General features: G+C 44.3%; 10 protein-coding genes, 1 long non-coding RNA gene and 1 other non-coding gene across 34 annotated transcripts; 7 read left to right on the plus strand and 5 right to left on the minus strand.

Annotated features, from left to right (window-relative positions):
- The first annotated feature begins 1272 nt into the window (after positions 1-1272).
- DGCR8 (DGCR8 microprocessor complex subunit) lies at positions 1273-20677 on the plus strand. The gene is made up of 14 exons (XM_063173480.1): positions 1273-1371; positions 7016-8019; positions 8435-8597; positions 9713-9855; positions 10537-10819; positions 12325-12522; positions 12872-12973; positions 13523-13621; positions 14003-14085; positions 15167-15267; positions 15660-15766; positions 15980-16107; positions 16409-16522; positions 16859-20677. Exons 2-14 carry the CDS (start codon positions 7294-7296, stop codon positions 16940-16942), a joined length of 2331 nt encoding a protein of 776 aa, XP_063029550.1. The 5' UTR covers positions 1273-1371; positions 7016-7293; the 3' UTR covers positions 16943-20677.
- Positions 20678-21846: 1169 nt separating this feature from the next.
- On the minus strand, positions 21847-28896 carry TRMT2A (tRNA methyltransferase 2 homolog A). The gene is made up of 11 exons (XM_063173481.1): positions 27928-28896; positions 27133-27241; positions 26468-26649; positions 25436-25550; positions 25064-25179; positions 24398-24509; positions 23805-23927; positions 23437-23512; positions 22829-22945; positions 22552-22648; positions 21847-22219 (listed from the first exon to the last, which is right to left on the minus strand). Exons 1-11 carry the CDS (start codon positions 28506-28508, stop codon positions 21937-21939), a joined length of 1911 nt encoding a protein of 636 aa, XP_063029551.1. The 5' UTR covers positions 28509-28896; the 3' UTR covers positions 21847-21936.
- Positions 28897-29030: 134 nt separating this feature from the next.
- Positions 29031-39130, plus strand: RANBP1 (RAN binding protein 1). Its single transcript, XM_063173482.1, has 6 exons — positions 29031-29091; positions 30694-30830; positions 31808-31965; positions 34229-34357; positions 36297-36362; positions 37220-39130. Exons 1-6 carry the CDS (start codon positions 29077-29079, stop codon positions 37342-37344), a joined length of 630 nt encoding a protein of 209 aa, XP_063029552.1. The 5' UTR covers positions 29031-29076; the 3' UTR covers positions 37345-39130.
- LOC134427598 (small nucleolar RNA SNORA77) lies at positions 36440-36571 on the plus strand. The gene has a single exon (XR_010030205.1). It is a non-coding gene; the product is annotated as a small nucleolar RNA SNORA77 (small nucleolar RNA).
- A 7239-nt stretch (positions 39131-46369) lies between the features above and the next one.
- Positions 46370-157452, plus strand: ZDHHC8 (zinc finger DHHC-type palmitoyltransferase 8). Of its 3 annotated transcripts, none has more exons than XR_010030116.1 (12): positions 46370-46596; positions 131577-131698; positions 135031-135188; positions 139057-139229; positions 140392-140494; positions 143762-143853; positions 145446-145578; positions 146443-146560; positions 147267-147376; positions 150218-151254; positions 152597-156009; positions 156675-157452. XR_010030116.1 is itself a non-coding variant. In XM_063172754.1 (11 exons), exons 1-11 carry the CDS (start codon positions 46493-46495, stop codon positions 152766-152768), a joined length of 2322 nt encoding a protein of 773 aa, XP_063028824.1. In that variant the 5' UTR covers positions 46370-46492; the 3' UTR covers positions 152769-157452. The 3 variants fall into 3 exon arrangements, 1 of the variants encoding a protein (XP_063028824.1); XR_010030117.1 differs by having other exon boundaries at positions 152597-154371; positions 155856-157452; XM_063172754.1 differs by having other exon boundaries at positions 152597-157452.
- Positions 103995-105106, plus strand: LOC134427503 (uncharacterized). The gene is made up of 3 exons (XR_010030194.1): positions 103995-104146; positions 104235-104262; positions 104771-105106. It is a non-coding gene; the product is annotated as an uncharacterized LOC134427503 (long non-coding RNA).
- A 12998-nt stretch (positions 157453-170450) lies between the features above and the next one.
- On the plus strand, positions 170451-179429 carry PGAM5 (PGAM family member 5, mitochondrial serine/threonine protein phosphatase). Of its 2 annotated transcripts, none has more exons than XM_063173509.1 (6): positions 170451-170707; positions 173647-173825; positions 175038-175163; positions 175563-175651; positions 175922-176055; positions 177812-179429. In XM_063173509.1, exons 1-6 carry the CDS (start codon positions 170451-170453, stop codon positions 177960-177962), a joined length of 936 nt encoding a protein of 311 aa, XP_063029579.1. In that variant the 3' UTR covers positions 177963-179429. The 2 variants fall into 2 exon arrangements, with proteins under 2 accessions (XP_063029579.1, XP_063029580.1); XM_063173510.1 differs by having other exon boundaries at positions 175925-176055.
- A 641-nt stretch (positions 179430-180070) lies between these two features.
- ANKLE2 (ankyrin repeat and LEM domain containing 2) lies at positions 180071-196987 on the minus strand. 2 transcript variants are annotated; one of them, XM_063173508.1, is made up of 13 exons: positions 196708-196987; positions 192861-193295; positions 191729-191920; positions 190713-190906; positions 189703-189891; positions 189273-189395; positions 188862-188928; positions 188043-188224; positions 186568-186674; positions 185522-185715; positions 184231-184912; positions 183960-184091; positions 180071-183115 (listed from the first exon to the last, which is right to left on the minus strand). In XM_063173508.1, exons 1-13 carry the CDS (start codon positions 196970-196972, stop codon positions 182902-182904), a joined length of 2976 nt encoding a protein of 991 aa, XP_063029578.1. In that variant the 5' UTR covers positions 196973-196987; the 3' UTR covers positions 180071-182901. The 2 variants fall into 2 exon arrangements, with proteins under 2 accessions (XP_063029578.1, XP_063029577.1); XM_063173507.1 differs by lacking the exon at positions 196708-196987 and having other exon boundaries at positions 191780-191920.
- Positions 196988-198034: 1047 nt separating this feature from the next.
- Positions 198035-222470, minus strand: GOLGA3 (golgin A3). 3 transcript variants are annotated; one of them, XM_063173511.1, is made up of 25 exons: positions 222395-222436; positions 221826-221977; positions 220331-220682; positions 217246-217527; positions 216267-216379; positions 215100-215791; positions 213805-213916; positions 213089-213395; positions 212302-212504; positions 212072-212209; positions 210956-211117; positions 209822-210190; positions 209409-209486; positions 208175-208438; positions 207574-207668; positions 207194-207410; positions 206477-206620; positions 205655-205852; positions 205058-205174; positions 204702-204841; positions 203820-203952; positions 203501-203623; positions 202962-203126; positions 202589-202749; positions 198035-202140 (listed from the first exon to the last, which is right to left on the minus strand). In XM_063173511.1, the coding sequence occupies exons 3-25, from the start codon at positions 220458-220460 to the stop codon at positions 201933-201935; spliced, it is 4551 nt and encodes a 1516-aa protein (XP_063029581.1). In that variant the 5' UTR covers positions 220461-220682; positions 221826-221977; positions 222395-222436; the 3' UTR covers positions 198035-201932. The 3 variants fall into 3 exon arrangements, with proteins under 3 accessions (XP_063029581.1, XP_063029583.1, XP_063029582.1); XM_063173513.1 differs by having other exon boundaries at positions 217369-217527; positions 222395-222435; XM_063173512.1 differs by lacking the exon at positions 221826-221977 and having other exon boundaries at positions 222395-222470.
- Positions 222471-229149: 6679 nt separating this feature from the next.
- LOC134427548 (uncharacterized) lies at positions 229150-261129 on the plus strand. The gene is made up of 7 exons (XM_063173479.1): positions 229150-229227; positions 246887-247881; positions 251911-251962; positions 252063-252165; positions 253652-253815; positions 257602-257841; positions 258462-261129. Exons 1-7 carry the CDS (start codon positions 229150-229152, stop codon positions 259206-259208), a joined length of 2379 nt encoding a protein of 792 aa, XP_063029549.1. The 3' UTR covers positions 259209-261129.
- A 5749-nt stretch (positions 261130-266878) lies between these two features.
- Positions 266879-285890, minus strand: CHFR (checkpoint with forkhead and ring finger domains). 3 transcript variants are annotated; one of them, XM_063172749.1, is made up of 18 exons: positions 285836-285890; positions 285311-285458; positions 283384-283483; positions 278595-278704; positions 276982-277041; positions 276616-276828; positions 275812-276027; positions 275363-275519; positions 275002-275156; positions 274336-274498; positions 273454-273596; positions 272849-272968; positions 272463-272546; positions 271672-271742; positions 270975-271062; positions 270700-270807; positions 269569-269641; positions 266879-267483 (listed from the first exon to the last, which is right to left on the minus strand). In XM_063172749.1, the coding sequence occupies exons 2-18, from the start codon at positions 285444-285446 to the stop codon at positions 267441-267443; spliced, it is 2040 nt and encodes a 679-aa protein (XP_063028819.1). In that variant the 5' UTR covers positions 285447-285458; positions 285836-285890; the 3' UTR covers positions 266879-267440. The 3 variants fall into 3 exon arrangements, with proteins under 3 accessions (XP_063028819.1, XP_063028817.1, XP_063028818.1); XM_063172747.1 differs by having other exon boundaries at positions 276616-276834; XM_063172748.1 differs by lacking the exon at positions 285836-285890 and adding an exon at positions 285688-285704 and having other exon boundaries at positions 276616-276834.
- A 34734-nt stretch (positions 285891-320624) lies between these two features.
- FBRSL1 (fibrosin like 1) lies at positions 320625-816554 on the minus strand. 15 transcript variants are annotated; one of them, XM_063173524.1, is made up of 20 exons: positions 816246-816554; positions 682195-682395; positions 600349-600450; positions 589338-589373; positions 489059-489088; positions 414092-414145; positions 374745-374790; positions 346616-347012; positions 344784-345037; positions 340300-340514; positions 338101-338151; positions 337105-337200; positions 333741-333812; positions 333137-333175; positions 332222-332293; positions 330770-330902; positions 327599-327676; positions 326084-326167; positions 324852-325092; positions 320625-322861 (listed from the first exon to the last, which is right to left on the minus strand). In XM_063173524.1, exons 1-20 carry the CDS (start codon positions 816537-816539, stop codon positions 321628-321630), a joined length of 3729 nt encoding a protein of 1242 aa, XP_063029594.1. In that variant the 5' UTR covers positions 816540-816554; the 3' UTR covers positions 320625-321627. The 15 variants fall into 15 exon arrangements, with proteins under 15 accessions (XP_063029594.1, XP_063029593.1, XP_063029592.1 ...); XM_063173523.1 differs by having other exon boundaries at positions 333146-333175; positions 340279-340514; XM_063173522.1 differs by having other exon boundaries at positions 340279-340514.
- Between the last annotated feature and the right edge of the window lie 336879 nt (positions 816555-1153433).

Consider the following 1153433-nt stretch of genomic DNA (forward strand, 5'->3'; position numbering starts at 1 on the left):
CCAGTGAGTCACAATATTTGTATTTTGATGGGTCCTTTGAGAGGGACAGTCTTCTGTCCCAGTGTTAGCAGTTTGAGGTGACCTGACACAGCAAATGCCAGCATAATTGTGAGATCTTTTTCCTCAGCTTTGACAGTTGACGTGAGCGGCTGTTTTGCAAACCGTGGGTGTTTATTAAATGCACATTCTGAAGTGGTTTGTTTTAGCATTAATAAAAGCAGTCATAATTTAAAAATCACTAAAATAACGGCTTGAGCGCAGAAGCCTGTTGTGAGGAATTAAAAATTAGAAACTGCTTTTAGTGGAAACTGTGTTCAGTTTTTGAGGGCAGCTTGCAGTGATTTAAAGCAGTTTTGGTAACCTGATCTTTGTGTTGACATGGTACCGTGATGTTATGTCCAAATTATCACCCTGTCATCAGATGTGTTGGTGCAGCGAGACAAACATAACGATGGAAAGACCTAACAGCAATCTTCTGAGTAAGTTTTTAAAGTTTTATTAAAATATTATGTTTCATAGCAGTATTTGGGGACCTCAAAGAAATGAGATCAGTGAAGTACTGGAAGATCCTCATGTCCTGAAGTGAAACAAACACAAACATACTCTTGGTGACGAAACCAGGATGCATTATCACATTATTTTGTGTCTGATGTCGATTTCAAACCAGTGAAGAACAAAAGAAGTGACCATATAAACAAGTATATCAATAAAAGCTCTGCATTGCTCGCAAATGATAAAATAATACAGCAAATTAGCACAGCAAATGTTAACAGTTTGGAAGTAATTTTATATAAATTATGTAAGGTATTTTCAATAATTATTTAGTAATCCTGTCTAAACACTGCAGTCAGATTTGGGACTTGTTCAGTGAACTGCTTGGTATACAGAGCAGCAGAAATGGCCCTACTTTGATTTATCCTTTTAAGGTAAATCAGTCTTGTAGTAATGCAGTACTTTTGCTGCTTAAAGATACAAAACAGCGTTTGCAGGAAAAGTGGCTTTTTTTATGTAGCGGGTCCTTACGTGGGGAAAAGGCCCGAGCGGTGCCCGGGCCACACAAAGGATCCGCCCGCCCCGCCATGGCTCGAGCCCGTGAGGGCGGGCGTCTCTCGCGTTTCCATTGGCGGAACGCAGTGACGGGCACGGGAACGGACCAATGGCAGCCGGGATTTCAAATCGGTGACCGCCGACGCTGCGCACGCCATTGGCTCGGCGCGCGCGGGGTCCCGCCCGCGGGCAGCGGAGGGGCCCAGCGCAGGCGTTTAAAGATGGCGGCAGCGCCGAGTGCGGGACGGCGATCGTGAGGCGGCCGGACTCGCCCTCACCCGCAGCCCCGGCACTGGAGCGGCGGGACCGCCGGGCATGGCCCAGGTGGGTGCGGGCCCCGCAGGGTGACGGGCAGGGCGAGCCTGCGCGGGAACCAGCTCCTCCGCCGCGCAGGCCGCAGCGCCAGCGGGCCCGCCGCGCTCCTGCCGCCTGCCCGGAGCGGCCCCCGGGCGCGGAGCCCGGCGGAGCCGCTCCCCAGCACCGAATCCCAGCGCGGGAGGCGCCGCCCTGCCCGGCGGGCATTGCCGTGCGGCGCTTCCCCTGCGCCCGGCCCGAGCGGCCTCTGCTCAGAGCTGGGGGTTTGTTTTGTTCGGGATTTTTCTTTCGTTGTTTTGTCTTTTGGGGGACTTTTTTCCGTTTCCCGCCTTCCCGGCCACCTCGGGATTGTGTTCGGGAAGGAGAGACCGTGTGTGTGCCCTCGGCCCCTCCTGCCCGGGGGTGATGGGGAGCAGCGGCTGCGGCCGTGCCTCGGCTCCGGGTGTGTCTGGGAGGGAAGGGAGGCCCGGGGGTTCCGCCGCTCGCAGCCCTTCGTACGGGCCCGGAGCGCGGCCGGGGGGAAAAGGCCCCACAGCGTGTGCGGGCACGGGGACTTGCTTAGTTCTGGTCCATTGAAGGTAACGTGATGTCTCTGTAACTCTCAGGATTCTTCTTAATGTGTTCTTTCTGTTAATAGCAAATTATCTCCTTCAGCCTCTGAAAGGTTAATTCTCCCAGCTTTCTTCACCTTTTTTTTCCGTTGTTTTTTACGTCCTTTCCTTAGGCTTCGGGTTTGTCTGCAAAGTTTGTTTGCCCGCTGAGACCTGAATACCCAGGCGTTGCTCGACCATAAACTGAACTTGGGTGAACACATTGAATTTCTTTATTCTGTTAGGTTGTGAGTTAGAGGTCTTGGAATTAGATCTTTTGTTTTGTGATTTGTGAGGTTGTTCTGTTTGGGTAATTAAACCTGGGGGCTCCTATTTTTAATTCTGGGTGAGAAGTTGAGTCGCTAAGCAGCTCCTTTTGATTATCAGGATTGTTTTGCTTTTTTAGAGAAAGAGAAGGGATTTTGGTTCCTTGTGTCTGTTGTTTTTCTTTTCAAGTAAGAAGCTTACATATGATGGGAAAGGAAGAATATATTTTCTCTCTCCTAGGCTCTGATTTTCGCCTTCTGTAAATCAATTTGTTGTCTTACATAATTAATCAAGCCATCTAAACCTTGCCAGAAAACTGCTCAAGCTCTAAAAGCAACTGTTGTTTTGCCATTTCTGAGGATGGCTTTCCAAACTGATGTACTCTGTTCGTTCTGAAACGGAATGAAGTGTTAAGAACTAGAGAAGTTCTTGAGCCTTGTCTGTATTTGCCACTGATAATGTTATTGTCGGGCTCTGGCTGCATTTTCTCAACTGGCCTTGGTGACTGACTGACACAAAGTGATTGTTTCCTTCAGAATCTTTCTGCACTAAAGCTGATAATGAGAAGAGCTGAGTTCTTGCATGCAGAATTATCTTAAAGGGTATTTTCTTTTGGTACTTTCTGTTCTGGTTTAAAGAAAATAAATCCAGTTTCTTCAGATTTTGTTTTGGGTTTGTGGGGTTTTTTTAGCTGTGGTAACAAGTAGGATTAACTTATTTCTGGAGTTGTATGTGTTGAAAAGACCCAGTAGATATAATAAAAGAAGGTAGATGACTGTGAGTGGGGAATTATTTTGGCATGGGTTAATGGATCAGCACCTGAGTTGCCATTTGTGGCTGGAGGATGAGGAGAAGGATTTTCTATTTGGCTTGCAAATAAGGACTATTTACTCTTCCTTTTGGGGTCCTCTGAATGTGAAGAAAGCAGTCTCTGACACAGTTTCTTTTCAAAAGTGACTTTTTGAAGAGAATCTGTGGTATGCTGTTCATTGCTGCAGGTACATGTATTTGTAAAGAAAATATGTTCTTTATTAAATTCATTTCCAGACTGCTGACCTGCTGTAACTGAAAGGAATTTTTCTTTGAGTTTGGATGATAATGGTTCCAAATTTTAACATTCTGGGGTTTTCTGCCTTTAAAAAGGATGCCCTTTGCTCTGTGTATTTCTCTCCCATCCCTTTTCTGTCTGATGGTGGGAATGGGCAGTGGTACTTACTAAACAAAGTTGTTCTTTTTTTTTCCTTTCTGCATTTAAAGGATTTAAAGGACATCTGTAAGACAACCAGGCTAAGATTACTCTGCTTTCTCTGGGACCTGTGCAATTTGCTACATTACATTTATATGCCCTCCATATCTGCATTGTTAAGTTTACTTTGTGACATGAAACTTTTTTAAATGATCAGCTAAAATCCGAGTAATCAGTTTAAAATGTGAAATTCCATGTGCTGGTGATGTGCAGAAGATGAGGTGTGCACTCACGTTCTCAGTGTTTGTACTGCCCAGTGCAGCTGCCAGTGGTGTTCTGTGTCTTTGGAAGGAATCCTTATGGAAACTGTTAATGGGACTCGTGGAGCCTTGCAGAATAAAATGTTATTTCAGGGCAATTCAGTGAAGGATGACAATAGGAAACTGACTTGTGTTCCCATGTAACTTGGTATGCTGAGCCTTTTTGTGTGTGGCTGTTGTGTTCCCCTGGCTGAGGCCCCTTTGGCTGTTTGGAACCTACAAGCTCATCTAACTCTTCCTTTTGCCTTCTCTCCCTTCTGTCTTTTCAAATACCTGCTAGCTCAGTGGTTTTGTTGCTTTGTTTTGGTTTTGGGGTTTTTTTCCCAGCCCTGATAGAAAAGGCATATTGTAATGTCAGCTGGCAGGGAGGTAGATGGGAATTGGACCTGAGTTCCACTGCTCCTGCCTTGCTTTTTGTGCCTGCAGGCAGGTATTGTAGTCCACTGGGAATGTACAGCTACTGTTACCTATAATCAAAGGAGAGAAAAACCTTCTTTTTTAGTGTTGGAATAGTAACAAACAGACCTTTCTTTGGAAGCTTTCAGGTGTCTGGTCATGATGGGCACACCTGGCACCAGATTTCTGCTATTACAAGGTTAATTAATTAGGGTGTAACAGGTACATCCAGGAGATTCAGTTGCCACAGTAACCCATCCCTGGTCAGCCCCTTGGAGTTGGTCCAAGGGTTCTCTACCCACTTCTTATTATGTCTTATTGTAGATCCCCTACTTAGAGTAAGACTAAACAATATTCCAGGAATGTGTTTAGAAGGTCAGCTTATTGTTCCAAAATCTAAGGGAAAGGGTAGGAAAAGTACCAGAGTTAATTAAGGAGCTGTATAACTATATAATAGTTGTCTAGAGAGCTGCAAATACATGAAAAACATATAAAAGGCAAAAATCTTTTTGGCATCCCTACCAGACTGTTATCTTACCCTAGGGATGTGGCAGGTTCATGGCTGGAAATGGAAAAAGCTCATTTGAAGCCATCTTGGTGTAGTGCTTTCCTGACCCAGTGAGTGCTGAGGGGCAGACAGTCCTGCCTGTGATTTGCTGTTCATCATTGAGCTATTCATGGATTCACAGCCAGCAAGAAAGGGAAAACAACAAGAACATAATTGTTACCAGTGCTGGAATAGAATAACAAGGCATCATTCCTGCAAAGAGTGCAGGTGCTGTGTCAGTGAACTGCCCAAGCTGGGCAGGTAAGGTTAAGTCATGTTTTGACATTGGTGTTGTTAAAACACTTGAGCACAGGAGCAGGACACGGACCAGGGGTCTGGAAGTGGCATTTACAGTCATGTCTTAGCCTTGTCAGAAATAAATCTTTCTTGTTGGACCAGGGAGCTCCTGGAACACAAGGCAAGGTTTTACTCTTTGAAATTCTAGAATGCTGACTTCAGTATTCCATTTCTGTGGGAATTCTGCTTGCTCTTTTCAAGTCTTCTAAAGACTCTTTAAGATGGAAAAATTAGATGACTTAGGCATTTAGTTTCCAGGAGTTACTGAACTCATGCTGTGACTTTTGATTCTTTTGTTCAGAATTAAGACACTAATGATTTACTGTGAAGAATTTAATAATTTGTCATTCACTTTTTTTTTTTTTTTACTTTTATAATCTGAAGATGAGGAAATTTATAGACAGATTTATCTCTAGGGGTGTTCTCTACATTATACATTCCAGAACCTGTTGAAAGATGAAGGAATTGGTCATTGTATTGAGGTCATCTTGTAGGATAGAATGGAGTTAGATATATAGAATTGTCTTACTGGTGAATGAGCCATTTACCAATCTGAGAATTCATGTGTTGGTATCAGAGAAGATGGGATTATTCTAGAGTTCTTACCAGTTCTTTTCCTAAGTGATTTTATACTGCATGTCAGATGTGTTGGATATGTCACAATTTTGAGAAGGTTTAAAAAACCCTACACACATCAAAAAAACACCACAAAATATGAATTCCTCTGCTGCCCCAGCAAAACCTGCTTTGTTGCCATATTAGAGTTTGCTCTATATTATGCTTTCTTCCAGCTTCCAGGTAGGTAACTTCTGTATATTGCTGAATTTTAATTGATCTCATTACAACTTCTGGTTCCCAGCTTTGTGCCTTGCCCCAGTTGGTGTTTGGATATTGCTGCTGGTTTGTTCTGCCTGGGCTGGTAGAGATACACAAAAGAATCACCCTTGGTTTCTCTAAGTCCCTCATGACAGCCCAGACCTTCTGCCCTGTTGCCTTCCATGTCGCACAGCAGCATGAGAGATCTTGGAGTTTGTCTTTCCAACATACTTGGGAAGACTCTCTCTGCTAGCTGGGAGCACTTTAAACAGAGATTCATCCAGCTGGCTGCCTGGGGCAGAGTGGCAGTGCTTCATTTCTAGCTTGTAGGAAGATTTAAACCCAGTTTGGGCTGGCATGGAGGACTTGGAGAAACCAAAACAAACAGGTAAGAAATGATTCTTCTTTTCCCCAGGTGCTTACAGTCCTGCAGAGATGACAAAAGTATAATGGAAGAAGCCTTCATAGACATGGTAGAAAGAATCACCTAGTGTGAAAAATAAGCCTTAAACAAACACTTCCCATGCCCTGTAAAATTTCCTCGAAGAATTGAATAATTTTTCCAGGTTAAATTGCCTAAAACTTTGGCTTCTAAATATCTTCCAAAATTAATTTGAGCTTTATGCTGTGTATCTGAACCTTAATTCCTTGGACATAATGAATAAATAGTTCCATAATAGTGCAAAATACAAGATCAAATGTCTAATATCTGGTTATTTAGAGAGTAATTTTCTGTGATGTTTTAGTAAATTGTGAGATTTCAGAAGTAGCTGATAACTTAAATTTTGAAAAGCTGTGACCATAGTCTTTAAAATCTTGTTGGTTTTGCAGACTATCTTAAACTGTAAGCTAATTATCCTTTCTTCTGTGTGGGTAAGTATGGCTTGAATACCAGCTTGTTTCAGATGATGGGAGAATTTCCCCAAAATGCAGTTTTCAGTCTGTCATGCTTAATGCCCTGCCTGCTAACCAAGCAGAGATAGTCAGCCAATCATAAAGGCAACTGTGTTAGTCAGTTCTTGTGCTGGTGTACAGCTTGAGAAATAAAACCACTCTAGTTTTGGCCTCATTCAAGATGGTATCTGGGTACCCTGCTTTTCTCACTGTAACAGCGTCACTCTTCTACTTGAAATTTATGCTAGAAGACTGACAGGTGTTCTTTCTGCTTGGGATACCATTTCCATTTTTTTCCTCTGACAATTTTTTTGTTGTTTTGTTTTGTTTCCTCTTGTAGGTTGAAAGGAGAAAAGGAGACCAGCTTGTCCAGTGAAGATGCACTCTTAGTCTTCAGCTATTTAAGCTGAATGCATTGTGATTTCCAATAATTGAGACAGTGATTCTGAAAGCTGTCTACATTAATGAAAAGAACAATGTAGTCAGCTTAACTGAATCATCAGTGTTGCATATTGAATAGGACATGGTAAACCAATCCTGACGGACTTATGCATGTTAGGAATATAGGGATAAACATTGATTAAAGCATTGTTTTTTTTAAAAACAGTAGTTTTAAAAATGGAGAACTATGAAAATGTACCACCCCTCCCTAAAGAACCTGCAGGAGAAATGAATGTGGAGAATGTCCCTTGTCGGCCACCTCTGCCGCCCAACGATCAGCCTCCACCGCCTCCCCTGCAAACGTCCAGTGACGCAGAGGTAATGGACGTTGGCTCTGGTGGTGATGGACAGTCAGATACCCCTGCTGGGGACACGCCCAGTCTCTGCAGGACACAGCAGCTGCTCACAAAGGGATCTGCCTGCTACAAAAGTCGTCTCCTCATAGACCCCAACAGCAGCGACCAAAGCCCCAGAACCGCTCGTCACGCACCGTCGGTCCGAAAGTTCACCCCAGATCTTAAGTTACTGAAGGATGTGAAGATTAGTGTGAGCTTTACAGAAAGCTGCAAAAGCAAAGATAGGAAAGTTCTGTACACTGGAGTTGAGCAGGATTATAAGGCAGATACGGAGTTTGGTATTAATAATGTCAATGGGGATTTGCATGTTTGTCCTTTCGGTGGTAGTAATGGTAAAGCTGCAGGGATAGGGGGTGAAAGTGATGAAAAGAAGGATGATGAAAATGATATTGATCAGGAAAAGAGAGTGGAATTTGCAGTTCTGGATGAGCTAGAAGACTTTACCGACAATTTGATGGAAATAGATGAAGAAGGAGGAGGGTTCACATCTAAAGCAATCGTTCAAAGGGATAAAGTGGATGAAGAAACCTTGAATTTCTCCTATGAGGTAAGTAAATCCACACATCTTTGCTGGGTAAGAGGTTTCCAAGTGGCTAGAAAAAAAAAAATATGCGAAGAATAAGCTCTTCTAGAAGTGTGTAGTACATGAGTCAAAACCACGGAATTTTTAGAGGCAGACCTTTGGCTGAGAAACTGTAAACTGTTTTAGTCAAGCTTGAGTTGTGTTGCAGCTTCTATAGTTTTCTGTAAAAACAGCCTTTAAAAGTCTTCTCACACAATTGCAGTTCATTTTATCATCACAAACTTATTTTCTTATTTTTCAGTCTTTTTACTGGAATCATTGAAAATTACTAGTTTCTGTCTGTGTGGAAGTGCATATTAAAAATGTCTGGTTTCTCTTTGCAAGGGAAAAGGGAGGTTGGTAGGCCCAGAAGGACAGTGTCTGATGAAGTCTCTTTCAGGATGACTTTGATAATGATGTGGATGCTCTGCTGGAAGAGGGTCTTCGAGCCCCCAAAACCAGGAGATTGGATAATGAGAAATATGCTGGTGAAAGTGATCACCAGTCTGATGGAGAGACAAGTGTGCAGCCAATGATGACCAAAATTAAAACTGTACTGAAGAGTAAGTTCATGTGCATTTCAGAACTGCGGGTCCTGTTCGTGGCTTGCGTTGTAGAACAAAAGTTTATCAACAAGCAGAATGTGAGCAGTTTGTGTGAAATTGTTCATGTGTTGGGGAGTTTTATTGTTGGGAGGCTTCTTATTGTGGGATATGATTTTTCATGTTCTTAAACAGTGGATTTGACTTTTGCTTTTGATCTATTGTATGTAATAAGAATATATTTAGTGTGTAGGTTTGTGTAAAATAATGAGGTGAGCAAGGGTGATCTAGGGCTTTTGCCTTTTTCCTGCTTCAGTTACAACATAACTTCTGCTGTTGAAATTGCCCCATGCAAGGTCTCCAGGAATGCAATCTAGGTGAAATAGAATAACTAGAAAAGTCAGTGGCTTACATTTACCCAAATTGTGTTAGAAACTGCTAATAAAGAAAATCTGAGAACACAAACCCATCCAGAAAAATGTAATGGAAAATATTCTGAATTAGAATTAAACATGTACTAGAGGAGTATTTTACAACTTCACTGTATTCTGAAATAAAAAACCAAATAAATTTTTGCTTCAAAATTGTATAGTAACAGAGGATTGCCAGGAAACTTCCAGCAAAGATGAATAGTCTCTGATTTGTGATTTGGAGATAAATGAGACCTTGTGTTAGTGATGAGCCCTTTGCTGGCTGTTTGGGTCTGTGGATATGGGGAATTTCAATGCAAATTTATTCCTGAGTGTCAAGTGAAAGATTTTTAATGGAAAATGAAGTTGTTTCTGAAGCAAATATGACATTTCCAGTAAATGCTTTCCAGTGGTGCTTGTGATAAGTATAAAAAGATTAAAGAAAAGAGAATTCAGTGATGAAACAAACAAATCAGTCTATATAAAAATTATTGCTGTTATTGCCTTGAGTAGAGAACGTCATGGAATCTGTAATTTGCAGGATTTAGCCTGGGTTAGAGGCATATACCTTGTTATTAGAACATCATCTCTCTACAAAACATTGTTAATCTTGTTTCAGTGCCATTTTATTCTTTGGGACAGAACAAGCAATAAACAAAAACCTGGATTTTATTTCTATTCTCCTAAGCTGTCTGTCCAAGTTTAAAGCTGTTATTTGCTTTAAAGGTCGTGGCCGCCCTCCTACAGAGCCTTTGCCAGATGGATGGATCATGACATTCCATAATTCAGGCATTCCTGTATATCTGCACAGAGAATCTAGAGTTGTTACCTGGTCTAGACCTTATTTTTTGGGAACAGGAAGCATAAGGGTGAGAGCTGTCAATTTTTAAAATACTTAATTAAGATTAAAAAATTAGATCTATTCCTGAAAGCCATTGAATATTTTTCTGCTTTGGCAGGCTTGTTTCCAGTGTTTGAATTAAGATCCTTGAAAAATAAAGTATTTTATGTTTGAAAATGTGATATGATTTTTCTTAGGTGCTTTGCTTTTCTGTTTGGGCAGTTAAACTGAATAAGATGATCTTGTTTGGTGCCTTCACTTTTCTAGTATGGCTGCAAAATTGGGAGTTTATTGCACCATGACACATATCTAGGGATGATTTATTTGTAGCTATGAATTAGTCTGAGCTGTGGCTTATGGTCCACATTTGCAGAAGTAAGGATATGACATTTTTGCAGCCAAGGAATATGCAGAAATTTGATTTAATGCCATGGACCTAAGCCTCAGGAGAGCTCATTGGATTTCAGGAAAGCATGCAGTATTTGCATGAACAGAGCTAAAGCAGCAGGACTGTGTCAGTGTCACAGTGTGAAAGTCCCCCAGGAGTGGCCCTGCTCAGCTCTTGAGTGGAATGACTTCACTGAGCAAAGAGGAGCTCGAGCCTAGACTGAATACAGATAGCTTCCATCTTGCTTGCATCTTTTGGGTTTGAGCTTTGCTTTTGGTGACCTTGAGATACTGAAACCTTCTGTATTATTTATATTTGCAGAAACATGATCCTCCCCTTAGTAGCATTCCCTGCTTTCATTACAAAAAAATGAAGGAAAATGAGGAAAGGGAGCAAAACAATGACATAACCCCAAATGGGGAAGTATCACCTGTAAAGCATCTAGATAAATCCTCAGAACTGGACTGCCAAACAGAAGAACCAGATTCCACTGCTGCTGATTCTGGGCCTTTAGATGACAAAGACCCCTCTGGGGGAGATGCAGCACAAGGAGCTTTGGGACAAGTGAAGGCCAAAGTTGAAGTATGTAAAGATGAATCTGTAGGTATGTATGGCAAGTAGAGTCTTTTCTTGACTTGAGCTGGGGTAATGGCATTTGGGAAATTTCATTCCAGACTTGGCTGCTGAATTAAAATCTTTTCTGAAGCCCTGAGAGTTCACATGAAAAGGTTTTACACAAAAAAGTGAATATTTTGGTAGTTTAGTCCTGTAGACTTTATCTTGATATAAGAATCAGTTATGTGAGTGTGTTCATTTGCTTTTGTCAAATGTGTTTGTGTGACTTCCTCGAGTAGGCTTTTCTATGCACTCTCTGTATTGGCTGAGTTATATCTGTTTTCAGGATGGTCTTTTAAGACAAATGGTGTAGTTAAGCTGTATTTCTGTATTTGCACAAGAATAGCAGACTAAGTCATGCAAATATAATTGCACTCATACAGAGGGGTGTGATGCTGCATTATTTTATTTATACAAATATTAAGCCTCTACACAGAAAGTTGTCTAAAGACACCGTGCCAAAATCACCACCCAGTGGAGAGGAACTTGAAGAGGAAGCTCATGTGTTACTTATCAAATCTTTTCACATCTGCATACCTGAGAATCCCATCCATGTAAATTGCTGCTGCTCAGGGTATTGGTATGGGTCATAGGCTGCCTTTATCTTTGTAGTGCTCAGACATAAATCTTGTCCTTGTCATTGTGTGTGTCATGTCTAGTCCAGAAACCTTGCCAAAAGAGGTAAAACAGAACATCAAATCATCAATATTTAGCTGCAAATTCAAGCCAGGAAGCACTTACTTCTCTGCATGAAGTTCACCTGTCTGTCTCTCCCTTTAAATAGGATCTGTTGTGTATTACTGAAAAAGATGCTGAGTAATGGGGTATAAGCATGACTTGCATTTGGGATTCCTTGTGGAAGGAAACAATACCAGCAGCTTGCTTTTTCCTGTTTACATCTGTGGATGCTGCTCTTTATTTTTGCTGATTTATTTGCAGACTATCCTATAAAGGAGAATCAGCTGTACTGAAATGGGGCAATCTTTTAATACTCTGTATGTGAATTTCTTGTGTTAAATTCTGCATAGAGGCTGCAGATAGCCATGGAGTTCATGGAACATCACTGTACAGTGTTTCATGTACTCTCATAGTAGGTAGGCAGCAGCAGCTGGGTTTGGCTTCAGGGAGCTGAGGCTGAAAGCACAACTGCTGTACTCACTGTGTACCTTGCTTCAGGTGAAGGGAAGGTGCTGAGATGTTCAAGCAGACCAGTCACTGGTGTTTTGTTGCAAATTGTGTTGGGTATTAATGCTGGTTAGGGATTAGTAAAATCATCAAGTGATAGAATAAGATGGTATTTTATTTTCTGGTTTGCACTAATATTTTGCATTTAATCTAATTTAATGTAATAGGAGAACTTCAAATTACTTCTCTTAGTGCAAAACAGCATCTTTAACCTTTTGCTCCAAGTCTAAGAAAATAATTTCTGTGGAAATAGAGAACTTAGTGCTTGTTCAGTGGTGAAGCAAGAGAGTAACTTGGTTGTGTTTTCAGATCTGGAAGATTTCAGACGTTACCTGGAGAAGCGTTTTGACTTTGAGCAGGTGACTGTGAAGAAGTTCCGCACCTGGGCCGAGCGGCGCCAGTTCAACCGCGAGATGAAGCGCAAGCAGGCCGAGTCCGAGCGGCCCATCCTGCCGGCCAACCAGAAACTCATCACCCTCTCTGTGCAGGATGCACCCATCAAGAAAGGTGAGCTGCTCTAGCTCCAGTTCACATAGGCTGTGTTGAAGCCCAATTCCACCTCTAAGCTTGACTGAAGATAAAAACATCCTGTAATGAGTTCCCTTAATTCCTGATCCGGTATTTTGCCCATCATATATTACACAGGAAAGGGAAAATATTATCAAAATATACTTTTCTAAAGACTAATTTCTAAACAAAAATATTTTTATTTAAGGTTACAGTCCTGGTAAGTAATGACTACCTTCAGCTCTTGTTACTGCTGAGAGTTGCTCAGTATTGATTTGTTTGTAACAGAAATTATCTTTCAAAGACTGGAACTAATGAACTTCTTCCCTTCTTCCTGTCTTTTTTGCAGAGTTTGTCATTAATCCCAATGGGAAGTCTGAAGTTTGCATCTTGCATGAATATATGCAACGAGTCCTAAAGGTTCGCCCTGTTTACAATTTCTTTGAATGTGGTAAGTCTGTTTCCTTAAACAACTCTATCCTGGTCTTGATGCTTAATCAAGAATCCAAAAATGTTGTGTATATGAAAAATGGAACTGGAATCGGGTTAATATTGGGTTTTTTATCCTAAGTGGTATAATGTATGTTCCATTAATTCTTGCTTTTCCTGTTTGTTTGAGGTTTTTTTAATTGCCTTATAAATATTCAGAATTATGCCATTCCTGTGTGTGCAGTATATAATACAACTGAAACTTGTATATGAGAATGTGTAGCTCTTGTATTCACACCATGATGCAAAAAATTTGGAATTAGTATTTGAGTTTTGGCAGATTACCAGTGGTCTCTTAAAATACTTCATTCTTTATTTGGAAGAATGAGGTATGTGGTGGTAAGTCTGTTAGTGGAAAACTCTGTTAGATAATTTTTCAGTCTTCATGAAGAATAAACCATTTTCATCCCTCTTGAAGCTGAAATGAGGAAAACAAATCTTGATAGTGGTGACATTTCATGTATGTCAGGAGTTCCAAAAAGCTTTCTTTACTTTCTCCCTCCATTTCCAGAGAACCCAAGTGAACCTTTTGGAGCCTCAGTGATTATTGATGGAGTAACCTATGGGGCAGGAACTGCCAGCAGCAAAAAACTTGCCAAGAATAAAGCTGGTAACTTATTTTTCTTTCTCAGTACCAACTGCTGAATTGTTTCTTTTGCTTTTTGTACCGTTCTGGGGTTCCAAGAGCAGAAGTGATTCAGAACTGGGGTTTGGCTGTAGGAGCTAGGGGGTGATAATACTCTTAATTTTTGGTCTTAAAGGCTCCATGTCACTTCTAAAATGAGATGAGAATATTTTTTCCTTGTGTAGGCACTTTTAAAAAGTAGTTTCTTCTTATTTCATTTAGTTATCAAGCTGAACTAGTAGAACTTTTTTTCCCTTGAAAAGTGTAAATTAATAAATTTCTTACCAGAAGAAAATGCCTGAATTTTTAGATGAGATGTTTTTGTTTAAAATAAATCTAATCAAGATGTTTAATCACTTTTTGCAGCTCGAGCTACACTGGAAATCCTTATTCCTGACTTTGTTAAACAGACCTCTGAGGAGAAGCCCAAAGACAGTCAAGAACTTGAGGTACTGAGCTCGTGCTTCCTGGCTGGCATTGCACAAAACATTGCACAGTTGATATCAGAAACATTACTGAAAATTAATAAGATTGTTTTCTCAGTCAAATGGAACTGTAAAATCCTCCATTTAGAGAAAGGCTTGGGGTAAATACTATTTTTTTTTCTATTGGAATAGATCAGAAAATTTACTCTGATGCAGAGAACTGGTTCTTTATTGACCAACAGGTCACTGAGCACCGGAGATGTTCCAAGGCACCAGGCTGCCTGTAGTGCCCTGCCTGTAGTGCCCTGCCTTCCAGAGTCCTCTGGCTGATGGCAGGAAATGTTCAGAGCCAGGTGCTGTTTGGTTGTGTGTGATCATCTTAGGACACCACTTCAGAAGTAAAAGTGCTCAGGCTTCTGAAATGGTTTTATTACCACACACTGAAATTCCATAGTTTGGGCAGTGATATTTGAGAAAATAAAAAAAAAAAATCTTTAAGAGGAGACTTGTGCTATTTTCTCAGGTACTAGGAGAATTAAATAGCTCATTGGTCAGTGGTACCATCAGTAAGGAGTAAAGGAAAAAATCAGTGATCAGCCTGAAAGGAATGCTTCCTGAAATGAAGTCATATACAGGAGTTTTTGTACCCTTGCTTTAACTTAGAACTGTATTGTAGGCCCTGCACTACTGCAATGGTCATTAAGGAAATGCAGACATTTTTTTCCATTCTTTTAAAATAAAATACCAAATGTGCCAATAGCTCTTCTGTTCTCTTTTAGTAAACAATAGCATTTTGGTAGAGTTTCATAATTGGCTAAAATAACCTTGTCCCGAGGGAGAAATGATGATAAAGAATTCATAAGATTATCATTTTTATGTATATATTGAATGTAAGATCGGAGTTAAAATTTCTCTCTGCAAATGTTTGATTAGGTGTGACAGTTTTAATGATGTTGCTTTTAACCCATTATGGATTTAAAAACACTTCTTAAAGTGCTAAGCACAGAGCAACAGAATTGATTGAATGTAGCAAAGGAGAAATGAGATTTAAGGCCAATATTAGGGTTTTATTAAAGCACAATAACCCTTTTCAATTCCTTTGCAGTATTTTAACCATATCAGTATTGAGGACTCACGGGTATATGAACTCACCAGTAAAGCTGGACTCTTGTCTCCATATCAGATTCTCCATGAGTGCCTTAAAAGGTAAAGCTGCAGCAGGGGGACCGTGTGAGATGTGAGGTGTTGGCTCAGGAGCCATTGCTGCTGTTTGTCAGGGGCCCTGCCTGAGCCTCAGTGACACGTGCTGGGGGCTGACCTGGTTCATGCTGAATCCTCTTTAATTCACATTTGCTCTTTGTGCCTCTTTGGACGTCAGGATGTAGTTGTTGGACAAATGTCTTTTGTTTTCTCTCATACTGGGTTGCTTTTTCATTTAACTCAAGTTGCTGACATAAAAAAATCTTTGTTAATTAATGCATTGACATTTTTTATTAGATCTAATTTCATTGCAATGGCTGTCCAAGATGATAACTGCAACCACTTCACTTGTTTGTAGTTTTACTTAGTATGTGATCTTGATTGTGTTTGTGCTTAAGAAACCATGGAATGGGTGACACATCCATAAAGTTTGAAGTGATTCCTGGGAAAAATCAGAAGAGTGAATATGTCATGACTTGTGGCAAGCACACAGTGCGAGGCTGGTGTAAGTACAATAATTGTGTGATGTGTGACTCTCCTCTTGCTCTCCTCCTGTTCTCCTTTGCTGCCCATTCTGGGGGGGCTTGTTCAGCCACTGACCCTGTTGTGTGCTTGTCGTGCTCTTTGGTGTCTCAGTTTTGACTAACTCAGGTGAACATTTGTGGCTATCATCACATAATGTGCTGGCACTGACACACTTCCATGGTTATTTTTACAGGCAAAAATAAAAGAGTAGGGAAGCAATTGGCTTCTCAGAAAATCCTTCAGCTACTGCATCCACACGTGAAAAATTGGGGCTCTCTCTTGCGAATGTATGGCAGAGAGAATAGCAAGCTGGTTAAACAGGTGAGCAGGCCTTTGTTTGAGTATAACCTACCCTGGGGCTGGAGTTCTGCTTCTGGACTTCTAAATTAAGTTACAACAAAACTTTAAGTGCCTGGAATTCGTTGACATGTTAGTCTTGCATCTCCCATGTCAAAATTAAAGAACCTGTTTAACTAACTCATTGGAAGTAGATGTTCCTACTTAAGGAATTGAACTAACTACAGACTAAACTACAGAAATACAACAGACTAAACTTGGCTCCATGTTAATTTTTTTCCATAAAAAAAGTTGATCAGTTGTTGCTCATGATTCTGTTGAATAGGAAACCTCTGACAGAAGTGTGATAGAACTTCAGCAGTATGCCAAAAAGAACAAGCCAAATCTGCACATCCTGAACAAGTTACAGGAAGAAATGAAAAAACTGGCACAGGAAAGAGTGAGTATATATTCTCCTGTGTTTACAAACTGCATGGATGTCATGGGTCATGTGTACCAAGGATCAGGGGTTTTTTGCTTATTTTACACAGTATTTGAAGTAAAGAGAGCTCTTCAGAATTTGCCTGGGGGTCTACTTTTGGGGAGATTGTCATGCTGTCTTTTGAACTGGCTCATAGCTTGATTGTACCTACTTCTGTACATTCATTTTTAACATGAGCCCTAGTTAGCCTCTTGCAACAACTGACATGTTTGGCTAAAATGGTTCAGAATTTTTACTGGTTTATGATTCTGTTCTCTTTATGACTGTGTGCTGGGGCTGTTTTGTATTTTTTAGGAGGAAACACGAAAGAAACCCAAGATGACAATAGTGGAATCAGCTCAACCTGGTAGTGAACCTCTCTGTACTGTTGATGTTTAATGAGAAAATGTGCAAGTGGGGAGCAATAACACAAATGGAGGAACTAGATTTTCAACAATTATTTAAAAATTGTTTGCTGCAGAATGCAAGATAACTTTTAAAATCCAAGCTGCTTCAGTTATGCATTGTTCGTTTTGCATCATCAGGGCAATATTACTTTTTCCTGGTTTGATTTTCTTTGGTTTTTTTTCCTGGTTTAATACCTCTGAGATACGTACGTTAAAGAATTGATCATAAAGATCTCTACTGGGGCAAATGCACAGAGGACAGGCATGTTCACACAGGATAAAACCAATCAAGCACTTTCTCCTGGAAAGCCATCCATGTTGTTTGGAATGGATGTATTTTAAGTATGAAATTCAGAATATCTATGTACAGGTTGAAGCTGATATATATATACACATTCATATATATGTATATATAAAAGAAGTATATGTACATCTTCTTGTATGAACATGCCTAGAACTATTTTTGTGAAAAGTTTTGTTGCATTTCAGCACATAATAATATGCACTGATAAGACACTTTGGTGACAAATACAGGAAAGTGATGAGCAATGTTTCTAATGCCATAGGATTAGGCCAGTAACGCTGTTTCTTTTTGTCTTGTTTCTTGTCTCCTGCCAGGCTTAGTTATTTGAGATTAGAGGATGCAGATTTTGTATTACTTGAAAAGAACAAGAATACCTGGTAGTGTTAAGAGTAACAGGTTGGAGATTCAAAATTACTGGGGTTTATTTTAAATGAAAAGAGCCTATGTTGGTTTACAGATCAGTTGAACAGGGAAAATATGGCCCCACTTATATGATTAAAGTAAAAACTGTAATTTGAAAAGCTGTTTTCAAAGCTTGAAGCCAAAATGCAGCTGATGATGGTTGATAGTCTGAAAATATTTTGCCAATGACTTTCCACTCCCTTTTCCCAGCAATAAAACAATTTCTTATTTGTTTGGTGTCAGATTGCATCTGACTTGATCAGTTAAGTCTTAATTAATTTGCACCATAAAAGCAAAGACTTTAGAAAATAACTCAACTCAACCTTTAAGTCCGACTGCAGCAATTTAGATTTTTTAACAAGTTTTTGTTTTTACTTTTTTAATTACATTTTTAGTTTTTAAAGAAAGTGTGTAACTTCTGCAATGAAAATTAGAATGTAGGTTTGGAATATGACAGAGTAATAAGTAGAATGAGACCATAACCGGTTATACTCATAAATAAGAAAATCACAAATATGCAACTACTCTAAACCACAATCCTGGCAAACAGGCAGTACTCACTGTGTCATCTGAGGCTTTCTCAAGCCAAGCACAAAAGAAATGGTGTGGCTGTGTGAAAACCCTGCTCCCTGGCTTCCGTTCTTCACAGGGGTGCTCTGGGTGGCTGCAGGAACTCTGCTCTTGCAGCCATTTCTTGGTTTGGTCTCTAAGAACAGAGCGAAAGCCAAGCTGGGGCAGGGCTGCAGTGACTTAGCCAGGAGCTGCACTGCTCCACTTTTACACTCCTTCTGCTCCTGTTGAGAATGAAAGGTCAGTTCTCTGTACCTGCTGCAGCTCCTGGTACTTACATTCACAGGGATCTGGGGGCTTGAGGGGTTTTTTTCTTTTGTTTTGTTTTTATTCTGATTTTGGTGTGGTTTTGTTTTTTAATTTACCATGTTACATAGAGAGTGATGCATTATATTGAAATTAGTGCCTACTGGATTTTAAAAATGTTGGCATGAGTATTGTAAGACCTCCTTTTAACATCACGTTACTTTGGAAATATGTGGATTTTAATTTATTTTTTAAACTAGTGTTCTCTAATGTTCATATAATGTTAGAGGTTAAACAGGAGGAGTCATGGAGTCTTACCCATTTCTGTGTTTAAGTGATATGCTTGGAGGTCTCTGCAAATATGAACCCACGCATTTTTTATTATTATATTTAGCTTTTTAGTTCCATGAGTTGTAATCCTGTTATAACAGGATACGGGTAGTTGGAAGACGATATATAAACTATTATTTAAAGAAGTGGCCTGTCTAAAAAAAAAAGAAAAAAAACACAAAAAAAACACTGCCTCTGCTTTTTTTTTTTTTTTGTATAGCTTTAATAAATCTCCATCTTTTGAAGGGTATATAATATTGGTGCAGTAGTGTCAAGCAGCGATTGCTGTTTGTCTCTTTTCATTGTTTTTATTGGGACTTTTCTGTTTTCATGAAGACAGGGCTTTTACCTTCTATGCCTAAATGTATTACTCTTAGATAGGTTTTCTTTCAGCTTGTGTTTTCAGCAGAAAAATCTGTACTTGGATGGCACTGTAAAAGACAAATCACCCTTGTAGATCTTTTTATTTTTCTGAAATCAGAATGTCAATGCATTTGCAGGTCACCTGCAGAATATCCATGGATGCCTCACTTACCAATTTGTTTTCATTAATTTTAAGAGGATTGCTGTATTACCTCAGTCTGCCACTATCAGAATCACAAGGTGACCATTGCCCTTAATTAAAACATCCAGAGATTTCATTGTGAACCAAAGCCTAGAACGTATATTATGCATTCTAAACAAAAACAAACATAAAAAGATGGTATTAGACCTTGCTGCAGCCTTTAACTGGAGAGATGTCCAGAAAATAGCGCAATAACTGCTGGAACAAACAACGTAACTGCTGTTTTGTCATTGTGAAGTATTCTTGTGTTTTAATGTTTACTATTGTTTGGGGTGTAACAGTCTTGCATTTGCACATAAGCACGAGCTGCTGTGATAGAGGATAGACCATTGCATTAACTTCAGCTTCTGCATGAACACTTACAGTGTGATTCAAGATGTATCCTAAACTTGTCTTGTAACTCTTGTGTGTTTTCTAGGTAATCGGCTGTAAAGGTTTAGATCTGATTGTATGAATGCATAAAACTGCTGCTTTTGTCACTGATACTTGTTATTTATCCCTTCTATATCCAGGGGAAGATGGGTATTTTTATAGGGATGGAGTGTATTTTTAAGAACTGTTCCATCCTTTGGGGATTAGACAGATTTTGCTTTGCATATTATGTGCTTCTCGACAAAAGTGTGGTATATTGACTTTAAGGATTAAATTCGTGTGCATTCAAATCTTCATGGTACTGACGGAAAACTTACTGTGACTAGTCAGATGCTACCTACTGAAACACCAGTCATCAGCTTTTTTAAACATATTTATTAGACAAAACTGAATTAGTTGGGTACTCAGAACTTTGGAAAGACTATTATGCATAAACTTAACTGTTGTATGTAAACTTCCATTCTCCTGTGATGCTGTTAGACTTTATACAAATAATATTTGTAACGTCCAAGTATTTTAAAGCATCATGATTATCTTATTAATTCACTAAACTGTACTTTGGTTCTGGAGTGAAATTCAGGAAATGATAGCCTCCTAACTTAGTGGGAAGAAATGTGAAGTGCAAGAAGCCATGCTGTTATTAACCAAATAAAATGATGGGTGACAGTATTTCAATGTGTATCTGAGAACATGGGAAAACAAAACAAAGTTCATCCTTATTGCCCCAGCAGGTAACAATGGTTGCTGTTTTGAGTTGTGTTGGGTGCAGTTGCTTGGTGCCAGTGCTAAATTGGTACAACTATAAAGCCTCATTTTCACTGAGCCTCTGCTTGCTTTTTTTCTGCACAATCATGTAATCCTCTGTGTTCGGTCTTTGAGTACTACATGTGTATTTTTCAGACAATTAGTTTCGAGCAATAAAGTTTGATATTATAAAATGTGCCAGTGTGATCAGTATTATGATAGTGCAAGCATATATAGAGAAAGGAACTCTTATTTTTCAAATCCTCGAGGTATTTTTGAAAGAGAAATTAGATCAGTGCAGCCTCATTGATTATGGAAATACTCAACCACTTTTTTGGTGAGGAATTGAATGTTTACATGGTTAAACACTTGGAATGAAATGAAGTTACCTTATTTTGAATTGGGATTTGTATTTTTACTTAAACCATGGCAAGGCTGGAAATGTTACAACTCAAAGTGCTGGTTTTGGTACCTGTTGGCTGCAGGTACCAAACGCTGCAAAGGTGTGGTATCAGCACAGCCATGGGCTGTAGTAGAATTCTTTTGTTGCTGTTATACATTTAATATGGCCTATTAGAAATAAGTTGAGATTGAAGGTGGTCGCTCCTTCCAGCAGTGTTGCTGTGTGTTCTGCAGCGTGGATCACAGTCCTTCAATGGCTGCTCAGCCTCTGGCTGCAGTGAGTGCTGACTGGAGCATCTGCTGGAGCTCAGCTGCACTGGCAGTGCAGGGTAAGATGCTGCTGTTGGCCCAGTTCAGTTCTGGCTGTCAGATTTCAGTGGTGAGGACCTGCCTTGAGCAAAGTCCTCTCAGCTTTAGCAGTATGCTGTAGGAAACTTGCAGCCTTTGTCTTGCTACAGTCTGAGAGCAAGACTGACTTCAGTTGTGGCAAGTGTAGCATTTTTATTAGACTGAGTTTGTTACTTCCTAATATTTAGCAATTAAATTATTTTTGAAAAGGTTAATCTTAACTTGCATACTGAAAAAACACAGCACAGTTTTGACAGGGGTCAGAGCATGATGAAATACTGACAGGTAGGTCCAGGTCCCTGTAAGCAAGATGACCTGCTCTGGGAATTGGGGGTCTTTATATAAATGTATGTATGTATCTAGGCAGGAAGGGAAAAGCAGGATTTGGGCTAATTGTATGATGTAACATCCTGTCCCTGGAAGCGTTCCAGACCAGGCTGGATGGGGCTCTGAGCAGCCTGGCTGAGTGGAAGGTGTCCCTGCTCATGGCAAAGGGGTGGTTATCAGATAATCATTAAGGTCCCTTTCAACACAAACCCTTCTGAGAGTCGATGATAATGAAACTTAATTCAAATTAGGATGATGAAATAAGTTGGAAGCCTTGCAATTACTCTGTACAGAGATTTATTACCTGCATGTTACAGAAGTTATGTTACTGATGCAGTTAAAAAGCAAAAGTAGTTTCTATGAAGTCTCTGAGGAGTTACGGTGAGCCCTCTCTTGGACTGCAGTCCCCATGGCCAGCAGCTGCCTGGCTCCCCTCGCTGGCTGGGCTGGTGCCATCCATGCCCTCGGTGCCACAGGCTGCTGCTGGGGTCTCACTGGCAGCAGGTGCTGCTGCTGCAGAGCTGCCATTGGCGTATTCCACCCTCTCAAAGAAGATGAGCAGCTCACAGTGCCTGGTCTGAGGGAACAGATCCACAGCCATGGCTCGCACGGGCCGGAACGAGGCTCCTTTCACCCTGTTGGAAGGGGCCCGGCACAGGCTTGATGGGGAAGGGAAACAAGAGCAGGGAGAAATGAATTAATATTTTAGTGCACTGCTCATCCCTGCTGCTCTTCTCTGAGAGGTTTTCCTTCCCTGAGCCTCAATTCCATGCTAGGCTTATTCACTACCACCAGTATTTCCATTATGACTTGTGTATTGGGCAGTGCCATTCCCAGCCAGCTGCTGCAGCTCCAAGCTGTGTCTGGCGAAAGGTGAGCCTCAAGGAACATGGCTTGCAAATAAAAATCTAGCAATGGTACCCCTTCCCCAAAAAACATTGTTTTCTTCTTACCACATTTAGTAAGTCAATTCAATGAAAGAAACACTCACTCCACAAAGTTATTCATTGCAGCTCTGGGATTGCAGGAGACATAGATGAGCTTCTTTAGATGTTCAGCTCTTCTCAGGGCAAGAATTACCTTGGAATCTAGATGATCAAAACCACAACAGCTGTTTAGTGGTTCTGTGTGCAGCAAGAGCCCCACAGAAAAATGCCAGGTTATGAACAGCGTGCACAAAACTGCAATGTTGCTCCAAGCTATACCTGAAGCTTCCATTTCATTTATCCCAATGGTGTTTTCTTTGCCTTAAACCCCTGTGAACTTACGCAGCCCTGCCCGTGGTGGATCTACAATCGTGATCAGGTTCTGAGGAGCTAAAACGTTCATCAGGGAAGGAACAATATCTTCTGCCTTCCCACAGTAAAATTCAATATTACTCAGTTCTGTAAGAAAAAGAAAAGATGTTATCAGTGTACTTGTCTAGTCGAAGCAGGGTTCAGTTCTTTACCTTGGATATTAAGTTTTGATGCCTCAGAAACTTCAAACTGTTTTGTGTACCCACTGTAATTTAAACAATCACTGTTAACTTCAGACCATTCAAACAACAGTAATTTGAGCATCTTCCACTGTCTGGACTAAAGCAAAAGCCCACAAACACCAGCTATGTAATGTTTTCTTTAGGAGGGTAGCTGTGGTTTCATCTCATTTTTACACTGAAATTAATGTTTTACTTTTCAATTTAAAAAAAAAGCTGTTCAACTGGAAAATTGATCTCATGGGCTAACAAGGTGTTTGTTTTCAAGAGTGATTAAGTGTTTAAACGGGACAAGATCACTATCAACAACATGTAATTCCAGGCTGCTTAGATAAGGTAAAGAACTGGCTGCACCTACTCCTTACCAAACAAAGGCTTCAGCATTTCAGCGTCACTCACCATTAATCTGGGCATTTGCTTTGGCATCCTGCACAGCTTCCTGACAGAGCTCAATTCCAATGACCTTCTTCACTCTCTGCAGAAGCAAAGGAAAAAGTTCCCTCTGTGGTCTGTATGTGTGAATTTAACCATTTTTCATAACATCAGCACTTAACAAGGACTTTAACTCCTACCCAGCCTGCTCAACATAAGGTTGAGCTTTCATAAGGATGTGGTAAAGCAGCTGCAAGCAGCTCAATTACAAATTAATTTAAAAAATTGAGATATAATCTGTTGCATTTCACATACATTAGGTATTTTCTTCCCTTCTAGCCGTAGTTAAAAAACGAGTAAAAAGTAACTTCTATCCAGGAAGAGAAATTGCCAACCTTTGCTAAGGAAATCCCAATGGTTCCTGTCCCACAGCAGATGTCCAGCACGGTGCTCTCCTGGCTCAGTTGTGCCCACTCCCCAATGGCAGTGTACAACACTTCTGCAGCTTGGGTGTTCACCTGGGAAATTAAGGTTCCAATAGATCTACTTCTTCATAAACAGTAAATATGTTTTAATGAGTCTCAGTAAAGCACGTTTCCTTGATTCTAATAAACAAATCATTATAAGTTAAAAACACATTCTAAAGTGTTGAAAGGGCAGAAATAAGTTTTGGAAAAGCAAACAGAGATTAGTTATACAAGATTCTTGAACTGTATTACTGCATGTTCAGAGTTACAAAAGGCTGCCATGAAACAGAAGGAAAATTGTAATGAACAAGTAAATAGAAAAAGTTGTCTTCAAGGTGTGCTCCCATCAAGCTTACAGTCATTCACTGCTTTTACAGCCAAACACAACACTGCTATTTAATCACACCAAGTATATAAAAGGTTAAATTTCTAGGTATGAAACATCTTGTTCCACAGCATTAGTCAAGCTCCAGAGCATTCATGCAGATCCAGTTAAATGAACAGCTTCACATCATCCTTACTTGAAAAAATGCATGAGGAGAAATTCTAAATTTTAGGCCAAGGAGTTCTTCATATATGTACTTATCACCAGCCACATGCTCCAAAGGCAAATCTTCTAGATTGGGAGATTTCCTGGGGGTAGGGGAGGAATGGGGAGACAAAAATAGAGGAGGAATCAAAACCAAAAAAAGAAAACAAACATGTTTGCTACAATCGTTACCAAAGCTGTAATCATCCTAAAACCTGCAGTGCTACACCCTAAGCAGTGCCATTTATCATCTGCTCTTGGAGACTCTCCTTGGCCATTAATGTCTCAGAGTGTGCAAGGACCTCCACCATCTCTAGATGATTATGTGTGAGCCTTGTGCTCCATGGAGTATGGGAGATTGAAAAATTCACAGCAATAGGGAAGAAGTTACTTGATAACAACAAACATTCATCTACTGCAGTAAACACTTCTATAGCTTGACAGACAGCAATGGCCAGTGGGTTCACCCACTGAAACTCTTGCTGCCTTTACCCAGAGAATGGGAAATTTCAGGAGTCTCTTGTGGCAAAGGTGAGTAACTTAAATTAGTAACAACTGCTGCTACTTCTATGAAGTAGACAAACAATGCTATGAAATTTGCAAACACCAAAAATCCAGCCACCACCAAAATCCCCCAAAGCAAAGTCAACCCGCTCACCTCTGTCCTTCCTCCACAAAGTATAGGGAAGTAACACCACTGCTCTTTCCCATCCCTTCTGTGAAGTATTTTGCCAGAGAGATTTTCAGGTCAGCTAGCTCTTCTTTACTCAATTTCTAAAGTTTTCATGTGAAAGAAGGGACAATAATTATTTTAGTGACTTCAAGATAAAATTTAGTGTATGCTTTACATAAGAATATTACTTGTTCATTTCCATGTATCAGATTAGTCTAAATAGAATTAGAGCAACTTAGCAAGCTAAACCACACCAAGTAATTCTTCTATTTCAGTTTTGCATGCACAATTCATAAAATCCAGCTTAAGCAGTTCTAAAGCTGAGCCTGGGCTGCCCATTCCCCATCAGTGCAGTACCTGAGGGTTGAAGTAAGCAATGGCCATGATGTGGCCGCGGCGGCTGGTGCGCACCGTGAGCTGCTTCCAGTGCCCCTCGTAGGTCTCGGGGCTGTACACCGAGTAAGGAGTGCACCTGCAAAGGGCACGAGCTCGGTCACTCACACTGACAATTCTCTCTTTGTCTAACATTAAACAGTTCATTCAATAATTCATTGAATCAAAAGAAGTGATGGAAAAAATGCTGAGTACAAAAAGAGAGTACATTCATTTGTCAAACAAGAAATTACTTCCAACTAAGAAAGACTGATGGACAGTAGCTCCTAAAGCAAAATAACCCGTCCCTCCTTCACACAATCCTCTTGCCCATTTTAACCCATGCAAAATTACAGAGACAAGAGGCAGCTTCTCACTGCATTCAGAGAATGACATAACTTTTTAGAATGCTTTCATTAGCTTCTCTGCTTCACACCAAGTTCAAATCTTCCATCTTCATGATTCTTCTGAGGTTCCATTTTTGTGCATTTAACTGCTTTTTAGAGAATGCATCCTTTTTTCTAAAAAAGTACTCTTATTTAAATGTGCAGCTTTTGGATTATTCCTTTCTGCAGGATGATGATTCTCATCCCAGAAAACAATGGACCTTGGTTAATTCATTCCTCCCTTCAGAAGTGTTTTTCTGAGTGCTTCTTTACAGTTAGTGGAAGAAGCTCCTGAGTAACACACACTTTTAGTGCAGTAACACACACTTTTCCTGCAGTTAACACACACTTTTACTGCAGTTAACACACACTTTTCCTGCAGACTTACACATCCCCTTGCTTGCAGTGAAGCTGGGTTCAGCTGGTACCTGACCACAGCTCTGAGCAGTGAGCAGGAGCAAGGGCAAAAGTCCCCATGGTGCAGGCACAAGGCAGAAACAAAGAATTGCTAAAAATGTGAGACTGGTACATCTTAGATCTCAAAGCTCAGAACAAACACAAATTAAATTTATAAATATTTTTGATTAAGATATCAACACCTTTATGGATAACTCATTTTACTTATGCTCACCTTATGTAGTCTTGGAAAGCTTTTACTACTTTTTTGGCAATAGCAGGAATGTGAATAGTATCAAATGGCTCCACTACAGCACATGTACCACCCTTATATTTGCCAAGACGACAACCCACAGTTTTGTCTTCTTGATTTACACCAATCCCAATCAAGAACTCACATTTGTTGCGATATTCGGTCTAGATTTAAAATAAAGTTATGTAAGATATTTACACAGCATTTATTTGTACATGCCAAGTTGCTCCTGGAAAGAATCCCATGTGGTTAAATGCATTTGCAAATGGACACAGGACATTGAGCTCATATGGACAATACTGATGGATTTTGATGTGTGTGAACTAACAGTAATAAAGAAAAGGTATTTGTAAATCTTGTTATTTAAAAAGCAAAACATTGCCTCTGTTGAGGAATGCATTAGCTCACGACAGAGGCTTGCAAAGACAGCATATTCATTTTAAAGTTATATACCCAGTTATCAATTTCCCTGCTTCCTGTTAATATTTCCACACAGTATTTACATGAAACACAACAAAAATTCATAATTTATTACAAGACTAAGTCAAATACTCAGTTTGTCCAGTGTCTTCTCAAAACCAAATAATGAATGAACATAACCCTCAGCTCATTAACCCTGTTCCACACTTTACCTGAGATTACATTACCTGCAAGGGTGATGCTTTCACTCCCTCCACTGGGCAACATAATTTATTAAACTTCTGCTTCTGCAGGAACAACCAGGGTAATAAAGCTCTGTTGTTATTTCCTATTTCCCTGCCGAAATTAGAAACAAAAAAATGTAAAGCACACATTTAGAAATATTGAGGTCAAGAGTTGCACAATACTTCTTTTCTGTAAAGGGCACAAAAAAGAACCACATTATCACATGGAAGAGTGTTTCTTCCAGGTTTTTTTAACAGGCAAACTCTCTCCAACTTGGTAAGAGCTGTAACCTGAAAAAGTAAGGGTTAAATGTACTGGTTACATTGTGGTTATGTACTGGATTTACCATGCATGATAATTAATGACAGTTTTGTCGACAGCAAGAGACAGAAGTGATACTTTGATCTTCAAAGACCAGGCATAAAATTTTGAGGGGATTTTAAAAGAGAAAAACCTAGTAGTAATTTGCCATCTCTACAGACCGATTCTCTCTTACACCGTGTGACAATGCCATTTTTTTACGGGCACAAACATCCTTCTGCTTATGGAACAACAGACTTTAAAACCAATTTCCCTTCGCTAAGCAATTTTTTGAAGGGGACAAAGAACATCAATAGCAAGTTTTGTCAGATGGAACAGCTTTTAAGCTGTAGCATCGCAGATTATGTTTTAATTACTTTGACAGTTTTGACCTACCTCTAACTCACTTCAGTTTAGAGGTATCAATTGATGTGAATTTAGCTATATCCCATCACAAGGCCAAGTCTTGTGCACATTACGTTACAAACAGGAATTACTTTGTCAGCTTCTGCAGCACTTGTTCGCACTCCTGCTTCTTCTGGGCCAGCTGCGCCTCGTAGGGCACGTTCCACAGCGGGGTCACCACGTCCGCGATCCGCTTGCTCAGGGGCTCCTCTCCGCAGGGAGCCGGACGCTTCGCCTCTCCCTGCTCCGAATCCTCCTCTTGCTTCCTCTTCTTGGCGATGGGGTCGGCCTTGGGCTTGGCCAGGCGCACGCTGAGGTGGCGGCTCTTCCAGAGCGCGCCGTGCAGCACCCGCATGGCCTTGTCCCGCTCCTCCTCGCTCTTGAACGTCACGAAGGCGAACGTCTGCTTCCCGAAGAGTTTTATCTTGTGAGGGTTGAGCCCGTACTTGGCAAGGAACTTTTTCACATCGTTAAACCCGATGTATTTGGGCAGGTTCTGTATCTCTACTTTATAAATCTCGGAGGTGAACAAGTCTCCCTTAATGTATCTGTACACGTCGGGGCCCTCCGCGGGGTCTTCCCCGGCCTGGCTGTCCGGCTCTGTCCCATCTCCAGCCTCCGCCACTGGAGCCGGGTCGCGGTCGGGGTCGCAGCGCTCGCCTTCCTCCGCCATGGTCCCGCCACCCCTCAGCCACCCCGCACACCTCCCGGGGCGGGGCCGTACCCTCACGGACGGGCCGCTGCGATGAGAATGACGGCAAAGGAACGATCTGGTTGTTTTTTAAGCGCTGCCCCTCAGCGCTACCGCTCCTCGCGCCCGAAAGCACCCGCGGCCCTTAAACACACCAAAATGAGCAGCTCACACATCACCCCTTCCCTCACGCGGGCGCCATCTTGGGCCGGGACGCGGGCGGTCGCCGCCATGGCGCGGGGGGTGATGGGAAAAGCGCCTGGGAAACGGGACAACAAAAACGCTTCTCGGGGGCGGAGGGGCCGCGCCGGCGGCCGGTACCGGGGGTCGGTGACAGGGCCGGTATCGGGACCGGTTCCGAGGACCCACGGGGGGATCGGTGTGACGGGGCCGGGGCGGGCGGCGCTCTGCCCGCGCCGGGGGCGGGGCTGAGGGGGAGCGGGCGTTTCCCATCGGGCCTTGCGGCGGCGCGGCGCGGGCTGCGGGAATGAGGTAGAGGCGGGCGGGGCGCGCGGCAGGAAGCGGCGAGCGGAGCGCGGCGAGCGGGCCCATGGCGGACACGGCGGTGAGGGGCGGCCGCGGGCCGGCGGCCGGGCCGGGAACGGCGCGGGGGCGAGGGCGGCACCGAGGGCCGGGGTGGGAGAGTAACGGAAACAGGTGGGGCCCGGGCGGGGGGAGCCGAGGTCGGGCAGGGCCCGGGTGGGGGACGGACGCTGGGCCTCGCTGGGGGCTGGAGCGGCCGCGCCCGCCGGGCCTGGGCTTTGCGGCCGCTCCGGGCACGCGTGGCCGCTCGGGCCGGGCCCTGCACCCGCCTTGGCCGTTCCGCGGCACGAGGGAGCCCGGGCGAGCCGGGATCTTTCGGGTAGTCCTTCTCCTTTCCCTCCTTTCTTCTCCCCCTCTTTCCGGCCCTCCCCGGGCCCGGGCCGGCCCCTCGTGCCGCACCAGTTGCTCACGTGCTTCTGTCGCGGCAGGGCGGGATCGTGTCGGGATAACGGGATCGCGTCCTCTGTGCCTGCTGCGATTGTGCTTTTCTCATGGTCTGTGTGATTATTGCTCAGGCGCAGAAGGCGTGATGAATGACCATGCGGGATGTGCTACTTGCACACATGGATACAATGTATAAAAGTTTGGCTAACATTTCCTTTTTTTGTTTTTTTGAAACAGATGTGACGTAATTCCTTTCTCGCTTTTTTTGCTGGAACGCTGGGGATATAATATTGGCGATAGCTTGTGTGACGTTGTTGACACAACTAGATTTTATTTTGCGCAATTTTCTACTTAATTTTCCCTTGGCCCCCTCTTTTTTCTATTGTATGTGAAGACTGATTTTCCTTTCTGTTGCTTCAGCAACACCAAAAATCCCCAAACACAAATCATTTCCCTAGACCTGAGATAGCTGTTCTGTGGCTTTGTTAAACTTGCATATGAATCTCCCTCCCAGGCTTGTGTTCCGAGTGCTTAGCAGTCCTTATGTATGAAGTACTAGAGATGTTTATCGTTTACCTGCTAATCACGGTAGTAAAAAACCATTCTTAGGCCTAATGAATGCTCTGACAGATTCCTAAGCAACTTAAATAGGAAGAATTATTTTGGCTATTTATCTGTAACCTAAAGTTCCTTGAGGAGTCTAAAAGCAAGAAACCTAAATTACTTTCTGACTATTACAGCTGTGCCTCAAAGAATCTTTGTTTGTGTTGACTGTGGGTGATTCTAATACATAAGACAGAATGGTGAACTCGGGAGGCAATATGTCCCTTAAGCTGGGTTAGGTGGATGTTGTGTGGAGTTTTTTCTAATTTTCCCATTAACAATGGGTCATTAGGCACTCAGAAATAGTAGGGTGTTAGTAGCATAAAACACATTACATAGGAAAAACTGTTGATGAAGTTTTTTTCCATAACCCAGAGCTATTAATCCAAGGCCAAGCCTCTGCACAATTCATGAGTGGTAGGATTAAAACACCCAGCACTGCATGAGCACCTTTTTGTTTCTTAGTGTGCCTGTATGTTGACTTGGAAGTCATTTGTTTTCAGGTACAATCATATTTCTTTATTTTATGGGATATTACAGTTATTAAGATCTATTTGCTGAAAAGTTTTAAACACAGATGTGAGTACTTCATGGGTGGGGTACATAGCAAGTTTGTGTTTTCTTTTTTTCTCCTCAGGAGGCACACGAGGATCATGATACTTCTGCTGAGAATGCAGATGACTCTAACCATGATCCTCAGTTTGAGCCCATAGTTTCCCTTCCAGAGCAAGAAATAAAAACTCTGGAGGAGGATGAGGAAGAGCTCTTTAAGATGTGAGTAGAATACTTTTCACTATTATCTGCATGTTCATGTTCAAAAACTGCAGAACTTGCTGCAATCTCTGTGTGAAGGCTGCCTTGGTTGGTCTGCATGTGATGGCAGAGATTGAGTGGGGGGTCATTGATGTTGCCCCAAGAAAATGAAGTCTGGAACCACAGAAGAGAGCTGATAATGTGAATCTGGCTTTAGCATTGTTTGCATGAAAGAAGACAACAACTTAATAATTATTGAAATTGTGATCACAGAATGTGAAGCAAGTGTCTTGGGAGGAAGGAAATGAGATGCATGTGGTGTTGCTGCCGTGCATCCCTGGGTAAAGGGTGATGTACAACATGCTGAAATAATAAAAGCAACAGCTGCAGTATTGGGGCATTTGTGGCAGTTCCTGTCTGTTGTCTTCAACACAGTTTATCCTTAGATTGTGCTTATTGTCAAATCAGGATGGCTTGATCTGCCTGAAGAAAAATGTACTCTTAGGGCTTAAGGATTTTGAATTTGATCCCTGATGTGCTGGCTTGAAATAGATTTTAAAAATTATGCTTTTGCTTGTTTAATCACAGAATGGTTTTCCACATCTGGAAGAGAGATTTCAGTTCTCCTTGTATGGGTTCTGATAATAACTGAAGTGATGGTCAGTTTCTGACAGGTAGTGTGGTGAACTCTGGCTATGGAAAAACCTGTTAATTAGTTACCTGACATTAAAAGTTTGCCTACACCAAATATGTTTATCATCCCCTAAGAGTGTCCAGAACCTGTTGAATTTTAGTACAATTAATACATAATTCCTAATATTTTATTGTTAGGTTTTAATTCATCATATCAGTTTCTGAATGTGTATATTGAAGCAGAACAGGGGATCTTATTAAGGAATTGTTTCCTTCTTGTGTGTGGCTTTTAGAAAGAGCTGTGCTCTTTGGTCAGGTGTGATATTTTAATACCTGCAGACTAATTACATTTTCTGTTCTCCCAGGCGAGCGAAGCTCTTCAGGTTTGCATCAGAGAATGACCTTCCAGAGTGGAAAGAGAGGGGAACTGGTGATGTGAAACTCCTCAAGCACAAGGAGAAGGGAACCATTCGCCTCCTCATGAGGAGGGATAAAACCCTAAAAATCTGTGCAAACCATTACAGTATGTTGTACATTTCTATAATTATTCTTGATTTAAAAAATAAGCTTGTGGAATTGAAGTATGGTTGTTTCTTGCTCTTCTTGCTCTTCATACAAGGCTTCAGGCATCAAAAACCATGAGGGGTTATTTTTATTAATGGAAGGAAGCTGGAGGTTTTTTCTTTAAGAGTCTGATAGTGCTGTAAGACTAACAAAAGTGACTTCAAAATTTAACTGTGATAGACAGGCATTATGTGGTTGCGTCCAGTGTGTGTGTGTGTACTTTATTTTAATGATTAATAAAGTGTAGAATATGTAGGCCTTAATACTGCTCAAAATAAGAATTAAATGTATACTAGCTCACTTTTGTCAGAGTGAGAGAACCAATGATGTAATAATTTACTACTTTGACCTAAATGTCTGAATTTCCAAAACTAATCCTTAACCATCAGAAAACAGAGACTGAGGTGCTAAGCAAATCTGAGTCTGCCTTTGTCTGCTTGTGAAATAAACTGAAATGAATGTGTTATATTGGGCTGACTCATTCAAAAAAGAATCTTCTTTGAATTGAAAAAAAACATTAAAGAGCAAGACAGACTTGAAAGTCAGCACAACTTGCAACAAGTAGACCAGTTTGTGATACTTTGCTTGCTTTGCTGATACTCAGATGTTTCTATGAGGAATCTATAGTGTTCTGTGGAAATAAACTACATTTAGATAATTTGAAATAAGAAATAGCTTAATGCCAACCTCAATAATGCCACCAACCAGCAGGAATAAACCTTTTGTTTAGGGATATAAATGTTGCACATAGGAAAACAGAATTGGTGAATTTATAGTATTCATGTCAAAAGTTGTTTAGGTGTTTTTTCCTGGAAAAGCTGCTCTCCGTATAGTTTTGTTTATTGAATTTATGCTGACTCACAGTCAGACAAAAGAACTCTCTTCATTTTTGCAAAGCATTAAATGGAGCAAAATGTAGTTTGATCTCTAGATGTTAAAAATGCAGGGAAGGGAGTAGACTCTTCAGATTTTCCTGAACTAGACAGAGCCCAAGGAGAAAAAAGCCCTTCTTAGACTTTGCATGTCTGTAATGTAAAAAGTCTTAAAGTACTGTGGGAAGTAACATTTCAACTTCTCCAGTCAGTCAGGTGAGGTAATTGTAGTGTCTTGGAGGGACAGGGCCCCATTTACTGGGAGGGAGCAAATTGGTTGAAAAGGCAATGTGTACACTTTGCAGCACCACAGAATCCTGTAATATCTTGTAGTACAGCTTTAAACTGATGGGAGTGGTAATTAACCTGATGACTAATGGAAGGAAAAATGCTTTTTAAAATGAATTTTGGTAGAAGAAGAATGAGTGTTGTTTGTCTGGATACCTTTTCCTTGTAAATCATTTGTCTGTACTGCAGAGCTGTGCTCAGTGCCTTCATCTCTTAGTATCACAATCATCTGTTTTAACCAAAAATTGCATCCAACTCTTTTTCCTAACAGCAGTGAATCCAGCATCCTCTCAAACAGTAATGGCTTTGCATAATTTTATTTGACAATGTAAGGAAAAATATATATGAACATCACTGTCTTGTATTCATCCCAGAGTAATTCTGTGTCATGTTGCGGTGTGTTGTAATGTCCTGTTTTAGACTTCCAGGTCACCTCCCAGGTGTGCCTATACCTCTCTCCCTTCCCCCTTGCCCCCTTGCTGAGTGAGTACTGTCAATCAGGCTTAACATTCCAGCAAGGCGTCCTGTGGTTGGTCAAGTTCAAAGGATGCCCCTCAGCCCAGGGGTCATTGGCCTGTCTGGGTGTCATCTTCCCCTGAGACCCTGCCCCTCTCACCTGCTTGGTGCTCACCTGTACCTCCCCTCCCCCTGTCCCTGAGCTTAAAAAGGTGATCAGACCATGTGGCCAGTGGTTCTGTTGGAGCAGTTGCTCTCGTTCAGACCTCTGTAACCATGGAATAAACCTCTGGACATTAAACCCTCCAGCAGAATCCTCTCCTTTTTCTCTTCACCATCGCCTGAATCCATTCCTCCTGAGGTAAACGGGGTTCCTAACAAGCCTGGACTTGTTCAGTGCCCAGCTGCAACCACCAGCAAGCCGAGGTATCTCTGGGGTGATACACCGCAGTTGCTGCCTTTGGCCCAGCAGCGAGGGTCAGACTGGCCCAGGCACAATCTAACTGGTAATAGTGTCAAGTGCTTTATGTAACCATCACAGCCTGTTTTCACTGAGATTTATGGAGGCTGTTGTGCTCTGTACATCTTGGAATGCTTTTGTTTCAGTCACACCCCTGATGGAGCTGAAGCCCAACGCGGGGAGCGACAGGGCGTGGGTGTGGAACACACACGCTGACTTCGCAGACGAGTGCCCCAAGCCCGAGCTTCTGGCAATCCGGTTCCTAAACGCAGAGAGTGAGTGACTGCCCCTGAGCTGACACTGACTGGAACCTGTTCTGTTTCCCTGCTTGTCTAAATGCTGCTCTAAACCATTGCTGGAAATGTGCTGTATCTCACCCCTGCATGGTAGGGTTAGCTAATTCATTCTTTATCTGAGAGAAGTCTGTTCATCACTTAACCTTATCTGTTGACAAACAGTGCAGTAATTAGGTCTGCAGTAATATTTGTACATTTTCTGCCCTAGGCACTTTCTTAACCTAAGCCATTTCATGTAAGTGCTGTGCCAATTAGAATAAAACTACAGGCAGTTAAGAGACTCACATACAGCTTGCTTTCATGTAATTCCTGTTCTCAGTTGTAGTTAAGATTAGATTTTTGCATTAGAAACAAGGAAATCCTGACCTGATATTTCTGGCCCATCTGCATTAGCAGAATATCTGGGTTGGTTTTTCTTTTTTTAATGAAGTATGTAGTATCTTTTGTTTTGATTAAATGGAACCCTCAGTGAAAAGTGGAAGTCAGGCCCATCATACTAGTTGGTGGGCTTTTCTGGAGTGACTACAGTGAGTACCAGAAAAGTAACTCTAATAATGGATCAGCTAGGATTAAATCAAAGAAGTGTTTGGAGGCAGAGGGGCTTTATGTTGTATTGTTTTGTTGTTGGGTTGGATTTTTTTTTTTAAAGGAGCAAAATGAGAAAGTGTTGCATTTCTTGCTTTACAGTTTGCCACACAAGTTTAGTGTGGTAGCCTCCTTTTCTCCTTACATACTCAATGAATAATAAAAGTGGTTAAGTATTTTAAAGTTTGATGGATTGGACTACATCAGGAAAGAACTTGGTATATCTTGCCCTTTTCCTTAAGTCTCCAATGTAATTTTGTTTAGCCAAATAAACCTTTCTGGTCCACCTGCTTAGTGTTTGCTTCATGATCAAGTAGGAAGTGAGGGGCAACTATTTGCTAATATCTAAGAAGTCTTTCTCTCTTTCTGGTAGAGGCTGTTCAACTTATTGAATGTTCTGTCTTGAGGGAATAGTCCTTCCCTCCTGTTTGCCCTTTGCAGTACTGACTAAGCAGATGTCAGGTGAACAGACCCAGGTTTGTCCTTCAGGTGTCTCTGCTGTTCGAGATGCTGGAAAAGGAATCGATACCAACCCTTCCTGGGCTGGTTAGGAAGTGTCTTCAGAATTCCTGTGGGCAACAGTGACCTCCTGTGGTCAGCCAGTCCAGCCCGGGATGCCAGGCTGGTACTGCCTTGCTCATTGTGGTGTCAGGAAGCTCCTTGCCCAGGCCCTTTTTGCTTGTATTACTTGTGTAGAGAGACATTGTTGGGATTTGATCAGCTGCTTGCAATGGTTGTTGAATTGAGTGGTGACTTAGACCAGAATGTAATGAAAATTATGCATTGCTGGCTCTTGCAGTGAGGAGTAGCCCTCAGGTACAGAGTCTGAATGCTGTGCTGGTGACACAGGCATTATCTTCCTGTTGAAACAGGTATTCCCTTCCTTTGCTGATGCTCAGAACCCCCAGTTATGGTCAGCTTGTGGAAGACTCTTAAGGTGTAACACAGCTGGCAAGGATTGCAGTTCAAAGCTAATCTTCAGGCTTTTGCATATAGTTGTATTAGCAGTCTCTGACATCATATTCCTATTCCTTTAGGCTACAGACAGCTGGGAGTTGCAATAACTACAAAACAACTCCTGCTGGCATTACATTTTGAATATTTTGCAAATTAAGTTGCTTTAGTAGACATGCAGAAGAAGATGAATTGCTTTTGCACAAAGATGTGATTGAAGAATTTTGCATCTTGTATGATTTACTAGATTACTTCATAAGTCCCTACAAATTTAGTTTACACAAATCTTCCCCTAGGGTATCTTTCTTCAAGATTAGAAGTACTCAGTGTTGTGAGGCAGTAAAAGTAATGAAAAAATATTTTATCTTCACTGAAACAGATGCACAGAAGTTCAAGGCAAAATTTGAAGAGTGCAGGAATGAAGTAGGCAAGACAGCAAAGAAAGGTAAGGTGCTCTCAGTGTACTTGGTGTCATTTCTGAGCTGTGTGAGTGGTTCCAGTAGCCTGGAGTGTTGTGTTCCAGCAGACTCACTCTGTGCTGAACTGCAGCCTTCAGTTCAGGTGCTTTTCTGTCTGCAAGAGTAAGAGCTGACAGGAGTGACAATGGCCTTCCTTCCTGTGGAAGGCTGTTACAGTTGCTGTTGGGACATGGCTGCTTTGGAATGGCTGTCAAGGAAATATTTATGGCTTATAGTAAACAAATGAGCTGTGAACACTGCAACCACAGTGCTCTTTCTTCCTTCCAGGTCCCTTCCCCAAATTTTGCAAATGTATAATCATGCAAGTATAATATTTAATGTTTTTCGTAGTTGTTAGTGTGTGTGAGATTGTTCACAAGTCTAACAGATTATTGCACCTCCCTTTAGAATTGCCTTTGTGATGAGGTATGTCACCATGTAAATAAAACAAACATTTCTATCTTCCTTAAGTACAGACTACCAGTGGTCTGCAGTCAGCATTCTTCAAGATATTTAGATTGGAGTTTTCCAGTCACAGGAATTCCTATGCCCCAATTTCAAACTGGGGAACTTGACTTTGGTTTTTTTGTTAAGATGCCAAGAAACAAAGGGTTTGTCTGGATACTTTATTGGTAGCAGCACAGCTGGCCAGATGCTACACATTCCTCAGTCCCTGTGTAGTGATTAATGTATATGAGTGGTGTTACTTGAAATCTGACATCTGAAGTAATTGCCAGAGGAAAAGAAATGGAATGAGTCACTCCAGTGGTCAGTGAAGAATATCTTTATTTTTGTCCAATGCATTACTGCTTGTATGTAATACCTTTCCTAACCAATCTTTTAGCAGGCACAGACAAAAATGATAGTGCTGATAAAGTTGCTGAAAAACTAGAAGAGCTTTCTGTAAAGGAAGAGAGCAAAGAATCTGAGAAGAAAGAGACCAAGGAAAAAACTGAAGAAAAGCAATAAAATCATCCTGGGCCTTGCAGTTTTTCCTTTACTTTTTTATTTCTCTATTTTTTTTTTCTTTTTTCTTTGTTTTGGTTATTTTTTTAATTTTTACAAGGGACTTTATATGGAACTGCATTCAACATTCACATTGTTTTTTCTAGGCTTTTGCCCTTTGGAAGGTGTCTTCAGAAAAATTCATTCCCCAGTCATGAAAATGTACTGTGCTAACTTTATTTTCCATAGTGGAAACACTTATTTACAGTCATCCAAAAGAGTGAATAAAACAAACTTGAAAACAGCATCAGGGGACAGAACTGAGTTTTCTGTATACTGTAAAGGCTTATGAATACACTTGTTTAATTGAGCTACATATCATCATTCCTGTGGATTAAGTAGGTTAATAGACTTTGTCAGCAGGGAAGATTAAGATTGCATTTGTGTTTCTTATATGGATTCTGAATTGTAATCTAACAGACCTTTCACACCTGCTGCTGTGTGTACTGAGCAGGGAATGTGCCTGTGCTTCTTGAAATGCAGCAGACTTCTGGAATCAGGCAATAAGAGCATTCCTGGCACACTGCTGCTGCCGATCCATCAGAAAATAAAGGTGATGGTGAAAGATCCACGGTGAAAAACAAGGTGGGGGACAAAATTTCTTGTGCCAGATTTGAGAAGCATTTTCTTCTCACAAAATGAAATCTGTGCTTCCCCCCTTGCCCCAAATTTTGATTTTAGCAGAAAGCTCCTGCTGTTGTCCCAGATCTTCCATGGTGCTGCTTGCTGACTGAAGGCAGCTGCAGCAGCCTGTTGTGCTGAGGGCTGTGCAAAGGAATCTGAGCTGTTTGAGTACCTTCCTGAGAGATTCCCCTTGCCAGCATATTGTTGTAGTCTCAAGAATGTACAGGTCTAAAATGTATAAGCTTTTTTCCCAGGGCTTTGGAGCTTGTGTTTTTACAAACTGGAGGAGTTTTGAACTTCTCAGATGTTTGCTAGGGAGGCTGTCCTTGGAGAGCAGCAGGCTGGAATTCACTTTGGAACAGTTAATTATGGTGCACATGCTTTGAGGGACACCCTCCTTGCCAGAATAGGCAAATTGGTCAAATCTCTTCCCTGCAAATGTTTTTTGTTTATCCAATTTCAAATTAGTGCTAGAGAGTAAGAAAATAAACTATAGTAAGCAATAAAATCAACACAATTAAGTCTGGTAGATAAATTGAATTTTGTTGTTTAACACTAATACAAGGATTGTGTTAGGAATAGAGATGAAATTTTAAATAGTTTCCAAAATAATTATGAAAACTGTACAAAACTTGCTGAACTGTAAGACTGAATGATGTTAACATGGGATAGCAAGACCTTTTTGTCTTCATGAAGAGGCTTTTAACTCAGTCAGGTTCTGCAGTCTACCTAAGGAAAATATATTTTTAAAAAATAAATCATGTCTTTCTTAGCACTGCCTTTTGATGCTACAGTGAATGAGTCTTAAATCTGGAACTATAATTAAGGTACTTACTTCATTCAAACAAAATAATTCCTTTGGTGTTTTGCACGTTCCCCTTCAACTACAGCAGATATCAAAAGTCTGTTAATTAACAGAGATGGTTGAAAGGCAAAATAAAATGCTCTTTAGTGTTTCTGGTTTGGAAGTAACAAGACAAAGCTATTTTGAAGTATTTAACATTTGAATGTAAAAGCCAAATCTTTTATCCATGAATCACTGTAAATGATCTGATAATGTCAAACTGTGTCTAAATTGATAGAAATGACTTTAAAATTTCAAAATAAACTTAAATTTTCATTTAAAGGATTTGCTTTTTATTTTGAGAACTCTTACTGGGAATGCATTTTTAGTCTGCAGGGGTAAAGTGATGAAGGCAGCAAAATGGGCGAGTTGCATTTCACTGTCAAACATTGCACAAAAGGGAGAGGGCAGCACCTGAATGGTTTAATTTGTCTTAATATTAGTTATTGATGACTCTTGCTTAATGTTATTACCCTTTCTTCTTCCCCTCTTTCTTCAGCATGCTTGAATGACTTCAAGACGTTTCCATTCTTGTTTAGGTTTAACTGATCTGTGTTTACAGTTCCTGGATTGCAACAATCCTTGCAAGTCTTCAGTCTCAGAGAGCAAAGTTAAGAGAGAGCACTCAGTAAAATAATTTCTCTGGTAACATTTGGCTGAAGAATGTTTTAGTACTCTAAACTAAAGGATGGTCATTCAATGTTCTGGTCACTTTAGCTGTTCTACACATTAAAAAGCAGTAAGTATTTTTAAAGTTCTCAGTGAAATAAGGCTTGTTGTTTGGGCTAGTCATTCTAATGATTTAATTTGCCTATAGGTAGACTGCCAAGTGAAGATTTTTTAAAAGTCATTCATTTTTTATAAAGAAGGAAAATACAACAGTGCTAATAAAGCATTGTTGGGTGCTGATGTCTGCAATTCATACAAATTTTCTGCTTGCTTCAGATTCAGAAAGATGCTATATAGCCAGGCTTAGTGATCCAGTCTTTGGTGGTACAAATGGTTTTGTGTGTATGTGCTGAATGGATGAATGTCTGAGGACTCCTGAGTGATAAATTCAACTTTAAAATTGTCACATTTTGACAAGCATCAAAATTGTATCTATTTAACAGCAAGTTCAGGTCTTAAAGAAGTCTACTTACAGAAAATAATTCAAACTAGTTCCCTCTAGATCTCATGTTAATTATTTTGAAGACTACACTAATCTGTTGGGGTTTTCTCCAGGAATAAGTTTTCTAAATGTCTTATTCACAGATTGCAAACACTCCCAATTTGTTGTGTTTTCAACACTAAATGTTGATCTTCCCGATCCCCCCCGCCCTATAATAAGGTAGCTTGTATCAAATGCAAGTTCTCAGTGATACCAAAACATCAGAAAATTAAAATTATTCTCAACACTATGCAGATAGGAGAATGTTGTAAATTCTGTATTTTGATGCAGTATGCTCAAGGAGTACCTGTATGTAAAGGGAAATAATGAGTCTGAGTAGTTCTTTGGGTTTTGTTGCTACTGTTGTCACCAGTTTGAGTGTTGTCTTCTGGTGGATGCTGTGTGTGGCTCACAATGAGTTGTGCTGAACTCTGATGTCCCTCAGCAGTGCTGGGCTTTGAGCTGCTCCATCTCAGTGCATTCCTTCACAGAGCTCAGTGAAAAACTTGAATGTTACGGAAACCTTTCTCTAAAGAAAAGACTCCAAATCAGAGTCAGAAAACTCAGCTTGACTCCTTAGTAATATTAAATTGCACCTATTTACGTGGAAATGGAGACAATGGTGGAGATTACATTCCAAACTGCCCTGCTGGGTTTTCATCTGTACAAATTGCCATTGGCTTTCAGTGATGAGTCCTTAAAGAGTGGATGATTATTTAAACAACCTCAGACCTCTCCAGTTAACTTCCCAGTGCTGTCTTTATTTATGCTCTCCTGTCCTGGCTGCTCCACGTTGTTTCTAGCAAGCTGTATTTTCTGAGGTATCCATGGCAATGCAGTGTTTTAATTTTGATTAGCCAAACTAATTTCAAAGTGTTTTTACATTGCTGAGGTCATGTGTAAACTTACACTAGTTCAGTGAAGTGAGCTGTGTATAAAGGATTTTGTTTTATTTTATGACTGTTTATTCAGGGTCTACTTTAAAGGTTTTCCTAATTAAATTTAGCTAGAATTACTCTTTAAAATAGAAAGAAGAGTAATTACCCGTTTTTTACCAACCTTAACTAAACCTTTGACAATGTATCATTTTCAGAGTAAGGAGCTAAGGAAAACTTAACTGCAACAGATCAGAATTATTTTGCTTGAGGAAGAAAAGCTTGAAGTAATGAGCTGTAGAGTGGATTCCACATGTAAGTGATTTCTCAGACTAGTTTCTGTTAAAACAAGGTGCTTCACAAGTAAGCAGCTTGTGCAAGTAAGAATAAGGAAATAAATACTGAGGTTGTGAAAACTGACAAGCACAGGAGCAAAAATCTTCCTAATATTTAAGAGCTGAGTAGTATCTACAGCTATGCATCAGATTTTGTGACCACTATATTTTTATGATATGCAGATTAATGTACACAATATCTTTGTCCACTTAAGTCACATTAGACACCAACCACTGACTTAAGACCTGTTCATGTTTTTAAGACTTGTCAAACTAGTTAGCTGTAGTCTAGTGAAAATGCAACCTACATCAGATCCATAAATCAATTACATTTGTAGAAATGCACCTTTTTTTTAGTTATTAATGGTGCAGGTAATGTTTGTGGGGTGTATTTTCTGTTACAGCAATATAACGTTTTAAGTACAAAGAAGGTACTAGCACAAATCTGGATTAGATGTTGCATACAGCAAATTTCTTTTATTTTGTGGAAAGTGTCTGACTACCACAAATATTTCATCAGCTTTACAGTCTTAAGCATGTTTCCAGCTTTCAAACTGAGAAAGTCCAGCTCATTGTTTATCAGTCTTGACTGTACAAATTTACATCAGCTGATTCACTGTACTGTGGATATGAACTGTTCATCAAGATGTGTAATTTACTTACAACCTAAGAGAGAAGCTAACAGTGTCATGAGCTCTTGCCTATTCATGTGCTGGCTGGCCTCATTTCAAGTAGTTTAAATTTCATCATTTTCTAATGCTTTTTTTCCACAAAAGCAATTATGGCTATTGTAGCATCAACAAAGATGAATTGGACATGAAAATCACTGAATATTTTGTATGCTTGGAGGATATTTCTCAAGACTATTCTAACAGGTATAATTAAAGTGACATTGCTTCATATAAATAGTGCTTATCAGTGCATCTTGTTTGTTGGTTTATGAACACTGTTGGCTTGCAGAGTTTCAGCAGCATCATTTGCAGTGATATTTCATTTAGAAGACGAGAATTGCACTTTACTAATGGTTTTAAAGAGGATGGTTAGTGAATCTTTAAAACTGCTTGAATGCCTACCTCATTCTGATGTAAGTAGTTTTTTGTGGGGATCATTTAGGAATCAATATGCAGAGGTACTAAAGTCTCATAGTAAATGCAACTTGACTTGCCCCATCAGTGCTGTTGGGAAATGCACCAGATCTGTTCTGAGTAAATGCCATCCCACAAAAAATATCTATTGGAATCATCTAGAAAATTTTGTCATAAATCTGTTAAGGTTACTGAGAAGTTATTATTAGGCAATATTTTCTTGATTTATCTGGTAAAAAGGAACAATTAAGTTGTCATATTAAAGTTCCAGTGGGTAACTTACTAGGCCTGGCTTGTACCCAGAACTGTCTGGCCCTTGCTTGGACTTTTGGCAGCACAAGATGATGCAGGTTTCTCTGGTCTGAACATTGTAAATTTGAGGGGAAAAACAGCTTTTATTAAAAAACGAATTTGTGATCCTTGAGGGTTCTCCAAATGACCTTGAGCAGTTTGCAGGTCATCAGTACTACATGGGCTGGCAACAACATTTGTAGTTGTAGTAAGAAAATGCAGTGAGAAAAGTAGAATTATTTATTGTGGTCACTGATAAATGGCAACAGCAAATTCAAGCTAGGAGCTAACTTGCAAGTGACCAATATAATATTCCAGGGATATTCAGTACTTTCAAGTGTGCAAAATAAAAAATAATTTTCTTAATCATGAAGCTAAGATTTCCAGCTAAAATAAGTGCTGTGACTTGATATGAAAATTGCATGGCTTTCAGGCTTGCTTGATTCTTGCTCTGTTGTAAGTTTACTTTCATCTTACCAGCTCTGAGAGGGGTACCCTGCCATGTGGCTCCAACACAGCTTCTGTGGTTGGCCCTTCCTCCTTTGGGGTAAAACCTCAGAGTAAAATCTTGCAAGAAGACATGCAATTACTAGCCATGCTCTGCCAGATTATTTTTAGATGGTTCTTTGTAGCTGTGTTTTTTCTTTGTCATTAAATCTTTCCCTAACTCATGCTGCCATTGCTGTTTACCTCAGTGCTGCCAAAATCTTCTGGCACGCCAGTAAGGTAGTGTGGATCCAGAAACTGCAGTCCTTGAAATAAAGGTGTTCCAGGAGAGCAATTCTGAGCCATGCCTGTTCTGCCTTAGTCAAGTCCTCCTCAGACATCCTTAGTGTTTGACAGGTAAAGTCATCTGACTGCTTTAAATACACTTGGCTTGTAATAACAGGATTGAGTGTTGCTCAGCAGTGCTTTGTGCTGCCTTGAAAACAGAGCGTTCTTGGGAACTGGAGTGTTAGTGGGAAGGAAATGAGGTGAGCTGTGGGAACTCTTGGACACAAAATTACAGAAAATTGCTGCTTTGTGATAGGTAATCTACAATGTGCACCAGAAAAAAGTAATCCCAAAGCCCAATTCAGCATAACCCTGTAGCCTTGTACCATGGAATGCCTCAGCCCCCTTTTGGAAATGCTGGGTCTGCATGACTGCTCAGCACAGGTGTCATGATCCACAGGATGATTGTGCAGCCCCAACCTTCAAGATCTGTTCAGACTGGAGATGCACCTCTTGTTGCTATGAAAGGTACAATTCTTTGTGTCCTGATAACTCACAGTTATCTTTAGTCTCCCTCTAAAGAAGTGTTATGTGATTGGGATATTAAAAAAAGCCAAAGTTGCTTGCTGCTGAGAGCCTCCTTTCAGAACAGGAATGGCTTGAAAGATTGGCCCAACAAATGGGGTCTGATACAGCAAGATTGGATCAGCATCACTGTGTCAGAGTGATAAAGGGAAAACCTTTCTGAGGAGTGAAATGAACAGAAGTGCTGAATCCTCCCCTCTTGCAAAGCTGTCTTTGAGAAGCAGACTTTCTAGAGAGGAAAGAGTCCTTAGGGGAAAATACAATTGAAAATAATGAGGTGCAGAGGAGGCATAGTCTCCTTAAGAATAACTCCACAATTCACATGAGGGAATGTTACTGTCCCAGAAAGGCTGCTTCTTTAAAAAGAATGAAATTTAAATAAATCATCAGACTCCAGATATGTATCTTAAAATGAACTTGAGCCTATTGCTTCCCAGCTCATGCTAGAAATTTGACAGGATGCTCTTGTGGCTTGCCTAGAAAGGAAACTTGCAGATCCATGCTAAAAATGCAGATATGACTGTCACTTGGGAGAGAACATTTTTATGATTTTTCAAGACCTGAGAAATGCATTTGAGTAAATCTCATGCTGTCCATTAGAGGACATTCACCCAACTTCATAAACAGTCTATAATGCTGCTTAGGATAACAATTTCTAGATTAATTATTCAGAGTTCTGTTTGCAACTTAAATTCTTTACCCAGACTGTTGCTTGAGTGGGAAGGAGGAAGATGATTAAACTGATGTAAGGGATGAAGTCTCTGCTTTTGTCAAGTAAGTGGTGCTAAACTAACTCGTGGCCCAGAGCCTTAGGTGTGCTCCTGAAATGGATCTTCCAGCCCAGTTTTGTGGAAAAGAGACCCACTTGATTCCCTGGAGACCACTCAGCAATACACATCACACCTGGTAAGTGGAGATGATGGGGAGATTTGCTTCCCAGCTGTGCCTTTGATCTGATTTAGCATGCTCATGTGGCTGCACCTGAAGCCTTTCAGCTTCGTATGCACAGCCTGCTTCTGCATAAAATTGTTGACCTTTTGATTAGTTACAGGGGGTTTGAGAATAATTAATTCCAATAAGCTGGCATGACAGGGAGTAGTGAAGCATAGGAAACATTCAGTTCCCCATGCAAAAATAACTTTAGGTAGATGTTTTCTTTCCTGTTCCTTAAAAATCTAAGTCTGGAGATGATTTTGAGTTGCCTTCTGGCTTTAGTCCCTTTTGGATTCGACTTTTTTTTTCCTTTTTTTTTTTTTTTTAAAGCAGGGCAGTTGTTGGCAAAAGCTGAGATTTCACATAGCCATATATCCTCAGGCTGGAACTTGCTGGCTTTGCTTTTTGTTAAAGCTGATGCTCAAAATTTGGGGTTTTGTTTGGTTTGTGGTTGTGGGGGTATTTTTTTGCAAACTGCAAAGTTGAGGACCCTTACAGATTTTTGGTCGGGTTTTACTTGTTCTGTTCTTAAGACTTCCAGGACGGTGGAACTAATCAAGCCTCTTAAAATGAGAAATTATAAATGTCCTTTCTGAACAGCACTGCAGTGCATGCCTTCTAGGGCAAGCTTGCTTTTAACAACACCCAGCAGATGCTGCAAATGTGGCTTTTGTGTTAGGCAGGGGTTACTTTATCTGCATGTTGGCAGCTGCAGAAAAGGGATTAGCTGAGAAAGAAAGCAGGAGGGAGGGAGCAGGATGTATGCAGCTCCTGGTCTTGATTTCTAAACTTCCAAGTGGCCTTGAACCCTTCTTCCCATCTCTCTTTCCTTGAGACCGGCGAGCTGCTGGGTGGTGCCCCCGAGTGTGAACAGAGGAGCCATTCTCACTGCTCTTGGGAAAGCTGATTCAGTGAACTTTGTTGTTACCTTAAATTACCTCTTCTGTCTGCCTCCTGATGCTAATGGATAGATTTAAAAGAGCAGAGTATAGTGTAATTTCATTTATGTTTGCACTCAGTTATGGATCTTGGAATCAGCTAAATTTGGCAGAGTGCAGCAGTTCCCTTAATGCTGTGACTCTGGGTGTAGCAGAATGCAAAGCAGGGTTTATTCCCTAACGAGCACGGCAGGATTCGCTCGCAGCTGGCCCTGTCGTGCAGGGCGCCGCTCCCTGCGCGGACCCCGCAGCGCTCCGCGGCTCCTGCGGCGCTGTCGCGTCCGCAGCCCCCTCTAGAGCCCCTGTTCAGGGAGCTGCTACAGCAGCTTCGGCGTCCCACACAGCGCCCTGCAGAGCTCACTGCATTGCCATTTTTCTTTGCGGGGGGGAGGGGGCTGTCTTGTAGAAAGAACAGAACTGGGTCCCCACCCCGTCCGCAGGGGGTGCCCCGCTGCAGGCAGCTCCAGCAGCCGCGGCTCGGCCGCCCTTCGGCGGGGCTGTGCTGGCTGCGCGCCCCGCTCCCGTCTCCCCGCAGCGCTACCTTAAGGGGCTGGTTGACATCAGCCGAGTGGGCTGGGCGGTGTGGGTGGGATTTCCTGTGCTGGAGGTCAGCTGCTCCCGTCCCTCTCCCGTCCCTCCCAGCCGCCCGGGTCCCGCTCTCCCCGCGCCGGAGGGACCCGCATCCTCCCGGCTCCCTCCTCTCGGGTTGGATTTACATAGTGATGTGTAAACTACAGGATGCCCAGCAGCACTGGAAAGAGGTTTAAACCTACGAAATACATCCCGGTCTCCACAGCAGCTGCCTTATTAGTGGGTTCGACTACTTTATTTTTTGTTTTCACGTAAGTACCGCTCTGGCGGAGGGGGGGCCCGGGCTGGGGCCGCCCGGCCCGGCGGGGGGAGGCGGCTGGGCTTGACAGTCCTCCAGGCCCTGCCGCTGCTGGTCCTGCTCCCTCCTGCCTCCTGCTATCCCTGCCCGGCTTTGCTTTGCAGAGGCTCACGATCTCTCCCTATCATAAAATGTGCCTGATAGTCAGATCCACCATTTCATGGCACTAAAACCCCGTCAGCCTCCCGCAGCTGCCGGCTGTGTGCATCAGAGCTGCCCGAGCCCCGCAGCCCCTGTGCCGGTGTGGCGGGGCTGCTGTACGGAGGGGAATGCAGCCCCGGCCGCCCCGCTGCCGGCAGGCGTGGATCCAGCCCGTGGCTCCGCTGGCCGAGTCTCTGTACTCCAGGAGGGAGGGCTGGAGCTGGCCTCTCCGTCAATCTCTCGCATGTCTCAGGGTTTATCCGGCACAGCTATTTGAAGTGGAAGGAATCCTATTCTAAGCATTACCGATTTTACATATTTTTATGTAACTGTTCCTGAAAGCTTGAGGACCTAATGAACAAATTTACATTTGCTTGGAGGAAAGACGAGGAAACTTTTCCCCTCTCTGTTTCTTCTTCTCTCATTCCCTTCTCCCTTAAATGCGGAATGGAGCTGTGGCTGCCGGCTTGCAGCTCTCCTGTAGTTATATTAATATGTGAGTGCTGTAGTGCTTCGGCTCTTTCCCTCTCCATCCACTCGAGTTCTGTAGCTCGCTAGCCCTTCCTGTGCGGGGGCAGCGGCACCTCCCTGCAGAGGTGTCCGTGTTTCCAGAGATGCTACAAAACTGTGCTCTGAAAGGAGCTTTGACTAATCTGCCTTCGGCAAAGTGCAAACATGGCTATTGCATATTAAGATTTATTGTTTCACTTATTTTGGAACTCTGTTTTCCTTGTTTTGCCGTTGCTATTTTTTAACCGAGCTTAGTGAAGCTGTTGGAAGCAGAAGGCTCTATAAGAGTGGGAGTATGTGTCTGTGTCATTATCTTTTGTGGTTTGGCTGTGATATGATTCTCGATGTTTCAAAATGCTTGTCACTGGTATGGTAATCTCAATGTAGGATTTCAGAATAAACCGTAAATGTTGTTTTGTCTAACAGTTTCTTACATCGGAACAGATTTTGACACTCAGTTTTGCTCTTGATTTAATGTGCATTGATTTCTTCCTTGCTTGTTTTCAGTGCATTTGATGTAGTTTGGTGCTCACAGGCAAACACAGGACAGAAGTTGGCTTTTGTGATGAACTTGGTTGACACTGGAGTGTTGAATATTAAATGGTTAAAAAAAGGGGCCTTTATGCCAGCATTTATTTTTGTGGCTCCTTGAGGAATGGATGTAAAGTTGTTTTGGAAGCTGTATGTTTATTTTCATATGATACTTCCAGTGTAGAGCTGTAATAGTGATGTGAGGCTTTCCTGGTAACACAGTTGTTGTTGAAACATCCTTTTGGCAGCAGGACATCAACTGAGATGGTCGTTTTACAATTTGTACAGAAGAAGCAATTGCCTCTAATCTATTACTGAATCTGAAACTTCACTCTGCTCCCTCTGTTATCAGTGAATAATTACATGCAAAATGAAGTATTTTAAGGATCTCTCCATATTGTAACTTGGCCTGTGTATCTTGAAGTGCTAGTAAATTTTTCGAGGATTGTCCCAGACATACGTTCTCTGCTGCTGCCAAGTCTTGTGTGTAATAAAAGTAACACATAATTGAGCAACTGTTGTCAGGCAGAGTCTGAAGTCCTGTCCATTCAAAAATACTCAGACGAATTTGAATGGGGTTGGTGTTTTTTCATGCTGAGCAGTTTTAGTAAAATCTATCTTTGTTGTGAAATCAAAGCAAGCCTCATGCATGCGATTAATTTCTTTTGTGTGGCAGTGGGTTTTTTCCCCTTTCCTGAGCATTTCCATTTTTTATCTTTTTCCACAGGCAATGTTTTATCTCCTGAAGATCTTTTTGTTGTAGTATGTTATTAAAGGCTGAGATAGACTTGAATTTTCAGGTGTGTTGATTTGTTCAACTCGATTGGTGTTGGATAGAGCTGTGATATGCAGCAGTTGAAACACTGGCCTAAAATTCTTTCAGCGGTGCTTTTGATACAATCCATGCTTGCTTGTCATAGCACAAGAACTTAATCAGATGAAGATTTACATGTGTGTTTATTAATTACTTATTTATGTCATTAAGCTCTAAGGCTGCTGTGTCTGTTAATGAAGTAACCTGTGTATAAATACATGAATCTGATGATGGACGGGATTCCTATCAAATTTTGGGTGCAGATCACCTCAGTGGGATGTCAGGGATTAGAGCAACTTCAGCACAGTGGAATTGAAATAATAGAGGATAATATATGTGGAAAAACTTGATAATAACTATTTTTAAACCTCTTACTGAACAGAAAAAATAAGCTTTTTAGGGCACTGGAAACATTTCTGAGTAACACGTACGAAAACAGCCTCTGACTTGGCTTTTTCTCTAGACACGTTTGTGGTCTCATGCCACACATTGAGTGTCTTCTGCTGGATAAAAAGCTCTTTGAACTTGAAGGCCAGGGTTAGCTTTTTAGCAATGTGGTCTTTATTTTTAGCCTTTTTTCCAAACACCTTTGCTAAAAAGCAGCACATAATGAGTGTTTGAAATACACGGTGTCTGCTATTAGTTCATCATGGTGCTGATCACTGGTACTGTTATACTTTAGGAAAATTCCATTTTAGATTCTCCTTTTCTTTTTTTCCTCAGCTAAGCATTTAGGATTCCCTGTATCACTGCTATATTTCTTCTGGTTTTATGAGGGGGAACTAAACTATTTAGCTATCAAGATTATTGCCTGGAAAAGCAACCAAATATTGGAGTTGTATTATTGCAGGCTTTTAGCACTCCATGTGTGTTCCTTCAGTAATAAACACAGTGTCTGAGTAGGTGGTCTAATTTGTCACAGTGGGAGAGTAAATAAGCATTAACTCTAAGCATTATGAAGGAACTTATCAATAATGTTGTATAGAATGATTAAGTTAATTTACTTATATGAGCAAATCAAATGGTGTAATGAAGGAAGAACTAATGCTCCTTAACATAGGGCAAATCCAGTGATTCAGTTCCAGGAAACCTGAATTTATTTCTAATAAAATAATTTTTTCTTCATATTTCTCATAAGACATTTTGTTAGAGGTAGCAATTTAACCCATTTCAGTGAAGTCTAGGCTCTTATGCCTTGGACTACCAAGTGCTGTGATGTAAACCTAATTATGTTCATTCAAAGACCCTGAGTTTCAAGAACTTCCCACCTTATTTTAGGTTGTGCAACTTCAGTGTTAGCAGAGAATGCAGCTTAATTATCAGCAAGCAGAATGTCACCTGTGAACAGTTGCAATCAGTGATCTAAAAGGACTGTTCCAACCTAAATGATTCTATAATTTTTTCTGGAGCTAGTAATTCTCTTCACCTGCTTCAATTGGCTACTTTCTGTAGGTGTTGGTGCTGAGAACTTCTGAGATAGTTCAGCAGCTGCAATGCCTGTGTCTGGAGATTACACAGCCAGCTGAAAGCATATGGTTTTAAGGGGAAACTGTGGCTCATTTTAGTAAGGAGAAAAATGCTCATCATTCTCTCACTGAATATTGTAGGCCTGAAGTTTCTCATAAAATGGCCATTTTCAGACTATTTTCTGTAGCATGCAGCCTCTTGAGCATCTTTGAAATACAGTGGAAACATGTAATTCATAACAAAGGTCTAGGTGCCACTACTTCTTTGATATAATGGTAGCAACACTGCTGTATATTATTTCTTTAAATGGGATAATAAAATGGGTAATTTTCTGGGTGAAGTGAAAGCACAAATAAGGTGAAAACTCATTCAGTCAGTACTGAAAATATGAACACCTTTGTTCTTAAGAGAGTCATGATGGGAGATAATCATAGATACACACCACAGACATCTGCAGTTGGCACTCTGATGCAGTCTGTGGCACAGGGAGTCTAATACTAATAACCTTCAGGAAACAATTGAGCAGTGATAAATTGGTGGAGAAGAGCAACTCAAGTTGAAGTCACAGTAGGGATGGAAAAGAAAACAGAGAACTAGGCTGAACCTGTGCTGTTCAGATGGCAGAAGGAGGAAGAATGGCTGGCAGACTGTACTCCATAGCAGGGCTGCTGGATTTACCTTTACAGGGAAGAAAGCTTGGCTTTGTTGATGAATATTTAAAGAAAAATTGGTGCTACATTAGTACATCATGTTACTGCATTTCATGAACTAGAAAGACTCAGCATTTCTGTAGTTAGACATGTATGAATCCAGATGCACTTCTGATACATTCACCTCTTAAATCATAAGCACTACCCCCTTCCTGCAGTTATCTGATCCTGCACTGGAACAGCCTTAAAATAAACAGGTAATAGCACTGTGAAGCTTAAAACTATCATAACCTTCCTGGATGGTAGTTAATGAAAATATAGTGATACCTAGAGTTCTTGAACTATCTGTTAGATCTTTTCCTCCCATGACTTGAATATATTCACAGAGGGAAGAACGTAGTCTGCTCTTTTCACTTGGGTTTGTTAAGTCACAAGCAAAGGCCAAGCTAATAGAAGATCATCTTTGCTTTAGTGAATTTGATTTGTATCCAAAGATGTTTTCCTTACCTAAAGTATTTAGTTCCAGATGTGCAGATGTTCACTTCTGCCAGTTGAGTGTGCTGATTTCAGTTAGATGAAATGATAAAATGTGATTTAAAATGTATATTGCAGATGTTATGGAGCTTCATCTGTAACACAGGTGTGTTTTATACCAGTCTAGAGAAAATAAAACTGAATGCTGAGAAGTAGATGTACAATAAAGATAATAAAGATGCAATTTTATCTTGGATTTTTTATCTTGATATGCTGCTGGACAGCATGAATTCTGCCTTGGAGTGTGGTCTTACATCCTTCTTACAGTTTGGCTTCTGCCCAGCAACTTGCTGAAGGCTGCTTGAGGATTTGGGAGAGCTCTGGTGGCAGAGCTTGTGCTGTGTGATGCCAGAAGCTCCAGGTGTGCTGTGGTCTGTATGAGAGCACATGGAAACACTGCCACTCCACAAATCCACTTCCCCCATCCTAACCAGATGGTCATATCAGATATCCTTGGCATTCTGAAAACTTTGGAGCACAAAGCTCCTCTACCTTGTCTGCTTCTAGCTAGGGGTCCATTTGATAGTGGCAATGCTAATTATGAAACAGAACAAATTCCCCCCTCCTTGAACGTTCTCTCCACACCGTTCTTCACTACTTGGAATATTAATGTATTTCTGATTTTTCTTTTTTGCTTTCCATGTGCCAAACAAAGAAATCACTGGAACTGGTAGGGAGCAGCTTCACTGATGGCCATGCAGGTGACACTGTACAGGGAAAAAAGAATGTGCAAAAAAGTGTGGATTGGTTTAATCAGGTGAATTTTAAAACTGACTTCACAGTCACATACTGATTTCAAGCAATGCAGTTTGGCCTCCTGAGATACCTTAACATTTTCCATGTTAAATGCATTTTTAATGGCAGGTTTTTCCTGTCCACTCTACCTGCAATCCAAAAGAGGCAACGCTTGCCTGGTTGACCTGAGTCATCTCAGTTGTCATGTCTGTAATCTTCTGAAAAATATTTACTTTGGTTATGACAAAGAAATGTCCTTTTAAGCCATGGCAATTTCATCTTGCTATAAAATGTTTGGAAATAGAATCTAGACAATCTTGTCATTCTAGATAAGAAGGGCAGTCTCAACAAGAAAATATATTTAACTGAAGTGTGAAAAGTTTTTGGTTTATTTTTTTTAATACCATAAGAAGCCTCAGTTTTACTACTTTTAGCTAGTTAATTTTATGATCTTTGCTTCCAAGGGCAGTGATCTTTGCTTCCAACAGCAAAGTTGGCAGTACAGGACCTTTCTGAAAGCTATTAAAATTCATTCCTTTTGGAAAAAACTTGATATTACTTATCAGTGAGAATATTTTATTCTTCCTGTAGTTTGAGAAAGTAAAAAGGAGAACCATGTTTGTTGAGGGCAGTAAATGGCTACACATGTTCAGCTGTGGATGCAGAGCTTTCTGCAGCCACTGCAGTGGCATTTCAGTGCTCACTGTAGATCCACTTTGAAAAAGGCAGGAGAGCTACTGGAATGGAAGTTATTGCTGTCCATGGGCTACAGCTGTAGTCAGTGTGTGATTTATGCCAGTAGCAACCTCCTTTCTGTTTTTCCTAATAAGCAGGGATTAAGGTCATATGGAAATAGGAATGAGAGTGTCTCAGTTAGATCAGGGTGAGCCTCTCAGCCTTTGTACAAGAATATACAAGCAATTTTTCTTCTTTTTTTTTTTTTGGTCTAAAGTCCTTTTCAAGATGCTCATTTAAATACTGTCCTTGTTTGTCCAAGTATGCCATGTGTGTATGCTTTTATAAATAGAAAAAATCTTTACAGGATTGTTCAAGCTCAATTGGTTTGTTAGTAAAGTCAACTAAGAAATGTTATTGTCATAAACACAAAACTTAAACTGAGAGATAAATACATGTGGTGATCTTGGAGATCTGATTTTTGAGATTCATTACTTGGGATAGTCACTAATTATACACATAAGATCATTGTGTAAACAACTTATTCTGCTACTACCTGCTTCTCAGCTGAAATCAGCTGTAGGGCCCTGTAGTGTGGGGATCTCTGGGGGACCTGTGAGAGATGACCTGGAACTGCATTTCTGTGCTCATGTAGTGTATAAGCTACAAGGAAACATTTCGAGGCCATGAGCTTTGTTCAGTTTGCACTGGGAGATGTCTGAAATACAGCAGTAAAGTGGTGTAAGCCAATTTAGAGCATGAAGGAGATGCACGCTGGAGTGGGAGAGAAGTATTGTAGAGCTACACAAGATACACTTGTATAATCAGTGCGGAAGTGGAACACTGATTTACTGTCCTTTGGTTCAAGCCAGTAGATACAACACTTATTTCTCTATAATCCAGGAGTAATGTTCAATTTGGCTGCTCTGTTACAGAGATACTATTAGTTGATCATTTGTCACTGGGAGCAGCTAATGAAATTGAGAGGAAGAGGCATGGGGGCTGAGACAGAAATGCTGCAGTTTGTAATGGAAGTTCTGTATTGTTCTTTTGCAAAGAATACCATAGATTGGAAAAACCTACTCAGCCTTGATCTTATTTTACCATGGAGAGGCAATTTTAGGAATCCTTATTTGGTGATTTGAAAAATTAATTCCAGTCAGTACACCACAGTGTAGTGTCTACTACATAAATCTTCAGCCAGTAATCTGTATCCAGAAAGAGGATTTAATTAGTCACTGATTGGTTTTTGCAATTACTAATGCAATTTAGCTAGACTAGCTTCAAAGCTGTCCAAAGTGCCTAAAATTCTGCGCTCTAAAGTATTGTGCAAAGACTAGTGGGTACCTGATTCTTTGTTTTTCTCAGGATATAATGGAATAAACTGTACAGTAACCCATATTTAGATATTGCAGTGTTACCATGGTTCTTTGTGCAAGTGTAAACACAGAATTTGTGCACTTCAAATGTGAAATCCTTATGAAATACCTGTACTCTGCTGCTGTGTGTTGAGATCATCCAGCAACAGAAGACAGGGGTGCCAGGTGCAAGAAAAAAATCTCTCTTGAATTTGAAATGTAAGCACCAAAGCAGCTGTTTCCAGTGTACGTATGCACCATGAAATGACTACTCTCCAGAAAAGCTTGGTACACTCTTAAACTAAAGTAATTGTAGAATATTCTTAAATTAACAAATTATTTTTTAAGTTGGAGCCTAACAAAGCAAACTTGAAAGTGCTTAAATATATAAGGGTCTTCATAAATAAAGCCAGACAAAGCATTACTCTCCAAGGATTCTTAAAACTAAATTGGCATTTACATTAGCTCTTATTCATGTCTTCAGGGAAATAATGTAATGTAATATCTATATCAACACAATTTAAGTACAGTTCTGGGAATAAGGAAAGCTTGGACATTTCTATAAACAAGTATAATTTTAATTTAAACTTGGGTCAATCATAGAAATGCTTCAAAATGGAAAAATTAAGCTTAAAACTTTTCTGCTTACTCTGATCCCAGTCAGCAAGGAGAGGTAGGTATTTTCTTATGGAAAAACACTTCCTCTCCCCCTTTTCAGCCAGTTCAGTTTCAAAAGTTATTTAGGATTATTTTCATTGTGTATAACATCCCTTTCAGTTCTTCCTCATGAGTGAGATCTCATTTTGCATGTTTAGCTTTCTCTGAAGATTAATGTTTGCCCCAGCAATAAGACTCTCCAGATGTGTTATGATCTAATAATGCTGTGGTTAACCCTTGTCTGCTGTCAGCAGCTTGCTGAACCACCTCCTGTGTTTTCCCAAGCCCCAGCATTTGATGATGCAGTTTCCTGGCTCCAAGCAGCAGGAGCCATGAGTTGTGTAGGTGGGCAGCTCTCCCTCCATGGGGTTTGTGTCTGGCACTGGGCTCAGGAGCCTCGAGACTTCCCTGTGGAGCCCCACTGTTAACTTGGCTCATCCTCCAACATTCCAAGGCACAATGATGGAGCAGGGTCTTGAGGGTGTCTTTATGGTCACCTTCATGTGCTCAGACCTGTGGCTTTGACCAGGAGCTCTAGATCTCTAGGTTCTTGTCTAACTTCTCTGGTGTGTGGTGCATAACTCTCACATCTTTCTTTTCTCTTTGAAGCTGGCTTTGCACATACTGTATCTTGTGTAAATGGCTAATGAGTCTTTGTGGCAAAAACAGTAAGAGCATCAACAGGCACTACTGTTTTTTTAATTACTAGGTTTTGAGAATTCTGTAGAAAGAGGTATATAAAATGGCTGCTTTCTGATACACAGTACAAGTCAAACACAAGGAGATATGAAGCCTGTGAATCTGATAGTATGATTTCTAAACCAGGCATGGAAGTTGTAGCATCTGCAGCAACAAAGGAGATTAATATCTGCTACAGAAATTTCAGTACAAAGACAATGCAGGATTAAAATAACAGGACTTTCTGGTGCAGCCATTGAGTCAATGTGATTTATTTTTTTTTTAGTTGTGAAGCAAAACTTCTAATCCATGTCTAGATAGTTTTTTATCAGAAATAAAATGCCAGGACCAACTCAGCTCCTCCTGGCAGAGCTCTTCTGAGAATGTTCCCTCATCTTGCAAAATCTATTAATTTTGAAATCATAGCCAGTCTGTATGAGCAGTGCTCTCAGGAATCTGGTGGACATTGGAGGAGGACAGGCAGATACAAGTTTTTATAATATTGCAAGGGTGGATTAATTAAAATTAAATGGTTCTGGTTGTGTCATCTTTGTGTATTTTTAGAATAAGGTATTTGGCAAATAGATTGCAATGATAATAGAATACAAGGTCTTACATGTGGCATTGGAATTTGGCCTGCTGATGATAATAAACAGGTTGGAAAAAAATCTGCTTTCCTTCTCTGCTGCAGTTGAGAAGACTTTGCTGGGGCAAAGCTGTGCTGCTGCTCAGGAAGTCTCCATTCCTGCTGGTCTCTAGTAGTGCAACTTTTGAATAAGGTCAGCAGTGCTATGATCCCTGTTCACTTCTTAAACTGAGGCAGAGAGGCACTGTACCACTGGAGTGCTGGTGCTTAGCAAGCTTTGCACAGATGTGCCAACTCCAGGCTGAAGCCCTGTCAGCCCAGGAGTGAATGGAGATCATTCTCTCTGAGAGGGCTTCTGAAGAGTTGCTTAATTCTACAGTTTCTACTCCATCTAATGTCATTTTGGGCCATCCATCATGCATGTTTTGTTTCTTGAACACTGCATGAATGTATGAATAGAGAAATACAGTACTAAAGCTTTGTTGTCTCTCTTTAAAAGTTTAATAGTAACATTGTAGTCTTTAAATTTTTATTTGCATGTGATTCCACAATGACTAGTTACTTTTGCAAGTAATTTTTCTTGCATTGTATTACAATGACTAGTGAGATGGAGCTAAACATGATATCTATGGTTTGAGAACTGAAAAATTAATGATTTCTTATCTAGCCTGTTGTGTTTGATTTATAATTTATATCTGATAAGAGACATTCTCTTCTGAGCCAGCTATCATCTCTCCATTTACATCTAGGTGGGGTATTTTTTAATTCTTTCTGTGGTAGGTGCCGAGGAGTTGTGAATTTTGAGCCCTAGAGTGCTCCTGAAGAAGGTTTCCAGACACATTTCTCCACCTCTCATTTCCCATGAGAGTCTTTATCCTCTGTAGGATCTGGCCCCAGGGCTTGTGTTGACCCCAAACGTCACAGCTGCTGGCACAGCCCACTGCCATGACCTGTGACTTTTAGCATAACCCAAGTACATGGTTTATCTTTCAGAGGCACTTGACAGCAGAAGGAAATGGAGAACTCTGGGGGTTTTAAGTGTCCTGAGTAGCTGTTTCCAGCCACTCCACCTCTCAGAGAGAGGCATGGCTGAGGACTGAGCTATGAGCCCTTTACAGAACACTTCTCTCACTTCCTGTGTTTGATCTTTTCCATCACTCTGGATCTTCCTGGGCTTATCTGGCTGCATCTTGTCTGTCTCTTTGTCTCTTGTACTGGTTGTTTTTTTGTTTTTTTTTTTTTTGCTGTTCTCTGTCTCTCTTGACAGGTGGTCTCCAGTTCAGTCTGTTCAGGTGGATAAGGCCCTTTTGCCCAATGCACACACAAAGGGTGATTCTCTGCTTGTTTACCCTCTGAAATGCCAGAGTAGAGGCCTTACAAGATGCAATTCAAAATCCTGTCCCATCTGTCGAGCTGGGGTGGCTTTTAGGGGTTGATGAAACAACTCTTCTGTATTGAAACTGTAAGTGCTCTCAGTGGGCCACTGTCTTTACTGTGACTCACACATATTTGGCATCCTCTCCAAAGAAGCTGACCAGTATTTCTATCTTCTTCTCCACTAAGAAGTTCTGTATTCTTTGTGAATTTATTTGCTCCAGAACAGTAAGCTGAGTCGCTGGCTGGTGGAAAGGGAAAGAAATGTGTAGCAATTTGCCAGTTACATTGTCCTCCTCTGAACACAAGAGAGCCCTGTTTAGTGGAGTGTTTAGTGGAGTGAGGCACTGATCCTGCATTTTTGTAATTAATATGTTTTGTGCTTTTGTTTGTGTCTTTGAGAGTGATATTATTTATTTTTGTTGCTTCAACTGTTTTGGAAATGAGAAAAAGCTATTTTGAGTGTAATATCGACTTGGCATCATTAAAAAAGTGTCTCTTCTTGCCAGTTTTTTTTCTTGGTTCCCCTAGAAATACATTTCTTTTGGGCTGTTTCTGCCATTGTGTATGTTGTGATAAGTCTCCAAAACAGCACACTATGCATGTGTGATGGATGGATGCTTGCATGTCTGATGAGGGATTGATTCCCCTGGGCATGAGAGTCCTGCCAACTCCTCAGTTAGAAAACTTGAGGTTTTAATATACATTCTGTCTTTTAGTCCCAGTTTGGCCTCTTCTTTTGGAAGGCATTTCTTTTCCTTTTTAATAAAAAAAGCTTACAGTTATATTGAGCTAGTTAATTAAACAGCCTGCATCTAATTTAGATCTCTCAGTTTCCTTCTCGCTTTTTCTTAACTGTGCCTACTTAACCTGATGAAATAACCTGATGAAGCTGTGTAAGAATTACTGAGATGGGTTGAAGCCCATCTAAAGCTAGAACCCGAATCTGATCTCCCATTAAAATCTCACTGCAAAGTGATTACTCCAAGATATTCAAGGTACTGCATGCTTGGTTTAGATCCCTTGGAGGCCTCTTGGCTGATTGTGTTCCTTCAGCAGCCTTTAGCATGCACATGTCCTGGGCCTTACCCTTCTGAAAGATGTCTGTCTGTGGCCCAAGAACAAGATCCTGTTCTGTAGCTCTGAAGGGATGAGCTTTTCAACAGGAGAAAAGAATAATATTCGTCAGCTTCCTCTTGGAAGCATCTGAATCGTTTTGGTTGAAGCTGTAATTGGGACAAATGTTTTGCTTGAAGGGCAGAGGTAGCAGAAAGGTTGCAGCCTAACAGTTAATTTGGCAAAGTGATTCAGAATGGAAAATATGCAATATTGCTTTATACCTGTGCTTTCTCAGTCCCATCAACAGATATTTAAACACATCCCATCAGCTTTTCCAGTGGCTGCTAGTCTTCAGATGCTTCTCTTCACTCCTTGGTTTTCAAGTCGGTCTTTCTAAATTTCAGGAAATACTGAGCTTTCCCTTTGAAAGTCAGTCCTCTTAAATGTGCTTTTTCCATAGGGTGACAGTCTTAAAAATGTATTGTTTACTCTTTTTGTTCTGAGTTCAGAAAACAGTGATTTTAAGCTAAATTATCTCTTTTAGAAGACAATTCAAACAATTTGCAGTCTGTACCCATTTAAGTGGTAGGGGGCAGGATGGAAAGACAGGAGAATATAAAATAGTGCTATTATGAGTTATTGTGCAGTAGGCAAGGATTTCTTCCATTCCCTCCCCCTCCTCCCCATCTTATGTATCTAAGGAAGAAGTTGCAGGGTGAGCAGGGATATTCTGATTTCCATGGCAGTAACACAGAAGGAATTTTCTGTTTTCTCCAAGAGTACACAAACACTTCACTATCACTTTCCTGACATTAGCTGTGATATTTTGAAGGCTATTGGAGAGAAGGTACATCAAGGGAGGCTTAGACTGCTGATTCTTACTCTGTATTTGCCTAGCCTTGACTAGATCCATGTTCAGAAAGCAGAAACCTGTCAAAAGTCAGTGCATCTACACTGAATTTCCAAATTACTGTTAGTATTCTACATGCAGATTAGCTTTCCTTTTATGCTTATTTACCTGTGTCTTGGAAATAGCCCTCTAAAAATAATAGCAATAGATGAATACAGGATGAGTGCTGTGCTAGGCACAATTAAAATGCTCTCATGTATATCAAATCTAAAGTTCTTTATTTCAAACTAAAGAAAATAGAAGGGAAAGAAGTCAGAACCCCTAAGGGGAAAGTACTGCCTGTTCAGGTCTCTTGTCATGGCCTATTTGATTTATAAATATAAAAAAATGTTTGTATTCTTGGGCTGTGACTGGTCCAGTGTTCTTTGTTGTTCTCCCACAACATAACAATCATCCAAAAATCTTGTTTCCGTGTGGATACCGTGGGGCTTTAGGTGCATTATGGTATAAATGCTTATCTGGATATAAACTGTCAATCTCCATATTTGGGTGAGCCTTAAAGGAAGGTTCAGGCACAATAAAATAGACTTGTTTAGTGACAGTTCAGCATCACTTCACTTGCCATGTATGATCACCCTATCAAGAACTGCATCCTGCTGCGATGACAGTTTGCTGGAAACTCTCCACAGATTCATTGGAAGTTGGCTGAGCCCCAGCTCCACAAATTACTGGTCAGAAGAGACTGTTTGTAGGGCACAAATCTATCCAATTTGTAGTGTTGATTTGATTCTTTTTTTAATTAACACTTTAAAAGTGTGTCAGCCGAGTGCCAAAAAGACAAGAAATGATCAGCTAAAACATTTTATTGCAGCATATGATGCTGTTCCATATTATCATGGAAACATGGCACTTAGATACAGCAATATTTTATTTCCTGTTACTTTTGGGTTAGCAGTAATTTTAAATAAACAGTCTTCAAAACAAATGCGGGGGTTTTGCCCTTTTTCCTTCTTCTTCTTATCTCCTCTCCCTGTATTCTCATTAAGGCCAGTATCTTATTGAATCTAAAGCTAAAAAGTTGAATTTTCCCCATTTAATTTTTTTTTTGTAAGACGGCTTTCTATCTGGTGTTCCTGGCTCAAAGAGGTGATTGGCAGGAATTACATAAGGAGTACACTAGTCTGCAGTCCTTTGGAGATCCTGCAAGTACAGTCAGGATTAATAAAATCTGGCTGCCTGTTTTTTGATGAAATCATCTTTCTCTTTTTTTTTTTTTTTTTTCTTTGAAGCATAATTTTTTTTTAAGCTGTTGTTTCCTCAGTGCTCTGTGTGAAACCTGTCACTCTTCCATCCATTCCTTCAGTCTTGGATTGTGAGGGTAGTGAATGTCAGCATGAAAGATCTGAGCTGGTGTTGACAGCAGTTTAAATGTGCCCTTGCTTATGTTTCCTCTAGAATCGCTGGTTTATAGCTACAGATGCTGGAAATACTCTGTGCAGGGAGTCTGTTGCAGGTGCTGGAGCCATGGCTACCAGCAGAGTTAGTGCTGTGTAAGGGTTTCATGCTGCTCGCAGCCCAGCGTGGAGCCCCCTGGGCCGGTTCCCATTCCGAGCGCTCCCTCTGCCCTTTCTGGATGGCCTCGGCTGGCTCCGTGCCCACCCTGGCACTCTCTCCCTCACAGGATGGAGAAAATGGGATGGAAAACCTCATCGGTTGAGATAAAGACAGGGACGTCACTTACCAGTTGCTATCAGAGACAAAACAAACTCAACTCAGGGAAAATTAATTTATTAATTATTAAATTACATTTGGACGATGAAAAGCAAAGATAAAACCCAAACACCTTCCCCTCATACCCTGTTTCTTGCAAGCTCAGCTTCATTCCTCTATTCCCAACTCCTTTATCTCTTCCAGCCCCCGACAGGGCTGAAGGGAGGGGAGTGTGGGCTCTGGTCAGTCCATTTCAGCCCTGCTTGCTCCAGTGTGGGCTCTCCATGGGCCGCGGTTCCCTCAGGAAATACCCCTGACTTCAGCACAGCCTCTGCCACAGGCTGCAGTGTGGGTTTGCTCTGTGCTGGCTGCCAGGGAATCCAGCACAGCCACTCCCAGGGACATTCCTCACACTTTTCCTCTCACTCCAGGGACATTCCTCACACTTTTCCCCACACTCTGTGCGGGTTTTGCCCTTTCCCGAGATGCCGCGGCCTGGCTGAGGCCTCCCCTCACAGAGCTGCAGCCGCCCTCAGCGTCTGGGAACAGGCACCCAAACCCCAAAGAGTAAACATTTCTACATAGATGTTCCAGCAGTTCTACATTTAAATGAGTCTTTACATACAGGAGAAGGAGACTGTTACCAAAAAATATGAATTTGACCTTCATCATCCCTACCTGCACCTCAAGGTCAGTCAAACAAGTTGGAAGGAAAATGGATTTGCCCATTTTTTCTGCTTGTGAATGACTTGTTTTTCAGTAGCGCTTAACAATCTCTCTTCAGGAAAATTGCTGAATGTCAGAGTGTAGCAATGGCTCACTCTGATTTATGAAATTCCTCAGAATTTCCATTGTGATTCTGTGAGTCACGTTAATTTGGCTTCTTTAGCTCGAGGATCCTCCGTTTGCGTGTTCCACTGTAGTTTCTCTGTCATGGTCTGGGGGTTGTTGGAGGCCAAGCACAGGACACAAAGCCCATCAGTTCTTGTGCTCTACAAGCTGCTGGTGAAGAGGGTTCACTGGGGGGAGGCTGTGGCTGAAAATGTCCCCACACCAGGGGCTGGCAACAGGTAATTAATTGTGTAGCCTCACAAGCCAACTGCATTGCTGCTGAAAAGCCTTGTCCCTCCTGCCAATCCCAGAGGAGACTTGACGGGGTTAGTTTTAACCCCTCTTAAATACTGGGGTTTGGTTATAGGGCTGAGATTTTTAGAGGAAACTTTCCAGAAAATAGCTGCCTCTTCTCTGGGGACTAAAAAAGATTTAAAGATGTGGAAACTGCCCACGCTAATATCCATGTAGTAGAAGGACAAAATGTGAAACATTTACCACAGTTTTACAGGGATATGTTTGGGTAACTTTGGCAGCTGTACCCTATTATTGGAGACTACATAGGAAGAGCCAAGGAGAAGTAATCATCTTCTGTCAATGTCAGGAAAAGTGACTAGGTCAGAAATTCTGAGAAATGAAGTTTCCAGAGCAGAAACACTAAAGCTTCAGCCCAGTTCACAGTTGTCTGTTTTCCTGTCCTGAAGCACTCCATCATAATTGCCTTTGCTCATAATCCACCTGTCAAGAGATGACACTGTTATGCATTTAGCTTGGCAGTGTGACAGCAATGCATTTTGCCCTGCCAGAGCAGGGGTGGCTTGTGCCCATCTTATAGTACTTGCTCAGGTCTACCAGTTTATTTCCCCCTTAATTTAGAAATAATGCCAAACAGTAACACATTGTGTGTAAACCACATTGACTGTCCTTCCTGGGCCCCTTTAAAAATACTGGAGAACTGCTCTTAATGCCACTGTTTATTCTGGTACAGCATCCAGACTGCTGGAAGTATGTTTATAGCACAGTCTAACAAGCTGAGGCTCCTCTCTAAGAGTTCAGTGCCTCATGGCTGGGTAGAAAAAGCCAGTGCACTCTAAATATGTATTTATGTCAGACTCTGGCTTGCAGTAGTAGTTAATGCCACCTAAGCTAAGTTTGAGCAGCAGTGTTTCCTTAGCACAGGATAGTGTGATCCTTGTTACTGTGGTGCTCATTAGTCAGACTTATCAACACCTGTGGTTGTGAGCATCACCAGTTGCATTAGGTCATCTGTATTTAAGCTTGATGACTTGATGAGGAACCATTTTAATTTGCTGTCTACCTGTGCAGCACGAATTCCAGGTTAACTTTGAAATCTGGTTAATGTTTTAGATGCAAGAAATACAAGTATATGAAAATAGTGTTATCTACATTGAACTGAAGTTATAACTCTGCTGTGAGTGCCTGGAGCAAATATAAGTGAGATATAAGCTGCTCTTTACTGTGCTGATGGCCTTTCAATCCACATTAATGCAGTGGGTTTAATCTCCTACTCTTCACACTTTCTTTCCCAAAGGAAGTGCTTTTAGCTTGATGCACAAAGACTTCATTAACTGGGAGACAGTTTTGAAAATGTTTTATTTCTGATAAAAATATCTTCCACACAGGGAGAAAGACTGAAACATAAAATACATTATAAGTTTACTTTGAAACACAATAATTATTCTCAAAGTTGAACAGATAATCCTGCAAGAGTGCAAATTTGGAGTTGTTTAAATCAAACTTGCTGCTTAAAGTCACAATTTTTTTCCAAATGGTTTAAAAGCCAGTTTGCCACATCTGCTCTCCCTGCCTCTGTGAATATCCTCCTGCCCCAGTTACTCATGGCTGGTGAGGAGCTGGTGCTCACTATCACTTTTTTGTCCAGGCTCAGACCACTGAACTTGTCAACTCTTTCTCACAGCCAGGATGATATAGAAGAGTGATCATCCTTTTCCCTTGCTGTCCCAAATTTAAAGCCACTGCAAAAGCTTTGCTGCAGCTGATAGTTCATTGACATGGGGTATGGAGAATTTTGCTTCAGTGCCTGTTGGAAGGAACCAAACTTTTCCAGTGTGCCTCTGAAAAGTGCCTCTCTTGTGTTCACTTTTAAAATCTCATGCAGTCCCAAAGCTAATATTAGCAATGAGTTTAAAGGCTGACTGGAGAAGAAAATTGATTTGGAGTATAGAATAGCTCTTCTGTCAGTGTTTTGGCCAGCCCTCTGTACTATGGGCAGTAGTTAAATCTTTCTGAATTTCAAAAGAATGCAGGCATTTAAATGATTTACAGGATATTGTTATAACATTGTTATCATACCATGACAGCATTTTAATGAATTACTTTTTAAAATTACAACTGGAACTAATATCTGCTGGAGTAGGAGCTCCTTCAGTAGGTAGCAGAGTTGTTGCCAGGATTATATTGAGTATCTGAAGCACAAATTGTACGTAGTGAGCCTACTTGGCTCATTCAGTAAGTTACTGGCATAAAAATCCTCCTGTAGCAAACTCATCCTGGGCTTTCGAAGAACATTGCTGTTCCTTGCTGACAGAGTGAAGATTGTTTGAGCAGTTTGGGGGTTTGGGAAGGAACATCCTTGTGCATGCTTTAAGAGCCCACTGTTTCTCTGGGGGGTTGCAGTGCTCAGCTGTGTGCTGCAAAGTGCTCATCCTCCTCACCACACTCCTTCCCCTTTCCTGTGCTGAGACTGCTCAGAGAGCAGCAGCTCCCCTGAGGCACAGCCCTGGCTGGCACCTGCAGCACCTGCTGAAAGGAAGGACAATATTGCTTAGGGATGACTCACAGGAACCTTAAACCTGCTCTGTTACAAGCAGGAATTGCAGCTTCCTGAGGCAGACACACATGATCCCCGTGTACCAAGTTGCATCTCAGGCTTCTGGCCCTTTCTGAGCACCTGGCAGTGCCCCAGCCTTGTTGTCTCATTCTAGGGTGCACTGGACTATCCCTGTTTCACCTGAGTGGGTTTTGCTTAAGCAGGTGAGGCCCAAGTGAATACATTTTGGGGAGGAGTGACTGGGAATCAGTGGGTGTTTAATCTGTGCTTTTCCAACAGTGCTGTTCCTCACAGCAGTGGTTTTTGCTGTCTCACAGGACAAACCTGCGCAGGAGAGAGGAGGGAGTGAGAGGTAAAGTGAATCTGAGTGCTTTGGTCATTGATGTGGATTTTCATTTAGCATTGGCAGTTTCAGAAAGGTGCTCAGGGACTGGCAGGGAGATTTTGCTCCCCAGGAATGAGGCATGAGAGACCTTCCTTTGAAGTCTTTGGGCAGGAAGAAAGCAAGTCTATCCTGCTGCCTCCTATTTTGTTTCTGGGGTGAAATGTGACCCAGAGTGACCAGAGACAGGTGGGCAGTGTCAGAGGTCCAAAAGAAGAGGCTAATAAAAATCAGATCCTACGGCTTAAACATTTTTTACACACATGCCAAGCTTTATAAAAAGCCTGTCCTTCATTAGCTGTTTTAAAACACATAAGAAAAATGAAGTGACTCTCATGTGCCTATTGGTGACTTCAGTTCTTTCTGTATACAAGCAATTTCATTGATTTAAGGTAGTGCAAAAGAGTATTTGAAATTTTAGTGGAACTGATGTGTCTCTTTGTGTCATACTGAAAGAATTATGAATACTTGAATGAGCAAATAATGCAAAGGACTGAAGTTGTCATGGTATTTAATGCAGGAAGGGGGACCGAGTTACAACATGGAGTTTTTGTATACCTGGTCTGTCACTGAACAGCAAATATGTACAGAACAAATTAATTTAATTTTTTAAATGATTTGGCTCATTTTCTTTCGTCTGCAAAAAAAAAAAAAAAAAAAAGATAAACTGCGCTACAATGATTACCAGTCTCATTCCTGTAGCTGTGTGAACAACTAATCTTTGTGAGTGAGTGCTAGCATGGATGCAGAGCAGAACTGGAAATTCTGTTTTGTAATTTGCAGCTTCTTTGATCACTGGTGTTTACTGCATGATTTTTATATTCTAGTTACAAAACTTGAAAATGCAGGTTCTCAAAAAGTTATATTCTTAATGAAAAGTGCAATTCACTTGTTGGAAGTTTGTCTGTCCTTTTTATCTCCTCTGTGGTGAAAGGGAGTGAGTACTTGGCCTTGATAAACTTTTGTGCCAAGTGTTCTTTTGAAAACAAAAAAGATATTATGGCCTGTAGTTATTTTCAGCATAGCCTTGTTTGGAAAGCAAACCGAACTTCAAATTAAGTAATTCCTCTTCACAGAATAAAGACATGTGGGTTTTCCTCTCCCCTGTATATTGCCTTCTTGTTCAGGGCTTCAGCTTATACTGAACTCTTCAGAGCCAGGATGCCATTGGGCTAATTAATGAAAATGGTTTCCATTGATTGCTGTGGAAAGAAAAGAACTAACTGGTTTAATTAACTCAAGACTATGCATATTTAGAAGAGTGACTATTGATCTGCATGAGTTTAATTAAAATAAAGGACTTGCAATTTTTGCAGACCTTGTCACCTCGCTCTTGAGAAGGACTTCAGAGTCTGGGTGTGCCCTTTCACAGCAGCTCCATTTGCAGACCCTCAAACTGCAGCAGCTGGGACGGGCACCTGGGCATGAGGGAGCAGAGTACACAGCTCAGAGAACCACAGCAGCATGAAGGGACGCTGGAATTTCTGCTCTTTGTCCTCCCATCTGAGCAGCAAGCTTGTCTGGAAGTGAGATGACTAAAGCTGTAGGAAGCCACTGTTTGTGCTATGTACTACTTCTAAAATAGAACACTTTCAGAGGGGGAAGCCTTCTGTCTGACATTCCCAGGTTTATCACAGGTTAATGAGACAGGAGATCCAAGGTATTATTTAATGTCTCTTTTTACTGTTTTGTAGCTTCTGCATTTATTTAGCTCTGTCAAAGTAGTGCAGATCACTTATTCAAATCAGAGCTTTCTGTGTTGCCACCAAGGCTTGCATTGGATCAAAACCTGCCCAGTTTTCTACTGCTGGACTAAAAATAGTAGTTGTAATGTAGTCCTCTGAAAAGCAAGTACTTTCAGATGCTTCTTAAGCCCTTGGTCAGTATTCCCTGTCTCTAAAACTTGTTTTCCTGGCTTCCATCTGGAAAGCTTCCAAAAGTAAGGAAACTGAACAAATAAAATATGTAGACCATTATTCTAACTTTTGCTGGCCACTTTGGGTACTATGTGAATAGGAGGGAAAACATGGGAAAGCAAGACTTCAAGCAGTGAAGTGGATTCTGACATGAGTAGAAGAGAGAAGCAACCAGTGGAATTTCTAAAAGCTGTGATATTTTTTGGGACACTGTTTATGATTGCAGAAGGTGACTTACCCTGTGCTGGTTCTGAAAAAGTTACCAGACCATACATCCTATGGCATCCCTTTACACCCATTGTGTGCCAGCACTGGTGGTGGCTTTCACCAGGTGTGTGATTCAGTTCCTGTGTAGCCAATAGCAGAGAGGGTTGGTTCTGTGCTCTCTCTGCTGTTGGCATCAGTTCTTTGTGAAACTGTGCCCTTGGCCTCCCTTGTGCATGGAATCACTGCTTTGAAATTTAAATTGCAGGTTGCAGTGTACCTTAATCGTAATTATCCCCAGCACTTGCACTATGAGACCTTAGGTTTAGTTCTGTGAAATTTGCCATTTGGGTGAAGAAATACTTCACACTGAGGGGTTTTTGTGTGCCTAGGCTAAACCAGAATGATTTTTTAAAAAGAAACCAGTTTTGCTTATCAGAATCTTCAAGTTCAGCAGGACTGAACCTTAGGGACTTGAAATGGGACAGGATTGCTTTTGTGGTTGGACTTTTTCTGCCTGTACAAGAGCACTGGGGTTTGTGTTCATGGGCAGAGTGCTACAGTCTCTTGATGTTCACCCTCCCAGGGCATGATCTGGTGCCTAGGGCCTCTGCCCTGCCCTGAGGAGGCAGCTCTGCTCACTGAGGAGGAGACAGGGGACTCTTTGCCCAGGTTTGGATCCTGCAGGCAGCAGAATTGAGGGCAGAAGCAGATGTCTCAGAAATAGCCATGTGCTTTCTCAGGGCTTCTAAGGTGGGCAGTCAGGGAGCTGGGCAGGGGAAGGCAAAGAGCCTGTAAGCACCTGGCTGAGCTGTTTCAGCCATCTCACAGTGACTGCAGTCTTGCTTTGTTTGCAGAGTGGTGTCAGCTTGAACTTCTAGCTCTGAGCAATACCAAGTTCATGTTATGTTGGCAGTGCCCCTTTCACTGCCAATGCCAAGGTCCCTGAAAAGTCAGGTTCTGGGGCACACCCAGCATTCTGGGTTCCCATCTACAAAATCCAACTGAGATGGAGAGATGGTAACAACTCCTGGGGTGCTAAAATGATAAATGCTGATGTTAGCAAAGCACTCATATGAGGTTAATTATAACAGAACATCCCAGAAGGAGAACAATTCTATATTGAGTACAGAATGTGCACAGCATGCAGCGAGGATGGCCCGAGGCCACGTGCTGCCGGGGTGCAGGGATCCTGAGCAGTACCTGCTCAGCCAGCATGCACAGCAGCAGCAGCCCTCTGGGGAATGCAGGCAACAGAGAGATTAAATCTGGCCCTCTTGTTAACATGCAAGTGGCTTTAAAGATTCATGGACAGTTTTATTCCAGCAGTCCAATTTTCTGAGCACTTGTCTTTATGCCAGTGTTGTCACTTGAATGTATTTAAAAAATATGATGGTGAATATGAACTTACAGTGTCAAGTTGCAAAAAGAAGTGTTGGACTTGGGGCTGGTTTTTTCCCTCACTCAATTATTAGTCTGAGGAAGGTGAGAAATCCAATATTATATCTATAAAGTGGAAAAGCTTAAAGGTTATGAATAGCTTGGGTTCCCTTGGACTGATGTGGATTGTTTCAATGCATTTTTTTTTTCTTTATTGTCAAAATGATCACAGCTGATCTTGGAGCAAGTAAAAGATGTTACTGCATGCAGAAATATTCGGAAAAACATTTGCTTCCCCAGGAATTACAGTAAAGTCTATTAATCTTAGCCTACAGCCTATTTTTACAGATAGAATTATGGGTCTCAGTTTGTTGTGGTCACATTTCTGCAAGACTATCTTGGATGTTTCCATCTCTCACTTCTAAAAAGGGATCGTGTGATGTATTAAGCAGCATCATAAATATAAGTCTTATTTTTAAGAACAAAACCTGAGGCCTCCTTGCATTCTCCATGATGTTTAATATTTCACAAGTTTGACTCTTTTGCAATCCTTTATGACTTTACAAGTTGTGGTTTTATGGATTAAAGTTCAAAAACTGGTGGATTTTTTATAACTTCAAATGGATTGGGTGAAAGTAATTATTATTCTTTGAAGTAATTACAAGCATGGCAACTATTTGAGGCAGAAATAACTGGGACTTCAAATTCTTATAGGCAAAGCTATTAATCCATCAAATAAATCAGTCCCTGATGGGAAGGGGAGAAGGAGTAATCACCATGTTTTTGTGGCACAATAAAACAAGGAAGATATTGTGTCCTAAAAGTCCTACTGCACAGATTTAAGTTACCTTTTTTCCTCTACTACTTTTAAGGATTAGGGAAAAAGAAAAAGCCAAACTCTGTGTCTCTCGGGCTTTGAGATTAGTATAAATAATTTCTTGTCTAAATGTAATTCCTACATTCTCTAAAAATCCTCAGAATAGTTTTTAGAATAAAAAATGTACTGTGTGTGAGAAGACTAAACAGGCTAAAAACCTGGTAACATTCTGGGTTCCATGAAATTGCAATCTTTAAAAATGGCTAAGAAAGGAATTTTATTCCCACAGGAATCAAACTGGGCTTAGTAGCAGCAGTGGGAAGGGTGGACAGGAGTAGAGTGGGAGGACTTGCCTGCTGGGAAAGTGGTTACAATTCCAGTCTGGAATAGTACAATCAAAATTTCTTTATCCTATAGCAAGAAAGAAGCTTGGGAAGAAAAGAAATCAAATTGGTTTATATTTAGACTTCTTTATGTCCTAATGTTGGTTGGTTTGCATGATGAGAATTGTGGGTTTCTGTCTGTATTGACAGCTGTCGCCTCCGTGTCTCCTGGCTGCTTGAGCAACCAACCATCTTCTTAAAGCTTCTTCATTTCCCAGAGGGCAGGAGAAAATATTTGGACCATTTATTTTGAAATATAATTATTGCTCTAAGCAACCGCTTAAAATTGACACTATTGCATTGATTCGAGTGTAAACATATGAAAAATGTTATCATACTGAAAAAGAACATTTCGACTGAGAACGTCTGTTGTGAAACAGCCACAAGTTTTAAATCACTGCTGCTCTAGTAGGAGTCCTGTTGCTTTTCTCTGTAGGATTATGGGTAAAGAGTTCAAATTTTGATTGTTAGAACTTGAGCTAGAGGAACAGTTCAGGGAAGGATAATTCTACTGTGGGACAACTTTTCTTGGAAAGAAATGTTCCAGAATGAAGCACAATATTCTGTAAAATGCCAAGCCACCCTTTCCATAATTGTGGGTTTTTTCAGTTCAACTCCTGCGTGTCAGGAGTTTGCTGTTAATCTAAATTTCATATAAATGTTAAACCTGATTTGGCTTTAGCAAAAAAAAAGCATAATGAGCTTTGGTCAATGTCAAGATGATCTCCAATACCAAGTTAAGCATTACTTTGACTTCAGGAGGTGTTTGGAATAGTTTCATGTGTTTATTGCTTGTCCTTCTCCCTTCCATGTTATTTGTTTATTGAAATGTAAAAGCCCTGTAAGTGTTGAATCATCTCACCAGAAAAAAAGCGATTCTAACCTCTTTTGGCAGGGGAAGAGGAGGAAAAAGGAAGAAAAAGTCTGCATAGTCTACGCTTAGGAAAGGATTTTCTTGGCAAACTTTGCAAATGGAAATGATGCACATGGATCCTTCTGTCTGCTTCCTTGTCTTTCCCTGCTGGGTACTGGATGTGTAGAGTTGTTTTAAAGTCCAGCACCGCTTAACCCTCCCTGCCCCCAGTTCTGCTTTTTTTCATTAAGTAATAATTTACAACAGGATACGATGAGGTTGTCCAGTCTGGCCACACCTAATGTGTGCAGGGCCACACTGACTTCATTCAGGGCTAGGTGTGGTGGCTGTCAGACAGTTTGTCACCGCACCCTGCAGTGTTTTATGGCAAACAGTAAGTGGTTCAGCTAAAGGAAACATCTCTTTTTCTAGAGGAAACAAATGGCAACTTTCTACCTCTAAAAGAACTCATTCCAGGAATGTGTAGTGTAAAAATTTCACAGCCTGGAATAATCATTGAACTTGTACCACATATACAAAGAATTGCATGGCTTTTTCCATTGAGTAACAGCATACTGCAATATTTAAAAATAATTATCTTGGTTTGTATGGTTCCAAATTTTCATCAGATCTTGTGTAGAATGGCTGAAAGGAGGGCTCATGCTTCTTTTCTTCGTCTGGCATGCAGAAAGGCTTATTTTATTGTGTGAACTTCTTTGTGGGCAATCCAGAAAGGAAACTGCAGAGCTTTAGAAGTGGAAATATTTTACTTTTTGGCTGGTGGGTTGTTCATGACACAGAGCAACATTAGAGGGTAAAAACAAATAGAGCTCGTGTATTTCTGGTGAATTTCAATGTTAATTGGGTTTTGAGCATGAGTTCAGTTTACAACACACTTTTGCTTGCTGTTAAAAGAAGCCTCTAACTTAATCAGAAATGATAAAAAGAAGCCTTGTGCCTTGCAGAGCAACAGAAATGCCACTGATGAATGACCAGTCTGAGGTATTTTTAAATTCAGCCTTGCTGGAGGGAACTGAACTTGGAGTCACTTCCAAGTAATTAAATTAGAAGGAAAGACTTTAAAAATAGTGTAAGGGATGAACCGTATTAAGATGTGCTAGTTTCATACTGTGAATGCAGCTACGCTACTGAAATGATTTCTTGGGTTATAACTTGGGGAATTGCTTCATACTAACCAGCTGGAGGTGTGATTTCCTGTAAAAGTGGGAAAGGACAGAAAATCTAGTTTAAAGCTGATTTGTGACCTTGAGGAAAACAAGATGAGACAAATGATGGAATTTCAGGAAGTGATGAGCTGCTCATTCCAAGCACGTGGCCACCCACACGAGATCTTTTCCTCTTTTACTCCGTGCTTCATCCTGTCCTGCTGTAAGCCAGTGCTGAGGTTCCAGAACAGTGCAGGGGAGCTGGGCAGGAAGAGCTTCAGTCCCCCTAAAGCAAACTCACTGATCTCTACCTGAACTGAGTTTAAAGCATGATAGCCAGGTAGTTGGGGATAGAGGCACAACTAATAAAATTCAGTGAACTTGATAGGCCTGTGTTTGTAAAGAGGAATGAGAAGGGAATGACTCTGTCTCACAAAGCTGAGCTGTGATGATGGTTGTCCTGGAAAATGTTATGTCTTTGTAATAATTTTTAGAAGGGGCTGACAGATTTGATAGCAGGGAAATATTTCATTTCATTTATTGCTGTAGTCAAAAATCTTTTGTTGATGCTATGCTAAAATATCCTTTCCCAAGTCCTTACATCTGTAGTCTCCTTTCCCAAAAAAATTTGCACTGAAGACAGAACATGCTAAACTGGACTGTCTTGCTGTTTGTCACAGATCAGTCCCATTTCCTAATTTTTTGCTTATAAAATGAGATGTAGAAGCCAAATATGTTTGCCATGCACATTTGGCATATTGAAGAGGCTATTTTTGTTCTGAGTGGAGGAGTATTAAGAAATCGTGATGGAAAATGTAGAGAGGCAGCAACACTGCCACTGCTTTGAGGCTCAGTAGTAGCATCTATGTGCTGTTGATTTCTCTGCATTTATCTACGTAGTGATTGTGGTCACCACCATTCCAAAGCCTCCCTTTTCCTTGCAGTTAGTTTTTCCCAGCTGCCAAGCTCTTTCATGTGTCCCTATCAATGGGAAATCCCTTTTCCTATGCAGGGAATGTGAAAGAAGCCAAGGTCTCCTCCCCTTTCTTGCAGCCATGAGATGATGTCCAGCTCCTGTGCTGCACTTCTTCCATCAGAGGAAGGAAATCTCCTCCTCTGTGAGTCTGGGGAGGAGCACAGCAGAGGATCCTGTGAGGCATTCCCCTGGCCAGTTTTCTTTTCAGGAATCTTGAGGCTGGAGGAACTAAGCAAAAGAAGTTTGCATACACCTGGAAGATAAGATCTCTTGGGTGCTGTGTAGTATTTTAGATAATTGACAGTTTTTAATGCTGGAGGTCCTGTAATGCCTGAGTTTTGGGCAGTTTGATTAAAAAACAGACTCTTGGCAAATGTGGCTGTCTCCACATCAAGTGTTTGGGCTGCCTACTTGTAAATCACAGATATTTCCTGAGCTACCAGCATTTAGGATAATTCATATCTTTCCCTTCTCTTTTTATTTTCTTTTTAAAAATCACTTTGTACATATTATTTCTCCATAAGACTAAAAATATTGTCTGGAGAGCAATAAACAAATTAGGAGCTTTTCTGTGCTTGTATCCACTAAGGCAGGAAATGAACCTCCTAAATGTGTGTGCAGGTGTGACCATAAAAATGCTAGAATGCTATTGTTCATTGGCAATGAGTTATTCTGGTGAAAACCCTGGAGTGCAGGAGTGGTTTGGAACCAAGAAAATCTGAACTTGGCAGGGCTGTGCTTCACAGACCCTATAGCCCCCCCTGCCCCTTCTCTGGCTTGTTTCTCATCTCTGGGTTACTGGTGAAGATTTTTTCCCCTTGAGTTACTGAAAGTGGTGTGGGCCAGAGAGCTCATCTTTCCTCTGCACTGTGAATTTGCCTTATTAGGAGGTAGCCAGACAATTTTGTACAAGTGTGTGACTAACTTTGGACTCCTTTTTGTAACGCTTTTGTCTATAGAAACAAACAATTCCTCAGGCAGAGAAGGACAGATGTGCTGTTTTCCTTAAGTCCCTTCCAGTGTGTTCCTAGTAAAGGGCTTGACCAAAGCATTTTGCATTGCTGTTACACAGCCTGATTGTGGAAAGGGTCTGATTCTGGTTGTACTGAAATGATCTCCCTCAAAAGCTGGCAAAAGCAGGCTGGCAGCATCTCCCATTTAGACTTGAGGATTCTCTAAAAGACACTGCTGGTAGACATGCTTCATTTTGCTTAGAGATGCAGCTGCCAGGCTGTTTCACCTTGCATCTTTCAATGGGAGAGCTTTAAACTGGTTTTAATACCTGCACAAATTGTGCAGGTAAGAAAGTCTTCCTATTTTTGAGGCCAAGACTGAATTTTTGTCCAAGAGAACAAGAGCTTTATGGCAAGAGCAGTTTCTCTGGCAGAGCTGTAGAAATAAGACAGCTTAGCAGCACTTTTTTTTTTTTTTTTTAAGTATGCTTTATAAAACATTTTGTGGAGGGAAACTTCACATCAGCAGTGATTTATCTTCCTCTAGGGGAAGGACTAGAGGCAGTGAAATATTTTGCTGTTTAATATCCAGTGGAAGAAATGGCTTCACTCTCCTACTAATGATGTTGTGTTATATCACTGAGGTCATACACCTCTGTGCCAGCCAGTCCACTGGGCAAAGTTCATTGTGGGTGCTTATGGAAGCTAAGCAGTGTTTTCTCTTTTGGGAGGATATTCTGTCTAGTCTTTGGCACTTGACTTTGTATTGGAAACATAACAGTCCCTTCCTAGTGCACACATGGTTTACAGTAATATCCTATTCTTTAGGTACAGAGCACAAGAATGTGTTTGCAGGAAAAGGCCCTGCTTTAGAAGGACTGTAAATTACACCTAAAGGTGCATTATGGGGAGGCTGCTTTGTCAAGATTTCTGACAGACCATAGTTGTAAAGCTTTCTATACAAATAAAAAGAAAGCCACTCTTTGTAAGTGGAGTCTTTTGTTGTCCAAGTTACAGCTTGGAGAAATGTTTCATTGGGATATAATTTTAAAAGATTTTTACAATTCTAAGTTTTCATAAATTTTATTTGTTTTAATAAGTTCTTATTTATTGCTTCAATTTAATGGCAATGGTGCAGTCAATATGCTTATAATAGTCTTAAAGAACAGATACACAAAGATTTTTTTGTGTATTCCCAAGCTACAGGGAGGGGACACCAATGAATCAGACAACAATTGCCTTGGTTGTTGCTTTTTCAGTAGAAACTTAGAGAATTTAGAAGCTGTCTGCCCATACCAAAGAAAGTATGAATGTTGAAAGCTCTTACTGAGCTTTGATCAGCAAATGGTGAGTTTGCTTTTGGCCCAATTAAAGGTCTGATCCAAAGCCTACTGAATTTAAGTGGAGTGATTCCAGTCATTTTGAAAGAGTTCTGGATCTGGCCCATATTTTTAGCAGAGATGATGAAGGGCAGTACCTCAGCCTCTGTCAGTTCTTTCTAGCAAGGCCACATCTGGGTTCTTTTGTAGTTTGCTTCTGCTTTATCTTAGACTTCAGGTCCCCTCCTGTGGGCCAGGAGCCCAAGCTTCTGTTGTTTTTTATACTCATGTCCTTCCCCTCTTCTTGAACACCCATCATGAAGTAAGCAGGACAAGTACCAGTGTAAAAACTGTAAGATCTTCCAGACTCTGCATGTTTTGGCTTTCTTTGTGTGTTTTTCTTAAGTTTGTTTTTGCCAACATCTCCCTCCTGTGTCTCTCACATATTTACTGTTTTTCTGAGATACTGGAGGAGTGTTTCTAACAAAGAAGAGCATAGATGTAGCTACAAAACTGGCTGGAAAAAAAGCTATGAAATGGTTTGCCCAGATAGGATTTAAAGGAATGATTTTTCCTTTTCCTTCATATCAGATTGTTTTGAGAGTATATTGTAAGTGGGAGGATGTGTTTAGGACACGTGTTTTAGGAAACTGTTTTCTTACCTTATGTAGGCCTGACTGACCAGGCCAATTTCATACTTTTGATAGTTTCTTTGCAGTCAAGTAGGTTTGGGTATGAATTAGTGCATGTCTTCAATGTACATCTGAGGATTACAATTTCATAAGGTTTGAGTTGTATCAGAGGTGATGCTGGAACACTGCTGTATATTTTCATGTCATAACTATTTAAACAGTGTTGGGTGTAAAATTAACTTACAGATGTGTTGGACTGGGGAATCAAGAGCTGCTGATGCCTCACTCTTCTGGCAGCCCTTGTGATCACTGTGCTTATATAATGCTCTGTGAGGGAGACACTGTTGCATAAACACCTCTGCATTGCCTTACTGAAAGTTGCTGCTTTTGGGCCACTCCTTCTTAGTACCCTGCTCAAGAGTCTATTAGGCAGGATTAATATGTGGCTTTGTGCACTTGCTGTTCAGCTGCTGGGATGTTTGGAGGAGTCAGGTGGGAAGGAAGGGGACAGAATGCAGAAAAGATCAGAAAATAGCTGCAGGGAGAAATTACTGCAAATTCATAACTGTCAAAAATTGTCAAAACCTTTAAATAGCTTGCTGGGCCAATAAAGCATCAGTAGAAATGCATTGCTGCAGAGCTCAGTTCCAGGCAGCCTCAGTGTTACTAAAGAATGAGGAGTGATCCTGTCTCTCATGTCTCTCTGTGACTTAAAAAAGATTGCTGGATCCATTGGTCGAGGTCTAAATGGGCTCTGAATAGGACCCCATTTCTTGTGGTGGTATTTCTGGAATTGAAACTTAAAAAAATGTAATTTGGATGCCTTTTGGCTTCCTGGGATTTGTTAAGATGCTTCAGTAAGGTTTGTGGTAATTGGGTAGGGAACTAGGAAAATGAACTCTATAGCGTTTTCAATGGTTTATGCAGTATTAGCATACATATATATAAAAATAATATATATACATACACACACATATATGTAAATAAAAACCTACCCATAATAGAAGTAGGACAATTATACTTTGTTCAGAAGAGTCAGCAGTTCAATTTTTTCCTCATCCTGTGCAGTTCAAACCCATCAGGCAGGAGCTGCATTTCTCTCTACTTTGTTTCTTCATTGCTGTGTTTGATCCAGCACAGTTTGTTGTTCCCTCCTTCTGCTGCACCTAAATGGTTTTTTTAAATAATTTGCCTATGAGGGATGTGTGAGTGAAAGCCATGTCCAAACAGGAGATAATGTTTTGAACTTTTCAGGTGTTGGACTAGTACATTGAAACTACTCCAGGATTTTGTTTGGTTTGGAAAAGGAAACTGTGGGGTTTTTTGCTCTTAGTAATAAAATCTCCAGGGTGAATTTTGATCGCTGAGGTCTGTTTTTCTGAGTTTAAACATTCAGCCTGCGTAACTGAGATTTTTGCCAAGCAACTGGAGCTACTGTGTTGATGCTATGGAAAATTTTAAATTGAGGCTGTACCAGAGTATTACAGGTGTGTTCAGGGGCTCATCCTTGTAATGTACAGTTTGACTTTGGTCCAGAGGGGTACAAGAAGATGTGGCTGTCTGGACAATATGTTGGATAGGAAGCTTGACTGTAAAAGCTCTAACACAATCATTATGTTACTGGACATAGCCAGTAATTGTTTCTAATATCTTTATTTTGGATTGTGCTACAAATGACTTATTCTTTATGAGTGGAGCTAATTGGATCACTGAATGAGAAGGATGCAGAGAGAAAAGAGGAATAACTAACAATACCCATGTTGGCATGTGCTGTGGATTTGCTGTGTGGTTGAGGAAAGGAATGGATTCCATTGAATGGATGTGCACAAAGCTGTCTGCCAGTGGCTGGGAGCTGGTTAACTGCTAATCCAGGAGCTGCATGCTGCTGGCTCTGAAGCTGCAGGCTTTGCTTGGCAAGCAGATTTTGAAAAGAATGGGACTCTTGTGTCCTTGAGGATGGACACATGCCTTTTATCATGGCTACTCTGTACCAAGACTGAGAAATCAGTTCTGAAGGAGGAGAAATGAATTTGAGCAGACTTGAACTTGTAGTGGAAATGTAGGAGCTCTGCCCGTGTAAAAGAAAGATGAGAGGACAGTGTGCACCTGGAGCACTGCTTGGTGGTGTTCTTGGTCAGGTAATTTATGGCTCTCCAGTCTATCAGCACCTGCAATGGCCTTGGGGTTTAATTGTGCTGTACTTGGGGACAAGGCAGGGCTTTGGCCAGACACTCAGCAGAACCACAGTGAGAGGTCTGGGCTGTGCTGCTGGGGTAAATCCTCTCCTGCTCAGCTCTACTCTGAAATGGGCTGCTTGTAGATGTAGAGGGAATAATTCACAGTGAGAAGGGATCTGGGAACAAGTTAGTTTAAACTCCTAAGCCATTCTTGTCCTACCCATGAGAAAGGGGTATTCAAGCTTCTGCAAGAATTGAAATTACCTATAAATAAAAGGATAGGGTGGCTTAAATCAGAGCATGTATTTCTGTGCTGACAATGCACAGCATCTGCTTCTGCTTTAAGCAGTGACTGAAGAGACTTGGCAAAAAAAAGCCTTTGGCATCACATGCAGGGGGAGCTAATAAAAGGCTATAAATCGAGCAAATATATGGGCCTCTCCATTGACAGTTGCCTTTGAGAAAGTAATTAAGGATGGGGATGAAATTTTAAAGAAAACACATGCACTGGGAGACTGAATGGATCTCAAACAACAGAAGAGCAAAGAATGTATCAGTACTTTCTTGTGGAGTATAAAATAACCAACCTTTAGAGATTGAGCTGAAAGTCAGAAATTTTGCCTCAGACTCTGGTGCCTAACTGAGGAATGGCTTAGCCTATGGTATGTCTTCCATTGCTGATGAATCTTTGAAGTGAACTGTGTTGCTGGATAAAACACATGGTATTTATGTTTCGACAGCAAAACAAATACCATGTATTCATATGCTTGGACACTAATCTTTTGAAGGGAAAAACAAAACCCAAACTCAGCCGTGATAAAATCTTGGCAGCAAAGTAGACCCAGATGAACTGCATTTTGTATGCAATACAAAAAAGCTTCAGTTTTTTCTTCCCCTTCCCTGGCTGACTGGCCTTAACACTTTCCAGCAGATAGTTTGCAGTTGCTTCCAGGTTATTTCACAGGCTGTAGTTATCTTTGTGATTACATTCAATATTCTGTCAGTGATAAAATTCCCCTGATGGTTTTAAGGAGAGTTCCTGAATGTGAGATGCTACAGGATAACTAAGCAATGGAATTCTTAAAGAACCACTCTTGACTATGATTCAACTTGTTTGCAATCTGTCCTAAAACACACCAGGACTGTATATGCTTCTGCAGTGGCTTTCTCAAAAGGGTATTGTTTGCTGGGTAGTCATTTCAGGTGGGACTGCAATGAAGGTGGTTGTACTAGGCAAAGTTATGGTTAGAGAAAAATCTGCAAGATTGATTTGTCTTTTCTGCTTTGGCATGAGTGTTTTTATTCAAGCAATAACTGAAATAGTGTTGAGCAAATTTGAACTTCTCAGGATCAGTGGGAAGAAACGGTGATAGAGTGGGAAATGGCTCAAAGCCACCTCATGTTCTTTCCTGTATATCCCTGATATAATCAGGGCTTTGAGCTGAAGTCTCGAGTTCTAGAGGTAGGAGCTCTTCTAGAGGTCTTTTTCTGTAGTGAGCTTTTCTCAGACTGCTGTGCAAGGCTGATGACATTCCAAGAAAAAAACCTGCATTAAAGGAAGGCATCAGCAATACTTGTGCTTCTTTTAAAGTCTAGGTTCTGTTTCCTTCACTCTTTGCCGTGTTTTAGCCCCATTATTTCCAGTGGGATTTAAATAGACTCTTCACTCTAACACAGGGCAGACTTGCTGGCCTTTGGTTAGCAAAAAGCAGGAGCTGAATTAATATCTTTTCTGACAGTACCTTGAGAGTTTGAATGGCCATTAGCAGTAAATGACTGGTAATTACTCTGGCTTCCTAACCCAGCAGAAACCCTGCTGCTGTTTTAATCTCCTGGCTGTGGAATGCTGCAGAAAGGTGTTAGGCTGTGAAGGCTGCCCTGTGCAAAGCTTGAACCCAATCTCTGTCAATAGATGAGCATAACCAGGTGCTGCCTTTTGATCTGGGGAAATACAAGACTTCATTGGCTCAATGGCAGGTTATGCTCTCATTAGGTACCAAGTAATGTTATTTCTTCATCAGATTTCTGTAGAAGTTTGCAGTTTACACTGCTTAGTACTGGTCTAGGGAGAAACTTTACAGGACTGCTGTATTTCACACAGCTCTAGCCATCGAGAGGTGTTTCAGATGTTTCAAAAGGAGCTCTTTTCAAAATGTGTCTTTATTGTAGTGGCAAAGTTCTGCAGAAGAGCTCAGGAAGGTGTATTAGTGGGAAGGATTTGGTTTAGAACTGCTGACCAGCTTCCCACTGTTTCAGATCTTAGTGTTCAGGAAATCAAATGTATGCTTTATGAGTTAGCACAGTGGAAGCTGTATATAATTTTATAATGAACCATGTAATAAAGGCATGAAATGTCTCATCTACAAGGAGTGCTATATTTTTAAAAAGTGTTTTTAGTCAATTTTAGTACATTGAAACAAACCTGTGGATACTCTTTAAATCTGCAAGCTTCATGCAAACATGCAGTTACGTGTGTAGATCATTTGCAGGCCGGGGGTGTTTTTGCTAACACATTCAAGATGGGTGTTGGGCAGTGTTTACTCGGAGCTGCCCTCATGGCTGAGAGTGCTCTGTTACACTTCCCATACTGGGACTGCTCTCACTGCTACCAGAGGCGTGGCAGCTTTTCTGGTGGTGAAGTTGCTAGTAAAAGTCTTGGAGGATGTTTTGGCCAGCTAGAAAGTATTTGAAAATCTCGTCCAAGAAACAGAATAGTGCAATCTGTTATTTTTGTGGGATGGTGGGTGGATTTACAATGCAGTTGAACCAAATAAGATCATGCATAGGCTTCTGAGTCTCTGTAGTAATTCTGCTTCCTTCAGAGCTCAGCTTCTGTTTTGTCTTTTTGTAAACCTTCTCAAACAGTATGGATTTAAACCTGTTTCTGTTATTGAAATTATCAATTTAGATCTGGGAAAAGCTTATCCAACAGTAAATTGGTGTCAGTCACAGCCAATGTGTTCAGACCAAAGGACCTGACTTACTTGTTTGCTGAGACCTGGACCATAGGGAATCCCAAGTGTTGCAGAGCTGAATCAGTGATACACTGTAGTCAGAATGCCAAAATTACTGCTTACTTAGGTATCTGTGTATAAAAATAAAGATATTTAAACTTTTGAAGCAGATTAGAGTGAACTTTTAGGCCATTTTTCTGTGGTACTTTTCAAGATGGCTGGGGAAGATTCTACAGAATATTGTATGTGTGTTTGGGTGATGGCAAAATAAATTATGGTTCCTTACTTTCTTCCCCCTCTCCCTACTCACTGGACTTGGAATCTTGAAAAGTGCTCAAGAAATCCTTATTAACATCTCAGATCATCTCAAACTTAGTCCCAAATTCTGTGCTTCAGTCTTGTGGAGTACCCACAGCCTGCATCAGTTTCTCCAGAGAGAATCTGTATCTCTCTACTCCATTCCTAAAAGACTGTAAATCTGTTTCTAAATTCCATAAAATACCCAATGGGCTTTCCTTGACACCAAATATTGATCATACAGGTAATTGAATGTTCTATTTCTGGAGTTTAGGTCTGAAACAATATAGAACAGATTGCCTTAGTTTAGCATTCAAGTATTGAAAACTTGGCCTACATTTTGAAACTGCAGGCCTTATTTCCCTAATATTTCCCACAAAATAATGCAATAACTTGGGCTTTTGAAGCACATGATAGAAGGAGTGATCAGATGCAGTCTGCCTAATGTTTGCTTACTTACCCCAGCTGGTTCCTTTCAGGGACAGGACTCTGGTGGATCTAATTTCTCCTTCCCAAGAAGTGTGCCTGCAAAATACAAAACTTCCTGCATAAGGTGATCTGTACAAAGTCTCTTGCCAGCAAAAGTCTAAATGTATATGTAGAAATTGAGAATTTAGTGAGTCTGACTAGCTGAAAGCTGAAGTTTGTTGTTTTGTCAATAAAATGGATTATGCTCAACATAAAATTATCTCTTACCAAGTGTGCCATAGTGCCACTTTTGAAGGAAATGCTTGTGGTAATTGACTGTTGATGTTCTGAATCACTCCTCTGCTTGTACCCCTCTTAAAGCACAGGAGAGAAAGGTCTGGAAAGGGAGGCAGCATTTAGTCAGGTGGACAGAGTGTACAGGATAGATACTGAAAATGGAACCAAACATGACAGCCAAACACCTGAGAGATTTTCAGATGGTTTATGTGGGTCCAGGAGGTGTTAGCACACTGTCCTACTAAGCACAAATGAGTAGTAAACCCAGTTCTTTCTACTCACCACCTGTTTCTTTGAGGTTTCTTTTCTTTCTTCCTCCTTCCAGTGCAGGAAAAACCCAACTCTTTGTTGATGGAAGTACAGCAAATAGGAAGCATTATTTCCCCAATTTCCCAGGAGGTGATTTACTCATGAGCAGTAAAACCCCAAAGTGTCTGAACTGCAGGTTTACCCAGATCCCAGGGTTCAGTTCAATCCTCATTTTGATTTGTAAAGAAAAGCAGTGGAGAGGGTTAGGAGACATCCTGCCTTGCGTGGTCTTTCATAAGAATTGAGATGCATTTGAAATACAAAACAGATGCATTTGAAATACAAAACATTCTTTCTTCAAAGTATCTTTTCAACTATGTATAAAAGTCAGCCCTGATGGGGTGGATTAGCTTTATCTAGGGTGAGATTCACTCTTCAGCTTAAATACTGGTGTTCTTCTCCTCTGGATTTCCTGTGCTTCCAACTGAACTCAGAAGAAGAAGGATTTTCTATAGGTGGCTGCTGATTTATTTTCCCTCCTCTTCAGAGCAAAGTGCCACCCTGTAAATTCAAGTGGAGAGAAAGTGCATGGTGAATTGATTGTAATGGGATGTTTTTCTGCTCTCTGTGCCTGTGCAATCCAACCAGGCTTGTCAGTTCCTAGATTCCATGGGGCATAAGGCAGCCAAGCAGATTGTACTTAAACCTACCCAGTGATTTGTATCCCCACTTCAACTGAAATTCTCAGTGTCAAGCCTTTAAGCTGGAGGTTGATCAAAACCACCTTTGTTTTTGTGTTAAATTACAGTGTCAGTCTTATAGAGCTAAGTTTTTTCACCCCTAAAATGCAGGTGCTATGCATATAGACTTATATTTGAATTAATCACTTCCATTTGTCATATATTGGCTGTATAAATCAACAACAAAAAAATAAAAGGACCTCTCCAAAGCCTTTAGGGAGCTCATTTAATGTCTCACATAAATATTGACTTACAGAAAGGCTTATCATTTACATTAAATGATGAGTATAAAATAACCAATAAACTATTTGCTAGAATTGTGGTTCAGCTAAAAGAACATAAGATTTTCATGGAGCTTGATGTTCTGCATCACAGGAACTAGGGATCCCAGGGGTGGGTTACATTTTTAATATGTGAGTCTGTGTTTGGTGCTGTTGGATTTTGAGAGGGTAAAACAGTGAAAGAATGCAAAAGAAATATCACTAGTTCATGATCATTTGAAAATGGTCTGAAATTTTGTGGGCTTGAATTTGACAATGTCCCTTTTTAAATATAATTATCATTTATCCTGTGCCTAATAAGAGGTAGAATATGCTAAGCAGTACATAATCCTTGCCCTAAGGAATTGTTCTATGCTCAGTGGATGTAAGGCACCAAAGAGCCATGGGGGTGTCATTGTGGATGTAAGAGGTGCAGTAGGTGGGATTTGAAAATGCACAAAGCACTGCATTTATAATGAAAAAAAACCATTTGAATAAGAAGCAATGCAATAAAAGTCATTTGCACCAGCAGGTACCAATGGTCAGAATGTGCTGGTTTAGGGGCTCCAGAGTCATGGTGACACTGACACAGAGGGTACCAACCTTTCAAGGCTCAGGATGCAAGAGCAGTGAAAGAAAGAAACCCTTTCTTTTATAGGGGGAGCAAAAGTAGCTTAGTAAGCAAAATAGCTGCCAAGAGAAGATCTGTGATTGTCTCTGCACGCTTGACTGCAGGTAAGAGGCAGCTCTGAGATTCTTTCAGAGAACAGGAATATCTCTGTATATTTTTAGCTGTCATAAATGGTGTTCAGGTGTGGTAGAACTGAAGGGGAAACAGCCAAAACAAAGAGATATTACAGACAGTTTTGAGCAATATGTAAATGGTTAAGCTGAGGGATAGACACTTAGGCTGTAAGGAATGAAGGCTTTGTAGTGGCTTGAGTGCTTTAAAACCATGGGGGAAAGAAGCAGCTGTGTGTATGTGTTGTAATTGTTTATTAAGTAGAAACTGCCTGTTTGTAGTTAGTACCTCTCAATTGAACTCTGCTTCCCAAAGACCTAAAAGCCATTGGAGCTTAGAGCACGTGTCCTTGTGGGAGTTGGGAGCATTAGAGAGCAGTTGGAAGAGAGTTTTGTCTGGGAGCCTGGGCAGAAGGAGGTCAGACTCGTGTGAGTCCCTGTCAGTGTGATACAGCTGCAATTGCTGTCTCTGCTGCACTTCTCAAATGGATCCCATCCCTGGGCTCTGTGGCCCAGGGTTGTGCACACAGTGCTTTTCCATTTGTGCTTCCACAAACAGCACTCTTTTTAAAGCTGAAGGCAGAGATGAGTGAATGCAGCTCCAGATGGGAACTGACAAGTTTGAAAACATGTCAGCGTGTGTATATTTTTAATTTCAAAGGCATCACGCTAGCATTAGAGTTGTTTTAATTCTCAAAGTAACTCTGTAGAACTATACAATTCCTAAACATCTCTGCCATAGAACAGGCACGTTGGCAAAAACACAAGCTCCTGTGAGCCAATTAATCTGTAATGAAGGTGAAATATTCTTATTCTGGTCTTTTGGACTGATCAGCCACTTATTGAGGATGTTGTTGTTTAGCCTTATTCTGACATTACGTACATCAATTGCAGAGAACTGAGGAGGAAAAATCTGTTATGGATACCTAAATAATCTTGGCTTTTGGAATTCAGTCCACAGAGTTCGGTGAGGTTGAAGCTGAAGATTAATCTAAACAGATTCTATTAATAGTGGTGCTGCTAGGAGACTGAGCCTGAATTCTCTGTACAACAGCTGATGTGTGCTCTGAAATATGTTTGGTGTTGGTGCTTGAGATGTAGATTTGGAGGTGGGAAAGATTCTTAATGCAAGCTTTCCTCACATGGGGATTATTTTATTTCCTAGTTGACTCTACAAAATGACACTGCCCTCCAAGGCCATTTATTTGCCAGCAGGGATGCACGAAGGGAATGGAGGATGTGCCTCCACTTCTGATAATGGAAGGCAACATATTGGACTATTTACAACTTCTTCTCACTTCCACTGTGCCAGAGTGACACAATCAGCAGCAGCTCTGGAGGTCATATCTGCTGTGCCTTGTGTGTTGGCAGGAAGGCAGGGAAAGGCAAGATGGAGTGCTCAGTGTCTGTGGGTATTTGAGACCTTCGGGAATGCCAAAATGTAGGTTACAGTGAGGTAACTAAACAAACAGACATCTGGGTTCAAACTTCCCTCCACACCTACACTCAGCTTGCTGAGCTGTAAGCTAAAGTGGAATCTGAGTGCCTGAATGCTACACAACTTCTCTCCTGAGCTGGAAAATATTTGGTTAAATAAATTGTTATATAGTGTCCTATTTCACAACAGAAAGAAGGATTAATTTTTTAAAATTTACATACCTAGCAAAATGGCTGATGCTGCTTCATCATGGCCTTCACTAACAATGATTTTTGTTTCTTTGGTGTAGTTTGTTAATGTCTCTGTATTGCTGCTCATGTGCCATAAATCTGATAACAATGACCTGTGATAGTAACTGGTACAAAATATCGGTGGGCTTAATCAGTGTCTCCATCAACTGCTTTCATCTCAGTGAAAAGAATAGAAGTAAAGAACAGAAATAGCCTCTGCTGTAGTGATAACCTGAGGTCCTGAGGCAGCCATTGCTTTCTGACCTGCTTGCACAGTTTCCTGCATAAGGAGACCATTTCCAGAGCACAGCTTTGTTTCAGGTGTGTGGAAAGCCTGGAGGTGCTTGGTTAGAGGCCCCTGGCAATTGACCCTGGAAGCCTTTGCCTTTTCTGCTGGGATCATTTTATTGCCTTCCTGCCTGAGAACAATGAGCGTTTAGTTCTGACACCTGGTGAGATTAAATGTTATATAAATGGCCCTTATATAAAATGCAATATAATGGTAAAATTGCCTAATTAGTAACACACAAAGCAGACTACATAATTGCATAAGAAGTGAAAACTACAGATGTGAGTACCTGGGCATGCTGTGTGGTGTTATTGTAGGAAGCCTAGTTATAGTTTCTGGTTTTTTTCATGAAAAATATTTATTGAGCAAGTTCTAATCATCTAACTCTGTAGAAGAAATTAAACCAAAATTGACCTTAAAAGAGAATAGAAACTGCTAATATACTGTTAGGCCAGGTTTGAAATGGCTTACTAAGGGCAAGCTGTGCCCAGGTGGGTTCTGTCTGATGGTAGGAACCTGCCGGAGGCGTGGTGCTGAAAAGCACTGAATGTTACAGTTAGAGCTTGCATGCTGCTGGGATGATTCAGATATTGGTGTTTCCCAGCTTTACAGATATCTGCATATGTTACATTCCTACTTTCTGCTTTTAAAAATACATTTCTATTGAGCAACTTCTTATCTCTCTTTACTATTTTTGGTATTCCAACCAAAGATGCCCAGATTGAATTAGAATGCTGGATAAGGCTATTTACTCTATTTTGCCTGCTTCCTAAGGAAATGCCAGGATTTTGCAATTGCCCTGTCAGCTGAATAATTTCTGAATTCATTGGTCAGCTTTCAGGTTTGAGAAGAGAGCTGGGAGCCTGGAACAGCATTGCTCTTTGTGAAATGGGAGGGTGACACAAGTGAACATTTCTGCTCAGGAGGAAGCTGCAGCATTTAGCTGTTGCACCAGAGAATTAGCCAGTGTGGACAGGTCATCTTTACTTAGATTTGTCTCTTTATCTATGAACTGTATACACATCTATCTCTAAAACAATGGGAAGAGCTGTGAGAAATACCTGAGCATGTCAAACGAGACCAAATGATAGAGAGGAGACCACCTCAAACCTGAAACACATTTCCTCTGAAATACAGCTGTGATCCTTGGCTTGTTTTTCTTTGGGGCTCATCTCACTGCTTGAAGTCAAAGAAAACAAAGTGCTGTTTGATTTGATATTATTGCTGGGAGGAACTTCATGGGTCATCAAATCCAGCACCGTGAAAAACGTGCATTCAACCAAAAGCACAGTTGATAGATGTACCTGCCCTTCATCTTGTGTCTTGAACTGCTTCAAATTTCTGATAGCTCAGATGTCTTGCTTTGAATGAGAATGGAACATTTTACTGTTGGTGCTAAATTATGAGTTTGCTGGCTCTGTCTGCCCTGAGCTTTACTGTCAGTGGCACAAGAATGCTGGAATAGATAAGAAGTGATGAATGAGTAGTGTTTAGGGGTTTTTTCCTAAGCATCTGCTGTTGGCTGCTGTCAGAGACAGGAGCCTGAGCCTGCTGAACTCATGCTCTGGTATCAAACAAGTGTTATTTTCTTAAGAATTTTGAAAATCCTCTCTCCCTCTGAAGCAGAGGAGGGAAGGAGGGGGGTCCTGCATGACTGGGCTGCTGTGGTGCGTGTTTGGGCCGAGGAGCAGGAGGAGGGCTGCAGTTCCAAACAGAGCATTCATGTTGCCTCATGCTGGCTGCCTTCACCCAGGGACTGATGGCTGCACACCGTTCCTGTCAGCCACACTCCACCATCCCTTGGACTGTCCCAGGGAAGCAGCTTGGCCAAATGTTTTTCCTCCATTGTGCTCAAGTGTCAGAGAATATCTGTGGAAATGGGAGGCTGCTCCATCACACTCATGTTTTGAAGGAAACCTGAAAGCTGTGCAGAGAGATGATCAGAGGTTCATTACACACCACCTTGGAAACAAAATGTTTGGTTTTATCTTTAACTTTGCAAAGCTGTCTGTGTCTTAGGCAGAGATTCTGTTGTTTTGTTTGAAAGGCATGACTGCATGTGAAAAAGACTGAACTGGGACTTGTGTATACAAGGTTTAAGACTGTAAATGATTGAATCTACCATCTATCTAATATCTGAGTTTCTAGGAGGATCTCTAGATTTTACTTGTGTAAATGTGACCAGTTTGAACATCTGAAATTGCAAATAAACAAGTTCAGCTTGGTGCTAGGAATAATAATGTTTTCACCATAAATAGTTTCTGAGTTTGCTGATTTATTGGTTCACTGCTCTTCCTCCCTCCTTGATTAATTTGAATGTCTGAAATTTCCTGACTTCAACATTCATGAATTTAAAAAACCTGATCTTACAAACACTTGCACAGACACACATATGGGGTCACTTTATCTTTTGACATTAGAGCTTTGTGAGCAGTAAAAACATTGACATAATCCTGGTGCATCTGTTTCTAACTGGATGATGAGTCCACTCCTGATTTAATAAGGAAATAAAGGCTAGCAGTGTTTTGTATCTTAATATTCAGGACAGATATGAGTGGAATAATCTCTCAATTAAACTTTTAATTTTTTTCCTTTGTAAATATTCCAGTTCAGTAGGTTTGGGTCTTAAACTTTTCCATTGCTCCTTAGGGGATCATATTGGATGAGCCTTGGACAAGGAACATGTGATGCTTTTTAATATTGACAGGTCTTGAAAGCTCCTGAATAGATTAAATGTCTTTTTGCCTTCTTAGAGATGGCCTCCTTGCCCTTTTTAGAGTTTGGATTTAATCCAAGAAAAGGCTAAGACTTAGCTCAGCTGCAAACAAAACCTGACTACTGGCTCCTGAATTATGAATTGAAACTTCACATAATGGAAATTTGAGGCCCAGTTGTCTAAACATAAAAGTTGCCTTGCAGTTTTGTTTTTGAATGAGTGCAGGTAGTTTTGCTGGGTTTTTTTCTGCATAGCTTTTGCTTCCCTTCCTGTTTCATTCTTACTTGTTTTAATACCTAATTGTAGGCATACAATATGTAATTAAGAGGCTCTGGTACAGGAAGCTTTCAAAATGCATGTGAGATTTGGAAAACATAGCTCTTTAACTTAATGTTTAAAGGTACAATGTGATAAGGGTCTAAGGGAATGCCTGCGAGATTAAATAAATGTCTATATAAAATAATAATAAAGTTAGCTTTAATACCTTCTTGTTCCCTATAATGTTCAGGGGAGATTTTAATACTGATTTGGTATTCCTAAGTGCTAATTTTGGCTAGAAAATGTCAATATTAATTTAATTACTTAATGTTTCTATCCTGGTTCATCATCATAGCCTAGAATTACTTCCTTTTCTTTCTCCACTCTCAAATTTAATATTGAACTAACTCAGTGTTTACTTCATATCCAACCCTTATTACAGTGATACAGGTGTGCATGCCCACAAGTTATACCTGAAAGTCTGTGCAGGATCTGGCAGAGATGTAAAAAAGGTACAGCTAAAAGGAACAATTATCTTGTTTCACCATCTCTCACCCATGGGCATTCCCATATCCTTGTTGATTAAAGTACATTTTCTGAAAAACTGATAGATTTGATCTAATGACACCAAGTGAAGGATTTGATGTTTTACTTCTTGTTTTCTTCTGGTAATTAATTGGCCTCACCCATAAATTGGTATATTTCTAATTTGTCTTGCTTGAATTGTGCAGCAGCTTCTGGGACTGAGCCCCACTGTGTCAAGAGTCCTTTAGCATTCCTCAGGATTATTTCATGCTGTTTATAATTGTCACTTCCCAACAGAAAGCATGTTTAAAGCCTCCTATAGAAACCTTTCATTTCAATACTCAGACTTTTTTCATGGTAGCTTCTTTTCTGCCACCTTCAATTTTCCAATGCAAATTTAAAACTTTGGATACTAAGATTTGAATGTAATACATCAGTGGTGCCACGGAATCACATCCTGACTTTCTGTTCCCTTATTTCAGCAAGCTGAAGGCTCTGTGAGTCATTTATTCATTGTGCTGTGGCAGTGGCTGCTCCTGAGTCACTCACCTGCCAGGATGCTGAAGTTCTTTGAGACATCCTTTTTCCTGGAGCAGTTGCCTCTGCTCTGTGTTACCACAGGTGTAGCTGTGTCTGTGGCTTTGCCTGTTTTAACTGATGTCAACTGAATATGTGCACATTTTTCTTTATTCTTTTATTTTTTATTTCATTCTGCCAATCTATGTGTTAGCAGAACATTTCTTCTAAGGAACTGGTTATATGTAGACTTCAGCATTTTTATGTATCTGCATGAGCATTTGACTGATTGATAAATGCAAAACCAAACTAGAGCAATTTCATTCCCCAATGACTTTAGGCTGTCAACTACTTTGAGATCTGTCAGTTAGCCAACCCTTAATCCATTTAGCATGTGCTTTATTCACACAAGCCAAATTTGTAGTCAGAATATCACGTGGTGTAAGTCATGTGCCTTGAAAGTCTTAAATATTCAGTCAGCTCTACCAGCCAAATGTGTGATTTTAAATTCTGAAATCAGGTTTGTTTTAATATTGGTATCATAAACCCCTTGAGATTGCCATTAGTTGCATTGCTGTCCTTTAATAGAAACCTATGCAAATTTTTCAGTTTCAGTCCAGCACTGGTTTTGGACAAATGAGGTTCCAGTGGCCAAGGCATGAAGTTAGCAGTCATTTCTTCTGGGAGCTGTGGAGAATGGCATCCAGTGAGATTTACATTTAAAAAGGAATTCATTACAGGCTGAGTATTGGTTAATGCTGTTAAAAACTGCAAACAGACTGGAAAATTTGGAGCTGATATATTAAGTGTTGGGTGAGGAAAGTGTTTCAAACAGATCACAGGCTGCTGGCTTCCATCTAGACACTGGTGACTCTGGTAATTGTGTTTCTGTGCTCCAAGTGCCTGTCAGAGGTCAGCATCTCTGGGAACGAGTGTTTGTACTTGATGTCTTTGTTTATACTTTGATTCACAAGTGTAGTTTCTTCTTGTGTTTTCTTCAGTGAAAGGGATGTTGTTAATTAATGTTCCCAGATAGGAATGCCCATCACAGTTTAGCTAAATATAGCATGCACTTCTTAATAGGAATGTTCATCACAGTTCAGCTAAAATTAACATGCATTTCTTAAACCTTAGAGCTCCTTAAGTGGAGAAACTCATAACCAAGAATTAAACTGTGCTTACTGCAGATTTCAGCTTGATCTCTTGCTTTAGTCTCAAGTTCAGTGGCTGTTGCAGCAGCTTCCCAGGACCCAGTATCTCAGGAAGAGATTCTCACTGTTAACATCACACACTGAGGGTTTGGGAGGAGAAGTAGAGCTGCTTTGATGAGAACTTTTCTGCTTGAAAGATAATATTGAAGAAGTTTCAGAATATTCAAGGGCTTCCCTCTTTGCAAATTTATATCACTTTACTGTAATTTTGAAAGAAGAATCTGTTGCATTGTGGGAAGAATGTCATGAGTTTAAAATCAAGTCTATTTTAGTTTTGCATAAATCCATTCTTACTAATCTTAATCTGCTTTTGCTAATCTTGCTAGCCTTCTGCAAAATTGGAAAAGGCTGGTTTGAAATCAAAATTGTGCAAACTTGAGTTAAAACCCACTTTCTGAAGCCAGCTGGTGTGCAGTCAGCCCCCTTTACGTGCTTCTGATGGAGCTTCTGATAACTTGAATTATCCATGACTGATGTCTTTATCACAGCCTCCATGCTGGAAGGTGAGGGGGAGCCATCTGCTCACAGCGGGATTAATCCAATTGATGGCCCATGAACACAAGCTGCTGCTTCATGGATCTGCCTCTCTGAGTGATGGGAGAGGCCGTTGCTGTCATATCACTGTAGACACAGGCATGTGGCTCTCTGCTCTTGAACAAAGTCCCTCAGGATACCCAAGCTTCGTTTTCTACATCAGCAGCAAAAGAAACACTTGTTCAGGGTGTTCTCACCTACGGCTTGTACCTCAAGAAAACAAAGCTGGAACTAAAACCCATAGTATGCTCAGCATTGAACCATGGATTAAATCTTTTTTTGCTTAAGGAGTATAATAAATATTTATTTTGGGGAAATGGCAATGTCAGCAGAAGACCTAAATGCAAAAAAATAGTTTGAGATTTTTTTTTTTCCTTTTAGTTCCTTTGAGCTTTTCCTTTAGGCTTTCATTATTAACAATGAAATAGCAAACCTGCTCAAGGGCAGAATTGTGCTCTGAGAACCATAAGTGTGGTTATAAAAACAATTTTTTTTTGTCCATAGTATACCAGATAGCTTAAATTTTAACCCTGTAAAGCAGGATCCATGAACTGGGCCATATGAATTTTTGCTGATAAGGTTTTGAATTAATCCCATTTTGTACAGACCTGTGGTTGCAGAAGCTTAAGGAAATTCATCACAGTTACAGATTGTTTTCCAAGTAATATCCTCATGGACTATGAAGCCTATCATTTTATGATAAATGCATAAAGGTTTTGCCTGACTTCATTTTTGAGCCACTCCATCTCTAATCTCTGTTGCTCAGTTTTTAAGCAGGCTTTGGCAGTCTGGCTGAACCACAGTAGTACTGACATTGAAATTGCACAGTACCAGGTGGGGGAGGGATGTTAGAGGAGGTTCACTGTAGACACAGCTTGGATTTTTCCTCCCCTTTGATACAGCTGAAACTCTTACTTCCTGCACAGACAAGCAGTCAGCGTGATTTTTGAATATTTGGGTAGAGGATAATATACAGCAAAGTAATTCCACTGTAATCCCTAAAGATGGGATAACAAATAACATCCCTGCTGTACAGGCAGCTAGAATGATTCAGAAGGTGTAAAAGGGCTTTAATGTCGTGAGGAGCTGCCTGTAAAGGGTGCTTTTGAGTAGGCACATCTGTAACTTTGCACATGAAGTCAGAGGCAGGCACAGAGAGGCTGCTGGGTTGTTTGCTGTGCTGAGGAGGTGACTCAGCATCTGCAGCTGCTGCCAGGTGAGCTCAGAGCTGCAGGTGGGGCTTCCAAGGCTGCTCTGCAGAACAGGGTTTGCTCCCAGTGATCGAGGCGTTGTTAGCACTGCTCCTTCCAGAACAATCACTGTTGAGGTTACAGCATTAAGTCAATATTTTCCTTTATATCAGTGTTATTTAATCTGCCTGGGTAAGGGGAGTGACAGTAGTTCTGGGAAGAGCTCTAGTGGGGGACTGGCTCTGTGGGGCTGTGGGCTGTTCTGCTCTGTGGGGCTGTGCCAGGGCTGAAACAGGGGCAGCAGGGGGATATTTGAGCCAGGATTTAAGCTGCCACTGCCAAAATCTGGGCCAAAGCATGAATGGCTTTGATAATCAACATTTCCATTTTAGACATGGTTCCCTGTTGCTTACTGTAGCAGCAGATACTAAAGTTTGAATTTCTGCAGGTTTTGAGATAACTGCAAAAGGGAATGATTGTGCGAAGACATACTGATATACTGTTCTTGTTTGTGAGTACACCTGAGGAGAGAACTGTCCAATCATTTTTTGTAATCCGTGGTCTGTGACATGAATTTGCATTACATATCTGTCTCTGAGGCAGATGACAAGCTTTTACTAAAAAAATTCCTTAAAACCACCCAAGTCTTAAAACTCTCTGATTGTAGCATCCATCCCCAGTAGAGTTTGTTAAAAGTGATTGTTGGTGGTACAGGAGTGTATTGGCCTGTTCCTTTTCCCTAGTTTGGGTTTTACAGCCTGTGGTGTGGTGTTAAGCTGTGGCAGTGTGGGAAGGAGCAGGGTGTTGGCAGGCAGGAGCTCCATTCCCCATCCATTCAGAATCAGATGGCCCAAACCCACCCCAGGTTTATTCATCTTTCTACAGGTTTGTTAATATTTCTACAGATTTCTGTCCAATTCCTTACTCCTTACTGTCATCTAAGTTATTGTAGTTACAGTATGTAGGCTTATATGACAAATAGCAATGAAGTGAAGTTATGCACAAGTGGGTGCTGTTAATTTCAGTTATAGTCATTGAAAGGCTTTGAAGAAATTAAAAGGCATGGAGTTTGTATGGTTTTTTTTCCCCTAAGAAGGTATAAATGAAAAGTGCACCTTCTAAACAGATGGATGTGTGAATGATGAGGAGGTAATCTGATCTATAAATATAAATGGAATTTTGTCTACTGGCTTCAGGCCAAAAATCAATAGGTTTAAAAATAATTTTATATCAAAAACTCCTGCTTTAACTTGAAAGTAGTTTTTCCTCTGAACAGAATATTTCACAGTGAATGACCAGAGAGGCTCTTGATGAGAATTGCTGTTTGACTCAGGAGCTCTGTGAGGCATGCAGATCTGGAAGTTGCAGCATGCTATTCAGCCCTTGTTGCCAAAGTTCTGCAGGCCAAATTATTCCCAGTATGACACCTAAAAACTTAATCTGTGTTGATGTGTATTTCCTCTTACAGGGCGTTTTTGCAACTATGAGTTCAGCTGTGCTGGGTCCACCTAGCCCTATATCCTGTCTGTGACTGCAGCCAGTAGCAGTTGCCTGAAAAAGAGTGTTGGAACAAGCCAGATGAGATGCTTGGCCAAAATACTGTCCCTGATTCCCACAACTGCAGTCCAGAGTGCTCTTAAATCAGCAGTGGTGCCTTTTTGCACAGTGTCAGGCAAGGATCACAGAGTGTGTTGCAGAGAGTGCCCTGGCAGCACAGCTCATGCCAGGGCTGGGGCTGCCAGCTTTTGGTTCCTTGTGGAGGAGTCAGGAGATCCATCCCCAGCTGTCTCCATGGAGAAGCTGTGCTGGTCCCCAGTGAGGAGGGACAGTTGGCTCAGGTGAGGGTGTGGCTGCTGCCTCACCAGCAGGTCCTGGCCATCAATCCCACACACAGCTGCTCAGAGCAGGCCTGCGAAGGGAGTTTGCTTTCCTGAGCTCAAACAATATTGTGTTTTGGGCATAACAGAAGAATAATGGGTTCTTAGTCTAAATAATCTTTGTAATAAAACTAAATAAGTCAAGGACACCTTCTATAGTCAAAAACTATTCAGCTAAAGTGGAGAGTTGAAATATGCAGAGGAAAAGCCTCCTCAAATAAAGTAAAGGGCAGCAGATGTTATTAGGATCTGTTTTACTATCACAGAAGTGCCGATCCCAGCTCTCCATTGCATTTCTATGCTGGTGTTTTTCTTCCTGGGAAGGCTGTGAGGGTCATATGAACTGTGCTTCCTGCAAACAGCCCCACTGTTGAAAACTTAAGAGAGCTTTTCAATTTGCCAGACTTGTGGTGAAAAGCTCTGATCTGCGTTACACAATCGAGCCTCAGTTCGTGCCTGTCGGAGGCCGGTAGCTGGTAACATGTGGGCAGCTCCAGTCTGCCTCTGAAGGGTTTTGTTCAGTGTGTGCCTCTGCTCTGCCCCACCAGGCCCTTGTACTTTTCAAAATGTTAAGTACTCAGCTTTGCTCCAGTACATTATCTCACAAATCTTCTATTGTTTGGCCCTTTTCTGAAGAGCACATTATGTGTGGTGGCATGAACCAGGCCAAGCTGTGTCTGCAGTGCCTGCAAAGGTGCTCTGGGCTGCAGCTGGTGCCACCCACCATTGGGTGGTTTGGGACTGCCTGGTTGGGGGTGCTTTGAACTTGTTCTTCTGGGCCTAAACTTGTCAATGAAAGCATAAAGTGCTGTGGCTTTGTTCAATGGGGGCCGGCAGTGACAGGTACATAATGTTCCTATTCTTGGAGTTGTCAGATGGAAGGGAGCTAATATGATAACCCATAATACTTCTGTGATCTGGAGAGATAGCTGTGCTTACGCATCTGATTTCCACTGGAGAGGGTTGGAGGAGAGTAAAACAATCCCTGTTAAGGCTCAAATCCAGCCTGGCCAAGCTGCAGAGTTTTCATCAAAGGCAGGAAACAGATGGATGGGCACAGCTGCAGGAGGAGCTGCAACTTCTCTGGAAAAACTGCCCAGGCATGTGCTGCAAGCAGGGACCCCAGGACAGCACTGCTGTTCTGCACAGGGCCTCAGCTCTGTGCCAGTGGATGGATGGTCCCACAGCCCCTGCAGCTCAGGGAGATGCCATTTTGGGGAGGAACCTGCCTGGCGTTTCTCCCAGCACTGTACCCATGCCTGTTTCCAGGATTTGCTCACTGTAGTAGAAGAAAAGTGCATGAAAGACTCATTTATGTTTCCAAGTCTCACATCTCTGGAGTGTGCTGCAGGCCCTGTCCTAGGGAGCTCAGCATTACCTCCTTTGCAGCAGCACCTCATTGCCCTGTGTCCCTGCTGAATTCTCCAGTTTGGAGTGGACACTTGAGTGATAAAGAGTTCTTGTACCTTGGTGGGCTCACAGAGGCAACCAGAGAAGCCTCTGGGGCACACTGGGTGTTGTTTCTTATGTTCTTTGTAAGACAGAAAAGAAAAGAAGGTCCAGCACCATGTCCCTGGTGTGTGCCCAGCCACTCACCCAGAGCCAGCCTGACAGTCAGGCAGTGCTCCTGTGAAAAATGACTGTGCATGTTCTTCATCTGGCACCTTCAGGCCTTGACTCCTGTTTACTTGGAAGGTGCAAATATTTCGATCTCTTCCAGAGCAGATCTGTGTTATTGTTATTTAGAAGGTTTCTGCAGCAGTTTAGTTTTTTTCTTTTTTTGTGTTTTTTTTTTGCCAAAATCAAAGATTTTTCCAAGCAAGAAGCCTATGTAAGCACAACTGTGTAGTGGGGAGAACTTTTCTTAGCTTGCTTTCCCTTTTCTAAAGACAAAAAAACCTTATTGAAATGTGCTTCCTTTCTGACTGCTAATGGCTTTTCCTTCCTTCCTCCTTGAAATGATCTTAACATTCTCCCATCCTGTTGGGTATAAATTTCAGCCTGGGCTCTTATCCCTGTTGAGGTGTTGAGTCACTGGCCTTGAATGGGAACCTGTGATGAGTTAGGGAGAGGAGAAGGCTTGGGAAAAAAGAGTTTTTCCAGCAGTTTGGTGGTACATGGGATGAAATTTTAAAAAACAAGAGTAAGATGCTATTCATTCTAGCTTGAGGCTGCCCATATACTCTTTTCCTTGTTTTATTTCTGGATGCTTTCTAATGATGGATCTGGATAAATTCCAGGACATAATACACAGAATACATAAAGGAAGAGCTGGTTCCTGCTCAATAACAATGTTCCATTTTAAGCTGTCTCAGGTTAAAGGAGAAAAAAATATGATGCCATATCACTCCAATCCATTTGTCTCCTGGAGGAATGATGCTGAAATCTTGTTTCAAAGGCTCTGTGTGGGAATTATGTCCTGGAGCCTGGATATTCTCCAAGGCTTAATTAAGCTTATTCATAGAAACCCTAAACTTTATGAACTGGACAGCAGACCTCTAAATTTGGCTCTAAGTGCAGAGTGGGTATTGTTTCTGCACACTCTGATTAGCAGTACTGAGCACAGACATACACTTTGGAATAATTAGTAAAATGGACAGGAATTAAATACAGCTTCCTGTATTTTTCTCCCTTAAGTAAGATTGTATTTTGTGTGGTGTTGGGTTGTGTCATATGGGATGTATCTTCTCTCTCTGTCTTCCATCCAGAAATTCTTTCTGATCTAAAGTCCACAGTGGCAGATTTGAGACAAAAAATCTGCATCTCCTCTAATATCTGCTTGCTCTTCAAAATGTAGAAAACAAGGATGAGCAATGCCATTAAACCAGCAAGAGTAAGGTTAGGTTAGTGCCTCACACACACTTTTGACAATCTCAGAGAAATCTGAACCCAAATATCTTTGTTACTACTTTGGAGTTTTCTTTTGCCCTTTTTTCCTCCCCCAAGCAATATGGCTGAGAAATTAACTTCTAAAATCAAGACTGGAATTATTGTTGTAATTATTGTAAGGTATCTGAGCTTGTGTGAAAACAAATTATTGTTCAGTTGGCTTAAGCAAAAAAGGCTGGTGTATTTTGTGTGGTAGGAAAGGAGGTGAAACTTCAAAACCAGTTGACACCAATGTGTAGTGCTGCTTTCATGGATTTGTTTAGTTTGCAATCCTCCCTCTGGAGACCCAGCAGTGAAAAGGGGCACAAAAGTGGTTTAGAGGACTTTTTTGTTGGTGTTTGAGGTTGTTTTTTTTTTATTGTTCTGCTTTAATTGCAGATCAGTTTATAAGAGATAAGACTCTTCAATAGTACTTCCTTTTTAGAAAGCTCTCATATAGGTGAAACTGAAGGAGTTTGCTTGGAGTTTTTAAAGAACTCTACCTTAAAGGAATATTTCCTTATTCTTGGTATTGCTTAGGATTTATATATCAGGATACTTTTTTACAACTTTTCATCAGAGCATCTTAAATAAGTGTGAAAAAAAGCTGAACAGAAGTATCATTGGGACAGAGTGAGTTGTATGCTTTGCTATTGTCACGGTTTTGTCAGTGTTGGGGCAAATAGCAAAATGTCTCCTGTTCAGAAGTTTGTCCACTCAGAATTCCCCTATGATTAGTTTTGAAAATTGCTGCTTAAAAGAATTTAAGAAAAAATATCCTATGTAAAATTAAAAAAAAATTTTGTAGTGTTAACAGATAGAAATGTTGATTGACTTTATTTTTTAAATGTAAGTCATAACATTTAGACATGTAAAAATATAAGTGCTTTTTAAAATGTAAAATAGCTCCATGAGACTGTCTAACTCTCTGTGCATGACATCTCCAGGCTGCTTAAGTACTGTTTGCTTTGTTAGTGAGATGAAACAAGGATTTGAGAATGAAAGGCAGTCATGGTCTGGAGAAGCAATTGTTATCAGTGAAATTTATCTCTTGGAGAATGAGGCTCCTGGAGCTGGAAGCTTTGGCTTTGACATATTTGGAGCCCATGTTTCCCACAGATGTGCAGGTCCTGTTCTGATGACCAGGAGTCTCTGTGGATTTCAGTGAGTATTTCAATTTCCATCCTGCTTGAAACTGTGCACCTTCCTCCAGTCTGTGCTTGAGTAATAAGGAAGGAACCACAGGCTTGAAAGCAGCTTAACTAATCCAGGTTCAAGAGGCTGCAGTTTGGGATAGCTGAGGTCTCCTTACTATGGCAATTGCCTACCCAATGTGTGGAGTGTGAGTAAAGTGTCATTACAGCATTCCCAAGACTTGTGGCTGCTGACCTGATACTGGAAGATTTTAATCTAACATAGAACAAATATCATCATCATCTTTCATATCTCTGAAAGCAGCACTGTGCTCTGTAGCTTTTATGTTTGATCCTTGCAGGCACTTTGAATGTGTATCTTTTGCCCAGTATCCTGCTTTTGAATTTGCAGTGCAGTATCATAACACTCCATCTTTCAGTGAAAGAGCCAGCTGGAGGATGAAGCCAAGGAAAAACCTCGGGGTTACACTCTCTGTCTGAGCTGCTTTAGAGATCAACCCAGCTGAATTCTAATTTAGAGAAGAAAGCTTCCCATGCTACATTTGCACTGTAAACATTTAGGGAGGTTTGTAAGAGTTGAAGTGTCCTTTAGGCTGGTGATTCTGTTTTTATTAAAATTTTGTTTGTGAGAGCCCTTGAATACACACTAGGGAGGAAAGAGGTGAATAGAAGGAGACCACGGAATTCTGAATCTAGATAATATCATATATCAGGAGACTAAACTTTGTAATTAAATATTGAACAATTCTATCCAAGCCTTTTTACAGCTTAGATTTAAAGTTCAGTAGTGTGGTGCTAGCCCATCTTGAATCTTGAATGTCCATTAAAAAATTCAAGGTCAAGAAGGCTCAGTTCTACCAGTCAGTTTCTTTTTGGTTGGGAATGCTTGTAAGAAGGCTCTTATTTTTAGTGTCTGACATTGGAGGTTGGAACTGGAGTGGTGGAGGGATGGAGTCCTTACAAAAAACATCAGACCAAGCAACAAGGCTGCTTTCCTGAGGAAGGACACGATGGTGTTTGGCTGCCAGAGTCCTGGACTGCTGCTGGCTGAGCCATGTCTGAGTGGAGATCAATGCAGGGGTATTCCCATTCTGTATCTTTTTATTGAGCACAGTTCTATGGGCAGCAGTAATTTCAGCAAATCTAGGACGATTTGGGTGCTTTCTCTGCCCTTTGGCTTAAGGCTGTAGTTATCTGTAAACTGGAAACATCATTGTAAAAATCCTAAATCACAACCCTCTGTAACAGGTCACCAGCCTGCCTGTAAGGAAGTGAGTGAGAGGGACAGGTCTGTCACCTAAGCAGGGAAGTCTCATTGAGTCCTTGGTGAATGGCAGCATCCTGAGATGTCAGGCTCATTAGGGACACGCTGCTAATTTGGTCAGGCAAGGGCTGCCAGGCTGCATTGTGTGGGGTTAAGCAGCGTGAATAGAGCCCCTGAGCAAAGCTGCTGGAATCTGTTTTTGTGCTCCCTTTGGATGCCTGTCCTCTGCTGCTGGCTTCTTTTCCAGTTCCAAGTGGCCACGTGGAGTTTTGGCACGGTGAGTGCTGTCCGTGGATGAGTTACAGATTGCAGAAGTGATCCAGCTTGTGCTAGAGGAGTTACCCAGCTTCTCTCCTCAGCTGCTTTTGCATACACACACTTAGAATGTCAATTCACTACTTTGTGGGACTTAATTAGAAATGGATTAAGCCCTTTCTCTTTAAAACCCAATTTGAACTGCTATAGGTATTTTCCTTATCATCCCTGCTCACATGTGCTAGGCACTGCCTATATAGCAATTAAAGTTTGCATTTCTTTTCTACCGTCACAAGATAACCTTCCTCCCCTTCCCATGTGCCATGGAGTCCTGCAGGTGGGTTTGGAGCCCTGACAGCTCTGACTCCAGTCCCTGGAAGAGCTGGGGGGTTGTGGACTGACCCTTTGGACCCAGGAGATGTGTGGTGGGGAAAACCTGCCCCATGCAGCCTGGCTGGGTGGGTGTGCTGGCTCTGTGTGTGCCTGGCTGGAGCCATTCCTCATGGGATGGTTGAGCAAGGGGAAGAGATTGTTTTCATCTCATAAAGGGAACAACCAGATTGTCTCAGTGCTGCCTTTCCCCAGCGTGCGTCAGAATATTGTTAATTTAGGAGTTGGAACCCAGTGGAGGATTTTCTGATTCTCTACCATGTGTTTGCCTTTGTGACTCCAGTTTCTCTCTCATCCTTTGGGGATGTTTTCCCCTGACATCTTCAGCCTTACCAGAACTCATTTTTGTTTCTGCCAGAGAAAACACTGACCTTAATAGTTTTTGGTAACATTTTCTACATCTTCATCTGATCAATCTGATTATGTTAAGGCTGAGCTGAATACTCCATGAAGAGTTTCAGATGCTCTCAGAACTGCAGCAGGAAGAGGTTTCCCAGGAGACTGACTGTGTGTGCCTGTGTGGAACAGACTTGGTGGGGATTTTTCCTGCACAGTTCCCTGGCAGAGCAGCTCAGCTCTGGCACTTCTGTCCCCAGGCACCTGGGCTGGGAATAGACACCTGCTGGCTCAGGCTTTGTATCACACTGGGGCTGCCCTGCCCTCCAGAAACAAGGGAATTCATGCCTCTGCCTGTTCATGTACAGGGATATTGATGTAATGCAGTGCCCCATTTTGGGAAGCAATGTTTTTCCAAGGGTGGAAAAATGCTGGCTCTGTGGGAGGGAATACTTCTTGCAAACAAGCACTGAATTTCCTCATTTTACTTTACTAGGGATTTCTATTAGAAAATAAGGCTGGAGGGGGGAAGTTTGGAATGATTCTGGGAAGCTTTGACTCAGAAAGGGGAGAATGATTCATATTATTACTGTTATTTATTAAGGAGAACAGACCATGAACCTGATCTTTTACTTATCTTTGGAAACTTAAAGCACTTATGCAGTGACCCCAGAAGAGTTTGTGGGTTTGAACCAAGGTCTTTCAACATAAAAGCTAAATCCCAGCTGTGGGAGCTGGCCCACAACATTTTAAGAAGATTTATTTGTATTACCTTCATACTTGATAAGTATTTGAATATCCTCAGTGCATCCCTTCTCTGTTTGTGAAATGGGGTGGTAAATAAGTCTTGAAACTTGACCCTTTCTGTGCTGTGACAATGGTCAGTTTATCTCTGGTTATTGCTGGAGTCTTGATGTAAGAAGTCATTCATTTGAGAATGAGTCTAGTTTTGATGGGGAGAATTTGATTACTGAGAAAAGTAATTTGTTTAGTAGCAATGTTTGTTGTCTTTTTAATTAGGAAATAATAATTTACTTCTCCAAAAATAACTTTGCTGTTAATAATCAAAACCTAAGAAAATCAAAGGTGTACATTACAAAGAAGGTTTTAAGCTCCATCTTAAGATAATACTGAGAACTATGAGGTAATTTGTATTTCTGTTTGTATTCTGGTACTATGCAAAAAAGGTAAGTGAAACCTAAACAATATTTTCATTATATTTGGCAAGAGGACTTAAATAAGGAAAAATCAAAACTTGACACAGTCTATGTCCCACTTGTAACTTCATTCTTGTACTTCAGAAGGTAATGTAACCTAATCTTTTAGCTAATTCCTTAGGTCAGTTCTTTAAAGAATCAATCAGACAAGGTTCTGTCTGCTTTATGAAAATGGAAAGGCACTTGACTGTGGCCACACAGTTGTATCTTCTCCACTTGTAGCATCACACTGTGCACCCCTGATACTTCTGGTTGTGCTGTCAGTGGCTGAGTCAGAGAAAATAAGGGAAAGTTTTAACTTGTAGGTTTTAACTTTTAGAGTTTGAGACTGGAACAAATATCTCCATTATCCTCCTGAAAAATCCTGTTAGCGAAGCAGTCCCATCATATCCAAGTTACTGGCTTGAATATTGCTTCTATTGTCTGCTGAAGTATAGCAGCTTAATCTCAGCAGAGATTGATAAAGCATGCAAGGACTCTGCTAGCAAGAAAAAATGGATGGAAAGGACAAATTGTCACAGCAAGTACAGAAACTTGAACTTAGACTGTCTTTTACTGCACTGGGGAAGGCAGAAATCCTCAGCTTCCACAACTGAATCAAACACTTCTGACCAACTCAGCATCCATCCCAGAAGGATTTCCTTAAACTGACTTATGTCAATTGGAATAAACACACTGTGCAAAGTTAAGAAGTCTCCAAGGCTTTGGATAATCAACAGAAATCTTAATTATGTTCAATCCCAGATAAGAATTTATCAGTAATTACAGACATTTAGTTGACATGTAAGCAGTCCTGTGGGGTCACCAAAAAACATTTCTTGGCTCATATCTGTTAGTGGAATTGGAAGTTTTCTTTGCTTAAAGGTCCACAGTAATGCCAGCCACATGGCCGTGGAAGAGATGTGATAAGGCATTGAAAATCCATCAGTGTTTTCTTCATAAAGCTGCAAAATAAACACATTGAACTCTCCTGTAATCAGTTCATGCCTGAAGTCATCTTGTCCTGTGTGCTGTCAGAGAGTCTGAGTAACTGCTATGGTGAAATAAGATCCTCTGTCAGGATTGTAAATACCTTCCAAAACTGAGCTCAGACAGAGAGCCAGCACTGCAGTACTGGGGTCTGTGGGTGCCATTGCAGGGAGGGGCTGTGTAAGAACAAACCTCTGTCAGACACATTGTAGAGATTTCCTCCTACTGGGCCTGGACTTCATAGCTCCCTCAGGTTGCCAGAACTGAGCACCGTGCAGAGTTTGTGGCTTTTGTGTCAGATTTCTTAATGCAGTGCCTGATGTACAAATACTGCAGCAAAACACAGGGTTTATAGCTACCCTGCCACATGGCCTGACTCCTGTCCTTGATTTCACCTCTGGAGCTCTCCTTGGCTATCCTCATCTCCCTCCCCAAATTAGCAATCTCTGCATAAAGAAAATGAGCATCAAGATCATTCCCAGCAAGAAGTATCCTTCATAATAAGACCAAAAGCTCCATTTCATGGAAACGTTTTGTGAGTCAGCATGCTGAAATCCACAGTTCAGGCAGTACATCCCAAAGATCATTATTAAGTAGTGTGGCTAAGAACTGTTTTCCTGGGAGTGATTTTGCTGCTTGGGCAAATCTCTCACAGGTGCAGCCTATCAGGAAGTCCAGACTGTTTCCTATAAACAAGCAAGAAAAAACAATCCAAAGGACAGCAATGATCTCTTGCCTTGCCAGCAGGGAAACTCCAAGAGAAGACTTGGACTTCAGTGGAAGTAGAATCTGGGGGGAGAGGAAATCCATAGTCTATAATGGGATTTTTGGAAGGAACCATTTATTCTGTACAAAATTGTCCAGTCAAAAGAGCTGATAAGTTTAAGGAACAAGCAGAAATACCCAAGGAAAAGCTCAGGCAACCCAGCCTGGTTACTGAATTGAATGCAGCCCTCTCTTTGTATGGTACAGATGGGCCTGAGAAGAGATTTAAGTCATCTGCTATGCAACGTGCATACTTTGCCATAGCCAATTTCATCTGCAGCAGCCAACACTGATTGTTCAAGTGGGGTAACTCCAGCAATCTGAGAGTGCAGCCCCCTTTTTCTTTTTCTTTTTTTTTTTAATTGAAGATGGCCAAAAGAACCCAAATTACAGGGATCTTCCTCACCTGAGAGGCACAGAGTTTGGTAAGTAGATCTTTTTGATAATTCCCTTAAGTGCATCCCCAGCTTCAGCCCAGTGATGCAACACTGATATGTTCCTCTTTTCTCCTAGGAATGAGAATTCAAGTACCAGCAAGAAGGTAAGCTGTGAGTTATTACAAATTTCACATCTATTCCAAAAAGATTCTTCCTAGAAATCCTTTGAATATGAAATTAAATACTGTTTGAAGTCAGTTGTCTTGGAAAATTTTCTGGTCCTTTTTTTCTACCCAGTTCATGTAGAATGTGATAATTTATTCTTTTGTTTCCTTGGCTGAGGGGAATTCAGTGTGTATTTTTGCTTCACCCCACTAGTTTGAGTGATTCATCTTGCCTTCCAAAGTGATTACATGTCCATCAATCCAACCACAAACCCCTTTTTGAAAAATCCTTGCTGCTGTTATATGCACTGAATAAATCCCAGCCAGACTACCTCAAATATATGCTTCTGTGACACAATAAAATGATTGCAGGGATTATAGCCCTCTGTTGCTGCAACTGAGAGCTATTTCAGCATTGAGCAAATAAACCAAACAACCTTCCCATTCCCCACCCCACTCTAAAACCACTGCAGAGTGTGTATAACCTATATTTCATCTTTTTCTGCAGCATCCAGAAGAGTCTGTGGAAGCAGCTACCTGGAGCAGCCCTCTCATTGTTTTCCACCTGCAGCCTCATGAGACTTGTCTCCAAATAGCTGCACTGGGCCTTTCTCCTGGCACTGAGTTGTTGTTAAACATTTTCCCATCTGGTTTTGGCTCCACAATGGATTTCTACTGAACCCTGAAAGCAGTGAATTCTTTTGACTGAAAATGACCTGACTGAAGCAGAATGCAATTTGAAGAGTCTTCCACATGTTAGTGCTATATCCTGGAAGCCTCCCTTAAGGATTAGTGGTTCCTCAAATGCATCAATGGCCAGGGCTGGCAGTGCTCTCACAGGCAGAGCACCTCTCAGGTGGCCTCCTTGGCTCTGGTTTTGCCTCAGGTTATTTTCACTTCTCTTTCCTCAGAGCTGTCTTTCCTCATCAGCTCCTCTTCTTCCTCTTTTACTCGTGGGTGTTGCTCTTCAAGAGCAAATTCTTATTAACTTAAATCATGGTTGCTTTGGCTCCACCTTCTGCTCTTTGTATTTCAGTATTACATTTCACTTGTTATGGTTTATTTTTTAATCAAACCATATCACATTACTTTTTGGGGCCACAGAAGTGTGTTTGACATGTTTAAGTTGCCACTGTGAGGTTCTTCTCCAAACAGAATTCAAACCATTATGTTGCAATCTGTACCAGAGCCTTTCTAGCAGCTGTGTTTATACAGTTTCTAGTAAAATGGGTCCCTGATTAGGATTTTTGAATAGCTCATTCACTGTAAAAATGGTGTTTTGAACCAGCTAAAGCTATTTTAAAAATTGGGATAATATATGATTAAAAGTTTTGGTTTGAAGGAATCAGTGGCAACACCCTGCCAAATTTTAGGCCCCAAACATCATCACCATTAGTATTGTAAAGATTAGGTTACTGGATTTTAACTGGGCAAGAAGTGGTTTTCTTTTGCTTATTAAAAAAATTAACTGAAAAAGACATTTGTCACAGATTGAAAATTTTATGTTCAGTCATCCCAAAATTGTTGAAGTTTGGTACATTAGATGAAACTGAAGACCGGTTCTTTTTTTTTGGAATTGTCAAGCAGCAGTGATTTGAGGGCAACCTGCTGTAGAATAGAAGCTGAACATGAGGCAGTTCTGGGGCTGCTCCACAGTTATCAGGACAAGTTGTCTGACAAACCAAACCCCATCCTCAGCTGAGTGACACTGACACAGCACAGACTCTGTGTGTTGGGCAGGTGGGATTTCAGGAGCCTGTCTGCCCCTTCTGTGCCTCAGGAGGATGGAGGAGCAGTAGCTGCTGTGGCAGCAGCAGTTTTTTGCAGGGAACCCGGAACCCTGCGGGCTCTTCCTGCCACTGGTGAGGCTGGGTGGAAGAGGTTCCTCATCTTTGCTGTTCCCCAGCTGCATTGCCACAGTTCTGCAGGTTTGGTTGCTTGTGTTCATGCTGCAGACACTGGTGCTGTACAAAACCAGTAGGTGCACATTAAGGCAGGGAAACACAAGTGCTGCTTTTGCTCCATTAAACTGGAGCTCAGGAATAAAGGACCAAAAGCTACTTCGACTGACAGACTCCATATTTAAATGTTTTTTAAATCATAAACTAAGAGCAGAGATTTATGAGTTTGTGTCATGATCCATAAATCTAAATCTTGTCCTTTGCCTCTAGACAAATGGCTTGTAGAGGAATTTGTAGTGGTTTGGATAAGTCTAGGTTTCAGCAGTCAGCCCTCTTAAGTCAGACATATATGAAACATCTGTGATTGTTTGAGGAATTTGGCAGACAATCGTGTACTTAAATCACATTTTCCCCTTTGAAAGTTGGAAATGTCCATGTATGAATTAGACACACAAGCCACATAACTCTGCACTTGTGAATTAGACAAGGTATCAACCTGCTGTTACCTTGCAAATCCTACTGCAAGATAAGAGCAAGGTGATACCTTGCTGTAGTGAAAGAGGCCAGCTTAAAGTTCTTTAAACTGTGTACCTTTTTTGTGCCCCAGAATAAAATCTAAGAGCTTTAGGGGAAGTTGCTGCTAAATGGCAGGCTACTTTAGTGTTCAGAATTTGCCAGTTAGCCAGAAGACTAAGACTGAAATCAAAAGGTTCTTTGAGTAAAATTACACAAACCCTCCTTTGCAGGCAGAGTTGCTGAGTTACGTGCATAGCTGTCACATGCTGGGCCCCCGAGTACATTCACCATGCAGTTGTGCAGAGTCTGTCTAGAATCATCTCATCCTATAATGAGATCATGTGAATTCAAAGCATATTAAACTTAATCCTAGTTTTCAGGATTATACCCTGTAAATTTAAAAATGCAGAGTATAAAAAACACGTAATGTTCTTGACTGCTTACTATAAAAAATGGGGCCCAGCTCATTGTGAACCAGCTTTGGTTCTGCTGCTGAAAGCTGAATTTGGTGAAGGGACTTCAGTGGGAAATTCAAGCTGATGTCTGGTGACCTTTGTCAAGCAGAACAAATGATTGCTCTGTTTGCTAGAATTGTATTAGTGCTGGATGCTTCTGGTACAGCCTGAGCAAACGAAGTTTAAAAGTCTGGCTGTCTATCAGCAAACTTTGCCTTTTGATTGAGTCTGTGCTGCAGCATGGACCCTCCAGGCAGGGATTGAGGCTCTGCTTTATTTGATGTCAGCTTCTTCAATAGTTCCAGAAAGTAATTTTGCTTGTAATAGAAAAGCATGATGAAAACAGACATAATCTAAATAATGTGTTAAAATCAATTTCTGTGTGTCAGATTCCTGCATAGCAAATGTCCTTTGGTGCACACAGGAATTGCCTGAGCAACCCAAGGAAGAGGCTGTCACACACATGCAGGTTGCACCTCTGAGAACTCCAGCTCTGGAATGACAAAGCAGAGCTGTCAACTATTTAAGCTTAACCAGCTCTGTGGACACAGAGCCAAAACTAGGCAAGAGAACACCCCTAAAAAGAGAAGCCAAAATTTGCAGCTAGTCATTGAATAATCTGTAAGAGCTAAAGGCTACATGATTCTGACTTGACCACTGAAATGCTGTAAATTTACTGTGGAAGTGCCCTTGGTAGCTTTGAGCTTGAGGATGTGCAAGATTTATTAGCAGCATTCAGTGACCTGTCTTGTGTGATGCCAGGCCTTTCCATGTTCAGCTCCCTGCTTTATTCTAAGGACAAGCTTAGTAGTCCTTCTGAGGCAGAGGTTTTTACTGTGCCTGATTGAGCAGCATCACACTGGAAGGAAAGAAGGTGGAAGGATTGTCTTCCCCAAAACCATTGCTGGAACAAAAATGACCCACACTGGCTTCAGTGGAAAACAGGCTTATTGTTTTCTTGCAGCTCTTTCTGCCACCTCCTTTCCCCTTCTTTCCTTTCTGTCTTCTGTACTTTGGCTTCACTGTTCTCTCCTTTACATCTCTCCCTTTCTTTGCTTACTGCTCCTTTGCACACTTAATCCAAGGCAGTCAGTTCTAACTGGGGTTTTTGCTTTATTCCCTGGGAAACATCTGTATCCTTTCTGTTCCCTTCCCAGGGGCTTTTTTTAATGCCAGCACTGGTGCATCTCAGCCAGCTGCAAACTTCCCTCTCCTCCAGCTGAGCAAGAAGTTGACAGCAGCAGACTGGGTGCCTGACTGGACTCAGCTGAGCATCTCCCTTTGGATATTCTTGGTGGCTGCTGCCACGCTCCCCACACCATGGCCCAGTTTCTCTCTCTGTGGTGGGGGTGGCAGGGAGGGTTGGCACAGAATGTGCAAACCAACCTGGCATCTTCCACAACTGTATTTTTTTCCCCCCTTGAAGAATATAGTTTTCCTTTTAACCTGTTTGGAAGGCTTTCTTGACATCTATGGGGTAATGCAGTGTAGTATTTCTCTTGGCAGCCTATCTGAACCATTTCAGGAGGTTGTGGCTGATTGGCAGCTGTCAGTCCCTGGCTGTGCATTGTCAGTGTTTTGCTTAGGGAGGCTGAATTGCCTGATACAGCTCTCTGGAATGTAGCAGGAGGCAGTGCAGCATTTTCATTTAATTGCTTGTGGAGATAGCTGCAGGATTGCCCTGTCAGAAAATATTGCTAAATCTCCGGGGATTTCTTGGCATTTTGTTGCCACAATAAAGTCATAGTTGTCACAGTGGCTTAGTACAGCCACCAATATATGCACACTTATTTGTGCAGCCTGAAAATGTAGTGCAATAATAAAATACTCTATTTACATTCCTGCGACTTGCATTCATTTGAGTCTTCTAATGCTGCTTTTGTTATTCACTGTATTGTCTAAATGCATATTTCTTATATATGGAATTTATAAAGATGTTAAGAAGAGTTGTCAGTAAAGTCACATCTTGCAACCAGTCTTAAACATGATCCTACTTGTGGGTTTGTGCCTCTGCTGTTTTTATTACCTAAGCATTTCAGTTTTGGAAATCCATATTTATAAGGAATTTGTTCCACAGTAGAATTGCCATTGCATTGTTAATACCAAGATGACAAGTGGCCTGAAAATGAAGTGTTGAGCAAACACAAGCAGTTTTCACTTGAGCTCTTTTTGACTATCCTGAAGCCCAGCCAGTCCATGTTGTGGAGCATTTGCAGAGTAAGATTGATGTAGTGCAGAGCTGCTGCTGAGTTACAGAAAGGCAGTCAGTTGAGACCAAAAATGAGGTTCCTGTGTATCCAACTCTACCCTAGCCAGTCAAAAGTTTGCTTGCTTTGAGAATGTAAAGGTATCTGTTTTTCTGTGTGTCATAGCTGAAACCTCCATGTTCAGGGTTATGTTCACTATATGTAAAATATTAGCCTGCAGGAGGCATAGATTTTTCCAAAAAATTATCTTAGTTGCACAAGTGTGAAAAACACTTGCTCTGTATGGTGTTTTTGAAGATCCTTTTCTCACACTGTATTTGTGTCTGTTCCTCTTGTCCCCAGTGAGGTGTTTCACTTAAAGCATCATGGATAAATCAGAAGAGCATCCATCGTGTGAGCAGCATGGAGAATATTCCAATTATCTTCTTACCCACATCTGTGGGACTAAACCATGAACATCCCTGCCAGGTTGCTCAGTCATTCTGGCCCAAGCAGGACTGCTTACATGAGTAAAAAAATTCAATGTGATCTTGCAGCGCTGTTTAACAAAGTCATGGGCACACTGGTCATGGTAGGGTGTTATTGGAGGAACTTTCCTCATGCTTATCTGTGCTTTTACTCCTTCCATTTGTCACTGCCTTGGTGCCTCTCACTTCTGGGTTTTTCTTTAGGAGGAGCTTTATGTCTCTGTTAGGATACATTTGTGAATTCACTGTTTTTTCTCACAGAACTTAAACTGGAAAGAGATTTTGAGTATGTCTTACAAAACAGATGTGAAATCCAAGCTAATCAAACTAATCTGGTAAAATAGGTTTTAGAATTAATCTAACATCAATCTGCTGCTCTGTAAAAAGCACACATCAGCAGTGCTTATTGTCTGTAGCCATAAGAGAGGGAGAAAAAAAAATCCACATGCATTCAGCTACTGCAGCAGCAAAGACTTTCCTTAGAACAGTGAACATGATCATCACAGTGCTGTGTGTTAGCCTAAACTTACTAATAAAGGTTTGTGCTCAGATCCAGCCTCTCTGAGAGAGACTGAGCTGAAAATCATCCCTGGAAACCTGGCAGATTTGTGAGTTGGGTGAAGAGGAGATAAAATATGATTTTCAGGCTGTAATGAAAGATGGCTTTGGAGGACATGTGCATGTGCAAGGAGCCTGAGGGAGGAAGTGGAAGATAGGAAATTCTGTGCCTTTGAACACTGACAAATCACCTGGCTGTGCTTAATGATCTGACAGCATCTTCTCACCAGCTGCATCAACATTTGGGCTATTCATCACCTTTATAGATTCACAGCATTGGGTAGCACAACTTTTCTATCAACACATGATTTTTCCTGGCTGGTGAGCTGCAGAAAAGCTTCTTACAGTTCCTTTGATAGGGAAAGCACACAAACAGGCAGGTAGTACTCCCTGTCAGATTATGGGATTTATGTCTCTGAACCATTTCTGTCTGCCACAGCCATTTCAAGTTTGAGACATTGATTCCAGAAAGTGGTATTTTGCTATTCAACATCAAAGATTTGGTCAAAGTTTTCTTCTGATCGAATTATTTATGTCTTCATAAACTTGCCTCTCAGTAAGACTTCCCAGTGTCCCCTGTGATGAGTTTAGGAATGACTGAAGATCATAAAAAAAACAAATGGAGAGGTTTTCATAGAGACAGCATTCATTTGGGGAAGCAGTGGTATCTTTATCATTTATTACTGGGAAGCAACTTTGTCATCACATTTGGGAGACAGCTGTGTACAGCTGCTGGATGGAACTGGTTTTTGGATAGCTGGTTTGTAAGAATTGACATTCATCACAGTGACATTCATCACTGATCCACTGAAGGGCCTTGGTGCTGCCAAGACTAATGAGTACACTGTAACATCAGCAACCCCATTGAAATAAAAAATGAGAGGTCTTACAGTGTTTGAGGGTTGGATTTAATAACATTTTAAATGTTTTTGTGTGAAGGTGGTGTTGATGGTTCTGGTGGTGATGTTTCATTGGTCACTCACGTGATTTGCCCTAGATAGAAACATAGATCATAGAATTTGGGAAAGGTCTTCCAGCTCAAACAACAGACCCAGCCCCTGTTGTTTATAGTATGGAGTTACTGTCCCGTTTCTCTAGCACAGCAAAGGTGAGAAGCCAATCAGGAGCATGTTATGATTTGACTGTGCTTATGAACTCTTTTGTTTTCATTAATTTTATTTGCATATCTGTATTTGCCTAAGCGAGACCTACTAAGCAGTGTTTAAATTAAACTTTAGCATTTGCCAGAATAAAAAGGAACATTGTACAACTGATGACAAAAACTACAGTTGATGCAAGTATCAAAGAGGACTTTGGCATAACTAACACAGTACCCTATGCAAATATTCTTAGTTGAAAAGGAATTAATCCCTATCCAAAGGGCTAGCACAAATCTTTCAATGGCACATAAGCCTGCTTTTGAAAGAGCAGGTGCTTAGCAAGCCCTGAGGATTCTGATTTCCAAACTGTACACTGTATTGACACATGCAAATACCTTGAAAACAAATTTCCAAACTTTTTTCTCTTACAAATTTGCTATAAATTCTGTGTTTTGTGAATTTAGATTTAAGTTATATGGCATGCAGAAATTCTGCAAGAGCAGGATCGTGTCATTCTGGAACTGAGCAAAATCGTCTTTAAGCTGGGGTCAGACCAAACTGTAATTAAGGATTGGCCAGGTCCATTTGCCAAGCTGCTCATTTTGATCATTCATAGCAAGACACCCTTATTTTGTAAAAATCCTTTTGTTGGTGAAGACAGCAGGCAGGTTCTATTCTGTCCTCGAAGAAGGTGGCTTGGTGCCAGTGGCAGCAGCCAGCAATCCAAAGTGTTTTGTTTAATCACAAGATTAATTTTTCCTTTTATTGGCTTTTCCTTTCAATATCACCAAGCATGACATGTTGTAAAGCAGAAACAGTGGTTGAACAAGGGCTGGCGAGCATCTCTAAGCCCCCTGGCTATGTTGATAGCAAAGTGAACATTTGGCTTGGTGTGCAGCCATTAGAAACTCCCAGGAAACCAAACTGGGAGAACTCTGCTGTCAAGGCATGGGCTGTGTGCCTGCTGAGGAAGGAGGGAAGGGGAAGCAAGAGCTGTGCTTTTCCTCCTTCCACACTTCAAACATCTGCAGTTTCGGTAGCACATCAGACACCTGAGTTTTTGTGCTGTAGATCCAGTCCATGGATGGTCTGTGGTTCTATTAAAATGTATTTATTTTAGCCTTAGTGTGGCTATATGCAAGTTAACTTCTAAATGGAAAGGGTCAAGGATCCAAATCAAGTTAAAGATTTGTACTCATCCCACTGAACACAAGGACTTGTGCCTTGCATTGAATCATATAGGAAAAAAATTACATTTTTTCCCAGAAGGATGATGTTAGATTCAAAACTTTTTTATCCTCAGAGTTTTCAGCAGTGACAGGATTAGCATCTCTGGTGTTCTGAGCCATCATGCAGAAATCTGATCATGGGTGAGAATGCTTATGGTGAAGAGGCTCTGTCTGCTTCTGTATCTGCAAACAACCATGTCTCTTCATTTTTATTCAGGAGACTCTGATGGTCTTGGAATGGAAAATTTGGCAGAGTTTGGTGGGAGTGCAAGAATGGATAACTGTTTGGCAAAGAGTTGTGAGCTTCCAGAACCCTGCATTTTGAGGGTTATTAAATATTTTAAAACTTACATGCTTCTGTCTTTCTACAGTCTATATTATAATCTGTGAATGAATATTGTGTTCCCAGTGGTCAAAGACAGATGATAAAACTTTACTGAGTTTAGAGGAAGGTAAGTGTACCTTCAGGGTAGTGTTCCTTTAAATTAAGATTTCTTGGTTTGGATTTGACTTGCTTTACTGACATCTTCAGTATAATAGCATGGATTTGCATGTACCTTTTCCAGCCAAATTTGATTTATTAGCTTTTCACAATCAAACAGTAGGGCAAACAATAATGTTAATCTCCTCTATGAATAATACAGCTGCTAAAAGACCAGGGATCACTTCATGGTACAGGCAGATGCTGCTGGTAATTTGTCAAGGTCAGGCTCCCCTGAAAACAAAGGTTAAAAATTGCTGCCCTGACCTATGGTTGTTCCAAGTTCCTGTGCCACAAGAGCTGCTCCTGTCAATTTTTCCTTCTGCAGTGAAACTGCTCTGTGATTGATCATCTTGTGAAAAGATTTCAATAACTGTAAAGTAAAAATTTACAAATGTCACTTTTTTGAACAGACACCATGTGGCAACTCTCAAGGAAGAGATCTAATTTTTTGTTTCGAGGATTAAACTTCTAAGCCCCAGTTTCCACTCTTTGCCTACTCTCTCAAGGAGCTGAGACTTGAGGGTGGGAGGATTATGTACTGTTATACATTTGTGTAAATGTGAAACATTGACTGGAAATTGCAGGAGGAGACTGCAACCAAACAGCTGTCTTTGCAAATTTAATATTTATTGCAGAGTTAAACAAAATGCCTTATTGTTTAGAGCATTATTTGCCTTGGGCATTGGCTTAGACAGACACGTTGGCTGAAAAGAATTTCCTAACTCCCTTTTCCACACAACAGAAGATTAAGTAGATAATAGCAACAATTGGCTGTTTTGATCTGGCCTTGACATATGTTCCAAGCATCTACTTCATTATTCAACTACATTATTTTTCTCTTTCATGGCTGCAGCATTTTACTCCTACTTTACCATTGCTGCCACTTATGAGCCATCAGGGGCTTCTTTCTGGTCAGAAGTAAACAATTATAAAAGATTCTTGCTGCATAGTGTGTAAATTCTTTATGCACAGGGAGTATTCCTGACACATTTTTAGTATGCAAAGTTTTTCAGAGTTAAGAGAAAGCTCAATTGAATGAAACAAGTTCAAATCAAAAGTTAGAGGAATTGTTTGAGGAAAAAGGCCCAGAAGAGCTGTGATGTTATATGATGATGGTAATGAAAGTGGGAGACAATGAATGGCAGAATATTTTTGTACAGAGCTTTCCCCTGAAGTTTCTCTGACTGTCCTCATGCACCATCTCACCATGTGCTAGGAAGAGGCTTCTGATCAGCAATATAAGTGGGTCACATAAGTTTCCTGCATCTTGCCAGGCCCCCAGGCAGCTGTATTCAAACCTTTTTCAAAATGCTTACTTAGGTTCTGAACAGAATTTATCAGCTGGCACAGAGCAGTGGTTTAACTAGTTCACTCCTTGATGCAAATGGAAGTTGTAGGAAAAGCTGTAGAAGTGCTGTTTCCTTTCTGTGTGCTGCTCTGCAGACAGGACCAGCTGGTACAGCAGCATGTTGGTGACGGTGTTGGTGCCCATCTTCTCTGGAAGGCAAAGGTTTGAGGCTTCTGTCTGTCCTTTTGACAGACTCAAGGCTGGCTCCAGCCAGTGCTCAGCTCCAGCTGTGCTGGAAGGTAGTTTTTTGATTCCTGTGCTTGTACTACAGTCCTGCTCCTGTCAGATCTTGGATCAGAAGACAGGGATGCACTTACACCCAGGGAAAGTTGTCTTCCTGTGTGCCTAGGCACCATGTTAGTCTTTTAGTCTGTTTTATGTTATCAATGAATTGCAAAGTCCACATTGTAATTGGTTTAAATGAGAATATGGAGTAGAGTCTGACACAGTGGAGTTGCAGTGAGTGGTTGCCAAAGCTCTGAGGGACCAGAGTTTGCAGCCACATTAAGACAGGGCATAACTGGAAGTATCTGAAAGTTGAGAGCGTATCTTTCCTTGACCCATTTTCCTCTCACACAGCTGTAGTGGCAGGAGATGAGGGAGCATTAAATGATTGTAATACCCACAGCTCTGTGTTTCTTTATGCTTATTTAGTTGCTGTGTCTGAGTCTCTGAGCAGTCTGCACACACTGCAGGCACTGCCCCTGTTTCAAACACAGAGCACTCAGTGAGTTAAGGTCAGTTTTGCAGAATCTGCCACAGTGTGGAAGATGCTAAGCAGCAAATTGGTAGAGTTGCTTCAGTTACTGAAATTAAAATACTTAAGCAAACTGACTAAATGGGCTTCTGCATCTGCATTGCAGATTTGCACTGACCTGGTAGATCGATGTTAGACTTGGCTGTGCTAATACAATTTTTCTACCAGACTGCAGTTAATTACCCGATACTGGCTGGCAGCATCCACTTGTGAGGGTGTATCCACTCTGCAGAGATGGGATGCTTCAGGTGCAAAACATTTCAAGGTGACTCTCACAGCCTGGCCTCCACTTGTGACTGTTACAGTACAGGAAAGTCCATGTAGCACTGGAGACAACAAGATTGATTGGCTAAAATTTATAGAAACTGAAAATTGAGGGGAAGGTACAGTAACACAGTGTTGTAGTGTTGGCTTTCACTGAGTATATAGAAAATGCCATCATAAAAGACAAAGGTAAAACATGTTTTTCCTATTCACTAGAAAAAGCACTTTGTGCCTACTGGAAAGTCCAGAAATTTCCAAACCCCAGAAGTTTCCATAGAAATAATGAGCAAATTTATGTGTCCTTTGTGAAAACAGTTTTTGATCCAGGAGATGCTGTTCTTATTATGCCTGTTAGTCTTTGTGAACTTCTGTGAAGTCACACTGCAGTTAGACTAGGTGTCAAGCCAAACACAACTGTTTGTAATATTGTTTGCACACAAAGCAAGGTGTGGTGTTAGAAGTAGTTTTCAGCACAAAAGCAAATGACAAACAATAGATTTCATTAGTAGAAAACAATGAATTGGATTGGTTCAGCCAACAACTTTGCTAGTTATAAAAAAAAATTAGCCTGAACAAGTCCTGTCCTTTCTGATGGAGGTTATCCAACAAATCTTTCACATTGTTATCAGTCTGCAAATCAACTTGACACAGTCATTGGTTCCTATAATTTGAGATCAGGTGGTCACTGCTGGATTTTAACTGGCTTAAGACCCACTAGCAGGGCCCCTTGGGACTGGCACTTTCACCATTTGCCATGGCTGTGAGAGGCAGCTGCAGGTCATTTACTCTGCCTCCTGAGTCACACTCAGAGAACCCTTAATCCAAAACGAATGCTGGAAATCGTCCCCCGTGGACCTGGCAAAGTCATCCAAGCTGAAGACAGATGGGAAATTACAACAATTTGCAAGAGAGATGTTCCAGAGAGGTTCTGCTTTTCGTGCTTTGTGCTCCTGGCTCGGGGAGGGGGAGCTGGAGGTTTAACTCTCCTGCAGACACAGTGAGCCTGTGTGCAGACTGTTCTGGAGCGTCCCGAGCTCCATGTGGTGTGTGTGTGCATCGTGGGGTGGTGGAAAAACAAGCCACGCATTCTCTAGCCTGTCACCACGGGCTTTCTTCCTGTTTGAAGGGCAATGAGCACTTCAAGTTCTTTTCTTTGTCACTGGCTGTGCTGTTGTAAATGAGCAACACAAGGCTGTGTAATTTGAACAATTCAACGCCCGCGTGTTTGTGCAGGCGAGGGCTCGCAGTCCAACCAAACACGTAGGAAACAGAATCCTGGTAGAAAGGGAATCTGTTCTCCTTGGCTGCTCCTCCCCTCTGCCCAGGCAGCCCTTCTGCCAGAAGTGCACACCCAGGATGGCTTTCCCGAAGGGCTTTGCTGGGATGGTTTAAGTTCTCAGTTAAACCATCACTGAGAGGCCCCTCACTGTCTGGAGCACTGGCACAGGGGCTCCATGGGAGCACACCCTCTGCACAGCCTCTGCTTTTTCTACATCTATTAGGATGTTCTGAATTCACTTTAACCCCTTTTTTGTTTTGTTGGCACAAATTGTGAATAACTGAAAACATTTCCAGTTCAAGGCAGGGTTCTGCTGTCTTGGCATCTGTTCCTATTCAGAATGAGGATACTTGCATTTTCTTGCTGGCTGTGTTTACTGTATCTTTAGCATAACCATATCATTCTCTCTAGCTGTTATGTTTTTCCAACATCCACAAAAATTCCCTGGTTAAACTAAGCCATGGTTATGTGAATTTGAGAGAAACAAGGAATACCAAAGGAGCTGCTGCATAGCAGTTACTAAAGAAACAAGGCAGATGCATTTTCTCATCTTGCACAGTTAAGACAGCTAACATGGAGCTTTTATTTTCTTTCTAATAGCCCTCTGAAGGAAGGCTGTGTTCTCTACAGCCTTTGCAAGCACGGAGTTTTGCAATTCAGAAATACTAACAATTCCTAAATAATTATTAATTCAGCAAAGCTGATTGCTTTTGTTCATGGCAGGAAGGGATGCAGTCAAACCCCAACCTCCAGATGTCCCAGGGACTGTGGTTTGCCTTGAGCTGTCCTGGGGAGGGTGGAGAGAAAATATGATGCTTTAGAAGTTAAATACAGAGTTAAACTGCTGTGTGGCAGTGCTCCATTTCGAGGGAAAAGACAAGATCCAAACAATCTTATGTTTAATTACAAAAAATCAAAGCAAAGCACTATGAAAAGCAAGCACATTTGTTAACTTGTCAATGACTTGATGGATCTGGTATTGTAAAAAAAAAATAAAACCTGCTGATATCTCTGTTTATTGTTGAACAGCAGATGTTGAAGAGCTGATAAAATGAGTGTGTCACTCATGTCCAAGGAATAAACAATGTTAAAGGCTCTTTTCCTCTCTGTGGTGTGTGGAAGCAGGCCTGTAAGTGTGGCAGGATTAATATCACAAGCAAGAAGCTTTGGGAGGGCTGGTGTGACAGAAGATGAGGAAGAGGATGGGCCCCACTCCTCATCTGCATCTCCTTGCCCAACCTGCAGCAGTGTAAATCTCTTGTTTAAGGATGTACCAGTCTCTTGCTGAGAGTCATTAATTTCAGCCATTCTTTTAGTAAGTCATTGTCCCTAGTTGGTGAACTTCTCTTGGGACAGGCTATAATACCTTCCAGTTAACTTTTATTGACATATCTTTGTATTATTTTAAATGGAAAACTTCCCAAAATTGCTGAAGTTAATGTTAAAAGTGAGGTGTTTCCAGAGGGAAAAAAACTGTGCTGAATTGTGGAATATATGAACAAACTGGTGAAAAAAATATCCCCCTCACCCAGGTCACTCAAAATACCTGACAGCTTCTTCAGGTAAATAAGCAAAAGCCTGTTTTTAGTCCATTGGGTGGGTGAGAAAAATATTATCTGGATGAATCAAATGTGCATCCTGGAACTAAAACATAAAAAAGCCACTCTTCTGGCTCTGAAAAAGAAATTGCTTTTTATATTCACCAGAGGGTACTTCAGGGATTTAACTCCCCAGAACATGGTTCATTTCTACCTTGTACTTGACCTGTGGAACCAGGTGCACTGTACTACAATTTCAGAAATTACAAATTTTCTTCAAAGTTTTCCTCAGAGTACGAGTTGCAGCTCTGTGCTTGGATTTTCTGATTACTCTGATTTTCTTTTTTTTTTATTTTGTCCCCTCAGTCAAAGGAGATGATGGAGAAGTTTCATCTTAGCATGCTTTGCTTATGTCTCTGTGGCTGTTATCCTGTGATGTGCAGCTCCACATTTCCCCTATCCACTGTGTCAGATTCATCTGCTTTTAAAGAGGAGTGTAAAGGGCAGTGAGGTATCCCAGAGTTAATGAAGTTCTCTAGTATAAGCCAAAATTAGTTTGCTGGTGGTTTATTTCAGGAAATATTCAAGGAAGAAAGGACAGGAGGGGTAAGAGATTCATTCAAAAAAACTGAACAGTAAATTATTTTCATTACACTGTGACAGCTGTTCAACAAGAAGTAAATGTTGGTTTTTTTTCTGACAAGGAGAATGATGGTCTCTACCTTTTAAATTAAATCAAGGGAAAAAATATTAATTAAGAACTTAACAAAGTTCAGGAGCAACTGGTTATTTAAAAAGTACACATATTAGTGCAGGCTATTGCCACTGGAAGCAAGGACAGAACTCCACAGACAAACCATCCCACAGTTCAGATCTGGAGCCAGACCTCTGGTTGAAAATTTGGCCTGGAAGTCTCTCAACAGTTAAATCATAAGATGCTGGACACTCCTCATTCTGGTACCAGCTGGGAATCTGGAAAATGTAATGTTTAAGCTGAATATTCACTTTGATTCTTGGAAATAGGAACAAGTTTCATCAAGAAACTGTTTCTTTTTTTATTTTTCTTTTCTTTTCCATTCCTGAATTGGTTTGTCTATTGCATATCATTAGCAGATGGTGGCACATATGTCATTTCCATAGTCTTCTATTTTGGTACAGGAGCTGCTAATTGTCCCATTTTGACTTGAGAGTATTAAGTTTTGTTAATGTGTCTCAGGTAATTGTAATTAGCTTATGTTCCTGAATTATGGCCACAGAGTTGGAAGGGTTTTCATTCATCACATCCAGTGCATAATTGTAGCTTTCCTGGTTACTCTGTGATCCTGCCAAAGAAACACACCCCAAAATGACAAAACCCATGGGCTTTTAGTGAGCAGTGAGGGATTAATAGGGAAAACAGCTACCCTGTGTCCACTGCACTGTGTGAGCAAGCTCTTCTTCTGCCTTTAAAAGTTCTGTTTGGGTGTATAGTCAGTAATACAAAAGTAAAGCAGTGACACTTCCCCACCTTTGTGGCTGCTGGGGGGGATCCTCACCTTGTGCACTTTGGAGTGGGATTGACAAGAAACAAATCTATATACCAGCCTCAATCCCATTGCCCTGTCTCTATACCAGCCTGAATCCCATTTCCCTGTCTCTGTAATTAAGATGCTATCCCCTCATAGGATGTTTTCTAAGAAAGTAATTTTATTTTCTGTCAGCCTGAATTGAATACCTGTGCTCCAGCACAAATATTGGAAGACTGGCTTTATATTTTGTCTAAGCTGACAGAGACACTTAGACCTCAGGTGGTGATGCTGCTAGGTTTCATCATTTAAATAAAAAAAAATTACTATTAATGTGACAGTCACTGTGGTCTGTTTTAGGTTTTTATTGGTCCCCAAAAGCATTTTGGTTTTTTATGGGTTCTGTAATAAGATCTTCCCTGCAGGAGAAGCTGCCTGCAGAAGCCTGCCCTAATCCTGTTAGATGGTAAGCAGAGATGTTTCAGTCATTGATGTGCAGGCAGGGGAATCTTGGGACAGTGATTTAATAGTTTGAGAAGGCTGTGACTGTTCTCCCTTAGTTGTTCTTCTTGGTGTCTGTTGAGAGAATGCTGGGGAAGAGCCTCTGCATGTGTCACCTTTGCCCTGAGCCTGGGACACCTGTGTGCAGCTCCGTGGGCTCCCAGACCTGGAGAGGCACCTGGGAATGCCTTGGAGTGGCCACACAGCCAGATGAAAGCAGCAACTGCATCGTGCTGCTCTGCTGCAGGAGGACGTGTGGGACTGCTCAGTCATTTGATTTAGAACAGGACAAAGGGAGGGAGAGAAGATGAAACAGTGTCTGAAAGTCAAGGAGATCCAAGGAAAGGAGAATAGTTCCACAGAGGGAAGGAAAAGGCAGATTTCTAGTAGAGATGTTTAGAAAAAGGCTCTTTTGACTCTGCTGCTGCCTGGGGGTGTCCTTCCCAAAATTAGAAAGGGGAATGAAGATAATGTTGTTACAGGGGGAGGGTGGAGATAGTGAGAACAAGCTGAGTTTGATGTGTTTCTTCATTTGATGAAAACAAATGAAGAAATGTGTTTGGTTTTGTAACATTTCCACCAGGTTAGGCAGTGGAGTTGTGGTTTTGCACCCTTGGTTTGGTTTGAACTGTTGTTTCCCTCACTTGCAATATAATCTTACACATTTGCTTGCAGGCTTGTGTGTCCCACTACCCTCTGCTGGAAGAAATGAGGATTTTTCTGCTCGGTCCTTGAGCCCCAGAACAGTCCCAGACCTCCAGCAGAAATGGGCAGGGAAGCAGTTTGGGAAGATCCCAGTTCTGCCCTGCTGTTGCTGGCTTCCACCCTGCAGGGAAAGCTGTGGGGTATAAAAATGTGTTTTGGTTTCAGGGCAGTGCATGGCCAGGAGAGGGGTGCACGTGGTGTTTGTGTAGCAGGGGGCTGCATGGGTGGTGTGTCCTGGTCAGTTTTGTTACCTTGGCCATAAATGTTAGGTCTGTTGCAGTTTATGATTAAAGGTGTTGCCATAATAGGCTGAATCACTGATGATTCTCCTCTGATGTCCAGTTTCAAAAGGTGACTGGGACCTTCAAGCTGATGCCTTAAGATTGGGTGAAACATCCCAAAGCAGGTGGTCACAGGAGCATGTTCTTCCCAAATGTAAAGTTTTATATGTTGAAACATGATGGTCTCTTATATTTTTCTTTTCTTAAATCAGCTAAAATAATTTTGATTTTTCATTCCCTGTGTAAAATCTTAATATATTAAGGCTTATACCTGCTGTGCAAATGTTCCTTTTCAGTGTAGTGAGAATGAGGTATAAAAATGTCATGCTCCTAGTTCAGGTTTCCATAAAACCCCTTCAAGAGGATATTCCAGAGGGAAATTAAAGATGAGATTCTAAGAGAGACTTTTGTTTTATTATTATATATTTGCTCCAGTACTTGATATATGAGAATGTTTACGCTTTCTACCCTATCTTCTGTATCTATTTGCAATAGAGGTGCCTTTATCTCTTTGTTTTCTTCATCTCTTCTGTAAAATATGAAGTCCCTAATCATTTTGGTTCACACAGAGGAAGCCTGCAATAACTGCAGTAATTTTGCTGCTCCATGTGTCTGGAAATCTTGAAACAAGAGAGTTCAGATTGGAACTGGTTTTCTTTCCCCACATGGGCAAGCGACTGCATAGATGAATGACCCTGTGCAGCAGTTCTGAAGCATGTTATTCAGGCCATGGACAGGTATTGTTTCCAGATTTCAAAGGCAAGACAAGATCCAGACAGGTCTGCTAGAAACTCTGGTCTCAATTAGTTGTAAATTTCCTGAACAGCATTTTCCAGTCATGGAAGAAATTGAATTGTTATCACCCACCTGACAGGATTTTCCTGCCCCTCCTTTGTCCAAGTCTCTGTAGTGCCCCAGCCCTGCGCAGAGCAGCTGGCAGATCTGTCAGAGCCAGCTGGGTTTGGGTACATTGGTACATCAGTGCATTGGTACCTTTGGTACATTGGTACATTTATTTGGGGCATTGGTACATTGGTACATTTATTTGGGACATTGGTACATTGGTACCTTTGGTACATTGGTACATTTATTTGGGGCATTGGTACATTGGTACCTTTGGTACATTGGTACATTTATTTGGGGCATTGGTACCTTTGGTACACTGGTACATTTATTTGGTACATTGGTACATTGGTACATTGGTACCTTTGGTACATTGGTACCTTTGGTACACTGGTACATTTATTTGGTACATTGGTACCCTTGGTACATTGGTACATTTATTTGGTACATTGGTACATTGGTACATTGGTACCTTTGGTACATTGGTACCTTTGGTACACTGGTACATTTATTTGGTGCATTGGTACATTGGTACATTGGTACCTTTGGTACATTGATACATTTATTTGGTGCATTGGTGGTACCTTTGGTACATTGGTACATTTATTTGGTGCATTGGTACATTTATTTGGTGCATTGGTACATTTGCCGTGCCAGACTCCTCGGTGGTGGGGACAGTGTCAGACCTCACCTGCAGTGGATGGTCCATCCTGTCCCTCCAGGGCTGGTCATGCAACATCCCTGGCAGGGCCAGCTCTGCTGCTGTTCCTGCTTTTCTTCTTTTGCCCTGCATCTTTGAAAGCTCATTGTGGTACCCTGTTCTCTGCTAATCCACCGAGGACATGATCACAGAGTTCAGAGCTCACACTGAGTGCTTCTTCTGCATATTGGCTCATTGTTATTTAAGTGGCACATACTTTAATCTAATAGATGCTGTCTTTTAGTTAGGTAATTGCTCCAGAAGCTGTAAAGGGATGGTGTCTTGTGAAGTTTAATTTCTTTCTACTGAGCTCATGTGGAAAAGGAATATCTAAAAAATCAAATTAACTTTTCAACAAGGGTAATATAGATTGCCTTTTCACTGAAGTCACCACCTCCCTCCTTATATCATAATATTTCTTGTTTCTCTCTCTCTCTCTCTCATCACCACATACTTAAAATGATCTGCCTTGTTTCCACTACCCCACTATGTCAGGAATTCAAACACTGAATGTGTACTAGAAGTTCTGTGGTTGGGGAATACAGTGAGCAAGGGTACAAATCCTTGAGTGCCAGTAGCTGGGGTCACCTTGAGTGTGTCTGAATTAGGCTGCTGATAATTTAAACTTGTCTTAAAAAGCAACTCTGTAGCAGCACCCCACCTTAGCTTTCCCCATTGCTGGGTTCATGTGTGTATTGAGAAGGATGAAGACAATAGAGAAACAGGAGAACATCCTTCAGCCAGGGAGGAGCTCTCCTGTGCCTTTTTTCCATCTGGGGATCTGGCAAATGCCATTCCTGCTATCCAGCAAAAACCTGTGTTACTGATTGCTGAGAGGTCTGGAAGGTCATGAGAGTCACTGGTGGTGACCAAATAAACCATGTTCTTTATTCCTCAGGGAAATGGGATCTGGAGGACTCAGGATGAGGGGCTGTCCTTTTCAGCACTGCTGTAGTCAGTGTGACATTCATTTCATAGTTCTGATGTTTACAAATTGGAAGCACAAGTCTGCATTCCACATGGTGTTTTCAAAAATGCTCAGAAAAGCTCAGTTTGTGTGGAGTTGTGTGTCCCTCTCAGACACTGTGAGGTACCTTCTGCCCTCCCTGGACACTGGCCTGGGCAGCTGCACTGTCATTACTGCTGAAGTGGTGCACAGGGGAGCACAGACAGGGCAGTGCAGCCTCATGCACTGAGAACCCTGCTGTGTTATGAATTACTGGTTCATACAGCATCTTTTGGAGATAATTCTCTGATTTCCCATTTAGCAGGGTTTCCATGGCTTGATGACTTGCTTGTGTGACCTTTGGAATGGGCTGGATGTCACTCAGCTGTTGCACTGCAGGGATGCCTGTGGCCAGCCCTGTGCAGACAGAACTGCACAGGAATGTTACTGAGCTCTTTTTTTGCCAACCAAGTGTGTTTAAAATTTCAGTGTGACAGGGCAACTAGTGTCTCTCCTGCTGTAATTATTTTGCAGCTATTGCCCTTCTCTTCTGTCACGACCCAAACACCACCCATACACTCAGCTCTCTTACTGGCTGCTGGAAAAAGCAGAGTTCATTTCCAGCTGCCCAGCATGGGATTAATAAAAGGTTGATGCATGTCTGGGAAGCCCTGGATTGCATTTGTCCTTGCCTCTTCCAGCTTGTGTGGCATTTTAGGCTTTGCAAAGTCCAGGATTGAAAAAGCAAACAAAAAGTGTTAGACTCTGGATTTGTGTGCTCACTCCATGTGCCTGCACCCACAATCTGCTCTGACTTGCCCAAGCACTGGCAATTGGCTCCTTTCCTGAGGCACCAGAGCATTCTCTGCTGCTCTGGTGATGCTGCTCACAACCCATTAGACACTTGAAGTGCCACGAAGACCTCCTACTCACTTTGCTGTGAGCATCATCCTCTTGTCATACAAAAATGTTCCTGTGTGCTCTGAAATGCAGCCTGGCTGTGCCCAGATCAGTGTGCAGTGCAAACCAAGAGCTGGGCATTCCAAGGGCTTCTGCACTATTACAGAGTATTCCTCTACAAGTACATCAAAACCTCTCTCCTGGGCCTTCCTGGATGTCAGTAAGTGCAGACTGACTCTGAGTAGGGCCTGAACTCCTGCAGAACAGAGCACATTTCAAAGCAGGATTTTGCTGGGTTGCTGTGTGTTTGCAGGTGAGCCCAGCCCTGCCTGCCCAAGCCCTGCTCTGAGCAGTGTGAGAGCAGCTCCTGGCAGTAGCCAATGGCTTGGCTATAACTGGGGTGGCTCTTTCAGTTTCCTGGGCTCACTGAGTGTGCAGAGAGCATCTCTGCAAGGCCTGAGCCCAGCCTAGGCCAGGCCTATCTGCTGGCTGTGCACACCATGTGAAGTCACACAGCTCACACAGCACCTGCTGCCCACTGGCTGAGGGTCAGCCTGTGCCTGGACAGTGGGTCTGGGGTGGCTGCACAGCTTCTGAACGTGAGGGTGGTGGGTGGGTTTGCACCTGTGGTGGTCTCACTCAGACTGGGTTGTTGGTATTCTTGTTCCTTTCTGTGTTTCTCCCACATTAGTTCACATGACAATACTGGCTTTTCTCAGATATTTGGAGACTCTTAAAAAAGGGAGGAAGGGAACATGATCCAGAGCTTTCAGGCAGCTTTGTGAAAAGGGCAGATTGTGTTTTACTTTGGGGGTGATGTATAGCCCGGATAAGATTTTTCACCAAGGACCATTACATCTCAAGTTGACTTTTTAATTGATTTAGCTCCTCTGATCTGGAAGTTGCCAGACATGAACCTACTAGCCTTTGGATGGAGTCCAGAGTGTAGTGGAAAGTTCACTGAAACCCCATCAGCTCTTGTTAAACCTGAGTGAATTCCAGCCCAGCACATTTCTTGTGAATAATTAAACACAGTTAAGCAGGTGATGGATTTGAACATCTGTCTCTAGTGTTCATCTATATTTCAGTGAGCAAGGGACTCATGAAATTAATGAGGTTTTTGGTGGTGGGATTTGGGGTGATTTTTTGCCTCTTCTGCTGGATAATTTCATCTGAAAAATCAGGGTAGATGTTTTGGTAGGTCCTATTTATCACCAGTGTGAGCTGTTCTATGTAGCAGTCAGCTCTCATAATTTACTGCTTTTCAGTAATAAATTTTCCAGTATTTACTCGTCCTTTTCCCATTTTTTGGTAACATTTGGATTTGTTATCCTTTACTTTGATATCACTTTCTGTCAGTACAACTGCCATACTCACAGAGTGTAGTGCTATGGCAACGATGTATTATCTGCAGTCTTGCCAATGAGTAAGATATGGTGCAGAAATTAGTTCACTTATCAAAATCTGTTGTGCAGAGCTGAGCAAAGAACCTGACAGTCCAGAACCTCCTGCTATTTTCACAAGACCTGCTGTTCTGTTTCACATTGGTTATGACACTCACATAAATTCTCTTCTGACTGTTTCCAGTGATGCCTTGTTAAACCTACAGATGTCTCAGCACCTTGGAAAATATTTTTAGATGTACAATAATCTTCATGCTGTCTTTGATAGTGACAAAAAATGGAAAATGAGCAATTTCTTTTTCTTCTGTTACTATTCCAGAAAGGTACTTTTCTGTAATTTCAGGGTAGGAAAAATCATATAAATAGAAAAAACTCGCCCAGACTGGGAAATGTGAGAAATGTTTTAGATTAACACTGCTAAAGACTAAGAGATCTCTGCCCTTCTCTGCTCTGTGGTGCAGACTGGGCCATGCACAGCCTTCAGGATGTCTTGCACCTTCTCTGTTCCACATAAAACTGATGGAATGGTCTTTGAAGTACAATATTTACATCCAACTCCAGATCCTTCTACAGTGTGGGTGTTAGAATCAGACAGTTGACAGCCCTTTCATTTATGTTCCAGCTGGTGCAGTGCTGCTTGAGGACTTTTACCTCTGTGGACCTGTCCCTGCTCTGGTGTGTCCTCTCAGCCTTCCTGGCTCTTTTGCCTTACAGGACAGGGCAGCTTTTGGACAGCCCAGATGTTGGTTCCAGCTCCTGTGGTTGATATTAGAAATGTTAAATCTTTGGTCAGATGATTAGGAATTGTTTGTATGGATTTTACAGTGCAAATATGTTCTTAGCAGTCAGGGTTTGGCTAGAAGCTCTTGGAAAGGAGTCAGGGACAGGCTTCTACAGTCTGTGGACATTGTTTGAAAGTTTCCAGTGAAATTAGTACTTGTTCTTAGTCAAATTATATTTGCTTGTTGACCCCTCTTATCTAATTAGTCCCTACTTTACTGAACTGCTTCTACTTGCATGCACTGAATCAGCTGTTCCACATTACTCTTTTACCACTGTGATGGCAGGAGAACATTTGAGCTAAGAGGTGCTTTCTTTTCCATGTTGTGACCCCATGCCTTGTGATTTGTGGAGAAATAAATAGTTTTGTTGTGCATCAGCCATCTCTTTGAGGCTGAGGGGAAGGATCTCAGATCAAATATCAGGTGCAGCTGAGCAGCCAGTTAGACAATCCTTGAGAGCCTTCTTGTTAGACGTGGATAAGTGTCCAAACTTGGATGGCCATCTCCTGAGGTTCTCACATCTCTGTGCACTGCACAAGCAGCTTCAGCAAAGGGCAGGGTTGTGACCTCCTGCCCCATGTCCTGCTCCTTGTCTCTGGCCTCCAGATGTGCTCACCTGTGCTTGTGGTGCTGCAGGCAGGTGTGAAATGAACCAGCCTTGTTTGCTGGCTAAATCACAGACCCATCCTCACACCATGCCCTGTTCAGGGGAGGCTGCTGGGTGCCCAGAGCTGCCTCCAGGGGCACGAACACCACAGACACCAGCCTGGCCCTAACAGAGGTGCTTTGAGACTTTCAGACTCTCTGCCCTGCAGAGTGGTGATCTGGCAGTGTTTGGTCTCATTTGCAGAATATGTAACTGGGGTGGCTGGGGGCAGAAGGTGACTTTTGGTGGCTTGTGGGGCAATGTCAGAGCCAAGACTAGAACCTGGTTCTTGCAATTCCAGGCTCCATTCTCTGTGGCCTGCTGTCTCTCTAACAATGTTTTAATGAAAAATGCAAAATATTAATTTAGAGCAGGATTCAAGAAAAATGTCCTGTTCAATTACTTAATCATAGGTGAACTAGAATTGTAAGACACAAACATGTCTTGCTACAAAGCACCAGGCAAAAAAGCAAAAAGGATTATTTGTTGTTTAATTTAGCAGAGGAAGGCAGCTGATCATGCTAAGTCTATCTGACACCTAGCAAGTTGTGTGATCCTATTTGTTAATCTTTTTAACTTTCTGTTTTATTAGGATAGGGTTTCAAGAGCAAATAGGATAAATGAGATTAAATCTGTCGCCCTGAATTACTCTCCACTGAGTTATGAACAGAATCACTGTGTGTCAGAGAAGTATAATTATGAGGGAAATGCTGCCTGTGTAATTGTGTGCTTTGTTTGGGAAAATTTGAGATCTGTAATTATCCCCAGCATGCCATGGTGCTGTGTGCTGGCTCTGAACCTCTGCAGTAAACAAAGAAAGGGAAGTTTTTCTTTGGAGCAGTCCTTGAGCAGTATGGCTGGTACCTGCAACATTACCCTGCAGGTCTTCTGGTTCAAGGGAGGGATCCAAATTAACTTGGAATAGGACACACATTGTACAATTACTGTCTCAGAGAAAAATCTGGTGGTGCTTCATTAGGGGATCATACACTGGTCCTGGCTCTGTGTAATTCTTGTAGCCCTATAAAAGTTGTGGTACCCTTCATGATATATAATTCTACTATGAGATAATTTAAAGACACAAAACTGCAGCCTCTTGAAATTTTGGGTTCACCAGCCAAAGAAAGCTTTAAATCCTGTGTGCTGTTTGTCTGGATTCACAACAGCTTCTGTTAGGAAAAAGGAAAGGAGAAGTTCAGCTATAATTGTTCCTATATAATAGGCACAATTGCTGCTGGAAGTAGATCTCCTGGAGAGAGGATATGCACAAAGTAAAAAGAACTTGCTACAGGTCCTGCTTCAACACTTGTGCAGCTTTCTTCTTGAGGCAGAGGGGCAGAAGCCAGGCTTTCACATGATGGGTTAGTGATAAAACAACCTGCTAGGCTCTGATTAGAATTTCTGTCATTTTGCCAGAAATCATATGTGCATTAGTGAGGGGCAGGGAGGCTGCATTGTTTTGGTGAATCCTATTGGATTTTTTTTTTTCAGACCTCTTTACAGTTATGAGCCAGGACTTGATCTCCACATCTGTTTTTATTGGCCAGTTAAGTTTACAAATGAGTCCTCTTTTGTCCCATCTAATTTTATGTAATCTGTGATGCTGCATAACAATTCTGGGAAGAAGAAATGGAAGGATTGTGAACTGACCTTGTGGCAAGTATGTGCAGTGACTCACTCTATTCTTTATTTCAACTTCCGTGAAGTCTTTTCAGATACACTGTTTACTCATTAAATGTGCTGTGCAGTTTATATTATGGCTAAAATTCTTCCTAATATTTTGATATATTTGTTGGGAACATGACAAAATAAATCATAAATGAGAATGTTAAAAAATGCTTGCATTAATCATTTGAGACAGTCTCTCCAATTATAATCTCATTCAGAGTAACTGGTTATCTGTAAGAAAGGGTTTCCTGCCCCTTGATTTGCCAACCTACGTGACTTTACTGCCAAGGACATCTCTCCTCCATGCTTGACAAGCAATGGGTAACTTCATAATCTTTCTCTGTGTAGGCAATTTCTTCATGGGAAGAAATTAAGTCAGTCATGCCCATTACTGAATCTAATTTTACTATAATTTAGAGGGAAGAACTCTTCCCTGAGTAGAATTGATTTTATAACCGCTTACTTCAGGACTTATTTTGCTTTCCTCCAGAGGATGTGGCAGAAACTGTTGTTAGTGGCAGGCCTGCAGTTTGCTTGGCAAGGTCACTGCAGCAGCACCTTTCCTGGCAAGTGAGAAACTTGTGCCTTGCTTTGGTTTGCAGTCATCAGCAGCTGCTCTGAGGCAAACTGAGCAAGGCAGCAAGTCAGAGGGAGCTCTCTGCTTGTTGAAATTCCATCTTTTGGGAAACAAGAGGTTCCTAGGGAAGGTACCTCCTGCAGTCAAGCTGTCTTTGGCTGGTTTTTTCTCCTTCTCCCTTAGTCAGCCTGGAGGTTTGGCCCTGGCCACAGAGGTGTCTTGCTCATGGCTTTACAGTTCGTTCACCCTGGGCAGGACTTGTGCATTTTTCTCACTCCAGGCTAGGCTGAGTGAAGCACACACAAGGAAAGTCCTTTTAAAAGCAGTTTGCAGCAGTGCTGTGGTAAAAGCCCAGCAGTGAAGAGGTGGGGAATGCAGAACAATCTCTTTTTGTCTGCCCACAAAGAAACAGGAGAAGAAAACGTGGTGACTTCCTAACAGTGGTCACAAGAGCAGGTTTGACAGTGTCTCTTCAAGGTCAGTAACACCATTCTCAGCTGTTCAAAGCAGCCTCTTGCTAGCAAACCCAGTGCAAATTCGTGGAAGAGGGCTGCTTGCTTGTTGTTTTCTCCTTGTTTGCTCAGGCTTCAGCCTGGCAGGCAATCAGACCCAATTGTAGATGTAATGCAGGCAAAATACCAGAATACATGGGCCAGAGTGTGCTTTATGCTAATGGCAGCAGGCATTGCTGAATGTCTGCCTGCTCAGCAGCCTTGGAAGGGTCCTTGGCTGTCAAAACAAGCGGAAATCTAAGGAGCAGCTCAGTAGGGGTCTTTTTTTCAATTGCATACTTTGACCCACATTCTTCCTTATTTATATTTGCAAGTATCATGAGATTGATCAGATTTTTCTTCTCAGTGGCCCTGTAACACCAAACCTCCTCCTGCAGGAGAAATGCATTTGGTGGGGTGTTCAGAGGTTGTGAATGGCTGAGTGAATGCACACTGCTTTTTATTTGGTGAAGCTGCCTGTAAGGCAGGCTCTTTTCTGCCTCATCATGCCCTTCTCTGCTGGTAGGAAGTGTTTTTTGCAGTTTGAACAATTTTCTTCTAATTAACAAGAATTTCCCCATCCTCTTTCCAAAGTGTTCTACTTGTTCTCCTTTACCCTTTATCTTCAGTTCCTCTCAGTTACACTCACTGGGTAAGCAACAAATCTTTCAGGTGCTTCTGAACATTGTTCACATGGCATATGCCATCTACTTTCTTTTTGCTATTGCATTTTCTGCTGACACCTGCAAAGCCTGGTCTGACAAAACTTTCCCCCAAGGAGAGGTTTTGTAGTGTTGGTTCTGAGTGTTAAAAACCATGGAAGCTTAGTGAAAAGCAAATGTGATTCTCTTTGCCCCTGCTTTGGGGATCAATGGTTTGAATCCTATTGTGCTTTACACCAGGGAAAATTGAAAGTAACCCCAGCTGCTACAAGGCAGCAGAGAAGGTAAAAGAATTGCAACAATGGGCTGAAGCTGCTGCACAGAGCCGTAAAACGCCAGGTTGCAGATGAGGCAATCGGGTGGCAAAGCCCTGTGAGCCCTGGGAACAATCAGGGCTTTCTGTGCTCTGGAACAAAGCAGCTTTACAGAGGGTGTTGCAGTGATCACTGAAACTGGCTCCCTGGAACTTTCTGTTGCACTGCACATTCAGCCTTGCTGCATGGCTGGGGTGGCCCAGAGAACTTTCTGTGTGGTGGTAATGAGTGGGAAGAAACCATGAGTTACAGCTGAAAGCCTTACCCATGACTCTTCTTCTCCACAGGTGCCCCTGGTTGACAAAAGCCATCTCCCCAGCCATCCCAGTGTACAATGGACTCGTTTTCTTGTTTGTGCTGGCAAACTTCAGCATGGCAACTTTCATGGACCCTGGAGTTTTCCCACGAGGTAACAGAAATTGGGATGTTGTGGGGCTGGAGGGAGGGGGACTTGGAAAATCCAAGCCAAAGGAGGTGCCAGGTATCCAGACACACAAGGTGCTGATTGATCTTGTATACTTTATTTATTTATTTACTATACTTGACTGTCATTAGGGTGAGATGGCAATGAAATGCTGGGCACCCTCCAGCTCCCTTCTGAGCTCCTGGGTGTCCTCACACTTGCTCAGACTGGCACTCGAGGGCACGGGGTTGTGTAGAATGGTTCTCCTTGGACAGCTCTCCTGAGTGATGTGATTTTGATTGCTATCCCCTGTGTCATGCTGGCACACTGCATTTAAGTCACTGTCTTCACCAGAGGTAGCAGAGCATGGCAGAGGGGAGAGGCTAAACTTCCTGCAAGTTTCATCAAAGCAGTCCTTCCAGAATACCTTAAAAGAAATGCAGAAGCATTGAAAGCTAGAACAGATAATGATTAAGGCTTGCCTTAGAGTGTCTAAAAATGTATACATTTAGAAAGATATTCCTGCTTAAATTAGTACTGATTCACAGCTGATTAAATAGGATAGAGATCACTCAGCTTTTGTAATGGGAACCACAGTGCAGCTATCTCTTTTAACACATCCTAATGAGAGAATTATCACCTCATTTTATCTGTCTTCCAATAATTATTCACATGCAGTTTGCAGCAGAGACTGCTCTAGGCAGTCTGTCTAAACCAATGGATCTGCGCTGTCTGCAAGCTGTGCTTCCTCACCTCTGTTCACCAAGTTCAGGGTCTGTTTTGCATTGCTACCTGACAAGAGCAAGGCACCAGTCCTGCTGGTTTCCCTGAATAGCAAGGCCAGGTTTCTCCAGGTAGCATGGTCTAATAATGAGCATCTCTCTGCCATTCCTCTCAGCTGAAGCTTCTGAACCCCTGATTAAGTGTTGCAGCACTCCAGTTGAGGAAATTATTGTGTGTAAAGGCAATCTAAGGCAGAGGCAAGATCCAGTCACTTGTGTAAGATCAACAGATACGCTGTATAGGTACTTAAAGCTACAAATGCTAGTGACTTTCAAAAGAGCTTATGCAGGAGTTTTGAGGAGTTTCCTGGACTTGTTAGTTTCTTTATCTCAGCAGAGATAGCAGTGGTTAATTAAACATTAAACATTATCAGTCTGAGAATCCAGTGTGTTTGTGCGGGGCAGTTCCCTCAGAGCAGAGCTGGACATCACCAGGCCCTGGGAGTGATCAGTGCTGAGTGTATTGTCAGTTCATACCTTCCTCTGGGCTTCTCTAACTTCCTTTTGCAAACAAGTTCTTCATTTTGGACTTTGCATTTAAGGAAAAAACACATAGGGAGATCAAACAGAAACTTCCTCATCACCTTCCCTCCCATCCCATCTCCCTTTACACAAGGGAGTCAGGAGCAAAGCAGGAAGAGGAGGAGCTCCTAAAGTTCACCCCTCTACTGTCTCTCACTTCATTTGTGGCCTTGGCCTTGCATCTCTGTGCCTGTGCTTTGTCAGGAAGATGCTGGGAGCAAGGGGAGAGAAAAGACATGGCATTCGTCCTGGGAGAAGGTAATGGAGTAGGAGTTCAGATGTGTGAAGGAAGCAAACTGATAAGGGAGAAGATGGAAAAGACTATAAATACCAGTGCTGGGAGGAAAGAGGAGCAGATGTTATTTCAGATCACAAGTGTGCATGTGAAAAAAAGCTTATCACCACCCCACGCCGCCCGCAGAGCTGCCAGCGCAAGGAGTTCAGGAATTGTAGGAGGGACTTAAAATGAATACACAATCACTCCATTTGCTTTCTGCTGTTGAAATCAGGTTCAGTCTTCTTGGTTTTCAAGCTTCTTAGCACATTTCTGATAGTTAGGAATTTACTTCAAAACAAAACCAATGAATAAGTAGTACAAAAGCTGAGACTCTAATGAAATCACACAATTCCTTAAGGAAGCCATCAAGAATCTGTTAGAAAAATATGAGACTGGGCTGCTACATGTCAGTGGGTCAGTGTATGAGAATCTGTGTAGTAAGATACATTCCTTTGTCAATGTATTCTTCTGCTCAGGTCTCTGGAAACTGGAAGTAAGCACATTTCCAGCTATGTTATATGAGCTTGCCCATCTGGCAGATAGAACTTGGCCTGTGGGGGGAAATTATAAAAGTTGGGCTGCAGAAACCCAGCTTGTTGAAGAGGAGCTTAATCAAGCTCACAGCTCTGTTACTCATTTATATATATATATATTTTTTTAATTTGTTGGCTCTCTGAATCCTTCTGCTATGAATCAGTATTGGCTCTGTGTGAGTGAATTTCTGGTAATACACCAGAATGAATGAGTAGGAAAGGAAGTATCAAGTAACTGAAATTTGGGCTGCCTTGAAAAATCTGATTTACAGTCTCTAGGCTGAGACTGGCAATGTTTTTTGCTGGCTAATTATACCAACTACAATCGGCTTTCAGTATTTTTGATGTGGATCTGTTCTGTACAAACTCTGTGTTTGAATTCTGCAAAAGGAACATGTTTAAATGCATGTAGGTATATATAATGTACAGACTTTTTGTCAGCATAGTCAGATTTTTTATAAGAGCGTAAATGGTTTGACTGTTCCGGTGTCTTGTTTTCATCTGCCCACATGTATTACACAGCCTGGGCAGGTTTATAATGGTATTGGAGAACCTAAAGACTGTATTTATAGAAGTGCCTAAGGGATTTAGAGTCTGACTCTCTCTGAGAGTCCCACTGACTAGTTAGGAAGGAAAATTATAGGGAATGGTGCCAGTACAGCACTCTGCTTCCACACACAAACGTTAATCCAGAGAATACTTGCAGATAAATACTGTAGCTGAGCCAGATCCCAAGCTCATCTAGGTGAAGGTAGAAATTCCCTCTGAAGTCAATGGAAATTGGATCATGATAACACATCTAGAGAAGATTTAATATAGAACTGCATGACAGTAATTGATGCTCCTCTGGGACAACATTATCAAATTCCACCTAATTTGGAGCCAGTCAACCAATGCCAGCTGCACTATAATGTTTAACCAGGTGTTAAATAGATGTGAACTTCTTAGATTTTCTGTCAGGAGGAAACAAATAAAGATCACAGGAATCTAGAAGAATATTTTTTCTTCCCAGTATATATTTGTCTGTTATAGACTGGGGGTTTTTTTGTGCATTTCTTTTTAAATGGTCTCTTTTCTTAAGCAGGGCTGAGGTGATAAACCATCACATAACACAACACAGTAAGGGCACTGTGCAGTGTCCCTGTGGCCCAGGGGCTGACAGGATTAGCTCTTTTCTCCTTGCCCTGTGCTACCTGCCCTAACTCTGAGTTTTGCGTTGAGCAGCGGACGAGGATGAGGATAAGGACGACGACTTCCGCGCGCCGCTGTACAAGAACGTGGAGATCAAAGGAATCCAAGTACGGATGAAGTGGTGCGCGACCTGCCACTTCTACCGCCCGCCCCGCTGCTCCCACTGCAGCGTCTGTGACAACTGCGTGGAGGTAACGCTGCTGGGCTGCCCTGCTCTGGGAACGGGCTGCTGGGCTGCCCCACACGGGCTCTGGCCTTTCCCCTGCTCTGGGAACGGGCTGCTGGGCTGCCCTGCTCTGGGAACGGGCTGCTGGGCTGCCCTGCTCTGGGAACGGGCTGCTGGGCTGCCCTGCTCTGGGAACGGGCTGCTGGGCTGGCCAGCACGGGCTCTGGGCTGGCCCTGCTCTGGGAACGGGCTGCTGGGCTGGCCTGCTCTGGGAACGGGCTCTGGGCTGTCCCTGCTCTGGGAACGGGCTGCTGGGCTGCCCCACGCGGGCTCTGGGCTGTCCCTGCTCTGGGAACGGGCTGCTGGGCTGCCCCACACGGGCTCTGGCCTTTCCCCTGCTCTGGGAATGGGCTGCTGGGCTGCCCCACACGGGCTCTGGGCTGTCCCTGTTCTGGGAAAGGGCTGCTGAGCTGCCCCACGCGGGCTCTGGCCTTTCCCCTGCTCTGGGAACAGAGTTCCAGCTCTGGGGAGTTCACAGCTGGGCTCCTGTTGCCGGCCAGGGGTCTGTGTACAAATCACAAACAGGACGGGACTGCTGAGGAACATGCCTTGAGCTGTTTTATTTTCTAGCATCAGTCTCATTACATGGTTATGGCAATGGGAAGAGGCCATCAGCTCATACTCTAGGCAGCAAATTAAGAACTTAATGTTATGACAATGGGAAGAGGCCATCAGTTCATATTCTAGGCAGCAGACTAAGAACTTAATGTTATCACTTACTTTATAAGTTTTTTTTTGACTAATCACACAAAGCAAAAGCATATTGGGGAGTTCTGGGGAGTTCACAGCTGGACTCCCACTGAGCAGTGCCATTCGTAGCACAGCCCTCAGTTATGTGTGTTACAAATGCAACGATGCTTGTTGTCAGCCCTGTCACCAGTGGTGATTAAAATAGAAATCTGTAATGCTGGCTGCATCTTCCTTGAGGTAGCTAAGGGATTGTGAATGTAAAAAAGGAGTGAATAGGAGAGTTGGTGGAGAGTTCAAGAGAGCAAGAAATTCAGGGTGAACCATTTCAACTTGTCATGTGTGAGCTTAAGGTTCATAATTTAATTTGGTGCAAACTGGTGCCTACATTACTGGACAAGCAGAGAAGCCACAATGTGTGTGAATTCAGGGGAGCAAAACTCAGAGTTCAGCAAATGGTTCTCCAGTCAATGGAAGGAGCCCATGTCTTTGTCAATACCCCAGCTCAGAGCATGAGCTCATTCATGTTTCTAATGTTGATTGCTGTGAATTAGGGGACTTTCTTGATTCTTGTTACCCTTAGGGTCTTGGTGAGTCACACAGGATTTTTAAAAAATAACCCTAAACAGTAAGATGTGCTTTTGGGCTATAAGCATCTCCCAGACATGTAGGTACAGAGCACTGTATTCACAGCAGTGTATTGCCAGGGGACTTTTTATTGCTGAGCTAAAAATTCTACTTCTAAAGGTTCATTTCTGCTGCAAGGTCTATTTTTTTTCAATAGAAAGATGAAATCTTAATATGTCTAAAATATATTCAGCCGTGCCATTAAAATGAAAGGAATTACTAATCAGAAGGGGAAAAAATACCAGAGTCAGCTGGAATGCTGTATACACTACCTTTGTCCTAATCCTCTTTGCCATAAGCAAGGGAATAGTCCCAAAGAGAGCAGCACAGTTGCAAGTGAGAGAAAGGCTGGATTTATCTTGTGTCAGTCATATATCTAAGTTATAATTATCTGGAAGCAGTGCTGTGCCTAGTAACTATTGATAAATGGGACAAGGCTGTCCTGGTTTGGAAGGCTTTAGAAGGATGTGGGATTTTAGAAGCCTGAGAGTGAGGAGCTGCTAAGGTCCCTGGGTAGAGAGAAGTAGCCACAGCTGTTTGTGAGTTTGACACACAGTTTGTTTAGACTGCTGTGAATTGTTGCACAGAGCTGGATTTTTAGTAGAAAATGTGAATCATACATTACCAGTTTTAAAACATAAATGTTTTCACTAATTCTAGGTTCTGAGGATTGTTTAGACGATGGCAAATTCTCAGTTGTCCCATGGAGTTTCTTTCTTCCACCTTCCCCGGTGGCTCAGCATAAAAATTCATTTCCAGGAAATGAAGTTTTCTGAGAAAAAGATTGCTCAAAACTCAGTGGTATAAACAGTTGAAGTTTCATGCTGATGTAAGGCCTCCATGGGAGTCAGTTCTGCAGCAGAAATGAAAATGGGAGGGAATCCAAAAGGAACCTGCATAAAATAGCAGAAGGCAAGGTGACTCTGGCTTCTCCACAAGTTCTATTGATAGAATAGAGCTCTCCACAAGTTCTATTGATAGGTCAGTTGAGTGTTCTCTACTATTCTGGTGCACAAGTAAAGAGCTCTGCTTGTAATTAAATTACTACTGCTGTGCAGGAATGTAGGCAAAAAGTATTAATGACTTCTGAATCAATAAATCATGGCCTTAAACATGTTTTATTGATTCTTGTGATGCTTATTTCCCACTCACCTGTCATATTCTAGAAGAGCTTTGAGACAGTAACAGGAGTGACTCTGCTGGCTTTCCATGTAGGATCCACTCAGGGTTGTAGTTCCCATGTTTTCACTGTCAGTCTAGAATGTACAATCAAAATTATTTTCCCAAATATAAAACTTTTGAACCAATATGATAAAAATGAATAAACAGCAAAAGCAGACAACACTTGCAGAAATAAAACAAATTAAAACTTAAAGCATGCAGAGGAACCCAAAATGAATCTGTGACAAAAGTAGTCAGAATTTTGTTTTCTTAATTGGAATGTTTGCAGTGTATACTTACATAGTTTCATAATCCATAGGTATTTTGGGCTGCATACAGCCAGATTTGCATAACAGACAGATGTTATGTCAGCATTTCAGATATAGCCTGAAATGATCTTAATATTTAAGTCGCCCCTGTCCTTTTCTAATGTGCTTTGAAAAAGCTCTAATCCATTTTTTTCTATTTTGTAAATTTTTGGTAAATGCATTGTGCAGAATCAGAAATACAAAACCCCCTGTGTCATCATTGAGCAGTGCTTAAAAATAGCATTGCCACAAAGTGAAGAATACACAGTGTATTTGTCAGTGCAATGAACATGTAATATCTGCTCTGCAGAACACAGAGGTAAGAAGGGTTTATTTCTTGCACCTGATCTTGTCTTCACGTCAGGAATAATCCCATTGGAGACAGTGGATTTACAAGCTTACAAAACTGTGTAAAGGCACTTGGAGGGTGTCTGTGGCTTGCCCTCATTATTAAATCTCCTGTTAAAAAGGGATCTGACTTTGTAAGGGACTTTGGACTTGTAACTGAGACAAATAGTTAGGTTTGGATTCATAGCTTAATGGACCTATGCATAACTTTGCCTCTTGTCTGATCCTGCTGTTCTTTTTCTTTGTGACCTGCTTGGTAAAAAAGGTACTTTTGTGTTCAAAATGGACTCATTGTTCAAAGTGGACTCATTCAGTGATGTATAAATACTGAAATGTGGGACAGGGCATTCTGCAGCACCATTACATCTTCAAACCATTCTAGGCTATAATAACTTCATTGTAATTGACTCATGCTAAGGATGATAAAAATGAGGGCTTCTGCTGCTAGCAGATAAATAGCCTGTCCTTTATGTTTGATATATCCTCTCTTCAAACCCTATAAACACTCAAGTACCTCTCCATTCATGGATAGAGAAACAACTTGGTCCTAAAAAGTCTTATAAAAGACAGTCAAGCATTTTGTAAAGCTGCAGAACTAGTCTGATGTAATTTTACATGACAGGGGTTCAGATTCATTTCTGAGGCAATGTATTTTCTTTCACTATTTGGATATTTTTCCCCATCTCTCCCTTTCTTTACAAGGATTTTGACCATCACTGCCCATGGGTCAACAATTGCATAGGACGGAGGAACTACCGCTATTTTTTTCTCTTCTTGCTGTCCTTAAGTACACACATGGTTGGAGTGTTCACCTTTGGGCTCATCTTCGTCCTGAACCACATGGAAAAGCTGGGAGCAGCTCACACCACCATCACGTATCCTTCCTATTGGTCTTTCCAGACTCAAGGTGACTGAGGAGAATGGGCAAGAATGAATCTGTATATTTGTCCTCAGGGAGCTGGTGGAGCCTCTCCTGATCCCCCACTGCTCTCCTCCTGTAAATGCTCAGTGCAGGATTTCCTCTGTTCCCATTGTACCTGGGTGAGCATGGATTGCTCCAGAAACTGTAGGTGACCCTTTGTCTTTCTCAATCTTTGTCATGACAGCCCAGCAGAAGGATGAGCTGCCTCCCTGAATTTAACTTAAAAGCAGGTGTAGCTCTCAACTGCTGTTTGCTGAGTTTAGAATTCTGTTGCTGTGCTTTGGAGCAGAGTGTGCTCTGGAAGTAGCCCCCTGTGTGCTGGTGTAACACATGAATTGCTGGCTCTGAGGGGTGATTCTTTGCAAGGTAGAAAGGTAGAAAGGTAGAACTCAGAATCACTGAGTTCACATAACTTTTTAACCATCTCAAGGGTGAGGACCCAGACTAGGAGCCGATGGACTTAACTTTGAGATGGAATTTAGTTAGGCCTTGCTAAAGGTGAGGAATAATTTGCACACATGAGACCCCACCTGGAGTGCTGTACCAACATCAGAAGGATGTGGAGCTGCTGGAGCAAGTCCAGAGGAGGCCACAGAGGTGTTCAGAGAGTCCCTCTGCTCTGGAGACAGGCTGGGAGAGTTGATGTTGTTCAGCCTGGAGAAGAGAAGGCTGTAGGAAGACCTAAGAGCCCTTTCCAGTGCCCAAAGGGGCTCCAGGAGAGCTGGAGAGGGACTTTGGACAAGGGTCTGGAGTGAAAGGTTGAGGGGGAGCAGCTTCAAACTGAAAGAGGGCAAGTTTAGATGAGATATTAGCATAAAATTCTTCACTATGAGGCCCTGTCACAGGTTGCCCAGAGAAGCTGTAGCCGCCCCTGGATCCCTGGAAGTGTCCAAGGCCAGGCTGGACAGGGGTTGGAGCAGCCTGGGACAATGAAAATGAAACTCCCCTGACAACAGGGGAGGTGGAACTAGATGATCCTTAAGGTCCCTTCCAACTCAAACCATTCTATGACACTGTTACACTCCCCTATTTTTTTTCTCTCCTTTTCCTCTCCCTGTCTTTCACAGACCCTTTTTCCCTTCACTCATCCCAGTTTCTTTAACCCTTGGATACAGAATGGCTGTCATGTGTGTGGCTGGGTTGTTCTTTATCCCAGTCATTGGTCTCACTGGCTTCCACATTGTTCTGGTGGCCCGAGGGCGCACAACCAATGAGCAGGTAAGAAGCAATCCTTTCTCCATGTTTGTGGCTTAGGTGCTGAGGTGGGAAGGAAAGTCAGCAAGTCAGCTTGGGTAAAGCTAATGATGGTCCAAATCTTACCAGAAATGCTCTTAGTGGAGCTTCTGTGAAGATCTAGGAAGGTTGCCTATTTTTTTTTCAGATTTTTTTTTAATACACTGCAGGGAAAGATTTCCCTTTTTTAGCCACACAGCACTACCCCAGGCTTATTTATTATTTAAAATCTACTCATGACCTTGAAATAGGTTTTATGTGGTAAGTACCATCAACCCCAGAAGTTCAAACTTTATGAGTCAGATTGAACAATCCATGAGATTGAGTGAAACAGAAAGGAAAAGATTAAATCATTTGCCCTCTCTCCTGGTATTTTGAGCTCCCCAGCAAGCCCTCACTGCCCTTAATAGGGTCTGAGTTAGCTCTTTGTCTCCCTCTGTGTCTCTCTCTTGTTCTCATGCATATGAGCTCACACACACAGAGTGCTGTTGGACCCAGCTTGGTTTGCTTCTCCAAACTAAGTGCCAACATTTGTGCCAAAAAGCCTGGAAAACTCCAGTTCCCCTGCAGTTGCTCAAATGTCCATGACCCACATCCCTGTGGTTGATGCAGACCTGCATTCATGTGCCCATTAATGGCTTGGTGTGGCAGATAAGAGGTCAATGTGATGGGATCAATAACAGGTCCCTGCCAGCCCAAGGGCACTTTGCAGGTGTGGCACAGGTCTCAGCCCTCATCCCAAGGCTCCTGAACTCTGTGCATCCCAGTGCTTTACCCTTGCACAGCTCCAGCTCCAAAGTGCCCCTCAGATCTGGGCTTTTTTCACATTTTTCCCCACCGTACTTCTTTTCCCTTGTGGTTTGGGGGTTTTTTTCAGATGGGTTTTTGCTGCCCTTGCCCCCATGGGTGCTCTGCAGCTCCACTGAGCTGTTTTGGCTGTCCTGGGGGCTGATGGCTCCATGCTGTGGAGCTGTCTGGCTCCTGGGCAGGCTGTGAGCGATGAAAACATCTGTCTGAGGCCAGGCCCTCGTAAACTGAGATGACATTGTCTCCATCCCACAAGAGACAATAAAAACTCTTATCCAGAAGAGTGTGGGAGGTTTACATAAGCAAGGAATCTGAAGTCATCCTGAGCAGTTGCCTAACATGGGCTTTGAACAAAGCAAGCTTCCATAGCTGTCATCTTCAAATGCTTTTCTCTGTCCTGCTCAGAATCATCTGCTCTTCATTTTAAAATTAATTTTGGCCAAGTATTAGATTTGATAGTGCTAACAATAGTAGCTTGAAACACAGGGCATTTTGGTCTCATAGCCCAAATCGTGGTTTGCCTTAGGCTTGTCTTTGTGCAGTGATATAAACTCTCCATGAAAATTTTAGGCTGAAAAAGAAGGAAAAATTTAACTTTAAAAAATGTTAAATTTCATTTCATATGTTTATGGCTGCACTAGAATTTGGAAAGGTTGATGATTTTTCTGTGATCAAAATAACCATTGGAAAATGTATCCTAGCTTGGTTTGGTTTCCTGAGCTACCAAACCACTTGAGATTTATTACATCTTCCCATGCCATTTTGAAAATTAAATATAATCTGGTCTTAATTTCTGCTTAGTCATATGTAGGGGTTATCTGTAACTGAAGGATGGATGTTCCCAGCCCTAAGGTCCTTTCAGAGGAAGCATATCTGAGTAATTAGAGCACCAGACCAGGAGAGATGGATGTGAGATCTGGTCCTGGCTTTGCCACTGTTATAAAACATTCTCTTTTCTCCTGCAGTCTCAGTGCTGATTTTCTTTTCTCACACTGGTGGTTATCTACTGTCAGCTTTGCAGTTGCAATATGCTCAGCTTATCTTGTTCTCTTTTCCCCGTACATTTTGTAGGCCAGTGGTACAGACATTTTTGGGTTTTTACTGTAAATTTTTGGTATTTAATAATTCTGGAGTTTGTAAGTTCTGAGCATTCATAGTAGGCAGACTGTGATTGAAAAGTGCATAGTGGCTGGGTTTAGATGTTTACTGAGCTTTCTGAATGCCTCTGAAATTCTTTTATGGAATGAAAATAACCCATAACCCAACATCTGCTCATATCCTGGTATTTTTAGTTTCTGAATAGAGTAAATAAATACCCTTCCTTCTTAGACTGCTTTCTAGCAGTGATTTTCAAACTACTTTAGAAACCAAACTGATATAATTAGTACTGTAATCTGGTAGTTGGAGAAATTTTATTTTCATACTGTGTTTGAGAAAATGGGCACAGAGATATGAAATGCTTTGCCAGCATCTGGCACCAGTCAGTGTGAGCCCAGGATTGATCGCAGTCGTGCCAAATGTCCCAGGCCCATGTTTTTATCAAAAGGTTGTTCTTCCAAATCTCAGAACTTCCAGCCTCTCTCTCTTGGCCTTTTAAAGAGCTTTATGTTATATCAACAAGGCCAGCATAATATATTGCAGAATCATTTAATCCTTGTTATTTTATGGGCAAGTTATTAAAGTATTTCTGGTGCTGTGTAAACTTGTTGCTAGATCAGAACTATGAGCTGATTAAAATGCTTTACTTGCAAACAACAACAACAGTAATGCTTTTAATGGCAACCACCATTAATCTCCCTGGCTTTATTGGTGTTTATTCCCATATGGTGACTTTTGAGCATGTGCCTGTAGAGTACAAACTCTTTATAATGCTTATGAAGCCTTGAATGGATCTCGCCAGTCTAATGAGGCTTGGCTTTTATTAAACCTGCTCATTTACAAGCAAACATTGTAATCACCAGGGAGTTCCTGGCACCCTCCCACATAAGGCAGTGGTTTGTACTGATTGCTGCTCAGGATGAGATCTGAGAGAGAGGAAACATTGCTCTCATCCAGCATTTGGGAACACTGATTCGACTTTGCTGTTGGTTTGGAGGGGACTCGCCAAGGCAGAGGAGGGGAATGAAAGAGACCCAAACAGGATGTCTGGCTAGGAGCAGACACAAATCCAGTGCAGGAGCAGCATGGAGAGGTGAACACATCACTTTGAAATCCAGTCATATTTAGCAATGTCCTTTTGGGAAGGATCTTGAGTGGAGTGCCTCCTAGCTGGAATTAGCTGACAGAGGTGGTGTGTTAGAGCTGGAGTGATAAAGTGCAGCATTCAAAGAAAAATGATCTGTTTGGGAAGGACAGAAGGGTCAGACTTGTTGTTGGCTTTCTGAGGCTTGGATGATGACTTTTATGTAACCAGAGGTTTGAGCAGTGTCCTGAACATGTTTCCAGGTGACAGGGAAATTCCGTGGGGGAGTGAATCCTTTTACCCGCGGATGCTGTGGAAATGTGGAACATGTGCTCTGCAGCCCCTTGGCTCCCAGGTAAGAGAAATGATCTCAGCTGGAATGAGGGAAAAGAATCCCTGTTGGGACAGGGGGAGAAATGTGCTTGGCTTACAAGCACAAGGATCATTGATGGAATAAGGGGACAGCAAAGCAAAACAGTCGTGAATGTAGAGCTCTGTGATAGCTGCTTCCCTGATGCATGGCTGTAACCTGTAACTTACCACCCTTATCCCAGAAATATTTTTGGGCATGAGCTTGTCAAACTATGTCGAGCTCATACCCTTGTCTTCACCAGCTTGTTTATCCAGTGGATTTCAGTAACAAGGTAAATATCCATATGTTATCATATTGCCCACACTACTTCTTACACTCTACAGGCAATGTCCACTCTGCTGGGGAAAAGGAAGGAAGCTAAAATCAGCCTTTCTTCTTAAGAGTTAAATCTAATTTCAGGCTGCTGTGGTTTTCAATCTCACTGGCACTTTCATTATCATAAAACAGATTATCAATGAGATCTACATCACGAAACTTGAGATTTTATTTATGGCTTTCTATTTTTGGGGAAATGGATTTATCGTTTCACATTTTGAAATCAGGATCTTAATGCAGTAGATCAGATGGACTATAAATAATTCTAGGTGCTGAGCTGTCCAGCCTGCAAACATGTTCATAATCTTACTACAAGACTTATTTGAGCCCTTTTAGGGTGTTGAACAATTCTAGACCCTGACACTGTTATCTGCCTTTTTTCTCCCTTTGTTATACAACAAATAATTCCTAAGGGACTGTTTCATGTGTTAAAGACATTGGAGTAGCTGCTTCTCAAACCTTCTAAACATGAAAGTCAGGTCAAGGTGGATGAGAAGAGCTGGGTATTAAATGCTGTGAGACACTTGTGTTAAGAGGGGGGTTGTGAGTACCATCATCATGGCTATTCACAGAATTGTCACAAGCAGAACATTTGTGTTTTGTGAACACCTGTTCATATTGTTCTGTTTATTGAAGGTCCCTGAGCCATCACTACTAGAATGTCCTGTTCACTACATAAAACAGAGAAAGCTGGCGTGTGTATTGATATTTAGGCATTGTACAGACACTGGCCAATTGCACTTAGAGAATTCTATCTAAAATCAGCCATTTCCTCTTAGATTTTTTGCTTCCTATAGACTTGGCAGTCTTTTTTGCCTCCATTTATTTGAACACTAAACATGCTACAGAAACAAGTCACCATGTGGTAAGTTAGAACTGGCAGCACATCATCTTCTCCATGGTAACTCCCCATGTGCTGGGTCTTGTTCCCCAGTCACTGACTCCCACCACAGGGCAGCTGTTTGGTGTTAACTGAGATCATGTAGTCAGTCACTTCTGTTGGTGGAAGGCCTTTCTTGCTCTTTTCGTGCTCTTGTCCATTAGTGCTTCAAAAATTGCTGATTTTTTCAATACATCTTCTTTTGCTCACTAATTATTGTGGGTTTTTTAAATTGCTGCTTAATTTTTACATCCACTGAAATAAGTGGAGGTTCTTACCTAGATTCTGACATATTCTTAAATCATAACCTGGAAGTGGGAAGATTTTTAAGCCTTGTTCTTAGGTTTATTTTAATGATGAGTGTTGCACAATTCATCAGGTACGTGGTTGAGCCCAAGAAGAAGCAAGCTGTGAGTGTGAAGCCTCCTTTCCTGAGGCCGGACTTGTCCGAGCGACAGATCACGGTGAAGATCAGTGACAACGGCATCCAAGCCAACCTCAACCGCAGCAAGGTGAGGGAGTCTCCAAGCTCTGCTTTTGCAGGGCAGGGATTGAGCATTATCAAGCCTGGGAATGAGTCTGTCATTGACAAATCTCTTTGAGATGGTGCAGAAACTGGAGTTTGAGTCCTTGGCATGTACTTCATGCTTTGAAAGTAATGCAAGTTCAGTAACTGCAGCTCTTGATCCAGTAAGAGGCAGCTCTAGCATGGAATCCCTCTGGGATTCTTTTGGAAGAGTTGCCTGTTCTTTGCAGTAGTTAATTTCTGTCCCAAGAGCTGTCACCTCTTCGTGTTCAAATTAATTTTAATGAACCCTTGTACCACCAGACCAGGTCAGCTGTTCTACTTCAGAGAACGCTCTGAGCTTCCAGGCTGCAGGAAGGCTTGTGGTCAAGGGCAAGGAATATTGACTCAGAAGCTGAGTTGTCTTTTCAGTTTCTCCTGTCATGAATAATAAAGAAGGATTTATTTAGTCCCATAAAAAGTGGTGGATTCAAATGAAGCCAACTTGTAAGATTTTTGTGGATAGTTACTTCCTTTGGAAGAAACTTTGAATAGTTACTTGCTGAGAGCTACCTGGAAAGTTGCTGAAAAATGCTAGAAAGCACTATTGTCTTCTACCACATATTAATTAGCATGATGATTATAGTACTTAGCCTGCCAAGTAGACCAGGATAGTACATTTAAAATTCTACTGGCTGGTTATGATAATGCTAATTTTACATGTGGCAGTCCTTGCCTGCAGTGGATGCTAAATCCTGTTTGTCATTATAGGTACAGGTAGTTCTGGTTCTTTGGTACAGCCAGCACTCTGCCACATGCTGTTATTGAACCAAGTTTCATGTAATGATTGATTTTTTTGGATCATTTTCAGTCTAAAATCAGCCTGGAAGGCCTGGAGGATAAGAGTATGGATGTGCAACCAACTCTCCCACCCAAAGGAGATCCAAGCAAGTACTCTGAGCTAAAAGGGCAGCTGGGCACCAGTGAAGGTATGTATGATCAGTGTTTTATTTTTATTTATAAGAAACTATTTTAGCCTCTTTAAAATGCTTCTTGTATTTTTTCAAAACTTGTGATCTGGGTGATGGATTTTTTTCCTATTTATAAGATTTCCAGACTAGGGGAATTAACAGCAGGAAAGGGAGAGAAAAGCCTGCTTGAAGTGGTTTATTCAAACCTAGGTTAATTTTTCATGTCAGTTTTGCAGAGTTTATAAACACTTTTAAACCCCTTCTTAAATCAATTTTAAAAATAAAAACATCTAAGGAATCAGAAATATTAGCGTGACATTCTTGGGCGTTGCAAACTGAATTATTTCATTGGTAAGAATGTGAATTTTATGCTTTGATACTATTAAAAAAAACTTTTTTTTTTTCAGGCAGAACTAGTAGCTGAATCCAACCCAAATATTTAGTATTTCAAATTAGGCAAAATTTCTACTCGCCAAAACATGTCACCCCATTCAACATATTGTGTCTTGTTTCTTCTTCTCTGTAGATGGCTGACGTGGCAGCAATGTGCTGTTACTGCCATTGGGAGCCCATTGATTTTGGTGGAATTCTGCACAAAGTACTGCAAGTTCTATTCTCTCCAGAACAGATCTGCTTGCAGAGCATGATGGATGGCAATGAATCACGGCTGACAGCTTTCTGTCCACACACATTTTAATAGAAATTTTTTTTTTTTCTTTTGCAGAAGGTGGCCTCTCACCCAAACTGATCAGCCCTCCCACTCCTGCCATGTACAAATACCGCCCAGGTTTCAGCAACACCCCCAAAGTTCACTACCACGCCACGGCCGAGCAGGTGAGCGCACCCCGAGTTTCTGCCCCAGCTAGAGCAGGCACTGTGGAGCTGAGGGGGAATTCACTGCAGGGCTCCAGTGAGTGCCAGAGTGGAAAAGTAAATAACAAAGCTTGGCACTGTTGTGTGACAGTGTATTATTTTCACTGTGCTCCTTATGGAAACATGTCTGGTTTCACAGCTTCCCCCTGCTGACACATCTGTCCCTCTGCCAGGCGTGTGCTGCCACTGCTGCAGTGTCTCAGCCTCATCCTGGGGTGCTGAGAAGTGTCACCTCCCGTTGGCTTCTCCTGGCAGAGTTGCCACCTCACATTCCCTTCAGAGGGAGCTGGGCATGCTGAGTGCTTCTCTGGATCAGACCGCTTAGCCAACACTCAGTGTACTCACTGATTCCTTAAGATGTCAGCTTGCAAAATAGAAAGAACTTTTAAAGCATCCCAAGGGATATTTTAGTAAAAATTAACAGAAGAGTCCTCACATTTGACCTTCCTTAGCACCTTTTCAGTGCATTTGGATTATATGGAAAAAAACACCTTCCTAACTCTTGGCATCATTTTCACCTATCAAGAAAACTGAGGTCCAAACAATTAGACAGATTTGCTGGGGAATTTTGACAGTTTATTCTTTTGCATAGAAGTTATGAAACTTATTTCTCATGGATTTATTGCAAATATTCCTTGGCCCCTGGGACCTGAGAACAGCATTTGGAAAATCACTGCTCTAACTTGCATATTTGCAATATGTATCCAAGTCTTCATGCACCAGTGGAGACGCCCTTAAAAAACACATACCACACACAGTGCAGTTTTCTCAAAATTAATTTCATCAGGTCCTTCAGTATCACCCCTGGAATAACAAGAAGGGGGTGATAGGAAGGAGTATTATGAAAGAAGTAAAAAAGGAAAATATGGTAGATAAAAACAATTGACTGTAGCAACACTGTAATAAGACAGAATGTTCCTTAAATAGTGAGGAAAGCTTTTCCTGAATCCTCCTCATTTTGAAAAGAAAGATGGTGATAGATAGTGTAATTGCAGCTATGACCAAGTTTAAGTTTTAGTCTTACTGCAGTAATGGTAAATCTTATTCTCTGGATTTGTCCACTTAATGAAGAAACAAGTGGCTTATGAGAGGGAACACAAGAACAATGTGTTCACTGTATCCAGAAAGTTTAATATCCTATCATTTTCATTTTATTACATGAAAAATGGCTTGTTCATCCAGTTCAAAATAGTCTATTTACAGGCATCATGTAGCAATTTTGAGCTGTGGAAGCCACAGCATTCTGAGTCATAATGCCAAAAGTCAGAGAGCCAAGGAAGGTAGGCTTCCTTGTTGTGTTCATTCAGGGCACAGCCAGAGATGCAATATAGATACAGGGCAGGTTCTGATTAGGCCAGGGGACTGGGCAGTGCTGTGAAGTGATAACAGGGAACAGCACCTTCACTCTGAGGGCTCCTGTTTCAATCCTAACTCAAAACAGTGCTGTTGCTGTTGCTGACTGGTGTACAAGCTCTGGGGCCTTGTTCAGTTTTATAGTAGTCACAACTCTGTAGTAGTCAGCTGGGAGTATCATAAAATGGGGTTCACGTTAGGAACTGATAGGAGGGCATGGATTTGTCTGCCAAGCCTAAGTAGGAAGTACAGAGGGAAAGTGACTGGGCTTTGTGAGGAATGCCATGGTGTCTGTTCTGTATCAGTTCTTCAGCCTGTCAGTGTAATTCTGCTTTTGAGCAGTGAAAGCTGCTAGGAAAGAGGCATTGGGACACAAGGATAAGTAGCACAAATACACTTAAAAGCTACGTCATTGCTCTCATCCTCCTTTACAGGCTGTCACTTGGTCTCCTTTTTCCAGAGAAGGCCAAATTTAGCACCATGCTCTAGAAGAGAGTGAGCTGTTTTGCATATTTCTCTATCTTCCAGCTGAAAGGAAAAAAGCTTTTTAAAAACATTCACAATAAACCAGGGGTTTGTCATTCAGTTTATTTTTTTAATCATTTTCCTTTAAAAGAAACTAAAGAACAAGCTGGGCCAACTGCATTTCTGATTAAATATGTGACTGATAATAACTCTTTGTTTGCACAGCCAGTGTAGCCAATTTATTGTGCATTATGGAAACTCTTCCTTAAAAATAACAGTGAAAACTATTTGCTTAGCCCAGAATGGCATTTTAAGTGAACAGAACGCTGAGCAATTTTCACAGAGTAAAACAAAGTGAAGTCCTATCTGTTTTTAGAGCACATAAATAAACTATGCACTTTGTTTCCTTTTCTGATGCGGCCACTTTCTCCTACACAGGCAATAAAAAAGAGAAAATTGCTTCATTTCATTGTCTAAATGGTAGGAAGGAGCCTCTCTGCTTTAATTAAGGTTAAGTGCCTAATTTTGAAGACCTATGACCAGAAGTTCAGAATTACTGAATATTCATAGTGCAGAGTAGAGTGGATAAGAGTGTGCTGGTCCCCAGCGTGTTGAAATGAAGCTCAAAATATTTCTGTCTCAGCACACAAGTCCAGACATCCCTCAACTCAAGAGCTATTTGTAGAAAATGTGAAGTGCAGTGCTTTTTCCCAGGGCAGTATTATCAGATAACAATCTGATTTACCTTGACTGAGACTTGAGTATTAACTTACATTTTACTGTCAATGTTATTTAGCAACTCCTCCTTGGTTCTAAGGTGCTAATCCATATGTTGAACAGGAGTCAGGAGATTTTCTTGTAATGAACCTGGGCTGGCAGTCAGAGGGAAGACCTTCAGCTCTGTCCTTCCATACACTCACTGAGAGAGCAAACCTGTTCTTACATGTCACTGGCTTCTGTTTCTCATACTCACCTCTGTTTTAGATCACCTTGCAGGAGGGACACAGTCAGGGGGCTCTGATAGAAGAGGATGGCAGGAGCCTTGATTACCAGTCTGAACCCAGCTTGGACATCCCCAGCTACCGGAAGAGCTCCCTGCACAAGACCTACCAGTCTTCCCCACTCCAGATAGATTCCTTTGCCATCAATTCACGATCCCTGAGCCTGAAATCTGCTGGCAGGAGAGGGACAGACAAAGTGCCCCTTCATCCAATAAAGTCCGAAGGAGCGGCTTCCACCCCTTACAAAAGCATCTTTTCTCCCAATTCCCTGTCAAACAGAAATGGGAGTCTTTCCTATGACAGTTTGCTGAACCCTATGTCTCCCTCGGGGAGGAAGTGCATTGCCCATTCTGCAGTCAGCTCTGTTGGGTACCACTCCCCATACTTGTCAGCCAAAATGTGCCACCTGCGGGGCAGCGAGCTGCAGCGCCAGCCCCCGCAGAGCTTCAGCCCGGTGCTGGGCAGCCCGGCCCCGCATCAGCGAGAGCCCTCCCCCGTGCGCTACGATAACCTCTCCAAGACAATTATGGCATCCATCCAGGAGAGGAAAGAGATGGAAGAGAGGGAGAAGCTCCTCCACTCGCACCCTGACTCGGTGTTTGCAGACTCAGGTGTCTATGACACGCCCAGCTCCTACAGCCTGCAGCAAGTGAGCACGCTCTCGGAAGACCCGCGCAGCATGGCCATGAGATACGGATCCAGGGACAATCTGATGGCTGCCACCAGCTTTAGCACAAGGAACCCTGTACTGCAGTCCTCAGTGTCTTCACTCTCAAGTGCAATGACAAGAGCCCCAAGGACTTCCACAACCTCTCTGCAAGCTGATTTAGCCAATAATAACGTGCAGTCCCATCAAGCACTGCAGGGCAGGGTCAGCAATGGCTCCTACAAATCCCCAGGCCACCAGGTCCCATCGTCCCCCACAGGGATGCCTAGGTCACCCTCTTACGGAGGCCCGAAGGCTGTGTCGTTTGTAAACACTGTGGAAATCACAGAGGTGCAGTCAGTGGGAGCACAGAGGTATGTACTGCTTGAGGGGCTGAGAGCACTGGGAATCTGCTTGTGAGCAAGGGCTGGAGCTGGAGCTGCGCTGGAGGCACCCCCTGAGGAGGTGTTTGCTGTGGGCCATGATGGTGGGAGGTTTGTGGGTGCTCTTCAGTTCTGTCACACCCCCACAGCAACCTCATCATGACAAAATGTTTGCACTTCTGCTGTACCTTGAACTGCAGGTGGTCACTTTTGCTGTAAATTCATAGTGAAACGATGTCATAGCTGAACTGGGGAATTATTTCCAAGGTGTGAGGCAGATTATTCCTCCCTTAGGCACAAAAGGGTGGAACTGTTCTACTTTGCAGCCTGAAGGGAGGCTGACCCAGACATTGCATGGATACAGAGGCAGAGCTGGGATCCTGCTTGTGCAACATACCCTCCACTGAGGGAAACATGCTGAGATCCTGGTGCTTGGCACTGACAGCTCTGTATTTACCAGTGTTGAGTGTCCATAGTACAGAACTGCTGATAAAAGCACAGAGCTTCATGATATTACCTTAAGGCCTTTCTGCTTCCTTCCTTTCTGTGAGAAAGCATGGAGAGAAAGGATTTGCTGTGCTGAAAGCCTCAGTAACTGCCACCTGAGCAAGATGCTCAGCCACAGCTTCTGCATGTGCTTCTGTTTTCCTTCTGGAAGCTATGAAGCTTGGAAAGCTTGAAAAGATCATGATCTTGCTGAGGATGCAGTATTTCAGCTTAGTTGGGACCTTGAGAGCAGCTTTTCAGAAATATCTAAGTTTCCTTTGTCTCTGGTTCTTACTGTGCTGTGCTGACCTTTGGTTTAGATCCCAGGTTTCTCTCTCCTGTTATCCAACAGTTTTGGAAAACGTACTGAAATGTGGGAGAACTATTATTGTAGACCTCCTGAAGTGCAAACAAGTTGTTTCAGAGATGAGCAACAAAGTTTTGTTTACCTGGATATTTAACTGGGAAATGTTTTTTCTGAGAATTTGTTTCTGCTTTTAAAACACAGTTTGGCTTAAGGTCAGTGGTGAGCAGTGGTAACAGTTAAACTCTCCTGTGTCCTACAAATGCCTATGCAATTAGTTTGGAACAACAAAGCATTTAAGCAAGTAATTAAATTAACAAATATTACTCAGGCGTGGTCCACTAACCTAATGGCCAAATTAATTCTCTCATTTCAGTGGCTTTTCATCAAATGCACTGGCTTCAACCATCTTGCTCCCAGGCTTGAATATTTTGCAATGCTGGGAACTCAGGATGACAGGGGTAATTGTTTATTCTGAATGAAGCCATTCTGTATCACACTTTGTCACTAATATTGCATATTTTTATATTTCTTTTGGTGCAGGGATGACATGCAGTTGAAGACACCTCACAGTAAAATAAATGGACAGCCAAAAGGAATAGCCAGGTTGGGTTCAACATCAAGTTCCCAGGGGACACCAGTCAGCCCTGCTAGACACTCTAATGTTAAGAAGGTGTCTGGAGTTGGTGGAACAACCTATGAAATTTCAGTGTAAAATAAAATGAATTAAAAACAAAGAGCCATCCACTCAGCCAGCCATGAAGCTAGGAGCACTGTGAAGACTCAAACAACAACAAAGAAGGAGCAGCAGCAGTCGGCCACTCTCCTTTTCTTGTTTTGGGTTTGTTCTGTTTTCATCTTTCTCTTTTGGCCAAAAACCAGCTGCAGCCTTATTCTTGAAGGAATAATAAAATTGTACAGTCTATCAGACTCTTCCTGAACCGACAGGCAGGAACTGGCTACGACCTAAGACCACATGGAGCAGAATTCCTTCCTGCAAGAGAGCGCTAAAGCCATTGTGCGCGTGTCTGTCCAACCACTCTGTTGTGCAGCTCTTGTGCTGTGAAACAGTTCAGTCAGCCAGGATCAGTCAGTTCTCCCATGCCCCTTCCCAGTTCTTCTGGCCAGCGAGGTGTCTGGCAGGAGCCAGAGGGCTGGCTGCTGTTTTCCTGCTGACATGGAAAGTGGGGTTCCTGCGCTGGGCAGGAGCTTCTCCTCATCCCCCGGGCGCTGCAGCTCAGGTTCCTCCTCCTGGGAAGGAACAAGGCAAGGCCACTTGGGCTGCAGACACCATGTCTTCTTCAAAAGCCTCCCTGGTCCCAGATGGGGGCAGGAGAAGGGATAGCAACAGCTTCTCCCTGTCTGCCGTTGGCCTCCCTGTGTGTGAAGTTGTGTGTGTGTGTGTGCGTGTTTGTCTCCATGGAAAAGGACCGCAACACCGGCGAGGATCTGCCACTCTGACCTCCTGCTCCCTCTGGGTTTGAAAGGCTTCTCTGACCCAGCAACAGAACCAAGCAGATGAGAAAAGAAATGTTCAGATGGAAGCATATTTTAAACAGCCATCAGCTGCTTTCCCTGCTCCCTCCTTACCTGTTGGATTTAGGCAATAACAGAGTTTACTGCCTCGCCCTGGTGCCGTCAGTGTAATCCCGCAGCAAGGTTATCATAAGCTGTCGAATTTACAGTGTGTGTAACTGAGCCAAGTGTGCATCTAAAGGATATAAATTTTCTGTCTGCCTAATTACTAGCACATTCCCTCTGGTCTTCAATACTGTTAGACAAAGGATTTTCAATTTGGGTTTTTTCCCCCCTGGGGAACAACTTTTTAAAATAATATCAATCAAATCTATTTAACATTCTGAGGTTTCTTTTTCCTGTCTCCAGAAAACTACATTTACTTTGTTGGATTTAAAGACAACTTTACCATAAAAAACAAGAAAGGGGTGCATTACTTTTGTCAAAAATATGAGGACTCTGGCAAAGCTAATTTTGGGACAAATGGATTTTTATTTCTCTATTCCTTATCTCCTTTTCCTTACCATTCAGTTACCACCTCAGAAGTCAAAAGTACTGAGATCTGGACCAATGCTAACTTGCCAGATCATGTGTGCAATTAAGAATATCCTGAGCGACTGTTGCCAAAGTCACTAAAAATTGTTATTTATCACTGAGCCAGTCAGCATACAAGACCTCGACTTCCCACCTGGTTCTTTTGGTGAATAGTTTTGATTAGAGATCTAAATCCATCATTTTTCAGGATATTCGTTTCAAGGGGTTAAATCCTTTTCAGTCCTTGACTATAATGGAAAGCTCTCCAGGTATTTGGTAGCAATTCAGAATGTGTTAATAATATCTTAGTTGTTTTCATGTATGTTGAGGTTAATTATTCCAGAAGGCAAATATTGACCTTAATTTTGCCTGGTTACAATTTATATTTTGATTTGATGAATCTTGACATCTGCTGCAATACATGGTTATTATGTCCCTTGTATATCACATTATTTTTTGGAGACAAAGGTTGAAGAGAACATAAGAAAGTTAATCATCTCTCTGTGTAATGCTCTATGTTGCCTGAAGGAAGAAACGTGGAAAGCAATGCATCTGCAATAGGCTGAAGTTCTGAGAGAGTGAAGTAGAAATCAGTGTGCATTTTATTGCCTTGGTGATATTTTAAATGCCTGGTGTAGGGATATTGCAGAGCAGAGAAGCAATAGTGTTTCTGTGCAGATTTCTCACTGGCATGTAGAACATTGTCTTTAGTTGGAGGCACCATGGTGCCAGAAGGATGCTGGCGAACTGGATCAGGTATAGATGGAGCAATATATATTAAAGAACTGGATGGGCTGGCTAATGAGAAGATTTAAAGGGCTAAAACATGCCACTGGCTAAGCAATGACGTGGAAATTGAGTATCATAATTTTACAAATATGTTACTTAAAAGTTGTAAAACCAAAGGTAAATCCAAGGGTTGTCACTGGTAGCCAATGCTCTACATTTAGAATGGGGCAGAAAAGATGGAGAGGAAGGGGCAATGAATAGTCTTCCAAGCAGAGTTTTGGACAAACTGTTTAGGACAGTCAAACTGTATTTGGACAAGTCATCAAAAAATTTCTGTGAGAGGTGAGTCTGTAGGGACAAGGGGTAGACCAGATGGCCTTACAGATTTCTTCCATCTTTAACTGTTATTAATCTGCAGTCTACCCTGATGTTAACTCCTCAGGAAGATGCAGTACTTCTTTAAGGACTGGAATTCACTCTGGTGCATAGAGTATCACAAAATTACTTGTTTTTAAAGTATCATGTATGCCATATGTAAGCCCTGAAAAAGAGGGGGTAGGAAACACATGAGATTAGGGAGTGAGACAAGGGCACATTTTATCATGTATCTTTGAATACGTACATGAAATTCATGCAAGCAAGGCTGAAAATTTGCACCAATGTAATATTTGAGATTTGCATCCCAGTGATGCTCCACTTTGATCGTTCTTTCTCTTGCATTTATAAATGAAAAAGCTACTGAGGAACTTGAAGGGCCAAAGAGCCTTTGAAGTTAACTACATTAGTTCATGAGAGAATTTCTCAGTAAGACTAAACACAGTATTGTGTGTATAAAGCACTAATATCCAGGGTTATTTTGACATAGTTCACAAGGGGTAAGGGAGAAAAAAAGGATGCACTGTGTCAGTACAGGTTCAGCAGTAAGGATTATGTATTTTGTGAGTAGTTTTGCCCACAGTTGACAGACATTCAACTTTTTCATAGGTTTACAATGGTACCAAAGTATTTTTTTTTTTCTTTTGAGGTTTGCTTTTAATTCAGTGCACATAGCCTGGAGTAAATGATTCAGATTTTCTGAAAGAATAATCTAAGCAGAACTGTTAACAGGAGATTGCATGCAGCAAATCCAGCCTCATTTCCATCCAAGGCACTGAACCTGCAGCTATTTACTCATAAATGTAAGTGTCTGTTCCATAGTTCCTGTTGTGGGACTGGGGACCTATTTATTAAATCTAATTTTTGAGCAGAATCCAGCCCATATTAAAGTATAGTTCTTGAAGCAGTTTACAGATCAGCAGTAAGGTTCTTCTGTCAAGATACCCTGCTTTTACAGACACTGCAGGCCAAATCTTCAGCTTGTATAAATTAGTGTGGCTCCATGAAAGCTCATTTAATTGATGCTAATTTATAGTAGGTGGGGATCAGCCATGAAAATCCAGCACGAGTTAACACATCCTGTAAAGTAGCTTTTTTATTTTTGTCATGCTTATTTCATGTTTCAAAAGTCTTAAATATTTTCAACATGTTTTTATTTGTAGCTGTGGATTGTATTACTTATTTAAAAAAGATCAATAGGTTTTTTTAGTTTACGCATCAGTTTTCATTGCATATTGCATTTTATTATCTGTTTGTTCCCTGTTCATATGCTCCCATTTAGCCTCCAGGTTTTCATTGTAGTACTTTTCTGCCTTGAAAAGTTGGATCTCTATATCTTTAGTTGTATAATATATTGAGTATTATGGAATTAAATATACCTTACTACATGGGTGGGAGAGAGAGAAAATATTTTTACTTGAAGCCTTAATATTTTCTTTTTTTACTACTTTGTTTGTTGACCTCATAGGAAAGTCTGAATAGCAAAGACTTTGAAACTCCGGGCCAAATACTGCACTGACAGACAACCAGCATTTGGCCCCCATGTCAAAACTGGATGCAGACATAACCTGAAGTGAACAAGGGAAAAAGCCTCAGGGTGGCATATTTTCCTGAAGATCATTACTACAGTCTCAAAACATGTCTGTAAGCAAGTACATTAAAGAAGTCTTCAAGTCTTGAATTTTTAAGGAAGGTGATAGCAGGAACTGCCCTAATATCTTACATCTGCTATTTTTTTTTTTTTTTAATTAAGCAAAACAAATGTATTTACTCAGTTTGGTTCAGCCAGCTCGGGGGGTTGCACAGAGCTCTGTGTTGGTAGCCATGTGCAGCACATGAGCTGTGGGGTGTTGCTGTTCTCATTCTAACCAAGCGTGATGTTGTGTCAACTCGGCCCACGAGGATCCCTCCCGGGCCTGACAGTGCACGTTCCTCAGATGATGCCTACTCTCCTACAAGCCTAATATGGAAATTGCAATGTGGTTTTCTTTGGACTATATCTGTGGTCCAGACTAGAGATATATAGAGAGATATATATATAGTCAATATTTTTTTGTGTGTGTGGGAAAGATGGGGTCAAGCTTTTCTGTCTCTGACAGTCTGGAAAGTTAATGTCGAACCGTTTTTATGGTCTGTATTTCACCTGTTCTGCCACCTTGAATTGTTGGAATGTATCCGTGCAGGCTTTGTGGAGCTCTGTCTGTAACCTTTTTTGTGGCTCTCGTAATACATATATATTTTTTAAACCTTTGGGTCACTTCAGTATTTTCAAGTGTCTGTTCCTGCCTCAGCTGCATTCGTTTGCTGAGATGGTTCATGGTGCGCTGCCATTTCTCACTTCCACTTGTGCAAAACCTGAACTGGAAGAGCAGAACTGGAAAGGCCAGTTCCAGTGCAAAGGACAAAACTGACAAAATATTAAAAGAAGTGACTGCACATTAAATCTCATTTTCAAGATGCCTATGGTAGAGTAGGAGATATGGTGAGTCTTTAAAAAGAGTGTCTCCCAGTTGTGACCAATGAATCTTGTTTGGGAGGTCACAGCAAGTGGTCCATGAAGTTTTCTGTACTGTTTATTTAAGCTGTGGGGTTAATAGGGATCCTGTGGTCCAGCACAATTTGAATCACTGCCACAGAGTAACTGGAAAAATTTTTATATTGGTATTTGTTGAATACATTCTGTCCAGGTCATGTGGGTTTAGAAATCCCAAACATGCGCAATTCTTAATCTGTCTTCATCTGTCTATGTGTTTCTAGTCTTTGGAAATATGTCCATTTGATCTGTCAGACTGTCTTACAACACACACAGCTGCCAAGCCCTGCAGCTGCTGCAGGATTTCTGATGCCATAATTTGCATATATAGGCTAATTGCATTAAGCAAGGATCCATTCGAGCATGTTCATTATAAATGCCAGTCATATTTGTGTGCTGTTGCGTCTTCACGTGGCAGAGATTACCTTTTATATAAAATGGCCCAAACTGTAATCACCAGGCTCATGGATGTTGGCTACATCAAGCAGGATTATATAAGGCCATGATCTGTTTCAATACTTTTTATTTAAAGATACCTTGGCTTACAGGAATCTCAGCTTTCCTCTCTCTAAGTAATATGTAAATTATCCAAGTTTTTGTTTCATTTTTTCATTGTTGTTATTTTTCATTCTGCAGGACAAGTTTAGGTTCATATTTTGGAGCTTAATAAGGAGAGACAAAGGAAACTATTTATACAGGTGAATATGTCTTTTAAAAAGAGAGAATCAGTTTCACAATAAATAGATTAGAATTACTGTCAAAATTGGTTTTGTTCATCTTGTCACAATAACTTGAAATTTAACATAAGGCTTATTTCACAGCTGATATCTCTAACCCTGAAACATTTTTAAATGTTTAAAAACATTTCAAATTATATGAAGAAATATGATCTACTTTTAGAGATTAAAACGGTCCTGGAGAAGTGATGGTACATTTTACAGTGCCTTATATATATGTGTATATGTTTATATGTATATATATAATGCCTATATGTGTATAATGTATATGTAATTGTGTACATAGAGTCAGGTAAAACTAGTGACAGGTGTCTCTATCTGATATATTTGAAATGGAACTGATCGGTCTTGATAGAAAAAAAATGGCTGTAGCAGCACCAAAATACAAAACGGAAATTACTTTTAAAAAATGTAAGCAAATAAAGTAGACTGGAAACAGTGTTTCTGCCAGTGGTTATGTTCCAGGCTGTGGAAGACTGGTAAACAGACACACCATTTTAAGGGATATTCAGAGAGAAGGGAGGCAGTGCTGGAAGCTTGGAGAAAGTAGAGAATATGTAAGAGCAACTTGCCTTAGAAGTTGTGTTGCCATCCTGTTCACCTTTTACACGTCCATCCCCTGTGTGGATTTTTCAGGCAGTAATTTATGAAGCACTGACATAGCCTGTCCATTGATATTGGATGTAGAATACCCCTGGCCTGGGATGGACAGTGAGCACTGTGGGCAGTGCTGAGGTTTAATAACATTTCTAGATTGTGTTAAGATATTCTGTCAATCTGCTCCTCATTAATGGAAGTAATTTCTGCCTTTGTGAGCATGGCCAGTTTGATCAGACTACATGGCAGAAGTGCACAACATGGCTTAGGCAGCAGATTCTGCCAGACCAGGAGCTTTTCTAGGGGTTTAGTTGCATTGTAGAAAAAAAGGAGAACCACAGGTAAGTCTTTTATTTTAAAAAATATCCCCTTTCTGAAATAAAATTCTTTTATGAACATAAGTAATTCAAAAACCTTTCTTTCAGCAGACTTGGTGAAGTATCTGCCATGTAAAAGCCATAAAGGCTGTGTGCTGCCTTCTGAGGTTTATTTCACTCTTTTTAACTTCCAGCCTCCACATGGGGCTTGGACTATCCATCTATCTCTTCAATATGGGGTAAGAGCAGGATTTTCAAGGATTTATTTGAGCATTGTCTGTGTGTGTGAAACCCTCCCACTGAGTTCAGTGGTAACTGAAAGAAATAATGGGAAGGATATGTGTGGTTGGCCAGAGAAATGGCAATGCCTGGAACTCTCTGAGGCAAAAGTTGTCTTCCATACAAGTGAAGAACTGTCCTTTAGTTAGCACTGTTGTTTTGGAACTAAACCATGCTTCAATAAACCTTACCACTGCACACAGTCAGCCATGAGGACTCAAAGTAGGGCTTTCAGCACCAAAATCACAAGATTGGATATCCCAAATGAACACGTAAAACAAGAACTCCTGATTTCAGAATAACAGTAGCATATCAAACTCATGAGTGCCATGCCTGGCTCACACTGCAATCTCACTTCCCCTGAAATCAGTGGTAGTTTTTCCTTTCACATTAATGGTGCCTCATTATACTTTAGATGCCATTAGGAGTGGCACCCACAGGAATTTGCTCTCTGCTGTAGTTTATTGACATTAGGGCTTCTTCAAGCCTCTGACTTGGAGCCAACAAAATACTTGCCATCTTTTTTTTTCTCACAACAGCACAAAAGGAAAAGTGGAATTTCATAAACACATCCCATTCTGGGATCAACTCTGTTTTTAATGGAACTTCTGTTCCTACTCCACAGAACAGAGATAGTCTTCATGGAGTCATTTTTGAGTGGCAGGCAGCAAGGAGGAATTTGGGATTAGTGGTGGAGCAGCAGTGGGGGCTCTTCTGCCTTGTGGCTTGTCCTTTCCTGCAGTGTGCAGGGGAGTGGCTCCTGGGCAGTGGTTTCCTCCTGCATTCACTGTTCCCATGGATATGAGGTGGATGGCTCCTGGAGTGCCAGTTGCACACTCATATATCTTGAAAGCCTCTTTCAGTTACACAGGAGCAGAGCACATGGGGATCTTTGGGTCAGAGCTGACTGTGGAAGCTCATAAAATTGCATTATATTCTGGTTCTAGTCATGGGCCCAGGTGGTTTAGCAGAATACAGCTTTGCTGTCAGCTTTTTCTCTTGCACAGTCATTGGAACAGATGGTGAAAGGATTGTTGAGGGTCTGTTTTAAATACAAGCAATGCTACTTTTTCTTAGGAAAAGCTCTTGTGGAAACCGCAGTGTCTGAGTAAATTCAGTGAGTAACAGCATAATCCATTTTTTGCAGCCTGTATGGATCCATATGGCCTTTGGATCAGCCCTTATTGTCTCATTGACAGATACCTAAAACAAGAGACTTAAAAACAGAGAAGTAAGTAGTTATAAATAGGTGGTACTTGGTTATGACTAATTTTTTGGGCACAATGTGACATAGTGGAGACAAACTGCTCTGTTGTTGTCCACAATCCCCTCCATCAGAACTCACATGCTTTGCAATGCTGTTGTTGGGAGCTTCTCAGCTTCCAGCTGTGACTCACAGTGACAGAGGTACCAGCCAGATGTTCTTCTCCAAACAGGGGCTGCACATGAGGCACAGGAGTGGGCTTCAGGAATTCTGGCAGCAGTTCTGACTCTACTGCAGATTCCTGCTGCCTTGTTTGTCTTTCTGTGCCTCTTTGCTCCATCTGGGATGAAGATGTGACTTCCTGACTCACAAATGTGTTGTGTTTGTGAGAGGCTCAAGCCCTGCTGCTCTGCAATCAGCTCTGGAGCTGAAGACAGGCAGATGCCTCCCATAGGTATCCTACAGCAGTAGGGCATGTTTGGGGCACATTTAGCCTCAAATGAAAGCATCACTTAGGTAGTGTACTTGAGGAGGAAGTTTTTGGGTGTTTGTGATGGATGTTTTTGACAATAATCTTGGTACTTCATGCTGATTTTGCAAGCTGTTTTAGTAAACAGATAAAGACATTTCTGCCTTGATCCTTCCATTGACTCCCTGCATATTTCCCTGTAATCCAAAGCCTCTGCACATTACCCACACAGCACAATCCTCATTCCAAGAGACCATATGCTTCATTGCCTTAAGCAGTTCTGCTCTCCCCTGCCTGCTTCTTGGAGCAGTTGTACATATGGATAATAATATCCAAAATGACTGAGCAGAAATGCAGTAAAAGAAATGGCTGTAGCTTGGGAGTGACCTCGAGAAGGGGGAACACTGATGTGCTGCTGAGGCACAGAACACATCAAGAGCTGAGTTCCACAGCCATTGACATGTCGTGGGCAGCTGAGGAACCCAGGCTTTACATCTCTTGAGGGCAAGGACTGAGCTGCTGTGTTGCCATGTGAAAAATGTTATTAATTTCTGTCTTTTTTTGGGTCTGTTTTAGTGTTGTACAGAAGTACATATCCATTTATCTACGTTATCAGATTAACAGCACATAAAGCTTGTCAAAGAAGGAATAATGTCTATTAGTGCACAAAATTATTCCTCCTTTTCTAGTATGGTCTTTCACTCAAGGAGCAGGAATAAGATGGAAATTATTAATTCCTGAGATTTTAACACAGGAAAGCACATCCTGATTTAGGGAATAGGAAAAAATAGGTGTGCCCATGTGTAAACAGAAGTCACATGAGTTTATGTAACTGTAAAAGCAAAAAAAATTGTTTCCATTTATATTGAACATCAAAATAGCTACATTTTTAAAAACATGTAAAAACCTTCATATTAATCAATATCATAGAAATTTAGTGTATTTCTCCCTCATTTTAACAGGACCTTTAATATGGTTCTCTATGAATATTTTCATTTCTTTTTGAAAGTAATATTTTTATTATATGTACTCAAAATCTAGAGGTATTTATACAGCTTCTGTTTATGTATCTCTGAAGCCCTGGATGCTGCAGGACTGCATTTCAGCACTGTGACACAAAGGAAGGAAAGAGTCCTTTTTGGGCATAGGAGACTTGGGGTGTGCTCTCTGCTTTTGGTTCAGTTCTATATGTATAAAAATATATATACACTCTGCTACTAATATTAGCAATCCCCTGCATGGCCTGGGGAAGCAATGCTCTCCTTAGCCTGGGTTGACATTACTTGATTTTTGAAGCTGAGTTCCTTGGATGCTCCATGACTGCCTAATCCTAGGCTTAAGGATAAATTAATCACTTGAATCCTACACCTAGTGACTTGAATAACTTACACTAATGTGGTGCTCAGACTGGCTCAGTGCAGCAGGCTGATTTTCACCTGAGGGTCCTTAACAATTCCCTAGGAAATGCATGAATACATTAGTGGAAATTTGATGGAATAAGTTCAGTAACATAATTTGGAAGAGAGAAAGAGCCACAATGCCATTTTTTCTGATCTATACCTATAGCAATTTCCAAGTTGTTACACACACACATAAATATACACATACATTTACATAGATATGTATGTGCCCAGATATTTATAAAACCAACCACAGCCTTTCAACTGTGTGTGCTGTGATTCATCAGCAGCAATAGTTGTTGGCAGGGACATAATTTCAAATTTTCTGCTGAGGATGCCTGCCAAGACATTGTTGGACAGAGATAGGATGAGGAAAGTTATTTATAAATGGGGATAATTAGGTCCTGTGCTTATTAGTGTTGAGGATGAGACAGAAAGACGGCAAGTGTAGTAATGAGTATTGCAATATGAGAAGATGCTCTCCATGATTTTCTAATTGTTGAGAGGGAAAAGAATTTAAAAAACCCTCGCAGGTGAAATAACATCATTATGTGCTGCTCCCAGCTATGAGATTCAGACTGGGAGTTTGTGTACTATGCTCTAGGAGAGGTCTCAGGCTAATGGAAGCTTGGAATACTTCCACAGGATCCAGGTGCTGACTGTCATAACTGAGATGAGATTCTGTTTCCTCTGTCCTGGACTTCAGTTTGTGTTCAGGCAAAAACAAACCCTGATCAGACATAGGAACTGCATTTACTGCTTTTATGTGGAAACAGTGCTTGCAACCACACCATCAGGAGAGAGCACTGTGCTGCCTGGTGCTCTGCTCATCACCTGTCAGCAGAGGCAGGGCTATTGCTGTGTTCCAGCAGTCCTGTAGATGTGTGTTACATCCCTTTTTTTCTTCAAGAGATACTGGGACAAATTCACTTTTCTACTGGTATTCTCCCTAGAGGTATAAATCCAGTGAGCACAGTGTGAAATTGCTCCCTGCAGGGTCTGGAGGGCACCTGTGCTCACAGAGACTGCACAGCAGCCAAGATAAAGCTCTCAGCCAGTTACTACAAGGAGTGGTCTCACAGTGAGTCAGGAGAATTGCCATTAATATTAAAGATTTCTTAGCTCCTGGCTTTGCACCAAACTTACTAGATAGTGTGACTAATGTGTAGGAGACACCTAAGCACACATTTGTGTGGAAACAGTTGAATATCCCATTAACTTTTCTTACTTCCAAGCTATTTGGACTGGTCTCACAATGCTTGGGATTTTTATGGCCTGAAGCTCCTGCAGTCTCAAGTAAATGGTTGCTTTGGGGGTTTCTGAGTTTTTCATTAAAGGTGAGGGGAAGAAATAGTCTTCAGCATTGCAGAGAAGCTTGAAATACAAAAATGGAGTCTCTCCAAAGGTCATTATTTCCCTGCACAGTGTGGGAGTTTTTAAACTCTGGCACAATACTGACAGGGTCCAGTGCCTTCAGAAAGATTATTCATGTATTTAAAGGTGGGTGCAGTGTAAGCAAGTGCCTGGCTTGGCCTGGGCCTTGGTTTCTCTGAAGGGGGAGTGGCTTTTGGGAGAGCTCATCTGGCTGAATCGCTGCCACAGCTGCTATCCCTGCCCTGTGGCCAGCACAGAATATCACCTGTGTGGCTGAGTATCTCTCCAGACCTGGAGCATCACTTCCCCCAAAACTACTTCATCCCAGGGTTTTGCCTACACATCCTCAATGCAGCCTGTATGTGAAAACACTGCATTTAAATGCTGTTGCCAAAAAAAGAATCAGCAGGGTTTAGACAGCCTGTGCCAAGCTCATCCCTAGGGTGATTTTTTTTGAAGTAAAGCAGGGAATATCTAAAACAGCTCCTGGCAGAGAGATAGGAAAGAATATTTGAGGGAGCTAGAATTTTGCCTTTGTATTTCTTGTAAAGCATTAAAGGGATCCTTAGAACTAGAAATCTCTTAAAGTGTGTAATTATATACGTCACGGTGTCTCTGATGGTTCTGCAGGCAGAGCACTCTCTTTCCTGCTAAGGGAATTTTGCAGAGCAGGTTTTTTTGTGGTTTGCAAGGGCACCTAAAAGCAGTGCTGGGTTTACAGACTGCAGTGCCTAAATATTAAATGCTCAGTGGTGACAGTTACTATCAAACACAATAGAAGCCAGCACTGTCAAGACCATTACATCTATTTATTTTTCTTTCTAAAATAGAGAAATAAAGGAAAACTGTGCAAAGGGAGATCAGTTGAACTTTGCAAAAGCAGTGTGTGCTGTTGCAAAAGCAAATTTTCACTTGCTAATCAGGATTAGAAGAAATGCCTGAGTTGTTTCATTGTTGGGAGCTATCAGCAGCACCTGTGCTTCATTAGCAAAATCAAAGTTTACTGTTATCTAAGACAAAAACATTGGGGGGGCAGGTGGTCCTTGAGGCAATAATATCAAATCCCCTTTTGTTTCCTGGAGAATGATTACAGTGAAATACTTTGCTTATGTTTCCATTCTTTAGACCATCTGTTTCGAATTAAACCCTTCTGGCAGGATACATCATCATTTATTAGAGCGTTACATTCGATAATGCAGTGTTAGTACGGCTGTTACAAACCCTGAGCTTCATGAGTGTGACTGACTTCAGGGACACAACTGAGGTGTTTACTTAATGAAAGGGCCAGAGACTGTTAATAAAACTGGTTTTCCAGTTCAGAAATGACTTTTTTTATAGGTCTTTCACAATTACATTTCTGGTGTGCAATTCTGAATGCGTTTGGTAGAGTGAAAACTTGTGTCTTTAGATGACTGAAAGCAAAGGTACTGAGCAGGACTTGTCAGTAACAAACTGTGAGACACCTAAGGCTGGACACAGTCCCTGCACATGATGAGGTGACAGCCATTTCCAGAAATCTCCAGTGCCCTGTAGCATTCAAGGCACACCCCGTGTGATTCTAGAGCACACAAAGATCTGGCAGGTAATACCCCCACATCTGAAGGAATTTTCTACATTTTCATTCTTGTCCCCTGTAGAAACTCTTTTTTTTTAAGCTTTCTGTCAGAGGCAAAGCTTCACATGCCACTAGACAGAAGACTGGCCTTGGTCCTAGAACTGTCCTGTCCCTGCAGTCTCAACCATTTGGGGACAGTTTAAGAAACACAGGACCTTGCAAGGAGACTTTTTTTTTTTAAATTCTCAGTCCCAGTGTACTGAAGAGGCTCACTCACTCTTTACTAAAGGAGTAGGGAAAAGGATTCCATCCCAGGAAATGAGCAGTTCTTTATAGGTGTATTTCAGATACTTCACTTTGCCAGTGATGCCCACTGCTACTAAAGAAAAAATCTTTCAGTCTACTTCAGTTAGAAGGATGGTGACTGGGAGAGCAAAATTAAGAAATAGATTAATCATTCATGATATAAAGACTTTGTATGCTTTAGATAAGGCAAAGCCTGCTTTTAAATATGCTCATAGAGAGTGTGCCTGGGGAAGAGGACAAATCTTTCATCTTAAATGTGCTTCTTATTTTTTTTCTGGTCAAAGTAAATCTGAAGAATCCTCTAGTAGATGATTCATACCACCTAGATGAAATTCAAGATCTGAATCACTGCTACAGTATATACATGCAGAGTTTCTTTCATGCCACCATCTCCCAAAATTGCTGTATTTAACCAACACAGTATTTGTCCTGGTTACCCTTCAGCAATGCAGTCAGACACAGTCAGGAAGCCAGCATCTGCTTCAAAATATTTTTTTTAACTAATCAAATCATACTAACCAAAGTTGCTTAAAACTGGTATTCTCTCTTGCTCCTTTAAAAAAAAAAAAAAAAAAAAAGTGAACTTAAGTAGCATCATTTTATAACCCAAAAGTTTAGTGTATCATTTAAATGTTGCAGGATCTGAAGCAGGCCAGGATGACATCAGTATTTCCTTTAAGAAGGCCAGCAGTAAGTCCACAGTGTATGTCTGAATACATGTGGTTCAAATGACATAATGTTAACTTTTTCCCTCTCTCTCTGTTGTTCTTTCGAGAATAAATTTACACTTTTTTGTTTTGTTTTTTTTCTTTTTTAATAGCGGGAAGGTGATACATGGTGAGTAAAAATTTTTGAGGTCATGGAAGAGGCTTTTCAAAACCACATTTTCCTTGTTTCAAATGTCCTTTTATTACTCTGTTTTGTCTAAAAAAATAAGCCTGAAAGTTCATAAACTTTGCTTGCCAGTTGTAAGCTAGAGACCTGCCCTTGCTCTCCCTGTAGCTAATGGTAAAACATCCAAACACTGACTCATCCCTGTGCTGATCCAAGTCCCATCCAGAGATGAGTTGTTTGTGTTCCTGGTGAAGTGAACCCCGAGGGCGGCTGGGCCTGCTTTAACCACGGGGTTTTTCTGCCTGCCAGGGGAAACCATTTATTTGGCCTCACCTGTGCTGACCTTTCTGAAACCTTCTGCTGGCTTTCTGACTTCTCTTTTCTTTGTTCTGGTCACAGCACACTTGAGAGGCTGCCCTAACCTTGGGCATCCTCCTTGAAGGTATGTCTGCATCAAACCACAGAAATGGGATAAGCCCCTGGGAATCATCCCTGAGGACTGGACCTATGGCATCAGTAGCACAAGCATTTACTGTTTTCACTAACAGAATAATTCCATTAGTGGGCATCAGTAGGTTGTTATCCTCTTAGATGGATTTTCTGCTTACAGATGAAATACAACACAATAAAACTGGATTAAAATAGCAGCAATATAAATACATATGAAAAGAACAAAGAGAAAGAAGCTGGGTAGTTATTGATGGAACACAGGACTGTATATACAAGCTAGTGGTAATCTTCAACAAATTATTTTTGAGGGTTTTTTTTACCTAATTGAATTGCAAGTTTTAAAAAGTGGTAAACATAATCTAGTTAATAACATTTTTGAACATACTGAAGAAAATCTAAGGTAATCTCAAAAGACTTTGCAACATAAATTGTCTTAGTGTTATTAGTACCTAACCCAAGCAAAAATAAACTGCAGAATGGAGCACAGGCACAGGAGATTCCTGATGGAGAAGTGTTAGTGCAGAAGAATGACAGCCAAAATGCAGCACTGAGACAAACAATCAATATTAGCCATTCTCATTTTCTGGCATAATGAGATTGCTCAGATGTTCAGCAGTACGTTTTTTGTGCTGGGGAACAATTTTGACTATTGCTTAATAACAGTCTGAAACTTTTCTGGTGGTGAGCAGAGCTCAGCCCTGGTGCATTTGGTGACACTGTCATCCAGAATCTTTCCTGTGTTCATTACTGGGATTTTGACCTCAAATGGCAGATATTTGTGTGAGCAATGCACCTTGAATAGCACTGAAATTTCAAATGGAACCATATGATTTTAGAATTCAGTTCAAGCTACTGAGAGATTTATCAGGAATAGTTTTATTTGTCCGATCCAGCTTCAGCCTGTCCCTGTCCCCAGGTGAGTGATGGTGTCTGGTGCAGCTTTTTCCTTCTTTTGTGAGATGCTGGACGTCGAATGGTATTCAGATTAGAGGGTAGGCTGGAGAGGAAGAGGCAGGACACAAATGGGAGCATTTAATAGAGAATAAGTATTACTAGGGATAAAAGAGAAAAGGCATTATGAGAGAAAAGATTTTGAAAGCATTTGCAGGACTTTGGGAGACTGAGACCTGGGGAAAAGGGACCATGCTACTTTAGGAGGAATTGGATGTGAGGTTTTGAAACCAAACTTTTTTTTCTGGGCTCTTGGTAAGAAAGAACATGCACAGTATAAATACACACACCTGCCTATATAATAAGATAAACAGAAGAAAATAATTAAATTACCATTTTAAAGCTATATAAGAAGAAACAGAAAGCTGAGTATCTTAAATACAGAGATTGAGCAGTCAAGAAGGATAAAGGAGGGTGTGTAGCAGATTTTCATCAGGGTCTGATTTACTTATGTGACCCCTGGGAGCTATTGTCGGTCTGTGAAATGCCCCCGAGCCAAAGGACCTGTACTCCAGTGAGATGTGCCTCCTCTGCATCGCATGTGTGTGAGACAGAGACACGGAGTGGTGGGCAGGGGAAAGACACTCCGCTGGGAAAGCTGGAAGGTGGCTGAACTTTAACAGAAAGACCATTTTCTTTGGGCAGGCACAGCGTCCTTGTGTAGCCCTGCTGTCCCTGTTAACCCCGGGCTCAGGGGAGCACATCTCTTGTGTGCTCGGCAGCGGACAGGCTCAGGTCTCAGTGGCTCTGGAGTCACTCTCTCTGGTTGAAATCTGGCAGCTGGAAACTGTCTGCCCAGCTGGCATGCCAGGGGAATAGCAGGAATAGTATTATAGAATTTGTGGTGTGGGGAATGTGGGTGTGGAGTTGGAGCTTGAACAGGTGGACAGGAGTGGTAAGAATGCATAATTAAATAAGCAAAGGCTGCATAATGGAATCTGTAGAATCTACTGGCATCCCAAGGTCCACATTCAGCAGCACTTCTGTCACCATTTGCAAACTACTGAATCTGACAGGTAGAAACCAGTGCTGAATTTGGGACGTCGGCTCAGAAAAAGGGGGCTCTGTTCTGATTCTCTTAACCTGAGGCCTCTACTGTGAGGTTAAGACATCTCCACTGGCCATCTACAGGTAATTAACATTCCAGTTCCACCGTGCCTTTCTTCTGCACAAGGCAATGTGTGGAGCTGTAATGAGCTCTGGCTTCTGAAGGGAGGCTCTGTGTGAGAGGGGAACAGCATTCAGGGCAGAGGCACAAGAGGTGGGATGGGAATGCCCAGGTGGGTGCTGCCAGCTCGGCTCTGGCTGGTGACCGCTTTTATTTCCCAAACCGCAGGTTCCTGGTTTCCAGTGCCAGGGACCCAGTGCTGCCTGTGAGAGATCTATTCCTGTATGACAGAATCAGAGACTCATTGGGGTCGGAAGGGATCTCTGGAGATCATCCAGTCCCACCCCCAGCCAAAGCAGAACCGAGAACAGGTGACACAGGAACGCATCCAGGTGGGTTTGGAACGTCTCCACAGAAGGAGACCCCACAACCTCCCTGGGCAGCTGTCCCCGTGCTCTGAGTTCTTCCTCATGTTGAGGTGAAACTTTCTGTGTTTCAGTTTACGGCCATTGGTCCTTATCCCATCACCGGGCAGCAGTGAAAAAGAGTCTTCAGATTAACAGGGCCAGCTCCCACAGCCTGCCCTCGTAAGAGAGGCTCCAGACCCCTCATGAACCTTGCAGCCTGTGCTGGGCCCTCTCCAGCACTCCTGGTCTTTGTTGTACTGAGGAGCAGCTGGCACAGTGATAAGGCTCAGGACTTATAATTAAATATGACAGACTCGGCAGTGCCGGGTTAATGGTTGGACTTAATGTACAGGTCTTTTCCACCCTGAAGGTTGATTGATCACCGCATCAGGCGATTAAACCAGGCAGGGCTGGCGGGAATTCCCTGCCGAGCCGTACACGGTGACCCGCCTGGGGTGGAAACCGGTTTGGGAGCGGCCGGGCAGGACCAGCCCCTGAGCCCGGCCTGAGGCGGGCGCAGCTCCGCGGGCACCGCGGCTGGGGCAGAGGGGCCGGGCCGGGCCCACGAGGGTCTGTGAGGGCCAGGGGGGTCGGTGGGGTCGGTGGGCTCCGTACAACCCCGTGCTCCCCGTTCGCGGAGGAATCTTGCCCCGCACCGCGCTCCGTCCGGGGCGGGGCGCAGCGGGGCGGGCTCGCCGGTGAGGGGCACGCGGCCGCCCCGCCATGTCGGTCCGCCGCGCCCTGGCGCTCGCCGCCTGCGGGCTGGCGGGCGGCTCCGTCCTGCTCTCCGCCGTCGTCGTGGGCAAGCAGCCGGCCCGTGGCGGTGGCGATAGCGAGCCGCGCCCGGGGGGCTCCGCCGTGCCCTCCGCCGCGCCGCCCGGCTTGCTACTGCTGCCGCCCACCGCGTCCTGCCCGCCGACCGCCGGCTGGATCGAGAGACCCGCCGGCAGCGGCAGCTACTGGGACAGCAACTGGGACAGGTGGGCGCGGCCGGGCTGCGGTGGCGGGGCCGCCTCCTCGCCCGGGGAGGTCGCGGCTGTGGTGAGGGGCCGGGGGGATCCGGGGGCGGCGGGAGCTGCCCCGAACCCCTCTCCGGAGCCCCGGGGGGAGCGGGCTCGGGGCGGGGCAGGGCCCCTCGGGGGTCGGGAGGCCCCGGGTCCCCACGGGAGCAGCCCCCGGCTCGACGGGACTCGTTTCCCGGTGAAATTCCGTGTGGCGACCTGTTCGGAGCGGAATCCAGCTGAAGTTCGTGAGCGCCCGTGGAATGCTGGAGGGATGAGCGGGCGCTGGGTTTTGTTCAGACAGCCCGGACTTACCCTGTGCAGATCCCTTTATTTGATGCTTTCTGCCAGCGCGACTGCCAAGCCTCAGGCTTGTGTTAAATGTAAGCACTGGGCAGAAGCTTGTCTTTTTTATTTATTTTCCAGCCGTGCCTCGGTGTTGCTGTGTGCCTGCAGCAGGGTTTTCAGCTGCCTGAGGATGCCAGGCGCTCTCACGTGCTGGGCAGGCACGGGGCCTGCTGCTCGTGGAGCTGCCTGGGCTGAAATCCTTCTAAAGGCACTGAGGCTTTGAACCAAGCTCGCTCGTGTTCTTCGGCGTTGAAACATTCACGCAATGGTTGGCTACGTTTTTCTGAATCTTTAATTAGAACGTGCAGATATCTGCATGGAGCTTGGGCTCATTTGGCTTCGGTCTGGTAGAATTATCTCCCAGGGGAGACTTCTGTCAGGCTCCAGCTTAATCATAGTAAATCCAAACCTAAGCACGAACAGATTTTTATTGTATAATGCATCATTTTGATTTTTGAGAGGCTACAGGATCAAATGCTCATGTAAATAGGGCTATGTACACCCCAGTGATAAAAATACCTTCATTAAATAAGGTTACAGCTGGTTACACAATTATACTGAGGGAGGTACTAAAGCTGTTTGTTTAACTGCAGCTCCAGGCCTTCCTGCTTCTGCTAAATGCTTGATTTTCTTCAAGGATTCTACAGTACTTTCAGACTCAAGTAATTTTTTGAAACCAATCCAGGAAGTGGAGATTGTGCTTTAGCTTGCAGAGCTGTCACCACTGCCTGAGCAAACATGGCCAGATACTTCCTAGCAGGTCAGGACAGCCAACCACCATTTGTCACAGTGTGCAAACAGTGGCAGTGGAATATATTACTTACCTCAGATCAATTTCTTTTCTGCTGCCTGTGATTTACCAGTTGTGCCTTAGGTTGTGCCTGCTTGAAATCTTAATCTTGACTTTTGGATATTACTGGCAGAAGCAGTTAATGTGCAGAGTTGTTAAATGGTTTATAAATACACAGAATATTCGACCACTGTTCTTTGGGGGCAGGGAATGTTTAGAAAGTCAAGTCTTGAGCAGATAACTAGATGCTGCAATATTCTTAACAACCAATGGCTTTTCGAGTTTGAAACAAACAAATGCAAATATCAAACTTATTATTAATCTGACAGGGTATCACACATGGAGTGTTGGTCTCTGCCACTTGCACAGGAGTTGTGCAGCTCAGTTCTCAGAGAGGACAGATCTGGTTTCATTCATGTGGAATACATAATGGCAGAGATCAGATGAGTTATTCCCCTTGCTGCTTTACTAATGTGCTTGAATTGATTTTAAAGATTTTTTTTTTGTTTTCCTATTGTATCTTGCCAGCAGTATAGTTTCCAGTGAATCAAAAGTATCCTGTGAAGTAGCAATAGAACTTCTTGTTACTGGCCTGTTGTTTCATTTTTAATGCCTTGCTGAGGAATTAACAGCTTGAGGACTGTGTAGAGCCTCATAGTCTAATGGAAATTGTGTTCAGTAAAGCAAAATGGAGGCAGGAGGGCTTTGCACAGCCAGTCTTGCTGTGAGAAATAGGTGTGGGAAGCAGCAATTTTCTGTGAACAAATTACTTTGTCCCAAACTGAATAAAAATTATTTTCCATTAAAAAAATTTATCATCAAGTAAACAAGTTTAATACTGGAAGAAGTGAGGTGTGGTATGAATAAAATATGCTCTGAGGTGGAGTGACATAGAAAAGGATTTGCATTAATGGGGTGGGGAATCAGTGCAGAGAGGGCCCAGACCAGGGAAGGTTTGGGCAGGGTTGGTGCTGATGGTGCAGGGTTGGGAGATCTGCAGCACCAAACTGTGACAGCAGAGAGAGGGGGAGATCCCTGTGCTCAGGAGGAAGCAGGTCAGCTGTCTGGTGATGTGCAGAGCAGGGTGCTCCTGTGCACTGTGACAAGTGGAAGAGAGATTAAAGTGGCATGAGGGGAGAGAGTGCTGAAAAGATGAAAGGATAAGTAAAACACTCCAGGCTGAAAAATAAAAATTTTACTGGAGAGACCTGATGTGACCTAGTTTAAAGCAGAAAATAATTCTCAATGTGCACTGAAGAAGGTCAGAGTCTTTCTAGGATGTTGTTAGGGGGATGACTTTTTAGTCATTTGATGTAAATGTGATTGATAAAGTGCAAATTTTGTAGGTGTTATCACAGGGCCTTTTAGACATGAAGCATTTTATTTCTTTAATGGTCAGTCACCACCTTTTCCTCTTTTCCTGGGTATCCTTCCTGGTTAGTTTTTCTTGTCAAAAACCATACTGTTACACCCTACAAGTTTTTCTGTTGCTCATTGCTTTTTTTTCCCAACAATTAATTCAGGTGTCTGGCACTAAGTGGCAAATTTAATTATGTCAGGTTAGGCCTTTTAACCCATGATATTAACTTTCTTTTCATGCAGGCATTTATTTTTACTTTTTGCACAAAGGTTTGAATCAGTTTCATGATACAAGTGGCTAAACTGTCAGTTTTAGTTCTTCAGCCATGTCTGGAATTAAGGCAAGGCTACATATCTGTAAAAATCCCCTGCCTCTTAGTCTCCCCTATCTAAAAATGACTCTTTAAATCTGTTTGTTTAGACGTGAACCACTGGCTCTTGTCAACCTCAAGAAGAAAAATGAAGAAACCGGGGAGGAAGAGCTCGCCTCTCGCTTGGACCACTGCAAAGCAAAAGCCACCAGGCACATATTCCTGATCAGGCACTCCCAGTACCACCTGGATGGCCGGGCTGACAAGGACAGGACTCTCACCCCACTGGGTAGGTACCACCAGCAGCATCATGCTTTGCATCTTGAGGAAATGATTTTTTGCCTGATGAGGTCAGTAACTCAGCACTGTTCTGGGTCTTGCTGCCAAACCTCATTCTGCTTTCTGTATTCCTTTGTGGCAGAAAGATGTCATGAATGAGTTTGTTTTCTTCAGTTTTGATCCAGAAATTCAGATGTGATTTAGAGAGTTCTGAACACATTCAGGAACTTGTCAAAGGAAACCCCAAATTATCTTAAAGTTGCCTTAGCGAACTTTCATGCCACCTGATGTAATTCTTAAAGGCTGTGGGTTTTAAACTTCATTGAGATGGATTTTTCTTGTGTTTCTTAATTTAATCTGCTGATTTATTAAAAAGAAAACGCCTCTGACTTTCAGCTGGAGTGTTTATAATTAAATACATTGCACTTTTGTCACTGTTTCTGGGAGTACTGCTAATCACTGACATGAAATGAGGATAACCTTTGTCTGTGTTAATCTTAACTCCCTGATCCTGTCACTAGGTCTCAGATGCTAATTAGCATTACTTTTAATAATGTACTAGAAAAGCAGTGAACACTTCCTTGATTATATATTTGCCAACACTGTTTTCAGAGGGGGAAGAATTATTACTGTGGACTTTTTTCCCACCCACGTCTCAATTACTGGTGTGAAAACAGGAGTGAAATGCTAATTGCAGGCCTCAAGTGCAGTCTTAAACTGGTAACAAAGCATAATGTTAATCCTGTCTCATCCTGTGCTTTAAGTAAGTGACTTAACCTGTCTGTTGTCTTTTCACCTGGCTGCCTGAAAGGTGGGCTGAGCCTGCCTGAGGCTGCCCAGGTGCTGTGAACTGTGCCAGGCTGGTGTTGCCTTTATGAACAACAGCACACTGCAGGCCTGAGGGGGATTGTTGCTTCCTGGGGATGGGGGTGGCAGGGATATTGAGTATTTCAGTGAAAGTTGCTGAGTAAGTTTTGGGGGTTTTTTTCCTAATTAAAACAAATAATTTTTTTCATACTGATGCAAGTATGACTTGAAATTGTCCAACCAGTAAGCTTGGCCTGAGTAGTGGCTCTGATGAAAATGTTTTCCAGTTGCTTTTGAAAGGAAAAAGCCCAGCATCAATGTAGACCTTTTATATCAGCTGGACAGCTCTCTTGGTAGTTTGTGTGAGGTTCTAATGGGAGTGTCACCAATTTATGTAATGAATGTGCTTTGTAAGGTCGAGAGCAGGCTGAACTGACTGGACGCAGGCTGGCAAGCTTGGGATTAAAATTTGATCAGATTATCCACTCCTCCATGACTAGAGCAACTGAAACAACTGAAATTATAAGCAAACATCTCCCAGGTAAGAAACTTCCCTCAATTTTTCATTGACTTCTGATACTTTAAAACTGCTTCCAGTAGAATTCCAAGCTTGTCCTTAAGGTTGAGATGTTATTTAGCCATTTCCCAGCCCTGTGTGAATGTCTGTATTATAAAGAAACCTACAGATGTAATTCTGCTTGTTTCCAAATTATCTTTAAAAGTACAAATACACTTTTTCAAAGTGTAACAGACAGCCTGTTCTGTTCAGTTGGAATAAGCTGTCTTGCTGATGGCAAAACAGTTTTGTTGGAGAGATTCATGTTGGAGAGTAAGCCTTCCTCAAAGAAAGACTGTGAAAAATGTATTGATTGTAGAGTTGTGGGGCTGTTTGTAATGGCATGTGAACAACTTGTTTCTGAATGTGTATCTAATATTTCAGGAGTCAAAAAAATCAGTACTGATCTGCTGAGAGAGGGAGCACCTATAGAACCAGACCCTCCAGTCTCCCACTGGAAACCAGAAGCTGTGGTAAGTTTTTTTTTGAAGTTTTTTTTTTATTTATGGTTTTGGGGTTTGGCCAGTATCAATAACGGGCAGTGTCTGAGCTGATGTTTGTTATCACAGCCCTTAGATAACTGCATTCTTTCCTCCTGCTCAGTAAGTGTGCAGAGCAGTTGAAGTAACCTGCAGTCCTCGAGCATTAGTTGATCCCTAAGGGTGCAGGCAGTGGCCAGGAGCTGTTGAGCAGGTGAGGGTGCAGGCAGTGCTGCTGTGAGCTGTGTGGAACTGTGCCCCCAGCAGTATTACGAAGATGGCGCTCGCATCGAGGCCGCGTTCCGCAACTTCATCCATCGAGCTGACGCCAAGCAGGAGGAGGACAGCTACGAGATCTTCGTGTGCCACGCCAACGTCATCCGCTACATCGTCTGCAGGTACGGCTGCTCGGGGGGCTCGTCCCACAGGGCCACCACTGAGGGAGGAGATGCCTTGGTTTCACTTCTTTGAAGTGTTGGAGATCAGTGCCTGCATTGTGAGCAGCTGCTGCTGCAACTGCATCAAGGCACATTTGATAATTAGAACACTTTCATTCTAATTCTAAAGCAAAAATGGCTAAGTCAGGGAAACTTAACCTTTTTTGTACATGTGGACAGTTACTTTAGTTACTGCATGCTTCTGCTTCCATAAACCTGAGGGTAGTGCCTGTTGGAAAAGATTACAAATAGATGCATTACTGGATGCATCTCTTTGAGGTGACATGAATTTGAGCTTACATAATTAAAGATTGGTTCCATTTTGGGAATTCTTTACTAATGGATATTTTTGAGTTATGTTGAAGTTGCATTAGTGTGTTTTTGTAGTACCATCCAGTATTGCATTAAAGGGAGAGGGAGAGTGGATCTTTCTGATAACATCAAGGTTGTTCATAACAGAGAAAACAGTTCTGGATCTTTGCCTGTCTCTGTATCCAGTCAGCTGAGTCTATTTTATTCCTCTTCCCCATCAACAAAGCACTGTCTGTAAGATAATTTGTCGTGAGCAGGACAGATGTGATTAAACTTTAATCTGATCAATACCTACAACAGTTTCAGTTAGCTTTATTTAGCTGAGCTAGGTAAATGCTAGCCTGTCTGCTCTGTGGGCTGTACTTTCAAAATTGCTATACTTGAAATTATTGATCAGGTAAACAGGCTATTCTTTCCTGTGCTAAAAAATACCACATTTTTCCTGCCAGGGCTTTATCCGAAATACTTACATACCTTTTCTCTTTGCTGTTGCATTCCTCTTCATTTTAATGTCTCTTCTGTGCAGTGAATCTGATAGTACAATTGAACACAATCCATGTAATATTTCCTTCAAATCTAGCTTGGCTGTAGCTGGTATTTAATTTTTCAAGCTTTCCACAAGACTTTCATAAGAGCCAAAACAAAGTTATTCCTCAGTATCAGAGGCAAAAGCTGTTTGATGCAACATGGTGTTTTTTCCAGCTATTTAATACAATTGATGGAGCTCCTGAGGCTGTTGAGTTAGGAAATTCAGAATGGCTGCAGACCAGCTGTGATGCTGTTTCTGTGGAAGGCACAATGTACTTGTCCTTCCTGGGGAATGATGTAGCCCATTGAAAGTAGTTCCAGTGAATTTCTTCCCTAGGTATGTGCAGGCCACTGGAGGGAATCCTGGGTCACTGCCTTTGCTGTGGGGGTGTGACTGAAATGGAGTGTGACAGTCACTGTTTGCCACATCCAGGTCCTCTGCTCAGGCAGCCCCTGGGTGCTGAGCCAGCTCTGTCCCACCTGCACAGGTGTTGTGGTGCTGCAGCCTTGCTGGGCCATCCCTGCCCTGGCTGTGAGGGCTGCTCAGGGCACTCCTGGCAGCCTCCCTGTGTGGAGCTGCTGCCTTCTGTCCACTTGAACTAATCCTGTCAGCAGTAATCACACCCATCTGCTGGACTCTGTTTAGCCAAGGGCACTCTTGGCCCCGCTCCAGTTACCAACGCTGTGGTTTTACAGCATTTCCACAAGAAAAGGCTTTTTTCCAAGGCTGACTGGGGGTGTTGGTACAAGCTGCACAATGCCCACCAATTTTGAGTTTGCTCCTCCTTCTCCCCCTTATCTGGGACAGAAGGTGATGCTGTGAGGGCTTGTTAATCCAGCTGTTGATGAATTACTAATCTGTGTGCTTTGTCCCCAGAGCCCTGCAGTTCCCCCCAGAGGGTTGGCTGCGGCTGTCCCTCAACAACGGCAGCATCACGCACTTGGTGATCCGTCCCAACGGCAGAGTGGCCCTTCGAACGCTGGGTGACACGGGTTTCATGCCTCCAGACAAAATCACACGCACCTGAGTGAGCCAAATGGCTGGAAGGCTGTCCAGGAGCTGCCTCTAGTCTCTTTGCACTAGCACATTCTGCTACAGTACCACTAGATTTTTATTACATTGGGGTGTGATGCTGTCTTAAAATGTCCTTTAGCCCCATTCCTCCTTCATATCCATATCTGCCTTTCAGTCCGGAAAAGAAGAAACCTTTGTAAGCCTGAACATGTCCAGTCCTTAAGTATTCCCCAAAACTCGAAGCTGAGCTGTGAAATACAGGTTGAATGTCTGCTCAGCAGTTGCAAGAGCACTGACTTTTCCCTCACCCCGCTGTGAATTTCTCTAACCAAAGCTTGCTCCTGTGGGTGTTTTTCTTGTGCAGGAAAGCGACTGGTGTGTGAACAGCCTTGTGTCACACTGCAGCTAAAACAAAGGTGAGCCAGCTTGTTCCAGCTCCTGCAGAAGTGACAAACAGGGAATTCTGCTTTCCAAAGGACAAAGGGATAAAGCTTCAGTTTTTGTAAGCTGTTGAATGTGTATGTTGATGTTGTGTCACTGTTCCCCTCTGCCCCCAAAAAGCCCATGTAAACTGTGCCTGGAGGTTATGAGCCTGAAGGAAAGAGGGTAAAAAAACATTTGCCTAGAGCTGTGGTGCTAGAACTAACTGCTGCTTCTATAAAGTGTTCACCATCCTCAGGATGTCCTTTAAGATGTTCTTAAGAATATTTTTCAGTCTTGTAAAGCCTTTAACCAAAACATGGTCTGGAGAAGGCTGTAGGGATGAGGCTGTAGCAGTAAGATGGGAGGAAAGGAAAGCAGCAATCTTCTCAAAGTGCTTTCAGTTACTGATACATTTTTGAGTGCTCTTTCCCGCTGGTTTGTAGTTGATACCTTACTTTCAGAGTAGAGCAATACCACCACTGAGTTCAGGGTAGTGATGCTGCAGGTCAGAGGTGCTGCAGCAAACTGCAGTTGCCAGCATGGTGAGCAGGTGGCCATGGGGTGGCTGGTCTAGGGCCAGTGTATAGGACAGGCATTGGGCAGAATGCTCCAAGGGCCCCCTTCAGACAGCTCTGATACTGCTGGGCCTGTGGGAGGGGAGGGCTCAGGCATTCTGGAGCTTGCTGGCTACCCTGAGCCCATGCAGAAACCTGGCTCAGTTAATAATAGGATAGCAGATGTAACTAACTTGTTTGACAGATTCTCTGATCAATAAGGATGTTGATGAGATGCTGAACTTACTCCTGTCAGAGCTGTATGAAGCATAATCACACAGCCTATGGAGAAGAGGATTTAAGGGCTTGATACTGAATGCTGCTACATCAGGATCAGTTCAAGGAGTAGGGTAGGGAACAAACTGATTATTGTGTAGTGTAAGCTGTGGGGGGCAAGAGGAAACCATCATGATGTATCTCTCATTGATGCAATGAGAGTAATTTATCAGTTTTTGTCTATTAACTTTTTTAAAGTTTTGAATAAAATACTTGGTCTGTCTGTCTTTCCTGTCTCTTCAGCTGAATGGCTGCATGGGCAGCTGTAGCAGGTGTGGCTGGAGCTCTGCAGGGGCTGCTGGTGCAGGAGCTGGTGTGTCCCACACTGCTCAGGGCAACAGCTCTTTCACCAACCACCTGAAATTAAACTGGAGGTGGGAGCCAGAGCAGTTAATTGTCATCAGCCACAGAGGTGCCCAAGAGGGGAACTGCTGTAGCCTAAGCACAGCCCTTTGCAGGACTGTGTCACCACCGCCAGGAACCAGATGAAAATTCTGTGATTTTTTTAGTGTTGTGTGGGTGCACATGTACCCTCACACACATCCCCTTCTACATCCCCTGTGTCAGTGAATGAGCTCTTGATGGGCAACCAGAGGACACAACACCTCTTTGCACAGGTTCAGAAATTAACAATAGTTTTGGCGACATTTTGAGTGGGAGTGGAAAGTGTGAAATTTTAAATTGTCTTTTTTACCATAGGCTGAGTTCTTCAACACTGTCAGACTCTTAAGTCGTTGTTGGTGTAGTTCCTTGTCACTGTGCACTCACACAAAAGCTGCAGGTACTGGACAAGCAAGGCCTGGACAAACCAGTGAGTTGCCTGCCATGCCCAGCTCCTCCTCCCCACATCCCATATTCAACACAGCCATTCATTTCAGCTATTTATTTGATTTTAATAGAAAGTGGGATACTTCTGTATTTTTAACATGACACTTTGCTAATTAAAAAACAACCAACAAAAACACAGCTATTTTGCACCTTTAAAAGTGAACTTTTGGCCAAGAAAACACAATTCAAGCACTATCACTCTGATTTAAAGTGTCTCCACAGGCTCAGTGTTGAAGGGCTTTCTTCACAAAATCACAAATGATCAAATTGCTGCATAAGTTGCTATTTCTGTCATAGCTGAAGTAACACATTGTTAGAAAAATGACCTCTTAAGTACAACTGGACTAATGCACATTATATAACACAGTTAAAAAAATACTCTCCTGACTGAACCAAAACAACATTACAAAGTGAAAGGCGAGGGTGTGCTGGGTGTGTGGGGGGTGTCTGGCTACATGTACATACCAGTAACATACATTTAAATATTAAAAAAATAAAGCAAAGCATGAAAGTAAAAAGGACAACGAACTAGAGTGTTAGTATCAGTCTCCTGGCTCAGTAACAAACTCTTAGCAAAGGGCAATGCTGCTGTACCACAGCTGTGAAGGACCAGGGTGGAGAACAGCAGCTGCCCCCACAGCAACTTACCCCAGCACTCTGGCTCTAACATGGTATTAGGCAATTACATCAGCTGATCAATTTCTCCAGAATGATAAAGATGTAATTTACAATAAATTATTGAAAAAACCCAACCAGCCAGAAAAAAAAACCAAAAAACCCAAAACGCCAATCTCAATCCTTTTGGAGTAAATCTCTATGGATGTGGGATATTAAAATATTTTGAGACCATGAAGCCTGCTACATAAAAAATTTAAAAAATAACCCAACAAAAAACCCTTATGAAATAAATCAGGTAACATACTTATTACAGAAGGTTATGGTTTTGGTTCTGGGCTTTTTAAAACATGTTTCCTAAAGTAAGACACCCCCCAGGCCCCTGGTACTTGTCTGGAATATGACTGAATGAGAGGCATTTATGTAAAGTAGCTCTTCCTAATGTCCAGCTCCATAGAACTAGGTTCAATTTTAACAAAAGAGTAAAATAAGCCTTTTCTTTTTTTTTTTATTTTTTAAATAATTTCTAAAAGAGGAGTCTCTCCCCCATGGAGAGCTATCGCACCAAATAATCCAACTTAGAGACATTAAAAGACATCCTGTTCAGAAAGCCCAGAGAAAAACTGTATTTTATCTGCCCATAGTAAGTGGATGCCACTTTTTAAAAAAAACTTTCAAAAGAACAAAAAATTTAATTAAAAAATATATTACAAAAGGCACTACTGAGCTTGCAAAAGCATTAAGTGCAGTGTTTAGGTTTGTACCAATCACGAAGCTGTGAGGGTGCACAGTTTGTGTAGAACAGTCACTGCCGCGGGAGAGCCCCGGCTCGGGAATGGCCCCGAGGGCTGGGTGGGACCGGGGGGAGGCCGGGCCAGCCCCTCCTGCCTCCCCCCCGTGTTTGCTCCACTCGGTGCCCTTCTCTTCCAGCCCTGCCAGGTGGCTCTGAGCTCTCACTGACTGTGGCACCAGCCCATCCTAACCCAGCCCTTCTCACCAGCACAGTCCTGCAGAACTTCATACTCTGATCAGATTTATCTTGTAACAGTAGATAGGTCTTTTTTCTTTTTTTTCCCCCCCTTTTTTTAAACTAGAGAGCTGTTTCTGGAAGCCTTTCATGCAACATTACAAGCACTAGGCTTGATATGGAAAACTCTCTGGAGTTTTGAAAAGCTTTCTTATTCTCAGCATCACGCTGTCAAAACAAGTCATTCTTACAGAAGGCTGCAGAATAAAATTATTGACTGCTGTAACAAAAACTCATTACCACATCAACACTAGAGACACAGTAAAAGCTCAGATTTCATAAAAATATTTTGTCCTTAGTCCTCTCTCTTTACAGCTGGGAAATAGCCACCTCCTGGGCCACTGGCTACCATGCTAATATATTACAAACCAGACCATTAAGATAAAGTATCTTGCTGGTAAATTTGCTGAGATTATTGCTGATGTGCTTTTGTGTAATAACTATTCAAATCTGCTAGTGTTAATAGCTTCTCTGGGGAAAAAATAACCAGCTAATTCCTAAGCTTTTCTTTTCCTTAAATCTTCCACTACCACTAAAGGAATCCCAATAGTTTCTACAGTGCCCTGTTTCTAAAGCACTCAGATCTCAGTGTCTGTAACAGCCTCAGAACAAGCAGAGCCTCGAGGGTCTCTATGCAGATCTGTGCACACACACACGGACAGACAGGTGAGGGTGGCTGTGGGAATCAACTGCCCAGCCCAGCTGGCTGCAAACACTCTCTGCTTCTGCACAGGGCTTCACATCCCTGCTCCACACTGCAAAGCTATCCTCACATTACCAGGCATGCTTTAGGCTTTTCCCCCTGCAAGCAGGAGAACGTTTCTGCCATCAATCTCCTCTCCCACATTCTATTTGCTGATGATGCATTTCCTCGACTATCCAAGGTCAAGAAAGGCAGTTGAGGGCTGTGTGTTCATTACAATGAGGATAAGGAGTGATAGCAATTCCCACCATTGCTAAGGACAGTTCAGCCCACTGTGGTACTGGCAACAAGGGTTAATTCAGCTACTGGACAACTGCACTCACAAACTTCTTGCTTATCACCAGTAATAATCTACCTCGTATGTGGCATTAAGACAGATACTCCATTATTTAAACATACAGTTGTCCTCAATTGAGGAAAAATAAATAGCTGAGTACAAACCTCATGTCACCTTAGTAACATTGTAGTTTTTCCTCCACTCTAACAATGAGAACAGAACTGCAGTCCCAGGATGAGGAGTTGCACTCTAGTGGGCAGGAGGCTCTGCAAAGTAGCGCAGGATGCAGGCGGGGCTGTAGCGCCCGGGGCTGCCGGGCTCGGGAGGGAAGGAGCTGCCGTGCTTCCCCGGGCTCCCTGGGATGGGACTGTTTCTGCCTGAACTAGGATACACTGAAGCATTTGGAAGACCAGCAGCCATGGATTGGGACTGGAATCTTGCCTTCAACGCTGGACTTGGCCAACTGAAAGAAACCAGAAGTCAATGCACACGTTTTAAAGGAAACTGCAATAGTGAGAGCAGCACTTTAACTCAGAATCACTTCAGATCTCAGAACCAAGGCACCAGCTGAGAAAAATCCTGTCTGGTAAGAGACAGATCTAGAAGAAGAGAAGGAACAGGAAGAGCATGAAATATTCTAAATGGATTGTTGCCCAATATTCTATATTCTATATATTCTAGGTTCTATATTATAGATTCTATATATTCTAGATTCTATATTCTATACAGATTGTGTTGCCCAAATCAGTAAAACATCATTTCTTTCAAAATGGCCGTGATGACACACACCATCCTTCACATGAACAGTTATTTTGGACTGGGGTAATAAAGAGTAAAAATAAAACCACTTAATAAGATGCATAAAGATAATAAATTCATCTTAATATCCCTCAGCACAATCTAAGTACCACAAGGCAACAAACACAAGGTTCCTGCACTGCATCAACAACAGGGATGAATTACAAAACCCACAGCACAACTATCACTGAGTCCAGTGAAGGATCCAAGTACCAAATCAGCAAAGTGAGACACTGGCCAAGTGGAAAACAGTCACATCTGATTTGTTGGTGGAGACATGCTCAAGTTACCTGGGACAGCAGTAGAATGGAAAGAACATGACTGCAGCACCAGGAAACTCCTTATCAATAGACACCAGTAAAAAAGGCTTTGGTGATTAACTTCAGAACACAGTTAATTCTGCTGAATTTAAAATATGGGTTTGAGGGCAACAAGGCCTGAAAATCTGCTATTCAAGCTGATCTGCTAAATATGTACTTCAGCTCCTGTGACTGAGATTGCAGCAATACCTTTGCCTGTCAGATGAGGAGTAGGATTGCACTGCGTGTTTCCATTTGTAAATCATTGGGAATTTCTGGGGATCAATCTCTGCTCCTTCTATAGCTGCTAAGACATCACCATCCAGCTTCGAGGGCTGCTCCCTAGAATGGAAACAGAACTAGATGAAAAGAGAACCATGTATTTGTTCAGCTAATGAAACACCCCAATTCCAAAACACTTAGTTTTATATTAGCAAAGAGATTGTCTGTGCAAGTAAGAGTTAAAGAAGGCAATTCTTACCCAAGAAGGAATAACTTTAAATTGTCATTTGTGGGTGAAGTCTTTGAAAGAAACTTCTGGGAGGAAAGTTCTTGACGTTGCTGTGACTCCCTGGTCTGAATTCCAGATTCTCGGGACACTCTTTCATTTTCTAACGATATTCTGTGGTCTGTCCTTAACTTGGTCTCTCCATGTTTTCCTGTAACACTTGGCTCAGAAGAACTTGCCAGTGACACTGCAGAGCAGGTCTTGTCCAGAATTCCCTCATTCTCAGTTTGTTTAGTGATTTTATGAGATACTCCTGCAACCTCTTGTTCTTGGAATGACAGGCCTTCAAATTCTGACATCAAATTGGAAACAGGTGACATGAGGCATTCTGACCCATCATGCAGCTGCTTTCTGTCACTGATGATCCTTTTACTGGACACAGGACTGCAAAACCCATTTTTGCTGGCAGCAGCCCCCTTCTCATAGTGCCGAGGGTGAGCTGAGGTCTCTATGATGTTTCCTGCACACTCCATGGACAGGATGTCACACTCAGCATCTCCAATGGCATCAATGCTGGGCTCCTTGGACACCAGAGAGGGGCTGATATTTCGTGCTGCATTTTGTCTGTTTTTAATTTCTTCTAAGCTCATGTCATCATCATCCTCATCCAAAAATGCTCCAACAGAAATGGAATTGCAGGACTTTTTGCTTTTGCCTGTAAACAATTTTAACAAGAGCAACACATAAGAAGACTTTAAACAGAATGTCAAGTACATAAGCTAGGAAAAAAATGCACAATCCTTATGCCTTATTCTATTTCCTGAAGACCTCTCTGACTATATGTAACAGCAAGAACTAACCTGACTAAAGCAACAAATGCAAAATACACACATGGCAAGCAGTGGTCTAAGGTATAAAAGCTTTCCTGGGTTTTGCTTCTTGTGTCTTTTCAGGTTCACAGTTGTGAAGAATTATACTTTTGTTTTTAAAATGTTATTTATTCCGTATCTGTGGATTACAAAATTCTATACTTTAAGATGAATGCCCAAATGCTCTGAGTGAAAACATTCTGAAGACAGAGGTTTTCTTACAGGGATTTCATTTGGGTGTACACTCAAATAAACTACTTCACATGGAAGATAAAGTCTGTACTTCCACATTCACAGTTGGCTCTTTTTCTGCTGCTGTACTCAGACTCTCTGGATAACAGATGAATAACAGCAACCACCACAGGTGAACACTGCTTCCCCTGGGCACCAAGCTTTTTCTGTCTCTCTTCTCCCCAGGTACAACCCATTGTTTGCAGCATTTGCCCTTTTCTTACCAGAGGGATGTGGAGTTTTGTATCTATTGCAGGTTTCATTTTCCCCTGTTTCTGGCTGAGCCTTTTCGCTCATTTCACGATGACTCAGGTACTCTTCTAACTTTCGCAGCCCCTCCTGGGAAGACAGATCAACAAAACAGCCCAGAAATTCCCAGTATTCAACCCACGGGAACCCCAGCTCATGAGCTAACTCCCTGCAATAAATAAAATAAAACGAATCATTTGTGAAGACATAAATATCAGTTTGACAACAACTTTTCTGATCACATTTTAACAGCTACAAACAGGAGCACAAACAAACACCCAGGCAACACAATCCCACCACAACCAACAGTCTGCAAAAGCACACACACATCCTTAGCAATCAAAGTATCACCTCATTTGTTCTAGAGCATTTTTCACATTTCATCTACTATTTTTACAGTTGGCAGCATAAACATTGCTATCTTTAAGCTGACTGTATCTAGACATCAAACAGAGAAAAATCCCCACTGATACTGCATGCACCAGCTTTTTCTATTTGGGAATGGGAGAGGGAGGAGGAAGTGAGGGATTATTTTAAAGAATGAAATGCAGTCAGCTTTGAACAAAGTATTTTTTTCCATATGTTGCTGGTAGAAGGTATTTTAGCTGCAAGGACACACCACACACATACAGCTTTTATAAAACAGCTAATTTGTATTAGGATTTTTTCATTCTGCTCCCTTTTAACAATCCCTCACTTTCACAGAACAAACAGGCTATGCATCATTTTAGATCTGACAAATGAGGCAAATAAGTATCTGTGAAAAGCACTTCATACATATCATCAATAACAGTCAAAATATCTTTATTGCCAAAGCTAAGAAAGCCAAGTCTCACATTTTAACTATCTTATTTACACAAAAAACCAGTAAAAATCCAACTGCAAAATATTTCATTAAATATTTCTGCAGTAGCTTTTGCCCCAAGATATTGTGCAGTGAGCAATAACTGTACTCTCAGCACAGTCTTTTGCTTTTACATGCTCTATTATTAAGTTTTTATATTGACAGTCTTTTAGATACCTTCCAACTCTTTCAACACCTCTCTCCAGATCAGATTTCCTGACATTGTGAAAGAAGCCTGCTCTCTCTCGAGGTGGGGTTTTCCACAGCCTGCGAAATTCTTCAGCCTTCAAAAAACAGAAACAAATTCAAAAACTACCCCACAGTATGAACTAACTCAGTGCTGGCTACACATCTAGCCACAGATGTTCAGCTGTTTGCTGTCTGTGCAAGTGCTGCTCTACTCCAGCTAGGAAGGATCTCACACAGGATCTAAAGTTACTCCTTTCACTACTGATGGTTACTCTGATCTCTTAACTGCTCCTGAAAGAGAAGGACCATAATGTACCATAATCATCTGAAAATCAACTGCACAGACACCACATCTGCCTGGTCTTAATGTGTGTGCAGCAGGAAACAGAAGTGTCTTGTGATTTTGCCATGTCATTCTATTTAATTACAAATGCCTCCTGGTCATTGTTTTCTAGGCTGCAAAGGGGATATTTTTTATGTACAGACTTGCTACAATTATCAGAATAAATTCTTGCTGTCTATTTTGAAGTTGGAATGCCTCAGGGGAAATTTTTTGCAAAATCCTGCACTTAACTTTATATGACAAAGATCACAACGATGACTAAGAGTTACATTCAGACATTAAAAATACATGTCAGCAATGAGAATTATGAACTGTTTATACCCTAGAGAATATTTTCTGGAGTACAAATAATATTTAAATTTCTGTCAGTTGAACAGAAAATTGATCAAGAACTTTTAGAAGAAAAAGCATTAAGCATTTTGGTAGAACTCAGTCTTAAAGAATGCAACCATCAGTCCTCCACTGTATTTATTCACTGTTTCTAAAGCTGTTATATTTGTAGCATGTTCACATTAAATAAATTAGTCAAACACCTGTAAATTGGAATATATTTAACAGATATCTAAGTATTCCTTCTGAAAAGTGAAGATTTTGCTTTTCCACTATACAGTCAATACATTTCCAAAACCATCCCAACACCTACTACTTGGTTGTCAGTTTTTCCATCTAGAAAAATATATTTTTGTTAATTCAACAAGCAGAGGTTATCATCCAGTGGGAACTTCTAGAAATGAGACAAAGATACAGTTAAGGTTTTTAAAACTGATTCATAGCTGCTTTGACAGGCTTTGCTTCAGGTTAGAGAGTTACAGCAATTATCTGTAAGAATTGAAAGGTTTGCCAAAGGTGCTCTTTGAATAGATGTCAAGAGGAAAAAGAAAATTTTTTTACTGAACTTCTGCTCTTCTTATTTACACCACATTTCTGTTTTCAGCAATAAAAAAAAAATATTTACAAGTTTCTGTGCTTCTCCATGGAGGAAGATCCATCTCCTCAGCAAAGAGAGAGCCACAATCTGTACCGGGAGCAAGCTACACCACACAAGGAACCCATGAGGATCTTCTTTATTCACAAAAAGGAGAAGCATGGGCACTGGAGTCACAGGGAGTTCTCTCCTTACCTTTGAGGGGCTCATGGGGCCTGCAAAAGCCCTGATGGACAGCACTGGGTCCTTGGGGCTGCCAGGGTATTGAGGCCAAGCTCTCTGGGGGCCATCGTCCGTCTGGTCGGGCGACCACGGTGCCCCAATGACCGGGGCTGAGGAATTGTCTTCTGCCCTCAGGAGTGGGACATAATAATGACCTAAAATAAATCATACAGAGCTTTCTCATTCAGCTTCTGTCACATCAGCCTGCTGCTTCTTCCTGGACTACCACTGCACCCGTACACAGAACCATCTTAGTAGAACTACTTGTAATTCAGACTCACTGCTCCAGTGATTACAGATCACGTTTTAGTGTAGGTTCTCTTCTCTTTTCAAACACAACAACACCTGCAATAATCCATAAAGCCCTTCTCTCAGGGTCTTTAACAAATTTCCCATCCTCCTTTTACAAACACACACATGACAAAACAGAGAAATTCTGCCTCAAGGAAATTATAAAATGACAGGACTCCCCAGCATGAGAGATACACCCCTTGCCCTGCAAAAGGTTTTTGTTTCTTTTAGATTGAACACTCTGCTCCAGGCTTACAGAATCATGGCCTTGTCTACATTACAAAGCCATGAGGGCAATCTTGTGATCCATACATTAAGAGTTCTGACTGTCATTTAAAAGACAAAAAATTTCTCTGTCCCTGCTCAATGTTAGAATTTCCCTTTGGTTTTCAGAGCACTGTACAGCAGCATCATTTATAAACTCAAATGCTACAGAAAGCAAACAGGAGACAGCCAAGAGGCAAAATACATGCCTGATATAGTACAAAACTGCATACAGACCTTTCAAGTACTCTTTTATCTTTTCTTTCAATTCAGCAGATTTGTTCTTGCTTCTTTCACAGACTACCTGTTAATGTAATTGTACTTGTTAGGGCAGCACAGTAACCTCATTTTCAAATCAACTGCAATGTGTGTTCTTCCTAAACAATCACATTATTGGCCCCCACCCATCTTACCCAGTACTTTTAATTCATAGTAGAGCAACTAAAATACATCCAACTTAATAAATTCTAAAACTTTTCCAAAGACACAATCAGCATAAAATATTTTTGATGTTATACAGAATTTACTCTTTAATTATGACACTAGCACCTTACTACAAGTCTTCTATGGTAGTCAGTAATGTGTGAATATGAAAAATGCTGATGAGGATAACATTTCTGGGTTTGCTGTCGACATGGAGAGACTTACTTCTGCTGGAGTTTGATCATATTTGTTTCTTGGATTTTTTACAATGGCTGGGTGTGAGGTAAGCACGTTAACCACATCCACATTCCCAAACTTGCAAGCAAAATGCAATGGAGTATCAAACCACTGCAGTGGGAAAAAGAAAAATATTCATATGCACTTAGAAAGATTATAAAGTCAATACCACACATTTAATTTTGAGACTGAGGACAGTAAATACATGTCATGACTAATTATCTTAGCTCTTAACAAATCTGTTCCCACCATAGTGCAGAATAACGATTACCAAAACCCACAGAACTTATGGACAGCTCCCCTTCTCTTTTGTTCTCTTTCAGTCTCCCTTAACCCCTTCCAATAATAATAGTAGTAGTAGTAGTAGTAATAATAATAATAACAATAATAATAAACAGGTAAACCCCCAAAATCTTACCATTTTATCTGGAGTGTTCAGGTAAAGGTCAACAATATACTGGATGCGTTTCTTCAACATGACATCGTTATCATCTGGGTACATGAGCCGCATAAATTCTGGATTTTCCAGAGTGTCCAGCAGTAACTGGCAGATAGCAGGCTGATTCTCCTTGGCAGCAACATGCATGACATTGTACCTACACCCTTCCTAGAAAAAAAGACCAGTTTTAGAATGAATCTCAATCTAAACAGCTTTCTTACACCCAGAGATGTAACTGATGTAACTGTGAACATGGGTTCCTACATGGAGTTTTATATGGATATTTTTGTAAAGACTTATCTTTACACCCATATTATTTTTATAATTAATGAAATTATTCTTACACTCAGTGCCTTTATTTAAGGAAAGAATGTGGCAAAAAATACATCAAGATATTACACAATAAAGGGAGGTAGGAAGTTCAGTTTAGATAAAGAACAGGAAAATGGGTACAGATTTCAAAAAATTCAGCTGCTTTGCTATATTACATAAAAATTTTCAACAACTTCACAAAGCTGGTCTGATGCAAGTTGAAGATAGTCAGTGTTTGCTAAATGGGACCTTATACATGGTTCTGGAATTTAATAGAGGTGCTTAGGTAAGCAATGCTATAGGAACACCTAATTACAGCCTAGGCCCTAGCCTGGTCCTTACATTTAGTCTGTTTTAAAAAAGATTGCAATTACTTGGAGGAGATCAAAGAATAAGAAGACAAAACTATTCCTTGCACTACTAAATACACCTATTCCTCCTGTGAAGAACTGCACACTCAGTTCCTTTAGCTCTGCTGGAGCAAAGGCAGCTCAGGGTGACTTACAGAGAAGTGCCCCAGCTGCTGTCAGTGAACAGAGAAACCCTACACTGGGTGGAACAAGGTGTCCTGAAGGAGGAGCAGGAAACATCACTCCTTCCACTTCTGCTTTCAGGCCCCAAAAGCTACATCACTAAACCAGAACCCAGATTTTCCTGTTTTGTTGCTGGTTTCTCACCTGTACAATGGTTGGGTTGTCTCCTGACCCGATCAGGTAACGAGGGTTACTCCAAATAAGATCTGAGAACGTTGCTGTGTCTCCTTTCTCCACAGCTTTCCGAAGCTTGGCTGTGAGATCCTGAGTCCGTGGACTTTTGTAGCTGTTGGCTCTCTCCTTATTCACAGTGTCGCTCTCAGGGGAGCACAAACCATCTATCAACACACAAATCACTCCTTTCTAGATACATTCTTTCCATGATCACCATCTGCACATCCAGGCCATGAAAATGATGCTTTTAATCTAAACCATGTATTAATTTGGCATCTTTAATACACAGGAGTAAGGAAACAACTCAATAACAAGACATTTAAATACACCAGTTGTTAGTAATAGTGAGGGAGAGGAAAATGATGAATCAACTTGTAAAAGTGTTTCAGACTTTAATAGGGACTGGTAAACTTTGTAATTACTAGTCTGCTCCCATCCAAATTTAAAAGCAAAATTCAGCAAGAAACAACCATTTTCTGATTGTTAAAATTGCTTCTGCAGTTCTATACATCCTAAATCACTTTAATCTAGCAACTGGGAACACTGTGAAATATGAGCAGTGCTCACCGTTTTATTTCTGAATGTACAAATTTACTTAAGAACTGAGTACAGTTTGAATATACTGTGCAATTTTATCAGCATCTTGCTAAACCTGAAAATCCTGAAGTCCATGAGTAAAACTGAATCCTAACAAATATGACCACGGAATACTAAGCAAGGTATCCATGAAGACCATTACCTACATTTCAGCTTTAGAAGAGTAGCAATAGTACTTTACATTTAAAACATTTTCCACATGTTCAACATTTCTACACTTAAAATAAAAGTTCTCTTAAGCTTCAATTTATTCAGTGCTTCACCTTTGAATTTTTTCTGTTATTAGTGTATTGGTAAAGCATTTGTTGCTTTTCTCACAAAAAAAAAAAAAAGAAAAAATCAATGCTGTCTATTGCATCTACTGTAGAGAGATGAAGTTCCCCACTTACCTCTGTTAAATGATCCCATTTTCACTGGAGACAAACATAAAGAGGACTTGCCTGGAGATGGGAAATAATCACAGATTCCTTTAGCAAATTTCTCAGCATCCTCTCTGTTTGTAAAAGCTTTAAAACGGGAACCCTTAATCAGCTTAACAGCCTGGAGAGCTTCCTTCCTATCTTCATAAACATGTATCCTCTCTGCAACAAGAACCACCACAGTTAGATTGTTTCAATAATCTCAGATTTCAATTCCTAGACAGATTACAGAATTCCTACACTATCATTCCAGCTTTGGCCTCAGATTGTTTCTCTTCCAAACGTGACATAAAGGTCAAAAGTCCTTTTAAATCTTGTCCCCTGGAAACTGAGTAGGAGCCTCCCACACTCTCCAGGTAATGTCAGGTGATCCCTGTTCAGGGCTCAGCCATTCCCATCAATCAACACCCTTTGATGGATGGGCCACCTTCAACACAGCATTTCACTTCCACACGGAAAAGCAAACTCAGCTTATTCACCCTGCATTACTTTTGATGCTGCTTTTTTCAGAAAGACCAACTTTGTAACTGATCCACAACTTTAAGATCTCTACAGAGTATCTCAGATAATAAACAAATCCTTCTTCTTCTCCTTTAAATGATATTGATCAAATAAGGATATCTTAATGTACTTTTTCTTAGTAAGAATTCTTAGTACTGTCTCAGAGGAAATAATCCTGTGCACTACTCTACTCCTGTCAGGAACAGAAAGGAAGATGTGAGAACTTTTAGAAGGGATCATTTAAGCTTCAACTGATGACAATATAAATAGTTTTTTGATTGTTTATTTACTTTTTATTCTTGAGAGGGATTAAAGGCACAGGATGGGTCCAAGAGTAGCAATAAGAAATAATATTCTCCATCTGATCTACACAGGGTAGAGGATCCTCATATATAGGAACTGCAAAGGCAAACACCTGGGATGCCTTGAACAGTTGTTTCTTTGCCTTAGAATAAGTATTATTTATAGGAACAAAGAAATACTTCAAACAATGCTTACAATACTAATGCAGTGGTGTTCAGAACACCTGCTACATAAAAGAACTCTACTCAGCCATAACCAAAATGCTTTATCACTGGAAAGAAGGGAAGTGAGTATTTACCATTCCTGGCCAGTATGTCATCATAAACCGGGCAAACACCATAGAACAGTGGAGGATCTCTGGATGGTGTCTGAGCAGAGATTTGTGAATCTCCAGCACCACAGGCTGGAGCGGAACAGTTCATGAGTGTCACAGCATCTTCTTCTGGAGGGTTCAGGCCCACACAGTACCCAAAGTCCACCTCCTCAGCAGCACTTCCATGGCTGTTGTGACTCACTAGGACATTTCCAGCAGCCTCCTCTGGCAGGGCAGACCCTTCCTCCTCCAGGGCTCCTTGCTGCTCCAACAGTGCCTGAGCCAATTTCTTTTCAAAAATAAACCTTGTAGTTGCAGTAATGGGCCCACATTTCAGTCCTGCTCTCACAATCTCTTCTCTAAGCTCATCGTGGCTGAGCTTCTTTAATCGGGATAATATTGTATCCATTGTTATTGCACCTACAGGAAAGGCAACAAAGAAGAGGAGAAAAATTGTAAAAACCAAAACTTCTTCTGCTACTTAAATGGTGTACTAAAGCAAAGGAAACAATGCCTCTTAGCGATTTCTTGGGATTCTGAAAAGACCCTTGCAGTGCAGAAAAATCAGATTTTTCAATCCAATGTTTTTAAGCTACCAGACCCACAGCAAGTTTACTTCCTCCTCTCTTGACCACTTAAAAGAGTATTTACAGCTTACATTCTGTTCTTGGTAGTCCTTTTTCAATTTCTTCTAGAGTGAAAATTCAATCTAGAGCATTTACTCATTAAAATTAATGACAGGCTGAGAAATATTGACCAGAAGGCACAATACAAGGACAGGAGCAGCAGTCAGCCCCCAGACAAGGGGCTGCACCTCCAGCTAAAGGCACAGAACTATTTCTAGTATTTCCTCAGGACTTTCTGGCTGACAGAAGTCATGGGGACAAGCACAATGCAGCAGCCAGGGCAGGCTTTCTCTGGCTGTGATGCAAGGCTGGAAATATGTACGCAGCATGTTGTTTCCCAGGCCTGTTTTGAGAGCAAACAGCCACAAGACAAAAACAACTGATCTTTTCAGATCTCCCTCTCCAACAGAAAACAGAAGCTGGGAGAATTTCTCCATTTCCAAAGGAACATCCTTCTCTCTGCTATGATCCAATTCCCCAGGCTCATGTCCCTCCATGTAATCCACGCTGACAGCTTCCACGCTGGTCAGCAAGAAGACACTAAAACCAAGCTGATGCCAACACAAATTCCTTGCTCTGAAAAACACAGCTGAAAAACACAGGATCTGGGCAGCTCCAAGAAGCTTTCCCATTATTTCATCAGAACTGCAGCCATGTACCTGCAGGCACTCCCCTGGCACACAGTGCTCAGGAAGGGAAGCTCAGACAGGAATGATTCAGCTGTGCTATTCCCTCAGCCTGCTTCACTCCTGCCTTGCACTGCCATTTCATGAGCCTTGTTCTGCTTTGGACTGGGTGCATGGCTGTTTTAGTACTTTATTTTCAATTTTAGGTTTCATCCCCAGTTAATGAAACTTAAGACTACTTTTTGTATATTTAAAAAACCCAAATGCACACAGTAAGTTTTTGCGGTTTTCAGCAGTAATCAATACAGCACCACATGAAGTTTCACTGCAACCTGAGTTAGAACAAACACATTCCTAGTATTAGGAAACACTATGAAAATGTACTTAATGCCAAACTTCAATAGCCCTTCAATTATTACAAGCCAACAGTCATGTGAGGGTTGTTTCCTTGGAGGGACATTTCCTTTGGGAGCTGTCTCTTTTTTTATGAATATCTTATTTTGAATGCCTGTGGTTAGAGAACAACATAACCTCAGCCCCTGAACATTTCACAAGTATTAACTGGAATCTCGCTGAAACAATGGGAAATGAGAATATTTCCAATTAAAAACCCCACCAAAGAGCAGCAGAGCCACAGCTGATGCTGCTGAGCCACTTCCCCAAGGCATTGCAGCTCCCCTGTGATTCCTGAGCCTCCAAGCAACCTCACTGTTTCGATTATCTGACTTGCCCACAACAGATTATCTGACTGCAACAACAGATATGAAAGACCCTCTTACTTGTTTTCAATTCTTAATCTTCTATTTTTTAAAATAAAATTTGATACCAGTATGTTTTAATTAAGGGATGTGCCCCTAAGGTCAATTAAAATATCCAAACTTGCTATTTTAAGGATTTTCCTTTTGAGATTGCCTAATTGTAAAACCAGAAAAAGATGAAAACTCAGGGGTGAGAAAGTTCACGACAAACACAGCTCAGTGAAAATACTCTGAGCAGTCAACATAATGCTTTAAAGAATTAGCTGAGAAAGGCTCCTATTTTTAAGGCTCAGAACCAGCACAATCATTCTGCAGAAGAGCAGACCTGTACATATATATAATTCATGTATGGAGAGTAGACAGGAACACGCAAAAATCCTTCCTGCCTAGTGGGTAAGCAAAGAAATGCTGTGAGGGAGTGATTTCTCTGCTTTTCTCATGTTTTGACAGAACCTGGTACCTAAATCTTAGTGCTCAAAATTTTGTCTGGTAAAAAAAAAAAAAAAAGTTATTTATTTTGTGTACCTATTACAACTCTGGCACAACTGAATCAAAATGAGATGGCAAAGCAGACCAGCAGTGAAGAATGAGGTTTAAGATCTGCTGGTAGTATGAAGAGTTTTCTACAGGGTGTTTGGTGTGGAAATAGGGAAAACATTGTTGGAGTGACAACACAGAACTCTCACAAAATCCATTTGTGTTCTGACAATGAGATTTCAGCTAATTTAGATAAGCAATATTGGTTTTTAATTTCATTACCTATTTTAATCTGTCCAAAACAAAATGTGTGACCTGCAAACCTGAGAAAGAGCAACTGCTCATACTGAGACAATCCTTTGCCCGTTTGTTACGTGCAGGTAAAAAATGAGATTATTTGAACCATAAAATGCATTATATAACTCAAAATGATCCAGAGCACAGCCAGCACTGAGATTGCTGCCTCTTCTAGTTCAGCACGTAAGGCCTTGCGAGTCACCTTTGCAAATATGAATAACTGCTTTAACAACAACATGTTCTAGGGTTCTTCCATATCAATCAAAACCTGGAAGAATCGGCAAGAATTGTATTTTCCCTTATCTCACTGGGTCAGAATGAAACAGCAGAATCTGCTTCCAAAAAAAATTAAGAATAGACCCAAGACAGAATTAACGACTGACTTCTAAGGATGGCAGTATTATTTTACTCCACTACTCTCATTAAATCTTTCAATAAATGAATAATATAAGAAAAATACTCTTTTTGGCTGGGTTGTTTTTGTTGGGTTTTTTTCCGAGGCAGGAATAGAGAGTCACATCCTGTCTTTGGCCATATTCGGCTGATAGGATTTGCATATGTTAGAGCAACCGTGGCTCCGCGATGGGGTGATTTGTCTGTACCGCCTGTGGGCAAATGAGCCACCAGTTCTGAACTACGTGGCTCAAAGGGAACTGCTGAACAAACTTGAAATAAGCCACGGGAAAAGAAAAAAGGGAGGGGGAAAAAGGGGCAACTTTTCAGGGAGGAGAAACGCACACCTATGTCTGGACCCGGACGGGCAGGGCGCGGGGGGGATGCGGGAGCAGCGGGAGAAGCGGCAGCGGCAGCAGCAGCAGGGCCGCGGGAGCGGGGCCGGGGCGGAGCCGCCCCTGCCGGAGCCGGCGAGGCCCGGCCGTGACAAAGCGGGAAGGGGAACGGGGCGGCGGGGCCGGGCCCGGCGGGGCCCGCGGGCTCTGGGGGGCGGGCAGGGCCGCGCGGCCTCCCCGGGCGGTGCCCGGTGCCCGCTCCCGGCCCCGCCGCGGGGCGAGGGGCAGCACCATCCCCCGGCCTCCCCCGAGTCTCTCACCTGGGCGGCTCCCGCTGCAGCGCTGGCTCCCCGCGGCGAGCGGCGCCGGGGCCGAGTGGGGAGCCGGGGACGCGATGGGGGTCGGGGAGGAGATGGCGGCCGCTGCCGCCCGGCGGCCGCCCGGCCTCCTGTCCCGCAGCCGCAGCAGCCAGCCCACGGCGCCGATGACGGCGCAGGCGGCCAGGAGCTCCCAGCACGGCCATCGGCCCCAGCCGGCTCCCCAGAGCGAATCCCAGCCCCCGGCGGCCCCGACCCACCGCTCCATGCCCGGCCCGCGGCCCGCCCGCCGCACGCCGCCGTGCCCGCACGCCCTCAGGGACGGTACCTCCGCGGCCTCGCGGCTTCCAGCTCCTCCGCCCCGCGCCCGCCCCCCAACAGACGCGGCGGCGGCTCCGCCCGGCGCTGACGGGGCTCCTCCGCCTGCCTGGGCCTCACCGTGACCGCGGCTCCGCTCGGCCGCGGCTCCCGGGCGGCGGGGAAGGGCCGGGCAGGCCGAGGGAGCGGAACACGCGGCGGAGCAGCCGCAGCCGCCGGGCGGGCGGGGAAGGGCCGGGCAGGCCGAGGGAGAGCGGCGCCGCTGCTGCGGGGCAACACATGGCGGAGCAGCCGCAGCTGCCGGGCGGGCGCTGCCCTAGGCCGGGACAGGCGGGCAGGGTTTGAACTGCAGCAGCCCTGGGAACCGGGAACACTCGGGCACTTCAGAGGCCGCTCTAGAAAGGTTCCGTCCGGGTATTAACCTTAAAATGCTGCAGCAGTCTCGTATGAGCCATGAAGGTGGAAAACCAGGGCGCAGGAGGCCTCTAGTGCAGGAGAACCATTCCCTGCACAGACGTGAACCAGCCCTCCCAGCAAGTGCAGCATTCCTGCCTTAGGGTACAGACACCTGCACTATGTGCAGGGCAGGCACTTGGTGGTTTAAGTTGCTGTCCTTAAGAAAATAGTATTGCTTTAACTCACACTGTTTAGTATTGTAAGGAAGGTACAGGAATTTCTCACCTCAGTTTTAATTTGCTAAATTAGAATGAAGATGAAATTTCTGCATTGTTCCATTTTGTACACTCCACGGGCTGAAAAATTCAGGCCAAGGAATTGTGTTTCTTCCCTGATGAGTTCAGCTAACTGAAAAAGAAAAAGAAAATATAATGGAAATACAAACACAATGAAGTTTAGATGTGTGAAAAATCAATACACAATAATGTTGTCTTTCAAAATAAGATTTTTTTTCCTTAAAGGTGGCTACACAGCATATTCAACATCCCAACACAAAAATTACTGTCCAAAACCAAAGAGAAAATGGTAGCTCTCTCGAAGCAGAAACAACATGGAGCCCTTTAGCAAAAATAGTTTATTGCACAAAACTTTTAAAGGAATCCCTATGCACATAATTTTTATAATCAACATGCTTAGTATGATCATAAACATTAATTGTACATAGTGTAACTCCTCCAGCCCCTGGGTTATCCATTCTTCAAGAACATGGAATTATTAACTTCTATCTTTACAAATACGGCCTAAGCAGACATTACTGAATGTCATACGTGAAATAGACCATTTCATTTACAATACCCAGAACATCTTTCCCTCCCCTAGAAATCTGTGCATCTGTATTGGAAATGAGGCTGCCCAAGACCAAAGTGTTGCTCATTAGTAGGAGGCAGAGGGATCAGATGACAGCTGTTGAGCATTAGTAATTCCTCTGGACAGCAATTGCTTTCACAGAAAATACTTAAAGGCTCTGATCACAGCAAGTCACATGCAATTATTCCCACTTTCCCCACAAAGTTAATAAAATGTACATCACAAGCTTCTGCATCACCAGGAGTGAATTTGTCATCCTTAAGGTAAATTTATATTGGTAATACCACCTGTCCCCAGCACACCTCTGATGTTGTCACAGCTGACACTAAAATAGCTGTGCCACTGCAGTTCTCTCCCCTAAGGAGGAAAATATAATCCATGACAATATGAACAGTAGAACGTTCATCCTGGATATTACTTTACACATGTGAAAATCCCATAGATTTCTGCTAGGATATTGCCTGAATAAACACTATGGGATCAGATCCTCCTGCTGCATGAGTGGATAGGGGGCTCAGCTGATCCCAATACAGTGCACAAATATTTCCAAGAAATCTGGAAGACAACAGAATGGAGCATTATGCAATATTCAGCAATGCCAGAGACTCAGTAACATTTTATTCTTTTGTAGGGTTTTTGCTGGTCTTTGTTGTGATTTTTTTTCAAATGCACAGTTATTCAAGAGCCCTCAAAAACTCAACAGCATCTGAAAAAATAATGCTGCACCATTTACCAGCTTTCAGCACTGGGGAACATTCTCACATTGCAGTGACATTTCTCCTTCATTAACTAGATTTGGTTTAGTACACAGCATCCACTAAAGAAACACAGAAAATACATTCTATTGTAGTGTTGAGAAAGTAAAATAAAATTTTAAGAGATTAGTCTTCAGATTCTCCTGATGATTTGGCAGTGCTGTGACAGGCAGAGGGGAGACAATTTTCATTCCTACAGCTAAGTTATTTTATTGCCTAGACAGCAGAGACCTGAAGCTTTGCAGACTGAGCATGGCCAGCCTCAGGGTGAGGCTTTTTAATAAAGCAGCAACTATTTCTCTGGGTCATTAAAACATACCTGATGAGCTTCAAAAAATGGCCTTGCCTTTATCACACACTGCATCTCCTTTAGAAGACCTCCCAGTGACTTCTGTAACTTCACTTAGTACCTCACCAGATTTAGACCCTCTGAAGTCTCCCTGTCCTTCATTTAAGTAAATGACATGGTGTTTGTAGAAAAAGCACATGGTGAATATAAGAGGACAATGCCCAGTGTCCAGGTACTGCCAGCAGCAGCTGGGCCAATGCAGAATCTAATCCACAAGAGCTCCCTCATCTTGGAAAGGGAAAAACACATCTAAGGCAGATTGTGCAAGCTCAGATGTCTTCAGGAGCTAGTGAGAAACTGCAGCAGGAGGAGAGCTGACATTCAGAACAACTAGGAAAGTTTCTAAAAATCCTGGCTTCTTTGATACCAGATAAAACCTTTATCCATATGACCACTGCTGAACTAACAGAACATAGTGGATTCTGAACTGTAGGCAATGTATTTAATAAAGTGAACAGCAACATTAACGCTGCACAAGTATTATTTTAAATCCTGGACATTTGGTAGTTTTCTTGTACTGAATATATTATTCATTACAGTTTATTTTTATTTCTTTAACAATACTGTGGTTTGGTTTTTTCTTCTTTGAGCTTAATATACAGGCAACTTCAAGAACATGACAACAGCAAGATAGTCAGTACCATTTACTCTACAAAGCAGACTGCAGCAGTGTGCAGACATGTCTTAAGCTAGTTTGTAAAGCTTTTGATTTTGAATTGTTTGGTAAATCCATCTGATGGGCATCTAATACCACATCAATGCATTTCTTCCTTTACCAGTTGCAAAACCTTGACTGTCAGCATCACTTGACTTTGATCCCAGTAAAATCTAAGTTAAAATCCAGTAGCTGCAGGGCATGAAATCATTCAGTAAAAACATTTATAGTGCAAAGTGTTCAACTGGACTAGAGCTTGAAGTGGTAGCTACGAGAAATCAGACTTTGGATAAATATAGGTGGGTTTGGGAGTTTTGTTTGGTTATTTTTTTTCACCTTACTGCTAAACAAAATGCAATATCCTTCCCCCTCCTCTGCAACAACCAAACCCAGAAACAGCGACAGCCTCTTTGGAAAAATACATGAACTAGAATTTTTTTTTCCAGCCTTTGAATCTACTTGTACTTAATAGATTTTTTTTTTTGTGTGAACATCAAACTACAATGGATATAATTGACTTGTTTTAAGGACAAAAATATTCTAGTACATGAGTAACCACTAAATCTTCCAAATACCCTAACACTGAATTTTAGAGTGAGGAGAGGGCTGGCTTGTCACTGCACTATGAGCCACATGGAGCAATGGGACCAAAGGAAGGAAACTTAAGTGAGCTGCTTTAAAAATAACTTAGTCAAGGTGCTCTGCAGAGGGACTGCCACAATACCAACACTTCCATTCACCCTGGACACCTTGGAATAGAGGGTGCAAAAAGTAGAGGGAGCGTGTGGGAGAAGATAAAGCTATTAAAAATAACAATTTTATAGGCATTATAATTATGTCTTTTAAAGTAAAAATAATTACATTTCTAAAAGCTCTGGCTTTAGGGGCTGATTTCCCTAAGCCATTTGTACAGTATGTCAAAGAAGAGCAAACTTAAACATAACATTAAAACAATGACAGTAACAAAACCCCTCATTGTAGCCTTAACTTACAGTATATAAGCATATTAAACCAGATATTCAAAATCAGAAAATTATGATTTTTTTTCTTATGTATATATATATATATATATATTTTACACACATACTTTTAACTGGGTGTCTACTTCAAAACTTGAAATAAAAAGGTGCAAAGTATTTGTGCAGTGAAGCAAAGCTCACTACTGGCCTGTGACTGTAAGAGAAAAACATCAGCAAACGTGCCAGGCAAATCTGCCAAAGATACCAATGCTCTGCACTGCTTGTCTTAACAGCCTTGTTTCTTCTGCTATAGGTCAGAGGTCATCTTCAAAACTGGAAATGGCTTACAATAACTTATTTTCCTTCAAATACAGATGTCTATAATCTGCATTTCAAAAATAAGAGGTTATAGGAGGGACAGGAGAATAATCAGCATGTCCAGTTCTCAACCACTGCTAATGGCTGAACATGAGAACTTGTTTTTCACTGTAGTTTGGCTACTATCCAAGATGAGGGAAAAAATACATCCTACTCCCACAAATGAAAAAAGAAAACCAAACAAGAAAACCTAGATGTTACATAATTAACAGTAATTCCTTAACAAACTCACCCAGATTGAACAATTACGTACTTGAAACCAGATGCTCCTCTTGACCTCATTTTAAATCTTCATCTCAATCTCTTACTAAACCCTCAAATGAGCTAGATTCACCACTTGGCAGTACCCAACGTGACAGAACTGTTTCAAACAAACCCTTAGAATAGCACATTCTGCATTTACTATTCCATCAGATTCTAAATTGGTGCCCTTTGCTTCTACAGGCAAAAGCACAACTCTGAACACCATTTAAAAAAATGAAATAAATAATTTTTATAAAGATTTGTTTATATACTTGAAGCAATAGGAAGAAAGACAACTGATAAAGAGGTTATAGTGTCAAAGCTTCCTTGTCACTAACACTACAATTCTCCTTCTTTTCATCTGCAGTAGGAGTCTCCTGCTGGTCTGATGCACTTGTAGGACTTGTAGAAGTAAGGTCCATTAACTTGCCCTCAATCTGAGTCCATGAAGACATTGATTCATGTACTGTAATGGTGTGTTCCTCCATCTGCCGCTGAAGGCTGTCCATTTCTTGCCTTTGGATTTATTGAGAACAAAAAAAGCCAAAATTAGCAAGCAGAAAACTGACTGCTAAATGCAAGACCAAAAAATTACTTTTCTGATTTTTGATACCTACTCCAAGACTACTTAAGATATAGCTGTATACAAGAGAGAGAAATCTACAAGAAGCTTAAGAACAAAACAAATACCATGTGCTTGATTAAAAAATATTAATAGCTGGTTTTGATTTTTTCTGCTGTGTACAATTCAGGATGGATATTTTGTTTAGTTTATTGTAAAGTCTTCTTTCACTATGGCAGTGACCATATAAGTAAGCACTCACAAAGGCAGAACATCCTACTGTCCTAAATATAGTCCCAATAAATAATTAATTTTACAAATCCTTTTTTCCTCATGCTGGCAGCTGGTTTCCTGAAAAGATTTTTAAGATTCCTTACTATGGTTTAAAACAACAGGCCATACTTTAGCTGCCGGAGACAGCTGTTCAGGTTCTTCAGAGGCTCCTTGCTCACAGCTGTTGGTTTCAGCAGTTCCTCCAGCAAGGCAGCAGGCACTGGACAATCAGGAATCTTGACTGGAGTCACTGGATTGGAAGAGTTATTCTCGCCTTTCAGTTCTTTCCTCTGGTTAAAGGAAAAAAAAGGAGTCAGAAACACAATTTAATTCATCAATATAATTTTTCCCACCTAGAAAGAGTCCCACATCATACTACTGGTGCACATCTGCACTAAGGAGCAGGAATCACAGGCACATTCATGTTAGGTTGTTTAAGAGCACTAGCAGGGACACAAAAAGCATCTCTATTTCACAAAAATTGTTCTTTCTATTTAAATACCTTCTTCATCTTGCCATGCTTCAGGTCCAACTTCAGCTGCTGGTTTTGCTGCAGCAGTGACTTCATGCTGTTCTTCAGTTCAGTCATTTTAGCCTGCAGCATAAACTTATCCTTCTGAGTTGCTGACAGGTCTTCCCTCACCATCTCCAACTCAGTCTTGATGTTCTAAATGGGAGGAGAATCAATGTGATGTGAGAAACAGCATAAAAATTCCAGCCAACTAATGTTTTTATAAACTTTTCAGTTTCCAGAGGAAACTAGAAGAAAAAAAACCAATATACAATACTGTATGGAACTGTTTGCTGTTTGAAACAAATTTGCCAGATTTGGCAAATGGTCGAAAATCAGAGGTTGGGTTAAAAGAAAGTCAGTAGTCTATTTTAATGGCATAGAGGTTGAAGAACTACAAAGGTAACAGCACAGTCAAAATAAAAATTCAGAAAAAAGTCTAAGTATGCTTTTAAAAATAAAAATATAGTTTTAAATATCCCACTACAGCAATCAAAATTTCCAGCCATCAGAATTGGCTGATTAAATACCTGCAAGACAACTTGTATCCCTTCTAACTCCTTGTGGCTGCGCTGTTCAGTCATGTCCAGCTGCTGCTTAAGTGTTTCAATTTCTCTTTCTTTTCGTTCCACTTCCCACTTCAAGTCTTCCACCTACCAGGGGAAAAAGAAAATACATAATTGGAATTATCTACAGGTGCAATCAACCACAAAATCCCAAATATATTCTTATATCTCATGAAAACATTCTTAAGAAAACCTAGCAAAACTATTAAATATGCTGAATTAAAGCCAAAGTCATACAATGGAACAGAAATACAGGTACACACAGTAAGTGTTCACTTTTTACCTCTTGGCTTATTAGAGGCTGTTCACTAAGTTTGTCATCCAGGTTTTTCTGCAGAACTTGGAGCTGAGATGTGGCTTCTGCCAGCTCTTGCTGGAACTGAGACACCTCCTGGGAATGTTTTTCATCCTCTACCCTGCACAGCAAGATTAACAGACACAGCAGTTACTCAATCTGTTCTTTAAAACAAGAACTTCACTGGGTTAGCCAGTTAACTATAAATGACACAACTGTGCATGGAACCTGGTTAATCACAGCTTTCACTGAGGGCTTTGCCAACACATTCATAGAACATTAAATCACAAGAAGATTTTATGAAAGATATGTATAAATTCTTGTGCACCAGTAAAAGTCCAATTACAAACAAATGATTATGCAGAAAAAAAAAAACCCCACAAAACCCTGTCAGCAATTTTGCTTTGTTTCTGGAGGAATAGACTTAAGCTAATATCTATTTTCATGTAGGTCTGATAGTTTCCTATAATTAAGAAAAAAATTTATACAGGAGCAAACTGAATTTTAATACATTGTGGAACATAGTCAATAATCAAATTAATTCTCTATGTAGTTCCTCAGGGATGTAAAAGAGAGAAATAATAGGATATATATAAAATCTTAATCCTTACTAGCAATGTGAAATAGTAGAAGTGTGTGGTGAAAGTAGAAAAAAAAGCAAATAGTGAAGCCTATAAACAGTGTACCAGAATTATAAAGAGAGAAAAATGCAGATATTTGCTCAGAGTCCAAACAAGCATCCATGGTCAGGTTCTGCTGAGGAACAGTCAACATAATCCACTCCAAAGGAGCAAACCCAAAAATTCACTGATGTATGGCTTTTTGAGAGGATTTGTTTTAATTATTGTTCTTTTTGAGACATTTACTTACTGCAGCTTGTCCACCTCAGCCTGCAGGGCCTGGACCAGCAGCTCTTTGGCGTGGAGCTCCTTCTTGACCTCGCTGAGCTCCAGCATCGCTGCGCGGTGGTGTCGCCGGTTGTGGGCTGCGTCCGCTTTGGCTGCTGCTTCCTAACAGGACAACAAGATGCAGATTTACTTTGTTTTTTCTCTCAGGTGAATAAAAAAGGACACAACAGAGGAGACATCAACTGATCTTTCAGCCACTGGCCATCCTGACAGACCCCCTGCAGGAAGTAGGATGTTACAAAACATAGATTTCACTTCAATATACTTTTTAAATACCTTTAAATCGCATCATAAGTAAATAAAAAGATGAGCCATTACCTGCTTCTGAAGCTCTTTAACTTTTAACTTTTCCTTCTCTAGGGAAGCCTGTAAAGCTTGAATAAGTTGTTGCATTTGCTGATCCTCTTCCTCTTTCCGCTTTAGGACTGCCTGAACCTGTAACACATCACAAAAACAAATGCATGCTTTGTGTGGGCTCATTAGAAGTAGAGGAAATATAAACACAAGCCAATGCAGGGATTGCAGAACAACTCTCTGCTGTTCACTGATTACTCTTTCCCACATGGTACCTTCAACCTTACAATGGTTAAATGGTAGCACATTGCCTATGCCCACATGAATGTATTGGAATAAAAATTATTTACCTCAATGAATCCATATGTAACACATATGGATTTGGTATGTTCCAAATACCAAATCGCTTTCACTATTGCAAATATTGTAGTGCAATTTTATTAATTTTTTTTCTAAAGAAAACTCTGTTTAGTGCCAAGTCCCACTTCTGATCTCTTGTTCAACCCCCATATTGATGCTGTTACACAACACACAGGGGACCCAGAGTTGGAGAAAATGCACCAGCTTTGTCTCATATGAGCCAATTCCCTTCTGAAGTTATTACATCAAAAAGTGAAATACCTGTAGATTCAATTGTACCAAGTCTGCCTCTCTTTTTGCTAATGCTGTTTCAAGGATATTGTTGTGTTCCCTCAAAGCAGCGTTGGACTGGCTGAGACCTGTAAGTTTTCCACGTTCATGCTCCAGTTCAAGGGCCAACTTCTTATTCATTTCTTCTAAACGTTTTATCTTCTTCCTGAAGCCTCTAGATTCCTGAAGCTATAGTCAAAGAAAAACACAAATCAAACAAACATAACCAAACAGCTTCAGGCTACTATCCAAAAAACTTGTAAGTTAAACTCATTAAGCATCTTGTTTTTCCAGAGTGGGACTTCTTTTTTCATTTCTTTTTTTCTTTTTTAAATGAACATTAAAAAAAATAAGTTCAGTTTGGTATTTTTTTCTGTTGGAAGACTAAAATGCTTGCTAGAAAGAAGAATCCAGGAGAACTGTTCAGATGCAGATCCAGAGCAGTTGATATATATAATTTTTTTGCGCCACTCTACAACTGAACACCATCACCAGCATCACTGGGGATCCATGACTCCCAGCAGTTCACTAATGGTTTATGTATCCTCACTGTTTCATGACCAGACACAGCTGGTATCTAATACAGGAACCACTCTTCTCTCTCATCCTCTTTCCCTATAGGACAATGACTCATGAAACCACAAAGAACCAGCACAAGGCAACAAAATTTGCAAGTACCACTGACATGATGTTTCCTATCCATGATTCTGATTTTCTCCACCACTGGAATAAAATTTTGGTACAATTTTTCCCTGTCTCGCAGGCACTTTTTACTGTCATGTGCCCATCTACCAAGCAAATTCAAGCAATCACCTCATCTTCAAGTTCCAGCACTTTCTCTCTGTATTCTTCAAGCTCCTGGCTGGTCAGTGAAATCACTTCTTGCAACTCTTTTTCCAGCATCAACTTACTGCTGCTCAGAGCTCGCAGTTCTGTCTTCAGAGCTTGGATCTTCTCCTAAAGACAAGAGGGTCACACATGATTAGTGATGCATCACCCATCTTCAGGAATCACTTCTGCTTTGGTTAAAAACCTGCTTCTCTAGAAAATATGAAACAAGGTGCTAGTGTTTAATTTAAAGGTCTTGGTCAGACTTTTCCACCCCTGCATCCAGCTACTGCTGTAGGTGTACTTGATATCTTGCTCCATTGGTTCATGAAATTGGAGCTTTCCTTAGTAAATTAATTTTCTTGTTGCAGGCCTAACATATATAAATAAGCTATGGCTACCTTGAAAAACTTTTAGCTGTCAATGAGAAAAAAACAGTAAGAGCTAGAATCCTGGAAAACTTTTAGATACCAACCCTTAAAAAAAATTAAACAATTCCACCAAAAAACCAGCCAACAGTAAAAATTTAATCAGTAAATCTAGCTTGCCAAATCATAGTTAAAGAAGTTCTCAGTGCTCAGAACCCTGACACCATGCTCTTATCTAGCTTTACTTTCCAAATATTTTCATCACTTCAGGGTGAAATAGTATTCCAAGACTTATAGCTCTGTCTTTGTACAGTGTCAAAGGACATCTGCATACCTGAGCAATCTGGTCATTCCCACCATCAGTAATTTGTGCTTTTAGTTTGCTCAGCTCTGCCTCAGCAGATTCCTTTGCAGTAAGAGATTCCTGCAGCCTCCGACTGAGAATGCTGACTGCATTCTCGTAGGCTTTGTGTTTTGCTTTCATCTCTTTCTGAGCACTTGTCAGGTCTGACCCGAGACGCTTCATCTTCTGTTTCTGCTCTGTAATGGCCCTGGTGTGAAAGGAAAAGAAAACATCAGGTAAAAACAAAAGCTCCTTGACAAATAGTAATACAAGATTAATTTTTCACATGACCCAACAAAACCCAACATCTGAAAGCCAAATATGAAAACCAGATGCTGTAGTTCTTTTGTCTGTACTAGAAGAACACTTACTTTTTTGCTTCTTCTTGCATTTGTTCTACTTGTTGTTTTAATGCCTGATTTGCCTCAGCAAGAGATTCCATTTGTTCCTTATCGAACTGCAAAGACTTAACAGCAAGGAAAAGAAGACCCATGAGTGTAGGAACAAAAGCATGTTTGCTGTGATGTTTGATTATAAAAGAAAAATCATGAAATTTCAAAATTATTTCCATTTCTAAATATAAATTGCTCTCCAGTCCTCCATATTCTCTTTCCCTTTTATTTTCTCTTTAACTCTTTCCTTTGAGGCCACCACTGTTAACACATAAGAGTGTTTGGACCTTGTTCTCAGATGGAGTTCACTGTAGGAAAGTGCTTCCACATCAGTCTTCTACCACTCCTGTAGTGCTTCTCCCCACTAACATGAGATGTTAGTAAGCAGTCATGCATTTACAGAATTTTGGTAGGTATATGTTGAAATGTCTAGACTATTTTAAATATATAACCAAGACTATTTTAGATATATAACTAAGAACATTAACTTGCAGGTGGTCATTTTGCTTCTTAACAAAGTTACCAGAAACAGCAGCGTATCCTGGATGTAACACTCTCCAAAGCCTTACACCTTCCATACCTGCAGGCGTGTTTCCATATCATCTCGTTCTTTCTGCACTGACTGGAGGTGATTTTCTAGTTCCACCATCTGCTGGCGAACCTGAGATACTTCCTTCTGTAGTTTTGAATGCTCAGATTCGAGTGACTGTTTCTCAATTTGGATTTTCAGCAGCTCCTTTTTTATCTCCTTCAGCTCCGAGTCCAGCCGCTTCTTTGTCGCTTTCAGCTCACTGATGAGCTGGTCCTTGGAGCTGGCATCTCTTCGGTAAGCTTCCACCATCACCTTGCACACAAGAGTTTCAAGAGGACAATGTCACCTCTGTTTCAGCTTTGCAAAATTTTTGATTAGTTCACTAGAAAGTATTTACTGATATTCTTTTAGTTTGAGGGGGTAAGGGTGTCATACAAACCAGCACCAGCCTCTGTAAGATATTTACTCTGGTTCAAAGGCTTTTATGCAAGCTCGGATATCAAATAACAGCTCTTATTAGCAGTTTATTAAATGAAACACTTTAATGTTCTCTGCAGTAAGGGATACTCTTCTTCACATTCTTTATGGAAACTGCATTATGTGCCACTTTTAAAAACCAAATTAATTGTCAAAAATTAACCATCCTACGCACATAATTAGTAACTTTTGCCATGAGAAGAGGGTTTAACTATGACTGACAGTTTAAACAGCCTTCCCAAACTTAAATATAACAAGCTAAAACAAACTTTGACATTAGGTTAATAAGCAATCAAGCAGCAAATTAATGGTGTCACCTTATAAATAAGACACGTATATGTGCAACACTAATGACATATCCATTTCAAATTGCTGTTTCAAAACTGTGTAAATTCAGAATAAAATTTGCAGTAAAGCACTTATTTACCATCTAATTACGGCAATAACGAAGCAACTATTATTTTTCAAAGCTGCAAGGAAATGACAACACTTGAAGATTTACATGAGTGCTTTTGCAAAAGCAAATCTAATCAACAAATCAAAGACATTCTCTATGGTGCATCACTTGGCAAAGGCCAAAGCCCTATCAAAGCCTGCATTTGTTGGTGGATCAGCTTTCACATTAGTTACAGACAGAAAATCAACTGAAAGTTATACATTTTCTGTATTTTAATGTCACAAAGTTCTGTGATACAAAACATAGATGTAAATATCCTCAAAACCTTCAGAGAAGTACATGCCTTCGCTGTAAAAAAAAGGGTACTCCTTGGGTTTATGTATTTGAAATGTCTTTGGTTTTACTTACCTTCTCCTTCAGGAACTGTTCCTTCACTTTTTGAAGCTGTTTTTTGAGGCTGGCATTTTCTTGTTGCAGATTTTCCACCTGCCAGAGGGGCAAAAAGCAAACATTGCTTTATGTGCCAAATGTCATATTATACCTGATTTATTTGGTGAGCTCATCTGTCTGATTTGTAACAATTGGCTAATCTAACAAGGATCCTGTTCCTGACTAAGCATCTCAGTGGTTAGATAACACAACAGTTTGTACAGAAATACACTCACCAGGTCACCACACTGTGAACCAAATGACTGCATAGGAAAGATGTTTGGCCCACAATGCCACAGAAAAGAGCACACTACAAAATTACTACCCAAACTGTGACCTGTACTCCAAATTATTGTGTTTAAAACTTGGTAAGATTTCAGAAAGATCATTACCTGGCTTGCCTTGACTGCCATTTCCTGCTTCAGCTGCTCCAAGATTTCTGATGTTACCTCTGTACCTTCTTCAAGGCGTGTTGCCCCTTCATCAAGTTGCTCTTTACTTGCTTTTGCTGCCTGCAGAGCCACCTCCAACACAATCTTCTCATTCTGCAAATACTGGATTGTGTCATCCTTAGAAGCAGCATCACTCTGGAGCTCTTCTAGCCTGGCCTTTAGTTCATCATACTGTGTTTGCAGGTCATCCAGGGACTGCTCTTTGGTGTGCAGGGTCTCCTGGGCTAGAGTCAATTGCTTCATCAGGTCAAGGTGTTCTTGCTGCAAGGATTCAAGCTGCAGATCTCGCTGATGCAAAGTCAACTTGACCTGACAGGAAATATTTTAAAATTAAATTAGTACAAAACAAAAGTTATCTTTGCAAAAGCACTCTAATAAAAATCAAGTATTATAATTAATATTTCAGCCTGTAGGAGAAAATAGCAGAAGGTGAAAATATTTTTAACTTTCTGAGGCCACTTGTATTTGCTCTGTTAATTGTATTGACTGCCTTGAGCAGCATCTGTTACCTTACAGGCTAAGCAATGACCAGAATGACAAACCTAAAATATTCATAATATTCATTGTATTCAAAAGTTTTACTTGAAAAATGTGTCCACAGCAAATTCAGGTAAATTCAGCATTATTAATAATACCATATCATGGCATGGAATATGTACTGAGCTATCACATACTTCATGTCACTGCAGCCTTTGACATGGTGCCTGCATAAGGTTACAAGGTTAAAGCAAGGCTCTGTAAAAGTATGTAATGATATCCTCACTGCCTGACAACTTTGAACATGGATCTGTGGTTTTTGTCTATGCTTACAATAATCACATACTGAATTCACAAAAAAACCCAGCGTCTGGCAAGACAGTAGTTATGAAATTTTTAAAAAGTATTATTACTGACATGGTTGGAAAAAAGGCCTTTTCACCTCGAACAGAATGACTTTAGTATGCACTTCATTTTTGCAGCAATCTTTCAGGTTTCAAAAAGAAGTTTAGAGGTCAGTATCTATTTACTATTGCTTTTTCTGCCAAACCAGTATTTCCCTTGGAATTCCTGGGAAGTTGATTAAGAACAATCTACCTGTTCCAATTCTTGCTCCAATGTTGCTGCAGAATCAGCCATTTTCTGAAGCTGTTCTTTCTCATCCTCAAACTCCTCCAGTTTTCTCTGCAAGTCTTCTTCCACCATGGTTTTGGCCTCCTGGATCTGCATGAAGGCAGCTTCCTGATCTAACATGTCAGCCTGCATAGAAAAAGCATGGAATCAACTTCAACAGTTTCAATGGAGGGGAAGGAGTGGGGAAAAAATAGGAAAAGAGAAAAGTAAATTATCAAGAAAATTTGTAGAGGAAAAACACAAACATAATTCTGATGTCTGCCTTACACACCTGTATGCCTTTACTGAAGTCACTCATTCCTATACTTAAAACACCTTAGAATAACAGTGAATGTTTTGCATACTTGTCACAATCTAAATACCTATTAAATAACACCTTGTCCTTTCTCAGTTGATGAGCAAGACGTGAAGAAAAAGAATCTTTATTAAAATTAAGCTGTCTGGGAAAATTCTAAACCAGAAGGGACTCCTTGGATGCTGTAGCTACTCAGGAAACAGCCCTGCCATTTCCACAAGCTATCAGTAACACTGCAGATGGGTGCTTCCACAAACCTGCTGCTTTACTCTCCTTTGAGACTCAGAAACAGAGTCTCAAAGGAGAGTAATCAGGGGATTTTAAGGCTCTAAGAACTTTGGAAGTGACTGTACTGCACTTCAGATTTTACCCAACTTTTCTTACTGGAGGGAAGGAAGGACAAACCTGATTAGTGAGCAATTTCACACATTTAAAAAGCACATTACTGATTTAGATTAATTTCCAATTAAGTTTCCTCTTGAACAAGTTCATGGATGGGCAAAGGACAACATTTACATTTGCCTTCAAAGTTCAATTAAAACAAATACCAGAAATGAAAATGCAAGTATCACCTTTGAATGGGAAATGTATGACCTTCTTCCCTCTAATTGTTCATAATGCTATGAAAATTTATTTGCTCTCACATATTTACTGCTTTTATAATGCAGGATTTGAACCAATTCATAAGAATTCTATATTACTTTGCCAGAATCATCTTGATTTTGTAAAACATAAATACACAACGTGGACAGACCCTAACTCATGAAAACCCTTTACAACCATACCTCAATATTTTGTAGTTGTGCTGCAATTCGTTCCTTTTCTTTAATGGACCTGTGCTGGGTTTCAGTCAGCTGCTGAGACAGGGCCACATTCTCTAGTTTGAGATGTTCCAACATCCCTGCTTGAGTCATTTGCCCAGCCTAAAAGAAGGAAAAAAAAATCAGTTTTGTCCTGTGGATAAAACTGACAAAAAAGAGATTCTCAGTTCTCCCATGTGCAATAAATCACAAACCTGTATATTGGCCATCTCACTCTGCAGCCTGACACGGGCCTCCTGTGCCAGGACCAGCTGCTGCTGGTACCACTGCCTCACATTCTGGAGAGATGTGATTTCTGTTTCAGATGCCTTCAGCTTGTTGGTCAGAGTGGTCCTTTCCAGCTGCACCTTCTGGAGCTGGGTCTGCAGGGAAGCCAACTGCTGGCGCAGGTCATGAACTAGAAAAACAAAAATAAAGAGCTTGGACTAACACACCCCATTGTGCTATTTTTATGCACACTTTTTCAAGGATTATTACTGTATTTGTAATTTTATCTATTTTTCTTTAATTGTTGAACAAAAGCACATATGGCTAATTATAGAAAGATTGGCTTTTCCTGCCAAAGTGCTAGGATCTAAAGTAGCAGGTCATAAGAATAAAATTAAACTAAATGAATCACTTCTGTGAGCATTCACAGTTCCTTAGAGGCAGAAAATATGAACTAACTAAACATCAGGAAGTAGGTGTCCTGGCACATAGAGTCATCATTACAAATCTGCATTTGTACAATTTTCCAAAAAAACAACTAGGCCACTGTCTGGACTAAATATTTATGCCTCCCTCTCCAGGCTGGCAGTGGCAGCTTGCAAACTGTGACACAAAATCAAATCCAAACATCTTAAACTTGAGACTATTTTATTAGTATGATATCAAATAAACACAAGTTTAAATTTCTTCTTCTTCTTGAACTTCAGAATCAAGTTGAAATAAAATGATTTATGGAACAACAGATTTTAAAGACTGACATTTCCATCATCCCACCTGTACTGTCTCTGGTGAGAACATTTTTTTGCATATCTTCAACCTTCTGCAGGAGTCTCTGGTACTGCTCCTCTGCTAACTGCAAATCATTGTTTGAAGAAGCCAAGCTGGCATTCTTTGCTTCCAAGGCATTTTGCAGGTCAGCCATTGCTCGTTCCAGATCCCAGCAAGACTGCTTTAATGTGGCCACTTCTGAGCTCAGGGATTCCTGCTTCTGCTGGCTGCTTTGGCTGTGCTCCATCTGTGCCTGAAGCTTCATGTTCAAAGCTGCAAGTTGGGCTTGTAGCTCAGTCTTCTCTTTGAGAGCCTGAATGTGTCCAGAAAACCAAAATGCAGGAGTCTCATGAGAAAATATACTAGTGGCTGACTAAAAAAGATGCCCAGCAAAGTGGCTTTGATAAGACAAAGACCAAAGGAGGTGCTCCATGCTCTGGAGCTGAGACTCCCCATCTCTCTCTGTCCTCATCTCAACCCCTGAGCCTTTCATTGTTATTTCTGCTCTTTCCTGGCCAGCTGAGGAGAGGGACTGAGCAGCTTTGATGGGCGCCTGGCATCCAGCCAGGGTCAGCCCACCACGGCATTCTTGTAAAGTACCTCATTCAACAATGTTTTTACAAAACACAATTCCACAAGTAATGAGCAAGAGGTTCTTGAAAATTAATTAAAATCTTATTTTGATTATTTACTGAATACAGAATTCCAAATTCATTTTCTACCTGATTAGCTTCTAGTGAGAGTGCTTCTAGTTGCCCTTCAAGTCTCATCTTCTCCTTCATAACCTGCAGCATCTCGTCATGAGTCCCTGCAATGGAGCTTTCCATGGAAACACTGGAGACAGAGACAGCACAAGCACAGTTACAGGGTTGGAATACAACACTTGTCTAGTTGAAGAAAAGTGACTCTGAAATTAAGAGGTACTCAGAATCTGTGTGGCTTAGACTGTCGGACATTTTTTCTGGTTTATGACAGATCCAGAACACAGTGTAACAACCTCTGATAAAAAGAGAAAATTATATTCATGCTAAGGTTTTATACTTTAGTTACCTGTACTTGCAGCAACTAGAATCTAGTGTGGCACCATGTGTTATTTTTCAGAACTGCAATCATTAACTTCATCATATCCTGTATTTACAGATCCCATTTTAAGCAGACAACTGGACATGATGGGATCACAAAACCTTCACAATTATTCTCATAACTATCTGCTTTAATGTGCCTGAGAAATGCCATCAGCTGCTGCAAAAGAAGGAATAACAGGTATTCGGCATAACGGATTCCTGATGCTGATTCCTTGCTGTACAGCCAAGGCATCTGGAGAAAAAGATCTTTTCTCATTACCATAAGAAAGAAATCTAAGCCAGAATAATCATCAACAACTGACTGTACACCTCAACATATTTGGGCATGACACTTTATTCCAATAAAGCGGGGGGAAGTAATTTCAAAAGTAGGACATATAAAATATGCATCTGCAGACAACTGATAAAAAGCACACATTGTTAAGGGCTTCACCAGTTCTACATTTGCTTTCTGACTCAGTTTAATACCTGTCATTTACACATAAGCTTGAGAAACTAAATCTCATTCCCAAAGGGCTGAAGAGGATAAGATATCTAGGACAAGACTCTTGGCATCTCTTAACTATGTGAGGTCTGAAAGGTACATGCACAGATGAGGAAAAAGACAATACTAAATATCATTGAGACAGACAAGTCTGTACTTTCAGACTTTATAGTCAAAGCCTCGTGAGTGATTCAGTGAATAAAGTCCTTCCATACAGACAGAAACAACTGCTTGCAGTACATTTAACACAGCCAGGGCAAAAATATCTTTCTCCAAGATATACTTAGTAAATAGGTACTCAAGTGAAGAGACCTCTCAGATTCTTTTAGAATTTGTAAGCTACTAACAGACTCAATAACAATGTAAGTTAAAACTGGATCTAAAGTGAGTAGGAAAGAAAAATAATAGGCTATTCCAAGAAAATATCATTAACAATAGATATCCTTACCTGCTAGAAATACTGTCTCTCCTGCTCCGAACCTCCCCGTTAACTTCTTGCTCTTGGGCCTGGTGCTCCACTGCTGCAGCCTGCAGCACCTCACTGAGGGAAGGAAATTGCCCCATGGCTTCAGGATGTATCTTCTGGCCATTTATTGTATATGGAGTGTCCTGTTTGCCTTCTGCATTCTGCAAACTGCTATAGAGCCCTTTCCCTGACACACTGCTGTAGGTAGAGCTGTCACTCTCATTTCCATCCAGCCTCATTCCCACTTCACTGCCATCAATCTCTGAAATGCTGTCTCCTGCCAAGGAGGAATTCTCCACTCGATCATCCACGTCAGAGGGCAGACTGATCTCAGACACAACTGATGTTGGGCCACTTCTGCTTTGCATCACAGCCCCCCCAGGTAAGTCAGTAGCCACAGAATTCCCAGCAGCATTTCGAGTATCTGAATCTTCAGTTCTGTAGTCAGCCAAGGAGCGGATCTTGCTGGCCTTAGATTTTGAGCTTCTTTTTTCTTTTGAGGATGCTGGAAGTCCCAGGCTACCCAGCTTTGGCCCCCTGGGGACGCTGGTCCGCAGAAAGGAATATTCTTTAGTCATTGCTACAGTGCTGGCTCTTGGCAGGATTTCTGGATTCAACATCAGCTCGGGATCCAGGGTGCTGGAGGGACGGGTTTTGGATGTAGACTGACTTGACTAAAAGAAGCAAAGAGACAACAATAAATTCCACAATGTTAACTCTGAAACAGCATCAAAGACTTATTTTGCTGTAACTTAAGATATAAAGCTCTACACTTTTACACTGATATTAAACATATGTCCTTTCATAAACAAGGTGAATTATACCAGCAACCAACCCTATCAAGCTTCAGTATATAGATGTTGAAAATGTTCATGTGAGACTCCAAAAGGTAACTGAAAAATATAGGCAAAATTGAACATTTAGGTTGCTTTAAGTTTGGTGTCTGTTTTTTCCTCCCCTGTTTTAAGTAGCACAAACTGGTACATTACTGATGAGGTAACAGAACCACATTTTGCCTGTCCAGAAGACAAAAATGCTTTCTCTCATTTGAGAAAACTACTGAATATTTTAATTTAGGGAACAAAAATGGTAAAGTTTTCAAGCTTCTCAACAAAACACAATCTAGAAGATGTGTTGTGTGGTACTCACTCTCTCTTGGTGTCTCTTCACTCGGTATTGTTTGAGCTGCTCTTCCAGACGCCTTCTTGCCTGAAGTCTGATTTGTTCTTCATTTTCCAGTGGCAGTGAAGACTCTCCTGAGCCTGTAAGGGAAAGGCATCTTCACAGTCAAACAGAAAACTCCAACACAGGTAAAAGGGATGCAAAAGGTAAAAGCCCCTTCTACCATCAGCAACATGCTTCATGCTTAAGCAAGGAACAAAAGGAAAGCCCACTGACATGCACCTCAAATGATCCTCTTCAAATACATCCTTGTGTAAGCACTGATAAAGCCTGTGGACTTCCACTGCTCAGTTTGCAAATGCTCTAGTTCCTCCACAGATGGAGGAGATGACAAGAGATTATACAGCAAGACAAAAATTATTGCTGTCACTTAATCTCACTTGTCCTGCATTTCTGACAGTACTAAAATTATAAAACTAAGCAAGACCTACCCAGTCCACTCATTCCCTACAAGTAGTGGAAAATGGTTCCCTAGATATATTTTCTTACCTTTTATTAACTCACATTAAACCTTAACTCACATTAAACCTTTCCTGTAGTAAGACTTTTAGACACCTTTATATAAAGGCTTTCCCTTCTCTCCCCCTTCATTGCTCTTCTCTCCTTTCCTTTTTTTATTAGCTTAAAATCACTTGGTTCTGCTTTCTTTTTTTTTTAGTGTCACCTGTTACTCCTACAAATCAAGAAGATTAGAATAGCTTCAGCCCCAGAAAGCGTGAATTCCCCTCCAGTGAAGAGCCAGTTTTTAATGGTAAGGCAGTGCCTTAGCTGTAGCAGAAGGTGGTTTACTGAAAGAAAATGAATTGCAGTTCTGAGTAAAAGTTTACTGCAAAAATGAAGTTTAGTTCAAGCTTAAATGATGTTACAGAAGTCCAGAGCCAGGCTCAGAGTAAAAAGCTTTATGCAGCAAGAGAAAGCAGGGGCACCACCATAAACAGATGCTTACACAATTCAGTTTCTTGCATGGGAAGACTTAGTTTGAGAGACTGCAAAGCTTCTTTTCTAAGAGCTAGGCCCTCAGCACTAGTTCCCTGAGACTTCCTTAGGCTGTCATGGAAACCAGTCACACCTGGGGATGACTCTTCACCCTGCTCACTGCTGGTAGGATCAAAAGACCCAGGAGAGTCAAGGCAGAGTGACTCTGGCCCATTCTGGCAGGCATCCACTTTGCTGTTTATCTCCAGACTTCCCTCTTCATTTGGCACTTCATTGATGTTATTACTGGTAGCTGGAAAAGAAAGTTTTACTGAGCTACAACTTCAAGCCACTTAATTCATCTTCACAGCTCCACCCAAACACAATGCCAGCACTACTGCCTTTACATTGTATGAATACAGAAACTGCAACTGACAGCAACTGGCAGGAGACATTTCATAGAGGATTTGTGATTCTTTACTTTACAAGATCAGAATAAGCAAACTTTTCATTTGCTTTACTATGTTGCCCCCAAGCAGGACCTCAAAAGTCACCATAAAACATACCTTTAAAACTTCACAGAGGTTTTTAAATCTTGTTAGGTTTAGAAGCATGAAACACTGAGTGTAAGGAACTCTGAGGCACAATCTACTACAAGTAAGCCTCAGCAGCTGCAGGCCTGTGCTGAATGATTCAGCTCTTTGATGTGCAGCTGGGCACTGGGGAGAAAGCATCCACCATCCCCATTTCCAGCCTGGCTCAAGCAGTTTCTCAATTTTAAACTGAGCTGACATTTTTTTCAAATAGGATATCATCATCAAAAGCACAGTAGAAAAGATCATATGTATCAAAATAATAAACCTACCAATTAAAATGCAATTAAAGAATCACTTGAACACCAATTTTATGCCCACTTACTAGTATTTTTCTTTTCCAGCAGGAAAAATGCATATTCAAAACCAGATAAACATTTCACAGGTTTATACTCTGGATTTCTCATTTCTCATTTCACTTGGCTGGGAACTACTAACATTTATGAACCTGCTCTCGCAAAAAACCCATGTATCTAACTTTAAATTAATTATTATATATCTCAAATGAACAGAGCACTGAAACAGCCACTACCTTTCTGTTGATTCCCACACCATGTTATCACTGAAGTAACTGCAACTCACTGGAATAATATGCAAGATTTAGTTTGGTTTTTTTTTTTTCCTAAAGATGGTGGAAAATATTTAACATTTATGATCACAAAGTATTTGCAAGTGCTAAAATCAAGTTCCTACCCCTGCAGTGCATCTTCCCTCAAGCCAGCTCAGTGTGAACCAGCATAGAGGAAACTCAATGAGGAAACTGAATTTGGGTAGAAATATAAAGTTTTCAGACTTAGGCTGCCAAAACCCATCAGCTCTAAGATTTGAATAAAATACTTTTGAGAATCTTATTTGTCATGCAGACAACATTTCAGGCCATTTAGCCTCAATCACTTCTCTGATTTAGATCACCATGTTGTCACAAAAACAGTTGCAGACATGATGGAAGGGGTGAGTTCAACAAGGATGTAAAGGAGGACACAGAGAAAGACTGCTTTTTAATGACTAACGTTTCAAAACTAGATATTGGCAAAACTGAATTTGAAATAGGTGTCAATGCTAAGAATAGCCACAAGAATCAAAAATAAGAAAACAGCTCATACATTCAGAAATACTGTTTCTGCCCATCCCAGAAACTGCATCAGGTTTATACTTTATTCACATTTTTTCTTCCCAGCAGTGAGTGGTATACATATACCAAAGGGATGCTGGAGCAAAATTCTGAAGGAATGGTTTCCTGGTGACTTCCTGAGGCCAGGAGACACTCAGTATCTAAACACTCCTTGAACTAAAGTAATTTAAAGGCAGTAGTGTCAATACAGCTGCAGTCTTTTTAGAACAATGGGCAAGGAGATGCAATTAGAATAAAAACAGTAGAAAGACACACTATCTAATTGTAAGTCACAATTTGATTGTCCAGCACAGGAGATAACAGGAACGTGTGATCTCCAGCTTCAGAAAAGATGAATGAATCACCACACTCTGCCACTCTGATAACAGGCAGAGTAAGAAAAGCAAATAAAGTGTCAGGGCCTCCTCTCTGCTGTCTGTGACAGGGTGACAAACCTGTGGTGCCAGAAGGCCCCAACCTCACCACGTCACCACCTTTTACACAAGGAACCACTGTGGTTTGGTGTATCCAGGCAGCCACAATGTACACACCTCTCCACCCAGCCACCCCCACATCCTTAAACACCAACATATCCTCGGACTCCTGCCAGGAAAACATGGAGATTTCAATTCAGTGCAGGGAAAATACTTTCACAATGAAAGCAGTTAAATACTGCAAGGGCAGGGAGCCTGATGAACCTCCCTCTGCAGACACTTTCAGAATTCAATAGCACGAGGGCCTGAGCAACCTGATCCTGCTCCAGAACCAGGTGTGCTCAGTGCAGCAGGTTGGACTAGATAACCTGCACAGCTCCCTTTCAACTCAAGTCTGATTCTATAATCTACTCAGATAGTGGACTCTAAATAGTTTCTCATAAACAGCTGCATGATTATTTTATTATAGAGCTTGTCTGCATATAGAAGTTACTTTGAGATAAACTGGAGAGTACAAGCCGGAATCTCTCTTTCCTAAAGGGAAGCACAGCCAGACATTTTGGGTTTTGCCTAAGTAATTTAATTTATTAGGAAGAGCTCTTCTGCCAGAATAAAGTATTCCAGTCACAATTTACTCTGGAACAGTAATTTCAGAACTGACTGTTCTAGAGAGTTCCAGGTATACACTCTTGGAAACATTATCTGAAGACTGACACCCTGAACAACAAATACTCACCTGACAGCTGATAGTATTTAAGTTAATAGTTTCATTTTGCTTTCAAAATAACAAGTTCTACAGCAAAAAAACCCAACAGTTTTACATGCACAGAGAGCTATAGACTTCACCAAACTTGCTTAAAACTGCTGTACAAAAAATTCCTGACCCCAAGAAAAACCTTAACCTGAACAATAACACAGATGATTATATAAATGCCTGGATAAACCAGGAAATTATTTGGTGCATATTAAATAACTTACTGTTAATTTCATCTGTAGTAAGTAGCTGTGACTTGGGTTTACAATCTGAAAGTTCTTCAGGGCTGCTGGGAGCCCCATTACTGCTCCTGCTCTCCAAGTGAACATCCTGCTGAACAGATGAGGAGTCCATGGTAAAAATTATCCAGATCCCTGGAAAGTTCTTCTTCTCAACAATTTGCCACCAAGTGAACTACCAAGTCCTGTTTCTCTCCATCAGCAAGAGCAGCATCAAAGTGTCCCACAAGAGCACAGTTGTGAGCTGTAGAGCTGGTGGTGTGCAGCAGGCAGCTCTAACTCCACATCATGGAAACAGCTCACAGCCAAAGTCGCAATCACCAAGGAGCTGCATCCTCTGGAAACAAAATTTGTAGTGAATTTACAAACATTTACTGGAGCTCTGAAAAGATGAGTTAAAAATAAAGTAGTGCCCACAGACAGAAGCAGGACATGCAGTAACAACAGAGACAATGAAATACAACCAAGTATCCAGATCTGGGGAGAAAAAGTGATCTGTTTATGTTCACTGTTTTAGCAGCACTGATACACTGCAGAAGGATGCAACAGATATTTAGCAAGACAGCTGACTTAGAATTATTGTCCCTTTTAATGGAAAGATCTCTTTGGCCTCTGCTTTAAGAACAAAGCCAGTAACAGAGTAGTATTGTCTCCTGTAAATTACAGTATATATATATGGAAACATACCATATATTTAATTTAAAGGAATGAGTTTCAATATCTTTTGTTAAAATGAAGTATGGAATTCAGATTAAACATTTTAAAAATTAAATTACATCATTACTGTTTACTTGTCTGCAGAATAACAAGTATGAATCACTGTACAGACTCTGAACTACTCATTACAGCACAAGCTGGCAGTCAGAACACGGCCTAGACTGCAGCTAAACATTGCCTTCTCCTGTCACCAGCCAAGAAAATGATTTCCAAACACAGTTTATGGAATTTGCAAATGATTCTTCAGGTATTCGGATCTAACTTATGAATACCTAATCTAACCTCTGGGGTGGGGGGGTGTGGTTTTGGAGAATGTCAAATCAGGAATATTTTGACTGCATTTTTACATAAACACAAACATTTTGAACAACATTCCTTCCATATCTCCAGGGAGCACTTGTGTAACTGCTACTGTGCCACAGTGCCCTGGTCACCCTGCAACAACACCATCACCTCCAAAATGTCACTGAGGCAGCAAACAGCTCAGGACACACAGGAAAACACGGTTATGCAGGTGATCCTTACAGAGGGGAGCTGTGGAGGAGCCAGAAACCTGCAGCACCTTTGCAAACGGGAAACCTCCACCAAATAAAAAAAACTTAATACCTTCACTGTGATTTGTTACTAATTTTAAAAGATTTTCAGTATAGTAAAGCTTTCAGTAAAACTCCTAGAACTGCCACTGTACAGCAAACAGATGCTATGTGACAGGTTACCAAGAGTAATTACAGACAAAAGGCAAGCAAGATTTTGGCTCTCACACCTTGTCAAAATCCAGCCAACAAGAGATGGTTTGTTGTCCTTGTCATAAAACGCGTTTAAATGATCAAGGTGATGAAGAATGGCTTTCCTCTGCACAACCCATTCCCAGCATTAAATGGAAGAGCATTCCGGCCTCCGAGTCCTTTTGTATCCCTGTGTTTCGCATAAGCACACACACACACACACACACACACACACACACAAATGTAGGCACGCCACGGGAACACAGCAATAAATAAGCCCATATGGAAAGAGCTGTATCAAAGTCACCGATTTTGCTTAAAACACGAACAGTCGGGACGACAACGGGTGCCGGTCACAGAGCGGGAGGCACCGGCAGACACGGCCGCGGGGTCTCTGGGCCGGGCACGTCCCTGGGCGCCAGCAGAAGCATCGGGAGGCCCGGGGCCGCAGCCCACGGAGCCGAGCCGAGCCGAGCCGAGCCGGGCCGGGCCGGGCCGGGCCGGGCGGTTCCCCGGTTCCTCGGGCAGCCCCGAGCGCCCCGCGGCCTGAAGCGGCCCCCGCGCCCCCACCCCGAGCCGCCCCCCATCCCGGCCAGCCCCCGCAGACCTGAGGCCGCCCGCCCGGCGCCGGCTCCTGCCCGAGACGTGGCGCTGCCTGCGCCGGGAAGGGGCGGGCGGGGCGGTGCAGCGCGGTTCTCGCTCCGCCGCCGGCCCGGCGCTGCCGCCGCTGCCGAGCGCGGCCCCGCGCGGGCCCCACGGCTCTGCCCCCGCGCGCCGCCGGCCGCGGCCCCCGCCGGGCACAGTCCCGGCCTCGGCCCGGGAGCTCCGAGGCGGCGGCGGGGCCGCCGGGCCCGTGGAGAAGCGGCGGCTTTTCCAGCCGGACCCTTCCGGCAGCGCACGGAGGGGAGGGAGGCACGGAGGGGAGCGGCTCTCGGGCCGGGCCGCCTCGGTGCCCGCCCCGGACCGTGCCCCGGCTCTGTGAGAGGCGGGGGAGTGACCGGCTCCTCCGTCGGGACCCTGGGGCCGGCGCCGACGTGCGTAAATTAAAATTAAGTTGTGCATAAATTAAAAATTAAAATTTCTTTGTGAAGGTGGCTGCCCCTCGCAGCCTTGTGTATCTGCATCATTCCTGTTCCTGTATTAGCGTTGCCTTTTACAGAGTCTGAGTCAGGAAAGTCCTATGACATGTCTATAAATGTCACATTTTCAGCGTTCCCCATGGCCCTTTCCTCATAAATCAGCCCTTAGAGTTTCCAGCGTCTTTCTGGAGCCGGGCATCCCCACAAGTCCTTTGGGGTATTGGGAGCTGGTGCATCAGAGCACGTAATCTCATAATGAAAACTACTGCTACCGTCATACTGCCTCCCTTAATATAATTGCCAGGTAAAGAGTGTTTGCTTTGCCTGATATTCCTCTGTTATCAACCTTTCCAAATTATCCTTATAATGAACATGAATCCTCTGAGGTGTTTCTCTTAGGAAGACGGGAGGCTGTTCCACAAGTCAAGAGGGTGGATAAACCAAAACACCAGCATGTTGTTTGAACTGCAAACCTGTTAACCGAGCTCCTGGATACTGCTGTTTTCGTGCACACATTACACAGCCCTCTAGGCATTATTTGGAAGAGACCATTACAAACTAAGTCAGGGAGAGGACAGTTCTCAAGTGCAGATGCATGGATGTAAGAAAAGCTCCCAGCATGATGATCAGAGGTATCAGATAAGTGGATCTGGATTCACAGGACAGCCTCCCGCTGTTCTGCTGCTGCACCCAGATGTTGGTATGAAAGGGCAATCCCAGGCTGTGGCTCAACACCACAACTGAAGTTTGACCTTGGCTGCATGCACATTTGGCACTGAGCTCATAAACCATATGTAGGATTTGAATGTGTGAAGGGGAGCTGAGTGAAAGAGAGCAAGGTTCTGCTGAGATATGAGAGGAAACCCTGAGAATTGCATGCATGAATGAGTGTTCCAAATCTTTAGCAGTGACCTTTACTGGGTACTCTTACAAAGAAGATGTCAAAAACAATATGGTGAGGCAGACTTGAAAGCTTGATCTTCATTGATCTGGTTTTGATTTTCTTATAAGAATGTAAAAGCTTGGAGTTTTGCCTCCGCAGAGAACTCAAAACCAGAAAACAATAACTAACAGACAGCTCAATTGTTGAGTCACTGAAGTAGCTTTTCTCTTCAGTTGGAATATTTGTCTATATTTGCTTTTTTACTTTGATCCTATCTCTCCAGAACAATGTAATATTTGAGTAGAGCTCCAAAATATCTCTTTTTTACTTGCTGCTCTGCCACATAGCACCTAACTCCCAGCTACAGGAATAAGCACTTCTTTGGAGATTATTGTCCAAGAATGGCACAAAGCTGCAACAGGCTTAACCAGACTGCCTGAAAGAGAATCCTTCATACTGAAAGATGTCTATCATCAGTAATGTAATGTTTAGCACAGCAGAGGAATGTCATGGTTTAAAAAGCCAGAAAAAAGTCAAACACTATCACAAATGAGGCCTTCAAGGGAAGGAATTCCTGTAAATTTGCAGGAGACAACTTGTATAAAGTGCAGTCTCTGTCTCCAGCAGTGAAAGAGCCCATGGCTTACCCCAAAGCCTGTTAGAGTTCTTGTTGCTGAGCACTCTTTAATTCTTCAGGAAGAAAGATCAGAAGGTACCACAACAAATTCTTTAACCACAGCCAGCTGCAGCATTCTCTCACCTTGCAACTAGACTGCATTCAGGAGCTGCCATGCTGCCTTCTCTCCAAGTGAGCTCTGTCGCACCTTAATAGAAATTGTCTTTTTCAGGGCCTGGTTCCTAAAAGGGGAAGGGAAATTTATTCATCTTTCTCTGAGGAAAAGAAAAAAAAAAAAAAGGTGGCATATACTGCAATTAAAGAGATGACCTGACAAAATTACCAGGGAGGACTGGCCATTTATAGAGTTCCTGTCCAGCTGGCTAATTTTGTAACTCTCTGCATGAGAATTGCACTAGTGGAAGAAGAAGAGTCAGGAAGGAGAGAAAGGCTCCATACTCTGCAGGAGCAGAGGGTGGCACTCTCTGCACAGCACAAAGCCTGTGTGTGGTGCTTTCCACTTACAGCTTTTACAGCTACAAACACGTTTTTTCTAAATATTTCCTTAGGGAAGTTCTTGCTCTCTAGCCACTGACAACACAATGTTTCAATTCCCTGTACTTACTGCATGTTTTTCTGCTTTACATATTTCTGTTATTTGGTGTCACTCAGTCTGCAGAAACTTCATCAAAAAAGAAACCTGTGCTAACCACATAACAATAGCTCTATTACTGGCAGATTGCAATCAGACTCAGGCATCCAGCACCCACTGAGGAAAAAGATGGTTTTGTATTAAATACAGACAGTGGATCTAGAATGCAGGTCTTCAGAAACATGCTTTATTAGACATTGCCTTAATATTTAATTTATGTATTTTATTTACCCATAAATTTTATTTATATATGTGAAACATTTTTACAGCATTATTCCTAAGCAATTTTTAGCATGTCTTTTCTAGCATGGGTAAGTATTTAAAATGTTGCTTTCCTGACTCATTGCTATAAACAGTGAAGACAGATGCAACTGTGGTGTGTCTGATATAACAACAGAGCTCAGAATGGATTTAATCAACCTTTACTATACCTAAGAGAAGGCTGGGAAAGCATAAAAAGCCATGTTGTGTAACCATAAGGTTTGCATATGGGAGCTCTTACGTACAGAGAATAAACTAAGATTTAAGGCCTTGTTACTGAAAGTGTCTTGCCAATGCCCTCCTCCTGTTTAAATCTGGATTCAGTTTGGTCACACCAGCTGTTTTGAAAAACAGAAACTGCTAAGGGCTGCATTCATTTCTGTGAGACGTTTTACAATAGTCTCTCTGGGCAAGGAGAGTTACTTTTGGTATCAGGATGCCTTAATATTCCAGGAAATTATTTCAGAAAGTTCTTTCCATGTATCTGTGTGTGTGTGCGGTAGAGAGAGAGTTGATGGAAATTACTGGGATTTATTTCAAGCTTAGATTTCCCACAATAAATGATTTTTGCTGCCAGTCTGGAAGCAGTAAATTTCTAGTTATTTTTTTTCCTGGAAATTACTTTCCCAGCCTGGAGCTACTGGTTAAGAAAGTGCTGCCATTACACACACAAGTCCTATCCACTGACTTCATAAATGTCACTATTCTACCGAAATTGGTGCTTGCTTCAGCATTTCAGGAGCTCTCAAAATGGCATGGTACAATAGGAAACATTATCCTTGGAAGGACTTGCTGAAAGAGCATGAAAACCTTGAAGTTTTCAACAGGGAGTCCAACACAGAGAACAGGACATTTACTTTCTTAAAGATGTGTGAATGACTGTGGAAGAGGCTGGTCTTCATTCAGGGATGTGCAGTTGTTGTCCCTGTATCTCCCCTTCCCTGTGGTGTGGTGAGAATGGGCTACAGCTCTGATCTGGGCTGTGTGGCACTCTGTGAGATGTGGGGCTGAAGGGAGTGGGAGACAGGGAATAAAGATTAGGCAGGAAGCAAAGTGCCTTTTACCCTTCTGTCCTTTCTTGATCCTTCCAGTAAATCCTGCAGCTGCCTGACACATCTGTCTGACAGGCAGCTGTGACGCTGGGGGAGGGCAGCTCACCTGGAACAGGTTTGCAGGCACCATTTGCAAGCCTGGCTTCATGGCTGTTATCTCCAGTGGGCAGTCAGACACCTTTTGGAGCCACTCTTCTGTGCTGCCTCCTGGGGGGAGTTGTTCAAGCCCATAGAGAGTCCTCCTGCCTGCTCACAGAAGGAGATCATAAATAGAAAACATAATCTTCATTAAAAATATGGTTTGAAAGGGTCAACAACCTGAGCTGAAGATACTTTATGAGCAGACTACTGTACGTTTGATCCTTAATTCTGGATGCTAAGTCACTGCTAAGCCGTAGTGATGAAAATGGTGTGGACAGGTTCTGCTAGCAGAGGGATGCTGAGATAAGGGAACAAAGACATACTGACAGAGTTTGTGAGGCCAACAGCAGGGCAAACACAAACATGAGAAATCAGCATACAGTTGTGTCTGTGCTACATGCCCAAGGTCGACACCTTGGAATGGCAGTGTGGCCCATAAAGACCCTCTTTGCCTCCAAAGGATTGCAGGTGCCTGCACTCAGATGACCCCTGGGAAGGAATCCAAATAACAGGGGTGTAAGATCCTTAAAAAGAGAGCTGCTGGCCTTGGACTTGTTCTTTCCCTTTCATTTAGATATTTTTATATTATTATTCCAGCAGTGTCTGAGCAAAGAAGTGTTTTGAATGTCCTTTTCTGCCAGCTAGTCTTTGACTTACATCCTCAACAACTGTGCATCAGCATAAGGAAACAGCAGATGGAATCTCTGCACTTTCTTCTTGTCACACTGAGCCTCATGTGGAAAAAAGTAGATTTCTTGTTTCGGGGATTTTTCAAAGCTTAACAAACATTTATGGTGACATCGCCCTGAGATTTAACCGTGAGTGTTGAGAAAAGCAATGTGCCTCAGTGCTGTGCTACAGAGACCAGACTGCCCTTCAGGCACAAGTGTTCTGCTCAGAAAAACCCTCCTGCCAAGGATGCCAAGTGTCCTGGGTTTTGTGTTTATTCAGAACAGATAAAATGTAGTTATAAATTCTCTGATCTGTGCTTTTTCATCTGACAGGTAAGTCAAAGAAATATTACCCAGGAGGAGAGAAATGTAAATTCAAACAGAGGCAGTCACAGTAAATAACTGACAAGGTCAGAGCCCAGGAACACCCTTTACAAGAGTTTGCCCTGGAAAAAAGAAGGGTAAAATAAGAATTGGTCACACAAAGAATTATTTGCATCTTCTGCTTTCAGTGCAAGAAGTATAAACAAGCCAATTAAGCTATCGAGACATTCCTTATGTGTCCTTCCTTCTCAGTTAGCATGTGTACATTTCCTAGGGAGGCAGCGTGGTCCCTGTGGGCAGTGAGCAGTCCTGTCCCTGAGCCTCCCTCAGCCTTAGGCTAATCATGTTGTTACTTTTTGTAGGTGTCCAGCAAAGGCTAACAGGCAGCTTCATCTCACGAGCACTGGAAGGGTTAGGTGGAGATCTGTTTCACTTCTTTGGGATTCAAGCATTATCTCCTACAATCAGGACATCAAACCCATGGAGCGGGTGAATGGCCTGGACTAGACATGAGGTTGGTGCCAGGTGCATTCAACACGAGACTGCATTTATGCAGAAGAAAAGTTTTCTTTGACACCAGCCCTCCAACTTCATGCTTGTTATATGCACCCACTTGGACACCAGCTGAAGGTGTTACCCATTTTTTCCCATTGATTAAATTGTTGTCTGACACTCACTGCAGGATGTGATGTGAGTCAATGGGGTACAGAAGACTGTAAAGCAGAAAGCTGCATCAGAAACAAGGAGTGTCCCTTGCCCTCCCATCACCCTCAGAAAGGTTAAGTGGTGCTGTACCCTGACTGCTGGTTTTTGAGCAGCTCCTGTGCTTTGGGCTCCCCAGGATGCCCGTGAATATTCCTTTCCCGTCCCTTGCTTCGTGCTCAGATGAAGCCGGGATGCTTTTAGCTGGGAAAGACCTGAGCCCTTTTCCTATTTCCCATTCCTCTGTCCGTTCACTCACTCCCCTGACTGGGCTGCAGGGTCGGGCAGGGGACTGGGGCAGCGGCCGGGTGCGCTGCCCAGGGCAGCCGCCCTCCCTCCATCTCCCACGGCTCCGCAGGAGAAACTTTTCCCGCAGGATCCCGACCCCGCTGCCGCTCAGCCCGCAGGGGCTGAGCTGCCTCCAGGATGCAGCACCCCGGGAGGGCTGCTCGGACCGGGCCAACCCCGCCGCCCCCAGCCCGGTGCCCGCCCGGTGCCCGCCGAGCTCCGCGCCGCAGGTGACCCCCGGGGGAGGGCAGGGGCCGGGAGCGGCCGGGGGAGGGGGCGAGGGGCGGGGAGGCCGGGCTCGGGGGGTCGCTGTCAGCGGCGCGCTCGGGGCACGGCTCGGCGCGGCAGCTGCGCTGGCGGAGGGCGGCTCGGCTCGGCTCGGCTCGGCACGGCACGGCACGGCTCGGCTCGGCTCGGCTCGGCTCGGCACGGCACGGCACGGCACGGCACGGCTCGGCTCGGCTCGGCACGGCACGGCACGGCACGGCAAGGCTCGGCTCGGCTCGGCTCGGCTCGGCTCGGCACGGCACGGCACGGCACGGCACGGCTCGGCACGGCTCGGCTCGGCACGGCACGGCACGACTCGTCCTGGCACGGCTCGGCTCGGCTCGGCTCGGCTCGGCTCGGCTCGGCTCGGCTCGGCTCGGCTCGGCTCGGCACGGCTCGGCTCGGCTCGGCTCGGCACGGCGCGCCATGCTCCGCAGCGGCCCCGGCGCGGGGCTCGTCCTGGCGGCGGCCGCGGCGCTCTGCCTCGGCGGGGCGGGAGCCAAGGTAACCCCGGCACCGGCGGCACCGGCCCCCGCCCGCACCGGGCCGGGCAGCGGCGAGCCCGGCGGGAAGGGGGAGCCCCGCCGGGAGGAGGGGAGGGACCGGCAGTCCCGGGGCCAGGGGCGCAGCAGAGCTGCCGGCAGCCGGGTGAGGGGTGCGCCGGGGCTCCCGGGACCGGGGATGCGCCGCGGACACCGGCAGGAGGGATGCGGCGGGGCGGGGGCGGCTGCCCGGCCCTTCGGCCCCTGACTCTCGGTGTTTGGGTGTGGGGTGGCCGGGGACTCGCCCCGGAGTGCAAAAGGCACAGCGAGACGTGATGCTCCGGGACTCCAGGTCAGCCCCACCGCTTCGGTACAGCCGGACCCGAAATCCGGGAAAGCCCAGGGAGGGACTACGGATTCCCAGCAGAAATGAGAACATTTGTCCAAAGGCATCCCTGCCACGGGCACAGCCTGGCTCGGGGAGTCCAAACCAGATACCTCGTGCTGCTTTACTGTCACCGCTCTGTGCACCTCGGCTGTAGCAGGGGAGCAGGTAACTCTGCAAGGGACAGGTACAGCTGCCAGGGCAGGGATCCGGGCAGAGCTGACAGGGCACGGGGAGCTGAGAGCGGCACCCGAGCTGCCGTGGAAAGGCAGAGGAGGGAACACGGAGCACCCCACAACCAGGAGCAGCTGCAGAGCAGCCGCTCTGAGCTTTGGGAAGGATGAGCCGTCCTGGTCCCGCTGAAGGGAGTGGGATTTTTCCTATGAACCCTGATAGAACCACGGTTCTAGTGGAGATTCTCAATTCTATAAAACATGAGCCACTAGAGTATAAGAAAATATAATTCCATACATTTATGTCTTGATACATACATATGTATATATAAAGAAAAAAAAGGTGTGGGGTTGCTTTCTCTGGTGACAAACAGCATTATAATTCTGCCTGATAAAGTAATTCTCTGCCACAGCACACAAACACACAGCAATGACTGTGGTTGAAATGAAGATGTTTTATCTCGCTTTGGTATCCAAGTGAAGATAGCTACAGTGAGAACTTAATTAAGCCACATTTCTGGCTCTGAAATACTAACTTTACCCAGATGTATTGAATTGTATGGTTGTGGGGCTTTGTATTTTGTTTCTCTTTCAAGTCAGGATTGCATTGCAGAAGGCAAGCTTACCCTCATCCAGTTGCATACCTCTCTTATTAAACTGCATAACTTGCTTGCTTCCCTGAACTATTGCATCCTTCTTGTGCTGCTTCTCTTCTGCCTTTGCCTGTACAGTTGTTAGGAGCAAATACTGGCTGTGTGCTGTGCATTTGGGGGTGAAAGGCATTGGTGGGACTCTGAATGCTTCAGCAAACTCTCTAATTTTTGCTAATTCTTGCTAATTTTCTCTAATGTTTCTTAGTCAACTTCAATTGTTCTCTAACTCTGAAATCAGGAGTGTTTGATTTCACACCAGTCAGTAACTGAACTAAAGTATTGACCAACAGCACTACAGAAAAGAAACTGCCTCCTCAATGAAGAAGCAGCAGCCTCCTGCTTGCTTTCCCCAACTTGACTTCTTGCTGTATCAATTATTCTTTTGATCACATTGTTTATAGGCTCTTAACATACTGGACAATTCCTTTTGCAGAATGAAAAGCATTTTCTATTGCTTATCTTCCTCAATGTGGCAGGGAATTCTGTGTCCAAACAGACGCGTGTGTACATCCCTTGCTCCCTGTTTTTATTATTTCTTGGAGTAAGTTGCACTCGCTCTTCACTCATCAAGGACTGCACTGTGCTGCGTAGGCGTCACTATTTTTATCTTTTTGGCTACACTGATAGTGTTGCTATGCTAGTAAAGAAATATACATCCCACTCTAAGTTAGTGGTTCAAATGTAGTTCAATTTATCAGTTGAAAAAAGGTATTCAACGATTTATGTGAAATTTTTTGTCTTCTGGCTTAGAGTTAACAGTGTAAACACATAACAGAAACTCCCTTGGCAAGGGTAAAGTCTGAATGAGGTACAGGGAACTGAATTCTTCTTTTCATCCAGGAAGGTGGTCTCTGCCAGTAAGAGCTGAGAAAATTTGTGATGCTGTGAGGTGGCGTGGATGTTTGCAACATGTTTTGTGGCAAAGTAGAGCTCTCTCTGGAATCCTTCACCAAGTACTCCAGCAATTTAAAAGTAGGAGTTAGATCAAATGAAAGAAAATGTGAAGATAAGGTGCATGATGTTTCCTCCTGTGTGTCTGTATCAAATGGAACAAGATGTGCAGATAAGCAGCTTGTTTATCCTGAAGGAAGAATGTAAGCCTGATGAAAGAGTAACACAGTCAAAATTATGTCTCTGTATGTCCATTAAATATTATCTGTTTAATCAAATCCCTGTGGAGGAGTTCTCTATGCCAGTGCCATCCTTCATCTGGTATTCTTCTGTTCACTTGCTGGCTTAAAGAAAAAAATTAAGCCTTTCTTGTTCTGTTTAAGAGAAGAAATCTTAGCAATCCAAGACCCTCTAGTGAAAGTCTTAGTCCTTTACCCAGCAAGAACTATGGCAAAATTCCTGCTGGTTTCAGAGGGAGCAGGATCCTTCCCAAGATCAGTGAAAGATTAAAAAAAAAATCAACTACTAAAATATGCACCTCAATTAGCAAAGAATGTGGCCTGATTAGTAAAGTGTATGAAATTTCAGCTATTAAATTCTACAGCCCTGATCAACAAAGCACGCTGCACAGTTGGCAATGTATCCAGAATCTCAACTACTGTACTAGTCTCCTACCAGATCAACCAAGCATGCAGCTGAATCAGTAAATTATGCAACTGGAGCAGCAAAATATGCACTTCTCATTGGGGCAGGAGGATAGGGAAGGTCTCAAATGTTTTAAATTGGCACACAATAGGTCTGTCAGTGGTCAGCATCTGCCTTGAGAAAAGTAGGGGCAAAATAAGTAACTTTTGCTAAGTCTTTCTGGACCCTTGCTGGAGTGGAAATGTCCCTCAAATAGCTCAGTGTTTGTTAGCAGCAGTTCCATTCTTTACCAGATGTACTGAACATCTGGTTCCAATCCCAGCAGCTGCCAGGTGTGGGGGTTATTTTAGTAACACTTTATTGGGATTTTTAGGTCCAGGTAGCTTTTGCTTTATTCCTCACTGCAAAGCACTGGGTGTGCACACCAGGCTGTATTTCTGTCTCAAGAAATGAAGCCACTCAAGACAAATAAGGCACCTTCAAAGAACCTGAAAGTTTTGTTGGCAGTGGACTTCATATCTATTAATCTCTTCACTGTTTGTGAAAGTACTTTGTGCTTGAGGAGCAGAGAAATGATGGGTCTTTCCTGTTCTCTTTGTATCTTGATTAATTGCCATAACTGCATCCTATTGTGTTTACAATTATCTTGGCAGATCAGATGTTTACTGTGCACAGAGTTTGGATGTTTGGCCAGTTTGGGGAGCAGCTATCTTCATATATTCTGAAGCAGTAGAGCTGTTTCTCCCTAGCCTCTGTGTATGTGCTTTAAAAATCCAGTCACAGTGGCTGGTTCTGAACTTCAGAAGCTGTTTTTTCTTTAAATTATTAATTTTTCTTTATACAGAAGACCTACAGGTTGTCATATTTTAATAAAGATGCAGTTTCAGGGTTTCTATAAACCACTTTTTGTTTTTGTTTTTTTTTTTTTTTTGTTTGGTTGGTTTTTTTTAATGTGTGGAAGTAAATGGTGTTAAACTTCCTGGGCTCAAGGAAGGTGTGAAAATTACTTTGTTTTATTACACTGTTCACTTTAGTACCCAGGAGCCTGAAACATTATTTAAGTCTAAAGATTATCTGGACTTGGATTTTTTTGTTGTTTTGGTTCATTTTTTCTGTCTTTGGTTTGATTTTTTTTTTTAGTTGCTGTTGTTTTGCTGGGTTTTTTTTTAATCCACTAAATTTGGTTCATAAAGCTGGCTTGCATTGGATTTCTTATTTACCAAATTTCTGCCTCATTTCCAAGTCAGTTCAATGAATGATCCTATTTAGTTCTTTTTCCTGTCTAAAATATTTCCTACTGAGTCCAGAGCAGTGCCCTTAAAACATAATTGATTTGGGTCATTGAACCCTTATTTTTCATGCATGTTAGTTTACATCCCGCCACTGGTCTGACTGGTATTTAAATTAGAAAATTGCAGGCGGATTTCTTCTAGAGGCTAAAGTTCACGTGGAGTCTCTGGCAAAATAAGATCCTGGAGCACATATCCCTGGAACTGGGCAATGATTTGTAACTCTTTTTTAATTCTGTCTGGCCAGAGTGTTATAAATCTGGCGCTCGCTTGTTAGCTTCACGCTAAGCAGCAATAATGTCCACAGTGTTTTAGTCCTGATAATTCTAATTACGGAAGCACTGGAGGAGCTGAAAGCTGAGAAGATGGGCAAGGCTGGCCTCAAGTCCTGCACAGCACAGGGGATTCTCTCTTTGTAGGGCTGAACCATAATTCTCTGGTTCACCAAGGCCAGCAATGGGAGCAGCAGCCAAGGTAAGAGAAACAAGGCAGGGGCAGAAGATTTCTGGAATTATGTGGGTAATCTTTGTGCAGAAGGAGCTAAAAGATTGCAGTGCTGGTAGAGATACCAACCATCCTTGGGGTGAAAACTCTGAAATAATTTTTTTCCTTATTATCTAAGAGCAAACAATCCTGTTGCACTGGCTTGCAAAGACCCCGCCAACAAACTTTCCTGTGGTAGCCAATAATTACTGTTCTCTCCTCTGCTTTTTTGTTAGACAGACCAGGAATGGTGGTAAAATATTCATGTCTCTTTCTTCCTGCCTCCCTTTCTTCATTAAAAAAAAGGAACTCATGGCATATTTTGTACCAGAGTGGCTCCCCAGCAGTAGTGTAGCTAGACCAGGCCTGGTACAGCAGTTCTTGCCATTGCACACTGTCCTTTGTATGCACTGATATCCCAGACCTATCAATGATAAATATTCAGCCTGGTGTTTAGATACTTGCTTGAGTATGGGAAGTACTAAATAGAAAAGTTATTAACTTGTACAGATTCATGGCAGGAGAAGGGTGGAGCAGGGACAGGGCACGGTAGGGACTTTCATTAATGTGGGTAATAACTTTACAGCAGTGGGGAGAAGCCTGACTGTCAGCCTTGGTTTCAAGCTCAGTGTAAGAACATCATCATTCCTCTTACAGGCTCTCAGCAGCAAATGCCCCCATGGTTCATTCTGAATATCCTTCCTCACGTCATTGCCAATGGAAAGGAGGTTCCAGTTTTGAGAGAAGCAAAGGCTAATTTGCCTATATTTCCTTTCTAGAGTTCTTGGAGTCCTACTGGAGCTCACAGAAGTCATCTGAGACTTCAGGAGGATTTAAATCAGGCCATAAGTTCTGCTGGCTTGGATTAGTAATGATGTACATTGAGGACAACATCTGTATTTGGGTTTGGGTGGAGCCCTTTCATGGTGGAAGAGTTGGTAATACTTTTACAGTACCTTTCATCAGAGCATTTCAGAGTTCCACAAATATCTAATTACAGAAACTATTAAACTAAGTGAAATCCTTGGTCCTGGGGGAGTACAGGCAGTACCATTATGCTTCAATAGAAAGCAGGGGTGGGTGGTGTTCAAAGTGGCAAAACAAAAGCAATTTTTCACATGCAAGCCATAACCTGCTACACTATCTCATTTTCATCCTGTGTTTTACTCCTCTCATTTCTTTATATTAGCAGACAGGTTTCAACACCAAATGAGCTAAAGAAAATGGGCTGACACAAGCCTCCATTCAGAACTACTGTCAGCTCTTAGGAAGGGGTTTTGGAAGTTCATCCATCTCTTACTGATCTGTTTTCAAAGTATTTGTACCTCTTTATTCTGTTAAGGTGCAGCAGGACTTAGCTAGGGGCAGGTGCCAATAATGACAGTTTCCTGGCTACAGGAGCTCTGGGATGACATGCCTCTGAAAGCCCAGGCTGATCCAAATCCCAGGAAGCTGGTCACTCAGCCTTTCCCAGGACTGTGTGCCTGCTCTGTGCTGTGCTTCATTTGGGATTAGCAGTGGGAGATCTAATCCATTTATTCTACTTAAGTCTATCTCTCTCCTGGTCTCGGTTGGTAAATATTCCACTGTTTGGAGACTGAGTTTTCATTGAAGGGATTGTTTGACTGAAAATGTGAAGCCTTTAGTGGTAGCACTGAGGCTCAAAGCCCAGGCTGCCCATGCCCTTGACTTGCTCCTGTGCTCCAGATCTGCATGGGTGGGCACCTCAGGTAAATCTGAGCCTTCACTATTTGAATACAAGGGCCCCAAGGAGCTGCTCATCAAGACTGACTTTAAATGCAAGCTTAGCAGGCTGAACACTTTGATTTGCCTCTAAAATCAACAGTAACTTATTCCAGGTTTCCTGGTTGGAACTTGAATGGGGAAGAAGAAAGGACGTCTGCAAAACAGATTTATTTAGGAAAACAAACTGCTCACTGGTTGGGACCCTGTAACAACAAACCCAGGCTAAGTTTTCCTCTGTCTGCAGTATCTGTGATAATTTTTTCAGCTTTCTCCCAACCCTCCCTGCTGTGCCCTCATGGTCTCTCCTTATGTGTAAGCAATAAAGTAAAATTTACAAGCATCCTGCTCTCTGAAATCCTGGCAAAGACAGAGTCTTGGAAATTTCCCTTTCCAGAGTGCACAAGAGGAGACTAATCCTGGGAGGACAAGGTGGAGAGAAGTGCTGTTGTTTGTTTACCATCCAAAACCAAGGATGAGCACTCAGACTGTAGCAGACCCCTGGATGCTCCAGCTGCAGCAATGGCTCATGTGGAAGCCCAGCTAAAAAGCTTGCATGAAAGGGAGAGGGTTTTTCTTTGCTTGCAGAGATGTGAAAGATCTCTACCCATGTCTTCTGCACAAGCCCTCCCACCTGCTAGTGACATTTAGTGACACAACAACCTGGTTTCCAAAAGGCTGGGATAACAGCTCTGCAGCAGTAATGTGCTGTATTCAGTGACACAGAATATTTGCAGGTTTGGCACTCACATCTGGAATGTTTCCTTCTCCATATGTTTGTACAATAGGCTTCCAGCATGTGAAACATCTGAAGTGTCTGAATGAAACAATAGGGTCATGTAGCTGGAAGTCCAAACACAAACAGCTCTTCTTTTGCCAGGCCAGTTTACATGTACAAGTCTGTGTTTTATTTGCTTTTAAAAATCCAGGTTTATTTCCCAAGAAGTGGGCAGCAAATTTTGCCTTTCAATTCTCCTTTCTCCTGTTTCGTGTCCTTTCAAAATGAAACAAAGCAATTCTGGGCACCTAAGGTGCATATGGATTTCATTATTTAAATCTCCCTCATGTATTTGGGAGGTGATATATTTGAAGTTAATTTGGGAACATTCATTTTACAGATTCCTATGGATATACATAACTTGTTCAAGGGTGTTCAATTTTTATACTGAACTCCACAAGTAAACTTTTGCTGCAGGACTATAGCTTTTGTTTTGTTATATAATCCATCTGGTTACCAAACAGTAGAAAACAATCTGACCATGTTTTCTACTCTTTAATTTGAGCTGCTTTAAACTGCTCAATTTATAGAAAATGAAAACCAGATTGATCTTCTGGAAATTGCCCCATCACCCCTGCCAGTTCCCACCAACCCTATCATTTACTATTAATTTTTCTATGGTGTGTTGTGTACACTTTGTTAATGAGAACTTGCTCCAGTAGAGAATAGACCTATGTGACCTATTAAAGCCCTGAAGCAAATGGCCATGGCATCTTGAACTCTTCATTACACTGCCTTACTTTTATTTACCATGGTCCCATCATATTCAGGATTATTTGCCTGAGGAGACACTCTAAATGATGCCTTTGTTTCTCTTTCTAAGGCTTTACATTTTTTTGTATGTTTGAATGAGGGTATTTTCTGAAAAAGGAACCCAACAAACTAGAACATGGATAGCAGCTTTGTGTAGATGAAGGATCTTACTTGATAGGGCATCTTGCATCTTTGTTGGAGAATCTCTGTTTGTTTGCCGAGTGTCCAGTCACAAGAGTTAGCTTTGTTCTTCCCCCCCTGCAAGGATTAGACTGAAAGGTTCACAAGAAAAGGCTGGGAATTCCAGCACTCCCTGGTGGATGTTATGTCAGATATGCTGTGTGCTTCCTTGGGCGTAAAAGCTGATGTTGTGATGAAAGGGGAAAGCCAATGTTCGGACTGCTCTCCCAGGGACATGGATCACATTTGTTGCATGAGCACAGCACAGTAAATTTATGAGACAGTTATGGGAGGTTTCTGCTTAAAATAGTTCTGCTTTATGGGTGGAATGGTTACAGTCCCCAAGGGAGCACTGCCTAGTCAAGTGGGTATTTCCAAGCGCTGGAGTTGCATATTTTAAATAGATTTTTCAAATCATTTGATAGAAAAACAATCTGGCTTTTGTCCTTTCAGACTGAAATGAGAAGAAGGAAATTAATATTGTAATGTGGGACTGCAGTCAAGATAGAGAAAAGTTCAGAACAAGACCTGGCACTTGGTTTCTCGTAAAAGCACCTGGATGTAAATGAAATTGAAGAAAAAATGTCCTGTGCCTTGGCCTAGGTCTCTTCCAGAGCACTTCTGTCTGTGTTTCACACTCTACCAATGTTTTATGTGCTTCATAAGTGTGTCTGCACCTTGACATGCAACAACTACTGAGTAATCAGTGAATGCTAGCATTGCTCCTGTAATGATAACTTCAGTCTGAGAATCTGACAGGTAGCAAATGTACCCGTGAGCTGCCAAACCTAGAGAAAAACTATTCATCATAAGCATCTCTAGCTCTAAAAATATAGATCATAGCTGTAACTTGTAAGAGATCTTGTAGGTGAATCCAACCCAATCCTAATTAGAGAATTGAAAGGGGAGAAGTGAAACTTCTGCCTGTTTGTGATGTGGTGGAAAAGAACAAGAATTCTTTTCAGTGTTCTGAGGCTTCACCTCTGAGCCCTTATGTGGCTGAGTTATCAATGAGCTCCTGCAGTCCCACCTTTGCTGGGAGGGGGACACACTCTTCCAGAGGGCTGCTAACACCATCTCTAACTATTGCTCTGAATCTCCCTCTGTAGGAAACAACTCTGGTTTCTGCCTGCAGAAGGAAATGAGCTAAATTAGCCAGCATTCCTTGCACCCAGAACTGGGTGCTCCTCATCTAATACAGGAATCTTGCAGCAGAAAAGGTCTGTGGCTGCTGCAGAAAAATCTGCCCGCTGCTCATAATTCTGGTGTAGGTTGGCATCTCTGGCCTAATGAGGATGAGCTGGTTTTCCTTCTCCCCAGAACCTCCCAAAAGCAGCAGAGCATTCTGCTGCCTTTACCCTGCATGCTCTGAAGGCGAGCACGAAATGTCAATGTATGCTCAGGCTGCACATACTGCTGATCATGCTATGGAAAACTGGCTGTTCCATGGGTGATTGTTCACAACACAGCCCCTGCTTGTGTCCCTGGGAACAAGCATTTTTTTGTTGTTTGGGAACAAGCATCTCTGGAGTTAAATGAGGAGGGCTGTTGTTCTCCCCAGTGCCTGGTGGTTGTCGGAGTGCCCGTGTTTGTTTTTTTGTGATTTTCCTTTTCCCCACCTCCTGCTCTGAGCGAGGATCAAGGAGGAGGCATGGTGAGCTCATGGTGCAGTTATGCAATCTGCCAGGGCCAGGTATCAAAACACAGTGCAGCTGTGGAGCTGGGACCTCGCTGTGCCTGGGGGCCCTGGCCTCCTGGCTCTAATGAGATCACTGACCTTCTCCTGCCACTTCTCCTGCAGCTGCTTTGATTCCCAGGCAGTTGTTGTGGCCATGCCTGCCTAACGGTTTGGAAAGCTGCTGCAGGGAATGCTGCATCCACAGGCAGCCTCTGGGAGCTGGCCTGGAGACCTACAGCAGGTGAGGGTACCCTCAGCCCTGCCAGCCTCTTGCCATCCCAGCAGAGCTTATTTGCCTCCATCCAAGGCTATGAAAACATTCCTTCCCCCCTGATTATTGTTTTTTTTTCATAGGAAATGAGGAGAAGGTTGCCTGTTCTCCAGTGAAATAAAGCAGTGCCTTCCCAGCAATCTTCTTGTGATGCTTGAGCTGCAGCAGAGTCACATATGGGAAGAATAAGAGGGAATAGCATGTCTGCAGTCTGAGGCACATTTGGGCCTCCAAGTCCTCAAGTCTCATTCAGACTTTGCATTCTTTGCTCTAATTGCTGAACTGCATTCCTGATTTCCTCCCCTACTCTTCTAGCAGTATTTTTTTTTCCTTCTCTCCTTCACTAAGAGGCTTTCACAGCCTCCTTCCCTTCCTGCCTGCATATTTATTCTCTTCAAATGTCCAGCAAATTATTAAAACCAATAAAAAAGCTCAGAGATAAATGTGAAAACAGGGCCCTGTGAAGCTGTCTGATGTGTGCCAAGAAGGAATACAAGACAAGTCCATTTCCTGAAAATGGGATTTGCAGAGTGGAAATGTCACATCCATAATCACTTTCATGTGGTGGAACTGCTGCTGCCCACCACTAAAATAACAGAGCATCTGTTAAAAAAATGTGGGTTTGGTTTTGCTTAAATCCAGCAGGTTGCACTCATTTCAAGAAGTATTAGGTCCTCATTTAAAAGCATGAGTGCAACTGCTCTGGTACCATAAATGTGTTAAAAGCAAATGTATGCTCAGCCCAGCTTGAGTCCCACACTGAGCCCTGTTCAGAGCTTGTTTGTGTGAATGGGAGAACATTCATGTGTGCAGGAGGTGGGTTTCTGTTGGGAGGGCAAGGGAGACCCCTCAGCAAGCAGGGTACTCTCATAATTGATGGAAACTCTTTTGGAGATCAAGCTGAAAAATAATTACAAATAAAGACTAAAAAAAAGGAGACAGGGGAAGCTAATAACTAAGCAAAGTGTCAGCAATTTTTGTTGTGCTCTGTCAATCCCATGACTGACCTGCTTGTGCTAGCTCTGCTACTTTCAATCATCCAGAGACACTTGAAGAGGTGCCCTTATGTGGGATGAGAGTCTCCTCGTGCTTCAAACAGCAAAGGCAATTTGGCAGGGAGGGAGGGAAGTGGTGATTCCAAGGCATTTCTAGGAACTCTTGTACTGCCAGGTGGAAAAAATAGGTTTGATGTGCTGCAGCTGTATCTAGTTCATTCTAATGGAAGAAAATAAACCTTGCATGCAATGATGAGCTGAAAATGCAAAATTAAATAGAGCAATAATTTTCCAAAGTCTCTGATTAACTTTGTCCTGTGCTTGGAAAAAGTCCTACCAGCTTTGATGTCTAGATCAGTCAGCTAGTGAAGGAAATGTGGTCACTTCTTAAACCAACAGACTGGAGTTTTCTATCTCACTCTTGGAATAGTCTTTCCTCAGATCCTGTATTTGATGAGCATCCAAAAAGCTCAGACTTCCTTAGCTTGGAAATACTGTGAGAGGAAAACTTGGGGCTTTTGCTGGGAACCACAAGAATCGTGTTTCTGGTAGCTTTGCAGGCAGTTCCAGCCATGTCAGCAAGTAAAGACTTGTCTTTATTTTGTTTTTCCCCTTGTAAGCTGGGATTGTGGAATGACAACTTTCCCTTTTTCCTTCTCATTTTCTTTTTAAAACCCCAAGTTTAGCATTTTCTCTCTGCTCTGGCTGAATGTTTGGGCCACTTCATATTTCACCCCAGGTGGCTGGCTCTGTTCAAATGTCCTCAGGAGCCCGAGTGATCTTTAACTTGGAGTGAACTTCCTGTGCTTGGAGGGGAGAAGGGGGAGGTAGCTGGGATGCCATAGCTCTCCCTCTGTGTTTTGAGCAAAGATCTTGGTGTAGCCAGGGCTTTAGAGAGGTCCCCTGGGCAGGATAAATGTGAAGGAGCTGGTGAAGGAGCCTTGGAGCGTTTCCAGCTCTTTGCAAGAAGCACACGTGTGTGTGCATGTGTGCATGTGTGCACATGAGATGTTTTTAATTTTGGAGGGGTGAGTGATCCCAAATAAAGCTTGCTGGATTTTCATCCCACTGATGCTATGTTGAGCTCAGATGGCTAAATTTAATCATCCAGGCTGAACAATCTTGGATTCTAAGACTGCATCCATCTCTGTGCAGGAACTATTTGCTTACCCCTGTGGCTTCTGTGGAATCAGCTGCAGGCTGACCAGGTAAGGCTGCTGTGGGATGCCCATACACTGTCCTGTTCTGGCTCTAGGATGTGCAGTGGATTTTGATTTTTAAATTAAACAAAAAAATCCACCTGTAGAGGAGTTCTTTCTTTTCTACTCTTAGAAGTGTTTAAGTAGTGGGGCTATTTTACAGGAAGGGACAAAACATAAAATAACCCTCTGATTCAAATCATGGGATCATAACCAAATATCCTATCTTCACAATGATTTTTAAAGGGCCTAAGGTCTGCATGAAAAGCTTTTATCCTCATCTCCACTAATGACTCCAATACCAGGATTTTTCCTTTCAAGCAAAGACCAAAAAGCCCTTTTACTTGGATAAGGAGTTAATACACATCTGTGCTTGAAAAGACTAATAAATGCAGCACTTCTTCATGTTCAGTCAGTTTGAAATATTGTGGATTATTCCTACGCTTGTTTCTAAAAAGAAGTGGAACTGACATTTTTAAATCTGCCTGAAACTCAAAATACATGTGAGAAATGCACAGAAGTTGAGATGTGCATAAAGCATTAATGAGGGCAAAATGGGTTATGAACTCTGCACATCATTTCCTTGCAAGCCTGCAGCTGGGTACCTCTATTAGGTGAGTGCTTTGGCCCCAAGGATGTAGTGGAAATTCAGTGGCTCAGCTGTGTGTCTCCAGTTTCCTTTGCTGAGCTCTGACTCTCGGTATGCACCACAAGAACTTGCTATTTCTTGGGCATTTTATAAAAGAAAACAAGCTACGTTGAATAGGTCCCAAGCCAGAGAATCTGAGATTGTGCTCACAGAGGAGTACCAAACATCAAGACAGGATGTTCTCCTTCCCCTTCTTTGAAATAAATACGCTTTAAAATAAACAGTCTTTGGGATGCAAGCGAGACAGTGTCCTCTAGGATGTTGCTACCAGCATTAACACGAGTGAAGAAAGAGAAGCAAAATCTAAGAACACAACTGAGCTGAGGATTTCCCTGCCCAGGCCCTTGCATCACTTTGTTTCCACTTCTCTTCAGCAGGGCTTGTGTCTTTACAGGCTGAGCCACAGGGCCATGGCACCTTCTCTGTCACAGCATCCTCCAGGATCCCTCTGGGCTCCCAGCACCACCTCAGGCCAGCAGCACTCCTCTCCTGCAGGCAGGACAGGGATGCTTGAGAAACCAAGCCTTGCCTGCTCCCTGTGGTTCAGGCAGAGCCTGGTACCCATCGCTGAGCAGGCTCTGGGCCAGCTGGAGGCTGCCACAATTTGCCACTCATGGCTTTTTGCAAGATCTCTGCAGGTTTTGGGCATGGGGTTGCTCTGAGCTGCTGCAGGAACTTGTCCTGTCCTGGCAGAGTGAGGAGCTTGCTTCTGAACATGCTTCAGGTCCAGCTCTAGCCTGGTGCCTTGTTGGGGAGTAATTGTGATTAAAGGGTGGTAATTGTATTATTAAATTAAATAAATCTTGTAGAGAGTGGGATTCCTTAGAATGCCTTGATTCCCTGACAATGTTCCTACAGGAAGAATGCAGAGGCTCCAAGCCTACATTTGTAGGTGTTGTGTGAGTGGAGAGCAGAGTTAAGAGTTATATTATATATCAGATGATGATAACTACTCTTCCCAGTGCATATTCTTGGGTGGGCCGTATGGTAAAATCCCATCTGGCCAAAACAATAATTTTCTCCTTTTTATGCATGGGAATTCTGCTTTTCATCAGTGCCTCCTGCTTCTCAGGAGCTCTTTGATGAACAGGATCCAGTCTGCAGCAGTGACACACTGGCTTTGTGCTGCACCCCTGTGTAACACAGCAGGGGCTTCTGTGTCTTGGGGAGCTGGTGCTCCTCAGGAAACAGCTCAGATCTGGTGCCTGCACTGAGATTCTGAGCAGGGTCACTTCTGCAGTCACTTCTGGCCACATCTGTTCCAGCCCAGCACAGCTTTATGTGTATTAAAACCTTCCTACAACTGCAGTACACGTGGGTTTGCTCCTCAGAGGGCAGCAGGGCATTCTGAGCACCGCCAGAGCAGCACTTCCACCGTCACCTTTGAGGGACAGCCACAAGGTCCTCCTCCCCCTCCTCAGCCCTATGTTTCCTCTGCCTTATAACTCCTTACACATGTGTATCTTAAATCGCTCAAAGCTGATGTCAATATTAACTTCTCAGTCCAAACACCAGCACAGGAGGAGGTAAGTACATGACAATGGGGCATTTTTTAGTAATGGCACAAGATTTAAGCTTTTGAGAGGGCTGTGTAACGTCAAAGGGGGAAATGCAACATCTTGGCATGTTCTGAAATAGCCAACCATTGTGTCTGTGGCTGAGCAGCAGTAGCTGAGATTTGAGTTACTTCTAAACCTTCTAAACATACTAAATGCAGTTTCCCAGTTCCCCCAGTACAGAAAGCAGATAGAATTTGTCTGACCATGATGGACTGGAGATTCAGCTCAACACAACTTCTGGGAACATTTGGAATCTCTGGCCAGAGAGGAAAGCACTGAAAAGCAGACAAACAGGACTGGTAATCTGGTTCTCCCTGCTCATAATTCACCTGATTGTTGTGGGCATATATCAAGCGTTGTTTTTAAAAGGACAACAACCTATCATTTGCAAAGATTAAAAATGTGCCAGTATTTTTTTGCACGCATCTGTCGAAACCTCACAAGTCTGTAGCTTGCTGCAGAAGGGAACATCTGTGTCTAATTGGCAAAACTCAGGGTTCATAATGGGTGATTCAAATGAACAAAACCATTTTGTCATTCATTCAGTTGGGGATTATAAACTAATCAGAAATCCTTCCCCCTCCCCTTCCCTCTGATCTATCTTGCATTTCCTGTCCCTTGTGGGTTTTTTTTCCCTGATCTCAGAGCAAGTCTTGAATCTTTTTGGTCTCACAAGCCATAATAAATTAACAATTTCCCAATGCCACAACCTTTCAGCCCTGTTTCTGGAATTCACACATTGCAGTTCCCCCTCTGCCCAGATTTGGGGGTGCAGGGCAGCTCTTGGTGTTTTTATTGCAGCCCGCTGGTGGCTCAAGAGGCACCTTGCATCTGAGACTCCTTGGATGTACACAGAATGTGCAAGATATTCCTCTTTAAATGATGACAGTTTGACAGATCTGAGTGAAAGGGAAAGGGAGGCAGGAAAGGGAGCTTATCCTGAGGGTAGGGGTGATGGATTTGGGGGGATGCATTTCCGCATTCAGCTCCCTGGTGCTGAATCCCACAGGACCCCCTGATCTGGTGGCTGCAGCTCTGGGCTGTTCACAAATCTCCTGGTAGTAGGGGAGGGGCTGTGAACGCCTCCAGGCGCCTGCTCAGTGTCTGAAAAAAGGCAACTGGATCAGCTCACAAAACAAAATCTCCACAAAATCTCCACATCTCATCTTCCACAAAACAAAATCTCAGCCCTCAGTCACTGCTAATTTAAGGAGGGTTGAGCCAATCTGTGATCCTCCCACATCCAGGAGAGCCACCCTGTGAGAGCAGCAGTGCTGGTGCACATCCTGCCTCCTAAACTGGGCATTTATTTTAGGGCAACAGTTGGGTGGTGTTTACTGTTTCTTGCTATGCAAATACTTGTTCAAAAGTGAGCTCAGGAGATTTGTGTGGAACAAAGGCAAGATTGCACCAATATGCTGGGATGAAGTGAAGGAATAAAAGAGAAGTAACAGAAAATCCCAAGTTTTTTCTTCCATTTATTCTTCTTCCAAGTGTAAGAGGCGTCCTCTCCCTGAGGAAAGAGGAGCATATTCCCTGGAAACCAGCAAGTTTTCAGTAAAATCCAAGTGGCAACAGCTGTATCTATAATTCTGGTGTGAATTAGTATATGGATCTAACTGTTAGGACCTGTGGCCTCTTAAATTGACATAAAGTTTTGCTTGTTTCCCCTGGATTTTTACCGTGAATAAACCAATCCAGACCGAACCCCAACAATTTACCTCTTGGAGAAGAGATCAGTAAACTTCTATTAATATGTTTTGGTTTTACATGTGGGACTCCTCAGGCATTAGACAGAGAATAATATGTGTGTGGCAACGAATGTGGTTTCTTTTCCACTTGAGACTTCCAGCCATAATCCAGCCCAGGTGCCTTAAATGAGCAGCCTGTAGTTTATTCCACTATAATTAACATAAGCTTTGATTTAGATGACACTTTTACAAGTCAAATATTGGATTCCAAGTTGAATACAGAACACAGTTTCCACCCACGTTACTGTTTTGGTCCTTTTCTGTGGCCATCCTGCATCCACCCTGAAATCCCCCAGAATATCAGCAGCACCTGCTGTAAAACAAAGGTTGTGCCTCACAGAACAGGTCTGGCTTTTTGTTTCTATTTAGGAGCTTTTAACATTTGGTGTTCCTTTTTTTTTCTTCCCATTTCAATATGAGCTAAGGGGAGGGACCAAGAGAAAAAAAATCTGGAGTATTTTGATCTTTGTGGCTTTATATGGACTTCATAAGCTTCGTTTGTTCTGCTGCCAAGTTCCTTTGTGTTTAAATAGATAACAGACCAAGACAACTAATCATTTCCAATAAAAAAAACACACCAAACCCAAAGCATTCCCTTTCTTTTCCAATTAATGCTCGTAAACCCATGCTCCTAGACCGGGCTTGTGACCTAAGCACTTCTGGTTTTGTTTTGTTTTCTTTCCCTTTTCAAAAACAATTGCCTAAGGCACAGACTGGGCTCTGTGCTCTGCAAATTTATGAAAGAATCTTGAAAAAAGGCTGTGAGAGTGGCTTTGGGAGAAGGTAGTTGTAAATATGATGTGCAAAAGCAGCCTCATGCACCTTTAGAAAAGCACAGAATGGTTTTCATGGCCACCATTTATGGACTTCCTTCCTGCTTGGAGGCTGGATGCTATTTGTGGAGAAGGAAGAAATAGCAGATTTACATGGAACTGTCACTGTGTTATGTAAAATGCATGTTGGTTGCTGGTTTACTGGTGAGAGCTGATAGCTGCTGTCACTATTTTGAGAGGCTTTGCACTTGAAAAAGAGACAATTTGCCCAATCAAAAGCAGCTACATTTTACTGAAGTAAATAAGGCTGAATGTCCTTGAAAAGAAGATGAGTTGGTTGGATGAATCATGGGTGATCATCAATGCAAAGGTTCTTTTTTTTACATAAATATGTTTTTGTAATGAAAATAACACAGAATTTTAAGTGCTGTGACACATTTTTCCTTTAGCTTCTTAAGGTTTTTCTCACACAACCAACTGTTTAGGGCAACACATTTGTGTGGTCAAAAAGTTGTATGTTTGCCAACAGCACAAATTATCAGTAGTAGGAAGTGAGAATTATGTGAATTACTTACGTGGGTTATATTTCTCTTGGAGGTTGACCATCCAATATACACTTCCATAACCTCTAAGAGTGGCTTCCCATATTAGATTGATGCTCCACAAAAGTAGGAGCTAAGATTTGCACAAGCTTAATGAATTTCCCTGTCTTGGGGGTATCTTAAACCAGTCTCTGAAGGGAAAGCAAAGAGTTGGACCTTCCATTGGTCTGGCAGGCTGCATCCTGGCTGTAATCCATGGCAAGGTGTAAGATTCTTTGTTTTATTTCCCAGGTGTACTACTCTTGTGGTGCAGTGGTGGAATCAATGGAAAGAGGCCTGATTTTGTCACCAGGTTTTCCAAACAACTACTACCCAGGGACGCACTGCGTCTGGCAGTTCTTCATTCCCATGAGGACCCATCTCATCCTGGAAATATTTGACTTTGACATTTTTGAGAGCTCTAGTGAAACTCCAGCCCCCTGGGATGGCTTCTCAGCCCCTGCTACAACAGAAAATAAGGACATGCCTTCTCTTGAGGAAAACCTGGGCTTTGCTGTCCACACCACAAAAGCCTCTCTCCAGAGCTCGATGTCGAAGGGGGCTCAGAACCTGAGCAGCACTGGAGACCAGTCAAAGGACCTTGCTGGTCACCTGGATGAACTTCCAGGAACCATCTCAAAAAAAAATGAAGCCAAGCAAGCATCTGAAGAAAACCAGTGGAAGCAGATGAAGGAACCCAAAGCAATGACCAAGGCTCAGCCAGAGGAGCTGCCGTTGCCCGTGGCTGGTAGTGCCCCAATGCAGAGGCAAAACACCAGTGGCCTGGAAACAGGAGAGGATGTGGAAGGGAAGGTGTTGCTTGCCCACCTGGCTGCTGGTGAGAGGGATGAAGTCACAGCAGAGAGCTGGACACTTCCCTCAACAGCACTGCCCATGGAAATCTCCTCCAGCCCTCAGCCAGCAGGGGATGTCTGTCCCCATGATGTGTTGTATGTTTCCGATCTCATCACGTTCTCCTCTCGCTTCTGCGGCCCAAATTCCCCTGTAAACAAGACCATGGTGTTTGGTTCATCTCTGGAGATGGTGGAGGTCATCATGGAGCTGATCACCACCACGGACCGGGGCCGAGGCTTCGCGATGCTGTTCGAGTACAGGAACATCAGCGAGCCAGGCCCCGTGGGTGCTGTCAGGCAGGACAGGAGGGAAAACATGATGCTGCTGGCAGTTGTGACAGGGATTGTTGTCTTTGCTCTTGCTTTGCTCTCTGCCCTCTGCGTGGCCTGCAGGTAAGGTGATGCCAGAGCCTTGGAAGCAGTGATATTATCCACAGGGAAATGACCAGGAAAGAGTTACAATCACAGGGAAGAGTGACCTTCCCTTTGCTCTGCTAACTCCTGCTGTCCTCCAGATGTGGTGAAGTGGGTACAGAGGGAGTGAATGCCCCTCACTGCACCTGTCCATGGCTCCTCAGTTTTATTTCCTACTTCTATAGCTCCTGTACCTCAGATTTATTTTCTTTTTCCTGCAGAAATACCAGAATAGTCAGGACTTTCCTGGGTATTTTTTGTTTCAATGGCAGTGGTGCCTTTGAACCTCAGCTTTTGGCTCCTGGACAGGTTCAGCAGAGAAAGATCATCCTTCCCTGAGTCTCCTGAGCAGGCTGAGCTGACAGTCATTGCATCTTCTCACAGAGATCCCACAGTTTGGCTCTAACTAACCATCACTAGCACTCTGCAGAAAAATAAATAATAACCAAAGTATTACCACACAGAATTAAGATTTAAAAATATTTTCCCATCTGTAGCATATTTTATCCAAGAGACTGTGCAGGAATTCTAAATCCAATGCATTCAGTGTGCTAAGAAGTCATCTGCACATCCCTTTGATGCTGGGGAAGAGCCCAGAGCCATGCTGCAGTAGCTCTCATTGTTCCCAAATGCAATCCAAAGCAATCCAGTCAAATGAGCTGATGGTCAGGCTGGGTTTGGATTTCCAGGTCCTGATACTAACTAGTTAAATGTTAACAGTTACACAAGCATGCCTCTCCAGTCAATCGCTTTTCTTTTATGTATTTCTTTTCTCTATATCTATCCAAGGAACACTTCTCCGCCCCCCAGCATATGTTTGCATTTTTCTAACTCCCTAGTGAAAACATTTTTGTAGAAACCGTGATTTATTCCTCTCCCTTCCAACAAATCCAAAACAGAGCCCATTCTCCCCAGGTTTTTGTCAAAACAAACACCGTTTTCCAAACGATTTGACTTCCATGAAAACATCAGGTAAACTGAAACAAGCAGTGCCCCTTGCAGGGCTCCGCTCTGGGCTGGGTATTGGCAGGAGTGTTCATTTCCCAGAGCAGCTGCTCTGGTTTCTCCCTCCTGCATCCCCTGCCTCACCCAGTGTGAATCCTGCAGCCCCAGAGCCTCAGCACTGCCCAGACACCCCCAGCCCTGGGGCTGGCTTGGCAGAGCACTTTGGTTTGCCTTGCCCTGATGGAGACTGCATTTTAGCTCTGGCAGAATAAACACAAAATACAGGCCAATCACACTGGGCACCAGAGAGCACAGGCACAGTGGTGAAGCTTAAATATAATCTCTGTTTTGTATATACAGAAATTCCTGCCTAGGGGTCTGAGATTTTGTGGCTGTAAGAGTTAAATTTGCATGTACTACATTTAACTAACCTTTTTGTTTTTAAAGAGCTCGCAGAGCACTAATTTAGACCACAATTTTTTGTTAGCTCTAAAGGAAAAAGTCTGGTGGAAAATGTCTTCCAGATACCAAATACTTTATTTTTATGCCCTTGCCAATCTTCAGAAGAGACAGAAACAGGCTCCCTTTGCTATGGCAGCAGTCTGGGCTGATACACATGTTGAGTAGGCTGTTCCTGCTCCAATACCCCTATTTAATTTCACTGTAACAATCCATGAAGCAGAGCATTATTCAACCCAAAAAAGTGCACCAGCAATCTGAGGCTCCACTGGCTGAGGTTTCCTCTGCAAAGCCTGTTTAGAAAGTCAGGCCATGCTGCTCACATTCACAGTTTGGCTTTCTGCTTGTTAGATGTTTACAAAATAATGTTCTGCTCTTGCTGACCAACAGAAAAAAAACAGTCCACAGGGCTCCAGCCCCACAGAGCAATGTTTGTGTGTTCTGGGAACACATCCTACAGGGGTCCCTATGGCACAGCATTAGGCTCGCTCCTTTTAACTCTGGAATTTATGTCTCTTCATTGCTCTACAACTATTTTTTTTTTTTAAGAAGATACCTATACCTTAGCCAGCTATTGACTGAATACAAATAGAGACTACCCTACTCCTTTAGCCTCTTGACAGGGTGTTTGCTGTCCCAGCCTCCTGTACTCCCTGTATGCTGTTCCTGGGATCCTTGATTACACCACTCTGTTTTTTATCAGAGCATTAAAGTGGGACCAGGTGGCAGAGATGCCATGACCTGTGCTGAGTTACCTCCCCTTTGTTGCACTGGAACACAGGTGAGGTGTTCCTTTTCTCCCTCTTTTCTGAGCTAACTGCTCCAAGGGCATTGGTCTCTGGCCCCAGAGCCCTGGTCCTGGCTGGAGCTTGCCTACTGCTGGCAGCTGTGGGTTTTTAATGCAGCTCAGAATAAGACTGCGGAGGCCATTAAGCATTAAACTTCTTTTAGATTGAGCCCATCGAGCTCTATTTTATGCTTCTTGTCCTAAATAGGGGCTTGAAATGAGGTGTCAGATGTGTATTAGCCACAGTCTGTCCTCTCTGCAGAAAATGTCAGGGTGGCACGGGGTGGGCTGGGGGGAGATGCTGCTGCTTTACCAGAGCAGCACACAGACCTGGGACCAGCCCCCTGAGGCACAGGGACACTGTCCTGGCTGCCCTGGGCACTGCAGAGCATGCCAAGAGGAAGAACCTGGAAGCTCTTGGCCTTGTAAACTTGCCTTCAACTTTCTTTTCTCTTCATACTTTATTTATTCCTCTGGTACCAGGTTCAGCTGTTGATTTTTTTTTTTCCCATTTCTATCTGCTGCTCTTGCTTAGCTAAAAGTAGCAGGCTCAGCCTTGCCAGGAGTAGAAATGGCCTGGGATGGGCTTGGCACCCACTGCCACTCCAGTGCACCAAGTCATCAGCAGTATCTGCTCAGGCTCATTGCATTGAGCAGGGCAAAGCTCTCTGGGGAAACTCCAAGTCTCTGCCACACTGCAGCTTTTGTTTTCTACTTGGGGAGGGAATGAAAGCTTCAGTTGTTAGTTGGCCAATAATTCTAATTACTTTTGGCCATGAAGCCTGGCTCGAGTAATGGGGGATTTTTTATTTTCTTTCCCAAGCCCCAGGAACAACAGATACGTCCATCTTATTTAATTTTAATCCTGTCCCATGCAGTCAAACTTTGGCTGTATGGTTGCAACCCATGAATTGCAGCTGCACTTTAGGTCTGCATTGCCTCCCAACCCTTGGGTGTGCAGTGACTCCATCAAGCCTTCAGTGTTGCCATCTCTCCCCAGCCAAGCTGCCCTGCCAGTCACTGCCTGCTGCCCACCCATCACCTGGGGTGAGAATTTGCTTTTGCCATAACTGGGTTGCATCCCATCAGTCAGTGCCTAATGCTCCCCTGAGTCTGCACTGTCCCCTGGAGAACCATTGTCCACAGGCTACCCTTGTTTCAGTCATTATCAGGTCTACCAGTGCCAGCCTTTCTTTGTGATTTCTTTAAGCCTTATTTGTCCAAAAGTTTATAACTCTAGCTGTTTCATAATCTCAGTTTTAGTAAAAATGTGAAAAAAATGGTTAAGAACATGTGTCTCCCTTCAGCCAAGAGGCACGTTCATGCCATCATCATCTGCCACAGCACTGCCTCTTAGTGAAACAGTCACACAAATGAGCAGCATCTGATGCTCTCTGGTTGCTAAATATAGCCCAGTGTGCAGTGTTAGCTATGCAGATGAAATATTCTGTCTAGCAGGACAAGAGGGATGTCACTGCCCAGACTGAAGGATCTCAGTCCTGCTGTTCAGTCGCTGATGTGGAGGAGCAGCTGCCAGGGGGAGCCTGGTGGGACTTGGCACAGGGCTCAGCTCTGCTTTTGCACGAGCAGAGGAAGAAGATGACAGCTTCTCTTCTTCAGCTGGCTTTCCACCACACGAGCATATCATTCTCTCCCCTCATTTACAGGCCTTGCTGCCTTGAGTCTTGGCAAGTATTTTGGATGTTCATTACCTGCTGGGTTCCCCTCGCAGGATGAGCAGGGCCCAGAACTTTCCCGCTGTGGATCTTTAACTCACTCGAGGGCTTGTTGTTGTTGTTGCTGTCTCTCCTTTCCAGGCCGAGAACGTGCCCCAAAAGGAGCTCATCCAACGCATGCAGTGACCAGGAGGTTAGTGCTAATGGCTTCAGCAATTGCTGTTTCTCTCTTTCATGTTGGCTGTTGCACTGTTTGTCTGACGATGTTTACTGGGGCATGTTCTGAGTTGTAGAACAGGATCCAGAACTCCACTGTCGATATCAATGAGCTCCAGCTGGTGGTGCCAAGCCGGGAGAATGAGAACAACAACCACTCTGTGAGCCGGGAGCAGGCGGGTGAGTGCGGGGCCCGGGCCGGTCCATCAGAGCCTCCATCAGATCCTTCCTTCCCCTCAGCCCTGCCCTGCACAGCTGGGGAGCTGCTCCACAGCAGAAAGGCTCTGCTGTGGGCACTGTCCCTGCTGCTCCCCCTCCCTGGAGGGTAATTCCCCTGGCAAGGAGCTCATGGAAGCACAGCTCCGGCGCTGCCAGCACAAGCTGTCACAGCACATGGCACTGCGGAGACACTGGGTTAGCAGAGCAAACCTGGTGGGTTCAGGCTGCTACAAACAGCCCACACAGACCCATCAGCAGAAGAGATTCACCTGCCCTGGGCCTGACTTTCTCCAGAAAGGATGGGTTTTACAATGCTCAGATCGTCTTGGCCAACTCCAGCTCCGAGGCTCCCTGTTCCTGTGGGTCTGCATGGATGGAGGTGCTTTGGTGTTGTATTCATATTGTTGTATAATTATATTTCCTAATTCTCATACCTTCTTGGTGGTTTTCTCATGGCAGATCTTCACAGCAGTGGTGTTGTTGCTTCTCGGTCAGGGCTCCTCTCTAAGGCTCTCCCTGACCACCCCGCCCCCTTTTATCTCAGCTACCTCCATGGGCTACAGCTGCTGCCCAGTCAAGGACATCACAGCTGCAGCCCATTTACAATAACTAGAATCAGGGCAGGGTCACTAATACAATACAGAGATCTTTCACTGCCATACATATATTTACAATACATAAGTTAACTCAGGCCCCTACACTTTGGGTCACATTTACCTCACAGTGTCCTTCCAGGAAAAAGCATCCCAGCCAAGCTGCAGAGAATGTCGTGTGCTGCAGTTCTGAGTCACAACACATGAACTGCCCCGGCGCCCCTTTTGGTTGGTGGAGGCCAACAGGGAGGAACTTTCTGCTGTGTTTCCATCAGTTTCCCAGTGAACACTCAGCTCTCACAAAGGTATCACCACAAAAGCTAATTCTGTACTCCCAGCCACAACAGCTTCCCATCTCCTTCTTGAGGAGGCTGTGGCCAGAGTTCTCCTTGCCTGGACCAGAGGACAGGCCTTGGGCACACATGCAGACACACATCCCCCTCCATGGCAGCCCCTGGAGCATCAGGCTGCCTGTAGGAGCAGATCACTGGGGTTTAACCAAAACCTACAGCTCCCAGTATTAGCAGGTATGAGTAAATAAAAATAAATAATGCATTGAGCGAGTTTGCAAGTTTCTGATCTGCAGCACACCCTCAAGTGTTTAACACAAGGAATTTCAGTTCATGTCTGTTTTTATTAGAAAGCAAACCCAAGGGTGTTTCTCTTCTCCTCTTTTGTTTTGTTTTTAAAAGCTTGCAGTTTCATGAGAGCAAACTGTTGACTTGAATTTCATTCTGGCTGGTGCAACAGCCAGCCAAAGGCTGTTCTAGATTGTCTGGTGAGGGAGGGAGGAGTTGGAAACAGATGTTTTGGACTCTTGCAAGCAATCTTTATTGATTTTCTTCCTTTCTCAGTCACTTCCTGCAGAGGCAGCACAGAACGGTCTCCTCAGGACACTGACCCAGATGTGCCCTCCTCCATCTCTGCAGTGACCACTGAGACTGGGAGTGATGAAGTGTTCATCATTTCTGCTGGACCTGGGACCAGTGGGCTGAGCTTTACCACCTACAGGATACAGGTACATCCCCAGCATCTCCTGCAGGCTGCAGGATGTCCCTCTTGGACAGCACTTGTCCATTTTTGCCTAATGCCCCCTTTCCAGAAAGGCAGGGACTGAACCAGGCAGTTCTCCTACCCCTCAAGCTGAGCTGCCATCAAATGAAGTGGACTGTGATCCTCTGAGCCAGAATCTTCCCAGCTTTGGGAAGAGCAAATGCAGAACCCTACTAGCAAATAATGGAGATGTTTGCCAGCAGACAGGAGGACCAATCTGCAGAAGTGTTAATTGGCAAAGCTGATGTTCCAATAAAATTTACCACCTGTAGTAACTAAAAGACCTGAGTCAGACTTACTCCTGCCCACCCCTCCCAAGTGATCAGGGAAATTAGTCAGCTCCTCAGCTTGGCAGAGAGTGTCTCACCAAGCTCATGTGAAAATTAACATTTTAGGCTCCAAAAAAATCAAATACTTCAAATGAAAGCACCGAGGCCCTCTCAGATTCACAGACAGAAACCTGAATTGATTCAGCAGGTTCTCTCTTATTTTAGCTCTTTCCCCTGGGCTCCTGGTCCTTTATTTATTCAGAAACAGATGATGGCTCAGAAGCCTCAGGTCTGGCTGTCACCTCTTCAACCTCGAGTGAGTATAAACAGAGCACATCCATTGCAGGTGCCTGCTAAAGCCTTTCCCAGGTCAACACTCTCTTCTCCAGTGCCCTGTCTCTTTTTCTCAGGATAAAGAGGATAAACAACCAGCACAAGGAACTCACATGCCCAGGACAGGCTGTGTAATACTTCTGTCACAGTTTACAAAACAAAAGCATTCTGTATCCCTGCACTTGATTAGGAAATTGGCCAGGAGGCCAGGCTGGTCAGGATTTTCCTATGCTGGTGTAAGACACGTGCTGAGCTTTGCCTCCAGCTGCCACCCTGATGAAGAGAAAGAGGGAAAGAAGGGAAAACAGCTCTGGAGCCTTCCCTTGCCTGAATGTGACCTTCTGTGGAGCAGGGCACTGGAGGATATAGCCAGACTGGGCACCCTTGGACAAACCTGGTCCTTTCCAGAGCAGAGAGCTTCACCTGGTGGCAGCCACACACATATCCAGCTTCTAGGCAGGAGGAAAAACCATTTTCCTGCCCGTTTTCCCCACTTTAGTCAGAAGGAACAAATACACACAACCCCCCCATTTCTATTCTGACATAGAAGAGTGTTAAACAGTGAAAGTAACCCAAAGAATTAAACACATTATTAAGCCAGAAAGCATCTCCTCAGTGATGTCCATGCAGCACACAAACAAGACAATACTCCCAACGAAATTCCTCAAGCAACCAAGGCTGGAAGCATGGCAGGACCTTTTTAAAAGCCCTGGGCCTTTCCCCACAGCTGAAGACCATCCTCTCCAGGGCTGTGCAGATTGAGCACAGCAGACCAGTTACAAACCTGCACTCAAAGGGGCTCTCATCAGGGCACTTCATGCTGAGGGCTCCTGGATGTCAGACGTGTTTACAGCTGAATTTTTGTTGTGTATTTTTAGGGTGTGAAATGCTGCTGGCCAGCCAGCCTCCAGGCCTCACAGAGGATGTGCTGTGTGGCTTTGTGGCCAGCACCAGGCAGTGGGATGAGATATCTGCTGGAGCCCAGCCCGTTCCTTGGCAGGAGCTGAGCGGTTATCCCCTTGTGAAAACATGTGTGAAATCCTGAGCCTTCACAGTACAGTAAATAATGCCAGCAGACTCACCTCACGCAAAATGCTTGACTAGAATTTGTTAAATTATAAGGAGCTTTCATTAAAAAAATTATCTTGACCTTTTTCCCTGAGAAATTGTGTCTGGCTGCTTGGTCCTGTGCTGCCCACCAAGTGTGAGCCTGGGCCTGAGCCAGTGATTAACTGGCTTTGCTCTGCAGCTTTTGCTCTGCAGCTTCTGCTCTGCAGCTTTTCAAACCTGTTTGAAGACACCAGTCCTGTGTTATGAGGGAAGAGCTGGGAGGGCAAAAACCCCCTCTGTTTGTGACTGGTGTGAGGAAACAGAGGGTGGGATGGCTTCTGGGGAGATTCCAGGGTTCCTCCAGTAGTCATGGCTTGCTAAATCCCCTTTGGTTTAAGGCATCATTCACCCTTTGGCTGACTTATGACCATGATCTCTGACTTCTGAGCAGACACTGCAAGTTTCAGATGCAAAGGTTTGAGTAAAGAGTATGATCATGGAAGTCTAACAAACATTTTCCAAAGTCTAGAAAATACACTGTTCATCTTCCCAGTTACTTCCAGTGTACCTATCTCAAAACCAGAGGCTAATTTTTACATCAGTTTGGAGGTATTTATAATAATATTAGAATAATGAATACTAAGACAGCCTGAAGGGGCCACTAAGGAGAAGACAGGCGGCTTAAAATTTATAAATAAAGATTGTCCCTTTAATAAAATCTTAGATTAGGAGCTTAGTATTGAAACTAACTTATGCAGAGCCTGATGCCTCTCCTGGCTTCCTACTGAGTTTCTTTTTCTGATCTAGTGCTAATTTCTTGCCTCTCTGCCCGTCCATTTCCAATGACACATTCACTAAATAGTTTCTTTGATTTGCAGAAACTTGGGAGATTCAGATTCTCAGAAATATCAAATTACATGTTTCTGGTTTCTCAGGATTTTAAAATCCAGGACACTGTGGGATTTATTTCAGACACTCTTTAAGGACTATGTAAACTTTGGAAATATGGATTTTTCATTCTTCTCATGACAACCATATTTGCACAGCTGAAAATTAAAAATATGTATAGAGTTGTGTAACAGGAGGCTTAAATAACAGGTGAGGTATTAGTAAGAATGAAAGGAGATTCACAGGAATGTCAGGAATTCTCTAACTTTCCTGGCTCTAAGCTCATATCAATATTAAAGATAAAAATTATGATTTCAAATGCAACATCAGAACTTAGAACATCAGAACATCAGAAGTATGGAAGAGATGTTTGCCTATAGTTCATTCCCATGTCTGATCAGCTCTGATCTTCACAGGGCTGGTGACAGCAGTTTAATGTAGTCTCACCTTCTGATGATGCCAATTTTACAGCTGTCTGGATGTCTTGTTCTACTCCTAAGGCATGTTGTCCACCTGAAGAGCATTTTTTATGTGAAATGCAAATCTCCTTGGCTCCAATCCAGTTCTTGTGCTTCTTGTTCTATTCAGCACAGACACTGAGAACAGATTATTTCCTTTATTTTTCATTCCTTTTATTTTTTAATTCTTCCCTAACATAGGATAATGAGCATCACTTGCTTCAGTCTTTTTCCCCCAACTGTGCATTTTTGAGACTTCTGCTTCTGGATTTCTTTCAGTAGGCTCCATCCCCCTTAAGTTTTATTTAAGGAGGATGGAGCCTACTGAAAGAAATACACAAGAAATACACCCGGAGCCTTCCAAGAGCCAAGCAGAGTGGAAGAATTCTATTTTACACAGTGAAGTTTATGACTCTGATCTGTCAAATACTTCCAGTAAAGTTAAGCTGTGGATATTTCATATATTTAATGAGGGTTGTAGGACTATATCTTACCTAACTGAAATTTCCCCCTTCAGCTGTAAACCCAAAACTGAGGGAGCAAGGTACAACTTTCCTCCAGGGAAGCCAGCGAGCTTCAGGCAGCAGACTGGAAGAGAAATGATGAGAAGTTGCATTCCTGAGTCCTCTGAGAAAGACTGAATCTAACTTGACTGTTAGCGCAAGTCTCTCACACCAACAGCCTGTTTCCAAAGTGTTTTAAAAATGTTCCGATGAAAGATGCCTACAAGCGATCTTTATTTGCCGTTTTCAGGACAAAAACCTGAAAAGGAGCGTGACAAGCCCGGGCTCCGTGTCGGAGTGGCTGAGCTCCCAGCCCGCGGCCGCAGGGGCTGCAGAGAAGGGGAACGCGCAGCTGGAGAACCCCTGTCCCCGGCAGCGCACCTGGAGCGCCCGCACCTTCCACGACCTCCTGGCTCCCATCCCGCAGCTGCACAAGAAATGGTGCAGCTGGAGCACCAACAGCCCCTTCACAAAGCTGGTGGACAGCAGCGTGAGTCTTGCACAGGGGAGGGTGTTGGGGTCTCGGCTCCTGCATTTCCCTACTGTTCACTGGTTGGAACGCGTTTTCCCCTTGGCCAGTGCCTCACCTCTCTGTCCTGCAGTGCAAACACATCCCAGTCCATCTTCCTGGGTGCATGGGAAAGTCTCTGCCTAATTATACTGTAATTTAGCCAGGCTTTCCTAAAATATTAAGCAGCTGTATTTTCCAGCAGTTGGCACCTGGCTAAGAAATTATCCCCAGTCCAGAAGAACATTAAAAAATGCCTTCAGACAAGATTATCTCATTGAGTGTTCTGACATGTGATTTTTTCCCCTGGTTATGCCTTGTATTTATTATAATTGGTGTATTATTATTGCACTGCAAGGAATCTGTAGGTGTGACAGGGATATCTGGGTCTCACTGACTGTAGTCATCAAACCAACAGCTTGTTACGAAGCTAATAAAGGATGTTTCTTCCTTTTTAAGGTAATAACATAGGTTTTTGCTAAAGAATGCATCTTACCTCTAAGATAACCAGGAATTTTAACTTTTAGTTCTCTCGGGATCAAAGTTTCGAGAGAGAGCTGCTTTCCATGGCATGTCTGCTAATTTTGTACTATTTTTTGCAGGGTTTTTCTACAGCTGCAAGACCCCAAGGTGTGCCAACCAGGAAGGTAATCTCAGCCACTGAGATAGAGGGAGCATCAGAGACTGTTTACTCTGATTCATCTGCCAGTAATGCCTCCTATCCCCTCACTCTGTCTGCACAGAGGCAGCGAAAGTTAACCTCCTGCAATTTGAAGAAATCCAGATTTGGGAACCCTTATTTTGGATTTTTAGCCAGTTCCCCTGACAGCAAACATATGAGGTCCTTGGATCCCTCGAGACATCTAGGGGCAGCATCTCCAGTTAACAGCCAAAGCCCCAAAAATCTTCTAGAGAGCTCCAACCCACTGAAAATCAACTTGGTCAACAGTTCAAAAACAAAGGAGCTTATGGTAGAAACAGATAAAAACAAACCAGTTTTTGTTATTTCCGAAGAAGGGGATGATCAGCAGCCTCTGGTCCTGGCAGAACACCTTAGTCAGTGTGGAGATCACCTGCCAGAGCAAAATGCTGTGTATGCTCAGGCCGTGCCAGAGAAGCAGCCGGTGGTTCTGAGTGCGGAGAGGAACAGCTCTGCCCCCTTCACATCGAGCCTTCCCCTGTGGGCTAAATCCCCCACGTCGTACAAAGGCCATGGGAAGGGCCCCAGCTCCTCCAGGGACCAGCAGAGCTCAGCTCTCAGTGTTGGTGGGGATGCCAACAGCACTGAGCCCTCCCAGAACTGCGACGCCCCCGCTGCTGCCACGCTGTGCCAAGCCTCAGCCCAGTGATGAACTGGGAACAATTGAACCATCAGGTCCCAAACCCAGAGGGAACAGGACACGAGCAGAGCAGAAGCTGTGCCCAGCAGCTCAGTGTGGCAGTCAGATGTGGCAGCTTTGTTGAGAGCAGCCTTTGCTTCCCACACGTTGGGACTGAGATTACAAGGATACAAACCACAGCACAGCACCAATGCCATCTCCCTTCAGTCACTAACCTCATCTCTCTTCTCCTGCATGAGACTTGGATGGAGTTTGTACAAGGAAGCATCCCCTGGAAAGGTACTTCAGGCTGCAGAACCCCTTTTCTGGGATGGGAATGAAAGTAACCTGGGGCAGTCACACCGTGGTTTATATCTGAAATGTAAATCAGTCCCCTGTCCCTGTGGCATCACCTGAGTCTTTCTGTGGGGAGCTCTGAGTTAGCTTCTGTTTATAGCTCTGCCTGTACAATCCAAGCCTTGCCAAGCCAAGGGTAAGAATTCAATCATGCATGTTTGCATACAGTTTTGTAAACTTCATTTAAAGTATTTCATAACTTCTGCAGTCTAGCACAAAGCTTACCAAGCATTAGCAACTCTACTATTAAAGAGCAAGATTATCTCATCTCCTAACTCTTTAGAGAAGTGTACAGACAAGCTGAGCAACCCAATACCAGATGCTTGTTCTATTAAAGTCTGATGTAGCTTTATCTTTGTTAGGTCTACATAGGCTTAGAACACCTCAGTCCACTACATTAAATGACTCCTCATGGCAACAGGAGCATGTGTAAACACTGAAATACTAGGAATAGTCTTCAGCATCCAACACTTGGATATTTGCAGCTGCTCTGATCCTATATTCACCAGCTATTTATTGCTGGTAACGCACATTGACTAGAGAAATATTCCCCTTCCTTTAGCAGGCAAGACTTGAAAGACAAAATTAAGGTGGGGCAAACTTTGAGTGCTCACTTTCTTTAGAACAGAACCCTACATGGCTGTGCCTCCCTGAGTACAAATCCAGGGCATTCAATGGAACACTGAACCAAAGGGAAGCCTGCTAGTCCTATTGCCTTTAATAACCCCATCAGTATTTTAATTTTCTCCTGGTGATATTTTCCTATCTTTGTAAGAGACTCCTGCATGTTTGTCCCAGAATTCAGAATTGTTTTTCTTTCTTAAATGAAACAATTCCCTCTGAAGCTGCATTTTGCAGCTGAGACAGCACATTCTTTTAAAGCAATAGTATGTCATAAAAACAGGTGCCAGAAAGAAATCTCCTGCACAAGTCTTCCCCTGTATTAGCTGCAGTGTGCATCCAGTTATCTTAATCCTTCTCTGTGAAGGCATTTAAGACTGATTGCTGAAATATTTAACTGAATTATTTATGATTTCACCTGCTGCTACAGCTTCCATTTGCCACCATTAATGTCTGAGATATGCAACACAAGACTGTAGGTTTTGCCTTATATTTTCTCTGTGTGTTAACATGTCTACCTAGACATAGAAGCTGTGCAGCTGGTAGCAGTGGAAGCAAAAACACATTTGCCCTTTAGCAATTGACTCAAACATGAACAGCAAACAAATCTCTGCATTTATTATTTCCAGACTCAGTTCAGTGCCAAAGTCTGGCTCCATGTTGGTTGGTTCTTTTTTGGTGGGTATTTTCTGTTGTTGTTGTTGTTTAAATTAATGCTACTTGATTCAAAGGGAAGAGATTAATATATTTATGGATTTAAAAATATTTAGAAGTCTTCAGTACTCTAACAATAACTTCCACTGCATTAAATTCATATACATTGTAATTTAATGTTCTGTTAGTTATTACATTTCTAAAGTTTGAAATACTAAAATCTACTTTTGAAAAATACTTGTGTTCAATTATTGACAATAGTTACATTTGAAGGGTTGGAAAAAGTGGCTTTTTCAATAAAAGCATGTTTAACCACTCATTTCTATGGTGTAACAACACTTGATTTGTTTTGCTGAAAGCCTGAATTGTGCCTCAGAGCCTGTGGGGTACCCCAGTGGTGGCAGAAGAGCAGAAAAGCAAACAATCCTTTTTAGATCCGTCCCGATTTCTCTGAGACTGAACATGAGGTGGTTGTTTACACCAACTCCTCCACTACCTGTTGTGTAACCAAAGAGCAGACTCTGCTCACCAGGTTTGTCCAACTGCTGCCAGAGGAGGTTTCTGTGGGAGTTTGTGTTTCCTTCCAGGTCCATCAGTGCCTGCTGCAGCAGCAGATGGGCAACTAATCACAGACACCCTGGCTGCACCATGGACTCTACACACACACACACATATACATGTGTGTGTATATATATATATATATATATATATATATTGCTCTGGATGAACACGAAATATTGAACAGTGCTGCTTATTCTCAGAACAGAGATGATTTAACCAACTATTTAAAGCTGATGCCTTCTGGCACTAGAAGATGCTGAAGCTCAGTGCCCAGGTACCCCAGGGGAGACTTCAGTTCCTGATTTGCCTTTTGAAGGTTTTTTTGTTTGATTAGGGTTTTTCTGGATTTTTTTTTTATGCAGATCACTAAAATTAACTGCTAAAAAGGTATTTGTGTTATATTTTGTACCTTCAAAGAATGTATAAAATATTTTCCTCCTCTTACAGCTAAAGCAATTGTTTTGAAGTTCTTGTATTTTCATTTTTTCCCCCCAGGAACACAAATAACTTCTACCTAAACTCTTCCAAAAAGTCACAGTGTAGAGCTAAGAAATTCTGAGAGCTCTGGGTGGAATAAAGCGCTTTAATACTCTCAGCTGTAAATATTGACTAGGATTAGTTTTTAAATAGTATTACTTATGGCATTTATTTTGTTCCTAACAGTTATTATTACTTTGGAGAGCTATGTTGCCACTTTTAATGACAGAAAACCTCATTGCTCATGCATGGGCTTGGATTCAGTTTTGCCCTTGTGCAGTGCAGGGTTTGCTGTTTGATTGTGTTCTGTAACCAAGCAGTGAATGGGGTAAGCACTTCAAGCACTCATTGAAGAGAGGGGAAAAATCATTCCAACCACAATTGCATGGGGAGAAAATGTAAAAAAAAAACATTATGGAGCTACCAAAGAGAAGTATTCTTTTCAACAAAACTGAATAATACTCACCTTTTTTTTAAAAAATGAATTATTCTGGAACATACTAGCCAAACCTTCTAGCCAATGTGTTAGGTAGACTAAATAGGACAAAAATATGTGGGCATTCCCTATTTTTTCACTGTACAAACAGTGGTTCAAAGTAAAAGCTTGAAGCCATAGAAGCTGACAAGAATCTGGTGTGCTGAGGTTCTCACTGTCAGGTATTTGAACTGGTTGGGAATGGAGGCTCAAAGGGGAAACAACACATTTAACATCCAGGTAAAGCATCCTAACTTGGAAGATTCAGAATAGCATTTAGCAAGAAAAATCCCACTTATAACTTAGTAGAAAAACATGAACTGAGGTTTCCTTTCGGAACTCTAACTTTTTGTTAAGAGCAGTTGGTTGCAACTTTTTCTGCTCAGAACTCTTTCTTTGGGGGCTTTTTCCCTCAGGAGGGTGGCACATGAGCCCTAACAAAACACATTTGACTCAAACAGTCCAGTCAGTAGATTTTATTCTAAACAATTAAAGATTAATTTGAATTGCAAGGGAAAAGAAAAGGTAAGTCATTCCTAAGCCAACACTTACCTAATGAAAGCAAGTGAAACTCAGCAGCACTGAAAAGAATACCCAACAGAGACTAAATACAGCTTCAACATATATTCATGGTCTGTCTAGAAATGTCTTTGATGTTAAACCTCATATGGCGCACTTAGCATTTTTTATAATTCATTTCCTATGGAAACTAATGAGCTTAAGGGTGAAATTACCTCATTGAAAGTCAAAATGGAAGTGTGAAGAAAAGAAGGATGACCTGGAAAGCAGATTTAGAAGCAATCTTTGCATATTAAGCATTGCTGTGGGAAATAGCATAATTAGTTTTCTTCAGAACTTATTCCTTGGAATTGTATAAGTGGTATTTCAGCTCCCAAACATCATGCAGAAGGAACGTTAGATAAAATAGGTGGAAAAAATGCAAAATCCTCACATGTTCTTCAAATCAAGAAGTTTTTTTCCTAACTTTCAGTGACTGTTGACTTATTTTTAAGTGGGCAGACCATAAAAAAAATAAGGCTCCTTTCCAGCAGACTTCTAAGGGGCCATAAGAAACCAGATTTTCAGAGCATAATTTGGAATAAGCATTCACTTCCCAAATTCCTAACTCCTTTCACTTGAATCAACTTATTTCCCTAAGCTCCTGCTGCAGGCTAAACCATCTGCCCTACACAGTTCTACTGAAGACTGGAAATTGGTACCAAATGCATGTGTTTTGTTTGGTGACTGAAAAAGCTAATAATTAACCTTGGACTGTCAAATACCAAGTTATTCCTGCTAAATACAATGAAAACAGTTTCAGAGTTTAAGCAGAAATTATCCTGCAGAATTTGAGTACCTGAGCCACTCCAAGGGCTCCAAGAGCTGCCAGTGGTCATACATTTGTCCCTTCAATCCCACCAACATTTTTCTTTTTTCTTTATGCAGAAAGTGCTTGGAAGAGCTTTGGCTGTGCCAGACCTGATCTCTCAATAGTGCATTAATCCCAAAGCAGCAGCTCCCTCAAACTAAATTAGTTACAAGTCATTTGTGGACATAATGGAGTAGAAATAATTTAAATCCACCACTGCAAGTGCAAGGCCAGCCAAAATTACCAGTTTTAAAGGCTATCAGCTCATCTTTCTGGTGCACAGAACAACACTGTGTTTTCACTTTTACAATACTTAACCTGAGTTTGAGTTTCACTTAAATTTAGCCTGACAGCTGGGTAAAGAACAGCAACATAGATTAGCTACAACATTGAAGGGTATCCAGCTTCAAGTATGGGAATGGCAGCAGCACAAAAATCCTGGGATGCTAAACTGCAACTTGAAGCTTAACTCTGGCATCACTGTCTTCTTCCACCTCAGATACAACAGGGCAGGCAAGTGCTCCTATTTACTCAGCAAGGCTAAAGTTCTGTGCAGAAAAAGTTGTACTAACAGTAGTCATTTGAAACCTTATAATTTATACAATTGTAATAAAGATGAACACAGTATTATAGTAATTTCATCCAGGCTGCTGTTAAATCAGGCAGTAAAATACCTGTCACTTCAGTGTTTATGGTGTTGCAAGAAACTGAAATAGTAACTACTTTTTTAAAAAAGTAGCAAACTTAATTTGCAAGCATCTTGAGCCCTCTTACTTCTATTTAATAATCTTTCACTCATAAGATTTATTATACATCCTGAAGGGACACTGATGATCCTTTGCAGTATCATCTGACACTTTCAAGGAAGTTTGAGAATGACATAAAAACTCAAGAAATTTTCAGTTACTCCAAGTTCAGGGATGGTATTTGCTTGTAAAATCTCAACATTCAAATAACTAAAAGCTTCACTGAGTACTAGCAAGTGTTGCATACATCCATTTCTGTGGTGACAGTACATGCCACACAAGAAACACAGACAACTTCAGTAGCTTTTTTTTCTTTTTTTTTAATTAATAACTTCTTAGTTCAGGAAAAAAATAAACCACAAAAGAGAACTGGAAGAACTAGTCTCCACCTTCTTTATAAAAGAACTTTTCTCAAACAGAGAGACTATATACCTTGTTCACCACTATGTCAAATCCTATCATAATCACCTTGGTTTCCACATCTATTCTACCACATTTCATGCTCAGCTTCCAAACATCTCTTATAAAGGAGGTGGGGATGTGCTTTAGACAGGTTAAAAATATGCTGCACCTTTAAAGTATTTAAACAATTACACCAAGCATAGTTCATACATTTATCACATTAACTATCACCTGGTAACCATACATTTAAAAAGGTCTAAGGTAGAGTATGTAATACCCATGACAGATACTCTTACTTACTTAAGAGCATATAAAGATCAGGATTTATTCACCCTCCCCATCTGCAAGCCAATTTCTGATCTCTTCCTGGTACAATATAAATGACAAAAAAAAATCCCTTCATTCCATTGCACTACTGCAACCCTATATGCATAGAAAGGCAGATTAATTACCTGTGACAGGGAAAAGGAAGAGGGTTTTAGAAAAACAACTTGAAGAACATCTACTGCACAGGTACTTTAGATGTTAAGCACATGAGTTCTGCTGTTTGGGTTTTCTCCCCAATTTTTTTTTCTTATGGTCACTCAATACACCCCTACACAAACAAAACTTGAGTAAGTGCAAATTACTCCTGACCAACAAAACAACTTCAGCACAAGAGGCTTGAACACCAGCACAGTGACAAGGCTGTGCTGAAAAGCCCATCTGGGGTGTGGGAGTGGTGAATGAAAATGTAAAGCACATTTCTGCATATAATGTGCAAAGGCTTGATCTCCACAACTGCACTCAATTTGCTACATGCACAGCCAGAGATGAAATGAGATCAAAACCAGCTGGGAATGGTTGTCCTGAGAAGATACAATAACCATTAAAAAATCTAAACATAAAATACAAATACAGAAGCAACAGAACATTGTTAATACTAAAAGACAGAAACACACTGTTGTTGTTAAAAGAAGTTTCAAGTAATATTCCAGATCCAATTTCAATCCTACTCACAGGAGAAAATGCCCAGAGATTAGGAAGAGAAGTCCACACCAAAGTGTATTTTTAATAGCATAAGGGCATGGTCAACAGACCCATCCTTGCGACAGCTATTTTCAAAAATAAAAAATCTAAACAGAAAGACATCATTCTAATTAGCATTCTTAGTGAGATGTGCATTACTGGAAATAGTTGCTCAATTCACTGCAACCAGTAGACACGATGTGCTGCATCATTTGTGCTCCATTATATCACAAGATACTGTGTGTACACTTTTTAACATCCAAGTATAAATCCTGCTCATAAAATAAGGCATACTTAAAACAACGTGGTCTCTACAGAGGTAACTTTGAATGATTTCTTCTCATTCTGCTCCACTCTTGTAGGTGTGATGAGAACAAAATTGGTCCCAGTTGAGGTCTGTCAACATTAGCAACCAGATTATGATCATATCAATTTGTAGGGAAGGGGGAAAGTTAGGATTTCTTTGTTTTTAATGACACTTGGGACATCTCCTGAATGAGCTCTGCAGAAGGCATGAAAATAAAATCTACATTTCCTATGTCAGTGACACCAGTGTGCCCCTTCATGATCCCTATCTCTATCCCTATCCAGAAATGCCTCCATATTGCTACAATTTGTCCAAATCCACTCATTTTCTGTAAGATTGTTCCTTCCAGTAAAGCTACTATATTCTAAGTTAGTTTTTTCTACATTTTCACCAGTGTATGCATGCTAGAGAACAGCTGCATTGCAGAGGTACATATTTAGCACATGGTATAAAACCAAAAAAGAAATACCAAAAAAATGAACCAGTGTGTCCTACTGGCTGCTCTATGTCAAAAGCACTGTTTGGTCTTCTGATATAAAACACTACAGAAGTAATATTAGCAGATGTCTGTTCTGCTTCAAGTATTACCCCACCTTTAAATGTGATCTTCAAATTTTTGTGCAATTCTTTTTGTAATTTCACGTGAATAAAAATATCAACATGTCTAAACTAAGAAAGGAAACTGTCCTACCTCCACTGTAACACTGCACATATGGTAGAAGCTTTAAGTTGAAAGAGCTGTTTATTGGATGGATTTTTTTAAAAGGAATATTAATGTGGTTTCTAGCCCAAAGGCAATGGGTAGCAACAAAATATCGAACTACCGCAAAATGCAGTTACAAATATACACTGACAATATCCTCCTTAAATATTAATGGCTCTTGAAATACCCATCAGATACTTTTACAAAACTTCTCTATTTTAAGTCTATCGATTTTTCTTAGTTTCTTCACAAGTAGTGCAAATACACTCCTTATTCTTAGGTCATCCCAAGATATGGCTGGTTTTTGTGAGTGTGGTTTGTTTGTGTTCTTCACTGAAGTGACACAGGGACACTGTAGTCATGAGCATGGAATGCAATGCTTGCTGGACTACCTTGGAAAAAAAAAATCTATCTTATTCATGTACAGCTGTAAAATTCTACAAATTAAAAATTTCACATCAGGTTACCTGATGGAAAAGTGAATGATTCCCTGCTATGGGGGAACTGAGCAGATCCCCTGAAACCTTAAACTGTACAAGCAGTGTAACAGGCTTTTGTCCCCTCTCTATAGACTCCAAGTTTTCAGTTCTTGAATCTTGTTTGCTCACAAATGTGATTGAATTTCCTAAAATAAAGAAAAACATAATATTAAAATGTAACAAAGTTCTCACAAGTCAGGCAACAAAAGCAATTCAGCATTTTGCACAGGGTATTTTAAATGTTAAACAGTCTAAAGCAGACCATTTACACACTGAAATCTTTTTCAGAACCTGTTTAGATCATACTTTACTGTCATTTTACATGTAACAGGATTTTCAACATCTCTCCTGCCTAACCCTCATTAGTTTGATTATGCACACAGAAAACCTGTTATTAAAAAGCATTCCTCTATACTTCTGCATACTTCAAACCCAGAAGGCAATTAAAACAGGAATCTGTGATTTAATTTTCCCCTGCAAGGTATTAGTAACTTTTAGTAGACAGCATTACACAAGTCATTAAGAACTAGAATTAACTAGGCTAATTTTATATTTCAACATAAACACATTCTCTTAGTAGCTTAGAATCTTCTGGAAAGAAAAAGTTTTTCTCAGCCTGTATTATCTAAATTTCATAGGAATGGCAAATCTGTCTTCATGGATTAAACAGAAAACATCATTTACTACCAAGCACTTCTTCTCACTTCTCAAAAACATTCACTGTTCCTTGTTTTTCTCTTGCTTGGGCCATGTGGCCCTTCACACACAACTGAAACAGAAGATGGGGGGTTGAGTGTGTCACTACATGTGGAGGAAATGGTACAAAGGAGATCCTGAATTTTCCCCTCAGCTGGATTAGATCAAAGATCAGAAAAACCTTGCTCACATAATCTAACTACTTAGTAGAACAATTTAGCTCAATTAAAATAATTAAAATATTATCTGGATATAAAAGAGTGGTATGACAGCACTGTTTGCTTTTATGGATTTCAAGAACTAAGTGTAGCAGCCAGTAAAGTTCTAGGAAGGACTAATGCTTGGGGGGAAAAGAGAAAGAAGGAAAAAAAGAAGGGGGAAAAAAACCCTGAGTCATTTTTATTCTAGATGAAATTATCCACAACATGAACAAAGATGTGAGTACTTTGATATTGAATTAACGCTAACATTTCAAAACAAAATCTCCTCTGGGAACACAGACTGTCCTATAATGTGAAGTTACAGATAGCAGTGGTACTTCAAATTACAACTGCAACTTAAATCCAAAATTATTTTTGAAAGCTATTTGGTAAAACCCTTGAATTTGTAAGAGACTGCAGATGAATATTTTACAAGTCTGTCTTATGATCTGCTTGCCTGAGCCGCACAGACTGGTTATTTTCAACCCACAGTACCTGAAATATTAAAGGAATTATGCTAAGTGGGTATGTACATTGCAACATTAGAAAGATACTGCAGAATCTTCTATTCATTAAGGCAATTTCTCAATAAGGGGTAACAGCTCCTCTATCTTAAATTACACTGAGAATTTAGAGAATTATTCATAAGGCAAGAAGGATTTTTCAACCCTGCCTGAAACCAGTTAGTTGTTAGGGAGAAAATTTTTGTTTTGTTTTAAGAGTCTTTAATATTTGTCTTATTACATGTGCATCTTTTTCTAAGAATAAAACTGCATTGGCCTTGATATTTTTACTCAAGAAGCTTGATTTACTTTGGAAGGACATTTCTCACCAGATACCAGCAGTCCAAGGCTGGTATTAAAACTCTTGACAAGTAGAGGGTTAATCTCTTTTCAGGCTCAGTATTTAATTTTTGAGGCATGCCAGATTCCTTGGGTCAGAGATGTAAGACCTAGAAACTCCTCGGGAACCTGCTGTGGCTTACGTTACATGCTCCAAGCTGCTCCTGTTGCTAATTATTCCCACCAATTGATTCCTTCAATGGAAGCTGCACTTCACTGAAAGAATCCTTCCACCCCAGTGGGTGGAAAAACAGCCTCAAGAAGTGTCAGCCATGGGTTACATCAACTTACAAGTGCTGGCAGTGCCCTGATGCACGGAGGGCTCATTTCAAAGTCGTGTTAAAAACAAAAATGACAAAAAATTCCCCAATGCTCACCCAACCCTGCTTTATGCTGCAAGTTCTGGCACTTGAAAGGCTGCATTTAGATTGTTGTTGGTTTGATTTTTTTAAGGAACACAAAGCAAAACCACCTTCTGAAGTGTACAACTTACATGGCGTGGTGTGCTTTGACCTGAGTTCGACAGTTGCGTCCCCAGTAGCAATCAGGACGTGATGTGACAGTCACTGCAAGAGAGCAAAGGAAATGCTGCATTTATTACAAAAGTCATTAAAGTGACCCAGATTATCAAGCCACTGCTAATGGTGGTTACTCATCAGAAACAACACATGATTGGTAAGAAATTACTCTAGAACGATATTGTTTCACCTTTCTGGAAACAAAGCAAACACTCTGGGAAGGACAAAAAATTAGTTTTTAATGTTAATGTGGAATTATGATGAAAGTGTTTGGTTCTCAGTGCTGTCAAGTGAAGTTTTACCATTTATTTTAATAGAGATGGACTTGATAAGAAACTCTAGACTCATTTGTCTAGATGTATTTCCATACAAAAGAAAAATTATTAATTTGGGTACAGTTTGCTGCTTTCCTCCACTTTCACATACATTACAACTCAGCTGTCCAGCACCTGAACTAAAAACCAATGCTGAGAGCAAACCAGGTGCACAAGTTTTGCTTATTATGCACAGCAGCACAAGCAGATTTCTCAACAACTTAAGACTGGGAAGATGTTGCTAACAACAAGAACTAAGTTGACAGAAGTAATATTTAAAAGCAAACAGTTGGAACAGCTTCTGTCCCAAACAAATTCAGGTCTGAATGAGGGACAGTTGCTTGCATGCAGTTTTATACTAGAATTTCAAATGCAAAGATTTAAAATCAGTTTATGAAAGCATTCTAGTTCCTAGTTGAGAGCTGGTAAAGTGTTAAATTGTTCAGAAAATGCATCATTTTATGTACTTAAATGGGAAAATAAATTTAATTACAGCAATTGGTTCCTGTTGACTATATTCTGATTTTACTGAGTTCCTCTTTTCACTCTGCAGATATATTTATTCTACAGATGAGAAATGATACTGAAAGAAAAGGTCCCATTAAGGAGTCTGAAAATAACTACACACAAGCTTAGCAGCTGACAAGTAAAGCAAGGAGCTAAGACATTATCCTGCAACAAGATTTGCAATGGGCTACATGAAAGTACCAAAAGAACACCAATACAAAGATAAAACTCATGTTAACTCTTTAAATCACTTTTCTCCTCCTTACTGAGGAAAACAATCCCCACCTGGCAATTCAGCAACAGGAATATTCTGCCTGTACTGGTAGGCAAGTTCTCGAAAGCTGCGAAGGCCACAACAGTAGCAAAGCACTGTGTTCCCAGTAATTCTGTAATCTGGGGAGAAAACCAGTTGGTAAAAATGTAAGGATTAATAAATCAGGTTTAACTAAAGAGCCAGGATTGCTCTGGTTCTGTACACAGAACTCCAAACTTCTTGATAACATTGCTGAGTTACATCCAGACAAGCAGTCATGCACATGCAAACTGAACACAACACATACCTGACAACATAAAAACTCCTCTTTGAAGAGCTAAGAGACTTTCATTTAACATATTTTTCCATGTCAGACCCCTGGATGCCAGGTAATCCTGAAAAGAGCAATTTTAAGTGTTTAATCTAGAAAAATCTCCAATCTCAAAGAGTAAGCAAGACATTTATTCTCAAATATTTCCAAATTTATCAGTAACTATGTTTTCAGAATGAGTTTATGTGATGACAAGAAAAAATTAAATACCTGTAACTTAATTAGCATGATACATTTAGAGCACCAATAAAACCTTCCACTAAGTATCTTTTTTCAGATCTCCGCTTTTGCCAAAAGTTTGCAAATAGATTCATTCCAGTCACATTCTCATTTACCTCAAATCAAGATTTCACCCAGTTTACCTAATTTAGGCAATCCTGTCATAGTATGGGCAAAATATTTTCCACACAAGTTTAGTGTGAAATTTAACTTGTCTGGGACAAAACATTTAACAAGCATTGCTTTCCTGGCTTGTTTTTATTGAATTATTTTTCTCTTAAATAGTATCTTGGATGATCATTTGGAGATCATTTAATCAGCTTTTCGAATCAGGTTCTGCAAGTCACACAGTGCTGCCACTGTGTCAGGTAGCACATGAATTCTATTTCATCAGTGAGTACATCTTAAACTTTGTACATTTGTTATTATCACACACAATGATTTTTAAACATACCTTCAGGATATCTGATTCATAGTGGTTGTTATTCAGGACGCCATCTAAACACTTATCACCAAGATTTATTTCTAATCAGAACAAGAAGAAGAAGAAAAGTTACTATTTCTTGCCCAAACTCTGTGGCCTTCACACATTTTCTGAAGGTTCTTCTGTTTCCTGAAATAACATGCACAGGCTCATGTGAGCACCAAATACATGACTGCATTCAACATGTGCTAATGCATGTGATTTTTAGCTTCTAGTGGCACAGACAAGATACTGAGATTTTAAAATTTCAGCTTCAGTCCACAAACACTACCAAGCTGCAAAAATCACCAGTGCTAATAAAGCATGTTCTATTAGCTCCAAACAGCAGCCAAGCCATTCCAACTGTTCTAATTTACTTTTACAAATGTCAAAAAACCTTGAGTTTCAGAAGTCTGCATGCTTAAGAGGGCAAGATTCTTTTCTAATCCGATACCTTCAGATGTTCAGTGCTTTTGCACTGGTTTGTATGATTCTCTTACTAGACTGAAATACACCATGGTTTTTTATAGTGGAAAGAATTGTGCTCAGCAAGTGTAGTTCCTAACCCCAATATTGTAGGAAGACACACAGTTAAATCCTGTCAAAGTTAAGACACATGCCCCTTCAATTTTGTGTGTTTGCAAGGTGAGGACACAGGCCTTGCTTCTTTTTGCATGACTGTGCTACAAACTGATCTGTTCTTAAGTTACTTAAAGGTCAAGATAGGCAGACATTATTGCAAAGTGAACAGGCTGATAAGCAAAAAAATTACTCCACAGTACCACAGAATGGTGCCAGGCAGCCAAAACACGCCATGCGAGTGCAGCCCCAGTACAAGTGACAGAAGGGCTGCAGACAAACTGTGCCTGTAAAATAACAAAGAAAACTCTTGTAAGGACCTGAACACAACAAAACTCAACAGTTACCATTCTCATAAATCAGCAACAGCAGAGCCCTAATAAACTTGGTTTAAAAAAGGTACAACTTTCTCATTTAAAATACATTCTTTAAAGGACTAATAAATTCTTTAAGGGAAGAATCTTGCATGCTGTCACTACAAGCATCCAAATAAAGAAGATTCATATAAAAAACAGTCTTCAAGTAAATTTAAGTTTAATAATACATAAGGAGAAACTTCTATAGAAAATAAAATAAAAAGTGTACACACATTGCTGAGGAGCAACATGAGGATTCTGTTCACGCTCTGCTCTACGGTCAGGCATTGGCTGAAAGCAGCAGGTGCATATTACATGACTTCCTTGAGCAGGACACACATATTCCTGAACAGCTGGATGAGTTAAAAAGGAAAAAAAAAAATTTACAAATTGCAGTTTGGATGAGGAATCTTAATGAATATTAACAATATAAAAATCTTGAAGTAACAAGCAACCTTTTTACAAAAACTCTATGAAGCAGCAGAAAAAAAGCATTCAGATTTCTGGACTGCACAGCTGTGTAAAATATTTCAGTATGCAGAAAAGGTTAAGAACTTTTCAACCATCTCATCAACCATCAGCAACTCATTTTGGACAATCACAGCCAAATGCTGTATTTGTAAAGACATCGGTGTGGAGTTGCTCTCACAGTCCTGTGAGAGGGACTTTGCTTAGGTCTAACTTAGTTCATAGCTGTAGCATAGCTCATTGCTTAGCTCAGGGGAGGTGGAGATGATATTCAAGGGTCCCTTCCAACCCCAGCCATTCTGTGATTCTGCCCTGAGTGTCTGAGTTGCAGTATTTTAGTGCTGCACTGCTGGGGCAATGTGACACTGACCTGCAGGGAAGTTGGCAGAGGTTGATGGAGCATCTCCCAGAGCCTGCATTCCTCCTGCCTCTGGCTCCTGGTCTGTGCCAGGCACAGCTGGAACAGAGTGTCTTCGGTACCCTGGGCACTGTCTGCATACTATATATGGTTGACTGAAAGAACAATATGAAATTATACCAAACAAATGCAAATACAACTTAGGTCACAAGATTGGTCAGACTCTCGAAGTTTAACTTTAGGATTTCCTCATTCAGTAACAGATGAAAGCTCATGTAACTCAGTACATAGCTCTGCTGTAGCTGTGACAGATAAAAACTTTGTGTTTTGTAGTATTCCTCAAGAAAGTTTAAACAAAAGGTAAAGGAAAAAAAGAGCAATGTGACTGAAAGAGAGAGGAACAAAGTTGGAATGGTTATCTACAAGAATTCTGTTCCTCTGTAGACATTCAGCAAAAAATGTTTGCTGTTGAAAAGAAAGAGGAGGCATTTTGGTACTTGGGAATTCCTAGAGTCAAGCACCAGCTGCTTTGGTACCATAGACCAAGTGAAAGCAGCCACATAAGAAAGCGCAATAATTGCAAACACATTCACAGGATCATGGACTACTTTATCTCCTGATAAGATCTTAACCAGAAATCTGTCTTTTTTTATTGCACAATTCAACATAGAACTGTTGGTCACAAACTGAATTTTGCTGGATTTCTAGGAAGTTCTTATTTCTGCTCAAGGTTCAAAGGATGGCCAGCAAAACTACCAAGGAGGAACTTAATCTGCAAACAGGTCCTGGCAATGATCATGGAAACACTACCAGCAATAAGAGCATTTGTAAAACTAGCTCAGTTTGTGGGTCTGTGCATTCAAACATAGGCACACAACTTAAAAACAGACCTACCTGATATCTGAGGATTCACTGTCTACATCAGACAATTCCAGTAAATCTTCAGAGCTTCCCTCCTCATCTGAGAACGATCTCCTCACCTTGGGCTGCAACATGTCTTGGGTAATTTTGTTTCTGGCATCCATGCTCCGAACATCCTCTTCATTGCGACACTTATCTGGCAGGAGAACCACATTCAAACTTCAAGAGAAAATAACACCTCACATCCCTTATCTGCACTCTACTTTCTTAATACAGTTACCATTATTGTATTTTCATTTCCATAAGACTTGGTTCTGGATGAGAGAGTTCTAGATCATCTTACTTAAATTCCCCTCTCTGTTAAGGAAGTCCAGTATCAGGCAACTTAAGTTTTGTTTTCAAGAGGCCATAATCAAAGTTAATTAAATCTAAATTCAAGTATGTTTTTCAAAAGTATCCTTCTCATGATGAAGTAACAAATTAAAATGAAGCATTCTTAGCACACTCACATTATTAAATCACCTTCCACAGGTTATTATGTCATGTTAGATGCACTTGTTTTCTGACAAGCTATGTCAGAAAAAACAGCAGGGTTAAAAAACACACAGGTATTTTATAGACAACAGTGTGTCCTGACACCAGTGATGCAGCTCATGTGTGAAATCCATTGGATTCTGCCACAGACACTGTTCAACTTGCCTGGATGCTGAATCAGATAAGCTTCAACCAAGTTGTTCAATATGTGATTTTTACAAATACGTTCTACTGGACAACGACAAGTTGGACACAAAGAAGATCTTTCCATCCATCCTGAGTAGCAGGCAGCGCAAAAAGTATGCATACAAGGCTGCAAGCTGGAAAACAAAAACTGAGTCAAAATACAAATCTTTCATTTTTTTCAGATACATCCATAACCCTGAAAAAACTATCTACATAGCATAGGAAAAGGAAAATCAAGAGGGCTTGTGAAAATGCTGATTATCCTGACCTCCTCAAACAGCTGCCACTGAACGTCTTGCATTATTACCACATGATTAAAGCTTTTGTCACTCTTACATACCTTACACAGTCATGCAGCAGTTCTTGGCAGATAATGCACGTTAACGTCTCTTCCATCTTATCTGGTTTCACATTTGATGTTTTTGCATCTTCAGAGCCAATTTTAATTATACATTCACTTGGAGCTGCTGGTGAAAGATTTGGACAAGTATCTTCATCTACAAAGACAGAAGGAGATAGTTTTTAAAGCTTTTTTTAACTTATTTTTATTCAAGTATTAAAAAAATCCCTGAAAGATCTGCACTGATTGACTGTTCGCTGGCAACAGTCCCAAAAGAGGTTCTTGCTTTACACACTACATCTTCTGATACTGAAGACATTATTTTCATGGGACCAGAAATCAAGTAAGTGAGACACAAGGAAGAAGCTGAAGGACTGATGACAGCTTTTGTAATTCAGTTTGGAGGGGTGGGGTGAAGGTTAAGTTGCAGAATACTGTAGTATACTAGCCTCCTTTTAGTTTCTTCTTAGCAGGTTCCAAACCTTCCTCCTCCCCTGTTCTTTGAGAATCTGATTCTGCATTTTCTTTGTCAGTGATTTCTGGAGCAATTGCAGAAGCTTCAGCATTCACATCCAGCTTTTCATGCTTGTCATGCAGTGCTCTTACGCACATGGATTCTGAGATGGGGAAAGCAGGCACAGGAGTGACAACTGAGGACTGTGATCCTAAAAAATAAAAACAGAAACATGAACATGGCTGCACACAGCTATGGGATGTGTGAAAACAAAAGGTACTCAAACTGACATGGCACATGCATCAATCCAAACGTCTGAATAGGAAAAAGTGGAGCAGAAAAGCAAAGACTGCATAACTTACTAAACACACTCTGAACCAATCTGCTAATTGGAAAACCTGGGGGAAAAAAAACCTATTAGTTGTGTAACCCTACTTAAAATCCCCATTCCTATTTCAGTTGGGAAGTATTTATTCTTAAGACTATTATCCACACCAGGTCTTCCTGACAAGGATGCCAGGCCGGGGTTATGCAATACTGATCATACGTAACAGGTTGGGATCACAGCAAAGGGAAAGCTTTGTTTCCATAGGAGCCAGTGAGGTCCCACACAGGAATTCTCACAATTCCTTCACTCATCTATCAGGATTTACCCTGCCTGTCCATAGAGAGAAAGTTAAAATGCACATATCTACCTGATACTTTCACTAGAACTTTACAAGGCAAATTCTAGACGGAGATAGGGGTAAGAGATGAATCCGTTAATTTTAAAACTTTAACTACTTGAACCAAGTCTCACCAGATGTAGATGGATTATCCTGCTGACCAGATGCAGACTCAACTGGAGAGGTAGGAGAAGCATTAAAGAGGTTTGATGTAGAAGTAGATGGCTGTGGTTCCTCGTAGCAAGACTGAGTAGCTGACAGTGATGAGGTAATTTGGGTCTCATCATTACTTCTTCCTGTACTTGAGGTATCTTTGGTCACATGGCATTGGTTTTCTACATTAACTTCTACAGTTGGAAGAGGGGAAAGAAAAGAAAAATATCTTTGTGACAATCAACACATCATGGATTCAAAATTCCAAGGAATCAAACTCTCTCAAGAGGGTTACATTAGTCATTGGAGCTTAGCTCCTCTCCATGGATCCTGAATTACTTCCTTACCTACTGGTTCTTGAGTTGCATCATGTTTTGTGTTTAAGGATTCATAAAGATAAGCAACATCTGAAAGAGATTTAAAAATATTAATCATGCTCTTGAAACAAAAATTCACTTAATCCCACATAAACAACTTCTATTCACAAGTGGTTGCATCCCTAAAGCGTCTGACAATGGAAGAGGCAAATGAGGGGTCACCTCAATGGTACCATGTTAATACTCCTACTTAGGAGGCAATTAGGAGCAGCACAGCAAGATCTTTTCTTCCTAGGAAACCAGGCAGAGCAGCTTTTGTGTGACGTTTAACTTGTGCCAGCCATGGAACCAGAGGCTTAATCATTCCTTAAACCTAAAATCTGCTCTGTCAGAACAGACCGTATTTTTACTGATACTTGAATCAAAGTTCTTCGAAGAAGCTTATTATTTCTGAGCTCACTTCTCAACCTCTTCAATCAATATTACTTCATTTCTTTGTGAGATACATGAACTCTCAAAAATACAGATTGGGTCATGCCATAAGTTTCAGCTAGAAACTAATTTATAATCTATTAATAAAACCAACTGGATAATATCCTTTTCTTTTCAATCTTACTTTAATATTGTTCCAAAAACTCCTCTACCTTGTTACATTTTTGTCACCACCAACAAGCAAATAAGACTGTCTTAGTTTGCAGTAATCCTTTTTCTGATCAGAACTTAAAATTTTGTCTCCTTCAGCAGGACTTAGAATGGCCAAACAGGCATGCCCTAAATTTTTCCTCTCTGTTTGAAGATGGAAAAGCTGAAAAAAGCAAAACTGGAGGCTTGGTAATTTAACTACTTATTAACCCAAATGGAAATCAGTGATTCAGTTCATTGCCTGGAAAATTCACCAAAGTGATTCATCTAAGTAGCATCAAGTGCAATAGTGCCAGCTCAGAGCAGATTTGTGAGATAAACTCCACAGACAGAAAAATACAGCTTATCACTGCTTCATGTAACATTTACACCAGACAGCATAAATCTGTCTGTCTATAAATTATCAGCAATTTCATGAAGGAAGTGTTTGAACAGTGAGTATGTATCTAGAATTTTTAAATTAACAGTTTATATTTTTATTACTGTATGAAAACTGTAAATATAGCATTGTTCCAGGTTTACAAATTCTACTTTCACTGTAGGGCTTTCCCCATCTCCCCCCCCATTTTGCCTCTTCCTCTTCAAAACAAAAAAAGCCAACCTACATACACAAAAACCTACACACACAAAACAAAAAGCTTTTGCAGCCTTTCCTGCTGGTGCTAAAAACTGCTTCACTGGGATATATAAAGTATCACTAACTACCCCAGCAGTTTGACTTCTAAAAGAAGCACTGGACATGTGATTAGAACCTCATTACTTACCATTCCATGCATTAGTTCTACCAAAATTACTTCTAGGCACATTTAAACTTCAGACAGTTGCTCAGATTTGTCTCTGTAAAAACTGGCACATCCATGACCTCTTCTCCAGAGACTTGTTTTTAAACATATTTCTCTTTAAAGCAGAACTACTCAGTTTTATTATACTGATATTTCTTTTCCCTCCTGACTCAAAAGAAAATGACTAAGCACACCATTTAAAAAGTATTATTCACTTACTGTTCTCTGGCTCATTTTTTCTGTAAACAACATAGATCACATCCCCAGTCTGTAATGGGTATGTCTGCTTCTTAACCACTTTCAGTTTATTAATTACTGTTCCATTAGTACTGTAAAGAGAAAAGATAACTTAGCATAAATGTTTTCATAACTACACGGGAGAAGGAAGGGAAAACACAAAATACATTTAAAGAAGAAAAGCTACTGGCTGCCACCTAAAAAAGTAAGTGGACTAAAAAATATTTTTTAAAAAAGGAAGTTTAACAACAAAAAATTTCTCCTAAAGACAGAAATGCAGAACCACTGGAACTTCAAACCTGATTTGCACTACTGGTAAAGAGATGGCAGCTGACAGACAAAAGACCCCCGATATTGGGCTTATGTCTCCAAATAAATAATGAGATGATTGTTTCTGTACAATAGTCTCCACCCTCTAAGTATAAAACCAAAAGGACAATGAGAGTTCTATTCAAAAAGTTCCAGGCTGTGTTTTCCATTTAATACTGGAAATCTCCTGAGATGTTCTGTGACAAAGGAACTTCCCCTGTACGGTCAGGGATGTCATATAGTGGTAATTTGTGTGCCCCCTCCTCCTTCAAAAAGGAAAAAACCCTAAAATTGTGAGGTTACTTGGACTGTTTGCAACTTGAAAGAGAGAAGTTAAGAAGGTGAAAAAAAGTGATACATAATGAAAGATTAATTGGAATGAATTATTTTTATATTGATGAAAAATTTAATACTTGTAGAAGAAATTAAACTAGGGAAAATAAAAATGCAGAGCATTGCTGATTAATTTCTTTATCCCCTTAACTATGGGTGATGTCGTTCGTATACACAAGCCATTAATGTTTTATAATAAAGTCAAGTTATTCAAGTACTAAATAATTCCACCTCGCAGTAAGCATCCTTCAGGGCTGCAGCCCTCTCGAATTTCAGACTTCTGCCACTCCAAATCTCACAGACTGGTACCAAATATGAATGAACAGAAAATATCTGCTTTTGCTCCTCTGCAGAGCAGCTGCAAGAAATAACAGCAAAGCTGTGCTGCCACCTCCTGGAGGCACGGCCCGCGCCCAGGGCACTGTGGACTGTCCCTCACTGCAGGGGAATTTTTTGGAAATAAGCACTTCCCCCTTGTCTTTTCTAACACAAAAATATTAATTCAAAGCCCAAAAGGAAAACCAAGCTCTCTGGAAGCACTACAGCAAGTTGTGATCAAGGTAACAGTTCTTGGTCTTGCTGCTGCAGCTGCTTCCCCAGTCTGGGTGGCTAAATCAATTAGTCCAACATAAATGAGATGCTGCTTTAAACTTTCAAGAAATGAAAAAAAAAATTTTTGGGCCACACTGATGAAACTTCAAGCTTCTCTTACAAGAAAGAAAACCACTCATAGCTCATCCTTTTCCCCTCAGGCATACAGGTGTTGGCTAGGCTGAAAGACATCAGCACTGAAGAACCAGCAGAACAGAGAAATCACTAAATGATTGCCAAAGGTTAGCAATTAAGAGGAAAATAGAATTTTAGTCCCTCTGTTAAAAACAACACTGATTTTTTACTTCATACTGATGGTAGTGATAACATTTAAAAATATTATGTTGAAGCAAAAATCGTATCTCCTTCAATTGCCAAATAAATAGTTAAGTTGACACCAACCTCTGAACCTTGTCAGAAGTCCTTTAACAAAACTAAGAAACATCCAATTTGACCTCCTCAGTTTTCCAGAAGGCATCTCCCATCTGCCCTAAATGTTCTAGACCTTCTTTTATAATAAATCAGCTAAATTCAAGTAACAAGACTTGTCTTTTACTGAATTTTAACTTCTACAGGCAATTCCTAGCCCAAACTTTTCACTAAACACAGGGGGGGAAATGTCACAATAATGCATTTTATGCAGTAACTCTGTCATGGCTGCCAGGTTCCAAGATTATTCTGGGGGACAATAACACAAGGTATTTTTGGGGAAAGGAAAAAACCCAAAATATCACACATCTAATAACCCACTCAGGCTTGGTTCCACAAAGCAAGATGCAGAAATAGCTATGCAAGATCCTATTCATCAAATTGACCACAGACAGCCAAATCTTTTCAGCTCTGTAGTTACACAGACTTCAGTGAGAGCTGACTAATGAATTATTTGGCACACATGGACCCAAATGAAATAGGAATAAATGGATATCACTTGACACTGAAAATCATAAGCTTTTCTTCAATGCATCAGTAAATGAAAGCAGTTGTATTTATCTCTCAGCCAACAACCAAAGGGAAAAAAATATTCAGCTATCCCAGATAATTGCATCAGCCTTTCACTTCCAATTCCAGGCTTTAGCATGAGGCTTCTAACAGATATGGTGACATTCCAGATTAATGTTGTGGGTAGACACACATGATAAATTATGACATTTATACATTCTTCTATGTTTCAAATTAAGCTCCCTATAAAATAAGTAGAAAGTACAATGAGAAGCCCAAATATGAAGGCCATTCATTAGATATTGAATTGATGCCAACTGGCTGTACCATTTTTCAAGTGCAGAAGAAAAACAGTACTATCAGATATAAAATGTGTTGTGAAACTATGCCACAAAATGTTCCAGTGTCACTTTTTTAATCAGTGTACGAAAAAAGTCAGGCCTTGACTCAATTCCAATGTGGTTGATGACTCTACAGTTTCATTAATGAACCATAAATTCTGTTTACTTCCCAATCCCATCTGCTGCGCAGAATTGATATGAACAGCTTCACTCAGAACAGGGCTACTTTTGAAGTAGATGAATGATCCATGTGTTGTAAGAAACTTTCATACCCTTCCAAGAAAAATGCCAGACTAATAATTTCTAATATTTATTTGCATTCATCCAGGAAAAGAATGTAGTTTATGTTAAAGCTTCTGGGTTAACAGTTATCTGATATTAAAGTGCACATAATCCTGAACACACTGTAAACTGAAATGAGTTTTGAATTCTATTAAGGTACAGAATCCCTTCTGTACTGTAATTCTCCACTCTCAATGTTCATAGACATAGTTTTGACTGGAGGGTGAGGAGAATTCAATAGCAGAAGGGACACCAGCACCAACTGCAGATCAACCTCTGATTCACCCACAGAAAGGGAGTATCTGCTTGCCTGTCATATGAGTATCAGCCTTGTCTAAATTGTTTCCTGATCAGAAACATCCCCAACTACTTAGAACCTTAAAAGGAAAAAGTCTACAAAATAACAGGAAGTTACACTAGTTTTTAAAATTTCTTTTTCAAAATGGAGAATCTTATAACTGCTTTTACTGGGAGAAATCCAACTGCTGCCTCCACTGTGTTAGGTCAGCTTGTACAATTTGTTTTCTTTCAAGCAGTATAAAGCAACTACTGCATGGTTTGGAAAATAAAGCAGAAACATATTCCAAAAGAGGGCAAGTCTGAGTAATTTATTTTACTATTTGCTAACTCTTGGCTTTTGTTACTTCCAAACTTTTATTTACTCAATAATTTTGAATGCTCTAAACATTTTCTTTCACTTGCAAATTTTGGGTAATTCTTTTAAGTACATTCAAGAACTCATTATGCTATCAGAAGACAAAATGTTGGCTGTCTACATGTATTTGATTATATTCTTTGGATTAGACACAACAGAGAAACAAAGTCCACTCAGTTTGACTGTCCCACACTCACTCCCTCCTTCAATGCATTCCTCTTCACTAGAAAAATCTGAGCTTGACCACAGCAACGTTTCCAAATTATTTTCCACTTCAGAGAACAAAAAGCTGACCTTGCAGTATTTTTCTGTGACTCTGAGCATCTGTACTGCCAACTCAAACATTCAAGAGCCATCTTCTTTCAGCCTGATTTTTTGGGACTCATCTGCTATTTGGCACAAACATTGGAAGACCCAGAAGAACCAGAAGGGTTTTCTGCAAGCAGTCATATCAAACCTGTTTGGTTTCTTGATTCAGCAGTTGGCAGCCACACTTCAATTCACAAGAGGGAGAGCACTCCAGGGATTTACTCTTTGTTAGATACACAGAAGTGTAACAGGCACAAGCAGCTCCCTGGCAATGCTCCATGTGCAGCCTTTCTGTTACACTACCTTGTTACAAGCCTCACCTTTTCATGAATACACCATACACAAAATTAACTTTAATTTGGCTTTGCTAGTTTTCAGCTGGCTGCACCTTCTGCCTCAGGGGGTGGGTAAGGGAAAAAAATAGGCAGGAATGTTTCTGCATCATGCACAATTTATTTAGCTTGTTCTGTCATAACATGGGTTTAAACCAATTCTGCCAGGGACAGTTTGTGAGGTGAGATTTATAGCTACACTCTGAGGCTGCCATGACAGGCAAACATGGTTTGGTTTGTTGTTTGGAACATCCTGAAATTTAGGATTATACTGGAGAATGACAACTATAAACCCTTCCCAGACATCCCAGCAAATCCTTTTTCCCCAAAAATTTAGCATCCTGTCCCACAGCTTCTGGGAGTATAAACCCAGCAGGAATCTATCCTGGATCTATCTCTAATGACAACCTTGAAGAGGAGAGGAAATATACCCTTATCAGGTTTGCAGATGACAACAAAGCAGGGCCAGAGCTGCCATGAGGGGCACTTTGGCAGGCCAGCAGGATGTGCCCATGATGTACAAAGATAAAGAAATTTTCACATTTGAGGTTGTGGAGGATATCATGTTCAATCCCTGTTTCAACCCTGAAAGCAATTAAATTTATCATGGTAGCTCAGGGTTAGTATAACCAGCTGAGCTTTTGGCAAAAGTCCCTCCAAGAACATTCTGAGAAACCAACCTTGTATCTTCCAATGACACTTGACCAGACTCTTCATCCACTATGATTTTACAGTGATCTCCAGACACCAACTTGTTGCCAGGGAAAGATAAGTCACAGCCTTAAAAAGAAAGAATTTCCAGCAAGCTTAAAAATACACATTACACAGTCAGATCAGCATTCTACATGGCTATAAATGCAACATAAACTGACTCATGTACATCTGCAATAGTTCAAAACTCCTGCTGTCACACAGGCAGCAACACAGCCTAGTGTGAGACACATAAATACAAGTGGTGAGATAACCCCATGGGCTGATATAACCATTTCAACCATATGAAGATGTTTCAGTTCCCTTTTCCCCCCAGTCCTAGCCCTCAAAGATGGAAATCAAATCACAATTACTCTGTCCTAGAGTGCTACAGAAATATCCACACATATCTGAGGTGCTCAGTTTAACTTCTAAAGGCACACATGTCACTGCACTCAGCTCTTTTCCCACATCATTGTAATGCTGTTTAATTGCATTTAACTTGTTTTATTCTGGTGTATTGGGGGGAAGTAGTGAGAACAAATAACTAATTAAAAAAATATGTAAAAATTATTATCACTGTTCTATCTTACAATCTTTTGTTTGTTTTCAAACAGGAAAGTTTTCCTCATCTCTGTTGACAACATTATTATGTTAACAAAGCTGAAGAGAATTACAATCCAGGAGTAAGATTTAGGGGTAGGCAGGAGAAGTGTCATGATGATGTGATAAAAACCTTCCTACCTACAACTCAAGGGCTCTGAGAAAATCTTGTCTTTTTACCTCACTTTAAAATTGAGTATTCAAAGCAACACTCAAGGCTCTCCACTGATCTCTCACAAAGGACTCAAAGCACTAAAAGCTTACACCAAAGCTATAATTAACAACCACGATTCCCCTCCACCTATTCACACTGTGAGTGAACTGATCTCAACAACAGATCCAGCAGGAAAGCAGCAAGCACTGGCTCATACTGCTTATAAAGTCACAATTTGGTATTCCAGTAACCATCCATTTAACCAATCCATTAGCAAACAGCTATGGAAAGCTGTTTGCAACTGAAGAAGAAATAATTCACCTTTTTTTCTGCCAGACAACTCTCAAACAGACATCAACTTGAAAAATTTACCCACAGCTTAATGATAAGCAATCTCAATAGATATCACCAACTGTAAATTTGCAAAACATTTTTCCTATAAGACACTGTCTGCCTTTCCCATAGAGATACAGCATCTGGTGTTTGCTCACAACTATTTACAGGAAGTGACTGATCAGCCGAACAGCTTGAACTGATGAACAGGAAAAAGAAAATTAGCACTGTAAAGGGAGCATAAAAGAAAGTTAAAGCACTTCAGTCCTTGTTTCAAACACAGTGACCATGAAATCCTTTAAAATAAAGGCAAGTAGTACAAGTCCTAGACTCTGGGAGTAAAGCTTTCAAATCGATTCTCAGAGAAACTTTCAGAACTTGTTGGCAGTCTTTATAAGGCCAGAAGAATTAAGGGCTTTTATGTGGGTGTTTTCTTCTCTGTGAAGCCGAAGCATTTTGCATTGCAGTTCCAACTTATTTTAACCACAGAAACGAAACTAGAACGTAAACAAGACTGAAGCACAGAAACTTCTGAATCAACAACCGGGCTTCCTTATTTGCACAAACTGCCACAGACTACCTAAAAAGGCACTCTGACTTTAAAACGTGTCACAAGTTACTGAAAATGAAAAGGTCAGCATAAAACTACTTATTCACACAGCTGAGGTAAATTGGGAATTTGGGGGTGCCTGGCAAACACCTCCAGCAGCCGGAAGCAACAAACCCAACCAGTTTCAGTCCAGCTCCCAGCACTGTAAAGGCCAGGAGGGGGATGGCTGCTGTCCCCGCACATCGCCCCAGGCCAGCGCAGCCCGTCCCTGTCCCACCTTTCCTCCGCCCGATGGTCCATTCTCTTTTCAGCAGCAGGACGTGCGGCTCTGCCTCATCTGCACCCAGCCGGATCAGCTTCCCCCAGGGCTGCGGCTGCTGCTGGCTCTGCTCGCCTCCTTCCGATTGCTCCATTTGGATTCACATCTGACAAAAACAAACAAAGCGAACCCAAACCCCATCAGCACGCGGCCCCCGGGCGCGGCACAGCGCTCCCTGGCACCCCCGAGGCCGGGCCGGGCGCGCCGCTGCCCCGCAGCCCCTTCGGACCCCCGGGGCTCTCCCGGCCCCGCCATTCCCTTTTGTGCGGCGCCGCCAAACCCTCCCTCCCGCTCGGCCCCCCGCAGCCAGCCCAGCCCCTTCCCTGCGCCCCCACCCCGCAGGGCCGCTCCCCTCCCCGAGCCGGGAGAGCCAGCGGCGGCGGCCTCCGTCCGTCCGCTGCCTTCCCAGGAGCGGGGCGGGGGCGGCCGGCGAGGCGCGGGGGTGCGGCGGCCCCGCGGCGCGGCCCGTCCCGGGCCCCTCACCCCAGCGCCGCGGCCCGGGCGGCTCCTGTCAACAGACATTGCCCCGTCAGCTGATGCGGCCGGGGCGGGCCCCCGCGCCCATTGGCCGGCGCGCCGCGCGGGGCGGGCTTTCCGCCCTCCGCCACAGAGCCGCGCCGGGCCGGCAGGAGCGCCGCCGCTTCCGGTGAGGCCGCGCAGTGCGCTGCCCATAGGGAAAAGCTGGACAGCGGAGGGGCTGAGAAGCGGTGACGCCCCGGCGGCCATGTTGGATACGGGCAGGAACCTCGGGTGTGGGCGGGCCCGGCCGCCCGCCGCCATCTTTGTTACGGGCAGATCGGTTGTCTCCCCGCGACTGTGTGTGCTAGAAGCCAGCTGAGGTGGTTTCAGCGGTCTCATCCACAAAAAACTTGTTATAGTTTAACTCTTGGATGTTGAGCAGGCATTGGTTTGCCATCAGTGGATAAATAAACAACACACGCTGCTGTTCCAGGGCCAGGCTTCCCAAAGCAAGCTCGGACTGAGGCAGGATCAGTGTCCAGTGAAGAAGGGGTCACGCACGCAGGGGGCACCACGAGTTTTGCTCAGAAAACTCTTACAGGTTAAACCCTGGAATTATCGGGGACAAGAGCAGGGGGCAACGCTTTCCGAACTTGACTTGTCTCTTTGTTACTGCATCGACCACTTCATTGCCGTGTCGTCCAATTGGCGGTCCTTTGTGTAAAACAGTATGATTGCCGTGCAATTGTTAATCTGCTCGTTTATGCAGGTTTTGTTCCTTTTGGTGGGACTTTTGCCCAGAGCTCCAGGCACACTGCAGCTGCAAAAGGCCTCCCAAGGGGAACACAAAATGCCACAACATACCTTCCTCCACAGCTTCTTCCTTGGAAGCAGCCTTAACCCTAGGCTGGTTTTAGTGCCTAGATTTAGGTTTAGGGTTCCACCTAGGGTTAGGCTTTTGAAAACCACAAAGCCCAGAGCTCCAGGCACACTGCAGCTGCCAAAGGCATCCCAAGGAGAACACAAAACTACCACAACGTGTCTTCCTCCACAGGTTTTTCTCTTGAACCAGCCTTCGCCCTGTGCTGCTTTTACTGCTTGACTTTTCACATTTTGCTTTTTTTTTCTCTCTTTGGAGCTGTGCAGCTCCTCTTGGCCATTGAAGTTTCACAGCCTGTGCAAGACATCTGTATGGGGCCAGTGCTAGAAACAAAAGTATTCAAATACAGCAACGTTTGGATCTGTACTTTTGACTGATACCTAACACAGTACTCTTCCACTGTCCCAATCACGTGCTCCCCAGTTGAGGAAAAATATCTAAGCACACATTACTCAAAATTTATGCATGTACTTAAGAGCTTTTTGTTATTGACCTGAGTCTTTGAGACCTCAATGTGTCCATTCCTCCAAAAGGGTTTGTCTGTAAAATACCCTGCTTGCTTTCACCTTTGTCCTCACTGAGGAATAGAGCCTTTCATACATTTGAAGGGAGGCACATCAATGGAAGGTACAATCACTCAAAAGCATTGTCATGCTGCTTCATTTTTATTACTGCTCACAGTGACTGGTAATTGTTATCTCTGAGTGGCAGAGGGAAATACCAGCACATGGGAGATGCAACTAACAACCCAACAACCAAATCTTTTGTGTAAACTGTAGCATTAGCTAAGAGAAGAAGTTGTTTTCTTATATTGTGGCATTGAGAAGACATATTTTCCAAATAGTCCTGCCAAGAGATCCCTCTGCAATCATACCAAGGAATTACTGCACCTTGGTGATAGCACAAAGCAAGCACACGATTGGTTCAGCTCCTGCAGCTCTCCCATAGTATCCATGTAAAAAGACAGCAAGTGAAACATACAGCTAGCTTAACGAGTCCTGTGTGGATAGGAGACTCAATTAAAATTAAATTATACAACAAATTAGGTTTTAAATGCTGCACTGCTTAGCCAGCCAGACAAATAATAATTAGAGATGTACTGATCTGCTGTGTGCAGTTGACTGCTGTAACTGCTCTCCATGTACACTCTCCACACTTCCCTCCCAGCTCAGGGTAGTTTTATACCACATTCCAAATAATCCATCTCTCAACAGCCCCATTTTGTACTTGTCCCCCTCCAGAGCTGGGCAGAATGGAGAGGATCTCTTTCTAGAGATCACCTTTCCCATCTGCTCCCTCAGTTAAGGTTTGTTTAGCAATATACATCCCTCTCTTTGTTCCTAGCTTTGTTCGGGCTCATTCTAGATGGAATGAGTTTTCAGGCTCTGAACTGTGAAGGTACAAATACGCCAGGAGAAAAAGAAGCTACAAATATTACCTCTTTTTTTTCCCCCCCTACAAGTAGTGATACACAAGCCAGCAGTTTGAAAATACCCCATTGTGGATGGAGGGGTAGAGCTGGAAACTGTCACCCCTGATACTGGCTCTAGCAAAAGAAATTTAGGACATCCTTACAAAGTACAAAATAAAAAGGAGTTTGGTTGAAAAGGACCTGAAGGCAGCTACTCAAATCCTACTGAAAATGTTCAAATGCATTTGTATTGCATTAATGTTTGAAGCTCTCTATCACCCTGTAGATAACATTCAGAAAGACTGGTGCTATTTAATTTTCTCCTCAATTTTTTTTTTTCACCTCTGGAGAAAGCAATATCAAATTCTTAATATCAGATCTGGAAAAAGCAACTTGGAAAACATATTTCATGATTAAACTAATAACTGTGTGTTCTGCATGGAAAATAAAGTGTTTAAAATCATCCCAAACCAGCAAGAGTAATGCTATCCCACAGCCATCTCCAGCTATGTTTTCTGACCACTGGCTGCTTGTCTGTTGGTAAGGAAAAAACAATTTTGTAGTGCAAAAGAAAACATACCAAGGACATGCTTTTACTCAAGCATTTTCCCAAATACTGATAGCCCAGTCCTGCAGATAATCTATGCTCCTGCTATGCTGTAAATGAGAATAAACTATTAACATGAGGCGTTTTCCAAGTCAGGCAGCCAGCCCCAGATTTCTTCCTTGTTATGTGGTAGAGAAAGGGAGGCAGCCAGAGACATCACATGAAAAGGAAAGAAGAAAAGTGTCACTTATATCCTTTTTCTTATGCTTTTCATCCAGATATCCATTACTGACCACTGCTACTGTTTGGGACAGTTTCAGAGTGGGGACAACCAGCATGGAATTACCCATGAATTACAAAGTTAAGCAGCAATGAGTCTCAGTACCTCCAAAGGAAGGACTCCCTGGGAAATAAGGAAGACCTTCCAGGAAAGCAAACAAAACCAACACACCAAAATCATGCAATGCAGGAAGCAGGATGCAATGCAGTTCCCAGGGAGAAGATACTCTCAGCAGGGACCACAGGTGACTTTTGTTGCTGGGGGAGAAGGAGCAATGAGGAGAGGCTGATCTGTGGCAAACAGAGATCAAAAATAATGCAACTGTTGTTCACACTTCCCCAGTGAGCTTCACTGGCTGCAGCACTGATCACCACTCCCAGTTGTCTTTGAAACCACCCCAAAGAGAGCTAACAATAATAATTTTTAAAAACCCTTATTGACACTTAGAAATTGCTAACAACTATTTTGTTACATTCAAATGGAATTTTAAAGCTGTATAAATACATCTTTTGGCATTATTTATTCCCTTCTTCTCCCCAGGCTGGCGGGGGAAAGCAGTTCAAATTCTTGCCTTTGGCACTTCTCAGTTTCCAAACATCAAACTCGGTATGTAGCTTGCAAGCCCCAGCAGATGGTCTCTTCTGTCTAATAAAGAAAGCAATTCCACTTGATTTGAAAAATTGAACTATTCCTAATAGCCTTAGGATTTCCAATACATGGGTTTGGGTTTTTTTGCAGATCCAGGCTCAGCCCTACAGTAAATCTTCCCCCATCCTACCTGGCAGGAGCCCACCTTAGCCACAAGCATATGGACATACACTTACTCTCACTTTTCTTGGACCAGATTCACAGAGACCTTTTTAATGGTTGTTCTTGTCATTTATGGGTGACAGTCCAAGTTCTCTTTTTGATCACGTAATTCATGAAGTTTGAGAAATCCTCCAGCACTTCATCAGTAAATCGTAGATTGACATGTTTAGTCTAAGGAAGAAAAAAATTGCATGTATTATCTCAGGATGAAAACCTACCTACAGAAAAATTATATTAGTATTTCTGCAAAGAATCCATAGAAAACTGGGAAAATTTACAGTCTGGTTGCAGAATTTATTGCATCAAAGGAAGTTTTTAAAATATTTCTTTCCTTTGAGTGTTTTGAAATATACTTCCTCCAGGGGGTGCTAGATTAACACCTCTGGAAAACAAAAATGTGTGAGTTATCCACACCAAATACAGAACTGTCCATCCTGCACATTTCAAAGTAACCCGTGAGTGATGCACCCCTCCAGTCTGAGCCAAGGCTCCAGTGTCCAGAGTGAAATTTTTCAGCTGTAAAACTCTCTTGAAGTCAGAAACTGCTGACTGGTCCTACAATTAATGTCACACACATGTTCTGCAGAGTTCAGACAAGCTACATCCCTCAGAAAAGAGCTTTAAGAGTGGCTGAGTGGAGAAATACATCCATCTCAGCCTTTGGAAAAAGGAGACCTTGGGGAAGGAAGAAGCAACAAATGCAGTGGCAGCTGTATGTAGCTTATGATTAAGGACAGAAACCTGGACACAAGAACTAAAATGACACAGAAAAGCTGGAGAAAACATGGTCAGGAGTGTCATCAGGTTTTCTATAGGTCTGCAGGGAATGTCAGCTATGAGTAGGATGTCTGTAAATGTCATTAGAGCAGTGGAGAAGTTTCACTGGCTCAGAAAATAGAAATCTCTCACTTAAAACAGAAACTTTGCCTAAAGGCAACTACTTTAGTCTTAGGGAAATTGATCTAATCACTATTTCCAGACAAATGCGCAAGAAAAAAAAGAAAATTGTTGAGAAGTCATATATAATAATATCAAAACTTTTTCATAATTTCACTGCTCATGTTTGGCTTTTTTATCTACACAGAAGCTAAAATAATCACACAGTCAAGCCATTCTGGTTGCCACAGAAATACTACTGAAAGAGTGCCTGGTTATCTTCTACTTGACAGTAAAATCTCTGCTGGATAAGTATTTAAGGAGACAATTTCTGTGAGACTCCAATACTAAAAGACAGAATCTCTGATATATATTTAATTTGACCTCTTGCAATTTTACTTTTCCTACTTTGAGATTACCAACAACAGTCCATGCTAGCAGTGAAAACCAACATAATTAATCCATAATATCATATAAATGTGGACATTGTCAGAATGAAAGAAGACCCTGAATATTATATTAATCCATTATTAGAGTGATATTGGACCCAGGGCTGTCAGTTAACACCCTGCTGAGATGCAGAAGAGATGCTTATTATTCCAAAAAATCACCTCACTCAATTCTCAGCTCCTCATGACAGTGGAGCTCCAGTGCACACACTGATTGGCAGCTTTGCATCAGCTAAAAATATGATCACTTGTGTAGACTTTGAATTGCTGTGGAAGCACAGCAAATTCATGAACCAAAGCCTTCAGTGCTGGGGGTGGTTTCTGTGGCTGTGTAGGGAGCTGTGCCTGGTGTAGGCACTGAAGCAGAGACAACAGATAATAATTAAAAATCTTTTGCTGGACGTACCTGGAAGTCTAGTAATGGTTTTGGTAAATGATAACATGCCCTAAATAGCATGATCTTCAGAGTAGACACTGGGATTAATGGAACATTTTACTTTATTCCTCACTTTGTCTCAATGCCATATTCTAGAGACACGTTTATATTTTTGTTTGGCATTACCTTTGTAGATGCAGACTTGTGCAGTTGGTTGTAAACTAACCTGGTTTACACTGAACTGTCCCCTGAGAAAGGGAAGGCTCTGTCTTCTATGTCCTGTACAGAAACAAAAGGTCCCATAACATCTTCTCTGGCTTATTATTGGCAGAGAGTCAACCCTGGGGGATGTGGCAACATTTTTTATTTGTTATTTGATTTCTTAAAAATCCCTGCTGTGGATATTAAGAGGAAATCGGCCATAATTCAGGAGCAGTAGTTCTGTTGGACAGTGAGATGGAAGGCTTCATATTAAAGCCTTAGGAGGCCAAAAAGAAAATTGAAAATCTGGAAGTATTGGTTGATGGGCACTATACTTTCATTATAAAGAACACCAAGTTCTATAAACCTCTTGGCAGGAGGGATAAGAGCAGAATGAGAACAGTGACCTTGAGATCAGTGTCAGGCTAGAGAATAGTAGGTTTACCACAAAGGCCAAGTAAAGGAGAGGAAGAGGAAATGCAGGTCAAGACATCATCTTCAACTTCAACCTCGTTCTTGGCACTTCTGGTCAAAAAGATGCCCACATTTGTAGTTTCTCTGTGTAAACCAGATCAGATATATGCTTTCTCTCCATCCATGAAGCTGGAACCCATAATTATGCTCTCTTTGCTTTGCATCTCCACTGCTGCATTATTCTCTATGTTTTTGTCATTTGGTTTTTTGCCCCATTCCTTTTCCTAGCCAGTGGCCTGCTTTGACCAAATCACTTTCTATTTACAACCTTCCTTTAATTCACCATTCTTTAGTGCAGCAAGGAAAAGCTACTCTAATAATTTTCCAATTTTTACCCAAGTCTATCCAGCCTATCATTTTAATTAACTCTTAGGAGTCAAAGCTCACCTGCCACATTGTCAGTCTGTATCACGTCTTTGTTCCATTTTTCCGTATTTGCTCCTAAGTCTGGTCTCAGTATAAAAAAATCAAATTGTAAACCTTTGGGGTAGGCTTTGAGTAGCCAAAAAGCCTATATTATCTGCTGGCTAATTCTGGAGGAAACTGGCTATGATTTATGGGGTTGTTGGAACACCCATAGCTCAACATCCACAGCCACTGAGAGCATGGGTGTTAGAGCCATCACCATGTGGTTTTTCATATGTAAACCCTGGCTGCTTAAATTCCCTGCATTCAGCTTTGACAGACTGTAAAGTACTAGAAGTCACAATCCCAAAACATTGGTCTTGTTACTCGTTTTATGGCATTCTCATCCTTTACAGCAGTGTGTTTGTGGAGCAGCAATGGTTCAAGAGCTCACCTAAATCATTGGTTTGCAGTTTATGGTCTGTAGAGCCTGGCAAGCCCATGAAAATCTTCTAAATAATCTGAAAAGTGATTGAGAAAAAGAAAATTCATATGTGCCAGACAGCAATCTACATATGTGAAATTCCTAAAGGAGTCTACACTACTGCTGGAAATTTTTTAGGGGCCCACAAATCAAAAAAGGTTGAAAAACCACTGGCCTAAATCTTCTCCTGCAACAGCAAATGGCCTAGAACTGCAGCAATATGAGAACTTGGCACTAGGAAATGGCATGACAGCTAAGCAGCACAAGATTGCTGTAGCTTCTCACAGATGTCAGTGGAAGGGAATAGGACAGGCACATATCCATTTTGCTTTTGTATTTGTTCAGGGATTAGTGTTAAAACAGACACAGAGAATAAAAAGGGCAGTCTGTCTCAATGCTAACTAAGTAATCTTAACTGCAGATTATGACATGCAACAAATTTGGAGATGGATATGTTCCTTATACAGATTGGTCATTTCAAAGGGTGAACTTGCACTAATTTAAAAAATAAAATCAGACAAGCACAATCCCTATCAAGGCATCATGTCATTATTTCAGTAGATTCTCTGGAAATAAGCTTGTTTCTGCGCTAATTTTTCTTCTGGCAGAACCAATTCATTCTTGGCCTTTACAAGCTGGTCTTTTACATTTGATTCAAAATTGGATTTGGGCCTCTGGAGATATCTGATGTCAGCCTTCCTAATGCAGTGTCAACATGAAGACACAAAGAGATAAAAAGTCACTTTCACTTAGAGTTTCCTTTTTCCAGGGTCTAATCTGGATTTTTCACTCTCTTTCACATTTGCAGTTTGGATCATTGCATCTTCTTGTTGTGAGTCACATTAAGCAAGAGGGCAAGAGAGTGCTTAGCCAACCTCCCTGGTTTACAGGCAGGGTCACTAACACAGCTGGAACACATACTTATGCTTCATGATATCACCTCATAAAACGATCACATAGCAGACAAATTTTAAGTGCATATTGGAAAAGCAGAAACTCTGGGGTCAGGGTGGTGCCAGAGTGGAGGAAGGGTAAATGTAGGCTACAATGAGAAATAATGAGACTCACTTTGCTGGAGGAAATGGTCAAACATTAGCATTTCAATAGAAGAGGTCAAACCATTTCATCCAATACAGGATGTCATTCCCTGCAGACCAAGCTAATACAACCCATAACATCTGTACTCTGTATCATACTTTTAAAATATGACATCCAAACTGTGGGTTACTCCCCACAAAGGCTTCTATTATCCCTCCTGCCTCCCTCCCTGGCCCAGCATGCAGTCTGTGCTCATTTGGAACATATGAATTAAACAACTAAGAAGGGGACACAAAGGAAAAAGAGCAAGAACACAGAATATCTCAGAGGTGTTAAGGAAAACTGTGTAGGCACACAGCTCAGGTCTATCATAACACACACAGAGAAGAACTGAATTACAATTCTTTGGACAACCTTAGGTCTATCCTACCCAAGTAGGTTCATTTACACTTTTCTTGGAAGTGCAAAAATGCTGTGACCAAAAAAAAAACCAAAACCACAACCCTAATAAAACCAGAACAAAAAACCCCAAACAAACCCCACAAAACATAAAAAGCCAACTAAAAAAACCCCCAAGAAAACAAACGCAAAAACCAACCAAACCCTCTTCCTCCTGCATTTCCCAATCTGCAGCACACTCATGGTTCCAAACACCAAGAGACTCAAACTTTTGCTGCCACCACCACTGCAGAGCAGAAAATAAAGTTGTTTTTAGTAGTGTCTTGCTTAGCATGTTATATTTCACAGAAGCAGTAGAGGAGATATTTTGTTCCAGCTCTCATGTATGGCAATTGAGACAAAATTTTAGGCCACAGGTAGAACACGAACTTTCTACCATATTGCCTATCTCTTATCAAGGTAAGTGAAATCCTCACATTCAGATGAGCTGTACAGCTGTTCAGTTTTGCAGAAGTCTTGTGAATTTTCTTTGATGCTTTTTTCTCCTCTGCTTACACCAATGGATAATTTAACACCTTCTATTTCACCGTTTTCCCAGCAGTCACTGCCCAACAGCACATCTTCCCATCAGCCTAGCAGTGTAAACCAGCCAAGAGCACATTAAACATTTGATTGGATTCAGCTGGATCTTTCTGCATTGTGGGAAGAGCAGACAAGCATTTGAATAGAGTTTCTGGGTGTTGGTCTGCACATCCACATCAATCCCTTGCCAGAAAGAGAAAAAGCAGCATCACATTTTTCATAGTGCTTTTCTTTAGTGACATTTCCTTCCTTCCATTAAGCAAATGTCCAGGGGAGATAAATGAATTGCTTTGTATATCTAGAGGATCTTTGAAACCCTTGATCTAGCAAGAATGAGAAAAATAACAGGGTGTCACCACATTTCTCTTCACAGAGAAAAGCAAGGCACCATTCTTCCCAAGAATATTTCTGGGTTTCACATTCCCTGAACCTCAGAGAAAGAAAAAACAATTATCTCATTTACTGCTCCTGTGTTGTTCAGGTAGGATGCATCCTGGAAGATTGTTCACCTGAAGAGAATTGGTAATTGGATTCTGGTGTGAGTGTTTTGATTCACTGACCAATTGGATCCAGGTGTGTGTGTCAGGACAGTCACTGACAGTCACGAGATGCTGGGCAGGGGAGTGCTTGGCAGATTCAGTTTAGGTGTAATGTAATATAGTATAGAATAATATAGTATAATAAAGTACTTAATTTGCCTTCTGATAAGATGGAGTCCTCCCCATCATCCCTCTCCTTCATCAGGGGCAAAAATATCCTCTATGACAGGGAGGAAGGAGATTTAAACACACAAATTCTCAGACAGAAAAAAAGTAATAAAGAGCTAGAAAATGGAGGCATGCCACAAGAAAATAACTCAGACATAGGGATATTCCAAAATAACACAGTTGCTAGAGGAGAAAAAAACCAGCACAAAGGGACCTCATGCAGCAAAGGAGAGTTGATGTTTGGCAATGCTCAGAAATTTTAATACTGATGTGTAAAATTAAAGCATGACAGCAGAACAGGCTTATCTGCAAGCGTCACGTTACTTCCCCTGGGATCACTACCTTCCCACTGGTGCTTCTGTCATCTTCTCCTCCCCCCTCCAAATCTCACTTGACCTGAATTCTCATGATTTGACTCCATAATCCTCTGGTTTCCACTGTATGCACACAAAAGATTATTGTACAAAAGCGAATTCCCAGGGCCTTGGGCTTTGCTTTCCATTTAGTTAAAGAATTATCCTACAGTAGTTTAGATGCTGGGAAACTTGTCCTGTAGATTATTGCCTACAGGGCAAATGCTGAGGAGACTGCTAACGAGAGAACAGATGTTCAGTGGCTTATGAGCCTTGCTGAATGTAAATATCTTCAGCACACTGCCTGTCAATAAGCCTCTGCCTGAGAATCACAAACCTTATGGACAAAATTCACCCCCCCCCCTTGTAAATGTATGGGCTTAGGCAGAATTACACTGAGGAAGAAGCTGTTCCTTCATCTGCACCAGAGAGCCAGAGTTTAAAAGCTTGTATAGACATTGAGACTGAATGTCATGAAAAGGTAATATTTTTAAACAAAACATTGTCTCTTTCCAAGAGAAAATGCAGCTCTTGGATCTGTTATGACACAGCAGGCCTAAAATAAACAGATTTTAGTGAAAAATTGATATTAGGGGTGAAAGATTTTACAGTGACTGGATTTCTAAAAGTTTGCTTGTCTCCATAAAAGGATGTTCTGCTTACAAGGTTTCAGTAGGTGATGTTTTTCCAGAGAGCAGTAACCTAAGGGGAGGTGGGTATCTCTGTACTCTCCTGAGCATCACTGCTCATCCCTGCCCACACCTCTGTCTCCCCCTGTGGCACCTGTAAGATCTTAGACAGACTCCTAGACAAAATGTGGAAAGAGTTTGAGTTCCCTCTTCCCCCCAGTCTTCTGAACACCTGCAAACGTTCAGCTACCAAAACAGTGCTGTTTTCTCCCTTTCACTGCCTGGTGAGTGACCCTTAGATACACTCCCATGAGGGATGAGTAGCTGATCACAATCAGCTGATGCTTCTGAGTGGTTTTTCTTTATGAGGTTTTCTGGCAGAAGACCAAGACATGCAAGGAGGACTTTTGCCCTCAAACTTCACCCCTTCCAGCCATCCTTCCTGGGACAAGAGCAGGCTGATCTTGCTCTGCTCCTCGTCAGCTGTACCTGCATTGCTGGAAAGCATGAGTTAGTTCTGGCTGGCCACAGATTGTCACTTCACTGTTGAAGTGTCATGAAGTTGCCTGGTACGATTTTCAGGAGTCCTTACAGCTGAGTGTGCCACATCTCTCTGCCTTTGCCATGTGGTGCTCAGAGATCCCAGTTATGGCATGAGAAGGGAAGGCAAGTGAGCAGGGTCTCTCCTCTGTCACTGAATCCATGAAACCATGAAGGGGCTCTTTTTTTTCTGGGAGTCCTCTGTTACAAGTGCATAACCACAGTCTGAAAAATAAACAAACTCCACCATGTACAAGATTTAACTGAAAAGACTGGCTGGCAAGCTGAAATTTGGGAGACCTGGGCCAGCTACTGAACTGTTTTGTGATGTGGAACAAATCACTGTGCCGTGTTCACTCCTCTGTCCTGTCCCAATCAGATTGCCAGCTCTGCACAGACAAGCCTTGAATTTTATTAAACATGCATAGTCTACTGAGCACACTGCAACCCTTGTCTCACCTGAGGCTTCTAGGTGTTCTTGTAACACACATAATAACACTTTACAGTTCAATCTCTTATGGTGGGAAGTCCCATGAAAAATACTTAGTTTGTGCCTTTTTGTGTATAGAAGTGATTGGCGTGGAAGGATACCACAGAAAATACTGTAATTGCAGTCTTGTCCTTTGGAGGTAGAGATTTACTGGTGGGATGTGCTCACCTCTGGGTGGAGAGCACAGGAGCAGCAGCAGTGCCAGGACAGACACAGGGTCTTCACCAGGAGCAAGGCAACAAAACCAAACGCTACCTGCTCAGCCTGTCCTTCCCTTTGCCTTCTCCCTGCAGGCAAACCACTGGCAGGGCTGAGCTATCCCAGCTGGATCCTGGCTATTGAGGTGAACACCCCAATTCTCACCAGAACTGTCACCATTTATTGTTACTGACCAAAGTCCTCTGCACCACCTCAATGCTCCTGTACCCACCCAGCCCTGCTTGGCACCAGGGCAGAGCAGGGCCAGCAGCCAGGCTGAGGGTGGGTAGGTAAGAGGTACATCAGCATGTAAAGCTCCATGAAAATATACAAATATTCAGTACTTCAAACCGTGCTGAACCTTACTGCAGTTGCTCCATTGTTAGGATGAGCTTGTTAGTCGCTGCAGTATTTTGCTCTTAAGCAGAGCTATTTGCGCATTTCCTAAGCCGTTCAGTACCGGTGGGACAGAGCAGGGTCTGTGGCAGGGCTGCACATGACCTGCTGAGTTTTGGCACAGCAGCCTCAGATTTACGGGCCCGCCTTGCGCTCCCGCAGCCGGGGGAGTGAGTGACGGGCTCCGTGCAGGGCCAGCGGCCCGGGGCCACCTGCGCGGTGCCTGCCGGCTGTCCTTGTGCTCCGGCGGCACTAGATGGCAATGTGGGTCTTCAGCAGCCCTGGAACGGCAGCCCTGGGGGGGTGGGTACCCCTGGGCACCCCTGAGCATCGCCGCGCATCCCTGCGCGCTGCTCTGCATCCCGCCCTGTAACCCCGCAAGAGCTCAGGCAAAACGCGGAAAGAAATGCTGCCTGGGTGGCTGTCATTGTCCTGTGCCTCCAACAACTGCTTCACTTCCCAGATGAGATTTTATCCTTATCCATCTCTGGAAATAAAAGCTGCAGCCAGCAGCAGGGCCCTTTAGTGCTGGTTGTGCTCCTGCTGCCCCAGCCTGCTACTGCTGGGGCCCACAGTATCCATGGAAAACAGGATGGGGCACAAAACCATGTGCCAGCATTGCATTTGTGCCCAAGTTGTCACCAGGCCACATATCTGCAGCTCTGCAGGCAGCACAGGGGCACCACCAGGCACTGCCACCACTAGCTGCCTTCTGCAGATTTTCCACCCAGAAAAGGTTAACATTTCCTTTCCTGAGTCCAGAACAACATTTCTGAGAGTTGGTTTCTGGACGTTTTATTAATCACCCTTAATCCAGTGACTTTTTCTTTAAAAGGAAAGCATTTTTCTTAATAAAAAGTCACAGACAAAGCCTTTTCTATTGTTGCCTTTGGATGGAGTTTTATATGTCAGTCATGGGCAGGTTTTTAAGAGGAAATTTTCAGATGAATTAAAAAGGACACCCCGAACTCTGCAACACAGAGATGATCTGCCACTGGGTTTCTAGTTTCTGTTTAGTTTTTAGATCTGCCATGCCAAGGAGCATTTCAGTTTCAGAATTAATGGGCTTATCCCCTGTCTTACACCTTTCTTCTTAGGGTTACCTCCCCTCTGAGTTCTTTCTGTGCCCATGGCACAGCTAGAATTAGCATTTCACAGCAAGAGCTGTGCTCTGCATGAGTATGGGATGAACACTGGGCTGTCAGTCCATGCAGACAAACTCCCCAGCCTAATTTGTGCTGCCTGTTGCACCAGGGACTTACCATTAACTCTGTTGTCATTCCTTGTCTGCTTTAACATAATTGCTTTCAAGATTTCTCTCTCCAGGAAAACATCTGTGTTTTGGATTAGTTTTCCCTAGACAGATTTACTTACAGTTTTCCACATTAAATCTCCCTATTTTGTTGCTTTCTAGTCTATCTAGGTCCTTTTTTTGTTATTATTCCTCCAGGTGCATTAAAAAATCTCCCCATTTAGTGGAGTCAGCAGAGTGCTCTGGTATCCCAATTTACTCTTTGTATTCAGCTATGAATGAATCACACATTCCTGGATGTCCTTCTTTAACACAGTGCATTCACTTCCTGCAGTCCTTTGTTTACAGTTCATGCTTTTGTCATCTGCATGACTGTGCCAATACCCAAAAGGATTTAAATTACTGTTTCCATCAGTCACATATGAAAAAGCTATAAAAACCAGAATAACTCCCCCAATTGTTCTGCTTATCAGCCATAATTACATTATCTTTTGAATGTTAAAAGATTTTCCTCTTAGTGTCTGCATTATTTTACTAAATATAAGCTTACAGTAACTGCCAGATTACTTTTGATTCCTGTTTGAAAATTGTTTGGGTATTTAATTTTCACCCTATTTTCTGCCAGTATCATATCAATTGTCCATTGCTTAGTTGTAGCTAGCAGAAAAAATTATTTTGTCCTTTAATTCATGGATAAAACATTATAAATAGGCACATAAAAGAAATGAAAATTTCTGAATGGCAGCAATCATGTCTAACAACAGAATGAAATGAGATGGTGAGTGAATTCAAGGAGTACCTTTTCCACCCTTTGTTTTATCCATGTATTGAATTCAGGATGAAAGCATATGTAGACTGCGTCCCCAAAACATGCTTCCTCCTGTCAGCATTCCTGTATTTCATCCAGATATGCTGTTATTTTCAACCCTCATGCTCTGGGGTCAAATGCTACACAACCTGTTATTGTATTGTATTTCATATTTCTCGAGTCCCATACTATTGTTATGATATTCTTAAAGTCCATACCTTCTAGCTGGTTTTCTACCATGTAGCTCTTCTCTGCTGTGCAGTTCCTCATGGCTTCACAGGGGCTCCTTCTGGGCTCTCGACCCAACCCCTTTTATCCCAGAGGCCTTCATGAGCTACAGCTGCTGCCCAACCAAGGACCCCGCAGCTGTAGCTCATCCAGAGCAACAGGACCCACCTATCCAATACATAGGACTCTCACTACATTTCCCCCTTTTTCTATTACTAACAGATGTATTCAAATACAATATAGATGTTCAAGTACAATATATTAATTTCCTTTACAATACATGTTTTATCCCAAGACTCAAAGGCCCCATACACCACACAAGTACAATACACACAATCTTCCACAGCTCTTCAGGCTGCTACAGCTCTCAGGCTGTCCTTATTTTCCACAGCTCTGCAGGCTGCATACCTCCATCACGTCGGGGTCACCAATTATTGTTGTTATCTTATTGTATTTCATATTTCTAGAGTCCCATACTATTGTTATGATGTTCTTAAAGTCCATACCTTCTAGCCGGTTTTCTACCATGTAGCTCTTCTCTGCTGTGCAGTTCCTCATGGCTTCACAGGGGCTCCTTCTGGGCTCTCGACCCAACCCCTTTTATCCCAGAGGCCTTCATGAGCTACAGCTGCTGCCCAACCAAGGACCCCACAGCTGTAGCTCATCCAGAGCAACAGGACCCACCTATCCAATACATAGGACTCTCACTACAACCTGTCTTGGAAAAAGGAGTAGAGCTGGCGGTTGTGCTGTGCCAACAAGTGGGGCTGCCACTAAAGCTCCCCGTTGTGACAGCCTGTAAGAAGGCTCCCCTGAAGGACACAGGGATGGCAGAGCTGCCCAGAGTGCCAATGCATCCCAGTGCATCCCTGCAGCTGCAGGACAGCCCCTGCTCCTGCTCTGCACAGCTTTGCTTGGCCCTAAGTGAGCACAGGGAGGAGGCTCAGTGCTCCCTGCCCATGCTGCCTGTTGCTGAGCGCTGCACAGCACGCTCACATCATTGTCTGCTGCATGTCCCAGCAGAGCTCACAGCCAGAGCTACTCCCATTTCTCTCTGCTCTTTTCTTAATGGAGACAGACCCTACATCTTGTCTTCGCTCTTATTCCTGGTAGGTTTGCAATTTGAGCACTGCACTGTGATTTTCTCCAGGATCTTCTTCTCTCAAGGCATTTCAAGGCTCTTTCTTTTGAATACACTTGAGAGACAGGATACAGGTTCTGTGTCCTTCTGATGAGTCACAGGAAGAGGATTTTTACCTCTACAAGTGGCCTCTTGGCTTATCAGGTAGTCACAAAAACCACAACAAGACTCCCCAGTTTGCAATACTTCTCCCCAAACTCAAGTACTCCATTGCTTTAATAGCATTCAGACATGACTCACTCCACTCCACTCCACTCCCTTCTGCAGGACTTTTATATGTTCCTAAGATTCCTTTGTTCATTATTATTTTAAAGCTGAGCATGGGGTCAAGCAGCTCATTTCCCAGCATTCTGGATGATGTGGCCAAGACACTGGTGCCTTCTGCTGCCTTCCACAGAGTGTGAATTCATCCTTCCTGTGTGGGAGGATGGCAGTGCTCACCTAAAGACCTTGCTTAGCCTGATACTGATCTTTGAGCTGTTGTGCTTTGCCTTATGCCCATTCTCTAGACCCTCCCACTCTTGCCCCCTTTATTTTTACTGTAGATGATGGTGAAGTGTGGGCACAGTGGAGGTTGAAGGTTGACTGTGATCATTTGCAGGAGCAATTAGCAAGCGCCAGTGCTCGTGCAAAGCCTCCATGGCATGACAGAGTGAAGGGCATGTCCTCCAAATCCCATCCCTGCTCCGGGCTGTGCAAAGTCCTGTAGGATCAGAACTCCCAGCTTAGCATTGCTGACAGGCAGACAAAGGCAGAGACAGACAGTCCTCATGCCTCATCCTTATTCAGCTGTCCCTCCTCCTCCTCCTCCCACCTGCGAGGCTTTTGCTGTTAGATCTTAGAGCATTCAGCTGTCTTCCACCTCCATCATTGCTTTGATAACTGATAGCAGGGAAGGTATTACTTAAAGAATCTGGGTGACTGTTAGCAAAATAAACAGGAGATGAAAGATAAGGCAGTCTCCTTGGTGCATAATTACCTTAAAGGAAGGTCTGTTTGCTAATACTGTTGTTTTGATGTGCTAAATAGCTTGGGCTTAACGCCCCAGCAGGTACTAAAACTGACTAACTAATTCGTGATGATGTCATCCCAAGATTACAGAGACCGGGGAGGCAAGGGAGGAGTATCCACAAGGCGGTGGTGTGTAAGGAGTGCTCCCAAATCACCCCATGTGGCAGACGGGAGTCTCCTTTTCACAGACAGCTCTGCTGTCAGCACAACAAAACCCCGCCGAGCAATGCCTCCAGGGTGGCTCTCTCAAAGTCACCTACTCCCTTCCCACCAGCCTGCTCCTGAGGAGATGCTCTCAGGTGTGCAGCAAGGAGAGCATTCCCTCTGCAGTGCTCTGCCAGGGAGCCCTTGCTCCCCAGTTCTCCCCATAAGGGGGATTCTCTCCCTCCGCTCTGAACTGGGGTGGAAGGAGCTGCAGCTGGGTTGTAGGCAGCTGGGTTACCTGTGTGTGTGTGCATCATCTGAGCTGTGTGTGATTGCAGGGTTCCTCTCTCTTATTTAATTGTCTGCCTGGAAGCATCCTCTGACCTAATTGTGCCCGCAGTTGTGTCACTTGGCTCGTCCTGCGTGTGAGTGGCACCGCACGAGCGGGGCCCGCTGTGCACACGCTGGCACACAGCTGAGCTAATAGGCACTGACAGTGGGTATCGGCCTTTTTAAGGCTAAGAAGTCTCCTGGGGTGTTAGTAATCCCCTAGAGGTGCCATTAGCTTATGATAACCACACCTTTGAAATTGTTTTATTGCTTTAATAATGCGGCGGTGATGGAAAATGGGGAACATGCCACATTTATTATTTATGCTGGTAAAAGATGAAAGTTAGCAATTAGAAGCTTTAAACCACAGGTTCAGCAGAACTACATGACTTACATTTATTCCTTTTTGGACTGTGCACTCCAGCACTGGGATGCCCTCACTGTCCAGGTTTGTTATGTTGAGCTGCCTTACAGAAACCACAGCAAAGTGGCAGGGCCAGCACAATTAACATTGTAAGATGGATACACATCTCACTGCAGGGATGGGTGGAGATTTCCTGGTGGGGAGCTGTTGGAACAGTGCTTTATGATATCTGAACTAATCTTGTGCTATGATAATTCTGTCTTGCTTAAGTGCTTGCAGCCTCTCTGTGCTGCGCAGTCATGCTGTGGCAGCTGCTGTGTGCATCTGATCCAAACTCGCTGCTTCCCCACACACTTAATTGGTAAAATTGCCACATATTGTTTATAAAAAAGTGTGGAAGGAGTGAGCAGAATCTTAGTCCCAGGACTGTAGAGCAGTGGCTCTGCTGCCACACAGCTGGGGATCACACTGTCAGCTCAAGGCAGCACAGAGAGGATGCATGTTGTACCATATGTGTCGTGACACCTACATCTGGGTAGAGCAGCTCTACTGAAGTAAAAGAAGCTGCTGCAGCTGATGGTGGGGTGTACCATCAGGCCCTTCAAGGCTGCCATGCTTCCCAGGTGTGGGGTTTTAATCAGCACCCAGAGAAAGGGACACCAACACCGCAGCAGAACTGAAGGGAAAGGTAGGAAAAGTTGGGCTTGTCATGAAAGAAACGTGCCAAGACAGCAACTGTCCGTGCCTGGAGCTGTAATGGAAGTGATTTCACTAATCTGCCTTGCAGGCCACTTTCTCATTCTGTGTGATCCTTCAGCGAGGCTGCAAGCGTGTTTGATCGCTTCACCTTAGGATCAAACAAGCAGAGGGCTGACTGCCTGTTTTATCTGCAGCTGGCAGAAAATGGAGGTGAGAGAGAGCAAGCAAGTGAGTTTCTATTAAGAATAGAGAGATTAATGCACCCAAATTTAATTGGAATTGCACGAACAGGCAAGAGGTGTCAAGCTCTGAGTTCATGCATAGATTGTGTGGGTGTCCTATGTACTACATTTTGAACATGTGCAGCATGACTCTCTCTGCCTTGTACTTTGGTCCTTGCTACGAGCTTTCATGTTGGTTACTGATGTTGTACATCCTTATTTCCATTGTACACCCTGGTGCCCTTTGCCTCATTGCTCTGCACCACTCCCAGTGAAGGGCTGTGTGCAGACAGAGGTGAGCCAGGACCTTGTCCATGGCTTGGTTTCTTCTTGGCTCAAAGAGCCTCAGAGTTATCAGTGTCACACCTATGCCCTTACCCCTTCCCTCAAACAAACCCTGAAGCAAACTTAGGCCAGCTGTAGGCTATGTCCAGAGCCTGGTATTGTGAGCGTGCAACACTGGAGTGCAGCACCTGGCTGTGCAGGGCAAAGCAGGACTCCTGAAGTCATTAGCATCCTGCTATTAATTGGAATCCATGTTGCTCCTTTTGAAGGCTGATCCCATGGCCTAACACAGGAATATTGCATTAGCATCAGTCACTGGCACCCACATTAATCAGGCCAGAAGAAACCACTTATGCAGCCTGGGGTCCCAGCTTGCATCCCACACCTGACAAGCTCTCACTTTGCAGGACCTGATTCACTTTGTGTGTGTCTCTTTTTCTCCAAGCAAAGTCCTTAGGGCTGAACATCCCTTCCTAAAGAAACTTCAGATGATTCCAGCCAAGCTGGTGAAGGGCTGGAGTTGGTGCAGTCAACACTGCCAGTGTGGGCTGCTGCCACTCACAGAAGGGAGTTGGGTTTGGGGCCATTCATTACCCTCTCACATGAGCATCACCCTGTGACAAACCCCATGGTTCAGGTTATTCCTGTAAGGCTGGAGCTCAGCAATCCCCATGGGCAAAGCTCAGCCAGGAACCAGGTTTGTTTCTTTCCCTCAAGGTTGTTGTCAGCCTTGGCCACGCTCAGGAGCCTTCCCTGGCAGCACCAGTGGGACAAGGAGCCCACCCTCGCTTGGAAGGTTGTGCTGTGCAAGGAAAAAATGTTTCTGGCTCTTCTCATGTGTATTTGGGGCAGAAAGAAGGTGTAGTTTAGATTAGAGCACTGCAGCTTTATCAGTGTTTATCAGTGTAGGAGTTCTGCTCCGTGTAGCATAACAGCCTCAAGTCCTTTTAAACCCTGACATCAATATGTGGTGATAAGATAACACTGGTTATCCTGTACTGGTTGCTCTAGATAAGATAAACCCTTTATGCTTTAAAACTGGACTCAAAGTTTCTGCTATGTTTTCTTTTCCTTTTAATGTAGCAAACTCCAGAAACATTTTATTTCTAAGGGAGTTGTATTTGTTAAGAGCAGATAAAAATAGTACATATCATAAATGAGACTTGCCTGAGGAGTATGAAACATTTTCTTTCAAAGACTAAATAGAAATGAGCTAGTAGGAGGTAGATTTCAATGTCTTAGAAAATTGTTGGATTAATTAGAAGCTAAAATTATTCCAAGTAAATGGTCATGCCTACATTTATTTTGTCAGAAGTATGTCCACACAGTGATATTTCAGCAACAGTGGATGTTAATTTTAATTAACATGAAATAACTTTGGTAGTATTGCTTGAGACAGCAGTAGTTTGCATTTAAAGCTGGGACTGAATATCTCTGAGCAAGCTGGCATATCCATAAATCTACAGCACTGACTCTTCAAGTAGAGACAATATCTTCAGAGAATTTAGAGATACATCCATTCATTAGTGAGTTAAAATGAATAACTAGGTCCTCTATGAAATTTAGCACTTTAGTCTTGTTTGTCCCAAATGATTTTAACAATGGAATAACAGACTATTCACATTTTCCATATAATTAAAATTAATTGAAATGACGTGCATTAGTTGTAATTAAGCTATGCAGCTAAGAGTGGTTGTATGTAATTGCTGTGATTATATAGGCTACAAATAACCTAAAGGAATGAAAGTGGAGTTGTTATGTCAGAAGAACTCAGGCTCTCAGCACCTTCCCATGGCTGATGACCTGCACAAGGGGAAGGATGTCCCCGGGACCCGGCAGTGCTCCATCAGGAGGGGATGCTCTGGGATCTGAGCTGGCTCAGCTGCCCCTAAGTTCATGTGAGTGCCCAAGTGTAGGGCGATATAATACAAGAAAATAAAGATGGTGTAAAAAGTAATCTTACCCCTAAGGAGTTGCAGCTGGGCTAATTGTCAAAGAATAGGAACAGGCCTGGCTTTAGCAGGCCACAGCTGTGACCAATGAGAAGAAGAGAGCTATAACAGAGTGGGGCGGCTGGTTGAGGAGGAACTGGTGGCAGTTGGCCACTTTGTAACAAACAATAAGTCAGTGCTCTGAGGAGCTGCCCATGAGAAACACCAAGAAGGTATGGAAGTGTTGTGGTAAAGAGACAACAGTATGGAACCCCACAAAAGAGATGACAACACCCCAAACCTGAGCATTAAGGGCTGCCCCATTCCTCAGCTTTAGGGTTGCACTCGTGAGGGGGACAGACTGAAGTGGGAATGCAGCCCCTGTAAAGCACTGCAGCCTTTGGTACAGGGTCTGGCACAGTCTATAAATCACTGAATTAGCTCCAAATTCAGCTCCACATTCACCAATCCATCCCAGTTACATCAGGCATGCCCTCACCCCAGGGGCACTGCAGGAGCTCTACAGCTCAAAGAGGGTGACCTGTGGTGGCAAACTCCTGGTTTTAGCCCCAGTAATTTCCATGTCCCTGTGGAAATGTTTTGTGGCTGCAAAGCACCTCCAGGCCACTTTGTCCAGCTGCTTCACGCCAAAGCTGCCCACAGCAGTGCCAAAAAGGGTCAAGGAAACAAAAAATCAGAATCCCCCATGATTCCATTGCTTGGAAAGCTCAGTCTGAAGTGATCAAGCCTAAACCACAATTCTGTAGGTCACTGCAGGGCCAGGTTGAGGTTGCTGGGGATGTCATACCCATAAAATCACCTTTTTGTTTGTTTGTGCTCTGCTTAGGCTTTTAGAGCAGTATCTTTAAAATGTGGCTCAAATTGTGAGTTCCTACAATTTTAATGATTGTTTGGGGAATAACAATTCCCTTATATTATATTTATTTCAGTTGGAATAACAATTCCCTTGTATTTATTTTAGTTGTTATTTTGGGTTTTTTTTCACTGCCTTGGAAATATTGAGCTTCATTTCATGGAAAATCCAGGGAAAAAGTATTTGCAGGGTTTTTGGTATGGGAATAAGCCCAAAGATTTTAAACAATGCTGTTGTAGTCTGCCCTCTTGCCACCTGCAGCTGGTTTGAGCATGACAGGCCCCAGAATTCAGGGCTGTGTCATGCCTTGCAGGGTGTTAGAAAAATGAACATTTCAGCAAGGTTTTGGCCTCCACAGCACACAGGAGTGGGAGGGATACGACTCTGCCCTGCCAGCTGTTCCTATCCCCATCCCAAGGCAAAGCAGCCCCCTAAAGCATTTGCCTGGTACACCAGCAGGGCAGGTGCAAAAGTCTGTGCTCAGCACGCAGCAGGCAACAAAGAGTGATGGACTGCCCAAATTTCCCTTCTCAGAGTGCGCTGGGAATGACTGACAGGGCTGCCAAGCAAAGCCCCTTGGAATGTGCAGCACATGGAAACCTTCCTGGTAATTACTGGGGGATTGTGCTTTGGGCAAGGGGCTCCTGGAGCCTCTCCCACCCTGAGTCTGTCCCTGACTCAGGGCTGGTTTCTGCCAGGGAAGCTCTGTGTGATCCCAAACTCCAAACACTCCAAAGGAGTATGGAACCTTCAGGCAGCCACTTTGGCTGAAGTCTTCAGGCTTAGCAACATGACTGCAAGAAAATATTTATTTACAAATGGGTGTAAATTAGTGACAAGTATGGCAATCTGACTGATTTCCCTCTTATAATTTCTTTGATAATCTGCATCCTTTGAAGATTAGGGTACAGGTTTGGACAGCCTAGGGGTAACCACATGGCCCATGTGTGCTTGCACTAGCATTGTTACCATGGGGAGGTAAAGTCTTTTAATAAAAGAAAAAAAAACAACCCAAAAAACCCACTCAGGATGGGCAGACCATGATATTGGTTGGGGGATGGGTGAAAAAAGTGTGCAGGAAAGTGAGAGAAACCATTAATATTTTGCACCATTAGTCAGGAGCCTGGAGATCTGCTGCAGCAAATAAAAACCCCATATAATTTAGTCAAGGGAATTCAGCCAAAAAAATTAGAGGTTTCTTTTTTTTAATGTAATAACTTTTTACTCCATTTAATTTCTAGTTTAGCCATCTGAATAGATAATAGAAAAGTACTGTGAGCTAGGGAATAATCTGAACTGAGGGAGAGAAAAAAAATGCTGAGAAACTTGCGGGCATGTTCACAAACAAGAGTCATCCAAGATACCAGAGAAACCAGGAGGCAAGAAAATTAGGAGAAAACCAGATCTTCCCACCCTATCCCAAGAAACACAAGGAACCTGCAGTGCATTTCCATCTGGCAGGAATGCAGACAGAACAGGATCTGTGTACACAAGATCCCATCAGCAACCCCTGGGCTTGCAGGTTCAGTAACTCCCAGTCTCCAGCTATTGCTGCTGGAGAGATCAAGCCACAAACTCAGCAATGGGTTTTATTTTTATTTATTTATTCTGTTTAAAAGCTAAAATACTAGCTTTTGTACAACTTCTGGCTATACTCCCATCATTTTTGCTAATAAATATCTTGGAATGGATAATGATATCCTCATGATACTTTCTTATCCTCCTCAAAACACTGAATACTTAAGAGTAATCAAGAAGCCACAGCAACTGCTCCTGGCAGGAAGCTGCCAAGCTGTTATCCAGAAGCCTGACCAGCATTATTTGGAACAGATGCTCTTTCAGCTTTGTAATTTTCAGCCAAAAAGAATGGCAGTGAGTGAAAGTAAAGCTGTGGGTCAAAGGAAGGCTAAACTGCATGAGAATCATGTGAAAATATTTTTGATTTCACACATCCTCTCATTTGCAGCGCATGCTTCTGAAACGGCCTGTGAATGTCAAGGAGTGCAGCTGCAGGTTTGACCTTGGTGTGCATGGCCTGGATGTGCCGCGGAGGGAGGTGAGGGAGGAAGCACAGGGTCACTGTCCTGCTGGAGCACAGCCTCACCTGGGGCTGGTGCACCTGCAGCCCCTGGCACCCTTGAGGAGGGCACTGGGGGCCAAGCAGGGGCGCTGGTGCCGCCTCTGGACGGGGCAGTCTCCAGCCCTGCCTGTGGGGATGCAGGCACACAGCAGGAGCTGTTCCCCACACAGCCTCTCAGCACCAGGAGCTCACCTGGCTCCAGGGAGGCTGCTCCCATCCCCAGGAGCTCCCAGGGACAGGGGCTGCAAAGCAGGACGAGCTTTCAGTTGTTCTGGCCAGGCAGGCAAAGCCTGCTCTCCCCAGCTGGATGAAGGCTCCGCCGGGCTCCTGCCGCTCCCTTCCTTCGCTAGGCAAGCTCAGTTTAACAGAGCTCAAGAAACAAGCAGGTCTCAGGAAATAAATGCTTTCAGTCTCTCTTTTTTATTGCCTGTAAAATAGCAGGAGGCTTTCAAAGCAACAGCAAATCCTGTTAAAAAAAGTAGAGAAAATTAAAGAAATGTTTCTTGTCTCAGATCCAGCCCTTTTCACCTTAACTTTCCATCATGGTACATAAAATTTTGTATATTTTGGCAGAGCAGAGAAATAACTTTTCCCCTTTCTCTTCCTTGCACAGCCCAGGAGCTCTGAGTGAGCTTTAAACCAGTTTTGCACAAACAGAGAACGGCCAAATAATAGAGCAAGAAAACAGCATTAAACTTAGTAGACAATCAACTTTATTCTGTGCACAGCAGCTAGTTTCTCCTGCTCTCAGCAGAAATAAAAAATTTACAAGCGTTCTGGGAAAGCATTAAAAACCAAACACATCCAGACAAAGTCTAGTGCAAACTACTTGGAAATAGATCTGTGCATCACCTTCTGAAAGGCTCATTCCAGCTGCGCTGGTGTAGCCAAGCTGACGGCGGCCAACACAAATACACCCTGTGAGTTCAGGACAGGATTGGAGGGTCGAGATTTGGGTACCAGTCATCCTTCTCTCCCAGAGAGGCAGTCACAGTCCTCTACTTGTGAGAATCCCCTCATGAGAGAGGTTTTCCGCATCACTCCTTGCACACTGGCACAGAGCAAGGATGCCTGTATATCTGGGAGAAAGTGGAACCTCCCAGCACCAGCTACTGCAGAGAAGTGATCAGAGGGCAGGATGCATTCCCAGGCCCACACCCCAGCCCTTTCCACAGGGACCACATTAGGTTTGCTGTACGCTCTTATTGCACTGAATGTCATCTTCCAAGCATAGCAAATAACATTTTCATAAAGCACTGCTTTTAATCAAGCACAACCCTCACATCCCCAAAGGAGCTATCTGGAGTCTATCCCTTTTCTCTCTTGTTCTTTTTCGCCCCCTTTTAACTCCCTCCCTCAGAGGCTGGTGCCTGCAGCGAGGAGGGCTCCGTGTGGCTCCCTTCGGAGCTCATTAGCTCGGGTCCATCCATCAGGGCAGGGCTGTGAGCGGGGCCCCGCGGGGCTGTGGCACAGCCAGGCACGGGGCTGTCACACTGAGCGCTTTAATAACCCTGCTGAGACGGGAAATGCAGCCTGGTGCCTGATTACACAGCCCCACGCAGGCTGGGACACTGAGCAGGATGCCAGGCTTGATGGAGCGGTGGGATCCAGAAAGCCTCGTGCTTACAGTGTATTGAAAACACCGAATTCAGTGTCATCCAAGCAGAGTGGGTTATTTGCATACCCAGACACTGTTGCAGCTGGGATCGGGTTTGAAACCACCTAAAATGCATTTCAGAACATCAACCCAAAACAGCACTCTCATTACAGCAGTAATGGAGAGCAGCCCCTTCCCAAACCCCAGCCCATGACCTCCTGTGTGATCATGAACCACTTTTTTGGAGCCTGCTGTAGCTCTTTAGGCCAGTCATAACTGGCAAGCAGCTTGTGTGGCTGAGGGTGAGACCAGCTCCCCAGAGTCAGACTGATTTCCTGCAGGGCAGATGCTTCCTATTCCACACAAAGAAAAAGCCTTCCGCATGTGTTTGTGTCTTTATCAAGAACTAATGCTTGGAGTGAGGGGTTGAATCCCTTTTCATGGGCAGTTTGCAGCCCCTGAGTGCCCCTGAGCAGAAAGGCAGAGCTGCCTGTACAGAGGATGCACTGATGGCTGATGAGCACAGCCAGCCAGCACTGCGATAAACACACTCTTGGCTAAACACAGAGGGCTGCTGGTCAGATTTACCTGCCCTCCTGGCTGGCTCTGGGCAGAGCCCATCATCTCTGAATCTCCAAGCACAAAGATGGATCAGGAATGAAGTAGACTGAAGGCTTGTGCTCTTAGGTGCAAATGGTTCATTATGGCCTTTTTCAGACTGTGCTGATGAGAGGAATCATTCCTCATTGATGAGAAATCCTGCATTTTCTTCTCTGGGAGAACACAGCTTTGTTCCCTTCCCCCATTTAATAATGCACAATTTATCAGTCTAAATTGGTGAGCCTGGTAGCAAGTGATTCAAATCAACTTCAGTGGCTATGAGCAATCACATGTACTTGAAGAAACCCACTTATGCCACTTTCAGTAAAACCTGAGGAAAGCTGGCTATGAATGCACTACCATATCCTATTAATGCTCAAGAAAACCCATTTAAATGAACCTCTAATGGCTGATTGAGACTTCTATAATGAAATTCCATAAAGAGTCAGCTCCTTCCTTCGGGCTGGGCATAGCAAGTGCCTCCATGGCTCCATTGTTAGCTGTGGGTAGGAAAAACAAATGGATGGAAACCCAACTGTGCTGTGGGCACAGGAAGGAGGGAAGGCCCCCTGCTTTTCCAGGGTTGACACTGAGCCTCACCAAGAAGGGCACCAGGTACTGTGTCACCTGCATCTCCTGATTCTATAACAATCAATTTACCTGACTGTGATCACTGTGCTCCGAAGAGCTGCTCAGACCTTCCCCCTGCACAAAGCACAAAATGTCTCCAGTCTACAAACCCCAATATTTCTCTGCTGGAAGAAAATTTTCTGTGTCTCCCCATACGTTATGTTAGCCCAGTGTTTTAAGCCTGCCCAAAGCTGGAGAGGTTGCATAGGCTGAGGGTGTGGAAAGAGAGGGGAAGACAGTCCCTGCCAACCCTTGTGTCCTGCTCCTTCCTGTCTTTGGGAGCATCCAGCAGGGATGGTCAGCAGGGAGCTGCTGTGCCGCATAGGCTGCATAGCATGCAGCAGGCTCCCACACTCAGTAAAATAGGAAATAAATGGCCACAAACCTTTCAAAAGCATTTACATGCCACCCACCCACCTTCCCTTCAGGGCAAGAGGACCCTAATGGGGAAACACCCCTTGTTCTAAGAAGAAGAGCTCCTGTTCCCTCTCCATCCCTACAGACCCACCAGGCTTCTGGTGCCCCCCAGGTGCCCCTGTTCTGGGCAGACTGGCCCCTGCCAGCACCGGGGGGGTTTGGTGTGCCGGGCACGGTGCCTGTGTGCAGCTGGCAGCAGATCTGGACAGCCTGGGCTGCAGCAGGAGCCTCCTCCAGAGCCCGGCCTGCCCGAGCCCTCCCCGGGCAGCAGCCACCAGCCCTGGTGCTCCTGGGGACTTGCATCACCCTGCTGGAGGGTGGGTGGCCATCAGCACGGGGATGGGCCATGCTGGGGCCCTCGAGCTGGACAGGCCGTGGGTGCCTCTGCAAAATGGGGACTGTCCTTCCATTGCTGCTTTTGTAGTAGCAACTGCTGTGCTGAGATGAAAGCTTTTGTTTGCCTTTTCTCTCCTACATTCCTAATCTCCCTCTGTGCTGGTCTCCCCTATAGTCCATCAAGCACTTTTAATCTCTAATTGCATATGACTGATGAGCCTGAACTCCATACACAGCGTTGCCAAGAACCACTTTTTCGGAGCCTGCTTTAGCTCTTTAGGCCAGTCATAACACACTGCAGGACCATTAAGAGTTTATAGTTTGTATACATAACACCCTGGGAGTACCAAAGGGTGGTTTATCCAAACAGAAAAGAATTGAGATGAATGAATGCAGAAATGACTTTTGGCCAGGAAATACTTTAATTTTAATTAGGGGGGAAGGGGGTGAGAGAGGAATGAAGAGGCTTTCTTCTCTCACAAAAGACAAGACTAATGAGTTTACAGCTGCAGGCGCTGACCTTGGAGCATCCCGTATAATGCTAGTGCTGAAATGTTTGGATGTGATGTTAGACCCGATAACCTTGCTTCTAAAAGGAAGAAATAAAGGGAAATGGCTGAATGGGGAGGGATTAATTTCATGGGGGTGTACGGACATATTTATTTATTTTTCTCCTTCTTGCATTCCTGTTGAACAGCCTTTGGCGACACAGCCGTTCACCCAGCTGCTGAGCTTCATGTGGGCCTCATCTGATGAAGTCTGTTGTGGCAATTTTCCCATATTTAGGACTGTCCTTCATCTTGAGAGCCCATCTCACAAGCCCCCACCTCTCTGGAGGCTGTGGCTGGAATGAATGGGGTGCCAGAGCCCGGGGGAACCCCACACTCAGCAATCCGTGCACAAGGGAAGGTGCAGGGTGCAGCCAGGGCTTCTGATGCAGCGGCTTGCAAAAGGCTGAAAGCCTGAGCCTGTCCTTGTGCAAGGATGTTGTCACTGCTCCAGCTGGTCACTGCTTTGTGGTGCTGGAGCCTGTGCTGGTGCTCACAGCTCTGGGCTCAGGGCTGTGTCCAGCCCTGGAGGCTCCTGCTCCTGCCCTGGCAGTGCCACAGCTCTGCTGCCCTGTCCTGGAGCAGAGCCACTGCCACGGGGCTGAGCCGACACCAGCAGCCCATGGCGGGTTCCCAGGGCACGTACAGGGCAGCAGGGATGTGTCCCTGGGCCTGCTGGGCTCTGCCTCCAGCCTGGAACATGCTGCAGGGGTGACCAGGGCTGACCCTGCACCTCCATCCCTTGGCAAAGACTGTGGCTCACGCATCTTCCAAAAGCTGCAGCGCTGCTGCTCCCACCTCCCTGCCCAGCCTGCTCCTCTGGAGCTCCTCGGCTGTGCTCTCCCTGGAGCTTCCAGGCATCCTGGCATCTCCTTCCTCCCCCAGAGCTTTTTCCACGGCCCTGTGAAGCATCATCTGGCCCCATGGGTGCTCCCATGGGCGCTGCCGTGCTGCAGCCAGAGCGATTATTAAACTCTGAGTGTGAAGCTGCTGTGAGCTGCTGTGGCTGTGGAGGCAGCCTGGCCTCCAGGGAACCAACACCCCCTGCCCTGTGAGCTGGCAGCCAGACGGGCTGGAACAATTGTGCAAGTTAACGGAGCAAAACAACCATTGGTGTTTCCTATTAAAAGCATTTTTATGATGTTGATTATTATTAATATTATATAGGGGCTGTAATTTTCTCCCGACTCACTCCAACATCTCACAAAATAAACAGTTGCTGTATTATCCCCTTGTAAATGAGACCACAGGATTGTAAACTTTAATTTGTTACTTTTGGCTGCTCTCAGGTTTGGCAGACAATTAAACCAATTCATTAGTTCACAGAGGCACATTTTTGGCCATGTCTGGCTGCGTGAAGTCATCCAGTGAACACATTGGAGGCAGGGTGTAGAAAAACCTCAGTGTGCCTCTGCCACAAGATCTGTCAGGAATGGTCCAAACAGGCACTGTGGACTTTGCAGGCCCAGGTGGGACGGGCTGTCCTTGCTCCGTGGCTCTGCTGTGCCCTGGGCACGGGCCATTAGCAGCCAGTGCCCTGTGTGCTGGCCACAGAAGATTTTGTATCTGACAGCAAAGTAGCTGTGTCGTGCCTGAGGCTTAACCTTTAAATTCTGCAGAGTTGGACAAGCGAAACTCCACAGGACATGGCAGAAAATGCTGAGCTCTTGGAAAGGCTAATCTGGCCATGTGTGATCTCCAGAGCCAGCCCCAGCAGCTGAATTTATTCCTTCAATAGCTGGGCTGCTTTGGGTCCCTGCTTTCCCAGCTGCAGACACATGGTTAACCTGCAGAGCCCCATGACAGCAGAGCACAGACTGTGGCCTTTTCAGGTATGTGCTGGGAATTAAGGTGGGTTTCTTTTAAATGGAAGCTCTAACAGTGTTCTTTATGGTACTGCCCCTGTCCAGAGTGGCTTAGTGCAAATCACCCCTCAGATGAGGTTCCCTTGTCAGACATTTTTCACTCTCTGTAGTTTCTTAGATGTCCATTAACAAACCAAAAATCCTGAACCATCTTAGTTTTGAAAAAAGCCCCATAAAATTAATCCCTTTTCCTTTGTTCCCTCCACAGGATGAGGCTTTTTAATAGCATTCAAAAAGGAAGGAAAGATTTTTGAACACTGAAACCTAAAAGCTTCCCCAAACTAGTTCCTCACCATTGTGTTTTTCTCTGGCCAGCACTTTGAATCTGGATTTGCAAAATTCTTCTGCTTTGCAATTTCCTCTGAGTGATCCCACCACCACCAGCGTGTCTGGGGAATGTCGCTGGGCTCTGGCCCTCCATCAGCTGGAAATGCTGGAGGGAAGGGAGGCTGTGGAAGGGAACGGAGCATTTTTGAAAAGCTGGCCACTTCCTTCAGTGTCTTGACTGGTTTTTACTTTCCCTGAAATAATAATATTAATAATAATATTATCAATAATAATTAAAATAAAAATAATAATATTGACAAAATGTTTTTGATGAAACAGTGAGCAAATGCTGCAGGAGAGCTAATTATGACTTTGTACATGATGGCAACTCCTCTGGAAAGCAGCTGCAGAAACCTGCCCGCCCCATTGAGCCACAGTGGTTTTCCTCCAGGGTTCCTCCTGCTGCTGCTGCGTGACCGAGGGAGAGGAGGGTGTGAGCTGGGCCCTTTCTCCTTTGGGTGTCACACACACCCTCTGCTCCTCACACTGCTCCGGGGGAGATGAGGGGCTTCACCCTGCTGCGGGCAGCTGCTCCTCGCTGCGTGAATTCCAATCAGGAGCCGGAGGAGGAGGAGGAGGAGGATGAAGCTGGCTGGGTTTTAGTCAGAAAAGAAGCCCTGTATTTTTCTGCTTTCAGCTATTTATCCAGGCTCAGTGCAAAGGGCCTGACACGCGGCCAGCAGAGCCCGGCTGTGCGATGTGTGTGACACACGGGCGGGTAATGAGGGACCTTGTGCGGAACGGCCAATTGAGCAGCCGGCGCCTCCAACAGCTTCATCTCCCGGGGACGGCGGGTGGATCTCTATTTTGACACATCCTCGCTGAATGAGGAAGAGAACAAGCAGAAAATGGCTGATGATAAATGCAGCAATTAGGGAAGCTTAATGGAGCAGAAGGTTTTTTGTGAGAAGACAAAGGAATTGCCGTGCCGACACCTGCAAGGAGGTCCCAGGCGCTGCGCGGGGAGCCTCCAGCTGTGCCGCAGCAGCAGGGGCTGCGACGAGGGGAGCCGACCTTTCTGCTTCACACACGCATCGCTCAAAGCCTTCGGAAAAATATTTTCCAAGTTAAACTTCAAAACATCATTTGATTTTTCTTTCTCTCCATTATGTTCAGAAACGGGAGCCTGTAATTTAGGCCTGGTGTAGCCTTCCCCCACTCCTTGCTTTTTATTCAGTTTCACATAATACAGTGCGCTGCTAGGAAAGGCATTTTCCTGACAAACTATTGATCTTGGTGCTGTGAAAGAGCTGTGGGCTCAGCAGGAGGATGCCAGCTTGCTGCTGGACACAAGTGGACAAGAAGTGGCTCCCGGACAATGCTGTTTGCCCCCAGTGATGCCCAGCTGGAGGCTGAGCCCATGACCTGCCCTGCTCTTCCCAAAGCACTGTGCCTCTGAGCTAAGCCCTGGGCTACCAGCTCCCCAAGATTTGAGCAAAAGTGCTAAATCTCTTTGCCCAAGCCCCATTTCTCTTTATTTCCTTAGCTGGACTCTCCCCAGAGCCAACTGCCTGTGCAAAGGTGCACCAAGCAGCACTGGGGAGAGCTCTGCAAGGGATGTTGGCATGGGGACGACCATTACCAAAATCCCCCAATGCTGCAACACAACTATTTTCTCAAGACTTTGGCAAAAAGGAATTTCCTGAGGGAGGTAAGGGAAAGGTTTCCTTTTTTTTTTTTTTTTTTTTTTTTTGGCTTGGCACAAGCCAAGGAAAACACACATCTTGTTTTCCCCTCTGCTGACGGTTTCTCGGCTCCAGCCTGAGCTGCACACACTGATCTCTATCCCTGCTCCCATTCTCATGGCTGGGCTGCCTGAAGCACAGCTGGTGTGTCTCCCTCTTCCCTGAGCTCTCAGGACACTGCATTCCTGACCAGTTTTTGCTTTCCCTCCTTCTGCTTTCCCTCCTCTGGGCCCGGGTGGGGCTGGTGCTGCAGACTGAGTCCTTGGGCTCCCCTGCATCAACCCTCTGTTTGTGTGACTCCAGGTCACAAACAGCCAACTATGTATTTATAGTATCCGTATAGGCTGGAAAGGACGATTCCCATATGCTTATTTCAGGCAATAAAGCTGGCATTTTAGGGAAGCAGTAGATTTTTTGTCAAGGAACAGTTAATATTTTTGACAAGTGATTTGAGGATGTGTTACAGCTTTATTGCCTTTTTCCCTCACTCCCTGGTATCCTGGTTGTCTGTTTTATTGACTGGGCCAAGAGTGACCCCCATTACTGAAGCTGGTCACACATCTTCCATGGAGCCCCAATGGGCATGTGGCATTTTGGACAAAAGGTAATGTAAGTGCAACCACTGGTCTCCCTCCTTACAGCTTCCTGAGTATCTTTTTAAACACAGGTTGCCTGAGGCAAGCAATGAACCTTCCAAATCCCATCTTTTTCCTCCCACCCACTGTCATTTGTTTGCTAAATTCCACCCTTTTTTGGTGACTGAGGGAAGTCTTTGGGGAGACAGCCAAAAGTAGAATAAAAATGGTGAAAACGGCAGAAAATGAAAGCTGAACAGTGGTAGGAATGCATGAAACCCAGGAAGTCCTTCTGTACCAGTTCTTTTAGCAGAAGGCAGCTCAGCTGGGGTGGCTTAAAGGAATAAGGCTGAATTAATTAGTTTCTCTGTTTAGGTAATAATACCATTAATCATGATGAACCATTTTGTGAGAAGGCTGATACTCGACACTGTGTAATTCCACAGGAATCCCACTGTAGAGCAGCATTATTGATGGGTCATCCTCCGAAGGCGTGAGAGCAATGCCTCCTAATACAGCAAATAGCAAACCACTGATTTTCTTTTAATATTCAGACCACCACAACATCAGTCATGATTAATTCTTCTGGCACCAGGGTGGCTGCAATAAGCAATCCTTCAGGAATGCCAGGGGCGCATAGCATTGATTTAATGCTCACTTTTTAAGTCATACACACACCAAACACTTGCAAAGGGTATAGCCCATTTTTTGCATTTTTTTCTGAAGTTTGCAGTAACAACCTCCTTGCTCACATGCACCTGCATTAGGAATATGCAACTATGGACTCTAGCAGAGGTTAGGGGGGCTCATTTATGCAAATCCATGTCAGAAATGGTGTCAAACAAGATCCCATGTTGGACACTGGCACCAGGAGCATTACAATCCCCCTGAGCCAGCATTATGAATCTTTATGCTGAGTCCAACACACTTTTCGCATCCACCATGTGTTCTATGTTCCTCCACTTTCAGCTGCGAGAGCAGGTGCTGATTTTTAATGCCTATTTTTGTTTTAAGCCTTCTTTCATCAGATTAAGGACCCTGCTATTTTATTTCATTTCATTTTTTCACGCTCAGTAATTTAGTCACACGCAGACCTAAACCCAGGAGCCGCGCCATGCCGCTAAAGCCCCGTCGGCTGCGGGGCGCGAGGGGATCAGGGCATGGCTCCATCCCCCATGGATGGCTCAGCACAGGGGAAGGTTTGGGAAGCAAAAGGGAGGTGCAGAGCAGTGCTGGAGGTGATAACTTCCCCTGGTGATGCTGGCAGCAGGTCCCTCCACATGAGCTGCTGCACACAGGCCGTGCTTGCTTTGCTGTCCTTCCTTCCTTCCTTCCCCCGGCAGGAGATGCTGGGTCTGCCCCCGAGGTGTCCCCGGGCTGTGGGGTGGAGATGCTGCAGGGCTGGGGCTCTGCTCTCCTCCCCAAACCCCCAAACCCCACCTCCAGAGCGAGTTCCTTCTGCTGGGAAGGGTTCACAGGCAGAAGCAAAGCCCTGTCCCAGCACCAGCCCCTTGCGCCAGCTGCCTCCTCCCAGCCGTCAATAAACCATTAGCCTCGAGTCAACAGCGCTGGCTACGACACACAAACACTCAACTGCCTTTTTCATCCAAAATCAATGTTGTATTTATCTTCATTGATCTACAAGGAAACTGAATGTTTAAAATTACAGGGGGTGCAGGGGGGAGGACGGGGAGGGGGGGGAAACAAGAGTTACAGAGCCAAGAAAATAGTAGCGGATGGCTGAATTAACTAGAGAGAAAAAGCCCAGGATATATAAAACATGGACACTGAAAAATAAAATAAGGGAAGGGGGGGATGGTACAGCAAGTAAAACATGGCAAAATTTACATATGGATGAAAAGTAAAATTGGAAATAAAAAATAAATCATGCCAAAAAGCAGTTCAAGGCAGAACCACACTGAAACAAACATTTGCTTATGGTCTTCATGTACTATAGATAATATATCAGAATTTCTTTTTTTTTTTTAATCAACCATTAGACTTTTTTTTTTGCACTCCTAAAATTCTACTTTGTCTTGTATACAGATTCCAATAAGAACACTGCACAATTAGCACAAGGGGTCCACGGAAAATTGTCCTTGCTTGCCAGCGATCCTGCCCACAACACAAAAAAAGAGAAAAAAAAAAGGAAAAAAAAAATAAGGAAAGGGTCTGCCGCATGGTACTGTGCCAGTTCCATCTGCTTTTGCCAGCTTGAAAAGTAGGAAACCAAAATTCCCTTCCAGGAGCGTGTGTCTTTCTCTTTCCTTGACGAACTGTCCCTTGTGTTTGTACAAAAAAATTCAGTCTCTTTTTTTTTTTTATTTTTTTTGTTAAACACAAGCATCCTTCTTCCTGTTCACATGCCATTGCCATTCTGTCTCCAGAGTTGCGAGTTGGTTGTTTTTGGGTTGTTTTTTTTTTTTTTTAAATTTTTTTTTTTTTAAAACCTTCCTCCCCCCAACATCCACTAAGACGTGCCTCCGAGTTCTTGCATAGTTGAAGTATATATGCCGTACTGAGCTTTCTGAGTGTGAATTTCTGACTGTGACAAGAGTATGAGTTGTAACCATGTTAACAAATAACCAGAGTGGTTCTAGAAACCATTTTTATAAAGTCTACCTATGTTAAGAATTTAATATTGGTGTACATTTATATTAACAGAATATTTACAGTTTGTTTTCTTTTTTTTTTTTTGTTTAAAACAAGAAGTCAAAAAAAATTCCTCTTAAATTTCTGCATAATATAATAAGGCAAAAAACAAACAGTTTTGTACATTATTATTATTATTAATATTTTAATATATATCTGTAACTTCGGTTCCAAAGTACCAAGGTAAGTGATCAATTGGCCTCAGAAGGGAACCTCACAGTGGACTGTAAAACTACAGTATTTCCATAAATAATACTTTTAAGAAACCCTGGGTATTTTTTTCTTAAGGATCTGAGGCCTTTAAAATGCAAATTTAACTAAAAACAAAAGCAAAATTTCTTCTTTTTTTAAGTGAATAAAGAGCACAAAATTAAAAAAAATACAAATCCATTAAAAATGTTTCTCACATTTGGGAAAAAATGTACAAACTTGATATTCTTAACTCATTTTTTTTAGCACAGAAACAAAAAACAAAACCAAAAATCAATACCTATATATTAAATTCCCATTCTCAGCAACCTTCTTGTTGGAAAGTCCCCAACCCCGTTATTTATGGAAATGTGCTTAACTTCTACAAATTTTACATTAAAAAAAAAGTTTACAGCAGTGCATTTTGTAAAAGGTTTGTTGTTTTCTTTTTTTGTTGGGTTTTTTTTTTTCCTGTTTGTATTTTTTTGTTGTTGTTTGCTTGTTTGTTTGCTTGCTTGTTTTTTTTTATGTACAGGTTGAGTTTAAAATTCAATGTTGGGGACTATCGTGCCTCTACTTCTTTGGGGTTCCTAGAGGGGGAATAGTCCCTGGACTCTGAGTTTGTGAGTGGGGTAGTCCTGCGAGGGGAGGCAGGTCTGGTGCTGCTGGCTGGTACGAGAGGCGGCGGCGCGCTCAGCGCTGCGGTCGGCGGGTTCCTGTTCAAAATCCCGTTGTGCATGGCAGTGGATGGGCTCAGTCTGGGGTAATGCATCCCGCTCAAATGAGGCATGAAGGATGGCACGTGTGCCAGGTGGCTTTCGATGGGGGACGAGTGCAAGTGGTGCATTCTGGCACGCTCAAGTTCTTCCCGTAAGTGCAAGCGCTCGCGCTCCTCCACTTGCCGCAACCGCTCCTGCTCTCGGCGGGCTTCCAGAAGGTTCTCGTGGTTGTAGTCGTGTGGTTCCCTGTCTCTGTAGGAACGCTCGTGGTCGTAAAAGCCCGAGGTGGTGGGAAACCTATGGATAGGATCTGTCCGGAGCTGGAAGTCCATTCGACGGTGCAGGTCTAAGCTCCGGTAGGCATCTCGCAAGGGGTCCCTCATCGGGTCCCAGGAAAATCCGGGATGTGGCAGCCTCTCTCTTCCTGACAAAGGGTTCATGCCTATGAGCGGGGTCATCATCCTGCTGCGGTCCAGGACATTCATGTTGTTCATCTGGTGCACGCTGCCCATGGAGATGGGCATGGAGGCAGCCATCGAGTGAGGCAATGATAATCCATGGAGAGTGGGCGGTGGGGGATGCTCCACTGACCGGGAGTGCTGGGAAGGCTCAGACCCAACCACTAGCACATCACTGTCTTCCTTCCTCTCCTCCTTGACTTTGATGTCATTCTTAATCTTCTGGAGGTCGCTAGGAAGCTCTGTCTTTCTCTCCATGTCCTTGCTCATTAGATTGGTAAGCTTCAGGCTCTCACTTAGTGCAGGTTTGCTGTATGGGGATACAGACTGGATTACTGGCTTTGTGTTGTCCTCAGAGGGTCTCTTATCATGGCTTGGAGTTTCCTTCACTGGGGAACGGCTCTCTTTGATCTTGTGTTCAGCTATGGGCGGCTCTCTCAGCCGGTCAGGGTGCTCTCTCTCGGGCTCCTTGGACCTCTCCCTGTCCCCGAGGCTGACCTGCCTGATGGGCTCGCTGGAGCTCTGGCTGTTGCTGCGGATGAGATTGCTGATCTGGTGCGTCACTGGGGCGGATGCCGGCGAGGATCTGTTCGAATGTCTGTTCTTATCCATGAGGTCTCTGTAAAAAGACAGAAGGTACATCCTTGGTTACATGTGAGCAAACACACCCGTGATGTTGGGCAGCCACAGTGCTGTGCCCACTTGTACACTCTGAGATTGCTCAGGAAAGGATTTGGAAAGTTATGCAAACATCAGCTACAGCTGCGATGCTATGCTAAAAAACATGCACAATCTGCCTTTACATACTTTAAAGACAAAAAAAAGTTAAATGTTCACAAATGTAGGACTAAACTGGGGAAGTGGCTGGAAGAATACTATATTCACCATTTCACTGAGAAATGCAGGGAAAGAAGAATTCTAGACAGCTTATTTTTCTTTTAAAAAAGCTTATTGTGTGCTCATGTGTACATCTTGCTGCCCCGCAATGACCTTCTCAGCTGTAAAACTTGGGTTCCTTTCCTAAAACACAGATCCAGGCACACAAAACAGAAAACTACAGAAATGTATGCAGGTCCTTCCCAAGTCAGCCTCATTGTCTGGAAGCAGCCATAAGGTGAAGCTGATTTTCCTACAGAACTGCAAGACTTCTTGTTGTTGGCAGTTCTTGCAGGTAAGCTAGATGCTTCAGGAGAAACACCCTTGAATCAGCCACGAAACTGAGCAACTGAGCTGTGTTCCAAGAGGACCTGCTGCGATAAACAAGGGGTCTGATGACAACATCCATGGTTCAGAAAGAGAGGCACAAAGGTTTACATTTCCAATTGCACCTCTGCCTCTGAGCAAGCCAATTAGTCACAGTTAATCCCACCTTTTTAACAGGGGAATAAATAATGCTCACCTTCTAAAAGCACTTTGCTCTGAATGAGAGACACTTTAAATGCAAAATATGATTGTGTGATTGAGAGAACTGCATTATGCAGCTGAGAGGCTCACTCTGCCTAAGTTTTATGTTGTGTTTGTTTTTGAGAGCTGGAAGACCTGAGTGCTGAAAGCTGGAGATGTTTTGGGGAGCTGTGTAAGTATTTATCCCTTATGATTTCATTTGCTAACCCAGCTTTCCTCCTCTGTGGTAGTCCTGATTGCTGGTCAAGGATGTGGTTTATTAAAACCATGGCCAAATAGGGATGCTGGGGACAGCTTAAGCTAAATTAATAGAAGTGTAATAGAGCTGTTAACCCCTGTGTGAACACTCCTGAGAGTAAAGTAACCTTGGTCTGCAAATTAATTCCATTAGAGCCAAGAAGGATACCTTCCCTACCTGAATGAAATCTATGCAAGGATGTCAGACAATTTAACATGTAAAGCAAGAAGATTTTCAGCCTATTGCTTCCATATCATCTTGTTCACAGGTACTGCCTGAAGATCTCATTAAAAGCAAACTATGAACCCCTATCACAAGTCAAGCATGCACATCTAAGACTTGCAGGCTGTTATTGCCTACAAAGAAGAAGCCTGTTGGAGACAACTGGGCTCTGAAATGTAAAGGGCTTCACAGATTCAAAATCATATAACTGGGAGCTAATGAAGTAACTACAGCCCAGGTGATACAGGCCTGTCATCCTTAATAAGGATTTGCCCACAATGCAATTTTTTAAAATCAGTTTTGCTAATGGATTCATGCACACTGCTTCAGATACAGGCATTTGCATTGTTGTCTCATTAATGTCCAGCTAACATTGGAATTCATCAGCATATCTGTACATTAATGGGATCTATGACTGTCTCCAAAGGACCCATCACAATTTCAGAATACACAGCAATCCTAAAGCAGCTGCAGTTTTCAGTACACTGAAAACACAGCAACACATTCAATTCCTCAGCCTGGTGTGATTTTGTTAACTGACTAGCAGGGACTGGTTAACGTATTTCCACAGAAGACAAATCCTAAAAGGCAAAGAGGAATTTTTGTGGTGTTGCTAGCACTTGTGCTTATCTGAGGAAAATGCCTATCAGCTGCTTTAAGGATCAGCAACATTTTAGGGAAAACAGAAAAAACACAGAGGAAAACCAGTCCCAGGAGGAAGAGATCAGGAGCCCCCAGTGCTCACCTGTCTTTGTCTCTGTCGTCCTTGCCCAGAGAAAGGTCCCTCTTGTCGGGCTCCCGCTCCCTGTCCCTGTCCCTGTCGTGGTTGGTCACCGAGGAGCTCCGCTCCGAGTCCGAGGGCTTGGGCCACTGGGGAGGGGTTGGGAAGGACGGCGGGGTCCGGTGCAGTCTGTTCCATGGCTCGTGGGGGTTGTTGAAATTCTGCAGGTTTGGGCCATCTTTGTGAGTAAAAATGTTGTTGTGAGCTGGAATAATGGCAGGGGGAGGAAGAGTTAAAAATAATTCAAAGCCGATCATTTATACAGACATTTTTCACAATATTAGTCACAACCAGAGCTGTCCTTTCAAGGCTTTTTAGTGGTGAGGGGGAGCTTCTAGTGAGTGGAGACAGATAATTCCAACACTGGGTCTAAGATCCACCAGCTCTTTAAAGGCTGTTGTTGGAGGAAGCTTTTACATTTCAATAACTCAGAGACTACTGAAAATGCCCAGCTTCTCTTCTCCCCCCACCCCAGGCAAGGGCTCCAGCACAAAAGCAGTATTTTTCCTCAGCTCCTCTCTCTGGCAGAAACTTTAATTTGTGGATAGTTACAAGCAATCAGCTGCCTGCAGCTGAGGCTTCAGGGACTTTTTTTGTTGAAGAACCCAGACTATTTGGTGGTATGTAAGTGTGTGTATAAACACAGAGCTTGGCTGTAGGCTTTTCAGAACAGTCACTCGATTTTCCTCCATCCATCTTCAGCTGATTCCCGTTGCAGCATGAGATGCACAAGCATGCTCTCTTATGTGTGGCTCTCAAGCATGTTTAGCCTACAGCTGACATGTTTTTGAGGTAGAATTATTTTACACAGGTAATTTAAACTCCAGCCAACAGTTACAGAGGATGTCTACATGAATTAGAAGTATCACCAGCTGCATCTTCACTGGTGAAGGGTGTTACTTTAGGTGCCCACAGGGTCCCAGAGCTCGGTGGGGTTTTGCAGCTCCAGTCCTCTCTGAGCACTCAAGGTCCCAGCCCTCAGCAGCGAGGAGGCACAGAGCACAGCTCCTGACCTCTGTGACACGCAGAAAAGCTCCCACCGCAGAGACCTGGAAATCTTAGGTGCAGTGTTTTCAGATAGGAGAATGGAGGTTAGGAATTAAACTTCTTTAAAAACTACCACCAGCTGCTGTCAATATTAGCATGTGGCTTTTCTGGAAGGGATGTTTGTCTGCAGTAACCCAGCCAGTACTTACTCAGAGCATGACTGCCTAATCCTCCAAAGGCATTGCTGCCTAAGTTCCCAAGGCCGCTGAAGGTGCTTGACCTGCTAAATGGATCTGGAAAGGCAAACAGGGATTTAGCAGGCATTTAGCCAAGAATGTTGGAGAATGAAACGCACCCCTCCCCTTCTTAACGGTTTGAATCCAAGTAGGATTAGGCCAGACTTTAAGCTGATCCTTCTCATTGCAAGGTTCTTTGCACAGAAAATTCCCATCATGTTAAAATGGAGAAGGGATTCAGTGCTCACTCTGCAAACAGGTGCTGTAATAAACTTTTGTATGCCAGTCAGAAGTGAGTTAGAAATTAAGGTCTAATAGCTGAAATTAGGGTGGCTGCTGAGCTATAACTCTCTTTCCTTATCAGTTCTAATAGTAAAACATTGCAATTGCCTTGAAAGAAGAACCTCAGCAGGCCCCTAGGCCAGCATTGAGGAGATGACTGTCTTGTTTATGCATTTTTTTTCCAGTAAAAGCACTCATCACCAGAAGAGGTTTCTCTCTCAGAGAGATAGCCCATCTCAGGTTTCCACACTCCACAGACAGCTTTGGGTTAAATCCTACCAGTGTACCTGTTTTCTTTTCTACTGGTCATCTCTAAACAACTCCTCCTCCTGCCCACTGGCTTTTTGATTGTCCCCTTCAAGCCCTTAACTTGCCATGTTACAGGAGGTAATGCTGCTCTCCAGTTCCTCACAGATATCACATTTAAAATATCAAGGCAAACGGCACAAATAGCTTGTATCTTAAAGCAAACAGCTATTTGCTTATTTACTTATTTAAAACAGTTCTTGCCCTTCCTCTTTGATCTTAAGTGGCTGAGTGACTCAGTAGAGATAGTTAATTTTGACAGAATGTTCAGGAATTGATGTAAATCTGGGTATTTGCAAGAGAAAAAAGTCTACTAGGTCATGTGGCATGCCACATTTACTGATTGGATGAATGTTACTAAAACATTAATCAACAGAGCTTGAACTTTAATTGGCAATGAGCTGCTTGTGAGCTTCTAAAATGAGGAAATTTGACAAAATCAGGCTCTACTTACTGCCAATTAGGAAAGTGAAAGTCTGGCAAAATGTGCAGAACATCTACTTGCCAGGAACTGTTCCCTGAACTCTTTTACAGAACATAGTCAAGACCTTTCATAGGTGGAAAATGGTACAGGAGGAGCCCATTTTAAGCTGAGGCTTGTCTGAGGTATCTTTGCATAAATTTCCCCCATTTCTTCAGGCACATCTAGGAGCACAGGACTCTACAGGTCCCATTCTGGCTGCAGTGCAGTGTCCCAGCAGTGACAGATGTGACAACTGTGCACTGCCCTCTCCTTTGGGGGACAGTGAGGGCAGTGCTGGGAGCTGGCAGGGATGAGAAGCTGGCCAGCTTCGGCATCCTCAGGCAGTTCAAGCCTTTCCCTCCCCTGGTGCAGGACCACACTGAGAGCCAGGAAGGGGGCAGAGGTACAGAGGTGAGGGCAGGGCTACTCACACTTACCTGCCAAGTGGTTTGTAGGCAGGAAACTGCTGTGGTGAGGTGAGGGACCAAAAGGGGTGGTGGCTGGATGCGTCGCACCTGTGAGAACAAGGTCCCTTTTTAGTTCAGGGCAAGTGACTCCTGGTATGCACACAGCTCCTGGCCATCATGTTCAAGGGTGATGTCCACATCACCACATTTAAACAACAAAGGCAGGGGAAGACCCCAAACACTGGCTGTGTGAGCAGCTTGGATCTCCCTGAGAGCCCTACCAAGGATCTAACAGGGCACTGGAGGCAGGAGCAGACCTGGCACTGGGAGCTGCTGCTCACCTGCACTAACAGGGAAGCCAAGCTCTTTGTCTGACATTTTCAGTCATTACTCCACGTTTACATGAAAAAGGGCCAGCCCAGGTTATGGGCCCAGGCAGAAGGTGCTCAGAGGTGATGACTGATCAGTCTGTATGAAACACCAGTTAATGACAGGCACGCAGGGAACATCAATCATGCTTCTCCCACGAGAGCTCCAGCTACACTCTCACATCTGTCTCTGCATCCACAGGCTCCCCCCTGTATTTTTTCCCTTTCTTAGACACTGCTCATTGCCATGGTGCCTCACCTCCTTGTGGGAAAGAACACTGCTGAGCATGCTGGATTACACCAGGCTGAGGAGATGGGGAGAAAGGGTGAAACAAGCAGGTCTGCCCTGCATTTCAAGGTAGACCAGGCTCATGCAGGAAACTCTGTTCTCCTTTCAGAGTAGAAAATGAGAGATTTTCTTCCTTTGCAGGAGGGATATGTGAATCTGAACGGGCTCACAACCTCAGAGTGAGAAGCACTGGTGTCACCTGTCACTGGGGTACTCGGTCAGCTCATGACCTGGCCTTCCTTGGAGACAGAACCCAACCCCTGATGCTGCTGTGAACACACTCCTGTGTCCAGAACATGAGCAAACTGTGAAACCTGAGAGGGAGACAGAGCTCTGTGTCCCTCACCAGCTTGGGCACCTCAAAGCCAAGCAGCCAGAAAATGAGTTGAAGAAACTTAAGAGAGACCACGGCAACGAGACCCATCCAGCACCTCTCTATAAACATTCTGACTGCTCCAATGCTTCAAGACAGATGGAGACTGTCATCTTCCTAATCCTTTAAGATTTCAGAAGGTGTATAATGGATGGGGGATTTCTTCAAAGGAGACGGCTTACAAACTCCACTACATGGGCTGATAATAAAAAATCCTCTGGAGGAAGCCAGGAGCAGCACTGCAGGCTGTCAGGCAGTTATTAAATAGACTGTCTGCCAGGCAGCCCAGCATCCCTCCTGGAGACAGGTGGCCCTTAGATAACTTATGTCTCCCCCAGTAACCAGGCAATGCAGCAGAACCAATGATTCACACCAGCTGCACACGTGCTCAGTAAGGTGAAAAGAATGCCTCAGATATTCCAGAGTAAAAGCTTTATTCCTCCACCTATTCCAGCTGCAGTGTTTGCTCACACTGACAGCACTCTTTACCTGGATTTACTGTGTGATGGCTTCTGTGATTAATATACTCACAGACAAGTTGTTGTAAGGTTGTTTCTCTCTACTGAAAGTTTTTTATTAGTTTGCCTTCTTTAATGTTTCTATTTCATACTATTTTCCCTCTTGCTTTTACGAATGAAAAGCAAGCCATGCTTGCATCTTTTAAGGGAAAAAACTCCAGACACCAACTGGACTGGTGCTTTTCTGTCTGTTAGGGTAATTCTGTCCAGAACAGCCTACAGCAGCAAAACCAGATATGAAACAAGATTCTTGTAATGACTGCACAGGACAGTGATAAGGAAACATCTGCCAGAGGAAAACAGCCAGAGGTTTGTAAATAAGCAGTGCTTAGGCATCCAAGGAGGTGCAATAAGTATCTTGGCTTTGTACTATCAAAACATCTTTACAGAGACCAAAATACAGGGTAGCACCCTACAATGGAGAGCTGGTACCAGCACTGATTAATTACATGTGGTAGAAGTGTGCATTTGATACTTAAGAATTTCCATCCACAGACAGAGCAGAAAGACAGACTGAAGCCCTGGTGGAGTTCCTGAAGGCTATTTGGCATTTTAAACTCAATTTTTAGAGAAATTTCAGCTCAACTGTCATCTGTTGTTTTTCTGTCATTTTTGGCACTGGGTTCAAAACTAAAGTCATTAATTTCCACAGGGTTGAACCAAGGCTGAATATGACCATGTCTGCACTGAGTTAAGGTGATTGTGCAATATTGCATCATAAAACCAGAGTAACATTAGGGAAGAAAATGACATTATTTTCCAATTAATTACATAAATAAAGAGCTAAGTTACATCTCGTCAATTGATGCAGCTCATTCAGAATGCAGACTTTGGCCTCTCAAACACAGAGAGAAAATGTAAAAAAGTTGAGAAGAAAGTTAAGTTTGAGAATAAGAACAACATTTAGCATTTGGTAGACAGATGTCCACATGAATCCACGCTGGCATCCTAGACCAGAATCCCATGGTCAGAGCCATCCAGAACAACACAGGGAAGGTTACTGTCCTTTGGTAATTGTGTAATTGTAATTACTTCTCCAACAGATTGGAAAACAATTGATCAGTGTAAACTGCATTTAATTCTTTGGAGCTCTTTGTAAATTCAATATGTCATTTTAAGCCCTGGACTTCGCTTAACTTTGTAACACATAGAGGAATTTTCTATTTAAAAAACAAACACTTAACAAATACACCTTCTGTTATATTTTCAAGGCTGTTATTGAAGTTTTCCTTTTACAAAAAACCCTTGTTTTCAGAAAACAAACAAAAACTTGGTGAGTGGAGGAGCTGAGAAGAATAACATGGCAAATACAAAAGCAAGAAAGAGACTGGGGCCACTTCCAATCCTGTGCAATGGAAACATTTTCAAGTGTTTTGTCAAAATTGCTTTTAAAAAATCACTCTACAGCCTACTAATCAGGCATGTAAGAACCAGCTGAACACACAGGACCGTGGGACAACTGCTGCAGCTCAGTGATGTGCAGAGGATCCTGCACTGGGGGCGGTGGCAGAGCCCTGGTCACAGCAGTGTCTCTGCACCCCTTGAACCAACCTTGCTTCCGTTTTTGAGGGATATGTAGCTGTAAAGTCATGCATGACATGCACTGACTGATTCTTGTTTGTTTTTAATCAAAAAGGAATGATCTTCCCTTACCTGTGGTAGAAAACAGAGGCCTGGCAAGATCTTGTGGATAATGGAAGCCTGGAAACACTCCAGGGGCGGGAGGTCTGCTGAACAGGTCAAGTTTGCCACCTATCTCTAGCTTGTGGGGATCCAGCTGCATTTGCTGTCAAATGATACAAAACCAATCTCATTACACACTTCCTTTTTTATGGGAAAACAAGAGAGGGAGTCAAGGCTCATTCCTCCCTCGCCCTGCCAGGGAGCGTTAGCGACAGTGACAGCGGCGTCCCCGCTCACGTGGCCGTGCTCTGCCAGGCTCTGCAGGGCCACCCCAGCCCTCTCAGCCACCTGTCCCACGCCAGGCTGAGGCCAGCAGGGAGCCCTGAGCCCCCAGCACAGCTGCAGCAGGGACAGACACCCCGAGGCCACGGCACGCCAGGAGCAAACGGCGCGCTCAGCCTGACAGAAACGGGCTCAGAGCTGCTGTGAAGCCTCGAGAGCTGGGTGGGTGATGGGCTCTGGGTGATGGGCTCTGAGTGATGGGCTCTGGGTGATGGGCTCTGGGTGATGGGCTCTGAGGGATGGGCTCTGGGTGATGGGCTCTGGGTGATGGGCTCGTCTGCTCTGCCTCTCCAGTTTGAGAGAGATGTGCCCATACTGTGCCCTTCCTGCAGCCCAGTGTGCAGGCAAGGGGCAGAGGATGAAGGGAGCTATGAGGCTCCTCCAGAGACTGATTTTATCCTTGCCCTGTAGAAGTGAGCATGGCCAGAAACTTCACCTCAATCATAGAACACTATGAATAGCTTAAAGATTATATATTTGCTTATAAAAATATATGGACATACACCCCTTTCAGAGGCACCTACTTAAGCAGAGAATAGTCTTCAGTAATGGGACAAAAAAACTATTCTAGGAGCTGTGAAAAAATAAAATCTACACAAGTCCCTTTATCAGCTATTCTACCTGCCATAGGGAGTCTAAAGCCTGCAGCAGCACCCCAGGGTACCTACATCCTGTTACCTCTTGAGTGTTAAACCCCCTCCCTCTGCCCACCATCACAGCAGCACAGGAAGCCCCACAACCTCTCACACTGATGTTATCAATCCACTCTGCTGCCCCCTGCTCTGTAATGTTCTTCACTGCATTGGCCATTTCATTACCTCCTCCACAGGAGGTACTAATGCAGAAGGGAAGCGACATTAAATGTGCATGCTTTGTAAAAAAAAAAAGATTGACTTGGGGAAATTACTCTGCCCCTCACTTTCTTCCCCTCTTTCTGGCTGTACACCCTTCCACCCAGCTCCTCTGCCCTCAGATAAACTTTACAGTTGCTACAATAAATGTTAAAGGAGTGTAAGTATTAGTTAATCAATACAGGCAAGCTTGAGAATCACCACAGTAACTGCGTCCTGCCCATTACTCACTCAAATACAATCTGTAAGCTAAAAGACCTGGCTTTGTTCCAGAAACCATGTGAATTACCTTTATCTTCTGCTGATGATGGTAGATCTGCCAGGCGATCTGTACATGAACCGCACACCACTTCCCGGGTTTCTGCAGTGGAAAGCACAAGAATTTAGATTAATTTATACGTTAGCAATCTACATCAGATAGAACATTTCATTTCCCTTACTGTCAACCAGGCAGCTAAGCAATGAGAAAGGCTGATTACCAAAACGGCACAATGGGTGATCAACATTTTCTGCTGTACTGCAGCAGATGATGTTTAAATTAAGAAGGAAACAGGAAGAATGTGGGATATCTTCCCCATCTCATGGACATCTGAGATCCTGCCTTGTTCTTTCCTACTTGCACTCCCCCCTTCCCAAACTGCAATGAATGGCAGCAAAGAACAGCATGCCATGCTTAAGAGAAAGCAGCTAATGGCTGAGAGTTGTGTTTCTGAAAAGAGCCCTGTTCATTCACCCCTGCTGCACTGCAGGCTAAGTCATGCGTGGTTATTATGGCTACTGGCTTCTGGGGAGGGAAAGGGAAGGGACAAACAATCCCCAGGATGAGCAGTGCCACAGCTGAACAAGTCTCTGTTTTCAGCTGAGCTGTGATACTCACTGTTCCACTGTTTATGTGGAACATCAGCACATTGACCTAAGCCACCACCAATCTGTTCGCTGGTGAATGTCTGCCCATGCTCACAGTCATTTATTTCTGTGACCCTCATTTCATACTGTGAACTACTAATGCACATAAATGGATGCAAAATAAGGCCGGGATTCAACCTAAATGTTATTAATCAGAAGTGGCAGAGAGCTAACTGACATTTTGCTTGAAGTAAAAGATGAGCATGAGATTTTCTACTGGACATGTTAAATTTCAAAAGCACATGCACAATATTCCAAGTATCTGTGTATAAATATATATATAAAATCCCCCACAAACCTTACTTACTCTTACTGGAGGCCTATAAGGGTCTGACACCTATGGAAAAAGCAGAAATAAAACAATCAGTCTTTCTAAAACTAGCCAATGTACAGAAAGGCAGGGAACTTCCTTCCTCTGAACAAGTAAAAGCATTTAGAAAGCAACGTTCCAGAGAAGTCCCCTGTGACATGGGAAACCTAAAAGGCTTAAAGAAGGTTTAAAACTTCTCTTTCATTCCTTGAACCAAGCTCAGCAGAATTTTATGATAAACAAAGCAGCTTCAGGCCAGCAACTGAACAGTGCCAGTGCTTTTCTGAACCTTGTAATTATTCTGAAATGGAGCGCATGAGAGGACTCTCCAAGCAATACCTAGAGGAAAGACATGGAAGGGGTTTCCTGCCCCATTTTCCTCTGACTTTTGAAAGAAGCCAATACATCACTTTGAATTCATGACTGGTGGAGATTGCTGTCTCACCAGAAAAAGACAACTTCTCTCCTGACTGCATGTTCCCAGTCTAGAAGGCCAATCTGCTCACCAGCCTACTCTCGTTTTTTATCAGCAATCACTGTGTTTACTGTACACCCAGATAAGCTGAAAAGAAGTTTATTTATTGTTGCCTACCCCTGGAGTCTTCTGCAGCAGTGTATGGTGGACTGTGCCTGGTCTACCTGCTACATCAATAGGGTTTGAAGTCTGAAAGACAAGAAGAGAGCGTGAATAATACTGTATCACACCAGTGGTACATTTAGCATCTCTATCTGATGTTAACAGCATTAATTAGTCCGTGTTTGCACTGTGCTTTGAGCACGCATATTGCTACATTAGTGCTAAATGTTATCTCTTACTGACAGCCAACAGCATTTAACCACCATGTCATTTATTATTATGGAGCAGCAGTAACAGTGTTCCAGGAGCACCCCTAAGCCCCGCTGAGATCACTCCCTGTTGTGCTGTGCATGTGCATGGGAAGAGACAGTCCCTGCCCCCCAAGCTTGTTCTTTAGACAAAACAGGCAGGAGGAAGGAGAGAGAACGAGAGAGGTGGCCTGACTCCTCCATTTTCCAGGCAGCAGACAGGAACAGAATAACTCCAGCATCCCAGTCCCATATTCCACACACTGGACCATGGCCCCTCTCTGACTGGGGCCAGGTAACAACACAATGCCTGAACCAGCAACAGCCCATCTATCTGCTCCAACAAGGCAAAAATGAGAAACCTTAGAAGGTGCTTGTGGGTCTTTTATAGCTTTGAATTGTTTACCCCATCATTTTCCAGAAAGAATTAAACACCTCATTGAAGGAATCCCTGCTCCTCCTCCTCCTCCTCTGGATCCCACCTGTTGTCCTGTCCTAATGATCCCCAAGAACTCGTCCATCTCCTCACCCTGGCATTCTTCCATCTCCCACTCCCAGAGCAACTGCACCTGGTGCATCCACAGCTGAGGACAGAGGGGTTAAACCTCATCCCCCAAGGGATTATTTCACTCATGTTTTAGGTCAAATTATAGCAGATTTCAAACAGTACAAGGCATGAGTATAATCATGGGTGTGGGAGGGAAGGTAGGTTTTAGCTTGTCTAAGGCTATGTAACTTCCAGACTCATTAAAAAGTGAATTCTTGTGTGTGTGTAGGTAAGTCAATGCACTCCCCAGGCAGATCAGAGCTCCCAGGGCCTCTCTGACAGCTGAGGTACATCTAAGGTGGCAAATAACTTACAGCTTTCATACAGGCAAGAGCTTAAAGATCACAACATGTTAATAGCATGGTGTCATCCTGTCCCTTTGTCCCCTGGAGAAAGACATGAATGCCTCCTCCAGCAAAGTGAACTGAATACTTCTGACCTTTTCAAGTTCTTAGCTTGTGAGAAAAGGCCTTCAGGAAACTCACTGAGAAATTTACCGTCAGCCTGGATTTATGTGCAGCCGACTCACACGCACAGCTGTAGGCAAATGACACGGGAAGGGGAAAAACAAAACCAAGATCTCTGCTTTGGAAAGCAAGAAGTGCAGGAGTCAGAGTGCTAAAGCCAAATCATCAGGTCTGTAGTGATTATGCAGGCTTTAGCCAAACAGCTTGGGAGGGACAGACCAGGGAAGAACGATGCAGTAAGGATGATTGGAGTGGCTTTGCCTAGAGTTCAGCTCTGCCTCCTCTGGGAAACTGGAAAGTAACGTGCCAAAGCAGCAGATACATTTTTCAACCTCTCCCTCTCTTTTTCAGATGTTAGATTGTATGTAAATACTGCACTGTGCAAAGATCAAATGATGTCAGTGATTAACCACGGCACCAGAGTGACCTTGCACTGCTTAAGCTCAAGCTAGCAAGTGTTGGATATATCTAAAATTAATTAAAAGGTAGTTATAGCAGCACCAGGAACTGCTTAAAAATATAAAGGGTCTGTGCTCACTTTTTCCTTCTCACTATGCAGCTGCTCCTTGCTTAATGGTATTTTACAGAAGATGGAAAGGAGAAGAATGTGCCACTGGAGTAGCAGCAGCTCCTCATGAGCAGGAAGGAGCCTTGTGGCAAAACAGCCCTGGCTGCACGTGAGCAAAACTTGGCCAATTCCACCTTATTCCTGCAGCTCCTTTTCTTGGAAAATCAAGTTCCTTGCAAGAGTAACAACAAGTAACACCGGCAGACAAACTCCATCAAGGGATGGCCATGTTCTGTCCCTCTTGCTCCCTCTGCTTCCATGATCTGCTCCTTCTCTAGGCCTGCAGCCACCATGTACAAAACTGCCTCTGAACAAACCCATTTTAGAGACTTTGCTATTTGTAATGTATCCCAAAAACAAAATAATGTCAAGGATTGGGTGGAACTGACGAAATCCTCTGGCTTCCACTAAAAGCATGAAGTTAAGGGGGTAGGTTGCAGAAGGCCTCATTTGCAGTTGCTAATTACTGACTTCCACTGACATCAGTGAGAGACATTGCTGAGGGAAGCACATCCCTCAGACCTGCCTGGTGTGGATATGGAAATCACCTTCCAAATGCAAACAGGAATGGCCTGGCTACAATTCAAGCCTTCTTACACAGTAGCAGAGTTCTATGGAAATGCAGCTCAAGATAAGAAATCTCTAAAACCACAGCATGTGAGGAAGCTGAACATGTCACCTTACAAATGGAGTATGTGCTCCATTTTCAAACAAATGCTATATAGATACAATCCATTATTTCTTGTTTGGAGAGATTTCACAGTTTTGGTACATTTGAAAATAGTTAATAAAAAGAACACATCTGGGAGGGGAAAAAAAAGCAGTGCACACCACAGAATTTGCCAAAAAATGGGGGTTATGATGGCAACATTTCCAAATGCCAATCAGTGCTAGTTGTAATGACATGTTACAGCTGCAGTGCACCTTTCAAACACATTATCTCAAAGAAGCTTGCAGGCATTAATCAACCCTTGTAAAACCCACTGCAAGATAACTGTATAGATGAGGAAGCTGAGGAACAGAAGGTTTAAGCAACTTGCCCAAGGTCAGACAGTGTTGGAGCTGGGAATAAAAATTCAGCTCCTTCAAATTGCTCTACCCATTTCCAGCAGTCTCTCCCTATTGTTCCCACACTCGTGCAGTCAAATTCTCATTGTTTTTTCTGGGAATAAACACAGTTTATCTTTTGCAATCTCAGACCATTAGATTTATAAAATGATTTGGGACTCATCGGTCTATTATGAGCTGTAAATATTTCAATCAAAATAATGCACTTCACTGTATGCTTCTCCTCCAGTTTCAGCAGACCTCCCCAGTGAGCCACTACATCCTTTCCAAGGAAGGATCTGCAGTGCCAGGAGAAAATTTCTGCTAAAGTGTTGGCTGCTTTGTGCAGAGGATGCTCACAGTTCTGCGGGGTGATCCTTTCCAACCCTGTGCTGCACTTCTGCTATTCAAATCATGTGCTGCAAAATCACCAGAGACAAGACTCTGAACACATTTTCTCTCCCAGCAAAAGAACAAAGCCTTCAGAAGAAGAAGTTTGTACCTTCGGTTGAAATGCTCCCTGAAGTGACCCAAAGGGACCTGAATGTGGAAGCATGGGTGGCATTCCAGGCATTGCTGGAGGATAGGTTGGAAAGAACTACAAAAGAAAAAGAGATGCTTATGTCACAGGATGACTTGAACAATAATGGAGGTAGGTGCCAAGCCTGGCACATACAAAAATAGTACTGTGCTGAACAAGTGCCACAGTGAAAATACACGATAAATTTGCTTTCAAAATTTTTAAGACCAAAGCCAAAACTTGAAAAATGCACTCATCTGATAAATTTTCTAGATAGTGCTGAATGAGTGTGCCTTTAAAAATTGTGGACTATTGCAGGAAGCACAGAGCATAATTTGGGGTTTATGTTCACTTTCCATTAACTTTGCATTTTTCTGCTGTTGCAAACAAATCGATCCTGTTTTGAAATGTGACCTGCTTTAATTTTTAAAGCAAAAGGAGCCACAAGATGCTGCACTGCAACATGCACACCACCTTGTAGTTGTGTAGGCTGGGTGAAATTTTGCTTAGGCCTCTCCTGAGCACACACAGCAGTTTTTACAAGTCCCAAAACATGTAGGTTATTTTTTTTTTTGTGCTTTGGAGCAGTGGGGAGCACCAGGAAGAAACCACCAGTCTGACTTACTCCTGTGACCTGAGCAAAACCTTGTGAAAGAGCCATGCACTCCGGGCTGCTGCAAAGGTACTGCAGTGACCACTGACTGAGCAATTCCTGCGCATTCCCTGCCATCCCAGGCACAGCCATACAGAGCCGCAGCAGCAAAAATGCAGGAGACAGAGAATTTAAAAAAAATAAAATAAAGAAAAAAAAAAAAGCCCAAAGAAAACTTGGTACCTTAAAAACATAAAAAAATCAAGACGGAAAAAAAGAGCTTTAGAAATGAATGGATCAAAACACTACTCATCAATTGAAAACAAGCAAAAGAAGAGCAAGCAGAACCATTAACAAAGAAACCAAGGAGGAAGGCGAGCACTCACGTTGGAATGTCGAAAGTAAGGGTTGTCTAATTTGGGAGCGTACTTGTCAAACTGGAAAGAAAAGAGAAAAAAAAAGGAAACAGGTGAGTTTGGTTTTGGCAGGAGCAGACACATCAGGATTTCAACACAGACAAATAATCATGGCCCGTGTGTAAGCGTTTAACAGAGCAGAACTGAATGGTTATTCCATACTTGCTCACGGGGAGATGACTGATTTCCCAGGATAACAGAGAGGAGCCCCCAGGCCACGCTGGGCTCTGCCAGGGCTCACTGCAGACCCTGTCTGAGGCACTGCATGACCAGGCTCCTGCCCTGGGAGGAGAGCAGTCCTGATAATGCAGCTCAGTGAAACTCAGGGAAGTTCAGCTCCAGGCCCACAACTGGGATCTGCCCCTGGATCGCTGAACTAGATCACAGACAAGAGGTAAGAAACATTTTCTATTAGACCCCAGCATCTACTATGGGGCAGCCAATTCCAATTCCCAAATTCCTGGGTTCCTGTAAGCACCACAATTCTTTGGGAAAGGGCTGAATTACTTTAGATACATAAATCTCCATATATTCACCCTCCCCTGCAAAAGGAGAGTTCCCCAGAGAGAGTTCCCCATTTGCTCCCCAGAGAAAAGGGGACTGTAAACTTTTTTCATTCCAGCATGGGGTTTTAACACCTCCATGTCTGTAGTCTGTGCCCTGTTTGCCCTGCACCATCTTGGAAAAAAACCCAAAGCACACACACATTGCATTTCTGAACAGTATGTACATTCTGCTGGGGAGGAGGGAATGGGAAGGAAGGCAGGGAAGGGAGCTGTAGGACCCCAGGAAAAGCTGTTTATTTGGCAAGTCAGCTGCTGTTTCACACTCTATGTGCAGGAGAGTAGATTTGTAATTTCATTAATTACAGTTATTACTGGAGCCATGTCCCCTCCAGTGTAAATACCGTAAATTACCAAACACATGCAGCTGTAATTTCAACACTCTTCTCTGGTGTTAGGATTAGCAGACCTGATCTAGTGGAATATAAGATGTGAGTGAAATATAACAAAAGAGCCTTGCAAGTTGTTTTTGGTCTGAAGGCTGTCATCAGTGGGCACGGGTGGGAGGAGAGGGAGCTGTTCACAACCTTGGGTTTCACAGTTCTTAAATAACACAGGAGACTTCTGAGAAAAGATTCAGGATTGTTTTACACAGACCAAGCAAAGAAGGGAAGGTGTTTACACACAAGTGCACTGAGCAAACACCTGGGGCTGGATTTTGGGTGGATGATATTGCTTTTAATTGTCTGGCTGCTAAGCAGATTACAACCCAATAATGTCATTGAGCAGTCAGCAGTGGGAAAGAAAAGTGGGAAACATTATGCTCCTTGAGTCCTTGGTAGTTCTTCCCAAAGGCTGCTTTTGCTAGCCTTAAACAGGGTTGTTTCTGCATTTTGGACACAGTGTGAAACTGAGAGGGGGAAAAAAGCTCAATCTTGTGCTTTCAATCTCACAAAGTAATTGCCAGAAATGGGGAGAGAGTGCATTTTAAAGTACTGACAAAATCCATTTGTAGCAGATCCCTAACAATTTTGTAACAGCTGCAGCAAAGTCCCATTGTGTTACAAGCAAATTCAATGACCAAATGCTTATTACACGGCCAGGAGGATCTCTCCCAGCAGAACCAGGCACACACAAATTAGTGCTTGTTGATGTAATCAAGTAATAAAATGCCTAAATCAATACAGATCAGGTATTAGGAGGAAGAGGGACAGAGCTGGTATCAGATGAGGTGCTGCACTGTGGTGAGAGCTCTGGGTAAGCCAGCACGGTCTGCCCTGCACCCAGCAGCTGTGGAGACAGTGTTTGGGGCTGGAAGCCACCCATCCTGGCTGGTGTCACCTTTTGATGTGTCAAGGCAGCTGGCTCCGGGAAAGGGGGAATAGAAATACACAGCAGGACACACAAAAAGGGAAATAAAGGGATTCTGGACTTGTCTCATGGGTGCTGTATCTGCTCATGGGTAGCAGCACGGGGGACCACGAGGTGGTGTGGGGGCTCTGGGTGGAAAGGGGTCCCTTTGGGGGTGCTGGTCTCCAGGTGGGAAGGGCAAGGACAGCACCCCTGGCTGGAATGAAGAGGGCTGGGTTTTGTTTGACAAGAGCGGGTTAGGCTTTTTGACCAGAGATGCTCTACTTATCCTCACATTTTGGGCTGGGGTACGCACCATGGGAGGTGCAGAGGGCGGCATGAGCGGCGTCTGGGGCAAGCTGGATGGAAAAGGAGTGAATGTGTGCTGGTGGGTGTGTTGGTGCTGATGCGTGTGTTGGTGCTGGTGAAACTCCGCTCTCAGCAGCGGCACCGGGCCAAGTGAAGCAGCGGCCCGGTCCGAACTCTGAACCAAAAACCGGTTGTTCAGCTCTTGCCTGAGCAGTTCGTGATCTAGAGGAGAGAGAGAGAGAAAAAAAAAAGACACAGAGGCCCGTGGGCCTGTGAGTACCACAAAGACGGAGGAGAAAGAGTCAATATTCACCTGGCATTCCCTGTTTCTGCAGGTCATGCTGTGGTGGTTTTCTACGTGAGGACTCATTGGTGGAGGTAAGAGAGATGCCTGTGACAAAGTACCAATCAGAATCCCCGAATGAGGCTGGCAATACATGATTGGTTGGTTGAATGATATCAACAGGCTGGTATCTAAAGACAAGAGAGAACACCATGAGTCATCACAGCAGAAAACATCATCGGGGCTCGCCCTCGCCCGGCCCGCCCGCCCCCGCGCCCGCCCGGCTCTCCTCCCCGGCACTGCCGAGCCAGGTGTGCTGGGAGCACAGCCCAGAGGGCAGCATCACCTCTGGGGGCACAGCCCAGAGATCCAGCATCACCTCTGGGGGCACAGCCCAGAGATCCAGCCTAACCTCAGAGATCCAGCCTCACCTCCAGGGACACAGCCCAGAGACCCGGCCTCGCCTCTGGGGTCCAGCCTCACCTCAGGGGTCACACCTGAGAGATGCAGCCTCACCTCAGGGATCCAGCCTCACCTCAGGGGATGCCTCCCAGGCTCACGGGAGTGGCACCTTCCTGCACCCCCAAGGTGCTGAGGAGTGCTCTGGAGGCCAACAGCTCACTTTGAAATGAGCAGTACTGACCTTCATCCTCTGGTTGTGTGACAGTCAGAGGCACATACACACACACACTGAGAATTGATGTGTGTTAAGCTTTACAGGCACTTCACAGGTAAAATTTTGCTAAGATCGGCAGTGCAATGAGATAACCGCGGGTTTGGGTGGCTGGAAAATGCCTGCTTGGACATCCATCCCTGTGCCATCCATGCCTGTGCCATCTCTCCCTCCTCAGCCTCAGGGCATGCACGCAGTGACCAGAATCATCTATCCTATAAATCAAGGCCTTCTTTGCAGCAAGTTGTTCTTTTTTTTTGAGATCTTAAATAGCAAGCAGTCCTTTCCTCAATTTGTAACAGGCTGTAATTCTTGTTTATTGCCATTGCCTCCAGGCTTTTCTCCTCTGAGAAAATACAGAGGAGGAATCAGTGTGGAGGGGACAAACACTGAAGTGGCTCAAGATCTCATCAAGGTTGCAATGACTGCTGAAACAAAATGTTCCACCATATGATGTGGCCTCTTCTCAGCATCTTCCTCTGGAATAACACCTTGCATTGAATGTGAATTGGTTCAGATCAGGGGAAGACATCTGTGCTTTAGAAATTATGTCACCGAAGACAATAAGGACCAATGTCTGCTTCTCCAAAATGTCTGCTGCTATAACAATTCAATCTGTGGTTTTGCTTAAGAACTTCAAACAGGGATTAGCACCCAACATGTTATATATATTTTTTAAGTGAAGACCAACCTGTGTCCCCAGGTGTGGATGACACACACCCAGTCCTGACTGATCTACTTGCCTCTGAATTTACATGAATCCACTTCTTTCACTGTAACAACCCCTTTAAACTACAGCTCTGAATATAAGGGGCAAAAGAACACCTGCACTTTAAAGTTGTATTTCATGTTCTGCAGGGATTTCTTTCAGTTCAATTTTTACAGTAACATTAGAAATGTCTAAATCAATCACTTTCTGAAGTGACATGGTTAAGATCTTTAAAAACAGGCACTCTGATGGGGAACTTCAAGGTCTCTACTACCACTTAGAAGCCTACAATTGAAAGTGAGATTTGAAAGCAAATTTTGGGTGCCTAAGTCATTTGCTTTTCAGTAATAAATGTACTGCTAAGAGCATGTACTGTGTACTGCTACAATCCATATAATAATTAACACAAAAGCAGAAAGTATATATATTTGTGATACTGAAGTCTAAAGCTCTGGAGCAAGAGAGTCTATAATGGGTTCTCCTTGGATTGAGCAAATAAGAAAAAAAAACCCATAGGCTGAAAGCACTTAGGTCCAAAACCTAACCTCTTTAGAGAATATGAGCATGATTTCACGTGTGTGTGTGTTTACACTTTTAAATCTGGCATGGTTTAAAGAAACTGAATCCTTCTGTTAGCATCAAGATAATCCACTTTTCTGGAGGGAGAGATAAAAGCAAGTTGGCAGTTGTAAGTGCTCTGATATCCAATTTCTTTAAGAGTCTGGAAGTCAGACTGATAGATTTGCAGCTGGCTCCAGCCCACAGCCCTCTACCACAACTTTGGCCTCCATCAGGAAAAGAAAAGGCCTGGAGATGTTTGGAGAAGCTGAGTGGCACTTGGAGGAGTGGCTGCTTCACAGTAAGGATTGAATTGCAAAGGAATAGCCCAGCTCTGTGAGGGGCTCTGAGCAATGCCTGGATCAGAACTAAGTTCTTGTACTTGGCAGTGATGCCAGGTCCAGTCACACAGTAACACAACGAGGAGCAAGGTGCTGAGCAGCCCCTGGGACCTGCCAACACTGTCCTGTGTGCACACAGGAGCTGGGCAAGGCACAAAAAGGTCACTCCTGCTCATGGTGCCCTCACCTTCAGCAGAGGAGAGACACAGACCACTGTTTCCTCTGGGTATCCCACATCAGGGCAGCCCTCGAGCAGACTGCAGAAGCCCAGCAAGGGTTGCTCCTAAGTTACTTGTATTAGCTTTAGGTTTCAAAAGGAATAAATGCCACCAGAAGAGCATTCCTGTCTCACTCTTCAGGGCTGCTCAGCAATATTGTTTGCTCTTAAGGAAGTTTTATGTGAATGACAACAGAAGCTCCTGGCTCTGCAGCACTCTGTATTGATTTTATGATGTGCCATTTTGCAGGCATTTCATATAGTGCAGACAAGAGGCATTTCACTGTCTGCAGGGTTAGACACCCAGACCTTTCCCTCCACTAACTTCGGCTTCTCCTACTTAAATTGCAGGAGAAATCCTTTTAGTAGCAGCAAGACTGTTACTGTTTCCTGGCAAGCTGCTGAATGTGAATAGGTCACTTGATCTTGCATCTCCTGAAGTTAATGGTGAAAACATACTTGCTTTCAGTGACTGCAATATCATGCTTTTAGTGAGAGCCCTGCTATTTCCTTTTGCTATGCTTTCAAAGCCTCCATCACAGTAGTCCTGCGCCTTAAACAGGGGAAGCAATGAATAGGACTCCCACAGCGCTGCCAACATCTTCCCAGCCATGTGGTTGAAATTCTAGATGGTGCCAGGGCTCCTGACAGCTGCCAGCTTTGGCCTATGTGGTCCTGTCTCTGGCAGGGAACCCACAGCACTATCGTGGTTCTCAGAGCTCACTTTGGACCCATTATTACTTTTGTTTTTTTCACTTAGACAAGCAGTAATAAATAATGAGACATTATTTAGCTCCTGGAAGCAAAAAAAGGGGGATGGAAGACCATCAGATTTTTCCACAGCAAATCTGTCATTTCCTTATTCCTTTAACTGACTTCATAGGAAACAGAGAGTGTGTTTTTTGCAAAATGCTTGTCCTGTTTAATCCCTGCTGAGTTAGTTGTGGATTCAAATGCCAGATCAAAAGGAGGCCCCAGCAAGTGAAAGTTGCTGGGAAGTCTCCAGCTGCCAGGGTCTCTTCCAGGGACAGCTGTAGGCTAATGGATAAGCTATAAACAGGGCATTTAGGGCAGAAGTGACAACAGAATGGGGGCCAGGGTGAACAAAGGAAACTTTTTAAAAGGATGCAAAGACAGTGAGAGTAGAGCAGCAGAGCTTGTCAGCTGAGCTCTCTCTGACTCGGACTGAAAGGCCACGGAGCCATGGGCACAGAGCAGCAGAGGATCCTGCTCTGCCAGCAGGATGTGCTGCTGGTCGAAGGATCAGGCAGGGGCTTCAGTGACATTCAAGTGCTCAGTTAGAACAATTGCAGAAACAGTATTTCAGTATTTTCTCACCAGTTCTAACAGCAGCAGCTTTCTTTGGAGAGGGGAGAGAGAAGGGGAGAATGGCAAACTGTGCTTCACTTCTCTGTTAATCTAAAAAATATCTGATGATGTGGAATGCCACATTGGACAACTCATGCCCTGAACCTGAACAGGACTTTTTCTTGGTTGAAGCATTTGTTTTGAAGACTTCCTATAGGAAGCCATGTGTCTACAACCTCTCATGTGCTAAAGCACATCAATGTCTCCCACCTGTTTCAGGAGCACTGTCACAGCTCCAGCACACACTGAGGGCTCTGTGCCAAGGGATTCCACTGCCCACCAGCCAGCCCATGTCTCCACACCCTGCAGTGCATGCACAGCCCTGGAGAAGGAGGCACCTACCCGCAGGGTGCCCTGGTATCACGAGGCTGTTGGTGGGTAACGCTGGTGGAGGTGGCAGCGTGGGAGGGGTGGCGAACATGGCCGGATGGTGCTGGTGCTGCGCCTGCGATCTGAGAGAGAAGTGCGAGGTAGCAAGATTAGAGATGGACAGGGGCAGAGCTGGGCCGGAGGAATGGTGTGCTGGGATCTGTGGAGACAGGGACAGGTGCTTCGGGAGGCTGATGCTCGTTGCACTGCTAGCACTGCTGCTCCGGCTGCAGAGAGAGAGACGGGAGGGAGGGGAGACAGACAGACAGACAAAGAGTGCGTTACAACACAGGATGGAACGGTGCAAGAAATACACTACCAGAAACAACACAACTATGGAACATTGATCTCCCCAGGCTCATGCTTTTGCTGGTCTTAATGGCAGTGGAGATAGTTAGTGAATCTTAATGAACATCTCCAGCAGGGCAGAACAGGCCCTGGGCTCTCTGGAGGGACATCTCCTCAGTGCTGCAATCCTCAGAGCTATCTGTAAGTCCTGATGAGGGCCACAGAGGCAGCTGGACTGTGCACCTTTATGGAGCCTCTGATGACCTTGCAGTGTCCATGTGGATCCCTGTGACCAGAGGACACAGTGACACCAATTCCTTTTTCTGCTGCTCTGGGTGTGCAGAGCTGCACAGCACGAGTGACTGGTAATCCTCTGGATCTGCTGCACATGTGCTGTGCTGTGCACTTGTAGTCACACAAGCATGCAAATGCACACCATGTTAATAATTTTTCTCATAGTAATTTGTAATTTACATCTTCTTCTATTATTACTCCATTGCAAGTGATCTAAGTTTTGTGGGCTGAAACACACTATCACTGCAGTTATTAGTTGTGTAACTCCCACAATACTGAATATCTGTTGCAAGCTAAATCTCAGAGAGATCTTGAATAGCTTGAAATGTTATTCATCATTTATACTATGGTGGCATTTACAAGGTAAAACAATAGAGCTTAAGTATGCAGGATACTGTGAAATACACATTAATGGCAGCTCTCTGTATTCATATTCTGACCTTTGTGCAGTCAAATATTGCTTTAAATCAGTTTTCTCATCTTGTTTAAACTAGTCTAGCTCTTGCTTGGGAGGCAAGGCATGTTTTCTGTACCAGCAAAAACACTATACAGGTTCCAGTTGACTGACTAAACTCTTTTCTCTAAAAACATTTTATCCATAGCATTTTCACCCACCCTCCTGACTGGATGGAGGCAATTTAAACAGCAGAGCTAAGCCTCCTGCAAGATGTGAACATGTCAGATTGAAGCAGATTTTTCAGCCCACATGGGAACCCTGGTCTCCAGGGACACAGCATTTTCCAGTACAGATCACAGGATATTCTGAGCTGGAAGGGACCCACAAGGATCACAGTCCAAGACAGATATCCCTCTTTTGATGCTGGTGAGCCAAAAAACCTGAGGACCACGGGCAATGGAAGTATTTCTAAATATGGAACAAAGGTGTTGCTCAAACTCAAACCACCTTACATGTCTAAGTCAAGAACTAGCTCAGACAAGACCATGCAAAATTTTACTTGAAACTGGAATGAAAGGAACATGTGCCTTTCTCCAGAAGGTGTGCATTTATCCCCTCAAATTCAAATCGCAAATGCACTGCGATATTCAAATGCACTGATCCACCACAGCTGGAAAAGCCAGCCCTGGAAGTCCAACACCCAAATCTCAGACCATCTCACCCCAGGTGAGCGCTCACCTTGCCTCCCAGCAATTCCCACCCACTGGAAACAAGCTATAGCCCCGCAGCAGCCTGAAGATGACGTGAGCACCCCTTCCCCTCTAACCTGATGTTGTTGAGTCCGTTGTGGGCCACCTGGTGATGCACTTGGTAGTTGAGGGGCGGGGGGATGTGGCTGGGGGGCTGGCTGCGCAGCTCGGGGATCAGCTGCGGCTGCGACTGCGGCCGGGGCTGCGGCTGCGACTGCGGCCGGGGCTGCGGCTGCGGCGTGAGCCGGGGCGGTGCTGGTGCTGGAATCACTGGCTCCTTCTTCAGCAGCGGGCTCGCTCTGGCACTTGACGTGGGCGCTGAGGAGGTCGAGGTGACGACGGCAGCGACGGGCTGGGGGCTGGGGATGGGCAGGGCGAAGGGCACGTCGGTGCTCAGCTCCCGGCTCCGCTCTAGCCCAGACACCTTTGGGACATTGGCTGCTTTCGCTTCTGGCTTGTCATTCAAGGTGGGACCTTGTGGAGCAACGAGAAAGAGAACAAAGCGCGTGCTGAAAGGTTTGTGTTTCTCTCTGTGCTTGGTAGAACATGTGCCTGGGAAAAAACAAGTCATGTTTCAGCTCGTGGGAGCGCCGTGGGAGCGCTGCTGCTGCAAGATGGATGTGTGTTTGAGTCTGTCCTTCTGCTGTCCTTGACTGGCCAGTCCACAGAACTTCCAGCATGTGTGCAAGGGACTGAGCTGTCATTAAATGAACGCTTGCTACAAAGAACACACAGCTTTGGGACTTCTTCAGGGGCCCGAGGTTACGTACAATAGGAGTGTGAACATGTCTCAAGTTCAATGCTGCAGTATTTCCTGCTCAATGTAAGTTTCATGTTCATGAGACACAGGCCTCATCATTAAGACATGTCATTTTCTCAATGCTCTTTCAAGGTAACCCACATTGGATTTAGGCTCAACTCCAGCTCCAACACACCAGGAGCCAAGCATCAATTCTTAATCGTAACCCTACCTGTCTTCTAGAGTGGAGACTACCTGGGATCTCCGTAGCCAAGGATGGGACAGCTCTGCAGAGAAGCTGTGACACTACTGTCCCCTGGCCACACACTTGTGTGGAAGAACAGAACAGAGAACACTGGGAAAATCCAGTCAGAAGTTCAGTGGCACCCAAATGTAGTTCTGCTCACCCTAAACAGTGCAAACATCTGTATTCTTAGCATGCTGAAACTATCAGGAATGCTGCAACCTTGCAAAATGCACCAACAGAGAGAATTCCATATGGAATTTCTCCTTCTCTGGTGCCAAATCCTCCTATTTTTCATAATTAAGCTAAACAAAGCATCCCAAAGAGTTAAAAGGCTGCAGAGGAAAAATGGAGGAAAGAAGAGATATTTCAGATCAAGCAGTATCCAAAAGGTTGAAGACAACTGAAAAGACCAACATGAAAGCAATTCAACTCCCACTGTAACTCCCTTTTCACCCTCATCTGTGTATCCTTAAGTGCACACATACCCACAATTACAAGAAAAGCTCTCCATGGGCTACCAAGTTGTTGGTGTGCTCCACACACATCCCACTGTGCACACACAGCACCTCTGACTTCCAGGAGACGCTTTTGTTACCCACCAAAACGTGCTGGGGGCTGCCGGCATTTCGCTGCCTTGCAGACACGCAGGAGATGCTACCTACACTCATTAACGTGCTCCCACCACCCTCACAAACAAATTCCACCTTTGAAATCCTCCCGCCTCATCAAAGCACCGAGCCAGTTCCTGATGTGGGAGGGTGTGGAAATAACACACAGCACACGCCATGAGCTAATTCTGGCCGTGCAGCAGCTCTGGCCAGCGTTTGTGAGCCAGCCCCTGCGAGGACAGAGCCCCAGTGCCACCGTGGTGGCATCAGGTGGGAGGAGGACGGCACTGGATCAGAGCCTGCAGCACAACCAGCTCGTGCTCTGTGCCCACAGTGCCCACGTGGTGATGGCATCTCCTCCCCTGAGATAAAAGGCAGCTTCCCACACTGCTTCTGGCTCTGCCTGCGCTCTCACCACTGCACCATTTCCCCCAGCCATCAGTCACTCAGCTCATCACTGTGTGTGTATGAATTCAGAATGCAAGAAGGGGACAAATGGAAACATATGAACTATATTTATCAGCTGAAAACGTCTTGAGGTCTTGGGGCCTCAAACCCACAAGTAACAGGAGCAGAAGCCTTTCCAAACACCAGTGTTTTGGCTGGCAGCAAGTACTATCAACACTGTACTTTCCAGCACCTTATACATCTTTACAGGTTTGACACAATGTCTGGAGATCCTAAATTAATCTCTACAATAAACACAAGCCTCTCATTTCAGTGAATTTCTTTACCAAATATGAATTCATGCATCGCAGGTAACCTGGTTGTGTGCCATAGCTAGACTTGGTTCCAATGCTATTCAGAATTTATTTTTGAAGTAAAATTCTCAATGCTTTTGCACATCATTATTTTTTAAAATATATTTGTAAATTTTCCTCAGTTTTTACTGCTAACAGTTGAAAAATTGTCATTGCCTAGTCAAGCCAGGGCTCCCCACACTGCATTTTGGAGCAAGTGTGTTCACAGCTGTAGATTCCACTATTTTTCAGGAGCTACCCATTAAAAGCAATTGGGTTTCATTCCTGAGCATAGGTTTCCTCAGAGCCCATTAGCTCTTTGCATCCAACAGGCCTCCTCCTACAGAGTTAAACTTCATATTGTGTAATTATAGGCAATGTAGACTAATGGTGTATATTCAAAACACACTGGCACCACGAAAGTTAGTTGAGTAAAAAGTCAATTAGATCCAAAACAAATCAATAAAGTCCCACATTAAAAGCAGCTGTTTGACCAGTTTTATGTGCAACTATTGATTCCCTGTGGTTTCAGCATTAGCTCTCATTTGCAATTTTCTCAAAGCAAAAGCTCAGTCTCCCTTGCTGACTGAATTGACCAGCCAAGCCTGGTTGTGCTAGTTGGTACCAGGGGTACACAACAATTCCTGCTGCCAACTTCCATCTCTCAGGATGCAGTACCACAATGTTTTTGCATTTCATTCTCGACAGTGAAAATATCCACATGCCAGTTTCCCCCTTGCCAGAAAAGCTACAGGCACGAGTGGGAGTATCCTCTCTCCTTTTGCAGCCATGTTGCACAGAAGCAGAAGCACAGAGAAGGGAAATATGTGCTGTGAATTCATGGGCAAGAGGGGAAAAACATCTGAGAGAGCAGCCCCCAAGCCTCCTCAGCCATACAGAGGAATGGGAGAATCCTGGTGTTTGGTGACTCTGTCATTTTTCCTCCTGATGGCTGCAATGCACACATGGAGGTCTCTGAGCTATCTTTCCTGAAATCCCTCAGAAAGTTAACCTTAATGATTTTAATGAGGGATGTTGCCCATTCTGATCAGGATCTTGGACTTTGTAATTTCTCTGCAGGACACTTGAATATCCCCCCTAAGAGAACTACACTCCTGCATGCCCAAGCTCTGACCAGGCTGGCTGCTGCTCACATATGGAAACATCCCAAGGAAAGCAACCAAATACTCCCTTTTGTGCAAGCTGGATGAGGTTGCATTGAGATCCTTTCAGAAATTTCTGTTCTTGGGCTGCTGATCCAGCCCTCCTGAGCAGATGGACCCAGGGAGCTGAGCACAACTGCCCCAACAAAAACACAGACCCACCCGACCACTCCACTACGTTCTAGAGGCAAAAATGTGTTTATTTTTACCAAGTCCTAGAGTAATTTTCATGCTTAATGATAACAGGCTGAGCCAATTTGCCTAAGACTTGACAGTCAGCTCCAATAATTCAACCTTAATTAAACCTGAACGCATGTCAGTTCAGCTTGTCCCTTCACAGGAAATCTGACATTTGTAATGATTCATGCTCCAGCCATGCTATGGGAAGGCTGGATCACATCTGCCACTCTCCTCCATGCACAGCACTACCCCTTTTGAGAATGCCAACTTTTGTTTATTTTCTAACCAAACACCTTGGATTTCTTCCATTGAGAGGTTTTCTTAAATGAACAGACAGTGAAACATGTCTTGATCTCACAGGGATGAATGATGACTGAGTGTGAGAGACAGGGAAGAAAAGGCTGAAACTGCTCTAACAAGAAAAAAACCCCAACAACCTGGGATTGGTAATTCCTGCCTCCCTGATCGACTAATTTGTTCATCTGGAGTGTTGCAGAAGGTTAACCTCCCTACGTCTTGGGCTACATCCAATTCCAGCTTCAACTGGTAAAGAAGAAAACTTCACAATTTTTAAAAGCACAGAGAGCTTCAGCTCCTTCTGTGTAAATCTGCAGGAACCGGAGGTGAAGTTTAAGGGAAACCCCGAAGTCACCAGCAGCTTAAACTACTGTATAAAGTGTGCTCCAGGAGGAGTTACCCAAAGCTGAGGGACCATCAGCCAAGAGCCCATCTGGAAGTTCCCTGAATCCTGGATCTGGCTGCAATAACCATGCCCTGCCCATCCCCAAGGCTGCAGAGGGTGACATGCCTGCCAGTGTGTAGCTACACAGCACTGCAGCCCAGGCACAATGCAGAAAGTCCCAGACACAAATTAAACCTTTCTGTTACAGGAATTTGCTTTCAAGCTGATTAAGAGTAGCTCAAGTGCAAGGGATTAAACATGTAAAGGCTGCTTTGAGAACTCCAATAAGCAGTTACTGTGTTATACAAACAGTACTTAGGGCAACAGCAGTTCCAGCCCTGCCTCTTGCTCTTTGCAAGCTGCTGGTTGCTGCTGAAAGGGGACTGTCAACACACGTACAATGTGATTGGAAATAATCTAATCTTGCTTGCACGCCTTTCCTTTGTCTCTTGGAAAAAAGAAAAGTGGAGTCATTCAGACGTCTTTCTGCAGCCTCCCTTGTTGCATTCAAACAGCAAGGGTGATGGGGTGATGTGAGAAAGAAATTCCTCTCCTACATCCATCAATGACATCTTTACCAATGGCAATTTCCCAAGAAACACAACAGCCACCATCTGTAGCCCATCTATCCACCCTGTACATATCCTTGAAAACAGACACAGGCCAGACTGGCTGTGGTGAACCCTGCTCCATATTCCAGCAAGAAACACTAGAAAAGCAGCACCACAGGAATTACACATGGCAAGGAGCTGAGAATTTCAGAGTGAGTTCATGAGTCCCAGGGAAGAGTTTTGAAACATCAGCAAGGGGAAAGAGTAAAGAAGAGCAGGACTTTCCAGCAGGAGGTCAAAACAAAGAAATTACTAAATAAACGTCAGTAAACATTTTTTTAGTTTTTTTTTTTTGTTTTTTTTGTTTTAATTATTTTAAATTGAGGCTGCTGCATAACGTATTGTTGTATATGTTATCATGTATTGTATGTATATGGAACATATAATAAGCAGAAGAGAGAATAAAGCATTTTGCTTTGACAACGATAACACTGATGCTGGTAGAGTGCTTACAAGTGAAAATCAATATTTAAGTGCTAATTCTTTATCCCTAGATGGCTTTTGCTTTTATATAAATGGCTTTTTCATTGCATTTTAGGAGAGTAGCACTACTTAAGACTTTAAGCGATTAGGCTGTTTGCAAAGGTAAGGCAAGCAGAGCTACAGCACAGAAGCTCCCCAACAAAGGGAGCACAGAGTTCCTCCACCTATTCTAATGCAAATCAGCTCAAGATAAGACATAAAGATGTGCGACTTGCACATAAAACTACTGTCTGGAAGGGTCCGTGGTGTGCAACACGATGATTTTTAACATTACTGAGAAGCAAAGGCCAAGTTTCCATCACAACAGCAGTACTGCACATCAGGCTGTGTCAAAACAATGTTCTCCCGTGCCATGGGCTCCCTCTGAACATCACAGGCTCCTGGCGGATTTTCCACAAAAAATGACAGAGTTTTCTCACAGAGCAAAGCGAACTGAGTGTGAGCACAAGCCCTTGTGCCCGGCTCTGAACCCGCGTGTTGCAGAGCTGCCCTTTGTTCCCACTGTGGCTCCCACAGCATTCCCAAGGCCAAGCGGGGAGCTCTTCCCAGCCGGCCTGGGCCCGTCCCCCATCACTCAGCTCGTTTGTACAGAGCTGTCTGTCAGGGCACATCGCCCGCTGCAATCTGAAACACCCTCCCAACAGCTGCCACTATCAATTACTCTCCCAGGCAGCCCTGACTATCAGGAAGAGAACTGGAGCGAGCACTTGCCAGTTTTAATAAACTGTGTTGCCCAAGTCATTTAACCTGCTAGATTGCTGTATGCCGGGGCTGTAACAAGCCTTCAGCTTTTCAACCTAGAAGAAAGCAACAGTGGCAAAAAGCTGTCAGTTTGGTCCTCAGAATTAACTTCCAAGGGTATCTTCCCCCTCCCTCCCTCCCGAAGAGCCCAAGTTTAAAAAGTGAAATATCTTCGAGTCATTTTCATAAGGTCATGACACAGAAAGCAGCTCTCATTTTTATCACAGAGCCAGAAACTCCCAAGAACGAAGGGCTGATGTGCTCCACGAATTCCACATTAGGGGCACACCTGGGCAGAGAGTTCCTCTCTCCTGCACCCACATGGACACATCCCATGGGCACTCCCCAGAGCCAGCTCTGGGTCACCAACACCCAATGCTGATGAAACCCAAGGGCTTCAGGGTACCCCAAACACCTTTGCAATCCCCCACTCTCAGTATAAGTTTCTCTCCCAACCAAAACCTCAAGAGTGGCAAATTTACATTTACTTTGATTCTTCCAGAGCTGATAGGAAAGATTCCTTAAAGAAATACCTGTTTAAAATTAAAACACTTCCATCCAGATGAGTGTTTTCAGTCTATGGCTCACATATATACCAAGATGTTTGTGAGTGTTAATAAGAAAAGGTCTGCCATCACTAGAATTAATCTGAACATAGGAATCTGCTGTCCACCAGAAAGCTTACTGGACTCTACAAATCAAAAAGAAAATTCAAACACACCACACTGCATGTTTTCCTCGGCCAGCTCTGCCGAGATAAGAGCCTTTGTTGAGAGAGCTTGAAGCACAGAAAGCTTTCACCCCCTCCTGCAGAAACCGAGGAGCAGCAGCAGTAAGATCTATGGACTTGATGCCTATTTGCTGCTCTATGGTTCTTTAATGGGATGTTTTATTCCTAGAGATTTGGGAGCTTTCCATGCTCTATCGAGGCATGTTAGCTCTAAGCATGCATGATGACACACCAAAGCTGCAGGAGCTGAATGAAAATGGGTGCCAAACACAAGGATTGGGGCCACAGCATAAAGAAGAAGGATCACCATTCAAATCCCCCCAAAGTAAGTCACACTGCATTTTCCTAGCAATGCTGCTCTTCTGGCAATATCTCAATGCAAAGCTGGAACTGGATTTGCAGCTAAATCACCTACTGTGGATGCTGGCGTTGTAATGAGATTGAAAGTTTCATACAGGCTTTTTAATCCAGGGCTATAATGCTGGATCAAATGGGTTAAATCTCTTCAGCAATGCTCCTAAGCAGATGCTGAATGCCTACAAAGCAGTGACGTAGGAGCCACTCTACTCCCCTGGCCAGAAAACATTGTTAAAGCTTCTTGTAGCTGTATACTAAAGGTGTGTTTGTCTTGTTCTGTTTTTAATGTGTGATGGCCTCTTGTACACCTAATCTGAGTGACAGACAAGCAACAAGGCAAATAAGTTATTTAGAAGACACTCCCTCAACATGAAAGCAAGCAAGCACACATCCTCAGCTCCAGCTGCAAGCTTTTTAACAGACAGAACTGTTATAAACCAAGGAATCTTTTGATTTTAATTAGGCAAACAAGGGCAAATAATAAACCATCAACTACTACATTACCACAGAAAATGTACTACTTTTGCTGCTTGAAATCCATATCGATTCCCATCTAGCCTGCGAGTGAGTTATTAATCACTCCAATTAAATCATGAACACAGGTCTTTACACTGAAATTGAACCCCCACCAATAGATCGATAGCTCAAACTTCCAAGAGCAATTACTGCTCAGCATAATAGAGCAGCTTGTAACACAGAGCTCCATGCAGACCACAATTCTCTCTGTCATATCCTTCACAGGCAGTGCAAACAAACTGGGAAAAGAAAGATTTTATAACTATTATTTTCAAAATAAACAGACATCTGCTTAGAGTTACCTAATCTCTCACATCACAGAGGCAGATCTGCCAAGGTCACATTGGAGACATGATTACATTTTTTCACAATTTGTTATTCTAGCAAAGCCCTGATAAGATTGAACTATTGAAGTTCACACTCTGGTTTAATTTCAAGAGGTTAAATGCCAAATCCTTTTCTTATTGCTACAAGGAAGGGATCTGCCAGGCTGCATAATACCCTGTGTGGGCTAAGACAACAATTTTGTTTCATCTGCACAGTCTTATGAAGGTTTTGATTCTTTTTTTTTAAATGACATCAGAGAGCTCCAAGCTCCCAAAGAATGATTTAAAGTAAAATCAGAAAGTGAGGCTGCTCCGGAGGAGCGTCAGTGACCTTTCGGATCTTCCAGCCTGGAGAAGTTAAGTCAACGTCTGGCTGAGAAAGCACACTTGCTAACCAAAACCAGAAAAAGGCAAGAAAGAACATTCTGAAAAACCAGATCATCTCTGCTGGGAACAGATGATTGTCCTAACCAGCCAAGCATATGCAGGGTCACAAAATCCCCATCTCTGCCTTGGAAGACAACTGATGCCTGTCCTGAAGCAGGGAAAGAACTGTCCGTGCTCAAGCTCTGGCTCTCTGTCCTTTCCAGGTGAGATATGTTTTCCTGAGCATCTTCTGACAGGCTGGCCCCTTCCCACAGCCCTGGAGCCCAATCCATCACCCTTCATTAGGGGAGCTATTGGCAGCCAATTAAGTGGTGATGGACCCACACCACAGAGCTAATCAAGGTGAGTTCATAACTCATCCTTCAGCCCCTGCTTCCCCTTGCTGGCATGGAAAAATGCACCAGATCAGGCACCACAAGAAAACAGCAGGCAGAGGGGGCAGTGTTAATGCTGGGGTCTTACCATGGCTTCCCATCACCAGGCAGCTTTTACCAAAGGAAGGCAGGGAGATTATCTATTCCCCACTGCAGCAGAGCCCAAAAAACAGTTTTCTTCCTCCCTAAAGGGTGGCAAACAGATCTGTTTAGAAACAGACCCAGTGAGAGAGACCTGAGTGAGGTCCATGCCTGATGTTATGGCTGGAGCTGTGAGAATGCAAAGTTGTGCTGCAAAGTGACAGAGTCTCTGCTAAGCAGGAACCGAGAGGAGAGACCGACCGTGCACAAATTAGCAAAATCCCATCTTGTTTGTTTGTTATGTCCAGCTCTACAGCTCAGTAGTTGCTGTCACATTAGAGCTCATATGCTCATAATTTGTGAAAACAACACTTGAGGTCGAGAGCTTGTCAAGTGGGGCCACAGCTTTCCAACCAGCAGCTCCCCATACATACCCTGCATTCTCCCACTCTCTTCCCTCTTCATCCCCAGGCACAAGGAGGCCCCTTTCAGGCAGAATCCATCCATGGATTCTGAATCCATGCTGCTACTAAATCCCTCCATGGATTCAGCAGCAGCACATTGCCACCCTAAACCAACGTGTTCAGCCCAATTGCCTCCATTCTAATAGCAGCTGTGAAGAAACAACTCTTTCCAATAACTTGGTTGAGAATGTAGGGTCAAGATGAAGAGAAACTGGAAGAATTTTCCTGCAAGTCTAAAAGCAATTCTCTTTGCCTGGTCAAAATCCAGCTATTGAGCTGCTGGGATGGCATCTCAAGAAAACATTGAGGTATTGAACCTAACGGACTAAATAAATCCAACAATGTTTCCAGTTGCATCATGGATAATTAAAATATTTAAGGGACAAGCTGCAAGTTGTTAATCAGGGAACATTTATTTGAATGGTGTGTGCCCTTTGGATTTGGTCCCTATGGCAACCAAAAATTCACTCCAAAAGGATATGCTGGAAGAAGCATGTCAGGAGCTGCCTCAACATTTTAATTCACAGAGTGAGCAATGAATAAATACAGCTACTGACAGCACAGGCAAAAAAATGTTTGTAAACAGCATCAGGAAGTCACAGATGGCCTTTTGCTTTCTAAGACTGAAAAAGTTCACTCTACCTCTAAACATGCCTACTATCAAGAAAACTGGACTGTGTTGCACATGAATCACAGTTATTAACTACTGATAACAAAAGTTCTAGAACAGAGGAGCTTTCCTTCACTTCAGTTCTCAACCCTTGATTTTTTGTGATAGTGTTTCCACTCCTCACACTGGAAGGTGCGGCATTCTCTTAGAAATCTTTTCTGTCCTCCCTGGTTCAACAGGAGCCCCAGTTGAGAGAACACAACAGCATGTGAGGGATGGCTTTGCAGAATGCTCCAGAAGGAAAATGTGAGGGATGATTGGTTTTCCCTCCTAAACAGGAAAGAGTGGTTTGGTATGCCATAAGGGAAAGAAAAGAACACTTCACTGCACTGCAGAAGGCAAACTCCTCCAGCATGATCTCAGTGTGTGAGGTGCAGCTGCAAAGCTCCTTCCAGCTCTTTCCTTTGATGAAGTGTGAATTCTTCAATGGGCAGCAGAAATTCTGGAAATATTTTAGTGCTGGATATGCTGGAGGATAATGGATGACCTGGCATCTAGTGAGACCTAACAGAGGAACACTGTGCCGTGCATTGGAATGGAATCACACCCTATTAATGAAAAGGTGCTCTTGAATCTCCTCTTGTGTGAGGCTTTATGGCTGTGGAAAAAAGTCTTATGAGGCTGGAGGGTGCAAGGCAGCATGGACTGCTGCAACGCCAGCCTGGATGTGCAAAAAGCCTGGAACAGTCACCCAGCATTGCAAAGCCAAATGTGTGCTCCACACTCCTCTTCCCACTGACTCCTTGGGGTCCCTTTCCATCCACTGCAGTGGCCCTGCAAAGACCATCAAGCACAATAATTTCCACAGAGCTGCTGGATGGAATCTGCTGCAGGCCGTCAAGGCCATGGAAAACCCTTGTGACCCTGAGATGCATGAGAATACTCACTGTAGGGAGGGAAGTCATTCACTGCCCTGCTGAGGCATTTGGCTTTCTTGGTGTCTGGGGTCTGCAGGAGCCCCAAAACCACACAGCTCAGAGCTCTCCCACTGCCCAGGCAGAGCCACAGCTCTCACAATCCCCACGTCACCCTCTGAGCTGGAACTGGGCAGGCACTGCCACATCCAACCTCTCCACAACAAACAGGGACAGGCTCAGACCTCTGCAAAGATAATCACAGGAATTGTCTGCTCTGAAACTGCTGCACATTTTCATTTCAATATTGGGTGAAAAAAAAAGAGACAAGTAAGTATGTGGGCTTAGCCTGCAGATACTTTTCCGAGACAGTAATTGCTGCATAATTCATAATCTTGTTTTTTCATGTTTGCCATGTGTACCAACAATCCCACTGAAATCACTCTAAATTTTTCCTTCAAGTCCTCTCCATGTCACAGTTTTTCCAAACTGCACACACACAAACATGCCTAGAGTCCAGCACTAAGCAGTTACTTGGGTTTGGCAAATTCCTGTATTCCCAGATTCTTGCACATTAGGAGAGGAAAGTGGGGTCTAAGCTAATTCTTGAGAGTTCCCACTCCCCTTTAGCACAGCAGACATCACCATTCACTCATTAAATCTGTATTTTCTTTCAAGCCGTTCTCTGTGAAGTCAGAATTGAGAGTTGCATCTCTACCCAGAGCCACCTGGCTCCCCATCCATCAACTGCAGATCCCAGAGCCTGGAGGAGTTCTGCCCTCTGCACCAGGCAGGGCTCAGAAATACAAGTATCTGCAACTGATAGGAAATCTTAGCCCAGTAAGAAGCAATTCAAAGAGAAAAAGAACCAAAGAGGCTCACAGGGAAGTGCAGTGATGCAGTTCCTCATCTCAGCCCTGCAGCAATGGTTTTGGGTATTTTTGCTCATATTAAACTAACCGGAGATGACATCACAGATCCTTGCAGGGAGGGGAAATGCATTTCTTCTAATGGACCTCAAAATGGTTAATCAATTCAACGAGTACAAATGAAATGCCTCATCTCTCAAGGGGCAGAATGCAAGGGCTGGTGCCACTGGTTTTGGTTTTGAGGACACAATATGGTTTTGTTTTTGAGGACAACACTCCAAAGTGCCAGCAGTTGGTTTCAGGGAAAACCACCTCCTCCCACATTAACATATTCATTTGCAAAATCTATCACATATGTTGCGTGCAAACTGGCTGAGAGTTGATTCAGCTCTGACAGCATGAGAGCCTCTAGCCCAAATATCTGAAAGTAATGAAATCCACACCATCCCCCTGATTCCTCACCCTAGCAGAGAAGTGACCTATATTTGCTTTGCACTGTCAGTGCTCCCAGGAGACAGAGAATAGTAGCACTGGTCCATGCTGGGCTTGGGGACCTCAGAGTGGGGAAATTGTCACAAGAAAAACACAAACAACAGGGCTTTTGTTACAGGTTATGCTCATGGCTGATGGCAATGACTGGGCTATCACATTCTACCTTATGGTCACTCCACAAACAGCAATGAGGCCAGGAGGGACACTGCACCCATTATTTTATATATAGAGATGGGAAGCAGGGAAAATTATGGAACAATCCCTCAGACAGCAAGTACTCCTGTGTTTTTGGAGGGCTCTCCTCAGCCCTTTGTTTTGCAGGCAGGCTGGCTCTGAGCTGGGCTGTTCCCAACGAGCTCTCAGCCTGCCAGAGGCTCAGAGAACCTGCTCTGAATGAATGTTTCTTTCCATGAATTTGTTAAAACCAAAGCCAGATTACCCTTCTGCTGGGTGCTGCATGTTTCTGAAAAATCCTGTTCTCTTTTAAGGCTGAACACAGCCATGAGAGGCAGGAAAGCAGTAAAGATATTCCCCATTATGAAAGGAGGAAAAAGACACCGAGGGAGCAGCCAGCCTCTCCAATGCCATGCCACATCTCTGGGGACTGAAGCTTTTCTGCATCCACAAGATAAATCCACCTTCTCCCCCTGTTCCCACAGCAGCAGAGAACAACTCCCCAGTTACCAGTGCTGGATGCCAGTAAAGGTCTCCCTTTTCTTCCTTGTGTAAGGCATTTCCCTCCCCTTCATTTTATAAATTACCAGAACAGACATTTAAATGTTCAAGAATAATCTTAACAGAGTATTCATGCCTTGGGCATTTTCATGCTCTACAAGGAGTGAAACAAAAGGGCCTCATTTAATACCTCCCTACAGCATTCCCTATTCCTGCTCTTCCCTTGTGACTCTCCAAAGGCAAACCCTCAGTGGTTCAAGGCTCCCCACACACCCCATCCCTCCCTTCTCCCTTTTTAAGATGAGCTTCTAAAGCAAATCTTGCTGGCTGACAGGAACAGGTGGTAGGAATCCTTCAAAAGGAGAGAAAAACCATTTGTAACCAATAAAAGGGGAGGAAAATTCTGACTCCTGTGGTTTTACTGAGCAGCCCTGGGAGCTGCTGGGATGGCAGGCGCACCCTGTGTGCCCTGTGCCCCCTGGCACCCAGCCCTGCAGCTGCAGGACAGCAGGATGGACATCCCTGGGGTGCCAGGGAGGCTCTGCCTGCTTTGTGGGGGATTTCAGGAACACTGCACAGCTCCAGAGCCTGATGGGACAGGCTAAGGGCTGAGCCTGTCTTCTGCCCTGGATTTGAGATCTAGCTTTACAAAACCAGCAAAAGCCTCTATCCTTTTCAAACACATAGAAACCATCCAACGTTTGAACAAAGTTTTGTGCTAGATCAAAAAGCCAGACCTGCAAAACCCTCCCTGGGGCTTTGCTTTTATTCTTTAGCAAAACCCCTCTACAGTAACTTTCTGATCTTCAGCCTTGGAGAGAAACATCACAAAACACTGAGGTGAACAATATACCTTAATCTCTTGCCTTACACCTGAGAGGTACAGCAGTCTGACTTGGAGAGGACCCCCAGGACATGGCTGGAAAGGCTGGGCTCGCTGTGTGGCACTTGGAGACAGCAGCTCTGCTGGAAAGAACTGCAGCCCAGGACTGCAGCTCGCTGCCCAGCTCCCCTCCCCAGCCCTGCCATCCTTTCTGCTTCCCTTATTGTCAAAACTGATGAGGGGAGAGGCGACAAGCTGGAAAGGCACGGCCAAGGCTCAGAGCGAGCATTCAAAGCGCCCCTGCTGTGCTCCAAAGTGCTGCTGTGGCTGCTCCCTGTGTGCAGGGAATCAGGATATGCTCTCCAGTCCAGCTACAGGCAAAGGAGGCAGAGCAATGGATGTGCTTTCTGCTGAGACCTCAGCTATTGCTTCTCTCCTGTATTTGCTGGTAAGCACAAGGTGCAAAAACATCCATCCAAATGCTGGAATCCAGGTTTATCTGGATGCGATCTAAGGGATACTTCACTATGATGTGGCCAATGCAGTTGTTTGTTCAAGAGTTAAAAAGAAGGGATATTTCTTCCTATGGAGGAGGACCAGGAAATTAAACCTGGACTTAGCTCTTCCTCCTTTCTCATATGGGTTTCTCTCCACAAGGAGGGGGTGGCAGTGGGTTTGAATGTTCTCCAAATGTGATTTCCCTTTCCTCCACAAGAAATGTATAGAGAAAGAGGTCTGAAGTCCTCGCAGTCTTCTCCAGATATGCCACATTTAGAAGCTCTGGAGTTCTCCCCATATCTTTGGTTCCCCATATCAATTTTGCCTGTTCACAGCCTGGAGTTATGCCCACCCCACCCCATGCACTGCACATACATTTGGTGAAACTCCACCACTGACCAACTTTTCAGCAGCCAGCCCCACACCAGTGCCAGAAAGTCCATTTAGTTAAGACTACAAAACCCAACACACTCCATTTACAGAGCCTGGAACAGCCCTGCAGTATTTACATCCCTCCCAAAGAACCACAGAAACATTTATCACTGTACGGTCACGCTCTACTTGTCACACACCAGCCCTGGCATCCTGGAGAGGACTGTACTACAAACAACGCCCGCCTCAATACCTCTGGGGTATTCAGCATGTTGTGGCTGCACTGAATTGGTTCCTGACCAGAAAAGAGAACACTTTCTTCAATCACCCTGCAGAAATGTTTTCCTTATGGGCAAACTTCAGAAATATCCACCGCCCGATACTGAGGTTGGTTTTTCTAAGAGCTAAGGGTCGTAAAGTAGCCACGTGTTTAAACAAGAGGTCATTATGCACCAGCACCAGGGTTCAGTGCAAGCTTCTGAGCAAGAAGCAATTTGAAAATAGAGCTGTTAAAGCAGTAACAGTAATTTAGTGTAATTTAAGTTTCTGTTTTACTGATTTTTCTGGCTAAGATTCATAGTGCTATCAAATTAGCATCTGGTTATCTTGTTGAGGGGAGTGAAGTCAATAGTCTTAACAGGCCCATTTTGCTTCTCTTTACTGCTGCAATTGTGTGACTTCACTGATACTAAGGCCTGAAGGCAAAGGACAAGGACAGTGGCCTATGGCAGATGCCAAGCTCCTATTTTGTGTGTGATACAGCACAGTCCAACAGATGAGATTTCAGACACAGAAATCAGAATAAACTATTTCAACTCAAGGTGCCATAATACCAAAGGCTTAACACTAAACTTATTAGCTACCACCCAATTAGGAAGTGAGATTTTTCAATGGCATGAAGTCACCAAGAGATTCAGAGTTTGACCAAACCTTTAAAAGCTTTGTAGCAGTTCACCTGCACCAAAACCTGGCAGCATTTCAGGACCAACAGAACCATACAGCAATGTTTGTTATTCAAGGAAAAGTGCTGTCCTAAACCTTTGCAGAGAAATCTGCTTTACCCAGTACCAACCTCCTCAGTTCTCTCCAGCTTCATCTACCCAGTGTGGTAAGATGAGAAGCTCCCCCACACCCTTCCTTCCCCTCCACCTCTGGACAGCACATAATTTTCAGTGTTGGTTTGTGCTGCCCTTGGCATTCCACATTGCCACACTGGTCAAACCCACAGATGGGAGGAAAGATGCCTTTCCAAGCCCACCTCTGGAAAGATGCAGCTGTGGTAGGAAAAGCCCTGCAAGCTCCCCTTGTTCCCTTTGAAACCCGAGGAGAAGAGATGAGCAGCACATTCGAAATTAATTACAGCAAAACCCACAGCATTGTTCTCTCCTCCCCTTCCTTTTCCCCTGACCCCCCCCTCATTGCAGGGCTTTCACTGGAACCTCTGTGGCGTGTATATTTTCCTAAAGCTGCCAGGGCCAGAATGGTACAGCTGAGACATTCACAGGAGTCACAGAGAGTGCAGGCCCAGGTTAGTGCACAGGGGTACAATAGTTCCTTAAGAGCGAGCGTCTCCCCCGCCGCCGCCCCCCTCCTCCCAAACCTTCCGTCTCTAATGAACCTTTGGTGTCTGTCCACAAAAAACAAACATCAATCAGGCAACAGGCTGTTCCTTTTCCCCTGTTGCTAGTCTGAAATAACAGGCATCCCCCGCTGGGCTGGGAACGCCACTTCCCTCTCCAGCACACATTCGGGATAATAAGGGGGAGGCGAAGGAGGGAGGAAAAGCCGCTCGGAGGTGCCAGAATACACAGCGAGACGTGCCTCCCAGAGCCAGAGAAAACTTGGGAACACAACAGCTTTTGATTCCTCCTGCCCCACTGGGCACGTTAATTATTTAATAGTTGGCTTGTGAATTGGTGGTGGTGGTAGGAACAGGGGGGAAGGGAAATCAGGCTTTTCCCTCTCCCGCCCCCAGTCCCGTCCTTGTGCTGGCAGAACTGCGCGCACGCACACACACACACACACACACACACACACACACACACACACGTGTGAGAGGCTTTGGGCACACCTAGCAGCTCCTCTGCACCCTGTCCCCTCTCCCCACCCGCACAAAACCCTCCTTGTTGGCCTGTGACCGCAGTGGCCATAGACAGCATGGGACAGCATCTGGATCGAATGATGCTCAGGGCAAAGAAAACCCATCTGCTCTCCCTTTGGAGGCAGATATTTTTCACTTATTATGCCTGGGGGAAGGGCACTCAGAAGTTTATATTGGATTTCGACAGAGCTGGAAATGGAGCTGCAAATCAAACAGAGATCAGCTTATGATTTGCAACCAGGGCTTTCTAGGTGTCTGAAGCAACACTTTGGAAGGAGCGTAGGGAAAAGGAGAATGTAACTACATCTCATTTGGATGGAGAGGACTCACAGATGTTAGGAATATTTTTGATCAACAGCTTTCCTGGCACCGATTGTGGTGGAATCCACAACCTTGACGGCTAGCTGAGTAAGAAAGTGCTGGCAAGCTCCTGACTGCATGCAGGCAATTTGCAATGCTGCCAGTCAATATTTCAGTGAAAACAAAATTGCAGGGATCATATTAAAAGAGAAGAAAACAGAAAATAAAACAAAACAAAATCCAGCCTTTCCTTTTAAAAGAAAACTCTGACACAAACTGATGGGAAAGTCCCTTCCAAATCAAAATGCAGCCTTTGTTTGTTTAAAATTAACACGCTGTGATGGGAGCCCTGCCGTGAGCACGCAAAGGCAAGTCTGCCAGCAGCAACAGAAGCAGACACAGCAAGAAGTGGCTTTACACGGGGACACCTGGGTGGCATGTTTAGTACAGGCCTGCAGGAAATGATGCAGAAAGAGGTTTATAGTTGTGTCCATTTGGTGGAGGAAATGTATGCAGCAGGCAGGGGTCTGAGCCAAAAACCTAGACCCAGTTCCCTTCAGTCTTTGAGAGGAGAGAATTGATGAGAGAAAAGGAGAGCGCTTCTCGGGCAGGGCTTTCAAGCTCTGGCTCTTCATGCAGCCATGCTGGCCTGTTAGTGTGAAGCAGCGGCATCACTGTGAGAGACTGAAAGCAGGGTAGCCTGGGCAGCATCTCTCACTGGACCAGCATTGAGATGACTGACAGGGACTCTGGGGCCATCTGAACTCCTGGTACAGCTCACAGAGCCATCTGGAGAGCCTTCAGAGGCCTCTGAATTACTCCCACCTGCGTGGCTGGCAAAGGGTGCTCTGCTGCTCACAGCCACTGAGTCAGGCCCTTCTCTGCCCTGGCCTCAGGACCAAGCTTGGCTGAGCGTGCTGCCAGGCAGGGGGGAGTCCCCAGATGTCTGCTGAAGGCAGCTTTGCAGCACATACTGCTAGAATGACATAAAGAGCCCAGAGACTGGCCTGGAACACAAAAATATTTCAGGCCAAAAGGTACATTATGCTCAGAGAACATTTTTGTTGATACAATGAAAGGCATAAAATAACCTGCCCTACTTTGGTTACTAAATTGATCAGTACAGAATGCAATGAACATATTCTAGTTGTTGGTTGCATATTTCTAGCTCAGCTTCAAAGACTGGTTCAATAAGAAAAATAATGACACGCTCATTATTGTATAAACATTCAATGCTCACCCTGTAAATTTCTTTCTCTAGCCATTAAGCCTGTATTAAATCAGGTTGTCTCTGCAGAGCTTGCACTGTGAGCACCTCTCCTGTGCCCAGAGAAGGCCAGCCATGTACAATTCAAGTGGCTGGGGACAGCTCAGCTGTTTGGAAGCCAAATCACACAATACTGAGAACCATTAACATGCTAGCTGCTCCATCCAGCAAGGCTGGCCCTTTTCTGCCACCCTGCCTTGCACTGAGCTTCCCAGGGAGCTGCTCTGGCTTTGCAAGCCAACACAGCCTGGGGTGGGTTTGCACACTGATGTAAGTTGGTGATGCTGCCTGGTCCTGCACTTCCCAAATGTCCCAAGGATGAGGACTCATGGGACTGAAGGGACAAACTCATCTTGCACAGTATGGGACACTGAACATTCAGGCAGATCTCTCCCAAAACCGGATCACCAATAAATATGGAAATGCAGAACAAACCCAGCAGACACCAGCAGCAGATGCAGGTTCATAGATGTCTGCTTATTACCAAGGCTCACTCCAGCTGAGACTTAAATAGGCTCCTTTATGCACAACGGGGAGGGAGCGGAATTGAAGGAAACTGGCAATTACACAATTTTATTTCCCTGCTAGCCCGTTTGCTGTGCATCAGGTGGCTCTGCACTCACACACCAAAGGGGCTTGTGAGCACTAAGTGAAGCACAAAGCCGGCTTGATGCTCTGCTTTCACTGGGAGGAAGTTTCTGTGTGCTTTTCTGGATGTGGTGTGAAAGCACAGTGAACGCATTATTTTGCATTTTTTGAAAGCACCACGAGTGCCTGAGACACAGGGACTTCCAGGCTTCTCTGTGTCTCTTTCTGAGAAGGCTGCAACCTCTCTTGAACATGAGGGTGCTCAGAAACAGATGCCAGGGTCTAAGTTTAACACCACACGAGGATTTATCTGTATAGATGCATCTACAATCTTCTTCCTTGCCTTTTAATACAAACAAACATCCACTTTCTAAATTCTTCACCCTAACTCCACTGGAGTTGACTGGCAAAGCACCTAACACAGAGCTTGATGATGTACTTGGGTGCAATCATACTCTCCCAGCTCTGCCACTCACCTTGCTGACATTTTTTAAGAATATATCTCCAACAGGGCAAAATGTTAATGTCCACTTCATTGGAGAGAGATCTGGAACTCTGACTATTCCCTTATGGATAAGCCTTTAAGAATTTATTAGTGATGAAACCAGTGTGTTTCTTCAGAAACTTAATAGGGTTCCATAAAATTACTTCAATAACTTTAAAAATTTAATGGTGAACAAGAACCTTTCCAAAGGCTTTTTGAACTGTCCGACAGAATCCCAGAGTGGGGATATAATTCCGCAATAAATTTTGCAGGATGGTTAAAAGATTTTAATTTCCTATTACCTCCTGCAAGTCTTTGCCATCCATTTAAAGCAACTACATGAACTAAAAGCACTGTAGTCACTTTTCTCTCCCAGCGATTTACAAGAAAATATTTACTGTTTGGGGAAAAAACCCAACAAACTAGAACAAGTATCCTTTTCAGAAACACAGACACGCAAACAGAAACATTCTGCCAAGTCCTGCTCTTATACACTGGTGCAAACCCAAATAAACAGAGGGAAGTCAATGGAGTCAGTATGGCTTTACCTGGCTGAACCGGGGCCGAGTGCCCGGAGCAGCAGAGATGGAAGGAAAGCCTCATGCTGCGAGTCCCCAGGCAGCTCAGCAGCAACATTAACAGGCTCCACGGGGAATGTGCTCAGCCCTTGTTAGCAGGAAGGATGGCCAGAGAGGCAGGGAGGTGAGGGAGGCAGTGAGCACATGCGTGCACGGCTCGCACGGTTATTGAGGAAGAAAACGGCAGGAACCCCATGGCTGAGAGCAAACCCAAACCTGGCCTCCCTCCTCCATCCCACAGGACAGGAACAGAGAGCTCCATCACTCACAGCACTGATTTCAAATGAAGCTAATACAGAAAAATCAAGCCCAAAGCAGGAACAGCATGAACTGCTAGAGGCTGATGAGGACAGCAGGGTCCTGCCGTCAGCCCCAGCCCTGCCCTGGGAGGAAGGAAGGAAGGACTCAGCCTCCAGAGGGGCAGTGAGAGGAGCAGGAGAAGCAGGGACAAGCTGACAGCATCCTCTGTTCCTCAGGTCTCTTGCTGGGACTTACAGACTGCACACAAAAGAGTAGCCAGATCCATTTGCAATTAAACAGCACGGCCTGGTCTCATTGATCACTGCCATTGATTGCCCAGAAGGAAACACCAGCTGACCCGGGGTCAGACCCAGCTCCCCCTCACCAGCACTGCCCTGTCAGAGCCCTGGTGGATGGCCAGGCTGGTGAGCAGCAGGGTGAGGAGGGGCTGCAGCAGTCCCCAGTGGGCTGTCACAGAGCCCAAGGCGCCCTGACAAACTGCTCCTCTAACACAGCAACAGAGCAGCTCAAAACGGGCACCACAGAGCTGGGAAAACCAGCACAAGCCTGGGCTGGGCAGAGTCTCAGGCTGGGCAGCTGGAGAGAGGAAGGACTCTCCTCTGCAAGGAGCAAGGCTGATTTAAAGCCTGGGATGTGCTCAGACCCACAGCAGACACCTCCCCTCGCCCCGCACTGCTCGCCCTGTGCAACAGGGAATCAGGCTAACACCCAGCGTTTAAATTTCTCAGAAACTGAAGCTTCACAAAATCTTCCATGAATGAAACATGTCTCTGAGGTATTTTAAAAGCAGAATTGAGAAGACCCAATGGTTTTGTGGGGGTTGCAACTGCTGCTCTTAACATCACCCCCCCTACAGCATCCTTCTGTGCTGAAATGCAACCAGGGACCACAGCTGGAGACAGCTCTGGGACTTTACCCACTGGCTTTTGCTACTCGAGAAAAAAGAAAAACAAACTACAAACAAGGAGCAAAAAGATGGTATCTTTCAAATGTCCTTTAAAAGCCTAGGCAATGTAAACTACTACAGGCACTTGGAAGGAATTTCTATCTTTTTCTTCTGATTTACAGTTTGATGGTTCTTTTATCTACTTTTACATGAACTGAGAAAAGCTAGAATGTGCCTACTCAATCAATATGAGCTTGTGCTGGCCCGTTCAGGATATATAATATTTAGCTTTTATGGTTTATTTTAAATAAAAAGTATAATTAAAGAAAATAAACCACCCACTTCATAACATTTATACAACGAAGACTCTATTTATTTTATTTACATTTTGGTGGGCAAGGCACAGCATGCTGTTAGCTTTCTGTGATACTTAACAAAGCCGCATTTGAAATTTAAAATCTTTAAGGAAATTAACAAATTCTGTGGAGGAAGGGCAGTTGAGCAAAGAGACTTCTTACATTACCCTAGATAATTGTGCATATATATGTTTCTGTGAGTCTCTCTCTACTCCAAAAACATATCCATGACTTGGAAGCTTTAAATCAAAAAGCAATTTCAGTCTGTAATTCTCAAATAAATAATTAAACACATTTTATCTCCTACAGTATTGCTTCTATTCATTCTAATCCCACTGACAGGAATGCAGCAACACACTCCACCACATCCTTAAAGTAAGAAAACAAAACACAAGATACCAACCAGAAGGCCTGGAAATGTTTATAATTCAACTTTTCAACTCTCCTGGCTGCAGCCCGGAGCTACAAAGAAAGCTCTATGCAAGGGGAGCAGCCTGGAGATGCTGTGCAAACCATATGGCCACGGGTGCAAGCAGACCCTGCACGAGGCAGCTCTCACTCTGGGAGGCACACAACACTCAGTTTGTGTCAAAGTTAATAAATTATCTACTTCTGCAGCCTGAGTTTTACCAAACTGACCGGACAGTGTGGTTGTTACGGTGAGTGGTCTCTTGCTTGTCCATCATAATTTCACAGGCTGCTGCTGCAGATAGGGATGGCCATAGCCTGGACTAACAAATACACACCAAATAGCCAACAGGGGAGACACAGAGTGCATTCCCATTCCCAAAGAGAAGGCTGAGCTTCCCAGAGCCTAGCCTGCAAAATCGGAAAACTACAATACTGAAAGACTGTATTTACTGCACTATTTTCTGTGTTTAGTTTTGATTTGAAATGTGGGCAACTGGCTGTGACTTGGGTGATTATCTTGGTTACCACCCATGCTTTTTGAAAATAAAAGTCCTCCTTCTCAGACCACCATATAATTATGTTTATAGACATGCAAGAAAGCTAATTCGCTCATCCTCGTGGCAAAATTACATGGAACTTTCCAAAAAGAGGATGCTGGGATGGGCTCACACACTGGATTTATCATTAAACTCAGGGTATCCAGTACTGCCAACCCCAGAAGCATTTACAGATCACCATCTTTAAAACAAGGTTGAACCAAAGAATTTGGACTTCTTCATGACTGCCTGCTGGCTCTGAAGCACAGAAGAATCAAAAATCTTAGGCTCTTCCCTGTAGTCAGGAAGACTGAAGTCTTGCCTAAATAACGAAATTAAATCTCAGATTTTGGTACAATCCTCTGAGGGCCTGGGTTTCATGAAAAAAGCAGAATCTTCTAAGCTTGTGATAAAATCACCAGAGATGCAGCATGGGGAGCAGAGCAGCTGCACAGCATCCTGAGCACTGTATAAATCACAGCAATATGGTTGCTATCTAAATAAATGCATTACTTATTTTATTTATTATTACAGATGCTGCTGTGGAAATTTTTGCATGCCTGTAATCATGGTGGACTCTTGTCCAAAGCTTCAGCTGTAAATTATCATCCCCCTCAAGCTCCCTGGCTGCGCAGGTAATCAAGCACAAGATGGTGACCTCATCAAAATCTAAGCAGAACATGGGGATAAAGCTGAGATCAAGAGACAGGATGCAGCTCAGATCCCATGGTGGACCCCACACAAGAAAACTGGGAAAATTTATGGCACCTCTCCTGACCTGCATTCATGTAAAACACAGCTGAGTGCCTGGCTGGGCGCGCTGAGACTTGTGTGCTCTGTCTGTGCAGACCCTGCAGTGATGGAAACCCCTCTCTCCTGGCACAGCAAGGTAAAGCCCTGAAGGAGAGGTGGGCTTGATTACAGGAGATGCTGTCCCAGCCCAGACAGGGGGGCTCTGACCCTGAGAGCTGGAGACAGAGCCTGGGGGACAGCACCAAGGCGTGCAGGCAAGACTGGGAGGCACTGAGCTCCTGATCCCCTGTCAGGGCTGAGCATCCTCTGAGCTGTGCTGCTGCAAACCTGTGCCAAGCACGCTGTTCTGAGCCCAGCTGCATTCAGGTTGTTTTCTGCTTCACCAGGCACTCACAGGTTCCTCCTGGAGAGCTGACTGGTGGCTCTCCCATCCTGCCCCTGCCCCCCGTGCCCCTCCTTTCCCCTCTCACCCCATCTCACAGTAATAACCATCAGCTTTTAACAGCATGTCCTACACTGGAGGTTTTGTAGCTCCAGCTTTTAAAATGATTTAGTGTGACAGTTTAGTGCTGAATTAAAGAAAAAAAAAATGAATAAGAAAAAGGAAGAGAAGAAGCAGAGAGAAAAAGGAGAGACAGTCCCCTTAAGGCAACAACATTATGGAGCAGTGATCTCAGAGGAACAAGGGTTCTTCTCTGGTTCAGATGTGCTTGTCAGAGCTCAGTGTCGTCTCTGAACAAGAAATCTCTCTTGCTGGCCCAAGGCACAGTTTTGTGGTCAAGAGGACAGAAAATAAAGGGAGGGAACTTCAAAGAAGCATAAGCTGCATTAGCCCGCTGGGGCGGGTGGCTGCGGCACATCCCATGGCTGACAATTATGACCTGCATGCCGAGAAAGCTTGCCTCCCTCTTGTCAGAGGGATAAGACACAGGCTGTGAGCTTTAGAGCTTTGAGGATGTGTACAGTTCATGATGAAAGATAGCACTTCAAAGCCCTCTGCCTAGAAACCCAGGGAGAAGTAAGAGTGTAGGGTAAGCAATCTTTTTTCCTGGGGGGTGCATATGCGGGGGAAGGATAAGACTTACTTTCACTGTCATTTATTATTGCCATGAAAATGAAGCCTGCACTGTTTATGGAATCTCTCATTAAAAGGATCTCTTGATAAATCGCTTGACAAACATTCATTAATTAAGTCTCTGAGCGCACTTGGCTGACAAGCATTAGTCTTCATTCTGCAGGAGGGGGAAATTGAGGCATGGAGCTCAGCAAGCCCCCAGCAGCCAGGGCAGGGCTGGGTCCGGGCCAGCCACTCTGTGCCACCAGACAGATGGATTACACTGCTCCCTCCGTGCCCAGCTTGATTTGGATCCAAAGATAGGAGCAACACGCTGTTCTCAACAGACTTCAAAGCTCTTTTTCCCCTCACTGCTGCCCAGTGCCTCCCAGGGCTGCAGGGCAGACGAGGCTGTGCTGGTATGGCTCCTCCATGGGCATCTCATGCCCCAGGGGCTCCTGGACACCTCTTTCATCTCACAGGCACATCCCCACCCACAGCCTGCCTGGGGTTATGAATGGAGAGACCCTGGCTGCTGCCCAGGCTCCACTTTTCGATGGAGGTTTTCCTCCCTGGAGCCTCTGACCTATCAAATCAAGCAAGAGAACACCTCTTTTAAGACATCCATTTCACTCTCACTGCTGCAGTGGCCTTGCCTTCAAACACTGGGGACTCAGCAGGTCACCTGGGCTACAGCTGCAAGGCTATTGTGGCACAAACCTCTCCTGCTTTCCCTGGCATACAGCAGCTCTGGAGCAAGGACTGCTGCAAGGATTGCTCAGCTGCCTCCAGCCAGCTGAGCAACTATCCTACCCCACACACTTCCAAATATGATCACAGCAGGCAGGAGGAGGTCCTTGCCATGACTTAGGGGTGACTGTCCCTCTCAGCTCCCCAGCCCCACAACTCCTCTGACCGTCACCCCTATGCCTCATGCTCCTACCTGGAGACAGAGGGACAGGTTTGGCCTTTGCCTATGCTTCCCCTGCCTTTCCTGGTACTTGCCTTTCAGAAAAAGGAAGGGCTGGCTGGCAGATTCCTGTGAGAAAGGAGCTGCATGAGAGAGCAAACAGACCTTTATTATTTGTTTATTGATTTATTCTCCAGGAGGATGTAGCACCCGGCCCTCGGCAGCAAATGCCCTTGTAACTCTGTACTGCGGCGACAAGTCGGCCAAACAAACACTTTTCTGCCTCAGAAAACAAAGACTGTCAGCAGAGCAGATCAGGGCTCCTCTGCCCTTACTTTTAATTATTATTTCCTCACACAGAGGATTTAATCTCCTCTTCTGCTGGAAGCTCAAAGTGCCCCATTCAGCCTATTTCACAGCTGTGACTAGCGAGGTCACCCCGGGTCAGGACACCTCTCTCTGCAGCATAATAGTGCCTGGTCCCCAAAGTGGACATGCCCGCCGTGCATCTGCTGCTGCAGATGAGCTGGTGTCAGCAGGAGGAGCACGGCCACCACCGTGGCCCCACCGGGGAGGGGGCAAAGGCAAATGTTACCCAGAGAGCCCCAGACAAAGGACGCTGCTCCTCCGGCCCTTTGTGGAGCTCTCAAACGCGGTCAAAGGTTACATTTTACAGCTGTTCCAGCCTCAAATAAGCCTAACCTGCCGATCTTAATACTCAATTGCATTGCTAAGCTGCTGATAAACTAGGACGGCATAAAACAAACACACAGGGCCAAACACATCCCCAGGGAAAGTTTGTGGGAACAGAGGGGCTTGCACCAAACAATGGGCTGGGAACACGGGGACTTGCACCAGACAATGAATCCACTTTATGTGTTTTAGAAGCCTGGTTACCCTCAATAAAAGCTGCAGCATGGATGCTGCACGTTTGCTAGCTAATATCTCTCCAAAAAGGCTGCCGGTGTTTACAAAAGAAGGGCACGGCGCAAATGCCCACGGGAGAGGCCGAGCGCGTGCCGCGCCGTGCGTGTGCCCACCAGGAAACCGTGCTGAGCTAATCCCCTCCCCACAGAGCCACCAGGGCTCCAGCCCCGGAGAACACGGCCTTAAATCAACGCTCTTATCTCACAAAAGGAATTTAAGTGCAACGCTTTGAAAGTCACTTTCTCCCGGCCATATGGCATCCCCGGGCCTGGTCGTGTAGGAGCGGCGTTCATTTGCATGTGCAAGAGACAAATCTGGCTCTTGCATCCCGGGAGTGATAACAGGGCGAGGGGTAAAATTTAGCACTGTTTGGGTTTCTGCACAAAATCTTTGCTGAGGCGAATTTCTCTCACCTGTCAAGCCAAGTGCCAAATGCTGAGGTAGCCCCAGGAGAGCTTGCCCACGACGGCAGGCCGTGCCATAAGCAAGGTACAGGGCCAGGATAAAAGAGAAAACTGAGATAAAACCCACGATCTGAACCCAAAGCTGGCAATGTCTACACCCACATTAAAGCAAACAGGAACAGGCTGAAATTATAGGGATATAAACAGCACTGAACACAAACTTCAAGACAGCAAATTCACAGGCATTCGCACATTTAACTTCCTGATAGGGAGGTATTTTGAAAACTCATGTTGCTGAGCTGCTCCATGATATGAAGGGGTGGGGGATCTTGCTTCAGCACAAGGAGGAGCCAACAAAGCTGCTAACGCTTCAACATAAGCCTCTCCAGCACATCTCTGTGCCAGGCATTATGCAGGATGGCAAGATTTTTGTTTTGCCGAGGCAGTGCCATATGGGCAATCTGGTTTGCCTTATCAGCAAGCCAAGTGAGAGAAGAGAAATGTTCTTCCCCACCATTTGTTTAAATTTCCCTCTTTTCCCCAGATAAAGCTGCATACTTTTGTAAAAATATCTACAAATGTAATAACATAATGGGCTTGTCATCGGTTTCCACATTTGGCATTGAAAATCTGCAAAGCTTGGAAAGAAAGAGAATTCCTAATAGTTACTGCTGCTGAAGAGCCCAGCTAAAAACTGGGCCTGGATCCAGGTGATGGAGCACACAACCACCAAAACGCCTTTCCATGTCCAGCACCTACTCCTACACAACTGCAAATTGTTCCTTTCTTGGCCCCACTGAAATAATGCAAGAAGTTTATTTCATCACTTCTTGTTGATGGGCCTCATCTCCCCTCTTTGGGGTATCTGCATGCCCTTAACATTCACGATTGCTGTGAACTGATTCTATTTTGCAGCTCAATGCAGAGGATGCTGCAGACAGCCACAAGCCCTGGCAATTAATTTGGAGCCACACAAACCTCCCAGCATGACAAAGTGGAACCATTCCCAGCACAACACTTTCCACCGTGTACCACAGTTTGCCTTCTCCAAGGCTGTTTCTTTGGCATTTCTGCCTGGTATCCATCTCAGTGAGATTATCCCTGGGAACACACAGAGCAGAGCAGCCTGGTTTTATGGCTGTGCTGGGTGTATTTAGAGATCCATGGCTGTGCCCCCCAAGGGGCTGTGGAGCGAGGCAGTCTCTTAGCAACACCCAGTGCCTCTCACAGGTGACTGTCATTAACAGCAGGAGTGGAGCTGTGCCGTGCTGAGCACCCTCCACTGCGTCCTGGAGAACTGAGATGTGCAGGCACAAATGCTCTGTGGGCACTGGCACTGTGCAAGCCCTTGTCAGGATGACAGAGACAGCACTGAAATACTGATTTGTTTAAAAGAAATGAGGATTTGATTGTATTACAGGGAGTAGCACATCCCCTACAGTAAGGACTCCTTTGTCAGTAATCCCTCTCTCCAAGACACTTAATACAAATCTTACTGGAAGGGAAGAAGTCCCACCCCACACTGAGACAATGCAGCTCTAAATTTTAACTTAAATCATCACAAGCCTGTAAAGCTGATCTTTATGACAATGTGTGTGGCCAAGCTACAGGCTCTGGCAAAACTGATGTCCTGCTATTCACACAAGATGGATTCACAACACAAATCTCTCGCTGTAAGATAAGGAAAGCATTTCTCCAGATCACTTACCTTTATTTGCTGCAGGGGAGAACAGCTTCTCAGAGCCTACAGAAGCCTGAAAAAGGAAGAGAAAGAGAGGGTGAATAATCGTGGAGGAGAAATTGGAAAGGCTTGCTCACAAAAACACAGCTCATAAAACAAGTGGGTTATCTGGAGACCTGCAGTTGCGCATTGCACCTGGAGGGTGCAATGTTGTGCCATTAAAGAACGAGCATGCATCCTGAGGAGATGAAAGCCAAGCAAGAGGACTGTCCTGATCTCACCCAACTACATCCTCCTGTCTCGTTTGTTTAAGGCAGCCATGCAATGCACAGCTATTTTATCCATGATTCCTCGTATAAAAACAAAACCAGTGAAACTGCTATCAAGCTGAAGGAAAAAAAAAAAGAAACCGAACCAAAACACATTTCAAAGGCTCTCTCACTGAAAATAAGCTCAATTCTTGCTGAACATGCAAAATGTAATTTGTGTATTGGAAACACAAGTTGCAACTGAACACATCTGTATGAAGGAGGGTGTTGTTCAATATTATGCCAAATGATAGGTACATGCTGCTATGCACTTAGTTGAGTATGAAATAAAACGACTTCCTCTTGGAAGAAGCCCGTATCCTTGCAGACTGGGTTGCACTATGCTGTCTGAACTTCACAGCAGTGTATTTGTGCTCCTCACAGCTCTGGGAAACAGTTAAAGAAATCCAATTAACCTAAACCTTGTAAACAGCTTCATGATAATCAGGGTCACTGGGTTACAGACAAGATGATAACGACAGACAGGGAAAAAAAAGTCCATTCATTGTAACTAAAGCTTTTATGAGTTAATTTGATGGCTTCCTTTCCTCCCCCCACTGATATCAAGCAGTCAACCGATTTCAGCATGAGCTTTTCCTCCTCGCTATCTGATAAAATAGCAAGCAGCCTCTCCAGAATCAAAGCTGGTCTGGGAGCAGGAGCACCATCAACATTACTACCATCTACAAGAAAGTATCATCAATGTGTTGGCACTGACTGCTGCATGAATAAAATGGGTGAAATACAAAGCTGACGAGCAAAAGATACTGAAAGTGAAAAAAGCCTTTTTCCCCTGGCTCTGCTTTAAAAACAATTAATTAATTCAACACATGGCTGAACTAAGTTGATTTTATTTTTGATTTTATTGATTTTATTCTAAGGTGCCTTGGGAGATTTGCATGATAAAGAGCACTACAAATTGTATTACATTGCTATATATTTTAAATGACGACTCAGAAGGAAAAAAACAAATAGTAAAATGCAAGAAGTTCTGCATGAGATATAGTAAGAAGCAAGAGTGATCCATTAATGTTACTTCTAAGAAAAGTGGCACTGCAAGCACTGAATGTCTTACTTAATGCAAATGTATAAAAAAGAGAGGGAAAACAACATGAAAAATAGGTTGAGGCTGAGACACATAAGAAAAAAATTCTGAATTATGTCCACGACAAAGCTGCACGTGTAGCTGTGGCATGTATGATCGTTACACAGCTCAGCAAAAAGATCCTAAAATCTTAGGGAAAATCAGTTACCTGCACGATCCCTTCACTGCATGGATTAAAAAGAGGAAGAACCAGGATTAAACAACGTTTTGCCTAGGCTGGTTTGCAAAGAAAGTGTAACAGAGTCACACAGCAGCAACAACAGTGGTGCATAAAACGTTTGACAGCCAACTCTGAATTTACAACCCATTGTTAGGAGATTTTTCACTTATAATCAACACCAAGTCACCACGGACGCAGAACACATCTGCAGGCTCTGGGAACTCACCCATGCTAACAGCTCACACAAAGCCAGGGCTACTCTCAAAGCACTCCACAAGCACTGGGACACGTGGCAGGTGGATAAATAAGATTCCCCCATTTTACAGGCAATGAAACTTCGGCGTGGCTTGCACTAAAACCCCGGCAGTAAATTGGCCGCTGAGCCACAAATCCTAAGTGTCGGGTCCAGATGCTGGGGTGTGCAGCTCTCCAGAGGAGCCTGCTTGGGAGAGCCCTTCCTGGGGAGCCAGCCATGGCCAGAGGCAGCCACCCCAGCTGGGAGAAGCCTTGTGCTTCCCCTGGTCTGGACAGTCTGGGCTCACAGCCCCAACTTTGTGTCAGCCACCACTCGCTGCCCTTTGTGCACCTCAGTACTGCAGGCTCAGCCGGGAGCCAAAGATCTCAGTGCTACAGGTCCAGACTGTATAAAAACAATATTTAAGGAAGTCAAGCCAGAAAATTCACTTTAAAGACCAAGTAAAACAGCCGGATTATTGCTCAGTCTTCTGCTATCAGCATGTGCCACCGCCTTCCACAATCAGAGTCAACATTTACAGAGCAGCGTTTTCAACATCGCAGCTTCAGTTCACAGACACAAACCTTCACACCTAGAGTTTACAGTAACTTTTGCTCTCACTTCTGGTGATTTCTAGCTCCAGATCTGAGCAGTTTTTGGCACGAGCACCACTCTGAAACAGTGAACGCCTGTGCTATAGGATATTCTGCGAGCTGCTGTAAAGGCAGGAGGGAAGCTGGGGGAGGAAGAGCCTGAATACATCATTCAGCCCTATCAGTCACCCTTTAAAGAAAGCGTACAATAAAACCTATGTGTCTGAGGGAGCCCACTAATGAGGGGAAAAATCCAGCAAACCAACACATCTGCTAAAACAAGTCCCCTCCCAAATATTGCTGTTCCAAGCAAATCATTTGCATATGTTTAAGAAGGGATTTAAAAATAGTATTAATAAAGTGGAATTCTTCCCATGTGAACAAAACCAGGCATTTGGAGTCTTTTATGCCGAGTTCAAGCCATCACAGGAAATCACATGTTCTTTGATTGCAAAATGAAACTAAAAATTTCCTTTTCCCCTCCTCTTGTTGCCTCCTGCCTGTCTCCATCTGAAGGACCATTTCACAAACCCCTCAAGCTCCTTTTTGCTGCTGCACAAGGCAGCGAGACCTGCCCAGCCTGAAGCTCACAGACAGAAGGCACCTCCACCCTTCCTTGCTCACTGGCTGCTCATCTCCCTTGCCTGGAGCACAGCTCACAGCCACAGAACCCACCACAGCCTTGTGCTCACAAAAATGCTGCTTACAGTCCCACCCTGTCCCCAGGAACAACTGTGGCATCTGAAGCATATCTGACATGTGTCCCCAGAGCAGCAGTTCCTGAGGTCACCTCATGTTGCTGAAATCCCTAAGACCCAGCATCCTTTCCATGACACCGAGCCTTCCAGGTCCTCTTTGTGGCTTATTCAGTGAACTTACCAATCCTTTGTCACCTTTTGATTTTCTTTCTTTTCTACTCTAGACCTAAAGGGGAAAATGCCTCCACCCAGTTCTGTGACAGCTTGAAACCAGGCTGCATGCACTGCAGAGGAAAATAACATTTCTGCCCTTTTCTGCCTTGTGGAGAGCAAGCAGAGGAGTAGTGCTGCAGTCCCTCCCCCTTCCTCCCCTTGAACCCAGCACATATAAACACTGATTCAATTTTCAGCACTAAAAGCCCAGCAAAGGCAGCTTTTTCCTCAAATGTGAGGTGGTAACCACAAAGGATGTAGCACACCCTCCCCAGTGAAGGTGAGCAGTGAGGCTTAACGAAGTCCATGCCTCATCCATGCTGGTTCCCACCAACCCAAGGCAGCTGAAAGGCGCAAGAGCTCTTGCAGATTAATAATTTAATGGTTATTTAGAACAGAACAACATCACCTGACAAAGACAGCACTATAAATTATGTCAGGCCTCACAGCAATTACTTCTTTTTGTCCCCTTTACCCGTAGCCTATAAATGGCTAACAGGGAATAGAACTGCTCCTTATCACCAACAGCAGAGGCTCTGTGGACATTCATGGCATCTCCTGGAGCACCAAATGCCAGATCCAAGCCTGACACTCCAGGAGCCTGACAGCAAGACACTGGGAAGCTGCTAATAAGGCTGCAGTTCTGGCTCACAAGGAACAAGAAAAGTGGTGTTAGGGACCTGGTATGTGTGTCATGCACAGGGCAAAAGCCAAGCATTCCCTCCAAGTGAGTCCAGTACAGTAGGCAGAAGAAGGAGACAGTAAAATACAGTTTAAATTTTAGATCTGGATGGCTGCCTATCTACTAGACAGCCAAGAGCCAGTCTCAAGAGAGACTGTTTGCACAATTACTGAACTTAGCAAGCACTACAAAGCTCACAAGAAAACCCTTCTCTGGGAGATTTCCAAACTAGAAGTGCTGGATAGGCTTCAAGAAAGTTTTAGCATAAAGCACGGACACTATCTGAAAATTTTGGATCGATTTTCATTCTTTCCTTTGATCTGTATCCCTTGCTTTTACCAACCACTCCAATGCCACTTGATCGCTTGTCCAGCAGAGAATTTCAGCACGTCAGTACTGCTTCACTACTCTGCAGCTCACTCTGCAAGTCATTCATACCAGACCCCTCACCCAGTAATATGAGAACAATAACTAAAACAGGAAGGTATTGTTTGGGTTGTGATTCTTCTGTAGGAAATGGAAATTGATACATATGGAAAGGTGCAAGAGTAGCCCAGAAATAGCACACATGCACACAAAAACCCAATGTAAAAATCCCCCTTAAGACCAACAAAGTACTCTACACATTTCAGGATATAGAAGCAGCCCATGGGTAACACTGCCTGCATTGTGAGGGGATGTTTCAAGGTAGCCTACAGTCTTTCCAAAAGCTGCATTAGTTTTGGAGAGAACCCTCAGCTCAGTTAAGAAGACAAAAGAAAAGTCAGACCTGCAACTCAATCATTTTTGTGAACCTACTAGGAATATCCAGCTTTGTGGTACACAGCTGGCTGGGACACAGCACAGCCCAGCTGTGTGAGGGATTAGGCAAGAGGGAGTAGGACTTCTACAAATCCACACTGTGATTATCTTCCCACAGAATTTATACACTGGGCTTTCAAGAGGGCTCAGCACTCAGCAGCTGCCTTTGGGGCATCAGCCTGACTGGAGCTACCGGGTACAGAGCACTTCCAAAAATCCATTTAGAAACCTGAATGGTGACCAGGTTGTGCTGAAAAATCTGGTTACAGCTGATAGTTGGAATAATTTATGAAATTCTGTCTGTTACTTCTAGTGCAAATAAGTAATCCCAAAGCAAGAGTCTCCACCTTTCCAGCAATCCTAAAGATACACTTGTACCCTCAGTTACACCATAACACATCACAGTGAAACATGCAGCACAAACAGCCCAAACCAGCAACTACTTATTGATTTGGCAATGCCTTAAATGTCACAGATACTTCTAGTTCAATTATGATTCAAGGCCATCTCTGAGAGGTAGTGATGGCCTTCTGTATCTTTCATGACTTTACTCTATAGAATGCTCACCAGAAACAAAATGTTTCTTGGATTCTACTTCCATATAGCAACACACTTGTTTAGGTTACCTCCTACATTCATTCATTTAGCACACACATACTCAGTACTGCTCTGCTCCTGGAAGGGACTGTCACCATGCACTCGCCTCTTTGTCACTTTTTCTTCCAAGAATGCTCATTTTTCTCAGCAGTTTATATAACCCTGACTGTTTTCTGCAACAGCCCCTTTGAGGAGCCAGCACGAGTCTGGGAACACAGATTAAATTAGGCCATAGAGAGTCTAGAAGCAGAGATCACTGGTGCTAATTCAACACTGAATTACACTGACTTCACACGATGGCAAGGGAATGGGAGGCACAGTGGATGAGGAGTGGAAGGCACCGAAGGAAACGCTGTGCAGGGCAGTGAGGAACCAAGCTCATTGCTCCTTCACAAGTTCAACATCTTGTTTTGGTCCTCTTTTGGCAAGACAGTGGTAAGCTTCAATTGACAATGTTTTGAACCCTGAGCATGTTCCTCATCACTTTACAACCATCATGGGACTGAACAAACCAGTTTCAATCGAGCAGCAGCAGCAGTAATTCTTACACACAGGCTGCTGTGGTGTGTTATTGCACAGATGTGCCTCTTCCCTGACAAAGGGTGACTGAATCCTGACACAGGGGGACACCTGACCTACAGCATGTCTGCCATCAGAGCCTCGGGCACAGCCTGCTAACTCCTCTTCCCTCTCCCCTCAAAGCATCCCCCCAGCCCCTGGGGAATGGCTGCAGCCCAGAGCTCTCCCCTTCCCATCCCCTCCATTAGCAATGCTTTATGATTCATCTTCCTCTGAGCAGTTGCTGTCTCCCAAAGGAAAAGATCAAACTCCCTCTCCTTCCCAGCTCAGCTCCAATAAATAAATAAATAGATACATGTACTGAAAAGAAATTTAGTGAAGGAGGAGAAGGGAGGAAGCTGGGGAGTTCCTGGACCTCACCTCGTCAGACAGCTGCAGAAGGTTCCTCCATTGTTTCCAGAGACACCAACAAGGAAAGAAAATTTCCAGCTGTCCCTCATTAAAACCAGCCAAAATACTTCCTTAATGTTAGTGTGCCTGTGTGTCTTAATTTAAATTAGGGTGCAGTTGGTCTTTATCTCAGGATCTTCCTCCTGCAAACCTCAGCTCCCCAACCACTACAAAATCTATCTTTGCTTTACACTCTGGGTATTTTCCACTTTAATCAGCACTGACTTCCCCATAACACATGTTCATATGCTCCTGGGTGTTGTGGTCTATCAATGGCATCCAGAGGACAGTCTGGATGTGCCACTGGATGAAGCTGCAGCTCTCAGTGTAAGTTGGAGGCAGTGATGTGTCCGTCTTAAGGGAACGGATACACACCACAGCCAGGGAAACTCAGTTCTCCACGACACACTGAGAAAAGGGCTTTGTGCGGCCTGCTTTAAAACATCCCAAACACCAGAGCCCTCATGCCCTTCTCAGAGAGCTGACCCCTTCCCAAAACAGACTTCAGCCTACACTTCCACATTCAGATGTTTTTCATTGCCCAGACACTCATTTTAGGCAAGCAGAGATTTGATTTATCTTTTGCTACAAATGTAAGGGAAGACCTTTCTTCAGGTGGGAAAGGTTGGGAACGCTGTGTAACACAGTGCTACAGCAGTTTGTATTATTGTCATTACAGCTTGATCCTATCTAGTCAGCCCATCTATTTGGCAGGGATATGGTTTTTTATTTGCACTAAATCAGAGGGAACGGCGAGTGCTCTTTGCAGAACTACCTAAAACTTCTTATAATTCAAAGGCTGCACTGTGGGAAGAGCGATGGGGGAGAGCAGGGACTGTGCTGCGAATGACAGGTGGCAGACTGTTGTTTGGTACCTACCAAATTACTCTGCTGCTCCCAGGGCTGCCTTGGCATTTCATTATCCCAACTCTCTCCTGGAAGGATGCGGACATAAATTCACACCTCATGTCCTGGTTTCCGTCAAACCGAGTAAGAGTGCAAATGCTGGCACCAACTGGGAATGCCAAGCAGGGCTTGGCATGCTAGAACAAACTCTCAGCTGTGGTCTCTGCCAGCTACCTGCATTTATCATTGTAATGGCCTGCCAGACAGGACTTGGCAAGCGGCGGAGGAGGGCGGGAGGAGGAGGGCCAGGCTCTGCACTGCCAAGCAATTCATTCCTGTAGCTCCTGCCATCGCTGTACCAGCAGGGCAACCTTCATTTTATTTTATCTTTTAACCAATTACGTGTCACCCAAATCCCACCTGCAGCTTTCTCCAACACAAATGGCTATAAATCACAGTTCAGAGACCAAGAGGGTTTTGCAAGGCATTTGATTTCATAAAAAGGTCACTGTCTGTCTGAGGATTGCTGCAGTTCAAAAATGAACTGAATAACAACCTGCATTGGCAGACAGGGAAGGAACTGCTTCCATCGTCTGTTGCATGTTGTCAGATAATATTAGAACAATTAGGGAGGCCAACAATGGCAGGATCATTAGGATTCAGCTGAACCAAAGCACTGATAAAAATTCAGTAAAATACCTCCTCCTTTCAATTTTTGAAGAAAACATAATCAAATCAATAAAAAAGAGAAAATTGCATGAGCACACCAGAAACATTCAACATAACCTCCTTGAGCAGAGAAACAGAATACATGCCTGTCATCACTGCAGCCTTTTCCAATCTGCCTAGGTATTCCAGAGCTTAACCCACAGCTTTGCTATTTCTCAGAGCATTACTCTCTGGTCTCAGAGCACTCAGCATGGTCTGCTCTCTGGGGAAAATGCTGTATTCTTGTTTTAAATCCATACACTGGACACATAGTGAACTCTGTATAGAATTTTATGTGAACCATATCACAGAGCAAACATTTAAGGGTGCTCAGAAATCATTTGACACTGATGCTGTTCTGGACACCCTTCGTGTCCATCCCTTCCTTGCAGGTGACACGTCATGCCAGACAGCCCTGACAAACCAGCATCAAATTCTCTGAAAAGCTTCAGGTTAACTGCAGTGAGTACATGAGGCACAGGGAAGATGGCATTGTCCTCCTGGCCCAGACCATGGCATGTGACACATGGACATCCCTCTGTGACACACGGACATCCCTCTGACACAATTTCCCACTGTGGCTGCAATCCTGACGTGGCCCTTTCCTGGGCCTGGGGGGTCAGGGAGCTTATCAGGAAAGCAGCTCTTGTCTGCTGCCATTGAAACTTGCTGTCTTACCCACAGCAACCTCAAAGGAGTGCCTCTGCAGAAGGCTCTTTTGTTGTTGTTGTTTCTAATTCACTGCTCCAAAATATTTCTTGGCTGCATCCCAGGGCTGAAGCCTTATCTGCCCATCCCCCCGGCAGACACACAGCAGCTGCAGAGGCTTATCACAGTTGCCTGTCCACTGAGTTTACAAATTAACACCCTATCGAGGCTGCACGAGGGCTGATTAATCAGAGAGAGGCAGTCTGAGGGCCTTTATCACCGCGCGCGGCTGCTGGGAGAGAAGTCACAAATCTCTCAGGAGGCCAGAGATGCCTTACAAATGAAAGAGCAGGAGGCCAGGGAGGAGGAGGGCCCAGTGGAAGGGGAAGCAGATATTTTAGAGATAGTGCTGGTGGAGGTAATGGAGCAGTGGGAAGGGGGGAGCTGCAGGCAAACGCCAGTACATTATGACAGCTAAAAAAAAAAAGATAATTAACAGCCTATACCTCATGATTCTAGCTTTCCCTCCCCGGGCTATAATTTAGCCTATTGCTCCTTTGCTCCAGAGGACAATAAACATTTATTATGTTAAACACATAACTGTGCTGCACAAAAGCACCGTTCTTTCCCAGGTCCACTCCTTGCACAGCTGTGCAGCCCAGGAGGACGGGGCTGCTCGAGTGGGCTCCCCTTTCATGCAGGAGACTGCTCAGCTTGGACACAAAGCACATCCCTGGCTTCACCCACAGCTGCAGCGTGCTGGATGTGTTCATTCTGAGCGAGAAGGCAAATCCCACGGGACTCAGAGCTCCTGGGTGGGAATGGGGCCACGGGCACACCAGCAGCTGATGGGATGGGCCCAGGCACTGCAGCTCCTGCAGAGATTGTGAGATTCAGGCAGGCTTCACCACCTGAGAGCTATCTCCTCTTTTTAATTCAGCAGCCTTGCTAAGAGGTTTACTGGGAAATTTTCATTCCCACCAGAATTATGTGTAGGAGAGATTCTTATTACAAGATGAATATTACAGTCATGTGAGCCATACCAGAGCAGCGCTGGCCCTGCCCCCTCTGAGCACCTCAGCTGCTGTAAGAGCACAGAGATTTAGGAGATTTGCCTCTGCTAGTGGACTGTGGCTCAGGGATTGCTCTCCTCTGCTTCAGTACCTGCTGCAGCCCTCCAGTTCTGTGCTTGTGGCAGAACAATGCAGAACAATTATAAAAACCAAGGGGACTCACACTAAAAAGATTTAAAATCTAATACAACTTTAAAGGAAACCAATTTGGACATCTGTCTACATTTGTCAACATTAATTTCTAAATTTAAGTTTTCAAGTTTAATCTTTGAGACCAAGGCACACAGCTGGATTTTTCCTTTGAAGTGTAAAATGTGTGGAAGCTGAGATTCCCATGCAGCAACATGCCTCCAGAAGGAAAAATTTTAATAAAAATATTACCAACATGAAGACATTCATAAGCATACAGTGCAATCACCTCCTGCCCAGTGCTTTCTATTAACACACCAGTAAAGAATTTAACCAGAATTTATCCAAATAACTTCTGGATAAAAGTGCCATTCACTGCAGCTTTACCACCAACAGTGCTGGGTGTATGCATGATTTTGGGGAATGGCCATTCCCATTTCGCCCATGGAAATTGCAGAAATAGAGGGCTGCCACCTCCTAACTCAACATCTCCAGACTAGCTCTTTTCAGACAGCACCAGAAAGCAAAAATCAAACAAAAATGAATGATCATCTGCCTTCTCCTCCTCTCTTGATCCAATGAGGAAACTATTCCCCAAACCACCTGGATTATTGGTCTGTAAACCCTTGCAGATGCCCAGTTTTAACACTATCCATTAGGTTAATTAGAACTGGGCAAGGAGATGCTGAGTACGAGCCCAGGAAAGGAACGACAGCTTTTTTATTTGAGAGCTCCCTGCCAGGTTCTGTGAAGCAGACAGCTGCCCAAGGTCTCCTCGTGGCTCTCCTTCGCCAACAGACTCCAGATTAATTTGAGCTGGACTGGACCCCCTCTCATTATGCTCAGCACACCCTGGGTAATCAGATGGAGAAGCTACAGGGCTACACCACCTCCTGTCACCCCCATCACGTAACAGCAACTCTATCCATGAAGGAAGCATCAAACATTCATTAGGTGAACAATACCAACGCGGTAATCCCCAAACACGGTGAAATTCTAGCAGCTGTCTCTCTGGCGTTTATTAGATTGACTCTTTTAACTTCATTATCAAGTCTGCCCATCAACCCTTCTCCCTCTGTCTCAGGTCTCTTGTTTCTACATTTTAGGGAAAAAAGTCTCCATTGGACTGGCTGTTCCCCACAGCTCTGTTCCCACTGCTGGACACCCTCACCCACCACAGGGCTACACATTTAAAGACCCAAAAGAAGGGATTAGGAACACCTCAGAAAAGGACAGCATATAAATTTCCCTACAAATGGAGGAAAAAATATGGAAGGAAGCCTATGGTTCACATCTGCAGAGCATCTGGCTTCCTATCCCTCACTCATTCAAGGGCAGTGAAGTGCACTCACCTATTTTCTACAGGAAAGGGTCACCAAGCTTTTCTCCTGTGCTATTCAGCAAGTCAAGAAAGAAGCTCTCATTGTTGTACCTTGATTTAATATGGCATTAACTGACCTCATCTTCTGTATAAGAAGGTGGTGAATGGGGCAGTCCCCCATTTGCAGCCAACATATAATCTGTCTTCTCCAATTAGATATGCTTTGCAACAAGTGTGGTGGATCCATTTATTTCCATACTGCAATAATGCAGATAAATCCAACTTTGGCTCCAGTCCCACTGCTTTCAAAGCTGGGGCTCTGCATTTCCAATTGCTGCCCTTTTTTTTTTTTTTTTTTTTTTTTGTTTCCCCTTTTTTCCCCCCCTTTCTGCTGCAAAATGTCACCAATTTACTTTAGCCTGGGGGCCCATTTCGAATTTTACCACCAATATACGAGAAATGCATTTTTCAAGCTGTTACCACTTAACTGTACTGATATCAGCCACTCAGGGGACACAATATTGTTTACACATCCTGCTCTATGGAATAGGCACGGATGCCAAAACTCTGCCTGGGTTGTGAAGGAGACGTTTACTCTCTGTTTTATGAGATTTCCTCGATTTGTGGCTGCCTCAATGGTCGTAAAAACAGCTGTAAATCAAAAGAGCACCACAAAATTGCAATAACAACTGTCGAACTCGGCTCTAAAAAGCATAACTCCCAGCACCAGAAGGTGGAAGGCTTTTCTCTGATATAATACCAGGTGTGGGGGAGCCTGATCAAGCCTGTGTGCAGCACTGTGTCTGCCCACAGCAGACACAAGCTCACCCAAACCCCTCTATTTTGGCTGCTCCCCTATCGCTCTGCCCCATGTAGCTCCTTCCAGCCCCTCTCCTCCTCTTCTCTGGAAAACAAGAGTCTTTTTCAAACGCCTGGAGGACGCTTATACAAATAACTGCTGCATGCACAGCCCTGTTTAAAGCATTAAAGCAGACAGAAAGTGAGCAGGGCTGTGCCCGGCACCGCGGCTGCTCTGCAGGACAGCGATGGCTTTAGCAGGTGACCTCAGCCTGTCACCCTGCTGCTGGCCTGCCCAAGAGAGCCCCAAGTCCTGCACAGCCTCCCAGCCCGGCTTTTAGGGAGTGGAGAGAAGGAGGAGAGGGCTGATGAGACATGAGTTATTAACGACCTTCTTCTGGGAGCTGATTCCAGCTAAAATGGTTCCAGAACAGGCAGCTCCATTTGAGCCTCCAGCGAGCACTGGCCAAGCAGCAGATGCATGAATTCAAAAGTTTCTGCTACTCTGTGCCACTGGCCATAGTCCAAACCAAAGAGAGAGTTTCACCCGTGGGTAAAACAGCCTTCCTGGATTTTTCCATGCTCCATTCCAGTTGCTTTCACAAACAATCTTCTCATCCTTGTCTCCAGAAATCCTAAAAGACTCTCAGTTCCTGCATCTCGCCGCCCCCTGCAATCTAAGACTGACCTGGCCAACAACAAACTCCCTTCAGCACCTCCCAGCTCTGAGAAACCAGCTATGGCACCAAGAGCCACACTGCAAACCCTGGGCCAACAGAGTTACCCAGGCTCTTTGTGCCCTCTGTCCAAAGCTTTCCTGGCCTCACCAGCCAGGCCTTCCCTTCTCTTTTTAAAACTTCCTCTTAAATCAAACTTCTTTCATGGCATTTAAATAACCCGACTTTCTCCATTACAGAAAGAGGTCTGTATGTGAATAAGCCAAAGTATGTGAAGAAATGATGAGAGAAAGTCCATGGGAAGTCAGTTTAGCCAGTGCTCATCTCAGTTTCTCTATCGTCTGCAGCAGACTAAAATACACTGGAGTTCCAGTGTGTTACTGTATCTCTGTCTGGCCTGTGTTTTTCAGATGCACATCCTAATTATGCTCTTCCAGCAAATGCCCTGTGGAGCGGGGCAGTAGAAGAGAAACTCTCTTTACAGTCACCACCATGCTGTGATCCATTCTGGAAAGGAACTCCCCCCTGCATTTAGAGGACAATTTAATTTCCATGGCCCACTTGATGCAAAGGGAAAAGGATCTATATTCTTTTGTTTGAACCCCACAAAGTGTCAGCCCTTCTTTCCCCATTCTTCTAGTAGATGTGTACATTCACATTCTTGAGAAAATTCCCAATAGATGGGAACAGTCTTTCACTTCCAATACATTATGCCTCGCTGCTATAATCTTTTCCTTCTTGTACAATGCCTCTTGACTTTCCTTTGACTCTTTTCTTTGCAATTTTTTCTTTATGAATACAGAGAGACAAAACAAAAAAATGCCCCAAACCTAAATGGACAAAAAATGTCATTCAGAGCCTTTGCCAATGATGTTACTGGCAATTCCAGTTGAGAAACCATCAGTACAGACATGAACTGATGTGACATAGGGAACAGCTAGTTTTATTTCAAAAAGCTGTGTGTTCCCAATGTTCTGGGTACAAGAACTCTACAGGCCAGCTGAAGCTAATAGGGTGAATATGTGATCAGCTACACCCAAGCAACTCTTCCAAATTTATTCCTTTGGTACTACAGCGAGTATTTGGGTGGGGTTGCAAAAACTATTAAAGCAGTCAAATGCATACCATGCCAACTGCTGACCACAAAACCAGGCCGTTTCCTCACGCACAAACTATAGGAAACATCTCCAGTAATTGGCTTGTATCAGTAACCAGCTATTTCCAACAAAAACATGGCTCTGCTCCACTTGGAGTCTGGTGGTTCTCAAGAAGGATGGAAGGCTCTAAGTGTAGATGCATGACTCGTATGGGAAGGTGGTGTAGCAGGACATGCCATCTAACAGCAATTGCTTTGATGAGGCATAACGGCAGGGCAATTACTAGGTTAATTTTCCATATATACCAGTACAATTCCACCCATAAAGTTTCATTTGCCGGTGGCGAGCGATAGATGTCTGTCTGTTTTGTGTTCTAAAACTCTCTGCTGTGTTTGCTCATGGACCTGGGAATGTGCAGAGCACCACTGGTCTGGCCTTGCTCTTCTCCCTTCATGTCTGAGGGGCAAATGCTTTTTCAGTCACTGACTAATGCTTGCCATGCTCAGCCACCAGCTGGAGAGTTTCCAGCACACTCACAGACATGGCTTGCCTTGTTGTTGCCACAGGCACGGCCATGGCTCCGGGCAGGAAAGCTGCCCAGCTGGAGGAGGAACATCACTGGTGTGTGTTCAGCCACCACTTTGCACGGGAGATGCTTTTGGAAGGAACAGGACAGCAAGCTGTACTCAAACCTTCCCTGGCTGCCCATCTGCTCGATGGTCATCAACAACTCCATTCACTGTCAGGTCATTTACCCCCAGACCACTGCACCTCCAGGGCTCCTGTGCCCTGGTCCTGGCTCATCTCCCCTTGGATTCTTTGTGGCAGGACAGGCTGAAGCCACTGCCCCTTCCCTGCCTCTCTTCCAGAGCCCCACAACCACTAACAGCTCATTTCACTGGAGTTTATTCCTGCACTGGAAGCACAAACGGAGCATTGTAAGAAACCTTTGTGATTTTAGCCCAGACATGACTGTGCTTGCTTAGTAAGGAGATGAAAAGCTTACAGTGAAGAAAGAGGCAGAATAATCCTGCATGTTAATACACAGTGACTAACACTTTCCTGGTGACAATCTCCTTGTAGTCTCTGCAGAGGGATGTGTGTAATGATCCTCCAGAGACACTATCTTGAAAATGCACAAAAGGCTCCCATCAGACCTCAGCATCTCCCGATTAACTTAGCAAGAGCAGTGGAAGGGACATCAATTTTCTAGAAAGTGCATTCAGAAAAGCACTTGATTAAATGCTTAGCTCCGTGTATGTGCTTAATCTCACTATAGCTGAAACCCTTTCCGAAACCAAAGCTTTGTTTATTCCTCCTGCAAAAAATAAAATGGTGGAAAGACCTCCAAAAAAACAAAAATGTAGACCTGAACAGACAACAGTTTAGAAAATTTCTGAATTTTTGTGGCTTTCAGCTTATCTGTAAAACAAATTGGAAGTGCTGACTCAGGCAAATTGGAGAAGGAAATCAATAGAAAATAAAGAAAAAATAGCCAGAATGGATAAGGGTATGTTATCACAAACAAAGCCTAGCTTAGTGCAAAGCAAATGTATGTCTCTACTGTTGAGTATAACCTTCCTGGGATTTTATTGTTTTTTTCCCTTTGCTCAAACAACACCAGATACACGTCGACGAATCTGGCATGCTGCAGCCAATCCATCAGCTTCTCTACATCGAGCAGACTGCAGAAAATGGAATTTTGCTTTCCCATTTGCCTCCCATTTGTCTGACTGCTGCTGCTCCCCACGAGCACAGTTGTGAGCCCTTCCCCTGTGCCCTGGCTGGTGCAGCTCCTGCCCTGGGAGCAGATGGCTGATGGAGCAGGGGCTGCTGCTGCTGCCTGCGCACTCCAGCGCTCCCCATCAGAGCTTGTCCAGCTCTGCCAGAGCACAAAGCAAACCGTGCAGCAGTTCCACACTCAGCGAGCCAAAGCCACTCTCTAAGCTCCTTTCAAATATCTACTCAACAAAGTATTTCTCAAAATAGGCACTTGTACGCACAAGGTAAATGAGAACAGCAAAAAATAATCTAAGGCACCTAAAATACTTTGGATTTACAATTTTTCTCCCAAACATGTCTGTTGCAACTTCACCATTTTGGACATCACAATTTTGTGCAAGACCATAAGCACAGTTTTACCAGACTAAGCTCCCCTCTAGCACAACCAAGGATATGTTTGGTTTTCTACATCCAGCCCAAAGCTTTCAGGTCCCAGGACTTACTGGTGTATGCAAGAAATGCAAAGAAGTCAATCCCTATGCCTCTACCTTAATCTCCAGACATGTAATTCCAGAGCCCCACGTCCTCCTCCAGCAACAGGGAGCAGCCTGAAGCATGTTCTGAGCTGGGTGCTCACAAAGAACCACTGTGGGTTTTGTTGTCTTTATTATGAATACTTCAGGGCAATGACCACCTTTAATTTGTGCCTTCCATAACATCAATCATGATATTAAAACCTCAGAAATAGTTGTGCCTGTGCATGATATCCTGAAGGCTTTTTTTCTCTAAACTACTTCCAGCATGTACAGACAAAAGAAATAATGTCATCCTGCTTCCAACACTCCCAGCCATCAGAGGCAACATTAACCATAACTTTGCTTCTGTTCCTCATAAGCGTTTCAGTGCATTACAAATAAGCACCTTATTCAAAGCTCTCTCCCCAATTTATTTCACTCCAAAAAAGGAGACAGATGGTAGAAGACAGAGGGTTTTACAGTAAGAGGGGTTGGATTTTTTTTCCTCTTCATTTGTTCCCTGTGCTGTTTCTTATCCTTGGGGACCTGGAGTTTCTTTTGATAGCACTGTGCTGCCTAATAAACACGCGTACAAGCACAGTCACAAGTATACATCTATCATCAAAGAGCCCTTCTTGTCTCCACTCCCCACAAAGTTGATTAATGATTACGTGTTTAACACATACATTATACATGGGAGGGGGAGACGAAGAGGGTAAATCCAAGCCCCTGTATACATTTACATATATTTACATACTCACATATAAAAAGCAGAGGAAAGCAAAAGAGGGCTATTCCCATTGGGACACAAATCCATTTTGGTAAACATACCTCCTAGCTCCCATTTTTCAAAATACAAAGGCAAAGGAAAGGCTTTACCTGGTCTAAGGAAGGAACTGAAGCTTGAGCAAGCAGCCTTGTTTGGTTCCTGCAGTTCAATCCCAACATGGAACTGATAACTGTGTGATCAGCAGTTGCATTACTTATGATTTGTAAATGGGATCTAACAGCTGCAACCCAGTTTGAGAGAAAGGAAAGGGGTTTAAGTTTTAAACTCTTAATTCATACAGCTAAAATCCCAGTTCATCTAGCAATAGATTAGGTAATTAATTCAATTAAATGGCACCTTTATGTACAACGAAAAACCAGTCTGTCCTGTCAGATCAGTCAATACCTGGAGATACTGGGAGCATTAATGGACTCAACATGGGGTAACTACAGATGAACCACAAAGCCAGACCTTACCCTTAAACAGACGAAGAAATGTGGAAGGAGACAACATGGCAAAGCTCCTTCTGCATCCTTCCAGGCCCAGCCAACCCCTGGACCTGGATAGCTGCCCTTGTGAAATAAAGCTGCCTGAAGGCTGCTTTAATCATGCTGACTGCCAGTGGTCTCAAGCAATTGTTCCAGCAGCTGGGGGAGCAGTGCCATGGCAAAGCACTCCCCTGACAAAGTCCCTTCTGGCAGCTGGGACAAAGCTGGCACTGAAACTGCTATTGTGGCTCTCTGCTCCCCAAAGTGTCCCTGTGCAGAGTTAATCTCCCAGCCACCCGCTCTGCTGGCTCTCAGACATCTTTGCAAGGCTCAGATTCAATATGGGGCTCTTGTGGCACACCAGTGGCATTAACCTCTGCTGGACTGATCCAGCTTTCTGCTCACCCAGCTGCAGTCGCAGCACAAGAGCTGGTGGAGACAAGGCCAGAGCAGCAGCCACTGACAATGTTTCTAAAACATATTTGCCTTGTATCAATCCTGAAGAGTGGGAGGGACAAACTGAGGGATCAACTGGAAAAGAAAAGAAAACCTTCCATACACAAGGCTGGTTACAGTCCTAAGGCTGTGGCAGCTGGCCAGACAGAAAACTCAGCTACTTAGATGGCATAATTCAGGAACTATATTTTTTTCACTTCTTTTTTACCTGTAACCTTTTGACTCTGAATCATGACCACTGACTCAATGACTTTACACTTTCTATTACAGTAAGGCTCAGGGCTGGCACTAAGAGTCATTTTCTTTCACCTGCTCATCCCTTACTCCAAATATAAACATTTTATTTAGTTGTACAAGAGTGGAAGACATTTGTCTTGAGTGTTTCAAACAGGAAAATTCACAACTGTTCTGGAAGTCCCAGCTAAGACACTCCATTGAAATTCAGATAACTGCCAGCATTCATTGCCTCATCTGTATCCCTTCCTTTGCTCCCTGATCTCTCCAAGTCCTCACAGACCAGGTTCTTTCAACACATTTCACCACACCACAAACTGAAGTGGATGCAGACAACTGCCACAAACACATCCTAACACAAATCTGCAGCAGCCACTGTATTCAGTTCTTTTGTGCTGAAATGTCCAGGGTGGAACTGGAGTCATAATGCACGGCAGCAAATCCTTCTGGTGTGCAAGGTCACCAAGAATGAACACCAGCCATAGGGCCAGGGCCTGCACCAGGCACACGTGCTTTCAAGGGCCCATTTTATCACTGTCCCATAAACCTTTTAAATATACTTCTTTTGCATTGCTACTGCAGCATTTTGTGGTGGATATTTCGCATCTACCTGGGCAACAGCCAGGAGATCTAACCTTTATAACAGGGAAGTAATTAATGAAGAAATACAGCTTTATCAAAGCAGTCTTTGTTCACCTCCACTAGTACAAACATACACCTGATCTCATCCAGTGCTTATCTGTTTCCCAAAACCATTTTCACACAATGGAAAGAAAAGCATGGTAAAATATAAAAATACTAAGCCATCCTTTCCCAGAGGGAGTGAGCCATATCTGGCTTATCTGAGTTCATATCTAGGTGGCCTCTGAACCAGAGCCAGCGTTCTGAAATGACAGGTAAGAATTTAGACACTTTAGATTCTGAGACAGGGAAAATGATCACATTAAAGGTGTCATGGCTCAAGCAAAATACCAGGTTCCTTCTGCCCCTCCTTGGCAGATGGAAATCAGAGTGCTGTGTTCCAAAAGCAGCAGCCATGACCATGGGTTATGGTATCAAACATGAGTTTTGTGACCTACGGCTGAACACACTGCCTGCTTCATTATCTTGCCTATGCATGGGGTTTGAAAAGCGCCATAATAAAATCCACTTTTATCTTCCCTGCTTCTAGATTTCAAGTTCTTTTACTTCAAATTGACACTCACTCTGGAGACTGTTCAACAATGCATGGCTGAAGCCTCAAGACTCTGCTGTCTCCAGAGGCAAACCTCTTGCACAACTCTGGCAGCAGAAAAATGACTCAACTTGTAGACTCTGGGGACTCTGGGGTAGAAGAAACAACAAACCATGCATGAAAACACTGTGATCGCTCTTTGCACCTTTTAAAGGAGGGAGAGAACGCAGAACAAAACTGAAAAGCCAACAAGAGACTCACTGAACAGGGTGCAGGACAAGCAAAGGACCACAGCTACTGAACAGGTACCAGCACTCCTGCACCTGGCCTGAAGACAGGGTTACACCTCCAGCCCTCAAAAAGTTACATTTTTCAATCAAAGACATTTTGAACTATCTTAAGGCACAGATGTTATGAAAATACGAGGCATGAATCTAAGATCTCCAAACACTGTTTGAAACAAAGATTTTGCTCTCTAGAGTAACTTTAAGGAGCTCTGTTGTACCATCTTGCCAAAACATAAAAGCCATATAAAAGTGCAGGTGGGATAAGAGCCATCTTCATCCTGCTGTTGGGTTGGCAGCCAGAATAATGGCCCACAACAACTACACCTAAGATGTTTCAAGAGTGAAACAGCAGTGAAAAGCAGGCATGAGAGAGCAAAAGGGGTACGTCAAGTTGATGCACAAAAAAATTGGGTTTATCAGATTCAGGGTTTGGGATTATTTTACATTGTCCATAGACAGAGGCTTGTGAGTTCACATTAAAGACAAACACAAGAAGTGATCCTTCCATGGTTTGGGATCTTGCCTTGGAGAGAGGATGTGGGTTAGCACAGGGTGACCAAGAGAAGTGTTGTCCAACCCTTCCCTGGTGCCTGAGCCACAGCTTTGGAGGGAATGCCAGCAAAGGCATGGGAACAACGTGGTGTGCTGCCAGTGTGGCTGCACCTCTGCTCTCTTCAGCCATGAGAACCCCAGAGATTGCTGCAGGGACCTTCCTCACTACACAGAGACAAACTGAACGCACAAAAACACAGGCAAGGAAATACAATAAGAGCCTCATGAGACAGGAGGGGCAGAAGTTCCCCTGCTGTTAGTGCCTTGGGTGGGCAGTGAATCCAGTGCTCTGCACCAGAATAAGTAAGAAACAGGGAGCATACAATGGAGCACTGCTGCTGAGACACCCATGGGACCAAGCAAGGTTTAAAGCTCACAGATTAGAGCACAGTACAACACAGTCAGCAAGGTACTCCAGTGCAGAAGTGACTCCAACCTTGACATTTTGACTTTGAAATTCCTGTAGAAATATAAGTTTCTCTACAGCTACAGAAGCAGAGAAAAACTGTCATAGCCATGTCTCAAAAAAACCCAATCTGCAGCACAGGATCCTTTTTTCCCCTCCATGGTTGTACAGAACCTAGTGTGGTGAAATCCTGGTCTGCCACTCAGGCTTTCAGGTACAACTAGAAAGCAGAGAGTAATAAAAACACCCACCCTTGAAACAATAATCATGAAAAAAAACATTGCCCTTGGTACTGCAGATACCCCTGTAATAATCTCCACCATAATATGAATATGCTACCATTGCACCAGGAAGTGGTGGAATATTTAGTGCTACTGTTATCGACCTGGGTTTAGTTTCATTAGCAGCCCAGAGCTGTGGCAATGAAGAACCCATTCAATTCTCTGTCTCTGCTAGTGGTACACTCCATGGGCTCATGGAAAGCACACATAAATCCTTTATCTCTGACAGGAATGGACACATGTGTGCATGTCCCAGATTTGCAAATTGCACTGCAGCGAATGCAGCCTTCATGTCACTCAACTGCACAGCTTAGAATTTTACATTTTAATTTTTTTGATGTCTGGGGAGATTAAAATGAGAACTGGCAGCATGTGCAAGGGATACTGCACTTTGAATGCCTTATCTATAGTGATTCAGGCTTCCCGGAGCTCCAGATGAAGCAGGTTTTTCACCATGGAAGAAACCACATTACATTGCTCCCTAGGAAGTGAAACAAAACAATAAAGGACGGTTAATCTCTTCTCTAATTCCGCTCTGTGGGACAACTCCTTCAGCAAGCAGCGCCTGGCTGTATCTACCTGGGAGGGGGTCATTTTACTCCGGCTTCCTCTTCTGCTTCCCCATGTCCCTGGGAGCGCTCTGTCTCCCCGCTGCATCTTTCAATGGCTTTATCAGAGCTTGCACCAACTCAAGCGTGAGAAGTAGCTCTGGGCCCAGCGGGGAGAGGTGGGGGAGTGTGTCTGTGTGTGCCGCGGGGGGGTGGCGGGGAAGGCGAGGGAGGAAATGTTATTCTGTCCTTTGTCTTTTCAACAATTTCTTTTTAATGCAACTTGCAGAGCAGCATATAATTAGGGGTCTTGCAGAGCAGGCTTAAACTCAGGAGTAACCCTTCTAACGACCTCGGGAGCGGATAATCAGGTGCGCGGCTGCGGGGCGCAGCACGGCTCCCCACCCGCCGCGCCGCTCGGCCTCGTAATTAGAAGCCTCCACACTCCGCTGCATAAAGGCAGATTGCAAGGACAGCGTGAAGCCCTTGTTTGAAGCTGGGGGCACAAAGATTGCAGTGCCTCTGATGGATGGAGACAAAGACTCCGGTACTGGAACGCTTCCAGCAGCCTCCGAACGCTCGCTGCGTTTCTGATGGACATTTTCAGGATTTCTCGGAGCGGCGGGGTTTATTCTACCGCTTGCCGTCACCCCCCTCCCCTCGCCTCAGAATTCCTCCACAGCTCCCTAAGCCAGGGATGTGGATGTGCCACTGTGTGTGCACATGTCTCCAGAGATGCCTCCGTGGTTGTATGATGAGAAAAATGCATTGCCCCCTTTCCTCCAGCTATTTCTGTTAGTTCTCATTCCTGACCGGGAGAAACATGGCGACACTTTAAAGATGCTCAGAACATGGGGCTCCATCCAACTCCCCCCAAGAAATTCCCAAGCTAGAATGGTGTTTTAGCTAAGTTCACACTGATTTGAAACTGTGGTAGCAAGTACTATGTTTAAGTTGTAGCTGATGTTAGCGTAATTCCCCTCAACACTCTTAGTATGAATAAAAAAAGCCCCTTCTTAAAATCACGTCTCTTTGCTGATCACAACTTGCTTTTCTCTGTTTACATAACTTTAGGCACAGGACTAAATGAAAATTGATATTGCAGTGTATCCTAGCTACAGGAAGGAAAGAGGAGGAGGAAGGAAAGGATGGAGAACAGGACCTTAGGTGGGAAGAATGTAAGAGAGTGAGGGGAACATCAGTCTGTGTCATGTAGCCTGTTATAAAACAATCACTGACTTCTATTTTACCCCAATTTCACCCCCTTTTTGCATCTTCTGAGCTGCTGCCATGGCTTGTTTGTGGGTTCCTCTGCGCCTGACCCTCCCCAGCAATGCTGCAGCTTCTTGTCCCACTGCAGCAGCAAAGCAAAGAGAGAAAACCAAACAGCTCAGGCAACCTGAACACAGCACAGCAACAGACTGACAAAAAGCAGCAAAGCCAAAAGTGCTAGAATAACAAAACTGAGAAAAAAAAAAAACCCAACAGAGCCACTCAGAAACTGTGAATTGCCAGACAAGCTCCCTTGGAAAGAGCATAAGAGGCAGGTTCAGGGAAGAGCAATATCCACAAGGCAACACAGCGCCAGTGGTTTTTCACCTCTATTTACAATGACAAGGTAACAGAGGCTGGAATAGAACAAAACATGGAAGATTTTCATAGGAAAAATCAGGACACTGTGCCAAGGATGGCTGCCCTCAACTCAAGCTATCCATGAACTCACATTTGTAGGCACTTAAAACCTAGCAAGATCATTAACAAGCTAACAAGAATCACCAGCGAAAGGAACATAACCTGGATTCACTAAAGTGAATTTCTGAATGATTCAATAAAGTTTCATTCTGAATGATTAAAGGGCAAAGGCAGCCAGACACTGAGTTGCCACAGGTAAATAAAAACTAACAAAAGATGCCGTGATACACGCTACCCTACCTTTTGCATACCAGTACAAATGCTGCTACATCAAAGTGGTCTCCATCCTATTGCCAGTCTGCCTTGTGCTCTCCCCACTGCTCAAAAAGCACAGTAATTTCATAAATGCTACAACATCCTCCAGAAAACCAGACTGGAACAAACACTGTACAGCTCAGCTCAAGAATCTCCTTTGTCCTCTGCACAGACTCATTGAACCACTGAGCTCCATGAGCAGCCCACTGCTCTTTGGAAATCAGCAGTTTCAATGGAGCAAGGCAGCCTTAGAGTGTGGGATCTGCAAGGACATCTCCTGACTCATGACTATTTCTCATTCACCAGGGTTTGAGGAGATACACCATGGGTAGTCCTGATTTGGCAGCTCATGCCAACCTTGAACTCTGCAGTGGTTCTGCTTTGGTTGGCAGCATACAGGGACAAACCTGTTTATGCCTTCCCTCTGAAATGATCCTACAAGCTTCAGATCCACTTTTATGCTGGTTGTATCACATATTTCAGCAAAGAGGAGCATGGTTTCATCACACGGCAGATCTGCTCTGCTTTTTCTGCAGCAAGACGTGTAGTCACCTGAACAAATCTTTACACCAGATCTTTCTGAGGAACTGATGATGAATACAAATTTGGGGAACTACAAAGAGGAAAGCTGCAGAGAGCTTTTGAACATTTACAAGCTGATCCAGATCTGTGGCATTCAGAAACTACGTAAAACCACCTTCACTTCTTCCAACTTCCCATGCTACAAACAGTTTGCATAAAATACTTCATAGATCTTATATTTATTTAAGAAAGCACCTCTGCCAGCACCTTTCTTCCAGCCCAGTTCTGTTCCCAAGAGGACGTGCAGTAAATCCCATCAAAGCAGTGGGAGGGCCTGGCCTGGCCGTGGAGCGTACAGCCCATTTTGGCATGGGTGCAAGAAAGGCTCCTGCCATTGTGGAGGGGCAGGGGAGCAATCCTTGTCTCCTAATCCCTCTCTTTGGGGCTCCCAGCCTCCCAGAGGAGCAGGCCTGCCAGCTCTGCCAGCAGTGCAGCCATGCAGGCAGAGCTGGCACGGCTCCTGGTGACCTCGGAGATGTGGCGGAGCTGTACCAGATCAGACAAGGAGGAACAGAAAGGGAACAAGAGATTCCAGAGGGCTCTTCTGCCTCTGAATCTTGTTACTGTTGACTCCTTTACTGTGATTAACTCCTTGACATCCTCCTTCTGTGACAAGTGGGGGAGGACAGACTGAACTCGGTGATTAATTTATCAGTGAATTGCCTCCTTCCCTTTCAAACCTCGCCCCCACTGATGATCTTTATGATTTAGCAACACCTCATGAGGGGTTTACAGCCTGATACAGGTTTGGCAGTTGTCACTTCACCACTGAGAAACTCCATTTGGGACACTGTATGTTCCTTCAACAGACCTGGTGGCAATAGTTTGCAAGCTCCAGCCTACCCCACAAGCTCTGCATGAGGGAAAGAAATCCTCTCCTCCTGAACCTCTTGCTCAAATGACAGTAATTAGGGAATCTCATCACTCTAGACCTGGGGAGGGAGGGGATGTTCACGGTAATTGGAGACATTATATGAAGCCACACTGTGCTTATAAAAAAAAGAAGAGTAAAACCACACACAGAGCCCCCTTCTCCCAACCTGGCTGGCATTTCCTGAATAAACTGCCTTTTTCCAGGCACATCGTGTGCTTCTTAATACTGGAGACTACTGGAAGGACTCCTGCAGCCCGATTAAGTGTAATGCAGTGTAAAAAAATAGGAAGGAGGGGGGAAAACCCTTGGAAAGGCAATCGAAGTGAAAAATCTATCAACAGCACGGGGGCTCCAGTGGAGCCAGGAGTCCTGCTCTGAACATGCTCTGACTTCCCAGTCGTTTGCTCTGCCGGACACTCCGGGGACCCCAGCACAGCAAACTACAATTTCTAGTAAATATATCCCAGGGACACAATTAGTTTTTCAGCTGGGGGCATGATAAATTGGTCATGCATAATTCAAGGCCAGCACAGGCTGAGCATAAACTGCTCGGTGGCAGCTTCCAGCTCCCTGACAGGAGAATGCAAATGTGCTGCTGCCTGCACCTCCCTGCCTGCTCCCTGCCCAAAGACCACTGCAGCCCTTCCTCCTGTGCATCTCTGGGTGATTCTAATCTCACAGCCATGTATCCATCACTGTCCAGTGGCCTTCTGGGACCCAGTGCACATTGTTATCACAACAAATACCACTCTCTGCTCGACCTACTCTGTTTTTTCCATAGGCGGACGCAAGAGAATGGTTTTGGCACAGAAAGAGGCCGAGGGACTGTGTGGTCTATTGTCAGCATTAGATGGCCTGGGGCAAGTAATTTCCAATCTGCTTCAGTGTTCCCATCCACACAATGGAGATAATTCCAACCACGCAACTGCAGAGTTAGCGAGACACGCTCAGTTTGGAGCCTGATAAAGGTCTGGGAGATCCTCAGGATGTGCAGCCTCACAAACAACAGTGTCGAGTTCTCTGAGCTTATTTTAGGTGTCTAAATAAATACATCTGCCTGCTCAAACAGGAGCACAAGAGAACTCACTGTGTCACAGAAATGATATGTGAAGTGAAAACTCGAAACTTTTGAGGCCTTCAGAATGATGTCCTCAAGTTTCTCAGTGCATTCCAGTACACACTGGAAAATTCTGCTAGAAAAATCCTTACACATACATTCTCAGACACACACATGTAACTGAAGGCTGACAGACACGTTTCACCAGCTGCAGTTTTCCCATCTACCAAAAATCACGAAACCCCTTCTCTGGATCCATTGCCATTTTCTGGCATTTTAAGTCCAGCTTGTGGAAAATATTCTAAAAAAGCAGGGCTGAAATGGAATGAGGCATTAATGAAGAAAAAAGTTGTTTAATTTTGGCTGTGTATCTGCAGATACAAAAGCCCTTTACTTTCATGGTCAGTTGCACGTACCCAAAGAGGTGAGTTTGATTTACCTAACAGTGAAAACAATCCAGGTATCTCTGTTTATTTTAACAGAAACACTCTTTGTGTTTTTTTTCTGAGCATGACTGTCCTGCATAGAGCTGGATTTTCCTTGAATGAGACGAAATAAAATCGAAGCAGAGACACAGAGGGTAGAAATCCATGGAGCACAGGTATTAATCATGGTGAAGACTGAACATCCTTGTTAATATTCTGCCAGTACTCAAAGTAACCCTATTATTCAGTCCAGGAAAAAGCCCAAACAGTAACAGTAAGGATACTTTTTCTTCCAATTTATTTTTAAACAAGTACTTCTTATCCATGAAGTCAGGACCCTTTTGGCAGGATCACCACAGAGGAAATCTCAGTGCTCAGTTCCCTGCAACCCTGCTCTGACAGGGCCAAGGCCCTCTGTCAGACTCCTGTAACAGATGCCCTCCAAGCTCTTGTGGCCAAGCAACACGCCACCCTCTGACATCCTTTGTGGAGAAGGTAAGAAGGCTAATGCAGCTGAACATTTCACTGTTTTTCCCTTCCTAACTAAACCAGTGTGCACCTGTGTGCACATACACAGGTATATACCCAAAAGCTATCACAGAAGTAAGCAGGACAGACTAAATACTAAATTTCATTTTGGACTAGGTAAACTTAAGTAGTGCTTCAGAAATAAATCACATATCTAACTGAACTTCCAGAGTTTTGTATGATTCAGCAAATCTGTCTTGTGTGGACACCTTAACCCCAGAAAGAGATCCTTCAATGACAAACCATTTCTGAGGCTGCATTACAGGGACAAGGGTGAGGGTGCTCCTGAGGCTGAGACATTTGCAGGACTGAATCTGAAGACTGGATTTTGGTCCCAGAAGGTTTTTTAGTCACTAAGAATATGAAGCTCTGACAGTTTCTGATGTTTGCCAGCAGACTTTTGAGGAGCTGGTGAGTGCAACAATTTCACCAACAATTTCAAGCGATGCCAAACTAAATTCTGGGCTGGAGCATAAGCCATGACAGAGCAGGAGCTGAGGGTGAGCTGAAGGATCAAATCACTCACTCTTGGTAAGAATAACACTTCCTGCAAGACACCAAGCCCCTTCCTTTCCCAATTAAACAAAAAAATATACAAACCTTTTAAAATTTAAATAGTGCTTCAAAGGTCAGCTCTGTTCACATCAGCCCACAGGGATTACATAAAAAAAAACTCCACTATGAACAAAATTTTTTTGCTTAGTGAAAACAGCAGGAACGAAATAGTGCTAATGAGGATTGTTCTTTTTAAACACATAAAAATCTTCTCCATCAAAATTTCCTGGCACACATGGCACAATAATTGTCGTCCCAGCTATAAGGGCTGTCCATCTCACAGCAACTCAGAAACACAGAATGGTTTGGGTTGGAAGGTGCTTGAAAGCCCATTTAGTTCCAAGCCTTTTGCCATGGGCAGGAACATCTTCCACTAGATCACACTGCTCAAAGCCCCATCCAGCCTGGCTTTGAACACATTTAATTCCACCTGTAGAAAAAAATGTGTGCTCTCAGCTGTGCAAGGTAAAAACAGCAAGGAGAAAGCTTTGAGATGCCACAGCAACACAACACTCCTCTGGGATAACCACTGCAGAAGAGTGTCCATAAATATGGTGATGCAGGGAGAAGCAATGCCTGTGTAGTCACCATCCTGCAGACAGAATTCTGCATTTCATTTACACAGCTCATATCTACAACTCACAGTAAGCGGAGCCTCCCAGGCATTTACAAGGCTAGAAAATTAAAACTGCAGCTTGGTCCGAAATACTAAAAAACCCTTGGTAGTTTCATGGAGCCAAGAGCCTCTGAGAGAGGCTGAACCAGCAATTCCTTCCTGAGCTTCCACTGGAAAAAGATTAGAAGAACATTACATATAATATACCCATATGCTTTGTTTTGCTTGCTTTTTGTTTTGCCTTTTAAGAAACTTCTCCTCTGGAATATTAAAAGTAACAAATTTTAAATTTTTTTTTAACAAACACTAACCTCAGATCATTAGCCAACCTGGCAACAGACCAGAGAAAATTTATAGCCGACGTGCAACATCAGCTTTCATCCAGAAATGCTAATTTCAGTAAAATGAATAGTGTGTGGGCTTTTCATACTGCTTTGCATTTGGCTCCTCACAGCCCTGTTTAAAGCCTGGGAACCGGCCATATAGTTAAACTGCACAGATGTTCAACAATCTGTACTTGTGTTAATTACCCTAATGTGAGCAGAAACTCAACAGATCCCTGCTAATGAAGGAGAAAGTTTTCCAGTGTGACTACCGTATGTTTCATTGTCACTGTATTACCAAGCTTCTCCCCCTCCTTCCCCTGCCCCCCCAGCTCCCATTCTCTGCAGCTCCTTTGCATTCACATCACCCTCCTACCTCAGCATGCATGAATTGGACCAACTAATGACTGTGTATTCGCAACATGGCAGACACCATTAGGCTGATCGGAGGTGCGGCTGCTGAATTTTAACAGGCACTTTTAAACAAGGTAAGAAAAAGAGATTCATCACAAGCTCCCCCATTCTCTCATCCCCACCCATCTGCCATTCTCCTGCCCTTGCCACAGCTCAGGAACACTCACGAAGTGCAAACACACTTCCCCCTCCGTAAAACACGGCGGGCGTAAAAAGCAACGCAAATAGATGTTGCTGGGCAATTACTGGGGGTGGGAGCCCAGAGCTGGGTGCATCTGGGAGGCCAGGCTAACGAGGAGGAAGGCTGGCTCGGGAGGAGGAGGAGGAAGGCTGGCAGCTCAGCACACTCTGTCTCAGTGAGCACAGGCAGCAGAACGAGCCCGGCGGCTGCTCCTGCCAGAGAGGGAGAGCAGCAAGGAGAAAAGGAGAATGTTCATCTGCACACAGGAGGTAAGGCAGGGCTCCAAAGGGCACGATGGGAAGGGTAAGGCAACGCTCAAGTGATCAGTGCTGCCAGTAGCAATGAGCCAATACTGCTGCGCAACTTAACCCAGCATTAAAACGCACTCGACCTCCGAAGCACTGCCTTTCCCACCGAGGTTCTCACTTTCTCTCGCAGCGTCTGTCTGCTCCGCTCCCTGCTGCCAATCATCACCTCCGGGCACCTCTCTCAAAGCAATCTGCTCGGCAAGCAGCAGGCAGAGGGGCTGGGCAAGGGCAGCTGCCTTGCCCCAGCAAGCCCCAGGTGACCTCTGAACGATAGCAGCCCCGGCCCGAGCCAGGGTTCACATCTCCCAGGTGCCAGCCCTTCACAGCCAGGACCAGCAAATTGTCTTACAATGACCCCCACGGGAACAAATGTACTCGCCGTGCTTGACTTGACTGGCAGGCTCCCACCACAGAGCAAGGGGGGCAGGCAGTCAGCTTTGCTCATTTATTAGATCCACGCTGCTAGGTCAGCCTCTTTGTTGTTCACTGCAAACTCGGAGATGGGGCAGCAGCTGCCATCCAGAGAGCTCAGCATGTTTCACCCACACTGTTCCACCCCTCTGCTCAGGTCTGGGCACTCGCTGCCAGCTCTCCACCCAGCAAAGCTCGAGCTCCCTCTCATAAACCTTGTTCTCTGTGAATTGAGGAGACGGAGGAGAAACGGCACACAAAAAGGTGGGGAGGGGATCCAGCACAACCCAGAAAGAGGTGAAAATTATTTAGAGAGCACTTGGCTCTTTTCTCCTACCTCTTCATCATTAGCACTGGAAGCAACACAGCTGTCTAATGGCAACTTCAGACACCCATGGGCCAGCAAAGCGACATTTTCCACACTTAAATAACACTGAGCTGATTTAATTACTGCACTTAATAGTAACAAAAGATGTCTCAATTTAATCTTCAAATGGCCCTCCAAGATCAAAACACAGCTGGCTGGATAACAAGATGGCCTAGGCCAGCAAACAAGTAGGTCCAATTTGCTCAAGAGCTGCATCCACTCCTGGGTATGAAAGGCCAAGGAACACTTGTGTGCCGAACGAATCAAAGGAAGCAGCGCTCCCTCGCCCCCTCCCTCCCTCCTGTCCTCTGTCATCGAGGGGAGAAATAAAAAGGCAGCTGATTCACGGGCAGAGAAATGCAACACGATAAAAGAACAAATGATTATGTTTGGGAGAGAAAGGAAAGAGGTAAGAATCAAGATTTAACAGGTTTTGCTTTTATAATCCTTCAAGATGATTAGGAATGAATGAATCAGATTAAAATCACATGGAGACAAAGGGAAGTCTCTAACTCTTTTGTTTTTCTTTCCATATTGGACAGAAGGAGATGGCTCATTAAGGAAAGCCCTCAAGACACAGCTACAGTGAGGAACAACCAAGCTTCTTTTTTGGGCAAGAAAAGTAGGGGAAAATTAACCATTTACTTTTAATATTCTCTGATGGTCCACACTGGGCTGTGACTGTTACTTTTTGCGAACTGTTTTAAGAAATGCCCCTCTCTTGAGCAGCTTTCAATGCATACTCCTGCTGACACAAGGGCCAGGCCTCTCCAGGCACCTTCCAGAAATGTTCAAGCTTTTGCACGTTCCATTACAGCTAAACAGAAAGGTTAGAGACCATCTTTCTGCCACTGCAACATTCCTACAATCCTGAGTGGCAGGGAAGTCTGAATAAGCTCTCATCATATACCTGGGATGCAGCTTTCCAACACCCCCTTCCAGCTACTGAGAGCAACACCAGGGGCACACAGCTGACATTTTGGACCTAATTTCACTAGCATTAATTAAAAAGAAGTTTACTATAAACCAGGTTGTTGAGCTTTGTGGAGTTACTCTGGATGAACAAAAGTCTGTGGGATATTGCTGCTGAAAGCTCAAAAAGTTTTCTCTAGTAATTTTTCCCGAACTTTTTCTCTTGATGGAGAATTAGGATGAGGCAACTAAAGTGTAACAGTTTTCTTGGAGCCCTGGATCATGTTTCTGGGGAATATGGTTTCTTTGGGTTTTGGTTTTCATTAAATACAATTTATTTCATCAACAGCAGTTCTTAAGCAACAGATGATGTCACTGGCCACTGCACCATGAATGTGGAAGACTGGGGATATGGGGAAATTCCCTCTAACTCTGGTAACTCCCTCCTCCTCTCCCTGGACTGTGACATTACACAGGAAGATAATGTCCATGTTTACAACAATCACTGGTTTGCTCAAATACCCTGGCAAGGATGAGATGTCTGATCAGAGTCACTGAAGTAGGAAGGGCTGGGAGAGATCCTGTGGCTCCATCTCCTCCTCAACAGGGCTAAATCTATGTTCAATCAGGTTTTAAAGGGCCCAGGTTATCTGAGTCTGCATGCAAATTTCAGACTAATTCCCTCATTGTTTATTTAAGTACCTTTCTTTCCCAGTGACTTTGACCCTGGACAGCCTTGTATTTTCAAAACCCCATTATTTTGCAATAAACTGCTGAAGAAACACTCATTGCTTCAATTCACAACCTCCCTACAGATCTGTGTTCAAGCTCAGGGACCGAACCTTCAAACTTCAAACTCGCTGGGTTCAGACACCTGAATGGCAAGTACGAGCAAAATTTCTCATCTCTCTGCCCAACTGGTTTCATTTAAGCATGACTGAACCTCATCTTAAAGCCACTTTCCCAATCAGTTTAAGTTCTAGATCAGTAACAAGAGATCTCGGGGAGGCGCTGGCTGCTGAAGCTCGAGCAAGCGCGCGTTTCCAGTTTGCATGTTTGTTTAAGTAAGTGACAAAGATGGAGGGACCAAAAGCAATTCCCTTAACTAGAATTCACAAGTGCAACCAAGCAGAAAATCTCCCGCCTGCCCGAGAGGAGGGAGTCAGAGCCTCTCAAAGGCGGAGAGGCGGCTGCGCTCAGCGCCCGCACAAAGCGCCGAGCGCGGCATCCCGACCCCGCTGCAGTCAGCGGCACAACTCCCAGAGATTTCCTCGGGGCCAGGATGCTCAAACCTGTTCAGACAATTCACAAACCACCGTTTCAAGGGCACACCTTCGCACGAGATTCCCAAGGGCCTTTTGAGTTTTGACTTAAATGCTCGGATTATTTTTACAATTCCGGTTATGGGTTCTTTGTTCGCAGGGAGTTAAGCAATACAAAGAACACAGCGAGAGAACAATGAAGGCATTACCATGCATGATTTGTCTTAAAAAAAATTCTTCTCCTTTTCATGAAGTTATAGATCTAATTTCAGTCTTTATTATCACTTTGCCATGTGAGAAAGTGGTTCTTAATTTTAATAAAGGAAGGGAGCTTCATATTTCAACAAGAGCTTAAATGCTTCCTGCAATACAGGAGGGGGAAAGCTCTTTTGCTAACAGTTACCGCAGGCCAGATTTATGGAGGGAAAGGGAAATAATCTGCCTACACCAAGTAAATAAACCCTGTCTAGGACATACCTAACAGTGGGCAGTAGCCCAAAGACATCTTGCCCGATGAGATCATTTCTGCCCCCTCCATTTTAAGGGAAATTAAGAGCTTGCTCTGCCAAGCACATATTAACATTTCACTTATCACTAAACTTGGGGTCCAGGCAAGTACATATGCTACTGAAGTCTGTGGTGCACAACTGGACTGATAAAAATCTTTCCACCATGTTAACCCATCTGGAGAAAGAACCATATATGCAGCTTTCACTGAAATTACTAGATAATTATCTTCCTCAAATCCACCTTGCCCTTAGAAAGGAGTCTGCAGTGTATCTAAGGAGGTTCTCATCTAAAACTTAAATTTCATGTAAAGAATTACAAGTTTAACCCAATTCACAAAGTAAAGGCCCCAATTCACAAAGGCTTGTGTAGTTTACCTTTGAATAAATGCTACTAGTGGCCCACTGTTCCACTGCATGCTACCATGGCAATTTTAAATCGGAAATGCTAGTTGGGTTTGGCCAGCCAAATCTTCAGAGCTATTCCAGTTTGAAATCTACTATGGAAATTTCTTTCTCCCCAAACATGACCAATAGCCCTATTATATTACAGCCTTTCCCATCAGACCCTGTTTATGTTAGCACTGGAGCCATAATACCAAAATCTGTCTTTAAATATGGTCCTCACTGGTAAAAAGTAAATATAGCTTTGCAAAATTGTTTTAAAATTTTGTTCCATCTCTGTTCTGGCACAGGAAATGAAGCCAGTTGTAACCTCAGTACCAAGAATCTGGTTTAAACACAGCCCATGCTGGAAGTGAAATAAAAATTTGATGCAACACACATTCCTTAAATGATCTATGAACTTGGGCTGTGACCAAAAGACCTGACCTGGGCTGCCGCTACACGTTCATCCAAACAAACAGGACTGTGGGCAGTGCCAATACTCCCATTTTCCACTCGAGAACCTCAAGATGCACAGCCAGGTGAGGTGCCTTGCCCATCAAGGGCATGCTGGAGAGGAGCAGACAGAAAATGTGTGGGCGACCTGGCCACTGGGACACACCACCTGGGTGCTTCCCATACTGCATCAGCACAGAGGGGCAATACGGTATTTGTTGAATCTGTTATTCATTATTAATTCCACACTCTGAATAAGGGGAAAAAAACCCTGAGAAACTGAGAGCCACGTATGGAACACAGTCCAACTGAGAGAGGACGAACAAGAAAGTCAGTAAGACTACTTCTAGCAAATCTCAAGCCAGAGCCAAATAGAGAAATGGAGTAAAAGCAGCAGCAACTAGCATTTTTATCTTCCGACTCACTTGCATACAACTCCCAGCAAAGGGACTGAGCTGTGATAAAAGGGGCTGCAAGATACCAAAGGGAGATATGGTGGTTTAGGATTCTTTTCAGGCAGCTGAGTACGAGATCCCTGCCCCTTCTTCTCCTGGGGCCATTCATCTTCCCCAGGTGATGGGAAGCCAATCTCCCAGCAGGTGGGCCTGCTCTCGCAGACCTTAATGCTTAATTGCCACAAATCAATTCCAACCTTGATGCTCAGGCTGCTGCTGCTGCCCCATCCCCAATTCCAGCCCTTTCTCCTCACACTGATTGCAGCCTGGGATCCTCTCACGTTACTAAATCCACCTTTGGACACAGCACCCAGGGAAAGCAAAGCTCCAGACCCTGCTGGCAGTGGCCAGTGCCGTGAGCTGACCTTACACAAGAACAGCCTCCAAAATAAAATTCATCTCTGTGTCCCTGTGCATGTGTGCACACACACATGCCTTCTATTTTATTTTTTTGTTCAACTGGAATTAATCAGGAATGATAAACACTGTTTGTTTCCTGAAAGCAGCAGTGGGGGGATGAAATATGCCTCTTAAGCTTATCAGCTTCAGCGCCACTGAAGAGAAAGCTGGCTTCTAAGCCCAGGGATAATGGGCTGTCCTTTCAGGAAGGTATCAGAGGTCTCAGGAGAGGCAGACAGCACAATGGTGTGACCTTCAGCTAATAAAGCCCACCCTAGAGTCCAAAGAAGCTTGGGGAATATTGACAAAAGTTCATATTTACAACAGCCTGGACCCCTTCCAGATACCATTACCAGTCTAGAGAGCTGCAGCCTCTGTATGTACACTCACACAGGCTTTTATTCTGCCTCCTCCTTTCTTTCTTTGTTCCCATGCCGGCAAAAAAAAAAAAAAAAAATTAGTCAGAAAATGGCAATTCTTCTGCTAACAAGGCTCCAGCAGCATCCTTAAAGAAGAGAGTTATTTAAAATTTCAGTTTCAACCTCAGCCCTACCCCTCTACTTGAAGGAAACTCAAGGCCTCTCGCAAGGATTCTTGGTGCATCATCGTGCTCATCAGGAAGAAAGCATATGTGTTTTTGTGGAAAATCTGCTGATTTATTTATAATTCTTTAAACAAAAAGGCAGCCAACATATTGTAAAATGAGAATGTTGTAGGGTTTTTCTTCAAATAGGCACTGGCAATCAATGCAGCCCGTCAGAAATACACGCCCAAAGCATTTTCAGGCAGAAACTGATCCCCCCCAGTCTGCCTTGTGGTTGGCAAAATGACGTTCAGCCCATAACTAGAGTGCACAGGCATGACTGGAATACAAATAACAATAATATTTTAAAAATTGTTCATACAGTGAAAAAAGCCCATTTCAAAACATAAAAACTGTTTGAAGCTGGAGTTTCATTTTTCTGCCTCCTAAAATAGTTCCAAAACAAATATATTAAAAAAAAGGTTTGGAGGAAATCTGTTTTCAAGGGTAATTTCACTGAAATCAATATTAAATCTCGAAATATTTAATGGAAATAACATCTTCAGTGACAGAACTATTTTGACCACACTTTCCAGTCCAGCTACATGCCAGTCTGCCATTTTTATTTATCTGCCTCATAATTCATCTTTGCCATCCTGAAACTGATCCTGTTAGGGATCAAAAGGGATCCAAGAACTGGAACAGGTTAGAATTTACCCCAATAACATCTTCTAAAAGATGCCTCTGTATCGTGGTGGTCTCGTTTGCCATGCCAGTGTTTGACAGGCAGGAAGAGGGCTGAACAAACATCTATGAAGACCACACACTTCTCATTTTGCAGCTTTTTTCCCCCAGTTAAGAACATGCTTCCACCAAGTGCTACATCAGCTACACAGGCTCACAAGCAGTTTTCCAATTTCCTAGAGTTATGGGCCAAGCAGGCATTTTATCCTTTCTCCTTAATCCCATCCAAGCATATTTGCTATCAGGAGAGTTCAGGTGATGGATTGCAGCCTGTCTGAATCCAAAGTAGTCAAATTAGCTATTAATGTTGTGCTTAATGTGCTCACACAAACAAGGTCATTGGTTGCATCGAGACTAATAGAAGATGACACACAGTGGGACTGCACAGCCCAGGGGACTGCAAACAGGATGAAAAAGTCTTTGGTTTATTGCCACTACTTCAAAATCAAGCCTGATGGTACAGACATGCTACCCATGCTCAGCATTCCAACTGGCATCCACTCACAGCACAAACCCAGGGAGGAGCACTCGGTCCTCCAGCACCTCAGACAGAGCTCTATTGGCTCAACTGCAGCCACATTTTGATCCCTGTCAAGATTAACCATCCTTCCTCCTGGCCCCCAAACACTGCTCCAAATTACATTCATCCTCCCTCTTGAGATGAGCTAACAAAATCCACCAGCAGCAAGCAGCACTGAACTCAGGAAGTGGTGTAACAAATCCAAAGAAAAACAGAAAGAGTTAATAGTGCCATCAAAAAGATGAAGCCGTGTTCATCTTGGAAAAATACCAGCTAATTCACCTGTGGGGAAATACTCCTCAGGACAAGTAGGAGAAGTGAAAGCTCTTGGGTTCCTCCAGCAGGAACCTGGAGCCCACTAGGGCAAAATACCCATTACCAGCCCAGCTGAGGGCACAGGGACACAGAGATGACTGCTCAAGCAAAGTAAAACACCCTTTTCTATGAATAAGAGAAGGTGCTACACATGATAACATGAAACACTTGGAATCAGTTTCAACTTCTCTAAGCACTGTTTCAAGGATGAGAGGTGACATCGGGCTGCCACCAGAGCCCTCTCTAAGGGCTTTTCATTGCCTAAACCCCTACACCAGAACTGTTTTAATAACTATAACAGTGAGTTCCTATTGAGAAACTCCAGAAACAACTACGTCTGGTAGTAATTTTATACCTGTTTTCCATGGCAGAAGCCCCTGGCTCTCAGGAAACCATGGGATATTAAGTGTATCCCAGAGAAACAGGCAGGTCCAGGACACGTCTTCTGCTGCAGTGCATGGGCAACTGCTCTGAACTGCTGCCCTCTCTACTTCCAAACCACAAACACTCAGAAAATGCCTTGCTTTTAGGGTACAATTTTAATAATGAATATTGGAGTTATAAGGCTGAAAAAGCAAGCTCCATTCTGAGAGGGTGTAATAATCCCACCTGTGGCTGCTCCCAGCACGCCACTCTGCAGCCTACCTTGAAGCACAAAAATGGGAAGCATAAATGGCCTGCTTGTGGTGTTACATTATATTGCACAAGGCTTTGTCTTTCTTGAGTGAAGAGATGAAAGACAAAAAAAGAAAAAAAAAATCAGGGCTTGAAACTGCAAAGAATTAAGCCTTAATATCAGCCAAGCTGGTGACTGGATCTCGGAAACCTGCTTCCCTCTGAATTTCTCCTTGCTGCTGTGACGTGCTCACACTGAAAATTTTCCCCTGAGCAACTGCCTGACTAAAATACAGCACACCCTTACCATAAAGCCCTTTGTTAAAACATCTTTGCCATAAAGCTGCAAAACCTTGGCTCCCAAGTACATTAAATCGTTATAAACCTGCCTTCGTTTTAACCGTGCAGTATTTCAAAACACAAAGCGCTTCTTCTGAGAGACAGCACTTTAATGAGGAGAGGGGCAAAATATATAAACCAAACCTCATTATAGCATAATTTCCAGGAGACAAGCATGCTGTTATAAAAGGAATCCATGGCAATAGCATTTCACATAGCTTGAAGATTTAATACTTTTAAACAGCCACTGCTACTTTCAGCCTTTGGTGGTGTTTTGTTTTGAATGCAAGAGAAACAACCAAAATTATGGGTCCGCTGTCAGCTATGTATTTTATATTCTGTAAATTGTTGCAAATGGTGGATTCAACTCTAAGGCACGCTCAAAAAATGTAACAGAGTCAGTAAGAGACTCACTACAAGTTACTGTGTATATTCTTCCTTTAAACTTCTGCATTCTTAAAGGTTCTTGCTTTAAACACCACCATACAGCATGGACAGGGTAAATTACCCAAACCACATCCAATCCATACTGGATTGAAAGTACTTATAATGATAGTTGGTTCATGTGTTAACAGTGAAGCCAAAGAAACCTATCACACGACAAGAAAAATCTGGAGTATTAACAGACAAATGAAAGTAATGGATATAACGCCATTTAATACCACCTGTCAGATAAATCAGGGTAACTGGCACATCAAAGGGACTGCAATTAGTTTCCAAAAATGAGAATACTCATTTTTCTTTAAATCTGAAACTCGATTGCTTTCTACAAAATGACAAGTGGATCAGCCTCCCCCAGCCAACGAGAAAAATGTTACTGGAGAAAACTGCTCTTCCTAAGAACAAATTATCTATCAAAGGAGCCTCCTGAATTACACTGGTCTACAAGACTTTTAAACTTAATCTAATAAGAATTGCCATTATTGATTACAGTTCTTCCACATTAGTCTTCCAGTTGTAACTTCTGAAATGAAAGCTTAGCAATGATTAGGTATTTACTATAGTCAGTAGAGAAAAAGAGTGAAGAAAAAGATGACCTTAAAGGCCACCAAAGGAACAATGTACCTCTTTTTTCTTTTTCTTTTTTTTTTTGAGAGAAGGAAAATAAAACAAGCAAAAAACCCCAACCCCCACCCCCCAAATAATCCCATCCCAAACCCAACAACAAGCAAGGGGAGATGCACTGCATGGCAGCTTTGACTTAAAGCACATGTAACACTGATTGATGGATACTGAAAGCAGAGACACCTGTGGAAAATTAAACCCAAGCAAGCACCAAAACTAGGACAGGTTTTTATGTTTCTTTAGAAATCTACGCAAGAAGGATCAGAATTTCAGGCAATGATAATTCTAGCTACTATCACAGATCTGGGTCAACAGCAGGGTAAAAGTTGACCTGTAATTGATGCCTATAACCTGGTTAGGATAAGCATTTCCTCTTATCTCTCTGCTGCGGCTTATGACAAATGATATTCTGGACTGAAGGGTGCTTATGCTCCCTGATTACCAGCAAGTTCAACACTTACTACATGGCTACAGAGATGGAGTGGCACTTCTGACTGCAGCTCTCAGAAAGGCATCTGAACAGAACACAGCACACCAGCCCTTTTCCTAAATCCAACATCCATGATTTTGCCACTGAAGTCCTGTTTCCAAGGTACTTTTTTTACAATTTTTCCTGATGTGACTCTTGTTTCCAGGTTTAGAGCAAAAGGATAACAGATTCCTCCTTCACCATCACTTCAGAGTCATCACTCTCTTGTAAATCACAAGAGATGTTTGCAGCTCTTACCAACTTGAGCACGGCAGCAGACAGCAGGCTGGACAAGTCTGAGGCAGCATGTCAGCACACAAATGATAACAGGATGTCTGGTGTTAAGGAACCCAGCCCAGCACGTGCCTTCCCTTAGCTCAACTGTAATATTTTTCTGCTTGGCTGTGCAACTAAACCTCGAGGAAGAAGACAGCCGCAAGCAACCGCCCATGCTACTTCTAATCTTCCCACTTCCTCCATTAACAGCTGAGGGTTTGGGGTGCTAAAAACAAGAAGACTTCTCACAAATGTGCAATGAGACCCTGAGCTAATGGGTTAGCTGACATGGAACTGTTAACAGTGAATTGGCTTGGAGACAGGGGGGGAAAAAAAAAGGGGAAAAAAAAAAAAGGGAGACAGAGTGATAGAGACAGAGACAGCAACCAATTCAGCTGCAAGAAATCAAGCTAAATCAGTCCCAAGTGCCCATGTTGGAGAGACTTGATCTCATACCTTGCTTGTTATCAAGGCACTCCTGATACGAGTCAGCTCCAGTTCCGTTGCGGTCTACAGACAAAACAAAAAGTTTCATTCATATCAAACATAAATATTAGAAACTTCTCAAATGGCAGCCCTGCTGGAGCAACACGTTAGGTGCAAACAGCACTACTGCCTTTGGAGGCCACGCTGCTTGGCTGACAGAACCTGTGAGTGGTCACAGACAAGGGACAACAGACTCACACCAACCCACTGGGAGGAACTGAACTTATTTCAGTCCTGGGCAGGAGGTGCTCCCAGCCCTGCCCATCTGTCTCCACACTGCTGGTGCAAAGGGGAGGGTGCTCTGAGTTCCTTAAGCACATGGAGGATGGAATACTTGGAGTTAAATCCATCATTGCACTGTAGGCCCTATGAAAGCGCTGGTTTGAACCAGCAGAACTCAAACTACATTCTGGAACAGACTTCTCAGTGGCTGGTGGTGCTGTGGTCCTTTTTGGGTTTTGGCTGCTACATCATATTAAAGTTAACTGAAGATACAAGAACATGCTTTCCAAGTATCACTGTTCCACGGATGCAATGTTACTGTAGGTACAAGAACATGCTTTCCAAATATCACTGTTCCACGGATGCAATGTTACTGTAGGTACAGGAACATGCTTTCCAAATATCACTGCTCCACGGATGCAATGTTACTGTAGGTGCCACTGGGGTTATCGGACCCAGCAGCAGTAGGGGAGCTGGTCTGTGCTGTGAAAATGGAGAGAAGCTAAGACTCTTGTGCACTTGTGTGCTCCACACAGAGAAGAAAACAGACAGCTCCCAATCACAAGTGTGGTCACACGTGGCCTCTCACATCCAGCATGGATGTCACCTAACAAAGCCCCTTATCTGCATTAGAGGTGCAGTTAGATCTCAGCACCTGTGTGTTAAAAGGGTTTCACCTGCAGGTTAGCAGAATGAGGTTACAAGGTGGTTTGGACCTTAAATGCAAACCAAAGAATTTTCCAGCACAGTTTCTGCTCCTGCTTTACAATTCAGTTCCACCACCAAAAATGCCTGGATGGTCCTTGAAAAAAAAGTAATTTAAGTACATCTGTAGCTCCAGGTAAATGAATGTTCTTTCAGCAGCTTACAGGCACCTTACACACCGTGTTACATATGAGGACTAAAGCCATTGAGCCTATGAGGTGTCTGCACAACCTCAGAAAGGGAGGTTTTCTACATCACACGTCTAAGAACACACCTGGTGCTAAAATCAGTCCTGAGTGTAACTACCAAACCATTGGATCAGGTCACCCATGGCACATGCTCCTACCATGGCAATCCCCAAAGGCACTGGAGACAGCTCCTCTGCTAGAACAGATCCATGAGCTAATTACCATTAATGAAGGAGCCACTCCACCAAGCTGAGCTATCCACCAGGCTATCCATAGCAGTATTGCAGCATCACCATCCAGGGAACCAGCACAACAACGTGTTAATTTCTTTCTAAACATGCTGTTTAGGGCCAGAAGTTTATAAATACTGTTCATAAGAGGAAAAAAAAAGACACTAAGGAGAATCCTGCCACCCAGGCACCTACAAACAGCAGCATTTCTATACCTCCAACAAGCACTGGTTCCCGACTATGAGGGTTTGCTGGCACCAGGTGCCAAACACATTCCCTCATCAGCTGCCCCTCTTATCTTTGCTCAACCATCAACTTGTGATGGCTCCTTGAAGAGGAAGAGATCCAGATCCCAGTTAAAAGGCTTCACATTCAGCAATAGTGTTTAATGAACAAAGAAGCAAAAATTGAAGTTGCCCCACTGTTTGTGTTGTGTAAATGGCAGATAATAGATCTCCCTAATCCTAATGAGGCCTTCCTATTAAAATCTTTATTAGCTTTCAGTTCTGCAGATTGCCCAAAGGCTCATCAGTTTCCCTATCTCTCAGTACCAAGATCTGCTTTAACTTTTACAAATAGCTCTAAGATATTTCTCAGCTTATCAGCATTGCCAAGCAGTCTGTCTTATCATTACTATTGCAGATAAAATAAATGAGCTCACGATGATATGAATAATGGCAATTTCTGTAGGCTGGTTTCCCATTACATTTTCAACAGATTGTAAACTTAAGCACAAAGGAGAGAAAAAATAAAAAAGAAGACAGTATGTGTGTGTGTGGGGGGGAAAGAGTGGCTTTTTTCCCTTCCCATTTACCTTCAGTGCCTTAGAGCACAGGCTGCATTTTTTTAAGCTCACCTGATGAGAGCTAGTAATTAATTTTGAAAGGGAGCAGAAACACCTCAGCTCTGCTTCCTCTGAAGACCAAAACCCCAGTTACTTCTGGGATGTTTTTTCAGCTGCATTTATTGGAGAGAAGCAAGGGCTAAACCACGGCTCTGCCTAATGAAGCCATCTTCATTAGTTCTCTCCTTTTCCCTCGCAGCCTAGGAACACCAGTCAGATTGGGAATTGAAATCATGAAAAGCAACAGAACTGCGTTTGAATTAAAAGCCTAAGCTACAAAGGTCTCCGACGGCTGCTCGGGGCTGATTAGCAGGAGGCGCGCGTGGCTCCGCTGCGGCGCGGAGCGAATTTCGCAGCGCGCGGAAAAAGGCAAAAAAGCAAAAGGCAAAAAGCATCCGTGGGAGGGAGACGGGGGAGAGCCAGGAGCCCCACACGGCCGTGCCTGCCCGTGGCAGCCAGCACGGAGGTCACCGTGGCTCTGGCAACCATTTTCTGCCTGGTGCCTGCAGCAAGCGCGACAGGGTTAAACGCTCCCCTGCTCCCCCCTCCACGCAAATCCCTCGCCCTGTCACTGTATCAAGGTTATCTATTATTGGCAGTGACAGGTGAAAATTAATCTCCTAATTATTTCTTGCTGCGTAATCTGCACTGAAGGAGTAACGTAAAAGGATTACAGTACACCCTCTACGGAAGGCTTTGCTAGAAAGCCAATCATCCAGGGAGATAGAGGGGATGTGGGAAAGAGATATTTATGACGGATTTCCAACCATTTTGAAGGCGGAATGCGCTGTAACTTTATAACCGACAGCTCTGGAGTGAGGATATTCTTGCAGGTATCTTAATAGCCTAAACACTTCTTATTGTTGATTCCTCCAGGAAAAAAAAGCCCTAAGATTTATATCCATTATTGTCCCTGATTCTCCTCTGGAATAGCAGTTACTGCAGGAACAGCATCCATGTACAGATGTTTTTTACCCCCCACAGAAACATTATGGCAAACAATGTACCCAGACAGCTTCAACTCAATATTAAAAATCTTGCAGCTACCTTCCACAGCAATTTAACTGTAACACTTTTTCCATTAGAGCAAAAGCTAGACTGAGTACTTGCAAAAATAAAAGCATTAAAAAAAAAATCTCATTTTGTAAGCAAGCTAGAAATATCTTTGGTAACAACACAAACAGGCACCTTGAAATGCTGGCTTCATATAAACTCCAGCTTTCCTCTTACCACCCACCAGAAAGGAAGGTTTATTTTTACAGCATTCAAGATCACACATTTATCTTTAACCCTTCCCATGCAGCCATATAAGGCACAAATGGGTGTTTGCAAGAACCTATTTGTCTATGTCCATGCCAACACCATCATTCTAAATGAAGTTTCCAAGAACAATCAATCACAGGTTGTGCTCAAAATTGCATTAGCTACCTTGAGAGATGCTGTCACTACCAGTGCCTCTGAGATGGTTAATGCAGGGGTCCCTGTCTGTGAAGCCCTAACAGGACAGGCAGCAAGGAAAATCACCACTTGCAATCAAGTCCTGACACCAGTATCACTCACACTTATCTTCCATTTCCTTGATGGCAGCAGTGCAGAAACAGTTTCTACATGGTGCAGAAAAACCACTCATTCCTTTATGCAAACTTTCGGTGCTTAAATCCAGCACCACGTTCCTAATATTCGGAAAGCTCTGGACCAGGATCTCACAGCTGAGGACAGGTAAGTGACACAGGTGACACAGGTGCCCCGAGCTGGGCGGGATTTCATGGCTGAGGACAGGTAAGTGACACAGGTGACACAGGTGCCCCGAGCTGGGTGGGATTTCATGGCTGAGGACAGGTGGGTGACACAGGTGCCCCGAGCTGGGCGGGATTTCATGGCTGAGGACAGGTAAGTGACACAGGTGACAGTGCCCCGAGCTGGGCGGGATTTCATGGCTGAGGACAGGTGAGTGACACAGGTGACACAGGTGCCCCGAGCTGGGCGGGATTTCATGGCTGAGGACAGGTAAGTGACACAGGTGACAGTGCCCCGAGCTGGGGCAGGGTCTCACAGCTCAGGACAGGTGAGTGACACAGGTGACACAGGTGCCCCGAGCTGGGGCAGCCCCGCGGCCGGGGCGGCGCTGGGGGCGCACCTGGGCGCAGTGCACACCCGCGGCCACACGGTGGCGCAGCCGCGCTCCGAGCGCGCCCGGCCCCGCACCTGAACCCCCAAAAACCCCAAAATCACCCAAAACCTCCCAAAACCCGGGCTGCGCCCACCTGGGACCCACCCCCGGCACCGTCAGGGGTCACTGCGCCCCCACAACCCGACTGCCAGAGGGAGCCGCCAAGCTGGAGCGCATTTGCCACTCCAGGGACAGAAGCTGGCCGAGCCATCTGAAACGCTGCTAAAATCACCAGCACTGGGGTTTTAAATGAGCAGCTCAAATCAGGCAAATTCCCCAGCAGTGACAGAGGTGCTAAGGCTGTTCACCTTTTCCTCTGTTGGTTTTAACACCTCTGGGCCAGGCTGAGGCTCCTGGAGGCTCCCTGAACTCCGAGCATCAACAGTGCTGGAGGGCAGGTGTGTGGAAATGGATTATTTACCTCCTGAAGGCAACTGCTACCAAAAGAGTAAGACTCTATTGAAGTAACTTTTAACAAGAGCTTCTCCTAGGTGATCCTCACGATATCACAAAGACTCTGAAAATATGCGTCCAGCTACCAGGTTTTGCTGAATCCACACATCACCTATATATATTTCTACATATTTCATTTTCATCAGCATGAAGGTAAGGCAATTTCAGTTTCCCCCATCAAGGCTAGCGATTTACTTCTCCTCAGGACGTATTTTCAATAGACAAACAGAAATAATTTAACAAAGCCTAGAACAGAACATAAGCCTTTAATGGTTTACCCTTGGTGTTAAGTAAATGAGGAAATTATTCACTGGCATCTCTCATTCTGCAGATGTTTCAATCTTAGAGTTACCTAATCTCTTACACAGTAGTTATGAGAACAAAAGAAATGTGTACAGAGGCAAAGCACTCACCTACTAACACATCAGTACTACTTCTAACAAGCCTGTTTCCCAGTAATATGTTTTCCTGATGGAAATCTGAAGAACAAATTCCTATCCATAGGCATTTTCCCCAAATGCTCCATCATCAACCTCATTATGCGATACAGAAATTCTCCCAAGGGATATTATGTAATGGCAATCCCTCCTTCCTCCCCCTAAGGAGTATATTTCTCATTACATCTCCTAGTAATTGATCAGTCTAGGAAATCATTTCTGGTAAAACCATATGTTTCTTTACCTAGTTTAGAATTCCCATCTTTATTCAGAAGAATAAAAAAAAAAAAACAAAAAACCAACAACTTCCAGGAGATCCTAAAATTTCTATTTCTGATGCTTGATGCCAATCTTTCCTCAAACATGTTATTAAGCAAGGAGTAACACATTCTTATACCTGCCTGACCTCAGATCTTACAAATTCATAAAGTCATTTAAATTAAGCATCTTACATTTCCTAACCTGATGATACAAAGAATTTTATTTTAATGGATTTTAAAAAACTGTTTCATATTCCAGTGTATCCAGACACCATATACCATATTGTGGGTAATTCAACATAAGGATGCAGGGATTAAAGGAATAAAAAAGAAAAAAAAAAAAAAAAAAAAAGAAAAGAAAGAAAATATTCAAGGCAGAAAATGACATAGACATCTGTGCTCTCCAAAAGTACCACACAGCACAGACCAGCCAGCTGAAGAATGCAGCCCTTTTCACAGCCACTTCTGTCAACATAGCACCACCAAACATCCCACCAGGTTTTACTTTAGAAGCCACAACAGCAAACACTAATATTTATACCCCTTGTTCAAAGTTAACACTTCAAGACGACACATTCTTGAAAATCAGAGGAAAATAAGTATCAACTACTGCTAAATATCTGCAGTTTGTCACTGGAACTGGAGACATGCTCCAATCCCTTTTTAAACTTTAAAATACCAGAGCTACGTGTGACAGTGCTATTTGATTTAGCCAGCCCAGGCCACAAGGTCCAGCAGATGACTGCATGTCCTGATAGAATAACACTGGGATATATTTTACTGCTTCGTTTGTTTATGAGAACAGACTGCCCCTCTCAGATAAACAAGGCTTAAGGTTTCACTCAGAATAGCCCACCTTCCAAACAAAATAAAATTTTTAAAAAAACCCCACTGTATACTGGTGAAAACTTGGTATCCAGCTAAATAAAATACTGCCTTGTCTTACAGCATAAATCTCCACTGGAAAAGAAAATCGGGCATCTCAAGCTGGTGCCTTTTGGCTTTAGCACAGGGCAGTTTTAGGGAACTGCTGTCAGCAAAGGAGGAAATTCTTGAAGAGAGCATTAGGAGCCTGCCACTTGTGGGAAGTTAATGCCGTGTGTATAATTCAAGCAGCTCACCCTTGTAAGTCTGTATGCGGGGAAAATCGGATTTATACATAAACATAAACCTCTGAAGTAAATTCTGATCAGGGATGACCAAAGATTTAACTCTCTAGAAAGAAGAATGGTAAGACTCTGTTTTCCTGTAATACCTTGGCAGCCTTTTCCAGTTGAGCAAGGCTTTCTTTCAAGAATTGATAACGAAGTAAATAATTCCACTTTCTGCGGCCCAGGGGAGACCAGTTAAGGACGCTCTCCAAGACCCAAAGCAATCATTCAGAACAGTAACTTACATAACAAGAAATTATCTTTGTTACAAAATTAGGTTAAAAGGACCTCAGATACTGTAACGTTACAAAAAATCAGGACATGCCTTGAGAAGATTAGCTGCCAAGCAGCCTCCTGAGATAAATTCGCAACTTCAAGAAGATTTTACAAGCCTGGAAACCAGTTTAAATTCCAGAGAGAAAAACAAGCCTTTGCCATTTTAAAAGGTCCTTCTTTCCTTCCCTCTGCCCTCACCTTATTCCCGAGCTCTTTCTCCGAACCATCTTTAGTTAACCAGTGACCTGGAAATCTTATTTCGCCTCCCCCTCCCCTTCTCAAATTTGTCACTTTAAACATACAGGGTTTAATTTCTTAATTGGATTAAATTTTTCATTCCGGCTGAGCAGAGGGGCCCCGCGGCCGGCGCGGGGAGGGGAGCGGAGCCCGCAGACCCGCACCCCGATCCAGCCTGGCCCGCACAACCCGCCCGGCCCGCAGCGGCGCCGATCCTCACGCCAAAACACACAGGGGGAAAACAAACAAACAAACAAAAAAAAAAAAAAAAAACCCACGACGACCATTTTCAGACTTGCGAGAAGAGGGGCTGCGGCCGCATCGAAGGGGTTAAACCGCCGGGCACGGATTTTTTTTTTTGAGTTTGTTACCGTTTTCAACAGCCAGAAATCCCAGACCAACACCGGCCTCATCCGGCAGCCGGCTACAGCGCCAGGCAGCCAGCAACACCCGGCAGAGCCAAGTCGCGATATTCCGCGATATTCCGCCCGCGGGGACCCCCGAGACGCCCCGGGAGCGCGCAGCGGGACCGGCACGGCCACGGCCACCCGCTCACCCGCGCTGCCCGGAGCAGGCACAGCTTCAAGATGTATTATATTTATTATTCACCCTCCCCGCCAGGGTGGGAAGGGGGATGCGGTCGCACTGGAGGAATGTGCGAAATGGGGTGAAAAAAAAAATAAAAGAAAAAAAAAGAAAAGGCAGCTCAGGAGCGCATCGCATCCAAGCAGCTCCGCGCTGCCGCGCCGCTTTCTTGTCTTGTGTTTTATTCAAACACACCCAGTTTCTCCCGCAAAACACCCCTCCATAATTCCGCTCGGAGAGCTCCTCGGTTCGCCTCCGGGAATGGGCAGCGAGCGGCTCCTGCCCCTCCGCATCGCGACCCCCGCTCGGGAGAACGCGGAGCGAACCAGCCCGAGGAAGCCACCGGGAAAGCCGAACCGACCTCTCGGCTGCGCCGAGAACGGCGCAAGAGGGAGAGAAGAAAAAGAGAAACACACAGAGACCGCACGCACGGAGCCACCACCACACCGGCGGGAAGCACGGCGATTTCCTCCCCTCGGCTGACCGCAAAGCCGCCGGCTCCCCGGCTGGAAAACACTTCCCCGCCGAGGAACGGGGCTCGGCGAGGGCACCAGCAGTCCCCGTGGTGGGGTGGGGGGTCCCCGGCCCGGAGGGCTCCCTCCCTCCCTCCGCTACTCACCGCGCGGCGCGCAGAGCATGGCGAGCCCCGCCGGCCCGCCGGGCCCCCGCGGGATGATCCTCCGGGCGCGGCCGGGCGGGCGCGGCAAGGAGCGGAGCGGAGCCGCTCGGGGCCCCCCCGCAGCGGCACAACGCGGCTCCCGGCCCGGAGGTGCCCCGGGGGTCCCGCCGGCCCCCGCCGCCTCCTCCTCCCGCCGCGCTCCTCCGCCGCTCGCTCCTTCCCTGCGCTCTTCCCGGGGCTGCAGGCACAGCGTCTCCTCCTCGCGCTTTTTTCTTCTTTTTATTTTTTTCCCCCTTGGTTTTTGTTTTGGTTTTTTTTTTTTTTTCTCTCTCTCCCCCCGGTCGAACCCGGGGCTCAAAGTTTGCGCCCCCGCGCCCGCTCAGCTCCGGAGCCGCCGCGCAGACGGCGCTACGGGTCCATCACCCGCGGGGCCAAAAACACACGAAGGGGTGAAAAGCCCACAGACGCACCAAAAAAAGGCAAAAAAACCAAAAACAAAAACAAAAAGCAAGCGACCCAGGCGGCGGCTCCGGCCGGCATCCGAGGAAGGGAGCAGGAGAACGCTCAGCTCCGCAGGCAGCGCCAGCCCGGCCCCATCCAGGGGCTTCCCCCGGCGGCGGGTTGGTTTCTTTCTTTCTTTCTTTTGGTGGTTCACGCCTCGGTAGCCATTATTCCCAAGCACGGACGGGGAGGCACCGCGCCGAGCCCGCTCCGCTCCGCGGCGGCGGTGCCGCTCCCCGGGCGCTCCGCGGCGCGACTGCTCCGCGCGGCCGCGGCCGCCGCGCCCCGCCCCGCGCCCGCCCGCCCGCGCCGCGGGGCCAATCCGCCCGCGAGACGCGCGGCCCCGCGCCGCGCGCGCCCCGGCCCCGCCCCGCCCCGCCGCGGGAGCGCGCGGGACCCGCCGTCGGGGCAGCGCCGCGGGAGCGCGCGGGCGGGGGACGCGGGAGGTGCGAGGGTGAGCCCGAGTTTAGCGCGGGCGCGGGAACGGCAGCGGCCGTGAGCGTGTGCGGCAGCGCCCGCTCCGTGCCCCGCGGCGGGCTGGGCGCGCACACGAGCACAGGTGTGCAGGGGCCGGGCGGACACGGCCCCATCCAGGTGCACGGGGTGTGTCTGCGTGGCAGGTGTGCGTGAGCCCCGTATGCGATCTGTCTGTGTGCGCTGTCCTTGTGTGCACTGTAGGTGTGCACAGTCTGTGTCCATGTGTGCAGTCTATGTCCGTGTGTGCACAGCCTGTGTCTGTGTGTGTGCACAGTGTGTGTCCGTGTGCGCAGTGTGTGTCCGTGTGTGCACAGCCTGTGTCCGTGTGTGTGCATGGTCTGTGGCTCCGTGCAGTGCGTGTGCCATGTCTGTGTGCACGCCCGTGTGTATGTGTGCGTGCACACAGCGCTGTCTGGGTGTGTGCATGGTGTATGTGTGTATGTGTGTGTGCACACGGCGCTGTCTGGGTGTGTGCATGCCCATGTGTGTGCGAGGTTTCTGCCTGTGTGCACACAGTCAAAGGGCAGATGGAGCGTGTCAGTGCACTCTGAATGCCCTGGTGTGTGCACACTCCCTCCCCCCTACCAGCCTGTGGATGGGCTGAGGTTGGGCTCCTTTCCCTCGATTTTCCATGTTGGTTGCAGCCTCCTGTGTCCCTCAGATGCATTTGGACCCCCAGGGGATTTGGTTCCAGGCAGAGGGAGAAGAGAAAAAGCAAAGGAAATGTTTAATCGTGATTAACCTTCCCCATTGCAAAACAGTTGTTAGTAGGTATATTTAAAATATAATTACTATTGCCGTGATTCACAGGTGCTTTAATAAATGGTTAATCAATGGCCACAGGGCCGGCAGTCGCGCTGCCTGACATGCCTGGTTAGCACCTGCTGCAGTGAACGTGATTCACGGGGACAGGGCCAGCCCCTGCCCTCCTCTCCCCGGGCGGGATGGGGGTGTCACACCCACGAGCCTCCAGCACAGCCCCTGCTCACTCAGCCTGCACCCCACAGCCTGTTCTGCACCCCAACACCCCGCTCTGCACTGCTGGCCCTCACCCAGCAGGGTTTTGGGGTGTCCCCAAACGGCCCCAGCACTGCCCCTGCCTCTGGGGTGGGGGAAAGGAGCTGCCTGAGCCTGGTCTTCATGTGGCCTGCAGAAATTATCAGAAAATCTTCAGGGAGAAAGGCAGTAAACATCTGTATACTATTAAATCCATTAGATGTGTTCATTATTTTATATTGATTGGTATATCACTACACAAAGTTAATATATTATGATTATTAGTATATTGTTAAATCATTAAATACGACAGCAGACACAATAAATAATTTCCAGGGGATCTCAGCTGACATTTAGAAATTGATGGGTATGTTTTTCCCTTTGCATCCTGGCTGGCTGCAGGACTGCAGCGATGCTCTGGCTGCTCTGACTGATCTCATTCCCCGGCTTTCCGCTGCCAGTGAAGGCAGCAGAAAGAGCCTGCTCTGCCATGCCCAAGTTTGCATTTTAAAAGATGAAGCTGAATTAATACGAGCCCCAAAGAAACCTGTTGGACGAGGATATTCAAACCACTTGCGTGGAACAGGGAGCCACAAGAAGGATCCACACTGGAGGCTGCACCTCGGTGCTGCTCAGGGAGAAGAACACCCTCTTGCAACACCAACAGGATTTTCATGTGAAAACACAAGGATGGAGCTGCCCTGGTGTCAGGAGAGCTGCCACCTGCCTCCTGCAGGTACCCACCCTGACTGGGGAGCATGAGCACCCCCAAACCCCCATCCCAGACTGCAGGTCACGGGGGGGTTGTGGATTTATGGCACAGCTCCTGACGAAGCAGCAGATGCTGGAGAGCATGCACATCTGTATCTTTACAGCAGGGGAGCTGGATGCCAATCAGGGTTAATTCGGGATAAATTTACAAGAGCTCACAGCATGACCCAAGGTACCTCTTTATTGGCCTACTACAGGCCTGCTAAATGCATTGGCCGACTACCACACATTAAAGCCACATGAGCTTGTATGTTCAGAATGTATTTCACAGGAAGACACAGGGATAGAAGAAGGAGGAGAGCCTGTGTCACAAATGACATCCAGATGTGAAAACACTGTAAATACAAACATCAAAAGGCTCACCCCTCCACATTCTGCAAAGACAACACTGGAGAAAGGACTTGCTGTATTTAAACAAATATTCCCGGCAAGGAAGCCAAGGAGCCTGCTGTCCCTAGTGCACAGCAAACCCCCATGGATCCGAGTGGGAATTAGCCATTTGTCAAGGCAAATATGCAGCAAATATTATGCCATCCTCTAGACAGTTCAACCTTGGATCAGGGGCAAGGAAACAGGATGGAAGGGAAGGTGTTTTGCTAAGAAGACCAGAAGTTTAATAACTCAAATCTGAAAACTGCACTCCAGAAAGCTGTGATTATTTAGATAAAGTCTCCAGGGCTATGACATACTTCTTAGTAGAATTGATACCATTCAGGGACAGGACTTAAGCCTTGCCAGTTGCATGAAATAACTAAATAAACAGGTGCCTTTTAAAGCCTCATTATTTGCTGCAGTGAAGATAGACCTGGAGTGATAGCCTAGAAAATCTGGGATGTCTGGTAAACCACTCAGTAACATTGTTTTAAGAAGATGTGGGGAATGAAAGACATTCCCTTGAAAGGGCTCTGAAGAGCTCCAAATCTCTGTTTGCATGGAGGAACCGGCAGTGAATCACCACCAGTGAAGGACAAGTGTTCCTGGAGCCAAGGACTCATCCCATCAGTCACCTGCCACATGTCCCTTTCCCTTCTTGCCTGCTTCTGACTGCAGTAGAACACAATGGAGAAAAGAGGTGGTTTGAAAAGCACAGAATTAACCTAAAGTATCATCAATGGCAGGGCAAACCACTTAACACCCTTCCAGAAAGGCGGGGATTGGTGGCTAAGTGCACACAGGGTGCAACATCAGATGCTCATTTTGTGTTCTCGGTTCAGCCCTCGAATGTGCAAACCACGATGACAACATTGGGTGTTACTTGCTTGAACTCTCAGAGCACCACGGCCAGGCACGGGGCTGGGGCAATGTGAAAGCCACGCTGAGATGGGGTGTATTCTTGTTTTTGCAGCTTTTCAAGATGCTATCTGAGCACCAACACCTTACACACAGCATGAGCAGACCACACGAGGGACTCCACACCGAGCTGGTGCTGAGTGCTGGGGTGTGGGGCCAGCGTGATTGTTCTCAGAGATGAGATGAGATGAGATGAGATGAGATAGGCTGGGGCTATTGTTTTCACTCAGGCCTGACTCAAGGCTGCAGGATCACAGCCATCCACTCCACCAGCATATATGTCTCAAGTGGAGAGCTCTCCCTCGAGACAGGATCCATCAGACCAGACTGATGCTTGAAGAGAGCACGGAAGGCTCTCACCCCGAGACAGAGCACACTTCTTATTTTGGAGCTAAAAGCTTCAAGCAGTTTGATACAGGCAGTGCTGACAACAGACGGAGAAAGCACTTAACCATTGTGTTGCATAAAGATATCATGAGGAAATCAGGATTATACAGCAGAGAGAGTAGAAAAACACTCAGGAAGAGCTTGGATAAACTCCGGGCGAGATTCAATAACAGATGCTGCCTCCTCCTGCATTGTGTGTCCCCACCTGGGCTTCTGCTGGGAGGCAGCCGGAGAGGAGTTTTATTGAATCTGTTATTGAGCCTGCTCCCAGGCTGGGGCTCTGCTAGGTACCCTCGCAGGGCCTACAGCACAAGTGAAGTTACACAGGAATTGCAGTGCAACTGTCAAAATGTGCTCTGATTGCCTCAAAGCCGGTGTGTGAGGGGATGTGGTGGGGCTGAGGAGTACCAGGGCTGTGCAGACAGTGCTGGGACAGGACTGCAGCTCTCCATCCATCCATCCATCCATCCATCCATCCATCCATCCATCCATCCATCCATCCATCCATCCATCCATCCATCCATCCATCCATCCATCCATCCATCCATCCATCCACCCCAGAGCCTGCTGGTGACACACAGCTCCGCTCCCAGGCCCAACAACACTCCAGAACCATTTAGCCATTGGAGGATCACATTACATGCAAAATCTATAGCTGCTCAAGAGCTTAATTTTGACATACAGTTTTCACTTGCTGAACAGAAAAGGGAGGGGAAGTCTGAAACTGTCTAAACAAAAGAATGTTTTTTTCCACTGCACTTTCAAATGTTCATAAACTGAACAGAATACATTTAGAGACGGCCCTTCGCCTCGGGGCATCCAAGGCTATGGCTCCAATTAAAGAGAACAAGGATACAGGAGGTGGTACCTCCAGTCTGATTGCTCTCGCCTGGGGCAGCTAAGCCTCATGAATAAACACTGTTGACTCTAACTCTCAACAAAACAATTACACGTTTGTTTTTAGAATACATTTTCTTAGCCTTTCCACTTGCAATTTTTGCTACTATAAACTAGCCAGGACAAGAATAAATACCTTTGTGATTCTCTAAACATCCTTGTAATTGCAGTGCTTCACTCATGAATGTGCATTTCGACATCAGAAAAGATCCTGAGCGATAAGACGAAATGTTTCTTTGAAGTAACCTTTCAGAATTAGATGCAAAATATTTGCAGCTAATTATTATTACAAGAACTCCTGTACACACACTGCCAGCCACAGGAGTGAAAACCTTATGTGCAAATCCAGTTACCTTTGAAGAACAAAACCACAAGGAGACGGGTGAGACTTGTATTTTTCTGGGCTCTTGACACTGGGTTCCCCATCTCCCCATGGATCTGCCAGCCCTCCCTCCTGGCAAACATCCCCAAGGGATGCTCCTGAGACACTGGGGGTGCTTCCACACCTCCGAAGTGCTGGCTCAGCTGCCTCCTGGATGGAAATGAAAGGAGCGGCAGGATTTCTACTGCTGGGAGAGCCTGAACAGAACAGGCAGTGGATGAGTCGTCCTTGGAGACCCAACACAGCTGTTATAGCAGCTAGGACAAACCTGGAGTTTCACAAGGACAGAAGAAGACAGCTTCAGCCAGCCCTTCCTTGGCTCAGGTTATTTGTAGATGGGTGCAGAAGTAAAGCAGAGGATTTCCTGCTGAGAACAGTGATGGAAGGGGAATAATTATTTACTCAACTTTTTTTTTTTCCAGAAAGCCAACCTATTGCTGCAAAGGAACAGCCAACCACCGACCACCATTTCAAAATGGCAAGCTTCAAACTGCTTAGAATAAAGATTTTGGCCAATAAATAACACTTTTGTTTTTTTCCTTAGAAATGCCTCCAAACTGGATTATTATCCTCCTTCTCACTGTTAGTGTGAGGATGAGAGAACACGGAATGGGAAAGAAAGGGAGAGCCTGCTACCCTGTGGATTTGGGAGCAACTCAAGCTACCCTTGACAATGCTTGTTCCACGTTCCAAGGCAGACTACAAGAGATGTTGCCTGCTCCTATATGTTATTTATACAATGTGTTAAGCAACAATGTGCAAATGAGCTGGAGTACAACACGTCAGACACAGCAAGATGTTGCAGAGCAGCAGAACACAGGGAAGCGACTCTCCCTATGGGGCCCTGGATCCTAGGAGTGTTTATACTCCATTGGATAATTGGGAGCACAGCCAGCTCATCCTAAAATATACAGCATGAGTATGGTTAGGCATCGCATCTGTAACATATACAACTTTAGATGTCAAAGCATCTTTGTTTGAAGTCAACAGCAATAAAAACTACATTTGTACGAGAGCTTAGCATGTGGGAATACATATTGCTAAACCAGGATGTTAACACATGGCCCTCCTTAGCTGGCTGCTGCCAAAAGTATGCCTTTCAAAACTGGGATCAGCATGCCAATAATCTGAGGATATTTTAGAACTTGGAGACATCTACAGTTATCATCCTGTATTTGAGAAAACTCTTTTTTGTGCACATTTACCTTTGGTAGAAACTGGCATAACTCCCTTTACTTGGAAAGATTTGGGTCCTTAGCATATATGGACATGTTACGTGTAAAAAACACAGAAGGATTTCTCTATCCTGTTTCATTCTGCAGAAACTTTGCTCAGTCACTTAGTGTCAAATTATTCACTCGTGTAAGTGAAACTTTCAAATGTACACAAAGTTTCAAATTAATACAAACCTACCTTTCAAAGTTGCTATCTTGCTATTATTTCATTAAGGCAGACTGAAATTACACTAGAACTCTGTTAAGCTTATGGGATTTCTATGAATTTCCTTTCTGTATATTAAATTTTAAACAAATATTATGATTGTATTCCAAAGGCTTGAATGGGCTGATGATTTTGAAAGTGCTACTTTGGCATCACTGTACAGCTCCATTCTTTCATGTATGTTTTGTTGTAACACAAAGAAGCTCTATTTATGAAAAGCCAGTCTTAAATCTATAGTTTGTGAAGCCATAATTTGTGGTTGCAATTGTGGTTAATTTAACAAAGCAAGCCTTTTGGTTCACAGTGCACCATACTTACTATTTTTCATAAACTATCAGAGCAAAAAAAACCCCCTTCAACATGTCAGATATATGATGATCCAGCAATGTTGCAATTTTCCAACTCCTATTTTGTGGTATACCATATTATATGCACAGGAATGCTACATAATTTATTCTGGAGCACAGCCCTGTAATTATTGCTGGCAAACTACTAATTACATACCGCCATCAAATCTAACCATTTTCCCAATAAAAAACCCCTACTTTCGTGTGGAATACAGCAAATCCAGCCCTGAGTGTACGCATGTTTTTATTTTAACACGCATGCCATATGGTATTGATCCTCCACTCACATACACTTCACCTAAAATATCTGTACTGACTCCGGGATTCTGCAGGCTTTGTGCTGTGGCACGATGCCATGCAGCAGAAAAGGTCTCAGCTCTGGTTCTGCACCAGCATCTTCCCTCTCCTGAGGGCCAAGCCTCTCAGCTCACACATTTCTGGCCTGGTCTAAGTCAGATTCAGGCCCTGCTACAAAACGGGGGTCTAGATCTTGAGTTCCCCAAACTCCAGGATTGGGGTGTTTGGAATTTTAGCACCAGTTCATCTTTAAAGCCACAATGTGGCTCTGCTTGTGGGTTCCCCCCATGAGTACAGTGGTTAGCCCTGTCAGCTGGCCACAAAGCTGCCCTTTGCATCCCAAGGAGCTCCATGAGCCGTGGCACATTTCAATTGCAGAACTGCACAGCTTTGAGACGCTTCTGGGGAAGAAAAGGAGAGGAAGAGGGAGGACGCAACAAAATTCCCCAAAGACACTGCCCTACATACACTGACATTTCCAGAAATTGGCCAGCCTGCAGAAGCCCCAGTGCTGCCGTGCAGCACGGGCTCAGAAGCAGCAGGGACATATTGAAATTTGGATTTCAGTGTTTCTGCTCGAGGCTGTCCAGCACACTCAGGGGGCTCAGGGCACGGCTGTCCCGTGCCCAGCCTGCTGTGAGCTGCCAGGACAGATGGGCAGAGCGGTGCTGCAGCTCCCCAGGCCAACCCAGGGCGAGGTGGGAGCTGCCTGCAGCGCTGCAGGGAGCCAATTAGGGATGTGAGGCTCCGGGCTGCTCTGCTGCCCGCAGCATCTGCCCGAGCGGCCGCGGGGCTCCTGCGCGCACAGCCGGCAGCAGCATCACTGCAGGGGTGTGCCCAGGCCAGCACAGCTCGGGGCACATGGAACCATGGCTGCAGGAGCTGCCCTGCCCCAGCAGCATCACTGCAGGGGTGTGCCCAGGCCAGCACAGCTCAGGGCACATGGAGCCATGCCTGCAGGAGCTGCCCTGCCCCAGCAGCACCACTGCAGGGGTGTGCCCAGGCCAGCACAGCTCAGCACAGCTCGGGCAGATGGAACCATGGCTGCAGGAGCTGCTCTGCCCCAGTGGCATCACTGCAGGGGTGTGCCCAGGCCAGCACAGCTCAGCACAGCTCAGGGCACATGGAACCATGCCTGCAGGAGCTGCCCTGCCCCAGCGGCACCACTGCAGGGGTGTGCCCAGGCCAGCACAGCTCAGCACAGCTCGGGCACATGGAGCCATGGCTGCAGGAGCTGCCCTGCCCCAGCGGCACCACTGCAGGGGTGTGCCCAGGCCAGCACGGCTCGGGGCACACGGAGCCATGGCTGCAGGAGCTGCTCTGCCCCAGTGGCATCACTGCAGGGGTGTGCCCAGGCCAGCACGGCTCAGGGCACATGGAGCCATGGCTGCAGGAGCTGCCCTGCCCCAGCAGCATCACCTGCAGGGCATCCCCAAAGCTCTGCGCACCCAAGGGAAGGAGGAGAAGCCTAACTAACATCAGTTTCTACTGCATTATTTTAATTCATTCACAGATCCCCCTCTCAGCTTGGGCGGCTACTCTGTCCCCCAGAATTAATTCCCTGGACTCTATCCTCCTGAGGAGTGCATTTCTGACTCAGCAATCAAAACATGTGTGAGACTTGCTCCCTTTTAAAAGCATGACAAACGGCATAGGTATGCGAGACAATTTTCCTAATCTTTCTCCATTTTCTCCTATTTCCAAACTGCAGTCAGAGCTGGCTGCGGAGCAAACCCCCTCTCTCACTTGTCTGAAGGTCTGGAGCACTGCAAGGAGCTTGTTGCACACTTTGATGATAATGTGTGAAATGAAGCAGCCAGGGGCGCTTGTGAAGGATGTCAGGAAAATCCCACTGGAGCACGGTAACCCCAGGGCCTCCGTGGCAGCACAGGGCACGGGCTGCCAGCACAGGGCTGCAAAGAGCTGCAAAAAGCTGCAAAATCTGGCCCAGTTCTGGTAAAACATGGACTATTTGCTTAAGTTTCTGGCATTTGCTCCGCAGTATCCTTAGCAGCTTTAACAAGAATAAAGCGTGCTTTGCATGCCAAGCAAGTTGGCTGATCTTAGTCATGGCCTTGGTCAAACACAAGGAGTTGCTTGACAAGAAAGAACTGCCACTAAAAAACATTAAAAAATGCTAACAGAACTCGCAGCTTGCAAGCTTAGTGTTGCACCTGAAGCCTGAAGGTCTTTGGGAACTACCCTCAACATTCACCTCAGCAGTTCCCAGGCACCAACACTCCCTTTCCTCTTTGTAACTCTGCACTTATTTATTTCACAGCTACAGAAATGGTCTGTTAAAAAAAAAAAATAGGAAAAAAGTGACAGGTATAAGACTCAGCTCATATGGATAACTCTGGAAAAAGAGATTTTCTTCCCTGAGACTACTTTCAGGTTTGCTGCTATCAGCCGAGGATTAGTCAGCTAACATGGCATCTCTGTTGACATACATTTTCTCCCCACAGCTAAGACAGCTTAACTACTTTATGCTCCAGAATATTGCAATGGTTAACCAGATATTTTCCAAAAAAATAAAAGCATCTCCTACTTATTAAATTGTAATTCTGCTTTTAGTATTGAACTGGAATCCACAGACAAAGAAATAAGCACTTGAACACCCTTTTGCCTCTAAAATATGCTCAATTGAAAAGCTTGAAATATGGTTAAATAAATAAATGAACTGAAGAAGTTGTTTGGCCATTTTCACAAGAGCACAGAATCCATTTAAAATCTTGTATAAGTTTTCTTCTTCAGCACATTCACATTACAAGGATTAAACAGAAAGGGAAACTTACAGCTTTAGACACACTTTGTGTCTCAATACCAACTGCAGCACCAGCTTCTCTGTAAGGATTATCAAGGCTACAGCCCCATGCAGCTGTCAGTCCCTGGGGCTGTAATTCAGCTATCCTGCTCTCACTCTATCCATCACATTTACACAAATCCCCAAGGTGGACTGCCTTCTAAATGTCTTTACCTTGTGCATTATCCTGGGGCTTAACAATCCAATATTGGTGCAGCCAAGGATAATTACTCTCCATTGATGATAAAACACCCTGAATCCTGTCAGGCATGGCAATTTGCATCTTACAGTGCTGAGGATCAATAGATACAACAAAGGAGTGAAACCTGATTAGATACTGCTGCCTCTCAATGGAAAGGGAAGAGCAGATTGTTTTGCAGGGTTGAAGTCCTGGTTAAAAGGGAAACAGAGGTCTCCCATTACAACACAGTCCCCAAGCCTGCTGTTCACCTAGAAACAGCTGCAGGGGGTTTGAGACTCCAGGAGAAAGCAGCTGAATGAACAACCAGGTCTTACAGACTGCTGGTAAAAAAGGAGTTATTTACTTGGGCCAGCGTGGCTCATGCAGCATCACTGTAACCCAAGGGAATACAGAGGGTGTGGATTGTCTGGAGCTCCAGGAGGTTCTACCTTCCCCTGGTTTTATAGATTCACAGCACAAAGAGGACAAGTAGCTTGTTCACACACTGCTTCAATAACGAGCCTGGAAATTGGCCACTGGCTCTGCCAATGGAGATTCTTCAATTTCTGAGGAATCCTCCAGGAGTGTGGGCTCAGCCAAGAGCTCCTGCCCTGCCGAGGCAACAGAAATGTCATATATATTTAAAATAAGGGATTGCAGGATTTTCCAACCACAATTAACCAGGTAAGCAGATGCATGAAGGTGGAGGTGGAATAAAAAATTATCCCAACAGTTTTCAGTCTTCTGGCACTAATCTAACACTGAATCTGATCGAAGATAAGAAGCGTGGTGGGTGAACTTCGGTTCCCACATTTAATCTAGAGAGACATCACAAGCTTCCTCCTCTTCAAGTCTTTATTTGGAGGCCAGCAACACATTGACAGAAACCCATGGTTTGGCTGACAGCGCTGCTGGGCTGCAGGCAGAGAATGCATTCCCATTTGGACGTGATTCTCCACCGCTGACACTCCCTGGGCTCAGCTGTGCCCATCTCCCACAGCCTGCCCAGATTAGTGATACCAAAGCTCAGCACCAACAGCTCCCAGAAAGGATGTAGCTAACTGGGTTAAATCTGGGTTTTTATTTGGTTTCTGGTGGCAGAGTCACATTAAACAGGGACTGCGTGTCTCCATGTTCTTGCTTGATTGGAAGAAATGCAGAGATTTCTTCCATGGAAATTAGTCAGCAAAGGAAAAGCTGAATTTGGGAGATTCCCAACCATGTGAAAGATAATGTTTTAAAAAAGGCCTCAAAATGTGCAGAAAATAAAACAATCAAGAAAGGAGCTGGGCACATCTTTTCAGAATGTGTGCTCTGAGGCTGATGAAGGGCTCAAAGCAAGAGAGAAGGAAAACAGAGAAAAAAGAGAAAAACTCTTCAGAAACCAGCTGGGAATAGTCTGTTCTTATCAAAACACGTTGCTGACACAGACCTGTCACGGAGCCAACATCTGCTCCCAGCTCTCAGAGTCAGTCCAGGCAGGCTGAGTGTCTCTTGCACAGGAACACCAGGAGTTGACTTGGCACGACGGACGTAAATGAGAGGAGCTTCTGAAAGTACCAGTGAGCAAAACGGGAAGGAAACTTGTTCCTTTGATGAGAAACCTTTTTATTTTGACCTACAGGCAAACTTGCAGATTTTTTTCCTGCAGAAAGGCATCTCTTCCAACATGGGAAATGAGAAAAAAAGCCTGATTCTGGACATCTGACACATATGGTAGCGTCTGCTAAAGCCAACGGGGGGTTGCATATGGCAAGCCTGCAAACCTGAGGCTCATTAACATTATGGCATTGGATTATCACTATTTTATGGTCATAAGGATCTGTCTCTTTCATCCTGATGCCTGCTGAGTGATAGTGGATTCAGATGCCCCATATTAACCCCTAAGAGTAAATACAGTATTGGTGAGATGTACCAAGCCCACATCTAAAATCCTTTGTCTCCACTTGTGCAGTGGAGTAGAAACATGCATTCCCAGCCTCATCTCCTCCTGAAACCTATCCCAACCTTAAAGGCTTTCACTCCCCCTGCCTTCTTCAACCTCCAGCATTTTTGGGGTACTGGAGAAGATTTGCAAACAGTCTGAGACAGCATCAGTGTAGAACAGATGGCAGCTATCCCACCTAGGGCGAGACACCACGCACCATGCGTTGGATTCTCACATGAGCATCCAGCTCCTGGCACTGCTGAGCCTCTGCAGCAGCACTCGGAGCCTCTCCTGCCTCGTGGGAACCCATCTCTCCTCACGGGGAAAGGGACGTTGTGATGGCTTCCCATCTGTCAGTGCAAACTGAAATGCAACTTTGTACAGGGCTCTCCGCTCTGCACTCAGCCACGGCAGATTTAGAGCTTGGAATGGGAAATTGGAGTGGAGCTGCTGAGTCATGGGAACAGGGGGCCTCTATTGCCAGCAGTTTCTCCCCACGGAAAACCTCTAATCCTCTCTGATGCACCTGGGTGCTATTGATTCCTCAGGATTCCTGCACACTCACACAGCCTCTGACTGTCAGAGGTGCATTGATTTGTTCAGCAGTGGAGAACAGAATGGATATAATGGAGGTGATTTTTAAGGTGATGATTGCTATGGGTGGGTGAAAATAAAAGCATATTAAATAAGCAGCCATTAGAGCTTAAAACTGAGCAGCCTGCTCCTGCCCTTTGAAAGGAGGATGATAACACTGCCACATGCTCCAAGAACAGGTGAGCAGGAGAGCCTAATGAATTCACAGGGTGTAATAATCCTGGTGGAAACCGGCCCAAAATGCCCTTGTGGTGATAATGCATCCTCTTGCATCACAGTGCACTCAAGGACATTGTCCTCATCTGAGGGATGTTATGTATGGTGGAAGAAAACAGGAGAACATAAATGTAGGAACCTTACACACAGCCACAACCAAGTCCCAAATGAGAACATCCTGTAGAATACAACGATGCTGAACCCTTGGAAACAAATGTAAACCTGTGGGTCAGTTTGCCAGGAAAGTTTCTGGTGATCCTTAACTGCTCCTTGCAATTGGAAGGGAGAGGAAAAGGGTCAGGCTAAAGACCTATTTCCTTGTCATTTCATCACATCATTCTTCATATAAGCACCCTGCTGACCAGCCTTCTCCCAGAACTTCTCAGCGATTAGCACCATGCTGCTTCTTACAGTGAATTCGAACAAGAGTAGCACAAAGCTATCAGCAGGGACTTCAGTGATCAGAAACTGCTCAGCCAATTTTCACTATCATTTTTTCAATGTCAAACAAATGCCTATTGTCACCAGGCCTGCTCCTGTGGCATGTTGAGAGCTTCTGCAAATTGCAGAGCCCCCTGTCTCTGATTTTAAATCCCTGAAATGTTAGCTCCCACCTTATGACTAACAGATGAGCAAAGGACAGGGAGCCAGGAGCTGCTGGTGGTAATTCTGGCTATTGATGCACAGCACAATATCCTGGGTACCCTGCCCCTGCCTCAACCTTCCCTGCCTGCACCACAGGGATGGAAAATATCAGTATCTGCCACAAGGCAAAGGGAAGAAAAGTTTTTTTAAGTTACAAAGTGCTAATTACTAATTTGGATTACAGGTCTTGGAATCAGAAGCAGCAGAACCTTGTGAGCTGCTGTTGCACCACAGACAACAGGCCTGCAAGAGAGACCTCCCCATGATCCTGAGCTTGTGAGATCCCCATCAGCTGTGATGGGAATGTTGCACATTGGTGGGATGTCATCATTCAGCCACAGGACTCTGGTGGAAGGGGAAAGAGAAGGAGCAGGCGGGCTGTGAAGTGTATAACCCTGATTTAATGCCATTAATGCAATTTGATAATCAGCAGAGGTATTATAGGCCTTACAGGAAAACAAGAGAAAGAGAAATGGATTGAAGCAAATAAAGGATATGTTTTAGAGCTTCCTCCAGCCTGCAGATTTCTTTTCAACAGCACATATATAGCATTTTTTCCTACAGCAGCCACTGTAGGGGCCAGGGCATTGTATAACAAGAAGAATGGTCAGACACAATTTTAATGTGTCTAGTAAGGCAGAGTGCAATACTTATATATATCAGAACAAGCAATGTGCCAAAGTGCCTGATGATAAGGAAGAAATGTGTCCTCGATCAAGAAAAACCAGTTTAATGTGCACACTGGGAGCAGAGTATTACACAGATACAGCTTTCTCCTGGCCATGTGAATTTAAGGAACCCCTGCTGGTAACTGAGATTCCTTGCAGACAATCAGACCAGAAGCAAAATGTTATAAATTCTTAAGGTACCGTATGACGTGAGATACAGCCTCACATTTTATACAAAACCAAGAAGGGGAAGATAGCATGTAAGCATCTGAACTCCCATACAACAAATGCCATTTCAAGCATCATTTATTATGCTGCCTTTCACAGACTTTTACAATCCTCAATATGGTTAGCAATTTCAGCTGACTCGTAAAGCGGTTTTAAAATTCATCACTGAAAAGAATGTTTATCTCTGTGTTTCCTCCAGTTCAGGAGTAAAATTAGACTCCTAAAACCTGGGGATGGTGTGTCTTTAATTTTGTTTAGAACAGAAAATAACTGTGATATGAAAGGTTTAATGAGGTTAGAAATCTAAAAGGAAATGGAGTGGGAATAGATTATCAAGAGAAATAAAGCCAACCGCTGGAGAGTACACTAATATTAAATATTAGGTTTCTAAACCAAATATATATAATCCATTTAGGGACTTAATGGTGGTTCTCAGAAGCACATTTATCTACAGCTTATGGTTCAACAACCAATATTATAACTCCATTTGTCATTGTTAGGCGAGGGGGATGGATGCCAGGGAGGCGAGGGTCAGCACGCCAGGCGGGGCTGGGGACACGCCTGGGGGGAGAGCTCACCTGCACATTGCTGAGGACCTGCCCTGGAAACACCTCACAAAAACACTCCCACTTTCCTCAGCAAGAACAAAGGCAACACATTCAAGCAGGGATTTGTCTTAAATTAGGCTTTATACCCATTTTTCATTTAGAAAGATACTTACACGAGTGCCTAACTAAATGTGGGATTACGCACTTGATTAAAATTAGCGACATGCTTAAACTACTTGATGAATTGGGTCATTAGATACCTAAGTCAATACGAGATAAGGAGCTCTGAAAATCAAGACAAATTGAAAACTCAAAAATGGATTTTGGTTCTTAGCTTTTTACACCTATACTAATGAATTTACAGTACAGGGAAAAGATTTAACTAAACCCTGCTGATATCAACACCCAAAATGAAATCCCTGCTTAGGAAACACCTGATGCCTTTCTGGCTCTGCTGGGACTCCTGGCTAGGGAGGTGACCAGCTGTGGGACAGCTCTGCCCAAGCAGCTGCAGAAAAAAACTTCCACCATTAAGAATAAGAGATTTAGGAGATGGAGTATTTAGGGAAAAAAATAGAGAAAGATGCATGAGTTGTCACGCTTCCAGTTTAGAAAAGGCCACAAGAGCCCTGTGTGGAGACAGCAGCTACCTGGCAACATGGAGGGAGAGCTGCTGCAATTCCTGATCACTTTAACCCCTGTGTGCCACCATGAGCACAGGGTGAGGTTTATAGGCAGAGGTAAATTTTTATTGTAGTAAATACTTGGACAGAACACACAGCCTCTGCAGTGGCCTTTTTGTGAGGGCCCTGTGCCAGAATTCTCGTCCTTCTGCCTCAGTTCCATCTGCTGGCCAAACCCCAGGCACCCTCTGCCCCATCCACATCCTGCCTTGCTCTATCCCATCAAAGAAGAAGGAGGCTGGTGCTCTCCATTTTACACTTGGGATCACTGTGTTATTTTGGTTATTCTTTGTGCTTCCCCTGTCTTTTCCTTTCTGAAAGGATGCCTGCTGTCAGGGACCCACCACTTCCAAGTGAGCGCTCTGCCTGCCAGCTCCAGCTTCTGGATGCAGCCAGCAGCTCTCTGAGGACTCCCAGACAAGCTTCCTTTCTCTTTTCACAGGACAGGAGGGAAGCTGAGCTGGGAGGATGACACAGTAGGAAACAGAAGTGTGCTCCTTTCTCTTGAAAGGCTCCAAATCTGCTCCCTCTCCAGCCCCAAAGCACTTCTTGTGCCAATTCTTGGTCGACTGAAATCTTGAAATGTCACCAAGAACTGGAGAAAGCCAAAGGAAAACACTTGTTTGAAGTGGTCAAAACGAAGTAAAACATACTCCACTACAAACAACACTTGGCTAATTCCAGCCTGAATGCTTTTTGCTATCAGTGAAATTCTGAGGAAACAGGGACTTCAGGCAGCACCATATGTTGGCTATCACTCTGCTCAGGCTGGGTATTAGTGGGTTTTTACTACTAACACCATCAATAACAGCAACTGAATTAGCTGTAAGAGTCAGAAATCCATCTTTTGAGTGGTATGACCAAATTCTTTCACATAATTTGCCTGACTGACAGAAAAATATGTTGCTAGTGTCAAACAAGTCTGGAAACTTAAAATGTTTTTAATTCTGCAAAAAAATAATGCAGAGCTTCTTGACTCTGGAGAGCTTCAAATCAAGACCTCATTTCAGAAAAGTGCTAATTCTGATGTTTGAGCTGAAATCACTTTTGCTGAATGAAACCTGCAAACCTCTCTTTACAGCAAACACAAGGAAGCAGCTTTCCCACATTGACATGTCATTAAATCGTGGAATTCACTGCCACAGGATGTTGCAGAGGCCAAAAATATAAACGAGTTCAAAAAGAGATTGGACAAATTCACGGGGGATAGGTCCAGCAGTGGCAATTAAACACAATGGTCGGGATACGACCTCTGGCTCGGGAAGTTCCTCAAGTGCCGATGGCCAGACGAGACTGGGGCAAGGTTCAGTCTGCACAATCCTGCACCTCCCTCCCTCCCTCCCAAGCCTCCCCTGCACACCACTGATGGGATTGCTGTGCTAGACAAACCGTCCCCACACGGAGATTCCTCTGATCCCCACAACATTTGCTCTAAAATTTGCTGCAAAGCGCGGAATTTGGTCACGTGCGGAACGCTGCCATTTTTTATTTTCCCAAATTCTTCACAGGTTTTCCACAGTTCTCAATAAAAGACAAGCTCTACTAATCATTTCAGCGACAAAATATCTCACACTTCTTGCCATCCCACTTCAAAAAGAAGATCCAAATAAGATATTAAACGGAATAAATTGTTTATTCCTGTGGGTATCGTGCAGCTGCTCTATTACCGTGATCAAATTCTGGTGAAACAGCTGAACGTATTCAGCAGAGTTTTTTGACTCTCATTCCTCTAAGTAATTTAAACAATGCTGTGTCCAAATGTCTTGAAAAGTAGAATTATTATGACATTTTATGCAGGAGGAGTTTGCTTCAATAGGGTGCAGATGAACAGGGACATAATTCTGAGGTCTAGAGCTCCTTCTCTGACTTATATTCACAGTGCAATTCTTAAGTCTTATGATTGTTGTTGTTTTTCTTGAAGCCCATCTCTAAGTGTAATTCTGTGGGAATCTTGGTGTTCAATGAAACAGAAAATGATAAATTTCTAGTACTGTGAAGCTTAAAAATGTGATCTAAATGCATTCCCTCATCACCCAAAGGCTGGGGTAAGGCAGAGAAAAAGACCTTATTTAAAAACCAAGACACCCCTGTTTAAAAACAAAACATATTCTGAGAAACATGATTTTTGAGGAAGTGACTGAAATCTATTTATCAGACTCAACCGAGCCTCACATAGCAAGCACCCAGATGTAACTTAAATTTCATATTCTGTGAACCCCCAAATGGCACAAGTTCCTAATCCCATTCTTCAGTCTCATATCTCAGTTACAAAGCACAGCCCAGATTTTGAATTAATCTGTATAAGTTTGCTGCAAGACATAATGAAAACGTCATGATTCAAAAATCATTGGCTAACAGTTAGCCAAAGCCACCTAATTAATTACATAGCCTAATTCACAATAACATCCAATCTATGTACAAATTTCCACTGTTTTAAAAAACAATTTTGCTAATGCATGGCAAAACTTAGCTCAGTTGTTTCAAATTCAATTTGATTTAAGCCTAGGCAAATTTAAATTAAGGTCAAGATAAATCTATTTAATCCTGGTTTAAAAGGGAAGAAGAAAGTCCATGTTGAGTTTTGCATAGTTTAAGCCAATGATTTAAGTCATGTCCTTAGTTAGAGACTGGTACAACTGTGAATACAAACAGTGCCCAAGTCAGAATGTATTTTACTTCTTAGCACTTCTAAAAGTAATTCTGCTGTACAAAGACGGTCCAAAACTTTTTTTTAACAATACATGTGTATACCTACAGAGATTTTATCCACTGTACTTCTTACACAAGAATCTTCAGCAGTAGAAAGCCTAAACAGCTTGAGTAAAACTATTTTATTCTTTTAAGCTTTCCATCTCATGATCCTTCCTGGTCATGTAATTTCATGGATTCCATAAGTCCTTAGGAGTCAGCTGGACAGTGCACGACTAGCAGAAAATTTACAGATCAAACCAAGATTTACAGACCAAACAAAACCCCTAACTCCCCTAGTCAGCCTTTGGCTATCTTCATAAATCACAGGAAAACACTTAAGCCTCTTTTTTTCTTTTTTAAAGCTATCACCTATAAACAACACCACCATTTGTTCCTTTCAGTTTCTATTAGTCATAAATTTTGCAAAATTAAAGAAAAGGCATAAGCAGGGCCTGAATATGGAAGCCAATTTGAAGACAGACATCAAGATGAATGCTAACACAGCACCAAGTTCCACACCATCAGCATATTCTTTAAGTAGATCTAAATTATTTTTTCAGTGCTGTTTTATTCAATTTGTTGCATCAGGTTTAGTTGTTTTCAGGTCAGATACCAGCAACCATTTGGTAATTGAACACCTCCTTAATTTCAATCAGAGCCATGCTATGCTAATGCAATTCTAGCTGGTTTAATTTGTTGTTTTTCCCTAATTTGCTTTTAGTTTTCTAGTCCCACAAAAAGTCTGTAAGACATTAGCATTTCTTCTCATCCCCGTCAGCTGGGAACATACTGGAATCTGTAAGAAGTTACCCACCCTGTGCTCAAAAGCATCAGAAATCAGTGTGGTGACCCCAGCAAAAGCCAAGGAGAGGCAGTGGTCCCCAGCAAACCTCTCCCTCTGGTTTTCTCTGTTTTCTTGTCCCCTCATGGGGTACTTTTCTCTAATTTATTTGGAGGCAATGGGAAGGCAGGAAGAGGGTTGTTGGGTGTTTTTTAAGAAAAGTTTTGTTTCCAACCCATGGCATTTCTCTTCCATTAGAAGACAAACAAAGAGAAGGAGCAGATCCTGTTGTGGTGACGTAAAGCCTGAGAGATATTTCAGGGTCACCAGCTATCTTATATAGACAACATCTGGCAAAGCCATCCAGCAGCAATATGGATACCAGCCCCAGGAAATACTACTACACATAGCCAGGAAAAAAATATACTATTCTGGGTTTTATGTTTTAAAAAGAAATCCTTCTTTTTGTCGAGAAGAAAAAAGTGACACATCCACAAACAGCAGCGGAGACTTCCCGGCGCAGGCAGTGATAGATGAGGACTTTTGCTCACTCTCAGATGCATGGAAGAGAATAGTTTTTTTGTGTTAAGAGATCATTACAGCTTCAGCCCTCCTACTGCACAGTTTCCTCTGAAATCAGGGGCAAGATTAAATCTGTTGTAGCAGAGCTCTCTGTAATGGCTCTGACAGACGTTGTTTTTCCTCGGCCTCACATCTGGGACTTAACCAGCAGAGCGCTTGAAACCAACCAGGTCAGCTCTTTAGTTGAGTTTCGTGTCTAATCAGCCAGGAAGGCTGAGGCCTCAGGTCACACATGGAAATCACTAGAGCTATTTAAGTCGCCAGAGGTTATTAATAAATCTCCCACTATTTCCTTAAGTAAATAATTGGAGGCCCATCTTTCAAACAAGTTATGTCTGGCCATGTTATGGTACCAATTTTATCCTTCCTTTTTTCCCTTCACCAAGCAGGAAGAACAAATCTCTGGTGACAACAATGGCAAAACTGTGAATTATAAACATCCATGTGTCTCTCATTTGAATGCCTCCTCAAGTTTCCTTGACAGCTGGGGGAGAGAGAGGCTCTTAGTCTTTCCACCAGAGCCTGAGCCACTGAAACTGCTCTTGCACCAGCAGAGACTTTGGGGGAAAGCTGCTCAGCTCTGGCTGAAACAGGAGCCCTGCTCTCTCCATTAGGTGCACACTGGTAGCCAAGCTCAGGTCCTTCTGGGCTGCCACCAGGGAAACGAGGGGAAAAGCCTGACTGTAAAACATGGCCAGAGGCAGAGCTCTGGGGGCTCTGGAGAGGAGGAGAGGGGCTGAGGGAGATGGGGCTCGCGATGCCACATCCTCCCTTCAAGCATGCACAAGGAGCTGCACACAGGCTTGACACACACGGGTCCTGAGAGACCCACAGCCACTGGTCCCATGGCCAAATCCATCCACACCACAAACAACAAGCCCTGGTTTACCAGAGCCCCAGACTTTCCTGGATATGTTCCTCTTTCAGCTTTGGAAATAACATTTGCTCACACTAGGGTCGATAGGCACGTTCTCACACGCAGAGAAATGACCCCCAGCCCTGACCACTGGCCATTGCTAAATTGCACCAGCAATCCTCTGCAGGACGTTTTTGCAGCAGGACTCCTGCTCAGCCTGGCTCTGACAGAAAAATCCAACAGGAGATGGCTCCTGCCTGCCCCTGCTGTCCCTCCTGCCACGCCACTGCATCGGGCTGCTTGCAGCTCCTGGGGATATTTATGGCAGCTGTGATAACCCCAACGCATCTCCCAGCTGCCAGATCCCTTCCACCTCTGTGCTGAGTTATGGGTTGTCTTTGTTTGAACTTCTTTCAAGATGATGCAGAGTCTCAGGCATTAGGAGTACAGAATGGGTGCTTTAAATGAAGCAAAAGACCACATGGAAACAAGTATATTGTGCATATATATGTGTACACAAATATATCTGTCCTTTTACAGCAAAAAATCTCAAATTTTCCTCTGGACAAAGAACACCAGCTCCATCCTTCAAATCACATCAGCAACCAGCAGGTTAATAACCTTCACAAACCTCACACAACATGATTCTATTTTAAACTTGCAATAAAACCTTTTCCCCCCATTTTTAGAAAATGGAGGATCTGCTCCCTGTGGTAACCACACATTTATTTTTTTGTGATCTAAAAAATTGTTCATACTTGAATAATGTTTTCTTTCTTTCTTAGTTTTTTCCTTCTCTTGCTCTGTTTTTTCCCTCTTTCTCTCTTTTTTTCCCCCACTCTTGCAAAGATTAATGCTTCCAATCTAAACCCCAGCCTTTCTGAGGGAGGATTCTCCTCACTCCATCACTGCTTTGCAGCATTCCTAACAGGGGCTATCGACTTAATTAACTCTAACTTTAGGTCTGAATCTCCCAACGGAAAGCAAATGTGAGCTGGAGCTGCTTTAGCCAAGCAGTGCCTTTCAAGCAAGCAACACTGGAACACAATCCTGCGGAGCAAGGCGGGGGGAAGAGCAGCCCTGCCTTTGGGGCGCGCTCAGGCTGCGGGAGAACACGCCAGGGCTGGAGCCCAGGGGTGCCCAGGCAGGCTGGCAGAGGCGTGGGGGCCCTGGCAGCACAGCCTGGCTCCAGCAGTGACATTTGGAGGCGGTGTGAGCAGGAATATGTGTGCGTGGGCAGCAGGGGGAGAGGGGCAGGTAGAGCAGCGCTCCGGCACCCGGGCTGCCGCCCAGGCATCGCTGATGTGGGCACTGGAGGGAGTTGCTTGCCAATCCTTCTGGCAGAAGAAAAACTGCTACAGATGGCAACTGCCAGCAGGGAACGAACAGCAAAAACAGAGGAATTCATGACAGAAATTATGGAGAGGAAGAGGGAAAAAAAAGCGCTTCCAATGTACTCGTTTCGTCTTTTCAGTTAAAGGAAAACCTGTGATCAAGAGCCCAAATGAGCAGCTCCACTAAAGCTGAGGGTGGAAATCACTGCAGAGCCATCAGAGCCATGGAATGCCTTCAATTAAAAATCTACCACATGCTTACACACATGTAATATGTATATTTGCTTGTAAAGATGTGCAGGCACCTACTGAACAACAGTATTTAGGCACATATATATTTGTGTGTTTGTGGCTCAGGAACCAGGTTGAAGACAAACAAAACCTATGGAATTTGCACATCTTTCCTTTCTGTGTGACAGAAGGTGCCAGAAGAAGATATTTGCTGCCCTATTCACTTAAAACAGCAAAAGTAAGGAGCAGGAAAGGAACAAAAAAAAAAGAAGGAAAAAAATACAGCAAGCAGAAACACTTAAAATGAGTTACTATGTCTGGTCACTCAATCCTTTAAGCCCTGCCAACACTTTTCTGTGATTAGTTAGTAAATCTGACAAGGCCTGCGTTTGTTCACAGCTTATTGACAGAACTGTATTGATAAAGCAATATCCAGGCCTGGGGAAAGAAAGCCCTCAATCTCATTTTACTTTCTCAAGTCTTTATTGCACAAAGGTGTTTTTCCTGGATGAATTCATTTTCCTGAAACTAAATTTTGAATTTTCTCAGAGTGCAGCTCTTATATCATCGCTTAATAATTATTTATTGACTTGGCAGCCATTAAACACAGGAGAGAAAAAACATGTCACACAAATTTATTTGTGCAGATTTCTGACCTGATGATGCTGGGACATTTGCTCAGAGATCACGAGGGACAGAACAACAGTAGCTGTGTGGGTGATAATTTCTCCATCCTCCAGAGATATCCTGAGCTTTCCTGTTCCCCATGCCCCCACTCATCTGAGGTTCTCCCTAAAACCAGCCCCAGTCTCCCCTGGAGGTTTGTGTCGTGGGCATTGCATCCTGGGTGAAGCTCCTGATGGGGTCCCTGGGGGACCCATTAGTGCTGCTCATAAATTAGCCAGATGGGGTTAGCCCTGACCCAGCTGCAGCAGGTTTGCTCTGGAGGGATGGATCCCACCCCATGCAGAGGGAACTTCATTTCCAAGCACTGGGATATGAAAAAAGCAGGAATGGACAGGATTAAACCAGTGATGATTTCGTGTTAAAACCACATATATTACTGAAGCCTAATTGCAGCATTTCACATCCAGTTAAATTTTATGAGCTTGGTGCATCTGGAGTATCAATAAAGAAGTGGCAGTGTGGGATTGTTCAATGGTTGCAACCCAAAATGCAGGGAAATGGGCTCAGTAACAACCACTGGATACAAACACCATCAGAGAGCAAGAAGTGGTGAAACAACTTTGCTCCAAGAGGCTGAAGAAGACACCAAACACTTATTATTATGTGTTCCTCTGAAGACTGCTCAGTTTAAAGAGATCTAACAGCCACTGCTGAAACTGGTAGTTGAAAGAAATTGTTGAAAAAACCCTATTTGCTGGTGTTTCATTTAGTTTTTCTCTTTTCTGTGGGTAGTGGAAATTGGCAGATATAAGCCAGCAAAGAAGTGGAACATCATCACCGAAACACAGAGTTATAGGGAAAATCCCTTTATCATTTGAGTTAAACCATCACCACATATCAATGAATCAAATCACAAAAGCCTATTTAGGCTTTCTTGGCATTACAAATCCAGAGTGTTCTCTGGGCTCCTCTGCAATTGCTATTGATTATGACTTTAAAACCAAAAAAGTCCTCCTCGCTTACAATAAAAAACAGAAAAATCACTCATTCTAAACACAAAATAGTTTTCAAAAATGGGCTGAAAAAGGTACACACATATCTTCAAAGGCAATTTTCACTACTGCAAGCATGCACATAGTAAGTCTTCTAAAATTTATGAAGGAAAGAATAAGTAGGAGAAATTATACCCAGTTGAAAAATGGGCTGTGCTAGGAAGAGGCTAATAAAGTGTATATACTTCAAGGGGTGGCATGTTTATAACTAATAATCTATAACAACATTGTCCCTTTATTCACCAGTGTTGTATTAATAAGGAAAGTAGTTAAGAACCTACAGATGTTACATGTGTTTTGAAAGGATTAGTTCATGTACCAATAGCTTTCTGAAAAAATGCAAGTGTTACTACAGCTGCATTGCCCTGGGCTCCTGCAACTCCAATTCAGCAGTGAAACTGGAGAAAGGAACCACCTCCAATGTGTGCTCACAGCGAGTGTGAGATGCGGCAGAGCTCAGCACTGCTCTCCCTCCCCAGGTGCTGCTTCCTTAGGAGCAGATTCCCTTCTGGCTGAGTCCTGCTGATCCTCTCCAAGGAGAAGCCCCACTCAGACCAAGTCTGTCAGGACAGAGGCCATGGCAGGCTGCAGACACGACCCAGCCATGTGGGGTCTCAGTAGTTTTCTTATTAATACAACACCGCTGAGATGCCACAGCTCTTGCTTAAGCTAAGCAGGGTTGCAGTCTCACAATTCTCATTTTGACAGTAAGCAAAGAGCCTGGCCCTCTGTGGTAGGGATCTGGGGATGACTTATTGTTAGAGCTGGATGTTGGAAATCATTGCTGTGGCAATACTTTGTTCTGCATCGAATGCCATTTCATAACACAATCAGCTCAACCCCACCACAAACATGGATTATGCTCTGTTCAGGAGAGATCTGAACAGTTTGCCAAATGATGTTTTACATCAGTTACCTCCAGTCTAGTCTGCTGCTTCATGCACAGTTGGACTGGACAGAAGTTGGTATCTGAAAAGTCTGTAGCAGCATTGTGGCACTAAAAGCAGTGCAGGCCTTCTCCACTGCAGCCATTTCTGAGCAATATAAATCAAAATCTCCTCACTACCAGCTTTTCAAAATACCTTCAGATTTAGATTTCCTGAAGCAATTCACCATTATGGTAAAACACTCAAGATTCTTGATTTTTAGAAAGTTTGAAGAGTGCAAACTACAGAAAGTAGAAAGTCTGGTTCCATCAAAGTCTCTCCATGTGGCTCTGGACACAAACCTCAGAATCACAATTTCTAAGAACAAATATGGCACAGTAGTCCAGTGTCCCTGAATTTCTGGATATACTTCTTGAAACCTCTCTGGCCCAGCTGGGAGAGGAGCTGAGCACTTGCAAACCCCCCAGTGGCCACAGCAGAATCGAGTGCTCAACAATCTTAGCACCGGCTATTTCAGAGGACAGGTCTAAAAATCCATTTCTTTTTGTTTGTTGTCAGTCCTTGCTTTTCACTGCATTCTTTGTTGACACACCTATGCCATCCTAAATCTTAAGTAGTTTAATCTCTATCCAGGGTGTATCCACACTGCAGACCAGACAGACACAGGCAGTGCACACCTGCTACTGCAAAGCGCATCTAGCAAAATGTGCCAGGCCACCGTCATTATATGCTCAGCTACAAGCTCTGCTTATAACAATAAATATTCACTAATTGGTAACATAATTATTCACAATGCAAGGAGGAGGAGGGCTGCAGAGAGGAAAAATGTGCCCCTTTTATTTTCACAGTCTCTCTGAAGCCATGACATATCTACACATTTTCCTACCACATGTGCTGATCTAGAACTAAGGACGAGATGGATGCTGCAGAGAGCCATTTTCATCATCCCTGGAGAGATTTGTAAAACAAGAGGGAGGGTTTCTTATTCCCCTCTCACTGAAAGAAGCATTGGCTCCTTTCCACTTCCAATTTCACCATGGCTGCACACGACTAAACATCCATTTTGACACTAATGCGGAGCGGTGCTCTCTGCTAGGCTGGGTCAGCCAGCTCGCCTGCCTGACTGGCCAAGTGATTGTAAAATCAGTAATGGTATATTTTACACCCCATATTTCTTAAAAAACATAATTACTAGGGAAATTATTCTTCTTTTACTCTAGGATTTTTTTTTCTTCTACTTTTTTTTTCTTTTCCAAAGACACATCTGCTGACTCTCTCATAACATTCAAAATGAAGTCAGAAACTTGCACATATGTGGCTGTGTGTGCTTTCTCCTCCAACCAGAAATGACAAAGCAGAGTTTGGCAAGGCAATAAAGGAATGGCCACAAATCAGCCAGGATTATCTGACTTCCTTTAAGAAAGCCATAAATTGTTTACAGCAGCATTGGTCTTTAATGGCAGAATGGGGTGTGATGGAGGAGAAAGCTTTAATCTAACAATTTCAACACATTGCCAAAATCCTTTCCTGTAGTTTACAATAAAAGAACCTCCAAAGCATCTAACTTATGTTGGCTGGACTTCTTAATTTCAGGGAAAAGATCCTTCCCATGCTCCCTTCTCCTTCAATACAGAAATAGACTGGAGTGTAATGAGGTTAAGTTTTAAAGCATTAGGCATTTGACAAAAATGCTTGCAAAGATTTTAGCACCAGAAAACCTCTAGAGAAACTGGACAGAGCCTGGGATAATACACAACAGACTCTTCCAAGCTTAATGCACTGGGAATTGGAAGTGCATTAGGATTTTGGCTGCAGCTGGGCTTTTTACGGCCACTGGATTCTCGGCACCACTGCTGCTAATAATGCATAGGTGAGGGGACATGCAGACAGACAGCTTGCTGTGATTGCCACTCACTGTACACCACAAAACAGCTCCTAACAGGAGAGAGCAGCAATCTAAAAAAATATGCTTTGGAAATGGAGCCAATCTGCACAGTTCCTACCTATGAATTCCCAACACTTCCTCCTTCCCCCCACAGTGCAAATCTACATTCAAAGTTGTTTGGGTTTATCCCTTTGCTCTTGCTTGTCCTAGAGGGCAATTGTGAAATCCAGAACCATCACTGGAATTTGGACAATGAATATTTGTAAAGTTTGGAAGTGCCCATAGGGTCATTTTTAGAGATAGGGTCTATGTCTCCTGTATTTCTTTGTATGTTTTGCACTTCAGGGCTATTTCTCAGACGGTACCATCATATATCTAGCACAAAAAATGCAAACTTCTCCATTGCCTGGTATGGAAATCCTCTACATCTTTTCCTTCTGGGATCACCCCTGCTGTGGTACTGTACCTCTTCGTTCACATGCCACTTTTGGAAAATGCATTTTTGCTGCAAAACTAATGTAAATAAATACAGCACAGCTCACATGGTTTGAAGAGTTTGTAAACAGAAAATATCCATTCCAGACTACTGGCTTCTGAGAACTGGAATGTTTCCAAATCTATTTATCACATCACTTTATAGAAGCTCTTTCCTCCCTCCTCTTGATATTTCAGAAATTTATTTGCCTCCCATTATAAAAATAAATACAAGTGCTTTCCCTCCCCAATGCCCAAACAGTAATTAGTTATAATGATTGTTATTTATGTTGTGGCAGTGCAGTGGAGCCCCAGACAGAGGCAGGGACCTGATATGGTTGCATGTTTATAATCCCTCTTCTACATGCTACTTAACAGCATATTGCTCAAAAGCCAGTGAAAGCAATTTCTTCAAGTATCACAAAGGAGACTGCCAGCAAAGTTTCCCCAAAGCTTTGGACAAAATTCCCATGAAACTGAGTGGTTCCCCATCCTGCAACTCCAGCTCTAGTGAGAGCCAGTCATCCGAACTGAATTTTTTGTTTGGCTGAAAACAAACTCACAAGGCTGAAGTACAAAAAGGCAAATGTACAGTCTTTCCAGGGCAAGAGGGAAACCATTCCCCTGTTGAAAAGCTTTTCTTTAATAATTAGGGCTGAAAAATTACTTGTATTTTCCCATGCACTGATGAGAAAGTTATAGGAAGGAAGGAAACGCAGGAAGATCCGAACAGCACAGAAGCATAGGATGAAGTACTTTTATGGATAATTGCCATGCAACTCTCTATTTTGTTCCTGGTGCTTAGATATTATTAAGTAAAACTAATTAGAAATGCAATAGATAAATGTACTCTGAATTCTTCATATCCTCTAAGTGGTTCCAATACCACCCATCAGGGACTCTGCGTTTGCTGGGTAGGCAAATGATTTTCTCATAAAAAGCTGGACGACTCTTACCATGGATCATTTTCTCCTTTAACCTGCTCTATTACTGCTCCTCCTCTCCTCCTCCTCCAAAGTGAAATATAATATCCATCAGTGGAGTAATGATTCCTGAACTAGAGACACAAGTAAAAAGCAAACCCCCCTCCCCAAGCCCTCAGCACAGAAGGCTTGATGAGCACAGCTAGTTAGCCCTGTCTCTAATTAATGCATTTTGCTTTTCCTGCCAGGTGTGGCCCCATTTCTCACTCACTGGTTTCCCTCCCCAACAATTTACTCTTAAGAACAGAAACAAGCAATGGAAACAGAACCTGCAAAACACAAATAATGGAGCAAATCAGTGTTGTTTTTTTTTTTTCCTTGCTGCCCAAGAACTTTAAAGAGGTTTGGGAAAAAAAAAAAAAAAGGCAACAACAAACCACAAAAAAATCCCAACCAAAACAAAAACCTTTCCACTAAGTAATTGAGTCTGCACTCTTGTATCAGACATTCAATGCTAATTTGGAGTCCTGTCTTATCGCATTACAGACAAACACAGGGCCCCTTACATCAAGTGCAACAAAATAGCTACACTCGGCATTATTAATGAAGTAGATGGATTAATTTCCTATTTATGAGAAGCTAACCAACTGGCTAGCTTGCTGACAGCACTATTAATGATCCTTAATGCCCCACAGGCGGTAATGGGTCCCGCTGGGAGATCTAGGAGCGCTGCAATTTGTATTGAGGATTTAGACATAACAAAAAAAAAAAAAAAGAAGAAAAAAAAAAAAAAAGAAAGGGAAAAAAAAAAAGCCCTCCTGGGAGCAGGCAGTTGATCAGCGGGCGCCCCGGCGGAACACAGCAGACAAATAATAAATGACAGCCTTGTGATTAAATCAAACCTTCTACTTTAAGTGTTAAAGTGTCTGACTGTCACTAACAATCTAGTGGTTGTTAAAGCCTCCCGGGGCCGCCAGGAACAGACGCACTGAGCTGGAAGGTAAAAGGGGGGCGAGCGGCCACGGCAGCAGCAGGAGCCCTGCTGCCTTGGGCAGGGAGGCTGCTGCAAGGCAGGAATTTACACAGCCACGAGATCCAGCTCCGCTCTTTGAGCAACCCCAGACCCAGGGCATGGGACCCCCAAAAGTTTACGTGAGCCTTAAAAGAAAGATTTTACCTGGGAATGAGACAGCCTAGAGATTCCCTACCCCCAGCTCTCTGGTCCTGCTTACAGTGGACTCACGGCCCAGTGGGAGTGGGAGTCCCACATATAAATCCCACATATAAAATCATGTTTGTTGTAAATTAACATCTTGGCTGCTGCTATCTAGGAATTTTAGTTTCCATTTGTCTGCCTGTGCATGCAGGATGGAAACCAGAGGGCCATGTTTCTAGATTCAAAGGGGACAGGTTGAGGTGTGAACAGAAGTCCTGGAGGCAACATGGGTTTCATTCACTTAGTCTTCTTGATAAATACAGCCATACACACTCCATCTTCCTTATATTTAGTTTCCTTGCTGCCCTAGATTGATCACATCCTGAGGCTGGGTGACAGCTTGGAGAAATCCCAATGCCTTCTCTTCTGGAGATCCATGTTCAGAGATAGAGATGAAACAGGAAAGTAGGTGACATGAAAATAAGCACTGAAAAGGCCCTTTGCCCATCACCCTCTATCAAAACACCAAAGCAAGAGCCGAGGCTCAATGAGTTAAGGAGGCACAAAGCCAATGTTCTGTACTGTAAGAATAGTCTCCTTTTCTTTGTGCCATAACCAAGTGTGGGCTCCTCTCTTCTCCCACCCCACTTTAAAATCCAGAGCTACACATAATTGAGGTGAATAACACGAAGATTTAAAACAAGGTTAATCTATCTTTAAAGAAACATTTAGAATATCAAGGGGAGCTGGATGTTGTGTACCTGCCATCAGCAGTAAAAGAAATAAATTCTTGTAATCCAACTCAGGTAATGTCAAATTCCTTCTAGGTGCTTAGTAAAAGCTCTGAGGAAGATGTATGGCTCCTATTGGGTTTTAGAGGCACTTAAAGGTGGAAATGACACAGAGGGGCCATGTAGTGGATCCCCCAGGCCATAGAGGAGCCCTTCACACAGCACATAGCTATGAGGAACAGCAGTCCAGGAGAAGGAACTGGAAACTCCAGGAACCCATCACGGGTGTGGGATGATATCTGGTCTGCTGTCCTGCAAGAAACTCTCATGCAATTTATGTCATCGTCATACCTTGACAGTGCAGCAAGGGGAGAGAACCATAATTATTCACTTCATACATATCAATTAATTTTATCAGTAATCCATGTCTGTCTTCTGGCAGAATGAGTATTTTTTAAATCATACAACTTCATAACAGGTTGCTGAAGAGAACCCACCAGAAAACAGCAGCCAATTGGAATTTCTTCCCCTTATGTGAGCTTCAGTAAAGAACATGTAATAGAAAAAATGCAGTGCATGATGGGGAGCTCTGGTGAGCACTGGCTGCCAAGAAGGTAGCATGGACAGAACCACACTTACTTATCTATCAATTCATACAAGCTGCTCTGCTATAGCCTCTGGGTGGGGAAGCATTGATTTTTAAACATCACACGCTAAAGAACAACGGATCTGACAAAATGTCAGTGTGGAACAGAGGCCTCCCGATGCAGGAAGGCAATGCACTGCCTTTGCCCTCAGGCAGAAGCCTCAGTCCACAGGGTGAGAGATGTGCCCAGAGGCACCTGAGGGCAAGGGGAGGCTGCTGGGGGCTGAAGCTGTCCATCAGACCACAATCAGGGCTTGTCATGGGGGCAGCAAGCAGGGCTGGCAATTGCCACGCTCTCCTGGCTCCGTGTCAGACACCACCTGAATCAATGCCATGCCCCAAGGGGCACAGGCAGGACTGGGCAGTGTCAGAGCAGGGAGGGGTCCCTGGGAGGTGGTGGAAGCACCAGCACTGGAGGGTAAGGGCCTCTGAGTGGCCATAGCAAGGACACAAGTTTTGGGCAATAGGCAACAACTGCTAATCAGCTTTATGAGCCAAATTAGGAGCTCCAGTAAGACCACCAAGTTTTGCTTTGGCAGGTCATCACCTTTGGACACGAGGATCACTAAAGGCAGGGCTGCACATATGTCAGATGACAACAAAGTCATGATGTACAGAGAAAACGCTCTTCATAAGGCACCTTCCTCCCATTGATCACACCAAGAATTAAGACACACTGGTAATTTCTTTAGCTGTCCCCTCCCGTCTTCCTCACGCTGGCATAAAATTGGATCCGGAGCCTTGTTTGCTTGATCACGCTTCCCCTCCTCCAACCTGCCCTCGCCCCTTGCACCTCCCACCAATTTGCCCCCACCATCCTCGCTTGGATGGGGAAGGCAAAAAATAATAGTGACAGCCCCCAGGGAAAAGCCAAGGGGCCCCTGCAAAGTGCACGGCGAGAAGGAGCGCGCCTGCTCACTCATCACATTTCGCATTCGTTCTGCCACTCGCTGTCAAATTAAAACGTGGCCAACAACTCATTTCTCCTGCTCTCACAGTTACAAATTAGTCCATTAAGCTGTCTGCAGCAAGCCTTTTTTCCTCTTCCCAGTAATGGCCTCCGAGAATTCCTTCATAATCGCCAAGTCCTCCTGGGATGCCCACCGAAAGCAGATGGAGAAGCTCCCGGGTAATACAAGGCACTTTTTAATGACACAACATGCTGTGGGTCTTTTTTTTTATTTTGTTTTTTTTTTTTTATGTCCCTGATCTCCCTTCATCATCTTTCCCCCTTCCCTGCTTTCTTCCACCAGGATGATTAGGAATTGAAAGAAATAAATAAAAGAGAAGCGTGGATGGAGGGGCACGGATGCTCCCGCGCAGAGGCTGACAGCTACAGGAAGGAGTGTGGGGGGGAAATCAGCTCCAACTCCCTAATTAAAACCTCCTAATTGAATTATCTTTATTGAAAAATTAGATCTTCCATTGGAAGCACAGAGATCTGGGAAGACAGACGATCAAGTCCTCCTGTAGATGACTAATCTGTTTCATTTATTGTGCCTCCTCCTCCCCAGGCAGGGGCTGCACAGATGACGACCGTCTCTTCCGCGGGCCAGACCTGTCGCAGAGCGAATCGCTCCTGACAGAACAAGTTGCTTAATGCAGAATCCCCTCTCTTAAGGGATGTTTTGGAGAGCCAAAAGGACTTGAGTGTTATTAGCAAGTAAAGGGCTAGTACCTGCTGGGAGTTGTCTTTATTTATTTAAAAGAGCATCTTATAAAGCGAGGCTGCTACAGCAGCTTGTTCGTGCAGGTGGCACAGGGAAGGGACTGCCGACCCCAGCTTTGGTGAGGGTTCTGTAACCCCCACAAAGCTGCTGTGTATAGAAACATGGCATTTAAAATAAGGCAAACAACATTTTCTGTACATTGCTGATGCACAGGAAAAAAATACACTCGCTAAATAGTGCCAGCTGGAATCATGCTGTATGTTAAATAATAGCAGCTCCAGAGAGATCTTTCCTGTCCACTCGTTAACCCAAAGTTAGTCCTAAAAACGTTGCTCTGCTCACCCACAACCCATGCAGCAGATGATGGTAGTGAGCACCTGATCTGGAACATGGCTGTGCCCAGCTGGGACATGTTCTGAGCTGGCATTGGTGCCCATTCCCAGCACAGAGCTCAGGAGCGTCCTGCCCTGATTGCAGCAGCTCTGAGGGCATCACCTTCCACACTGCCCTGGGCTGAGGAGCCTGGCCAGGAGGATGTGAGGCTTTATACTGTGCAATAGTAAAAATCTTTTGGGGAACTTGGTCCTTCCTTTCCAGGTCACTGACATAAACTGAGTTCAGCCTCTATTGGATGTTTATGTGAGGAGAAGAGAAGAGGCTGGATCCACCCCCATGGAGCATTCACCTCCCAAAACCACTGCTGGCCTTTGATGAAAGTCTCTGGAGGCAGAAGCAAGATTGGTGGTGTGTGAGATGATCTTATGCTAACTCATTTTTTTACTTTTCCAAAACAAGCTCTTCCCAGTAGGAACTACCAGAGGCACGTTGGCAATTCTTGTTTCCAATGAACCACCAAAGGGCAGAGAACACAAATCGATCTTTGTCCATTTGCCTTCCTCCCTTTCTCCCAACAAATCAGAAGATTGGCTTCAAACTTGGAAGATGAAAACCTGATTAAATAAACACAGGGGGCATTCCTTCTATTTGTTCCCTGACTTTGCATGGGTTCACTCCTATTCCCGAGTCTCCTTAGTAGCTGCATGGTTTAATTCATACTTTGTGGCAAAGCCGAAATTCCTTATCTCACTGCAGATTTCCAGGAGCTGTGCCTTTAAGGACACATTCTGCAGCAGAATTCTAAGATTTGGTGACACTCCAGTAGTCCCTCTTCAGCCTCCTCCCACAGCACACAAAATTCAGCGCCTCGGCTGTCACCCTGCCGCTCTGCTCCCCGCTCTGCCGTGAGTGACAGGCATGCTGTGCTCCCCCCATCCTGGGGAACAGCCAAAGAACTCATGGATCCCATTGCTAGACAGGCTGTGATAAGGCTGTTTTCATGGCTGCACACCCCGCAGACAGGCAGAAAGGGAAACAAGAAGGCGGCAACGCAGAGTAAAGTCCTCCCAGCGCCTTCAGGAGATGCTGCGTGCTGCGGGGCGAGGGAGGCTTTGCATGGGCAGGAGCTGTGCTGTGAATGTGTGTGTGCCGAGGTGGGGAGGGGAAGGAATAAACCAGTTTCCTGGAAGTGAAGAAAAATTGGCTGTCTTTGCAAGTCTGAGGCCAGCTGGGAAGACAGAGGCGCGATTCAACTTTTTGTTTAAAGAAAACCCACTCCAAGTGGCAGAAATATCCCAAAAAACCCACAACCAGCCCGAGCCCAAAACCCCAAAGTCCTGAAGCAGGAGAAGGAAAAACACAACTTTCTCTAAACACAGACAAGTCAATATGAATAAAAAGTGTCCTTCATGCAACATAAATTATTACTTTAGGAAGAAAACAGGCAGTTTTTCTTTGAACAGGAATATACAAATATTCCCACTGGCGCAAAAAAGGAGGAAGTAGATCACTGCACCCTTGCATTTTTTTACCTCTATCTGCTCATTTATCCTCTTTTCACAACATAGACTTTCTGATTGTATTATGTTTATAGCAAATATGAGACAACATCCCTAGGCTTTTTCATAGTGTTCTTTTCTTGTTTTTACAATAAATTCTGTGAAAGAAAGAACTAATCTTTTATCTTCCCTATTTACATGTGTACTCTAGACAAAGACAACAGCCAAAAGAAATCAGCCAGTAGCAAGAAATGCCACAGTGTTTAGTAGAAGGTGAGGGAAATAAGCATATGTAAGCTTGGATAAAGCAGGAGAACATCCATCCACCCATGTGGGCTCTGGTTTTGGTGCAGACATTTAGCTAGAGAAGGCTTGGCCAGCATTAAAAACAAATTCAGTGGCATTTGCAAGGAAGTCTGCTAGCTCTTCTCTATTTTTGTTGCACTGTTGTCCCAAAATATAATGAGAAGAGACATGCTACTGGAAATGCTAGTTCAAATAAAAAGAAATCTCAATCACTGACATTAGGGCTGTACAGATGCTCATTTTAATGCTCCTGCCATATTCAAAATTGCACGAAAAATCCAAGTTAATCAGCTGAAGTCCCACTCACTTTCTGCAGGAGCCAAGTTAACACCTTTGCCTTGGCCAAGCAAGGATGACTCTGGTTTAGCTGCTTGTGACAGCAATTGTGCACACTGATCCATTTGCATACACATCTTTTTTAACTGGCTCACTGCTCTGTTTAAAACATTTCCTTGAAATAACCTTGAACCTACAGCATACGTGCAGTGTGCATGCCCAGATATAAATGCACGTGTGAGTTCAGTGTTATCATTATAAAAATATTTCAGTAGAGTAGTGCTTCAGCTAAGCATCAAAACTCCATAGCTTACAATTTTATTTCACTTCTTGGGGCAATTTCTGAGAAATACTTCAGTATTTTTAACAGTAGATATACTACAGACCATATACACCACTGCTGGCCTCTTGCTTCCATAAATCTTTCAAAACCAATATTTATACTCCCATGAAGGACTGCTGCCTGCTTATTTTCCATCTCCGTAAAAGTGGCCAGATCAATAGCTCTGTGTATGTTACTTGGAAACATGTCACAGCAGCCTCTAAAACCTCTTTTTCCTTTGTCTGAAATTGATTTCTGTAATATGCAAATATTAAGAAAAAGGAAGCTTTAAGTTTCCTCTTAGGATCCTTTGTGAATCCTTCGGTATCCAGACACCACTCCGACGGAAAATTAAAACCCTGCCAGCAGTTTACCGTCTCCCCTGAGCGCCAGCCGTGCTGTGATCCTAACACTTTGCTCCAAGCTATGAAATCCTGCAATTTGCATATTCTTCACTTTGGGATTGTTTCAGGAAAAAGGTAAAACACCACGGAGCTGCCTGCCTGCAAAAACAGCCCTCTCCTCCCACAGCCTTCCTCCCTCTGAAGATGACAAAAGAGGAGCAGGAGGATTTCCTCTGCTCCTCTATGCCAGTGGAAAGATAACACCACTCACCCTCTTGCTTTAGATCTTGCTGCACACCCCATTTTTTAGTTAATATGCAGGATCAGGAAAATTAAACTTGTGTTATGGGCTCCTGCTTTGAGAAGGAGCAAAGAGATGTGCTATTCACTGGAGCTTTTTTGTGAGAGACTTGATCCCCCCCCCCCTTTTTTTTCCCAGCACAGCTTGAGCCCTGAAGCTTTTATTAAAAAATAAAAAAGGGAAAAAAAAAAACCCAAACCAAGCAGTGTACAAAAGTGGGGGGAGTAGAGAAGGTTTAACAAGCTCCAAGTCATAGATTATAAGCCTCTGCTAAAAATTTATGGCTGTTTGGATCTTTGCCACACTGAACAGATTGGCAAGCTGATCAGAATCGCAGCAGGCTGCCTAATGAGTCCCACACAATTTTTCACCCCATATTTTTCCAATAAAAAAGCAGTTAAATACCAACCGCAGCCACAGCAGAGCCTGCCATCTGGCTGCTTTTTTCTCCAGCCATCATTAAAATGGTTCTTGGCAGTTTACACCTCGCTTTTTTTCTGTACAGATGTGGAACGAATTTTCTGACAACCCTTGGATGAAACAGGGGGCTTTATTGAGCTTTACAGATTAACTGCCTAACTTCTGGTCCTAATTTTAAGTGTCTTAGCACACCGGAGGCATCATTTTAAGTGAGCTAATTGTACAGATCTGAGCCCACCAGCAACATTTGGTTAAGTTAAAGTGAGATTCAAAATCAACATTTCGAGGAGCTGTGTAACCCACGCCACCACGGTCACCAACATCCAGCCCGTGCTGCGAGTTCATAGGGATTAAAAATAATAACTACAGGCACAGTGTTTGAAAGTGTCTGCAGAGGAAACCAAAGACTTATGGTTGAAACCCATTTATGGCAGCCAAATGAGTACGAGCAGCTTTATTTTTTGTTCTTTGCTTCGCAGCAGTTTGGTCAGGGGTGTGAGGAGCCCTGTATCTGTGGTGACTGCACTGACCTGGCACAGCACAATGAGGTGCAGCCCTGGCTGTCTGCTCAGATGAGTTTGAGCCACTTGCAAGCAGCTCCCCTGGAAGATGAGAATGAGCAGGAGGAGAAGAAAGCTGATTTGGGGGCACAGTGTTTACACACTGAATATATATTTTTTACAATCCGTGTTCGAAAACAGAAATGCAAAGCAAAGGACTTTTAGAAACCTGGAAAATCAAAATATAGGCAAGAAGCACATTTAAAAGCTGCTTGTGGGCCAAAGAGAAGCAGGACAGGCTGGAGATGGGTACAAGGGGCTGAAGTCTCTGGACAGCTTTGATTGATGCAGTCTGCGAGGCCGGGCAGTCTGGGGGATGGGAGCAGCAGGGCAGCCAGCTGAAGTGCAGCTAAGATGCTTTGAGAACACTGTCTCAGTCTTTCCCTAATGACTTGTCAAAACCACAAAAGAAGCACTGGAAGAGCAGGGCCTGGTGCCCAGGTCCTCTGAGGGCAAAGCTGGAGGGCTGTCAGACCCCTCTTTCTCCCAAAAGGATGACAAACAGCAGCAGAACATCAAGGAGGCTTTTTATGGTTTCGCTCTCCTTTGCATCCCTAACACAGATTATTACTTATGCCAATCATCTTATAATGACCAGTGGATTTAAAAAATGAATAATTTATAGGAATGTTGATAACATTTATTTGTTTTCAGCAAGGACTTCATAGAATCATAGAAATGCAGTACAGAAAGGGACCTTAAAAGGTCATTCTAGACCCCCTGCTTTGAAACAGATTATGTGCATAATAATGTAAATGACCCTATAACTGTACTCCAGAATCAACATTTTCATTAAGAGATATATTGCCCTTGTAATCCTACTGGTTGGGTGGATAACCTTGGAGCACAAGCTGACGCAACCACAGCCATCCAGGCTGGAAACAGGCAGGAACAGTGACCCTGAGACAGCACGAGTGGGCATTTATTCAGGAACCTACCAAGCACAGGCTGGAGATGAATACAACTGGCTGACTGTGAAATGATAGCTTTAATTAATTTACACTTCTGTGGCTGCCCAAAAAGGATGGCAGTTTTGGGGGACAGGAGCAGCAGAGCAGTCAGGTGCAGCTGCGAGTTGCTGGAAATGAAGGGTTCCACATTCGTGCTCTGCTGCTGAAGTCATCCTTGGCCCCCAAACTGTGATGTGCCCTATCCCCATTACTGGAAATGGCTGTGCAAATTGCTGATGAAAAAGAGGAAAAAAATTACCTCCATCTCTTTAGTGGGTGCTGAAAGCTCCAATTTATCTCCTACCGATCGACCTAAAACACCAGTTCACCCTAAAAGCACTGATGTACTTTCAATGCACAGCCCTGCAGCCCGCTGCAAACCTCATGGCAGTAATAAAAAGAATTGACTTGATCATCAGTAGTCAGGTCAGACAGTTCTGGGGTTCCAAACTCTATAATTTGGGCCTGGTGTGCAGGCTAAGGTAAAGGAGCTGGTTTTACAGCAAAGCAAATTAAAGACTAACCAAATCTGTCAGAGTAATTTTTTTTTTTTTTTTTTACTGTTACACTTCTGGTAAATTTTGCTTCTAAGAAAGAACTATTACTGTATGAAGAGTTATTCACATACACCCTGCCTTGACATTTGCACTTTTTTATATAAACATTTTTACAATATTCCATTACCACAGAACGCACCAGCTAATAGCCAAATCCCTAAAGCTGCTAACAATCAAGTCTGGCTCAGAGTTGCCTCTGAATAACTTCCATTTCTTCAATGCTTTTGCACAGCAGGATTGCTAATAAACAATTGGGCAGTAAAACTACAAGTCAGCCAGTACTGCCTCTGTCTTCTCCAGTTCAGGGAATTGCTCTAATACAATGTGGAAATATATCCTGTGACCAAGCAGCCTCTGGGAATTCTTACATTTCAGGTTGGATTGGCTTCATTTGGGTTATTTTGGGATATCCACAAAAATGAATCCCAATTCCCTTTCCCTTGCTCTCTACCCCCCACAGTCATACACTCCACCAAGCAAAACATTCTAGCTACTTAAAATGTGGTCAGGGAATAAACTATTTCAAGGAAAAAAAAAAAAAAACAGTCTCATCTTAAATGGTTTCCATCCAATCAAACAATTTAGCCCAGAGGCTAAAATGATTTAGCCCTTACACAAGTCTCACACAATAGCGTTTGCATAACTTACTGAGCCTTCTCTGCCCCATGGAGAGCTCTCAGCCCCCTGAGAAGACACAAAGGTAACTGTGCATTTCATCCAAGGCTAGTTTTCATTCTGTTTAGGACTCACCTAAACTGCAGGTCTGCTGGGTTACCTATGTACAGCAAAATGTGTTCCACAGGTCCTTCAACCACCGCATCCTCTGTGGTGCAGTCCCAGTTTGTATTTTCCAGCACTGGGGCCAATGAAAAGCAGGAGCAAGAGCTTCCAAACAAAGCAGGGGGCAAGGTGATAAACAGCAGGTGTAGCTTCATGCAGAAACCCTGACTACAGCAGCACTGGTCAACCACACCACTATGGAACATTCCAAAATTCACATTTTGGGCTTTCACACTCTTTCCAGCCTTGCACACTATGCTTTATTTTTATTGCTTATTATGGCTGTCAGTGTAACCAACATGCAGCCTTTACAGATAATGTTCTTATAGTGAGTCTCAAAACTAGTTTTAAGGTTATTAATGATCCTTTCCTGCTCAATATTTTAAAGGGTTTATATGTTAGATTTGAGATTTCAGCTGTAGGCAGAAATATGACGCAAACTGATCCTAATTTTTTTCCCCTCGATCCTATTAAAAATAAATTTGCTTTATTGCAATGGCACAAGAAAATTCACAGTGAAAAAGGTAAGAAATGGATTAGGAGTATTTTCAAGTCATTAATTTTCACCGAAAAAAGAATATTTTGAAACCACATTTTATTCCTAAGAAACAAGGCTTTGCTTTTGTCAGTCAAAAATCTCAGCACTTCAAATCCATGGGATATGTGCAAAAAAAGGAAGGCAAATAAACCAGGAGGCTCTGGAGTTCTAAACAGAAGAGCTGGGCTCAGAATCTTCCAGCCAGCCATTTGGGTGTCTTGGGGTTATATAGTTTGAATTCCGCATTTATAGGCATCAGCAGGAGTTTTGCCAATGACTTAACTGACTTTTATGCTATAAACCTAGAATGATCCATTTTGATTAACTGCTCTGACCTCCTGCATAACACAGGCTTACAGCACAGGGCCAAGATTTCATCCCAAATCTGGACAGAAGAGAAATGCACAACATATGAGTCAGCAGGACAAGCACAACAATTTTAATTTTAAAATGCCAGATCGTGCTGGCAGGGGAAAACAGGGTGGATGATGGACAGTTCTGGATACTGAGAGGTTTCTTGAAATATTGGGAGATACTTGGCTGTGTCAAGCAAGCTGACTGAGCTAGCTTTCATCTCTTGTTTTTAATTATCTTTACTCCTTCAGAATTTCCTTGTTGTGTTAAAAGTTGTCCTGGTGCAAGCCTCCTCCCCAGATCTAATCTCTTTGCTTTAGGCAACCGGGGCAGGGTTATTTTGACACGCAAAAGAAGAGGACATATGTTGCATGCAAATGAAAGGGCCACAGCTCAGAGCAGACAGATTTCTTTTTTTTTTTCCCCTGCCCCAGGCACTTCTGTTGTTGCTTAACAGGATTTCCTGGGGATCTAGATCAACACTTTCACAAGAGGGTCTCTAAAGCCTGGCTCCCCCAGCCAGCCATGGGGAGGGGGTCGGAGCCAGCCCTTGCAGGGTCCTGCCCTTGCAGGGGGAAGCACAGGAGCTGTGCTGGCTCCAGAGGCTCACTGAGCTCCCCTGGAGCCAGGCTGACTTGGGAGCCTTGCCTGGGGTAAAGCTGGCCCAAGGCCACCAGCCTGGGCAGCCTCAATCGCCATTTGTTGTTCTCAGGTATTAGCGCTGGAAAATTGGCTACTGTGCACTGGCAGAAACGTCCCAATGTTATTTAATACATGTTATTGTATTCACATTGTAAAGGGCCCACACCCTGTTCTGATTCAAGACCTAGATACAGAGTCATTATGGTGCTATAAACACCACTTTTAAAAGCCTGACTATGTATTGACACAGATTTTAGTATGTGCAGAACAGACTCTCAAAACCACTCTCAAACACTGTGATGACATTTTACACTGGGCTCATGTGTCCCCAGGATGGCATTAAATGAAATAGGACCGTGAAAACTACAGAACACCAAAGATTTGTGCAAAATAATCCAGCCTCAGAGATAAGAAATCAAGGCAACTTGGAGAGGAGGCCGGGTCCTGTGCTTGATCCTCATCTTTGCTTGCCAAGATTGTAACAGACATCCAAGAGTGAATGCCACCAGGGGAAACGTTTGAGAACTCGCCTTTTGCTACTTAAGGAAGGTGCTTAAATTTCAAAATGCCAAAATGGTAGGCTGTCCATACCCAGACAAAAGTACTGAATACATGAATATTTAAAAAAAAAAAAAAAAAAAAGAAGATAGTCTCAAAACACTTGGCACAAATCACACCATTCATTGCAAGGAATCACTTCTGGCCAAGCTATCCCCATGGGCTTCGAGGGCTGTCAGCAAGCAGCACAACCAGAATGAACTTGCAGGTCCCTCCCTTTGGCGGGTCTGCTCCAGCCAGGACGGGACTGCTGGCTGCCAGGGATGGGGCTGGCTTCCTCAGGATTAGCTAATTATATCAAAATACTTGTCCACCACCCTCAGTAAGGCAGATTTGGAACAGAAGCAGAAAGTCTTGCAGATGGCACTGTCACTCGGCAGCTTACAACGGGGCCTGGGTGCCCTCCTGACCTTCGCTGGCTCTCCCCAGAGAGCAGCCCCACAGGCACAGGCAAGAGCAAGTCAGATGGGGTCAACAGATGGCTGAGAATATGGTGCACATTAGCATACATTCTTCATGAGCCTGCCTCTGGCCCAGGAATAAGCAGGAGAGGGATTTGGCCCCAGAGCATTCAGCAAAGCCATGGTCAATGCTGCACTGAAACCTCCACTGGCATCCACGAGGCAGGGAACGCTCACTGCCAGACATAAATATCTCATTCTTAATGCACTATGGCATTGCTTTTGTGGTTTTGAGAAAGGCACATTATATTCTCTTAAAATGTGCTAGGAAAACCCCTGGTGCATGATGTGTGTGCAAATGGATGCTGCAGCACCAAACTGTGCAAGTGGGTAACTTGATAATCATATAATTTGCCTTGATGCCTCTCTAAAAAGACATCATTGTCCCTCTAATTTTGATTCCTTGTAAATAATCAATCAATTAGCTAATCTGCTCAAATGCTCCCCCCACCCCTTTATGTTTTCAATTAAAAGTGTGAAAGGCAAGTGCAGACAGATTTACATGATGTGCAAGAGGCAGTAATGGGTATTTTTTCACTGATCTTATCAGGTGCCCTTAAAGTACACTTGGGGTTTCTTGTGATCTTGGCTGCTAAGCAATTCTGAGCATTCTTTTTTTTTCCTCATGGAATGGAAGACGTCTTCATGAGGCTGTCTTTTGTAAAACTCCATATATAGAATATCCAGGAAACTACTTATGAAATGGTATTTTCCTTTCAAAAGCCTACCTGTGTTTTCCTGAAACTCTTAGAATGTGCAAACTGATCCTTCTGAGACTATTCTGATTTGGCAGGACTTATGCAACTTTTGTAGAGATAGCAAAAGGCATTTGTCTTCCACAGGGCTAAGTCCTGGCCAAATTTCACATCCTTGCTTCAAAGTATATAAGTATGCAAGTTCTTTAGCAAACTATTTGCAAGCACTTATAACATGACCAAACCAATTTATTTCTCCCTACCTTATTTTTTTTTTTTTTTTTAGGCAGCCAAATCTTGCTATTTGAACTTTCAAAGAAAAGGAAATCAGCTGCAGGCAGACACACGAAGTGGAAAATTTCAGCTCCAACAGTTAAAGTCTGGCAAAGCTACAGGCAATTGTCAACAGCCCTGCAAGGGAAGTGCCAGACAATCCCCACACCGGGCTGGGCTTCCAGCTCCACCTGCAGCCTGGCCAGGAGGGCATGGACATTGTGTCAGCTCCGTGCCCTCTCCAGGCAGCTCCTCAAAATGAGTCAGGAGCAGAGATTCGTGGTGATTTCTGTGATTTGTGCTGAAGTGTGGAAGGCACAGCCTTACAACTGGGGGGCTTTAGAGCAAGGGAAGATGGATCAGTCATGGCTACTCCATAACACTTGGAAGACTCACCCATTATTCATACAGATTTGCAGTCTACTTCAGACATTTTAGGTGACATTTGCTGCAATACAATGTTTACATATAATGTTAAATTGTATCTTCAATCAAAAGGAAATGTTAATTCCTCAAACTGTGAAACCACAAGTCAGGATCTTGCCAAGATAAAAAATCAAACAAAGAAAATGAATTAGAGCAACACAAAACTGAGCAGCAACTGGAAAGGCACAACACTTTTCCCCAAGCCAAAGGCTTACTCATGTATATCACATGAAATAATTCTTTCAGGAACTGGCCAAATTTTTAGAATTGAACAGAATCAAGCTTAATAATAAATTTTATCCTTCTATAAGTGGCAAGGATATACTTTCTTAGCATAAAGCATTAGTGATCACACTTATCTCTGTTTTTCAGATGGGAGGTGGCATTGCCCCGTGGACTGAAAAAGGCAAAGCAGGTAAGGCATTCACATCCCTGTGGGGTTATTAATTCCTGGGAGCACTGAGGCAATGCCACACTCACTTATTTCTGCTACATAACTGCCCTAATATCCTTTCTGTGACACAATCATTGCACTGGAGCAAAAAGTGCCACTACTGCCCTCAGAGCAACAGCCAGACACCTCAGTTATTTCAGAGAAAATCTAGTTGCAAAGGGGAGGGGGGTCTGTAGGAATTTTAATGCACCAAGATCTCACCTTTGGTATCATTTTCCCCTAATAAAACAGGGATGATCACACTTGCATATCTGTTAGAGTGGGACAAGGACAAGTTAATGTGCGTTCCGCATTCTGAATGTGGAGCATAATAAGTGCATGAATTATTTATGTGTATAAATTTAAACTCTTTGATTGAAATGTAAGACTGGTTGATTAGAAATAAACTTCCTTCATCTTTGATACCTAGATGCTCTGCCACAGGAGCTTTAAACAGTGTGGGCTGCACGTTCCCATCTCCTCTTCAGTGACAGCACTGGAATTCATGAAATAACCCGGAAATCCAGAGCAGTCCCAGATGAAGAGAAGGCAAACCAAAGTACCCCAAACCTCCAACTTTTCAGCTAGCTGAGTTTCCTGGAGCAGCTCACTGCACAAACACAGAATGGTGGTAGTGCCAGAGGGAACACGTGGCTGAGGCTCAGGGGCCATCAGCTGCCATCAAACCTCACACCAGGTTAAACACCAGGCACTAGCACATCCACCTTCTCCTAGAAATGTTTGTTTTCTCCTGAAAACATGTCCCTGCATCTCTAGTTACCTCTCCCAGTAGTACAGTAGCTTAACAGAGGCCCATCAGTGATCTCCTGCACTTAATGTTTAAACCACCTCATTTAATAATCTGAAGAAAGGAGAAAGTCCCAGACAATTAAATGACACAGTGATTTGTTATCAGGGGGTCTCAAAGGTAGAGCTGCAAGAATAAGAAATATGTATTGAGGAAACAAAGTGACACAACCAACAATACCCTGTGTAGATAAGGCCTCTCAATTAAATGTGTTCTCTTGCTGGTGTGGATTCAAGTCAGAGCTTTCACAGCTCCTTCCTCCAGACACCAGGCAGGTACCAACTAAAATGCAGCTTCCTGTAACAAAGGCATCACCCCTAATCTGAAAATGTGACCTCTCCTTACCCCTTGGGCAGCAAGTTTTCCTGCAAGCTCAGATCCTGTTGATCCAATTTATTTCCCTGGTACAGCACTAAAAGCAGTACCTGAGTACCTATCGTGCCAGTGCAGCATGCCCAGTGAGGGATTATAAGCAATTTTGTAATTTTGCCTGTTTTAGTTGCAGATGCTGAACACAGAGTTTGTATATAATATGAAAAGGAGTAAGAGAACATCAATTATTAATGCAGCCTCATGAAGCAATTAATTTGCCGGGTCATTAACTCACCATCTACACAGAATTCTAAAATCCCACAGCAGAAAAATGCTGGTCTGAGCATGGCTGAAGGCATTTTTGTGTGGGGCAGATTCTCCAAAGCCCAAGGCCAGGAGCTGCAGGAGTTTGTGGCAAGCCTGGTGCTATGAACCACATGAATTGTAATGACATTTATATTCCAGGACATGTGCATGACCACCTCAGTGAAGACCACCATCCATCACTCCTCTGTTTTGCTTACAACTTTCCTCATTAATCTCAATGCATATTTAATTCCAGTTCACTCAGTCCATGCTTTACAGTAACCAGAGATGCCATACTGGGTTCATCTTTTGTTTCCAAAATACATTTGGCTCACTGTTTTTAAGCAACACAAGTGGCATTTGTGCACCAGCACGCCAGACTGGACTTCTAATACATGTTAGGTCTTTCAGAACAGCTCTACAGCACAGCCAACACCACCCAGAGCTGCTGGTGTCATTGTGATACCTGAATTTTTTTTTTTTTAATTATTTTTCAAAAAAAATATGGTCTTCACACTTTCCTTGACACAAGGTAAGACATGCTGTCTTCCTTCCACCTGAGGCAGCTTTCCCTCCCAGCCATTATCAATAATCACCGTTCCAGCAGACTGATGCATATGCTGGCTGGCTCTGCCACATTAAGCCTCTCTCTGCTGGAAGAGGCATTAATTATAAGCAGGCAAGAAGAAACTTCTGCAGCATTGATGGCTGCTCTGCTGGGTGCTTTTCCTTGTACTAAGCTTGTTTTCATTAACTTTCCAAATAAATGATAAAAGGCACAGGCATGGGCAACAGAAAGACAAAGCCACAATCAATGGAGGAGCTGGCTGGCTGCCTGTGTGTGTGTGAGGAAGCTTTGTTTGGATCCGTGCAAGCGCACACACACACAGCCCTTCCTGCAGAGCAGTTTAACTAATCCAACCAGGAATATAAAATATCAGCTCACTGGGAACTCCAGCACTTGGCTGCACTCTTGGTGTCGTGGTTCCAAGCTAAAACCAAACTCGCTCGGTGTAGATGGTTCGTGTTCTGTCTCCAGGCTTGGTAACAATCAGCCAGCAGAGAGGTGAATCAATGCATTCTGTTCTCACTGAAATGCAATTCTGACACCTCTCAGGATTTTTATATAAAATACTGATAAGTCTTATATTGATTATGTTGACTAAAATTGTGATTATTAACCCTGCTGAATAATAACCACATTTTATGTACACATTAGAGTCCCAAGCATGGACCAGAAAAGAGACTTCCCTCCAAGAGCTGCCCAGAGAGCAAGAAGAATATCTGACTGAAGTTCTGCTTTAAAAGTTCCAAGTTTGCAAGTTTTAAAGGAGTCACAGTTTCCACAGCCAACTGCAAACTGACCTTCCAGACCTCACAGATAGGTTAAAGAAAACCTGCTGCACCTGTCAGCAGAAACATTCAAAAGAAAATTAAAAACCATACCCCCAGTCCAATGTGTTGTTCTAAATAATGATTTTTAAGAAAAATCACATTATTTTCTGGAGCCCGACTCGTGATTTTCAAACATTTGAGGTTTGCCAAACTGCTGGTATAAATCTGGAAGCGCTCCACTGACGCCACTGAAACTGCACCAATGTAAAAATGGCATCAGGGAGAACAGAAACAGGCTGAGAGAATTGGACAGCTGTGACCACTAACACAGGCTGCACATTAGGAAAGATCAAAGACTAATTTTTACAAAACATTTTGGCTTGTTTTTTATTTTACTGAATTAGGGTAAAACATGGCTCACATTTGCTCTCAGTAGCTTGACAGGCTAAAAATTCTTCCCTGACTTTTGGACACAGCATAACACCAATGGATATTTAGCCAGCTATTTTCCTGAGAGGTATTTTTATCTCCTGTTAGGAGGCTTCAATCACTCGAAATACAAGATTATCTTTCCTCCCAACTGCATGACTGTGGTGAGGATGCCATAGCTGATAAACACAACCTTCTGGTCCAAAGTCCCATCCTGCTCCTGGACTTCATTATTCAGAAACATCCCCATCCTCTTGGCAAGGGGAACAAAGACCAACAATAAGGCCTCTAAAGGTTAAACACATGAACCTTTCACCATGTTGAAAAAGGGGAGGAAAAAAAGGCATTGGAGAGCTCTACAAATCAGGGCAACTGACTGCTCAGCAGAAACAGAGGGCAAAGGGTGGGTGCACCATTATCCAGCAGGGATTGTGCTCTCCAGAACCTCTGTTCACACCCATCTGCAGAGAAAACAACCATCATCCTCAAAAGCCCCTCAGAGCTGGCAATTTTTAGGCACAGCCTCTGTATCAGGAAATGCCTGATCTTGGCAGCAGGCATGTTACTGATAGGAATGATAAACCAGCAGGGTTATATGAACATGTTTCTCTCCAAGGCCAGAAGAAAAGGAAAGCTAAAATCTCCAAGGCCCTTTTGAGGGAATAATCATAAAAGCTACAGACTGCATTTCCCGTTTTTTCTGTATCACGATTAAATCTGTTTCTAGCATTACACCTTTAAGAAAGATCAAAGGGAGGCGGTGAGGGAAGGAGGTGCACAATGACTTCCACTAATTGAAGCAAGCTGAAGCCTCCAGCACCTTCTGGGTTTTCCAAAGTTTCCCCCTCTATCTCAGCCTTTCCTCTGCCCTCCCCTGCGGCCTCCCTGCCCCAGCCTCTGCAAAAGCATGCAGATGACTGACACTACAGACAGAGATGCCTTTTATAGCTGCCTGGGTGCAGAAGCAGGAACAAAACCATCCCAAATCTCAGCATAATCACTGGCAGAAACTCACTGCACTTCTTCCATTGTTTCACTTCCATGACTCCTCTTTTCTGTCTTGAAGAAAGGACATCCAGGTTTAGGAACTCTTAACAACTGATGTGTATTAATGCCAGGAACACTCATCCCAGTAACAAAACCTATCAAAGCAAAACTATACTGGGAAAAAAAGCCAACCTAGCTTCTCAGCATAACTGTATGTGCAGCAGGAGTTTTTGCCAATCTCCTCCTACCCCAGACCAACCTAATTAAGCAGCTAGAACGTGTAGTGTAAAGATAACCATGGCATCCCAAGTGGGGCTGTGTAATAACCTGACTGACTCTGGCTGAAGCGCGATAACACCGAGAGCATCGTGGATTCTGCACTCAGCCAAACAAACACTCCTGGATACCCCTATCCTCACCATCTACCTTCTTCAGCGTCCCTCCTTCCTTCTCTCATCCATCTGTGCCTTGATTATAGGCTCTTGGGGAACTCTGGGAGGTGCTGGCTTCACAGGAGGGGCTGTGAGCCAGGGTCTGCAGCCGCCTCTATGGAGGCTGCATTTCCATCCTCTCATCCCTTGTGCATGAGCAAGGAAGAGAGCTGCTTGTAAATGCCTCCAGGGGTCAAGTGCAACTTTGCCTTTGATGCTTAATAAAGTTTTGAAATCAAAACCACCATGTAAATGTTGTTCTTATTATCAGGTAGGTGTGCTCTGGTTTTCTTCCAAGCTGCTGAAAGTGGCTGGTGCTACAAGAAAGTCTTGGATGTTCAGCATTCGACTTTGCAGGGAGTAGACTGACATAAGAGCTTGGCACACAGCAATGAAAGAGGATGCAATCTGATTTGGCAAATTAGCCCCTGGGATGATGCAGTTGCCATATGTACCTAGGTGCCAAATTTCAAATGGAGCAGAGTGACCTGACCCTGACCTTTAGCTCTGAGTGCTAAATTCCCTCTCCAGGGAGCCTCTCTAGCCTGAAGCGTGTTTCAAAGCTGTGAAGAGAAAAAATGTATTCACCTGGGGGATATTTACAGCAGAACATTTGTTTTCACTTATGCTGAAATCTAAGGAGAGTTTTGGTAGAGTCCCTGCATGTCATTCATTCCATCAACAGGTTTTGCAGCTCTTCTTATGCAGGTGTCTGAGCCCTGTGCAAATCTCTCTGGCTGACCACAAGTATCTGATGAAATCTCTGTTCTAGATAGTAATTTTCTCAATTTGGGGTTTTTCAAACAGAAGCAAACATTGCCTTCTTTCTCCCTGTTTACCAAAGACACTGCAGGACAAGATAAGGAGGCCACCAGCTACAAAATTCACCATTCTTAATAAATACACTCAAGAAGTTTACAAGAAGTATTGTAAATAACTTAGCCCACACTTTCGAGAAGCTAAGTGTTTTGTTTTGTTTGGGTTTTTTTTTAATCATGGCACTGCAAACAAGTAGTTAACTTGCTAATTAAAAGCAATTGCCTAATGGGTCATCTGGCAGCAAGTAAGACAGGTTAGAAGGAAGAATGAATGTTAACTAGAACTTTCTGAGCATCAGACCAGTGTTATGATACCCAAAATACAGGTATGGCAAAGAAAGGCAAAGGAAGGCAAAGCAAAGGTTCAAAGACAAGGCAGATTAGTTAAAATAGTTACACCACTCAATACAACTTTAGACCTTTACGGATCAGTTCTGTAATGAATTGATTCATCCATGGACACAAAGCCAGAGATCACCTCAAACATGCCTGCTCTTCTGGAAAGCAGTGTCAGTTCTAGAAACAACTGCCTTTCTTTTGCCAATCCACTCAAACATTGATGGTTTGTAAACTCACCCAGACACTCTTTCAGACAGGTTGGCATGAAAGAGATTGTGGAAGTATTCAGAGCAAAGCTGAGAAGAGCTGCATGCAGCGTTATGGGCCATGCAGTAGCTTTGGGAAAGGCAGCAGTATGGGTGAGCCAGGCCTCCCTCTAGTCAGCTAGCAGAAATACATCTTTATTTCAAGGAACTGAGTCACTTCTGAAATGCACCATTTGTTTAAATTACAGGAAATAAAGGTTTACAATCAGGGACGAGCTTGGCAAACCTTGTTAAGAAAAAACAATGGTTTGTACCATCTGCAGAACCTGATCTCTGGAAGGCTGATACATCCCTAAAAGCAGCAGCAAAAGATGAGAGAAGGATTTGCTAAACTTGTGTTCCTACCCAAGTTTCACATAGAGAACATCTGTTTGCACCCAACAACATACACAGGCATTTGATAAACACTTTCTTGCTTCTCACTTCAGGATGGCTTTCTAGCTCATACAAAATGTAGCACTGCTTTTTATATAATCTCACTTATTTCAAGTACCATAAAACCAGGCATGAAAAAAGCAAATGTTTAAAGATGCAAAGTAAGGCATTTAAAAAAATCTGGGGAAAAAAATACTTTGGGTTGTCCACGCAATCCTAGTTTAGCTCCCTTTTGCACACATGCTTTGGTTGTGTTTTGTTTTCAAAATCTGGCTCCCACATTTCCTCAGCAATCCCTTCACAGGCTCTGGATCCCCAGCACCACATCAGGCCCACACCTCCAGCCTGCAGCACCTGTCATCCTCTTCCACACTGCTGGATGCCAGCAGGAAAAGCTGCAAGTGTAAACGGATGCGCTTTTGCCATCTACCATATTCACTGCTCCAGATCCTTGCTGGCAGCAAGGAGAACCAAGTGGAAGATCTCACTCTGCTGAAGTGTTTCAGCTGAAATTCACCCAAATAATTCAGTCTGAAGAAGACTCTCAATATGGAAATTCACAATGACAAAGTCTGGGCAGATTGTAAGCATGTAAAACAGGGCTTCATGGTATAAATTGTAGGATAACCTTGACATCTGGCTTTCCTTCCCATCCTGTTTACAGGAGGGTGGAAGAGACCTCTGTGTTCTGTGACTTTGAGCAGAATGAAGAGAACATGTCTCCAAAGCTATTCCAAAATAAACAAGGATAATTTGTGTATCCAGGATGACAGCAAAGCTCACCAGTGAGAAGCTTTGAGCAGAGAATGAAGTCAGCTGCACATGACAGAGACAAATGCTGTTTCAAGGAAAAAAAATTTTGCAGAGATTGGACAAGACTTTCCATGCTCATTTTGCCTATAGAAAATAACCCTGAACTTACAAGAACACACTGAGAGACAAGCATCTTTTACCTTGCCTTGGCAGCTTCAGAAGAATGCTAGGAATAAATCATAGGAACAAACAAAATCGCCATAAAACCCCCTTGCTGCATGACACAGACTGGAGCAGAGGATGTTCTCAGACAGTGATTCATGGGCAATGCTCCTGAAACTGCTATTGTGTCATTTCCCAGCACCTCCCAGTTCCTACCAGCAGGCTAAAGCAGCAATTAAAGAAGGGGGAGTGCTCTGCAAGCCTTCCCTGTCTGTACCAGGCCCACATCCAGCTATTTATTAGGTAATCCAATTACTGTGATGTGACCTCCCTTCATGCATAAATGTCTAGCCAGGCTGCAGGACAGCCCATCAACCTGGGTGTTTTCCTTGGGACACAAGCTTCTGTTCCTCTAATGACAGAGTTTGTTACAAAACAGCCACTGCACACAACACTGCACCTCCTCTGCATCTCCTCCCATCACTTTCCAGCTCTCTGGAGAGCCCAGCCACAGTGGGAACAGGCTGAGACCAGTCTCCTGCACCCAGCTCTCGGACCATGCTCTCTTCCTTGCAGCTGGATGGAGCTTCCCACTGACTCCTACAGACCTGCCTCCTTATCCTTCTCAAATTTACCTCAATGGTAATGCCACAGACAGCTGTTAGATCTGACAGAGCCACTCCTCACCCTGTTGGCTTATGGGACCCATAAAAGCCCTTGGGACCCCTTCAGAGCCCATGCACACTCTGCCTTCTCCCTGCTACATGAGCTACCTGCAGGGGGACAGCCTTTTTGTGCCCAGAGTATCCTTGTGAGGTTGTGGTCCTTGGACAGAGCTCCTGGGGGCTTTGGTACAACACAGGAGTCATTTCCAGCATCACCAACAGAGATATCTTTGGAAATCAGTGACAAAGCTGCACTACTGACTGTCACAACCCTGGAAAGTGACACTGAACAACCTGGATTCCTGGCCAGTGTGTGAGGCAAGTCCCTGTTCATTCTCCATTTGAAATAGGCTTTTTCAAGGGATGCAGGGCTTTTGCTTGGAAATAAGCCAAGGGAGGACCTTGGGCTGTATCCATTGACCTCTGATGACAGAGATTAGATAACAAGTGAATGGAAGTATTTTCAGCAGTGGTGCTGTGTGCTGAGAGACATAATAAAGAGCATGTATCATGGCAATACTCAGCATATGTAATTCCCTGGAGACACTACCCAGTGAGAAAAAAAAAGGCTTTGGTATGTCCCTGTTTGTTACACTGATTTTCCTGACTTTTCTGAAGGAGAGAATACTTTCCAGCTCACTCCTGCTCTGAAAAATGCTACACCCTCTGCAAACTCCAGAAGAAAACTGCAGTTCTTGATGCTCAAGGGTCACTTCAAATCACCCTTTATTTCCTTTGATTCAATGTTTTTCACACTATGCTTTTAACATGAAATATCTGATAAAGGAAGAACCAAAAGTTAGAGGCACAGGAAAGGAAGATAAACATGTGGAAGAGCAGGCACACACCTCTGGCAAGTGAAAATGATTAATTCAAAAGCACTAAGGGGGTTTCTACACGGAACAGATCACAGCAGCCTGTCCACAGGTCTGTCAGGGAGGGCTCACAACATCCAAGGCACAGGTACAGAGCCTAAAGCTCCTCTCCTGCTCTGTCTCCTTCACCCTGTGCAGGCAGAGGCAGCTGCTATGAGGGCACAGGGATGTCTCTTCCCTGTGTGAAGCTTTCCTGAGCCCTGGAAACACCAGAGAGGCCTTGGTGGAGCAGCTGATGGGGACAGGAATCCCAGCAATCAAATCACAGCGGTGGCTTCAATGCGATTCCCCAGCACTGCACGAAAGCCACCAGCAAGGATTACCCAGGACAATTTAATTATGTGTGAAAACAGCTGCAGAGCTTTATGGGGTTTTAGGGTTGTTGTTCTTTGGGTAGGAGGGGGGAAAGGAGAGGGAATCAGACATGGAGTGAGCTGAGTGGGACCTGTGATGGCAGGGAAACACCCTGTCATACAGACGAACTAAAGATTAAGGGCTGACATATACAAAGCCAGTTTTTCTCAAAGGCTCTGCTTTTCCATCACTTGTCACCTGGAGTGGGGTCAGTGTCACCTGCACCCCACATCCCCAGTGCCACAAGAGATGGCTGCTCATTTCCTGCACACACCTTTACCCAGAGCAAAGCCAGCTTTGCCACTGCCCACCTGTGCACCCATGTTAAAAGAACACGATGGCCTAAGGGACAGAGAGAGACATTCCTGCTGAGACTAGCTAAATCTTGGTCATACTTAAATGAAACAGGATTTTATTGCTGCTTTTGAACAGGCCAGAGATTCACCCATGAGAATACAGTGCCTGGAGAACAGAAGGTCCAAGGAAAAACTACACATTGTCTTTTAGACCTTTTCCCTCCTTGATTCCATTAAAAGGTCCCCATGCCTTGTAAAATATCTGCAGAGGAAAACAAACCCCCACAGAAAATACTTCACTGGGTTTTACTTTCCTCAGGCACGATGAGAGCTCATCAATGCAGTCTGTAAGCTGTTTGATTTAAGGACTCCACCAAACATGTCTCACACAAAAATTACAATACATGTGGTATTTGTCTGTTTTTGTTTTTATTTCAATTTTATTTCTGGGTCCACTGTAAGTTATTTTTCTTGCATGACAAGCAATATCCAGTTATTCATGTGCTGCCTTTTTTGTTTTAAGTTTTGACATTTTGCCCAAATTGAAGACAGCAAGATGCTTCCTAGAGGTTCTCCTAGCTTCAGTGAGGTCTCCCATACTTCTGGCTTTTAAAAACTAGTACATACTAAACCTAATACACATAAAACCAAGGCACAGAGTTAGTGACACCAGCCACAATTTCCATTCCACATGTGTGCATGCTCTCTGTCTATGCACAATGGTGCTTCCAACCTGAAAACAATGCATTCAAGGAAAGAAATATGGATTTGTGTGATGGGATTTCCAACGCAGCCTCAAGGACTTTGCTATCCCTAGACTATAAAGAAAGCCCAGAGAACAGAATGCTTAACATCTCCAGCCTCCTTTGAATTCCCAGCCTTACTGAACGAAGAATAAAGAAAGCAGGAATCCACTAATTAAAGAGAAATGGGGCTTATTTGTCTTGGTTTCTGAAGTCACAGTTCTCCACTTCTGAAAACACAAGTTTCTCACCAGTTCTTTTCTGCCCTAGGGCTGTGACCTAAGCAGCTTAAATGATACACAGATTTTGGTCAAAATCTGCTCCTTATTTACTGGACTTCAAATGTGCAAGCAATTACTGAATGGGTCTCGTTTATTGAATAAAAGTATTTAGGCATTATGTTTACAAAGGCCTAGAAACATTAAAATCTAGTGAAAAACAATTACTTTTACAGAATACATCTGCAAGCAATATGAAGTCATTTTGTTTTTGTAAATTTCTCCGTAATAGACTTATTGTTGATGTGGAAAATGTTCACATTGCAGCAGTGAATAATTTTGAAATGCCAAACTTAATAAAGGAGAAATTATTGCAAATAATATCACAGCCCTTAAAGAAAAAAAAAAAAAGCCAAAATACCAGCGGTTTCCTGACTAGTCAATCCTCTTCAGATTGGCAGAACCTCTTCAAACTAATCAGGAAGAGTTAGACAAATAGTTACTTTATTATGGAGGCTGTCAAATAAATCAGAATCTGGCAAGCAACTGTTTTTGAGCCCTGCAGCCGGGCTGGCTTCCTTTCCTGCAAACCCAAGGCAGTTACAACAGACCCAGGGATGTGTGTTTGTCTGCAGAGCAACGTGGAGGCTTCAGGCCTCTAAACAAAACTTCTCCCAAATCCGGGCCAGCATTTTTCTTGGCTTCCTCAGGTTTTGTTGTGGAACATGGCTGAGAGAAGAAATGTTTTCTAACCAATTAATTCAAGTCACTGCTGTTATTTTTAATGGAGAGCTCTGAAGCTCAGCTCGCAAAGGGTAATGAGAAAATAATGTTTTAAACAACATCATCAGAGGAATTAGGCCATGGACTTGAACTACATTATCCAGTTCTCACCGCAGAGTTATCCTGCCCCCCCAATGTTTGCTCTTTGCAATGGCACGCTGAATGGGAATTGTGCCTAAGGTACAGGCCTGGGACACAGCCACAGCTGAAGGTCACAGAACAGCGAGTTTCAGCACTCAGACACAGGGAATGGCTCCTGTGCTGCCACAGCCCCAGCTCCAAACAGATCCCAGTGCCCCTGGGCTGTGTGTGTTTGTGGGGGAGTGAAAACCAAGATGTGGTTCGAGCAGGGCAGTGGGGCACAGGCTTCATCCACTTCTCACAGCTCTCCAAGGATTGAAACGATGCAGAGGAGACTAAGGTACATCATTAGCATTGCTCTGCCAAACTGAGTAACATTGAGAGGTAACAACATCACCTTTCCTACCTCCATTCAAACCTTTTTGTGCTGTTTATCTGCCTTGGACAACATTGACTCAAAAAGACCACAAGGCAGAGGGAAGGCAAAAGGGACAGAGGGTAAGGGGAGAGAAGAAAGTTTGAAATTATAAAACAGAATGGATTTAATGATCACTGGGGCTTACAGGCCTGTTTGAAATGTTTTCAAGCACTGCTACTGTACCAAGTATATCCACCAGCTGAACAGCCAAGAATTGTAGCTGGAAACTGCAAAATTGCCCAGGCAAGAACTGTCCTTCCTCCCACCTCCTTTACATCCATGGCAATGCAAACTGGCAGCACTGACAAATCAATTCAACACCAGTGATCATACAGACTAAGAAGGTGGGATATAATAACTTCTGAAGCTAACAGGATGGCTTAAAAAGATCCTTTTTTTTTTTTTTGCACTAGATCACATTAAAGCAAGTAGCACAGACAGACTTGCACCTGCTTCCAGATGAAAGTGGTGCTGGTGCAGTGCTATTCTTAATATGAATTAACTTCTAATATACATCTGCTTTAGCTCTAATTGACTTTATAGTACTACTAAAAATAACTGGAAGGCATACTTCTCTCCTTCCCTGTGTCTCAATATGGATTCTCTCTTATGGATCCTAAAATGCAACACTCGCCATAAATACAAACAATCACTAACTGCATAACACCCTATATGTAACATTTTTTTGGTTTTGTGGGGAAGAGCCACAGATTGGTCCTTGAAGGCAGCCTGTCTCATAGAGAAAACCACCAGCAAGAGATTGGCATCTCACAGCCCAGGGCCAGCAGCACGGGCAGAGCAGAGGAGGTGCCACTGATGCTGTCAGACAAAAACTGAGAGATGGGAAAAGGACAAGAAACTCATCTTTCACAAAAAAAAAGGGAGAATAAAAATACAAGGATAGGAAGGAGACCTTTTTGGTAGGATGTATGTTGGTTTATGGGAACAAGCTCAATAATCACAGTACAAAAGAGTCTTATTTCCTTCAGCTTCACCTTCTACAGGCAGGGTGAGGTTATCTACAAATTTAAAGGGGTGAAAATGGCTGCAGTCACTCAGTAACTGAGATCTGAGTGTCCATAATATATAGTGACATGTGTAACACATCTTGGTCACTTCAGCCACCTTTGTGGCAATTAATAAAAAGAACAGACACCTTAAAATCTTTGTTGGTTACCAAAGGTTACTCTGTGCTTTTATCCTTGCATGATACCTTAATTGAGTTTATGTATGAATGGGATCCCCTTCCATTTTAGGCTAATATTCTTTTATATTTATAATATTCAGGATAGCGACACATGCTTGATTACCTTTAAAACACTTATCATGATTCCATTTAAAAATAAATGAATCCCATTTAAAAGTGACTTGTCCCCATCTTCTAGTATTTATGGACAAGGACATATGGGGCTGATTTCCCTCATTATTAAGAAGCACGTCTGAGGCTTAAATCATTTAAATTATTCATTGACAGCAATTGGGCTACTCATACAAACTCCTACTTACATGAGGAGTCCCACTGATAGACCAGTCAAGTGGATGAAGATGGCTGAACAGATTTTGGGATGCACAGAGCATCCACAGACACTGCTGACTATGATTAGGGTGAGGAGCACTTTTGAAAATGGGTCCCCACCTCCACTAATTAATGTAATTTAGCTGAGACTTTCAGCATGGTTGTTCTGAATGAGTTTGTCTTCACAGGTCACCATGACTGAGGTGCTGAGGGGTGATCAGCAGCAGCCGGAGGAACAGGAGTGACTGTGCATCAATTACCTCAACACAACCCCAGCCTGTCACCAGACATTTCTAGATGTTAGACGGGGCTTCCCTTTGTGCTGAGGGCTCACAGTGATCCTGAGAGCAGCCACACACAAGGTGCACATCTCTGCCCAACCTGGGCGGGGAAAGATTTCACCAAGAACAAAGCCAACTCTAAGCAAATAAAGGAAATCTCCAACGAAGAAAATGCCCAACTCTAGTGTGAATTCTCCTCTTCCTGCAATACTGAAATCAGAGACAGGAGATGGATAAATCAACTGCATTGCTGAGCTTGGACTGTATCAGTCCAAATAACAAAGGCTGCAAGCATTTAAAATTCTGCTATGAAGAGACTTTCCAGCCTATCACGGACTACTGTGCTCTCTCCACCTCAGCACTGAAGACCTTGAGCTAACTGCAAGCGTGTTTCCAATCAGTGCAGTCAGTGAGAGAACAGGGATCATCCTTCATGGAGAAAAAGAAAAGTTATTGTTATTCTTTGCAACGTTTTCTTTTTAATTAAAAAGACATGTTTCTTGCTCTCCCCAGAATGAGCCAGAGGAACATTCGCAGTCGTTTTCAGGTCACATTATATTGCACATATTGCAGCTGATTTCACAGCTATGTGGGCAAATTACTATTTTTCAGCACAACTGAATCATTATCAAGGTAAAAGCAGACAGTGAGCACCACCAACACCTAGAGGTTACAATATATTTTAGGAAAACGTGGTCTAGCTCTTGGAAGAAGACACTTTCACACTTCAGCCATTCCCCTCTTTCCTGCCCAGCCCCAACTCTGCTCCCCAGCATATCCTGGACTTTGTTCCTATATGTGATCTTGACGATAAAGATATTTTTTTGTTTCTGTTTCCCCTAAGAAAGGCAAAAAAGTTTAGGAAGTCTTTAAACTCTCAGTTCTTATGGCTGTTAATATTTCACATTGCCAGCAGGGAAAGGAATTAAAACTGCCAGTAGCTATCCAGATAGATTCTAAAATCCCCTTCCCTCCCCCTTCTCTCTGCCTCCCTCAGCTTCAGAGGATATTTTCCCCGCAAATTGGTTTTAAATTAAGGAAGGTGATGAAGGCAATGTGCCGTCTCAGCATTTTCCCAGGTGCACTTAATCTAATTTCATTAAGGAGATCAGGACAGATGATCGCTACAGTTGAAACATTAAGTCTGTCCATTTTTGTATAAAAAAACCATTAAGTCTGTCAAAGTGTCGGCGGGTGGGCTGTTTATTATTGGAGATGAAGGCACGCTTTGCTTCCCCAATAAACTGTCAGGAGTAGTAAACCACAAATTAAGTCAGCTGCTGCCAAACATTTAGGCAAAGATCTCCAACTAATTTTGACACAGGTGTGGCAAAGGCCAAGGAAAGGCTTGGAAACCTTGGAAACTGACCTTGTTATGTGAGATATTTCAATCTGACCATCCAAGAGTGGAAGACTGGGCATCAGTGGGTGTAATCAAGACCTGCTGATGCTTCTGACATCCAGACACAGAGTTGATGGGAGCTGTGCTGCACCATGTGCCCGAGAGCACAACCTGCAGAGCTCACTTTAAGCAGATAAGAACTCATAAAAGCTTCATTCAAGCCACTGCTCTGTTATGAACTTACACACAGCTTTGACTGCATGTACATTCCTCAGACAGTCACAGAAGTATCAAACAAAATTAGAACAAACTCATGAACATGCAGAAACTTCGTAAGACCAAGAGCTGTAACAGGAATCAAGTGAAGCTTTCAGATACTACAAAACCAAACGTGAGTCATTTGGAGAACATTTTCCTTCTCAAGAAAAATGCAGCTGTGTAGAAGTCAGTATTAAAGACCATCAAGAAACGTTAAAAAGTATGAAGTATTAACTGGAATTACACAATCTTTAAAGTACACACAGAGAAACTAATAATGACTAATATGGAATCAGAAGTGACATTCTAACTTGAATTTTGTGCTGAGGGTAAAGCACCATGTTTGCAGATAATGTGCTCTGAGGATCAAGGGTGGGCAGGGCAGAGGAAGGTTCATTTCCCACTCCAGGGGCAGCCAGCAAAGGAACAGAGCCCACTTGAGCTTTATCCTTTATTCCTGCCCAGGGGACACAGTGCTGCACACTGTGCCCTTCTGTCTTACCTAACCTGGCAATTGATTTTGGAATACAGGAATGAGAAACTCTGCAAGCCAAATGAGGGCCTGCAATTGTGGCTATTGGAGCATTGCATCCTCCAGAATTCTCATTTCCTTGGCATCTTTACGGTTAATTATATCATTCGATTTAATTAATTGAATTGCCTAACTCAGTTGCCAATTCCTATCACCTGCCTGCTCTCTTATGTTCTATCTGATCACCTTCCAAGGAGCTCCTGCCATTGCACAGGTAGCCCTTTGGACTCAGACTACCCTAACAATGTTATAATGGTTTTCTTTATGTGGGCAGACAGCTGTACACAGCTGCTCTCTTCTCTGCTGCCTCACATCTGAAAAGTTTCCTCACAAGGTCCCTGGTAAGATAAGAAAACGCTCCAGGATGGGGAACTGGAAGAGGGAGATGTTAAACAATGGGGAAAGCAGGGAGCCAGGGACATGCTGACTGCCAGCAGCAGAACTGGTATGATCCTGTTGTGCCCAAGAGCTCTACATAAGACCTCTTCAAGCCCTTTATGTGAATTGATGATGGATTTTTTTTTCAGCAAGCTAAAAGGCTCTTCTCATTGTTTGCTCTGAAAACTCTTCTACATTTTCAAGAATGAGTATGGGCACCACAGACTGTGATGACTCAGCTTGTTATATACAGACTAATGTACTTAAAATTTGAGTTTTTGTCTGGATAAGAGAAAAACAAAAAATCTCAGCAGGAGGGGAACACATTGGTGCTGAAGCTTTGACTCTGTTTCATTTTTTTAACTGCGTTCTTGCTTTATTTAAATATAAAGGTCAAGAAGGGCTATTATTACTAATAATATTTACCAGAGCTGTAGATGAGAAGCACAACTTGGAAGGCTCCTCTCCCTCTGGAAGGGTTTGACTCAGCTGCCCCAAGTCTCAGAAGGAACCTTTGTGTCCCTGCACATGGTGGATGGAAGGAAGGATGGAAGCCCAGGCCATGCCAAGCCTCTCCCCCATCTGGCATTTCCCAAAGACCAACTGAGTGAACTGGGTCTGCAGTGGGCTTAGAGGATGCTGTTTTTCTGGTAGATCTATTAATGGAGAACGACTAAATAAAACAAATTCACTGAGTGGTGAATTTTTGTCTTCCTGTACTGGCAACAAGATTACATTTGCCTGTTTATAGCACCCAAATCTTTCAAGGGCTACAAGGTTATTTTAAATTCAATATTTTGATATTGTTTAAAAAGCAGATCTGTTTTTAATAACAACACACAGATTGTCTGTAAAACAGAGGCTTTCTTCCATTAGGAGAACTAACAGTCTTTACCCAGTTATTACTGTATGGGAGAGAGCTTTCTCACTAGTTTTCACTCTGTATCACTGGGTTTTCTGTCTGTCAGAAATAAACCTCAGCAGGAGCACTGATTCTGTGCATGTATGTGCATGCAGATGTGCAGCACTCCTGCAGGATGCCAAGCCTGCAGCAGAGCCCGGCCACACACTGCCACAAGGACATTCAGCACCGTGTCCACAAGCCAGAGCATCCCATGGCAAAAACCACTTCAGCTCTGTCTGAGGAGCCAGCTGGGCAGTAACTGGCAAATGGAGATGTCTCACTGTTAGCCACAGCTGAGAACTGTCACAGGCTGAAGTGCAACGCTAACAGAAGTGCAAATACTGCCATGTGAAAGCCCTCAGCTCAATTCCATGTTTGATCGTTCCCTTCTGCTGCAACCAGTTTGAATCTCAGTATCTGGGAAAGTACCAAGTTTGATTTCTCAGAGAAAAGGACAATTGAATGATGGACAAAACCAGTTTGGGGACCTTGGTCTGGGTAGGCTTCAAAACCAGCAAATAACAGATTACTTAATGGGGGAAATAAACTTCCAGCCTCCCAAAAACACATCAGATGGAACCCACCTTCTCCACTGCCAGATAAAATGTAATGAGCAGAGGAAGAGAAGCTTCCAGCAATAGCACTGGAGGGGGTTTTTCTTATTGCTGGGTAATCTCAGACACAAACAGAGTGACCATTCCTGCTAAAGCAACTCCAGGCCTCTCTTCATTATTGCATCCCTTTCTCCTGCTGTCTGAACTATGATTTTTCCTGTGGGCTTGTGGATATCCTTTCAAGGTCAACACAGCTGAAACAACAGTGATAATTTCATCCCCCAGATCTTCCATACAGTTTATTCTTCTCATTGCTTCTACTCTTATCACCTCCATCTCTCACTCAAGCCCACAGTTCTCAGCACTCTCTTTGACTTACAATACTCCTGACATCAAAATATTCAACTTATATTTTAAGTCCTGTGTATCCTTGTTCTCTGTAACATAATGAGCATCCTCTGTTTATTCACATAGCTACACTCTTGGTCAAGCTACATCACCCTTTCTTTACTATTTTGTGTTTCCTTTGGTGACAGCAGATGTAACTGTGTCCTAATGCCAAGGAAGAGTTGCTGCAAGATCATTTTCCTAATCTGTGGCTTTGCTTCCTACACAGCTTCTCACTTCCTGAATGGCAAACTATCACTCTTTGTGTTTTGACTCTTTCACAGCTTACTCCTTCTTCCCAACACTGCCATTCAGCACTGCTGCAAATTTCCATCTCTCACTGGTCTGACTCCATCACCCCCTTGGTAAACTTTCAAACAAGCCCCTCTTCACTGCTTACCACTTTTGCTACAGAGGATAACTTCCCATTCATGGCCATAAAGCTGCCTGACTTGCCCTCTCAAATGCCTGCTAAAACACTAATACCTACAAATATCCCCTTTAGAGTAATGCCTACAAAACCAAAGCTGGACAACAACGGGGCTGCTGGCACACTGAAACAGTGCTGCTGTTGACCCACTCACCTGGGTCCCTTCTCTCTCATCTCATCCTTAACCCATGAGCTGTTCTGTGCTTTTACAGCACGCAGCAGGAAGGGAAGGCAGCCCCAGGCTGGGTGGGGGGATCACAGCCCCACCGTGCTGCTCCCCTCCCATCTATCCCTGCTCTCCTGCTGCTGCTGCCAACTCCCAGGCACCTCCTGGGACGCTGGGATTAGCAAACCACAGCATGGCAAGGCTGATTCACTTTGCCACAAGCACACCCCAAGGAACTCACTGGGCTGCTGCAGAAAGTCGTGAGAAAAAAAATGACTTCAAAAGTTTTTGTCTCCACCTTGGATTTAACTTTGCTTGTCTCAGAAGTTGCTTGCTATGGCTTAAACACAAGCTACAGAATGAATATACAGGAAATACTGACTGAACTTAGAAATACATTTTTGCACATCTTACTTAGTACTACATTAAATGAAGAATGCTTGATATCTAACCCCTGATTTGGAGAGCTCACTTTCACGGCGGGGCCATGTAATTAAGATGACAACCCACAATTTCACACAGAGCAGACAGAAGTCCAAGACTGAAAGAACATGAACACTGAATTACTTTTAAAGAAAGAAACAGGCGCCTTTTTTAATGCAATCTTGAACACTGTTATTAAAAAAATGAGAGCAACATTTTGGAGTAACGAGCAGAGATTACTCATTCCCTTGTTTTACACAAGTTGACTTTTGGCTTTCTGCAGAACACCATTTAACAGAGCACATTACCAAGCTGCTAGCCACTTTTCACAGTGATGCTAAAGCAGGTAAGAGACAATAAGTGGAACTGTTGATGGTTTATATTACTCTATTATGTTAATGTTCACTAAAGTATGCCATAAGCTCTCTCATTACATGTGTATAAACCAATTCTCTGTGGTGTTATTCCTGTGCTAAATGCTATAACTACATAAATCTTGAATTAATGGAGACTTTATAGTTCCTGAAAATGAAGGGTAATTGCTATCTGTTAATGCTGTTGTTGCTATTAAAGGAAGTATATATTTTCAGTAACAATGTTTATGGACCGTGAGCTTCACATCTCAGCTAGTGCACAGAGCAGAGACAGTGGAACACAAGTATCAGACTGACTCCCTTTCTCTCAAAAGGCACAGCATCATTTCCACAGCTCCAGCAAGCAGCACTGCAATCCTCCTCACAGCTGCAGAGCCCAGACCAGTGTCCTTCACTGAGCACAGAGTACAGGAAACAGGATTTGCATTTCCATCTCGGGGAACGCATGATTTGCTGAGTTTCTCGCTTGGTTAAATGGCTGGACAGCTCACTTTATTACTTTGGGTATCTCAAACAGTTCTGTGAGAAGCACATGGTGACAGAATGATAGGTGTGAGAAAGTATCATCCCACTTACTTCCTCTGAGATTTCAGCAGTGATGCAGAAGTGAAAGGCTATACTTGGCCAGAGACAGTTCTCAGAAAGTAGATGGGATTGACAAGTCCCCTGCCTTGAGCTCCTCTTCTCCAATTATTAAAAACAGCAGCGCAATGTTTGGAAACACTCACAATCTGCTGAGAAACTGTACCTTGCACTAAAGTAATGCTCCTCTTTCTGATACACTGTACATGTGACTGACTATGCTCAACTGCTTTTCTCCCCTGGAGCCCTGCACAAGGAGAAAAACCAAACCATCAGGAGTGTGTTTATATTTTACAATGCAGTGAAGGTAAAACCTTAATTTTACCCTAACATCTATGTTTGAAAACATTAGGAGCTCAATAGCCCATACACCTATGAACAAAATAAATAGTGGATAATTACTAGCATGGTACAGAGAGAGAAGTAGGAGGTGGAAAATTTCAGTTTTGCTCCTAGCTCAGTCGCTGACTCAGTCTGTGCTTGTACATGAACTTTTTTTGTCTGCCTTCCTCGTGAGTTTTATGCAGGCAACACTGACCCGCTGTTTATGACTAACAAAAAAATGTTATGCAAATCAAAAGTACATTAGTAATTCCTGCCCTGCCCTTCCTCAGTGCCAGCATGTGTAGGTGTACCTTGAAAAAGCTGGTTCTTGCTGACCAGGCAGCATTGCTCTGCAGCAGTGGGGAAAGAAGCCGACCCATCAGGTAATTTGGGAAGGCTGGTGCTGGGCTGGGCACTGTGCTGAATCCTGCACCTGGCTGCAACAGCCTGGAGCATCAGCAGCAGACACATTTTGCCATCACAGGGAGGAGGAAAATGAGTGTAGTCCCTCAGGACAGTCACACCAAAATTTTTACAGCTCTTGGTTGCATCAGTCAGGTTGAGTTTTAGACAAACACTGAATTCATTTCCAGGGGAGTGCAGAATGCCAGGTATCAACAGAGCAAGTCAAGCTCCCCGTGTTCCCCAACTGGAAGGCAATGTTGCACTTACAGCATCCCCATGAAAGGTTTGAAGCATCTTCACTTCAACCCTGGTGAGTTTATATGCATGTGCATCTTTGCTGACAAGAAAAACAGCCCCACTTAATTCCTGAGACCTATTTAATAGGACTGTGTCATGTTTCACATCTCTGCAGATCAGGCAAGAGATAGAAAGATGATGATCTTGGGCTGCTCTCCTTATGAAGAAAAGAAATGTTATTATTAAGGCAGAGTCACCTTAAGGAGAAGGTAGCTGGGAAATAGGTGAGCCTAGAAAGTCAAATTACAGTTACAGAAATGTAAAGAAATGTCATATTAATGGTAAGGAACACTATAACAGCCTTTCATTTGCTGTAAAGGACAGCAAGTTACCAGCCAAACACAATGCAGCTTCCTCTGAAGGTAACCTCAGATCCCACATTCTGAAAGCTAATCAATGTTGTTCAGATTTCAATTTCTTCTCTACAAGGTGAAGTCAAACCTAATCTAACAAACGTCAGTCTCAGATGTAATGCCGCTAGCTGGGTCTACCAGTGTAATTTAGATAATCATTAATAGCATAGCTGTATAATAAAACTACATGTCACTTACAACTTCATCTGAGGTTTGACTGGCAGATCTTTAAACAGTTTTCTAAGTGATTGCTTTTACTTCCTTTGATTGGGCAGTCTGGGAAACGTTTTAACCCCATGGTATCTAAGCTTTTAGGGAACAATATTTCACCCTCACCACCCCTGCTGTCAGCTCTGCTGCTGTGTAACCTTGTAAGAAAGAGAACTTGGGGAGAGGGGTGGTTTCAGCAAGTGACTTTATACATATATACTCATATAAATTTAAAATAATATGAAATAAAGTAAGTACAGTATCTTTCATTCAACACGCGATTTAAATGTTTCTCTTCAATCAAGCTGTCGTCTCAAAACACAGCTTGCCATACTCCAAGAATGTTTAGTATCTCATGGTATTTTTAAAAGAAGAAGTTGAAGAAACCCTGGTGTTTCTAAAGCTCTAACAATACTAACAAAAAGCTTTCAGAGGAGTCTCTTGAACTCGTGGTAACCTCTGATGCAGCTGGTGTGCTGCTGAGGACACAGGGCTACCTGAACTCAGCCTTTACTTGTGTAACGCTGATCCAGGAGAAAACTCTGTGCCACAGCTTCTCATCAATGAATGCAAGAGACTGGACAGCCAAAACAGAATAAAGGTTTGATGAAGAGCTGACCTGAGGCTGACAGGTTTGATCTGCCAGGAGCTAGCACGGAATGCTCAAGCCTTTTATATATTTGATTTTTAAAATCACGGTGCCACTGGTTCTACACAGTGGGGCTTGTCTGTTTTCCTTGCAGAGGTGAACAAGAAATCCCCATACACAAACTACAACCTTTCAATGACCAATCTCTGTATTCAAAAGAAGGTCAGGAAAATCATTGCTCTGTGATAAATATGCATGCATCATGACAAAACACTCCTTGACAGTTACCACACTGCCTTGGGAGGGCAGCTCCCATCTTCCAACTGATTACAAAGCTGACATCTTCAAAGGTTACTATATATAAAATATTGGCTCCTGACAAGTTATCAGTGGAAACTTCCTCTGAAACAGCATCAATGCTGTAACTCAGGTCTCACAAAATGCTCACATAATAATCAATAAAGACTATTATGTTAACAGGACTCTCTTTCCTCTAAATAGAAGCCAGTGAAGATCACAGAGTAGCTGATCTGATGCTTTTTCATTCAATTGTAGATATTTTTAAATTTCACATGAAGACTGGAGGAAAATGTTATTTTCAAATTCATTCTTATTGTGACTATCAGGGAATTTCCAAGCATATGAAATAAGAAAATTCAGTCTTACCTTATCGTCAATATCGCTCTCGCTGTCACACTGTGGATTAGAGAGAGAAAAAAAGATTTTGAGAAACACCTTAATGTATAGGGATCTTTTGCATCATCCTCTTAAATCTTTAGGATAGCTGTTTATGATGTTCACAGTTCAATGAAACACACTTCTGATGGCTGCAGAAATGCCTTTTACATTGCTAGCATAAAGCAGATCCTCTCTTATACAAATTTATGGTGCACTCTTACTTGGATGGGGAAAGCAAACTTTAAACAAAAAAGACAATCAGTGATGCATTATAACAACCACTGTAACATGAATACCACAACAAAAAGCATGCCTTTTTATCATCCCAAATCATGGAATATATAGTAACAGTTTTGCATTGCTTCACCTTGATAAGCACTTTGTCATCTAACAAGGAAACTGTGAAACTGGCAATCAATTTCTAATTTAATGAGTGGTACCAAGAATAGTAATTAAAATACATCATAAATTCTGGTACATTTTTTAGTTTGAATGAGATCACGATCCCAGGAGGAAGTGTTTACTTAAAGAGTTTTGTAGTGCAATCTCTCTCAGGCTCTGAAAATGAAATGCTCTCTTTTCACAGCACAAATGATGGAAAGATAACTTGAGCGCTGAGCATCTCAGGACATGCACATCTTGCTGGCTGGAGCTCAGAAGGATTTACAGCTGGGAGCAGCAGTAAATCTCTGGGGGGGTGTTATGCTGACAGAAGTGGTCAGTGTGTTCTGGTGCCCAATGGGAATTTTCTCCTTCAGCCAGCTGCTGGTGGGGATGGCCTGGTGGGTTTCTGTAGCTGGCAGCACCCTACAGAATTCACTGGGTCAAAAGAGGGGGCTCTGCAAGCCAGCAGTGGCAACCTCCAAATGTGGAAATGGTCCATGAGAATGCACGTGATTCGGTGCCATGAATGTTAAAGAAGGAATAGATCTGTTTGGTCATTTTGTCCAGATTTCCTCCTGGACTGGGCAAGGGGGATCTTTCCTGTCACATTCTTTTATCCTCAAGTCACACAGCAGAAATTTCAGCCTTATTTTCTGCTGATTTATGAGAGAATATTTAATATCTTCTTCTTCTATTTGAACCTTTTATTTTTAAATTCTCTGAAACACACCAAGCACACAAACAGCCCCGATATATTGGAGGAATCTCCCACAGTGATTCTGCAGTGAAGAGTGCTCAGCTTCCCAACTGACACCTTATACCCATTTTACTGCAGTGAAAATGCTTGGTTTAAGGAATCTGTTTTTCTACAGTCTTGACTAAGCAGAACTCATTTTCTGTCAAAAGGAAACCATTTTACACTGCCCCACATGATCCACAGCATGTTTTTCACAGAGAAGTCTGACTGTTTAGCAGGATGTGCACAGTTCTAATTGTATGGGCAACCATTCTGGAAAAGAGAGAACCTGAAGAAAAATGGAAGAAGTAATAGGATACTGCCTTGCAGGGGCCAGGAGCTGTGGGTGGGCAAGGTCTACAGGAAAAAACAGAGTTAACACCAGCAAACTGCACAAAGTCCCCGCCAATTGCTTTGTAGTAGGCAAGAACATCAGGTAGCCATGTCTTTAGTAAATAACTTGCCACAAGCCATTTGTGCCTTTTTTGTGACTTTTATTCTGTCACTGACCTTTATGAAAATTATTATGTGAAACACAGTTTCTGGGGTTTTGTTTCACAAACCAGAAGTAAACCCAATCCTGATAAATCACCACGAGCAGCCATCTGCTGACTTCCCCAAACCCGCGTCACGCAACCACAAACAATTACAAGTGTCTGCTCTGGGCTTGGAATGGGACTAATTGTCCATCACACTGAGACATGCTGAAACAGGTTTGCTGGGCCAAGGCTGCCCCAGTACCTGCTGCATCTGTGCTTGCCCAAGACAGTGATAATTCATGCTGACAGAGCAACACATTCATCAGACCTGAGCTGGGCTGGGGGAAGATGCAGCCACAGCAGTCCACTTCTGATTATTTACATGCTCCTGAGAAACACTGCCTTTCACCTCCACCCAGCTCAAATCAAGCCCTAATGCTACAGGGACTGCGCATTCCCCCAAATTACTGGCATAATGGAGTGGGTCACAATGACCTTGCTATTTTATCATTTAAAGCCTGTCCACACTAAAGTTACCATTTTAATCTTGGTGCCCGTCCACATGAACACTCATATTTTAGAGGCAGAATATTTTGACTCTGTGATTCATCGTTCAGACTAAAGCATGTTACAGCAGAATTACACCTATTGCAAGAATGGCATGAAAATAAGTTAGCACACTCAGCCAGGGTTTCTTTCTTCAAATTGTATGCTTAGGCAATATCAACACAAATTTTAATTCTAACAGGGGCTTAAAAATTATACACTGCAGTAATAAAATAGCCAAATAAATTAAACTTTGAAATCCATTGACTAGAAAGTATTCAAAATTATCACTAAATCTCAGATACTTTTGCCTATGAGTCCTGGTTCAATAAAACCTCAGTACTGTAAACATTACCAAATTTAGCTTAAAAATATTTAAGATGTACGCTATTTTTTTGAACTTTAGTAACCATTATTATTCAAATAAAAGGTAGTATTTTAGTCTTGTCTGGTTTTGTAACAAAACTTGTCTTTCTAATTCTTCCTGCATTATGACGTTAAAAAAAGACAAGAGGGTTTTTCTTGTTGAAAACAGATTTTACCTCCAAAATCTGTATGCCTATAATGAGTATAAAACCCTCTTACAGATGGTTTACATTACTAAAAGGTGCAGAACCGCTTTATTTAGGTGCCTAATTTTGCTTTGTACCAATATGCAACTTTGTCTCATGTAGATAAGTGAAAGTTGCAAAAAGCCAGTGAACCATCAAATCCACATGCTAGATTTTATAAACAGACATATGAATGAAGCAAACATCTGCTCTCTGAGGATACATTTTTCCCCATTCAGGATCTGTAAAGACTTCATAATTAATTGCTTTTAAAATGGAAAAGGCAGCAAAGAATTTTGTTTCATTTTAGCTTACATCTTCCTTACTTTAATCACGATTGCATCAGTCTGGAAACTGCAGAAGGCAGCAGGGCTGTGGATGTGAATGTGGCTGTGTGGACACAGAGCCTTCAGTGAGGCTGTGACTGCAAGATGAGTGGTTTAAAAACTGCATTTGTGGCAGTGAGTTGCCTAATTTCTTGCTTGCCTTGTGAAAGCAAATCCTCTGCCCCCTCTGCAGATATGTAGGATCACTCACACACACACTGTCCTTTGTATTGGTTCCTACCTGGCTTTAAACCACCAAAACACTTATCTTAATCCATGTGAGAATGTTCCAAACTGGCCTACAGGATTAGAGATAGTGGAGAAGACTCAACACATTGATATTTATAAAATTTGGATTTCTGCTCAGCATACAAGAAAATAAAAACTTGAGACTCACGGCTACCAACCTATGCTAACCTCCCACTGACTCTTGAGGAAAATACAACCAGCTTTGGTGAAAAAGACCCCAAGCTTGAGAATTCCCACAGATTTTCTTTGTTTCATGTAAAAGGAACAGGCTCCCACACTTGCATCAAGAAACAGGAACCCAGAGGCTGCTGAACGAGCAACAGCACAGAAAAACCAACGCCAGCAAAACCAAAGGGCCCAGACAGAGCTGTGAAAAGCAGAAGCACCGCTGACCCCTGTGCCTCCCCTGGCCGGGGTGTGCATGTTGAAAAGCCCCGGTTTGGCTCAGTTTTTGTGGGAACTCCTTCAGCCTCACACGCCTGCTCTCCTCCAGCCTCCTCCTCACCCCTGCCTGCAGAGCCCCGGCTCAGCACAGAGACTAAGGCAGGGACTTCCATCCCTGGGATGCTGGGATGAATAATGCACTCATGGGAGAAACTCTGCTTCAGCCACAGAGGATTTGCTGTGTCTTAAAAGCCAACTTATCCCGAGTGAGGAGGAGGAGGAGGAGGAGGCCATGCTGCGAAGGCTGAGGCCACCACCCGGCCAGGCTCACCTCCCACGCTGCTGTTGTGGAGGGACAAAAGCCCTTGTCAAAACAAAAAAAAAGTTAAAGAAAATGTGGAGAATGGCAACTGTTGAAAGCAACGGGGGCTCATTGAAAGACAAAAGCTTCAATTACCTGGATTTTTCTAAAGTCCTGTTAACACTCCTGGTCTATAAGCAGGACTGTAAACAGCCATTGTACAGGGTTCATAAAGGCTCCTAAAGGGATTATTCACTGGGTTGTGCCAATTGCATCTCAATTCCACCAAGAATGTTTGCAAAGTCGACCCCTAATTGAGCAGCTTTTTGGAAACAATTTCTTGCAGTGACAGATTCCAGTGGGAAGGAAGCCTCCCACGAGGTGAGGTTCAGCAGGACAACACAAAACTCAGGATTCACAGATGGAGTCTATATGTGTGTAGACTGGGCCTTGTGGTTTCTCAATTTTTGGACGCCTGGGATGAAATCTCTCTTTACAAGACCCTTTCCAACCAGGCAATGAGCTGTGATGCATTCCATCACCTCCTTCTACAAACCACCTCAAGAGAGGACAAAGATGGAGTTATGGCTACTGTAAAACAGGCAACAGCATATTTGACAAAGGACCTTCTCTTACTGTTAGACTGGCATCGAGCTCCTTACAAGCTATATTAAAACTCTACTACTATTCTCATTATTTTCTGGTGAGTTTAGGAATCAGGAGAGTGTCCTTCAACTCTTTTCTTACCCCCAATGTTTTAACTACTAGATCATCCAGCTTTTCTTCACATAATAAAAACACTGCATTGATTAACTGACATCACACAGTCATGTGAACTGTCTCATAGCACGAATAAGAGCTTCAAGAAATGAAAACAAAACCAACCAAGTCTCCTAAGACTGCAACAAGACTGGCAGTACCTGGATGTTACGTCACGATGGGTGCAGAGAAATATGGTTACTTCAAATGGAGCCACTTCCTCCAAGCTTTTGAGAAGTCACCTCAGCTTATCCACACAAACATGGTTACCTCCTACTTCACCCAAACTCAGTGGTTTTTGATTTTGGTTTTGCCTACACAGTCCCAAGGCTGTGGGCCCTGTTGTGCCAGACACGGCACAGCACAGGAGTCACTGCCCAGACAGCTGAGAGAAAGGCTTGTTTTTTATCTCTTATACCTATAGATACTATTTATATTATGATTAATCAGAGGGTGATAGACCTCTAAGCTAGCCATGTGAAGAAACAGATCCCAGCCTGGAGGGACGTGCAATCTCACCAGTCTACCTGCAACTACAACTGTCTGGGGAAGTGCAAAGCTGAGAGGAGAGGAGGCAAAAATATTAAATACACTGCCTATAACACTACAATGAGAGCTGGCAGGGTAGAATTTGCATGTAGAAAGTGGCACAGAATATCTGAACAGTGCAGACACCTATGCAGCCTGCACACCCACTCCACAGCCATGTTACCGCTATCTTACTATTTCCAACCATATTTAGTTACTGAATTTTCTTTTAATAGCAAAGGCTTGGGGAAGTACTAAGCTTAAATCCTGGCTTGTTAATGTTTCTTTTAAAGGAAGGAGTAAAATCAAGGCTGTTTTTAAGAGCCCTCCCTTCTCCATGCCCTGTGAGCTGACTTCCCAGGAGGAGTGGCAGCGCGTACGGATGCGCGCTTGGGTGTGCAGGGGAGGGTGTTGTTTCCTATTAAGTCTGGCATCAGATTCATGTCTGCAGGGGCTTGCTTAAGATGATAGGAAGAGAGAGTTTTATCATGAGCCAGACTGACAGAAAAGCTTGCTAATGGGACTTGAGGCATACACAGGAAAGAAAGTGCCAAAACATTAAGCTACCGCCAAGTGTCAGAGGGCCACTGATTTATTGCAGCAATTTTGCCACTGTGTCCTTTATAAGGTCCCACAAGTCCTTCCTCCTGGCAAGAAGCTGTGAGCTGCTGCAGCTCGGGGAGAAGTTTAGATCCAGAGCACAGAAAGTGTCCAAGCGAAAGGCGGGGGCCGGGGGGAGGACGGAAATCGAATGTTGACTTGAACTTGCCCCAGGCAGCAGAGTCCTCTTAGCTCCACTGCCTCCCTGACAGCTTGATGAAATGAGTCAGGGCCTCCCCATGGCTAGACCAGCTCAGGCTTCCAAGTGCCGGGGTAGAGCTGTAAGAAACAGATTGAGCCTCAGGGCAGCAATTTTTTTTTTTTTTTCCCTTTCTCTCCTCAGCATTTGGCTGGGGGAAGGGGGAGGTTATGAGCACTACAGATGTATAGGCTGAGCCTTTGTCTGCAGAGGGGGAGGGCGAGGGGGAGAGAGAAGAACAGCAAGAGAGTATTAGCTATGGCAGCTGAGAATAGCCCAGAGCACTATAACTAATTTTGAGGGGCAGTGATGCATTGTACGGGCTATGTGCTGTTTGGTCTGAGGGGGCCCCTGTTGTGAAGCAGCAATCAAGAGGACATTTTGTTAAGTGACCAACAGCTGTCATCTGCAAGCCCAGAGTGGGGAAGGAGGGAGCAAGGGGAAGGGAAAAGGGAAAAAGAAAAAAAAAAAAAAGAAGAAAAAAAAAAAGAGCATTTGTCCCTTGGAGGCAGAGCACATTAATCCACCAATCTGCCACAGCTTTAACTCTAAATGTGCCTCCAAAGACTGGAGCTCCTCTCCATCAGCCACCCGGAGAGATGGGCACCTCCTGCCCTGCTCCAGCCTGCCCGATGCAGGGAGCTTCTCTACCTCTGTGGGTTGAGAAACCGACGCTAAAAATACTGTTTAAGTCTCTTTTCATTCCATAAAATTGAGTTGATCTGCTGCAGCTTAGGGTCAATCCCTCAAGGACTGTTTTTCCCCCCTTCCCTTTTTCATAGCACTCATAAATTAATCAGGAAGACCCTGACTAAGTCATTTCATGCTGTACAACATAAAAGAAAGTCCCCTGATGATCCATGCAAGGATCTATTAAAAGCGGGAGGAGGGAGGGAGGGAGGAAGGGTTAGGGAAGAGGGAGAAAAGGGAAGGGGGGAAGGAAAAAATCTCAACCTTTTTGATATTTTAGGATAAAAGCTGGAGGACTTTGTTACGAATTCTAGCCAACATCAAAACACCTTAAATAATTCAAAGAACATGTTAAAGGGAAGAAACTGAATGTTGCTCTGATGTTCAGTTGATGCAACGCAGAATATTACCCAAAACAGCACAGCCTGTTAAGGGAGACAGCAGCCTTGAGCATTTCAGTTCTTTAGAAAAATGTCAGAACCTGTAAAAATCATAATTTCCAGCAACTTTTTTTTTTTTTTTTTTTTTTGCATGATATAAACTCAGCGAGACTGAAATGTAGGTTTCTGACAAGCTGTTAACAAGACAACTTTAGAAATCTGTCTGGAGCTCTCAGGGAGATGGGCTGCCATTTCACTGCTTCGAAGAAGTTCATGACATGACAAGCAAAAATCAGGGAACAGAGACCTAAAAACCACGGTGTAATTTTCATTTGCTTCTGTCGTGAAAGAATTCAAGCAGAAATATTAGAAGGCTGCACAACTAAAAAAGCCAGGAACTGGAAAATCATTGCTGCGGTTTGACAAGCACATCTTTTATGCTGAAAATGGTTTCTTTATTATTATACCTATACACAGGAAAGTACTTTGGAGAAAAAGGGATAATCACAAATTATTCCTTGAGATCTACAAAATAAGATCTACAGCTGCCTGCTTTCCACCCAAGTCTAAAAATTACCTGGTTCAAAGGAGAGAGTGACCAACCCATCTTGAAAAAGCTCTAAGAGCCACCAGATTTCTCTTCATTTCCCACATCCTTGCCCTTCCCCCCAAAAGGAAAGGTAAAAAGATCTTTCCATAGTGCAGCCTTTTACTGGAGCCTACACAGATGAATATTGCTACCTAAATGCTTAATAAAGACATATTCATTAAAAATAGAAAAGTCAGCATCCAATGCCATCTACACACATGAGTTTGGTACCAGGAGAGGCCTTCTGGCTGGTTTACCACATTACACCTCCTAGTTCAGGCCTTAATATACCAGTAGAGTGCTTTGCCATAATTTTTGGATGAATTAATGATGCTCTCTTTGGAATCAATCCATTCTACTCAATGGTCAGTAAAAAGTAGATTGATCTATCATCTATCTATCTATCTATCTATCTATCTATCTATCTATCTATCTATCTATCTATCCATCCATCCATCCATCCATCCATCCATCCATCCATCCATCCATCCATCCCCCTATAATAAACCTCTTTCAATATCACCTCACTTTCTCTTTAATTATTTGGACTCATTCTAAGTAGGTAGTGGTAGGCTGATGTAGCTGCCTGGAAGTCAATTTACTGACTGTGACTGACTCATTATCTATGGTTGCAGAATCTCAGCACCCTTGGGAAAGCTTGGGAAACCCAACATACAATTTTATGCTTAATTTCAGCCCATATTTGCCAAGAAGGAGAGTGATGGGACAGTGCAGGAGGTAATTTTCACTTTTACTGTCTATGACTACACCAAAGGGTAATGTGAATTATGGACCACACTTAGCCCAGCATTTGCAGGGATCACACAAATAATGAACTTAAGCTCTTTCTCCTCTTTCCTATCTCTCCTTGTTTCCACACCATCTCTGGTGGTGCCCCCAGAGCCACACTTGGGTAATTGAAAGAACAGTGCACACAGAGTTGAGTGGTTGATGCTGCATTTCACCAATTTACAAAACACAGGAAGCTCTGACAAGAAAAGGGATGCAGCCTGCTTCTCTTCTGAAGTGCTCACAAGCTCTTTTCACTCTTCCCTCGCTTGGGCATTGTGTCACCTGTCACTCATTTTCTTTTCATTAGACAGACACTCTTGGAGACATTACAGAAGCTGTACATGGGTTTTCACTAAGGAACCAGAGAAACGTCCATTACTTTCTAATTCCCTTGTTTTAGGCTATGACTAACATCAAGTGCTTGCAAGAGACATCTTGCCTTGCTGCCTCCTGGCTCTATCTGGACCCTGCCCCAGCTGCTTTGGTCCCTCGTGCTCTCCTGGGAGGAGCAGAAACCAAGATGGGATTTGCAGTGACTGCACAGAGCAACTCTAGTTTTGTTTCTGTTGATATGTCCAACAGAAGAAAAATGGCTTAAAGCCATTATTTATAACAATGAGAGGCTGCTGCTGTTTGGAGAGGGGGTTATAAGCTTTCTCTAAAATTAAGGAGTTCAGGACTTAATATGGATATAGTCAAAAGCCACTTTAACCATAATGATCTGTCTAGTAATTCCCCATTTACTATAAACATCAGTTTTGTTCTATTTGGATTGCAAATCTAGTCTATGCCACGTCCACGTCACTGTGGAGTCACCAAAAACTATTGGGCCAGCACAAAACAACAGAATTTGTTTAAATACCCTCCTCTAATGGAAAGCATTTAGTTCTTCTCAGCTATGTGATTCTGTTTGGGAGCTCCATTTACATATTTATTTAGTAGGGAACATGCATGGCTGTCTTCCCTCCATGCAGAACCATTATGAGCTGCAGGAAGCTGTTAGAGAGGATTTCAGCATGGAACTCAGGAGGAAAGGCATTTCCAAACACCTCCCTATCCTGCTTAATGACAGACACCCTCTGGAGTGAGGGTGATGGATTTCTGGTTATGAAACTTGCTGTGGGGTTTCTTACAGCTCATTCACAAGAATGCTTTTTTTTTTTTTTTTCATTTATACATTTAATTTCTTGAGGTATATATTTACACACAAGTATTTTTTCTCATGCTGCCAACTTCTTTTCCTCCTTACTTCTGCCTTTAAGCCCAAATGGTGCAACAAAAGAACACACCCGGTTATGCATGGAGACACCCATCTGAGAACCCTAAAGTTCCCCCACAGGTATATTACAGCTTTTTGCATTCAAATTCAAGCTGAAAGCCCAAAAATGTCTAACATGAGCGCTCAGAAGAGGGGACTGATTTCAGAACCAGAGCTGACATGGCTCAGGTAGGAAGGCAAATTGCTGCTGTGCCTTAGGCTGGAGCTGGCAGGAGGAGTGGGCAAAGCCAGGCTGAGTTCAGGGGGGTTAAGCTGGGCTGAGCAGCTGCACACCTGGAAACACATCACCACCACTACCCTGGTATACAGAATATTCAGAGCACTGTTTAATTAGGGATTCTGGACATGGAGAACAATGTTAAAGCACCCACTGTGTTCTCAAAATACATCAATTCAGTGAAAAAGAACTTCAGCTCATTCTTCACTTAATGAATATATGAAGGTTATGTGAATCAGCTGCTTTGTTTTGCCAAATGCCTTTAGTCACTAAAAGTCCCTGTTGCTGTCAGGGACGAGATTAACTGTACTTATATATAATTAATGTAATAATTAATGTTATTTAATTCCACTGCTATTTAACTCATAGCAAGGTTTATGTTGTTGTGGGTAAAAAATATAAAGCTTACTACAGCCACCATTAATGTTTGCATTATTGAACAATAAAATTCAAATCTGGTAAAATATTTAGCACAAGGATTGAGACATCTACAGAAGGCCTATTCCTCCAAGGAAATCCAGAGCATGCCCTTACAGATTTCAACCACTGCTTTTAAAAGAAACCTTAAGGGATGGCTGCCCCACTCACCACAGGCAAACTACCCTGGAACAAAGAAATTCACCAAGAGAGAAATAAAAAGGATTTTAAATATGAAAACTAAAAACCACCTCTGCACACTCCCACACCCCCAATATCCAGCAGCTGTCATTAGCATTAATACAATGCAAATTGAGACTACTTTTTTTTGTTCATTCCATTTAGAAGTATTAAAGTAGGTAAGTCTTGGACGTGAAGGACAAGCATTGCCTAGGATATACATCTGGGCATCTTCAATGTAATCTAAGGAACATAGCACAGTGGGCTGTTCTTTTTTCACTTTGAAGGTTGCTGTATCAGCTGTGATACACCAACCAGCTCACATGTGGTTTGCAGTCACACTCAGCAATAAAATGCATAAACAGCAACTCACGATAATGCTTTTATTAGTACGTGTCCCTGCTGCATATCCAATAACAACAGGGGTTTTCACAGACTGCAGAGCAATCAGGTGTCTTTAAATATGCTTTAAAGCCTCTTCATGGAGTGAGTGAGTGAGGGAAGTTCTTTTCAGAGTTTATGCAAAGTACTTGCACAGGTAACTGAAGGCTCAAGAGCTTCTGGGCAGCTTTTTAGAAGCACACGCTGAGAATTACAGAACTAATAATCAATGTACGGCAAAAAATATTCTTTTAAATTCACACCTAATACTTGTTCATGAAGCAGAAGCAGTATTCAAAACAAACCACTGTGTTAGCTCAGCTGGCTAATGAATAATTGCCACAATTACAAAAACAAATCTTTGTTTTCAATTTTCAGTAAGCAGAGCTTTAGAAGAATAAACTGCTCTTGAAAGCATGATAGTTTTTTTTTCCCTAAAAAAGGAAAGAAAGAAATCCTTCCTAGCAACTGCAATTATGATACTTTCATGTCAAATGAATTATATTACAGAAAATAAATCTTTCTAAGATGCACAAGAGGGTTATCTGGCTCCAGTCAGACTTATGCATTACTGGTTTTATATGTTGTACTCTACTTGATTAATATAGGTAATCAAATTATACTGCCTTCCACTGTGCTCTCAAATTCAAGGCTATAATGTTTTCAATGACAAAGTTCATAGAGTTGTATAAAAATGTACCTCATGCTGTACCAGCCCTTTATTGCTGTAGTAAAACACCATTTTCAATTTAGTAATAAGTGATATAAAACAGAGTGTCTTGATTGGCAGGGTCGTATTCATTATGCAGTGCCCTACGACACAGCACAGCTCCCCGCGAAAATTTAAGGACAGGATCTCCCACAATCTCAGATGTTGATACTTAAGGGAATTAAATGATTCCTTTCTCATGAGTTCTCCAAAGGAAGGACAAGAAATTGAACAGAAACACACACACACAGAGGCGTGGATGGAAAGGAGAAAGAGGCAGGAATGGACTCATCATAACATCCTAGCTCTCTTGCACCACAACCAATCCTACACTGTTGCTTCCCACCTGGAATAGGAAAGGCAAAGAGAAAATGACAGAAAAAAAGGAAGAATGACACTCAGGATAGCAGCAAATACTGGAGAAATCCTCCTGGCTCTTCCAGTGGCCTGACCAGTGACCAGAAGAAGCGACTCTGAGTGTTTAACTTGAGGGGCCTTAATGAAGTTGTGTTATCAAGTGCTCTTCACTTTATGAACATCAGGATTCTCTAAAGAGCTGTAAATTAGCCTGTCAAAACCGGTAACATCTTAACTTTGCAGCTATCTTTGAATATGTAAATTGTAACCCTTCCCTTCCTTCTTCTCCCTTCCATAAATCAGGAATAATTTACCTTATCTGTGAACAAACCAACCAATCTGTGGATTCCACAGAGGCCAAGTATTCTGGTGAGCCTTGTCATCACTGTGAACACTATCTGGAGGAGCAAGAATTATAAAGCCATTTTCTGTTGAACTAAATGGCAGAGATATTGTCAGCTGGTATCTTTTCTAAGCATGTACAGCGAGCAAATGATATGATCAGGAAAGACAACTCTTGGAGTCAGGAATTAGTAATGTTATCTTAGTTTTGTTTCCTTGGCAACTTGACCTTTCATAATTTGCCCAAAGGCAAAATATGGGCAGCATATCCCTTTCAAATCATACCTCAATAATCTTCTGATTAAAAGCATCACCAGAATGTGGCCTTGCCATAAGATGGAGAATTAACGACTCTCTACTAAATGATCCACTGATGTTGAATCTAATTTAAGTAGCCTTGCAAGAATATTTAACACTTAATGATAGGCTCTGTATTAGAGTAGGTTTAATCTAGGATGCAGCCACAGATGTCATAAGAAGGAATTAATCAGCATTGCTTCCACTAAAACAGAAATGCAAAATTGCTGAACAGAATGTATTAGAAACAGATTAAAGAACTGGGACTTAAAACATAAAAGAAAGAGAGCTGATACCACCCTCAGAGAGCTAATTTTAAATACAGGAAAAACTTAATTCGCCTTTAACTGAGGAATTGGGGTGTTTGAAGTTACTAAAGAGAAGCTTGCGTTATCAAGAAGCAAAGAAAGGCAGATAGTCTTTTCCTTCATCAATTAAAAATGAAAGCCCAACCCAAATATTAATGCCTGCCTTAAAATCCCGGCAAAATGAAGTTATTGATGCTCTTGGGACTATGGCTGCATCCCACATGATGCTCTGTACTCAATGGAGTGCTGTGGAAGTTTCATTGGTTTGAAAAAACTCCTGCCTAATTTAGATAAGTTACCTTTCAGAAAAGCAAATCTTGGGAAAAGAGAAACAGACCCTGTGGTTATTGAAATGTGTGCACTTGGGGGAAAATAGGAAATACTGTGTTTTACAGTTCACTCTAAATGTCCAGTACTGAGAGAACTTGCCCATCCAAAAGTTTGTGCAAAGATCTACATTACAAAGAGTTGCTGCATCATTTAATTTATGTTCTCCCCTGTTGTTTGAGGACCTTGTGCTGCCCACAGGGTTTTTGCTGCCCAGTGTCTTTCATGGCAGAAGGCATTTTAAAGCATAAAGGCAGAAGGGAGCACAGAGCGTCACTTCAGAGCATTCATACAGCACAAGCCATTACACTCCAGACAGTAACTCTCCTCTATTCTTGATCTGAAGATATTCAGAGTGAATCCCTTAATCACATGAATCTTTAGAGGCACATGTCACGGATTAAAAATTGCATTCTTAAAATTTTTTAGTTACAGTTAACGTTCCTGGCAATGACATGGAAAAACTCAGTTCAGCACAATTTTCTCCTGAAAATATCAAGGTGTGTGCTGAATGCTCCAATGGCCTGATTCAACAAGTCCAATTCCTGATTTAGCATCATGGCTATTAAATGGGTTTGGGCTCAGTTGAGTGGCCCTTCCTTGAAAAATTATGAAACAATCCAGCTTTGGTCCCAATTTTCATTGATAGCCTAACAGAACGTACAAATAATCTCAGTGCTGGTTCCCAAATGAAGGAAAAACTTACATAAAGCTTTGATCTCGATGGAAGAATCCATCAAGACTTGCCATTTGTCTCCTTAATTACTTGCTTTGATGCTCATGGCTTGCCATCAGTGCATAAGTTACTGTCCTGGGGTTGCCATGGGTGCCAGCAGTGATGCAGAGGAGCCCTGGCTCTGCACATCAGCCACCTCTGCTCCAGCTCTGCCTCCTGCCCGGCTGCTCCTGCACCACGGAGGGTGGGAAGCTTCTCCTGTACCGAGCCAGAGTTAATAAAACAATTCCTGTTCACGTTACTGCAAGTGCTGCTGGTAACACCCACCTCACCCTTCTCTCTGCTGCTCATGCACTGGAAAGCAGTGAGGCGCTCGGAAGACAAGAGTGCAGGCAAGGACTGGATTCACTTCCTAACTTGGACCACAGATTGCCAAGTGGTTCTGAACCTTGATTTTCCTGACTCCTGGAGGACAAGAGTGATGCCTCTTTCACCCCACAGTCCTGTTTTGAGAACACGGTGCTAAGAGAAAAGGAGCAATAATATTCATTTTTTAAAGTCGCTTTTAAGTGACTTCCCTATATTTCTACAACTTCCTGGTTATCTAAAGACCTTTCATTAAACCTCCACACTTCTTTTTTAACAAAGGACACCGAATAAGTAATGATGCATGATATACTTCAACATCACTAGTAATTGCTCATTGAAAATAAGAAATGAGAAAGCACTTTCTTATTTGCTTATCTGATGACCTCTAAAGACAATGACACACATGATAAATCCACAGTGTGATGTATTTCCTCATTTACTGTATTGATCTGATTTAATGCAATATCTAGAAATGCAGTACTAACCTATTAAGTGTCAACAAAAGTTATATTTTGTTCTGAAGTGTATTTGTAACTGAAGTCCACACACAAATTTTTTTACTTCGTGCAATTCTGTGAATTGCACAAAGTTCATAGAAGTTTTCAGCACAATCTGTTCTCAGAAATTTCCATTCTGAAAAGGATGACAAACAAATGAAATATATGAGTGGGAACCATCATCCTACCATATTTCAAATAACTAACCAAGGATGACTGAAAAATTCCTACAGCAACAACACAATGCTGCTTATTTTAGTTATTAGGAAGATAGATTACTTCAATACTCTGTTCCTGCCAAAGTCTTATGCATTTTTTTAAGTGTATGAACTCTAAATCTTTTTTGTTCTGAATACAGTATTTTCCTCTGGGAGGTATAGTACATGGTAAGTATGAAAAGTTAACATGTAATTAGCAGGGAAATGTCTAAGCAAATTGCTTCATGCTAGAGTTAATAGAGGTTCAGATCAGAAATATTCCTCTGAGCACAGGCAGCAGGAATTACAAGTTTCTATAATGCTCAGTCACCCGAAAACCTTGAGGATCCCAAAGTTCCTGTATTCCAAACACCCTGGCCCCTCAGATGCTCTGCTGCTCCTTGCCAACCTGTGGTGCTCAGCACAGCTCCACAGGGATCTGTCCTGAAGTTTGGAAATCATTTGGACACAGCCTTTGCAATGAGCAAATGGTTGGTGGGATGGTGGGAAATGACAGCACTCACATGCTACAGGACCAGGCTCTAAATATTTACCCACAGTATGACACCAGGACACTTGGATTAGATGCTCTCTTGCTAATTTCCCTCACAATTAAATTCACTTATTTTACTCAAGGAGTGACTATTAAAAATAAATCTACTGCATTTTTTATTTTTGTAGATGTTGTAGTTAAGTCATGCCTGACAAGATGCGATCAGAAGCGCTGCACAAGTAACAGGGTTGCATTTGTAACAGACAGCCCAGGGCAGTGCCAATGCTCTCTCTGAACCCATCAGTGCTGGTATCCTAAAAACTTCTATTTAATTTAGAAACAAATAGCAAGGGGCAAGAGGGGATTCCATATTAATTACATGGTCTTAGGGAAGAAGAGTCAATTTGGGCACAAACACTGAATGTTAAATTTCTTAAATTACACCAATGCTACATTCTACTCAGCAACTCTAGGACCTACATAATGACAGAAAACAGCTCAGTGAAGCAACAATCAGAAGAAGCAGAAATCAGAGTGAACAGATTAGAGCAATCATAATTGGACAATCCATAGACGTAAGGATAGTAATTTTCCAAATGACTACTGATAGTGCCAAATTTTAAAGACAAGGAAGAAAAGCAGTAGGAGCTATTTTGAGACAACTGCCTTTCTTCTAAAGAACACAACAGTGAGAGCTTGGATTCATCTCTCCAATACCATGGCTCATAGTATGATGGTTGTAACACACAGCACATGAGAGAGAATACATAAGCCAACATAAAATTCAGCATGATTAATATATGATTAGTTCACGTTTGTACAATGCTTTGAAGATGTAAAGTGCTAATTAGAATTTCTGGCTTAGGCTGGCTGATGCCCCAGTGCAATCCAGATCAGTAAATAAGAAACTGCAGAAGTTTAAACTATCTGCCCAAAGATTGAAGAACCCATGAGACATAAGGAAACACTTTAAATTTCAAGTGGATAAACAAATGTATAAAAGGGAGAGAGAAGGAGCATTCAATGCCCCAGTGAAGATATTTAAGATAGACAGATGAAAATATTTAAGACAGAAAGATGGAGCTCATGATTATTTGAAAAACACTGTTTTACCTCCCTCTACCATCACCAGAAATACTCCCATTGGTTTGTGAGATACAAAGATATCTCAGGAATCAGTAAACGTTTGCTGAACTTCAAAAAATCTAATGGCCTTAGTGGAACATAAACAAATATCTTCCCAAGAGTTGTTCTGTAGTAATGAGAATGAAAAAAAATACTTAGACTGACATGTACAAGGAAAAAAAAAAAAGATGTACCCTCAGAATGGAGAGTGGAAAAAAGGAAAAAGGAAGAAATTCCTGAAAATCCTTAAATCAGAAAGTTTGAAACTGGACTTCAGTAAGGTGGTAGAGAAAGAAATCTCTATCAGAGGAACAGTATGTGGCAGGACATGTGAAATCATTTCCAGCCAAAAGGCCACCCCAGTACATCACTCTCGTGGGACCAATGCAGAGCCTGGATCAAACCAGAATGCCATCCAACAGAGAGATGTTGACTCTGCTACTGATCTGGCCTTTTCCTGCTTAATTAAAGCCACTGAACACTCGAGCTGGAAACCTGTAATCCCCATTAAAGTGCCATTTTAGCAGTAGGTGATCAGACCTTTCAAGCTACACTAAGTAATTATGCTAGCAGGAACCACGAGTAGTATAAATGTGGCCACGGGAAGGCTCTTAATGCCCAATCTGGTAACCTCTGAGGATTACCAGGCAAACTAGTACCTGCAGCCCCAGCCATGTCTGAATGGAGACTGAGGTCCCAGCTGTACCCAGGGCAGTGCAGGGAGCTCGTGTGGCTCTAATCCTATAAAAGTGCCGAGCAAGATTGGGTAACCACATCTGCGGGAGCACGCCGCGGTTTGAAATAAAATAAAGATGAAATGTACCAAAGCAGTAGGCACAAAACAAGGAAATACTCAGTGTGTGAATATTTACTTTTGAACTCCGTTATGATGCAGAAATAGACATGGAGGCTCACAGAACAAAAATGGTTTTTTTTTTAATAGAGTAAGAAATGTGACCAAGGAAAGTCCCAGTAATACAAACCATGCAGAATTAAAACCACTTCAGATGAATCACAGTTGCTCTTCAAGCTTAGCAAAATCTCTGTGAGCTGATGTCAAAAATAATATTTGGGGACCAGGGAAAGTGGGGTCCCCTAGTGATGCCCTGTGGTTGGAAGACAGATTGACACGATGCAGAAACCACATTAAGCCACTTATTCTCCAATGCCTGAGTTACTGAAAAGAACTGAGGCAGAAGAAAGACAAAACAAAGCAAACCTCCTAATTACTGTTAAAATGAAACAAAGGCACTTTCTTATTATGCAGGATGCACATTTGTCTGTAGTGGGCTCTTGTAGAGGTCTAGGACTATCACTCACATAATGTATGAAAAGATGTAATCCCTAGGTATATACAAATCTTTGCCAAGTGTTTTTAAAGCTAGAGTCTGTAGCAACACATATTTTGCAGCAAATATTTAGAATGAAATATTTCATAAAGTACTTCAGCACTTCTTTGAGTGTTTAATTTATCTGACATAAAAGAACAAGAGTGTATAGCATTTTCCTGTAAGTGGATGTAAAATACGCATTGCATGGATCCCTATAATTAAAAAAACAGCAAATCATTGTCATTAATGCACAAGCAAGATCATAAATGAATACATTATTAAGTCCTACTGAATTAATGTTTAACTGCAATAGAGTTGAAATTGAATGAGGCAATTAATCAGAGTAAGAACTGAAAAAAAAAAAAAAAAAGCCACATCTGTCTCACTTTGAATACATTGAGCAAAACGACCTTCAGAATGGCGCTGCCAATCACACCACGCCGCCCACTGATTTGACAGTCTTGGTGCCACCACAGAGAGAAAGTTTAGTCAGTGTAACAGAGACAAGCTTTCCATCTGAGTCACTTCATGGGTACATCTCACCCTGAGGGAATAAAACATTATGTCTCAAGGGTCTTATTTCATAAAATCATGAATGTTCAGATGGTGAAGATCATGCTGGTTATAAATGTGAACTACATCTGCTCAAAGTCACCAGAAAATGAAACTGGGGGAGTTGACATACATTAATGATAATTTTTACAGGCTTAATGCTCTTCAACATCTAGGGGAGGCTAAAAAAAATAATGTTCAGAAGCTTTTGTTCCATGGATTGTGCTTTGATCAACTAAAATACATTAATTTAAATTTCCCTTCATCAGTTTTCAACTCCGTGGCGGAATTTTCTTTACCGGGTTAATTAAACTCCATCAGGTTCTTAACTGTTGAAAAGTCTTAGTTCAATTTATTTCAGAGTTTAAGGAGGAGTAAAATGATAATACTAATGATGATAATGACCCTTATGCTAGCTAAAGCTTTTTGCACTTCCCATGTAGAACAGTGCCTATTGTTCACCAGTCCTACCTTTGACAGATCGGTAGGGATATGTACTTTTCTTCTGTGTAACATATTATGAATATTAAACAATATTTAAAAAGAAAAATCCATTGGTATTTTTGTAGCAAGTTCTTAAGCAATAATTATCTTTGAAAAAGGGGTTTTTTTCTCACCCTCAATGCAAATGAACTGCAAATTTTCCAAGCCACAATTGTTTTACTACATTGCCTTGATGGAGCGACTGGCACGAAGGTAAATCAGCATACTCCCTTCCCTTTCAGCAGCAATAAGGACTAGGTTCAGGATTTTCGGGTTAAAAAGAAGGATTTCTCAGATATTCATTGATAAAGCAGCTTATAATTAGGGGTTAGGAAACTTTGCCAGACAGCTGAGGAGTGGTTAACCTGTTCCTACACTCCTGCTGTAGGAACTCCCACTAGAGAGTGTGTTCAAGTCATCAAATCACCTTACAATGCACAAAAATTTGTCATTTATCCCAATATATTGGTTTTTTTGCACCAAAAAAAAAGCCAATTCAGGCTATACTGCTATCTTTCCATTAACATTTTGCAACCACACGTTTGCCCACAGTGCAAGAAATGGGTACTGGAGGCCAACATGACTGGATCTGTAAAATACCTCGGCTCATCAGGGGGAAGCTGGGGTCTCAAAGTCACTGCCACAGGCTAGGAGGGAGGTCAGCAAGACTAAAAGTTCATTTCAGCTGCTGTAGAAAGCCTGAGGAATACAGACCTCATATGTCTTCTCTCTGGTCCTGTTTATTAATGAGCATGGATCAGAAAAGGCCCTGGGAAGCATCAGGTCTCCTTTCCTGAGAGCAGTGACAGTGGCATGTGCCAAAGCTCTCACTGGATAAATACTATTCCCTTGAAGGACAGGGAACAATACTCTTCCATATTTTAAGGGCATTTATAAAATTTCCCAGGATATGTTTTCAGGCTGGCAATTTTTTCTTTGGATACCAGTGCGAGATCTAGGCATGAGCTGTGACACAGGGTATGACTTTGGAGGAGCACAGCAGGATGGAGCTACTGCTGCTGGAACAGGACTGCCACGTCCAAGACACCATGGCCTGTATTAAACCCACCACAATAAAACAGTTTATCAGCACCTAAACACCAAGGAGGGCACTGATAATGCCACTACCTGCAGGGAGAGTTAACCCATCCTGCCTCGTGGGAAGATAGAGGATTCAAGGCTGAATCCTGACCTGATCATAGCCAGTGGTTTGTGTTTTGTTGGCTTCCACAAGACTGATATTGGGATCTGTAATAGAAAGGGTGAGTGAGGAAGAAGGAAGAGAAAGAGGAGAACACGAGTGGGGGCTTCACTGACACACACACAAACCCAAAAGATAAAATCAGCACAGCAATTAGACTTCAACAGAAACAAGACAGTTCTTTTTGTTTTGGTTTGGGTTTTTGTTTTTTTTTTTCAGTGTGAATGTTAATTACCGTGCCTTACAGCAGAGATAACGAGAGGGTTTTACTGCCTAGCATTTTTCAAACAAAGACATGAAAAATTCATGAGCAGGGAAGACCTTGGTGTTGAGCTTCAGTTTTCTTGTCAAATATTTCAGCTCCGGAGGTCCTTGGGAAGGTTACACAGCAATATTCAAGTCTAAAGGATGCCTGTCAGCTGGATCTAAAAGGAACAGGAGTTTTATAGGCTACATGTGACCTTGTCAACGTATTTTCACTGGCCAACGGCGTCTTCCAGCATCATTCACTCAGTTTACAATAAAAGAGAACACTGAAATGGCTGTTCTGCTAAGGGCACAGCACTCACTACACCAACCTGTCCAAAGCACAGCAGCTAAGATGGTTCATCTGGTGTGAAATGCTGATGTCTGCATATTGCTCTGAAAACAGTCCAAATGTACCTTTGTGCTGACAATCAGATACTGGGCTCCAGGGAAACTTTGTCAGTCACAAAAAATGTATCAGGACTCTATGCAGTCCAAAATGTCACCTTTTAAATGGGAAGCAAGATCCCTCTATGTCTGGCAGGGCTTCCAAGAAGATCTAAACCCTCTTTTCAAGTAACTGGCTTTAGACACACGAATGCTTTGCAAGTTGGCTGCACCTTTATTAAAACTCAGCTGAGGTGTTTTTTTCCTTAAGATTACAAAAGGAATTGCTGTTTGCTGACATGTAGGTCAGGCATAGATCAAGTGTGAGGAGAACAAGGCTGTTTAGTGGACTAACAAGAAACAAGTGTAACACAAAAGCTTTTGGGATCATGTGAAACTCCTTCACTTCCCTAATCAAATTCACCACAGCAGAAGCAGGAATTTGATGAGGCCTTCAAAGTCTGAACCGGTCAATGTTTTCTTTCCTTGTTAGCTTAATACAGAGAAACCCCTCAGGTGAGTCACTAAGAACCACTCTTCAAATCAAAAACTTCCCTAATGCGTGTTCCCATGCTTTTAAAAATTACTCTGCATCAAAATTCTCAACATACCACCTCTTCCAGAACAGAGTATTGGACAAAGACAAGCCCACAGCCTCACCACAGTCTGTGTGCTCTATCTGTGTTGATCTCACAAAAACACCACACATCAGTAGCATGGAACATGCTGCAAGAAGAGATGCCTGAATTGTGAATTTGAGGTAATTTCTTAATTAATCTCACTTCCCAGAAAGCTTTTTTGGCAAGTGGACATATTTAACATATGCTTAAGTCTCTGAACTTAGGCAAAAACCTCCAGCTAAAAATATTACTAAACAAGGAAAAGCCTCTCATAATCATGGCAGTGTGTTTAAGATCTCAGTGGAGCCAAAATTTCACAAATGTATACTCATTCTCTCCCACAGCACTGTTTTGAGGCTAGACTCTTCTTTAGAACCCCAAATTTCCTGATCTGAATGGTTTGCAGAATGGTTTGTACCTGTGTTAGGTTTCACATGTAACACCACATTGCTGCCTGTGACTCAGAAGCCTGGGAGGTATTTCTCTTGCTAGTGTTGGTGCCACTAAACCCAGAAGGGTTTGGCAGTCACAGAGGCACTTATCAGAATTTTCTAATAATGATACTGGAATTGGAAGGCAACACTTGATCAGGTTTCCCAGTACTGAGCCCTTAGCAGTAAAGCTGCAGCCCATCAGTTAAAGAAAAAGACTCTGAACACTCATGAGAGACGCAGTAAAAGCCCCAAAAGTGTCTGCAACCAAAATCAGGAAGTTTTAAGTTCCCAGGAACTACAAACCCCTACAAGCAGCAAACTCTTCAGTCAATATACTTTCTCCTTCACATCTGCTAAAATTTCACTCAACCATTGCCATCATATCTCTGCCTAGAAAAGAAATGGGATTCAACTTCTACTCTAAAAGCAAAATGTTATTAAGAATACTAAGTCTTTGTTTTACAATTAAGTGACAGGAAAGAATGCTAGCAGCTTCTTTCTCTTCTTTTATAAACTGTTGCTGATGAGTGCCATCCTGGCCTTTGAAAGATAATCTGTTGATGTTTAGAGGAAACACAGTAAACAAGAGACGAAAAGTCAAAGGCAAAGTAAATAAACACACTGGCTTCATCAATTCTGTATCTTAGCTGGGTGATAAAGAAAGATGCAGTGCATTTAACCTCAGCATGCCTCTCTCAAGCACCAACAGTGCCCTGTGTGACAGCCACAGGCTCTGAGCTAACCACACTCAGCTCCAGGGCACGCAGCTCTCCCAGCACTGCTCCTCAGCCAGCCCCCTCAGCTCCTCTGGGCGCACAGCACTGCCCTTCCCAGCTGCTCTCTCCATCCTCTGCTCTCCTCTGGCTGCTCTCCTCTCAGCAAACAATCTTCTCCTGCTTGGGACGTGTATTTTTGTTGCAGGAAGTATCTCTCAGAGATTTGCCTTCCTGGCAAAATTGTGAGGATGGATTCTCAGCTGCATTCTAAATCTGCTGGGAACAGCGAGTGGGGATAGACAGCTGATGTAAAATTACTAATTTTGCTTTTCTAAAGCTGACACTGTACTCACTGTGTCTTTTGGACAGCCTACACTTGCAAATCCCATCCACACACGGCTGCTGCAGTGCTTGGTAGACACATGGAGAATTCAGCACTGGGTGTGGAACATTTTGGAAGTTTCTGGTCCCAGTCTGAGCCTGACTCCAGCATGACTCTAGCAGAACAGTACGTTGTGACTGCTAAGAAAATACCTGGCCTGTTAAAAACCAGAAGAATTCAAAATCCATTTGCTGCTCTTGTGACCTGAGCTTGCACCTCCTCATCATGCAACACTGTGGTCACCCACAAATGAAAAAGAAAAAATAAATGTACCTCTATAATGATTTCTGGGTCTGCACTGGGGAACAACAGAGCAGGGTTCAGGTGTCCATCCTGCACTGATGCCCAGTTTCCTCTCTCTCTGAGGTTACTGAGATCCTGACCAGCTTCCTTCTGAAATGAGTGTTTGGGCTCCACCACTCACTCTCAGTATCAGTGAGCACGAATCCTTCACAAACCATTTTGTTTCAGTCTCCACTCCTGCCAAGCGCCTTCTTTTTCTGTTTGTTTTATATTCAACAAAGCTGTCGCTTCCCCTGCCTGCTCCTCCCTTGCACTCCTGTCTGTTCCTGCCATGGTGGGAAGTGCTGCCTTTCATTTCAGATCACCACAATGCTGCAGGTGAAATCTGTCAGATCACAGAGCAGCTCATGCACAAAGAAATTCTGACTAGAGGAAAGTGTCCTGTAGATTTTCATATCAGTATCTCAGCTGGACCAATTTGTAGCTGGTTTGTGCTCTGGAGCTCCTCACTGAGAACATAATGGAGCAAATGAGGGCAGGTTTTGTCCATTGCTGCTGGCCCAAAACATTCATCAAGCTTGAGCTGCAGACCCAGCAACTGCACCACTTTGCTCCAGTTTTAAATAAGAAAATGTCTCTATGTGAGTCACCAGCACTACCAGCATGACCAATTTGGTTTCTACTTTACCAGACATCCTGTAACTAAACCTCCAAGGGAGAAGACAAACCTAATGACTGTATATAAAAGAGTGGATGCCTCATGTTTTTCCCAGATTGTCCTAGAAACAGAGGGCTTGAGCTGAAACAGTGCTAGTAATGCCTTGCAAAAAATTAAAATGTTCTTGTATTCAAAAAGTAAACAGGGAACTTAAAGCTGGCCTATCATTTGCCATGGAAAAGGGATTTACTTTAGGTATAAGGGGGACTTCCATGGTACCAAACCACAGGTATTCTGCTTAGACCTTCAGACATCTCTGCTCGTGCATTTTTAAATTACTACCCAACTCATTTATTTTTCTGGTTTGGGTGCAATCTACGAGATAAAGTCTGACTGAAGAGATAGAACTTAGAAAGGACAAATCCTTCACCAAAGAGGAGATCTAAAGCATGTCTGCTCCCAGATTTCTTTCCTCTAAGAGATTTATTTCTGTTTATTACTTACTAATATGTGCTGATATCTTACCCTGACATTTTAAAGATCTATGTTTAAAAACCGATCTGTCCCTACTAGTAATGCAAATAAGATTCACAGATTGATCTCCAGGGAAGCGTGTCCCTGTCCCCAAGACACGAGACACCCCGGTCCCCCTGGGGCCACGGTGGCTGCAGTTAAACCCTAAATAGCTGGGGCAGTTTCAGGTCCCAGCTGAGGCCCTGGGTTATGACTGAGCTCCCCAGCAGCACCTGCACGTCCCATGCTTGGCTACCGCTCGCTCTCTCGCTTTCATGAGAACCAAAATTCAGCCTCCTACACACCCACCGCAAAGAGGAAACTCGACACAGACGCAGCCAAATCGATGGTGGCCAATGGCTGAGCAGAGGGGAATGTACCAGGCAAAGCCACCGGAGCAGTGACTAATCTGCTGGGTGAAACGTGGCCAACCTGCACCATCCTGAGCTGTGAAATCACGGCAGCCTCCATCCCAGGCTGATGTGCCCCAGAAAGCAACCCAGCTGCAGGGTCAGTTTTATTGTGGCTTGAGCTCTTTTCCTGCTGAGCTTAATAAAAGATGGAGAGTACTCAAGTGATTGAGGCATCTCTTACAGTGGGCTGGTGACTCATCTGGGTTTAGAAAGAATTCAGGGTTTTTCCTTGCTCACAGGCCTGTATTTCAAACAGTGTTTTCTTTTGACTATTCTTGTTTTAATTTCATCTGGTTTCCATTGAGTAAAATTAGAAGCATAAAGCTTAAACTATATTGTGGACTGGTGAAACATTCAAACACACAGAGGAGTTTGTATTGAATGCAGGCCATTTGCTGAGGCTCATTATCAGCTAAGCATCACCTAAGGAAGGCAGCCAGATTAACTGTCCTCAGCCATGCAGCAGGAGAACATTTCCCTTGTCTCCAGCTGCCTATCCAGGATTTTTTCATTCATAGATGTGTCTTATAGCTACATATAGAGACTACTAGAAACAAGAGCTCAGAGGCACAGGTGGGCTGCTTTGCTTGTTCTGCATGTAATCCTGAAGGAACCTTTGAACATTTGACACTTGCTATTCACCAGCATCAGAAACATGGCAAGGCACAGGTAACACAAAAGGAAAGTATATTTGGCAATAACAGTAAAGGGAATAAAGCAGATTTGTTTTCGATATACTGAAAAATAAAGCAACTTTCTGGAGTTTAGAGATATGGTTCCTCTAAAATCCAGATGCTACATCATCTGCATACTGAGCTAAATGGTCTAAGTTCATCCCCACATTCAGATGCCAGAACCCAAACCCTAGATCCATGTAATTCACTGGAAAGGAGAGTGAAAAAGACTTAAATAAGAGATCCTAGCCAGTATTACTGCCTTACTCATGTTAAGCATTACTCGGTAAGCTATGAATACCAACTTTCTGGCAAACTCATTTGAGACTTTACCAACCTGTAAGAATGTACTTGTGTGCATTCTACTGAACTTCTTCAGGGTCCCATTAATGGAAAAAAATGGCTGAAAATTGGATTCATTAAGCCCTGAAGGGAGCAGAAAACTCTTCCTGCTGAGAGAACTTTGTGCTGCTGCAGGTAACCATGTACCCATTTCGGAAAAGAAAAGCCAAAGAAGAAACCCAACACGACTGTTCAGATACTTGTCTCAGCTATGGCAGCACTCTGCGGGATTTGCCCAGCAGTCCACAGCCTAGCAAAGGCCAAAGGAAACCTTCTGAAGAGCACCTGAGATGGTTCAGTCATGGTGGTTTTTTAATTTTTGTTCTATAATTGACATCACAAACCTGGAACCTTCCTACTAGCAGTGGAAGTCGGTCTTTTACCAAAATATTGTACCATTTCTGACATAAGAAGCATGGGAATTCACTGTAATAGAGATCCATATTCCCAGGCTGCTTTAAGATTGGGTTAGCAAACAATGTACGAATGCTGAACTATTCCAACAGATCTACTGTTCCCACTCTTTTGAGAAAAACAGAAAAAAATGCAGTTAGGCAGGCAAAATCCTCTGTTTTCTATATGAAAAAAACCCCCCTGTAATGAAGAAACACTTTATTTTTTTAAAGGCTCTGGATTAAGTCTCAAAAACCACCCTATCAACACAATATAAACATTCTTGCTAATTAGGAAGAACTTCTTATCTGTTTGGAGAGAACTAAGACTGTGGTCCACATTAGGAAGGATGTTATGCCATGATTTCCACATGGGAATGCTTTTTATTCTTAATAACAGCACAACACTTGTTTAAAATGGTGTGACAAGTGTCATGGCTCTTAGCAACACTCTGTAATCTGAGCAGCTGGCTTTGGGAAGGGGATGTGGCACCAGGAACCCGGGCGGCAGAAGCAGCCTGTCAATCGGGGGCACATCCATCGCTCCAGCTTTGCCATAACTCGCCCCTGCCCTGTTTTGAAAGAAGGGAGAGGACTGGAATCTGTTGTTTAGATGGTATCTGACAAGCCTGTTTAACATTCAAGCTGCTCTCCAGGGAAGCAGGGCTCTGGGATCCACCACAGCCATTGAGTCCCTGGGGAGAAGCCAGGCTGGTCCCTCACTGGGGTCACAGCCCTGCCTTGGCCACAGATTGAGAGGAGCCAAGTGCAGGCATACAGCTGAACTCATTATTATATTTTAAATGTTTCAGGAACCTCAAAAACACATTAAGTAATGCAATAATAAAACTCTCAGTGAACCTGTGCAATAAAATCCATCAACAGAGGAGATGGGTAATATAATCTTTTTAGAAAAAAAAAAATCCTCTGCTCTATGCCTGAATTACCTTGTGCACCACAAGATAGAGGATTTAGACTATGGCAACGGACTGAAATCTCTCTTCAGGGACATCCTTCTCATAATTGTACATTCATGCCTCTCTCCCCAGTAGTAGCCTAAATACAATTTACCGTTGCACACATTTTTATAGGGTTTCTGCAAATCCGCCACTTTATTACCACCCCGGTTATAAGGGGCCACACGGCAATTCCTAAGGGTTCACTAACTGAGCAAGATATTAAGCTTGAATAAAAAGAATCAAAAACGTCTATCTACAATTTATAGTTCTCTATAAAGGACCTTGGGGAACCGCAATTTGAAGGTGAAAAGTAAATGGAAAGCAGATTTCAGCTGAAAAATTCCATATGATCGATGGAAGACTTACTGAGAATTATCCAGAGAGGTTTTTAAGGTGTGCTAGAGGTAAAAACATCCAACTCCAAATTACACACAAGACACACAACATCCCGCTGTGGATACATCTGATTAATCAGGTCTATTCAGAGCTCGGTAACAGCTGCCTTCTTTATGCACACCTCGTGAAAGCAACCCTATTTTACACCTTTCTTCAGAAGAAAGAAAGGTAAAAAGAAGATTTGAAAACCCCAGTGAGAGCCCAGAGTACCTATCACTCTCCCATTTTTTTCTGCAAGATCCTGAGGTGCAGAGGTGAAATCTCTGCTCTGAACCAAGCCATGACCCCTTGGGACTGGAGCAACTGACCTCACTCAGCTGTGCCCTGCTTTCCCTCTTGGTGAGTGAGGGAGTTTCAGATCTTTCACCATTTCTGTGTTTCCTGAAGCTGGCATGAAAATGCTATAGGAATGAAACCTATTATATCAGAGTTTTTTTCCTTCCTAAAGTTATAAGAACAATAACATAAAGTCTCTGTGACATCTAATTATAACTAGCAAAAACGGAGAGAAAAACTAGGCAGTTAATTATAATTACCTACAGAAATTAGGAATAAATTCAAGTATTTAATATGAGCGAAAAGAAATGGAGTGTAGATAATGTGGCAGATGCATGCTCTTGCCAGACTCAGAAGGTCTGAACGTGGCAGTCCATCACTAACACCATAATACCTTGTAACACTTGAAAATCAAGATCGGATGTTTTAGTGAAAGATAAACTATCTCTAGTGCTCCAACACCCCTTCACGTTTGGCTGAGTGCAGCCCCCCTTGGAGCACATGAGGAACCAGGAATGGAGTCCTGATAAATGGCTCTTACTTCTGAAGAGAGGGGCCAAAACCTCTGCTGTCTCATTCCTCGGCTGCAAAGCATCCAGTGGTGTGCTTGGCCCACTGAATCTGTGGAATGGAATGTGCCTACAGGAACGAAGCTGCACTCAAATGGTTTTCTTCCCCTGATCCCAGTCACTGCTCCAGTACAGGATCTTGTAGGATGGAGGGATGGGATATTTCCAGGCAGTGAACTTTCTTGTTGATGAGAAGCAAAATATTTATCTCTGAATCTCTGGCAATTTTTGAATAGTGTCATAATCCCCAGAATCTGTGGAATCTGAAACACTGGCATATGGTAATTAACCCTCTTTTCATCTCTTTTTGATTCAATTGCACAGGATAAGTATAGTAATGCATAACAGGTGGGAAAATCTGTATTTTATTTATTTATTTTTTGCTTTGAGGTGATGGAGATAAAAATCATAGACTGCATTTGATGCAGAATCAAATGAAGACGTGGTGTACATTCATTCTGCCATGATGTTTTTATTAGTTCTCCTCCTAAGGCTACTGTTAGGTGCAGGAATAATGGCTCAGAAGCTGGGCTGTGAAGGTGACACTCTTCTGCATGTGCTGTGACCTTTATGCTGCTGCTCTGGACAGCAGCACAGCTCCAAGAGTCACTTCCCATTATTTATGACAATTTGAGCCTTAATAAATCACGCTCAGAGACAGTGTGATTTCCCAGCTAAGGAAATGCACATGAGGAGGAGGTAGGTGCAATCAAATGTCTTGGGAGTCCATGGATGATGGGCTATTAGAGGAAGATGTGTGGGGAGGCAACCTTGGTTTTACATTGGCAGACTTTCAGTGGAGGTTTTTTCTGGAAATCACATTCTCTGCTGGTGCTTGGTTCGTCATCCAACCCTCCTTCCTCCTCCTCCTCTCCCATCCTGCTTCCCCCCTCAGCTATCGAGGAGGCTCTTGGCAAAGACTGCCTCTAATATGCGCTTGCATATGGCAGAACATCTATCTGGATGGAAGCAACCACACATTAATGTATAGCACAAATAATGAACAATGATTCATCCGAACAGCCTTGATAGGAAGGGCTGCTTTTTTCAAATCTGGGCCTCAGCAAAGCTTTGAAGGATAATTTCCACTAAAAATTGGATCAAGTCCATCAAGAAGAACACAAATCCCTGTTTCCTCCAGATTGTTTCACTCGATTCACTAAAATGTTTATTCTACACTCAGAAAAAAGTTGCTGGAATTTCTAAACTGCATTAAAATTAATCCTTTGCTTCTTTACAGTTGCCTTTTCCAGTGCTTCCTTTGTTCCAAGCTGGCGCTTACAGGAGCTTTCATAACCAGCAGGCAATCACATACATCCTTCCTGTTTGCAGTTTTTACTGTACTTTACACAAACAAAAAATGTGGAACAGTCCAAAGAACATCTCAGACATTTGAGAAAGAAGAAGGTAAATGCTGCTAACAGCTCCCAGCAGAAGACAAGATGAGGATAAAGCCACCTAAAGACTTGAAATGGAGCTGCCTTATTAACTCACATGTACCTTGTGAAAATAAGCTCGTGGGATAACCCAGCAAGACTCACACAACCCCACAGTGCCCCTGAAGCACAGAATGCTCTGAAGGGACCATTCAAACACCAGGATAGCAGCCTTACAAAGGGAGGTGGAAATTAGCACACAGAAATCCCACACCAGATCACAAAAGCATTGGGCCTGGCACTTAGGAAAGGACAAGGCTTGCCCTACAGCATTTCTAACAAATTAATATGTACAACACCAGAAGCCTTCACTCCCTGCAGTGCTCTTCAGCTATCTGGCCTGTATTAGGCTCTAATTCCAAGTGAGTTTTAATTAAGGACTCTTTCCAGTGCATACCTCCAGCAGGTTGGAATAGCTTGATTTCAAGGTACTGGACAGCCATGAAAAATGCTCAGTGGCCAGTGACACTTTTCTGTCCCTCTCCTCAACACATGGAGACCAGATTCAGAGACTGAGCAGCGAGTCACACACTGACAAACGTCCTTCCCCATCAGCTGACACTGAAAACAGACACCCCCCTCTGCAGCAAGCACTCCAGGATGGTTAACAAACCCTTATTACCTTCTGTGAACCTGTGTCTCATCAAAATTTAAGCAGACACGTTGTCACACTTCAAAAACATCCTATTTCCTGCCAATGAAACAGGGAATTGCTGCTTAATGTTCTCCAGCAGTATTTGTTATAGAGCAAGGAGCCAGCTCTGGTACCCTACAAAACACACTCACCTCCCAACAGCCCTGTGCATCTGAAAATAGACAGGGCTCAGGTGTTTTTACTACAGTGCCAGGAAAAAAACCTTGTCTACATGAGCATTTGATTTTGTTAGCCCTGGTGCAGCTGCACTGCTGCTGAGAACAGGACAAAATATTCAAGCATGCAGGGGCCTTTAAGGGAAAAAGAAGCTGTATGGTTTTATGTACCTATCTGATACACATCAGTGGGAAAGGACTGGCTGATTGCTACAGCTTGAAAGAGAGGAAATACCTTTACTTGCATCCTTATCCTTCTACCTACTGACTCACCTATCTACCTGTCTGGTGATACAATGGGAAAAAATACCTCATCATTTGCCCTTGCCCGAGCTTTGGCTGTGTGCCACACCAAAACATCATAAAAGACATTTGCTGCTCCAAAGCTAAAGAGGCAGCAGGGATTGGCCATGTGCAGGGCTGTAGAAGCTTTGAAGTGGAGCTGAAGGCTCTCAGTCCTGCCCTTCTAACAGACCCACCACCACCACTTCATGCCCAGCGCCTCAGAGATGGCTGCTCATTCTTTATGGGTACAGAGGGATGGAAAGAAGCTTGATCCCAGGGTGGACTAAGCATCTGGATGGAAAGCAGCATCAGAGGGCCAAACTGTCTTTGCTCTTGCAGGAAAGGTCCCTCTGAAATTACTATCCCACCAATGTACAGGGTTGGCTGCAAACAGCTACTGCTTGACCATCAGCCACTTGATGCCTGGGGAAGTGGTTGAATTGCCATCCCTGGAGATGTTAAAAAATGTGTGGATATGGACATGAGATCATGGTTTAGTGGTGAACATTTGGTGGTGGTGCTACATGGATGGCTGGACTTGATGACCTTAGAGATCTCTCCCTACCTTAACAATCCTGTGATTTCTATACTTTACTCTCTTTGGAGGAGGAGAACAACCCTTTAATTATGGAAAACACCAGTTAAAATGTCTTTGCAAAAAGAGGGGAAGAATAATAATGCATATATGTATGAAATGGTACAGTTGCAGTGGACTAGAGACAATTCTTTGCTAAGAGGCTGCAATGGGAACAATATGCAGTCTGGATGCCTTTTTCCTTTTTATTGTTTATTGCTTAAATGAATGATGTTCATAAGGTTTCCCACAGCCCCACAGAGTACTGACTGATATCAGTGCCAGCCACACAGGTCAATAAAGAGAATTTCTCTATTACCACAATGATTCATGAAAGTCATTACTCCCACTTTGACTCGCTTCCCAAAAAAATCTGCATGTAGCAGCACACTTGCCAAATGCTCTGTGTGTGCTCTTGGTGAAACTGGTGCGGGAATGGTTTTGTGAAACAGGACTGGAAATACTGAGAAATGTGGAGGGGACAGAGCACATGCAATCTCTAAGGATGATTTTTGTGCTGCTGGGCTGAGCAGGAGCAGCTGCACAGTGGGGTCTAATGGCTCCCCACTCCGCCACACCTCCTGCCATGAGGAATACAGAGAGATGGGATGAAGGCAAGTGCCACTGAGGAGCTCTCGGCTCTGTCTCCAGCCCTGTTTCAGGATTTCACTAAGAAAAACCATCTCTACACAGCTGGAACCCAGACCCAGCCCACCACACCCAGCATCTCTGTCTGTCTCACACACACTCAGGCTTACTTTCTTTTTTCCTGCTGGCAGGAGACACCTTATCTAGAAGGTTATGCATTACTGTGATACATTTGCTTTTGAAGTACTGAGTGGCTTTTAGAGTCTGGCATTTTGAACTTTCAGGAGGAAGAATGTTACTCTCACAGCAAACTTTGAAGTCTGTTTCCTGAACACATTAACTGTTTACTCTCTTTTTCTCTCTCTTGGCCACTTTAAGCTCCTCTAGAGTAAACACAGTCCTCAGACCTGAAAAATCTTATCATCCAGGTATCAAGTAACATCCCAAACAGAAGAAATTAACCCACCTATTCAAAACACACGCAGTCTGAGAGAGGAATGACACCACATCTGTAACAGGGGCCACAGTCCCCTCTTCACATAATTGTCATTTACATTCTATGGATGTGGCATGTTTTGCCAGTTTTAAATGCACAGCATAAGAAGCAAAAGCTATCACCAAATATTCTTCCTTTTCCAAATCTGCTCAACAGGAGCAGATCTGGATCTCAACTTGTCTTTCAAGGCCAAGCATTTTGGTTCCTAATCATCACCTGTATACTGTGGATTTTTAACAAAAGCTTAGTTGTGTGTTCAAAACCTACAACTGCAAAAAGAAAAAAAAAAAGACCACATCAAAGAAATCTTTGGCTGTACTTGTGTATTTGACCACTTCCAAAAAAACTAGGTCATAATTTCACATTCAGTTACACAATCACTAAATCCAGCAACAACTACAGAAGAACCTGACCCTGTAATTTATTCTATTCCAAACATAAGTTTAGGATAACAAAGATTCAGCCTGATAACTTCCCTCATTTATTGTAATTCTTTGTCATGAAAACAGAAACAAAAACAAGTTCTTTGCTTAGGCTGTGTTGTCAATTTAAATACCTTTGAAAAGACTTTTGTGGTTGAGTGACCTGGGCTGTCTACGTGCTCAAAACAACCAGCCCTCCATTAAAGAACAAAGAAAAGTATGCTTTGCTTTTCATCTGATAAACTTACATCCTGATCTTAATTGGTAAGGCTGTTTTGCAAAATCTGACTTCTTTTGCATTAAAGAAAAAAAATTTCTGACTAGAGTTGGGCTGTTTATTTAAAACCGTCAATTTAGGAGATACTAATGTTAACAAGCATAAACCTGCAAAACTCCACCCAACATAGACAGTGGAGTTTTGTCAGTGAGTCACCCATTCCTCCTCAGCAGAATTAAAATATATATTGATTCTTTGGCTCCTTTGCAGTAAAACACATTCAAAACAAGTGTTAATAAACATTTCTCAGTTTCTGCTTCAACCTGATCGTCTGCTTCTTGATATCCTTCTAAGAAACAGGAGGAGGAAACTTGCCCAACTCACTGAAAACAAATGGCTTTTGCATAACTGTAACTTCAAGAGAAAACCAGTGACAAAATCACCCCACAGAACCTGGGTGATGGTGTAAGCCAGGCAACTCCTTGTGCTGCAGTAAATGTCTGAGCTGAGGAACACAACAAAAGGTGCACCACAAGAGCACAGCAGAGAAGACACAAGCCCACCTTGCTCATACTCATTCCCTTTTTCCCTCTGCCACAAGTGCAGGCAATGAGAATTAATCAAGGAAAAACACATGTACCCAAGATCTCCCTCTGGAGTGCCTTGATCTTAAGAGTACATTCCTTCCACATGTGTATCTTCTCAATCTTACCATATTGTTTTCCCTGTGAAAGCTTATGAGAACATTCTGTGCCTTCTTTTTGCTCCCACCCTTCCCAGGAAAAGAGAGATCCAAGAATCTCAGAGCTTTTGAGCTCATACTTGCCCTCCACATTTGGGCAGGATTCCTACTGCTGATTCAGGAGCTTCAGAAGATGGAAACTAGAATTAAATCTCTTTTCGTATGCTGGACACAAGGGCTTCTTTGCTTTAAGCCAAAGCTAGGGCCACAATGATTATAAGCCAATCACTGTTGTTTCAAAATTTCCTTCACTGGGCTTGAAGAGATTTATTGGTAATATAATTGTTTTTATTCCTGGATTAACAGAAAACCAAACAAGAAATAGTGAGATGGTAACACTGGACCAATTCAGAAATCTGGTGCAAGATGGTGGGTCAGTGCTGCTGAAATATGAAAAAGCAGAAAGAAAACCAGTGGATTTGAACCATCCTGAGGAGAAGGCTGGAAGCAGCTGTAATATGCAGTTTACACAGGAAAGGAGGCCAAGAAGTATCTGTCCAGCTGTCCTCCCAGAACCCTCCCTGCCCCATTCCCTGGCCTAGCTGCTGTGGTTCATCACTGCTCAGAGTCTTCTGACCCAGAGTAGGAGAGCTGAGCACAACGTGAACCGGCCAAACCCAAGTTACCAGGCTCACAAGACTGAAAGAATAAAATTACCTGGTTTGGGTTATACATAAAGTGTGAAAGGAACTGGTTCCATCTGGCCCTGAAAACTACTTTTTTATGAAAGAATATTCTGTACTTTACTATGTTGGCTTAAAACTCCCTAAAGCTCTTAGCCACCTGTATTTGATCACCTGCAGTCTGACTGCGAGCTGGCTGCTCAGCATCGCTCATCCAAACACCCTCCCTGTGCTCAGCCTGCTCTCACACCCACACGCCCCCCATTTCACACCTCCACGGCTGCTCTCTGAGTCACAGGGATCACTTTCGTCCCAAAGTTTAAACATTTGCTTAAAAAATTGAGATGTGAAAAAATGGCAAAAAGAAATAATTAAAAACTGGCTTGAGAATCCAGAATTTTACGCTTGCAAATGCTGCGTTGGCTTGCCTGGTTTTTCTTAAAAAGTCATCCCCTCTGCCCTGAGAATGTGGTTTTCCTAGAAGGAGACTTGGAGGGCTGTTTCCTTTCCCAAAGCCTCGGTGCCACCAGTGCTGGTGGCTGCTGCTCCTTTGCAAGGTGACAGCCCTGTCCCCGTCCTGCCAGACGCCGCCGCGCTCAGCCCGGCTTGGCCTCTGGCCTAGAACCTGCTCTCGGCTTCCTGGCTGCCATTTGGCATGTTTGGTCTATTTCTGTTTTAACTCCTTTTCCTTTCTTAGAACATTTTCCAGGCTGGGAAATTCGATCGGAGGCTGCCCCCGGTGGCTTGGCTGCCAGCAGGGAGCTTTGCCAGCCCGGAGCTGGCAGGGTGAGAATTGGACGCTTCCGCTCGCGGCTCCTCATGGACCTCGCGCCCCAGCTCAGCCTGGGCACTGCTGCAATGGCACTGGGAATATGGGGTGTCTCTGCCTCCCCATTTTTTCCCTGGGAACACCTCCAGGACTCCTGGTTTTTCAGTAATTTCAACTTCCTGAAGGGTGGCTGTGGTGAGCTGGGGGTCGGTCTCTTCCTCCGGGCAACAACAGACAACACAGTCTCAAGTTGTGCCAAGGGAGATACAGGCTAGAATTAAGGAGGAAGTTTTTCACAGAAAGAGTGGTCAAATACTGGAATCATCTAGCCAGTGGGGTGGTGGAGTCACCATCCCTCAATGTGTTTAAAAAAAGACTGGATGTGGCACTTAGTGCCATGATCTAGTTGAGGTGTTAGAACATGGGTTGGACTCGATGATCTTAAAGGTCTCTTCCAACCTAGAAATTCTGTGATTCTGTGATTTGGCTATTCCAGTCACCAACTGAGACGCACAAGGGAAAAGCATGTTAAAGGAAGATGGGACACGTTCTTTTGCTTTCAAGAGGCTGTTGAAGACTCAACACCATTGAATAAATGTCAAAAATGAAAGGTCCCCAATGTGTCACATGCCTCCATTACTTCACCTCCAAGTTGCCACCACTTTGGGGGGTTTTGTTGACACAAAAAGCTTGGACACTCTGTACATGAATGTCTCTCTCTTCCTATGAAAGATCTACACACAAAAGGGAAAAACCTGGAGTGGGATCGAGGCAGTGCCAAAGGACATGGTCCAGAGGGAAGGGAAGCTGGACTGCAGTTTCCATGCTGCCATGTAGGTCACAGAACTGGCACTCAAATATCCTCAGTAATATTTTGTATTACTTAGGATTTTTGAGTGCCATATTCTTCATGCCGTACATCAAGAGTACGGCACTCAAAAATCCTAAGTAATACAAAATATTGGAATTTGTCCCTTTGGCAAGAGAACTTACTGTAAGAACATCAAAATCTTCGATTTAAACTAAGTTTCCATACAATTTTGAATCAAGTTCAAAGCCTTGAACCTTATTGCTACGGCACTCCCCGGCTTACATCCAAGTTATCTAAGAGATTATTGAGTGCACTGGGATGACAAAGAAAATGTTGACATATTTACAGTTAGCTTTCTATAACTTTAAAGTTATGGAATTGATGTCTCGTATCTGCAGACAATGTGCGTGATACAGACACTGAAAAAAAGGTATTTGCTCATTTGCTCCTTAGACCTTTCACTGCAAGCATTCACGATATAAATAAAAGCTACAAATATTATTTCACTCCCAATACAATTATTTACGTTCCCCTACACAGCCTAATAACAAACGTATTTCTTTTCAGCTGAGAGAGATCTCAAGTGGTTTAAGGGCTATGCTGCTTTTATCAGAATGGCAAAATGAGCTGCAGCCGTGTCGTAGGGCAGACCCAGCCAGGATAACCCCATGGGTTATTAGAAGAGTTATAAATACATTTAGACCACACAAAATCCATCTGTGTGTGGATTTCTTTTTTGGAGAAAAAGAGAAGCAGACAGTAAGTTTGAAGGCCCAAGATCAGAACTGAGTTTCTTTGCGGTGACTGAGACAACTCAGGAGAGCGCGTGGTCCATCAGGAGGGTTTGTCCTGGGGGTGCTCCCCTGGCGACAGGGCAGGGCACCGTGTCTGCTTCAGCATGAGACAAATGCATCTTCCCTAACATGTCATTTGCTGGATTTCCTTTGGCAAAACCCTGGAGGGGCACTGCTGGCCCTTCCGCTGCTGTTCCCCGGGAGGGGAGAAAGGTGACATTCCCACTCTCCACAGAGAAAGGTGACATCCCCACCTCCTGCAGGCACAACCTCAGTAAGGTAACTGCTGTGACACAAGGAGCAAATATCACTTTTTCTGCTTAAGTCACGAGCTGCTGCCTATCTCGCTTTAACTGTGTGAAAATTTAAAATAAATTACTGAAAAGCTTTTTACTTTTCTCATAGAAAAAAAAAAAAAAAAAAAGCCAAAATAAAAGCCCCTGAACACCAACAGTGTGACTGCAAGAGTAACCTCCAGCTCAGTGTCAGCTTTAATGGAAGAGAAAACATAAGGAAACGTTTTCATTTTGAAGGTCCCAAGAGACTCTTCCAAACAATACCAAGAAAAAACATTGCAGAAGTGCCAAGAATCAGGGGAGTGCTCCATTTACTTATTTTTATGGTCAGTCACTGATCATGCTGATATTTGTCTTTGGCTCTGAAATCTTAGCTGTGTTAAAATAAAGATAATATACAACTCAGGGTAAATCCAAAAACAAACTGAGACACTCACAGAACTACTGTTTCTATCTCTGAATGCTGATTTGTGGTTGATATTTTGTATTTTTACCTTAGATTTCTAGGACAGTGATATCTTTCTGTACTACATTCCATGCTGTGGATAATTTTCTGTTAGATTTCCTATGCAAGTAGCTAAAACAATTATTCTTTTGCCAGAAGAACAAATCTGAATTTATACATTTAAACTATCAAAACGCTTACCATAAGTTGTAAGACTGTCAGTGGCATACAAAGGCTTTCAATGAAGTATAGGGTGCCACAAAATAGAAAAAATAAAGGCAGGTGGCCAAATAAAAATACTCCCAGCTTTCCACAGGGTCCTTCAGACTATGGCATACCTTCAGACAACAGCCAGCACTGGAATTATCTTTAAGACATCAGCTGTCTCACTTGCTCAAGCTTCCACAAACATTGCAGCTCTGCAGTGCCTGGGAAAGCCACAGGCCCTGGGATGGTGGCCAATGGCCACTGAACTCTGCAGAGCCCACGGGGTGAGCGAGTTACAGAGGCAGAGCCTGTCACAGCAAATGGGCTCTCCCCCTGTACCTGGTCATGCATTACACAAAAATCACCATTTCCACTCTGCTGCTGTCCCTTGGAGCAATGGGGGAGATCCAGCAGTGCTCGGATTAGTTACCACCCACTGAACAAAGCACTCAAGGTGGCACACTGCTCGCTGCTGAACTCAAGAGCTCTATTCTAATTTTACAGTGTTCCTTAGACGAAGCATCTCATGGTATCTCAGTGACTCTGTCTGGGTTTATTCGATGCTGCCAAATTTCCTCCTCCAATGCTGTCTATCTCCTCTCTCGCTGGCCTCAGTATTAATGAGACTGAGCTAACAGATTGTGGCATGTCAACATGCTGAGCTGACATCCTGCTGCCCCCTCCGTGCCTGTCTGACTTTTAAGCTTTTTCTTTCCATTTCCCTTCTGGATTATGTGTAACATGCTCTGTAGTCCAGGAATGCCTCTTGCTTTGGCTGGCTTGCCTCTCTTTTTGGCATGCTCATGGAGCCACAGGGAATCTTGCTGAGGCCGGCTAAGTCACATGTTTGCCCTTTAATGAACATTAAAAAGAAAGCAGAATCTCTGCCATTTTGATGTTTCTATTAATACAGGCCACAAGAAAGCTCAGGTTCCTGCTACGAAGATCACAAAAAAAACAAAGGCTTCTGTAGCAGCTGATGCAGAAGGGCTTGATCATATAGCAAAGAAAAGATCAATTATCAGGCAGTACAAAGCACGTGCTCAGTTTAAATTTGTTCAGCACAGCAATTTGGTAAATTTTGCTGTCGCTTTCTGGCATTTCTGAGCTTCGTCTTGAGTGACCTTTACTCAAGGATTTATTTTCACTCACTGAACTGAAGATGCTCAGCACAATGGAAAGATGTCTTTGGGAAGTCACTTTATGGGATACATCTTGAGATCAGGAGCTGAAACAGTGACGTTCTTGCATAACCCTTTCCTCCCTTCTCTTGGATCCAACAAAGGGGGAGAACACCTGGGGAATTGTAACTTGCTTTTCCACAGATGCCCCACACAGGGACCTCTCCTCTAGAGAACAGCAAGTGCAGGTGTGCAAAGACCAGTGAGAGGCAGGAAGAGGGAAGGACAACATCCCCAGCACCTCAATTTCAAGTTCAGCTACAAACACACCCAGGAAACTCAAACTCCGTCTCTCTAACAGTGATTTGCTGTGTAAAAAGCAACCACCAAACCAAAAATATGACCGTGTTCAGCTGGAGTGACCTTTGCAAGAAATCTAGGGGAAGAGAAAAGAGCAGAATCTTTCCTTCCAAGGGAGGATTGTGAATTGTCTCCCAACTGCACTCCTGAGCGTGAATCAATTTTCTTCCAGTCGATAACTAGCGCAAAGGTTCTAACCTTCATTTGTGCTCCAAATACTCAATCGGGGATGTAGAACACATACCAATTAAGCAATTCAGCTAAAATAAGAAGGCCGTGAACCAACATCGTTGCTGCAGCTGCCCCTGAGGGATCGAGGGTTAGCAGCTTGGGGAAAAGGTAATTTATTGAGCTTAATACTCTGCGAAATGTTCTCATGATAATAAGATTGTAAGATCGTTTTAATATCTGAAGTCATGTTGAAAAGGTCATTTCTCACTTTTTACGCCTACCTAAGTCATGTAAATTAGAGCTACTCAAACAGAGTTGAGGATGTTTGCAGCCTAAGTTTCTCTACGTTTTTGGATGACAGAGAAAAATGTCAGTAATCCCATGTGGTGGACACAACCAGCCAGTGCCCATGAGTTTTAGAATAGCAACAGTAATGGAAGCAGCTACTTTTGCTGTGCATTAGGCCAGCATTTCATCTTTGACCTAGCTATAGCTATACTATTCAGACTTTTGTCCTCCTTTTTTAAAGTTGTGATTTGTTAAAAAGTTATTTCAAACACACTACATGTAATCTGAAAGGGGAGGGGAATACAGCTGATGTCTTTGCCAGAAGTTTTATAACCCAGGGAAATGGGACATTGGCAATTTCACAAAGTACTTGCCTCTTTCCCAACATGCCTTTTTCCACAAGAGAATTAACTTGGAGATTCTTTTTTCTTTCCTTTTTTTAAAATGCTTTCTAGGCAGAAACTTTGCAGACTTTGCCTCCACATCTCCCAGCCAACATTCCTAAATCACAACTTGCAGCTGCCCTTGCTATTGCAGCCTCAGAGCCTCCATTTGGCAGAGCACCAGCATCATGCCAGGATGTGATGTTTCTGAGATGTGCACAATTACCCAACAGGGATGGAGCAGAGATCCCCAAACGCATTTCACTAAGGCCCCTGAATCATATTTGAAACCAAGTCTTCAAAATTTATAACAGCATTAGGCTATCTAGGCCCTTAGTTTCATTTATGTTTTGAAGCTTCAAATCCATCACACAATGGAGCTAAACGAGGGCATTATTCAGAGCAGTAATGCACTTGATCCCATGGAGGCTAAATGATAGAAATCCCATCCTGCTCTCCTCTTTTATTTTCCAGCATCTCCTTTCCTCCTCATCTTTCAGCCCCAACTCTCGTCCTTTACACAGCCACTATAAAAAACAACCCTCCCAGGAAAACCTCCCTTGCCACCCCCCTTCCTAATAATTTTTCCATCTCCTTTCTGCTGAACCACTGCCCCATTTGTGATTCCTCACTGGTCAGGCCACAGGCTTTTCAGAGGAAAAGTCTCCTGTTTTTCTCTGCTTGGCAGTGTGCTCCAGAGGTGCTATGCAAACGATTTATTATAACAGATTATGGCCCAGAGTAATTTAATAGACTGGAAAGCCCAGCTGAGGAGAGCCAGCCATTCAGCATTCACAAAGCGTGCCACGCTTCTATTTTTCAATACATAATACATAAATCTCTCTGCTGCTGTGGCTCTGTTTTCAGATTTCCTGGGTTTAGTATGTGAAAATTTTCCGACTATTTATCAGCTTGATCTTCTCTGTCAGCCTTTATCATCCCTTACAGTCCTCCTGAAAACTCCCTGAAACAGAGAGATCAAGGCAGCTGCCAAACAATGTCACAGCCTTCCAGGGGTGGGGCTCTGCAGAGGGCTCTATCCCTTCATGGCAAAACTGTCACCCTTATTATGATACCAGCAATAATAACAATAACATCTAGCTGAACCGCTCTATCTCAGCAGAAAATCTGGGAGGGAGGAGAAATGTCTGCATGGTTGTCTTTTGGCTTCCTTGGTTAGGTCCAAAGGGTTGGGGGCAAGACACTTGGGAAAAAAGAATCCTCCCCTGACATTTGAGGGATTCACTGAGGACAACTCTTCCATGATAATGCTTCACCCCATTGTGATCTGTTTTGCTATTAATTGGCCACACCTAATAACAAGCCTGCCAGGAATTCACCAATTCCCATGAGAGCACTTGGCTGACAAGAAGTTCATGCCAGCTCCCAGGTAACACCCTCCTCCCCCAGCTCCATCAATGCTCACTTTGCTTTCCAGGCTCAGTTTTGCTAAGGAACACATGGCATGGCATCCAGCTAGAGAGTTTCTCCACTATGAACTGTGCTTTCAAGGAAGGCGATTCACAAGTGAAAGACGGAAAATATAATCCTGAAAAAATGAGAAAATGGGGATCCTGAACAAAAGTGAGAGAAGTTTTCATTTGGCCAATGGATTAAAGCTTAAACCTGAAATCTGCCTTTCACTTGGTTAGATAAATGTGAGAGTGCATTTGCATGCAGGGCAAAAAAACCACAAGGAGCTCCAGTTTAGAAGAGTGTCTTCAATGAGAGGTTCAATTTGGATGCTGACTGCTCCTAACAGACCATCACAGAAAACTCTTGAGCTCTGGTGCTTACAGGGCTCTCTCCTTTCCCCCTCTCCTCAGCAGCTACCGAGCAAGGGAAGTTTCCAAAACACAAGCAGGACTTACGCAACTGTGAAACAATAAATCACGTTTGCCTCGCCTTGGCAGCCTGTCTGCTTTGCAAATTTGCACCCTGCTTGGGACGAGTGTGTCTGTAGGTATTTCATGGGCAGAGCCAAGCAGTGGTTAACGGGAAACCTGCTGTCTCCTCCCTCCAACCCGTGCCAGAGCACTAATAGATGATGAATTGCTGTTTGGGAGAAATATATGTTTTACATATAGCTTAATATACGTTCATAAAGAAAGGCTGAAACCTGTTAATTCCCAGCATTTATGCCTTCAGCCAATTTAAAAAATTCCAGCACAGTTTTGGAGGAGCCAATATTTCCCTGTAGACTGGAAAAATCTCTGCAAAAGGGAAAAATAAACCCTTGAAGTACATGAATAGTACAAATTACAGAATACATTTTCTGCAATTCTCTAAAACTTATCTGGAATGCTACTTAAAAAGAAAAAGGGTGAGGGTATAAGGTTGCGTGGAAAAAAATACACACCTTTCACACATGTTTTTTTAGTCAGCATTTTTGTAGGGAATCTTGCAGCATACATAAAAAAAGTGCAGAGAAAGGCAAGGTATTTCAAATAGTTTCATTCTTTTCATTAAGATCACTCTTTGCTGTTGTTATAAAAAGAATTAGAGCAACGTCTCTTCCTGAGTTTTTATAAGTTTGGTATGGCACAATTTCTCAAGAAGTAAAAACAATAAGTGATGGTCTAGTGGAGTTACTGCAGGCCACACAGAAAAGGAATGTTTATTGCCCAATTAGTGACTCCAAGAAATGCCAGGTCTGTGAGAGACAATGAAGACAGGATTCATCTGGCTAGTGAAACTGCAGGCGCCTGGTTCCTGGTTCTGGCCAGTCCTTCCTTCAGCCCCAGCCCTCCTCATGATCGATAAAAGGACGAGCCCACATCCAGCCGGATTCTGAGCCCTAGAAAACCACAGCCACACCTCCAGCCAAGCCCGTTCATGCTCCAGTGTCTCACAGCACAGCAGCAGCTACGTGGCAAACTTCTGCACGTTACACACAGATGGGTTTTAAATAAAAGCACACACCAAAACAGATCTCCAAGAAAATCTGCTCCCAGGAGGCCATCCAGAGCCAACCTACGATGCTGGAGGGAAGAGACTGGTGCTCTCCTTCACAGACCATTCAGCCCTTTGCTAACTGATGCCTGTGCAGAGCACAGCCAAGAAAGCAACCATAGACAGTGCTGAATCTGGAAAACGTGAAGCATGAAAGAAGTGTTTAACTTCATATATTCAAGCAGATCAAAGATTTATAACTCAAACTTTCTACGCATCAAACTTTGCAGCTGTTCCCTTTATCAGCTCACTAGGAAAAAGTCTCTGTGGATTGGTGCCATTCTTCGTAAAACCTCAATTGCTCTGCAATAAAAGAGGTCTAATTTTTACAGCACAGTTCTGCTTATATTTAGTATCAACATCTGACCACAAGTGCCAAATATAAAAGTTACTGGGACTCACTTTAATTGCGTTTCGTGCTCTCTTTGTGCACCAAATCCTTTCGCCTTAGTCAGTGAATGCTCAGGCAGCTGACATTTGCATCTACCAGTAAATACTTAACTTCCCTTCAATGTGGAAATCCAGCATTAACTTCCATTGCTTTACACTGGAACCAAAATGTTCTTCACATATAAAATTCTACGTGTAATATTACACGACGAGAGCACCATTCCACCTCAGCTGTCCTCCCTTTAAAATTTTCTCTAAAGCAAGAATAAACATATTAAAAAATGCACCAATTCCTTTCTTTCTGGCTCTGCTCCTCTTGAGGAGTTCTCAAGGCCAATTAAGACATCATTAAAGAGGCAGGCCCGGCACTGGAAGGCAGAGCACCATGGAGCACCTACAGCACGACTGCAGCCGCTCGTTAGAGCAGCGGCCTCATCCCAATTAAGGACCTTCACTCTTTGCATGGCAACTGCAATCCCTTTGGCATTCAGGGCTGTGTGACCCTGGCAGGGATGAGGGTGCTGTGATCCTGTTTGGGAGTGCAAATTAAGCTTCCTACAGTTGGGTGCAAACAGGGTTTCCATTAACTTCTTCCTTTCCCAATATTTAGTTTAACTACCTGTGTTAAAGCCAGGGGGACTTTTACTGCTAAGAACATTCATTTGCAGGCCCATCTCTTGCCCAAATACCTAAAGTAGTACAGCAATAGTTTCATGTTAATGCACATCTTGGTTAAATAAACCAGTTTTCCAGGCTGCTGGGTTTTCATTTACATTTCTGGTAGATTAGTCGGAGCTGTGGAACTGAACGCCACTATAGCAGGAAATGGGAAGAGGTAAATCAGTATTTCTTGCATAGCTTCCCACCTAAGAGCCAACTGGCTCCACCAATCCCAGTCCATGAACCTCTCTGCTTCTGGGGCAGTACACAAACCCCCTTGGCCATGGAATACAGGCACCACCCTCAGCTAATGAGATTTACTGGGGGCTCCTTCCCTGGGCTTGGAGCTGGGATGTTTATCCAACCCACCTGAGGTAGTCACCAAGAGGGAAAAAAAAAAAAAAAGGAATGATAATAAAAGGTTGATTAATTATGTGCAATAACTGGGACAGCATATCATGAAAATTCCATTCTTGTTTACTCAGCTAATTCACTTTTTATGAGTGTTTAGGCTTTAAAGCAAAACAAAGCACTAATTACCCAATTAACGAGCAATTAAGTTACTGCAGCCTAATAGCCTGTACAGTGGCTGCCTTTATGAGTCTGATGGTGAGTTAGAGACCCATTAAACAAATTTATACACAGCTGTAGCAAACATTACATTTCCAGAGATGTTACATTACATGCTAATATTTTCACAGCCTTGAAACATCATTCACTGGTTTAGTGAACAGTCTGCCAGTTTACTCAGCCAAGCTCTGACAGAGGGAAGGTCTCTCACCTTGTACCAGCAGCTACAACCCAGGGAAGGATGAGAAGTGGATGTCTGTATTCCAAAGACTTCTTGAAAAATCAGGTGGCTTTTAACCAAGGTGAGTAATATTCACATTTAAATTTTAAATTTTGCCTTAATTTAGGAAGAAATCACAGTTCAGTCATTTCCTACAAATAATTGCACTTATTTCAGGAGTCTAAGCTGCTTTCTGCAGCAGGTGATATTGTACTGGAAGTTTCAGGTTGGCAACTGGGTTGTGAAGACGAGGACATTTTACAGTGTGGAGGGACAAGATATTTCTGTAAACTACTGTAAAACAAATGGGATTGCCTGTGACGAAGCTCTGCAGCCCTGAATGATGGTGCAGTACTGGAAGCAAGCTCTCCCCTCCTGCACACTGAGCAGCCAAAAGCACAGTGCCATGAAAGCTAAGGAAGAGTTTGGTCTTATCTCCAGTGCTCTCTTCCTTTCAATGTCTGCATCAAACCCACCATATCATATCTGTATTTCAGTCTGGTTCAATTTTCACATCAATAACGGGTGTATCTTTTAGTGCAATTTTGATTGCATGGAGAAAAAGCTCTATTTGTAAAGCAACCATTTCACCACAGTTTAAGAAAATATATTTTTTTCTGAGTGAGACTAAGTGAAACTCAAAATAGATCGATCATTTCTTTCTGCCCATATGAGACAGGTTTCCATTTATCTACTAACACACAAAAAACCCTCAGTTCACCTCTTTCACAGGCATAGTAACACTTCAAAGCACAGGCTGCACTATGTAAATAAGGATTGTTTCATAGACCAAGATCATGTAAGCAGTGCAGTATTTCCCTACCAGGCTGCTGCATTTCCCCAGGAGCTCCATGGAAATGCTGTAAGCAGTAAGGATTACTGGGCATAGTGGTGGCCTGACTTTAACCTGGTATTAAAGACAAGCCATTCCTTGGAAGTCCAGGAGCTGGAAGTATATATTTATTCAAACCTTCAAGCTGGTATCATCACAGTCCCACTGAATTCCACCAGCTGCCCAGGTCTGGTTCTTGTATGTTCAGGAATAAATACGAGACACACCTGTGCTAACAAATGCAAAAGCATGAGGACACCTCACCTGTCCTATGGATAAACAGAGTTCTGCTCACATCCTGTCCCCAGACACTTCTAACAAGGCCCCATTGCCTTTGGCCTGTGCCTAGAGTTCCTTCTTGTGTAAATTCTCTGATATCTAATAAGGTGTAAGCTTAAGCTTCCACATTTTCCCTATGGGAATACTGAAGATGTGTTATTTTCTTTTTTTTTTTTTCCCCCCCACAAACACGGTGAGTTTACTGGGTTTGAGATATTTATTGTTCCATCAAATTTGATAGACCAACTCTCTGATGGGATTAAAAATATTATTAGAATGGGGAAGTGCAAACACACACACAAGGACATGTGATTGCACAGATCGTGCTTTCTTAAGAAACAAGGCTAAATCAGAAAAGCAACCATCTCCTTTGGTGGTAGATGGCTGCACAGATAAGTGTATCAAGGTAGGTTTTGTAAGGTATTTAAAACCAGCATGGCATGGAAAAACATCAGAAGCAACGACACAAAGCCCAACAACCCTCTTTTTTGTGATCATAAACAGTGTAGGAAGGTAAATGGTAAGCCAAAATGAAAAATGTGGAATATAAACCTCAGGGCAACAAATAAGAGTCAAAGCAACTACATCTCACCTAAATAGGGACATATTTTAATCATGTCTTTATTAATGCTTTCTTAAAAACTTCATCACCCATCAGCCACTCCAACTGGCAGCCCAGCAGCATCTGGTTTTGATTGAATAGTGTCTCCCAATTTATCTTTAGTCTTTCATTTTTTAATTTTAATTTTTATTAAAGAAAAGGTCTTACCTGGCCTGTTTTGTATTGTTCTCTCTGCTCTCTTTTTTTTAATCTAAAGTAATTTCAAAGAGTGAGCGTCAGATATCAAACCCAATATCCTTTTTCTCATTAGCACTTTTCCCGTGCAGACCTTCAAATGTGGTAATAATTAATGAGTCTGTGTCAGAAAATGAATAAAAGATGGCTCAGATGCTTCACTGTTCAGGGCTGACCTTTAGCTGAGTCTACTGTATTAATATATTCTTGTGTTGTCAGACTCAAAGAGCTAACTGCCTTATGAATTATTTATCAACACAAAAAGTCTTAACCAGAAACAGTGTTAACATTAATTTCTAACCCTCTGTGTCACAGCAAAGCCTGCCTGCACTGCATAATTGAATTTTAGTTTTAGACAAGCAATCAAAGCACAAGTCACTGTTGTTGTAAGTGTGGCTGCCTATGATAGCAAGAGGAACGGCTGCTCTTTTTGCACATCTGGTGCATTACAGGCAGCTCAGGTTTCTGTGAGCAATAAGCCTGACTGCAGACGAACGTGGAATGGGTTTGCAGGGACGAGGAGAGCTGTGGCTCCCTCCTCCCCAGCACACTTCTAGATGCTGAGCTGCTTTTTACCCTGCTATTGCCATTTCTGAGCAGGGCCGGTACGGAGACGGGCGAAGCCTTCTGTGCTTTGAGCACCCTGAGGGGCTGCCTGCCCCACCTGAACCACGGGGAATAGGCTGGGAGGACTCTGCTGGCTCTTGCTTTTGCTCTCCCAGGTGAGAGCCCATCTATCTCCCTGCTCTCCCCTGTGTGCTTCCCCAAAGAGCTTCCACAGCCCCATCATTTGCAGCTGCTGTAGAAGTGGGTTTCAAATGCTATCCCCAGCCAATTCTGAGTAACTGGCAAATTGATTTACAGGTTAGGCTTAATTTGTATCACACCAACCCTACTAAGGCCCAAGATTCAAGGGCTGAGTCAGGACTTAAGGGCTGCAATCACAACTCTTCCCTGCAGGAGAGTCTTGGGAAATTATGCTTGTGCTGGACCAAGAGCAGAGATGTAACAACACATGTGTAGGAGGGAAATGACTCTATTCCCTGGTGGAACACATCAGCCTGTGCTCACAGCTCCTGGAAAAGCAGCACCACTCCAGAACCTTTTTTTTCAGTTCGCACTCAGTGACTGAGGTTTGTTCATCCCTGAAGAAACAGTTCAGAGATTACCAACACAGCATGAGGGCCTTATAGAAATGAGACATGGCTTTAGGCTCTAAATCCTGCAACAACTCAGCGAAAGAGCAGCTTTGGTAGCTTTCTCCCTCTGTTCTCAGAGTCAGCAAGGGCAAAAAGAGAATTAAATCCCTTTGGCTCATTCCCATCTAAGTAAAGAAAGAAGTGGGAACTCCTTAGTCCTGCAAGATCTCTTCTCTTACTTTTCCTGGGAGCTTAAACCCAGAGGCTGAATGAGAGCCAAGAAAGGGCAGCACAGAGAGAAGCTGCTGCTGCTGGAACTCAGGTCTGAACAGGGATGATGGAGAAGCACCAAGAGCTCAGACAAGTGACTGTGCAGCCAAGGAGAGGAAGAGAGACACCCTGTGAAGCACAAACGCTGCAGCTCCTTCCAGGGAGAGTAACCCCACCCAAAGAGGAGAAGGAAAGCGTCCTGTCATTCAGCTGCGCACCCCTTGGTGCCTGACACAGGTTTTGTGTTTGCAAAACCTGTTGTGGCTCACACTGAACCCAGCTCCTGCTGGGGATGTGGGATCCAGAACAAAACCCCTGAACTACAGGTACACTGACTGAGAAGAAAAAAAAGCTGTTTTTACAAAGCTACCATCAGGATCTGGATGCTTGGTTCAAATTAATGGAAACTGGGTGCCTTAATCCCCAAGAGCTTTGTGAAATTTTAATAAAGAAGATCTCCACTGACTCCAAAGTGAGGAATGAGCACTACCCCTCACCTAATGAGTGACTTGGTAATCAAAGGTTTGCTCTTCCCAGGAGCTGTGTGCATCATGCCTTTGCAACAAGAAAGCAGACGAGTGTTTTAATCTGAGCTGAAAAGTGCTGAGCTTTGCGGGTGTTAGGCTGTGTGATTCTGGGTTTTCCATCCAAGACTGCCAGCCAAGTTTCAATGGAAAACAAGACACGACATTTTTCAACACTCTGCTAACTCTTCTTAAGACTAATCTTTTATAGGCACTGGGATCTTCAGAGCAGATTATTTTCTGTAGTTGTTTTTATTTTTACTCTGGAGCCTATGATGGAATAAATCAGTCTTTGCCAAACCAGATACTTTTCTTTGGCAGACATTTGCATATTAAATCTAAAATTGTTTGCCATGACACAGTGAAAAGCAATTCTTGAAAGCCACTTCACATCCTTCCTGCAAGATCTCACTAGCACCTCACTAAGTAACACCAACCTGTTTTTTTGGAGGCCTGATAACCTGGCACATTCAGCTGTTCCTTGTACTCTTAGTGCTCCAAGCAAAATCGATGATCAAAGGTCTGGAAGACACGCACTCCTGTAGTAAATTCCCAAGACAGCTCAGGTCTCCCTTCAATTTGGTATTTATTAGCTTTTTCCCCAAATACAGCACAAGATGGTGACGACTAATTCCCATCTGTACACGCCTGCTCCCAAGCTATGGAAAATGACTCTGCAGGCCAACTGGAAGCTGAATAGTTTATCCATGAGCCAAACAAGTGAGATTTAAGGATGAGTGATACTCTGGGATTGACTCTTTGCCCCACCAAAGGCTCTGGGAGGGTACATCCTCTGCAGCACATCACAACGTTGGCAAACAGATTGAAACAGCTCTTTGCTTTATGGCTATTGCAGCAGCATGGTGACCTGCTCCGGATCCTGCTGCTTCCCATGTCCCAAACTCTCTCTGTTGGTTGTATAAAATATGCTACAATTGGGGATATATATATTTTTTTAATCTTCCACTTCAATATACCAGACTAAGCTAGTAAAAAAATGAGACGGTCATGCTCTTTTAAAATAACAAAACACCCACCCTGGCAGTTATGACATAACCCGGCAGATTTTTCTTGTTACTTTGCTGTTTTAAGTGCCTCACTCAATGTGAATCCAATTACCAAGGCCTTTGTTTTCCCTAACAAAGGGACTGTGTTTCGGGGCTCCGACTCATCTGGCTTTAATCATCTCTCATGAGGGGAGCTCGCTAACAACCACCTTGGGATACCTTTTATGACAGATTTGGGAAGGCAAATGAAAGAGGGGGTGGTTGGAAGAAAAAGGAGATGAGGTAGATCCCCTGCTCCCTTTTTTTTTTTTTTTGTTGGTTTTTTTTGACAAGTGCACAGGCTTTCCACAGCGCTCCAGTAAACGCCGAGCATGACATACCCCCGGCCACGGATGGAAGTGATTTTGGAGTGGCTATTTTTTTGGACTGAACTGTGGTTTATTTTAAAAGTCTCCAAAGTATTCTGAAAGAAGGAAGGAAGGGAAAAAGCCCAGCTCTGGATCTTCCCTGGCCCATGTGGCTGAAAATTACCCATTTTACTACTACGCAGGCCCGTGCCAGTTGGCCAGTCTGGACAGACATGTTTTCTTTTCCCTTTTAGGCTTATTCTATAACAGATTTTTCCTCATAAAAGTTACAACTGGTGCAGCTCCTCTCAAGTTTGAAAAGCAAAACTTTTGAAATCCATAGGACTCAATTCATGTGGCTGAGCACCAGAGACCCTTCGAGCGACACAAGGAAGGAAACTTTGCTGTGGTACAAAATGGGAATCTCATTCTCTCCCCCTTCATTGCAGGAGGCAATCAGGGTTGCTCAAGTCACGCTTTAAAAGTAATCATTTCAATACCAGACTAGTAAACAAAGTCTTATTCCATCCTGAAATGTTGTATTTAAAAGGGAAAACCCTTCCCCAAAGCAATCTTTCCCTGCTAATTGCAGTGTAAAAGACCATCAAACATACTGTAAGTATTATTTTCTCAATGTTGCATGGAAAATTTACGGTGCAATTTCCATTGTATTCAATAACCAGCACAAGGACTAGTGTTAAGCCTAGAAAAGCTTGTTTTAATCACATATTAATATCAGTTGTTTTGCTTTCATTGAGTGTAATAATTTTTTTTGCAGGGCCATGAGCTGGGTACAGCAATTCCCAAACACCTTATAGGGAAAAGTACTTAATGTTTCTGGGTCAGTCCTTTTTCACTGCATGTGACAAGGACAGGAATCTGCCAATTATCCCTTCTCTCAACATTTTGGTAACCCCAGTAAATGGTCACACAAAGTCCTCTGAAGGCTGGTCTATTGTCTCAAAGGTTCCTGGCTGTTGCAGCACTTGCTCTCAGAGCCCATTATCCCCTTGTATACTGGGGAAAAGAAGAAATCTCCAGCTGCAATGGTAAAAACCTCATTTTTTTTTAAAAGGGAGTACAGTAGAGAACTATCCAACTTTGATGAGAATCCCAAACGTTTCCTGAAGGCCCACAAAATTATAAGAATGAGGCAAACAGTGAGAAGTAGTAGACTCCAGGCTCTACCACCCAGCTTTGGTTTTTGACCAGATAAACTGGGATTTTTGGGAAGAATTTCACCCTGCAGTGTTCACAGCATCCCAGCTCTGGACAGGACCATCTAGTCCCTCCTTTCTCTAAGGAGGATCAACTCTCCTGTGCTCTTTGCTGGTGACCTACCCCAGCAATTCTGCTTTTTCCAAAACCTTTGGAAAGCCTTTCATGCACTCAGTTTGCCTCTGCCTTTGAGAAATCATTTTAGATTAATACAACCACTCCAAAAACACAGGGGAGAATTTCTGCTCTGGGACAGCCTATTCACAAATTCGTTTTGTTTTTTTTTTTTTTGGGTTGGAAAACAACACACAGACCTGTACCAGGCACAGCACTGCACTGACAACCCCACACAAATCACAAGAGCTACTGTGTTAGGCTAATGTGGGCAATGACCCAGGCAACATGATTTACCAGTACAGTAACTATCATACATTTCATGGTGATTTACTAAGTCCTTACATGAGTGCTGGAACTAAAACTTACACTGGATGATGCAGAACTCAAATGAGAATTGTTTTGGCCTTCTCAGAGTGCAGGGGCATCCCCAGCTGAAGCCCTTCCACTCCAGACCCTTCCTGCTACTGATCTCAAATGTCCACAGTGTGTTAAACACAGGACCATGCAAAGACAACTGAGTGAATCGCAGACAAAAAACTCGTGGGTTCCTCCCAGAGGAAAAGGTTTACCTAGTTATGATCTTTCCCACCCAGCTTAAAAAGTCTGCTAAAATGAGACTGCTTGGCCAGACTTGCAGAAATGCAAAGGGATCTTCAAAATCAGCCCTGAAGGTTCAGTAGCTGAGAAACATTCACTGACCATGAGCTGATGGATGCGGCTGCAGGTTTCCTGATGCTTCAGCCAAGACTTCGGGAGACCACGCTGCTTGCCACTGCCTATTATTATTATTATTTACTATTACACAAACCAATCTGCTAAGCCTTCATTTTACTAGCTTTCATTTTAGAATTTTAGCTTCTCTTCTTGAGAAACGTATCTGCAGGGCTCAAAGAACCCCAACACTGCTCCACAGTACAACAACAAAACCCTGGGATACCAAGCATTTACCTAAGGTTTTGATGAAAGTTCCTACACCTCCATCTCTCTGGGTTCTGCCCTAACCCCCTGTGCTTGTAAATAGTTGACATCAGCTGGACAGAGGAACCATCTGGGCACCAAGTTATGCCTTGGTTTTGTGGGCATTTTACTATACAGAAAGATCAATGCAGTTTCCCCATAAAACACCCATCATTCCAACCCCCAGTATGAATAATTAAGAGCATTAATCACATTTCAGGCAAATATTTCCATACAGTTTATTAATATATGCCAATCAGATCAGAAAGACTGAAGCCCAGTAATAACTGAGATTCTAAGCCCTACTAAAAGCAGCTTTTTAAGACATACTGTGGTTCCAGATGTTTTGCACAGCTATTTATTTAGCTTGTAAACAAGCCACCAAAAACATTCCACATAATGATGGGAGAACCGCAATTACATTGTTGTGGGGATTTACAAAGAGCTCTGCATACTTTTGTGATTTAGAGAAGAGAAATCTCTCATTCTTTCTGAGAGCTGATTTCCAGATTTATGTCTGTGCTGTGAAGTGCCCTGGGAATCATTAAAATGGTGACAAAGAAAAGTGATTTTCTTTATTAAAAGAGGAATGAAGGAGGGAGGGTGAAAGAAGAGAAGCCTCCCTGCTCTCCCCCACAACAGATTACTTTCCTGCTTGTCACGAAATTTATGTGGACTCAAATGATCATGAAGTAGCACTGATATTCTTTTGCTTCAATTTTTATGCATATTTATTAACAACAAACTGCTAGAACAGCTGCAGTCAAGTTTATCCAATGACAAACTCCATGCTCTGCCTTACCAGGCCCTGGAATGGCACCAGCAGTGTGTGCCCACCCCAGAGCCTCCTGCCCACATGGTACCTTTATGGTGCTGGTGCTAAAAACTGGAGCAGTGGCACAAGATTGACTGCACACCATGGGAGGCTCTTGCTCCCTCGCTGTCACATCCATGCTGGGGTGACCCCAGCTGCTCCTTGCTCAAACCTGGCCTTGGACACTTGCAGGGATGAGGCAGCTGCTCTGGGCAGCCTGTTCCAGTGCCTCAGCACCCTCAGAGGGAAGAGTTTCTTCTGAGTATCAGTGAATGCTTCAGAGAGCAGAGCCCTGGGGCCAGTGGCACTGCCAGAGCTTGTGGATAACACAAATCACCTGCTGGGACACACTGTGCTGTCACCCACAGCATTTCAAGTGTTCAACAGGCATCAGGCAGCTGCAGTTTTTAACTGATTCTGATTTGAGCTGCCCAGTGAAAATGGAAATTTCTCTATGCCACTAGCAGCTCCCTGAGCGGCGAAGACCTCATGATCACCTTATCTCATTTTGTCATTTGTAACACAAGCTAATTGCTCCAAGCCAACCTGAGTTCAGCCTTCATCTCCAGGTGCTCTCTTTGGTCCTGCAAAGGGTCACTTCAGTTCAATGTTCAAACCTTGTTCTACTTTGACAGCACAAAAAATAAAACCAGATAATTCTCTACAGAAAAAAAAGACCAAAGAATGAAATCAGCATTTTCAGCACTTCACAGATTTGCTGCTTCCATTCAAATCCAGCCCAATGGCTGTGACTCCAGCCTCCAGCTCTGGGAAATGCTCCTGTTTATGCTCCAAGTCACACTGGTGATGCCACACAGCTCACCTCTGTGCCCTGACCCTGCTGCCACTGTCAGCAAGGGGGGACAGCCCATCCCCAAACCCTGCCCCGGGTCAGGATCCAAAGGCAGCCACCTCCAAAAACAAACACTGCTAAATCCTGCTTACAAGGACACGGAGGTGCCTCTTTTAGTCCATTTTTTTTGAGCTATTTCAGTAAGATACTTTTATAACTCCTGGCTATGTGGTGATAGCTGAAGGTGAAGATTTTAATCCTGACAAAGGTGCAGAGCCCAGGGCAGGAGAAGTGCTGGGCTGGAGGTGAGCTGACCCAGGGCTGGGGCTCACCTGTGCCTGGCACCTGTCCCTGTGTCCCACTGTCCCCAGCCAGCACTCACTGCACAGGTAAATCCTGAGCCTGCTGTGCCAAATTAATGAAGAAGTGACATCCTCACCATAACTCCTAGGGAGAGAGTGATGAGAGGCCTTAAACGTGATTGCTTTCCATCTGTATATGTGCTTAAAGACTGTAAAATAAATTAATGGGGAAATCTAAAACATAATGATAAGGATTCCCCACTGAACAGGTGTTTTTTCCATCCATGAAATTACAAGTTGCCAGGAAAAGACATGGGCCCAGCTCAGCTTTATTTCAATCTCAGCTCCTTCTGTTAAAATAATAACAGGCTTTATGTTCCTGAAGCTGTAATTAAACAAGTGCTTTGCAAGGAAGACCTACAGCTTGTTGTACTGGAAATAAAAGGGATGCTACAGCAAAATGCTTGGATTGGTCATTCCCACTTCTTCTCCCTGCTTCCTGATGTGACTTCCTAGACCAAGATCTCATTTCATGCTGCTGGGTTTATTGGTTTGCCATCACATTGTTCCCTCCCTCTCCTTTTTTAAATGCACATGGAAGTACAATTAAAATCCACCCAGAACACACAAACTAGAAATGAAGTAGGTCCTCCAAGAGCTGCACAGACAGTCTCTGCCTCCAGTATCTGACAGGGACACCCAAACAACTCATGCACAGCACTGAGCATCCTTCCAGTCACTCAGAGTGTAAATGCTGAATTCTGCTCTCAAACACGTAACATAATGTATGGTGTGAAAAAAGAGAAAACCCACGAGTGCTGTCACTGCATATTTATGATATAAAATAAGAATTAGCATATGGGAGAGATCTAAAGGGAAAACAGAGCACAGTTTTCTTCAAATTTAGGACAATTGGATCAGTCTTAGAATCCAAGACTTCCAAGGGAAACATTTTTACTAAGTCAGAAGTCAATTAACCTGTCTATAAACCCCTTACATAAAAGATTCCCCCTTCACCATGCATGACAGGAAAATAATAACATAAGGCAAGATGCAGTTTAACTGATGATTTTTAGTTTTTAAATTTAGTTTTTAATTTTTAGTTTTAAAATATAATTTGGGAGGAAGATAAGGAGGATTTTCGGACTCCTTTGCCCATCCACTTTTCTAAGGAAATATATTTATGAAGTAACAATGAAACAGAGAAAACACAGGCTATAAAGTGATGATAATTACTAATAAGCAGCTCCAGTGAAATCTTTACCTGCATGCTGAGTGCAGAGCTGCACATCACCAAATTAAATATATTTATGACTGGAACCCTCTACTAATACGTGCAGCTGACCTACAAACATCTTGCTCAACAGAGACTGTACTTATTAAGGTTTACATGATTTAGCAATACAATTGAAATGCAGAACAATTTAACATTGTGGGAAGAAAGTGGCAGAGAGCTCCTGAAATGCTGGGAGCCCATGGCTGTGGAGGGGAGAGGTGATCCCACCAGCCCAGACCCCCAGGAAGGACTGACCCCACCTCCAGTTGGGTTCAAAGTGTTGTGTGGGAATGTTCTGCAGCCCTTTTTTGCCAATATCCCAGGAATAAAAGCAGAAACCCCTGAGCCTACAGCATGGAGTGCTGCAGCATGAGCACAGCCAAGGCTCTGCAGGCAGGGATGCAAAGCAGCACACCCACTGCAGACTCCAGCTAAGGAAAAACCATCAACCAAACCAAAACCCAGGACTGGTCCAGCCGAATTCCACATCTGCTGTGTGCAGGTTTTCTCCAGCACTGGGCAAAAGACAGAGGGCAAGCCCTTGAGCTGGACAACGTGCAGTCCTACAGGGCACATAAATGTACAGAATTCGGTGAAACACTGATGAAATGAGCCCTGCCTGCTTGCTGCAACCCTGCCATGTCAGAGAGCACAGAAAACCACTGCAAGTTTTAAAAATATTCTCTCCTGGTGCTTCCTTAAGACCCACAGCACGAGGAATTTCCCCCCCTCTGACTGTATCTTAATTGTTGCCCAAATTGTTTCCTAACAGATATCTACATGCAAATGTAATGTTTTGGTTTTATCTTCCAGCTCCAAGATAAGGCTTCAAATTAAAATGGAAGGGTTGTGTTCCAGACTTGAAGAAGTGAGGTATAAATAACGTGGAGGTAATTAGCAGCGTGCTGATAGGTGCCGGCACCACAAAGGGAACCCTGCTGCATTCTGAGCCTGCTGAGAGCTCCTGGGCTGCACAGAGCACCCTGCTCCTGGCCAGCCCTTCAGAGAGGGGCACTGATACGGGCTGTTTGTGAGGGGAGATGGAAACAAGGGTCCCACATGGTGATAAACGCTCAGCATCGTGGAGGAAAACGCATCAGTGAATTTATCAAAGGTCCCCGCAAGCTTTGCCCACTTGGAAAGGCTCTTGCCAGATGGGAGGAGAGGAGGAGAGCTACTCCAACTCTGTAATTTAATGTTGTCTTTTTCAATAAAAGTTAAAGATACTTGGAAGCTCAGGGTACATAAATGCTGGAATTTATAGCTGTCTCAGAGACAGCTGCATGATATACGGTTCAATGGGATGGCCACCACAATTAGGCTTCCAGGATTATTTTATTGGAGGAAGGGGCTGATAGGCACTGTTTAGAAAGTGGGAAGTAACAGAGAACAAAGTCTGTCTTTAGAATCATTTTACAAGCCTATGCAAGGATAAGGCAGCTCCTCTGAGCAGGGAGAGTCCCTTGGAGAGCATGACAAGGGAGGGAAAGCAAAGCAGCATTTGTTGTTCTAAAAACACAGTTTTCTGCTGCAGGATTATCAGCTCTTTCCCTGAGCTGTCCATTAGAAAGACCTGCACTGGCAGACTCCCTTGGGAGGGTCAGACACAACACAACACAGCTCAACACAGCCACGTCCCTTCTCTGGTGCCTGCAGAGGGAACACAATGTGCTGCAAAGAATTTAGCAATCTCCAGGCCATAAGAGCACAATGTACAATGAAAAGCATGTGGGTCACATAAAATAATTAATTGCTAGAAAGTTGTCCTTGTAAAACTCACCCCCCTTCCCTTCCCCCCAAAAAAGCACTTTGCAAATACTCTCAGGATGTGCATAGGAGGAAAGGAGGCACAGATGGTGAGCACCCTGTCTGAGGTCACACTGGGAAGATTTTATAGTGTTTGCAACTGGGGAAACACAGAAGTGAACACCAAGATAAAGACTGTGTATGCAGGACAGGGTGTTTGACGAGTTTGCATGTTTAACTTTGCTTTATTGATTTTCATAATTCCATTAAATTAAATTTATATTCCTTTATGTATCTAGCTATACAACTTCAAGTACATTATAATGCAGTGCTGCCTGCATCAGGTTCAGTGCTCCAGTACAGATCCCACACCAGCAATAAGGGGAGGAAAAAGCTATCATGGCCAGGGAGGAGTGTGGTTGAAAGGCTTTTTTTTTGAAAATAGCTATTTAAGCATGCATAACACGTCCTTTCTGTGTCACTTAACACTAAGCCACTTCCCTGTCCATGCTAGGATAATTATTCTGTTTTCATGAAGAGCTGAGCCCTTACAGATTGAGGCCAAGTTGAGAGAGCTTTGAAGAAACGTGGCACACGTTCTGCCTGGTGTTTGTGTGAAATACCTAATGTTCTTTAAGAACACAGAACCACCTAGCAAGGGAAAAACATGAGCTCCCACATGACAAATTAAGCTGCATTTGCTTTTGCCTCTCCATATTTTTTTTCACTAAGACTGGAGGTGCTTGAGCACAATAAACTCATCCCATTTATCTGTTCCTAAGCTGCACTCAGCAGGAAGTTTGACACTTCTGCTCCAGACCTAAAGAAGGGCTTGTGTTTTCTCCAGCTACAGCAGTTTGTCCAATAAAAGATTGTCTGGGTACCTCACCTCTTCCATAACCTTTTCTGAGAAAGCTTTTTACTGACATCTCAATGGTAGGCAAAGTGAGAAAAGGATAAAGCTACAGCTACTGACTTTTAGAGGAAATAATTGCACAATCAATTTTAGGGGGGGAAGGGGGAAGGTCAGGATTAAGCTAGCAGGGCTTCAAATCCAAGAGCTGATTTGTGGTTAAACATTATCATCAAGAGATGGTGACAGGTCTGTCCTCTGAGTGAAGTATCAAACCCTGACCTCATCCCCACCTGCACCAAGGCCATCCCTGCCACACTGAACATCTTCCTTATTTTAACTCTGCTTTTCATAACCATGAGCCACATGTGATAACAACTCTGTTTGTCCATAAAACAGGATTAGTCTTATCAGCCCTCCTTTGAATCTAATTGATGTGATAATACTGGCAGCATGTTTTGTTTCATTACCTATAAAGGTAAGAAAGAAACCAGGATGGCTGGGAGCAGCTCCCAGCACCAATGCTTTTTGGTTCTCCCACAAAAGAAGCACTGGCAGAAATTTCAGCTCATGTGAAACTTAAGGGAGGAGTAAATGAATTGCTCTTTTATCATGTCTTATTAAGAATGCTCAGTATATAATCCATTCTTCAAATTATGCTCTGTTGAAACAGTCAGATAATCATATTAAAAAGGTGAATGGAAGAGGAGAGCAGCACAGTTAGTACCTGTCACTTTAGTAAAAGCAGATGTAGGCATGCATAATACATTTGTTTCTTAACCAGGACTCTAAAATAGTGTCTTTTAGAGCCTTACATTTCACTAAGTAATACCATGTACTGTGATAACACGCTGTAACATTCCTCAAACTGCTGTCACAAATGAAAACTAGAGCTCTTAAATATTGAAGAAAAAATTGGCTACTGTACTGGAGTGGCATTTCTTCAGTCCCTCACCCCAGATCATGGCAATATGAGGGAAGAGCAAGGCACTGGGGGAGAGAAAAGAGCTCACAAAAAGTCACATGAATGCAATGGCACCATGGAGAAAGCACTTCCAGTCATTTCAAAACAGAAATTTTGAAGCTGGAAGAAAATATCTTCACCTTTCATTGATATACAAGTATCAAACAGTAAAGTACATCTACATAATATGCATTATGCAGCTTTATTTTTGTCACAGGGTTCTTCTTGCTGAATGCACAAACTGCTTTGCCTGTGCTGTCATGATTTATTTTATCACCCCAAAACCCCCTACAAGGGAATCTTTTGTCTGCCATTTGACAAGCTACAGCCTCTACTTATTTCACACTCCAGCAACAAGGGTGTTGTGCTGTTCCTCCATCCAGGAGACCCAGGCTGAGCTCTGTGACTCTCTAAGCTCTTCTAATTTCTGCATTTCTCTATGTGAGCACCTGCCATGGTCCTGCTGCCTGCTCTTGGATGCTCAGCACAAAGGGTCACCAAGTGACCTCACCCTTCTTTCTTCTCCCCAAAGATGATTTCAGTCAGTCTTTACCCAGCTGGCTAATGAAGAGCTGCATGCACTGAGGTGCTGGATCTTTTTAACAAGAAAACACATTCAAGCCTCACACATTGGCTAAAACTCTACTTACTGTGCAATGCCACAGCTCTCACTGTGGAAGTGAGGATTTTATAATGTGATTTCTCACCTACGTCCTCAGAACATCTGGTTTAGGAAGCAAGTGTACTTTCCAGTGCTTACAGGAATGTTCTGACACCAAAGGGAAAAACAAGCATTCCCTTATAAAAGTTAAGGACTCCCCAGATTTTTAAATTTCTCACTTTGCATGTTCCATCCAGGCTTTCCTTATGTCTTTGCACCTTCCAACGGCAGAGATCCCTCTCCCACACTTTGATTCTGACTGAGGCTGCACTTGTTTCTTATCCCGCTTCAAGAACTTTCTTTAAATGATCACTGAATCATGAAATATCATTTCTGCCAGTCCTGAGCACTTCACTGTAGTGTTCCCACCAGATTTGCTTATCAAAGGTCATAAACCTTACACTGCTGCTAATAACAGCAGCAGCTCTGTGCTATTGTTCTGTCAAATTTCTGCATGCAGCTGCTGCCTGCAGTTAAACTCCTGATCCCATTTACAGTAGATAACAATGTGATACCATTTCACCTGGAAACAGCTGTTCAAGTGCTGATGTTTTGGGCAACTTTTTTTTTTTTTTTTTAATGTAGCTTATTTCTCTTTCCCAAAGAAAAAGCTCCATTAGTTACAGCTCTGAAGTGGGAGTCTGGACTTTTTGGTTCCTGTTCCAGGGCTGCTCAAATCACAGATTTCCATGCTAAGAACCTATGGTTGCAGCACTAAGGTTATCTATACACAGAACATATGCATTACCAGGTAGATTTGACATGTGCAAGTACACCTATGTTAACTCAGACACACAAAGCTGCCAGGTTAGAAACAAAGCTATTTGTCTTTTTTGTCTAAATCATTGACAAACCTCCTTAAGAAGTCACCAGTAAGACAAGTAAGCTAATCAGTCCACTGCTAGTATTAAGTCTAAAACAATCTCCAGCTGAAATGTGATTAATCCATGCATGACAGCTTAAAGGTCAAAGCTAGAATGCAGAGCTTCTTGACTGCAAAGAAAGAACTGACTTATTTTTATCTCTTCTTTAAAAATTACAGCAGCCATGAAGTGGCTCAAGGAGCAGAGTAATGAACGTCATAAACCTGCCTCATAAAAATGGCATTCATGCAGTAATACAGCAGGTCAGATGAGCAGGGAACATTTCATTAAAAATTCCCCTTCTTGCCTACCCAAGAGAGACTTAAAACTAATCATATAAAATGGCTGAGTGACACCATTAACGAGCATTAATATTTTAAAGCTTTAATAGTACAACAGAGCTAGGCTGTTACATCAAAATTATACAACCTTATTAGACAGTGCACTTGGCTGCATTGTACTTGAACTGTCACTAGCCCTGATTGGAAATATTAAGGTGGCCATGAACCACAGCACAAATACCTTGTTGACTGTCCATGCTTTGAAGCTTTGGTAGTTTCCTCACATAAGCCAAATTCTGGATGATTTTGTGAAGAACAAGCTGATTTATCTTACCCATACCAAAGGAGGGAGACCTTTACTGTGAGAAATGGGAAAGGTTGCTTTCAGAAAGCTGTTAATTTTAAAAGATCCTGATTAGAATTCAGATTCTTGTGACCTGGACTACAGTTTTGCACAAAATCAGCACAACTATGTGAGTAGAAAAAGATCTAAACTTTCCTTCAGCAGCAAGATGTGGAAGGGAAGATTGGAGAAAGCAGAGAGAATAGAACATAAGACAACGGCACCCACATCACTCCCCTGGGGACAGCTAAGGATGTAGTTGACAAGGCCAACTAAAACCTTCATTGGGGATTACCTGTGGTCACACACAGTAATTCTGTGAGTTACAACATTCACTTCACAAACAACAGTTTCCAACTTTGCCTCTTTTCCTCGTGGCAAGACCAAATCTCAGTCATTAATTTCTGGACATGAAACACATGGAAGGGAAGGAGAAGAGATATGGACAAATAGAAGATTTAAAAGAAGTGATTTATCAGTATTTTATTAGTAGTGCAGATCCTGTGAAACCTCCCAAATGTATGAAATGCTCAGTGCCTCTATTGGTGCTCTCTTCCATGATGTTGCACTTCTAAATACACACAGAGCTAGTGGCAACTAGCACTGCTCCTCTTTTAAACTTTAATGACTTGTAGGGCAGTAATTAACCCACTGTGACCAATAACAGAGCCTTTCACTGCAGCCTTAGCAAGCACCCTACTTTAGGATCATCTGAAAGATCAGCAAAGTTATCATTTAAGAGAACCTCTTAATTACTCTGGCATTATAATGAATGTTTCTGATAGGCACCCAGCTGTTTTGTTTCCTCTTGCACAGAGGCAGAGAAATGAATTGCTCAACAACTGCCTGAGTGATAAGACACTGGTATTCTTAAGATTGAAGAGATAATGCTGATGACTGTGAGCTATTTCCCTCTCCTAAATGCTATAATTTTAGCGAGCAATTCAAGAAGGGATTTCTCAAACAAAAGAGAAATGGAAGAGTTGGCTCAGTGTTGGTTACTTAGGCAATGTTTATAGTAAATTGATGCTGTGATTTTCAAGGAGAAAAGAGATTTAAGAAAACTGCAGTAATCCAGTACTTGACAGCCTTGTCTTTGCTAAATACTGCACGTAATTTTCATCAGCACAGCCTTCTACACTTCATGAATGTGGAAATTGAAAGAAATACTAATATCTCACATCTATGAATGCTGTTTGGCTCAGGTAACAAATTTTCTTGGCCATATGTAATTACAGATTACCAGTTCTTGAGTCTTTTGAAGGAATTACATCTAATAGCATCCCTCTCAAAATGCAGGAACATCTGACAACACGACAATTCATGGAGTCAAGCAATAAAATGATAGAAAACCAAAGATGCTGCAAGAGACCTTTCCTCAAAACAGAGGAGACAATAAAACCAGGAAATGGGTGGCAGTAAAAGTGGGTTATAGGGCTTATATTCAGTCCCATATTTTCAGCACACACCTGTGGCAGCCTCACAAAATTCTATTCCTTTGCTCATCCATAACAGGTAAGTTGGACACATACACATAATGCTGCAATATCTTTGTCTTCTGCTGCCAAATCATGAGCATTAACATCAGTCTCAGTTAGGACCAGCTGCCTGGGTCATACATTTTCAGCTCAAAACACTGATAGGAAAAAACTTGCAGCAATGATGCATCACTGTGACGTATGAGCAGGCACTGCATGACAGAGAAGGAGAGAATCCATCATTTTGTGTCTAACAGCTTTGACACTGCTCAAAGACCAGAGTCAGCAACAGACCTTCCTGAATCACAATGATGCTGCTCAAATGGAGAGAATCAAACAGCAAAAATAATTAGGGAGCTGAAGCAATCTCTTCATGACTTATGACAGAATGAAGTGAATGAGAAGGCCTCGACAGCAACAGCCATGCAAAAATGCCATGCTGGAGGGGAAGTGTGTTGTCATTAAATCATGGTACAAAAAACTACAACTAACAATGTACTGAAACATAGCCACCTAAAGAGGGGAAACATTAAATCTGCTATTCTGGCTTGTCTGCATTGGAAAAATACTAAGGTTCATTAAATAAATTACAATTTAGAGCAACTGCAGGAGTTCAGCAACCTTCCCAGGGGAATGCAGAAAGACTGCTGCTGCTTTGGCCACCAGCAGCCAGGCTGCATGCACAGAGCTGGCACAGTCTGATCACCTGCAGTGGGACAAACTTAGACAAACTGTCTTCTCCATCTCTATTTTCCACCGTCATTTGAAATTCAAATCTGACCTGCCTGTAAATAACCTCTCTCCCAGCTAGAAAATAAAAAAATCATAGAAAACAGAACTTTTCATTTATGACTGCTTTAGGATTCAGACTCCCCTGGGCTTTGTGTACTTGGTTACACATGAAAGCTGCAAAAGCAAAGAGAAACTGCTGCTAAGTGAGCTGACAGTAGCTCCACTCAAACGTCAAAAGGAACATAATTGATAGGACTGTTTGGAAGCATACAGGCTGAGAAGTATCTTTGACAACTGAAACTGTGCTAGAAATATGTAGTAATTTGCCAGATAGAGTTTACAACCCATAATCATTTCAGAAGTTCCTCTTTTTCAATAGAGCTTGACTGAAAATTAGTACAAGACCCGCAGGGAGCAAACATCCATTATTAGTAGCACATAAGTGTAGGGTAATTGCCACAAAGCAGGAGCATGGCTGCATTGAACTGCTGGAGGGGATCAGGGAGGTGGGGTGGGACACCTGAATTCAGGAACCAGTGCAAAAGGCCTGGCTTTAAATATGACATTTCAGCCCCTGCCAGGCTTGCCCTGTGTCACTGATGGATTTGCTAAGCAGCTGCTCCTCACAATTCTCCCCCCCACCTCCAGGTTCTCTATGCCACAACTGGTAAAGAAGAAATGGGAAATCAAAAAGAGAGCAAAGGGGCAGCAGAGAAAACAGGCAAACGTAAAAATGCCAGGGCTTTTATCGAGTGTGCAGACTTTGGGAATCATGGCATCGCACAGACTGCTCTGGAGGGCAGGGATGTGGTTTCAATCAGCCTCAGCAGACTCTGCTCGTCACAAAAATGCTGAGTAATTTCAAATGTTGTCATGGGGGCACAGTCTTCCTTGCTCTTTAAAATACTTACAGAACAATACAGGAAAAGAAATCTTTCTCTATCCTCTTTTTGCTTTTTAAAGTACTCATCAGGTTAACTAAGGAAAGATGTACTTCAATCTGATGCACACCCTCAAAAGAAGTAAAAAACAGAAGGGAGAGAAAGTCATCACAGCCCTGCTGCTGTTAACCAGGTCTAGTTTATGGCATTTCCAGCTTAAGCCTGTGCTTTATACCACATATTCTGAAAGGCCCTCAACACCTTCACTTCCCAATTTCACCTTAGCTTCTCTTGCTTTGTTCCTAAACCAGGTGACAAGAAAACACAAGGATGGTTTCAGTGATAGAATCATTATGGATGGTATTGCTTTAAAAAAAATAAAAAGCACTGAACTGTTCACTTGCCTGAATAATTACTGAGGATGAAGAATCCCCTTCGTGGGATCTGTTCTCTGTGCTGGTGAGGACGGGAGGCAGAGACAGTCTATCAATCAAGTCAGACAGAAAGTGTCTGTCCTTTTTTATTCAAAAAGGATTTTGCATTTCCAAGTGTGTTGCTCCGGTGTAATGAAACCAGCGGCTGCGAGCTCCCATGTAGCACTTCAGCTCCGTGCAAGGACATGCAGAGCCTTCCAGCCTTTTACACAATTTATTTCTTTATCTAATAAATCAAGTCAGGCCTTTTTGAGTAAAGCATCACTCCTTGTGAAGGAGTGAAGAACCGCCTCATTTGACAGTGCAAGGAAGGGGAAAAAACCTAATGGGGGAGCCAGCTTCATTTCAAGGTGACACTAAGCAGGGAAGGAGGAGAGGCAGCAGATTGGTATTCTGTGAGGCTCCACGAAGGCGTTGGACAAGAGATTCCTCTGAATTGAGGGAGTCTCACTCCATTAATTCAAAAACCGATTGAGGTGGAGGGAAAGTAGAGCAATATGCATTATGTATTTGTTACAAAACTATTGTGTCAAAGCAATATTTAGTGGTAAATTATGGCACTATCAGGAGTAGGATGCCACATACATAAATCAATTTGTCTCCTCTGCTGGCAGGAGTGTGACAAAAAGATAAGAGCTCATCAGTGCCATTATTTCCCTGGGCTGGAGGAGGAGGAGAAAGGACGAGGGGGTGGGGAAGAGCTGCTGGGAGAGCCCAACATACCAGTGATTGTAAGTGGCAAAAGGAGAAAGGCCTTTAACTTTGAGAAGCAGAGTTAAGATGCTATCGCCAAGTTAAAACAAAGAAACCAAACCCCCACTAAGGGAAGGTTGTTTAGTACAAATAAACTTGACTCTTCCCCACAGGAGAGGGAAGGGGAGGACAGAGATAGACTACTCAGCCATCCTCATTTATTTTCCTAAAGTCAGCTTGAGAAATTGATAAAAATTGGAACAATAATATTTTCTGTGGCAGAAAGGATGAAATAAAAAGAGGCTTTATTAGAATAAAGGGAAGTACAACTAGCGGCCTGCTAAATGGTAATTACGCCTTTATGGAAATATCCTGTTAATTACTAGGTCATTTTTTGTTTTACAATTGAGTTGTCAATTTGCAGTTAATTTAGGCCATGCCAGTCTAATAGCTATTTACAGATCACACAATTGCCTATACGGGAGGAGCATGTGGCCTCCGGGCAACAGATGCCATTTTGGGAGAGCTGGAGGTAAAGTATCATCGAACAAATGCAAGCCATCAACCCAAGGCGGCTCCAGAGGGGGGACACGGCACAATAACAATAAACACAGCGAGAGCAGTGACAGAGAGGCTTCTTCACTTCGCTCAGTGCTCAGTTTATGGTAATCAGACAGAGCAGCACGGTAGAGAAGCTATTAAATAAAATCATAATTATCCCTCTCTTTAACAGCACCAAGCAGTTGTTAGCTCTTCTCTAAACATAACACATCTGAAGTTGCAAACCCAAAATAAGGGCACTAAAAGCTACTGAGACATCACCACCATCTGTGGGGGGATTTGCACAAGCTTGGCCCTGAGACAGGTGACAGCATCGTACTCGTGGCACCTGCTTGGCACAGGTGCCTTCACACGGGGGTAATGGGCACAGAGCAATGGGATGAGAGGCAGAGATGTGGCTGAGAGGTGACAGCTGAAATGGCTCAGAACTGCCAGCCAGGTCACCATGAAAGCCTGGGCCAAATGAACAATTTGCCACAGTACCAGGGAGCATCACTACCAACCACTGAGCTCTTGGCTGCAGAATGCAGCGCACACAAAGAATCTCCTGAAATTGCTTTCCTCTCTGAAAATACAAAGATTCTTGAGGCATCCATAGGGACTATATCTACAAGCCATTTAGAAATGTAAAATACAACCCCAATACTCAATGCTTTCCAACAGGCTCATTCCTCTGTCCCCAAATACAGCTTTACATATTTCAAAGGATAAATCACAACCCTGTGTCCATGAAATGACTGTAAACAAAAAAAGCCCCTTATTGTCTTGTCATGAACTTCAAGGAAGCCCAAGAGTTCCTCCAGATGTTCCTTTCCTCAATGTCTTTGAAGGACAAGGGAAACATGGAAACATGTTTTACTGCTCAGTCCCAGCCTTCAATTTTTCAGGAATTTTTAAGACAAGTGAAGTGAGATGGTTTCTCGCCAACATCTGTTTGAATAAATGGGATCTCACGCACCACATTTCACATGGAGAACTTTGCCTGAGACCTCCTGAGGTGCTGTCACGTATATTAAAAGTTAAAGCCCTGGTTTTGTTTGATAAAGTGAAGTGAGGGGCTCTATTCTTAGTAACATGTTGAGGCAACAACATGAATAGTTTTGACAAGCTGTTCTACTTCCAGCTTAGTCCAAAGCATGATATCAACTTCCCATAATAACTACAAATGGAAGTAATGAAGGGCAGAGAGGAAAAATACAAAACAAAATACAACAAACAACTCAAGCAGATTAGCAGGCACTTTATGAAATTATCAGTTTGCAACAGTATAAACAATTTTAAGTCAATTTATAAAAAATATTCCCAGAAGGCAATCAAGTAAATCAGGTAATTATATCCTGTAAAGGGAGATAACATCAGGAAAATTAGAAACACTTCTGCACATAAATCAGAGGAAGGAAAGCCTTCACACTTCATTTACTCATTATCACATTTTATGTATTTCTTTGCAGAAGACAGGGAGCTGGCATGGTTAATGTTGGCTGCTGGGTGCCCCAATTATCATCTGTACTTATGGAAATGGCTTGAGGTCAGCTTACATAATGTTGTCAATCAACAAAACATGGAAAAATTGACAGACAGATGATGGAGGAAAGTGACAAGACTTTATTCCATAGGAATAGGAATTTACACTGTGAACACTGACATTGGGAGAGCGGCTGGGAGTGCAAATTAGAGCCTTGATGAGGCGGGATTGAAAATACCCAAGATTTTGGAGGAGCTTGGGATCTCAGGCTCCTAATTTCACTTCAAGTCCTGTCAGCAGCACCTGCACTATGTCATTTTGCTCCCTCTACCCTCAGTCAATCACGGCACATCTCCACATCTTTCAGTAACCACAACCATGGGGAATTACTGTTTCTCTTCTCACCAGAAAAAGAACATCAGTGTCATGTATCTAAAATGGAGCTCTCCACTCAGCTGAGCTGCTAAGCATCTATTTAAAGTTAGGCACACGCTTAAATTGCATTAAAATTAACAGGACTTAAAGTGCCTGGAGCCAAGAATGTTTTAAGTGCTTTGTTGAATAAGAATGTACTTAAGCAAATGCTTAAATGCTTCTATGAATTGGTGTCAAACTTATATTAAATCAGAGTCCTTGCTGTTTTTATATCAGTATGTCACAAGTCATGAAGAAGAGAGAGGGTTTAACCAAATCTTCCATTTTTTTTCCTTAGGATACATAAGAGTTGTCCTATTTCCTGCTGCAAGCAAAATATATAAGAAATGTCAATGGGGAATTACTAGTTGCTGAAGCATCTCTAAGATATTATGGCAGATAAGCCTTTTAGTAGTTAATATTCGTCCCCAGCCACATCCCTGCTTTATAGATTATAATTTCTCTTTAATAAAGGAAAACCCTAAATCCCGCAGCTTCAGCTGGAGATGGATTTTCATTTATTTGGTTGCAAGAAACCAAATTAAGAAAATTACTTTCTAACTAATTTTATAGTGCTAAAGAACATCTGATCATATGCTGGGGAAAAGCTTCAAGCTTTCTGGACGAAGCCGTTAAGACATGAGTAATAATTGGAAATTTACTGTGCATAAATCTTGATGAAATTAAACTGCATTTAAGTATGTTCTATAAAAACCAGGTCAAATGGCAAATGACAAATGCCCTGTGTCACTTGGTGCAGGGAAAGGTATTGCAGAAAATCAGAATTACTAATTCTTCCAAGCACTAAGCACAAGCAAAACTGTTTTTTCCTTGTATACAAGAAATCTAAGCATAAAGTTGCTTGGATTACTTAATCTCCCAAGGATCCCCATATAACTTGCAGATAATGCACAAATACAGCACAAACCAAACCCCAATCATTTATGGCAGAGGTTTAAAGTAATAACTAAAAAGGAGAAGCTCCTGCTCGACTCCTATGGACTAGGATTTTATTGACATCTGCAAAGCACTATCACTACAAAACAAATATTCTGAACACAGACATCTCTGTCCTTAAGAGAAAAAAAAATAGTTACGTTTTTAGAAAGGACAAAAAGATAATTCAATCATGAGCTACCATCCTTCTAAAGACTGTCACAGTACCTTAAAACGATAGAAAACTACAAATGTGATAATCAAATGTTTTTGTAAGTTAATAATTTCGGCTTACAGGACTGATTTTTCACTGGAGAAAGCTGACACACTCGGTTGAAATCAATGGAGCTATGACAATTTACTCCAGCTAAAGGTCTGGCCCATTGGTTTTTGAAATTTAAGCTGAATTGGAGGAGGGAAGCATAAATTTACAAGCAAAAAAGATTGAGAGAGGCAATGAACCATCCTGACCTTTACTTTCCAAGTCACACACCAGAGAGCACAGCCCAGGATAAGGCAATGGGGAAGAACCTGTGCTCTTCATTTACTTCACTTGCACAGGTTGCATCATCAGCCTCAGCTCAGCATTAAGTTACAAAGGCATCTTTATCTTTCTAGAAATCCTCAGTCAGAATGATGGAAGTCAGAACATGCGAATACCAGAAAATGAAAGAGAGGGCATGGGGGAAGAAAAATCAACTACCAGCATGAGACACACCTGCATTTTGATGGAAAAGACAAGGAAGCTGTGACCTGCACCTTCTTCACTGCTGGACTGAGGGCAGAGAAGGGGCAGGCCAAGGCCATGGCTCAGAGACTGACCTGGGCTTTGTTCCCTGCAGCCCTGCTGCCAACCCAGGCTTGGAGCTGAGCTGCAGGGGAGGGAAGAAGGCTTGGCAAATTCTGTGGACACAGCTCAGACTTCAGCACGAAACAAAAATATTCTAAGTTAGCATGAAAGGGAAAGCAATTCCCAAGGAAAACATTCATACTGTCCTTTTATGAGATTATGCAGCAAGTATCTGCTTGTAGGTATGTGTTAAATACCATTAGTTTTTCCTTCATAATATGCTGCATTTACTCCTGTGCAGTTAAAAACAAAAACCCTGATGATCCAAACCCTTTCAAGTAATGTCTCTTGTGTTTCTTATTGCTACTATTTGTCCAGTAATACTTTGCCATAGCAATTAGGCAAACTTGTAATGGAAAGTGTCTAAGAAACCCCAGGGAGTCTGGCCCAGAGCCCTGTCCCTGCTCTCACAGCAGCTTGGGTGCCCACCCAACTGCAAGGCATTATTATTATTTTAATCTAGAGAAAAGGAAGATGGGACTGATGCTATTGATCAGCCCAACAGACCATCAAGACCTACCAGATACATCTCCTGCTAATCTGTAATTTCTGGTTCACAGGAAGGTAACGGCACATGACGTATGTGCCATTCATCTCTGATAATGTGCTGAGAATAATTAGCTCGTGACATTTCTTTGTTCCAACTTATCTTTGTGTCTCTGCCTATCTCTATTTCCTTTTCTGAGACATCCTTTTAGACTATCCTATTTCTGATATTTATTTGCCATGAGCACACCATTGGCAGGCATTGTTAACTTTAAGGCACCAAGAAGAAAGAGCTCTGTGCTATCTGAATTATTTGTCGTATTTCTTGGCTGAATGTGGGTGTTTAAAAAAATATATTTCAGAGCATCAAACAGGAGAGAGAAGGATGAGTTACCTGAAAAGACTTTATAAGGGGTTTGGGATTTAGTAACATCTGCTCACGAGGAGACTGCAGATCTTTTAGGGAAAGTTGGAAAGCAGCAGCCAAGGCTGTGAATTGCACATTATACCCTCGTGAATACAGACAGCTTTGTGGAAACAGAACATCCTGTCAGCACGGCTATTTGACAGCCTCAGGTAGCACTTGCTAACAAGGATAAGCTTTATTTATTTATTTTCACAGAAACTCATTTTTGTGATTACTCCAACCCAAAGTGAGATTTTGGGATTGAGTTTGAGAACTATTATCAAGTGCTGCACAAATGCAGGGACTCTTCCTGGAAGGTCACGGCTCAGTGAAACAGGGAACCAATTATACACCTGCTCCCACAGTGTGTGCTCAGGCTACACAGAGATACAATGACAGCTTCTCCCTGTAAAGATTGTGGGGAAATCAGACCTGGGAACAGAAATCACAGTGCCTTTAGACAAACAGGGCTGCGGTTCCCTGGACCAAACTGTTCAAGTCTTGTTTTCTTTAGGGGAAAGGATGGGCCCTGCAGCTTCCCCTGGGGTCAGTGCTGCTGCAGAGCCAGGAGAGAAGGAATACAGAGCTCTTGCTGTACCAATGAGAAAATGGCTCCTGCTTCAGACTGAAACGTGTCTTGGTGACATGAAACAGCAGCTCTCACTGCCTTCTGCCCAATTATTCATCAGCACCTACCACCAACCGAGCTGGTCAAAGGCTGCCTCCGACTGTTTGTTGTCCTCCAAGAAGTCAGCAGCAGGGTGCTGCTTTTACACTCCAGGTTAGGTTTCCTCTCCCATCTGGCCTCTGCTATGTCTTCAGAGAGAAGATTTCATTTACAGGCTCTCTGCCACGAAGGAAGGAAACAGCCTGCTACTTCTGTTCTCTGCAGGGATGATGATACAGCATGCCTGCATGCCTGCTCTCTAACTGTCTGCTATGCCTTTGTGGCACACACTGAAAAAGCCTATTGACTGCCACTGCCTAATAAAAATACTCAGGAGAAAAACAACTCTCTTTTTCTCCCATGAATATGCTGCTCTTGAGCTCTCACTTGGATTCAGATTGGTATTTTCAGAGGCAGCACACTGGCATGGCCAGTGGGAATGGAGAAATACAGGACTCCCTGTTACTTGCAATTCAACTTTGTATGGATGAGATGAACACAAGTTTTAACTTGTGTTCTCTTCAGTCACCAAGTCCAAGGGACTCCATCATGGTCAAGAAGGCAGCAAATGCTGCTGCTCATTCTTTTTCATGCCTGGTTCTTATTTCCTCTGAAAACCACTTTTAATCAGCATGCTGCAACTCAGTACCCTGGATAGGAGGAAGGGGAGGAAAGATGATCTCCTGCCAATGAGGGTTTCATGCCTGTGGCACAGCCCCATCACAGATCTCCTAAGGAACTGGCACGATCTCCCTGTGGACATCAGACAGCTGTGATGCCATTTTCAGTTCAAAGTGTGTGAAACTCTCCCCTCAGCTACAGCTTCCCATGGCTCTGATCCACGCAGCCAAATTCACATATGCATCCTGCTCCATTTAAGACAAAGGGATTTTAATGATTAAAGTTGTGAGAATGCAGCAAAGGATTTTAATCATTTTCCCAAGAACCTGAGCCAGAAAATCTAACATTTATGGTTTGAATTCAGGTTTGGGCTTGTGGATTTTTTTTTTTAGCCCTCCCTCAGGCCTGAAACCCTCGAACAGTCCTGTTATCCTCAGCTGAGCTGAGGCGCCTGCTGTAAGCCATCAGTTCCCTCCCTCCTCCTTCCACTTCCACTGTCTCCTTTTAATCGCACCAAATCCCTTTGGCACTTGCCTCAGGGTAGTACATAACTCTGCAGGAATTCCATTGTCATGTAGCATTAATTTAATGTCCACTTATTACAAAGTGTTATGGAGAAATAATACACTGCTCCTGGATGAATTAGAAACCTGCCTGCATAAGGAAGATGCCGTTTTGCAAGGTGCTGCCTATTGTTCAGCATCCTCGGCTCCACAGAAGGAAAGTGCTGCTTGTTTTGACAAGCAACTGAAATTTCTGTTTGCTGCTTTAACAGCAATGTTTTAACTGTCATTCTGCAAGGATAGAAATGTTCTGTAGTTCAAAACACACTTTTCAAGGATTGATTTGGACATACTTGGCTGGTTTTCTATCTATCTATCTATCTATCTATCTATCTATCTATCTATCTATCTATCTATCTATCTATCTATCTATCTATCTATCTATCTATCTTTAAATGTCAAATTAGCTTGCAAGTTTAATTTTCTTGCCCTGGTTGAGAAAGGATTTTAGGGCATGGGACCCAGCAGCACTTCAGACCAGACTGTTAAATGACTAAAGGGCAGCCTGAAGCTCTCAGTTTGATTTTCCTTTAAAAGACAGCTCTCACCATCACATTTTAATAAATGTACTTAGAACAGGTAACTGGGAGAGTATATAGCTGTGCTACAGGATAATTATGTACTGATATGATGGTGTACTTAAACTAAAATGCTCTTTTCTGAAGGGGAGCACAAGGCAAGATTACCAGCAGAACTGAAGGGGACAATGCAGTCCTAAACAACACAGGACACAAAAATTCATCCAAGTGCAATCGTTCCACACTGCCACAATCAACACAATTACTAAAAACATCAGAACACAAAAATAACCAAATCCACAGGCAGCATCTAAATAAATACAACTGAGGGAGCACTGAAGTTTCTGGAACAATGCTCCTTCATCCTGTATTTTCCGGTTTTCATTTGCAATATTGGCAACAATGTGGATTTCACAACAACAGGCAGAAGACTGTGATCTGCCAGTTAGAAAAGTTTAATTTTTGATGCTGTGAGATATAACCAAGACTCAAGTTTTTTGCATTAAGATGCCTGAGTTTGAAAGCTGGAAGTGCTTTTCTAAAGCAAAAGTCTTTTAATGATCAGCATTTCGGGATGTCACGGGATGAAGAACAATAATCACACAGCAAACTTACCACACTGGCTTCCAGTGTCCCCTCCTGCGCCTATCAACTCCTTGGTTTAGTCTCAAAGCTATGGAACAGAAATGAAAAACTACGAACAGAAGCAGGATCTAATTTAATGTCAATTTGTATTTAACCCCATGGGTCAGTGCAGAGGAGGGGAGACTGCAGGCATCACCCACTGGGACACAGCAGAGCACGAGTAATGCAGCATCTGTTCACAGCAGGGATATGTGCCTTTGGTGGCACTTAAGTCATTTTGCTTCCAAAAAACTAGGAATAATTTTTTGTCTTGTTCCAAAGATCATCATTTCACACATAATTTTAAGGTGTTTTAACTTAATGAAGTCAATGGTGTGAATAATTAAAGTTACCTGATAAAAGAGAAATCCAAAACCACTTTCCTCCCAAGTCTGGAGCAGTTACAGGATATTAATTAAAAAGTAACCAGAGGAAAAAAAATTACATTGCTCTCAGATAAAACTCCCTGAATATGAAGGGCTGAAGTGTAACTACGAAGATCCAGGCAAGACAATGCAGGTAGCTCCTTCCAGTTTCTCCAGAATAGTTTTTGGACAATAAAAGGGAGTGTTGGAAATGCAGTGCCTGCAACTTTGCTGACACTGTGACAATGACAAAGAGCATATGTCTGTTTAGCTTGAACGAAAGCTCTGTACAGACCGATGGTAAATAGATGGTTGTCTGAACAATTAAATCAGGGGCAATCATGACCAAACCCTCTGCCAAAGTTAAAGCAGAATGAGACAGACACTCAGCCTCTCTCAGCAATCCCTTCCTGAGCATTTGCAATTCCCCTGCACCACAGGCACAGCAGAGAGCATGGAGAGATGATGGACTGACCCATGGCATGGGGACAATCCCATGGCATTGAGCCTGTCTCTGCCACCTGCCACAGCCTCTTCTTGCTGGTGCCCCAGCTTTCCTCTAACCTAGGCACCTGACCATGGAAATAAATCCCTGCCCAGATCCCTGCCAGGCCTGATGGCAGCACAGCTCTCCCCGTGCACTGGCTGCATCCCAGCAGCACGCTGAGCCTGGGCAAGGCCCTGTCCTGGGGGAAGGCAGGGGCATCTGGGGAGGCTTTCAGCTCACACAGCAGCAGGGCTTCTTGGAAAGAGCGTCTGGGCTGACAGCTTCAGATGCTCACTGACAACTTACAGCGGCGTATGGCAACAATCCACCAGCACAAACCCGATGTTGCAAGTTATCACAACTATTTAGAGATGAGTGGCAGCCAGGAGAGCTCCCAGCAGAAGGGAGGAGGTAAGGGAAGGTTCTACAATGAGAGAGAAAAACACAAGATGGGGAAACAGAAAAGGAAAACAAAAAGCTATTCCAGTCTGTTTTATCTCCTCTGTTATGACTGTTACCTCTTCCTTCTAAAAATGCAGCAGGCTGTCAGAGACTCATAACTTACTGGGTCTGATGGAACTGAGGGAGATCTGTGTAAGTCACCAGGGTATGTGCACACAAACTGCTGAGGACCAACAGCTCTGCTTGATGGGAGAATTCCCACTCTATCACAGGGAAGGAGGTGCTGTTTGGGAGATTGTTCCTGTTTTAAACTGATGAGACAGTTTCACCCTAACCTAAAGACCCACCCAAAGCGTTTCAGGAGCCCTTCTCCATTTGGCTTTTGCTATCACTGAGTGAAACAACCCACACAGGAGCAGGAGAGAACTGGAGAAGCAGTGAAGCTGATGGCAGTGGCTCTGGCCAGCAGCCAGGGAGACGAGCTCTCTGTCTCACCTTACCAATTTTCTGCTGTTATTGCAGGACTCTCTACATCACACATGCCCTGTGCTCCACCAGTTGCACCTTGGCAACGCAGAATTCACACCCTTTTGAAAGGTCAGCCTCGAATGGTGCAGCTGCGCAGCTGAAACTGTAATGGTGCACAGAAGGTCCACAGTGTTCTCCAAAGAGAGTAAATAGCAGCCAAAACTAAATATTTCAGAGTTCAAAATAAATTACCTTCTTCCATACTCACTGGGCTACAGTCCAGTAAAGTCTCTTTCAACTTGAATTCAATACAAGACTCTGCAGTGGCTTTTTCAGCACATCTTGAAAGCACACGGGTACTTGCCAGAGTATTCTGCTCCCATGCATTCCCTGTGCAATAATTTCTTTCTAGTACAGATCACCCCATAAATGTATTTTTCAGCGCTACAAGGCAAGATTCTGATCTCAGTCACGCTGCAGTAAATCTGTTATAATTCCACAATCTAGCCTTTAGCATTTTTAATTTCTAAGAATGCCACTGGGGTATATTTACTTCCTATTTTCTACAGCCTGTTAGGTGAGAATTATAGTCATGTTGTCCAAAGCACACTCTAATCTTATATGCATCCATTAGTGGCTAAAGAAAAAATAATCAGACTGTCCAATCAGGCTAACAGATAACACACAAGCCATCATTTACCTGTTATCCCTTTCTGCAATATTGTGATTTCCACTTGGCCCCAGGGTAATATACTATCGGTATTAGCAATTTTCCTTGTAAATTAATCAGAACCACCTAGCAAATAATTACAAACTTCTCTTCCAAATCTATTATCTTCAAGTTTAAATGTGGGCAGATGGTAGGCCTTAGGGCATGTTTTATTCCAGGTATGGAATTAATTGATGATTTCTCACATTATAAACAGAGAACTTCAAATTATTGTTGAACCTCTAATTTTCTCCCTCTCATCCTATTAATGTTCATCCTAGGTAAATGTCTGCCAGCAATGAAATGTGCATTTTAAATACTTGGCCAATTTTGATACAGGTGTGAGAATCACAAGGTTCCTTCTCACCAGCTCACTGATATTCAAAGCTTCTCTGTAACACCCATCCATTGATGGGTAAAAATTAATTTATTCCTCAGGCAGCCTGCCCTTGAGTGGAGTTGGACGCTTTTCTAAATAGGACTTTGACATGCACAGTAGTTTCAAAATATAAATAGTCTTAAGACATTTGGGTTTGAAAATAAATTTTTTCCTTCAAATTGATACCCTAGAGCTGAAAACCGATTACTTATTAATTAATTAAGCTTTCAATGAGCACAGGATCTTTGGAAGCCCAGAGGGGGAGGGGAACTCATGGAATACCTGGTCCAACACACACATGGAGTATCTGACTTTTATGATTTAGGAGGCCTCTTCCCGTTAAGCCAACAAACTGAGACACCACCACCCTTAAAAGCAGTTAATGTAAAAAGCTTCCCTTTTCTGTTTGACAGGTTCTGAGTCTCATGGGTACACACCCAGGGACCTGGGAGTCCCCACTCAATTTGAACACCCACCTATTACAGAGTTCTACTATTAGGTTTGCCTCAAAGGCAATAGCATTGTTCTGCATCATTTAAAGCCACCAGATCAACTAAAGCAGTTTTGTAATTAAGAATGGGTCATGCTCAATACCTTTCCCTCAGAACAGTGTGGTACTTGCTACTCTTTACTACTCATAAAATGGAGATATTAAAAAAACCAAAACTATTGTTGGCTAGACTTTGAGCATCAGTGCTATTGTCAGCTTAGAGATACCTATTGTATCCTAAATAAAATGAATGTCAGCAGATCACAGGCAGCCAGGAGCCGGTATGGACACAGACATACTTTATTTTTAAACATTATTATTATTTGTCTTACTCTATGCAGAGATGTAAGAAATAAATAAATACCTCTTTATAAATCACAGCCACACAACAAAGCACTGAGAGTTGAATTCATTGCTTCCTTCCTTTATTATTTTTCTTTATGACTTCCTCATTTGGAACTTCTCCTATTTCATCACTCACATGAATAAAAATGATCTTATGCAATCATACATCACATTTCCCACTCCTTCCTGGAAGGAGGGGGAGGAAACCGGCTCAAAACAACTGAAACAATCAGAGAGAATTTCCCAGTTGAGACAAGTGGCAAATGTGCAGTCAGCACAGTGTCCCACTCACCATCATCTCCCTACAACAGCCTATCAGCTCTGCACATGGGAATCCTAAACTCCTACTACAGCCAAGGAGAAACCCACCAGAACAGCTATTAGAGACCATTTGTTCTTAGACATTCTCAAGAACCATGTCAGTATTAATAAAAAGCCTGGGTAATGGAGATGGTGTGAATGCAAAGCTTTGTTCTGGCTTTCCACTAGAGGAATGCCTGTTCTTTCTCAGCAATTCATGATCAGCAAAACAAAATCAGAACAACTAACTGGGTAAAAGACAAAAAGCTTTTAATCATGTAGAAAGTCAATCACAATGCACTCCCAAGACCGAGATCCAATGCCTCATATCCAGCAAACAAGCCACCATGGCTGTGCTAATAGAAGGTGCCTGGTGCACAAGGAACATGATTAATTTTAAACAAGTCGCTTCACTGACAAAGGTTCTCAGGAGCAACGAGTCATGTCAGAACACCCAACCTTTTCCTCACTCCTGTCTACAACTCAAGGTGCTTTAAGAGAAGCCCTAATTCCAGAAGCTTAGGAAGCTTATCTTGAAGTACCTAGAGCTGTAGATGGGAGGGAGGGACTCAAAATTGTTCCTGGTAGCCAAAACAAGCAGCTGTCCTTGCAAACAACAGGTACTGAGCCCAATGGGAAGGGTACTACAGAAACACATTATGCTGCTCAAAGCAACAGCCTGAAGCTGCATGACCAGACACATCTCCCAGTGAGAGCAGTGAAGGATTCTGTGATGGCAAATAACTGCTTACCAGGCTGGCTGTGTGTCCCAAGGGGATGAGGAGGGATGCCTAAAGAACTAGAGTTTAAGAAGCAGGCAAGCTAAAAGATCGGGGTTTCCACAGACCAAATTCAACTTCCTTGAACAGGAAAAAAATTGATTTTGTTTATTTAAATAATGAAGCTTCTACTGTTCCTCCTGTCCTCTTCACTGATCATAACTGTTTAGGTAATGCTCGGACAGGGAAAGAGAGATATAACCAGAAACCATGAACTGCATTCTCCCAGCAACACATTAGGCTCTTTGAAGAAAACCAGGAACATTTAATAATCCCTTTTTAAATTAAAAAGAAGGATGGATGCAACTCAATTCCATAATTAAAGGGTTAATTATATGCATGATAAAAATAAGTTTTATGTTTTACCGTGCACACCCAATCCCTATAATCTGGTCATAAATAAAAGGGCTGGTGATAAGGAAAGCTGCAGGCAGGAGAGCAACTCACCATCTTTAATGGGCAGTTATATGACACGCTGCTAGTACATTGGCAGTAAATCAGCAGAAACATCTTTTATAGAGTTCTAGTTTTTATGATGTCATTAACTTTCCTCCTTATACTTAAGGGATAATGAAATAAAGTCATGAGGAGGGATCAAAGGATGAGCCCGAACTGTGTAGTTTGAAACAGCCACAGGGGAATGAATTTTGCCCACGCTTTCCTGCAGACATTTTGAGGGCAGAGAGCACTGAAGAGTGGAGGAGGCAAGACAGACCACAAAACTTTTGGCAAACCCTGAATATGACACATATTAATGAGCTGTTTTATGAGAAGAGTTCTTTAAGCAATATTCCTGTGGCTTCAAAACACTGCAATTTAGCAATAATTTAAACACACGAAGTGGTGGGATCGACACCATGTTGAAAGAAAGGGCAAGGCAGGCTGAAACATTAGCACACCCATATTGCAAAGATCACAGGCACAACAACACTGTCTCATCCTCTTGTGTAATCAGCAATGCTGAGCAGGTGCCATCAGCAGGGTAATGTACAGCACCCAATAACCAGTGCACACCAGTGAACTAAGGCAGTAATACTGGGAACAGTTGTGAACCATTTAGGCCAAGTCAGGCATCCATCTAACACAAATGGAATAAAATGTTGCCAGTGGATCTGCATCTAATTAAAAAAATTAAAGCAAACCTCCCCCCGTCACTGCGATTAAAATCCTTCCATGGGTACCTATCAGAAAAGCCTTAAAAAGCAGGACAAAGGTTCTAGGTTTAGCTGATAAAATGACATCCAAACCTAAAAATTGGTAGGAAGAACAATTTGTTGACTTCCTGATCATTCCTTAGTCTCATTTAAACACATAATAGAGGAAATTTTGTGTCTTGCCCTGAAGATATCCAGTGCTGGCTGTTTCTTAACACACAAATTATATGTAGCCCAGGTCTCCTCCTCCTTAAAGCCCAATGCTTTCTTTCACTTGCTTTGCATAACTCTGTTTAGTGGATTTTGCCAAGGAAATGAAGATGGAAAGTTAATTAGCCCATCTTAGGGATCTGCACGAGCACGTGGGAAGCTCGAGGTCAGCGCATCTGTCTGCAAACACAGCGGTCAATTAGCACCAGGAACATTCATCAACAAGTGCTGTTCCCTTTTCCACAAGCAACCTTTCAGCAAACCCCCAGCCCCGTCGTACAGCAAGGCTCAGACGTGTTAGTTAAGATTCTGGAGGCTGCTCTCCCCAAGCAGCGACTCCACTCATCTTCCCATTCAAATTGAAGCTGTCTTTTGTGTGATGTATGCACGCAGCGGGGCGGTGGAAGAGGAGCCCATCCTGGCTGCCATGGAATAATGATGGCTGTGTCAGTGTGCCTGTCCATCTCCTGCCTGAGCCCCTCTCACGTGCTCCCCATCTTCCTCACGACTGCAGCTCAGCCCTGGCAAGGCAGAAGGGAAGCTCCTCTCTGGTGGTATTAAGAGGAAGGGGAGGGAATGCAGGAGCTAATTGTGCACACTGCAACTCTTTCTGAAAATAGGAAACTGAGTTATCTCAGTGTTTCTTATGGGGCTTTATGCATTCAAACTTCTCTAAATGAGGAACTACACCATGCATTACGCATCGCCATAGAGATGATTGTATACCATTACCCAAAATTGAACCGAGTCTGTTCAACCTACCCTGCACTCCAATTTGTCACAGAAACAGTTTCCCTGGCCCATTCATGTAATGAATGTGGATATGAAGTTAATGCCAAGGAAGATAAGCACCCTCAGGGTTATTTAAGCCTACCCTTCTCTGTCATTCCCTGCAATATTTCTTAGGCAGCATTATATAGGAGGTTTTTTTTAAAAAAGGAGCAGAAGTGGAAACAGGGTAGTGGCACATCATTCAGATCTGATGCCAGCATTTACAGTGACCTTGCTGGGTGGAAACTATTTCACTGTAACCTATTTCAAAATCCAACAGGATCAATCTTAAAATGTTTTGTTTTTAGAGAAGATACTGAAGGACATAGCACAAAAGCATACTTTGTCAGGCCAATATCTCTCCTGTTTCTACAGAAAACTTCTCAAATCCTTCATATAAATCACATCCATCCAGTGAAGTGTGAAATGCAGACCAGTTCTACAAAGCAACAAGTCATATTTCAAAAGCTCTGTGCTTTGTTAGGGCACTCTAGATGAAGTCCTGTTGGGGTGGAAGGAAAGGCTCAGCTCCCATGAACACCATTCAGGTGAGAATTTAACTCTCTTAATTGTCCTTTTTAGCTTCAACACAGCCATACAGGCAACAAGCAAAATAAAGCCCAGTCTAGTGACTGCAGCAGACTCAGAGAGGAGTCACAGCTCAGCCAGCCCTTCCAGCTGTTGTTGAAGTCCATAATCATATCCAACCCCGAGATGATGCCAACACTGCAACATTTTGCAGGATTCTCCATCACTGAAGCAGCAGCAGCAGTGCCTGTGTGCTGGATTAAGCCTGTACTTGGAAGACAGCAGCGGGATTTAGGTGCCTTGAGATGCAAGGCTTGTAAGCTGGGAGGTTAAAAGCAGCGTTAGAGAATTAGGTGTCCAATTCCCACTGAGAACTACTGGTAATTAGTATCTACAATAATACAAAGACTCATGCAATTAGTATGCAAAGATGCTTGTGCAGAGGGCAGGCTGGCTGAGATTTAATTTTTAGGGTTTCCACAGCAATTTTATTTGTGACCTAACACTTGATTTTTACCTTCAATATTCCTCTGTATCCCACCTACCCTATCCTTACAGCACAAGCCAGCAAGATTACAAACCAGGGCTTATCTACAAAGAGCATTGTCCCTCAATTTAAATTGCAATGGTTTCTTCTTTGAAGGATTGCTAAGTGGCAAGAACAAAACCTATGACTGTCAGGCTCTAAGCATCACAATTTCTTATGGCTTTACAGTAGAACATTAGGACAGGATGAAGAATTAGCTGTGTCAAGGAGAAAATTTGCTACTGTCAAATTTGTTTAGTTATTCGGAGTTACAAATATGATTTGCTGCTACCAAAAAATCAACTAGGCTATATTAAAAGTGTAATTTGATAGGCGGCTATAAATCTCTTTAATAAAGGTGTGGTGGAAATGATGTTATCCATATATAAAGATTAATCTCTATTTAAATATATATAAATTCAGGAAGCTGAACGACGCCAAAGCTGAGAGGTGTCTTCTGAAGTGCGAAGGTGCTTTGTTACTCCTGGAAAATGCTAATTCTTTTTGCTGCCGCTTGGTTGTACTTTACATTTAACCACACAGTCCTATTTATTATTCTCACTCTGAACTTTCACGGCATCCCTTTCATCACTTAAATTCCCCCTTTCGAAACAAACATCTATTTGAACAAAAACAGTCTTTAAAAAAAAAAAAAGAAAAAAAAGAAAAAAAAAGAAGGAAAAAAAAAAAGAATCAAAGCATTTTTAGTGAAATGAAGTTTTCTGGACTGAATTACCCAGCCTACACCATAGCATGCTCAGCCAGTGGAAATTATTTAGGAACAAGCGAGGGATGGGGCCAGAGGCCCGAGGCCTTTATCTGGGGGATGATTGATGTGCTGCGGGCCCCGCTGTGGCCAACAGCGATTTTTATCTGTTGCCAGCAGCAACAGGCCCGGGGCGCAGCGTGAGGCCCGCGGCCGGCGGGGCGCGGCACGGCCCGCACACAGGGACACACAAACGGCCTTTTCAGCCGGACAGCTCTCGTGGGGGGCTCTGACATAAAGGGCCCTTTGCAAAGGCTGGAATTGTCAGCCCTTTGATGGCCGCATGCTGGGCCATTAGCTTCTGTTACTAATTTGCGGTGCATGTGAGAGGGCAGAGCGGCGGGAACACCTGCGAGCGGCTCGGGCGCATTGTGGGACGGGTTTTGTCAGGAGAGACGAGGAATAAAGGACGAGGCATAACCCTTCCCTCCAAAGGGCAGATGACACAGGCTATTATCGTTTCCAGCCATCAAAAGGACGGCTCTGAAGTAACATCAAGCCGTCTAACTCAAACCTGGAAAGGCAAAGGAGCTAGGGAAATCCAGAGTTAACAAGGGGCCAGCTGTAACACAATGTGCTGGGCTTCTGCAGGAACTTTCTGGGGAGAGGCACCCTCACACACCAGGATGCTGGAGAACAGCACAGAGAATTCAAGGATAAACCATCATCTGTGGTTGTACTGATTCTGAAAGCCTACATCTGCTCAAACTCCCGTGTTGAAAACATAAAAGGGGGAAAATAGTAGTGAAGATGGGGGTGCTCATGGCAGATGCCAGCCCTGGCCAGAAGTGGAAGAAATTACACTTGGAACAGCACATAGAATTCAAGGATAAACCATTATCTGTGGTTTACCACACCTGAAAGCCCACATCTGCTCAAACTCCTGTGTGCAAAACATATAAGGGAGAAAACACTAGTGAAGATGGGGGTGTTCATGGCAGATGCCAGAAATGGAAGAAATGTCACTTGGAACTGCTGGGGTAACTTCTAAACCCACAGATTCCTGCACGCTGAACACAATATGACATTTTTTTCTACCAGCAATCCCACAGAGCATCAAAGCCTCCTCACAACTGGGCCAGTGAACACACCCAGAGGTCTCCCTGCCCCACGCATGAGCTCAGCTGAGGCACAGCAAACAGCACGCCCCAGATCCCAGAGCAAGATTATGGCAGCGCTGGGAATACAGCTCAGACCTCCTGTCTCCTCCTCCTGGCTTTGAACACAAAACCTTGCTTCCTTTGTTGGTTAATATTCAGGATGCAGAAATTACAAGCATTCGAGGCTGAAACTTTAAAGATTAATATAAAAGCAACTTTTGTATTACATTTGTGCAAGCAACCAGAAAAGTACATATTGTAAAATAATCCACAAGTTGTACTACTGTGGGCCACTGCAGTGACTAATGAACATGTTAACTTTCAGGCTGAGTTTTGCTGGAAAGCAATTTTTCCCACCAAATTACAAAGTCTACTTGAGTAAAAGAATAATTTACAACTCTCACAGCACCATGGTGTCACAAAAACACCACTCCAGCAAAATTAAATAGGCGTCAGAAAGCACCACAATATCCAAACAAATCCAACCCCAACTCCAGTCAGAAGGAAGAAAACCCACTGCGGTAGACAGAGTCTGCACTGACGCTGAAGACATACTTTTATTGAACAAAATTTCTGTAAAACGTGGTTTGCACAGCCTGTATTCAAGCTACAGCAGAGCCAGGAACCAAAACAGGGCCCCACTGCTTTAAGCTACTGGTTTTCAGCCCTGGGACATGAGACCTCCAGCTTTGCTGAGTACTTCTTAAATGAGCTGTAAAAAGGTAGCTAAGAAAAGCAAGCCTGTGGTCAAGATGGCTTTGCATTCAAAATATAGGGCTCTGCAACTTTAGTGGTGTTTTTCTTAGCTTGTTTGCAAATTGGAAGAGGTTGAAAACCACCAGCAAGACTCCAAGTGAGGTATGAGAGAAATCTACCATTATAAAAGAGGTTTGGGTAAAATGGCAACAGACTTTGACCAAACTGAAACCCAAATATTACAAACACATTACTACGAGTCTGGAATCAGAAAATGCCATCAGCAAGGCTCCAGGAAGTTCTGAATCTAGCTCCTCACCACACAACTTTAATTATGAGTCTTTCCTACCTGTGCTTCCAGCTTCACAGCAATTGAACACATTTAAATGTCTGAAAACCTCAAATCATGGGATCTTGATCAAACCACTCTAAGTTTATTTTCAGTGACATGCTTGCCTTAAGTTTCACAACCATCAATTAAAATTCATTCCTTTTAAAGCAAGTTCTGACAAAATCAATCAACTTGAGAAGGTACTGGTGAGTGAAAAACACCACACTCAGTAAAGCCACCAGTCACAGCCATGCTGTGGTTCTGCTGAGCTGACAATGACCCATTCCCTTCTCCAGATTGTGTTTTCTTGGGATTCCTGCAATTTTCTACTGTTGTCATTGACAGAGATTAAAATCCTACTGTTCTCCCAGTCATTGTCCAAGGCCAGTGAGGTAAAGACCTACCTGAACAGAATACCCACAAGGATGTTTGCTAAAGGCAGACAGATCAGAGATAAGATTTTGGTCAGATCAGGCGTAAACCTTCCGTGATGTGAAACAGAAACCAGTCCTATTGAGGATCTTTCTTTCACACTCCATTTCTCAAGTAAAACTAAGGAAAAAACCTCCAAAATCCTTTTCCTTGTCCCCCCAAACCTCTAGATAAACCAGTTGGTAGTGCCAAATGTGCTGTTCAGAGGCTGAACCATTCACACACCTCATAATGATCCTCCTGTCAGTCCCACACCTCAGAGTTGTCAGGCAGCCCCCAAAGCAGCTTTGATTCTGCACATTTTCACATTGCCCAATCTCTCCACACAACCATCTTCTGTTCCCTTTCCCTGGCTGTCCAGTACAGCATTGAAGAAAATTAACATGAAACTGTCCTTCTAATTCTTTTCTCTCCTTGGAGAACCTGCCTTCCCCTTTGATCTCCCTGTGAGCCTGTTTCCATGGGTGACCCAACCACCTGAACAGAAACTTTGAAGCACAAGTCACTGAGGCCACGTGTCAGAGCACTCTGGGCCAATAAGATGGGCACTATGCTGAAACTCTAGTTAAAAACACACCAAACTCCTCCTTCCTAAACACCAGATCAATCTAAAGTTCACTTGCATTGCTGTTCATGCATGTTTGACCACATCCTCTTCATTTAAACTGCATTGCCTAAAACAACTTCCATTGTTTTGATAATTTCTCTGCAGTAGTACTAGAAACATTTCAAGGACTGATTTCCTTTACATTTTCCTTTACATTCGCATTTTTCCTTATACATTTGCAAATTTCATTATTCAGTTCCAAAAGCCAACTATCACATTGATTCTGCCAACCCAACAGCTCATTGGCCATCATTCAACTGAGGAACTCAACAGAAACACTTTCCAAAATCCCTGGGCTGAGCTGCTGCTTCCCTCTTTCCCCAAGATGATTTAAAACCCCCTGAGGTGAGGGATGAAGTTGGGCCTGACACACCACTCTGCCCCAACCAGGTGCAGCCCATCAGTGCTGCAGAGAGTACGTGTCAGCCTGTGCTAACATCCTTCAGATAAAACCATTATCTTTACATCATTCATTGGCCTTTATACAAATAAAGTCACTGAACTAAAGCACTGCTGCTGAATCAATTTCTTTTGGTGTTGATAATGAAGGCTTTGGCTTTTATTTCCCACATGTGTACTTTATTTCCAGGAAGGAAGGAAGGAAAAAAAGAAAGGAACAAAAAAGGAAGAGCTTTTCTTCTCAGTAACCATTGTAACTTCCTTGCAATATCAACTAATTCTTACCCTTCCTTCTCACATGTGACCAGATATATGTATCTGTAAGAACAGTCCATTTAATTCCCTCCCTGCAAATGCTCTAAATAGGATCCATGAATAGGATTCATATAATGAAGCTGATTCTGGCATGCCTGAAAAAGTTCTACTTGTTAAGAAAAATATTTGAAGAATGATGTACTGTGAGAAGTACCATTGTTTGTGAGTTCTGAAATGCAAATATGCAAATACAGACACAATATATTTTTTTAAATAAACAAAGTCTTAAATAGCTGCCCAAAAATAATGCAGCCAAGCTTGCGAAATAGATGTAGATATGAAAGTCATAATTATCCAGCAGTAGGATTAATCCAAAGAGATTAGCTGGAAACAGAAAAAGAACAAAAACAAGGGAAGTGATAAACACATGAGACGCAGCATTTGGTTTCAAAGTGGGCCAGGTGGCTTCCTTGGCACTCTGGCAGCAGGGAATTCTTCAGACTCTCAGCACATTCCAAGGGCAGAGAGGCTGCCTGCCCCAGCTCCAGCCCATTGGGTGGGCACAGGTTCAGGGATCATTCTCCCTAGCCTTTAAAAGCAGCAGGATTGGAATGCAACCACAGAGACCTTCATACTACCCTGCTGCCTTGCAAATCTGGGCAATAAGTCATGCCTCTCCAGGCTGCAAGCTAATCTGATATTCTAGTTCCAGTCAGCACACAATCTCCAGGAGAGCAGGACTCCTGGAGCAGGGATATGAGCAGTGGGGAGTACTTGGAGAGAGCCACCAGGGCCAAGGGAAATGCCAAGGAGCATTTGGTTCTGCAGCTTCACAGAGGCACGGCCTGCTGTCACCAGAGCTGGTGACTCCTGGTCTCTCTAATGCCACTGCCTTGCCCTCTGAGGTTCAATTTATGCTCCACACCATCCCATCCCTTGGAACGCACTCTGGGGGCAATTTCAGATACCATCAGTCCCTGTTGCTGCCAGCCTATGTAAACAGGAAAGGACACTGATCTGATATTATCCAAGACAAAGGGCTGGAAAGAAGAAAAAAAAGGGGGAAGGAAAAAAAAAAGAATAAAATAGTTCAGTTTGTGAACCACATGTTTCAAGAACATCCCCCAGGTGCTCTCCATCCCCCAGCCTTCAAACAGGCATTTCTGCTGCAGCAATGAGCTTCACAAGGTCTGGTGTTCTAGGAAGGGCAGTGTTTTAGCCACCTCCTCAGTGTTCTGCACAACAGTTAGTAGGAGGTTCACTGCTATACATCAAAGATGCAGTCTGGCTGTGGATAATTTTTCATAGAACTCTTAAAAGTGGTGAGTTAAAAGCATTTATCAGAAAAACCAGTGTAACAACAACAAAACCTGTGAAAAATAAAACAGAAGAAACCAACCACTCAGGCACACACACAAGCTTCCAGACATTTAATTACAAAATAAATGCATATGACAGACATCAACAAGCCTACAGGAAGATTCCTGCTTCAGTATTCAATGCAGCCTCAATAAATATTTCAAGGTTTCAAATGGATGCTTTGCAATAGCACAGTTTCCATTTGCACAAGTGCCAGAAGGAAGAATTCAAAACAGGCTTAAAGCAAAACCAGAGTATTTTCCTGTAAAACTTTAATTGGGAAACTGACACTATATAATCTGTACATCATTGCCTTCGAGCTGTTGTTAAAAAATTAAAGCCGTATCAAAAGAACTGCTTTGTTAAATTAACATGTTATGCATACCAGACATAATCTGCAGCAGGAAAGGAAATAGCTTTGAGTCCAAAATGCACTGATTGCTGTGGCTGTCGTTGACAGAGGCTGAGCCAAACAACGTCAGCAGACTAAAGCATCTCTCATGCCTCCTGTACGGACGCATGCCCTTACAAACACCCAGCCTTGATTTCAAAACCTGGACAAGAGCAGAGTTTCATCATGGTGACTGTTACAGCTACAGATCACACATCATATTGCGTGAATTCAGTGTGAAGTTTGGAGATGTGCAGAACAGGATGAGGCTGTGCTGATGGAGCCTGGCTGCCAAGCCCACCTTTGCTTTAATTCCAAGGCCAGCAGCGAGGAAAGGGCTGGAATGCCCAGGGCTGGAACGCCCAGGAGCTTCTCTCCCATGGAAAAAGACATCCCAGCCCCTTGCTCCAGCAGGAGGCAATGCCTTACCCATGCTTGCTCAATAGCAGCACAGCCACTACCAGAACTGGCACCTGCAGCATGGGGAGCTGGGCTGCAAGCTGTGGCCTGAGACAGAAGATGAAGGGCTTGGTTTGAAGACAGGGGTGATCAGACAGGGACATGGGACAAGTAGCTCCTTGTATTTTAGGCACAAGACAAAAAAAAATTAGGTGGATCTTCCAAACTACCTCACCTATTTCATTAAATACTCAGCAAAACACTCTCCTATCTACACATCTGAGTACCACTACCCCATTTTAAGGCTAGAGACACTCAGGCACTGAAGCTCAGAGGAACCCGCCCAAGGCTCTTGGAAAGTACTAATTTAAAATCTCATTTACTTAAGGTTTCTCTCTGAAATCCATTCTGATGCTAAAGTCTGCTAAGCAAACAAATGCCAAAAACAAACCAAGTGCCTTAAGTCATCCCAGGATATGACCACCTTTTGTTTAACCTTTGCAAGCCCTTGTCACAGTCACCATCACTTTGGCTTCAGATCAATCCAGGCTCATCAAACAGGCTACACTTTGAAAAGTGATTCATCACTTTGCATGCCCAAACTCCTGACAACATGACAGACTCAAGGAGGCCAACTTTTCTAAAAATACAGAGCACGCTTCCTCAGAAAAGCCCGGTTCTCTCACATGTTTCAAGTTGTTCACCTCTGAATTTGAAGTGCTAAAGCAATTTTGGAAGATCTGCACGATAATGTTTCCTCAGTAAGAATTTACAGCTCTGCACACCACGGGCTGTACTTCACTCTGTGCACTGCGAGTCTGAGGCAGTGCTGTGGTCTGCAGTGGTAAAGGCGGGTTAACAGTTTTGAGGCTTTCAAGATAAGCAAAATTTCCCTTGACGTTGTAAACTCTTCAGGTGGTTAGAGACAACAGTTTCTGCTTTTTTGATGTCTTCTCAGAAAAGAGCTCACATAATTTTATCAGTTTCTGGGGTGACCATCAGATAACCAAGCTATTCCTGCCGGAACCACTCAATGCATCTCCCCCTTCCTGTCACTGGCAATCCACAAAACGACCAGGGGATTCGAGCTAACCACAGGGCTCACAACTTAACTGATTAAGTAGGTGGGAACTGATGCCAGCTCAGCTCAAAGTGTCTGTCTCTGCTAACCAGAAGCCAGCCGCAAGCTGTGGAGGGGAATGACCACAGATAACACACTGATACTGAAACCGTTTGGTGAAGCTGCAGCTTCCTGTTCGAGTGCTCTCGCAATCTCTTCGAAATGAATCTTCAGCAGGAAACTGGCTGCAGTTAAATGGGCTGTTTGGGTCCTCGTGTGGCGTCTATTGCTGCCTCTTGTCTTCAATGGACCATTTATTATTCTCTCCTGCCCTCTTCCCCAGCTTTCTAGAAATGAACTGAATTAGGGCTCCTCAGAGAACAAGTGTTTAGAGGAAAGGAACGATATTTAGGCAAAGGCCGTGAGCACCCTGCACCGGTTACAGATCAGCGCCTGCCAGTAATACTGTAGCCTCGGGCATCTCCACTGTGACATCCTAATCTTCCTGACTAGAGCTCCTTTTCTCTTAAAACAGGATGCTACTAGATGCTATTAAGCAGCTTTGGAAGAGACATGAATACATGGGGAAAATGTCTTCTGTGAACTGGTTTGATCTAACTTTAGTCACTAGTCTTACAACCTTGCTTGTGTCAACACCTGCTCATATTTTACTATGAGGAATGGTTGCAGAGAATGCCTTTTAGACAACTGATTTTTGAGATCAGATTTTGAATCTCTGGTTCATTACAAGTATCCCACTAAGTTTAGCTTCTGAGCTGTTCAATGCTGCTGCTACCCTGCAGGTGATGGCAGAATTTCATCAATCCAGTAAAACACATATATGCTTTACCCAACTCAAATGCAACATTTTTTTTCCCTTGGTGATTACCAACTGGTCTGAGAATGCTGCTGCACAAGTTCAAAGCACACACAACACAGTCTGTACCATCCCTCATCTACAGCACTCTAATTGCTACAGGATGTCCAAAAATTGTCCTGCTTTGATTAGCTGATTTCAGGGGCAGCATGAACCATTTCAACCCCATGTCCAGAAAACCAAAGAACCACACATGACAGCTTCTTAATAAACTCCAAAATTTCTTATTGTTTACAGATAACAAAGTACCAGTCTAAAAAAACTGAACTGAGGTTTGCGAGTACCCAGCAGCTACATCTAACATCTTCCCAAAAACTGCCAGTGTCCTGAGGCTTTCTGGTGAACACATGTGGTGAATTAATCAGACAGGAAAATTCCTCAGGATACTACTACACATCTAGGCTGTAAGTGTTCAGGCACACAAAGTCTTATCCATCATATAGCACAGAGATGAAATGCAGACAGTAAAGGTATGAATCAGGCCACATTCCTGTAGAAAGCACTGCAGCCATGTCCACAGTGATGTAACTGTATGCCAATTTTCCACCATTCTGGTTGCAAACCTCTAAATATTCACAACCAGAAGCACGGCATCTGGAAAGTATCTATAAATAAAGCAGTTAATTCCATTAAAATCTAGATGTGATACCACTTGAACGTGCAACTCAGCAGCACTGTGTAAGAATCGCTAGTGCTTGCTGGATTTTTTTATTATATTTTTGAAACACATACTAACTCCATAATCAAAAGCAATTTTGAGCACAAAACTGACCTCAAGGTCACAAGACTCTATGGCAGCCTGTTCCCTTTCATTGGAAGTACATTGTACAGCCAGGAGGACAGCACATCCACACCGGATGGGCCACGGGCTAATTAAAAAGCAGCTTTGTGGTTGTATCTGTTCCTAGAGCAGGTTAGTAAACCAAACTTTATAACAAGCAATGAAACTGAAGGTGCTACAGAAGCAGACAATTCCCACAAAAACAAAGCACAGCTCAGAGTGATGAACAATTGTTTTACTCAACCTCAGTGCCTTTGAATTTCTGACCTGTGACAAGCTGAGGAAAGAGAGAACAGCTACAATCACTTGAAAACTATGCTGAAACACAAGGTATTCTGAACTGGAACTCAAATATTTCTTAATTTAATACAAATTTTAGATACAGCAGTACTTGAATTTCAGATTTAAACCATTGCCTCCCTGAAGGTATTTACTAAAACAAAGAGACAGGGAACAAGCAGAGAGTATTTGGCTGTACCACTCACCAAATGGTATTGCGAAGACCTCTCAACCCCGGTGTGATTCCCATCTCACACCCAAGTTACCATGGATTAATGACATTTCTGCCCTTGCCCTGCATTCCCTGGCTTTCTAGAACTGCAGTTGGTCCTTTTGCATCATATAGGAAGGCTCTTACACTTCCATTTATTTATTTGCTATAAAAAGGAGAAAGGACACCTTCTAAAATGTGACCAGCAGGTCATGGTGACTGAGGTTTGTGTTGACCATGAGTAGCTGTGATGATGAAGTGCTGAGGCAGCAGGAAGTGAAAACACTGACCCTATGTAGAAAACATCTCACAGAGTTTCCATTTGAATGCTCCTCTTCCAGCCATGCAAGCAGTGCAGATCAGAAAGTTGCCCTGCACCAATTGTTCTGCTGTTACAGCAGGAGCTGAACAGTTCCTGGAAAGGCAGCCCAGAAGCCCAGGCTGCTGCCTGAGCCACCTGCACAGGGACAGCAGCACGGAGCCCCTCTGTTCTCTCACCCCACAAGGGATGGAGGAGAGCTGCCTTCCCACTGCAGAGCAACCACATGGCCCAGTATATTCACATTTTAGCAGCCCGCTCGATCGCATCCAGGCTGAAACACGAAGTGAGGAGAGAAACCTCAGCCTACATTTGCAGCTTTCACAGCAGAGCCCCCACACCTTCAGCATGTTATCAAAAGTTTTCTTTGGTGTGAGAGCTGACTTAGGGTTGCATCTGTTGTTTTGCTAAATTAAAGTTGCATTTTTGCCTTCTGTTAGGACAGGAAAGAAACTAAGGATCTCTCTCGCCTATAATAACAAATCCCAATTAAAAAAAAAAAAGGTGGCAAGGAAGAAATACAAGTGATGAAAGTGAGTAAAACCCACCAACCTACAGGAACCCTTCCCTACTCTCTGGGTGAGCGGGGACTAGTTTTACCATCACCCAAAGAGCTTACCCTCCCTAGACTATTTTATTTCAATATAGTTTAACATAGGGAAAACCATTTTGGGACTGATAAGCAATCAGGGTATTCCACTGAGCTGCACAATTAAATATTTATGATGCTTCAAGATGACAGGCAGTGTTCTCTAATGCCAATAACACCCACAAAGTTGATGCAATCGATCCCTTTTCCTTGATCTCTCTTGTTCACCAACTATCAAGGCCAACAAAACATGCTCATCTACAATTGCATTCTGCAGTGGCAATATTATTTCCTCTGCTACTCCCCTTACGTGACATGGTTTTGGGTGCAGTGAAATATGAGACAAAACAAGAGAGTGTGAACCCTTTTTCCACCCACCCCCGTGAGTTTCCTCTGAGGAACCCACAAAGGCACCCAGCACAACAAGCACCAGTGCATGGGCAGCCCTCAGAAATGGACTATTTTAACCCTCTCTGTAATTATGAAACACCAGAAGTGCCCATTCTGACTGCACAAGACTATCAGAGAATTAAACAAAAATCAAAAGCAAATCCCCCAAGAGGCCCCACACTTAACCCCTGCCCACTGTGGTAGTTAGGTAAGTAGCCCTGATCCTAATCAGCTGTCTGCTTTAATCATCTTTTTGTTGGCTTTGGTAAAGGGAAAGGAAAGGAAGTTAAAACAAGGCAATAGATTCTAAGAAAAGAGAGTCATGAGAGCAAACAACAATGTGAAAACAGCTGAGACAGACAAGCAAATACCCTGCCCTGCTGCACAAAGAAAGCTCCAGCACGTATATGACACAACTGCTTCAGGACAGTCTTAATCAAAAAGGTCCAGAAATAAAGAGCAGATATTCTCAAAATCCTCTGCCTTTCCTCTTCAGCAGGATGTAATCCTTTCCAGGCTGGTGAATTCAAGATGGATTTAGGACAAGTTTCCATTTTAGCGTGCAAGGCCGGTGACAGCGAGGTTATCCCAGCCCAAAAGCCAGGGAGCACTGGGAATTTCGGGGGATGCGTCTGTTTAACAATAGCGCCTTTCTAGTCAGATTAGAGCTCTGCTCCCCCCGGTGCCCCGGGCCGAGGGCAGCGGCAGGGAGATTAAAAACACGGGCAAAAATCACACACAAGTCATATGTCCCATCCCTCGAGGGGCTCATGGTGTCAGCTGGCCGTGCCTCCTGCAGCTGGGGGGTTTATGGAAATCGGGATCAGCCTGTCCCGCTCTGGCCGCCGGGACAAAGGGGCAGCCCCTCTGCCAAGGCCACTGCTCAGGCAGGGGGAACTCAGACAGAGAGGGCCCTTTGTGCTTGCTTATGGCTGTGGAGATGAGTGAAAATCCATGGGACTTTTCATCCTAATTAAAAGCAGAGGTCATCTAAGAAGAAACAGACTTTCAGAAAAAGGGAACTTCTAAAGGAAAATGTGTTGCAAGGAAGTTCATGGACTTCAATATTTGTAAAGCTGAAGTATGTAGTTTATTTATGTTTGTACTTCTGCTTAAGCTTTTCATGGGACTTTTCAAAAACCCTCAAAAGAGCTCCCATGGATCTGGAATAATATGTGTACTAATTACTCAGCTCAATTTGAGCTCATGGCTTATGGGACAGTCCCTGGAGCCAAGGGTCCAGCTCCTCAGCTGGCTTACAGCAACCTGGCTCCATCCCACACAGCGCTAAGAGCAAACAAAACTCTATTTATTCAGTGAACTCAGCCTGTCCAGGTGAATTCAAGCATGGGGATAGTTTTTGTGAAGTGAGGCTATTTAGGAACATGGGAAAAGAAAACCAGCAGAAGTTAAATGCTTTGGACTGATACTCATCATTTTATTCCTAGCTCTCTGTAAAACTCCTGGTATCTTACAGGGAAAACTTCTTTCAAAATACTTTATGCTTCTATTCCATATTATTATTTTTCTATCTTTTTAAATCCTTTGTGCTGTCATTGCATTTGCAGGCCACACCACTTTTTAATAGTTCCTTTTTCTTTTCTCTGTCTTCAAAGAAGACAGAGTATTGTTCCACCTGAAGGGGACCTATCTTCCATTCTTTTTCTTGTCCAGAAGAAAAAGACAATTAAGAGTCCCTCTCTTATGCTTGGCATCATGGCAAAAGGAGATTGATACTTATTTTGGAATTAATACTCCTTTATTCATAAATCTTGTCCAGAAAGTCTTGCTCACATTGCCAGCCCACAGGCACACCATTATAGGAAATACATATTAAATTCAATTTTATCATTTACCTTTGGCTCCAGCTCAAGGAGTTTTAGAGTCGTAACAAGAGCCCTGTTTCCAATATTGATTTTTGGCACAGAAAAATGCTAATTTATCAGAGGTCCTAAAATACAATGAATTTTCCAGCCCAGCCAAGAAACATTACCCACCTAGAGAAGATATTTTTCATTAGTGTGTGACAGAGCAGCAGGTGGAAGAACCCTGTTTGTCACAATTCCAATGTGCCTCTGGTCACCGAGCGTGCTTCCACACCATGAGGGAAGCACGCTCAGGAATTCCCAAGCAGAAGTATGACATGCCTCATTGCAATAATTTTTTTATCTTTATGTAGAAATTTATCCTTCTCAGGACATCAGTTTCTCCATGGCCATCTCAAAGATGTCAAGGTATACAATCATTCTAGAGATCCAAGTGGGAAATGGTACTGACTCAAGGTCTGTACAGAAAAAATGCTGCTCAAGGTACTTTTCCAAGTGATAATTTGGTTCCAACCTAACAGCACAAGAACAGAGTGGATTGGGGAATGCTGGTGGTGAGATCTTCAGTGAGCCCTGTAACCTCTGCACCACAGGCACAAACCTGCCCATGCTCACACCAAGGATTCCTGGCCTGAGAGCAGCCTCCTTAGCAGGCACCATCTGCTTCAGGGTTTCACAGACCTGCACTGAGCTGGCACAAAACTGAGAGAAGCCGTGGAAAGAGCTTTACAGGGGATATAAACCTGCAGAGTCAACAGTTCCTCTGCTGATGATTTTCCAACACTTTGCAGCCATTTGTACCTGTCCTCCCTCCTACTGAGGTGGGCACTATCTCTGTGCTGCAAACCAGGGCAATGCAGGTCAGATTTGGCTGTCCCAGCATGGGCATGAGCCTAAGAGATCTGACAGGGTGGTTGTGGGCAGCTCTGTTGGGCAACAGTCCCACTGTACAGCAGCACTGAGCACACAGCACAGGAGAGGAGTCCTGCGTGGCTGTGAAGATCTTTGCCAGCAAAGATCCAAACTGGCTGGAAAGCCAATTCCAAAAATGAACAAGATCATTTGAGAGAACACCAGGAAGGGGCAGACTGGGGTCCAGGCAGACAGTGCAGGGGGCTCAGGGTGCTCAAAGCCCACCCAGTCCTCTCCTGAGTCACCTCAGGTTCAGCTTCACCCAGGGGATGAGATAATTTCTCATGCTACATCACCAAGCAGGAGGCATGAAGGTTGCAGATAGCACTGAGTGACTCTGGATGGCCCAAGGGTCTCTGCAAGCCTTATGGTGTTCTGCACATTTCTCTCTATCCACGAGCTCCAGCCTGAGTTATCTGAGACACTGGTTTCCTGCGCTCAACAAGGAAGATGTAAAATCAACAGAATTTGATCAGCTGCCAGGGATTTGACTAGGCTACAAAGACTTTGATATTCTACAGAAGCTCAGAATAAAAATCAGCTGCTGCTGTAGCCAAGAGTATGTTACTGTTTTTATTAAAAAAAAAAAAACAAAACCCTTTCAAGAACAAATAAAACCAAACAAAGACGTCTCATCCTCCTGTACTTTTGTTCCAAGGCACACTCAGACAGGTTGGCTCACTGGCTATCCATTTGCCATATGCTTTCAAGTTTATTCTTTCATTCACTCCCATATTTTACCCCCTTCCAGTTCAGAAGACGAACAGCTGCACAGATGCTCTATAAATAAACTACATAATTTATTGGAAGAGGGTTTTTGTTTATTTTTTTAAGCTACCACATATTCCCCAGCTCTATCCTTTTCCATCTTCTCCACAAAACTGAGTCAAATTCAGCTGCAGCTTGGGTTTGTCTCCACAGTGTGCTCAACCTTATAAACAACTGCAACTTTTTAGCCATTAATAACAAACTGTATGTATTATCTTCTATTCATTGTAACTACTTTATAATGATGTTTGGTTCTAAGTTAACTACCAGAAAAAAACCTGACAAACATCCGCAGGGCGGATATGTATCAGTGATGTATAGAAACCTCAACTAGTTCTAACTCTGATTCTCTGTGTACTTTTTAACAAATCAGTGCATTTTCAGGTAGACAGGCCTCTCATCCTGTAACCAAAAAGAGAATCTGTTTTGTCTGCTCAGAAGACAGACAGACCTCTCTGACTAAAATCACTAATCTCATTTGTGCATGCAGGAAATGTGACAAATGGCTGGAGTAGTTTATCACACAAATGTAACCATCAAGTCATAGAGGGAATGAGATATTAACCTCCATAAACAAACTCGTGTTCCATTTCTCAGCACAGCGGAAGTATACATTTAGTGAGATAAGGATATGAAACACATGCTGCTGAGGAGAGAAAGAGCTGCAGCAGCAGCACAGACATAGAAATGTCTTGTCCTATCCCAGTAAAAGTAAATGCCATTTGAAAATTAATTTTAGGAAACAATGTTTTAAGAGGTTTTGTCTGTGGTATGTACAGGAGACTCTGAAACTATGTGCCAAGTCACTGTTACTGCTAGTTTTGAGGCTCAAATTAAATATAGGTGCAATACTATCAAATCTAGGTACATCTGAAGTTCATCAGATGTAACTTCAATGAGACCAAAATTTCACAGCTATTACAAGCATGCTCCTTATTTAGGCACCTAGTGTTCCATGGGAAGCCTAGAGTCAAGGAAGTTGCTGGAATATCCAACCCTCAAGAGTTAGTTATTTAGACACTTGCATTTATTTTTCTTCCTGCCTTTAGCTCCAGAGTATGCACTTCATGGATGAGGCATTTGCTGAAGTTTTTCACCAATGAGCCTGCTCTGACTGCCTGGACAGGCCTTGATGGCTCAGCTGCATGAGCCAAACCTTGGACTGAGATTTTTTTCATGCAAGATTCCTACTGTAGGTTTTAAGTTCTCTCTTGGCAAATGCTCATTTCCTTAAAATGTGCATTTTCTACAAATGTTTCTGAAATCAAACAGCAAGGACAGCTGACACAAGTGAATGGAGCAGAGTGGAGATTCAGAACGAGGTAATTAAAATTGAGCACGCACAAAATAGTTTGTGGTATTTAAACAGCTGCCCATGGAAGCCAGTACAAGAACTTCACCGAGTAACGATACAGATCATCATTCCACAACACAGCTATCAGGAGGAACACCCAGCACAGCAGTGTCTCCAGCCTTTCTCCTGCTGCCGCTGCTTTCACCATGTCTGGGGAACAGCCCGTCCCATGTAAACAGGGGCAGAGCCAAAACAGTGACTTAAAGTTTCATAGACAGCTGCTTTCGTGAGAAAATGAGAACTGTTGTAGATGTTATGGACAAGTCCCGCTGTGGGGCCAGTTGTCTGGATCTGGTGCTACCTGCAAGAATCAGCTTCCCGTGGGAGTTTGGGCCAATGGAAGTGGCAGTCTCTGACTTTTGCTAAATCAAATTAGAGCAGCATCAGAGTCCTGGGGGAAACAGCCGGCCTGAAGAGCTGGCACATGGTGGGGCAGAAGGCAGTTTAACAGGGAAAATGACAATCTATAAAGAATAGCAATGCCATTTCACACTTCTCGTGATCTCAAAATACTGCCCTGGCATGCAGAACGCTCTTACCTCCCTTGAGAAGTTATGGGTTGGCAAAATAAGAGAACCTTGTCCCCACATATGCACAGAGAAGGAGCTAGCAATTTTCTCAAAATCATTTCTCTAAGAAAGAAAAGTAAATTTCTGAATAGCCAGCAATGGAAGAAAACAGTCCTATGATTTATTGGCCTTGAGACTCTGAGAAGAATTCTTTGGCCTTTTTCCATTACGATTTTGCAACCTATGTTATAGCCACTGGGAAATTGTTTAGCTCCCAAACCAGGCACTCAGTCATAAAATCTGTGAAGATGATTCATTATTATTTATGTGGTGCCATGGGCATGCATGGCATTTTACAGACAAATAGAAGATAAAGCATCTGCCTTTAGAAGCTTAGGTGAATCTGATTCTCCAAGTGTATGGAAAGCAGCACTTAATGGGTCCTAGAGCAAACATTCCTCATCCCTCAATGAATTAAGCAATGATACTCGCCTGGGATACTGCAGGATACTCAGTAAACATATAACTACTGTCTAAAAATTCGTGACATTATTTCATTAAAACTGTGAGGGACTTTTCAAGTCATATGTTATTTTGTAATGGTTTTATGATGAAAATGTACTTAATCTTGTATTATGAATTTCTGATAATATGCATGATAGCATGGGACAGTGTTGCTATGAAACTGGACCATAAATTCTGCACTGCCTGGCAATTTTTTCTCTTTGTGCACTGGGTAGAAGCTCAGCAAGCTCCATCACCCTAAACTTACAATGTATATTATTGAAAGTAAATAATTCTGGTGATTAGAGTAAAAAGAAGTGTGTTCCAGGCCTCCACATCAACTCCCTGAAGTACATAAAATCCACCCTTGTTCTGGTTCTAAAGAGAATGAGCAGCTTTAGCTCTTGGTATGAAACAGTTTGGGACCGCTCACCTAGAAGGCAAAACTTTATCATGGCAGAGGTTGTGAAAACAGCGATTACTGTCAATCAGTGCAGGCAGGAGTTGTTTGCTGGACTGAGGAATCCATGTTCAGATTTGCATATACCTTCATCTAGAACCTTTGCACTCCACATGACTTACTGTCTGAACAAGCAGGGTATCATATCTCCCCACCATACATTTGTTTTGAGAGTCAGATATAATGTGATTCCAGGAATTTTCATGTTGACTTTGCTAAGCCTCTCACACCCTCTCCTATTTCTGTATTACTCAGTCATGTCTGTGCCTGCCTTTTGGGACAGCTGAGCAGAAAATGTACCCAAAACAAACAAATTAATCCACCTCTACACGAAGAAATGTCATTATTGCACACACAAATAAGGTACATATGAACAGAAAAGGACAATTAAACATGTCTGGTACATTGCACACATGGGCAGACGTGTCCTGACCCTGTAACACCACCCTCAAACATTGTGGCACTCCTGTGAAGGAACCATCAGCAACACCCTCCCCTGAAAACAAGCGAGCTTGTTTTGTAACTCAGAGGCTTGTAAATAAGAGAATATTGACTTTCATGTTGTTTACAATGGTGAGGGCTGCAATTCTTTGTAAAATGGGAGTAATTGTGTATTTGATTCTTGTATTAATACACAAATGAAAACGTGTATGGGGGAGGGAGGAGAGGAGGGAAGCATCTCCTGCTGGTGTTGAAAACTCTCCACTCAGGTCTTGTAATTCTCCAGAGGTGACTATCTAGCTGAAATACTCCATCAGCTGACCAAAAAATCCCCTCCCTATAAGTACAATATTAAATTAAGAAGCCCCCAGGCTCTTAATGCACTCCCACATGTCAGGGCTGTCCCCTGCAAGGTGCATGACAGCCCTGTGCTCTCACCCTGTTTCTGTTCTGCATTTCTTCCATGCCAGTGGCTGTGCAATAGGGAGTGTAAACCTCTGCAATCAACATCAACAGAAGTGAAAGAATTAGCTGTAAAATGACTTACGGAGTAGCCTCTTCCTGAAAGCGATTGAGCAGAACTCTGTGGGAGGAAACAATATGCCACAGTAAGTAATGCAAGAGATTCTGTGTAATGTAAGATAAGAATCATTTTGCTCTTCCCTCCCCCAGCCCAGTATTCCTTAGGGGAAAACTCCACAACCTCAAATGAACTCCTGCTCCTCTGTGTGCTGCCACAGGGGTAACAGGCAGAGAGCACATCCAGGTGAGGGCTCTGGGGCTATTTCAGGCCGGGTTTCATAAGCCAGAGCAGGGCCTCAACAGCTGCTCCTGACCAAGGTAAAGCTCTCAGCGTGGGACAAGTCTTCAGGGCAGCAGGACACACACTTTGAGCCATCCCTCTCTTCAGGACATGACAGCACCTTCCTAGGAACAGCACGCACACGTGAGGATGCTCTCCAGAACCAGGCTGCCACATTTTGCCTCATCGACTCCAACTCTCAATCATGTAACCAAATATCCCACTTTCCATTCCCCTCCATGAATCTGTGAGCCTCCAGCCTTCAGTGCTGCAGCATTACCATATGACAACTCTATCTGAAATAACAATAGCAGCAAAGCACTAATTTATCATCTCTCAGAGCTTTAATAAGCACTCTGTCCCTTTTGAATAAGTTAAATTACATTGTTTACTCCTGCTCTTCATTTCAGCTCCTCCTGCTCCTTTCTCTACCACATCCTTACCTCTTTCACATGCTGCCAAATCATTTGGTTCTTTTCCTTCTCATTACACCAGCTCCAGTCACTTGGATCCCTTTCCTCTCTCTACAACCAAAGACTGTCGAGCTGCTGGGTTTTTGCTGGCAGTGGCTTTCTCCAAGCAGCTAAATGAATTCCACCTCTAGCTCCAGCTGCTGCTATATGCCTTCTTTTCGGAAATTAAAAAGGAGCCAGGAACACACGACACTGCATAACCCAGCAAGTACTCTGCAGGCCAATTTCCAAGTGTGATTTATAATCATGATGCCCTCACTACATGATTTTATTAAACAAGATCCAGGGAGTCTTAGCAGTCCTGTTTCTAAGACTGATGTTCTAGTGGGTACCAAAAATACCGAATTGTTGCAGGCTGATGGTGAGGATTATTTTTGTCTTTTTGCAGCAGTGCCAGAAGTTATCACGTTCCTAAATCAGCACAGCACAATACCCCAAAGAGATTGATGCAAACTGATTGCAAATACTTGTAATTTTTCACCAGCAAGATAACAGTCCCTTTGTACTAGCAGTTTGAAAGCCTTTTGATCAGAGGATACCTAGATATAGCCAGGAAACCTTTTCCAGACTCCTGCTCTCAGTGGAACACACAATTGTCTTGTTGCTCTGCCCATGCCAGCTCCGTGCCACTGTCTGTGCCTCTGACACCAGACAGGCAACTCTCCAGCCAAGTGCCCGTGGAGAAAAGCTCCCAAAGCCAAGAAGAGACCAGAGCAAAGTCCTACAATTATGTGGGTGTGGGAGGAGGGCTCCCTGTTAACCCTCTCAGTGCCACACAGAAGGAAAGATGTGACCCAGCTCTTACACACAGGTCTGCAGCCAAGGAGTGACTGGGTGCCAGTGCCCAGCCCTGGCATGCTACACCTTCACCTCTGTGCTGCTGGAAAGGGACAGCTCCCACAGGGGAGCCTGAGGCACCAACAACACTGATAACAGCATCTGAATTCCCACCCTCTGCATATTGCACACGGATTTGGCCACCGCCTTCAAACATTACAAAAAAATTAGGGATTTATTTATAAACCGCCTAAATATAAACTGCCCAGAAATAAAGCTACAGACCAGTGAAATGAAGGGCAGTGTCATTTACCTCTATTTTTGAGAAACGATGATAAACTTATTCCTCTCTCTACGTACTCTATACCCCAAAGTACTCATGGAATTCAGCCTTGTATAGAAAAAGGTTAATAACAATATCCTGCTATCTACATAAGTATGCCAAACAGCTGAACACAATTATGTGTTCCAACACTTTGGAGAGCTTGACCAGGCAGTTCACCTAAAGTAAACACAGAAATGATGTGGAGGCAAATTACCTGCTTGGAAAGGCGGGAGGAGGAAAGGAAAAAGGGTGGAAGTTCTCACTCCAGCCCTCCATCAACTGAGATTTAACCAAGAATGACAAGGTCTAACAAATTGGAAATAATAACCAAAAACAGAAACAAGAGGTTTCATTAGCAGCTTCTCTCTAGGGAAACAGCCTCAGAGCATTTTCACTCTCACAGTTATTTTCCATCTTTGAGCTTTGTGCAAATGCAAAATGTTTTCCTGGGATGGAGCAGACTCTTGGACAACAAACTCAAGCACACTAACAACAGACCTGCTTTTCTTAAGACAACCTTCAGGCATCCCAAGCTGTCCAAGAACCCCAGGAATCTGCAGAACATTGATTTAAAACCACTGAGTAGAAAACAATAAAACCAGTTGTTGGGTAAAGCGTTACATCAGAAATAATGAAAACTGAATGGCAATTGACTCTGGTATTTTTCACATCCAAGAGCCTCTTCTCTCTGAAAAGTTTTAACATCAAATTTCCTGAAAAATCAGTGGTGAAAAAGAGTGGGGTTTTCTCCTTCCCTCAGAATTTTTCTTGCATATATAAAATTAGTAACTGGTGAATACTTTGGAGTCAACTCGTAAAATCTTTTCCAACAATTAGGTTTATGCATCACCATGCCCCACGCTCTCCAGGGCTGTTTGCATGCATTTTTCTGCACAGCTAACAAACCACTATTGCTTTTTTGGTTAGCTTGGAGCACTGCAGCTCTTTAGGCAGATCCATACCAATTGTCACATGTAGCAATTCTGAAAAAAACCAGCTAATATCAGCTACAAGTGCCAGAGCAGAAAGGTTTGCATGCAACTGTGATGGATGTTCCTAAAGAAAAAAATCTTTGGGGGTTAATACAAACATGGCTCAGTCTGTATGTCTCTATATCAAGATCAAATAATGAGAAAAGTAATCAATTGTGGCTGCAAATATAAGAAATCTTAGTGGAAGTTTAACTTGGCATGTACCCAACGCTGAAGAAACCTCCTTCCACAGTGAATGAGTGCTTGTCTGGCAGGAGTAATTACTGGGGCAAGCCTTCAGCTGGAACAACTCACCCAGGCTCTTACCTACAAGGACAGGAGCACTTACATGGAGGGCTGTCACACAACTCTCACTCTCCAAAGAGGCTCTCTGCTGGCTTGGCCAATTTCCTCCTTGTCAGAAGGGCCTCAAGCAGCAGGGGATGATGGTGCCTGTGGTACCCAGCAGTCACATCCCCTTGGTGCTGCTCCCACCAGCACAGCACCTGCCTGGGAGCTCTGGGAGCTCACCTGAGGCTGACACCCAAACCAGCTGCAATGCAGGCACCCAAGAAGGCTCAATTCCAGTCCTCAAACACTGCCTGGAGGAACCATGGTGCCCATGGTACCCAGCCAGCCAGATCCCTGTTGGTGCTGCTCCCACCAGCACAGCACCTGCCTGGAGCTCACCTGAGACTGACACCCAAACCAGCTGCAATGCAGGCACCCAAAAAGGCTCAGCTCTGGCCCTCAAACACTGCCTGGAGGAACCATGGTGCCTGTGGTACCCAGCAGTCACATCCCCTTGGTGCTGCTCCCACCAGCACAGCACCTGCCTGGGAGCTCACCTGAGACTGACACCCAAACCAGCACCCAAGAATGCTCAGCTCTGGCCCTCAAACACTGCCTGGAGAAACCACAGCAGGCAGGAAAGGGCTGACAAACACAGCTCCCAGCCAGGACTGTGACCCCACCCAGGCAGACAGTGAATCCCAGGGCTCTGCTCCAGCTGCACAGCAACCCTGAGCAGAGCCTCAGGGAGGGCAGCAGCCTCTCTGCCTGCTGAGCATCAGCTCCTGCCTCTTCCAGGGCTGTCTGGAATGCCCAGCCTTCCTAGGGGAGACTGTTATTAGTTAGGGGCAAAATGAGTATGGTCTGTGCATTTAATGATGCAGAAGTGGAGCTGCACTGCTAGGTGGCATTTGTGCATAAAGATAAATGGCTTATAATATTTTGCAGATGATGTGCTCTTTTACAACTAAAGATTTTTGGTTCCTTTTAAGCCCAAGGTTAAAAACAAAACCAGACAGCACAGACAAGACATTTCAGTTATGTCACAGAGTGAATTATTTCTACCCTGGGATAGCTCTCGTGTTAATTACACTGGATATAAAAAAAATACACCTTTCTGGAAGCAAAGGCAAAATCTTACTGCATAAAGATTCTACTACCCCCCCACTGATGTCCTTGAGAGCTTGAGTTACACTGCTATCTGCAGCTGTATTTAAAAGATTTTTCTTTCTTTGTGATAAAAATGGCAACTACAATTTAGAAAAGAAAATAATGAGAAAATCTCACCAATAATCTGCAGCAGGTTTTCCAAGATTGTCTATTAAATTGACAGAAAAAGTTATTTCCCTTATATAAATAAAAGCATGGCCTTCCACTGCTCTCATGATGCAAAAGAAATTAAGACACCCTCTGTTCAGTTTCTTAAAGCTATTGGGTTACTTATTGAACTCTAAAGACAGCAGGAAGGGCTTTAAAATCCAGTAATAATCAAGGTAAAAGGGCACCTCAAGCCAATTCCCCACTCTCAATGGGTCAGGCAGGTTTCAAGTTGGATCTTTTGTGTCCTTGATATAAAACCTAACTACAAGGGGATTAGTTAAAAGCAGGTGATGGCAGCACGACCACAAAACTAGGTCATTTGTAGTGCTCCCTTCCATCCTCTTTGGCTAAAGGACACAAATTAACATATTCCAGAAATGTCAAGAGTTCATTCCTGCTTTTATGACATGTGCCATTTCATTGGCTGAAGCCAGGAGTGTATCAAGTACCTCCAAATCAGCAGCTGAAATGGTGTTTTCAGCCAACAGCTATTCCCATGTGCCACAGGACAGTCCCTAAAACAGCCTCCAAGCACTGCTGTTAATGCCATCCTTGTGTGAGTGTGGAAACTGAGGCAGGGAAAGACTCAAATGTGCCCAGTTGCACCTGAGGAGGGAACTGAGGGAGAATTCCCAGCTCCTACTTAGTGCCAAATCACAGGCCCAAGCTTATCATATGGCCCAGTGCTGCAAAAGCCTGATTTTCTTGGTTAGCACTCAGTAGAGGTAATCAACAGTATGTACAGAGAGATCTGATTTCGAATTCTGCTTTATAGCATTTCAGGATGACACTCACCTCAGCTGCACCCAATTCCACAGTCAGGGCACAGGCACCAGGAATTGGAGGTGTTTACCCTCCCTTGGTCATTTATAGAGCACTCAACAACAGAATATGGGTTTAGCTTAGAATACTGGAGAAATCTCACATTTCCTTCCCAAACAAACCCCTTATAAAACTCAAATATCTTGGAATGAGAGGGGTAAGAGGAGAGGAGGGCAAAAAGAGCCAAGGGCAGGAGATATGCCAGACCTTAACACAGAGACCCTTAATGCAATTAATTTCCACAGCCACACTCCTGCCTGCTGATACAATGAGTTCAATTGCCATGGCAAAGGTCACCAGTGCATCTGATGTTCGCTGAGATTGGAACCTGGACCTGACAAGATAACCACAACACGTGATGAACAATCTGCATGCCCTGCAGTGCTTGAATGTGCTCCTTCTTGAATTCACTGACTTTATTCTGTTGGATAAACAGCGAGTGTTATGCTTAGAAACACTGCAAAACCAGTCTGGTAGGATATCAAACGACACAAGGTCTGAACATCTGTAACTGGCTTGATAAGCTACAGAACAGCTTCCTCACAAGACACTTTTATCCCTACAGCTGATGGCTGCAGACAGCAGAAGGAAAGATGCTCATTGACCAGGAATGAACAAACTGAGTGCAGTTAGCCAGAAACAACAGGAAAAGACCTCACAGAAATGCACAGAACCTACAGGAGTGCTGCTCCCATTCAAACCATCACTTCTGCCAGCTTCAAAAAACTCCTCCAGACTTTCTTTCTTCCTAAGCATCCCTCACTGAAACTTCGTGCTAGTCATTAGAACTTAAATTTCTGCTGACCATTTCCACTCAAGCATTTGGGGTTTTGGGACATAAAGAAAAGCAGACAGCATGCTGAAGGGATGGGCATTTTTACCTCCAGAAGAATGGGATTTGCAATATATATTTCATGATATATCCATGTATATTCAAACCAGCTTCCCAAGAGTCATGGTTTGTGGAAGGGGTGGTAAAACTATCCTGTTGCTAAGTCTTTTTAACTAGAACAGTCTTCCTTCACTCTTTAAACTGCAGATTAGATCTCAGTGTGTCACACATGGGGAACAATGGACAGCACATGCCACAAAGAGTTTGCAGCCCACACATTATCACCCCAGGCCTTCCAAAAACTCCTTCAATGAGCTCTGTGACACCCCTGACCATGGCTCTGAGGTCCCATTGCCACCCTGACAGAGCCATGAGCAGGCATCCCACACGCACCAAAGTTTACAGTGTGGATAAATGTGGAGCTGTGGGGTGACTGTGGTCTGATTCTCACTTCAGAGGCTCATCTGATCGTGCTTCTGGCAAGGTACTTCAGCCTGAGGCACACAGGAGGGACCTCCAGCTTTGTACCTTGCTGCTGCTCTAATCCCCGTGCCCCAGGAGGGGAAACGTGGGACGGGGAGTAGGAGGGAAGGGGGAGGCAGTGCCTGTGATGGCACACAAAGAAAAGCAGATCACAGTCAACTGCCTGAATTAGAAATCACACAAGTTATTTTGTATTCATCTACAAGAGAGAGAATTTTATATCTAGCCTATACAATATGCTAAACACTTATCAAAGAACATTTAGAGAGAGGAAAATCTTTGCATTTCCTAAAAGGCTGCTTTTCGTTTATTACGTTTAAAGAAAAACAAACAAACATATGAGGATAGGATGATGAAAAATTAGAAAAGATAGCCTGGGGGATGAGAGGAAAAGGCTCTCAACAACTTAGTAGCAGTGCTTGCTGGTTTTATGCACAGCTGAAGCCAATCCCTTGAAAAGGAGAGTTTTGACTCTTAAGTGGCCAGCACCTCTCGCAACATATTTCCTAATCAGCGAGTATTTATGGTCGATATTTTATATTTCCAATTTCCCCCTAAGGGCTCCTGAGAAAGCAGCACACCTGCCAACCTTTTCAGCTGGGCCAATAATTGCCAATTTGCTCTTTGCCTTAGTATATCACTCAATTTAGCCCTGGCTGTGCCCTGCATACATCCTCATTCATCTCTGTGCCCCCATGACAATTAGAGTGTTAGCTTCAGCTAACTAGGGCAACTATTCTACTAGGGTTGGAAGACAATTATTAGTCTATTTTCCCATCTTGTGGCAACAAAATTGAGAATCCATGACAATTACATTCAGCAATTCTGCACTCTGCCGCCTGTTCCCCCTCCTTGCCCCCACCTTCCGAATATTTCAAATTATCACAGCTCTACTACCACATTCAAATTTTCCATGTTCACAGGGAGTGAGGCTTCTATTTAAATGATAATGAGGGACGATCCATTCAATTTAGTGAGGGAGAAAATCCATTAAAAAGCAGGCAGTTCTTAAGCTGATGGGTCAAGAAAAAGATAAAAACCCTTTTTTCAAGCCATTATACAAGGCTCTGTGTGGATTTTTGGACTGTTCAGGACATCAGAAAAGATTAGGACAATTATGGAACATAGGGAAAACCAAAACAAAATGCCCAAGCTTTCCACTTTTACTTGGGTCAACACAACAAAATAGCAATATGGCTTATCTGGCTCTTAATTCTCTGGCAACTTCCAATTACCTCACACTGAAAGGCTGCAGAGGAAAATCCCATTTTGGAGAAAAGCTGTTGACTCTGTTTTGGTTGTAGAAGACCTGAGAGTACATGTGTAACAAGGATGTTGGCTCTGTAGTAGTTTTTAAGGGAATTTTACATCAACACTGGGAACATAAGCAAGTGGCAGATTCCAGCTCCTCTCTGCACCACAAAACCTGGGCTAAAACTTCACTGTTTTTCTGCTCTGAAGTTTCATCATGCCAAAGAAGAGCCCAGCCTCAACAAATCAAACCTCTGCAGCCAGAGATGATTTCACTAAATCATAATAAGCATTTTTTTCCCTCAATGACCCATAATAAATGGCACTCGGTGTAATGTCTGGAAAGACTTACTACACAAGCCAGACAATTACTGTCTCACCATGAAATTGTATCATTCTCTCCCCACAGAATTTTCACTTATGGCAAGGAAGGAGCAAAATGCTCTGGGTTTCACAGTAGATGAACCAATTGCTGTTTGTATGTGTGTGTGTGTGTGCACAATATAATCAATCATTTGCCTCAGTTTTCTTTAGAGTGCAATTATTTCACCACAGACCAGGCCACCTCTTGACTTCACGGTCCATTAGAGACTAATGACATGCATTAATGTAAATAAAGAACAACTTGCTGCCATCCCACTGAACACATCACCTCAAGGAACAAATGGCACAGAGGGGCTGAGCTGCTCAGAACAGCACCTCTGAAATGGGGACCAGTGAAGCTGGAGGGAGGATCTAGTGCTCCTGAGATGGCACCACTACAGCTGACACTGCGATAGGCACATTCCCCACCACACCTGCTGGGTGCTGCCCTGTCACCTCCTGCCTCATTCACTGCATTGTTCACCCCATTAGTGGGGAAAGGCAGCACAGAGAGCAGCCCTGAAGGCCAAACTCACCCAGGAACAGCCCAGGTGCCTCCTGCTGCAGAGCATCCATCTGCAGGGACACTGCTGGGTGCTGCAGCCTCTGTAACCACCAGCCTTGAGGAAACACCATCCCTGCCTTCCCTGGACATCCTGACTGCCCTGTGCTCCTGATCCTGAGGACATGCAAGGAGTTGTGCCCACTCCAGTGTGCTGGGACACACAGCTCCAGAGCCAGCAGGGACCAAGCGTGGCTGGACAGAAAATCCTGCAGGAATCAACACTCAGTAGAATCTTGTTGTCTCCTCTCCCTTTCCCTGCTCCCTCTCTACAGTGAGAGAACCAGTCTGCCTCCTCATCCCCTTGCACAGAGATGGGGAAAACCATCTGATTGTACCTCTGGGACTTCCTAAGACTTTGAGACAGTCGCTAAATAGGCTGCGGAACATGTACCAGTACGTGAGGCAGTGTTATATGTAATTAAAGCTAAATTGCACTCATCAAATAACGAACAAAGAGCATTCTGTGATTCATGAACCTTACTTTTCAAACTGTTTAATTACTAATTTGAAAAATTCTCATTTGCCATGGGTCACCAGGTCACGAGAGCAGCTTCAGCAAAGCTCTGAAGTGTGCCCCGGCCTCCAGGCACTGCCCAAACGTCTCCTCTGACTAAAAAAGAACAGAGTGCCTGTTTCCCACTGAATTTCACTGGCTGCTGAACAGGCTTTGAAGATTTTGCAGGAATTAGGCACTCGGAGTCAATTCCTACAGGCTCAGTCTGCAACTTTGGGGGCAAAGGGAAAGGAGGAGAAATACTGGAAGTGCATCGGCTTAACAAGAAAAGTCTCCAAGACCACTTAACGCTTTGACCTAAGCTAATGGCTAAGCTGGAATATGTTATTCCTTCCTGCAGCCCCACTCTACAGCTACAGTGCAGCTCCCAGGCTCTCCTGCTCACACACCCATCAGGAGTGCTGAGGGGAGGGGAACAGAGAATCCCATCCATGTGGATACGGGATATTTTACATACACACAAAATCACCCCCATTTCTGACTAAAACACAGCCCAAATGTCCCAGAGCAAGGGGGTTTGTCCCGGGCCCCCCCGGCTGCCTGGCCCCAGGGCGTGGGCTGGCAGTGCTGGAAGCAGATCACAGGACATGTTATTTTTCTCTTCCTCCCACTGCGTCGGCTGTTTACAGCGCCCCATTCACACTCCAAACATGTAGAGAGAATTTTCCCCCGTCACATTTCCCTGTCAGAGCTGTCAAGCTGAATCCCGCTTTAATCTGCCAAAAGCACTTTTCTGCTGACATTTTTAATAAATACTTTCAGCTTTTAAACACATTTGTGGGAGCCATTTTTTTCCCCTTTTCCTCCTGTAGAACGGGCTCTGAAAGCCTTAATAGCAAATACATTACACTTATCAAAGGCTTTCCCCCCCTCTTCCTTTTGCATCCTGAAGCGGAGGTAGTGTTTTCAATTTTAAAGCTAAATTAACTGTCCAATTGAATTTAGCTGGTGTGAGCCGTTTTCTGTGACAGGTTTTAGTTATGAAGCATATTTTACATTAATAGAACTCAACATGAAAACCACTCGCTCTGGGATTTCTGTGGCTTGCCATTGAAATGGCAAATTTAATATTTCAGACATGCTCGTGCCAGCGTTTGATTATTGTTCTTCATTTAAATCTCTCCTAACGGGAAAGGTCCTAATTAGTAAAAAATCATGTTTTAATGAAGGCGAAATGCTAATTGCTAACACAAAAAGCCTTCGTATAAAATTATCCCAGCACTGCCATTGATTTCTTGGTGACTCAAAAGCCCATTTGTGTGTTTACACACTAAGGCACCATTTGCTTTTGTTTTATCATAACATTTCACTCAATGTACCATCGAATTTCCTGAGAGAAAGACAGCTTTCCCCCAAAACCCTCTCATATCTTGGCGGCAGGAAGCATAAAATTAGATGAACTAACTTTGCACCCAAACTATGTGATTACGTGCAGCAGTTAAACCCAAGGATGCTGTAAAAAGCTTTTTAACACAACTTCTTTGAAAAAAAACCAAAACAAACCATCAAGCCATTTTTCCCCAAGGAATAACAATTCCATTTTGTTTTCCCATCTCTGATCTTTCGCTTATCATATTATTTGCACCATGATTATAGTGTTTGCAAGGCAGCTCAACCACTTATGCCGTAACACTCAATCATGACATAAAAAAAAGTTATTACACAGTGACCTCTGGATGCCAACATTTGTTCAGCAAGATTTATGAAAAGCCATGTCAGCAGCGGGAATTGCTGCAGTGAAGCGATGCTTTCTCCTGAACGGTACTTACATCACTGAGACGGTCCCTTGAGCTGCTCCGCTGAGAGCTTGTGGCCTCCCTGATGCTGTCTTCCTCGCTATTTCTGCCACTTCTGCTTGTAGGGACCTTCATCTAGAGGGAGAAGAAGGAGGGGGAAAAAGGAGATTTTCAAGCACTGCTCTGCCACCTGTTCCCGAGGTTGCTGACGGCAGTTCAGTCAACGTTTCGCTCCTACGCCCACCGTGGCAGGGGTGGAACGCAGGGGGCTCCTCTGCAGTTGGGCTTGGCCCTCTGTGTCCACACTCCCTGGCACCAGCGTGGCAGGGAAGGTGCTTTTGGCACTCCTGGGAGCAGGTGAGGTTGTGCCTGACACGAGGGGGGAGCGGACAGACAGACAGACAGAGCCCCTTCACTCTGCTCCCAGCACTCCTCAGCTGGGGCTGCCTGACCCACCCAGGCCATCCTTCCCAGCCCTGAGATGTGCCACCCCAAGGACTGCACTGAGAGACCATGATGGCCACACTTGCTGAAACAGCTTGCTTGAGATGCTGCACAGAATTTGGAGCACATCAGGATTAACTCTCACAGCCAAGGCTGGTGCTTTCACTGCTGCATCATCCCACTCCCTTCACCTGAAGTTGTGCTTGTGTTTGGACAGAAGTGAGAGAGCCAACGTTTGAAATCACAGCAACCTTCCTCTTACATCTGCAGAGAGTGTTAGAGGGGGAGGAGAGGGGTAGGATAGATGTCATTCACAGCTTCATTCCTGGGCTCATTTACTAACAAATTATTCTGCTAATTCCCTCGTGAAATATTGGGTGGAAAGAAGTGTTTAATTTATTAATAGGTTCTATTCATATCAGTTTGGTTCCATTTAAATTACACTATTTAAAATGTCGGCTTGTACAAATTGGTATTTTTAATGGCAATAAAATCCCTTTGTTTCTTGCTGTCCTGTTCCGTGGTGGTGCTGGCAGCCAGCAGGGTTTGCCTTTGGTGCTGGCGCCCCTGTGGCTCTGGGGACACTGGACAGGCTGTCACCATGTGGGCACAGCAATCTGAGTGCTGGGAGCACTGATCACTGCACTCCACGGATGCCTGACAGTGCTGCCAGCTAAGTGCCCCACAGTCTGTCAATATTTTAATGAAATGTTCAGGGTACTGTGTGGAGAATGAGCTCCAGTTCTCATCCAGAGTGCACAGCCCTGTATGGGCATGGGTAGCAGAAGTAAAAGGAAAAATAAAAAGCAAATATCATGCTTAGTAGATTTCTGATTAATGTCCTTGCTCTGCGTGCCTTTCTGCCCCCTTACACCTCACCAATACAGTTTCTTCAGCAGGATAACACTTTTAGACACATCTAAGTGATAGAAATAAAATTTTTTTCATGGCCCCCTCATCATACAATCACCATTCTCAGTGCAGTGCCCTGTCTCACTCCTTGTCCATCATCTCTCAAATATGCTGCCCACCTTTTATCAAGACCAATATTTCATCTTTGCTCCTATGTCAAAATGTTCAAAAGCACAGCACAGCAATGAGAGGTAATCCCTGCTGGGATCTGCTAGAATCATTCCCAACAACAGGGAGCTTGCATTTGCAACTGCTCACACCATGTATCAAGGCAAGAAATAATCCACTTGAAGTTCATGATGTTCAATCCATATTGTCTGTTCCCTTAATAACTAGGTCAACAACACCAAAAAATCTAACTATACTACATCAATATTGGCCATAAGCCATCAAATTTTAAATTCCACATATAATTAAGTAAATTTGGTGAGGTTTTTTTTCCTAAATACATTAAATTATTGTCATTCACTTATTTTATTCTTTTTGAGGTCTTTATTAAGCAATTACTACTTCAGCTATGCCATTATCTTGCCTAGGATTGATGCCAAGCCAATAAGACAAATGGTAATACCCCATTAATTACAGCCTTTCATAACACTGGCACTCCAGCTTTCTTCTGTCATCTGGGTCTTTCTACACTTACTCAAAACCCAACTTCACTGGTTTAGAGTCATCAGCCAGCTCTTCTGAAACTCCTGGATGCAAGGTATCTGACCTGCCAATTTCAATCCTTCCAGACACAGCAGGTGCTTTGTTTCACCATGAAATAGGAACCACTTAACCATCACAGGGCAGAATTACAATTTCCCTAATACAGTACAGAAATGCCCATTGAATTCTGCAGCTTTCTTATTTCTGATCCACAACCTTCTCCCTCCCACCAAGGAACACATCAAAGCCTGTCAAAATCATTACACTTCTGACCTAAACAACTCCTAGACAGCTGCAAATTAAAGGAAAAATAAATTATGCCATTCCAAATCCTTTCACCTTCCCAAGTGCAAATGGTTGCTAGAATTAATTCAAAAGGACTAAACTGCCAGCTGTTTAAAGTTAGCACAGACTCACCCAACCTGTTACCAGACTGGATCCTTTTGCTGCTTTTCTTGAGTTACACTCAGCTCCAAACACCACCTGTTTCTTTTCTCCAAATTTCATTAAAGGAGAACTACACCTACACACACAGTAACAAATTGAGACAATTTGACCTGACAAGGTCTTGCACAGGCAAGCAAATTAGAAGCATCACTGCTGCCATTAACCTTTCCAAGTAAATATCAATTATTAAACTTGCTGCACTACCTCTGTCCCCAGTTTGCTGCTGTGAATTAAGAGGGTCATCAGCCTTTTTGACAGATCTTGTTCATTTACACCTGCTGCCTGCCAGCAGGGGAGCCCGCACACCCGCAGCCCCAGCGCTCAGCCAAGCTGCCTTAATTCATCAGTAATTACCCTAATGAGCCACATGCAGGACCCAAGGAGGAGGACAAGTTGTTCTGCTAAATGGATGCATTGGTTTCAGGGGCACTCTCAGCAGACCTGGGTATTAGCAAACTGGCCAAAAGCTCCTTTCCCAAAGTTGCCACTGGCTCAGCTGCTTGATTTCTAGTGATTTTCTCTGGGTGTTTTTGCTTGAGTTCCAGAAATTCCTCCTGACCACGTTCCCTGATCGAGTTTTACTATAAAAACTAGTATTCCTCTCCCTTGGAAAAAGTCATTACTGTTCCAGAGGCAAAGTGGGCTCCTGGCCCTGCTCCCAGCCTGGGGACGTCATGTCCAGCTCAGCACAGACCCAACCAACCAACTCCCCAAATCCACAGGCAAAACACGCTGCATCCTCTCATATAACACATTGCCAGGGACTTCCAGAGGCATCAATGCAACACCAGCCATGGGGATTAAACATCTCAGGGGGATGAGCCAAATATCCCACCTAAAACTTGAGCAGCCCATATTGATTGTCCAGGGTATTTACACACAGTGGCAGTGTCCTTCAGCAACCACAATTACACATGCAATTCAACAGTACAGGCTGTTCTCACCCAAAATCCAATCCTTTTGAGACACACATTGTGTGCCCCTGTCCCTCTAAATTACCCAGACTATACCCAGGTACTTGGGCAAAAACAATCCTGTGGATGGGTTTGCCCTGTTTGAGGCAAGACTAACCCAAACTGGAACTGGAGAGTTCCAGACCGTGTAACAGCCAAATCAGAGACTGGGGAACAGCAGGAGGAAGTGTGTGGGCCAAACCTGAGTGTGTTTGAGAAGCAAAACATCTCAAAATAACCCTGATACCCAAAGCTCTGCAGAGAGGGGCTTGGAAAGGTGCTCCTCAGCCTCATTTCCTAAGGGCTGGAGGTGGGAGGGAATCTTGTCTTAGACAAAGGCTGACTACTGTGTCACTTCAGGAGAGCAAAGCTGGAAGAAAATAAAAAGGCACATGGGGACAACTGAAGCTGTCTGTTAATTTATCTCTTCCAAATCCTAAGACAGCAAGACATTAATGTCCACGCATAGGAACTGAAACATTGAATAGGTGCTGAAGTTTTACTCCAGCACAGCCTGTTTCATCGTTGAGGGGAATTCTCCAAAAGCGTTAATTAAACTCAAAGCTGCTTAAAAACCAGACCAATGCAGTCTCCTGCCAGATAAATAACACTCCAGACCCACCACACACCGCAGAGCAGAGCTGGTGGCAGGCAATCCTGGCTCTCTGCAGTCAGCTTGCATCAGGAAGGACAGATCTCTGGTTGGGAACGTGCAAAAGTCCATTGCCAGCTCGGTGGGAGCAGGCCAGGGCTGCAGGCAGGGCAGGTACAGAGGGTTTGTAAGGCCATGATCAATTTGCATCCTGCAGGTGCTCACGGACAGTCCCAAGCCGTGCTCGGAGCCAAGAATTATGAACCTTGCGCTGTTGGACATCATGTAGCATGATTAAATATCATAACTCATCCTGGTAATAACTCCAGCTCTGCTGTCCTGGAAGGCTTCTGCCTTTCCATCTCTCCCATCCAACTTCCCCCTCCCTAATTCTTCCTGTGGGGTGGGGGTGGAGGAATATATGAATGGGCAGAATGGGCCTCGCTTCCCTAAAAGGGCTTTTTCATTACCACTATGTTGGCTCTCAGCCCCTGCTTTTTAATCATAATAGATCAGCCTGCTCTCCATTTACTTAAGCTTTTCGGATGTCAGAGGGAAGCACGTTTTTACTTGGCACACCTATTTTCACATCGTGGGCACGCTGCCCCCGCTCATTATTAATAAATACACTTCGATTTATCACAAGCTCCATTTGAGTGCCACGGGGAGCCTGGGGCAAAAGGAGACAAATTCTTTTCTTAAGTTGTTCTGAAAGGTGCTGGGCTTGCCGACCCTCACCCCCATTAACCCAGCACAGCTCGTGTGCTCCTACTGGGAGCTCCACGGCCTGTGCAGCGGCAGCCTCGGACTGATCTTGTGCCATCTCAATATATTTGTTCATTATCTTGCGCACACACAGAAGCATTTGGAAATGTACTCGGGGCAACAGGCCAAATTGAATCATCTGCCTTCATTTTCCACACGATCTGAAGCTACAGCTGCTACAACAGGCTGTGGGATTTTTATTTTCCTTCCTTAACAGTTTTTTCCCCCCCCTCGCTCTTAAAGTCACAGCAGTCTCATTTTAAACCCCTCGCTGTTGCTTGGGTTTTGTATCCGTGTGGTATAAAACTGGTCTGGCATGCAGGGTGGGAAAAGAAATTCCTAGCAAGCTCTCTCTGCACAGTTCTGAAGGAAAGACAGAAAGCAGAAGCCTCAGGGAGAGACATAATGAAGGTATTAATCTCAGACATGCCTGTTCTGGTGGCTCAGATGGGTCTATTAATCCACTAATCCTGTCACCTCTGCCAGTGGACAGGCAGCAGCAGGAGTGGCACCCACTGACTTTGTGCTGCACTCTGGAGCCAGGAATGGTCCATGAAAACAAAGCTGCCCTTCCAGATCAGGAGGGCAAAGAGTTCCACACAGCACTGAGCCAAGTTACCGCCTTTCAGGAACACGTGAACTTTGAGAAGAAAGTTTAATTCCTTTTTAAAGCTCTGCAAGATCCACTTTCATTTGTCTTGAGAGAGAGAGGACAGACCAAACACAGCCTTTGGATTTCCATGTTACTGCCTTCATGGTAAATCTGTTTTGGCAGGAGCCACTTGGAGATAAGTGGGCAGAGCTGAGAGGCGTCCAAGTCCCAGAGTTTAGGTCCAAGCTTTCAGATCACCAGAGACAGGGATGAATCAACCTTATCATGCTCATCTATCTAAACTAATGCTGCTGAACACCACTTTACATCTCATCAGCAGGTAATGACTTTATCATCAGCTCGGCCAAAGGACCCTTTTTCAACTCTTTCTACAGGGTTGAAGAAAAATTTCCTGCAGGTAACATTTCATTCAACAAAGATCATGATTTCCTATGGCTACAAGAACTGATAACACCAACTGTTCCAAAAACTTATCAAAAATACTTGTATGGCCTGTCCCCTTCTTAAAAAAGGATGAAAAGGATGCTTAAACAATATTTTAGGGGACTTTTTTTGCCAACATTGGCTTGCATTTTATTATCAAGTCCCAGATAAGCTCATGTTTTTCTGGTAGACTATCAGCAGTAGCAGCTTTCTGCACCAGGAGAGAGTAAACTGCCTTAATAAATACAAATGGACAATTTAATTAAAATATATTGGAGACTTGGAAAAAGTACTATTTGTGGATGAAACAGTCTGTTAAGGGATTGCAGTCAGGGCTTACTCAGTGCATTCTAGGCAGGCACCAATAAGTGGCAGTGAAAAAGGGCACAGAGCTCTACCCCAATGATTAAAGACCATGCTGAAATCATAAACGTCTGTTTTCCAGAAAGTGTGGGGGGGAAGTCACCCAGTTGCCGCTGGTTTTAATGTTTGAAACAAAACAAACCATTTGGCTTTAAAAATGTACTTCTTTAAACCTGAAAAGACCCACGTATCAAAACAAGGTGGAATCAGCTAAACACATTACTTCTGATTTGTTTCCTTGAAAATCCAGCCTTAATGCATTCTAACAAAATTTATCTATCCCAAGCATACCTCATAATGAGATCAACTGGGAAAAATATCAAGCTTGTTTGTATATTTTATACTTGCTCTAACTTGGCAGTTTGGAGATTATGTATTCCCTAGGTCCCTCCTTAAATCGTTTCACACGCTACAATTTGATTTTCTTTGCTTGCCCTTTTCCACAATTTTTTTTGATACATTTTATTGAGTTCTGGCTCAGAGGGAAACGTTTCCTTTGAATTAAGGGTGCAATCATTTTTTCTTCCCTCTAAATAAGGACATATGGCGTAGAAAGCAATGTTATGGTTTGAGTATTTTATGATTGAAGTAGGGCTCATTTAAAAAAAAATGACAGTAGCATCAGGTTGGATTAGAGTAGTTTTTCTAATTGGGTGTTGCTGCTGTGGATACTGTGATGGGCTATCTTGGCCATAATTCATTTTAAACAGGACATGTCTGTTTTTACTTGCTGTGATGAAGCAGCAAACAGCAGCAGTGTTGTGATACTGAAGGAAAATTGTCATTATTTTTTAAGTCATTCAGTTCCATGATGTTTCCAAGGTTAGTGTTTGCACATTTTCCTGCTATGCAGACTATTGGTTCCCTAATCCTGGTTTACCAGTTTCTTTTGGCTAATTTATATCAATAGCCTGTGTTGCAGCCAAGCAGTCTGTAACACAGTGGTTTGTTTTTACCTCTCCCTGGGATGCAGAGAACTTGAATTGATGCTAGCAAAGGATTTCTGAGCTTAGACTGAGTCAGCTGCTAAAGCAAGGCAAACACAACAACTTCTCCTAGGAAAAAGTATTATCAGTGAAAAACCAAAATATTCAAAAGCCACTGTAAATGTTGCTCATGTAGCTGAGAAACTACCTACTCACTAACAACCTAACTTTCCACCTTATGCTTGTAACCAGATCTGAGGGTCACCTTCCATTTCTAAGAGCAAATGAAACCCAAGCTCTTTTGGCCTGGGCAGCTGCCTTTGCAGCTTCTGGAAGAACTCCTGCCTGGTGCTGTGATTAGCCAGGGCCACATCCTGCAGTGAGCTCAGCTCCAGCTCTCTGGGAGACACTTGTGCAGACCAGGAGACACTTCTGACAGGGGAGGAACGCTGTCTGACCTCGTGGCTCTCGTGAGCAGCCATGCAAAGAGCGGGCCAGCACCCTGGAGAAGCCTCTCTCCCCAGTGCCCAGCACAGTATGGAGAGCAGGGCTGGCTTTTCTGCAGCTCTGGGAGTGCTGCAGTGATTTTTCACAGCTTTGGGCTGGCAGGTGGCCCCGGCTGCGGGGCAGAGCCGGCTCCGCTCAGAGCAGGAGCATCGCTGCCATGAGAGAGCTAATGCTTATTCTGGAAAAAAGCTGGTGCTTAAGCAGGCAAAACTGCTCGATTTTCCAGCTGCCATCAGGCCTGCATAGCAAACTGCACTCTGCATGCCCCCAGCCACACTTGGCAGATGGCAGCAGACAGCTGGGAGAATCTGGGTTTGACATACGTCAGTGACAAACTGTGTCAGCCCAGACCTGCTCCGGTTACAGCCAGGCAGTGAGTGTGCCCGATGAGACTGGGACTGCCCGGGGGAAACAGCATTCCCAGCCCTCCAACTCCAACTGCCCTCCACAGCAGGGCATGCAGATGGCACCTAGGAGCCCTTGGGATGGCTGCACGAGCAGGGCAGGGCAGCAGAGGGGCATGGACTGGGTTTGTGTGGCAAAGTCTGGGTGGCAGGGTGTCTGATGGAGAAGCTGCCACCAGCTTCCCCCATGTCCCACGGAGACAATGCTGGCTCCAAGAGGGACCCAAAGCCAGGCCCATCAGCAATGGTGGCAGCACCTCTGGAACAACACAGTTCAGAAGGGGAAAAAGTTGCAGCACAGCAGCATTTGCAGCCAGAGAGAGGAGTGAAAATATGGGAGAGAAACAGCCCTGCAGACCCCAAATCTCTGAAGGAGGAGGAGGAGGAGCCCTAGGCAGCAGAGAAGTTGCCCTGCAGCCTGTGGTGAAGATCACAATGAGGTGACAGGTCTCAAGGAGTAGCATCCAATAAATAGCCCATGAAAGAACTGAAAGCTTCTGAGCCTCTCAGAGCTGAAAGCCTCCGTGCCTCTTGAAAATAAGATTTGTAGCTTCGAGTTTCACATAAAGATGATTTGGACCTGTGACTCTCGGTTATAAAATGCCATCCAATATGCATCAAATAGAAAATTGATTTGGCACGGGGTTTTTTTGGTAATGGGAAAGAAATGGATACACTGACGATGAGCTCAGAACTCTTAGAGCAGATGCATCAAGTGTTACCAATCTGGTGCAGTGGACCATAGCAAAAGGATCACTGTAAGGGAAGTAGCTCCAAGCAGGACAGGAGGATGATTGACTGAGCATCCACTTAGCAAGGAGAGAGCTGTGTTCAGCTGGAGCCAGCAGAATAAATTGGGCTGAGCTTACACAATGCTTTTAAACACCATGTAGGAGGCAATCAGAATTGACAGCTTTAGCATTGCTGCCATCTATGCATACAGATACCATCTATTAAAGGCTAATATCAACAGCTGTGATGTTCAAAGCGAAAGTAGATTTAATATACATATTAAATTGTCCAAAGCTGCAGGAGATGTTTCAAAATATATTAGGAAATTCCACCAAGAAAAGTATCTCTGTATATTACAGTAGTTCTCTTCTGGTAATGCTACTCCACAAAACTGAGGACTTTGACTTCAATGTGAAAGGTGATGATAACCTTCAAAAGTGATTTTAGTAAAAGAAGATCCCAAAAAGCAAAGTAAACTTATTACTAATTATGTCAGACAGGCAAAGCATTCAGTGCAGCTCAGCCTCAACCTTGGGAAGAAAACAGACATTCCCCAGCCTTCTGACAGCCAAAGAAAGATATTGGACAACATTTGCCAAGAACAAACTCCAGAGCTGTGGCACAAGCAAGAGAATGAGAGATCATGTGACACGTTTCAGCTGATCTTGGAATATCCACTGAGAAAACAGACAAAAGACAAGTATTGGAGACAGATTTCAGAAGAGCAACCAGACCTGGCTGGGCTGCTATAGGCACAGTGCTGTGATACCAGGCTCGAGCAGCAGAAGAAAAGAAAACCAGAACTGGAGTAAATTGACTCAAATTATTTCAACAAGGTTTTCTGGAAAATTATTATTCTTGAATAAGCTTGGTTTCATTTCTTCAATAATTTTGTCTGAAAAGGAAACTGGATAAATGTGATTCATTCAGGATTCTTGATGCACTCATACTACAAGGCATTCTGATAAAAGTGACTGCTATATAAATATCAATAAAGCATATTTTAAGTGGAGACCAGATCAGCTGAGTTCTCAGAAAGCAATGTCAATAAATAAGCATTAATGTTTGCTACAGAAGGTAAAAGGATTTAAACAAGGTTTGAAGCTATTGAATAGTCACATCAATATCTGAGAAAAAACGTTATCAAAACCACTGCAGATAAAATTCATAGATGCCAATGATACCTTTTTAGAACAAATAAGGAAGAAGAGGGGAAGGAAGCAGCTTGAATTCTGTGGAGAAAAAAAAAGGTATCCCAAAGCAGGGCTGCACTGTGGCAATGAGGAATGGGAGCAGCTCCTGCAGAGCAGAGGCTGGGAGGTGACACTGGATTGTGTGTCCTTATGGCCTTGTGTATAATGCTACACCCCAAAGGGAACTAATCCAGCCCCTCAGCAGGGCAAGAGAGGACACTTTCTCTGGGATACAGCATCGACAGGAATGATTTTGGAAGGTCTTCAGCCTCCCCAGTGCACCAAGGCACTGAACAGACAGCCCATGGTGGGTACAGCCTAACCCATGGCACAAACTTGGGGAGTTGTCCTGAGCTGAGAGACCAACTGAACCATCATTAAAAAAGCAGAAATTGCCAGCAGCTCTCCAGGTGTGAGGCACTGCAGTTCTCTCCTTACCCAGAGCTGGGCACAAAGCTGCCCCCTGATGCTGCCCAACAGTGAAGCAGCCTGCAAAGCCCTTTGGGCTCTTGTCCACAATTGAAGGCAGAGACAGAAACACCCACATTCTTGCTCAACAATTTGCTCAAGCCCTCCAAGTGTCCCACGTGAAAAAGCTGTGCTTAGTACAGTTGGGTTTCAAATTCATTGCTAGGACTCTGAGGCACCACAATAACACAATTAAAACACCACCAGATGTGTGTCATATAATACATGTTAAAAAAAGAAAAGCCATACTGTGTGCAGATACAACAACAATTTGCTGTTCAAATTAATTCAGGAGTCAGTACCATCCCTATAAACCCAATATATAAAACATATGCTACTGTAGGCATGCATAAATTGCATGCATTTTTATCCAGATAAAGCCACACGTGCAACTAATAAACCAGAGTGAAAAAAGAAAAGAAACAAAGTAAATAAATAAATGCAAAGGCTGCCTAGGGAATAATGAATTTTGCAGGAACTGCTGTCAAAGATCACAGCGCTGGTCCCTACCCAGCAGGACAGTGCCAGCCTGGCCCTGGGAGCAGGCAGTTCCCATGGAGCAGAGATGGAGCCCACACCAGTCCTGCTGCCCAGCGCTGGGCTGAGCTTTAGCTGCAGTGGCACAGGTCACACCACAGCAGAGTCTCCCCCGTGCCCAGGGCCTGGCTGGCACTGGGTGCTTGCAGCTGTTCCACAGACCAGCCCACTGCCACGTCCCTTTAGTGGCTCACAATCCCCTGAACCCCAGAGCAAGGCTCACAGCAGCTGGGGCAGCTGCTGGCATTGAAGGCAAGAAGAGAAGCAGCACTGCAGGGTGGAAAGAATGGTGGCTGCCTGGCACAGGGGGAACTCAGCAGAGCAGAGACAATCCCCATCCACACCACCATGAGTATTTTATTCCAGTCCCTACCTTGTGCAAGCCAGACCTACAATTTGCCTTTATTACTAATTCAAACTGTACAAAGCCTCTCCCTCAACTCTGCCTAGGCCTTTGGGATCTGTCCTTTCCCTGAGGTCTCTGTCCCCCAGCCAGCTGTCCCTGGTCTCCCAGAGGCTCTGGAGAGCTGACCACAGCTGCTTCTGCTCCACAAGAGCATTTTCATCTGGCAGATGAACCAAGGCAACTCTGGCAAAAATCAGAGCAAACCTCACACCTCTGCAGGTCTGGATTGAAGCAGAGGCAACCCAAAACATCACTGCATATCTGGTTGTGATCCTCCATTGTGATCAGTCACAGCTTTGGGGTTGTCAAGGAAACTTTCAGTAAGGCCACGAGCTCCTTCACTACCAGGGCAAGTTTTCTGATTTGAGAAAAGTGTTGAAACTACCAGAGCCAGCAGAGCCAGCTCCTCAAGGAAACACAGAAGCAATTTCCCCTAACTGCCCAGGGGACATCCTGTTTGCTGCTTGACATCCTGAAGAAAACAAAAATCTCAGAATAATTAGAGGCTAAGCAACTAAGGTGAAACCCTTTGGTAATTTTCAGTCCTGAGTAACTAGAAAGGGGTGACAATTACTCCAGCTAATGACCACTGAACTTTGAGATTAATGTGCACAGCTGAGGAAGGGGAAGCAGCTCCTTAGGAGGCAGCTCTGCTGCCAGGCTGAGCCCAGAGCTCCTTGAAATACCTGGTTGGTACCTGGCTGCCTTCAAGGGACACAGGGCACTTCCCAAACATGCAAGGAACTAAAGCCAGCACCAAAAGCTCAGTGCAAATGGACTGGGATCCTGCCCTACCTTCTTCCCAGAGATTCCAGTAGTTTATGGTGCAGAAAACTCCTTGTTGTTGGCCCTGGCTGTACACTCATGGTGTGCAGCACAGGAGTGGCTTGGCAGGAGCTACACAATCCCTAAAACATTGGGTTTTAACATTTCTCAGTCACAAAAGGACTGGCTGACACTCTGCAGCTTTGATACAGCTGAAAGGGCAAACTGCAGAGGTAGAACCAGGCAGACACTGAGGGTTATCCAGCTGGCCTGAAGTGCTCCCTGTGAGTTTAGACAGCCTCTCCTCGCTGATTCTGCAGAGAAAAATGTAATTGTTGCCTTCCAGAAAGGAGCCAGGCTGTGCTGGGGATGAGCTGGGTCCAGAGGAGGAGAAGCCCAAGGCTGGCTCAGAGAAATGAGAGACATTGCACCTGCACTGTCTCACAGAGGGCACAAAGGCTTGCCAAAGCCCAAAATAAACAAGTCCACTAGTTCAACTAAAAGCCTGATTTGAAGCTGATTTAAAGCATTGTAAATGCTTGTCAAGTTTTAAGCCAAACCTTCATTTTGTTCAGGTTAAATAAGTTATCAATCAGTTTAACTTGAGCTGGAAAGGCTTCTGAAATGAAATTAAAGTAACAGCCCAGTTAATTGAGCCTGCTGCAGTCCTTCCCATAAGGATGGTCTTAGCTTCAGGAAATGCTCATCTTCCTTGTCACATTTGGTGCAGAAAGGTATTTCAAACAGTAATAAGCATCTGCTTTCTCTACTTGTTCAGTGGGAAAGTCTAGAATTATATACACAGCACCTCAGAGGATGCTGTAATAGCAAGATGCATTTATTAATGATCCTACTAATGTTTCCTGAGAGCATCTCCAAATACTCTGCAAATACCCATCAAATTTAAATAGCAGGGATGTGCAGTGGGTAATATTATCATCCCTTCTTGGAATGGATGAAAAGACCAGATGACTTTGGGAACATCAAGCAATGAACCTGGAATAAGGCTGGGACTACAGCTACAGAGAAAAACAGGATGGCTGAAAGCACTGCAGCTTTTAACAGCAACCATCTTGCATCTTAACCACAAGATCATTCTCCCTGGGTGACATGTAAGTAAATATTTCTTAAAATGAAAGCATAATGTTAATAGAGTAGAGATTGCTGAGAAAGCAAAAAAAAAAAAAAGGAATTGCTGCTTTCTTGGATACTACATGGAAATCCTACATCTCCACAGGAAATATTTTAGTAAAAAGAGACACAGAGTTGCAGCATGAAAAAAGGAAGCCACCAGATAAGGCTTTGTGGAAAAGGGATAAAGGAGCATGGTCTTTGCTGCTGGGAAGATTTGGTGGGATTCAGGAGTGCTCTGAACCCATGGGTCAGTGAGGTTTTACTGTGGCACAAGGATCTGTGCCCAGGAGGCTTCCAAGTGCTTGGACACAGATCTGGGAAATGACCAAGGCCTGTCCCACCAGGGAACTTCAACAGCAGCACTGGGGCCCTGGACCAGGGGAACAAAACTGAAAGCTCAATCCAGAGAAGTCGGGAAAAGGACTTCTCTGAACTGTAACTCTTCCTGAAAGAGCAACTTTGGGAGAAGGAAGAAATCCCAAAATAACAAAACTCATGAAGGCTCCATGGGTAGAGCTAAATAACCAGGTAATTATCCAGATTTTATGGCTCCTTTGTTGCTGCCTGCAGATGAGAAGAAAGAGAACAATAGAAGTAGCAAGCAGGGATGGCCAAAGCCTCTAAAATATTGATGCAGAAATTGAACATTTCTCCTGGAGATGTGAAACTGGTCTCACATGGAGCTTTTGTGCTAATAGTTGTCTCAGTCAAGATGCAAATCCTTTATAACAATACACATCCAGATACCACTGCAGTGTAAATACCCTTGCTCAAAACACTTTGCATCTCACTGCTGCTCATGCTGTACCTGGCAGTTTCCTATTTAAAACAGGATTATGCTAAAGGAAACCATTAACAGAGGGTAAAGGAAACAATCTTATTCACTGAACCAACACTGTTGTCTCAGCAAAACAAAGCAATTAACATCTGAGTTCACAGGAAAATATATTAGCACAACAGATGCATGTGCATGTATTTTGGCCCTTTGGTAAAATGTGCTGTTTTGGGGCCAGATGTTTCTGCTCATGCCAAAGAAGAATCCAGCTGCATCAAGCTGTGAATATTTCTTCTGATCTGTCAAAATCTGCTATGAACTAGAAGAGAAAAAAACAGCACTGAAGTTTGAAATAGAAGTCTGTTTTCCACTGGGGATTTTACCACCATCTGTATTTTAAAAGCTTTAGTACAACTTGACAGAGCCTGAAAAAGTTTGCAGCACAATAGGTAAAGCACATTGAAATACCATTCAAGTAAGGTTTCTGGTAGAGTTGAAACATATGGTAAAAGACTAGTTTTATGCATTTTTCCCCTTAAAAATCAATTTATACTTATTAGTTGGATTTACAACATGTTTAAATTGTAGGGCCTTTTTTGAAATGTGCTGCCATTATGAGCTGAACTCTCATTATTGAGATGATAGAGCAATATTGAATTACTGGGCAAACAAGGTCCTTTTTCAAAAACACCACAGCAATTGCTTTTCTCACGGTTTCTAAAACCAGGTGTTGTTTTTTCTTGCATTAATAGAATTACTGTGGATTTGCACTCATGCAAGAGTAAAATCATATCATTTTACCAGAGCCATAAAAAAGGAGCCAAAATGGAAACAGAACAGCTAAGCAGAACACATGAAAGCAACTTGTAATGCCATTAAGTTCACAAACTACAACAGATTTGTCAAAACTTGGTGTTGTCCCTCCTAAAAATCATCCAACCAGCAGGACCAGCATGTTCCCACCTCCCAGGTCACCTGTGCAAAAGCTGGAACTCATCTGACAGAAACCTCTGGTTTTTTATGCCCCTAAAGCACCCAGGGACAGTGGCAGGAGCAGCCTCAATCAGTGATAAGTGGCTTTACCATGATTTTCTAGCAATTCCTAAAACTGAGATTTTCTAACCACAGCTTAACTCCTACAGGCATTGAGATTCCAATCCCTCCTGGTCTACCCCCAAAATTTCAGCCTTATCAAAAAAAATTAAAGCTTCTGAAAGAGACAAACACACATGGTACAGTACAAATGAAGCAGAATGTAGCTGGGTATTTCTGAACTGAGCTCAGTTTTCCATTCTGCTCCTCTCAGCTCCCCACATTCATCTGCCAGCAGCCAGGCAGCTGTGCTGCCTTCCAGGTGTGCAGCACAGCTTTGCCACTGACAGGGTTATCTATTTTACAAAGAATTATGCTGGCAGTGAAAATCACAGTAGAATTGTTTTGAAAGAAGCAAGCCTCAGATGGACAATTTAGATTTCACAGAAGTTGAAAAAGGATTTGCAGGTTCAAATTATTAATCAACACCCTGCCAGGCAGGGGCCAAGAGCAATCTGCTGGCGCTGAGTTTTCTTGGACTTAGACTGTAAAATCTGGGTTTTAGATTGGCTCAGGGAGGAGAAGGATTTCTGTGCCTACAGCCCTTTGCTTCTGCAGTAGCCAGGCAATATGGATCCCTGGCTTTTAGGGGCAAATATGAGCTTAGGGATGGTGGGGTAAATTCTTCAAGGAAATTAGGGACTGGGAGGTTTTCTGAGCCAGAGGACAGAGCACATGACAAGGTCACTTTGCTGTTGTTAAAATCATGTTCCAGCTGTAACAAGACAGCATAAACTGCCCCTGGGGTCACATGGGGCCTTTCCTTTGTTAGCAAGAAATGTGGAAAAAGCCGCCCAGAAAAAAGCAGGTGCTCATGGAGAGTCCAACCTTTTGCTGTAACATTTCAGCTCTCCCCTGTGCCAATCAGGATGGCACAGGCTGCTCTGAAGGAGGAATTTAATTGTAATAAGCACCTAGCAGAGTGTAACAATGGTTAATCACAGAGAAGCACACAGTGGGTGCCTCCAGTCACATCAGGCTACCTTCAGCATCCTTTTGGCTCTACCTGTCAAGTTACACGCCTTCAAAATTCTTCAGGGCCAAACTTGAAATAAAGAGAAGGAGAAGAGATAGGGGCAAAAGGGAAATTAACCATTGTAAATAAAATGCTAACTGATGCTCTTCTGCAAAGAAAAATGTAAAGCAGGTAGAGAGGCAGTCCACCATTGGCTGCCTGCTTCTATGAACTCCATCACCATCTCCTGGGGAACAGCCTGTGACAGCAGAGAGCAGCTCCTCTGCTCTCACATCTGAGGGCCCTGAGTGTGCAGGGCTGGATGTTTCAGCAGGACAAGGGCAGGGGAAGGTGAATGAACGGGACAGGGCACCCCAGCACGTGAGCCAGAGAGCACCTGGTCCAGCTCTCCTCTCTCCTGCACATCTCTATCACAAACAAGCGCTGCAAGATGGAAATCGGGAGCTTGAGGCCAAAATCAAAATAGAAAAAAGAGGATATGCTCCCAGAGACCTCTGTTGAAAGCAGTGATTTATTTTTATTTTATGTTTACCTTAAATGTGTCTGAGAGGCTGTGCACAGAAGCATCACACCCCAGCTCCTGTTGCACTGCATTATGATGCTGCTTGTTTCCTCTTGCAGCCACTCATCAAGGGTTACCACCAGCACAGCCCTCCCTACTCTCACATCTAGTCAGAAGGCAAATTAGTTGCAGCCTGATGGGGGAGTGCTAAATTTTTCATTACAATCTTTCTCTGGAGGTTTGGTGTTTAATAATTTGTACTGTATAAAATTTCACATATGGGAAAACATGGCACCACACAGCCTCTCCAGATGCTGCTTTTTTTTCCTTGCTGCTAATCATGTGAGCCCCCCAGCTAAAGAAGTGGATTTAGGGCATAATTAAAGCTTTATACTTTAATAGTAATATGGGTAAAGCTCAATTTTATTTTTGAGAGGAACACAGCACATTTGTAAATTCCCATTTCACTGAGGATCAGTTTTCACACAGGCTCTGCACCAGGGCTGCTTTGTTGCTGATGTACCATGGAACATAAAGCAGGTGAGCAGCTCGTGGTGCTGTGAAAGGGGTGCACACACCCCTGCCCAGCCACTGCAGAGGCTCTTTAATTCCTTCTGATAATCCAAGAGCAGTGGTGGCTGTGCAAGGGACATCTCCAAGGAGCCTTCACATCACCTGCTCTGGTTTCCATCGCACAGTTTGGCAGGGGAGTCTCTCAGATTGGTCACATGAACTTCCAACTTCTGGAGGGTTTAGCTACAGCCCTAAGCAGAGCTGAAGTGATTTAAATTTGCTGCTGCTCTCCTGAAAGGCAGCACAGCACCCTCCTTCCCTCCCCACAGGGCTGGGAATGCTGAGCCCTCTCCCAGCTTCCCACCCTGCTTTCTCCCTTGTTTCTGATGAGAACAGCAACCTGGAGCATGCTTTTGGGATCAGCACGAGGTTCACATGCTGGCTGAGAGCCTCACTGTGCAGGGGGACCCAAGCAGGGGCAGACAGGAGGGACACTGAAAGGGAAGGAGAGGTGCTGGCAGAAAGGCAGGGGACATTCCTTGCACGGCTGAGACAGGAATAGTTGTGCCATCCTCAGCATTCTGAGCACTAATTTTAATTATTTGTTGAATTCTGGAGCATAATCCCCTTAAAAAAGGAAGCACCCCAGGGATTATACTCCCAGGATGGGAATTTGGTATTTTAAATCCTTTCCCTCTTCTCCTGAACATCCTCCTAAGTAAATTCAGAATATGCAGAGAGGAGTACAATGATCACCTTTCACAATATGGCTTTAATTCAATCCAAGTTCCTCCCATCTGCTCAAGAGACCTACACACTGCCTTAAAATGAAGTCCTTTGGTGCTATCATGGATTTCTGATTTCCCAGAGGAAAACCAGGTGATAAAGAGCCAAAAAAAAAAAAAATCATGGTAAAAATCTGCACTGTTCTTTGACAAACCTTGTGCTTCAACAGAAAGCAGAGATTCCAGCTTTACCATTAAACACCTCTGTGCCCCTCCAGGGTGGTTGAAAGCCAGGTTTTACTCCACCAATCTGAAGCAACACATATTAGGGTAAAGTAAAACTGATACCATGGATAAGCATCTACTCAGCTCTCAGAGCCTGCAGTATGCTGGCAAATAAATCAAATGACCTAGAACTGAGAAATAATGACCTTGGAAGTGAGAGCTTATTTCTGTTTTTATCCATCTTTACTATCACAGCTTAAACTAAATTAAGTGTGCATTTTAAGATCTATAGTGTATCCTTCCAAATCTGTCTGAGAATGCTGAAGTCTTGAAACACTCTTTGTTGAAATGAAGAGCTTATTACAGGTCAGAATTTTCCTTGCCTTGTAACTGGTTCTGTGTGTTAAATCAGTACAACCAACCTCAGTGAACCTTCTTGGTGGCCATGAGACTTCCAACATAAAACTGTGGTAACGGAATTTAAATATAGGGAAGGAATGTAAGTATTTAAAAGTGGTTTTTACATGCCTCTGAGTTCGAGTGTCACTGACCAGTCTGGGTCCTGCTGGTGCAGGCTCTGAGCTCTGTTTTGCTGTGTTTGTCCCCACAGCTCCAGCTGTGAGAGGCAGAGCTCTGTACCTGCTCACAAAGTGACCTTGAGCAGCCACACTCATCCCAATGCCCAACATCATCTCCACGGAATCCCTGGGCAGGAAAACACACATATGGAGAGATAATAGAGGCAAAGCCTCCATGTCAAAGAGCAGACTGGACTGCTGCCATCAGGGCTGTGACAGCAATCCCTAATTCTCCAGGACATCTGCTTATCCAGCAGAACACAAGCTGTCTGTCCAGCAGCCAGGGCAGCACAGTGCCTGGCAAACAGGCAGAGTCAAGTTCTACCCCAGCTCTGACATCAGGCACATTCATCTCCACTATCATCCTCCCTCCCCTTTTTTTTTTTTTCCCCTTCCCTAAATAGAACCCAGTTCTACATAATGTCATTATGCTGAGCTTGTGAGGCTGGGTTTATCTGTGACTGCCAAAAGCACTGTAATCTTCAGCACCAAGTGTGATTGCTCTGTCATCGTGCGTCTCTGCAGATAGCAGTGCTCAGGGTGTCCTCAGAGAGGGGAGAGGTCAAAGCACTGATGTGAAACCTGGGAGGCCTGAGAGCTAAAGGACGAGTTGCAATATCAGTTCTTGCCAGAGGAAACTCATCCATGTTCTGATTTGTCAGGAGAAGGATTTATATCAACTTATAGCAGATAAGGAACATGGGAAATAAATACCTAAGTCAGAACTTACTAATGGGTATTATTTCTCAGATAGTAGCAAGTTAATGCTATATAGCTAGGCAACAAAGCCATCCCATCCTTGATAAAGGCATAAACACATTAAAGGAATAATCCCTGTGTGACATGAGGTTACTTGTGCATTCATAAAATTTTCACTGCTTCTGCCAGTATTGCCTTTTAAAAATCACTGCTCTGTCCCAGCTTGATCAAACCCTGCAGCCCATGATCTGCCTCTCCTTCAATATGCACAAACATGCAGAGAATCCCATTATAAATCCCCTTTTTAAAGGAGAAATAGAAGCCTCTCACATCACAGACAAACCAGCAGCTTGACCTAATTTCAGTGGCTCCACATTATTTCCAGTATCAATTTATCTATCAGTTACATTCTGCCAGGAAACACCAGGGTCACACTTTGCTCCCCAGGCCCAGCTGCAGGGAAGGAAGAAACCTTCTGGCACAAGATCCAAACTAGAAATGCAAATTCCCATCATAAAATAGTTTAAGTAACTCTTTTCCATAACAGAATTAAGACCATAACTATCTTTCACTACAGAAACACATATTTAGCACATTAAGACCTCTTGAAGGGACAAGGTATTTTCTAAACTCCTGTGCAACTCAAAACCTGACCATTTACAAGGTTTAGGCTCTCTCCTCATTAGTTATAAAATATCAAATTGATTCATTAATGGCATGCACATTTAAAATAAACATCCTGTTTCCTCAGAAGTTCCAGAAAGCCACACAGGTAAGAAGCCAAGATTCACACATCAGGATCTGAGTTGCCAGAGCTCTGCTAACATCACTGACTGGCTCAGTTCTAGAGGGACAGTAATGAAAAGAGAAGCCAAAACAAGCCCTCATTATCACTACAGAGAGGGTTACATAGAAGAGTATTATTTTGAAGCACCTTTTTCTTCTCTAAGGATGATTAGGAAAAAATAAAAATAGGGAAATTAACATTACATTGTCTGTATGTAAAATGGAGAGAGAGGAAAAGAGGCTATGGCTGAAAAATCACAGAATCACAGAATTTCAAGACTGGAAGAGACCTATAAGATCATCTAGTCCAGCCGATGTTCTAACTGTTCAACTAGATCATGGCAGCAAGTGCCACATCCAGTCTTTTTTTAAATTCTTCAAGGGATGATGCCTCCACCACCTCACTGGGTAAATGATTCCAGTTTCTGACCACTCTTTCTGTGAAGTATTTTCTTCTTACTTCTAACTTACATCTACCTTGACGCAACTTGAGACTGTGTCCTCTTGTTCTATCCGTTGTCGCCCGGAGAAAGAGGCCGACCCCCAGCTCACTACAGCTACCCTTCAGGAAGTTGTAGAGAGTGATGAGGTCACCCCTTAGTCTCCTTTTCTCCAGGCTGAACAACCCCAGCTCCCTCAGTCGCTCTTCATATGGCTTGTGTTCCAAGCCCTTTATTAGTTTCGTTGCTCTCCTCTGGACACGCTCAAGTAATTCAACGTCCCTCCTGAAGTGAGGGGCCCAGAACTGGATGCAATACTCTAAGTGAGGCCTCACCAGTGCCGAGTACAGGGGAAGAATGACCTCTCTGCTCCTGCTGGCCACTCCATTTCTGATACTGGCCAGGATGGCATTGGCCCTCTTGGCTACCTGGGCACACTGCTGGCTCATATTCAATCGACTGTCAACCAGCACCCCCAGGTCCCTTTCCACCTGGGCACTGTCCAGCCACTCCATCCCCAGCTTGTATCGGTACAGGGGATTATTATGGCCGAAGTGCAATACTCGGCACTTGGACTTATTGAAGCTCATCCCGTTTGATTCTGTCCATATGTCCAGCCTTTCCAAGTCTCTCTGAAGAATCCTACACCCCTCTAATTGATCTACACTCATTCCCAATTTGGTATCGTCAGCAAAACTACTAATAAAAGACTCTAAGCCCTCATCCATATCATCAATAAAAATATTGAACAAAACTGGTCCCAACACAGACCCCTGAGGGACACCACTGGTGACTGGTCGCCAGCTAGATGTGACACCATTCACCAGCACTCTCTGGGCCCGGCCATCCAGCCAGTTCTCTATCTCCATCTGCAATCTTTCACCTCCCTGAAAATGATGATATCTTGGGGCAGACGAGAAACTTCTGCTGAAATTTCACAGCAAATGGTTTTACAAGCTCGATGTTGCTCTACCAACCATTAGCAAATCACTTCACTGGGAAAATTTACCCCAACTTGTACAATTGCCTCATTTTAGGCAAACTCTGAATGATAGTGGTTTACTGAACAGAAAATGTAAGTGATCTAACATTGAATATGCCTCCCTCTTTCAATAAACAAACTGCTAAAAACAAAACACTGATGCCTGTTTTGTAAGATTTAATGAATATGCAGAGTGGTAAATTAATAGACTGTGCCCCAGAGCTGCTTGTTTTGAATTCTGCTGTTATAATAAAATTAGGTAAGTATCCAATGAAACCTCAGGACCCTGGGCTGGTGCCATCTAATTGAAGTTTAGAACTTTATTGGAGATTTCTTGCATCTTATATATTTGCTTTGCAGAGCTCAATAGCTGGTGGCCTTGGCTCTAACTTAATTACAAAGCAGAAAGGAAGGTTGTGTCAGCATGATAACATTTGGCTGGGCTGGAATGTCTGTTTCAGGCATATTTCACCTGCTCTCATCTTGATTTAAGTGGGCTAATAGGTACTAATCACACGGAAGAAATGGGTTTTTAAAGTGAAGACAGGAAATTAAAGGGTCAGGTCCTGCATGGCTTTGGTCACAGTGGGAGCAGAGTGGGGGCACCAGTGCCCACTGAGCAGCTGGAGATGAGGACAGACAAGATTGTGAAGAGCCAGAGGGGCAACAATCCCCAGGTGAAGCCTTGTTTGAGCCTGGAGACATCCTGAAGGGGAGAAAACATCAGGTGTACACGGAGTGAAAGCAAAGGGGTAAAATGGCAGGTGAAAGCGGTGATTCCAGTCACCCACAGTCAATTCTCTCCAGGAGTGAAGGAGAACAGATTTCACCTGGCACCTGCTGCAAGGGGCAGGAGGGAGGGGTGGGAGGGTCTGAGGCAGTGCATACCCACAGCTTTCACGTGCATTTTTCCACAGTATAATCTGGTGGAAAGAGTTGATTGGCAGATGCCAAGTAAAACACTTCAAAAAGATTTAAAAAGCCACAGGAAAGCAAGACTGTGTAACTTTCTAAAAGATAAGATGGAGCATGTTCACTATAAACAAACCCACCTCCACATCCCACATACACATGCACTGTGTGGCAGTCCATTAACACTCAGTGTTCCACTGATTAAAAAGAAAATTTAATACATCTGTTGGAACACAGAGACAGAATAAATATCCTTATCACTCCATTTAGTGTAAATAATACTTGAGTGCAAGTCAAATATTAGCTATATTCAACACAGCATCATAACAAAACAGGCACTGCTAACATTATGGTCCCAAACTGTGTTACTTGTAATTAACATCTGACATATATCTGCTTTTGCAATCACCCATTACTGATTAAATGACAAGGCACAATGTCAGATGCATAATCTGATTGGTTAGTACTCAGTTACCAAGGTGTTACATTTGGAAATTGCCTGTGAATTGATTTCTTTTATTGAATTAATAAGTGTTATCATACTGTACAGAAGGCAAAATTGCTACTGAATGTGAGCGATAACATATAATTACAGAAAATCAAATCCTAATCTGCAGAGCCAAGCCAGGTGTCAACATTTTAATTGTAGTTGGGGAAGCACAGTAACACCACAGAGCAGGGGGAGGATGGGAAGAGATCTCTCAAGCGCAGGAAGAAATACATTGCATAAAGAACCAACTTTAGTTAGGCATGATAGCAACCTCGAGGGATGCCAACCACTTGTGTGCAGAAAAATTAGACTTAATTTTTCATTTTTGCCTATAACCCCACATGCTGGGACACCTGACTGTCATGCAGACCCTAAGCTATTCCTCAGTGTCTTAAAATTTACATTTTTGGGAGAATGTTTCTGAAAGATTTTAGGAGATACACGCATAAAATATGGAAATGATGCTCTTCCACTCTTCATTCCATAAAAACTAAGAAAACAATATCCCTTCTGTCCCCAGAAAGATCAAGATCTCCCTTTGAGATCATATCACAAGTTTCTGCTATGAATAAAACCACAAAGGTTTTATTAATTTTAGCAGCTTTGCACATTTTTTGGCCTCTTTAGGCCATTTCCTATTTGCTGTCCCTGTTATCCTGCAAACACTGCACTAATGCAGCTACTGGCATTGAATTGATGATGTTAAATTGGTGTAACCCCGTTGCATGGACACTCTCAAATTAGCTGGTTCCAATACATTTGATCTATCTCAGCCACTCCTAAACCAATTTGAGTGCTCACGCTAAGGAGCTGCACCACTTTACCCACACGTGCTCAGAAAATGATGTTGCTGAATTGCTGCCATTTCTTTGGATTAAGGAGCCTCAGAGAGCCCTGCCTTCCTCTGGGGATGAGCCATTCCCAGCACAACCAGCCTGGCAGGCTGTACTCTCACCATCACTGCACATCCAAAGCCTTTCCATATCCCCCCGTCCAGCTCACTGTGAAATTCCAGCCCCAAACACCTCCAGCCCTTGCTCCTCTCTCTGCTGCCTTCCCACCAAGAGATCCTTCTCCACTGCACCCCAGAGCTGTGCTGCTGATCCTCCTGACAGAGCTTGGCAGGCTGTGACACTCACTCATCACTGCACATCCAAAACCTTTCCATATCCCCCTGTCCAGCTCACTGTGAAATTCCAGCCCTGGCTCCTCTCTCTGCTGCCTTCCCACCAAGAGATCCTTCTCCCACTGCAGCACAATCAGGCACAGGCTGCCAGCTTTTCCTGCCCTGAAGGTCTCTTTCTCCCTTTGGCAATCTGTGAATTTTGTCCTCTGGAAAAGGACCTGGCACAAGGTGGAGGGCACACACAGGAGGCACCACGGGCAAATGGCAAAGCTTGCTTCAAAGACCACACCACTCCCCTGCTGCACCACAGCCAGCTCCTAATTTGCAAAACATCTGTTCAAATCACCAGCTTTTTCTTTTGTTCGGGGATAAAGAGGAGAGGTTAAGTCATCCTGTTGGCACACAGAGAGAGAAGTTAAGCCCCGTGCTGCTACCACCCAGCTGGCAAGGTATCTTGGCAGAGGGTGGCATATAAACATTTTACATGAAGCTCTGTCCAGATTGATTCCTTTTATGCTTCTGTTTTCAGGGTAATAGTGAAAGTTTCATTCTTGAGTTACAAAGCCCTGGGCTTAGCTGTGAGATGACCAGGCCAGCAAGTGTCTTCCCAGCTCAGTTACACTGCTGGGCATGGCTTTGTGTCTCAAGAACCACAAGTGCATCTGGCACATGCAGTTGTCCAGGGTGGTGAGGAAAAACAGCAATCTAGGCAAGAATGTGCAGCATGATGAAGTGAGGTGCCTGGGAAAGCAAAATTTTGGCTAGGTACAAAGAAGCCACCACTGCACAGAAAATGGAGAGCTGCACCTATCCAGCCTAAATGCATCTTAATTCTGTACATTGGCCACTCTTCCAGACACTAATAAAGTTGTTGGAAGAAAAGAAAAACCCAAACAAACACTTATTACTGGAGCTGAAGTAAGGTATTTTTAAAAGAAAATTTCTACAACATGAGATGTATAACTTGGCTCTAGAGTGATCACTGTGGGGAAAATAACTGGTAGGAGTTGCTATATGCCTGAAGAATGTGAATTCTGGAGAGCAGGAGGAACCAGACTCACAGGAGAAGTCTGAACTACTACAACAGGGAAAATCCAGCCATATGGAAGAGAAACCTTCTTTCAAATACTTTTTTCCTGCAGTTAAAGGCAGCGCTGGGGAGCAGGACTGCAGGAGAGTGAGAGGCTGCATCGATTTTGATGAACTGCACCACCCTGGAGCCTTTGCTGTGAGGAGCAGCAGCGTGACCTCCACGCAGGAGCTCCGGAACAACCACAAGCAGCTAATTGGGTTTCCTTTCCAGTCACTCAATTTACAGCCACTTCCTGACCTCAAGCTTTACAACATTTGGAGCCTTGGTGGTTTAATGAGCTAAAATTCCTGCTTTTCCACAAATGGAACCTGCCCAGGTACGTTTCTGTATCTTTCCTAGGCTGTGGCCACCGCAGAGCAGCAGCAGTTGCTTCGTGCTCCCCAGCCAACCCATTTTATTTTTGGAGGATGCTGCTCCCACTGCTCCTTCCCTGCAGCAGGGCTGGGAGAGCATGGGGAGTGGTCAGACAGAGCAGCACCAGGCTGCCACAGGCCAAAGGAACACCTCAGCCTGGCCTGATGCACTTCTTCCATTCCAAGGAGACAGAGCCATAACAGCCCAGACGTGACAGCTTTAGGTGATGTGAGTTATAAACCATCCAACTCCCACTCCTCTCCTTGCCCCCAGCCATATGTTCCCACCTTCTCTCTTGCACCCCTACCTTTATGACTAAGTGGTGAGACAATTCAGGAAATTAGCCCAAAAAAAAAGTAATTTTTTTTTTTCTCATATTGTTAGCTTTGGGCTGGTTGAGCTCTCAGCAGCAGTTATGAACACTTGGCTGAGGGGAGAGGGAACGTGTGGCCAGAAGCATCAGGGAGGGAGCTGGAGACCCCTCTCCCTGTGAGATGGGACCATGCTGGAAGCACAGCAAAGGGAAAGCTCTGCCTGCCCTGTTTTACAGGGACCTTCCACAGCTCAAAGGAGGATGAGGCTGGAACCCAACCTGGTTGTTTAGAAGGTATGATGTCAAATAGACAATTGGCTGTTTTCTGCAATCATTACTTTGAATTTTGCTGTGCAAAACCACAGTTACAGCTACACCAGATCTTGCTGCTCTGTGGGAGAAATTCCCAGGATGCATCTCCCTTCAATAATCTCCTGTATATTGATGCAACTGACTTGGGCACCTACTTAATCTGTGACCCTACAGCTCCTGTCAAGCAGACTGTGACCCTCTCTAGGCTTGTATTATCCATTACCAAATTTTCATTTTTATTAAACTCAGCAGAGACTTTCTCCCTTCTCCTCTAGGAAGCATGAATTCTCTTTTGTCATTTATTCCACCAATGATTTATACCAAGAGCCTGTCAACTATAGGAGGCACTTGCTTGTGCTTACTATACCTGCAAGTAGCTCTGTCCTTTCTGGGTCATTACTAATAAAGCACTTATCCCTCATACAAGCACAAATGCCTCCTTGTGCTCTCATAGGTATTTATCTGAGCACTTCAGAGTCCTCAGTGGATTTATCCTCACAGAGCTCTGGCGAGCTGGGCACTGATGTGATTTCTGTTACACAGATAAAGAGCAGGGCTTGGAGACTGAATTCAGCTCTTTGCTGCTCCAAGGAGACTTAATCTCCTGATTCAGGATGCTGTAACCACCGATGATTCTGCCTCTTGGGACAGCAGGAGACAGCTCCTGGTTCATCCCAGACAGCCCCACTGCAGCAGTGCTGCTGCTCCAGCCTGCAGGGGAGAACCCTTCAGCCTGGGGCCATTCCTTATTGCTGAAGTGCTTGTCAAAGAGAGCACCGAGCCCCCACGTCCCAGCCTGCATGACCCAAATCATCACCCTCCATCCTGGCTCCCCATCCACAGATGACTCATGAGATGAAGTCTCCCTGCTGCTCAGCACCATCACTCCGCAGCCAGCCACGTTTCATGAACAACAGTAAAACAAATATATTTGTCTTGCAACTACGGTGCCAAGACAAGCAAGGAGCAAAGCTGGGGGCCAACTGTAACACCACAGATTTTGGCAGTCAGCCCTCTTTCCAGCTCCTTATATATTTTTGTCCCAACTTTCCACCTAGGTCTCCCTCTTTTTGGTATTTCTGGGCAGATCACAACACCCACCAACGAGCAGCAAACGCCTGCGTGGCTCAGTGCTTGCCCTTGATGAATTCAGGCATCTCCACACTCTCTCCTCTCCCGCTCCTTCCAGCACCACTTTATCACAGGCAAGCCTGACAAACCTGTTGCTGCTGTGTTTCTCTTTTAAACCCTAAAGCCAACTGGCAAACTAGAATTTAACCACACAGCTGCTGAATGCACTTACATTAATACATGGTGGCCAAACAAAACATTGCTTTTAAAATGCAATTTGTGCTTGGCACTGGACACAGTGGGAAAATTCAGAGCAAGCTGCACTACAGACCAGCTCATAACCCTATGCAGAAAGTGCTTTGATGCCCCCAATTTACATCTGACAGCCTTAATGCATTTTGGAAAGAGGCAGCAGAGTAGAAAGCCCCTGCACAAATCACAACTGCTGTAAGAAAATTAATTTTTGTTTCTACTTGGTTGTAAAATTCTACGTGTGCACACACCCCATTTTCCAAAATCTAAAAAAAAAAATCACAGCAAGATGGTGGGGAAAAGAAAGGAGAAATTCTGGCAAGTTACACTTTTTAGCCTGACAAGTCCTCCTTTATTGATCCAAAATATACCTTGCAGTTTTCTGGTGGCATGGGGGAAAGGAAGGTGTAACAAAAAGCTTTCACCTGTGATTATCCTCCTGCCTGACCCTCCATCCTGCTGCACTGAGCTGCAGCTGTGCTCATCTGCACAGGTATTTATGGTCAATCTCTTGCAGACAGAATGCACATTTCCCCACCACAATAAAAGTTAGTTCAAAGCAGCCTGCTCCCATTGAAGTCCATGGGAGATTTTTTTTTCCTCCATCAATATGAGCAGGAGTTGGATTGGGCTCACTGAGTTTGCTCCAGGAAAATCCCCACTTGTTGATTAGGGCTCAGCAGGAATAAACAAAAAGAATATTTTATTTTCATTGGTAACTCCCATTCCCCAAATAATTTGAAATTAATCCTCCAATTTAATTTCAAGCTGCTTTTCTGCTGCGCTTGGTTGCTGAAGGAGAAAAGGTTCTGGAGAAAGCAGCACAGGTGAATCACATTTGCTCAACATTTTCAGCATTAAATAATCTGCACATAACTCAGGCTCACTCAAATGGTACACCGCACTGACCTGACATAAAATATAGCTCTGCTAAGCCAAAAAAGATAAAACAGGGATACCTTCATATTTAAGGGAGAAACAGTGAAGGATTTCAGCCTTTAACGAGATACAGATGCCGACCACTGAATGAATCACTCTGCCCATAATTAAAGAGTCCTCTGATGTCTGAAGACTCTTCCTGTCATGAAAACTCTTGGATGCCATTTCATCTCCATCCTAAGCCTGATTTCAGACTGAAAGAGGGGAATCCAAATGTTGATGTCACCCCAGACACCACTTATATTCTCCATTTCCCTTTTGAAGAACTTGGTATTAATTTCTGTCTATTCGGGTTTTATGTTTTTATAGGTCTTCAGGCACCCTTAGAGCTAGACAGGAGATATGAAAAATCAACAATGAACCAAGGAATTTCCAGGCGCCATGCTTCAGCATTTCATGCAAACTAGCATTTAAACCAGGGATTTAACCAGTATTTAAATCAAAGATCTCTCTTCACTAACCCAGAGTACAAAATCAGAAAATTCCACTTTCCTGTACAAGAACAAAACAAAAACATTTTAGTTTTGTTGATGTTTCAACTGTAACAATTGAAGGATCTCAGGCAAGTGAAAGTCACAAGAAGTTGGAGCTTTATTGCTATTATTATGCAGCTGGGTTACCTGGGGGTAAAAATAAAGAAAGGAAAAAGCAGTGTCCAGGTACACAGCATTTACATGATAAATGTAAAGCTTTACAGGTAAGCTTGTGTCTTACCTTTGCAAGCCCAAAAAAGCCCCTTTTTTTGCCAATTGGGTTGGAATTCTCTATTTTCATTTACCTACCATTACTACTCCCTGGGCATGAAAAAATCTCTCAGCTTTTCTGCTATGAGGTAAAAGAATGATTTAAAAAATAATAAATAAATCACTCCTATCTTGAGCTGAAATATCACCTGAGGGTGCTCTTGCCTCAGTGCAGCTGCAGCCTCCTCAGGGAAGCTGCCCCCAGGCTGAACTGGCCCTCACATTTCTCCCTGTGTCTCTCCTGCAGCCTCCATCCTCCCTGAACAGTGGTGAATGAATGAATGGAACCTGCTGCACCCACCACCAGAACTGAATAAAGGGAACTAAATGCTTTGAATATTTTATAGATAACCATATTCCTATTTCATGATGACTTTTTTCCCCCCTACTAAAAGATGTCATTGCAGATCCCAGGACATTTAGTGATCAAGCTCCTGTAAACCCCAAACCCTCCACTCACACTTTATTTTAGCATTTCTGTACAAGAGGCACCTGACCACTTCTGGTCTTTGACAGTTCATTCCTTTGCTTAGCACTGCTGAGCTGTGAACCTTTTCCAGCCCTTTTCTATCACTTCAGGTCCCCTGGACCCTGGTCCTGAACTTGGCTGTGCTCGTGCCTGTCTCAGCTTGGCAGGACCCGCAGGGTGACTGTGATCACCCAAGTGTTAATGGAGATGGAGGATGCTGAGGAAAGTCCACCCTTTCCAGGGACTGCTGCCTTCCATGTGCTTTTAGAAACAACTTCATCATCTTTATCATACTTTCGTGAAAAATATTCCCCAGGCATTGCAGGCTTCCCAGCCACAGCTCCTCCCTTCCTCCCTTTTTGAAAGCTATCCCATTACATTTTCTTTTCTGCAGTCTTCTCAAGCCTCATTTGTCCTCCACAGATTTTCAAAGATTATCACTAATGGCACTGAAATCACTTAAGCCAGTTTCTAACTATCTGGAGCTGAATTCCTCCAGGCCCTGCTCAGCATTCAGACCTGTTCCTTCCCTCTTTTCTGAGAGCATGCTGGCTGCAGCTGACCCTCTCAGGAAGAACAGAAGGAATAAAAAAGTCATTTGGTACTTCTGCTTTCCCACTTCCATCTTCTGAGAGCTTTTCCTTTCCACTGAGCACTGGCCTAACTCATTCCCTGGCCCAGCTCTTGCTGCAAACACATTCACAAAAACCCCTCTGGCTGCCCTTTTTGTCTTTTGCCAATTGTGGCTCATTTGGACCTTGGCTTCTCAATTTTCTTTGCATGTTCATGATAAAATTATTCTCAATAGCTCTACCTACTCTCCAATATTTTTATGTTGCTTTTGAGTTTCAGGTCATTAAAGACCCTGTGATTTAGCTAAAGTAATCTTTTACTATGTTTCCCATCTGTCCTCTCCATTAAGGGAGTTCTACTTGTGCACTGAATTTGCTTCTCTAAGAAACCTTTAACTCTCCCAAACTTCCTCTTGACTCAGAGCAGCTTGCCAAGACTGCAGCTCTGAGCTGACTGCAATCCACTTCCCCAAAACCCATTGTCTTCCCCATGCTGCTCTCGCTACTTTCCTTCTTAATAATCAGCAGTCTGGCAATCCAGAAGTGTTTTTGTTTTAGAAAGGCTATTCAGCCCAGGTGGACTCATTTCCTAAATTTCCCACGGACTGAATTCCACTTACAGATCAGTTTGCATCTGCTCTGCTTTGGGTTCAGGAGATGAACAAGGGACTTCAAGCACTTAAAAAGAAATTTTCTTGCCAAAGCATCACAGCCAAACCTGTCCTGCTACAAAGCATCACCCCAAAATAGAGAAAATGGTAAAGAATTAAGGGAGGAGGATAAAAAATTTCAGATTTCTGGAAGGACAGACAACACATCCTCCAAAGTGTCTGAATCTTCAGCTCAGTGTCCTTAGAAAAGGCTGCAGAATCTGCCTTGCTGCTGGCAGAAGATATAATGAAGGATTTAAGTACAGGTTGTAAAATTCTATGTGCTGTCCTAGATAATTTATACCTTTCCAAATGATGCCTCTCCATTCCTCAGACACAGGAGATCACCCTGGAGGAGTCAGCCTTGACCCCGGTCCTTTCAACATCCTCTCTCTGCACAGGGGATACTTATATCCTGCAGCTGATGGGAAACACTGACTGAGACAGAGGAGCTCAGAAAGAGCAAATATTTTTATAGCAGCCCCCTATATAGCTCCCCATCCAGCAGGATGGGGAGACAGCAGCATGTACAAGGGAGCCATTGAAAAGAGCACTGCTCTGCCATGTGCTTGGGCAGATATCTGTTATCTGGGCTTTGCCAGCTGGCTCCTGTGTGCACAGCATCACCTTCAGCTCTGTTTGCTTTGCCCTTCCCTCAAATGCATCTTTGCCCTGCACAAAAACCCCTCCTGCTGTGGGCTGTGACTGACCAGCCCCAATGAGCCCCTCCAGCCAGGCTGCAGCAGGGACCCCAAACAATGAACACTGCACTGAGAGGAAAGCAACCCTTTACCCAGGTGTGGGCTAATCCCACCATCCTTCCCAACACCAAATCTGCCAATGGTTGCCTTCTGCAACTTCACCTTCAGCATCCCTGGGAGCACCTGCACCCCATCTCCAGCTCCACCTCATCCTCCAGCAAAGCTGATTCTCCTGCCCCACTCCTGAAGCCCAGTTATCACCCAGAAGAAATCTTCCCTGACCCTTGCAGAGGAGCAGGAGACATCAACCATGGGATTAACAGAGCATGAGTATGGTGCAAACAAAGAGTTACCCACAACCTGATCCACAATGAGTTACCCACAACCTGATCCACACTACCAGCTGAATTTCTGGCTGTTCCCCATTGGGCCATACAGCTTCTCTGAATGTTTTAAGCTTCATCTTAAGACAGCTGAGGTCCTTGCTCCCATGACAATCTCTGGCCAAACTCCACTCCTAGGAACATCTGGACACTGTCAATTTGCCCTCTCATGCAAATCAGGACTATTACATTCCCTTACAGAAGCTGCATTTCTTCAATTAATTTGCTTTTACCCAACTATTTGCATCTCCATCAAACACTCTAAGCTCTCTGTATCAATATTTGGGTTGCCAGTTTATTTTTCTTTCTCTCTTGTTTCCATTTATGGTGTGCTTCTCCATTTAATATTAAATCGACAGTGACAGATCACCACCCTTTTTCTAAATTCACTAAATGGTTTAATAATATAATTTTGAGGAACAGATTTGTGCCTCGCACGCACACACCAAGGCAAAATAAAGATGACAGCGCATTTGAACAAGGCAGCAATAAAACAGTGATAGTAATAAAGAATAAAAATGCTATATCAGGTTGCCATGGGAACCAGCATTCAAGGACTCCAGGTAACGTTGTAAAACATGCCACTGAGCATAAAGCAGCTAAGCAGGTTAAGAGGTTATTTATTAGGCTGCGACATGTTGTGCAGTGCCCTCTGGTGAGAGCGCAACAGAGGCACAAAACCAGGCACAGGATCCCAGAGTTTGTGCCCCGGGAGCATCACCCAGGCATGGCAGCCTGGCACAGCTGGGAAGGACTGGCACAGGGCACTGAGCACAGGTCAGGCTGGAGCAGAGCTCGCAGGGTGACACCACGACCGCTGCTCTCATTTGCCTCCTTTTGCTCGGATTTGTCCCAGCCACAAGCACCACTCAGCACTCAGGGAGCCACCAAGGGCTCCAGCAAACACCTGCACAGGTGGGAGGGATGTGCCAGCCTCTCCAAGGGCTGCTCCTCCTGCTGAGGGTCATGGGCCAGCTGAGATGAAAGCCACAGCAGGGATGGTTAAAGCCAGCGAGCACAATCCGTGGGCACAGCGTGTTTTCTTAAGCACTCAAAGTGGAACTTGTTCCATGCCCAGAAATTTCACTAAATTTAGCAGCAGTTCCCCACGTGGAGGGGTTCCAAACCCAAGCTCAGGGGACATGCACCACTGCATGAGGAGCACAGAGAAATGACTCAACAGGGTAAGGAGCCCATGAGCAAACAACAAAAATCCAACTCAGTAATTCAATTCAACTCAAGGTTAAACCAGCCCGAGGTGTCCCGTCCTACACAAGACAAAAATACAAAGACACCAATCAAAGACAAGATGTTCTTGAGCATCTTGACAAGGTAGAACACACCCCACACACAACAAAGGATGCTGCAAAGGCTTTTGAGTGCCAAGTGCCCCCCTGCACCCTCACCATGATCTCCAGGGTCACAGGGACATGTGGCTGATGCCCATGACTGCCAACAGCAGACATTGAGCCTATTTCCAGGTACTATTAATTAACATTATCTGGGGGAGCAGAATAGACTGCTTACAAACATCACAGCACAGGGTTTTCTTTTTTTTTCCCCACAGGCCTTTCTGTAGGGAAATCAATACAAAATCTAGTTAAATGATTCTGAATAAACACTGTTAACGTTTTGTATAGATTGGCTCCTCCAAAACTGGATCAGAGCTAACACCATCCTGATCCATCATCCTTCCTGCTACACCTAAAATAATAGAAATTGTAACAGAGACAGGTGATTTTTAAGTCTGCCAAAACCTGCTAAACACAAGGCATGGTTGGATTAGTTTTTTTCTATTAGCAAAGCCTATTTAGCCTAATATTCTGCAGTGCTTTCCTGTTGGGATGGGGGTCAGTGCATGCCCAGCCTGCCAGCCCTGCTCTGCCTGCAGCCAGCTCCCAAACCCACCACAGCAGCACATTTGGATTTGCCTTTAAGCTGCAGTAATACTGCTGGGAGGTGGAGGGGGGCTGGAGTATGAAACCCATCTCTCCTTGTTTTCCCCTGCACCGTTAAAGCTGTCAATTCAATTCTCCTCCCACTAAGTGGCACCAATGCACCGCAAACCACAACGAAAACATCTGTACAGACAGCTTATAAATAAATATTCCCCTGTCTTCCTGAGCCTGGCCCGCAGCAGGGGAAATCAAACAAGCAGGGGCTGCATGCAGGAAGGGGTGGTGGGGCTGCCATGGGCCAGCTCTGCCCCGGCACAGCCCTCCAGGTATGGGCCTCCTCCCTCATAAAACCTTTAATTACCTTTCCATGAAGGAAACACAGCTCACAGGGACACAAGGAAAGGGAAAAAGTCCAAGAGGTAACGTTGTGTTAGTTGCACACCCAATACCTGCTCTCTCTTTGAGAAGGAAAGCAGGGCAGGGACAGCAGCAGACATTGAAACCCATGGAGTGCTGAGCCAAACCCAAGCCAGAGTCCCTGCAGCTGAATGCACACAATCCACACCACAAATCACACCCTGAATGCCAGGCACTGCAGTTTTTCTTCCAGACAGCCCTTGTGAGGCCCTTTTGTTCAGGAGAGCTGTAAGGACTGCCCTGAGCTCCTGGCTGAATCACTGAGGCTCTGCCCAGCAAAGCCCAACACTTGTGTCACTGGACAGCAGCTATGTGGGGCAGAAACAGCTTGGCTGTAAATCAAATCTACTGTAAAAAAAACCAAATCCATGGCTGAAATTTACTGTAGCTGGGAAAAGGTTATGAAATAACAAGCCCCATTTCTGTTAACCATCAGGCAGGAACAGAAACTACAAAGGAAAAATGTCTAGCAAATATCTTTTCACCAGTGCTCTTGAGAGAAGTGGCAATTAGCCAGAAACACCAGTTCAAATGCCAACAATGAGCAGTTTGGGACAGCACAGTTTCCCTTGTCCTTTGGAGGAGGGATGGCCCCGGTCCCTCCAAAGTGTGGAAACAAAGCTGTGTGTGAGCAAAGAGCTGAGCAGGGCCCAGCAGCAATGGATGGCTGCTCTCAGTGGTTTCACCACCATCTGCCTCACATCTGCTCCAGCAGAAAGCTGCTAGAACACAGCAGCTCTGTCACACACTGCCATGCAGGCCAGCCTGGCCAGACACACAGAGCCCAGTGCTGGAGCTGACAGACATGGACTCCTCCAGCCTGGAACTGCCTGTGGCTGACAGCCACCACATCCAAACCAGACATACCAATCTGCCCTCCCAAATTAGCAATGTGCAGTGGCCACAGAGGAATAACTTGCCTTCATCTACAACACAGCTGAACAACCACAATCACCACCTTTTTATACAGCAAGTCTGAACGGTTATCCCTAAGGGGGAGATGTCCCTAAGGAGAGGGAAAAAGAGTTCATAGGCACCTCCTGAGTTTGTTTTTAAAACAACACTCACAGATGTAGTACTGACATTAAACCTCCTGTGCGCTGAAACCAAAACAGGGAATAAAAGAATCCCCTTGGTCTTCAAGTATTCCAAATATCCTGCACTAAGCACCAGGGCATCAAGTCACTGGCCAGGGATGTTGACTTGCTTCTTTATGCTCCCTCCACCTTTCCCCAAGCAATATCCAAGAGCAGATTATTCTGTTGTTTGCAGTAGACTGAAGTAATTAAGCTTAACCCTAGTCCTGTGGGAGTCCCAGAGAAGGTTAGTGATCCACAGGCATGACACGCTGTTATTTATAGCTGATTAAGTTCTATTTATCTACATTTAAATGTTGCAGGAGATGGGAAGAGATCCCAAAACACATCTGTGTCTTATTAGAAACACCAGCTGTGTGTGGTAGCTTAAAGTTTGCCTTCCTTGAGAGGTTATAAGGAAAAGAAAAACCAACCCTGAATAACTCAAATTCTTCACTGTAGCTAAATAAATTGGTGTGGTTTAGTCATAATCTTCAAGATGTAAGCCTGCCATCCCATGCAACTGACCTGCTTCTGGGGTCAAACTCCAACCCAAAATTAGCCAGGCTGCTTTGAAGCTGTTCTGAGCACTGTAATTGCATTTAGTTTTTACTGTAAGACTGTTCATGTCTTAAGAGACATGAGAAAGGTGACCAGCAGGTCACAAAGCAGATCTTTAGAGGCAGAACTTCTGAGCCTCTGTGCATTTCCTAACAGCACTGTGGTTTCACCAGTCAGACCCTCCTCACGTATGTGCTCCATTTTCACACACACACACAGAGGAAGACAAGCAAACTGAGGGGATGCAGGTCTGTCACCACCCTTTCCTCCAGACAGATGTGGTGCTAGGGCCCACAGCAACCACTGAGACTGGTATTGAAACCTTTGTACAATTGGAGTTACTGCCTTTTTGGTGGTAGAGAACAGTAAAAGAATTACTTTATTGTAGGATATGCAAAGAGTTTCATTAATAGGATCATCATAACTCAGGGTCAGGCTCTAAAGGAAGGGACACCACTGTCTTCTCACTATTTTCACCAAATCACAGAGGTAATGCAGAGTTTACCTTCTAATTGCCAAAGCAGAATGTGCTGAAGGAAGCAGTAAGCTGAGATCTCCTTCTGTAAGAAATCCTAGTTGAAACATCCAGATACCAACAGGGGGATAGAGCAGGAACATCCATCCAGCTCTTGTGGCTGTAGAACCATAAATCTCCCTAGGATGCTTCTTAAGAACAAGAAGAATGACATATCACCTTTGCCTTTTCCCACTGCAAACCATCTGTGAGCTGCAAGACCTTTGTTGGTAAGTTCTAGCCCAGAAGAGCTGCCTGAGTTTCACTTTCAGCATCACCTGAAATGGAGCTGAGATTCAAAATGAAACTTAAGGTAAAAAGCAAAACTTCTGAGTTTTGCAAAGAATGCTTTTAAATGCCTCACCTTGGCTTTCACACCTTCTTCTGGCACAGGAATCAGTGAGATGTGTCCACAGGAGTTCTGTGAAACTGCATCTTGAAAGGAAAACCCACAAGGACCATGTTCACCCAAGGCACTGACTGCAATCTTCTGATGGACAATTTACTGTCAGTCACCCCAAACTGCAGCTCACTTTGCAACCCTCACCCACAGCTTGGCCTGGGGGGTAAAAGCCACCCTGCTTTTCCTTTTCTCTGAGCTCCTGGCTCTGAGCATCCCCACACAGTGCAGAGCTCCTGGCTCTCTCCAGTCCCACATTTACTCCAGGGATGCAGCCATGGGCTGATGTTAACAGAGCGTTAAACCTCAAATTGGAACATGGCAGGAGCAAGCCTGGGATATTTCCAGTTTCCCCTAGGAAGGCAATGCTGCCAGCTCTTTGTTTTGTAGTGAGGCATGTGATAATTTGGCATCATCTTCTAAGTTCTGAAATTTGCTGGAACAAAAGAAATGTTGAGCTTTCATTAAGAGGAAAAAACAAAGTGTACAGTCTCAAGTCATAAACACAGACTTGCAAATACAGCCCATGAGTGCCTGAATACAATTAAGAAGTCTCTAAACCAGTGCTCATTAAGTATCTCGGTTGCTGGATAGCTTATTTGTTCATTCTTATTATTTGATTAGATTTGATAACTTAAATAGTTTGGAGTAGTATTTCTGCTGTGGTTCATCTGCTGCTAAATTCCTCTTTCACAGGCCTCCTTTACAGCCCTAAGGAATTCAGGTTGCTCACCCTGCAGTGATATTTAAAACTGATGTTTTGAGATATACTAATATAGAGAACAACCAACCCCTTAAATTTCATTTAGTGGTGCTTTTACATGACATGTTTCAGCAGCTGCAGGCAGGCATGGCCATACATTCAGTAAATCAACTGCCAGAAAAGTTCCTCCCATATTATAGGCAAAATAGAAGCATTTCAGTTTAAAAACAAAGGGAAAAAGCCCAGCAAAAACAAAGCCAGCAATGAAGCAAAGTCTGGTTATTCCAGAGTACAGTTTCCCCTGGTACTTTGTGTTGCAATTATTGACATATCCCCAGATAGTCAAACTCATGTGGTCCAAAGTTTTGTTGTGAACTTTGTAGAACACCTTGTGCCTGAGCCAACTGGAGCAGACACTGTGTGTTATCAGGCTGACCAGGGGAACAGGGGACACACCAGAGCAGCTGCTAAAGGGGAAAAAAATCACTGAGCTACACAAACCACAACCAAATGCAAAACCAAATTCAGGCACAAGAAGCAGGTTTGAGTTGCAACCCCCCTGACATCTCAAGATACCATCTTGGCTGGATGAAAAACACAAGATCAGGGAGCACCAACACCTTCCACTTCTCTGCAAGTTCAGCTCCTGGCAGAGCCACACCTCATACCCACAGGACAGGAGTAATTCCAGGCTCACACAACAACAGCAGCAGGATGAATACCCATCTAACAGCAGCAGTATTGCTTCCTCCTGCTTTTTACACAATATTTTAACTTTATCCTTTGGCTGGACAGGCTAAAAACATGAGTAGAGATGGAATGTCTGGATGCACTGCTTTACTATTAATCCTAATAAGCAGAAATCTGAAAGCAAACACTACAAAGGCTTTTCACCACAAAAATTCAACCTCAATTTCCATTTTCTAACCATAGTCCTAATAACTTCAGAATTTTCCTTGTTGTACTTATGAGCTCCTCTGCTTCCTCCTTTCAAACTATATTTACACAAAAAACAAACCAATCTGAATTATTCTGCAAAATTAAGAAGCCTATGCTTTCAGATGTGCAAGAGCTGCTGATTGCCTAATTTATTAGAAGAAAAGCAGAACCAAAATACAGCCATACCATATAAATCACCTTCAATAGGAACTAGACAAAAACACCACACTGGTTTCTGTAACCCTGTTTCTGTCCCATTCATTGCATGCAGATGGGATAAGTTCAACAGGAGGCTTGTTACTCATCTCTATTTTAAAATAACCCATAAAATCACAAACCCCAAGAGATAATACAGTCAAAACCAGTAAGAAGAACACAAGCATGCTGCCACAAGCACAGCAGAGATTTTTAAGTGCTGGTGTTTTACATCCCCATTCAATGCATTGCTGTAAAGGAACAGATTGTTACAGGAACTTTGGGGAAGCACCCAGCAGAAAGCTCCCAGCCTTTTGTATCCTCAGAGCTTGTGAAACTGCCCTGCAATGGGATGGGATGGCAAGAGGGGCAGCAGTACCTTGTTGTTGTTCTTCTCTCCCTCAGCATTGAGCTCCACTCCTCAGCACCCGTCCCCAGCAGTGCTCACAAGAGGCTGTGTGGCTCAAAATAAGGAGGATCTAATCCAACAGCTCAAGCACTTAAACAAAAACATGAAACAAAAGAAGAGAAGCGGGGTGGAGGGGAAAAAAAAAATGTAGTGGAATAAATCCAAGTGTAGCTCTTGCAGCTCAGAGCCCCTGGCAAGTGCCAGCAGTTTCAAAAGAGCGGTAATCTCTAAACTCTTATCAAGGTTTTATCGCACTCCAGTTCTTATCTAAACCAAACAATCACTAGAACAGCAGCTGATAAGGCATCCTGACAAGGTAATTTCAGCAATTTAAATCCACTGCTACAGCCATCATACACTGAGAATATTTTAACACCCTTTCCAGTTTAACCTCTAATCTCTGTTCCTGTGTTCCCTCCCAAGAGCAGGGCAGTTTGTGTCTCCTGCAGCCAGAAACACTTCCTGCCATGGCTGGAGTCACAGGCAGGTGCCCTTTGAGCCCTGCCCTCCCGTGTGCAGCCAGCCAACGCCAGCTCCATCAAAAGGATCATTATTTCCCCTCTCAATGCAAGTGGCCATTTTCCCCAGCTTGACAAAGGTCCTGTTAAAAGTGGGAGCTGCATCTGTCACGAGCTGCTGTGTGGGAGAGGAGAGGGGGATCAAAGGCAGCAAACACGAGGCAGGACCAGCCCCTGGCGTGACTGGGTGTCACACAGCAGAAATATGTTCTCTGTAGTCCCGTGGGATTTTCACCTAGAACATCTCACCCACAAGGCAGGATTGGCTCAATGGCTCATCTTCCAAATCATTCTGGAAATCACTGGCCAGAACACCCAGTGTTTCTTTTCACATTTCTTCCTTCAACAGCCTTTTTATATCAGGCTAAACCTTGCTATTGAGACATCTGAAAACATTCATTCATGCTAAATGTGGCTGGCAAATGACACACAAAACCAAAATAAAACCAACTACTTCTGCTGGACAGAAGCATCAGTCCATTTGATGCAATGTCCTCTGGACACCAGACACTGCCTTGACACAATTCCTAATTATTTCTCTCTCTATTCTGGAGGAGTGATGTTCAGCTGCTGACACCTTGCTATGACTCCAATGCTAAGCAGCCCGTACCACACAATGTTTATGTGCACGGGACAGGGCAGAGCAGCTGTAGAACCAAAGGAGTTTGCCCTGGGCTTTCCACAGCTCCCGGGAGGCTGGGGAGGCGAGCCCAGCTCTTGTGCAATGGCCCTGGGCACACCCAGCACCTGCAGGAGCAGCAGGGCCACCAAAGCCACCCCAGGGGCCAGAGGGGAGCTCTGTGGCCAGGGCCCCTCTGGGGGGCTGGCACTGAGCGTGCCAGGGGTGCTGTCCTCGTATGAACAGAAAGTGAACAGTGCAAACCAGAGAAACCGCTCAATTCCCTCGGGCCGAGCTTCCAAAATCAGGAAACAGAATTCAAGATTTCTTGGTACATGCATCAAAGGCTGCAAACCCCAAGAAATCTCTTTGCCAAAGATGGAAAATTATTTTACACCCTATTTCAAAACCTTTCTTCAATCAAAAGTTAATGATTCAAGAGACATACAGGATGCAAACCCCCATTTTCCTCTATAAATAGTGCCTGATGTGAAATGCAAACTAATTTGTTGATGTTACAAGACTTAAATGTGGTTAAAGAAATAATAAAGAGTCTTCCGTTTTAATCAGAATATATCCTGAGTTCCAGAAAAACTATCCAGCACAGGTAGGAACAGAACCATAAATACAACATGGCAGCCCTCATTAGCCCAAAGAGAGAGGGGTAATTTCCTTTCTCTTACATTGTGAAAACCAATATTTTTTTCATCCCTGAATACCTTTGACTGGGAAAGCATTGGGTCTCTTACATACCAGTTTGATTCACTGGGTATGAAAATCTGGGTGTGAATGAATATTGCTCTAAAGGAGGTGACATCAAGATCAGTTTGCATCAAAATGCACATCATCTATGTGTTCCTCCTGCAAGGCTTTTTTGGGAGGTTATTTGGGCTGGATATTGTGTTCTAATGGGTTCCTTTTGTGCCCAACTGCTCTGCTCCAAGGAGAAATGAACATCAGAGCTCAGCCTGTTTCTTGAGCCCACCTGAGTGCACAGCAAGCTCCCTGTGAAAGCACAGTTATGATGCAGCCACTCAGCATTTAAAACATCCAATCCAACCCACCATAAACTGTCACTTCAGGCATTTATGGCAGACAGTAAACACATGCTTATCAGAGAACTGCACCCTGCAAGCTCAGCCAATGGAGCAGTATTTCTTATCAAATCAATGGCTTATCAGGGAACTTAAAAATAAAGGTTACACCATACGGTCTCCTCCTTTTCACCTCTGCTCCACCAAGATGTACAACTCCAATTAAAGCTACATTGCTCAGGCTTTGTAGATTTGCTTCCTCCTTGCCTGCCCTTGAAAGGAAAAGGCTGCCTTTACAGCAGAGCACATGGAAACAATTCCCTGCCCAGCTGTGCTGAGCTGGACAAAGAGCACAGGGAGCCCAGCTTGGCTGTGCCCACCTGCTCGGGTCGATGGCACTGGGGACTGCCTGTCCCGTCCCCCTGGGCTGCTCCTGCACCAGGGACAGCAGCAAGGTCAGGAGACAGCAGCAGTGAGTGTGAGGGGTCTGCACAGCCACTGCAGCACAGGGAGAACACTGCTGCTGTGGGGATCTGGGGAACCGGATTCACAAATTAAGGGAAACACAAAAAGCCTCACATTCCCTTTTACTGAGAGCCGTCTAAAAATGTGAGGTCACACTGCAGGAACAAGGGCATTCCTGCAGCAAGCAAAAGTGAGCATATTTGTTTGACTAATTATTAAAGCTCTTTCAGCAGCTACACTTCCCCACACAAAATGAGTTCTTCCTCCTTCTGTGGTTGCTCTGTCCCAAACCACAACCATACATTCTCACACTCTCTCTGCCAAAGTAACAACAGAATTAACTATTCTCTATTCCCCTCAAACAGAATAGATGGTATGTAACTTACTTAAATGCACTTAATTAATGATCTTCTTATTAACTGCTGTTTAACAGTTGATATCATTATTAGATCATCTTCCATCCATAAGTTTACAGCAGAGGCACTGGAAAGCACCCACAGAAACAGCAGCCAGATGGAGACTGAGGAGCAGCTGACTTGAGTGGTTTTTCAATCTGTTACCTGAAATAATTGTTATTAAGTGCCTTCGCACATTTACACATGAAAATTCCTAAATTGCAGAGGATCAGAAGAACTTCAGGGGCAGAGCTGCTGAGTTGCCAAGACTATCTTCACACTAACCAAACAGGGAACAAGGCTGGTGGAGCTGCTCAACTCAAGAAAACGACCCTCCTGATTTTTTCTTATTCAAATCAGGTTTTTCAGATTACAAAGCAGCAGTCAGTACTATCACAGTGAATAATGACTTTTTAAAAAATTCAATAGAAGCAGCCCAACTACTCATTTACCACTTTACACTATACAGTTCTGGTCAATCCAAGCTTCTAATCTTGACATGTGACTGCTCCTTCTAAAAGCTCTAGCTCATCAGATATAAATTAACCTGGAAAATGGAATTACCCTGTAAAGTGCTCTGCTCTTTCCCTCTACTTTTTACAAGATCTAAGAATAAAACACTTGGGGTCTATAATCTGTTGCTGACAACACTTGATTTTACTAAGCTGTACAGTCTGGAACAAGAAAGATTCATTTCTACCTAAGAGACAGAGGTGGATTTTAATCAGTATTATCCAAATTGCTGCAGCCTGAGCTCCTCCTTGGGTGACTAGGAATGCTTTCCATCTACTAGAGCTTTCCTATTGATTACCTGTTGTTTGGGTTTTCTTTGTGGAAATCTTTAAAAAAAGCTACTCATCTATTTTATCAATACTACTACAACTTCATCATCAAGTAAAATAACATTCAAGCCCTCAAATTACTTTTTTTAACTTCTTTAAAATATTACCATATAAATCTGAACTGTCTTTATGGATTACCTATGCGTGCTGTTGTTACCAAGCCAGGTTAAATTTAGTTCTAATGTAATGCACTTACTGCTCAGAGAACTCATAAACACAAACCCCCCTTGATAAGCAAGCAATAAAACCCTGTCCTTTATTGCCACCAAGGTAATTCCAACTTTAATATATCTATTATTTCAGTACTAAGATTATTTTGCTGCAGCAAATTGAATTCTTCATGAAGGAAATAAAAGAAAATGCATGAGAAATGCTGAAACAAAACTCAAGGTTCTGTGAGAGACTAGAGAACAGAAAATTTCAGAGAAATTGAAATTAGTACTGATATTACGGGAAAGAATAACTCAGAATAACATTACTTCTCACAGTGTTGCTGGGATAATTTGAAAAATGTCAAGACTAAGCATTTTTATACTGCACTTCATCTGAGGCTACCAGAAAAAGAGGCATTAAACAGTTCCCTTCCACACTGCCTCAAGGACAGAATTCCCAGCTCCCAGCAAATCAACCTGCAGCAGGCAAAATGCTGCAAGTGGAACCTGAGGTCTTACTTCTGACTCACATTTCTCACTGTTGCACAATCCTTCTTTTTCCACAGCCTGAATCTGATTTGCAAATTACTCTTTTCCTAGCATGCAAAACAAAAAAATTGGGAATGGGTTGAAAGATCATGGATAGTCCTGAGAATTTACTCAATTTTAGCAAAGATTTAGAAGGCAAGTCAACCATCTGCTCTATGTTAGAACAGCTGAGCCTCAGAACTCTTGTTCCCCTTTGTGATCTTAGCTCCACAGGCTCCAGAAATGTTTTCATTAACACCAATTTTGTATTCAGAGAGTCAGACCTTACCATCATCATCCCAAACCCCTGCTCAGTGCTTTGCACCACACAACAGTTTTTAATCAATACTAATATGAGTCAAAACTGATAGAGGATTTGGAAATGTGGGCAGGATCTGCCATCAGAACATGAGTCTGCTGCCACTGAGCAGTTCAGGCTTCTCCTTCAGGTGCAGACCTGCCATAAAAAATTAGAAGAGTTTGCACTGGATTTTCATGTTCCAGTAAGGTAACTAGAATGTTTCTCAGTAAAAACAAGGACTGGAAACAGAACTGGGATCTCTAGTGTTGTGTACACCAACTACCACCCCAACAAAACCAAGTTAGTTGGAAAATAAGGAAAATAACAAGAAAAAAAACAAACTTTTATCTTCCACCATCTCACCAAACTGAAATCAAAACACACTGGCTGCACCCACACAAGAGAGAAACTGAAGGGAAAGGCAGCACCAGAACTGCTTCCTTCCTACCTCCCACCTTCAGCTGCCCCAGGTCTGTTTTCCCTGACTGCCACGGAAATCCCACCTTGCCCAGCCACAGCAGCAGGATCTGTGATTATTTGGGCTGGCACAACCCTGCCGGGCCCCCAAGGGCCAGGGAAAGTTTGTTCTCCACTGCAGTGAGAACAAGAAATGGTGGAAGCCAGAAAGATGAGCAAAGAAAGAAAAATGTGGAACTGGAAAAGTGAAAGCTGCAGTACAGGAGAGTTAGAGAGGGAGGTTAATTATTAACCCTGAGGACTTGCCATCCCCTAAATCTTTAAAAATGTTTAACTAGCAGAGCCACAGTAAGGAAAGTGCATGGTTGGGTCTTCTTTCCATTTTGCAGAGGAGGAAGCTGAGGTGAGGAATGAGCTCTTAAGGCCACAGAGAAGAGCACAGCAAGCTGAATAAAATAAAATGTGTCTGGCTCTAACCCTGCCTGCTAGACTGGGGTCCTCTGCTCTGGTTCATCCTCTAAACCTCGATCAGGAAAGTGAGTATCAGTATCTTTTAAGTAACAACATTCTTACTTGTGCATTGAAAAGCACTTGCTACAAGGGATAAAATAAAAAAGCTGACCTTTGACATTTCTGAAAGCGCAGTAAAAGGCAATAGGAAGCAAAATTGTATCGTGCACCAATAAACTGTAAATTATTTTATGATATGAGAGGTTACTTAATCTGAAACTATAACTATTAAGGAGAGTGATAAGAGATAAGGAAGGTAAAGACTCAGGGACTTTTCAACCTCGTATCTTATCACTTCTGGTGTATTATTAACCAGCTTGATTCACAATATCCCAGTTACTTTGTGATCTTTCCACAGTTGAAAACTATTACCAAATGTGAAGTATCCAGAACTTTGTTCAGTTGTGCTACTAAAACAATACAATCTTGTTTTTGATCATGCATTCAAGCCACAGTAGCACCAACACAGAGAGTTGTAAATCCTGTAGATTTTTTTTTTCCTTTAAGCCTGTGTAAACTTTGTTTTGATTTTACTCTGAAAAGGACAGTATGAACCCTTACTGCTCCTCTCCAGTCAACACACTTTTTAATCCACTTTGCAGAGATTAGAAAACTGCTCTCTAATATATTGCTTTGACATCTCTCTAACCAATTACACAAAGTTTTCCAGCAGGCATTGATTTATGTTAGATGTCCACAAGAATACTCACATTAATAAAGCTGATTGTGTCTCTCACCACAGAAATTATTTAATGACAGAAGCACTATGATGCACATTCACCTGCACCCAAAGGAAATCAATTTACCAGCTGAACCACCCACCTGCTGTTAAATCTTTTATTTAGCTTGCATTGTTATTGATTTTAATTGAAAAAAATCACGATTTGTCATAGCTTGTACTGCCTGAAAACTAAAAACTCTTTAATGTGCTGTTAAAACTGCAGGTTGTCTTGTCCACAGTAGAAGAGGATTGCTCAACTCACAAACCTGCAATCACACTGCTCCTATGATTGTTTTAGCTGCTGTAAACCATTGTGGTGGGATAAGGCAGCTCCAAGCAGAATACTAGGGCTTGGAGAGAGAGAAAGACGAATTATTTTATTAAATGCAATTCATCCTCCTCCCCTCCAAATCCTCTATCTTATTCATATCAGAAATCTCTCAACTTCAAGAGGTTAATGAGTGTAAAATATTATTAAGCAAAATACTATTATGCACGAATGTAATTGTCTCTGATGCCAAGAGTGCTGTGTTGAAGAAAAAGGCCAGGCAAATAAAACACAGCCCAGTCTCTGCTCTTCTAGCACAAAGCTGTCTCCAGCCATTTTACATCTGGCAGCTGCTTGGCTGATCCTCACCCAATGCTGCCCAAAATTAGGTATTTCAACACACTCTTATGTTGCAAACAACATTCAAAAGCTTTTCCTTTTGTTGCAACATTGAACCAAAACAAACTTTGAAATCTCAGAAGCTGCAACAAAGCAGCTTTGTCACCCCCCCTTCCCAGCCAGCTTTAATCCTCACGCTGGAGGAGCCACAGGCACACTCGGGGCTGGATGAGCCCGTTCCAGGCAGTTCCCCCACACACTGTGCCACCAGGGGATGGGGGAAGCCTCAAACACTTCGTATTTCTCAAGGGAAAATAACGCCCTGGTTTTCCCCACTGATGGGGAAAAACAACCTGTGAAGGCGCTTTGCAGGCAGCATTACACATGCAAAGGCACAAACATCTCCCACCCACAGAGATCTCCCACCCTTAACCCCCCTGTCCTGAGCAATTGTCCCATTTACCTTATTGCATTTCCCTCTTGAAGGGACACTGCCTGTAACTGTGCAGCTAATACACAGAGATGGATACATTACATTGCCTCATTAGATTGACAATAGGTATTTTATAAAAAAAAACATTTTTAATGCAGATGCAGAGGAGGCTGAGGGATGAGAACTGACCTGCTCAAATATTGCTGCTCCCCCGGCTACCTTTAGCTCTGCACAGCAATAACCATTACATTTATTTATTTCTCTCTCCCTCTTGGTATAAACACTAATTTAGACCCAAAAACCTGGTCAGATTTGAGTTGCTATTACATAACTTTTCATTTGACACACACACCCACCTCATTGAAGCTGGGTTTTTCCTCTTGACAACAGCCCTAGGTGCTGTGTGTGTGGGGAATTACAGAACACCCACTACCTTTGCTCTGCTCAGGGCTTCAGAAAAACAATTCTCTGTCAGACATTTCACCCAGCTACCAGCAGGAGAGCAGGAACCCTGAGAAGCTCTGTCAGCTCCCAGCACTTAATGCTCTCTGACAATGCCTGCCTGGAGCAAGTGGCTGTGAATAAGAGGCTATGAGACATTCTCCAGCTCAGAAGGCGAAAACAGAGCTGGAAGTGTCCCTAGGCTTTCTAAAATGTAAAAAAAAAAAAAAAAAAAAAAAAAAGTCTCCAGCTTGAAAGAAGTGAAAGATGGAAATCTCCCAGATGGTGTTGCTGCACTTAGGGAGGCCCACAAGAGCCATCTGAGCTAGAGGGCAAAGACAAACAAGCTGCTGTAATCACACAACTCACCAGCACCTGGCAGATAATAAATGCTACCACTTAACAAAACTAGAGAAAATAAGCTACACTGTGCTCAAGAGCCTCAGCTAAAGGTAGCTACAGGGTGCCAGCCTCCAACAGCAACTCAGGGTGGTGCTCTTCTACATCCTTTCCTCTTATCTTGGATAGGGAAACAACTGGGAGGTCTTCTGAAAACCACCAAAGTTAAGGATTTGTTCAGGAACCTTCTGGTTTAGAAATGTGACCAACTCAGGACAGGAAATAAATATTTACCATTTCCATAAAACCCCTGGCTGCTTTTTGAGTCCATGTGTAATGAGTGCTGTCCAGTATCAAAGCACATATGACATCCTGCTTTTTTCATCCCACAGTAACCAGGAAAAGTAGTAAAAATGTGAGTGGAGAAGGCAAAGACTGGAAATTAAGGGTCACATAGGAGCAAGGTGGACTAGCAGGAGACAGCAACAAGGTCTTAATCCAAACCAAGCAATGTCAGGGTATAGCAGATTTGCTTCTTTTCTGTCCCTTCCATACCTTCCACCACCTCCTCACTGTAGTCTGGTTTCTTGTTCTCTAGCTTTGGTTATGGGAACTCTTCCCTCTTGTTCTGTTTCTGCAGCAGACAAAGCCTGCATTAGACATGACCAACCCCACGGGCCTTTCCTCTGCAGCCAGAGGTTTCAGACAGCAGCCCTGCCCTTGCACAGGTATTCCAGGATGCTGAAGCCCCATTTACAGACAGGAGAACACAGCAGGAGCCCCGAAGGTGTGGATTTCCCTAATGTGGGGCTCCACTGACCCAGCAGCAGACCCTGCTGGGGTCAGACCCAGTTCCATCCTCTGTGCTGAATGAATCAGGGGTTGCTCAGCCAGGACTGCCAAAATCCATCTGGAGCCAAGCAGTGCAGATGCTGGCACTCTGGGAGCTGGACTGCATCCACTGTCTGCTGCTCTCAGCCACTGCACAGCTGCCAGACAGAACAGCTATGGCCACTGCTGAGCTGGGGGGAGAATGGAGCCAGATAACCACACAAAAGTGTCTGTATTTTATAATCAACTTCCAGCCATATGCTGGGATTTACTCCACAAAAGCATTCAGAGATGCTCTAGTGAGGAAATACTAACCAGCAAAGTTAAGATGCTTCTTTGTGAGGCTGAAGTTATTTACCTAAGCACACAGAGAGCAAAATGGTGCTGAAACTTCACCTAATTCCATTCTCAACAGGGAAGTAAATAACTTGGACTAAGGATGAACTCATGCCTAGTTGATTTAGAAAGTTATTAATTCATTGATCTCTTCTTCAGCCTCTCAAAACTATGATTAAAACCTTAATCCAAAGAGGGGCTCTGGGCCATGCACTGGGATGCTGGGAACAGGAGTGGGGACATAGCCCGTATCTGATTAAAATGTGGGTTTCTTTCATTAAAACATCAGCTTCTAAGCACTAAATGTTGCATGTTACCTCTATTCATCAGTCAGGCAGAATCCAGAGAGCACACAACACCAGTTGGAAAGCTTTATACTTTTTGATTCATGCTGATGTAAAGAAATCCACAGTGTCCCTCACTTGTGCAGCACATTTGCTTTCTTTAGTAGGAATTGTTTCCCTTATTAGACATTGTTAGAAACAGCCTTGTGTTTTATGCTCCTGATTCAGGGGTACATTTCCTCTGGATTTCTGTCTGCTCACAACTGGCAGCAACTACAGATTAGTGCAAGCATTCTCCTCTTTACCACTGCTTAAACAAATGCAGAATAAGGCTAGACACCATTCCTCAAGAAACAGGCTTTCCTTTTTTCCTCCCCACAACTCTCTATCCCCTTCCTGTTTTAAAGACCCACAGCTGAATTTGGGCACAGCCTCACCCTGGCCTGGGCATGGCAGCACTGGAGCTTTCCTTAAAAATAAGCGAACAACAACGTAAATCCCACTGTGGAGGGGTGGGAGATTGCAGGTACCTGCCAGCTAAAGAGCAATGTGCTTATTTACTCAAGTTCAACACAAATCCAGCAGAAGCTTAGGGACAAGACAGTTGAGACAAAATGTCTCTGCACACATTTGAAAAACCTTATGAACTCTCTTTCCTTCTATGCAATCAGACTAATTACACTTGTGTAGAAGTCTAATTACACCTCTGCATTAGCTACCAGTGAAGTATTTCTTGAGTTATTTCTGAGCAGCCTGCAGTTAAACCAGCCTCATCCATTAACTGACACTCTGTGTGTGCAGTCTCACTGCTCCAATTATGTACCTTGAGTCAGCCCCTGAAAATCCTCCTTGCTGCCAAAGATATCCTGGTGAAAAATGAAGGACATTGGAGGTGGCTTGAAAAATACTCCCAGCATTAAAAACAAATGCTGTTATGCAAAGCCCTGCATTTTATTTAAATTTGTGCTGCTTGAGATGCAAACAAGATTCATTTCACTACATGGTTGTGCTATCCATTTATTAACTATTCTGCATAAAATCCATTTCTAAATGATTTCACCAAAGTTCATAAGCCATTTTAAAACTCAGAAACTGATGAAAAAGGAAATGATCCAGCAGCAACAAGCCTTGAACTAAAAGCCTGATGGAAATAATTTTATTTCTTAATTTAAACAGCATATGAAATTGGATTCAATCCCAAAATCATTGCATGCTCATTTTAATTAAAACTTATGAAGGTTATACTTTCAGAAGGAAGGAATTGAGTTTACTGCTGTAGTAGCCTATGACTAATATTTGGCAATAGACAACAAGTGAGGCACACAGAATTAAGTTTCCACACTTTTCCTTTGGTGCTACACACTTTATATCCAAACCCTGGCATTAACAAGCACTGTGACTTCAGCTGCTGATAGCTAAGCTACCTCCTCTATTTTCTAGCATCAGTAGCTCAATGTAAACAAGAAATCCCCTTGCTATAGGCTGCAATTTGCTCAGTACCATCAGCTCCCACCTCTGATATGGGATTCTGACACACCACCTATAAAAATAACACTGACAGCAAAGGGTGTTGCAGGGTGGATGAATTATTTTTTTACACATTTATTTACTGATTATCAATATCCCCGCTCAATTCAGGCAGGTTCCTGAGCCAAGCAGAGTGCAGATGCTGTCACATGCTCCAACACCCAGCCCTAAGGACATGCTTACAGGAACAAGTGATTCTCCAAGCTCTTCCCAGAGTGCTGTGAGGGGAAAGCCACATTCCTCACAGAGCTCAATGGGGCACTCCAACCACTTGAGCCACAAGAGACACATTTGTGCCTTGCCTAGGCGAGCAGGAGAGCTGGATGGTGCCTCTGCAGAGCTGACTGCCCTGTAAATGCAGAAGGATGGCTCTGCAGTCAGCTCAGGTACCACACACTGCTCACACAGTGCCATCCTCCCAAAGGCTTCGTGTCTCCTGCACCTGAACTCCAGCATCAGCCTGTCCAACCAACACACCTTGTATTTCCTTAACCACAGTGGTTTTGAACACATTCTGCTTCTCTGTACCAGCACCTCTCTTTTCTCTCCATGCAGGTGGACACTCACCCAGCACTGCCTGCACACCCCAGGACACCAGTGCCATTTACTGTCCCTGTCACTGCAGGGCCCAGCACCCCTCCTGCAGCCACTGCCCCAGCCAGAGCTGCTATCCACATGTCAGAGGTTGATAAGGAACTGAGTTTTTTAGGAGTTTGTGGTTAATCAGTGTTGAGATTTGAATATTAGCACCTAGTATGGCTACTAGACATAAATACATTTTTGAGAACACAGGGGGTTAAAATATTAGCACCATCCTTCTGTCCATTCTCAACACCTCCCCAGTCTCCATAACCCATGTTTTCCAGCATGGACTCATTCATGTTGCAAAACCCCAAATTATACCATCACCCAGTATTTGTTTTGGAAAAGACCCACAGTCACAAAGTGATGGATTTATTCCACGTGCATTTGTGCTTGCAGAACAGGAGGCTGTCACAATGCTAACTCCCTCTCTCAAAGAAATTAATGGCAAGTGAAACAGCACAGTGCTGAACTTCTGTGCTGCTCACTGAGCTGCAGCTCAGGAGGAAAGACACATCAGCCAAAAAGCAACAGAAGACTCAGCCATGAGCCCCTTTCTAAGCAAGTATTCTGTATGCAAATCAAATCCAACTGAAGATATCACTACAATGTTAATGAAACCCCAAGCACTGAAAAAATAAGTGTCAAGGGAGTGTAAATGCACATTTTGAAACCACAGTGTGCTATTACAGAAAACATCTTATGACTACCACGGTCACCTTCGCCCAACAGACTTTGCATAGCACAGAAACATTTGCCATCTGCAGTATTACTGAACAGGCATGTTCTCATTGCTCTATTAAAAAAAAAACCCTGAAGCTCTCCTTGCCTGGGTCAATAAGACAGCTGTTAAAAATCATATCATGCTTTCAGAAATAGAGAGAGATCCTTTCAAGACCTGGTTTCTTCAAGTAACTTTGATTCATCTGTGAATGAGCAGCTGGCTGTAGGCCAGAACCAGTGCTGCCAGTTCCCTTTTGCACAACATTCCATTTGTATCTGGACCTGCAAGGAGCAGATTTAAAGGTGATCTTGATCCTGCATCAGCACTTCACTACATGCACCATCAATAATCCCACTGAAATTACCACCTGAAAGGTAAACAGTAGAGTAACTTCTGCAAGAATTCAGTGCTACACAAAAAGCTCCAATGGACAGGATTGCTGGTGCAGTGCCAGAAACTGAGGGACTTTCCTTTAACTCTTGGTTTGACTTAACACCCACCAAAGGCTCCACTTGTGTCAACTCTGAAGAGCGCAGGGTCATGCACCCGCCTCAAAATGCAAAAAGAGAGCCTCTCATGAGGTACTGACAGCCTGGCCATGCTGCCTGACTGTATCTGAAACTTTCAGAGTGAATGGAATGGATAATCAAATCCCAGAAACGATACACAATCCTCGTGTAACCCAGGACCACTGTGATATAATTATAAAACAAAGATTATTAAAAGATCACAGTCAGGGAGCTGATTAGGGTAAGATATAGAAAACAATTGTTTGCAAACTGCTTCAGCTAATGTATTGAGGCTTTCCAGTGACTGAATAGGTGACAATAATGCTCCTTCTACAGCTGGTTTTGCACCCTCCTATGCTTCATAACCTGCTTTCTTTATAAAATGTCCTAAGCAGTGCTTTTCCACCTTACTAGCAGTGCAACCTACCTTGCAAAATCCCTCAGAGAATAAGGACCAGCATTTGAGTAGTTTCTTCATTTCTCATGCAGCACAAAATGATCCAAAACAAACAGCAGCAAATTTGCATTTCAGTGTGACAGCAGTGATCTCAAGAGCAGTGCCACAGAGCATGAACAAGTAGCTCTGTTTTCAAGTTTGGACAAGTATTGTAAATCACCTCTGCAAAATGATGACTTTACAGGAACTTTGCTTTTAGGACAAAATCTCCATAAAATGTGCAACCTGGGTACAAATGCCAAGTGGGAACCTGCAGAATTCTTTCCTCTCTTCCCTGCTTGACCTCATTATCTGCTCAGAGCCCACTTAGCAGCTCAGTCTAACCACTGAAACCTCACAAATTAATAGCACTTACAAGAGTGCATGAACCATAAGTCACCTGGGGCAACCTTCCAACAAAAAGGAGCTGCCACAAAGTCTCACAGCACAGCCTGAAATGAGGTTATTCTAACAGCAAGGAAAAAACCCTCTCAGAAAGCTTTTCCCAATTCTTACCAGCACCACTTTATTTTAAAGTTATTCACATTAAAATTAAGCGAGAAAACAAGGCTGGTTTGGCATACTAATAGCCTTCCTGAGCTCAGTGTTTCTGTTCAATAATCAGCAGCTTTAGAGGGGTTTAAGCATCTTGTTTTAACACTGCCCTGACAGTGAGGATCTGCCTGAGATGGTGCTTAAGCACTTCCCCAGTGTGGGATAGGTCCATGGCAAAGCTCTGCAAATCACAACTCTGCTAATCCTTCAGTGTTTGCAAATACCAGTTCAACCAGCAGGAAACCAAATCCCAGCTGGACTGGTTCTCACTTCACATTCCACAAAAAACAAGGCCCCAGAGCCAGGCCAGGGCAATGAGCAGAAGATGCTCACCAATACAGGTATCAATAGGTAAAATATTACTCCAGAAACACCTGGCTCAGTTTATGCACAGAAAATAACTCAGGCTAAGTTTCTTAATTGGTTTCACACTCAAGGAAGCTTAAACTTCGTGTTACATTTGCTGCAAACATTTCCATCTCCTTTCTGTCTGCCTCCCCATCTTCATGTTTTACTGCAGACCAATGGACATGAGCTGGGGTGACAACTCACATGCTGGTATAAGGAATGCTCTATCACAAGCAGAATCTGTTATTTCACTGTAAGAGGAAATTCCTAAAATTTAACTTCCTCATAAAGTTTATTTTTAAAAACCAAACACTATCAAACATCATGTACACATGTACACAGCAGGACTTCTTATTAGGAAAAAAAAAGATCTTTGAAAAGAATAATGACCAAAATAATGAAGACTGCTGCATGAATTTTTATTTCCCTTCCTAAAGCACTGCTGAAATATGAAAAGCTCAAGCTTTTTAAAAAACAAACAAACCAGACACACGGAGAGTACATGGCATTCCTTTCTATCAGGATGGCCTCGTTTCATCAGAAGATGGGAAGATGAAAAGCACTGGAAGGAAGAGACAAGACAGCCTGACCTCAGCAAGCGCACAGCCCGGAGCTCAGGCTGCCCTCGCACCCCAGCAAGGGGCACAGACAGCAGCACATCCTGCCTGAGCTTGCAGGGACTTCAGAACTTCTCTGAGGAGGAATCCCATGCTGAAATACTGACAAAAGAGCAGCCAAGTGTGGCTTTTTAATCTGCTTCTTTCTGCACTGAGACAAGCAGTTGTTTCTCCATGCAGAGGTACAGGAGTGAGGTGCAGGGATGAGAAACACCAGTGGCCTCCAGGGACTGCTCAGCTGCCTCCAGGGACTGCTTATGCAGAGAGAATTTTGTTTGCTACACTTAGAAATCACCAACATGGGGAACAATAGGAAAGGAACACACTGCCTCACATACAGCTCCCCATCTTGCTAATGAGACAAATTAACAAGGAGTCATTTCACAGATCCCATCCCATGACCCATGCTGAGACTGCAAGGCAGTTCCCTCAGCTGAGCCTGCTTTCATTTGCTGGCTAAACACATACTCCAAATCACTGGATCAATCCCTTGAAATGTCCCCCCTTTCACTGAGGTGTGAAGAAGGCAATGTGCTGCTTTTCCAGAGGAGAAGACCCTGTGCATGTCCCCCTCCCTGGCTGCACACCTTCACTGGGATCAGAAACACTCCTTGTCCCTTCTCCAGGGAACTCCAGTGTGGACCGAGAGACAAATCCTGCCCTGGTCCAGACCCCTCAGCGGCCTCTGACCTGGTTTGTGCCATGCCATCACCACCTGGCACTCTCCCCAGCCACACCGATTAACCCCAACTGAGGCACTGAGCTGCTCCAGCTCTGCCCTGCTGCGAGGGACAGGAGCTGGGCACAGGCTGGCACTGCCCCAGGCACTGCCCGCTGCTGCTCCTCCCCTCTGGAGCTGGCACTCATGCCTTGCACGCACAGCAGAGCATCCAGAGCTCCCAGAGTGCCAGAGGAAGGGCAGTGTGGCGCTGGGACACCATTCCTGAGGAGCTTCCAGCAGCAGGTGCCTTTTTGCAGAAGCCCAGCGTAAGTCTTTCCATTACAAGACAATGATATCCTGAGGCCAAACTGAGCACCAAATCCCTCTGAAAACATCAGCGTCACTCTTAAAAATGCACCAAATATTGCTTAGAAATAAGCATTGTATTATTACATTATGTGGGACCTTTCCTTTTTTTTTAACTCAGTTTTCTGATTTCTATTCATTACCTGGAAAGAGGAACATCAATTTGTAGGTTCTGTGTTAGAACTGTGCATGCAAAAGCAGGAAGAAATTGGAGTGGATTAAAAAGTAACTATTACAAAATCACATAAATTCCCCACTTCTGGAGAAACCAATTAGAAAAATCCTGCATGCGTGGCATTTGAATTTCCATTTTGTGTGCAGCACGCCTCTCCATTCCTACAACTCCTGAATGTCTGGATCCAAAAGTTGGTGACAGGAGGAAGTGCCAAGACAGACCAACAAACACCCAGTAACTAAGAAACCAAATACCCTTAGGAGCATATGTATTGTGTAAATACTTCCTGTACAATCCACGTTTTGCCCAACTACATCTTGCCAAGCACACAGCACACTCTAACAGGCAATATGAGATTTAACTGTGGTAGGTTTCAGAGATAACAGCTCTACAACAAACAGAAACATTTCCCATAGTTTAAAACCTCAATTGCTGCAAATTGAAACAGACAGAAATTAAGCTGTCAATTCAATGCATTGTTTGAGCTGGGCACCAAAACCTCATTTCTGAATTCACAGGTATTTTGGATGACAAGACTTAGCTCTGCATTTCTTCTGAAATCAAATCTGAAAACAGGCCAAATGATTGCTGTGCACCTGAAACACCCAAATTTAGTCAGAAATCCACCCAGAGCACCGGGAGGAGAGTAAGGTGGTAATTCAATGGTATTGGGAGAAAGGAATGAATAATTCACTGGGTTTAGACAGTGAAAACTTACCACTTTTAGTGAACTTTACCTCTGAGATTTTAGATTCACTCAAACCCAAACCACAGCTCAGCAGGTGCAAATTGATAAAAGCAGGGAGTTTGCATGACTCGCCTCTAACTGAAACTCCCATCTTTCTGCAGAGCAGCAGCTGTGGCAAGCGCTCCAAGAGAATAAATATTTATTCCTCCTTAAATAAAGCTGCCTTCCCACCCACGAGTGCAGGCAGAACAATCAAAGGCTTCTCAAGGACAATTATAGGAAAAACTGCTGCCTGCCAAAATCAACCAGTGCCAGCAGAGTGAAACCTGGGACACTTGCTCCACAGCTCCTTTGACAAAAAAGGCTTCCGTTACAAATCCCACAGGATTTCAAGCTTGTTTCATAGCCACAAGGATTATTTCCCTCCTTTCCTGGCCAGCTCTTCTTTCAGAATTCATCAATATCACTCCTTGCTGCTATAAAACATCAACATGATGCATCATACAGCAGCCTCTCTTCCCAAGGGGCACAAACAGCACACCAGTACTAACTGTATTTTAAAAATCAGTTTAGCTACTTGCTCTGATTTCTGCTATTTTTATATCTCTATTCATCTTCTAAAACAGTCTTTTGTGATGACAAATAACAAGATAGATCAATTCCTTTTTGCTCCAGATGTTAAGATAAATTACTTTAGATAAGAAACAGCCCTTGTCACTGAAATTGCTAAAGAAGCTCAGAACAGAGTACTAACAGCTGAAACCTTGTACACTTAAGTTGATGTTTTTAATTGGATTTTTATTGTTCTTTGTTTATTTTTTTCAATGGGATTTTTATTGTTCTCTGTTGATTTTTCTTGCTTGTGCTTCTGTGCACTTACAGATTGGAAGAGCAACACCCAGCTGGAGAAGGCAAGCAGCTGAACTTGTGGGGAGCTGTATTTTTGCAAACAAATAGTTCATTTCATGACAGTTTTGAACCACAGGACATGCATGTAGATGGAGCCATCATTGTCCCTACATCTGAAGTATGTCCAGAGCTTGCAGGTTTGCAAGAGCAGGAGGAAAGGACACCCACAGAACCCGATGAAACCCACAGGAACTGTCCCAGCTCTTGCTCCTGACTCACTTTATGCACCTCACACCAATGTCCTCCCCACAGCCCTTCATCCCCCACCCCTGGAGCCCCCTCTGCACAGCCCCAGGAAGGAGCTGATGGGAGATGCAGAAGCAGCCTGGACTGGGCAGCAGGGCCCCCATGAATATTCCTGCAGGGCCAGGCTGTGCCAGAGCACAGGAGAGCCCCACAAGAACAAGGGCTCCCTGCAGTGCAGGGCTGAGCAGTTTGGCACAGACACCACATGCCCCATCAATGCTGCTCACATAAAACAAATAAGAATTGAATTGGGGCTACTGAAGGCTCCTTCCCAGCTCCATCCCATTTTATCACTTTTTATTTGCCAAGGGTGATGTTATCTGCACAGGATTGGCATCCAGATTCTTACCCTGCACGTGGCAATATTGCAAATGCAAATTGCTGTTTTCTGCTCACGAGGAGCAGAGCAGTGGCTGAGCAGCCACACACACGTGATGTCAAGCCCTAATGAAATCACAGACTGCTCCAATACCCTGTGACATGTTCAGACTGCAATCCCGACAGGGCATGTAATGGCAAAGGCAACTGCTGAGAGCATCCTGGACCACATCCAGCCTCTTCCTCAGCAGAAGAGGGTAATTAGGCTTTCGGGTATGCTCTGGAAAGGCTCCCTCATGCAGGGTTTTCCCAGCAGAGGGCACTTTTGATTCACAGACCACTTCAGAAACAGCTTTTTGTTCTTCTCCATCGCCATCTCAGAGAGCTGAAGCAGAGGTGGTGCTGTCTGCTTAAAAATAAAGACATCGCTGCTTTAGCTCCACTTTCCTGCCTCCCTCTCCCCTCCAACAAGTTTTATTAAGTTCTCATCTTTAATTCATGCCTGCAGCAGAGCTGATGTCACTTTTTTTTTGCTATTAAAAAAGAATCCACGAAGTGCAAGCCAAGCTTGCAGTGGTAATCTCACCTACTTTCCTTCTCTATTTTTATTTTCACTTCCAGTGATTTGTTAACATTCATTACCCTCAAAAACTGAAAAGGTATTCCAACAGAAACACAACTATAGCGCTTGGAAAAGGAAAGCAAACAAACCACCTATTAGATTACATGCTCCATCCCCTGCAAAGGCAGGACACAACCCACCAGAGACATCTCGCAAATTAAACCCTCCAGCTGTCTGCAGGAAATTGCAGGGTGTTAGGGACCAGTGAAATAAACAGCTTAGCAACCACTAAGGTGAATTCCCCTTTGGGAAACTGTTTCACAGTGGATGCAAAGTGAGAATGAGGGAGGATGTGTGATAAGACAGTGCGTGGGGAAGAAATTTCCACCAAAAGCCTTGGGAGCTGAGATGTTTTCAACTGCTACAATAAAAAGCAATAACAACAACAACCAAAGAACGTCTGAATCAACTAACACACACATCTGTTCTAGGTAAAACACTGGGATAACCAATCACCGTGGTTTTGCCATAATTCTGCTTCGTTTGCATGCAGGTGGGATGTGTGTGGGGTGAAGGTTGGCAGCACCGTGTAGCTGACTGAAGTCTTAGGACAGTAAAGATGCCAGAGTGCTGTCTTGGGGTTTCCTGCCAGGAAATCCTGTGCCTGAGCCCACCAGGGCACTGTTCTGGAGAATAACAACTCAGCAGAGCTGGAACCTGGATTGGAAGCCAGCAGTCTGGATTGGAACCCCATTCTTGCCATTCCAGCCTCTACCAGGAGCCCTGAGGAACCCGTGGGCAACAGGAGTTCTGTGGAGTTGGTCAGTGCCATGCTCCAGATGAAGAGAAGTTCATTCAGTAGTGAGCAGCCCAACTGAACAAGTCATTTCCTCTATGATTTATGCAATTTAGAATCACTCTGGTTCCTCTTGGCTCATGGATGAACAGTTTTGTTTTTTCAGAAGTCGGAGCAGTGGGTGGTGTGGTCGTGTTGTGTAAGATAATACAAAGAGCAGAACAATTACTGCCAAGGGAAAAGACACTGTATCACAGGCTTTGTGCCTTTTACCGTGTTTTGTTGAGCAGGACTTCTTGCAGAATCCCTTGTTTGTTTGTGTCATGTTTTACTGGAACATACGTTATTACCAACCATCTTCCCAACCCAGGAGAAGCTGTCATGAACACGCTTAAATAAAGAGCAAGAAAGAAATTGAAGATCAAAGGGATTGTGTAATATTTGTGTAATAGTAGACTGGGGAGGAGGGGTATGAAAAAAATCAAACCCCAAAACCCAGAGATTGTTGCTTTTGAAGTAACAAAGAATGAACCCCAAATACGTCAACAGCTGCACTGAAGTCAACAGGGCTAAGCCACAGCAATTCCCCAAATATTTTCTTCACCTGCTGCAGGGAAGAAACACATTATTCAGCTTCTGCAGGGCAATGAGCTGAACAAAGCAGCTAAGTTGAAGTGTAGGCTCTAGAATAAAATAAAATTTAAAAATAAAAATTAAGTCTTTTCCTTGGTTCGATACTTTGCCTTCAGGGCTTCCAACAGGATATTTAATTACATGACTCTGTATTATCTTTTCTGTTATTTTACAGAAGCTGTAACTGTTGATAACAGATACTTTAAGTTACACCACACATCAATCCCATTCCGTGTAAAGCCCAGCACCAAAACATCTCCCAACATGAGCACCAGCTTGCAAATCATTAACAATTTTGGGAAAAGAGGATATTTCCCTATTGGCTGGTAATCAGTAGCAGGCCTGAACATATATCCAGTAGCAATCATCTTAAGAAAAATACATGAAATCTGCAATAAAGTGGTGTTTGGCTGGCTTCCAAATCCTACATAGTCCACAGGCACCTTTTCTGCTGCTTTCAGCATGCTCTGAACCACACAGCACCATGGGCTGAACTGATGGAGATGCAGAAGAACCAGTGGAGTGTTTTGTTGTCCTTACAAAAACAAAAAAACCCAGAGAATCCTCACATCCACCAAATTCAGTTCACACACAACACACACATGAATATCTAAGCTGAATATCCAGTAAGCTACAAGAAAGCCTGGTGTGCATACCTGAATTATGGAACTCAGGCCAACAAGGCAACAAGGAACAAACTGGTCCCAAGACTCATGGCAACAAGATGGTTATCTCAGTACAGACATATCTGTCAGCTGCATGGTCCCACAAACTGCTCTGCCATCACCACTGAGGGCACAGTATGGGCACCATGGCCAGAAGGAATTTTTATCACACTACAGGCTTCTGGAGTGATAATAACAACAACAAATTTTACTGCAAGAACAGTAGAAGAGTTTTTAGGAAACCTTCTAACACAAACTTCTGCCCCAAGCCCAATCCTCCTGCTTTGTTCCTCTTTTTCCCTGAAAATGTGACTTATCCCACCAGCTGGCCAGGGGTGCAGACTGAACATAAGGAAAAAAAAACATCTGATCTCAGCTCCTCCAGGACTGCAGCAGCCCAAAAACTTCAGCTGCTTCCACCTACCAGCAGCTTCCCCAGCAAAGGGAGAATGAAGGGATTTTGCATCTCTGCATGGCCCCGAAAAGCTTTGCGCCACCACTGAGCTTTTGCTGAACAGACACTGTGCCAGGAAGTCAGTGCCTGTGAGCTCCTGCTTGTTTCCAGGCCTGGCAGTGATGGATTATGTACAACCACTAGCTGGGCACAAACCAGCTGTCTATCTGTCTTTTCCAAACATCTTGCTCCAGTTCCTGTGTTATAGAGGTGCCAATGCCTTGTTCCAGGATGCCTGCTGGATAAAGAGCACATATTTCCCTGAATATTTTACTGTCACACAGAGGGACTGGACTGTTTTTTGTTTTTGTTGGTTTTGGGTTTTTTTGTTGTTGTTTTTGGTTTTTTTTTTTTTAATGCTGTTGCTCCTTCCCCAGCACATTCCCCATAATAAAAGTCTTTCTATTCCCAGAGGTCTGAAGCTGAAATGACAAACCACTAGGGCTTTTCTCTGCACAGACAGCTCCTGCTGGCACATGAGAAACCTGTGCCCCACAACACCCCAACCCTCCTGCCAGGGCTCTGTGTCTGCAACTGCAGCACCTCGTGGTCCTGCTGTGCTTCCATCATGGACTAGAGGGGGGGAAAAGGAGAAACACAGCCAGCATTCTCCTCCTGGCCCTTCACACAAACACTGCAGGGCAAAGCACTGCCAGAGCTTCACAAAAGAGTCTAAACCTGCCCTGTCCAGGACTGTACACGATGCTCTGTGGCAATGCACACAGACACTGCAGGTACCAGCACGCACTCGAGTCTGAGTGAGATCCACTTACTGCAGAGGACGTCTGGGAGAAAGGGCATAAACAGCAGCTCGCTTGGGAGGGGGAAACAAAAATCACTTCTTATTGAATTTAGGTTACAACCACCAGGATTAAGCACTGAAAACCCTTCCTGTTTTGTGGGGAAAGCTGTGGTAACACCACCATGCTGTCCTGCAAAGTCAGAACAATTCCCAGGGAACAGCCTGGATCTGGCTGCAGCACTGCCTACATAGCAAAAACAAAACCAAAACACAGATGAAAGATGTTTCTCCTCCTCTCTCCCTGAAGAAAAAAAAAAAAAATCTCAAAAACATCCTTCTTAGGTTGAAAAGGAGATCACAGGGAGGAAAACATGTAGGAGTCCAGACGAATGATAGAGCTGCAGACCAGGCACTGCTGCATCTGCTCCAGCTATAACACAGTTGTTTAGGAAAAGCATTATGAATTTTTTCTCTCTCCTTAGATGTCTTGCCTGGATGCTTTAAAGCAGCCTCAGAGGAATGTGCTCTTGGGGCTGAATCCCATAGGAAATTATCCTTTGTGGTGGATGGTCTCCCCTTGGGGCCTGTCTGTGTGTTTTGCTTTCATGTAATCCTCCCACCTTGGTTTTCTAATGTAATGCTATCCACATTATTATAGCTCTTTGATACTCTCAAATGGTACTTACTCAGGCTGTCATATTTTCAGCTCTCCCAGACTAGGTCTGACTGGCTTGGATGGCCTGTGGCTCATGCCATAAATATTAAGTCACCAAAAGATACCACGGAGTGTTTGTGCGCCAGGGGCAGACATCACACACAGAACAGCCCAGGCCATTTGCTCCTTCCAAGTGGGATGTGCTTCACAAGAATAACAGAAACCTCACTCTCCCAGGGTTACTGACTAGCTTTTTGTCCTAGTTCCCTTTTCTTTCTACAACTTCTGCTCCAAGAAAGTTCAGCAAATTACATGCAAATTTTTAAGACAGTTCCTATGTTTTAGCTCAGTTTTACCAGCAGCCCAGCAGGTCCAGCAGCCTGACCTGCAGACAGGACTCCCTCTACACTGCCTACCACTGAAGCTTTCTCAGAAGGCACCAATCTTCACTGCCACTGCTGCTCTCATTTGCACAGAGCAGGGGTTTGTGGTTTCCTCTCCAGTTCCTGTGCATCACCCGCCCTCAGAGCTCGGTTTACATCACCTTTGTTGTCTCCCAGATGCACCACAGGAATTGAACCATCCAGCAAGCCTCCACTTGGAGCCTTCTCTTTCCTTCATTCTGGCATGAATTTACACCCTGACAAGTTGGATCTTTAATATCCCTCCTACACACACGCAGAGAGACAACTTCAGTGCCTCCCCCGCTGCCGGAGCGGATCCCCTCAAACACATGAATCAACGTTTACCCGCAGCTTTCCTACAGCGCTAGCTAACTGCAGCACTTACCACCATGTGGAGGAACAAACTCAAACACCACTGCATGCCCGACTGCTCTCCTGTGGTTTTGCTCTTCAAAGTTATCTGCACTGCTAATGCAGGGAGGAAATGCAGCCCACCACAGCAGCTGGGAACAGGGGCATGGAGTTTGCTTCCAGCCCTCCCCTGTTTGTTTGCTGGATACCCACAGTGAATCCAGCCCCACCACAAGCCTGCATCTGCAACACTGCAATGAGAACTCTTGTGCAGAACACTAACAAACTGACAGCAAAAGGTAAATTTTGTAGCTACTTGATTATTACCAAGAGTTATGTCCTGCACTCAAGCTTCAAGGTTTTCATCTAATGCAGGGCAGTGTTTCACAAACACCAGGCTGATAAACTTCACTGCATATGTGAAGAGGCGACAGTAACCATGCTTATTAATGGCACTTACCCTTAAATTTTAAAGGCTTCTCTGAGGAAGAAACTCAATCTTGGCAAAAAAAACCCTTTGATCACATGCCAGTTAAGTTGGCCCACTGCTACATAAGCTTCACTGTTACAGATACATCAATTTCTAGCATTAGAAGATGGAGAGAAGAAATACCAGGTCTCTACATCACTGCTCACCCTGCCACCTCCCTCACTTACTATATTTTAGAATACATAACATATCCTTGTTATATTATTTAGATTATTATTTTAAATTAAATACTAGAACAATCCACAGAACAGGAGTTAAGCAAAACCATTTTTGTTTTTCCCTCTCTCCCTTCCCTAAGGAGGGCTGATATAAAGGAGCAACGGCTCAGTTCCCTTTTGCTGTGCTCAAACCCCGTGGTGTGGCAGCCATCCTTGGGCCATCTCACCAGAGCAGTGCTCCAAGAACAGCAGCACAGCAATTCTGCTTTGTCTTACTGTCAATTCTGTTGAAAAGCAGCAAAGTGGGAAGGTTTTGCTTCATTCTCCACTGCACAGCAATAAATTGACACAGCACAGCTGCAGTCTGCTCAAGCTGAAGGAAGGAAGAAAACAATTTGGGGCTCACATCTGTGCAGAACCATTAAGAGAAGCCAGCCATCTCTGTTCCACCAAAGAACTGACCCAGCTATGCAGTTCACTTCTGCTGATGACATTAGGTTTAGGAAATGCTCAGCATGTTTATTTTGCAAACAGCATTTTGCTTGGAAATTACAAAAGAATCAGAAGTGCCACTTGCTGTTAGACAACATTATAATGCAAAATGAAGCACAACCATTGTGACAGGAGAACACAGTCATTAGCTCAAGAGAGTTGGCAGTCTTCTGATATTTAGTAGATTTTTCTCAAATTCAACACCCTGGAGTCTTGAAATCTGAAAATCTAAATTTTCTTCCTTTCAAAATGCCTTTAAATCAGCCTTCATAACTGCAGGATTTGAAAGTTATGTACCTAAATGGCAAGTATACAGATTTAAATATTTTATGCTAAAGTATCATCTATTTTTGAGGACAATATTATGATTCTGAACACTAGGTTTGATAACTCTAAACAATCAGCATAGAGGACTTCCTTATCTCCAGATCACAACCCAAATCTTTCACTAGTTTATCTTTATAAAACAGTTTATGACTGCTTACAAAACAAAGTCACAGGAATTCTCAAAGCCATGGGCCTAACTCCCATTTTTGTGAGAGCTGCAAAATTGTTATGACTTGCCAACAGTTGTGATTCATGTTACAATAATGCAGAAATCACAATCAATTAATTCTTACACAATAAAATGGTTTTTTTAAAACTTTTTAAATCCATCTCTGATCTGAAAATACATCTGCACTTTGAGGATATTCACAAGGGCTCTGTCTGTGTTACTGTACAAGCACCCAGCAGTACTCCTGAAAAACTTCCTGCCTGGGAAATGTGTTTTCCAAATAGGGCCCCTGAGAAGAACACAGATGGATCTATGCAAAATCTGGCACTTCTGTAAGAAGCCAAACAGGACATGTCAAGTGGCAGAGGAACAAATGAAGATGGTCACATCCATGAAGGTGCACCAGCTAAAAACCACTGAAAACAGCACAGGATTGGCAATCACTTACTGTCTTCATGCATCACTCATCCTAAGAACCAGCAGCTCCAGAAAAGTCAAAGAAAAAGGAAGGAAACCAAACCAAAAGATAAATAATGCAAGAGTTACTAGCTTGCAGTATATTTGGAGTGCCCACCCTTTCCAGTGATGTCCTGGGTTTATGCAGCATATGGAATATCCTCCCTGGCCAGGCTGCTGATGGGAAACATCAGCAAGTTGCCAGGACTGAGAGGAATGAAACTTGATGACAAATGGGGAAAAAGCCCAGAGTATTGACTCTGGTTCCCTTCTGCCTTGCCCAGTTTGCCTGCACAGTGACAGTGCCTCAGCCCTGCTAGTGCTGCTCTCACTAATTAGATCTGCACGGCTAGAGTGGAACATATTAAGGTTAAGGAAAAAAATTACCCTCTGAACCCACTAGTACATATCCAGAGGAACTATTCATTTAAACTTCATCTTAAATATGTATTTATCTTTGTGCTCTGAAGTCCAATATACCTCATTTTCAATTTAACCTCTCCTCTTTTATGCTTTGTAGAAGTTGTACAAGATCATTTATGCAGAGACTTAATATTTATAAAAAATTCAAGCAATTGGAAGAGCCAACATTTCAAAGGGTCAGCAATCAATGCACACAGTCCCCACTGCCCTTCCAGCTAGAGAGACACAGACACAAATTGCCAAGTGCATGTTAGGAGAGATTCTGGATTTCACATCCCTGGCACGGAGAGAAGGGAGAGCTGCAAAGAGGGGAGCACAGGTCAGACCCTGGGGCAATGTAAACTGTGAAAATATCTCCTCTGACTGCAACCAGCTCACAGTCAGTCTCCAGCACTCACTGGAGTCACTGGGGCAGCCTGCAGGGCACAGCAACTCTCAGGAGGAGGGGGCAGATGGGAAGCCATGGTGGGGAAATCCAGCATTCCACGCTGGGAACAGCGATGGAGACCTGCCCTGCTTCCCCAGCTCCACCTCAACCTGCTGAGCTGTGCCTCCCTTCCCTTCCCGCTCACCAGAGAGAGCACAAATCAGCATGTGTCAGCCTGATGCACCTACCCTCTCCTATATTTTTTTTATTTTAGGGTAAATCAGGGGTCCATCATCCAGAGATATCTCCCAAGTACAGATAAAAAAGCCTACATATCTCCTAGGCTGCACTCAGCCCAGGGGTGCAGTTGTGAAGTCACCACCTCTCCTCTGCTAAGCAGCACAGAGTAATTCAGAGCAAAACTCCAGCATGAAATCCCCATACAAACCTAACAAGGTACTCTCAAAACCTTCATTTTCCCAAGTTTGATTCTGTGGCAATTTGACAGGATCCAGAGACTGCCATCAGTACCCTTCATCCACCAACATCCACCATTTACATTATTCTGTAATCTGACATGCAGATTTGATAGCTTTATATTCGGGGTGCTCTGAAGGGAGCCTGAAATTCCTACTCCTAGCACATGGAAGGTTAGAGTGGTTCTTTTTATAGCCTATCCCAGTCTCAGCAATATTGGAATACGTAATGGTCACAAAATGTCAACCTGCAACTCCTATGTGCAATAGGAAGGTGTTATGCCTGCCTTTAGACATGGAACAGTTGGGAGCAAAGCACCTTAAATAACCTGCTGAAGGTCATTTGTGGATCTAGAGATGACCCACACACCTTCTGCACCTCACTCCAGAAACCACCTTTGTTCCTGCTATGATTAAGGGGATTTTCATGTAATATAAATCAGGGTGAAATATTTATTTCCAGTGGAAAGGCCCCAAAACTACAGGCACACATAAACATCAACTTTTAATCATTTCAAGAAGCCTTGCTTAGAGGTAATATTGTAGCTACTTACTTACAGTAGTAAGACACGGTATAAATATGCAGTAGAACAAAATTACTTAATTAAGGAGGAAAGCAGCATATGAAATTCAGAGTGCCTGCCTCAAAATTAAAGATAAAACCATTTCAGCTTGACAAACAATACTGGAATTGTACTTTAGAAGCTTTCTTAATTTCTTTGCATCCTCTCCTTCATTCCTTCTCCTTCCTATCCCACCCCAAATATCTTTTTTGTGCTGAGAGCTGTAAACTCTCAGTGAAAGGCCATTTGGAACAAATATAATGTGAGATTTCAAATACAAATTGCAAATATGAATATGTAACAGCATTTCCTTTTCTTGTTTGGGTTTACACTGAGTAGAATTCCATTCCCTTTGCTGAAGGGAGCCAAGCGGGCTCTCAGTGTCATATGTGACAGCAATCATAAGTTAATAAATGACAGTAAGTTCACAAAGCTTACATGCAATACTTGATCCTAGAGCTCTTTTCCAATGTGAGTGGTTCTATAAGTAAAGAAAATTAAGGCAATATTCCCATTTTGTCTGAGCAATTGCCTGCCCCAAAAGCCATCAGTGCCAGGGCTGTGGCAGCTCCGGTGCTGCAGAGCTGTGTCAGAGCTGCTGGGCTCTTGTAGCCCAGAGCTTACTGAAGCTTTGCAGATGGCAGATAAGCAACACTTTATATTTCACTCAGATGTAGATTATGAGCCAGGGAAAAGAAAGCTTAAAAGGTGAACGGCTTCTTTTGGCATTAGCTGAAATCTCTGTGTAGTCTCCAAAGAAAGCCGACAGCGAGGTCAAGCTACAGTATGGGAATTCTATAGTCAATAAAAAGCCCTGTTTTTAAAGCTCTGAGTCAGAAAAATTCAATGTGGATGACCACTTATTGAAAGGGTCATCATCCAACAGAGAGAAAATTGCTAGAGCAACAAAGAGCCCAGAAGTATTGCTCAGTTTATAGAAACCACAGAGAAGGATGAATTCTAAATCCGTCTCCTCCCAGTATTAATCTAGTTTGCTTCCAAGAATCAATCTATCCAGCAGAAACTGCATTGTGATGGTGCAATCAAGCTCCTTCTCCAAAATCTGAACTTGAACTACGAAACAAAACTGTTTTATGACTGCATGCTGACATTTACATATTTATTTAGCACTGAAAGCACAGCTCCAGCACTGCACTGACAACCAAGAAGGACAGATGGGGGTTCTTGTCCCAAGCATTATTTTTTTTTTCAATTTTCCTCCAGGAAGCAACTTCAGCTATTCTCTAAGTGACTGCACTGTGTGTTGGCATTCTCAGGGTGTTTACAGAAACAGAGCTGAGGAAGATCATTTAAGATTTCCTGGGGCCCTGAGGATTTCCCTCTCAGGGAGGAGTTTCAATGCACCTGTGCATTGTCTGTGCCCATGAGGCTGCACCTGCGCTGCCAGAGAAACATTGATCCTGACACAGAACTAACCTTGCCCAGGCACTTTCCTACCAAGAACATCAAAGCAATGCCTGAATAGGCTCCTCATGGATCCTGCAGCAGGACTTTCCATGCATTAAATGACTCACTGTGAAACAAAGCCAGCTCAACAAGTCTTGTAGCAGAATGTCCCACTGCAGTGAAATCAAAACCTCTTGTACCTGCAGGCAGAGATCCCTCCCCCACAAGAACAGCTTTCTGCAATTGCCCCCCTTTCAGATTCTCATTCTCCAACCAGTTACATCCTTCTGCTCCTCACTTGCTCACACTCTGCTCCCAAAGCAATGAATTTGCTTTGCTAATTAGTGCCATTAGGGAAGTTGGGGAACATGAAGCACAGATTAAAAAATTGTTCAGGCTGGGTTCTTAGCACTTCACCCTTGTGATACATCCGTGTTGTAAGCTCTGCACTGAACAGCACTTGACTCAGCCTCAGTTTGCAGCAGAGAGAAATTAATTGCAATCTAATAGGATTCAAATTGGTACAAGGGATGCCATCATTACGGGACAAGACAGAGTAAAACCGCAGCACATTAGCAGCCAGCAAACGGCCCCGGTCAATGCAGTGGAACAGGCAACACCACGGCTCAGACATGATGGATTGAGACCTCAATAATTGTAATTTATTAGCTGGTGCTGCTCAACTGGCACAAGGACCAGGTGGGAACGGGCTGAACCTGCGCGGTGTTTGCGGGAGGAACAACATTCCTTCTGCAAGGTCTAACTTGAAATCATTTTACACTGAAGTGAAGATGTGTCACGGCTTAATTCAAGCAGCAGTTATGTGTACTGAAGGATGAAAGTGTAAATCAGCAGCAGACTGGGAAGCAGAAGGCTCCTGATATCAAATGTCAGTGGGGCTGCTCCCTTGCTTTGCAGCCTTTGACAAGTCACTTGAACCTCTGGTGCTTCAGTGAAGGCAGGTACAGCACTGGGTCAGGAGCAGGATTCCCATCACAGGCCACATTCATCCCCTGTGCTTGGATCTGAGGTAAACTGCCTCCTTTCCTCACTGTATTTACAACTGACACTGCAGTCAGTACATGAGACTGGCCCGTGGATATTTAAAGCCATGTGTGACAAACAGGCTTTATGTAATGAATTAAGCTAAGCTGCAAGAGTAAACCTGACAGACATGCACATGCATTCACACTCACACAAAGCCCAACTGTCCCCCTTCCACACGAGCAGCTCCACGGGAACACGGACACAGCAAAGCCCAGGTAGAGCTGTGCCATGGATGAATGCACCCCAGATCTCCTTCCAGGTAGCACACATGAGGTAGCAGAGCCCAGGTTAACAAGCTGGGATCCCCATGGGCCTGCATTCCTGCTCCTCCTCTCTGCTGAAGCCTGTGCCACTGAGTAGTCATTACTTGTTGCTAAACGAGGCAACCATTCCCATGCCCAGGAATGCCACACTCCCCATGGATTCTGCTGGGCAGGCAGAATTTTAAGAATTCGGAATATTTTCCAGTTAGTTTCAGCAAACAGAATGTAAGCCACCAGCACCGGAGGTGCCAACACAACCCACCAGCAGCTGCTATTTCCCTCCCATCTTCTGGTAGGAAAAATCTTTTGGATGCCAAACCCCCTGAAGTACAGATCTGCCACCCTCACACCCAGTTAGACCTTGACAGCTCCTTTTGCCACTTCCCACCTGAGGTCAGTGAGGAAAGCAAAGGACCAAATGAGAGGTGTAAGGCTGGATCTCTGAGCTAAGGGCAACACATAACCAAATACCACTTCTGGGAAGAATAAAATAAATGCATTAACACTGAATTGCAGATTTATTTTTTTTCTTGGTAAGCCTGTTTGGCTCACTGCAATCAGCTCTATGTACATTTCACACTCTAAGCTCATAATCAAGTGGGGTTATTTCAGAGCAGTAGATACCTGAGCCCTATTTGAAGCTTCCTTAACTGGATCTATTCCTTCCTAAAGCTACCCAAGAAGCCAGTTACCAAGGACAGAAAACCACAAAATTACACATTCAGTACTTCTAACTAGCTCTTCACCCTAGAAGACTTTTAGAGGGTATATAATTAAGAAAAATAAAATGGTTAGGCTTAAAAACTGGCTCAGCGAGTTTGCTATCAAGATCCTTGCCTGGGTTTGTGCTGTGGAAACACCCTCAGCACTCACACCTAGTTCTCAATCATGAGATGATGATTAATACCAGCATTAGATCATCCTCAGCAATTGCCAGAGATTTCTGCAAGGTTCTTGCTGGATTAAATCATTGAATGGTGCTCAGCACCTCTGAGCAAGTCCTTGAAACCCGATGCTGGCACCCATCCTGGGCACCTGACCTGGCACATTCATCTGGCATGATGCAGAAATCCTGACTTGGATGGAGTCACTGTTCCCCTGTCCTCCACCTGAACCAGCTGGCTGTGCTCTGAGTCAGCTCTGAGCTGATGTGCCAGGGCTGCTTCCAAATCCAGACAAGTCTGTGGATGATGAGGTTCCACAGCTTAAGGCTGGTCCACTATACCCTGCAAGACCCAGACTCCTACAGCAATGACCTCCTCTCTGCCTTCTTTAGGTTGAAAATATAGTTTTATATTTTGCTGTATGGTAAAACAATAATCATCATGTCCCCTGCTACTTTTCTTCTGTGTATTGCAGCCATTTTTAAAATTAAGTAAAAATTATTTTCTCCCCACTACAGATAAGGATGGCTAAGCAATTCATCCTGTTGCCCAATAATCTAATAGCACAAATCCTTTAAACTCAACAACTTTACCATCATTACTGGCAAGAATATGGCCTCTCCTCCTCTCCCAGAGTAATTTTTTGAGGGGAACAATGAGAAGGGGTTTTAAAATTATGTGTCTGCAGAGTCTGGAAAAATAAAAAAACCCAACTCAGATCCCAAGTACCATCACGCTAGAGATCAAGATTCATACTCAACACAGAAATAAAAATATCATGTACAGGTTAATTCCTTACAAAGTGACTACTAGGTGAAAGAAACTATCTGATAATGAAAAAGAATTTATCACTTGCTTAATTTCTATTGTAACATATATAGTTCAGCACTGGAAACAGCTCATTTTTCGGATAGGCAGAAAGAAAAGATTGACTTCTGCTGATTAAATCCATATTCTGTCAGAACAAGCTGCAAGTCAACAAGTGTGTCAATACCTAACCAGGAATTAACTAAGGGCTCCAATTTGTGCAGCTGCATTAACAGCCTTTGCTGCAGGAAGCAAGTGGAAAAGCCCTTCAGCTTTTCAGCAGGTTTAGCAGATGCACCTGAGGCTGTGACAGCTCATCCCCACAGGTCCCTGAACAGCAGGATACACCTGATCAATGTGGGCCACGTGGTGCTGAGGGCTGCAGAAATCCTCTCCTTGTCTACAGCCTGCAAATGAACGCAGCTGAAGCAGGAGAAATTCCTGTTATTGCCTATGGAAGTTACAGACATCCTGCCAAAATAAATAAATAATAGCCATTAGGAAAATGAGCTCATGATGCCTCTGGAATGATCAGAAATCTTATTTTGAGTCTCATTAAAGGAGCACAACAAACATCTTAAAACAGCTTGTACATTTTATGTGCCTGGATCTATCAAGCTAGAAGAAAGACATTTATTCTAGTGAAAGGTGTCAGAATATGAAATAAGAAATGAGAGTAAACTTGATCTGTGGGATTTGTGTAAATGCTGAAGTGAACAAGGGGCACATTGCATCAACAAGTCACTGGGATTTAGGCTCTCAGCTAACTGAACCCTTATGGGGGCAATGCCAGCCCCATCCAACCTGGAATTGGACACTTCAGGGATGGGGCAGCCCCACCCTCACAGGGAGGAAACTCACAACAAAGCTTATCCTCTTCTGTATTTTTTAATTCATAGGAAGAACACATAGATGTGTTCAGCCTTCACAAGCACCAAGTCTCAAGCCACTAAAACACTCTCATAGAAAAATAATCATTTCTGATGAGCAGCTATCATGGAACTGTAAATAAATCCCTATTCTTAAAGTGCACTGGCAGGTCAGTAAATGCTGAGATCCAGAGTGGTGGTAATTGTATAACTGGAGAAAAGTTAAGAAAAATATGCAATTCAAGGAGCTAGGATTCAAACGCTGCAGCAATAAAAATGGGTTTTTGAAATCATCTTTACAAAGGTATGTGATAGCTGGATGAACACAAAGCACTATATAGATACCTAATTCCTGAAAAATATTCTCTCCCTGTTTCTTGGGTCAGTGAAACCTCTAACTACCAAAACACCTGCTTTTGGCTCTGCCTTAGGCTTATGCCTATTTGAGGTGACCCAGGGTTATTAGACAACAATGCAGCTCCTACTAAATAACACACACACACACACAAAAACCCCACCAACACCAACAAAAAACCCACCACAAAACATGCTGCTGTTCTGGTTTTTTTCTCTGGGACAATGCAGACTTTATTACATCTGCTATTACAACGTGCCTATAACAATGTTCTCTAACAAGCAGCCCTAAGGTCAAATATGTTCCTTGATCAATTTACTACAGGTCCCTGGTGCTGCTGCTGTGGGTATACTGTCTGGGGAAAAAAATAATCCCTTTATTCCTTTGCTTCACTATCAGGAGAAAAAAAAAAAAAAAAAAAAAAAAAAGCTGTCACAAAGACATTTTTCTTCTGCCTCTGCTCTTGACAAGTCAGGTAAACAGGGAGGAAATACCCAGCTGTAAGAGACCAGCATTTGTACAGGCATATAAAACCACACTGTTTATTTACTGAGCTCCTCAAAGCAGCAGGATGATTCAGAACAAGACTATGGGGATTTGGAAGATGTCTTAGCAAAACACCTGCAGTTCTTTGCATGAGGACAAATAAAAGTCACTCTGGGTGTGAGAGTGGTGTGGTCATCTCCTTACAGGAATTTACCAGCTCAGTACATTGCTACAGTCAAATAACTCTGACAAGCAACAGCACTAATTCACAGATGCTCTGAGCAGTGCAGTCATCACATTAACCCTCTCCTAGTTTTATCAGTAAAGCTCTGACTTTGGTCTGGTTTTGCTCAACACACCAGCATCAACCAATAAGCAATAACTCTACCCAGAAAAGCAGATTTGATGCTGGCAAACTTGCTACAGAAATCACTTCAGGCTTGCAGTAAGCAGCAGGAAAGGAGTTAATCTCACTGGCCACAAGGCTGAGTACCAGTCTTACTCATGCCTGACTGCATGACTTTTGTTTCATGTGTTGTGATTTATTTCTTTTCGCTCTGTGTGAGGGTTTGAGTCACAGACTGGTACCAGCATTAAGGGGAACCATCCCATTCAGCCCCCCATGCTGGAGCTCCATGTGCCTCTGGTTATTTGTGGGTTATTCTAGGGATTGCCTTTGCTTGCTCCCATCACTCCTGAACAAACATGCTAATTCCTGCAAACAGCCCCTTTAAAAGACACCCCTCTCAAAAGAAAAAAACCCCTTTGCTAATGGCCTATAATGGGTCTAAATAAAGCCTGAGCTGTTTCTTACTCAGGCACAACTTCATTGCTTCTATTCCCTTCACACCCTGCCCGGTTGGCATAATTTGCAGAAGGGTTTTAGCATGGACAATTGAAACACCCACATGCTGCCTGAACTAAAAAGCTTAATCCTAGAGCCCCTTTCTTCCTGTGTGATAGCTAAACGTGGCTTTTATTCTGATTACACCAGTCCCATCTGCACTGTCAGTTCAACCCATGAAGACTGAACTCCAACCATACCCCCACACAGATCAGGACAGCATCTCACCCACCACAATGCCTAGAGAAGGTTTAAAATCTGGCAGAACTCCAACCATCCCATTTCATATGGCTAGAATAGAATTCCCCCTAAAACAGCAGACTCCAGGGGTGTAAAAACCCCCAAGTCACCTCACCTGGTAATTAATTAACACCTTGGTCAACTCAAAATCAGGACACTGACAAAAGGACAAGCAGGGGCCACAAAGAAAAGCTGGCAGCTTCTTCCAAGACCACACATTCCCATTGGGGTGCCATGCCCTGGAACAATTTTAATCCATCTTTCTCTTTAAGCAGAGACAGCTCTGCCAGCGACGATGATACGACAGTGACAAAGGAGGGCTGAAACTCAGACCCAAATTGTTATTCCCCTCAGCTAGGCAGTTATGCACAAGAAACACTGCTTGTAAACACTTCTTTGTCAAACACTCAATTACAAGCTGCTTTATGAACAAAATGAGGCAGTGGCAAGGAAAGTGAGAGACGAGAATGGGGAGGCAATCTCCAGTGGCTCCCAGCCATGGCCCAGGAGCATTCCAGGTGACACTGCCAGCCCCTCTGACAGAGGGCATGGACACACGGTGGGAAAACACCAAATCCAGCTCTGCAGAATGGGGTTTGGGTTTTGAGGACCTCAGCTTTGTTCAGTTGTTATGGTTATTCCTATGCAGTAAGGAAAGAATAAATGCTTTATTTTTATATTGTCGCTTTTTGCAGCCTGAACCAGGAAGGAAAGGAGCACATGTACAAATGTGGAACAAGTTCAAAGCTGTCAGTTCAGGCAACACTCAATATGACTCTTTTTGTCATCCTCATTTACACCTTTATACACTGAAAATTGCTCCAGAGGAGCTAAAAAGTAACTGGAAACTGGAACGTTCATTTTTTCATGTTAAAGCTGCAGATGTACTCCACAATGTCCAGCTGAGCTACCTCCAGCTTCCATCCTAAAAGGACTGAAGCTCTAACTCCAAAGACATCTGACTGACACTACAGCCAATAAATGTCATGTCAAATTATAAAATATTGCCCTATGACCACTTGAAAGTTTTGAGAACCAACAGAAAAACAACTTCATGAGATCTAGTGCCACCTTCCAGGAGGCTGCAATGTCACAGCATCACAGGGCTGCTCATCATGGCACTGTTACTCAGGCTGCCCTGGACAACACCCCTTCCTTGATCCATTCCCTCCTCCCTGGACCCTTGTAGCAATGTTATTCCAGTGGATAAGATTTCCCCTGGAAAGAGTTTTTTTTCCTTGATTTTACTATTCAGTTCAATGAGTCGAGCAGACTTTCCACAAGGACTGAGAGGCGGAACACAGCTCAGCTCTGAGAGGTGGAACACAGCTCAGCTCTGGGTGAGTTCCACAAGGACTGAGGGGGGGGAATATAGCTCAGTTTTGAGAGGCTGCCACAAGGAAAGCCAAGTCAGCTGGAGCAGAGCCACTGGATGACTTCAGGCAAGGACTGGCAGCTGCCAAAGCAATCCTGGCACGCTGGGTACCCCAGCAGCCTCCTGCAGGAGCTGAGAGCCATGGCCAGCAGTCAGCAAGGACAAGTTCTGCATGGGGAAAGGAACAGGACCTCATGGAAAAGGTATTTATCCCGCCTCCGCCACCTGTGACTTTGGGATGTCGTTTTGTTTGTTTGGAATCAGCTCAGACTTAGACTGGTGTGGCACAGATGGTTTAGTCATCACACTGCTAAGTGTGCTAGGAGAAGAATATTGGCTGTCTGCAGCAATGGTGCTTATTTCACACCAATAAAAATACCTGTGACCATCCCAAATATCACTGCAGACGTGTGGTGCGAGCAGAGGAACAGAGGCTACAATCAGGTAACTCATCCCAGCCTCTTCTGCAAAGTTAGCTAAAATATTGGGCAGCCAGTGCTTAAATCAACATGAAGGAACCTTTTAGATGCTTCTTGTCCAAATCAGAAAAACAACATCCAAAAAGGCTCCTTCAGGGTCCTAGCTCCTCCTGCAGCATCCACACTAAACCTGGCAATAATGTCTGCACATCTCACAGGACACCTGGAACTTGTCCTGCTCACAGCTATGAAGAGATGTACAATTAAAACCTCCAGCCAGGGCTCTGAATCTATTCAAATAGCCCACACTACTCCATTTCTCAACTTGCTAAAAATCACAAGATCCAACAGAAGTGCTTTATCTTGGTACCTTCCCCAAAAAACCCACAAATAAAACAAAGTGAGAGGAAGGAAGAAAGAAAAGAAAGAGGTCTTAGTGCATTGTGTCAACCAATTATATTCAACAGAGAAAAAGATACAAGTGGTTATAGCTTCCTGTAAATTACTTCATGTAATTAAATCCCCGTCTCTAAATTACAGACCATTTAGCTCTTCTTTTATAACAATGTAACCAATGACCACCACCAACCTTTTTTATAGCATCTAATGCCACATAAGTTGTTAGCAATGAAATTTCCTTTTTATTTCTGCCTTTCAAAAGAAGCTGCTGTAATGAGATTCATTCACAGCTACTTACAGACTGTCATGAGAAGAGAGGATTGCCTTGCTTCCCTTTATTCTGCTCCTCTCTGAGGCTATCTTTAAGCAAACGTGACCTAAAATCATTATCAGTCATCTCAATGCAGGCAGAGAAGTTAAAGGTGACCAGCAAGAGTTTTAAAACATGGAGCTCATAACTGATTTGATTTTTCACACACATACAACATGCACCAGCGTGGCTTAACCAGAGACAAGTGGGGCACTTGGAGCACCCATCCTGGCAAAGGAGGGTCAGCTACAAAAGGGGAACCCACTGCTCCAGACAAGCAACTGTTTCACTATCCAGTGAAAAAGACAAAGCCACATTCTCTTATATATCACACTTCCAGCAGCCAAAACATGCTTTACATCACTGTTCAGAAAATAATATTTGCAGTGTAGTGAAATCCAGCACATCCTTCTGTTTCATTCTTCAGCACTGGTCTAAAAAGAATTGGACACCCCACAATTCTAACGAGCATGGTCCCTTCAATTTGTGTTTCCCTACCAGAACTGCAGAGGGTTTCGAAATACATTTTTTCTGGCTTAAGCAAAGGCTGCTCCTGTCACAGTTCCCAGAGGGTTTATGGCACTGTTTTGCACTACTCTTCAAGCAGTGTGTTACAGAAATCTGTTATGGAAACTGTGCTGTAGCTCTCCAAAGGTGGCTGCAATCCCATGATGAAGTTACCTGTGCCACAGCTATAATGCAGACTTTAATGGTCTAGTGTTGGTACAGCATTTTAAACAAACTACACACACTGCAAAGTTCTCCCTCTGCTGCAGAGCGGGCTCGGCAGCCACTTCAGGAATCTTGATGAATTCTTGGATAAATTTAGCAAAAACAACAGCACTTCTTTGTAATAGCAGGGTTTCATTTGGGAAATAAACATCCACTTTTTATTTACAAAGGATTTTTCCTCCTCCTGCCACTGCTGTGCTATGCCCACTGCTTCCCTCTACTTTGATCCAAAAAAACAGAATACCAAGTGCCTAACCAGGACTTAAAGCAGATTTTTAAATTAGTTCCTGACAGTGCAAACAGATTGCTATTGATTGAAATGAGGCTGATTTCAGGCCCTGGATTAGCAAAGCTAATGCCTGGATGCTGTGCTGCCCATTTCAGAGCCGCTCCCCAGTGGCTTCCAGGCAGCTGCGGAGCCTCTGCAGCCGCAGATTAGCGTGAGAGAGCAGGGCAGGGCCATCTGGGGCTGTGCCTGAGCCCAAACAAGGGCTCCCCCCAAATCCCCGGGGCCAGGACCCTGCCCTACACCCTCACCAGGAGCTCTGCAGCCAGCCGGGCTGTGCACAAGCCCAGGAGGGAGTTGGTGTTTGGGAGGCTTTGCTGGAGCCCAGCATCACAGCTCACTGAGCACGGTGACCTTGCTCTGGCCACAGCCACTCTGGATGGAGCCAAAGGCACTGGGGACAGCCCAATCCTGGTTTTCCTGTCCAGACAGCCTGGCCAAATCTGGGACACAGGCTGCACACAGGTAATGCCGCTGCCTTATCAGCCCTGCTCTCCCAGCCAACACTTTTTTAAGCTCTCCCTGCAAGAGCTTTCATGTCCAAATTGTACAGCCTTGTACTTACAAAGGTAGAAATGGATCCTGCTTTTAAGCAACGTTTTGCTGATTAAAAGAAAATAGACTTTTTTTTCCTCTGGCTTTGTTGTTTAGTTTCAAAGAAGGTTTAAATAACAATATCTGCTAACAAAAAAAGGGTAACATCAATTAGAAACAAAAAGAAACTAGTTTGTATAATTTCAGTGCTCAAAAGCAGCGAAATGCAAACACCAAAGCAGCACACACCAAACCAAACCAATCCCCAAAACCCACATTAAAGGCAACCTTTCTTCTTTTTATTTTTTTTCCCCTGTAAGCCGACTGCCTAGAATTCATTGGGTTTTAGTAATTGAGATACTGAAGGTAACAGAATAAGTTGCTGTTATATCTAGACCCTCTTAAACACAATTCAGCTTCCAAATGCTACATTATTAAGCCATGGAAGAACAGGCATATCCATGTCCTCTGGCTAAAGACAAAGACTCCAAAGGTTATTTTTCAGACTCACTCTCCTATGTGGCTGCTGAATCTCAGCTAAGAAAGGGACATTTCAGCCTCTGAACTGTGCACCACTAAGCACACACTGCCTCCAGCCCACCATGGCTTCACATCCAAGCATGATAAATACTATTTACCATTATCTGGGAAATGCAAGTAACACTAAACAGCTACACAATCCTATTGCCCAACTGCCAGCACGAGCAGTATGACGCCAAAGGAAATTTTCCACAGTATTTCATTATCCAGATGAGTTTCTAGACCTGTCTTGGGAAAGGCCCCCACTACTATGCACAAATGGGGCCAAGGGTACGTAAATGGTTTGAAAAGGAGCTATCAATTTTCACCCAGACATCAGAAGAAACAACGTGCATCCTGGATGGAAAAAATGACTTGGTGTATCACCTTCAGCTCAGATCAGCAGTAACCCAGAGCACAGCCCTCCTGGGGGGCAGGGAGGGTGTTACATCCCTTAATGAATGTTGGATAACGAGATGATGAGCATCACAGAGAAACCACATGAATAGGTAATCAAACTTGTTAATGCAATTTAGCAGTTCCAGCCCGGCAACACGATCCATTAATCACCGACAGCACTCAGCAGTTTGGGGAGGGCTGGGGAATTGGCTGTGCCTTCCCTCCCTGCAGGAAGCTCTGCTCAAGCCTCAGAGATGTCACACCTCCAGAGAAACACGACCTGTTCGCTCCCCTGCCCTCTCCTCCAGGCTCCTATGAGCACTAAACACTGCACCACCCCGCTCTCCTCAGCTTCTCCGAGACTCGCCCTCATCCCGGGTGATTTAAACAGTGGGTGAGAAAAGGAAGGAGGAGGTGTAAGACACTAATCTTCGTGACAAATGACTATCTGCAGAACGCTGTGTTATTACAGCAGCATTTAACAGCTAAATATATTCAACACACCATGATGCTCCCAAGCTGACTAAACAGAGAGCTCGAGGTTAAACTAACTGGAAATAACAGCAACTCTTTCCTATTAGCCCCAGCTCTTTTCAGAAGGTGGTGATTGTACAGAAAGGGCAGAAAAAAAGGGGAAAAAAACCAAAATCCCAACTGTTCTACATCCACAGTGCTCACACATTCAGAGGAATAAACAACTCCAAAAATGAAATGAGCAAAGAGAAGAACAGCTCAGCTCAGGTTAATCAAAGACTGACTCAAAGTTCACAGAATGATTCTCCAAAAACCAGAAGAACAACATAAGACACATAAGGGAGCAGTGTAACTGAGAGGTTTCATCTTATTGTACCTCTTACTTAATCTAATCAAATCATACATCCAACCTTTAAATCCCTTTTTAAAGGGGCTGACAGGCTGCTCTCCCTCCCCAGCACAGTCTGCAGCTGTGGTGGGGATTCCTTTCCCCAGGCACTGGGTTAGCTTTGGACATGGCCTTTGGAAAGGCAATGAACTCAATTTAAGGAATGCTCCTGTGTTGGAGGAGGCAGTCACAGCCTTTCAGAGGGGCTGGATTTACTGCAGGCCACTCTGGCTACACCAGAATTCACCACAGCTCTGAACACATCCTCACTCCTCGACACACCTGGTGGTTGCAAGAGCTTTTGTTGCTCCCCATTGCGGAACAGCAGTTTGGAGTCAGCACCTTTCCCTGTGTACACGTGTTGACAGCAGCCTCAAACTCTGACAAATCTTGGACAAAAGGACCATTTGAAATGCCTTTTCCTCCCTCTGCTTAGTTACAGCAAGAGATAAATGTGTTTGAATGGTTTTTATACACAGTTGGGAGCAATAGGCTGGAAAGGACAGATTGGTTCCTGCAGCCCTCTTCCCATAGCCCGAGGTACAGAACAACCAAATATTCAGGAGCAACAGCAATCTGGATGCTTTGTCAAATGGAGTGAAATATAAATCTAATTTTCTAAACAAAGCAGACAACCTGGCACTGAAATCAGCTTACCACTTTGCACCTCTCTACAAGGATTAGCAGAATGCCATAATTATAATGCCCAATTTGATTTATTAGAGGAGGCTGCATAGAAAAGATGACAATTCAGTAGTATTGTGAAGAGAAGGGATGAGAGTAGAAGGAAAGCTTCAAATTGAACAGCAATTTCTAAGCAACATCTCAATATAATTAGCATTAATTACAGTAAGCTATCCAAATTAGGTATAAACCTATGTTTAATAACCCTGAGATGCAAAATTCACCCACTAAATTCCAGGAAACTTGTCATTGTTAACAACCTTTTCCTCCTGCAGGAATGGGAAACCTCCCCACTGTCTCACAAATCCACAACTATGCAAATCCCTGCCATGCACTGCATTTCCTGCAGTGTAACAGAACTGAAGAAATAACTTCCACCAGATCATGAGAATCTCTAATTTAAAATGTGATGAGCCCTTCTAAATCAATATACTGAAACACAAAAGAGTATGTGGTGGAGAAGTTACAGGGGAGAGTTACATGACATAACCTTCGCCATATTTTTAAATGTTTAAGTACTGCAAGTCTGAAAAAACATTTCCAGTAACTGGACAATTCAATCTTTGGCTGCCTGGCACACACACAGGATTAGTTTCACAGAACAGAAGGTGACTTGAGTTAAACAGCTCTTTTCTGCTGGAGAAATGGAGAATAAAACCCACTTTTTTCATCTTAGTGCATTTCCTAGCTCGGAACAAATGCTGGAAGGTCAAGCACGCTGCTGCTCCCACTGGCTGCCACTTGGCACCCCGTTAGGGACAACTGGGAAAGTGTCCACGGAGAGAAGCTGCTGTGCCATGGGATTGCCAGGCCATGAATGCACACTCAGCCACTCACAAACCTCCCTGCTGAGCAGCAGTTGGAGATAAAGAGCCTGCCAGCCTCAGAGCCTTTTCTTGTCACCTGCCCCTCTGCACACACTGTGCCTCAGATGGAGGCTCTGGAATAATTCCCTCCAGCATCACAACTCTTCATTCATTAATGCTCCAGCACATTGTAGAAGGGTACACAGGAAAGAGTGCCCAGAGCACAGCTTCCTGCAAAATTAATTTCCACTTCTAAAATGCTCAAATAGTCTCTCCTCCTCAACATTCTGTTCTGGGGTAAGTCAAAACTCCAGTCAAGAGATGGCCATACAAGTCTGCAGCTTCCAGGTGCACACTGCCCACCACAATTCCTCCAAAGGAGGTTAGGATCTGATGGATGATTCCTGCTTGTGTTCAAGACCATCAGGGCCACAAATCCACTGTATGAACCACTGCACTGTCTCAGAGCTGCAGGCACCAGGGAGATCTGCTCCTTTCTGCATTACCCAGTGCACCAGGCTTCCCCTTCAGCTTATGGAACCTGCCCTCAACTCAGGATTTGTGCACTTGGCCACAAGTCTTTTGAGAGGCATTGCTTCCACCAGCACAGGTAACCAGAGAAGCCAATTACAAGGACAACCTCACCTCCCAGCAAGGCCAACACTTCACAGCGCCCCAGGCCGAGAGATCTCTTCAGGTGAGATTGTTTCCCTACCTGTTTGGACAGCTTCAAGGGCAGTTTCTTCTTCATCCTCTCCTTGCCTCTCTCTGCCTCTCTCTCCGAGCTCCCGGCATCGTTGTTGTGGCCATTCTCACTTGGCTCAGCAGACACACAGTTCTCAGATTCTCTGGGTTTCTTGCCTGGATGCCTCTCCCATTTCTCCTTCCGCTCCTGAGGCTTTAGTGACATGTCCTTCTGTAAAGGAGATTAAAAAAGAGAATGGTAAGTTCTTTATGTTCTTTGCAGCTACCTTTAAGCACTAAGCTGTATAAATACTGAATAAAAACACAAACAAGACAGTATGTATCTTCCAGAGATGATTTAGGATGAATAATTAGGCATGCACAACACAAACAGTAATTTTAGATTAGATTAGGATGAATATTCTCCAGGCTAGGTGTTTGATTAATTTCAGCGATGCTGAAACTGGCTACGAAAATGAGCTCGCTTCAGATTAACTCAGAAACCATAAGTCAACAGCACATGAACAAATCAGCATCCTGAAGGGAAGCCTTAAACTGCTCAACTGAAACAGAGGTGGGTTTTGTTTTGTTTCTGATCTGAGAAGTATCAGACCCCCCCTGGGGCTGACAGTCTCTGATTCACAGCAGCATTCATATGGAGAAAGGCACTTCTAAAGCCCTAGCACAAATTCCCTCAGCCAGAGAGATCAATGGGATCCAAACACACAACAGAGGCTGAACACTTCTAAGTGTTAAGCGTCTGCCCTGAACCAGGCTGTAACACACAACCCAAGCCCGGTTAAAAAGCAGGTATGTCATGTCAGAATGATTAACACTGGAAGTGAGATCAGAGGAGGGAATTACTCTGCTATCCCTGGCATCTCTGAGGACTGGAAGCTGAACTCCCAGTGACAGAGCACCAAACTCTCTCTCTACACACACCACGTGGAAAAGGAGTTGAAGAAATAATATGACAAATCACTATGACATTGGGTCACTACAGCTAGATACATTTCTCCCTTATGTCTTTTATTAACTGCTCAAGGATAAAATCTGAATTCTTATGGGAATGTTTTGCAGGATATCTATTTCAATTATTTTTAATGTGAGGTAAATAGATTAGGAAATACCCTAAAAGCACTGCTTGCTATGCCAAAACTCAGCCACAGATATTTTTCTAAATGCTTTCTTTTGACTCAAGCAGTTACATGACAGGTATTTGTATCTTACATGAATGGAGATCACAATACAACTGCTTACATCAATGCACACACCTTCAGTACTGCAAAGGAGCTCATGAAAATCATTAGCTCTCTACTCTCTCAAAAACTGAAGCCCAACAAAAAAAGAAAATTAGGAACTGGAATGAAATGCCCTGCTGATTGCTCCAGATTACTTCCTCCCCCTCTCCCTTAATTAGTGAATTGACTGCCTCAGTGTGCAACATGCTGATTCCACTCCAAATCACTCACTTGTTTAAAGTCACCCTTCCCTGGGAAGTGAGATGATGCACAGGCACTTTAGGGTCACAGACACATTGAAATTAGAAATAAGGCAATAAAATTCAGCCGTTTCAATTCCAGCCCAGGCTCCCAGAGGATCAGCCAGCACCCACCCTCTGTACACCTTGCACAGGAGTCCTGGGGGCTGGAGGCTCCTCTTAGGGCACACACAGATATATCAAGCTGGAAACCCCCAAAGATACAACTCTTCCACCAAAATTAAAATAATTAGCACTGTCTTGGAGGCACAGAACACAGCTCAGCTTGCCAAGTTCATTACTAGGGAAAGAGCAAGGAAAATACCTGTCTGGCATTATTCTGCATGAATGATAGAGGAACATAAATCAGTGTAAGCTTCTCACTTTGGTTTTTAGTTTAAAGATAACACTTGAAAGCAGCAGTTCAAGATGCCAATTGAAGAAGGTCATATTGTGCTGTTTACTGGGAAGCTACTGAGATAAAAATCAAATTGCTAATCTTCAGCAACTAATCAAAAACTTGTCATGTGGAAATGGTATCTGCTGACTGATATTCAGCAAAACATTAGAAACAGGGATCACCACAAACATGTACCTCTGCACAAAGCCAGATGCAGCTTGTGAGGTGACAGCAGGTGCAGGGAAGATGCTGCATGAGGGACACGGAGCCCTGATGGGGGAGAAAGGAGGCTGGAGCAGGGAAATGCCACCACCTGAGAGCACCAGCAAATCATGCACGCCTGGCTTGAAGGGCAATATTCACTTCTAAGGATGCCTTCAAAGCCAATAAATTCCCATTTTGGTTTAAACTCCATCTGGCTTCACATAGTGGTTGGGCCTCTATTAATGCTTTAGGGAAAGTCTTCCTTTGGTACCTACAACACATTCACTGCAGGTTTTCAGATTATTCCTTTCACCACAGAACTGGTCTGCAAGTCTCTGTTTTTCTCCTTCCTGAAGCCCACAAAATTCCCCACCTCGAAATGCAGCTTTTCATCCCTATTTTGTCTGGAGATTTAAGGCTTGTCTCATTGCTGAGCCACTGGCAAAATTAATTCATGCAATACAGCTATAGCTGGATCAAAGCCAAGGAAATAATTCATTCACTTGTAGTGCCATCCAAGAATCTCAAGCACTTTGCAAACAGCCCTGAATGAAGCCCCGGGGCTGCTCCTGCCTCCAGTGGGGGACAGTGCAGGGATGGTGCAGCCAGGGGGACAAAGCCACGTTTGTGGGACAGGGAAACCACTCCAGATCCCTTTTCTCCCTGCTCCAGCACAGGACACAGGCGCAGGAGCTGTTCCTGGGCAGGCAGGACAGTGAGCCCAGCGTGTCCTTGCTGGCAGAGGGTGACAGCAGGCTGCGCTCTGGGCTGCCCAGCGCAGACCTCTGCAGGCACAGAGCACGACGGGGCTAATGGGGCTTCTGCTCTCGCCTCCTTTGTTTCCTTTCCATTTCCTCTACTAAAAGAGCATTCCAGTGATTGCTCTTTCACTAAAGTTTATGACCTCCAAGTTGGGGACCTCACTTAGCACAAGAGCTTACTATTTTTGGATGTGCATCTGGGCTTGTGCACAGGCAATTGCTGGAAAACTTAGCCACATCCAGAATATACAGTACATCACAAGAGGGGACATTTATTGATGCACCTTGACTGACTTCAATCCAGAAATCCCAGCCTGCAGGTGAGACTGGCCCCCAGAGCAGCAGATATTTTCATCCTCTGCACATCCTGTAAATCCTGCAGATTCACACAGTGACAGTATCTGAAGTGAGACCCCAAATTCAATAGGTTTTCACATCAGCCTTGTGGTTTCTGGCCACCCCAGGAGTCTGCAGACCTGACCACCTTTGGTGTCACAGGGCAGTAAATCCCTTTGTCCAAGCCCATTTTCTCTTCTCAGTTCCAGAAACAACACTGCTAAATCTTGCTCCAGAATACAGAAAACTGTTTTGTTCCTTACTCATCATAGCTTCCAGGGCTGTCTCCTACCTGTCCTCACTTCAGAATTTCTCTGACACCTTCCAGGGCAGGCTACAGCCTCTCCATCTGCAGCCCCTTGTCTGTCTGGGCTGCAGACTGACTGCAGATGGTTCTAACTGGCTGCATGGTTACAGATAAGGAAGAATTAGGCCTTTCTTCAGAGCCTCTTTCCTGGCAGTTCCTCCATGAAACACACAGATTCTATCTCCCTATTTGTTTATTTGGATGCACAGACACCAAAGAACATTTCATCAGGAGATGGGGCTGTGGTCCCTCCTCCAGCTCTCCCTGGAACACCTCCCACACCAGCAGCTGTGAAATTCACTCACAAAGACCCTGGAAAAGGCTGGCAACCCTGGCCCTGCAACAGATTTTAGGAGTCCACTATAAAAACCTTTGTGATTCTTTTTCCATCACTATCAGCCCAAGCTAGTTATGCAATGGCACCTCTGCTTGCAGCAGATCTGGCAGGAACCCTTCATCACTTGGAACACTCCTTCCTGAAAAGCCATTTTTCTTCTGTCACCAAGGCACAGCTGCAGTCTCCACAGACACTCAAGGGACACACTGCCCAGTTTGTAAGTAAAGATGGGAATAATGTGGGTGCACAGCCCTCAGCTCTGCAATGAGACTGTTCTTACCCCTAAAATGCCACAGCAAGACAATTCTGCACAATGGACTCCACGTTTTCTGTTTGATCAGGAAATAATGATCAGCCCTGGAGGAGCCTGGCACAAGCCCACATCCCACAGCCATGCTCTGGCTGGAGTTATCACTGCCTGTTTGCTCAGCCCAGCTCAAACTCAGCCTTAATCCTCTGAATTTACACAGCTCTGAGATCTCAGAAAGCATGCAGGGGAAGGCTGGGGCTGTAAATACCTTTCATACACAGGGAACACTTAAAGAACCTGAAGAAAACATCCAAAACCCACACAGCCAGATGAAAACCCTCAGGTCTGCTGCTGGGATGCAGAGGGTAAAAATAACACCTACAGATAATAAAATAACCATCCTTAGCCCTTGAGCATCAGTTCAAAATGCAGCCCTGGTGCAAACTCAAGTCCATCTCAATCCCCCATCCCCAGGACGCTCAGCCAAGGACTGGTTACACTCTATTCCTGCCAGACTGCTTCTGCACAAGATTATATGGGCTGATTTCCCAGAAGGAAGACAGCCTCCAGCTTCTCTCTGCACAGCTTTTCACTGCAGCACTTATTCCTTAAGTTGGGCAATATCCTACTGAACATCAGAGAAGGAGAAGGACCCACACAAAGGAAATAAAACAATGTGAAATATCCGACTGAACATCAAGCAGGAGAAGGACCCACACAAAGGAAATAAAACACACGGCTGCCTCTGAAACTGACCCTGCTTGCCCATGTTTCTGCCTCCTGCTTCTCCCAAAAAAATGGCAATGGAAAAGCCCCTGAGGATCTGAGCACCATCTATCCTTGTATCAACTTTATCACCAATTAGCAGCAGGGTTGTCAATTGGTTAATAGTTCAGGGAGAGATCCCAGCTCAGAAAGGACCTGAAACAGATTCATTTTTAAGTAGGTTAATTTTTAAATATTCCTATTGACCTGATACTCATAGAACAGCAGCACAGAAACAATTGCTGACAATGTTCTCGTGCTTTCTAAGCAGACAAAGCACATTACAAATACAGACAGGACCACACTAACACAAACCTACTGCCCATTTATTTGCATAAAGGGGACACAGGAGACACCAATTCAAATGGAAAGATAATATTGGAGATAAACATGAGAAATGTACATGAAAGACTAACTTTAAAGTGTAGATTTGAAGACAGGTCTGTAGAGAGAGAGAAACCACTGCAAGAACAGGAGCCAGCACAAGAAGAGATGAATAGCCAGCAGGCAAATGAAATGAGGTGAATAATAAGGAAGAAAAAAGGGATAAAAAAGGACCCCTGAAGGGCATCAGGCAGGACCACACTAAGGTGACTGAATTTGAGCTCAGCAGGGTGAACAGGCAGCAAACACAACTGGGGATGTTGAAAATTAGCAGCAGCACATTGAAGGGTGGGAGAGGGGAGAAGCTGAGCTGAGGGCAGGGTGTGCTGGCTCTGAGGACAGCAGGGACAGGCTGTGGAAGGAGAGCTCAGCTCCGAGGCTCCTTGCTGGATCCCCAGGGCAGCAGGCCAGCCCCGAGCGGCTCCCGGAGCCCAGGGCACTTGGGGAACCTGTCTGCTGCCATGCCCGGCTGGATTCCCTCCCATGGGCAGCTCCTCACTGCTCCTGCAATATAACACACTCCTGTTTGTTTTACTTTCCAGCCCTCTCTTCTCCCCCGCTGAGAACTCCACTGCAAACACAACTCAAGCCCCTCCAGCCTCTCAGCCAAAGACACTAAAGCTGTGTTAAAAGGCAGAAACAAGAGTCTGGATTTGAAGTGACTTTTTTGCTCTGACCCGACATTCAAGCAGCGCAATCAATATCAATTAAAATGATTGCAAATGAAATCCTTGCTTGTTTAACCTTGGACTGCAATTCTCCTTTCACAGCTGACATATTCCAGATGAGTTTAGGTCCTGCTTTTTAAAATGCATCACATTTGCTCTGACCCTGTCACATGTTTAGCTCAAGAATAAGATGACTTTTTGACAAGACAGATTTGGAAATGTTAAGACATTTGAAGCTGACACTGGTTTGCAGGTTTATGATACATGATTTAACTTAAAAATACAAGTGGATGAACCAAGAAACTTACTGTAATTGAAACACTCAAATTTATTACCAGAGGATATGTTCCTGTCACCTATGAATAGCTGAAGAGCAGGCTGCCATACTCTGCTGAACGCCCACTTGTTCTGTCTCCCAAGAATTAAGACCTTTGCTTCTAGGACCTCAAAGACACAGTACCAAGCACAGAGAGCTTGGACAAACGTTACTTCAACAAAACACAGTCAAAAATTACAAAAAGGAAGGTCAGTTCACTATTCTTTTAAATGCATTTCAATCCACGTTGAATTTACAAGGCTTTGATTGCTCTTTTTGTTTGCATGTGACCTGAATAAATAATGATACAGTGCAGGAATTGTGCACTGTATACTGTGCACAATTCCTGAAAAACTGAATACTAAGGAGAAAGGGGGTGATACTGCTGCCTTCCTTTTCAATTACTCAAGGAAAAATCCAGTCCTCTCCTTCCTAGTAGGAAGGAGGAGTAGGAAGTGGTGGGAAGTACCTGGAAACAGAGCGTTGAACACTTATTTAGGGGACAATAAAAATAAGAACGCACACAGTGAACACCTTCACTTCAGCAAGGGGCCAAGGAAATCTGCAGGAATGTGAGCTGTCCGTGTTTTTGGTATAAACCCTTGCCCACCATCACCCATGGGGGAGGCGGACACACAAAATCTGAAGCTGCTCCATGATCTCCAGGGGCAGGCAGGCGTGATTCCCCCCTCTGCTCCAATTTCCTGCAGAGAGCCGCAGCATCCTCCCTTCCCTGCTCCTCCTCACAGACACTGCTCAGCTATTAGGGCTCCCACAGGTGCTTGCTGTCCATCAGAGAGGAAATGATCCCATTTGAAGCCATCAGTATTTCCTGCAGTGATGGCAGTAAATGCCCGACGAGCGCTCACAGAATTACTGTCAGCGGAAAGTGTGTCAGAGAGCAAGGGAGCTTAAATGATTGAAGGGGAGCTGGGGCACCATTTCCAGGTAGATGAAATGAGGCATATTGCAAGTGCAGCCTGGCCAGCTTTTACAGCCTGCAGGAGTGCTGAAAGGGGCTGCTGCCCATGCACCAGCAGGCCACCCTGCCCAGCTCTCACTGCACATAAAAAGCACATTTTGGCTGGAGCTGCTTTCAGCTCAGCCTGCCTGGTTTGTGTCGTGCACAAAGGAGCTGGAAAGTGTTTGTGCCTGTCAGACAGCACCTTCTCCAGCTGCCAGGTGTGAGTGCTGAGCACATCCCCCCTGCTAACATCCATCCTCAGGAGCTCCTTCCCAAGGGACCCGTCAGCGATGGCAGCAGCACCACACACTGCCCAGCATCCCACAGGTGACAGACTGTGCAAAAACATCCCCATCCTGAACAATGGGGCCTGGGGCCATCAGTCTCAAGTAACTTCCACAGGTATCCAGCAAGTAAGCAAAGTGACACAGCCAGGCACACGCTCCAGGTCCGGTGTTTTGGGAAGACATTCCTCAAGTGTGCCAAAATCCAAGGGCACTGCTGAGCCCTCACTGCTGACAGCCAGCAAACACATGCTTTATTGACAGAGCAGCCTTTAAACACTTGATCTGAACTAATTTCCCTCTCCCCAGATTATTCAAACAGGCACTCCTTGAACTCAAACAGCTCCCACCAAGTGGCAGAATCAGGACCTGAAGAAGCAGCTGCTTACCTAAAACCAGATGTGGCCATTTCATCCCTCATTTCCAATTTTGCCAGGATGGTAACACAATCCCCAGTCCCCAGCTGGCCCTAAACTGCCAAAGGAAAAGGCATGAAGATCCTACCAGGACAAACTGGCATGGCAGCTGGATAAATTCATCATTACCAATTTTCAGCTAAGCCAGTCAGATAAAACCAGAAACACAATATTGAGTAAAAATGCCTCCAGCCTATTTATTACTATTATTATTTATTTATTATTTATAGACAGGAATGCTACATCTTAGAAATAGCTTAGAAATACTACATCTCTCTTTAAAATCAGAAACAAAAGGAGAAGGCCCAACTGTTTCTGCCTCTGCTGAGGGGGATGTCATGCTTCCATGAGCTGGACTCTGGAAATGGAGCTGAGCCAAGCTGAGGCTGGGCAGATGGACTGGACACATGGCTCATTTACCAAAGGCAGGGGCCTAAATTGCTCTCCTCCATCTATACTCCTGCATTTAAAGTGCTGATCTTCACAGTGTGAAATACACAACGATCACAGTATGATTGTGCTGACTCCCATGTGAGCAGCCTCATGCTGAGACTGAAGAGCTACAGCTACAACATCAGGTCATGACTTCAAGAACCTCAGCCTGATTTCCAAAGTAATTCAAGGCTTCCACCTGCTAAATACGAAGTTTTTCTCTATGTTTTAGGATTGCACCACACATTCACTTCATGGTGCATACTTTTAAAACACAGCCATGAAAAATGTGCTGCTCTCAAGGCAGTAGCACCCAGAGCAGGGAGGCTCCAGACGCATCTCCCACACGGTGACAGCCTGGAACACATTCCCTCCACCAGGCGTTTGGAGGCTCTGCTCGCAGCCCACACTCTTTATTCCCACCCTCAGGAAGGGTGCAGCTCCCAGGGAGCACCGAGCTCCAGCAGAGCAGGCTGTGAGCTCTGCAGGGTGACACAGCCAGGAGAGATCAGCACTCGCAAACTCGCTCCTGCCAACTCTGCTGCAGGGGTGAGAGTCTCCAGAAATAAAAACAGCCACATCCTCATCCCTGGGGCTCACTTATAAATTAATTTATATTTAAGCACTATGACACTAGAGGCATTTTTTTTACCAGCTCTGCAGTTGCCCTCAGTGGTAGGCAACAATTTTCAGTTCAGCTGTCATGAGCTCTAGAATGTGTATTCAATAATTAGTCCTCTGGTAGTTTTCTTCTGGCTGGGAAACAAAAGACAAGAAATAGAAATGGTTCAACAAGAGGAAATATGTAGGAGCCAGCCTCCTCCAGAAACAGCTGCCCATAGCACATCACTGCAACCTAAGGGGAAAGCTCTGAGCAGGATGAGTTCTAGCAGAGAGAGATGCCTTTCTAACTATCTAAATGTCACCTGTGCTAATGAAAAGCCCACGACACTGCATCTGTGCCACCCTGGCCACCCCTGCTCTGCTCCTGTGCTGCTGGAGATGCATTGAACAGTGCAGGCTGTCAGGGTGGCCAGCAGAGATGTCCATCCAGCACAGCACGTGTGCTCCTGAGCAGCTCTTCCGTAACTGCTTTGCTTGAACAAACAATGAGCAGCCAAATGTTTCAATATATCCTCAGGGCTTCCTAGAATAGTTTCAAATAGTCTGATATCTGTGGCAGAGGCAAAACATTCATTTATATCCCAGGCAATCGCTGAGAAATGGGAAACACTACAGTAGCAGGCAATTTTAATGTGTTCTATGTTACAAAACATTTTCAGTCAGAGAGCTCAAAGGTCATTAATAGATTTTCATATGTTTACAGACAGCAGCAATTTCAAGCTCTGTAATTTTAAAACTGCATGTCAGTCTCTCAACTTCCAGCTGTTATTTTAACATTAGATAATGAACACAATGCAAAGGTTACACAATCACTTGAACCAGCTTATGCAGCAGATCAAGTCACACAAATAATTATTAAATTCTAATTACACATATATTATCACTCTTATTAGAACAGCAGGGCAAATCCTCTTTTATAGATAGATCAACAGTTGAGAAAAGAGGCCAGCAAGGTTGTGCTTTTAGAGCTGCTCTTCTCTCTCCCCCATCATCTAAAGCACTGCTGATTTATGAGCCTCAGAAATAACACCTTGTTAACACCTCACCAGTCAGTGCACATCCAGCCATCAGCCTCTGTTTTACTTAAATCCTTTATAGATCCCTAATACAGACATTGATGCCTAATTAAAATATTCATCCTTGATCAGAGGGACAAAAAAGCATTTAGTGGTTACCCAGTATCCTGTTTAAATATGCTGCTTTTTCTTTATACAACTACTTTTATACTGAGAAGACATCCTCCAAAACTTAGAGATTTCTCCTAAGGAGAGTGCTGTTATCTAAGCTAAAGCTTTGCAAGACATCAGGGTGCCATAACATAGATTTTTATTTTATTGTAATTTTGGAGCAGATGAAATTATTGTCTGACTCTTTTATCACGCAGCCAAATGAGCAAAATCACCCAGCTGGTGTCTCAGGGAAATTTTGGATGTGCACTAACAGACTATCCTCTTACCACATAAGAAATTCAGCAGATTATGTTTTGCTCATCTCCCTCATTTTTTTCCCCTCTCTATTCCCAGTGTTACTCGCTCTGGTTGATTCTGCCCCAATCCAGCTGTCAGTCACACAGCGTGTAACCTCAATGGGAATTGAGGAATCTCATCCCCAAGCCTCAGCTTTGAAGCAGGACAGAGCAGCAATGTCCCTTTGTGTGGCTGAGGTCCCCTGCAGTGACAGCAGCGCTGCCCTGGCACGGTGATGTCTCTCTAATCCCCAGAGCATCCTCAGCCAGCCATGAATTTCACACTGGGAAATTCCAGGCTTTGACGTTAAATCATTCCAGCTGGGATTTTCAAAGGATAAGAGATAGGACTCCAATCCCATCACATTCCAATAGGAAGCCCTTAAGGTTTGGCTTATTTTCTTTTTAAGAAGGAAACCCATATTTCATTCTCATTTCCAGCCCAGATTCCTCTGGGACATGAAACTGAAAGCAAGAAAGGGAGGGCAAGTGCAGCGCTAATGGGAAGAGAGACTGACAAATGACAGCAGCAGATCCTGGCTACATCAGCTTGCAATGGGCCATGCAAGAAGGCACAGATAGATCAGCACATCCATTACTGCTCCTGAGCAAAAGCAGCCTCTGTGCTGTGCCTGGTCAGCCCACGAAGGAAGGAGTAACCCAGCAAACCCAGCGAGGACAGCAGACAATTAAAGCACAAAGCAAACGCACGCAGCGAGCTGCAGGAGGAGGACATGTGCAGCAGGGGATGATGAGATGCACTCGGCCAAGCGTGTCAGAGAGCCCGGGGCAGGCAGGGCTCAGGACAGGGAGCCACTGCAGGGACACACCTCACACTGCCACCCACCCCACGCTCTCACCACAGCCACAGCCAGTGCTCCAGGTTTTCATCAGCTTTCACACTCTCTCCATCGTGTTCGGAGGATCTCAGTCTCCCCCCAACCAAGAGGTGCTAAGCTGTGTCTCTCTGCAACCGTTTCCTCAATTCCCACGTTAAATTACTCTTTTTCCATTAGCTTTCAGCTACAGAAACATCTATCTGCACTTCCCAAACCTGAAGGCTGGCTGGCTTGTAGGACATTTTTCTTCCTTTCTGGAACAAGATTTTGCCAGTCAGAGACTAGAGAAAGGGACATTCATGCAAGTTTTCCATTTGCTGGTAGCTCTCAACTTTGAAACACAATAGGGAATTAAAACATGGCACAGAGCAGCAACTTTCATCCCTGCTGACCCACTCAAATGAGTCAAGAGCACTTGAACATCTGATTCTTGTACATCTCAGAGTTCAACTTTGCCTCTCATTTACTGTTCACAGCACCTTGACAACAGTAAACATCACAGAGTGAGAAATACAGATGCAGCACACAGCATTTATTTGTTCAAACAGGCACAACCCTTCAGCAAGAACCAAAAACCAAAGTCAATGTGAGAAGGTTAAGATGGAACAGATGCAACCAGAGACTCTGGGGAACAGCCTGTGTGGAAGCAGGGTTTCTTGTGATTACTTCTGTCTTGTAATTCTTAATAACCCACATCACAGCTGACATCTCCACCAGCTCCCTGCTTCTTTATGCAGATAACCAGAAACGGAAAAGCTGACATGACAATTATATTGTACATACACACACAGTGCCTAACAGCCCTACAACAGCACAAGCAACAGAGAACAAGCACACCTCACCTGTGCAATACTTGAGCTAAAAACTGCTTTAAAACCTGCTCATAAAATCAGGTAATGACACAAAGAACTTCCAAGACGACAAAGATCTATAAAAGCAATTTGCAACTCCTGTTTGTTGATAAAGCTCAGATGTCCATCACAGCTGTGCCCACAGCTCATCGCACCCGAGCAGCAGCACCCCAGCACGAGCTGAGGGACCCCGGCCAGCAGAGCAGGAGATGCTGGGGTACACCTGTGTCCCTCTGTCACCTCCATCCCAGGAGGCTGTGGCTAAGAGACAAAAGTGCCAGGGGATGCTGCAGAATCCTCCAGCTCTGCCCCTTCAGTGCTGCTCCCAAACCCGATGGGTCACAGCATCTCTCCTGGAGCCTTTGATAATCTGGCTTTTGTGTGCAAAGCAGCTCTTGTCAAGGAATTCAGGGAGCCCTATGATAGTAAAAACTGCTGATAAAAAGATAATATCAAGAGTACTCCATTTCGAAAAGCTGATAGAAGGGCACAAGGGGAAATTTCACACATCAGAACAGAAGTGCTCACGAAAGCAGAAAGGGGTTTAAAAAACACTGGGGTTTTGAGGTATTTGTTTCCAGTGAAGGATCTGGATTTCCCAAGTTCCTCACTGTGACCGAGCAAAATTGTAAGCATCAGTTCTCAGATTTCAGCAGAATCTGTAAAAGCAGGTGACTGAAACACCAGCACTCTCTTTGCAAATATATCAGAGGCAAGTGTATTCTTAAACCTTTCAGATCCGGGCTGACAATAGAAAGGCTTTAAAAACCAGAAAGACCAGCCTCAGTGTGCACCCATCCCACAGAAGGCAGAACCCGGGAAGTGCAGGGCCATGTTAATTAACACGTGCTTAATGGCACTTAATTCCCCATCTCTCTCTCTCCACATGACTCTCTTATTGATACAGATGGGGTTTGTGGCTTTCACATCCCATTAGCAAAAGTCTGCCTCCAGGAAAAAAAAAAAAACCAAGAAAAAGCATGCTGAGAAGGTGAGGGAAAGTTCTTTCATAATTTATAAATAACATCACAATTTGGCTTTTATCAAGCTTTTCTCATTAGCAATTCTTCAAGCACAACACAAAGGGAATCAGCATTTTGACCTCTATTTTTGCAGCATGAGAAATTAACAAATGCAAAGCAGCTTGCCCCAAATCAAACATCAGCTCTCTGGCAAATCTACATCTCCCAGCTCCTAATCACACTGTGCTGCAGGAGAACCAACAGTGAAACACTGTCAAAATCTCCTTCTGGCACAGGGAAGGGTTTCACGGTGGTGGCAGAGAGCAGATTTGTCTAGGACACACAGGATGTGCAAATGCAGATATTAGCTACAGAGTGGGCAACAGGTGGTATCTGTACAGCTCCAACCTCAGATCCCTTTGAGAGTCTGAGATGAAATCAGCTCGAGGATAGCAAGGACAACACGATCAATATATCAAGTCAAGCTGTTTTCTACCAGAGGAGCAGAACTGGCAGCGCTCCTTGGCTTTGAAACACGACACATAACCTGGCCTTTCTAATGCAGTGCCTTGGATGGCACCCAAATCCAGCACCATCTGGCCAGCATGGGCATGTGTGTACAAAGAGGACAGAAGAGACTCCTGGCTGACAGATAAAGCGACATATCAGTGCAGCAGCACAGGCTCCAAATCTCTTCAGCCTTTGCAAAGCCAGCTCAGCAGGCAGCAAACACGGGGCCAGTTAAGTGACTTCAGGGCAATAGGAGGGCTGAGAATTTCTCATGCAGATAAGATCCAGGTAAGCATTTTGTTTTGGTTGTAGAAAGCATTGCCAACGGTAAAAAACAAACAAACCCCACAAATAAAACCAAACAAAAAAGCAAAATGTTTTTCCTGGGATAGGTTTAAAGCAGAGGGTATCGCATTTCTTCTCCTGTCCCATAATTAACCCGTAAGTTTAAAAGCCCCATTTTCCAACCTCTATTTTCACATTCACTCTTGCATGACACATTCTCCTAGCATCACACAGCAGATAAAACCAACATGTTATTCCATGGCTTAGAACTTTTTACAGCTTGGCCTCCCAGCCACGCATAGACCACTCCTTCCTCCTCCCTGCTACCAGGACTCAATGCACTAGGTTGTTCTAGTTTCAGTTTCTAGCATTTCAGGGATGATTTGGCAGCAAGGAAGTGAGAATACTTAGGTAACAGCATGAATTGCAATCTGTTCAGGAGAACAAGTGGGATGTCTCATATCACATCTACCATCCAATTCTGCACTCACCTACACGGTTTTATGCAGCTGTGAGCTCCACTGAGACAAGGAAAGTCACAGTGGTGGAGAAGAGAGAACAATCATGATCTTAGTTTATGCCAACTCAAAAAACCCAGCAGGAATCACTGAGTAATCAGACCAAATGCCTATTTAAGAAAATACAGACAACTTGTCGACCTTCTAAAAACCCAGTATTTGACAGGGAGTAGCCCAGCCTTGTTCTGAGCCTGACCTGTTTTCATTCATTCCCAGAGATCAGCTAGCTTTGCAGAACAAGACAATTATCCCTTCCTCAATTCTGCAGTGCCAGCACAGTGCCTTCTCCCACTCCAGCCCCTAAAGCCTGGCCTGGGTTTTGGGATCCAGCACTTGTCTCCAGCCTGGGAGGTGACAAGTGGTTCCAGAGCCAAGGGACACGGGCACACAGAGCCCAGCGCTGTCACCCAAGGCTCCATCCAGGCAACCTCCCCGGCTCTCAGCACACACTTGCTACTTCCCCTTATCTAATCTCACTTTCTGGTACTTGACACTATGGCAGGGCTGGCATTTAAAGCATTTGGAAGAAAAACAGCCTGCAGAAGCACCCGGGGAGATTAGGAGGAAGGTGCTAATTGTGTCTGTGGGCAGTGAGGAGGTGCAAGGGCCGTGTCCCATCCCTGCCACCCATCCCAGCTGAGAGTGACCTTGAGAAAGCCTTTTCCTTCATCAGGGGTGATGGGGCAACTCAGAATTCCTCTATCGGTCCCTGCAGCTGCAGCAGCACAAACATCTGGGCAGCAGCACAAACATCTGGGCAGTTTGCAGCACTGGCACCAGGCAGGGACAGCGAGCAGGGGACGGGGTGTCAGTGGCTGCCCCAGCCTGCAAAGTCACCGACAGGGTCTTTAACAAATGATAGCCTGAGCTTAAGTTGAAATATATTGTGGGATGAAGGAATGAAGAGATAGAAGACACAAAGAGAACCTAAAAATGACCAAGTCCCTTGTTTCCCTAGCACATCAAAGTAAAATTAGGGAAAAAAAAATTTATGACGATGCAAGGGATGCACAAGGAAAAAAAAAAATCCCTAAACAAAACAAGACCTACAAAAAAAAAAAAAAAAACACTAAACAGAGCGCTAAGTTCTGTTCAGGTTTTACACTTCCGAAATTTTGTAAGTCAGGGTACTGATACAAAAATGCTTGTAGAAAGTTCCCAATACATTAAAATCAGACATCAGTCACAAAGCCCCTTACTTGCATGAAGCCAATCTAGTGCCTTCTGTACTTTTAGACATCTAACCCAAAGCACTTCAGTAATAAAGGAGTTTAAACCCCACCATTATCAACAAAACACTAACTCCCAGGACCCACTTCCACTTTTTGATTCTACAGAACCTCTAATTCTTTAGGGCTCTCCCATCTTTGCCATACCTTCCTCAGCTGGTTTCCCTGTCCTCTGCTATTTGCTTCATTACAAACAGTTTGGAGGATTGGAAAGCACAGTATTTAACATTTTATAGAAACATCTGCCAACGGAGCTGCTAAACACTCTTGTAAGAGAGACAGAGATGTTTATTTAGACATGCTGCTGACGTTTCCTGTTGCATTCTGATCCTGAGGCATATGTAGTCCTTCCAAACAATTTAGCATGCACTGTGGAAGCACAGCTCTCAGAGAAGTGCAGCTGAAAGTAATTGAGATTGAAATTTCAGGCCCATTGCAGGAAAACCACGACCAAGGCTCCAGGCAGAGGCAGCACCTGGCAAAAGGCAGGCAGGACACAGCAGGAGCAAACTTTGGGGCTTGGGCAGGACAATTTACTGCAAACTATGAATTGATCACAGTTAAATCACCTCCAGCTGCTGCAGCAGAAACCCTCAGGGACAATGAACCCATATCCCTTATCTCTCTGCCCCGCTTCTTATGTATTAAAAAAGGAGGAACCCCTCATTACCAAGCTATAACCATTATGTTGGGCTAGAGTTTTCAGAGAGTGGTTTATTCTGCATTTACTGAAGAAAAAAACCCTGCAGTTGCAGCAATCTGAGGGAAAAGAGAGAATTCCAAAGACTCTGCTTTTGACATGTGATCCCTAGAAGCAAAGGATAATACTTTCAACAACAGATTATAAATCTGTGTATACAGAAAGGATTAATGCAGCTTGTTGGTTACAGAGATGAAGGAAACCTTAGGAAAAAAAAATGAAAAGGAGAACTGTAAATTCAAGCTAACCACACAAAAATTAAGGGTTTATTATGGGTTACAGATTTAAACAAGCAAGCAAAGTACTGCCGTGCACAAAAGGAAGGGGAAATAATCTACTCCAGCTGAATTAACTCATTCAGACCTGTGGATTTCATTCTCCTACCAAGGAACACTTTTGCAAAAGTGGCTGATTTTACCTCGTGTTTGGGCTGACAAAACAGTGAGGAAACAGCATTTCATTGTTTTAAGACCATCATAATTTCATGGGGGAAAGTGATCTTTGCCTGCAAAGACTGACCCAGCACAGTAATGGATGTCCCATACACTGTCTTTTCTTCTGATGCATGTTTTTAAGTTATTTGTGTAAATAACCATGCTGATTGTGCCCATCTGGCTTCAATAGGGAAGCATTTTAATGAGGAAGAAAATAACCCCCAAAACCCAGAATACTGTCAAAACTTGCATTTTCTGCAACTACTTTCAACAAGAACCAGCCCAGGAATTTTCTTTCACTTAAGCCTCCTTTAGTAATGCTCATATTTTGCATGTATTTGTGTGGAGCACATTAATTAAAAAAGAAATGGCACTGCTAGATCTAGCCATATGCTTATAATTACTCTGAAAGAAGTAGGGTTTTTTTTGATTCTTCTTCTGGGTCTAGAGGTTTTAAATTCTTGATAAAGGTCAAATCATCTCATTCAGAAGTGATGATGAAGTTCCACCAGTGTTTGACTGAAAAAAAAGGTCACCAAATCCAAGTGCTCTCAATATTCTTTAAATAAACTCATAAGCCTTTGCTCAAGTGTTAAGGATATTTAAGGACACTGCAGTAAAAATGTATATACTTTATTTCTACTCTTATCAGCCAGAGGTTGCATTAAGTGGCTGGAAATCTGAATAAGAAACTCCTACCACTGCACCTTTTTCTAAGTTCCTTGTTCCACAAGGAACCAAAAAATCCTGATGCTCTGATGACTTATGATTTTAGTGAATGGAAAGTTGCTAAGGGAGGAGGTAAAAGAACAATAAACAGAGCTCCATGTCTGAATCTCTTTATAACAGATTAAAAGGATTAACTAACAGCACCAACTCAGAGATTCATAGCAATAACTAAAGAGCAAACACTGTTTTAGAAGCATCATGTGCACTCACTTCATAGCACCTGATGCACTTGCTTTTACAGTAATCAGTTCACATGTACTTCCACATTTTCCTTTTTTTCATCACAGACACCACCTTGAGCAGGCAAGAAACAAACTCAGGAAACACAGGACTGAAATTTGTTTTGTTCAGCAACTAAAAGGAAAAACCTGGGTAGGTCAGTTCCTAAAGATCTCCAGCACACATCTGCAGTGAACCTTTGAGCCACAAAGACTTGCAAAGACTGAAGGCAGTGGGCAAAAGTGATGAGGTTATAAAACTATTGATGTTTACAGGTTACAAATTAACCATTACTGAATTTCTGATCAGCTTCAGAGCACTCTGATCCCAGTGCAGAGCACAAGTGAACCAGAGACAAAACTGCAACTTCCAAAATCTGCTTTTCTTCTTCACTGCCTGGCACCAAGCATCTGGATTCCTACCACAGGGTAATTTACAAAGGGACAGGATTTAGGGACCTTGGAACTGCTCTGCGCTCACCTCCCTGCAGCAGAGGTGGTTGTACCACAGAATTTTTAACAGAGCAGTCAGTTCAACATAGCTTCCCTTTCCTTGCTGCTTTATCCCCACAACATCTCATTCTGGACCTTTCCATGGTATTGAAGTACATAATTTGAGGCTGCATGTACAGTCACACACACACAGTTAATCCCAGCCTTTAGCCAAGGTAGAGATGGGTTAGCCAGTGGAAGGGAAGTACTGAGAAGAAGAAAATGTAGATATTGGGAAGGGAATAGTAAAATGAAATAAAGTTCATTCTTTCAAACAGCTGGGCTAAAAACATCATTCTCTTGAGGACAGTGAAGTAGTTTGATGCACACATCCCCCTCCAGCCTTCATGCACTCTAAGGAAAAGGGATCTGGGCTCTCCAGCAAAGTTTTCCCACACAGGAATCTGCTGCTGAGCGGCCAGAAACACAGACCCGTGTGCAGGGACTGGGGCTGAGCCCCTTCCCAAAACCTCTCCACCAGGAGACACCCATCAGGGCTCCCACAGCTTTCCCTTTGCTTGTCCCTGAAGCTCTTTCTGGCATGCATTATTTGAGGCACAATCCAAACACCTTCCTCTGAAACCACCTCAAGCACAGAGCAGCAGAAAGCCCCAAGCAGGCTCTCAGGTGAGGCACTCACTTGAAAGAGTGAGCACAGCACAGGGCACCTGCAGCTCAATTATTCAGGAGCCATTTACATGGGAATTTCTACCACTGCTTATTGCTGCTGCACCCCTGCACCTTCAGGACAGAAATGCAATAATGTATGTATCAAACAAAAGGGCACAAACACCATTACAGGCTCATAATGAGACACTGATTTCTTCCACAGCAAATTATAAATATATCACCACTAACAGTTACTGCCCCCTCCCTCCCTTTTTAAATAATTTCTGCCAAATTTGGTGTTTATAAAATTATTCAGAGCTTCATCCAGACGCATTTCCCCATTAAGCCATATTAAAACACATTCTCTAATTCAGCCTTTACTCAGGGAAGGTTTCTGACTGCCACACGAGCCACACATCATTTGTAACATGGACCAAAATCCACTAAGAATTAGTATAAAACCAAACTCATTTCCTTTACAGGCTTGGGCCAAGATTTGCATCAAAGTCTCTGGAGGCAAAAATCCTCCAGCATTATAAAGCATCACTAGCAGCCTCTTTGCCTTCCTAGCACAGTTTCAGGTTTACTTGAAATCCATATCTGTGTAACACTAAAAATCAGTAGGATATTTCAGATTCAAGAGACAAGAGCAAAGGGTTGCTTTGAAGGTCTGTGAATTGAAAGTTTTGTACTGTTTGCATTCATCAGTGGAATTGTTGTAAAACAAAGTCCTTAAATGAATTCATAATCATTTAATCACAGCACCTTTGATTCACCTCTCAGTCACAAAACACAAAGGTTTGTCACGATTCTGTGTTTCCAGAACTTACAACACATTAAAATCCCTGGATAAGCATTAACACCCTTTTATTTTGCTAACTGAGCTAGTAATTTCACTCAGAAAATAGTCACAGGTGCAGTTTCACATCTCTGTATTGTTTATAGGAGCAAGGGCACTTGCCAATATTAGCAAGTCTTTTTTTTTTTTTTTTATTTGGAAGGTTTAAAACTAGCCCAGATATACACTAGGTAATAAATTTTAATAACTTAATCACTTAATTTATAAACCCCATATCTTTTCTTTACCCTGAAACTTCTGATGGGAGAACTGAACCATACACAGACTACACATGAAATCAGCAGACAAGTCAGACACAAAATCACAATTTCATAACATACCAAAATCCCAAAACATACTAATTAATACTATTTCTTAACATACTAAAATCCCAAAAAATACTAATTAATACTATTTCATAACATACTAAAAATTCCAAACCCTACATTTCTCATCCAGTGATACACCTACACTACTTTCCATAATCTATTTCACACTTTTGTGGATTCCAGTCTATCTTGAAGTCTGGGAAATTTTCTCCATGGACGGGGGTCGCAGTCAGTGCTCCCCTGGGGGTCAGGGCACCCCAGAGCAGGCAGAGGAAGAGGATGGAGGATGGAGGCAGCAGGGAGGGTGGCAGCAGCAGGGTGGGCAGCACAGGAGAAGCCAAGGCCAAGGTCCCCGCGCCACCTCAGCGTTTCCCAAGCTGTCAGTGCCGAGGCTGCCGCTGTCACCGAGCCCTCCCTCGTGCCATCAGACACCATGGCAGGCCTGTCACAGCCACGGGGAGCGGCAGGCAGGGATGACAAATGGCAGGGAATTCGTGTCAACACAATCGAGTGGCCCCGAGACAGACAGCTGGTGCGCGAATTCCAGCACAGGCAGCATCCTTGGGAAACCATTCCAAGGCATTCTCAGCTCTCAACAACAGCCCTGGCTGCTAAAAATAGCCTGCTGGAGACTTGCTCCAGCATTAGCAACAGCCCTGGCTGAGTTTGAGTCATGACCCACTTGGTGACATGTAAGCAAAACAAGCACAAAGCTCATCGAGAAGTGAGAGATTAGAGTGCTCGGAGCCCCAGCAATTTTAGTGCACCTATATTACAGTGTTTTCTCAGCATCATCCATGTCAGTTGTTAATATATTCTTCCAAAAATCCTGGACAGAAAGGGAGGCAGGCAGGATTCTCTATAATGAGGTCAAAAGCAAAAATTCAGGTAACTCTTCAGCAAAAATATCAAACACTCCTCACTCCCATGGCAGCTGCACAGGACAACCACACTCTGCAGCCCCACTTCAAGAAAAGGAGCTATTTGAGCTTGCTGATCCATAACATTACAAGTTATTTTATGGGGTTATTGCACAGTTTCTCCTAAATCCTAAATCCAGGCAGGATCCTCTGCAGGGAGGTCAAAAGCAAAAATTCAGGTAACTCTTCAGCACAAACATCAGTGCAAACCCTCCTCACTGCAAACAAAGGGACCAATGCATCAAAGGTGCCAGGTGTCCCCGTCTCTCCCATTTCAAAAGCTCCAACAGAGCATTCATCAGTTTACAAAACACAACTGTAGTATCAGGGAAAAACCAGCAAACATTGCTGCCCCAATGTTTTTGAATCTTGAGAAGCAGAAGAATGACAAGGAAAGAGATCTGCTTCTCTCTGGTGTACAGCTATCCTCAAAACTGCAGTTTTCCTAGCAAGAGCTGTAGCAGCATCTGCAAGTTGGAGCTGTTCAAGATCTTTGAGAACAACATAGAAAAAGGGTAAGCACACAGAGAACTCCTAAAACTCACATACCTGGGCAGCAGCTTTGTCTCCTCAGGTGTGAATTAATTCCCAGACTGTTATAAGAGAAAAATCTACTGCCTCAAAACTGCAGGCACACCGCCACAACACCAAACTTATCTGCATTAATCCCAGACTCAAACACAGCCTCTTGTTTAGAAAGGTTCTGTTCAGAGATATCCAGGGACGGAGTCATCACAACCCTTGGTAAACTGCTGCAGTCATTAATTATTCACCCCAGTAAAATTTTGCAGCTTATCTCTTGTCTAAAAGTATCAGTGTTAGAGCCTTCCAGCCACTGGATCTCCTTACAGGTTTGACTGCCAGACAGAAGAGCTCTCTATTATCAAATTTCTCTGCCCTGCACAGGCTGTTATAAATTGTAGTCATGTCACCCCTTGCCCTCCTACAATAAAACAGACAGAGCTCCTGGAGTCCTTCCCTGCCAAACAGATTTTCTCAGTCCTCACGACACTTCTCTTGAACTTTCTCCAGTTTTAACCAATGTTCTTGAACTGCAAGCATCAGGATGGAATACAGAATTCAGGTTGCACTTGTATCAATACCAAATATAGGGCTTTAAACACCTTGGACCTACTCAGCTCAGTACTTCCCTGTCTACATATTCAATCTTGGGCACAGTTAGGCTGGGAAAACTCCAGTTCAGATGGTTATCTGCCCTAACAGCCAGCCTCTTTCAGGCTAGCCATTTCCCAGGAGACAGCTATCCCTCCTCCATCTCCTCATTATACCAGAAGGGCCCTCATTTTGTCTCTGGAGTATGGCATTTTATTGCATCAGAACACAGTGTTCACAGAGCAATCCCAGTCACTCCGGCCCTGCCTTATCTTGCACTCCACCTAATCTGCGTGTTATCTGAGAGCTTTATGAGTAATGGTTTTATTTTTTCTGCTCCAGGTCACTGATTAAAAGAAGTTAAATAGTGCTATGCTAAGAACCTAGTACAAACATACCTTCTGGAGACTGCTTTTGTCTGCCTGCTTTTGAAACCTTCCAGTGGGACAGTTTGGAATGCAGCTCTCCTGCTGCTTCTGTTCAGTATCTGCATTAACAAATAATAATGCTGGCAGACAAAACCCCTCAACTTCAAAATATATTGAACCAAGCTTTCAGATCTCAGAGAAAAACAGAGCTCCCAGCTGCCATGGGAATAGCTTAAAGCTTGTTCAGTGTCCAAGAGTGTCCACACTTGTGACGGTGCTCGCAGGGGTTCTTGGATGAGGGAAGAGACCAGGATCTGACTCCATGGTTCAGAAGGCTTGATTTATTATTTTAGAATATATATTACATTAAAACTATGCTAAAAGAATAGAAGAAAAGGTTTAATCAGAAGTCTAGCTAAGAATAGAAAAGGAATGATAACAAAGGTTTCTGTCTCAGACAGAGTCCAAGCCAGCTGACTGTGATTGGCCATTAATTAGAAACAACCAACATGGGCCAATCACAGATGCACCTGTTGCATTCCAGAGCAGCAGATAACCATTGTTTACATTTTGTCCCTGAAGCCTCTCAGTTCTCATGAGAAAAAATCCTAAGGAAAGGATTTTTCATAAAAGATGTCTGCGACACACACTCATCTGCCTGCAGTGTCCCTCTGAGAGCAGAGCTGCACTTTTGGGGGTGTCACAAACCTGCCACAGGGCTGGGAGGAGCCCTGGCAGAGGAAGGGAAGGCTCCTGCTCCCACAGGAAACTCCTCAGGGTTTGTAGGGTGGCATTCTGAGATCAGAGAAACCAGGGCTGTGCCTTTGAGGCACAGAGCAGCCGGTCCCCTTGGCTCCTCTCCTCCCCAGTCCCACCATGAATGAATTCTATCCCACTGATAGAATTACACTGTCTGTAATGGGAGGAGGTTTAAGAGCAATAGGAAGGCTCTCCAGAGTTGCAGGAGGCTGTGCAAGACGTGTCCCATCCCCTGCACAGCACGAGCAGTGCCAGAGCTCAGGCAGCTCCACCACCCATGGCAGCACAGCCACGCTCTGCAGCCCCACTTCAAGAAAAGGAGCTATTTGAGCTTGCTGATCCTTAACATTACAAGTTATTTCATGGGGTTATTGCACAGTTTCTTCTGAATCCTAGAGAACTGGAACAGGAGGTCATCCAGACATGATGGTGAGTGATGAAATGCACTCCCCTCCTCTCCCACCTCTACAAAGCAATGTATCAGGAAACCAACCAGTATATCTACCTGCCACCACCCAGACTTCACATCCCCATTTTGTGCTTAAAATAGATTTCCCTGTATCAAAATACCGTAATTGCAAAGCCCTTCTGCTGCTCTGCAGTCTGTTTGAGAAGCCACAACCACAGCCAACATCATGTTCCTGCAAGCCCTGCTGGAGAGAAGTCCCTGACAGACCAGCAAGCATGAGAAAAGGGATGCAAGGAACGCATCTAAATAATATCAAAATATACACAACTCAATCCTCTGGGCCTAAAACCCAAAATTGATCCTCATGACAGCAGGGCCCACCACTGCTGTCCTCCCAGCCTGCACAGTACAGGAATCAATGCAAAGTTCTATCATTGATCTCTTACATCACTGCTTGCTCTCAATCAAGCCAATTCTATTCTTTAAAAAATGCTCCTGATGGCAGAAAACCATACAACCTTGAACCTCTCAAATTACCCTGATCTTGAGCCACTCCAGACCTAAGATCTGGAAACTACATACTTCAAATGCTGCTAAAAAGCCAGGGCAAGGAAAAATATGGAACATATTTTTGCTGCCTCTATGCGCCACAAAGAAAGATGCCTCCTTTCCACACTAGTGACACACTTTTAAAGGATTTCTGGTCTGCTGTCAAGTCTCACCTGCACACAAAGACAGGGATGACTCAGGAGTGAGACACACCCTTTGTCTTTTTTTTGCCCTTTAATGAACCAGTAACACCAATGAAAACAAAAGCAACTTCACCTGCAAAATAGTGAGGTTAGGACTTTCTGATCCTTGTCTGTGCTGAGATTCTGGACTAAGGATGAGAATAAAAGGCATAGAATTAAATCTAAGCACGAAGAAAACCTAAGATTAGCTGCAGAACAGGTGTCACTAAATCCCCTCATCTAAAGAAATTAAATCCATGCTTAGATTCCTCTTCCCACTTGCCAAAGAGCCGTAAAGATAGCCCTGGATAAACTTCCCAGGGGCGACAATCTGGACTTTCTCATAAGAACAGCATGATAAAGCTGTTAATGATAAATTCATGCAGAGGTGTAGGAAATCAATGTAAAATGGCAGTTTCATGGGCAACACTGTATATTACACAGCACTGAGAGCCTGAAAAGCACCTTATCCCCAGCACTGAGCACAGCCCGAGGCTGAAGGAAGGCGCTGCTTTTCCTTGCGCTTGTCAGGAACAGCCTGGAGCAGGGCAGGGAGCCTGGGCAGGCAGGAATGGGAGCTTTCCTACAACATCCAGCCCTGGAGAAGCTGACAGCTCCCTCCTGTCAGCCCCACACGGCTCTGCAAGCAGCTGCCAGCTCACCAGGGATTTGTCTACCCTGTGTTCTGCCCACCAAGGAAGGTGCTTGGCAAATTTGGCCAATGTCATTCTGTGTCACCAGAGCTGACAAGCCCCTTATCCTGCCTGGCAGAACAACCACGAGGACTTCCTGAAGTGAGTCTGCAATCTCACCAGGCAAAGCTCCTCCTGGATCTACTCCTTTGTCTCCACATTGCAAAGTTTTTGTTTAAACGCTCCTGCAATTATGATTTGACTCACGCTGCAAAATGAGGTTCTGAATATATTCATAAGAAGAATTATCACGAAAATTATATAAATGAACTTTCTCGGTGCTTGCCAATGTTTTTGGCCATGTCAGGGTAAAGCCTTTATCTAGTCTAGCAAAAGTTGGCAGGTTTAACCCAACCCAGCCCTTGAGACTGAGCAAATGCCTGCTGCCAGTCAAGTAGCCAAAGCACCAAATCATTAAGGGCAAACATTCTCTCTTAATCATTTAATACTTCAAGGCAAACAATTAATGAGCCTCATTTCCCTGTGTCTCCCTGAAACTTTGCTGGAATTTGGCCTCGTGTCATCATTTCATTTTCAAAGACTCTTCCTTTCACTTCCATTGCCAACAGACTTCCCAATCCTCTCAATGTCTTTCCATTGGTAATTTGTTTCAAAACAAGAAGAAAAACCTCACAAAAAAACCCAGGTAAAGAGTCCCTATCACCTCATACTGTTTCATTGTGTAGATCCACAATAAATTGCAATCTGCACAATAAATTGAAAATTATACTGTATGGCAAGAGTAATGTATTATCTACACAGCATAGGGAAAACCCATGAATAAAAAACTTACTCTGAAGAGAAGCAAGTGAAAGAGTATCAAAAACAGATCAAGTACAGCTCAACCACAAAATAAAATCTTTTCAAACTTTCCAAGGGAACTGGAGTGGCCATAAATATCTAGCTAATGAGGGCTTTAAATGGGATCTGTGCTCCTAACTCCTTCAAACTGCTAGGAAAAAAAATAATCTCTGAACGTCAACAGTGCCAAAATCTTCAGGAATTTTGTATTTGCCCTGCTTATGCAAACGCCAGAAATTCTTACAACCATCCATTCCCCCTGCTCATAAATATTTATCTAGTTGGAGCCAAGTGCATAAATGAACCTTCTATCCTGCTTATGGCTGTTCTCCCTTTAATCCTTAATCCCTTTGCACTATCTTTCTTGTCTCTAACCTGCAGAGGACTCTGACTGTTTGCATTTAATTCTTCTTACACATGCCCTGGAGCACAAATGGCTTGTCAGGTTAAAGATAAAGCAAACATGTACTGCCACCAGTAGAGTAACCAGCCTTTTTGATATCAGAACACCTGCAGCCAAGGCAGGCTGGGGAAGGGAAGGATGAATAAATAAATGATTTGGCTGAGATCTCCCCACTCAGCAAACACACAGACTTTTCTAGGACAAAGCTCTTGTCCACTACTCACCAATAGTGAAGTTGGTCCCCTTCCTCATTTTAATCTAATGCAGCAAAACCAGGGATGGCACAGGCAGAGATTATGTCTAAATTGCATCTTGAACAACTGTGCAGGCAGAGCAGAGAAAGGAAAGGCATAAAATCTGTAAGAGGTCAGCAGTGAGAGGCTTGAAGCCAGCAAGAGATGAGAGGGACCTGGACAGGGTTTCATCAGCATAGGCAGACAGGTCAAGGCAGGAAGAACACTCAGAAGAAACATCAGTATTTAGTCTTGGAGAGGGTCAATGGAACAAAAAAGACAAGGGTTTGTCAGAGTGAAGAGCTTTGGTTCCTGAACAAGTCCTTTCCATTTTCCTACTGATCTACATTTCCAACCACAAAACCTTCCAGCATTTTGGAAGCTTCACTTAAGCGAATCCTCAGTGTTAAACCCAAGGCACAAACGAAGCCCCAGCAGTTTTCCTCATTAATAACCATGTCTCATTAGTGCTGGGGACCTGAGAGCTGCTCGCCTCCTTCCCTCCCTGCACTGAGCAATGGCCCTGCCAGAGCTGCTGCAGCCCTGGAATCCTGGCAGGCCCAGGACACTTGTGGGAAGGGGCAGCCAAAGGGAAAAGCTGCCAATGCCCTGCCCACACTCACTCCTGGGACTGACAGACCATGGAACTTTTTAATGGGTGTTTCTTTCTGTTGTTCTTTCCAATCAATTTGTTACTACTTTTCCTCCAAAACAGGAAAGTTTAAGGTTTTGGAAAATTTATCTAAGCACGCAAGTGCATCATCTGGCACATGAGGCATTTCAGGGCAAGGATAACATTACATAGATCATTGTGATGATCCTATTGAAGCACAATGTTTCCATCCTGTTTCTATCCTGAAATGTCAGGCTGATGAAAAATGTATCAGATTTTAACATAATTTGGAAAATATTTATCATTATTCCTCTTAAAAATCCTCCTCTAAATCAAAGCACACACACATCCCTGCAGCCACAGAAAACCATAGCCAAAACAAGATAAAAAGCTGGGAAAGTGATGGTCAGAAGTGAGTAAGTGAAACCCCTTTAATTGCAGGGCTGTATTTGCAAGCAACACCTCCAGTCACAGGCTGAGAGCTCTCAAACAGAGATTTGGAGTAAAAGAACACTCTTGATTCTCTGATATAATTAACATTGTTTGTTTCAGCAGCAGTGAAAACAGGCTTTTGCCTGTTAGCAAGATTTTTGGCTATGCCCACTATTGTTTACTTGAATGGAAGGCTAAAGGGCTAACTGAAGCTTTTCTCCCTCTGTTGTGAGAATTTCAAATGCTGTGGAAAAAGTATCACTTCATGAACAAACCTTGTGAATTTACAAATATAAACCATACCCCTTGAAAAAACCAAAAAACCTCCAGAAAACCAAACCTGATCTAAATATTTTCTTCCAGCGTTTCTCAAAAACTTCCAAACAAAGCACACAGCTGTCACTCAACATCCACTTATAAAAGTCTTTCTGAAGCCTTTATGAAAATGCATCCATGTGCCTACATCCATTATTGCATTTTTACAAGCCTTCTTGGAAACCTTAACCTTGAGTAAATAAATTCATGAAAATGTCTCTTTTGGCAGAAGTGCTTGCTGCTGTCTGAGCCGTACCAGAAGATGAAGCTGTGGTGCACCTGCAGGTAGGAACAGAGAGGTGATGCCCAGAACAGGTAAGGCAGGGGCTCCAGGGAGCTCTCAGACTGGGGCACACATGCTGGAGCAGAAGGGGTTTGTTCTGATTGCTGCAACAAACCCACTAAGAGCTGCCAGAGGTGACCCAGCACCTCTCTGCAGTCCACAAACCTGAGAGAACATCTAGATAAAAACCTGCTGAGTTTTGACTCACTCTTGCTTGAATTTATGCTTTTGTTTGACTGCTGCTTCCTCCTTACAGGTGCAGATTCAGGACTAGAGAAAGTTAGGGTGAGAAATGGCTCAGTAAAGAAATGACTCAGTGGATCGAGTCCTCTGCAATTACCGAGGTGCAGAGCCCACAGAGCAGAGTTTATCCCCACTGGGATCAGGAGCATCAAACCCTGCCTGCAGTGGCCCCAGGGCCAGGTTGGGCAAGCCCTGCCTCACACCTGAGACCCCAGCAGGACCCCAGAGTGCAGGAATTGATTGGGAAGGCAGAAGCAGCAGGTCTATTTACAGAGAGCAGGACCCACATGGAGAGAGATTCTAAGAGTTGGTAATTTGGGAAAGAAAAACAACCCACAGAGAATTGGGACTTTGCAGAGGTATTTTTCCTTCTTTAATCAGCATCTGAAGTTACCTGTAACAAACCCAAAACAAAGGACGGCACAAACCTAATAATAAACCCTGACTTCACACAATTAAGCAGCTGCTAAGTCCTCCAGCACTTTCTAACTGGGTAAACACAAAGCACTAACTACTCTTGCCCTTATGCCTCAGACAGCTGGCACAGGAGTTCCCAGAGTTTAAACCTCCTCTGTCATAGCCATGGCCCAAATTTGGGGCTTTACTTTACATTTTTTGCTGCATATAGAAGTACTTTTTAAAATCACACATCCAGTAACCCCAGTGAGCATCCTTTCACTGGCACTTCATTACAGGCTGAAACAATCTGGGGATGGCCTGGTCACAAATTCACAAAGGACAAAGCATCTGCTGCTTTAGCTGCTCCCCCAGCCTGGTTATTGAAACTCCCAAAAGCTGAGAAGGCAAAGGTGCCAGGACACTGCCTGCCCACAGGAGCAGCCTTTCTGTGTTCAATCATCATGCTTTGCACTTCATGCCTGCACCAGCTGCTTCCTTTTATATGCAGGTCACATTCACACAGACTAGAAAGCACCACAGACCTGGACAAATTGCTAACATGGGAATTCAGGTCCTTGAAACTCCTGCACTGCAGCCAATGAACAGTCTATAATTTCTCCATTAAATATTTAAACAATACTAACAATACTGCTATTAATAAATAGAGTGCCTTTCTCTTTCAGTACAGGTTCCTGATGTCTGGGATAACGGCGCTATAGATTTTTTTTTTAATACTTATTTTAAACAGACTGAAAAATCTATAAAGCGGCCACAGAATAATAAAGTTCAGTCTTCTGAGGAAACATGAATTTTCTTGTCAATCCACCAGTCAATGCTTGCAACATTTCAGGAGTGGGGGGAGGAAATTTGGGGAAGAGCATCAGTTGAAACTGGTTTCCAATGGCAGATCAGAGAGCACACAAGGCAGCAGCAGAGAAACATATGTTTGAACCCAAGCCAAAAATCTGGCTTCCTTAAGAAGTGTAGGATGACAAGCCTCTTGTAGCAGTAATAGTAGGCTGAAAAGTGGGGGTGGAAAAATTCCCCTCTCTTCATGCACAAGGCAAATTCTGTAACATCTACCTAACAGCACTTAATTTAGAACAGCTGAGGTCTGGAAAAAGCCTTCAAAATGACCCATTAAAGACAGTCAAAAGCTTCACACTTTAATGCTTTGGTATTGCAGTCTCTTCACTCACCACTGCTTTATGAGATATTTGGGGAAATGGTAAATAATGCTCTGGTATCAAAAACCTGAAGCTCTTGGCAGAGCAGACACCCCTCTATTACTTGGTTGAGAGCTGATAAATGCCTGTGCCTTTCCTACATTAACATTTCCATGGAATTAGGCACATGAAAATTGATGGTGAGCAAAAGTTAATTACAGTGTTTATGTCAAAAATCAAAAGAGCAGAACGGTGACTTTTAGTTTGGGTGTTCCCCTCACCAAGCTCAGCTACTTCCAGCAAAAGAGACTCCCAGGGAATGGCATTTGCTTTTACCAGCAGGACTGATGGTCTGGTCTGTTCTGTCCACAGGAGACTAATGGTACCAGCCTAAAAATATATTTTTATGATAGCAGTCCTTCTGCTGTCACCAAGAGAAACTCTACATGCACCCAAGTACCAGAAAACTGCATAGTCAGGAAGATAATAAAAATAATATTCCAAGGGGGGAAAAAAGGGAAGAAAAATAAGGGAAAAAAAAAAAAAAAAAAAAAGACAAGAGACCCAAGTTGCACTGTTTCACATGGCAACAACTGCAATTCCCCAGGGGGCCAACACAAACTCTGGCTGAGGTCATGTCCAACATCTGTAGGCTCAGTGAAAGCTACTGCTTGGCTTTTTCTGCTGCATGCCCTCCCCCTTGAAATAGACTGTGCTGATTATCAGTTTCGTGCCATTTGATGAAAAGATACTCCAGCAACTGGCTTGCATAGCTGCTCATCCAGCAGCAAATGCCATGCCTGTGGAGTACAAGGGAGCAGAAAGACATCTGCTTGCCTAACTCCAGTAGGTACAAGTGGCTCATTCCTGGGGACACGCTCCTGCTTTCTCTGCCTGAGCTGCCTAGTCTCGGATGGCTGAGCCCAATCCCTCTTTGCATATCAAAGAGGTGATTTCAGCAGGATTGCAGGCAGTGCTCAGAGCCGGCCAAGCCTTGTGAGATGCTCCTGTGCACCTGCACACAGCTTACAAGCTGTTTGCTACCAGCACTCAACACAGGCAGTGTCACTGGTACGTTTTTTGGAAATGTTTTTGTTAGGATTTTTTTTCTCTTGGGAAGATGGGAAGCTTCAGCTTCTGTGTTTTGCTCTTCTAGAATGTGATTTGGAGAATTGTTTATTCAGTATGTGAATTGTTTTTAATTAATGGTTAATCAGAAGTCCAGCTGTGTCGGGACTCTGGTCAGTTACAAGTTTCTAGCATTCTTTTCTTTGCTAGCCTTCTGATGAAATCTTTTTCTTCTATTCTTTAGTATGGCTTTAATATACCATTTTCTTTAAATATAATAGAATATTATAAAATAATAAATCAGCCTTCTGAAACATGGAGTCAAGATTCTCATCTCTTCCCTCATCCTAGAAACCCTTAAAACACCTCCACATTCAGTGACCCTGAGTGAAGAACAACCACACAGGGAGTTCCTACATTCAACCTCCTTTAGCTGCTCGCCAGCTTTGGGACATCCACACAACCTCTGAAGGGACTTTGGAGCAAAAACAGTCACAGTTCCTTTAACAGTTCTTTTACAGCCACCTCCCCAGCCCTGAATCCAGTTGCAGCTGTCATGGTTTTTCATGGATTAACATCCTTAAAAAAACCCCAAACCAAAGCCTAGAGCAGGCGGCCCCTCAGGTGGGGTGCACTGTCCCTGTGCCAGGGATCACTGAGCAAGGGAAGGAACCTCGCAGGAGTCTGTTCTCCTGCCTGTGCATTCCTGTTCCATCACCCTGATCCACCCCAAATCAGAATATTGGCTTTTTAAAACGTGCCAAAGTTCTCAGCTCGCTGCTGCTCTGTGTTCCTTGAAGAACGAGCAGCACTGATGGCTATCTGTGGTTCAAGACTGCCCAAAAACAAATTATCCAGAGGGAAAGATTCTGTTTTCAGGCTAGCACTCATGGAAATAAACAAGCAAAATGGAGAGAAAAGCAGAATTTTTATTTCTTCTAGACAGTAAAGCTTTCCACCAAGTGTCAGCAGTTCTGGGTTTGCAGGCTGTTGGAAAAAAAGGAAAAAGGAAATAAAAGGCAAGCCAGCCTTAACCTATTTTTTCATGGCCTCAGTGAAAACAAACATGCAAAATGAGACCAGAACTGAGCTTGTCACTGGTATTTCTCCATCCAAGAGATGACCAGGATGAAGCCTCTTCACAAAGAAGAGTTTTCCAAAACTGCCAATTGTCCCTACTTCAAATGAGAGCAGGTTTGACAAAACAAACACTACTCTGCTTTAGCAGGCACAGCTACTGCCAAAAATTAGGAGAAATCTCTTTTCTTAAATTAAAAGTGTTTCAATTCCTCACTGTTTCTCTGGAAGTCAAAGGGAATGCAAATACAAGACAGGAGAGGAGTAAGAGTAATACTTCTTAATGGGAGAGTATTTTATTTTCTTTTTTTTTCCTGACATAAAGGCAATAGCTTTTGGTATGAAATATTCATGGACTGGTTCTCAGAGGGGCCCCCTCCCCATGAGCAGCCCAAGGAAAGCTGGTTCACTCCTCATTTTTTGGGTGTGTTTTTCTTTTTAAACACAGTAACATTTCATCAGAATTTCGGCTTGCAAAGCTAATGTGCATGCTCAACTGCTGAATAATCCATGGATTTAAGTGTCCCTAAATACACAGTGAAAAGATGGATTACCCATTAGGATAAAATAATATACACAAGCCTCTAAATACACATGTACACTGTAATACACATTTTAAATAGTCTCTGTGTGTGAATTGAAATGATAATATGCATGCTAAAAAGTTTCAAAAGACATCTTGACAAAGAAGCCATTACCACTGTGTAAATAATACATCATTTAAAATAAATTCACTGTACTCCCAATGAAAGATTTTCTTTTGGTCAACATAAAAAGAATAAAAGAAATGAACACATATAAAATACAAATAGCACTGTGGGATCAGTTTCAATCTGTAGCAGAGTGCACATGTGAGGGCAAGGGGTTATTAAGTTCCTAACTCAGCACATTTCACATTCCTTCACTTCTGCCCAGAAATCTTGGAAAATAAAATAAAATAGGGCTTTATCAATTAATAAAGTGACGATTTACAGTCTTTGCAAAGTGTGGCCTCTTGCCAGTGGACATCTACAGAATTTTCACATCCATCCACTGCTCTACAGCACACAAAAACTTGGCATTTTCAACTGGCTCTCATGGACCCTTGATAATTATCCAAAAATTCTAGACCAAAAAGGCTCAAATGTTCCTTCCAGACATGCAGGGAAGAAACACCATCCCCAGTGCTGCCTGGAGGAACAAACCCAGCCCTCTGGAGGAGGGCAGCTCTGATCTGGAAGGCCTGGGAAGGTGTGATGCTTGAGAGAGCAGTTTTAGGAGGATGAAAGAGCTATGCAAACCAGGGATGTACTAAACACAAATGATCAGGTTTTACAACTTTTTCAATTCCAATTTTCAATCAAGTCTGTTTGGCGTATGCAGTTTTGGCAAGTCTAAGTCTGGTATAATATACTGGAATATGCTACTAAAACTTCCATTGCTGAGCACTGAGTGGGGAGGGAAACAAATCAGTTTTCTCCCTTTCAGGGATAGGACAGGGATGAAAACAATGCCCTGGGGGAAAGGAACAGACAGAGCTGTTCCAACATGATCCTGCCCAGCTCAGCTCTGGCATCAGGGGAACTTCGGCAGGCTCCAAAACTGCAGAATTTGTCCCAGGATCCTGACACAACCCCAACCAGGAGTGGCATGTGCTTTTGCAAGTCAAGATGCCACTTGCCAGGAGATGTGCCTGTGCCAGCTGCTGCTGCTGAAAGCTCAAGGCTGCAACTGTTTGGCTTCATTTTCCCGACTGCTCCTAAGTGGGTTTTTATTCTGCCTTTCCAAAAGTGATTTAAAGGAGAGTAGAATCAATAGAAGCAGAGAAAAGCTGGTATGCCTTCTTCCAAAGGAAGCTAAAGAGTGACAAACCCTTTGTTCCAAGCACTATCATAATCTACACCCTAAATTCTCAAGTCTTGCCTGTGCCCTGCACCCTCCACTTGCTGTCACAGTCTCCATGTCCCACTGCCAGCAGTTAATCACATTTCCCATCAGCTCAGGGTGGAATCAGGGGAATCCCACTCAGCACTATTCCCACTGGTAACCAAGGATTCCTTCCCTGCTGAACAGGTGAGACAGATTCACCTAAACACACATTAATACCATTTGGTCTAATAGTTAGCAGCTGATTTTCTTCTTGCCGACCTAGCCTGAGTGCTCAGCCAGAGGAAGCCCTGTGATCTCATAAGGGCACATTAAAAAGCAAAAAAAAAAAAAAACCAACAAAAAGCACACCCAAAGACCCAGAAAATTTGGAGCATGACAAAAGGAAAAACTGACACAGAGTGTCTGCTCTGCAAATTATTTTCCAGTTGCCATTTCCCCTCGCCCCTCCCTGAAGACTCCCATGCAGTCTGTGCTGTTTGGGCCCCACACAGGACAGAGCCACACAACCCAGGAAAAGCACTTTATTCATAAAAAGCACTTATTTCCAGCCCTGAAAGAATGTATTTGCCCGCTGCTGAGAGGCACGGAATAAAGCGATTTTAAGGGCTCTTTAAACTGGAATGCAGACGTAGCAAAGGTGAGCTGAGGCTTTAGATTCAATAATCGGCTGCTCCACTCTTCCCTCTTGACAGTTTGGCCTGAAACAATCCCAGGCAATTCCTCTAAGCCAAGCACAATTACTTTATGACACCATGCTTCAAAGTGATTACAGCCGAGGAAACTCAGAGCTGCTTGCAGAGGGGAGCGAGTCAGTGCTCCAGGCTCTTCATCAGCACAGCTCTGGGGTGCTCATCCTCATCCTCTCTGCTGCTCATCCTCATCCTCTCTGCTGCTCCCCAGGCCCAGCAGCAAGGCTGGGGCTGCACTCTGCCTCACACAGGGCAAACTCTGCAGCCTCTGCTGCTCCTGGCAGGGGAAAAGCGAAACCTCTCCCAGGAGTGAAAGGGCAAATGCAGAACAAGCAATTACAAGCGAGATTAGAAAGTAAAAGCTGAAACAGATGCCTTAAACCTTTGCCTACATTAGGTCAGGAGCGTCAGCAATATTTTTTTTTTCCGCTTAAAACCAACCTAATTTTGTTTATAAACAGAGTTCTAACATACATCATTCATAACCCATGTGATTCTAATACTGTGACACCTCAAAAACAAAAGGTGATGCTTTTGCTAAAGCAACATTCCCCTGGAAATTCACACTTTAATCAGGTTCTACTTTCTTTCCTTTGCTATTATTCATGTGTAATAACAAACTTGTGTAATTGAACTTTAAAAAAATCAACAGACCAAGATGCAACAAAAATTTGGTAAATTAAATAAATCATTAAGGGAATTTCTAAATCTCTGTTCAATGAAACATAATAAATTGGGTTGTTTCTGTTCTTCAGTTTTTCCGGAAATTAAAAGTGACTTTTGTTTTTTTACAGCTTTTTTTACTGCTTCTGTAATTCTTAATGCAGCAAAGCTTTGCACAGAAAATTCATACTCCTAAAGCATCCAAATTGCTGCTTAATCAGGTAAAACCCTGAAGTGCACAGGTCCCAGCTCCCCCCAGTGAGCACTGCCAGGAGCAGCCTGCAGCTCCTCAGAGGTGGGGGGCAATGGGATGGCCCAGCTGAGCCCTCTCTTGGGGTGCAAAACTCAAACAGTTTCTGCAGAACTGGTGAATTGATAAAGGTAATAAATCATGAGCAGGGCAAAGCTTTACCCTACAAAACAAAATTCATTCCCATTTTCCATGAGGACAGGAATTTCCCAGCTTTCCTCTCCAAATGTGACTTTTGTTCAGCATTGGAAGAAAATCTCACTCCATATTCTGCTGTTGGTTTTAGGCACCAAAGATTAATTGCTGGGTTTGTTTTTTCACAGCAACCATTTGTATGGATGCCTCCCCCTTTTGAGATGGAAAGCACAAAAGAAACTCACTTGATTCAGAGCTTGTCTTGTGCTGCTTCCCTTTATCCCTGGAATAATGTATTGTTTTTTTAAGCAAAGCAAACAGAGAGGATTTAGCAGAATACAATTCCTTTTGTTTTATTGCTCCAATAATTTTATGTTCAAATATGCTGCTTTTATCAATTTGGTACGAGCGAGGGAGATGCATCAGGGGGAAGGAACATGACTGTACTTCAGAATGAGGCCTTGGGCAGAGCAGGAGATGCCTGAACCACCTTGGGTGATCACTCATATTAATGCAGCACAGCCCTGATAGGCAGCAATTACAGGGTAACAGATAGCCCAAGCACTATTCAGAAATCTACTGCAACCATATGTTTAGACCCCTGCCTTTACATCCCTTCCTGCAGACATACAGGCAAGCTATCATTATTTAGGAAACAAAAAAAAACCAACCCAAACCTTCCTTAGCATATTTTGGATTTTCTAATCTGTGCCTCTTGAAATCTGCCACTGCAGAAAGTCACCTGCTTGCCCAGAGTTATTTCTTTACACTGTTAATTTCTGATCACTCAACTGTGCCTCAGCCAGCAAAACAATAAACAGTCTTAAAAAAATTGTAACAATAACACCTCAATAAAACCTAATTGAAGACTAAATAAAACAAAATCCAGAATCAAACAGCCACTCTTGTTAACTGAGCCCTCTGCACAGAACACCTCTGGGTCAACATCCCACCCCAGAGTTTTTCCTGATGTGATACAAAGGAAAAGCTGTTTTTTTACAGCAGCATCCTTTACAGAGTGAATTGGATAGAAAAGGCAAAGCACTTGGCTACAAGAAATGAATGATGATGGAAACCCTGCAAAAGGCCTTTCCTAATGACAAGATATTACTCCACAGGTTAATGAAAACCAAATACCAATTTAACATGCTAACCTTTGAGCAAATTGAGTTCAACTAATCAAGAGCCCTCCAAAAGGGTATTTTGAGCTAAGAGAAAAGACTGGAAGAATCATTTACATAAGATGGCTGGTAATGGTGCATTTAATGGCATTGGTGATAGGGAATTACACTAAGGAAATGAACACATCGTGTATGACCTATTCCCTAAAGCATTTAATAGGATGTCTCCAAAGAGCCAAATTCTGCCCACTGGTAGTGAAACACATTTTCTGTTAATGAGGAAGGCATTAACAGACTCTTCCTCAGGACACCCCTGCTCAGAATTTTAGACAGACATAATATCTGCCATCAAGGCCAGACTGGATAAAGGGGTCTCTACATCAGTTTTGGTAACTAAAGGACAGTCCACCTCTGAACTGCAGCTCCTCCAGCACAGAGGGATATTTATTACCCATGAGCTCCTATTCTTTATGGACACTTTATGTAAGGAGGATGGGACAGCAATCTCTGAGTGCCTCTGGCTGAAGACCACTGGATAAATAAATCCTCCCACCATTCTTTTTAAAAGATTACCCTGACAAACATACTTGGGAAATATCCTGAGCTGGTGCAGGCACACACAAGGCTGTGTATGCACCTGCCTTCACCTTGCCTGAGCACCTTCTGAGGCTTTTTTTGATGCCCATTTAGAATGGCTCAAGTACAAGAAAACAAATCTCCCTGACTCCTCTCTAAAACTGAAGGCAGTGCAATTCTTAGGTTCAAGCACAAGAAAACAAACCTCCTCCATCCCTCTCTAAAATTAAATGCAGTGAACTTGTTAGAAATTTATATAAACAGCTAAAAAAAAAGTGGTATTTATATTTTTTGTAACAAAAAAAGTAACTCCCACAAAGGTGAAAAAACGTGGCTTTCCAACCTCTATGCACACATAAGAATGGCATAAAGGGTTTTCCTCTGCTCTTTCCCTCTTGCCCCCAACCAAGTCTCCTAGCCCCAAAAACCAGATCTGAAAATCTGCTTTGCACCATCACCTCCACATATTCTGAAAATTACTGGAAACAATCCAGCAGTCCCCAGCTCAGCACCACACCTGTGATTTATCACTTACCACTCACACCGTGGCAACTGCAAGCTACATATTCTTGTTTGTCAAACAAAACAGCATCAAATTACACGGTTGGGAATGTGTCCAGCATCTCACAACAACTCCAGGTCTTGATAGATCCAAGATGTTACATTACAATAAAATCAGGACACATCTTTGGGAAATATACTTTAGAGGAGTATTAAGCTCTGCAGTATATCATTTTTTATAATCTCACACAATTCAGCCCTTTTTGAGGAGGGCAGGCATTTCTTCCCTGAAGATTTCTAATACAGCAGGGAATAGCTGGCAGCTAACAAATGCTTGCTTTGGCAAAGCACACAAAGCTGCTGGTTTGTACATTTGCTAATATTTTCAAACTCCTTAGAAATGACCTAACCCAGCAGGCACCTCTGGCCTGACTGCACAGGGCTGCTGTCCCCAAGCACTCTCAGCCTGGCCAGACAAGTGCCCAGGGGAAGGACAGAGAGACTGGCACCTAGATGGACACTGAATCAACAGATTACAGGAAATAATCTGCACAAATATAAGGGAGGCAGCTCCAACTGAGCACATTCAGTAAGACAATGTGAGGCCTTTGCCCAGGAGAGCATCAGTGAACAATGGGCTCCAAACCTACCCCACCCAGCAGCACTGGTGACTGTGCCCCAGGGACACTCCCAGATCACTACATTTAAGCCCTTAATAAATTGGATTTTTTTTTCATTTAAAAAAATGTCATCTGCTGACTTTCACTTTGGAGAAGTCCTGAACTATTCTAACAGCCACTAATGGATGAACTTTAGTGCCTTCTTGAATTAGGGATATCCAGAGAAGTCATCAAAAAAGACACTAGTCACAGGTACATTAAACTACTTCAATCATCTTACATTTCAATGTATCATGCTGTAAGTTTATGAGTCAGACACCCTCCTCCCTTTCAGTTCAGCTAAAGTTTAAGTACTGTGATTCCTGCTGGCTGCACTGAAGGACTAACCCCAGACTTTTGGCTAACAGCTACCCTTCAATCTTTTCATTCTTCTCTTCATTACTCACTCCTGTCTCACTGCCTGAAAATAAGAATCACAATAGGAATCTGCAGTTTTCCAGTATTGGGAAACCTCACATTCCTTTAAAAAAAGATCCCATGGAAATGTGCCTGCAAGTTAATAAAAGACCCAAACCTTTTGTGGAACTATACCTTGCAGTTAAGGGATTCCATAATTAGAACATAATTACTGAGCCATATAATGTGTCAAATTATGGAGAATGACTATTTGTAAAGCCACAGATAAAGAGAAGAATTAATAAATCTGGAGCCACAGATAAAACCAATTAAACAGAAGTCCTTCCCTTCAGCATTCCTCTAACACTTTGGAGACCATCTCTGTACCCTGGACTAGTTTACATGCACAATTGCTGTGATAAAACTTTTACACTATATACACAGCATAAATCCCTGCAGTAAATAATTCAGTACAAGGAAGAGGGACAGCTGGTGCTGACAACACTATCAGCATCTTTGCTACTACATGACACGCAGTCAGTTATGAGTGGAGTAAGATTATGGGGAAGACAACACAAGTTTCAGGTGAAGATTGGAGTTGTTAAAGGATTTCACTTGTTAGTTGAATAAGAGCCAGCATCCTTTAAAGCACTGTTCAAAATTAAACTACCTGTCTTCAAAACACACTGAGAATGTCTTTGCATAGAAATTCAAAGCACGCAAACAGCACATTGAGAACATGTAGGGAAAGAAAACACTCCTCTTCCTTTGGTGTAAATCCTAAAACTCAGTTATTGCAGAGAATAAAATGCAGGAATTCAGTCCAACCTATCCTACAATATATGGAAGAGTCCAAGAGAGGTAAGAACTCACAAAGGCACAGCTGCGATGCCCTGGGAGCGGGCAGGGCTGGAGGGCAGCACCACAGACACCTCCTGCCTGTCCCCAGGGTCACAGCAGACCGCAGCACAGTGAGGACACCCAGGGAAGCCCAGCAGAAACAATAAGGTGTGATAAGAACAGGAGAGTCAGAAACAGACCAAGAGGAGGCACTTATTTCAGATTAAAAGACCATACAGACACGGTTTAAACCATCACCCCTTAGTTATTCTGATTTCTAACCTCATCCCAAAAGAGAGCCTTCGCTCCTGTACGTGCAGAATTAGGAATTTTTAAATTAGATCTTCTTGCAAATGCACCTCTATTTTTTTTCCTATTCCCCCAAAGCTCATTCAGCCCCAAGATGAAAATGTCACTTTTGGTTTTTGATCATACACAGGGCAGTGCTTTTCCTCACCAGCAGAACAAAGTCACCAAGAGTTGTTGCAACTTCAAACAAAACCAGACCTCAGGCACCTGCTTTGCTCTGCCCCTTCAACACAACACTACATCCCTGCCTTGATACAAGGCACCATGCTTCCAGAAACTGAAGGGGGGTGACATTATAATTCTGTAAGGCACTGATAAAAATCAAGAAGGGAATTTATTAAAGTACACTGAGAACATAGCTGGTGATAAATTAAGGATTCACCATCTAAATTAGTATCAATAATTACATTCTCTTCCAAAGAAACTGAGGTGTGAGAGACACTAATGTCATTTTTTCCTGTACAATAATATAATATTGACTTTTTTAACTGAAAGAAAGCAAACTGTCTGACCAAGTCAGAATATGAATTATGGCCACTTTTGAGGCCCTGAATGTAACACCAGGCCACACTGCTCACATGGTGGCAAATTTAAATAAAGACAAATCCAGTCAATGCAATCTTTGAAGTGAGCTGTGGGATTGGGAATCGATGGAAAAGGCTCCTAAATCTCAGCACCTGACCCAGAGGCCTCACAGCAATATTCATCTGGCTTAAAGAAGGAACAAGCAAAACAAATACTGTGTAAAATACATGCATGCAAAATACAAAGCTTTATATATATAGCTGCTTTGAAAAATACATTCATTGGTATTTACTATTTAGAGATGATACTGACTTTTCAATTTGAAAAAACCTACAGCAAAATCCAAATCTGTGTTAGCAAAGTCTAACAGCAATACAAAGTTCCAATGGCAAAGTCAAAGTGAGTAAATAAATGTCCAAATGCAATAAATGTCCAAACCAGCCAGAAGAAAACAAAACCAAAGGGAAAGCACTGAAAGCAAATCCTAGAAAATTCATGCATCCCAGGCCATAAAAATGCACTTCTCATCACTCTGGTTAGAATATCATCAAAACACCATTTGCCTTTTTACAAGCCAAATTAGCCCCCAGATCCCTCTCACGTCTCTAGCTTTTTCTGGCTGCTATCAGAAATCATTATATTTAAACCTGACACAGTTCAGAAGGAAACCAGAATGGCTGAATCTTTATATTTATTAATATTGAATAAAGACATCAATACCTCAGCAGCATGTAGTTATTTAAGATTATCTGTTATCCTTATGCAGAAAGCAAATCTGCACTACAGTAGAGTGTACATATGATCCACTACATTGCTGCTGAAATTCACATGACATTTAGATATTTTACTTAATGTGAGAAAAGCAGTCTTACAAGCTAAAACAGTTAAATGTCTATTACACAACTTGTGCCGTAATATAGTATCAAATTCAACAGCACTGAGCACACCCATCCAAGCTTGATTTATTGCAGCTAATTGCTAATTAGGGTTATTTTTGAAGCACTGCTGTTTGCATTGCACCAGATTTGCACTTGGGGAGGAAACAGGATTTACAAGGTCAGAATGAAGTTTAAACATTTGTATACAGACTGTTTCCCTCCCCTGAAAGGTCTCAGCAATCTGAAGACAACAGTATTTACACATGTGATGTTATTAAAACCGGGCACTCCCAACTTTGTACAAAGCACTTATTAACATGCAAAAATTCAAAGTAGGATTGCAATTGTTGCCCAGACAACTTTCTAATTAAATAATGGCAGTAATATCACTATGCTTCCATGTACTACATTAAAAATTGAACAGTGTTTCACTAATAATGCATTGGCCATTTGCATAATCTAAAGAGCCTGGCTGCCAGCATCAGCTACAGCCGTGCACACCATTAACCACCAACATGCACATCCCACACCCCCTCCATGGCCAGCAATTGCAAATAGAAGCACAGCACTATTCATGGGGGCTCCTGCTTCCACCTCCTGCCTATTCAGACCCATTGCTGGCAGCAGGATGATCCTCAAGATCAAAAATTGTCTGTTTCTTTTACAAACCAAACCCCTCTGTGCACTCTCCTACCCTCAGTTTGCGTGTCAACCTTCTCGTTCCCCTAGCAGATTTCTGACTGGTGTTTTAGGCACCACAGGAGTGTGTCTGCAACCAAAACACATCACAATTACAGCCCAAGCCCTGAGCCTGCTGTGCTGGATGGAGTCCTCAGTGCTCCAATGCCTCTGCCAATACCCAACACAGCCACAACCATCTGTCCTGCAGGTGAGCTGTGCTGGGGCACACAGACAACTGAGGAGGACTAATCCACCTCTCAAAACTCAACTACAGCTGTCAGTAACTATAAAAGCAGACTGGCAGAGTGCTACAAAATTTAATCCCTTGAAAAAGAAAGCTTCAGCTGGGTTTTACTGGATACAGGGCACCAACACACAGGCTGTGCAGAATTAACTGGCTGTAGAAAGTATGCAGGCTGAGTGACCTCTAATCAGGAAAACATGACGTGCCTAGACTTACCAAAGGTTCCTCTTGAATTATGACCTCAGTTCAGATTTATTTTTATGATTTGCTATAACTCTTTCCAAATCTTCTCTAATCATTAGCTGTATCAGCAGTATGAGAGCCCTATGAAAAATAGCTCACTGTTATTTTTGGTTTCAAGAGACCAATTGCATTTCCAAATATACTGCTAGCATAATCCAGCCAGGCTGTGGTTTCATAAATCCAGAGAGTTGTCCTGGCATATTATCCCAGAGCCAAAGACAGCTAGCAGAAAACCCCAGGGAATGGGGATTCACAGCTTTGACTTCATGAACTGTAGCACAGGGTCACGTTTCAATGTTAAAAGAAGGAACAAAATGTGGTTCTCTCTATGCCTGCCCAAGGAGATGGTTCAGAGAATGTGTTTCCAGGAGGAATTAAGAATGTAAGTCTGTCCCATGTCCCTGGAAATATATTCATATTTTGGCAGCATGCAGGAGCCTGAAAGAAGGAGCTCCCAAAGCAGAGTGCTATGGAGACAGGATAAGGACACTTTTCCAGCCCCAAAACAGCATCAGATCTTCCCTTAGCGTGGGTACATCACTCCCAGTTGTGTCTTAATGGAAAATCCACTTGCATCAGTGGCCAGCTGCTTCCAGAGCAGCTGTTCCTTCCTGTCCCTGCTTTGTTTGTAAAGGAAAGCTGCACTTCTCCTTCCTCTCATCCCTGCCAGACTTGTGCAGGCACAAAGGGACTGCAGCACACGCCAAGGGTCAGAGCCCTTCAGCACCAGCAGCAGGAAGGGCTGCATGCCACAGGAGCTGGTGCTTTCCCCTGCATTACACCACATGCCATGCACACACACTGCTGTTGTGAATAATCCTTTCCAGTCTACAGGCACTCTCAGAACCCTGCCACACAGCAAATTTGGCCTCCCCACCGCTCAAGATGTTTTTCATCAGTTACTTCAGCTATTTCCAGTGTTGATCAGGATCTCAAGGCACAGAGAACCCCACACACCTCTGCAGCACAGAGGCCAAGCCCCACTGTTGGTCCCCACAATGACCTGAGACAGCTTTGGACCTGCTATGGTCAGTGGGAGCTCCATCCTCACCCCGAAAGGCAGAGCATGGTTTCAGTCCCTAACAACACAGAGAAGTCTGCTCAGAGGAGAACCCAGAGAGGACTTACAAGGAGGTGAAATGGGTAGAGAAATACATTCTAAGAAAATGGTATTCCATCGACTCAAGGTATTCCCTCAACTCAAGGAAAAAAAAACCCAGCCTTGTCTGGAACTTTGAAGGAGGTCTTAAAACTCATTTACTTTTACTTACTCCACTCTGCTGCACAAGTTCGTACAGCATCCAGCAGCATGGACCTTTTTCAAATCTTGTGGGCTTTGCTACAACATAAATGTTCAGACTCAGAGCAATTACTTCTGACTGCACTAATGAGACAAGCATGCTGTTTCTGTACTATATATATACATTATACACAAATTTCATTTAACAACTATCTTGGCTGTGATGTAAACCCATCCCTACTTAATTTATGTTTGCAAACATTTGGACTGAAAATTAAAATTAATAGAAAGCTAAAATAAATAAAGGAGCTCCTGCTGCTCTGTGTGAATGTTCAAGAAAGCAAAGTGCAGAAACACTTCCCCCAAGCAGAGAGTTTGCAGATTACTGAGCAGCCCTGTCAGACACCACTGACTGACTTGGTGTGGGGGGTGACAGAAGGGGTGCAGAGAATAGAGGAATTTTCTCCTTTCATCAGGCAGCCCCCTCTCTGTACAGAGTGAGGACTAATGCACGTAAATCCCTGGTTCATCAAGAAGTGAATAGAGCTTTTGTCGCAGTCTATTACAGTTATAAAGATTCCGGCCACGCTTCTCTCCTACCACCACCATCCCCTCCACCAAAATGAAAGGTACAGCTTAAAAACACAGCGACAGATCAGGATTCCAAACACGCCACACCAGCCTGGCTGCAGGGAGAAGAAGAGAAAAAGCCCTGGCAGGCCCCCTTTCAGGGCCTTATGAGAGCACTTTTGAGAAGTTTTGCTCAGGCAGCTGACATCCAGCTTTGGGCTTCTCCTGCAGATGTGCGGCTTCCCCGCACAATGGGCGCCTGCAGCCCTGGCGCTGCTCCAGGTCCCACTGTGTGACAGCAACAAAAGGCCAAGCTGGAAGCCCTCAGCTCCAGCACAGCTCTAAATGATTTAGTGACCACGGCGTCCAGACCTTGGCAGCAGCTGCTGCTTTAAAGGGACATCACCCAAGGAGTCAGTAAAGCACAGAGGCTGGCAGCTTTTCACACTGGATTTGAAAAGTTCTGTTCAAAACTTAAACAGTCCTGCCACGTTTCTTTAAAAATCCAAGGAAAAGAGCAGGGACGTGGGAGAGGACAGGCAGGGATTGTCATTGGAGGTTGTTAATGCAGTCCCACAAAGCCTAAAGACCATCCCTTACAGCATCCTCCACTTAAGGACTTCAAGGCACTCTGCAAACATTAGTGATGGCAACCTTCTATCCCCATAGCCATGTATTATTTTTCTTTTGAATTAGAGAAATAAATCTGTGAAATTAAACCAGTCACTAATGACCAGGACAACTTAGACCCATGATGACACTACATGGACACGAGTGTAGAGAAAATTACCTCTTTGCATACCACAGCACATCACATTAGGAATTTCCATTTTTTTTTTGTGCATTGTACACCACTAGGATGCCACAAAAAGGGCTTCTACAGAGAATCTTCCACTAAATGCCAACTCTAGCTTGTGAAGGGGAAATATTTATAAGTGACAGCATGCTCATCACTAGATACCCATGCATCCCACACCTCAACACATACTGCTCTTGCAGAATTGTATTGTCAGTTCCCTGCAGAACCCCACAGCAGTTTCCAAGTGCCTATTCCAGAAGTATATGGACTAGAAGAGCTGGGTTGGTTTTTCACAGGGTACAAGAGCCAGGCAAATCCACAAATCCCTTCAAGCCCTGTTAGATATTTCACTTCCTCTCCAAGTCAAGGAATAGCTGAGCTTTTGCTACAAAACTTCTCACATGTATTAGAGGATTAATGAAAGTAGCAGTGCAAGCTTCCAAAAACAGCCAGTGAACAGAAGGAGTGCTGTGCTCAGCATTCAAGTCCTTCTGCCCATCATTTCTTTTCTACCTTCTGGTAACACACAGTGGAGGCTGTGACACAAAGTGGGTCCTTGTTTATCTCTGCAGACATGTCCTGACATCTTCCTTCTCCAGGCCCTCCCTGCAATCACCTCTGGGCACAGTCACCCTGTGGCCCTGATGCAGGGCTGCAGGTCCAGCCCTCTCTTGGTGAAGTTCCAAAAACAGCTGAGCCCAGCTTATTGCCAGAGCTCAGCTCTCCTGCTCTGAACCACCATGCTCTGTACTGTGAGTACAGCCCACAGCAACCCTGCAGGGCAATGGAGGGCAAATGACTAACCAAAAAAATCACCAAGGGTCTGGTGGCAAAGGGGAATCAACAGCCAGCTGCAAGTCCCCTCGATAACTTAGTCCAAGAAATAAACATGTAAAAAAAAATTGCATTAACAGTAACTACTGTGCAGCAAATACTCAAAATAATTTCTGTCAACAGAGCACTAATTAAGATGGATAAACACTCCTTTTGCTAATCTTCCTCCTCCCTCCAAAGCAATTTAGTTGCCCACAGGGAAAAAAAACGTACAAGAAGAGACTGATAAGAGAGACAAATCAAAAAGGTGAACATAGCTCTACATGCCAGAAGCAACTAACAGCTCTGCTAGAGCTCTGCTGGAAGGGGAAAAGGTACCATTTTATATTTCTTTGTGGAGTCTGAAAGTAATTTTAAAAGCACCTTTTAAAGCAATCCTTCACCACCTGCAGTCAAGTGGTCATTAAAAAAGACACACTGTAATCAAAGCACCCACTAACTGCTGAGAAACACCATTAATCCAGCCAGCAGCACTTCTCCATCCATTCCCAGCGAGTGAAATGAAGCTCCACTCACCGTGTGGGGTTTCAGTGAGAGCAGAGGCGGTGGGAGGGTGGTCAGGATGGTCTGTGCAAACCCACAAACAATGGCAGATGTCACCAGGGCCCAGGATGGCTCCTGTGCTCACACCTTGGGCCAGCTTGTCCCAGAGTCCACAACATTAAAGTGTTGTGTTTGTCAATGACTTTAATGTGCAGGCAAGAGAAACCAGCAGGAGCTGGTACGTGTTCTGTTGGGCCTTTCCTGCTCAGAAGGGTGGGAGGGAGGGAGAAAATGCCTTTGCAAAACATATGGTCTGAGCAAGAAGGGGCAGTGAGTGCTCTGCTCTGCCAGCACACTGCTACACACCAGCAGACATCAGTGAGAGGCGGGCAGCGCAGTAGCAAATCTGGTACCAGGAAATGTCACACAATATCAAACACACAGAACAAAAGAATGATTTCCTGCTCCCCCAATGGAATATATCCTATGTAGCCTCAGACTGTGCTCTAAAACACGACAGCTGCGTGTTCAACCCAGACATCATCAGCTTGGTAGGATTACAGATATTTTTTCCACCTCACTGTAACAAAGGTCAGAAAAATGGGAGCAGCAAGACCAGGAGCACCAAGCTGGGAATTACGAATCAATGCATCTTCCAGACTCCTGCTCGCCAGACACATCAGGAATGTAAGCAACTGAGAGCTGGAATGGGGGAAAGGGGAGGGAAAGGAAAGGCATTCACAACAGCTTTCAAGCAGTAATTTGTCTTTTAACTGTTCTAGATGGGGTGCTGACTGACCAGTCAAAGAGGTTTTCCCCTAAGCAACAGTGCAAGAAATCAAGAGAAAGAAAAAGAATTTTAAAAAACCTACATGAGGATCAGCAATTCTGCCTTGCCAAAGAAAGTAATTTGTTGCGTAGGTGCCTGTGACTTCAGGACATCCAGCCTGATGCTCTTAACAATGCTAACAGTAGAAGTTGCTCCCCACAACACAAGGACCAGATGTCCCAGCTGTTCCAAAGGGCTGGGCGGTGGGAGGAAAGCACTGCTGACCATTTGGGACAGGGACAGTGCCTGCCTGCTGCCAGCCCCCACTGCTGATTGACGGGCACTGTGGGACAGCAGAGCCATGGCACAACATGGGGCAAGAGACAGGTTTATCCAGGGTGATTTCACAGCATTCTCTTGCTCCATTTCCTGGTTGTTTTCCAGGTCCACTTTGTTCTGCTGCAAAAGCATTACATGCCTGTGCTCATGGTGACAAGACAAACCATGACGGTAGTGCAGTTAAAGGCAGCAGGCTCTGCAAAAACAAGCAGACAGGTCTGCCTGGTTCTCAGCAGTCAGCTCCCAGGCCAGCTACCAAGAGACAAAATGGGTTTCCAGGGATGGGGTGCCAGGTATCTCATGCCTTGCCAGTGACTCAGTTATCTGGTAGAAGAAAAAAAAAAAAATCACTATCTTCTTTGCACCACGTTTACCCTTGTTTTGCAAATGCAAAACTGGTTCTGAGCCCCTTCATGTTTACATGGAGAAAGGTAGAAAAGGCTTATTTTTAAGAGACTTTGAATTCATTTGGTAGCAAGACCATGACTGTTCCTGGTCCACAGTATTACGAAACTCTCCTATTTCCAGCATTTGCTAGGATCCCAGCCTGACGGCATCAGCTTAAACCCAGCCTGGAACACATGCAGAGACTCTCAACTCACCACCCACTCCCAGAGCTGAAAGGAGCGAGGACTCCAAAAGGTTGAACTGTAACAGGCGAATGTATTTTTAACAAATTCTGTTTCTATAAATATTACAAAGCTTTCTGCTCTTCGGAGGCTGCTCTGCTCCCAGTGCTGCTGACATTATGGTGACATTTAGGAGGCCTCCACATTGCCTTACTGCCTTTCGTATGCTGGTTTTGTTCGAGGGATCAGAGAGACATATGAAGACACAAGGGCTGCTTATTCAAACCCTGCTCACTCGCTGACCTGCTGCTCAGGAGCACAAAGGGGCTCTCCATGTCAAGTGTGCTGCCTGCTGCCGTCTCCACAGCTCTGGAATGCATATAAATGCAAAGGACACTAACCCCGAGGTGCCACCAACAAGGCACAGGGGCGAAGGGATGGGGAATTCGCTCCTGAAGCCGCACTAGTGCTTCCCACAGCCCCAGCTGCTGCTGTACCCAGACCGCACACCACAAACACTCTCCTTCATTTATTAATTCCCGCACTCGCCCTCTCCTCTCCTCTATTTTCAAAGCTGTTTTCTCTGCATTCTGCGTCCTCCCCCTCCATTTCTGCACTTTGCTGCACTCTCTGGAGCCCGCTGCCAGCGCAGCATGAATGGCACCGAGCTGGCACGCGCCCCAGATGCTGACATCACCTCCTCTCCTGCCCCAGCCTCCAGATCCCACACCTCAACCCAGCAGCCACGGCCCCTCTGCTGCCTCCCGCCAGCTGCCAGCTTCAGATGGGATTAAAAAACAGGGTACACAGAAACAGGAAACATATACAAATATATAGATATACACACATAGATACATATATATGTGTATATATACATGTATCTGTACACACATATATACATACACACATATGTATATATACGTATATATGTATGCATATACATATGTATGTGTATATATATGCATATACATATATATACACATACATGTTTATATGTATGTATATATAAATATATATTATGTATATATAAATATATATATTTTTATATATATATATATATGTATGTATGTATGTGTATATATCTATATATATAGATATAAATATTTATGTATAACCCAGTAACATTTGGGTCAGGACCCTTTAGATACCATTTCACACACACGCTCCAGCCCATAAAAAACACCCTACCCCATAAGGTAGGAAATTACTCCTACATACCTGAGCAGGTGCTAAGTTACCAGTTACCAGGATCACATCTGTATTTTTTTTAATGCTGCAACTGTTAAAAAGCCAGCTAATAAAAGAAATCACCAAATAAATAAATAAATATCAGGAATTCTCTTAGTTATCACCAGGATTCAGCTGTTCACTCTCATTCAGGGTGAGCTGCCCCTGAAATATCCAGTAATAGTTTCAAGTAACTTTAAGGTTACATGTTCTGCACATCACAAAAATCTAGTATTGTGCATACACTGAACTGTTACCTTCGGGTTATTCTGAACAGAAATTACAGGGTGATACTCAGGGTGAAGAATCCATGCTCTGTCTTAAGCAGAAGCTTAATTTTAGAGATGAAGAAAGCCCTTAAACAAACAGAACAGATCCAGGACTCATTGTACGGTGTGTTCCTTGGACTTTCTTTTATTTTATATAGATATCTGCTGTTTTCTTAACAGGAAACTGCAACAGACTTCCTTTTCTTAATAGAGGGCATGAAAGTCTCAACAATGGTGGCATTCCAGCTCTAAGAGAATTCTCCCATTGCAGATTAAAAAAATATAGCACACCTCGATTCACTTTGCACCAGCAAAAAGAGTTTGAAGACTTGTTGGAACACTTCCCAAGATGATTTTGGCCCCCTATGACATTTAACATAGGCATTGTCATGCTAAGAGGATTGTGATTCACAAGAACTGCATACTTGAATAGGATCATTGCAGAAAAATTTCTGTCTGCCTTAGAAAATTGCCCATTGCTTTCTGCAATTCAAACCTCAAGCACAAATACAGTTATTTAACCTTTCATCAAAAACTGTAAATATCTGAAAATAATAAGTACAATCTATAAAGGCTTCAAGTCAACACTTTCTATAAGCAGATTCGTAAAATAATAAATTTTCCATGACTTAACGATCAGCTATGCCTATGAAAGACAATGTTGTAATTCCCAATTGATTGTAGATGTTAATCTCACAAGACTCTTGTTCTTATGCTGTGATTTATTAGCTGAATTAATGACAGATTGCACTGTTTAAAACAAGCTGCTGCTTTACACAATAACCCAGGAAGCTCCATCCAACTGAGTCACAGCAAGGATGGGAGGAGGGTGGTGTGTGCAAGGTGAAACTGCTCACCATACCTGAGCCAATTTGTCTGATTGCCTTTGAAATGCAGCACTAATTGTTTAACAATTAACCCTATGACTGAACACCAGGAGAGCTGAATGGCAGCAGCCATTTAGGCTCTCTGCAGTTTGGGATTCACATCGAGTCTCTGCAATTCATTTACATTGAGGCATTTTGCTTTCTCATGGAAAACAAGAGAAGATTGCCCCAACCCCCCTTGCCACACTCCTTTGGGTTTGAAGACATTGGAAAAGAAAAATCCCTTGTGCTTCGTGTATATATGTATGTGACCAGAAGAGGAAAACTACAGAATAAGGAGAGACCCAATTCCTTAGGCCTTATCTCACTGCTACCACAAAGCCCATAACATTATGTGTAATAAAAGTTAGACCCTTCTCTCCAGATTGTTCATTCTCCACCTCTTCAGCAACAATTCTGCTGTATAGAGAACGTGCTATAAACATGCTGGAAACAATGCAGTCAAACAGAGAGCCAGTACTGGAGTGGAAACAATGACAGCTCCTCGGATAGCCTGAGCCTGCAGGTTTTACCAATTGGGATGTTGTAACAAACTCAGACCTTTTACTGTCAACTTTGCCATAGAGACCCAGCACAGGAGATGGGAGTAGGAGCTCTGAACTGGAAGGGATGTAACACAGGGGACCAAACCCTATTATCTCAGGGCAAGCACTCACAGCATTTAATTCTGCTGGGGGAGCCCCATGCTCTGCTGTAAGTGGTTTCCCCCTTCATTTCCTCGCCTCAGAAGGGATCCCTGCGTTTTGCAATAATTTGAACTTGCTTCTGTGCTTTTTCTCAACTGTTGCAGTGGCAGGAGGCACTTCCTGAGCCATGGAGAGCCGAGTGCTGCCAATTCCCAGGGAGCCATGGCTTGCAGCTCCCAATTCCCACGGAGCCATGGCTCGCAGCTCCAGGGCTCGCTCGCTCTTCCCCGCGCCGCCCTGCCTGGCATATGCTGCTCCGTGCTGGGCCTCTGAGGTGAGCAGGAGTCAAGAATAAATAAGGAAAACCAAATAGAGGAACCAAAAGTGATAAAAACGAGAGCAAGCTCCCAGTACTAAAGTGATTTAGGCTTTTATAATAAGAAAAAGAAAGGTCTAAAGCAGGAGCGGTCCCATGGAGGATGCTGCAATGCCGGCATTGGGGCTTCTTGAGCAGCAATGTCCCAGATGGAGCAGCACAAATTTAGTGGGTCAGAAGCCCCTTTTCATCCTGTGTTTTGTCCCTTTGGATTGGTTTATTTTTGGATCCCTCATTTGAATGAAGGTTTAAGGCGCTTGCTTGCCCCATGATAGTTCTGTCCACGCTGGCTCATGGTGCACTTTACTGAGGTGTGTTATGGCGCATTGAGTACTGCATTTCTTATAACTACCCTTTTAACCCCTTTTACAAATAATAACCAAACTAACAGTACATGCTTAACGATCTATCAACTATTTTACAACAGTTTCTAACCTATTTTTAAAAAGGATGGAGCCTTGCATCTTTTGAGCAGGTGTAACTCCCCAGCAGTCACCCCGAATCCCTGGGAGCGCTGCTGTTATTGGTTTTCCAAAACTAGCCCCAGCCATCTGCTGGTGGTCAAGCTCCATGATGTGGCAATCAATTACAGCTGTTATCTTGTCCTAGCTTTGACAGATGTTCCTCTCTTTCATTGTACAGTAATTACTAGTGAGCTGCCAGCAGGCTTCACACTTTAATTGTGGCGCTAATTTGAGACAAAGAGAGGAAAAAATAGGGAGAGACAGACAGGGAAAGGCAAAAGCTAGGACAGCTATGGAAATTGGAGCATCCAGGCATTAAACATTTCTTTACAAACAAGAGGTGAACAAGGGAACCAGCTACCCCAATAAGACTTTATAAAGCACCATCCAGCCACACCATGGCCTGTGGTCCTGCTTCCTTTCACAGGGGGAAAGAGGGACACGTCCCTTTCCTTGCCAAACAGGCTGTGCTAAAAATACCTGCCAGCCTTCTGGCAAAGCATGGCTTCACACTGCCACACAGCACGGTGCCAACCACCTCACAGGAGTGGAAACTGGATGGCTGAAAACACAGGGTGGGGTTTTGATTTGGGAAGGGGAGGCGCGTGTTAAACCTTCTTGGAGAACAACGAATCAACTTAAATTACAACACAGATGAACTCTTACTGTAGAACACAAGCTAAAGCACTCCTGTGCCTTGCTAGAGAGTGAGAGTCACAGAGCACCTGCTCTGCAATCTGCTGTTCATGGAGAGCCTTTGGAGATGGGCAGGAGAGAACAAGTGCTGGTGAGACCAGGAGCCAGCAGGGTTGGAAACCTGGCAACTCATTTCTTATGTAACCCCGGGCTCTAAAGAGTCTTCAGAAAAGGGACATGATCAGATTTATCCTTTTTGCTCTTGGCTGGTTTAGATGCAGCGTTTCAGTGCAATCTCCTCAGCCATATTTTGTGTTAGTTTCTGTACACTCCCTAATGATGCACACCCCGTTTCTGTACACTCCCTAATGATGCACAGCCCATACCCCCATGAAAGGACTCTGCAATGATCATAACCACATGCAAAGCTCCACAGTAAAACTCTCAACAGCTGCTTTTTAATGACAGCAGTTTAACAAGTGCTTATTTCCTCTATATAGACTGCAAGAGAATTTTTATTTTAAGGTGTTAAATAGTCAAAAGGCTCTCTTTAAACAGGCTCCAGAAACCAAATATCAAACTTTCACTGGAATTCTGAACAATAAGTAGAAAAATATTCAATCCCTTAGAGCAATTCTGCAGCAAGCTACAGACACCCTCCTACAGGATGTCCAAATCTGCATTAACTATTTTCTTTACAATTTAATTCACAATGGACATATCTCTGCTGCTGAATATTTATTTAATCTTTCAGTAGCACTTAGGCTGTGGTTCTGTGATGTGTCTGTCAAGTTCCTCCCTTCTCTCTGCTGCCCACCCCATGCCCGGCCTCATGCCACTGGGTGCTCCCTGCTGCAAGTTGTGGCAGTACAAGGATTTCAACATCCATTCAGACCAGGAAATGGAGAACGGCAGAAGGAATTAACATCCTCATTTAACATTAAAAAAAAAAAAAAAAGTGGGGAAGAAAACGGGGGGAGGAGACGATCTCGTGCTGGCACAACTGATACTTGGGTATTGCAAAACAGCTCATTGCCACCCCCAATTCCCTGAACTGGTGAAGGGGAGGGGAACCAGAGAGCTTCCACCAGCGTGGAAGAGCTCAGCCATGCCAGAAACGTTCAGCACATCACGTGTGCAGGAAGGAGAAGCACGGAACTGCTCGGACCGGTACGGCTGAGAGCTCCTTTCCTGCCCCCGGTTTAACTGGACACCATCAACTGCAGGCATCTGCACTGGAGCTCAGATTTCTGTGAGCTCACATCCACCGATGCTTTCTGTCCAGAACCTGTTTGTTTGTTTTGTGCTCTGAAATTTTACATTTTAATGCCGCTTACTGACTTTTCCATTATTTTATTTTTCTGTCCTGGTCTGAAGGAGTGTTTGTTGGTTTCCTGTTTTATTATTACCTTGTTGTTGAGAGAGATCAAATGGTTGGAAAAATGTGTGAGGTTTTGGTGGCTGCTGAACACAACCAGGTCCTGCCAAAAATGGCAGCACAAGTTAACTGTCTGGGATCACCACACAGCAGCTGTCAAGGCAGGAGAGGGGAAGGGATAAAGCTGTACATTTCTAACGTTTCTAACATTGTAAATAGCAGAAGTAGAGGTTTTACAGCAGCAGAACTATGTGGTTCACTAACCAATGATTTGAACTAGCTTCAAAGCAGGAACTGCCATTTATCTGGATAACTGCTTTTTGAAAAGGGACTTTGGGACAGTGCTGTAAACATCTGCCAGGCAGTGAGATGTTGTGCAGATGGACAAGAAAAGTAGGCTGACAAAAACCCACTAGGGTCCTGCTACCTGATAAAGTCAAGTCAATGACTTGGAAAATCATATCACAAACTACCTGGAATAATCTTCACAGTCTGCTCAGCTTACTTGTTGACTTTTACATGTCCTACAGGCAAATTGTCCTCTCCCTTTGTTTCAAAGGACAGGTCCTCCTCTTAAGAGACATGTATTTGTGGGGAAGTTCACACAACATGCTCCCCTTTAAATTAAATTCTGGATCACATCCCCCATGCTACCTTGCCAAATATGGGCAAATGCCACCTTTAAATCTCCAAGTAACCCAATTGTCCATGATTCCACTATGATTTTTCCTGGATGTGTCCCATGATAATGTTGTGGCCAAGCAGCCAGTGAGGATCTCTCAGAATCCCACTGCTGCCATTCTTGTCTAGGACACCAAACCAGTACAGCAAGCACTACAACTGCACTGTATCCCCCAAAAGAGAGGCACATATTCCCCAGGGAGCAGATCCCAGGAGTCAGAGGGTGCTGACCTCTGAGCTCTGTCTCCACCAGAGAGGACTTGGTAAATGCAAGGCAATCTCTCAATTGTCCTCAATGCTAAACAGGCAATTACTATGCTGATTGATTGATTACAGTTCCCTGCCTAAATTATATCAGGAGAGAAGGCAAACCACTCAGAGAACTAGAAAAATCACAGCCGAACTTCAGGCAAGTGCAGAGGAGGCTTTTCAGCAGTCTGAGTAACAGGCAAGTGGATTGGAGTCAAATCATTGCCCTGAGCAAACAGTCCTGAATGCCCAAGGATCCCTGAGCACAGAAAGGCTGGGCAGGGATTGCAAATCAGCCATGACCATGTCAGGCCGTGACCTTTTGAGGGAAATTAACTGGAAGGGAAAAAAAAAGAAAGAAAAAAGGTCTCCTGAGGCTGACAGTCCCAAAGTACCACAGATGTGCATCCATTCCCTGCATTTGCTGCTGTGGAAGCAGCCTCACTCCAACTGGAACTAGACTCCCTCCCTCTCCTGGCTACATTTTTTTTTCTATTTTTTTTCCCCACATTGTACCACTGGCTTGAGTATCCCTGTGGTTTCCTTGCACCAGCCATGGCCAGCACTGGCAGGCAGCTGTCACAGGTATGGCACAGACGGTTCAAAACCTGCTCCCTTTTGCAGGAGGCACCACAGCCTCCCAAACCCAGGTGGGACCCCAGCAATTCTGAGACAAACAGCCCTGCTGTGTCCCTGCCAGGACCCAGAAGCCCTGGTTCAATGTTCTCAGCAGCACCTGCTGGGGTTTCATCTCACACCTGCACCCACCGCTTCTTTGGGCCTTCATTTCCAAGCACTGCTGCCTCTCCTTCCCTCCTGCTGGCACAGCCATGCTCCAAGTGTCATCCCCAAATAAAACCCAGCAGTTTTTCCTCACAATCTCCTTATTCCATGTCAGACACTGCTCCAACTCATCTCCCACCCCTTGCTGCCCACTGCTCCCCTGGCAGGTGAGCAGAACTGGGCACTGCCAGGACTGTCCTGGGTGCCCATGACATGGCTGACCTCAGGGCCCAAGAGCTGGGCAGCCAAAATTGAGCAGGGTGGGGACCTGGGACACTGCTGCTGATGGGCACAGGTGGCTCAGGCTGAGCCCTCAGCATCCTCCCCAGCTCAATGTGACACAGAGCTGTGCAGAGCCCATCCAGGAGAGGAGCCCTGGCCCCTGGGCTCAGCCCAGGCTTTTCTGACACTTCAAACACACCAGTCCAGCCAAGCTAACCAGACCAGCACAGCCTTCCACCCACCACCAGACACAAATGCTGAAGAAAACTTGCTGTGAGAGCCAGTCTTTGGTGCCTTCTACAATCCTTTCTCACTCAAACACCAGCTCAAGGGGCAATGACTCCCCTTCCCCAGCGCCCACCATGGCACGTCCCCCACACAAGGCCCCACAACAACCCGTGCTGACTTTTGAACACACCCACAGCAAAATGAGCTTTCAGGGCTTATGAAGGGCTCCCTCACAGGCAGCAGGGAAGCCTGTTACAGCTGCCTCACCACAGGGCACTGCCATTGCCACTCACCCTGTGCCATTCAGCCACAGCCACCCAGTGTTGGGGACAGTGATTATGGGCACAGCTCCCTAAGGAGGGGTTTTGGGAGCAGAGAAGGGAGCAGGGGATGAACTCCAGCTGCCAAAACTTTTAATTCCTTCTCACAGGATCAAGGCTGAAATGTTTGAAACAGTTTCTTAACAAAAACAAAAGAGGCTGTTGAAAAGAATAACATTATGACAGCTGCTGGGAAAGTCACCAGTGGGTGAACACCACTCACCTGCCATCCCATCCCTGCACCACTGCTCACAGGAAGGAAGGGGGTTTATATCCTGAGCTGCAGCCTGCACTTGTTATTTACTTTCCCTCTTCTCCCAAAGCCACCCTGGCTGGAGCTCACTGCTGTCCTGTTTCCAGCCTTCAGGATGGCTTTCACCAGTGAGAAAGGTGGCAGATCTGCCAGACACCATGCTATGTTTGTACTTCAGCACTGACCATCCAGTGGCCACAGCAGACAGGCACAGAGAGCCTCACCCGGCTACACCTGCACCTCTCACCTTGCACAGGCTCTGGCAACAAACATGAGACAGATATCTATTTAATTTCCTTTAAAGTATTGCTACATGAATGGGAAGTTTAGTTGGATCAGACAAACTTTGTGACATGAACTCTTTCCTGCCACAACATTATCAAGTGGAAGAAGTTTTCTTCAGAAATCTTCACCCTCTTCTCAAGGCCAAAAGCTTTGCTGCTCTTACATTTCAGAATAGACTTGCTTGCTATAAGCACACTCCCCAAACAAAGTTTCCCCACAGCAGAGAAAACAAGCCTCTGCTTCATTACAGAAAAAAAAAATAAACAGAGTTTCAAATGAAATTAAGTTAATTATGTACATCTAATGACAGGTATGTGCTTTTAAAACAACAGATGTTACACAGATGTGGTTCAAGGTAAAGATGACAACAAAAGCTCTCCCAGTGCTTCAGAAAATGTTTCCACAGAGCACCCTGCACTACACCACCTGTGCCTTCAACCAGCTGTCAAACCTTGTTTCTCACCCAGGTACAGCAAAACCTCCCTTGCCCACTCCATACACACCATCCTGTTTGTGTCTGTTTACCTGGGGAGTGAGGGTTGTTTGCTTTTAAACACTCGGCACTGACAGACTTCCAAAAGCTAATTTCCTGATCATCCCCACTGCCTCCAAGGTTATCCTACAGGCTTCTCCTGCCTCATCACCATCTAGCTTGTGCACAGAAAGCAGAACATGTCAGAAATCTCTGTCCTGCCTTGCATTTCCCCTTGGTCAAATATTTTTCAGGAAGTAGTAGATCTGGCCTGCAGGATATGAAAACCAAGGTCAACCACATCGCTAGATGGCTGGTAAGAAAAGAAAATAAAAGCATGTCTGAAAGGGGGCCAAGAGAATTAATTTGAAGGGGAAGTTATTTAGGATGAAGCTTTACAAAAGGGGAAAAACAGAGCTATTATGTTTCACAAGACCATTGTCACAATGAAAGACACTGTGGCACTAAGATACACGCTAACAAGGGACATACACATTCCTAATAAACACATTTACATACTGTTGCATGTAGTAATTGCTTTTATTCTACAGACACTGGCTACATTTTCCAGATCCTTTGATTTCTGTCCAACACAAAAACCTAGCCTGCCCTTGCTCATGAATTTTGGAAGCCAGCATGAAAATATTCCAATGTGCAGAATGGGAGCTTGTACAAATGTGCCAGCAAAACGCAGCTCTGCGTGATCTGATGCATTATGAACATAATGCTTGCTTTTCTTTTAATGCACAGGAGCACACTTCATGAATCATAGGAGAGGAAAGAATAAAGAGGAGAAAATACCGGGGGAGAGTACCTTAGAAGTCTGGAGTTTTAAAAGAGGATTTGAGGAACATTGTGACATTTCAACTTGCATTTGGCAAGATCAAGTTTGATTGCAGTTTATAGCAGTGCACTGGGAAAAACAGAGCCAACTGCTAGCAGGCGAAGAGGAGCAAAAGAAGAAGAGATCAGGGCTGTAACTCTCCTCACTCTATCACAACTCTTCTCTGCCCCCTCACTGTTTGATCTCCCTGCTCTGTTGGACTCAATTTATCAAGGGCCCCAAGGCTGTGATGCCGCAGCAGCTCTGGGCTCCATGCTCAGCCTTCACCAGCAGACACCCCAGAGGAGCAGGTGGGATGAGGGCAGGGAGGAGCTCCATCCCTGCTGTCTCCCAGCCTAAGCAGAGCAGCAGCAGCTTTGGGGTGAGGGCAGGGAGGAGCCCCATCCCTGCTGTGTCTCACCCCGAGCAGCAGCAGGTTTGGGGTGAGGGCAGGGAGGAGCCCCATCATCCCTGCTGTCTCCCACCCCGAGCAGCAGCAGCAGCTTTGGGATGAGCCCCATCCCTGCTGTCTCCCACCCCGAGCAGCAGCAGCAGCTTTGGGATGAGCCCCATCCCTGCTGTCTCCCACCCCGAGCAGCAGCAGCAGCTTTGGGATGAGCCCCATCATCCCTGCCGTCTCCCACCCCGAGCAGCGCGTCTCTCGCCAGGCCCTGGCTGGAGCCGGCGCCTTTGCCTCTCTGCAGGCAGAATCCCTGTGCAGATGGCAGGACAGACACGCCTGCTGGTGCTGCGAGGCTCTGCCAGCTCCCAGGAGGGGCCACCGAGGAAGGCTTCAGCAGGGAAGGGTCACCACGAGCAGTGCTCACTTCCCTGATCTCTGCCCCCTTCCACAGACAGCTGGAAACGCCTGGAGGAAGGGTGGTCTCCACTCCTGGATGCCACTATCCAAGTATTTCAAAGATCTCCCCACATATCATGTGTCCTGCTTCATGAATGACTTTTTTATCTCATCTCTGACCAGCTGTTTATCTATCATTACTCCTTCCACTGTCGATTCCTGTTGATTTAATTAATGCTCCTCTCAACATTCTCCAAGGAAACCGATGGCTTTGGGGGTGACTGAAAGGTGCTGAGTAACTCACACGACCATTTCCAGCTCAGATTCTTTGGAACACTGCTATCAGTCAGCCTTGTTGTACAACAAATTAGCAAAGCACATGAAAATGTTCAGCTATTCAGATGCACAGTCCAAATGTGCAATCTGAGTGAGATGATACCCTTCCTCCAGCACCACTTGTGCTGCACTTCCTGCAGTCCTACACCCTACTCCTGTTCCACCAGAACACAAATTAGACTGCACTACAAATAAACAGAAAAGCTCCACAGATTTTTTCTTTGTTTATCCTCCACAACATCTGCCAGAGCCAAACGGGAGGATCAGGCTTTGGTTTCTACTGAGATACCAGAAGTCCTCCAGAGCCTGAAAATCACACAAGGGAAAAATCAGATTTTAAGGCACAATAAACATGTCTTCATGAGATATTAAAAACCTTAGCAAAATAAAAATAAATGTTCATGCAAACCAAACACCAGACATCATGCATTTCATCAGCTGTAAGCCCGCATGCCCAGGAGAAAAAAACATATGTAATCCTATGGAGTACCAGACTGGGTGTTCAGGCAAGGCAGCTGCTATTTGTGTCTCCACTCCCCAGCCTTTTTGGAAATGAAAATTATCCCTTCTTTCTCTCTCTTCCCCACTCCCACTCCTAAACAAGTATTTCCCAACTCCCATTCCCCTTCACTGTCTGTTAAATGAGGAAAATGAAACCAAATCCTTAAAAAGCCTCAACACCCAGAGACAAAACACACTGGTAAGACCTGGGTATTATCATTCAAACTAAGCTTATTAAGGTGCTCAAGGATTATTTTTTTGGGGCAGGTATAGTCAGATATCAAAAGCAGCCTTGAGAGAGCCCTACACTGCACACACTGTGAATCTGTAAAGTTTTTGGTAGCCATTTGCACATTATAAAAAACATGTTTTAAAAAACCTTGAGGATCAAAGCACATCAGAACAGAGTTTTAGATAAAAGCAAAGATAACATAGTGTAGAAATCCCTAGAGTCAACCCAGGGGCTTTCATGACATTTTAGTCACATCTTTATTCCTTTCTACCTCAAAAACCCCAAAGGTCAATTTATTTAAATTGGTCAGAGATAAGCTGGAAAGTGAAAAAGACTAGAAGTAAATAGGGATTGACACACAGTGCATCTAAAAGATACTTTTCAGAGAAAATAGTTCTTCCTGTATTTGTCAAACACATGGTACACCTGAGGCATTAAACGCTATTTCAAATAATTACCCAGGCAGGTTTGTACAAGTCAGCTCAGGTGCATCAGTGACCAAGTGCTGCTTCGTTGCTCCATGATAAAATGTAAAATTGCTCACGAGAACCAGAACTCTCATCTCCTACAGCCCTTCCTGAGATACCAGCCTTCTGGGCAGGTGGCAGAGCAGAGCCTGAGCTGGCTATGCCAAGGGGCAGTGCTGGTGGATCAGCCCTGGGCTGGAGCCACCTCTAAGGACACCAGGCAAAGCAGGTTCCCTTGCTGAAAAGCACTCACGGGAACAGAATGTTCTCTCCCTCACAAAGTACATCCAAATCAAATCATTTGCCTTTGATTCTTTCCAAAATCTGGCTCTGAACCACCATCAGGAGTGAAAAATGCTCCCAAACTCATTAATTTACAACCCCCCATTCAAATTCAAAATCTTATGGACAGCTACAAACAATCAGTCAAACAACATTACTTTGCATTAATCAAACCACTGTTGACACTTGACAGCAGTGAACACATGATTTGTCTAATCTGTTTTAATAGAGAACACTGTCAATTTACTAAAATTAGTTTATTGAGCTCTACAGAAAAGTATGATGTTCCTTGGAAACCTTCTGGATACCTTACAATTAATTTTGATGCATTCTAAGGAGAATTCTTACCTCAGGCCCAGGAAATAGATTTGCCCTGATTTCAAACATATTTAGCTGGGACACAAAAGATACAACAGGAAAGCTCAGACACATAACCTGAAAGCCAGACACTCCATGGGCCCATCAGCAGAGGATGCAGTATCTAACAAAGCTATTTTAATACCTGATGGCCATTTTCACCAGTTTTAAAACCTTTCTTTGGCCCTTTTTACAACCTGGGACCCAATTTGCTGAAAATCCCTTCTATGTTCCTAAACCACACCACCATTTGACCACCTAAATAAAATGTATGTGTTCATGAACCATCTGTCACTGTCACAGGTCACTTCACAGTGCTGTTAGGACTTGAGAAAGCAGATGCCTGATGGTCCAGAGAAGAGCTATTCAAATGGGGCTGGGATAGCCCAAGACAGGGCAGTAGGATCTGTGTTGTTATATTCAGGATTGTGAGGCTTGGGGTACATGCAGCAGGAGAAATCTCTGTGCAGTTTGCAGAATGTACCATCAGCCATCTCCTGGCTGTTAGCCACCTTGCATTTTGTTGGGGTTATTTTTATTGCAGTAAGTAATACTTAATTTTTACCAGATGTTCATTCATCAGTATCCCCAGAGGCTGCTTCAAACACATTCATTTCTCCCTCAGCCTTTTCAAACCTATCAGCAACCCTTTCATTCCCCTCAGCCTTGCCACAAATCTGAGGCTGGAATGGATGAAGAGATGGTGGGGACAGCCTGTCCCTCCCTGAGGGTACCAAAGCTGTGTCACTGCAGCAATCATCTGAGTCTCCCACTGCATCCACTTCCAGTTTGCAGTATTTTGGTTACTTCTAGAAGAGTCTGTAAAAGGTTACCAGGAACAACACAAGCCAATCACCAAGTAAGGTTCAGTTCCCTCCACTGGGACCAGCACCTCAGTGGTTTCTTTTTACTGTATTTTTTTAAGGAAACTCAAGGAGGAAAATATTGAAAGCTACTATTTCTTTTGTAAAAGAAATGTCAAGAGGGCAGTTAAGCAGCCCCATGGGAGAGATGGCCAAACACAGGCCATACAAACCTTTTTCTTCTCTCTTGCTTTAAAGGTAAAGTGGGTGAACACACAGTGTTTCTCTTGGAACTAACACTAGTTGGCTCAAACTCTCCAAACATAAAATTACTGAGAAATGTATGCAAGTTGTACTATTACTTCAAATGCTTACAAGATGGCTGGGGTGCTGCTAGCCAAGTGTGTGGGTCATGTGGTGCTTTTATTTGCTAATGAACATTGAGGGTGGGTTGGCCCTGGGAACAAAAATCTGAGAAGAATCATAACTTGGCTCAGGGCATGCTCTGATAAATGCTGGGAACATGTATTTTAGAAGTCTGCTTGGAATAAAGCTTCCTCTCATACCAGGAATTCAGGCAGAGCTTTTCTCCCACTTACCACCCCTGAGAAACTGGGGTTCAGTTTCTATCTGCAAGCTGATTTAAGACATCACCCTTCCCCAGCAGATGTGCAAAGAGGGATCTGCGCAGTCCTCAGGAGGCAGGGGATGCATGAGAACACACAGATTTTCTCCCAGGCAGCCATCAGGGATTGCCACAGCAGCTGAAGGGCTCTGGTTAAGTCTGAAACCTCCCCTCTGCTGCCCAGACTGGACACACAGCAATTCCACCCCACCCTGGGCTGGGAGATCTGCATGTCTGTGCTGCTGAATTCACACTCTCAGCCTCCAACTCCCTTCACTGTACCCTCCCCTCTTTCAACCTATTTTTCTTTTTAAAGTTTGTTTAAACAAAAAGACACTCTTGGCCTCAAACATACTTAATGTTTTGTTCCCATTCCCTCCTCTTGCCCTTTTCCCAGCAGAAATCACCATCATGTGCAGGGTTTGCTCCATGTGAAGGAACTTCCCAGTCCCCAAGCTCACCCCTCCCCACCAGGGCTTCAAATCCCAGGTTTTGCGCTGCCCCTTGCACTGCAGCCAAGACTGAAGAGAGGAGGATCAAAGCAGCTGTGAATAAATAACACCAATAGTAATGGTGCTGTTATGAGCATTCATTATTAATACATTTTATTTCTAAACCTCCATGACAGTCTAGACCACCCTGCAAAGATGAGGTACATCTGTTACTGTCTTCCCTGAAAGCAGTGTTAGAGGAGGTGGTGGATTTGAGACATTTGGATGGTGTCAGCAGGCAGAAAATGCCCCACTTGAGACAAACTCAGATTAACAACCCAGGCTGGCCACCGGTTCAGCAGGCAGCACAGTGAGGAGCCCAGGAAACAAAAAAGCTTCCTCCAAAGCATGGGGGTTATAAGTGCTCTCTGAACTGAGGAATACAGTGCTTAAGAACTAAAATTTAGGCTGGAAATGCCACCAGCCTAGTGTTGCTAAACTGCAGTGCACAATACATGATTCTGCTGCTGTATTTTCAAGAGATACTTAAACCATAAGCGTTAACATTTCAAAGCTTTCAAATATTTCTGGGCTTAAGAAGTGATGAGCGGCAGGAAAGCACTGTGGTGAGGAGATAGATGATTTTTAGGTCTCACTGCTCTTTCAGCAAGGTGTTAACCACAGCCAAGCCTCAGCAGCTTGGTGCAGCCTGTGTCAGTCTGCTCTCCTGGCTGCACCTCTCAGGGCTGACCAGCTCTGTGGCCAAACAGCAAAGTCAGAGCGCCCGAGGACAGGCTCAGTGACACAGCCAGTGACACAGAAGAAAGGAAAGTGGGTTCAAAAGCAGCCAGGTGGTTTTCCTTCCTGCTGCCTGGCTGGGCTTGATCATGGACGGCACTGGCCCCAGAGCCTTGGTGGGATCTGTGTGCCAGAGGTTCAACATCCACGAGCAGCTCCCAACACCTGTGTCCGCCTGATCACTCTGTGTGTGCCATTACACACCCAAGGAAAAGGCTGCTTTACATCCTCCTCCTCAGTGCCAGGAACTGCCTCCTCCCTCGGGGATTCCAGAACCACAATTTCATAGCCCTGGGCTCTTCACAAGTTCTATCTACTCCGGAAGGAAAGGGCTCTGCTCTTGCCTTTAGAGCCCAGGCAGATCTGGGCTTCCAGGTCTCTTTCAGACACTCCTAAGAGGCACAAAACCCAAACAAAAGCAACAAACTCACAGGGATTTAACAGCAAAAACGACAATTCAGAGGACAATACATTTGCTGGTACTATGAGCCTTTCACTTAAACATTTCCTCAAATAATTTCTTCCTACCTTCTGTAAGAAGAATACAGAAAGCAGAATACCTTCTGTATTTTTTCTGTTTGAATGAAGGCCCTTGGAATATGCAAATGTGTAAACTGCTGGGAAAAGCTGTGATGTTAGTCATCACCTTACACTTAATTTCATCGAAAGGCAAACTGACATTTAAAAATGAAATACATACAGGCAGAATAAATTAGATAGAAAATACTGTAAACACTATTTAGACCAAACACTAATGGTAATGTTTTTCAACACAATTTTTAAAATAACTCCACTATTACAGAAAAGCAATTAAGTTGTATCTTCCTTCTCTACAACACAAAGTTAAAGACGGCTAAATTGATTTTTTCTGAATGTTTTTGATCCGTGACTTTTCAGCCAGTGATCAGTGGGGATGCTGAAAGCACTTCACATGTCTGTAAGACAAAAAGCCTTTTCTCAAGCACCAGAGACAAAACCAAGGCCCACAGAGCTCCAGTCCATAACTTGAATTGGACACAAACTTTCTTGGCAGGTGGAGGACAACTAGAAGCCTTGACCCAGCCCCAGGAAAACACACAACTAAGCAATGGAAATAAATTTCACCTACTCAAACAAAGGTGGGATTGTTCAGTAACTACCTGCAGTCTCCTGAGAACAAGCTCTAAAAACACTTTAAAATGGTTTGAGCTTAAGTGGACTCATAGGTGGGAATTGAGTTGGTGTAGAATGCCCAGTCAGAAAAAGGATTTTTGTGTGTTCCTAAACCAGCTGTGTACATGCAACTTGGGCAACTGGAATGCAAATAAAGAGAAGGATTTATCCCCAAACAGTTACCAGCTTCTAAGTAAGGAAAACAAGGTGCAGGCAGTAGGGGGGAACCAATGTTGAATTCCCATAATTTGGTATAACAGTTGATTGCAGTGATGTAATTTTCTGTCTTTTTTTGAGCAACAGGCTGTCACCAGAAGAAAAATGAAAAATCTCAGTAGAGAACAGTATTGGAAACACCCATCAGACTTTTTTTAAATTGTGAATTCTGTTCACTGAAGTCTTACCTGAACTCACAAAGTTCATGGCAGGAGACAGAAATCCTGTACTCTGTGGAAGTATCATTGCTGTGTCAATGGATGTTTGAAAATTATGTTACCTGAAATTAACTTTACATTGTTGAATATTAGAGACAGCAAAGACTGAATCTACTTGTTCAGCACACAGAGGCTTCTAACTGTGCAAAAAATATTTCCCTGTCCTTTCAGAGCATCCCATGGCCAGTGCTTATGGCCAGTTTAGTGGCTGCTTTTAATCATCTTTACATTCTAACCCGTCCTTGCGCTAATTCAAAGCACACAATCTTTTTCACATCCATTTTAAGGGGCTGCAAGTGGAATCCAGACAAGAATAGCAGAAATATAAAACAGATGCTTTAATGTTAGTGATCTTTAATGCTTCTGAGTTTTCACTACCATGTAATTTTAAGGGCTAATTATGAAATTACTGTCTATGCTCAAAAGAATTCTCCTCCAAACCAACATGCAATCTCCTTTACCAACATGCAAGTCACCCACAGAGATATTTTAGCAGGGGTAACAGCCCCATGTTGAGCAGGCTTCTTGGCTAACCCTCACCCCCACATTATCTCAGCCCCAAAAGCAAGATGGCTTTGGGTAATTTTCAATCCCTAAAGCTGAGACAAAACAGATGCCAGCCTGTGTCAGTATTATTACAGTAAGCATTATAACCCTTAACACAAAATAGCAATAATGTGGTAGATGACATTGGCTCGTCTTCCTGATGCCTGCATTTGAAGAAACCAAACTAAATAAAAATCCTCTGTCTTTAAATTGAACTTGACAGCCTAAGTTTCCAGGTCTGATCTTGCACTTTGTGGAGACACAATTGCAGGGTTCACACCAAGGGAGCCAGCAGTTCTAACTCACAGTCAGGAGGAGCTGAGGGAAACAAACTTAGTTTTATTTTCTTTTCAAGAAAGCTGGAATATAGAAAAGCTTAGAGTGTGGTTGAAGGGACAAAAACTTTGGCCTGTACCTTCACTTTGAGCTAAAAGATGGTTTATTTGACCTGTACATCCTCTTTCTGTGCTCTCCACTCCCTGCCCCTCAGTCGGGATTCACTGAAGGCTTTACACCAAAATTTCTCAGCCTTCAGATCCCTGTGAGAAATGCTCCCTGTGAGAAATGCTCAAAATCACACTGTTATGATAGGGACAGGTTTACAGACCTCTCAGTCAACTTTTAGAACCAGTTTGTGATCTGTAATCATAGTCTCAGCTAAAAGTTTTCAGTGAAATCATTTTTAACACCTCTCTTTTAACCAGCATAACTATACCCAGTCAGCCAGCCACTCTCTACCACAAACTTCACACTTCTGGCATTGAACCCAAGAGGCCTTTAATGCAGCTAGAGCCCAAAGATAGTAATTTGCAAAAAGTGCAAACCCAGGGATTCTGCAGGGCTGCATTAGCAGCCTGCTGCTTGCATCCAGCTCCTTGGAGCCAAGGCACACTTGCCAATCCCACTAACCACATTCCATAAACCAACTGCTAGCAACAGGAACCACAAGCTGCATGCACACACAAAGGACCCCATAGCTTGCACAGACAGAAAAGAAACTCCAGCTTCTCTTATGTTAACTTCATCAAACATTTCTACTGCATTACTTGGAATTTGCAAGGAAGGAGTAGGAAGGCACAGAGTTGTGCTCAGATCCATCTCAATCTCCAACCAGCCTGAGTCAAGGGTCCTGGACATCTGTGACAGCAATAATTGTAGTTAGGAACAGAGTTGGGTTCCTCCCTGTGAGCATGGTGAGATACAGGGTGCCCAGGGAAGCTGTGGCTGCCCCAAAGTGTCCAAAGCCTGCTTGGACAGGGTGCAGAAACCAGGTCTGGGGGAAGGGGTCTCCTGCCTGTGGCAGGGGCAAAGAGAGGGTTTGGAATGAGATGATCTGTAAAGACCCTAGCAACCCAAACCACTCCATGGTTCTATAAAGGTAACAAAGCCAACCATTCTGAATGTTCATGTAAGTGAAATAAGCTGCAAAAATATGCATTCCTTGGTCAGCCTCACTATTACATCTTCTTTTGGGAGCTGTAATTACACTCCACCAGATGCGTGTGCAGTCGCTGTCACACTCACAGTGCAAAGCAGCTAATTGTGTCAACAAAGATAAAACTCACTTCCAGCCCTGGAGAGCTCTCACAAATACAGACTGATACAAGAGGCTGAGGGAAGGAAAATACGAAAGCTCAAAAAGTAACTGAATTTAGAAAATGCACACTTTCCACTCTCAGGGTGTATGGCAACCCACAAAGACATGTTTAGAAATTCAAGCAAACACACAGAGGGGAGCAAAACTCACCCAGGTACAGCAACGTGTCATAAAATGAGTAATGGTACCACTAAGACTCAATTGACAGCAAGACAACGACAAGCAAAATATATTACTTCATTTCATCTTTCCCTCCTGCTCCCTCAATAAATCCGAGGCAGGGAAAGCAAGCTTTGAAAGCATGGCTTGGTAACAGAGAACAATGAAAAAAACCAACAGAATCAGAGGAAAACACACAACTAAGCAATGGAAATAAATTTCACTTTTATCTCTGCAAACTCACAATGGTGTGCACACTCTGCTCACCCAAGGAAAACACCACCAGTGTACCCAACACCACATTGCTGTGGATGTCCTCCCCAAATCCAGTGACCCACCCCTGCAGCTGGGGAGGATGGACAGGTTTCCCTACACTCATTGCACACAGCTACTCATGGGATTAGCTTGGAAAAGACCTTTAAGGTACCACAGGTATTTTCCAACTTCATGCCCTGACTTGTTCCATGCTGATTTACTCACACTCCTGCGTCTCAAAAGTTTCTTCTTGACCTTTTCCCTGACAAGATTTTTACAATTATTGGTCAGCTTTTGCTCCATTAGAGCCCAACATTATTTACCTTTAAATCAGAGCATTCCTTTTCCACCCCATCTCAGGGATGAGTCCAAGAGAGTTACCAGTGTGCTGCTCTAGTATAATTCTATTATAATTTCAGGGAACAGACAGCTGAGTTGGGAACACCCCAGCTGTCCTTAGCCACACAACAGTTTCAAACTTCTCTCTGCCACCCCTGTTACTTTAACATATTAAAACGCTGCTCCTGCACATTCTGTGGTGTAGAATAGGGAGGGGGGGAAAAGTCACACTGAGCTTTCAATGGAAATTGTTTCAGTGGATTTGGCACGTGATGCTGTCGAAAGGGTCACAAAACAAAGCTAATCCATTGATTTCAACTTCCATCTAAGGGCTTCTGCAGTAAACAAGTGCTGGTTGCACTTCAATTCACCATGAACTGCAAAGTTAAGAAGTCCAGCAGGAAGGGACTATAGTGTCGTTCACTTCCAGGCCATCCTAAGGGATATACCTTCTCAACTGTTTTGGAAAAAAAGTAAAAAATACCATGTGTATTTCCTAGGAGTAGTTAACTGAAAAGGTTTGTATTTCTCTGTTTTCCTTCAAACTCTAGCAGCAAAGAGGAAAAAAGAAATCCAACCTTTTACCCGCTCATCAGTTTAATAAAATGTCAAAAACACACAGGATCACTTGAGCATGTGGATTTGACTCCATTATTATACCATATAATTTCAACAGCCTGTGGTTTTATTGTCCACAAAAAGCAATAACTTACTGAAGCGAAAACAACAGCAGTATTGCATTTGTGGTACAACACCCTCCCAACCTTAAAGCTAAAACTTGTTTGTATTTCCTCGTGTGCAAAAGTCATCAAGGCTTTTTGGGGCAATTTCCTTTTCTCAGGAAAGTGAACAGGTGACAACACAGCTTTATATTTAACTAAATAAAAATGTAAAGTCATGATCCACGTTACAGGAATTGCCTTATCTGAAATGACTCAGCTGCAACCTGTCAGAGGCCAGCCAGCACTGATACTGCTGCATCAAAACCAGATTTCATTCCTTCCCTTCCCTGTCCCACATATCTCTAATATTTATGGCCAGTCTGGTAATGGAGATTAGGCTATGACTTATCAGGCTGCAATAAGACATGTTAACATGGAATTATGGTCCTTTAGCATAACCAGTAATGATGGGTAATGTTATTTACCTGAAGAAAGAAACATCACTGTCACAGCTGCAGCTCATTCAACTGAGTGTAATTTAGTTCAATCATTTATAAATGCCTTATACTTTCCATTTTAATTTCCTTGTACTCCTTTAGTACTCCCTGTACTAAATCTCTCCATATTTAGAAAGACAGTTTGGATGTCCTACATAATAACCGATGAATGTAACAAAGAGGAAAGGCTGACACACTCCATTCTGCCAGAGTGAGTTCCATTAACCACTCGCATCAAGCCAAGGCTCACAGTGCAAACAGAGCCCACACCTGAGGCTGTGTCACACTGCCAGGGCTCACCCCCACTCAGCAATGTTTGCAGAACACATGGACACACAACGTGTGCCAACAGCTCTCAGGTCACATTTCAGCTTCCCAAATTTTTTTTCCCCCCTCTCTTCCCCTTGCTCGCGCAGTAAAATGATGCAGGGAAAGCTGCAGGCTGTCCTGCAGCAATGGCACACACAGCCACATGCACCATTCCTGACAAGTTCTGTCCTTTCTTCCGTCCTTCAGCTCAACTCAACACCCATGCCTTGCTCATCTCCCATAAAAGCAGGCAAACAGCATAAAAAGCACGGCCAAGCAGATACAGGAGCTGCTGAGTCAGCCTCCCAAGCCCTCCAGCCTGGAGCATCCCTTCCCATCCCTCTGCCACAGGATGGTTTCCATCGACTGGGCCTGATGTGCAAAACAAGAAAACCATGGCAAATCACAATGTAACAATTATGTTTCTAATAAGAATCACAATTTCTCCCCCTCCCGTGGATTTTTTGCTCTCAGGCAATGCCAGTGCTTTAGAAAATGCAGCTTATGCTTACATGGCAAGCACTGGGGGGCTGCCCTGCAGCACTGCTGTGAGAGAGATGTGCAAACCAGGTAAGCAGGCCAAAGCAAATTCATAATTATCTGGCATGATTAATACAGCAATTCTACAAACACCTCTAAAGAGTCTATTATATTCTGAGGTCCAGCACAACAGGTTTCACAGGAGGAACAGGTGGACAAGGAGCTCTTACATTAGAAAGCACCTTGATGATGAGTAAAACGTGATAAAAACTCTAAAAAAAGCCAATTATATTTTTCTTTAACTTCTCTGGCCAATTTTGCTAGTGATTAACAAAAGAAGCCCTTCAGAAGCCTGTTCATTCACAAGCCCACTCATTTATTCTCTGTATGCATGATGTGATCTTGGCACATATGTAGACACTTGAAAAGAGATTATATTCATCCGCCAATATAGTTATGACTTTGCTAATACGTCTTTCCAGTCCAGGATATTTTTAAGCAATCTGAAGACTAATGAATCATAGTAAAGAAGAATGTTACTGTGCAGAATACATAAGGCATGAAAAAAGATGACAGGCAGCTGAACAATTAATTTTGGATTGCAATTAAGTGAGGACATTTTCTGAGAGCATTTGCTCAGAGGAGACATCACTGGGAATGTTGTCACTTTCTGTGACGTGAGCAACATCACTCAAACTAGGCAGGTTCACATAAACAGAAAATATCTGGTGGAATTTTACAGACTAAGCAAGTTATTATTGCATACAAAATATGAACATGCAGAGAAGAAAACCTAATTCTCAAAACTGAATAAACTGCACACCTTAAAGCACAGACTGGATATGAGTGTCTGAGCCTGAGCTGCTCATCCCATAGGCCTATTCTGCTAAAGCATAATTATCATCATCCACCATCATCTCATGGGATTGCCCTGAAATGTTCTCAAAGTGGTTAGCAGAACTCTGGCTGTGCTAAATCATTTTCAAATTGGTGCTACTCTTACTGAGTAACTTATCATCTATTCAGAGAAGGGGAAAGTTAGATGGCTCTGTGTGACAATTTCCCATTTTACTTCAATTTAGTTAATACAGGGAAAAAAGAAGAGGGGGATTCACAAGCCAAGGAATTTTAAAGAAAACAAAAACTGGATTACACCCATGAGATACTTAAAAGACAATACTGGATTTTAAGCTCAGAATTGCAACATTCAAAGAAAAGCAGGCTGGAATAGACCAGGAAAAAAAACAGCTATGAGCCATTAAGTCAGAAGTAGCAAAGAAAAAAAGTGCATTGGAGACCTTTTTAATAACTTTACAAGTATTAATCCCTATTAACTATTAATTATGGGGCTGGGGTTTTTTTCTGAAGTTCAACACAGGGTATAAAACACTGTCCAACAAGGCTACTCCTGGTGGGGGAGAGGAAGTTTTGCACATGTTTTCTTTGCTTTTTCAGTGCCCCTGGTTCTTCCAGGCTGTTCTGGTGTTTCAGTCACCAGCCCTGGTGAACACACCAGGTACAACAGGAGCAAAGGGAGACACAAGTGCCTCTGATTGCAAGTGCATGCAGAAGAAATGAGCTTTACAGAAAGGTATTGTTGTAGCTGAAAATAAATTCTGAATAAACAAGAGAGCTGCTAACTTGGGGTGAGAGCTCTGCGCTACCCAGCAATGCTGCACCCAGGCTTTACAGAACCATGCATGAAAGGACAAGCTCTCTTTAAGGACATGCCCACTGAAATCCTAATTTTACAAAATGCAGGGCGAAGATGCTCCTGAAAGAGAGGAGTAAATGCCCATAGAAGAAGGGGCATTATAGCTTTTTTTAATTATTGCTACTGGAAGAGACTTCCAGCGACTGAGGGATTAATTCATCTGCTTTACGCATTCAATTTATTCACATACACATCATGTTTGTTCATTACACCACTCCTTCAAACCACACACACACACAGAATTCATTCCAAGCCTGAAACAACCCACCTCTGAGCAGATGCAAGACTTGTAAAAGATTAATAGGCACAACAAGCAATCTCGGCTGCAGGGGGAAAAATATCCCAGATAAATATTTCAGTGCTTTCATCAAACATCTGTCCTCTAGGCTGTGCTTGACAGAATGGCAAGGTAGCTGCTCACTGTGGGTTTGTGTGGTGGGGTTTGGCCCTGGAGGGGCTGTAGGGGTCCCTGTGAGGAGCTGGCAGAGGATTCCCCCATGCCCAGCGGAGCCAAGGGCAGCTGGATCCATGCAGACCCACCATGGCCAAGGCTGAGCCCTTCACCGACAGTGGCAGCGCCTCTGGGATGGGGAATTTAAAAAAAGGAAAGGAAAACCTGAGCAGGTTTTAAGACTGGTGTTTATTTCTCACTCCCCTACTCTGATTTGACTGGTAATAAATTAAACCAATTTTCCCAGTCTGGTTTTCCTGTGATGGTAACTGGTGAGTGATCGCTCTATCCTTATGTCAACCCACAAATCTTTTGCTGTACCTTCTCCTCCCTGGGCAGCTGAGGAGGTGAGGGACACCTGGCACCCAGCCAGGGCCAGCCCACCACACTCACAGAGATTAGCAGACATCTGCTCAACCAAAACCAGCTCGTTGGTGCAGTGCCAGCCGAGCACAGCATCCTGGAGTAACCCAGCACCCTGTTGGGAGCCTCTGAAGATGTTCCAGTATTTGCTCCCTTCAAAATGCCTCCCTCAGAAGATAACAGCACGGGTGGGGTTTTGTGTTAATACACAATCAGCTGGTATAATGCATGTACACCACACTGGGAGCCTGCTTCCTAAGGGTGGGAGGCAAAGGGAGGCACAAATCCAGGGCTGCCTCACTTCTTGCTCTAACAGCCATTTGTGCAGGCAGCGCTAAGTCTCAGTGCCAGACAAACAAGGTTGCTTGGAAATGGCAGGGGCTTGTTTTTACTACCCTCTCTCCCAATGCTATAATATAGAAAGAATAGGTGAGTTTTAAAACACTTCACACGTATTCCAATAAAAGGGAGATGTGGAAGGACATTGCTGCTAGAGGGAGATGCTGCAGGTTATATTTTACACATGAAGTGAGTAAAAAGGGATCATCACTCCAGCAGTTTCCCTCTGCAAGAGGGTTTTGGGCACCACTGGCTGCCACTGCAGCTCATCCTTCCTCCCTCCTGTGAGGGTGTTTGCTCACACCATGCCCAGCTGCCCTTCGCACAGCAATGCTCTCAAACACATCTTATCTCCATCACAGTGGAGACAGGACTACCATGGCACTGCTCAGGACTACCCCATGCCCTAAAAACACTGACCAGCTCCTCAGGCAGGGCAACACCAACCCCACTGCAGACAGAGGAAAGCTGTAGGGCAGCCAAGCATTTCTGGGGCACAGCCCATGGCAGCTCCATTGACAACTCAACCTGGAATAAACTCAGAGCAAAATAAATAGAAGCCTCAGAAAAGCTCTGACCTGTTCCATTTTAAAAACAGTGTGGATGTCAGATCACCTTGGGACCTGACAGGCCGCCAGGACACCCTCAAAGGAATCACTGAACTTGGGGTTTCCAACTCCCCTCCCCTCACGCCAGAGCAGCAGGGAAAGGTTAAATGCTCTGCACTTCACTGCCAAACCCAGAGAGGTCACATCTGCACTGCTGGCCCAAGAACAGCCATCCTCCCCTGCAGCAACAAGTCACTGTCACCCCCACACAAACATCTTCAGCTGTTCCAACTCTACACAGAATCAGGTCTTCAAAACATTCATATTTTCCAGGGTTTTTTAAAAACACGTGTCATGAACTCAACTGAGACCCCAGGCACCTGCTTGGGAGAGGCAAGGGTGGAAAAGGAGGCACAGGGCATGCAAGCATGGGAGAACTTTGGAAATGCCAAGGGGGAGCCTTTCAAAGCAGCTTCTGCCACCAGCCAGAGAAATAAAGGCTGTTGAAACTTGGCAGGACACTTATCCCTACTCCAGAGTCAAATGACTTCTTGTGGCACCGTGTGACACTTCCAGCATCTGTCACTCCAGAGCTGGGTTGTGGCACAGCTCTGGCTTTGCAGGAACATTCAAAGCCAAGGATTATCAACACACACCTTCATCACCTGGTGCCTCTTACCCAGCACAGCCTGGAGGGATTTCCCTGAAGCTGTGAGCAGCTCAGGAGTACAATTACCCTCACAGCAGCCTGCCTCCCAGAAGAGCCTACCTGCTTTCCAACAGGCACTAAAAATAAAAATAATTTTCAGTGAGGCACCCAATGAACAAGCTGCCTTTTTTCTTAAATGAGAGCAATGAAGTACTTAGCATGTGTAACATTTAATAATATTTAAAATATAGAGGCAATAGCCAGGCTTTAACAGCTCAGAGCTGCCATTAAAATTAATAGGGCTACCTACTAATTACCTCTGAGGATCAGACCATTGGGTGCCTTGAGGATTTGCACTCCTCCTGTTTAAGAACCTGGCTAAATCTCTGTTTCGTCTTCCTCACCATTTTTTTAAATAAGCATACAACAGCATGCTTCTTTTTTGCCTTCTTTTTTTTTTTTTTTTTGAGCAGTCACAGATTTCACACTGCCACCCACAAAAGAAATAAACCACCAGGCACAGGCAGGACCACTCTAGCTGGACAAAGAGAAGTCAGGGAGTCAACAACCCCCAGTGTCTCATGCAGAGACCAGAATTAAGTGACACCAAAGGCCCATGATTGCTGCCTCACAAGGATTCTTCCTGGAAGCTCAGCCTGTGTGAACATTCAAACACTGCTCCCGTCCTCCTGTGGGAAGCCTGAGAGTCCACATCATTAATTTGGCATCAAACCCAGAGCGTTTCCTCAGCCGGCATTGCTGAACGCAGCAGGTCTGATCTGCAGGAGCAGCTCCATAATGGGAAAAGCTGCAGAGAGTTCACATAAAACAACTTAAAACCCAAAGAAGGGCCTTTCCCAGAGCTGACAAACCACACCACTGTCTCCAGAGCACAGCACAAAGGGTGGTGGTGGTGCCAGCCCTCAAACTCAACAAGCCTCTCACAGCCACAGCTCTGCATCTCCACGGGGCACACAGATCTCCCCTTCTCTGGCAACTTCCAAATGAGGTTTCATTCTTCACTCCCAGCAATTTCACTGAAAATTTAATTATATCTTTATCCAGTTAAGGTCTGACACTTCATCTACATAGAAGCCATATGTCAAAATACCCTGCTGGAAGTTCCCCACAGAAATGGTATGAAAAGGGGATTGCTTTCACGTCTGAGTGGCTCTCTCCTGTTCAGGACAGGGCTATCATGTTTTCCATAACTTGCTCAGTTTATTGTCTGCAGTCAAACAGCACTGCTAGCATTGTTACTGCCAAGTAAACCATGATATTATTATTCTCCTGAGAGTTAATCCACAACTCACTGAAGACAATGGGAAGCCGCCCCTTTGCTTCTACAGGCTGCACATCAACTGGCTGAGCCATGCTGCTGGTTAAGTACACATTTATGACATGAAAGTCATCACCACCAGGCAGAGAGGGCAGACAGACAGACAGCCCCAAACACAGCTTTGTGCTGGTTACTCAGCCCACCCATGGATTGCTGTCAGGCACGAAGATTGTGAGATCTCTCTCTTCATAGCGCTCATATTTGAATATTTTCAGCTCTCACACATCAAGCCGAGCCTCTCTACACACTGAGGGTTATTGTCTCCAGCCTAGGGCAGCACTATCCAGCCCACAGTGTGAGGATCCTGCACCCTCCTGGGGACCAAATGGCTGGGGCTGTCCCCAGGGGAGCACCACAGGCATTTAGCAGCATCACTGCATTCATTAATTAAAGCCTTTGTGCAGAGTCACAGGGGAGCAAAAAGAAAACCTTCCCAAGTTTTGCCACTGCTTCTCCCTTCTGCCCTACTAAGAGGCCACACCAGCACGTTTTAAGGCAGCAGGGAATATGCACATTTCCACCCTGAACCCTTTCCTGGCCATGCCACTCTCTTCAGAGCCACTTTTTTCCTACAAACCATCTTAAAGCAGAGAAACATAAGCTTTCTCCTTCAAATAAAAAGACCAGCTGTCCCTCTGTCTGAAACACACTTCCTTCTGTATTTTCCTATTATGTAAAAAAGGTGCAAGGAAATATTTAAAAGGCAGCAAATTAAAGACTTACAAAGGGAAAACTTAATCATCCCATGCAAAGCAAAGCCCATGAGACTTGACTCAGGGCGTGGAAAGTTTAGAAAAATTCTTTAAAAGACAGAATACTTATATCAACAAGAGCATCCAGATTTATAGCAGCAGGAAGGAAAGAAGAGGGGAACAGTATGCAGCAATGCTTGGAAGGAACATAAATCTGCCTGCTTCAAGAGCAATTTAAGCTCTGAACTTATATATAAATACAACAGTTGGAAACTTTCTGTGTCAACACAGTCACTCCCTTCCCTCAGTTGGTTTTATTTCTCCTTCAAACACCACGACAGCAGAGCTGTCCCTTCTCCCCTCTCTCCCCAGGCCCCTGCAGATGCTCCCACCTGCCCTGGGGATTTGGGGAACCCAATCTCCAAGCTCAGCCCAGGCTCAGACCTGCACCACAGCAAACAGCACATGTACACTGCACAAATCTATGTACCTGCAGAGGCAACTTTCCAGAAAATTCAGCAGCACTGCAATGAAAGGATCATTTTCAAAGCTTCAAATCCAGGTGCTTTGAGTTAATTAAGTCCATTATTTGACTTCAAAGGGAAAAAAATACATTAAAAAAATCAAAACGAAAATAATTTTCTTTCCACAGCTAAAGCGCTACAAAATCCATTTTATCTTTACATATCCACATCCTCTTTACAATATTTTTGAATGCTGGGCATGAAATCCTATTAATTTATAGGTACTATTAAAGGCATCTGAATTTAATATTCAAATGGCCAAGTCCTTTTTTCCCCTTTCTGTATCTTAGCAGAAAGCAAAAGCCCCTCTCATGAAATGTGCCTGGTGAAAACACAGCTAAGCAAGGATAGCACTTGCCAGGATATTTAAACATCTATGACAATATTCCTTAATCCCTAAAAATTGACATCATCTCAGCCTTAACCACCTCCTTTCCTGTGCCATGCAGTTGATTATCCTTTTTTTCTTTTTACAGTAATAGTTTTGAGAAACTTGTTTCTTTTTATACTAATTTAGTTTTACTGAGTTCCCATTTCAGTTTCTCTGCGAGATACAAAGTTATCACAGGAGCCCTGGTAAATGATGCACCTTCAAGGATAAAATGAACTTTAAAAAAAAAAAAAATCTTAAACCAAGATTATCCTGGAAGCCAAGCCACATCCCGGAACCTCCTCCAAGCTCCCCAACCCCAAGGTCTGGGTTCCCACATCACTCTGCAGCTCAGCTGCTCCATACCATGGATCAGCCCTTCCACCCTCCCAGAAAAACCCCAATCTCCCCCCACTCCCAGTCGAGCACCATGACTGAATTCCCCTTATGGATCCCTAAATTCCTGTATTACCCAGTGACTGCATAATTATTGAGAGAAGATAGATGGGAGAAGGAATCCATAAATCTTTCATTTTTCTCAGGGAAATGAAAGAACGCTGCAGGCAAACTTTCCACTGATGTTTTAGCTGCTTCATTGAAAGCAACTGTGTGTTTTCCTCAGACAGTTGTTTTGCATGATTCATTGTGAGGCCATTAAAACAACTGCACTCTTGAATTTTAAGACTGTTTGTGCTACCACACATAGCCATTCCCCCTCTTCTCTCTCTCCTCAGCACCCACAGCCCTTTCTTTTGCTAGTCTCAGTGAGATGAAAGAAAACAAGGCACAGGAGAAAAAGCACCCACACTGTCCCATCCATGAATCAGCCTGGCAGGATATAATTCTCACAAGGCAGGGAAGGGGGGGAAAATTCAGCTGCTGGCAAGTTTTCAGCAGCCAATATTCCTTAGAAACATATAGATTTGATTAAAAACGTTTGTTTTCTGTCCAAATCTGGTAGGAGAAAATGAATGGTGCTCTTTGTTAGCCATCAATCTTCCCCACTTGTCCATGTGCCAGATGGCACCGCACTTCATAGGAGGAGGAACAATAAGCAAAGAGTCAGTTGTGCAGTAAGTTTGCTTATAATCATTTCATCTCAAACAAGCAAAAGGAGAATAAGGATGGAAAGATGTAAAGAAGAATATTAACTCATTATTCACTCACTTTCTTTTTTTATAACTAAACCCCCACTCTTGACAATGCTAATTATTGACATCCCCAGAATTTTTATTCCCCTCAATGGATTTTGCATTTTTAAGAGAGTTTCAAATGGAGCATGACCAACTTGTTATTAAGCAGCAAAATGGAAATATTTGTAACCTGCAAGGGCAGCACTGACAAATGCCGCTCTCCCAGCCCCAAGAGCTTCCCTGCTGCACAAGTGAGACAGAAACAGGGTAGGAGGGGAGCCAGAAACCCACCCCAGCCCTGCCATTTCCTTTAAAACCAAGCCCAGCTCCAGGTTTGGTTTGTCAGGACGGCTGTTACAAACAAACAACCAGCCTCTTTCACTTTCTAAGAGAGAACTTCACATGAAAGTCACCGAGAGCCTGAGGAGGAGCCCCACGGTGCCATTTCACGGAGTCACACTTCAGAGCAGAGCTGCGCCTCGAGATTTGCTACTGCTCAACAGCATCTGCTGGTATTGTGCCAATAGCATATGCTGGGAGCAGATATGGATTCCAATGCCAGCAACAATATATATTTTAAACCCAGCTACAGAACAACACAGCAAGGGGAGCAGCGAGGCCTCTCGAGTGCGAAGCAGAGCCTGCCTGAACTCCCACAGCCCAACTCCAACCCAAAATGGAGCTGCAGGTCTGTGATTAATGGGGAAGCAGAGCCGTGGAACAGCTACATCAGATCAGAGCCCCAGGAGTGGAAAGTGAAGGGGTCTGCCCAAGCACAGGCTGCAGGAGAGCTGGAAGTTTCCTGGCTCTCACCAGCAGGATGAACAACTGGCTGCCTCTGCTGTCCATAGAGCTACAGAGCCCCAGCCCCATTGCTCTTTCCAGACCTGCTGCAAAATACCACCAAGGGGATGGCAAGCATGGTTGGCACACTGAGCTCAGCAACAGCTCAAGGCTCACTGAAACAGCCCTTGAGTGTGCAGAGAGGCATTTTGGATTTGCTCTTTTGGTATCACAAAGATGAGGCATGCTGAACCACGGGTTCTCATGTGTTTGCAAAGTATTGGACATACACTCACTATGAGGATTTTGTTCAGTCACCTGCATATTAAAGAAACAAAATTAACATAAAACAAAATAAAGCCTTGAAAATGTTGGCCCTGTCGTTCCTGGCAGATGAAATAATCCTAGGGGAAAACATGACTGCCTCAGCTCTAACAGATCGGATTTAGACAGCCGGGATTCATTCTTTTGGCTCTGCTGTTGACCTACTGCTTCAGCCTATTCATCTCCCCTCTGTACTTCTGTTTGCTCATCTGCAAAATGAGCAAGATACTAATCTCCTGTTCAAAGCCTTTTAAAACTGTGGCTGGAATAGCTAAGTGCTGCCGGTGTGAAGAATCACATCACTTGCAATCTTTTTTCCAGCTGTTAAGTAGTTAATTGCTCAATCTGAAGTGATCAGATGGTTTCCTCCTCTAACCAGTCCTTTCTATCAAACTGAGATCTTGACATATCACTGAAAACATCTTGCGGAATTAATGGTCTGATTTCTCTACCAAATGTATTCATTCCTCATCTGACAGTTTAGTGAGGTACAAAGGCAGGCAGGGAAAGAAGCTCTGGAAAGAAAGAAGTGGCAATAATTGCACACACACCCCCAAACAAACCTGCAGAAACCAACTCACCTGGACACCAATAAAGTCAAGAGAAATTACAGCTGCCTAATATGTTACAGGTAACAGCAACGACCCCATGGTCACTGCATCATCCAGCACCAAACAATTTCATGCTCTGCAACTACATCGTGGGGAGGGGAAAAAAAAGTCACAGAGAGCCTTGGCAACATCTTAAGTGGAACAAAGTGAAAACCAGCCCGAGCTACAATGCGGGAGCTGTTCCTGTTCAAAGTAACTTTATCTTCTAATAGGGCTGTGTACTTTAAATGCACAGGAGGAAGGAGCTTTGAGGCATTATCTGCTGCAGGCAGACGATCTGGGGTAAGCAATACTGGCTGCTGCTGCTCAGCTCAGTGCTGAGCACAGGGCACAGGCAGGGCTGGCAGCAGCTGCAGAAAGTAAACTATATACCAAGGGTCAGCATTTTGTTAAAATAAGTTGTTCTGATTGGTACAGACCCCAGTTTTAGGGGTGCAGACTTTGAGCCAGCTACAAGGCTCCATGCACAGCTACTGCGTGTAGGTGCTCTCAGTAAAAACACACACAGACAGCACTGCTGGGTTTAAATGCCTTTTAAATGAAAAAGCAGAACAGATGCGAGTGACAGAGGGAGTTTTTTTAGTCTTGTTGAAAACCTTGGTAAGGGAGGCACAGGGAGATTAACCTGTGAAACATCAGAGCTGAGAAGTGTATTTAAATCCCAATCTCACACATGTAATCAGCCTCTCTCCCGTCTATTGAGTCTGAAACTGAGCACTGCTCAACACAGATCGTGAGAGAGATTCAGCTTCCCAAGATACCACCTCATTTGCTATCCTCACACCAACAAAGCAGCTGCATCTCAGGCTTTCACACTAGTTGCTAGCATTCCCACAAAGGAGAAACTTTTTTCTTTTTACACTAATTTAGTTCTAATAAGCTCAGTTCCCATTACAGTTTCTCTGCGAGATACAAAGTTATCACAGGAGGCCTGGTAAATTATGCACCTTTAAGGATAAGGTGAACTTCAGACTTCGAAAAAAAAAATCTAAAACCAAGATAAAGCGTTTTGCAGAGCAGAACTGCTGAAGACATTTAGTGTTACAGTGGGACCCCTCCCTCCTCCTGGAGCGTGAAAAGGAAAGTATCAAAGAGTGACAAACAGAGAAGAAAGGGAGTGAGCCTATCAGGCTGTCAATCTGCCAATAAATCCCAGCACTCTGCTAATGCCTTCAGCTCCCCACACGTCTCACACTGTTTAAAGACACTGTGATGTGCACTCTGAAGAATTCAAGGAGGTGGAAGCAAAGCCCAAGGCCTTTATGCTTAACTGCTGAGGAAGAAAAGGGAAGAGAAGAAAACCCTCAGCTAGGAGGATTTAAGAGACTGCAGTGCTGGAGTGCACCTGCAGCCTCCCCCATTTATCACCTGCTTTTACAATTTATAGATTTGCACTTATGCTGATGGCCTGATGTGGGAATAGCTGTGCATGGCCCAGGCTGAGGGAGTCAGAGAATCCCACCTGCCTGCCCAGTAACCACCAGCCTGCGAAAAAGGACATGGTGAAAAAAGCCACCGCTGGACCACGAATTAAAAATTCAGGTTTATTTTTTTCTCGAGTGGAACAAAATGCACCAGATCCCAAAACACCGAGCCCTGGGGGTGGAACTCTGCCTCATCCAGCTGCCAGGGCTTGAAGCTGGCTTCAAAGCAGCCCAGCTCATCGGGGCAGCGTTCCCCAAACCCACATGGCAGCATCCCTGCTGCTCATCTGCACCACCACCGGCTCACAGTGCCCAGCCAGGGCAGGCCTCCTGCCTTTCTTTGTTCCACAGGGCTTTCATATCTCTTCCTGAGACTGAGCAGCCCGCTGCAGGGTGAGCCGGGCACCTGGCTCTGCAGGGTGGATTAATAATCACAATAAGATATTTGTAAGGCTGTCTGAATCAGCCACGCATCCCCCAACTCCAGTCCCTTGCATTTTCCATTCTAAATTTACCAAAAATAGTTCAGTCTGACAGCATGTTAAGTACAGCACATGCTATATTTCTTTATATCCTTAGTTTAAAGAAACCTATCAGAAGTATTTCCGATTTTTAATAATTTTTTACCAATTTTTATTTTATTTATTTTTAAATACTATTAATTTTATTTTACATTTGTTTTTCTTTTCAATCTATTTACATTTTTGAAGCTGCTCCTTGACAGCCACCATGTACGACTCAGGCTGTATAAAACATGCACCATGCTGCGGTTTCTCCCCACTGCAGCCAGCACTGCTGGAATGTTCTCCAAGCACAGCCCAAGTTTTCCCATGGAAACTCTCCAGAGCAAGAAAAGCCAGGCAGCAATCAAACACCATTACAGCCAGACCCTTTGATATTTGCACGCTGTATCAAAGCCAAAGAACAATTCATTTAAAAATACCCACCATGGGCTATTTTTAAATTAAATTTTAAATTTATAAAGCCACAGTGAGAAATTGAGATTTCTATTTTATGAGGTGTATTTTTAAATCACGGAAGCTGGGGAGGGGGTGGGGAGAATAGATTTCTCCATTTTAATAAGGATACAATTGTAACTGCCAGCAATGCATTGCATTTGTCTGATGAGTCTCAGAGCAACCCTTAACCACCCTGCCCTTCCCGACATTGATGGATTGTGTAATTCCAGGAAGTAAAATATAATTATGGAGACAGATGAACAGACACCCAAGAAACAGCATAAAAAGGTATTGCATGGCCATAAAAAGCAATATTTCATATATAACATTATTAAAACTAAGGAAATGTTATCTAAGGAAGTGTTATCTGCATAAAGACTCTTTGCCTATTTAAACTCAATGGAATAGAGGGAATTTTGCTCCATGCATGGTCTACCCAGAATTTATTTATACAGTCATTTTAGAGCAGTATTTTAAGATACCTGTATCATTATGCAGACACATTGTATGAACTTCAAAAAATAATAGGTAGCAAAGCTGTCAGAATTTCTCACTTTCCCCAGCTTCAGAACACCTTCTGCATTACCCCTGTGAGCAGGTGATCAGGCTCTAATTTCCATGAGGGCAGACAATGTCTTGGGAAAGCAGGAAAGCCCAGGGGAGCACATCTCAGGCTACAGACACTTCCCAAAGGTAATTCCTGAGCTGATTTCTAAGGGATGGCACACATTCCTTGGCAAGGCAGAGCACAAATATTTCCTGCATGCATGAATTGCTGGGAGCCACCACCAGCCTGCTGCTGCTCACTGTGACCTATTCAGTTTGCCAACCTTTCATCCCAGACTGTGAGCACTTTAAAACAGACAGTATTTGTTGCTCTTTTCCATTCCTTAACACAATGGGACTAATCCTTGTTCAACATTTAAAGGTGCTTCCAACAGGAATAATCTCCTCCTCAAAGCACAGTTGATTTTTACTGTAGCACTGGAGTTTTGATGTGAGTAGAAAAAAAAATTTCATTTTCTTACTAAAGAATTGGTCTATAAAGCTGAATTACAAAGTGCATTTTGCTGTCTGCATTTTTAATAGCCTTTAATAACTTACAGGGTAAAAGACCACTGAAGAAGGGAAAAAAATAAAAAGACCCTGAAATAAAAAGACCCAAGCAGCAAACCAAGCACTACATACATCTTACATACACAGCCTCCCCTTTCAAATCACTTAAGAAAAATGGTTTGTAGACAGATGGTGTTTTCCCTGTCTTGACTCCAGTTCAAACCTCCTTTTTGGAGAGACCAAGTTTTCCACTGAACTGCACATTATACACCAACAAAGAATAAATAGGCTAAATATAGCTTGCAGCCAAATCGCTGCAGTCTTGCAACGCAGCATATTCCAGAGTCCTCTGAGGACAGCCAGCATGCTGGCAATGCAGCCTGCACTATGTTTAGGTCCTTCACGTTATAAATCATTACCTCCACATCAGGCAGTGCCATCCCCTGCAGAGTGAAGCACGCTGCTCTCAGAAGCACTGGGATATGGGGAGCCATCCCTTTTGTTGTGTTCTGCCAGTCGGCAGTGCCTGAAATTCGCCATCCCAGCGCTGCTCCCCAGGGAGCTGCACCATCAGGGCATGCCCATCCTCTCTGGAGCACACAGCCCGCTGATGGTGTCAAGAGCTGAAGGTGGGGAAGGCAGCTGCTGCTGCTCTCACCTCTCAAAGCATCTCAGAGTGACAGCTGAGGCTGTCAGACACCAAGGATCAGCACTGCTGCTGAGAACTGAATAAAAATCCCCAAACAACCAGTAGACGCACTCACAAACATCATTCAGGGAAATGCTGAGTGTCCATGCACTTTTTGGGATGCTCCCAAGAGCTGTGCATTTCTTTCCTCTCCCCTAAGGAAGCACTGCTGAATTTGTGGTTTTCCAACCTTGCCTGTCTTTTAAGTTTGCGGCAGCTTTTCCAAAGCACAGGTCACATTACACCATGCAGAGCACAGCACTTCTGCTCCACAAGCAGCAAACTCATGTTCAGAGGTTTGGCCTCCTCCTGGTCCCCTCAGGGTCATTGTTCTCTGCTGCTCATTTTTTTGGGGGTAGCAGTTTGTTACATGACCCACTGGGAGCCACCTGAGCCCAGGTGAGCTGCTGCTTGTCAGCACATTTATTTATTGAGGTTTTATTTCGGCAGGCAAGCTCCCTGTCGCGGTGGCAACGCAGGAAACGCTTATTGTTTTACATGTTTACAAACAGCCCCTTCAGATCTCCCTTCCCTCTCTGTCCCCTGAGGTAATATGTATTGTAATAAATTCATAATTCGCATTAGGATGATTTAAACAGCTTTGGAGTGGCATGTTTTAGTGCCTTGATTCAATTGTGTGCCTCTCACACTGACAGCCCCGCTGGCTGCTGCTCCCGCCTGCAAACGGGGATAAACTGGCAGGGAGAGTTACACCTTCCAGGGGAGGAATTTGGAACAACCTCATGTGATCCCCTCACCAAGGAGATGGGATAAACCTGCTGTCTCACCCCAAGCACGTTGGGGCTATAAAGCTTTCTGTTTGGGGCTGCTTTTGGGCAGTGATAGCAAGTAGCAGCTTGTCGTTGCATTTATTATAAATTCCCACCATCCAGGCAAAAAATCTTAGCAAGTTTATTACCACCAAGCCTCCTTCACTCCATACACCATCTTGCAAGATGTTTGTAAAGGAAGGAAGGCTGGGTTGCCACAAGGGAGAAGAAGATAAAACTCTTTGTCAGAGGGAAATGCCCAGGAGTGACTCTCTTTGTTTAAGGATCTTGAGCAATGAAAACCCCCTGACAAAACATCAGCACTGCTGCTGTTGTCACAACACAGGGAAATTGTCCTGCAGTGTGACAGCAAAAGCTGGCTTTTAAATATTATAACCACTGCCTGGAAAGGTAAACAGCTGTATGTAAATACATAATGGATTTTGGATAACTGCTCAGTGTTTTCACCTTGTACCAACCCCAAACCACTCTCTAAGTACTCACCAGCTGTTAGTCACTGCCTGCTCTCCCTACAGATGCAAGAATATGCAGATGAACAACAAAAGAATAAAAATCAATGTCACAGCTTTGCTTTGATGTTTTTAAAACTGCAAAACTCAGTACACATCCTTTCTATATTCATGCTGCAACTTTTGTAAGCCATGCTAGGGGAAGTATCAAAGCATCAGCAATTACAGTTGTGACAAGAAAACCATTATAAAAGGGTCACACTGTGATTAAAGCTTATTTTGCTATTACAATCTGGATGTCTTTTTTTGTTGTTTTTAATTAGGTACATTCTAGTAAAGATTAAAAAGAAAAGTTTTATTTTCTTGTCCTAGCACCCAACATGGAAGATGCTGTAAAGATTTGCTCCATATGGTTGGACTCCATCTTGAAAGTCTTTTTCCACCTAAACCATGCTATGATACCCTATTTGAAGACAATACACCAACTATGAGGATCACTGATACTTGGGGTTAGGAGTGTTTTTTTTCCTATTACCAGCCAAAGGAATCCACTGCACTTGCACAATCACAGAGAACACAAGGGGCTGTCCCACACTAACCCAGCCCCACGTACTGTGTGACTAACACAGGTCCATGCAGCAGCAGCTCACCCTGGAATTACCATCCCTGGCTTTTCCATCACCTGCACCTGTTTCAGGGGGCTCATTCTTTCCTGCATTCACTTTCTTTTTGACACACAGGACACACCACGGCCCAGCTGCAATCTCCCAGCCAAGGGCAGATCCTGCCTAGTGGTATTTGCTGTCTTTCCCATATCCCTCCTATCCCAGAGGATTTAACATCCTGAACAATTGTCACCAGCACCTTTTTCTCTCTTTGCCTGTATCCTAACTCCTCAGTTTGATTTTGTTTCCAGGCTCTAGTCACAGAGTCTGGTGCTATTATGTTTTACCCTATTTCTGTTACACTTCTTCCCTACTCCAGATCAAACCGTCATTTTAAACAGCAATAGCAACAAAATTACTTACTGTACTGCAGTCAGCCAACTACACAAAGATAAAACTAATCATTTAATAAGTCACCCTAGGGATTTTTTTTCCATCTGTAGCAAAGGGCAGTAATACATGAGATCACCAATTAATCAGGCTCTAAGACACCATCTTTGCCCCTCTCCTTTTAACCATGGACATACTGTTTTCCACTGTCTCACATATTGCATTTATTCTAAAACCAGCTTCAGAATCATTTTAAATCCAATCTTGAGAATAATTTCAATTACAGAATTCCTCTTTTCTCTGTTACGACCCTCACAGAGTTGAAGCACATCATACTTGAAAACACCAGGATGTGACACCCTTCAATTCCATTAGTACTTAATAAAACACAGCCTCAATTTTTTTCCTCCTCCTGGTTCCAGAATTGAGCCTGGTAAACACAAGGGACTGCTCTGCCAGGGAAGCCAGACAAAAGTCTTTAGAACAGCGACAAACTTTTCATCCCTGCATCTCAGAAAATGCGAGGTAGATACTGTATTTTCGCACAATCCTCCAAAGCTCAGAGCAGGCTGTCAAACCACATTAGTACAGATCTGTCTCATAACTCATTTGGGATGCACACCTCAAAAATTCAAACCTCAGAACATATGTACCCATTGAGATAGGGCATAAAATAAAATTTAAAAAAAAATTGACAGAAAAGTCAACAACAGTTTATAAAGAAGGATTATGGATGCAAAGAGATTTGCATCTGATATATAACCAAATCCCAGTGATCTGGATTAAAGCAGGAAAGCCTCCTTTAGATACCCAGAAAGTCAGGGGGGAAAAAAGAACAATTAAAAATTCTACAGGGGCATAATTTAGCCCCTAATACAAAGCACAGTTTCATTATTCCAAAATGAAATTCAGTGGACATAATGCCTCCTACAGTTTGAAAAAAGGTGCCTGGAAATGCCAGGAAATGAGAATTGGTTTATGCAAAGAAAATTAAGGAGATTATATGAGGTTGGGGAAAAAAGGATAGGCCACACAGCCCTTTCTCCTTCCGCCTTCTGGCATCCTCCATTCCCAGCAAACCAAGCCACAGCAGAGCAGAGAGTGGGGAAGAAATGGCCATAAATCTCCACTCTGGAGCACTCCCCCACAAATTCCAGCTTTTCTCACAAGCTGCATTTCAGCCAATTTCTCCCCTCAGCAATAACTCAGGCCTGCTCAGAGGCACGGGGTGCCCAGCAGAAGGAGGGCCAGGATCCACAACAGCCCCAGAGCCCCTGGCTGGCAGCAGTGCCCGGGCTGAGCTCTGCTCACAAACACGATGGCATCCCCCATCAGCTCCCACGGCAAAGGGATGTTTTAATTAACACAGTGTCACGCAATGGAGAAAAAGCATATTTCGACCTGGATTAGCATATGCTTCACTTAACAATAATCACCACACTCACAAAGAGCCTGACAGCCAAAGTATACACTGAGCTGGGCCTAAACAAGATTCTGACATCAGCAAAAAAAAAAGTATGAATTAAGAAAAATATTGTCTGTAGCTGATTTTAATGGCTTTTAAAATCATGCTGCTGTTCCCACATGCCATGGAGAAGACTTCTGTCCAACTCTTCTGGTGCAGAGCAAAGCAAACCCTGAGTTTCCTTTAACAAACTGTATGCTCTGTGACAACTGGGGTTTTTGTTTCCTAAGCAGAATAAAACTAGTTCCATCTGCACTGTAATGAAGAAAAGACTGCAGAGCTGGAATCCAAGGATGTCAATTGAGACTTTTTAAAGACACAAGGTCCTTCAAGCTGCTGCAAGTGCCTGAGGAGGGGTGAGCTGTACAGGGCAGCTGAAGCAAACTTGAGCTCCAAATGCTCCCCTCTGTTTGACCTAGTACTTGGCTACCAAACAATTCATGAGCACACACTGAACTTACAGAAAGGAAATACACTTATTTTCTGCTTGGCCAAATAGTGAATTAGAAGAGTTAGAAGTTATTTGATAATGGCAGCAACCAGCGCAGCTCTTAATCACTGACAGTCAAAGGCAGCTAAGTAAGCATCCTAAACCAGGAAATTCCCAATTCCTTGCAAAAGAGGGGAAAAAGAAAAAAAGAATCAATCACAAGCTGTCATGATCTCCCATTGTTCAGCACTGTTAGCATTAGGAAACAGTCACAGGGGATTAAGGCAGCAGAGAACATGTAGTAGCTCCTGACTGCTAAGCAAATGCAGGCTGCCTGGTAACACATGGCACAGGGCTGTGATTAATCATTACGATGCGACAGAAGGCGAAGCACTGCGAGATAATGTCAGCAGCTGAACTGTGCCCTGCCTCTAATGACAAGTTGCTTATCCTAACATGCTCCACATTTGTATGACTCAGAAAGCATCCCCAGCTTGCTCAGTGCCTTCTGACCCACGGCCAAAGAGTGGAGGATGCAGCCAGGGCGAGGAGGCAGGTAAAAGGTTCAGGGCTCAGTCCTTGTGGGTCTAAAAGCATCTTTGATGGGACCTGGTGTGGATGGTTTCTCCAGAAAACCACTGGAAACCTTTCACACCACTAAAGGGGCTTCTCTGGATTTACAGCAACAGTATTTTTCCAGTTGGACTGCAATTGGTGGCAGCCTGTGTTGAAAGCAAAGGTGATGGTTTTTATTTCTACTTTATATCAAGAAGGAACCTAAGCTTCAGAACTTCCAGGAACCAACATCCACAAAACACTTTGCAAAACAACTTTCCCTGAAATGGACATTTAATTGCACTTTCCCTGAAATGGGAAAGTCCAATTAAATGTCCCTCCCTACTGGTGAAGGTTTACCATTCGGTTTGTCGAGCCTAAAAATGGAATTGGAACCAGCAGGAATTACTGTGTTTTAAGCGTCCAGGCTGCTAAGACAATCTCAGGTTGATAAAAGCCTAGATGCTATCACTGAAACTGAAATTCAAGTGACCTCTGAAAACTGTGCAGGTGGTTTGATCTATTCCCAGAATTGATTGGGTTTTGTTGTTTTGCTTGGGTCTTAAGCACATGGAACAAGAAAAATTCAAAAGCTCTGCACCATCAGCAAGGGAAGGAAGGAAAACCTACTGCATCCTTCATTCTGCCCACTGCCATGGGCCATTAATGAAGTTCTACTCTGCATTAACCAGCATTTCATGGGAACAATTATTTATTAAGGGTATGGACAATAGCATAGATTGTTACAAGTTTGATTGATTAAACAGACAAATTGGCACAGTTTCTCCCTCCCTGCCTGCCATATGTTTCTTCTTAAACATCTGGCAAAGTCTTTGTTTTTCCTTGAGTAACCTAACAGGTGTTGTACCAAATCCTTAATGCTTCAGTTTTCCCATTGGAAGCAGATGGGTGGAGGAGACACAGGAATACTGCATTTTCAACATCTCTCCTCCCTTCTTCTCTGTGGTGGCCTCACTAATAGCCTGAGTTTAAAAACAGCAGAGAGAATTTCAGATTCATAATTAAAGTGATCTTTTGATGTGGAGAAGACTTTACACCGAGACGAGGAAGTCAGACCTCACTCCATTGATGCACTTTCCCCTGTTCCTCTTCACAGCACAAAGGATACAAAAACAAAGACCTTGACGACTTTTATATCAGCCCTTCTACCTCTGTCATTAAAAATGTGTAACATTCTTTCTCCCATCTGAAGGGGGTCATTTGTACCTTGTTCCTGGGTCTCTAAAGCCACAGACACCAAGTGCCACAGCCAAGCTCTCGCCTGAAGTCCTGTGTTGGGCACTGCACCAAATTTGTAATTCGAGCTGAAAGCACAGAAACACAGGTGCCTAACACTGAGAGGGCACTCTTTATTTTGAAAAAATGCAGCACCACTTTAGCTAATTAGGTCTTATCTGTTTAAAGCTACAGGATAGTTTGATAACAATTAGGAAGGACTCCCAACAGGCTGCTGGGATCAAAGGCCCTTTCTGCTACGACGTTTAACAAGGAAATTAACACTTTTGCCAAGTAATTTGCACATGCTGCCAAAGTTGTTTTAACTTGCTGTAATATTTTAGCTTTAAATATGTACCTGCAGAGATGCTGCTTTAATTCAAGTGTTCTGTGTGCCAGCTACAGGCTCCCTACCACACCACCAGCTCCCATTTACTGCTGGAGGAGAGCTTTCACCAACAAGATAACTCAAGTGCTTGTGTCTAGTCACTTCAAGAGAGAAAAAAAGAAAACCAAGAAAAAGGAGTTTGAAGGCAAAAATTCCCTCACCATTTTCTTATTCGTGAAAACTGAATATTTCCAAAAGACTACCTGTGGTATCTCAAGGCTTAATGCCACAGGAACTAGTGAGAACTGTGATGCCAAGATGCCATGCAGGCTTGGAAAAGTCCAACTGGACTCTTCTGAAGGATTTTTAATATTTGAAACTGGGAAGCAATCACAGCTCCAGAGAGCTGTAATGATGAATGGCTGAGGGACAGTAAATATAATGAGGGGAAAAAACCAAACTGAACAGCTGTATTTCATAAAGAAACAATAAAACCATGCATAGCAGTTTTTCTTTTTTAATTCAGTGCAATGTTTAAAGAGACATTCTGATACCCAGTAAATTATGCTCACATATCCTCTGCTGATTACTCTTTAATAAGATCAAGCTTCCAGCAGAGCAGGGTACTTGTCTCCTGGTTGCCAGGGATGCAGCAGCACTCCCACGTGGGCCCTGGTGTTCCTTTCTGCGAGTCCATCATGCTGCACCCTAGCAGAGCCACCCTGCTGTACCCTGAACCACAGGCACTGCCCTTTGTGCTGCAGGACTGAGCCTTGAAGGAAGCCTTCCCCCAGCTGCTGCTGGGCACAGATGATTCATTCACTCAGCATTACTCAGCTCAGGTTAACAGCCAAGCAGCCAGAGTTTATTGAGTGCACCAACTCAAAGCCAAAATTACTTTTATTTCTCAAAGTAAATCAAGAGCAGACCAAACTAAGAGAGACAACAGGACTGTGGCTAAAGCCAAGCAGTGAAATTTGGAGGACAGCCTGACACTGCTTTACTTCAATTTCCTTCCATAAGGAGGGCAAGGATGGCTTTCCATGGGTGATGATGGCCAAGGGTGAACACAACAAAGGCCTCTGGCCTTCACCATCACCTCACCCATGGCTACAGCATCACCCACCCAGCTTCTGACCAGGCAGTCTAGACAGGAAGGTTTCAGCTACCCCCTGATCCTAATTAGAACTGGTCCTATTTCACTGAAACATTCCATCAGTGACCCTGTGGCACCAACAGCCCCGAGCTGGCAGCTCAGGAGAGCAGGAGTGGAACTTCTGCAGCATATCAACTTAAAAAGAGAAGATGAAGTGCCATCCTTGGATCTGGAGGCAAAGGGAAAACATTTTTAAATCTGGAACCACTAAATACAGCCTCTCACCACGCAAACATACAACTTTCACAGACTAGACACTGGCAAAAAGCAGTTTATTTTTACCAGCACTTCTTTTGTCAGTGACCCACTGCAGGCCCGAGCAGAACCAGTGAGTCAGGAGACACTCCCAGTGCCAGAGCCCTGGGCTGGAGCTGCAGAGGTGCAGCCAGCACAGAACCACATCCTGCCCTGCAGCAAACCCCACCACAGCCCTGCTGCAGCTCCCAAACCACCTCCAGCCCACCAAAGAAAGCTTCAGCTTCTCTGCTGCTTTTAAATTGGGCTCATAAAGAGCACCAGGTTCTCAAGTTTTTAATCACATAAGCTTTGTGAATTTATTAGCATGACAGCAGACAGCATCAGAGAGCATGAGAAAAGGAATTAAGAGTATTTGCAGTCCTTTTGCAACTTCTGTTCAAATGTTGATTGTTACATGCCAAGAGACTCCCAGGGCTCAGCTTTACCTTGTTACAGCAGCCACTGTGCCCTCAAATCAAAGGCTAAAGGTTTAAATCAAAATCAGAGGGCTAGGTGCTGTAAAAAGGCTGGGGAACAAAAAATAGCTTCTGACAAGTTCTAAGCAGGCACGGCCAGCAAAGAATAAGGAGACATCAGTAGCTGTCACGTACTTCTCGTTTAACCTCAGGCAAATTGTTTACTTTTTGCCTCAATTTCCTATCTCTAAAATCTAACTGATAATACTGACTGCAGCCAGAGCTCCCAGACCCCAAGCCTCAGCCAATACACTCAACTTCTAAAAATGAAAAATAACCTTTAAGTCAAGTAGCTACTCATATTTTTGGACACAAAAGTATCTGCTGATTAGTCAGGGGAACTCTTAGACTGTAAACCAGTGTTTTATTAGAAGAATTTTCTCCCTGAAGTTAATTATTAAACTGGACACACTAACCAAAAGTAGTATCTCATTTCAGATGCAATATTTAATATTGCAGATGAAGTGCAGGTACTTTCCTCAATCCTTAACTACAGCAGCATCCCTGACAAAGCCAGAGCACATCAATCTGCTGTTACACTGAGAAAGCTGCATTCTAGATTTGGCCCAATACACACATCAGGAGACAGAGACTCCAATCACCAGAAGCCTCACTCTTCAGATGGCTGGTTGGATTTCTGAGACTGAAGAGCTTTTCCTGGCTCATACATGTAATAAGTGAAGTATAGCCAGGAAATTACTCACTTTTGAGGACAGGTCTTTTTTAACCCAAGCCAGAGAAGGTCTGGAGCTTTATTTCAGAGGACAAGCAATTAAAACCCAAACCAGCCCTTTCCCAACAGTTGCAAGAAGCCAAACCCAGAGCACAGTAACTGGAGCCAGTTTTGCCAGATATACTTTCTGAAAGGTGGAAATCTGGCTGTGTTCCCAATGTAAATTTTCCCCCAGGTGCTCACAATAAAACTGCAAGCACAGTGAGACAGGTGCCCCCCACCTTTGCAGAAAAGGGTTGTCTCCAACCCCTTGTACAGAAACAATTTAGTAAACTCCCTCTACTTCAGTTTTGTCTCACTTCACTCATACACTTCCCAACAGTTTCTCTGTTACATAAAACACCTCCTGTAGCCCTTCAAAATTAAAGATGTTGTGCAGGTATTAATTACTGGCATGGCCAGCACAGGCCCAGATAACACCACAAAGGGCAGACACACACAGGTCACCTGCTGCAGTGGTCACAGGCTCTCCAGAGCAAAGATTAGAGCCAGTCAGAATAGGACAAAGGTTTTCCAAAGTCAGTTTGATTGACTTTCTCTTTAAAACCCCTGGTTTAACACCAACGTTGAAAATAGCTTGGATTAACACAGCAGAACTGTTCAATCGGGTACTGATGGTACCAAAAAAGCCACGAGAAACATTAGCTGAGAGTAAGAAGATAAACTTCTGGGAAATAAATCAAATTTATTTCCTCAGAAGGCTCATTTCCATTTCCAACAAAAATAATTCACAGGGTAAGGAACATTTGGGTGCAGCCAAGTCTCACTGACTTCCCAAACCTCCTGGTGGAGATTGAGGAATCAGGTTCAGCAGCAGGATCTAGCAGCACAAGAGTCTGACCCTCACCTTCCACTGACTGGGAAAGGGGGAAGCCACACAGAAAACAGAATTCAAGAACAGAAAGGCAGTGGGGGGGATCCTTCCAGCATCCCAAACAGCTCAAACCCTTCACCACCACACCATTGGAGACAATCCCCCCGTTACTGCTCCAAGAAATAAAAGGAAGTTTTGTGAGTACGTGGTGGCAGGCAATGCAGTGAAGTGAAAAGCTGTTGCTGTGAGCCCTGGTGGACCCCTCAGCCTTCCCATTTGTGCCAGAAAAAGTAAGAGCTTAGACAAGCAGGCTTGGCGTGGTCATTAATCACGATCAGCAGCAGAGCAGGTTCCACACCAGAGGGACAACCAGGGAGGCAGAAGGGGAATTTCACTTGGAAAGAAAGGGACTGCCCAGACCACAAAAGGCAAGCAAAGAGGTACAAGGCAACATGAGTAATTGAAATACAAGCATCAAGTGAAAAAAAAAAAGCTTGAAACACGAAACCCAACAGAAACTATAAAAGCACATTTTGAGCAGGCAAGACCACACAATTGTGCTTAAGGACTGCACACCTTGTTTTCTGCTCAATACAGAAACACACAATGCATCCCCACAATTGACCTGTGCAGTATTACTTCAAAACTGCTCCCACCAGTTAATTCTACAGCCAAAATCTCACCAGCCAGTTCTAATCCTTTTAAATGGTGGGGGATTTCTGCTGATCTTCTATATCTAGGGATCAAACCAGCAATGCAGAAACAGAAAGGGGAAAAAAATGAGTTTAGTTTGATTTAGCACTGGGATATTTTGTATTGAGCAATGAAGTAAATGTGACATAGCTTTAAAATAAAATCCATAACGCTCTTCACTGCAAGCAACTTGGGAAGCCTCCTCTAAAGCATTAATAGGAGCAAAAGGATCTTATTTTACAAACCTTTCCCTTTATGTTTTCCCAGCGCAGGCTAACACAAGCTCAGGAAATCTCTGCTAGAGACTTGGATAAAAGGTCTCATTTTCACACCATTTCCACCTAGAAACGGTGCTAGAACACAAACCCATTCTGTTTCTACTGACAGCTCTGAACACCTCAGAAAGGGGAGCTCTGATTTAAAGAACACAATGCTGCCTGTCCAGGACTGAGGCAGGCTGCAAAGGGGCAGGTTCCAGCACTGGCAATGGAGTTTCATTGTGGATATTTCAGCTCCAGATGCAGCAGAAACAACCCCAAGGCTCCCCCCCTTAAAATACTTCCAGATCTGTCAGTAACTTCTAGAGTGACTGGTCTTTTTTTTGCACGGATCTCCCGTGCACTGAAATGTCAAAATTGAAAATAATTGAGACCACATGAAATAAGTAGGATTTAATAACAACTGTCAAGAGAACAAAATTAATAGTCTTCCATTTCCACATTTCTATAACGAAAACTTTAATTTCTGGAAGAGCAGAGCCTCCCTGGTGTATCCGATCCGCTTCATTAGTTGCCAGTTTGGAATCGATGCCATCAGCCCATGGCAGGTTCTGTTATTTAAAGATGTGAATCAACACAGCAGCCAATGGTCCTGCTGAAGAACTCCAAGGTCCCAGGCACAGGAAAACGCACATTAAAGTGCAACCTGACACACTTGTCTCGTGGGACCTGTGGGTGCTGCTGGTGAGGCAAGCCTGGCTGCAGCTGGACCTTGCCACTGCTGAGGTATACTGACACTGCACACTGGGCTCAGCTCTGATTCACAAACACTGCTCAGCAAGGTTGGGGATACACCCTCAAGTAATTACACAACCCCATAGACTCAATCTGAAATTCAGCTCCACAGTCCAAACATGTTTGTTTTTTTTTTTTTTTTTAATGATATCGTTCCAAGACTATGAGGACTTTGATGCAATTCAGCTGTGGGGGACAGCATGCCAGCAACGCACATCTGTCACTAATAAAAATAACAAAATGGAGCCTGGATAAGGCCTACCTGTACTACTGCATCAACTTCCACTCATTCCTACCAAGTTAGGCTATTAATAGCACCATCAATGCAACAATAAACTAAATACTTGATTAATAGCTGTACTAGAAAGTACAGCTTTTTCACCAAACGAGCAACAAACTCTGCAAGGGCAGCTATTATACCAGAGCAGCAGAAAAAAGCCTTAGAAAACACACATATTGCTGTGCTACTCATGCTCATGTTTTTTGCAACTAACAGAGCTTCATTCATCACCAAAGTCATCCTCGTGGTGATTTGGGAAGCTACCTCTCCCTGTTTGAGGGGACAGCACAGAAGACTGCAAAAACACGGTGCACCAAGGCATCAGAAGGGACAACTAAAAACCTAATTGTTTTTAACATGGGCTAAGTCAAAGCTCTGAGCCATGGGGCAATCTGGGAGCTGCAGCAGCCAAAATCACACCTGTGAGATCTGGCAGAAGTACAAACACTGAGATGTCATTCAGAAGCAGCAAACTCGCATGTACTTTACTGTGGCTGGAGTCAAGAGAGCTTGGCATGTCTTTTTGGGGAAAAGGGCACATTGCTCACCTGCTGTCCCCTCTAACCCCAGCTGAGGGAACTGGGAGCAACACAAGGAAAACAGGGATGTGCCTTCAGAGGAGGAGGAGGTGGGAATGGCACATTGCAATGGGGAGTCCTTCCCTGCACTCAGCTCACACTGCAGACTGCCACACACAACATAACACCACCTGAATTTGAAATCAATTTCTCATTTGCAGCTCTCCTCTGACATTTCAAATTCTTATTTTTTCATCATGTGAAAAAGGCCAGTAATTGCACGAGGGAAATTCCTCAAACTGTGGGCATAGCAGAGAAATCAATTAAAATGTTCTAGTTTCATTTAGGGAAAAAGGGTCATTCTGCTTTAACCACCTTAGCACAGGAGTGGATGCAGAAACCAAAGTAAGCCCAGCAGGACAGATCACTGCCATTAGGAAGTGCTGACAGCACAATGCAGCTGCCATCCAAAGCACTCCTAAATGAAATTTCTTTTCTTGTGAACAGGCTCAGTAGCACACAAATCAACAAAACATAGCATTCTGCATCCATAAGAAATTTTTTTTGCATCTCCCAGCCGAGTTCCCAAGTTCCCCCATCAGACTGATTCATACACAGTAAAACTAAACAGACTGAGAATTATGCCTGGCAATTTCACTTCCTTCTCAGTTTCCATCCCTTACAATATTCTTACTTCACTAGAAATACCACGTCTCTCAGGCATGCTTCTACCAATTTAGCTTCTTCCCCATAAACAGCAGCCAAAGAAGCACATTCACCCCCACCTGAAAGCAGAAATATGCTGCAGGAGCTGCTGGTAGTGGGGCTTTATTTGGTTTATGTGCACATGTGTAACCAAACCATAAACAAGGGAGTGGGTTTGAACCTCTGGGAAGCGTTTCACTTTGCTTTAGAAAACTACACACTGAGGAGCTGAAGCACAACCCCTGCACTTTGGGGTCAATCATCTTTCATTCCTTTTTGTCCATCACCTTTGCTGTGCAGACCCTTGGGGCTGTTGAGTAAAACAGGACCCGGTCGAGCAGGATTTAGCACAGCCCTAACCTCACTGGGATCTCCCACAGCAACTAAAGACTCCAGTATTTATTTATCCACTTAAATGTACATTTTGAGCCAGCATCTGCTTTAAGAGATATACACATATGCAAGTCAGCAGCAGGAAATTGGGTCTTCTGGGAGATCATTATCTCTCGGTGCTGGCAGAGAGAGGATCCCTCTGAGAAAAGCACCAGATCCTACAGCACGATGGCAAGCCCTGATGATGATGCTGGTGGTGCACCTACAGGAGGTGCCTCATCCCACCTGCACAGCTGTGATGAGCAGCAAGCCATGCCTGCTGCCCCCAGTCACATGTGAACACCTCCTCCTCCTCCCCACGCTGCAAACCCAGGACTCAGCTGTGAGCAAACAGCTCCCTTCTCTCCCACTGCTTCGGATACAGGAACTGACTCATCTGTAAGGGGGTTTCACCCCCCCTTTCTTCCTCATTCCAATGCAAATATGAAAAATAATAGTCTTCGTTTCAATATTTAATCATATGCTTCATTTAATAATGAGTCCAAGAATAATTTAATCCTGGCTATCAGCATAAAAGAGATATTGTTCTTTTCGCTTGATTATGTACTAAAATAAAACCCCCTCTGCTCTCCAACTTCTCACAGGGCAGAATTTTGATCCTTCTAACTTATAATATAAACACAAATTACTTTATAGATTTGACTGCACACACAACACCTTGACCTGCATTGGGAAAGGGACAGGGGATGCTTCTCCCAGCAATTTCACCTGCCTAATTACAAATGCTGCAGTGTCCCCTGAATGAACAAACTCGCTTATGAAACAGAGAGGGAGCTGACATTTCATGGCACATCGCCTCGTGCCTCGCTGAAGAAAAACACATCACGTGCCACAGATTTCTGGAAGCATCACCACTCCCTTATGGTACATGATCTCTTGCCAGGAATAAATAGGACAGAGTCCAGCACTGGAATCACATAACATTTGGCTCACACATCATTTTTCTGTTACTGTTCATTATTATACCAAAGGCACTGCTCAGGTACTGGCCACTCTGGAAAAATCTCATCAGCTATGAAAAACCTGGACTTAACTATGAGGTGATTAATAATCTGGAAAGTCTTGCTTAGATACCCAGTGAAAACTTGAAGAGAGTCCAAACCTCTGAAGAGGGCAAGGGCTTTCGCATTTTACTTTTATATGATTTAAATGATCCCCAAAACGTGCTCTTTTGAGGACAAATGGTGCCTGCTCTCTATACATTTGTTAATGATTTAGAAATAGTCTCCAAATATTTTAAGCATCTATAAAGCACAATAATGAAAATGCTGCTGTTTTGCATTAAATATTTTCATAAAAAAAATTACTTCTACCTTGGCAATATTCACACACTTAAACTCTCTGCTTTGTTTTTCTCTAAAGACCTTTAACTTCAGCTCCTCCATCTTTTTCCACCTAAAACATTTCTGCTCAGTATTACATGTGTGCACTCCCACTCTTAAATCCTCCTTCCTCCTGTTTCTCATCGTGCATACTTCCTTTGGAAACATTAAGTAGGATTTATCACTTCTTTCTGGAAAAAGAAAGTGTTTAAAATTTGAATACAAGTCCTTCAGAGATAAAGCATCCCAGGTTAAATTTAATGATGTCCAGGGGAATTACTGTGCAAGTGATGAGCTGCCTGCTAATATGTCAGTGCTTTAGGGAAGAAAAATATCAATTAAATTTCATAGCATGCAACTACATACTGACCTTGAAAGCTATTTGAAACTTAGTTTAAACTTGAAAATTCAAAGTCTAAGTCAGAACTTCTGCCCTAATTGGTTTTAGCATCACTGAAGAAAGGCACAGCTCTGTAGAGACCACGGAAGTACTAAGAGAATCAATCTGGAGAAAAGAAGAATTCCCCCAAATCCTATTAAGCGTTTAACCATGACATTTGTGTGTACATCTGGTCTCCTCCCGCCAGTCTCGGGTTTTGGCCATTGCGTCAAGAGATATTGATGGTTCTTTTTTCTTTCAGAGCTGAAATAACCCAGCAGTGATGATAGCCCAGCCTGCCAGCTCCACAGCAGCATCCCCCCAGTGCCTGAGTGAGAATTTCTGTGACTGAGCAGTTTATTGCCAAGAGAACAATCCAGCAGCAAGGGCCACACAGGAGAAAGAAATCTGCTGTTACCAACTGCTCCAGCACTCACAGGGAACCCAAAAGGGAAATCTCTCACCTGAAACCAGACTTTATTTCAAAGCCTCTCCCACAGCAGTGCCCTTTCCTAAGCAAGCTACAATTCACACTGTGCCACATATTCCACTGCAATTCTAATGGCAGGGGGTAGCTTGGGGGGGTTTTCAATTATTATTTTTATCTGCACCAACCTAGCTTCTCAGTCTGAGATTTTACCATCAGGAAGAAATTACAGTAGAATATGCACCTGTCTTTCCTACTACAGAATTCAGGCAAAGACAAAAATCCCATACACTTATTCAGAATAAATATACTTAATTTCATCAAATATCTGTAAGCTGCATTTCCAAGCTACCAAACAGAAAAAGCAAAAGGAAGTAATTGTGTATTTACCAAATATGTCCAGAAAAGCCCAGCTCCTTCCAGCTCCAATCCAACTTGCCTTCTGTAGAAGTTTCCAGAGCACAGGCAGCAACAGCAGGACGTAACACATGTGTCATTAGAGGACAGCCAAGCAAGCCTTCCACTCAATTCTTCTGGACTTTGTATTAGTAACAAAGGAGTTTGAAATTCTTCCAACGTTCCTTGGAAGTTGAATTAAAATTTGTGATGCCTGAGCTGATGAAAAGGCACGATGGTAAAACAGCACAGCTCCTTCCTCCTCAGCTAACTGCCTTGTTCTGGCCAGAGTGAGGTGGGGTCCATTTATGTACTCTGAGACTTAACGAGCTAACTCTTTTCAGGTGAGAAGCTCGTTTACCTCACGAGCAGCAGCTGGTGAGAACACCTGGTGTCCTGACACCAGCTCAGGTGAGCAGGCACACACAGCCATTAGCCCTATCAGTTACCCCTTGTCAGGGGGGATTTCTCCCCCTTGCAGCAAGTGGAATGTAAAATCCTGCACAATTGTCGAGTTGTCTAAGTCTGTTCTGAAATCCAGAGCTCTCTGAGATCCAGCTCAACTGATTTTGAAGTTAAAAAACACGAGAAAATAAAAGGGTTTATCTGCTCAGGGCTCACAGACCCATTTGTGTGAGACACTGCATGCCAGCTCAGCCTGTAGTTTAACAAACCTCTACCTGCAACTTTCCAACACCAGACTGTGGAGAATTCTGCAGCAGCCTGGGGCACCTGGGGCATCCACAAAAATACACACACAGCTCTTTCCTCTGCTTTGAAACATCCTGCAGAAGCCAAAGCATGAACTCCTCCTGCAGAACAGCCTGGGCTCTGTGTAACATATGAGGTTCCTTCACCATGAAATTTGCTCTCAGACTTCTTAAAGTCTGAGTAATTATTTGAAGAGCAAAAGACAAATCAGACAGCTCCTAGCATCGTGTTAAGGATCCCAGGAGCAACAGAGCAGCTCTTTATTCATGGAGTGTGAGCAGCAGGGCTCAGCTCAGAGGGAAGCCTGTGAGCAGACAGAGCAGGAACCCATTAGACTGAAAAGAAATGCCAGAAATCCACACCAGAGGCTGAGGCAGATCCTCCTGGAGCACCAGTCCAGTCCAGCCCCAGATCCTGCAGCCCTCAGATGGCTCTAGCTTCCCTAAGTCTCTGTGTAAAGGGATCAAATGAGATGCTGAGGTTCAATGACACAGCCTGAAGGGAATTAAGGTCTGGCCCATCCCTGCTTAGAGGGGATAGAGATAAACTCTTACCTAGAGCAATGCCAACAGGCAAAGCCACCACACAGCTTCTGGGCTGCTGCAGCACTTTGGGAACAGGAATATTTCATGTGAGCAGCCACAGAGCAGGGCTCTGCTCTGAGTCACACTTTGCTCCCCGGGCATTTCCCTGCACTGCTCAGGCTGTGGCCGTGGAACAGCAGGAACACAGCCACTGTCACACAGGTGATCCTGCCACAAGTCCCTGGTGGCAGCACCTGGGCTCCAGCCTTGCTGGGGCTGCCACCAGCCGTAACACAAGAGGGAAAAGCAGGAAAATGGGCAGAGGAGGGGGATGCTAAGCACTAACAAGCCCCAGATAAGCTGTTTGTGGCAAAAACTTCTCCAATATAGAATGTGATCACCTAGAGCTTTCACTTCAGGATTGTCTCCACTGCCTCTGGCTCAGGAAGTAATGTGGCTTTGCTACACTCTTGGGCCATTAGCCTCCATGGAGAGTTCATTCCCTCATGGCCCAAAACTGGTACCAGGAGGGAATTTCACACCCTCCCCAAGGCACCCATCAAATTGTGCAGCAAAAACAAAAGCCTCCCTGCAGCAGGAATCCAGCCAATTACACCAGGGTGTTTTTACACAGCTGGCTGTCTCTGGGATCAAACACTGGCATCTCAAAGGGGACATTTCTTTGGAGACTACTTAACCCTTTGGAAGGGCTTTGGTTCAGGACATCCAGGCTGTCCTCAGCCTTCAGGGTTGGTGGTAACAGCCTCAGGTATTTTTTCCATACCCTACACAGCCCAGGAGGGGACAGACCCAGACCCTGCTCCTCAGCAGCACTTTCACCTCAGCAGTAAAACATTTAAAGCCTGGGTGATTCTAAAACACATATTCAAGTTCCAACCCCCTTCCCTAATTTGCCCAATCACATTATCAGTTTTACCACAACAGGAAAAAAAACCCACAAAAACAAAAACCCCTTTGAGCATTTCATAACTGGGTGGGGGTTTAGTATCACTAAAGCCTCTCACTGGTTTTCAATACAGCTTTATTTTAAGAAAGCATCTATTATATGAAGCTTGGGCTTTGGCAGGCAGAGCAGAAGCCTGGCCAGAGCAGAGAAGGAGGACAATACTCAAAGTGCACTATTATTGTGTCACTTTTTCATATTTCTTAATACCAACTTAGAGAAAAAGTTTACTACTTACTGGAAGTTATTTAGCATATGACTTCTACATTATTCTGCAGCCATGGTACAGCCTCTCCCTTTCTATCCTCCTACACAGACTTAGTAGAAACATTTTCGAGCAGTTCATCTGAGCCAGCTATTTAGTTTTTGCTTGGCAATATTTTCAACTAGAGGCAGGTCCAGCCTCCAGGAAAACAAGTTATGCAGCAAGAGGGTGGGACACTATCAGACAACACATAATAAAGTAAATACTAAGTATGACCCATGAAAGGAAAACTAAGAGATATTGTTTCCATAATATTGTAAATTAAGTCATTGACACTGATGTAAAATGTGACATTCCTTGTGTGCTGCTTTTCATTCATTGGCCATAGAGGTGGAAGGCCAGAGCCAGGTCCAGAAAAAATTACATTGTGAAGGGCCAACAGCAAACCCAGCCATGACCCAACAAACATCCAAACAGCAACCCAGGAGGATTAAGGAAAGGATCCTCATAAACCTTCCAATTCAGTCATGGAGTAGGAAAAACGTCACAGCCAGGGTTCAATGGACCTAAAGCAGCTCCTCCATCAACCAGGGTCCTGCTGCTATGGATGAAGAGATATTGCTGTGCATTTATTGATTAACTTCCAGCCAGCATTTTCCAGTTGCCTGAGAATCAATTTAATATCATTGCTGAAAGCAATAAGGATAAAAAAGCTGGATGGGTACCTTTGATCTACAGCTTTACCAGGCATCAGCAGCTAAAGCATTGCTGAGACTCTCCTTAAGACATTTTCCCCTCCTTGGAATTATTTTGCAGTTCATTCAATAAAGCAGCAAAATAATTTCCTGACAAACTAGGAAATGACTGTTGGACTGAATTCAAGAACTTCAGAAAATATTAGAAACAGAGATTTAACAGAAAGTGCTTGGATCCCACTGACCTTACAGACAAGTCAGGCTGTCATTTCCTCAGCCATCAAACCCAACCTGCTCACAGACTGGTGGCAGGGAAATAATCCTCACTGTGAGTCACATCCCACCTCAAACACACTTCCAAACGCAAGCCTGAAGGAGTCACACACACAAAAACCTTATCCACCAAGACCCTGCCATAACACTTTGCTGCAAGAACGATGCAATTGGTATAAAGTGTATTAAAAGTGATTTGGGCAGGGAAGCCTCCACGGAGTAGGTGGGCAGGGGAATCACAGCACCAAGTTCAACCTGCAATGGCAGACAAGTTCCTTCAAGTCCATGCCCACACTCTCCCCTGTGGGAACAGCAGCAGCAGCTCACCCACAGACTGCAGGATCCCAGGGAGAAGCTGCCCCATCTCCAGCAGCACACAAAGCTGCACCTCCCTGCCCCAGCCTGCACCCTCTGCTTCCCCAAACACACAACTGCACCACCCATGGGCAGAGCAAGGCCCTCCACAAACAGCCCAAAAACACCACCAGGCAAGTTCCTCAATTATTAATGGTCCCTATGGCTTCTCCAGGACACACACCACTGACACCAAGAGAAAATCCCAACAAAAAAAATGAAACAAAACCCCCAAGAACCTAAGCAGTCAAAGCTTTATTTTACCAGCTGCAAATAAAAAAAAAAAAACCCTGCTCCTATTTATTTCAGCTCTAGCAGCTCACTCTCCATCTAATTTTCACCCAGCAGTGCCCAGACAAAGCAGTGTACCAGTGCTGCTCTGAGCTGAAGAGTGCCTGATTATTATCAGTTACTATAATTTATTATAATCAATTATTACCATAATTGATTGAGGTTATTGTTTTGCTGTCAGACACGTCCATCTCTACATTTACCACATGCAGGCCCCAAGCCATGGAACCCAAAAAAACCTCAAGTTCCTTGGGGTTCACTGCTCTGGGAGTGCTGCTGGAGGAATGAGGGAAGGTGCTCACAGAGAACACACAACCTCACTGTGTTTTCCTGCCAACAAACTGCACCATTTCCCAAAGTCTCCATTCCACCCTGAAAAGGCCCAGGAGTGCTTTGAGCAGTGGCCAGCAGAAAGGCTCCCCTCTGCTCCAGGGAGTGGGTGAAGCTCCCCAAAAGGGAATGAAAAGATGACACAGACTCATTTATAATATTGCAATCTGGTTTATTCCTCTCCAGAGATTAACTGCAATGAATGGCAAACTGATTTTTTTTTTTTTTTTAAGAAGGCAAACCACATTCAAAGCTGTCACTCCCTGAAGGCTGCACTCTGGACTTTGTGCAGGAGGATGGGGAAACTCCTGACTCAGCCCAGACGAGAGATGGGATCTGCTACAACACACACACGTGGGGACAACAGGCAGCTGGGCTGCCCTGTCACAGGGACACTGTGCTGGCCCATGCCAACACTGGCTAAAGCAAATTCTTGTCTTCTTGTCTCACTACCAAGGTTTATGTCAGCAACGGTGAAATGGGAGTCATTTCAACAACTTAACAGAAAATCTAGGGTCCTGTGAATAAGAAATTAACTAAAAGCACTGCTGTACAGTTCTCTTCCAGATTTTAGGGGGGTTTGGCTAGCAAAATGTTACTAGAATTTAAATGAAAAAATGACTCCAGCATTAGCCTTGATCTAGCAGAAAGCCACAGCATGTTTCCAAGTATTTCCCCCAACCTCCCATGGGACTTCCCACTTCCTTAACTGTAAACATGTGAGAAGTCTCTGCACAACTGAACTAAAAGGAGTACATCTGCTTTCTCAACAGTTACACTTGCCTATTAAAATTTAAACTCGGTTCCTAAGTAGGTGAATATTTGTGTGCCCAGTCAGGAGCATTAGATTCCCCTGCAAGCCCTTCTTTCTGGTCAGATGCTGCAAGAGGAACAAATGTAGCTGCTGGGAACTGCTCAGCAAATTGTTTTTTCCAGAAATACACACCAACCATTTCCATCCAGAGATTCAATGTTTCCTTTAGAGGGGAAATAATTCAAGGGTTTTTTTTACAGAAGTAAAAACCAATCATTTCAATATTTCAATTCTCAAGCTGGTGTTTATTCCCACCATTTGTGGGGTGGGACACGTTTGAATTAAATGAACCAACTCAGTGAGCTGCTGGTACCTGGAAACTCCTCTCTGGGACAGGTATGTGCATTGAAGGAAACAGCAACAGATAATTTACTCTCTGCCCTTCCTTCCCTTAGTTTGCAACCAAAGCAGTTTAAATGTAATGTGTACATCAAACAAGTGTGGCTCTACCAACAGCTATGTGACCATAATCAATCAGGAGCCTCCAGGATTTAAGGGGTGTCATGCACAAGGTGAATTTCCTGACCTAAGGAAAAATGCACATGAAAATCCCAGCACTAACATGAAGAGGACAAAAACTCAGAATTCTGAAATCTCAGAACCTCTGCTGAAGCTGAAATCTCAGCTGAGATCTCACCCCCACCACCCACCTCAGCAGTGCAGTGACCACCCAGGGACAAAAAGGAGATAATTTGAAACACCAGTTTTGCAGGAAGATGGTCATTACTGATTCTCACAGCTAGGGAGACAAAGAGAATAATTTGAGCCAAATACATCCTTAATTTTCCCCCCACTGAGATAAGATTACAATAGGCTTCCAATCTTTAGCTGCTCTCTTTTGTGAGTTGCACATATGTGCTTTTTATTAGCCTTGGGCTTTGCAATTAGATGAATTTTCAGTTACTCCCAGAAATGCTGCAGGATGACTGAGCTGCAGCTAATCTTTGCATCTCACTAAATGGGAATATGAAAAATGCAGTGGGGCTGCCCAGCACTACAGCCTATGCATCTCAATTCTGCACTTCCACACAGAAATACAGGAATGCTTTATTTCACAGCTGAGCTCTTACAGAGGCACCAAAAAGGCAACCACAGCAGAAGGAGAAAACTAGTTATAATCATTGATTTGTAGGGAGGAGAAGGAAAAATAACACAGACATTGCCTGCCAGGAGATGACCAATTTTCCAATAGTTCTGCCACACAGAAACTCTGTAGAGATGAGCTTTCTTTTTTATTTTTTTTTTACTTTAAAACCATTACAGCAAAACAGAAGAGTACAGCTGCAACAAGCTATCCCTTAACTCTAATTAGAAAGTACTTGTTGTCTGGATTTAAAACTTCCCAACGTGGTGTTAATGAACTGTAACACTATAGCAAAAGGTATTAATAAACATGCCAGACTGTGGGTTAGATAACAGATCTCGGCTCCCAGTTCAGAGGATGCTGCTGGGGGAATTTTCTCTGCTGCTGCTTCAATGCAGAAACTGTAAAACAGGGAATTCAAGTATTTAAAGTGGAAGACTGAGGGAAACTATTTACCTTGCAAAATTATATTTAAACATTACTCCATATTCTGTTTTGAAAGAAGTAAGTTTTTTCTAATCTACCAACAAACACAAATTATGTTTTGGGGTTTTTTTTTTCCTCCTGGAATGAAAACAAGCAATAGAGCAATTGACAGGAAAGAGAACACAAAACAGTTTTTAAATTGTTTGGTTTTTTGTTGTTGTTGCTTGTGTGTGGTTGGGTTTGTTTGCTTGTATTTGAAAGGGGGATTGGTTGTTTCTCTTGTGGAGCTGATTTTTTAGTGTGACTTTTATCTCCTTTTAAGATTCCAGAGAGAAGCAAACAAAAAGTGACTTTGAAAGTCACAGAGGCTGAGGGGCAGTGTCGCCCTGATTTTTTAAGATTTTCTAAGCCTTCTGATGTTTATATTTTTGTAACTAATTTTTTCACACACTTTATGTAAATAACTTATTGTTTTGCATTGTTTTATAGAACAGGAGAAATTTGATAGACTGTTGGATTGTCCAGTGTCATTGGAGAGGTGGCACTCTTGGAAATCTATAAATGTTAGAGTCAGAAGAATAAAAGTCCCTTTTTTACCTTGGAGATTCCAGTGTCTGCATAATTTTATTTCATGTCCTAGAGCAACAGGGCAGCAGCAGAGGATGCACAGAGGGAAAGGAAGGGGCTCTTTCCACCCACCAGCAAATACATTTTCCATCCTCCAGCAGATCTCCCTATTGTTTTCCAAGGAATCCCTGCCTTTATCTCCCATCAGGGCCTCTCACCCATCTCCAAAGCCTTCCCTGCTGCCCTGGCTGTGATCAAACCCGGGCATTCCAGGACAGGATCTGTTTAATGCGCTGTGCTCAGGCTGGTGCAGCGGTGCCAGCCCAGCTCCCTGCACCTCTGCAGCAGCTCCTGTGCCTCTGCCAGAGCTCTGCTGGCCCTGCTCACTGCACTGGCCCACCCTGGCAAGTTTTCTCCTGCTCTGCTCTGAAATACAAGCAGCACTCCCTGTGCCAGGAGCAGCACAATGGGCATACCCAGGCCCTCAGCAAATGAGCGGCAGCCACGAGCTGCTGGAGATTATTCCACCAGCCCAGCACCACAGAAATCCTCCAAACATCTAAGCAAAAGGAAAAGATGAGGAAAAAACCAGGAGAGAGAAAAAGGAAAACCATTTACTGGTCAGTGAATCCGAGCTGTAACCTGACCCTGGCTGCATCTTGCCACCAACAGCATTAACTACAAGCAGCTTCCATTCAGCAGCTCCTGCCAAAAATAAACAGTGCTGGCTTTCCTGGCTGCTTGCTTGGGTTTGCTCTCAATGTTTTTTCTTCTTGCTTCTTCTGGCTAATTGGGATACGCTACGTTTCCTCCAAGTAGTTTCTTAGTTTCTACCCACTGCATTACTAAAATTGGAGCAGTTTCTCACAGCACAGAATGGAAATAAAAGCTGCTTGATCAAAGATGGCCACAGCAGGCAGCCTGGCGTTTTAGGGGAGAGATGGGAGGAGGGATATGAGGGGTTAGAACAGGTACACAGGATGTTCTAAAGGTGCTACACCAATACTTTTACCTTCTGGAAAAAAACCCCAGCAACCAACAGCACACACACTGGACCTGGTCTGAGCTGCAGCAGGCAAAAGGATTTAATAGCCACTATGGCAAAGTAGGAATTGAGAAATACATGACCAGTGCTAAAGAGTATTTAGGAAACACCAACAATAAACCCAACTGATTTAAGCTTCTGGACAAGCTTGCTTATACAAAATCTCCTTTCTTGCTTCCCCCAGACCCAGCAATGCAAGCAAACAAAAGAGGAAAGAGCAGTTTTGTCAGGCTAAACAGCATGTTTCTGACCCAGCCACTGAAAAATAAGTTCAAAGGCCCTTTAAAACTCCTATTTTAATATGCTGTAAGTAACACACTCTGCCTTCTAATTTGTTCAGCTCTTTGAAACACCTAATTTCCTCTGCACTGTCACTGCACATCACTCTGAAGCCTCGTGGAGCCCTGCCACTTGATTCAACACCAACAGTCACGTTTCAATAGGCAATTCCACTTGAAAGGTTACAAATGAAGAGAAAAAAGATGTCTTCAAACCAGAGAATGCAATGCAACACCATTTATTTATATCCAATCCTCCTTTCTGTTGCTGGCTACTGTAGGCAGGCACAAGAGAAGGGGTGCTTTAAAGCTCAATAATTAATTCTAAGTGGTTTGAAAATAGCTAGAGATTTAAGGTAGACAAGATGAAACAGTGGAATTAGAGTCAAGCTGCTGTGCTCTTTGCTCTGCTCTGGAATGCACTGTTTACTCTGGCACCACACGAAATACATAATTGATTTCTCAAGGAAAAGAAATGAGAAAAACCAGCCCCATAAGCCTCATTATTCTATGTAACAAAAGTAAAAGGGCGTGTTCCAAGCCAAATCACAATTGTATTTCAGTAGGGTAGGAGAATTGGAACAGAATCATAATTTCATATTTATTAAAATTCATTTACTACAATTGCCATCAACAGGACCCCCAAGCTGCTAACAAGAATCTCCCTAGAGACAGAAGCATCAACTTCTACAAGCATATTCAGATTTAAAGAAAAATTAAATTAAAAATAAATTTAATAATATTACTTTGGAGAACATTTATCATTCCCGACTATGGGGATTTTTGAGTTGTGGGGAATTTTTTTTTTTTCTCCTTCCCAAACTTTCTTATTAAGATTTTGTGAAATTATAATGAAACTTGACAATAAACCACATGGTGCCTGAGTACACTCCCAAATTAGTCAGCACCAGATACACAGCAACTATTTGTGCATCCTCAGAGAGCAAGTGCTGCTCTTCTTCCCAAGGCCACCAGGATTCCAGGGGCAAGAAATGTACTCATGGCTGGACAAAAAGAGCACTTAGGGGACTCACAAAGCCATCAAACCTACTGGGCCCCTCCAGACCCAGCAGAGGAAGGACAGCTTGTGAGGAAGGTGATGGACCCACCTGTGCTGCACCCCACAGCCTGGCCCAATTTTGCACACACAAAGCAAGAAAAATCAGTGTTTGTAGCTCAGCTGAGCCTCCGCACTACAAAGTGAGCCAAGGCCTTCAAACATTCAAATAAAAAAAGAAAGATCTGTGAAAATGAAGCCAAAGAAACGCCACCGAAAACCCTACGACAGCAAATTAAAAACCAAACAAAACCAACAAATAAATGCAATTAAAGCAGAGAGCAACTACAATGCTAGCAAAGGGGAGGGGTCATAAGGAGAGGGACTTGTCACAGTCTTTATCTTTTTCGTATGTTCAGGAATAATTATTAAAGACAGAACACAATGAGATCCAATTTGTCACACAACACCTGCAATCAACTGAGCGAAAAAAACTACATAAATAAAACTCCAATCCAAAAAACACACTATTTTACTCATACATTGAAAAGTATACTTCATGATTGTTTAATTAAAGTCATTTTTAGCTTTGCATGGCTGCAATCACCAAACATTGTCTCCCTGTCAGCATCTGAGGGGCTAACATACTGTTGCCAACAATTAGCACAAATCTGGCTGACATTGTTTTCTCTAAAAATAAACCATGCATGTTAAGTAGCTTGAGAACAAACATGAAAACAAGATTTTAGGATAACATTTTTCTTCTCAGTGGTAACACAGCAGTGCAGGAAGCCCAAGTAATTACTTCAGGATCTAGTCAAGCCACCACCACACCTCTGCTGCTGGGGAAGCACCACCAGGATATTTACTGGGGGTTCTGAACAGCTGTGATTAACAAACCTTTCTCAACACAGGGAAAAGATTAGGACTAGTGTCTTGGCCAAAATCCCAATTTCCTTTCTTTTCCAGCAATGGTTTGAGCATGGGCATCATGGCAACAGAGGAGAGTGCGAGAAAACAGCCTTTAAAGTTATTTTCTTTTGGATAAGTGACATGTCTCTTAACTGGAGCCATCAAGAAGAAAAACGCAAACAACACCACAAGCATGCAAGGCACTGGGCTGGGGAAGGCAGAGCCATCAGAACGAGGAGCAGCTGAGAAGCAAGCATGCAAACACTTCCAAGGGCAGCCTTGTTCACTGCCCATCTCCAATGGTGGGACCCAGCAGCTCACCCAGGGCACACTCCACCCCAGATGTGGTTGCCCAACAAAGATGGTTAAACGTGACTCCGAGGGCAGAGATGACTCTAATTGTCCTGAAGAAATACTGTATTTAAATACAGACTGAAACTGCCCAAAAGGGAAGAAAACAGTTTCTTATTGTTTACAGCCAGGACTGTTCAAACTCCTGCACTGACAATAAAAATCATGAACCTACTCCAAGGACTGGAAGCAGATACATATTCCAGTTTTGAAGGCAACACATCTTTCCTGTGCTTGCATGACACAGGGATTAGTGGTGACAGAGCAATAGGCAGGGGTCTCATCCATACTCTGACTATTCCCTCTCACACGAAGTTACACTCTGCCATTACAAAACTAATGCTGGAAACCCTTAACCAGACTGAAGAAGTTAACATATTCTACTCAGTGTATAGCAAGTCTATGACTACTTATTTTATACCCTGTTCTCATCTCTGAAGGCTTTTATTCTCCAGAGCAAATTAATCAGGCAGCTTGCATTATATGTTCTTTCTCCAGGCCTGGCTCCTCTAGGCATCTCTATTGATCTTCACTCAGCAAGCCATTAGCAGGAGGTTTTGAAAATTTGCTGGTTTTACAGTTCCCAGAGAAAGCCAAGTCCGATTTAGGGGGATTGCCAGGTTCAGATCTGAGAGCTCAGTCCTTCAGGGGAAAGATCACCATTTCTCAAAACACTCAGCAACACTCAAATCCTGCTCTGCTCTTCACTCACATGCACCTCAGTGCTGCTGTCTGCTAAAGGAAGGCTTTTTCAGATGGCCAAGGAGAACAGAATTCAGAGAGAACATACAAGTACCACATAGCTAGAGTCAGCAAATAAGCCAAGGGACAAACAGTCTATGAGATTGATGCAGAAAAAGCAACAGGAGAAAGATATGGAGAGAGGGGTAGGAAGGTGACAACTTTTAATACATAACTGTAAGCTTTTGGACAAAGTATTTCTCCCTTTGACTCCAAAAGGTCATCTCTTCAATATACCTCTCCTGGGTTCCCATTTCCTCTCTAGTCCAATAAAGTCATAATGGTAAAGAGAATTGGTGCAACTGCAATGTACTTTTGCCACATTTTTCGTCGTGTGTGTGAGACAACCTTTGTTCCTTTTTTTGTAAGTTGTTTTCCCTAGACATGCATGAAAGCAATCCAAACTAAACCTATCACCCATCCTTCCTAGTAAATATAGGAGACCCTGCCTGAGTGCTGGCCCGGCAGGAGCCAGGCAGGCAGAGGGAAGTGCTGGCTGTGCCCAGGGCTCCCTGCACCACGTGCGTGTGCACACTGCAATTCTGTTGTGCCAAGTCTCCAGCTGACTTTCACACTGTGCAGACATTATCCCCTGGCAAACAATGGGGCTCATTCTGCCACCCCTTCCTGCTGGACACCGTGTGTCCCCATGAATCCAGAGAGCACAAATGCCAGCCTGGGATAACATTCTCTGCTCACAGCCTTCACCTAAAGCCAGGCTCACTGCTCGACCCTGCTTACATGAGCTGAGCTTGGCTGGGCATCCCCACACTCCTGGAAGGAATGAAGAAAAAAAGTTTCTGCAACAAAAAATCCCTCTGTTCTAGACCTGAACTGGCCCAAAGTCCAGGGATGTAGAAATTTAAACCAACAAGTAAATGTATTTTAAATTATTTGCCCTTAGTGACATCTAGAACATGACACTAAAAAAACCTGGGTGTGTAATACCAATGCCAACTGCTCCTCTCTTTCCCCCATACAGCACTGTGCTGTATCCCAGCCCTGACTGCTGTTCTGAAGAGTGCATGATTTTAAAACACCAGCTCAAATCTGAGGTTTGATTCCCTTACAGGTGCTGCAAGAACACCAGGAGGGGCAGAGCTGTGTGACCAGGCTGGCCAAGCCCAGCATCACAGCCGTGCCCAGCTCACCTGACCTCTCATGGCAAAACTTCCTTGTGGCCACAGGAAACCAGACAGAGCCTGACTTGCTGCTGCCACTGAGAACACACTGAGGACAGATCTGCTCATACAGCCCAGGCTCAGGGACAGCAGCCACCAGGGGACCGCTCCTCTCTCCCTGCCTTGCTGCACCTCACAGGAACAATTGCCTGGCACTGTGCTGCTGCTGCTGGGCTGGCCAGGAGCTTCTCTGGAGCTCCAGCACTCCAGAACCAGCTCCACTCCCACTTTGAGACTACAGTTTGAATGTTTTATTCGGCAGAACCCAGGGGTGAGTCAGTCCTGCCAGCCACTGACCTCAGGGTGAAGGAGGCGATGGGTGTGGGGTCAAGCACGGCCAGTTCTCCATCATTTCAGTATTTGCTCCAACTGGACTCCCTGCCCTTGTTTCCAGCCACAGTGGGCCCACGGGTGCCCCAGCACACTCAGGTGTGTCTGAAGCCTCACCAAGCCCAGCAGCACAGCCCTGGGGAGGCAGCAGCAGATGGAAGAAGTACAGCCCTGCCCTTCCCTGCACTTTGCTGGGACACACCAACCCACTGCCCCAGTCTGGGGAGGCTGCAGCTCCTGCATCCCAGCCGGGAAATCCCAGCCACAGCTCAATTGTGCTTCTGCCAGCCCTCCTGAGAGTGCAGGGTGTGATGCAAGCCCAGATTGGTCTGGCCATGCCACAGGGGTGATGACTGGCCCAGGCTGGACAGCTCTAGCCAGAGGCTGAGTGGCATCACAGCCAATTAATGTGGTTTAGAAACATCTCCACCCTGCACCTACTCTCCACTGAAAGGAGGGGAGAAGAGAAGTAAGTAAAAAAGGAGGAAAGAAATAAAAAGGCAAAGTGCATCCTGTCTTCCCTGCATGCATTTCCCCCAGCAGTCACTGGTTGGGAAGGAAAGGCAGAATAAATCCCCTCCACAGCGGTATCCAAACCCAATTGACAGGGGAGATAAATCTGTACCCAGGAGGAAATCAAGCTCTCTCCACTACAGACTCAATATAGATTGTGTAATGAGGTGCTTCCTTGCCCACACCACCACAAACACAAGCTGCCTGCATGCAGAAAAATAAGTATATATATAGTTTTCTTTAGAAATCCACCACCCATTTCACCTCCCCCTCACTTCAAGCAGTGAAAACAGCTTCTGTCCAACTGTCACGTGAGATTTAAGCAGAAATGACAAGAAAGGCAGCTTTGTGCAACTCTCCCTGCAATTTTCCCATCTATGATGTACAAGGAGAGATGGAGAATTCAACAAAATGCAGAGGAAAAAACAAAATTTCCAAGTAACAATAATACTGAGCATAACACAACCCTGCCACTGACCCACAGACCAGCCACCTGCTTCTCCTATGGGTATTCTGCTGCTTTTTCCTGCAATTTATTGAAACAATATCAACAAAATAACAGGAATAAAGTCCCAAAGGAAAGTTTTTCCCCTAATGTTCCTCTGCCACTGCAAAATCTCTGCCTCTCTAGGCAATCACCTAGAACTGTGGCAGGGTCTAGAGGCAGTGCCCTAGCCCAGACTCACCCTGATTCCATGTAAACACATTAATACCATGCCATGGATATAATTCTCTTGTAAAGGGATGCAGAGCAGCCCTGGCAGCAATCACTGCAGCAGCTCCACACAGAACTCTCCTGATTATCCCAGCTACAAACAACCCTGCTAATGTGGCCCTCTGCTCTTTTTAAAGGAGCTTTTCACACACCTGCCTGAACCATGATTTGCTCATTTTGCAAGATCTAAGGCTTGTACCAGGCAACCTCTCTTAGGGGTATTTAACCCACATCACAGGTTAAACAGAGCACCAGTGTGAGTTCTGGGGAAGCAAATGGCTCACAGCCTTCATTATATGCATTACACAGTTTGGGTGGGTTTGGTGTTAGGTTATCAGAGTTTTTTTAAATATTTTAGTTTAGATTTTGATCCCAGGACATCTGCCCCAGCGGCCCATTATTATTAAAAATTCCCCTAAGCAGGTATGAAAAGCCTTTGAGATTTTCTGGCTCAAAACCACGAGGGAATGATCAATGGCACAAGACGATGAGCTGTGCTTGTGGAAGGGGCTGGCAATGAAGAACAACCCACAGACACACATCCAGAAATATCTAAATGTACAATCTTGAGGAGAAATGATCTTTCAGTTTTTCATCCTTCCCCTTGTCGAAGATTAAATATCAGTTTTGAATCTTGTTACCAAAAAGCTTTAAGACAGTGGATCCATCAGAGAGAAGAAAAGACATCTCCAGTTATTAGTTATAAAATCATATCCCCAGGCTACCAAGCCAACTTTCCTCTCCGAAATTCTTCATTATCCACAGAAATCTCATCCCCCTCCCCACTATATACACAACATCCAGAAGAGCTGGGAGGCCGGAAAAGCAAAGCAGGACTTGGCAGAGCTGTGGCAGAGGAGTCAGAAATCCCCAGGGCAGGTGCAGGGGAAGGGCTGTGCTCTGCAGGGCGCTCTGCTGTGCTGCAGCAATCCTGGTGTGGCTCCAGAGCCATCAACCCATGAGCCAGGCAGGGCAGGCAGCAGGGGCTGCCACAAGGATGATCCCCAGAGCAACCCACTGCCCTGCCAGGCCGCTCCTTCCAGATGATTAAGCCCAAGGATTGGGGGGAATTTCACAAATAAATCCTTAGAATACAGAGAAAGGAGGGGGAGGAGAGGACAGCAATGGCTGGAGGACGTTCAGCAGCAAAAGATGCTTTTTCCTGTTAGAGCAACAAAAATTCACAGTCATTAAACAAGTGGAGAGAGGACCTTTTAGCAGGAACAGCTGAGAGACTGGTTTGAGAATGAGAAAAAGCCCATTTTTACAGAGTGAAAAGCTCTACCCCATGCAGCTATTTGTAGCTGGTAGAATACACTGGATTTCTTGCCTTTATCACCACAAACAAGAGGCTGTTTGTACTGTAAAGCTGCAAGTTCCACGGCCAGTACCAATGTCTGTTCCTTTATACTTCATCCCCCAATTTTATCATAAGCAAACATGCAGCTCACAGTTGCCTATAAATTTCATCCTCAAACTCTTCAGAACAAAACACCGTGTACTTTAATCTTAATGTACTCCCTATCAAAAAGATCCTGCTTGCAGGGTTTACAACTACTAAGCAGTAAAATACCAGGAGATAAGTTATCCTTGTTTTACAGAAGTAATAGAGGGACAGAGATTAAATAACTTATCTAGAGAGGGGGGAAAGTGACGTGCCCCAATTTTCAACTCTGATTTTTCCAGCTTTGCCCCAAGCTGTGCTGAAAGTGCTTTGGAAGGGCTCTTGAGAAGCTACTGCAGAGAAAATTATTTGCAAAAATTGAATTTCACACCCAGTTTTAATAAAACTTACACCCTGATAATTCAATAAGCAGGATGTAAAAAAAAAACCTCACAAGTTTAAACAGCTCAGAGAATTTAAAGCTAGATGTTTGTCCACCTGCAATTATTTTAATGGAAAGCTTTATGCAAGACCAGGACACTTCATAGGTGCTGCTCCACTCAAAAAAAAAAATTAAAAAAAATAAAGTGCCATGAGTGCTCAATCCAAAAGAACAGGAGGAGCAAGCAGGAGTTTACAAGGAGTTTACAGGTCCAAGTATTTTAAGCACATAGAGGAGAAAAAGCACATTTCTCACACATGATGTGCACCCACAGACACTTTATACTGATCATGTACTAGCTGGGACATGATGGAAACCAGGCAACTCCTTCAGCTCCCCATGGAATTGTGTAACACCAGGCAGGTGGATACAGCTGCCTCTCTGGAACCTGCCTTCAGTTTAACACCAAGCTGTCACCAGAAAATAAACATATAATTTCCTCCAAATACTTCTTCACATGCAATCTTCAATCCCTAAATCCTGAATGATTGACAAGGCATTGTTCCACAGACCCTTGGAAAGGTTATGTTTATAAAAACCTCTACCTCTCACCAAAAGAGGAAATGCTCAAGCAGTGTAAATTTGGTGTAGCAAGAAACTTGCATACAGATGAGCCCATTTATTTATTATGATGTTGCAAGATACTGTTTTATTAGCTTAATTTGTCTTTAGCAGCACTGGAGACCAAGGTAACTACAGCTGCATTGCTGGAGCCTATATAAAAAAAACCCAGCCTTTGAAAAAGCATCTTCTTATTCTTGTACTTGCAACTCAATTTTATTTGTTTTTTTAAAAGGCAGACTTATTTGAAGGAAATGAAGCTTTAAAAAGCTGGGTGGCTGTTGGCAAATATTTTATACCATTTCTCCACTTCAAAGACTGTTCATATCAGAGATTCTACAAAGTCCACAGCACGCTAAATTGACACAAATCCCTGACAGAAACAGAGCTTATGTGTAACCTACTAGTAAAATTCAGCTACCTGAATAATTAATATTTTTCAAATTAAGATTTCACTTAGCTCTCTGGGTGTCTAATATTAAAAATACTACCATTTGCTAATTTTCAGCTTCAGATCAAAATCAGAGAGCAGCCATGGCAATTTGGCACCAGAGAGGACAGAGTTTTGACATTTGCTTCAGTGAGGCACCATTTCACCCCTGGTCACCCCAAGCTGCTTCAGTTCATATTTCCTTCTTTCTTTCAGCTTTTTAAAATTTTTTCTCCTTTTACATCTCGTCTGAAATGCACTCCAGCGAGTTCCCAGCCCTCAAACAATGTGTTCTCAAAAGGTGCAGCCAAAAATGCCAATACAAATGAAATCTGTGCTCCAGCTTCTACGGAGCTGGGACCACTTTACGTCGTCTTGTCTGATATTAAAAACAAACAAACAAAAAAACACCAACCCACAAGAGTGAGCCATCTTGCTTCTTTCAAGTCTGAAGAAGCTTTGAGAGTGCAAAAACAGAGCAGCTAACAGTAATGAGTTACACAGAACCCCTCATCCATGTGCTTTGCTTCCAAGGGAGCAAGACGAAAACGCAACATCAGATCCACATGAAATTCTGCACCTAATCTGCAAACCAGTTACCATGACTGCACATGCAAATTGGTCAGATAAAAGCCAGTCAGAGGAATAATTGGCTATTTGGAGGTACAAAATGACTAATTTATCACAGCCACCACATAAGTGGGTTTTTTTTTTCTTCTGCTTCATAATTGCTCCACTTAATTCTCCAAGTCCAACCTGGTATTTCAGATGCAATATGGTACAGTAAGTGCCAAAACAGATCCAGATCTCCACCACTCCTGTGACACAGGTCCAGACTTTCATCTGTGCCCCACAGTTGCTGGCAGGAAGTCAAGGCACAATTCTAAAGGTGACTGTAAAGAACCACCCATGCCCAGCAGCCTTGAACACTTCTCAGCAGGAACTGTGTGACTCTGAAGAAGCCTGAGAAGCCACCAGTGCTGAAAACCCAGCGTGGGCTGCATCTCTGTGGTGTTACCAACACCACTTGTGAGCCTGAACCTCTTGAACAAAGAATTTTCAATGACCAACCTTCAGCATCATTTTCCTGATGCTGTTCAGACTGTGCTTTCTGTAACTCGTTAATGTGCACAACGCTCATTTTCCTGCCTAGCAAAAATTCAGCACAAATATCAAACCCCATCAGCACCCAATCTTCCAGTAACTACAACCAACCACAGCTTCATTCTAGGTGCTCACAACCAAGGCAGGAGCAGAGCATTATCATTTCTCTCCTCATCCAGGAGGTGACTGGGCATCACTGACAAATGATGTCCTTTACTGGCAAACACAAAGAGCAGAGAGCTTCAACTTTAATGCCTCTTCTGCCTGCTAAGATATCAACTATTCCTGCTGGAAGTATTGGTAATTTTCTTTTAATACTTTCTTCCTGGGGTATGAAATTAATTCAACTAAGGCAGAATTGTAAAAGAATACAGAAGGCAGAGCAGAACAGATCTGTATAAAATCTGACACTGCAATGCTTAGACTTCAAGGATGCCATGGCATCAAGCTTTCTAATAAACACTTCATTCAAGGAGGAAAGCCATCCTTAAATATTCTCTCCTTTAGGCACAGAGCAAATGGATCAGTTGCTAGTAATTATCTGTTTTCCCTGTACTTCAGACACTACCATCTGTGAATTGGGCCGAATATCTTGACACAGTAATTGTGAAGTCTTACATGGCAGCAGATACACCACTCATTCCTTCTGAGGTTTATAACAAAACATCATCCTCTGCATATTTTCAGCCCAATAAAAAAGCAGATCAGCCTCCTTCCTGCATAAAACTGTACCTCTCACACCAAACCAACAGCTGCAGGTAGGATGCAAAAGTACATTTGTATGTGCAAAACTGTAAGGGAAACCGGGGCAAAAAGACAGTTTTAAGCACAGAACTATCTCATTATGAGACTAGCAAGGCAAGTTTGTGGGGTTTTATGGTTAATTTTCAAGCCAACCTTCTCCTCATTGGATCAGGGAGTCCATGGTGTAACCAAGTGTTCTTTCTCTTGCAGCTGGGGCCAATAAAGCCCCTGGCTCCAGACAGGTTTCTCTTCTGGCAGGTGCCTCCCCATTGCTCCCTGTGCTCTCTGATGGCTCCATGTGTGCTGCTGGAGATGGGATTTGGTGTGCTCAGGCTCAGAAGCAAAAAGCCTCTGCCCAGATGTGCTAATCCCCTGTGGCAACCACTTCACCACACATGACCTCCGCTGGCAGGGCTTGACAAGGTCAATGACTGCTGTGCCACAGAGGTTACTTCTGCTCACTCAAGTCTCCAGTGTGCACACAAGAGGGGCCCTGCCCCTCTTTTAGAACAATTAAATGCTTTTTATTGAGAAATTTGCACAATTTACGTGCAATTTTCTCCCCACACAACCAAGCTCCATTAAAGACATTTTCACACAGCAGAGCCAGCATTTAGCTGGGCTCAAACACTGATCTTATCCTCCTGACACTTTCTTCAATCCGTCTGTGGGATTACAGCTGGGAAAATGACACTGATTAGAAGAGCTCCTTCTCCCCCCACTCTCTGGATTTAATAACCAATACAGGCTTCTCCTTAATACAACACATGTATGGGATACGGTACAGAAAGAAAGACAGGAGGAGAAAAAAATAACAGAAGGCTAAAAAAGGAAGAATTATTGTGGGAACAGAGCTACAAATGCCATTTACAGAGTGAACTGCTTTTAACTTTCTGCCATCAAAAGGGTTAGATACCTCATCCAGTCCGAGCAACCAGCCAAGCACAAAAAAGCTTGTCTCCTCTTTCTCCCTGTCACATTGAAACTAATCACTGAAAACAAGGTAGAAACTGTGTTCTCAGAGCAATTAACTTGCAAGTGAGGTTTTATCTTCCCCAGTAATTCCTCCTACCCTCAGCCACTCCCCACTACCCCATATATGACCAACTTCAGAAGCTTAACCAAGACCAGAGTCACTCCAGCACAACCATCATTCTACACTACCCATTTCAGCAGACTTGGAAGACGACCTGAAACACAGGAAGAACATGTAGCTGCAATCCTGCTCCAAAGGCTCCGGCCATATTTGCAGGGTTTCTTTAATCAATACACATCTGCTGTGCATGCCCTCCTCCCCTGCATCCTGCCTGCCCTGTGCCAGAAGGGCATTTGCGTGGCTGTGCAGCCAGCCAGATCAGGGGACCAGGGAATTAGTTTTCCTGGCAGCATAAACGCTAGTGCTGGCACAAGGGAGGTAATCAGGACAAGCAGCCAGGGCAGGAAAGGACCATCCCCTTCAGCAAAAACACATACTTATGTCAGATTAAAGTGGTCACAGCCCCAGCTCCCTGCTCGCTCTCCCCCTGTTTCTGCAAGCGTGGGAACTACCCAGCAGCGTGGAAGATCAAGTTGTTTAGCTTTGCAAAAGGGTGTCCATCTAAGCACAGAGCTATTTTCACAGCTTGTTTCTTCTCTCACCAGCTTCTCCTCCCTTCAAAAAGCAAAAAAAAACAATTGAATCAAGGGGTTTGGATGCCATCAGTCACCGTGTTCCTGTGGCCAGGGAGGGAGCGAAGGCCACGGCGCTGGGCTGAGCACAGCGGCCCTGGGCTCCGAAATGGAAGGGTGCTAACATTTTCCTCTGGCAAGGTAAACAAACCCGGCAGTACAAAGATTGAATGACTCCATGGAACAAAAGGGAAAATAAGGTCAAACCAGGAAAAAAAAAAAAAAAAAAAAAGAACAAGAAGCAAGAGAGATGAGAGAGATATGACAGATACAAACACACAGAGCAAAACCCCCAAGAGGCTGCTCGTTAGCTCTGAAGCTGAGCACATGGAAAAAGAGAAGAATTTACTTCTTCCTCAACTGGAATGTTTGCATAATTGTCACTTTCAATTCTACATAATTCCCCTTTCTACACATTTGTTTCATGTCTAGGCCACCATGCATGAAATAAATCCCTGTCTCTGAGCACGGCCTGTCTGTGTGACTCAGGGTGCTAAGGAGATTGGGTTTCCCGTTTATTCCTGTATTACATTCCAAGAAGGTGTGAACAATGCTGTATCAGACTTAAAATATCAACCAAACAGACATCCACCTCAGCCAGGACCACTTTGCTCAGGCAAATTTTTCAAAAGCCATAAAGCTAAGTGAACATGGTATTAGTAAAGCATTAATTAAATACCATTTTCCCCCCTCCCTCCCTGGGACACGTTCCAAGTGTTCCCAAACAAATAATTGAGTCTGAACTTTAAGGGTTATTTCTTCCCCCATCCCCAATTAAATTTACACGCACTTGATTTTGGGATAGGTTCAATTTTCTTCATATTTAGTGCTGATACCCAGGTGCCCTATTAAAAAAGCTGAATTATAAGCTCAGATATTGAAATATCAACACTAATTAGGTCTTTTAGACACACATTTTTAGATGCTGTTTAGAAAATCTACATTAAAGAGAGCAGGGGCAAAGAATGAACTTTCAAAATTAAAAGGAGCAGCACTGGGTAATTAGGCACTCAGATTCTCATTCTTTTTTTAACAATAGAGACAAACACCATTTCAGTGGCCATAGTCTAAAGAGGACACAATATTATTTCTTTTTTGAGACTGAAGGAAGTAGAAAACAAAGTTCAAATGCTGCTAAACAGAGGTGATATTTAAAGTTCATTCAACTTGAAAGCTTGGCAATGTATCATTAGAAGAATGAGAAAGTCCAAAACATTTTTGTGCATCACAGCAAAGGTTTTACTTTGTAATTCAGCTGCAACTCAAATTCTGACCTCCTGAAAAGCACCTGCAAAAAGACATTCCAGAGGTTCTAGCTTGGCAGCTGCCTGGGAAGGCAGAGCCATGGGATGCACCAGGTGGGAAAACCTCCACAGCCTGTTTTTGTTCCCTTCACCAGCATCAGGAACAAACTGCAAGATGCCAAAATTCACTCTTTTTGAAAAGGCTTGATCCCCATGAAGACACAAAGCCAGGTGACTTTTCCCCCGTGTTTTCTCAGCTCCAGAAGCACACCAGTTAAGCTGCACTGCTGGGAGCTGTCACTGCCCCCAGGGAACACAGATTGCCATGCTGGGAAGGGACCCCACACTCTCCCCACTTTCTGCTCCCTCACATCAAAATACCAGTCTCATATCATTATTAACTTCCTCCTAGCTCAAAATAAGAGAGAATGCTCCAGTAAAATTGGTAAAAGAAGCTACACTTTGCATTTTCCCCCATGTCTGTACTCTTACTGCATGTTTTATGTGTCTGGCTTTATGCTTTAGGCACAGACCCATTATTCCTACAGTATTCAGCAGAGACACAGTGAATAATCACATTCTGCTTATGTTCATAACACTGTAAAGGTAACACTGGGAAAAAAACACCAGTGATTTCATCTGCTAAACATATATAAACAGGGAATGGGAATTTTAACACACACAAGCACAAAAGGAGGAAGACATGAAAGAACAAGGAGAATTAATTTTGCATTTGAGACAAAAATCTATTCCCTCTCTTCAGTAGCTGCTCCTTTTTGTCCAGGTAAGAGCACTGAACAGTGAAAATTCACCTGCAGGTTACTAGCAGATAATCAGAAATACACAAAAGAACAAACCAAGGAGCACCCCAAGGGAAGACAAGCTTTATTTGCCTGCAGGAAACACCAGAAGCTGCCCATTCACCAGCCCTGGTGCTGACACATGCTCTGCATTACAGCATCTCACCACAATGCTCAAGACCACCCCAATGCTGACCCCATCCCATGCCACAGGAGGACAGCAAACCTAATTAATTCCATTTTGGATGGCCAGCACATTGTACTTAAGACAGATAAACACCCACAGTTTACGCTCTGTCCTTTTTTAGGTCAAATCAGTATTTTTGCAGGTTGTATCAACCTTACAATTATCATCAAACATGCCCTGTTTGGGCCACACAGCCCCATGCCAAAACTCCACTGCAACCGTGCCACCAGGCGTGGTGTACGATTGCAGACACCATATCAGCAAACAGCTATTTAGTAGCAGTCACAGTTAGCTGACCTTCAGGCAGAAACTCAGTAACCTGATGATGATGACACTGCTGGCCCTGGATTGTCTGCAGCATTTATTTTGGCAGTGGCAGAGCAAATGCACGGATACATTTTGAGCAGGAAAGCAGAGCCCGAGAGCCAGGCTTGAACAGCCTCCCCTGGAACCCACACACTGCACCCGAGCAGCACAGCACCTCACAAGAGTCACAGGAGAGATTATTATTATTATTATTGTGGCCTCAGAGCTGTGGCACAAGAGCTACAGTGTTTGGAGACCAGCAACTTTATAATTATAAAACCATGAGCATCTCCTGAGCAGAGAAGGACCAGGCAACACACTCAGAGACTCCACAACCCATCCATGTGTTTCTCAGGACATAGTATCTTTGGTTTCTTACCTTCAGCTGTGTTTCCTCTGGAAACAGCTTGTGTAAACCATTTCCATTTTTTCTTTTTTCATCTCTTTTTAAAAAACATCCAACTTCAAAAATAATTCTTGGGAACCTACCAAGCAAACCAACTGCATATAGCTGTTTGTCTGAGGTGTCACCTGGGAGTTTACATTAGTTTGCACAGGTCCTGTTACAGCAGTTCCTTAACCTTTGGTTTGGAAACAGCCTGTCCTACACATACCAAAACATTTTCTAACCAGGGTAAATGAGCTTGATGTTAACATGGGGCTCCTCTATCCAACAGCTGCTAAAAAGAGCATCTTTCCTTGCAAAAAGCCTAAAAGTTGTACAGGAGACGTAGTAATGAGCATGGGAACCTTTTCTGATTGAGCCCTGCAATCACTTTTGCCTAGATGCAGCTAAAACTTTAATTTCCCAGTCACACCTCTGTGTGACTTAGCATCTCCCAGCAACGTGGAAAAAAAGTCACGTATGAGTATGCAAAATCTGTGTGAAACCAAGTTGCAGACCCTGTGCAGCCCAGAGGCTCTCACTCATGTTTCATCACCCCTCTTCCCACCACAAACAGCACTGAAACACCAGTGCCTGTGTCCCTCCCTGCACAAGTCACACTGGCCCTGCCTGCAGCTGCAGCCACAGCCATGGACAGGGCACAGCTCAGCTCCACACTGCCAGTGAGAACAGGCTGGGAACAAACCCCCACTGCTGCCAAACCCACCCCAGGGCTGCCCAGGGAGTGGGAACAGGGCTCCAAGGGACTTATCAGTTTGTCTGATGTAATCAACAACACTGCCATGTGCACACTGACACCAATGCACAGATCTCTGCGGAGTTTGATGGATGAGCTGATGGCAGGCAAGTTATAAAATCCATCTGCTTGGAAAACCATTGTCATTTTCAGCTAAAAATCGCACCAGCAAACTTGTATCACAACTTTGTACTATTCAGTGCCAAACTAGAATACCAGACTAAACCATGGTGTTCTTTCCTGGGTAGATCTTGCAAAATATTCAGTAACTCAACACTAATAGTAGTAGGACAGGTTTTTTTCCTTTTTTTTTAATGCTTTAGTTAAGCCTGAGAAAAAAAGGGAAGGCAGTTTTTGCCTACCTTGCAATAAAAGGTAGGTTTTTGCCTACCTCTCTTGAGATATGTCTGTTCTGCATCAGGAGAGTTTCCTAGTGAAGGCATGAATGAGTGCTGCTATGAGAAGCAAGATTATAAATCCAGAGCATCAGTAAGGACTGATGAAGCTTAGGGGAACTTAAGAAGCCTGAAGTCAAGGCTTGTGTTTTAGCTGTGAGAGGAGAACTAGAGCTCAGGGAAATCTCAGGCTGCATTTGCACCCCCAGCAGTGCCCAGAGCAGGGCATGCCACGGGAAAGGCTCTCCCACAGCTGACGCGGGGCAGAGGAGAAAGAGAAACACTTCCCTAGGAGTTTGTGCAAGCAGATCTTGCCATCAGAGGCTCTCCCATCACCTCCTGGTGATGCACAGACAGCACTCACGTCAGGCTGAGGCAGTTCCAACGCGTCACAGGAGTTTCCCTGAGTGGCACCTCCAGCTCCCAGCAGCGGCACAGCCCGGCTGACACAGGCACTGATGAAAGGACTTGCCCAGAGCTCCGTGAGAGGAAACTTGTGGTGGAGTCAGAAAGAAAACCCCGTTATCTCAGCTTCCGGACCCCTCTGCTTAACCGCCAGACCACAAAACACTTTTATTGTAGGATAACATTGCAACAAATAGCTGTTTTCTCTTAGCACAAAACCCGCTTCGCAGTTTTACTTTTAAAAATCCATTTTTTACTCCAACTCCCTAGGACTTCGAGCCAGCCCTGTGACTTGGCATAAACAATTTCTCCCTCCTTTGCATGCCCCAGTTTTATTAAGTAATCCCCATAAAAGCAATTACTGAGCTTTGGACTGAAAAATAACTAGGGAAAAAAAAAGAGAGACAGCAAATTCTGCATATCTTTATTTGCATACGGATTCCCTCCCTCCCCCTTTCTAAGGGTTTTGCCATGAGGTCTTTTATGTCTCTTTCAATAATCATATAATTATATGATTCCTAAAGTACACGCTGGCAACACTTCAGGGGATTTTAGTCATTACAGGTGACAAGACTTTTCTCTCATGTCTAAAGCTCGCTAGGATTTCCTTCCACTTCATTCACAGATAAGATGAAGAACCCAGTGACACCCAAAACGCTCTCACAGACAGATTTTGGGGGGATCAGCCCTTTTCCTTCCCCATTACAGATGCAAGGAAATGGGCAGAACTGAACTGGAATGAACTTCAATTGGAATGAAGCACTTTTTCAATTAAGCAGCCCATCATTTTTCCCAGGCCCCACATCCAACTATTTTAATGTCTTTCACATTTTTTCTTTAATTTTACAATCTGAAAGAAATGCCAAGGTTCCATCAAGGACTGAGAATGCCATAATTCCATTTCTTCCAATGGCTGCAAGTTATTAACAAGATGTCAAAACATCATAATTATTTTATATCAGGTGTGACTGATTCCATAAACATCTCTTAGCTGCACGCCATCCTGAGTCTCACTGCCCCTGAGTGCAGGTATGTGCTCAGGCTAAATGGAGTTAAGAGGCTGCACATCCTCTTCCACAGCATTACAAGAGAGATTTAAGAGCCACCAAAACATCAAGAGCAATAATGCATTTTATTACCTGATGCACTTGATGTCATTGTAAGCTTTGAGATGTTGTTTTCCTTGAAACTCTTTGGGGGTTTTTCCTCCTCTCTACAAATAAGAGCTCCAAGGAAAACAGCTGCAGCTTCAGTAAGGATGAGGAGGGGTTAAAGGAACAAGTTTGGAGTCCTTCAGTAGCCACTCAACAACCAGCAGCTCTCAATTACCATTTGTTTCCCAACTTGGGCTGCTCCTAACTTCAGCATCTCATCACTAAGTACAGGTTAGGTCAGGGACACCCTAGCACCAGAGTGAATCAATCTATATTTAAAACTGGGGAGGAAAACAGCAAAACACCAATTACTGTCTTATATTTCTGAAGATGAAGGAACATCTGTTGAAGGGCAAGGTAACACAATGATATCAAACCACAAGCACTATAAGCTTCACATTCAGACTACAGGCACAACTGCATCATGCATATGTATTTTCCCAATTCCTCTCTATGACAACCTGTGCAGAAGAGAGAGCAAGGCAGGCTGTGGGCAGAGCAGAGGAGCCCAAGCACAGCTCCTTGCCCTGCTGACCGTGCACGGCAGCCTCAAAATAGAACATTTAACTTCAAATTGCCACGTTTGTGTGGCGCTGTAGATAGCCAGCACAAGATTTAAAAAGCTTTGCTCTGAGCACAAAGGGAGAGACAGGAATGGTGCCATAAGCCCATGTTTTGCAGCCAGTGGCGCAGGGAAATAATTTTGATCCCTTCAATCCCCTTATCCATGCCAACCACTGACCTTGCAGATGCAACTTTTGTTCAAGTTCAGTCCCTTTTTGGCTCCAAGCAAGACAGAGCTACAAAGGAAACGCTCTCCATTCATCCAGGATCACCCAAGCACAGTGCACTCAGCTGCCCCACGCTCCTGTTAGCCAGGTAATTCTGCACTTCATGCCTAGTCACTCAGTACAAAATAATTAAGCTGCAAAGGGTGACACTCACCTCTCTGCCTGTCACTGGGGCCTGGCTGGTGCAGGTGGGAGCCCCACAGCTGGTGCAGTTTGTACCTGCCCAGCTTTCACAACTCCTGCACCAGAGGAACTGGACCGACAACTCCACAACTCGGCACAGGTCGGTTGTGCCTGGGCGGCTCAGAGCCGGTTAACCCTTGCCTCCATGCTCAGTGTTTCTGGCTTTGGAACATCAAGACTGATTCCTCTTTCAGCATCAGAGCAGGATTCTTAATAGTTCATTAGTTTTCAAAAAGAGACTATTTCTCAAGGAGATGGACCAGGGCTGGTAACACTGTGCTCCAAGTCTTTTGTCTCAGAAGAGCGTGGCTGGAACAGTCACAGCCCCCACTGTGCTGAACACAGCAGAGCCAGGAGACATTTAAACAGCAAGAGCCACTTCACCTACATAAAACTCTTTTATACATTTACCATGATAAACTGGAGGCATTAAAGTGCACTGAATTGGAAATTGTTCTCACTTAGAGCTGGATGTTCACCTACAACCGATACCAAGATGCACACCCTACGCACTGTATTTCAAATCTTTATTTAAAAAAAAAACCCAAAGTGCATCAAGCAGGAAACAGCGTTTCAGTTCTGCTGATACTGTTCTCTTTCGAGTACTTGCTGCAGCACCACAGACTACACAATATTCCCTCATCCTGCACCACCAGGACAAAGCCCAAAGCTGGAGAAGCTGAAGCAGCAAGCACATTCTGACAAGGCTGCACCCACACAAGGTGCACACAGGTTTGGGATCTGTGTGCTTGCAAAGCCTGACACAGGGGAGCAGCCTGCTGTGGCTGTGCATGGAGAATTTCACACCTCACCCAAAAAAAGCAGGGAAGCAAAAGGGGCAAAAACCAAACCACCCCAAAGCCTTTCTATCAATGTGTCTCCAGCCACAGTACAGCACCTCTGCACCAAAATGAATTTTTTCACAAGTGCAGTTGCATGACCACCAGCCCTTCTGCAGAGCAAGCAGGGATCCATCAAAGAAACAACACGAAACACCAGGCTGATCTCATCCTACCCAGCTCCATTCTTCACTGCCATTTTCCCAGAAAGCAGCATTGTGACAGTCAGTCTCATTCTGTGAAATAACTGAGATAAACGATAAAAAGTGCATCTTCTTAGCATACTGAGAGCACAGTAAAGTTTTCAGTTCTTACTAGGCATGAAGTCAAATACACTACTGCAAGTAAACATTTATCTGAATGAAGTGGAACACTAGTTCTATTATGTCCTTTTTATTACAAAAAAATATCTTACCTGTGCAATACACAGTACCTTATTTTTTAAAAATGGTATAGATTCTAACTAATTTTAAAACTGAATATATCTTCTGAATTTCTTTGTGATGGTTGGTCTACTTGACATTTCAGCAAATTTCACCTCACGTTTTGCCCCAGGTTTCAGTGCTCAAGAAAGCCTGAGCAGTTATACTATGGGAAACGACTTCAGAAAAATTGGTAGGATATTAAAAGGTCATCCAAAACACCCAGATAGACAGAATCAACTGCAGTTTGAGTTAAAAATGAAACCTCAGGTAGGGATGAGTGTGACCCCTGAGCAATTCCAGGCAATTTCCTCTCTTCAACGCCCCTGCAGCCACTTTATGTGCACTAAAGGTGCAGGGATGGCCCCAGGCAGGGGCTGCACTTGCCATGCACCCCACCACTCCTTTAACCCTGGCAGGTTTCACCCATGAGACAGAGAACTCCCCATCCAGCAGAAGAGCTGCATATCTTCCTCACCATCCCACCAAGGTTTGTAGGAAACATTGCTCCCCCCAGCTCCTGGCCCAGCTGAGCAGATTCTTCAGGCTTTGCAGAGCTCTCCCCCTCTGATTTAATCACCTCTGACTCCTCAACAAAGATACCTAAAGTACCTGCTTCAGACAAGATGCAAAAAAAAAAAAAAAAAAAAAAGAAAAGAAAATCAACAGCTAGGAGAACAAATCAATGGAGACTAGCAAGCCTTCAGGAAAACCAAAAGGCATTTAGAGCCTTTAGAGCATCATCCAGAAAATCATTAGCTTTCCTGGGGTAAAAAGCACTTTTAAAGAGGAATAACTGGCCATCAGAAACGCTAGCTTGATACACCAGCACGTGACAATTAAGTAGAAGGAAAAAAACACCTAAATATCTAGAAACTTGTTTTAAAACATAGCTATGGAAAAATCTAAGCTGTTAAGCAGACAGAGAGAGAGAGATGGTGACAAATCAGAAGTTCCATCGCTAGGTCAGTGGAGCCAGCACAAAACCTTTGGAACAGGAAACTGCAGCTAAATACATTGGTTTTCTTATCAATGAGAGATCAGAGCAACAGTAACAGGACAGTGTACAGCACACATGTGAAAACAGCCTTATCAAGATGACAGCTGGAGCACTCATGGATTTTGTCCAGAAGCCTACTAGGAGCAATAGGCTGTCCAAGCTCTGCTGCAGCAGGCAGGAACAGCAGGGAAGGAAGGGGCTGAGAGGCAGCACTGCCAGAGCTCTGGACACAGACAGGGAGAGGGGAAAGCATTCATCTCCTTGGGGCACAGCTGGGCCCCGGCTCGGCTTGTAAGGGCAGCATCTCCACTCCAACACCACGTGCAGCGAGTCAAGGTCTGCCCCTTTTCAGCTCAGGGCTGCTTCTGCACAACACTCCACACACGTCTGAGCAGGGATTCTCCACGAGATTCTGTAAACAGGTTAAACATTCCTCAAAAAAAACCCTACACACACACACACACCCCTCAAGAAAGTTAAAATTTCCATTCAGGGCTCCAAAGCTTTGCTGGAATCTGTAAAAATGATAAACAACAGCCAAAAAGAAAACACAACCCCTTGTCTTTTCAACTACTTTGGGAGAACAATTGCTCTCAAAGATCGCATTCATTAACATTCTGATGAAGTTCCCTTTTAGCGCTGTTTTTCATACTTGAAAGGAACAGCTATGATCAGAGAGAGCCCTCAACTACCGACTCACTCATTTAGATTCTCTCGCTCTGATTCACCAATCACCTTCAAGAATAATTAGCAGCTTCATCTGAACGTAATGAATATACACACATGCTCACATCCACACCATTCATTCTGGAAGGAGGGCAGAAATCCCCCTTTCCTCAGCCCTGGCACTGCACCCATCTCCTGGTGGCTTTTCCAGTCCCACTGACCACCCCAAGCCAAAACTACATTTCCAGGTTAAGTCCAAAGTCGTGGTGAGTGGCTGGGTACTAAAAAACCCCAAATAAAACACCACTACACACACACACACACACATCAGCCCTAAACTGCATGAAACCTGAGCTGGATTTGTACAGGAAGATCCAGGGGAAGGAAGAGAAAGGAGAAGTTTTAACTTCTTCTACACAGAAAGAGGCTGCTGCGTGTGTGTCTGTGGGGCTTTGTTTTTCACTTAATTTAAAAAATATATATATATAATCAACTCAGTCTTTATTTAGAAGATGGTAAGATAGGAGATAAATAAGTCACAAGTATCGCCACATGGTTTTCAGATGACAACTGCCAAAGGAAACATTGCCACATGAATTAAAATACAAAATGCTTAAAATTCACACCAGAGAGCTAAAGGAGACCTCAAAGCCACCCCTCAGTATTGACCTTAACTGCTCATACTCCCAGGTCAACACAAAGGAAGAATACATATATTTATTCTATAAAGCACCCTTTATTTACAGGAACACCAGCAGTGAGAATTTCCGGCAGTGGGGAAGGGGAATTCACAATATGGTGAGATACAAAGAAAAACAAACCAAAAACCACCTTACCTCTCCCAAATGATTCTACCATTAAGTTCTACCTAAACACTGAGAAATTTCATTTCTAAGGGGAAACCCAAGCCTTGGTTATTCTATTAAACATAATCAGAGACCACTGTAACATCAAGAAACAAACCAACCTAGAATACCACAATAAACTACCACATATGCAACAAAAGCTCCTTTTAAGGATTAAAAAATTAAATAAAATACTTTTTTTGTTCACTACTGTCACTGAGCCATACACTCACTTCTAACTTTATTCCCCCTCATGGGCATAGAAGGTTTCAATTCTTATTTATTTTTTAAAAAGCATTACAGCAGATTTTAAATCCTCTTAAAAAACCAATATGCACCAAAATACAGATTTCCTCCAAAGCAGAAGAAAACCACCTGTTGCAGTCAAGTTCATCAGAGAACACAGTTCCACACCACACAAAATGACCTTGCCATTTCACTCATTTCCATGGCTATATACTGCTTTAAAGTGCTTTTGCCTTGACCATCCCCTTCCCTTGCTGCTGCATGACATCTGCCAAACATCACCCATGGTCCAAAGCAGTGGAAAAAAAAAAAAATCCACACAATGTATTTTCTTTTTTTTTTTTTTTAGTTTCACAGGGATTTAGGGAATGCACACCATCATTACCCCCAAGAACACAACCTGAAACATAACACACCTGGTTGGTGTGAAACAGGAGAATTCTGCTCACACTTCTCCCTCTGAGGTGTCAACCACCATGGCTGCAGAGGTGCACACGTTGTTTTCTAACATCTTGGCAAATACACTATAAATGAGTTCATTTCAGGTGGCGTTCTCTTACATGTTGGTAAATAGAGTAGAAATCAGTTAATTTCAGGAAAGCGTTCTAGCACGTGTTGGTAAATATACTAGAAATAGGTTCATTTCAGGTGGTGTTCTCTGACATGTTGGTAAACATTGTAGATATCAGTTAATTTCAGGAAGCTGTTCTCGTACATGCTTGTAAATATAGCAGAAATGGGTTAATTTCAGGTGGCATTGAAGTTTTTGGCAAGAATTTTAAAGCGGATCATTTTGCAAAGACTTTTTTTTTTTCTTTTTAAAGAAAAACCAGAAGTGCTTCCACAAACAGAAGTACCTTGGGGTGGCAGATATTTCAGGTCACTTTTTACCCTTGTGTACCTTATTATCAAGGTTTGGCTGATTCAATAACAAGGCTCTCCCCATGTGAAAAGCCCAGAGTTTTCCCCATCAGCCTGGAGGGACTGCACTATCATTTGAATTCTATTTCCTGATAATGTGCTCATCATGGTAGAAAATTTCTGCAGGAAGATGAATTTTACTTTCTTCCCTGACAGCTCAGTAGAGACTCAGGGGTTTAATTGGACCTATCTGCTGATGCATATTTGACTAAGAGCATGCCCAAGAAAAAGAAAAAAATAAGGTTATACAGACAGGTCTAGGGCTCGGTTTAGAGGCACAGGAGAGCAGATTGCTCACTCATTATCAGTTCTGCATACACAAAGTAGTCAGCCTTCCTGTCAGGACAACACCCCACAAATGACAGCACAAAAAGCCAAAGAGCAGCCATCACCAAGCTAACACAAACCTTCCTGCCTCTCCAGCACCTGCACACCCAGAGCTGCTCAGGGCTGGGTGTCCCTGCTGAGCAGAACCCCTGGCTCCCCAAACAAGGGTCCTGCCACCAGGGCAGATGGCCAAGGCCACCTCTGGCACCTCCACGGGCACACAGGGACCATCCCTGGGACTCTCAGGAGTTGGTCCTACAGGCAAAAAACTCCAAAGAACCACGGTGCCACCAGAGGCCTGCGTGGCTGGAGGGGTGGGCTGGGGAGCAGCAAAGCCCAGGAACAAAATGGGACCTCAGAGCGTGAGCCAAAGACATTAAAGATCCCAGGGCAAATCAGAGAATTCATCAGCCCACGCAGAACTCTTCACTGCTGTAACACAGGTTAACAGATACACAAGAGGCAGGAAATCCAAAGCAAGGAGAGCACCCAAAACTTTGCCCACATCTCCACCATGGTGTGTCAAAGTGGGCAAAAGCACCAGAATTGCTCATATTTACTGGGAATTCAAGTTCTGACACCCAACAAGCAACTTGTGAGGTGCTTCCTCTCCACAACTCACTTCTTCCAACTGTACACAAACAAAACAAAAATCAAAAGCCAAAGTCATGGTTTGTCAATGCCCCTCTGAAAATATTAAATTTCCTGCTCTGCTTAACTTAGCTCAGACAAGGCAGGCAGTATTTGCTCAGCAAATATTGTTTGTAATAAGTTAGACAAGCAATATTTTTTGCCAGCCTATTAACACCAGAAAAATATGTACAGTCAACAAGAGATGAAGAATTTGTTCAATTACTTCAAAAATGGGAATTACAACCGAGGGATTATTATCCATTTAAACATCTCTTTTCCACAAAATGTCAAACACTAGCCATTTGCTAACAATCTCCGGAGACAGATAAAGTAACATTTTGGCAATGCAAACACAAACTCCCGAGCTGGAGGAGGGGGGAGCGGGAGGAAGGAGGGCGGGAGGGGGGAAGCTCCACCATTCACAACAATGCCGGACCATCCCAACACGCCAGGAATATTTTGCAGCCAATTAAAACCCCAAACAAACACTGGACTTGCCCGGAGTGATGGCGAGCACCGGCCGGAGCCGGGCAGAGGAGGGAAGCAGCCAGGAGAAGGGGGGGCAGCCAAGTTGCCAGCGGATCACCGGGGCCGGCCCGGCACCCTCCAGCCCGCAGCCCCGGGATCCCCCCGGGCTGACACCAGGATTAATGCACGTTAATTGCTATTTGCAAAATTCAGCAGCCTGAAAGCGCCGCGCTTCCTTTCTCAAATCCTTTTTTTTTTTTTTTTTTTTTTTTCCCTCCTTCCCCCCGTTCCTTTTCCCTTCCAACCCCCTCCCCGCCTCCGAAGCCCCCGCCCCGCGGGAGGGCAGAGCCCCCCGGCCCCCGGCGCCCTTACCTCCAGCGCTTCCAGGGTGTTGAAGCTGGCGATGGCGAAGCCATCGATCAGATCCTCTTCCTGGGAGCTGGACTCGCGGCGGCGGCGGCGCGGGGGCCGGGCGGCGCGGGCGGCGGGCGGCGGGCCCCGCGGGGCGGTGCAGTTCTGGCCGCCGTTCTCCTTGCCGGGGCTCGGCTCCTTCTCGGAGCCCGAGGAAGGGCTCTGGTTCCGCGGGTCGCGGGCCGCCGCCTCCCGCCGCCGCACGCGGTCCCGCTGCGACCTCGACCTCCGGCTCTGCCGGATTTTCCCATCCATCGCCGAAGAAGAAGCAAATTAAAAAAATTTAAAAGTAATAATAATAATAATTAAAAAAAATTTTAAAAAATGAAAATGAGAAGGCCAGGAGCGAGGGGGGGGTGGGTGGGAGTGGGGGGGGCGCGGGGGGGAGAGTAAAGTCGCCCCCCTCCAACTCACCGCTTCCCCTCTCCAAACCCCGGAGCCCTTAAAAAATAATAGTAATAATTAAAAAAAAAAAAAATCAACAACAACAACAAAAAAATCCTGCTGTTCAGAGCCTCGGATCCAGGGCGATGATAATCCACAGAGCAAGGCTGGGTGGCGGTGGCGGTGGGGCGAGCGGCACACACACACAAAAAATATTAAATCCACGGAATGACCTTGACAAATTTCCACCCCCCGCCTCCCCCCACCCCCCAAAAAAAGCAACGACGGGAAGAGGAGGGGAGGAAAAAAAAAAAAAAAAAAAAAAAAAAAGAGAAGGGGGGGAAGATTTATCTGGATCAGGACGAGGACACCTCGGATTCACTCGGCGCGGAGGAGAGAGGCAGATCCAGGAGGCTCGACCCAGCTCGGGATAATCCAGGCGCGGCGCCCCCTCCCCGGGGGCAGCGCCGCTCCGGGGCCCCGCTCCGGCCGCCGCGCACCGCCGGGGGGGCCGCCGCCGCCGCCGCGCTCGCCGCCCAACTTTCTTGCCGCGGAACGAGCGAGACAATCCCTGGGCAGCCCCCGCCGCCGCCCGCCGCCGCCGCCGCCGCCCGCCGCCGCCGCCGACCCCTCCTCGCCGGGCGCCGCCGGCGGCTCGCAGCCCCCCGCCGGCGCGGCGCGGCGCCCCCGCCGCCGCCGCCCGCTGCCGGATGGCGCTCGCCCGCCCGCCCCAGCCCGGCCGCCCGCGGCGCGGAGCAGCCCCGGCCCCCAGAAGCCGCTCAGTCGGCGCTGCCCGGATGCCGCCCCATTCTCCCCGAGCTGGGACGCGGCGCTAGCACCGCCCGGCCGGCCGCGCATGAGCAGGGCTGCCAGCTGCGCGTCATTCCCCGGCGCAGGCCCGGCCGTGCCCCCGGCCCCCCCCCTTCCTCCTCCTCCTTCCCGCCCCGCCGCCGCCTCGCCTCCCCTCAGCGCGGGCCGGGGGCGCCGGCGCCCGCCCCAACCCACGGGAAAAGTTTCCCCCGGCCCGGCTCCCGCCCCGCGGCCCCGGGACACGGAGGGGGCAGCGCCGCGGGCCGGGACAGGGGATGGAGGGGCGAGCCGAGGGCATGGAGGGGAGCCGGGGACGGGGGACTAGCTGAGGCGAGCGGTGGGAGCGGGGCTGAGCTGCGGGATGGGCTGGGGTCAAACGATGAGCCCAGGGCCGAGGAGTGAGCTGGAGGTCAGAGGGTGAGCCTGGGACAGGGAACGAGCTGCAGGAGGAGTTGGGGATTGAACGCTGAACCGAGGGTCAGGTTTGGGGGTTCAGGACAACTTGGGGAACACGGGAAGAGCTGAGAGGCAGGGAGAGAGCAGAGGGGTCAGCTGGGGAACCATCTGCGTGTCAAGGGACAAGTTGGGAAATGAGCTGGTGATGGGGGTGCAGGACACGGGAGCTGGACATCAGAGCTAGGTGGGACACGGAGCAGTGTAAGGGAACCGCGGGTTAAGGCTCATGGAGATGGAGACAGGAGACACTGTCCATTAGCCCCTGCTCCATTCATCTTGTTGGGGTTTTTTTCGGGCTCTGCAATGCGGGAGGGGGCTGTTTCCTTTATTGATTCCCTGCAGTTTCAGGCCCTCTCCTCTCTCCAGCGTTTCCTGGCCAAAGGCTTGGTGCTCAGGCATTCCCTTGGGACAGGGACTGCCTTGGTGGCCGACTGCGCAGCTGTGCAGTGCCCGGTGCCAAGGCCAGCCCTGAGGAAGGTGTGCCTGGATCAGGGCTCCTGCACAGGGCCGCCCTACATATCACAGTGGTAGCAGGACTTAATCCTCCTGTTATCATCTTTTATTGCACAAAGTTAGAGATTGCAGCATGCTACCATCACTTCTGGGTACTCTTCCTTGTGTAGGGTTGGCTTTGCTCCACTGGACTCAATCGCCGTAATTCCTTACTTCAGCTGCTTTCACCTTCCCTGGGGGGTGGCTGTTGGAGAGATGTTGTGAAATAAAGACTAAAGAAATCCATTGAGATTCATGTATAAGGGAAAAAAACCCATGAAGGAAATTCAGAGTTAGTGGGAGCCATGGATGTAAGGAAGCAAAAAGAATCTCCTGCTATCTGCTCCCGCTGTGCTCCAGCTCAGCCATCACCTGGGATGGTGGTTTCCTCAGGCTGGTGTCCCCAGAAGTGGCAGGCTGGCAGCTGAGTGTCCAACACACTCATTAAAGGTTTCTGTGTGGGTACTTCAATGCCCATTTCCCCACCATTTCCTTGTGTTCTTGATCCAATTGTAACAACAGAGCAGTCAAAAATTAACCCCCTTCCACCTGGCCCAAACAGGCTCTTTGAGAAGGGTTTCTGGTGTCTGACAACAGCGTTGCCCTACCTTACTTAGACAAGTGCTAAAACGAATATCATCCTCTTAAAATGTAGCATAGAAACGTCATTTAAATTTAAGCCATTTAAAACCAAAGGTAGAAATCCCATGTGTAGTGCAAAGCCTCTTAATGCAAATAGTCAGTCATGCATTGCATGCCTCAATCACACTCATATCGGTGTCATTTGTGTCCTAATAAAATCCTATAATCTTTTGCGTGCCAATTAAAGAAGGAAGATAGCTAAATCTAGCTGCTTCCTCGGGTAATTACAGGCTAGTGGGGAGCCAGACAGTTATCTGCCCTGCCTTTTGCAGGACTGCGGATTTCCAAAGGGTATTTCCTCTCCTGTTTCATTAAGTGACTGCATTTTTTTAAATGTGTGGTATTTGAAAGGCACAACCAAGATCCCAGAGATGGGATGGGATGTTAATTAAAGGTCTCAATTCAGGTACACCTAGTTTAACAATGGATTTGGTTTAACAACTGCATTTGCTTTACCAGTATTTTAAGGGACACTTTCTAGAAACAAGGATTTGCACTGACTTCACAAAGTTATTTTTACACTGGTGAGCCTGTCCTTTTATTTACAAGGTAATTCCTATGTTGTTTATAAGTACATCATAAGGGTAAGTCATTAAAAAGATAAACTGGGGCATTTTTAACAGTTCCTCTTGCTAGGACTCATCTCACTCCCATTGTGCTATAGGCCCTCCATCATTAATATGCATTTCTAGTTGCCTTTTTTTCATTCACTTCCAAATTTGCTGACCAACAAGGACAGTGGAAATTGCCTGTAAAGTTTCTTTCTTTATTTCCTGTCGGCAGGGTCATCAAGATTCTCATCCCATGTTTACATACAGGAGTTTAATGTCACTGGGAGCATAAACCAAAGGTGCCTTCTGGGGAAAGTTGTGAAGACCATTATTTTTTTCAATTAACTCCACAAATTCAGCAGCACTATGATTGTCCATAACATGAGTTATTCTCATTTTTGTATATATATTTTTTCTTGTTGAAAGATGCAGCGCAAGGGTCATCCAAAGGAATTAACAAAATCAAGCAGTCCACATGGGAAAGGATGCCTCTGCTTGAAACAGCATCTCTGAATCAATCATGCCTTTCCTTCCACCAAGGCAATTTCGTGTTTTCAATAGAAGGCAGACCTACAGTGGTTTTGTTTCCCCCCAGCATCAAATGGCATTCTGTACAATAATATTCATCATGTTATAACTCTAGGTGAATGATAATGGATCAGAGGGAATGAAAACAGATGGATGTTAAAACAGACAATTCCCTGCCACAAACCTGGGAGCCCTCCACTGCTGCCTAGTCCATTCATTCAGTGGATAATTGTATTAGACATTCCAACAATAGAGAGGCCTTCTTCATTAATCCTGAATTTACTGAAAAGAAGCTTTGCAGACTATAGCCCTTTCGGTGCTTAGACAACATCAGGCAAAATTTACCACAGGCTTAAATGTCTAAAACTCAACTGGATAGAAACTAGCACAGAAAATTCCAAAAGCAAGAGAGATGGGTGAGAGAGGCCAGGGCACAGAACAACCCAGGAGCAGCACTGCAGGTAGGCAGGGGACACGAACAGAGCTGCAGCTCAGGTGATGCCAAGGAAATTTATTGAAAAGCTTTCCTGTGGCTGGAGTGCAGGCACAGCTGAACTGACCAACATTGGACATGGGTTCGAGCTGATTGTCCCTCCCCAGGCTCCAGCTCGCCACATGAGCCCGTGAATGCCAATCCCTGCCATGTGATGGGGCACCACCGTTCTGTAACCCTGTGTGCATCAGGTGACTGGGGCTAAGCAATACAGATCAGGTCTCTTACCAGCTGTCCTGTGAGTCAGACCTTGATTACAATATTGACATTAACATTTTAATCACATGCATGCTGCTGTGGATTTTAATGACAAACGTGCTATGCCTTTGCCTTTTGAGGATCAGAAATTGGACCCTGGTTCGTAGCTGGAGTGAGTGTGGCATCAGAGCAGCAGCAGCCACGGCAGTAAACGTGGCATTGCTCTTGCCACCAGCCTGCCCCTGGACATTAACCCTGCTGGCACTGAGCACCTCGCTGGAACGGGGACTTTGTTCTCAATTACTCTGTTCCTGTGTCTGGGGCAGTGCTGGAAGTTATGAAGAAGGAGAAAGGCGGTGCTTTTGTATCCACTGTAGCCTGAGGCAATGTGAAAATCCACCCAATCCCAGTGTAACTATCATTTTCGATTCACAGGTACTTTAATCAGGGCAGAATAATCCAGAGATATTTCCTTCTTCCAGTGGAGCTGGGAGCAGGGCTGCTACTACACTTTTTCTGCCCAGTGCCATCAGAGTGAGGTGGAGAAAATTCAATGCAAATGAGAATCATGCCCCAAATCTGTGTTGTTCCTCTCACCCAAAACACGCTCCACAATCTGTTGTAAATGCTGCAAGCTGAGCCTGCGAGGCTTTGCTTTGTTAAAGACTGTCATGTCCAAGGTGGAAGGACAACCAAAAGGTCACAATAAATAAACTGAATACAAAATTGCTTAAGGCAATAAAAGGAGACCACAGACTTTCATTACAGCTCTGACATGCACCAGGAGACACTTCAGGATGTTAAATAAGCTGGGGTTTGTGTCGATGGGCTTAGTTGTTTTCTGTTGTTTCTTTCCCTGCTACACCAATACTTTGCCAAAACAATCAGGCCTTAACTGCTTGGTATCCCTTTCACAAACACGGGCTGCCTCTATCACTTGCTTCATCATGGTCATTTGCACTGAAAATACATAATCACTGTCAGAGTACAAAGAATCATTACGAATAATTAGTTACTTCCAATATGGCAAGTCAGTCTCATAAATCTTGAATATTTGGCTTTGGTTTTGGAAAGAGATTCCTTAATGGCTACACTTGTGAGACTCGGTTAATTGATATAAAATTGTATTCAAAATTAAATTTGTTTCAACAGATCTAAATCACCCCAATAAATCAGCTTCAGCCTATCTGCTCTAAGGGTTCAAGTACAATTTCTTTCTTTTTTTTTTTTTTTTTTTTTTTGCCTTTGGGAGAAACTGTGAGCTTGCAATCAATGCTTAAAGAGCTGCATCTGACCCTCCCCTCGTTGACTAATTGCTTCCATATGCTGACACGAGGTGATTTTGCTGGTCTGAGGAGTCATAAAGGAGGGGGTGGAGGGTGCAGCCCCTCTGCCCGGCCCAGCCCTCCTGCAGGCTGGGGTGTGGGGAGCAGGGGCTCCTGGCCCAGCTCACCCTGGGTGTGAGGAAGGGATTGTCTGCCTCTGTTCTGGGTGGGCAAAGGAGAGGGAATTTTAATAAGAAAGAGAAGCAGTTCAAGTCTATCTGTAATAGTCAGATATTGAGGATTTATGCTATTACAGGTAATAGCAGTGTGAATGGTAGCTCTTATGATGCTTTTTTTCCTTCTTCAGAGAAACTGTCTTTTTCATCTGATATCATGGGTGAAAGAAGGTGAGAGTTAATAACAATAGCTTAATTTTACTTGACTGTATATACTCTATTTAGCTCCTGAAATTGTTTCAGGACAGGATGTTATTATCTTTATCCTTGCTTTAAACCACAGAAATGGAGCTCGAGAGACAAAAGCCCAGTGTTCCTCTCCCATAACGTCTTTAGTGGGCTGTATTCCTCACCTATGCAGCAGTGAGCCCAAACTCTCTCTGTGATCCTGTGTGGTAAAAATCTGTTGGAAGAATTCCTCATTTGCATCCTGTCTGCATTTGCTGTTATCTTAAATATCTCTCTAATTTTTTTTTCCTCTCCTCCAGAGATTCTTTTGTACCTACTTCATCTCAGTAAAGCTTTCCCCACCCCTCTCACAGCTGTATTTCTGCCTGGCTGCTCTCCCTGGGAAGGGGAAGCTCCATGGCTGGGATTTCCATGGCATGGGCAGCTCTGGGGAGGCTCTGAGCTCCTCTTGCCTCACCTGGGAAAAGCCTGCAGAGCACCCTCCTTGCTGTCAGGCCCTGCTAATGCTGTGTCTTGCTTGGCTAGGGATGCCTAAATCCTGTTGGGCTCAGTCATCTATTTAATGATGCTTTTGCTCGCCTTTAAAATGTTGTGAGTGCACAGCCACCGTCCTCACTGCTTGCTGTGTCCTGGTGCAGGGTGTTTAGGGGTGAGTAAAAATCACAATCTTTTCAGTTTTATTGGGTGCAAGTGTTAAAAATTTTCCTTGGGTAGAAGTTGCTTCTGTTTCCAAGTGTCTCATACGTTGTGCTCAATTTATTCTTACATTTGTTAAAGCAATGTGTTTCATTTTAATCCCTCAGTGCATATTATTAATCAGCTAATGCTTCAAAGAAAAAAAACATTAAAAATTTGCAAATGAACAGGAAAGAACCCTCACCCACCCACTTTGGGAAACCAGAAGGTTAAGACTGTAAGTATGGTTTTGTGTCCTAAGCCTGGAAAGTGAGGGGAAAGCCAGTAACAACTGATTCAGAGAAGGTATATTTGGCAGTCTGTGACTTGCAGACCTCTCCTAATAAAGGCTGGCAGTGTGTGCAAATGGAGCTTAACACATGGTCATGATAAACAGGTGCTGAGACATTTCTGCAGCATTTCTTCCACTAATATTTTGTTTCTTTAAAGCAATCGTCAGGAAGCTGTGTCATCTTAATTACAGAATCTGGGAGTGAGCTATTGACTAGTAGCTGTGTAACTTGTTAATAAAGGCTTCCCTGCAGTGGGATTTTGGCTCTCTGTGCACCAGCAGCAGGCTAAGCACTGAGGGAGGCTGGCAAAATCACAATGATGCATAATTTACACTGGGTCAAGTTACTGTTCATGGCAAGCAGATGAGCTGGACAAGTGCTGAACAGGGCTTCACCTTCACTGCTGTCCATGCCTATGAGGGGAAATTTATTCCCGGAATGGATGAGGCTTAACTAATTACTGCACAGTTGTATCTCCTGGTGTCTTTGGGTCACCTGACCAACTTTGCACAAACCAAATCAGAAGTGGGCTCAAAGAGAGAAGAATATAATAGTCATAAGGATTGGCTTGACTGCCTGGGATCATTTTGCAAAGAGAAAGGTAGAACTGGAAGTTAGATGAAAGGAAAACAGGAAAGATGGGAATGGCTCTGTTAGCGTGAGTGTGTAATAAGGACTGAATTATTCTGAACACAGAGAATTTTTACATGCACCTTATACTATTGCTAATCTTTTGTTGTCTTTCTTCTGATTTGCTGATTTAATTTCACTTCTGCAAATGAAGCAAGGAGCCTCAATTTATTGAGGGGGCTGTGAGGGCCTTTGGAAGGGAATGTATTGAATTTCAGAAAGCATTTTCCAAGAAGGTAGCCTGCCACAGTCTTGTGCTGTAGGACTTCCTTTGGAAGCATATATTTCTCCCCCATAAGTCTTTTGAACAGTTTAATACCACACATGTTTCAAGAGAATGAAATCAATAACAATCTGTACCTTTCTAACCTGAAATGCAAGCTCTGCACGGCAGGAGATCAAGCTATGCAATTAACTGTTGTCCTTTCAAAAGAATTCTGACAGATATTTATAGTTTACTGTATTCCATTTTCCTGCCATTGGAATATAACAGTACAACTGAATGCAGCTGACTGGAACTATGAAATAATTATAGCAATAACTATTTCCTTCTCTACTGGGGAAATCTTGTAAAGTGCTGCATGTGGAAACTGCTGATGTTCTTGCCCCTCAAAATCCGGTCCTTACCTTTAGTTTATTGTGCATCCCTGGCTAAGTCACCCAAGAGAGAGTTTTTGTTCCATTACCTTCAGCTTTTTCTAAAGTCATGTTCTGAATCTCACGTTCATCTTGATATGGAATGAATCAACGCTGTAGAAATAAATGCACTTTAAAAAGCTTTCTATATTTGTGCGTGGACAGTGTATGAAGTAGAAAGACCTCTCTGTAGTAAAATAAGTCATATCTTTGTGTGGGAGTTTGGAGCAGTCTATTAAGAGGAAACTATGCAATATTACCAGAAGTGAATAGATTGGCATTTGACTGCTAAGCACTTTGCAAATTTTGATATAAAGGCACTTATTTTATACCCTGAGCTGTCACTGTAACTTATGTGCTCGTGCTGGTGACTTAGTAGCATAATGACAGGCCATTGTTACTGAGCTAATTAGTTTTAAGCAATCTTTCCTAACAGTATGCTTGAGGATGACATTCATTTGCTGCAAACTTATGAGACGTTGATGCATCAGGAAAATAGTAATGCTGGATCTTTGTGGTACCTTCTCTTGCTGGCTCAGTATGAGTGTCTTACCAGGGGACAGTTGCTGTGTTGGACACTTTAGATGCCTCTTGCCACTAGTAATACCCTCAGCTATTTAGCTAAAGGCTGTAAACTTCCAGCTTTAGGGCTGTAAACCTGCAGAGGAGCACTGCAGCTTTCAGCATATGGTGGGATTTAATCGTTGCTTTGCCACATGGCCATTTTCTGTCACTCTGGTTGAATGTCTGCAGATGCTTCCCAGGACTTCGCAAACCAGGATCAGATAGGTCTGGTGCTGTGTGGAAGGGGATTGTGGTGTCATTTAAAAAACCCAGGAGTTCAGAGTAGGACAAGTAGAAGTGGAAAAGTGTCTTCAAAGAAAGTATTGGAATTATTTCCTAACAATGTTTACTAAGGTATAGTAAAGAAAAAGTGTCCAGATGCCCTCCACCTCTACCCATGTGGACTGGGCATGAAGTTAACCCCTCCTTCCAACATGAAAAGAATGAGAATAGGGAAGAGAAACTGTTCTCACTTTATTCTCACAGGTGGCACCGACAGCTTGTGGCTGTTGAGTAATACCGTATTGTGCAGCTGCCTTAGAAACTGGTGGTACTGAGTCATTCCCAGGTAATCATTTTGTTTTGGAGTCCCCCCCCAACTTATATTAAGACTGGGTGGATAAGTGGTGGTACTGTAACATGAGGATAAATTCAACATCAGCCTCTCTCAAGTTTGCATTTTCTGGAGCTGTTATAAATGTGAAGTCCACTAGAAAGAAAGAAGTGAAGGAAATGGAGAACATCCTCTAAATTAACCAGATCTGGGAGCTCCCCGTGTTTTTCCATAAGGGCTCTGGAATGCAGCTGCCTGACCCTCTGGTGGAGTAAAACCTGAGTCTGTGTGACTCGGCTCCTGGCAGTTTGTGCACAGAGGGCAGATTTGGGGTTTCTGCACAGGGAGCTGGTGTGTGTGTGTGTGCAGATCAATACCAGAGCTGAGAACTCTCCTCCTGAGAGGCCTGCAACAAACAGTACATTATTTATGTGCTCCTCTCCTCTTTCCTGTGCATTATGTAAATACTAATCAAGGTGAAATTGGACTTGGTTTATTTTCGCAATATCCAAGCATAAATCATTCTGATGGTCTTCTAGAGGGGTCCTGAGCTTTTCTAAGTCTTGGGCTTGGGTTTTCTAAGGCATGGGCTTCAGGCAGAGCCCCTGTGTAGGCTCATAGCTGACTGTTGGAATCCCAAGAGCTGGTGCTCTGTTGTTCCTAAGCCTTGCCCTCTCCTTTGCCTACAACAGGAATGTGAAAAAGACCATGTCCTGTCCAGCCACTGCCCTCTGACCACAGCTGGTGGTACTCATTCTGATAAGCTTTTATTCCATTTATCCAGCATTTTGTTAGCTTTACATCTTCTACCCCACATCCCTGAGTTTTTCACTTTGTGTTTATGACTCTCTCAGTGAGTTTTTTTTTTTCCCCAGTTCTGCTGGGAGCAGGGGATTTCTCTGGGAATGTTTCACAGCTTTCAATTTGTTTTGTGGTTTCAGCAGTCTGGTGTTGGTTGTTCGTGTTTACTTACTTACAGCACTGCTGTGTTTTTTCACCTGTCTGTAGATCTGGGAAAAAAAAGGTGCTTTGCTGGCAGTGCTGCCAACCAAAGTCTCTTGTTCTTGTGTGGTGAGAGCTGGGGCACTGCAAGGCTGCCACGATGTGCATGGGTGTGCCTGCTGAGCAGGGCAGCTATTAGTTCTGTGCATGATGATGGTTTCTGTGATGTGCATGACTTTCTCTGTTGGGAAATGAACTGTGAACACCTACTCATTTTTCATGGGCCAAATTGCAGTGCTGTTTCTGCTCTCTGAATTGCCTACACCTCAAAAAGAACGTCCCTAGGATCCTTTAGTGCAGTAGTAATGAAATAGCTGGGGCTGAGCAGCTCTCCTGTTAGCAGGAGCCACCTCTATAAATTTAGCCATTTGCTTTCTGCCTGGCAGACTTCTGATGCACTTGATGTACTTCTTCACCCTTTTATTTTTTTTACACTCGAGGTAGCCTTTGTGTGCTTGTTGCTCAAGCTTTAACTGTGATTAAACCAAAGGAAGAGATTTTGGAGTCAGTGAAATTTTGCTTAGATTTCTCTGTCACTCTGAAAAGCTCAAAGGCAGCAGCTTGGAGAAAGCAAATTAAAGTAGACATTACTATTTTTTCTTGAGGGAAGGGGAAAAACATTACCAGTAGCATTGCTGCTAAAATAAATAATACAAATTTAGACCTTGGAAACAAAGGAGCACAACTGTCAAAGAATTCATTCCCAAGTTGGAATTCCTATGCTTCCACACTTACGTCTTTGGATGATCATTAAATTCTGTTTGTGCTTTCTAGTCTAAGAGTTCCCCAGTGGTATTTAACAGCTCAAATATTTGTGCATGAGGGTTTTTTAAATTTCCTTCTCCTCTAGTTTTGGGGTTATTACTGATTTGGTCTAGCAGAAAAAAAAAAAATGCTTAGTGGAGCTTTTGACTCTTGAGGTAGCAGGACATGGCCAGTAATAAAGTTGTAGTGGAGCAGAGCCCGGAAATGGAGGAGACAGGGCCCTTGATGAAATGGGAGCTGTGGGATCTGTCTCATCAAGCAACTGTCAGAGCTGCCTTCCACCTCCAGGCTGACCATGGGGAATTCATGCCAGTGCGTTACCCAGGGAATCAGGTGTGTGTCTGCATACAAAGATGGCTTCAGTCTCTCTCTGATTTTCCTAATGTTGCATCTTAGCCTGTGTGTATACACAGCTGTGTTTTGTTGACTTCAGAAAATAAAAATCCATTTTTCCTCAGCATTCTGAGGTTTGGCCACTGTGGTCAAAACTGTGAAATGTTTTCCTTAAAATCAAGCTTTCCAATGCAGCAGGACAGAAAGAATACTGCCAGACAGTCAATTTGAGCTTCAGAGCTGTGCAGGTACTTAGAAGTGCAATCCATCAGGTGCTCTGATCTACAAGTCTGGCTGAAATCTTGCAGCCGTCAGCATGACATTGCTCCCAGTCACATCAAGTGTGACGAATTGCTAATAGATGTTTTGAAAGGAGAACTTAAATTAGCTTCCCAAAATTCACCTCAAGAATACAGGGTCTGTCTGCAGCTTGGATGTTAAGGTATGATTTTAGCCTATTTTAAAAAGTCACTAACAGCAGTGTTTGGTTTTTTATTCCCCCCCCACAGCTGCCATTTTAACTCGTGTTTAGCTGGCTGTTAAACAATCCCGTGTTCTGCTAGAGCACACAAACTGTGCTGGCAGGTGACTAAGATCAGAAGGAAAACTAGATACGTTTCTTTCTTCTTGGTGGCTGTGGCTTTCAGAGCAGAGGCAGGCGTGTGAAGCATGTAATGTGGGTGCTGTAGGATGTGTGTAGGTCTCACGTCAGCTCCCATTAACTCCGCTTGTACACAGAGTTCAAAGTAAACTGCCACGTGATCAGCAGCATGAACTCCAGCATTTGGTCATCCTGAGCAGAGAAAAAGAGCTTGTTCTGGCTCTGGACTCCTCCTGAGAGGGCAGAGGATGTTCATAATGTGCTTCCTCAAAGCAGAAAGGATTCGAGTTGGCATCTGCTGAGGGCAGAGTTCTTCACTGAGGCAAAGTTGCTCAGCTTTATGCTGGGAAGCTGCCCCTGAAAACTAAATGGGGATGGAAAGGGTGATCATCCAAAAAGTAGAATGAATGTGGGAAAGCAAATTTCCAGAGAGAGTGGGTGTAGGGATTTAGCTGTGCTGCTGCTAATGGGTTACTCATGGCCCAGACTTGTGTTCCAAGCAAGGGTGCCCAAAAGTCCGAGTGTCCATTACATGTCAGTCATTTCCTTGCCTCAGTTGTTTTTTCCCTTCGTTTGGATTGCCAGTTCAGCAGGGGACAGTAGGACAGAGTGCTGGAACTCATTTTTAAGTACCTGTTTTATGCTTTGCGAGAGCAGCTGGAGAGAAGGGATAAATTACTATAAATTGCCAGTCTATGCAAAAAGGTGTTTGCATAAATTATTGGAGAGCCCACTTGAACTTGTTGAGCAGTGCTCCCACCAGCATTAAGAGGTCACTTAACCCTCTGTGCAGCCCTGCAGCGGAGCCCAGTCATGCCTTGCAGAATTCAATGAGTTCCACCATTTTTCTTCTGAGCATTGCCCAGAACTGATGCAAAGTGACATCTGACAGCACAGGCAAAGCAGTGACAATGCTCTGAGACACTAATAATAGCTGTAGAGCTAGAGCAGTTTCCCTCTATCCTTATTTTTTATTAGATTCTCCCCCCTTTGGTGAGGAAATGTTGTCATCCCTGGCACAGTTTATCCTTGGAAACCACCTTTGCTGAGCCATTTAATCACAAGACTGGCTGCACAGTGGAGTCAATGTGCTAGGAATGCTCCCACCATAATCTCTTTAAAGAACAGCTGATACCTCATTGAGAACTTTGGAAAAAAACCCCCACATTCCTCTTGGGTGATCCTTGCCAGAAGTGAGGAGCAGTGAGGGGTGCTGGGGGAGAGGCTGAATCATCCCTGGAACAGCGTGGCAGCAAACACCCCTAGAAAAGCAGGCTGCAAATCCTCCTGTGCAGGCTCCTTCTCTTCCCCCCTCCATTTCCTTTGTTACTAAGGAGATTTACATTGAAACAAGCTCTGCAGGAATCCTCAGGTTCCTTGCAAGGAGATCTTAATATTGCTACTCATTTATAATTAGTAAAAGAGAGAGGATATTAGAAAGGCTTCCTGTGAGGGATTCTTGGGGCCACGTTAGAGTAAAAAAGGAAAAATTATGAGTAGCCCTCAAAACCTCAATTGTGTGGCTGTGGTCAATTTGATGGGAACCCAAAGGCAATCCCAGGGGCAGAGCAGTAATGTGAGTTGCTGCACTAGGACAGAAGTAGATCAATCTTTGTTGTTGTTTTTGTATTTTTGTTTCATGATCTCCTGCTGCAGTTGTTTGTTCCTTGCACTCTTGCCTATTTCTGAAGGTTATTTATCTTCTTATCTATTTATCTGTTATTTATCTTTTGTTTAACTGTTGGAGTCAATGCTCTTAAAGGCCTTTTCCAACCTAAACAGTTCTGTGATTTTATGATATCACCCTGCTGTACCCAAGTCAGCTGCAAGGCTGCAAAGAGCAAATGAGGTTCCAGGATGCCTGGATTTATTCAGAGTCAGGTGTTTTTAACCAGTGCTCCACGGACAGGGAAGACAAGGGGCACTGATTTTATTTTTTTTGAGTGTTGGAGTTAGAGGAAGGAATGGATGCCTAAGGAAGAGTTTAGGTGCCGAAATCCTAAGGGATAATCCTGACTGCTCCCACCTACTTCTGTAAGCAGCTGAGTATCACCACCAGGAGGGTTCCTTAGGTACTTAGAGCTCTCCTCTGCATGCCCAGCATTATCAAAGTCTTGTTGATGCTGCCCTGCTCCAATCTGATCTCCCTCCCAAGCCTGGCAAGATTAACAGGCTGGGCTTTCTCCTGCCCCCTGTGAGGCTGTGCTGGTGGCACAGGCAGGGCACACGCAGCTGCTAGGGACATTCCAGAGCAGGGGGAGAGGCTGGGGCATCCTGCTGCTGCTGGAAAATAGCACTGAATATTAAATGGCGAACAAGGAGTTTTTGTGGGGGTTTGTCCAGTCCTGTGCTCCTCTGCTGCAGCACTCTTGGCAGACTTTGCATTTTTGCTTTGCAGGAGCCTCGTCTCCCTCATCTTCCTGACATCCCTGTTGTCATTTCCCTCTACCTCTGACATCTTCATGCATCTCTGCCATGTTCCTGTTGTCTTCCCAGAGCTCCTACATTCAGCTGTGTCATAGCTTCTGCTTTCTCCTGTGTCCTCTGGTTGTTGCTGGGAGGGATAAAACCCAATGGCTTGAGGGTGGGCTGTTGGAGCAGTGTCTGTGCTGGGCAATGTGATATCCTGTGTGTGTTAGAGAAGTTCTGCATGCAAGGCAGTGCTGAGCAGTTTTCCAGTGCCATCTGTCTGAGTCCATGTGGCCATGGGAGGTCTGGAGTTTCTTTAAAACTAAAGCAGTCTAAAGTGATTTTGATGCAAGGCAGAAATTGGCAGAATTTAGTCCATACAGTGGGCAACATGGAAAATGCTTTGAGAATGGAATTGTTGGAGATTTTTCAGTGTGAAGGTGAATGGAAAGAAAGCACGGAGAAGGGAGGACTTGGTAGGATCCTGTAAAAGAGCAGCTGAAATCTTAGAATGATAGTTTCCTCCCACCTCAGCCCCCATCTCATCTGCTGGTGTCTTAGTGTGCATTCAGCAAGCTAACAGCACCAGGTCCTCTTTCACCTTGGCAGCACCACTGGTGATAGATACTATTATCCACCTCTATGGTTACTGATTCTTTTTGCCAAGTGTTCCACACCAGTATTTTTTTCCCATGTTGATTATGCAGAATCTTCTGACCTTTAGAAATATGGCACTTCTGAGTGCTGCAGTGGAAACCAGCCTTTCCCTTTACGTCTCTCCTCAACTCCCTGAGCATTGCTATGAAACACACTACTTTTATTTTTCTTTTCCCCTTCCAATATATTATATTCTTGTAGACTTAACCCTCAGGAAATCAACATCTGGTAGCAATTATTATTCTTAAGCTGAGGTGGCTGAATCTCCTGCCTTACAGCAGTGAAGGTCTAGAATTCCTTTAGCATGGGAAGTCCATCAGCAAGGGCAGAAGCTTTCTGTGAGATGAGGACATTGGCACACTTCCCAGCACCTGTTGGTAGCACAAAGGGGTATGTTACAGGCTGGGCTGTACAGTCCCAGGGTAAAGAAACACCGTGAGGCCATTAAACACCCACTCTAAATTGCACCTTTGATCAAATTCCTCACCAAAGGCAGCATTGCTGTGCAGCCCTGTGTTCCTGCTTTGCAGATTACATCCCCAGATGTACAGCTCTCAGGAGACCGGAGGGGAAGGAATGTCATGCACACAATAGAGCTGGAAAAACCTTCTGTCTTAATGGTGTCCCATCAAATCTTATCTGATAACCTCTCCTTTTGAAAGTATGTGGAAAGCCAAAAATAAGAACAAAGCAAACCATAGACACAGACGTGCCCTGACCTGTCTTCTGGGCCGTATCTCTGTGGAGCTCTCCTTGCTTGCTCTACTTGTCTTGCTGTGACCTCTCTCTCTCATCTTGCTATCAAACTCACTTGCTGGTGTGGGAAGCTCCCCCTCCCTTCCTGCTTTCCAGCCTCTCCTGTTTGTAACAGCCTCCTCATGCTTGTCTGCCTTATCCACTTTGTCTAATATTTTCAGCAGAGATTAGAAATATCTTTTCTTCTGACTCTCAAAGTTCTGAATTCCTCTATCTTCCTGCCACTGCTTATCTTGCTGCTGTATTTTTAAACTCTAATACACTCCAGGATATGGTTGTCATCAGGGGCACTTGAACAAAGTAAAAGTAGTGTAGCAACCTTCCAAAATTCTCAGCAGAAATGCTTTGTCAAAATAAGCAAGTTCAAGGCAGAAAAATCTATATCTGTATTTTTTTGTTGTTGAATAGTGACAACATATGATAGCAGAATGATTTTGGAGCCTGTTAACTGCATTCAGCCTCTGCCTGGGAATATCCACAGCTGCTTTTGTGGTAAAATCTGTTCTGCTCTGACCCATCATTGTATCACTTCTAGTTTGAGGCCTCTGTGGTACTGGGAGGCTTGCACCAGCTCATTACCAGCAGTGGGGAAGGCAAAGGATTGCTGCTAGCCCAGTCTTTCTGTCTGCACAGATGAGTGTTCAAACAGAGGAGGAACCAAGGCTTGTAGCTGGTATCACACCAGGGAAATGAGCTCTGACCTCCCCATCCCAGCCAACAGCAAAGGCTGGGGGCCATCCTTCCTCTCCTTTGGGGTTCCTCCAAAGATGAGGTGTGAGGTTCTTATCTGGGTGCTCCCTACCAATGAATCCCTTGAATGTTTTGAGCTTAATGAAAAAGCCTTGAAATACTTCAGTTTGCAGAGGTTAAAGAAAAGAAGTACCAGATCTTATTGTCCCTCAGCTGAGGAGGTGCAAAGAGTTTGTGCTACAGGCTATTGAAAGTTTTACCCTAAAGCCTTGGGCTGACACCCATGTGGCTTTGGAACCACTTACTGAATATAGGCCCAGGTGCTCTCCATTTAAAACTTTCTGGTTGGTCCATAAGAGACCTCTGAGTGTTTTACCTCAAAAGAGGGCCTGTCAGGCATTATGGGGGTGGTAAATAACAATTTCCTTTATTGCTGCTGCCCACTTGGGATCATGAGCTGCTATATTCAGAACAAGGTTATTTTCCTTCTCTTTGGTTTGCTGCGTTATACCTGCCCTGAAGACAGCTCTGAGATGCATATCTGCCTTTTGAAACCATGCCCTTGCAGTGTCTGATGTTCATTTTCACATTCAGTGCCCACAGCTGCTTTCAGGGATTTTTCTAGGAGTGGAGCATTAGCAGTGTGCAGCACAGTGTCTGCACTCTAAGTTGTTTACAAAACCATTTTACCGCCTCTCCCCTTTATGTCTTGTGCTCGTTGTGGGCTCATCTCTCTCCTCATTTCAGGAGGCATTATTACCTTTTTTATGGAAGTGAAATACTTAAAAATGTGAAACTTTGCTGTTAGAGAATGGCAATGAGGTTGTGCCTCTGTGGGCACATAAAGAGCACCTCCCTTCCTCAGGGGGGAGGATGCCCAGTGCCTGCTCCAAAACTGGCAGCTCCTAATCAAGAAAGGGCCAAGCTTCCACCTGATGTGAACCCTGCAGCTCCAGTGAGACAATTCAACAAATCCCTTCTAATGCTGTGTCTGTTTACTAGGAAATCAATTACTAATTTTTTTTCCCTAACCGTTTTTATTTTAGAGATGGTAAGTTGTTTCTTTGCCATGGGGGGGAAAAAGTCAAAAGAAGAGGCACGTGATTTCTGCTTCTTCTGAAATCACAGTTTTGTTATGCTGAATAGCTGCAAACTATTTGCATTACAATGTACTGTAAATAAGAGATGCCACCGACTGAAGTGTAAACTGAGCAAAATGTGCGGAGCTCTCGGCACAACGGGATTTAAATGGTTTAAGGTGAGATTGGACAGAACTCCAAGGTGAGAACACAAGGTGCTGAGTTTTGGGTCTCACATAAAACCCTGTGGTCAGCAAAAATCCTTACCCTAAGATGCCCAGATGATGTTAATTTTCAGTGTAAGTAATGTAATGTGTGTGGTATAGGTGCCAAAACCGTCAGGCAAAGAGGATGGGAGGGAATATGAAACCCTGTAGAACAGGATTAGGCAGGATTAAAGTCTAAAATGATCATGCTGCACCATGTAGCAGATATTGCCACAGCCAGCTCAGTAAAACTCAGTGGGACACTTGACATTGCACATTTTCAAGCAGCAAGTCTTAAATCTATATTCATGTGGAACCTCCTGCACTCAGTCTGGCGGGAGCAGGAGCACAGCACAGCTTCAGGTGCTGGCTCAGGGGAATAAAGCACAGGCTGCTGCTGGCAGGGACAGATCTCTGCTAGGAAAATGGAAAGCAACTGAATGATGTATGTAATTATGTTTGTTTGCAGGGCTGTGTAATTTCTACAAACCCACTGAGAATCCCTTAAACCTGAGATTAAAACCAGCTATAGATATATTTTTAAAGTTGTCTGTATATAATTATATGTAGGTACATAGCAGCTGGTGTAATGGTGCAATACCTGCCAGTTCAACAGTCCAAAGCATATAAACATTTACCTTTATAAATAAAATCATACACTTAAATGCTTTGCTGTACAGAGAAGTACTTAAGTATTTTGCTTAAATGTTGGGCTGAGTCAGGTTGGAATGAATTTGAGCTCTTCCCATCTCACTGTTGGTATGAAACTGCTCACTTAGAGCTGGCCAGAGTCAAAAAGCTGTTCCAGAGATGTGTTCTTGCATCAGCACTGTGTGTCATCAGCTCTGTGTCCCTGGTGCTGCTGGAGCTTTGGCAGGGTGGGAGGACCAGGATGCAGGATCTGTGTGGCAGAGCTGGTTGCAGTGTGGAGCTCTCAACCCTCTGTTCTTCAGCCTTTGCATCAAACACATCTTTGAACTGCTGCAGACTCCAACCTCTGCCAGCCCCTATCCATGAGGTAACCCTTTGCTAGGCCCAACATGAGTCATAGATGGGGAGGGTATCTCTGGTTTCCAATTAAAAAGAAAGAAATGGTGGAGCTCATAATCGCGAGCAAAAGGTCTCTGTGCGGTAATGGGAACCAGCTGGTGTGGCAGGCCATTGCAGGCTCAAACCTTTGTTCAAAACGTGGCCCCACCATTATCACGGTTGGAAACAGTCCTTGGTGCTGACACAGTAATGACAGCTTCATGTTTTAGACACATCTAATGGCACTAAGTCCTGATCTTAGCCGGCATTTATCAAGATAAGTAAGCCAGGCAGGCAAGAGCATGGTGGGCTGACTGCACTCCTTTTGATAACGACGTGCGTGTTTCCTCTCTTGGAAGAATAATGAACAGAATATGACTGTCAAAATATTTCCCTCTGGAGAGATTCCAAAATAACTGACACTTACATGAGCTCAGTGCCATCAGCACTGTGAGCTTCCTCACAAACCTGGGAGAAGTGGAGCTGTGACCAAGAGATGTGAGGATTTATCCTCAAAGCCTGGGAGAATTGTTTTCTCACAACTCCCTGTTGTTCTCACTTGCAATTGGACCTCTCTTGGGAACAGCTTCACTTTCAGGGACACTGAGTGAGATAGTCCTTTAAAAGGACAATCCTGGTGATTTCAGTGAGGTTGGTTCTCATGCAGCATTGTCTTACTCTTGCTGTATCTGGAATTTTTGCTAGAATTATCCAATTCAGCAGAGAGTCAGGCCCTGCAAGTTCGACTTCATAATTCTGGGATTTTCCTTTCTAATCTGACTGGGAAATAGCTCAGCTAATGACTTGTCTGCAGAATGGAGTGCACACACAGACTGAGGCAGAGCTTAATGTGCTTGTTTGGTGCAGACAAGCCCCCTCTCAGCTCCTTGCTTTTGAGAATTCTGGGAATTCATCTCCAGCAAAGAGGCTCCTTCCAGGAGCAGTGGTTCTTTTAGGGAGAACCCATTAAAAAGGCATGGCTGGGAATGTGAAAGTCATTACTTAGAGTGCTGCTGAGTTTCTGTCTGACCCAAAGAGGAGCATGGTGGGGCAATAGTTGCACTGTGATTGCTGCTGGGACGGTGGAGAAATGCTGCAGCACAGCTCAGGGCTGGAATGTGGGCACAAAGGGCTCTCCCTGCACAGCAGGCCAGGTCATGCTGCTGATTACACATGTCCTGCCAAGGTGTCATAACGCTGGGCAGCAGGGAGTTAGGAGAGCAGGGTGTGCAAGACTGGATTAAGGTGAGTTTATTTGCTTTTAATTTTTTCAGATGTAGATCTGTGCCTGTTAAGCTGTGACGAATTTACTTTTTGCTGTCAGCAAAGGGCTGACACTCATGCTGATGGAGTGACTCCTGTATTTTTGCTGACCTCTGTTCCATGCTATTCACTGTAGTTTTCATGAATTTTCTGTATGGGCAGCCAAGAAAGTGTCTTGTAGCTGGGGTTATGGGGTGTGTGTTTGTGTGTGCCTGTCAGCTTTTCAGTTGCCAAAATCCCCCTTTTCCTGAGTGTTTCGGAGTTGTCTGGGGGATGCTAAAGATGACCAGGACAGCAGTAAAATAATATTTATAGAGCTATGTGTTTGTGAAGGTGACTGTGGGTTTTCTAGGTAAATAGTGCTGGATTATGCAAAATACTTTGTATGTCCATCAAAATCCTCGTGTCACAGGGAATATCTCCCACACAGTTTGGTAGAGAGCTTCTTTTTAAGTGCTGGTGGTAAACCTGTGATGCTGGGTTAGGTTTTTTTATAGCTTGCAAAGGTCCCTGATTGATTTTTCACACGTTTATTTCCACAGCAATAAGGTTTTACATACTGAGGTGTGGGAAGGAAATAAAAAAAAATAGTCACAGGATGTTGAATGTATTTCAAAACCTAAGTGTGTGTCCTTCAAAGACTCTCAGCCTGGGGGGGTGGGTAAACTAACCAGATGAGAGGTGGAAAATTTGCAGCTTCTCAAGTAGGGGATCACTTAATTTCCTCAAAGATGAGGCAATTTGAGTGAATCCCTGATAAAGCTGGTTCAGCACAGTGCTGGTGTCACACTGGCAGCAGAGCTTGGCCTTGCCTTGCTGCTCCACCAGCTCAAGCACCAGTTGCTGCAGCACTCCCTGGATTGCCGTTTCGTGTTGTTTCTGTGTGCTGGCAGGGCAGAGATAAGGGGCAGATCGGGTGTGTGGGAGAGGGGCTCCGGTGATGCAGGCTCAGAGCTGGTGCTCCTGCTGAGCAGCCTCAGCCAGCTCCAGCCGTGCTCCTCTGCACTGCCCATCAGGCTGGAAACCCCTCCAGCAGAAAGGGAACACCTGATGGCACACAAGTGACAGCTGTGACCCAGAACCCACCCCAGGAATTGTCCTCACAAGTGACATTTCAGAGAGCTGCAAAGCCTTGATGAAGTTTAATGGGCTGTGGGCGGTTTTGTCATTTGCATAGCAGACGTGGTTATTGGGGATATTTCCTTCCATTTCTCACAGCAGCCTGTTGGGAGGCTGGAGTCCAGCCTGGCTCTCTCAGAGCCTCTGAGTAAACAAACAAGCATGCATCCTACTTAAAAAAAAAAAAACAGACTGGCAATTAAAAAAAGACATCTTGCCTTGTGCAAACAGGAAGGGCTGTAAAGCACACTTTGCAGGGAGTCGGTGGAAATGCATTCAGTCTGGTTTATAATCACAGCACAATGAAATACCCAGAACATAAATAGCAAGAAATCAATTTTCCTTAGAAAAAGTAAAATAACATTAAATGATCATTTGACTAGATAACTGCAGTTTGCTTGGTGGTATAACTGTCATCTTGCCTGTGCACAATAATGGAATTAATGCAGAAGGGGGTATGGTTTGGATGTCTCCTTCTTTACAGTGACAATAACTCCCTTGTTTTCTCTAGTGAGTAGATGTTTATATTCTAATTTTGTCTCTGCAGGCTACACAGAGCCTTAAACTTGCAAAAGGGATTTGTGAGCAGCCTGCTTGTCAAGAACAAATACTAGTCAAAAGAAATGTGTGGCTTATTGACCTTGGGTTCACTGAACCTTCATCTTGATGCTTCCGTACCTCTAAGGAATCAGCTCCTCTGGAAATTAAAGTTCCCAGATTAGAATAGAAGCTTCAACAAAGGACCTGTGTGGCTTTAAAAATACACATCGATTAGAGGGCTTTGGAAGAGCTTTGTTAGAAAAGTGGAATTATGAAAAGCAAATGTTTGAGAGGTAAGAAAGCAGTGGAGGTCAAAGTTGATGAAAGCCAGACTTTTGAAAATATAGAATTTCTTGTTTGCATTTTGGCTAAAAATCTTTACTCATTATCCTTACCTGTTACTTTATTAATTTGGAGATACAGTGGCAGAGTCTGGCTGCCCATCTTGCCAGGATGGTGAGAGGCCATGACTTCCAGGAAGACTCTTTTGTTTGTGCCCATATTTGCTTTGTGTTATCCATTCGAATTAGTTTGGTGCATCTTCCAAGTTTTTATAAGCTTACAGAAATATTTCAAATTCCAACTCTTAATGTGTGTTTAATAATTACAAAACCATGACATTTTTTTTTCCTCTTCCTGAAGGAACATCTCTGCATAGAAATGTTTGGGCTGATTTCTTGAATGTTAATCTTAATCTTGGTGCTCAAACTTTTTGAAAGTGCAGAACCTCTTTCCAAGGCACCAGGATGAGTCTTTAAGCTAAGATGAAATTTATAACAGATTAGTATTTCCTATACAGAACTATAGAGAGGAAGTGCATTCTTCCCCTGCAGAACAGTGTATTTGTGCACATGTGTGACCATGATGTGGATGTGTTAAATACTTCTGTGATGTGTGTACATATCCACAAAACCTGATGGAATGCTATTTAAAAGCATATATATAATAAATTTCATGTGCTTTTCATATGCTCAGGAAACATCTTCTGTGTGGACATTAGTTAATTTTTAAAAATCAATTTACTACATTAGTTCCAAGGTTTTAACACCTATATATTTTACCTGTTTAATTACAGAGATATTTGTAGGATGAGAAAACTCAGAAAACTGAAAACTTGTTTTGCTTACCCCATAATCTGCAGTTTGCTTTGATGATAGTATGTCATAATTCCTCCTGTGTGCCAGTCAAAACAAAGACTTTGCCCTGTACACAAGCAGTTCTTGTTTGGATGGTTTTGGTATTTTGAAATGTGGAGTAAAATCCAAGACAGATTATTCCCCTTCCCATAGCTGAATAAGGATAAGGCTCAAAGTGTGAAGAATCTTCGGGCTTAAAGGAAGAGAGGATTCAATCCCCTTAACACAGTGCCAGTGTGACACTGGGCTGCATCATGGCGAGTTTGAAAGCAAAAGTAGGAGGAAAAAAGCCCTCAAACCCTTTCAAACTGTCAACTTTTTTTTTTGCTGAAAGAGGGTTCTTCAAATGCTGTTACCAATGAATCTGGATGGAAAAATATTTCTTTAATATTTTGAAGCTTCTAGTGTTGGATTGCATTTCAGAAGTACTCATATTTATCAACAATATTTTCATATTTGGTTTTTAACTACCTTACCCCTGGGACTTGAATTATTTTGGTACTGGGTTTGTCCCACCATCAGGAGTTTGTTGTAATGGTACTGTGGAATTATGTGACTTAAACTGCAGTTGTTGTATTATGTGCACTCACTGGTATCTTTCTGGCTAGAAGAAAGCTTCAATTTTACCATTGAAACTTTTGAAACTTAGATGGCTGGACAAAACAAAGCACTCCATGAAATCAAATATCACAAAACCTGAGAGTGAATACTGTGAAATGCCATTTCCATGACTTGCTCATGACTCTGGTTCACTGCTGGAGCTGATTACTGCCTGTCCTTATGCTCCTGCTGGAGGATCAGTTGTCTGAGCCTGAGATTATGCTCATGTTTAAAGACAAGCTCAAGGTTTCTGATTTGGGATATCAATTAGAAGGCAGGGAGAAGGGAAACATGTTTAGCTGCAAAGTTGGAGAGCAGCCACTTGCTGTGTGTGTGTTCCCAAAGCAATGTGGGACCAGAGGGGCTGGGGAAGGGCTGCCAGCTCAGGGGCTTTGTCCCATGGTCTTTCTCTTCTGCCTCATTGCAGCTTTCCTCAGCCAGCAGCCGAAGCTTCTCTGTCCTGCCTTGACAGCCAGTGCTTTCATTTGTCCTTTCTAGTCAGGAAAACAGAAATTATTTTATTTTCTGGTTTGGTTGAAAAGGCTTTGCAGTTATCAGGATTAGCTATCCCTTTAGTGAGTCTGGTTTTGACATTACTGAATCCCAACCATCCAATCCCTTGCTTTGCTCTTGAGTTCAGAAATTGCTGAGAATTAATTTTTAGGCTGAGATAGAGTTTTACAGCCTTCTAGTAATCTGAGCTGAGATAATCCACTGGCTCAAGAAGGGGATAAGAAGAAGAATAGTGAATGGCCTCGGACAGGACACACAATGAAGCTTCCAGCAATGTTCCTGAAGTGCTTTGGGAGAGTTGGTGATGGGCACACAGAGAAAGCAGCTGCAGTCTGGGCTGCCTGTGGTACCCAGGAACTGCACTGTAACCAACCAGGCAGAGGTGAAAAAAGGTCAGGAAGAACCTCTGCTGTTCCCAGTGTCTGTCAGTAAGTAATCATGCAGATAAAAATCACACCACACCCTCAGCTCAACAAAAAATTTATCTATATATCCATATAACATTACAAATACAAGCCTCAGGGCATCTCTTGTCCTTATCTAAACAAAAGTCTTCTCTGGAAACCTTAGTCATGCAAGTTATGGCATGAAATCACCCTTTCAGCAGAAAAATGGAAATTTTGCATCTGGAGTCAAAGGAGGACTGGCTTGGTGTACAAAGCTATTATGTTCCTCAGATCCAATCACCCTCAGTAATTCAGAAGCAGCTCACAGATCAGTCTGTGAGGGTTTTTATTCAGTGCAGGTATCCAGCCCACTGAACTGTGCCTGGGTTTTTCTTGGGGTCCTGCTGACACAGGAGCCCTCTGTAGTGTGATCTGCCTTCTCTGTGGAAAGCATAGGAAAAATTACAGACAAAATAAATTAAATGTGAATGACCTGGCAAACAGATGCAAACCCACAACACCGGATCATTGTGTTGTGAATTTAAGTGAGGAGGGAAAAAAAAAGATTTTTTGAGGGAAAAGCAGGAGTTTGCTTGTTGAATATGATTATCAGTTGCCTGTTTTTGTTTTCCAGATTTGGTGCAGAGTAACAGCTGTACCTTCCCTCTGGTGTGCTGGGTGACTCCTCTGCCTCATGACCCCAGCTGTCTGTGGGCAAACACACAAATGGAAAAGAGGAGGAGGGAGCTGTGCCCTGCTTGGGCAGTCCCTGCACAGCTCTGGGGAGGCTGTGGAGGATGCAGGCAGGCAAGCAGACACAGCAATCTCCTGGGAGGCAAATCTGTGTGTGAGAATCCTTTCCCAGACAGAGAAACCTCTGTGGGCTCCTCAGTGTGCGTAGCATTAACTGGCACAGTTCACATTGAAAAGGGTGTTAAAACAGTTCTTTAAAATAATTACACATAATCATCCTTTTTTTCTGTCTCCATGCTTTAAAAATAATTTATTTGCCCTGATTAGTGCAGGTAAGGCTCAGAAGTGAGCTGAGCCTTGCTGTAGATAATCCAGCTCCCGAGTGGCTGCATTGTTCACCCCAGTCTGCTCAAGAGGCAGCTCAGGGGCTTGGTTTCCCTTCCTGGCACCATTAAAATGAAGTCTGGAGCCTGTCCCCGTGTGGGTGGTGGGATGCTGGGCAGGGGGAAGGGGGCTGTGCCTGAAGGAAGATGAGGAGGAGGAGGAAACCCTCCTGGCTGGCTGGGAAAGAGAAGGAAAACAGAGCATGACCTATGGGGTTGTGTCTGTAATGGCTCTTTTTTCCCTCCCTGGTACTTCTGCAGTGTGCATTACTCCATGGAAAGGATCCTGTAGCATCAGCTCCCTCCCTGCTCCAGACAGATGATAACTGGTAAGCTTTGATTTCTTCCCTTAATTACAGTGTCTCAGTGCAAAACTTCAAGAAAATCTTTAAAATACTGCTGATTATTAAGAGCTGCACTCCCTGCTTGCAACGTTATTTCTTGACATTGCTCCTGACTTGCCTTTTTTACTTCTTGGAGAGGTGAAATTCAGGCTTTTGTAGTTTTCCTCTTTAGATTTTAAATAATACTGTGTTGCTTCTGCTTTAGTTTTAATGTTTGCTTTCCCTCTCACTGGGGACCTGGTCTGCCACCCCCTCCTGCAGTCCCCAAATGCAATGGGGGTTTTGAAAGTGCTGTTTGCTCTTCTCACTTCACTGTTTATGATGCTGGGCAGTGATGCATTCAGATTATCACAGCACGGGTAAAATAATACCCAGTTCTTCACTTACATCCTATTACTGCACCTCAGAGAGCTCTCTCACTTAGATTACTCAGGGGAAAGTCAATGACATACAGTCTTTTGATTTCAAATACAAATTGTTGTGTAGAGATTTAAAAGATACCCTAATTTATTTTGAAATGGCCTGTAATGTGCTGGTGCTTTTTTGATTGTTTTATTAGACTGTGATTTTTTTTTTTCCATCTAGCTCCTATTCCCAAAGCCTACCAAATGATCATTATTTACTTAGGACATCTGTTAAATGCTGGGCTGTCTGGGGAGCAAAGCAAGGGAGCTGCAGTCCTGATGGGAATATTGAAGGCAGGCAGTGAGGCAGGCTGTGATCTCCCAGCCATGGGGCAATGGGAAGCAAGCCTTGCTGCAATCCCTGCAGCTTGCACAGAAATGTGTCCATCTCCAGAAATGCGCTGATTAACTGCTGGTAATAAGCAGATCTAGCTCGAGACCATCTCAAGACATTCAGATCTATTGCTTTGATATGTTTTTTTCCCCACAACAAGAACAAATCTGGAGCCTAAACGGGAGCACTGACAGGATGCTGGGACCTGCTTGGTTCCCCCACCCACAAATGCTGAGACATTTCTGTTTTCAGCTGTCATTATTAGTGTTTTCTCAGTTCTCCTCCCCTCCACCCCCAGTTGAGACCAGTGCTAAAAAGATTTTTTTGAAGCAAACCCTGCTGCATTTGAGCTTCCTCCTGCAGGACAGATTTACTCTCTGTGGTTGCCCTGTGGTTGCCACATGTTAGTTACTTTAAAGGCACTGCTCCCATATCTAATGAAACAGAAATCCATGAGATATAGAAAAACATTCTACTGTTTTCAAGAACATTTCCTGTTCTTCCCTCTTTCCCCTCAACAATTTCATTAATACAGGCTCATTCTGTTGGAAGAGAGATTTTTGTTTAAATATATCCACCCTGTTTGGCTCTCAGCAGTTGCAATCACCAGGAGCATGGGGGGAATATTCCTGTTTAAAGAGATATTTATCTATGGAATATTTATCTATGAAATATGAGCCAGTATTTGGGGTTCTTAATGGTTTATAGCATTGTAAAAGGCACATTGTGAGTCAATACAAGTTTTACCTGTGCAAAGGTGATTGAAATCTGTACATAAAGGGACTTTTTGGGTTTGATACCATAGCCAGACATACTGAGATCTGCTCTGTTTGCACCTGAAGAACAAGGTATAATCTGAAGAAGGGGCTAGAAAGAATACTCAAGACAATTTCTAAGTGTGTTGAAGCATCAATCCTCACAAAGTGTCAAGGGAAATGTATGACTTCAGCCACAAAACAAGCAGCACTCTCTTGGAGACTTGAAATGGTCTGTGCTTCTGCATTTATAAGTTTTATTGTTGTCATAATAGGAAGTTTAAGAGCACATAGGGCAGGAAAAAAGTTGGTGTGGTTTTGTTTTTTTTTTTTTCCCTGCTTATAATTTTTCAAGTGGGTGGATCAACCCTGTGTAGGAGGGTTCAAATGACTGTGTGAGCTGGGAACTGGAGCTGGGAATTCTCTTTTCCTCCAAGTGCTTGAACTCTCCATAGAATCAGATCATTTTGTATCTGGACTTCAATATAAGGTTTAGTCAGAGAGGATGGCAACAGAACTTCACCATGAGTCATACTCTTAACCCTGCTCCAGAGGGCTCTTCTTTTGCTGCATTAATCTCTCTGTAGCTCCCTTGTCTGGCTCTTAGATGTGTTGGTTATTGCTGGTTTGGGTTCTTTCTAAATTAGGTTATTTTTCCTGTGCTTTCAGTTCTTGTGGTGGTGGCATTTTCAGCATTGCAGGGATTTTTGTTACCTCTGCAGGGTCTTGTGCCATGCTCAAGCAGGTTAATTCCAGTCCTGAAGGGAAAACTGTCTGGGAGGTTTCCCATAAAGAAACTGATCGAATTCCTTTGAGCTGGTAAAAGATTTCTGAGCTTTGAAATGTGCTAGACTCTTCCTTACAAGGAATTCATGTCAATTCTGGAGCAAGGCAACAATAATTTAAAGAGAGGATGATATCTACAGGTCTGTGACCCGAGAGAAGCCCTTCCAGTAGTGGCTAGAAGTTTCTACAATGAAATCCCAAACCCTGTGAGAGATCCCAAGCTTTGCTGCCAGCCTGAAACCCGAGTTAGGGTTTGGTAGCTCCATGAAACTTTCAAGAGAACCGTGGCCAGTTTTTGATTTCAGCTGAGTTTCACAGCGGTGCCATAGGTTCATTTAAATGCTGAATATGTGGAAATGAGCTCCTCTCCTTCCATGTGAATGTTAATTTAGTACACTTTGTTTAGCTGCGATGGCAACACAGTTTTTGGAAGCGTTCTGTGTGCATTAGTCATCAATATCTGAGCCATGTTTCTATTGTGCTCATCTGCCAATGGTCCTAAAAAGCATCAGCAATTCATCTATTCCAGCTGGGACAAGAAAGCCTGACAAACTGCAGTGCTGCATTGAAAAGCAACTAAAAATGGAATCATAGGGCATGTTTATTGTATTTTCATGACTGCAGCAGTCAGGGGCTGATTTTCCAGCACACTGCAGCATTTGGGATCACCGCTGTGGGCTGTCCTGGTCCATCCCACAGGATGAATCAGTTGGAATTCTGCAGCCCGTGTGGAGGACCCTGCACATCAGCACCCCCTGATTGGTACTAAGGGGGCAGAGAGCTGTGTAGAGGGCAGCTGCCTGGCATGATGCTATTTGTGCTTTGCTGCCTGGTGCTAGGGTGGCAATTCCTCGTAAAGGTGAAGAGTTAGGGCTGCCACTTTCAGGTTCAGGCTGGGAGAATTACCCTGGGAGGTTCACCTGAGGTCCTGAGCTAGAACTTCACGAATCCAGCTTTGACTTCTGCTCTGAGAGACTTGCCTGACCTTGTGCTCAATAGTTTCCACAGGGTGAAGATGTTGTTCCTCCCTCTGCCTGTTCTTTGTTTCTCTAATTAAACTGATGAGTGAGGATGGCCCTTAATCAATGAAACAAGAGAGGGGTCTCACAAAGCTAACTTTAGCTGGCTGGTTTCTTTTAGTGCCTGTAGCTAATAGGCTTTTCCAGAGGCTGAATCAGGGCTGCTAAATGGCAATTCCTGCTCTGAATGCCTTGATTAAAGCTGCTCTTTGTGAATCCCCCTTTTTTCTTCACACTTACACCAAATGCTACATCTGCCTGGGTTCGGGGAGCTATTGCATTTTTGCCATCTGTTTTCAAGGCAGTCGCCTTAGAGAGAGGTGTGTGTACCCCACTGTGTCCTGCCTGGTGCTCCTGTACTGATGCCTGTGCTGCTGATCCTGGGAAGCATTGCTCTCAGATGAGTTGATTTATCTGCAATTTATCGAGAGGAAAACAAGGCATAAGAAAATCCTGCAGAGCAGTGGTGCCCTGCATCTCCTCCTGGCTGGAAGTGCCCTGGCTGGCTGCTCCATCACATGCTGGTGAGGAGGGGGACTGGGCCTGGGAGGTTTTTAAGGTCAGCACCATCTATTCAGAGCAAGAAGAGGAGGTGTGACCTTTTTCAAATGGTAAGCTTTGTCAGCGCTCCCATTGGGATTTTCCCCCAGGTGACTGCTTAAATGTCACTTGTGGTAAGGCAGGGCATTGGAAGCACTGTGAACTTCCCTTTCTCCTTGGAGAGGCTGCACAGGGAGATTCTAATTAGCCACTAAACAGAGAACCTCCTATGCTTTCCTAAAGCCAAAAACACCAGAGAAGTGAATAGCAATGTATTTTTCATATCATCTCCGTTTTGTAAAAGCCACACTTCTTGAGGATGTCAGATTCTCTAGCAATGAAAAACCCCTCCTGTATAGCTGCAATTAACACTGCAGCAATAACTCAGTGCCATACATTCCTCGTGTTTATTGATTAGTGAACAAGCCCCCTGGGGTTTACACTGCTTCCAACATATTTGGTTCCAGCTGAATACCTGCAGTGTGCATTGATCTAAGAGTGTGATTTCCCCTAAATATCAGCCATCCTATTGCACCAGCCCTACGTGTGCTGCTGTAGCTGCACAAAACAAGTGGCTGAGAATGAAAAATAGTGTGAAAAATGAAAGGGCACCTGTTCCAGGCTCTGCTGACATCCATGAGCTCTCGCTGTCACATTGAGGTTACACCTGCACAACTCACTTGGCTCCAGCAGTGTGATTTCTGATTTGTATTTGCATGTATGAGGAGAAACTGAAGTCCCTCAGGGGCTGTGGCAGCTCAGGGCTTCAAAGAATTGGGTCCCTGCTGCAGAGAAGGACTAGATATCAAATGGATGCTCATTTCTTTGCAGCTCTTGTTTTCTTTGTATGAGCTACAGATCATTGCACAGGCATTTCCAGTATAGGTGTGGCTGCAGTAATTACTGCTTACTCTTTTGAAACCTGTGCTTACAAAACACAGCAGGCTGTGAAAGCAGATGAGCAAGCTGTCCAGAAGGGCCCAGTGTGGCCAGCTGAAGTTCAAAGATTAGGAGCAGAGGAATGAGTTGCTGGGCAAGACAAGGGCTTCAGCAAAACCTGTGCCTGGTGGGCCCTGGAAGGGGCAGGTGAGCTCTGCTGGAAGGACAGGGCAGGTGGCAGAGGGAGCCAAAGGGGACAGGTGGATGTGAAGGAGAGGAGGACTGCAGGGAGAGGGTGGCGCTGTAGGAGTAACAGGCTGGATGTGTTTCAGCTCATCAGCCTCTCATCTATTTTAAAGTTGATAATAAAGTATGAAATAGCATGTGGCAAGCAGGATGGAGGTACAGACAAGCTTTCAAATCAGCATTTAGGGACAGGGTAATTCTGCATTTCTATTCATAGCTGTGTAGCAGAAAAAGCAGAGGCTGCATGTGCATGAGTGGGAAGAGCCTGATATGCAAACGAGAGAGCATTAATACACCAGAATTGGGGATTTCTCCTTTCAGCTGCATGCAGTGCTGGCTCCTACCAAGGATGAAGATTGCACGCACACATCTGGCACAGCCTCTGCCAGAGTTTGCTGTGGAGGGTGATGCTGTGAGGGTCTGGCTGTGCTCTTCTGTTCTCTCAGAGCTGCTCCATCAGGGTGCCTGTGCTGGAGCTGCTGTAGCCCCACAGGGATTAGATCTTCACTTCTCAAGTTCACCCCCAAACCTGCTTCTCTATAATCTAAGGCATCCCTCTCTCCATGATGTGACCTCACCATGGCTTTCTGCAAAGACCTGTTTCCAAAATGAAGCTTTTTTTTGAAATGCAGCCTTTCTTTATCTTGTGCTACGTTTTAATGAATGCTGCAGCAGCCATAGTGGAGAAAGCTGTGGCAGGACTGCAGATGAGTGTGTGAGGATGTTATTCTTGTTAAAAGGCAGGGCTGAGGCTTTGGTGGCAGGAGGCTTGGCTGCAGAAAGCAGGGAGGGCTTCACCCTGAGCTCACTCAGCCCTGCTCACCCAGAGCAATGCCAGCTGCTGCTCTGGGCTGTGCAATAAGCAGCACTCTCCAAGGTTCATTAGGCCCTCGCCTATTAAGGACTTTAAAAACTCAGGTCAGGACCTTGAAATAGATCTGCAGGCTGGGACTGAGCAGAGTATGTGCAGCAAGGGGAGTTTTGGTTCAGCTCCAAGTGGATCAGTGCCTGTGGAACAAACCCACCTGGAATTAATTGGAAGTGCTGGTGGCCACTTTTGGCAGAGAGGCAGGGCCAGGCCTGGAGGCTGGGAACACTCTGCCCTCATCCCCTGGGCACGCTGGGGGAGCCTCCTGTGGGAGGTTTGTGCTGGCACTTCCCACACTGAATGTGCTTTGTGAACTTGCATTTCCAGAGCTGTCAAGGAAAAGTCATTCCCTGTAATAACAGGCATGTTTTATTTTCTTGTGGCACGGTTGCATGCGTTTGTTTCAGATGTAAGGAAGAATTATTTTGTTACAATGAATATGGTAAAACACTGGAATACATGGCCCAGATTGGTGGTGGATGCCCCATCCATGGAAACATTCAAGGTCAGGTTGGATGGGGCTCTGAGGAACCTGATCTCATTGAGGTCAATGCAAAGGGATTGGACTACATGATCTCTAAAGGTCTAATCCAACTCAGACTATGCTATGATTTATTTTCACTCTAACCATGCAGCCCCAACAAGAAGGCACTGCTTAGAATGACACAGCTTCTTAAACATAAGCATGCTTTTTCTGCTCTTCTCTCTCCACAGGCCACGTGCATGGCAGAGTAATTGTGTGGGGTGCAGGACTCTACTTGTTAAACCCACGGACATGAAGCTCACCAGAAAACTCTCAGGTTTGGCCAGGATTTTTAGGTGAATTCCAAATGTCATTAGGAGGATTTATGGGCTTGTGTCTGATGAACAATGTGCTTTGTTTCCTTTCTATTCTTTGGCTTATGAATATGAAAGAATATCTAGCTGATGAGGCCACTGATATTTTAGTATACAGAACAAAGTTGGGATGCTCTGAGTATTCATAAATGTAATCAAGGAGAATTATCCAGATGTCCTGTGCCTGTGTCATTTGGGAAGTAAAACTAAGTACAAATAATAAAATCAATACATTCTAGCATTGATTTTTGTTGGCCTCAGAATCCTGGAGGAGATGAGGGACCCTCCTGCTCCAGGAGAGTGGAGCTGGAAACTGAGTGGGGCTGCAGCTGGAGGTCTGAGGAGTGTAAGGTGGAGAAAGGATGCTCTGGCCAATGTCTAAGGGGAATTGATCATAACCTGCATTGGAAAAGTAGATTTAAGAATGGAGACTGACCTGTGCTGAGATCAAAGTGCCGCTGCATTGTGTGTCTTGGTGAGAGGGAGCAATGTGGCAAAACAGGGTTTATCATGCCAGTGGCAGAAGAAGGAAATCTCTGAGTTCCAGCTCTGTCCACAGCCAGATCATGGGCAGGGACAGGCTACTCTGCCCCAGATTTTCAGTTCTTTCATCTGTTCCCTCCTCCCTGCGTCTCCTCTGGCTTCTTGCTGTGTTGTGCTGCAGGAGAGCTTGGATTCACTGTTCCTCTGTGGAGCAGAGCCTTTCCTCTCTGCCCTGCCCTTCACAGCACCCCTGGCGCCACTGAACTTTGTGAGCAGGACAGAGATCTCCAGCCCCTGGTGCTGCCATTTTCCCAGTGCTGATGCCCCTATTTCAATTGCCTGCAGTTTTATGGTGTTGGCATGAAATCTGAGGCTGCAGCTCACACACACACAGCTGCTGGACCCTATTTCTTCTGTCTCCTTTTCAGCTCATAGCTCCAAATGAAATCTCAGGAAACTGAAGTTCCAGCTCCAAGAAGCAGGGTAATGATTTGTTTGGTTTTTTTCCCTCCTGTTTTGTGTTGTTCCACACAGGTATGGTGGCTTTCTCCTTGCAGCAAAGGAAATGGGGACTGTGTTCGTCAAGGGGAAATTCCAGTTTGGGATAATGCAAATGAAAACACCATGTGTGTCCTTTTTCATTCAAATTACATACAAAAAAATTGGTGATACGAGACATGAGCAAAGGCAGAAAGGAGCCTAGAGTCTTTAATCTTTAAAATCTATTTTACATGATTAAAAGGATCCTGCTTAGAGAAAAGCAAGACTGGCTATTTATATCTCCATTCTTCTCCCCACTGCTCCCCCTTTTTTTTTTCCCAGAAAATACTGCACAGTCTCACATCTGAAAGACCACGGCTGGCTGCCATTAATTTTAATGCTAAATCCTCATCAGCATTTCAAAACATTATGAAAATGTCTAAGAAACTGTCTTCTAGTAGCTTGAAAATATTGCAGGCAGCAGCCTAAATAATATTGTAAGTGCCCTGGTAAGTACAAGAGCACATGCTGGAAAGGAAAAGAGAAAAATAAAAGGCTTTAGACCACCAAGCACACGTCAGCTCCACAAAGCAGGCATAAATGGATTGCAGGATTTCATGGATGCTGAGAGTTTGAATTACTGGCTGAGCTACACCTCACTTACAGAAAATGTGGTTTTCTTTTTTTTAGAGAACGCATCAAATATTGAATGCTAGCTTGCTTGTCCACGGACAAGTACATAAATAACCTTACATGGAGGGCTCTGTTTAGGCTGACAAATGCAATTAAATGAATGGAATATGGCCAGGCCCCCCATATTAGTGCTCTGTTACACTGCATTGGTGAGGATGATGGATGCCAATTAAATTGAAATGAATGGTCATAGGTTAAACAAATGATGGCTCTGATCAAAGCACTCCTCCTTCAGCAAGGCATTCAACCTGTCCTAAGCTTAAATACATGGTTTTAAACCCTGCTTAAAATTGAGCTTAAGTAATTTCCAGCTTAGGGAAGGGCTGGGCCATGGATTTTGGGTTATTTTTTATTTTTAGTTTGGAATACCCATGCTTACCTAGTCTCTTATGCATATCCCAAATTTCACTGGGCTTTTAGGACCTGCTGCTGCTGCCTCATGCTGCTTTGTATTTGTAGTGCTCCAGTGGGCTTGGGGAGCTGAGTAAGGATTGCAAAAGCTCATGCTATTTGTGCTTTCATTGATGGTGCTTTCACTGAAGCCCTGCCCTGCAATGGGTTGGCAGCAGAGGCTGATGAGTGACCCTTCTCCTGTGGTAGTAAGGGGGAGGTTGCCAGTGGAAGATGATTATCCATATCATTAGTTTTCCTTTAGTGAGTATTTTTAAGTATTGCCACATCTTTCTGCTTTTAAACTGGAATTTTTATCCTTCTCTTTCTAAGAGGTTGCAAACCTAAAGCCCCATTTTAATAATTATTAAAAATAGGGGAAAAAAAAACCTATGTAATTTTCCATGAGCAGAAAGAAACTCTATTGTTTTTTCCCAGTTTGCATAGGATCTGAGACAAGAACTCTCCAAATAAATAGAATCAAAATGTCAGGGATTGCTGGGAAATCCCAGGGTTTGGGGGGGAGAAATGTAGAGCTCAAAACAAAGGCACAGATATGAAACTTCCTTCAGCTCCTGTGCTGCTGCTTCTCTCTTTGATTAGACATCAAGTTGGAGCATCATCAGCAGTGTGAATTCTGAAGAATACAAGAGAATGCACTTCAGGTTAGAAAGCCTGTCTTTTATTCAGATATTAAAAAAAAAAAAGCCACTAGACTATTCTTGAAATAAATCACTGAGAGGGTTAGGCAGGGGCTGGAGGTGCTCACAGCACATTTTTCACTGCCAGCTCCTTGTAGCCAAGGTGTGTTGTCAAGACCAGCCTGGAGAAGCACTTCCCTCCCTCCTGCCTGTGCCTCTCCATGGTGACATCATTAATGCTGAAGGCTGTAATTGACCACAAAGCACAGACCTTTAGTCCCCACCTGATCTTCCCCAGTGTTTATCCACTGCTGGCCTGACCACACAGCAGCCTAATGAGCATTACACTTGACAAATATTGTCATGCCTAAACAGGAGACAGTGATTCTGCTAGGACAAGCAGCGAGCCCCAGGGCACGTCATGCACAAATAGCAAAGTTAGGAATTAATAATAATTCCCTTCCACTCACTAGGGGCCTGATCCACATCCCTGATGTCAGTTAAGTCTTTCCACTGTGAGCTTTGCTTCTCTCCTATGAAGCATCACTTTTACACTCCTTGGTTGTGTTTTATTTTATAATAAGTTTGACAGTAATAGCAGATGGTACAAACTGTTTTTTTTATCTGGGATCAGGACTGTTCCAGTAGATGGACAAAGTACTGATTTGAGATGAAAAACCACAGGTCCTAATTCCTTCTAGATTTTACTGTCTGGAGTCTTGATATATGTTGGATAGCCTTCCAAATTTTATGCGCTAAAGCAAGATGTGGTGAGCAATTTAGGAGAAATGAGAACCTGTGATTCTCTTTGTTGTCTGTTTGCCTGTTGTGTAAAGCTCTGTGTGGCTGCTGTATCCAGTCTGCATGCAGAGCTTTGGGAAAATCCCTCTCCCCACACCAAGGCTGCTCATAAATCCCCAGGAATTGTAGCACCTGTGCTGCTGACCTGCCTTCCCCCTGTTACCTTATTTTCATTTTTCTTGATTATAAACAGCATCAGAAGTTTTAATCACTGCTTGAGGTTTTCTTTCTAGATATGATAGTTTATTTTTATTTTATATAATTTGAGATAGATAGCAATTATTGCAAAATTAATTAGATGAAAAATCATGCTTGTGTCTAAATATCTCCTTGGTCTGTTTTTCTGGTGTCTAGACCTCACGGTACTTTTTTTTCTTGTCATAACTTGCCATGATTTACTTAACTGCTGCCTCCTTTTTAATCTGTTTCTGACAGAATCCTTAATATCAGGTAGAGTCAGATATTCCTGAAGCTTTGGGCTAAGTTAACTAACTTTGCAATAGAGCAGAGAAAGCTGATGCCACGTGGAAGGGGTGGCTGTGTCTCCAGCCTGCTGCTGTGAGTAGCTCTGCCAGGGGGGTGATGGCTTTTTGCTTTGCTCAGACGGGTTCTAGCACTGATGTTTGCTCAGGAAGGTTCTAACACTGAGCAGCAGATGGGCTGGATCTCCCAGGCTGCTGCCTGGCTCTGTTCTGCTCTGCCTGGCCCTGTGTGGGTGCAGCTCTGGGACCAGCAGTGCCTGACTCTGTGGGGTTTGACGTGCCTGGGTTTGTGTGTCTGTCTCAGTGCTGGGTTTGTGTGTCTGTCTCAGTGCTGGGTTTATCACCTCTCCCCTGGCTCTGAAGCACACAGCCTCATGGTCCTGACCAGCTGCTGTACGTGCTGACAGGGCCTGGCTCAGGGTGGGATTTTGGGTACCCTCAGCCTGTGCAGCTCCAGGCAGGCCAGGAGAACATTCCCAGCCAGCAGGGCAGCTCTGTGCTGGCTCTGGTTGCTGGAGCAGTGTGATCCTGTCAGACAGGGCATTGCTGAGCATTCCTGCCACCAGATCCCCCTGTCTGGGGCAGCAGGAGGCAGCCAGCCCCTCTGGAGGAGGGCAGGGAGCCATGGTGCCACCAGGCTGCCCTGGAGTCCTCTGCAGGCCTGTGCTGCTGACAGGAGGTGATTTACTGGGATATGCAGCCAGGGCCAAGTCAAAGTGAGCCAGCTGCAGCAACTGAAGCTCAGAATAGGTCAGGCCTAAATGCAGCCTGGAGCATTTGCCTGCCATGGCTGTGGCTGCTGTGCTGCCCTGGCATCCCTGACTATGTCCTCAGCCGTTTCTCCTCTGGGACAGATGTGATCCTTCACATTAGGATCTAATTTTGTGTTCAGAATATTTTGGGCTTGTCAGAATTCAGTGCATCCCTCCAGGTGTCCAGAGTTGCTGAGAACCTCGTCAGGGGGCTCAGAGACCCTGGCATGCTGCCCAGAACACCTGGGAATTTGATTTTGGCCCTTGGAGCAAGTTGCCAACTTTGTATGAGGACCTGAAAGTCACAGAGGTTTGAATGGTGTAATAACAAAATGATCACAGGGTGAAAATGTAGATTTTAGGATTTTTGGTACGGAGGCTATGGGGACAAGATGGAGGAACTTGGGCGTGTCCAGCCTTTCTTCTTCTTCTTCTTGTTCTCCATTTTCTGCAGTGATGTTGGCACGTTGGGATTGGTTTAGAGTAGAAGTGCACTGTCTAGGTGATAGGTACTGGGAATAAAGTGTAAATATGTTATACGTAGTTTGTATAAAAGGACAACACCGCCTCGGGGGCGGTCAGAGTGCTTGTGGCTGCCTGGCTGGGCAGAAAGAAAATTTTATAGATAAGAATTAATAAACAACCTCAAGACTGAAAAGTGAAGAGTCCAGACTTGTTCTTCAGTTGCAGGGCTGAAGCAGGGACATCCTGCACATCTCGGGGCAGCAAATATCAACAGCAACCCGAGATGGGCTGAAAAATAGCCAGTTTATCACCAAGGAGAGCAAGGACTCCTTCTTTGCAGGCTTTTCTGCTTCCTCCCAGTGGGGATGTGCTCAGTGCCCCCATGCCCACCCCCAGAGCCCTGGGCCAGCCCCTCAGAGCACACCTGGGGCTGGCAGGGAGCAGTAATTGAGCTGTGCATTGTCGCAGCACTGTCTTGATCCATGATGTTTGCTGTCAGGCAGATCCCAGAGGGAGCTGCTGCAGACATGTCAATGTTCTGCTTCCTCTGCACAGAGGCTCCAAGCTGCCAGGGCAGTTTTTTATCTCAATATCACCTCCTTGCTTTCACCTGTGTGCTATTAAGCTGTTAATATATCGGGGGAAAAACTCATCCAGGCAAGTGTATTAGGGATACTTAAATGAGGTAGCAAAAATATTATTGTTATTAAATGTTCCCACCAGATACTTGGACAGCTTGCCTTGCAACTGCAAAGCTAACATTTAATTACAGCAAGATATATATTCATAATGGATTGCAATTTACCAAAATACACAGAGGGCCCTGGATTTGTCAGTGTGCATTTGCTCTGCAAGAAATGCATCTCACTAAAAACCAGATGTCAAAATTAACAGTAGAGCTTTAGCAGTGCAGGGAGGGAAGCTGACATTTCTGAGCTGGCATTCCAGCTGTGTTAACAGCATCAGGGGCTCTGTGTCCTTAAACACAACGTTTAGCAGCAGAACTGCATTAATTTGTTTAAATTATAAGTGGTGGGAAATCATCTACACTGTGTTGGTGGCAACAATTGCAATCAGGAGAGATTCTGGATCCCCTCCTACGCCCCAAATATTTTCTCCCTTTCCATTCACTTGCCATGTTCCTGTCTAGCAAAATTGCAGGAGGTTGTAAAAATTAGTTCAGTTCTGAGGGAATTGCTGAGGATCATTGCCAGGGTCAAGATTTGGAGAGGGATGAGGGAGACAGGTGTGTGAAAGCTCTTGTAAATGTCTGAGTAACTGTTCTGAAATGTAAATTATTGATTCATATCCTCCTGTTTTTTAATGTGCTTTATCTTCCTGGTAATTTAACCTAGTTTCCAGAGTATTTTTATCTGTAGTTTTCTAGAACCTGTATTACCCATGTATTTTATCTCATCTCTTTCTCCTGTTCTTAGATGTTAGGTAGTGAGTCAGGGCACTGATTAGCTTGACTAATTTGTTGGCATAGTTTTCTGTCAGGGGAAAAAGGATGCACATTTTTAAAAGTGAAGATAATTAACTGTTGGAACAACACAAGCACCAGTGCCTCCTTCAGTGCTAGCAATAACAACATCAGGATGTGTATTTTCCTAAGAAATGTCTCTGCTTTTCCACTGCCATTAATTTTTGGAAGCCCTGAGGCCTGTGCTACGTGGAAGATGGATGATCCTGATGGGGCATCACATTTTGGGACTTGCCAAACCTGGTGCTTGGGGCACTGTGTTCAGCTCTGTTCCTTGCAGGACAGGATGGCAGGAAAGGTTTGGTGGTGGGTTCCACCCCTGGGCTGGTGGGGTTCCATGGATGGGCTCCATCCATGTCCTGTGGAGCTCAGATCTGCATCTCAGGCACGTCAGGGGAAGGACAATGAATTCCTTGTGAACTGCTGGGAAATCCTGGGAGGCTCCTGGGCTCTCTAATCACTGATTGAAATGGGAATTGCAATCTCCCAGAGCCTCTGATGGTATTTGCCAGAGCAGGAGCAGCATCAAGGGGTGCTGGTGTGGGATCCAGCTGCCCCAGGGGTGGGAATGTGCTGTGGGGACAGTGCTGCAGTGTCCTGGGACTTCATCCCCTCCCTGCTGGGCTGGGAGACTGCACAGGGCGAGGGAACGGCAAAAGGGATGGCAGGAGGGGAGGTGCTCCTGGGGAGCTGATGTCCCACTGATAACAGCACCTGGTGCCCTTATCTGTGGGTGCTGGGCCCGTTTGAGCTCCCCCAGGTCCCAGCCTTGCTGCTGGGGCTGTGCTGGGTGGGGAAGCAGATCCCCATTTCACAGGCAGCAGGAAACCTTCGCTCACCTGTGGGCAAGGGAGATATTCAATTTCAAGGCAAGATCATATTTCCTCTTTAAAATCCAGACAGATAGAGATGGCTGTTGACCCCAGCAGCATTATGTGACCTTATCCACCACACAGATATTTTCCTGAGGTTTTCCATTAGAGAGGCAGGCCTGGGGCTCCAGGGGTGAGCTGGGGGGTGATGCTGGGGTTTGAACCCACCCACCCACCCTGAGCAGAGGTGGGGCACACAGGGTGCTATGCCTGGGGAGAGCAAAGGGAGCATCATCCAGAGGAAAACAGCTCCCTAAAGCAGTGTAGAGATGCTCAGTAAATCACTTGAGTGTGATCTCGAGCATCTCTTGAAACGTTTTGTTGAAGGGGAGCCCAGCAGAGGAAAAAGTCCTTGGGCAAATCACAGTGTATAAATACCTCTGGTGTGGGTGTAATTAAGGCCACAGCCCTGGCACACGGTGCAGTCAGCAATAAATAGGTTCCTGAATTGGAGAGAATCTCTGCTGTATTTCAGATGTGACTGTTTGAGTTACATGTATAAAATGGCCTTTGAAATAGCAGCTGTGTCTGCGTTATCTTCTTCTGAGAGATAAGCAATTATGAGAATGTTATAATGATTTCTTTAAAAAAATGGATTTAAACAGCAATTGCTTTTCAGTGCAGGAGATATTTAAACATCAGTACCTTGAATTGATTAAAAAGAGCTGTACTGATAATGCAATTTTGTAGCTTGTGATTTGCAGTGAGCAGTGCAATGAATCATGATGAAAGGCTGGAGAGGAGGTGTCTAATGGGACCTTCGGCCACTTTGGTGGCTCTGAGGTGCTGTGTTCATCTCACAAAGGGAGCTGCACTTGTATCAGACTCCTCATTAGTGCTGCTGTGTGTTTAGTGGCAGGTGGTTGTTCATTAACAGTGAACACGGGAATACCTTGCCTTGCTGGAGGGCCTCTTAGGAGAGCCTTGTTTCTGAGGGATGCTCTGCATTCCCCTGCTCACTGATGCCTTCTGTACTTGAAGGATTTTTAATGTCACGCTTTTACAATTTGTATTTCTCCTGACTGTTTATTAGTCAGAGTAATTACATGTATTTTTCAATGCAAAATAGATTCCTTCCACTTGGATAGCTAACTGCTGCAAAACATTCTCCCACCTAACAGATAGTATCACTGAATTCTTGAATCACAGAAGCATTTGTATATCCTCCTTGAATCACGAGAAAATTTATTTATTCAAGCCCTCTTGGATTCTGTTCTCCTGCAGCAATAACTCTGGTGCTGGAAGAGTAAGGAGCAGAGAGTGTTCATGTATCTCATGTGCAGGGGCAGGATGCTGTAAGCAGATAGAGCAGTTACCAAGGTGAGCTGGACTCTGTCACTCTGCTCTTTTAATTCCTCTTTACACAGTATAAAAACACAAGCAACAACAACAAACAACAGAATGGGGGAGGGTGTTTCATTTCACTGAGCTGCACTCTGAGCATCATTAATTTCACTTCAGCTTGAGGTGACACTTGGGTCTAGAATCCTTCTGTACCCTGGCTCCTGCAATTAGTCTGCTGCCTCCTCAATGGGGTCTCAACCATCTAAATCCTTGTCTTCAAGCAAGTACTGACAGCCCCCTCGTGTTAAGTTTTGTAAACACTAATTTGTGACATCTCCCGTGGCTTGAATCAAAGCACTCAAGTAAAAGTAATAATACCACTGTTAAAGTGAACGTTGCAGAAGGAAATGCCTGTCACCTGATGCGAAATGGAAATGACACTGAGCATGTTTCAGGAGAGGCTCCTAATGAGGAGGCGCTGGGGAAGCAGCGCTGCAGCCCCGGCTGTCAGCCCCGGCCCTGCTGGGCACACAGAGGGGGAACAGGGCTGGCTTCCTGCTTTCCAGCCTCTTCTGCATTTACTCGGGTGCCTGTGAAAGGAGAGAATGGCAGCCTTTGTGTGAATGGCAGCTGTGAGATGCAGAGGTGCAGGGATGGCAGAGATGTGAATCTGTTTGTGCCCTGCTTGTGCTCAGTGCTGCACGCCCAAGTGTCTCCCTGTCCTGCAAAATGTAGCTCAGTACCACTCTTCCTTGAAGTTATGCTTAGACTATAAAGCTCTTTTCTATTTATCATTTGCCTCTCTATTTATTTTTTTCAGTCTTTCTTCCATGATCACATTGTATAGATTGAATGCATCTTTTCCCCTTTTTCCTTTGTAGTGCCCTGAACGTTGTTGTTGTATTACATGAACTTTTCATGCCTGGCAATACTGGAAACAATAGGAGCCCTCCAACCCAAAACTGAGTGTCACACTTGGTAATTTTCAAAGAAACTTCTGTGAGCATTCACAGTACAACCATAATACAGACTTTCTAGCAGGTAGCTGAGCTGGTTGTACCCATCTGCTGTGTTTGAGCCTGCTGAAGGATAAAATGAACCTCTGCCAGCACATAAGAAGCCCAAACAAACTGGGAAAACAGACAAGATTATCACTAAGAGAAACATCATGCTGTGTAAATTCCTATCCCATGAGAGGAGCAGGGAACAGGGGAAAATTCCTGAGGGTGTTGTCGGTGCACGAACTCTGGGCTGGGAGGGGATGGGTGTCAGCACTGGGTGCCCACTGGGTCTCACCAGCACGAAAACTTGACAGGTGCTCTTGTGCTGAGGGCTTCTGCCCTTTTCCACAGGCATTTGTCTAAAACTGCACAATGCAAGGATGGTGTGGAGTGGGAGGGAGAGAATGGAGACAGGGGCAGAGGTGATGCCCAGGAAGCAAAGTGGACAGCTCAGGTGAAGCTGAAGGTGAGAAATGAAGGCAGGAATACAAGAAACACCTCGGCACCTGCAGGGGAGGAGGAGGAGGTGCTGGTTTTCCTTCACATGAGCCATGAGTGCCCCTGTGGCTCCCAAAGATGCCACTGCACAGAGGCATTGCCTGAGGGAATGTGCCTGGGCTGTTAATTTATTCTTCCCCTTCCCTACTTTATTCTTCTCCTCCCCAGGCTGCCCAGTGGGTGCTGTGGGGTCCCAGCTGCCCCCCTTGCTGTGTCACCCTGTTTGGGGAGGAAGGTGCTGTTTGTGGAGCCAGCACTGAGCAGCTGCAGCCGGGACCAGGGGCACAGGTGGCACTGATGGTACTGGCACTGGCAGCACTGGCACAGGAGGCACTGATGGCACAAGTGGCACTGGCAGCACTAGCACAGGTGGCCCTGGCACAGGAGGCACTGATGGCACTGGTGGCACTGGCACAGGTGGCACTGGCAGCTCCTCTGGTGGAGCCACAGCAGCTTCCCTGGGTCAGCCCAGCTGCACCAATTCCCCTCAGTGGGTTTGGCCCCACAGGGGCTCACAGGGCTGGGGTCTGGCTCAGAGCTGGGTTGCACAGCAGCTCTGAGTGCCCTGCCCTGCCCTGCTCCTCCCCTTCCTAGTGCTCATTAATCCTTTATTCATAAAAAGCACAGAATTAGTAAGGTTGGAATTAAATCTTTTCAGGCCCTCCTCTGTCAAGAATGTTTCTAATGTCTTTTATTTCCTTTCTAATTTAATTTAACTGGAAAAAGCACTTTTTTTTTCTTCATTATTTCTCTATTCCTTTATGATTAGGGAAAACCCCATCTAGTAAGTCTAAATGTGGAAATATTTAGTACCAGCTCTGGCATATTTATGTTGGCTCCCTGATTAGACAATGTGCCAAGCTGTCCTTCGTGGCCTTAATTATCACAACTTCAGGCCAGCATTGCCTGCTTGCAGCATAATCCCACGGCCCAGAGTGAACCCTGAAAATGCTTAATTAAATGACATTCCACAACAGATTAAGGAGTCAGAAGCCCAAGATAAAGGAAAAGGGAGACTGTGGCCATAGGAGTGGCAGGTGCTCTTCCTTCTCAGGATAATGCTCCTGACATGGACTGTTTAGTTTTGAGCACGTTAAAAAAACCAATGTTATTTGGTAACAGTTTGGGGTCTTCGCTTGGCTTCTGGCATTTTCAGTGGATCAGAGAGGTCCTGCCTTGGGATGAAGGGTGAATAGCACTGATTTTACATCAGCTGAGGATCTGCTCTGTGCTCAGGTCATTTGTTTGGGTACCTGGATGAGGCCCTTTGCCAAAGTCAGTGGATGCTTTTGCAGTTCTGAAATCCAGAAGCACTGGGGTCATACACCACAAATCTATTGCTTTTTAAAAAAACCTCCAAAAGCCAAACAAAAAACCAAAATAAAAGCTATTAAAAACCCCAAAGCAACCCTTTTCCCCCATTTAAATCTGGTGTGCAGTTATTTAGAGCAGACAGGATCAGAGTGTGTCAGGGAGCCCTGCGGGAGCCAAAGCCCACGTCTGACCACAGAAGATCAGCAGACAAACACAAATGCTGAGATAATGTTACAGTGCTCAGATTAGGGCTCAAATCTTCAGCAAATCTGTTCAGAGCAAGGAAATGACAGCACGTGGGGCACGTGCAGCACACTGAGCACGTCTCATTCAGAGCCCCATCACTAAAGGCAGTTATTGCTGTTATTGTGTTTTATCATATTATTCCTCAATTATTTGCTCCAGCAACTCTCTTGTCTTAGCTAAACAAACTGGCTGTGCAGAAGCTGACCTGATGTGATTTCTTCTTTGTGAGGAGAGTGGGCTGTGCTTGGGTGCCACGATGTTTCCAGGGGTTTGGTTTCTATGGTTTGTGTCCTTCCCCAGTTCTATAATGTAATTTCAGCAATTAAACTACAGGAGAAGGGAGTGAATTAAATGTCCCTGCCAACACAGGGACAGTCCTTAGGGGGAACAGAATACAGAGGAGCTGAGTGAGGGTGATCCCTGGCTGGTGCCTGTGGTCAGGGGGAGGTAAAGCAGCCCCAGCCCAACCCCAGTGGGCACTTGTCACCCACAGCCCAAAATACACCCCATGCTTTACACAAATGGCATCTTTGGGTGCACAGAAGCAAGGAATTTTTTTATATTTGATAACAGCAGCAAGGCACATTATTCCTAAAGCCCATCAGCTAAGCTGTGCAGAGGACCGTGGCACATCATTTCCCTATCTCTGAAATGGAGGCTTTTCTGCTGAGCTGGGCTATTCAAGTGATGAGATTTTAGTGTGAGGGAGGCCTCTTGCTGCAGCTCAGAGGCTGCATGTGCTTAACCCCTCACCCTGTGGCTGCTCATGCTCAACCTGGAGCCTGTCCCAGCCCTGAGCCTGATCCCCTCCCCTCTGAAATGCTCTCACACCCGCCTGGCTGCTCCACCGCCTCACCCTGCATTTACCAACATCAACATTTATCATCTTCTCCGGCAGCTCTCCTTTCTGCAAACCAAAAGGAGAGAAGTTTTAAAGAAGGAAGTGAAATCTGACAGCAGAAACCTCTTTTTAGGTACTCCATGGAGGAATAGCCCAGGGCAATATGTGAAGCAGAAGGATTTTTATTTACCTGGAGGTATTCCATGCTTGGAGTCAACAAGACTGCACTGATTCCAGTTCAGAGCTTTGTATGTGATAAAAAGCACCACCTCCAATTCGTGTTCTTTATTCTGTGTTTACTATCACTCTTCAAACTGAAAATTTGTCTTGTTCCAGTCTGATGATGCAGTTCTGCAGGCGTTGGAGCATCCTCAGGTTCTCCCATCACATCTCCAAGTGATCCAGCAACGTGAAACTTCTGGCTGCTTTTCTCTCCAGACAGAGTCCAAAATTGGGGATTTTGCCCAGTTTGGTCTTCAGGAGGCTTCTGTGCGTGTGTGTACAAACTGGAACCCCCTCAACTGCAGCAAAGCTTTGTGCAGGTGAAGCCCAGCCTGAGCAGAGCCCTGCTGAAGGCTTTCTTTGTGGCTGGAGCAATAGAAAAGTCTTTAGATGCAGTCCTCAGCCTTGAAAGTGCTGCTTTGAAGTTTCTGGGCTTTCACATGTCCTCCAGACTTTCATTTCACATACTGGGGGTTTTTTTTTGTAGGTTTGTTTAGTTTTTTTTTTAAGATTTCAGGTAAGATTTCAACAAGCTGGGGATGTACGAAAGTATAAAATACTTTGCTTGAGTCTTAATCAATCCAAACTGTTCTCTTAAGAAGGGAAAATAAAGGCTGTTAAAGCTGGCCAGACACAAGGCAGCAGATGTTTCTCTTTAGTGTCAGAGCAGCAATCTTTATTAAAAACCAAAGAAAGCCCTGTAAATCCAGGAAGGCAGTTGGGTCCATGCTGAGGACACCTCTTCCTGAGGCCAAACAGCCTTTCCTGAGTAATTTGTTTTTCCTGCTGATCTTTCAGTGGTGTTTCTGTGACATAAAAGCAAAAGGGAAAAAATGAATATTTAACTGTGGAAACAACCTTAATATTTAACAGTGGAAACAATCTAGTTTAAGCTTAAAAAGAGAAGGGAAAGGACTGGAGTGATGCTGTTCCCACCTGTGCTGGCTCCTCCTTGGTGCCAGGACTGAGGTGGGACCTGGAGCTGCCCCAGGTGGAGCAGGTTTGTCTGGTCAGCACACAGTTAATGTGCAGGCATATCTTCTCTCAAAAACATGCTGAGGGGAAGCAAACAGCTCGTTCCTACTGCCTGGGAAGGGCAGAGCCAGGTCTCTGTAGGATGGAGAGAGCTCTTTCAGGGCTGTCTGCAGAGCTCTGCCCATAATGAGCCTGGTAGTTTTCATTAGCATTGCTAATGGCATCTTCCACTTTTAAGAAATAACAACAAGGTTTCATGAATTAATAAAAGGAAGATGGTGATTGACTGAACAAAGGGTGTGCCAGCCTGTGCAGCTGCTCTGCTTTAACTAGGTAATGTCCATAGATACGGCGTTAATTTAATTCTCAGTTGAAATACTCCAGAGGAAATGTCAGATCAATAATGTAGGAAAGGGCAAAGATTTGCTAAGCCTGGCTGGCTTGTGTATGTTAACTACCATGAGATAGATATGGATAAATGCTGAACATTAAGGTGAGTAATCACAACTGTCTTGGGTGTCTGAAAAAATTTTCTGCATAAGCGCTGTGCAAAACAAACATGTTGCAGGCAAAAGCCTGGGTAACAGGTTGTTATTTCATGCACAGCTCTGCACTTTTAACATCCATGGGTTTGTTTCTTTTAAGGAAAAAAGCTTCATTTCAAGCATTGTCCATTCCTCCCTGGTGTGGGGCAGAATCCCTGTGCCCATCCCTGCTCAGGGTCCTGCACCAGCACATCTTCATGCTGCACACATGTGGGTGCCTGCTCCAGCTCTTGGTGGTTTTACATTCTGCTTTGCATCTAAATTTAACCTTTTACCACGTTACTTGTGAGATTTCCACTGGGCTGGGTGGCAAAGGTGCTCGAGCAGCAAATCCCACCTCTCCTTGTTAGGAAGCAGTTCTGTGAGCAGGAGCTGTGCTCAGTTGTGGTCATGGCTGGCACGCTTTCCCTGCAATGAAACAAGAACAGACACCTTTCATGGCCTTTGGGCCTAAATCTCAACTATTTGACAGTTGCACGGTAATTTTTCCATGCAGTCTTGGCTAAACCACTCAGAAACCTTGAGGATTGATTTATTTAAATCACATTATCTCCTGCAGCACTGAGAGTGAGGGCTCTCCCAGGACCCGTGTGTGTGTGAGGAGTTTATGGGAACACTGTGATTTCAGAATTGCCAAAACAAACAACAGGTGCCTGTGTTATTTTGCAAGTAGGAGCTGCTCAAATATCAGACTTTGGCAGAGAAGAGGCTTCCTTACCACACTGATCTTACCCCAAAGGCCCCTGGGAGCCTGGGTGGTGCATTTATGCTAAAGGATGCCGAGTTGGAAAATATTTTGAAATCACCTTTGATGAAGAAGTCTTTAAAGTGCCTTCCCAGCTACTTGTTCATCTGCTTAATTTCTGCTTTTAACAACAGTATGGATCAGTATCAGGTTTAAGTTCAACTGGAGAAGGCACAGGGTGACTCAGAAAATCCCATAATAGCCTTTTTCCTAGGGACTTGGCTTACCTTCTCCAGGGAGCTGCGCATGGCTGGAGCTGCACTGAGCTCTGTACCAGTGGTTCAGAAACAGGGTGGGATTGGGAGAAATGCTCTCACCAGTGCAGGGAGCCCTCCTGCAGGTTAGGGGGATGTCCAGACAGAGTTTGTCATGCTGGTGGCTAAAGATGGAGGATTGATTTATTTAAATAACACTATTGTGTTGTGGGAGTGAGACTTTGCAGAGCAGTCCTTCAAGTGGGGCTTCTTCCATTCTCCAGGGGATACTCAGTCCAACCTTCTGGCTTTTTTGGGATCTGCTGAAACCAAGGTCCTCCAAAGAACCAGCTCCTGCCTCAGGAGCCACCCACTCAATCTTTGCCGTATCTTGGCACCGGTTTCCCAGCAAGGTGACAATGGACAGGGTCTGTCCCCTGAGAGGCAGGGCAGTGTGGGAGGTGTGTGCTGCTGCTTTGGAAAGAGCTGTGAGCAGCCCAGTGCCTCCATCCCCAGTGTCTACCAGCCTCTTACTGGGGCTTTTCCCAGCTGGGTTTTAAAAGGAGGAAAGAAAAGAGCTGACAGAGCTGGAACTGCTTTAAGGTGGAACTGAAACAATAGCTTGTGGCTGTCTGAATCAGTTCCCTTGTTCCATGAATTTGACTCAGAGCTGAGTATTTCAGAGCCTCAGAAAGAAAAGGCTCATTTCAATTTTGGTTCTAATAATGGGCAAAGGTCACAGCAGTTGGGAGGAGAGAGGAAATGAAAGGCATGGGCTTGGCTGTTTTCTCTGAACCAGCTTCACCCGTTCCTGGTTACCATCTCAGCAGAATAATAGCTGATCCTGAGCAAAGCCAAGAAATGAAATTAACACATGCAAAATTGCATTACAGCCGTGTCAGGATCCTGCTGCCCAGCAGTGTGAGCAATGCCTCTGGAGCACGTGGCAAGGGCAGCACAGGAAAACTGATGGCTGGGAGCAGAGAGCTGGCTCTGCCAGGCACAGCCCATCCCTGCAGCTCTGCCTGGGGGCTGGAGATGCTCTGCTACCCCTGCACCCACAGCTCAGCCTCTCTCAGCCCCCACAGTGCTTTAAGGTGCTGTAAATCCAACCTGGAGCCTGCCTTGAGGCTGATGCTTGAGCTTCTCCAGGGATTTGGCAGCCTTCAGGAGCAGAGCACAGCGCACCATGAGAGCTCCTGGGAGGAGCAGCCAGGCCCCCTGGCCCTGCTGAATACCCAGCAGCAGCATCAGGCACTTCCCTGGCTCTGATCCCCTGGTCCAAGCCTGTCTTGAGCTGGAGATGCTCTGCTACCCCTGCACCCACAGCTCAGCCTCTCTCAGCCCCCACAGTGCTTTAAGGTGCTGTAAATTCAACCTGGAGCCTGCCTCGAGGCTGATGCTTGAGCTTCTCCAGGGATTTGGCAGCCTTCAGGAGCAGAGCACACCATGAGAGCTCTTGGGAGGAGCAGCCAGCCCCCTGGCCTCACTGGCAGGCACTTGCCTGGCTCTGATCCCCTGATCCAAGCCTGTCTTGAGGGGTGGGTGCTCATCTCTCAAGGTGCTGTGCCCCTCTGCCTTTGCTGGGAGCACAGTGTGTGGCAGGAGCCCAGCAGGGCTGGGGAGATGCTGGCAGGTGGTGATGCAAACACTGGCTGTGGGGAGCCCTGTGCAGAATCTCCCAGCTGCTCCTCCATTCCCAGCTCCCCAGGAGCCAGCAGCAGGGTCGGGCCTCACACAGCTCATCCTGCTGCCCACACCAGCAGAAAATGTGCCAGCACAGCCACTGTGACCCCCGTGGCTCTGGTGCAAAGGCAGGTTTGCTCAGGGCTGGGAGATGAATACGACTATTCCCACGATGTGCTTAACAACATCATTTACCTCAGGGGCTCTGGGGACGGCGCTGACACTCGCTTTAGCAGCTCAAGTGTTTAATGTGTTCTCCAAGGCACTCTCTAAACACAGATAGAGCTGAGTGACACAAATGTATTTGCAGAATGTTTTAGGGTTAGCACGCTCCAGAGCCATGCAATCAAATGATGGTGAGCCAGGGAATGGTTCTTGGAGAGGATCATGATTCAGCAAGGGGTCGTGATTATTAAATACATCACAAGGCTCCCTCTTGGTATTTTTCATACCTTGTTCTCAAAGTATTACTCATATAATTTTCCCTCTGAAAGTTATTACAGGTGACTCACCTTTAGCTCGAGTGAGCAAACATGACCAAGTGTTTATTCTCTTCACAGCTGAGCAATTTGAAGCCCAGATTCTGACCTTAAAAAAGTCCCTGAGTGAGGCTGGTGGGTAAGACAGTACACCACTGGTCCCTGGAGCATCGTGACTCAGAGGCATATTTCTTATTAAAATGCTTCTGCTTTTAACTCGAGGCAGTCACATTTGCTGACCGACCGACATCCACCGTGAATTTCCCGTCCCACCCCGAGCCAGGGCTGGGCTGAGCTCCCACCAACTCCCCAGCTCCCTGCTGCTGCCAAAACCCAGCAGCCTGCTGCTGTCCCACCCAAGGGCTGCAGGAAAATATCATAGGAAATGCCTGTTTTCTTCCATAAGCAATTCATCTAAGTCAGGATGGGTCCACTTGTTGTTGCTGCAGAGGGGAAAATAAAAGTGAGCATCCCTGGGCCAGGGGGAGAATGGGGAGCAGGGGCTCAACTTCTCTCCACTGCTGCCCTGTCTGAAGGTTAGTTTGGGTGAGATTTTCTCTTTGGATTGAGTTCTTTGTCTTTTTTTCCCTTGGCACATGAGATCAGCAATTTCACTTTGCAGTGACAGCTTAGGGATGGCAGAGCATGTGCTGCTGTCCTGCCTGTGAAAGCCTCTTTGTTGTCTGCTGTTAATCTGAGCAGGTTTGCAGGCTCTCAGTGCTTTTGTCCTGAGTTTTGTTTTCAGTTTGGGTCTCACCAGCAGTCCCACACGGTTTCCTGGCTGGCAGAATGATCTCTAAGCTCAGCAGACTGCAGGCTTGTGGCGTGTCCACTGAGCAGGTGAGGGAAACCTCACACCTGCCTGAGGGGAGTGCCTGCAAGGCAAAGGGAAAAAGGCACTGCAAAGGCTGGTGTACAAACCCTCTTCTGGGCTATTTGCAGAGAGGAAGGGACTTTGGCAGGGGACCAGGAACTCTGAGTGCCTGCATTGGTGTTTATTGCAGCAAGGAGAGATAAAGGGAGAGCAGTGACCGAGGCTGGGCTGGGCTCATCACAGCCCCTGTGCCAAGAATCACCCAGAGCCCTGAGACACAGAAACGCATCCTGAGCTCAAACCTGTGTGAAAGTGCCTGGGAGGAGGCTTAGGCTTGGGAACTGGTGCCCTAAAATCTGCTGAGCCCTGGCAGTCAGGTTTAATTATTAGCTAATTGGCAGGGATGTATCTCATTTGTAACAAATGAGGAGAGGAAGGCTCTGAGGTTGTGGCTGGTGGAGGCAGAGCTGGTTAACTCCCGGTTGAGCTGGCATAAGAAGCTGCTATCCTGGTCTCTGGGAGGGGGTTCTGTGCTGTGGTGATGCCTTATTCAGGTGTGTGTCCACAAGGATTGGTGGGTGTCACCTGCAGGCTGTCACCCACCAGCCTTGCCTGCTCATGGACCAGGCTTTGGAGATTGCCTGCCACAGTGCTTCATGGGCTGATGCCCTCAGCAAGACAGCAGTCAGGTAATGTGTGTTACACCCTAGCAGCTTTATCACCTGGGAAATTGCCTTTTGAGAGGGTTGGGGGGGAATAAAGCAGAGTAAGTGTAATTCTCAGAGCCCCTAAACTCTGTGACAAAGCTGTGGAGAGACTGAAATTTTTTGTCAGGAAAATATCAGTAGCCTTAATCTCTCATTGCCTTCTTTTATAACACATGATTTAAAAACATTCTAGTGTTATCTGTGTGTGATATAGGAAGCAGCCATGTAATATTGTCTCTCTGAAGATTGTGTTGGAGCTCACTATCTCTGCTCAAGTAGCTACAAGGTCAAATCCCAGCTGATATCTCAGAGGAATTATAGAACAGATGTTAAGCTGAGCTTCTGACTTGGGGTGTCCCTCCCCTGGCTGTGCCATAGATGCCTGTGATAGCAGCTAACCAAATTAATTTGTCTGTGCTCCCCTCCTGCCTTGTGAAATTGGGATTACAGCACTTTGTTATCTTGGAGATTCTGTGCAGATCAGCCCAGTGATGATGTGGTGCCAGGGAGGGATGTGATGATGGGATCCACACTAGAGCATGAGGATAGATGGGGGGGAAAGGAATCAACAGGGTTTAGGGTTGACACACAGCAGTGTGTGTTTCAAAATCTGTAATCCTCTGGGAAACAAAAACTGATTTAGTGGTTTTGGTGTTGCATCTCGTTGAGCAGAGATGCTTCAGTGAGGTGCTGAAATGCAATTAGCAGAATAATTCCAGTTGAACCGGCTCTGCCAGCAGCTCCCAGAGTCAGTTCCCTGTGCTGTGTGCTCTGGATGTGCTGGGAAGGTGCAGAGCCCTGAAGCTCCTGCTCTGCTCCCCAAATCAAGCAGGGTCAGTCCCTGGCACTCGGTGTGAAGTGCTGGCCTCATTTGCTAACAGCTTTGGTCTCTCCATAGCTGAGACAGGATTATTAATATGCCTTTTCCTCCCAGGCTGGCTGAGGTTAATTGAGATTTGTGAGGTGCTGAGAAGGTGCAGCAATGAGCAGGGCAGAAATGTTGGTATTTGAGGGAAGATTTTTAAAAACAAGTCTGGAAATCATCAGAAAAATAAAAAGAATCAGTTTAACAGTAATTATTGGGGGGCAGAAAGTACACTTTTAAACAAACCCCTCTGCTTTAACTCTTATCTGATGGCAAAGCAGATCAAACAGAACACTTTCTGATAAGGGTGATGTGTTTGCCAGTTGTTTAAATGAACACCTGCAAGCCTTACCTTCAATATTTGCCTTTGGAGATGGCAGGGGACGGTGGCTGCCAGTGCCCAGAAGCTCTGCAGAGCTGGGGGAAGAGGCACAGGGTCTGAATGAGAATGGGAAACCCCAGGAGTGTGTGTCTGCATTGAGTTACCTCTGTGGCAGTGGTGTTAAAAACCCATGGAATGGGGAGGGCTGGGTTGGAGGCCAGAGGAACACACATTTAAAATGCCAGTGGGGGTTCCATGAGGTTCCTCCCCAGCAGGTTGGTGTCTCCTGACAGGGATAATTCAGGATGGTGCCCCAGAGCTGCCCTGCTGCTCCTCCTGACCCTCAGTGCCTCAATGAACCTGGTGGTGAAATTCTACTGCTGGAGCCCTAATCCTGAAATAAACCTGGAGCACCCTTGGATCTGTTCTTCCCCATCTCAGGAGCAGGGCCTGCACTGTGACTTTGTGGTTTGCTTCCTTGGCTTGTTTGGGATTTATTTTTAAGGAAAGAGGATGCTTTTGGTTTGGAGCTCAGAACAGGTGTGCAAGTGAGAGGTTTGTGCCTGATGAATGGCATTGGGAGCAGTGTGTGCCTGAGCTGCTGGTGTCAGGTTGTTCCATGTGCTCTTCAGGAGGGTGAGGGTAAGGATGAGTTTGCACACACTGGGATCTGTCTGCCTCTGCTTTGCTTTCTGTAAGAGAGAAGTGACACGAGATGGAAAGGTAAAATGGAAGCTGGGATGCTTGGAGCTTGTGCAGCTCAAGTGCCATCATCTCAAGGAAACCAGCAGTGCAGGAGGTGCCAGCAGGAAATGCTCCCTGTCCTGGCTCTGTTCAGAACCCCTGGGTAGCTTTGGTTGATGTTTCACTGCTCCATCCTCCTGCCTCCGCTCCCTCAGTGGCCTTGTGCCCATTTCTGACCTCGTGCAGCTGTTTATGTGGGGAAAGGGGAATCCCTTCATGATGTCTGGAGGTTCCATCACATCCCCTGTCCCACCCTGGCTTCATCCCACCCCAGTCCACCCTTCCCAGGGGCTCCTGTTCCCTCACTGCACTGGTGATGTGCAGGAAACAGCACAAATTTTTGGGATGCCCCTGGCATCAGGTAAAGGATGGGAGGCTCTCCCCAGCCAGCCCTGCCCAGTTTGGGTCAGTGTTGGTGCCCCTGTGTAGGGTGCAGGGCTCACAGCTGGGCTGGTGGTGCTTGGGCACAAACAGGGCAGAGCTGGGACGAGCCCATGGATGTTTTGGGTCCCCTGAGAGTGCCTGGCTGGCCAAGCAGCACCACCAGCCCCTGGCTTGGGGCACTTGGACTGTGACAATCACTCCTGGGTGTTTGGTGACCTTGATACAGCTCAGCAAAGGGCTGGCACCACATCCTGGGGATTTCCCTGTGGTGGCACAGCCAGGAGAGCACCAGGCTTGTGGCAAGGGCTGATGTCAGCAGCAGCAGCAGGGTCTGCAGGGCTGCCCAGCCAGCCTCATCTCATCCCCATTTCCTCCTCTTCAGTAGCACAAAATGAATCCCTCAGAAGTGAAGTTAACTAAATAAACAAATATGGAGCTATTTATTTTCCATTGTCAAAGAAATGCTGTGGGCTCAGGCGGGATTTTGCATTCACTGTTCACATCTGCAGCCCTGCTGTGCTCGGGGTGGGGGAGAGAATATCCCTTTTATTTGCTCTGGCCTGAGCAGTAAATCAGATGGGAAGGATCCCACCCTGAAGCCACCCCTCTCCAAGCACTCTTCCCTTTCTCCGCAGTCTGAAGGGAGTGGAGCTGCACCATCCACACAGTAAACACTGCAAGGAAAACAAATGCATTTCCCTCTCTGGGTAGGGGGGAAGAGAGAAGAAAAAGGCATTAGCAATGTCGTTTTTCCCTCCAAGCTAAAATAACACAGCAGTGAGAGCTAAGGATGCAGCTGTGGTTCAGAGGGGGGTTATTTTTATTTTTTTAATACACCACTGGGAGTTCAAACAACGTGTCAGTGATACGTTGCCTTTTGTAGAGAGCAGCTCTGTTGTCTCCACCCTCTTTGGGTTTCTTCTTGTTTTTTGGTTTGTTTTTTTTTTCATTTTCTTGAAGGATATTACTCACCCTGTTGAACACATAGCTCATCTGGATAAAAGCCTCTGCTGTGACATCCACAGGCTGGATCTGCAGAGCTGTTTGTTTCAAAGCAATAGTCTGGGAGAATTTATTGAGCTGGCTTTGCCTCCCCCCACCTCCCCTGTAAATTAATGAAATGCATGTTCTGTGGCACTTGTTAAAAAGCAATAAATCCTCTCCTGCATTTATTGCTTTGAAGGTAAGGAACAGAAGATGTGATTTAGTCTGGAGGTAGGGTGGCTGGAGATGCTCTGGTTCCCCTGGTGCTCTGTCTCAAAGGTTAAGTGCTGTGCTTTCAGCAGCCAAAGCAGCTTGAGAAGCCAAAGATGCCCCTGGACCATGGTGGCCTGGTGCTGCTGGCTCTCCCCCAGCTGAAGCCCCATCCCAGGTGCATTCAAATCCCTTGTATTCATCTGGAGGCATCCCATCTCCTGGTAAATGCAGCCCCAAGCTCACAGAGACACTCCAGGAGCAGTGGAACAGGGGGGCTTTTGTGGGCTAAGTGCCTCTTCATGTCTATAGGCAGCTCTGTACATCTTGACACTCGGTGATTAGAGATGTTAGTCTGCACTTAACAGTGCCTGAGTATCTCTCAGTGCTTTGCAAATCCTGATTAAACAAACCTTAGGTAATGGCTTTTTGATTTTTTTTAAATTTATTTTTTTAAAAAATCCTTATATTGCCAGGATGTGGTAAAGCTGCTTTCTTAATCTCTGAGCGTGCTGAATCCATGGCAGTGCTGCAAACAGAGCCAGGAGCCCTGGGTGGCTCCTGTCCCTCTCTGCCAGGGCCTGGGCACAGGAGCTGATGTACCTGTCCCTGTTTCCTGGGCTGGGAATGTCCCCAGGGCAGGGGAGAGGTGGGAGACATTCCCAAAGCCCCACAGTCAGATCCATGAGTGTGGCACTATTGTATTTGCAGGGTGTCCCGATGAAGGAATGATGAATCTGATTCCCTGTTCTCAGAAGGCTAATTTATTGTTTTATGATACTATATTATATTAAAGAATGCTATACTAATCTCTACTAAAGAATACAGAAAGGATACTTACAGAAGGCTAAAAAGCTAATAATGAAAACTCGTGACTCTCTCCAGAGTCCTGACTGGCCAAAGAGTGAAAACAACTCACACCAGAATCCAATGAAACAATCTCCAAACACATTCCACATGAGCACAACACAGGAGAAGCAAATGAGATAATATGGTTTTCCTTTTTCTCTGAGGCTTCTTAGCTTCCCAGGAGAAAAATCCTGGGTGAAGGGATTTTCCAGAGAATGTGAATGCCACATGGCAGCTCACACTAATGGAGGCTTCTTGGTGTCCCTGTGTCCCCCTCGAGCAGAGTGAATTTATAGTCAGAGTGGAGCTTTTGTGTCTCTGGGAATGCTCAGCAGGTTGGAGCCAGGACAGGATAGTAGGAAGGGGATTTGTGATCACAAACACAACCTCTGCTTGTCCTGTGGCCTGTGCTGCACCATCAGCCTCAATCACACCAAAACTGAGCACAGAGAGTCCCTCTATCTGCCTTGGCCTGACCACCTTTCTTCTCTCAGTCTTTGGCTTCAATTTCTTCCTGCCTGGCTGGCCAGAGGCAAGTGCAATTCCATGGGCTGTGCCTGAGGGATGCCTTGGGGGGCACTGGTAATATTGGACAGTGGGAGAGAACACAAAAAAGATGGGAACAGCAGCTCCCACAGCACCCTGAGCAAGCCTGAGCCCTTGGGTGAGACCTTGCTGTAAGGGCACTGTGGGAGGGTGATGTGAATTTAACTCCTGGCAGGAATGACTGGGAGGATGTGGCCAACAGGCACTAAATGCTTCCTTTGAAACCACAAACCCCAAAATGCTTTGATTTTTCTCTGGAATCATGCAAAACCAGCCTGGCTTGTGGCATTTTCAATGAATGAAACTGAGTTAAGGACTGGGTATATACACCAAAAATTCTGGTGAGGGGCTCAGATGCTGGGCTTGGAGGTGTTTTTTTGGAGCACTGCAGGTTTTTCCCATTCCAGCTCCAGTTGTGGCTCTGATGAGAACACAAACAGAGTGACCTGGGCAGAGCTTGTTGGGCTCTCTCAAATTACCTCAGAGTGGGTCCAGCAGCATGGTGGGAGCCTTGCCACACACATTAGATTAGACAGTGAAAATAGATTAATTTCTTATCACTGCTTGCAGCATATTTTGCAACCAGGTTTTAAGTCCTCCTGTTGCAAAGTGCCCTTGGCAGTGTAAAATGTGTGTACGTGCTGAAAAGACAGATCAGACCAAATGTCACCCTCTCAGCACCAGCAGTGCAGTTGGCATCAGCATTTGGCACTGAGGATCCTCCTCAGCAGCAGCTTCTGCAAACGTGGTGGGCTTTGTGGTCCACAATGGTCTGGGTTTTCTCTTAGATCTGGTGATTTGGAAAGCACTCACCACAGGGAACATCTTAATTCATGTTTCCCTGCAATGGAGCACCCACAGCAGGGATTTTCTCTCCTCTGCATCAGAGAAGGCCTTAAATGGCCATGTGAGCTGCATGCTGCCTTTCCCTGCCAATAAGCCCTGATAGCAATCACAGCCACGTGCTCGGGGGTGTCCTTGATGGCCCTGTGTCATGCTGGGCTCACAGAGCCTGGCTCTGCCTTTCAGCTGCAAGCTCAGCCTGATGGCAGATGCCAATACCCTCAGCTCCAGCTGTGCCCTCTGGGGTGGGTTATCTGTCAGATAAATAAGGGTTTCAGTGCAGGGCAAAGGCACTGGCTGCTCCCAGAGGGGTTGGATGCCAGTGTGAGGATGGGGTTTGGTGGGGTTGAAGCAGTTCATGAGGAGATGTCATCATGTCACAGACATGACCCTTTATTGTATTTGTGGGGTTCCCCAGACTAAGGCAGGAATGATGAATCTGACTCCATGTTCTTAGAAGGCTAATTTATTATTTTATTATAATAAAATATATTAATAAAATATATTAAAGAATACTATACTATATTAATATATTATATATGCTATATATATGCTGTTATATACTATTAGTATATACTATAGTATATACTAATAGTATATAATATATAGTATATAGACTATATACTATGTATTATATACTATTACTATATTCTATATAGTATATATTATATATACTATATACTATATTATATAAAAGGATACAAAAAGGATACTTACAGAAGGCTAAAAGATAATAATGAAAACTCATGACTCTTTCCAGAGCCCTGACACAGCCTGACCCTGATTGGCCAATAAGTCAAAACAATTCACATGAAACCAATGAAACAATCACCTGTTGGTAAACCATGTCTAAATACATTCCAAAGTAGCAAAACACAGGAGAAGCAAATCAGATAATTGTTTTCTCTGAGGTTTTTCAGCTTCTCAGGGGCAGAATCCTGGGTGAAGGGATTTTTCCAGAAAATATAACCGTGACAACTCCTTGCCCAGGAGCTTGGGATGCAAGCACCAAACCCTGCTTGGCTCTGGGATCCCAGTGCCTGTTGCCCTTGGAGACCCCAGGCAGGACATTTGCCCCTCTTTAGGAATGCTCTACACCCAGCAGCAATATGTGGGAAGTGATTTTTTTTTCTTTACCTATTTTATTTACTGTGGGAATAGAGTAAAGACCCATTCCTTGTATTTTTATGGAACAGCAGAGGGTAATTTTTAGCACCTGAGGCTTTAAAGCAAAATAAATAATAAAACCCAAAAAGGTTTATTTCTATCTCCAAAACATTCCTGTGTTTAATTCAGCACCATAAGTATAACTCTTGACGCTTTCTGTGAAACAAATTATTACCTGGTAACAGCAGGGAAAACCATTTCAAAATCACTTCCAGGTATCCAGAAAATCACAAAGCAGAGTTACAGCCTGAAACAGAACCCCCAAACCACTTCTGAGTGGCAGGTTTAAAAGCAGCTGAGGTGAGAAGATGCCTGAACATGCACATTTTGTAGGTGGATAAGCAGCAATGAAGTGTGGTGTTTCCTGCCTTTTGGAAGGCTTTTAGTGGGTTGGCTGATCCTGATCTCCTGAGGTAATGAACAGGGATGGGAAATGGTGCCTGCAGCTTCAGGGAAGGAGTGGGGAGAAAGGAGGAATAAATGAGCAGGGTTTAGAGACTGGAGATGTGCAGCTCCTGAAGGGCTCTGGGGTTATTGCTCTGCTGCTCTGATAGCCCTGAGTGGGTGCTCTGTGACCACCACAAACCCAGGGACAGTGAAACCTAAAATCTGGTTTAAACCAAACAAACATCGCTGCCTGATGCTTTTCCACCTTTTTCTCCAAGGTGTAAAAGAGCCCCGAAGGAATAATTTTATGATATTGTGGGTAAAAAGCACAGGATGAGGAGCCTGATTTCCTTTTCACTCCTTTGCTATAGATGGACCAGAACTGTTCCTGCCCAAAGTTGTTTGCTCCAAGACTCCCCAAGTCCTGAGCAAACTTTTGATGGTTTCCCTCTGAAGCTGAAGCCTAAGATAGTCTTTACTGATTTCTCAACTTTTTGTGCACAGGGGTTGCAGCACCTTACAGGGCCTAGGCTCCCTCCCCTTGGCCAGGATGGGTAACACCAAAAGTTTTCTTGGAGCCTTTCCCTGGCATCCCATCTCATGGAGACCCTTGCACTCAACTAAACACTAAAGCCTCATCTGCTTTGAGGTGAGATCCCTGAGTTGTGTTGGCATTTACACCAGCTCAGGGCTGCCATGGTGTGTGATGGGATCTGTGCTGGGCTCCCCTCAGCCTCACACAGACCCCTGGGTGTTCAACCAGCAGGAGGCTGCTGTGACAAACAGCCCTTCAAACCCTTCCCTGGGCTGCATTCCCCAACCTCGGTCTCTTGGTTGGAACCTGAGCTGCAGGATTTACAGTGGGCACAGTGATCTGCAGTGCATGTGTCTCGTGGAGTGAATATTCCAGGGGGAGAAATAAAACTCATAGCTTTCTGAGCTGTTTGTCTCCTGCAGCTTCAGTTTGCCTTTTCTTTTTTTTTTTTTTTAATGCAAAGTTTGAGCTGTAGAAATAAAATTGACCCTGAGGTTGATTTGGTTTTTTTTTTTTTTTTTTTTTTTTTTTTTTTTTTTTTTTTTTTTTTTGTTTCCCCCATCTCTTTGGCTTTTGGAGTGAGGGAGACCTGGATGCTTTGCCAAGAAAGATGGATGTTTGTCAGTGACACTTCCCATATCCTGTCCTTTGAGAGCCATTGATGACACTTGGGAATTGATGCCTTTGAACCCCAGGAATTAATGCCTCCCAGCTGTTCACAGCACAGATCAGCCCCTAGATTGCATGTTTTAACTAAATTGGTTACAAAGAAAATCTGTCTAAACTGGTGTGAGCCCCTTTGTGTGGACGCTCCTAAATCAGTTTAAGAGTGGCTGGTATTGATTTTAACTTAATGTGGTTTGTTACTGAAGTAAGCTGGATCAATAGTGCTAAATAGGTGCCATTTCTTGTGTTGAATATGCTACGGAAAACATGCAAAGAAAAGATGAGCAGAAAGGGAAAAAGATTGAGTTTCTTCTTTTGTTGCTTCCCAGTGATCATTTATCAGTTTTTATGGCCACTTTGGGGATTTTCCCCCAAAAGATACCACTTTAAACAGCACTTTTGAGGTGGTAATAAAGATTCCAAATCCACCTTAGCAGGGGATTTCTGGGAATGCAAAGCTTTGTTTCACTCGTTTATCACATTTACCTTTGAGCCAGGAACCCATGCAGGGAACCAGCACCTAAATTTCCCCAGAAGCTGCAGGGAGGATGCTCCATTATTCATTTAGTGCCTGGAGCTGTGCTTTGCCATGGAATTTCAGCATGGCCCTGGAAAAACCATGAGGAGCCTCCCTCTCCATCACCCACAGGTACTGATGGCTGCGTTTGGCCATTATATAGATTGTCTTGCACTGATGAAATGAGCAGGAGAGCACAGAAGTGACTGTGAAGGTTTGTGTTCAGGCTTTCAGCCCCTCTGCCAGAAGATCTCTGCCTTAGGTGAGCCAGGGGAGCAGGATCTGGGCTGTCCTCAGGAAAGATGGAGTGGAGGATGGTGTAATGAGAGTGAGCTGCCCAATCTCCTCATTAGGACTCAGATTTTACTGAATCCAGTGTGATCTTTGCCTTCCACCCCTCTATAAGCCCATTTAGCCCTTGCTGTCAGTGCCCTGGGTTTCTCCCCTCAGGCATTATGCACCAGCCTTGCTCCCTCCTGCCTCTGCAGCCCTGCTGGGCTCAGTGCTGCTATCACAACCCTCTCAGTTCAGCTGCTCAGCTTCATTTGCTGTAACTGTGAATTGTGGATCCATGCTGGCCATCAGAGCCCTGTGCTGAGTCCCTGCTGGCCCCTGTGCAGCAGCAAGAGCTCCCCTGCCCTGGCTGAAGATGCCTGCAGTGCCCCAGGGCTGCTCCTTGGACATGGGGGCCAGGCTGGCTATGACTCCACAGCCCTCCTGCTCTCACAGCCTGTGCAGCAGCAGAAATCCAAATATCTACACAGAACACCTCTGAACCTCTGGTTTCCAACAGGCCTTGGACAGGTTTCCCTTTTCTCCCCCCTCCTCTTCCAAATCTCATCCCTGAAAGACACATGATGGAGATGCCCTCACACACTGGGCTCATTGCCATGCATATTGCAGTCAAAATCTCATTTTCATTCCAGAAACAAAAGGTCTGTCAGCTCGTTTAACTGCTCAGAAAACACCCAACAAGAAATAAAGCCCAATTAAGGGTGAAGAGAAGGAAGAGGCTCGGTGTAATAGATTGTTTTGGTAAGTGGTTTCGGCAGCTCCATTTGTGAGCTGCTGCTCTGTGACCCGGTGGCCAGGGCTGGTTTGGGGGCAGGGGAGATGAGGATGGTCTGTCCCATGAAAGGCTGTGTCCCAGACCCCAAATGCCCCATTTTTCCTGCCAAGGGGGGTGAGCAGGAGCTGGGGTGTTGCTGTTTGACATCCCTTTGTCTCCCTGTGGAGGCTCTGCCCAGGGAGCAGCAGCAGCAGGAGGAGGAGGAGGCCACTGCCACCACCATGGCTGTGACCTTGCTGAGGGCACCACAGGCTGCTCCTGGGCATGGCCCTGTGCTTGCAGGTTTCTCATAAGCTTTCCCCCCTGACTTTTCTCTTCCCCTCAAGAGATGACCACTTCAAACAACGGTTCTGCTTTCTGATGCATTAAGACTTGGAAATTTGCCATCCATCACAGCTGTGTGTTTGAGCCTGTGTGATTATTTTGGGAAGTGAACCATGGTGATTTGTGTGTATGTGCTTTATTGGCGAGCAGGATGTTCCCTATCTACCTCTCCCTGGCTGCCTGCATTTGCATTGGTTAATAAAATGTCTGATGTTCAATGACTTTCTGATGGGTGAACAAGATTTGGCATACAGGATGTAGTAGTTTTTCACGAAGGCTAAAATTTCATCCTGAGAGACTGAACCCTCTGTGGCAGCCATACACAATCCATAATAACAGAAGCTTTTAACCCATCCATAATTGCTTTCATATAGAAAATGATTGCTGTAAGTTAACTTCATAATTCTAAATCAGTGGCTCTCAGTAGGAGTTCAGATGCTTTAATTTGCCCTGAATTATCTTTAACTCACAGGCAGTTCATCTATGCTCTTTTCTGATTATGTTCCTTGTCACTCTGACCCAAACTTAGTCTGTTTAATTTTTGTTTCCTCTTTTCTGAAATTAGACCAATTTCCAGTGATATTTCACCAGTGGGGGTGATAGTGAGTGGATGAGGAGCTCCCACCTGCAAACCAGCCCCCGCTCTGAACCTGTCCTGTGTTGCTCACATGGCCAGCTGGGGTTCTTGGGCTCTTCCCCTGGGTTGGGGGTGTGGGTACCCCCAAAAGAGAGGGAGAGCACCCCAAGCAGGACCAGTGGTGGTTTCTGGGCTGGTTTATGCCATGGTTCCTGTCAGGATCTCTCGCTGGTCAGAGTGACCCCAAGAAAAGTTCAAAAGTCCCTTTTCCCAGCCTGGCGCTTGAAGAAGGAGGCAGGGCTCTTCATTTCTTGGTCTCAAGGTTTTTTATTGCATCTTATCTATAAAAAATTTTCTCCTGCCCTGCTGAGGTCCATCCAGCAGGACAGTTCCAGGCACTCTGCCTGCCCCAGGGCAGTGTTATGTCTTTATACTAAAAACTATGTGTACAATGTTTACAATTACTTCCCAGTACCTATCACCTATGTTAGACAGTGTGCTTCTACTCTAAACCAATCTGTCAGTGCCACCATCACAGCAGAAGATGGAGGCCATAAGAAGAAGGAGAAAGGCTGGACACACCCAGTTCCCTCCATCTTGCCTCCTGAACCCCCATACCAAAAACCCCAGAATCTACTTTTCCACCCTGTGATAACTTCACTAATATTCTACCAAAACTGTTGTGGCTTGGTGACCTTAATATAAGGTTGGTAATTTGCTCCATGGGTCATAATCACACCCACAGGTGTTTTGGGCTCTGTGCCAGGGTCTCTGAGTCCCCTGGCAGGGGTCCTGGCCATCCTGGACAGCCAGAGGGATGTTCTGGGTTCCCACAGGTTCCCTTCCTTTGGCTGTGGGGAGAAGGGAAGGACATTGTGGCTGTCTCTGTGTGCCCCCAGCACTTGGAGTGTTTGATGAACTGTGATGGCACACACAGCACAGATGTGGTGGCAATCTGGGGGTGCCTCCCTAATGAGGACAAAGCTCCTGGCTGGGCTGTTTGGCAGTCCCAAAACGAGCAGGGTGGCCACTCCTCCCCTTATGGCAGCAGGCAGCCTGCGTGATTTTGAGTGACAGCAGATGAAGGGGTTGCATTACGCCTTGTCTCTGGAACTGCACATCTGTGTCAGCTCCTTGCTAAATCAATAAACAGCATGCTGAAGGAAAAATACTTTCAGGCTTCTCATGTCTTTATGCATCAAACTGATTGGGCAATGAGAAACTTGGGTGATAGCAGGGATGATGGTGGCTCTGGGTTGATGAACCTCTTGGCAAATCCAAGGTGAGGGCTGGCTCCTGGAAAGGGCTGGCAGGTTGCTCCCCTGGTTATGTGGATTCCCTTCCAGTGGTAGTCACTTAGCAATTTGGATAGAAATCTTCAGCCTAGGAGCCTGTGGTACAGTATCAAGAAGTGGAGAAAAATCACTTTGCATGTTCCAACAGACTAACAAATTACCTATGGAAATGCACTTGGGAATATTCCTCAGTAATTGGATTTCAGCTGTTGTTTCAGTGTATGTGCCCCCGGGCTGTGGAGGTAAAAGGACTCCACTGAAGTGCTTTGAAATGTTCTCTGGCACCTACAGAATGTGTTTACTATTAAAAAGTGAAACATGCAAGTCAGAACACTACTAAGTGCAGTTTAAAAACAAAATTGCACCCCTGCAGCATCGCTCAGGGTGCTGAAGTATCTGGTTTATCCAGACAGTCTCTGCCCAGAGACATTCCTGTGACTCGAGTGGAGAGGTGGTGTCTGTGTCTCCTGCCAGGCTAACCTGGGCACAGCTGGGTTGTGCAGAGCAGGAACTTTGAACCATGGCTGCTTGGAGCTGGGGATCCCACAGGGCCTGGAGCAGGCTGAGAAACACCATGGAGGCTTTGAAGTGTGAACTCTTCCAGTTCTGGTATCTCTTGGATGCACTGGTTCTGCCCTTGGAAACAAAAGTGCTCTTACAGGCTTGAAATACGGAGAATTTGCTGCTTTTCAAGAGCATGAGGAGCAGTAGCTCCTTAAAGTACTTGCAGTGTGTGTGGTGAAGAGGAGATGTGCTTTTGGGACACTGACCCTGGATATCTGGCACCTTTTTGACATCTCCAGTCCTGGCCTTGATGCTGAAACCACAGATGAAATAGGGAGGAGTAAGCTGTCAGTAATGTCACGTGATGACCACTGAGTTTGATATGGGAGAATTTGAAGTAATTTGGATAGAATTGAGTCTGGATGCCCAGAAAAAAATTCTTGAATTTGGGAGCAGAAGGGAAGCAAACCCTTTTTCGTTAGTCATACATACATATCATAAAGCTGAAGAGATGCGTGGTTTTTTTTGTTGCTGTTGTTTTGGTCTTGGTTTGGTTTTCTTAAGTGGTGATCCCAGTTGTCCAAATTCTGATTCCCATTGCCCCAAGCTGCAGTTGTCTGCTCACACTGAGCATCACTCAATCCTTTCCAGTGGAGATGTATGCTGAGATAAAAAGGACTAGACTTGCACTTCAGGAGCTGTATGTGCAGTTCCAAATCTAACCATGAGTTTAAAACACAGCATCCTGAAACGACGCTGATTTTGAAGTGGGATGGCTCCCTTGGGCATCTCTCTTCAGGGGTCACCTTCAACTTGTTTTTCACAGAAACACATTTCTAGGATTCTGCCGAGCAATAAAACCCAAACATCCCTGTGACGGTGTTCACGGGAGTCTTAGGATGAGGGAAGAGACGAGGATCTGACTCCATGTTTCAGAAGGCTTGATTTATTATTTTATTATATATATTACATTAAAATTATACTAAAAGAATAGACGAAAATATTTCATGAGAAGGCTAGCTAAGAATAGAATAGCAAAGAAGGATAACAAAGGCTTCTGTCTCGGACAGAGAGTCTGAGCCAGCTGACTGTGATTGGCCATTAATTAGAAACAAGCAGCATGGGCCAATCACAGATCCACCTGTTGCATTCCACAGCAGCAGATAACCATTGTTTACATTTTGTTCCTGAGGCCTCTCAGCTTCTCAGGAGGAAAAAATCTTAAAGAAAAGATTTTCCATAAAAGATGTCTGCGACACATTCCTAGTGTGAAAAGTAGGACTTTATTTTTCACAAGATTTTTGAGGTAAACCAGAAGTTATTATGTGTGTGTTACACGTGTTGAAGAGCAGGGAAATGGGATTTTCCCTTCTATAAAAGCAGTGTTTAGCCAGGTGACTTACAGAGCTGAATGACACACCTGCCTGTGGGTCAGCCCCAAGCAGAGGCAACTGAAAGATCACCACCTTTCCCCCTAGATTTACCTTTTTCCTCTGCAAAGCTTTCTATTGAAAGCCTCCCACCTCCACCTGAACCCTCCAGCTCTCCCTGCCCTTTGGCAGGAGCCGAAATCCAACCTGGCCCAGCCAACTGCCCCGCTCGGCTCCGTGGGCGCCACAGGGAGGGAAATAACTCTGCTGTGCCGAGCCAGGCAACCAGTTGTGTGGGTTTGTGCAGGCTGCAGTGGAGTGTTTTGACACGGCAGTCAGCCACAGTTAATCTCCGCGTGACCCCGCGCAGCTCTCGCCGCTGCTCGAGCACGTCCGTCTCCCGTTGTAGCATTCGCGCTCCAGCGCCCCGGCTAATCAAGTGTAATATATCTCTGGCTAAAGCACACTCTCTGCTTTTCACAGCTATTTAAACAAAAAGCAGACCTTGGCGTGTTGGTTGCCTACACAAATCGCCCAGGGTTGCGGTTCCTGCGGTTGGGAAAGGAGTTGGATGGGCTGGGCTTGTTCCGGGGAGGAGGTGTGGGAAAGGTGTGGGAAATGCTTGCTGCTATCTGCCCAAATATGAAGAAAAAAACCACCCCAAAGTGTGCTTGGTGTTGCAGGTTTGAGGAGGGGAGACGAGCAGATCCTAGGGGGTCGAATCCACAATCATATGGGAATAATTTTTCTGAGTCGGGGGTTAATAATAATTTTTCTGATTTGGGTGAGTCAAAAGTTTAGTGCAGTTAGGAGGATGCTTAGGGTCAGTGATTGGGCCAGTATGAATAGGATAGTGTTTATTACTCTTCTCTGGGTTTAAATCAGATTCTAAGGACTGGAAGTTGATTGTAATGAGTATACCAGAAGAGTATATTAATTACATGCTTTGAACCCTGGTATTGTGTATGGATATAGAGAATATCTGCTTGGTGTCATCCCAAAGGTTGTGTGTCCTGGGGGGTGGATGGTGATGGGCCCAGGGTCCTGCTCCAAGAGCTGGGAGAGGTGGGATTGGCTCTGGGTGAGATCAGGAGGAGCTTGTACAGAGGCTGCACAGATTTTCTGGTCTCAGTGCCTGGTATTGATAACCCTCTCCTACAGCAAAGGAGACAGTCAAATTTGGGCAGGACAGTGAGTGACAAGGATTGGAGGCATAGCATTGATTTAAATTGCTGGGCTTTTCTCTCTGGCAGCACAGCTGGACCTGCAAAATGTGCTGCCCACAGAGGTCCAAGGATAACTCTGGCATCTCAAAGCAATCTTCCTTTGCAAATTCAGTAAGACCCATTTGCTTCTGTTAGACTTATTAATCCCAGCTTTGATTGGAAGAGGCTGGGGATGTTTTGACAAGAGGTATAGGAAGGGATGCTCTGTTTTTAAAAGCCTGAAACACAGCATGTCCCTGTGCAGGGAAACCACAGGAGCCCTGATCTCAGATGATGGGGTGAAGTGTGGGATGGAGCCTGGAGGTCACTGAAGGGAACAGCATTTTGTCTTGGGCTGGTGTGGATGGTTTTGATGGCACCTGTGACTTTGGAAGGTGAGGCCAGGTGTTCACAAAACTTTTATGGTAGCTCAGAAGACAGATGGGAAGGAATAAATCATGCAGGAGAATGAAAAAGAAATCTGAAGAAGAAAAAATGTGTTTCAGCATTTGGTCCAAATCCTGGATAGGTTTGCAAGCTGTGCCAGTAATGCACAAAGTAGTCTGTGATTTCTAGATTAAAGAGTTAAGTGATTTTTAAAGGTTTATAAACACTGGACTGGGTGACCTCTTGATACCTCATCAAGCTTTATATTTTCCTGTGACACTTCGACAGTTTTCCCCCAAAGGATCCCAGATGCTTTCTCCTGTAATTTTTCTTGTCTCCTGTTTGATCTCCCTGGGATCTCAGTGTGGATTCATTGATGTGTCTCTGTTAAAAATTCAACAAACCTTCTGCTTGAGAACTCTGTTTTACAGAGCAGCTCATCCTGTTGGATATTGAAAAATGACACAGCTCAGGATGAAATACACCCTAACCCACCCAAAGCCTCAGCCGCCCGAGTGCGAGCTTCCTCCAGGCGGTACAACGTGCGAGCCCTGTATAAACCGTGTGAAAATAAGATCCTTAAATCTCTTTTGAATCCCAGGCCCATCACAAAGCCAGCCCACGACCTCTGCCCCTGCCTGCCCTCGCTGCAGCGGAGCTGTGCTCTCCTGGGGGAGCGGGGCTGATGCTGCTGTTTGTGCAGCCCTTTGAAGGTGAGTGCCAGCGGTACCTGGGGCTCAGCGGCGCTCATTGCCATGCAGGGCATGCTCGGGGAGCAGCTCCGTGGCGCTGTGTTAACTGTGCTGATAAATCTTGTGTAAAAACAACACTCACCGTGCTGCTGGAGCTGCCTCCGCCCGCGAGCATCAAAGCCGGCACGGGCGCGGATTGATGCTCACAGCGCATCCCTGGAGGGACAGGGGGCTCTGGGGACACCCCTGGCTCTGGCAGGAGGGACACGCAGCTCTTGGGGCCTCTCAGCAAGGGGGTGGCCACCCCACAACAGCCATCTGAGCCCCAAGGGTCTGTAATTATACCAAAAATGTGCTGCTGGGTGTCACCGATGTATTTTATGAAATGTATTTTCTCCTCGGAATCTTCAGCTTCTCCATGTTTTGCTACTTGGGAATGTGATTTGGAGAATTGTTTACCCCACATCTGAAATTGTTTTTACTTTATGGCCAATCACAGGTCCAGGTTTGTCAAGACTGGTCTGTCACCAGAGATTTTATATTAATTCTTTTCCAGCCTTCTGAAGTCTCCTTTCTCTTTCTTTAGTATTATCTTAGTATATAATTTCCTTTTAATATAATATATATAATAAAATAATATTCAACCTTCTGAAACATGGAGTCAAAATTCCCATCTCTTCCCTTGTCAGAGTTGCCTACAAATTCCACAGCTGGTAGCTGACTGGTGATCACAGGAGGAGAAGGGCAGCCTGTGAATTGCTACAAGCAAGTTTGGGTTCTAGCAATAAGAACAAAAAATAAATGTAGGGCATATTTTAAGTCTGTATTCTGTGCTATGAAAGATAATTGGATACCATTATAAAATCAAATAGAAATGGATATGAAACAGTCATGCCAGCACTGGAACTGGGTGCCTGCCTCGTGCAGAGTGCTGCAGGATTGCAACCTGTGCCCTCTGTTAAAGGCTCCAATGTATTTAAATGAATTTACTTCTCCTAAAGGTTTGAGTCCAACACAGCTTCAGAATAGGAGGGACCTGTTATTAAACTTCCTTTTTCCTGTGGCTTGCAATAAGTTACTTCTCTTAAAAGAGATGGAAATTTCTCCTAGGGAATAACCACCAGATCAAAAAATAATTTAGGTTGCAGGGGCCCTCAAGAGGTCACCAAGTCCAACCTTTGCTGAAAGCAGGGCTGACCCCAAAGTCAAACTGGGTTGTGATTTAAATGTGATGACATTTATTTGTATAGTGATAATTGTATAACACTTGGGTGTCAATTTATGTTCAGTCTGGCTCTTCTGAGTGAAGGGATAACTGGAGGAAATGGACTGGGATTTTTGAGGTTAAAGTCTGGGTAACAATCTAACCATCACTGCCTTGGGGTAAGTTGTTCCCAGCCTGGCACAAGGCAGGAGCTGAAGGATGCTGGGCAGGGCAGGAGCCTGGGGCAGGTCCCAGGCATGGACACGGCCATGGGGACCCAAGGAGGGTGCTGAGATTGTCCCCAGGTCCATCCCATGGGCATCCCTGTGCAGGGTTCAGCTGCCCACCCTGTCCCTGGCAAAGCAGGGGACACGGTGACATCAGCCCCAGCTCCTGCAGCTCTGCTGCATCCCCTCCCCTCCCAGACACGGAAGAGGAGCTGAGGAAGAACAGAGAAAGTTTTAGTTCAGCAAATCATTTCATTTGATGATTATTTATGAGCTAGATCAGAAGCTTATAACAGTGGCTCTTAAGAAAGAGTTCCTGGCTGAGCAGTTGGCATAGTTGTCCTCTGAGAACATTAAATATGCATTTGCACAGGTGACTCTGGCTTCCTCCATTAACCCTTGGTTTCCAGCTTTCAGCCACTACTGCCCTTTTTACACACAAGCATGTTAATAGTTTGTAATTCTACCCTAGGGATTCATTGGGAGTGCAGTGAGCATTAGGAGTGAGGTGTAGCAAAGGTTGTTTGTGTTGTCTCCCACTCAGCAGTCCTGCCTTTCTATTCTGAAAGATTTTCATCTTCATTGCTTGGGGATGAAGACTTCTGCAGTGGGGCAGGACCAATGCAAGCTGCTGCTCGTTGCTGCCAAGTAAGGCAGCAAAACATGACCCTCCAGTCATCTCTGGAACGTTTTTCAAGATTTTTTTCTGCTTTTTTAACTGATTTTTGCCACAAGAGCATCCTCCTGGTCCCTCTGCCAGGGAAGGAGCCTGCAGGCCTGCACAGTTGTTCAGTGAGGATCCAGCAGCCACAACGCACAAGCTGAGTGGGAGCACAAGGGGTTAATGCTGGATGCAGAAGGGCTGCAGGGATCCTCAGTAGCTCCTGGGCAGGTTTGGCACTGTCACTTCATGGTGTCACTTGACAAGCAATGTTGCAAAGAACAAATTAATTAGATTGGACAAGCCTGGGAAATAGTTTGACTTTGGAGTAATCTGTTACAGGAAGGGAAAGTATTTAATTGCTGGCGTTTTGGCTTTTTGTTTAAAATCAGACCCAGATTTCCAGCTCTTGTGTGGGAGTAGGCACCTTTCTGGTGTCCAATAAGGGTTTGGATAAGTGAGGATTTCCACTGCTGTGGAACTTGTTACTCAGCGTGATCTGGGAAAAAATTGCTGGGTTTCTTTAGTATTTAAGAATTCTGTACCAAATGTCCTCACTAACCTGGGAAGTTGGGTAGATCTGAGTAGCAAACTTGTCTGGGTGCCTGTCTCCTGTGCAGGGCTCAGTACCAGCTGCTGGTTTGCAGCTTTGACTTCAGCTGAGTTTGACACAAAAGCTTCTGATTACCACAGAAAGCTTGGGAGATTTTATTGCACTTAAATCCAATGGTTGTTCTTTTCTGGGACCATTTTGGACTTGGTGGCCACAGAAATCCATTGTCAGTTTCCAGTACCTATAGCAAGGTGGGCACTTCTGAGTCTTCTCCAGGTACAGCTCCCCAGCTATGCTGTGTTACCTCTCCCACAGCTGCAAAACCCTGAAAAGACTCAGAATAAAATCCATTCGAAACTAGAAATCCTCTTCATTTCCTTCTTTTACCAAGAGCCTTATTCTTTTTATGCAATAAACTTTTATGCAATCAGCTTTACTGTGTAGATCTGCTAGTGTGGGTTACAGCTCCAGTTTCCTTTAACATTGAATATTAGCATTTATTATTTATATAGTGCAAACAATGCACTAAACTCAGTGTAACTCTCTTAGTTACAGATAATACAAACCCCTGATTGTTATTTTTGTGGCTACATAAATCCAGAATTTCTGATGCTCCAGTTATCCACCTTTGACACATGGGATCTGCAAAGCTCTGGCAGTGTTTTCTAAAGGTGGGAAATTCAGTTGATGGATTTCAGGAAGACTGTACCTGAGGAACAGACCTGAATGACACAGTTGCAGCACTTAGGTGCATTTCTTGGGGATGAAGGATTAACAGATGATGGATTAGGCAAATTAATCTGTGCTTCATCAGGACTACATTACACAGAGTTCAATTTAGTTTGATGGATTAATTATTTATTATTTATTATTTGCTGTTGTGTGTCAGTAAGTGGCTCTTCCTAACATGATGATGTATGAGAGCAGCCCATGCCTGAGCTGCAGTATATAAAGGTCATGGTTTCTGTAATTAACCCCATTTTTCATGGACTTTTAATGCCAATACATTAATTTGTGCTGGTCTGGAATGTGACAAAGAAATGCCTTTCCTGGAGTTGGGTTTTCTTCAGCTCCAAACCCTGGGACTATGAGTGGAGTCTTTTGGGTGCAAGCACAGCCTTTCTTCAGGAGCCTGTAGCTGAATTTCAGCCTGTAGCTGAATTTCTCTGACCCAGCAATATTTTCAGGGGGACAGAGAGGACTTAGGTGCCTGCAATGCCAGTTTTAAAAAGGAATATGAGCAGGGTGATGGAGCAGCACAAACCTGGCAGTGCGAGGTGGGGTTGGCACCAGAGCCACTCTTGAATTTCAAACACTGCAAACAGATCTTTGCAGCAGAGCAACATCCAGGTCTTAGAGGCTGCAGGGCTGTGCAGCAGCTGCTTCAGGGGCTTTTCTGAGGTGTGATCCCATTTCCCACCCCCTGAGCTCCCTGCCTCCTCTCCTGCAGCTGCTCATCCCTGCTGAGCTGGGGTTTCAGGATGTGCTTGGGGACAGAGGTTTCTCTGCAGGGACACCTCCCTGGATGGCGCCCAAGGCTTTGGGAGCTGCTGCTCCCATCTCACAGCAGCCTCACAGCCAGAGTGGAGCCCTGGGGGTGAGGTCACAGGGCTGCTCCAGGTGGGACACATGCCCTTGCCTGGGTACCAGTGCCCATGATCCCAACAGCACCAATGAAAGGGAAATGCTCTTTTTTCCTGGTGCAGCTCCTGCAGAGCTGAGCTCCATGTGCAGCCCCCTCTCCCCATGTGCCTGCAAGGGCAGGGACGTGGCAGTGTCCTGGCTGCTCCTCACAGGCACAGCAGGGTCCCCTCTGGATTTCCCTCTTTTTGTGGCTTGAGTCAGAACCTTGGGGCTGGCAGATTGCCTGCTTAACCGTACCACGGGCTAATCATTTACAGCAGAATGCAAGGGCAAAGAAGTGTGGTTTTAATCTTTACAAATGTATCTAGATAAGCCAGGAGACAGACTTATCTTTTGTATTACAAGAATGGAGGGCAAAAAAATCCCCACTGCAGAACGTTCCTGTGGCGTCCTTGGCCTTTTCTTCAGCCTTTGTCTTTTCCTCTGTATCTTGCACTGTTGAATTAATGGGATATGAACTCTGAATACTTAAGTGATTTATTAATTTTAATTAGCCTCCTAATAGCTTCTGGACAGTGATGGAACAGAACGTGGGGGACTGGGCTGTTTACCTCCCAAAGCTCCGGGCACCGTGAGCTCCCTGGGCACAATTCCTGCCCTGCCCGGGCTGCCGAGCCCCTCTGGCACCGGAGGAGGTTTGGGCAGGATGGAGGATGTGGATGTGAGGGGGTGGAGCTGGGAGTGCCTCCTCCTCCTCCTCCTCCTTCTCCTCTTGGGAGCCTCCCCATCACCAGCGCTGAGCACGGGGAGATCCCTCGGCTGCCGGGGCTGAGCCGGGGGGAAGCTCTGGGTGCAGGATCACGGGTGGGATGCTCAGGATGCAGGAATCACGGGTGGGATGCTCTGGGTGCAGGAATCACGGGTGGGATGCTCTGGGTGCAGGAATCATGAGTGGGATTCTTAGGATGCAGGGACCACGGGTGGGATGCTCAGGATGCAGGAATCACAGGTGGGATGCTCTGGAATCATGGGTGGGATGCTCTGGATGCAAGATCATGAGTGGGATGCTCTGGAATCAGGGCTGGGATGCTCAGGATGCAGGAACCACGGGCGGGATGCCCTGGGTGAGGATCACAGGTGAGATGCACAGGATGCAGAATCACAGGTGGGGGCTGGAATCACGGGTGGGATGCTCTGGAATCACAGGTGGGATGCTCTGGGTGCAGGATCACAGGTGGGATGCTCTGGGGTCAGGAATCATGGGTGGGGTGCTCTGGAATCACAGGTGGGATGCTCACATTGCAGAGTCCCGGGTGGGATGCTCTGGAATCACGGGTGGGATGCTCACGTTGCAGGATCACCGATGGGATGCTCAGGATGCAGGAAACACGAGTGGGATGCTCAGGATGCAGGAATCATGGGTGGGATGCTCATGTTGCAGGATCACAGGTGGGATGCTCTGGAATCACAGGTGCAGGAATGCAGGAATCACAGGTGGGATGCTCAGGATGCAGGAATCACTGGTGGGGTTACTCTGTATGCAGAAATCATGGGCAGGATGCTCTGGAATCACGGGTGGGATGCTCTGGAATCACGGGTGGGATGCTCAGGATGCAGGACCACAGGTGGGATACTCTGGAATCACGAGTGGGACGCTCTGGATGTAGGAACCACGGGTGGGATGCTCTGGATGAGGATCACGTGGGATGCTCACATTGCAGAATCCCGGGTGGGATGCTCTGGAATCACGAGTGGGATGCTCTGGAATCACGAGTGGGATGCTCTCTGGGATGCAGGAATCAGGTGTAGGATGCTCTCTGGGATGCTGCAGGGGGCAGCGGGGGCTGCTCCCCGCCCGGACAGCTCCATCTCAGCCCCGAGGCTCCCCTCGGGGCAGGGGCTCGGGCAGAGGGCCCTGTGCGGGCTCTGGCTCCATCCTCAGCAGGGGCACACAGGAGGGGGGTGAGGAGCCAGCCGCGCTCCAAGCTGTGAACGGGAGGGATGGGGAGCGCTGGAGCAGCCGGGGCTGCGTGGGGGCAGGGATTCGCACCGCTCCCGCTTGGGGAAGCTGTGAAGGATGTGATAGATGAATCACTTTTGCAGCAACCTTCCCTGCCTGAGATGCGGAGCTGCTCTGTACACAGCGTGTGCTTGAGGAAAAGATAGAAGGGATGTTCTCTGAATCAGGGGAGAGGCTGACGCACAGAGACGTTTTCAGGGGAATCATTTACATATGCATTCCCTTTCTAAAAATATCAGTCACAGCATTGCCTCTATTTTTGCATGCAAGGCTCTCCAGGCTGGTAGATGGATAGGACTGGGAATTTGCACTTACGTGGACCCAAATAGCAAAGGGCTGTTGGGATGGCAGCATGGGAGCCTTGTGCTTTGCTCAGGAGGCAGAGTGTGGAGCTGGCCGAGCTGCAGAGGGGTGAATGGGGGTGAGTTCAGGGTGACAGTGCCCCAGATGTCATCTGTGCATGGTCTCATGAGTGTGGCCTGATGGACAAGAGGGAAAATCAGCATTGGCCTGTTCCCTGCTGGAGAAGGGAAGCTGCATGACTGAGCAGAAGGCAACGACCCCTTTGGAAGGGGCAGAGAAAAATGTGGGAATGCTTCATTTCCTTGATCAATGGCTGAGAGAGAGGTGGTAAAAGTGGGTGGCACAGCACAGTGATTGTCCTGGAGGCTGTGGGTAGGCATGGAAGGGCCTTTCCCATGGAAAAGCTGCTTCTGGCCTGAGCCCCATGCTGAGGTAGGGATGGCAAGGGTTTGCTCTGGCCCTAGAGAGGAGAACTGAGTTTTCAGATGCTTTTGACATTGTCCTGCTCAGCTCCAGCAAAGGCAAAGCTGAATTCCCTCTGACAGCAGTGGGAGCACATCTGGGTCTGCCCTGAGCTCAGCCCTGAGCCCAGGTTAAACCTGCTGGACTTTCATCCTGGTGGGGGAAGGCTGATGTGGGGCCAAAGCACATCCTGCCATTCCTTCATCTGAAGTGTGTCTGGGAACCCCAGCCAAAGAGTCTCAGTCTAAAGGGACAGGACTGTCCCCAATGTCCCTACTGGGGTCCTGTCCTGGGGCCTGCAGGGTAACATCACCCACCCCCTGAGATCCTCAGGGCAGAACCTGTGCCTTGGCTTGGTCATAAATTAAGTAGCTCAATAGAAACACCCATTTATCTTGAACTTCTATCATGTAACATCCTACAGAAACAACGAGGAGGAGTGCTTTGATGTCACTCCAGCAGCCTTCTCCATCCCCATCTGGAATTTACCTTAACCTTTGCCTTGGGCCTGTTAGGGACTGGTGAGTAAAGAAAGGAAAAGGAGGAGGGGAAGGAAAGGTACAAACTGGCCATTAATACATGTAAGCTGGAAAGAAAACAGGCACTGCTGCCACCAGAGGGTTGAGGTTATGAAACAGCTGTGCAGCAACCCTGTGTCCCAGTGGTTTTATGATGGAAGCTGATAAATTTATGGAGGAGATTATACAGTCCAGACTTTGTGTTAGCAGGGACCAGACTCTCCCAACAAACTGCTGGGAATTTTGTGAAGTCAGAGCTATGCTGATATAAAAACTGTCCTTGTAACCCTGAGCAAAACCCATCCTTGGCCACAGCCTCACTGCAATGACTGATCTGAACCCGGGCTGGTGCTCCCTGCAGTGTCACAGCATCCTCCTCAAACTGGGCACTGACTAGTGGGGACACAACAAGCAAGGCTGCAGCTGAAACACCAGGGAAAAAAATTTTTTTAAGTGTTTTTTTCTCTTTTTCTCTGTGGGTTTTGCTAGTACTCTCAGGAAGTCCCATTAACGCCCACTCACTCCAGTAAGACACATCATTTTGCACCTTATTGTGTCTTCTATGAAAAGCTGGTACCGAGGAAGCAGCCTGGTGCTTCTTTGAAATCGTCTGTCAGAAAAAAAAAAACATCACCCGGAACAAACAAACAACCGCAGCCTCCCCGAGCACGCCGAGATTGATTTGTAGCACTTTTCTCCCGCACCTTCCCCTCGCAGAAGTGTTTTGGCAAGTCGTGAAAAACCAGAACACTTGACTGTCAAACGCAATCTATTTGTGAGGGAGCTGCACTGGGGGCTCCGGGTGGAGAGGAGGAGCTGCTGAACAATTCCCATCGCAGGGATGCTTGTCCAGCAGGGCAAACCCAGCCAGGGAAGTGTTTTGCAGCAAGGACAGGAGAGCAGTGAGGAGAGCTCGCTGTGCAGGCTGCAGAGAGAGCTCCGGGAAAGAGATGCCACACCAAATGTAACACAAATGGGAGACAACCTGCCTACTCATCCATATCTAGTATTTCTCTAAGTGTTGCTGTTTTTCTGCATCCCGTTAAGCTTTTTGATTTGTTTCCATCTGTTCGGTATAGATCACTTCTGCAGTTTACTTAAAACACAAATACCCTTTATGAATCTCTACAGATGGTTTTCAAAGACTTATAGAAAGACAAAGATAAGATCAAGAAAATCTTGAGTGTTTGCCTCAGGGGAAAAAAATGGGACAGTCGCTTTGCCTTGCAGCTGCAAGCCACGTCAAATCAGACACTTTGATATGTTTCATTTTCTGTCTGAAGTCTACATCTGAAAGGCAGCCTGGCTTATTTCAGTCAATGCACAATTTTGGTGAGTCGGGGCTCTTTCTCAGCTTCTAAAAAAGATGCTCATTTGCATCCTCGAACAAAGACAGCACTTTCCCCCCCTGCATTCCGTGTGTCTTCGCCAGAAACCAATCATGCTGCAAAGCCTGTGTGGGTGTGTGGTTTTTCTGAGTGGTTCTCTCGGGCCTGGCTGCTCAGACTGCCGCAGGGATGGGGGCTCATCCTTCCCCAGAGAGCCTTGTCACTCTGTGGTGCTTGTCCCAGCTCTGGGGGGCTCAGGCAGGGCTGGACTGTGCAGAGCCCTTGGCAGGTGATGGTGCAGCTCCTGCATCCCCTGTGGGATGCACTGGGACCGGGCAGTGCCCTGCAGGATGGGATGGGAGCCCTGGGAGAGAGAGCAGGGGAAGGTGCAGCAGGAGGAGAGCACACTGCTCTGTTCAGCTGCTCTTGGGGTTTTCTCCTCAAGCCATGCTGTAATTGCATCAGCTCTGCTGGCCTTGGAGGTGCTCAAACATGTGTCTGCTTCTGAGTTTAAAAACCCAATCATTTCCCACAGAAACCCCCTGAAGTATGGTAACTGATATATTTCTGCTACTACACTATTCTGCTTTAGACTCCTTGCTTGGGAGGGAGGGGAACTCACGTTTCTTGTCTTTTCCTTTTAGCCCTGCTGGGTCCACTCTAAAGCCACTGGACTCTGCTCCTGTCCTTCAATAGACACTGATGTGAGCTCTCAAAGACTGGCCAGAATCAAAATCCTTGCAGAAATCTGAGTATTTGCATTGCAGACAGGGAACAATCACCAAAAAACCCACTCCACCTTAAATGCTCAGCATTGCTTAGAGCTGATTAAAAGAGAGCCAAACCCCCAGCCTGTAGGAGACACACAGGTTAGCACTGGACTTTATGTGCAGAGACAAGGTGTGTATTGTTTGGCCAATTAAAGAGATAAAACCTGCAGGCCACAGTCGGAGAAATGAGCTGTGAAATGAGTGATGACTGGCTGAGCAGGCAGGTGCACACACAGAGGCGTATGCAAACTGTTCTACTTATCTAAAGACACTTTTATTGCCTGACCATCAATTTATAGAACAGTTCAGCTGCTCCTGAACTGCCTTTGTGCTGGGCTCTCAGATAAACTGGACCAGGAGTAGCATCCCCCGTGCTTTTCCTGCCTTTTGGAGCAGGAATGATCATCAGGAGCAGAAAGGAGGTAAGAGAAAAATGGGAAAAGGAATGGGAATGGAGTACCAGCTGGGGCACTGTTGGCACCTGTGGCAGTGCCCAGCCTGGGGCTCATTCAGTGCTGTTGGTGCTGCTGAGCAAGTTCCTCCCTGAGCATCTTCTCCACTGGGATAAGTGCATCCAGCCCTGAAATGTGGGGATGTGAAGGGGATGCCTCCTGTGCCCCTCAGTCCCAGGCATAAGGAACTAAATTAGGGAGGATGAATGAGCAGTTCAGCTGGTCTGTCTTGACCCCAGCAGAGAAATTTGAGAGCAAAATGTTTAAAACTTACAATTCCTGTCCTATATGGATCCAGATTTGTGTAAATATGTGCTTGTAACAAATGTTCCTGGACAGAAGATTGCAAACCTGGTACTGAACTTGGAATTGGGGCAGCTTTGCCATTGTTTTTTTGTGGGAGCTGCTCACCTCAGAGATTTTTGGGGAAAAAGGGACATTTCCTAAGTGTGCTGTGTGAGCAAGAGGTGGCATAAACCAAAATGCTGAATTTAAACCTTGGTATGATAGAAATACCAGCAAGTTCTATAGAAATATGGGTACATACTCAGTGTAGCTCAGTGTGATATTAAAATGGTTTTATAGGGAAGTCAGACTACAAGAATGTTGCTCTTGATCTTGAATGCTGAATTTGCAAATGAAGAAGTTTCCTCCTTCCAGCTTTCTTTGTAAGTCAAAGACTGTATGCTTCCTGCAAGAGTTTCACAACCATATAAATCAAGCATTTCCAAAGAAGATCTAGGATTTGCCTCAAATGGATAATTTTATAGTTTGCATCAGAAGTGTGTGCTTCTAGAGATTAATAAATGTCATAAGCTCAGCTGTGAGACTTTAACAAAACACAAGTTTGGGTTCATTGCTGAACATTTACACCTGGAAATGATAACGGTATTAGAGTATTTTGCATCCAGGTAGTGAGTCTGGAACCAAATAATTGTTTGAAAGTTTAAAACTGATTGAATGGAGCATGTATTCCATGATGAATAACCTCATCTGATGAGAGCTCTCAAGAAATAAGAAACTTCTCAATAAACAGCTTCAATTTGATTGTTTAGTTGTTGAATTCAGCACTCATTGGGTTACAGAGACAGATGCTTTTTAACCAAGAGGTTCAGGAAATCCAGAGTTCATAAAGCCAACACAACTGGTGGCTGTGCTTGTGATGGATTTCACACTCCAGGCTGGCTTGCTGACATTTGTCTCCAAACAACATTCATTTCAAAAGCAAGGGTGAGAGCATGGCTGTGACAAATTGGTTATCAAATTAGACTGATTACAGATTTTTTTCTTTTTTAAACACCCATTCTGTGAAATTTCCTTTTCTCAGGCTTTAGAGAGACTCATACTGAACCTTCAGATCTCAGCCCTGCCAAACCTCCAAGTTTTTTCAATTCTGCCCCCTCTCAATTTAAGGGAACCGAGGTTTCCTCCCAAAGAGACCCTCTCCTAAGGCAAGGCAGCAGAGCTGCTGGAAACCACTGCACTTCTGAGACAGGGAGAAGAAAGAGGGGTGATCAGCCAAGCTGAAATCCCAGGGGTTTTGTCCTTTGGCTTGCTGAACAAAGTTTTACCATAGGACAAAGAAAGAGAGGACTCCTGGCCACTGCCTGCGGGGCTTTTTAAATGGTGTGGATCAAGCAGGAGTTATTTTAGATAGATGAGTGTGTGCAAGTGTGCACAGTGCAGGGGAGGTCCCTAGAGACTGATACCCTAGGGAAGAGGGGAAATACCAAATATTCATTGTCAGGTTAATACCAGTGTTTAGTTGGAAATAAACTGGTATGATGGCAAACAGAGAGTGCTGTCATTGCCCTCTAAAGGGTTCTGTAACATCCTCATATGCTCATCCCTGAGTGGGGAACAGCCCCCAGACCCCTGGAATGTCCTTGCCTGGGCACATGGATGCAGGAGAACTCAGTGAGGCCCCAGTGAAGTGAAGTCTGTGGAAATGTGTCACAGGTTGTGCCAAGCCTGTGGGAGGGCTGCTGTGACGTCCTTATGTGTCACTGCAGGCAGAAGGGGGATTTTATGAAGTTCACTTTGGAAAGGATTGACCTCATTATCCCAAGGTAACAGCTGCTAAAGCACATGGACTGTCAGCACTCACTCCTGGTTTCCAACATGTCTCTCATGCTGCATATTGTTGTTTTCTGAGAGCAGAGGAAAGGATGGAGAAGGGGGAAGACGAGTGGGACTGAATGTGGTATGGCCCTGTGGCAACAGCAGATCCTGGAACTGCTCAGTCTGGGAGCTGTCCCTGGTGTGACACAGCCCATGGGTGCATCCTACACCCACAGCACTGACCCTGCACTTCCATGAGCTGTCCCTGGTGTGACACAGCCCATAGGTACATCCACAGCACTGACCTTGCACTTCCATTGTTATTTGCTAATTTTTAAAAATGTGTCCATACACAAAGGAGTCTCTGCTTCTGATATACCAAAACTGCCATTAAAATTAAGAAAACCAAAGCCCCCAGCTTTCCTCTTGACTTTGCATGCACTTGCCTGTTATCCCTGCCCTGCAGAAGAGCCTGTGACAGTGCCACACCATTGCTGCTGCTCACTCCTCACCACTGCAGGCTCTGGATGAAGCTGAGTTACGGCCACAGCTGCAGAACACCGTATGGTGCTGATGATGTGGGGATGTGGTTCTCATAATGAATTCAATTAGAGGCTGTGTTAGGACGCACAGAGTGCAGCTCCACACCCCGCCCCTGCTCTCAGAGCTCCCAGCAGCTGTGTGCTGTTGACTCTGTGCCCTTCTCCTGGCAGGGTCACCTCACCTTGTCTGTGCCTGCTCCCATCTGGTTCCCTCTGCACTGCAAGGGGGGCAGGAAAAGGATGCAGAGCTCAGGGAGGGTGAGCACAACAGGGCCTTGCTTGGAGGATGCAGGTGACCTTGGGTAGTAAAAGCAAGGCAACCCCAAATGACACAAATGATGCATCCAACTCCATTGATATCAGAAGGCTAATTAATTACTTTATTATTTATTATAATTAGTAATTACTTTATTATCAGAAGGCTACTTAGTTACTTTATTTATTATTTTATTATTAATAATAATACATAATAATAGAATAATGTACAATAATAATATATTATTATTATTATACATTACTCTGTGCTAATTAATTACTTTATTATACTATATTATTCTATACTATATCACACTACATCTAAACTGAACCTGCACAAGCACTCAACTGCACTCAGCTGACAGAATCTGACTGGCAGCTGACAGTCCTGACACACACACACACCTGGATCCAATTGGTCAGTAAATCAAAACACTCACACCAGAATCCAATTATCGATTCCCTTCAGGTAAACAATCTTCCACGATGCATTCCACCTTGTGAACAACAAGAGGAGCAGCAATGGAGGTAAGAATTGGTTTTTCTTTCTCTGAAGTTCCTCGCTGCAATTCCCAGAAATATCCTTGGGAAGTTGTGCCTTGCTTTTCTCTGTGAAGAGGAACGCCACAGCCTTGTGTGGTGGAGAGGATGTTTGTGTTCTCAGCAGTGCCAGATGAAGGGTTTGTTAACTGGAGGCAAAATATTCATACAGGGAGACAATTTGTGAGATGAGATTTTAATTTTTGCCTTTCTGTTCCTGACCTTTGCTATAGGGAATTGAGCAGAGCAGCCACCAGTTCCTCCCTCCACGTGCAAGAATGCAGTTTTTGCAAGATATCCTGAGCTTTTAGGACCTCTGGGGAGTCCTCACAGCAGTGTTTGAAACAAGTCCCTCATGCATAAAGCAATCAGGTTTTTCCAGTCACCTTTTATAAACCCGCTATTGGTTCCCTGCTGGGTTGGGATGCTCTGCTGAGGGGCTGTGCCCCAGGAGGGAGAGAACAATAATAACACAACTCTTCTGTGATCTCCTCCTTTACCATATGCACTTGTTCACCTGGTATAAGGGGGCTACCAGGCTTCAGGGGAACAAAAAAAAGGAATTAAAATCGAGTCCCACCACTGTAGCACAGGGATTTTGTGGCACAGCTAAAAGATGGTGCTCAGTTCACTGTAGCTGAGGAGGAATGTGTGGCATGTGTATTTATTTTTAAGGAAGCAATAAGGTACCTTGAAAGAAATGTTTTAAAGTGCTCCAAAAACCCAACAGCTGTTTGCAATTTTGCTCAACTGCTAGAAATAAAATGCCAGTTGCATGGCACACTGCTGCAAGGAGCCAGCTCCTTCAAATGTCCTTCTGAGCCTTGGTGTCGGCTTATTCAACAGCTACCCTCAGCTGAGAAATCTCTGACTTGAAAGATCATTTCCCCCCCCCTGTTCCTGAACACCAGAATAACCTTTCACAGCACAAGCCTACCCTCCCACACACGAGCTCAGCCACTATTCCCTGAGCTCAGATTTTCTTGGAATTTCAGCTCTAACCTAAGTTCCTGGGTGATTTGCAGCAGGTCTCTTGATATCTGTCTTGGAAATGTTCTGGTGAGCTGCAGTTGGATGAAAGATTGCTGCTTTCAAAGCATTAGCTTCGGCTGACCCACTGGAAGAGCTCATAGTCCCAGTTTTGTTATTTTGCCTCCAGCAGTTTGCTTTATTGCAAGCTCTCGAAAAAATTCTCATCCCTAGGAAACATCTCCATTGGGTCAGACAGCAACTGAGCCTCATCCCAGCCAGAAACAGCAAGGCTGGGTCAGACAGCAAGGGAGCCTCATCCCAGCCAGAACTGGGATTGCTCACACAGCAGGAATGTGGCCCTGGGACGCCCCTGACCCACTGCCACCCATCCCCATCTGATGTGGGGAGCCTGGCCCTGTGCCCAGCATGGATACAACAGGGTTTACCTGGGTCTGAGCTCTGCCTTGCACTCACAGGAGCTGGGCAGGGCTTTGGGCTGGGCCCCAGGGCTGAGCTGACCTGGCTCCAGCAGCTTTTCCAGTTTCTTGCAGCCAGTTGTGCAAGGAGCAGCATTAGGAAGGCAAGGTCTCCATCACTCTGCTATGAAAGAGTACAGAGCTGTTTTTTTCAAAAGCTTTGAAGGTGACTGGACTTGCCAAAGTCCCTGGGTCGCACACAAGTCCTGCTGCCATGCCCCAGTGACCCTGGGCAAACTGATCTTGGTGTTTGACATGTCAGGTCCCTGCCTCAGCCCTGGTTCTGCGCACACACTGCAGGGATTCCATCCTAAATCTTCTCATGTGAATAAGCAAGGTTAAAGTGGTTTAACGTGAGAATTTCTCACTTCAACAAATGCATTTCTTTCCCCTGGTCTGAATCATAGAGGGGGGAAAAAAATCGTCAGCGTTTCAGCCAGCAAGGATATGAAGCTGGTATTATACCTCGTAAAACAAGTGGTGCAAAGCAGAGCCCTGTATAACGCTGAGTGGGCAACTCTGCAGCTGAAGTGCAATAGATTATCTCAAGCTCAAGCAGTCAGGACCATCAGTCATGTGGTTTCCAAGAAACTGAAGATTTAGACAGAGAAACGACTGGCAGAGAGAAACTCTGTGACTACGACAGGAAAAAAGGCAATTTAGTCAGATCTGCTAACTAACATGGCCTGGGCGCCACACTTCTAAAATAAAGGGGGTTTTTCTTATCCTAAGGAACTAGATCTGTGTGGTTTATCTAAATTCCTGTCTTGCTTCCAAAGATTCAGTGAAGAATATTGAAAGAGAAGCAAGTTAAGCCTAGGCTGTAAGTGGCTGCCTTACAGGATTCCCAGGGCTCTGGGGCCCTTGGCTGGCACCCACCTCCCCTCTCCCCTCGCAGAGGCAGGCTGATCAGCACAGCAGAGCAGAAGAAAGGCTTTTCCCTAACAATTAATTCGTGTGACAAGATGCGCTGGAAAGAAAAAAAGCAGCAGAAGAAAGGAGTTTGCCTTTGTTGCTTGTTTATTCTTGAAGCACGCTCTGTGCACCTGACACGTTTGCTGGCTTCATTCTGGATCTAATGCAAGAAATTGGCACAGCCTCACTGCTGTGGTTAATTTTAAATGCAACAAGATCATGCTACAGCACTTGACACATCTCTAAGAGCAACATCATGACACTGTTGACACTGAATGTTCACTAATGGCATCCGCTGCCAAACTCCGATGTAAAATGAGTGGGATAACAACAGCAGCATTTAAAAAACTTCATTCAAGGGAGCATTTAAAATTTTATCAGGTCTAACTGGCATGGTGGATTTGCAAATGTGGAGAATATCCCATTTCCTTTGCTTACTCACAAGGTCCTGTGTGCAAGCCGAGCACAGCTCCTTCCCTCAGGGCAGGGAAATCCAGAGGTGCAGCAGCCATCCAAACATCTGTCCTCACAGCATGTGGTGTCTGGCTGGACTCCTGCAAGGACAAACCCCTGGTATTCCTAGTTCTGAAGAAAAGCTTCATTATTGGGTTATTAATGGCCCTAAAACATTGCGTGGATAAGTCAGAATGCAACCACTCCAGCTTTTCTGTCAATAAAATACCAAATAATAAGAGGAAAATCAAAGTTCTATAAATAAATAGGGCTCAGTTAATCATTAGCTAATGATCTGTTGGTGAGGATGTAAGCAGAAAAGAATTACTGGTTTTCTGTGTGATTGCTGTGAACATTGCTGTGTGTGGATGCAGTTATATTGGCTTAAATTTTATGCAAATACAACTTCATTCACACTTTTGCTAACACAAGCTACTTTCCTAAAAAGTACTCTTATTTAAATATTTACACCAAAAAAATCAGTGGGTTTTAAAACACATCCTTAGTTTGGACACTGTAAGTCACTCATTTAGATTGTCAGGACTGGGTATAAACTGGATTCCTATTTTTGGAGATGGTGAGAAAAGAATTGTAGGGAAAATACTTTTTTGTACTGATGTTTCAAATCCTGCTCCCTCCCAGCAGGGAACTGTGGTAGAACTAATCAAAATGTTTGAGTCCCAATGGGTTTCCAGTATCTCTATGTCCGTGGCATTTGAAATTTAAACATTGTGAATGTTGAAATTTTTATTTGGGGGTAGGTTATGGGTTTTACTCTTTTAAAAGTGGTTTTACTCACAGAAATTGGGTTTGAAGGTCTTTAAGTAGTCTGGGGCCAAAGCAGAAAGGGAATTTATTATTCTCTCTGTACAAGCTGCAGTGGAAATCCTGAGTGGGGCTTTGCTGCACAACCTCAATGCAGTGATGATGATAATAAGTTCCCCCAGTTGTTAAGTATGGCTAATAAAGTTGAAAAACACCTTTTGAAAAATGATTAGGTAGATAATAAAGTATGTCAACTTGAAAATATGCATTCTTCATGTGATGACTGGAGATAGTTTATCACTTTATGAGTGACACATCCATTTATAAATATTTATTCTCTCCGGTGGTACTGATAAATCTTTTGAGCCTATAAGCCCATTGATACATACACAGTAATATCATTTGTCTTTCCAATGCATTTTATTTATTATTGACTAATTGCCTGCCAGATTGTAAATATGATAGGGGTGGCATTGTGCTTTGATTAACTGTATGTTAAAGTACCCAGAGGAATTTAGTTCTAGCTCTGAGCAAAGACATCCAAGGCAATAAATTGTATATTTTGAAATCAGCTATGCAGTATGGAGCTGCAGCACTAGTTAAACAAGCTGAGCAGATGCATTTTCCAGAGCAGTTTATTTTGATTAATGGGTTCCCAAAAGCCTCTTGCTGCTGTTTACAATGGATTTGCTGTAATATTTACAATAAACTGGGGTAAGTCAAGAGAGTTTTAATGTACTTCGACAGGTTACTTGCACTTCTCAAACCCAGGGCAGGAGTTTGGTACAAAGTCAAACAGGTAAATGTTTTGTCCTCTTTTTGGCACATGTGGGGATTTTCTCTTGTTCTTCCTCCTTCAACTCCACTCAGACATTTTCTTAGCTAAATGTTTAAAACTGGCTTAACACATCTTGAGCCATCTCAGTGATGACTGGAGATAATTTATCACATTAGGCCTGACACACCATTTATAAATATTTATTCTCTGTGGTGGCACTGATGAATGGGCTGAGCAGTGTCGGCAGAGCTCGTGGAGCTGCTTCCCTCTGCCTGCTGCTCCTGGAGCACAGGGCTCTGGCACCAGCACCTTCCTGGGCTGGCAGGGACACAGCCCTTCTCCTGATCAACCCCACTTCCAATTAGGGCACTCGGGACCTTGTTAACCAGCTGCTCTTGAGTGTCCCTGTAATCAAATTCAAGGTTTCCAAGCTGCCACAGCAGCAGTTTTGTGCTCTGGGCAGCTCTTGATGCCCACCACAAACACACATGCTTGGTTACCTCTTGGTTTTTGTCTCTTGAAGTCATAAGGGACCAATGTCACTGTCCTGCCCTGATAAAAATCCCTCTGTGGTAGCTGGATGCCTGAAACACAGTGCAGGATGAGGGGGGTGTTAATGTGGAGATGCCTGCCAGCACTGCCAGCCCCTCCACTCACCCCCTCTTCCCCAAAATATTGAACTAGTTTGTCAGGCTGTACTTATGCACCGTGTAATTTGACAGGAATTCTATTGTAATTAGCACCCACTAATCACTGCCAGCCATGTTAGTTAGCTAAATGTACCTTGGGCATTCAGAACCCAGGCAAACCCAAACCCAAACCCACACATCATTTTGTTGAAGTAGATGAAATAGCCAAATGTGTGTGTTCTTGTGAGGGATGTGGCTCCTTCTGAGTCCTGCAAAAACATCTCCCTTGGGGACTTCTGGGCCTTCTCCATGGTCCCATAGCTGGATCTGTGGGGAGGGTGTGCATGGTGCTCTGTAAGAGAGCAGGGGAGGGGGAACTTTGTGGGACTGGTGCAAGAAATCCCCAGGGTTAGAGAGCTCCAGAAGCAAAACTGAAAGCAGCAGCCCTTGACCGATGGGCCAAGTTAAGGAGGTATTTGGCATTTCCAACTAGGGGAAATGATCTTTTTTGTTATATTGCTCAGATTTTATTTTTATTCTGTTTTTAACACTTGTTTCTTTACAAGTTAAGGAAACAGGGAGTGCCATCACCAAGGGCTGCGCAGCCCTTCCTCCATGGAGGCAGAATAACCTAACTCTCTTTGATTTCCATTATGCTTTCCAGTGGATCTGAGATGTAATTAATTAATTGATTTTTGCTGCCAGTCCCCTAATTAACACTAAATAAAAATTCATGCCAGGGTTAATAGCTTTAAAGGTTGGAGGCAGGAGCTTCTGGTGCTCAGGTCTGCTGCCCGTCGAGCAGTGCATTTGGGTTATATTCCCTGCCATGCTTTTAATTCCTAATCAATTGAAAGTTAATTTTGTTCTTAACTGAAAGGGAGCCAGAAATAGGTTACTGTTACACAACTGGTTTTGTTTTATGGCCTTACAGGGCAATATTCACAACAGTTATAGGACCACTGGGTAAACTGGGATAGCGTGGTAAGGACACGACCCCGGTGTTATACAGTCCCCAAACCACTGAGATTTATACCTTGTGGTCCCAATGCTTCCCATAAATGCTGCACTCTGCTCTCTAGTGTGCTGGAAAATTACCAACACTTAGTATTTGTATGATGCTTTGAAGCTCTGAAGTGCTGGTTAATTTTATGTGTGGCCAGTGGAATTTTACTTACAAAAAGGTCAGGTTGTTTTTGTCCATTATCTCTTACTAGATAATAAAATTGAAAACTAGACAGAATTATTGAAAATATTGCTTTATGTGTTCATAAAATGAATTATCTGAACCATCTCATTTTCCCTCTAGAGCAGGAATGTTAAACTGCCTCAGAGACCTGGACTGAACCTGGAAAAGGTGGGCTCTGGATTTTGGGGGTCCATTAAACCCTTTAAAATATCTCCATGCAAATGATGAGAAAATTGATAAACCTCCTCTAGTTATCTTGAAAAATGGAAGAGAAATAAGAATGAGAGTTTCTGTCTGACTGCTGCTTTCACTTTTATGCCCCTGTGGCTGTTTGGCTCAACATCTTCTCTTCCTTGGGCATGTGTGGTGCAATCCTAAAGGGTATCAGAGAAATATTCAGAGCCAATATCAAGAGCAGTGAAACACAGCCCTATTTGACAAAAATGAGGTTTGATAAAAACCTCTGCAGGGTGGCTATGAGATGGTGTATTTATATTGTTTTCTGCCAATGAAGAACTTGGTTTCTGAAGCAGTTCATGGAGGAATGTGTAAGTCCAAGGCAAACATTCTGTAATTCCAATTGTTGTTCATTGTGTTTGGGCAACCCCCTGAGAACATCCCACTTCAACAGGGCTTTTCCTTCTCCTGGCTTTAGTTAGCAGTACTGTCCTGCTGAAATATGGAAGTGTTCATCTTGATAATTTCTCTTGCATTTTCCACTGCCTTCTGTTCTCCCTTCTCACCACAGTGTGAGCAGCTGTGCAGCTGCTGTGCTGCACCTCAGTGCTCTCAGGGTGCCAGGGCTCAAACTGGCGACATGGCACAAGCAAGGGGGAAACTGAGCTAAAATCCCTGTTGCTGTCTCTTCTTTTTGTCTGTGTTTGGGCATTTGCAGCACTGAGCAGCCTGGAAAGGGAAAGGAGCAAAAAAAGGCAATTTCAAATAAGTGCATAAAATACTTTTTTTTTTTCCCCCAGTCCATCCCTCCTAGATTTTAAAATATTATAGGTATTTTTTAAGCTACAAGGTGTTTGCCAGAGCACAGCATGCTCTGTCTGAGCTGGGATCACTGTGGCTAATCCCTGAGCATTCAACTCTGATTTTATCTTTTTGTTATCAACTTTGTTCTTTGATCCAACTGGAGTATCAGTTCTATTCTCTTCCTTTAATGATCTGCTGCTCATTTGCTTCTCTGCTCAAATCCCAAGCTCTGGATACTGCCAGCCTTTAGCCCTGGCCACACTAATACATAATGCAGATGATAAAAGGCAGTGTAACAGAAAAGAGGTCCCAGGGAGAATACGAACCATGACAAAATAAGAAGGAAGCAGATGGTTAGGTATTAAACTGCAGTAATAAAATAACATCTGGCAGAATATCACACACACATACTGATGCCCATCTGAGGAGTGCACTGATTTAAGTAATATGTTTCTCATTTTGGTGCAATTAACACCAAAATTTGCATAGCAAACAGTGGCAGAGCACACAGAAACTTCTTTTGAGAAATGATGTCCAAATATGCCTTTCCTACAAGGAGATTGGGCACAGCAGAGGCTGATGGATTTCTGTAGTGTGGGGTAAAGCAATTAATGACTCAGTCATCCCTTCCTGCTGGCCAGGGAACCCAGCACTGTGTACATGCAGCCTGGCAGATGTACTTGTTTGCAGGGCTGGAAATTGAAAGATAAAGGGGGAATAAGACGTGACCACATGGAGCATCCCTCCTCCCCTGGCTGTAGAGAGGGGGCTGTACAGACCAGGCAGGTCCTTAAGGCCCTGCAGAGATAAACCTGGCTGCCTCAGCTCCTCTGCCAAACTTCCCTCTGTGTGAGCTGGGGAAAGAGAAACCTCGGGGCTGCGTTTTCCAAGGAAGCTGAAATCCCTGAGTGGTTTGACAAGGCACAGGCAGCACCAGGCACCCTGCAGGCAGGGAGTGCTGCCTTCACAAGCCCTGGCCTGCCCACAAACTGAGCCCAGGGCCAGCCCAGCCCGATGGAAAAATGTTTATTTTGTGTTGCTGAGCACTTTGGGATGCTGAGGAAGGAGTGTGTGCAGGGGAGGGCACTGGGGGGATGCAGGGTGATCAGGACAGGGCTGATATCAGAGCAGGGCTGCTTGGAGCTGTGCTCTCCTTGGAATGGGGCTGATCCATGGAGAAACCCTTCACCAGCAGCGTTCATAGCACCTCAGTGACCAAATGTACATGGATATTGTAATGGGGGGGTGAGGGGAGCTGTCTGAGGGCTCCCAGTGGGACCCTCTGGCTGTAAATACAGGGACAGCCCTGGGACACAGCCCTGGGGACACCTGCCCAGCCCTGGGGGACACCTGAGCCACCTGCTCACCCCACACCCCACAGGACAGGAGTGTTTGCAGCTCAGGGATGGAGAGCTCCTGCATCTCCTGTGTGCTGGGAGCTGTGTCTGAGCTCTTGGGGTGCTCCACAGCAGGATGTGGAGTGTGAATCCACAGAACACACAGAACTGCCCTGTGGAAGCACCTGGTAAAGTCAGTGCTTCACTCACCAAAAGCCCATGCAATTAACAGCAGGCAGCAGGTAGCAGGTTGCCAGTGACAGAACAGATGCCCTGTGCTCTGCTCCAGCCAAGGAATCACTGGATTTCCACTTCTCAGGGCTGGGCCACGCTGCAGCCTGGCATGTGCTTCAGCATAAATGACATTTCCTCTGGGAAACCTCCAGTCTAGCTTGGAATAAAAGCAGATTTATGTTGGAATTCCCTAGGAACTGGAGTTCTGAGAGAGAAAAGCATGGGAAGAGCTCAGCCTCCATCTACCTGCTTGTCCCTAGCAGGAGGGAGGTGGGTGGTAAATGTTTATCCTCAGTTCTGCCATCCAGGCAGATTTGACCATCTGAGCTAGGCCTGGCCGCTGGAAAATCCCATACGCTGAATTTTCTCCGTGTAATTGGCTTTTGCAGCTGGCACAGCATCACCTGTCTGAGCAGGGCAGGCAGGCTGGCCAAGCTGCAGCAGAATTCCAGGCTAGGGAAAGTGGATTCCTTTCTGTTTTGGTGTGTTCAGTGAAAGGCCTGATCTTGCTTCTTTTGAAAATGGTGACAATAGCCCTCATTGATTTCCTCAGAAGAAAGGAGTGGGAACATGTCTAAAGTTCTTCTTCTTTCAACAAAGTGGAATGAAAGGGGGGCTTTAACACACCTTTATTCCAATTCCTTCTGCCTTTTGTGCAGGGGTTATCTGCTGGAAGCCTGCATTGCCCCATGCACAGAGAGATCCAGATTTTGACAGGAGCCCTGAATGCCATCACGTTGGAAGTGAGAATGCAGTGATTTACTCCCCAACAGTGCAGCATTTAGATCATTGGTGTCTACTTTCCTATGGCAATATTTACAAGGAATAATGAGGATGCTTTCCTGGCAGCAGATCTAGGACACTATCAGAAAAAGCTGAGAGGTGAAAGCTAGAGGGGCATTTATGGGTGGGAGCAGTTATTTGTATTAACTATGAACTTCCACAGGACCTCTGAGGAATAAAAGGCAGAATTTTGCAGTTTTAGGGGCTGTGATGTGAACAGCAAGCTTTTTTTTTTTCAGCAGTTAATTGTCTTGAAATCTGATTTCCAAAGGCAGCAGCCTTAATTTCATTTGTTCTTTGCTGGGGATCCCGTGGGAGTGTGAGCTCCAGTCTCCAATAAATCAGGAGAGCAGCATTCACTGTGGGCTGACTCTCATGCTCACTGGGAATCTCTCCTTCCTCCTCACTGGGCTTTGGGTGGAGTCTTTAATTCTAAAATGGTTAAAATAGCTATAATTCCTATTTCTAAGGAAGCAAGGCTGCCAAAATCAGGAAATGAAGGAGAGCCCTGCACTCTGCCTGCTCCTGCCCCCAGACCATCTCCTCCAAACTGCAGAGTCCTTGGGGACGTGGCAGTTTGACCTCTGAGAGCCAGTGCTCACAGGGTGTGCTGGTGCCAGCTATTCCCAGCACACCTGGCTGCACAGGCAGGGCGGGAGAACAAGCCAAGATCCTTCCCAGAACAGCTCCAACCAAATCTGTACAAGCAAATCCCTGACCCAGGGACCCCTGGAGTCAATGAGCTCTTTTGGCTGCAGAATCTCACACTGAGCACATAACCTTTACCTTGCTGTGCTTCTGCTGGGTTTAACCATTCCACTGTAGTGCAAAATGGGGCTCTGATGGTGCCTGAGGAGCAGGTGGAGGGGTCAGTGTGGGAATATTTGCAGAAAAACTGCCTGTTCCAGCTCCTTTTACCAGCAGTTTGCATTTCCCTGAGTTACTTTCTGAAGATGCTGTAATTTCCTATGTGATGCCTGTGTATTTTCCTTGCATTTCTCCTCTCCAGCCCCCCCTCAATGATATTCTGGTGCCTGCCTTCTCCACAGCAATAATAGCTGCAATAGATTTAATAGCTACCCACTGCCAGCCTCTCTCAGCCTTCTCCATGGATTCCCCAAGGTACCAGATGCATAATGCATTTCCCAGCTAGAAATCAGACCTCTCCACGATCTGCCCTCTCAAAAAAAACCCTCCTCCTTCCTGGCAGGTTCCCCAGCTCTGTGGGAATGAGCAGAGGCACACAGAGGTGGTTTCCCTTCTCTCTTTGGGCGTGAAGTGAAAGGTGTGGAGCTGCAGACAAAAAGGCTGCCCCACACCCAAAGCAGTGCCAAAACTGTGTCCCCTCCCTGCAGAGTCCCTGATGGGACACCTCATCCTGTCCCCAGCCATCCCAGCACTGAGGAATGGAGCTGCAGGGATGGAGCTGGCTAATGGCAGGGAGATTTTGGTATGAGAAATAGGAAAACGCAAAACACAGTGCAGCAAGAGCCTGATTACAGAAAATCTGTGAAATATTCCCAGAACAAACCCATCTAACCCAGGCTGACCAGCTTTGCACTCTATCCTAAAAAAATGCTGGATGTGACAGCCATGGGGGGGTTACATTTAGCTTAAATGTTAATTTCTTCAGGAAGAAGCGTTTCATTATTTATTTGACTTTCTATACAAGCAAAGAATGATTTAAAGCAATTAGCTCGTATGAATTCCTGCACCTCCTGGTGTCCTTCAGGACAGGCTTGTTTTCAGAGGAAAAACCCATCAAATGACTTGATGAAGGTTTAATATAAGAAAAAAGGAAAAGAAAAGGCCATGGTAGAGCTGGGAAATGAACCCAGGAATGTTGACTTTGAACTACATGAAACCAGTTGCACTACAGTAGCATGCTTGGTAGTTTTGCTTGGTTTTCAGCCACAGCTTTAAAGTTTGGCCAACAAAGTTAAGAAGTCAGGAAGGGGGTAATTTTTATTCTTCAGATGAGAAGACTGAGAAATCTAAAAGCCTGGTGCTCACAATAACTTATTATTGCTCTTTATTTGATGGAGTGACTCATATAGCACATAGCTCCAGGAGCAGGTTTGGGGAAAGCTATAGCTGAAAACACAGCCAGCTGTAAAAAGCTGGCCATTTCCTACACAGCATCTACTTCAAAGAATAAAATAGATGTCTTCTCTTTTCTGTCCAAAAAGTCACTGCAGAAGCAGCTTTCTTTTGTTATCTCCCAATAAATGTGTCTCTGTAATAGTGGAATTTACTGCTGGGGGTGTGTGTTTCTCACCGCTGCTTCCCCTTACAAAGGAGCTAATCTATCTTGTGCTGGGAGAAGGCAAATGATGTCATGTTTCCTGTATTTCAGCCTCCTTTCCAGCTGCTGCAGAGAGCCAGGGCTCCAGGTAAACATTTCCCTGTGCCTGGGCAGGGTGGGTGCTCCAGGAGCAGAACCACAATCAGGGCATTTCTGGCACCTCCACCACAGCCTGGCTTGGCTTTCCCTGCTGTTTCCCCCTCAATGGGCAGCCCTGGCATGAGGGGTGGATGGGAGGCACCATTCCCACCCCTGTGCCCTGCTCTGGTGGGGCTGGAGCTCTGCAAGTTGGGGCACCCAGCCTTGGCACAGCCCCAGAGTTTGCAGAGCACTGCCTCAACTGGTTCTCCTTCCAGCAGGAGAGCCCTTGACATTCATTAAGGCTAAATCCACTCTCACATTTTAATCAATGAGATGGAAAAACAACAAAACAGCAATGCATAAGCGAGTCTGACTTCTTTTTTCAGCTTTTTTTTTTTTTTTTTTCCCCTCCCCTTTCTATCAGCAGCTTAACAAGCCCAGGATAACACCAGGCAATTATCACCGATGCAGATTGGCTCATTATGCATGCCAGGGCCCGGCTGGTACCTGCCACATGCAATGACTCAATCCCTGTGCAGGTGCAGGTGCAGCAGGGCCAGGGAGCAGCTCAGCCCATCAGGCATTGCCCTGTGCCAGTGCTGGTGGCATTCACTGTGCCCTCAGCCCTCCACGGGGACAAGGATGCTCCATGGTCAGCTGGGACCCTCTGTTCTGGCTGACAGCAGATTCTGCAGGTTTTCTATTAACCCCACTCCAGAGCAGTGCTAAAGGAGAGATGCCATCCAAAGCCTGGCACAGCAGACCATCCTCTTCCTCTTCCTCTTCCTGTTGGATTTACCACCAGCAGTGCTGTCCCTTCCCCATGATTGCTGCCTGCAGCCCCACAGCTCTGCTGCCTGCAGTTTCCCACTCTGTCATCCTGCCCTTTGCCTGTGCACCAGCAGTGTATGACTTTCTTCATATATTATACCTTGAGTGCAATGCAAGAAAATAAAAATGAGTAACAGCTTGTTTGCCAGCCCTGGATGGAGCAAAAATTTTGATGAATGAGCAGGCTACTTCCATGAAAAAGAGCATGAATAATTTGTAATGAATAATATTCGAGTGTTACCTTTTTTTTTCCACTCATAAATTGCTTGCAAAATTTTCCCCCCCAAGCTGTTAGTCACCAGAGCAAATACAGAGCAGCTTGTTGGAAGCATTTGTTTTCTGCTGCTCTGAGCTGTGGTTAGATGTGCTGGTCACTGTGATGGATGGGGAAACTCATCCTAGCATGTTTCTTCAGGTGACACTTTGTGATTTCCAGAGCTTTGCATATATTTTTTTTGTCACAAGCAATGGCAGATGTTGAAAAAGCTGTTTGTTTGCTACTGTTAGTAATTTATAAATTATTGCGTCCACAGGTCTTAACCAATACTGGAGCTTGACAGAGACCCGGGTTAAGAATGAATTATGTAATGAAAAATAGATGTAGATATTAATGCTGCTGGAGAGGCACAGTTCACCATTTCCCCTCCATTTTTCTGGAGTTTTTCTGTTAAAAAATAACACCCCTATATATGTGGAGAAGTTTTGTGGAGGTGGAGGGCAGGGAAGGGAGCAGTGGGGTATGGGTGAGTATGGGGTACAGCATTCTTTATTCTGGTTTTATTGCCACAGCAAGCTGCCTCTTGTGACCCACTCCCTCATGGAAAAGCTGAGAGCTCAATTTCACCCTTCCACCCCTGCCTGTCCCCAGCTTAGGGCAGGGACACATTGATGTGCCCCAGGGGTTTTCTGTATTTTCTGTGTTTTCTGTATTTTCACCTTTCCTCCCACCAGGCCAGCGTGGGGCAGGCTGTGGGGAGGGTCTGCAGTGGGGACAGGCTGTGGGGAGGTGGGAGAGGTGTCCCCACTCTGTCCCTGTGCATCCCTGCCCAGGCCAAGGACACAGGTCAGCCCTGAGTTGGTTATTTCCATGTGAGCTCCATCTCACCTGACGTTTTTCACTTTGAAATTCGGGTGGTTCTGAAGAAAACCTGGGCACAGCTGTGTAACCCTGCCCTGGCCTGGCTTCTCTGGGTGAGCTGAGGCCAGGACAGGGTAAGGAATGTGCCAGGGGTGGCAGTGTCTGACCAAGCTGCCCTGCTCCTTGTTCTGGGCATCATGTGGACACTGCAGCCTAAGTTATTTTGGGATCTGTGCCCCACCTCTCCCATTTTCTGGTCCTTTTCCACTGACCTCTTCTAATCAGCTGAGAGGCTTTACTGTTTTCTTTTATCCTTGAACTCAAAGGAGTATGAAGGAACGACCTCTCCTCCATGCACATGATTGCATTTTAAACTTTAATAGCTTCCATTCCCTTTTCTAGGAGGAGCTCTGCTCAGCTGAAGCTCTGTACATTGCACTCACATGCAGGGAGCAGCCAGGGGATGATGGCAAAGTAGAGTTTCTGTGTCAGATCTCCTTCTGCATGAGGGACAATTCAAATTGAAGCTACACTTCTTTCTAAGCTGAACATATGTGAGGTTGAGGTTCATCTGATATTTTTTGACATTATGCAGCTGTAAAGAAATCTAGTTTGCTTATGAAAAAAATTGGAGTGTAATGTAGTTAATGCTAATTAAGAGATATCTTAATAATGCACAGTGATTTCTTAATAGATGCCAAGAGAATGGGCTTAAGGGGAGATAGGGAAATACACCCACAGACCTGCTTGTGCTCTGTCACAATCCCTCCTCTGAGTGCAGAGCAATGTTTGATTTCTGGGTGTGTGTGTCTGGCAATGGAAGCCCAAGCAGCTGAGATTACAACAGTTCTGTTTACCCTAAACTGGATCTGGGATTTTTTGGATATTCCAAGTTTAATGGCTGATTTCCTCTTAGCACCCAGGGAGATGGCTTGGATACACCAGGAATGACCTGGGAAGGATGGTTTGCTGACATGGATCTCAGAATGGAGAAGTTAGAGCCCAAATTGCTTCCTGGTTGTGAGAAAGGTGATCAGCTCCTATGTAGGAGGACATTGATGAACTTTGATGTTATGAACTTGGATGGGACAGTAGCTGTTCAAAGCGGGGGGAAAGGATGTGTGACAAGTCTGGAAAAATCAGAATAAGGGCTTTTAGCTTAGAGATGTTGTCTTTTTCTCCTTTGGTGGAGTTGTTTCTACTCAGAGGTAATTACATCTAGGACAGGGATGAGCTGGAATCCAGCCTGCAGTGGATGAAACACTGGAGAGGGGAGCTGGTCCCACAAACCCCTCCAGACCAGCTCTAAGAACCATCTGGCTTTGCTTCCAGCCCCAGCTGAGCTGGCACACCCCAGCCCTCCACAGCCCAGTGCTGCTTCTCCTTTTACAGCTGCTCCCTGATCACACATCGAGCACTTCAGCCCCTTGGGTTTGCTTCTGATGTAAATCCAGCCGGGAGGGCGTGTTGGGAGTGAGGATGTGAGCTCACCCCACCCACAGTGTGAGAGCCCAGCACAGGCTGAGCAGCAGCAAACGATGCTGTGACCTCTGCTTCCTGTGCCAGCAGAGTTTGCATTGTGCAGCCGTGAATGCATAATCCATTGCCACCCACCGGGAAGTGCCCTGCCAGCACGGCACCGCCATCCCCAGCACGGAGCTGCAGGGAGAAAGGAGGCGCTGGAAGGAGAATTAAAGACACACAGCCCTGCAGGAGGGATGTGGGAGATGGATTCTGAGTGGGAATGGAGCAATAAATGGAGCAATATGCCTGTTTGGCTGGATTATTTTCATATTTTTTTTTTTTATATAATGCAAGCATTCAGCGCTACTGATGATTTTCAGCACTACTGATGATTTTCCATAATTTCAAACCACCTTTAGTTTTTTTTCTTCCACAAACCAGAAGGCAGAAGAGCTGAGCTACCCCTTGAGAAGACATTTCCCATCACAGGTGTTCTGCTATGTGATCCTGTATCTCCCATTGCTGGAGGAGCTCCAGTGTCACTGCAGGCCTGGGTGAGGATGAGGATGACACTCCTCCAGCAAAGGCAAACCTCCTGTTCAGTGCTTGCTGCAGAACAAGTGAATCCTCTCTGTTTGGAAGCACCCCTGTGTGCACTGAGACCTTGCCTTGGAGAGGTGATAATGTGAAAAACATCCTGCCACGTTTTGCAGTGAAGATCTATTTGCATTTGTTATCTGGGAGCTGTCCATCATTTCTCACACTGTGACTTCTGGGTGACTCCTCTGTGCTTCTCTCTGGCACCGTGTGCCAGCTTTGTGCCAATAATCTTGCATGACAGTTATGGAGGTCTGAATTCACCCCTCATTTCTGTTATATACTGCCTGTGATTTAAAGCCACTTAAATATATATTGCCTGTGATATAAAGTCACTTAATTGTCTTGTTCCTCATCTGTAACATAATGCTGCATTCTTCCTCCCTGTCATCTGCCTGCTCTCTGTGGATCCAGGCAGGGCTCTCTTGGGTGCAGGAGTCTCAGCAGACTTTCTGGAGCCAATAAAGTACTTTAGATGTCTAACTTCTGGATTTGGAACATACTTCAGTTTCCCCCAGTTCACTGCTAACCAGACTGAGATCTTCATGAGATTTTCTGCAATATTTAAATCCCAACTTCTTGACTTCACTGATTTTGTGAGAATCTTGGCTCCTGGGTTCTCTGGATTTTTTTTTTACCTTGTCTTTTAAAAGAACATCACTAGCACCAGTGCAAAAAAAGATCCATCCCCAGATGGCTGGAATCTGCTCTGTCTTCAAATACAAAGAAATTTGGGCTGATATTGTGACTTTCCCCTGGCTCAACTCATCAGTCTTGTGCATGGGGATGTTCTGCTGTGCAGAACCAGCATTGGAGCCAGGAGAGAAGCTGCTTTTTCTGCTCTAGCTTGGAGCAGAGAGTCCCTTAGAGCTGATATTGTCCACAAAAACTGAATCTCAGCAGTCTCCTTTGCACAGCCTGCTGCTGTAGAGTTTGTATCCTAATAAATATTTCTCTGTTGTTACCTGCTGCTACAATGCATATATTGGGTATTAAGGAATTCCATCTGGGAAAAGTGATATATACATATTTAATGGAAGTATTTTAGAGCCCATAAAAATCAAACCTTTCTGTTCAGGCATCCCTCTGTGTGCTCCAGAACTGTCACAAGAGTTAAAGCAACTTATGTAGGCGTGATCTCCTGTATTAAAGGAGCTGCATTCATATCTTCCATCCTCAGCCTCCATCTCCTCCTATTCAATTTACAGTCTAGACTCTTTAAAAATGCCTTGTTATTGCTTGGCTTATTTTTTTTTTCCTGTGGGGAAAGGGCACTTGTGAGACAATGCTCTCAACCTGAGATTACACAGAGTTGTTGCATGTTGGTGCATGATAACAGGAGAGGTTCCAGCAAGCCCCAATACATAATAACCTGCAAAGGCATAAATTGCATATGATTAAACCTTTGATGGTGGGCTGTTAGGAATTCCCAATGCAGCATGTCATGCTGCCTTTTACATCAGCCCTTACAAGAGCACTCCCAGACTCGGTGGCTCCAAGGGGTTAATTATACATCGTGGATTAAAACAATGAAGGATGCTTGTTAATACTCAAATCACTGCATGGCAGCCCTGGGTGACTCCCTCACCACTGGTGCCAATTTGCAACACTCACCTGGGGCAAGACAGGAAAAGATTGTCATTTCTCACCCCTTCCCCTCTCTTCCCTTCCTCCTTGCTGGTTTTTTTTCCCTCCCAATCTGCAACATCAATTTGCTTGTCAAGGTAGGTGACAGGTGAAAAGCCTACCTGATTATTGAAATTGTAGGGTCAAAAGCAATTGGATCCATGTGCCATGGATGGCAATTTACAGCCAATGCTGGCCCAGGGCACAGATGAGGGGCAGGTGCAGCAGGCAGGGGAGCCCTGATGGGAGTGATAAGGCTGGGGCTGATAAAGAGGGGCAGGGAGGGGCCCTGGTTCCTTTCCTGGGGGTGAGGTGCCTCATCCCTGGGTTTGCAGCCAAAGCCTTGGCTGGGGAAGCTGGGTGCTGTCCTCTGAGGCACCAAGGAGCTGTGGATGGTTGTCCCCTCCATTTTTTCTTCTGACTCCAGAACTTGACTGCCTTCTATCTGCCAGGAACCAGCACTAACATCAGAGAGAAAGGTGAGCTAATGTGTCTGTCTAAATGTTAGATACTAAGTGGAGATGTTATGCCATGAGGAACAGTTTTGGAACATCTGAGTTCTGTCTTGTTGCAGGAGACTTTAACATGCTAAGTTAACATCCATAAACCTGGGATGAAGTTATTCTTTCAGCAGTTACAAGCTTTGTATTTTTGTTCTTCTAAATGATAGCTGGAATAAAATGAAACTCTACTCTCAGGTTCTCCTCCTGCTCTGGGTAAAACCCACCCCATTGTACGATCACAAATCTGAATTTGTGTTGTTTGTCCTGTTAAGCTTTCCTACCTTCAGCCTGAAGACACCAGCTGGTCTGAGTTAGTGAGGGTCTCTAAACACCCCAGCAGGTTTTGTGCTGGGTGCATCTGGGATGCTCCAGGTGAAGCTGGAGTTGAGCAATTGAGTGATGCAGAAAACCTTGGTAACAAATGTTGCATCCAAGGCTTTTCCTTTCTCTCCCTTAGAGGGGTGTGAGATTTGCCTGGAAATCTCCTGCCCTGGTCCTGGGGAGCCCCTCTGCTGCTTGTGCTGGCTCTGGACAGCAATCATTTTCCTTACACACGTTACAGAGTGGCTCTGTGTGGCTCCAGCAGAATGAATCAAGTCTCAGCGTGTGTGAGCATCCCAGGGAATAGCTGGGGAGCAAGAATTAATCTTCTGGAAGTCAAGCTAATTGAGCAGTGATGGTGTTTCTGTGTCCACATCCCCACACAGCCACTAATCCCTGCCAAAACCCTGGCAGAGCCTGTCTCACAGCCTTTGGACAGGCTGAAGGAATGTTTGATGGATTAAGGAAGGGGAAAAAAACAAACAAACAAACAAAAAAAAAACCATCTGGGGGGTAGCATATAGTAAATAAGACTTTGACCTTATCTCAAGTATTTCTGTGCACTGAATCTAGCCAAGGACTCTTGAATAAAACAAACCTGAAGTTTCTAGGTCAAGTAGGTTTTGAGATACGGCTCCAGGATAAATTGTTAGAGGAATATTTCAAAGGCTGAATTGCACCTCATTTTTCAGAGTCCCATATCTCACAAACACCTTGTCTGATCTGCCACAAACTTTGTCAATAAACTAAACCCTGACTACTGATGGTGTATGCAAAGTTGTGGGCAAAAAAAACCTGCAGAAATTTTCACTCTTAAGTACCTCCCTTCCAGGATACACCTGCCCTACCCCTAAATATTGGCAGAGATTTTGGGGTTAATTAAAAAAAAAAAATCTGTAAATTCCAAAGTGGTTAGTGCTGAATGGAAAGGCATAGAGCTTGCTGTTTGCAAGTTCTTAATTATGGAAACTTGGTTAAATAGGAAGTTTGAAACTAAATACTGTAAGGTTTCTTTTTGTTGTGCATGAACTCCAGGAAAGTAAAAGTAGAGCAAAGGGATTTGAGGCAGGAGCAATGAGTAAGTCTAGGATGTAGTGTCATCCTCCATAACTGGTATGGATAATTATTATTTTAAATGCTCTCTGGGCATTATGGCTCTCTGGGAAATGCATTTGTGGAAGAAGGGATTAAATAAATAAATAAATCTGTGTTTCTATTTCTGAGGTGTGGATCAACACTTTTTTGTTTGGTTTCCCCCATTTGTACACTAGCAAAGACAAGCCTTTTCCAGTGTCTGCATTTGGATCCATGAGGGAGTTATTAATTACTCTGGCACCACTATCCAGTAGCAATGGGGCAATGACCCTGTATTCCCAGTAATTTGTTGTGTGATATTATAAAGATTCAAATTATTTAATCATTTAATAATAGACTAAAGGTCCTTTGGATGTCTATGCTTGTGATTATTATTTCTTTTAGCGCTGCTTGCTTCTAGTCTTCCGAAGGAAATAGAGGAATCATAGATTTTATTTTTCTTTATAACTAGATCCTGCCTGGAGCCCTTCAGTTCTTTGGGGATAAAAATTTCAATTAAGTATCAAAAAATTAACAATTTCTCAAATTGAGGTATTTAATCCACATTTTTCTGTGCATGACACTCGTAATAAATTTACAGAGAAATCATTGAGGAAATACCCACTTCTCTGAAACATGAAGGAGGAATTTGGGAGGTTCTCTTTTAAGATCTCAGTAATCTGTTAATATGTTTCAAGTCTACATTTCTAAAGAAATGAAAGTAACTGAGTTGTGGAAGCGTTTTCATGTGCAATTATTTCAGCCCTTGCATTAACTCTCAAATTGAAATCCTATCCATCCTCATTATACAGATATAATCAATATCAGTAATTTAGAAGTTAGGGAATATCTTCATTAATATCCCCTGTTAAGTGAGCTTTAAAAGTCATTGCATTATTATCCAGCTATTATTTTGTCACAGTATGAGATTTAAAAGTAATTTTTCAGTGTGTTGCTGTGCCTTGCTCACCCGTACCAAGCTGATAAACACCTAAGAAATCAGTGAATAAACAAGCACCACTTTAAATGCTTTTTTTATCAGACATTATTTTTTTTCCAAGCTGCTGCCTAATAGCAGCACTTCTAAGAAGAGCTATCACTCCACATTTATTTAAAATACTATTGTGGGGTTTTTTAAAAAAATGTTTCCTTTTCTCCCAGCTGAAGCTGTGGGCTAACCCTGTTCACTGCTGATCCCAGTGATGCTCCAGGTGTGGAGGTGGGACACAAATACCAATACTGGGGATGCTGTGGAGCAGATCCAGGCTATAAAACCCCACTGTGGGCAGTGGCTGCTCAGGAGCTGGGCTGAGATAAATGTGTGAGTGCTCAGGGCTCTCTCTGTGCTATTGAGGTCCAGCTGTTGCAGCAGTAGAAGTGAAAATCATGGAGGTGGGTTGCTGGTGAGGGCAGTGAGCAGCACGCTTTGGGTTTGCTGCTGCCACCCAAAAACCCCTTCTGGCTCCCGCTGTGCTGCAGCAGTCACAGAGTGACCATATGTGGGGACTGTGCTGTCAGGGTGCATCTGGAAACTGGTGTGGGAAACTGGGAAACTGTCCTGCATTGCGGCTGGTGAGACCCCAAAGAAACCCCTGATGGAGTGAGTGTGTGGTTTTCAGGAAAGCTCTGCATGAGTGGGACTCCAGTGTCAGCCCCGTCCATCACAAGTCACAGTCCTTATCTCTGCAGTGCATAAGAGATATGGTTTATTAAAAAGCTCTAGGTGATTATTTGTTTCTCTCCTCCTCTGCATGTGTGTCAGGAGTTGCTTGGAGCAAGCTTTGAGTTTGTTGGTGGCATGTGAAACAGTATCTTCCAGGAAACTTCAGAAATATTTTATGAAGTGTAGTAATAAAAATAACCATGTGGCTCAGCCCATGCAAAATAACACTTTTGGCTTGGAGCAGTGTGCGCAGTTTCTGTAGCGCACAATGCTTCCACGAGAAACACTTGCAGATGGATTTCATCTGCCTGGTATTTTAATATCCATTACTCAAGCCCAGAAATCTTTCCTGGAGTGGGTGTAGGAGCAGTTCCCTGTGACAGACCCTTCCAGCTCGGGCCAGGGCTGGTTTGCCAGGGCTGGCCCTGCCAGGCTGCATCCAGCCCTGTGCTCCTGGCCCTGCTCCTGCAGATCCCCCGCAGCCAGGCTGATCCCATTAAAGGGGGCTCTGGGCCCCTCTGCAGGGCTGGAGCTCTGGGGCAGGCTGCTCCCGATGGGATGTGCAGGGCTGTGGGAAAGCTGCTCCGGGCAGGGTGGGAAAATCCTGCAAGGAAGGCTTTGCTTCCTGGGAGGATTCCACCAGAGGGATGGCCTGGACCACCTTTGAAGAGGGAAAGATTAGAATAAACTCAAGATGTATCAGCTCAGATATGGGGTTTGCTTTGCAGCTTGTGCTGCTGTGCCCTGTGAGGAGTTTGTACAGGCTGGATAAGGATCCTCCTGTGGCAGCAAGGACCCGCTCTTGCAGCTGGTCTTTTGAGGTCTATGAGGTTTGACAGGATCTGAGCAAGGCTAGCGTGCCCAAAGGACAAACTGGGCAGATGCTCAGTGTTGGCATTTCTAGATCTGATGAGGGATTGCATGCAAATTACCACTAATAAATACTAATTACTGGGAGGGAACATATTTTACTTGATTCCTTTTTGGCAGCTTGTGCAACTGTGTTTTTATATACCTGCTACTTGAAAGGTTTGATTTAAAAATAAGAATCCTCTGTAATTACAATGGCTTTATTAAAGGTTGCAGGGCTTATATGATCTCTGTAGTAAAACTTTATGAATTCTTCCATCTAGATAGTGATCTCCTGGCTCTTGCTCCAAAAGAGCAGTTCAGGGTTTGCTAACCACTTATGAATTTATTTGCCAGCCTTTCCCAGTTTGGATCCCATGATTTCTAGTAACTGGAGCTCATGAGGGCTGAATGTTTTTGCCCAGGATGTCCGTGGGTGGAAGCCCAATTATCAGCTTGACTTAGTCTTGGTGGTGACAGTGGAGGTGACTTCCCTCTGCACAGCTCAGCTTCCCATGATTGGCCTCATGAGCAGCTGGGGCATCAGCTGAGTTTGAGCCAAACTGCAGTGGAGATTCCTCTTGTCCTGGGCATGGCAAGGCAGTAAAATGCATCCCCAAGATGAAAAAGAAGCAAGGACTTGCTGCTTGTGGTGCTGTGAGGAGCAGGAGGGGCACTGCAGGGCCTTAAGCTCCAGTGGGTGCCAGGGGGCTGCTTCCAGCTCTGCTGTCATGATTTCTGTGGCAAACCCAAGCCATGGCTCTGCTGTAAGAGCTGGGGTGACCCAGCTGTCTCAGCTGGTCAGACAAGATGCCCCACAGTCTGAGTCCTTTTGTGCCCAGACTCAAAAGGATGACGAGGTTTATGTTCCCTTTTGGGGTACAGTTGCTGTACTTCATCACCTCAGCATTGTGGGTGGGCAGGAGGAAAGTTCTGCCCTCAGAGAAGTTCTGCTCCCAGCCTTCCATCACAGCCCCTTCTAAGAAACAAACCCTGTGCCCCAAACTTGCTGTTTTTCTGTTTAACTGTGTGACCTGGGAGCGCCCCAGCTGTGCTGGCTTAACCGGGCTTATTTTTGTGGTCTGTTTGAGCAGTTATGTTTCCTTTTCATAACTCATCTGGAGGAACATCTGACTTGGTGAGGCTCTCTGTGGTGAGCTGGTCCTGGGCAGCTCTGCAGACAGGTCACACGTTGTGTTTGGCAGGGCTGGCAGTGGTGAACATGCCAGCAGCAGCAATTCAGAGCCTTGTGCCCATTTCCACTGCAGCTACAATTGCTGGCTCTGGAACAAGTTCCCCGTCCTGACTCATAGCTGCTGAGTCATTTTTTAATTTTATCTCCTTTTGAAGGGAAATGGCACTTGGTCTCAGGTTTCTTATGTTATTATTTTTAACGTATGGCAAGGTTTAATAGCTTTTGGTTCACACTTTATTTTTGCTATTAACACTCTTCCAGTTTCAGGCTGGCTGCTGCAACACCACAATTGCATGTTGGGCTCTGAGCTGGGGTAACTTGTTGGAATAACTTTGGAGTGTTTATAGCAGTTCCTGTGTGTCTTTCCTCATCTCTGGCCTATGACAGATAATCTGGGAAGATTTTTAAAACCTACAAAATTCCTCCATCCCAAGCGTGCATTCAAAGGACTTTTTTCTTCCCCCACAGCAGGATCTTGTGTCTCCCTTATGGGGTTCTGTGCTTGTTAATCACACCAATGTTTTGGTTTTTTTATTTTTTTTATTTTAGCAACACTGACACCTTGTACATATTTCCTCTAAAACAATTACCCAACTCATGCATGTGATCTTCTACATGCTTTGATTTATGACAGTACTGATGGTGAATGGACCTCTCTATTGCCAGTTGGGTGGGAGGAAGCAGTAAAGCCCTGCTCAGATGAGCCTTGCCTGGTGATTTGGGGCACTGTATTTCCATGATGCTCTGTTACTGCCAGAGGATACAGAGCTGGAGCTCAGCAAGTGAGTGGAAACACTTTCTTGGTTCAATGAACCCTGCATCAGGCACATAAAGCTCCGCAGCTCCAGGAAGCCACCATGGAATTTACCTCTGTGGTTCAACACGGTGTATTTTTCAAATGGCAGCCGTTTTCTTCTTTTTGTTAGTGTTGGAGGCATGAGGCACTGAATTCTCACTCCCTTTGGGCTTGTAGCTGAGATAAGGTGTGTAGGTTTTACTGTTGCTCTCAGATAGTAGGTAAACTGCTCGAGATGCTTAAAATGGGAATATGCTAAGTATTCAGGAGTGAAGAGCCCTGAGCTCCAGGGAAAGTGCTTGGGAAGTGGAATAATTCAGCGAGTGGCAGAGCCAGAGGCTGAGCCGTGGCCCAGCTTTACAGCAGAGCCATCTGTGGGCAGGATGAGCAGAGCGGTGCAAACAGCAGATGGAGGGAGCGCAGATGGCAGCAGCCAAGGTGAGGCCGTGTGGGGGTGAGAGGACAGGCTGGCTCCTTCCCAAGGGACTTGGGTGCCTCCCAGACTACCCGAAGTTGTTAAAAGCCTGGCTTGGCTGCCTGCCTTGCTCCACACAGCGGGTGCTGGAGGTGGGAGCAGGATTAGACCCTCCATGGGGAGATCCCGGCTGGGCTCAGCGCCTCCCCAGCACTGGGGCTGGAATGGCTCAGGAGGACTGGGCCATTCCTGTGATGGGCACAGTGCTGGAATGGCTTGGAACAGTGATGTTCACAGCCCTGGGGCTGGAATGACTCAGAAGGGACTGTTCCTGTGATGTTCACAGCACTGGAGCTGGAATGGCTGGGAAGGACCATTCCTGTGATGTGCATAGCAGCCAGGGCTGGAATGGCTCAGAAGGACCGGATTGTTCCTGTGATGTGCACAGCACCAGGGCTGGAATGGCTCAGAAGGACCGGATTGTTCCTGTGATATGCACAGCACCAGGGCTGGAATGGCTCAGAAGGACCGGATTGTTCCTGTGATGGGCACAGCACCGGGGCTGGAATGGCTCGCAAGGACCGGATTGTTCCTGTGATGGGCACAGCACCGGGGCTGGAATGGCTCGCAAGGACCGGATTGTGCCTGTGATGTGCACAGCACCAGGGCTGGAATGGCTCGCAAGGACCGTTCCTGTGATTTGCACAGCTCCTGGCTCCCGGCCAGCAGCAGCAGCAGCTTTTCTTTCCTGGCTAATCGCTGATAAAACAGGAAGACCTTGATCATCCCTTTTGACATGAATAACGATGTTATCTCCTGTGATGTATGACCCAGAGCCAGATAACGTCCTCTGGCAGGCCTTTTTTCTCATGAGATGTAAAATACAATGATTATGTTACAAGGGGGAGATAAAGTGGCACAATCTTCACTAGTTCAAATAACTAATTGAAGCAGGAACTAGTGGAAATGGCTTCCTTTGTTCCCCAGCCATTGTTGATATAACAGTGCTTATAATGAAAGCTGAAACTGTTGCCCTCTTTTCCTTTTTTTTTTCCCCTTCTCTATTTTTTTTTCCTTTTCAACTCAAGTGCCTTCAGTTGTGTTTCCCCCTCCCTGTTTCCCTAGGGGAGCTGAGGACAGCAGTGATTTCTAGCAAGGGGTCCTGTTTTCCAGCAAGTCTTGTGTGTGTGTGTTAGGAGGATGAAATCAATAAGGAGTGCTCATTCTTTGTCTCTCTAGAGGACTTTTGAGAATAGAAAAATTTAGACCAGTGCTTTCTAAGCCATAATTACACTTTTTTATTTTATTTGCTTTCTATTTTTTTTTTTTTGAAAGCAACAAACCTAATTACCTGGCAGGAATGGTGGCCAAGGGTATATTGATATTTCAGCCAGTGTACAATGCTTACCACAATTGAGTTCAAATATTAAAAAAAAAAAAAACCAATGAAGCAACCCAGCCTTAAAGCAGGCTGGTGTAAAAAGCAGGAGGGGTGAGAGCAGAGTTTCACACAGGGAGTGGTGCTGCACAGTTATGGTACACAGTGATTAAAGGTGTTGGGAGGTTGCAGAGCTTGGTTTGATCACTAAAAAAGCTGTGATGCTTTTCCTCCCAGGTGGGGCAACTGAGCCTTTTTGAGCCAAAACTGACTTCAAATGTGAAACAAGAATTTCTTCCTTTAAGAAGCCTGAACATATTCCTTAAAATGATTTAGTAATGTCCACACCACACAGAGGCCAGCATTAAATATGAGCTTGCTGTGGAAGGCTGAGGGTCTGCAGTTGTGATGGGGCTGCACTGCTGAGCAACAGGCTGTGCTCTGATGGCTTGATAACCTGCACAGATGAAGTCAATAGAGATGTATCCTCTCGTGTGCCAGAGAGACACAGAGAATTTAAGAGACTTGCTCACATTCCTAGATGGCTGTACCAATTTCCTAGTGAAATTAGATTTCAGCTCTCATGATCCCATTACAGTGTCAAAGGCCTACCTGATGTCTCTCAGAATCACTAAACTTTAATCTTATCAGTATTCATTTTATGGCACTTTTGGCAAAACATCTGGTTTGTGTGATGCACACTCATTCAGCTCTTTGTCCTTGGACTGTAGAGGCTGCAAAGCCAGGAGGTCTGCAGCTGGTTCTCCCTTCTTTCTTGGGTCCAGTCCTGTGAAGTTCAACTCCCACAAGCTCCCACAGCTGCACAGCCCAATAGCCTTGCCTTGAGACCAAACAGGTGAGGTAAAGATCACCCTCAGCTACCTGAGTGTCTGGGCTTTGCAAGGCATTTTGAATGACCCAACTTTGTATTTCATTGATGGTTTGGGTTGAAAAGGACCTGAAAGAACAGAGAGTTCCAATCCCCTGCCATGGGCAGGAACTGCTTCCCCTAGACCAGGTGCTGGAACCTGGTCCCATCCAGGCTGTCCTTGGCTGATTTTGGGTGCAGAAGTTTGAGATGTTACTTGGATGCTGGGAAGATTTTGCCCCTATGTGTAATAGTGGAGCCTTTTATCTCACAGCTGGAGTTGTGCCCTCCCTGATAGGAGGCATTTGTTAGGGCTGCAGAAGGATGTTTTTCCTAGCAGATTCCACCTTTCACTTGCTTCCAGATGACTCCCTTGATGCACTTTTTTTGGGTCAGTGTAAGGAGGGCCCTGGCAGTGCAGTAGCAGCCCCCCCCGAGCAGCCTCCCTGCTGCAGAGATTGTGCTCTTTGCCATCCTGAAGCAGATGCAGGACAGGCCAAACACTGAGTGTGTTCAAAACCTGTCTGCAGCTGAAGCTATGCTCCCAAAATGCTGCAGAAGCAGTGTGAGGAAGCTCAGAGCTGGGCACCTGGGTGCTATTTATTCCTGAGCTACTGTGTGACCTTGAGCATCTCCCTGCCCCTGTGAGTCCAGCCCTGTCTCCCCAGCTGCCAGAGGAGTGGGATGGTAACACCAGCTTCATTTGCAAGGGTATCATGTGGTGTGATTTTGCAACTAATTGAATGTAGGAAAAGAGTTTTTTTTTTCTCCTCACATAAAGGCTGCACTGCAACGATCAACCCTCCCAATCCTTCCTTGCAGGCTGGGCGCTGAACTCATTGGCTTCCAGAGGGTGCTTTGTTCCCTGTAAGTGCAGGAGGAAATATTTGCAGAATTGGGACTCCTGTGAAAAGTTTTATGAGTTACCACATGGCCACTGTGCAAATCAATTACTGTAGTAGGTCTGTAATGAGACTAACCCACAAAACAGTTACTGATTCTACAGCAACTTGAGCAGATGCCAAAAAATGTGGCCAATAATTAGTGACGGCCTGAGGGATCCAGGGTTTTCAGCAGCATTTGCTCAATGCGTGGCTCACAACACAGCACATCCTGGAGATGGTCCTGCTTCTGAGGTCAGCTTAGCTGTTGTTTTTTAAAATGTTTGGTTTGTGTCAGTCTTTTTTAGAAACCTGGTTTAAAACCTTTCAGGTGTAAGTATAAAGCTTAAAAGCTTTTCCACAGCTCCACCCTTAAGAATGGGTTTAATCCTTTTAACAAAGCTCTGATCTGACAGTTTATTTCGCTCTAGGCTTTAGCTTCAGTGGTTGCAGCCAAAACCTGACAAGTTCTTCTTGTTAATTCTGAATGTATTATCCAGTGACAAATGTATCTCCCACTTATATGTGACACTGAGAATGAAATGCATATGATCAAATTTCTTATAGCTGGAGTGGGGCTGGTTGTTAAGAACATCTCCATATCTTTGCAGTATGGCAGTCAATCTAAACCCATTCTTTTTCAGCAGCATATCTCAGCCTAGTTTGGGATACTCATGATGGGTTGCAATCTGCTGCCATACTCTGCAAAGATTAAAGAAAGGCTAAAAATAAACCTGTCACTTTCCCTGGACACTTTCTTGTGAAATGCAGAGAGATACCTCACTAGAATGCAGAATAAATTCATATAGAATTTTTTATGCTGTGTTTTTTATGGACAGATGGAGTCAGTGTAGTTTCTGATTTCTCATTTCTAAATACAGTGGTGTTATGTACAGCCTTCCACCTGAAAGCTTGTCTTGGAAGCCAAAAGAGAATTAAATAGATTTTTACAATAAAGCCAAAAAAGTCTTTAATTCTTTGAAGTTTGCCAATATACAGGATATGTATAATGTATTTAATGAACTCTGCTCCGAAAGCATTGGCATGATGATGAAATTTATTTTCTGGAATGCAGTCTGTCTCAGGAACTTGTGGTTTTTCTTTGTAAGACTGATCTTTTGGTGGTGTAGTAACACCTCAGGAGGAGAATGATGCCTGCATGGCATGGACTGACAGGCAGATCCCTGCTCACAGCCTGTGTGACCCTGTCTTGCACTTAATCCCCCTTAAGCAGCTCTCCTCCTGCTCTACATCTCTCTGTTTGACTGGACACACAACCCACTGCTATTTTTGAGTTTCATCGCTGCTCCTGTGCTTTCTTGAGGCTGCTGATTGCCAAGGGTGCAAGGGATCCATCTTTTCTCAGTGTTTATCTGAAACCAGCTGCATTTTCCGAGTGACTGTCCCATTTCCTCTTCCCCCAAAGTGTGTCGGGAGCTCTGTGGCTTTTGCAAATGGATGCATGAAGGGGAAATGCTCGTGGGCAGGGGGAAACGCTTGTGGCAGGGGAAACGCTTATGCTAGGATGGCTCTGGGGATGGAAATGTTCATGGCAGGATGGCTCTGGTCAGGGAAAATGCTCGTGGCGGGAGAAATGGTCATGTCAGGATGTCTCTGAGCCGGCCGGCCCTGTCACCGCAGCCAGAGCGCGCGGGTGAGGGCGAAAGTCAATTTCCTGCTAAATGACCTCGTCTGTTTCTCCAAGAAAGGTGGAATTTTAATGAAAGTGCTTATTAATAGATGAGCCCAGAGGGAAGTGGGTTTGTGGTGAGGCCCGAAGTTTATAGGGAAAGCTTTACCTCGTAAAAGGCCACAAAAGATCCTTACAGGCCTGAGCTTGGCCTGCTCGGGAGCTGACTGCTTGTACAGGGGACAGTCTTCCTTTTCCCATAAAACATGCATTAAGGGTGCCAACTAAGTTGGTTCTCTTTTATATCAGTCACAAAAACAGTAGGAGGTTTAGTTCCTGTCAAATTTTATGGGCCATTTACAAGGAGGCCTTCCCCAAAGTATTTCACAGGCCAAATAAAAATAAATGGCACTGAAAAAATTTTATAACACAATGCACGAACTGTTGTGGCAGTGGGAGAACATGTGCTGGAGACCTTGTCTCCTTCCCCTGTGCAGAGGAATTAAAATGGAATTTTAATTATTGTACCTTTTATAGGCATTTTCATTTTCGAGCATTACTGTAGTCTCATGGTTGCCTTTGGGAGAAAGGGATTGTGATTTTATATAGAGATGAGAAAATGTCATAGAGGTACAGTTTCATGGCCCTGGAGAGTGGCATCTGCCCTGCAGAGAGATAAGGAAAACCATGGGAGGTGGGGAGTGATGACTTGAAGAGCTGAGAGGGTGGTTGGATCTGGGTTTGATGTCTGATACGTTTGGGCATCTTGTCTGAGAGCTTGGAGATGGGCAGAGAGAGGCAGACGTGGACACACGAGTGCTTATTGAGCCTATTAGTCTGGGTTGTTTAAAAATCTTACTGTAACTGGGAATTTGGTTCATGGTGATGTGGCTATGCTGCTGCTGGGAAGATACTTCATCCTGTAACTTCATTTTTCTGTTCAACACAGGAGGGCAAAGGGAAGGAGGCAATTTTCCTCGATGCTAGGAACAGATAAAATATTCAGAGAGGAGCAGTGTGGCTCAGCTTGCAGTGAGAGCTGTTAACAGGAGTAGCCGCAGTTCCCAGTTTACAAGCTGCACTTCTGTCAAGGGAGGAGAGCAGCACCTAAAAACCCACGTGGAGAGGGAGCAGCTCTGGGCAAGGTTTTTAATAGACATGGGTTGAGCAGTCTGTGCTGCCAGGGCTGCTTCACAGCTCCCTCCCTGAACTGCTGAACTCTGCATCTCCGTGCTGAGTTTACCACACCAACAGCTTTATCGGAGGAGTGAAACAACAGCTTGCTTCCATGGGAAGGGAGAGGAACAACCTACCCCTCAGCAATCAAATGGGCAGCAAGCAAAGATGCTCTTAAAGGGTTTCTCTTCCCCTCTTGTGCATGTGTTCTTGGCAGCCCTGCACAGCAGAGGTCAGGGGTTCAGGCAGAAATGCAATCACACCACTGCTGCTTCAGATTGCACGTTTGATAAAAGATTAACAGTCAAATCCCCTCGCTGACCTTACCGTAGGAGAACTGCTGTTGTTTTGTTAATTATTTTTCCTTATAAGGGTGGTCTAGCACTGAGGCTGGGGCCCAGAGGGCATGGGGGATCTCCATCCTCAGGGATACTCAGGCTGACTTTGTGGTTGCTGTGGTGCTGTATCAGTTCTGGTTCAAAGTCGATTTTCCAAACAGGACATGGCATTGAAAGGAGCCCCTGAGGTAACAGAGCTATAAACCAGTGATGTCGATGATTTGCATAACAATTACATTATTCCCCCTCCTCACATACCTGTGGCTTCATGACTTTGAGTCGAAACTTTAGGATGGGTTTACACTAACACAGAAAATCTGAATGCTGTGGACACAGAAGTAACCAATTGCTTTGTAGTTTGGGTGTCAGGCTACAAAAAAAAAAAAAAAAAAAAACAAAAAAACCCCCAAAAAAAACTAACTAGTAATGTAGCACAAAAGGCGTTGTACTTGAAGTGACTAACTAGATTCATTAAACTTTTAATTTGTGCTGGGTACCATCAAAGTAGCAAAAGTGTTGTTAATCTTCCTGCTCTGAATACGTGTCTGCTAGCAGCGAGGTGTGAGGGAGGGAGCTGCCTATTAAACGCTTTTAATTAAGTGAAAGTGTCAGTATTACCCAAGGAGAAAGTGCTGCCTTTTATGCTTTCCCAAGTGCTGTCTGCTTGAAGACGTGTGGCAACGCCCTGTCTGCCCCAGCCCTCCTGGGGCTGCAGGAGCTCAGGGATGCTGCCTCAGGGATGTTTGCAGCCGTGCCGAGGCCACAATGTGGTGTTAAAAGTGTTTGATTTTGGGGACTGGCTGGGTGCTGAAGCCCAGGTGTGCTGCTGGGAAGGAATCAGCTGTGATTCCAGAGAGCATCAGCAGCACCGAGGCTGATCCAGGTGCTCCCCCAGCTGCCTGCAGGTGTGGGAGATGGAGATGTTTGTTATCCTGCTGCTGCTCTTTTTTCCTGCTAAGCTCGTCGTCTTCCTGGCACTGATAGGCAGAAGAATGACATTTTCCACTCTCCACGTTAATCAATATTAAAAAACAGACAAGCATTTAGGGCCTTCCTGACTTGCTCACACAGCCCCACCGATGAAAAAGGGCTGCATGCCTGTAAAAGGGATTAGAACCAAACCTGCAAGAAGTGACTGGGTGGGAAGTTGCCTTCCTCTTCTTCACTCCCTTTGTGTTTGTGGGAGAAATCTGATGCTTCTACCTGTTTTTTTTTAGCCCTGTCTCCATCTAACCAGCGCTTTTGCCACAGCAGCAATATATTTTTTTTCCTAATTTACAGCATATATAAATTGGAGGATGAATAACATTATGACCTAGCAGATTTCCTAGTGAATGCTTTTCTTCATGTCAGCTCGTGGTGGCCTTTGCACAGCATCTTCCTCATGGGGAAGAACAGTCCCCTTGATTGTTGTGTGTTTTGCTGAAAGCAACCAAATAACTCAAGGACCTTAACTTTGCAATCTTTACTCTCACAGTCAGCTTTGTAATTAAAATGAGTCCAACAGAGTAAAAAAAAAAAAAAAAAAGGCCAACAACAAACAAAGGAAAAAAAAATCAAACAAAACACAACTCAAACCCAAGCTGAGCCAACCCAGCCCTCCAAAAAACCAAACTGCTGCTTTTACATAGGAATTATTTTAAACTGTATTTTCATTTTGCTGAAGTGTCTGGCAAAACTATTTGCTTGTCAGTAAATTGCTAAAAAGTTGTTCTCTGCTGGCAGAATGAATTTAGTTGTGTGTGTATTTAAAGAAAAATAGAGAGAAAAGTGATATTTAATGAAATTTTTTTTTTTTTTACTGAAGAAGTTTTTCTCATCACAAACATTTGTAAATTTTGAGAATTGTGGGTTGCTGAGCAGATTTATCAGGGATTAGAGTCTACTCATGTGAGTAGAGGCCATAGGGTCAGGTTTTCCTATGTGATCATCTCACCTTCCCAAAGGAAGCAATACCTTTAAGGCTTGTGCCCAAGTGTGCAAGATTTGAGTAGGGCTGTTTGTACTATTACAAAAAAAAAAAAAAAAAAAAAAAAAAAAAAAAAAAAAAAAACCACCACGTTGGGAGTTAATTTGAGTTAATATAATCTCAGTAATCACTGGATTTATTGCCCAGGAAAACTTAAGGCCTTTCAGTCTGTGCATTTGGCCAAAAGCTGAGCTCATGGTTTGTGGGCTTTGCTGCTTTGTACCGACAGGCAGGTGCTAATCACTCCCATACAGCCGAGCCACAATTTGCTGGCCTCTTCTGTAAAACATTCCAGCTTTCCTCAGTGCCCTCTGCTTTACAAGGAAACCGTAAATTCCAATTAAACCAGCACGCAGTATGTTATTTTCGTAGCTGATAGCAGAGTTGTTTTATGGGGGGAGCACATTAATGAGATGCCTGGGGGTGGTGGCTCGTGGTGTCCTGCCCTTCTGTGCCTCAGGTTGTGCACACATAGGAACATGCAGCCCTCGTTGATAATCAGGCTGCAAAGGGCTCTGGTGAGTAATTGCAGCATTAGTCTTCTCTAAATGAAGCTTCAAAGTAATTTCAGCTTTTTATAATTACAGAGCCAGCGGACTGTAACAATTTCCAAATGTTTTGGAGCTGATTTTAAAGCTGATCTGCAACGTGTAGTTAAGATAAGCCTCAAAGACCCAGATCCTTTGCTTTTAAGGAAAACCCTCTTGGGGAAATCTTCACTGATGTGTGCAAGATTTACATTGACCACAAACTAGCCTGCATAAAGTGGCACCACTAAATGGGTTGGGGGAAGGAGGAAGAAGAGGGCAGCGAGGATACACAGACATGACCAGAGTTTTGATGGCAATTTTGATGCAAGCTTTATCAGACAAAAATATAGTTTCCCCCTTCCTTTTTATGTATCTCAGTGGATAATTTTGAAGCAAAGACCATTCTGTTGACTAAACCCCCTCATTTTTTAGGCAGTTTGGGTGGCTTTTGGGGTTTCTGTGCTCCATATGTAAAGGAGAGCTTGTGGATCAAGGCTTCAGAGGTAGTGAAGTGCTTATAGCTGGTGATGAGTACCTTAAGGGCATTCTCAGAAGCACCTGGACAAGCTGACTCATTCATTCTTGGTATTTGTGAATAAATAAACCTGCAAACTGGGCCTGAGGGACACAGAGGGTGGCCATCACCTCAGTTGTCTCATTGTGGTGACCTAGGCTTAATGTCTTTCCCAGTAAAGCTTTTCATGGCTGGATATATTCATGCACTTGACATTCATCCAGTGAACAATCCTCAACTGCTTTTCAGGGATGTAAGGCTTCAATTACCACATCTAGGATTATAAAAAATAGATTGTGATCTCCATTGTTTCTCAAACTGCCTGAAAGCTGTAGGAAATATTCTGGGAGAGCGCTTAGGAGCCATTAGAAGAATACCTGGAAAAGAAGGGGGGAAAAATGATGTAACTGATTCTGGCCTGGCAGCTATTTAAATTAAGAGTCTGACATGTGGTGTGGGGAGGGAATTGAGGAGGTTCCTGGCCAGCTGAAGAAAAGGAGATCAGGTTAAAAAAAATCTTTGCATTGGAAATAAAACGTAGGAGTGGGACAAAGGAGTAACATCGAAATGGCAGCTGACTGCAGAACTACGTAAAACCAGCAAAAATTTTTCTTCCTATTTTGAGAGTATTATAGGTGAGCTCTATTTCTCCTGCTTTGTGCACAACACCTTGAAAATCATGTGTCAGGTGCCTTTGCCTCCTTCTCTTCCAGTCTCCCTTGCCTACTGCATCATCTTAAGACTGGAACTCAGGGATATCATCCTGCTCCTCTGTGTATATTTTCAATGTGGAAAGAAACTTTTATTGGAAACAAGAGTCTTACTTAAAATAGGAGAGAGAGCAGAGATTTTTTATCCTTTCATGAAGTTGATCCAAACCTTCAAAGTGTTTTGGTAATTGTGTTTATGGCTAAAAGATTGATTATTTCAGTCTGTGCTAGAGTATACTTTTTGGTATGAAGTAATGGCTCATGACAAACCAGTTCAGGAATGCTTTTGAGTTTTTCAGGAATTTTTTTAGGCTGGATGAGGAGGGAAGAGTGTGAGGCACTAAGTTTAGCATTTCAAAACATCTGGATCTGCTCTATGGTTTATTTTTTAATGTGTTTTCCATGAGTCTAGTTAAACAACCACATGGCTTGATGGCAAAATGAATGCAAGTGTAGTGTTTGGAAAGGGACCCTGGATGGAAGTTCCCTTGCTAACTGGAGTCAAGTATATGCTCTTGTTTCTGGTTAGGTTGTGTGGATTCAGAGAGAGCCCATCTTGGCTGCTGCTGTTCCTTCCCTCTGCCAAATCTGCTAAACATAAAGCAGGCAAAGGAAGTACTAAATTACAGAACACCTAATCTTTAGTCCTTTGTTTAATCTCAAATGAGTCTCCCAGATCTCATAACTAGAAATGGGGCCAGCACACAAGGCCAAGCACAAGATGCTCCAGAACCTGCACTGGAGCAGAGGGTCTCCTGTGGCTGCAGGGGCAGGAGCAGAGGGGATGATTCTGAAAATGGCTTTTTTAGCCTGTGCTGTCACAGTGCTGCTGAGAGCTGTGCTTCTGATGGGCTGCCAACCCACCAGCAAAGTGTAGCTAGTGCTGGACCCTGTTTAGCTGCTATTAATTTTGGGCTCACTGAAGGTTTTTGGAGTTTTTTTTGTTAGTATTAAAATAGATATGGTTGTGTTGCTGTGAAATTGCTCACTGCTGATAGACACTGTCAGAGGTCAGGACCTAACTTAGCTCTGCTTGCAAGTGATCTTTAATCACTGCTCTTTGTCCTTCCCCTTGACATCCTTTTTCTCACATCTATTTCCCCCCCTTTTCCCTCTTCCAAGCATGTGTTTTTCTTCTGTTGCTGCTTTCATCTTGGCCCAAATGCTGTTGAGGCCCTGATGCTGCACTTGTGTCAGGAGAGTGGGGCTGGCTGAGGTACAGCTGGGGGCAGCTCTTGAGGACTGTGGGGTCCGTCTCCATGAGAACTTTAGAGCCTTCCCTAAAAACCCCTGTCCCTCATTGCCATTCTGTCCTAACAGTGACATGTGGTGGCAGCAGGATGAACAGAGAGTGTCACCTTCTCCTGCAATATGTGAACACCTCAGAAGGTCTCAGTGCATCTCCTGTCCCCTCTCTGAGGGTTTTTGACTCTCAACCCCACAGAGTTGGGCACAGGCCAGGCTGAGGGTGGAAAGAGGCATGCAGGTAAAAGGAGATGCCCTTTACATGTTAAAGATAGGGGTTTTTTTTGGTTTTACAGCATATGACACTAAACATTTTTGTTCTACTGATACTATCATAAAAAATTATCCTCTCTGTTCTTTTTTTTGGGTGATGCTGCCCTCTTAATCATGTCCTGCATTTTATGCGTGTGCACACACATGCAAACCACTGCAAGTGCTTCTGTTGAAATCCTACCAGCTAAAAAGTGTGAGTTGCTGTTGGGTGCAACTTGGGGTTCTTTGTATCTCAATATGATTTGTAGAGGTCATTCTGAAAGACCTGTATTTGCTCAGAAAGACTGGAAATTGTTTTGAATTGATCTGTAGAGAATTGATCCCTTGCAAAACGCTTGCAGGAAGGATTGGGTGGCAGGCTATGTGCAGGCAGCAAAGGGAAAAGATTAATTCCTCAGGAAGGAGAGGATGGAGCACCAAAGGAACAAAACAAAGGATGTTGAGGGAAAGGTAGGTGACAGAAGGGCAGAGAATTTAATGTGTTCATACACTAAAAGAAGTATTCTGAAGTATCTTCTGTGCTTCAGGGTTGCAGCCAGTCTATATGCCTGGAAAATAAGGGATGTTGGGATGCAGATGTAAAAAAGGATGCTGGAGATGGAGCCAAGGATGCTGCTATTTGTCTCCAGTGACTCATACAGATTCTTGAGCTGAGGAGTTAGAAGGGTTAACCACTCTGTGTATTAAGGCTACAAAAAGCTTTTCAACCAGGAACATAAATTACTGAAGCTGCTATTCACAAAGACACATATGAGACATAAAACAACTGCCACAGCTTTTCACATGTCTTATTGTACTTCATCTCATGGTGATGACTGGAGTGCTCTGGGACTACTTTTCAAAGTATTCTCCTTTGTATCTCAAGAATGCACAATGGCTCAGCCTTGACATCCATCTTCATATGTAAGGAGACTGATAGGTCACCAGTGACACAGCTGCAAACATGTTATCAAGCATCTTCTGATTGCTTCCAAACAAGTGTTCTTGTCCTGCTTGACAGACAGCATTTAGATGTTCCCTTCCTGATTATCTTACTAGATTTTTATTTACTCTGAATTATGGCAAAAACAATCACTATACACTTTTTTCTACTTTGTGATTTGCAGGGAGTCAGTGTTTCCAGCGACTGCTGGATTCCCTCATTCCCAGGAGAGCTGTGCTCTGAAGTGAATGTGCAGAAATCACAGTCCTAGAGAGCTGCTGAGGCCCAGCTCTGGAGGGATCATACTCCACAAATCAGATATTCATCCACTTCTGTCCTCTCTGTTTAGAAGCAGCCAGATGCTGCCATGGTCTTTACCAAGTTGAACTGAACAAACAAGGAATTAACCTTGCTGGACCAGGAATTTTTTGTTCCCTTCCCAGTTGCTATCTAGCCAGAGCAATCCCCAGCTTGCCATCCTTCTGCATGTCCTGCATTTATAGTTGGGAAGTTGCAAAGCTGGTGTGTGTGTGCAAAACTGCTGACCATCAAGCTGAGATCTGCTGGAAAATGGGTTCTGGGAAACCTTATGCCAAAAAGAAAAATATCTTAGTGAGTTTAATGTTTATCACTCAGCTAAAGAGCTCATAGCTCCCCTCATGCCTCTGAGCTGAAAAGAAGCCCAGGTTCCCGTAGGAAGTGAAGTTAAAAGGCAGGGCAGGGCTCCTGTTTGTGCTGTGGCAGACAGTTCTGTCTGCTTGGGTTTGTATCAACAGACACAAATTGTTGACTTCACCTCTGGGTGTTTATCTCCTCTGTGCAGGCTGTGTTTGCTCTCGTTGCCTGGGAGGGCTGACAAGAGCAGGATCTGGAGCAGGTTGGCTCTGGTGCCCTGGCTGGGCAGGGATGGGGCAGGGATGGGCTCTGGGGGTGCCCAGCTGGGTCAGACCCAGACCTGCAGTGCTGGGCATTAAGCAGGGCAACACTTGTGTGTAAATATTTGCTTTCCCAGACCAGGAGCTCTGCAAGAAACAGGTCTGAGAGCACACAGACACATCCAGCCCTCGCAGCTCTGAGGGTGGTTGGATCCAGCAATGCCCAGTTGTGCTTGTACTAATATTAAATATAAGCAGTAGGGCTCTGCCAGCCTCATCCCTCAGGCTAACTCTGTTTTTTAACAGCTCTGCAGTGAACTGTCCTTCCCCCACACCTTTTTTTCCCCCTTACCATAAAATAAATCAAAACTGGGGTTAGCCACAGTTAAGTGACCATGAAATGCTCAGAGCTAATCCTAAGGCCCTGGTCCTTTCAGGCATTAGTCCTGCTGTGACTCTGCAGCAATCTCTTCTAGCTCTGCAGTTTTCAAAATTACCTTACTCATGTCCAAACCCAGGATCAGAAGAGGAGCATTTACCCCCCTAATCAGCTCCCTCAGTCAGCTTCTGTGTATCTGCACAAACCAGGAGCAAATTTCCCTCTTCCACCGTTTGCCCCAAGTTTTCCTTACTCTGAAGTGAAGTGTGGTAACACCTGCTGGCACAGATACACATCCAACATTTTGAGTCCCTGGATGCAGCAGTGAGCAGCCATCTTCCCCAGCCCCAGTGCTTGGATTCAGAATCTGGTGTGGAGCACGGACAGCTGACCTCTCCCTGCAGAATAAGCTTTTTATCTTTCCTATATTATTTCCTGTCTTATGTGCTGATATGGCTCAGGCACAAACTGAACTCCTAAGTGCTGACACATTGCAAGGGTCAGTATGAAATCTGTGTTTGTCCTCATCCTGGAGAGATTAGCTACTTGTTCACATTGGTAGCACATCTACTTCTGCAATTTTGGGTGGCAGAGCTGATTTTGTGGGTTTCTGCTCAGAGAAACCCAGTTTCCAGCAGATTTACCATGCCCTGCAGTGCTCAGTGGTGAATTCTGCCTCTGTTTCTCCCAGTGTTTGATGACACAGTAAGTCTGAAACAATGACTCAAAGCTCACAATTTTCACTGTGGTGTTTGAGGATGAAAACCCCTGGGGGATGTTTTTGTCTTGCTTTCATTCAAGTGCAGAACCAGAGGATACAAAAAAATGTATAAAATGTTGCTCTAGCTCTTGTTTGGAGTTTTGTGCTGCTGTCTGGGAGGAATTTCAAGCTGAGTAATGTTGAGATGGGGAGGACAGTGCTGGTGCGGGATAGGGGAGGCTTTTTCCCTTCCACAGCTGCTCCCTGCCTGCAGGGGTGGCTGGTTCTCCAGGAGGATCATGAGGGATCACTGTGAGGAGCTTCTAAGAAGGCTGCTGAGTTAATGATCTCACAGTTGTAAAAGCCAGGGAGCATTTCCACCATGCTGAGCACTGAGCTGAGGTGGCTTTTGGAACAGGCTCAGCTGGTAGTATGAGAACATGATGAAAATAAACAAGGCATTGTGTGGAGATTTGGTTAGGGAGTTGAAAGTCAATTCACCCACAATTCATCTGCTGCATTTGTGACAGGGGAATAAAATAAAATACCTTGAGCAAGAGCTTGGGGTCATTTCTTTTTTCTGGGCTAAAGAGACTAAATCAGAAGACTACACCTTTCATGGAAGGCAGTCAAGCTCTTTTTCATCAAACATTTGGATGTCAACATGAGCAGCTTGAGCCTATGTAAGATTATAGACTTTTTCACGTGTCAGTCAAAATATCCTGGGGAGAAAAATGTCACATTCTTTCCTCTGTGTTACTGGCACTCATGTTTTGTAAAACACATAGCTTTTTATTTAAAATAGATCTGCAGATATAAAAGCTGAACAGAAAATATCAGGAAGTTGGCTGGTCTCTAGAAGAGATGCCTGCTGAGAATGTAAAATTAATTTGCTGCATGTGAAAAATGCTGGCAGTGGGGACAGATGACAGGGAAGGTGTCTGAAAGAGAACAGCATGGGTATGTCTCCTCTCCTTGCAAAGCAAAATAGTCCAGTTCTGTTCACAAAGGACTGTTTCTGATGTAAGCTGGTAACCTGATCTTTGTTCCTTTCAGACTGGTTTGCTCCTTTGCTGGGCTCTCTCTCTTCCAGCACAAAACATTTGTGTGTATCTTACATAAAGATAGAGATCCTGGTGTTTGTGAATGGCAGGTGCCTCCCTCAGCTGATGAATGATATTGCTGGTCTCTCTAAGGTGCTCAGGGCCTCTGGATGATGTGTTTGTGGTTCCCCCACAGAAGAACCATTCTGACTTGGTTCAGAGATCCATCTTAACAGAAACAAAAACAAAAATAGGCTGTTCTTGGCGTTAATTACTTATTCTTTAAATTAAATAAATAGAAGCATCAACTTTTTTCCACATGTGTGAGAAAATTGCATAAGGTGTTGAGGAGCACAGCAATACCAGCAGTGACCTCTCCTCTCAGCCCTGCCTGTGACATCTCTAGTGTCTTGTTCCTCTTGCACCCAACTGCATTTGCCTCTGCTGGTGCAGGATCTCTTTCAGGACAAGGTTTGACTGTTTGGCTCCATGATTGCTGTGAGAAGATAAAGATGTGTCTGTATCTCTCTGGTGCTCAGCTGAATTTCAGTTCTGGATTTTGCAGCAGGCCACGATTTTCCTGGTCTGCACCAGACTGACACACAGAAAATATGGAGGCAGATGGGTGCTTAATTGCCAATTTGAGACAAGAAGGAATAAGGAAAAGTACATCCCTGTTTTGTTTCCAGAGGATTTGAGGTGCATGCTTCAACCTAGCTCCACCAGTGGGGTCTGGCCTGGAGGCAGGGAACCAGCAGATCCAAACTGTACTTTCAGGATCCTTTAAGCCTTCTGGGTTGAACTGAACATTGCTTCAAATTGATTGTTAAATCAGGGAGTGTGGGCGTAGCTCATTCCATTATAATCCCCACAAATTGCTTTGTAATCGAAAGCTCTTGTTCCAGTGTCAAGTGGTTAAGCACAAAGTAAGAAGATCTATTTTACAAGACTAGACAAGATCTGACAGACAGCGGAAACTTAACTTTCAACAAATATAACAATCAACATGAGAGAACCAAAAGGTCCTCATTAAGCACTGCTGTTCTTAATTAATTGGTCCTTCAGATTTACTTCTTTAAAGCTGCTAACAGCCTTAAGCCTTTCCTAGATTAATTACAAAAGACGAGCAAATCACAATAATTAGTTTAGCCTCAGGCTCTTGCCAGGCCTCTGACCTATGTGTGTAGGTTTGCTCCATGCAGGGTAGACTGGGGGATGCAATTTGCCTTCTTGTCTTGTTTCTGAATCAGAATTTCTGGCAGGAAGTGGTTTTTTTTATTATTATTATTTTCTTCAGTTGTTGGAAAGTGCAATTTTCCTTCCCCTGATAGATTCTTGTCACTTAGTTTAAAATGATCCCTCTGCTGTAACGACTCCCACTTGGGCTGGAAACCCTCCTTCACCAACAACAGCTCAGTCAGTGATGATGACTTTCAAGGCTTGTAATTCTTGGCTTATGGGCCTACAGACTCGGGGAAGTATCATTAAAAATGAATCATGCTGCTCCCCTGGGAATGTGCCTGCTTCCTGGGATGCATGTTAATGTGAATCCACCACCCTCCCCTGCTGCACAGGGCTGGGAAGTCACCAGTGTGGTGCAGGAATGGATTTCACAGAGCAACACGTGTGCTGTACCTATTGATGTAGGGAGAGAGACTGTGTGTGCCTGGAAGGGCAGAGCCATGGCTACACAGAGGAATTCCTGGTCTGATCCACCCTCTGATCTCTAACTCAGGCTTTTGGGGCTGTCCCCCTTCCCTTCATCCTCCCATTGCAGCTGTCACCCCCCCTTGATTGGGATGAGTGGTCACAGTGTAAAGGGAAAGTTTGTTTCCTGTGCCTCAGTTTCCCCATCTGTAGAATGGCACGGTACCATCCCTTGGAGATGAGCTACATGTCTTGACTCACTCATTCTGTAAATTGCTTTGAGATCTTAGGCTGATGAGGAGATAAGGGGAAATTATTGCAGTTTGTGCTCTTGATTAGATAATCATCTGCTTAATTTCCTGTGAGTTCAATGAGGCACCTAAGAATTATGCTAAACTGTGGTTTAAGAAGTGACATCATCCCAGTGCTGTACTGTTTGACAAAACTGAGTGTAGCCATGGATAACCACTAAAAAATGCTGTTCTGAGATAATCATCTGTGCCCCTCCACGGTGCCCTTCCTAGCAGGGAAATGAGGTGGGAGGTCCTGGGCTGAGGGCACATGGTCCCTCCACAAGCCTCAGCCCAGAAGCAGAGTGCAGCTTTGCTGCCAACAGGAGAAGGTTTTTCCACTGCAAAGTTTTTTTTTTTTTTTTCTAAGCACAGCAGTGCTGTGTTAGCATGATGTACTGCTGGATATTTTCTTCCTGAAAATGAAGGGAGCATAAATTTTTCATTGAAGCTTTTGGGTTTCCTCTTCCCACTTACCTGCCCTCTGTCTCACTGCTGCTAGGTGCAGGTTTAAAAGATGTATTTTTATTTATTTTTTATTTTTAATGCTCTTAAGGTGTCTTGTTTCAGGCCAGAACAGACACAGATGAGCTCCTGTGTGCTGAACTGCTGGGCATTGCTTTATTGCTACCTGGAAGCTGTAGAGTTCCATCAGCTCACTGCTGTGCCCCAGCTAATAAATCTCTGCTAGTTTTTTTGCTTAAAAAAAAAAAAAAATCCCATCTGCTCTGGCAAAAGTATACAACCAGTGATTTTTTTTCCCACCTTAAATAGTGAGTAGCTACACTGAGGTGAATCCCATTTGGAAGAGGCTTTGCTCACCTCCAGGACAGTTGGTATCAGTAATGCCACAGTCAGACATCAGGAGGGAATCACAACCCAGGCTGGCTCTTCCCCCTCCCTCTGGCTCCACAGTCAAAATCCTGACCAGCACAGTTAATCCATTTCCCTTTTATTGCTCTGACAAAAAGAAAAGGATCCTTATCTCTCCAAACTAGAAGTGGAATGGGAAGCAAGCAGAGGCCTTCCTCTTCCTTCTACTTATCATCTCTTTGTCCCTCTAAATTTGTCTCTGTCCCTGGACCTTAACCTCCCACTCCAAGGGCAGCACAGGGCAGGCTGATAAGCCCTCTCTGAAACCACTGGTATTGAAGCAATTATTCAGCAGCTGCAGCCCCTTGCAGCTGAGCAGAGATTGCCATCTCTGTCCATGGGAACACTGTCCCTGTGCCTCCCTAATGCATCCTGGCCTCCAGACCTTATTTATGGCACCTTCTGGCTGAGCTCCAAAATGACACAGCTTGGGGATCTTTACTGTGATTTCTTTACTATGTCCTCAAAACCAAGGTAATTTCTGCTTCTTTTTTATTCCCTTCACTATCTGTAGCTGCTTATGCTGAATTCTGTTCACAGGACAGCAGCACTCCTCACCCCAGAGAGCTGGTGCTGTGTGTGGGGATAAATGCAGTGTGAGACAGACAGATGAATGCTGCTAATGCTGCCTCAGTTAGCAGGCTCCATTCATAGCTAATTTAAACGCAGCTGGGAAAATGTGTCTGCAATATTTCTGTGGATTTTTAAAAAATTATCTATTTATAGTTTCTAGGCAGAAATCATTGCAAAAAGCAGATTTTTACATTTCAAGTTTTGTAAAACTTAGCTTAGACCAGAAGTGTGATTGGTCCCCAAGACTGTGAGTGCAACCTCAAGTATTATATTCAAATATTATATAAGGGCTTATATTCACCCTCTATTCAGAGTTGAAAAAAACCTTTTTGGGTGTTAGTTTCTTCTGCTTGGGGAGAGAAAAGCCCCATGAGACTATGAAACATTTCAGCAAAGAGATTAAAACTATCAATATATGCAGCAGAGAGTCAAAAACCCACCGAAAACTTTTGAATTAGTGGTAATGATGGTGGTGATGCTGGCAATGTGCAACTGACAGAAAATAAATGTGGTTTTGGAACGTTTTTTTCCAAAAAAAGAGCAGACTTCTGCTTTCATTTGCACCTGGCGTGACCTGGACCTGTGTCTGTTTCAGTGGTGCAGCTCCCCTGGGAGTGTGGGATCAAGGAGGGGCTGGGGCAGGGGATTGGGAGGATCAGGTCTTTTTTTCTGAGTTATGGATTTAGCAATAGACAATAACGATTTCCCTTTTATATAAGCACCAGTAGGGGAAACAAAACAAACCCTTTGCCTCATTTCCTGTTGTGTTTTGAGGTTTTTTACCAACACTGAAAACCACAGTTTATTACGGGAAGTTTTAGTGGTCTGGGTCTGTCAGTGTTTTAAATCAGTATTTGGCATCAGCAAATGAGACACTTTTCCCTTGAAGTTGGAGGGGAGTTTCAGTCTTTTATGTGTGCTTTGTTTGAGAAACAGTGCATTCACATTTCTTGTCCAGTTCCTCATTTATAAGCACTGTGTAAAGCTTGCTAACAAAACCAGCAATGTTTTGAACAGTTTTCCTTCAAGCTGGAGGAACAACAGCTCCCCATTAACCTGCTGCCTGCCAGGGGCTGGGGAGTGTGGCAGTCACTGGTCTGCTGTCAGCTCAGTTTAACATCACAGCCTCCTTGCAGATGAGTTTTCATCAGTCAGCTTGTTCTAGAGGGAGATATGATCTGAGCTGGAGATGCTGGTAAATTTTTATGGGATGAACAGGATTATATTATCCAGCTGGGACATTGGGGTGGTGTGTGAGGGGCTGTACACATGGCTAACAGTGTGGTGTCCCCTCAAAACCCAGGAGGAGCTGGCAGGAAAATGAAACACAACTTTTTAGGTTTTGCTCCCTGGTTCCCAGTCTTTAAAAGGAGTAGGAGTGATGGTATTAATCTGATTTTTTGGAATATCTTGAGATGCTCAGATAAGAATAAGGACAATAATGGCAGCAGTGCCACAAGGCCACCTGGATGGGAGTGTCCCTCATCAGGTGTTCTCCTCTCTGGGCAGTCAGGCTTCAAGCTAAGCCAAGCCTCTGTGTCAGACTGCTGTGAGAGCTGTGCACTGAGAGGAACCCTGATTTTATAGTGTTGTGCGTATAAACTGGCCTGCTCCCAGCTTCATGCACATAGCATGGCAAAAGTCCACCAGAAGGACTGACCCTGCTTTCCTGAGAGGAAGAATTTCTGGGAATTTTAGCTGGGAGGATCCCCATCCCTCTGCTGGGTGGTTGGCCATTCCAGCAGAGAACTGCTGAGACTGTCCCAGTTTAACTTCTGTTAAACTGAACACACATACAGGTGTGGAGGCAGTTCCTCAGCAACACCAGCTCACTCCTCACATCAAGCCCCATGGGACTGTGAAGCATTTCAGCAGAGAGATTAAAAATACCAATATATGCAGCAGAGAGTTAAAAAGCCACCAAAAACTTTTAAACCTGAAGCCCCCAGTGGTAATGATGGTGGTGGTGGTGCTGTCTCTGGGTCAGAGCCTCCAGAAATAGAGAGCTGAGAGTTGTTTAGAGAAGATGAAAGTGAGTGTTGCTCCTGTCCTTTTGGAGGAGCAGGCTCTGGAGAGAGGTGGCTCTGCTGCTGTCCTGTCTCTCCATGGAGACTGTGCAAGCCCCCAGGGAATGTGCTCTGCTGCCACGGGTTAAGTGTTTTAGAGGATGGGAGGCATAAAACAAACAGGCTGAGTGTTCCCATGTGCCCCAAGATCCATTTAACTCAGTAGCACAGAGAGAGCTGTGCCTTGGCACCTTCCCCACCTCCACAGCTTCTCACAGAAGGGATTAACACAGGATTTAACTAACAAACACAGTGACTTTTCTCTTGGTGGGGGTTTCTTTCCTTTGGCGTGGTGTGTCCTACCTGGACATTGCCCTGTGCTGTTCAGGCTAATGCCCCTTCACAAGGAGAGCCATGGCATGTGAACACAGCTCCAGCAATCCCACCTCACCTCCTGCAAGGGATGTGGCCAGTCTGCACATGAGGAAAGCAGCACACAGGAGGAGGGAAAGGTCACACTGTAAACCTCCTGCTTTCTGTGATACTTTTCTTTGATCTCTTTGCTTTAAAAGGGAATCATGCAAATTTATCACATCCCACACCCCTTGAAGTGGCAATAGGCTAACAAAACCCCTCTAGTTTTCCAGCTGAAAGTTGCATGGTGCTTGGCTTTGGTGCCAGGTAACATGTTGCTACGCCACACACTGCCAAGGAATCTGAGTGCAGGGACACTAAAGATGCCACACAGAAGGCTCTGCATGCTTGCTGTGTTTTTCCATAGCAACAAACACGCCTGATTACAGCACATTCACATGCTCCATATAATGAGTATCCCATAGGAAATTTATCACCCTGCATCCTGCATCATAATTAGAAATCAGATTGGGGCAACTGCAGCTAATTCCCCAGGCGTGGATGTGTTTGGTGTGGAGAGGGCAGTGGGGAGCACACAAGGGAGGGTGAGAGAGGCAGCTCTGCTGAGTGCCTGGCCCTGAGGCTTGTTGCCAAATTTCACAGCTAATTCTGGAATATTTGTGCTGTCCCTCCTGGCAGTCTGTGTGTGTGAGTGAGGAGAGGTGTTGTTGAGGGTTTTATTTCCTCTTGTTTAAAAATTAAAGAAAATCCCTGAACTTTCTAGCCTAATTTCTCTTGTGTTCCCCTCTGAAACCAGCAGAATTTAGAGTTTAGTTCCATAGGCAAAGTGTGTTCTCCTGGGGGGTTTCTGCTGTGGCTTGGTCCACTTGTTACTGCCATATCACTTACAAATATTCTTAACTATTTCAGACAAATTCAGCAGCGCTCTAATGAAAAAATAAAATACGTAGGCAAAGTTTCAGCTGGGAAAATTTGATAAAGAATTTTATTCACCTGACAAATCTAATCAATTTTCACCAAATAAGGCAACATTTGGCCTCAAGGCTCGGAGTTCACTATGTGTACAGTGTGTACATCCTTACAGGTTCAATGGACTTGAGTTTGTGGCTAGTGCTGAGTTCAAAATGAAATGTTACCAGCAGGTCAAAAGCTGTTTTGTAGCACAGCAATTGTGTTAGGTGTTCATGCAGTTCAGGCAGTGATGACAGCTATTAAGGTATCTACTTATATTTGCCATCAGCACTGCATTAAGGTTTTTTCTTATATGATGAGATCTGCTCAGATGTAGGTAATGAAATTATCTTTCTTCTCCATTAACCTGTGTCACTTCAGTTTATGAACAATTGCTGCCCTTGACTGTAGCCTGATCTGAGCCCTCAGCCTTTCACTGTACCCCCAAGGACAGAATTTGGTCACCTTTGGTAAATAGAACACAAAGGTGAGACACAAATATGTACAATATTGAAGCCATGCATAAATATACTAATAAGTATGACTTTGTACTTAAATCAACTGTCCTTGTACCCAGAGGTAATTTTCTGAGACCTCAGTGAGCTCATGGTCAGAAGTGGGTTGGAAATTGTGCAGAGGAGGGATTTTCCACACTGAGATTTCTCATGTTACATCACCTGCTGTTGCAGGGGCATGTGGGAGTGGATCAGGTGCCCCAGTGTTGGTGTCTTGTGACATTTTTGATGCTCTGCAGCATTTGAGACGTGGCCATACTGCTGGAATATAGGATGCAGGAGATCTGTGCCCATTACAACAGGCACAGTTGAATGTCAAAGTGGCAATAGATGCTTGTCAGCTACTTGAACTACTCCCTTCTACATAGAAATAATGATATTTATTCAACAAATGGGCTAATTTAATGGCCCGGAGATTGAACTGACTTGAGGCATGATACTTTACATTTCAGTGAAATTATTTAGGGTGGGCTCACAGAAATTCACGAGGCTTCTAGTTCTTCCTATCTGTGCTAAAAAACCAAAGCAAAGTGCTGCCAAATTGAGCTGCATTTTGCCTGTGTAATGGCTCTAAGTGATGCAGTTACAGCCTGTGAGAGTGTCGTGTTTCAGAGCACTGCTATGGAACAATGCTCTGTGAGTGTGTGAAGCAATCACTGAGACTTTTTCATCTCAGTTCCCCCCTTGCCTCCCCACTCAGACATTGCATGGGTTTGGATTTGGGGCATGCAAAGGGCAGCCTGCACCTAACCTTAGCAGTGACACAAAGATTGCTGTGGCCACTTTGCTATTTCATGGTGCTGGAGTGCACACAGAGCTCTCTTGCAGGTTGCTGGCATCATTGTGGGTCTCATTGAAGTTTTCATCTTGGAAATGACTGATTCAGGTGGTGGTTTGAGCTAAAAGAAGCAAGGCCAGGTTTCTGGGGCTGGCATGGCAAATGCTCTGGTAAATGAACTGTTCTTCATTTGCCATCAGCTGGGTTTTTAGCTTAGACTCGCTCTGCTGACAGAGCACTCCTATCACCACAAGCACAGCACTTTGTCCCCCTATTCTCCAGTCTGGAACAAGGAAAATGCAGTAAGCGATTACTGCAGGAGAATGCCAGCAATGTTTGCAAGAGTCCCACAGCTCCACAGCATTAACGAAATCACTGGATGGTGCACTATGAATTGAAGTGGCCAAAACATTCTGGTGTAACCTTTGAATTAAGTGCTGCTCATCACAGCCCAGAGGTGAGGCAGCCTGGCAGCCAGCCCAGATGCCCAGTGGGCACTTGCTGGGGCGCCAAGTGGTCAAATGTGAGCTCTTTGCCCAAATGTTCTGGCTGCAAAAGGCCTTGTTGCACAGTGCCTGCCCCTGAGGAAGCATTTTTCTGTCTCAGGAGAGGATGCTGCAGCAGTTCTGTGCCTTTTGTTAGCTGCTCACTCCCTGAAGCAGCCAGGTTAGGTACGAGTGTGTTTTCATCAGGAGGAGAAGTTGCAGGGAGTGCTGATGTCTTGTTTGGCAAGGGTGGACAAGCACAGGTGTTAGACAGGCTCTCAGGCAAGGGACAGTGGTTACAAGTGGCTGCCATGTGAGGGGAAGGGTAATTTCCACCCCTTGTGGGGAGGCAACAGGCTCCCTCCTGTTTGATGTCAAATCTCACTGTGATTTACTGTAACTGTACACAGCTCTGAAAGCTCTTCTTTCCACAGTGCTGTGAAGCTGCAAATTTTATTCATTCTGGGGAGATTTACTTGATTGCAGACAACACAAAGTCCATTCCTGTTGGTTGGCACATTTCCTGGCAGAGATCCAGGCAGTGCAACAGATCCCTGGGGGCTTTTCCAGGTTTGTGCTGCAACTTGATCTGCTGAACTGGCAGTGACCGAGGGATTAACATCCCCAGTGCTCCCTGGGTTAGGTTTTCCTCTGGAAGTGAGGTGGTGTTCTTGTCAATAAAGCACGGGCAGGGTGTTACAGTGGCATCCTGTGCTGGTTTAGGGTGGCTGGAGTGACAGACCACGTCCTTCAGCACTTATTGTAGTGCCCATCCGGGCAGCAGAGCAGGTTTTAAATCCATCTCCACATGAAACGAGCTGGGTGCAGCAAGAATAGATCAGAGCAGGAAGAAGAGAGATGAGTGAGGAGGAGGGAATGGGAAATAGGCTGATGTGTCTTTGGAGGGAGGAAAAGGAATGTGTAAAACAGACACAGGAGCAGTAGATCAAAGTAGCCCAGTGGGAAGAGGAGAAAGAGCAAACTAGTTATTGCATGAACAAAAATATCATCATGGCTGAGACATGAAGGGAATGACAGGAGGAAAAGAACAGAAACTGAGAGTAAAAAGAAACATTTTCCTCTTAGAAAATAATAGAAGAGTAATAAAGGGTAGGAGTGGGAGGTGAAAGGGAATTAGATGAAGAGAAGGAAGGCTGGAAATAAAGACATTCTAAAATGGTTGACTGTATGACCCCAGGGGAAGATCAGCAGCTTGGAGGTGTATCTTGAAATTCACTTTGGGTATCACATCATGAAGCCCAAGCTCAGGCAGGAGCTCTTTTCTTTTGGGAAAGAACAACCCCTGCCCACATGAATGTCAGATTGGTGTTGATGCAGGAGGGGGCTGAGAAGCGAGTTTGTGGCTGGAGCCCTGGAACAGGGTCTTGTGCAAGGGAGAGAAAAGAGCCCAGGGAAGCACAACCAAGCTGCTGTGGCTCAGTGAACCAGGCAGCATGTGATGACATTTCCTTTAAAACCCTGCCTTGTGATGAGCTTTGCTGTAGGGTGAGCCCTGCAGCAGAGGCACACAGCGCCATGTGGGATGTGCCTGGGCTCCCTGCCTTCACTGGAGCTCCCACCAAACTCACTTCTAGCAGCTCCTGCCTGGCTCTTCCTGCCTCTGGCTGCCTGCCCAGGATGACCAGAGCCTGCCCTTGGGCACTGGAGCTGCTCCTCCTCGTGCTGCCCATGCCCTGCTGGCTCTTGGGGTGGATTTGTCCCTCCTTCCTTATCCTCAGTGCTCAGTGGAGCAGTTTGCTTCCTCCCCAGCTGTAAGTGGCATTGTTAGTTCTTTGGCTCTAATAATCTTCATTTGAAGCTCTAATGGATATCCACACAGATAACATGCTAATTTATTAGTTCAGCTCAACTGGGCTGCAGGATGAAAAATGATTGCAGAAGACTTTTAATAAAATTCAAAGGGATTTTATAGGTCTCAAGCCACTTTTAAAATGCAAGAGAAAGCCAAGAGTATTACTTTGTTAACCCACATAATTCTATCCTGTCTAATGAGGTCTGGAGCTAATCTTCAGTGCTCTGCCCTGGGATCAGAATTATTGGAGCAGGTAAACACTGCTAAGCACCACACTGCATCTCTGAGCTGGGCTGCATTGTCACCGTGACTTTCTGTTCCTTCCCTTTGATGGACTTTTCATAAAGCTCAGAATAGAGATGATTATGTAAAAACAAAGAGCTGGCTTCCTGTAGTGAGTGGCGTGCAGCAGCTCCTTTCCTCTCTTCTGCTGCGCTTGAGGCAGTGAAGGGCAGCACAGCGTGTTGGCTTGGGGGACAGCACAAATCTTGATTTTCAGGCTGCTTTTCCAAAGGGATGGAGAGAGATCAGCCCATGACAGGCAGCACTCAGCTGTGAAACTCATGCTACAAGCTCAGCTTAGGCAATGTAGCTCTTTTCCATGACAACTTCACATTTCTTACTCATTTTTGCAGAGTTATTTTGTGTTTAGGGGAAATGAGGGGTGGGCTCTGATATAGGAGAGAAGTTATCTGCTTGAACCTGTTCTGGAGAGCAAAATCTTCTTACCTGAACGTGGGAAGACTGTTTATTCTCCCCTATGTATGTGTTTTGGATTATTTTTTTCTGACAGAGACAATGCAGTTTGACAGAGTCAGTGTTAGAGGACAGAAAATACAGAGCAAGATTGCCAATTCCTGTAAACTGGTGACCCCACTTGATTCAGGGGAGTTACCCACACCATCTCAGAACTTGCTTCCCATTTGAGAATCCATAATAAACTCCGTCCCTGTCAGTAGTATTTCAGCTCAGGCCTTGCCTCTAAAATCAAACAAATCAAAAGTCAGGCTTGTTGAAGGTTCCACAGGCTGGCCATGCAGTTACCCACACCTGTATAGGTTGTGAGGAAAAATATTTTGATCTGAGTTAAAACCAAGGCAATTGAACACCACTTCTCAGAATGGTTTGGAGAAGCTTTTCTGGTTTCCAGAGAATTGCACTGTGTCACAGCAGGCTCCACTTTGCTGTTTTCACAAGGTGTACAAAGCCATAACTAAGCACAAAGCAAACCCCTGTGAGTGCAGAATTTGTCATTGTGCTTACCAGCGTAATACAGCAGTGTGTGTCCTGTGTCCAGGGCAGGTTTTGTTCAGCTTTATAAGAATTATGACATTAGTAATCCTTTTCTTGAGTGTGTAAGCAGTGCTTGTCACAGCCACCAGCAAAGCCCAGCCCCAGATGTGGTTTGGATGCTGGAGAGAGTTTTGTCCAACCAAGGGAGCTCGTGATTCACTCTGCTCCCATTACTCAGTGATTACAGTGTGACCTGGGGAATAGCAGCCACAGTCAAAGCAGAGGAGGTTAAGGTGACCACTTCCCAGGAAAATGCAGCTTTCAGGGTATAATCTGTTTACAAGCATTTAATTGCAGTAAATGAGCCAGGCAGAAGGTGAGGAGGATCTGAAACACAGAGGAATAATAAATTGACTCATGTTTATTTAAGCATTTATATCTTCTGAAGCTGGGCTTAGCCTGAGGATGCAAAGGGATTAAGGCATGCTTGCAAAGCCCCTTGTCTTCTGCATCCTACTTTTCCCCTGTAATGCCAAATCCTCTAACCCTTTCCAGTGGGGTCTATGCACTTGTTCATAATATTTTTTTTTTGCGTAGAATATTCTCTCCTGACATCTGCACTGTTCAGTCCTGCACATCTCACTCCCTCTCCTTGTGTTTCAGTAAATGCTGCTCTTTCAAGCTGGTTTGTCTTCCCCCACCTCCCTTTAATTTGAATGCAGAATTATCTGTCTCCATGCCTGAATGTGTAAACTGGGTTGTATCACTTCAGGCCAGCTGAAAGCTGTACTTTCCAGAAGGGTTCAATTAATTAAACAAATCTCAACCCCAATTTCTTTTTGACCTAAGTTCTAAAATGTTTGACATTAAATGGATCGTTTTCTGGAGTTTTCCTCTTGATGAATCCACATTTAATATTAAACTAAAATCTAAATTAGTTTTTTTTTCCTTGCAAAATGTCAACATTTCCATTTTGAAAAATGTTGAAACAAAATGTTCTGACACCTTGGAAAATCCATCTCCTCCCATACCAATTTACCATCCAAAAACCTATCATTAATGTTTTATCCATGAAAATAACCTAATCAGCAGTTGTAGAAAAGCTTCATCTCCTTTCAGTTCCATGAGATTGAAGCCCACTTGCATTTTTGGATTGCCCTTGGATGGAAGCCTGAGCTGGGTGCAGTGGGACATGAGAAATGGGAGATGTCACCCCCATGGCAGGGGTCCCACCTTGCCTGGGGTGGCTCTTGCACCCCAGAGCAGCTGCTTGTGGATGAGTGTGTGAGAGCTTCACCTGCATGTGAGTGATGATGGGCTTCACCTGGGGTACCAGAGCGTGCTTTGGCTCAGTTTGGGGCCATCCTGCCTCCCCAGGGATGCTGCAAGGTGTCCCCAGCTGTGCCATGGCCCCACTCAGCCAGGCAGGAACCTGGGCTGGCCTGTGTTCATCCCATACAGAGGAGCCTGGGCTGGGCTGCTCCTGCAGCTGCTCCTGCCTTTTACCCCACGGGCCTTTGTTTCCCTGAGCATGGTTGCTCAAGTCCCAGAAGATCTCTTAACCCAATAACTGCAGACCCCCAGAAGTGTTTTACCTGTCCAGCTAAGGAAATATTGCTACCCTGCATCCAGAAAGGAAGTGTATTTTCCTACTACTTGCTGATTTTTCAGCAGTCTCCTTCATTTTTATGACTCATTATGGTTCTCATTTTCTGGTTATAGTCACAGAATCTGCTCTCACTGTGATTCCCACGTGCCCAGAGCTGAAGAGCCCAGCATGGGCTGTGCTGCACTCTCTGCCCCCTCCCTCCATGCCAGGCTCCCCTCGTGGCTCCTGCTGCTGTGCTGGGAGGGAGCCTGGCTGGGTCCCTGCCTGAGCTGCAGGCAGCAGCTTGTTTCCCAGTGCCCTACAAGAGCTGTGTTTGCTGCCCAGCAAGCCCAGGAGCACCTCTGAGGCTGCAGGGATGTGTCCTGGACTTCTGTTTCAGCTCCAAGCCCCCTTTTGTCCCCAGAGTGCGAGACAAAAGCGCAGCGAGCAGCGAGAGCTGTCGGGCGTGTTAGTTACGATCCCATCAGCCCTGTTTATGATCTCATGATTCAAATCTCTGCCATGGGGAGCAGTGGTGCTGCTGGGCTTGTTTTAACAAGCTCTTGCAGGATGGCTGCTGGAGGCAGCTCCACCAGAGAGGCAAAAGCCTCTGCTGTAGGAGCAGAGCAAGGTGACCTGCCAGGTGTCTTGTTCCTGAGATTTATCCCAGACCTGGGCTGGCTGCCTCCCTTGACATTGTCCCCTGTGGTTTGTGCTGTCTCTGCAGTTGGGGATGAGGCTGGGAGGATGCACCACTGAGGAGATTTCCCTGTGGGCTGCCGTGTGTGGGTGGTTCACACATGGGGTGTGTGACACAAACTGCCAGGGCCAGCACGCTGTGCATCGTGGCACCTATAAAATGTGCACTGTGCTTAGGGTGGGTGTGTGCCTGTCCTGTTTGTCTCTATTTATTAATCCACAATAATTAACCATCACACCCCCCTAGACAGCCTGTGGGACATGGCTCTGCTATATGTGCTCCATGCTGGCCTGCCAGAGCTGAGAGTAGCACTATCCAGGGATGCAAAGCATCAATTACTGCAATCCATTCCCCATGTCTGCTGTCTCAAGCCTGGGGACTGTTACAAAGTCTTGAATTATCCCAGTGTTTAGTTCAGTTTCTATTAAAGCTCATGAAAAAATTCCCATAACTGCAACTGGACTTCCTCGTTTGACTTTCACTTTCTAAAGACCAGATTAATTTCATGGGATCTGCAGTGGAAAACTCAGCTGTGCCAAGAAATGTAGACAGCTTTGCAGGAGCAGACATTTCAAATTGCTGGGCTGCAAACAACTTGGAGCAACTTGTAAAGCCATGTGAAATGAAAACAGTTTTCCATTTAATCTGCCAATAAAAAAAAAAAAAAAATTAAAAATGTCCCAGTGTTAAGAGGAACAGTTTTTTGGCTTGGGCTGTGATTTCAGTGGGTTTAAGATGATTTATGTGGGGGCTTCTGGAAACCCTGTTTTGTACAGAGTTTGGTTCTTGTGCTGCTCCTTTGGTGTCCACTGTGCTCAGACAGGGCAGCGACCATCAGCCCCTATTGGGGGTGGAGGTTGGGAAAAGACTTTTCTGGAGCAAAGTGTTCATGCAGGTTGTCATGCTTGCCATATAGAAAGGACAGTGCTTATAAAGGGAATCACCTGGGGAAGTGCCAAGTATGAATCTCAGAGCACTTTGACTGTTCCCTGCTTTACATCCTGTGGTGAAGCTGATGCTCCTCAAAGTCCTGGGTCAGGCAGGTGCTCAGGTGTGCCTGCACTGCTGGCCAGGCTGCAGAAATGACCCAGATGTGTCTGCTCTGCTGGTCTGGGTGCACAAATGACCCAGATGTGTCTGCTCTGCTGGCCAGGCTGCACAAGTGACCCAGGTGGGCCCGCACTGCTGGCCAGGCTGCAGAAATGACCCAGGTGGGCCTGCACTGCTGGCCTGGGTGCACAAATGACCCAGGTGGGCCTGCACTGCTGGCCAGGCTGCAGAAATGACCCAGATGTGTCTGCACTGCTGGTCTGGGTGCACAAGTGACCCAGGTGGGCCTGCTCTGCTGGCCTGGGTGCACAAGTGACCCAGGCCTCTCTGCCTGCTGGCTCCTGGGTGCTCAAGTCCAAACTTGAGGTTTGCAGTGTCAAAGGGAAGGGAAGGGAAGTGAAACAAAAAACCAGAAGCTGAGGGAGTGTTTTAAAGAAATGGGGGTCTCTCTCACGATGCAAGAGGCCATGGCTGGGCTGAAGGCAGTGCCCTGCTCTGATTTCCCTGATTCCAGGACATGGCTTCTTTCAGTTCCTTCCAGACACTTGAGAATAGGGAAGAGCAGAAGGGCTGTGGTGAGCCTCAAATTCACCTTCAGGAACAACTGCTTGGCCTGACCTGGTAAGAAGTGCCCCTGTTGGATGCAGCTGCCCTGCTCCTCAGGAGGCAGAAACTTTCCAAATCCAGAGAAAGTTCATCTGAACGGCAAAAGGCCTGGGAAGACCATGTGTCAAAGCTGGGTGATAATTTCCCATTGCCTTACAGGGTGTGTGGGTGTAAGTGTCAGAGTTGATTTCTGAGACTTGCTGAAGGTCATCTGAGCTTTAGTGTGATTCATTGGTGGGGTTTTAATTCTTCCTGAGAGCAAAGTCCCACAGCTGTACATGGGGAAACTCAGCTGTGCTACCTGGCACAGCATGGCTGTGACTTTGTCTCTCCATTTCTGAAATAAAGGATCAACAAAGGCTGTGAGGGAAAACTGTGCAAGAATTGGGCATTTTGTTATTTGAGTGTGTTTGAGAAATGGAAGCTGTCTGGTGTAGTAGAGCCTTTGAAGGTAAATACCTACCTAAAATAGGTAGAAGATTATTTTATACCTTTAAATACCCCTACAGAGAGGTAGCAGGAGTAGCCCTGTGAAGGACAAAATTTAGAGGTGTCATTTCTCTTAGCAGACATCCAGTTTGCCTTCAAGTATTCCCCTGGCATTTACATGAGCACTTTCCCCTTTATTTATTTGTTTGTTTGTTTATTGTCTGCCTAATGGTTTCAGCCTTATCACAAAGAATGATAGCAGCACATCACTGCAGGAGAGCTTGCAGTTGCTCTTGCAGCTCCAAGTAAGTAGTAAATAGCTCACTCAGGAAAAAATAAATGCTACTTTTATCAGTCTGTCCATGGCACCCATATGTCCAATTTGGGACTGATCACTCATGCAGAAAAGCTAATAACACTAAGTATTCTGCTTTTAGACTCCACAGGCAGAGACAGGTTATGTGACCTCTGTTTGCCCCACAAGCCTGGTGTTGTGCTGCTTCATCCACTGCCAAATTTTGTTTTAAAGAGGAAGCAGATGTGGAGCACAATGAAGGGAACTGGATAAAGAATTTCAGGCTTGGTTAAGAGAACTCTAAATGTGAGGAGATCTACCTTTCACCTTATACACCACAGACCGGGCACAATTCCTCTTCAAGATCTCTGTGTTTGACCCGAGGAAGAGGAAATAAAGTAAAACAAAAATCCCATTGCCCAGAGTTTTGCTGTGCAAATCTCTTTGAAAAATGAGAACATCTACAAGATTTGGCCCTGGCTGTTCTGACCGGAAGCTGAATGATTAAATAGCTAAATAATCCCTACCTAGAGCCTTTGTTTCTTGATTTTATTATAGAGGGAGAGGTTCAACCTCCAGGTGTTTGCTGTTTGTAGCAAGGAGCTGTGGTTGGTTGGTGGTTTCTGTCTGCTGTTATGGACAGGGACTTTCATGGTCCTGGGCTGTCCGGAACCCTTTCATGTGTTTCTTGGTCATTCAATTTATTCACATGGATTTAGGGAATTTTTGAGCTCTGAACTGACATGTGAGTCAGGTGGGATTTCATGCTGTGTGTTTAAAGAGAGAAAGAAAAAAAAGAACCCAAACAACAAAAGAAACTCTGCTCTCAGCCCTGCTAGAAACCGAAGTAAATAATACACCTGTATCAGCAGTTTATTTGACAACATAACTACAGGTTGGTGACAACTGTTAAAAAAGGAAAAAAAAAAAGACATTTTGGTTATATGTTAGCATCTCTGGGAATTAGGGGGAAAAAATACCAGGAAAGCAGATATAGCCTGGATGTTTGCAAATGTTCTGTAACAGCACAGGGCTAAAATCTGTCAACTGCTTGAAACCCAGCATTTAATTGACTTTATTATAACAATATCCCAATGCTGAGAGTAGGAAAATTCAGAGTGACAGGTGCTTCATAGCTCTGCAAGGACCAGGGTGCTGCAGGAGGAGGCACAAAGGCACAAGGTGTGAGTTGAAAATATAAATGCTATTTCCAGCTGTAACAATCCCCTAGAATTTCACCATGTGCAGAGCAGTGCTTGGAATTGGTGGAGTTCCTCAGTAAATGGCCAGACTGACCTGAACTGGTGGAAAATCAAACCAAACAGCCCAGAGTGTGTGGTAATTATAATGGTAATTATAAATATACTTTTATTATATATAAATATATAATAAATATATTATAAATACCAAGAGAGGGGTTGCTGGGTGCTGGCCTGCCCTTCCTTCAGGCTCAGGGCATCCCTGCCCAAGGGAAGAGCAGCCTGAGCCCTCTGAGCTGGAGTGGGCACGGCTGAACTGAGGGCTCTGTGCTGGGAAAAGCTGGGATTTGGCTCTTGCAGGGTGTGCTGGACTCGTGGAGACCTCCCTGAGCATTGCCAAGAGGAAGCCTTGCCAGCACCTGGCTGTCCTAAGCATCCATGTACAATGAAATCCCAGTTTAATTCCATAAGGGTGAGTGTAAGGTATTTTTGGTTTACCCATTCTGGACAACTTTTTGCTGCTGAAGTAGACAGAAGTGCTTTGTAGAGGTTTATAATAGCTCTCAACCTAAGTGTTTCTACTGGATTCAAAGAGCTAATTATCCCTTTAAAATGCCTTTCCAAAATTGTTTTCAGACTTCTCCTCCATTATAACTGAACCCAAACTTGAGTGTCTCATGTATTTGTAATAGGTGCCATAGGACACCTTCTCAAAAAGAAACCAGCCAAAAACCAATGCCACAAAGTCAAAGGCAGCATCTTGGGGATATTTAGCCTCTTTTTTGGCTGAGTATATTCTATTCCAGTAATATTTCCCTTAGATAGTGCTGGTTTATTTTCCATTGGGCTAAATGGTTTGGATGTACCAAGGACCTGGCCTTTTCATATGGAAAAGAAAGGTTTAGCACAAAGATTTATCTTCATGAGCTAGGGGAAAATTTCCTCCTTTTTGATGGACCCAGCCCTTTAAAGCCTCTGAAAGGAAACCAAATATCTTTAATTCCCAGGAGATATCTCAGAGGATCAGAGCTAAAACATTACTCTCTGAACTATTACACACAGAGACCTCTGCATGACCCTTTGTGTTTCAGAGTCTCAAGGCTGTGGATTCTCCAGAAGAACCTATTTCTTCTACAACCAGAGGCTGAACAAGAGTGCACCATTATAGAAGTTTAAAAAAAACCCCATAAGGTCATCTGCTGCTTAAATCCCTGCTACCAGGTCTGTAGGTATTTTTGCTTTGTTTCTGGGCGAGCTCAGAGTCCCAGTGCCAAAGGGCAACACGGAAATTGTGCTGTTATTCTGAAGCATGCAAGGTAATAAATGGTGCTGTCAATTGTTTTCACTCAAGTGACAGATTTATTCTCTTCAAAACCAATGACCAGGAATGGCTATTACTGCAAAAAATTCACTATGTATCATCCTGTGCCTGTTGTTTAACAAATAATGCTAAGTCTAATTGCCTTCCTCTGTGGCCAACTATCTATGAGTTAATGGCTTTTTTTATTGAAGACATGTAATTTACCATTGCTTTTGATATGCCATCTGATTGAATGTCTCTGTGAATCACATCTGCAATCTAGCACTGCCTGTCCCAAAGGAATACCCCTTATCCCATTGTTTTCTCATGATCTGGGTAAAAACAGTCTTGATTTTTTTTTTTTTTCTTAAACATGAACTATTAAGCTTCTGTTTCCCAGTTTCTAGTTTGATATTCCTGCTGCTGGCAGATGCGCTAAAGTTTAATAAATCAGTTGCATGTGGGGAATGTGTGATGTTTTATAGTACTAGAAATAGTGGGTTTAAATCTCAATAGCACTTTTTCCAGAGTAAACATGGAATTAGCCTGGAATCTGATCCTGCAGCTCTGCCTAAACTCCCTTAGAATCTGACTGCAGCCCTTTTTGATAAAACCCTGTTTTTCAGCAAGAAAATTCTGCAGATGATACACTTTAGGATACAAACATTACTGCTCTTTAAAGATCTTTTTAGTGATTCAGCAATGCCTGTTTTTCCACAAGTCTGTTCCTTTTTTTTCCCCCAGTCAACATTGCAATGTTTTTAATGTTTTAGGAGGTTAGAAAATAGCTTCTAAAACTGTAAAGCTTACATAAAGCTTGCACTTCAACAGCATATTTTAGAAAGAGCTGATGGCAGACAAATGTTGAAGTTAAAGCCTTGCTTCCTTGGAAAACAATGCAGTTTCACGTGCCAAAAAGAAGGTGATGGGGAGCAAAGGTAAAACTTCTAACAGCAAAAATCTTAATTTTTGTACCTATTGAGAGCTGTTGAGGTTGAGAATGCAGTGAAGTGGTCTCCCTAAAAGGTCATTGGAGATGTGAAGAGGTGACAGAGGCAGCTTGTGGGCCGTCCTCTGCCCCAGGCACTGCATTTCAGGATTCCCCTGTTACCAAGAACTGTGGAAATGCAAGTTTTGTGCTGGTGTGATGGGCTGAATTAAACACACAGTGATTTATTCTAAAATTATTCTGAATGTTCAAATCATTGAACTCTCCTCCTCACAAAGATGGCAGATACTACTGGTAAAGGGATTTGTTGCTTTCAGTTGTGTTTTTATGGCAGTATCAAACTGGATCAGTCATCCTGGTCTAAGTTACAGTAGTGTGGCTTTTCCATGCGGATAAATTTTAAGCCAACTTTTAAGGCCAGGGATTTTATTTAATGCCCCACAAATGTGCTTTCTCAAGCAGCAAAAGCAAAGGTCTGGTTTGCGAGTAGGTGAGTGTGTGTGGGATTGATGGGGGTAGCATGGTTGGGATGGACGGAGACGAGAGATCTCTGCAGCCAGGTCAGGAACTTGGGGTTTATGGCAAAGGGCCTGGGTGCAGGGCCCTGCTGGGATTTGGGGTTTATTGCAAAGGGCCTGGGTGCAGGGCCCTGCTGGGATTTGGGGTTTATTGCAAAGGGCCTGGGTGCAGGGCCCTGCTGGGATTTGGGGTTTATTGCACAGGGCCTGGGTGCAGGGCCCTGCTGGGATTTGGGGTTTATTGCAAAGGGCCTGGGTGCAGGGCCCTGCTGGGATTTGGGGTTTATTGCAAAGGGCCTGGGTGCAGGGCCCTGCTGGGATTTGGGGTTTATTGCAAAGGGCCTGGGTGCAGGGCCCTGCTGGGAGCTGCCAGCCACAGCTCAGAGCAGGCCCGAGAGAAGAGAGGGACAGAGAGGATGAGAGGGTGAGAGGGTAAAAGCATAAGAGAGTAAAAGGGGCAAGAGCATAAAAGGCAAGAGCTAAGAGACAAGAGGTAACAGTAAGAGGTAAGAGCTAAGACCGTGAAGTTCTCGTTACAATACAATAAATCTTCTGTGTTGAATATTCTGATTCTCACTAACCAGTCTAGTACAATATACAAATCCTATAGCATTTCCATACAGCCTATAAGAATCACTACATTACTATCCTGTGCTACATCTAAAAACCCTAAAAACTCCTCCTTGGGCCCCTTCTGCCAAGCTGAAGGGTCTGCTCTGACCCTTGGGCCTGTCTGCAAGCAGAGGGTGTTGTTCCATCAAAAGGGGATCACCTTCAGCTGGCCACACCATTGTTTTCCAGTTGTTTAGTAACTGAGGTATCTCAAAGCTTGCTTTCATTTCAATCTCGCTTATAGTTTCTATATTCTCAAAATCTTTTGCCAGGCAGTCATATTTATAAGGCTTTCCTGTTTCATCTTCCCCAACAGGTGTGAAATGAGATGGGGAAATCACAATAGGGGATACAGGTAGGACAGGAGCTGTGAGTTGCCTTGCAGTCATTCAGCAGCCAGTGGAGGCACTGAGGGCAGTCCCAGTTATCCTGGGCTGGGAGTGGAGCCCTCCAGGAGAGGGGTGTCTGAAACCCCAAAAATGGGAGAGGGATGCCAGGCTGGCAGAGCAGCATCCTGGGGATGCTCTCTCTGCACTCTGTTATTCCCCAGTTACAGCAATTTCCCAGCAAACCCCGAGCACAGATTGCTTTGTTCTGTTATAACTAATATCCAGGAAATTCAGCCACAAACTTCTGCTATCACTTAGCTCTTATCTTGCTCTATTGCAAGAACTATTTGATGACCTCAACAGAGGCCTTGAATCCGGTAATCAGTTCTTCAAGTTTGCAACAAAATCCGTTCTTTTTTTCTAAACAACTAAAAGTTACAAGAGGTTGTCTTGGCCTTTTATCTGTTTTGACAAATGAGGGCCTAGATCTCTTCCTCTGCATGCTGATCTGCTCTAGCAGGGTCTGGAAGGAGGATGTGGCTTGGCTCTCCAGACTCTGTCTCATGCAACCAAGCAAAGCAGAGAATTGCATTCCTTGCCTGAAAGGCAGCAGAGGCTGCTTGGTTTTTATCAGGGCTGCCACCAAGAAGTTCAGCTGGTTGATTTGCATAGATAATTTTTAGCTCCTGTTTAGCCTGAACAGGAGTGATTTGGAGAGTAAATGATCTGAGTGATTCACTCCAAGCTTTATTCACCCTGGTGTTTTAGCCCTGAAAGCCAATGATGCTGGTACCTTTTTGCTCCAGCTGTGAGCCTCTGTTTGGTGTGGAGTGGGTTAAATTTGCAGCCTGTGACTGCAAAGCATTTGTCTGAGGACTGGGAGCATTCTTATCTTTACAGTGAAATATTATCCCTTCATGGTTAACAACCAGCAGCAAACCTGCTCATTGTGGAAGCAGTTTGGCATAATTAGCCGGTTAAAGAAGTCTGCCTATTGATTAACTGAACTAAATGACCCATAATTAAGAGCCCAACTGTGGAGCTAATATATTTGGTGGTGTTTTCCTTCCCCTTACAGGTTTGGAACCTGCAGCTCTGCTGGCTGTCAGGGGGTGGGTTGGTGTGGGTGGTAATTGAGTTGGTGCATCTCAGGGGCTGAAATGCACACCCTGATGGGTACAGGGGGATGCTGGCACATTGCTGTCCCCTCTCAGACCTCAGAGGTGCAGCAGGAGCCCTGCAGGCTCTGTGGGGTTTGCTGCCTTCCTCAGGGCTCACTGGAGCTGTCTCTTCCATGTCAGGTTGGATTGATGGGGTTTAGGGGAGCTGGCTCCATCCTTGCAAACAGGCACACGGGTGTGGGCTGTTGTGAGAGGGCCCTATGTGCTGGAAGGGGACCCAAGCCAAGAGAAAGACAAAGCTGGGGCTGAAGTTGTGGGAAGCCATTTGTTTGGTTAGCTTGCAGTGCTGTTTCCTTGCAAAAAGTTGTCTATTTTTAGTTGCAATTTGTGTCTAGTGTGATGCATCGTTTCTAGAAAATGTTTTCAGAGTGGAGTTTAACTTGAGTGGTTTAGAGGAGCTCCTGTTTATACCTGAATATTATTGAATCTCTCATTACTCCTTTTTTAAAATACCACGTTCTGCTCACACTTTTCCTCTTGTTTTACCAAAGATTATGCCAAAATGAGTTCAGTGCTTTGCCCTCCCTTTGAGGCAATGCCATAAAAGCAGGATCACACTTTAGTGGTGACACCAGCCAGCCTGCACAGTCCCAGCTGGTACCAAGCTGCACCAGGCTAAGGGATTAATAATATTAAGCTACAGTTTCAAATAGTCACAAAGAAAACAATGTTTTTTTGTTGGTTTTTTTTTGTGTTTTTTTTTTTTTGTTGTTGTTTTTTTGAAACTCAGCTGTTATCTGCCTCTTATTCTCAATCAATCCTCCCCAAACCCACAAAAGTAGCAATCTGAACAGATTTGGTCTTGAAGAGTTTAAGGTTAAAGGACTTCTTAAGCACTACTCTTTCCTCTGCTGGGCCCACTGAAATAATCAGGAAATATTTTTACTGAGGGTTAGAATAGGCCCTCCCAAATCCTCATCCTCTCCTGCATTGTGGAAAGCTTTTTTGTGTGTTTCTGGCACAGAAAGGAGATTCTTTGTCCATGTTTCTTCCTTTTGATCTCCAAAAGCTTTCAGCCATCCCCAGTGGAAGCTGCTGGTGACAGATTTTGCTGTGCTGGCATCCTCAACCTGAACCAGCAATTCAAGAAATAAAGACTTAGATCTTGGTGCTTCCTCTGGCACACAATAGTGGGGGAGGTATCTGCTGATAATGAGGAGGTTGTGCAAGGAGCAGAGGTACCTGGTGGATGTGGTAGGGTGATACAGATCCCCCTCCTTTGGGCTGGGGACTTTGTGCTCTTTGCTTCATCTCTGTTTTGCTTCAGAAATGTCTGGGTCCAGAAACTGGAAATGCACTGGATGTGACATCCTGATCTCTGTGTCTCTGCATCTCTGGATGAGTGGGATGTATTACACATGGCCCCCAGCCTGGGGAGGCCTTTTCTAGGCACAGACCCCACTGTGCTGGGCTGAGCTGTGTGTTTGGGAGCTGGACTCATGTCCCAGGTGTAAAACACCTCAGTGTGAATCTGGCCAGGGAATGGCCTTGCCCCAAAGCTGCTCTATGACAAGGAGTATATCTGCAGCTCTGGAAAAATGTCATAAGCAGTTGCAAGAGAGCTCGTACAAGAACCTGGCTGAGGATAAAACCCTGCAGCTGCCATTTAAACTTGACTTAATCCCATTCTGGTCCTTTCATATTTCCTTCTATACACATTGCTTTGAGGGAATAGTTAGTTACCTCCTGTTAATATCTCGAGATGTTCATGCAATGTCTGAGCAGCAGAGCTGGCTCCTGCTGAGTCCCTGACCATGACACCATGATCCAGGAGGTTGCTTTGATCCAGTGCTGGGAAGCAGGGAGACAGCAGGTTATTTTCTTAGCTGCAAAAAATTCATGGTGCCATTCACATCACCTAACCCCATTTCCAGCTGGAAATCCCTGGAGTGGCTCACACATTTATTTTCCTGGAAGGAAGTGAATTAACTCCCTGCAAAGAGGCCAGAGACAGCTCAGAGCTGCATGAAATTTCACCAGGATTCCCCTACACCCAAAACCCTCCAGTGAGGGATCAGACCCTGGGCAAGGCAGGGATCACTGGGCTGGCTTTGTGCCAGTGTCCTGTTGGGAAGAGATGAGATCTCTCCTCTCCTCTCCTCTTCTTACTAGAGTGGTACTTCTTGCTGTATTTGCTCCTTTTCAAAAGTTTGGATTTGGTCAGTACCTCATAAGGACTTTTGTTTAGGCAGTGAGAGAGCTGCTGCTTGCAGGAGCTTGCAGAATCTCCAGCAAATCTTGAACTTGAAAGCTTCTATTATTTACATATATACTTAATTATTATTAGATTTGTATATAATATCTGCTTACTTAATGTACACATTATTAAAGAGTCTATGACTGTATCAGCAATTGTTTCTTGGCAGATCATGTTATGCTTCATGTGTCACCACAGAGGATGCAGATAATCTGAAAAGTGCCTTGCTTGCACACCAGAGCTTTAATAGCTATAACAAGACAATTAGTACATCGTTCCACTTGAACTTTAATGTAATAATTGGCAGTAAGTAATTCCCCTCTGGTGTGATACACAGCCCGTGTTGTGAACAAATATCAGAGCAGCCCTGGGTAGGAAAGGGAAAATAAAAGTCAGAGCTGCTGGTTGTGACCAAGGGGGTGGATTTGGGGATGATGTTCCACAGTGATGGATGTGGTGTGGATGTTGGACATGGCCAGGAGCACTGGGAGGAGTTCACTGGATGTGACCTCCTGATCTCTGTGTCCCTGCATGTCTGGCTGAGTGGGAATTGTTGCCCAGTGCCTCAGGGGAGGGGACACATTTATCCCCAGGTGTGGTACTGAAAGGTACAGACAAGGCTCTTTCATTGTCCCTGCCCACAGAGAGAATGACTTTGAAAAAAGGGACATTTGGATAGCAGAGATATTTTTGACAGTCACTGAATCAGAGCCTTGGCAGAGGCCAGCCCATCCTGGAGCAGAATGAGGATTGCCTCTTTCTCAGCATGACCCCAAACACTTCTGAATTTCCAAACATGTTTCTGATCCTCTCTTGCAGTGAGGTCAGTGGGGAAATACAGGCTGCAATGCAGCTTTGTGATTTGAAGTGTGGTGTCTAAATTGTGCTCTAATGGATCAGGGAAAAGCATTTGTTTCCCACAATAGATCAATGCCAGCAGATTGTTCATTTTGTGCCCAGGAGCTGAGCCCCACTGCCCATGCCTGGTCCAGGCTTTCTGGAAAAAGCACTGCTTGTGTCAGGAAAGCTCTTCCAGGCTGCCCTAATGATGTTCACATGAAAAGAAAAAGAGAGGGAGGGAGGAAACATCTTAACCCATGTCGGGTGTGATCTCTGCTGTGATCACATCCTGTCTGATCCTCCCTTCTGGCTCTCTGAAGTGGAGGTGGTTGGTGTGTGTTTTTCTAGAGCTCTGTGCTCAGTTCTGTGCAGTGCATGGGTACAAAAGGCTGCTTACCTAGGGAGTTTGTGATCTGGGGAAAACAGGAAATAACATCTGGGCAGTGCTACAGAAGATGGGTTTTCACTGACCCCATGTTTTTGAACAGAGTAATTTGCAGTATTTTGTAGGATCAGATGTGTGATTAATGATTTATCCTAGTTCTTGCAGATTTTTATGATGTGGGCACCATGTTACTATTTCCAAGTAAGAAAGACAAGGAATGTGTTTCCTAAACTTGTGAGGTAACAGTCAAATGTGGACAGTGATAGCAGTGAGAGAAAGCTGCCCATGGGATGGTTATTTGATGATAATGTACATGATGGTAATGCTGACAGAGAGCAGGGTCCCCAGTGCTGGTGTTGAGGCTGTAGCACGAGGGGTGACTCTTCAGGAGCCCCTGCTAGGTGGGGAGTGGGGACATTTTGCTCAGACCATGATGAGGAAGAAGGTGACAGGAACTGGGGAATCTCAGACCTCACCTCCAAGTCCCTCATGAGGAGGTTCTGAAAACAGCAAAATTCCTCCTCCAGCACAGGCAGGGATGGATGGAGGAGCTGTCTCCAGTTGTCACAGCCCCTGGCAGGAGCAGCACTGCTGTCCTGGGCAGAGCTGCAGGCCAGGGCATCCTCTCCTCCTGCCAGAGCAGTGCAGGCTGTGCTGGCAGATGGAGGAGAAACCCCAGGGATTCCCTGAGCTATTCCCCATCCGAGCATGGCAGGACCTGCTGTGGCTGGCAGAGGTCAGGGGTGGCTCAGGTGTGACAGTGAGCAGGGGAGTGGGAGCAGGAATGTGCTGGGGGCTCCAGGCACTGCTCTGCTTCCACCCAAATTCCTCTGGAAGCTGCATCTCCCGCCGCTCCTGTTCATAAAGAGCAAATGACTTCTCAGATTTATTAGTTACCTCCAGGTGCAATTTATCAATCCCAGGCTGGGCCCTGCCCAGGCAGCTGGGGAGAAGCTTGTGTCTTTGATTAATGTGCTCTCCCCCACAATGGTGGCAGATTTCTTACAGGGATTTAATTCTAACAGATTCTTAAAAATAACAAGAAGCATATTCAGTGAGCTGTTTAAGAGGATGCAGAGCTGAAGCACAGCTCATTCTCTAAAGCTTTGAAGTATTTACAGAACGGGGTTGAGGGAGTCTTCATGGAAGCTGGGAGGGTAAAGGAGGAACTTTGGAGGAGGGTGAATTGGAATGGGCATAAAAAAGAAATAATGACAACAGCTCATAGTGGAAACAGGAGACTGAGGGGTTTTAAAGTAGAAATGAAACAATGGGAGTGAGATCTCAATAAGAATAAGCAAAAAATGTTAAAGACAGGGGTCTTGAAAACACAGGGGTCTCCTTTAGCCAATACAACTTTTGTGTCTGAATTTGTTGTGAAAGGGTAGAGGAACACTAAGTGGGAAAAATCAGGAAAACTAGGAAGATAAGAGGAAAATGGGAAGCTCCCAAATAATGGGCTGCAATGTGGAAAACCTCTGAGGCTTCTCTGCAGCCATTCCCCTAATGCATCAAGAGAGGATGCCTTTTCCCATCTTCATTTTCCTCACCTTTTAGCCACAGTTTAAAATGAAAACATTACATAGAGAGCTGCCTTTTGGAGACCGAGCCAACAAGAGCTCTTGATCTTTTGACCCTTTTTTCACAAATGGAAATATATTAACTTTCCCCCCTTTGCAACAACACCAAAGCTGTTTTCTGACCGTTTAGGTCTGTGCTGGAAAGCAGTTTGCTGTTTTCCAGTGGGATGAGGATGCTGGGTCAGGATGGTTTGGAAAAGCTCCACCAGATCATCTTGTCCCCTCTGTACCTGAGTTGGCTGCTGACAGCTCTCCTAGGTGCAGCAGCTTGGATTTCAGTGTGACAAAGTGTTTTCACACCCTTTGGTGAGGAGGAACATCATAACCCAGTTAAAGGGCAGGATGCTCCAAGCTTTCAATGCATATTTATGCTGTCTATTTTAAGTATCTACTTTCAGATCTTTCTATATGGTCAGTGCAAAAAGATAAAAAAAAATAAAAAATCCCCATCTCTGGAAGGTGACTCATGACACCTAAAATAGACTCCTCTTCTCAGACATCCTCTCTCTGCACTAATTATAGCAGGAGGCTGGAGATGTTTAGCACAGTTTCAGCACGTGAAGGTTGATGCTGCAGGAGGGAGCAGCAGTACCCACTTTGCTGTCCCTGATGCTGGCAGTGGGGTGCCTGCAGTGAGCTGTGTGCAGGTGATCTGCAGCCCTGGTTTGTGCCTCCCTGCCCTGTTTCCCTTTGCTCCACAGAAAGGTGCTGAAGCCCACACAGGGGGCTGATGATCTGTCCAGGCTGATGATCTGCTCTGGTTCTGGTAATGCTGAGCATGGTGGAGGGAGTGTGGTCACAAATCCCACCCAGGCCATGCTGGGACTGCTGCAGGATGCTGTGGGAAGAGGGATGAGATGCCTGCATCTCCCTCACACAGGTCTCTGGAGAGGAAACCCACTGTGGTCTCCCCTTGTGTCACAGCAGCTGTGACAGAGCCAGGTTGGCTTTGAGAAGGGCACAGAACCACAGGAACATGTGGGAGTTATCCCAAGGCTTCCTGGCTTTCCTACTGATGGCAAAAAAGGAAAACTGTGACTGTGGGTGATCACGGGGTGCCTTTTCCCCACCCATGTCATCCTTCAGAGCAGGACATGGCTCAGAGTGGCACAGCCTGGAGTTTCTCCCTCCCCTCACCCCCACTTTGCATAGCCACCTTTGGAGCCACAGCTGGAAATTAAGCCCAGAGTTGGCCATTTGTAAAGCAAGCTGACAGGAAATTGCTGGCTTTGTGCTGAAGAAGTCATTACCTTAAGCTTTATTGCCGTGTGCAGAGTTTACTTGTGACAAAGTAAATGTGCAGAGATGTCTGTAAATAGGGCTGGGATATTGCTGCGTTAACAGCTCCTGGTGAGCCATCAATCAGCAGAGCAGCGTGCAAGGAACCATCACCAGCCCCTGCTGCAGACACAGAGCCTCTCCCACACTCTGCACACCCCTGGCTGGGCAGAGCTCCCTTCTCCTCTGCGTTTCAGAGGAGGCTTTGCAGCCTTGATGTGTCATGGGAGAGTCACAGAATGACCAGGTTAGAAGAGACCTTCAGGATCATCAAGTCCAACCCCTGCCCTAAACACCTTAACTAAACACATGAACTAATGTGATGGCACCTGGGAACAGAGGGCACTGGGCAGTGCTGAAGGACCCACCTTGTGACCGTGTTCACAGGGGTTTTTGGATGAGGCAAGAGATGAGAGCGTTGACTCCATGTTCAGAAGGCTTGATTTATTATTTCATGATATTTATATTACATGATAACTATGCTAAAAAGAAAAGGAAGGAAAAGGTTTCCTCAGAAGCTAGCTATGCTAAGAATAGAAAAAAAAAAAAAGAATGATAACAAAGCCAGCTCTCTCTGACTCTGTCTGAGATTGTTTGGTCCTTGATTGGCCACTAATTATAAACATTCAGGATGGCCCAACCAGAAATCCACTTGTTGCATTCCACAGCAGCAGATAACCATTGTTTACATCCTTTTTCTGGGGCCTCAGCTTCCCAGAAGGGAAAATCCTAAAGAAAGGATTTTTAGTGAAAAAGATGTCTGCGACACTCACCCGGAAGAGCAGGAGGTGTGATCTTCCTCTGCCCCTTTGGCTGCAACAGCAGAGCTGGTGAGAGAGCCTGGTTTGGGCTTTTGGTTCTGTCCATTAACATTATGTGAAAGGGAGACAGCTTTGTTTCAGTAATGCCAACATAAATCTCATTTAAAATAAATGAGGCAGTGAGATGCACCACTCGTGCTGCTTGAGCTGCAGAAGCTGTGCTGGGGGGTAAGAGATATATTGAAAATAAGGTGGTATCTGTGTGACTGGAGTGTGTCTAAATGATCCTGGTGGTGCCTTGAAGGAGCACCTCTCCTCCTGCTGCTGTCCCTGTCTCTGGTGAGGAGCTGCTGCCAAGCAGGGAGTGCCTGAGTTCTCCTCCAGCTCACAGAGCTCTGGCAAGTGGGAAATGGGGGTTTCTGGCTTATCTGTGTTTTCTCAGCCTGCCTTAGTTGTCTGAGCACTCCAGGATGTCTGGAACTTTTTATTTGCTGCTTCCCTTCTCAGAGTCAGCCCCCTACTCCTGATCCTGTTTTGATTTTTGCCAAAATTGTGGCAGCCCAGTGCAAGCCACACATTTCTGGTCTTTTCTGGCTTCTGCCACTTGTGGGAGCGATAAAGTCAGACAGGGAATAAAACCTCATCACTTGGGGGGTCACCAGAGGGGCAGCCTGGAGGAATTTTCCAGGCATTGGCTGTGTAGGGCTGGATTGCAGCAGTGAACAGAGCCCTGTGTTGGCTGTGGATGGCACTGCTTCCTCTGGGGCTGCAGAGCTGTCCTGGGGCTCCTGCAGGTGCTGCAGCTTGGGGTGCTGTGGGAAAGGCAGATTTCAGATTTCCTCAGTCTCACAGCCTGTGCCCTGCAGTGCCCAGAAGCTGGGAGCTTTGCGTTGGGTTGATAAACCTGGGTATGCCCATGATGAAATCCTGACCTGATGTGGGGCTGCTCCCACCCTTGGGCAGGAGGGGAACACACAGGGCTGTGCCTTCTGCTGCCTCCCAGCCTTGGCAGTGCCCATGGCCCTGTGAGGTGCTGAGGAAAGGTTCAGGGGTTCATTCCTCACTCTGGCAATGCCCATGGCCCTGTGTGGTGCTGAGGAAAGGGTTCAGGGGTTCATTCCTCACTCTGGCAGTGCCCATGGCTCTGTGAGGTGCTGAGGAAAGGTTCAGGGGTTCATTTCTCACTCTGGCAATGCCCATGGCCCTGTGTGGTGCTGAGGAAGGGGTTCAGGGGTTCATTCCTCACTCTGGCAGTGCCCATGGCCCTGTGTGGTGCTAAAGAAAGGATTCATTCCTCACTCACTGTCCAGCTGCTCTTCTGCTGCAGGGCAGTCCCTTTGGCACACAGAGGGAAGGGCACCCAGCTGTAATCAGGGTTGATTCCCTGCATCCCAGGGCTGCTCCTACAGCCTCTGGCACCTGCCTCTGGCTGGGGAGTGAGCCATGCAGAACTTGGCCCTGAGTGTGCAAATTCCCTGCTGACACAGAAGTGTTGTCCTGGGGGATGTGATGGCTGGGGAGCCTCCATATCACACTCTTTAAATGCTTACCTTTCCTTTCCAAAACTCAGCTCTGTGGGAATCAGTATCCTGATTTTACACATTTGAAACTGCAGTTGTATCATTAAAACAGAACTCACCCACCCAACAGAACTGCTTTTTCAAATCTGAGTGCTCAATCTTCAACAGATTCTTATCAAAACTGCCTGGAGAATAACCCTGGTGCTCTGTGGCTGCTGGGTGAAACTAGTTTGCTCTGGGGTGGTGTGTCTGAGCTGCTGAGGAGGTCAGGAAAACTGTTCCCAGGGTTGGGCTCTGAGTGATCTGCACAGACTCCTTCCCTTGAGGAATATCTGGTGCTGATTCTCAAGGCTGAGCTCACGTTGCAGCCTTTTGTTCAGTTGAGGTTACTCATAACATCTCTCTCCTTTACGTGGATGTTTATTTTTGCAAACCTTTGAGGAACTGAATTGTCTCTGAGGCTGTTATCTCTCTGTCAAATTTGGCTGAAATTGCTCAATGAGTTCAAAGTTGTTGAGGGAGACACAGCCAGTGTGAATGTATAAGCCATAGGAAATCAGACTGACAGGCTGAAATGAGAAACACTTTAAAACTGTCAAAACAAAAAGTCTTCCCAGTGGTCTGGCCTGACTTGTCCAGATTATTGGTTCCTAAAGCATCACAAGATCCTCCCAGCTACCTCCAAGCCTGAGGAGCTTCTGAGAGCCCCAGTGTGGAAGGCACAGCATTAACTCTGCTGACAGCAGAAAGGACCCTTGGGATTAGCAAGAGATTTGCCACCAGCTTGTCTTGTGGCCTCTCAAGCCTGGGGGAGTGAAAGCCCACACAAAATGCACATCTGTGCCATCACCAACCACCCCAAGAGGTGATGGCACACCAGACTCACCTGGTTTGTGTTTCCTTTTGCCAATGACTTTGATTGAAAAGGGATCTGACACCAGTTAATGAGATGTAGGGGCAGCTTAGAAAAATAGTTGCAATAATGAATCTGCATTTCCTGGTCCCTGCTGCTGCTGCTCCAGGAATGCTGTCACAGCCCTCCACAGGATGGTTAATCTTTCAGCAAGTGCTTTGAGCGCTTTGTGCAGGGAGCTATGCACCATCAAAAAGAATGAATGACCCTGTTTCTCTTCCCTATCGTGGCTATCAACCAGAGCTGTCTTTGACAGAGCTTCTAGGCTGATTTCTGGTTCAACATTAGAGGCAGAATTTATCTGTCCAAACGTAGACATCTAATTGTGAATGTCTACATCTGAGTTACTTGTCTAGACTCTTGTTTATAGGAAAGAAATGGGCACCCCAAGGACATGAGTCATTGTAGGCTAGAGTAAATGTCTAAAATAGGTCAGATGAATCATTCTGTAAATGGGCCCTTTCTCTGCTGTGACTATAAAGGGAGCCCAGAGTCATCATGAGGGGGACAGAGATGCCTCTGCAGCACAGAGAGATGCATCCCAGCTCAGATCCATTTCTGGGTATGCACAGTCAGCTGCTCTGATGTTTGCACATTATCCTGACATCCTCTGTCCTCTTCTACTTGCTCTTGCCTTTATAAATTTACCTGAGGCTGAGATGCCATTTTATCCTTGTAGCTCCTACTGCAGGATACCTCCCAAATACCTGCAGGATCAATACCTCCCAAATACCTGCAGGATCAATACCTCCCAAATACCTGCTTTTCCTTCCTCAGGGTCATCAGACTGGAGCCACCTTTGTTCCAAAGCTGTATCTGGGCCTGGAGCTCTGCTTTATCCTCCTGTCCAAAGGCACTGAAGCACAGCTGGGGACCTGCTTTCCCTGCAGTCAGTAGTTCCCTGCTCAGACCATCCACAACAGCCTCCTGCACACATCTCAGGTGTCCTTGTGCTCTCCAGGCCAGCACAACCTGCTCTGATTTACTCAAAATTTCCTTAAACTTCTGTTAAAAGGCTTTGGTTATTGCCTTTTTCCATGTGTGTTGTATCTGCCCTGGGTGGGCACTGCCACCTGAGAGGGACTCAGAGCATCTCAGTGCTGAGAAGAATTGCCAGAACTGATGGTGTTGGTGCACAGTCCCTGCTGGGGGGTCAGGGTATCAGCCTCAAGCTCCTTCACAGATTTATTCCCATTTTATTTCTGTTTGCTGAACAAAAGAAATGTATAATACTTACAAATCCTTCCAAATAGGCTTGGAGCCTAGTTCTAGATGTAGTGTTATTTTAACAAAACCAGTGCTGTGCTGATAAATGGGGTAGTGGGAGGAGGGAAAGAAACTATTTATAACACACAGTGCAGGAGATGAGGGAGGGAAGAAAACTGAAGAGTGCAGATAAGATTTTTGCTGCAGGTGTTTTCTCAAGTTTTGGCTTGGAGACAAAGGGAAACCCACAGACCATCCAGATAAGCCCATTAGGTTAGCTGAGCACTATTTCATTACTCAGTAGTGTTATCTAGGCCCTCTGGCCTCAACAAAATCCCAGCTTTATTCTTTCCTCAAATACTATTTTATTAAAAAATCCTCTCTGTGTGAGAGGACTTTTAAAAAAGCCTATTTTAAAAAATACATTAGAACATGGGAACTTTCAAATGCTGGCAAGCTGCACCCTTGTGTGAATGTGAATAGGACACAAAGTGCCTGCTGCCTCTTGCCTCTGTGCTCCTGAGGCTTTCCTTTTCTTTTCTCAGCTGGGACCAAGCCCTGGATCCACAGGTTTGGCTTTGACCAGGTGGGATTCAGCATTTGGAGATGATGGGGGCTGAGGGATGTGGGACCAGACCAGGGTGATGTGAATGTTTGTGCAGCACCAGGGGTGCTGTGAGTGTTTGTGCAGGACCAGGGGTGCTGTGAGTGTTTGTGGGGAGAGGAGAAGTTGTTCCTCTCCCCTGGACCTGAGCAATGAGGAGGTTGTGAGTCAGCAACCACTGCTCTGGGAAGCACGTGGGACTGGGAGATGGGGAGTGAGGGGCACCAGCCCTTCTGAGAGGGCTGGCTGAGTGCTTTACAGGGGAACCCAGCTGATCTGCCTGGCAGGGAAGTTGAATTGTGTCCCAAAATACACATATTCCTGAGGACAGGGCATGCAGGAGCACCTGCTGGAGGTGAAAGCCCATGGAATGTGCAAACTGGAACCACAGCGAGCCTCACTCTGCTCTGAACCATTTCCCACTAGGAGATCCCTGGCCCCAGCAGCCTCTCTGTGTGCTCTGCAGAGCCTGGGCCATTTGGAGGTGGCTGTGTGGCAGGAGGTGCCCCAGGAGGCTGCTCCCTTCTCAGCATCCCTGCTGACAGTAAACAGGGCAGGGATGACTCAGAGGTGCTTTCCCTTCCACCACAGAGCTCCCACATCGCACCAGTCAGTAATGGGTGAATCTCCTCATGTTCCCCGAGGATGCTCAGTGCCTGAGGAGTGGCAGGTCCTGTCTGGGCTGGCACCTGTGACAGCTGGGGTGTAGAAAGGGCTGTCCTGACACTCTGACCACACAGGCTGACCTTTGTTTCAGTCCTGCCCACTGTAAGGTCATTCCTTCCACTGGATAACAACGCCTGTGAGGACAGAACCTCTCTGCTCTTTCATTCCACCCCTCTTTGTCTAACTCAGCTCTTCTGATGCCTCACAGTCCCTCTGTGTTTTCTTCTCATATCCAGAGTTAACCTCACAACTAAGGCTCAGCAAATCTCTTTAAATCCACTTGTTCCTGGAAGCTTTCCCCCTGCAATGATACCTGTGTGTGCCATTGTCCTGCAAATACCGAGTCAGAGATTTTCCCTGAGCTAAGAGATGTCATTACTAAAACCAAAGCAGATGGTAGGATGGGGTTGAGGTAATATTATGGAGATTTTCCCAAGGTGTCATGTATTTTCTGCAATTATGGAGCACTCAAATGGCTCACATGAGGAGGCTACAAACCCTCCATCTTAGGAAGGTTTCTAAAAAGGGTGAATGTTTGTCAGGGATGGCTTTGTTATCCAGACTTTCCCTAGGGAAGGAGATGAACTATGTGGTTTGGTGAGGTCTAGTCCCAGGAAACCCAACCAAGAAACTTGCCAGATGCTGAAATTGCTTGTAAGGTTTAGCAACAGAGAGGAAATGTTCAAAGAAAAAACTGTATCTCAGATTCAGAGCTGCTTTCTCAGCAGTACTGCTGAGTTTGATTAGAACAAATCCTGCCACATTTGGCATTTGAAATGCTTGAGTAACAAATGATACCTACTTCTCAGGGCAGGAGGAAATCAGAGTGCAGGAGAAATCAGCCTCCTTGGGGCAGAGCACGTGGGAGTTTGCTTTGTATTGTCTGACCCACACTGGGGCCAAGTACAAACAACTCTTGAAATTTGCTCCCAGCATTTATATAATTTCTTAAAAACAAAAATGATATTAGATGGGGAGCAGTGGCTGGGCTCAGCCTGATCCCAGGGTAATTTGCATCAAATGGTTCCCAATTCTCTCATTAATATTGTTCTCCTGCCTAGCCTGTGTGTGCTGCTCATTTCCTCTGCTGGAGGAGGGAACAGCACATGGCAGCGGAAGCTGAGCCAGCCAATAAAAGAGATGTGGAAGAGGGAAAGAGAGGAATGTTACAAACAATCCCTGTTTGGGCTGATAAAGGCATCCTCAGGAAGCTTGCAAGTTGTAGGAATCTGTCATTTTGCTGGGCTGGGGGGAGGAATGGAAAAAAAAAATACATGCACAAAAAAGGCATTTCCCCATTTGATGCAATTTCCATAATATTCTAGTACTCATTCTACTTTTGCACAATGTGAGGCAGAGATCCAGCTTTCCTCACCCAGGTCTGCTGGTGCTTTCAGAGGGATGCAGGACTTGCAATCTCCTCCTGCTGTGGCCTCCAGTGTGGGAAGCTGACCTGGAGTGAAGAGGGGGAAGAGGAAGCTGCTGCAGCTGCTGTAACCTTATTTTCCACATGGTTCTGTTTGCCCAAAACAGGTGCCACACTATCAGAAGGATGTCCTTTCTGAACTTCTGACATGATTTAGCAGGCACAGACCGGCGTGGTCAGTGAAGTCACATCCTGGAGAGTCACGTTGTGCACCACAACTGTGTGCTGCCAGGCCAAGAAGCCACCAGTGGGGCTCTCCATCCAGTCCCTGTGGTGCCAGGCCCTCAGAAGGCAGGGCAGTGTCAGGTGAGTGGTTTTAACACAGTCCCTGGTGCCAGGCAGGTCCTTTGCTGGGTGCCAAACCCTCAGAGGGCAGGGCAGTGTTGCGGTAAGTGGTTTTTACACTTACCTCAAACAGTCCAGGCAGGTCTCTCACTGGGTGCCAGCCCCTCAGAGGGCATTGCAGTGCCAGGGTGAGTGTTTTTTCACCCAGCCCCTGGTCCAGGCAGGTCTCTTGCTGGGTGTCAGCCCCTTAGAGGGCAGGGCAGTGCCAGGGTGAGTGGTTTTCACTGTGAGCAGCGATGCCGCCCATGCAGCTGCACCATCAGAAATCCCCCCCATGCCATGGCACACCGAGGTCAGGGCACTGCCAGAGCAGAGCTTTGAACGTGAAATGCTCTGTCTGTACACACCAGTGGCACTGTGCCAGGATGAATCCAAGATGATGCCATCTCCAGCAGCAGAAAACATTTCCCTCTGCTCATCAGCACGGCGATGCTGTGCTGGGCTCTGGGCTGTGCTGGTGTCACATCTGTCACTGCAGTGCCTCTCTGTGAGACAGCACCAGGGTCCCCAAGCTCCCACTGCCACCTGGGGAAGATGCACAGCAGACTCCACAGGGCTCACCTCAGCCTCCCTCCCCTGTCACCCGAGCGAGACAAAGGCGATTGGGAGGCAGAGAAGAAAATAACAAACTGTTGTCCACATCGTAAATCCAAAGACGTGGCAGCAACGGGGCTTTGCTCATTCATGCAGGAAATATTGTAAATGAAACTGCAGTGTTTGGATACAGAGGCTGCTGAGAAGGAAATCTCTTTTGGTAGCTTGCACCTGCTAGATACAAAGAAAAGAAAGAGACTGGATTTCTTAATTTTGCAAGAATCTATTTTTTTCTTCAAAAGACAGCATATTTAAAACTCTAGTAAAACTGCAAAACTAGTGTATTAAAAAAGTCCTACAAGAAGAAGAAATTGATTTCTGGAACCGATTAGAGCAAAGCTCTTAATCTTTGCTCCTCTTTTACAGAATTGCTGCTAGGACACCTTCTCTATGGACCCAGGACCTAATGCTTTTTCAGTCCATACTGAATGGAAAACTGTCAGGAAAGGGAAAGGATTCTCTTTTCTTGATTAAAAAAATAATAGAAAAAGACAAAGATATTCAGATCCATTGTTCTCCTCTTCTCAGTGATTCTCAGGTGACAGCAGAAAGTGAAGACTTGTGATCCCTGAACCGGCATTTCACAATAGCAGTGCTCAGACAAGACTAAGGTGAGTCCAGAGGTGCAGAGATATGAGCTGCTGATCTCTGTACAAATCAGTCCCCTTGCTTTGTGATGTGAACATGTAGCAGAGGGAATCTTACTTCACCTGTAGCTCACAGGCCATGGGGTTTTAAAGTAGCAGCAGAAATAAATTCCAAGAAAGGCCCTGGAAGCACTTACAGAGTACCCTGAGATGCAACCCTGACTCAGACAAAGCTTTGGTCCCCAAAGAAGATTGAGAAGCTTCAAGTTTAAAGAAAAAACCCAAACCAGGGACTGGATCAGGTGTTATTAGAATAAAACCAGGGATGTTGAACTTTGCAAGTGGAACAAATGCAAAGCAGCTGTTTGCACCTTCCCTGCACACAGGGGAATCTTTGCTCACAGAACTGGATCCTCTGTGACCATCTGAGCTGCAACAGAGAGCTCCTGGTGGGCAAGGGGCACCATGATGGCACACTTAGTGTAGGGAGCCTGGAAACTTGGCAGGAAACCTCTTCAGACTGGCATGTGTCAGGCAGCAGCAACAGAGGGGAAATGAGCACCCAGGTTTGGCTGCTGTGGCTGCAGGTGAGTCAGCCAGGTACACCAGCCAGGTACCATGGTCGTGTCTCTGCCTCAGCCTCTGTCCCCTTGCCTCTCTCCTGGCACCAAGGTCTCACAGATGCCTCCAGCAGTGCCTCTGTGTTTCAAATACCTATTTGTTAATAAGGCTAGAAGCTTTGAAAGCTTTGAAAGGTCCTGTCTGACTTAATCCCTATTGATCACAGACCCTTGATGTGAAGGAATTTTAAATTTCCAGCTGCTGACTGTTTAACAGCTCCTGACTTCAAAAGCTCTAGGAGCCTTCTCCTTTTAAATACACTTTCCACTTAAGGAAAATATAGTCAGCCCCTCATTAATGTGCACTTCCCCCATAATTACACAACTGTTTGTAGTGCAAACGCTCTGCTCTGTGCCATGTGTACATTCCTCATCCAGGAAATCAATAGGCAATAAGCAACATCCATTTTTGATCTTTATAGAAGTCGTTTGCTCCAAGGGCAACTTTTACTCAGTTTGACAATGTAGATGTGAAATAGATGATCTTTAAAAACAGCCCAGTGTCCCCCAGTGACCCAGGGCACCTTTCCCAGTGCCACCTTGGCATTTGGGAGGGCACCACTGCTCCAGGCCAGTGGAGCTGCCAGAGGGGCCTCTCCAGCACAGAGGGTGACAGTCTGAGTTACAGCCCTGAGTCAGGGAGGATGGAGGGACCTGGAAATGATTATGGAGCATAAGGGGGAGCCTGAGCAGCGGAGAGACTGCAGAAACCATGCTGATCCCTGGGGAGCTCCAACCATATAATTTACACAGGTCTATGCCTGAACTTACCTCTGCAGTCATGCTCTTGAAAGTTTACTTAAAAGAGAGGGGATACATAAATCTCTGGGGCTGAAAGAGCAGCAGAGCAGAGCGGGTTTATAGGCAGAGATTTGCATGCCTTGAAATTCACACAGCCTTCTTGTGTGCTGCATGGCTGGGATGGAGGCAGTGAGGGGCTGGAAAATCTGTCAGCTCTGTCCTGCTCTGGTCTGAGCTCTGTGTGACTGCAGGGACCACAGGGTGAGGTGATGCTCCATGGAAATTGATGTGAGCAGGTGTTAGTGCCTGCAGGAGACAGAGCTATTCTAGATGCAAATGCTTGGGGGAGCTTTGTGAAGGTTCTTGCATAAAACTGAGACTTGATACTTCTGAGGGTTTTGGGGTTTTTCTGGTTTTGTCAAAAAAGAAAAGGAAAAATTCTCCCTTCCTTATGGCTCCCATTCTCAGACCACTAGGGCAGCTGAAGAAAGTGAACTAAACATACATGCAAAGCATAATCTGCACCTTCCAGCTTCTGAAACTGGTGGAGCAGGGTCCCAGACACAACAGCTTTCTTCACTGGCCAGTTCTGACTCACCCTCCTTCTGCAGAAGCCATGAGACATAGTGAAACCCCGTGGTCTCAAACTGTTTACAAAATGTACAGGAAGGCACTAGTCCAACTAACTTAATGCTGCCTTTTGGCACTGAAACACACTCAGTTGTGCAGCCTGAGACAGAAAACCAAACTCTGTGGGTGGAGTGAACTGGGAAGCTGCACCAAGCTACCCAGGGCTGCATGCAAGCCTGGCACCAGCCCTGGGCATGACAGGGAGCTCCAGCAACCCCAAATTGCACTTTGCTATGAAGTTGGCAGAGAGGACTGTCACTGAGCTGACACTCAGTTTTTCCCCTCTCATTATGTTATTTTCAGCTCTATGTGACCAAAAGGCAGTGGCACAGAGTCCAGAGAGCATTCATCTCTAAAGCTGAATGCTGTGGTTCAGCATGAAATGATTGCTGCACTGGATTCCAGAGCTGCAGAACTGGGAGAAACCTTCTGGAGTGACCCTCTGGATTGTGCCTCAGTGTGCAGGGAGCTCTAACACCCATTCCTGGCTGGCAGCTCAGCGCCAGGCCCTGCAGGGACCTGCAGGCTGTTTGTGTGTGTGCCCCCCCCTGCAGCAGCCATGCACAGCTCCTGCACTGCTGCCCAGCAGCTCTGCCCTCAAGGTCAAGTGTTCTTCCATCATGCAGCATTTTAATCTCCTTTGGATATCTTTCAAAACCTGAGCTGGATGAAACTTTTGACAGGTAGTGAATAACAGGAGCATTATTAATTTATGTCAGATGGGACTGAAGTGTTTCTTGTTTATCCTTCCAAAATGGTAAATGAAATAATGGACTTTTTCTTTCACCTTGGTGTTGGTTTGTGCTGTAGATTCCCAAAGAGGAAAAGATCTCTGTAGTAAGTGTCTTATTAACAGAAAGCATCTGCAGCAGGAAGAACAATGTGTTCTGGCCCAAACTTGCAGCTGTGGCCACCAGCTGTGACAGCCCTCTTTGCTCCAGTTTGGTCTGTCCTGCATTATTGCAGAGGCAGCTTTAAAGAGCTGAGAGGAGAGCCCAGGAGAGGCTGGTTTAGAAACAACCTGCTGCAATCTACAGAAAAACTTCTGGGTCTGTGAAGGGCTCCAGCAGCCCTGGGGATAACCTGACACTTGGCTCCAGGGCCCTTGCAGGGGAGCCAGGGAATGCAGGGGAAATCTGGGTATCTGGTGAGTGGAGATGTATTTAGTAGCAGGAATGAAGTGTGTGCCTTCCAATGACATAAATTATAAAGACTTTGGCCAGACTCTAGACATGCCACTGGAGATTGCTGCTCTCTCCCTGGAACTTTGGGTCTTTCATGCTTCAGTTTGATTTCAGACATTGGGAAGTGTTCAGAGATGTCTGGCATGGGTTTTGTGTGGCCATTTCCCAAGGAGCTGTCTGCTCCTCAGGCTTTCTGTGGCTGCTGGGGGCTCGTGCCAGCACTTGCAGTGCTGTCCTCTGGAGCAAGGGCTGCAAAGGCCTTTTGGCACTGGCTGCAGATGGGAATGCCTGACTGTCTGCTGGTGATTTGTCTGACCTGCTCCTCTGCTTTGTCCACGTGCTGCTGACTCTGCCCTTGGGAGCTAATTCAGAGCAGGGATCAGGAAGTTCTGCTCTCCTGGGGTCTCTGTGCTGGTGGCCTGGCAGCTTGGGCTGAGAGGAAACAGTTGGCTGCACCTTTTGGACTGCAGCTGCTCCTTACAGAGTTTGGGTGTTGTTTAGTTTGTGAGCTGGTCCTCGAATATTCTCAGAATAAAACATAATATAAATAAGTGCAAACACATTTACCTGACCTCCACTCATATAAAACCTGTTGTGTGTAGCTTTCTCTTACATAACCCACCTGACTCCAAGAACAAATGTCCCTAATTTCTTCTAGATGATAGGCTTTGTAGAGATTTAAAGGGCAATTTCTCTCTCCTTCTCTCAGCTCTCACAAAGTACTACAATAAGGAACTGCAGTGACAGACAATACTTAAAGGCATGGTTTAGAAGTGATTCATCTGTGAAACACGGTGTAGCATATTTTATTGTATTTTAGCTAGTAAAAGCTGTGCCTTCTAGCTCAGCTCTGTCATGCTGCATGGTAAATTACACTGATAGGAATCCCAGCCACACAGCTGAAAATAAGTACCCTCCATACAAGAGTTAATGTGGTAGATTTGTACTTAGACATGTATTTGTAAAATATTTAAGCTGCACGAGAAGGGTGTCTGTAGGAAGATGTGATTACAGGATCTCAGAGGTGCAGCACGGGGCTGTCATATTTTAAGGCAGAAGAACAATCATTAGGCTTTGGTGGAGGAAAGGAGCCCTTTGGGTGGGGAACAGCCTGGGTCTTGCATCTGCGGCCCCAGCTGTGAGTCAGCCCCAGCTGGAAGGATGCTGTTTTTACTGGGTTTGGTTTGGGGACCCTCTTGTATCACTGTCTTATGGTAGGAGAAGAGAGCTCCAAGAATTGCCTTCCTGTGGCAGCACATGCTTTATGCCTGCTCTATCCAGGCAGAAAAGCACAGCTGACCTTCCCAACTTTACAGCAGCACCTCGTCATCCCAGGGCTGTGAATGCCTTAAACACACACAGCACTTGTACAAGCTCTTCAGCATATCTGGGCAGTGCCTTGTAGCCTCTTGGCTCAAAGCAGTTCAGCCTTCAGGAAAGCAGTAAACCATCACAGGGGTCCTTACTGCATTGTGGTAATTTAGCCCTGCAGAGAGAAACATGCACCTCTGTGTTGTGACTGCCTGCCTTGAATCTCCTGTACTCATGGGTCTTGTCTATTCTCCTAGTGCTAGCAGTTCTCCAGCCAAATGGACAGGAGGACGTGTTCAGGTACTACAGTACAAGGTAAAGTATTGGAAATTTTTGATTGCTGATTCCTAAATCATGCCCAGTCTAATCACACCCAGTCTAAATAAGCTTCAATTCACTGAAGTGTTTTAGCAGCCTTCCCTTGACTTCACTGAGCTCTAAGCAGATGTTTAAACTTAAGTGCATGCTTGAGTTTTGCTGAATCATACAGCAATAAAATATGCAGAGCTGGTCTTTAATATAACCTCCTGATTCATGTGAAAACTGCACATTTCCCTCAAAGCCTCCTTGCAGTTAATTAATGAGCATTAAGGACTCACATTTTTCTAGCGCAGAAGGGCCCCAAGGGATCACAGCAATTTGTGTTCATACCCTGAAGGATCCCAGCACAATCTTCCCATGGAGACAAAGGCCTGAGCACTCCCTCTGTGATAACCAAGCACTCCCATTGATGGATGGCTTTTGGCTGCCTCTGGCACCGCCGGGTCAGGCAGGAGGACCTGGCCTCTGACCCGGCCCTTTCATCCCCTCTGGCTGGAAGTGTGCCCACTGCATGGCTGATCCTGGGGGAACGAGGGCAGTCTGCACCCTGGGAAAGCAAGGAGGGGAGTGGAGGGGCTGCCTTTTCAATGTGAGTTCCCAACATTTCCTAAATCACACCAACTCCCCTTGCTGTTGTTACAGCCTTCTCCACAGGCTTGACCAAAGGGGCCTGTGATCCGTGTCCACAGGACATGCCAGGACAGGAAGCCCTGGCTGTAAATTTATTTTGGAGCACAGCACAATGAATCAGAGCAGCTGGGTGTGACACAGGGAGGCAGACTGGGTGCCGCTGGAGCCAGGGACTGCCAGCCCTATGGCAAAGCATCCCAGGACCTCATTAAAGTGGGACTTGAGCAGCCCCTGGCACAGGAGGGATGGGAGCACTCCTTCAGGACATAAAACACGGATTCCCGAAGTGCCAGGACCAGAGCTGGAGCTGAGCGCTGCAATGCAATTTTCTTGACGACCACTTTGTTTGTTTGGCAGCCAAGGTTTTACAGAAATGACCCTTGGTGGCTGGGAGCTCACAGCTCAGTGCTTTCAAGGAAGTCACAGGGAGTTCCAGGTTGGGGAGACCTCCTCCATCAGCAGATCATCCCATAAGGCCCATCCCTACAGACTGAACAAGCTCCATCTTAAAGCTACATAGGTTGGCTGAGGGTTTTTTTGTCCTTGATATTTGCTCCCCACTGCTGCTCTCCCAGGCCTGTTCCAGGAGCTTACTCTGCTGGTGAGAAACTGTTTAATTTCCACTCAGACTTATGTCAACATTGCCTGGTAGCTATTTCCCTTCTCTCTATTTATCCTCCTAGAAATCATTGCTCAGCCCCATTCCCAGCCCTGTGTGGTCCTCCTTCAGCTGGAAAAGCAGGGGAAAAGCAGGAGATTGTTACAGGAAGCACTGGAGCAATAAAATCAGTGGTTGTGGTGAGATGTTTAGGAGGAGTGAGCCCAGCAAGGACGCACACTTGGAGTGCTGCTGGCAGGTGGGGCTGGGGGAGAGGGATGTCCCAGGGAAAGGAGCTGTCTGCCCTCAATGGGTGAGGACAGACCCTCCAACCAACTGTTCCAGCAAAGGAGTTAAGGGTGTTCCAAATGTCTGCAGTTAGGAGGAGCAATAAGACAAGGCTGATCAGAAGGAGAGTGCTATGATACTTCATGAAGCACTGGGGCTGGACTTGAAACAGAGAAGTATGTTCATCAGTTGTCAGCTATATGGCCTGAGGATTGACACATTTCACCCTCTTTGTCCTCATAGGTGAAAAAACAGGATAATAATAGCCAGACACCTCTCCCCAGGGTATTGGGAGGGTAAACGTCTGTAAAGGGTGTGGGCCATTTCAAGCAATAAAGAAATGTGAAGTAGCATTATTATTAACCTTCCTGTGCCTCAGTTCCCCATTTGTAAACTCTCACCCAGCACATTTTGATTGTTTTCTCAGGGAGCTCTGCCCAAGGAGATCTCAGTGGGAGCTGAGCTCTCCAGCTCCTGCCACTTGTAAACACGGCCCACTTGTCAAAGATGCTGGGATGTGCTGAGATGGACCAGATCAAAATGTGAAGCTGATGATCAGAGTCTTAACACGGATTTTTTTTTTGTTATTCTGTAATTGCTGAATTCTATTTACTTTTGCAGTGCCCTTTTATTACTTGTGTTCTCTTTATTTTCTAGTTGGTTTCTCATATGAAGTTCAAAGTAGATTTGATGAAATGTTAAAGGAGTGCCTTGTACAGGTGTAATTTCACCCATCTCTGCAGTGACGTTTCCTATCATTCAGGACAGCAGAGGTGAACCTCCTCTTTCAGCAGCACAATTTCAGGTATATGTAACCACCTCTGAGCCATGGAGCTGGAAGTAAAAGAAATGCAAGGCAGAGGGAGAAGGCTTCAGGAGATGCAGACCTGGGGATAGAAAGCTGAGTAATGCTCCAGGCTTGTAGCTGCATGTTGATTTGCATGTCTTCATTGTGCTGATGTAAGGAGGTGCACCTTTTCTTCTGCACATTTCCTAAAATATGGTGTTATTAATGTTTTCAGTTGGTTCAGAGTGTGGGGAAGGGTTTTGTGGGTGTCAGGTCTGTTTGTTTATCTGCCTCCTCTGAAGCCTGACTGCTCTCTTGCAGTGAAATGAGCCTTGTATCTGGTGAGCCGTGTGTCACTTCAGTTCTTCCCAAAACCTCCTTGCTGTCTTAATCTAGCCAAGTTGTTTTTCTTGAGCTTGGTTTGTTTGTCAAGTGAAGCATCATACATTGCCTGGAGCCAGGATGCAACTCTTGAAACCCAATAGTTTACAAGCTGCTTCTTCAGAAAGCTCAATTTACTTGGGATGAGTTATTCTGAAGCAATATTTTCTTTCCTGTTTATTTTTTCTGACAGATCTTCTGCTTTCCCCATGCCCTGTCACATTAAACCATTTATGCACAAAGTAAGCAGTTTGGGTTTGCCCTTGTGACTTTACTGGAACCAGTTGCTTATTCTTATCACAATTCTGCCAGCAAGTGCTTCAGCAGAAGGAATTGCAAACTACCCACTGCAGGCACTGCATTTCAGAGCAGTTATGAGTGAAATCACATCCTAGTTTTAGGTTAATGGTTGGATATATGAATGCTGAAAGCTCTCTGAGTTCCATCTTGTGAAATGCTGCAGTGTGCAAAGCAAGGTGCAAGTCTGAAGGAGAGCACACCCTGTTCAGAGGGAGCCACCAGGCCTGCAATGGTCTTTCCTCAGAGGCTGGTAAGGGTGGTGTCACCACTGACACAAACACAGATGCACTCAGCCGAGGGAGAAAAACAAATCTTGAAATCCAACCAACTCATGGCTGAGTCTGCCCCCTCTGTCTTTCTTCCATGGGCTCACAGAAACATTTATTTCTTCTTTTGCAAGGGTGTTTGAAGCATTCTCTGAACAATAGTTTCTGTTCACTTTCGCAACACTAGAAATAACTGGAACACAATGCTTGGTTTGTTTTTATTTCCTCTAGATTGCCATATCCAAATGTCTCTTCAATCTATTATATCTTAATACTTAAGCAAAGAATTACTCATGGGACTAACTCCTTTTTTTTTCTTTTTTCTCTTGAAGGCAGTCCCTGTTACTTCACAGCATGGAAACCAAGTGGGAAAGTAATCTATGCAAATTACATGTGCTTTTCTGCTTGAATCACGTTCCCTTCACTCACAGTAATGAGTCACTTGGCATAAAGTGGACTGTTACTATGAATGGAGAAAGCACATCAGGGCTCTGCTTCTCAAGAATTATTTCCACTTGCTGCATCTCATTTTGGCCTGGAACCACAAGGGGTGAGACTCTGCTGTCATCTCCTCTGCACTTGAGGGACTGTAGCTCCTCAGATTTTCACTGCTCCTACATCTTGCTAACTGCTGGTGCTGAGGGTGGTGCCTCATGGGCACTCACCAAAGCTGCCTCACGCAGTTCCTAAATACTGGCCACAGAGCCTTTTCCTGCAGTAATACTGAGACTAAGCCAACAACTGGCCTGGCTGAAGAGGAAGGCAGAAGTGAGTCCCATCCCTTATGTGGTGTCTGAGAAGTGACTGCTCAAAGTGCAGCCTGTCTGGCTGAGCTGAGCCAAGTCAGCTGCCATCTCAAAACTGGTCCTGTTTGTGTCAAGCAGGGCAACCTAAGTCAAATTATCACTCTGGAAGATGTTTTTTCTTGTAGTTTTTCCTGTATGGTAATTAACCCAATGACCAGATGGTGCTTAGCCTGAAAACACGGGTGCCACAGAGCTTGGATTTCTTGCTCTCGGCTCCATATAAGCACTACAGCAAAAGCAACTCCCAGGGGCATGACATGTTACACCTCTCCTGACCTTACACTGCCTTACATTGCTTTTTCTTGACTAGAATACGTAATTCTTATTTATTTATTGTAATAGAAACAGACAAGTGACACTGAAGTATTATGACACTGCTGATTGATAGGTGAATGACAAGGCACAATGTCACTTTCTTACAAGAATAACTATCCTGAATTACAAGGGTAGTGAATTGAAACACATCCTTTAGAAAGATGCCTAATCCCATTTTTAAAACTCTGAGTGATGGTGAGCCCACTATCTTGTCAAGTAAGGTCTTTAATTGCCCTCACTGCGAGGACAGTGCATCTTATATCAAGTTTGGTTTTAATCTAATGGCATTGACTTGCCTTGTGACCTTGGAAGAGAAGGGGTGGCTCAGTTGTTTCAGGCTAAATTGATCTTGGAATTTATGTATTAATACACCAGCTCTGGCGAGTCTCCAGAGCTGTTTTGAACAAGTGAATCCTGAGTGGAGTTTCAAGTTCAGGTCTTAATTTTTGTGTGTATTTTGTGAGTATCACTTTCCATTATTATTAGCCTGGGGTTTAAACTTTATTGAGCAGCTGGCCTGGGCTTGGTCTGTGCAGGGGCAGGTAAGACACTTGATCAAGCCTGGGACTCCTTTGTGCTTCCTGAGCTTTAGGAGGAGCAGTGGGGATGAGCCTCTGTGCACCTGTGAAGCTGTGATGCCATGGAGAACACCTGGAAACCCCAAAGAGAAGAAATGCCACAGTGATGGTTTCACTGCAGCACTAAAGTGGTTGGAATACCCAGTGAGAAGCAACAAGTAGAGTCTGAGTGACAGCCCAGGTGAACTGTCACACATCTGTCATCAGAGTAGCATTTAATTAATTAGGAGATAAATGACGATGCCATTAGGAGTGTATTGAGACCAGTGAGAAATGTTCCAGTGTTGACAGAAATCACATAAAATAGCAGTCACTGAAATAGCTTCTCAGGTCTACACTGCTTTTGACGTGTTACTGAACATTGGGGAGCCCCTAAGCTTTAAAGCAGCATCTCTCTACCCTGATCTAGACAAATTACTTTTGTACCTTGATCTAAACAAACTCTGATCTCTTTGCTGCCGTTGAACTCACCTTGTCTGAAGCCTAATCTGACTACTTTATTCTACCTCTGTGCTGGGAATTCACTCTATCATTAGCATTTCAATCTGCTTAATTCACTGAGGGTCTCTGAGCAATGTAACCGAACCCATGCTAAGCTACCACTGGCAATTTAGCTGTCAGATAGTCTCACCTTCTATTTTTAGTTGCACTCAAATTCCTTGTTTAAGGGAGTGCACGCTGAATTTCTGGATTAGCTTCCCCCTGACCCCTCTATTGTATCACTGCCAGTCAGGTTTAGGTTAGAGCCCTGTTTATGTTGTTCTGTTACACTAATTGCAGCTTGTCCAAGGTGTGGACAGTATTCTGGGAGACTCTGTTGACAAGCCAGTAACTCTGGGATTAAGCCCTCACATTTAGAGCTGAGAGAAGTGCAGTGAAGAAAGTCATTGCTAGGGAGACTTGTTAAACTGCAAAGCCAAGACCTCCAGAATCTTATAACCCAATTCTTCAGGCTGGATGGGCAGTCTCATCCTTGGCTCTCCATAAGGCATTCTGCAGGGCCAGATGCTTACACTTGAGCAGGGCAGGAATAGCATTGCCAAGGTTCATACCTTCAGAGACAGGAGGTTAGGTTAAGGCATGCAGCTGCACCATTTCTTTTCTAAAGAATTATTTCAAGCAGCTGTGCTCCCTGGCCTTCTGTGTCTTTTCAGTTATTTTCTCTTGCACAGATTCCACTACATGTTATTTTTATATTTATTTTCTCCTGGCACAGCTGTCTCCCCAAGCTTTGTGTTCTAATGACCTTCTTAGCAAGTACATATGCTGTGGTGTATATTTAGTTTTGAACCAGCTTATGGCTCTTCTTAGGTGCAATTCAGGGCAGGAAGCAATTTGTTCCTGTTAACAGAGCTGTGTACACATGCATGCTCTGCCTGTGTTAGTTACACTTTGGTTGCCTGTTGAACTCTGTATTCCAGTCACCTTGAAGTCTAATTTAAAAATTAAGTAATTAATGTGTATATTAAGCATCTTCCTACCCTGATCTAGAAAAATTACTTTTAAATTTCAATCTAAACAAACTTTGATCTCTTTGCTGCCCTTCCAACATACAATAAATGTATATATAGGCAGAAAGCAAGCTTTATTGAGAGGAAAACAGGCTGGTCATTTAAGGTGTAAAATTCTTGATCTGTCCTATAACTTTGTGGTCACTTCTTCTGTTCCTTTCTTCAGGCTTCAGCTGCCATGCAGCCCCTGAGTCCTGCTGCTGTTTCCTGTGACAGACACCCAGTGCATGCACCAGTGAGTGCTGCTGCCAGCTGGGCTGCCCTGTGGGGCTCCTCTGGGGGCTGATGCTCAGAGGTGAGTGATGCCACACTGCCCTGCTTCCTCTCATTCCAGCCCTACCTGACACCAAATAAATATTTTCCTGTGCAAAGGCTGGTAAAGAGCTGTGGCTGCTCCCTGGGAGGGTCATGGCTGGGGATGAAACTGGAATGTTCATTGGGAGCCTCTGTGATATCCAATTCAGATTGCTGATGAATACATCCTGACTTTGGGCACATACCTCCTGTTAATACTAATGGCAATGTCACACATGAATGCTGGAGAATATTGCCCATTATTTTTGGTCTCAGAGCTCTGAGCTGAGAGATTCCCAGAGAAAAATGGCCATTTGCTGTATGTTGCAGGCTGCAATTCATTATATACAGTGCTTGGTGACTGTTATTTACCTTACAGAATTGTAATGTGATAAGAAGTCTATGTAAGCCACTTAATGGTCTGTCTACCTTAAAGAAAATGTGTACCTGATCAGCCTCTGATTTATGCCACTTTCACCCCAGTGCAACTCTATTGGCTCCACTGGTGTTACCCCTGATTTATGCCAGTCTTGGATGGACTTCATGAGTTTATGTACTTTATGTGACTCATGTATGCCAGGAGAAATGTAGCCTAATAAAATATCTGGCTGTGCATCGTAGCTGCAGGTTCCTTGCAGGGCTGTTAACAGGAGAACAACAGAACCATGCTCTGCTCCTCTGCAGTGCATTTATATTTCAAGGGGTTATATCCCATATCTGCAGAGATATAACTTAATGGTCTCATATTTGAGTAATGTGCTGCCTTGCTGGCACAGTGTAGAGTTAGAGCAAGGCAGCAGGCAGGGTAAACCTGTGGAATGAGAATAAGAACTTGAAACTTGACTGTGGGGTTTTTTTTCACTTGGTAGCTGAAGTTCTTTGCCTAGAAACAAAGAACTTCCCACAGATTGTGTCCCTTCACTCTGAAAACAACTGCTCTTATCTCAATCATCTTGCTGCATCAGCACTTATACTTTGGCTTTTGGGTAGGAAAACAGTCATTTTATGATGTTTATATTGCAGTAACAGCCAGGACACATAGTCTGAGATGCAGGACTCCTTGTTCTGAAAAATGTGTAAACAGATCAGGAAACTGCTCTCCGGCTCAAAGATCCTGTGCTCCTGTTAATGAGGGCTTCTCTGGTCACCATGGCAGCTTTTATCACCTGGCCTTGTCTGCAAGGAAAGTGATCACTCTTCTAATCTCTGGAGCTGGAGCACCAGTCCGAGCTCTGGTGAAGTTGTTGGGGTGATATCCATTACCTCAGCTGGATTCCAGGTCAGTTCACCTTCTCTGGTACTCCTGGCTCCTGATGGCCAGAGCTGACACCTGAGCCTGCTCTCTACTTGATCCTTGTTTCCTTCACCATCTTTCCTTTTAAAGTTTGTCTGCTTTCCTGTTCAGCTCTCAGTCACATTTTCATCTAATGAATATGAGTGACAGGTACACCCAGGTGTAAAATACAGAGGCTGGGTGAATTCCTCAGGGAAAATGTCAAAACCTCTTTGAAATTAATTCTGTACTGCAGGGACAGCATGACACCTACTTAAACCTCAGAAAGGTGCATTTTGGAGATACTAGTAATCCTAAACTTGTTTCCTAGTCTGCACAGGTTTGTGGGCAGCCTTTGCCAAGTGGTTTGATGGGAAACTGAGAAACTCTCAGATTGTGCTGCATTATTTTACCAACTCCATTGACTTGTTCCATTAAAAAAAAAAAATAAATAAAGCCGCTAAGTTCTTAAAATGGGAAGTGCATCTTTCTTGGCATAGTAAAACAGCAAGTTGAAGGCTTGCTCTGCCTGTACATAGGTGTAATTTATGTTTATGCTCTCGTAAGGGGTCTGCTTGCCCTTGATGCATGTGCCTAAGTCCCATTAGCATTAATAGGAGCTGAATGCAAGCAGGGAGGTTTAGCTGGAATATTAGGAAACATTTCCCCACTGAAAGGGTTGTCAAGAGCTGGAGCAGGCTGTCCTGGGAGGTGGTGGAGTCACCATCCCTAGAGGGATTTAAGGGATGTGTAGATGTGGTGCTTAAGGACGTGGCTTAGTCGTGGCCTTGGCAGGGGGGTGGACCTGATGATGCTGCCAGTCTTTTCTACTCTAAACGATTCCAGATTAGCTGATGTTGAATTCCCCAAATGCTGCCTTGAGTTCTAAAGCCCAGACTGGGTCGCTGCCTCTGCAGCTGATCAGTGCCTCACCACCCAGAGCTGCTCCCCTCCCCTCTGGCCACACAAACAGCCAAAGAAGGTTTTTTCCAGGGCTGGAGCACTGCAGTCATGCTCCTGTTATGCAGGCTGGGGTTGTGCACAGGGGTGGCTGCTGGGAGGTGTCTGCCTGCCTTGGAAAAGCACCACAGGAAGGAGATTCATCAGCAAGGGATGTTTTCTGCTCTGCTCACACTGTAATGAGCCCAAGTCCCTGGGTGGAGAAAAGAGAGGTGACAGGAGGAGATGGGGAGATGGGAGGGGAACACTTGTTTCAGGCAACAAATGAGTTGCTAACTCTGATCCAAAGCCATTTGCATCGATGATGTTGGCCCACGGTGTGTTGGAAATATAAGGCACTCTGTAGACAGCTGCCCAAGGGAATGCTAATTAGCTGCCAGGCAATTAATAATTAATCAGACTTTTGTTCATTGTGAAGAGAGTGTTTTCTTTGGCAGCTTCATGGTGTTCTGAGTTTGCCTTGCCTTTCTTTCACAGGCTGATATCATCGTGCTGGAACCAGGCTTTGTGGCGACAAGCTTCTCCCTCCCTCTGGCATCCAGCTCACCCTGGCCACATGTGCAGCCCAGGCCACGACCTCGGCCTTGGCTGGGCTCTGATGGCCCATTTAACAGTCACAGGCTGGAGAGGGAGCTGCTGCTGTGCTATTTTTAACCAGCTGGACAGTTAAATAATTCAGAGGCAGACACACACAGAGTGGTCTGGGCTGTGCCTGGGATCTGGGAGGGGAGAAGAGCATTGTACCGACCCTGCTGGGCTTGCTTGACCTTATCAAGCAGGGGTTCTCAGGCTCTTTAATACAAACACAAAACAAAAACCAAACTTTCAGAAGTGAAATCCCTGCCTTACTGATGTCAATGGGACTCCTGGCTCTGGATCACACTTAGCTGCAAGGCAAGAACTGTTCAGTATTTCCTTGCTTTCTAATGCTACAGAACTCTTTTTCCATGACAAACTTATGGTGAGTAGAGTCCAAAATGGGAAGTGTCAAAATTTCTGAGGGAGAAAAGAATTACTTTTAAGAAATCTCTTTTGAAACAGGATGTCCCATGGATAGCTACTCCCCCTGATTTTGGACTAAGAAGAGATCTACAGAAAAATATCTTCTCCCATCTCTCCAGCCCAGTTCCCCCCCAGCTGTCCTGTGGAGTGGTCCACAGCTCAGTGGAAAGCTGGAAAGCTGACCCTGTCAGGGATGCCAGGGAGAGCACAAGACCTGCCAGCAAACCTGCTCCAGCGCAGAATTCCCACAAGGTCAGAGCCTCCTTTGGGCATCCCCCTGCTCCAGTGTGGGGTCTTCCCCAGGCTACAGGTGAGCATCTGCTCCACCACGGACCTTTATAGGCTGCATGTGAACAGCCTGCCTCACCATGGTCATCATTCATTATGGGATGCAGGGGAATTTCTACTCTGGTGCCTGGAGCACCTCCTCCCCTTTCACTGACCTTGGTGCCTACAGGGCTGTTTCTCTTGCTCCTTTCTCCAGCTGCAGTTGCACAGGCACTCCCACCCCCCTTCCCCTCCCCACCATCCCTTTTTAAATCCCGTTTTTAACTCTCAGAGGCTTTACCCCTGTTGCTGATGGGCTGGGCCTTGGCCAGTGGTGGGTTCGTCTTGGAGCCAGCTGGCTCTGACTGTCGGACACAGGGGAAGCTTCTGGCAGCTCCTCACAGAAACCACCTCTGCAGCCCCCCGCCACCAAAACCTTGTCATGCAAACCCAGTACACTTGTCCATCAAATAAAAAGCACAAACTCAGTCTGTAGGCACGAGGGAATCCACAGAGGAGCTCAACTTTGAAAGACAAATGCGCAGCAAACCAGGCTTCACTGATCCTGCTGTTAATAGGGCTGCTTGTTTCCTTTGATTCCTGTGTGTTAGCTCAGCTGTGTTTTGGGACCGAACAAGATCTTTCCACTAGTTCAATTTCAAACACGTGGTAAATGACTCTGTGCCTGGAGCACCCAAGGTTCCCGGGTGGTCTCTGTGCAGACACCAGAGCTGTTCCTGCTGCTGAGATCAGGCAAAACACAGCTCCCTGTTCCAGGGCGAGAGGAGGAGGAGGAGGAGGAGGAAGCTGCGAGTCCCTTGTGCCTTCCACACTTGAGGTTCTCGCCGTGTCCCCACGACCCGAATCATCACGACATTTGCAAGCAGCAGAGGCGTGTGAAGTCTTGTTAAAAGAATGCGGCTTGTGACGATGCTCGGTGGCTGGAATGAATAATTTGTGGCCAGGGTGACTCAGGCAGCGCGGGCTGGCAGCCAGGAGCGGGCAGAGGAGCCCGGGGCTCGGCAGGCAGCGTGTCCTGTCTAGGAGCACGCTGTGTCTGAAAGGCCAGCTGGGTAACCCGTCTTCCTGAGAGCCCATCAGGAGAATACCAGCAAGGAAAAAGGAATTTGGCCTCAGAGGTGTGTTTTTCTAGCCAAAAAGTGGGTGGGAAGGCTGAACATCAGAGTTCATGTTTGCAAATGGAAGTGATAGTGCACTTGGAAAATGTGACTCTGGGTTTATCCTTCTTTTCTCTACAACTGAGTGATGCCTGTCTGTCCTTCCTTCTGAGCTTCAAGAAGACATTCCCTTGGGAGGCAAAAGCCCAAGCCTGTTTGACAATGCATTCAAAATAGGATGCTATGCCCTGTACAGTGCAGAAGTTCAATTTTCAGATAATACAGAATTGGGATGTCTTATCTAATACTGCTGGCAGGCTCTCCTGAGAGTCCGCACAGCAAAATTTACCTGCTTAGTATGGTGAATTTAAATCACCAGAGCCACACCGGCAGAACTCTCCTGTGCAGAACCTCATTCTGGTCTAAAGTCCTTGAGTAATTATTCTGTAATAAAATCACTTAAATTTTAGAATAGAGTGTCCATGTGGAGAAGTTATACAGGCACAGCTATAACAGGATAATTATTTTGTTATAGCTATGTCAGTCAATTTCTCTAGGCGTCAGTCACATGGGAAAGTTGAAATTATGTACTTTTTACAGTCTACAGCAATTCTTTATTTTTTAATGTCCATTAGTGCTTGACTAATGGTGAATGATAGTGGAAATTCTCCAGAACAAAGACAGTGCTCAGAGTTTCCTCGTGGTTATCAAAGGAATTTGGATCTATTCTGGTAAAACTAATATGTAATGAATTGGCAGTGATTGGGGGTTTATAGCTGAATTGACTGGGAATTATGAAACCGCAGTTTACTAAACTCAACCAAAACAGCTGAAAATCAGAAATTTGTAAAGTCCCTATTTATGTGTTAAGAGTTCTCAAGATTTTTAAGAGTACACAGAAAACCAGGTTAAGATACAAAATTCTCTTTTTCCCACACAGTGCTGGATGTTTCATATTTCAACACAGGACTTTATGACTAATCATACCAATTTTGGGGGTGTCTGAAACAGTTCAGTTCCTGAGTAAGTTGTTATGAAGTCTATTCATTATGATTCATTATTAACTGTGGTGAAGACAGTCCTTTGGGACCAAATTGTCCTTATCAAGGACAATGGCATATATGAGTTTTCTATGGAGATATGCCAGAGCTGGCTTGAGTCTGGAGATTAAAGCGTAGCAGGAATTAGGAGCCTGGCTCCCCTCAGAGCTGTCTGTTGGAATGCTGGATGGAGCAAACAGGTGCCAACTGAATTTGTCACAGTCACATCTGAATCTGAGGTGAAGAGTTATCAGAACAGGGAAGGCCAAAAATCTCAGTGCACATGAAAGCACAGTGCGGTTCCTGCACGCCAGGCTGGGCACACAGAGAGCTGCCTGGGGAGATGGGGCTTCTGCACAGCAAAGCAGACCTGGGATGGGCTTGATAGAAAGCATGACTCAAAATGAAACCTGCTGATGGCTGGCAGCTGTCTTACAGCAAAATGGTACCTAATTACACGTATTACATCTCCCTTCCTGGAAAAGGGGCTGGGTTTGAGGTGGAGGATGCCAACATGCATATCCAAGCAGGGGTGCCAGCTGGGATGTACACAGGGACAAGGACAGAGCGTGGTTTGTATGACCACAGCTGCAGGCATGTTTGGGTACGTGGATGGCTGCTTGGCCCCATCAGTGTCTCCTTGGGCACAACCTATTGTACCAAGGATGCTCCTCTGTCACTCTCTCCAGTATCACCACACCAGAAATAAAGGGCTCTCCAAACTCAGCACTTGTTGTCACACAAGCCCTACTAGATCCCCGCCTCATTTTGATTTCAGTTTATATCTCCACACATTCACCTCTTTGGTTATCTGAATTTGGGTTTTTTAGGGAAGAGGGGAGGCCCATTTTGTACAGGGCACAAGGATAAAAACAGGACTTCTATTTCCAGGGCTGCAACACAAAGGCTTAATCATGTTTCAGAATAAGTGGAGTTATAAACTGATGGGGCATTTAAAATGTTATCTAGTTCCAAACATCAAATGTTCAAATTCTGCCTTAAGGGGACATTAGCTGATTATCAAATCACAATGAGATTCTTATAACTTTATTTTAATAAACAGTTTTCATAAATGTTAACATTTTAATGGATGATTACATTCATATTTAGCTAGCAGATGCATTCATGTTGATTGATGTTATTTCCGCGAATACCAAAGGAATTAAATAATGACTTGTCACTTATGGCAAAGAGCCGCTCTAGTATTTTTTAAATAAACAACATTATTTGTGGTGCTTGATCAGACAGCAATGCTGGGGTCAGCTGTAGGTTCGGGAGGGATCCCAATAGAGTGGGCAGACCCTACAGCAACACCCCAAACACGGGGGGACCACGGGGAGCAGGGGAACCTCCTGCGGCCCCTTCGAGGCTGCCGTGTGCCCCTTGCCCGGCCCGGGCACGGCGGAGGGCCCAGCCCGGGTGGAGGGCGAGGGGCCGGGCCGGGAGGGCCGCGGTGGGCCCGGGGAGCGCGGCCCGGCCCGGCCCGGCCCAGTGCGGTGCTCTGTCCCCCTCTGGTGGCCGCCCCGGGCCGCTGGCTGTGCGGGACCCGCTGCGGGCAGCCCCGGGCTGGCTGCGGGGCTTCTACCGCCCTCCGGGGCTGGTACTGTGCGAGACCCGCTGCGGGGCTTCTGCCACCCTCCGGGGCTGGTACTGTGCGGGACCCGCTGCGGGCAGCCCCGGGCTGGCTGCGGAGCTTCTGCCACCCTCCGGGGCTGGTACTGTGCGGGACCCGCTGCGGGCTGCCCCAGTCCGGGGCTCCTGCCGTCCTCAGAGCCGCTCCACGCTCAGCCCCGCAGGCCGGGCAATTGGCAAAGGCAAGGCACCTGTGGCCGGAGCTCTCTGGCAGGCACACGTGTTCCCAATAAAGAGCAGATTTGGGGGGTTACGTGGCTTTGCAGGGAAGTGGCGGTTGAAGAGCAGCGGCTGCAGAGCTCCCGCAGCCATCCCCAGCCGGCGTGGGAAGAAGGGGCACAGAGCCCTGCCGTGCGGGAGTTCCATGGTGGGGAGGGTGCGAGGAGCCCTAGAGAGGGACTTGCATTGTGATGAAGGCATGCAGAACCTGTTTTGTGCGGGTTCTGCTGTGATGAAGCCTCCAGAGCCCCACTGTGAGTTCTTTGGGACAGAGGTCTGCAGAGCCTGCAGTGTGATCCCCATTGGGATGAAGGCTGCAGAGCCCACTGTGTGTGATCCCCATTGGGATGAAGGCTGCAGAGCCCACTGTGTGTGATCCTCGTTGGGATGAAGGCTGCAGAGCCCACTGTGTGTGATCCCCATTGGGATGAAGGCTGCAGAGCCCACTGTGTGTGATCCTCGTTGGGATGAAGGCTGCAGAGCCCACTGTGTGGTCCCTGTTGGGATGAAGGCTGCAGAGCCCACTGTGTGGTCCCTGTTGGGATGAAGGCTGCAGAGCCCACTGTGTGGTCCCTGTTGGGATGAAGGCTGCAGAGCCCACTGTGTGGTCCCTGTTGGGATGAAGGCTGCAGAGCCCACTGCATCATCCTCATTGGGATGAAGGTCTGCTGAGCCCACTGTGTGTGATCCTCGTTGGGCTGAAGGCTGCAGAGCACCACCATGAGGTATGTGGGGTCTGAGATGTTTGCTCCCAGCGCCCTAGGGAGTGCTGGAGGTTTTGTGGTGCTGGGATGATGGTGGATGAGGAAGAGCTGTACTAGATATGACCTCTTTTAGGGTCAGTTGTTGGTGGCTGACTTTTGGGCAGCTTGCCAGGAGAGCCTCTTGGTGTTTTATCCTTGCAATTAAGTCTTTTTTTCAAGAGACCTGAAACAAACCTTTGATGCCCTGTGGTCCTTTTGGACCTTGGTGGCTCCTGTGTGCCCACAGTAGACAAGTGGCTGTGTCTTTAAGAGGCAGAATTAAGCAAGTGTGTTTTTTCTGCTTTCCAGAAGTAGTTATTAGGTTTGAGGGATCGGTTATCTGATCCAGCATGACAGATGGATGCAATGTTTTTGTCTACGATGACTAAACCTATAGAGATTGCATAAATAACTTGAAGGTACGTGTTCTGATTTCATTGTAAGCGTGTTTACATGTAGGTGTATGTATATACTTAAAAAAAACCCAACAACAAAACCAACACAGGAAATCTCAGTGGTGATCCTCTGCCATGAATGGCTTGAAAATTAACCCTTTTTGCATCTGTGCCCTGATTTCTCTGAGTGATGCTCCCTAACACAGCTGAGTTAGTTTGCTGTCCATGAAGTGTCTGAGACTTTATGGAAGGCAGCTCCAAACTCATTCCAGCTTGTTGCCTGCACAGATCCAGGGGAGCTCCAAGTGCCAGCTGTGATGTTTGCTGTCCCAGCCACGCTGGCTCAGGGTGGGAGGCTCATTCATGGGGTGGCCTGGTCCTGTCCCTGGCTGGCAGAGATATCTGGTACCCAGTTCTCTGCTGCAAATAGCTTGTGTTGCTTGAAGTACTCAAATACCACTAAAATCAGCCTGGTTGTTTCCTGTGGGATTTTATTTTACCTCACTGCAGACCTGTGTATCTCATGATTTTAAACATTTGACTCCTGTCATGTAACTCCTCTGCAGTTGCACTGGTGTAATGTCTTTCCCTGCTAATACACCGTGGTGTCTCAGCTGCTCACTGAGCTCGGGCACTGTAGGTAGTGGCTGGGTGTGAAGCTGTGTGCTTCTGGGGTTGCTGTGTGTTTAGCAGGGAAATTTCCTGCATCAGCAGGAAATCTTGGGCTGTTGTTGTCTGCTTTAATGAGCAAAGGTACCTGCTGAGACCCCTGCTGAAAGCAGCCTACCCTAAAGCATGGTTCAGTGATGAAGTGCTCCTAGGAGAAATTGCTCCAGGATCACTGGAGCCATTCTTAATCTACTGCAGATCCCATCTAATGCTGGCAGGCTACAATTGCTGTGCTGCAACTGCATTTCTGCAGTGGCAGGAGTGTCTTGGGGGACTGAAATGTCCTTCTAAAGAGGTTCCCAGGCTGACTTCTGAGACCAGCTTCTGCCATTGCCTTTTCTTTGTAGTCAACCACCTCAGCTGCTTGGAGATTGAGTTGCATTGCAGTTTGAGCTAGTTCATAAACAAATACCAGCTAAATACAAAAAGGAATTTCTAAAACTGCTTATGAAGTAGTTTGCCTGTGAGACCAGTTTCTATACAAACAGATTTTACATAGATTCTTGTGATGATCATGTCATAGGGCATCACTGTACATCTCTACAAGAGTCATTAACAAGTCTTGACTGCTGATTTTAAATGGCTGCTTTTAGTCATAAGGAAAGAAAGGCTTTTTACCAGCTGATCAGGCAGTCAATATGGTGTATGTATTGTGGTTTGTGTTTGGGTTTTTGTTTTACCCCTGAATGACTGTCCAAAAACAACCAGTGATACTGGATAGGAGAGAACTATTCAAGAGAAGCATGTTGGCCACCCATGACTTCCAGCAGACATGGGTATGGCCTTTCTTAGGTGGTGGACAGAGTAAACCTTATACCAAATCGACCAAAATAAATTGCAAACTAAATTACAGCCTTTTAAAGGCAATCCAGCACTGAAAAAAGAGGCAAACAAAATCCCAACCAAGAGTCACAGGTCCCATAGCTAGACAGAGCCTGGTGAAGATAAAAACCTGGTGCTGCAATCTGCTGTGGACAAAAGCAGGGTGGACAATTTGGCTGTGCTTGGTTCTGGTGTACTTTTGAGGGTAGCAGGTGCCCTTTTGATCTCAGACTTTCTCTGTGAAAGCAAACATTATTAAACAAATGCTGGCCTGTATTTCTCCCATGCAGAAGTAGTCAGTTCAGTCACGTTTTGGGCTCTCCAGAATGGCCACATGGCAGATCCGTCTGTGCCTTGGAGCCTTTTCTGATGGACACTTTTATAAAAGCCAACTGCAGAACTCCAAACTATTTCCCACACACTTGAGAGGGATTAGCTAATGCTTCAGTGCCGTGCTTCAGTGATGAAGAACAATGTTGTCATACTGCTGGCAGAGTTAACTTTGGACTGGAAAATCCATTGAGCAAGGAGTATTATTGGTTCCTGGCTCTGCTGTACCATTTCATGGGTGCTCTTAGGCAATAACTGGGCCTAGGAGGTGATCCCAAAAGGATTTGTACAGAATGGAGATACAGCTCCAGTCCTCAAGATCTCTTCTCAGCTTCTGGCTGATCCTTATGATTCTGACACAAAGTGGTCTGTGGCTGGAAAACTTCCTGAAAGTGTGTGTAGGCTCCTTCCTGAGAAACTGCTTTTAGCACAGTGGGCTGCTTTGTACTCAGCCCCAACCTAAGGAAACTAAAAAAGTGAACCAGTTCCAGTCCTTGTACAAAGCTTTGCTGCCCATGCTGAGCAGTAAGAGAAAGGAGGGTGGCATGGAAAGAGAGTGCCAAGCACCCAGTCCTCTGGGAAGTGAATTTTGCAGAGATAGGAAACAGGAGGAGGGGAATTGCTGTCCTATCAGCACTTGTGAACCAGGGCAGGGATCTTCCCCTTGATCCAGAGGGGTCTGCTCTCTGTGAAGCAGAGTGGTCCAGCTGACTCATGCCAGGACCCTTCACGTCTCATCACCTGAGATTGCTTTCACTCCATAGTTGGTGTTGGCTGTTTTTGACATATTTCATGCTGGGAACTCCTCAGCCCGTGGTGGCCAGAGGTTAACTCAGCTGAGAGCTGGCTTCCACTGAAATGTGCCTACTTTCTCAAGACTAGGTTTGTGCTTTTAACAGATGTCTAATTCCCTTTTCCCTCTAGGCCAGGGAGGTTAATTGGAGGAAAGTGACTGTACATCGGGCCCAAGAGCCTCCTACAGAGATACTTGGCACAAATAAATCAGCCTATTTTTGATGAATAACAAGGCCCCAAAGGCTCTAGTTCTTGCTGCCTGCACAAATTGCAGGTATAAATTTCACAGCTGATCACAGGGACTCCAGAATTCAATTAACTCTCAGCTCATTTAAAAAAAAATGCTGCCTGCCTATTTAATTATGAGTGTCACTGATACTACACATGCTGTTCAGGAAAACTCCAATTAATAAAGCATTGCATCATTAATATGAGTGACAGCATGAAGCCTGTGACTCTCTGAGGAGTCTGCCTTGACCCTCTGCAATGACAGACTTGGGATTAAAGGAAAGGAGAATCCTTTTCTTCAGGTTTGGGTGATGCTGAGGGAGCTCCATGCTTTGCTGGCTGTTCTGGATGCCCTGTTTTGTGGTTGGGATGTAATGCAGTGCTGGGAACTGATGATTTAGACATTTTGGTGCTTGGGTAAACATCTAGGGTCTCTGATTGTGGGGATGGGGCTGCACAGAGACACGTGGGGCAAAAATCTGCAGGGATTTTTTTGGAAGGAAAATGCAAAGATTAACGTGTAAGGCACGGTGAGAAGAAGACAGCAACATTCTTCATGCACTGCCTTTACCACATTAAAGCACATTTCACTGCCAGGAAGGGTGTTAACCAAAGCTGTACAAATAACCACATCTCTGCAGAATGTTTCATTTTCAAGTGTTCTTGATTTAAATTTAGCTCAGTCTCAAAGATCTATCAATAAACAGACACGTTTCATTTTGACTTTCTAACGTGTCTTTCATTTTAAGCTCAAATTGATCTGATCTGGTTATTCCATGCCTCTGCCTGTGCATCTTCTTCTCTCTTGATTTCATACCTTGCAGGTTGTGTTATTGGAAGTGATCTCCATTTTTGCAGCTATGTCCTTGCACTTGAGGAGGGTGTCTGTGCCAAATGGCTCTTACCACCACTGAAGTATCAGTGATACACAGAAGGTGCTTGGCTTGTCTCCCAAACTGTGTCACTCTTTCCTCAGTCACTGTGTCCAACCCACAAGGATCACAGACTGACATTTTCTTTATTTGTTCTACAGATCATGTCCATTTAGCACCTCAGTTTTCTGAATTCTGCTTTCTCTTCTCACTACTGTTTTTTTTTGCTTTTTGTTTTTTTTCCCCTGAGCAGCTCTGTTCCTGACTGCAGCAATCTTCTTTCCAGTAGTGGCAAAAACAATCTCACTGCTCTAGCCCAGAGGCAGATGTCACCCCAGATTAGATGTCATGGCTCCATCTCTGCTCCAGTTCTTGCCTCTTCCAGGGATTTCCACGCTGGTCACTGGTGCATTCAGGAAATGTATGTCCAGATGTTGTTGCAAAAAGCTGGTAGTCACTTTGATTGCCTCAGCTCTCTCCAGTCCTTTTGTAAACTCCTTGCCTTATTGCTCTGTTCTGTGTGCTGCTGTTCCCTGTTGTTTGTCAGAGCTGCAGCTCTCTCTGCCTGTTTGCCACATTTAAGGAGAATGTCTTCACCATTTGTGTTCAGGCACATGCTTGTCATCCATTAAATATCCGCAGGACCACCTCTCCTGTCCACAGTATTATCTTAAGACCAACACCAAAAGAGAAGCTTTTCCACTCTCTCTCATGCCTCTGCCTTTCTGGTCCATCTCTAGCAGCTACTTCAGTGCTAGAAGAGTGAGTGGGTGTTTTGTTCCAGTTTATTTTTGCACAGTGAGTGGCTGCACAAGCCCCAGAGCTGTTCAAGGGCTGTAGCTAGCCCAGCTTTTCTGACACTAGTGAGAGTTCAGGTTTAAACCTATTCACTGCCATCCAAGGACTGCTCCTTTCATGCTACCCGCTTTCATTTTTTACTTACTTTGTTCCCCTGTTGCTTTATCTTAAACTGAAATAATCTCTGTCCTGGGCTTGAAGCTGCCTGTCTGTCTTGTACTTGTACAGCCTGAGGCTTAACAGGGCTCTTATTGGTGGCATGGGGCCCTGGGCACTGCTGAAGCACAGCTCTTGGATTCAAACTCTGCAGCCCCTGTCAGCAGGGCTGTGACCAAACTCTGCTGGCACTGGGCTGAGCAGACTGTGGGGAGTGACTGTAACCCACCTGAACCAGCAGGGCATGGGGGCTGCTGCTACAGCCCTCAGGTGGCAACTCACAGCTCTCCTGCTGCAGGCCCTGGAGAGCCTGATTCCCACCTTGCTTTCTCAGCTGGGACTTGGGGGCTGTAGCACAGTGCTCCTCTTGGAGAAAGCAGCTGAGAGTTATGGAGGCAAAGGGGTTGGATGCTTCTCGTGAGAATGATGAGGTTCTTCTTGTTTTCATCTCCTTTGGAGGTCTTCACACAGCTCTGTTTTCTAATTGTTGGCTTTCACCTGTAAAATAAGGATATCCCAGTAATTCTCATGAACTGTAATTGTGAATAGCAAGTGTAACAGTTCAGCAGTTGCCAGTGATTGAGGAGAATAGGGCTCAAGTCCTTGTTTTGACAGAAGTGTGATATTTTGGCTGCTTGTGGGAAGCCTTGCCAACTCTAGACCTGTTCAAACTGTTCTGCAAAATTTTGATTGTTATGAAGTGAAACTGCAATGAAAAAACAATGTGGCCATGCTTCCTGACCAGCTGCAGCTGGGCATGGAGCTTTTTGCCATTGCTGGTCTGGTATGACTACAAGGCATTGACTTTCCTGTGTTTGCTATCTTCTGGCCACCTGTGGGGGTGTGGGCTGAGCAAAGGTTGTGAGCCACTTTAATCTGTGCCCCTGGGCCAGCACTGAGTTAGCCAGTGGGGCTGTGATGTTCATCCAGCCTCTCTGCACATCCATCTGTCAGAAAGCATTGCTCACCTGCAGTGAAATTCCTTGTGATGCTGCAGGAAATGGAATGTGAGACTGCAGCACAGGGATGTGCAGGTAACAGGACCTCCCTCCGTGAAAGGCTGAAACCTTCCAGAGCTCCTGCCTCTAGCTTTCCTGGCTTTCAAGCTGGACTCGTGTGCCAGCCTGGCAAAGGTGTCACTTATTCCTGAGAGAAGATTTCCTACACTTAAAGGGCTCCTTCTGTCTTTGAAGCACACAAACCCCAGTGCAGCTGAAGATGACCCCACACTGGCTGTAAGTGTCATCCCATCTTTGTAGGTCCCACCTTTGCTGGTAAATGCAGCTGTGGACAAGGTGCTCCCCCTCAACTGAGGTTGCTCCCTTGCCAGGGTACCTCTCCAGCCCCCTCGGGATGACCCTGAGCTGCCTTGTTCCCTGCACTTGTCAGCCTCAGGGCAGCTTGTTCACTTTGCAAGGCACAGCCCTTTTCTCAGCACAGCCCACAGGCAAAAGGCAGGGCTTTTATTTGTCTGAGAGTAAAAAAAAAAATACATAAAAAACCTCTTTGTTCTCTGTATAATAAGCCTTGGCCCGAGGGAATTCAGGAGCCAACTTAAGGCACTCATTGTGCATTTTAGGTCTCAGTGAGCTGCTGGTGCAGGGACACCAGGTTCACTTTCTCAATTTTGTTGAATATTAGGTGGGGAGGATCCTGGGTGCTTCCCATCCATGAAGCTGCTATGTATTCCTCTTGTGGAAGGGATGCTCCCCATGCTGAAAGGGATGTGTGGCACTTGAGATCTGCAGGCTCCTGTCTGTCTCCTTCCTTGTACAGCATGTGGCTCAGCAGGGAATGAGACTGCAGCATCCTGGGGTTTGCAGTTTGAGCTGCTATAGAAATACAGCACTACAGTGTTCTCAGCTCTGAGTAGAGTCCTCAGCCCTGGCTTGAAGGGAACAGCAGTGACAAATGCTATATCAAGAGCTGGTTGTAGTCTTTAATAGGCTGGAAGGAGATTCATACTCCACACCCAGGTGCCTTTTTCCTTTGGTTTGATGCTCTTTACTTCCCCTGGTGTAATCCAAAGAATGTCAGGTCTGAGCACTATTGACCAGGTTCCACCAGAGCAAGTCCTCTGTGACTGCAGCTATGGCTACAGCTGATAAGCACAGCTTGACCTAACCCCAGAAACCTGGGGTTCTGCTTTGGTTTGGCATCAAATGCAGAGGCTGATCTGAACCTAGAGGATGGGAACCCAAAGCATGTGAGTTTCCTGGGGGCTCCTAAAACTTCTGTTCCTGTGCTGAGCCTGATCTCCAGGTATTCACTTTTATTTTCAGCACTGGGTTCCAATCCAAGCCTGAAATCAGTTTGAGTGGTTGAAGTATTACCTCTGTTTTCCCTGACCAGCTGCACACTTGGGCTCTGCACGTATTTTTCTTTACATATCTGCTTGTTCTAATTAGGATCAATCCCTAGATGAATAAAACTGACTTGTGTACTTGCCCAAACTGTGAGGATGTAGAATTTGAGTTTTGATGAAGTGTGGTGCATTTCTCTTTAATGTTTCCACAGCTCTGTGGTATCTGGCTTCATCTGGGATCAATAGCAAAGGTGCCAAAATAAAGCAGGAGTGGCTGGGGTTGGGATTTTCCAAGCCTCACAAAGAAAATAAGAAAGTAAGAGGGCCTGTTGTTAGCTGGAGTGTTTCCTTACCTCACTGTGGAACAATCTGCCTTGAGGGAATGCAGCGGTCCAGATCAGCACAGAGCATCTTTTCCCTTCCAGCCCCTTTGGGAAGCTTTGTGAGGATAATCAAGGGACTTTATTTGAAATATTAATCTCTGTCTTGGAGGCATTTGGCCTCTTAGATAAATTGCTGAGGAAGGCACACAGTAAGATTTCTTTTTTTCCCCCTTCTTCTTGTCTTTGGAGAGACAACGAAACAGCCACTGAGTCCTTCTGCTTGGAAAGAGAGGTCACCCATTGTGGCTCCCAAGGAAGGTCCCAGCCCACAGAGATGTTGCTCAGGTGAAACCTAAATAACAATTACTGGCATTTGAGAAACATGCACCACTGCACCACTAGATTGTTTGCCAACAAAAATTGCCATAATTTCTCTGAAATTATGCCACATTTCTCTGAATTAAATGGTAGCAACAATCCTTGATGGGTAGGAAGCTTGCTTTGATTTGTTGGTTGGCTGTAGTGCAGTGTTTTGAGTTAAAAAGAGCTCTCAGCTTTTCCACTCCCTTTTTCCTGGGCTGACAGCAGACTTCCCCTCCACCACCCTGGCTGTGCCTTGACTGGTGTTACCTGAAGAGTGCTGTTTTGGGAAGGGGGGCGTGTGTGCAGTCTCCTTGATGGACTAAGTAAATAGAATTCATCATATTACTCTCTATTTTGCCTGTTTCCAGAGCTTGCTAAGCAGTCCCTAAAGATTGCAAATAAATAAACTGCATCAGGGCCTTATCTTGAACAAACTTGACTTTTTTCCTGTGCAGAAATTGCATACTGTAGTGTCAGCTTTGCAGGGGATGACAGAAACCAGGATCCCAAATTACCACGGCTTGTGGCTCATTCAAGTATTTCACTGTCAGCTGAAGCTGAATTTCCTTATATTCTAATTAGAAATCTTAGCTGGCTGCAAGATGGGATGGTTTCACTGGAAGCATTGGCAGAGCACCTAAATAAGCAGATTTTACATCCTGCTGTTTTCCCCTTTAGAATGTTATTAATTGTTGTGCTGATATATAGGAGGTGGAGGAACAGTGTCTGGCCTCTGCCAGCTGCAGAGGTGGGGAGCTGGGTTATGGTGCAGGCTTTGGGGCTCAGCCCTGTTCAGTGTCCTCACTTGTGAGAAGTTGGAACAAGTTAGCATCCCATATTTGAAACAACTGTTGGTATTAAACACACTGATTCAGGACTGTCTGGTAATATGGGATATGAAAGGGAGGTGACATCTCCTGTATTTCTCTCCAGCTTTTCTCCTCTGCAGGCTTTTGCTTTTCTGTTCAAAAGGGAATGTGAACTTTGCCACATGCAACCAGAAATACTGGTTCAGTGTGAATTGCTGGGTCTTACCAGACTTTGGTTTTCTCTCTCCAAGTCCAAGAGATTGACCTTTCTTATAGAAATCTCAGCTTGTATTATTTTGAAAGATTAAATAATATATATTACTTTTTATGATCCAGTTTAGGTGCTCTGGCCCTCAAATTCAGTGACCAGTACCTTGAGTTGGTGGTCATATGATTTTTTTTTTGTTCTTCCCACTCAATATCTCCTCATAGGTGGAGGACAACTATGCAGCCTTTAAAGATGCATTAACTTCTGCAAGACCTTCGAAAAGAGTGTATTAAATCAAATTACATGTGTTGCTTTGCTTAAGGAGGTCTGTTCCCCCACACAGAGTCAGGTGAAGGAATGGGTGCTTGCAGCAGCAGCAAGTCTCTGTAAGTCACCCAACAGCAAAGCTGAGGTGAAAACACCATCTGGGAATGATGGGTGTTTCTGCCAGACAAGGTAAAGGGAATATCTGCTTGAATTACACAATACCTGGCTCAGTCATGCTGGTGGTGTTGCAAGCATATTCTTGAAAGCTGGGCTTGGCACTGCTTGTTATCACCTCACCAACATGACTTGGTGTGCTCTGGCTCTTGGCACTGCTACTGGAAATAGGGTGGAATAATACTGCACAGCAAATCTTTTAAAGCACAGTAAATACAGGAGGTGGAAAGGTCTTTAAATGGCTGATTGAACTTGTCTGGAACAGTCATGAAATTCTGCTTGGAGCCAGAGCAGGGTAAATAGCCTAGGTGTCCCTTTTTCCCTTCATTCATATGTATTTCTGCAGGGAAAAATAATTCAGCAATCTTTCAGACTAAACAGAACTCTTTGACCTCTTGTTATAGCCTTTCCTTTCCCCCTTTAAGAAAAGCTAACAGTTTGGCCATGCAATAATTCACAAAAGCTTTTTGCCTTGCCAAAATTGTACACTCCACCCCCTGCTCCCCTAAATTCACTCTGCTCCATTTAGTAGAGTTTGTTGGCAAAAGACTGACTTCATGCTGTGGAGAATATTTGTTTCTTAATAGAAGATGGAGCAGAAGTGGAATTGTGCTGGTTGTGTATATTTTGCCTTCTCAAGATTAGCCCCAAGCAATTATCTGACTATGGACTGTGCCAGAAAAACACAACAGAACAATTTTAGCAGTGCCAATGAAAACTCCAGAATGTGCTGCACTCAAGAGTGTAATTTTAGATTCTGTTTTCAAGTAGTATTTCTGTGACATCATTGACTTTAGGAAAAATAATACCCCAGGGCTTATTTTACAAACAGGATGGAGCTTTATGATTTGGCAGCTTTCCGTAGGCAGCGAGACAAATGTTCATCACTTACAAACCCCTCTATGACAACGGGCTTTGCTTCCTATCAGCAGTTTAAAGTAATGAGAAAAAGTAAAATCTGATGTGGGAAGGGAGTTGGGAGGCACCTGCCTGCTGCCCTGAGGGCAGGGATGCTCAGTCACCTCCAGGAGAACCTGAGCTGGGGAAGGTTTGTTCTGGGAGTGAGAGCACTTCTGGCTAAACCCCGCGTGTGGAGTCACCCCGGGCAAGATTTGGGAAATGGAATTGTTCCTGCTTGTGCTGCCTCTGGTCTGAGCTCTCAAACCTGGTGTGGGGATGGGAGGGCTCTGCTGGTCCCCTGAGCAGGCTCCAGCTGCCTCCTGGAGCTCTGTCATTCACAGCAGCCTGTCTGGGGTGTGCTTCAGAGACTGGGATGCGGTGATGCTCCCTGTGTGCCTCAGCCAGAGCTCTGCCATCAAGGAAATGCTTTGAATTTCTTCACCATTTCTTTTCAGAGCTTTCTGTTTGTTGTAGGACTGGTAGGAGACTTCAAGTAGCTGTCTGGTCCTTTTTTCAGACCGTGTGCACTTGGGCAGTTCTTAGCAGACCTCCAAAGCTGATGTGCCATGGCATCTCTTATTCACAAATTTTGTTCTGGTAGGAAGGGTTTTCTTCATTCTGACTCACATTTTCCTTTCTGTGTTTTTAAGTCTGTCACTTCTGGTTTCTGCACATGCATTGCAAATAGGAAAAGGATTTTGCAGTCTGCAAAAGTTGCTCTGTGTTTGACCCTTACTGGGCCTTTCTGTTCTTTCTCTACCCATTCTGGTTCTTTCCTGAATAGCCTTTGCGCTGTCTTCCCCCATTCCTTCTTTTATCTTGTAGATATTTTAGAAAGCTCCCACAGAACCTGCACCAGACACTTGCAGGGAAATTCAGAGTGAATTAAAGAAAAGATTATCTCCATATCAGCCTTTTTCATACTGGAAGGCTCTGTAAGCTCAATGGGTGCCTTTGAGTCAGTGAAATAACTTGTTTTCCTTCAGTATTTTCTTATGAAAAAAAAAAAAAAAAGAGAAAGGGTTCTCTGGCCCTAGGGCAAACTATGGTGCAGCTTTCCTTCACTCTGTGCCTCCCAGCACATGCAAGTGGAAAACAGGTTATGTTCACTGGCATGAATCAGTTGTGGCTTGAAGGCAAAGTGATGACACCAGCTCTGTTGGCAGCTGGTTGATTCAGCATTCTCCCAGGGATTCAGCAAGTTCACAGACTCACACTGCACACAAATTTCTTTCACAATCAGCACCAGTGACCAACTCCAGTGCTCCCAGGGGCTGTTGGTGCATCTGGCACAGGATGGCTCCTCTGTTGCTCCACCACAATCCTGTTTGGCAAGTTTGGGCACAGCAGCCATGATCCGAATGAGTAGGCTCATTGTTTGCTGGAGTGGGGAGATGTAGGCATCAGGTTGCCTCTGATTGTGTGAACTAATAGCTCTGTCCCAGAAAAGCACGTGTAACTCATGCTGATTTCCATGAAAGTGAGTAATTTGCTATGAGCATGAACCCTGTCAGAGGGGGGCTGCATCTTCCCCTGAATATGTGCAATGTCCAAAAATCTTGGGCACTGTTATAATATAAATAACAGATCCTCCTGGTCTCATCAGCTCCTAGACTCCCTGGGGGAGCTTTGCATTCTTCTGTAAATATGAGCTTTGTGGGAGAAGTCGGATGCTACACAAGCATGTGAGAATTTCCTTCCCAGTTGGCATGAAAAGACTATAAATCTGTGGAGACACAAGCCCTTCCCCCTAGACCTTCCTATAAAATTAATGGGTGTTCAGTTAAGCCAAAACAAAGAGTGGTTTCCCTCAGGCAAAGCTGTCTTTACAAGAAAAAAAAAAAAAAAAAAAAAAAAAGGCATTTTAGCATACAGATAGAAAACCTTGTTTAAATCCATGTTTAATAATGCAGTAAGTGTCCAGGGAAGGGAATTGTATTTCTTGCCCTGCTTTGGGCTTTCAGCTTCCTGGGAGTAAAGGTTGGAAAATAAACAAGGGCTGATGCTAATGGAGATTAAGGGTGACCTTGGCCTGTGGGGTGACTTGCACGACCCTGCAGGGATCGAGTTGTTGGATAATGGAGACTTTCAGACTACCTCTGTCAGGCAGGGAGGTCAGCTGTGTCACTTTGACTGCAGTTTTTCTCTCTCCTTGCTCCCTACCTCCATGCTGTAGAGATGTTTTAAGGGACAGTGGCAGAGAGCTAAGAACAGGAAGTCATTAAAACTTCAGTTCTCCTCTAAAGTCACTTTTGGACAAAGTGGTGGCAGCTGCCAGCATGGCAGTGTGGGTTTTTTCTGGTCAAATACTGAAGGTGATGGGAAAGTGGGGAGGTAACCACCTGCTCTGCCTCTCCCTGAAAACAGATAACTGGCATCATCTCAAACTCATCTGGTTTTGAACTCTTCCTATCACTAAATTCTGGAGGAGAAACTGTGCATGATTCTTCCTTTCCACTGTACCCGGTTTTATATGCCTTAGAGTCTCAGAAGAAATCAAAAGATAGAGATCTCACTGGTTAGAAAGTAGATGAGGCTGATAGCCCTCAGTACAAAAAAAGCAATTGAAGAATATTTTCAGTTTGTATCGCTGCTTGGCAAACGAGTCAATGACGGCTGTCTCCAGCTTTGGTAGCAATGTGAAGCCTGCAAAATACAGCCCACGCTGGGAGCTGAGATGCAAAATGCCTGCAAGCATATCTGGGTATTGAAATGATAGGAGTTGTGAGTCGTTTCTTATGGTGTGGGCTTGTGTTTAATATCACAAGGAATTTTTTTAAGCCTTTGTGTAAATTTTGTTTGGTTTTGGAATATTCAGGTCTAAGTGGATGTCCTGATGGAAAGGGGTTTTATTTATTTACTCATTTTGGATAGGTGAAATAATGCCTTCTGGGACTTCAGATACTGCTCAATAATTTATAGCAATCTGGAGGTACAAACAATTTCCTAATAGAACTAAAGGCAGCTTGAGGGCAGGTGGGAGCACGGTGAATGGGGAGGTAACTGCACCCAGAGGATCAGAGGCACAGCTGCATTTTGTGCTTGGCAATGCCCCGGGGATGTGATTATCTTTTGATAACAGAACTCCTGTGTGCCTCTCTGCCTGGCAAGGGCTGGGAAGGTGCTGGAATAGCTCTTCAGTGAGGAGGATTCCCTGCAGAGGATCCTTTTGAAAGCATTTGGGAACCTGAAACAGCTTTTTATTGTCAGGAAGGGTCACAGTTCTGGCAAGCCCAATGTGCGACCCTGCTGCCTGTGCTGTGCGGGTGGGAGAACACCACCATGGGGGGGGGGGCTGCCTCTTCTCTTGCCTTCTCTCTTTTCTCCTGGTTACCACAGGAGAAGCTCCTCTGTTGTGCCTGGAGCCAGACAACTCCATTTTCTTCTATGGTTGCCCTTGGGCCATTTCAATTCAAACCCCCGTCTCTAGGTAGAGTGTGTGTGATGATTTTCTGCTCTTTGCCTCTCTCTCCATTTGCTCTGCAGCTGCTCTGAGCACAGCTCGCTGCTGGAAGTAGTTGCTGAGAGCAACGTGATACAGCCAGGGTTTCATTTTTGCTGCTGTAACCTTCTGTACCCTGCTATTGATGGAGTTTTGATGTGTTTGACTCCGAGTATGGGATTCTTCACCTCCAGGCACCAGTCCTGCTGGATCCCAAATGTGCTAATGCTCATTTACAGCAACATCAATTGGCACATTGCAAGGGAGCTTTGATCCTACAGCAAGGGCTTATCTGCTAAATGACTGCAAGGGTGTTAGTGTCCCTAAGGGTTAGGCTCAGCATATGCTTGCACAGGAAAAGGGCAGCTCTCTGAAAATGTTTCTCAGCGTTTTCTTGGATGGGTTAAGAAGGGAGACAATGTTACACACTGCTTTTGGAAGAAAAGAAAACCCTTAAGCGCTCAATTTGTAACCCAAGGTTACAGATCCCTTTTTAGACAGCTCTGCTCACGATCCAGGCAGAGGAAGCGAGAGGTAAGGTCGTCTGCCTAATTTTCTTTTTTGTCATCCTCTCGCAGGGAGTTTTTGTGCTAGCCTGCAGACAGAGGGAAGAGCTGGGTGGGTGGTGATGAAACAATCATCACTTAAAACTATTTGCTGATAATGAGTCACTCTTCATGGAGTCCCAATCTGTTCTCCCTTCTGTCAAATACAAGTGCAGCAAGTCTGCCTGCTTTGCTGAAGAGTTTTACTGGTTTGGGGTTTGTTTTTTTTCCCCCTGAAGGATGGGCTCTAGCAGGAGAATTTGGCAAGAAGGATGAAAGAATGAAATGTGTTTGTGGGTGAATATTAATAAAGAGGTTTCTTTTTGTGCCAAACCTGAAGATGAACCTCCTAGCAGCTCAGATGAGGAGCTGGGAGGGTTATCTGCAGTCTGTAGGCTCCCTCTTCTCTGTGGCACAAGTCTTGCCAAGTCCCCATGGCTGTTATGCCTCAGCTAAAGTGCTGAAAGTGGAGAACTATGCAGAACTTAATGCAGAATTTCAGCTCAGGTGGTGAGGCACAGGGTTTCTCCTGCTGATGGGATGGTATTTAAAAAGAACTTAGAAAATTATTGAAGACAAACCTAGGGATGACCAGCATAAAATAAAACAAAGCCTGCATGATCCCAACAGGCCCCTAGGCCTTTCCTTCTCCTGCAGCTCCACTTGCAATGATTTATAGCCTTGATAAAAGTATCTTGATAAATGCTACCCTGTGTTAAGAACTCTCTGGCTTGTGTTGTGTGAGAGTGGCTGTGGTGTCTTCCCTGATATGGTTCTTGCTATAATAGGCCAGTCCTGTGATTTTGATGAAAATTCAATTTTCTTATAACAAGGTTTAACAGAAAGTGTATTGAACTATTGATAATGGAGAATGCAATAGATAGATAAATGTCCCAGAGTTCATATATTGTAAGACATTAAAGGATACATTGCATGTTTATCACTGTCAAATCCAATTAAGGTTTTAATTATAAATCAAAAGAATTGGCCATTCAAGCATGGGAAATTATGATCAGGGAAGGACTAAGCATAGGTTCTGGATCAGATTGGACAGAAAAGAAACTGAAATCAACAGAATTAAGAGAGTTTGGTGTTTTTTTTCCCAGAACTACATGGACTTCTATGGACTAAGGCATAAATTTTGTTCAGTGACCTGTCAAGTGTTTTGGGAAATGGCAGTGAGGTTTGCCTGTGCCACATGCTGAAATCATCTCAGGGAGGTCAGGAGCCTTCTTCCAATGTGTGAATGCATTGCTGTTAGTGCCAGAGGGATACACAGCTCTGCATCTGCCCAGTCACAATCCAGTGAAACCTTCCACCAGCATATTTTACTGCTTTTCAGTTCATCCTGACTGTAGTGAGCCTGCTTCAAACACAATAATCCTTCTTGCAGATCAGATATACAGTAATCCTCCTTTACAAGCAGGAGCACAATGGGCCTCTGCCGTCAGACATGATGTAATCCTGCTGCATCAGATAGAGAATTTCTTCCCTGTGCCATGTGAAACACTGTCCTCTGTCTTCTTACACCAGACTGCAGCCCTGTTCCCATCAGGTGATTTTCACATCCGTGCACTATGGTTCTTCTCTAGGCTCTGAGCCATAAACTCCCATATTTCCTTGTCATACTCTGCTACAGCACAGACATTCCATGTCCCTGGGAATGGTAGCAATGGGTAAAATGGGAATTTCTACATTGCATGTGATGTGTTCTCTTGGGTAGGGATTTCTGCTGTCTTCTGCTTGAGAAGGACCTAGAGCAGTTAGAGGCAATGAACCCTGGGTGTTAGGGGAATATACAAACCAGCTGACTGCAGGCTCCCTTGCAATTCCCTGCACTGTACAAGCCTCTTAAAAACTGTGAAGCTCATCTTGGAGCTCTGCTAAAAACAGGTGCTGTGGTTTTACCCCAGACACAGAGCAAATTGAGCAGCTGGCAGCTCCTCCAGCTGCACCTCCTCTTCTCCTGGTAGCTCAGGTTTGTTGGCACAGACTGCTTTTAAATAATTCTTCTGCTGGGGATGATACAGGAGAGTTGTCTTTTGCATGCATGTTCTCTTTAACCTTTCTCTAATCCTTCTTGTGGGTCCTGAGCATTGCAAATCCTCTTCCCTTCAAGTACAGACTCTGCTAGTTTCTTGACTGGGGAGGGGAGAAGAGGGAGATGCTGTCATGTGGAAGGAAAGGATGTATTCTATCGCGCTCTTAATCCTCCAGTCTGTTAGAAAGCAGCTCCACATCCTGCCTGATTGAATACCTGCCTCGTAATTCAATCTCGGAGTTCCGCTGCCATTCATAAATAGATTACACTGCTGTGCTGCAGGGCTGAGCCAGGGTTTGTGTGTTCCACCAGGCAACCATGGCAGGGGAGGTGGAGCAGCTGAGCAAGAGCTCAGCTGGGGTGTTAGAGGGCAGGGATTGCCAACTTTCTTGGCTTTAGTGCGTGCACACCCAAGCATTGCCTTTATGGGGCTCAGAGCCACACAGATATTTAGATATGGATGATGAGATGACTGCTGTCTGTATCTGCTTTTAATTTGTCTTGTTTGGTGATTTGCACAGTTCTGACCCTCTCCTTCCCCAGAAACGAGTGCACAGTGAAAAGTGGCTCAGCTCCTGTGCCCTTCTGCCCTGGCCACCCTGTGCAGGGTCCATCAACACTGGCTGGCACTTCTTTGGTGGCATCAGCACACACTTCTGCCCTAGTGGGACAGAGGGTGACAGATGTGGCTTTCTCACACATGGACAAGCTCCACTTCAGATTGTGTGTTGCCACTTTGGGAGGCAAAGTGATCTGTGTTTGCAAAGTGCACGTCTCTGTGACCTGAGAGAGTGCAATTCAGAGCTGATAAGTAATAATCAGCAACCAAAGAAACTTCCAGGGTTTTGCTGGGATCAGAACCATGAAATGCTGTTTGTTTGTGGACTCCTCTTGCATTTGCAGCATCTTGTGTTGTCTAGGGCCATAGCACAATGAACATGAGGAACTGAGGAGGGGAAGCTGGTTATGTGGTGCTGTCTTTGTGCCTCTTGGGTAATGAAGTGGGAGATGTTCATTCCCGGAGCAGAAACTGGGTGGTTCCTTCTCAAGAAAGTTCTTCCAAGGCATCTTTGTGAGCAGATTGAATGGATCTTGCTGCAGTATAATTCCTTTTCCTGCTCTTTTTCTGTTCATTAAATGATATATATTCTCATGGAGTCTCTAAAATAAATTGTTGTTGCAGAAGCACCTTTTAAAACTTGTCAGCTGTGGGTTTTTTCCCCAGTACCTTTGCCTCTTAGGACCATAAATGGCTTCCTAAAGCAGGAAAAAACCATTATTAATTACACTGCCTAATGAACTCATTTGGCTTTCTGCCCGGCTTCCAAAAACAGCAGTAGCACCAGGCTGGATACTGTTGTCTGACTGTAATTATGTTTATATGGAAAGTTAATTTTTGTTTTCATAAATTGATTTGAGGCTTCTGGAAGCTATTTGGAGATAATTAACTTTGCCCACACAGACCTATATAAGGGCGTTTGTTTACAAGGTAGCGCTCGGTGCTGGAGCATGGAGGTAAGTTCCTGGGATCATCTGGAAATATTCAGTTAGCAGCCCAGGGCAGCTGTTTCCAGACACGATTCCCTCATTTTGGGCAGCAATAGCAGGCAAAAGTACCACAGCCTTGAGATTTTTCAGGCTGGTAACAACCCTCAGGGTGGACCTGCAGTCCCTCGCTGCAATCCAAATAATTCAAACCCTGCGAAAGCTGGTGCTGGAATTACAAACTCCCTCAACGTGAACCACAAACCTGACAGTCCCAAATGGAAAAGGCCTGTAAGGAATGAGACCAGACCTCCACAAATAAGCAGTTGTGAGGCAAAAGCAGTTCCCATACATCTTTTATAATGGTGAGGATGGCGAACAGGCAGCAGCAGCTCCAGGTGATTTAATGGGGCCTTCACCAGCAGGATGCACAATGTGATGCTGCAGAAGTGACTTATTTGTTCAGTCACAGGCGTGTGTCTTTGGGCTTCTAGCCCCTGCAGTGAACTCTTCCTTCAAATCAATTCATTAATGAGCTAATTTATTATGCATGGAGATCCATTAGAGAAATGTGTAATAACCTCAGGATGCAGAGCCCTGCTCCCAGCACACAGCTACTGAAGAATAAAAGAGGGAGGAAAAAGCAAGGGCTGCCTGGCAGCTCTAAGCCTGTTTGGGAACTCTGGTCTGACCCCTTTAAAATGCAGGGGAAGGCATAAAGAACTGTGGATCCTGTCAAATAAAGAAGTGGATGGCTTGGCTGAGTGCAGCAGCTTGTGTAGGTCAGTGCCCAGGGTGCTCCTTTTAAAGTTCCTGTGTCAGTGCACCATGGGCTTTCTCCTCAAAGAAAAAAATTCTAACTCAGAGGCCTGAAAATTTCTTACTGCACACTTCAAAACCATGGACAAAGCTGCATCAGAAGGCCTTCAGGGCAGGTTGGTGTAAGATGTGTCTCTGCTTTTAGTGGTGGAGGGGCTGGATGGTATTTAGAATTCATAATTTTGGCTCTGCAGAGGATGCTGTCTGTTCTGGTCTGTCTTGCTCTTAAGAATGACTTTCCTCAGCCCTTGCAGAAGGCTGATGTCCACACTGTAGCCAGACTGCCAGCAAGCCCATAAATTCCATCTTTTCCTGTTTGAATCTTTGCGTTCCTGTCTCTTGAGCAAATCCCCAGGGCCAGTGTTTTGCAAGTTTTATCTAGTGTGTTGATCAGGATCAGGAAATTTCTACAGATTGAAGGTCAGCATGCTGGAACAACAGCCATGGGTGAGATCAGAGAAAAAAGGAACTTCCAGATGCTTGTGGTGTTTCATGTGATAATCCTGTTGTTGTAAAAGAAGCAGCAAAGCAAAATGTTAATAGAGATGTTACAGGTTTCCTAAGGTTGTTCTCCATCTTCCTGCTCTTCCTTTCCCCCACTTCCCCTCTTATGCAGCAGCAGGGTTATGAGTTTTATTCCTGATTTGCTACTGCACTTTCTGTCAGTTAGACTTAAGGTCCAACCTCTTTTAACCTATACCTATGACTCTGAGAAAAAGGGTGTTTTTCTGTAGAGGAAACTTGCCCTTTTCCTTTTATTGATGGATATTCAGGCCCCTGCTGGCCAACCCTCTTCTCAAATTCTGTCCTGGGATTAACCAGCACCTTGAGAGATGTGGCAATTCAAGGCTGACAGCAGCTAAAGTGGAATTTCCTCTTGGATCCCGTGGTTTGGACACCAGATGGTGTAATGGGTCGAGTACACATGTGCACTTAAAGCACTAATGTTAAAACAAAAATCCTGGAAGCAGGTGTGGATGAAGGGCTGTGAATTGGAAGGGCTGCTCCTTCCTCCTCCATCTGCTGAGCTTTCCCAATGATAGGTGAAGGGTTTACCCTTCATCTCTCCAGTTATTTGCTTCTGTGTTTTATGGAGACTGTTTATTGTGCACTACAGGCTGCTCCATAGCTGTGTTCCCATGCCAACCATCCTGCAATATGGTGTACATGCTCAGTGAAACAAAGCAACTTTAATCCTCAACCTTTGGATGTCTCCTGCCCATTGGGGCCAAGCCTCCAAAGAGGAACCCTGCTGCTTTCAAAGTGGAGCTCCAGGTTCCAGCTAATTGGGCCCAGTCATTAAAGGAAATTCAGTTTATTTCTACTGGGACTGTGAAGGGAGTAGATTTTTTAATAGCAAATATCTACAGTGTGTATTGGTTGTCCTCAGGTTAAAAAAAAAAAAAAGCAAACTCTCAGCAGAGAAGAAATAATTCTAATTGCTTGCCGTTGGCAGGATGGCTGCCCTGCTCTTTAGAAGCTGTATTTATATCCTGTAAGAGCCAGCTCATTAGCTCTATTGCTCACACAGATAATCAACAACACAATTAATAATTATTTATATGACACCTATGGCAGAGGGCTTGGGATCACACAACAAAACATCATTTCCCTATGATCACTCAGGCATTTCTAACTGGTTTTTCCCCCCCTTTTTTTTCTGTCCATTCCGGACTTTCTCTGGCTTTTGGTGCCCAATTTAATGTTTGGTATAGTTTTTTTGGGTAACTTTCTACCAAGTGTGTTCTTGCCTATTATAAACCTCTCTGAAGTCCCACTTGACTGACAGAGTTTTTCAAGTGCCCCAACTTTGTCACCCTGTAGAGCAACCTGGATTGGCACGAGCAGCTAACAGCTCTGTTGACCTCAGTTGCATTATTTGTCCTGATTTGTGGACTGACCCCTGTCTGCTGTTGCATGGCAAAAAGCAGGATTTCTCTTGGCCAAGCACTCCACCTGTTCTGCATTTTCCCAGGCCAAAGCAGGGCTGTGGGATGCTCTGTTTGGGCTACACCCAGGCTGTCTCTCCTGGGGAGAACTTCTGAGCAGAGCATTCAGATGCTTTCTCCTGGGTGGGTTTTTATCTATTTGAAGCAAAGATTTCATTCTCAGACAAAGCCAACCTTCTGCCAAGTTTCCCTGGCAGTGCTTTGACTCCCATTATGCCAGGCAGCTCCCATCCCCTGACCTGCAGGCTGACCCACAGGGCAGCTTCCCTTGTGTTTTGCTAATGTGGGGAATTCTTGCAGCTGCTGGCATCAAGGGCGACCTGCATCAGGAATCCTGCAGTCACATCCCACAAAGCCACTTCCCCTGCAGTGCTGTCAGCCTCAGCTGTGCCAGGGCAGCAGGGACAGGTGTGGGACAGCACAAGGAGCCTTGATCCTTGCCCAGCACTGCAGAGATACTCCAGGAAAGAGGTGAAGCTGCTGTGAGCTGAGCACTGGGACAGGCTGACACTGAGAAAGGTGAAGGGGCTCACTGGAGATGGGAAGGAGAGCAGGAAATCGGGGAGCAGCCCTGTAATGGGACATTTGTAAGGTGTAGCTCATGCTGTAGAGACTCGTGATTTTGGAGAGCAGGTCAGGTGTTCAAAATGCATTTGGGAGAATTCAAAGACGTGTTTTGGATGGGGAGGAGCTGGTGTCTGACTGGGGATGTTGCTCCTGTGCTGGAGGAAAGGTGTTCTTGCGCAGAGCATCCTTGTACTGAAGGAGCAGAGGAGGAGGGTGCATCTGAACAGGATTTCAGAAGTCAGGAGATCCTAAAGCAGGCTGCTGCTGCTGTGTGAAGCGGCCACAAGGGAAAGAGATGTGCCCTGCTGGTGGCACCTGCCTGCAGTGGGGAGCCACTGTTGCCCTGCCCCCTCTCTGGATGGCTGTCTGTGGAGCTGGGAGCCCAATGTGCCTTTGCCATATCTGTGAGCCTCAGCCTGAGGCTTGGAAACTGTTTGCTGGCACCAAGTGTTGCTAAGCAGATGGGCCTGTGCGTTTGTACCCGCTCAGGTTTTGCAGAGAAGGGTGGCTTTGGTGTGGCACTTCAGTTTTTGTTGCCAGCACAGATAAACAGAAGGAAAAGCATCTCCAGTTCTTTACCACCTGCATTCCCTTCCTCTCTGTGGCCCCCATCCAGCACCTAAGTAGGTGCTTGCACACAAAATGCTCTGGGAGGAAAAGGAGAGAGAAAAAGAACCCCACCCAGGTTGGCTGCAAGATGCAACAGGTGAAATTCTGATGTGAGGAAATACCAGAAAAGTCTTACCTAAGCATGCTAAAAATACAGGAGGGTGAGGCAGGTGAGGTACTAGAGGGGAAATTGGAGCTACTGAAGGAGCCTGTGAATGGTTTGAGTGTGTCCTGCCAAGGCATTTGCTGATCTCTGTCTCTGGGGGCAGGCACCAGCTGGGTGTGCAGGGGATGGCAGCACTGTGGGACATGCCATCAGCCCCTGCCCACAGAGCTGGGTGTGCAGGGAGGCAGCTGTCTGGATTCTCCATGCCATTTTCCTTCTTCTAGCAGGGCAAGGGCTCAGTCTATTTCCATGTTCTGAGTTTATAACAAATGATATGTAGGGTGGTTTTTTGGTTAGCCACAAGGGTTCCATTTGAAGTGTGATGCAGCAGTGAAGCTGCAATGAGTTTGTGGTGTCCCATCCTTCTTCAATGGAGTGAAAGAGTTAAGAACAATGCTTCAGAGTTAAAATATAAAAAATCATCCAAAATGTTCTGAGAATTCTTGCCTTCCCTCATTACGTTTTTATCTCCTTGGTACTTGAGGCTTCTCTCTCTTGGTTAAGGGGATTATTGCCCCTGAAAAATGCATTTTGACAGATTGCCTAGGCCTCATTGGCTGATTGGATACAAGCTGACTCGTTTCTCTCTGTCCCAGTGAGTGATCCATCTCTCTTACCCATTGATTTTTATTTCCTTGTGTCTTGAGATTTATGGAACTAGATGTATCAAAGCACAAATTCTGTTGCCAAATCCTTGAAAGATCAAAGTGGCTAGTATTTCACATCTTCAGCACCCTCTTCTTCTCCCTCTGTTCTGTAAGGAAAAATAAACCATTATGTGTTAAAAACATGTAGCGACAGATTTCTTCATCACCCAAAGGCTCTACACACCAAAACCAGTCTTTGTTGCTTTTTTGTGTGTCCATCCACCCCTTGCCATGGCAGTTAACACAATTCCATGGCTTGTGAGCTAAACAGGCACTGAGCATATGGGAAAATTGTGAGTTACATAATTTTCCTTTTTTTTTTAAATGTAGATTTTTTTAAACCAGATTTTTAGCTGATGAAGAAAGAGACATATTGGGAAAGAAGGTGTGGGTGAAACAAGGACAACATTATCCTTGTGCTTGGCCACATGGGTAGGTTTGTTTTTGGAACGCCCTCTCTTGCAGATGATCTGCCCATAAGTATCTGTTGCGCTTTTTGGTGATATTTTCTCCTCAGCATTGTTTTTCCTGCCTCTAACATAAAAATGCTATGTTTTTTTTAGTTGGTGTGTGACCACATTAAACACTTGAATCTTTTCTTCCCAAGTGGGAAGAAAAGATTCATCTTCTCCCTCCTCCTTTGTTGTGCCTACTTCTGATTACAGCACTAGGGTGGAGACTTTTTTTTGCTGTGTTGATGAACAGAACTCCTGTGTCACTACAGATGTTGCCAAGAAAGAGGCTGATTTAAGATACATTTTAGAATGTAAGTCCTGCCTGAGAAGTACCACTATATTTCTGCTGCTTCTGGGAAATTTAGCTGCTGTGTTGCTGGCAGAGGAGTGAATGCACTCCCTTTATCTGATCCCCAATTCACCTTTCCTCAGTCCTTCATGGCAGCATCCAGTGAACACACTGTGCATAGCTGATGTCTGATATGTTGTGCTGGAAAGCTGAATGATGCATTGCATTGTTCAGCAAAACCAGTTGGTGTGTTTATTGTGAATGTTTGGAGAAACAAAATCAATAACGTTTATGTAACACTCCTGTCATCCACTTCAGCCTCTCCCTTGTAACTGTGCATGCCTTTCCTGAAATGAGTAATGAAATGTATTTAATTGTTTGCTGTGATGGTCACAGGACAGCAGCTCCAAAGCTGTTCTGATCACCCCAATGTGCAGTAAATACTCCAGCAATTTTCACGTGCAAATGAGCATAAATTAGTGCAGTGTCTTGTTTGTAAATGAGCACAAATAGCTGGGCTGGGTTCATATTTTTACTGTCAAGATTATTATCCCTCTGAAGGCATGGAGCTGTGGTTGCAGCTGTTTTGCTGTGCATTCTGCAGAAAAGGTCCCTGGCTGAGCAGAGCAATCCTGTGCAAGGCAAGACAGTTGTGCTGCCACTGAACCATGGTGTGGCTTTTTTTTGCTTTTTTGTGTGTGTTGTATTACATGCCTCAAAAACATCATCTGCCTGTGTCACTTCAGACTTGCAGGGAGGAGGTGACAAGTGGCAGCAGTTCTCACTGTCCTGCACAGAAAGGGCCATGCTGGGCTCTCACTGTTCATCTCTGCTGTGAGAGAGCAAATGATAAATAATTTTTTTCTTTCCCCATGAGGGAGTTCACCTCCAATATGGTTCAATGAAAGTCTCTTTACTTAAAAAAAAAAATTATTAGAAATTTGTTTCAATCTCAACTATGTCTTTGTCACTGTAAATAGTAAGGAACTGATGTTCAGGTCATAGTTTACTAAGTGGATCTTTTTCCTAAAATAAATAGATCACCCATCTAGATGGGTTTTTTTTTTTTTTCAGTGACCTGTAATAAAGTGAAACTCTTTCCTAAATGGTAATAAAGTGAAATAAATGAACTAATGGGTTGGCATGTGTCTGTGATGAATTTCAGTTTGCCCCTCTGTTGGCTTTCCTTGGTTTGCTCAGAACTGTTGTGTATACCACAACCTGAAACCCCCTGAGCTCCAGTGACAGGTCAGGGAAGGCAAGGGGTGAAATCAGGTCACAAATACTCTTGGCAGTCCTCTCAGCTCTTTGAAGAGATTGCTGCTTGTCTCTTTACTACTCATTTTGTCTTCTGCTGCTGACTGCAGTGTAGGAGCTTCTGATTATTATAGAAAAGATGTGGGATTATCATACTGAAGCAAGTAAAACAGTGCAACATGTTCTTGGCGTGATCCAAAGCCTGTTAAAGCTGGTAACAATCTCTGCTTTCATTGCTCAGCCTTTCCTAACTCTGTCCTCCATGGGAAAAGCTGTGTTGGAACATCTGAGGAGCCTGGTGGGTGCGTGTAAAGAGCCACAGGCTAAACAAGTCTGTGCAGTATTTACCAGAGGCACTGAAGCTCCTGCTGAAAATTCAGTGCAGCCAGCCTGGCAGGAAGCACTGTGCTTCCCTGGATTTGGGGGTCAGCTGGGCACTGCCCTGTGCTCCAGCCACTGGGAGCTGTAGCTGGGCTGAGTGCAGGATCGCTGCCATTTGGGATGTGCTGCACATCTGAGTCCGAGGGGGCACAGGAAAAACGTCCTGTTTGTAGTGCAGACAGTTCTGGCCTCCCTGAGCAGAGGAGCTGTGGTCAGAGGGCTGGGGAACAGCAGTCCTGTGGCTGGAGGAGTGCTGGAATGCTCTCCCTGATTGCAGGCTGCAGCACAGAATGAGGAGGCTGTATGGGAGAGAGAGCTCTGTGTCCTGTCCCTGCAGCTTCACCCCAAAGCTGTGATGGGAAATCCTACAACTCATTAAGGAGTTTTTCCTTAGCAATGTCCTCAGTCACTTCCCAGGACACCACTTTTTCCTTGCCTTTCTCTTTCTGCTGGGGAGGTAGCTTTCTCCTAAGTGGGTTATGAAGAGTTTATCCCATCTGCCTCAGCTCTATCCCCTGCTTGGTCTGTTCTGAGTCAGTCCCTTCCTAGGAATGCTGTGATCATTGTTACTGGTGGACAGCTTTAACTCCAGCTGGATAAAGCTGGCAGCTTTGGGCTTGGAGTCCTGTTGTCAGGGCTGTGAACACAGCAGGGTGGGAAGCTGTGCCAGGCACTGGGATCTGCCCAGTGGTGCCAGTGATGAGCTCAGCATGACTGGGAGCACCTGCCTGAGCTGCAGAGAGCCCTTGCAGACCCCATTCCTGCTGCTGGGGCTGTCTGTGCTGCTCGGCGGCAGCTCTGGAGGTGTGGCTCTGCAGGGCTCTGGAAGGGCCATCTCCACAGAGGCGTTGTGACAGAGAGGTCACTGTGACCAGAAATCATATTTGAGGCTGTGTGTGTGACGAGCTAAACCAGGCTATGCTCATATTTGCTGAATTAGCTGCAGCACCTGAGGTGACTTCTTGTGCTCCTGCACCATCTGTGGAAGGACAGGCTGAGCTGGGACACAGCCAAGCAGCACAGCCAGCCTGTCCTCACTGCTGTGCCCACCAAGGTGAGCTTGTCCTGGGTCAGCACAATGAGGAGAGCAGGGCTGAGGTAACAAAATCTCTAAAGAGCTCCCTTGCCCTGTGTGGATCTGAGCAGTCCTTGGCATTATTTTGTACAAAATAGTGATCATGACAGCTCCTAACTGCAGGGGATTTTCAGAAGCCTCTGGGGATTTTGTGTGAACATCTGTTTTTGGTAAAGCATTTCCTTCTAAGAGAACAGCCATGCAAACAAGCTATTCCTCAGTGTGTAGGATTACACTGTTTAACTGCATTTGCCAGGTAAAATTCTCTGTTCTGTGTGGGTACTGGAGAACACTTTTGAGAGATTTCTTTCCTGCAATCTGTTCTTCCATGGATCTACAGCCTCCTGCTAGCCTTAGCTGCCCGACATGTTACAGACTGTCACCTTATCCTTCCCTTAATAAAGATGTTCTTTTCCTGTTTGCTCATGGGTCTTCCCTGCCACTCCAGAGGTTTAAAAGAAAAAATGAGTTCAGGTTAAATTACATTAATGTGCAAATATGTACTGATTTCATCTACAGCAGTCTCTTACAGCTTCCTCCATGAAGCTGTACAAACAGCAGTAATCCTTCCCTCCCTGGACCCCAGCAGCCACCAACATTCTCACTTTGAGATGGTGAACTTTCTGTGACACAGAAAGTCTTGCCCGTGGGTGTGTAATGCTCTTACTGGTGCTGCAGAGGTAGATGTAGGGTGCTGGAAAAAATCTCATTCTTTTCTTCTCAGGCTTGCTCTCATCTACTCACTGAACAACATCAGCTGTGGGGCTTGGTGTCCGCTTCTTTGCTCCAGGTATCAGTATCCAAATGTGCAGAGACCCTGGTGATGAATGAGGCAGAGCCCAGTTTAGCTGCTGAGATGTTCTTTGATAAACAGCTTTCATGCCATAAAAGGCTTTTGGCATATAGGAAAGGGGGAGCACCTCAAGGACACCACTGCAACCTGACTTTCCTGCTGTGGCTTTCCAAAGCTGGGAGCCAGCAGGTTAATTTACAGTGGCTCTCCTTGCCTGTGCTGCTCACCATCTGGCAGGGAACCCCTCTGCTCCTCCTGGCTACACACAACACACAGGTACATCCAAACCAGGCTTCTGCAAAAGCAGGAACAGATCCTTACCTTAAAAACAAGGCTCTGTCCAAGGTTTACTGCAAATATGGCTTTTCTGAAATACAAGGCTGTGAGTGAAATAGGGACATCAGTGGAGATGATCTCAAAACACCTCCCTTTTGGTGTGGAAGCTGCTGAGGCTGTGCTTGCCAAGGCACAGGACTTGCTGTTGATCTCTGCAAAACCTGTTATGCCCTGGAGGCCTTTCATGGTGCTGTTTAATATTGCAATTAAACTTGTGTCTTTGCAGGTGAAGGCCAGGGGCTTGTTGCACTGAACTTAATTATATTAGTACGTGATTTCTCTTCTCCAAGCCTTCTTTAAAGGATGACTGTGTATTTCATCCTTGGTGCCTGAGGAAAAGGACTGCCTGCTAAAGATGTTTTTAATGATGGAGGTGAACAGTTCTTTAACAAGATGGGACCTTCCTTGCTGAGACACCAAACCTGGTGACAGCTTTATCTTAGGCAGCCAAGTCAGGGAAATGAGCTTTGTAGATTTTAAGCTGTGGTGTCTTCTTGGAAGGTCCTGTGTTCTCTGGCTTGCTTTCCTCCTGTGCATGTGTTTGCCAGCCAGGGCAGTGTAAATCCCCTTGGAGGGAAAGCAGTAGGAGGGGATCACCTGAAGCCTAAGCTGTGTTGAATCCAGGATGAGGTGTTTGTTTAAGCATCTCTGCTGTATTTGTCATGACCCTTGGCTTGCTTAGTGCTGTGTGTGACCCTGGTGGGTAAGAAAAGCCACTTAGGAAAGAAGTGCATTTCTGGAGAGAAGCAGAAAGATTTCCTCACAGTTTGGCTTTTGTGTCTCTGCACTATCTGAAAGCTGGATAAAAGCCTTGGAGAAATGATTGTCTGAGCAAGATTGAATCTGGAAGAGAGGCTCATGGATCCCAGGAAGAAGCTGGCTGTCAGAATGTAGTATTGACTTGAAGAAAGGAAGTCCTTGGAGGCACTATTGACTGTCATTACTGATGTAGTGGAGATGGCCTAAAGTGCCATTTCTTGAGAGTGGCATCATTTTTTTGCTGTGCTTTTTTTTCTTTTTTTGTCTTCTCCTTTTTGGTTTTGAAGAGGGTTGGCAGAAAAACAACACTGGCACGTGTCATGAGCGAGCTGGCAGCACATGCTGGGCTGGAGCCTGCTGAGGGACTTCTTCTGAAATGAAGGGCAGAGAGGGGTCCTGAGGGACTGGTTCCCTCAGTGCATTCCAGCCTGGAACTGGAAGCGTTTCCAGCCCTTGTTTGCAGAGAGCAAACTCTTCCCTGGACTCAGCCTAAGGCAGGAGCTGTGAGGCTTTTTCTTTCACCTGCCCACATTAGATTTTGCTCTCAAAAGCGGGGCTTCCATTCAGGAGCTGCAGTGCCAGGTCACAGACAACTTGGGACAAACCTGGTGTTTGTGGTAGAATATGTGGAGGGAGGAGGGTGAAGGATCTCAATATTAATTTGAGACTTGGCAGAAATAGCCCTAGGGAAAGTGAATCCAGCTGCCTCCCTCCTGTTTGTCTCTGGGATTCTTCCACTTGCTCTCAATGCTGAGCCTAAAACAATAGGGGGAAGAGCTCGTGGCCCTTGGGAATGCTGGCTGTTCCCAACTCTTATAATTAGGCTGGGCAGAGCAGCACTAATTGAAACAACACTGTCCCAGCCCAAGGGGCCGTCTTGGTGTTTGGGATGGAAATTTCAAAGCCAGTTGGTGGACATGTACTTTTTCTTTTCAGTTGTTGGGTCTTTTTTTTCTTCTGTGTTTGTTTTCTTTTTGTCTCCAAGGAGGCCTATCCACATTTCTTTGGTGGCATGCAAAATATGAATTTTAAGTTCTCTAGCTTTAGTAATGCATTCCCTGAATTTCAAAAATCCCTCTTTGCAAAAGTTAGTAATTTTTGGTTAGGGTTCTGTTTCCATTTGTCTGCTTTCAGACAACTCAACAACTGCCTCAGAACAAAATTACTTTGGGCTGTGCATTCCACAAAGCTGTATCCAAAAAGTCCTTGAGAAGCATGTGGGCATCTATTGGAGCCACACAGAAAAATTCCAGTTCCTCATGTACTTTCCTAATGGCCCAGTCTGAGGATTAGGAAAGGAATAATATAATAGGCTTGTACATGTTGATACTTTACTTATCCAGCATTTAACTTTGTTCTAAATAAGTTCTACTTTACTTATCCAGCATTTAACTTTGTTCTAAATAAGTTCTAAAGTCCTTCACCCCTTAATGAGGTGCCTTTGGGGACTGAGTACCTATTAGTAGCCTACTGACCTGTTCTGGTGTCCTCATCTAAAACTGGGGTAGGATGGCAATACCCAGTCAGCTCCAAGCAATCTGTGCACACTGATAATTATTCTCAGGATGTTGGATAAAAACAGACATGCCCTGTTCCCAAAACAATGTGGGAGGGATGGGAAAGTGTTGCTGCCCAGGCTGCTGGAGATAGTGGGTAGTGTGAGGATGAAAAGGCAGGAGAGATTGGGAAAGGGTGATACAAATCCCACCTCTCATCACAGATCCTCACTCTGGCTGGCCCTGCTCCCAAGGGGCTCTGCCCCAGGAGGTGTCTGGCACTGTGGGCTGTCCCAGATGAGTGTCTGGCTTTTCTCCCCAAGGACACACTGGCTGGGATACTGAGGTGACTCAGTGTTTGGATGTCTGGACATGCTTTCAGGCTGAGGATTTGCTGTGTTGTCCATGACTGAGATGGTTTTGGATAACCCTATTGTCCAACTGTCTGGTTAAGGCTGAGATGTAGGTAGTCCTCATTTTGTTCTTCTAAGGAGATGAAGCATTTTGAGGAGGATGTTAAAATCACATTCTTGATTTGCAATGCTTTATCTTCCCTTTTCTTTCTCCAAAAGGAAGATGCTTTTTTGGAAGTGATTTTATGCTTATCCTTGAAATCTCTTTTCCCTGTATTTCCCCATCTGGATGCAGTTAGGCTTTACATCCTCTTCCCTGTGACTCAGCATGCCTCTGTGGCCTCAGCCCCCAAGGCTGTGCTCCAGGGCTCTCTTGGAAGCACCAAGGGTGTGCTCTTGAGTGGCTTCCTGGCTGCTGCCATTTGGCTTGGCAAACTGGGTCTGACTGACTTCAGCAGCTTTATCTTATCTTCAGGGTACCTCTCAAGGCTTTAGCTCAAAGCCTTGGAGATGCTCTGGCATCCACATTATCTGCAGAGCTGACTCTGCTGCCATGGCAGCTGAGAGTGGCTGGACAGGATTAAAAAAAAAAAAAAAAGGGGTAAAACTATTTTGGTCCTAATTAGAAACACTGAGGAGAAAAGAATTGAGGAATATGTGTTAAAAACGGAGCCAGCTCTGCTGATGGCCTGTCTGGGAGTCGGGGAGACACTCAGAAGGATGTTGGGTCTCAGATTCTCTTGTTCCCTGGGCTGCAGTGACCAGCCCAAGCTGAGCAGGGGTGGCAGGCAGAGTGGGTGATGGCTCTGTGGGACAGGAAACCAGGGCACACAAGTCTAAAGGAGTTTGCCAAGGTCAGAGGGTGGGTTAGCGGCAGAAGTTGACCTGAGTCATCTGGAGCTCTTTTTCTGGGGAGGTGGGCTCGGTTCCAGAGGTGTCAGAAAGCAGACACAGCATCTCAGGGTGTCCCAGTCCTGGCTCTGGAGGCAGAGGAGGCTGAGGCTTTGTGCCTGCTGAGGAGGAGCTGCTGAGCAGGTTTTAACAGCACCCTGATACAAGGCCCTTGATTCCAGGGAAGCTTGCCAGCACCCTGGCAGTGACTGAAGGTAGGAGTGAAAGTAGGGATGGGGCTGCTTCAAACAGCTCTGCTGCTGCCTTCTGGAGAAGGTCACCAAAGGGAGGTGAGGTGGACATTTGCAGGAATTGGATACTTGACTCCCCTTTGTGTGTGAAAAAATGTCCATCCTGGATTCATTTTTCCCCTGAAGGGAAAGCTGTGTGCTAGACTGTCCCATTACACTGCAGCAGACACGGAGATCTAGTTAATTTAAGTGCCTCTTACTTCAGCTGAAACATATTTGCAATTGGAATACCATTCCTGCTCACTGAGCAGAGTCCTGGAAGCCACAGGCTTTTGTGTGAGAGATCCAATTAAAATGCAAAAAGAGAGATGAGGTGAGCAAAGCTCTCGCCACAAATTCTGGGAGGGATTTCCTGCATGAGGCCAGCCTTGACCTTGAGCATTCCCAAGTCCTTTCCCTGGGATGCTGACCCAGTATTCATAAATCATTTGAAGCATGAAGTGATCTTTTTATTTAATAAATAATAAAAAAAAAGTAATTGGATTGACATAAATTAAAGCTGAGTTAACCTGTCTGGAATAATTGGATTGGTAATAATGGGCAGCAGTGTGGATTGAAGTAGGTCACAGTTTAACCCGGAGGCCTGCAGAGGCTATTTTTTTTTCTTACCCCTCCCATCCCTTGCCTTTTTTTTCTTTTTTTCCCCCTCTGAGAGCACAAAGAAATGTGATGGGAGGTGGATAAGCAGTGTGTGCTCTGTGCATGGGGCTGCTCATATCTGGGGAATCGCTTCAGGGGAACTCCAGTTCCAAACTTGGATGTTCCTGAGAATAATGTTCTCTGCTTCATTGCTGGAAGTGACAGACAGCTGTGACAGAAGCTGTATTGTACATGGTTGCAGTGATAAATCATTTCACAGGGATTAACCCTCTATCCTTGCCATACTGTCCTTACATGTCACTGATACAGAAAAGGCTGGAGGAGCTGCTCTTGAATTGGGGCTTTCCAGTGACAATGAAATGTGTAAATCATTGGGGTTTGGGGTTGCTCTCTTCTATTATTAGCGTATCTGTAAAAGCCCCCCTAGGTATTCTATGTATTTAAATTTCACTGGACTCTTCTTGTGTCCCTGGGTGACAGCAACAGTGATAAATAACCATAGTGTTGAATAAAATCAGGAGTTTCTAACTCAAAGTAGCTTAAAGCTATTTTACATTGCTCTACTTCTGACTTGAGACCTTCAGCCCTCTTTGACTACTGGTTAGAAATGAAGAGTACTGCTGAAGTGCATCCAAAAGGAGTCATTCCTCCAACCCCTTGAAAAATATCCCAGGCTTGGGAAGTAACTCTAGGATACTGCTTCAAAGCAGTTGCATGGTCCTCTCCCAAGATCTTGACTGGAAGCATTGCTGCATTTGACACTATATCCTTCACTCCAGTGAAATCCAAATCCATCCAGGCACAGATGTTGTGCTAAGCACATGAGAAATCTCGTCTCCATTGGGATAAAAACATTTCCAAAGGAACCCCTTCCCTCAGAGTGGCAAGAGGCCAAGAGTACCACTCAGGCAGTTGAAAAATGAGCTGTGTAGAAATCCTCTTGAGATGAAACCCTCCTCTGATCCTGAAGCAAGCAGGATATTGAGAATATGTGCTAAGGAAAGGTTTGTGTAGGAGAGGTTCATGTCCCTGTGGTGTGCCCTGGGAAGGGCTGTAGAGGTGGACATGCTGCAAACCATACTGGAGACGTGGAGCCAAGCAGGGATGAAGAGGCAATCCAGTAAGACTTTCCAGGCCTCCTTTCTCACCCAGGCCATTTGGGTCTTGTTGGCTTTATTCTGTAAGAAATTGATGATGGTTCTGTAGTTGCAATAGCTGCTTTGTTAGGTGAAGTTCACTGGACTCTGTTCAGTTCCTGTGGCCAAATCCTGCTGCCTTTCCAAAATTGCCCGAGTAGTTCTGATTGTCACAGTAAAACCACTTGCTGCAAATGGCTTGTTTGGAACAGTGGTTGGTGTAAAACATCCTTAGCCACGCTGTACCACCTGCTTGGCAGGGAAAATAGGTTTGGAAGAATTATTTGCCACTCTAGAACTTTCTTCTTCAGCCACACCCTGACCCTGCTGGGCTCAGTGGTAATTTTTGGTGGGACACTTGGTACAAACAACAATTTTCTGTGAGCAGGCAAATGCATCCACAGCTGGAGCAGGGGCTGCCTGTCCCTGCTGTGCTGGCTCTGCCCCTCACTGCCCCATTGCACTCTGTGCTGGGCAGCTCCTGGGGGAAGGATCTGCAGTCCCTGAGCCCTGCCAGGACAAGGGAGGGCTGAGGGACAGGGAGCACTTCAGAGTCACCATCTGCTCAGGAGCAGTCCAGCTAGATGCTTTTCTTTGCCTAGAGCTGATGAAAAAGTCACAGCGTGGACTTAAATAATTAGGAGATGGCTGGCTTTGGAGCACAGAGTCACTTCTTTCCCCGCTGACCTTGGCTGATTAGCAAATATTTGGTATTATTTGTAGAATCCTATCAAAGCAGCCCAGAGGTATTCATCTGCTTAAAAGCCTCTGGGAGATCTCTCTGCCCCATGGGGGTATTGCCCATCCTGGCTCTTCAAAGCAGGTTTTTTGATGAGCTGACAGGAGATGCATGTTTAAGATCTTGTGGTTTTTTGATGCTCTTCTTTTTTTCTCCCCACCCCCTTTCAAAGAAGGGAGAAACTTAACATCACACTAGTCCCTTTGTGGCAGTTTGGAAGTTAAATTTACCAGGACCATTATCTTTAACAGCTGCTGCTGTCTGACAGATTGAGTTTATAGTCGGTCTTATAGGCACTAAAATCACTTTTATCCTTGTGGGTCCAATTTCAGAGCTATTCAATTTATTATCTCTAACAGCTTAACAGCTGTTCTCCCCACTCCCTCGTACCCCTCTGCCCCTCACTCCCTCTGGCTCCCCAAAGCTCAAACCTAAGGGTCACCCCTTAATCCTGGAGGCAGGAGCAGGGATGTGCACGTGCTCTTCCAGCAGCACCTGGAGCTTCACTGGAGACAGGCAGCCTCCCCTGATGGAGGAGGGCCCTGCTCTGGCAGCTTTTCCATGCAGAGCCCCAGGCCATGGCCACAGCAATGTCACAGGAGCTGTTCCTTTCTCAGCACCTTGGCAGAGCAATCTCCGTGCCTCAGTTCCCTCCCAAGCAGAGGTGTTAAAGCTTTGTCTCTTCAGCTGGTGATGCCCCCGTGCACCTTGGCAGCAATTAGTCAGCTGTGTTAATGGGCCAAAGGGGGGCCTGTTCTTGCTGCAGTTACTCCCTGCTCAGCCATGGCACACGTTTCCCTCGCCACCTTTCCCACCCGCCCCATCCCCTCATTTTTCTCGCCGCTCTGCAGAAGCATTGATTTATTGTGTGAGTAGACACTGTGATGATGAGATAGATTGTGAAAAATTGCTGAAAATTAGTAGTGAGAATTCCAAGATGGATTTCCCTTATTTCCCTGTAATGGTGGTACATGATCTATTACACCTTGGCTGGGGCTAAGTTTCCCTGAAGTTAATGGGAGGCTTCCTGTTGACACGTGTAGTCTTCGGATCAGACCTGTGGAGTTTTGGCACTTGTCAAGCGATAGCAAAATCTCAGCAAGTCTTGTGGCACAAAGGAGACTATTCAGACCTGTCACTGAGTGTCTGTTTCATTCTTTTAATCTTCTCCTCGGTTCTATTCAAGTTCTTATGCTGCTCTTGTTCCAGTGGTGCCCGAGTGCCCTCCAATGGTGCTAATGCTCCCACAAAGAGATAATCATGATACCCGGCTGCTTCAGAGAGTCCCTTTCTGCTCTGCTTCATTTCCCTTCCACCTTGCAGACAGTCTGATTATACCCCGTGGCTATTCCTACTCTCTTGTCAGCTTCAGAAAGGAAGAAAGAAGTCATTAGAAACCAACGAAAATGTTAATTGTATCATAAATCTCTGAACAGAGCAGCATTTCAGCAGTTTATTCTGATTTGGGTGTGTGGCACTGCAGCTAAATCTTCTTTTCTTTTTCCTGTAAGTCACTGAAAGGCTCAGAAAAGATGGAGGAGACAGCCTGGTTTGCCAAAGCTGTTTGCAATATCAAATAGGGCTGCACAGTCTCAGCATTTAAGCCTCAGACCTAATTTGGAAGCAATACTTAAAGAAGTACTGAATAAATTCTGTATGGTTTTTCTTTTTATTAGGCAGAAACAAGTGTTTGCACGCTGTTTTTCAGTGCGTGTTTCAAGAATGTCTTTAAAGGCTTATGGGACTGAGAGCACATCCAGCACAGTGCTCTCTTCAGAAGAGTTGGGCTGATGCATCTTCCTAGCAGAGGGAAGGTGTCAGTAACAGTGTGACCGTGTGGCCACGGGAATCACTCATTGTGCCAAAGAAACTGCAGAATTGGATTTAAAAAAAGAGGTCTGGAGATATAGCAAGGGGTGTTGGACTTGGAAGAAAGGCTCAGAGCAGAGGGTGCTGCCAGCTCTCCTTGCAGAGGCTGCTGGAGCCTGGAAACAAGCTGGTGACCTTGGAGAGACCTTGAAGGGAAATCACTGAAATTATTTCAGATGGATAAAATGGGTAAGTGTGATCTGCACAAGCTCAGGGAGCACTGTTTGCTGTCGGCACTGGGATTGTGGAAGCAGAGGAATGCCTTTCCTCAGGCCAGTGTCCATCCAGAGCTCCCACCCATGCTGGGACAGTCCTTAGGTGTGGATGTAGTGAGGAGTCCCAGTCCAGCCTGTGCTGCCCTAGCTGAAGCAAATCACCACTGATGGGTGGGTAACTTCAGCACAGAATTGGCAGAGCCAGGGGGGATCTTGGGGCTCAGGAGGGCACACACCTTGCAGGCAGGTGGGTGGCAGCCCCAGGATGGGGACTGCCAGGTGTGTGGAGAGGCACAGCCACTGCTTTGCCTTCCCCATCAGGTTCTGATGAGTTCAGGTCCAGCTGTTCTCCACCACATGCACAGCTCCGTGGATGTGCTTTGTGCTTCCATCCTTTTTACTTTTCTCCCCATTTCAATCCAGTTTGACTGTGGCCAGTCCCTGGTAGATGGGAGGGAGGGAAGAGGAGGGTTAATCCAATCCTTTTATCTTGCCCTTTGTCTAATTAAAACCACAACAAATGGCACAGTTTAGGTTTAAATGTAATTGTGTTTAATGAAACATTAAGGGCAATTAAAGGAGTTACCGTGGCAGCCTCTCTATACCCTCCAGGGTTATAATGGTCTGATGAAGTGCTCATACTGGCTCTCTTGGCAGGGGGCTGTTAATTGTGTTAGAAACCGATGGTTTCTAACAGTGGTTTTCTTTTAATACTGAACTTTCTCTGGGTATCCATCTCACAGGCATTTCCTTGTGATCAGTCTCTGGAAGCTGGGAGCAGCACATGGGCATGGTGGCTGCCCAGGAGATTGGATGGGGGTGTTGAGGGATCCTCTCACCTTTGCTTTGGTCTGGACAGTCACGGGAGGCACCCACTGAAGCCTTGAGTTCCCTTTCTGGGTTTATTGTTCATGGGAGACAACGCCTTATTTATTTTTGCTTGAGAAAGGTTGTCCTGATGTAGTCAAGTTAGTTTGAGAGTTGTCAGCAAAAGGGAAAACATATTTTGCAAATTGAGATGATTCATGCTTGTAAATATTATATAGCTACTATCAATCTCAGACTTTTAGAAGAGGCACCTTGAGGTCATTGCTGGAGATTTCACAAACACAAAATTTGGCACCTTCCTCCTTAAAATGCTGCTTGAATTTAAAGCCAGTTCCTCACATTTCAAGACTTTGAGTCATGGCTGACTCATGCTGTTTTTAAAAATACAGATGGGAGTTGGCAAGAGTGTGATAAACTGAGGCATGGAGGGAGAGCAGAGGCAGCTCCAGCACTGCCACTGAGGTCAGGCTTCCCCCACACCGTCCCAAAGGTGACCAGAGGGAGCCAGGAGCAGAGCCAGGAACAGGATGCCCAGCTCTAATCGCTTTCCTGCATCTTGAAGAAATAAGCACTGCCAGGGCAGTAAAATAAATACCAGTTTAAAAACTGTAAGTAGACAGCAAATAGTCCCCTTGCAGAAGAAATGGGGCAGACTGGGCTCTTTTTTTGTCTCTGCTGCCTCTGTATATAGGAACAGTGGCTTGAAAACAAGGTTAGCTGCTCCCTTCTGAACATGGGGCAGGTTTGACAGCAGCTTTGTGGCAGCAAGGCTGCCTTCACATCCCTGACAGGATGACTGCTCTGTAAATCTTGGTAAAAGATGTCACAGCAACACGTGTTCCCCAGAGACTGGGAGGGGAAGGCAATGATCTATGAGTGAAACCTGTCCCTAGAGTCCTGCCATCTATTTCTCAAGTCTTAAGAAAATGCTGCCACTGTGCTGCCTCCATTTATCTCAAATAAATATGGAGGGAAACTTCTAAAACAAGATACCTTTAAATATTTTTTAAGGCAGAGGTTATTTTTTAACACAAAAGACTTTTTTTCCCCTCTCCTCAGCACATTTTCCAGTTGCTTTCATAAATAAATAACTTAATGCACCTCCTGGTCTCCACCTGCTTCCTGCCCCATTCAGCGGGTGCTTCCTGAGGCTGTGGGGAGAGCCAGGCAGTTATCTCAGCCTCCAGCAGCTCCTCAGGATCCTCCAGCCTTTCCACAGCACCAGGGGGGAGCACATGCACCCTTATCTCCATCTTGCAGGCCAGGAGCCAAAGCCTGTGGAGATCTGGGACGTTTTCATGCTCACTCAGGAAACCTGGGATTGGTCAGGAGCTAAATTCTGTTCACTTTTTTGGGGGGGTAGGGAATTGTGACTCGGACATAACAACAGCTTGCTGTATTTTTGGGTGGTGTCTTCCCTTACAGCCATGGTGGACTGGCTGACTGTGGAGGTTTGTTTTACTGGGGTGTGTTTGTTTGTGTGGCTGTGTTTACCTCAGGTGACAGGTGCCTGTGGCTTGTGACAGTGCCACACAGTTTTTGGTGAGCTGAGTGTGCTGTGGTGAGGAGCTCTCAATAATTTGTGCTGGTCCTCAGTGGTGGGATCCAAGCAAGGATCCTTCCTCTTCCCTGGTGTTGATATAACCAAGGAGGTATATTTGGCACTGGCAGTGGTTTTCATTAAAAATGGTTTTTTTCCCCCCAAACCCAAAAGCATTCTAAAAATATTTCTACCTGAGACTTCTGTTAATTCTTTTCCAGACTTGGTGGCTGCTGGGTGCCCACACTTGGTATCACCCATGCCTACTTGTCCCTAGCAGTAGGAAATCAAGGAAAACAAAAGTGTTAACCTGCAGCTTTCCTGCCATGGCCCTTGGTGTGCTCTTGGGTAGGCCTGCCCGTGCCTTGAGGAGGTGTTTTGCATAGCAATATGAAGAGTTTTGCTCCTGTTTCCCCATCCTTTCATGCTTGAAGAGCTCCGTGGCAGCAGGAAATTGTCTCTAAGGAGGATTGATCTTGCCCTTCACAGGGATTAAGGGCCTCTCCTTGGTCTGGGATGAACTCCCTTGCTCCCAGGGAAGCTGCAGGGACTGCTGTGTTTCACTGTGATTATTACTCTTTTTCTTCCCCCATTTGTGGATCCAGAAGGCTGTTCCACAAAACCCTCACCCTTTGTGCTCCAAGATCCCTCAGCCCACCTCTCCTTGCTCCTCCTTAGACCATTGCTCTCCTGATGATACTGGTTTTTTCACAGTGGGCATGTGAAAAAGGGACAGAGATGATAAATTAGATGATCCCCACTCTGGGTACTCTGATCCTCATCACCTCCACTGCCCCATCTCTGGCCATACACCATTTCTTCTCTGTGCTGCAGGAACAGGGACAGGGCATTCACACTGCTTAAGTAAAACATAATGATTTAAGTTTTATTTAATTTAAACAATAAAATGGCCATTAAACAAGTTATGCATTGACCACCTTACCATGCCCTCTAGTGCTAATCCTGATTAAGTGTCTTTATTACTTGGCTCAGTTGGCCTTTTTTAAATGACAACGAAACACTTGATAGCACGAGTGCAAACTCTTTCCCTCTTGGCAATTATCTCCCTTCCTACTGAGTTTTGCAGGAGGGAGGAGAAGGGGGAGAGGGAAGGAGAAGGGAGAGCGGGTTGGCCAGGGGAGAAATCCAGCAGCACCTGATCCGTTTATCACACAGATATGCCATAGTGGAGGCTTAATGGAGATTTAAATAATTCAGAGCACTCAGCCCCGCTAAAGCTGTATAATGAGCCTGCTGCACTGTGAGCCACTGCTCGGCTGAGCACACGAGCAGGGAGGTCGTGTGGTTTTTCCATGCATAATTAAAGGGATAAAAGGGGATTTAGAGCAACAGTGTTACAATGAAGCATGCGGACAGAGGCTTCACTTTTATTTAACTTGGAAATGCCAAACTGTTTTTGACTTGCAGAATAAGCTCCCCTCTTTCCTTTTATCTTTTCTTTTTTAATATATAGAAAAGCCATATTTTTATATGTATTTCTCCCGTTCCTTACTGACCTGCCCCTGCTCGCCTCTGTCCCTTGAGCATGGGGTTGTCTCTGAAGAGGATTCACAGTGATTCTTGTTTCACACTGGGACAGCAGCTCTCAGCTCTGTGGCTATTCAAGGTGGAACAAGCAGGCAAGAGCTGAGAAGCCTTTTCCAGCATGTTTCATGTTCTCTTTGTTTCTTCTGAAAGGAATGGCTCCAGATAAAGAGAAGGAAGATGGGAAGAATATTGAGTGACACTTTAACCGTGTGATTTACCATTTCCACCGTGTTGTTTACAAAATCTGGGGTAAAATGTGCTGCCTGGATGAATGGGTCTGAGACAACTTGGTCGTTCCTGGGTTTTATTGCTCCTTTCTGTTCCTCTGCCCTGTTCTTTCAGGGGCAACCACCATTCAGAGCCCCTGAGCTGCTTTGTGGGGCCCTTGGCTGCCTGCCTGCTGCACAATGGGCCAGGGGTGGCGTTTCTCACGCTGCCCTTCAGCAGCTTTGCTGTATCTTGATCTGCCCCTCAGCCACGCTGCTGACAGAAGGGGAAAATGGCTCTGCATTATCCTCCTCCTAGGAAATGGAAGAGGATGCTGCTGTGCTGAAAGTTGCTATCAACCCTGTCTCAAAAACTGTGCAGGTCTGTGATGGTGGTGGTGGTAATTAAAACGTCTTTCATTAACTCCTTATCAATGGCCCAGTCTTCTGTGGGAGAGCTGCTCAAAGCAAACAGGTCTGGTTTCATCACAGCTCTTCCCAGCTTGAATGAGTCTCCCTGCACTTCTCCCTGTGCAGTGGGGGCAAACTGGAGACAGCTCCAGTGGTCTGAGGATCCTGAGAGGGCTGGGGAAGGACAAGCATAAACTCACCTGTAGTAAGGTGTTGCCCCAGGTGAGCAAGGACGGTGAGTTCAGTTGGCATGGCTGCAAAATGATATTATGGTGTGGGTGGAGGTTCAAGGGACTAAAGGGACATTCAGGCTAGCAAAACAAAGGTTGAGAGGAGTTCCTGCTGCTCCTTGTAGACAGGGTGGAGAACTATTCTTGCAGGTGTAAATCAAGACCAGATATGGAGTGGTGAGTGCCCAGTGGGAGCAGTGAGGTGTAAAAACCCAACTGGTTTTAAGGAGACATGTGATAACTTGCAGAAAGGGATTCTAAGATGTTTTCACCCGCAGAGTACATTAAATCAGGAGCTCCTTTCTGCCCTTTGATGCTTAGTAACCCCCTGGCCCAGGGCTGTGCAAGGTACTGCAGCAGCTCATGTGCCCCAGTGTGCCTGTGTTCCTCAGGCATCCCCTGCCTTCACCACTGTCCCCAGGTAGAGCTTCAGAGCTGCTTGTCACTGTGATGTACAGCCAAGAGCACAAGCTGCTGCCACACTTAATCCCTAGAATTAATTCATTATTTTCCTTTAGATAAAGAAAACAAGAAGGAATCTGTGGCTGCTGCATTCACCTTAATGGCACGTGTCTGTCAGTTATTTGTGGCTGGGTGGGAAGCCAGGGCTGCTGTGACATCCTGCACGGTCACTTTAATGGAAACATCCATCTTGTCTCCCTCAATGCACACTCTCCATTTAGGAATTTCGAAAACACTTCTGTCAAATATCACTCTCTGCACAATCCTGTTAGCAGGGCTGATGAATGGAGTCTCAAATTAAGACCGATCCCTCTGATAACCACAGTGCTGTAGGAGAGTCATCTGCTCAGTCAGAGTTATTTATTATATTTGATTAGCTGGGATGGCAATCTTCACAACCCACTGTAAATTCTATTAGGGGCACTCTGAGGCCCAGAAATGCAAATCATACTTCCCAGCACACATATGCATACATATCGCCTCTCTTTGCAAATGGGTAATTTCCTCATATTTATTTCAATGTTGTTACAAGAGAGATGTTGATGCTTTCCCTTTGCCAGGAGGGAAGGGAGAGGGATGAGGGGGATGCTACTGGGTGGTCAGACAGCCCTGTATTCTCTTTGCTCTTCATTGTGAGACCCTGCCTGGCAGCAGCTCCAGCAGATCTGTTTTGTGAGCCCGTGGCTTTCTGCCTAGCCCATATCCTACAGGCATCCCCATCCAAATGGGTGCTCAGGAGCACAAGTCTGTGCAATGCTGGAGAAACCTCACCAGCTCAGACTGGCCTGTGGTGAAGCTGTAAAGACAGGGCAGGCCCTTCACTCTGTTTTGTTTCTCCTTTATTTGATCCAGACAGGCCCCGGGCAGCTCCAGCTGGCCACGTGCCACCAAGTCGGGTTGGAAGCTCACAGCTGCTCTCCCCTGGCACAGCAGTGGCCACAGGAGCAGGATAGGGTAGGTTTGTGAACAGCTCCATTAATCATCACTGGTCAGGTGTTCTGAGGCTTGTGCATAAAAGGCACATTTAAATCAGATTGGTTTTGTCACCCAGGTGCCTTTAACTCCAGTGGAGTTGGCATTAGGTGTGTCCTCTCAGGAAAGGAAGGCTCTCACAGAATAGTGCATCCACAAGTTACATTTGTTTGTGGTGATTAATTCCACCAGTAATTGAAGGAATTTACTAAGGGCAAGCAAAGCAAAGGTTATTTTGGTGCTAATAGGCAGCACTGTTGGTGGTTTGCTTTCTTCTTTTGCTCATATATTAATAATAGTTTTCATTACATCTCATTAATGTCTGCATTACATAATCATTTACTAATACGCATCTAGTGGTGTACTATCCATTGATCTAAAGGTTAGGTTTATCAAAACTGGTTATTCTGTGAATAATAGGTTTTTAATAAATCCTTTTTTTAAAGGGTGACTAAACCTCTTAATAACACTGACATAAAATCTGATCTTTATCTTTTCCTCACCTTAAGTTCTTATACCTGTTTGGTAGGATGCTTACAACATGTGTCCCTTTGATGTGCTTCCCATTGGGTGTGTTTCCCTAGGATTTTTATTAGGACAAGCTGCTGCAATGCTGCATGGCTAAAAGGAAATCCTTATAGAGCTGGAGGTACCTGGCAGTGTATTTGAATCTTCTTAAGCAGTTAAAAAAATAATTCCCGACACAGTGAATGAAAATCTTATCTGGGCATGATAAGGATCCCTTGGTCCCTGTAATACAATGTAGTTTGTTTCTTCCAGCCTCACAAATGCTTTTGTTATCTTGGCTTTGATTTTTTTTTTCTTCTCCCCTCTGTATTGCTTTGATTTTTTTTCCCCTCTTCCCTTTTCTCTTTCATCACTGTTGCTTGTAAATCCTTCCCTTGGTAGAGATTAGAGTAGGAATGAGTGATAGATGCTGTCAGTAAGAGGAGCTAATTTTACCCCTGATAATGGCTCTGTGGTTTGTGCAGACTCTGCTGATGCAGACTCACACCTGGGGGCCCGTCCTGTCTGTGCCCTGCTGGGCACTGGGGCTGAGCTGCTGGCCAGGAAGGGCTCTGTGCTGGCAAAGCCTCACGCTGGGAACAGTCTCTGCCAGTGCTTCTCACCAGGGAAGAATTCCCTCCGTGCTCACAAACGCAGCAATAGCCATTTTGGGGTTTCCACGAGGAGTGTTTTGCCTTCTGCATAAGAGTGTGCACGTGGCTGGAGTGGGAGAGATGATCTGGACTGGGTTCAGCCCAGGGGAGAGGATTTCCCTGGCACCCACACAGCTCCCAGCCCAGCCAGGAGGATTTTGGGGTGTCATGGGCAGGTACCATGGCAATGGCACTGGAAACTCAGGGAGTAACACCACCCAGCATTGCTCAGGGTGGCACTACTCACTAACTGCTCCTTTTGCAATTAGTACCTGCACACTGCAGCTCTCCCTGTGAGCCACTCTTCAAACAGAGCCCTGGGGCACTGCTGTCCCAGCCTTGTCTGCCCAAAGAGGGGCCCAGTGCTCTGTGGATGAGCTCCCTGCTGCTGCTTTGTGCTCCTCTTGTGCCACCAGCAGGGAGGGAGTGCCAGGCCACAGGTGACAGGAGATGCCATAGCCCCTTCCCAGAGCTGGGGAGGAGGGGGGCTGCAGCAATCCTCAGCTTTGCTTTCAGCAGACAGTGGGGTAAGAGCACTGCTGGGCTGGCTTACCTGAGCAGCTCCTCCCTGCTCATGCCCTGCCTGGAGGATGGTGCTGAACTTGGCTCTGCTCTTTCCCTGCAATCGGTCAACACTCAACAGTTCATCTTTCCTGGTGCTCTTACAAGGAGTTCTGGGAGGGGATTTGCACAGCGAATGAAAGATAGCTGAAAGGATGTAGGAAGTCTTGAAGAGCAACTGTCACAGCCAGACTCCAGTGCAGATGGTTGTGCTCTGCTCATTTGAAATTGCAGCTGCAGTTCCCAGGAGGGTCATTCCCTCCTCTGGCCTGTACTGGTGGGTTTGATTGCTGTGGGTCACGTTCCAGCCCCAGAAGGGTTGCAGTGATCTTGGTTAACTGCTTGTCCTTGGATAAAGGCTGAGAGGAATCTTTATTTGGTGTGACACAGTCCCACCAAGCCTTTGCACTAACACCAGTACCATTGGCTGAACAGAACCAGTAAAGCAGCTCACCGTGGTGCTGTCCCCTTTTTGCTGTTTATGAAGCAGGGCCAGGCCATCCTTTATTTTGAAGTATTTCAGGTGTGGCAAGGTTTATTCTTCATGAAGCTGTTACTGGTTAGAGAGCTGGAGGAAGGATAATGGTACAAAGCTGTGACACATCTGTTCCAGCCCTGTTCCAATATGGGCTGGGAGCAGCTGATGGCCTCTGATTGCTGGTGTTCTTCCTAATTATGGTTGGAGATAAGCAGGGGGTGGATAGAGAGCAGATGCCATCTGTGAGGCCAAGTCTTCTGCTGCTTGCAGGGTCTGTGGTAAGGAGATCTCTACTATGAAATAGTTTGTGCCTGTTTGGGTGTTAATTCAGTGTGGTTTTTCTGCCTTTTGATGGGGTAATGGTAATCTGTGTAATTACAGGGTAGGTTCTCGTTAATAACTGCTTCAGTCATTTCTCCCTCCTGCCTTCCCCACCAGTTTCTTTTCTTCTGCAACTTAGAATGATATTACTCATGGAATCAGATGTATTTGTTTTGTCTAATGGAAATACAGGCAGTGGCATGTAAATTAGGTACAGGACCTGAGTGCTGTGATGAGTTGGTCACTGGTGCAGGCATCATTCACCCCTGCACTGTGGAGTCAAATGGTGGCTGTGGGAGAAGAGGTGCAGGTGCTTTCCAAGCCACTGGTCTTATCAATTGCTCTCCTCACCCCTCTGGAGCACCACCAAAGGAAAGTGGGTTTGTGCGCCTTTTGGTCTTATTGTGGTTGCTTTGGACCCAAATTTAGAACGACAGAATAATTCATGTAAGATCACAGTCTCACTGTTAACCTAGCACTGCCAAGTCTTTCATTAAGGGAAATCCAGTTTTTGACCTCTTTGGCTATGCAGGCTCTTTTTTCCTCTGTAACGTTCTGTCATCTCCTTTCTTTTTTTTTTTTATGGCATTTTTGCATTTTCAATCATATTTTCACAGTGAGCTGAAAAGGAAATCAAGAATCTGCCAAAACATTCATCATCTCTTTTCTTTTCAAAGTAGCATTAGAAGTCAGGCCTGATTCAGGCCCTGTGCACTGAAAATTACACAACCCAGAGCTGAGAAATTGAAAAGTACTGTGAACATTGGTTTAAATTTTTAACCAAATTCCTGTCAGCTGCATTTCTTCCTTTTATATATTTTCCTTCTATTAATATTCTAGCAAATGGCTTTACAAGAAACAATGAATTTTAAACAAAGCATGGAGGACTTTTCCAGAGAATGAATTTGAAGTCCTAGATGTGCATATTCTTGCTGGGCTCTGAGAGAAACCACCCTACATGACATTGATTCCTGCATCCAAAACCAGCCAGAATATCCTGTATTTTGAACAAGCTAGGAGAAAATAGGTATCATCATCTCTTGTTTTGCCCCTGTAAAACCAAAAGACAAGTGGAGACAGAATTCATTGAATAATTTCTGGGGAAGAGACTTTCATGTAGCTCAATTTTTGTAATGAAAAAGCTCAATATCCTGGCAGATTCTGAAAGGGTTTTCTGTTTAGGAGGAAATGGTAGGGTGTCTTTCTTGTGAGCTCCTAGGTGAATATGAAGCTAAAACCACGTTGTCTTCAGAGATGCTCTGCACCTGCAGCTCCTCCTGGAGTTGGTGTGAGTCAGGCTGGTGGCACAGACTCTGCTGTCACCTTGAGGGATCTCCTTTCTTTCCTTCTTTCTGGTTGTCTCCTGACGAACTTGGGTGTGTGTGGTTAGATTTTTCTGCTTGGTTTTCATTTCCTTTCTGCAGAGGAACAGTTTGTGGGTTTTACATCCTGCCTCTTCACCACAGGTTTGTAACAGATTGGTGTGGGGAGCCAGCCAGCATCCCCAAAGGCAGCACTGAGAGAGCCTGAGGCTGCTCTGGTGGTCCTGGCACAGATGTTTCCAGCCATCACCCAGGCTTTATTGATTTCCAGACATCCCTGAAGAAAATTGTGTTCCCCTAAGGCAGGAGGTGTCCAAAAGGGTTGAGGGTACAGCTCAGAGGTGAGATTTGTTAGGGAAGAAGAGCTGCTGAAAGTCATCTCCTGAGGCAGGAGAGCAGGGCAGTGGGACATCCTTCCCCCGAGCTCTGTGCCCTCTGCCTGAGCTGGAGGCAAAAATAAGATGCCTTTAGCAGCACCATGACCTTCATGAATTCAAACTTAGATAGACCCAGCCCATGGGGTCCAGGGTGAAATGGTGACAAGATAAGCAATTACATCCTGACACAGAAACAAATGTGAGGAGTTCAGTGCCAGTGTTCCAGTGCCTGAGGTCACCCTAGAGCTTGCAGGCCACTCGAGTTTTCTCTCTGGGCCTCTCACCCCGCAGTGCCTCTCCTGAGGCTGTGTGGTGGCTGACATTCACTGTTCAACCCTTCCATGGAAGAGGCTGTGGGTGAACAGTCCAGATACTTTCTGAAGGTCTCTGGGCTACAGAAGGTGCAGGTTTAACTTTCACTATCCATTGCCTTCCCAAGCTGCTCTTGTCTTGAAATCAGGCACTGCTGCTAAGGAAAGAGGGGAAAGTTGTGTGGGAGGAGACCTTTCCTCTGCTTGACGGATGAGCTGTCGTGAATCTGTGTGAAACCAACTCTTTCTGGCTTTTGTGGGTGAATTTGGGCAACCCCCCCTTCCTTTTTGAGCCCAGCCTGCTCCTGCTGAGCCAGCCAGGACCAAATGCTCCATCTCCACCCTGTGCTGATGTGATGCAGGTGCCACGCTGCTGCTCCACGGCTGTTCCATCTGATTAGCTGGGAGTCTCCCTGCTTTGCTATGTTATCGTGTCAGAAGGTAATTAAATAGACCCCAATTCTTCTAATTACTGCTCTCTCCTCGGTACATGCCTGCACACAGGGGTGAAGTGAAGGGTATGGAAATAATCACTGGCAGATCACAGCTGGAAATCCGTGGCACCTTGGATAAACATTGGAGCGAAGGCGCCGCGCGCAGCCCGGGCGGCTCGGCTCTGCAATTACTGTGAAATCTGTCTGAAGAGATTGGGGCTTGCAACTGCAAAACAAGGCAGGCTCCCTTCTCCAGAGAGCAGCATGTCATGAGGGGCTGGCTGGTGGGGAGGAGAGGCGTACCTGAGACGCAGAATGGGTTTTGTTGCTGTTGGCAGGAATCTTCAGACAGAGGCGAGGTGAAATAAGAAATAAGCAGGTTAGTGAGAGGCTCCTCACTGCACAGGGGCAGCAAGGTGGAGGAACACTGAGGTCTGGCAGCTTATTAGAGATACAGGTCACCATTACATCCCTTGGTATTGTTGTGCTGGTAGATGCTGGGAAGGTGGATAAGCCCTGGGTTGGGTGTCTTGGTGCTTTCTCTGCCTGGAGACCGGAGCTCGAATGAGACAGCAGTGACACCAGACCCTCCCATGTGCCATCCTTTATGGCAAGTGGTATGAGGTGATAAAAGCACCTTTGGCTTGCACCTGTGCAGCTGTTCCTCACATAAGGTGAAAATATCAGTGTCTTTGAAGTTGTGGAAGGTTTTCCTCCAAAAAGTCAGGGAGAGGGATTTCATCTATAGTCCAGCTTCTGGTGAGGTGTTCCAAGGTGTTGGATCATACAGAGTTGATTTGGGAAGGCACAGATGCTCCTTAAATGTCTTTCTGCATACATCATGGTGTGTTGCTTCTTCTTGTCTCATGTTTATGCTGCAGTCTTTAGAAAATCATCAGCTGCTGGTATCTGAATGCATTGCAATTGCCGGGCTGGTGGAGGCAGAATAAATGTTTCAAAGATATGACCAGAAGCATCTTCCTGGGGGCTAAAGCTTGGTTGAGAGCCAATTCTGCTTTATTACCTTTCCCTTCATCTGCCATTCTGGTTCTAAAAAGGTCTCCTAATGCCTCATGGGGTTAATAAACCAGGAGTGGAGGCAGGAGAGTTAATTTTGAGTCCTGTGCAATTTATGGGCTGGGGAAGCTGCTGCCAGCCAGGCGTCCGGAAGGCAGCGGAGCCATGGTGCCAGCACAGGCTGCATGCAGCTCCTCTGCTCTGCTCAGCCACAGGGGAGCCTGAACATGTGTCTGTGGTGCTTAGAGAAGCAGGGAGAGAGCAAAAATGGGACTGTTTCCTGCCCCCTTACCTGTTGTTTTTATTAGGGGTTCAGCCCCTGATAAATACCCCTCTAATCTGTTGCCCTCTTAGTGAAGCTGTTTCCTCCTTGGAAGATCAAAAAGCCTTTTTTAATGAGTTCTGGGGCCCATGGAGTTAAAAACAGGGCAATAACTGAGAGCCAGTGGTGCCAATGGGCAGGGAGGGCAGGTTCAGCTCCTGGGTGGCCCAGGTCAAGGGCAGGAGCCAGCTCAAGCTCTCACCTCTGGGCTGATTCCAAAGCTGGGAGGGCTGGCACTCTCTGGGAAGAGCTGCTGGCATTCCTGGATCATGCTGGCAAAAGCAGTGCTCCTCTCTGTGGGACGCTGGTCTGCTTCCAGTGTTTCACAGGAGATGCTTCCTTCCCTGGGCTGCAGTCACATTGCCTTTTATTCTTCTGGGACTGGCATTACTCATGTCCTCAGAATCCACTTCCAGACAAAGCACATGAGGCACTTATGCAGGAAATTGTTCCATTTTTTGCTGTGTTGATTGTATTCTCTCCAGTGTTGTTTGCTTGAGGAAAGTGAAACAGAGTACCTGAGCCTGAGGGGAAGCTGCCCAGAACAGAGCTGGCTAATTCCCGTGGGAAGTCAGCTGGATACCATGCCTTGGAATCCTGCTAATCTTAATGGTCTCTGTGGGTTTAGCCAGAGCTGATGGGATTAGGGCTTGTGCAGATCCTGTTGCTGTGTGCTTCCTTCACAAACGACCCCTGCTTTTTGATCCTGCACCCACCCCACCCCAGTGCATGGTCCCTGAGGGGCCTGCTCTCTTGGTGAAGGCTCTTCCTCCTTCAGAGAAACTTTTGGGATCAAGGTGAAGAATTCTGAAGTGTGAAAGGTCATGAAAGCAAACCTCATTTTTTAAAATAAAGCCCTTTTTGGAGCAGCACTTCTGGTTCAAATAATTTGGGGTTACACCAGTAGCTATGGCATGAGAAGGAATCCTGCATTTTCTTTTTGCTGCCACACCCCTCCCTGGTTTTCAGCCTGATGGATGAGTGTCACAGACCAGCTAGGACCCTACAGGTGACCCTGAGTATCTTGGCTCTATTGAAAGAATTTCACAGCATGGAAATAGCATGGAGACTACAGACAGAAAATAGCTTTAGCCTGTCTGACCCCTCACCCTCTGTCTAATTTTCATGGGTATTATTTACTGCTGCAAAATACTACATGCTTAAGTTATAAGCTGATTTTAAATCAAGGCAATTCCATGGCCATCTGTGGAACTACATCAATTTACACCTGCTGGAGATCTCAGCCAGTGTTGATATATCTTCTTGGGTTCCATAAAAAATGATTTTTTCAGAAGCTGACTTGTTAGCTAAAGAAGCAGCAATGATCTTTTAACAGTGCTATTAGGCTGTTCAATGCAGCATTTTCATTGATCTATGTCCTTAATGTGGCAGAAGGATGGCTCCATTTTTCCATTATTTCTGTGTAACCAGCCTGGCCAGCCAAGCACTTTGGTGTGTGGCAAGCACTCCTGATTACCAAAAACTCTTGTTATGCTACAGACTGGTGTGCCCATGGCAATTGTAAGTTGAGGGTGGAGATTTCCAGTTGTGGGTGCATTAAAAGCAGCCATGGTGTGCTGACCCACCCAAAAGGGGAAGGAGGTGTTTCCTTCCCCACACATGGGAACTCTTTTGTTTCTGCTGTCTCAAAACAGACAGGGATGAAGAGTGAATTTGGATGGGGAGGGAAACATTTGCAATAATGTCTAGTGAAATGGAAAAATGTTTGGGATGAGTAAAGAAAATGAGAGTTTTTAATAGTTTTGGGCTGCCATTTCAGAGGTGATCAGTTCTCAGCAGACAGATTGTTTATCCTGTCTGGGCCTCCATTTACACACCAGCTAAATGAGTTTAATAATGGCTCCAGCAAGGCCTTTTTGTCACTGTGATGTTCTCAAAGAGCTTTGAGGTCTTCCTTATGAGCACACAGCATGGGAACAAAGTGCTGCTGCCTTACAGCTGCTAAGCCACTTCTGCTTTTGGCTCCAAGGACTCTCAATTATTTCAAGATGCTGAGATGGGAGTGTGTTCTGGTTCAGTGCAGTGCACGTGGACAACAGATATCCTCTTGTGTCAGAGCAAGAGGCTGTAGACAGCAAGTGTCTCTGAAAGGAAGTACTGCCTGTCCTCTCCAGGTACAGATCTCAGGGATCAGCTCTGTGCTTTGGGTTAGAGGCTGTGATTTGAGAGTAATGAGCCCTTCCACACTGGCAATGCATTGTGGTGATGCTGAATTTAATGGGTTCCTTGGGGTCCTTGCACACTTTCTGCAAACATTTCCTCCTCAGCCAGACATTTAGAAAGCACTGTATGTTTCCTCCACCCCTTTCCTCCTCTGCAAGCATGATTTTTATATGGATTTGATGGGTTTTGCTTAATGGTTTCTTCATGCTGTTTAAAGGATTTATGTGCCATGGGTTAATACACATTAGTGTTGTCATGGATTTGTACCAAAAGGGCTTTTGTTCTCAGCCCTGGACTTTAGGAAGCCTCTTTGAGTAGCTCTCAAATGATCTCTTATATCTTGTTGGCAAACAAGCTCTTCTGACCCCCTCAGCTCTGAGGTCAGACCCAAGAGTAGCAGCACCTGACAGTAATGCTGGGGTCCTGTTATGGGCACCATGTCCTTAGGTGGGGGCTTCACTCTCCAGCTGGTGAAATGCTGGCAGCCAGCAGTGATTGCAGAGAGCCAGGTAGCTCAGGAAAGTGAATGTGTGCTTACCAGGATCAGCAGCCAAGCTCTCGAGGCCTCACCCTGTGGTAACATGTCCTTTCTCAAGCACAGAGAAGTTGGCTGCCCACTTACCAGCACGTCTTGCAACACTGCCAGACTCCATCTATTTTTCTTCTCTTCATTCTCATCTTGTTCTTCTTTTTCCTCTCCCAAATTTTCATCTCTGCAGGGAGAGCATTAACTGGTGTGAGGAGTGCCAGCAATCCTCCAAGGGGTGTCCTCCCTTTCACAGTCCTGCCTCAATGCAGAGGAACATTTGCCTGCAGGTTGGGCGGTGATGTGCAGACCTATTAACATTTGTCTGTTAGCTCCTGACAGCACTTTAAGCTGTTTCTTCATGTAGAAAAGGAATACTGAGTGCTGGAGGGACTGAGTGAACCCAAAAGTTACAGATAGCTTTCAGAAAAGCTGGTTTCTGCAGGAGTCATCCATGGTCTCCTTACCTCGGGCAGCAGAGCTGAGATTCTCTTTCCTGTGCCACCTGCTGACAGATGCAAATGGCAACTGTGTAGAAATAGCCTGGGGAATAGAAATTTTACATTTCTGCTCCAGATCTTGCAGAAAAGCTTTTGGATGGTGATCAGGGATTAGCTACCCTTATCATCCATCTGTCCTTAGTGCAATAACAAATCAGAGCCTTGCTCTGACCAGCCTTGTTCATAAACTGCAGGAGTGGCACTGCTCTGTAGTGGGACAGCCCCAGGGATCCAGGTGAAGATGATTGTTGGTTTTAGTGCCAGAGATATGGTCTGAGCCACTTCAGAGGGATCCTGTTAGATCCTGTCTTCTTCTGTCTGCCTGGAGCCATGCCCATGTCCTGAGTGTGGGACCATCTCCTGTCAGCTGATGCTGATAGTGAGGACAGGTGGCTTGCTCCAATGATAAATCCAAATGTGTGTCTTTTGGGTTATTTGATTTTTAAATTAAAGGATGCAAGACTATATCTCCAAAGCTTCCCCAAATTTTACACCTATAGCTCCTCTTCACATGCTCTGCAGAGGAGACCTGTGACACTGGGTCCTCCTCTCCAGTTCTTGGTCATTCATTCTCTAATTTTGCAGCCTGGCTTAGTCAGAAGGTCCAGAGTTCTGGAGACGTGCCATGAAATCAGGAGCCCCTCTGCAGCCAGAGACTGACCAGGCCTGTGCAAATGGATGGAAAAAGGCTTGCAAAGTGGAGACAGTTTCTAGACAAAGGCAGCATGCAGTAATCCCTGAAGAGTAAATGGAAAACAGATTACGTTTGTTCTCAGATCTGTTCAATAATGGAGCAGCAGGCAGCTGCTGGCCTGCCTCCCCTGGGTCCCTGGCAGGAGCAGACAGCCACTACATTATTAATTGTCTGCTGCTGGCAGTCCAGCGGGACGCAGCGGGGCTGCTGGAGAGGAGCCTGGTGCTTTGGGAAGCAGCCCCTTCCTCCTGCCTCCAGGGCTCTCTGAATAAATGCCTCTCTTCCCCTGAAAACTCCTCCTCATGGTGCCCACGTGGCTGTGGCCACAAGCTCTGCTGCAGCCACGAGGCAGGGAGTTCACCCAGTGCTCTTCATTCACTGCCACAGTGAAAGGGACTGGGCAAAGCCAGGGCTGTGGCCTCGTCCTGTGGGGGGGAAACTGAGGCACAGCTGTGCTGTCACATGGATACAAACACCATGGATGTGCAACACACACCTTCTCATAGTATTTCTGCTTGTTAGAGCTTGTCCTGGTCATTGGGAGGAAATCTGGGGATGGTCACTGTCGCAGGTTTTTTAGCAGGGATGCACCAAGTCTTCTTTTTTTTCAGTGTTCCAGTTTTAAACTGGGAAGTGTTTCCCTGCTCATGGCTCCAGGGCTCTGCCAGCCAATAGTTGGCCTAAAGGGCTCTTTCTTAGGCCACTGTTTTCCCTCTTGTCACCAAGCTTTCCTGCTTCATCTTTTGCTCCCATGCTCAAAATTTAATCAACCACTTTGGCTGCAAAGGTGATTCTTGGTCTGACCTGCAACATGGGTGTGTTTTGGGTGAAGGACAATTAATTTCCAATCTCCAGTCTGTAATGAGCATTAATTGCTTTATCTGTTCACCTTGAAACAATAACTGCTGATCTTCCAGCCAAGGAGTGTGCCTTGGCCTCTGCCCTGATCTTTGTGGGAGCACTGGGGGCTCACCTGATTTAAAAACTTGTTTTAACCAAGTACATGACCCCAGCATGAGCTTAATTATTGAATTAAATGCCAAAATACACATTTGGTGACTTTCACATTGCTCCCCCCAAAAAAGAAAGAGCTTTACTAGGAGACATCCGAACAGAACAATGAAAAGTTGTTGTAGAAACTGGGAGTGTTCTCTGGCCTTTTCTTTTCTTGTGTCCCTTTCTGCTTATGCACAGTCTCTGAGCTGATAACAGTGGTGCATTTGTGTGAAGAATTCTTAATTTCCCTTCCTGCTACTGCTTTCTTTTCTTTTTTTTTTTTTTTTTTTTTTTAATTTGTACTTTTTCAATATAATATCGCCTCACAGTGGCTTGCTTGATAAGTTTTGCATGAAATTCTGGAAGGTGCCTCCTGTGAAAGCTGGCCTTCTTTCAAGAAACTGCCTTGTTCTGGTCTTTTTGTTTATTTTGTTTGTTTTTTTTAAAGTGAAACCAACAAAAGGAAATGTTATCTTTTCCTCTAGCACTTGGTGTAATTGGAATGTTGCTGTGCTCATAGCAGGGATGTGGACTGCCTTGGATTACAACTATACCCATGTGTATTTTTGACTGCATCTCACCTAAGCAGTAGCTCACATTTAGAAAACCACCCATGGATTTTTTTTTTCCAGCTGGAAAAGAATAGTTTTCTTCTTCTGTCTTTCAAAATTGAGAATGCTTTCCCTCTGGACAGGGATTTTCTTTCATCGTAGTGCTCCTCTCTCATCATGAAGTGACAGAACATATCCTGCTGCCTTTAGCAGAGCTGCAGCCAGAGGGGGAATCTGTTGGGAATCCATGCAGAGAGGATTACACCACAGAAAGGTGATGGACACCAAGTTATCAATGCCACCCTGGCAGCCTCAGAGAGCAGGGTTTGCCATCTGCAGTGTCTGATGCAGGACACACACCCCACCAGAACAGGACAGACCGATGTCTGTGTGTCCTTGAGCACCTACAGGAGGTGTTGGGGCAGCCTCAGGAGAAAATCACACAGGGGCAACTCAGCACTCCAGAGCTCAGGAATCTGGGAGTTACCAGACAAGATTTTATCTGCTCTTTGGTTTTTTTCCCTTGTTTCCTTGCTTGTTTTTGTTTTTTTGGTTTTTTTTTTGTTTTTGTTTTTTTTTTTTTGTTTGTTTGTTTTGTTTTTTTTTGGTTTTTTTGTTTTTGTGGTTTTTTTTCCTCCAGTCTGCCATCAGTCTCTTGTGTCTGCAGCTTCCCTGCAATGGGAGAGGAGGCAGAGTCAGACTTTTGTTGGAAGGGGAAAGAGGATCACTGACCCCATAGGGATGCTTGTGTGCCTGAAAGAGGTGTGCAAACCCATCAATGTCCCTGAACCTGAAGGCTGGAGGATCCATGTTCCTTTTTATTCTTTACTGGAACAGTGCAGAGTACAGAAATAGAAGTCAGAGCAGTTACACCCACTGAACAAAAATAATCTGCTCTTCTAATAAGCACTGCATTAATGATATGGTAAGAAAACAAGGGCCTCTTGTTATTTTCAGCTCTGCTCCCACCCTGGACAGATTATTGGGCCCAAGCAGGAACTTTTTATGAGCAAAAGAGATTTTTACACTGCTCCCAGTCAGCCCAGTGATGGGGAAGGGAAGAAGGAGGCAGCTCAAATGCTCAGCCTAGTGCTGTGCATCTCCAGGGAGAAACAGTTAAATGGAGATATGAGGGCTTGCCTTGCTTCACAAGGAAATAGTCTCTTTTATGTGTATCTTGCCTGTGTTGATATTTGAAAGCTATTTTGGGCCACAACAGCAAATTTAATCCACAGTTTGTTCTCTCTCTAAAGTATTGTACCGTAAAAACTCAGATCAATTTTGACAGCTCCAACTATTTAGATTGGAGAGGAAAGCCAAACAATGAATCACTCTGAATATTTACAGTTGAATTCATCCCAGGGTACCTGTACCCACCTCACTGAAATGAAAGCATTATCTGAGAGATGAGCAGAGCCTTGGAGGCTCCCAGCTGTTTTCCCAGCTTGCATGGAGTGTTGTTTCCAGGGCTGGGAGGTGAGGGGCAATCCAGGGCTGATGGTGCAGAGGGGTTGATAAATTCAGAGTGGTCCACACACTCTCTGTGGGGATTTATGCTGCACTTGATCTCTGCTGAGAGTCAAAGCACTTGAACCACAGTAAATATAGCTTTCTCACTTCCCTGGAGCTGGCTGAAAATGTGAGAAAGTTGTGTTCACAAATAATTACACAGTAGTCAATTTTCAACGGTCCACAGGAAAAAAAAAAAGTCACAATGAAAAAAGCCCTCACAGTAAGTTATTGAATGAATTTTCTTGGATATCTTATCGTGTAATAGCCTGTGGCTATGACTTGATATGCAGGAATCAGTGTTCAGTTCTCAGCTCTGGTCCCTTTTTCCTGTGGTCTTTACCCAGGGTGCTCCATTTCCCTCCTGGCTCAGCTGGAAAAGCTCTTTCCAGGTTTTTGCCTGTTGCCCATCACTGCAGCATCTTCCCCATTCAATTGATGGCAATTGCAAAGTCCTTTGCAGCTTTTATGGGCTTCATAATACTCCCTCACAGGGAACTGAACAGTCTGTATTGGCTCTCAGTGTCATCCTCTGAAATACTGCTGGCATTCACACATGTGAGGTGCCCATCCCAGGGGGCTGCAGCCACTGTGCTAACTACAAATAAGTGCAGGGATTGCTCTGCTGCTCAAATGCAGCTGTGTCCTGAGTGCACAGAAGGAGCTGCATGGCTGAGTTGCCAGCAAACAGCTTTTTGCTCATTTCTTGGAGGAGGTGACGGGCTATTGGCCAGAGACAGGAGGAACAATTCCTTTTACAGGCTTTCTACCCCTGATGAGAGCAGGATATGCTGATGTGATGATTTTTGGACAGCTTCCAGGGCTATGTTAGGTGTTTAGGTGTTGTGATCCACTGTGTGAATTCTTTACTCTCCTCATTTTTCTGCTTCTGTTTCCTCTCCCAGCCTGTCCCCATGTGAGCCTCTTTGGGGTTACCTCTCTTTGTGTCCATCAGTGTCTCAGTGTGGCCTCTCTGAGGTCCCTGATACCTGAGTACTTCTAAGCCCTGGCTTGAAACAGTTGTGTAAGATCCTTCCAGCTCATCTCCTGTGTGGCTGAAGGCACATCTGCCCACAAAGCAGGGATTAGAATGGTCAAACTGTGAACAGACAGGCTGTGGGATGGACAATAGCAGCTTTCCCTTAATCCAGTGCCTGCCTGCAGATGCCATGGATAGCACAGGCAGGACAAGGGGGAGCTCAGCACTGTGAGGGAGAGTGGCACTCAGATGAAAGGAAAGGTGGGGGAAATCCCTGAAAGCATGGCTGAATTACTGCACTGCTTATTCTGCACTCTTTATGTGGAAAGAGGGACTTGTTCAGCTTCCTGGTGTTGGTGGTTTATAGGAGCTCAAGTCTCACCTCTGCTCTAAAGTGCCAGAAGGGAGACATATACACCTTAGCAGGAAATCATAAAAACACCAATAAAAGTCCTGTCTCTCCCAGTGTGGGGGTGGGAGTGAGGGAAGCATCAATGCACTGAGGGCTGAGCAGGGCTGAAGGGGTTTGCATGGGGAGCAGGCAGGGAGTGATCGCACTCTGCAGAGGCTCTGTGGCAGTGCCAGCTGGAGGGTTGTTTGGAGGTTGGGGTGCCAGTTCCAGGCTCATTGGAAGCACTGTTAGGGATGGATGTTGCACATCTGAATCCCTCCCTGAGGAGGGAATGCTCCATGCCAACCCCTGTGCCACTGGCAGCTCAGTGTGGAGGCAGTGGGAGACGCAGCCTCTCTCTCCTGGTTTTCAGCTTGGAGCATCCCCTCTCCTCCTGACAGGTTTGGGGTGGTGGGGAGAGAGTTTCTTGTCTGTCACAGCCTCAGCAAAGACAGCATAGAGCCTGAGACTCCATGGCAGAAGCTTTTACCTTTTGCCTTTCCACTTTTACCTTTTTTCCACTTTTACCTTTCCACTTTTTGCCTTTTACCTTTACCCTTTCACCTTTGCTCTTGCCCCACTGCTGCATTCACGGGGATCCTATGTGCTTTCCTGTGCCCTCCCAAAGGCAGCTGGAGAGAGGCAGAGAAGGGACAGACTTGTCACTGTCCCTGGGAGCCTTCCAGCAGCACTGAAACGTGCACATGGCATCAGCAAAGGGCTGACTGCCTGCAGCAGGACGGGAGCAGCCCCATGGATGGATGTCCCCGTGTCACTGCGCCTGGCAGGGCGGCACAGCTCCCTCACCATCTCCCTGTGCCAGGCAGCTCCTCCGGGCAGGGCTCACTGATGCTGGCATTGCATCCAGGGAAGAGCCCTGCTGTGTGGAGAGTAAACAAAATGCTTAATTTGCAGCCATTGATTTATGGTGCTGCTTGCTGAAATGATATTACAGTTGGCTGCAAACTGTTTTTCATCCTCTGATAGCAGCTCCCATCACAACAGTGCTGCAGAAGCTCTTGCTGCCCACTGAGAGCAGTGCCAGCAGGAGGCTGGGAAATGCCAGCTGCAGCTGGAGAGGAGGGTCACAGCCTCAGCTGGCACAGGCCGGGGTGGCACTGCCCCAGCTGGCATTTGCCCATGCCTGGTGTGCTGCACTGGAGGGATCTGCTCCTTGCACTAGCACGATGCAGGCTGTGGACCAAGAAAATTCAGTTTAACTCCTTTCTGTTGATGGATATTGAGGGGAAAATAATTGTCCTAAATGCAAAGAAACCTGGAGGAAAAGGCATTTGTGTTTCTTTTGTTCAGTAGAGGTTCTCTTAGTCTCTCTGCTTAGTGCATGCCTGTTCCTTGTTATGTATTTCCAGTTTAGCCTGTGTGTCACTGAGGAAAGGACTCCATGAGCAGCATTTTTTGTTTCTAGTGCCCTCATCACTGTGGAATCCTAAACCTCTCATCCACCCTGTGCATACAAATTAAATAAAGAAAAAAAACCAACCCACTGTGTGTGGTTGGTGATCAAAGGTAGGGAGCTTGCAGCCCAACAGGCATTTATAACAACAATTGAAATTCTCATTGATCTTTTATCATTGCTGGCTGAGCCTGCCAGCTCTCTGGAAAGCTGTGGTCTGTGTGTTACATTTATTGTGGCTCCATTTGTGACAGCTTCTTGGAGAGAGGCAGGGAACTCGTGGGGCAAGCACTGGATGGTGGCCAGAGGAAGGCAATACTCACCAGGAAGATGCTACAACTCATTCAGTGTAATTGTAGTGGCAGGAAAACAGTGGTGGTGGGAGAAAAGCTTGCTGAGGTCGGTGATGAGAGATGACTTGGCAAGCAAGGGCCAATTTGGAGGCTGTTTCTCCCCCCTCTCCCTGCGTGGGCACTGTCCAGGTGTGTGGATCTCTGAAATGTGCTCTTGTGTGACATGATGGATTTGCCCTGAATGGCTCTGTAATGGAATACCTCGGAGAAAAATGGCTTTACCCTTTGAAGCACTCAGGGCTGGATTGCTCAGGGGAAGCCCTTGAGCTGCAGCTGCTCTCCCTGAGCATCCTGCAGGCAGGAGGGCAGAGCCTGCCCTGCTGTGAGTGCAACTGGGGCTGGCCAGGCAGACCCCCCTGCCAGCAGGGCAAACTGGTGACAGCTCAGAGCCAACAACCCCAGCCAGGGGTAACTGTGTTCTGCTGCCTTTGTATGGCTCTGGGCTTCACCCAGGAGCTGATGGAGAGTAACACCTGAGCTTTGGGCTGTCCTTGGTGAGTGGTGGGGGCTGCAGGGCAGGCAGACCCCTTCCCTTGCTGCCTGCCTGTTGCCAGCAGCCTGCACGCTGTGCTGAATCCAGTGTGGGTGGATTTATCACCAGGGCAGGATGCTGCCTTGGCATTTAGTCCTGCAAAGCTCAGCTAGATAAATCACCTCATTGCCCAGCCCTGTCGGTGCTGCACGGGGAGCAGGGAGGCAGCAAATGTCTCCTTGCCTGTCAGGAAGGGCTGCTGTGAGCCAGCAGCAGCAGGGCTCCAGAAAGCTGCTGTCCCCTGGATGCCTTTCCCTCCCTGGGAGGCAGGCTCATGAGTGGAGGAGCTTTGTGGCAGCAGGGAGCCAGAGGATTGCCTGGCACTGGGCTGGGCTGTGCAGGCTGCTGCTCTTAAATCTCTGCCCTGTTAAACGGGATTGGCTTGTCTGAGAGCAGGCAAAGTGCCCTCCCAGCACATGGGCATTAGTGAGAGAGGCTCAGGCCGCCAAGACATCATTGCTGATCATTAAGTGTGTTTATAAAGGCAAGGCCAGGAGCCAGGCAGGCCCTTCTGATCCAGCCCTGCTGCTGCTGCTGCACAGCCATGGCAGGGGATGCAGCCTGGGCACTTCTTCCCCCAGCTGGATTAATTTATAAACTGAAAAAGGCTGATGTGAGTCAGGCCTGTGTGATGGTGTTTGCTGTGGTCTCAGGATGAGGGAAGAGATGAGAATGTTGACTCCATGTTTCAGAAGGCTTGATTTATTATTTTATGATATATATTACATTAAAACTATACTAAAAGAATAGAAGAAAGGATTTCATCAGAAGGCTGGTTAAGAATAGAAGAAGAATGATAACAAAGGCTTGTGACTGACCGAGACAGTCTGGACAGCTGGGCTGTGATTGGCCATTAATTAGAAACAACCACATGACACCAATCCCAGATGCACCTGTTGCATTCCACAGCAGCAGATAACCATTGTTTACATTTTGTTCCTGAGGAAAGAATCCTAAGGAAAGGATTTTTCATAAAACACGTCTGTGACAAGGCCTGAGCAATGGCTATGCTGGCAGCACTCCTCACTGAGCTCCTGGAGAGTCCTGGCCATCACCAGATGGGGACAAGGTCCTGTGCCCTCCCAGGGGACAAGGCTGCACTCCCAGCACCAGTGCCATGGCACTGTGCCTTTAGCCAGTGCACAGATCCTCTGCCTGCCCACCAGGATGCACAAAATGCAAAGTTATTCCTTTATCTCTTGGAAAAAGCACTTGTTTCCCTCTGTGCCTGGCAATGGAAATGAAAAGCTGCTCGGTGGGGAGGCAGCGTGGCTCTGTGCTAACATCTGGGAGTGATGGATGGCACTCACAGAAAAGGTGTCACAACCCATCACATGCCTGAGTCGTGACAACAAAGGGGCTGTTCTTGCATGCCTGTCTTCTCTGCTCTGCCAGTGCTTGCACACATCGTTCCTGAGCTTGAGATCATTCATGCTGGAATAACTTATAAAGCATCACTGTACCACTGGGATTTCAACTTCTCCTTCTCTGCAGCCTTAAAAGGAAGGAGCTAAAGGCAGGATACACAAACTGATGAAAATTACTGATTTTATTCACTATTTTTACCACACTTTTCCCCCAGAATAAAATTGTATCTGGGTGATTTAATAATCTTGAAGTATTCTGGGCGGGGATGCAGAGCTGAAATGCAGTCAGCACTCAGCACTTTAGAGAACTGAGCTGTATTTCTGGTGTCTAGGGACTGGTTTAGGATTGAAACTTTAGCTGATTAGACAACTGGCTCCAACACATTGCTCCCACCTCATTTTCTTCACATTTTTCATAGCATTTTTTTTTCTGCAGGCAATGTAGTGTAAGCAGGTTGTATTCTCCTGGATTCTGTGAAGTGAACTTGCAGAAATGAGACGGGAGCACAGGGATCTTTCCCTATCCCCACCTGAGCAGTCAAGGGGGACAGTATTTGCTGTACTTAGAGCATTTGAGGGTGGAATGGGGCTGAACATCTTTCCTGGCAAAGTGAATTTCTGCTGGTGGAGCCTTGTGGGATGCCAGGATCTAACTAAAGCTTCAGATCTCCTAATTTGAGTTAAAAGAAAAAATAAACTCAGAGACTGGTGTCTCTTAGGCTGAGCTGGATGGTAGATTTTGGGCAAGTGGGCTGGCAAGTCAGGAATCCAAGACAAGTGTCCAGCCCTCCTTCATGGGCTCCCAGCCCAAACCCAAGCTGCCATTTCCTCATTCCTCTTGCAAGTGCTGTGTTCTGTCACTGCCTCTGCTGCTGAGCTGTGTCAAATGCTGCTGCTCCAGAGTGAATGGCTTGGCCTCTGCAGGGGGCAGGTGAAATATATGTTCTTCCAGAGACACTTGCTGCCAGCCACCTTCCCTGAGAGTGGACATTTGTTATTATCCCAGGAAGGTGAAGGATGTGCTGCTGAGGGATGTAATTCACACCAGCAGAAGCCTCCTGCCAGAGCCCTCATCCCTGTGCTGTGGCTCAGGAAAAAGCACAGTCCTTGCTGTGGATATGAAGGCTGAACCCTCATCCTCTTCTGGGTGGCATTGAAACAGGGCAGTGCTGGCATTGCTGAGGGATTGGAACCAGGGGTGTGCCTCAATCTGCCTGGCATGGCTGGTTCTCAGAGCCACCCCTTGTCAGGATGATGGCAGCTGAAAACCTTAAGGGCAGGTTTCATTGGGATGACCATTCCTACATGTCTGGATTGCATTTTAAAGTGTGGCTTCAGTGAATAACTTACATCAGCACTCCTGCTCCACCACAATCTCTGTGTCTGTTTGATTAGTGGATAGGAAAATTATTAACTAGGAGATCATTTCCCGTCATATTGGGGTTGTTGTTGTTGTTTTATGGGGTTTTTTTTCTTCCCCAAAGTCTGGGCCTGTAGATTATCCTGGCTCTCTCAAGGACAGGCAGATTCTGACGTCCTTGAGAGTAAATGCCAAACTGCTCAGGCTTGGCTGTAGCGCTGGCTTTATTTGCCAAGGACTTCAGAGCATGCCTGAAGAACAGAGGAGAGGGAAGAGGGAAAACAGACAAGTAATTCTGACACACTTTAGTATTCCTGGCGGTGCTGCTGCCATCAGCTGTTCTATCAGCTTTCACAGCCCATGCTATAATTAAGATCTGTCAACACTGATAAAAGGGAGAACATTCAGTCAACTAATTAAGTATCGCTTTAATACTCTAATATTTAAATTCAGGTTCCTAAATCAGCAGAATAATAAAATGTTTTATGTCTGCTTAAATGGCAAGGGAACAGGATGTGAATATCTCAATAGTGGATTTAATTATCAATCTGCCTTTCCCCCATGGAGCACGGGAGGTCTCGGTGCTGGTGCAGCAGAACCAGGATCCCTGGCAGCCCTGGGAGGAGAGTGCAGAGCTGGCTGGAGAGCAGAACCTGGGCTGGAAGGAGTGGGGAACCTTCCTGGAGGGGCCAGGGCTTACAGCCAGCCTGGCTGGGATGCAGGTGTTTAATTGCAGTGTTGAGAGATGTCCTTTGCAATGTGCCAGGGCTGGGGATGGCTCTGCACGCTGACACAGATCAGGGCATCAAGGGGAGCATCTGGAGCTGGGATGCTTTGCTGTATTGTCCAGATATGTGAAAAAAGCTGAGCAGGGAGCAGGCATTAAGTTGAGCAAATGCTTCAGCAGGTCTGGCTTCAATATTACCTTTCCTTTGTACTTTTTGTGTTAGTTTGCCGTGCATATTTTACTGAGCACGTTTACTGGCAGGAGCGTGTTCATGTGGAAGGGAAATATTTGTTCAATTAGTCTCCAAGAGGACTGCAAACTGAGATATTTGAAGTATTTGCAGTAGAAACTTGATGGTGACTGCTGCACTCATCCTGGCAAGGAGCACAAGCAGCTCATGAGCACCATTAAACTGAGCAGGGGAATTAATTGGGGTTGTAGTGAGGGGCTGCTGCTAATGATGGCTCGGGTCTGCTGGGGAGCTCTGGCCAGGCAAGGATGCAGGGCCTGGAGTTAAGATGTAAAGTTGTTCTCAGAAATTACATGGGATGGAAAAAGGCTTGGGAGGGTGTGGGGGGGGGGGGGGGTATAAAAAAAATCAATTTGGAAAATCCAGCTCTGTTCACACATAATTTGCAAACTGGAAAAGAGGTGAAATTCATCAAGGAAATGAATCGTTACAAATGATTTGTTCAGCTGTTGTAGGGAGACGATTTATGAATATTGATCTATTTGTAATTGTGAATGACTCCCTGTGGAAGCCGTGTGCTGTAGAAGTGTTAGGTGTCTGAAATCGACTGAGAAAGTGCATTTTTTTAGCATTGCAGTTACTCCAAAAGGCTTTAGTCAAGATTGCAGCCTCCTTGTGCTGTTATTTGTAGAGGTTACTGTAGGAATGAATGCTTGGCCAAAGAGTTTTCAGAAAATACCCTGGTTTCCATTTTCCAGCAGGGCCCCTGGAATACAAAATGACTTGCCCAAGGTCAATTAAAGCCTGTAGCAGACTTTGGGAAAGAATCCTGGTTTATTTTGGTTTGCTTTGGTTTGTGGGAAATAGTCCCAGAGCAGGAATTATTGGCACGTCTGCTGCAGAAACCCAGCTTTGCAAAACTGAGGATTTTTATTGGAATGCTTGAGTTTTGAGGAGGTGGTGTGAAATCCTGTGTAATTCCCTTGCTGTGCAGGAAATGGAGAGTGGGTCACCCCCAACAGGCAGCTCAGCTGCCAGGGAAGTGTGGGATGGATGCATCTCCCCCAGAGGGTAGGCACGGGCACCTGCAGGAGTGTTTTGAACTGAGCAGGGAAGGAGAAAGCATCTCTGGAGCTGAGTGTTCACAGCACAGCACGGGTGTGCAGCTCTAGGCTTTTTATCCTTCCTCCTTTCACAATGATTCTCTGGGTGCCCTTACCCTGTGACTCTGGCATGGTGATTTTCTGCTGTGCTGCCCAGTCCTGAGCATGCCACTCGCTAAGTCAAAAGAGATGATCAGCAAAATCATGGATTATTTGTTTTAAAGGAGAGAAATGTGGCAATTTTTCATACCCTGCAGCTCCTTCCTGACAACTCATCCTCCTGCATCACATTGCAGTGAGTGACAGCAACCAGAGGCTATTCATAAGGGTGGCATTTCCACATGTAATAATCATAATTACATGAAATAATAACTATCTAAAGGGCAGCACAGTGAGTGACAAGCCAGAGAATATACCTTGACACCTGCCAAAGATGTACTAAACACACAGAGAAATTTTCCCCAGGATCCTGTCACTTTGTCAACTAACAGAACCAGCCAGAGTTAATAAAATTACTCCAACAAAGTCAGGCAGGGCTTTTTCCCTTGCTGTCAGAGCCTCAGGTTCACAGGTTCACAGAATCACTGAGGAGCCTGCTCTAGGTCTGGAAATGATCTTGTCGTTACTATTTCTGGCTGTAATTAATTGGAGAAGTTTCTCTTCATGGAGTTTAATCTGATAATTATTAAAGATAATAATTGATAAAATGCAGGTGGCAGCAAGCTTGAGGGACCTGGCTAAAAAATCCCCAAAACCTGGAAAGGTTTGACATTTCCTTTGCTACCATTGCTTCTGATATTTAATTCTACCTGTGTGTAAGGGCTAAACCCTGGGATGTGGAGTCCTGTGTGGCAGCTGATAACACTCACAGAATTTAATTTTTTATCCTGAGGTGCAGCAGCAGGTGATCTTATATTGTGCAGTGTCTAATCCTTTGTGTAAAGCAAACATGGAAATTATGGGGACAGACCTTCCTCCCTGACAAAATGGTTGTGGAAAGGGGGATAGGAGTGGGAAAGGTGTAATGTGTGTAGATAAGACATGGATGATTCAAATTAGAGTTAAGGGTATTGTGTCCCCCACACATTTTTTAAAAATCATCTGCAAGTTATCCCAATTAAAATGAAACAAAACCTGTTTGGCTGAGTTCTGGCCTTCCTGCCCAGGCTCCCTGGCTTGTTCTGTGGGTGGGTTTGGAACAGATATTGCCAATCACAAATATCTCACAGGAGTCAGAGCCCTGGAGGTGGGACTGTGCTTCCTTGCAGAGCCTGGGGAGCACTGCAGGAGTGGAAGATGCAGGGCTACTTTTTGCAAGGCTCATTACAATTAGTTTATGTGCATTCTGAGTGTCTCTTTAGTGCTGTTCTTAGGCACTTAAATAGCAATTAGGATTGGTGGCAGGGCTATTTCTGCTCACTGTGGCTGTGGGATGTGGTGTCTGACCATGTGTTACACCGTCCCTCATTTCCCTGCTTCCCTGTGTGCCCAACCTCGGCCTGGTTTAGGGACAAGGGGCAGCAGCAGTGTCACAAAGAGAGAGGCACCTGTGTCCCCAGTGTGGGTGTCAGACATCTCAGCTGTGGCCCAGCACACGGGATGAGGTTCATGTGAGAGGTTTATTTATACTCCTGGCGGGATGCACCAGTGGTTTCCATGGGAATGGCTGCACAGTGGGATGGCTGCTCTTACTGCACATGATAGAGAGCTAATGGGGAGGGCTGCAGCCTCCCTGTGCCCTCATTAATCCAGCCCCCTGCCAGCTTCCCAGCCCTGCTGGGCAGGTCATGGGCCATCAGGTGAGAGGTGCAATTTTTAGGAAATAAAAGCATTTTCCCGTGGCAGTGAAGGGGTAAAAATAAATTTTCAGTGCACCCTTTTCATGGGTTATTATTTTGGAGAGTAGAGGCGAGGAGGGTTTATTTGTTCAGCTTTATTCCTCTAATGAAAGGTCTGTGGGGAAAAGCAGAGCTGCAAGGGGAGTTTGCTTTGTTATCACTGGGTCTTGCTGCTGTGTGGCTGCCCAGAAAACCAGGGGGGAGAGCACAGGTGAATTTGGCATCAGCTGCCATGTGCTGGTGGAAGCTGTTTGTTGGCCAGATCCTGCTGCTGGACCCAATTCCCTGCAGGCATTTCCCAGCTCTGTAGCACCATCTGCCCCGTGCCTGGTTTTGCAGGGAAGGCACCCTAGAGGGAAGAAGTGGCCACAAACTGGACAGTTCCTGCATCTCTCCTCTAAATGCAGTGGCTGTAACACCTCCCCTCTTGGTCCTTGGAGTTTTTGAGGAAAAGTACAAAATTCACCTTCCTTGGAGTGTCAGACACCATCCCAGAGCTCAGGCTGGGCTCCTTGGAGGGCTTGGGGTGGCTGCACTTCACCCACCCAGCACCAGAAAGGTCCTGGTCCTCCCCTCCTGGCAAGGGGGAGCTGCAACCTCAGTTTTCCTTGGGTAGCCCTGAGGGAGCTTTAAAGCTCAGCATCCCCCAGATGGTGTCAGGCAGAAATAAAACCTCAATTAGCCCCCATTTTCTCGGAGGGAGGGGTTCTAGGAGCGTGTGGGTTTCCTGGAGCCTCTGAGTGCCATCTGCTGGGCGAGGGGCTTTGCTCTGGGGGCTGTGGCTGCGGAGAAAACATCCACAGGGAAACACAGATTGGCAGGGAGAGGCCAAGGGCTGTTAATAATACAGCAGGTAAGGGAAAGCAGAGGATAGAACACACCAAAAATTGCATTCAGACAACACAGATGACAGTTATTTTGATTTGTAAATGTCTACCTAGTTGGAAAAGCTGCCATAAATAATACCCAGCTGTCAGGCTGTCCTGATGCACAGGCTGTGTGCTCAGGCGTGGTGCTGATGGGGGCTATATTTTTCTCAGTGTATGTACAGGATAAAGACACACTCTGCCTGCACATGTTTGTCATGGAGAAATCCCTGCTGCACCTGCCCTGTTCAGTCACTTGAGTCTTCAGAGGCAGCGCGTTGTTGAATTTAATTTTTTTTCCCTTATATAATTTTCCTTCTTGTCCCTCATCTAAGGCAAGAAAATCTCTCATCCCACAGCTCTGCTTGTGCTGTAGCACAGATTGGCTGCCTGCTTTGGCTGTGCTGGAGCAGGTGGCAGTCTCTGGGTACCCAGTGCTGCACTGCACCACTCGTTTCTCCTCCTCAGGCTGGAACCTGAGCCATTCCCAGGCAGGCACTCGGCTCCTGCCAACATTTCACCTGCTTTTTGGATAAACACAGCACTTCAGGGCTATCAATATTTATGGATTAATGTGTTTGAAGGCCGAGAGGGAGCGTTTATCGTTATCCACTCTGCCCAGTGCAGGCTGTGGAGCAGCCCCAGCCCACCTGCAGCCCAGCAGAGCCCAGTGCAAACAAAACCTTCCTTGCTGCTGATCTTAGGGGCAGTTTGGGGTATTGGGATCAATTCCTTGATTGGAGCAGGAACCAGCAACAAGGACAAGTGTTTCCTTGGTGAGGTTTGCCTGAATTTAAGCTTGCTGTGCTTTGATGTGATGAAGGCAAGCTGCCTCCCTCCAGGAGGTGCCCACAACCACCCATCAAACACTGCTCAGAGCTGCCAACTCCTTCTCAAGGACCAGCAACCTGCTACCAAAACAAGGCTTCTGTCCAACAGCATCAAAAGCTTCCTGAAATTGCCTTCTGAAGGTGCTGTATTTGTGTTAGGTAGTTGGTGAGAAGGAAGAGAGAGTGAGGAGGATTTTTGCTTTTCCCCGTCAGCTCTGAAAATGCTCAGGAACAAGCCCAGCACCCTGAGAGAGTCACCTTAGCTCAGCTGTGTCTTGTGTTTAGAATCCCATAAATAAATAGCTGAAAAGTCACCTGAAGGTTTGGGAAACCTTTAGGGGCAGTCCTGGATGGATTTATTGCTTTCTGTCAAGAACCACATGAGATTCATGGCTTTGTGTGGCTTTGCTTGGATATTTGACTGCATTCTGCTTTGCATTCTGGGCTCAGACAGATTTGCAAGAGAAATCAGGGGGAGACAAAGTCTGCAGCTTGAACTGAGCACAGAGTTCACACACCCTGGGGAAGCAAAGCTTCTGGGTGTTTTGCACAGCTGTGACCTCCAGACTTAGAAGGAAATTTCCCTGTTGAAGATGCACAAATCCTGTGTCCTTCATTCTAGGTGCAAACTGCTACCAGTGAATGCCACATGCTGAAAATGCATATTGCTCTGTGGCTGTGCTGTGCTTTGTGCCCTGTTTCAGCTGGCCAGCCCTCCTGGGATCACCAGGCAGAATTTGCTGTTAAATCATGGTGCCTTTGTATTTCCCGTGCCCCGTGACTGATGTGTCTCATCGTGTCACACAGCTATATATAGCCTCTCCCTGCCAGCCCATGGAGTGGCTGCTGCTGGCTGTGTCACCTCAGGTCGGGTTAATTAACCCTGACATCATCCATTTTCACGGACAGAGATCCCATTCCCTGCTGCTTGTCAGCAGCAGCAGCAGCTCAGGGGTGAGTGCAGGCGGGAGGTGATGGGGAGCTGTGTAAACACCATCGCTCTGCACCAGCCGAGGCGTTTCCAGTGCCTGCTTAAAACAGCAGAAGCCAACTTTTCATCTCCTTGTTTTTCTTAGGGCTTAGCAAGGAACCAGTAGGTTTGCAGCAGCTCTGGTTACAAATATTTGCTCTTTTCTTTGGCCCCTGATGACTCTGCTGTTGGCTTGGTGACAGCATCTATCCAGTGCCGGTGCTCCAGCACTTGGCTGGGCTCTCCCAGAGCCAGGCTGTCCCCAGTGGAGGAACAGCAAGGCTGGGATTCCCTTTGTAGGGGCTGTTTTGGGTGCAGTGTCAGGCACCCAGGCTGTAATTGCTCTCCCAAGCCTCCTGCAAGGGTTAAGGACAAGGGGTAGCTCCAGCTCTGTAACACCCCTTTGTCAGTGGATCCCTCCCTGCAGCACTGCTGCTGTGCCTCCTGGGTCACAACTGTTCAAACCTGTGCTGCTCATCTCTCCTGGCATTGAGAGGCCTCTCTGGAGAGCAAAAGGAAATCTGTGCAGCTGCAGGGGGAGCTCAGGCAGCTGGAGCTGGGGTTTAGATCTGGGTTGGTTTGCTGAGTTTGCCCTGGCTTGCCTGGTTGACCTTGGGATAACTCCTGTAGCTGACCCTGCTCTGGCATTACTAAGCTGTAGCTTCAGACTTTGAAAAATAATCTTTTATTTTTTTTTAAATTTGGAGCTCTTATTAATGGCAGCACAAGCGCTTCCATTTTATTAGAAAATACTGCTGAAGGATGGCAGGGGGAGAGAGCATGAGAGATTAAGTCTACTCATGGACTGGATCAGAGTATGATATTTTGTCTCCCACTGTGCTACCAGCTGTATTAGACAAAAATGTCAGAAATCCTGCAGCAGGCAATTAGAGCCCAGTGTGGGCTGCTGCTGCCTGACCTCGGGTAGCCTGTGCTTGCTTTCTGCCTTGAAACAAGGAGCCTTTCTCCCAGAGCTCTTTGCCTCATGCTGTCTCATTAGAAGCCTGCACTGCCTTTGTGTCCCCCAGTGTGACCCATGGAAAAGCTGGGGCTGGTGTGAAGGAGAGCCAAGCCGTGGTGCTGGGCTGGCCTTGGAGAGCAGGGGCTGGTGTCAGCTCAGAGCTCCCCTTGCTGTGCCTCAGCAGCATCTTCCTTTTCCTCAGCCTGCTGCACATGAGATTTATTCCTCCAGCCTCCACGCTATGCATTAACTCTGCATTTTTTTGGCTGGAATATCATTTTGCTACTTCATGCTAATATTTTGTGAACTTCACCAGGCCTGCTATTTTTCTTCTATTTCTCTTTGCAACACTTTCAATTCTGGAATGATTCGAACTTAATTCATGTGCCATTTGTTCTGTGCACTACTTTCAGCACATTAATAAAAATAATTTAAATTGTATTAGGCTCCAGACAAATCCCTGTAGTATCCCTTGAGTATCTCCCTTCAAGCTGATGCATTTCTGGTCCTTATTTTTCCTTTGTTCCGTGTGCTTAAGGCAGTTTTATACGGGGATGGAGGTTTGTGTAGCTGAGCCAAACTGGAAGCTGATGAATAATAAAAAATTGCTCTGCATTTTTGAAGAGAGGAGTAGAGTGAAATAGCTCAAGGTAAAACCAGCTGGCCCATGCTGCACTCACTGAGCCCCAGAGGTTTCAGTCCAGCACAGTTCTGTCCCTTTTTGCTGTCCCCATGTCCATATGGCCACAGAGGAGGGCAGGGAGCCCCTGAGCCTGTGCCACCACCAGCCCCGAGCGTGGAGAAGTGCATTTTTCAATCAGCATGTTTTCTTTATTTTTACAATGTACTTCACAGAAAACTATTACACCTAATTTGTTCTGGATTACTACACAGGCAGCATCCAGATATCACTTGTCACCTTGGGAATAGCAGATGATACACAAGGAACCAGCAGCAGCACGCTGGGGCTGAAGGGCCTCATTCTTGTATGTTTTGTCTTCTTTTTGTTTCTAAATGTGACTTGCAGAATAAAAACACACAGATTTTAAGCAGGCACTTCCTTGCACAGATCTGTTTTGATTTAAAACATTAAATGTGTTCCTTTAGAGGATCAACGTTATTTTGCTGCTCTTCTGATGCAGTGCCAGTAGTGTTTATTTTTTTAGCTGAAATTATTTCCTCAGCAGATTTGCTTTTGAAAGGACACTGCTCTGTACATATCTTGTTTAAACCTAAGCTCATCCAGCTACTGTTCTTTTCTGGTAGATATCTTGCAGATAGGGAACAATATTATTGGAAGGCAAATGCTCATTTCCAAGCCATCTTAGAAGCACAACAAAATCTGTATGAATGAGGCTTGAAGCAAATGAACTTTAAAATCCTGGGTTTGATTATCTCAGAGAATCCCTGCTGAAACTAATAAGGCAGCATCATGCAAAAGGCATTCCAGGCTCAATGTTACCAAGTATTAATTATTGTTATCTCTTTGCCAGCTGATAGCAGTGGCTGGAGCCCTGCAATTTAGCTTTCCATCAGAAAGAATGGTATTGGAACACAGCTAAAAAGTAAAGCTCAATATAAATATACCAGACCTGAAACAGAAGCTGTCGTGGTGCACTGTGGCTCCATCCCCAAACCACAGCCTGGTGTGGCTCTGCTTTGGAGTGGCTTTGAACCCACCCAGGGAGCAAACTGCTGCTGTTCCCCTGGCAGAACCCCTCCTTGGGCTGCTGGGGGTGAGGGGAGGCCAGAGGGTGGGCAACTGCACCGTTCCAGGTGTCTTTCCAAGTCCACCATGCGCATGTTGCATGTCTTTGTACAACAGTGACATCTGGTGATACCCATCAATATTTACTGTTTCACTCTGCTATTTAAGAGGGTGGACTTAAAGCCTGCAAATTCCTTATTGCTTGAGAAGGAAATTGGAGCAAGGCACTTGGCTGGGCTGCTCCTGGCAGGCAGCTGGCCCTGGTTTTGGCTTGGGAATGTGGGTAAGGGCTTCTTGGGCAAGGGCCATTGGAGGTGATAACACATCTTTCCTCTTTCCTAACTCAATGTGGCCTTGCTGTGCTGCTTGGTTTGCACCAGGGATGTGATCTGGGGAAAAGCATCTATTTCCACCAAATGGTGCTGGAGAATGTTTTACTGACCCTTCTGTCCACTTCTGGAAGTCTGTGTGCCACAGAGCTGTATATTTCCTCTTTTCCTCCTTCCTTGCCAGTTTTTGTGCAAATTGAAACAGTTTAAAAGAAGGTTTCTATGAGTTGATTCAAATATATGAATTGCAGGAAAGAAATCAGATTATTCTCCCCTTGAAGTGATTCTAAGTGGTGTCTGGACCACCTCCCAGGATCAGGGCTTACCTGAGCACTTGGTGCCTGCTGTTCCATCTCTTGGAAAAAGAGAGAGCTGTGCTCCTCAGGACAGGGACTGGGCACTCTCCTGTGCTGCATCAAGCACTTAAATGATGCTTAACAAGAACTAATAAGAAAAATGATGCTTTGGATGTGCACACATGGGGGACAGCAGGAGAGGTCTGTGCTGAGGCTGAACTCAATTTCTTTATTATTAGATATTATACATGCACAATAAGCAGCCTTGGTGTGATTATTCCATACCTATTTCTTTCCAAAGAACTAAATCACCCCTTGGAGAGCAATAGGAAGATAATGTTTTCACACCATTAGTCAGATGCTAAAATACCAAGGCAGTTTTTCTTTTCCCTGGTAACATAAAACTAGAAACAACAGTTAAACAGAAAGGTAACACCTTGTATGCTGCCCAAGGAGGTTTTTTCAGTTCTGGAAACTTTGCTGTAGGTGAAAGCTGCAGCTTTGTCCCCAGAAAGTCCGGATTCTTCAAAGGAATCTAGTTATGGTTGGACTCCTCACAGGGATTCCCTGTAGAGGCTTTTCACTGAATTTTCATCAAGGACTGGAAACCTTCAGGCTTGCTTGGGGGAAGATGGGGAGAAAACTGATGCAAGAAACTCCTCATTTATGAAAGTCCGTCCTGCTGGGAGCTCTTGAGCATCCTCAGCTCCAGTTTATCTTTTCAGCTTTCCTGAGCTGGGGCCGAGGTGCTTTGGCTGCCCCGAACAGCTCCCAGCCCCTGGGCCCCTCTGCCATCTGCAGCACCAGGGGACAGTGACATTTGTACAGGGAACCTTTGTAGCTGCATTTCCTCAGGAGCCCCCAGGAGCTGCTGCTGCTGGGGCTGTCCCACAGCCTGTGCCTCCCTGTGTTTCATCTCTGCAAACCCACTGCTATGCTGGAAACCAAAAGTTCCCTCACGGTCCCTCAGGGATCCTTATTGACTTTTATGGTCTTTAAAAGACCTCTGCATGGATTTGTAATCATTCTACGTGTACGCCGAGAAACACTAACATAACTGGTAATTAATTTGTTTTAATTGTTTTTATATAATCCCCGCGAGCGACCTCATGTTTTGTTTTGCATCTGTTATGTTTCTGACTCAAATTTTAATGCCTTAATGGGAACAGTGCCAACTGCTGTTACTCTGAGCTATGAGCAATCTCCTGGCACACTTCCAGTCCTTTATTGTGGAACTAACTATACAGCACTGTAATTTAACTAGCAAAATGTGGCAAATCACTATTATTAATAACAATAAATCTATTTCTGCAGGTTGACAGCATTAAAATAACAAATTATTCTGCAAGGAAAGCTGGTAATTTTGGGTGCTTTCCACTGTGATCATTGCAGAAGTATAATATCCATTATTAAGAGCCTTTTGGTGTCTCATGAAGGAGCTGTTTGCACATGACAGTGCATCAAGGTACTTATTGTGGGGGAGGATACAGAGGCCTTGACCATGGCTATTTCAGCAATTCATCATTTTAATTTAAATGTTAATGGCAGGATGGGGCAGGTTAGGGAAAATTGCTTTCCTCCCCTGCTTACCATTCCCACTTTTTTTAATGATCTTGTCTCATTCAGTTAGTCAAACCTTAAAGCCCAAGATCTTAATTTCTGCTCCTCTCTTCCTTTCACTCTTTCCTGCTCTCTGCATTCCTGGCTCCACAGTGCCCTGCAGCCCCCTGAGGTTCAGCTTTGTGCTTGGTTTGGGCAAGGTTTCCACTGTGAGAGCAGTGCCCAGCAGACATTCATGGGATAGGCACTCTGTGAGCTTAAACAGGAGATACAATACTGTGGAAATTAATACCTGCCTTGTAGGTTGTAGGCACCAAAGCGTTCTTGTAGAGCCTGTCTGCAAAGTTACTGTTTGCCCAAGAATTTGTAACATACCCGGGGGGTTTATTCACTTTCTTATTATTGTTTCAGGATGGTTTTTATCCAAACCACAAGAGGTAATGGAGAGGTTGTTACTGGCCATTGCCTCAGCCCCTTTGCTCATTTGTAGAAAGCTTCCAGCTGTCACTAATGAGGGGGAATGGGAGGCAGGAGTGCCTCTGCTGCTTTCTGCCAGCTGCTGAGCGTTCCCCTGCTCTGTGAGCCCTCCCAGCCTGAGTGGGCAGGTGTGCACAGGGGCTGCAGAGGAACTGGAGACCTGCCCAGTGTCTTCTGCAGTCTGTCACTGCTGTCAGCTCCTCTCTAGGTGATACCAACAAACTCCTCTGCAGCTTCAGCACGGGTTGTGCTAGTGGGTAACAAGGGTGAGCTGCAACTCACAGCTCTTCAAAATCCAGCCTCAGGCAGGGCAGCGTATGCTCAGAACAACTGGAGAAGAAAGGGGGCAAGGGAAAAGGTCAGTAAGAATAAATATGTGAGGTGGAGATATCTGGATGCAGGAAAATAGGATGGGAGTATTTGTGGGGAGGGAAATTATGAAGACATGTGCTAAGCTGGTTGATAGAACTACAAGAAATGTCAGGAGCAGGGAATCAGGGTCCCAGAATTTGGTCACCAGGTGTTTCCCTCTGCACCAGAGTCCATGAGTGTGGAGCCAGTGTGCTGGGAAATCTTGGGTGAGCAGCAAAGTGCCCAGCTTGTGAAGTGATGTTTGAACAGAGCAGTAGTGGGTGTGAAGAGGGAGCTGAGACACCTGAAAATCTGCTCCTTGGTGCAGGAGCTGCAGAAGTCTCCATGGGGTGGTTTGCAGGGGGCTGCCATGGTCCTGCTTAACTCCTGGCATGTGAAACCAGTGCCTCAGAGCTGCTGCAGCAGGGGACTGCTGCAGTGGTTTGCTCAGTGGTTTCCCTTGTGTTTCTAGTTTCAGTATTTCAGGGGCAAGTGGGGGAGATTGGCAATCAGCCTGACTCTGTGCTTGTTAAAGGTGGAGGGGATTCATTTCCTCACCCAGCTGGCAGGATGGAGCCAGCCTGCTCCTCCACTGTTAGGACATTCTGTGTGTGGATATTCTGTGAGTCGATACCTGTTTTTAGATATCTGTGGGTGGATGTTGTGTATGTGGATATTCTGTGTGTGGATGAGGGCTCCCCTGGCAGAGCCCAGCACCGCAGCTCCTTGGGCAGTCTCTCTGAGTGCTCAGTCCATTTTCTCAGAGCTAACAGCCTCTCCTGGTACCCCAGTGGGCTGTGCAGGATTTAATCCTGGCTGTGGTGCCATCCAGAGCTGTTGGAAGGGGCAGCCCCTGATGGACTTTGAACCAGCCCAAGCTGCCAGGCACACTGGGATAATTCCAGTTTAGCCAGTGCTGCACCAACTGGGCAGCTCCAAGGGTGGCAGTAGAAATGGCTTTCTGAAGGGACTTGTGGTCACCCATTCTGCTTAAAAATAAAAATGAAATCCTAGTTTATTCTCTGTTATTTTTGTTTTTTGCATCCCACCCTATGCTTTCAGCCAAAGATCCTGTGGCACTTGACCAACAAGAGGAAGGCACTTGACCCTCCTGAGTGTTTGCATCCTGTTGATTTGCAAAGCAGCCAAATTCTTGGGCCAGCATGGTGGGCAGTGCTGACATCCCCAAGCCTTGCTCCACCACTGGAGCATTCTGTTTGGAGCTCTACATTTTCTGTGAGGGATTTTTGACTTGTTCAGCTTAGTTTCTGTTGCAAGTGATCCGAACAAAAAAAATACTGAAAATTGTCCTTTTTACACTTTGTTAGAAACTGCTCTGAGAGTGCAGGACATGGTCATAAACAGACAGAGAAAGCAAATGTGCAGTGGTGAGAAATGAACCACTGATCTGCACCTGTCTGGGAGTAGCTGCCATGGGTTGAAGCAGCTTAGTTGAAAGTGGAGGGGTGAGATAGCAATCAAAGTGATTAAAGGCTGGACTCTTTCATCTATAGATGCTTGAATAACTTTCCATTACTTTAAATTGGGTTGCAAATGAACATCCCCTTTGATCTATAATGGGACTTTCCAATCAGTGAGGCCTGAGCTCAAAACATGAAAAGCAGTTTACATTGATGAGAGCAGCAGGAAAGATCTGAACCCTGAAGAACAACCTACTCTGGCACTGCTGGAGATAAAAGTGGAGGTGGCACTTTGGGGGGCAGGAGGGTCACAGGGGTGACCTGGACTGCCCAAGGGCAGAGACACCACTGTGGGTATGAGTGACCCTCGTTCCAGGTTTAAATCACTAGTGAGAGGGTCTTAGCCAGGCTCTAATTTGAATGATGAGAGCATTTTGGGTGGATAAAATGTCTGTTTTGTGGGTGAGGTCAGAACATTGGGTGGGTGTTTACTGCTCCTACTCATGCAGAACCAAAACAGGGAAAAAATAACCTATTTCTGCAGCTGCTGACATTATATTGGCTTTATTGAAAAACAGTCGAGTACCTAAATAGTGTGGTTTATTTTATTGGTTGGTTCATATCTAGATGATACTCCTTATCAGGTTTGACAGGTCAGCTTCTTGGCCTAAGTCACTTACCAGCATCTCTTTATTGCTGAGTTCCCAGCTTTTGTTGCTCTGTCTCACAGCCAGGGTGTTATCTAGCCTATGGAATTTGATTTATTTCTGTGCCGGCGCGTCCAGAAAAATCCTTGTAAAGAAAACAAACTGCATGTCCCCTTCACAGGAGATCTTGGCTGCTATTTCTCTAGCCACTAAAAGCTTTATCACTCAGCCTTGTTATTACCATGCTAAACGGAACACTTCAGAGCTTAGCAGCTTAACAAGATAAAAACATGCTTTGTGGTTAATGTGGTTACTGCAGGCATGCACGGGGCCGGGAGGGGAGCTGCTCCCTTCCTGCTGGGGCAGCTGCACACTGCTGGGAAGTGCCTGGCCTGATAAAGCCTGTCAGAGCAGGCAATTCCACGCTGATAGCTCAGCTTGATCAGGCCAGCGTGCTGCAGGCTGGCCAGGGGGACAGGGAAGTGTCCCTTCCTCCCCTTGCTTATGTCCAAAGCAGATCTGGGGCTGTTCTGTAATTCTTTCTCAAGTCAGGGTGTTTTCCAGCTCACAGGGACACACTGGGATTCCCCTCCTGATACAAAATCTTGAAAATAATCCAAAATTCCCCTCTGAGTATTGGTTGGCTTGTGTTGTCTGAAACACCCAAATTTTGGAAACTTCCCTCTATGACTTGCTTTTTGGCAAGCTGTGACTTTGGGTACCAGGTGAAGGGAGATGTCTGGGTCTCCTATTGCTAGAACTTCACTTAATTTCTGATATTTCCTCTTCCCAGAGATCCAGTTTTGCTTCTCAGGATAACACCAGCACATACACATTCTCCTGAAATACTCCTGAACTAAATTTGCAAAGTGTAACTCTAAGAACCTTTCCATGTACCTTCCAGAATTTGTCAGTGTCTCTTGGTTTTATTTAAAGCGTAAAAAAGACAATAATTAGACACATCTGCAGATGATGCCCAAAGTCAGCTTTCTGTGTTAAACCCAGAAAGCAGGACACCTTATGTTTTGTCTCTTCTGGTTTTGTCTCTTCTGGTGCTGTTTGATTCAGTGTTCAGGAGGGATCTGATTTTTCTCACAAGAGCACAGTCAGTCCTTCTTCCTCCTTCCCAAAACTTCCTGGATGTGGCTCTCCCATGAGATCTTTTTCAACCTTCCTTGTCTTTTTATTGCTGTTGTTGTTAATTTTCCACTTTTATTGCCTCCTTTCTCATCCCTACACTTTGTTCTCTCTTTTTTTTTTTGTGCTGAAGGATGAGCTGTCCTCCCACAGTGCAAACAAATTTACTATGCTGAGGCTCTTTGCTTAGACAAGGACCCATTTTTAACCAAATGTTTTGTAAGCAAAAAGAATATTCGTTTTCCAGGACACTGCTAACAAGGACATTTTTGTGGTCGTCATTGCTTAGTGACTTCATATCAGCTGGAATTTCTGTGAGCCCAGAGAGAACCCAGATTGTTCATCCAGAGCATGGCTGCTCTGCTCTTGCCATCCCTTCTCAGCCTGGATTCAGGATCAGCAAAAATCCCGAGCCTGAGGATGGGAGGGGTGGTGACAAATTGTGTCACGTTGTGCAGTGCCCTCATTTCGTGCACATCCACCAACACCTTCCCCTTGGATCAAACACATACAACACCAGCTCTTGGATCAAACACTGCTGCTCCTGCTGACAGCAGCACAGAGTTCAATATTATACAGGAGTGATGGTTAAGTGTTTGAATTAATACTTGGAGCTGCAGTTCAGTTTGCTGTGGAACATGTTTTTCATGCACACAGCATGCAACAAAAAAGCAGCTCAGCAGCTCCAGAGCACAGTTCCATCCCAGTGGGAAGGGTAATTTTTCACTCCCCAAATGCCCAGGCTCATTCCTGAAGGTTCCATTGTGGAAGGAGTAATAACTAATTAACAAATATTATTGATGTTTACAGAGTGTGTGCTGTAAGCATCAGGAGCAGGTGTTGCAGGTAGGAAGAAAGGAATATTGATGAGCAACCTCTTGAATCTTCTGCCTTGTGACCTGTCTGGGAGCTTCAACTAAATTTGATTAGTGCAGCCATTAATCATCTGTTAGTGCTTTTGATTGCACTCCCTTATATAAACAGTTTATAAAGTGCATTCAGGTGTTTCATTTACAGCTCCCATGCAGTGCCACGATCCTCCTCAGCCTCCTGTCCTGTGGGGTGGCCTTGGTGGGCTGGCTCAAGCTCTGTGTGATGGCCAGAGCTGCACCCAGTCCCTTGGGTGGCTACAGGACAGCATTGTACCATGTGGGAGATCCTTGGAATTATCCAGTGTTGTGTATCAGGCTGCCTCTCTGTTCATTCCCATTTGTACAGCTGCTGTGTTCAGAGCCCTGGGGTCCTAAAAACTCTGTTTGGTGAGTTATGGAGGCATCAGGCTGCATAACCACGAGCCAGTTGGAGTGGGAGCCCCCATTCTCATTCTGGGACTCCATAGCCCCCATCCCTTCCCAGGGGTGTGGGTGAGGATGTGGTGATGTGCTGGTGCTCCCCAAACTGCCCAAAACCTTTCCCAGCACTGTCAGAGCTCTGTTCCAGCCCTGGTGGCATCACACATGGGGAGTTTGGGGAGGAACATGCTCTGCTCATGGCTTGTGGCTCCAAAATTCACATTCACAGGTGAGTCCTGCCAGGGATGTGCTCTCCACATCAGTATCTCCAGTTCATGCATTATGCAAATTGTTTGCAACACACAAGTGCTTAAACAGCTGAAAAGATTTGAGTTTTGTGCACAATGTACACTTTGCTTTGCTTATACTCATAGCAAAGTATCATATTTAAATTAAATAACTATGGAATGCAAATTGTAATACCAGTTGATTTGCAGTATTTATGTAAGCCTCACATTTTGTAAGTATTTGAATTTCATATTAATTTTGCTTTGGATACATTTTTCTCTATACTCAATGAAATTTGTCTCACTGGTTGAAAACAGAGCTGGTCTCTGTCTGCATTTAGCTACAGAAAAATTATTTAGGTACCTGTGGGACACCTTGCAGAGTCAGATGCTCACACAGGGAGCATCCCAGTTCAGCATGCAGGAGGGCAGCCTTTGGCTGGGCACTGGCCTGATATTCCAGGGGCTGAGGTTCAATTATCAAACCTGCATTCGAGACCTTTTCTGTGTCCCTTGTGCTGTGCTAAAATTTCCATTTCAAGGTGCAGTCAGCTCATTGGGCTAAGCCAAGTGTGCCTGTAAATTCTGTGATTGGTGTGAGCCCACCCCAGCTCCCATCTCCTGCCCAGTGGAGCCCCCCATGGCACTCCAGGAGCTCCTGCAGTGAGCAATGTAATGCATTCAGGTAGCATTGAAGGTCTGGAAGTGCTTGGTGGCATGTCAAAAGGAGTTTTGAGTCAGAATTTCAATATTTCATAAAATAGATTTCTCAGGACAGGGGGGAAAAAAAAGGCAGCCAAAAATAATATAGTGAAATAATTGCTATCTCTGGAAGTTTCAATTATCAGTCAAAATATCCTGAAATCAAAACCTTACTGACATTCAGCCTCAATTATATAAAAACCATTGGGGATATGGAATATGTTCATATAAATGAGGTCTCTGATAACTGAGGGAATTTTCCATGTACTTAATGGATGTCAAGAGACTTGACCCTGTTTTGAATACCAAGGAGTTTTGGATAATTGAAGTTTGGATAATCTAGGTTGAACTGTAGAATTTAGCAAATTAAGATAACGTTGAGAATCCGTGTGAGTTAATTTTAGTTCTGACAAATGAAACCAGTTTAGCTGGCTTGGAGACTGGAGCCAGCAGACAACACAGAGAGTGCCACAAGCTGCAGCTATCCCAGGCATCATTAACCCTCTCCTGGCCAGCCCCTGCACGGCTCTGTGTGCACAGATGGAGGATGCTTCCATTTCCTGGGCTGTGCTCAGCACAGGCTCTCAGGAGGGCTCTGGGCTGGTACCAGCATGGATTCTGTGATGAGGATTTGTGTCTGCTTGCAAGGGAGCAGGGCTCAGTGAATTCCAGCAGAGCAGGAATGGTTTGCAGGGGATGGTTTGGCTGATGAGACCCCAGTGCAGGGCAGAGCAGTGCAATCCTCCCAGCAGTGCTGTCTGATGCCCCCAGAGCACACGTGCCTTCCTCGCCTCTCTCCCCCACCATTCCTCAACATGCATATTTTAAATTAATATTTTAATGTATTTCTAGGTTTGCAGGAAGGAGGAGGAATAAATTATTCAAAATGAATTACAGTGGTTTAAGGATATAAGAGCTGCAAGGTTTGTGGGGAAACAGCCCATCCTGCATTAAATCAGCTGACAGCTCCTACCCAGCTCTGATAAGCTGGCAGAAATGTCTTTATCTGACAGGTCTGAACAGACTCACTGCCTGGAAGTTTATTTTCTCCTGTCTTGTCTTAACAAGAAGCAGTACCTCCTTCTCCTTAACACCTTTGGCTGGAGTACCAGACCCTGGAATATTTCAAGGGAGAAGTGCCTGGGGGCAGGAGGGATGTCCATGAAGCGACAGTGCAGGAGCTCCTGGGAGCTGTCACTGGTTTCTTGCTCAGCTGCAGCTCTTGTGCAAGGCAGCTGAGATCAGCAGGAGTTGCCCCCTAAACTTTTTAGCAATCTGGGTCTGAAATGTCCCTTTGACTGTAATATTGAGCTGTTAATTCTTTTACTGGCTGCAGAGGGAAAAGCAGACAGTGTAGTGTATAGAGAGTACTTAAATGAGGATTATATTTAGGCAATGGAGGAATTTTGGACTGGATTAGGCATGGATTAAGTATTTGGCCAGTACATTGTGGATCACAAAACCTCATCTTTCAAAAACATATTCTCATTTTTAATAGGAGCCCCTTTGGCTGTAAGAGGGTGGTGACAGCATGGTAAGCAGTTGTTCTTTGTGAACCTTTTCACTTGTCACAGGCTCCATGTGGCTGCAGAGTGTTTATCAGAGAGCAAAACTGCTACACAGCATCACTGGAGGATGCTCTGCAAGTGCTCTGTGTTGGTTTTATGACACTGGCAGCTGGAAACCCCTGATCACCTGGGGCTCCAGTGTGCTGGGATGTGTGCAACCCCTGTCACCTTAAAAAAATCTAGAATAAATGAAAGGATTGTCCTGTTTTATAGATGATGTGATATCAAGTGATACACATAAGGTTAAACAAGAAACTGTAGAGAAAATGATCCTCCCCAGCTCTGTCTATGGTTTTAAACTTGTTACTGTCTTCTCTTGGATCTCAATTCAAAACCCACTGCATTAGAGGAGATGGAAAATTAGCCAAGAAGGTTAATCCTACACTGAAGGAGCAAAAAAATGCTCAGTTATGGAGAGACTGAAAGACAAGACACAGCAAAACTTCAAACAAGTGCTCTGGAGGATACTATCCAGATAGCAGAGACTTGTTGGAGAGCTGATAGGAGAGCAGTGTGAATCAAAGCACAGGGGAAAACACCAGGGGTAGTGCAGATCAAATGTCAGGGGGGCTGCTTTAAAGAAGAAAAGTAGAAATAAAAGAAACTGCATTAATCTGCAGGGGTGTGATAGCTGGAAAGATATTCTCACCATTACAGCTTTATTAGAGATAGCTTTCCTTGCAGACAACACGAAAAAAAAAAAGGAGACCAGACAATGTCAGCTCTTTTCTACTGCAAAATTACCATGCAGAGAACCACAGGGAAAATGCCTGAGACCATGAGCTGTAAACAAGCTGAGCCACTGTCAGGCTCAAAAATCAATGTTTTTTTAAAGTGTATGTTAAAACCAACTTTGTTTACTTAATTGCAATAGAACATTGTATTTTCCTTACGAGCAAATTGAGAAAACCTGGAGGGTGATTCAGTGGTTTGCAATAAATAAACACAAATGTGAAATGGAACACTACCCAAATTACAAAAGCTAAGTGCATGAAACACCCCCAGTGCAGACTTGTCACTCAAGTGCCAACTGTCAAGGGTTGGATACTTTTCATAAAGCATAGTTTTAGCCTTTATCTTAATGTCACTACTTTGTTATGATTGACCTTCTTCTGGCTGGAAGCCCACTTAAACCAAACAATGCTATTCTGTTCTGAAGAGGGTGAATAGAGAAGGCATTGTTACTTGGTAAAATGCCTTTGGACTGAGTCCCAGATGGGAAGGAAGTGCTGTAATTACTGTACTCAATACACAGCACTGTAGGGGCACGTAAGGCAAGCAGTGTGCAGCAGGCAGGCAGCAATCCTACACCTCTGCTGGCTGGGAGGCTCCACTGGCTGAGCAATTTTCATATTAGGGTTTTGTTTGTTCTGCTTAAGCAAAAAAATCTGCACTTGATCACTGGAAATTAGGAATTCAAACCAAGCTCCCTAAGGAAATAGGAGAAAAGACTTGAGAGCCTGCTCATCCCCCAGGGCCTGTTTGGGAATGGTGAGCACAGTCACACTGGGCTGCTTTAGCTTCTTCTCTACCTGTGCAAGGTTATCCATACTCTGTTCCAAATCCCACAAAATATTCCAGTGATTACAACTCTGTTAAATATAGTCTGTGCTATGAAATGTGTCTGGGCCCAATGCTAGAATCTCTGCTTTTGAACTTGTCATAAAGTAACATATAAATGGCATTTGAACATGTGTATTTATCATGACACACATTTCCCTGAACACTGTTTATATGAAATAGCACAGGAAGCACATTCATTACAAAGCTCTGCAGCATTGTGATGAGAGACTTCTCTTTTAAGTGGGAAATGAACTCAGTTACACTATTGTCATTCAGTTTTATCTTAAAAGCATCTCAGCAGACAAGTGGGGAAGGTGAATTATTCCAGCTGCTGTATCTGCTACCCATTGTGAGAGATGCTCTTTGCCATGCACAGCTCAGCCTTGACAGAAATGGGCAAAGGACATGGGAGGAATTATTATTGCTGTTTTACAGAGGGGGAGCACAGACATACAACTGCTTACAGTTGCTTGGGAGGCTTGACATAACCAGGAACTCCTGAGATGAATCCAGGTGCTTTTCTGCCCAGGAAACACCTAAAACATATCTTTACCTTGTCTTATGGGGCTTGATCCCATTGAAAAGCTAAACCAGGCTTCTTTTCAGCCACATATTTAGTTTTTTTGGTACTCTGGTTGGTATTTTTGCTGCTGGTTTGTACCAGCCCTGTGATGCCTTTCACTGGTGTGCTTGGGGTGGGTGATGGATTGAGCAGTTCTGTTGTCATTTGCATTAACATTTATCTTATGTTAGCACCAGGGGCTGGCTATCCTTTGAAAAAGTACAAAAAGGTGGTTTGTAACCCTCACCTGTCCCTGGAATCAAGTGCATTCCCCAGCTCTGTAAATTCACCCTTCTGGATGGAAATGTGAAGCCAAACCTGCAGGGGCTTTGCTCTGTTTTTATGCAAAATGCAACTTGAATGGGTTAACAGCAAAGAGCATATGATCCAGCTGAAAAGAGCTTCCCAACCAAAACACTTTTAATTTGACTGCAAAAATTGTTGGGATCTAGTGAACACCTACAGCTTTTCCTAGAGAAAAAGCCAAAGTGGTCCCAACTCAGCTCAGGAGAAAAATATTCTGCCATATGTGATATCTTCTGTCCTTTCTCATGCTGAATTCTTTGGCCTTTGCAGATGAAAATCATAGATTCCTCATTAAAAAAAATAAATATATATACATATAAAAGAAGAAGAAATCTCCCAAATTCCCACTTGTTTTTCATGCAACTTTATCCTCCAGAAGTAACAGGGAAAACCAGAAAATACCATGTTTTGAATGGACACTTTGTTTCAACGTGAAAGAGGCAGCCCCAGCAGTTTTCTGGATCCCTGATGTGTTTTTGAATGGCATCCAAAGTTTGGGTCAGGATAGACAGGAAGCCAGATGGGGACATTTCTGTATTTTCTGAGTCAAATTCCTTCCCATGCTGTAAGGAGTTTGAGTCTCTGGAGAACCCAGCTGTGATGGAGTCTGAGCTTTTAATTCCTGCGATGCTGACAGATCTAGCAGACACTGTGATGAAGACATGCTCATTGCCTGGAGGAACAGGCAGTGCTATCCTGAGTGTTTGAAAGGGAGTTCAGTTCTGGAAAATGTGTGTGAAGACAAATGTGTGGTCCAGCAGGAGTGAAGGGTTTGGTGCCATGTGCAGAAAGATGTGTGTTTGCGTGCATATGGTGATTATTTGAGGCAATCACTGGCTTAGTGCTTAGCTTTCCTTGGGGACTATTTTTTCATGATATCTGGTATTTTCCAAAGGCCTGTGTGCTTAGACAGAGGAGCTGGAAGTCAGCCATGGTGATCAAAATGAAATGGAAAAAGATGCAGGGATTTCAGATTTATTTTTTGAGGATATTTATTTAAGCGTAGCAGTTCCACAGAGGTCATCCCTGGTGTGCACAGAGGCATTTTAGCAGGGAAGCATTCCACCAGCACGGCTGTGCTTTATTGCTGGTGGGATTATTGTTAGATTACGAGGAAGATTGGAGCTGAGGGAGGGGGAGTTGGGTGGGATCTGGAATTTGGATAGATCTGAAGGGGACAACTCATTGCTTGAGCTGCTGCTGGTAATGAAATTGCCCTTGACAAGTCAGAGGGAGCAGGCTGGCCTCCTGTGTGCTGAGGTGTCTGCAGGGCTCAGATTGCTCTTGGAGGAAGATGAGGAAAATCCAAAATTTATTGTTTTTGCAGAAGTTGCAGGTGGGTTCAGCTCAAGCAGCAACGTGCAGAAAGGATGTTCCTGACAGCAATGCTGGGGGCATCAGCACTTCCCTGGCAAATCCTGTCAGCCAAAATGAAGACGAAATTCATTGCAAACACTACAGAGAGTGAGGATTTGGTGCATTTCATGCCTGTCCTTTGCATTTCCATGGTGGGTGGCTTGCTGCCAGCCCTGCTCCCAGCAGGTCCTGTTTCCCCGGGGCCAGCCCGGTTCCCCATGGCTCTGGATTTGTGGGCTTCGGAGAGCAGTGCTGTGCCCACCTGGGGCTGCTGTGGGTGACAGGAGCAGCCAAAGACTCTCCCTCCTTCAGGTGCTGATGGTTCTGGCAAAAATCTTCAGAATTCAGAGGTGTGAAAGCACCAATTCAGTGAAAACTTGGCAGAGCTTTGGAACATCACCTCCTGCTCCCTGGCTGTGACTTGTGAGGGGTTTGAGCTCTCAGGGCAGGGTAGATCCTCAGGGAAACCCTGTCCCATCCCTGAGCAGTGATGGAGCTGTAGGCAGCACATTCCCAGGTGCTTTCTTGGAGGGAGGGCCAAGCAGAGCTCTGGGTGACCTGCTCCAGCCCAAGGTACAGGATTTGCCATTCACATTCCAGAGAGAATTGATCGATTGAGTCCAACAACTTGCAAAATATTCTATCTCTTGCTAACAGATTCTCATGCAACAAAAAAGAGATTTTAATTACTGCCCCCTCTTTCCATACTGGCCCCTTACAAGCAGCTAACTCCTTTCCAATGGAGAGCACTGCAGTGTGAATATTTTTTTTCCTTTCCCTTTTTCCCCCCCTAACCTACTTTAACTAATTTTCAGGATGCTGGCAATCGACATGCATTATTTATACGGCTGCAAACCTTGTATTTGGGATGAGAAATCCTACTGTCAAGGCTTCCTGCTCCTAATAAGCATTCCTTTCAGGGCATTATCTCCTCTCACAGCCCAGGGCTGCTCTTGCCAGGGCCCCAGCTGGTGTTGCTCGCTGGCTTTGTGGCGTGGGGAGCCCGCGTGGTGCAGCAGATCTGCTGGCTCCTGAGCATCAGCACAGAGACACAGGCTCCTGCTCCAGCACGGGGAGGGGGCTGAGGGCGAGATGGCAGAAATGCAGGAACCCCCCTGGCACTGAGTGACACAAGTCCTGATTTTCCGTGACCCGCTGTCCTGTGTTGCGGCTCGAACCGGCGCAATCTGAATTTAAAATGCTTCCACCTTCCTCCCCTGCCACCCAGCGTGGGTGAAAACAGAAGGTGAAACAGGAGGACAGCCAGCGCAGCCCCTGGAACAAAATGCTTTGAGGTTCTCAAATCTGTCTCTGTCACACTGGATCAGTTGCCAGGGCCTGTGCTGCCACCTCTTTTTGTTCATTTGAAAGATAACTCATTCCTTAACAGCTGAAATGGCTTCTGACAAACCTCCCCTTTGAAAATTGTGCTCAAGGACACTGCTCTTCCACTGTTTGCACAGTCAAAATATTCTGGGGAGGATTTTTTCCCCCTCTCTTTTATCTGAGGCAGCATAATAAAATACCTTAGATAAACAAATTTATTCTTGGAGGGATGTTTATTAGGCGCTGGCAATCCCTATGATAAATAATTTCTCTGGGAGGAAAAAAAAGAAAAACCTAAATAGAAAGTAGGCCAAGGAAATGATGTGAGTGCAGGGGATAAGGCAGGGGGTGGAGGATGCAGAGGCTCCTGTCAGCTCTGGGGGTCTCAGATGCTCCTGCAGTGCCATCTGCAGGGAAGCCCATGGAGAGGGGCACAGGGGCCTGGGGCTGCAGAAGGGCTCCCATATTTGCCTCCTCATTTTCTGAGGGTTTGGGAAAAGCGGAGACAGTGTGTGGCACCAAATCCCACTGTGGGAGAGACTTTACAGACACCTGGTAGAGGGGCACACACATCTTGGGCTGTGCATCACCTGCTGGGGGAGTGAGGCAAGAAACCAAGCAAGAATGTGTGAGAATTGCTGATCTTCTAGTGCAGAGACCAAAGAGAGATTTCCAGGTGGGATGGATGGGGGAAAATGGTTCATGTCAGTTTAAGACAGATTTGTTTTTTTCAGTTTTTCAGTGAAATTTAAAACTTTCCGGTCAACCTGGCATGTCAATTAGGTCAAAAAATGAAGCAGTCTTATTTTCATATGGGGTTATTTGTCACCTGTTTTTCTTCTTAATTTAGGTGGTTTTTAGTGTGAGGAAAAAAAAACCACTTCAAACAGAGAAGCCAAGAAGTTTCTTTTTGAAAATATTATCACAGAATCACAGAATGATCTGAGTTGGAAGGGTCCCACAAGGATCACTGAGTCCAACTCTTCTGTGAATGACCATCAGAACCCATGACCTTGGCATTATTGGCACCATGCTTTAACCAGCTGAGCTGACTTCAGGGGTTCATTTCATCCTTCTCAAAATGAGGCCTTTGGTTTTAACACTCTTGTCCTGAAATGAAGTGCCTTGAACATTTTTTTGGATTTCCTTCCTAGGAGCAACCTCACATCCCCCCACCCTCTTTGCTAACAGCAACACCCATCCCCACAATTCATCTGCCATTCAGTTGTGTCTCTTTGCAAATTGGTTTCTCAGCAATTTTCTGTCAAACCTCTGTTTGCTTGAGTGAATGCAACATTTTACAGGTAAAGAAGTGAGTTACAAAGTGAAACATCCCAGATAATGTGAAGGAGTGTGTGGCAGTCCCCCTGAGACTTGGCCCTTCACTGTGCCTTCCCACAGCCTCTCTTTCCCCAAGAGCTGCCCACACCAGCTCCTCAGTGAGTTGATATGCAATAAAAACCAGCTCTGCTGTACCAGGGCTGCATGAGGATGTGGTGCTCTGATTGTGGGAGGAAACTGGGTGAGTTATCTCTTCTTTGGGAGGTGACTCTGCTGAGTGGTGTTTGGGAACAGCAGAGGTCAGCTCTGGCCACAGAACACAGCCGTGCTCCAGGGGATGTGAGAGGTGAAGAAATTCCTTTCAGTTTTACTGCTCACGACTGGTCTGGAGGTTTCTGTCTAGTCTGTGGTTGGAGAGAGCTCCAGGCAGGTATTTTGGCACAGAAGAGATTGGTTAGGTTGATACAGAAGGTGTGAACTCCACAGAGCTCAGATGAGCAGAAGCATGGCAGCACCAGCACTCTGTGCATTTTGGGATTTCCAGAGAGGCCGAAGGCATACCAAAATCCCACTGACTGCTTAGAGCTATGCCCAAGTCTAAAGTACAAAAGGGAAGTGGCTTTGGCCGGAGGGAAAATCCAAATTTTCCAGAGAAGAAGATGAAGTCAGAATGCCTGTAACTGAGCAAAAGAGGAACCGGGGCTGACTTCTTCCAAATGCAGAGCAGTTTGCTTTGTGCAAACGGTGTCTGGGGTTTCCTGTGGGTCAGGCTGGCACAGGGCCTCAGTGAAAGTGCAGTAGCAGCTCCTGCTGGTGAGCAGGCACCAGCTCAGGCTGCTGAAATGCTGCTGGTGATGCCAGCTCTTTGGGAAGAGGGATTTCTGCCTCCATGTGCATGAGAAGCAGTGGGAGGCTGTTATTGCTGCTGAGAGACTGCAGGCAATCTTAGCTCTGGGAGTGTTTTGAACCTTCAGGTATTGAGGTGGAGAGGGAATGGAGAGAATCAGAAATGGAAGGAGATTAATTCTTGAAGCCTGTCTGCATTTTTTTACATAAATTCTGCTCTGCATCTAGACGTGTAAGGCACAGGCTACAAAAATCCCTGCTTCTGCTGTAGGCAGAGCAGAGGATAAATATATACGGATGAATAAACAAGGCAAGTAATCCAATCTCATTGCTAGTATTCAGTTCCTGCACTGTTGCTCTAGGCAACCAGCTTGAGTGGGGATATTGTCTATAACCTTAAAAACTGATTATAGGCTACTTCACTGCCTCATACGGTCTTAAAGAGGATTAGAAGAGAGTGTAAAGCTGGCTTAGGCACTATGTTAACAAAGCCTCAAAGGCATCTGCAGATTTCCTTGTTCATGAAGTGATTAACTTATTTAGTAACTGTGAAAAAATGTGCACATTGGGGGAGCCAGGCTGGTAATAATTAAGAGATGTAACTGTGCAGCCGTGAGCTGTGCTCGGGCTGGCAGCAGTGTCTGTCTGTCCAGACCAGCACTGCACTTTTGTATGTGCAGGGATCCCTGTGGCAGGCAGGAATGATGAATCTGATTCCATGTTCTCAGAAGGCTAATTTATTATTTTAAGATACTATATTATATTAAAGAATACTATATTATACTAAAGAATAGAGAAAGGACGCTTACAGAATGCTGAAAAGATAATAATGAAAAATTCATGACTCTCTCCAGAGTCCTGACACACCTTGGCCCCAATTGGCCAAAGAGTGAAAATAACTCACAGCAGAATCCAATGGAACAATCACCTGTGGGTAAACAATCTCCAAACACATTCCACATGTGAGCACAACACAGGAGAAGCAAATGAAATAAGAATTGTTTTCCTTTTCTCTGAGGCTTCTTAGCTTCACAGGAGAAAAATCCTGGGCAAAGGGATTTTTCCAGAGAATGTGAATGCCCCACACCAGCCCAGCTGCCTCTCTGAGCTGGAGCTGCTCTGGCATGGATCCTTCATTTTTATCTGATGTAAGGACTCTTCTATTGATGCACAGCCCACATTTCACCTAATGCTTCTAGTTTTCATTTTTCCCCCTGGGTCAATGTGTTCTTATTTAGTGAGATGATTTCATAAATTCCTACAGAACTTCCAGGAAAATCTGGATTAATAATGGAAAAAAGAATAGGAGATAAGAGAATACCCAGTGTCTTTATAACACACTGTCAAGCTGTTTACCATCCCAAGCTTACATGTGTGTAAAGTGACCGGGGAATGAGAATTATGCCTGTAGAAGGAAAAGCAGACACTGAAGGAGTATCATAAGAACAGTTTCAAATCAGGAATTATTTAAACAGACGGAATTTAATGCTGCACATTGAATCATCTGGGAAGGTCAAAGAGGTGTGTTGATAGTCCACAAGATTTCTGCTAGTGGATGGAGATGTGTTTTGATCTCAGTGGAGTGGAATTGCACTTCGTGTCTTCCATCTCTCCTCTTGTTTTCCTGTCATTGCTGCAACCCCAGGTAATGGATGGGACTTTCAAAGTCACACAGCCTTGACCTGTTTGCTTTGTCACCAAACTCAGCTCAAAAGCTGAAAATTCTGCCTGCCTTTCTATTTCTGGCTCTCCCAGGAGAGGGGAATTCATGAGAGTGAGTGGAAAGAACTATTGGTTTAAGGAAAACAATTACAGCCCTGTGTGTGTTTCCCCACTTAGCTTCTCCCAGGAAAATAGGTGCTTCCAAATGCTGCTCTTGTGTGAACAGCTCTTCTGAATCTGTCATTGTAGCTACCTGTGTTTCATTCAGCATCTTAGGAAGAGACCAAAATAGCATCTCATGGATGAAGAATGTCCATTTTAACCTCTACAAGTGTCAATTGTTCTAAATGTATATGCAGCACTTGGCATCAGGGCTTACTTACAGTTATTGACAGCATCCCTTGCTACACTTGAAAATACATTCTTAATACATGTTGGCTGGAAAACAACTTAAGTGCTTCGTAGTTCCAGCCCTATTTGCTTTTATTCCCTCCTCTCCTCTTTCTTGAACCACTGTGCATTAACAGTTTTCTCATAATGATGTAATTTTATCCACTTTCCATCCAACCAGAAATACTGAACATGTTTGGTGGCTCCCAGGGTTGGCATGAACTCATCTGGATTAGTTGATCTTCATCTTTAAAAACCCTGTGGTAGGCAAGGTGTCAGATTTTTCCATCTTGTTTCACAGGAGCTGTATTTATGTGCAGCAAAGACCAGTGTGCTCCTTTCACACACATCTGGCCAATGTCAGAAGGCAGTTTCTGTTTTGATTTGCTCTGAGACGTGATGAGGCCAAGAGAGATTTCATCTCTCATGATCTGCTTGTGTGAGTCGCGTCCCTGAAGCTGATTTGGTTGGGATGCTGGAGGCAGAGTGTGCTGCCATGGGAGCTGGTGGGAGGAATGCTCACAGCAGGTAAGGTCCTCCACATGTCTCCTGAGGAATGGCTTCACACATCTCTGGGTTTGCACTGGTTGCTGCTCAGCACAGGGAGAAAGCTGCCAGTGGCCCTTGTGTGTTTCATTAGGAGAAGTCCTGGAATAACACTTTAGGCCTGGTTCAAAGCCACATTTTTAATGAATGAGTAATCTTCTCCCTTCCTCCCTTTCTGAACTGTTAGCTCCTCAGCACATGATGAGAAGGGGCAGGGCAGTTACTTCTCTTGCAGTGGATCCAGAGGAGCTGGTTGAACATGTCACCAGCCCCTTGAGCAGGGACAGAGACCCTGCTCCTTTCCTTTGAGACAAACAGATGTGCTCCCTCCACCGTGAGGAGAGCACCCCTGTGAATCACTCCATCCCTGCTCCTCCCGAGGGTCATTTGTGCTGAGTTTTGAAGCCATTCCATGGCTGAAACTCAACCTCTCCTTCAGCTCTGGATGGAGCTGTGGGGGGAACTGGACACCCTCCAAAACAAACCCATTCCCCTGGTCCAGCCAGGCTGCAGCAGCTGTGGTGGGAGAGGGTGATGTTAAACACAGAGAGCTGGGGTTGGACTGAGCCCTGCCAGCTCCTCTTTGGGCTGAGCTGGTGCTCCCCAGGCACAGCCATGGTGGCACAGCATGTGGGAAATGCTGCCTGTGCTGCTGTGCAAAATTGCTTATGAACTCAGAGTGACTTCCTGTACTTGCCTTGAATGTTCCATGGGAAAGAGCTGCAGCAGGAATATTTAGGTGGTGTGTTCTCTTCTAGCCATACTTCCACCTCTGTCTATTCTGTATTAGTGGAAATTTTTATATTAGCTCACTTGAGAGCTGTGGCAGCTCCCCAAGGAAAGAAGTTATTTCAGAAGCAGGGGTTTGCTTTGTGCCTGTGCTCAGCACCACTGAGAGCCAGGCTCTTCAGCCTGGGAGAGCTGCCCATCCTCTGTGAGCAGGTAGAAAAATCTACTTTTGTGCCCCAGGTGTGTGGGGAAGGAGGTCTGGACTTTTTCCATCTATAACATGATGGCTTTTCATGTGTCATTGGGCAAGTCAATCTCCCTTTACAGCATTTCTCCACTCTGCAGTGTCTATTACAATCTTCATCTGGTTTTGTCAGCTGAGAACATGTTCTTTAGGACAGGGGATTTCTTCCTATGTTTATGTGTAGTTGTGTCATAATTAAGGTCTCTGGGTATTGCCTTAATTCCCACTGTAACATCACCAAATTATACTTGAATAAATTACACATCATGGATATTAAACGCTCAGCTCAGTTTCAGTGCAAAATAAAGAGCTCAAATGATGGTAACTTAAACTGGCAATAAAATCGCCAGCATTACACCCGTAAATACTTAATTTGCAAATGTTTAGAGAATTAGGCACCTGCTATAAATCTTTATTGTGGGCTTTTTGCACCCTGTTGGCAATCGGTGAGCTCTATCTCACTTCATTATGCATGAATGTGTAATTTTCCAAAAGCATAAACGTGGCCTCCAAGGGCAGGCACATTAATAGTGTTCCAATGAACCAATTTGTTTCCTCCCCAACATGTTTATCTCCCAGCTCTTGGTTGCCAGTGCCAGTGGAAAGGTTAATGGCTCGCAGCTCCCTGGCAAATGATGCACTGCTTTAACCTCTGCCAGGGCTGGATTTTTCATTGTCTTTAGCCCTCAGCGTGTTGAAAGTCACCAGCTGCACCCCATGTGCTGGCTGGGGTGGAAGAGGAGCTTCTTTGGATTATTGCACGTGCCCAGGACTGAATGGGCTCCTGTTTCCCCCTTGCTGGTGGTGGCCCTGATTCACTGGGTGCACTGGTGCCTGCGCCAGCAGAGCCTCTGGGCCATTTCACACACACAAAGAGCAGCTGGGGCTGCTCACCTGCCAAAAGCCAGGCAGCTCCGAGCTGAATTCACGCTCTGCATTCCCAAGGGGAAATACCTGGGCAGGAGGGAAAGGAATACGCAGCCTGAAAGGTAATGTAGGCTAAGGAAATGTTGGATGTGCTTTCAGTGCTGTCAGAACCACTGGGCAGCACAGGTTTATGCTAAAGTTTGCATGTTACAAATGGGGGGCCAAACCACATAGAAAAAAAAAAAAAAAAGTAAATTATTTTAATTGTAGGAATTTTGCTCAATTTGAATGAAAAAAAAAATCAAATGAAATATGCTTTTTTCTTCTTGTGAAGAGGTCTCAGACCTAAGCTCTACTGAAATTTGTTTTCAGCCTCTCCAAAAACAAAGATCTTCTTTAGGTGCTTAAATAGTATTGGGAGTGTGCATTTTCAAGGCAACCTGAGTGAATTAGAGGCAGAGCCATGCTCAAAGATAATGCACCTCCCCAGGCACTCAAATTTAAAAACTACAGCCCAATTAGAAATGCTCCAATTATTACTATTATTTGCTACTTACCAGCTGTCATTGGAGGCTCAGGACAGCTTTGTGCTGGATGCTATGAATACACAGAAGAAGAAGAAGAAGAAAAAAGAAAATAACCTGAAGGCTCTTAAAATCTGTGCCTGAGAGACAAGAATAGATGCAACTGGCTGGGAAGCCAGAGGTGCTGGGAAATAGCTGTGGAACATTTCATGAAGTCTGAAAAGAATCCAGTGTTGTCTAAATCTGAACTCTGAGCTATTACATGGAGTAAAGTAGCATTAAGCAGGCAGGAATGGCTGTCTTTGAGCAGAAGGGATATTTATTTCTAAGCTTGAGTAATAATTACCGTGGCGAAGTCAATGAGTTTAAAAGGAAATAATTAGGCCACAATTACAGGGGTGGGATGAAAAGCCAAACCATGCAAGCTCCCTCTTCCTCCCCTAACCTCTCCCTTTCTTTCCCTGCTGTCCACTTGCTGCTTTACCCTGGGATTGCAATGAAAATTTAAGTGTATCTAAATGTAGCCTTGCCCCTGGGAGAGGGAGTGGATCTGTCATCGGGGATCTGTCAGAGTCAATAACATTTCCCCCCGCAGCCCCGAGCCATGCCTCAAGATCTAACATTTCTGTCTGAATTATCAGCTAATGCTCTGACAAATTGCCTGTGATTTTCTTTTTTTCCTCCCTGAGTGGATGTGCCTGGTCTGCAGATTAGGTAAACATGGCTGGGCTCTGGTGTGGAGCAGGGGCTGATGAATTCCAGCCAGACATTTCTGTCAAGCAGAGCTGGGCACACTGAGCTGGGCTTGGGGCTCTCACAGCCCCCAGCCTGTCCTGGGAGATACCCAGTGACCCTGCCAGCATGGAATGGTGGGGTTGGAAGGTCAGGACCTGACAGGGAATTGGAGTAACAGGGCTAGGAATGAGGCTTTGGCTCCATCTCTACAAAATGGGTGAGTTGTAGCATAAATAGTGCTGCTAGAATGGGCAGCACTGCTGGGTTTATTTACCTGGCAGAAGGAAACAGCTGGCTGAGACACTGAGGCTATCACAACTGTCATGTGCACTTGTAAATTGAAATCATCTTTGCCAGGAAAAGCTATGGAAAATGCCCCGGAGAGGGTTTGTTTTTCTGGCCTCAAGGCTCCAGCACCTCTTGGATGAAGGAAACCATCACCATTGCCTGGTCTGCTCCTGGCTGTGTGAGATCCAAGCATCTCTGTGTGTGCCTGCTGTAAAGTGATTTTCCTTGGAGCATGAGCTGGGTTTTAAGCACTGTTGCTGCAGTGGCAGCCTGAAATACTGATGGTGAAGTAAGATCATGGATGAGGGAGGAGCAGGAGGAATTCTCTGCTGAGCTGCCACAGTCAGGATTTACATTCCCTGTTGCAAGTGTCTTCTGTGTCAGTCAGGGGGATGCACATTCCCTGCCTGGCCTTTTCCCATTCCTCTGTTCATGTGCAAACTCCAGACACACCAGCTCCCTTTTCTCCTGCCTGAAGCAGCCACCAGCCCCTCTGCACAGGCCTTTCCAGTGCATTTCAAATTCCAGCTGCAAACATGCTTTGCCCAGCCCTTCCCTTGCTAGTTATTAAGTAACATGATATTATTATTGGCTCTGCTATGAAATATTTGGGAATTGATCAAATTTTCCTTTAGGCTGAGAGTATTGCTTCCCCTAACCATCAGCAGGATTTGGGTGCTGGATTCCCTTAGGCTCCCTTTGCAAATTTCAGTTTTTTACAGGAGTAGTAGAAGCACTTTGAGATATGTGACATTTTCTACTCCTTGTTTAGGACTGCATCGAAAGGAAAATAAAACCTCTGGGGGACAAGAGTTGTGGGACTAGAGACACACACACTATAAAGTCACTGAGGTACTTGAGAGTTGAGCAGTGGCACCAACTAGAAATATTCCTGTATAGTTCTAGGAAGCCAAATAACTAAAAGGTAGATATATTTATAATCTTTCTCAGATGTCCACATAAACATGCACAGCAGCCAGGAAAAGTAATGCAGCTCTGGATTCTTTCTGAGGAGTCTCAGGCTGGGCATGCTGCTCTTTTATAACAGGCACTGCAAAGATTTAAAGAGGGAGGGGTTGAAGAGAAAGGAGAAACAAAGGCCTTTGCAATCTGGAATATCCCATTTAAAATAAGTGTTAGTTATAAATTCATTAAAAAGAAGATACCTGTCAGCAATATTTGTTAATTGATGAATAATATACACCAATGAAATTATTAACATGGAAAATAATTGCAGAACTACCATTCCTTTGTAAAAAACCATTTTTTTTTTGCCTGAAATGCCAAATGTTCTATATGTAACATTTGAAGTGCCCAGAATGAAATCCCTGTCCTTTTCACAGAGCAGTGTGTGCTGAGGCACAGAGATAAAATCTTTAATGTCATGGAAGATAGATTGCATTTCAGATAGGCTGGAGATTTGGTAGTTAATAGACGCAGCAAAGGCCACCTGAATGGATGAAGGGGAATGAATGGGTTGCTCAATTTGAGAGGCCCTGTGTGTGTGTGTCCAAGGTTTTTCTGAATACAGAAATAGTGGATGGCTGAGGCCAGAGCCCTCTATGCCATAGGGAAGCTGCACCCTTCATGAACCCCACTTGGTGGGACCCTGTGGGTCTCTGAGGTGGGAGAAAGCTCTGAGCTGAGTTGGGCTTTTTTCTCTGAAGAAAATGCTGCCTCTTGCTTGGTTAGAGTATCCATTTATCCCTGATCCAGGGGCAGGCAGAGGTGCTTGGGTGAGGATGGGAACAGCAGGTGTTGGGAAGCAGGGCTGTTTCTGTCCCCAAATCCAAGCATGCACCAAAAGGGGTAACCCAGGACAGCAGCCAGCCCTTAGGGTACACAGGCCTGAAGAAAAGGGAGTTGTGAACACATGAAAGAAATATTTTCTTGATTCTTCTTACTATCACATTAAGTTAGGCAGGATGGCAATAAAGAATCTGCCAAGTGCTATTTCTCTTGCCATGAAAGTTTCATGAAAAAGTTCCATAGACAGGTCTTGCTCCTATTTATAGGCATCTTTCTTGCCTTCAACATTATTATTAAACTCTTTTGTTATAGAAAGCTAGTCTGAAAATGAGCTGGCCTGGTAAATAAAACACTTGCTTTTGCTAGCATACTGATCTCTGCACAGCAATATACCCAGGAATATTTTCCTCATATGTTTTTGTCAACAAGTTATTGCATATGCCTATTTAAGCAGTTTTAGTACATTCCCAGAGCACTTGCTTTTCCTGTCAGTTTGAGGTGGAGTCATGAGCAGGCAGCACTGCACAATTCCTGATCCCAGAATCCAGGAGGAACATGCAAGGGAGAGAAGGGGAGTTTATTCCACACACAATGATGGGCAGCCCAAGTGCCTGCTTGGGGTATTGTGTCCCAATTGTTCCTCCACTCCTGAGGGCCAACCTGCAGTCTTCACTAGAATGAAACATGCTACCAAAATTTTTGCTTTAAATGCTCATTAATTATTTTGTTAAGCAGGTTTTTCTGATCTGTATTATTAGCAAGGCAAATTAAAGCAGGGGTCTGTGATGCCCAGTAAACATCTGCTTAACAAAAATAACACGCTAAACCCAAAAGCTCTCCTCTGTGGCTTGTTTTCATCCAGCTGTGCCTCTCTCAGGATGCCTCTGCTCCCACAAGGTGTACTCAGGACAGTTGTGGAAAATACCTTACATCTATGTATAACTAGAGTGAAACAATCCCCATGCAGAAAATCCCAGTAATTCTGTGTACTTGAAACCCTAATTTTTGTATTCTTCTGGAAGTTTTTCAACAAATATGCATGAAAATGTCTCTTTAGCCCATAAAGCCCTTAAAAGACAGACATCTATCAGCTCATCCAGCTTTTTAACCAGGATATTTTGGATATTTTTGATGTAGGGAATCATTAAGAGTTTCTGATATTTTCCTGTGTTTATAATATGCACTTAGTAGCTCCCTCCAAGATGTTTGAAAACAAAATTCTTTCTCTGTTTGCTTATTAAGCTCTTTCCTTATCTGGCAGAGGGTGGATGGTCCAGCCCTGATTCTCTCCCAGCAGCTTCAGGAAGCCTGGTGGAGTGTGTTGACTCTGGAGTGCCTGGCATGGAACCAGATGCTGTAGATAAGGTATCTTATCTCCCACAGGAGGATACAAACAGCCTGGCTGCAGGGGAGGGTGGGAGCTGGGCAGGAGTGGCTTTTCTCTGCAGCTTTAGTGTTTTTATTTGTGTTACTTCCATTCCTTACACCCATGTGTCTCTTTGGCAAGGCCTTGCACTGGGTACAGGCTGAGGGTTTGGTGGATTGGACCTGGGAAATGGCAATGCTGCTTTGCAAAACTTTAGTGAATTCATGTTCTGTGCAGAAACAGCATTTTCTTAATAGAAAAAAAGGTGTGTGAGGATGCGAGGAGCTCAAACTTGGCTCCAGAGAGATCCAAAGGAAGCAACTCTGTGGCTCACCTGGAAGTATTTCTGGATTTACAACTTTTCACAGCCCTCTCTGCTTGATGGGATGAAACCAGAACCAAAGAGCAACTCTCTCTGTTCTGCAATAGCTCAATTCCTGCAGCAGGTGCACTTCCAGATGTGGGTGGAGCAAACTTACCACCATTAGAGTCATAAAAAGAGCATTTGATCTAAATCAGGTCGTGAAAGATCAATCAGTGATTGTCCCTGCCATCAGTGATAACATTGTCTCATCCAGTTGCTTTGATGCCAGGGATAATCTTGACATAAGAACCACAGATCTGAATTCAAATGGGGGAATCAAGAGGTTATTTCCAGCTTGATTTTCCCCCTCAATCTGAGCTATGGATATGTTTATTAGAAACTTGTTCCTAGCCTCCTTGATGACAACTCAAAACTCCCAGTAACCCATGGTGGTGTGCTCTGTGCCCCTTGCTGGAAGTTAGCCTTTAGAAGGTTCACCACCCGAGCTGAGAAGGTTAAAAAACAACAAAAAGAAACAGGTCAGAGGAACATGGGCTGTCTGCCCACAGTGTGTCCAAGGTTTTTCTGAATACAGAAATAGTAGATGGCTTGGGCCAGGGCCTTCTATGCCATAGGGAAGCTGCATCCTTCGTGAACCCCACTGGTGGGACCCTGTGGGTCTCTGAGGTGGGAGAAAGCTCTGAGGTTTTTTTATTTTTAAGAAAATGCTGCCTCTTGCTTGGCTAGAATGTCCATTTATCCCTGATCCAGGGGCAGGCAGAGGTGCTTGGGTGAGGATGGGAACAGCAGGTGTTGGAAGCAGGGCTGTTTCTGTCCCCAAATCCAAGCATGCACCAAAAGGGGTAACACAGGACCAGCAGCCAGCCTTTGGGTAGACAAGCCTGAAGAAATGGGAGTTGTGAACACATAAGAGAAATCTTTTCTTGATTCTCCTACTTTCACATTAAGTTAGTGCAGGCAGGATGACAACAAGGCATTTGCCAAGTGCTATTTCTCTTGCCATGAAAGTTTCATGAAAAAGTTCCATAGACAGGTCTTGCTCCTATTTATAGGCATCTTTCTTGCCTACAAGAAAGGCCCAGTAACCCAGCCACAGTGGCCCAGCCTCCCTGTCTGAAAGGAGCCCCTTTCCCCTTTCTTGCTGCTCCTTTCCTGTGTCCAGGCTGCAGGACCAGCGCCCTGGACACCCTGCCCAGCCCCTCACACCCAGCTGGGCTCTCCAGGTCCCCTGGCTCAGCTGGTCACATCCTCAGGGGGTCCTCAAAGAGAACAAGGGAATATAGAACCACAAGCACAAAAAAAGTCACCACGCGTCTGTGCTGTTGTTTATACATTTAGATACTGTGATTAAATTACATACATAATGCATAGTGTTTGTAATACATTATTAATAATAATAATACTGTCTTGTGTTATTCAGCTAGAAGAGACATGCTCTGAGTGATGGTTCATTGCTCTATTCACACACAATTTTCATACATCTCTAAAGATTACCATTTTAACAGCTTTCTGTATGGATACTGCCAGGCAGTTACATTTAACAGTGCATAAATCTAATTCCCTCCACACTCAATTTTCTCAGGCAGCAGAATCAATTTGAATCTGTCAGGATTTTATTCTAAAGTCTATTAATGCCTCCTGCCTTTTTCTGTATTTCCTCTTCTCTCTCCCTCTCTCTCTCTCACTTAACAATCTCAGTCTTTCATGAATTCATTCAGCTGCAGAAAAAGATGCCCCACTGATACAAACACTCTTTTATCTCTTTACAACAGAAACCTAATTAGGTGTGAAGGAGACACAAGAAAGGTCACAATTAGCCCTCCAGCAATAAAGGTTAGCAGTTGTAAAATCCTATAATAATGCTGTTGAACTTTGTTATTATCAATAATGACGGCCTTTGACAAGGTCAGGTTCATTATTCTTAGCAGCTATCACCGAGCTGCTGAACATCACTTAACATCCACCTCAGCATCCCCAGCCCTTCCCCTGCCCCTCCTGCCACAGCACCTCTCACACCTCACCTTGGGCACATTTCAAGACATGCTTTAATTTTTTTTTTTTTGTATTGAGCTGTGCCAAAGGATCCCTGGCTGAGCCTTTTAATTATTAGTTAAAATATCGCCTATGGGGATTTTTTTTTTCTCTCCTCTCTGTGCATGGGTGGAATGATTCTGCCTAATTAAGAACTTAAATGGAGATGGTAACAAGAAAGCAAGAGGAAATGTGTCCTGGTAACAGCATTTGGGACTAGAGGAGAGACAATTATGTGCTTTGCCATTAAAAGCCAATGGATCTCTGACATCTTCAGATGGTTGATTTTATGGCTGTTGCAGAGGGTTTCCCAGGAACCTGACTCCTCCAGAAATGTTCATTTTTAATAGAGCTCTGGAAGAAGCAGGATGAGCATGCCTTCACTCTCTCACCTACTTGTTGTTGAGCTTTTAGGCTCAGAAATCATATTTAACCTTTATTTTCCAGTTCACCTGGAATTTGAACAAATAATCAGTGATATGTAAGTTGGGAAACTCCCGTCCTAGGCTAATCCTAGACTCAGTGGAGGGACAAAGGGAGGCAGAGAGAGCAGCAATTCAGATCTCAGCACTCCTTGGAAGCTGCCTCTCTCTTTCCCTGCCACTGAGGGAATTTTGAATAATTGTGCTTTTAACTTAGACACATTGGGAAAATACTAATGCTTGACTGTAAGTGGGAAGCTTAAATTGCAAAGTAAAACCAAAAAAATTAGTATTAAGGGTAAAGGGCAAGAAATACAAAGTATTTGATCTACATATTCAAAAAGAAATTACAGATGAACATGGATGTTTAGTTTTCTCACTTTTACCACCTGTCAAGGCAGATTCTTGTCTTCTCAAGTCAGAGTTTTGTATCATGCTGCCTCCTTCTAGGTCTCCAGATCATGCTGCATTTGGACTTTTACTGGCATTAAACCATATCTCATCTGGTATTTAAAAAAAATAAATAATTTCAAAGCACTCTATCTAACCAGACAGCAGCAAAATATCAATAAACTAGAATATTCTTGAGATAATTCATGCTTTATATAATATTCTTGAGATAATTCATGCTTGATAGAGAGGACTGGGTGCTGGCACAGACAACTGAACAGTTTCAAACGTTTCTGTGAGCAGCAAGCTCAAGTACAGAGGCAGAACAGAGTTTGTGCTGCCCACAAACCCCAGGACTGGAAATCTGGACACCCATTTTCACAGGGTTTGTGCAGTGCTTGACAGGGAAAATCATGTGCTGAGAGCAGTCCTGAATTCATGGCTCCAGGCTGGAGTTCACACGGCATTTCCAGAGTGCAGCCACAGATCGCCGGGCTCCTTAAGGATGCTCTGCAGCTCTCCTGCCCCATTGCCTCCCTGTGCCCCAGGAGCCCTCTCTGAGCTGGCTCTGAGCTCTGAGCTCTGTGCTGACACCAGGGCAGGCTCTGCCTGGGCAAACACCCACGGTGAAACAAGGAAAAGGTAGGAAATGCTTGATAATAGAGGCCAGAGCTGCCGAATAACTCAAATGTCAACATCTGTCCTATTACTGAATTTCTAACAGCTGCCAGGAAAACATGGAAATTATATTGCTTGGGTATAAGATTTGGTAACATGGCTCCTGATACTTTGAACTTCCAGTTCTGAGAAAAGCAGGATGTTGCACCCCAAGCTCATTAATCTCAGGACAAGATTCCTGCTGTCTCCCCAGACATCCCTGTCAGCTGCACCTTACACACCACTGCGCCCTCCTGCCCTCCTCTCCCTGACAGAGCATACAATATGCAAAATCTCCAAGGAAGGCCATGTTGCAGCAGAAAAATGTGACTTTTATTTGTTAAATGGTTCAGCTCTAGGAGGAAGATGAAGCTCTTTAGCTTCCCTGTTGTCCTCATGGCACTCACTGGGCATTTATCTTGCTAATGTTTCTGTATTGCTATTACTACCCAGTTGGTAGGAGCTTTTATTTGCATAAGGCAGCAGGTTTTTTATTTTATTTATAAAGCCAAGGATGTGTCCTTGTACTTCAGCAAGAAGTTTATTGGCAGACTGACTTTAAATATCAATTTTATCAAAATATTGATTGGAAAAATTCTTGTTCTTCCCTTGTATCCTATAGCTATATCTAATCTCAGCTTCATCCAGCCAGTGCAATATGTTGCTTGCCAGACTAGAAAATGATGTATGAGCCATCTGGGCAATGGGCCCAACCCTGGGCAAGATTAGTGCTTCAATTAGCTGCTGATAGCATTCCATTAGAATATTGGTTTCAAAGAGCACTAAACAAGAATGTTGTGCTTTGATTTTCAGATTTAATTACTTCCATCAGGGCTATAAATGAACTCATTAGTCTTAGTGGCTCTAAAACCTAGAGACAATAGAATGTTATTGCTATTGTTCCTGGGGGCTGTGCAAACACTGCTTTGCAGCTCTGAGGAGCGGCCATCAGCCTCCCCTCCCTTCCCGGCTGACCTGTGCAGCTCCTCTGGGCATCTCTGGGGGATCCAGGGGGATCCAGGGCCTGCTCCCAGGTGGCAGCTTTGTTTGGGGGTTCATTTCACACTGAGAAAGGTGCTGTGGAGTAAACTCACACCGTGGCGCTGCTTGGCTGCTTTTCTTTTCAAAGTCATTTTTGCGCTATTGGTTTCTTCCTCTGTTTTGTTGTAAGGTTGACCAGGCCTTCTAAGATTTCTTTTTTTAAATCCACCGCATCAGGCTTTCATGACACCTTTCTCCCTGATTTTGCAGAAAATTTCTCGTTTTGTTTAATTTTATGGCCTTTGCCTTTTCCTCTTCACCTAAGTGGGCAGTGCACTGTGTTCCACAAACACCAAGTTTTTCTTTGAACATGATCCTGGCCCTGCTCCTCCTGAAACAAAAAGGAAAAAAATGAATGGAGAAGAGGAATGCAGGTGCTGACAGTCACTCCCAGTGGTTGGGAGCCCCTGAGCTGAGCAGTTTGTTCTGGTAAAGAAACTGTCCCAAGAAACTCAGGCTGTCACTGCAGTCAGCATCGCTTTGGGCAGGACCAGAAGGTCCCAGAGTCCTTCCAAACTGTACAATAATTATGTGAGGAAAAGGGCAAAAGGAACCAACAGCTCTGATGGGGAAGAGGCGGTGCAGGATTACAGAATCAGAACCTTGGTACTTATTGATATTAACCCCCTCCAATACAGTGGTGCCATTAGTTCAGAAGCACACAATGTTGTTTATTAAAACCTTAAACTTGTTTTAATCTGAGGTGAATTTCACTTAGTCAAAGTCCCTTTGTTTTTTCTGGTTCCATTCTGCAGAGGAAGGGTGCCATGTGTAAATAAAGGATACGATGCTGTGCACCACTGACTTTTATTAAATTAAAGCTGTAATCAGTCCAGTATGTCTCAACCATAATATTAATGTGGCTAAACCAGTAAATGCTCTCGTGTTTAAAGCCCAACACCTGCTTTCCATTAGCATCTGGTATTTGATTTTTCATTTTTCATTTCAATAGAAAATTTTTTGATGAAATCCATAACTCAGATGTAAATTTAGTTCCCAACCTTGCATAAATCCCAAAATATGATTGGAAAAGCCTACTCTCACATCTTAAATAAGTTTCTCCTGAAGTTTGCCAGACTGTTGTGATAATGTTGGGAACTCAGGAAAGAGTAAAAATGCTGAATGCTTTGACATCACTGAGTTTTTGGCCTTGGCTTCCAGCAAGCACATCCTTTGCAGTTCAGAGCAGTGCACGTCCATCCTTTCAGGGCTTCTGCTGCTCACACACCTCTTCCTCCTATTTTCCTCTGCCCTGCAGCTTGCTGGGAATCTGCAGCAGGAATGCCAATGCCCACAGGGCTTGGAGGCAAAATGAAGAAGGGAGCAGCAGCTGGGGCAAACTGAGCTGTGCTGCTGTGTGGGGCACAGAGGGGAGGCCATGGGGAGAGCAGATGCCAGGCTGGGCAGCGCAGCAGCCTCCTGCCAGCTCTCAGCTCCTCACTCAGGTCTGGGGGATGTGAGCCAGCCCATGGAGAGGGACAGGAAACATCCCTGCCTCCTCTGGGGTGAAGCCTGTGATGGAGCCAGTTGGAGTTTGGATGTGCACTTGGGGGATTTTTTTTGCTGAGTGCTTTCAATGCCATTCTCAGTAGTTCTGGAGCCATTCTCAAGTGTTTAAAAATAGAACAAAGTCTCTCTCTGTGTCTTCCTTCTTTCATTTCCCATCTTCAGGGGAACAGTCTGCTGGATGTGTTTGCTTTTCTGGCTCTGCTATGCTGGAGAGATGGGAAGAATGAGGGTGAGGAGTCTTCCTCCCTGGTCACTGTTTTGTCTAGTCAAATTTCTGTTCTCTTGTGCCAGCTCCTGTAAAAGCTGAACTACTTCTGTTTCAAAGACTATTTGGGCTAGAGAAGATCAGGCAGATTATACACAGTTGTCGGAGTTTCTGTCAGCAGATGAAACCAGATCACTGTTGGCTTCTGGCAGGTATTTCTGACTCAATCCTGTTCTGCTGCTGCTTTCCTGTGTGCTGCTGCAGTCAAACCTCACAAGTTTCTCATCTCCCTCCGTGGCCATGCCCTGGGGTGAGTGGTGCAGAAATAGAGAACACAGAATGGCCACACTGGGGTGGCAGGAGGGACTTGCTTTCCTTGTGACCCCAAGCCTGATGGGTTCTTGCAGCTGCCTGGTGCTGACAGCAAATTTCAGACCTGGCACAGAGCGAGCAGAAACGAAATGTTGTGTCAGCAGTGTTGGAAGTGTGATCCTGCCAAGAAGGGGCAAGGACCGTGGCCACAGGGCAAATCCCAGGTGCTGTGGTGGCAAGAGGACAGGCCTTGCCCTCACTCTGCTAATCCTGGCCTTGCAGGAGGACCCAAGTTTAACTGAGTGAATGAATTAGCAGAGCTCAGGTTTAACATTACCAACCCGAGGCTGGGGCAGAGTGAACTCATTAAAAACCCTTTAATCAATTAGAACAGACCCAAACCCTATCAGCCCGTCAGTTTGAGATCCAGAGTGTCCCAACAGCACTTGCTGTGTGTGTCACCCATCATGTGAGGCTGAGGAACAAACAGCAGATGTTGGGAGCAGAGGTTTCTCCCCAGCAGGCTCCAGCCAGCAGCTGCTGCTCCCAGTCACGTTCAGCCCCAGGGCAGGGCTGGACTGCAGCTCCCAGACCTCTCCATGAAATCACTCAGGAGCTCCTGTTTCCTAATGACAATACAGCAGTGGTTTATTTGAAGGCTGAGCCAATGTTGTATCAAAGCCAAATATGTCTGGCTTGGCACCGCGAGCTCACACTGGAGCCAAGCAGCTGGAGCAGACTGTACATGGATTTCAAGAGAACAAAAACAGAGAGACTCTTGAGTTATCTCCTCCAAGAGGTCAATCAGAGTGTCACCCCGCAGTGCCAGGTTTTGCATCAGGCTTTCTCTGGTCTATCCCTGTACACCTACAGGCCCAGCTCCCAGGCTAAGGCTTCATTCTTCTCTAATTTCCACCTCTTCCTGGCTTTCTTCTTGCAGGCTGCTAATTGCAGGAGTTGTAGTTCTGTTGATACTTTGCCCCTGTACTCACCCCTTTTCTTCTTGGGGACAGGTCCAGTTCATGTTCTTTGCAATTCACACCAGCACAACAAAAAGCACTGTGGGGTTTTTGGGATGGGCTTGGCTCTGAGCTGTGTCCCTCTGAGCACTAAGGGGGCAACCTTTGCCATCACACAAAAAGCAGCAGTAAGCCTTTGGCTTCAGGATTCCAGTCATATTCTGTGTGTGATCCAGTCGGGGATCTGCTGCTGCCCCACTGGCTCCACTAGATGATGGCCTAGGGGATAACTGATGGTTGTTAAGGCTGTGGCTGCCCCAGCTGACTGCAGTGGGAGAACACACATTCATTGTGTTTGAAGGCACATCAAAAGGATTGCTTTCATTCAGGGTGTAATTCATCACTAATTTAATCCCTCTTCCTTGGACTAAAATCTGTTGAGATGCTGGATAAGATGGATCCTCTTCCCCCCTGGGCTTCAGAAATTCTTCAGGTCTGTCTGAACCATAGACTGAGAGTGAGAAGGAATCACATTGGATCACAAGATATTATGAACTCCAGGCAGACCTTTTCTTGTCTAATTAACAGTTTTACCGATGATATTAAATCCCTGTGTGCTCATAGCTCACCACAAATGGGAAATCTGGAAACCCATTTTCAAAGCATTTTCCATTATGCAGTAGCAGGAGATGTACCATGGTTTTCCAGTAAATTGGTTGGTAAATTGTTTTCTCTCTCATCTTTATTGCTATAACACAAAAATTATAAGTTTGGGTCTCTAGTTCTGGTTTGGTTCTGTTTTATTTTTCTTTTTGGAGGGGGGAGGTGGATTTGTTTGCTTATTTGTGCTCCTATCCATTACTTTGAATCAGGGAAGTAAAACAGATGAACATGTTTGACCTGCGAACAACTGCATGAATAAAGGGCAAAAAGTAAATCCAGGAGAAATCCTGGTGGCAAGGTAAATTGTCACATCCAGTGGTCATTCATAATCTGGCTTCAATATGTGAGTGGTGCTGAAACTGCCCTTGATTTCATCCAGAATGTCCTGGGGAAGTGCTCAGCTGCTGACTCCTTGCTTGCCCTGAAATCCCCAGGCTCCTGAGGTGCAGCCCAGTTGAAGATAATTACCTCTGCCCAGATTCTGTGCTCTCTGCGTTGCCTGTGAGATTCACAGCCCTTGAAGTGAGAAATCTGAGACCTTTACATAAAATGTTTGTTCAAGACTCTTTAGAAATGAGGGAATGTGATTGAATTGGAGCCCCAGCGAGGGTGGGCTGATTTTGGTGGCACTGCATTAATTTTGCATCAGATGAAGCCTTCACTGTGGCCTGCTGCTGGAAAGCTGATGCCCTTGCACCTGAGGGAGGGAGGGATGGAGGATGGGTTTGGGGAGCCCCTCATGGGGTTATCCCTGGTGTTTGTAAAGCCTGAGCTGTTGGAATGATCCTGTGTAATCCTTGCTTTGCTCTGGCACAAACTGGCTCCTGTGATGGTTTGTGTCAGCTCAGGTTTTGAATAAATTCCCAGCACATCATCTGTGTGGAGAGAGGGAGCTCTGGGGCTGTGGCTGAGCCCACACCTCTCCCTGTGCTCCTCCTGAGATTGTTACCTTAGGAGATAAATGGGAATGTCACCAGCCCCACGGTGTTAGGAGGTGAAATACCCTTTCAAGGTTCCTTATTCTGGCATCAGGGAGCTTTTAATGATCACACAGATCTGCATGGAGAAATAGAGGAGTAATGTGCATAGTGGGTGCTGGGCCTATTTAAATATAGCTGGCATTGTGTGTATTATCTCTGTTTGTTTAGCCAAAGTAAGATGGGCATTAACATTCTGTTTCAGTCTTAATTAGTGGCTGATAAAAGCACAAGGTGATACTTAACAGTCTTGACAGTGTAATTCATCTAAAATTTCCTAATAATACGGTTGCAGCAGTCTTGGAAAGGCTAATTTAATGACTTTCACACACTTAAGGTTTGGTACCCACAATATCCAATATGTTGGTTGCTTAGGAGACAAAATTAAACAAAGCTGAACACATTCATTTTCTCCTTTTTCACCACACTGAGGATTAACTTATTGCAATATTTTTCTCTATTAAATGCCTAAGCTTTAGGTGTTTAAACAAATGAAAAAAACAAAACCAAAAAACCAAACCCAACCTAACAATCCAGATCCCCTATTAAATCAGCAGATGGCTCCTAGAGCCAAATTAGGGACCTTTGATAGAACCATAAAAGCTCTGCTTTATACAGTGCACATGTTCAGAGCTGGCAGTGTTAAATGAGACCTCCATGCAATCTGCTCTGAGAAATAGCCTGGCTGGCACTGACCCCTTCCTTTGTGCCATTCCACACTGTGTCATCAGCTGCAATTGCACAGACGTCTCTGCAATTCAGCAGGCCTTGTAAGGACTGACTTTCCCAATATTTGTTTAAGATGAACTGTATAAACTTGTTATTGGTAGTCTGCCAGGGTAAGGGAGATAACAGTGTTTGCCTTGGGCTGCAGAAAGCACAGCACCTGGGCAAGGTGCACTGAGCCTGCTCCCAGCACATGTTCTGGTGGCAGGCTCTGCTGCTGATCCTGGTGAAGGCAGAAGGGAAGTTCCCAGCAGCATGGCAGAGCAAACCCATGTCTTTTCTATGAGGGGCAGAGATTCTGAGCTTGTGTGGCCGAGTAATTATATTTGATAATTTTTAAAAAGTCTCTGAATTCACCTGAGCAATGCAGGCTGCAGTGGGGTCTGGTTGATCTCATCTCACTTTTATGTCTGTCCAGCCCTACTAATTTCACCCACAGACCCTGGCACTGCTCATCCCCCCACACATGTCTGTGCTCATCCCTTCCCCAAAAGCTCTGAAATGGGGGTGGGATCCCAGTGTCCCCCCCAGGGCTCCAGGGAGGCTCTGAGCAGTGACCACAGCAGCTCAGAGCTCAGCCTGGAATTATTTCCAGAACTCTCAAAGTGTCTCTGACTTTCCAAACCTAATCTTAGCTCAAGGCATGACAGAAAACACCCCCATTATTAAAACCACGTTGGTTGTTGCAGTTGATCAGAATAAAATTCCTGCTTTTTGCCTCCTGCACAGAAAGACTGGGATAGGGAGGAGTGAGGAAAAAGCCCTGGAACAGCAAGGCTGCTGGTAGCAAATATATGGGCACTATTTCATTTTTCATTGAGTTTGTCTTTCCTTTCCTTGCTATCTCTTCCTCCCCACAGTATCTCTGCATTGATTTTTCACTCTGCCTGTTTATAAATGTTTATAAAGCATTTAGGGAGCCTAGGGAAAGAGAGGTCTCCAAGTACTTAGTGGAGTAAGAAGTTAAACACTGGGCTGCTGTGTTCCTGCTGACACTGGGCAGTATTTCAAGCCCTGCTCTGGGCATGTGCTGCTGCCTGTTGGGGATGGCTAAAGCAGGCAAAATCTTAGCTCAGCCTGTGTGCAGCCACTGGTGCTAAGAGCAGGAGGGCTTGGAACAAAACAGCCATTTACAACTTGAGCAAAACCAACACAGCATCAGATGGTAAAGGAAACAAGCAGACATTATTCCACATTTACTGTTTGCTTTGGGCAATGAACTTTTTTTCACATGAAATATTAAATGACCTTCTTGTCTTCCCACCCTCTGAGTGAAGCCTTGATGAAATAGGAATGGAGATGTTATTGGGCCAATAAATACATTTATTGATACTATCATGCTGTTTATTAGAGAAATGAAACAGATTGGGATCTTGATGTATCTCCCAGGGAATACACCAGAATTCATCTCATTTCATGAATCAGAAATCAATCATTTCTGATACCTGGGATGTTGGTGCAGCTGCAGTCCTGCTTTCACACTAACATTTCTCTCTGCTACTTTTTGTGTATTTCTAATTCCACATCCACCTTACAGCACCCACATTCCTAATGCTGTTGGAAATCTGCATTTGTGAAGGCAGGAATGGGCTCTGCCTGGCACAGGTGCAGGAGGTTCCACAAAGTGCTGGAGGAGCTGGGTCATCTCTCGTGCATCAAACACTGGTTGCAGTGTGAGCTTTTAGCACTGTGGAAAGCAAAGCTTTCACTCTTTCAAAAGAGCTGTGGAATGAGGGAAATCTGAAAGGTCATTTTAAAATTCTTATATCCTTCATCATCCTTCTTGAACATATCAAACTGGGCAATTTTGAAATTACTGAGGTTTGGCTGATGCTCTGTTCCCCACCCCTTTTCACACAGCTGCATCCAATTCCTCCTTGACTGGCCCAACAGCTTATCAGGGGTTCCTGCCTCTCCTGTTTGATGGTTCTGCCTTGGGCCCTCTGCCTGTGGATTTTACTGGGCTAGGAATCAGGAAATCAGCCACGTATCTGTGGTGGAGTTGAGTGGAGTGAAGGGCTGTGACTTCAATTTCTCCTGTTCCTCCAAGCCAGCATGGACTGTTCTGCCTTACTGGAGATGCTCAGCAGGACCAGAGCTGGGTGAGTTGTAAAATGAGAGGCAAAGTGCCACCAGTGTGTTTGAACCATAGCCAGTGGGGTGTTTTGGAGGGGTTGAGGTTGTCTTAACAAGGCAATGGAATGTACAGCAGTTTCCTTCTGTTGCTCTGTGTTGCTTGCTCATTGTTTTCTTCCTTGAGGGTTCACTTTTAGCCAAGTGTTATTTGTCTGACTTCTGTTGATCCCTTGCTTTCATGTTGTGAAGTTCCAGTCTTTAGGGCACTGTTTTTTATCAGAGGTCTGGATGCTGAAGGTGCCCAGATAATGGCACTGTTCCAGCTGAGGGGTGGCAGGAAAAACAGAAAAAGCACAACTTCTGAGCCACAGTGGGTGATTGTGTGCCATGGATCTGCTTACACCTGTTCTGGGGAGGAAGCTGCCAGAGTTGGTGTCTTTTATAAAGCAATTTTCTAAAGGAAGCTCTTTTTTCTTCTGCAACTGAAATGTTTTGCACGAAGGTGTCTATTTCACCTTCATCTAAAGATGTTTTGACAGAAAACTTTGGAAAGGAGTGTTTGTTTTGACTCCTTTGTTTTGTTTGAGCTGGTTTTTTTTCAGCGTTTCAGTGAAGTGGTTGCTTGTTTCTAAACACAGAAGCATTTTGAAATTTCTGTTCTGCTGAATGGCTGGAGATTTTTTGGTTTTGTTCTAATTCAGAGTAGAATCAGACACAGCTTGGAAGTGTCAGGGTACCCAGTAGGTTTAGAATTCATCTATCACCAGGTAGGATATGACAGAGTTTTGTGTGAACTTTGTTTGCAGTTGCTTCTGTTCTCTGTAGTCTCTAGCTTGGGACTCAAGTTGTGAGACCATGGTTGCCAGAATGCCCACAGAAAGGATCTTCTGGCCTGAGAATTGCATGGGTTTAGTTATTTATGCAGTAAGGAGTTTCCCTTGCAAAAGAACCAGGTCAAACCCAAAGGGTTTTGATGGAGCAGTGTGGGAGAGGAGAGAGCTGCACGGGCAGGGGCTGAGCTTGGGGTGGGTTACATTTAATTCAGGGCGTTCTCCTGTTTTGTGCTCTTAGAGCAGCCAGCATCTCACTGTGCATAAATCCCTCTTTTCATGACGGAAATGACAAATCTGGGGGGTGTTCAGGTGGGTGGGATTGGGAAAGCCCTGCTGGCAGGAGGCAGAGCTGCTGTCCCAGGGCACTCAGGGCTCCTGGATGGCAGCATGAGGCCCCTCTGAGATCCCAGCGGTTCCTTAGGCTTTCATATCTTTACTGTGTTTTGAAAATCCAATAAAGCTCAGAATTATCTTGGTTTAGACAGTCCAAAACTTGAAAACAGCTGGACTTACACAGTCAATAAACCAAAACTGTCTCTTCAGCAGTGCACTGACAAGGCTCAGAAGAAAGACACACAGACAACCTCTCCACTAATATTAAACTGATTTGGCCATTTTTATTCTATAAAGGAGGCTGGTTATGAGATTTAAAAAGACTCATATATCATGCTGCCTCATTAATTTTCCATTTGGGCTCAGCTGTCAGAGGATACCATATTAAACTGCTGCCTGGAGTAGTCTTTGGTGGCAGAGAAATGATGTTTGATACCCTTTGCATTTCACACAGTCTGTATAAAAGGTCTCCTTGATTTGCCATCCCTATTATTTTCTGTCAGAGAGCCCTGCACAGCCTCTCCAAAATAATATCACCTCTCCAAAACCCTGAAGGTCTATTTGTGGTTTCCATGGTGACAAAATGACCCATAATATTCTTTGACTACTTCAGTAAATGAAGGACACAACTGGGCCTTTGAAGAATAATAGATTTTTTCTGTTTCTTAAGAAAAGATGTACTTGTGAGCTCAAAGAGGGGAGGGGGAAAGGATGAAAAAGATATTAAGGGAAGAGATTTGCCTTGTAACTCAAAGGACTTGCTGCAAGTGCAGCAGACAGCACTTGTTGAAAAATAGACCTTGAGCCATCTGGTACCAAAACAGGAGTGGGATGTAGCCCTTGTGATGACTGAGATGAAGGAGCTTGTGCTGTAACTCATTTTTACAATAGCTGTGCCGCTTCATTCTGAATTCTGTGACACGCAGGGCCAGGCTGCAGGTGCAAGTGTGTGGTTAAAACATTTTCATCCGGGAACTGTCAGAGCCCTGCTCTGTGCTGCGTGGGAGGGAGGATGGGATTTTCCAGCAGAGCTGGCCTGGGGGACAAGTGGGTGGGAAGGAAGCAGTGAGGCTTTTCTCAGGGTGTCTGTAGGGTTTGTGGGGAGGGTTTGCAGGTGGAGCTCTGTGAATGAGCTGCCCTCACAGCCTAAGCCAGCTGCCCACACAACCCCAACCCGAGCTCCAGGAACACCGAGCTGAGAAAGGCATCCCAAGGGGAACACAAAACTGCCACAGCATGGCTTCCTCCACAGCTTCTTCCTTGGAAGCAGCCTTAACCCTAGGCTGCTGTCCCTGCCTAGGGTTAGGGTTCCACCTAGGGTTAGGGTTTTTAAAGCACAAAGCCCAGAGCTCCAGGCACACTGCAGCTGCAGAAGGCCTCCCAAGGGGAACACAAAATGCCACATCATGCCTTCCTCCACAGCTTCTTCCTTGGGACCATCTCTATCCTTAGGCTGCTGTCCCTGCCTAGGGTTAGGGTTGGGCTGTGCTGGGGGTGCTGAGCAGGGGTTGAGCTGCTGGAGCAGCACTGTGGGATGTCCAGGCTGCTCTGCCTGCCCCTCTCTGAGGTGGGAAGCATCCCTTGCTGCATGGGACTGTGAGCAATGTGTCCCATGGATGCTTTGCATAAAACCAGTAAGAGATGTGTCAACTTTCCAGTCCTGTGAGAGCATTCACAGTGTGCTCTGGAAATAGGATTTTAAACAAAACCACAACTTGCAGGTGAAGAAACTGAGGCAGCAAGCAGAAAACTGAGCTCAGCAGAGCCCTGCAGGACCTTTGTGGGTGTGCTGGGGAGGAGAATCCAGGCTGGTTGCTCTTTCCTTCCCCCAGGTACTTTGGGACAGAGCTCTTTGCTTAGGTGAGCTGTAATTCATTTTTCTTTAGCACATTGCCAGCCTGCCCAGTGATGCTGCTGGGTCTGGCTGGGTTGCAGTAGCTCAGACTGGAGAAAGGGTGGCTCAATGCCCCACAATAATCACTGTGAGAGTCCTGGGCTGCAGGAGCAGCCACTGCCAGCTGGTTCAGGTTAGCCTGGGTGGGTAAAATCCTAACAGCTGAATTATCCAAGCACTGAGGGGCTGCACTGCAGAGCAGGAAAGTGCAGGGTGTTCCCAGGAGCCTGTCAGGAATTTCTGCTTCTGGAGTTATCAAGCTTTTCTTGTGTTTTCTTTTGGGTGTATTCTAACACTTTACCTCCCAGTTCTGGAAGAAACAGGGATGTAAAAAAAGATGAGTAAAACTGGAAATTTAATTCTAGTGTTTAGCAGATGTCCTTGAGATGACTTTAACAGCTCTTCCCACCTCTGAGTATGCCAGTGCTGCAAGAGGGGACCAAAGTCTGGTGTAATCAGTTACTCACTATTTATCCCATATTTTGGTGGTGTTTTTTTTATATATATTTGGTATGTTTTTTGCCCTGCAAATAAGTTAACAACATTAAAAAGCCCTAACCAAACAAAAACATTTGCATGACTTCTTGCTTAATACAGGACTGTAATTGAGGCAACTTTAATATAAACAAAGGAAGAAAAGAGGGCAAGATGAAGCCAGTAACCAGCCTAAAACCGCATTTACCACCAACCTTGAAAATCTGAGGCAAAACCTTACTGGTTCCTGTGTTCCTCACATGTGCATGCCTTTGGCAAGGATGATTAAAGTCTGTGCTGCTTCCCCTCTAATGTGAACAAAGCCCTTCAGAGCCCTATTCTAGTTTCCTCTTAGCATCGTGTTTGGCTTCCTTTGGGACTGACCTTTTACTGCCCACAGCCCACCTCCATCCTGTTAGAGGGCCTGCAGAGAGTTCCTAAGTTAAACATCATAAATCCCACTATAAATGATTACACAGAGCTTTTCACTAACAATCTTCTGTGGGGATATCAAGCTTGATAGAAGCATAAATCATTTAAAGAACATCTGCCTAATGAGGGGTAACCTGGAACTGCTTCCCCGAGCCTGAATGTACCAAGGGAAAAAAAAAATTGCAGGCAATTGGCCTATTTTAGTGGTGCCTGCTGGATGCAGGTTGGTTTGTGTTGTCACAACTGCCTTTGCTGGCCACGTGGGACTTGCCCACACTCCCTGATGGTGACATTTGCTTTGCCTGCAGCCCATGGCACCAAGAATGAGGGATGTAGGCTCAGTTTAGTGCTTGTTGTTGTAAAGAGAGAGTGATAATGTGTCTAGACACAAAGTTCTACAGAGGCAGATGGGTCAGAGAAGGAAACCCCAACACCTAACAATAACGTCTAACACCTGAGCAAGGACATGCTGTGGTGTGGGAGCTCTCTTTTGGGACATGGCAGCAGAACTGGGGAGGCTGAGAGCAGGAGCCATGGTTTAGGGGGTGAGCAGAGGATGGAGGTGGACTCACCTTCCTTAACACACTGTGGCAGGACACATAACCTCTGTGATGGGAGCATGGAGGGTGCTGAGCACAGCTCATCACCGGTTGGGTTGGGTTTGTCAGGCAGAGAACAAGCTGAATTTAGAGGAGGGAGTTTAATAAAGTTAAGAATGAAGTCATGACTAATAGATCAGGAAATTGTTGGTAAATACAAGGCTTGGGTTTCCAAGGGAGCCTGATGCATTCCCTAGGATCCACCACGTGTGAATCAAGGCTAACAAGTCTGGTTTTAGATAATCCTACAGGCAGAGAATAATCCTGGCACTGGAGAGGCTCTGTCTGCTCATGAGGTGTGATGGGAAGGGTTTGGGTTTCCTGTTGACAGCCACAGCTAAGCCAGCCTGTGACTCTGACCATCTGAGAGACACCTGACTGATGGTGGAAGGCCTATGGGGTGAGGAGTAGCACATGGCAGCTCTTCCATTTCAAATCTCTGCATCATCAGGAAAGGTGTAAATAAACAGCAGCAGTAACCTTGGAATGCAATTGAATCACTCCTGCTGTGTAAATTTGCCTGCCAGATGCTCATGGCAAGTCTTCATATCGTGGTTTAAAGCTGCTGCTGCCTGATGATGGGTTTAACAGATGTGACTAGCCAGGAGCTGGAGCAGGTTTTTTTCAAACTAAAGGTTTTGTCACACAGAAGTGGTCATGAGATTTCAGGAAATCCAGTGCCTCTCTGCATAAATAAACTTGCTGGATGTGTGAGTTGTCCAATGGCGGGGTCATTGCTGGGCGTTGCTGCTCTCTCTGACCTGCAGAGATGGGGCCTTGGATCTCACCACTGTGATTAGCACTGAGACAGGGGGGTCAGGAATAGTTCAGTCTTCTCCTTGTGCTGTTGAGGATGAAGTCGATAGGAAGTAAATATTATTGACTGCTGTTTTCATTCAAAAATCAAGATTCATTGAGGTGAATCTGAGGTCAGTAGAAGCTCTCAGGGGGGAGGAGACCAATAAATCATGACACTGGATAAAACAATATTTGTAATACAACTAATTTTGGCTATTGAATGTTATTTGATCTAGGGAGGGTTTTCTGTAGTTTTGGGTTTTGTTTTGTTTTTTGGGTTTTTTTTGGTAGTTTGTACTATTTAAAAACACTGGATAGTCAGGTAGTAGGGCTAATTAATCTTGGATGACATAACTTCCCTGGGTGGAGCTCTTTATGTGAAACTTACCTGGCTGTGATTGAGTTCTCTCTTCCTAAAACTGCTTTGTGGAGGGTGAGCATTTGCAAGTAGGGCACGTGTACATGAGATAAGATTTATTTTGGGGAAGGAGGCACAAGCAGAGATGGAGGGGGAAATGCTTAAAGTACAGTCCTTGGCAAGTATGGGTCTTTTATATCATCTTTTTAATGGAACAGAACCAGACAATGGGTTGGACAGTATTCTCATTAAATGTGGCAATTTCTTTTGGAGAGTTTGCTTTTTTCCTATATGTGTGTTCACGGCCTTGACCTGCACCCTGCGGCTGGGAGCTGTGTACCTTCTCTCAGGCCAAAGCAGGGCAATTAGATTAGACTGTCAGCTGCTCTGGATAGCTGCTGCTGCAGTGGAGGAGAGCCAGGTTATCCCAGCTGAGATGGTGGCCATCCTTTTTCCCGAGTCACATTTGCAGCCCTGAGATTGCTGAGCTGGAGCCAGCCCAGGGCAGGGCTGGCAGGAGCATCCATCCAGCCTTAGCCTTGCAGCAGGGGCTGTTTGTTGTGCTCCTGCCTCCAGCCCAGGCTCTGATGGGCTGGGTTCAATTAGGCTGGAGCTGCAATGCTCCAGTAATGGAAATCAGGGATGCTGGGCTGGGTTACGGCTGCTGGGGATCAGCTGCTCCTTCTGCCCACAGAGGAGGGTGAGCAGAGGCAGGGAAAGCTTTTCCTGGGTGTCGGTGCCTGTCCTGCCCTGCCTGGGGCTGCTGGGTTGGGCTCCAGCCCTGGCATGGAAGTGCCAGAGGGGTGGCATTGCCTCCTGGCTGGCTGCTGTGCCCATGTCCTGGCAGCTGTGCCCACGGCCCTGCCACGAGCTGCCAGGGCTGCAGGCTGTGCACAGATCCATCTGTGGGCACAGAGCAGGCATTCAGTGCCTGCTTTGCCATTAAAGAGCATTTCAGCCCTTCTGCAAGCTCAGCTGCCAGCACTGCCTTGTGTCCTTGTGGAGGCTCCCAGCCACACTCTCCAAACAGATATTGCACTTCGAGGAGTGCAGCTTCTGTTTCTTTTTGCCTTTTTTCTCACCCAGAGGTTGTTCAGGGTTGGGTTTGTTATTGCCTGTCACTCAAAGCAGGAATACCAAACAAGGGCTGGCCTCTGCTTGGCTCTCACTGAGGCTTTGCTGCAGGATTGCCAAATCCAGCAGGGAATTCAGAGGAGGAAATAATTCTCTGTGCACTCCTTCCTCAAACCTGCCTCCTACTCCAGTGTTAGAGAGCATCCAGGAGGAGCTGCCAGTGCAGCATCCCCCAGTGTGGCATCCTCCAGCAGCAAGAGATGGAGATGGGGCCAGAGAGAAGGTGGCTGTGCTGAAGGACACCACTGTCCTAAATGGCACCTCCTCCCTCAGCAGGCTGTGCACAACCTTCCCTCTTGTTAGGAAAATTAATCCACAAACACCAGAGGTTTACGTCCAAAAAGGAGACAGAGGAGTCCTTTTACTTTATTGAAATAAAGGGAGAGGCCATGGGGCATTCCCCTGGGGTGTCTCAAATTTTTGGAGGATGCAACCTCCTTTTTATCCCAATTTCCCTTCTCTCTTTCCCCATTGGCTGAGGTACCTGAGAGGAACAGACTTCCCAATATCCCTGATACCAAAAATTTCCCTTGAATGTATAACCCTACCTTTTAATTTTATTTCTTATGGAATTTAGGGGTTTTTCTTCCCCATTGTTTCTTTCATCTTTCAATGCCTAATTTCATTTATCAGCAAATCTAAAGTTTATTTGTGAAACCAAATATCTTTTTCCATTCATCAATCAGCAGAATCCTTCCCATTGTTTCTTTTATCTCCCAGTGCTGGTTTTATCTCCCAGCAGACCCACAGCTTGTTTGGAAAGACAAATCTGCCATTCCTCTCCCTCTCACCCACAGCACAACATGGCTTTTACCTTTCCCACTGTGCTTTTACCAGCTGGAGGTGCCAGCCCAGCTCTGTGTGACACAGGGTGGCATCCTGCCAGCCTGAAATCCCAGAGGGTAAATTCCAGCTCCTTCAGTGGGGAAGGGCTGGCACTGCCTGGAAGCACCACCAGGCTCCCAAGAATTTGTGGAAAGCTCAGCCTGCAGCAGTGTGGGACACACAAACCCCTTCTTGTGGTGCCTGGGGGTGGTGTGTGCAGCTGGAAACCCCAGCCTGCTTATCTGGGAGGGATAGCCTGCAATGCTCTGCTTCATGAGCTGAGAGTGATTTGTTAGTCCAAATTTGTGTTCATTTAAATTTTGTGAATTCCAGAGTTTTGTATTTGTTTCGTTACTGTTTTCCAGTATTTCTGATTAAGGGTTAATGCTTTAGAACAGCAAAAGATTTACCATTTGTTTTTATGTTGCTTAATTCTGTATGAGCTGTGGCAATATAAAAAAAAACCCCAAAACCAGGGAATGCCTTGAGATAAAAAATACATTCAAGATGCTTTTTCTCTGCTGTAATTGCCAAGCCCTCTGACCTGGGGTTGAATCTTGGAGTGAGTCAGATCTAGGGCAATGTTTCAGCAAATTTTTTGCTTGAAGTGTTGTGTGTTGAGTGTTCCTCACTGCAGCAGTTTGGTTCATTTAGGCTCTGACATGTCCAGCCTTGCTCTGCCACTGTTGGAGTGTGTGGGACATCTGCTGCAGGACAAGGGTGCTGGGTTTGGGCCTTGCTCTGACTCAAGCAGGGCTCAGCAGATCTAGAAAAGGGCCAGTAGTCTCCTCCTAGGAAAGAAATAACCCATGAGAATATCACCAAGGGCTGTAAAATCCTGAGTGAAACCAGGAAACTGAGTAGGGAGTGGCCATGCACTTCCTCTTTTAGGGTGTGATTGAAGGGGGATCAGAGGGCAGGCCCAAATGGAAAAGGACACCCTTCCTCACAGAGTGCTGACACTGCCACAGGGGCGGGAGGTGTTGAGTTTTTGTGGGTCAAAAAGCAATTGGATGCATTGAAGGAAGAAATGTCCACTGAGAGCTGTTAAATGTGAAAGCTTTCATCAGCTGTGGCCGCAGCATGGGCTCACAGCACAGGCACACAGTTAACAGGTTCCAGCTAAAGGGGCTTTGGGGACTGCTCTGATCACCTCAGCCAACTTCATGTATCTCCCAGACCCCTGAGAAATATTTCCAGGGCTAACCTACACATTGTACCAGCGACCCACCAGCCCTGCTCCCTTTGCTGCCTGCAGAAAGGTCAAAGATAATGATTAAAAATAAATAAATAATCCAGGAAAACCCCCACTGCTTTCCTCTCAGGTCGTTCAGGCTTGAAATAAATCATCTTTCTATTTCTGAAGGCACAGATGACTTAAGCCAAATTGCATTCAGAGCCATTATCCTCACACTTATTTATGCTGTCGTGTCTTGTGCTAACACTTTGTGAAATATTTATTTGCTCCTGGTCTCCTGCAGCTTAGCTCTGGATTCATGAGGCTCCCCTGTTATGTCTCTATTCTGTGCAGCTGCATTCTGTCAAGGAAGGAGGAAATGAAGGCTCCAATCTGTGTTTTACATTATAAAAATATATATATTGCACATCAGCACAGGTAATTCCCCTCGACAGGTGGATGTTTTGTTTGCACGTGTCAGGCACGTGGGTTGGGTTGGAGTAACTAAATGAATTTGTAGTCATCCTATTGTCTGGTGATGAGCAATTCTTCTGTAATTCTTCTTCCGAAGGCTGCCCTTGTGCTTGCTCTGCAGGTGCCAGGTAACTTGCAGGAAAGATTTTGAGAGGAATAGGAAAAATAATAATAAAAGGAAAAAATAGGAAAAATAATAATAAAAGGAAAAAATAGGAAAAATAATAATAAAAGGAAAAATAGGAAAAATAATAATAAAAGGAAAAATAGGAAAAATAATAATAAAAGGAAAAATAGGAAAAATAATAATAAAAGGAAAAATAGGAAAAATAATAATAAAAGGAAAAATAGGAAAAATAATAATAAAAGGAAAAATAGGAAAAATAATAATAAAAGGAAAAATAGGAAAAATAATAATAAAAGGAAAAATAGGAAAAATAATAATAAAAGGAAAAATAGGAAAAATAATAATAAAAGGAAAAATAGGAAAAATAATAATAAAAGGAAAAATAGGAAAAATAATAATAAAAGGAAAAATAGGAAAAATAATAATAAAAGGAAAAATAGGAAAAATAATAATAAAAGGAAAAATAGGAAAAATAATAATAAAAGGAAAAATAGGAAAAATAATAATAAAAGGAAAAATAGGAAAAATAATAATAAAAGGAAAAATAGGAAAAATAATAATAAAAGGAAAAATAGGAAAAATAATAATAAAAGGAAAAATAGGAAAAATAATAATAAAAGGAAAAATAGGAAAAATAATAATAAAAGGAAAATTAGGAAAAAGAATAAGAATAATAGGGAAATTAGGGAAAATAAGAATAATAATAGGGAAAATTAGGGAAAATAAGAATAATAATAGGGAAAATGGGGAGAATAATAATAGGAAAAATGGGGAAAAATAATAATGGGGAAAAATAATAATAGGAAAAATGGGGGAAAAATAATAATAGGCAAAAAGGGGAGAAACTAATAATAGGGAAAAAGGGGAAAAACTAATAATAGGCAAAAGGGGAAAATAATAATAGCAATAGGAAAAATAATAGGAATAATAAACATCTTTTAAAAACACCACATGATTTTAGTGGCTCAAGAGATGAGGTAATTACAAGTGCAGGATTCTGTCTGTAGGAAATGCTGTAAACATCAACTCTGGAGTTGGAGTCAGCCCCTTAAGCCCCCGAAATGGCTTTCCCAGGCACGGTGCCAGCTTCCCTCCCTCAGCCTGCAGGGGCAATGGGCTGTGGCAGGGCTCTCTGCAGCTCCTCTGCAGGCTGGGAAGATGGAATCTGTCTGCTGGGCTTGTCAGAAGCACTGGTGTGAGTGTCTGCAGGAATCTCTGCAGGAGGATTTGCTCTGTGTGCTGGGCTGGCATCAGGCTGGCAGCTGATTTAAGGTGCTGAGGTGCGGCTCTGACATTTGGGCTGAGGCAGCAGAAATCTGCTGGAGAGAAACTGTCCAGTTTCCAACTAAAATCCAGGCTAGCAGGGACTGCCTGTCACTTGTGCACAATGTGCTAACAATCCTCAGCCCAGCTGTGGATGAGTTTATGAGGGCCCAGAGCTGCCAGGGACTGGGGCAATACTGAGTATAAACTCCCTGCATCTTCAGGAACAGTGTCTAAATCATGGCAGGCTTGTGGCACACCTTTGTACCATGTTGATTTTGGTGCTGTAAAATCAAACTCACCTCTCTGATGTCATCACTGGAAAACCTTTCGCAGCCTAAATCCAATTTTAGATAAATCTATTTTTTATATATGTATGGGGGGAAGAGCTGCTGTTGCTGCTTCCTGGTGAATTACCCCGACAAGCTCCTTCTGGTGTTAGCTTGAGGTGACATTTGCTGTGTAAATGACACTGACATTCAAGCTGAGATGCTGGTTCCTCCCAGGGTGCCCTGGAGAGGAGCCTGCAGCAAAGAGCTGCTGCTGCCAGCTGGGGCTGTTTGGGGAGGAGGGTGAGCCTTGTTCTCACTTGGTGCCTTTTGGTGCCTTTTCCCTCCTTTTGAAGACGTGGGGACACTTTGATTTACTCATTCAGGCAGTGAGTGCTGCTCCTGTGTGCAGCACAGCACCAGGGGTTTCTGCCAGGGTCCATGGGCTGTGTTTGCACAATTGATCATCTGAGGAACAGGGAGAACAGAACACCCAAAAATTGCTGCACAGTGTGTGTGTGTGCACTGATCCTCTCAGGGATCAGAAATCTGTCTCTAAGTGATGCAGAGCTTTGCTAGAAGGAATTGGCATTTATTTATTTATTTTTAACCAGAGGACAAGCTTTAAAAGCTGCAAGCAGAGCTTTTCAAAGGACAAGTGGGAGTTAGTTGCCTAATTCACACTGACTTTCGGGGAGATCTGGCTGCTGAGCTGCTCTTTATGCCTTTCAGAAATCTCCCCTTGGTCCACATAATCTCTCTGTAACCCCTTTTTAATTAGCTTGTCTTTCTGGAAGAGGAGACCAAGGAGTCACGTTCAAAGCTTATTGCTCTATCCAGCAGCTGCTAGGATAGCTCAGTTAATGCTGCAAAATCTTACTGCAGTCCCAGCAGCATGTCTGCTCTGCCTGCCCTTTCTCATTTGGCCAAACTGCCCCCAAACTCTTCTCCAAACCCATTTCCAGCCTGTGGTACTCTGCTGTAGCACCAGCTGCCCATTCACCCCGAGAGCCTGGCTTGGAATCTCTTGGCAGAGCAAAATATTTGAAAGGGACAGAAATGAAAGCCTGGGGGTGCTTCAAAAAAGAGTGCCAAGAGCACATGGATGCCAGGCAGGAGATAATGGTGCTGCCTTTACTGTCCCAGGCTCTCCAGCTGCAGTTCATGCCACAGCCTTGCTCCTGCTGCTTGGGATGAGGAGGAGGAAAATGTCAGTCCTGCAGGCAGCGTTTGAAGATGCAGCCTTTAAACTGCATAGAAAAAAATCAAAATCTTCTTAATAGCAAGTCAGGCTTCTCCAATGAATTTGGGATGGGGACAAGGAGAGGTTTTTGAAGCTTCTTGATTTGTTTTTTACATGTGTAATAACAAACCCAACTCAGAATTTGTAAGTAAAATGAAATGTAAACACTGAAGGTGGGAGCCTGGTGAATTTGGATGCTTGAGGGAAAATATACTGGATTGTCATGAGGAGACAATTCCCCAAAGCAGCTGGGGGAAGGTGGTCCCAGGGGCTGGAGGAGGCTGAGAAAGGAGGGACTGATGAAAAATCCTGGATATTGCACATTGCAGAGAAAAAAACTGATTTTTGTGTGCTGAAGTGTTAAGATTCAGCAATTACTTGCTAAAGTAATTGCCAGCAAAGACAGCTTGGCCAGTCCATATAAAATCAAATTCTGCCATGGTTACACTTCAAGCAGGGGCTCTGGGAGGTGCAGTAGGATTTGGTGTTGTCACTAAAATTAACAGCTCTGCATGTCTGGGAAGCACTTTAAGATCCTTAAATGAAAGGCACAGCACGGCTAAAATGTGGGTCACCAAAAAATGTTACTTTTTAGTTCCTCTAGTATGAAAATATTACAGAGCAGGCTTGGCTCTGTCAGTGACCACCCCAGAGACCCTTCAGGCTGAACTGGCTACTGTCAGGCTGCTCTAAGGGGAGAATCAGCTCTCCTATATCCTTGCTCTCAGCAAGTCCTTTAAAACATCACCACATCCTAAGCACATGAGCTAGAAAAACAGCTGCCTGCTCCACTCCTTCCCTGCCTGATGAGGTTAATAATAACTTTGAATGCATATGTACAGCATTAGCTTTCATGGTAACATGCATAATTCAAATCCCCTAAAGAACAGTAGAGCTTTGAGGAAGCAAACTTCCTTAATGTACTGGGCAAGGATCCAGCTTTTACCAGCTGTTGAGGGTTGATGTACAATTTTTGGTTAAGTGAATAATTTATCACGGATATTATCTGTAGTGTATCACATCCCAACAGTTTGTAGGCCTGTGCATATGGCTCTTGAGATGCCACAACACTGCCATATGCTTCATGGCCCATTACCACTCACTCCCTTAAGATGTTTTCCCCTATGTTAAGCATGTTAGAACTGCAGTGGGACCACTGGCTCAGTGCAAATGCTGCCTGGGTTTCTCCCCACCAGCCTCCTTGCATTTTAAAAAAAAATTTAAAAGGGAAAAGTGGACTGTTCAGACTCTCCCCAGCCTTGTCATTTTAAATAAGCTGCCTGCTGCTTCACGATACAGATGTGGATTATAAATTCTGCAGAACACCTGTCCTGGACTCATCCCCAGCTACCCCTTGTAACAGGCTTGTGTTGTGTTGTTACAAATCTATTTATTGTAGCTCCAGTCGACTGCATAAATCAGGGCTGCTTTAATCAGGCAGGGAGGCTGCTCTGCCCCTTGTATTCACGGCACCAGAGCAGAACTGGGACAGGCTGGCAGCCTGTGAGAGAGGCATGGAATGCTGTGTCCCAAATTCCAACTGCAGATGGCCTATTTCTTGGTCAGGAGAAGGAATGTTGGAGCTGAAGGACTTCATAGTTTATGGAGCTGCTCTAGTGCAGGAGGGGGGGAAACATCTGGGTTGTTTGTCAAGTTGATTGCTTATATAGGAAGCAGCTTCCTATGATAAAAAACACTGAGCAAGCAGCTGCTGAGCTGGAATTGAAGCTGGGTGTCCATCCTGAGGATGGCTGCAGCTTCTTCAGCTACAGAACGTGCTGGGTTTGGGTTTGGTGACTTCATATCCAGAGAAATTCAGCTCATCTTGAACTTCTCTGTGGTGCCACCAGGCTCCCCATGGCTGATGGCTGTACATAAATGAAATAACCCCTACATGAGTTGTTCACTTCTGAATGTGTCTCAGGAGAGTGTCAGAATGGGATCTTTCATGGATGCTGGATGGATTATTTCAATGTTACACATGGTTTTCCTTCAGTAAAAAATGGCTCTCTTTCCACACAAATTGCATCTTTAGATCTGTTTATTTACCCTGTGGTTGTTTCTCTTGTGCTCAGCTTTCTCTTTTGAGTCTGTTGCTTGTGCAAGTTGCTCTTTTTTCCTCTTTCTTGACTAGATTAGAATTTTTATGTTTTCAATATTTTTCCTTTCTTAGTGGGAGTATTGGCCTTTAGATCTTCACTTCCACATGCTTAAACATGAGAGATTCTGTAGGAAGTGGAGCAGGAGCTGGGTGCTGTGATGGCCAGCACAAATGTGATGGTTTCAGGTGACAGGGGCACATCTGCTGATTTGCAGCCACCAGGCAGCTCTGGCAAAGGGAACCTCCTCCCTCTGCACATCAGTGGGAGGAAAGCAGCCTGTCCCATGGATCCTGGTTATTGCACTCTGTTCAGGGACAAACAGGGAGGGCTGTGATCAGTGAACTCCTGCCTGCTTGCAGAAATGCAAAAGGGACCCTGTCACTGTGATATTTTCTGGAAAATCCCTTTGCCAGGATTTTTCTCCTGAGAAGCCTCAGAAAATCAATGTAAACAATAATTATCTGCTTGCTTGGAATGTGCTTTGGAGGTTGCTTACCAGCAGGTGCATCTTTGATTGGTTCCATGTGAATTGTTTTTAATTAATAACCAATCCCAGTCCGGCTGTGTCGGGACTCTGGTCAGTCATGGGTTTTTATTATTCATTCTTGTCTAGCCTTCTGACAGATCCTGTTTCTTTAGTGTAGTTTTAGTATATAATTCCCTTTTAATATAATACCATAAAATAGTAAATCAACCTTCTGAGAACTTGGAGTGAATTCTCATCTCTCAACTTGTCCTGGGGACCCTCAACACCACAACAGGACCCTGAGGAACAGCTCTCAGCTGGAGGAGCTGCCATTTGGGACAGCTCTGTGCCCCTGTCCCTGAAAGAACTGAATGCAGGGAAACTGCAAGGTGCTGAGGGGCTGGGATGATGCTGCCAGCATGGAAACTGTGCCTTTCTGAGCCCTGCTCCTGCCTGGGCTGATGGAGGCTGTGCCTGTGCTGCAGTGACCTTTCCTGCTGGGATCAGCTCAGGGACACAGCGCTGCCTGCCTAAGTGCACTCGCTGCTAGCAAGGCAATGTTTATCCAGTGTTTTGATTAATCAACCTTGAAAAAGGGTCAGATGGATTTACTCAAGCATCTAAGTAACCTTCACAGCAAAAAATATAAATCCCTGTGTGTTAGGGGGCTGTCTGTAGCCCTGGCCTTGGAATAATGATTGTCTGGAGTGTTGAGCTTTTAGAGCAGCACGGGCTGGATCTGTTTTCAAACCACTTCTTGTTTCTGAATGCACACCAGTTCTGGCATGGTGCTCATTATGGCCACGTGTAGGTGTCTGGTGCTGGCAGTCTGAAAAGTTTTTTCTCAAATTCCCCTTGATCCTGGTGTCCTGTCCTGTCTGCTTACTGTGCTCTGTTCCCTCTGCGGTCCTGTTGCTTAATGCCTCCAGTTCCCTCATTTTGTTCCCCCTTCACAAATGGGAATTGTAAGCATTTTAAAATGTGGCTAGTTGTGCACATTGTCCCCATCAGAGTTTCATTAAATAATAAGAACTTTAGAAATACAATTTCATTTACACCTTCAGCTGTGGCAAATAGGAGATGACCAAAAAACCCTCAAATAAATAGAGCCTTCCCACAATAAAGAACTGCTTTCCTCTAATATTTTTAGAGGGATTAAACAATGCTGAGGATAAGATCAATATTTAAACAAGAAGTTCTTGAAGCCTGTGTTCCTTTTGAAAAGATTATATACTGGGCTGAATTATGAGCAGACCAGTTCCTGTCTCATACTGGAGGAATTTGGCATGCGTCTTCTCCCATAAACATGAAGCCAAATATATTCTTGTGGAGCTATCATATTAAATTAAGATGTAGAATCATGGCAAGGTCTTCATTCTTTGTGGCAACTGGCATAACAACTAGAGGAAAAAATAAAACCCAAACAATTGTTTCAACTGAAAGTCCAAGAATGACATCTAGTGGCACCATGTGAGATTTCTGGGATAATTTTATGTGAGAACAGTTAAATGCATAGTGAGGGTTCTCCTTGGCTATTTTTATGTTAGATCCAGCTCCTGATTTTCAATCACTGCCACCTACCCATTTAAAAAAATTCTGCAAGCTGAATGCTTGTTCTTCAGGTTTGTTTTGTTGTTGCTGGCTTTTGGGATGATAGATTAGTTGAGGCTGTGATAAGCTTAGAAACACTTTTTGCTCTGTGGCTAAGTGAATGCCTGTACCCCACAAAGCTAAACTAATTTTTGTAGTGGCTTTGGCTTCTTTGAGTCAGTGAGAGTAAAGTCAATGTCTATGGGATTTCCAGCACCAGATTTATCTGATGAGAGCAGAAGTCTTTATCTAGGAGACAGAAAAACTCTAACACAGAGGAAAGAGAAGAAAAATGCCTTCTCTGACTGCATTCATAGGTTTAAACTAAAAAAGGTGATACTTCAAGTAAAGCATTTTTTGAAGGCATCAGTGCATCATTTTAGCTCATGAGAGTCAATTATTTGGCAAAAGGTAGAACCCAGAGGATGGAGTGTTCTGGTCTTCTCTGTGTGCAGTGGAAAATTGAACAGATATCTGACCTTCCTGCATCTCCAAATCCCCCAGGATCTGATGAGGATTGTACAACATGTTCATCACTGCTGATTCCAACGTGGCACACTTCATCTTGGCTGCTTCATTTGGGTTCTGCATGTCTGCTTTGGAATTACCTTTGGAATTCCCTCCACCTTTTCTTGTGCTGTTCCCCTGGTAAATGTAGCTCTGTCCTCTGCTGGGAATGGAGACTTTGCAGTCTCATTAGGAATTGATTTCACTCCCTCTCTTAGAAACAGAAAATGGATTTTAGCCGCTTGCTTTAAACTTGGAGCACATACCTGGCTATAACTCCACATAAGGAGGTAAATAGTTGCTGCATAAATGCTCTGGTTCCCTTTATTAAGAGAGAGTTTAAATTGACACAAGTGGAGCCCTTTTATCTTTTCACCCAGCAGGCAGCAAATGAAGTGGGTTAATATCTCTGGAGGAGGGGCAAACTGGGCTATAAAGGGAAATTTTGCTGAGGATATAAAACTGTAAGAGGGACTGTGAGAAGAATGGGAATGTGGAAGAAAAATCCCACAACTCAAAACTAGGGAGATGTTGACAGCAGAGGCTTAACTTTAAACCAGGAACTTCAAGAAGCACATCAGAGACTGAGAATTGTTGTAACTCCCACAGGACACTCCCAGCCCTAGCTCTGTCCTCATCCAGGCTCTGCTGCTGAGAGGAATTACAAAGAAAGGACAAAACGTAAAACTGTAGTAAAAATTCATTACTTTGCTCATGCTTCCCTCAGCTAAGACAGGAGGCAGCTCCACTGCTAAGCATCCTCTGGAAGAAATGTCCAATGTTTAGCAGCCTAAAGGCAGGGCCTGGTGACAATATTGTCTTAGGAGCAGGGCTGGAGAAAGGCTGATGGTGATGAACAGAGTGACACCTGGATGCAGACCTAAACACTCTGATTCAGGAGTATTTGCAACCTTTGGTGGTTTTAGAGTTTTCTCCCAGATGAGAATTTAGTGATGGGTTAGTGTCACTAAAAGTTCCTTGGTCTGGCTTTATTAGGAAGAGGGCAGAAGTACTAATAGGTGATCTCTAAGTGTACTGTGTAGTACTTAGTACTAAGTTGTACTGTGGCAGCTTTAATCAGAAAAAAACCTCTGGGTGTGTGTGCCAATGAATTTCCTGCCTGAACTCTTCACCCTTATTCAAAACGAGTCTTTCTATTGATTGCCAAAAATAAATATCTGAGGCTTAGTAGGTGAGGGTATGATAGACTCATCTCTGTCCCTGAAAATCTGTGCAGACTGATTGTGTGGCAGTGCAGAGGGAGCTGCTGCCTGCCCTGGCTGGGGGCGCAGGTGGTGAGGAGCTGAGTGGCTCTGCTGTCTCTGCCCAGGGGACCAGAGCTCGCTGTCCCGGTGTGTCCCAGGGCAGCAGGTGCTGGCAGTGCTCTCTCCGGTGCCCACTAGGTGACGGTGCTGTCCCACGGACTCTGTGCTGGGAACGGGCTCTGCCGTGGCTACAGCCAGGCTCTGCTGCAGGAAAAGCAAAACTCAGCGCCTTTGCCCTCCTTAGGTTCTTGCTTTGTTCCTCTTTTCCCCTCTGAACTGAGAGGCAGTTTGCACATCAAATGTAGAACAGTTCAGTTCATTCATTCTGTTAAAGTTGGGATATTATGCCTGCATCACTTAAGAGAAATGAGACTAAAACAGTTGTGCCACCAGTGCTGAGGGTTTATTTTCAGTGTCTTCCCTGAGTTTCATTATTGGAGATTATACCAGATGTTTGAACTATGAAAACTTGTTTGGAGCAATATGAAACACTCTCTGCATATACAGATGTTTAGTGCGTAGCTCTGTCTTTGTGGTGGCCCTCCATCATCTCATTTGGGGGATGAATATGAGCCAAGGTACCCCTTGTTCATTACTGCCTGTCAGCAACTCATTGCAACAAGCATTTTATTGTTTGGTTTTTCTTCTTGGGTACTTGTTACTGGACCTCTGGGAACAATCTCCTGAAGGCTCTCATCACTTTGGAGCAGGATGTTGTGTGTTCTCTCACCAGCATCAGTGTGGTTATGGTCAGGATAATAGTCCAGAAGAAGACTCCTGTTGATCTTGAGACCTCTAAATCCCCTGGAAGTGCTGCAGGGCTCTGGATGTGTTAATTCAATTTGCAGCCACGATAAGGCAGCAGCAAGTGGTAAGAGGGCTGTAAAGTAATCTTTGTATAAGTGAGTCTTTGCAGAGACTGCAGAAATTTGGCAGGGTTTGCTCAAGAGACTCTAATTTTTCTAGTCATTAGCATTAATCAGGAAGAGAGTGCAGCATTTCATAGCTCATGGTGTTTCCTCTCCATGATACCCTCCCCACCAGGCTGGGTAGCACCCTGATCAACGTGGAATGATGAAATGGAGGCAGGAGCAGCCTGGTCCTTGCTGGGTATCTGCTGGCAGGGCTTCCCCTCAGAGCCAGCCAGATGGACTGAGAGCATCTCACAGCCCAGGCTCTAAACAAGCTCAGCTCCATCTGCCTGGGAGCTGCATTTCATTCCCAGGGATGTGACCCTCACACCAAGCTCCCTCTCTGATCCACCTTCCCCTCCTGTGTGCCCACCCTGCTCCTGTCCCTGAGGGGTTTGCTTGCTTTGCTGTGCCTCTCAGAGCCCCTCCTGGAGCCTCCTCTGGTGCTCACATCCTCACAGCTGCTGTGCAGGAGCCTTGGAACCCTCCTGCCCCAAATTCCTCAGATCAGTAACAATACAATGTTTATTGCTGTAAGGTGTTGATGTTCATGTGAACCAAGTTAAAGGAGATTCACCCCAATATAAATGAACGGGGTGGCAGTGGGATTGAGCCTGGAATTAGTTTGCACAATTTCCAGCAGCACTGCCATCACTCTGAAGGGATGATTTCCATTCAGAGATGGAAAAGCCACTTTTTTTCAACCTGGCTATGTTGGCTGCCTCCTTTAGGGCTTATATCTCTTACTTCATACAACCTTTTTTTTCTTTCTCTCTCTCTCTCTTTTTTTTTTTTTTTTTTATTTTATTTTATTTACTCCTTCCAGCATTAAATATTTACCTCTTTTTCAGCTGAGAGCACAATTTGGGCATGCTGGAACTGATGTCAAATTTCTAAATTGCCACTGGTGAAACAGCTCTGGCATTAAAACAAAATGCCTTGCATCTGTTTGTGGCTATCTGTAGTCTTTTAATTATCTGGCTAACATATTGCATGGGAGAGAGCTGCTCTGCCTGGGGCAAGGTTAAAGATGATTTGGTGTTCTATCATTAAACAGCAGACTCCAAAAAGGAGAGCCCAAAATGCCCTGTTGTGACCTCAGCTCATGTACTGGACACATGGATTTGTACTGATAGTGCCCTGGTCTAGCTCAGCATCCATCTAATGAAATGCTGTATGGATTATTTAAGATTGGTTTTAATTAAAGCCAGACCTCATGGCAAGGCAAAAGTCATGCGTGTGGTGTTAGCTGGATGGAAGGCACTTGTGGATTCTTTGTGTTGTGCTCAAAACCTCTTAGCTCTACTCAGCCCCAGCTGCATGGTCTTTTGAAAATAAAATGTGATAAAATTCTTGTGAAATTTGCTTCTAAGCTCATCCATGTTCCTTCTAAAGCCACCAGGAGCTCTGTCCCTGCTCTCAGCATCCTGGTGCACTGGCTGCTTCCCTGCTCTGACCTGGCCCTTTGCTCCACAGCAATGGAAGGGAGCAGAGGTGAGAGATCTCAGGACACCCCTGCAGGCTCCCCTGGCAGCATTTGTCCAACTCCTTGGGCTCTGTGCAGTTCCCCAGGCAGCTGCAGGAGTGGGAGCAGCTTTGGTGTGACCGTGTTCACAGGGGTTTTCAGGTGAGGGAAGAGACGAGGATCTGACTCCATGTTCAGAAGGCTTGATTTATTATTTTATGACATATATTACATTAAAACTATACTAAAAAGAGTAGAAGGAAAAGTTTCATCTCAGAAGGCTAGAATAGAATAGAATAGAATGAATAATAAAGGTTTGTGTCTTGGACAGAGAGTCCAAGCTAACTGGGCTGTGACTGGCTATTAATTAAAAACATCCAAGATGGGCCAATCACAGATGCACGTGTTGCATTCCACAGCAGCAGATAACCAATGTTTGCATTTTGTTCCTGAGGCCTCTCAGATTCTCAGGAGGAAAAATCCCAAGGAAAGGGTTTTTAATGAAAAGATGTGTGTGACACCCTGGGGCTGTGTCTGTGCGCTGAGGGAGCAGTTCCTCGTGCTGCTGGAGCTCCCTGCATGGCAGCTCCTTCCCAGGGCAGCAGGGAACGTGTTCTCACAGTGACCTGACAGAATCAAGCACTGTGTTTGAAGGGCTAATATATATATATTTATATAACACAGGGAAAAGCATTTCAGTTCAAAGCTTGGCATAAATAATACATCAAGCTTTCCTGCCTAAGCTGTGGTTTACCATCATGCTGAGACACAAATGCAAGGGTGGGGAGGGGGGAACCTATTATACAGAGCTCAGCAGGCTTCCATCTTGTTACTTATACATAAACTGAGGGTAGGCTGCCCCTCTGTTCACATTATGAGGTGATTAGCATGTTGTTTAATATCAATTATGCATGTTCCATGTTTACAGGCGTGTTAAATTATGCAAGCTGTAGTCTTTAGACTTTTTATTTAATTTGTTGGGGGTGGGGGGAGAAAAACAACAGCAAAACAAACATTTTAATTTGATGGCCTTTTTTCTATTTACACCCTGGCTTTTACATCTGAGCAATGTCAGAGATGCTCCTCCATCACTTTGTGTCATCCCCCATCTCTTGGGGACACATGGCCTGGCAGAAGGTCTTTGGAAAATCTATCTTTTAGCAAAGATAGATTGGGCTGCAAGTTATTTCTCTGCTTTGCAATAAACTTAAAATTAAATATGAGCATAGGTGGATGCAGAAATGCTCACTTAAGAACACTCGCCTTGATTGCCAGGCACAAGGCTGGATCTTGCCCTTTGTAGGGCAGAAAAGTTCTTTGTTTTGAGGCATGGAATACTTGAACTTAAATAGGGTCTCCAGCACTTAACCCTGTGCTGTGTTTAATGATAGTTTCAGTACTTCCAGGAGTATTTTCCTGGTACTCATGGGAAAGTGTCTTCCCTGACACTTTAACCTCTCTCTGCTTGGATTCTGGTCAAGTGGGCACCTGACCCTTCCTCCAAGTACATGGGTGCTTTTGAGCTGTAATATGTGTTCCCCTGATGATTAAATTACATTTTCTGGTCATCCTGGTGTTCCATCTGCAGGCAGAGGAATGCTCACTTCCTAAAAAAGCAGGCTGCTCTGCCAACTCTCAGAGGAAATGGGTTTTCTTTTCAGCTCTTTACTCCAACTGAACAAAGCTTTCAACTTGTGGAAAGACAAGTTTGGAAAGAGCTGGGGGTGGGGTAAAGGCAGTGTCTGAAAGAATCCATCCTCCATGGCTTCCCACAGCGATAAAGCACAAAATACTTCCCTGCACAACTTTAGGATTTGAAGTAAAAATCACAAGCTCCAGCTGTGGTGTGCTGTAAGAAAGGAGCAGGAGGGCCTGGAGGCATGCTGCAGGTCAGAGGTCCCTGCTACAGCAGCAGCTCAGCCAGGTGAAATTCCCAGCTGAGGACCTAAGAAGAGAAACACATCCTCTGTTATGAAAAATCACCAAAGGGCAGGAAAAGACATAAAATGTGGTGAGGTGTTTTAACCCTTGGCTTGCCTGCAGGATGAATCAGCTGGGAATGAATCCTGCATCCTGCTTTGTGATGATGGGTGAAAAAACAGCTTTATGTGCTGTCTTTTTAAACCCCAGCCAGAACTATGACAAGCACAGTGCTGTGAGGATGGGATGGGATGGTGACAGGCACAGAGCCCTGCCTGTGGGACCAGGAGTTCAAGCAGGAAATGCCTGGCTGCCACTGTCTATGGCTAACCTGAGCCCCAAAGCCATCCCAAAAACATTAAAATAAGCTGTGAGTTTGCATCCTGTGCTTTTTGCTGTAACAAAGCAGCCCTTGCAACCTGGTCCTGCTCCAGGTCCTGAGTAACTGCTCCTGCAGTTTCTGAGCTGCTGCCCACACCTGCACAACAGGGACATGTCAATACGAGGCTCTTTGTTAGTGCTGTGGACATTTATTAATTTTTTTTTCTTTCCAAAGAGGTGGAGAATCCATTTTATTCAGGGCCAAACCCAGTTAGTTCTGACCTTTATTTAATTGTGTCAGATGCAGCTCCCCAAGGTGCTGATATCAGGCAGGAGGCTTGGGCAGGGCAGTGATTCCTCACTCAGCATTTCAATATCACAGATCTTTGGCAAACAGATGAGAGGGAATGTGATGCTAACAACCTGCTTTACCATCAGCATAAAATCCACAACAGGAATGGGCCAGAAATTGAGTCCTAATGCACACAAAGAGCTTGTAATCTCAAAACCATCTGTGTAGCACCAGGGAGAGAGCTGCAGGCTGTGATTCAGGGTGTCCAGCATGATTCATTGTGGTCACAGGTATGAAGCAGGGAGCAGGAGCAGCACTGGAGCAGCTTCAGAATCCCATTTTCCTGACAGGCTGCATGTACATGCTGTGCAGGCACAAACATACACCTGTCTGGGTAATAGCTGGAGAGAGAGAGATCCACACAACATGCACACACAGCTCACAAACAGATGGGGAGGCTCGTAAAATAAGTTTATGGAAAGGCAAGATTAAGCTGGAGAGGCAACAAAATGCTCCAGGAACTTAAATGAGAAATATATGTTGGCAACGGGACAGTGCTTAGAAAGAACAGAAAAATCAATTGTTGTTTAGCTGCAGCAGAGGATATGGATCATTTAGCAAGGGCTGGTAGAAAATATCCCAAGAATAGTAACAGTGCTTGCAAGGACCTCAAAGAAACTCAGTTATTGCCTGAGTTACAGTTCCCAGGGACGTGCACACCTGCCCTGCTGTGCAGAGGGCAGCCTGCAGAGCCACACTGCACAGGGACTGGAATATATCAGATTTTATTGTGCCAGCTGAGAGGCAAACAGTGAGGCATCCCTCAGGACCTGGAGATCTAGGATGCTGGAATTTGTGATGAATCCCCCATGTTTTGCAAATTATTTCAAATATGAAACAGCTTTTTGAGGGGAAAAGTCATATTTTGTGAGAGCTGTATCTTCAAGACTCACTTCTGTGACATCTGTTACATCTAAGGCAATTATTGATGATTTTAGTGTAATGAGCGAAGTCTGGAGGTCTGCTGATACATATTTATTTTTCAAAGAAAGTGTGAGTTGAAGTGATTTAAAGTTGTGATCTATACCAATAATTACCACCTTACCTGCATGATGTCCCTCTACATGCAGGGGGAATTCATAGTTTCATAGTGGTTTTTACCCTTTATTGTGTTTATGATCATTTGAACCTCTTTGCCCTAGCAGGATTGTGAGGGATTTGGTAAGATTTAGACACTGTAGGACTGTGCAGCGTCTCTTACTCAACAACACCTTAGTGCTGCTGCTCTAAAAGCAAATAGGAGCAGCAAAAATGCAGAATTACTCCTGTGAGTTACCCACATAAAAATGTGTCAGGCTTGTTTGTATGTCAGATATGTGTGTGCAACCCAAACAGCAAAACACAAGAAATGTTAGAGGCTTCCATGCTGCTCTGAAGAAAGCACATCTTGAGTTTGAGCCAGGCATTTGTGAAGTAAAGAAAAGAATCATGAGTATGTGCCTTTGATAAGCAGCAAGATTTCTCTGTTTTGTCTGTATTCCTTGACTGTATTTGTAGTTTGGAAATTTTTATTGAAGAAACTGAAACACCAGTAATGGCCCAGCCTCTGCTTAATGTTAAATGGTTCAGATACCAAAACTGTGTTTTCAGTTTGCTCCCTGAGAGTGTTGTGCTGCGGAGTCCTCTCAGTTCCTCACTCCTAGCTCAGCTGCCAGAAGTCAGCTCTTGAGTCTCTTTTCATGCATTTGCTTTTGACCAGAGCCCTGCAGGACATCACCCAAGTCACTCTGCTCAGTGACTGTGAGTCTGTGCTCTCTCTCTGTTTACATTTTTATCAAATACTGCAGATCCTGATTGTGTTTTACAGCACTGGGCTATTTACAGTCATGTTTTGCTAGCAATAAATTCTTGGATGCACCTGGAGAAGGAGCACATCCAGGCAAAGTTTTGCCTGATCCAGGTTATAAATTAAAAATGGGCTTATTACATAGTTTAATATCTTTTCTGCCCTTGGCACATGTTACACACATGAATAATTAAGGATTAGTTTAAATTCACGGTATACAAAACTCTTCAGAAGCTGTGGTGTTTTGTGACTGTCTTTTATTACAATGTGAAAGAAAATACTTTTCTAAGTCCCAAGCTGAAAAGAAAACCAGAACCTTACAGACACAAGTGATCTCTGAGGTGCAAATGCTGATTCTGGGACAAGAGGGTTTTGATCTGATATTTAAATTCATAGTTATCAGAATGTTTTAGCCTGGTTTTTAATACAGTTGCTAGTTTGGTTTCAAACCTTAAAATTCAGGATTCATCCATGTACAAAGATGGTTGTGTAAGAATGCACCTGTGTCTGTGGAGGTCGCATGGGAATGTCCATTCTGTTTCTGGAGCTGTTCCCTGGAAACTACAGCACTAAACAACACAGTGAGACCCTGCTTTGGTCTTAATTCCAGTGTCTGCATAATGAACTCTGAGTATTGATATTTTCATGGTGCATTTCCTACTTTGCTGCCCCTTTTCCCAAGCATTTAACCTCTCTCAGATTCTTCACCAGTGAGACTTTGTTCCTGGCTGATCTACCTTTGCTCAAAGGCACCTCTGCTCTGAGAAAAACCTCCCAATAAAGTGAGGAGAGGATGAGTTAGATTTAGGTATTACAGAGTGCAAAAGGTGCTTCAGAGCAATAAAAGTCTGGGAATTTTTTTTGATGGCTCTTGTGTTTTCTAATTGACGTTTACCAAATGTCCTTGCACTCAGTCCAGACTTTTTAAATCACCTTGACCTAATCTGTAGTTTATAATTACAAGCTTGTGCGCTTTTCAAGGAATTTTCAATATTTACGGGTGGAACTAGGGGGGAAACTGAGACAAAGAAATGGGGCACAAACAGAGGGTTGAATGCAAAGTGTTGGCAGTGCTGTTGGGGATTTATGACTGAGAATCATGGCTCAAGGTCCCCAAGAAAGAATGAAATCTGTCTTGTCTCTTGCCCCCTTAAAGGGACATTTGAAGGCGCAGCTGCAGGGATACTCTGTGAGCTTTCCCAGGTGTGTGAGTGTGTGGTGATGCTTCATTCAGGACAGGATTTGTGAGAAGATTATGAGGTCACTGTGGTGTAGATCTGTGGCATAGCACAGCTGCTGGCTCCTGTTTAGCCTTACCTGATTCAGTGTAAAATGCTCTTTCTGCTGCTGGTCAGTCCTGTTTAACCTTTCCTGGGTACCACACGTTGCTTCAAATTAGGAGCAGTGTAATAGACTGGTGAGGAGTTCTCCAGGCTGAAGATGAGCAAAGATCCCTGTGGGGACTCATCTCTACAATTGCATTTTGCTTTTGCTGTGAAGTGCAAGTGCTGCTGCTGTCTAAGACCTCATGGAAATGAGAACCAGGAAATTTTAGAGAGAGGCTGTTTCTGCTTATGGATTACAGGGAATTCTGCCTCTCTGTGTATTGCCACATTCCTGTGTCCAGTCCTTGTATGGATTCCTTGTGCCTGTAAGGAGCAAAATCTGCATCTAAATTTTTTTCATGCACCCCAAAACTCTGTAAAAAGCATATAAAAATGCAAGTGGTAGAACAGAACTAAGCAGTAGGCTAACCTCACAGCATTCTTGATAAAAACACAGGAGAGCTGATCTACAAATACAAATTACTTATGGGTTTCTCCTTAAAGAGCAGAACACACCAACAAGTTTCTGTTTTAGAGCCTTCTTCCATTTTCTAGGTAAGAGCATGCAGCAGTGCACTTTGCCTCCCAGTGGATTGTCCTTAGGCAAGACAAACTTTAATTATCTCAGTTTTGAGCCCATACACTGCAGCCTTGCTCCCTGCTGTAAGATGCTCCTAGCTCAGCTCTGCACATCAATGTTTGCTGGTCTGATGTCCTTGGCATCTGCTGCTGATTCCTCAAGCCAGGGTAAAAGAGAAAATCCATGCTTTGCTCACGGAATCTCTTCTGTTCTCGTTGTTTGTGCTGCTGCCACTCCTGCTGCTGAGAACTGCCTGGAACCTTGTGTGGGCACTTGAGGAGTGCTTGTGACATGTGTCCATTGTGATCTGCTCAGGTTTTGTTCCACTCCAGTGGCTGAATCCTCACCCGGGGAGCTGCATGTGTCACTGTGACTCTCCACTCTGATACTGATGTAAAACCATGTGAATTATGGCAGAATAAACCCAGTTAGCACCTTAGCGAATCTGACCTTTGTGGTTTGGTGGCCTGAGGAGACAGCAGCAGCACTTGTACAGGTATCTCAGCAGTCACTGCAATTTTCCATTCCCTTTTTCTTTGGGAGTAAGAGAGAGAGGGAAGGGGAATCTGAGGCTATTTGAAAAATGAAGCCTATAGAAGAAACAAACAAACTGCCTGCTCTGGTATTAGAGTCATCAATCTTGGTCAGGCATTATTGCCAAAGGAGAACTAGGCTGGAGAAATATGCCTGTCAGTATTCAATCATTATGTCCATTAGATACTGGTTGGCATTGATACATATTAAATAAAAGAGTGTGAGTTGTAGCTGCTCCAGTTTTCTGTGTGTGGAACACCCAATACAGCGATAACAGGCTGAAAATGCTCTCAGCAGCTCGTTTATTTATGTGTACCTGGAAAGGGGGGTTGGCAGCTGGGCAGGCTTTAACACTGTAAAGAAGAAATTTGGTTATGTGCCAGGAGATTTGTAGTCACAATCAACAACTTCTAAAGGATTCAGCTCAGGAAGAGTGAAGGCATGGAGCTGGGGCCAGTTGAAGCATTTGCAAAGTGACAGGAGAAATATTGTTACATATAAATATTAAGGAGAGAAATTGTGGTGATTCCTGTTGCCTTAGAAGACAATGGAAGGCTTAAAAACTCACAGGAGGGAGCTGATAACCATTGATAAAGCTCCATGGGAATTACACCTGCAGATTTGAGCTTAGGAGTGATGCCAGAGGTGGAGTGGGAGGGAGGATCAGATGGGGCTGGGTAAGGGAGGAATTGAATTAATGGGCTCAGCTCCCTTTTGCTCAGAAGCAGTAGGAACAAACGGTGCCAGCAGTCAGTGCTGTGTGCTGATACAGAACAGCATGGACACACAGCACAGACAGGAGGAAAGTCTTGAAGCTCAATTGCAGGCTCCTAGGATGGGTTTGGTTTCATACAACAAAGCAAATTGTGTAACATGGTGACTGCTCCAGAGAAATGTCCTTCTGGCATCTGCAGTGTGGCTGTTTTAGAACAGGCACACAGACACAGAGCCTGTGCCCACAGAACTGCCGCCCTTGCAGGGAACACAGCTCACACTGCTGATAGATGTAGCAAAGGTGACCTGCTTCCTTCTCTGCATGTTTCAAGGCTTTAGAAGTGCAGTATTACCTTTCAAAAGCTTTCCATGGCTGCCTTGATGCTGCAGCTCTGGGTGATAGGAATCCTTGGCTAGAGAAAGGCAAAGGTCTGAGCACAGCTGTTCCCCTCCACAGAGCAGACTGAAAACACTGCAGTTAAAAAGCAGATTTTTCCTTTTGAAAAATGGAAGAAAACATTTCTGAAGCCCTGATGGTGCTGAACAGAAATACCTCATTCCTGCAGAGCCAGGTGGGAGCTGTGCTTTGAAGCCTTGTGCTTCTGCCTCTCTTGCAGGCTGCAGCCTCTCATCAGCCAAAGGCTGAGGAAATCAAAGCAGGGATGGGATCCTGCCCAGCAAGCCCAGCACAGCCCCAGGCAGTGCATGCCTCAGAGTGAGGTATTTTAGTGACAGCAGCAATGCCCCTGCTCTCAGCATGACAGAATGGGGACCAGGAGGCAGCTGCCTCTGCCTGGGTGAATCTTTCACTGTGTGGAGCTCTGCAGCGCTCAGGATCCCAATTTGATATAATCAGATTCTCCATCTAGGTTACTGAAACTGGCAGTGCAGTGGATGTCAGCTGTGCCAATGAATTTACTGAACATCAGCTCAGCTGACCACACTTTGCTTCTCTGAACTTCAGTTTTCCTCCCTAGCTCAGCAATGTTTGTGCTTCTTCCATGCTCATTTTGTTGCTGGAACTTGGTGAAACTCTTCCTTCATTTGTGTTCGTATCCTATGGAACATTACACTTTATTTGTCAGAACACAAAATGCACGTATCTCAGGTAATAAATTTGTTTTCTAATGACACTGTGGACCCTCTGCTGCTCCCACTACTTGTGCATCCCATGTAAGATTAATGTACCTCTTCTCCTCAAACCATTTTCTAACATAAAAACCTCCTCTGTTCCACAAAGCACAATTCCTCCTCTTTATCAGGGTTTACATTTTGGCTTTTATTTTTCTTCTTCATTCTACTTTGCATTCCGTAGTGCTGAAGCTTTGCAAAATGTCCAGAACTGGTTTGCTTTGGTGAAGGGGAAGCTTGGAAATGCCCCTGAAGGCTGAGCTGTGGACAATTTAATTCCACACAAGTGTGTCTTGGCTGTGCTTCCCAACAGCTGGGTGCCAGGGAACCCTAACCCCAAACCAGATGTTAGATCTGTATTTCCCACAGGTAATTCTGTCAAGGAAATGCCAAATGTGTTAACTTTTATTGTTCGTGGTCCTCATGTGTATTAGCAGTAGTAGAGCCAGGTATGTTACAAACACGACTGGGTATGTTACAAACATGACTGGGTTTGTAACCAGGGGCTCAGGAATTTGTTATTCTGTTCTTATTTTTGCTCCTGTAGACTCCCATAAAACCAGATATAATGTGCTTTTTGATCTCTGTAAAACATCTTGACATCTCAAGATGGAAATTTCTCCAGTGCACTCTACTGCTGTCTCCCTTGTTTCCCCCAGTTTTAGAAAGCCTTCATCTAAATCCTCTTATCTGTAATACATGAGAATAGGCAGTGGATTTTGATATATTCCAGTGGTGGGTCGACCCTTGGCTGATTTCCAGGGCTGTTTTCTCACTCCCCCTCAGCAGGATGGCGGTAGGGAGAAAATAAGATAGAAAATCTTGTACTCGAGACAAATGGTAGTTACCATCATGGGCAAAACAGACTTGACTCAAAAAAAAGTAATTTAAATTTATTGCTGATTGCCATAGGTTTGGATAGTGGTAAACAAATAAATTCAAACAATACATGCAGGGAGTGAGGCACTCCTCTGTTTTCACAGATCCTCACAGCCTGGGTCAGGCTCCCTGACAGCAATGAAGGAGTCTTTGGGTAGGAAAACACGGCTTTTATCTGCGCTCAGCAGCAGGCACTGCCCGAGTGACAGCTGGAAGGGAGTGCTGAGTCCGAGTGCATCAACCACCCAGCCCCTGGGAGCCCACTTCACTTCACAGCTGCTTCCAGCTCCATTTCAGAATGAACAGCTCAGATTTCTGGTGTTGTCCTCGGGCTGGGAGAGAGGGAGTCAGTCCAGTGCGATTTGGGCAGCCCAGGCTGATGTGTCAGGCTCCCTCCCGTTGTTGTTCTGCGGCTGTCAGGAGCACTCAGTGTCCTGGGCAGCCTCCCTGGATGGCCTCAGTCGTGTTGCACCTCAGCTAAATCCCTTCTGCCCACGGTGGGGATTGTAATCCATCAAATTTGGGTGACTAGCCTTGTCAGGGAGGTGAATGGTCTTCACCGAGTGAAAAATGTTCAGATAAACGCTGAATTTTGGGTTCTGGTCCTGTGAGCAGAGACACTCAAATGGTTCAGTAGAAATTGTTACCACAAAGTGAGTGAGAAGCAGTATTTACAACATCCACAGGGTGTGTTGGGTGTTGTGCCCTCAGAGTTAGTCAGTACAATGCCAATTTCTTCCCATGCAAACTGAGGGTGAACCAGGTATTGACCAGCAAAGAGGTTCTGGTGATCTGTCACCCTGTTCTTCTAAGTCCTTCTAAGCCTTCTGATATTTACATTTTTGTAATGGAGTTTCTCAAGCAGTTTTATGTAAATAAGGATTGTTTTTACATTCCTTTCTGGAGGGGGAGAAATTTGATGGACATTGGTTTGAGCAGTGTCATTGGACAGGTGGCAATTTTGTCCTCCAATCCAGGGTCACTTTAGAATTCTGTAAATATCAAGGTCAAGAAATAAACTTTCCTTCTTTTCACCTTGGAGGTTTCAGCATGCATGTTGTTCATTTCATGTCCTATTGGGACAGTTATCTCCTCAATATTGGGAAAGATTTTTGTGCCAAGATGCTGCTGGTTGAGCATGATTCCACAGCACGTGGTTAGATGGAAAAATGTTCCTCTTAGAGTTGCAGTATTTGTAAAAACCAGCACATGGGGCTGATGTGACCAAACCTGTCTGGTATGGTTTATTAGTTTCTCCAAATTTTAATGATTTTCAGTGAATCAGACTGACTTGGTTAAAAATATTCAGACCAAGTAGTAATTTCAAAGTTGTGATCTACAGGATAATTTGCTGAGAGCACAGGTTATAGGAATTTTTCTTGAAATAATGAATGCATCCAGCTTTGGTGAGTGGCAGCTGAAGACAGCCTGGTACATGGTCTTCTCTTATTTTGAAATACCAGCACATTTTGACTCATGGGAAATCTGAGTCAGGTTTTGACTCATGGGTTTATTCTGGTAGATTTTGCATGCTGCTGGTTTGTGGCCCGGAGCAGCTGTGCAGGTAGAGCTGCACCTCTGCATCCAGGTTTTTCCTGGAGTCACTGCCCTGGGGGATGCAGAGCTGTGGTCCTGCAGGTGCACCAAGCATGGCTGTCAGCCTAAAAGGATTACTCTCCTATTTGGCCACCCCTTTGCAGACTTTGTGTACTTCAGAAGCAGAGAATTATGAGAGAGATTTATAGTTAATTAAGAACTTCATCATCTAATCTTACCTTTTATTATAACTCAGGCTAATGAGCTCCACTCAGTGATTCACATCCAGAGGCCAGGCCTTTGACAGAGGGTCCCAGCTCTGACTGAAAGATGCAGCTGAATTCACCACATCCCTCTCAATTATGCTCATGAATAATTTGCTTATGATATTCAGGGATGCTTACAGTGTATAAGAAATTCATCTTTGTGTCTGGTTTCCCTGAAGAATATTCCCCATTTCCTGAAAAAGCAGCAGCTTGTGCTGGATGTGCACTGCCTCTCCCCTTGTTGTTCATTAGAGCCCTGCTGAAGCATTTCTGGTGGTGAGGCAGAAGCATAAATGTGCTGTAAAAGTGCCAATCTTGAATTGCATCTGCTGAAATGGACATTTTAGTGGACTGCCCAAAGTCTGGAAATTATTCATGCTGCCTATTTGGGAAATGCTTTCAAATAATGAATAAATTTGCAGGAATCAGGGATTGCTCATGAAAGATAAATGATGGTAGAGAAGACCTTTTCTTTCATTTAAGTTTCAGCATTGGGTCTCTGGTTTGTACATCTGCTTTTGAAGTTACTGCATCAATGCTGATGCACTCAAAAGGAGAATTAGGTTTGGAATAATTTCAGGAAGTATATTATATTTAAGGGCATGGAAATGAAGAGGGGGCAAACCCACCTATTATCTCTAGGAAAATATTACTTAATTTCTGATTTGCAGTTTTTACTTTTGTCTTATTTTACCACTGCATGTTCTTTGTAGGGGTTAATTAAGGCTATGCTATTACTGAAACTTATTTCCTTCTCATAATTAGAATGTGATGTTCATTTTCTTATGCTGTTTTATTCTGGTCAGTATTCATTTCAGTGCTTAATCATTTCTCCTCCTGTCTGCTTATAATTTTGCCATTTGCAAGAAACAACGCCCTAGCATTGGTGTTGGTCTCTGTTCCTCCAGTGTACAATGCAATCACCTTTGCTCTGGGTTACACTGAGCCTGTCGATGGAGAAATCTGATTTTTATAGTAAGAGATGATATCCTTAGCCTGGCATCTGTGGGAAATGTGGATACATGAAGCTGTGTGCCATAGGAAAATTTTGATGTCCTCATGGTTTTAGATAGGCTGGGATCAAAGAGTATTTATTGAGAGCTGCCTGGTAAAGTATTTCCAAAGAAATCGGAGGTCTAATAGTCCCTGGAGAGAAGGGAAATCCTAAATAAATTGTGGGAAGGCTAGAGCTGTGGCTGAGAGTTGAGCTGTGGTGGACTTGGGAATCCAGCAGAAAAATCGAAAGCCTGAAGGCTCAGCTGAAGGTGCCCAGGTGGAGTCATGGCCAAGGCAGGGGGGAAAGTGTTGGGTCAATCTGAAGGTTAATGAAGCTGATGCTGAGGCTGAATCCTGTGTGTGTGTGTGAAACCTGTGCTGCTTGTGGCTGTAAGGGGCCTTGTTGATCAAATTGTGGGATTTCTGAATTAGAGAGTGAAGTGCTGCTTGGCACAGTGTGTTTTGTTGTCCATAATGATAGACTGGACTGCCACGCATTTCCAGCTATTCTTTTTTTACCCTGAGCCACGTTTGAAAGGATTTTTGGTGTAGCTTGGCTGATAACTGTGGAGCAGAATGAAAATAGTTTCTTAAAAACAGCTGAGCCTACACTAGGGAGCTCATTATTTCCACTGTACTGAAATACACTCCATTCACCAGGACAGGCTTCCATCAAAGAGCTCATCAATGAGTCTGCCATCATCTCTCAGAATACCTTGATCTCTTCTCCATAATTAAAACACAGGGAGGTCTGTGCATTCCCCCCCTGGCAGTGTGTTCCCTCCTGCTTGGTTTGTGCAGCCTTGCTGAACAAGGGCCAAATGTTGTGAGGGAATTCTCAGTGAGAAGCCCTGAGACTGGTGCATGAGGGGATTATAATCCCTCAGGAAAGGTAAAAGTGTCTTTGGGTTGTTACAGGGGAGCTGCAAATACATCATTTAAATCCTTGCATCATAAACCACTCATTGCCATTTTACACTGTGTTGCAGAGGGAAGGCTGAAATGGATGTAACTCAGCATACCATGTGTTTCTGCACTGTTTGAAGCCACAGTTGAGTCACTTGTTTGATTTCCTTGGCTTTACCAGTCACCAAGGGATACAGCATTCTGTGAAACCAGATGGAGTGTGTGTGAACTGCTGGACTAACCTCCTAAGCAGATTTAATGGATGACAAATATTGAGCAGAAGTGAAAAATGCTGCTCCATTGTGCTAGACAAAACCCAAACAGATCTGGAGCTCCACTGTGGTCTCCCAGCTTCTGCTGTCTTACTATGCAATTTAGCTTTTAACATCCTAGAGATGAAATTCTCTGCAGTACAAACTAGAGGGTGCCCATTAAAATACTCACCATGGCATGGAGCAATTCTGCAACACTTATTTCTCCAGCAATCAGCAAGCCAATGCTAAAAGCAGTATCACTCCCTGCCCTCCTCCACCCCTTTTTTAAAAAATTCTAAGTAGGATTCATTGGTTTGATCTCTTTTATAAGCACATAGTAGAGCTAATGAAGATGGAATTCAAGTTTTTCTTGACACAGCTGGCTGGGTTGACTATGATTTATTGGCAGTATAGCAACAGTCCGTTTTCTTTGCATACTGTTATTGATGCAAAATTCTCACAATTAAATTTTGAAAATGAGGAGTACATATTTAAATGACAAGTATCTGCAGAAAGGACTGGCTGGGTGTGCACTGAGAATCAGCTCAAAGCATCAGTAGGCTCTTGTCCTACTAAGTTTGCTAAGGCACAAATGCAGAAGGGAAACAATGGGCAGAAAAGGAAGAAATGTACAGTTTCTTGTTTCTTTAGTAAGTGAGGAGTTTCCTTACTTGTGTTCTAGAAAGAAGTAGTTCACAGAAGTAATCTCTAAGTACAGTAGAACTGGAAGGTGACACTGCCAAAAGTAACTTCTGTTGTCCAAAGTGACAGAATTGCCACTGCTAAGGAATGCAGCAATGCCAGTGGTGAAATTTACCTTGTGTTGATTAATTATTCTCTCTAAATGCCATCTCAAGCCAATTAACCATCCTTTTTTCCCCCAGTGTCACTTTGTCCTTGCACTGCAGCAATATGTACATTTCTGCAGCCCCACATCACTGCTGCCAGAGTTGTTCCCTGTGCTAACTGCACAGCTCCCTTTCCTGACACTCCAGAGTGGCAAGAACTCGATAGGAAAGGAGGAGAGCATATGGTTTTCCACTGAAATGTTCCCCAGAGAGTCTTTTCCAAAATGGGCCTCCACCATCCTCCTCTCATCTCTCAGCTACCCCTGGAGCTGCAATTCTCTTGTGGCAGCTGCAGTTTCCCACCAGGAGATTTCCACTTTCCTGTTTCCCTGCTGGCGGAATGGCCCAGGTGTCTGTCCCAGAGCTGGCACACAGCACATCTGGCTCTTGGTCAAACTGGTCCCAAGGGCAGATGGTGCCAAATTGCTGCCAGGGAATCACAGGACCCTGCTGGCACATCAGGCTCTGTCTGGCCAGGTGTGCTTTGCACAGAGGCTGTTCCTGGGGGCTTCTCTTTGGTGAGGAAGGAAATGCCAAGGACATCATTGCATTGTGAGCCTTGGGAGAAAACTGCTCACATCTGTTTGAGGAATGGGCTTCCAAATGGCTCCCTTCAAATGGCAGTGTGTGCTGTGTGCTCTCTGCAGAGCACTGATTACCCCAGGCATGTGTGAACCCCAGGCTAATGAGATGTGATCCCAGAAACACAGGGCAGGTGTGCCTGGCTCTGATAGCAAATGACAGATTTGGACAGGAAGAGCTGACTGTAATTTTTAATTTTTTTTTCCTCCCCTTCATGCCTCTGAGATTATTCTCCATATCCTCAGAGGGTATGGAGTTCAAAATGAGACCTTTGTCTCCCAAAGCTCCCTTTTTAGATGTGAATGGAAAAAAAAGCCCACACTTTTTTTGTAGCATGGAAGAGGAAAATGTTATTTTTCTTTGCGGATAGGCCAGGCTGCCATGCTTACACCTTCCCCTGACTGAGTTATTACAGACAGTGCTATATGAGGTGTTAATAATGCTGTGCTCCTGCCAAAAGGCTCACAACACATTGGCCATAGATCTCATAAATGTCAGGGTATATAAGGAAGGTAATTGTTGATAGTTCCAATCCAAAAAAACAAAGGGGCTGAAGAGGAAAATTTGGCTTCGTTGATGTTCAGCTTGAACTTTTATAGACTTCTGAGAAATGGGTGTTCTTGAAAAGCAAATTGCAATTACAGTTTAGCCCTGATTTATCTCAGAGAAGCTTAATGAGGGAGTTTCACTGCTTGCTCGTGGGCTGGTACTGAAATGCAGCATTGAATCTCCCATGCTGAGCCAGGCCTCTCTTACCCAGGGGAAACTGCAGGCAGAAAGCTTCAGGAGGTTCTGAAGTAATTTTATAACAGTTCTGAGTAGACACTGGGTGCTCCTGGTGCTTTTCCTGACAGAAGTTTACCCAGTTAAACTTGATAAAATATTTCCAATTTTTTCCCCATTGACTGTAGCCTGACACTCGAGGTCTGTCAAGAGCCACTGGAAAATTCTTGGGCAATTCTTATTGCTTTTCTTTTGCATGAAGTCACTGTGCTCACCCAAACCCCTGTTAATATGTAGGTGCTTCAGTGCATTTCTGATCCAGAGAAGCCTCCTGAGAGTCTCAGTCCTTTCTTTTCAAGAAAATCTCAGGAAAGACACACAGCCTTTGCTTTATTTTAGGTTAAATGAAATGTAGAAATCTCATGGAATGGAATGGGTTCAATCATTCTGGGAGGAATCCCTAATGTTTCATTTCATATCCTTGTGTTTCTACCAGGCTGTGCCCTCCACCAAAGGAAACTGCTGAAAATGCAGCTGGAGATGCTCATTGCTTGGCAGAAAAAAAGAGTATGGTTTTTGAAAGTTGGGTGATCAAACTAAATAAATTAAACTCAAAATGTTCCTGGAGGTGTTGTGTTTTCAGGGTTAATTCTCCTTCTGGCCTCAGCAGCCTGCTCGCTCTGCTTTGCTGAGCTGATGAGCAGGAGGAGGGTGGGCTTGAAAGCAGCTCCTACATTGGGGCACTGTCTTTGCTCTGAGTACACCTTGAAACAAGGATGAAAGGGGAAAAAAAAATCTTTTAATGGCTTGACATAATTACTGTATTTTCTTCATTTGTAAAGTCATCAGATAATCATAAGAAATAGCTTAGCAACATGGGTAACCGTGAATGTTTTTCATGGAGCTTCTAACTGCTCTGAACCTTTCTAGCAGAAGCTCTGATGCAGATTTGAATTCTAAGGTTGGTTAAAATTTATCATTGTGTGTCTACTTTCAGTTTTACAAATTATGAATTAGATGGGGAATTAGGAGCTGAACTTAAGTGCTTTGGTAATTCAGAGGAGTCAAAGTAATTCAGGGATTTGCATCAGGCTTGTTTCTCGAGGCATTTCTAATCCAGACACTGCTGCTTCTCCTACTGTGAGGACTAACAGGCAGAATGTGATGACAGCTGGCAGCATGTCACTGCAGAGTGCTTCTCTGGGTTAATGAAGATGAGGAGGGAAAAGCTCCGTCTCCTTCATATTCTCTTAACTTGGTAGGATGAAGATGCCTGACCAAGCCTTTCAGAAGTTTCCTGAACTGCTTTTTGTCACCCATTAACTGTGACACTGCAGTAGCTCCTCCAGGAGACTCCCAGGGCTTTGCTCAGGGCAGCTATTTTAGGCATGAATAAACCCTTAGGCCACTCTACAGGTGACACCCAGGATGTAAAGATGCTGATCTTTGCTGTCTTTAGATTGATCTCTGTCGTGAATTTGCAGTGGTATTGTGCTGCCCAGAAATAGATGAGGAAGCTGATAGACATGCTCACAGAATGAAATGCTTGACCCCATCTCTCTAGGTCAAGAAAGAATTGGTAAAAACTGTTGAAAGGAACTTGTTCTGTCCCAGCCTGCAAGGTACTTGCACTGTGCAAGAGTGCTGAAAGTCCTTTGAGTGAAATATTTATTGAAGTGGGCAGCAGATTTTTTACTGTTCTGTTAGCAGGGCAAGAAGCAGCTGCAGTGTGAGAAAATGAGGAAGCAGAAGGAATTCCCTCCAGATCAGCTGCTCCCATTTTGCCTCTGCTGCAGGATTGATATTTTGGGGTCTACTCAGGTGCAAGTGGGTGTCTGTCTGTCCTCACAGAGAGGAAATAAGGCAGCCATGAGAATTCTTCTATTCTCACTAATCTCTTTCTGCTTTTACCTTTAACAGTTTGTTCTTATTACAGAAAGCATATGGAGAATTAGAGAAGGTGCAGGAGAGAGGAACTAGTAGGATAAAAGGTCTCAATGGTTTACAGCCATGTGGAGAGGTTAAGAAAAGTAGGTTTGAATTCATTAGAAGAAAGGAAATTAAGAGAGGACATGATTCAAATGTAAAATTCTAGGGAAGGTAGATGCACTGAAGCTGTGTGGGAGCAAGTTAGAAATAGCATGCGAGCTGAAACTAAGAAAGAGATGGAAGATAGAAAAGCTACTTTGAAAAAGAGAATTTTTCAAAGAAAGTACAAGCAATAATTTTTAGACAAAAGAAGAATGAGAAAGTGGATAGTGAAGGGGGAAGCATTAGTAGGATGCATCTGAGAGCCTCAGCACCAGCCTGATCTCATCTGTGTCTGTTTTAAGTGGAAGCCAGTACTTGCTATGGAAGTTATAACCCATACCTGCTTTACCTCCATCAGCAGGGGAAGTGCTGAGTTAATGATAATTGGCATAAATTGGCACCACCCTGATTAAAACAGGCCAAAGTCCTCTGTAATAATGGTGACTTCTTTCATCTGGAGACTGAGCCTGTCCTTGTAGTCCTAAAAGCTCTGTGGCTGCTGGCTTTAGGGACTGTGAGTGTTTTTGTGTTGTATCTCATGGAAATGCACAGACATGCCCATGTGTGTTTCTGGGGTCAGCTCCCTGCCCTCCTGTGCTGTGTTTTCCTGGTGCCAGCAGTGAGCCCAGCAGTTGTGCTCACAGTGGTTTTGGGTTTGTTCCACATGTGCTCAGCAAACCTTTCTCGTTAATCAAAATGAAATCTCTGCCTTTCGCAGATGCTCCCCAGCTCTCCAGGAGAAAGTGCCAGAAAATAAATGAACCTTTTTCTCACCTGTACACAAGTAATTTTAGAGCCCCCAGGTGATCTTGCAGCTTGTGAGATTTAAATTGCAGCCAGGCCTGAAAAACAAGCACTCAGTTTTTTGTGTGTCACGTTGAATTTTGTCCTGGTTGTAGAGGAGTTCAAAGAAGTGTATTTCCAGGAGCTGGCATTTCCTGATGCCAGGAGCTGGCACTGGGAAGAAGGTGGGGACACAGCTGCTGAGCATGTGCTGCCTGCAGATGCAGGAAGGAAGGAAAATGCAAAGCCTGGAAGGATGCTCCAGACTATCATTTGCAGAAACACTTCAGAGGGAGCCTACAAAGAATTGAGTTTGTCAGATTTCCCATCGTCTCTGCTATTTGGAACAGGGGTTGTGAACTCAGCTCCCGTGGGACCAGCAGTATTTACACAGCTGACAACTTTCATTTGCAAGCTGCAAATGGACAGTTAACTCCACAAGCAGTAAGTCCCGGTGAGGTGAGAGGGCTGCTCTAGAGACCCATTAATTGGCAGACCTTCTCCTTGCCAAGGTCCCCTTGTCCTTGTGTGTGTGCTCATGACCTAGGGAATGGCTGTGGAACCAGGGGAGAGCTCACTGTGAGCTCTACAATCGATGCTGGGGAAGGGCCAGAGTGTGGCCTGATCTTTAAAAGGGAACCCCTCATGCCTGTCCTCTTCATAACCTCCCCAGGGCCCTGCTGCAACTCCACCAGTTGCTCCAGAGAGAAAGCACAGGGAATATCTTCCTTAAGCCCAGTTGGTTCTGCAGAGCTGCCATGAAGCCAGCCTGTGGGATTATGGAAGTTCTCTAAGAAGGAATCCTCAGGTGAATCCAATGTTTGCCTGTGCCGATTCCCTTGTGCATTAGTCATTCCTGGATTCTAGAGTGGCCCCTTGAGGACAGTGACAGTCTGTGCCAATTGAAGCAGTCTCTGGCGCAAATCTCAGCATCCCATGCAATGTGTGAATGCTGTGGGTCGGGTACCTGTGCAATGTACCCAGCAGCTGCCTTTGTTCACCCTGTTGTCCCTGCTGGTTCCATCTGGATCAAAAGCTCTGAGGAGATTCCCCATAAAGCAAATAAAAACCCATCCATTAAACACCCCTCTAACCACATTTGCTCTCACACTTTGTGCTTACTCCAAGATGGAGGGGTTTAAATCCTGTTGGCTCTGGCCTTCTTTCTGACAGCCTTATCAAGCCATTAAATGTAATTCTGGATTGCCACTGGTTCTCAGTTGAATGTTAAAGAGAGGAATTTGGGAAAAGGCTGGGAATTGTGGTGCTATCCTGTATTCCCACAGCATCCTTCCCTGGCTTCCTGCAGGGCTGGGTTGTTCCATTCCCTCCCTGGGAGGGAGCTGTTCACACAGCTGTGTGAGCCTGGGGGCAAGGCTGATCCTCCTCTTAGCCCCTGCCTGGAGCACAGGCTGGATAAATAAGCAAGCCTGCAGCCTCTCATAATGAAATATTGCTGCAGCTCTGCTGCTGAGTTATAACTTGGGAGTCAGAGTAGCCTCTGTGTGTTCTGTGTGAGACCCAAGCAGCTGAGGCTGGTGACAAAGAGCTGTGTTTTACATAGGTGAAGCTCCTACTGTAAATTGTGCCACATTAACTGCTGAGCTCTTTGCTTCTAGGGCCTGTTTAACATTTGGCAGCATTGGAAGGAGTAGCAGCTGAAATGGGAGTGGAAGCACTGTACTGTCATGGTCAGCTAAAAGATCTGTGCTGCCTTTTCCACTGCCTCAATTCTCAACACCAGCACAGCTGCAACTACAACCTGGAGTGTGTCTGAGTAAGATGATGTGATCAAACACCTTTAGTTAATTAGTGGCAGTGCCTTTATCATTCTCTGAATGTTGCATTTTATAGGGCACCAATCAGGCTGTAATTTTATATGATCCTGGACTGCTTCTATTCTGTTAATTTCATGCCCATTATTGTCCATCTTCTTTATATCTAATGAAATGCTCACTTAATAAAATTGATGAGCTTTTCTAGTCAGTTCTGCAAATCTGAGTGACTCCAGTTAAACCTAGGCTTCCTGGCAGTACTGACTCTGCTTTTATTGTCTGTTTCCATCTGGGAATGCATTTCAAGCTTACCAGTGTTGGATAAAGGGGACTGTAACAGATGCTCAGCATCCTTTGGCTGTCAGGGTAACCTTGGTCACATCACTTAACCTGTCCATGCCTCACTAACAAATGCCTCATCTGTCAGCATGCCACTCGTGTGTTGTGCTTTTGGAGGCAGAGCCTGTGTGTGCTGCAGTTGGGTTCCATCCCTGTTGCACTGTCCAGGTGCCTCTTGTCACAAATATCATCAATAAATCCTACTGGGGTGGCAGGAGAGCTACATTGCCTGTGTGCACAGAGCCCCCTCACAGAGACAGTGAAGTGCTGTGTGACCGTGCTCACAGGGGTCTCAGGTTGAGGGAAGAGATGAGGATCTGACTCCATGTTTCAGAAGGCTTGATTTATTATTTTATGATATATATTACATTAAAACTATACTAAAAGAATAGAAGAAAGGATTTCCTCAGAAGGCTAGCTAAGAATAGAATAAGAAGGAAATGATAACAAAGGTTTGTGGCTCGGCTCTCTGTCTGAGCCAGCTGGGCTGATTGGCCATTAATTAGAAACAACCAACATGGGCCAATCACAGATGCACCTGTTGCATTCCACAGCAGCAGATAATCAATGTTTACATTTTGTTCCTGAGGCCTCCCAGCTTCTCAGGAGGAAAAATCCTAAGGAAAGGATTTTTCATAAAAGATGTCTGTGACAGTGCTGTCCCCTGTCCCTCATTGGAGCTGCTCCATTGTTCCCTGTCCATTTTTAACTGGGAGCTGTTATTGCCCTGCAGGTGTGCTGGGTCTCACTGCAATGGGGGCCCTGCTTGGCTCAGCACAGCTCCACGCCAATGACCAGCAGGGCTCATTTCCTCTGGCAGGGTGTCAGAAATGCACGTTTCCAGCTCCCTGTGTGCTCACAGTGCCCTGGCTGACATCCCTGGCCCTTACAGGGCTGCATCCTGCTCAGGGCTGTCTCACTGGGGTGGCAAGGAGCTGCTGGAGTCCCCTCCAGGAATGCAAATGCAGCACACAGCTGTGTTTCCACCACCTCAGAAAAGATCATCCCATGCTAGCAAAAGCTTTCACAGGCCAGCAGGCAGGAAAAACGTTCCCATCTTCCCAGGCAGAAAGCCATCAGTCGTGTGCTGGTGCTAATTAGCAAAACTCTGATTAAGTCATTGGAGCAGTGCCAGCTTGTACCAGATGAGGAGCTGGTCCATGTGGAGTTGGTGGATATGCAGGATTCAGAGTGGGCTGAGAGCACCCTGGGGATGTGCAGTGCTGAAAGCAGAGCCCAGAGCAGCACTCCCAGTACCAATTTCATCTGGGCTTCTTTTCTGGTACTTTATTTATTTGCTTATTGTGCTTCTCTATCTACCTACCTCAATTTAAAATGAGAAATCTGTCTATATGTACAAAATATATGTGTTTCCCTGCCTTCCAGGTGTAAAAAGCCTGCAAGGGTTGTTAAAGCCTGCAAGAGGCAGCAGTGTGTGGTTCAGCTGCTCACAGACATGGTGGCAGCCTTGGGGGTTCCCTCAGAGAGAAGGACCATGGGCACTGTGCTCCAGTCCTAAGGGACCTGGTTAGGAAATGGCTTTATTCCCCCTGCAGCTCACCAAACTGGTGATTTATAGGAAATCCTTTTGATTTATAGGTAAGTCAATCAAATACAGGCAAAACACGGTCATTAAGTTTCTGGGGACATTTGCAAGTCTTTTCAGCTCTGATCATAAGTGTGTTCTTAATATGGAATCTTAACATTTCCAGCTATCCATCACAGGAGTTCTCCAGTTTCCCCATACCCACACAGACACGTTATTCTGCTGCAGTGTCTGGAAATGTTTCTAGATTTAACAAGTGAATCATCATCTGTAGAAAGGCATGAGTTTACAGTGGTAAAGTTTCTTGCATGAAACTTCTATCTATCTCCATTTTTCCTTCATGATCATTACTGGTATCTGCATTCAGGTATGGGAAGCTTAGGGGGAAAAGTTCATGAGGTGTTATTTTTTTGTCCTTGAAAATTCATTACAGGGATGTGTAGGAATATTAATTACACAAAAGTAATCATTAAGATACTCTTAAAGCACAAAAGTTTGACCTATTTCTCATCTTCCTCCTTTAGCTAAAGCCCATACAATTGTACCCTTGATAACCATTCAGTGAGAACACTCAGCACCTTATAAGTTTGAGCTTATTAAAAAACTGAGACTAATGTATGGCCCTGTGTTGTTCTCTCTAGTGGATGAACCTGTCCTCAAAGCAGATGTGGACAAACATGGGGGATCTAATAATTTTTCTACTGTTGATAGAAAATTTTCCTTCTCATGCACTGTTTAATGTCAAAATTCTGCTTTTATTAGCTACTTGCCTACCAGGCCCTCTGATTTAAATGTCAGGTTAGATTGAGTTGAGGCTGATATTGATATTCCTCAGTCTGTGGACTGAAAAGCCTCTTGAGCATCCCAAGTGTCAGTGACCACATTTCCTTTCCCAAATAAGCTGAGAATGTTCCCTGTTTGTGGGGTGAGATGCACAAGCAATGACATTGCCCCTGCCTGAGCAGCCCCTCTGTGAAGCTCCATGAACTCTGGTCATGATGAGATCCTCAGTCTCATGCTGGCTGGCCCTGCAGGGTACAGCTGCCTAATCTGCATGCACAGGATCCCCTTTCTTTCTCATTTAGATGGTGAAGCCTCTGGGATGAAATGCAGAAGCTCTGTAGTAGTGCTGAGCAGTTACTTGGCAGCAAAAAAAAAAAAAAAAAAAAAAAAAAAAAAAAAAAAAAAAAAAGAACAAAACCAGAAACTCTGAGTGCATTGAAAAGATGGAGTGTGAGAAGAGAACAAATGCCTGATCATGCGGCATGATGGAAGAACTGTGATAGTTTGTCACCATCTCTCTGGAGATTGCTCTGGTTTTCCTTCTCAAGAAAATGAGCATTTCAAATGCTTCATTTGCAGTTTTGTGAAATTTCTGTCAAAGACAAGAGGCTTCATTCAGTGTTGTATTGTCATGCTGGAAGAATGTTGGTGGCTTTGAGCTTGCCATAGACTGAAATTATGTTTGGGATCTTTTTTCCCCTGCCTTTTGTCATGGATCCCAACCAATTATTTGACACAGTGGAGGTTCAGCAGGTGTGTGAATGCTCCTGAGTGTTAATGAGCAGTTTAAGAGACTGCTGCAGTGAGAGGGAGATGGGGATAATAACATTTGCACAACTGTTGTAGACATTTTTTGGTGTACTTGTTGCCATCACAGCTCTGGAATAAGAAATCAGAGCTTGGAAGCACAATTTATTCAGGGCTATGGGAATATCAGCTTAGGGTTGTAAGGTTAAAGGCATGACTGGCCTGAGAGCTGTAATGGAAAGTGCTCTGGGAATGGATTCAGCAGCTGAAGAGCCCTTGGATGCAATGAAGCTCAAGGTGTAGAGAGACAAATCAGTGACCTTTCAGGGAACTGCCTTTCCAAATCATCTGTGAAATCATCAAAATGACAGTTCCCATCTTCAAGTCAGCTGGTGCTTGAGCATTATGGAAAGCTTGAGATGGAGATTCCTTGTTTGGCTCGTTCAGGTGGGAGGATGGCTCACTGCAGCCTGTGGTGTCTGTGACAGCCAAGGACAGGTCTGTGTGTGTCACATGAAATGAAATCCAAAGCCTGGATTTTTAGGTAGGCACTGCAATAGAGCAGAATTCCACTGTAGCCCCTGGTATCCCCTCACTGCTTGTGTTGATGGATGGTTCTCTTTGTCAGCCAGCATGTTTGCTCAAAAATGGGCTGTTCAACCTGTGAGCCTCAGAGATGCATCTGCCCTCTGTGTTGTGTGCTGTGGGGAGGGAATGGTCTGAGCAGTTCAGGGGGCAGGAGGAAATGGAGCTGCAGGTGTAAGAGTGCAGCCTCACAAGGAACACACGTGGCTGGCACATCTGCAGCCAAAGGACCATCCCTCGCTCCCATGTCTTGAGAATTGACCACATTCATTTAGCTTTTGCTGCACTAGTTTGATAATACCACTGAATTTCTATGTTGGTGGTATTTTTTCCCCATCTTTCTCCTCTGGCAATTACAGAAAACAATTTTCCTCATCCTCTATATTTTTTTCCAACAATGAGTTGGAGTTCTGCTCTATGGAGCTCTATTTCTTTTTTCCATGCTGTTCTCTGTGATGAGTGTGGTGGGAGCATTTGTCTCCCCCAGCTGCCTTCGTTGTGGCCAGCTGCAGAACAATTGGTGAGACACCATCTGGCTGTCCCTGATTTTCACCAGCTGTAGGTGTAATCAGCAGGATGATTGCAAAGCCCCTCTCCTTCCTTCCATACAAAAACCCTGGAATGCAAATGCAGCCATGCATGGATGTGTAATGGGAGATGGAAAACATGGTTTTCAGAGGGGTACAAGACCTGCATCATGTTATTTTTGTACAAGTGTAAAAGCATCTGGGTCAGGCTGTACCTGGTGGTGTTCAGCTGCTGCAGCTTCTCTGGGGCTTTTCTCAGTGCAGGTGGCTTGGGGCAAGGCACAGGGAGGTTTGCTCCTTGTGCCTCCTCCTGCTCACACAGAGATCTCCCTTTCTGCAGGTTGTTGCCTGTTCAGATGTGTTTACATTTTAATCTCTTAAATCAGTGAAAGTTTAATCAAGTGTGCAGCCAGTCAGGACTTGCCATGTCACCCCAGATGGATACCAGCAAGGTGTTAGTTAACTTGTGTTTGTTTTGACTCAGTAAAGGGTCAGGATTAAGCCCTGCCTGTGGTACTCTGCCCACCCCAGTTAGGTGTGATATTGCAGCACCTGTAGCTCCCTTTGCCTCAGCTGCTCAATCATTCAGTGACCCACAACAGCCAGAACTGCAAGATTTCTCTCACTGGCTTTTATCTGGATTTTAGTACCTGGATTTTAGCCGGTGTGTCTGTGATTTCCAAAACTAACCAGTCCTGCTCCTGCTGTCCCAGAAAACCAGGCAGAGCATTCCCAAAGGTTTGAGGTCCTGCTGGATGAGGACTGAGGGTTTGTCTTGCCCTGGTGAAACTCTGTGTGACCAAACTGTGCTGGAATGCCTCAAAGCCATGTCTGCTGTAAACCTCAGGAGCACAGGCTCGTGGAACATTGTGTTTGAATGATTTAAATAGTGCAAAGTACAAAGAGCTCATGAAGCACCTCAATCATAGATTGTAGGGCTAAGGATTATGATAAACCTGCACAGAGGAGTAACAGTAGGGAAGGAGGATTATTTAAAGCAGATAGCATTTATCATCTGTTATTATGCCAGTGTAATTATTATTTTTTTTTAGTTAAAGCAATCAGTATTTTTTTCACATCTCGTATTTTTTTCACATCTTCCAAATATCATTTCATTGGTAAAAAAAAAATAAAAATGTTTATCTCCCATGGGACTGAAATTAATATGGACCAGGAAGGAATTGCAGATACTTCAGTCTTCAGAATCTGTGCCAGGATGACTCCTTGGTTAAGCCCAGCCTGCTCATAGGCTAGAGATGGAAGCTTGTATGGCAAGCAACAGTTACCATGTTGATTAATGTCATATGAAAAAAACACTGTGTTTTGAGAATAAAATCAAAGGCAAGGTAAGGGTATGTGTTTGAGTTTGGTAAGAAGAATGTTAATTAAAAAAAAAAAACACACAAAGACAAAAAGGTGTTTAATAGAAAGTGATCAGTTATACTCATATCAAGACTATTAATCTTGCTACTAGTTCAAAGCAAAAACAACTGTCAAAAGAACCAAACCAAACAGCAAAATATGTCCTCCATTGTGCCTAACAGAAATAGCTCAAAAGCTCTTCAGTGGAATTTAAATTTCTGATTAATTAGACTGCAGTGTTAATTAGTGCCAGTGGTCCTGAGACAAATCTGGTAATTAGTGAGTTGCATATCCAGTGGGGAAGCCCAGTAGAACACCTGTTTCAGAGTGGCAAAATGGAAGCAAATGGAAGATTTGCAGAGTTGTTGCACCCCTGTTAATTTCCCTCGTTCTGTGGCTTGTACTGCAGCCATCTGTATGCAACTTTGAGTTTGTGAGCAATATCTCTGAAATTATAAAAAAACCATGGTCTTTTGTTAGGCTGTTGGTGCTGGGGCAGGTATTGCCTAGCTGATGCGAGGAGGGTAACTCTGCATCTGGATCAGATTATTCCCAATTGTTTAGACTGCAGTAATTAACAGTCAATCAAGCTTGGGTAAATGGATTAACAGCACCTCAGGCTCTCAAGACAAATGTGTGTAAACCTCACACCCCAAACTGAACCTGATCCACAGAAGGTTTAAATCAAAAAATAAGCACATGAATTCTCTTAAAAAATGTGTTGGATCACGTGAAGTCCTCCTGGTTTTCACCACTGTGGCTGGAGGGGGTGTTGGCAGCTCCTGCTCACCTCTGATGAGAACGGAACTAAACCACAACCCTGTCAAAGGCAGGTCCTCTCATTCCTGAGGCTCTTGTCTTAAGAACTCCCTGTGTGGTTTTACATGTTCATACCAATACTGATAAATGAGTTGTTTCTTAATTAAACCCCTTTGTGCTTTGGCAATTTTTTATTCTCCTGAGAAGGGATTTATCTTTGACTCTGTTAAGTTACAGAAACAGACATTACAGATCTTAGGCTTAGGAGGAGTTCAGTGTGAAGCCATAGCTGGTGTCTGCTGCATTAGGGGCAGGTGTTTGAACACAGCTCTGAGCACTAATTAATTGCTCCAGGAGCAGAGAAATACCATCTTCATTCCTACCAAAGGTTTTATGTTAAGCACAGAAACTTTTGTACCCTGATCAGATGCACTGTCTGCTTGGAAATAATGGTCTTTTTTTTTTTTTTTTTTTTTTTTTTTTTTTTTTTTTTTTTTTTTTGAACAACAGGCACATCCAGGATTAAGATTTCAGTTGGCCTTAATTAAGGATGTCTTTGGCTGAATAAAAAATGCAGGGCTGGAGATATCCAGGTGCCCTTTGGGGCAGGGTTCATCCACATTAAATGCCACAGGTTCCTCTGCTGCAATATGAAGCATTGTCAGCGGCAGGGAAGGCTGTAGGAAAGGTGAGATTCAGAGCAATTTACTCCATCTGAATCTGACACAATGTTGGCACAGCTCAGCTCCTATTAAGGTCAAGAGGCAGAAAGTTTGTGTCAGTGTGGGGCTGAAAACCAGAGTTTCAGAAGTACCAGAGAAGAAGGAAATGTTGCTAAGGAAATGAGCTTATTTAATACTTTGTTTCTCTATCAGCCTATTCCCCATCAACTTGGATATGGACATTCTTAATTTGATACAAATAGAGAGGCAAAATGCATCCCTTGGCCAGGAGCCAAGCAGACTCAGCAGAATCTTGAAAGAAAAATAAAGCACCAATCAAGTTAGCAAATAAAAGTGGAGATTTGTGTCTTTCCTCTGAGAACAGTTGATGGTTTTTAAGAAGTCTTGTGATTAGAAACCTTAAAATTTCCTCTAAGCCAGGAAAAGTGTTCCATGGCAATAGTTTGGTCTCTGTAATTTCCTCCCCCTCCACCAGAAAACTCAATCTAGGTTTACAATATTTTTTACAAGCAAATAAAAATACTATGTAGGACACAACTTAAAATACTGTGACAAGGGACCAGGGTATAGGCCAGGATCTCATCCTGTCAGTGCCTTAATCTTTTTGGGGATGGACATTTCTCTGTCTAAGTAATAATGGGAGGAAATATGGGCAGTGTGTTAGGTGGGGCTGATATCTCTTGCTAGACCCATGGATCTCATTATAGGAGAGGAAAATGCAGTTTGAGGCATTCAGGCCCATCCTTGTTCCTGAAATACAAGCCAGTTCAGTATTCATGTAGAGGTGAGAGCGGACTCTGAATGTCTGGCAGTGCTTTATTTTACCTGGTAAACAGAGGTAGAAATGCTGAAGGAGGTCCTGGACACCAATTTAGCCACACTCTGGTCAGGTTGGTGCTGTCAGGGCCTTTTTATGGCCTTGTTACATCTCTTGGGGCTGGATGGAGCTGTGTGGCTGAGCCTGGAGATCTCAGCATGGAGTCAGCTCATCTCTGCCCACATGGCCAATGCTCTCAATGCTCTGTGCTCCTGCAAAGTGCTCAGCAGGAGCTGACAGCACCCCCTGCACCAGGCCCTGCTCTCAGCCAGCCTGGCCTGCGTACCTGCCTGTGCTCGTTGGCTAAATGCACCTCCACGGAGCAGCTGTAATCACTAAATCTATAATTGTATGGAGATCAGACCGGAGTGCAGAGACCTTGTGGACTTGCAGTCTATCACGGTGACCTCTCCAGGT

The sequence above is a fragment of the Melospiza melodia genome, chromosome 20 (assembly GCF_035770615.1).
Source record: "Melospiza melodia melodia isolate bMelMel2 chromosome 20, bMelMel2.pri, whole genome shotgun sequence".
NCBI lineage: Eukaryota > Metazoa > Chordata > Aves > Passeriformes > Passerellidae > Melospiza > Melospiza melodia.

Excerpts from the sequence above, each read along its gene's own strand:
- DGCR8 (XM_063173480.1), top strand. The coding sequence starts at position 7,294 with ATGGAGAACTATGAAAATGTACCACCCCTCCCTAAAGAACCTGCAGGA. Across the intron at positions 15,767-15,979 it reads GCACACAGTGCGAGGCTGGT|GCAAAAATAAAAGAGTAGGG; the intron begins GTAAGTACAATA and ends TTATTTTTACAG. Across the intron at positions 16,108-16,408 it reads ATAGCAAGCTGGTTAAACAG|GAAACCTCTGACAGAAGTGT; the intron begins GTGAGCAGGCCT and ends TCTGTTGAATAG.
- TRMT2A (XM_063173481.1), bottom strand. The coding sequence starts at position 28,508 with ATGGCGGAGGAAGGCGAGCGCTGCGACCCCGACCGCGACCCGGCTCCA. Across the intron at positions 23,928-24,397 it reads CTCCTCATGCATTTTTTCAA|GTGAACACCCAAGCTGCAGA; the intron begins GTAAGGATGATG and ends TTAATTTCCCAG. Across the intron at positions 23,513-23,804 it reads TTGGGATTTCCTTAGCAAAG|AGAGTGAAGAAGGTCATTGG; the intron begins GTTGGCAATTTC and ends TTGCTTCTGCAG.
- RANBP1 (XM_063173482.1), top strand. Across the intron at positions 31,966-34,228 it reads AATCTGTGCAAACCATTACA|TCACACCCCTGATGGAGCTG; the intron begins GTATGTTGTACA and ends CTTTTGTTTCAG. Across the intron at positions 36,363-37,219 it reads AGGCAAGACAGCAAAGAAAG|CAGGCACAGACAAAAATGAT; the intron begins GTAAGGTGCTCT and ends CCAATCTTTTAG.
- ZDHHC8 (XM_063172754.1), top strand. The coding sequence starts at position 46,493 with ATGCCCAGCAGCACTGGAAAGAGGTTTAAACCTACGAAATACATCCCG. Across the intron at positions 46,597-131,576 it reads ACTTTATTTTTTGTTTTCAC|GTGCCCCTGGTTGACAAAAG; the intron begins GTAAGTACCGCT and ends TCTTCTCCACAG. Across the intron at positions 145,579-146,442 it reads CCAACCTCAACCGCAGCAAG|TCTAAAATCAGCCTGGAAGG; the intron begins GTGAGGGAGTCT and ends GATCATTTTCAG.
- PGAM5 (XM_063173509.1), top strand. The coding sequence starts at position 170,451 with ATGTCGGTCCGCCGCGCCCTGGCGCTCGCCGCCTGCGGGCTGGCGGGC. Across the intron at positions 170,708-173,646 it reads TGGGACAGCAACTGGGACAG|ACGTGAACCACTGGCTCTTG; the intron begins GTGGGCGCGGCC and ends CTGTTTGTTTAG. Across the intron at positions 176,056-177,811 it reads ATCCGCTACATCGTCTGCAG|AGCCCTGCAGTTCCCCCCAG; the intron begins GTACGGCTGCTC and ends CTTTGTCCCCAG.
- ANKLE2 (XM_063173508.1), bottom strand. The coding sequence starts at position 196,972 with ATGGAGCGGTGGGTCGGGGCCGCCGGGGGCTGGGATTCGCTCTGGGGA. Across the intron at positions 184,913-185,521 it reads CAAAACTCCACATCCCTCTG|GCAAAAGCAAAAAGTCCTGC; the intron begins GTAAGAAAAGGG and ends AATTGTTTACAG. Across the intron at positions 184,092-184,230 it reads TTAAAGTTATTCCTTCTTGG|GGAGCAGCCCTCGAAGCTGG; the intron begins GTAAGAATTGCC and ends TTTCCATTCTAG.
- GOLGA3 (XM_063173512.1), bottom strand. The coding sequence starts at position 220,460 with ATGGACTCCTCATCTGTTCAGCAGGATGTTCACTTGGAGAGCAGGAGC. Across the intron at positions 207,669-208,174 it reads ATATGGAAACACGCCTGCAG|TCTTTGCAGTTCGATAAGGA; the intron begins GTATGGAAGGTG and ends CTTGCTGTTAAG. Across the intron at positions 203,127-203,500 it reads GGATACAAGTTGTCTTGCAG|AACATCAAGACTGAGTTGGA; the intron begins GTATTTAATCAG and ends CCTCCCATTTAG.
- LOC134427548 (XM_063173479.1), top strand. The coding sequence starts at position 229,150 with ATGCTCCGCAGCGGCCCCGGCGCGGGGCTCGTCCTGGCGGCGGCCGCG. Across the intron at positions 251,963-252,062 it reads ACGCATGCAGTGACCAGGAG|AACAGGATCCAGAACTCCAC; the intron begins GTTAGTGCTAAT and ends TCTGAGTTGTAG. Across the intron at positions 253,816-257,601 it reads TTACCACCTACAGGATACAG|GACAAAAACCTGAAAAGGAG; the intron begins GTACATCCCCAG and ends TGCCGTTTTCAG.
- CHFR (XM_063172747.1), bottom strand. The coding sequence starts at position 285,446 with ATGGAGCAATCGGAAGGAGGCGAGCAGAGCCAGCAGCAGCCGCAGCCC. Across the intron at positions 271,063-271,671 it reads ATGAATCAGATATCCTGAAG|GATTACCTGGCATCCAGGGG; the intron begins GTATGTTTAAAA and ends TGCTCTTTTCAG. Across the intron at positions 270,808-270,974 it reads AGGAGTTTTTATGTTGTCAG|ATTACAGAATTACTGGGAAC; the intron begins GTATGTGTTGTG and ends TTTTCTCCCCAG.
- FBRSL1 (XM_063173521.1), bottom strand. The coding sequence starts at position 816,539 with ATGGATGGGAAAATCCGGCAGAGCCGGAGGTCGAGGTCGCAGCGGGAC. Across the intron at positions 682,396-816,245 it reads ACACCCTGGAAGCGCTGGAG|AAGGACATGTCACTAAAGCC; the intron begins GTAAGGGCGCCG and ends TCTCCTTTACAG. Across the intron at positions 338,152-340,278 it reads TGCGTACCCCAGCCCAAAAT|TTTGACAAGTACGCTCCCAA; the intron begins GTGAGGATAAGT and ends TTTTCTTTCCAG.